The 863,379-nt window shown below is 37.1% G+C and overlaps 2 protein-coding genes and 1 long non-coding RNA gene across 4 annotated transcripts; 1 reads left to right on the top strand and 2 right to left on the bottom strand.

Moving 5' to 3' along the window:
* Positions 1-18,758: 18,758 nt before the first annotated feature.
* LMBRD1 (LMBR1 domain containing 1) lies at positions 18,759-87,492 on the top strand. Of its 2 annotated transcripts, none has more exons than XM_030236085.2 (16): positions 18,759-18,889; positions 19,373-19,549; positions 28,186-28,246; positions 32,732-32,829; positions 33,783-33,850; positions 38,285-38,373; positions 43,645-43,718; positions 60,156-60,281; positions 62,738-62,890; positions 67,238-67,302; positions 68,046-68,148; positions 69,283-69,387; positions 69,831-69,980; positions 75,078-75,153; positions 85,285-85,376; positions 85,537-87,492. In XM_030236085.2, the coding sequence occupies exons 1-16, from the start codon at positions 18,830-18,832 to the stop codon at positions 85,654-85,656; spliced, it is 1,617 nt and encodes a 538-aa protein (XP_030091945.1). In that variant the 5' UTR covers positions 18,759-18,829; the 3' UTR covers positions 85,657-87,492. The 2 variants fall into 2 exon arrangements, with proteins under 2 accessions (XP_030091945.1, XP_050828251.1); XM_050972294.1 differs by having other exon boundaries at positions 33,786-33,850.
* On the bottom strand, positions 40,596-809,114 carry LOC127059378 (uncharacterized). Its single transcript, XR_007777105.1, has 2 exons — positions 808,970-809,114; positions 40,596-40,828 (listed from the first exon to the last, which is right to left on the bottom strand). It is a non-coding gene; the product is annotated as an uncharacterized LOC127059378 (long non-coding RNA).
* ADGRB3 (adhesion G protein-coupled receptor B3) lies at positions 178,729-625,335 on the bottom strand. The gene is made up of 31 exons (XM_050972295.1): positions 624,676-625,335; positions 621,177-621,945; positions 446,278-446,388; positions 440,925-441,086; positions 433,751-433,915; positions 430,729-430,893; positions 429,691-429,855; positions 422,975-423,076; positions 422,304-422,410; positions 407,407-407,601; positions 400,876-400,944; positions 396,366-396,474; positions 368,898-369,044; positions 368,094-368,169; positions 359,212-359,314; positions 353,302-353,345; positions 274,869-274,995; positions 273,137-273,240; positions 270,349-270,451; positions 221,402-221,552; positions 220,785-220,854; positions 215,936-216,002; positions 213,678-213,763; positions 210,108-210,206; positions 209,624-209,795; positions 203,907-204,002; positions 202,536-202,575; positions 199,356-199,999; positions 189,651-189,686; positions 181,229-181,333; positions 178,729-179,312 (listed from the first exon to the last, which is right to left on the bottom strand). Exons 2-31 carry the CDS (start codon positions 621,928-621,930, stop codon positions 179,124-179,126), a joined length of 4,563 nt encoding a protein of 1,520 aa, XP_050828252.1. The 5' UTR covers positions 621,931-621,945; positions 624,676-625,335; the 3' UTR covers positions 178,729-179,123.
* Positions 809,115-863,379: the final 54,265 nt, after the last annotated feature.

An 863,379-nucleotide genomic window follows, 5' to 3' on the forward strand; every position in this document is an offset into this window, starting at 1 on the left:
AAAATTTGTTAATTTATATAATGCAAATATTAGGAAAAGGAAGGTGAAGAGCAAAAAAAAAGTATCAGCAATGTTAAAAATCCTACAAATAGACTAGTCTGTATAAAACCCGCCAGCTTAATGGGCAGAAATATTTCATCTCAGAGAATACTCTGTGCCTGTTTTCTTTTAACTTCAGCAAGATGAAGATTTTAAATTTTAAGAAATAAGTCTAAGAGTTCTCAAGTCTCAGTATTAGCCTATGCCTCCTACTGTTGTGTCCCTTCTAGCCAGCTAATTTGCCCAAATAGTATTTAAAAATGGAATAGTACTATGATAAATAGCCCACTTTTTAGGTCCTGTTATAAAGAGTGTCAAATTTTCAGAAAGTAACTTCTTTAAATTTGCATATGCCATACTAATTGATATATAGTGACCATCAGTTTTATCAACACAGAGTAACTACAATTATATTCACCCATCCAGGATTCTGAGTTCATGCAGAGCCTTTTACTATTATGCTATTTCAGTGCTGTCAAGCAACATAAAAATGAAATATTAAAATGACAAGTATTTTATTTACATTTATTGCTGAATAAATAGGCACAATAATCTAAAAAGTCATAATAAGTGCATATTTAATTTGTATCTCTGCATTCACCTACTTTATTTTCCTCTCTTCTAGGAGTAATAGTCTCAGGGTTTAACCATTACACTTCTAAGAAAGTAGTTTTGTAGATTTATGTAAGCTTGATGTGTAAGCCTAGAGCTATCTAGTTATGGTCTCTGATGTAAAAGAACCATTAATTCCATAGTGTCTAAAAGACTGCAGCTAGGAGATTGAACTACATGCAAAAAGAGAAAAAAGATCTGGCTGTCACATGCCCTCTAAACCAACCTACTGACCTATACATATTGCAAGTCAACATCCTGTATCTCCCTGTGTATTTATGTATTTCTGGGAGCTGAGGATTTCAGCACTAAGAGAAGATGACAGTCCAAAGGGAGAACCTATCAGACCATGTTTGCATGAATATTTGTGTGTCTATGCACTGTGATTCAAATAAATTTTCCTGTTTTCTAGAAATGCATTCATTGGAATGCAAATTCCAATGCTAGCTCCTAGAAAGGCCACTATTGAAATAAATGGAAGGTTCTTAAAACAAATGTAGCCATGTAATGTATCAAGAGTACCATATTCCTCAATCTCTAAATTGTTTATTTTTGGCATGTCAAAACTGGTTTGTAGACAATGGAGAAATTTAATTTTGGAGCAAGGCTGAGTGATTTAGCATGAAAATGCCATTTTGAAGAAGCCTGGATTTGCTACAAACGGCTTTGGTTTCTTCCCTTTCCTGGTAAGTGTAATCCAGATAAATCTTGTTAGTAAACTGTGTATTTAATCTTGCCAATTAGGCATTGAATAATTGCGTTGGAACCAATTATTAATGCTGGAACCAACTATGTTCAAACAGCTTAGACTGGCATCCTTCAACTGTTTAGTGGGATTATATTTTTACATGACAAACATTTTCACATCCTGACCTCCGAGGGTAAGCACATGATAGGGAGGAAGGAGAGGAAGGAGAGGAAGGAAGGAAGGAAGGAAGGAGAGGAAGGAGAGGAAGGAGAGGAAGGAAGGAAGGAAGGAAGGAAGGAAGGAAGGAAGGAAGGAAGGAAGGAAGGAAGGAAGGAAGGAAGGAAGGAAGGAAGGAAGGAAGGAAGGAAGGAAGGAAGGAAGGAAGGAAGGAAGGAAGGAAGGAAGGAAGGAAGGAAGGAAGGAAGGAAGGAAGGAAGGAAGGAAGGAAGGAAGGAAGGAAGGAAGGAAGGAAGGAAGGATCACCAGTCCTGGCTCCAGTGTTGATCCAGCTGATGTGTCAAGAGTTTGTGGAGATTCTTTTTTGTTGCCCTTGTAGCCTTAGAGTTAAGTTTCTTTCTCTCTAAGTCAGTTAGCATGTGCAATTCATTCTTCTAGACCTTTTTGGAGATGTGTTGGAGGGCTTCAGGGATCTTGGGTGGTTTTGATCCTCCTTTACAGTCCATGCCAGCTTCTTCACCTCATTTTGGTGCCAGTGCTGTACTGCATTGTATGTATCTCCAGGAGCCAAAACAAGAACATTTTTCCCAGAAAAGTGCTGCCTCCCCTCCATGTGTGCCCCCCTTCCCCTGTCCCCCCGCCTCTTCTCCAGTCACATCTTTCTCACAGTGTATTATTTCCAACAAATCTTGGTTGGTGGTTGGCTCCACCCCATCAGTGCATGAGACAAATACATCAGCTCTTTATCTTCTGGTCTTCTACAAAGGGAGGACACTTTTCACAAAGAAACAACTTTTTTGAAATAAAATTGTGTTTGTCCAATATTTTTTTAGCGTGAATAATTATAGCTTGACATGCTTTCAAACCTATGTGTGAAGAAGTAATTCTGGTTCATGTGTTAAAACTAAAAGGTCAGATTTGTTAAAAAAAAAGAAATTGCAAACTGTTCTAGGACTGAGTTGCTCAAAGATTCATCAGTGACAATGAGCTTGTCTCTTCTCTTAGAATATTGTTCCATTTCCCAGGATTTAGTATAGAGGTTACTTCTTAAAGCAACTGTTAATAAGTTGCAGATACTTCACTGGTCTTTAGGGAACTTTGAAGTTTACTTAAAGAGATGATTTGATGCCTGGAGAATAAAATTAGGAAAAAAAAAATAGGTTAAACCAGAATACACTAAGCCTGTTGGCAGGAGTGGGGAAAAATACCAAAACAAATCAAACAAACAAAAACAACAACAAAAAAAATTCTAACCGCAGAAGGCCTGTAAGAAAAATACATAACCAAAAATGAGGCACACATTTGTTGTTACACAGGGTTTATCATTCCCACAGAATTACTTGCAATCAGAACCTGTGTTTGACTGCCAAATTAGACTAGCCTGGTTCCAAATGAGAAATCTGGCAAGCTTCCTTCAGAGTTCTCCCTAGTACTGAGCTTACTGCATAAATCAGTGGGAGTCTGAGTGTATCCCATGTCTGCCTGGGGTACATCACAGCAAACCTCTGGAGAAGTGTTACCAGTGCACAGAGAAAGAAGCTGTCTATAACCAAGCACACTTCTGAATTACAGCAAGACAAAGGATTACACACCAATTCACTTGATTTTCTGTGTTCCTGTGAAGACCACAGAATTAATAAACCAAAAGTAGTTTAATCACAAGTTTAAATCCAGCTTTAAGCATTGTTAGTTCAGGCCAAGGGAATTGTAGAAGTGAACTCTGCTTCTGTCTACACGTGTAAGCAAACAGCAAGTGGGCTAAAACCTGAATGCAAGTCATGTGAGGCAACTGAGATGTCTAAACCAAAGGTGTAATTCCCTTGGAAAATACAGATTTGGGTTTAACTGTTCTTTATAAGTACCTCTCTTGATTTTAGACTGACAGTGTTCTTAAATTCAACATGACACCTTAGTTTCTGAACTGAATCTGGGTGTGATTAAAGGTTTTATAGAATCTGTGGACTTTTAAGCAGTTTAAATAAACTTTATGACCAGCATAGCTTTTAGATATTTTTAGATAAGGTAGTTTTATGTACTTAGAAATACTTATACTCTTCTTGTGGCTGAAAGTTCACTACAAAAATGAGCTACACTACTGCAACATATTTTTTTCAATTATGTAAATTGTTCACAAAGTAAATTGTACTGATATTAATAAATGGGTCAACCTCTATGCACAGAGGACTTAAAGTAATATTCCACAAGCATTGCCTGCAGAAGACATGGTTAAATAACAGTTTTCAGTTAGATCTACATAAAGGCCTTCCATTTACTTTCAGAGCAGGTCTCCTCAAGAGTTTCATTAACACAAGCTTACCTTGGCCTATAGCATAGTGTGCATATCCTTTGAAAATATCATCTAACTTTATTGTCCAGGAGATGATAAAAATTTAAGTAGTATTTTCAGTGGAGGACTTCCACTCCTGTGATTTTAGCAGAGTATTAAAGATAAACATTTAAACATTTGTAAAAGAGCATTCGCCTCTTGCATTTTAGATCCAGGCAATACTGAGAGCTAGTCATAACTGCTCAAATCCCTACCTTACTATAATTTCTCGTGTCAGAAGTTAATTCAGAAGTCTTAAATACTTCTAGGTCTTCTATGTCATTGCCATCACTTTGAGTTCAAAAACTGTCCTATCCAACTCCCCAGTTGTCTGCCCTGCCTGCAGGATGACAGCTGTCTCTAGACTGGAGAGATGAGGCAAGGAAAGCCATACAAGGAAAAGGGGCAGGAGGCAGGATGACATTTAGCACATGGGAAGCTATCGCTGCTCACCTATATAAAATAAGATATCTAAAATATAAAACATCAAATAATTTAGTGGTTTCCTACTCTGAATTATTTACTAATCAGGAGCTGAGGCCGTAAGAAAAAAAGAAAGAAACAGAAGTGAAAATTAAGATACGAGGGTATCCTTTGATATAGGGTAGCCAAATAGGTTGGGCTAGATTCCTTTTAATTTCTTTGTTAATGAAACACAAGCTAATCAGATTAATCCAACCTCTTTCAGTATAGAATACTATGCAAGGCAGTTCTCTTTGAAGATGTTTGTCAATTGTAGAGTCCTGTAAGTTTTTCTGTTTATCAGTAAATGGAGCCAAGAGTGAAACATCATTGTATGGTTCATTCCAAATGTGAAAGTGGGCCTGGACCAAAAAACCTCTATAAATGAGACTCAATTAAGGATTGGGTTTCACTTTTCTGCTGTAGCCAAGGGGTATGCTTTTGGTACCTTAAGAAATATTTAATCCATAATTAAGCCATAATTATGGGGAGCCATAGTTTCCTGATTTTCCCCCTAAGTTCAGCTTCTTTTCTCTGAAGTTAAAATATGTATTAAAATGTCTTCATAACTTTGACAGTTGAGAAGTGCATTTGAAAATGATTTACAGAAAACCTATCAGCATTAAGAACAAGAACACCACAAGTCAGGAAAGAAGAAATACCCTTCACTATTAAAATAGGACAATGAGAATCCCCCCTGAAAATAGCTTCATCGACTTAATTTCTGCTTAAATAAACTGAACAAAAATGTTAGCATGGTTCATTTAAAAACAGAAACATTTTTAAACATATTAAAAAATCCTTATGTAGAAATAAATTTTTGTCATTCCCTTTCTTACTGTTTTTCCTGAAATAAACTTTCTCCCACAGGAATGACCCCAGTTCCATTAATGACCTTGCCTTCTGCTGTGAGATTTTCTTATTTACCACGTGGTTGTTCTCTCCTGCGCTGCTTGCAGGATGCCACTGCTATATAGCTCCACTCCAGGATCTCACTGGAAAGAATGAGGAAAAGAGAGCTAGAAAGTCAGTGCAAGTAAAACACCTCTATTTTTCTGCTGAGCATGGGAAGTTTGGTAGTTTTTTTTACTTAGAGTGAAATTTTGAATATGCAAAGTCATTGTATGCTTTGGCATAAACTTAATTTGGGCCAGAATGTCACACCTGCTTTCTGTGACCTCCCCCTAGCAGCTATTGCTGTGAGTTAGGAGTGTTGGAGACCTCAGTGAAGCCAGGATTTCACTCTAAACAGAAAGTATAACCAATGCTTCCTGTCCTCCTCAGAGAGAGCACAATTAAGAAAAAACTATACCAGAAAGAGACTGCTTGCTTGGATTGTGATATCCCTTTATCTGTTAAATAGTCTTATGGTATCAGAAGTCTTTTTTCTATGTACAAATTTAGGCAATTCTCAACTCTTTCTGAATAACAAAGATTGATTGAAGAGGTTTTGTTTTATTTCATCTTTTTTTTGCTACAAAGCACTGTGGTTTTGTGGTAGGTGGGTTGTTTGGTTGGTTTGAGTCTTTTTCTGGAACCATTTCTGCTCATTGACATCAATTAGCAAGCAGAATGCTTGGGCAGTGGAAGCTAACACAATGGCAGAGTTACACAATCAATACCATATAAAGCAGTAATGCAGCTACATTACTGCTACTTAGCATTTCTTTCTGGTAAATCCCAACTCTTTTTAAGCCATCCCAGTGTGTGTGAAGCTATTGTTACCTCCCTTAAAAAGTTTCAACTTTCCAAAATGCCTCTCAGTAAGGTTACCCCTGCAGTATTTGCTCCCACAAATAAAACCTTATATTTGATTTCACTGTATCACCTTTTTCCTGGGCAATCTTCATCACCCTACAAAAATGGATGTACCCATTATTTCCTACTCAATCATTTTCACGTCAACAGCAAGCTGTTCACAATGTTTTCTAGCTGAGAAAAGCAAAGCCTTGCACTCAATTTAATGATGTTTATCCCACAGTAATGTGATAGTTTTGCAGCAAGCCAGCTGAGCAATCTCCAAATTTTAAGGGAATGTTCTAAGTACATGTGAGAACATTATTTTTCTGACAACTGGAAAACTGGAATAGGAAAAGTAGGATTGAAACAATTTTGAAGTTGCTTAGCAATGCCTCGTCTAACTTGTATCTGCTTATTTTTAAAAAATATTTGATTAGTCACTACTATCAAGTAGGATACTACTTGATACTGTCATTCAGGGCTGCTTTCTCTCATACAAAAATGTGCACTGAGACCTTGCTTGCAGATCTGCTTTCCTTACAAAACCAGTCCAATTTCAGTGGCAGGCATATGACTACTCTCAAAAAACAGTACAGATACAGCTGAGGAGAAAATAGCTACTAACAAAAAATGAATGCTTTAGATTTATTTAGAAAGCTATCCTTTGGATGCCAGGTGTGTTTAAAAAAGTGTCCATGTTTTCAATTGGTGTAGAGTATTATTTGTTTGAATGATGCCAAAAGTCAATACAACTAAAACCCAAATGGAATAAAACCTGATAACATCTGCAATGGCTAGAACTTCAAAGGTGATGAATATGAAACCACAAATGAGTAAAGATGATAGTGAATATATTAACAGTCATAATACAAACACTTACACATTGGAAAATCAACCTGTAGAATACTAAAAAATATCACACTCTGAGCTTAAAAGAGCACAAAGATTCATATGAACTAATTTATGAAAGACCAACAAGTATAATTGATGTTTTTGTCATTGTAGAAAACGGAGCAAAACATAGATACCTGCTAGATGACATTTACATTGTGACATTATAGAGTTTACACAATGGAGACTAACACAAACATGGCAAAGTTGAACTGGCACCTACTGTAACAAACAAACTGAAAATTAGCTGATTACACCAGGTAAGGCAGGGAGAAATTTAAGCAATATCTACAGCAGAATGACTCTACCAGTGTAAGAGTACTGGTGTGCAGTGCTACAGAAATAGCAATCAGCAGCAGGTAGTGAAGCAAGTCAGGGCTTGAAAGCCTCCAAGGAGGGAGGCAATAACTCTGCAGACATCCTGCTCCTCTGTCTGACTGTCCTCATGATGAAGAAATGTCTCTTCATATCCAGTTGGAACCTCTCTTGTTTCCACTTGTGCCCAGCTGGCATCCTCCTGTCGTGTACTTTCAAACCACTCAGCTTCATTTATATCGGTGACCTTGCCCTGTGTGTAGGCTGCTCTTAGGTGTCCTGAAGACTTTTCTGTGCTAAAAAGATCAGCCAAATGCCAAAAAATACCCTCCTGGAATAGCAAGTATGCTGACACAGAAAGCAAAGTCCTCTTTGCACACTGTACTTGCTCTACATTTTTTATGCAACCAACATGGAAAAACCGGGAAAATGTTAATGACAAAGTGATGGTCAAAAAATTTGACTATCAACACACCTGGGCATGTATTTTCAACTCTTCTTCATACCAGATTCCCAGGGTTTGCCTTCTTGAAGTGACTAAAAACACACTTTGTGAGATATTTTGATGTCCTTGGTTTCTGCAGAAAGTACAGCCTGTGCACGTGGTTCTTTTGGGCACTGCTCTTTCCTCTGCTAAAACTTTGGAGACATTGTAGCAAACAGTTACCTTAAATAGAGCAAAATTCCTGGTAGACTTGTTTAATTTGGTGACTATAGGAAAGCAAATAATAACCCAGTGAAAAATAAAAGTGGAAAGGTTTTTAACATCAAAGCAAATATACACACAAAATAAATGTAAGCACATAATCATTTAAGTGAATAGTTGTCATGCATCATTTTACAAAAAAATATGTACATTCCTAGTATTTTGCACTGAAAAATACTATCTGTATCACTTTTTTTTTGTGCCAAAAAACGGGGACAGAATCTGGCAAATGAACTGAGCACTCTGTGACAAAGAAAAATAGTTGCTGAAATAAGGGAAGGAGAACAGTCACTGGGATCTGTCCATAGGTAGAAGAGATAGAGGATTGTACAAACTCCTGTAGGTGTGTCTGTCATGTAACAAATAAGAGACCAACAGAGACTGGAAGATGAAGGTGAAGAGATTACCAGGATGATATTTATTTTGACTTTCAATCTGTTCTTGACTTACCAAGTTCATCAGAGTTCAGAATGGAAATGCTGTTGTTGCAAATATTGGAAAGAATGTTTTAGGTAAGTTACTTTAACAGAAAAGAATTCTTTCTTGAATATATAGTAAAGAAATAGCAGAGTTTAGGTAAGCTCTAGCTGTGCATATCTACAGAAGTGGAAATTTTTATGATGGCACTGAATCATAGAATTGAATGCTTAGAAGGCAATGGTGCCATCAATAGTGACAGAGCTTGACAAATAAAAGCAAGATTTGGAACAATCCATTTTAGTTTTGAAAAATTTGATTTAAAACTGATATATACTTAGCTTTGAAAGGTAAATAATTCATATATTACACACCAACTCCCGAAGTTCTTGTTATGCTTAAACTCCGGTGGAAATGCGACATTTCTGCAAGTAATGCTTGCGAGATTTGGCTCTGCTGGGGTTTCGGGCGCAGCCCCCGCACCGAGACCGCTCCGGAGAACTGCGCCGCGAGCGCCCTCTGGTGGGACAGAGCGGAAGATGCCCCGGCTCGCCAAGCAGCGCTTCTGGCACTTAAACGGGACCATCGCACCTGAAACCGCTGTTGTTCGTAACTATAAATTGATTTTATATTATTTATTTGAATCACCGATTTAAAATTGTGAGTTTGATATCACTCTTCCTCTATTAATATCATCTGTTTCCTTTACATCCTTCTATGATAATTCAACTGCAAGCCAAAGAGAAAAGCAGTTTTCCTGCAGGAAATAATGAAATAGGAAGAGCACCTTAAACTAAATCTGCGGTAAAACATAAATCCTTGCCAAAACCATAGAAGAAAAAAATATTACTGTAGTATGCATCCGTCTTAGCTGCTTCCTTTACCGGGTACAGGGAACATTAAGTCATAGTGGTAGCTTGAAGTCCTAGCATTCCTTTGGGTCTTGCAGAATAAACATTATACAAGCCAGAACTTTCAATATTGAATCAAGACTCTGAGATTGCTCCTCACTGTGTACACACACATGCCTGTCTCTGCAGAGCTGGTTTAGAATCACAGAATAGTTTGGGTGTGAAGGGACCTTAAAGGTCATCTAGCTCCCATCATCCTGCTGTGGACAGGGAAACCTTGCACTAGACCAGGTTACTCAAAGCTCCATCCAACCTGGTTTTGAACACTGCCAGCACTGTGACATCCATAACTTCTCTAGGAAACCTGTTCCAGTGCCAGAATCAGTTATTTTGACTCCATCTGCTTAAAGTTTTTGTCTCAGGTTACAGGCATGTACAGAGCATGTTTGTTTGCATCCATATTCACTGAAAACTAACAGATAAATGATCCACATCATTACAGAGCATGCATTTTAGATAGGACGGAAATGGCAAAAACTGGAATGATTTGCTCTTCTGTGAACTCAAAACTACAGAGGTAATTACTGCTATGCCACTACTGATCAAAAAGGTCTTAATGATAAATCTTCACAGTCAGCCGCTATAATCTCATGCCATTCTTCCTCTCCAGGATATTGCTTTGTACTACTGTCCTACTATCCAATTCCTGGTGCAAGTGCTGAGAATAATTATTTCCTTTGCATTCTCCAAAATATTATCTTCTATCTAAATACAGTTGATATGTCAGTGGCATTAATCACTGATGTGCTCAGGTTGGAATTGACTCAGCACGTTTCTTGTCCAACCTCACACTCAGAATTGGGTCACAATGAATCCAGACCAGCTGGCTCAAGGTTTTATCAGTCAAATTTTATAAACTTTCAAGAATAGGTGTTGCAAATCCTATCCAGGCTATCTGCTCCCCTGGTTAATTATCCTTACACTTTTTCTTTTCCACATATTCAGTCAGATCCTCCTATTTTAATGTATGTCTACTGTCACTTCTACTGTGCCCCATGGACTCCATTGTCTGGCCAGCCTCCCTGCCAGCCTGCTGTACAGGTCCCACAGCCATCTCTTCTGTGGGCTGGACAAGCCCAGCTTCCTCCCCTCTCCACACAAAACAAGTACTACACAGTCCAACACACTGGTGACCGTCCCCTGAACCCACTCCAGTTTGTCAGTCTGTTTCTTGAACTGAGAAAATTAGATTCATCCACTGTCTCTTTACACATGGAAGCATTAAGCTTACTTTTTCCCCTGCCTGTTTTGAGATAACAGACAACTTCTTGTGCTCCTGGGTATGGGCTTAAGGCCTATTTTGAGAGAGGAGGCTCACCTGTTTTTACTGTTCATTATAAAAATAACCATTTCTATGCTGCTAACAGCCCCTGATGCCCAGGATTCTTTATGCAGTCCATATGTTGGTTTTAAATAATGTAGAAGGCTTTGAATCAGTCTTCTGAGCCAGAAGAAATTCACCTTTATCATGAAGATTACCATCTAACTCCATCAAATTGACAACCCCCAGCCTTTGTTGATGTCCTGCATGCTGAGCTGAACTATCTCAGAGATAGTGAAATGACTGAAAGACTGTATGGCTTCTTATATTGACCTTTTAATGCCAACAGCAAACCCTTTGGAAAACAGGGACAGCTTAACAATCTCCCCTTGCAAATCCTGTCCGTTCTGGCACTCCCCTGCTTAGGGGCCTTCTGAGCTGGAGTCTGCTTCTCTGTACTAGTGCTTAATACTGCTTGACAGACCTCTCATCCATGAATTTCTCTATTAAATTTTAACATATGCATAGTTGGCATTCAAGTCATCCTATGTTAAGAGTGTCTTTTGGTTTAAATTTTAAGAAGCACTCTCTTTTTAAGTCTGCTGCTTGTTGATTTATTTTGTGCCCATTTTCTTTTGATATGAGTATGGCTAATTGTTCTCTATTCTCTGTTCCTTGTGCCAGTCAGAACCTTTAAAATTCTATCACTTCTCCCTGAGCAGCATCTTTTCCAAGATGTTGATTCCAAATTACTTCCTTTTTTCTTTACACAAGAAGGTACTCCTCACTTTGCTCATATTTGTCATCCCTGAAGTACCAAAAATTCTGTGTAGTTTTTTGACACTGACATCAAAGCAGCTCACTGTCAATGGGGCATAATGACAATTACACTGTGGCCTTCCCAGTAGTATCAATACTTAGCTAAACTTAGTGGCAGCTTTTCCATTAAATTCAGGGACTCAGAATTTAATTTATTGTTTTGCTTACTTTCCATCTTGTTTCTTTGGTGCATCCTGGGAATATCTCCAAATATTTTCCTTCCAAGTTTACGCCTTGGTTGCAGTATTCCCATGTGCAAAAGACTAGCAGTATCTTTAATAATTTCAGACAAACATGCAGGAAACAGTACTTAAGATGTTCTAATATGATGAAGGAGTCAGTTCTTTGTTTGATTAGTGCCATGATAAAAATACTGTGTTATTCTCTTTTGTTCCTCTGAAAACTGCATGCTGAAAGTTTCATGGGAAAACAACATTTACACTCATTTTTGTTGTGGGAATGCTCTGTAGTGGAAGTTCACATTACTTTTTTCTTAACACTTCATGCAGAACTATAATTTACATTCAGAAAAGCTTTTAATTATTGAGTTCAGAAAAAAAAAAAAGAGAGCTTTGAAGGCTTCAATTGTTTTTACAGCCCTTCTTAAAGAAAACAACCTACACTCTCTATGTCCTGGAGAAATTAATCACCTCTTCTGACTTCAGAATCCTATTTTAAAATTCTGGTTTTGTCCAAGTAAACAAACTAAGGAACCAATAATAAAAAACAAACCTCCGTAAACATTACTGTGCAGCTGTTAGTAATTCATTAAAAAAAACCACTCTAAATTCTTCCGTAGATTTATTCTAAATTTCTGACTCAACTTCTTATTTTTATTTGCATGTTGCAATCTTTAGAAGGATGACCTCTGTTCCAAAATAAATAAAGACTTTTAAAAAACCCCTTTTTACCCTTCTTCAATACTACCACAAGAAAATACACACACATCTTAGTGCAAAGATTAGCTATTCCTCTCCACCTTGTGACAGTTCTGTGCTTTCATGAAGAGTTTTACTAGTCCCAAACTATGCCAGTTTTCTCTTTGCATGTTAGAAAGTCACATGCTTTGGGAACTGGGCTTTGCCATTTTAAGTACTTCAATTATTATATATGGTGATTATACAAATTTATATAAATTATTTATATAAATTATTTCATTGAATTTATTATAGGATTCTTGTTGAGAAGGCCATGCTTAGTAGACACAGAAAGTGAACTGATGGCACAGAAAGCCTGTCTTTAGGCTCCAGAAATGGTGATTCAGCCCTTAACTTGAGCTGCCCAAAAAATAATGTGCCAGTGCTAATGTGTATGCTGGGGAGAACATCACTGTATACTTACCCGCCTCATGCATTTTTTCCCTCAATTCCACTAAATATTGAGAAAACCTTATTGCCAAACCAATGGAACCATCTCTTTTCCTCATCACTAAATCATTGTTTCTTTTGAAAACTGTTTTCTTCCCTATTCTTACCCAAAATAAGAATTAAGCCAAGTTAAAGTCAAACTGAAATGTTCATGAAATGTTGAGTCACTGATACATCAGTATAAATACTGATATTGAAAAAGCTTTAAAGAAAAAATGAGGTTTCTCTTAGTGAAAAAGAATGATAGACTGCACTAAATCCAAGCAGTCTGAAAACAGGAATGACTGAGGATCTTGAAACAAGGAACAATTTAGGATAAAGAAATACAAGCAGCAAAGATGTGAAGGTGGCATCGTGTTCTTTCTATATTAAACTAGCAATAAATGACATCCAAGTTTGTGGGTACGGCAGAAAATCATACTCATAGAGTGAAAATTAACTATTACTGGTGTTTATGAAGAAACCTAAAGCTGTGCTACTGGTTAAGTAAGACTAAGTAAGCACTGAATTACAGTGATGGAAGAGAGATGCATGACCCACCAATCTCAGAAATCTAGCTTGATCTGCAGTAGTGGTAAATGAAATACAGCATCACATCAAACAAAAGACATTTCAAGAAGTTACAGTCAATATTATTCACAGAAGTTGAAGCACTTGAAAGAAAATTGTTATTATTCTCAATGGTTAATTCTGTATACTTGGACAATATTGGGTCCAATGTGTTTTGAGCCAAAGGGTTTACAGGTTTTACTGGATTCAGCCACATAACATAAAGAATAATTACACCTTCAAGTATAAGACCATGACATTTTGTGAAATATTGCTAAACCCAGTTTCATTATCTTCTCTTTTAACATGAGAAAAAAACCCAAACAAGTAGAGTTAAGCAGGGAATTTAAAATTATGGCATTGCCATCAGCCCACACACTTCCAGCCCCCTTGAAACTTGGGGGATTATCAAGTGGTGACACGAGCAGCTCAGTCAAGTGAGAAGGACCACCTGCTCCCTGTTGGTATGTACACTATCCAGTTCAAGCATGATTCTAATCCCTTGTCCTGGTCAAAATGAAGATGGTGTCTTGTTTCATATACTTTATTTCTATAATACCAATCATCTTCTTTCTCTTATACCACATGAATACCTTATTAAAAGTAAATTCCACAAGTTATTAAGTAGTACCTTAGACTATTTTCTATAGTTTGGATGTATTTCCAATATACATAAGAATTACTGTAACAGTTCTTTTTAGACAAAGATTTTATTTTGTAAACAACATAATTAAAGTTTCTTTTAAAATATTGTATTTTCATTATAACAGAAAATTATTTTAATCCTTTTTTTTGGCATTGTGGAACCATCTTGTGTGGGTAAGGAGAATGTTATTTTGGGAAGTCCACTGATGTAATTCTTAAGTTTTTCACACTATGGCTACTACCATGACAATGCCTATAAGGTTTTGTTGAGGAATGGAGTATCAGCATTCTCTTCAGACTTACTCATTCTATTTTCATTTACACATTGTCTCAATGACTCGCTATATTGCTCCCTGTTTTTTATGTACTATAGAAATTTTTAAAAAGGCATTTAATTATTAGCTTGCAGTTATCAACCCCTGCTACAAACACACCCAGAAAACCTTTACAGAAATCATTTTTTATACTCTTCTCACTCTTGATTCCATACATGATGCCCTACACAAGTACTTCTATCCACTACCACTCTTTAGTACATTCACTGATCTTGCTGCACATGATAGCATCCTGATGAAAAGCTTTCATTAGCAAGAGCAAAGAAGCATGAAAGAGCACAAGACAAATTTCTGCGTGTAGGCAGAAAAAGAGACACATCCACTACTGAAGTATAGAGAACAGCACAACAGGGATTACTGCTGAGGTCTTTCTATATGCCATGCTAGCTTAACCTGGCTGTTGGAAACACAGCACTGGTGCACAGCACCACAGCCAACATTAGCACTGCTGACCATGAGGATCCCATGCTCTCAATGTGGCACCACACCGGCTTTCAGCTTGTAGGTGATCAATAACTTTGGTATTAATGATGCTACTTCACTGGCTGGCTTATACCACCTACCTTCTCTCAAGCACTAAGTTTCTGCAGAAAAAAGTACATTTTTTCTTCTCACCTCCTCTTCTATTTGTGTAGAGTGGAAATATGTCTTCTGTGCTGGTGAGCAGTTGCCTCATTTCTTATTTCCTGATCCATGGTCTCACACTGATTAGTCTTACTGACCCACTGCCTTATGTAATTTTGTTCTGTCCTTGCTCATTTTCACCCCATGTCATAACATTGCAATTGAGTAAAATGCAGGTAGACTTGGGACACTACATCCAGCCATCTTAGAAGCTGTTTACAGTGACTGAGAAACACAAACATGGCCATGATATGTCAAGAAACATCTAAACAATTTATCCTCAAGCATAGTGCTATCAATATTGTAAGGTTTACAATAGACGATGTGAGTATCCCAGTGTAATACCCATTAAACTGGGGTATTGTTTTTATACTTGACATCTACAGTGTCCCTCCCAATGGTAAAAAAAATAAATTGATCCTCTAAATTTTGTTTGTAGATCACTCCTCAGATAAAGATTTGCTAATATTATTTAAATAAGGAATAAAGTAATTTTAATTTATAAACCCTGAACTTTATGGAATAAGAAAAAAACATTCAGAATGCTAGTGGTGCCATGTTATTGAAAAAAACAAACACATTCAGATACCATAGTGGTAACATAAGAAAAACTTCCATTTTGCCTGCACTGTACTTAAAAGCATTACTTCCATTCCAACAAACACTGGAGTTCTTCCTTTAAACCATGAATTACCACTAACCATTTTGCACACAGGGACATGACATTTTTTACTGAAACCTTGAAAACCTTGCCCACTACCCAATTAAACCTCGGTCATCAACCATATTTACCAAAAAAGAATAGATCTGGCAGAATTATGGGAATTTCTTTAATATTACTATTTACTGCAAAAATATAGGAAGATTTTAGCAAAAAACTCAAAGACTGGATTTTCTGTTAGTGGAAACTATTATTTTGTGTGGTTGTTTTTTTATTTTTTTAGTCCTTGTTAAACTATATGAACTCAGCTGTTTAGAATGAAAAAGATTTTTTTATGATGTTGAAGTACACTTAAGGCTTATTTATTATAGCAAATTAAATATTCATGTTACCATTTGAGTCAAAACAAAAAAACGTGTGGTAGCGTAGAGCTATAGCTTTCCTTTTTTTTTTTTTTTTTTAATTTTAACAGCAGCCTTAATTCTTAAACAGTTACAGGTCCCTGATGTTTGGCATATCAATATTTTATTGGTAAAGGTGTGCTGTACAAAACATAAAAACTTTATATACTCCAAGGGCAAATTACTTCCCTTCCCTCTTGGGATTAGTTTATTTTTAATGTAGTTCTTTGAGGGTTTTAATTCTTCATGGGTTCTTAGGCAATTTTGAATTACAACATACATATTTAATAGTAATGACATCCAGGGAAATATTTTCTGTGGTGGAGATAATACACACACACACTAATAGTAAAATATACAAAGAAAAACCCCTAAATCTCCAGCAACTTAAAGGACATACCCAGTATGCTTACTGACCTGTAACTAATTATAGTTAAACAGTATCTGCTGCTTTTTTTATTTGACTACAAGGTCACCTGGATTGTCATGAACTATAGCTTATGATCTGCACAGCCACTGCACAGCCACCCGCTTACTGCCCCTGCCTCACACCAAACAAGACACTGCACAAACACCTGCCCCTCCAGAATGAGCCTCACAAAAAATACCACTTCTCCACCAGCAGACCCTTCATTGCAATGCTACAAGCTCACCTAAAAACTGCACCCATAACCAACCATCCAAGCACCTTGTGAATATTCACTTCATTTTGCTCCCACCTGCACAGTTCTCACAGTAACTTAATATATGGCACAGGTATTTGCCCCTGCAAGCAACATTTCCCTCTATGAGTCAGCACAGCCCCTGCAGGTACCTACCTGCAAGGTTTACAAGCTCTCCAGAACCCCTGTCAGCTCCATTATCACTCGTTTAATGAATGCTGCCACATGCCAGTGCCTTCCACACTACCCTGACAATAAATTGAGAAATACAGCTCACATCCACTGCTCTGAGGCAAAGATTCCAATTCTCCTGTCCTCCCAAGCACAGGACCCTTTCTTGCAAAGCTGCAAGCCTATCCGAACTCCTGCTGCCCCAACCATCCCACGCATAGCTTGTGAGTGCTGTCACAACACTGTCACTGCAAACTGAAGCCCAGCAAACTTATCAGCCGCTTTGTAACAAAGCTATTCCACCACGCGAGAACTTGTCCACCTGAGCATACACCTCAGATGCCCTGGCTATGGCTCACAAGCACCACCACACACTATTGTCTCATATAAATGGTCCCCCATACAAATTCAGACTTAGCAGGGGCAAAAATCAGCCTGTGTAAGGCTCTCACAGCCCTTTCATTGAGAGATCTCTCAAGGCTATGAGCCCACAAGAAGTCCTTCCCTTTACCTGACCTCTCACTTTGCTCATGAACATTCTTGATACCAGGAGCTCCCATCACCCCACTGGCCTCACAGCATCTGGAAGTTCATCCCTCCCAGGCTGAGCTCCCCCTGCTCAAATCAGTCTCTTCTCGCAAGGCTACAAACAAAAGAGTCTGAATTTCAACCCCCTCTTACTTAGTACGACTACACTTGCTCTCACAGCAAATGGAAACATAGAAGACGTATCTCTTGTTTCAGGACGTGAACGTGGCCACCCCTGCCTGCTTAGGTCTCTGAGCCCCTTGTACCAAGGCTGAGGAACGAGCAAGGCTCTTAAACATCACCCCTCCTGAGCTGCCTGTGCTCCCAGCAGACAGCCGGCACAGCAGCCCACGCTCCGGACGGGGCCCCGGGCTATCCCTGGGCACTCCTGCAGGCAGGCAGACCCCTTTGCACCCAGCCGTACGGCCTTAAGCTGAGACAGGGGAGGCTCAGATTAGATACGAGGAAAAATTTCACAGTTAGGGTGGTCAGCCATTGGAATAGGTTGCCCAGGGAGGTGGTGGAGTCCCCATCCCTGGAAGTACAACAAGAGGCGTCTGGATCTGCTGCTGGATGATGAGGTTTAGTGGCTTAGGGGTAACAGTGGCAAGTGCCGGGTGGACGGTCGGACTGGACGATTTTAAAAGGTCTCTTCCAACCTCGGACTCCATGATTGTATGCATGCAGCAAAGTAGTGACTAAGACACGCGGCAGCACCTTGCAGATGAGGGTCTCCCACTCCCCGTGCCACCAAATCCACACTCGGGAACACGAGCTCCGCAAGGCACCTCCTGACCCCACACCCCTCCCGGCCCACGGCTGCCCTCACAGCGGGCACGGCGTTCCGAAGCGAGGCTTCCCACCAGAACGGGATCCTGCCCGAAGTTTGGCACTATCGCGGCTAAGTCGAGCCCGGGCCAGGGGCACGGAGGTGCGGGGCTCCCGCACACCCTCCCGGCACAGCCCCTCGGGAGCGGTCCTGACGCGCCGGCACCGCCCGCACACCTGCCCGGCGCCACGCAGGGACATGGTTTAGATACTTTTACAGCAAGAAGCAAAACCAAAAGGATTGAAAGTGCTTGATACCTCTTATCGCACCTTTCACCCTTTCTCAAACCCCCTTCCTCCCCTCCTGCTGTCTCTCAGGCAAGAGTCCGCTCGGACCGGGCGCTGCCCTGCCTCAGCCTCCCGGCCCCAGGAGGGAAGGACGGGCAAACCCTTCTCGGGAGAAAGAGGTGAGGACAGCTCTTCATCACCCTCATTCTCCCTTCCTGCCCCCCGACGACTGCGCTCTGCCACGGGACGGGGCCGGGGGACTCCGGGTCCCGTCACTTCTGCCCCCGGGGAAGGGCCGCTCGCCCGCGGCCGGCAGCGCGGGCGGGCCGGGAGCTCGGGCTGCGGCGGGGCCGCGGCGGGAGCGTGACGTCACGCGGCGTGGGGCGGTTGCCGCGGTGACGCGAGCCCGCCCCGCTTTAAGCGCCGCCTCGGCGGGGCGGCCGCGCTGCCGCTGACGGAAGTGAAGATGGCGGCGGCGGCGTCTGACCTGCTGACGGGATGGTGCCTCTTCGGCCTGGCGCTGCTGGTGAGAGGCGGCTCTCCCGCCCTGCGGCGGCCCCCTCACACATCCCCTCCCCTTCCCTATTCCGGCTGCTACTCCTTCTACGGCCGCTCGCTGTTCCAGTGCCGGGCATCCCGCCCGGTCTCCTCGCCCGTGCCCCTGGGGCTGCCCCGGCCGCGAGTGCTCCCGTGCGACTCCCGCGGCTGCCTCGGCCGTGGTGCCGCAGGGCAGAGCCCGGAGCTGGGAGCGGGGGCTGCCTTGCCCTTCTGCCCGGCGAGCCGCGCTGTTTGTGTTTTCGCGTGTTCCGTGTGTGATTGCTGGTGGTGTTGCTCGAGCTGCTCTTAAGGAAGAGTGACTTTTGTGTGGTCAGTATAACCCTGGTGCTGAGTGCTCAGGTAAAAGGTGTGTTGATGCTATGCCAGGCATCCGTACAGGGTCTAACATCAGTACCTACTTGCTGATATTGTTATTTTACAACTCGTAAGTATTTTTCCCTGTGTATTTCAGGCCATTTTAATTTTCTCCTGGGTTTATGTGCGCAAGTATCAGAGTCGGCGGGAAAGTGAAGTGATTTCTACCATAACAGCAATTTTTGCCTTGGCCGTCGCTCTTATCACATCAGCACTCCTGCCAGTGGACATATTTTTGGTCTCGTACATGAAAAACCCAAATGGTACATTTAAGGTATGGACTTTAAAAAATGTTAATTGCCTCTTCCAAACAAGCACTTGTGTTTCAAAAGGATCCTCCTGCATTGTGAAAGTGTTTGAAACCAGTGCTAATACCTGTTTTAGTGACTTGACTTTTCTCAAAGCTGAGTACTAGTACTCTGCACAAAACATATCTGGTATTTGTACTGGGTTTCAATTTCGACTTCTATGCTTTCTCTGATATTCTACTCATTTCCAAATGCTTGTTCCTTCTGTTGTGCATAAGAGTGAATATACCGTCCTGAAGATATAAACAAATTGCTTAAGTGTTGCTTTTTAGTGCATTGTGATGGGGCATTGTAGAATAAAACTTGTTGCTCTTTTGTTGAAAAACTGACTGTATTGCCCCTTTGTAATTTAGGATTATTTTAATTGTCAGCAAACAAAAATTGCTACTGGAACATGTAAAGATTTACAAAGATTTACTGTGGTATTCTATGTGCAATGTAAGGTTTGAATTAGCAAGCATTTTGAAAGCTGCAGGAACCCTTGGCAGAGGGAAACGCTGTAGTGTCTCTTTTTGGCTGATAAAGCCTTAACTAAACTACTGCATTTATAAACTGTAGGGGGTTGCTGTGCAAAATGAGTTCCTAATGAGATGACTAGCTGTCATCTGCTCTGAACATTTCTGCAGGAGATCTTTCCAATGCTTCAAATATTACTTGAATTTTCAAGAAGAATTATTGAAGGCATTGACCTGGTGTCTTTGTGAGGATATTGTGAGTAACAAGAGGTCAAACTGGAGCATGTAGCTAACTTCAATAACAACTTACTTGGGTTTGGAGCCTTACTGGATCTCTTGTAAAAGTTATGATCCTGAAACAAATGAGAGAGTGGGAGACAGCTAAATGCCTCCACACCAGATTGTATTCCCTTCCTGCCCTACTTCCCAAGGAAGATAGAGGTCTTGCCAGATCAGTGTAGTGCTTCAAAACTAGCTTGCAGTTATTACAGTGCTTTTTTTGGTTGGTGCTTATATAAATGCAAGTTATCAGAAGCCTTTAGAATTGAGCTGTGATGTGTTTTTTGTCATCTTTATTGCTCATGGTGAATACAGAATAAATTAAGCTGTTAGTCCATGTTATTCTGAAAATTTGTGTTTTCAGACCTTGCTTGTTTGGAATTAAAGGTTTTATAGATGATGGAAGCAATCTTTCATGTGTCAGGATTCTTGCAGTTCAATGAAAATAGTAGTCTTAAATACATTGAGCTTGACTATCTAGAGAAATAACCATGGTGCAACTAGGTCCAGCTGAAAAATGCGTATCTAGTGGGGACTAAGCAGAATTCTGTGCTGCAAAGGATACATTTTTGCTAATGTGTACTTTGTCTGAATAGAAGCAAACCTGTGAGAATGGGTCATCAAAGGTGGTCATGCAGTCACTACAAATTTTTACTTAAGGAAATACAATTATTAGAAGGAAAACTACTTAAAATCCTGTTTTTCGTGGGCTAGAATTCCTTATTGATGGACACATGTTGTGATATGGTGAGGTGGGTAGGTTCTATTTAAAAATTGTACTGAGAGCAAACATTCGTGCTTGTGGTAAACACTTTTTTTGTAAAGTACCCTTTTCCCTAAGCTTTTGAGGCTTCTTTGTCCTGCTTAGTTCTTAATGTTTGTAGGTACTTCTTATGGCTTGTTAAAATACAATTGCTCCATACTGCCTTGAAGAAGCATTTTTCTGTGTCTTTTAAGTCTCAGCTGAATTGAGTTTCTAGCTTTGCAGAAATAACAGGGGATCTACTGGCATTAATGCATTTGATCCAAACACAGGTGTTGAAATTATGGTATAGAAATATTAATGTGGCCTTCTAGGTTGAGTGAATCTGAAATCAGTCAGAACCTACAAACCTATAGGTAAGCACAGCTTTATTGATTCGGTAATTCCAGTTTAAGGGGTAATGAGGTAGGAGGCTGACAACATCTTAAAATGAGGCACATGGTGACCTGCACAGGACTGGGGGTGGTGATCCTGATGGATCCTGAGGGTCCCTTCCAATTCAGTATTGTCTATGATTCTGTGCTCTTCATGAATTGTTAAAGCTTTTAAACTGTCCTTGGTAACATGTGCCTCTTTCCTGCCATTGTTTTGCAAGTAGGGTAGACTGAATTGTGTTTAGAATATTTCCTGTAGATTACTGTCCTTTCTCTGGACCATTCTTTCAAACCCAACACTTCCAAGACCCTATAAATGATGCTGGGGTCTGAAGGACTATGGCTCTGGCAAGAAACCTTTGTTGCTTTGGATGGGCAGAGTGAGTGAAGTCTTTAATCTTCTCAGTGACTTTTTGAGGGAGATCCAGGTAGCAGATGTGGATAATATTCTCTGTAGATAAATTAGTAGTTCATCAAAAAACTCTAACAGGATGATTTCAGAGCTGATGCCAAAAGAGTTATCCAGTTTCTAAGTAAAAAAATCTGCTTCTGTATGTACGCTTTTCCTCTATGTCCCAGCTGTAATTACTGGTATCAGCGTTAAGAGTCATGAGAAACAAGGGTGCTCAACTTGAAAGAGGTACTAAATGTGAACTTTCAGTTCACTTTTGATGTATCTGAGCATACTGTCAACTTGTAGATATAGCTGAAGGTTTGCAAGATGAATAAGCTTGTAGCAAACCTAGGGAGAATCACATTACTCTAACAGCAGAGGTTAAATTGAAGGCTTTGATGGTTTAAAGTTCTCATTGAGAATTGTGTGTGTGTTCTGTGACAAGGGAAGGTGGCATGTCCTGGCTACAAAGATTGGCTGACCTGTAATCCCCAAGCAGAGTGTCTTTTACTGAAGGTTGTGAATATTATGCTGCTTTCTGGAGGAATTCACTTTAAAGTGTTGTGTAGCCCTTTTCCATCATGTATTCTGAAGTGCCTTCCTTGACAAGGGCTGTGTGCTATGCCTTGGTCAGCCTTTGTTAACTTGAGATTTTGTTCATTTCAACAGGACTGTTAAGATACTGTTTATGCATGTTTCAGTTACTACAAGTTATTGTTTATGGTGAAAGTGGCTTGTAGTGTTTAGCACACAATGGTGTATCTCACCACATTTTGAGACTTAACAAATATTATCTTAAAGTTTTTATACTGAGTGAATTGAGAAGGTTTGGTTTTGGTAAGTTTTGCACAGTAGTTACACAGTAGATTCACAGTAGAATCCACCTTTTCTGGAGGATGGGATTACTTTGATTCCTAGCACTGTTAAGTAGGAAAGGAGGATTTTGGTTTAATACTAATCAAAACTTGAGTATTACCTTGTAAGTGAAGTCTTGATAATGTTCAACAGCAGCACTTCAGCTCAAAGGTTTTGACTGTAAGCACTGTTAGTGCTTTACTTGTTTCAAATGATTTCAAATGCATCCAGTTGCATCTGATCTGTTTGATCTGAAAACTTGTTGGACTTACAACAAGCACATAGGAAGAGAAAACCTCGCCATAGCTTAAAAACATAATATTGTTGCTGGAACCCAAGTTCTCTAGGTCTGACCTACAAGTCTCATAAATATTTAAAGCATAGCTGATGCTGTCTTGCAGCAGGAAGACTGCTTAAAACAGGGATGCCCACATCATGGTACTGTCTTTTTTTTTCCTACTGTTCTAGCAGAAGGCAGAGAAGGTAGTGAAACCTTTCCTTTCGTTTTTAAAAAGTATGATATGAATTCCTGCTGCTATATGAAGTTAAAAGCCAGTGGCTTCTTTAAGTTTGGTTTAGACTGAATGTGTCACAAACCTTGGGTGTCTGCATGAGCTGTTGAAAGCCAGTTGTCCTCTTAATGATTCAAAGAGTAGCATCTGCTTGATGGGAGGTACTTTTTGCAGATCATTTAAGGTTTTTTTGCATCTTAGGAGGGTGAGAGGGGAACAACTCATTATGTAGATTCCCGGAATACAAAACCACTAGAAATGTCTATGGTATTTGTTTTTAGAAGGATGTTAACTGAGAAGTTATCATTGACTGAGACCATGCCTCCTTCCTGAGTAAGAATTACTACTTATGAAGCAATAATACTTGGCCAGAACATTGTTGCTAGGCAGATGGGGCTGAGATGTGCATGTTTCTGGATGCTACTTTCCATCTGGCAGTCAAAATCCTGGCACTGTCCCATTTTGGAGGTAACAGGCTGGAAGATCTGAGATCTGGATACTAAATTTTCTCATATCATGCTATGACTCGGTCTTCAGGCTTTCATACTGCATCTTCCTTTTGCTGTCTAAGCTTTGGGAGAGGCTAATCAGAAGAATGAGTTATTGGAATAAAATCCCAATATTGCTGGGTAGAACGTGCCTGGGCTCGTCCGGCCCTGCTCTGGACCAAAGGTGGCAACTGTGGTGTTTCATCTCAGAGACACCTTTGGCTGTCTGGAAGTTGCAGTTAGGCACTCGGAACAAATCCGAGTGGAAACTCAGTTTACCTCTAGTGGAAAAGGTTCAGGCGACAGTGAAGAGGAAAGGGAGCGGATTCTGCTGGAGGGTTAAATCCAGAGTTTATTCCAGGGTCACAGAGCTCTGAATCTTGGTATCAGCTCCAACAGAATACCGACTGCATGGTGTCAGTGACTTTTAAGCCCGCAGGGAGGGTGGAGGGAAAGGATAGGTGAGCCACCAACCAGGTGGAATAGGGAGGGTCTCAAGGGACTGTGACACCTGGATAGGCCAATGACCCCAGGTCTGAAAAACATCTTTTGAACTTCTGCCAATCACAGGACGCCCTTGCTGGTATGTAGAGCTTGACGGACATCACTTCAGAAATGGGGCAAGGGGGAGGGGAAGGAAGAGGTTGGCACACCTGAGAAGGAACTGGGGCAGGATATTGCTTCACACCGCAACAATGAGTGCTTCATCTACATTTGATGAAACATCACAAATACTGAGACCTGTAATGTTGCATAACTTTAAGCTCTGTTAAGGGACATTTGCCGAGAATGGGAGCTAGCTTCCCTGAGTACTCATGAAAGTCTTACAGGGTGCAGCAGTGGCAGTAAAGATGTCAAATTTAATTGGGACAAAAGAATAAAATTTGTGGCTGTTCCTCACCAAAAATGGTGGAAAGTCAGATGAACTTGCATTGGTTTTATCTGTGGAAGTTATCTATACAGTTTGAATAGTACTGTTCTGTTAAAATATGTTAACATGAGTCACTAACTGGACAGAGTTGCTGGGAGAAGAAATACTCTGCTCAGTGATTAATGCAGGAGCAAGTGTTCTTTGTAACTAATTTTCCATGAATATAATTATGAAATTAATCTTCTAAGGGAGCTTTGCTTTGGCTTTAGCATTTAGGTAAAATAAGTGTCTTAAGCTGCTTTTTTTATATCTTTACTTATATAGCAATATTTTACGAGTATATGTACTTTTTACACTTTAACATATGGTACAAAATACTTAAGCATAATAGTTTAATATGGGTCATTGTGCTCATTGTATGTATCATTGCAGTTTGTGGTTTCCCTTGTCTCTCAGTACAATGCATTGGTACAGGTATTTTAAAGGTGATATGTGTTTGCTTAACTGCATGGAACAAAATGAAGTACAGCACAACAGTGCGGAATGCCTGAATTCTGCAGGTCCTAAGAGAATTTGTGGTCCCATTTTGACACCTTAAACTGTTTGTTGAAGGCAGTATGAATTTTCACCTCCCTAATCTATTGTGCTTCTAAGCCATTTGCTGTATATACTGTAAGCTTCAGCTGTAATGAATGGAAAAGAAAAAGACTAGATCTAGGAGACTGCTCAGATGAGTTCCCAGCTGAGTCCTGGATGTACTAGTTGAGTAAATTCTTATACCTAGCAGCTTAGTTTGTCACCAGAGGTTGTAAGACTGTCAGAGCTCTGATACTCATTAGGTAGCAGTGCTTGCTTTTGACAAGACAGTGCTGCTGTCAGTAGCCTTTGAAACAGCTCAGATAGACTGGTTACTGCCTTTGAGTTGCTGATGGTGTGTGCATATGGATAACTTGCCAGTTAAATTAAGCATTTTGCTTTGTAGTTTGTTTAAATGTGGGGCTTTGGCAGCTGACTGAAAGCTGACATGATAATTATTATATACCATTAAATTGGCTTGCTTTACATATTCTTGTGCAGAGTAACGTAAAGTTTATATTCTGAGGCAGATGTAAGTAATGGTGACATGTACACATTTGCAGTTTGAGTTTGTTTAATGTAATATAGCAGCTCCCTATTCTACTATGGTGTAGTGTATATTTCCTTGTCTGGTTCTGTATGCAACCTAATTTGAAAAATAAAATGAAAAGCAATTGCAATGTTTAAAATTCTTAATCTGTTTTGTGTTAAAAATGCTTTTCTGTAGCTGAAGGAGAAGCAGCTTGGGCAGCTAAGCCTTGTTGTATTTCCATTACTAGCTACCTCTTCTGTACAGTGGCTGTGCCTCTTAAACTTTGGGTCTCGCTGTTGCTTTTCTTGCTTGTTCTTGGTTTTTGTGCATTTTAGATGTCTCCATTGTGCATAGGAGAGACCTTTTTTTCTAATAGCTACTTGGAATCAAGCTATACAAACAGTCCAGTTCAGTCTTGGTTTTCCCTTAGGCTTGATTAATGTAAGCATTTTCTTAATATATAACATGAGGCAATTTAAATGTTCTATATCTGTTCTTTACTTATCGTAATCAAATTCTTTTGTGGTATATTTAAATACAAATGCCTAGAAATTTCTTTTTGAAAATGCTGTTGGGTGTGAGCCTGACAGTCTTCCAAGACTGAGCTTACTGTGCACCTGACATACTTCAGGTGTTGCTTCTGCCCCTTCTGCTAAAATATTTTTCATCCTTTTTTTTTTTCTGATTAAATGTCAAAATGGATGTGCATTTTTCTACTCAAATTCCAGCTGGGTGACAACCTAATTTAGTACATACAGTGAATTTTAAAAGCTTAATGTAAACTGACCTACTGGAAGTCTTAATATAGTAAGAAAAAGGAAGTTGCTGTTCATTTTCTGAGATAGTTGAAAAAGTGTTCATGGTATGTCATCAAGCCCATATTCCAGATGACTTTGTGCAATTTTGAGAGAGCTGATAAACCAAATGCCAAAATGTCTTTGTCTTAGGTGAGCAATGTTTAAGTAGTGTGCTCATTTGCATTTTCATATCTGTTAGTGTGTGTGCATCTTTACAACTAAAAGGGTTTGATCTTACCAGTTTGAAGAAAGCCTGCATACAGAAATGAAAAGGGCTTTGACAGTAGTTGATTTTTTTTTTTCGCCAATTTGGTTATGTTGGTGTGTTCTGTAGTTTTTAAAGAATTCTGCTTGTGGATAACTAATTTGTTGCTCTTGACCACATATAGATTGGATCTCACAAAACTAAAATAATTCTGAAATATGTATGGGCAGCATTGGACCATTGTATTCAATTCCTGTGTTTGTCTGTCAGTGATTGTCATAAAATATTTAGCTTCCTTAAACCAAGAGTTTCTCTCTTGGAGGAGAGGGAGTGGGCACAAGAACTTGATTTCAGCCACCTGGCTGACTGCAGTTTCCAACACAGTTAAGAGTTGTATTTTTGCTTTCATTGCTTCTATTCTCCAGACCATTCCCTGGGACTGAGAAGTGCAGTTACTTTTGCTCTTGTTGAAATAAGGGATATAAGTGCTCTTGGAATTTGACTTGTAAAGTTAGATATTGCTAAGTTGAATATTCATGTAATTCAATTCTTGGTCAAACAAAAAAATGAAGTCTTGTACTTCTGAAAAAGGAGACAATAGCTTAAACTGATGTAATAACTAACAAAGTAAAAGTTAATGAATTATATATAACTGAGCATAATAAAAAGTTCTTAGTCTTATGTTTAAGTATTGTTGCATCTGTCTATTCAGATTTTAAACAAAGCTATTCTGTAATGGAGATATTGTGTACATTGTGTACTTTGTCCAACTGTGTGGCCCATGGCGCAAGACAGCTGTTAAAACAAGGCCACAAAACCTGTCAGATCTGGAACACCTCTCCTGCAAAGACAGTCTGAAAGAGTTGGGGTTGTTCAGCATGGAGAAGAGAAGGTTCTGTGCGGATGTTGTTGCAGCATTTCAATTTAGAGAGAGCTTATAAGAAAGATGTAGAAACAGTTTTGACTAGGGCCTGTGGACACCGAAGAAAATGTAACAGCTTTAAACTGAGAGTGTGGATTCAGCTATAAAGAAGAAATGTATGGTGAGGTTGATGGTTCTCTGGAACAGCATTCCCAGAGGAGTTGTGGATGCTCATCACCAGAAGCATTCCAAGGCCAGGTTGAATGGGGCTTTGAGCAACCTGGTGTTCCTGCCCATGGCAGGATGGATGGACTAAGTCATCTTTAATCCCTTTCAACCTAGACCATTCTATGATTATCTTCACAGACTCTTATAAAGGTACTGTGAGAATTAGCAGAACATTGTGGGAGCTGCCAAAAGTGCCTAATACTCCTTGGGGTCTAAAACCTTCCTTTTGTGCAACTGTCCTATGTTTATTCTTCTTTGCCCAGTGGTTTTCACTGCTGATAGCACTCTAGCATGGAATTCTTTAGAAAGTAGTGTTTTTATTTCTCTCCCTTTGTGTTCTTTAGTGGTTGATTCTCATGTAGTTTTCTTTTATTACATTTGTTAATAAATGCTTCTATCCTTTTTTTCTAGGTCTGGGCTGATGCTAATGTATCAAGGCAAATTGAAGACACTGTACTTTATGGATATTACAGTAAGTATTTTAGCTTTTTTTTTTTTTTCCCAAGTAGTAGGACCTTCAAGTGAAGTAATGAAGTTTTTAGAGGTCATATTGGGTTACCCTTTTTTGGTTAAACATGAGTCTTATACTTAGTGCTCTTCAGAGAATATTTTTTATCTTCATGAGTCCCCTAAAAATGCAAATATATTCAAGCCAGTTCATGAAAAGGCTAATGGTTTCTGTTGTATCATCTGTGGTTCACATGTTTACTGTGTGGGTATTTAGTGGTCCCTTAAGGGAAACATGTGGTTTTGCTGTAGCTTTTATGGCACTTAACATATGCAGTGTGAAACTCATCTACCATGTATAAAGTTCATGCAACCATGAGTGCAACACTTTTAAGTGTTCAGATTCAGCAGCTACTGTGTTTCAAGTAGCAGTTACTGTGGAGGAGCAGAAAGGAGTTGATTCAAAAGTGGTAGTACTAAATAGAACTGATACTTTAAACAGTGACTGAAATAAAATAACTGTTCACCATACCTCTGTGTAGTCTTATACCTGTTTTTTAGTGGTCCTTATGAAACTTATGAGAAGTTTTACTACTGATGGATATATGTAGTGGGTATAGAACTGTACTTAGCACAGTTTGAGTGAAATGCTGGTTTCAGTTAATGGTGCAACAGAGGTGGTTGTCTGCTTCTGGTCATATTTCCGAAGACTTGAAGATTTTTCTTTTAGATTATTGTGGTTCTTTGAAAATATTTTTCAGATCTGGAAATGATTTAAAATAGTAGACTTACTTTGTTAAATTACAGATTAATTATTACCTGACAGTGATAGTAATAAACTAGAATAGGCTTCACTCAGCATAAAAGTGAATAAAGTCAAAAGCAGTAAGAAGACTTCTGTTTTCAAAAAACAACTTTTAACACAGAGGTTCTTTACTTTACAATAGTGGAATTGATATGTATTTGATTTCTGTTCTTTGTAGTTTTCCAAAGTCTTGTTTAACAGACCAAAGATTTCACAACTCATAAGGTGGAATAATCTTCAAGCTCTTCTGTGGACTGTTTGCTGTAGATTTGTGAGACTGACTGATTGATTGATTGATTGATGAATTTCTGTAAGGTGTTTTGGGCTAGCTGAGTGTTTTGGTAAATCTTGAACTAATTATTTGAAAAATATTTAACTTAAAATTGGGAAAACTGCTTTTGTTTTTGGCCTTTCTGGACAGGTCTACTTGAAATGCTGTAGGAAAATATCTTATTTCATAGCATATCCTCCAGATGGTGGTAGAGAGTTAAACGTGGTTTTAAAATTTTCTCTTGTCATCTTAATTTGAGTAGGTACACTTTTTCAAAACTGGTTTTATAACTACAGCTATGTTGAAGTGAACAATACTAGTAACTTGTTTTTCAGAAGTCTCCAAAAATCATATATAAAAACACAGTGCCTCTCCTACATCATCTAGTGCCCTGCTGCTGTTGCCCAGCATAGTGACATAACAGCTGAGAAGGAGAAGGTTAAGCAATTCTTCCATTGTAATACTATTCCACTTACTTTCCTGGGATGATAGCAAAAGAATATTTGATAGTAGTTTTTGGGGGTTTTTTAACAGACAGGATGCACAGGAGTGAAGTACCCTTTTGTATTTAAGAATGTGAATGCCAGTATTTTCTTGTGTCTCCTGAAAATGGAGAGATAACTTTATAGATCCTACTTGACTCGTGTAGTTGTATTGACAATTCATGGTATTAATAATTGGTGCACTTAGGTCATTGTCCTTCAAGTCACTTGTAAATTTAGCAAGAATGTGGAGACTGGGATTTAATGGATATTTTAGAATATTAATAATTTCTTTGCTACTTGCATTGCTTTTTACTGATAAAGCTGTAACTAAATATAGAAAAAAATTTTTGGTTTTTTTGCGTAGTTGTTAGCCCCCATGAAAAGCATTCTGTTTCTCATTCCCACCTCGTTTCTTGGCTAGACTGACACAAAAGTAGAATGAGTTTGTATTTGTAGAATGGTAAATGAGGTACCTCTCAGAGTGAAGCTTGAAATAACTGTATCTTGGAGTGGGATTTCAGCAGCCTAAAAGCTTTTCTTAGCAAACCAGTCTAATAATTGCTTTGAAGCAATAGTGGCTTAGTGTGTTACTATTTCTAACCCCAAATGTAATAGAACATGCCTCACAGTACTTTAGTGATTGAACAATGATCAATGGTTGGCAAATGCTCTAAAAAAGCCTGTCAGTTTGTTTGGAAGGAAAACTCTTTTGCAGAAAGTGTTATAATTGAAAGTTGTCCAACACAGATTGCTTTATATCACAAAGAATGAGGTTGAAACAGCTGACAGTAACCTGGAGGTGTGTTGTGTAGCTCTTCCTCGAGTAAGGAAATACTACCTGTTGGAGTCACCTTGATGTCCAGTGTCCTTTGATGAAATTTTGTGTATGGTGACGCAGTATTATTGGTAGATTCTAATCTGCTGGTGAGATAGACCAAGATCTTGACCTACATGTGTTAGATGAATTCCAGCTACAGTGTGATGAGGACTATCCACTAAATTTAATGGGGTCTCTTCATGTGTCCTTTGAGGTCTATGCTAAACTTGAGATTTTCCATTTCCTTTTTGAATCAGCAAAAGTCTGGTGATTCCTAGGTTCAAGTTTTTTGAGTAAGTGGTATTACTTGGATGATTTTTATGTGGAGTTTTGTCTGCTTACTGCAAGTGTTTGATAAGTCATTGACACTGAGTCATTGACCCAAGAATTTGAGCTTCTAGGAACTAAGTGCAAGTCAAATATGACTTCATATTTTCGTGGTCTAGTTCTAGGAGAAGTCATTCTCAATACTCTTAGGGACCTGTAGCTGTGCTTGACAAATACTGTGGAGTGGATCTACAGAAACACTTTCCTAATTGGGGTAACTTTTCTGGGAGCAATGTGCTAGAACATAAATTGAAAGTCACACATATTCACAATATTGAAGTAGCATTACTACTGCGGTAGAATGCCCAGGAAGGCTTCTTTTTAGAATTTGAAGTTTCCAGGTGTTATATAGCACTGAATTTGCTCTTGGCAAATGTGAGAGTTCATGAACTAACTGAGAACTTTTCTTGCATTGCCGTGCTAACTCAATACACTAGACAACAGATACCTTTACCCTTTAACACTTTGAAATATTTTTTCCAAAGAATGAGTTCTATTTAGATATAATTAGAGATTCATATTTAGATTCTAGGTGTTGGTACTTATTTGACTTCTATACCAATTTCAGGAAAAAGTGCTGAGGTAAACTTCTTTGGGGCACATGGGCACTGTGAGGAGTGCATTAGCCAAGATAAGAGGTCACAAACTTAAGTTGGGAATGAATGTATTCATGGAAAGGTGTTAATTACATATATATGTGTATATGGAAAGGTGTTAATTAGTCATGCAAAATGGAGCAAAGATGAAAAATAGACAAAGATTACAGGACTTGTGGTCCTGAGTAGTTCTATTTATTCCTTCAAAGGTGCAATTTTGTGCTTCCACAAGCAGTCTTGTCTGTGTAGCAGTTCTGACATTTTGAAGTCTTAGTAAACTGTTCTAGGATACTTTTCTTGTGGGGTTCAAATAGTGTAACGTACTGCTTCACAGTTTTTAGTTTCCTAATGGTGTTCTGCAATGTTCATAGTATAAGATAATGTGGAGTATTAAAAAATTTTCCGAAATAAACATGTTCTAAAGCATGTTCAGCTTATAATACAGACAGCTGAAGATTTAAACTTCAAGTGGTCTACCTGAAATTGGTCTTTTCTTTTCATGCCACTGGCTAATCCATCCAATTGATTTTGACCAGCTGTCTTAATACCTTCAAAATTTGACAGTATTTGTAAAGACGTGTTAAACCTTTTACTTTCTTGTGATGACCTGTGCGTCAAAGTGGCATGACAGAAGGATTGTTTTGGTTTAGTGGCTACACAGTTAAATATCTGTTGCAATCTCCAATTAGTCCTCTTAAAAAGCGAGCGTGAAGTGATGATACTACATTGATACAGCGTGTTTTCTTTTGTGAATTGAGGTCAGTAACAGCCATGTCTTTCATCCATGATGTACTTATGTTAATAGGACAATCTGCTACCGAGTCCAGTGATCAAAATACCTTAAATTAATTTCATTTGATATACATTTTTTTGAACAGCCTGTTATTGGGTGGCTTGGCTTGCTTTTATTCACTGTGCTTTAAGCTAATGTGCTAGTATTGTATACAGTTGATTACTTTTAGTCTTTTGTTATTGCTGAATTGAAGATGGATCTGAAATCCTTAATCTGAAAGGGTTCACTTGAAAGTTCTTTGGGGTTCACAAAACAATAATAGTTTGTATGCTGGCTAGTGACTTTTACTAACTTTTCAATGCTTGAAATTAAGAGCTAGAATGAGAGGAAATCAATGTTTTACTCTTTTATTTGAATTACTGTGTAGTAAACGAAGTGCCAATGTAACTGTCTCTTAATTTAATTCTTCCTCCTAGCTCTGTACTCGATCATTTTGTTCTGTGTCTTTCTGTGGATTCCCTTTGTCTATTTCTATTATGAGGAGAAGGAAGAAGATGATAGCAACACATGCTCAGTAAGTTTACTCTAGCAAATGCACCAAGCAATGAAAAGGCAAATGAATATACCCAAAACATGATAGCAAGAATGATTTTTTAATTTAGAAATGGTATTAACATTGTGATATTTAAGTCTATTAATATAGTTCCATAAAAATCCTGGAGCAGTTCTTAGTAAGATATTGTCTAGTCTAAGCACTGTGGTCTCACATGAAATGAAACTTTAGTAAGATAAGTAATTAATGTTTGTATTTTCATAAAGTCTTTAAACTTCATAAAAATTCTTTTGAGATAAGTGTCATACACAGGAAGTTAAAACTTCTTATGTGAGACTCCATAGAATAAAAACCATTTATAGTGACAGCTTTTAAAGTAGAGAATAAGGTGGTTCTGATTCTGAAATCGGTACTCAAATTTTGTTTTTCTATTGTAGTGTTTGCTTTTTTCTTGAAGTGGGCAGTAGTAATTTACCTGAAGCTAACATGTTTACTTTTGTAATGCACTGGTTTGAGACCTCCCAGGGAATACTGCATGCCAGTAAGGTGCTATGTTTCTAATGAAAATTGAATATTTTCTAAAGGATCTTCTGATCAATTAATCATGATTGTTATCCTTTCTGTTTAGTTGTAACCTTAACATAAGAAGACTTTTAATAATAGCCATAATATAGAGTATTAGTAGTATATATTTTCTTTTAGTGTATTTGCAGTGAATGTATCCAGGCTTCCATTGACACCTGCTCAGATGCATAGCTTATGGTGGAAGCAGAATTCTATGTCATTGTTCACAGTTCTCAAGCAATGAGATACTTCAGAAATGTATGCTTGTGACTTATATATAAAACTACTTGTGGTCTTTATGGAGGTTTTTTGTAGAATACCTGTTATGCTAAGTATAATACTTCATAGTTTGCACAAATCCCTTTATATTCATTTTATGGCAACATATTAACTTTCTCTTTAATATTCAGCAGGTTAAAACTGCACTCAAATACACTCTGGGGTTCATCACAGTTTGTGCAGTTCTTCTGTTAATTGGGTAAGTATTTGTATTAAGCATTGTTCTACGCAAGATTTGTTTATCTGAGTTCTTTGCTTCTAAGAGGTAAATTATGATACACTCAATCTGTATAATCAACATCAGCTTAATCACTAAAAGGGCTTAAGTATCCTGAGAATTGTGTACCTGAAAAGTAAGAGTTTAACTGGAAGATAAATGGAAATGGTTTTCTTAATTATGGGGGTGCTTGTGCTTCCAAGCTGACTGAATGCGCAGTGCGAATTGGTATCAAGGACATGGTGGCTTTGACACAACTACATTAATGCTTCTGTGTACAACAGGGAGTAAAAAATTTGTCCTAATCTATGTTCACCAAATAGTTTTTTGCTTTTCTCAAGTGATTTTTCTGAAGTGGGCATTGCAAAACAGCTTCTTAGGAAAATGATTAGATGCTATGTGCTTATACTTTCCTAAATGGAAATGTTGTCTGAGGGATGTTAGTGTGAGCTTATACTTGACTTAATTGTGCCTTGTATGATAAAGCTTTTGCTGGCCTTTGTTTAAAAGGCAAATGTTACTGAAGTGAGTAACCTGTTTGCAGCAAGTGCTGTTGTTCTGAAATTCCAAGTAGTAGCAGAAAATTTATTTCAGATCACCATTAAGCATGACATGCGCACACCAATACGGACTCTTTCTTATGTCTGCTGTGTCATAAGCTCTTCAGCATTTTGACCTCAGCAATAAAGTTGGTAAAAATTGCAAAATGTATGCTAAAATGTTCCATATCAAAGTACTGGAGCGTGAAGTAGAAACTAGTGTGTGAAATTCATGTTTCTAGTTGTGTACCATCTTACTGGAATACTGTTTTAGTTTTGATAAAAGTTAAAGGTACAATTCTATCAACTCTCTTGTCCTTTTAAGTGAAAGTAAGGTATTTGCTCTTATAAGAGATTGTAGGAGTTTATTACCTTAATTGTTGTCTGGAAATATTACTAAAATTTCTGGCAAAAGCTGTTTCTGACAGTTAGCTCACATCATAGGTATAGACAGATGTATTGTATTGCACATCCAGTTTAGAAATCTTGGTAGTGTCTCTAGTAGGCGTTGGCTGAATCCTCAGTAACTGTAAGCATGTTTCTTCTTCTCTCCCAGAAAAAGATAATTATTGTATTTCCCTTTTAAGAGAAACTGCATGACTGCTTTCAAGGGGAAGGGCTTAGTTTTAGGAGGCAGCTGAGGTGTCTGTGCTGAAGAAAAATGTGAACTCTATTTCCAGGATAGTTTTATATAGAATAATTAGCATCTGTCTCAGTGTTTACGTATCTGCTTTTTCTGAAGAAGTTACCTGTCTTAATCAGCTGTTTTCCTAGCAGGGGCAGGGAGTGGTCACAGAGTTCCAGTGAGACCAGAAAGAGAGAAACATGGAGCTGAAGCTTCTGAGTGGTTTGACTGAGTGTGGTAGTGAAGACTAGTCTTACAGTAGTGGGGGATTCTCCCACTGGTGGTTAGGATCAGAGTAATGTTAAAATAGACTCGAATTTTATTTGCTGGGTTTGACTCTAGGTGTCTCGGCTTAGTGAACTAGAGTGCTGCTGCACACAAGTTGAGAGTGAGAGGAGGGTAGGAATATTTCCTGCTAAGTGCCTAACAAATAGTCTTTCTTCCTGTGCTTACATGGCTGGTGTCTCATAGCCAGATAGCCTCCATTCTGATTGGTTTAGGAAGTAATCTGTATGATTAAAGAAGGTCAATAAATAGTGTTAAAGGTCTGCATAAGGAAGTTTTTGACTCTTCCCTGGTCAGCTGTCCTCAAATGAATTATAAAAGCTATATTAAGTTCTGAGTTTCAGTGTTTGTTTTTTTTTACCGGGATGTTGCCCTTGCTGCACTAGAGATCATTGTGACTTTTTTGGGAAACAAATGTGTTTGGTGCCACATAGTCTTGGAGGTTTTTCTGACTTGATAACACAGCTCAGTGAGCAGGATGTTATTGTCCTAATTGTTATCAGGAGTAGCGTTTGTACTACTTGCTTTACTTGTCTGTTACAAAACAGTTGTCTGGCAAAAATGTGCATGTCTGAAATTCTTAAATCCTTTGCACACAAATAACTTGATGCAGAATACCATGAAAAGCCAAGTATGGGGCAAATTTATACTGGGATGCTCAGAACTAGTTTTTACTTATCATAACTTTCCCTTCCCATAAGTTAGGCACTTTCTCTCTACTGTCTCTAAATGTCATGTGCTTGTCAAGAGGCTTGACATACTGCAATCTACATTAAGGAACCCTGAAGCAGTCTAGTATGAATAAAAAGGCTGGTTTTGAGGCTAATGAACATTGGGTTCCAAAATGCATGCTTCTCTGGTTGTCAGTGTTTAGAATTAAACTGGTTACCTTAAATTTTCTAGAACCATTAGCTCTTAAAAAGCTATGAATATATCTAATTATCCTATAAATAGCTATGCAAATTATATCACAGCAGAATTCACTTAAGGAAATGAGTCTAAAACTGGTGTGTTGAAAAAGAATTTCCTAAGGATGACAGTTAATGACACTGATTTAAGGATCAAACTTTTTCCATCTACACTTGTGTATTAGCTCTGCCAAGAGTGAATAGTTTTAAACTGCTTGTCTTGCATTTACTTTCCTTGTTCTGCAGCCTAGATATTGATCTAGATTTTAATCATAATTTAGCCAGGATGTGTTTTGAACAGCATCGCAATTTGCTTCTATTCTTAAAATTACTACAGTTAATAGTTTGATTTGTGTCCAGAACTCCAAGTATCAGACATTACAGCTGAGCTGTTTTGTTTGCTTGTATTACCTAAATTTATAACTCCTGTGTTCCTTTCTTGGGGCCTTTCGTGCACGGAACTTGCACAGGAGCAGAATCACATGTCCATCTCCTTCAGTCAAGGTTTATCTGAATACTAATTGAAGAGTATAATGTATTCAGTAGCCCCTGCTCTGATTAGTGTCCTTTGACATGCTGGTTCAGCAAAAAAAAAAAAAAAACAAAAAAAAACAACCTATTGTTCTCAGTGGAAAAAAAAGCAAGCAACTTATAAATATCCTAAAATGTTCTTCCATGTTGTTTGTTCCCTGCATGTGGTCCACAAATAGCAAATCCATAGTCATGCTAAAATAAAAAGGACTTGAGCTGAGTTATGTTCTCAGTCTCCTTTAACCATTTTTAGCAATTAAACCTGCAGTTATTTATTTTTATCATTTGTAAGTAGAAATGTTGCCTAATTGATTTTAATATCTGTGTCTTCGTGCTGTCTGGATGCTGTTGTACCGAAAGAATTACTACTAGAGGCAGATACAAGAGCTAAATCCTAAGTCAACAAGCTAGTGTCAAATTAAGCAAATGCTAGCCCTCAGTCTGCCTCTTGCACAATCAAGAAGCTTTCTTTAGAAATTAAAATCTTGATTTTTAAAATGTCAACCTTTTTTTTTGGCAGTGTAGCCATTTGGTTTTGATGAGATGATTGTGTGCACACAGTTGGTTTAGCCCTAACCTTGGAAGCAAAAAGCATATATTTTGTACTTTTAGACTGCTCCTGGAATATATGTATTTGTTTGGGACTTTAAGCAGGAGGTCCAGTTATGTTGTACAAATTACATAAATTTGTCATGGAAATCCAAATGATACTTGTGAACATTCTTTATGGGCTTAGGTTTGAGTTCTTTCATGAACTCAAACCATGTCTTGTAGACATTCAATTTCATGTCAAAGCTATGGTTTCAGTGGTTTTTTGGTATGGAGGCACTGTTTTTCCAGCTATTACAAACTCAGCTGTTTTGTATGTACAGGTGCTGAAGAGTTATTCTTATTAGTTGACTTTAGATGGTGAGCCTGATAACAGGAAGCTTTCAGCTAGGGGCCTGTTTTACCTGACATTGTTCTCTGAGCATTCTTTGCTATTGTGCTTATTGGAAGTACAAAAAAACTTAATGAACTTCTCAGCAGCTCAATTCTCTGGGCCAACTGCAGAACAGAGAATGGAATGGAGCAGATCTGTTTAGTTGTAATAATGGAAGATAAACATGTCCCTTTATATTTAAACACTTGTTTGAGAAATCATTAATTATTTTATTTTGGCTTTCAGAATTGTTTATTTATATGAGAATTTGTCTCAATTGATGCTTTAAGTTTATTTGCTCATTTGCATATGAATCAAATCAGGATTGTAAATCATATTAATATGTCTTTTAATTATACTTGAGTGTGGAGCCCTTAGCTCTTTTAGGACAGGTAAATAGAAAATCACTTGTTCATTGACCTCAGGCTGGATGGTACGCACACATACCTGTACTCTGATCTAAAGGCAGTGTTTGAGGAGAATGTCAATAAAATGAAACACTGCCTTTTCTTCAGGAATGAATGGATTTCTATCTTCTTAATTTGGAAGTAGGATTCTTGTTATTTTTCACTAATTAGGGTAAGAGATTTTTTTTTTGTATTACAGTGCTTTTGTTCCTTTGGATATTCCCAACAAGAAGAATTCCACAGAGTGGGAGAAAGTGAAGCTTCTGTTTGAAGAATTTGGAAGTAGTCGTAAGTTTGAGATTTGTTCTGAGCTGCTAGTCTACTAACCTCTGCCACTCGTTCATTGACTGAGCAAGATAATTAACTTCCTTGGTGGCAGTTTTCTAACTTTTCTCTGACTGCTTACCTACAGAAAGTCTTTGCAAAAAGACTTCTTCCTGTTCAGAGAAAAACAAAAATTAGGACTATTGAAAAAGCAGACACTGCCAGCATCTCCTCTCTGTACTTTAAATGCAAGTCCCCATTTGACAGCAAGGACTCCAGTGTTGTGTCCACTGATATTTATGGTGGGGAGAGAGGATGCTTTCTTCCATAGTCTTCACTTAACTCAGCTCTTAAATGCTGCTTGGATGCTGAAGTTTACTGACTTACAGGGTATGGTGAGTGTGTATCATGTTGTGACAATCTTCATTCATTTGCCTAATGAAATGCAGTACTGCTGTTCACTGTAAAAATGAGACAAGTGGGTTCTGTCTGTTTGGGTGGGAAAGTCCTGTGGGTATTATAACTTCTTCCCTTTGCTCTTACAGTACTGACCTCTTCTAAAATTGTGGTTTGCAGTTGTTATACTTTACACTAGGGCTGTAAAGAGCTGTTGAAAAGGCCAAATTCCATGGAATAGTATTTAACATTCAGGTGATGCAGTTCATGCTCTTAGCCAGGGTATGTTTTCAGGGTAAAGGTGTGAAGGAAGTGTTTTATAGGTGAGCTAAAACAGGCTTGATGTCACTTTTCAAATACATTCAAGAAAGGGTAACTAAAAGTTGTTTAACAGACATTCATCCCAATGCATAAGTACTACATTACTTTGTGTTTCATTCTTGATATGCATCAGAGCATTGGTGTCTGTGTGAATATTTTAGGGTATAATCATACAAGCCTTTATCAAGTCATATTCTGCATTAGTCTAGGAATTCTGTACTGAATAAAGGTTCCCTGCAATGACATGTACCAAACACTGACAGAGCTGGCTAATCCCTCTTCAGGGCCCATCAACTTTGCGTACAGTTTGCTTAAGTATTCTCCAGCCTGATCCTCTTCCACCAAGAGTAAATATTCCTTCCAGCTTTTCTCACTATGCTCCCTGGCCTGAATTTCCTGAAGTCTAGTCTTGCTAGTAAAAGACTGAGGCAAAGAAAGCATTCAGTAGCTCAGACTTGTCATGGAAAAGTCCTGTCTCACCAGGTCCCCTGCCCCACTCAGCAACAAGCCCCAGTTTTGCCTCTTCTTGCTCTTGCCAATTAAATACTCAAAGCCCTTCTTGTTTGCTTTGACATCCTTGCAGGGTCTTTAATCATAATATGTTCTGTGCTGTAATATGTGCTTGTAGGAGCGTAGGAGATGGGGAGGACAAATCCATAGCTTATTGAGTGTTTTGGCTGTCTGCTTGTTGGTGTTTCTCTTGCTTTGAAAAGATAATGGCTTAGGAAAAAATGCTACTTAAACTGTTTATACAGGTTGTGATAATGGTTGAGCTGAGATGTAAGCTTATTTTTCCAGGTGACCTTGATATGGCTGTAACAAAGTATTTGGCTCTGTCTTACCTATGAAATACAGTATAGCCTATGTTTATTTCTAGGAAAGTAAACTGAATAAGATGCTGCATTGGGATGTGAAAGTCTGATTTTGTGTTCTATCAGCATTCTCTTGTGACTTGTAATTTCATAGGATAATTCAGATTGAAGAGACCTCAGGTCATCTATTCAAATCTGCACCAAGAAGGAAGCTGTAAGATAAGACTGGGTTGCTCAGGGCTTCATCACCTAGCTCTTCAAAACCCCCCAAGTTTGTAGACTGAACTCATCGTGGAAAAAATCTCTCCTCTTACCTGTTGTCATCGTTTGAGCCTGGCGCAATGCCAGTGCCCCCACGAGATCACCTCCTTCCCTGGCACCCACTGTGAGATGTGATCAGAGACAGAGCAGAGCAGGCTCCAACTTGAGGTTTAAAGGAAAAAAACTTTATTAACCTAAAACTACAAAGGAAAACACTAAGGAAAAACACACAAAACACATAGAACCCAAGATGAAAACCTTCCAAATTTCTTCCTCCTCCCCCCACCTAGATTTCCAATTCCATTACCACCAAATCCACCCTTTAGATAATCAGTTCTCAATTCCTCGAGAAGAGAGAAGTCCCTCTTGCACCACAGACTTCCCCAGGAAACAGTCAAAACTTCTCGTGTTTCCATGTCACATGTGGCACCGCCAGGAGAACATTTTGCCATCGTGACTTCTTCCTTCCATGTCCAGTGCTCTCACCACTGCACATGGATCAGAGCTGCTTCTAGGGTTTTTCCCTTTAAGGATACTTTGTCCAGTTCCAGAAAGAGCACAGTCCCTCTCCTTTTGGGACACCTGTCCCCCCCAAATTTCACCCCCTGGGGCCGAGGGGTCTCTTGAACAGAGATCATCTTCCTCTTCCTCTTCTTCGAAGCGGAGGGCACCACCACCACCCTCCTCACCTGTCGTCTCTGTTCACTCCTCCACATCACTGCACTCTCCTGGCTCTGAGCCATCGCCTCCCCCTGGAATGCAGTCTGTGTCACAGAAACACCAGTGGTTCTGCTGTGGCTATACAAGAAAAGTCCAGCCCAAAGCCACTCCATCATCTCCTCCCACCTAGAATTCTTCTCAACATCTCCTCAATCTCATCATCTTCTCAATCTCATCAACCTCAGGAGGAATCAGCATTTGCAAGGTTTCCATCCTCCCCAGAAGGGTTAAAAGTCCCAGGCTCTGCCGGTTTGCTTCATGAACTCCCACGCCTGGCTGCCCTGCGGGGCACCTCCCCTCTCTCCTTCACGCCGGCCGCGCTATCACAGGTGCCGGCTCTGTCTCTCTCCCTCTCTCCGGGGGGGGGATGGAGGATGGCTGCCCGAAGCCCTTGCAATGTTCTCCTCCACCCTTGGGCCCAGGCCTGGCCTACCTCCGGCCACATGGCTCCCCTCCCCCCCCCCGCCCAGCTCGGCCGGGCAGGGGGAAGGTCTACTCACTCTCAAGCGGGACTCCAAGAGAAAGTTCCCCTGGGAGATCACAGCTTTTAACCCCTGTGTTCTCAGAGGCGTATCCTGCCCTCAGTGGACAAACCAGGTGCCAATATTAAATCTGAACACTGATTGGCTTGCCCACACCATCACAAAAACTTCATTTCCTTTCAAACCACGACACCTGTTGTGGATATACTTGCTGTCACCCAGTTGTCTCACGCTTGGCAACTATGCACCACTGAAGAACCTGGGCTCTGCCTGTTTGCTAAGCAGACAGGCTCTATGGGTGTCCCAAAACCTGTCTCTGTTTCAGGTCAAACAAGCCTGACTCCCTCAGCTGCTCTGCACAGATGTGCTCCAGCTTCCAACCACCATAGTTCTTCCCTTAGCTTGCTGAGATTTATCAGCCTTAACCTGCAGCAGGGGCCTCAGAACTGGTTGCTTTATATGTTCTCTTCCTTTAATAGATGGACATGCTGCTGTTGATACAGCCTGGGATGCCATGGGACTTCCATACTGGCACAGCCTGCTGCTGGCTTATCTTCAGATTGCTGTCTCCCAAGACCCCCATGCAGGGGTCCCTTGTGTTTTCATAGAGCTGCTCCACAGCCACCAACTCTCTGCAAAGGGTCCTTTTGTGTTCCAGATACTGGAGGAATAAGGACAAAATGCTTGCCCTCTGTCTTTACTTGTACCTATTGTGCTGTTTTTATATTAATTTACCCTTTTCTTTTGTCTGCCTGTAGCTGCCCAAGAAATACAAAGATCTTGAGACATAGAACAAACATCCAGTCATCATTTGGTAGTTGGTTGTGGGGTTATGAAAGGAATGCAAACTCATTCACTGAGGCAAAGCCTGATAATATGCTTCTGCTATACAATTATCAAGTTTTCAGCCAGTTAGTTTCTTAATGTTGCATTGAGCACAGTTCAGACTTCTAAAGTGGATATTAAATGTTGTTTTCAAATACTTATACAGGAGAATCTTCAAATATGGTGTGTAAGTACCATACCATGTGTGATATGTTACAAATGGGGCTACTCGTGGCCCCCTAAACTTCAAAAACAACTCAAATTTTTACATCTACTGAAGGAAAAATGGTGCTAGGTGTTTTTTGGTAAGTTTTTGGGTTTTTTCTTTTGTCTTTCTTATTAAATAAGTTTTAAACATAGCTGTAGTATTTGAAATGGAGGAACATATTGCTTTTAGCTCTGGGGAAGTTGTTTGATATTATCTAATGAAAATAGTAAAGGAGAGATTTGAGCAGTGAAGCTGGATTTTGTGCTATTCTATTAGTTTTTGGTGGTTTTGGAACAAGGTCTGTAGGGTTGGTCAGAAGAGGGGTGCAGCTTCTCATAGAGTAAGGTTATGATTTCTCAGTTTGTAACAGCTTAGTGCTGCGTTCAGTAAATAAGAATGGAAACTAGCTATGGAATGGAAACAGGCTAGCGTATCTGTGTGAGTAGAAATAAAAGTTACTGTCAATTCTTGAATTAACTAGAGGGGAGGACATGGGGGAAAACAGTAAACTCTGGTTATGACTGAGCACAAACATGAAATTGTTTGCTGAAGGTTAATTTCTGTAATTTACGCTAAGTTTCAAAGTTACTAAGTAACCAAAGCCACTTGTGATGTCTTGTGTGGTGAGGTTAGGGACAGACCTGTTCTGAAGAATTATGCAGAAGGTTTTAGGGAGTTAAACACCTTTTTATTTGGTCCCTCTTTTACTTGTTCTTTAAATGACTAGAGTTATGAAGTTACAGTAACTATATAGTCCCCTCAACTTTTTCCAGTTTGTTGGTCTGTTTGTACATTGAGTGAAGCTGAGGGTTTTTTTGGTTGGTTAAAGGATCCATGGTTGTCTGATTCTGGATGATGCTATTAGTAGGAGAAATCAGGTGATAGCAAACAAAACTAAGATGAACCATCCAGAATGCTCATGAAAGTTGTGCAAGTTACCACAGCACCCTGGGGAGGCCAGACGTAAGTCTTGAAGCGGTATTAGACAGTTATGGGAGCAAGTTCATTAATGTCTTTTTAACCTTTTGGGTCAATGTAACTTCTGTGAGCTTGTGAAAACAATGAGACTCTGTCCTGGATCCTATAATTTGGGATAAAGATCTGTTGTGGTCAAAAAGCTCTTTTAGGTAAGTTTTTCATCTGAGTTATAACTATGTTTCATCTTTTGTCTCTCATGAACTTAAATCTCTTCTGGAAACTACTTTAGGAAGAACAGTTCTTACATATCTACTGTAATTTCAATGGGTTCTTTTTTTTTTTTTTTTTGCAGATGGCTTGACTGCACTTTCATTTTCCATTAGTTCCTTGACTGTGATTGGAATGTTGGCAGCTATCACTTACACCGTAAGTTGCTATGCAGTGTTTTCAGATTTTTACCTTCAGGATACTTACAGTTATCACTGGCTCTACCTGTGTGGAAAACTTGTCATCCTAAAAAGATTCAGCAGTGTCTTTAGCTCTGGATTTTAATGGTTTGAAACATTCATTCTAAGTTCCAGCTTTTTGCTGCAAATGTAAGGACCACTGTTTTAGCAGTGAGCAGAGATCAGACTTAATTTTGATCTGTTTATGCAAGGGGATGTCACATTACTTATGACTTGTAACACAGTCACTGACTTGCTCTTAAGCCTTTATTTCTCCACCCTGATATAGGGAATTAAGTGTTGCACTTTTTTTATTCATTGACCTGTGGTATAACCTAGAGCTGATATGGAGCTAAGTACTGCATTTCTTTATGAGAGGGATTTGGAAAGGTTCCTTCTGTAACCAATTGTAAATGGTATGATTAAGGTTATGTTAGTTGAACTGCTTGACTCTTGCTTTTACGTACAAAGAAAAGGAACTGTTTGAACTTACTGACTTCGGCTGACATTTAATGTTTATGTGGTCATTTGCTTTCCCAATTTGTTCTATTTCTTCATTCAGTGAATAATCAGTGTGTTTGTGATGCTATGTGTTTTAATTTGTTGTCAAGGTGAAATTTTGCAACAAAGAAGCAGCTTAAAAGCTTAAGATAACTGGCTGATAACAGACAAAGCTTTAAATTTTCTCCAAAACTGCTGTTTTTCTGACAGGTTTCATCTTTAGGTGCATGTCCTTGCTACTATATTGTTTTCTTCCATTGGGACCTGGCTCTAACATAGTTGCTCCCGTGTAGCTTTGCTGGTGAAATTCTAAGTGCCTTTGTAGCAATAGTTATGCAGTAAATTATTTTGAAGCATTGGTACCCAAGGAAGTGCCTGTTTCAGGCAAACTATACATGTATAAAACTTGAAAAAGGATTTAAGAAAGAGGGAAGGGGGTAAGGTGCTTATGAAATACTACCTTTAGAATGTTAAATGAGTAACAAGTATAGCTAATGAATTTCTGTCTCTCCAGCTGGTATAAGTTACAGCAGAATTGTGGAAGGCAGTTCAGAACAGGTTTGCAGATGTGTCAGAACCCTGACAGCTTAGTGGCTATCAGGATCTGTGCAGTAGGTAGGAGAGCAACTGAGTAGGTCAACTGGTGGATATTTTAGGTGAGCTGAATTGCTCTCAGCCCCATTAACAAAGTGCTTTAACCTGATCAAGGTGATAAATTTTATTACTTTAAGCCTTTTCTTAAAGTGACATGGGTCATTAAATTATTCAATCTATCTTGCTGACATCTGGATCATGTGACGGTTAAAAATGATCTAGACCTACACTTAGCCTGTAATAATGTGCCAGATTTTAATTAGTTTCCCTTATTTATGGAAGAAAAGATGAATTTCTTGTTCAAATTGCTGAAGAGCACATATAGCGTTATTTTAGCCATGATACTAACAAAAGTGAAAACACCTTAGCTGGGAGAATAATATAAGTGTTTTGTTCAAACAACCAAGTATGGTTTTTATAACTGTTAGCAAACATCTAAAATGTGAGATTGTTTACATTTCAGTCAGGAATAAAGTTGCTTTATTTTCACAATTTACAACAAAAACCTTAGCAGATGTGACACTGTGATATCATTTAGTGGGCATGGTGGTATTCCATTAAAAGTTGGGCTTGATTATCTTTGAGGTCTTTTCCAACGTTAATGATGATGTGATTCTTGGAATTTTTTTCAATTTAATGCTAATATTTCCTACTTCCACTGTTGCCTGCTTATTTTTGAACCCATGCTGATTGTAAGCACCATTCAGCTGAGTATCACAGTATGCTTCTGTCCTCAACACTAGCTAAACCTGGAAATATGTGGAACCTGGAAATCCATGTTCAATAACTTCAGTGTTCTGTGTTGTCTGTGTTTTCTCAGATGAAGACAATACCTAAATCTTCAATACTGATGGTTTAGTGTCTATATATTTACAACTTATATAAATTCTGAGTGATAAATGAGGTGAAACATCAAACATGAGAACTAACTCTTACGGAATGCCTTAATTACTAAGACTTTTGGGCTAATTTGTTGCTTTGTAAACTTCAATTGAGCTGTCTATGCAAATATCTGGAGTGTGAAATTGATTTCCTTTATTTTTAGCTGTTGTATTTCATTCCTCTGGAACTATCTGTTCTGTTTTACAGTAGGCGTTAAGGGAGAGTTAGAGAAATGGAGTAGCTATTTTACAGAAGTTTTGGGCATGAGCTCACACAGGAGTGGGTTGTTACCTATGCCTGATGTGAGTTTTTTGTCATTGTTTGCAGGCAGTTGTAGAATCTTAGCAGTGAGCTGTTTTTGATATATGGATGGACTGAGGTACAAATGTGTCACAGAGTGAAAAAGCTTTTTAGAAGGTCTGTTCTCCAAGTTGGAACAGTGTTTTCTTTGTGCTCTAGAGCTTTCATAACACCTTTCCCACCAGCAGTGATGATCAGGCTTCCATACTTAAGGTATTTTCACCTGCAACAGCATGGGCAGGACTCATCCCAGTCGTATTTCATAATGCAAAAATTGCTTCAGTAATGAAAAGTTTCTGGCTTGTTGTACTTGCCTGACTTCAGGGAGAGGTGGGCCCAGAGTGTAGCCTGTCTTTGCCAGTTTGGATTACTCCACTTGCTCTTCTTCAGAGCAGAAGAACATGATTCTGGAAGGAGTGACTGTTTTCTCTTGGTAGTTTCCCATGTCTTTGTGGAGTGGTTTTCTTTTGCTGTATTAGAGTTGTATAAAAAAATCACCTCTAGATGAGACATACATGAGTCTCATCAGATAAGTCTGTTTTTCAGGCAGCCTTTTGCTGCCTATCAAATTGTTTATCCCAGTTTCCAAAGGTGGGAGATCTTTGTGCTTAGTCATTAAACCACTCTTTGATCATTGGTGTTAGTTGCTGTTTTTAAGCACAGAAAGAGAATATTGTTATGTAAGAGTGAACACAAGAGCTATGACACGTATTTCAAAAATTTCCACAAATGCTTAGTAGATGATGGAAAAAAGAATAGATGGGGAGACTGTGTGTGGTATCAGAGTTCATGTGTCTCTGAAAGGAGGTGATTTCAGATCTGAGGTTCACACAGTGAAGGGTTGAGGGTTTGTAGTATAGGTGTAACTGAAAATTTTTTATTTTCCCCTGACTTCTGCATATCCTCAGCCTGTTACAGTGCCAGAGTTTGCTATTCTGTTGTTAAAGGGAAGTTAAGAACAGGTATATCTGATCTTCTATGTACTCATTCACAGTAAAGAAAAAAATCTATGCTAAATGCTTATCTAATAAAGGTTATATTGTAATAAGTAATATCTTAGCAAATCCCTTCATACCTAATTAAAAATGGCTTTACATTGAATGCCTACTGTAACACAAAGCACAAAAAATAAATAGGAATGCTGTAGCTGCAGTTGACTGATTTAATCTTAAAATGTTATTTATGGAAGAAACCATGAAAGAGATGAATCAAGTGATTTTATTAAAGTCCCTGGCAGTGCAATTCATCCATTCTACAATTAGTTAAATGTATGTTAACAGTACTGCTTTGTGTGGCCTTCAGCATGAAGAATTAGATTATGGCTGCTCTAAAATTGAATTTGTCTTGTGGTAATATACAATAATGTGAGAAGTTGGGGCGAAAAGACTTTGGCACTGTCAGTAGGTAGCCTTGAATTTGGGTAGAAATAGAGAGCAAAAGCTCACTTCAGCATGTGTGTGTATCTAGGCTTCCTTTATGAAAGCATGTCCTCCTGCTTCCACAGGAGGAGGGATACAGCAGGGTGGTGTTACTGAGATTGTAAATGGCTGCAGTTTAAATTATGGAACTAACAAATTTACCCCAAGGACTAATATAGTTAAAACCTATTTTTTAAGCATCAATCCAGTATTTGGGGCCTCTCAAGGCCCTCATTTGTTTGATACATTACTCTGAAGTACATGGTGAGCTGTCAAGGCAATGAAGAACAGAATTCTTATCTGATCATACTGTGTTGTAGCATTTGATATGTTAGGATTTGGGGGTGAAGGTGACAGTTGAGGGACAGCACAAATTGAAGCACTGTGCTGGACTGGATTTGCAGATAACCGAGCACTTGTGTTACTGGCTATGATACATATGTAGGTAATGGTACACTTCAGTAGGATTGTCATTTTATTAGATTGCTGGGTTCCATTTTCTATGGCTTCAAACATCAGAATCACAGTAAATTTGATTTAGTGATATATACAGAGAAGAGCTTCTCTTGCAATTTGTGGGAAAATGCAGAGTTTTTGCTCTTGAGTTGTGAGCTTTCCCCCAGCTCAGGGGGAAAGTGTACAGTGTACTTCATCAGTGTAGGATGAAGTACACTGTCAAAACTGAAATTGCCAAAGAAATAAAACTTCTCTGGTATGGAAAGTTCCTGATCTCCTCAATTTCTGTGAAATACTAGTTAAAAGCTTTTGGAGGTATTAGTAATAAATAATGATCCTGAAAGCATCTCATCCCTTAAGGTAAATCACTGGGAAGGGTATTAGCATGGAAATTACCAGCTTAAGGAGTTAGTGCAAAAGTTGCTTTTTCAAAAAAAGGTCAGTGAGAAAATTCACAACTACATTCATTGATAACTTAATACAGAAGATTGTGTATGTACTTGGTGCCTACTAAGAAGCAATAATTATTATAAGAATTTGATTTTAATTCAAGTTTTCATGCTTGCTAAGAAATATCTTCAGGAGTTAGAAGCAAAGTAAATGCTTAATGGTATTTCTTAACACCATGTCATTCAAATGAGAAGATGAGCTGCAAGCAAGATGATTAAGGAATAAAAGGAGTATTTAGAGGATTTTAACTCCACACTTTAAATGGAACATAAATTGGTTTGTTTTGTTTAGTTTTCCATGTGGTGATATTTGGGACAGTCCTGCAGAATGTGGCAACAGTGTCCTCTCTGGGCTATAAAAATGTCTGGCTGTGAGCTGTGTGGTTTTTGAGTCAGAACCTTTTTCCAGTAGTGTTGGCATTCTACAGAGAAAGAGAACTTCTCTAGCACTTGATTGCAAAGCAAGATCAGAGGTGTCTAGCATGAGGCTAGACATTTTGTCAGTAGTGTGTAACGCTAATCTAAACCAGACATCTTTGTTGTTTTTGACAAGTGTCTCACCTTATTAAAAAGTCCATAGCAGTAAATTCTCAAATGGCTTCCTTACATTTGCCCTGTAAACTTTGACTTTTTTTAGTTTTGGGTTTTTTGGTTTTGTTTTTTTTTTTTTTTTTTTTTTTTTATTGTCATTCCAATGAGCAGTTATTCTTCTTAAGGTACTTACTTTTTTAAGATGTGTGACTTGGACTGTAGGAGGCATGTAGGTTAGGACCAAAGAAACCAAAAATTGATTAGATGTGTGGTCAGCCAGAATGTTTTTCAACAGCATGACATCTTTGTAACTGTGTATAACAGTTGAAATGAATGCTGTCTCTAGATCGTATTCATATTGCTACAGTACAATTTTTAAACATAATTCAAAATTCTGGAAGCAAGTTTATGGACAGATCTGCCCAGCTTAATTCTGAAGCTTCAAAAATTTTATTCTGAAGAAGAGTTTTGAGCTAAGCTGTTTTCAGAGTAATACTTCCCATGTCAGTGTTCAGCTCTTCACACACTACTGTACTGTTGTAACAGGCTAACAGCATCTCTTGTTGGTGATGTGACTTTGCCATGTTTGGAAAATGTTCATCTAGCTCATGTTGAGCCTCTCCCAAAAGATCCTCCTAGAGAAGCTTGTGAAATATGGGCTGGATGAGCAGATAGATATTCAGCCAATTTTATATTCACTAAGCCCACTGATGGTGATCAGTGGCATGAGGTCTAGTTGGAGGGCAGTCACTTGTGGTGTATGCCAGGGATTGATACTGGTTCCAGTTCTGTTCAACTTTTTCATTAATGATCAGGGTGGTGGGGGAGAGCCCTCAGCCAACTTGACACAGAACAGGGAGAATACCCTCTGGAGTTTGTATTGGAGCTATCCAGAAGGACCTTGCTAGGCTGGGTAAGTCTTGCTAGGCTGACAGGAACATAATCAGATTCAGCAAGGGAACATGCAAACCTGAGGAGGAATGAATGTGTGCATATCCAGGGGGGACAACTCAGGAGAAAAGCAGCTCTGAGAAGAACCTGGGAGTTCTGGTGGACACCAAATTAATCAGGAGCCAGGAATATCCTCTTGCTGAGAGAAGGCCAGTGGTATCCTGAAGTGCACTAGGAGGAGTATTGCCAGCAGGTTGTTGGTGACTCTGCCTTTATTCTCAGCCTTGGTGAGGCCCCATCTGGAGTTCTTGTCCTCTCAGTAGGAGAGAGATGGACCTGTAGAAGGGAGCCTGGTGAAGGCCTGCAAAGATAATCAAGGCACTTTCCGCTTATGAAGAAGGACTGGGAGCCAGGACTGTCAGCCAAGACAAAAAGATGACTTAGGGGAAGTCTTACCAACATGTACAAACATGAAGGTAGCGCATGAAGAGTATGGAGCTGGGCTGTGTTCACTGGTATCTATGAATGGAACCAGAGACAGAGGGCACAAGCTGAAACACTGTGAAGGTGTCTGACCACTGGCACAGGTTGCTTAGTGAGATTGTGGAGTCTCCTCCTTGGAGATACTCAGGAGCCATATGTGCATGGTCCTTGACAAACAGCTCTAGGTCACCCTCCTTGGGCAGAGGTGTTGAACTGGATGACCTCGAAAGTCCTGCCAAACCTCAGGCATTCTGCTGTGTGGGTCTGCAGGGTTTACAGTGGGATCAGTGGGTCACAGTGTTGTACCTCATGGTGTGAGGTGTCTTCTCTTAAAGCTTGGGTCTAGCCTATGCAGTGGTTGAGGTGACAATGATTGACAAAAAGATTGGTTCTTTATTGGATTAATTTTTTCTACAGTAGTGGTTTTACAGTTATAACCTTCTTTACCTTATGTTGGACAACTATTTTTTCCATCACAGCTGTTAATTTGTGGAAAAAATAAAAGAAAAGATTTATTAGGGATTCTTACTATGATTCATTCACCTCAGTACAACTAGTGTTTCAAAAAGTGCACTGGGCACATTGTTGAAAAACTACACAATTTCAGAAAATAAGTTAGTTATGTGTTAATAACTTCTAGTTGATGCAAGATTATTCTGTCAGAAGATAGTAATAACTTTGAAGTACTTTGATAGGTGGCAGTTTTCAGAAGCTCGTTGGGTAAGTGAAAGGGAGACTGCTCTTCATCCAACCAAGTTGCAAAGTTACAAAATAAAGGAAAAAGAATTTTGTATTGCTTAGATTAAGAATAGGTTTTATAAGTTTGGTTGCTCTCCTACTCTGAAATTGCAAAGTTGCTTCCTTCTGTAAAAGGATGTAAAAATATAAAAGCTGCAGTTATGTTTCTTTTGACTGACTTTGAGCTGATACTTTTTAGCATGTCTTTTTAGAATATAATACTAAAACTTCATGTTGGATTTATCTGCTGAATACACTGAAGAGTAATCTTTTCTTGATTTTAATTGACTGCTTGGAAGACCAGGAAGGGACAAGAAAGATGCAACTTGTGTATGCTAAATTTTTAACTTTTTAAGGGGAAAAGTAAAGTAGTGTAGGTGAATAATGTAGATGAAGTCTACAAATGTTCACTTCATACAGTAATATTACTGGCAAGAGCATAAACATATTTCATTTTCCAAAGTACATGCAATGTTTAAATGAATAACATTATTTAGACTTATGTCTTGGTACGTCTCAATTCTCAATAAAATCCTTAATTGGTAGATGCTTTTCTGTTTTCCAGCTTTATCACACAGTCTCCTTTTTGGCTTTATGTAATGTATAGTACTGATGTACAATGCTTGATACTTAAAATTGTTTTGTAAGACATGTGAAGAGGTGATCTTCAGGGGGGCTCTGCAAATCCATGACCTTGATGATTTATACTGACAGCTTTCTATGTCTATAATATGGAATAGTAACAAGAAAATGATAAATTAGGCCTGCAGTGCTATGCTGGTTTTGGCTGGGGGAAAATCTGAAACAGTTTCACAGATGATGTAGTTAGCATCTCTTCTTTCATTAATGTGTTTTTCATTGAAATGGTTCTATATGGCATTAGGTATTAAAACAATAGTTATTGTCAGCTCCAGATAGCTATTTGAATTTGAGACTGAATAATGAGTTGCTCATACAATGATAGGCAGATTAATTTTTGAGTGATCTTGTGAATCTCACTTAGCATGTCTTTGCAGAGTGATTGTAATTGGCTTTGTAATTTTTCCAGATGTTTAAGAAATCAAATAATGCTTATTATGGAACTATAAAATGCTCAATTTTTTTTCTCCATCCTGAAAGAAGAAATCTTAGAAAGCTTCTCTTGTCTACTCACAAATGTGATGACCTTTTCACACCTAATTTTTTGTCCAGATTATGGTTTACTTTTCTGCACTTGATGTTATTAACAGCCAAAGAGCTTAAAACATTTTAGAATCTGTCTAATCTTAAAAGCACTCATTCACTAGTGATAGTCTTTTAAACAGATGTCAAAGAGCTATTGAGAAATTGAGATTCATCAGTTCATCATCATTACTATTTAATCACTTCAATGACAATTCTGAAGTAGAAATGTAATTCTTTCACTATGTTCACTCTCTGTGAAGCAGTAAATAAAATAACAAACCAGCTTGCTGGTTGTTTTTAACAGCCTGATTCCTACTACACTGGTGAGAACTGTAGATATTAAACTGATCAATAAATTATAGTTTTGTACTTTAAAATTTTAGAATTGGAAAGTAGATTAATCTTTTGGTTGTTAATGCTTTTCTAAGCCTGATGGAGCAGTATAGAAGCTGACTGCTAGGCAAAATAATTCTGGTCAATATTGTAACTGAAGCAGAATTAACTCTTCCACAGATGTTTTGTCCAGCAAGCACAAGTTCACAGAGTGTTGTAGAACAGCTGTAATGTAGAGGCTGTTGTATTTGGCTTCTGTATCCTAGAAACTGACAGCATTTATTGTCCACTTAAACACTGACAAATAATGAGTCTGTATAGTGGAGAGAAAACAGTATGAGAAATGAAGGTAAATGTATAGCAGGATACTGTAGGGATGAAGACTAGAGAAATGGAGAAACAAGTGCTCAGTGCAGGATTCATGTTGAGTTCTGCAGATCATGCTAGAATTGCCATAGTGAACCTATCTGTTCTATTTGGTCAATCTGTTCCATGCTTTGAGATGTCTTTTATAACAATGTTATTTAAAAGTTATGCACTCTTATAGTAACTGAAGCCTGGATGCTAAAACTTCCCATGAAACACTGAATTTTTACCAGGTAACATGTTGAATGACTTTTGAAGCTGTATGGCATGAGATTTTTAGACGAAGCAAATAGCCAGCTTCCATGAGAGAGTTTGCCATCTTCAGATGCATTTAGTAGGCTTTCTCCTTTACCCCTCATAATTTAATGGAAGATATATAAGGGAAGAACTGCTGTCATTTTCTATACTTAATGATGTTCTGGAAACAAGATTGTTGAATTCCAGTTTTTGTTTTTGAGTGCTAGTATGAGTAGGTAGTCAAAGATGGGAGACGGGACTTTAGAAGAAAGCAGATGATGAATCCTTGGAAGGTCAGATTACTTTTCAGGAGAACTGTGCCATCAAGCTCCACAGAGAAGGTACAGTTTCAATCAAAGTAGAGTCCCAGTTCGTCTTAGACAAACTCAGGGTTGCCTGGGTTGGTGTGACAACTTAAAGTGCACCTCCCTTGAAGCTGTCTAATTGGACTGACCAGTGTGCTCAGTCAGAAGCAACGCTGGCAAGAATGACTCGTATCCATAGGAAACTGTTCAATATAAGCAACTGAAATATCAGTTATTAAGGGTAAAAGGTATCCTGTGACTTCCCTCATGGTTAACATAATTGAAATAAACAGCTAATTAGGCTACTAGTATATAAAAGCATCTTCTATACCAAAATAATTATTTAAATGGAGGGGGTTTTTAACTGGGGCATTTGTGTTGAAAAATATTAGCTCATACTTGACTGTATTTCTTAAATACTGCATGTATTAAAATAGTTTAGCTGTTTCTAACTTGAATAGATGCATTTTTATCAGTCTAGTTGATAGAACTGAACATTTTGTCTTTCATGGTCACACTTCAAGGTGAAGTATTGAAAAAAGCTATTGTAAGAAAATGGGAATATGAATATTTGTATCTTTTAAAGAAGAGAACATTTCTGTTGTCTTTTATGCAATGGTTATAAGAATTCTCTTTAATTTGGCTTTTTATGTGACTTCGCTAGAGGGCACTGCTGTGCAAGAAATGTTTGTCAATATTTATTTCCATACTTCTTGACCAAGACTAGATAGACATCTTTTAAAAACCTCAGTGATAACCACTTTAAAGCCATTTGCATGGTATATAGACCCCCTAATAATAAATGGTGTAGGAAGTCCTTCTGATGTGCTACGCAAATCCTTTTCTATGATTTATTGACATCACAAGTTTATTTCTTAAATATCTTTAACAAGAAAAAGCTGTTAAGCTATCTTTGGTTTTAGTTCTGGTTGTGCACCAAGCTGAGAAAAAATTTGCTTGTTCTGTTTGATCTCTAACAAGGAGAGATTGTCCTGTTTGGGCCACAGGTTAATCGTTTGACCATATCTTATTAGCTGAATATAGCAGATTAGAAAATGAAACATAATCAACTTCCAGTTAAATTATAATGCCTAATGGCTTCAGGCTTTTTGTGGTAGGTGTTTAGCTTTAAGTAATTTAACTCTATTTTAGTAATTTACTATATTAATTTTAATGTGGTTTGCTGTCTTCCTCTCAACTGATCTATGTGCTTCTGGCTGATGTGGTTGATGATTAGGTGTTCCCACCTTAATACTCCCTTTAGGTGATATTCTTTCATAGTTTGTGCAATTTAGAAATCTTACACTAGAGGTTATAGTTTCCAGTGGAAAACCTTTCTGGATCTTTTTAATTCTCAAGAGTTTATCCCTCAAGTAGTTGCTTGATGCAACAGCTTCAGTAGAACATGATTTTACAACTTGTTGCAACTTAACTTATGTTCTGCTTTCTGTTTGAGTGACAATTATCAGCATAGCAGGCAACTAATAAGAAAGACTTCCCTTATCTGGCCATGGGTTATGTGAGTTTGGCCAGTCTCAAGTGTTGCAACATGCTGAGTCTGCAAGAGACCGAGTCAGAACAGCAGCTCTTCGTTCTAAATCCTAACTGTGAATGACACGAGAGTGGCTGAATCTGCTGCAGGATGAGAAGGAAAGGGACCTGGGAGAAGTGGAGATTAGGCAAATTAAACACAATGCTTATGTCGTTTCTCTTAAGGTATTGAATGCTCTGTCTGGAGCATGGATTTTATTTGAGTTCAGTGGAATGCTCAGAGAACAGGTAGAGCATGCTTCTTGCTGCTCTTCAGCGCCAGCTGCTACTGCATAATGGTACTGATCTATTTGTTGCATTCATGGGAGTTACAGGCTCCTCCTGTAGATGGATTTATTGTCAAATTACTCTCTGACTGAACTACCACTTCCATGAGTAACAAATAAGACAGGAGTCTCAAAAGCTTTGTTTAGACTTTTCTAATAGGGTTGGGAAGCTGGGTTTTCTTTTGCAGTAAGTTGTTCTGTGTTTTTTCTTATCATTTAGAGTAGAAGGCCTTATGCTTCAAAAGGTCTATAAGTAAAAACTTCATCTATCCAGAGATGCCTGTGGGCAGAAACTCAAATCAGAACAAGACAGCTGCTCATGGATGATGCTTCTAACTTGCAGTTAATAGAGGTAGTGAGCTCTTAGGATTTGGCTTTCAAGCCCTTAAGCTAAATGATAGTGGTGATCTCTTATGTTGAGCATTTGTGGTGATTCAAGAGAGGAGAGCAGAGAAGAGAGGAGTCTCTAAAATAAATTGGTTTAACTTAAATTTTAGATTTTTTTTTTTTTCCTACTCAAAAATGTGGTTTTTATGAAGCTGGTCTGGCATCCAAGCAAGAGCAGAGATAGAACCTGAGGCCTTAGAGACCTATCCTTGCAACATGTGTTATCAGATACCAGCCTGAACACATGGTGTTTGGTACCAGACTCAGTTCATTTTTAAGAACCCGTGTTACAAAACTGCATGTATACTCTAATTCACTATCACATTTGGATGTCTGGTTTTACTCTTTGGTACAGTGTCTCTCATTTGACTTAACAATTCTAGACCAAAAAATTGTGATTTTCGAATCTGTTGTTTCAGTGGCATAGGTGTCAAGAATTAATTACTTGTTATATCAATTCATGTACATAAATTAACGTGTGTTAACTGCTTTAAAGGCTCTTTTTGATGTGTTTTGATTCCCATTCCAAACTTTGAACCCACAGTTTGGTTCAGGACTAAGCCCTCTCTTGGTTGTAGTGTACATCTTTGGTTTGTTTTCCTTTGTTATCCTCAATACATTGTTTGCTTGTTAAGTTGCAGATGCCTAACATAATAGCCCTTAAATAATTTAACACTTGTACTAACCCAGGGGATTAAAACTTTGTCCAGGGCAACTTTGAACTTCTTTGTCAGCCTGAAGGGAAATGCAGCCCTGAAAATGAGCTAATTCAGCTTCTGTTCAGACCTGTGACACATCAGATGAGATGACTCATTTTTCTGTCATTCATTCTGTATGTTATCTTGAAGGACCAATGTGTTCTTTTCCCACAGTGATGATGGGAGCCTTACTTGCATCATCATCTTACTATTAGCATCTTCTGTATTTAGGGAAGGACCTTAGACAGCCTTTATCACTGGAGAAAGCTTGATGTTCAAGTATGTAGTTTACATTTTCAAAAACAGCAAAACCATACATCACTTTGAGAGCTGTGTTTTTCTTTGTAGAAACTTAGACTAAGCTTTAAAGCCCTGGATTTTATTTCTTAACTGCTTAGTAGAGTGAATACTTGCTATGTTAATTGATATGTTAGCTGTTTGAAGAACAGGTGGAAACCTCAGATGTGGAAACCTAATTACTTCTAAGCTGAGGTTTGTTAAATTTTTCAGGCACATTGTCATAGTAATCTCTTATGTGTTTCTGCGTACTGGCACTGGCTAGAAATGTTTTGTGTTCCAGAGAGGGACCTCAGGTAAATTTTGACCTGCCTTCTAGTTGATGTTGTGTGGTGTTCACATGTCCCCTAAATTCTGTAGTTACACTACTAGCTGACCTGAATGAGCTCTTTGGGGTCAGTATGGGCCCATTACTGTTTAGTCCTCACAAATCATGTGAGTGATGGAATTGAGTAATCATATAGTTTGAGAAATATGTCAAACTGGGAGAAGTAGATAGAACCAAGAGCCACCACAGAGACATTGGCAGATGAGAGGATTGGGCCAACAACATCAGGTTTAGCAGATCTTAAGGTAGTTTCTTGCAGTGGGTTTATTGCAAGCAACAGGTAATGCTTGGGTCTGATCAGCTAGGAGGTGGTTCTTCTGGAAATGACCTGGAAATCCTAGTGGACTGCAAGGTGAGCATGATCCAGCAGTGTGCCTTGCAGCAGAGATACAGACAGTGTCCTGGGCTTGTCTCAGCAAGAACGTAGACATTGTCATTGTACTTGGCACTTCCAAAGCCACATCTGGAAATTGTCTGGTTTTGGTCCCCTAGTTTATGAAACAAGTCAACTGTATCAACTGTAGAGACTCCAATGAACGCTTATAGACGTGATTATAAAGTTTTAGAGAGCAACCCATAAATGAAAGCTGAAGGAATTTTTTGTTTGGCCTAGAGAAGAGAGCTATGGGAGAGTGCTTTTTACAGACTCACAGGATCAGCTAGGTTGGGAAAGACCTTTGTGATCAAGTCCAGCCTGTTACCTAACACCACCTTGTCAGCTGGACCATAGCACCAAGTGCTGCATCCAGTCCCCTCTTAAACACCTCCAGGGACAGTCACTCATCTGGCCACCTCCCTGGGCAGCCCATTCCAAGGCCAAAATCACCCTTTCTGTGAAGAACTTCTTCCTTATGTCCAACCTAAACCTCCCCTGTGGCAGTTTAAGACTGTATCCCCTTGTCCTGTCACTGGTGGCCTGGGAGAAGAGGCCAGCCCCCACCTGGTTACAGCCTCCTGTCAGGGAGCTGTAGAGAGGGCTAAGGTCTCCCCTGAATCTCCTTTTCTCCAGGCTAAACAACCCCAGCTCCCTCAGATGCTCCTCATAGGACTTATGTTCCAGACCTTTCACCAGCCTTGTTGCCCTTCCCCAGATTTGCTCCAGCACCTCAACATCCTTCCTAAATTGGGTGCCCAGAACTGGACACAGCACTCAAGGTGCAGCTTACCAGTGCTGAGTGAGGGGGTACAGGGTACAATCACAGCCCTGCTCCTGCTGGCCACACTCTTGCTGACACAGGCCAGGATGCCACTGGCCTTCTTGGCCACTTGGGCACACACTGGCTCATGTTCAGCTGGCTGTCCATCATTACCCCCAGGTCCCTTTCTGCCTGGCCACTGTCCTGTCACTCTGTCCCCAGCAGTAGCATTGCAGGGGTTTGTTGTGGCCAAAGGTGCAGGACCTGGAACCTGATGTTGTTAAACCTCCTATCATTGGATTGGGCCCATTGATCCAGCCTTTCCAGGTCCCTCTGCAGAGCTCTCCTACCCTGCAGCAGATGAACACTCTCCCCCAATTTGTCATCTGCAAATTTGCCAATGGTAGACTAACTCCCCTCACACAGATCATTAGTAAAGACATTAAACAGAGCTGGGGACAGCACAAATCCCTGGGGGACACCACTGGTGACTGGCTGCCAGCTGCATGCAGCACCCTTCACCACCACTCTCTGGGCCTGGCCATCCAGCCAGTTCTTAACCCAGGAGAGAGCTCCTGTCCAAGCTGTGGGCTGCTGGCTTTTCCAAGAGAATGCTATGGATATGGTATTGAAAGCTTTGCTGAAGTCTAAGTAGACAATATCTGCACCCTCATGTGGGTGGCAAAGCAGCTTAATACTCTTAAAGGAGATGGTCTAAATGGAGAGCTGACACACATTTACAGACAGTTGTTAAGCCCAGGCTAAGTTATGGAATATTTAAAAATACAGTCAAAAATGGGCAGTGCCTTGCTCTGGGTTCAGTGCATGAGACTTTATAATGTTGAAGTAGGTTTCTAAGCAGGTCAAATTGTGTCTTGTATACAGAAAACTCATGGTATGACAGCATGTATGGTGACATTTTTAACACACTGGCATTTGTGTTAGATCTATTCTCAGTAGGAAACGTAAAGCTGTGCTGAAAGAGGGAGTGGTATTTCTGTGAACATCTAGAAAACTGCTCTTCAGACTTCTGGAAGTATTGAAAAGACATGGCCCTTAGGGACATGGTTTAGTGGTGGACTTGGCAGTGTTAGCTTATTGGTTGTACTGGATAATCTTAGAGGTCTTTTTCATCCTAAGCAGTTCTCTGAAGTTAGCAAGTGTTCAGATATCAAAAACTCTGGTAAAATTGTGTGTTAATTGCTAAGGAATGAAAGAACCTTCCTGCTGAGTTCTGCACTAAGAGCAACATATAATCTACAATAAACAAATTACAAACTTATGGCTAATGTCTGTAAACTGCCTGGAGTAACTTCTGATCTTGCCCTTGATCCATAAGAATCATAGGGTAACAGAGAGAAAGTAGTGTCATTTTCTTGTTTACCTTGCCTCAAATGTTTCTTTTTGTTAGTGGGAAGCTTATTAACTTTGCATTGGAAAAATCTGGGTCTACTGTTGATGTAGAAGTTGGTAAAACACATTGAATGACATAGAATTTATTATGAGAAATAAATTCTGACAAAATTTATGAATCTGAATGGGTGTCTTAGCAGTCTTGGAATGTAACAGAGTTCAGTTGTTCATGTAACTTTTGCTGCCTTTTTACTGCAGAATTTTGGTTTTAGTGAATTAGGTACTTTCAACTCACTTTTATAAAAAGCAACTTGAAGACTACTGGCTGCAAAGAAATTGTGTACGCTTTGCTTCTAAAACTCATGTTCAATTTCTAGGAATTTCTGTATTGTACAAAATCTTGATTTTGATCTAAAGTGGGAAGGTTAAGGTTTCTGGAAGCTATGTGATTTACAAAAAATGAGGGTAGTTTAATAAATTATCAGTGTGTACTGTGCTTATATGAAATCTTAATACATGTCTGAGTGGTCATGAGACACTTAAGTACCACTGGGATGATGTGGGATGCTGGAATTTGCATGGCATGTTTGTTATGTTTTGCTCAAAAGGGGAAAAGAATTGGACGCCTTAGTAAGAGATGGGATGAAAAAACACCCATTTGTGCTACCTCATAGCTACACAACATAGACTAGCCTTATCAGATGAAAAGATACGGCAGAAAATTTGAGTGTGTGTGTTTCCTTTTTCTTTAAGGCTTATGGTATGTCAGCTTTGCCTCTAAACTTGATTAAGGGAACTACCAGTGCTTCTTATGAACGTTTGGAGAACACTGAAGATATTGAAGAAGTGGAACAACATTTATTGAGGATTAAATCAAAGGTAAGGTCTTCCTTGATCTCACTTTCCTAATTTTTTTTTTCCTTGCTTACTAGTACATGGTCATGCTGTAGAGTCTGTTCCAGAAAGAATAGCAAGTCAAGCTTGCAGTTATTTGAGTTTGAAACACATGGGGTCACTTGTGTAGCAGTGACTACATTCTTTGTCAGTCCTGCAGCAGTAGTTATTTGTCTAGCTAATAAGTGTTAACAAATTAAACTCAAGCTTCTCCAGGCTGGCTTGGATGGAAGAGATGCTTTGTAGATATTAACCTCACTTAGTCTGCTCTCAGAAGCAGCATCCAGTGTGTTGATTCACTCAATATACTATAGTTAACACTGGATACTTGCTACAAAGAGCTGTCATGATTTAGATTCATTAAACTATTAATCATCTTTATGAATAAATAACAGCTCCAGATATTCTTGCTTCGCAGTTAATGTACCTTGCTGTTATAAATAATTTCTTTAGGAAGAGCATACAAATGGAAAGCTGTTCTGTGTCCTAAATATCCCTAGGATATGAACACCATTTGTAAACCCATGATGGCTTTGCAGCTAATGGGAATCCTGTGCCTCATATAATCAAGATGCTTTTAACAATCTGAGTGCAAGCCAAAGGGGAGGGTAAGATTTTACATACAAGATGGTAGGGGAGAATCTCTCACCTCTTTTTTCAACTCATTTCAGATAATGGCTTGACCAGTGTTTTTACTTGATTGGAAAAAGTGACATTGAGGTGCCTTGCTTCCATCCTGGCAGTCCATCTGTGCTGTTATATGCTCTGTGATAGTAGACCTCAGATGTTGAAGCAGTTCCAACAATCTTCCCTTGATATTTGGCTTACCTCTACAGTGTGGGCATCTTCAGTGTTCCAGATATTTTGTTGAATAAGGAAATCTAAAAAATAGTCTGTTTAAATTATCATATTTTGGTTTTGCACAAAGTACTACAGCAACAAAAGCATCCCTTATTGGAATCAGTATGAGAAAAATGAGAAAGCTGTGACAAATGGATCATTACTTATTACAGAAGACCTTGTTGGATTATGATAATTTGCATGCAGCTGGTCTTGTTGTTCAGTCTGGCAAAACTTTAGGTTCAAAAACTAGGGAGTTCTTAGTGTATGTTTATATTGTAATATGACTTTTAGTGCAAACTAATTTTCCTTGGTTTATGGATTCTGGTCAGGATTCTGCCTCATTCTGTAATGGATATCTTAGTTCTTCAGTTATATGTGCATTGTGAAGAAAGTGAGACTGAGGCTGCTATATAGTAGTATAGTAGAGACTACAACTATACAGAGCCTGAGACTACTATACAGTAAAAACTAGAGGTATGAAGGTATGCTGCTGAGATTCAATATGTAGTATGTTCTTGTACTGTTAGTACATCTGGTAGGGTTATTTCATTAGTCTTAAATAATTGAAGCTTGAACTTGCAGATTGGGAGCTTGAACTGTTGTCAAAAAGTCCTTTCTAAGTCACAGAGGTGCTATACAGTGTATAGTACATGTGTTCCTATTAAAAATACATTGTAATCTCAAATTTAAGTGTTATGCACACCTATAATGTGGTTGTAGTCTTTTTGACAAATTTATTTAATTTTTATTTTCTTCAGTGGTATAAACTGTTATTTGTATGATGGATTCTTTAAAATAAGAGGAAAATTAATAAGCAATTTCAAGACTTTAAAATATAGTTTTGTTCATTTCCTACTGTAAAGTAATCTTTTTTTCTCCAAGTGTGAGTTTGTAATACACAAGCATCAATGTTAGAAACTATTTTGGTTCAGCTTCCTAATGCCCATTTTGTGGCTTTTGCTTATAGCAAATAACTGAGATGTGAGGATGTGCTGCTCACTTTCTAGCAGAGTGTAGTGGTTCCTGCTCAGTGTTAAGGCTCAAAATTAAAATACTTTCTTAAACATAATAATCAAACAAACTATTTGGTACATTCAACTAGTTCTTGGGGTGATGCTGCCTCTTATCTGACCTGTGTTTCTTGCTCAAGAAACATAGCTGAGTATCAAGTGGAATGTTGGAAAGAAAATAAGGAGTGCTGAGTTGGATATATGAGCTTAATCATGGAATTTAATGGGAAGTGACCTGAAAATCACTATGTTCAACCCTCCACACAAAATATGGACTCCTCTCAGGTTAGATCAGATTATTTAGATTGTGACTGTGCTTTTAAACCATTTCTAGCCATGGAGACTATCCACACTGTTAAAGCTTTTGAAAATTTTTATTGTGAAAAGGGGGTTCTGCCACCTAATAGGAATTCTTCTTGTTGCAGCTTGTGACTTTTACGCTTCATGCTCTTGATATTCATAGAAGTTATACATGCATAAATTATATACTAAAAATTCTTTAGAGTTGTTGTGAATAATTTAAGTAGCTGTCAAGTCTATTTTCTTGATTTGGTGACTCTTAATCTTTTGCACTCTTTTTGTAACCAGTGCAGAGATGGTCGTCCTCTGTCATCAAGGGATAGACGGACTTTACAACAACTGGAAGAGAGGTTAAGGACACTTCGAAGGAGAGAGAGGCATCTGGAGTCTATTGAAAAAAGCTGGTGGACAAAAGCTTGTGAAGCTATTCGACCTCTAAAGGTAAAACTTATCACTTTTTGGTACTTAAATTGAAATAACTTCCAACTTGCTTTTCCCCACATAAATCACAGGTAAAGTTTATCAATTACCACCCTGAATATCAACTGCCTTTTTTTTTTATTTGCTCCAGGACTACACAATGATAGCCCTATAGTGAACTCTGAGCTGTTGGAAAACCTTCTACTTTATCTCAGCTCTGATTAAGATGAAAAATGCACAAATTCTAGCTGATTTACTTTGGTGCTACTGCCATATAGAAAATCTCAATCTCTTACTTTTTTAATCAAACATATGAAAATGGGAAGAAGAGAAGGAAGAATTCTATAGCTGTCAGTTAGTTTAGGTTAATCTAAATTACATGGATTACGTGTATCCAGCAGAAATGAGAGACACTTTGATAATATATGCATTTGGAGCAAGCACCTTGCCAAGGAATTACTTGATAAATAGTAAGCTAGCTGAGGAGAATGTAATGTCGTGATACTTAACCAATGCAAAGGAGATGGTTACTGGGGCAAACCTTTTATCTTGGTCTCTTTCATCTTAGGACTTTGATTTTCAGTAGATACCTGGTTTTGAAGACTAGGACTTTATGAACAGTATTGCCATATAAAGTATTTCTTGCCAACTAGATATAGGAAAAAATTTCAGCATTACTCTCAACTGTAGGCTGCTTTTGGGAAAGCTAGGGAGAGTGGGAGGTGGGTTGTAAACAATTTCTTCTGTCATTGCTGCTGTTAATGCTGAGTGCTGAAGGCAATGGGCTGAAATTGCCACTGAACAAAAGCTTTCAGTGTGCAATTCTTTGTGGAGTTATCATGCTATGATACATTACAAATATAGACTGAGCTCTTTCATTTAAAGAACAGATATCCCTTACTATTCATGTTAACAGTTTGGAGCCTTCCTTTTGATTTAAAAATACTTTATACGGCTTGTTTATAAAGTATTAAGCTTCTACAACTTTTCACATAAAGCTCAAATTTGAGAAATATATTGGCCATATATTTTGTCTCTGGGACTTGAACATTTCATTGTGTTCTCACAGGAAAGTATACAATAACATTATTTACTCATAGCTTATCACCTACAGTCTGGATGGTATTCCAGTGTCTCCTTGTTTTCGTGCTTTGAAAGCTTTGTATTCGCTCAGTCACTGTGACAGTCACTGTGAGTTGTTGACTCATGAATCAGACTAAAGCAGAGTTGCAGGTGGATAATTTTTCCTGACAGATTTTTCTTAAACTATGGTTGTGCTGTGAAGCATGTCAGAGGACTTGTTTACTTTGACGAGAGCTGTCCTGTGAAGGTGGTAATGTCTATTACTTAATTACATCTTAACTCTTGCAGAGCTGTTTTAGTGTCACTTGAAGAGCCTTCAGGATGTCTTTGCAGATATGTAACTAACTTGAGAATTGTTCAGTTGGGCTTTAAAAAAAGGTGAAAATCTGTTTGACATCCATATGTAGTATTTCTGTTCGATGTAGAAGTGCACAAAGTATCTTGCAGATTTGCTTACTGTTTTATAACATTTTCACCTTCAGTGCTTTCAATTTTGGTATTACTGTTCAATTATGTAGCTGCTTCTCAAACTTCAAGAAAAATTCCATTTCCTCTGAAGCAAGTACTAGATAGAGAATCCTTTTTCTGCTTTCTATTTGGGATGGTCAATTTATGGGAGTTGCAGATTCTCATTGGGACTAACAGAACAGAATAACATATTTAGGAATTGCACTTAATCTTCAAGGTCTTTTACAGTGCTAGCATAGTGTCTACATTCAAACTTCTGTTATCATATTGTCTTTGTGTGGTGTCCTCTTGCTTTAATTGTTTTGTTACTGCTAAGTATCTATGAGCATGTGATTTGTTGTTAAAGGCAAAACTTTTTTCTTTAAGTAAAAAGCCTCATTTGATGATTATTTTACTCAAAGCTAACTCAAAAATGAACCTGTTAGTTTTTCAATTCAGTCCCAAGCTGCACATCTTAAGATGCTAGGGAATTGAGTCTTGGCCAACATAAAGTTGTTGAGTAATGTTGAATTAGTCTAATTTCTTTCTACAAATTGTGGCATTTCCTTCTTTGTGGATTCTTATGCTTTCTGATACTCTCAGCAACAAGAGTAATGTGATATACTATAGGAGTTTTAAGATTTTTTTTTAGGAAAAACAAACTCCAGAGCACATAGCTATGTTTTTTCAATATGTGAACAAGACTATAGGATATGAAACACAGAAGCCTGCTCAACAACAATAAATGGGCAGTATTGCATCTATATTTTCATGGTGTACTTCACAGCTGTTGAGAGCAAACTGGAAATGCCTAAGGTAATAAAGGAAGTCAAGCGCTCTGTTTTGAGATATCTGTGAGCAGAGATGCCCACTCTCTCCAAGGCTCAACTCCTTTTGTCCTGACTCTGAAGTGGCACAGAGGGGAATAGGGGGTTGCCATCAGTCCATAAAACCTCTACTCAGCTGTTGATTTGTCTTCACACTTTCTGTTGGGTGTGAGTGGACTCCATGAGCTGTAGTTCCTGTCAGAAGCACATGTGGGATCTCTGTAGGCTGGAGCTTCCTGTAGAAAATATTCTCTTGTTCTGATCGGGGGCTCTCCATGGGCTCAGTGTGGTAATTTGCTCCAGCATAGTCCTCTTAACAGGCTGGGGTAGGAATGTCTTGCTCCATTCACTGGAGCAGCACTTCTTTTGCTGAGCTTGGTGTCGCTCTATAGGATGAATCATAACAAGTTTTGGAAGTTATTTTTGAGGCTTTTTAAACAAGTACTAACTGTTTGTGGATTGTTTCTGCTTGGAGTAAATTAAGCCTAAAATTCCATAGCTTAGCTTGACTGATCTGGGAGCCAGAGATAGGAGGCAAACCCCTAACCCTAACATTTCTAAATGTTAGATGTCACTTCAGAAAAATGTTAGATGTCACTTCAGAAGACAGGCATATTCCAGAGGAGATAAAAATACCTGTCTAGTGGGCATAGCTGGCAGAAGGTAGTGAAGAATTATGAGATTCAGACTCTTGGTCTCTATTGGTTTTCAATATCTGTTTCCTGCACAGCTAATACCTAGTAGGAGTTTGCTGTGGAGAGGTAAAATCTTAGTACATTTAATTATGCAGAAATGCAAATCTTAATACTTACCTTGATATTGTTCTCTAAATCTATATCTAATAAGACCTACATAATTTGAGTTGTTCTGCAAGTGATGTTCTAATATTGTTTTAGAGTTTGCAGATGGAAGTTTATCTTCAGCATTTAATAAACAATAATAGTATTGTATCTCCGAGAGTCTTTAATGAGCAGCTGTAATAAAGTTCTTAACCTTTTCATGATGGTTGTGTGCCAGTTTTGAGGCTAATAAAACTGTGAAACTCCCTCATTCTCATGGAAGACCGTGCATTGTGTACCTGCATATAGAATTTTGAAATTACTATGTTTAGGTCTCAGGTCTAGCAATCTGGAAATGTTGTTTTGGGAAGTTCAGTGCACTTATCTGATTGTATTCCATGAATAGGGTTTCTAGGAAAATACAGTGAAACTGTTGGAACTGTAACCGAATGATTTTCCTCTCTGGGCTCTCTTCTGTGTATTATCCCCTAAACTCCTGGGGAAAAGAATGTGAGGGAGAAAACCCGTCAGAAGGAGGGGAGAATAGTTTCCTGAACAAGCTGATGATCCAAGAAACACAGTAGAAGGTTTTCTGGTTGAGACAGCTTGGAGAATCAATTCCTGACTTGAGTGCTGTATTTAGTAGGCATAATAAAAACGCTTTTCTGTGTTTTAATGGAGACCTGGCATTTGGGCTTGGTTGAGTTTTTCATCACTCCCAAGTGTCTTGGTCATTGTGGGTTTTAGAATAGTGCTACAGAAGGGAGCTTTTACTCAGGAAGGGTGAGATGTGGACAGGTTGCCTCCTGTTGGAAGGTGAGTGTGTGTGGGGTGGTCAAGGCACCAATCTCAAATTTCTTTAATTAAACCTACATGCATGTACATGGTTATGGTTTTCCACATAATGTAGAGAATACAGGCTGTGAATTCTGCTAAATGCAATTTTTGTTAAATATAATGTGTCATCTCTGTTCTTAATGTCACTTTTGACATTGGGGTATATTTTTGTATTACACTAGAGCATGTGATGTACTTGACAAATTACATTTAACACGATAAAAGTTTTGTGAGCCCTTCTCTCAAGTATTTATGAAAAAGTTACTGTTTCAAGTGTATTTAATCTCTGAAGTGCTCCAAGGTCATTAGTTTGTTATTGAAACTAAGGCAAGTGTTCACTTCTTGCATCAACTGCAAACACTTTCAGTTAAATTGTTTTAAATTTTTACTTGTAGATTGTGTGGGGAGTGTTCTTCATCATTGTGGCATTGCTCTTCACTGTCTCTCTGTTCTTGTCCAAGTAAGTGCATTTCAGCATTTTCCTTGACCATTTAAATTACCTAGTTTCTGCTCTAATGTAAAAATTTGGGTGGTTTGCCTCAGCCCCCTTCTTTTCAATGTTACATTTGTCAGTAGAGCTGCACTTGACATTACAATAGTAGATATTGAAATAGAGCAAAATGTACCAAAAAAGTCTGAAGAAAGAACATGATTCAGGTGGGAAACTGTTCTGATTCAGCAGAGAAGTTAAGCATATATGTCCAGGAAGTTTTAATGCAGATTACAGAAGTGTTCTGCTTGCTTGAATGAGTCTTATTGCAGGTACTTCTTTGACTGGTTAACAGGTGCTTAAAATCTTGCAGCAAATTGCATGTTTAATCCATTTTGATGTGCATTACATTGAAATGGTTTTATGGTGTCAAAAGCAACATAGCCAGCTACAATTCGGGTAGATTTCAGTGTGGATTGACACTAACCAAAGGTCTCAAATATTGGCATTTTTGATCTGTCAGACTGGGAAAATGACCCAAACTAGGGAAAACCAGAAATGCTAAGGAGATGCAGAAATCAATATAACTTTTACAGAACCAAGTGTTGTGCGTGTGGTAAAGCAAAGCATGTGTCTGTATAGATGTTAGACAGCTGTCACTCTCTGGGATTAGTTCAGTTTGGCTTTCTTTTTATTTTGAGTTGCCCTTTTAAAACTAAAGAAAAAACTCTGGGAGAACCACAGTACTTACCCAGTTTTTCTAATTACTGCAGTTTGGACAAAGCTCTGCATTCGGCTGGCTTCGACTCAGGATTTATAATTCTAGGAACTAATCTGACCAATCCATTGAATATGCTGTTACCAGTTCTTCAAAGAGTAAGTAAAGAAGTGGTGATACACATATGTAAGGATGCTCTTCCATTTCCTTTTCATCTTCTCCCCAAGTAATTCATTAAAACATTGTCTAGATGTGTGTTCAATAAAAGCAAGGCAACTTCCTAATTTTTAGTAGCTACTGATATGAAAATCTTGGGTGAATGGAATCTAGTTTGGGCAAGGAAGGTGGTGCTTGAAACTGATTTTGATGTGATGAGAATACAGTGGCAACAGAGAATGACAGCATAGTCTGTATTTCATGCATAGTCTTTTATTCTGTGCATAGTTGTAGTTACTATGCACAGAATAAAAACAACTTTGTCATGTGTTCTACATACATTCTAGTTGATGTACTGGGTAGCTTAGGCCTTTTTATTCAAGTAAAGGCAGCTTTTTGCTTTTTGTTATATTGCCCATTGAAAAATATGCAACATTGGCTATATTATAGTAAGGCATTAGTCTTGGAAGCAAACCCAACTTGAACACATACAGTTAACTTCAGTAGAGTTGGAAGGCAACAAGTACACATGCAAATTTGAGTTTGATGAGTAAACTGAGAAAAAGAAAAGCTTTAATATTAAAAAAAAATAAAGCTAGTGCTTTATTTCCCCCTCCAGCTGAGGTATTCCTGTATTGTTGGTCTAATGGGTCAGCACAATGCATTGCTTCCCTAAAGCTTTTAAGACTATTGGACACCTAAGCTTGTAGTTCACTGAGAAAAGTAGTGTTCAGCAGCAATAATATCTCAAGCTTTTATTAATGTAAATATAAGTTTTGTATGCAAATATGATCAGAAAAATAGTCACAAATATGCAGTCCTAAAATAATTGTTGCCACTGTGGACTTGTCATTCTGTGGGTGTATTTAAAATAATTAGGTATTTCTTGGTCTAAAAATGCATAACACTTCAAAATTAAGGTATGTTCTAAATTAATAAAAATGCTTAATGCTTTTTCCAGATTAATTGTCTAAGCTCTATTAGCAGGAAGCTATGTTAGCTATATTTGGAGTCAGCTATGTAAAATAGGACTCTGACTACCTCAGCTATAAGCTGTAGAAGTAGAAGCTACTTAGTGTTGAGTGGGAGAAGAGCTGTTTTCCTTGTCTTTTTAACTGCTTGTGTTCTTGTTTTAGGTCTTTCCACTTGATTATATTCTTATCACAACCATTGTTATGTACTTTATCTTCACTTCAATGGCAGGGATTCGAAATATGGGAATATGGTTCTTCTGGACAAGGGTAAATGAACTTGAGTTAGCTTCTAATACTCAGATATTTAAAAAATATGTGCTTTTGAATATATTTAAGATATTTCTATTGCTTCATAAATGTGGAATGTTGCCAGTAGCATTATCTGTATGCCTAATGAGCGTTAAAAGCCTATTGTACCATTTGCACTGCTTTTGGAAGGTGTTTCATTTTACCAAGTTATCAGACTTTTGGACCATTAACACTAATAGAACTTAATTTGGTTAAATAGCTTTGCTTTGAAATTTAGGTAAATACACCTGAAAACCCGCTTTGAACCACTGGAATTAAGTTGCCAGAAGATAATTTTAGAAACCTCCCACTTCTGGCAGTATAATTAAAACTTATTTGCACTAAAGAGGTTTCTGAATGTCTTCAGAAAAAAAAAAAAAAAAGAACTTTTTCATTGTATTAATTTGTTTTTCTGATTTTAGCTTTATAAAATCAGACGAGGAAAAACTCGACCTCAAGCGCTCTTATTTCTCTGTATGATACTTCTGTTGATAGTTCTTCATACCAGTTACATGATTTACAGTCTTGCCCCACAGTATGTAATGTATGGAAGCCAGAAATATCTGGTACAGGTAAGATGCTTTTTTTTAAATTTTATTTTCTGTATTAAAAATTTATTAAAAATTATTTCTCTTTGCAGAAATTTTGAAAGTCAGATGCATTTTCAGTTTTCAAAGAGATTTTGGTAGGCAGGTTTTTAAATACTAGTAGGGCTCTTGGTAATACGCAAGCCAGAAACTGATTGCACTATATATGACACAACTTCATTTCTCAAGAAATTAAGATTTAGTCATCTCAAGACTTGGTGTGAAACTGAGGTTTGTTTTACTCATTCTGATCAGGCAGTTGTTAGCTTCCACTAGATTTTGTACTGGTCTGCTTAGGTTGCTGAATGACTACAGGGAGGATTATTTTGAATGTGTAAGGCTGTGTACAGAATGAAATCAATACTGTTCCACAGTTGATGATTTTTTATCTTGACAGAGATAATTTGGTACAGTAGAAAATAATAAACTGAGGGGAACTAAGTGTGTGCACATTGATCACATTTCAGGCACTTTGGACTGTCCAGCTTCATGAAACTCCATGCAGTTCCTGCACTGTAAAATATTCTACAGCATTAAGCAATTAAAATGTTATCTCTGCTTTTGTTATTACCCTTTTGTGTATTTCAAGGTTTTGATTTTTTAAGTCTTCCATCTTCTGTACCTGAAGAATTCAATTACTATATTACATCTTAGTTTGAGTGGTAGCCTGCATATTTCTGGGGAAGTTCAAAGTTGCATATCAGAAGCATCTTGAGAGGTTTCATGGATGGCTGTTTATTAAGGTCTGGTATCTTACAGGGGTGGAGTTCATTAGATCTGATCTTACAGGTGTATACAACTAACTGGGTTATGAACTGGTTGCTTATTCAGGCACAGTGAAGTCAAAATCCCTTGGTGTGCTGTTTGATGTTTAAGTGTCACAAAGACAAAACAGTTGAGCTGGAGTGGTCAAAATAAAGGATTTAAATGAGATTGAAGTGATTGGATACTGTTTTGAGGTTTTGGAATATCTCTGTAATTCTCTGTGAGGATGTTCCTGTGGGAGGAGAACACACCTGCTTTACAAACCAAACACCTGCTGACTTCCTTCAGCTGCAACAAATTAGTAATTTTTGTAATTTATTACTATCAATTCTCTTAGTTTAAATTGTGGATACAGAATTCTTGGGATAAAACGATTACAAGGAGAAATTTAAATCGGAATAGTGTTAAATAGGCTAGAGAAGAGGAACTTGCTCAACTTAAATGTGTTGTTGTGGTAGGATTGTCACTGCAGGAAGTGGAGGTCCTCAGTAAATGCTACTTTACTGCTGTCTTTACATTTGAATTATCTAGTAATGGGCAATTGGTCATCCTGATACCAATCCAAGCACAGTAATAGAATCACTGTAGGGAATATGAATATTTGGTATTTAGGAAGTGTAATGCATTTTAATAGATTTTATGCTAAATATACCTAACACAAAATAAACATGCTTAGGTGTGCATTGGCTCAACTTGTCAGAATTAGGGTGGTAGTAGCATGAAACTAAGATGAAAGTCAGCTTGGGTATGTTTACATAGAACTTTGTGATAATTTGTAGATAGCATGGAAGATTTGAAGAGAAAAACAAATAATAAAGGCTGTAGCTAGCAATTTGTTTTGCTTTACAAATAAAATTAATAAAATTGTGTGTATATTAAGGGAGGCAGAAGAATTGAGACTTAACAAACACTTGCATGTTAGCTGTTAATGCTAAGAAGTATCTGAAGAAAAATATATCATTTCTGAGAAAAAAAGGGTCGAGAGAATAGAGCACAGCAGTAGAAAGGCTCTTGTCATTCTTGTGGCTATAACAATATAATCCTGGTCAGCACTGCAAGAAGGATTAGCTGGAATGGTTGAGTAGAGCTGTAACTTTCTGTTTAAAGGATTACAAAATGTTCTGGTCAAGATAGCCATCCTGAATCTTCAGGTTATGTCTCATTTCAAAGAGCTGTGTTTCAAGTGCATAATCTAATTAAAGTAGAAACTGGTTTTATTGTTAAAATAACATGAGACATAAAGAATGTGCTGGTAAATTACATCTGGGCTTTTCTGGCATACCAAATAGATACAAGGTTTTCTGGAAACATCCTCTCCAGGAGTATTTCAGAATGTACCAGAGACATTTTCTGTGTCTGCTTGCCTTGGAAACTGGATGTTAAATTGTGATATTTTGAAGTGAGGAGAGATGGAGTCTGGGAATGAAGAGAAGCAAGGTATTTTTCTCTGGAGGTAGCAATGGAGAGGTTCTTAAGAGTTATTGAGTTGGTGATTATGGATTTAGGGGTGTCCAGGAATATAATCAGGAGCAGGGCAAGTGAACTAGGCACAGCAAGCTTGCTGATTATGAGAACCTGAGAACCCAGTGCACCAGCTGGTTTTGACAGTCCAGGTTTTCATTGTGCTCTCACACTACAGTTGATTTCATCCTTTAGAATAACACCATTGTAACCAACAGTGAGTAAGAACCAAGCAATAAATGAGCATTATTCCAGGAATGCTTAGTGAATGGATGGGCTGATAAACATGTGTATGACAGTCTGGTGGCTCATAGACTCATAGGAGCACTTCCCCCCTCTGCTTTGCTCTACAGTAATTCCAAATCTAGTAATGTGTCAAGCTAAGTTGTTATCACAATCTATAGTAATGCATAGGATAGGTTATGTTCCTATTTAAATCTTGGGCTGTTTCCTTTGGAGACTGTTTACTCTTGGCAAGAGCTTTTAATTTGGAAGTGCTGGTAACTTTTCCTTTTAACTGAATGTATATATATATATATGAAAGTGGAGCTTTTTTGAGGCAAATAACATTAACTAGACCTGGGCTACTAGCTTTATTAACTCTCAGCACTGGTGTGTTCAAAGCCTGTGACCCCTATTCATCAAAAGTGTCTTCAGCTGTGGTGTCTGTAGGAAACTTCTGAAAATTTCTTCTGGATGTTGTGCCCGTACCAACTGTATACCTCTGTAGGACTTTGTTCAACTTTCATAGCTCTTCAGATACCAAGGATGGTTAGCTTCACCTCTTGAAGCAATTTGTCTTAGCTGTTAATCAGCAATGACTCTTTTCATAATTTTTCACAAAGAAAGAATTGTGTCCATGTCTAGGTTACCTTCTTAGCTTTCTAGCAAAGGCCCAGCTTTGCCCGTGCTTGAGGTATAATTCCTTTTTCTGTTCAGTAAGGCCAAGGGTTATTTTGCCTTTGTCTGAAAGAAAGACCACTGCTTGCTGATACTTGTCCCCAGTGGACCTTGAAGACTTGATTGATCCAGACAGGAATTAAAAAGCCAGTATTTGCCATAAGCAGCATGGATACTTTTCTCTGACTGGGGACCACAACAGCAATGATGACTTTCTTTCTTCAGTCATCACATTGATAATTTGGAGGAGTGGAGCTAAATTGCAGGACCCAGAGCGCCTCTGTTGTTAGCAGCAGGAATCCAGAAGTATCATCCCTTGGATGACTGTGTGGAAACAGATCTTTTCAAGTTCTTGATCCTTAACATAAGCAGAAACTAATCATGTAGGTCTAAGAGGCTGTATCCCAACCCTTTATATAATAGCTTGCTATTTTCTGAAGTGTCCAAAATGTGTCATTTCTTGAAGCACATATACGGAGTTACTGTCCATAGTTTTGTCTCATGCTTGCCCTTGATGCATCCTGTTTTCAGCCTTGGAGTAGATGGAATCACAGAACACTTAAGTTTTACTCTGGCAATACTTTACTAAAAATGTCTGAAATTATAGGAGTGTTCGTGGAGAACAGTGACATAAAACCTGGAAAAAAGCATAGATCTTGTCAAAGAAAGCCCATAGGTCTAGCTATTGTTATATTTAAAGTTCTGTTAGTATGGTAAAGTGGATGAAGATAAGGCAGACAAAACTTTGAAATGGCTATGTTGTGATTGTTTTGTGCTTTTGGTGTGCCCCATGGAATTTTACAAGGCATGATACTGTTGTGTTGAAAGAAATGCTTGCTGTGACTGAGCAGTGTAAACTGGAATAGTGACAGTCAGCTGGAATATATTCTGGAGATGGGAAACTGCTAAATGTACGCTGAAGGATTGAAATTTATGTGTTCTGTTCTTACCCTGTTTGCACATTCTCTTTTGTTAATGATCCCTGTGACTAAGTCATATTCATTTTAGATCCATTTTTTTAAGGCAGTTGCCCCACTTTCATGGCCTTGCATGAAACAAAATTTACTGTGTGTACAAATTGCTACTTTTTTGCATAGACACTGAGTTGTTTCTCTTGACTGTACAAAGTGAAAGCTGAATTTGCTTAACATTGATAAACTTCCTTAAAGAAGTTAGAGCTTAGTTTTACATGCTGGCTTGTACTGATTGCTGGTATGTTTTAAGAAACTTCTTTCAGTCTGAAGAAAAGGTGTTGACTCTTACCGATTTCTTTAGAGGCTTTTTTGTTTAGGAAATCATGAAGGTGCAAGTAAGTACAAGTAGGTATGTGACCCTTTCAAGTGAATCAGGGTATAAAAAAATCACTGTAGAGCAAAGGATTTACATTGGACTCTGCTAAAGTTATTCACTGATTGTTCAAAAATGTGAAGCACAGAGTTCATTTTCCCTGGAAGGGTCAGTTTTCCAAAGATTTGGGACATTTAAGCAGGTACATTTGGGTTTTCAATAGTTCACTTGAGCATAATTTTTCTTCTGCTCTGGCATGTTTCATGCTACTGTCTGGCTTTTAGACCAGAAGTAAACTGTACTCAGTATCATTATCAATTCAAACAATTCTGTGATGTCTTCATCACCAAAGTTGATTTTCAAATTAATTTTATGGACAGTTAAAAGGTTTCATTTAAGAGTTCAAAGATATTTTTCACACATCTTCAAAAAGAGCATGAGCTATTAATTGTTTTGGTAAGAAAATCCTACTTTAAAATGTTCTTGTTTTACTGCTCACAGTTACTGTGCTTATGCTGTTCAAAAATAATACTTTTAAATAGTCTATGAGATTTAAGGAGCTTTTTTAATTCATTCACTGGAAAATATATTTGGTTTCTGCATTATCATTATCTATGGAAGAGCGCTTCTGGTAGACTAATGTACTAATTTTCTGTATTTATAATGCAGAGTAATAAGACAATTGATGGTCAGCCAAGGAATGTGACACTTGTGTCTAAAGACTGTGATGCAGATGCACCTGAAGGTAAGACAAATTTGTTCCTTTTATTTCCAATGTGATAGGTGCATGCTCAGCTTCAATAAGCAGCTTAATCTGTCTTCATGGCTTTCATTTGCCTAAAATGAAGCTTTGATGTATAGTTAAAGCTTACTTTATTCATTTGAAGGAATGACTATTTTTAGGAGAAACCATGGGTAAACAAAGCATTCCAGTTAACTTTAAAATCTCACATTTGCTTTAATGTGTATGTAGAAGATCTTAAAAATAAACCCCAGCTGGTGAATAGCTTAGCGTTGAAAGTACACTTCATTGTGTCTGTTTATCATACAAACAGGCAGACAAGTATTCTATTTGGTCTCTCAAGGTACTCAGGAAAATGATGGTCTGAGCTTCTTAGTGGAACTTGAGATTCTCAGTGGAAACTTACAGATAAGAAAATTACATAATTTTAATGAGATGTAAATGTGGGCTCTTTCATGAGCAACAATACCAGTAGAACTAGAAATCTATTTTTCTCTAATTCTTTTAGTTATGCTGGAAATCATAGGGAATGATAAATTTTCTCAGCTGTATTACTAAATGCCCCCTTTTGGACTGTTATTTGGACAGATGATATATTGTCGTTATTCTGGAGTTAAGTAGTGACTAGCAAGCAGATGAATAATGCTGGAATCTTCCTTGACTTTCTGTCTATTTGGGCTTTAGTGTTGATTTTTTTCTTTTTGAGAGACTAGTAACATTTTATTCAGTGCTTATTCTTCTATGAAACTTGAGTAAGGCAGTGAATGACTTTAAGCCTGGTTTTATTAAAAATGAAGCTAATTGAAATAATTCTATTTTTGCAGTGTTCCTTTACACTTCCTTATGTGCCTTTCAATCCTTATGAAAATGCTTTACAGTGTTACTTCATAGAAAAGATAAATAGTTGTCCTGTGTTCTCCTCTTATTATCAGTATTCTGTAACACCTGATTTTTGACTGCTTCTTGAAGTTCTTAGTAGCGACTCAGTTTTTCTCTACTTTTGTTATTGGAAATTAAATATGAAACTTAATTTATTTTTGTATTAATAGAGGTAACTGGACCATTACTTCTTTGTTCCTAGTCTGTCAAGCCAGGTCTCTTCTACAGGGCAATTCCCTTGTATTTATCTTCAAATTTATTGTGCTTATCTTCAAATTTAGTGTATGTATTAGTCTTGTTCCTGGTGGTTCATTGCATTTCCCGGGTGATTTTTTTTTTTTCCTCCCCCATTTTTTTCCCCATATTTCAAATCATTAATCCATTTTTTTGATGGCTGTTTTTAGAATTAATGCAGTTTCAAGTATTCAGATATTTTGACAAATATTATGGCTCAATTAATGTTTAAGCTGTCCTGGTTTTGTGATTAAAAATAAAAAAAATTAAGAAATAAAATATAATATAACAAATATAAAAATAAAAACTAAAATTTAGAAGAGCAAAGGTGTTGCCTTTCAAAATGAGAGCACTTTTGTCCAAGTTGTACAGATCTTTGTTTCTTGTAAGCAGATTCTTGACTAGGCCAGTATCTGCTGAAAGCACAATATACTCACAGGCATTGATAAGCTTGTTAGTTTTGACCTTTGTGAGAGAAATTAAAATAGTCTGATTTCCTCAGAATTTGCTGAATTATAGAAACTGAGATTGGATTTAAATAAGCTTACTCAATTCCATCCATACTTGAATTTTTTTGAATATTTTAATACTTTACATGATTTTTTTTTATTAGTTTACTTTGATCAATGGAAACAATATGCTGATGCTTAAAACTAGTCTTCTGATGTACTGAACAGAAGTTTGTCTGTGTAAAGGATGGCTTTGGTTTGTCATCATGTTGTTGCAATGGCTATCTCTGAGTCATGGTCTCCTTTCCTAATAGAAAAGAGATGAAGATGTTGATATGCTGTCCTGTGCTGAGCTAGTATAAGTAGAAAATGGATGGATATTTCTTAAATGAGAATATCAATGTGATCAAAAGGCTTAAGTGGAGTTGTGTTAACTGTAGATAATACATTCAGGCCATTCATGTGTTTTCATAACTGAAAGAAAAGTTTATTTTGTAACAATAAACTTTAAAAAAGTTTCGTCCCTGAAAGCACTTCAATGATTGTTTAATCCAGTCAGTTTTATAAACTGGAGATGTAATCCTTACCTTGGAATAACTGCAATTTTTAATAGCTGGTAACAAAACTAATCAAAAATAAATGTTATTCTTTTCTGTGATCAGACAGAGCATCTTGACAAGTCAGATTTATTTCAAAGGTAGGAACTAAAATTCTAAATGCAATTTCTCTTGTTTTTAAGGATGTTAGACATTTGCAAAAGTAGATACAAATAACTAAGATAAAGAAGGTTGGTCAAGTACTTGCAGTTTGAATTGCCGTCTTTAGTACTAGGGTTTTTGTAAACCAGTGAACTGTAACTAAATGCAAATGTTGATTTGTCTCCTTAATTAATTTTGTTCCACCTAAACTGATTTAATTCTAACAGGTGTTTTTCCTTAAACATAAAGCAAGCAATGACCTTTTAGTGGCTGTGCTGATAAATAAGTTTATAGCAATCTGCTATCTTATTGAATGCTCAGATGTTGGAGATATGATCTCTACTTACTGTAACTAAGTAAATGATAATTTTCTTTCTGAGATGGTAGACGGGACTTGATCAAGTTGCAACAGTGAATACTTCAGGCTGTATTGGGCAGTGTTTCCTGTAGATTTCTTTCAAACTAATCTTTGGTTTGGTCCAAAGGACAATTTCGCTTCCTGGAGAAACATAAGGCAGTGAAAATGCAATCTTACAGAAAACACATTTTTGAGTATTTCTAGTTATATGTATGTTTTAGCATTGTTATCTGCTTTCATTCAGCAAAGCTTGTCTCTATTTACTCCTGATATACAGGAGGTAAATTTGTTTCATGCTCAGATAAGGGCCATAATAGTGTAACTACATGAAACAGAATAGAAGACAGAAAATAATAGAGCAGGGTACATCTTTTAAAGTCAAGTACCTTTTTTTAGTTAAACATCTTGCACTAAAGGTTTGTGTTCTGGTTAACTTAAAAGCTTTTTAAGTAATCTTTTGGGGCAGCAAGTTATTTTTCTTATAAATTATATTTGTTATAGGCAAAACAAGCTTCAGTTTTCAGTGTTCAATACAGTTGGGCAAAAATATCTATTGATGACTATTTTCAAGGCTAATGACAGCTGAAATGTTGAGTCCAGAACTTGGTTGAGTATAAGGTAAAGCAAAGAAGTTCAATTATTTGATTAAGCCTCTTGCAGCAGGATTAATGTGTTGAAAACTTGGTATAGGTTTAGCTTAACAGGTTAATGGGATTTAATGTAAATGAGCAATGACTCAGCTGCAAGCCTGAACTATGAGATCTGACAAACACTATCTGCCTCTTTCTAGATTAAAAGATCTATCTAGTTTTTAAGCATCACTCACTTTAAATGTATAACTTTCTCTGAATCCCCCTTGGTTTCTCTTCCTTCATTGAGGAAATGAGCCTTGCCCAAGGCCTGTATGATGCTGGCTGCAGTCTATCTACTAAGCCTTTTTCATAGACCTGTGTTGATTTGGAGCTATGTTTGAAGTGAGAAAAAAAACCACCTCATTTCTAAGGCCTTGGAATTACTTGATCTGTGCCACCTTTTAAGACGCACTCGGTAGAAGTCAGTGTGTTCAGGACCTCAGGCTTTCTTTTTGCCTGAATAAAGATGTAGACATTATTCAAGCTGGAAATGAAGTCCAAATACAAATGCCAAATCAGGAGCATATTCTGTTTCTCTTCTAGAGAAATGCAGGAGACATGCAAAGGGAAACCACAGGCAAGTTACTCAGAACCCTCAATATTAGTAATTTTGTATGAAGAGTTGTATGACTGTAGGTTATCACTTCCAAACTGTTGTTCTAAATAATTAATTTAAAAAGTTACAAAATGCCTAACATAAAATAAGGGTTTTAGTGAGTACTTTGCATTTTCCTGTTGTGTTGTGAATGACCTCACTAGTACTTTACCCTGAATCTATACTTATACCTAATCCTTTCAAAGTCCTCTATAACCATAAGAACTCTGTATATATAAGCACAGTGGTGCATGTCTGAGCATCAAAAGCCCTGTTTGGCACTTGTAAACAATATGAACAGCTAAGGCTGCTATAAATATCTTTTTGTAATACATTCTTCACTGACACCAAGGTCTAGATATGTCAATTGCAACAATTATTTTTCCTAAAGGAGGAGGTTTTGATAAGAATGAAAATAATAGGTTATGCTGTCTGCTGCTTCCTTTGTAGAGTTTTACATCTGTGTTCATCCCTAGAGTATTGCCTTTGATGTTTATCACTGGCTATATCTTTATAATAAGAATTCTTTGCCTCAAGTTACTTTAAAATAAGGTTTTCAAGGGAGACTCAGAAAATGCCTTGTGAAGAACTACAAGTTTTAGGTGGCCCTTCAAAGGTGTGAAGTAACAATTATGGCTTGTCTTTAAACCCATGTGACCAGTGCATGTAATTAACATGAATGGTACACAATGTTTCAAAGGATCTCTACATTCAACAAAAGCACTCAGAATACTTTTTCCATCAGCAGGCTGATCCAATGGTTTATTGCTTCCCTGTAGAAACTGGGCATTATCTCTTTGGAAGTAAAGTGGCTTCAGATGTAGCTTTTGGCTAATGCTGTACCTTTTCACTTTATACATGGACTTGTAGCATTAGTATTTTCCTCACTTGAGGGTACTTAATAAACATTAAAATCAAGTCATCCTTTAAACTTATGAAAAATGAGATTAGCAGGTTTAGCTCTTCAAATCTCATTAAATGTTTTTCACCTAGTCTGTTAATACATGCAAATCTTGGCACCCTCACAGATTTTCTGTAACCAAAGTGAAATAGAAGCCTTATAGCTGGATGAAATTTTGCATTATAATGCCATAACTGTGCTAGGATGAGCTCCAAATCTAAAACAGCCAAAAAAAGGACTGACAGGCTCTCTGAATGTATAGAGGGAAGTAGTGACAACTCTTGCTGTGTTTAGCTCAAGTTTGTTTGTGCTTGGTTGTAAGATCCAGACCCTTCTTTCTGCAACTAAGTCCTTAATTCATACATAAATGCAAATCCTGTTCATACATGTCACTTCATGTAAATTAGATTGTTGGGGAAAAATATGTGACACCCAGATCACTCCATAGGACATAATTTTTATTATTTAGCATTAAGAAACTGTGATGAGTGACTTCTTTTCTTCTTTCAGTGCAGAATCTTGGAGGATCCACTGGAAGCTCCTTATGCTATAAAGCCCTGCTAGCCCTGATGGGACTTGAAAGTTCTTGAGCCATTTAATGTAAACATTCATAATGTGTAATTATCATCAAGAAATTTTGTGAGCGCTGCAGTTGTTCATTTACTGTAAAATAACTGCAAATAGCTATTGGTTACCCAGACGTGTAACTTTTGTTACAAAATCAGATCTATTTGTTATAAAACCAGAATGATTCATATTGATTGCATAATTTTTCTGTCTGTCTAGTTTTATATCAGGTTTTGTTTGATTTGCAGATAGACCATGAGAAGTATCATACACAATTTACCTGTAGCTCAAAGCACTGAAAAAACACAGTTTGCTTTCTAAATAATTTGTCCCAAAAAGCTTTTTCAGACTCCTCATTAGTTCCTGGTTTCCAGGTTTCTGGCTCCTCCTTAGCCTGCTAAATATTTTCCTTTGTCAGGATTTGATTCCAGACCTACTGAGCAGCTTCTGTTGAATGAGATAGCTTTTTGGACTAATCTGGCTAGACTTTTGGTCTTTATGGGTCTAATTTAGGTGCCATCTCACTACCACTTCCAGCTAAGCAAGAGAAAGCTGCACCAGAGCCAGACAACTGGGATGAAACAGCAGGCAGCTTTTTTGGCTTGTATGTTAGACCTAGATTTTAGAAGATTTTAGATAGCTGCAAACTGTTGTTGAACATCTGAGTGATTTGATACTCATGCTTCTGTTGCGCTCTATAGTACTTCAAAGTGCTGTCGGCTTGAAGTGTTGGAAGCTTAGTGATTCACATCTCTAAGTGGGGAGTTATTGTGGCTACATACAACCAGTTGGGGAATATTTTCAGGTCCCTGCTATATGTCAGTAGTATGTGTTCCAATATGCTTTTCAGTCTGATAAGGTATCAAAGGTGTAATTTTATTGCAAAGTTAATCTTGAAGCAAGTGGTGCTGAAGCTGTTTAATACTTGGCATTATTCTGAAAGCTGCATGAGTGATGAATTGAAATTTAAACAGTTTCTGGGAGAAGTTAGCTGAGAGAGAACTGGTATGGGATGTCACAACCCAAAAGTAGTAAAAGCTTTGTTTAGGTGATTAATTTTAGCTTGTGAAACCAGAAAAGTAGCAGCAGTGGTGGGGCTGGATTGTCAAGTGCAAAGACAGGCTCAGCAGCTGAATGAGGCTACTGTTAATTCTTTGTGTATATGTATATGTGTTTGTGAACATATATCACAGCAGAGAAGAATATGGAGTAAGTGGGGATATTCTCAAACAGTATATTTAAAAAAAAAACCACTTGTAGAAGCTAATGACTATGGGGCAATTAAGAATGTAGTCATTTTTTGCTGTTTAGCCAACCAGAAAAGAAAAAATCCTGTATTTGTGGCTGGCACAGCTGTTGCTGCCATTTCATAAATCTGTTCCCAGAGCAATGTGGAAGTGATATGTGAAATACAGTCTTTACCATAAACTTCTGTGGACTTTGGAAGCACTGGAGTGACCTGAACACTATGAAATGTTGATCAATATGTTAAGTTGTGAGATGATAGGTACAAAATGGGGAAATTTTTAATATACCTGTTAATATCCTCCTGTAGAGACTCATGAAGCTTGCTTTGTCTCAACAATTTGATCTGTGATACAAAGCCATACCTAGAACCTTCAAACAGCAGCTCCTTTTTGCAATGATTTGCAAAAAGCGTGATTTATTGATAGCAGGCTTTGGATTTTTTTGGCAGCAAGGCTGTATGAACTAAGTATTCTTATTTCACCTGAAGCTATGCTTTCAATACCTCTAGGGTCTGAAATTTTGGAGTGCTTAGATGTTGAAGCACAGTAATGATGCAGCTGTTCCTTTGGAACTAGTTTTGAGTGTAAGTAAAACTAAGTTCTGCTTGAATCTGGGGACATAGACCTCATCTCTCTTTGGATAACATTCTCACTCTGGGGTTTTCCATCCAAAAATACCATTGTTATTTAGATTTGCGTTGTCTCAATATCTACCTTCATGTAGTGATTTTAAGTACACACAGGACCTAAGAGGGAATCTGGTCCAGCCCCCCAGCAAGGGGCAAGTAGAGCAGGTTGCTCACATCCATCCAGCTTGAATTTCTGAGGGATAGCCTGCTTCAATGTTTACCTATGCTGATTGCCTCTCCTAATATTTAATAGGTGTATTTCTTGCTGCAGCTCTGTCATCTGTTGTATTGTTATGCAGGTCTAGGAGGAATCTCATTTAATACTTTGTAAGTCCCCACTAGATAGCAGAGGCAGCAGTAAGACACCTGCAACCACCTTTACTTCAAGCTGAAAGAACACATCTTCATTGTCTGTTGTGTGCTCTAACCTGCTGCAATGGTTGTCCACTAGATTTGCTTCAATAAGTCAATGCTGTTTTTGTACTGGGCAGCCCAAAGTGGCACCACTGCAGATGCAGTTTGTCACAGTGGTAGAACTGATCAGTTTTGTGGAGTTCACTGCATTCCAGATAATGAAGCCTGATATTCAGTTACGTTTCTGAGTTATAGATGAATGCTGGTAGCTACATGTTCTGTTTGTCTACTGGGAGATGAGGTCACTTTCTGCATAGTTGCATTTTATCTGGCCAGCCCTCAGCCTGCTCTATTGCAGGGTGTCACTTTATTCCAGGTGCAGGGCTTCTGTCTCCATTCAACTTTGAGGACTGTTTCAAGGGGCTTGGAAACAACCCTTTCCTAAATCTGACCATCTAGTGTGTTGGGCCTCTGCTCTTTATTTCTCCTTAGTTTGACTGATGGATTTACAGAGGGTATAATCTATTTCATTGTCTAGTTGATTAATAAAGAGGTAAAACAAGTGTACAGTATTGACTTTCAAATAATGCCAATGTTTATAAATTACATTGTTCACAGCAATTTGTAACTCTCCCCTAAGAAACTATTTCCTTCTACATGCTTTTGTGAAAGCTTACTGTGTTTTGAGATGTATAAAAGACTGATCTCATTAGTAAGTTCTCACATTTTGAGTTTTCAGTGCACATGGTCATGTTTTAGGCTTTAATATTTGGCTTTGAATAGAATTATCATTGTAATTCATCATAAACTAGCTAATTCACTTCCTGGAAGAAGCCTTAATTTGAAAATAGTACCTTAAGTGTAACTTTTTCTGAGCATAATGAAAAATTTCATCAGCAGACTCAAAACAAAAATTAGTTGACTCTTCTGGTAGCAATGACTATTCATACTTGTCATTCTCTATTTTAAAAATGGTTTTGTCTTGAAATCCTGTCTGTTTAGCTTTGTTCTTTGGTCAGCATTACAGATGTACATAGAATATGTTGTATTTTTTAAATGGTGGCAGATGTCTGTTGGAGGCTTGGTAGCTTTCCATGTGTACTTTTGTTCCACATGATCAACATACATCTAATATTCACATTGATCATTCTGGATAGCAAGTAGCTATCTTAATTTAGGCTATTCATAATAACTTATTCTACATTGAGTCATATGGAGGAATCAGTTAATGAAAAATGTCATGTCAGCTTATTAAGTAACATTTGTTCAAGACACAATAGCTAAAATTTAGTTATCTGCTCTTGTAACATTGCATAGAAATATTCTCGCAAGGTCAAACTACTCCAAAATATTTACCATAATCTGTTTAATCCAGTTGTTATAAAGTGCCATCTGAAGGTCTTTTAGTTGTTTTTTAATTCATGTAATGAGCTGGAGAGCTGCAGATGGTATTGACAATATTATCTGCAATTCTGAAGTATCTTCAGTTCACCGGCATTTCTTTCTTAGATGGCTGTGAAAAGTGAGCTCTGTAACTGTATAAGTAGTGTATCACTCACAACCTTAGAAGGCAGGAACTCTTTGCTTCAACTGCACCTGGGGAATATTTTTAAGCCTGGGGTCTGAACTGAGGGACAAACACACAGTTTCTGGGTCGCTTACTTTCTCTGGTGTCCAACATGTTTACATACCAATTCCTGCTCTGCAATGAGCTTTAGGTGGGGTTTGAAGCATAGTATAAAAAACCAAAAAGACCAACCAGGAATTAATATTTTATCTTAGCATGAACTCAGTGCATGCCCTTCCTTGCATTTGAGAGCTTAATGAACTGGCTTGCATGTTCTGCTGACCATCCTCTAGCACGACCCCTTGAATAGGGGCCACAGGTTGTGTCCTGCACAACCCTTTTTGCTCTCTATCTGTGTGTTGAAAATGCCTTGGAAATATGATTCTTAATTTTAGAATCTATCAGTTAAGAATGAAGAAAAATACAGCCACAGCAGAAAATCCTACTTCAGTATTCTTGTTGTTAGAGGAGTAAGGTTTAATCAGTACAGTCAGGTCTTGTGTACAAATAAGGCTTCTGTTATCTGGGTTGTAAAGGGCCCAGTACATGTTGGAGTCTTTTTGTGTACATGTAATTAATTGACTTTTGATTTTTTACAAAAAATTGTGTAATCCTGGTAGGGACATGGTTTTTCAATGTCCTGAAATGTGTGTTTTAATCCAGAACCTGTTTTGTATGGCTGTGGTTTATATAAAATGGGAAGTGAGTTCCCTTTTGGACTGATTCTAGTTAGTAATTGACACATCTGCCTGAGACATTGTTCCCAGTAGTAATAGGGTTACCTATGTAACTTGTAGCTTCGTGTTACCTGTCATGGTCACTCCCCCTTAACAAGTGTCCCTTTTGTGTACATTCTTGGTTGTCTGGTAAATTCTTCTCCTCCTTCATGGTAGGAGAGTAAATTAAATGTAATAGTTCTGCAGAGTTAAATATTGCTAAATGTTGCTACAATATTATCCTACTATATGGTATTAAGCTGATTTTGTAGTTTTGTGTTAATCAGTACTATTTCCTTTCAATTTAGATCAGTGTATTGTCACTCGGACGTACCTCTTTCTACATAAATTTTGGTTCTTCAGTGCAGCCTATTACTTTGGGAACTGGGCATTCATTGCAGTAAGTACTTGGAATTTGGAAACCTCTGAATCAAGTTTGGTAATTTATAGTAGTTGTCATTGCACCATTGGCATCACCACACTACAGTTTGTTTTACTAATATTGTATTTATGTGCTCCTGAACTCAATAACAGTAACACTTTCTACTTTAAATTTGCAGGTCTTTTTAATTGGATTAATTGTTTCATGCTGCAAAGGCAAGAAATCAGTCATTGAAGGTGAAGTAGATGATGATGATTCTGATATGAGTGATGATGAACTGTCTGTTTATTACCATTGACAGCCTTTTGCCTTCAAGATGAAAAAATGTAAAATTACGTTGAGAGTCATGCCCATGTGGAACTTGTATCTAGATAAGCATCTTTGCACCTGTAAAAATAAATGAAAAGAGTGTACTCACTTAAAGGGATAAAAAAACTGAATATCACTTTGAGTATCACTGTTAAATGAGAACAAATGTTGAAGCTGACTTTGAGTAATATATAGAAAATATTGTTTTATGATTAAACATATGTGTAACCTTCTGATGTATAATTTGATGAACTGTTGTAACTATTTCATAATTCACAATGCTTTTCTGTTAGGTTTTCTTAAATACTTTCATGCTTAACTTGTAGGACTTTTTTATTCATAAATACAACTAAAATCCTGCAAAACAGTGCAAATAGTGCAGGAAAGATTTGGATGAAGTTTACATTTTCAGAAGGATTTGACTGAATGTTTGCATTAGTCTTGCTGGGATTTCTGTATAAAACTAGAGCTAACAAGAGACTTTCCATTAAAGTATGCCAAAAATATTATTTATATGGTGAGTTTCCAGTCTGTGAAAAATAAGTAATTTTTATACTGTGATTTCCACAAAGTTACCGTGGAAATCCTCAGGTAACTATGAGGTAGTTTTGCTCTCTCAAAGGAAATCACAGTGTAAACTACAATATTCAGCACTGTTGCATTGTTTTAGTATGGTTCAGTTCTGAAACTTCCAGGTGCCTGATAACCAATGGAATAATTAAGATGTGATTAATTTTTAACTTATTTTTCTCTTTAATGCAAATTGTCTAGTTTGAAGTTCTTTCAATATTTAAAGTAAATGTTGTCAATTTGTTTACAAACCAATATGTTTATATAAACACAGTTCAGAAATATTTTTGTCATTCGTGTTGTCTTTGTAAAATAATCCTATTTTAGCTATATAGTTACTGAGCTATATTTCTAAGGATGAAAAAAAAGTCTTCATATATCATTTGACAGACTCTGAAAGAGAAAATGTTTACGAGGACAGGTTTTTAAGCTTCTAATGCTACCTGAGGGACATTACAGTCTATGCAAGCACATGGAAAGGTTATTAGGTAGCCTTTTTTATAAGACTAATTGTTAAATAGCTATTAGAATGTAGGGTAGTTATTAATATTATGTCCTGCTTTCATGTTTGCAAACACTAAAGTTATTTTAAGAACAATCTGCCTATTTCTGCAGTATTTCAGAACAGCGGGCTCTCAGGAACTTCTAATTTAGGCTCACTGTTTTAGGAGGTCTTAGGTGAATTGTGTAGGTCGTGCAGGAGCACAGGGAACTGATGTTTGGACTATAGGAACAAAAAAAACCTGATATCTTTTAACAAGCCTTCTGTGCCAACTGCTCCAGTAATATAAATGCTCATGCGGCAATGTGGAAGAATCACACACAGAGTAAGCTGGGTTGGAATGGACCCACATGGATCATGGAGTCCATCTCCTGGTGTTGTAGGTGGCTCATAAGCTGAACATACACAGTCAGGTCTGCTCAACTAAAATCAATCAATCTGTTTGCTACCAATATGACATTTGAAAGGACAGAAATGTATTCAAACACTGAGAGTAGGTACTGAAATTTGACTAGGCACTCTGAGCTGTCTGACTAGAATTAGCTGTATATTATTTAAACATGACAACTGGGGAAGCTTGGAAGGAATTAGTTATAAGGAGTTCAAGTAATTCAAACAGAAGGTAGAATGTGATATTGATTGTCTGGAAGCTGCATCCAGAGCCTAGCAAGAACTTGGAGTATACTTATTTGTAGATGCCCTAGTGGAAAACTTACATGAGCTAATTTAAATAAAGTTAATTTCTCAGATGTCCTCCTTTCTTTCTGGGTTTTATTCATTTGTCATCTGCAGTTTTAACCAAAAGTTGTCACTTTCTTACATGTTTGTTTGTAACACAGCTTTGCAGAGTTATTTCCATTCTGCCCTTACTTTGCCCTGGGGAGATCACTGCTCATCTGGGGAAGATTGTTGGGAAGGTGCTGGTTTTGTGCCATGCAGCTGCTTCATGATGTGCAGGCCTAGGGGATCACTGGCCAAGAGCCTGGCCAATGCCTAGGTACATTTTGTTACAGCCCTCTCCTGTTTCTAACATTTCCCTAATTTCCAGGAATTTCTCCCCAGTCCAGTTCTGTTTCCTGTCTAAATAATCCATATGCAGTAATACAGCAATCTGCCTTTGAAATGGTGACTTTGTCTTTTTAATTGGAGGACTCAGTAATACCAGATCTTTTTATCCAGATATTAATCAGATTTATAAGCAGCCCATTGTTAATTGCAGTTATGAAGAAGCATGCTTCTCTAGGAGAGTTCAAAAGTTACTTCAGACATCTGCTGTCACCCTCTGTCACAGAAGCAGTAAATAACTGCCACCATTCATAATCAGAATTATTCGTCACCTGCCACATCCTCACTAAAATTTTTCAGGAGTTCAATGAACCATTTGACTGACAAGGTTTTAAAAGATTTTCCATGCACTAATGTAATTGTAATGAATATACACTCAAGAATTCATCTCTAAATACTTCATGTGATGGAAGCTTGACTTTTTTAGCTGTACTGTGCCTTTAAAATGAACTAGAGGTGTTTTTGAAGTTTGCTGTGTGAACTCTGACTGTTTTACTAAATCCATTATCACCCAGTCAAGAAACCTAGCAGTGAAGTTTAAGACAGCTGTGACCTAAAATATTTGGCTTTGATCAATACTTCCAAGAAAGAGAACTTCCAGTATATTTTCATTCTAGTTGTCATTTGTGCAATCTTAAATACTTGCAGTTAGAACAATTCATTACTTTGCATCCACAAAGTAAATACTGCTGCTATAGCAGCACATCTCACTCATTTAGCTGTTAAATATGAAATGATAGTCCAGTTTTCTGCAGTTTTGGGAGCAAATTTGAACTTTGCAGTCATGTTACAATAGTATTCTACCTTGCAACCAAACATTTAACATTTTCAACTGGGTCTTCAGAGATCTGTTTTCTGGACTGAAGTCACTAAAAGGCATCAGAATTTTTTCACTACTTTCTTTAAATGAGTGATATTTCAAATCCATCTCTGAAGTGTAAGCTTTCAAAATTCTGTAGTGCTATTGTCAGACTTGCTTTAAGTTACCTTTGTTGTTGCACTTCTCCAGTTTGATTCTACCATGTTGGAGGTTCATGCCCATTTAGAAACTAGAGAACCTTACATCTCAATGCATGTCAAATAAAACAAGATTACTTAGAATATGTTGGATAGAATTCTGCAACATGTGCCAAATAGTTCCTTATTTTGCTGCTTGGACTACAGTGATTGGTAGTTTATTCAGAGTTCCAGGTCATAAGTATTATAAAGCCTGTAATTGTTTGCTTGTTCCATATCTGAAGCTGAGAGTGTGCTGCAGATTTCCTGCTGATTGTCAGAAACAAGTGAAAAGCCTTTCCTGGTAAAGATGAAAAGAAATACCTGCTAACTTTTTGTGTTTTCTGCTTTAATTTCAGGAAAATGATTGCAGGATAGGCTTGAGATTTTTTGCACTGAAAATTTTAATGTACTGCTGGATAGAGTGTACCTGTACAAGAGCCATGCTGCAAAGGATGGTAATTGCATGCTCAGAAAATTTGACTATTTAAGCTGAAAGCTAATGAACCTTTTCAATGCTTGTGATTTGCTTCTGAATAATTACTGTAGATATAACTATGCAGTTTCTTTGAGATGTCTTCTACTGCTTAGAAACTGTATTTCTTGGTTTTTCAGCTGTTATTTTGCTTTGTCAACACAAGTTTGAGTTGGACAGTTTGAGTTGGCCTACAACAGAGTTTTGAAAAGTATTACCCCCTTGTAGAAACTATTATGTGGTTTATCCTAAAATAATGCTAGGTGCTGTTATGCATAGCAGAGGTGCAGTTGAAGTGTTTAAGGTAACTGGTGAAATGTACAAGGTAGCTTTTTTCCAATAAGTAAGCAGATATTCCTTCAGCCCTTATGACTGCACGATACAGTTCTGGGCATGGGCAGGAAAATAAAGCCTTGCTTTGGAGATGAAGCAAAGGAAAAAATATGCATCACTTTCTAAAATTATCAAAATAATTTGTAATACTCAGGCTGTAACATTTTTCAGGATCTTAGCTTAAAGATTATAGTTAATATTGAAAGTACTTCTTCCATTAATGCAGATCTGTTCTCTTGTAACCTTCTGCAAGGTCACTTTTCTTGCAGATAAAGAAATGAAATTGAGAATCACTATCTCTTCTCCTGCAAATGTGTATTTTGAATGTACTTCCCAAAAGAAATAAAAGCCTTGTTTTGCTTCTGGCAAGATACAATTTTCTATTAATACTCTAAACCAAATTCTGCTTCTAAATTAAGACACTTGCCAATTCTGGATAATTAAATGGATCAGAAATTCTTCAGCTTTAGTGAGATGTGGTTGTTACAAAAATTATCTGGAAGCCGGGCTATTTTTAACTTCCTTCTATTCAGAGAGGTTGCATGAGTGATAGCACTTCAGTCAAATTTATAGCTATAAAGAGGGTTATTTCTTTTAAGTAAGCAGACAGTTTAAGAACATTTAATGAGCTGTATTTACAGCTGTCTTCCAGATTTACCTCTAGAAATGTGGTGTATTTAGGAGGTCAGACAGAAGAATCGGGGTTTGTAGAGGACTGGTAGTAGTGGTAAGCCACAGATGCAAGTTTCGTGATCCTTCTGTATTGATGTTGAGTCCTTATTTTGTATGTTATAAACATCTGTGTTTTTTCACAAAGAAAATAATGCAGGTTGCCTATAAAATAGATTTTTTGAGCATTTTTGCAGGACAATTTCAAAATCCTTATTGTGAGAATCCAAAAGTCTTGCATAAAAATAGAGATTATGAGACATTCAAAGTAAATGTGAAGCTGAACAAGTGTGTAGTTCCTACTGAAATTCCAGTCTGGATATGGTGCTTTTCACTAGAATGTGTGGAACTTCCTGCAAGGAAGTAAAATATAGATTGAGTTAATGCCTCTGCTTCTGCTCCACTGCCTAAACATTAATCATGACATTACCACTTGTGGAATGTATTTCTTTAGCCAAGAGTACTTCAGAGTCAGGACACCAAGGTCTTGGTGTGAATGACTATGGTATTTCTCACACACATGAGTCCCTTCCTGAACTTATGGACTTATCCCTTCCCAAGACTATGTATGGACTTATCACCATATTAGGCTTTTGAAGGAGTGTCCTGGGACATAAATATATTTGGTTCTGACATTTAGTACATAAGTTAAAGGTACCATTAACATCCTAAGTTCAGAATTATAGAATCATTTAGAAAACTTGGAGAAGACTTTAAAGATTATCAAGTCCAACAATAAATCTAACACTGTCAAGTCCACCATTAAACCATGTCCCTAAGCACCACATCTATATGTTTTTGAGTTGTCTGAGTTTTACTTAGTCTTCTCTAAACTTTTAAGTTAGAAAAGTGCAAACCTACATCCTTATTGTATGCTACCTTTACACTCTTTCCAAATAAAAATACTAAGATGCTATGGACAAGTATATCTGATTTGCATGGAATGTTCATTTGGAATGGGCTAATGAAGAAAACTTCTCTTTATTGTAAAAAAAGTGTTTTGTTCTGAGGTGAAAAGTTCTGAATCCTGAATCTAGAACAGCTTTTCTTAACTTAGAAGCTAATTTCTAAACAATGGATGTATCTTTCTAGTGCATGGAGAAATAAGAAATAACTGGAAAATATTAACTCTAGAGGATTCCTCATTTTCCCAGCTATGAGGAAGCTACTTTATTTTTTCAGAAATTTGTATCAAAGTAATGATATTTTTATTCATTTCCTTGTCTAGAAAGATAGTGCCTTTTTAGTTGTGCAGAGACTGATATCAGAATATTTTAGGGTATGATTTTCAAAATTGTTGAGTGGAGCTCCTACTGAAAACATCAAGGGTTTCAGATCCTAGGGGATTTGGAACATGCTGCTTTGTGTTTGAAGTACTTAGGGAAAATATAAACCCAACTGTTTTCCTTTCTGTTCATGAAGTAATTAAATATATTAAAAACATAATTTTAATGAATGAAGTTTAAAATATCAGATATCAGTTTTAGGTGTTTGAAAATACATTCCTGAAAAGTTAATATTTGACTAATTCAATCATTGTAGAACAGATTTCAGACTTACCTGGTCTTGTCCCTGGTTCTGAGAGGCAGCAGAAGGGTACTGTCAGAATTGATGATAGCTCAGGAAAGATTACAATTGCTCTATCTTTGAGCATAGAGTTAAGGGACTTAATAATAGGGAATGGGTTTTTTTTTGTCGAGACTTTTTAATTTCTGGCTCTTAGTCTTGTGCTGTTCTGCTTCAAACCTTGTCCAAATGGTACCTGACAGTATTCTGGAAGGGGCTGGCAGCTCTAGGAAGCAATTGTTCCTAGAAAAGACAAAGGTTGAGAGAAAAGACTCTTACATGTACTAGATCCACAGCACTTAAAGCTTGCACCACAGAGATCCACACTTCAGGCACTTTGCTATCTAACAGTTCAGTGCTGCTTCACTCCAGGCTGATTTGCCTTGTGGGGAGTCTTTATGCTGCAGGATGGTGTAAAGCAAAGAAGAGTGCTGAGAAAGGAGCTTGTTGGTTACAGGTGTGCAGGACCTAAACCTGATCTTTAGGTTTCTAAATTTGGCCTACAAAAAGGCTTTCATTGCTGACAGAGAATCAGATTTCTCTAGTCCATCACTGGACAGGTGATCTAGTTGAAGTTGCCCCTGCTTATTGGAAAGGAGGTTAGACTAGATGACCTTTCACTTCCCTTCTAATCCAAACCATTCTGTGATTCTCTTCATGGAATCATATTCTTGATGAGTTAGATCTCAAGCGCTGTATCACCTATTTTGGAATGTGGCAAAAGAGGAACATTTGGTAGAAGCCGAGTGGGTGTTGATCCTGGATGATTAGACCTTTCACTTTAGTTCTTTCACATTCATAGCAAAGGTAGATTAAAATGTGGGCAGAATTTAGTCTGAGCAAGTCCTACCTGAAAACTGAGCCATTTAATTTGAACAAATTTATTCCAGGTATTTTTAATACTTAGTTTGTATATTCAGAGATGTCCTTCTCTGCAGATATCCTAATATCTGATGTGTGTGAAGTACAGATAATACACTGTACTTTGTGCAGGCTGGCTGCAATACCTACCCAGTACTGCTAGATCATTATTCTGTCCTCAATTTGGGTGAACTAAACTTTTGTTTTCACACCTGGAAAAGAATCCTCATCACCATGCTCTGAGGGAGAACTTTGTCCCTGCTGTTCAATTGGATGTATTGCAGACTTCTAAACATCTCTTGACATCAAAAAGGAAAGTAGAAGCAGCAGCTTCTATACCCAATTGCTCTGTGGTGTGTCCACAAGGCAAGGGTGGTGATGGTGGTCTGACCAGAGAGTGGTGCAACTGGCTGGCAGCAAATTAGAATTTTTCTGGTCATGGAGGCATTCTAAGAGTAGCTAGATTGGTCCTCCAGGCTTGAAGGAAAGCTGTTTGGTAGCATAGTTCGACCTAAAAGTACATTCATTGCTCATCCAGCTTTGTTGTTCTGCTGAACAAAAGGTTTTTCATGCTGTGGGACCAGTGCTACCATGTGAGGTGCGTGGAGCCAGCACTGATGTGCAAAGCTTGCTGAGCAGACAAATGGTGCCAGTTCCAAGTGGTAACAGTAGAAATCCACATCCTACCAACAGGAGTCCTGTCTTCTGGAGATGAAACATGTCTATTTTTTGTTTCAGGAAAAGCTCAAGATCAGCATCCTGACAAGTTGGCATCCTCCTACAGTGGAGCAAGGAGCTGTTTTAATGCCTTTCAACTGTTTCCACAGATTTCCGGTGCCACGGTAGAAATCATGTGAGGATGGTTCTGTCTCATCCTCTTAGCAATGTGTGAACAGGCCCTGTTTTGACAGGCTTGCTGGATGTGTGTTCACAGTTCCCAGTAAGGCTCCCAGGTCCCATGCCAAAGACACAGTGATAAGTACGTCATTCAGATTTGGCAAATCTATCATTGGGCTGGGTGAATAATGTAGAGAAGGGCTGCTCTTCATGCATGTGAGTTTCTGTCTTAAGGAATGCTCTGAAATAGAAATGCTTTCATATTAGTGTCCTGTTTTAGGCCAGTGCCTGAAAAAAAATCTTTCTAGCAGCAACTCTGAGCTGTCTGATACGACAGAGATGTTTTGAATTGCAGAGCTCATCTCATAAAAGAATGTAGTGTATTACTCCTGGTAGTATTGCATTTAATCTTACTCCATGTGTTTCTGATGGGCCTTATTTAGATTTACCTATTCCATTTAAATTAAATATAGGACTTAACTCACTGTTCTCCAATAACAAAATTTTTAGCTTTTCCATATAAGATTTTCCATTTGTTTTTCAGTCTGTATTTTAAAATGCTTTTTCAGGACTCTAATCCAATCCTGTGGGCAAATGATCTTTAAGTGCCTTGAGAAATCCACTCATTTTGCGTAATAACATCACAAAATTTATCCTCAAGTAGTGTTGGAGCTCCATTTAAATAATCTGGTTGTGTAGTTGAATTCTCCTAAGTCATGATCCTCTCATGGATAAAATAAACTATATGTTCTGGCTGTACCTTGTGCCCTATTGTTGCTCTCTGTGTATCATTTGGACTCTTTCCAAAACCATTCCTGATGAGTCTTTTGCAGATCCTGAGCTCTTTAACTGCAAAGATTATGCTGCTCGTTGACAGATGTACTTTTTTAATTTCCCTTACATTCCATCACAGCTCATACAGCATCATTATTTTTTGAAATATGCCAGTACTCCTAAATCTGTAGTGCTCCTATGTGAGTTTTACAACATTGCAGTTATAAAACTTTACGTGTTGGCCTTGAGTGTTAAATTGCATGGATGAGAGCTGTTCTCCATACTGTAATGCATTCAGCTAGCTGCTCTTGTTCCTGCTGTGCTGAAGAGGATCCTGCTCTGTAGGCATCTATAGTGGCAGTCATCAATATGAAGGAAAAAATAAAACTCTCTAATTTGCTCCACTCAGGAGTTTGTCAGATTCTCTCTGAAGTTGCCCAGTTCCAGCAAGCCATTGCCAGTTTTTAACTATCCTTAAAGCACTTCTAGTTCTTTGCTGTAGAGTTTTTCTCTTCCAAGAGCAAGTAATGAGTCATATTGTTTGCATATTATGTGTTCATTTGGTTAGTTCTTAGTTATGAAAAATGCTCTTCCACAGCAATGAAGTTTAATTTTTAAAAGTTCCTGGAGTGGAAATGGTTGTGCCAAAAGTATTAAAATAACTTCCATTATGTCTCATCTTGCCCCAGAGATAGGAATATGAAGCATTATTTTAATAATGTGGACACTTCTGTAACATTAATAAAATGTGTAGTCTGGTGTAGCATATGAAGTTTAGTGTTAATTATGTTGTATTTATACAGAATTCTCAGAAGTGACAGTTATAAAAAACAGGGAGTTCTCACTCTTGAACCAATTTTTTAACTAGTGAAATACAAAAATATACATGCAGAAGTGAAACAAGAATAATCATACATTGTCCCTTAGGTAAGGAAACAATAAGGTGAGTATGAAATTGAGTGATGCTGAACTGCTTTAGTAGCTTGCTGCCAAAAGGGACTGTCTCTGCATATTCCTGCAGCATCTAGTGCTCGCTTAATCTGTTTGAGATCTCACTCAGTTTGCTACTGTAATAGTAAAAATAAACAGCAGCTAAGGAGCAGAAAGGAGGGAGAACTAAGCATTAGTGGAGTGGAGTGATGATCTGGGGAAGGATAGTGACTGACCTCAGGACAGCCAGCAAGTGATCACATTGTAAGGCTCTTGAAGAAAGATTTTCCATCTGTGTAAGGCTCCCGAAAGACAACTGTAAGAATCAAGGCACTCTACCAGAAAAAGAGAAATGTCTGTGTCAGGACAGCAGACTTGGATATTAAGGTGGATGCGATGCTGTCTTACCATACTGGAGGTCACTTGTCTAGCTAAGGGATATCTATGTCCTAGGGAAGTCTGGTTGCCAAGGGCTTCTTTTCTTGCCCCTTCTCTTTCTCTACCTCTACCTGTCATCATTCCATCATCTTACATAATTTGTACTTCTGTACTGCTAATATATTGGGGTTTTTTAGCTTTTTTTTTTTCTTTCATATTTTTGAATGTTTTGCCATACCATGAGTTGAAATAAAAGTGGTCTAAATGACAAGTTGATAACATGACATTTTTCACCCAAAGATGCAGCAGATCTCTGAAATGCCTCGGCTATGCCCAGATCCTTTCCATGTTGTTCAGGTATCCAGAGAGCAACAGACTTGCATGGGCTAGGGAACAGCTGTCACCTGCAGAGAGAGAAGCCAGGTTTTTTTGACAGGTCACCACAAAGGGGTTTTTGAATTGTGCTGAAGCACTGCAGTGCACAGTTGATCCTTGAGGGTCCACAAGGAACTGATGAGATAGATGAGCTGACTGACTTGTCATTGCCTGCCAGTTCCTTGGAATGCGAGTGTGTTTGCACTGCTTGAGCAGGTGGGCTCAGTACTCCTCATGGAGTAAGTCAGGCTCAATTACATGCCTAAAGGGGGAGCTCAGAATCATCTTTGAGACAAAACTAAAAAGGAAGGGCTTTAATTACAGTAAAAGGTAATCCTGTGAACATCAGAAAACAGGGAAGGACTCCTCTGGAATCTCTGGTGACTCAGGTATCTCAACATGCATTGCCTAAGGCCATTAGAGGATTTACTAAATTTTTGTTGAGCCAGTCTTCACTGAAAGGGTCAGTTAGCAGACTCCTCTGTGCTGGTGCCTGAAAGATCTAATCCAGTGATTAAAAGGTAGAATTTAGCTTTGTGTTAAGATGGGACATACTAAGAAGGTACTTCAGTAAGATACTACCGGTTGGGTTAAGCCTTTTGAACTTTGTCCTAAAATTGACCAGATTCCTCTGCTGCTGCCTGCCTAAAACCTCTCCCACCTCCTCATCCTGCCTGAAAAAAGGCTGATGAAATGTCAGACTTTTTCAGCTCTTTTGGGTAAGTCAGTGATGATGTGTCACAGCACTGAAAAAAAGAGCAAGTTGAGTGTTTCTTTCACTTGTAGAGCTGAAAGTAGTATTTAGCAAAAACCAGCTCCATCAGCTTCCAAGAAAAAATAGTTAAATAGTTGGTAGGTACCTGTAAGCTTCCCAGCAGATAAGTAATGGTTGCCATAGATCTACTGAAATTAGTTTTCTATCCTGAGAAAGGTATGGGCACTGTGGACAGGGAAAGGTATTTTGACAGTCCTGATAGTGTTTTGAGAAGGAATCTCAGGAAAATTCCTGGAGCCTAAATGCAGAAGTGATTGGAGAACTGCACTCAAAAGGTGTTAACTGATCATTAATAAACCTAGAAAAATGTTTAAGTTTAAAAATGTGTTAAGTTGGGTATTTTTGTCTTCCCTGTATTCAGTGTTATGCTATAGTAACATTATGATTGGACCAGGATGATGAAGTGTAGAATAGATTTAATAAACCTGCAAATAGGTTAAGTTTGAGGAGGAATACAAGCGCTGTAGAATAAAAATAATGATTTTTTTTTTAGGAGTTCTGAGAAATTACAAGAATGGTTGATGTGACCAGACAGAGCCAAAATAAAGCACAAAGGGCTACTGGGTCTAGCTTAGACATTTCTCTGAAAATTACTGTGCATTACAAGATGAACAAGTACAGTTTGTGGCTACGTTTTTTTTCAGCCCTCAGCAAATTTATGGGAACACATAAATGGGTAGCTGACCTTCAAGAACTGCAAAATCATTTTTCCACTTAGAAATGTTAAGACTTGACCAGGAGGAATACATCCTGCTGCTCTGGGTACGGTCTTTAAGAAGCTTGAGAGCAAATCAGATAAAATTCTTGTGAGGGTAACAGGAATGATTAGGTGTCAAGACATGACTTGGAGGCACAGGTCAGATGAACTTCTAGAATAACTGTTCTAATAGCAAGAACTGTGAACTTTTGGAACATGTTGTTCAGGAAAGTCATGGGTGACCTGTCTAACCTGTTCTTATGCATTTTTTAGATGGAAGGTGGGGGTCTCAAGGCTCTGCAAAATCCTGTGTTATGCTTCCAAGTGCTTATGCTGTTAAAGACAGGCTTGCAAGCATGCTACCCAGCACACATTAGAGCCTCTGTCCCTAACATCTGTCTTGTGAAGGTCTCTTCTTCATGAACAATGCTTCTAAACTGCTGTTCAAGATTTCTGCTAGTCTCTCTGTTACTCCTTACAGGTGAGAGTTTAAAGGTGTATTGGTTTGGCACAGCCTGGTTTTTGGTAGCAGGGGGGCCCCAAAGATTGCTCCTGTGGGAAGCTGCTGGAAGCTTCTACCATGTCGGGCAGAGCAAATCCCTGATGGCTCTGAAGATGAACATGCTGCTGGCCAAAGCTAGGCCAATGAGAGAGGTTGGTAATGCCTCTGTGATGACAGTTTCAAGAAGAAAAAAAAAAGCAAAGTAGGCACACTGCTTTGTGAAAAAAACTACTAAGTCGTTTTTTTCTAGTCAGAGAAGAGGAGGAGGTGAGAACACGTGAGGCAAACAACATGGCGACACCAAGGTCAGTGGAGAAGGACGGGAGGAGGTGCTCCAGGCTCCAGAGCCGAGATTCCTCTGCAGGCCAGGGTGAGACCGTGGTGAGGCAGCTGTGCCCCTGCAGCCCTTGGGGATCCATGGGGGATGCAGAGATCCACCTGCAGCCTGTGGGGAAGGTGCCCACGCCAGAGCAGGTGGATGCCTGGAGGAGGCCCAGTGGAGAGAGAGGGCCCTGCTTCCAGACTGGAGCAGCCTGTCCCAGGAGGACTGCACCCCATGGAAGAGAGACCCAGGTCACAGCAGTTTGCCCGCGGCAGGGACTCACTTTTGCAGCAGGTAAGGTCTGGCCGCTGCTCATGAGGTTGGACCCACACTGGAGGAGTTCCTGGAGAAGTGCCTGCTGTGGGAGAGACCCCACGGCCTCACAGGGGAGGGACTGCTCTCACAGAGCAGCACAAGAAAATTTCAGTGATGAACTGACCAAACCCCCATACCCTGTCTCCCTGTGCTGTCAGTGGGAAGGAGAGAGGGGCTGGAGGGAAGATTGTGTTATAATGGCTTATTTTACTTCTCATTATCCTCCTCTGACTCTGTTAGCAATAAATCACATTTGGCAACTTAAGTTGAACCTGTTTTGCCCTTGAAATATTTCTCACGGTCCTTATCTCACTCACAAAGCCTTTGTTAACTCTTGTCCTTTCCCTCTGTTGCCCAGCTGTGGCAGGGTAGGGTGAGCAAGCGACTCTGAGGGTGCCTGGCACTGGGCCAGTGTCAAACCACACCAAAGGAGATTGGAGGCAGGAGTGTTGGGCTAGAATTTGTAGCACAGTGTATTTTCATGGGGATTTAAAGCATTTATAGATGTATAGGTTGTGCATGTTTCAGAGGTTGAATTCACACTTATAGAAAGAAGAAGCCCAATTTGACATTAACGCCTCATTTTACTGGTTTATTCAAAAATAATTTTTTTTTTTTAATATTGTCAGGGAGCAAATGAAGAAAAGATTGCAACTGTGACTTCCGCTGATTTCTCTTTAAGAAGGAAAAGCCAGACTGAATATCCACTGCTGGTGACTGCCAAGATAAATTGGGGCAAAAATAAATCTTTGAAAAGCTGTAAATCAATTTCAGTGACAAAAAAATCACTCATGGAAACAGGCTGTTTTGTGACAGAATTTCTGAAAGTTAAGCAAATAATGTAGACCAAGTTAAAATGTGAGAATGTGCTGCATTTAAGAAGTGTACTATCCCCCTCCCTCCCCATCCCCATGTTAATTAGCACTCCTGTTCCTGTTTTTACATTAGAATTCTGATAGTAAGGGCTATTCAGTTAAGTTACCAAGATGATGTTATCCATAGAACCAAGTATACAAGAAAAGTACAGAAAAATGCTATGGAAGAAAATGCAACTGATTCAATGACTTACTTTTGACAGGTTAAATATTCATCTTCACTGTCTGTGCATTGTTTGAAAATAGGCTTGTTTGTATGTTCTAGTCTTTTCTTTGGAATTGACTTCAAGGTATTTTATGATTTTTTTTTCTTTACTCTCGTGGTACCCCTGTGAAAGGCAGAAAATTATATTTTCCATCTTTTCTGGAATTTCTTATTTTTAGGCCCCTGCTTTTCATCAGTTCTAATGCAGAAGAAAGGTAAAGTGAGAGTTGAACACAGTGAGAGTTGTAGTGTGGATCACACCAAACATTTTTCTAGGCCAGAATTTTGAAAACTCAGAGATTATTATCATTATTATCATAATGCCTGATACTTTATAAAACATCTCAATATCCAGTGATTCAGTTGGGTTTTGCCTTTCTTCTCCTTTTCCTTGCAGAATTCTTGCCTTCTTTCTCTTTTCGCTTTCTTTGCACTTCCTCTTGGGACTCTCATGTATTGAAATTTTTTTGTGATTATTATCAAGAAACAACATGTCTCTCACTTTATCCTAGACTTTTCTCATTTGAGTCTTCTACACTTGGCAATTTGAACCTATTTTTATTTCATCTAGTGATTTTTTTCAAGTTTCAGACTGCTGAGTAGCTCATGAATTCTTGTCCTTTGTCTGCTAAAGGATTAATCTTTTTTTCTACCTGTGTTTTTACTATCATTCTGTAGTAACTGGAAAAATCTCCCCCCACCCCACCCTATCCTTGTCTCCTAACTAGTCTAGTCAGCAAATCTGTCTTGAAAGCTATGTTCTTAAAATCTGTGCTCTTCCTTTGTTGCCTAATTAAAGATGCATTAGTATCATTCCACTTGTGTACAAGTTTGTCTCTTACTGTTATCTTTTCAACTAACTTTTCTAATTTATATGAATGAACGATAGGAAAATATTTTCCTTTTCTCCAGCTTGGAAGAGGTAGTCCACTATTTTTGTACTCTAAGACATTGATGAAGAATCTGTATTGCATTGCAGTTGTTTCCACAATGGAGATCTAGATACTAAAGTATCACTATGTTGAGCACTTCAGCATTTTTCAATAGGTATTAAAAAACCCTCAAAACCTTGACTTGTCTGGTCTTCATGGTTTGGTACTCTAAAGTAGTCCCTATATCATGATGAAGGGCTCAGGTTTTTGATTTTTTTTTCCTTCCCTTCACGTCCTCTGGTTTTATTGGTTTGGACACAATGCCAATCCAATGTAGCTGCTTGATATTTAATTGGTTTACAGCCTAGACAGATTCATCTACTTCTTAGACATGAGTAATAGTAATTGGAGGAAGATGCATGGTGATATCGATTGAGTATGACTGTAGGTGAAGACCTTACCTGGAAGATTTGGGTTTGGCTTTCCTTTTGATCTTACTTTCACTGTAGCCTTGTCCTCAGCTATCCCAGCTGTGTGCTCTGTCTTTCAGGCTGCTGGCAGCCTCAGCCAGCGTTTCAGCCTCTGCTCTCTGAAGTTACTCAACTGTATCAAAGCCCATAGCTGTTGAAGGAGAGGTGTACACTCTCCTGTTTCAGTAGTGCCCATGGCCACTGGTAAAATACCAGTCTTTCTGGTCTCAGTGGGCTGAGCAGGGCCAGCAGCTGAGCACCCACCCAGTTGCCTGCCCACTTTCTTCCCCCTCTCCCCTCCCCCCCACAGCAGGATGGAGGAGAGAAGAGCAAAACCAGGAAAACTTGTGGCTTGAGATAAAGACAGTTTAATAAGTGAAACAATCTGTGCACCCAAGCAAAGTAAAATAAGGAATTTATTACCTGCTTCCTATCAGCAGGCAGATGTTCAGATGCTTCTCGGACAGCAGAGCTCCATGATGTGAAATGGTTACTTGGAAAGACAAAAGCCATAACCAGGAGTGTCCTGATTCCTGCTACCTCCTCCTCTTTGCCCAAGTTTTTAGTGTTAATCCCAATGTCATACCATATGGAATATCCCTTTGGTCAGCTGGGGTCAGCTGTCCTGTCTCATCCCAAATTCCTGCCTCACCCCCAGCCTGCCCAGTGGGGAGCAGCATGAGGAGCAGAGATAGCCATGGTACTCTGCAAGTATGGCACAGCACAGCCACAGCATGAGGGAGTAATCTGGGCTCCTTTAGTCACAAATGTTAATGATCATGTACTTCAGGTCCAAATTGGAAAAGTAGTCTGTTTGTGTCATGTATTTCTGAAATTAATGATAAAAGTGACATGTTCATTTCTGAGAGGTCTGATACCTGTGAAGGATTTAAAGGGCCTGGTGTTGGTGCAAGTATATTTACCTGGCTGTCAATAGAATGTACTGTGCAATGACTGTGTGATAAAACTTGTGTTGGCAGTAAAGCATTGCTTGGCCATTTCACGTGTGGGGCGAGACAGTTGGTGTTTGAACTGTTCTGAGCTTTGCTGGGGTCAGGCTCCAAGAATTTGTGAGGCTTACAGGAGCTTTTTAGCTGTTTTTTTTTAGCTTTCTGTATTGTAACTTGCTGCATGGTGTCTTACTGCTAACAGGATGGACAAAAAGTGCTTCTCCCTTTACCCTTCCACAGTTACACAGTTGTGCTGGGCTTAGAGAACTGCTGAGGAAGTGGGAGAAGTCTGAGGAAAGAACTGACACCATGTCTGCTGTGTCCTGCCTGAATTAATTTATTACCTTATGATGCTGACATAAATACTTTTTCTTTCGCCCTAGGTTGCTGTGGCTAAAATCTTTTTATATGTCTTAAAGTGTGTCAGGTTTTGAAACTGTTTCCCACAGGCACCATAAAATTTCAGGAAAAAATGATGTGTTGTATATGGCTGACTTTGTCACTACTTATGGACACCTGCCTTGATCCTAATTAGAAAGCAAGCCAGCTGTGTGTTCCTCTCTTAACTTCCTGCCCCTATTCACTTTGCAGGGATCTAAAGTATGTAATTCAAGCCTGTGTAAATCCACACTGAGTACTGGGTGATGGAGTGCTTGAATATAATGACTTAATTCTGTGGACTGCACCATTAGGGATTTTACTAGTTTGTGAAGAAACAGATGAGTGGCCATGTGCTTTTGTTGCAGCCCCCAGCACTAATTCCAGAGCATCATTTACTGAAGGGTCAGGCCCAACAATACAGAAATTAAGCACCAGACAAAATGAAGCCTGTTTTGCTAGCAGCCTGACCATTCCTCTGTCTCAAGTGCTGCTCAAGGCTGCAGAGCAATTTAACTCTGTTCTGAGCTGCTAAAATGATGAGGGGTGAAAAACAGTACTTGTCATAACTTCTACGGTATGTATGGAATTTTATCACTGCAAATGAAGATCCAATATTCCTTTCAAAGCCATGGCATATACACAGCACCTTCTTTATAATTTCTCTTCCTTGAGCCATTTGAAGTATTTGTGCAGGATGACAAATAAAATTCTCATTAAGTTTTCCTCATTGCCCTAGGAAGATTCACTCCGAAGGCTAGTATTAGTTGCTTTGTTTCAGGGGATGTTATAACTAAAATTCTTGCTCTCAAGTGAAATACATTATACTGAAAAGATGTCAAATGTGCTCAGTTCCTGTTACTGTAGGAATTCATGAGCAACAGAAGACTACTTTATAATTCTAAAAACCTTTTTGTAATCCCATTTTATTTAAAGAGGAAGTAAGGTAACGTTTTGACTCCAGAAAATATTGTCTGAAGGGTCAGGAAAACAGGCCAGCTTCATTTCTCTTAAGTGTAATGACAATACAGAATTATAACTATGAAAAGAGAAAATAAGCCAGGTTTTTGTGTCTCTTGAGTGTCAGCTCTTTCCTGAAGGCTCTGCTCTGCTTCAAAGATTCACATTGATCTTAAAATGTCATCCAACATTATTCTACACAGAGTTTGTGCAGGAATGTTCTGCAAATGAAATGCAACTCCCAGCAGCTGTTTCTGCTCTAGTTTCTACATGCAAAAGTAAATCCCAGCTCCTCCTCAAAGAATCAGGAAATCAAATGTGCTTGAGCTCCTATATACTGGGCTTTGGACAAGGCTTTGAAGTATGAAGAGTGTGGAATAATTGTATTCTCTAGCCAATTTCAAATCCATTTGGGAAGGGATGTTGTACATCACAAGACCAGGAATCATCAGAACATCTGTAACTGAAGATAATTTTCCTTGATCTTCTAACAGGAAAATAGTGTAGCAATTTCACTGGCTAAAAAGCTTTAGTTTTCAAAAAGATAGAGACAAAGATCCCGGTATTTGCAAAAGAGTACAAGAAGTTAAACACTAATGATTGAAGTGGCCACATGGCTGAAGGCCCACAGAAATGTGTAAGATAAGGGACCCTTTTCATACGAGAAAGGACTGACAGAGCTGGGAGAAGAGAAGGCTCATGAGGATCTCATCGATGTATAGAAATACCTGAAGGAACACTGCAAAGAGGACAGAGGGAGGCGCTTTCCAGTGGTGCCCAGTGGGAAGACCAGAGATAGTGGGCACAAGCTGATAATTACTTTTCTTAATGTATCCCACCCTTTTCTACATTGCAGTAAGGCTCTTGAAAACTCCTGTCTTTCGTCTGCTCACATTCTGTGTCAGTTCTCACTTTCAGCTTGATTCATCATCTGTTCAGTCTCAGGTTTTGTCATCTACTTGAGATACACAGTCTCCTTAGGTGCTAATGTCTTCACACTCAAAGTCAATCTTCCCTTGCTGACCTTGATGAAATGAGCGAGGAACCCATGGCTCACTGTTGAGTGATCATGACAAGTGCCATTATGCTTGTGTATGCCTATGGTAGCATTTACACCTACAGGCAGACATAGATACGCATTTGTGTTTCTGTTAGCCATTACAAATGCTTCATGTTGGCCTGACTGCCCTTACAACCTTCCTGTCCTCATCTCCTTCCAAATCTGTGCTCTTCACCTTAACTAGATTTACTCCATAGTTGACTGTAAGTGGTAGGAATGAGAGCACTCTCTTTTAATGGCTTTGTTAAATGTCAGCAATAATGGAGTTCAATCATGATCCACATCTCTTGGGATTCCTGTAGCACAGACAGATGGTTTCTGCTCCAATATTGCTTATGCTGTGGGGACTTGTATTTTCAAGTAGAAATTAAGCAGAAGCCCCCATATATTTGCTCATTACTAAATGACACATTTATTATTTAAATGCTTTATTCTTCCTGCTTTTATTTCATTCATTGTTAAAGATTCTCCTAGGCTTTAGACTGAGGTATTTAATGATACAGTTGGGGTTTTAAGGTACTCAGAAGAAGTGATACAAAAATGTGGTACCTTGCAAAAATCTATTTGTAACAGCTCCTTAGAAGTCATGTGTGAGAGCACTATAGTCGTGCTGAAGAACTTCGCATGAATACTGATTTAAATTCTATTGAGGATATCGTTTCAGTGTAAACTACTGCTTAGATTAAAAAAAGAATAGCCTAGCTTTGCTTTTCTATCACAGGTTTGGCTCTTTGTGCCTACAGCCATACTTTGTATCTCCATCATTGCAGCAGAACTTCTGAATGTTGAGAATAGTATTGACTTTGGAGAATTAATCCTTCTTTTTAATGAATACCACATGAGACTTAAGGAGGCCTGGATTTTTTTTTTTATTGCAATAAGTGGTATGTATATAATAAATTCATCAGTTCTCTTTTCAAAAGACTATTTGAGCACTCACAAGGATCAAGCCACAGTGAATGAACTAAGATTTCCCTTTATAGCCTTAGTAGTTTATGCAGGCATGTCTCCTTCCCTGCCCCAATGGCAATGAAACAGGCCAAAAAAAGTGAAGATTAGCTATATCTAGAGTTGCAGATGGTCTTGTTTGCAAGTAAAAATGGTAACTTTTGTCAAGAATCGCAGAATATGCTGAGATGGAAGGCACCCTCAAGGATTATTGACTCCAACTTCTGGCCCTGCACAGGACCATCCCCAAGAGCCACACCCTGTGCCTGAGTGCATTGTCCGAATGCTTCTTGATCTCTGTCAGGCCTGGGGCTGGGACCACTGCCCTGGGAGCCTGTTCAGTGCCCACCCCCTGGGTGAAGAACCTTATCTTGATATTCAACCTACACCTTCCCTGACACAACTTCAGTCCATTCCCTCAGGTCCTGTCACTGTTACCACAGAGAAGAGATCAGTGCCTGCCCCTCCTCTTCCCCTCAGATGGAAGCTGTAGCTGCAATGGGGTCTTTTTTCAGTCTCCTCTTCTCCAGGCTGAACAAACTCAGTGCCCTCAGCTGCTTCTTGTATGACCTCCTCTCAAGGCCCTTCACCATCTCTGTTGCCCTCCTTTGGACACTCTCGAACAGTTCAATGTCTTTCTTACATTGTGGTGCCCAGAACTGCCCCCAGCACTCGAGGTGAGGCTGTCTCAGAGCAGAGCAGGACAATGCCCTCCATTGCCAAGCTGGTGATGCTGTGCCTGATGCCCCCAGGACAGGGTTGGCTCTCCTGGCTGCCAGGGGGCCCATGAAAAGGGAGGTACCTTATATGTAGCAAACATTTCTTATAAGGGTTATTTTAAAAGTGTAAAGTTTTTTGTTGCTTTCCAAAAGGGTACCAAAGGCCGTTGCAAATTATGTGGAACATTTTAATTCTGGTCCTGATAATTTTAGAAATTCAGGACCTCAACTGAGTAACTTTTAACCACTAGTTTTAGCAGGACTTTTGTGAATTGGCAGTAATCCAACTCATTGACTCATGGTCTTAGAAAGTGCTATGGATGATTTGTCTAATGGCCCAGCATAGTGCTGCAAAGAAGAGTAAATCACAGACTTGGATGTGTGACCAATGTGTTTTGTTCACTGGGTCAGGAAGTAATTAGAGGAAAGATTCAAGCCCTGGCACACAACTACAGCTATCCTGAGGACTAAAGGTAATGCCATCACTATAAGCCATCAACCTTGGAATGCTTCCTCTTTGTCCCCTAAGTTTGTCAACTTAGAGTCTAGCATTAACTGCAGCACTTGTAGGAGTCATTCCTATTCACAAGTCCAAAAGCAGAAAGATTTGAAGCTTTGCACATCCTGTTATGTCATAAGTCCTCCTTCATCTCCCTTTTCTGTCTTAGGGTTTTGTTTATTGACATACAAAAGAAAAAAAACTCTTTGCTTGTCTGCATGTGTGTAAACTTTTAGGAATACCTGGGTAGTGCAGATAAAGAAGGTGCCAGAAAGAAAATTCCTTTCAACTAAGGATATTTTTTGAAAGGTAAAATATAAATTTTTCCTATCTGTACAGAAATAGAAAAAAAAGCGATAATAAATACTTTTTTCTTTGAGGGCTGTTTGCTTACTTTTTTGGATGCTCTATTGGACAATATATCTGAATGGGAAAGGGAATGAGAAAGGTCACCTAAAACTTATGTGAGAATATTAAAATGGCTTTTAGGCTGTGATTTAGGCAAAGGAATAATTTAGGACTGTAGGACTTAATAATTTAGGAACTACAGAACTTAACCAAAAGCAATAAATAAAAACATTACTCGGATGAACATTTTAGAAGATGGCTGTACCATTTTTTAAATAGTTTGTAGGACTAGATTAACTGCAGTATTAACTTTACAAATCCATTAATGTCTTCAGCCTAAAATGGCAGCTATAACCCACAAGTGGCATTTTTAAAATTAAAATTTATGGTGTTCTAAAAGAAGAGCCATATTCTTAGAGCTCCTCACAATGTGCAATAGAAGTCTGATCCAGGAGAACCTATCCAGTCCTTGACTGTCAGAAGTAAAGGAACTCATGGCATAGTAAGTAATTTACTTTTACCTGAGCATGGAGAGGTTGCCCTTTATATTTTGTCAAGTTTCTCACAGGGCAAGTCTGCCTCTGCATCCAAGAAAAGAAAGAATAGAGCATGCAGTGTCAAGTTTTTTTCTGGCAGACTTCTTCCTTATCACTTCTCCTTTTGAATGCTCCTTTGTTCCAGCCAGGCTAATCAGGTGTTCCAGGTATGGCTGCTCTGAGCTGAGGAGACACCATTTAATCCTTTTCATAAAGCAGCTGAGAACTGAACTTGCCTGATGGCCATCTCTCTTCACTTCCCTTACACTTAGATCTCCAACTTCTTTTCCAGACCCAGTTAGTTTTGATTTCTAGGGAGAAATGGTATGCCATGTTGTCTATTTTTTTCCCATGTCCTCTTAAAGACAGATAACATTAAATGCCATATATCTGCATTTGGGATGCTTATTCTTGCTTTCTCTGTTTCTTGCTTTTTCTTTCTATTTATTCTTGCTTTCTCAATCAGGAAAAGGTCAATTTTTTATTGAACTTGTTTACTCTGTGGGTGTGCTCTATCAGAGCTCTTTTGCCTCTTTCACTACTAGTGCCATCTTTTCTGTAGCTGCAAAGATGCTTCCCGAGTGACTGGTTTTGTGCAGAGGTAGAGAATAAGGTGTTCATTGTCTTCTACTTCTTAAGAGGCTTGCCTCTTGGCAATAAGTAATGTAAAGCTGAACTGACTTCTTGCAGATCTGTTGTTTCAAATATGTGAAGGCTTTTCCAGAATCATCTGTCCATGAAGTTTTAGCTCTCCATAGTTGTTATCCTTATGGTAGTTAGGCAACCAGGTAGGCTTTTAGAATAACTGTCAGTTACTCAGTCCTGTTTTAGTAGATTTTTGTGGTGAATCCATGGGTTTCCATCCATCTCTTTGTAATACTCAACCTACTGTCTTCTTTTCATACAGTCCCTTATAATATGCAGGGTAGGTTTGATTCAGGGTAGTCTCTCTCTCCCAGTCCTATGTTTCAGCTGTGCAGTAAGAACACTTGGAGTGTTTCCTATCCTGCCTGTTGTTTTACCCTTATCCACCAAGGTGAGGCTGCAGTGAGAGAACCAATCCAAATCATCCTTTTCTTAATGTCATTGATACCTCAATGAGCCTGTCTTCTCAGAGCTTTATTTCATTTTGACCTTTTTCAGAACAAAATCTTAATGTAATTTGCTTCAAGATGTTTATTGCTTCTTGGAGATTGTAATAGAACCTCTGAAATGCTGAGCTAAAATGACTTGCTATTGTAAAGTGAGATGATGCTGGCATTGTTTCATGAATTGTGTGGATTTGAATTATGACAGCACTTTCTCAGTAAATGGTTTTGAATTCTTAACATGCTTCACTTGACGTTATTTTTGTCATCAAAATTAGAAATAATTAAACCCAGAGAAAATTCTTTTTCATTCAAGAGCTCTGTATATTTCCTGAGTCCTCACTCACTCGCACTTCATCTAGAGTTGGAAACCACCCATAAAAGAATGAGTGAAATGTGGAAAATTAATTCCACAGAGCTTCTAAGGATGACTTTCATGCTGAGGTTGTTTAAGATACAGAAAACTATTTGCTGTCTCTGTAGCAATCAGATAAATCCTGTGGAGTCTGGATACTCTGTTGGAGATACATCAAAAAGATGATGTACTTGCATGCTCCTCCAAGTGCTTCAGGGTAGCACTCAGCTCCCACTAATGTTCACAGAATATCCATTAGGCTTGCAGCCACTGAACCTGACTCTGCAACTAAATTTTACTCATCATTGCCTAAACTCTGGTACCTTCAAATCACTTAGTTTCTATCATATAACAGTACTGGCAGAATTGACAAGACATCATTTGCTTTTGGAACACAGAAGTCCCAATACTTGTTTAGATGGCATTTAACGAGATTAAGTGTGTATCTTGCCCCCCTCCCCTTCTTCTTTTAGAGACCATTGATTTAAGAATCAGGGACTATGAAGATTTTCAACCAGTCCTTAAGTTTTATTGCCTTGTAATAAATCCACTTTGTACACACTACTTAAAAATTCATTAAGTGAAAGACAGAAAGCAGAAAAGGCTGGGGCTGTACAGGCCAGTAGTTAGGCTATCTGCTAGGGAAGCAAAACAGCATCATTTGCTTTCCTGCTCCAATGAATACTTAATATAAAATACTGAAATATTTGTTGGTAAGTGGAAATGGTACCTGACCACATAAAAAGTAACATGAAGTTAAAATGAAGGCAATCCTACAAAGAGCCTGAGGGGAAAAAAAGGTCCAGCATCTGACATAGTGTATAATTAGCTGGTTGTTAGGGAGTATTGAAAGAAAACTTGCTGACAATGCTATTGAGAAATGTTTTTATGGGCTTTTATTGGGATTTGAAAATAATGTATAATTGTTTTAATGTAAGATATGTAACTTATTTATCTTCTATTAGGCCTGATGGGACCATACAAAATATTTTCAAATACAAAAACAAAATGCCCACAGACAAACAAACAAAACAAAAACAAAAAACACAAACCAAAAACCCAAAACAAACAAAAAATCCCCCCCAAAACCCCGTTTTCATTCAGAATAGCTTTGCCCACACCAGAACTGTAAAAGGGCCTCTGCATATTAAGTAGCAGATTAAATCTTCAGAAAGGAATAGGGACATTTGCAGTGTGCTGTGAAGTGATGATCACTAAACTAAGTTATTTTGGTGGGGAATTTGTTATACTGCACATTAATATTTTGCTCCATAAAGTACAGGACAGCAGGCAATATATTATAGTGAGCTAGAGAAGTCCAGGCTTTCTGTGAGGGCTGCATAGGTTAAGTCATAAAAATGTGTTCCTCAGTGCAATCCAGGTTCCAATAATGAAGTGGGTATTCAGTTATTGGGAAGATGCAAGGGGTAGAAGGCTGTAGATGGATGGGCATGTCACAGAAAGTGCCACCAAAATTGCCATTAGATGGAAACCTTGGTTGGTAGCTTCAGCTGAAAGGTCAAATCCTAAATGGACAAAGAAATTAATCTGGTATTTCTTTCTTGCCTGCTGATAGTAATTAGTCTGATGGATCTATTTTGTCCCTTTACTGATCTGAGGTGTTTGAACTCTGTGGCATTTTAAAAGCTTCACATCCCTTGTAAATTCTCTTATGTTTGGAGTAGGGGTAGGTGGTGCGTAGGTAAGGTGAGCAGCTCATCACTCATTGTGCACTTCTGCCCATCAAACACATCTCCTACTTTTTCCTCAGTGCAGAACACTGGGTACAGTTTTGATCCTCTGTAAAAAACACTGGGGGGAATATTTTCAATAGCACAGGTAGTTAGCCTTTAGACATTACACTCTTCTTTGAAAGCAAAGTCATCATTAACTAAACGTGTTTTCTTCCTTGCCAATAGCCACTAAAAGTTTTAAAACAAAGGTACTTTTCTAGAACTTGATAAACATGCCTAAAACTGTTTTTTCAAGACTTTTTAAATAATTCTATATCCAGGTAATTATTGTTTATTGAGAAATAATTAATTAGGGGTTTTCTTAATCTCTGACAAAATGATATAGAGGTAATGATCTATTTTGTCCTTGCAGTTAAATTTGGTTACAAAATTAGCTTGTGTTTAGTTACCATGGTGATAAGATTTTTTTAATATAGCTTTGTTCTTTTTTCCTTTTATTCTTTTAACGAGCAAATGTAAGCTTTGAGACTTTTCTTAAGCCTTTACATGAACAAAAACTTGATGTATAAAATGTTCATAAATTCCAAATGAAATACTGTATCATTGAGATCAAGAATAAATATTTGCAGATGTATCTTTTTTCATATTTGCAAATAGCCTCTTTTTAAGCTATTGATCTAGTCAATTTATCTCTTAAAAAAAGTGCCAAAATAGGCAATTCAATAAAATATGGTGATTTTGGCTTCCTCTTTCAAATACCTTCTAAAGAACAAAAGAAATTCTTACCAATCCCTCTTCAACTGCTAAGGACACAAGTTATTGATTACTGAATCATAGAATCATAATTGGCTAATAATTAAACTTCCCATTGACATGTCTTGATAGAATCACAATAATGGCAATTTTTCCAGAACTGAGTATTCAGTGCAAAACTGAATACATGACCACAGAATATATGCTGGAAGAAAACTTGAGGGGTTGTCTCATCTATCTTCTGCTTCAAGAATCAGATTATTTCCTAGAGATGTTTCCTCTTGTTGTTCTTGATGGCCTGTAGCCAAAACTTCAGTTTCTTAAGGATAAAAATAAATGGATGAAGTACATGAAAATGCTTGAAACTCAAATGTGGTAACCTCAGATTTATATTGTTTATCTTTGCAGGCATGTTAGAGAAACCAAACTGGTCGGACATTTCTGCAACAAATCCTGTGCTATATAACCCAACTTCTGTAGCAACTGTGCATGAAAAGAGGTTCTCAGAGACACCAGGACTTTTGTGACAGTTTTAGGGAGAAGAGAAAGGAAGAAGGGGCATTACTGATGGACACAAGTGTAGGAGTCTTCTCTCAGAGAAAAGTAATATTCTCTGTAAGACTCCTGCAGTCTTTTCTAGTGAAGCTACAGAAAATTTGATTAAATCTTTACTCTGTAGCTTGATTATAAGATCCAAAGATGACAAGATTAAGGAAAATTCAAATTAAATTTTGAGTCTTCGTGGATTTAAAACTTGAAGACATATCTGGTACTACCAACAATGAATAAATTAATTGGAGATTTTCAGGAGGATTCAAAAGCAAGATGTGCAGCATGTAGGAGGTGAGTGGTGTGGATAGAAATAGGAAATGACAGGCAATGTAAAATTGTAGAAGTAAAAATATTTAATTGAATTTTTGTGATTTAAATAGCCTGTCACTGAATGCTGAGGCTTTGGTGCAGAAAAAAAAATATTTCCAGTAGAAATGGACGCTGGTCTGTTTTTTACTTTGGTCCACACTTTGGTCCAATAAAGAGATACCTTATTCTTAAATCCCTGGGTGTGGACAGCCTTTTTAATTTTGTTTTGATATTTTTTTTCCTCTTATCTTAGAAATTTTAAAAAAACAGGCAGGTTGAAAGTTCTTTCTAAGGTAGTATTTAAAAATACCTACTGTCCTTTTTTTTAAAAAACAGACAGTGTAGAAACACTACAGATGACACAATTTTTTCCAACTTTGGAACATTTCACTTAATTTCTAAATTTTTTTTTCTTTATGTTTTCTTATATTTAAAAAAATCATTGAAATTGTTTTTACAGTGTAATTGCTTCTTTAAACTTTGCAATGACTGATCTTCTCAGCTATATCTGCTTCACAACTTATACTTTTCCCAAAATAGTATTAATGCCAGTATTAATAATATTAGTTGAATTTAAATATTCAATTTATTTATTTCATTGTCTAAATAACATCTTAGATTTCCAGAACCCTGGATGCAGCTATTTTTTCACACCTGTGCATTGCAATCCTGTAGACCTGGCTGTAAACTCTCTCTTTCAGGAACATAATGTGTTGCACAGATGCAGAAACCCACCTGTGATCTCTGCAAGCATGATTTTTTAATAACCTTTAATACTACTACAGCAGGAAGACTAGATTCCAAAGGGAAAGTAGCTTTGACTATGCCATGGAGATGGCCAAGAAATTCCCATGCATGCCAGAACCTCTTAGTTGAGACACTCAAAGGCAGCAACTATATTAATGTTTCAGTTCAAACAAAGAACAGACTTTGGAAGTGAATCCAAATGTGTTAAGTTCCTACTTGCCAGGCTTGGAGTTGCACTGTGAAGTAGTTTTGGCCTGTGTTAACAGAAATTAAATCTAAGGTGTTCTCCAGCCACAAGGAAGTGTTCACCCTGCTGACCACATGAGAAGCAGACTGAATCAAAACCTTCAAAATTCTGGTACTGGGAATAAGTATGTTCTCAGTGCCAAATAATTAAAATTATACAAATTTGAATTGTAGGGATTCTACAAATCCATCCTGTAGCACAGAGCTACTTTTCAATGTAGATATATCCTGCCAAATCTCTGTTTCTTCTGATCTGTTTACTCACTGTTAAAGAAGGAATGGACATGGTAGGCATGATTCCTTTCTCCAAGCCATATTTGATTAGAACTAACCATTTTCCAGGTGTGCCTTTAAGAGTAAATTACAGCCTGTGCACCCCTGACTGCCTGAATACTGTGGTAAAGTTTAACAGCAAAACCTCACCTCATCCTTATAGGATTTAACCTTGTCACAATCACTTAGCACTTCAGGTAAGAAGAGAAAAAATTGTTTAAAATTAACCTCATTCAAAATACATGAAGTCATCTTTTTAGTGATGCAAAGGAAACAAAAAGGAGTCAGTGCTGCAGATTTTTCCTGTTATTCACTGAATTTTTTTTGTCTTCTGTTACCACTTGGCCAAGTGGAAAAATGGCACTGTGATAAATTAGTCCCTTAATGGATTTATTAGGACACTAATCAGATGTTTGAAATGGACTTTATTAGAACAGCATTAATGATTGAACCCCTTAGCAATAGGAAAATCATACAAGTATTATTTTGTTACCAAGCTTGTTTTCACCTTGCAAGCACAGGGAAAGCATTCTTCAGAAAAACTTGCCTGCTTTGTGATGGCTTTTTCAGTGATTTTTCATTAACTCAGTCACACAAAGGGTGAAGAAGTTTAATTTGTTTCTAGTTCCTAATTCAAGTACTGCATATAGCAATATTGTCACTAGCAATCCATAGCACCCTGCTGTAAAAAAAGGACCCCTGCTCCACTTAAAAGATGTCCTGAGGCTGGGAGCCAGCATGAGACTAATGGCAAAAACTAATTTTTATTTTTCTTAAGGGAAAAAAAAGAAATAAATAAAAACAACAGTCCCTCCCCCCCCCAACCTTGATGTACCTGGGGAAGAAAAAGATGTTTTGCTTCTGCAGCCTGTTTAAAATGGGAATCCATTTTAAACAGGGAGGGAAGAGGTAATATGTGTCTTTCTCCTGAACAGCTTGGGCCTTGCACTCAGGGAACATGCTGGGAGTGTAGGGCAGGATGGGCTGGGAAAACCTACATGAGGACCCTACAGTGTATGCTCTCCAGAAAAATACATTGCTGGCAGGAATACACTTTTAAGCAGACTTTATAAAATCTTTTTTCCCTTCTCTAGATGAATTTTTACTACTAATAATTATAAAATATGTTTTAATTGTGTCCTATTAAGGTTTTGTGTCTACAGGGACACACAGTGGAAGAAAGGGCATAATTTCATTTCAAGTTTTTGGCCTCTTGAAGACCCTGCCCCAATACTGCAAAGTCCCCTCTATGTCCCCAGCCCTGAAGGAGGAGAAAGTATCTCCTTTTTTCCATCCTGTCTGCACATTTTTTGTTGGTATAGAGAAACTTAAGTTTGGAGCTTTTGTCCTGGCTCTTGTACACATCCAGTAATAACTGATGATTTCTTAGAAAACAGCAGAGGATGTAAAAGTTCCTTTATTGCAATAGCAACAGCCCTTCTGTTTCAGTTTGTGTTTTCTGAATCCTCAAATCACCAAGTAAGACAAGACTTTTGTAGCCAGAGGACAGAATGAAGCACAGAAGTTATTTTTGTCTTAAGTGGTAAGTAGAAGTGAAAACATTTTGCTTATCCTGCTAACAGAAGACCTGAGTTTATGTCAGCAGAGCAGGACTGAAGTTCACTGTACAGTACCATGGGAACCCACATGAAAACTCTGAGAACTTCTTTCAAGCACTGACATCCAGACCTTGTGTGAACCTGATTCTGAGCTCCCTTGCACTGGGAGAGCTGTGTTTGAACCTGTGAGGATTTATGTGCGCTGCCTTTGGCTTTCTGCCTGAGCTGCTTTCAGCTGCTGTCCTTCCAGTCTTTGAGTGAGAATGTGCACAAGCAGCCAAAAGATGATGGCTGTACCCTCAGGGCTACAGGGGTCAGAGGAACACACTGCTGCCTGTAATGGGGGCCTGTGCTAGAAAGTTTGGTAACAATTTCTCACCCAGCTTAAACCAGAATTGTCAATTCCACTTCTCCTGTTTGAGGCTGTGTCTTCTCAAGGGACACAGAGATGACACTGCATGGTTGAACCAAGGTTCCAGCTCAGCCAGCACAAACAGTGCTTGGCACTGAAGGTGTCTGGAAACTTGCAGAAAGCAGAATAGGACCCACCTGTTTAATACTCTGTCAGGACTCAGAAAATTATGACATGAGGTTGGTGTTGAGTTATTTATGATGATACATTTAGATGTGTCAGAATACATGCTCTCTGACAATATCCTTTTGACCCTTCTGTCTTTATGGTCCATTTTCAAGCTTCTCCCTGTAAGCAGAAGGGTCAGGAATATAAAATCTGTTTGTTGTTGTTGGTTTTTTTTTTTTTTTTTTTTTTTTTGTGTTTTCCTTGGTTATTTTTGTTTGGTTTTTGTTTGTTTGTTGTTGTGGTGGTTTGGGTTTTTTGTTTTTGTTTTTTTGTTTGTTTGTTTGATTGGTCTGTTTTGTTATGTTTTTCCCCTGGCATTTATTTTTAAACTTAATTTAAATTGGTAGTAATCTTCTGGTGTCTTCAGACAGTAACAAATATAAAGTTTTAAGATAAAGCCCTATGATTAAAATCTATGAACTGGCAACACCAATAATTGGATACAGAAGTTGTAATTTAGTCTTATTTTAGATATAATTTATATGGATGTCCAATATAATTTTTATGTTTATAATCACGGTTCCTCTTAATTTACTGCTTAGCAAGTGATTATCCCAGTAATTCCTGGCCTTTAATATCTGTAATAAAATAATGTTTGCTTTCTCTTTTCTGAGATGTTCATTGGCTCCAGTAAGCGTGGCCAAAGTTTTCTCCACAGCACAGAAAAGCAGCTCTATCAGCGGAGATTTTGTACATAATTAGCAGGCTGTGGTTAGAATTTAAAATTATTGATTTTCAGGGTAAATTATTATTTGAAGATTTATGCTTAGAGCCATACATTCAGTGTTTATATCTGATGCCAGGTTGCAGAAAAATACTCCTGACAATGTTTTCCTCATGCCCCGTACCGACTGATTAAAATTTACAGCTGACCTCTCTGACAATAATTCTGTCAGAGGATCAGTCCTTCAGGCAAATTGCCAACTCAGACATGAAAGTCAGAAATGTAAGAATGCAGAAAGCCTTTTCCTTTAAAGGGAAAAGATGTAAATTTTCTGTAGAGATGTAAATTTTCCCTGACAAAGCTGGCATTGTGGGCTTCTTCTGCAGCTTTCTCCTTTGTCATTTTTCTTCCAACTGAGGAGGGGAAAATAATATTTTTCTTCTTCCAGAGCATATCCAATCATACTGAAATGCAGTTGTACTAAGTGCCAAGGACTCATTACTGTTCTTGAAAATTTGTCTCTGTAATGGAAATTTGTGGCCTCTGAGAAAGTTTCAGTTAGTTCCCAATTCCAGGTATCAAAATTACTTCAAAATGTCAAAATAGAAGAGTTTCATTATGAATTTATCTAAGGGAAAGATTATTTTCCTTGTGGGGTTTTACTGGTAGGTCACAGCCCTTAAGAGCTTTATGGCCATCAAGTACAATGTAGTGTAAGAAGTCCCAGTGATTCATTAGGACACAGTTTTTTATTAACAAATTGATATATGGGACAATTTCACAGGCATGATGTTGCTGAAGGTGCTGTTTTTTAAGCTGGAAAATACATTCAGCCATGTAACTATGTTCTGCCTTATGATTCACTTACAGTGTAATTAACAATTTACTTCTTCACCCTAGTTCTGTGCCCAGACTGTTGCTGGATCCTGTAGAATAAATACTGTGTATCAAAGTTCAAGAAAATGAATGCAGAGTTTAATGAATAATTAACACACAGATTTCATAGGTAAAGTGCCTTGTTTTGGAACTCAGGACATCCCTTTGGGAGTCTGGAGTTGCTGGGACCCTTGCCAGGCAGCTCAGAGACCCTGGCACACAGCCCACAACACCAGTGGGTTCAATTACAAACCATGGAGCAAATTGTCACCTTTACATGAAGAGATAAAACCACAGCAGTTTAAATAGTGTAAGAATAAAGCAATCCCAGGGTGCAAATATAGGTTTTAAGATTTTTGGTATGGGAGTTTTCGGGGACAAGGTGGAGGGTTTTGGGTGTGTCTAGCCTTTCCTCTTCTTCTTCTCTACCTCCATCTTCACTGGTGATGTTGGCACTTTTAGCTTGCTTTAGAGTAGAAGCTCACTGTCTAACATAGGCGATAGGTATTGGAAAATAACTGTAAACATGTTACACGTAGTTTGTAGTATATAAAGATAACACCCCCCTGGGGCAGGCAGAGTGCCTCTGGCTGTCCTGCTGAGTGGACCTTGGCTGGGCAGGAGAAAAATTTATAGATAAGATACAATAAACAACCTTGAGACTGAAAACTGAAGAGCTTCCACTGATCCTTTGAACACACAGGCTGAAACAGAGACTTAAACAAATCGGGGTCCGAAACCTCACGGGACCCCACACCTTGGAAACCCCAGGGATGAAAAGTGCTATGGAGAAGTACCACTCTGACAGGGTGAATTTATGTTGAATGCAGACATGATCTCAGTCCAATTCCTGCTTCTTTTGGACCCTTCCCAAGTAGTTTCAGGTAATTTATTTAGAGTCAGGTCTCTGTGTCTGGTCCCTGTAGTAGACCACTGCCCTCATGAAGGTGTTTTTCACAGAAGCAGTCAGGAAGATGAAATAAGATCCCTTAGAAAGGCCAAGAAGCTAACAGAAAACTCCCCCAAGCAAGAAGCAGTGGATAATACACTCAAATTTATTTTTCTTTTTTACCAAAAGTGAAGACATAATACCTGCATATATATGGAACTAAAAATTTATTGTGATGCTGGTGAATACTTTAACCAAAATTTACCAAGCATGTATTATTAGTCCAGCTGTAGGAATACCAACGCTCATTTTCCACATTGATTGAAAAAGTTTAAAAAATGCTTTTTTAGCACACTTACATAAGAAAAGCTTGAAAATGTAGATCTTTTTCCTTGGGTATCATGCTTATCCTTCCAATGCAGCTTGGCCAATGCAGGCTGACAGCTTCCTGCCTCCTGGAGCAGAGGGGCAGAGCATGTTGTGACAAAATGCCAGCGTCCTGCTGTCCTCAGCAGGAGGAGAGTGATAGTCATGGTGGGCCTTTCTTCTCTTCAGTGGTTTCCTTCTCCTGAGCTGCCAACTGCAGCCTGGCAGTGGCCCCCAGCCACACACAAACGGCTATGGTTTGTCAGGCAGTGGCTGGGGGGACAGAAGCTCTGTGTGTGTCACCTCCTCCCCAGCAGGGCCATTGCCAGGGCTAAAGCTGGAACTGGGGAGGCAGCAGTCCCTGCCCCCAGCCCAGGGCTTAAACCAGCAACACTGCTCAGGTTCTTCTCCTTTCTATTCTAGGTTATTCTTTTGTTAGCCTTTTACTAGTAGACTTGGAAGTGAGCCACAGATTTGTGATTAATTCAAGTTTTGCTGATCTAAGCTTATACTTCTGGCCAGTCTCTTGTTTGGCAGTAGGAATGTTTATTTCATTTGTCTGATTTAAATACCTGGCTTGAAAAGCACAAGCACTACTTAGGCAGTTCAAAATATATGACAAGTGATAGCCATAACATAAAAACTAAAGATCATGTTTCTAACATGAACAGTTCAGTTCCTGTCACCTCAAAATGAAAGTTTTAATCACAGGTAGTGATAATGTCCTTCCTCTAGGGAAAACTTCAGTGGAATCCAGAACTCATCAGGAAGCTTTCATTTGACAGTGGGGTGCAGGAGACCACTAAAATAGCTGTAGAACCTCAAAGCCTCACCTGTGCTTGCAGCAGGTCACACAAGGGAAAGGCCCTGGTTATCTTTGGGCTTTGCTGTCACAGTGCAGGAAAGCGAGATAGCAAGATGCTGCTGAGAGCACTGAGCCTGATGAGAAGCACTGGCCAGGGCTGCCCCTGAGGGTCTGTCCCAGGGTGGCTCCAGGGACACTATCAGATGGTCCTGCCAACAAGAGTAAAATCACCTGATTTTACTCTTCTATCTATTTTCTACAATAGGATTGACACAGTCCTTTATACTATATTAACATTCAAAATTATCTCCTTGTTTGCCCCTTCTAGCTTAAGGGAAAAAAACTTAGTTCCATATATAGGGTGTGTTTTCTTCTATCTTCAAGATTTTTGATGTAACTCTATGTATCTTAAATTGCTTTTCCTGGAAACTTCACTGACTTGGAAACTGTGTTCTGAAGAGAGGTGCTTAATTAGCTGCTTCCAAATAATGAAAATCAAATAATTTAAAGATTTCTCTGTTTCATGACAGAGAAAGACCCAGCTAGGTTTCCTCCTTCATATGTTGCATGTAAGGCACTCATCCAGGATGCAGAAGACTTGGTTCTCCTTTCTCAAGGAAAAGGATTTCAATTCTTAGTCCCACCTCCTTGGAGAATGTCTCACTTTAGGGGCTGAGAAAAGGAATTCAGTTCTCTGCTCAACAAGTTCTGTCACTGACATAAGTACTTGAATTCTTGTGCCTCCAAGTGTGGCATAGCTGTGTATCCTACCTGGTTTGCACAGCTCCCTCTGTGGGAGAAGTTCTAGAGTTCTAGCTTTGACTTCTGCAGCTGGGTGGATAAAATGTTTATAGAACATCCACCATGAAATTGATAGAGAGACCTACAGACACAAAAAGAGGTCTTTATTTTTCATATGCTTATTTGAAATATGGAATAAACATCAGAAATCACAAACCTGAATCAATGGAAATCAGTCATAGGGATATATATATATATATATATATATATATATATATATATATATATATGTTGTGTAAAAACACCTCCATCCATTTTTCTTGATCTACATGATATCAAGTTCATAAAGTACATGTATTTTAGAGCAGTCTTCAATCAACAGTTTTATGTGACCAAATAAAAAGGGATTAAGCTGAAAAGAGATAATTTGATTTACTGATTTCTCTTCATTGTTAATCTTGCTATTGCAGATTAATCACTGCGGTAACTGGTAGAATGTTCTGAGCCCTGGAATTCTGCATTTTTGTGGAAAAAAATACACTGATGGATATTAAAAAAAAGAGTGAAACCTGAACAATCAAATGAGATTTAATAACAAAACTTGTTCATTTTCCTGTGCAAATAGTTCTATTGACTTTTGCAAGATTACTATGAAGTGAAACTAGTAATTATAGCTGTCAATTTCCAAAGGATTAATCTCTTCCTGCAACAGAGAACCTTCCTTTCTCCTCCTATGTTAGACAGTTAAATAACATCCATTTCTAATGGGATGTTTTTTCTGCAAAGGAGCATTTCTGACTCACTTGTGCACTTAGAGGAGTATTCTAATAATAAGGATAGGTTTAGGTGAGATATTAGGAAGAATTATTTTCTGGTAGGAGGGTGGGGCACTAGAACAGGTTGCCCACAGAAGCTGTGGATGCCTCATCCCTGAAAGTGTTCAAGGCCAGGTTGGATGGGGCTTTGAGCAACCCGGTCTAGTGGAAGGTGTCCCTGCCCACAGTAGTGGGATTGGGACCAGTCTGTGAGGTTCCTTCCCACCCAAAGCATTCTGTTGTGTTCTGTTCACAGTGCTGATGCTCTGGGCTTACACACTGACGGTCTGTCCTAGCTTCTTAAGATAGTACCATGACAGATGTCTGAGCTCTGTAAGACTGTCCCCTTGTAAATGCTATTTCTGTCTCTTGTTGCTTACAGCTATTCCATAACTCTATCTTTTGTGCTTTTGAACTTCTATTCTTAAAGAAAGGAGAAACAAAATAACCAGGCAACTACAAACCCTGATGTCTGGATTCAACAGTGTGCCACACTGTAGGAGTAATTCTGATGAAAACAAAAATTGAAAAGTTGGAGATGAAAAGGGGTAAAATCTAAAATTAGGGGCTGTGTTGTGGCCCCTGTGAGGAAAGACTGGAGCTGCTGGGCATGACTAAGCCTGAAACTGAGGTGCTGATGCCTTGAGGAAAACATATTTAAAAAAGGGCAAAAAGTACCCCAGGGAAAGAAGGAGGGAACTTGAGGTCAGAGGAAGAGGAGGCATTCCATGGCAGAGCAGTTATCCAGGCTGCAGCCCTTTGCCAAAGCACGTGGATATGGCCTAAAGCAGGTGAAACCCATGCAAAGCCCACACTGGAGCAGAGAAAAGAGTGATGAGGAAGGAGTAGCTAAGAGGTGCTGTTAAAGTCTGACCCCCAGACATCATTCCCTGTCCTCCTGTGTGGTTCAGGGTGAAGGAAAGGTGGAAAGTTTGAGAGGGAAGGAGGTAGATGTGGAGCCAGCCTGGGAATGGGGGGCAAGGGGGTAGGCAGTGTTGTTTCAGTGTTCTTATTTTCTCCCCGGTTCTGCTGACTGGAAAGGAAGCAGGAGGGTGAGAAGCTGCGTGGAGGTTTGGCTTAGCCAAGGCTAATCCATCACACAGTTTAATCTTATACCTTCTCTAATAATACTTTCTTACCTTTAGTAGCTGGAGTCAGAATTTGATGTCCTGCAAAAGCTCTGTTCATCTTACCTCTCCATCAGTTTGTCATGACTGCATGTGGAAATCCAGTTTGAATTCTGAGCAGCAAGGGAAGAGGTTACTGAGACTTTTTCACAGAATCCTAGGATGGCTGAGGTAGGAAGGGACCTCTGGAGATCAGCTGGTCCAACATCTCTGCTCAAGCAGCTTCCCCTACAGCTGCTTGCCCAGAACTGTATGCATACAACCTTTGAACATCTCCAAGTATGAGGAGATGCCACAACCTCATTGGGCAACCTGCTTTGTCACTCTCACAGGGGAATATTTTCCTTATGTCCAGACAGTACCTCCTCTGTTTCAGTTTGTGCCTATTGCCTCTGGTCCTGTTTCTGAGCACCTCAGAAAAGAGCCTGGCTCATCTTCTGTACACTCTCCCTTCAGGCATTCATATTCACTGATGGGATTCCCTGATGAGGCTCCTCTTCTCCTGCATGCACAGCTCCCTGCTTTTCCTCACAGAGGAGATACTCCAGTCCCTTCATCATCTTTTCAACCCTTTGCTAGACTTTCCATTGTGTCTCTCACATGAAGGGCAGCCCACAACTGGACACAGTATCTCAGGTCTTGCATCACCTGTGCTGAGTGGAGGGGAAGGATCGCCTCCAAGGACCTGCTGGTAGCACTCCTCCTGATGTCTCTCAGATGCCACCAGCCCTCTTTGCCACAAGGGTGCATTGCTGGCCTGTGTTCAGTAAGGTGTCCACCATGCCCTCCTGAGCCTTTCCTGCAAGGTGTTTTTCCTGATGGTGGTTCCCCAGCTTACACTGGTACCAGGGATTGCTTCTTCCCAGCTGGAGGATTTTGTATCATCTCCATGTATTTGCTCTTCATGTGGTGAGCTCTGTCAGCCCATTTCTCTTGCCTGTTTGGGTCCTTCTGGATGGCAGCACAAATCATTGGTACTTCTTTTATGGAAAGAAAGCGGATCAAAGCCACTGGAGCATTAAAGCAGACAGTTTTCACTGGAGAGGGAACTCTCCACTAGCCACAGATGGCACAAATCCCATTTGAAGTTCAGTTAGGTAAGGTTTAGAAAGTTTTGTAAGGCATTTGTTTTGCCTTTGGAGTAATAAAGTAGTTTTTGTTCATGCTGGTTATCAAAAGAATAAAATGTTCATCTGGCAAAGGGTCTATATCACAATTTGCCCAATTGAGTCAGGGAGCTTAAATGAGAAACTCAAGTCTTAACTTTACAGAAATGCAGCCAGAAAAAATGCAGACCTGAGAACCACACCTCATGTGAGTTGCATACTAAGTATGCTGAATCATAAGTCACCTTGTCTTCTAGAATAAGCTGGCAACTTTAGTTAAAGACAAATAAAACCAATATATTTGTATTTGATTTTTCAAGAATTGTTTGCATAGGGGGAAATTGCAAAGGGAATATTGACATGGCAACAAATTAATGTGTTGACACCAGCTTGGTGAAGACAATTTCCATAATTAATCATATAATTCTTATATTAACACATTAGGTAGACAAATTAAAATTAAAAACTATGCAAAATGAAGTGGCTTTTAAGAGTTTTTCTATCATTAGTGCTCCTGATTCTTATGAACTCTTTCTGCTAGAACATGTTAAGGTAAAATAGGGAGCCAGATCTAGACACTGAGCAGTAAATTAGGTTCTTGATTCCTGCAGTGTTTGCAATAACTTTATTCTGCACTGTCAGTGACAATTCCATCTGGTGTAATTGATGTTGTGTGAGCCCTGTCTAACCCCATTCTAGTTGGAACACAGAACAGGGAGAGTCTCCTCCTAATCTAGGAACATCCTAGGTCTTGTAAGTAAATCTGTATTGCCAAAGCAGCTACAGGGTGGTGAGGGATTGAATGTGGAGGCAGCTCTGAGGGGCTGAACAGTGTACATATGGCTTGATCCAATCAAGCTCCTTGTTTAGGAAATTGAAGGCTGCCTAAAGGGGTGGAATTCTTGCAGGATGGACAAGGGCTGTGTTGTAGATAACTCCACTGACAAAGATAAATCAAAGTCCTACTTAGTCATAGTTTGTGCTGATTTTGTTTTCAGAGGGAATCTTGAGGTAGTTTAACTGAGCCTTTTGTTGATGTCAACAGGATGCTTGCAAAGAATAGTTGTTTCAGCTTTACAATATGTAGAGTGGAGTTTCATGTAGTGAGTTAGAAATATGTGGAAGAAACGTAATAATCTACAGTGGTGAAAGTAGTATCATAGATCTATACATCAGGAGTGATATTTCTGGACTTACGAGCCAAATTCAGAAATTATCTGCTAAAGTTTAAGTGGGGGAATTTATATCTTCATAATATTCTCTAGTATATGATCTGTATCTCTTAGGCTAGGTATATTACAACCTGGTTTTATACCATTTTTTATATTGGCTCATGGCTTGCACTAGAGTTTTAGAATTTATTTGTTCAGAGTCTAGCAGAATGGTGTGAAACAATTGAAGCAGAATAGCATTAATTTAAAGAATGGCCCTTGAGTCTCTTGTATTCTCCTTTAGCATGGGAACATATACACCAGCAGAGATAACTTTGTAGTAGGCCAAATTAAAAAGGTCAGGTTTAAAGGTTGCAGTGTAAATGAATCAGATTCTGCAGGAGTAGAGAAGAAATAAAAGCAATAACTCAGTCTCCCTTTCACCCATTTGCATTCACCTCTCTTTTAAGCTCGGTGAAGCTGGGTTTTAATGAACAATGCACTCTGGTTTTAAAACACTAATGTAAACTCTTCCAGGTTTGATTAGCAGAGCCAGCAAGGTATTAATTTTTTAATGGGATGTTCTGTGTGAGGACAAATTCTGCCAAAGTGTATCTTGAAGTCCTACTTAAGATGGAAATCTAAACAAGGTGCCAAAGGAAAAAATGAAATAGAATTGTCAGCTAAATTTTACTAGACAAGATTATATAATGAAGACTGTAATATTACATTACAGTGGAGTTCTACTCTAAGAATTACTCATTAAAAACTGAAGCATTTATTAGGCTTAATTATGCATATCTGAAACCATTTTGTGGAGCTCTTCATTTAGCCACAGTTTTTAAATGAGTAAGATTGAACAGATGCATTAACTCCATTGTCCACTTCCCAAGCCTTTATTCAACCATTAGGTTTTCTAAACTGAAGTCCTCTGTGCTTATTCTACAAGCCTCCACTCAGAGGCTTCAGAGTTGGATATGGGCACCTCTCAGTCTGCACAAGGGCGTAGACAGCAGCAGCAGTGCCAGCATGACACACATGGGCTGTCCCCATATTTTGTCTTGTGCACTGTTGGTTTGTCACAGGCTGTTTGCTCTGAGTCATTGTGGAGTTTAAGAAATGGATGACTGTTTGAAACTCATTTGAAATTTAATGGTCACCATGACAGGGATTAACCTAAAGCAACTGCTATATTCTTGAGCATACTTAGGATCATATTTAGGAAGAGATTCAGTGTTTTGATAGAAGATGAATTTTTCCCCTCACCTAGACAATTGCATCTTGCACCTTAAGTCACAAGTTTGCCCTTGTTTTATTTATGATAAAGAATTTTCTTGTTGGTTCTTTTATGAAGATCACTATGTCTGATTCAGTTTAAAAATTCTTTAACAGTTTATAATTTGTAGCCATCTGTCAGTGGCCTGGTAATGCATAATGACTGTTTTCTGTTCTCAGGCATTAATAGATTACTCTGAAGCATCTTTCTCCTAAGCCATATAAGTCATTATAATTTACCCTACATCCATTATGCTTTAATTACCTTATCATCTGTGCAGATTATGGTTCAGTATTAAAAATAAAAGGGAGATTCACAATGTTTGTCAGAAGCAAGTGCCCTTTTCGCATCTTCACCTGCTGTTTATGTTTGCTCCAAATTAGGCTGGGGTTCATAATTGGAAAAATGAAAGAGGTTGTGTGGACTGAAAATCAATTTGGTGTGCAGAAACACATGGCACAAAGAATGCTTTCTTAAGCCCAACATTTTTGGGTTTTGCCTTTTTGTGTACCCATAATTATTTATACTAATTATAGCTAAAATACCTCTCCCTTACATGCCCATGAGGCTTGCAATTAGACATGACCTCCAAACCCAGAAATTTGTAAGAAACAAGTTAGAATTAGAATGCTGCATCCAGGTGTGCATTTGTCCTGGAGCAAAGGCAGTGTTCTCTCTCCACTATGCAGAAGCGCAATTTCAATTTAGAGCAAAGGATTTGGCTCTTCTAGTTATGTGCTTTCCAGTTATATCATCAGAGGACATGTTTAAAACCCCCTTTCAGTTGAATTTAAGCCAGATCCTTAGCTGGCTAAATTGCCTTGCCTCTGAATCCAACGGAGCTATGTTCACGCACCAGCTGAAGGTCTTGATGGATTATGAGCAATTGAAAGAACCTGATTACCTAAAATGCAGGGTGGTGGCCCCTCTGTGGTATGGAACAGAGACTCCATTCCTGCTGGTTGGGAGCCCTTCTCTCTCACTTCTGGATGGCAGACTTCCCTGTTTCCTCATTCCCCTGTTCCCTCTCTTTGCATGGGAAGGCATCTCACCCTGAAGATTTGGGCTGTGTCCCTATTTGGTCAATGAGTCAAGACCAACAGCATTTTAGTGCAAGGTTCCAGTAAAATTCCTGCCATGTAAGTTTGAATCCTGCATATAAATATGCCTTAAAGACCATAATGACCTAGAAATAAAACAACACACTTCTGAGGCAATATTAGTATAGGAGGTAATATAAAATCTGTTCACTATTTGGAGGCTTCCAGGGCCAGATATGGAAAAGTGCCTGCCCCACATAGGGCAAGTGCAGTTTTATTAGTGTAGTAAATTAGCATAATTGACAATAATTCCCAATTAGAAGCACAAGTAATGAGGTAATTCCCCTCCTTGGTTCCACGTCTTCTGGAACCCCCCCTTTCTTGCTACTAGATGTATTAGCCGTTCTTTGTTTATGAGAAAATATATCAAGAAGCTGGTTTTCACCTTGGTTCCCAGAGGAGGCAATATAGGAGAGGAGCCTTTGGAATGAGTTTTGTGTTTTTCTTCCTGTCAGGGTAGGAAAAGCACTGGAGTTAGCTAGTAGCTATATAACTATACAACAGTAGTTTGCAGAGCTACAAATACGTATGAAGGAAATAGAAAAGCAAAAATCATTTTGGTGTCACTGCTAAGAAACAAAGGAGAACCTGCAGAATGGTATTCTTTACTACTTTACTTAGAAAACTTAGTCAATGAAAGTAACTAAGGTAACATAGATCAATTTTTTTTTTTTTTTTTTTTGCCTTGGGAAGTGGCAGACAGTACCAAAATTATGGTGTGTTATTCCAGGTAATGCTCTTTTTGTGCAGCCCCATCAGTAGTTTTCACTCAACTTTAGTTGATGGGGTAGAGATGCCAAAGAAGTATGGTAATATCAACATATGGAAGCAGCCTTTGACCTCCCAAGTCCTACACTTGAGGGGATGGATAGGTGTTAATTTTAAGATCTTGCCTGCTCCATATGCTGTTCACCTCATGCTGTGACAGTAACTGCTCACAGTACATGCCCACTGTGTCATTGCTCACCACATTGTTGCGTTTTTACCATTCTAGTCCTGTATGTTTTGAGCATTGGTTTGTTGTTTTTTATTTTTCTGTCACATGAGTTCTTGTAGATCATATGGGCTAGATGTATCTTGATGCAAATGGGAGACAGGAAGGCCACAATCATATAATTTTAGACAGATACCTTGTCAAACAAGACCTGTGGCACATTGTCTGGCAAAGGACTGAGGCAGGCCTGTGACATGAAGCTACTGGCGCCAATTTTGATTGCCAATAGAACATTTTGGAGAAGAGTAGGATTGCTTGTAGGGCTTGTGACCAATCCTACAGATGTGCATAATGGCATATTTCTGATAATTTTATTGGCTACAATGCTGTTAGTCTTATAAAATGATAGATTTGTAAGCATTTCAAGGTCTGAGGATCATATTACATGGATTAAACAGTTCCTTTGACTGTAATGATTGAGAAAGCTTTGCAGTCAAAAGAAATCATACTTGATAGTCTTTACCAGACTGCCTGGAATGCTTCACATTTTCATGTAAAATCGAATTTTTCTTATAAAGTTATATGTTGAGGAGAATGAGTTATATGGTGATAGGCCAATAGCTGGAGTTATGCAATAACTTCAGATCTTCTGTACTTGTAAGTTACAAAAAAGCACAAATGCATTTGCTTAATTAAAGATTGAAGTTTGTATGTACTATGGTAATGAGACATAAATATTCTCAAAATCGGGTATTCCAGCCCCACTATTCAAGATTATATGACTAGAATAACCTTTTGAAGTGCAGTAAAGGCAAATCCAAACTGGCACTGCAAGAGCCGGCTGGGATCTAGAAACTCTATATCTTTTTTTGCACAATGGACATCCAAGCTGAGACTGCCTGTTGGTTTGGATAAAGTGTCAGATGGCTTATTCTATCTTCAGATCTTGGTTGGCTGTCCATATTATATTTAAATTGTACCATATAGGATGACAGCCTTTTTCTTCCTTGGTGCAGGGATTTTTGCATCATCCTTCACAGATGAAAGCAAGTGAAATGTTTTTTATGTCTATGCATTGAGCAGTGTTAGCCTGACCTGGATTTCAAGGGAATACATTCCAATCTCCTTTAAAATGAAGGAAGATTTCCTGAAAGATGATTCTAGTTTTATCCCATCATATACATCTGACTTTGATGCATATTATTTTTGAGGTATTAATGAGGTGTAATGATATGGGTGATATTAAATATTAAAAAAAGAGTTTTATTTTTTTCCCTGGATTATATGCCTCCATATTGCATATTTGATCTTGCAGGTACACTTTAAGTGAGGGACCTGTTACTAAGTGCCAGTTTGAAAGAAAGTAGACTTTATGGAGTACTATAATAAACAGATCCAAAAAATGCTGTAAGAGGCTGAGTAATGTACTGAAGAATGAACAGTTGTTGGTATCATAAACATAGAAATTAATATAAATTATAATTCATAATGTTCCATGATAGTCCTAAAAGACCATTTCCTGAGGACAAATGAGTAAAAGGAGAAGGTAAGCTTATGACTAGTTGCTTGGGAAGATTAAATAAATTAATTGTAAAAATGGAAACAGACCTTTTACGAACCTGACTTACACATAGTCCTATTTCTTCCTACAAAGATAAATAACCACAAAACCCCATCCACAAACTTTCCTTTTAAAATCTTCACCAGTATCAAGAATGCCTCACCAATGACTTTGTGAGACTGAGTGTCCTAAACACTTTTGAAAACAGTATGCTGGAGATAATAAAAGAGTGACTCAGTGCTTTGGCACACTCCTGAAAATGTGAACAGTTGGGACCCTATCTATCAGCAACAGATGGGAAGTGCTCAGGCTTTGAATGTTCAGTAGGAGACCACAGTAATTCTGTAAGCATGCCAAGGAAAACATCGAGTTGTAAGAAACAATTGTTAGATTTCTCTTCTGGCTCTTTAATCCTTAAGCTTGATATTTAATGCTTTCCTTCATGTCCACCTGATTATTGGGCCTTCATGACCTTTTCTTATGAAAAGCAGTGGCAAAACTCATGCCAGAATGAGAAGTACCTCTCAATTTCCTACATCCTTGAAGAATTGCAACTTATGTTGTCTTGTTTGGAGACCGGCTGAGGATGTTTCTTGTGGAACTTGCAGAGCGTATGGACAGTTTAATATTGACAATATTAAAATCATTTTACACAGCTGGTGATGCTTTCCTCACAGCACAGTTTATTAATGTCCCCAGCAGTTTCATTTATAATTTGCCCATTTCTACCAAGCTGTGTGCTGAACATCCCATCTCCCTGTTGGGCCACAAGGACAGGTAACAATGTGGAAAAAACTGCAGTGATTTTGATCTACTGACACTCAGCTTTCTATCACCATGCCAACCTAAGAGACTAAATACTGAGGCCTTTGTCCAGGGATGATGTAGGCACATTTGGCAGCCAGCCAGGGAGGGACTGTACTGTGCTCATGCTAGCGACTCGACTCGGATAAAGCATCGGTTAGGGAGGAGAGGCTGAGATGACACATCTGACACCTTTTGGACAAGACTTGTGATTTGATGTTGCATGTTTGACTGTGGCTGCAATACTGCAATACTTTATTTTCTCTTGGATAATCATTTTGTAGCACCCTGGGTAGGATTTTATGGGCACTGTTCTGCTTTCTGTGTGTAGACCTTGCCCCTGAGCCATCATCCATTAAATCGACCATTTCAAGGCTTCATTAGCCCTGGAGGTGTAACTACAAGTTTAACTTTTTCAAAACTTAAACAGCTATGACAGGTGCAGCTCACCTATGAAGCAGAACCTTGCAGTGCTGCTCATTACAAGGCTACCAAAACTGTTTGGTGGTTTCCAGGTGATTGCGAGATATCAGTTTTCTCTAACAGAACACACTCTGTGTGTGAGTAGTCAACTGGAGATAAAAAAGGCAGGATTCTGCCCAGATTACTGGAAACCCAATCAGTACAGCTAACAAAGTTTAAAATGTAATTTATCTCACCAAATTCAGATGTCTAAGTAATTTGAATTAATCCTGAGTCACCATTGACTCTACTGGATAGATCTTCCTTGACCATAGTAGGAACTTGGACACCTTGTGTACCTGTAGACAGTTGTGTACACATGTAAAGGTAGGTGTTTTAGTCTGATGTCTAACCATTGCTTTTTTGGGTCATGTACTGCTAGAGTACAGAGAGTAGAACAGAGATTAACCTTTACCAAAAAAATAAAGGCTTTTAAGATAGAATTATTTTGCCTAAACTTAATTTCAGTTTTAGATTTAGAATAATCTGTGTCCTGTGAAATTCCATGTTTTGTGAAGGCATGTCCTTTAGTGGGCACCATAAGAAGACAAAGCAAAAGTAGTATTTCTGACTGCTTGTTTAACTGTGTGTGCTTGTATTCTTTAACTCAAATTGGAAAATTCTGAATTAAAGCTTAACTATTAGAGCAAGCAATCATTCATTTCAACTTGTGAAATTAACAGCAAAAGTAAGCCTGCATTTGAGAAGCAAATATGTATGCATACCTAACTCTAAATCTTTACATAATTTGGCATAGTTTCCTAATAACTAATCATTGTATTTTTTTTCTAATTGGTATTTTAGAAAAATATATTTTACTGACTTGTCACAATATAGAGAACAATAGCTTGTCTGGAAGTCTCTTCGGTTTGCTGGTTAAGTGCTCCAACTGTCAGGAATCTGTATGGACTCAGCTCCAAAATCTACCATAACACACTGTAGTGAGCATTCTGGATATTGTATTCCCCTTGTGATGGGCAGAGGGAGCACTACAAGCACTGTGTGCCTCCCTGGCAGCTTAGTCCCTCCCTGCAGAGACATGCGCAGAAGGATGGAATAGCTTTTCCCTTGAGGAGCATGTGATAAATAGTCATGACAGCAGTCAAAGGAAGGAAGATATTTTTAACTTTTTCTCAGCTTAAGCAATCTTGTGCAAGGTAATGGAGAAAATCTGTGGTAGAATGGGAAAATGACTTTTGATACCCTGAGTCACAGCTCAAGGCCTTGCCAAGAACATGCTTTCCCTTCAGGGGAACTTTCCTCTTTTTCCATAAGAATACTTGTCCTGTAAAAGTAGGATGATGTCGGTTCCCTGTTGCTTTTTAATATTCCTGCTATTATGCTACTGCTGGTCAGACAAAGAATATTAAATAAATAAAACCACCTCCACATGTCAGTAATGTACTCTTTTATTAATCATACTGAAGGTAATTATTTTAAATGAAATCTGAGGTGGTGCATTTTTCTAGCTTTTCTAATGAGTGGAAAAAATTATTAATTCCAGCATAGACAATAAGTTAAAGATAAAAATGATCTGAAATCTATGTATTCCACAAGGAATGAAAAAAATAAGCAAGAACCTTGCCAGTCTGTTAATGAGGCTGTGGGAGGTAAAAAATATCAATAGAGTCCAAAAGAGCTGATCTAAGCAATGATCTAATGAGCTCCTATTTCATAGCATGAGATTTTTTCTTTTAAAGGGACATAGTTAAATAAAAATAAAAAATCTTAGGCATGATCTTGTTTTAAGGTCATTCTGATTTTGTGGAAATGTCCCTAGTTATGCAAGCAGTTATTTTTTTCCTAAAATATTTCACTTTAGGAGAAAGATAATAACTGATAAGATAGTAACTGCTTATAGGCTGTAATGTCCTTATTTTCCCCCAGTTTTTGTGCAGGAGCCAAGAAGTCTTTCCATATGCTTTTTTTTTTTTTCTCCAATTAATCTTAGTAATGTCCTTATGATGAAACCAAATAAATTGCTTGTAATCAACTGGGAATTACATGCAATTCAAATTTAGTAATTTAAATGGGCCACAGATCTCTTTCTGATGTTTGACTAATAAAGAAAGAGAGGGGCATTTTGTCCAGATCCTCACAGGTCCCCAGACTTTCTTGTATCAGAAATATAATGACAGGATTAGTGATTATACTTTGATTTTCCTTTGTTTAGGGATTGCTACTGTGACATCTACCTAATGTTTTGAGGTGAAGTTCCACTTCTTTTCCCTAATCTTTCTCTCCATCTCTCCTTTTCCTTCTCCCTCTCTTCCTCTCTCCTTCCCTCTCTTTTTCTCCTCACCCTCTTTTGTTCAGCCAGTGCTTCCAAAGACCAGAAGCAACAAAGGGAGGAGACAAAAAAAATGACGCCCAGAGAAAATACAATTTTCATTCCAGTTCTGGCTCCTACTGCATGAACATGTATGATTATTCCTGAAATCAGCTGCCAGTAGTTCCATATGCAGCTCTGCTTCCATCAACATTGCTTTATGAAAATCAGTCAGGAGCTGCTTGCACACTGCCCAGTCTACAGGGTCAGTATAAGTCAACAGCAAAAAAGGCTCAGCCTCTCTGAGGGAAGGTCAGCCCCACTTTGAAAAGGAAGGAAGCAAGGAAAACTTCTTCTTGTGCTACCAGAAGTGAGAGGTTTCTGGAAAGGAAGTAAGAAGCGAGAGCCTGGTAGGAGCTCTGATGTGATTGAAGGAGGAACATTGCAAATGCAGTTACCAGATTTGAGGCAAGGCAGAATGGAAGTGGTCCGAGCTGTACCTTACTTGGTCTCGGTAGCACCAATACCCTGCAGGCCCAAAGGTGCTCCCAGAGGTGCTCAGAGCCCAGGGGGATGGCTGAGACATGTTGTAAATGAGAACAGGAGTCCCATTGCCATGAAAGGATGTAATGCACATGGTGGTGCCTGTTCTTTTTTTCTTACACTGACAAGTTCTACCCACACAGGCAAATAGGAGATGCAGATGGTTGCCTTGAGCTACCCTAACAGATCAGCAGAAACCTGCAGAGCTCTCCTGGCAGGAATAATACAGAACACACCAAATTGCAAGTGGTGGCAAATCAATAGGAATCCTATCACTGTCATTCATGTGTGAAATCTTAAATTTCATGGTACCTTAAGTCACAGTTATGTGTCACATTAACCTACCTTTGAGAAAGCAGTAAGTTTCAAAGAGTAAGGGGTGTCTTTAAATGGAAAAATCTATCTTGTAGTTGGCCAGCTATTAATCTGAACAGAGTTTAAGACTTTCAGACTTGTTGATTCATATATCAAAAGCAGGGCTGCAATGTAAAGGTTTATGGCTAAAGGCAAGGTAGGTTAATTACTAACCAATGGGCTGAATCCTAAGTACTCTGCAATGTGATTTAAGTTTTATATAATGGTGATTAATTAATGCACAGTGTGGATTAAGACCAGGTAAAGGAGGGAAAATGTTGGTGGAACAATAAAGATGATAATTTACTGTGGTTATATAGAAATGTTCTGTTCTGTTTTTCTGAAGTGCCCAGTAAGTCCCTGAGAACCAGGGACTTTTTGTAAGTAAACATACCATATTTCTACTGCCATTTGATGCATATGGCATATTTTCCAAGGTGTTTCAAGATAAGTCTCAGCCTATAAACATAACTGTCTTCCTCAACCAGCTCTTAATTATAACAGATTTCTAACTGCAGCCTGTTAACTTATCTGTGTGTCTTTAGATTTCAAGGTCTTTCTTACAGAGGTATGTTACCTTTGCCCCAGATTCTGCACAATGATCTCTAGATAAAATTAAGGGTATTCTTAATGGAAATAAATCCTCATTTTCAGACCAAGAAGGGATTTTACTGCTGGTAATGTCTTTCAAATAACTTTGTTTTTCTCCATGAGCTTTCAGCCAAAATGTCTTTCCCTTCCCTTCCCTTCCCTTCCCTTCCCTTCCCTTCCCTTCCCTTCCCTTCCCTTCCCTTCCCTTCCCTTCCCTTCCCTTCCCTTCCCTTCCCTTCCCTTCCCTTCCCTTCCCTTCCCTTCCCTTCCCTTCCCTTCCCTTCCCTTCCCTTCCCTTCCTTCCCTTCCCTTCCCTTCCCTTCCCTTCCCTTCCCTTCCCTTCCCTTCCCTTCCCTTCCCTTCCCTTCCCTTCCCTTCCCTTCCCTTCCCTTCCCTTCCCTTCCCTTCCCTTCCCTTCCCTTCCCTTCCCTTCCCTTCCCTTCCCTTCCCTTCCCTTCCCTTCCCTTCCTTCCCACAAAGCTACAGCTAAAGGAATTGACCCTTGAAGACCATATTGTCTATTTAAAATAACGTAAAAATTACCCTCTGTTCTTCAACAACACTTTTTAAGTGGTATGTTTGTTCTTATTATTCAACTTTTAAATATCCTTGGGGTTTTTTCCAAACAAATGCTGCATCTAATCTGGATTCCTTATCTTGACAGCATCTGCATCAGACCACTGCCTATTGTGAGGCCAGGCTAGTGAAACTAGGAACAGCACAACCAGAGGTCATTCACCCAGCAGGAAAATTATTTGCCTCATTGGCTATGGGTGAGAATAAATTGGTGAGATAGTGAGCACAGATTGTCCCTTGTGAGTGGCTGAAGCCACCCATTTCAAAAGAGTTGCCAGCAGGTTGGAGGCAGTAATTTTAAAAAAATGACTGACTGAGCTTTAATTTATAGAAACAAGAAACGATCATTTCAGTGATGCCATAGGGAAGGTATTCTCTAGCATAGCTTTGGATTCACTGCCTACATTGTGATTTTTTTTTTTTATTCTTATGAAGGCAATATCCATAAACATTGATGGAACATATCTGGTGATTTGAAAGCAATAACTGCAATCTTGGGTGAAAATTTGCATCTTTTAGTGCAGTTGAAATCTTGAGTAGCCATCAATAAATCAATGCAAAAAAGGCCCTAAATCACTGTAGATATCTATAACTATTTCTTTCTGACTGCAGTCTAATCTATATTGAGAATATAAATAATGACTTTTATGCTTTATGTGATAACATCTCTTTTATGAATTCAAGAAATATGATATACAAACACAAGTTAGATGAAGTAAAGCTGTAACTCACACTCTATGCAGGGTTGTTTTATATTGAACAGTCATTCAAGTTCTGGTCATTTAAATTCAAAGTGAATAAAGATGGAGTGCACACATTTTCCTTTGGATGTCATTTCCCAGTCAAATAGATGTCAGTGTCAGAGATATTTGCAGATTCCTTGATTTTTTTCCCACCTAATTGGATTCCATTTCTCCTAATTATATAGACTTTTACTATTCTAAAGGATTAATTTTCTTTTAAAGAATGTATATGGGCATTATTAGCAGATTTTTTTTCAAAAAATAAGCTATGCTGTGCCAGTTTCAAGTGGTTGTTCTGCTCAGTATATAAAGACTGACTAATTTAAAATGTCATGCCAAATATCTGCAATATTTGAAGAAAGAATTCAGAGTCTTGACTGTAGCAGTAGAATGTCTCACAAAACTTCAAAATAGAGAAAAAATATAAATTTCAGACTATTAAAGGAACTTTGCTCTGTTGCTCTTAACCACCCTTAACCTCATTTTCAGTCCTCAGTGCTTCAGAGCTGAAATCCTATGCAATTTTGTCTGGGAACCACTTGATTTCTATGTTTAGAGCAAGCTCAGGGGGCTCACACGGGGGACCCTTTTCCTGTCTTTGTCAATTCACAGCCCATGATGTCTCCTGAAGCCCATTTCTTTTTTCTTATGACATGCTGGTTTGTCCTGAACATTAATTTTCCTTGCATTCAGCATGCCTGGAGGAGTGTGTGCCCGGGGAGGCCATGGCTAGTTCCATATGGCTTGGCCACTGCTTGAAAGCTGACAGAGCACCCCAAAACTGCAGCCAGTTGGAGCAGTGTGATCCTTAGGTGTGTCCAAGAAAGGCTGGGAGCTGACAGAGGCAAGGGATACCTGTGAATTCACCTGAGGAGTTACATGAGGACACATCTGAGACACAGAAGGAGAGGTGCAGATGGGGACACTTGCTGGGGACACAGCTGGAGTTTCACTCATGGACAGGAGTGCTTGGTGGCTGAGCTAGGGTGCCTCTGAGGGACTGTGGCCATGGGTGGCCCATGCCAGGGCAGGGACACTCCTGAGGGGCTCCAGTCATGGGTAAACCCTGGATGAGTAGAGGGGCAGTCAGAAGAAAATGAGTAAGAAGAAAGGAGGGGCAGGGAGAAGCCATTACATCCAGACTCCAGGCTCCTGCTCTGTCCATCCCCTCAACCAAGGGCTTAGGAGAGCTGGAGTGCAAGCATACTGCAAATGTAGGAGCTGGGATGAGTAAGGGGTGAAGGAGAGCTGCTGATGGGAGGAGAAAATTGGGCTGAAGCTGGGGAATGGAGAGGAAAATTGTTTCCACTGGTACATTGACTTTTATTTATTAATCTACATCTCTGAATCAATAGATAAAAGTTTATGTATGTTGCCAGAAGTAAACTAGGTACAATTTATGAGTTGAGATTGTTTTGCCTGCTTTGATAAGGCCCAGCAGTGCAGGGGCTCAGCCTCACCGTAGCCAGGGCTGGGTGTTGCTGGTTTAGACCCTGAGCTGGTGCTGGGGGCTGCTGTCTGCAGCTTCAGCTCTGGGGTGGCCCCTCCGCAGCGCCTGCCTGGCAAACCACTGCCCTTCCTGGGGGTGGGACTGGGGGGTCTGGGGGCCACTGCCAAACAGCAGCTGGCAGGCTGGGAGCTGGCAAACAGGCAAGGCCAGGACTGAGGGGGAAAGAGCCCTACCAGGTGGGACTTGCTCCTCCCACTGAGGATGGCAGGGTGCTGGTGGTTTGTCGTGATGTCTCCTGCCTCTGCTGCTCAAGGGGCAAGAAGCTGTCAGTCTGCTGTCACTAGACGTTGCTGGAAGGACAAGCATGATACCCAGCCAGGAAAAGGGGTCTGTATTTCTAGGCTTTCCTGTATAACAATTTTAGAGGTATTAAATGGGCTTTTTTAATGTCAGTTTGGACAATAAGTGTTGGCATTTCTGAAACTGGGCTAATGCTAACAACTATATTTTTATTTGACTGTTGAACCATTCACCAACTTTGCAGTACATTTTTAACTCCTCAGATATAGTTTTTTTCCCTTTTGCTCTTTAAATTTTTGAGAAGAGCAATGGAGGGCAGATAATAGGTAGACTTTCTGCTAGCATATTTTTCAGGTGGGGCTCTGAGGAACAGAGATCCACTTTTTTAGCTTGCATGCCTCCTGCAAGTCTGGGATTTAGTGACAGGATTGTCCTTTGTTTCGCTGGACCTTGCTCAGTGAGTGCAGTGTCACATCTTTAAACTGCCAATGAAAGGATGTCCTCATGGAAATGCAGGGCTGGAGAAGACCTCACAGAATTATCCAGCATAATCCTCTCTTCTGAAGCAGCTTAAGGATTCATTCAGAGATGAATATCAGAGGCATCAGAAGCTTTGAAAGGAAGCATTTCTACAACTTTCCTATGTGCCATTTCATTCTCTGCATACATTAAAGAGTTTATCATAACAGTCAGGATAGTTTTTGCCTTTGAAATTTCTGGTTTTATAATTTTTCCAGGTTTTCTGGATTGTGGGCAACTCTGACAGAGCAATGGGGCACTAGCTCCAGTACAGATCAGTTGCCAAATTCCAAACATCTTGAAAATGTAGGCACAGGACAATTACAATGGATTCACAGTTCACTACTGCTGCCTAAACAAAAATGTATTTATGTACTCTCTAATTTACCAGTGCAGATTCCTAATTTATCTGTGCAGATTTCTAACCTAGACTCCACTGACCATATCTGCCTCTCCAGCTTGGTGTTCCCCACCTGGCCTCCTCCTTTAGGTGAGTATTTAAATCAAGATCTTACCCATATTTTTGACTGCCCCTGTTTCTTTTTATCATATTCACTTCCAATTCCCCTTTCTTTCACTTACTTAAACCCCTCTGACCACATCTTCTTTCTCACCCTGCTCTTGCAGCTAAGCCTGAAGTGCCACGTCTTACACCTCCTGCTTTGGGTGCCCCAGCAGCTGCTGCTGAGCGTGGCTTGGCCTGGGTAGCACTGCTGTTTGTGTTTATGGTGTGAGAACAATCCATCCAGGTCATATTTCTTCAGCCTTTTCAGAAGAATGTGTCTCCAGACAGTTTCTAAGTCCTTGCTAAAGCAAGATACATTACATCTACTGCTTCCCTTTAATCCATTATGCCAATTATATTGGCAGACAAGGACATCAGGGAGGTTTGACATCATCAGTTCTTAACACACTCAAGTGAGCTGTCTTTTATCATCTTACTGTCTTCTGCTGCTTTTGAATTGATTGGTTAAGAGTTTGTTTCAGAATCTTTCTGGGAATTGAAGTCAATTGCTCTGTGATTCTCTAGATCCTTCCCTTAACCCCTTTGCTCACACACCCCACACCTTCCCATTTTCAAAGATTCCTATTTCTTGTCCTTTGGGACTTTTAAAACTCGGCAGACTTCTGATAATGTTCTTAAATCCAAAGGGATGAAAATGGTTTGTCCTAATTCCTTTTCCCTAGTGCTTTTGGTGAGTATCATATGACCCTGCTGAATTGAATACATTTATTTACTAAATATTGAGCCTCTTTTTTTGGCTTAGTTTCCTGCTGGTTGTTAAATTTAATTTTATTAAGCCTCAGCACACGAATTTTGGGAGGAGTGAAGCCCAGAATATAAACATTTTCTGCATCACTTGCCATTGTTCTTTTTTTCTGGTCCTTTAACTTCTTGACAGCAAGGGAATTCCTTTAATATTTGTTGAAATGCATTTTTCTCATAGAAGAAATAAATCCTGTTTGACAGACTGTAATCTTCTTCATCCTTCCTCCTTACATGCCTAAATCTAAGCAGAGAAAGAGTCCCTTAGAGATGCCTAAGACCTTACATTTGAATGAAGCAAGTGTCTAAATGTCTGGATTAAGAGAGATAATTATACAAACATGGGGGAAAACTACTATGTGGAGATTAGGAGCAGCATTGTCTGTTGGGCATAATCACTGGCTTCATGCCTCTTTAACACTAACTTTGGATCTCCTCTGTGGTTAGATTGCTTCCATCTTTGTACCTTTCAAACAAGCATAAACATAAAATCCATATACATCCTTGGGTTATTTCAGTCGTACACCTGGGGGAGGGCTGAAACAGTACTAAAAATAATCTTCCAAGTGGAGAGTAAAAGCGCCGTGTATGAGTCAGAAAATATTTCTGTAGGAACTACTATTCCTCTAAAAAATGAATTTATATTTATGTAGCACTTTCCACTGAAAGAATTCTGTATTTTTGGAAATGCTAGTTGACTCTCCTGTGGTGAAACCTAAGAACTAGGGAGGAAACACCTAAAGTTTAGATGAGGAGAATCACGAAAAAAGCATTGTGAAAAACACCAACCACTTGTTTTTTAAAATTTTAAAGGTTTCATAGTAATAAAATAGTTATAAAATTAGTAATAAAATTAGAGTAAAAATAATTTAGACAATTTGAATTAAGACAATATGAGACAATAAAACCAAAGAGTTACGGACGTCCGGGTACCTTTTTCTGGGCAGCACAAGCCTGAAAAGGACCCCATTAACAAAGGATTAACCCTTAAAAACAATCAACAAATCCTGTTGCATATTCATACACTTCATGCATGATGCATAAATTCCATTCAAACACAGGATTCGGCCTGGTCATCGTCAACTTCTTCCTCTTAATCCTAACAGTGCCTTTGAGGCGGGAAGAAGTTTTTTCTTCTGATAAGAGGGCAATAAATTCTTTTTCTCTGAAAGATTTAGGTGTCCTGTGGCTGCTATCTCACTGCAAGTCCTTTCTTTAAAAAAAGTATCCCACATAGCTTACTTTCAATTTTAACAATTTTTATAACCTAAAACTATATTTAACACACTACTGAAGGCAATTAATACAGCGTTACTTTCTAACACAACACATATAATATTCATTTTAATATTTGTGTAAAGCCAATCATAAAATACGCATTTTTCACAGCAGGAATCACTTACCTAATGTTACACAGAAAGCCTCTGATGGACCAGATTAAAAATCAGGTTCACAAGTCTTTGTCTTGTTAGCCTTTCCCAATATGAATAACTGCTTATAGAGAAATTACCGTTTTTGAAATGGAGTTAACTGCTTTGATCTAATCATATTAGGAAACTAACTAATAATAATAATAATAATAAAGGAATCTCTTTAGTACCCATCTGTTGCAACTTCCTTTCAAGGACCTGGTCTACAGAGAAGCTTCACTGGGCATGCAAGATTCATTTCTTTTAATTAAAACATTAATATTCCCACTGTTTCCTTAGCTTCTAAAGCTAATGTCAATCCGTCCCCCTCCAGTCACTTGGCAAAGAATGTGATGAGAGTATCAGGGTGAAGTTCTTTATGCAGGGCTTTCCAAGTGACAAAACATAAGGCTGTGTTGTTGTACCTGTCTTTTTTTTTTTTTTGGTATAGCAGTACTCATGCAGACAAACCTCACGTTATCTCTGTACCACAGCAGGATTCATCTGCTGTGCTCCTTCACTCCCTTGAGCAACATTTTCCTGTATTTTGAACTGAAGTGAATTATGTAATGAACGTGTGTTTAAAATGGCTGCAATATAACAAAAAGTTCGCCTCTCCTAATAACAATAACAACAACAATACCAATAATAAAAAGCCCTACCAGTAAGCATGTTGCTTAGCAACATGACACCTGGAGATGAAGGGACTGCTGGAGTCCATTGGAATTGACAAGGGATCTGCAGGTGAGGGAGCCACCCTAGCTGGCAGCTCTGTAAAGCAGAGGGAAAAAAAAAAAGCATTACAAAACACAAAAATTACTGCTAGGAGAGGGTGGAATGAGCTTCCTTATGAGAGGGATAGTGTAATGCAACAAAAGAAAATAAACAGTAGAATGCAAGGAAAAAAGTGAAGGGGAAAAGTGAGATAGAGTAAAAAAATAACTAGGACTCCATTCAAGCAGTTGCTCTGGACAGAAAATATGATTAATGCTCATCCCTGAACAATTACAGGAAATAATTCCCTGTGGTAAGTGTGAAGTGACGTGAATAGGAAGATTTGGGTATGAACATTTTCATGACCCAAAGTGCAGTGATCCCTGCACTTGTTCACTCACACACTTCTCTGGACTTGAGAGGGAGCTGGGAGCCATTAGCTGGACGTGCTTTAGTGACCTGTATCCCACTGCACTGCTTAGAGTGGCAAGAGCATAGCGGGAGTGAGACAGGGTAGGGATTGTTCCTCTGTGCTCTGTAAATTTGATGTGCTTGAATATTCATACTATATGAATAAACATGAGAACAGAGGCCATATCAGGCATTGTCAGTGTGTGCACCTTTGAGATCACAAGTCAGTCATCACATGCTTTAAATTGATGCATGACTCCCAGATTTTCAGCTCCAGTTTAGATGCATACAGCCACCAAGGGTGGCTGAGCTGAGCCAGGTGTATGCTAGAGCAGGTGTGGGAGTACAAAGCATGTTTTCATTCCCCAGCATTTGAGCTGCCTTGTGCTATGTCTCTCACAGGATCCAGTATTCCCTTTCTGTAGTCCTTTGCAGTTTATACTCAGACTTTCTGTGTGAAAGCGTGCACATCGATAACTGTTAATATGCTTTACATTTCTTTTAGTACTTCTTACCTGAGGGCTTTCAAAATGCTTTAGAGTTTTAATAAAAATGAATATGCATTGTGCCCAAATTCTGCTTACTCTAATGCCACTTCATAACTGTGTTTACTTTAATGGTAGTGCCAGATTTACACCACAGGATGTAAGCTGCTGTCCCTGCACTGATAGCTTTGGATGTGCAAGAACACAGCACAACCCAACACAAGGCTTCTCTCTTTCCCCTGGAGCACAATGTGACAACTCTAACAAAAGCACGGTGGCTGTTCAAAATGCACTAATAATCTTTTGGGAAACAATCAAAAAAGCAGGATGATGGGTTGTATGACTTCAAGAAGTGTACAAATTACGTATTTGATTTCAGATGATTAATTATAGCAATCCATTTTGTACTACAAGGGAAAGACATTTTAAATCACACTTTTTGTAATTTCTAAAACTGATATTTAGTAGTTTGACATGATTCATTATTTAGGTACTGATATAAATTTACATTTTTTTTTCTAAATGACAGAGAATACCAAGTGTCTTTACATTCATGTGTTGTCAGCTACTGCATAAATATGTGAAAGTGAAAAAAAAGGGACTTTCCATTCAAAGCTACTAAATACCTCTAAGTCAATGCCATATTCCATTACTCAGCTCAGTAAACTTGGGGCTTAGCAATGCTTTCTAAAGAATTTTTTGAAATATTTTGGGATATTATTGAATACTTTCTGCATTGAATGTAGTGAAAACGCATGCAGTACCAGTCTTGAGAAACAGGAAGAGAAAATAATCTTACCAATTGGAGTGCTGGTTAATCAAACTTAGATCTGTTAAACAGGGGATCCCTGACTGAGTTTCCCTTCTCTTCTGTGGCATGTTGGGTATAATATTTGAATGTCACAGCCCATTTATTTCCTCCTAAGAGTATTCTCTCCTGGTAGGCTTTAGTCATGATGTTTCTGTCTGTGATAAAAGCTTTCAGCTTTAATTGCAGTGTATTTAACACCAGTATTCAGGAATTTCTCATAGATACAGAGCTCTGTGTATTCAGTAATGCATGTTATCAGTGTTGGGCCTAGAGACTTCTCCTAATGCTAAGTCAAGCTCAGTATCCTGATCCCCGCTTGCCCTTCTTGTTCTCAGCTCAGAGCTCCTACGGTTATGTCAGCATTGCACAGCAGAACTCTGTGCTGTGGTTCCACAGCTGGCACCAAAGCAGCTGGCAGAGGGGAGGAGAGTAGATGTGGAAATAGGGAAGTATGTCCAAGATTACAGACTGCAGGACACCAGCAGAGATGCTGACCCTGGCATGGATGTAGACGAGCTCCTGCAGAGAGAGGCTTCACTGCTTTGCTCAAGCAAACACAGCCTAAAACATCTCCTGCCAGTCTGTAAAGACCAACTTATTAGTACCCTTACTTGGGGACAAGTGAACCCAGTAACTCATCTGTTCAGTGGATAAAGTTTTGAGGTTGCTTTGAACAAAACCTGCCAGGAACAAGGAATCACCTTTATATCAACCACTTTAATGCTGTCAGTTTTCCAGAGAAAGTGCAGGGCATGTATATTTTTCTCAACAAAACCACTTCCAAAATCTGGCAATCTCGTAGTCTATGTTTCCTATCTCCCTCTTCAGACAAATCAAGTAGAAGCTTCAACCTTGACCAAAATTACTTTTGTTCCCCTGTGCACTGGTGGCTGGTATTAAATTCTGGGATAGCAAGAATGGGATAGGCATTTCTGTGGAACCAACAACCCCTGCTTGCAGGCAGCTCAGCTGTGTCAAGCCTGGCTGGCTCCTGCTTGCGTAGGCTGCTTCTGGGGCTGGTTTCACTACTGGTGTCACTGAGATGGATGATGTACTGTGGGATAACTTCTGTTCTCTTACTTAAAAACAGCTTGTGTGACATACTGTCTATGGTCATTTTACCTAGCAGTTACCAGTTTTTAAGGGGTGGCAGCTGTCATCTCATGCTAGCTAAAATGGTTAATTTCAGAGTTTACTGCATTTCTGGTCAGATTTGAAGAGATGAGGGAATAAAATGTCCTTCCTGTTTCTGGGCCTCTATTTTCTTTCCCCCTTGCTATGCTAGTTTAAGTGCCAAATACTGTGCCCTTCTCTTCAAATGCCAGTCTAAATCTGCTGCAGCCTAGGGTTGCTACATGTGTTGGTCTGACACTCTCTACCTCTTTGGGCCGTGTCAGTGCCAAGAACTGTCATCTCTGCCTGTTGCATACACTGTGTTTGTTTCTCACAAGTCTTTAAGATAAATAAATGTAAGAACTTGTGTAGGTGTTTTGTTTGTTTCTGTTTTTTATTAGGTTGTTGGGGGTTTTTTTAAACTCAGCTGTCACCTCCTTGTTAGAAATGTTCTGTTCTTGGTCTTGAGGGAGATCTTAAATCCAGATATGGTGGGTGGCCCAGATGGTGCCTCAGCTGAAGAAGGAGGTCTGGAATAGAGTGGAATGTAGTACTCAGCAGTGTACAGACCACTGCTGTGTCTCTCAGGCGTTAAGGGTACTTCGCATTAGCCACCTCAGAACAAATGAGTAAATGAACAGAATTGCTGAGGAGAGGGCAGAGAGTGCAAAATTGGCATCAACTGTGTTATCAGGACATGCTTCAGATAACAGTTTTCAAAAGACATAAGAGAAAATGACCTACTTAAAAAAGACATGAGAAAAAAGCCAAAACCAGGCTTGTGCCCATTTCGGGTGGTTATTCAAGTGGAAATTTAAAGATCCCTCAGTGCTTTCTGAAGAGAAAGAAAATACAGCTTTTCTGGCCTGTACTCCATCAGCCAATAAAAGTGACTTTTAAGTTAAAAACTTCATGTGGGTTACTGCCAGAGCCACAGTAGCTATTGCAATTGCCAAAAGAGGCATTTACAATGCTGGTATCTTACTTATTCCTATGAATCCCCCTGAGATGAAGACAGCACTCCACATAACCCTAGTCTTTATTGGAAAATACATTTATAGTTACACAGTTTTATGCAGTCATTCCATTTTGTCCCCACAGTGACACTCAACCTCTCCTTGTCATATAAGTCTCCTGCAGGAGAAGATAGAGATGTTTCTCTACTTCCTTCTGTACTCAGGAGAATGTTGTACCTATTACCAGACCTTCTGATAACCTGAAAACCCAACTGAAAGTAATTCTTCCGTACAAAAAATTTGCTCAAAATGGTTGAACTGAATTTCTCATGAAATATAACTCTTATTTTATTGTCCATCAATTTCCTAAGCTTTCTAAGCTTTCATAAATTAAATAACATTTATCAAAAAACCTCATAAGAATTCTTTAGTACAGTGTGAAACAGGTAGATAGGGACACTTCTCTTTTCCACTCTGGGTTAAAAATGGAGACACAATTAAATGCTCTTGTATTTTTACATTATTTTCAGAGCATACTGGATAACATTTTCATCAGCCTGTACAACTCTCATAACAGTTTCAGGGGAGCACATGTGAGCAGAGCAAGAACAGCTCTGTGCACCCTTCACCTCTCTAACTGTTAATTTGCTAATGAAAGTCTCTTCTGTGAAAATGAGGAGGACAGTTTCAATGTGACAGCGGACCTGAATGAAAACTTGGCTATGTAGATTGGAATTTTCCCCATTTTCATTTGAAAACTAGCAATGTCAAGAACTGAAAACAGTCAGGTTTGTAAATGTTCCTTTATTCCCGGTTTTATGTGGCAGATAACACTTGGTGCAGTTTCCAAAGGAGCTGCTTACAGAGCTGGTATCTGGCATATAAACATCCCGTGGGCTGGTTTTTGATGAAGGCTGCATTGTCAGCTGTGGGCAGCATTCCTGACTGGGCTTCAAGAGTTTTCACCCTGCACTTGCAGCACTCAACACAATCATCACCCCCTCCAGCCTTGCATTGTGTCAGCTGTCATCAGCTGGGATATTGGCACTAGGGAAAGCTGGGGAGTGAGTTTGGAGGTAACAGTGAAAATTGAGACTGAGCTGGGAGACTGGTTTGGGAAACCTAGTGGACCTGAAGTAAAAAGGAGAAATGTGAGGAAAAATGTTACTTCAGGTGGAACCTGCTTGTGAAGAGGAGCTAATTGGCTTCTTCTGTATTGTTGAACTAGCTGGTGGCAAGGCTACCTGACCCAAAGGAAACTATATCAGAGGCAGTTCTAACAATTTATGGGTATGAAGTATGGATGAAAAATTCCTAGGATCAATGTCTAGTCTATTTACTAGTACAGAAAAAATCTGAAATAATGCTAACTGGCTACTGCAGCCAGTTTTCTACTTAAGGCTGCATATGTTTTTTGCATTACATAATAGTTTTCCTCTTGATTTATATGACAGAAAAGACTTCATAATGAAAGATAAAAAAATATATTAGAATAGTATTTTCAAAGTGGCAAAATCAACCTTTCAAAAATCTGGAAATACTTTGATGGATATACATTAGCATAGCCTTCAACATAAATGCATGCTGTTTTTTTCCCAGGACATTTTCCTCACTCAGTGCATACAGTAGGTAGCCTTGTGCTTTTTAGTCACGATATCTCCCAGTAAACAGCTTCTATTACAGTCCAGGCACATCAGGTTTTTTGTTGACCATCATGAAAACCATCTGAGAATGTAATTTGTTAGTTTGTGTGGGAAACAGTATCAAAGCTCAAACAGAGGAAAAGTTTATATATTAAGGGAAAAAAGAACAATCAGAGTTATACTAAGTATATTCGTAAGGATGTGGTAGACACTGCTGTAGTCAGTGTGGTGTTCAGCTGGGTCAGACATTAGCTGGAAGCTGCAAGCCCATCTGGATGCAGGAGTGATCACTGGACAGTAAACCCACAGTAGCTGTGGCTTGGTATCAGCACAGACTTACGAGGGCAATGTGAGTGTGAGGGGCGTTGAAGCTGTCCCTGTAGAAACATTCACAGTGCTCTGGGGGAAGCTGTCAGTGTGGGCCTGTCAATTCAGCAGCACAGCCATGCTCTGCTTGTGCTCCCCTTTTGTTTTCCCTCCTTGTTGCTGGGGTGCTAAGAGGACAGAGTTGTGTGGCCTGCAAAGAGTCAGGCTGTCTTGCCTTAGAGTTTGCTATGAAGAAGAGTTATAGCTAACACAGTGGTTTTTGTTTGTCCATTCTTTTTTCTTTCTTAGTGTTACTATTATGCTGTATTCCTTATGCTATGAACATATTTTATTATTATTTACAGAATCACAGAATGAACTAGGTTGGAGAAGACATTTGAGATCATTGAGTCCTACCTATGGCCGAACATCAGCTTGTCAATTAGACCATGGCACTTACTGAGTGCTACATCCAATCTATCTTTAAACCTCTCCAGGGATGATGACTTCACCTTTTCCCTGGGCAGCCCATTCCAATGCCCAGTCACCCTTTCTGTGAAGAACTTCTTCCTTATGTCCAACGTAAACCTCCCCTGTGGCAGTTTAAGACTGTGTCCTCTTGTCCTGTCACTGGTGGCCTAGGAGAAGAGACTGACCCCCACCTGGCTACAGCCTCCTGTCAGGGAGTTGTAGAGAGGGATAAGGTCTCGCCTGAGCCTTCCTTTCTTCAGGCTAAACAACCTCAGCTCCCTCAGATGCTCCTCACAGGACTTACCCTCTAGACTCTTCACCAGCCTCGTTGCCTTTCTCTGGACACATTTCAGCACGGCAACATCCTTCCTAAATTGAGGGGCAGAGAACTGGACACTGCACTCAAGGAGCAGCCTCACCAGTACAGTCACAAGGTGCTGTGCCCAGTGCACTGCCCTGTTCCAGCTGGCCACACTGCTGCTGACACAGGCCAGGATGCCATTGACCTTCTTGGCCTCCTGGGCACACACTGGCTCACAGTGGTTCAGCTGCTGTCAGCCAACACTCCCAGGTCTCATTTTGCCTGCCTGTTGTCCAGCCACCCTATTCCCAGTCTGTAATACTTCAGGGCATGGTCGTGGCCAAAGCGCAGTACCCAAACCTTGGTCTTGTTAAACCTCCTATCATTGGATTGGGCCCATTGATCCAGCTTTTCCAGGTCCCTCTTCAGAGCTCTCCTACCCTCCAGATGAACACACTCCCCCAGCTTGTTGTCATCTACAAATTTGCTAATGGCAGACTATCTCCCCTCCCCCAGATAATCAATAAAGACTTTAAACAGAACTGGGGACATCATTAATCCCTAGGGGACACCACCAGTGTCTGGCTGCCAAGTTTAAGAAGAGCCTCTATTTCTAGTACTTTTCTTCAGGGGGTTCCAGATGACATTTACTTATGGATAGAAGTATTGTCACCTCCTCTTTCAGGGGCTGTACCAGCATTCAAAGATCATCTGGAAAATGGGGCTCATCCCCATGACAGCATGGATGTTTGTTCCAGCTGCCAGTGGCTAATTCACTGGTAGGTACTCTTTAGCCTATTGGATTCTGCTCACTCTTTTACCTGCACACTGGTCTCCAATTTAATTAATTACTGACCAGTCCTAGCAGTATCTTTTACCCTATTAAATTAATCACCTGCCCTTTCTTCAAAGCTCAGCTGGCTTTCTATAGAAATAAAGAGTTACTTAATTTAATCTGAGCCCTTTTACAGTGCTTATCACATTCAATCTCTCTACCAGACTGTCTGTGAAGTTGACCTGGCTTCTCAGAAAATATTTCCTCTTTCCTTGTAAGTGATTTCTTAAGCGATGCCCCATTTCTGAGGAGACAGCATAATTCTCTAATGGCTCTTTAAGAAATTAGCCCTCTTCTTATGGAAGGGTTGAAGAAGTCTGGGCAGCAGCTTCTTTATCTGGCACACTTCCATTCCCTGCAAATGGTAGCTCTCTCCTCAAGCACTGATTCCACTACTTTGATGACTGCAGTCTTGACCTTTTTATGAACTTTTCTTCCATCTCCAGGAAAGTGTGTTTGAAAATTGTTTCAATTAATGGTGCCTTGCTTGACTGTGCAAGGTTTTTTTTTTCTGAAGAAAACAGAGGCCAATTAAGTACAGTGAGGGTCCTCTATTTGTCCTTCAGATTTGCACAAGAAATTGCGGTTTTGAAATAGAAATGGTTTTGAAGGAATATAACAGCTTAGAATTTTCAGGTACTAATTTTTACTATACCTCTAACAGAATCTGAGGAATGGTCTCTCTTCCTGAAAAGCATTTAGTCCTTAGCAGCCTGTTACCATAACTAGCCTTCAGTAAGAACAGTCCTTTAAACATAGTTCTTCTGGAGCCCTTCACAACTCTCTAAAGCTTCTCCAATGGTGATCCTAAATTGAGGCAAACATTACTTTTCAGACAGCCAATACTTTGCATGCAAAACTTCCTGACTTTAATAATTCATACTGAGCAGCATTCAACTTAACAGTTTCTCATTTGGCTGAATAAACAGCATGGGGTTGTTTATTACAGCATGGGTAGCTCAGCTCGAGTAAATGAGTGTAATATTGTTTCAGTCACTAGAGTTACAGCAGTTTAGACCAGCATAGGCTTTTGTCACGTATTTTTATTTAGAACTTTTTTTCATTTACTCTGGCATTCTTAACCATAGGAGATGGCATCTTTACAGACATAGCTCATTCATCCAGATAGTTCCCTTGGGAGCTATCCCCTAACTGGTCCCTTTGGAAAGTAGGGAGGTATGGTATTCATTTTGCAGATGATCAACTAAGGAACAAAGTGATGCTTTTTAAAGACATTGACATTTCTAAAAATGTCCACTGTCTTGATGCTATAAAAATTTGCATCATGGGATTGCACAACCATAGAAATGTTGTTTGGAAATGACCTCTGAAAACCTTCAGTTTGTTCACTTTCCCAAAACAGAACAGGTTTGCCATTGCTTTGTCTAATCAAGTCCTGAAAAGCTGCAAGCACAGAGTCCATAACCTCTCCAGACAACAGGAGTCAACAGTGAATTGACCTTTTCATGATTTTTTCCCCCATCTACTATTTAATTTGAATTTCCTACACCACAATTTACAGTGGTTGCCAAACTTTATATCACTTTAGCTCCAGAACTATTGTAATTGTTTAATGCAGTCATAGGCAGGTAGTTAAATCCCCTCTTACCCACTTTTCTGTTGGATTAAATCAGCTCAACTCCTTCCAGGTGTCCTTGCAGGCCGTGTACTCTCAGCCTTTGGCTTTCTCAGTAGCTCTATACTGGACCCTCTCCAGATGATTAATATTGGATTTATCCATTATATCCTGCCCTTTCTGTACCCTAATGTCTTTTAAAATTCATTCCAAATACAAATACTGATTGATTTTCTCAAAGCCAACCAAGATAACTATTAGTAATATTTTCTAAGGAATTTCAGAGCCAAAAAAGGTAGATATGATATTAGAGATATTAGAGATATTTTCAAAATTACCCAGAGATCCATCAGCTTCTTCAGAATAATCTTGGCCTGCTTCCTACTGATTCTCAGGCAGACTTTCCTTACTGGCCCCAGTGTAACTGCATATGAAGCAAAAAAAGGGTGGATACAGATTAAAATCAAGACCAGGGCATTGTTTGTGGAGGAAGGATACCTATAAAGGTTTGTTTGGAACGGTTTACAATGACTGATGACCTCCCAAGTGTTGAATTCTTATTGAATCCACCAGAATTCATTTAACTACTCTTGCAAGTATTGTTTCAGTCTGGATATTTGTTGGTTTGCGCACAGGCTTTTAAAATTCTACACCTTTATCCCTGTACATATCCCCAGAAATGAAACAGAGGTAGTGTATGATCATTGGATTTTGTTCAATCTCTAGAATGAAGTGACTAAGGTTAATGACATTGTTTATTTATATTGCCATTGCCTCCAGGAGTTGTAATCATTAACCAGAGGATCTACTTCAACTCCATGCATTTTGTTTAAATGGAGAACAAAAAAATAATCCCTTGTCCAGCCTATATTCAGCATAAGCATGAGGAAATAAGAAGCAGATGGGTATAAATGCAAAAGCAGGAAAATTACATTGGTCAGGAGGAAAAGCAGGACTGTCAGTGTACCAGAGGATATATGAATTTTTGTGGGCATCACAGAATTGGAAAATGAGTGAGGTTCTCCTTTGTGAAAGAAAAAGGGGATTGAAGTAAGGTCTGAGAAGAAAGAATAACAGCTTTGCATCACAATTATTGGCACAAACTGATGACAGAACACTCATCACAGGACTCCTGTGTGACAGTGTAAGGTTTTAGTAAGGACACAGTAAAGAAGATAAAATAATTATCTTTTCTGTTTCCCTGTTGTCTGGTGTAAACAGCTGCTGGAGGTGCAAGCACTTTCTTTGGAAAGGTGGAAGCTGAGGCTACCTGTGGTTAACTGCTGTCTCTGAAAAAGAGAATGCATTAAAACTGTGGTAGCTAGCAAAGAGCCAGGCATGTGAGCAATTACTCTAGGGCACTTTGTTTTACCCTAGGAAAAGGTAGGAAGCAGTGAGGACTACTTTGTAGAATACTGGGTTTGCCCCTCTTCTTTGAGCTGTAGCACTACTATAATTTCTCCCCTTGGGTGTGTTTGGCTATATCAGCTTGGCAATATTTCTCCTTCAACATAACAGAACAACAGAATCACAGAAATCATCAAGGCTGAAAGAGACATTCAATACCATCCAGTTCAACCATGGCGTCCCGGTTTGAAAGGAAGTGGTTTTTTTTGGAGACAGTGGTTAGCCCAGTGGGGGCTCAGGTGTGAATATTGGCACCTGTTTGGGCCAATGAGGAGATGGTTCCGCCTCTGAGCACACAGGGTATAAAGGTAGAACTCCCAGGAAGTGACGCTCTCTGGCTTTACGGTCAGCAAAGGGATCAGGTCAGTTCTCTCTCCCCCTCTGGCTGTAGGCCGGGTGGGGGAGGGAAAAAGGCCACGAGGCAGCGTGAGCTAGGCCGGAGGCCTTGGATCTTGGAGAGAGAGAGAGAGAGAGAGAGAGACCGGGGGGGGGGAAGTGAAAGGATGGAGGGGTGGAAGTAGTGAGGAGCACCAAGCAAATTCCTCCCCCCCCCCCCCCGCTTCCTAGAGATGAGAGAGAGAAAGGAGAGAAAAGAGATAAGATGCGGCTTGCAGCTCCTGGGAAGTCGGCCAGAAGTGAGAAGAGAGTCCTGCACCCATAAAGATGATTTTAACCCTTTTTTTTTCCCTCATGATGGAAACCTTCCAAACGTTGATCCTCCCGGAGGAAAGAGATAAGGCTGGAACAAGAAGAAATGGACAAGTGTAATGAGAGGTTTGTGTGAGTAGGGAGTAGTGGAGATAATGAGAAGAATTTACTTGGGAAGAGATAAGCAGAACAGTTTTTTGGCTGAACTTTTTCTTGTATGCTGTGGACGGACTGGCTTTCTATTGTAACACAGAAACTGCGGTTTTGAGGGGAAAGCAATGGCTCGGACCCAAGAAAGGCAGTGAAGAGTAGTGGTGGGCAGAAATCAGAAATGAGAGGATTTCTGTCGTGAAGCCCTAGCCCCGGGGGAAATGGGGGGGATTTTATTATCCCGAAATGGAGAGACTGTCGTTTTCTGGAACTGACCAAAGTATCCTTACAAAGAGAAACCCCAAAAGCAATCTTCTGGTCCATTTCCATGGTGAGAGCATGGAATATGGAAAGGGGTTAGTCAAGAAATGGTACAAGGAGAGGACTCCTTTCTCTTTAATAGAATGAATTGATTGTTTGAAGAAGGATAATGGACTGAGAATTAAAACCTGGGAGATGGGGACTGAAGGAAGATCTGAGTTTGTAATGTATGCTGTAATGTGGGTTGAGAGGGGGAGGAGAAATGTGTTTGAAAGATTTCCATTCTGTTCTTTGTGTGTGTGTGTGTGTGTTAATAAAGTTTTTTTTTCCCTTATTCCTAAGTTGGGAGTTTGCTTGCTCTGTTTCTGATCACATCTCACAGTAGACACCAGGGTGGATGTGTTTTCATGGAGGCACTGGCATTGTGCCCAGTCCAAAACCATGACACATGGACCCAGCACAGCCATAATCACTCCTAAACCATATCTCCAAGTGCCACATGCAGACACCTCTTAAACACTTCCTGAGGCCATGATTCCACCACCTCCCTTAGCAACTTATTCCAATGACAAATCACTCTTTTAGTGAAAATCATTTTTTTTGTTTCAAATCTGAACCTCTCCTAGTACAACTTAAGCCCATTTTTTCTCATCCCTTCACTTGAGACATGGTGGAAGAGACAGATCCCCACCTCACCACAACCCCTCAGGTAGTTGTAGAAAGGAGTGAATTTCCCCCCAAGCTCTCTTTTCTCCAGGTTAAACACCCCTGGCTCTCTCAGGTGCTCCTCATGGACTTGTGCTGCAGACCCTTCACCAGCTTTGTTGGCTTTCTCTGGGTTTGCTCCAGCACCTCAGTGTCCTTTTTGAAGTGAGGCAGGGCATGATCCCCTGGTTGTCCTGCACACGCTGTGGTGGCACCCAGGGTGGCCTTCCGTGGTACTGAAGTCAGGCTGACAGTACTCTGGATAATATTTCCAACCTTTCTTGTAGATGGTGTTGCATTTGCTAATTTCCAGATTACTGGGATTTCCCTGGTGAACCAGAACTGCTGCTAAATGCTTGAAAGGGGCTTGGCTCTTTTGCCAGCTCGCTCATTACTCTCAGGTGAATCCCATCTGGACCTATAGATCTGTGGGTGTCCACTTGGCATACCAGGCATTTTCTCCTGGATTATGGCCTCTTCACTCATCTCCCAGTCACTAACTTCCAGCTCTGGGAGCTGAATATCCTGAGGGTAACTGGTTTTGGTCTTGAGGACTGAGACAAAGAAGGGATTAAGTACCTCAGCCTGCCTCAGCTGTGTACATTCTGCACGGACACAGAGGGAGTCCTGCAGCAGGCTGCCATGCTCTGTGGTGCTGGTGGCATGCAATGATGGCAGTCCCTCTCGTCCCTTGGGCTGGTGACTGCTGAGATGGCACCTAGTGCTCAGGAGCTGCAGTGAAGTTTTGACCACCTGGATAAGTTTCTGTCTCATTAACCCCTTCCATTATTTCTCAGCTCTTAAGAACAGGAGGTGAGGAACAGGAAAATCACAGACAAAGCAGCCATTTAATTAACACATTAATGCACCATCTGCCATACCTTCCTGACTCGTGAGAAGAGCTCTGCTCTTACAGCTCTCACCCTCCTTACTATAAACTTTGGTAAGAGTTGAGAGATGGGATATGTTAGGCATGAAATGTAGAAAAAACCAGAGAGGCTCTTAATATAAAATGAATGGCATGAGGAGTTATGCTGAAAGTGAGGTGTTATCCTTGTAAGGGGAAGGAAATGGAAAACCAGGGAACAGATCTAGCAGAAGAGTGGTGGTTGTATGAGAGGGTACGAGTTATCCACACTGATTAATGTCTCTCTCCGAGTTATTACAAAAATCATTGTTTCTTTTGATATCAAGTATCAGGAAGTTGGGTTCCAGCTGGCCCTGGGTTTGCCTGTGTGAAGTACCTTTGTTGATTGAACCACTGTGAGACAATGGAAGTATGTAGATTATTCTAACGTGATAAACCTAGACATGTACAGCTGAGGTAAAAAGGGTTTTGTTTCAAATTCTAAACATTCTTCTGAAACACTGAGATGTGCCTAGAAAATTAAATATGTCTTTCTTCTGTGGGCAGCCTATATTTGAAAACTATTCCTGTGGAAATTAAAGTATAACTAGAGAATTTAAACCACACCCTGTGCTAGCTATTGTATTGAGGGAGATTTACTTCTTAATGTTTTCTCTGGGAATACCAATAGCTTTTGAATCTCTGAAAGTGAGTTCTATCAGAACGTGTGCACTGGAGAAAATGTAGTGTGAGAAGGAGCAGAAGAAAGGGGCACAGTAGGAAGACCTCTGCCCACAGGAAAATGGGGTCAGATATTTGGGCATTCTCTGAGGACAAGTCTTTCAATGACATCCTCAGTGACCGTGCCCTTTGAGTTTTGTTTGTATATCTGCTCTTTGCCTTTCTTACTATCCTGCTGGCCTTCTCTACTTTGGCAAGCCCTTTTCCCCCTGAGATTTCCTGAGTTAAAGATGTTTTTGAGGCTCTTACTCGGGTACTGACAAGTAAGGCTGAATCTTCTGGTCTTCTCAGAGCATTTTGCCTGACCCACAGTCCAGAAACCACTACTGTTAAGCCCAGGCACACCTATTACTCTTTTCTGTGCAAAAGAATGACATGGAAACATAGTACAAAAATGAAGAAAAATATATGACATGCCATAACTGTGAAATAACATTTACCTGCACAATCCTTCTAAACATACCAGAATCCTCTTTGCATAACCTCTATATTTTGTAAACAACATCGATGGCAAAATTAAAGAAGAAACACCTACAGTTAGCTTATATTATTTTAAAATAATTTTCATTTAAAATTATGTGAAATGCTTACGGTGATAAAGTCTAAAACTCTTTGATCTTGAATAAGATGTAAATGATTTGAAAATAATATGCATAGTAATATGTTATTCTTACAGGTCATGTTGAACTCATGTAACTCCAGAATAAGACAAGCTTTAATAGACAGGTCAAGTCACCTAGAATGTTTTTCTAGCTGAATAGTTAGTGTCTTGAAACGTTATAGCAAATGAAGTTTTTCTTATTGCAAGCCAACTAGTTCTCCAAGGTGCGTGGCATTTCAAATAACTTTGTGGAACAAAAAAAAAGGAATTCTTATTGGATTTGTCTCAATTGTGTTGCTGAGTTTGAGGCAGAACTCTGTGACAAAGCTCTGAAACACACTTATATTTGTTCTTTAACCTCATCTGATGATCTTAAGATTTTTTTCCTGCAGCTTGTCTTTCAGAAATTTCTTTCTAGACAGCCTTTTGTTTTTCCCTTCGATGTTATGCCTCTCACCCAGGCATCTAGCACAAAGCCTTAAGAAGTGTCACATTAACACATGTAGTCTCTGCTCCAGCTCACCCTTTGCTTTCTAGCCAGGCTCAGGTTCTCCTACTGCTTGGATATAACATGATAGGGATAATCTTTGCTTGTCTGACCCTGACTATTTTATTCTCATCCTCCAGGCATTTTGTCTGACGTCTGATACTATCTGACATGACATTCTTTCAAGTCCCTAGAACCAATGTGCAGTTTTAGATACATTGCCCTGTCATTTCGTTTCACCTTACTTTGTCTAATTTCTTCTTTCTGTGCCTGAAAGCCTCTGTTCTTACACTTGGATTTACCTGCTAGAGGCTTATATTAGCATATCTTAATTTTCTACCTTAAAAAAAAAAAAAAAAACAACAAAACACTGTGTACTAGATCTACATCTTGCTTTTCTGACATGAGTTTCTTACATCAACAAACAAATTATTTAAGGAGTCCAGTATTTAGATTTAGGAGCATATATTTCTTAAGTGTATCCTAGTTCCTCCTTCATTTAAAATGGAAAGGCACACTGTCACTTACATTCATATTTTAAAGCAGAAAGGTCAAGAAAAAGTTTTTATTTTCCACCTTGTCTAAGAATGACAGGTCTGGAAGTCTTCAAGGAGTTGAAGGTGTTTTTTATTAATGCTATTGTTTTGTTTCTGGGTAAAGCATGAAAAATTGAACTGACTATGCAGTGTTGCTTTTTATTTGCATGAAATAAGACAAAAATATTAACAGACCAGTTAGGCTGTCTTCCTTCAAAGTACTAGATGTATTAGTATTAGTAGATTACTACTGATGCAGAGAGATGATTCCTCTTATGTTTTTTATCAAATACTTTTCTCCTCTGTGTCTTTTAAAACCTCAGTTGTTTGCTAGAGCTATACAGAAAGTCACTGTAAACTGTTGCTCTTGAATTACTAAACATTCAGAAGTAAACTAATAAAACACTTTGTTGTATTCCTGTAAAAGTCACCATGGCCTAAAAAGTCAAACCCTTAAGCCATGTAGCACTTTTGAAAGTCTACAGCCATACCTCAGGGAAGCAGCTCACACTGTTACCAAGATGTTTGTAATATATTACATTACATAATTCCTGGAGATGTTTATAATAATTTATAATACAACATGTCAAGAACAGACAGGCCTTGCGTTACAATTTTTGCATTTGGCTACATGCAGCAAGCAGTGCATAAGATTACTATAAAAGCACAGATATGTTGAAAGAATATTCATCCTTTTATTAATGGTCCTTTGAAGAGGCTTTCACATTCTTTCATGTATTTTCTTGCAGAAACTGTCCACTTGATCTATTATATGCAATAAAGAGACCTTGTTTGCATTGACAGCAGCAGTCTTGGAAACAGACAAATGGAAGCTCTCAAAATTAATGTATCGATAATGGTTATCTTTGTACTCTTTAGTTCTGGTGTGTCAGAATCCAAAACCACTAATGGTTTTAACTAATCTGAAGTAAAACAGACCTTATTTTTGTTTTATATGGTATTACTGACACGTTCTGCGTTTTAAAAAAAGTGAGCTGTTGCAAAGGGCTGAGATCCGTGCCCTCCAAACCCAGGCTGTCAGCCCTCCTGTGTCCTGGGGAGCAGCTGCTCACTGGAGTAGTCTCTGACTTCAGCCAGTGGTACTGAGCAAATAGTTGGTGCCCACAAGTGACCAAGGACAGGAGGACTTGAACCCAGGACATGAACTTGAGCCCAGGACATGAACTTTCTCCTGAGGAGCAATACTGTAAACAACTCAAAATACAATGGAAATCAGAGAGTCTCCTGACCATGAGCATGGTGTTTTATAAGAAGGTTTTGAGTGGTGTTATTCTGCTCTGAGTCCAACAGAATTGAAAGCTGTTGGGTAAGTCCCTGGAGGTTACATGGGTTTCAGGTCTCTCTTACCTTAGACCTTGCATTGACCTTATCTCTTTAGGTCAAATTTTTAAATGCTGCCTTTATTTTATTGCCATCTTTTGCTTGTACATTTATGAGAACTCAAATCTTTTCAGAGCAGGGACCTCACATGGGATACAGGTATAGTAGATGCATGACTTGCAGGTTTATTCACAGCTTCTACTGTCAGGTAAGCAACAGTAATTCAAATTATTCCCAATGTGCTTCATTTCAAGTAAGCACCAAGCCTTTTCACCCTAATGTAGCTCCTAGCAAATCTCTGTCTGGTTAAAAAGCTGTTTAGGTGGGCAAGTACAAAGGCTTATGCACACACAGTAATTCTTGAACAGTCCAAGTATGGGAGATTTATAGCTAATAATAAGTGACTGTGGAAAGGGATGCTTAGGGTCATTGCAAAATTACAGGCTGAGTCTGCCAGCTAGTTGGTGGTTCTGATCAGTTCAAACATTTGGTGTTTTATCTTCATTCAAATAAATGTGTTTATACATGCTGGTCCTGGCTGCCAGATGTCACCATAGATCTGAAACCTGAGGGAGGTTTTGATGCAGAAATGACTTTAGGGAGATGTGGTAGAGTCGCATGGAGTAATTAATGTAAGCAGTAATGACCTCCAGGTCAGGTAGATTCTTATACTTAATGACTGTCTGAGCAGTGAACACTGCCTCAGACCATTAGCTCCTCCAGACAGTCATTTAAGTGAGCCTTAACTGCCAGTCATTCTTGCTCAGCATTAACAATACTCATAACTAGTTTCCCAAACTTCCCCTATCATTCAATGGTGTGGGGTGCTACACCTTCTTCATCCACAGACAGTTTAAAAGCTTGCTATTATACATAAAATTTCCTGAGAAAATGATTATCTGGCTGATAGTTCTCAACTGACTTGTGCCGTAGTAGAGTGTATCAGATATTCACCATTCCCCAATACTTAATTTAATTTGATGAGAAAAAGCATGCTGAGACTAAATAATTTTGTGTGGAAATAATCTTCCTGGGACATTGTAGCATGGAAAATAGCTGCAAACAAAACTGCATTATGATGGTTCTCATCTATTCACATTTACCTGAGTACATAGCAGGTACATAAAGTTTTTTTTTCTTACTGTTTGGAAACTAGTACTGCCTGAGCTCATTTAATTGCTGTTTTATAAAAGTGGACTTGGGTACTAGTTCTTCTACTGTGAGGGTTTAAAGAACAGTTTAGCATGGCATTTGTTCTATTACAATATCTCTGCACGTCTTCCTAGAAATCCTGAAAAGGTCCAGGATATATAAGAGAGCTGCATTCCATTCTGCAGCAAACAAATTGAATTTATTTCAATGGATTCAAGATTAGATGGCAAGATAACATTTTCAAAGGTAATTCATGTTACCTTAAAAGGAAGAGTTTTCAAGTCGTGGTGATCTTTCTCTTCTTACTTTGCCAGTTCAGGGTCTACTTAAGGACTCAGTGGTTGTCTGTGTTCCCAACTAAACTTTCTCTTCTGTGACAGTGTTCTTGTTTTTGAAGAGATCAAGTTGGTCTTCTCATTTTGAGAGAATAACTAAATAAGCCTTTGGAGCTTATAATGTTATGAATAGCATAACATTCAGTTAGGTAGTTAGAAGGCAAATTTTCAATAGCTGTTTCTAAATTTATTTTGGTGAGGTCGTTATCTAATGGTTTCACATCTTGGTGGGGAAATGGGTGTCACTGACATGTTCTATGAAAAATCCTTTCCTTAGGATTTTTCCCCTCCTGAGAAGCTGAGAGGCCTCAGGAACAAACTGTAAACAATTCTTATCTGCTGCTGTGGAATGCAACAGGTGAATCTGTGATTGGACTCATCTGGTTGTTTCTAATTAATGGCCAATCACAGTTCAGCTGTCCAGACTGTCTGGGTCAGAGACAAGACTCTGTTATTCATTCCTTTGCTATTCTTAGCAAGCCTTCTGATGAAATCCTTTCTTCTATTCTTTTAGTATAGTTTTAATATATTATCTATCATAAAATAATAAATCAAACCTTCTGAACATGGAGTCAACTTTCTCTTCTCTTATCCTAAGACCCCTGTGAACATTGTCACAAAATGGGAATGGGAATCAGAACTGGTCATACTAACTGGGTGTTCCAATTCTGTTCTATGTTCCCTAAAAAAAAAAAAAAAGGTGTTGAGTGGCTCATTTGCAATCTTAGGCTAGGTCAGAATTGATTAAAAAGAATAAAAAAAGGACTGCAGAGGTTTTGGGAGTCTTCTGAGAAGATTCTGGGTGTTGACATATGTAAAGGTATTGAGGTAAAACCAAGTACTTGCATTACCAAAAACATAGATTTCTTTTATATAGTGATGATTTTATGACAGATGAAGCTGACAGTGAAACTATGTAATTTCTGGCTTGTAAAATATCATTATTAATATTACTGAAGACACTCTCTTTGCCCAAAGCAAAGTAACTAACTTTTTATTAACAAATAAATTAGTGGGAAACTTCATGTTCATTGAACTTTGTATACTTTGAATTATTTTTTCCATCAGTTTAAATAAATGAAAACAGTCCTGTTGAAGATATACTACTAAAAATTTTTAGTCACAATTCAGTAGAAAATAAAAAAGTAAAATATTTTTAATATTATGCTAGATCTATGAAAATTCACTGATTTGGGAAAATGGAAGGATTTTTTGCATGTTACTGGCTTCAGATATAAATTGGAAATTATAATCTATGGATTCTCTTATCTCCTTAAATTTTGTAAAATATATATTCTACCACTATAGTTAAGGTACCAGGTGTTGTCAAAGGCTCATGTCTCTTATAAATGTATTTAGAAGTTTTTTAGCATACTTACTGCAGCAAATCATTCTGTAGTATGACTTATCTCCCTTCATGAATTACAGTTGTCTTCTATCATTTCTAAAAAGATTTAAAAACTCAGGGGAATGTAGTGGAAATCATAGTGCCTTGTTCAGGTGTGGTATCTCATCAACCCTTGCTCCTTTGTTTCACACAGGTTTGAAGCTTCTGACATTTTAGTCAAAATGTTAAATCAAACCCTTCTGGGTGAAAGTAGAAGTGCCTCTGGCCATTTATGCAATATCTTCCTGAACATTCATTTTAAAGCCAAACTTGCAATTCTATTACAGTTTTCGGTGCCTATCTACTTCTGGGTTAAACAAAAAGCACTTGGATTACTATTTGAATTTTGGTTAAGGATTCCATTACAAAGAAATACAAAGATGAACATTGTGAAGAAGGCACTCTTTCTACTTCTGCTTCTTTCCATTTCCAACTTCAACCTGTCATTGACTTTCATATTTACAGAACACAGTGTTATTTCTTGTACCTCTTTGTAATGAACTTCTCTCTCTCTGTAAGTTTCTTGGAGTTCATTTGGATTTTTCCTGAGGTGGTTTCCAGCTTTTTGATGACACTTTTCTTGCTCATAGAATATGCTTGACTTTTGACTTTATAGAATTTCTTACCATTTTTTAAACACCTAGGGGTTAAAGCTTTAATCCCAAATGCTTTTTGAAGCAGCTTTTGGTTCTAGTCAACATTTATTATATCTCATCTTTATAAGCCCTTGTTTATCTATCAAAAAATGAAACTATCCTCCCTGTCCTAGAGTGCCCAATTTTCTCAAGAATCTCTTGTGATTCAGAAGCATCATGGATTGTACTTTTGTGAGATTGAAGGGAATATTGGTAGGAAAGGATCTGGAGGTCATCTTCTTCCATAGAGGTAGATCATGTGCCCTAGAACTCTGAATGTCTTGGAGACTTTCTCCACTTTCTCCAAGACTTCTGAACGTCTTAGAAACCCTCTCTGCTTTCTCCAGATCCCTCTAGAACTGTGGGGGACCAAAACTAGGCACTAGAAACTAGATGCATTTCACCACTGCTGAGGAGTGGAATATAGCTTCCCATACGAGCCATGCTCCTGCAAATGTAACCTGCAATATGAACTGCTCTCTGGTGGGAGAGCATCTTTTCACCTTAGTGCCTCCTCTCATCTCATCTTTGCAAAGGTTTTCAAAATACAGCCTTCAAAGTTTTTGCACTCAGAAGAGTAAAAGCAAACACATGGGAAACAGATTTGGGGTATGATCAAATGATGGGTCTGTACTCAAGGAGTCAGTATTCTTTCTCTTGTGGGATGTTGAAAATAACATGTTTGGCATGATGTCTTTTTCTCTGCTCTGTGTACATAAACATAAAGGCTGGGGTTTCTTTTCCTTAATTCCATGTAAATGACTTCCTTCATATGCATGCCCCAGCAGCAAGCCACATTTTAAAAACACTGTATTCAGTAATATCAGCCTGTTACCCTGTCTTGTGTTCCCAAAGCATTCAAGGACACTAATAGCCATAGCTGTCAGAAATCACATCACTCACAAATTGTGTGTAGATTTAGCACATCCATCTAAAATAATTGCTGTTAAACAAACCAGCCCCAGCAGATTTGTTAGGCAGTATTGTCTTGTTTTAAGCTTACCAAAAGTGCCTTTTTCTGCAGGCTGGAAATAAAGGGCATTGAAAAATATTATTCAGATAGGTGAACAGTGAACATCAGTCTAAGCCTTCTAAACCCTGGGTATTGGAAGATAGTTGGGGTCATCCAAAATAAGTCAATTTAACAAGAATTCATGTGTCATGAGTATTAGCTGTAAGGGAGCTCGGGTAGCTGTTTTGCTGAAAGGGACTAATTATTAAATTGTATTGAATTGTGCTGTACTGTGCTGAGTGCCTGGTTGTGGTGCCCTCTGCTTCAAGAGGGATGCTGCATAACAAATGTCAGGCAAGTCATTCCCCCTATATCTGCAATTAATGTGCACACTCCACACAGGTTATTTACAGCTCTGAGGTCCAGCTCTGAGGGTGATAGAAATGTTCCTCAAGGTTGTGAATGCCTTTTTTTATCTTCATAACTGTTCTTATCTTTCATTATCTTCATCCTCATGGCTACTACAGACTTCTGAAAAGTTTTGAACTAGACCAGTGTTTCTGTGGCCTCATGGCAATATATTCTTATTGCTGTGAGTTTGGGAGGCAGGTCAAGAGCAGCCCTCAGCAAACAGAACTGCTTTTGGTAGGAGAGGCTGAAGGAAGTGACTTTCCACTTATTTGCAAAATCTCACTTTGAGCTTTTTTTCCTTCCAATTTAGCTTCCAGTTGCCTTATTTGCATGGCAGCAAGTAATTTCTGGATCAACCCAGCAGAATGTGAGTTACTTTATTCAGCTCTGAGGGACAGGCTGCTGTTATTTCAGGTCACTTGTGCCTGAGCATCACCTGAGATGAGGGCTGGATATTGAAAAGGATATTGACTGCTTGTTGCCAAAGACTGCACTCACAGTTACCAGGAGTGAGCAGATAATCCTGCAGAGATTTCAGGAACCAAGGTCTTCTACTGCCCATTTGAAAGTTTTTAAGTCATTATGCAGGGAACAACCTCTGTACCTTGAGATTTGGAGGTATAGGCTGTGGATCCCTCAGTGCAAACATTAGGTTGTCTCTTTCCCAATTAGCAGTCATGTAATTTCATAGCAAGTGTTGGGATTTATTTATTACATTTATATAACATTTTATTTTATTTTATCTTTTCTTTTCATGAAGTATTTAAAAAAATTCATGGTTTTCTTGGAGTATCATCTGCTTTTAATAATATTAAGATGTGGAGAAATACGTGTCATGGGGATTTCAAAGATGAGTTGCAACAACAACCAGTGGAACAAAGCACTGTCATTTATGCTGCATGCTAGTCCTTTTCAGCTCTCTCTGTGACTGACAATATCTGTACTTCTACCTCACCTCTCTATTATTTTTGTGTTCACATCTTGCTCTGTTGTGTAGCTCCTCTACTCTAACTTTTATCATGTCATCTTGCAGAGTGCCTGGCCTGGGACCACTCTTTTTATATTCTGTTGAGTGTCCCTGGCAGAACCACTCATTTGTTTTCTTGTCTGTATGTGCTATTCTCAGCCTTCATCTTTTTATATTCATCTTCACTTAGTTGGATTTTTTTCCCTTTTTCTCTTTTTTAAGAACCTCTGTGCTTCTAATCCATAAGTCATTGCAGGAAGGACACACAGATTGAAAACCTCTCTCTCCAGGCAGAATGGTAAATTGCTTTTCATGATATGATTCATATTTCTTGAAGTCCTCAATTTTACCTAGATCCACTTTTATTGAAAAAACCACGACAACATCCACAGCCAAACAGACCAATCAAAAATACCTTTTGAGAATGATGTTGAAAGTAAATATTTTATTTTGCATATATTTAAGTGAAATTTATTGCAGGAGTGCAAAACTGTGATTTGTAAAGGCAGAGTAGATGTGTTTATTGCTAAAAACACCCTGATGATTTACTAGCATGGCAAAGAAAAATGCAGGGGAATTTCAGAGTAGTATCTTGCATGGCAGCAGTGAGGATTGTGTCTTGCCTGGTGTTCACAGTTTTGCTTGCAGCAGTCTAGGAGTAGCTGGTTGTGGGATGCCTCATGCTCTTTTTTATAACTTGATTTGGTGAAGAGCCAAAGGAAGAGCCCTGATGTCAGTGTACAGGATCTGACTTTCTGGAGTTATTTGTGGAGCAAAATTATTCCTGCACAGATGCATTTCTTTTTTTAATTCCATTGGTCATGGACTAATGAATTTCTTTCAAAAGACCAACTCAGTTAGTCAGGACAAAGTTGAATTTTGATTTTGTAGATGAAAATTGAGGCATTTCGTAGCCATTGAAAACCATAATCTCTTCTTTATTTTTGAGGGTATGGAACAAGGAAGCAAATAACGAAATTGTCCTCAAATATGGAAGGGGTAGGAAAGCACATTCTAGTATCTTCCCTAATGTCTTTCTGCAAAGAAATATGTTAACAAATTCACAAATACATGTAAAAGTCAGGGAAAGTCTCCAGCAGCTTTCCAGTTAATTTTGTTTCATTCTATTTTTAATTTTTTTTTCAGTTTACTGCAATTCCTGAGCACTTGCCCTATCTGTAAGAAGATTTAGGCAGAAAATAATTTCATAGCCTGGTACATTTCATACACCTATTGTACATTGTCTCCTGCCCTCATGCTTGTACCAATCTGTTAGGATGGCAGAGTTTCAAGTTGGTCAGACTTACCCTAGGAAATTAAGAATCTGCCAAAATTAGTATGAAGCAGAGAAGAGGATTCTAGTGTTCCTCAGAACATCTCAGATCTGCAGTATCAGTGCACTGGAGGCTTGTAGGGTTAACTTCTGTTCCGTGATTCTTCTGCAGAACAAGAGGAGCACATTACATGCTCCCTCCCAACTCTTCAGATTACACATGCACTGATCCAGGAGAACCTCAGCTTGAGCTAAAATCATCCAAACCTGGCATATAGCAAGTTTGACTCAAAGAAAGGTGTCTCAAGTGTAGAGTTCAGGTGAAAACCTGGGTTTTGTCTGCCTTTTCTCTGATCTTGAAAATCTAACCTGTGGAGGTCTGAGTTATTCAGGATCAGACTCCCCACATAAAATTGTTCTTACTTACTACAGGTTCTCAGAAAGCCTAATGCTTGACACGTAAAATAATAGCTTTTCTAGGCAGGAGGTGCTATTTTTCCACTTCTGGATTTTAAAGACAGACTGAATGCACACAATAAAAGATTACACAGATGTGTATCTGTGACATAATGTATCTAGGAAATGCTGCAATTATGAAAATCTAATGACTAGTTAAAATTGTCAGAAACCTAACTGCAGGTAATATAAATATTTTTTATGTTGCCTGAAAGGGAAGTTTTATAAAAGTTCCAAACAAAACTGAAATTTTCAATGTTTCTAGAAAGTTTCATATGGTATTTGGGACATCAGCAAGGATAGCTGGAGTTCAACTTCTGCCTCTTGCCAACGGATTGTCCTTGCCAGAGTCTTCCTTTAAAACAGGAAAAGGAAAACAAATGTATTGATGTATTTTCCTGATTTATGTGAGAGTACTATACATAAAGAGAGATTGATAGAACACATTTAGTCACTTTATATACACATCAAATGTGAAAATCTCTGTTTACCCTACATGGGAAAAGAGCTAACTAGACTTTTCTTGCTTTACTTACACTTTTATGAATAAAAGATGGCTGTGATAAGACCTATGGATTTATTCCAGATTTATCTGGTATTATGAAGAACAGAACCTGTCCTAATTTGCATATCTCTTCAGGTAAGGTGATCTACCTGCAGTTCAAGTAATTTCATTTGGAATCTTTCTCTTTTTTGGAGCGAAATTGTTATGGTTCTTCTGTAAAAGAGAAGGATTTTCTAATCCTCAGGAACTTGAAGCAGTCAGCCTATGCATCTACAAGAATACTCAGCTGAAGTGTAAACCCTGAAGCTGTGAATTTCAGAGAGTACCACAGCAAATGACACATCCCCTGCTGACCAGAGCAGACACTGCTGCTCCCCTGTGTAAATGGGTTCCAAATTTTGATGCTTATACCTGCATCTTGCATGTGGGAATTAATCCTCAATCTGACTGTATTAGAGCTGACAGCCCTCTAGGCCCCTCCAGCTGTCACCAAAACAAATTCTTCACCAGCCTTCCTGCCTGTCCAGAATGCCTCAGGCAATAGGGCATGCATTTTTCTTCTTTGTGCCCATCTATGGTGACACAGATGACAACGAGGCTGCAATAAAGCTGAAGCATTCCCTGGCAAGAAGAACTCTCTGGTTTCTTTTTCTCATGCAGGTTAATTCAGTTTTCATATTTGACTCTGATGCTGTGGATGTGCAGCATGAAGCTAAAAAGCCTGCTGGCTTCAAAAATAGGTGCTGCTGGTTGCAGTCAGGGCTGCTGACTGGTGTGTCATAAACATCCACATCCTGGGGAGAACTGTGGGGTGATTTTATGAGCTTTGAAGTAGAAGTGGAGCTAACTAGCACACCACAGTGTGTCAGTTCACAGAGAGGGCAGATAGACATCTGGGACACAAAAAACAGCTGCTGAGATGAGGCATCCCTTTGAAATGTAGTAAACTTAGCAATAGTCACTTCTTGAACCAGGAAATCAGTGAATTGTAATAATTTGGTTTCTGATCATTGTGAAATTCCTTTGATGACTTTGATGAGTTGCTAAAGGTTTTTTGGAGAGGCTCTTGAGATAAAAATGCCATTTAAACAGCCTTACTTAAGTCTTCCTGTCTTCAATCTATTTTAGACTCTCTTTCTCTTGTAGACCCCTTAATCTTTTCAACACTCTTCTTCAGGCAGCAGGCCAGCAAATAGGAGTCCACAACAAAGCTCTTAGTGATTCCATCATTCTTAATTCTTTAAAAAGAAGGATGGGATATTTGACTCCTTTTTTCCACTAAATGGCTGAGACAGTTCACTTTGTTTTCCCATCCTTCTTACATCTAGACAATCAGTACTGCTGTCAAGAAGGTATGGCAGGAAGGTCAGTGGCAGAGGTGGAACCATCAATTTGCTTCTGCACATCCCAGATGTGTGCTGCACGTCTCAAATTGTGCCAGGCACAGGGAATGGGAGCCCTCCAGCAGTTTTAGGCTGGAGAGAAGGATAGAGGATTAGAGCCTTCACTTCTCTCATGCTTTGTAATAAGGACTAGCACTAACAGGATCTTCATGCTGGAGTGCAGCAAGGGTATCCAGTCATCACCCCTCAGGGGCAGAAGGATGGGAGTGCACAATGGTAGGATATGCTGGTGTTGGGATTTTTTTCTCTTCTCTCATCTAAGTGTTGTTTATTGCCTCACTTCTACACAGGCCAGCAGAGGAAGGAGATGGATTTAGGCCTGTCCCCACACCAGGGGCAGGAATTTCAATCTGGTGGTGAAAGAGCTTCAGCACAGGTGAAGGACATGGTGACAAGCACCTCCTGGGCACACATCTGGCTGTATTCCCAGTGCAGTTTCAGTATGGGAGGGGGGCAGTGTACAGCTTCTCAGGAGCTGGGAGAAAGAATCAGATTCTGTAAAAATGAACAAGCAACCTCCTGGTGACTGACAGGTTTGCTGCTGCTGGGCCATCCCTTCTGTGTGACACCGCTTCTGCCTTGGCCTTCCTTCCCTGCCTGGGCCTGGCAACCTGCTGGGATACAAAACCACACTGTGTGCTGTCCTCTGCTGTCAGAAAAGGGGAAGGATGGCTGAGCAGCCAGCATCTTCCTGTGCCTTAGACCTGCAGAGGTTTGATGGAGTGATGGACAGAGCATCACCTGAAGTGCACACCTGCTCTGTCCTGGAACAAGCTCTGGGGACTTTGAGCAAAAAACCTTCCTGCCCAGCCTTGGCACTTCCCACAGCTATCTAACTGCTAATAGCAATATGGTATAACACAGTTCTTGTGTCAAAATAAGATTCAAAACTATTCATCACACATATTTGAAAATGGATATATTACCATCCTGAAATATTTTTCATACAGAGTTTTTTATCATTATTGGTTAGCATATTTTAAAAGAGATATTTTTGGAAGAATGGAGAATTTATTAGTATTCACTTTCAAAAATATAAAAAATATATCTTTCTTAGTCAACAGTATAATGAATGTTAAACCCCATCATCTGTCTGGATGGAAAATCTGTAAATTTGATAAAAGTTGTAACTGTATCAATATTTACCCTACAAAAGACTAGAATCAATATCTAAGTCACAGTACAGGTCACAAGTAGTCAAAATACAATGATTGAAGAGAGATAAATACATCCTGTTGTCTTTGGTCTGTGTGATAAAGTTGAATGTGGATTCAAAGCTGACAAGCATTTCCTGATAGAGCAGCTGGTATGGCAGCAACTATTTAATTATCTGAAATACATATTTGCAATTAGACAGGTTTCCTCAAATAATCTTGCTTGCTCAATGTTTTTACCTGTTCAGTGGGTCTTCAAGCAATGTGTAAGCTGCAGCCTGTTAAATTCCAAATATTATCTCAGGAGACCCATCCTTGCAGAAGTGAAATGGTTTGAAGATGTGACAGCTGTAGGAGCTGATTGTTTTTGTTTCATTTTTGGTAGTGATAACATTTGAGCAATCTGGTCCAGTGGAAGGTGACCCTGCTCAAGGCAGGGGAGTTGGAACTAGATGACCTTATGGTGCCTTCCAGACCAGGACATGCCATGACTCTATAATTGTACCCAAGCTGAGATGCCAAGAGGATGGCAGTACATGGATGGGAAGCCAGGTGGGTAAAAAAATTGTTGAACTCAGAGAGTTTGTGGGTTTAGAGGCAGATTGTAAATGCAGCTCTGCAGGGGTCTCTTTTGAGACCTGTCCAATTTGTCAAAGGTGCAAGGTAATGCATTCTTATCAGGTTGGCAGATGGCATCAAACTGGGGCAAGGAGCTGGGATGTCCAAGCAGGGCTGCCATGCAGAGAGACAGGAGGGATGGGCCAAAAGCACTGTTCAGAAGAGATGTACACCAGGATCCTGGGCTTTTTTTTTTTTTTTTTTCTTTAATAATATGCCTTTTATCACAAATTATTCAAAATCAGATAACATATCTTGAAAAAAATTATCTAAGCACTAGCTTTAGAAAATTACCCCTCTCCAAAATGTTATCTGCTTATGTCTTTGCTTGCTAATACAATGCCACAGAGCTGACCAAGACTGGAAGAAAATGTTCTGAACACAAAATTTCAAAATGGTAAAAACCATAAAAAATTACTTGAGAACCCAGGGTTTTGTAGTCAAGTACTTACCAGCTAATAACCCATACAAAATGTGCAAGTGATTTCCATTCCTATTGTAAACTCTGTGGTGTCTTCAGATCATTGAAGTTTCCAAAGTTCTCCAGTGCTTTCTGATTTTAGGTGTACTGAAAATGGAAGAAATGGTTGTCTAACAGAGGTCTTAACCTCCTATTTAGATGCAAAACCTGGATCCTGTCTTGGGAACTCATTCCAAACAGGATAAATAAAGGATGTTTTCTTTCTAACTTTTGGAGACTTTTTGCATTGAGTTCTTAGGATGTTCTGATGCATACTTTGAAAGCTGTCGTCCTCAAAGAGGGCTCTTTATCCAAATTGGGGACTTCTTGCTATGCAAATATTAATTGCTGAGAAAAGGATGAGCTTTCCTTCTGTTATCAAAACTAATCAATTTCTTTACTGCCATCACAGTTTTAGAGGAACTTAGGGTGTTAAGTGACCATTGTAAAGTAAACAACAAAAAATTTCTTAAAATCCCCTGTTAATTTAATACATCTCTTTGTAATGAGCTTTTTCAAAAAAATAAGAATTTCAGGTCAAAGTTAGTCTCTTCAATCTGAATATATGTACATGTTGTAATACCTTTTAACTGTCTGGATAATTGTCCCTGTTGTGGTTTAACACCAGCCAGCTGCCAAGCACTGCACAGCTGCTCACTCTCTCCTCCACCAGTAGGATCCATCAGAGAGCTGGAAGGATAAAGCTAGAAAAATCATGGGTTGAGATAAAGACAGTTTAAGAGGGAAAGCAAAAGCCATGCAGATGAGTGAACCAAAACCAGGAATTAATTCACTGCTTCCCGTGGGCAGGCAGGTGTTCAGCCATCTCCAGGAGAGCAGGGGCACATCACAAGTAACAGTGACTTGGGAAAATAAACACCATCACTCCAACCTTCCTCCTTCTCCCACCCACTGTACACACTGAGCATGATGTCCCATGGTCTGGAATATCCCTTAGGTCAGTTTGGGTCACATGTCCTGGCTGTGTCTCCTCCCAGCCTCCCATGCAGCCCCAACATCCTCACCAGGCTGGCAGAACAAAGAGCAGAAAAGGCCTTGGCTCTGTGTAAGCCCTGCTCAGCAATAACAAAAACATCTCTATAATTAATCAACCCTGAGTTCAGCACAAATCCAAAACACAGCTTCATGCCAGCCACTGTGAAAAAAGTTAACTCTACCTCAGCCCAAACCAATGCAGCCCCAAAAGACAGCCATCATGCTATAACATGGTGCTGGGACAGATGATTTGGAACCTTTTTTTCTTGAAATTATGTATGATGAAATTATGTACAGTTATTTCAGACCAAGAATTAAGCATGTTTTAAAAGTTTATAATATTCTCTTATTTTCTTAGTTGAGAGATAATGATTTTTTAAAATATATTTTCCATATAAAACCTGGAAGTCACCATTTGTGGCACAGATTAGGGTTGGACCGTAATACAAAACACTATTCCCTCCTTTCTCATGCAATGATAATTGGAGGAATTTTTATGGTGTAAGAGATTTTCCTTTTTACTTCTGTGTAATCTCCCTTGAGAACTGGTTGGTTTTAAACTAATTGGTGAAGGGAGCCCCTGAGAAACCATCCTTGTGTTTTTGTGTCAATTACAGTGTGTAATTTTTTTCTCAGATGGCATGGCCTGACTCTGCCCACTAACTGCTAGTGGCTTTATCTGCTCTGAGGGGGGGATTGCCTTTCCTTCTTTGCATAATTATTTGCTGGTCAGAAGGCAATATAAGGAAGCTGGAAAGCTTCCCCATCCTACTCTTCTGAGAAAGGTTTGAACCCCCACCTTCTGAATTTCAGGAGGGCATCACACAGGATCCCTGTTGAACATACTTGTCATCTCCTCCAGTCTGGCCTCTGTGTCAATAGAAATAAGAGCATTGGAGGGCTAGAGTCCAAAAAAAAGTAGCCTGACTGTTGCCCAATTGTTAGGAGATTCTCACGGAGTGAAAAATCAGGACTGCAGTGCCAGGCAAGCATTCATATTCTAGCACACCATTTGTGGCTAAACAAAATCTAACATCAGCTCAAAGCATAACACTGTAATTTTCCTGGCTCTGTAACTCTGTCATGCCTGCCTGACCCATATTTAATCTTCCAGAATGTGCTTTTTTACAGTCTACTCATACTTGGCAGCCTAAATTGTCCTGGGCTGTGGTCCTTTGCCTCTCAGGAGGATGAGAATCTGGATAATCCATGTACAGGATTTAGAGGTGGAGCAATAGAATTATAGAGAAAGTGATTGTTCAAAAGATGGGCAGGCAAGGTAGATTCTGATTAAATAGTGGCACTATGTGATAGTGAGGGTAGCTCTGATATTCACAGGAAGTTGGGAAATCTGACATGGCACCCACAATCCCATGTCTTCCTTAATTTATAGCTGGAAGCAGGATATCCTGGAGCATCTGAGAAAATCTTCCCCTGGAGTGGGACTCCCATGTTAAAACCAGTATAATTTTAGATGTGGGGTGAAGTTTTCATGTCAGTGTGCAGTCCCCATGTAAATATTTCACAAAATGTGGGCCATCCCATTTTAACTGCATCCTTCTTCTCGTAAAGCTGAACTGCCTTTTAGACTCCATTGACTGTATTGACCTGTTCTCCAGTGATTATAATGGGAGTTTAGACTTTAGCTCACAAGTTGATGTCTAAATCCTACTAAATCTGGTGCTTAATTTAGAAGAATTTTATTGCCCTCATGAGGCTTTTAAATTCTTTACAATCAATCTGTACTTAGAGAACTGGCTGAGTCTAGCTGGGCTTCAGAGGTGCTTCTCTTTTTCTGCAGGTTGCAAAAATAACCTGGACAGCTACAACAGGCAGAGTTAGATTGCCCTGCAGAGTTCTGTGTCTGAAATATTGATAGGGTGATGTTTTGGTTAGAATTCTAAATTAGATAGAAAGGAGTCTACTTATCTGTCTTTACAAACCATATATAATTCTTGCTTGATTTTGGAACCTAATTACTAAAAAGAGCTCTGAAAATCTTTTTCTAATACATAGCTCTTGAAAAGAACACAAAAGAAAGTAGTTGGGTCCAAGGAGACACCAAATAAGAAGCTGAACATCTACATATATACATAGTAATCAAATCCAGGGTTTTTTTTTTTTTGTTGTTGTTGTTTTGGTTTGGTTTTTTGTTTGGTTCTTGTTTGTTTGTTTTTGTTTTAATACTGTGAGATCCTTCAGGCATCACTTTTTGCAATTTCCTGAATCAATAATTTAGGGACATAATTCAATAAATCATTCAACTGATAATAGCAATAAACACTATTTTTTTTTTTTTTTTGCTGTTCTTAAAACTGGATTCTGAGGACCAGATTTTTAAAGCATTTCAATTCTTAAGGATTTGATCCACAAAAGGATCTGGATTTTTTGATGGTCAGCATTGCACTATTTAAGGTTTAGCTGCCTGTTTCCTATGCTTGCCTCCATGTGTTGAACAAGGCACATTATCTGCATATACAGGGCACACAAAGTAAACATCTCCAGCTGGGCTTCCCAATGGCTGCCCAAGATAATCAACAAGAACACAAACACTGGGACTAGAGCTGTTCCTTAAATCCCATCTCTGTTGAGGACCTGAAGTCACATGGATGAGCAGACACAAGCAGCAGATCCCAAGCCCTTCCCTGTCTTAGATGCCCATTCTATGTTTTCAAGAAGAGTCAGGAAGCGATGGGCATCACTCTGAACACACAGCTGGAGAAAGGAGGTTCACCAAAATTGAAATAAAAGCTGAGAATTCAGCTACTTCCAGGGTGTGGGAAACAGCTCCTACTCCATCAGAAAGGTTTCACACAGTCCTTGCTCACTTTTGGATTGTCACCTAGTCAGTGGGCTATAGGGATCTCTCTGTCAGTCTTGGTGTAACAGAGCAACTTAGGAAAGAGAGTCAGCCTTCATGTCACCAGGGAGGAGGAGCAGCAGAAAAAATATATTTCAGTGCACTCATCAAGAGAATTACTTAAGAGAAGCTGCTGATGCCCATTTCTTGCTCAAAGAGATTGTGATGCCTTTTCCATTAAATGCTTAGATAAAAAAGTAAAAGTTTAAGTATTTCTAGTTTTTGTTTTCTCCTACTGAATAAAAAGGAATTTTAGAAGCTTCCTCGTTGAGTTTTTCCTTTTTCTGCATGAAACAAACAGAATACTCTAATGAGTTTTACTGAGAGAATACTCTAATAGATTTACTGAACTCATTTAAGAACCTTAGCAGATTTGAAAAAGCTGTAAAGAACACAGGGACAGTTGAAATCAGAGAAGGGCTTCTACATGGGAACTAACTGAGCATGGGTTTGTAATCCTGAAAAAGAAGGCAACTTTGGGGCCAATAACAGTAACTTATATAGTTGAAGGAGGAAGTTGAATTGGTTAGCTATTAACTGTTCCTCCTAAGAAGTAATGAGGTATAAAATGACACCAGTGAAGAACAAATGAGAGGATCAGTACTGTAGCAGAGTTAATTGGAGTAACTCAGTGCCACAGGATGGTCCAATGCAGCTTAAGAGGCAATTTTGTCAAAACCAGATAAATGGCTCTTACTTTATCTTACAATTGTAATTAATAGACAAAACACTTCAGTGGGAGTGCTAGGGTTGGAAGTCATGCCTATCTTATCAGTAATTGAATTTCTCTTAGTGAGGCCACTTGTGCTTTCCTTGCAAAGAAAGATGTTTCTAAAAAAGTAAGTAGAAAATATTACAGCATTGCACAGTTTGATACCTGGCTAGAAATGAACCACAGCTCCCCAAGCTGGGTACCTCTTCGGATTCCTCCCTCAGCACATGAGAAGGGGTTGGATTGCACAAGTGAGCCCTATGACACTTTTTTGAGAGAGGGAAATAAGTTTGCTCCTACAAACTGCTTCTGGTGCCTTATCCAGAGATGCAGCACAGCCTGGAGCTAATGCCTGAGGAACTGAGTCTGCTATCAGTGCATGTCTCCATCTGGTGATTGCCAGCTGAGATTTCCATATCCCCTGGTACAGCCCCATGGAAGGCACACTCCTGATGCTGTGATGGATGCCTGCTTTTGTTAAACCACGTCTGGAAACTGTGGGAAACAGAGACAAGCCAAAGTATCAGAGAGCATTTTTCCTGATGTAGCTTGGGGCTTGGATTTTTTCTTGCTTCATTGTTTGTTTTTATTTGTTTTTAAAAGAGATCATCCCAGTTAAATCCTGTGTGAAACAATGTTAGATGATTTATGTCTTATCATCATGGAAATGAATGATGATCTCAAAGGAGGAGTGTAAGGACGCTTCCAGGAGCACTGATACATTGTTAGAGAAGAACTCAGACTCAGTAGCTGCTTAAATGGAAAAGACCTCTAGCTTTTTGTGTCTTTTGTCCCAAATCTTCATCATAAACAGTCACTAGCTATATCAGATACATGCCAGCATTAAACCACTGGTACTCCAAAGATGCATCAGAATGGCATCAGAATGCTATCCTACCTATCATCCCTTGTAGCATCACTTACACTCTCCTCCCTTCTTATCTCCAAGAGATATTCTAGAGCTGAAGAGAGTTCTAGAGTTTCTAGAGTTTAATAGTGACTAATTCATAGTTTACCTCCAAGTTTCTGGGTTAAATAACATCACCTTGGCAAAGGCCCCTGTAGCAAATAATTTTGGTAGCAACACAAAACTCCTTTACACAGCCTTGGATCTGAAATCCTGGACATCTTGAACTCTTGTCTGGGTGATCTTTGGCTGCTTGGCTAGATTTCCTTTATGCATTGCTTCCCTACACTGAAAAGTCCAGGCCATATTTTGTCTAGTTAACTTGACAGTTAAATAAAAACAACTTTCCCTGAGTATGCATGTAAGAGGGAGACAGAGGAACTACACAGGGTTTCATACAACTGTTAATGTGTATTTAAATGTTGAGAAGATTATGTCTTTATCAAAAAAGATTTTCGTCTCTTGTTTATACATCTAGGGAATATGTATTTTGAATTGCTTCTGGGTAAACTCAGGGCTGAGCTCAGCTGCCTCAGTCTCCTGCGGTGCTGGTGACAGAAATATTGGCTGAGCCCTCCAACACCTGAACCACCTTCAAACACCTGAACCCTTCTGCAGCTGCAGCTGGACTCCAGCTGAGGTAGCCAGGCCATGCAGAGTGGCACTAGCTGGCAGGCAGATTCAGGGCCCCCTGTCATGTCTGTGTCTAGTATGATTTAGGGAGTCCTGACTTAATTCTTATTTGCACATAATAAAATGCCAAACATCTGCTCAATGCTTTATCAACATCAAACCCAGTGCATAAAAGTTTGTACTCTCCTGCTGGGCTCAGTCTGACATGCATCATTTCAGAGACATTGAGCAGAAACTGCAAGCATGAGTGGCATCCTGCTCATGGGAAACAAACTCTGTTTAAATAGGAAGCAGTCAAATCAGTAGGTAAGTATACTGGGTTTCAGTATACTTTTAATTTCTAAATATGAAATATTTAGAAATAAATAGAAGAAAATAAGAAATGAAAATAAGAAAATAAGAAAATAAAAATGTCTAGAATTTTCTGCTCAGAGCAGCAGCAACTCTAAATAAAGAGGCACTGAATGTTGCTGCTCATACACTGAAAGCACATCTGTGACTGCCGTGTGATACACAAACACCCAGGCTAATGCTAGATCTGAATCCACTGGGCTATTAATAACAGCACAACTGGGTCAGCAGCATGTTGAGTGCAAACTGATTTATCATGTTTCCTGGATAAGTTTGCAGCCTACCCTGAGCTTTCTACAGTTGTAACTACACCATCATTGAACTGGAGTTAGGTGATATATAGCTTATACAAATAATTTCTGCATTACAGTTATTGAAATACCAAGGTGTTCAACAAGATTTGTATTATGTTTTGATCAGTCAAGGAGGATGCTAAGGCTCCTGGATTCAGGGGTCTAGGCTTCCTCATTTGGGCTCAAAAATCATAAATTTTGTAAAATATGCTCTGAGACTTCTTACCATATGGATAGAAATGTTTAAAAAATGTGCAGTTTCTGTTGTATGTAGTGAGAGGTTTTTGGTGCACTATCTGATCTGAAAAGTTAGGAGGCTGCATAGCCAGCCTTGCCATCTGCCTCCTCCTGCATCAGCCTCTTGAAAAACAGCCAGTGCTGTTTGACTGATGTATCACACTGTAGAATCATAGAATCATTAAGGTTGGAAAAGACCTTGAAGATCATCAAGTCCAACCTTGACTGAACACCACCTTGTCAACTAAACCACAGCACTAAGTGACACATCTAGTCCTTCCTTGAACACTCCAGAGATGGAGACTCCACTACACCCATGGGCAGCTCAGTCCAATGCTTAACCACCCTTTCTGTGAAGAAATTCTTCTTGATGTCCAACTTAAACCTCCCCTGATGCAAGGGAGGCCACTTCCTCATCCTGTCACTGGCTGCTTGGGAGAAGAGACCGATTCCCACCTGGCTACAGCCTCCTTTCAGGGAGTTGTAGAGAGGGATAAGATCTCCCTCAAGCCTCATTTTCTCCAGGCTAAACAACCCCAGCTCCCTCAGCTGCTCCTCGTGGGACTTACTCTCTAGATCCTTCTCTGGACATGATCCAGCATGTCAACATCCTTCCTAAATTGAGGGGCAGAGAACTGGACACAGCACTCCAGGCGTGGCCTCACCAGTGCAGAGGGACAACCACAGCCTGGTCCTGCTGGCTACTCTATTGCTGACACAGGCCAGGATGCCATTGGCTTTCTTGGCCACCTGGGCACACACTGGCTCATGTTCAGCTGCTGCACCAGCACCCTCAAGTCCCTTTCTTCTGGTTGGTTTTCCAACCACTCTGCCCCCAGCCTGGAGCATGCAGGGCATTGTTGTGACCCAAGTGCAGGACTTGGCCCTTGGCCTTGTTGAACCTCACAGCGTTGGCCTCTGCCCATGGATCCAGCCTGTCCAGATCCCTCTGCAGAGCCTGCCTGCCCTCCAGCAGATCGACACTCCTGCCCAATTTAGTGTTGTCTGCAAACTTAGTCAGGGTGATAGTACTACATCATCTAACCTCCAGGCATCTAAGCCAGTTACTAGACCAGTACTAGACTAAAGCCTGGTACCAGGCTGGTGGCTAGTTATTTCTTACTTGTTTAAAGATTTAGGCCCTGAGGCATTAGATTAGAGAAGTCTTCACTCAGCATGAGCTGCTTACTCAAAGCAGGCAAAGTCAGGCTCCCTTTTGTGACTTAAAAATACCTTATGGCTGGGAGAAAAAATTGTCAAACTGAAACAGTTTCTTGAAGATTGGTCCTAAGGTAGATCCTAAGTACTTTTCTCTTAACAGATGGATGCTGAACTTCCTCTTCCAACTCTCTGGGTTAAGTTCCCACTGACATGCCTCTATTCTTATCTTTTCTCTTCCTAAGCAGATTGGTGGTCATGTTTTCTTCCTCTCCAAGATCTCTCCAGCTAGTAGGCTGCAGCATATTCACTTTTGTACAGCAGGAACCAAAATAGTTTTTGAAACTTTTTTCTAGAACTATGACATCTGAAGATTTGAGATATCCTTCCATCTCTGTCCCCCACAGCTATTCTGTAGATGAGATTTTTGAAGATCTGGTTTTGATTCTATGCATGGAAAAGTAGATTTAATCTTTCTCTTCCTAATAGTTTACCTATATTTTCAATACAAAGAATAATCATATTCTGCTTGTGATTTATGATGAAACTTACTCAGTTTTTTGAGTTTGGTTCATTGTTTTGTTTTTTTTTTTTAATTTAAAATACTTAGGAACTTTTTTTATCTTGAGATAATTTTTTGTTATACAGCAAGAAGACCATGTACAAGATTCTAAATCAGTGTTTTCTTTGGGTGCTGTGCATTGAAACTTAACTTATTTTCCATTATTTGTCTTTCTACAACTAGATAAAAATTCTTATAAAACAGAAAAATTGTAATAGTATTCAGACAAGTCCAGTTTATATGGTACATTGTTGGAAAAATAACCCTAAGAAAATGCAGAATGGCTACAAGCCTACTAATACGACTTAAAAACTTTTTGCAGAAGCTACATACAACATGGTATTAAAGCTGCAAATACATATTCAATACTTGTGTTTTATAGAAAATTTCATAAATATTTAAATTTAAGACAAACAGTATGGAATAAAATGCACTAGGAAACTGATATGTAGACAAAGGTTTATTTACACCATACAACATTTTAAATATTTTATACACAGCTGCAGCAGAGAAAGCTATTCTGAGCTTTCCAGAGAAAACTGCAATAATAAAGATGTGAAATATATTATTCATATAAAAGTGAGATTATTACTTTATTGCATTTAAAGCAATGAAGAATGTAGCTCAACAGACATTCATTTAATGACAAAAACTTTGCTTTTATATTATAAAGTAAAAAGTGTAGTAATGGCCAAACAGACTGTTATAAACTTTAAAAACTGCATAAATATATACATTGTGCTTCATGGTGAAGTTTTTTGAAAACTAAACCAAATGAAGCTGTTACAACATGAATCGTTGCTTGAGGTTTATCTATAAAGATTACCTTACAAATCCATTCCACGGGTACTTACAACACACGATGGTAAGAATTGTACACCTGGTTCTCCACTAGCCGCACTAGTGGGAATATACTGTACGAAAAAACCACTGACATTTGGCACAGGAAGAGCCTGACATAAAGGAGTTGCAATGTTCAGACAGGAGTGTCAGGATCGTCAGGATTCCCAAAGTCTTTTTATTGTCAGTGCAATGAATCATTTTTACTTTGTTTCTGTTTTGTTCAGTTCGTTTTTGTTAAACTTCTGTTTGAAAGTCACCTTCTTGCACGTCTAAAGGCAAGTTCAGACACTTCTCCCATTCTGCTGGTCTGAGTTCTAAAGCATCTTTTGCCTCTGTGTCTAATACATTTATCGTTGTATAGTGTTGGTAGTCACCTGTGGTTTTGAAACTGTCCCATGGAGCCTTGCTCGGTCCTGAGTTCTCCTGAAGACCAAAGAAAGAAGAATTAAAATCAAGGGTGAAATAATGCAGTTTCCATCTATGAGGCTGATTGCTGACGTGCTCTCATGAGACACAGAAGCTGGAGAGGGGAAATGGCTTTGCAGGGAGCCAGGCTGGCGGGTGCTCGGCACCGCTGCGACTCTTTCTCTGCGAACAATCAACACTTTGGCAGGCTCCTCACCTGAGCTGCCAGCTAAGCCCTTTCTTTCACAAGAACCAGTGTGAGAGGAATGGGCTGAGAGATCCAGTACCAATAGACATCTTTCTAAGAGTGGGAGAAAAGCGGGAGAAGAGAAAGGATGGTAACAGAGAAGAGTTTGTGGCTTGAAATATGGAGTGGTTTGAAATAGAGACTGCCAGCTGGATTTTAAATTGTGGCAGGTGCATGGCAGAATGACAGAAACCTTGAAAATGCTGTGAGAGCCACCTTGCCTTGCAGGTGGATGAGCTCATGTATATTAGGATTAACAGACTGAAAAGTGGTTATTTTCTACTGAATGATTTTTTATTTTTTTAATGCTACCTCTTATAAGGTAAAAGACTTTATGGACCAATTTAATTAGAGATTTCTGCTGTAACATGATGGGTGGTATTTAGTTGCTAAAATCCAATATATTTGCACCATCTAAGATGCCTTTGAATTTTCTGCTTGATCTCCAACTATCTTTCACAAGAGGTGTAGATTTCCTTTGAGCCCTGTATCATTGCTGCCTGTACTGTGCTGTAAACCAAGACCTCTGTCTAAAATAGCCTCTAAGATGCCTGTATTTAGGTACCTGGATCACTCTCTGACTGTCTCACAAACAGACCATTCCTCCAGGCAGCTTTTATTAGCAGACTTTTCAAAAGCACAGCACCAATGTGAAACAGAGTAAACACAACTCTTCCACTGAGATTCCCTTTGAGATTTTGAATTAATTCAAGTTTTATGTGAATAGCAAATCTCAAGTAGGGAGACAAATGAAAATGTTACATGTCAGCTGATCTCAAAAGGGAGAGTGAGTGAGAACTTGATACAAAATAACACATATCACAGATAAAGGTTCATCAAAGAATCAGGGCTAAATTTCTGCTGGATTAAGATGATGTAAAAGATGTAAATCCATTGGCCTCACATCTGCTTAATACCTCTTCTTCATGTCTGAAAGCAGCTCTTCTGAAAAAGTTATAGAATACAATAATTCTAGCTCAGTTCCATTTAATATACAAGTTTTACATTATAAAATTATATAAAAATAATTACTAATCAAAATATTACTGATAAAAGTATGTCAGACTAAATTAGCTGTTTTAATTAGGTAAAAAAAACGATTTCCCTGCTCTCATTATCAGGTGTAGTCAGAGTGTTATGCATGTGTGTATGAGTGTGTGTGTATAAATTTGAATTATGATGATAGCAGCCTCAGCTCAGGGTGATTTAATTTTTGCTTTTCCCATGGTAAATATTTATAAATCTATTTTGGAAAAGACATGGCATTACAGAGATCTTGTGAGCTTTCTGGACAGTTGCACATACAGGTAAACCCATCTGGACTTGATTGTAGTATCTAATTTATTACCTCCTTGCCTAGATAGAGGAAAAGCCTTATTGGTCAAATTATATCAGTGAGCTGCTTTCTCTGTATAAAGGCCCTTAGATACAGCAGGCACATACAGATTTGAAATGCATTCCCTACAGCTCAATTACTTGTCATCTATAATGATGTTAGTTAGTTATGGTCTAATTGTAGAATGTAATGAGTCTTGTCATAGGCTGGATTACTGAAAATAGCTTTGGTTCTCATTTCTGAGGTACCTAAAGGTGAGGTCTTCTTGGGAAATGCACTGGAGTCAAAAGACTCTTGTTTCACTGTTGTTTAGGATCCACCAAATTTTAAATATAATAGAAGGACACTTACCATACTGCCTGATTTTGGTACATCCCGAAATCTGTCCAGAGTCTGAAATTTCTGATTTAACTCTTGAAACAATTCCATATGCCTCTTTCTTGTATGCATGACCTTCTGCAAAATGGAATATACTTGCTTATATATATAATTGAATCTGGTTGTTTTGTTTTGTGTTTGGTTTTTTTTTTTTTTTTTTTTTTTTTTTAAGAGCAGCATTACTTTTTCCAACATAATAAAGCAAATTGAATTTGGCGGGGTCATCTTTTCCCTATAGATTTGACCAATGGAAGTGAATTGCCCTGGCCATTCTCTCTGCTGTGTTTAATGCTCCTCCTGTGTACAAGAGATTGTTTTAACCCTACATTTATTGAGTTGCTGAAATTAGGGGCCTCTAATGTTAGCATGAAAGTATCTTGAAAGTAATGGCAATTTCTCAGAAGAATATTTCTCTTGCATATCAAGAATATTCTCTGGAACTTCTGTTTTCAGCATGGATGCTTAAATTTTAATTTCTGTAGGAAAGTAACAGCACTTTTTAACAGTCCCTGTAGGAATAATTTTTATGAGAATGCTGAACTCAGAAATCCTGGCTCAAAATGGAAACCCCCCAAATGTTATGTCTTTTTAATTAGACATCTTCTTGTCATTCAAATCATCATAAAATGCAGTTGAAATTGCATTCATATTAAGAAAAGTAGGCATATTTTTTTCAATTTTACTTGCTTTCTTATTTCATGGACAAAGAAATTGGAAACTGCTCTCCCTCTAACCCATGCCGAGGGCACTCTTCCACAGAAACGAATTTTTGGCATTCCTGTGGAAGGGGGTGACCCCAAAGAGGGGTGACCCCAAAGAGCCCCACAATGCACACCTCAGTGCCCAGGCCTCAGCCATGTATCTGCCTGGGCAGCTACTTGGAGAGTGAAGCAATCTTGGCTGTTTTCAAGCCTAGATTGTAAGCTATGCTCATCAGAGCTGTTTTCAAGGGAATTCATGCTCAGTTATGGATTTAGAGCAGCCTCTGGAGCCAAGCTGAAGGCTGCTTACTGTTTGACCAGTCTCATGGTTCTGTGGTCTGGATGGTCTGGGGATGGGAGGGTCTGAGGATGCTTCACCTCAGTCCAAGTGAATGGGCTTGGCTTTGCTTTTCTTAAGCTTTGTAACTGCTTGAACTTGAATTACAGCCAGGGCAGCAGCCAGGAATGCTGACACATGAGGTGCAGGACCACAGGACTTTGTGCAAGTCCTGATTTTGTGTCAAGCCTTATTTTCCCTGGAGTTGTGAGTGAAACCCTGAAAAATTATGTATGTGGTGCTTGAGTGTGACCCTTTCCATCAAGTAACACCCCTGCCAAGCCTAGGTTAGTACCTTTTAAAATGGAGTGGCAATAGATTACTCCCAGTATTCCTTTATCAATGCCAACTTTGTCTTTCATTTGCATTATGTCTTTAGAGATTTCTTGAAATGTGGGTGCTCTTTTGGGCAGGAATTTCTGTGGCTATTGTCTAATACCTTTATTAACCTCAATATAGCCACACAGTAGCTTAAAAAGTTGTTCACTTCTGAGGAAAGAAGTTTGGCAATATGTCTCACAAAGAGACATGAGACATCAGCAATTAAAGACCTGTTAACTTGAGTTGTGGGGTGAATAAGGGAAAACCTTTTGCAGTATTTGGTAATTTAGTCCTTGAAAAAGGTAATTTAACTAGACATAGCTATCAAATTTTATGAGGGGAGTTTTACTTAAGTGACTTCCTAGGGATTATTTTCAGATATTGCTGCTATGGTAGACAGGAGTATATAGCAATTTTCATATACATAAAATTTTTTAAAAAAGGTTCTACCTCAAATATTATTATTGGTTTAAAAAAGGAGACATGGTCATGGGAATAAAACAGTTTTGGTGGGTTAAAACACTAGCTCTAAAAAGTAGGAAATAACATAAGGCTGTGAAACAAGTATCTCCATTTGGAAACTTTTTAGTAGAAAGCTGGGAATATAGACAATGCTATTTTCTGATATCTTTTCCTTAATCATGGACCCAAGATGTCATTAAACAGCAAACATGAATAATGCAAATGTCTTACTCAGTTCATTACATTATTCCTGAGGAGAAGCAGGTGGGAGGAGAAATAAAATACTTGCACCGGGAAGTCTGCCAGGAAAAAAAATCTTTACATTTTATTCTTAATAGCAGCATGACTGGTATGAACATGTACCCATGGATCTTTTGGTTACTTTGTGTTTTCCTGGCTTCCATTCCATAATTCCTACCCACTGACACCCACTCCCTCCCTATCGCTTATAAAGAACAATCTGAACTGAAGGTGCAGCAACTCAAATTTCCAACTTTAACGGTCAATTTCTAGACTTTTAAAAAATTTTTGGTTAGAAAGCACCATCTTATCTCCTTTCTAGAAAATATACTTTCTTGGGTAACTCTTTCTCTTTTATGAGAAAACAACTTACAAAGTATTTGTGGAGTGTTATTCTGTTTTCTCTGTTAAATGGGCTATGTGGACAGCAGCCCTTTATTAACCTTAGAAATACCAATTTTCAACAATACAAAGCTGGAGATCTTGACCACTAATACTAGGATGACTGTAGTAGCATCAGGATCTGAAAAGGATTGGAAATGACCTTGTGCTGCCTTTTTTTCTTTAGGTGCAGCTGTGCAGTTGCCCATTGATGCTGCATCCCTGCCAGAAGCACCAGAGTCAGCCACCGGGCTGCAGACACACATCTTCTTGTGGTGCCTCCTGAAGGTTCCATAACTCTTGTGCCCCACACCCTAAAGGGGGTCAAGAGGAATCGAAACCCATTCCACATTTCTACCCCCACTCTTAAGTCAGATAGAGTATGTGTTTTGAAGAGTCTAGGCCTTACTCTGATGATCACCTACTCACAGAAAAGGATTCAGTGTGGATGGCTGTCAGCAAGATGGGGAGAACTTAGAACATAACTCTGCAACAAGCTCCCTTTTTTATTTATGACAGGGCTTTAGCTGAACTCTAACTGAAGACAAATATACTCATGAATATTTAATGACACCCCACCTGCAGTACTGTATTCAGCTTTGGGGTTCCCAACAAAAGGTTCATGTTGGAATGAGTGTAGTGGAGGGTGACAAAAATGATCAGCGGGCTGGAGGACCTCTCCTATGAATTCAGACTGTGAGAATTGGGGCTCTTCATCTCTAATAGAGATGAGAAGGCTTTGGGGAAGTCATACAGCAGCTTTGAAGTACCGAAGGGGGGCCTGCAAGAAAGCTGGAGAAGGACTTCTTATAAGAACATATAGTGACAGGACAAGTGGTTATGGCTTTCAGCTGAAAGAGGGCAGGTTTAGATTAGATATAGAAAAAAAGACTTTTCTGATGAAGGTGATGAGACACTGGAACAGGTAGCCAGAGAAGTTGTGGATGGCCCATTACTGGAAGTGTTAAGGGCTGGGTTGGATGAGGATCAGCCTAGTCTAGTGGAAGGTGTTCCTGCCAGTGTCTCGGGCTTGGCTCTAGATGACTTTTAAGGCCCCTTTCAACCTAAGCTATTCAGTGATTCTATGATTTGTGGTCAGTCTCATAAATAACAATATCATCATCATCATCATCATCACCACTACCAGGTAATTTAATTTGCCTTGGAAATTTTCTACATTGTTGCAGTTAAAAATGTTCTCTCTCAAATCTTGTACAAAGCAGCTAACTTGAAAGAACAGATGGGGGAATGCCTTCCCAGCCCTCTTATGGAAATGTGCTGTTGTTTCAAGATGTTATAGGTATGATCAGTTGCCAAACTTGGGAACAGGAAATAATTTTTACCTGCAGGCATATTTTTTTTTTACATTTGCCTTAAAGAGATGTCTTCAGGTTGATAAGAGAATGATTTTAAACTTTAACGAGTTATAGCAGTATTATAATAAATAGCTATGGCAGATGAAATTCTGAAAGAATGCAGCTCCACCAACCAGTGATTAATTTAGCATTACTGTTGGTGCAAGTCTACTGATTTGTGGAAAGAAAGCAGTCTATTATTTACTTTTGCTCTCTGTATCCTTGCTCTCCCTCAGACCTAGAGATGACTTGAATCCTGGTGATCAGGGTAATAAGGCATTTTCTGAATTATTTGGCATAAATGTTGTTAACAGAGTAGATCCAATGAGTGGCTGATAGAAATGAGAGAGTGGGGTGACTGGGGAAATCCAAAAGTCAGAGTTTCTCATAGAATGTAAATGTAATTGTTATCTTGAATCCTAAAATGCATGCCAATTGTACTGTTTAGCTCTCCTGTATGTTTTTGTAACTGCCAACATTCACCTATTATAAAGCTCTCCTGGGAATTTCTACAGCATCTGTATTTCTGTTCAACATAATTAGAATGAATTTTATTTGATCCGACAGCTAACTGTTAGTGCTGAGACTTAATGAAAAAGCTACCTGTCCATTTGTAAAGAAAAAATGACAGAAGGTGGAGGGCACTTAGCTGGGGTTAGCACAGCCTGTGGCAGAGAGGATCCAAAATGTCCAGACCAATAATTTTGCTCATGTTTTGGACACCAGACTGCATGAATGAGTCCAAACTTATCTTTATTAATAGCAAGAAAAGAGCTGTAAGGTTGTTTTATGTTGACTGTTCATTTAGCGAACTCTGAAGTTCAACTAGATTAGTCAGTGTTTTACAAAATCTAACTGTGGACAGTATATTATGTAGCAGAAATATTTCCTGCTGACAGACTAAGCCCTATTTGTTACACTCTGTCTTTTCTTTTTTTTTTTCTTTTTCCTACATGAAAGGATCATTTAAGAATATAATGGCAAGCTATTTAAAAAGGGAAAACAAGATACAGGTGCCCAGTTTTGATACCCCCCTCTCTAACCACATTGAGATCTATGGTAAGTACGTGCCAGCTTTGATGCCATCCTTTTCTCTCTCCTTTTCTTTTGACTGAGACACATTTTCTATAACAGAACCCATACAGACATGGGACTTTCATTATTTATAATCCATTGCAAAGGCCCTTAAAACTATATCTGTATTTCTGCATGTATTGAGGATAACAGAGACAGAGAGTATTTTGTGATGTTATACAGTCTTAGTCTAGTTGTGTTCATATTGCATAGCAGATGGCTTTGTGTTTCTTCTGTGGCTCTTGGAGGAAAATGGCCTTTCTCATGGTTTTTTTAATGTAATTTTATTGCTTTTCTTTCAAATTATTTATAATAAAGTGAATGTTCCATTGGAAGCTACTAAAATAATCTTCTTTTCTGTTTTTTTTTTTTTTTTTTTTAAGGATGAAACCATGAGTAAGTATATAGTAATAAGACAAACATGTCCAAGACTATTTTCTGGCAACATCTAACATGGAATGGTGTCCATGAAAACTAAACTCTATTAAATTCTCTTAGTCTGAAAGCAAATTGTCTATTGTGAATGGCACCCAGATTGAACTGAGTTCCTTAATGACACTCAAGAACTTCTTGGAGACACAAGGGCGGTCCAGATGAAAATAGTGAAGGTCTTTCTAAAAACCAATCCATTTAAAAGCTGCCATTTTTGGCACACAGGAATATTCCCTCAAATGCCTAATTTTTTAAGATAGACATAGCTGGAGTATTTGTCTTGAATGTATATAGAGACATGTGTGAAATGTTGAGGGTGTAGAGACTGCAGAGAGCATTAAAAGGAAAAGGACAGAAGTAGCCAAACTTGTCCCACCCTTGTCCACACTACATACTTAACATTTGTTATCTTCAGAACCACACCCATGTCATTTTATGATTTGGAATCCTCAGAAATATGGAAGGGCATTGTCTCAGAGAGTGCCAGCTGGCACTGGTCACAGACAAAGCAGAGAAAGTGTTAAACATTTCAGTAGTATGTTCAATCCCTTTTGCTTGATCTCACCTCCAGACTGTATTCCATTTTGCAGTCAAGCTGCTCTGGGGTATCCAAAGAACAGCATTTTGGCCACATTACATTATCTCAACATTTTTTGGCTTTTTTATTTTATTTTACCTTAGACAGCCATGCTATGTGTAAGGATACAGAAAAGTCCACAGATTTAATCAGAAAACTCATAAAGCTCGGGGGTGAGATGGGGTTGCTACTGTGTTTTACAATACTTGTAAAACACAGTAGCAACTGGCACAGTATTGCTGATGCTCTCAGTTCCTCAGCACTCACTCCCAGTGGCCCCATTCTTTCCTTTTTACAAAAATGTATTTCCTGCATTTTAATAGTAATTCTAAAAATACTAGGCCATGGAACAGCAATATTGCAAATGAGTTTATAAAAAGGTGTAAATAAACAGCAACACACAGCTGGGAGGAGTGGCTGATACCACAGAGGGCTGTGCAGCCCTTCAGAAGGACCAGGACACATTGGAGAGGTGGGCAGAGAACTGTCTGAAACTCAACAGAGGAAAGTGCAGGATCCTGCACCTGGAGAAGAATAATCCCTTGCACCAGGACAGGTTGGATGCTGACCTGCTGGAAAGCAGCTCTGCAGAGAAGAACCTGGGTGTCCATGGACAACATGGAAGAAGCACCATGGATAACAAGTTCTCCATGAGCCAATAGTGCCCTTGTGGCCAAGAAGGCCAAGGTGTCCTGGGGTGCATTAGGAGAATATTGACAGCAGGTTGAGGGATGTGATCCTGCTCCTCTACTCGGCCCTGGGAGGTCACATTTGGAGTTATGACTCCAGTTCTGGGCTTCTTGGTAAAAGAGGGACATGGAGCTCCTGGAGCAGGTCTAGGGGAGGGCAACAAAGATGATTAAGGGATTGGAGCATCTATCTTTTGAGGAAAGATTGAGGGAATTGGGCCTGATCAGCCTTGAAAACAGACAACTGAGAGTGGACCTTATCACTGTCCATCAGTATCTAAAAAGTGGTGTTGAGGAGGTTTCCAGGCTCTTTCCCGTGGTGCCAAGCAATAGGACAAGAGGCAATGGGCAAGCAATAGGACAAGAGAAACTGATACACAGGAAATTCCACCTGAATATGAGGAAGAATATCTTTGTGGTGCAGGTGACTTTGCGCTGGCACAGACTGCCCAGAGAGGGTGTGGAGTCTCCCTCACTGGGGCTATTCAAGAGCCATCTGGACACAGTCCTGTGCTCTAGGATGACACTGCCTGAGCAGTGAGGTTGGACCACATGACCTATTCTGTGATCCCTTCCAACATGACCCATTTTGTGAGTCTGTGAAACCATGTGAGTCGAGAGAAAATATGTAATGAGGAATCCTGTTTCCTGAGAGCAGAATGTGTACCACATTGTTGGTGTTTATTTGGTGTTGGATTATGCTCCTGAGTGACAGGAAGAATGTTTTAGTATCTGTTGCCACAGAGAATGCTCTCACCATAAAATTTCTACTTTTCAATGACAAAACCCACTAAAGTTTAGAATTCTTTATATCATTACAGTTATAAAACTTCTGATTGAATTTAATTTTAGAGTTGCTTGCTCATCAGAATTTTGTTATTGTTTCTTGTATTTCTTCTTCCTTTTTATGCATTTATCCTAAAGCATATTTAGGGTAATTGCAAACGGGAGTTTTTGAGTTATGGTTGATATGTGCTGATCACAGCCTTTCAAATTTTAGCCCACAATTTGTTCAGTTTCTTTGGAGACACACAAAATGTATTATATCAAACTACTTCTGTGCATGAATAGACAACCTATGTGAAAACCTGAAATTATGCACAGCCCCTTGAAAGCTAACTGCTGTATTCCTTCTGGTAGAAATCAGAGAAAACTTCAATCAAACCTCTAAGAGACTTAATCGTATTGACTGAGAACAAAATGGTCATTAATGAACACAACTAAACCTTCTCACTTGACAGGATCTAAGTTGGAAATTATGCATATCCAACCTAAAGAACCTTACATGAACTTAATTTTTTATATAACATGTGATCCATAAGCTTTGACACCTGCAGCACTACGTCATTCAAAATTTGACACATTCATAATCACTACTTGGATGTGAAAGTCGTATTTCAGTAAAGTAGTATTGAAGAAAGATGAAAGAAATTATTGAATATCTCTTCAGCAAAGCAAACTTCTGCTGTGATTTAGCCTGTCCTATAAAAGTGTCACGCTTTTTCAGTAAGTAGATAGCCAGCCAAAAAAAAGAGAAAAAAAAAATCAAAAAAACCAAACCCAGATGAAAATGAAAAGGCAAAGAATTTAAAAACTGAAATCATGATGGTTAATATTGCAATATGACAGTCTGATCTCAGAATATTTTGCAAACAAGTTGCACCAAAGTAGTTTTAATGAATTGTTCATCATGTTCTGTACAGTACCAATTGAACAACCCTATCGCATTTACTACGCCAGAAGGCTAAAATCTCCTAAAATGAACACTTCACATTTACTTTTAGGAAAATACTTTTAATATTCAGGAATAATTCAGTAAAACTTACTTCAAAGTCAAGGTCCGAATAACGTGATTTTCTTCTCTATTAAGCAGTAAAAAAAAAGAAAGAAGAGGTTTTATTAACAAGGGGACTATTCAAATCATATTAATGAGTCTAAATAACATTCTTTTTTTCCTATCAGGTATATATTAGGTATTTTGTAAGAAGATAGATATTTTTGTCTTGATAATTTAAGAGTAATGTGTGACTTTGCATAGTTTATTAGACCAGTATCATCATATTTTCTCTGAAATAAACTTGAATGCATTTCAGTGGGATGCATAATGTGCATGTTAATTGCATGCAATTGAACCTGTTGGTGTATAAAATATTTCTATACTTTCTGTGGTATTTGAAAATTATAATCATATTTATACATTTTTACACAGGTACCTATACATATCTATGATTTAGACTTTTTATAGGTTTACAGAAATTGATTCTTTCCTACATCAAGCTTACATTGGTACAACTCCATTGATTTTAATGGAATAAATGACAGCAAAATCAAGCCGAAGCCACAGCTTCAGCTTGTTTGGTTGCAATGGCAATCTGAATGGAGAAAGCAATGACTTTGTTTTAAACTTATGACAAATCTGATTCAAAGCATCTGATATAAAGCAAGAATGATTTACTAGTGAAGTAATCACTTGTATAAAATGCAACAGAATATGATTGCTTAGACATGTTACAAATAATTTAGCACAGAATTTTTTAGATCCAAAAAGAAATCAATTATAAAGTCAAATTATATCAAAAAGAAGCAGAAATATTATAATGAGGAGATAATTTTTTTTCTTTTAAAGTTGGAAATTAAATGGCTTGCAATAGATTAAAGAGATGTAGAAAGAAGAAGCTAGGTTGTGAGAGCTGAAAAGAATGCAAAAAAATTGAGAATAAAAAAAAAGATACATTCATCTTCAGGAAGGAGGGTTAAAGAAGAAAAAAGTACTACCAAACCCAAAAAGGCTTGCTGCTGAAGCCTAACCCTAATTTTTATGATAGGTTATGATGGCTTTAAGTCACGGTGAAGGAACCTTTTCACACTGCATTTAATTTCTTCAGTGAAGAAGAATCAAACTCATTAAGTCAAGAGGAAGAATGTTTCTGATTTTGATTTTATTTGGTTTAACAAACCTGCAGGTTTTAGCAAGCTGCTTTATTTTCCTGAAATTGAAAGGAATGATTTTACAAGTCTTCCAGCTGTAAAAAGTGGAAGATGTTTGGTCTCTGAGCCCTTGATTATACCACTTTGTGATATGTTGTCTGGTTTTGTAGTAAAATTTTAATGCTCCAATCCACAATAATATAAGGAATATTACTGCAACACTGTTGGCACTCTGATGCCTAAAGGGTTCTGAGGCTCTATAAAAGAACAGTCTAATTAAAACAACCAACAAAACAAGCTTTGGAGAAGCTATCTTTAATCACCAAGGCCTGATTTAAAGAGAATCTATGCATTTGTGATGAGGAATGATCTACTTTTAAGGTACAATTAGACTACATCTATCACTGAAAAGGCTCAGTGGCTACAAAATAAGAAGCATGTACCACAGATAATGCAGTGAAATTTCCCGAAGTAACTTTGAAAAATGTTTGAAAAAGCTATTTTTAAGTTTGAGTTCAGCAATAAACCTGATTCCACTGAATCCTAAGTAAAAATATAGAAAATTTAGGAAAAAATGTTCAGTTGGCTGGGTACTGTGATTTGTAAAATTGAAACATTTGTATATTGCTTTGAGTGCTTGACTGCAGTGAAAATATTCCCGGCATAGCTGGATTATTAGGTTTTGCACCCAGACAATTCTATCACTGTTTATATGGTGAAAATACATAACTAACAGATTGCAAAATATTCAGTTGTGGTACTGTCAGAGAGAGGCAAATATTGCAATTTTGCTGTTAGTTCACACCAGTTTTGAGCAAACAGATCATATACCGCAGGTTTTTCTCAGTGAGATTTTTCTAGGGCTCAAGAAGAACCTACCACCAAAACATTGATTTTAAACTTAAATAGTAAGGAAAAAAAGTTCTGTGCTTGTGTTTCACGTTTTTTGCATGGCTGCACACAATGAAATACAGCACAAGTGCTGCCTGAGCATAAAACAAAATGTGTGCAACTGCCACAGGAGCAGCAAAGTTCTACAAGTTTTGAAAACCAAAGGATGCTGGTTATAAATGGGATCCTGAACCATGGAAAGTTATTTACAATACTGTCACTGACACCACTAGGTACACAAGCAAGTCCTCCTGGCTGCTATGGCACTGTCCTGAAATGACAACAGTGTTATTTTTTGAGAGGGGCAATGTATTTAGAAGCATGAAGTCATTGGGAAACTTACAGGATGAAGGAGTTTCCCTTCAGTCTCAACTGGAAGTTGAAATTTTACTCAATTGTTCTAGTTTCTGTATGATGTATAACAGCAATTAAAATAATTGCATTAATTGTGACTGCACATATTCTTTTTCTCTTATATGAAGTTTGTTATGTCTTTTTTGGCTGATGAAAATATTTTCCACACGTACCTAAATGCTTTCAGAAATCAACCATCTAGCTCATTCTACACATTAAACTGACAAAAGGCAACTGAGTTGAGTAAGGGGGAAATTTCCTTGTGTCAAATAAGCTGCTGAAATGGTCACACCAATATGTTTCTTTCCAAAAGTTGTTCCCTTTATGCACCTGCAAAACTAAGAATTATTTTAGTAACACAAAAATTACACTGGAAGTTGGTGGGTTTTTCCCAAGAATCAGCTGGAGATTCACTTGAGTATTAATGTTAAAAGAACACAAATAAAAAACTGCAAAGGATATTATCTATGGTTTGCCTCATTTAGTATTTTGTATTTGACCAGGTCCTGCTATGATATTTCAGGTATGATATAGAGAAGGGCAAGGATAAAATCACATTTCTACCACAATACCTTCCGTAAGTCTACAGTAGTTTCAGATTTTCCTTGGGAGGAGCTTATTCTGAAATCTAAAATGTACTGGGGTGGTGAATTCCACAATTTAAAGATGTAAAACATGGAAATGATGTTGTTTATCCCTTTAACATTTCATTGATGTTTCTCTTTTTGATATTATAGGAGGTATGACTATCAGTTTCCTATTTGCTCCTCATTCATCTGTTCTCTAAGCTGAAGAGCCCCAAATGCTGGAGAACTGCAAAGGTCAGTAATAAAGGGAGTGTGTAGCATCCCTAGGAGTGTATAAAAACCTGAAGATCCATGCAATTAGTCAGTGGCTGGGAGTTAGCTGGTATAATTCTGAAAAAATGAGGGGGATGGGTAGGCTTCAACCCATGTACAATTACCAGTGCTACAAAAAAGGGATAAATTTAAGCAGGCAAGGGTGTGATAGACCTCTCTGTCAACTCCAGTGACAGTTCTGCGTTGCTGCTCTACACTATAAGCAGCCAAATCTTACCCATAAACGGGGAAATTTCAGAGGAGACTAGCAGCAAAAAGTACTTTTAGGAGGAAAGGATAAAAGAGTGATGCAGATTTATGTAGCTTTGTCTCTGGAAGAAGCTTGTACAGAAACTTTAGAAGGATATAAACACTGATAAACAAAACTGGTATGGGAAAAACCTGGAAAAAATCAGAATTGGTATTGGGAAAAAGAGTAAGTTTACATAACTATGCAATGATTACTAAGGGAAACAGTGGAAGCCCTTCACTGTAGTCTTGAAAGTGAAGTTTGACTATGTTTTAGAGAAATATATTGTAGAGTGTTCTTGCACTGATAGAAAAGATGACCTGACAAGATTTTTTCCATCTCTGATTTCTATGTCTCTTTAATCTTAATTGATAAAACCCATTTTACGTAGAAAACAACCCTTACCCTTCATGCCAGAGCCAAAATAAAACTCTGTGAAAAGAGATTTGTGGTAGTAATTTATTTTAAATCAATTTTACTTTGTGCTAATCATGTGTAGCTTCTCTGTGTATTTCCAGAACAACTCTAAACTCTGCTGAGGGACAAAAATAGAATTTTGAAGAATAATTTCCATACACCAGCACACACTAATCCACTGGCACCAGGAAAGAGCTGCTCCTGCCTAAAGACTAATAAAATGCCTCTCCATGTCTGTAAAATGACAAATGCCTGTTTTTCTCCTTATTCTACTCTGCATTACACCACCATCTGATTAATTACATCAGATACTCCTAAAGATATATTTCATTGTGCAAAGCATAATTGAAACCAGATACCATATTATAGAGAGGGCTATAACCATGCTTCCATTAATACAAAGTCTTATTATCAGCAGTTTATAATTCACTCTGAGATGAGATTTGACATACAAGATCTTAGCCTGAGGAGGATTTTTTCCCAGAACAAAAGTAAAGAGAAAACTTATTTGGCCCTCAGAAATATAAAGGTGGAACATGGAGAGATGTTTTTGATTTTAAATGCCTTTTGTGTATATACAACTGAAAAACACTCTAGTTTTTGAATAGGAGTTTGTTGGCTACTAGTTCATAATATGAGCTAGACATAAAGCCAGCAAATATTAATGAAAAAAAAATTTAATGTGGGAATTTTAAGTCCTTAAAACACACTAGCAAATTTAGTATGCCAATACACAGCATAAACATAACTTCAGAGATCTCACTTTAAAAGTATTCTGACAAATAATTATGGCCTGCTGCTCCCTGTTTTTATAGGGCAGCTTGCATATTTATTTACTCAATCAGCTATGACCACTTGCTTTGTGTTTCTGAATGCTTTGAGAGAAAATGTAGCACTTGTTAAATAGGCAATAATAATATATAGTCTGCAATATATGCTGCATTTTACAAGACTGACTAAAATTTCAGTTCTTCACATCTTCAGTTACTACAATAAACTCTGCCTGATTCTACCCCCACTTCTGTAAGACACCCTGAAAATAAGCTGCATCAATTTCTGAAGTCAGAGGACTCTGGAACCTACTTGCTCAAGTGAAAGAAAGAGAGGGTAGTTATAGGGCTAGACTTCATTTTACTGAGAGTCACAAAATTGGCAAGAGCTGTCTCCACAGCTTATTGAAGAATGAAATGAGGAATGGGAGGGATAGAAATCTGAGATACAGAATGTCTGAAAATAAATGCAATGGGGAAAAATGATAAAGAAGAAATTCCTGTGGTGCTCATCTCTATATTTTTGTTCTCTCTTTTTTTTTACTTCTCATGTCAAAATGACTTCACAACATTTTGCTTTTTCTTTTCTGCCTGATGCTCTGGTACTTTATTGATGAGATTGACTATTTTAATTTTACATTTTTTCCCTACTTTTCCTGGTTTGGGGATTTTATTATTATTATCTTAGATCTTGTTCTTTCCCTGCTGTTTTTATCTCATTCTTCCTAATACCTTCATTTTGTTTTTTCTCCATTTCTGCCATATTTCCCACCTTTTTTTTAAATGTATTTTTAATGTCTTTTTTCTGTTCTTTATCTTTACCTGTCTTTAATTTTTCTTTGCATTTCACTGTCTTAAACATATCCCTTTATTTTCTCAGCTGTAACAGTATTTTATTCCTTAAATCCCCTGTCAGTGATTTGGCCAAGGACCTACAGTGTTGACTGTTTTTGAATGTATTAAGAGCTCTCATAAATGAAGACAGAAGGATTAATTTGGTCACAAAATCAACTTACTACACATAAAGATCTCACAGCAGAATCTGAGACAGAAAAATAAAGAAGGTGAGAGTCTGGAAAGAGAATTCCAGTTTTTTATGTGACAAAAATATATTTGTGAAGTCCTTCCTTCCTGTTCTTGTAAAGCACATGACCTTTCCCCACCCCACCCCTCCCTTAATAAATGTTTCTATTGCCTGTGTTTGCATATCCTTAATTTTATAATTTTTTATAGTCTTTGTCTTCTTTCAGCTCTTTTCCATTTCTGCTCACACTACACTAACCATAGTTCCCTTCAAAGAACCATTCATTCCTCTTCCACAAAGCTAACAATACAAGTCTCTTCACTGGTATCTACTTCTTCATCCATTTTTTTTTTTTTTTGCTCAATAAAAAGACATTAATTACTTTTCCTGGAGATATGTTTCCTAGATCAGCTTCTTCCTCTACATTTAAACTTCCTAACTTTCCTCTGCATCTAAGTGTCTGGGAATGCAATACTTGACTTCAAAGTAATTTCATTTTAATGAGCACAACACTCAGTGTACATTTTCAAAACAAAAACCATTCCAAAAGACTGTGTTGAGTGTTCTCTTCATTAAAATCAAAACACTTTGAACTGAAGGAGCATACTACAAGCCACTTTGATGCCAAGGTAGCAAAGCCAGTTTTAATCCATGCATATAAGGAATGTTCAGGAGATTAACCAGATGTTTGATTAGTCCTCCTCAGAAACTCTGTGTTGTGCTAATATGCCTGCCTGTGCCTATAATCACATAAGTACTGTTGGGTGCATACCAAATAAAATAAAAATCACTGATTTGCACATTGCGAATCTGCACATCCTTAAATTTATACTTATCTGGGCAATTCTTGTATGTAAATATTATGGCATTCTCAAACTATCTTTTGCAAACTAAAATTCCTCCGGACATAAATTAAAGCATTTAATTTTTCATATCTAAGCAATTCCTTCAGAAAAAAAAATAGATATAAAAGTTTTAGAAGAAAGTTTGTGACAAACAGTAGGATGCAACTGACTAAATTTAGGACATCAACCTTTTTGCTGCTTGTGTTTAATCTACTTATTCTGGCTTCCTCTATGGAATCTGAAAAGACAAACATGCACTGAGGTATGTAATTTACTTCATCCTGGAGCAGATGTCTAAAAGTGGCCTAAAAATGGCTATTTGTCTCAATTGACTCTATAGGGAAGCCAAATGTGAAAAGCTCTTTTTCCATTTCAGAAGGGGAATGTCTACATTTAGATATTTAATGGTAGGGTTGGTGGATCCTCCCTTCAGGGTTAGAAGTCAGGATGTAAGTTTTTTGTGCTGATATTGTAGCTGTGTTCCAACTACAAGCTGATAGGAGGGGGAAGCTTTCTGCTGCTCAGATCTTCTCCTTTACAGCTGGTCTAGTCATGCTCTGTCAAGAAAGAGGTGGGCAGGGTGATCTTGAATGTCCTGCTGCAGGTTTTGCTGCTGCATAATGTCTGACAAAGCCCTGTCTTTTGAAAAGTCTTGCAATCTTCCAAAAACCAAATCCCTTGCCCTCCCATTTTTACTTTGTTTAAGGCAGCCACAAAAGTTAGTCCAGCTAGTCAGTTCCAGCCAGTAACATTTTGCGCTTTGCCTCAACCCTTGCTTTTTACACACCTGCACAGTAAAAACACAAACACATTCTTTATCTGGCTGGATCTGCTTATCAGGATCTGCTTGTGACTCTGATTTTCTTCTGCAGGCAATATTCTTTCATGTTCCTATCTTCAGTTCAGTGCAGCACATCCTTATCTTCAGTTCAGTGCAGCACATCCTCATCAAGTAATGTTGGGAATCACAAAGGCAGACACAAAAGCCAAACCACTTTCTTTCATTTCTGACCTGCCCTAATATCTGTGCTTTTTTTCCTAATGCATGGGATTATACTGGGTTTCATGAGGTTTACAAACATAACTGGCTTTCTGGACCAAAATACAGCCTGCTAAACCTTGTATGCTTCCCAAGGTAGAAGAAGCTACATATTTACTATCTTGTAATATTTTACTGCATTTTCTACTACAAACTCAGTAGTCCCTCCTGAGTGTAAAAATGATAAACAGAATGGTGACTGAGATTCCGTGTCTACATCCCATCTTAGAGGTAAAGTTAAAATATGATGCAAATACAGTTAGAAAGATAACTTTAAAGGAGCAGTACATTATACTGATCGATTTTCAGGCCTATATTCCAAAGTGGTGTCAGGAAATATAATTTTGTGTATGATGAAGTAACTATTGTCACAATTTTTACAACTTAACTAAGATCTGATTTTTTTTTAAAGTTGTCCTATATGAACTTTGTCACCAATAGAGGAAAAGAGGCACCACCAGAAATTTATTTAGAGTGGGTTTGGTGGCATATATGTCCATCTTCTCAAAGAATTATGAATCTTCCTCACATATCCATATGTCTAATATTAGCTGGGCTGGATTTAAGCCTCTATATCTGACAAAAATGATCTGAAAGATGGCATTGTAGATAGCTGGGAGAGAATACTGCTGGAAGGTGACCTTAGCTATTCTGCTTCTGGGGTTGCATTAAATTTGAGAACTCCTGTGCACCATCTAAGATATATTAACTAATATACCTGAACTGAAGGCAATAATTTCCTTAACAAAGTAGACTTGCTTTGAAAGAGCCTGTCTATCTGAGCACTGAAAGGGCAAGAACTTAAACTATCTTTTAGAAATAATTTTGAAAATTTGTTTAAGATTATGCATATTAACTTTAACAACAACCAAAACATGGATAATTTTTGATTCCTTGCAGATCCACACACGTAATTTTCTATTAATTTTTAAGTTAAATCAAGTCTTGTAAAAACTTATTGTAGTACACACACAATATAAACAACATGGAAAATATTTTGCTTTCAAAGCCTGTAAAAATATCTCTTAAAAAGAATCTAAATTCTGATCTTCTGCTCAAACTCTTCATAAAACTTCATCTTCATAAAACTTCAACTCCATTTTAAAAGAAACATCCATAAGTATCCACCATTTATGAAGTGTCAGCTACAGTTGCATCTAAAAAATTGGAAAATATACCCGAGTCTCTACTTCCCTACACAGACGGGTCTAAAAATTGTAGAGTAATAGTTAATGGCTTCAAGTTTGCACAATAAAGTAGAATTTTTTCCATGCATTACTTCTTTCAGAGAATGAGTGAGTACCATGTTTTTCTCATTTGTCTTTCTCGGTCCCACAAAATGCCATGTTTCGCATTTGATGTGCTGGTGAAATGTGTTCCCAGTTCTTAAGGAGGTCCAAGTATGAAATAAACTCCAGCTCACTCCTGGCTTTCACAGGTAAAAGCTTAACAAGAATGGCAGTATTTGATGCTTAGGTCTTAACCATTTATTTCAATAGTTTTCACTTTGAAAATGCTTAAATCTCTCAGACAGATTGTAGTAATAACTGAAAGCCTTTTAAAGGCTTTTCAGTTCACTTCTGCAATCTGACAGGAATCTATGATAGTCCACACGAAGCCCACCTGTACCTATTGCACACATCAGTTGTACCAATGCCTGCATGCACATGCAAACAAAGCTAAGTCAGTAAATGGTGAACTTTTGGATGGAAGAATCCAAGATTTACACCAATGAGAGCAGAATCAGACCTATCATATCTGAGACAGATATGATTGTCAACAAAAAAATGGCAAATATTTTCAACTGCATGTGCTTGCAGGTAGGGCCAATGATTAGCACTTGTATCTTGCAGGAATAGTTTTTCTTCTCATAGCAACACAGAATTTTCCAGTGGACTTTACCTGGTAGGTCACGAAATCCTCGGCAGTCGTGTGGAATGTTAAATCTCCAGAACTATATTGTTTCATACAGACTGGCTCTGAAACTTTAGTCTTGTTTTCTAGGTATAAACACTTCTGATAATAAGAGAAATATGAACAGCAGTGTATGATCCCAAACAATAATTTACACTGAATTAAAACATTAGCTTCACCCCTTAGACACAAGACACAATTTATTGTCTTATCATGAAATTAGAACAACAGAGCATGCAATTTGTTTATGCACCACTGACCTCTAAAGAGCTCATTGATATTGTGGATCCAGTTTCACTTCTTGATAATCCTGCATTGTCATCCAGCTCTGAGGCAATGAAATTCTTCACTGCTGTGCGGGGCTCAAACGGCAAACTCTGCATATGTTCTTGGGGGGGAAGATGCTGATCTAAATTGATGTTAAATTGGTCCATTACAGAGGGATTCATATTGAACTCGGGATTAACTTTGTAGTGCAACAGCCTTTCATGAGGCAAGGTATCCATGCCTATATTCATTTTGCTTTCATCTTTCAGGGATGGCTGGGTATTCACTGAGCCCCTGGGCATGACTATATAGTCGCTCTCTATCATCCGCTCTTGAGGATGGACTATGTCCATGTCTGCACCTCTCAAATTATCATCAGTGCATAAATACACAGTCCTCCGCAGCTCGCTGTTGTCTTTTTTCAAGCACTGATTGGCCAGTTCACTCATACTCATAGGCATGTGGAGACCTGTGGGCTGCTGGATGATGACTTTGGAGATGATGTTTCCAGGCAACGTTGAATAGCTCATTCCTTCTGGGTTTGGTCCCTTTTCCTCCTCTTCGTCATTTAGTGAAATTCTAGAAAGTGTTCCTGTTATAGTGGCTGCTCTGCAAGGTCCAATGTCTTTATGCAGAACTGTGGGCCAGAGAAGAGGATTCTTAGAGCACGAAACCATATCAACCTAACACTGCTTTTTCTTGTGGCTTTATCTAGCAGTACTTCCTTTACCAGTGCATCTTCTAAAATATTTTCTTTCTACTTATTAACTTTCATGTTATAAATATTGTTTTTGGAAAAGCTTTTCTGTGGAGCTGGGTTTTTTGTTCTCTTAGTTTACTGTGTATAACTGACACTGATCTCTGACTAGCTTCAGTCATTTATAGGAATTAAAACCACTTCATTTGTTCCTTCTGACTTCTATAGATTTTAGGTGACTTACAGCTTAAGCACAAGCCTGCCATGTGGAACTCATTAAGTTTTCCAAAAAAATACACTATGACATCCCTACTGCCATTATAAACTCCACATAACCTTCTGGAAAATGTCAAACAGATTGTAAGGCAGAATAATTTTGTCAATCCATTGTAATGACCTACCATAAGATTATAACTATGAGCATGTGTTCCTAAACTCCTAAATGTTCCTTTTTACTGACTTTTAAAAAATCTTCTCTGTTAAATTATGTTTTAAGTAAAAGTGACAAAAGAATTACCGTGTTGGGAAAAAATTCCATTGGTATCAGAAAAAATATTTTACTGTATCTGGAAAGGTTATAAAGAATATAAACATGTTTTATAGCAGTCATAATCCACTTCTGTTCTAGGCCTAGACCTTCCTGGTCAAACTTGTAGCAACATTCAATAATTTTTTTGGGGGCAAGGTTTACATGCAAAAGTTACTAATCCTGTTATAAAATTCAAAATTTCCAAAAGCATTGAAGAATGGCTTCAAAAACAAAGCATCTATTCAATCACAATTATTTATATTACAAAAAATAAAAACAAAAAAAAAGAAGAAAAAAAATAAAGTAAGTTTATAATCCAAAATCTGTAATGAAAGAAAAAGGGTAGAAAACAATTAAAGTAATCAATTACTGGGCTTATTCCAGCTGCCTACAGGGATTTTCTGGTCCTGGTTGAAAATATATTCATTCACACCAGTGCTATTTTATACAACAAAACCCAGCTCATGGGCTGAGACAGAAAGACAGACTCAAGTATCTAGGTTTTACATTTGCATCTATTCTGGTTGCCCAAGGGCTCTGATGACCCAGATCCCCCAGTACCCGCCTGCCAGTTCACTGCCTTTTTCCACAGCAAGCAGCTCATAAGACATCTGACTCTCCTTCCTCACACTAAACTAACTCTCATTTTTTTCCGTTATGAAAATAATAATTTGCTTCTAAACACCAGTACACAAATACCTGAATTTGGTGTCTGCTTCATTGTTTCCAGTGACACTTGTTCAGACATTTCAAACAGTGAGCTATCCTTAAATTTTTCATTAACAGAAAGTGAGTTCAAATGCTTATCAGGTAAAGCCTGTTCATACCAGCATTCAGAGTCAATCTCCTATAGGACACCTCTGACAAGGCCCTCTGTACTGCAGAGCTATCTTATCAAAGAAGTGGGAATTGAATGGGTCAGTGCTGGATTTTTGTCTGCATTGGATGGTGACACACAGGCATTTGTGTTAAAATGCCCTATCCTGATTCCTCAAAAATACATGTGCATATTAAAACTGATCTGTAGGGAAGAACTAAGTCTATATAGCAAGAAACCCAACTGGCAGTTTTTTAAAGGTGGGTGACTAGAAACTCAAACTTCACTTTAATGAGATCAGCTTTCTTGGCTCTGCATTTAGCCAGTGAAGAGAAAGTGTCCTTCAGGTGGCTGATGCAGAACAGCTAAATCAGGCTTCTGCTCTGACTCACCCCATAGAGAGGACACACTCTCTCTTTCTCTTTCCCTTTATTGAAAACTGAGGGTGTTTAGGCAAGATTGTTTCCCTAGGAAAAACTGTCCTTTGGAAATATCTCCTAGATTAAAATATTTCTGTAGAGTTTAAATAGTCATTTATTTTATACCTCACTATTTAAACAAGGTTGGCAAATAAATAGCTGAAAATGTATTGTCTTTAATATATGGAAACAAACATAGCCAACTGATTAAAGATCTCACTACTGAAACATATTTTAAAAACCTGCAACTCTCCTCATTAAAGTGGAATAAAACTTAATTTGCCTAAACTATTGTTGATTTCACTTAGAGTCCTAAAAAACATACCCTCTTTAAAATGAATGCAAATTGATGCATCCTTCATATACACAGCTGTCAAGATACATTATTTTTTTTTGTTGTTAAAGTAAAATGATGTTTTCACATTTGCTTGGGAAGGAAAGCTTAATGATTAAGAATTATCTTCTTTCCACAACTATTTGCTTTCTAATAGACAGTCACACCTCTGACTGCTTTCCAAGTGCTGAAGTTAATGGCCTTAGTAACACAATTAAATTATGTATTCACAAAGTGACATATTTTTTTCACTTTTTTTTTTGGTTTAAATTAATAAATATTTCCTACAAACAGCTAAACCCCAATATTTTTCTGGTTTTCACTTCACAAGGAACTTGTACAAGACTATTTTTTGGCTAAATACTCAATGTTCTTACCTGACCGACAAGCAATGTCTACATCCTTCTCAAAATCAGTCTGTAACAAGAAACAGTGAAACAGAACAGCCATTAATAATTCAAAAATAAATCACAATACCTTTCTGCCAACTAGCACTTCCAAAATGTCCTGCTTACAGGGTCATAGTCTGTTAAAAGTGGTTTCTTGTTGCTGAGAAGGTGAAGTGTATTGTTTTACAACAGCAGAGCTTTATAAAGTATCCTAAAGTATAACTGGGTGGTTTTCAAAGTATGCTGCCTGACCAGAAAAAATAAAATAAAATGGGTGGAAGTAGAGTATATAATTTTTATAAAATGATACAGTGTATAGTTTTTAAGATACATGGAAGAATAACTTCTACATCTCACCAAAGGATCTTCTCTAAGGAAAATTTTCATGGTAATGTTATGAAAAGAAGTATGAAAAATATCCTGCAATACAAATTACTGTCAATAAGTGTAATTCAAATAGTCCATCCTGTTTGAAACATCCTTAATTTGTGTAAATGAAGTGGTTACGGTATGAAAATTCTGTCATTTCTTTCTAATAATGTAGTCATATAAAATTTTTGTACCCCTTGAAAACAACTATTATTTATTTCATTATGCATGAAATAATTTTAACAGCTGGAAATCAAAACACACTTTTCCTAGTTAAACGAAACTATTTATTCTGTTAGAGAATGTATTAATTTTTTTTTTCACAAAAAGTTTATTCCATGCTAAATGTTCAGTAAAACTGATCTCTTTCTTGCTTATGAAGTCCAAATAATAAATTCTTATTTTGAGTCATCATTTTGAAGGGCATCTGCTTGGTGTACCTTGCATTCTTGCTGAGCCTTGCATGTCTTTAGGGTCTGATTCTGACCCCATTATAGTCTATAACAAACTGATGTTCAAAGTGAAGAGACCATTATGTTGTATTTATACATTACCTAATAATATTAGCAAAATTAATTATCTCTTAATTTAACATACTAAATAGAGTCCCCCTGTAGAATTTCTAGCACTTTCTCCTTATCCTGTCTGAGAACATTTTTCAAGACCTCATGAAGGGAAATGCATCAGTACTCCTTACAGAACACTAGAAAAAGTCACAATATATTATTAAATTATTTTTTATTCTTTTATATAAGATTATTTTGTCCTAAAGAACACTGGTGGAAGATACTAAGTCACTGTGATCCACTAAATAATTATACCAATAATTTAAAACTAGCTAAGATATTAAGCAAGCAGATGATAACGTAAACAGTCCTTTGTTTAGGTGTTAATATTTTAGCCATGCAAACTTGCCACATACAATACAGTAAGTTTTTCTTTCTGTTAGGAACACTAAATTCATAGTCAAAGAAGAAAATAAAAGCTAACCATGATTTGAGCATGTCCATTAGGAAAAGAACTTGAAGAATCTGCATTGATTGGATCCTGGCAATTTCTTAGCCGACATCTGAATGCATCTTGAACCTGTGAAAAAAATATCTTATACTGATTCTTGTGAAACATCATAGACTCCTAGTAGAGATTAAATTAAATCATATGGAATATGATGCATGACTTTTCTTCAGCCCACTTCATAAATCAGAGGCAATAAACATAAATGCCTATTTCTGTCATTTCATACATTTTTTATACCTTGTGACTGCTATAAATTTGTCAGTCTATCACATCATACTACAGAATTAGTTTTATGTATAGCCAGAATGACCTACTATTTAAGCCACATTTGTCTTGGTGATAGTGTTCGGCTTTGTTTTATTCACTTTGGTAGATGTCTGTTAACAGGATTAATAGATATACAGCTAACCATTGCAAGATAAAGTGTACCTTCTTCTTGATAAATGTATGATTCTTGAAAGACAGTTCTTTACAGTTACTGTAATCAGTCATTGAAATCAGTTCTTAACATTTATTGTATTTCCTAATTGTACTTTAAAGAATAAGTCTATTTGAAAGATATTACTGATTCCAATAATAATCTTTAGCTCCATATACAAGGAATCTAATGCATCTCTTCTAGGAGTAAAATTCTCCAGATGCAAGAAGTATCTTTAATGAGAGCACACGAAGAAAAGCGGACTTTTTGCACATAGGCAGATTTCTTGAAAATATAAAAGCAAGATGGGACTTGGGAAACAGGAACTTGGTTGGGTGATCCAGTTTCTTGTTCAAATATAAAAGTATTATGAATGAAATGCCTATAAAAAGCTATACTCCATTTAATATCTCTAAAAATTACTTGATGTCTTATTCAGAATAATCAAAAAGGATAAAACTGTCTTCTACTCATGGACATATTGTGAACAACAGAAGAGGATATTTCATCAATTGTTGCTGGTGAGAATCTGGCCCCTTTAAATGTATCATATTCTATTGTGAGTTGTTTAGAAGCTATCACAAAAGCAAAAATGAAATTTAAAAAAATTCTAAATAGAAAGCATTTTTTAAAGGGCTCAACCGTTAAATGAATAGGAGTGCTTTGCAATCTTGATAAGTGACTGTTGCAGGTGGAGGGAACCAAAAATAGGGCAGAAAGAAGAATGAAGCAAGGTGGGAAGGTTTGGATTGATTTCAAAACACCAAGACTTACCACACATTGTAATTGAAAGTGTGCTGTATTGAAACTCAGATTGTGATTTTAGGTCACTACACTTGCTTTGGTTTTCCATGTTTCTGATGTTAATTTAATTTGGCATCTCCCAGTTGCTGCAAATTTAATCCAAGCCTTCTCTCAATTTGTCAATGCTGAAGTTAGGTCACACTTACGAGTTTTATACTCTTGGATAAGCACTGGCACAGTGATTTGACAAAAAATATAATAAAAAATGCCTCCTTCAAAGCATCTCCAGCTGTGCTGAATCTCATCTCCAGGTACATGATGCTTGACCCCAAAGCATTGTTACTTCAGAACATACTGTTTATCTCACTCCACTCTGTACAGTGAGCCTCCTAATTTTTGGGACTCTTTGTTCATGGATGTTCCCCAGTTCTAATAGGTCTAGAGATCTCAAGAATCTCATGTCATACTTTCAGTGCCTTATGGATTAAAGCAGTGAATCTTGATTTTAGGATCCTCTTAAATGTGCATGTTTCTTACAATGCTGCTGAAGTGCAAGCAGCATATGATCTGAACATGTTAACAGAATGTAAAATGTAGCATTATCCAGGATACTGACATATGTTTCAATTTTTAGATGTCCTCACCCAAGTCAGAATCAAAATGGTTGAACTTTCTAAATACCAAAATCTTCTTTAGATCTTCTAAACTGCTTGCTCAAAATTGTTGTTTGAGTATGTAAAGACTGTGCTGTCTTTACATTTTACTTTGAAACATAATCTTGTTTTCCCCCTGCCTTTTAACATCAAGTTACAAGATTTTCTTAGAGCCGGGCAGAGAAGGAGAGACAGATGTGATGAACGTGCGGATACCAGGGAAGTGGTTTCCTTAGCAACAGTAACCAGCTCCAAGCTTTTATAACTTACCCTTGCCCTACTCATGTACTTTTTATTTTTCTCCTGCAATTCTGAAATGTGGGCTCTAGACGCCAACGATGAATTTAATCCAAATGCTCTCTACGCCGCAGAGAACAGCTAAAGAAAAGATTACATGTGGGTTCCTCCCATCACCAGCATTAACATAAGTTACTAAGTGTGATTCAAATCAGCTTTAAAGCATCTTGTGTTCAAGCAGATCAGGCAAACTGTTTTGCTGAGATAGATAAGCCTCAGTGCTGACCCCTTGTACCGTTCTGTGACACATCCATCACCATCTTCCAATGCCCAGTTAGGTGTTTAAACAGCAAGGTGATGAAAAAAAAATGAACAACTCAAGAGTCTCAGGCTAAGAAGGCAAAATGAAGCAATAATATTTAATTACTTTGCATTTTTCTTCCAAAATTTCCAAATAATCTATGAAAGGTCTTATGATTAAAAAGCATCATATTCTCTTTAGAAGTTAGGAAATAGAAGTTTAGAAAGATGTAATGCCTGCCCAAAAGACACTGAATTGATGGTGAACAGAAATAGATGACACATCACTTAGTCCTCTTTCAGTTGTACATCTCAGTTGGGGAAAATCCCTGGCTTCCTAATGCAGCTTCTGTCACAAAAGGTTTTCAGTGCAGTGCATTAGAGAAAGTAACAAATATTTCCATCATTTATCTTTATATCAATACAATAAAGAGAAAAAAAAGGGGTGTTTAAATATAATTGTAGAAGTCTGTCTCTTTTTGTGATGTAATGACAATAAAGGCATAGTAAAGCAGGGCTGTCCTCTTTGTTTGAATTTTATGGAGATATATTCCTCCCCAAATTTTTTTCCCCCTGACAGTCAGAATTATTGTTTTGCCTGTGCTGGCATGCTATAAATATTAGATCAATCTTATAGGCTATAACTGAGATAGCTTTCTAGCTGTCATCAAGAGTGACAAATATTCTGGCAGGATTTCCTTGACAGGCACTGGCAGAGCTAAATGCTTTTGCAGACAGCCAAAAGTACTAGACTATTCTTTCAGCTGGGAGGCACCATGTGCAATGCAAAGATGGCATTGCCCACTCTGCATGATGGCCACTCTCTTGGTTTGTACTCACCTGAGGGTCTCTGGAGCTGGAAAGCCAGACTCCAGAGTCAGACTGAAACATATCTTATTGGATTTACATCTCTTTCTGTGTAGTAGACAACTATGACTTTGCTGCTACAAACTGAACCAAGTAAGTTTGAAATTAAAAATTTATTCAAGAGCATCAACTTTTACTTCTTTCTGCTTCTTGAAGAAAATTTCTATGAATTTTCTTTTCCCATATGAAAAATATCACCTTAATTAATTCCTCAAGTTTTTTGACCAGTTTGCAATTTAAATCTGGAGGACTAAAGAAGATCAAATGTGTTCTGTCAAATAGAGTTCAATTAGCAATTTACCTAGGCTTCCTTGTCTTCCACCAACACCACTATCATCATTTTGGCTGGGGATAATCTGCTGATTAGTGAATAAGTTGTCTCTGTACATTTACTTCTGCCTAAGTTGCCATGGCTGAAGAATACACCTCCTCCATTTTGATAAGGCAGAACCTTATCAAACCTTGGTGCTTTCTGGGCCTCACTGGGAAGTCTTCTCATGAGGTATTTTTTAAAAACACCATGCAGATAGATTATTTAGCTACTTTATAAAATGCCTTTTTTCTAGAATTTCCATGTTATAACTGGGATGTGTAACTGCTAAGACTGACTTGCTGGAGTAACTTCTTTTAGTTGCTAAACAGAGTAATGATTCATTGCAGTTATTATATAGATATACATATATATGTATAGATATGTATATATATATATATGTGTGTGTGTGTGTATGTGATTTGCTAAGCAAGCAGTGAACAAAATAAACCATAACTAGCTGATTTCCTACACATAAACCTAAAGAAAAGATTTCTTTTCTAAAGACAAAACCTAAACCTAAAGACAAAAAATTTCACAGTGAGGCAAACCAGTATGAAACCACTATCCTTTCTACTAAAAATAGATGCAGTGTCTTACCATTATACTAAAAGAATATATGAAATGAGTGCTTTCAGATTTACAGATGAGACTATCCTCTTTCACAGATGTAAATCATATTGGGAAAGAAATTGCTTAAGAAAATAAAGGGATTGCAAGACAGGTCTACATAAAATAGATTTTTCTTGAGAATTATCTCTTATTCTGCACATATTTTTAACCTAAATAAAAGGAAAAGTCAAAGGAAGAAAAAAGAAAATGTATTAAATGAGGTAAGCCCCTTCCAAGATGAGAGCTGATTAAACCAAGAAATACAAAAGTTCATTGCTCCTAACAGAGTGATTAAAGTGAGAAAGAATCAGCACAATGTAAGGTGCTAATTTTTGCAAGACACTCATTTTTTCTTTAAAAATTGAAAACTTCATTATTTGATAAGATAATCACATATGCATACTGTGAAGGATAGTGATATAAATCTCCTGCAAAGTGGCACAATGCTGAAAGAATTGAATAAATTATGTCACTCATAATTATTTCCATTACTATACCAAATTTCAGTATTTCAAGGCTGTCAGTGCTGAAAAGGGAAACCCCTGTGTGAGATTCCTCACTCAGCATTGACAATAAACCTTTCTTGAAACACCTTCCTTGGTTATTTTTCAGTCCTGAAGTTTTCAAATAACGCTTGCCTGTCCCAGGGAAATATGCTGGACATTTTAATCTGGTTTAAAGGTGTGGTAAGTATCCTGAAGTTGATAAATGACTAGCACATAGGTATGCCCATGGACCAGGAATTACTCTCTAGTCCAGCTCCACCTGCTCATTTTTGACAGAGAGCCCCATTACCACAGACCTGCCAACAAAGCTTTATGCTACTGCTCTCAAACCCATCTCAATAAAATGTGGGGTTAGTTAGCAGGTTAGGCAGGTTAGAGAAGCTGTCACCAGAGCCAGATTAAAGAGCACTTGTGTAGGAGCTTTGCCATCAGATTTCAGTGGTGATGAATCCTCTGGCAGGTGGCACTGAGCTGTGAAGGGCAGGCTAGGGTGCTGCTAGTCCTTGCTGTTCTCACAGCACTCATCTGTCTTCATCCTTGCTGTCTCCATAACTTTAGTATGTACCTGAGTTTGTAGATCTGAAATGGTAGATCTTCACCAACATAACACATCATCTCCTTGTGCCCTCTTTCAGGGACAGAATAAGCTGAAAAAATGTTGTGTTTGATCCTGTTTTAGAGAGTGTAAAAATCTATAGCTTTTGATAGAGCTTCAGAAGGGCATTCATGTTCATCTTTTCCTGTACTCGTTGGGAAAGACTAACACTTTGAAATCAGCTGTACTTGGGATTGATTAAAAGACAACTTGAATTAAGTTGGTAAAGTTTTATACTGATATTTTGCACTTGGAATTAACTTATCTTCCCCCTCTCTTCCCCTTTTTCTCTTTTTCTCTTTCACTTGTTCCTACACATCTCACCATAAATTATTTTTCTCTTTCTATGAAATATATTTCTGCAGAGCAAGCTGTATATAACATTAAAGAGCAGTTGAGAGATTAACAGGAGCACAGCTCTTTGGAAAACTGGGAAGCCATTTCTCACCTCCCTTCGGAGAATACAATGGACCATGACAATAACAAAGCCTTGTAATGAATCAAATACTGCAAAAAGTATCTGAAATAATATTGATCTTTTGTCTGTCATGGCCAGAACTGCAGACATCCAAGTCAGTGCTAGAAGTGGCAACACCACACAGGAGCTCCAAAGGGATGCCCTATTGAAAAAAAGAGAAAAGCAGCATATTGAAAAAGAATATTAAAAGTTCACCATTAAATAAAATATATTTAAGGATCTCACTTTATCAATTTAACTTGAAAATCATAGACAAGAATGTAACACTTGTACTTTACATTCTAAAGAATATCCTGTATTCAGTTAATAAACACATTTGCAATTTTTAAAAAAGTATTTAAATGTGCTTAGCACTTTATACAGTGTTAGCAAACACAGTTGTCATCATCAAACTATTGTCTCACATGCACTGTATAAGATTTGTAACAAGAAGATGTAAATGATCAGGACTAACATGGCATTACTGGCGGTGGTGGCTGACAAAGCTGTTGTTGAAACTACTCCACACTTGGCACATTTGAGCGTCAAACCGCTATGAGGCTCACTCATCTGACTGCAAACAAACAGAACACCCACAAAAAGAACAAAATATTGAATTGTCACCAAAAAACGTTGCTACTGAAATTTAGATTTAAATATGACGTCATGCAGAAAAAGTAAGTAGACTTATTCAAGATGAATGCTCTATATTGCAAAACTGTATTTGGTACTTTACATTACTGTTAGCTTTACAGGTTAATGTTACGGGGCTTAATTTCATGCAAACTCTATTTCTTCCACTTAATCTAAAAAAGGCCCCAAATATGATCAAAAACTGCTCAGTACACTGAAGTAAACATAAGCACGTGCTAGGATAGACACACAAAGTGAAATCCCTCTATTCAGACCTGATGAAAGACAGTTGCATCCCAACATGCTTGAGAGAGAGCACAGGTCACTTAAAAGAAAAGTGTGAACTATGGACCATTACAGAAAATTAATAGGGAAAGAAACCTGCAAAATTTATTCAAGCCTCAAATCAGTATGTCCATACTGTACAGACAGATTTTTACCAGTGATCTGCATGGCCCACTAATATCTGGAATGGTTTTATTCATGTCATGTGAAGGTCTGAATACAGGGCTTGAAACATATGGAATCTGATGAAATAAGTATCAGTCAGTACTAAAAAAGGGTGACCTGTTTTGCCTTTTAATACAACACAGTACACAAGCATTAAGCTCAAAGCATTTTGTATAGACAACTGTACCTCTGCACCTGTCAGAAGAGTTAAAGGACAAAACCTGGAATTTAAGTTTTCCATACAGCATGCAATCAACTTCTCAAATCAACTAAATAAATATTTTTCCTATTCCTTCTCTTTCTGCTATCAGAAACAGGAGTGACCATAGCTGAATAAGATGTGACATAGCTGACAGGAAAGATGTTTTACTTATTGCCAGCAAAGAAACTGGTCAATATGGTGACAATAAGTAACATTTTGGGGTTTTTCCCAGATATTTCAACCAACTGAACTCTTTGCTATTGCCAAACCCAGCACTCACAAGACTTTTAGCATACTGTCCAAAACAACATTGAACTCCAGTGTTTTCTACTTTGAAAAACAAAATGGAGATTTTCCCATAAAAAGTGCAAAATGTATTTCCCATAAAAAGGCAGTTTCTTCTGTAAGAAAACAGTGAGAACCAAGATCTTTTATAAGATGGTTTTGGGCTGAGAAAATAACTCAGTGAATCCACATAAGTTGGTACCAATTAAAATATAGATTAAAGAATGAACTAGAAAAATGTCTTGGGTAAGTATAAACTAAGCTTTTGAAAGTACTTTCTGTCTTTGCCTAGCAGTGCTTCAGCATTATTAGACTGGATTATTCTCTTCACCTCTACAAAACTGCTCTGGATCTTGCAAATAATAATAGAACGTAATGTGTGTAGAAACCAAATTAAATTTTCAGCCTGGGCATTTGCATATGCTTCCTCTTTTACCAGGAAAAGGATTGAGGTTGTGATTGAGATCCATCAACATATTTTTTCCCACTTGTTGATTCTCCATATGCTTATTAAGGTGATAAAAAGCATTTGGAGTTGGTGTATATTGCCCCATTCCCTTGTTTTAAATCCTAGGACTGAACATTTGACTGAACTTTTGACAAATATAAATTCAATGTTTGCCAGGAAGAATGAAGTTGCCTTCCTGAGAATGGCTGGCAAAAGATACTTGAGGAATGAGTGACCACCAACTTTCTAGTGGAGATCAAATGATGAACCAATTTCTATGCCCCAAAGAATGACTCCAGAGATGTCATCTGCCAAGCAGTATCAAGGAATGCTGTTGCTAAGCCACCATCTCATAATATCACACAAGTTAAGATTATTTCTCATTAGGGTATCTATATCTTTTCCCAAAATAGCTGGGTTATTTCTAACAGAACAATCTGTGATTCTTTATCCATTTACTTTAAAGATAGATTATTTTAAAATAAAATATTTCTTTACTAATTTGCACAATTAGAAAGCAAGTTCTTTGTTTCATCAAGAAAATAAAGTATAAGCAAATAGGTTTTCATAGCCTACAACTGAGTAGCTGGGGAAAAAAAAACCTAAAGGCAGTTAAATCTAAGTTTGAATATCCCTACAAAATTTACAAAGCTAAACCTGTGGCTGTTCCAGCTCCTTATATCACTGAAATTAGAACATATGTGAATTTGAATTGGTGATTCCAAAGTCATTGCTACTTTTGAAATAATTTGGGTAGTTTTATAATAGTCTAGATTTCACTAGTGTTATTACAGAGCTCAGAATGTTGATGGAGCAATGTAGACAAAAGTAGGGTTATGAAATTAATACTTTCTAATAAAAACAGATGAAAACAGAAGAAATAAAAATACAGGGTTTGGTACATGTTTGTCAAAATGATGGTGGAAGAACTGAAAACCAGAAACACCTGATTGCATTGATATGAAATGCAAATCACACCAGCTAAAGTATTTATTATAAGTTTACTCATCAAACTTATTAGGAATGCTGCTGTTAGTTGCATGTAATAATGTAATTTGAAAATAATTAAAAGTGAATCTGCAATAACTTTGCCTATAACAGTAATACACAGAAAAATGAAAATACCATCATTTATCATTGTTAGAAACACAGCTATTGATGGAGTAAACTACAACCTGGCCCAAAATACAATACTTCATTATTCAAAGTTTAAATACACTTTCATAAGCACTGGGAAGGTGATGATGTAGTTGTGAAATATTTTTCTCCAATATGCAATGAATCTAGGTTAGCTGCTGCAGTACTTCATTGTCAACCACTGTAGAACAGTTTCTGATACCACCACTGTCATAATCTTTTCTTCTCTTGATAAGAAACAGAATTTTTGTGTAAATAAAAGTAAATAATCAATAAAACACATTTACCTTTTTTTTTTTTTCTCTTTTTTAACTCTTAAACTACAGGTATTTTTTTTTACTTTGATATTCTTTTACACTAAATTAGAAAATACACCTATGTAGATGTTATGTGATGCAAGAACAAAGGCAAATTCGTAATGTAGTCAAAATGGCAGAATAACATTGACCTATGTAAGGGGTATATTGCTGTAAGACACATTTTATAATTATTAACACAAATAAATAACATTTCTTGCCAAATTAATTAAATTTGACAGCTAGACAAAAATAATCAGTCCCTTTGTTACACACAGTTCACAAAACTGTTATGCTAACTGCAACAGCTTTACACATGTAACCATCTTGTGAAACCTCTGCTCAGATTTGTAAATCCTTATTCTTATTAAGTTAATACTGTTGTACCTGTGTTTTGTTATATTTAGGTTTTTTTAGTTGCATTCCCTCAGGATGATGCAACAGCAGCTTTTGAGATTAATGGAATCTGTTAGAAACACTGTAACACTGATATAAAAGTTCACAGCATAATCAAATTAATTTTGTTGACTATATGTAATTGAAAACTGGTGATAAAATTTTAATATGCTTTAAAATAACCCAGTTGTTGCTTACCCCGCTCTGTGTTTGAGTTTTTTATCTAGGATTCCATCTCTGGAAACAAGTTTATTAAATACCAAAATGCCAATCACCATGTTGACCTGTCAAACAGAAAACAAACAATTGATCTTTCAGTGCCTAAAATAAAATATTGTATCCTGGCTGTATTGTATTACAGGCCAGCAAAATGCCTCCTCTTACATTTCTGAACATTCCTTCAAAAATTGTGTAGCAACATCCCTGAACACATCAAAAGGCTGTGACAGAAAGGTGACATACACACACACACACACACACACACACACACACACACACACACACACACACAGCAACAGGCTCGTTTTGGGACCTTGAATTATGCCTGGTATCAAGCTATATATGTGAACATGTCTGATGGCCAGAAGCTTGAGTAATATAACTTTAATGTTTTGTCAGTTTTAATTGCACCAATATGTATCCTGTTCCAGGAAAACTACTGCAATTTGAGTTCTCTGCACAGGGAAGAGCTAGTCAGAGCATAGTTCCTTTTTAAACATTTATGGCCCATGTGGGTGTTCCCACTTATGCAGAACCTGCCTGTGGTTTTCCATATCTTTCTGCACCTCAATCACTATCTATGTCATTCACCATTTGTTGCCTTTGGGCTTTGTTTGGCTGCAATTTACGATTTTTGTGGACCAGATAAATTCCTGGGATGTCTGTTTAGCCCCACTAAAGTAAATGGTGTTATGACCACATATATGGGTTGAAGATCAAACCTAAAAAAAACCTCAAATGTTTTAGCTGTTGGACTTTGGCACTTAATGGACATATTAATGGCATTTAATGGACAAATTACTGACTGTTATTATCAATTTGTATTATTGAACTGAACTCTATTAACCCATCTCTGCATGGCCCTACAAATAGGTAATACCAATTTTTGACTGTATTAAATGAATGTTCCTTTTTTTTTATTTATTAAAGAAAGACCTTCCCTTCAAACTGGTTTTTCAAAACCTGTGCCAAAATACCTAATTGTTGCTAGTCTGCCCTGCCAATTCTTTTTCAACTTTATTTTCAGCATTAACATTTTTCAGCTGGTGTTATATAATTCTTTGGCTTCAAACACTTAGGCTTAAGTGGCTGAATGGAACAGCTCCTTTCCACAGCTACCAGCTAATGGTAGCACAAACTGCGACTCTGAACTTCCAACATCTCCGAACAAAGACTTGCCAATTAAACAGAGAACATACAGTTACTTCCATGTGAAAATTATAACTGGCTTTTTGTAAACATCCTTGGCTCCTCTACCATGACAGGGACTGTGAGTTGTACAAAAGGATCCTGGCTTGATTCCAGGCGATGATGAGGCAAACTCTTTGGGAGTAGTAAACATCCATTTCAGGAAAATTCACGTAGATGAATAGCTTTATCTTTGATGACTAATAAGACTGATTCTCTTTTACAAGAGAAAACCAGAAATAACCAGTGCTGATAGAGCTATCACAGTATAAAATTTCTGGAGTGGGAAGAGGAATTAGATTCAAAATCTGTAAGGGAAAAATGCTAAATAAATTGTTGTAAAAAATCCATACAGACTGCAGAGCAGATGCCTGATAGCCGATGGCACAGGTAGGATGTAATTCATCTTACCTTGAAGAAGACAGCTGAAATACTTCTGATGGTTTGATCTCTAAAAGTATGTATTTTTCTTCATTGACAATGAAATATGGCTGGGATTACTGACTTAGATGCAGAAATCTACATTGCAGATAGCTATGATTAGGCAGAAATGAATCCTACACCTAATTGCATGTCCAGAGATGTGGAAGAACAATACACAAACGAGTAACATTTCCCAGCTATGACAATTTTTTCCTTCAAAAACAGTAGCCATGGAGAACTTGCTGGCAGGCTCCACTCCTTCTGTTGCTTTTGCTGGCACAGCAATCCACTGCCAAGCAGCACTCTATCAAGACTGTCACTGAGTTTTACAAGGGAGTGACAATTGCGTAGATGCTGCTGATAATAACTCAGTGATGCCTGTAACAAGTTTTTGGTGCCACTAATCAGTACATTACTCTTTCACAGCTTACCGTGTAAACACGGAGAGATAATTGAGTGATTGATTCAAATGAATCATGCATTCAAAATACTGAAGGTGTGTTAAATAGCAATGATCTCAGTATTTACAGCAAAATACAATGTTGCTGTATATCTAAGCTTTTATAATAGACATAGCACTTTCTATCATTTCATACAAAAATAGTGGGAATTATATTAATGTTTACCAGGACAACGGCAGCTGCAGGTCCAACGAAAGCATAAAGCAGCCCTCCTTCCAGAGACAGCCAGCAGCTGGAAAGAACATTAGAGAAGAACTAACACAAATTAAAAATAAGTATAACACACTGTCAAGACAGCATTAATATTTAATAGAGCATATTTTTCTGATGTGTGAGATTCATGTGTACACACAAAAAAGAACTGCTTTGTTGATAAGAAGATGTAGAGATAGTGAAAGATAGAAATGAAAAATATTTCCATTACCAGTGGTTAACATTTCAAAATCTTTAGCATGAGTTATACATAAACTGAAATGGCCAAAATGTATAAAGACTATAACAGAAAGTAAGTTTGCAAATATTTATTGAATCTCCTCTAATAATGTATGACAAGTTAATTGAACAGGCCTTGCCAAACAGGCATCTGGAAACATTTCTAGCTTACCATATCTAATAGTTCTATACTGAAAAGTGATGAAATGGTCAAGTACCCATAATATGGAACTTCAGAAAAAATCAGGTTTCTACATATCCTGTCATTTAATAATTGCTATTAGAACTACACCTTAAAGACAATATTTCCATTAGAGAAAAATAATATATGATATATGATCGGTTCTGTATTCCCTCTAATATTTTGCAAACAATTTAAATGTATATTTTAAAGCATCTGAAAACTGTATTTTCTGGAGACCTCCTAATCTCAAAGAGTTTGTCATTCTGCATCAGGGCTTTCACTAAAAGCCATCAGATTTCCAAACACAGAGCACTTAAAGAATCAAATTCTAAATATTTGATATACTATGATGTAAAGCTTTTCATATCTGCAAAATAACAGGAGCTTCACACACTGAAGTAAATGCAGCTGTGCTATTTCCCCAGTGATTACGCATTCAAAGAACAGCACGTTTATTTGAATGCATGATCACACCTACATATATGGAAACTCCAGCATATACATTCAAATAATTGACTTGGATTTCATATCCAGAAACATTCGCATCAGAATCAAGCATATCTTCTTTTCCAGTAATGCTTTTGTACTTTCCAAAACCAAGTAAAATAAATGCAAGCACCTCATAATATTAATGGTCTGTTAGGGCTGGTATTCTCACTGCAAGGAACAAAAGCATTTTCCATAGCAATGAAGCCACGTGAGAACTGTCACATGAATGCAATGGCACCAGTGTGCTAAATTCTGGAATGATAAAAGGATGCAAATAGTTTCTATCTGCTTCACAGTTAAAAAGGTAGTACATGCCAAGCTATTTTACATCCTGCCTCAAAAACCACCTACAACACTAATGTTCAATTTATTTTTGCAATGTCAGAAAAAAATGCTTTCAAAATTTTCTGCAGTTTTTTCTACTATATTTTCCAAAAGCTAGGTAATTATTGTCAGTCTGGAAACACAGACTTCTGAGAGGGGGAAATGCATTGATAGTGCACTTCTTTAGCAGTATGAACTTTCAAATGTAGTGAAGATAACCACTACGAGGAAATAGGACTTGTAATCAAAATTTTCATGTTTATGGGAGACAGAAACAGCAGTTCATAAAAATAGTTGATGTATTATAGTTTGAAAATAACTTCAGTTACCTGTGCTGGAAAAAGTGTCAAGAACAGTGTTTCCTAAATAAAAAATAAAAGTTTCTATCACAAAACACTTTGAGAGAGAGGAAAAATGTTTCCCTCTCTTTTCCATGTTATCAAGTAAAATGGCTGTTCAAAAGTGATTTCCACTTAGAGGCAGAGCTGCAAAAAAAATTGTAGAAGTTGTCCTTTTTTTCACTTAACCTTGTTTTTACACAATCTGAATTTTCAACAGTCTGGATCTTCACCAGTGTGTGACATCATTATTGCAATGTATTCGACATTTCCTAGCTGATGACAGAAATTAAATTTTCCTCCATCTTCTTTTGTTGAAGACTGACTGCAGGCAGATTTTCAGGTGCCTTCCTACACCACTAGGCAATTCTTCTTGATTTTTTACTAGTTTTCCTTCTCCTCTTTCTTTCCTCTGATAGTTTTTCCCCCTTGTGTTTTATAGTTGTTTTTATTTTGTTCTCCTCTTCTCTTCTTTCTCCCTGATGTGCACATAGCAGAAAGCCATATAAATTGATTAGTGTTAAGAGCAGCCACTGGTGGCTTTATGGGGCCATGTTACATGATCATAAAATTCTGCTGAATGATGAAGCATCTGTACACTTGCTCCTGTGTCCTGTACATTTTGTGAGATGTTTGATACTCTCCAGAAGATTGGTTCCTTCTCTTAAGAGAGCATAGCATGAGTATGACTATGACAGAATTTTAATTTTTCCTGATACAATAAATTCCTGGAATTTATCTGCACTGTATGTTAACGCGAGCAGTTCACGCAGATTTATTAACTGTATTAGTAGTGATGCTTTCCTAGCTCTGATTCTCTGAAAAGATATAGCAACAATATTTAGTAGATAAAAGGCTGGAAAAAGCTATTAAGCTTTCAAACACACTACTCTTTTCCAGATAACCTGAAATATCTAAAAACTTGCCTCTGTGAGTTTTTAAATTATTTTTAGGAAATCCCTTCAACCTCTATCTCTATCCCTGTATCTCTACCACTACAAGTGTCTGGGTGAAATACTTTTCTCATATAGTTTAAAAAAGACAGAAATATACCCACTAATAATTAGGACTCAGAAAAAAAGACAGAAATCAGAGACTGATGATCATCACAGAAATGGCTCCAGTGTGAACAATTTGAGCACTCTCATCATACATATACCATAGAGAACTGAGAGGTGCTGCAAAGATTCTTGGATCTTCCCCTTTTCCATGAATCTCTTCATGTGTGGGACTATGGAACTGGAATAAATTCCTTAAGTTTCACTTTAAATGTTCTCAAAAGGAGCATCTTCAAGAGCATGAATGGCTTGCAGCAGGGTTTGTTTCTGATAGCAGCATGCGTGTAATTGACTGCAACCAATTAGGCAAAATATAGTGCAAGCAATTAGAAAATTTACACAAGTACTTTAGTTATGGTAGGAGGAGCAGGACAGGAGCTCTGCTTTTACACTGCCCAACAGCTGTCATGAGACACAATTGTTTGCTCCCTTCTGGAGTGGGACAGCACATCAGCTGGTGATGGAGGAGGAATCTCCATTCCTTGTCTTCACTGTTTTCCTTATGTAATTCTGATGTTAAATTCCAAGAAAATATATTTGCAAATAAGATGAGAAAGCTGAGTTATGGTTCTATTTGTCCCTTGTATGCCTTCATTTGTTCTTTTTTCCCATAGTACCATGTCAGCTGGATTTGGATCCAGGGAGAAGAGTTGTTACGTGTACAGGGACCTGCTCTTTTTTACTTTAACTTTTACGGTTACTCTTAATGAATGATTTGTTGCTTTGTCTGAATATTTCAGAATAGCTTCTTTTAAAAATGCATTCAGCCCAGGAAGGAAGCAGGAAGAAATGTTAACTAAAGCAAGTACTCACACATGAATGATTTCACTAGAGCAAATGTAATGGGATTAATCCTGTAAGGGAAAGAGCTATACCTCCAGTGGGGGTCTAGACATCCTTATTTAGTGATTTGTAATTCTCATAGCCCAAATGGTTTTCCAGTTGTGGTTCAAGGATTAAATAATAAAAAAAAAGCCAGCAAGATGAGTACATAGTTAAAAAAGAATTCAGACGAGTAGGTTCTCAATATAACTCTCAAAAGGGGACTAAGACCACTGTTAAACTTGCCAGCTCGAAGTGTAATTAAGCATTTCAGTTATATAAGACATTCCTCATTAAAAAACTCAAGATGCACATTGTCACAGTTTATAACTACAGAGCTTAGTGGTTGGAGCCAGAACACAGGAGGAGGTTTGGTTTTGTATTCTTACCCACCCAGAGCTGGAGTGCCAAGATGGTGAGACATACAGGGAAGGGAGGGGGAATCCTGATCTCACTCAGTGATGATGCTAAGGAGAATAATTAAATATTCATTGAAGTGAGGACTTGACCTAACTCATCCCGATCGCTGATGAATGCCCTCATTACCAGTCTACAGAGTCATATTTCCTCTTTCTGTCCAGATGCACACTCAATTTCTTAGGCAACGTGAGGAGAGCTCCAAACAGGCTGACCAAAGGAAGCACACTCTTGCATACATAATGGTGGTTGGAGTGCTCCACTGGCAGGAGGAAGGCTCAGCTCCTTCTTCATCAGAAGATCAAAGGGCAGTCTCTCTGAGGAGTTAATTTTCCGAGGTGCTAAATACACACTGGAACCAGCCAGGTGGCTAAACTGGTACTGTATTAGTTGAATGTAAATGAAGCACACAAATTTGCTCCTTTCTGTCTCTCAAATACAGCACAGTCCAGGACATGGGCTGGATCAGGGTGTCCAGGAGAGAGGGGATGGATGGGAGAACTTGGGAAGGACTTTGGCTCCAAGCTGCTCAGTTTCATTAAACTCGAGCTACATGCTTGGTGTGCAGAAACCTGACTGCCAAAGACACTCGTGACAGTACAGTTTTGGACATGTTTAAAGGTTGGCAGAGGCTAGTCAGAACTTTTAACATTCTCTTTTGTAAATCTATATAAATGTTAGATGGGTGTTTACATGGACCTCAGAGCTTCTCAAAAGCTTGCTATTTCAAAATCTCAAAGAAATATGGGATTCCTGGTGCTTTGCTGAGCTCAGTCCAAGACTGGCATGCTGGTTTCTCTTTGTTCTTATGTGGACCACTCAGTGACTCTCAGGGCAATTCCAGGTGTGAATGGATACCTGTAGAGCCTTTAGAATGTGCTATGAAGTTCCTGATGGGTATGACAATCTTGGTAACTAAAAACATAGTTTATCATTTCAGATTGACTTACTAGTGAGCTGTTCCATATCCTTTTGTCTTGGTAAAGCCTATTGATATTGCAACCACTAATGCTGGCAGTCCTGAAAAAAAACCAAAACAATAATAATCAGCAGATGCTGAGTAAAATATTGCTGTTTTCTCTGGATGAAAAATGACAGGGCAAGCTAATGCAAAATGGGCAATTTTACATGGAATGAATTATTTAATGAAGCACATTGCTGTTGTAGGGTTTGTTTTTCTGAAGCACTGGCAGGGAGGAGGACACTGTTTTCTGCCCACGGTGTACTGCTTTGATGTAGCTAAATTGCTGGTACATTTGACAGGTCTTAACTAGAAAGGGGTTTCATGAATATTCAGGGAATGCTTCTTTCTTGTTTTGATTTCTTACCTTGCTGAAAATCTTCTAAAATTTTGTTAAAACATATTTAGAAAAGAATGATACAATATACACCAGCATACCTTGGGCTTGAGATACAGTGGAAAGGCTTCTAACCTAGTTTTCCTTTTAGTAACATGCTGTCTACTATCTTCCAGTTTTACTGAAGAAAATTCTTATATTCTTGACATTGCCACTGCATTAAATGTTTAATTCCAATGATTCTTAGAAAATTAATTTTACTGACTTACCCCATCCAAGGCACAGGAAACGCTTCCTTATGAGTCGTGTCCTAATTTTTCCAGTAACAGCCATATATGACTGCCACGCTTCTGTCAAAACCCAACAGAATGAAGCTAAGAAGAAGAAGTGTAAAAATGCGGTGGTTGTGGTGCAGATGCCCTGCAGGGAGCAAAGAGAAGCTCATGCTGAATACTGAGGGACACTCATTTCTGTTTTCAATTCAAAGAGTTGTCATATTCTATCATCTTGACCTTTATCCTTAGCATCAACTCTCCCTTTTCTCCCTTTATGATGTGGTGGCCACAAACAGCAAGAGAAAGAGAGAGAAATGTTGATGGGAATTAGGCAGAAGAGGTTTTGACTTGTTTTCTTAAACACTGAGTGTTCTGAGCAGGGACAGAAACACAAAATAAACCACTCCAGCAGATTTTTCTCTACACATTTACTTTGACCAGGGACCATCATAAAGCCATTCTGGTAAGCCAGTTACAAAATTATTGATTATAAAATCCCATAGAGCTGTACAGAGAAAATATGGGGATATAAATGCTTCTAATTACCAGTTACATTTTATTTCCCTCCAAGAAGAAAGATCCTGATTATAAAATTTAAAGTTGACTTTTTTATTTTTTAAATTTAAATTTGTAGAACTTTAGCTTTAGATATTTTTAGGCAGGTCTAAGTATCATAACCTTAACAATTGCCCTGGATATTGTTTTTATGGGTATCAGTCATTCGTCATCTGAAAAGTATTTTGAGCACATGCAATTGGCTTTCTTTTGCCACAGTAGCCCTTAATTAAACTTGACATTGTAGCTTGCATAAATGAGCTTCTTGGCATAAATGATCTGTGCTCCACTGTGTTGCTTAAAATGCCAGCAGCAGGCTATAAAATGCAGTCTGCATAGTACCCCAGTACCAAGACCACACCAGTAATGCTGAGAATATCACTAGCACAATTTATCCTTAGCACAACTTAAAGTGTCAAAATTATGTTAAGATTAAAAGGAAGAACTGTTCACGCCCCCAACATCAATGAGGTCAATTCATGAAAAAATGAAAGATATTACTTTATGATTATTTCTTTATGCATCATACACATCTAATAGCTACCTCACACTTAGCCTTGTATTGAGGCTAGTCAAGAGCTTTTACTAAAATCCTAGTTGAGCAAATTATTTAGGGAGAGAATATGCACATTCCTACTTATATATATAGGTGCTTGCATATATTTCTGATTCCAGGCAGAAAGGAAGGATATGACATACATGACACCCATGTACTACACCATCCATGCTTTTTTTAGTTCTTTTTACATTTTTAATTACTTCCCAATATTGAAAGATTTGGGTTGAATTTTCTGTGATGTTAATTTTTCCAGATTCTTATCTGAAATCAGTGGTGCTGGTCAGCTTCAAGAGTGTCAAATAAACAGCTGATATCAGTTGACATTAGCATTAGCTGATGTCTGAACTTTCAAAATTTATGCACTTGAAGAGTCAAAATGTAATGCTTTCTTGTTTTGAATTTACAGATGTGACAAACACCTCGTCTTCAACCCCTGAGTCAAATTGTCTATTTAAATCTAGAGGAAAGGGGTTCTGTGTAATTATATACAAGAGAACTGTTGTTAATTAAAAAAACAAAAAACCAAGTAATGTAAACTGGAAAAAAACAACAGATCCTGAAAAGGCAGTAGGTATTCCATCCTAGGCTTTGCCATTAATTCTTATGTTTAGATGTCCCTAAGGTATATGGATTCATAAAATCTATCCAGTTAAGTCTGACTATTAGCAGTATTTCCTGTATATGAAAAAAATACCCCAAACCCCACATTTAAAATGAAAGTTCCACAATGAAACACCCAATAAATACAATAGAACATTCATAAATGCCTTTTCTTTAACTAGCTGGTTCGTATGATATGAATTCCTACTATGCAATTTTAATTTGTTTTCCTATCAATGTTCTTGCAAAAGCTAGAGAGTTCTGTTGGAGCAAAAATTTGAAAAAAAAAATACTTTTGAGGAACAGTACAGAATCTTTTATGGAGGAGCTGCATAGGTAAAGACACACCCTGAAAAAAAAGGTGAATATACTATTTCCCTTATAAATAATATAAATACAAACAATCCTGATCTTTTTGGTGGAAATGCTGCTAGTTCTTTGGTTGACTTGAGTGCCCACTGTAAGATTTAATTCATAACTTATCCTCTATATTGAAAAAAAAGAGAAGATGATGATAATCTGAGACAAATGTGGACATGGCTACTGTGGAAGAAAGAGCTGTGATGAAATGTTAATGATAATGTTGAGCAGAAAATGAGAAGACAGAAGCAAGTTTTATGAGAAGCAATCTGCGCTCTAGCTGGAATATATGACTGCTGATTATATCTAACTCTTCTGAGCAGCAGACAGGTCTTTAATGAACAACAATGGTAAGTCTGTACTACTGATATAACAGTGTATTTGCATCACATGCCATCAGAAATATGCAAATCAGCCTGCAAACATCACCAAACAACTGCTGTGGGGTTGTGATGACAGGTTTGTGTGCAGGCAGTGCTTGCAGTGAACTCAGCTTCCCCTCTGAAAGAGGAGCAGTCCTGGCAAACAAACCTGCCCCCTCCCAAGCATAGCCATGGGCTCAGCACAGCTATCCAATACCCCACTGGAAATCTGGCTTTTATGTACTTCCTTATTCTTCCCCTTTGATAAATAAATAAGGAAAAAACGCTGTTCTGTCCGGGAAAGCAATGCATCTGGGAAGTCAATTTTCAAATAGAAACAAAAATCCATTTTCACTGAAGGTTGTTATTAAATGAGCCATTGAATATGTCTGATTTTAGAAATATACATTAGCATTATTTCTTTCTCACCAAGTTATGGACTACTGCCAATTGCTCCTTCCTCTCCTCTTCTTCCTTGGCCAGGGACCACCACCTCCCCTCACCTTCCTGCACAAGCAGCAGCATCACTCAAACCTTGAGGCCCACCACTCTCAGAAAGCTGCTGTGTGTCAGCCTGCCTGCACCAAGAGATAGTGGTACACATCTTCCCCATTGCTTTAGGAGGAGATGTTTCTCATTTGCTTCTAATTCTAGCTTATTAAAACTCACTGAATTAATTACCTGTGCTAAGGACCTGTCAACCTGCACCAAAATTAATTTAAATTTAATTTATTCACTATTTCTTCACGCTTCTGAAATTAAGTAAACTTTTACTCTAACCTCCCCTTCCTCCCACTGCTTTTGTTCTTGGCTCCCCATATTTACTTATTAGAGAGGGGAAGGAGCTTTTCTGTCCTCAGAATGCATGGTTTCATGGACTTTAATTGAGTCTCAGGTGTTAAGCTACCTGAATATCTAAGTAAGACCATTCATCCCTTTTTTAATAAACAATATACTATTGAAAGCAAGAACACACATCAGGCATCAAATTATTTCCTTCTCTCATACTTGTAAGACACCTACTTCAAATGAGTGTACTGAAGCACAGCTAAGAAATTTAAAAAAACAATGGAAATTCAAAGCTACATTTTCTAATGATTAATATTTTTATAAAATAATTACAAATGAAATAGAGAATACATCAATTTTATGACCTGCAAAAGTAGGTCACAAATGTAACCTCAAAATAAGAATTTTTCAACATTCTTTGAGCATTTGGCTGTTGTGTTTTGGGTTTTTTTAAAAAAACAACAGTATTTTTAATAGAAAAATATGTGTTTGTTTTTTTAATTGCAGTGTCTTCTGCTATAATTTTTCACACAAAGAGGGTTAAGTAAGAACACCTGATTTGTTTTCTGGCTCTGAAACCAGTTCTTTTTCCTTCAACAAACTTGCTGACTCTCTCTGGATTCTGATAAGCAGTATAAAAATCAAAGCTATTTGAAGATGAACATGAAAAATGAAATCTGTATTGGTGGTAGCAAAATGAACAGGGCTAAAATTGACTGAGATTATTAAACGAAGAAGAAATAAGACGTAGTAGGAAAGCATTTAAATAATAAAATTTCTTAGAGATTGGAATCTTGCCTTTGACTTCTCTCTGCAGAGATAAGCCTAAGGAGATAAATTAAATGGGTGCTATTCTTATGATATTCTGATCATGAACTGAGTTCACAAAGAGCACCAAAAGACCAGAATTATGAATAAATGAAACACAGAGCAAAAAACACAAAGATAATGCAAAGGACATAGTAAAAAGCAGAAAAGTAATTCTATGACAATATTTGTATATTTTATTTTCTTTTAATCACTCTTAAGCCATCTGCTCTCAAACACTGTATCTTTCCCTTTTTTAAATAAAAAAAATGTAATTTCATTTTTACATAATAAGATACTGCTTATTATTATGATTTTCATTTTTTTATTATCTCCTATTTTTAAGCTGATTTGGGCAACACAGTATCTTTGCCTCAGGAGCAGGAGACTTCCAGAATACAGGGATACAGTATATTGGTCAGAAAATATTGAAATATTAAATACTGATTTATGGAGTAAAGTGACATGTTAAAATAGACTTTCAGAGACTGTGGGACAAAGAAGTAAGAATTTTATTTTCAGGAGTGGTTTTCTGGAAGAGAGACATGTTTGTAATAAGAAAAAATATGGCAAAAGAGGCTGTTTTTTCAGTTGCAAATTTATTTGAAACTCTTAGGATCTTAAATGTCTGAGAAATCATAGCTGAAGTCTTCAGGTTTCTTTTCCAGAATCCCATGTTCCTTTCTTTTGACAGACTGTGCTGCTAACACCACTTGTTTTATCAAAGAACTCAGGAAATCAGATACACAGATATTGTAAATATCAATATAATAGAAATAATTGTTCTGAAATAATGTTATTTGGGTTTTCAACCAACACCTATGAAAGTGTTTATTTTAATTAACACAAAGGAAAACTTAGGGATCTTCTAAAAGTCTTTTCTGGTGTCCTTAGCAGTTGAAGACTCAACTTGCATGAGTGTGATGAGATATGCACAGTTAATTATTATACAGAAGGATTCTATATGCAGTATAAGGCAACACGAATGGGAGACTTAACTTGGATTTTTAAAGCAAGCTGTTTTTGCAGTGCAACACCAGTAATCTTTGAACAATTAGGTGATCTGCCTTACAAAGATAATGAGAGATCACGAAGGACACTCATTTTTTTTTCTCCTTCTACTCAATCATTTTGTTTACCCACAACAAACAAGATGCCCTTCTAGGTTCTGAAAAATAAGCATATAAGCTGGCTGTCAATGACCCAGCTCTTTCTGCAGTTCCTTTGATTTAGTTTACAATTATGCTTCCATCTTTATCAACAGCATGGCACTCTCACAGCAAATGTTTTTCAATATCAAATTTCATTTTTCTTTTCTTTTTGGTATCATATGCAAATTATCACAATAGTTGCTAAACTTTGGGACCCTTTCATGTGCCCTGTCTTAGGGTGCAATATAATTTGTTCAGCTACTTTGATTTAAGGTTTTTCTTCTCTTCTGGAATCTGTCCTTTTATCTGACAATGTAATCACAGTGATCCTATTGCAACAGTATAAGTGTATCTGGAAGTAAACTTACACATCAAATTGTAATTTTTCTCTGCATTTGTGCTTTCAACATACACTTTTGATATCCTTCTTACTATTTTCTCCTAAAGTTTCCTCAGATTTTACTAATAAATTCAGTTCCTGTTCCTCTTTTACCAAGATTAACCTTGAAGTTATTTCTAAAAATCACCCCTCTATAAGTAAAGCATTAACAATCTCTTTTCACACTTATGAAGACTAGTCAGAATGGCTCCTATTTTTCCCAGGTGCAGAGTTCAATAGAAGTGCTGTTTATATGTGATCCACTAGAAGTCTATGGAGCCTTCTTTTCAAATTCTGCCCTTTGGAGTTACTTTTCTTCAAAGTTCTCCCTTGATAGCTGTCACCTCTACCACTCATATCAACAACCTCTGCATTTAAATTTTGTACAGCATAGTTGTATTGTAGCATCAGTTATGTCTATGGAGAACTGCTGTTTTTTTTTTCAAAATAATTCCTCTGCTCGCTACTATTCTTCTCCAGATCTTATAATACATATAGTGCAAAATAATTCTATCAACTGGACATGAAGAGACAGTCTCCTGTCTTTTGGGGTGAAAAAGAATTTATTAAAGTTTCTAGCTGCATGTGCAAACCTTTCTCACTCTGTCATGTGGCAGAATGTCTTCACTAGTAACTGCAAAGGTATCCGTCATGCACTGGCATGTGCATGAATTGTTAGTAAATTCCTTGGCATGGTTTTGACTTGGGCCAAAAACTGCTTTCCCAGCCCAGGCTGACACAGAGACTGAAGGAAAGCCTGGGCAGGAACCCTTCCTGATGGTCAGCTTGCACTCAATGTCCTCCTGCACTGGAGGGCTCAGCTGTAAGGGATGGAAGCTGTCTTGTGCTAATTTGCCTTGGGGCTATAGAAATACTTGTGTCTCATTTTGGTGACAAGGAGGGACAGAGACAAGATGTCCAGCTGGATAATTCATATTATGCTGAGCTATGATAATATACAAGACAGTAAAATTCTTTCCATGTTGCTTGCAGCATTCTCTGGAGATTGGCAGTACAAAGCTCAGGTTTGTATTGTTTAAATCAGAATTGCTTTCTTGGTGACATGCCTACAGTAAATTGAAAGCCAGGTGGAAGACAATTCTCATACTATTTCCTTACACTCATTTTAGTCCTCTGCTTTGGATTGTTATTGCCAGGTTCTGTTTAAGCAAATGAGTTCTGCACAAGCAGTATCACAGAGCAGGTTACTCAGAGGCAATTTAATTTCTTCGATTACAAAATCTGGCAACAGAATCTCTTCCCCTTCTGCCTGTGTGCTGTGAAGATGTGTATTTTCCAGGGCAGGCAGGAAATGAAGGAATAGGATCCTCTACTTGTTTCCCAGATTAATTCAAAAGTCAGCAGAAAGACTCCCATTTATTTAAGTGGGCTTTATACTGGGTGTTACACCTATAGAATAAGGGATGAAATGTGCATGAGCAGAGGCTTGTGATCTCACTTCTCATCATAAGTGCTTTAAATGTTTACAAAGTATTGGATAAGCATTTTTTCTGGTAAGTGAATATGGCCTACTTCACATCATGAGTATGTTGTGTTGACTTTGATGTTAAACACTTTAAACGCAAGGTAAACATCAGCTCTGTCAGGACAAAAAAACTTAATATTTTAACTGTGTCCTCAAATAAGTGTGTTTTGAAATCTGTAAAGCTCAGAACAAGAGATTTACAGGCAGATGTAGAAGAAAATAAGAAGCCCTTTAAAACTCCAAAGAATAAAATAAATTTATATAATTTTTTTCAATTCTTGCTATCACAGTACTGTAATAATGATGCTTCCCTGTACCAGAGAAGACCCTTTCCTAAGTGTCTTCTTTTTCTTGTTTTTTTTTTGTTTTTTTGGTTTTTTTTGTTTTTTTTTTTTTTTTGTTTTGTTTGTTTATTTGTTTGGGGTTTTTTTTAACATTTCTTTTGAACTCAAAATGATGATGCTGAGTTTAGTTAAAAAATGGAAATCACGGTATGCTTTTGTGAAACAACTTCTTCATTACTGAGCTATTGAGGAATGAGAATGAAAAGATTAAATTGAAATTGATGGTATCTTGAAAAATTGCTCTATAAAAATAGCTTTGTGAGGTTTTGTATTATTAAGTCTGAAAGAATTATTTTTTAAAGAAGGATAAAATGTAGATTTGTGGCTAAAATATAGATTTGGTTTTTGAATTTATGGGCAAGAAAAATCAACCTAGTCTCTGAAAACCAATGAAAAATTAAGTTGTATATCATTGTGGGTAACATCATTACAGAAGCAGAACTGAAAGTTCAGTGTGAACAGAAGAGACTGGATTCATATGGATGGATACACAGTTTGACCTGAAAAGCCTCTGCAACAAGGGAACTAGTGACTCAGAGGAGGTAAGAGAATGCATGCTGGCTGTCGGAATGCTTCTACTGGGTTGTCAGAAAGACTTTTACTTACTTGGGAACTATGCAAATTAATGTATAGATTATGGATCAGTAATAAAAAAGCTTCACTGATGTTATTACACTTTGGTTTTTAGGACAGTTGTTTCTCAGGAATTGTTTTCAGGCTCTGAAAATTCCATATTGCTTTGATTTTAAAATATGGAATGTGTACTGTGCTCTCTTAAATGAAGATAAATGCTCTTGGCAGATTTGAAGAGATAATGATGAGACAACTACGTTAACAGTGAAGAAAAAGCTGTTTTGCTGGAACATATAATGTGCTATATAATCATTTCAGCTTACTAGGTAAAGATATTCAGTGTTTTTAATCTCTCTTTGGGTTGTTGCAAGTAATATTAAGTTATAAGAAATATTTGTTTGCCTTAGCTATATGGCTATACCTGTTTGGAGAATGGAGAACAGAAGAGCCAGCAGTCAATTAGCGTGATGACCATCCCATGTTCCAAAGGTCCTGAGTCTTCCCAACTTTAATTTATTTAAAAGTTCATGATGGGGGCTGTATGAGTAGCTAGGGGCAATGAGCCAGGATTGGTAATGAAGAGGTGGCTGAGCTAAGCACAAGGGTTACACATGAGTCAGCAATGTCAGCAAAGAAAAGAGTGGTTCAGAGCACAGTTGAGAGGGATCTCCCTACGGAGTTCTGAGAAAAAAGAGGAGGAGGTGTCCAGGCACAGACAAAGGCAAGGAATTGAAGGAGCTTCCTTGAAAAGATGGCGTAACATAAGAGAGTAGTAGAATGGACATTGATATGTGGGACTTCATAATCCTACATGAGGATCCAAATGAAGCCAGTGCAAACTGATGTTCTGGTGAAACAAATTACCAGGAAAAGCCTCCATTAGGTAGGCAGAAAATACTGCCTTGTGTTGCCCCCCCAGTGCAATACATTCTTGTAAAAGAAATATTTCCTCTAAGAAAATGTTGTCATCATTTGAGTATCTCTACTCTTAAATCAGATCATCTGTTTGCTCTATTTTAGATTTTGATGTTATTTTCTAACAATAAAATTGCTGTAATTTTAGGGAGTTTCCTCAGCAATCAAAATGATGCCTAGAATGAGAAGTTCAACAACAAAGCCTGCAGTTGTCTTTCAGTTAGTCTGACTGTGATGATTATAATCCTGCCATATGAAAATAGTCCATCATCCTATCTGGGATACTGGTGTCAGCAAAGATTCCTTCTCTGCATATCTGTAAGAGTTTCATCCCTTTACATGATTGACTGAAACCATTGAAGCGATAGCTTTGCAATGCTATTACAACAGTGCCATATGTCACATACCTTTATTCTTTTTCTCTTTTGGGTTTTTTTGTTTTTGTTTTTTGTTTTTGTTTTCTTTTTTTAATCACAGTGTATACATATGTCAAAGTCTTTATGTAAGAATAATAACATGAAAGGATGATTTTGCCCCTAAGAGCATCTCAATTTCAAGCATGCTCAGTTTTCCTCCAAGGACAATGTCTTTTAGGATTAGCAGTATGGACACAGTAAGAAATGGTCTTTTTGAGAGAAGAAGTTTAAGTCCAAAATAGAAAGAATCCAGGAAAGGGAGATAGTTTCTACATTATTGCAATCCAAAATCTTCTCATACCACATAACTTCTGCTCATTTTTCAAAAATAACAGATAAAAATTTTTTTTAAAATATATGCTATGGTTTCATCTATTTGTACTTGCTAACAAAATGGATAAGAAAGCATTCACTCATCCTGCAGCTAGCTGGAATGGTAAAGAAAATGTCTATGTTGGTAAATTCTTTGTACTCCAAAATAAGGGGGCCACATCCAAACTGGTCTCTTGCCAGTTCCAACTATCCTGAGCTTGGGGATAATGCTAGCTAGTGTGGGACAAAATCATGCCAGGAGGCATGCTAATTATTCCAGAGTACGGATGACTTCATGCCAGTGCTTGGGGTCATGCCCACCTACAGAGGCATGTAGAACATTTTGACTTTGTTCTCTTACCCAGTAAAACATGAAGTGGGCTGGAGCAAATGTGGTGGGCTGACCTGGGCCAGCAGCTAAGCACCTACCCAGTCACTTGATCACTCCCCCAGCAACATGGGGAGGAGAATCAGAACAGCAAAAGTGAGAAAAACCTGTGGGTCGAGATAAAGATGGTTTAATAAGTGAAGGGGGAAAAAAGCCTGCACCAAGTGATGCAAAAGCAGTCACTCACCACCTCCCACCAGCAGACTGTTGCCCAGCCAGTCTCCAAGCAACAGCCACCTTTAAAAGACCAGTGCTGGTTTTATTGCTGAGCATGTTGTCATACAGTGTGGGATAACCCCTGGTCCTTTGGGGTCAGATGTCCTGGCTCTTTTCCCTCCCTTCAAATTCTTGTCCACCTCAGCCAACTCACTGCCAGGACAGCTGAGAAACAGTGAAGGTCTTGATGCTGTGTAATCACTGCTCAGCAATATCTAAAACATCAGTGTGTTAGCAACACTCTTTTTATTCGGAAATCCAAACCATAATACCATACAGGATTCTGTGAGGAAAATTAGCTCCATCTCAGCCAAACCCAGTACAGAAATCTAAAAAAGAACCCAAATGCAGTGTATGTGTGCGTGTGTGTCCCCACACATGCTTAAGAACAAAGGGGAACGACGCTTTTGAACGTGTTCATAGAACATGTAGACATACACATACAAACAGGCACTTAAAAAAAAAATAATACAATGTTTCTGAAAGTTGTTTATGGGATACATATATGTATATATGTAGTTCAACAATTCTATTGTTTCTTTTAATTGGAAACCCAATTAATTTTTTTTTTCAGAAATATCTATTCTTTCCCTGTAGCTTTAAAATCACAGCACATTATCACACTAGAAAAGCAAGTGGAGGTAGAGTGACCTTTGGATGGATAATGCATTGCAAAACAATGTTCTCAGCAGACAGAAGACAGAGGAGACTGCTTTACAGCTCTGTATCACATCTTGTCAGGCTGTGTATGTGAGAGTGAATGCAGAGTGAGGAGAAAAAACAGAATCTCCACTTTGGGGAACTGGCAGTGTCAATGCAAACTTATTATACAATAGCATCATGAATCACATTAATTCCTCTTATGGTAATGATATTAATTTCTAATGCCTTTAATGCATTAGCCATGGGCTGTTTCAGAGCCCATCCATTTTTTGTTCATGCAGAGATACACACAATGCCAATGAAGCTGCCTCATCCTCCGGATTAAATTGCATCTGGAAGAAAGAAATTTCTAATAGAGGGCTTTATTTAATACAAAACATAGCTATAAATAGGTTATAAATTTAGAGTCCTTCTAAATACAGAAGAGGGAAAGCATTGAGTAATTATGTGTTTGTAATGATATTAATGAAATCAGTGATTTTCACATCGATGGAAGATTGTAGAGCTATGGATACCTACGCACACTGAGAAAATCAAAGAAGGCAGTTTCTTGTCATTTTTTACCATGGCTACTGGAATTAAATTAGATAATTCATGGAAGTTGAAAGATAAAAGCAACAAAAGTATCCACAACCAGAGAGAAGAGACTGTGACCACACATGTATATGGAAGTTTGATTGAGAATGGGAAGGAGGACAATAGGTTAAAAAGTCAGCTAATATTTTGACATTAGTTTCTATTCATTGCTTGCACAAGAAAAAAAAAATGTCAAGAATTTTTTTTCTCATAAAAGGTGAAACCATTTATGCTGTTAATACCTTAGCATTGTCTTCCAGAAAGGAGGAAATTCTGTGTGGTATCACATTCATTCAATTCTCTTTATCTGCTATGTTAAACCAGTAGAATAAAAGGTTTAATATTTATGAAAAAGCAATGGGAAAACTCTCACAGTGATTGCTTTAGCATGATTTAAAAAATTTGTAATGTTGTGATTATTAAAGAAGAAAACTATGACAACCTGGTTGTTTTAAAGGAATAAAGGATGAAATGGTTTTGTAGAACACTCATATGCAGCAGAAGTTGTAACTATTAAAAGCTCCTCTATCATATTACTTCAAGCCAGGTTTCTTGAATAAGGGAAACAGCAGTCTTTTTATTGGCTCTGGCTTTTATGCCTATATCCCACTTCCCTCTGCTTCTTCTCACAGAGCTACAGAAAAGGTTTAGCTGAGGTAGTCCATACTTATGATGTAAGGTAATATGTCAGCACAATCTGGAGGAGGAATCTGGGACATCATTACTTTTAGGATAGCACTGGTTCCTCATAGATACCAGTAGGAAGAATATTCCTCCTCCTGTTCCAAATACATTCTCCCTATGGAAGTCACTGTAAGGAGCCTTGTGAGGACCCAAAGCTCTCTGCAAGGCCTCATATCTACTGGTTTCACTTTTGTTTAACTCCCAGGGAGTCTAAGAACATGAGCTTCCTGCAGGGAACAAAAGAAGAAGGAAAAAATTTGTGGAGAGAGTGCATAGAGATTTCAGCAAGATGATCTACAGAGAACTAGTGCCTAGCAACATGAAAGCTTTCTTCAGGAGGGCATTATCTTTGCTCTTAGATAATGCTTTCCAAGGAATTTGAAGAGCTTGCCATTAAAGATGCCTACTGCAATAAAAGCCTTACAGCGCCTCCATATTTTAGGAAGCAAGAGGAAACCAGAAAGTCTACAGGATCAATTTAATATAAATTAAATCCAATATAAATTTCTGAGCAGTGGACATCTAAACAGTGACAAGAGGAAGCAGGCAGTGTACAAATTCCCCATTATAAACATTTGTTTAAAAGGTATTTTATTCTTGTGTCACATGAAAGAAGATGGTCTGAGATTCCCATAGTCACTTGAGCTATTTAATCTGCTGCTCCATTCAGCAGAACAGTGGCCACTTAAACACACACAGAGAGAAGATATTAATGTTTTATAACAAGGTGATTTGTAGTTTCTAATAATGTGCATGAGATCACTGTGTGAATGAACATATATTTTATCAGAGAGGATGGTCTTACCCAAGCCTACACCTTTATTTCTTTTGCTTCAGTATTGTGTACTGCGTATGGTCTGTGCCTGAGTCAGGCTGCAGTCTCCTTGAGAGAGAAGGGCCTGGTGCTCTCCCTCTGTGTTGGTGCAAGACCCAGCACTCCAGGACACCTGATAAACATGATTGCTAATAACATAATCACCCAGGGCAGTGCCTTGACAGAAGTTTAACTCCAGTAGTGTCTTTACCCCAGGGTACTTAATTTCACTTTTGACATAAATACACCAGTGAAAGTCAGGTAGGAAAAGAGCAAGTGCATTTCTTGAAGTCCAGTTTTACATATTAGTCAAAGAGCAAACAGAATTGATCAGTTCACAAAACTGCCAATTTGTCTTCACCCCACATATCTGGAGAAGGACTGATTTTGCAGTGTTACTTACCCAAATCTATCACTGCTTAATAAATTACTCATGTGTGTCTGGCTGTCTCTTGTCATTGATTTTAGCTCTAGTCAGCTTTAAGTGTGCTGCTATTTCCTCATTCTTTTCTTCATTAATATTACCTTCTCAATCCATGCTAGCAATGTAGTTTCTAAAGATAAATTGTTTTCAGCCCTTGAAGGTGGCAATGCTGTGATGGCTTTTTGGTAAGTGCTTGCTACTAATTACTTTAGAACTACTGTTGAATAAACTTCATCCAGATGAAGTGGCTATTTAGTGACTTTCTTTTCCCCTTCTTCTGTAAATAACTTTGCTAATTTTAGCAATTAAAATATTTTTTAAACTATTTTTTTACTATTTTATTCTACATTTAGTTGGCCAATTGTAAGCCAGCTTGCTGTCTATCTGTGGTATGAAAGGACTAGTTGTTATTATTGACATTCTCTTTTAAAAAAAACTTTTCTGTTGAGAACACCCATTTTAATGACTCCATTGATCTCAGTAAACTACCACAAAGACATTTCATAACTTCCTCTTAGAGTTTCTCATTCTAAATCAAAAACTATCTAATATTAAATTTTCAATTAAATAAATTGCAGAGTTTATAGTATTTGTGAGAAAATTGCTGGTGCTTAAAAATATAAGCACATTCTGATGAAGCTGAAATGATGACACTTTGGCTTGTATCACAGCACTCTGGGTTTTGCATGAAACATAACAGCCAACAGGATGTAGCCGATCAACTGCAATTTTGTCTGAGTGTTGGATACACATGAATCAGTCTCATCTGTGGTGCTTTTTAAAATTTACTTCCAGTTATTGTGAGTGACTGTAAAGACAAACAACTCTGCTCAGGATACAAGTGATGTAATTTGCATTCAAATAAAATTTTAAGTGTTAGAACTAGGATGCTCCTATTATTTTATTTTTATGTCATTGATACACAAAAAAAATTGAAATGTGGAATCGCTGCTTTAGGATTTGAAGGTAGCCAAAGTGATAAATGAGTTTGAAGTGGATTAGAGAATAGCCTGACTGATGGATGCTTTGGACAGAGTCCTGGCTCAGAAAATCTTTAAATTGCTGACTGCAAAAAGTCGTGAAGTGATATCAGAGATAGGATCATTCATGCTCTGTTCCTGTATGTCTGGTTAATGTAGACAGCACAGTGCATAAGGCAGATCACTGAGCTGAGCTGATACTGCTGTTCTTATATTCTAAAGCTGGCAGGTAGCAAAATTATACCAGCCAGTTTTAAAAATCAGGTCACTTCATGAGGGATAAGAATTCTTCCAGTGTGAAGAAAATCCCTTTCATCTACACGGTGAAAATAAGCACTCCTCTGCTGTCTGTTTCACCAAGGTCCAGATCCTCAGTAAAACTCTTCTGCAGGTAGCCCAGACCTGCACCAGCCACTTTCACTCCAATACTGCACAGGACTATCATCCCCACATCATTACAGCCAGCACTCTTCAGTTTAAGCTTTTCTTCCTCCAATAAAAACCATACATTTCAGACCTACTATTCTTACATGAAGCTTTGATTTATTATAGCTAAATAGGATTTTCAAAAACAAATTTCCTCCACTTTCATAAAGATTTCTTTTTCTCTGTGAATTTACCAGCCTTTTGAGACAGTCATTTTGTCAGTTCTTGGGGTATAGTCCTATTTCCTGCTTGTTTGTGGGCATTTTTCATACAACAGCAGAAGGGGCAGGCAAGAATATAGTGAGCCACATATATAAACCTGCCAAATAAGGAGAGCTTAGGTACAAAGTGTAATATCAGAAACCACTTGTTAATGCACTGAGAATGTGTAAATCTGCTACTACAGTAAGTGAAACTGCTAGCTGGTTGGATGACCTGGGAAAACTACTTTATTTTCCTGCCTGTATTTGTCTGTCTCAACTGAAAAACAGTGATGATGACAGACACACCACCCTTTTCAAGCACAAACCCAAAAATTTTTATGTCTATGCATGTTTGGAATTATTGGATTGCAAGTTGAATATATCTTTCTTTTTTCCTAGTAATTTTTTCTCAAAGAACAGGAAAGATGTTTAGTGGGATCTTCGAAATATCTGTTTAAGCAAAAGGTCAAATACAAAGCAAACAAGTGTCTATTCTTCCAAACTCAACAGGTGTTTGTATGTGGTCATTGTGTCTATCAGTATTTGTCACTCAACAGAATAATGCAAGAAGGGAAAGAGAGAGACAGAGATTAAAAAAAATCTAAATAGGTTAAAACACGTTACCTTAGAGACCGATTCAGACACCATAAAAATAGCTTCATGTATTGTTTATATTGTCCTTTTGCCTTCTGCTATTTTATCTGACTGAAGTAGACAGCCTCAGGAAGATGCCCAGAGTCATAAAAAAGGCAAAGTAAGAAGTCAATGAAGGATCTCCCAGGTTATTTTGGATCTGCATGGCTATCTGAAAATCTGTGTTTAATTACTTGATTCAAAGCCTAGTAACGGAAGACAGACCAAGAAATTTGGCTTTTTATAGCTATTTTGTTTTATAGGAGCTTCCTGAAAATTCTATAAATTCTCTTCTTTTAAAATGAAAAACTGTATGTTCTTCTATTTTGGGGTTTGGTTTACTTTTCTGAGTTGAAAATATAAATAGCATTCTTGAAACTGAGGGCTGGTGGTATTTATCTCATAGTTTTATTGCATACTTGTAGCCAGTCAAAGCTATTTGGAGGTTTGAGGGGTTTTTTCCTTTGGTTTTTCTTTTTTTGGGTTTGATTTTTCTTATTGTTGTTGTTTTTGTTTATTTTTAGCAAAAGGACAAACTGATGATAAGAACATTAAATTTTCTGTTAACAGAAATACTGGGTTTCATACTCAATTTTCATACAAGAATCATTGCCTGGTCTTTCTTGACTGTGATAGACACACTTCTTGACACATTTTTCTACTTTAAAAATCTATATTTCTTTGTATTTCATTTGCAAAGTAAGTTTTTAGGAAAGGAATGCTTCTTTCCTTTCCTAAAAGGAAAGAAGCGTTCCTTTCCTAAAAGGAAAGGAAACAGATGTTTTCAGAAAGAAATTATTCCACAAATAAAAAAGAAATGGATAGTATATGTTTCTAATAAAAATGCACAACTGAGAGCAGTAGCTGCACCGCTTCCCACTCCTCTTGTGGCTTAACCCCATTAACCAGGACCCAGTGAGGCTTGCACTTGTTTAGTTTATCCCAGCCATTGGACTGTTTCACCTTGTTGTAACCCCATTCTCTAGTCCCTGTTTTGAAATTGATATGACAGGCATATTTATACATCACTTTTTCCAGAGGTGAAGGATCTGAGAAATGTGCTATGATGTGTTAACAAAGCCACTAAAATTAATGGAATTATATCTGCCAAAACGTGGTCATAAATTTTGAAGAAGTAATCTTCCTAGGGCAACTGAAATTGAATGGGCCAGATCTTTGCTCTCTCTGCATCTTTTTGTACTGGCAAGGGGATTGTTCACCACAGGAAAGTTCAAAGCCATAATACTGGCAGATATTCCATCCCCTTTGCCTGTGGGGTTGAAATCTGGTGACGGGAGTTTTGCAAGCCTCATCTGACCCTCACAGCTGGGCCTGGGTTAGAACTCCTGCCAGGTACAGATGAGTTTGAGTGCAAAGCTCACCCTGATCCACAGCTGTTGTCCATACTGTCTGCTCAATGTTTGTTTTGACTATTATTTCTGGTGTTGGAAAATTTCAGTTTGACCACTAGAAAGGAGCTGTGTCTTTGTATCTGCAGATGAAACAATGGGTTGGGCAGTGGTCTGTGCAATTTTTTAGAGGAGAGGACTCCAACCTGCAGAAGGATGAAGACAGTAAGCAGAAAAAATGTCCATTTGAGAATTTTTTCAGTTGAAGCTCAAATATTAGGCATCTTTGTTATATGTGGCCACCTACAGTGACACAAGAAGTGGAAAGAAGCTTGCTGTCCAAAGGAGGAATATAGAAAAATAAACCGTGCAACAGCAGTGCAAAGATGAATTTAGGAAAAAGAGGAAACTTCTGAAAGAAACTCAACTACATCTCCCTGCAGTAATGAAGTCAAGACTACAAATGTCTGTGTGATAAAGGCTACTGTGAGGGCCTTGCTCTGTCTAGAGACATCAGCAGCATCAGGGGCTTTTAACATAATTGGCAATATCAGGAAAACATTCTGATCCATGACACAGGTGACGTTGCTGAAGACCCTATATGTCCTTTCCTATAGAGTCAATGGAAGAAAAGGATACAACAAAATACAAGGGACTTTTCATATGAATAGGCTAGGGGAAAAAAAAAAAAAAAAGATAATGCCAAAATGCCAAATCTATTGGAGGCTTCCAGGAGTAAGAGAAGGGGGAAAAAAAAGAAAGAGATTTTAGCTGCTGCAGTTCAGTCTTGCTGAACCCTGCAAAAACAGAATGTTAAAGGCAGACACTAATAAAAGACAAGATAGCTGTTAGCATCAGAGATGCTAGTTTGCCAGCACAGCTTTATTTAGACCCAGATCTCACACCAGGAAAAGTGAGGTCTCACGAAGCCTTAAAAAATAGCAACATAGTTTACATGTTAGCAGCAAAAGAGGGATTTTATCAGGCAATATTGAGGAAAAGAGAAAGTCACAACTGTGAACAATTAACCAAAGCCCACCAGGGAAGTTGTGCATTTATAAGGACACGCAGACAAAACCATTTGCTCTCTGTAGTTCACTGGGCATTAAATTGAATGTCAGTGACCAAAGTGTTCTCACAGTCAGATGTTATTGTAGGTTCCTGGCAAATCCACCCAGCTAAAGAATTGCTGTACACCTGCAGGAAGGCCCTTACCAGGAAGCTGTGTATCTCATGGGTGTTGGTCATGGACCTTCACCACCTGAGCACCTCTAGAACCATCATTCAGACTAATTGCAGTGCTTGTCCACTCTCTGTAGGTAGAACCGGTTGTGGCTCAGACACAGCTCTATCTATAGTTCTCAATATCCAAACATATGACCAGAATTGACAGCAGAGTTAAAAAATATGGTACATCAATAAATACAGATCTGAGGTCCAAAAAATAGGTATCTCTCTGACTGGAAATATTCATTGGGAAATTCATAAGTGTGACATAAATAAATAGGAAATTCAGACAATTTTAGAAAAACTTTTACTATCAAGGGTGTTTCTAATATAAGACAGTACCTGGCTATGATGAATAAAGGGAGAAGCTCTCAAAAACTAGTTTTAATTCTTACATTTATACTCACACATGTGACTTAAAAAAGTTACAGAAAAAGATGAAAAGAACCATTTTAAGGCTATATTTTCTCACAGAGTTTTTCTATAAGAGGAGCAATGTTGGGTACAGCATCTTGAATCAGCATGCCATAGACAAACACATAGACAAAGTAGTTGGAAGAAGACCAATGAAGAGTTATTGGCCACGTGAAAAGTCTTTACAGAAAAGGACTGATGAAAGTGGAAATGGAGATACTAGCAGTCTTTTTTTTTTTTTTCTCCTATCACATTATGATGAAAAAAAATTTGAATGCTCAGTGGAATTCTCTGGTTCAAAATCTTTGCATCACATGTTACATCAGAGTTCAAGAGTTTGACTGAATTTTTTTAGCACTGAATGCAAAGACAAAAATATTTATGACAGCGGCCACTATCCACTGCTTAAATTAAGCAGCTACCAACAAGGAGAAAAAGCTTTAAAGAAAGATTTTCAGGTCTACATTGACCTTCTCTTGGAAACAATCCCAGTATTTGACAGTTAATTTCAGCCAGTTAAGAGATGAATAACTAATGGACTAGACGTGCGAGAAACCTGCCAAATTCTGCCAAAGAGGAAAATATTAGTGAAGTCAGCATTTAAAAAACTTAGTATTGTTTTGGAAAGATTGAATTGATTGCACAAAACTGATGGCCAAATATTGAAGAGACAGCACTATCTAATCCATATTGTACTTCAGGAAAAGATCTCTTCCAAAATTTCAGACATCTGGATCAAGCAGAGTCAGCACACTAACAACAAAAACCTATATGGTAGCTTGTTCTGATTGAGCTCAGAAACTAGGAGAGTAAGGTGATGGAAATAAGCAAAAAACCAAATACACCTTGTCAAAATCTAGAAAACTCTCTGGCAAGGGGCATGGAGACTTTTTAGTGCTGTTATTTTAGACTTTATTTTGGGCTTTTTTTTTTTTTGTTTGGGGTTTTGGTTTTTTTTTTGGCTTGTTTTTCCTACAAAGAACACAGGAAAATTCCAGGAGCAGTAACTTTGCTAGATATACCAACTTGATTACAGTTTCATGACTTCATCACATGCACACAGATCAAGTCAATCAATATTTCCAAAATGGAGACCATGACTAGACTAACAAGCTAAGGAGGGATAGGCTATGAGTTCCAGTAGTATGGATAGGCAGGTGACTATCCATACTGATGGAATGCTGGCATGATCTTTGCCATGGTCTCTGCCAAGCAGTACCATTCCTTTTGATACTCATCACACTCCACTGGACAGCATAGGCCAAAAGGCTCCATGGATACACCTTGGTTCTTCTGGAATGCAAGAGTTTTTATGGCAAGAGCCAGGGAAGAGCTCCTGGCTCATTTAATCGATTGCAGATGTATAGGCAAAGCCAAAGTCTCTGAAACCCTTGTAAAAAAACATGGATTTTTATATTTCTGAAAACATTTGATTAAGGCTTCTCCTACTGCCTCAAGGCTTATTTTGGAAGCCAAAATTTTCAGAAAGTTTTCTATCATTTCTTTTTGCTCAAACATGCCTGGGTACTTATTATATGAAATATAACTGATAGCCCCTCTCTCCCCCTGCATTTGCAAAGTGAGAAAAATAATATTTCCCTCCAAAAGTACTGTAAGGACAGATACAGGGATGAATGTGCAACTCCCAAACAATGAATTATGAGAACTACATACTTTTCTTTAAGTCAGAGGATTTTATGGAATTTTACAAAAACCAAATGAATACTTTTATTAATGATCACCAGTATCTTCATGGAAAATGTTATAAAAACAGACAGCTTGTTTTGTCCTCTTCCAGATACATGCTGTCAGGAAAAATTTATATTTCACTTATGTACTAGTTACAATAGATAGTTTTTGTAGTAAAATACTTATATTCTTTTCAGTTTTTCCAAATTCCTTAATAGTAACATTTGTACTTCTTCCCTTACCTTGACTTTGTATTACCCATGTATGGCTGAATTACAGCTGTAATCTTTTCAAAGTTTCTACTACCTGAACTTCTCTAGCCATTGCACATCTTTGTTCTTATCCTTTCTCTTGATGAATAAGCACTAGATGCCTCTGCATTTATATACCTATATATATATTTCTTAACTCTTGCTAATAGGATTAAGAAGCAGGAATACTGTTCTCATTTTGTGGCACTTAGACCCACTTTGAACAGCAATAAACAGTTATGTGGAGTCTTTGGAAGTAAACAGTCAAGCCTTCTATGTAGTTCTTCTGAATAACTCCTATTTTTCATATTATAGCACTTTTGGCTAAAACATTTTGGATGTCCACAATGCATGCGGTAGATCTGCATTTTTAAAACCAGATCTTTCTTTCATCCCTGTCCTGTTGTGTGAGGTTGCTACAAAATTAAATAGAGATTTGGAATGCAGCAAACCTCACAGTCCAGATTCTTTCAGTTTATTTCAGCCCTTACTGCTGATACTATTCAAGATGTATTACTCTACTAGTGCAGAATAATTAAACTGGAATATTGCACAAAAGCACTTTCACCTTTCCTATTAAAATATTAGGGATAAGTTACTCTTTTTAGTCACTGAAGATGAAACAAAAAAAATGAGGAAAGCAGGAAAAAATTAGTTCATCTAATAAGAAAAATCTTATACTCATGTATTTGCATTTACATTCCACAGACAATAACAGAAGCATCAATATTAAAAGATAAATATTGTTTGTACAGGTGACAATATAATAAATATTGTTTGTACATTCAACACTAGTAAGGTAATTTTAAATGCAAAATGATGGATAATATGGTGTCAAACAAAAATCTGAAGAACTGCTACTAAGGCTTTTGTAAAGTGTTTGTAAAATGGTCTTAAATTCTGCAGTGTTCTCCTTGTTTGAAAACTGTTCTCTATATTTGACATGGATGGCCAGCAGCAGTAGCAGTTCACAAAAAACAAGAGAATAAGCAGGTCAAAGTAGAGATGAGAAGACCAAGTCTGCATCTATAGGCTGAACTTCTCACTGATGCACCTCTAGATGCCTAAGCACTTGTAATAATTTGGTCTTCCCTTTGGAAAACCCCTCCTGTATTACACAGGTAAATCCCTCCTTTCTAGAGGGAGTGTGTGTGTAAGGGTGTGGGTGTTACTTTGCTTTTGCTACAAACTCATTTCTCATACTGGTGGATGGATGATGGTTGTGTCAGATGGCTTTTACAGAAGAAAAACAGGAACATTGTTTCTTCCTCTTCTACAGTAGTGAGTTTTGCTGGTAGAGCAACTTCACATTTCAAATTGTATTGTTCTCTGTTGATACAAAAGTTTACTGTACAGCAGTGGAATTTATATTACAAACAGGATAGTTTGTAATAAATAGGATGCAAGATAGTTTACTCAACCCTAAAAAGTACACTGGTCAAAGTCACTTGGCTATTATTGTTATTGTTACTGGCTATTTTATGCCAACACAGTTTCACTGCTGCTTCACTTCATATTTGTATATCTTATGTCTAGAATTTTATATTCTCTATTCTCCACTGAATAAAGAAAACTACAGGCTTGCCTTGAAGACAATAAAAATTGATGTCTGGCTTTGCACAATTTTGATACTTGTATATTCCAAGGGTTTTAACAACAATTTAAAGCACTAATAAAATTCTATGTACCTTTTACATCAACATTAACTTTTTAATTGAACTTATGTTTTTTTTGTTTTTTGCTCTTGAAAAAATGATTTTTCTTTTAATCTTTCTAGGTTTTATTTAACCATTGTTATTCTATTATTTCCTTAATTTCTGTTACAGCTATCAATCTCCTCTGAACAGTCTGTTCAGTACTGAAATTCTCCTTCTCTCCTCTATTGTTCTTTTAGCCTCATTTGCCCCTGGCATACTTCTCTGTCACAAAAATAAAACCCAAAACACCCTTAGTATTTTTTATGGAAATCTCAGATTCTTAATCAGAGAGGGACACAGCAAAAGAAAAAGGGCATATTTATCTAAAGCTTCATTCAGGAAAGATGGGTTTGCAATTTATGTTCTATACAAAAAACCCTTTTATTTTACCATATAGGTGTGACCATAATCAATTACGTCTTGCAATCATTAAAGAAGGACAATACCCTGTCATTCCAGAATTCTGACCTAAAAAGCCTGAGGTTTGCAAATTCTACTGCTAGCTCCTACTCGTTCTTTGTGTGTTATTGCATTTTCTCCAGAAACCAGATTTCACGAATGATGGCTAACACATCACTGCACTGGGAGCCATAGCAGGCAGTCAATGGTTTGGTACTCATTCTCCATTAATGGTCCACCCACTTTACATCATCTTCTCCACTTTCATTTGAAATGCTTGAGTGTCTCTCCTGCAGTGTCACTAAATAGAACTGTCCACTCCCTCAACAAATCAGGAGGCTGGGCACTCAGCAGCCATATGCTGTTCAACAAGGGAAAGTGTTGGATTCTGCACTTGGGCTGGGGCAACCCTGGATGTACAGACAGACTGGGGAGTGAGATGCTGGAAAGCTGTGCAACCAAAAAGAGACCTTGGGGTCCTGGTCAATGGCAAGTTGAACATGAGCCAGCAGTGCCCTGGCAGCCAGGAGAGCCAACCCTGTCCTGGGGGCATCAGGCACAGCATCACCAGCTGGGCAAGGGAGGCGATTGTTCTGCTCTGCTCTGCACTAGGGCAGCCTCACCTCGAGTGCTGGGGGCAGTTTTGGGTGCCACAGCACAAGAAACACATTAAGCTGTTGAAGAGTGTCCAAAAGAGTTCAATGAAGATGGCGAAGGGCCTTGAGGAGGCTTTATGAGGAGTGACTGAGGTCACTTGGTCTGTTCAGCCTGGAGAAGAAGAGACTGAGGGGAGACCTCATTACAGTAACAACTTCCTTGTGAGAGGAAGAGGAGGGGCAGACACTGATCTCCTCTCTGGTGACCAGTGACAAGATCCAATGGAATGGCCTGGAGTGTGTTTTATGTTGGATTTTAGAGAAAGGCTCTTCACTCAGAGGGTGGCTGGGCACTGAACAGGCTCCCCAGGGAAGTGGTCACAGCACCAGCCTGACAGAGCTCAAGATGCATTTGGACAATGGTCTCAGGCACGGCAAATTGAACATGAGTCAGCAGTGCTCTGGCAGCCAGGAAGGCCAACCCTGTTGGACATGGTGTGACTCCTGGGACTTGCCCTGTGCAAGGCCAGAAGCTAGAGTCAAAGATCTTTGTGGGTCCCTTCCAACTCAGTGTATTCTGTGATTCTGTCATTCTGGGATTGTTCCATAATAAACTTCTTTCAATTACTATGACAATCTTGCTGCTTAGGTAGGAATTTAGGACACCTCTGTTCATCTGGTTTTGGTTGTCTGGCTTGCCTTGTGGCATAAATGCTAATATATGTGATGTGCTTACATTGATCAAAAACAGGAAGAAAGCATTATGGAGCCCTGACCTTGTTCCACAGTTAGAGAACTTGCATAAGATAGTAGAAAACTTCACAGATATAAATGGACTTTTGTCTAATCAATTAATTAGAGAGTTCTGAGGTTAAGTTGCTTCTTACTCTATTTGTGCAGTTTAATTGACAAATCTATACAAATATGAGAATCAGATTTTAATGGTTTTTCCAAAAGCTGTCCTTGTTGAACTTTTTAGTGATATGGAATAATAATGAAATATTTAAAGAACTTCTCGGTTTTAAAAATGTAATACAAGTACGGCTTATTTCTTTAAAATGTTAAAAAAAAGTTTCCTTATTGATCAGTTGGGTTCTTTTATACAACAGTCTTACAACATTTTGTAATGAGGTGTTCAGAATATGATGAAAATCATATTCTATAAGACAAATGGGTAAATGAGAAGAGAAGAAATTCAATCCATCATATCATACTCTCTGCACAGCAACTAAGCCAAGCATATGTAAACAGGTAGAAACCTCATGTTTTACTTTCTATAAGGAAGGTGGGGGAATAGTGTTTGGACCTGTACAAGAAAGATAAATAATATTTCACATGTTAAATTTTGGGTTTTGTACTGTAAGGTCCTTCTGTTAGTCCTACCATTCAACTGATGACTCTAAGACATTAACAGACATTAACATTACAGAACTTCAGGGGCAGCTATGATCAAGTCATTAAAATATTGACTGATTATGTCTTTTGCAAGTGTAAAGAGCAAAAATTTTGCTGCCTCCCTCCTTCTGAGAAAATTCACATTCACTCTTCAGATTTTATAAATAGTGAGCTATGAAGCCTACTTTTCCCTCACCAGATAAAATCTGAGCTAGTAAGACCAGCCTAGAAGATCTTTTTACATTTTAATTTTCAAAAGAGTGTACAGTTTTTTATTTTTATGTGTGTGAGTGATGCGAATTTTTGTAGTGACAGAGCTACAAAGGATATTACTTGCACAGCATGTGTGGGCATGCAGAGAGAAAACTGCAGGTCTGATTCTTGGAATGGAAAAGCTTGTACAATATTGTCAAGATAAGGATAAAGACTGTTATAAGCAGGGATCTGCAGGTATGAGAGAACACAATATTCCCACTATTGGCAGATGTTTCTCTCTGAGTCAATGTCATTAGTCTTTAAGGATGTGAAAATAAACTGTCATTCCCTACTTTGGAAAGGATGAGTTTGGTATATGAAAAAAGCACAGCCAAGCTGATACTAGGATCTCATCATTAAGCTATATAATGTATAATAAATTAATTTTGAAAAAAAATAACCTTAAGGCTTCAAGAAATTGTCAGTGCCTGGTGTTTGTTCAGAGAGATTTGCTACGCAGTTTACTCTGCAAGTCTCAATACACTTCTGTTGCAATAAGTCTTCTTTGCCAGTCAATCAAAGAGAAAATTGAGAGAGAGTGGCTATAAAAAAATTTGCCAGGAGTGTAATCGAGTGTAGCTGATAGAGTACCAATAGCTTGCTATGCATTCTTCCCTGAAAACAAGACACTGCTAACGATTCAGGCGTAACAGGGAGGAGTTTCCAAACTTCATTTACCAGCAGACTTAGCCAGTAGCTTTATAAGCTAGTGTTCTTAGGTATTCTAGTGCTAGGATGGGGAATTTTATGCATTTGGGTCTGAGGAGGCTCCCTATTCCCTGGAGGCTCTGTGGGGCAGGCTCTCTCAGACAAACTGCTCTTCCTCTGCCAGCATTGTGGCCTTATCCTCAGCCTGTAGCTATGTGTCTTCAGGGAATATTTCACACCTGGGTCTTTTCTCAGTGGGGAAGACTGAAAATGGGTATTTTTGGAATGAAACATGAAAAGGTACTTCACTGAAGCAGAGTAGCAGGATATACACTAGCAATAAATCTGTAAATCACTAAATAGCTGTTTCCAAAAGGCTTTGTATGGTATCTCTTCTCATCAGGACAGGACACTGAATGAGTTTCCCATTTGACTTGACAAAGGATGAAGGTGGGGGAAAAAAGCTGAGTGAGTGAAACTAGCAATGTACTACAGCCACACTTGTTGCATCCTGTTCTAATTGTGTTTGATAGGATGGAAAAGAAAGGTATCTCCTGCCATTGTAATGCTGAATTAGACAAATTGAGAAACCTTGCTGCCTATACACAGGTGGGTAATGACAACTGTCATTGCACAAGTCCATGCTGAAATATTATGGTATCTGGCTGTGACTTTGCTATGTTCAGGTCTTCCATTTTTCTCAGTCAGGTAAAAATTAATAATTTCTCTCCACTATTGTGTTACCCTGTATGCTAGAAGGGATGAATGGAAATAAATGCAGAAGTAGAAGCTTAATCAGTTGCTGGAGACTCAGTAAGGCTTTAAAGATGTGTAGAAGATACTGGAGAGTGTCCTGAAAGGAACATGTTGGCATTGATCTGATTTAGTCATAAACAGCTGTGAAGATTTGCAGTAAAGCAATATTCGTCTTACAATTTCAGTAGTTCATGCTCAGACTTGTCTTCAAGATATTTTAGAATAAACTTGACATTTATGGAAAATATTCTAGCAGAAACTGAATAATTTTGATTTTGAGATACAGATCCTTTCAGAGTTTCCCCCTTTAAATGTCAGAATGTTTTAATCTTCATTATTTTTATACCTGGAAAGGATGTTGAAACCTCAAAGAACACCATGATTGATATTTTTACTGATCAAATGAGAGTGCAGGAAAACTTGAAATCAATGTAGAACTATAAAACAGGAGATATAATACTGTGCTACCTATGAGATGGTTTTCTAGTTTTACTTTTCTCTCACAAATTTTAATGACTTAAAACAAATTTTTAGTGAAACTTTTCTTGTTAATTGCCCTTGCGAGAGGGTGACTGTTTCATTCTGCTGTGACTCCTGGGAGACTATCAGAGATACTAACCAAGCCTTCCTAGCTCACCTTGGCAGGGAACTTGTTAGCTCTCTCCAAAGGAGGTAGGAAAAACAATTTTCTTCAGATATCTGAGAATGCAGCCAAAGAAAGGGAGATGGAACAAGCTGGAGTTCATTGTTCATTTCTGATTAATTCTGTGCTAATACAAGTTTCCAGTAATGGGATGAATTCTGATCCAGAAAAGCCTGTGCTGAAACCTTGAAGACCTTCTGGTCAGAAATTATCACAACCTTTAATATATATTTTTTAAAGACTTTAGATTATATTTTCCAAATAGGTTAGTTGCCTTCTCTAAGGTTTTAACTCAGTAGTTTCCATCAATACTGAGGCACCAAAAAGTCAATAATTACCATAAAATGTACCATCATTTGTTCAAAATTCACACTCTAAATAAGAGACAAGAATGGTCCTGCAAATTAATGAATTGTGTGCTGTTTGTACCTGCACAGTTCCACTTCTCTGCTTGTCACTATATTTTAAAAATATGCCCAGTAGTTTAATCTTGTGGCCAACACATGAAGACCCATCCTGGAACATCTGAGATTTACTAATTACATGCATAATAAAATAAAGGCTCCTAAATATTCACAGAAATCTAGTGACCAGTACCCTGATAATGCATGCCCTCTAAATCTTTATGTAATTACACACTTTGTAAACATTTCCTCCCATTCTTTCACAAAAGGTGGAAAACTAGTGTGTGTTTTCTCTTTTTTTCAGGATTCTGTCTTGCTTTAAGAACCACAGACCGGTCTGGCCTCAGCCTGTGTATCTGTTTTGAAGTCAGAGGAGTGAGCTTATTCCATGCAAGTGTAAACTCTAGCATTGTGTTTTAATTCCACTGGTCACTAGAGTTCTGTGAATATTTAGCAGCCTTTCCTTTATTATGCATGCAGTTAGTAAATCTCAGATGTTCCAGGATGGGTCTTCATGTGTGGTGACAGTGTAAAGAGCACAATTCAGGAAGAGATACAACAGGAGCACACACAAAGAAGCCTTTTCCCTGTAATGAGTTTGGTGCTAGTCTACACATGGCTGTTGTTGGAACATTCTTTGAATTGGTGTATCAGAAACAGTGCTGCTATGGTCCCACCTGGAGCCCTGGTCACTATGGGACAGGAGAAAGGGAGGAATGGAGAAAAATGTCCCCTTTTTCTTATTCCTATAATCTTGGCTTTGAGATTGGTCTTATGCTACTGAAATAATACCACACTGGGCTGAGAAGATCATACTGAAAGGATCCTACGAGGGATGCTAGACATAGCCTTCTGGCCATTTTAACTCTGATGACAGAGAACTTCACCATTTCAGAAAAAAAACCCAAAAAAACAAACAAAAAACCCAGCATGAGCAGCCACCTTTAGTTACTAACCTAAAATTGTTAAATCAAAAGCAAAGTATGAAGACTGATGGGATGTTCTTTGTCAGATGAAATGATATAACCCAAGTCTGACACTACAGAAATTAGCCCAATGCTGGCAAAGTCAATGGAATTTAGCCTGCTTATTCCAATAATCTACTTGGCCCAGTGCCTTGTGGTCTTGCCTCATGAGGCACTCACAGCACAAAAAATGCTCCATTTTAAAGATCAGTGATCAAACATACAAAAGTAGATGTGTATTGCTCAAAATATGTTGTCACCAAAAGGTGCAAAAAGCAGAAAAAAAAATATTTACAGTGGTTAGTAGTTGGTGAGATCAAACAGAAAGGGTCAAGGCAATTAAAAGATTTCAGTGGATTAAAATGTTGTCACAGGATAACAGTCTCCTAAGGATAGATTCTGAGGATATTTACCTTCAAAATAAGAAATATTAAACAGTAGCAAAATACTTAAACCATCAATTACTTTCTACTGTATTGAGGAATTAATCAATTAAAAAAGAAAGATAATAAATTATTGGTGGTGGATTGGTGGAGTTACCAATTAAATTAAAGATGAATAGTTAGGTTGAAAAATCATGTTTTGTCTAATTAGAACTCAAGACTTGCACATAGTCGTGACAAGGCAAGATGAGAGCTAGGGACAGAAATAAACATGTGTGTCTTGCTCCCCTCACAAAGTGGGAGGACTGACCTGAACTTGGAAAGGGCTCTTTATGATTTTAGAGCAAGTAGAAGTGCTAAGCTTGCAGTGGTGACCTGCAAACCTCTCCTCAATGCCTTCTCATTTTCCAGTTTAGACATTGCTGACTCAGCACACTGATATTTGTGCACACAGTTTTTCAGGACTCCCAACAATTTATACACTTTGAGCAGTGGAGTCTAGCCATCTTATGTAAGGGCACAGATGGCATTAGCTTCTATGGCTTTTCTGACTAAGAACTTCCATATTATACTGAATTAACACTGAAATACTTGCTACAGATCTGGGCCTGAAATAACATAGCTGGCTCAAACACTGCTTTATAGTTACAAAAGAGATGGGATTTTAGACAGTCATTAAACTTATTCAGTACAAATTAATATGCATAACATGAGAAAACATTATGCACATGACATTTTATTTGTGTATGTCTGTTGCTCTAAAGCAGTTATTTTTCAGGTTGGTCATAATTTTAAATTCTTATGCAAGACAAAACTATTAAGAAGCCATATTTTTTAAAGAGTATAATAGTTGGAGTTCACTTATGTACAACTATATTCCTACTATATAAAGGGGATATATATACATGGCAAACAACCTGGCAGAAATTTAAATAAAAATAATATTTTGGGTTTTTGATAACTCAGATACCTTGTTCTAATGTAATTTACATAAAAGCAGTTTAAAATACGCTTCTAAAAACTCTACAGAGATCTTTCCCCAATGTCTTCCCACACTGAAGAATAAAACTATGAGTAAGGTTCATAATAAAGTTCAGAGTCAGCAAAAACTTAGGCTCTCTAGAGTCTATTCTCTGTGATTCTACTGCATTAACAATGGTATGCTCATTTAGCATTTAACAGACAATTGTACTTGACATTATATAAAAAAGCTCTAATATTGAAAGCTTCAGTAATCTAAAACACATCCCTGACAAGATTTCACTGCTGGAAGCCTAATTTCAAAATGTCAGCCAAGGCTGAGGAACCATATATTGCATGGTCATTAAATGTAATAAATCCATTACAAAATTTTCAAAATCTGCTCTAATCTTGCCTGCAACCCTGGAATGGGTGTGAGACTGTGCAAAAATGAAAAAATGTTGCCTTTCATGCTATGTAGTATATGAAAATTAGGCACTATAAGGCTAACTGCTTTCATTTGCTTAATTGTATAGGCTGTAGCCAAGATTTATGTTTCTGTGAATTAAATAATACTTAAATATTTATGTGATTGGAAATCTTTAAAAGCTCTGGCTTAAAACAAAACTGTGAAAGTTCAAATTTTAAAAGTATATTTCTTTATCTCAGCGTATATCACCACAAGAGAAAGAAGACAGTAATGGTAAAAATCTAGAAAGAATCTGAATGTCAAAAGCTTTATCAGCTTGATTTCTTTTTCATTTAAATGAAACTTGACACTGAGATTAAGAATTTAACAAATCCAACATATATGTTAAATGTACCATTTCAACAGTCATATTTTGTCACAAAGTGACAAAATAGAGAAACCAGTGTTAGAAAATAACACTGATGAGCACACAGACCAGCTAGTGTGAAAAACAGGATACACAAACAGTTAGTTCTTCCATGTGCCAGGGAGCAGTACCATGCACCAATCCCAAGGCATCCCTGGATGCAGCACTCCATCACTGGGGCCAGTAGGGTTGTGTACAAATCTTTGACCAAGGACCAGCCTAACTGCTGCTGAAGGAGTGCAGCTGATATGTATTTATGTATGTTTTAAGATTGAAAACTCTCTAAATATGATTAAATCCTATTGCAATCAACCAACAGCACATTCCTGTTATGGAAAGATAATTAATATCAACACTTCCACGCATAAATGCTTGGTATGTTATAATCCTTGTTTAAGAAGGTGTTACTGACAGGCAGTTTGGTTTCACACAAGATCAGAAGAGAAAAACAGTTTTAAAAATTTAAATTATCTCAAGTTAGCATTTGAATTCCACAGATGCTGCTTTGTATAAATTAGTCCCGAGTTTTATCTTCCAACGGTTTTAGAAAAGCAGGAGACTCCTAACTATATTTTAACATGAATACCTGTAGTACAAAACTTGACAGTGGAAAAATTTGAATTTATCCCTTTAGCAAGAGCATAGCTTCAAGGGAGGAAAAAAAAAGCAGTGATGGGGTTTTTTGTTGGGAGGTTTGCCCTGTCACTGTAGAATTGGTGTGCTCTCAGAACACAGAAGAGGATGAGCCCGTCAGAGCTGGTGCTTTGGGAAAATCTGGTTTCTGTAACATACGTGGCTTTGGAGGCAAGCAAAATGCTGAGCAGTTCAACTCCATAGAGGGGGAACATTTTGAAGTAAGTCTGACATTGTAACCTGGAAGTCATGAGATATAAAAAAAATATATTCTTAAAAAAAATTAATTAAAGGTGTCTGGATTTAATTTCCAAATATAGTGCAGTAACCTCAAGTGTTTCAGTCCTTCCAGAAAGGACAAAATTATGAAGCTACTAGAGTTGGCACAGAATTTTTGCTAACATCATTTAGTCTAGACTACTGTAGTTCAAATGAAATTTCACACATATCACTGGGGACATGCCCTGTGGAATGTGCTTAATACTTAAAATACAAACAATTTTAAAGCCCCTTGTCTATGCATCTGTGCTATCTTTTGCTACTATATGTTAAGCTGCCACAAGGTAAGTGGATTTCATGACTAGTGTGCTTGAATATTAGTATTTACAAGAAAAGGGTAAGTTATGAACACTATCTTATTAAGAAAACCCAAGTTAAATGCTAAACACCCTACTAAACTCTCTACTTAGATTAATAAATAAATAAATAATTAAATTCTTTCTACCCTAAAGACAGATAAGGTACTGAAAATCAGGCTAAAGTCCTCCATGTTACAAGAACTACTAGTGCTTATACATGGCAAGAGCAGTAACAGAAAAGCTGCAAACTCAAATCAGTTCAATAGCAGATTGCAAATCTATACTTATGTTTCTCTTGCTGAGATGGAGGAATCTAGAAACATAAAAAAAGTGGCACAGTCACTTAAGAGAGCCCAGCTTGTAATTTCTTTTTGTGAAAGGATTGGAACACCCACTGTCCCCTGGAGCCTTTAGGCAAATCAGCCCCACTAGCTGCTTAAAAATGTGAATATGGCAGCCCTGTCAGTATTGTGATTGCTCACAGAAAAATAATAGAAAGATTAATAAATTCATCTGGATATAAATTTAATAGAAAGATTAATAAATTCATCTGGATATAATGTCAAAAATACTTAGCAAAAAACATGACTGGATTCTCAGATCACTGAAAAGTAACTGCATCACTGTGCAAAACAAGATCGATTCAAGCTGCTTGCCCACAGATCTGTAACATGTTCACAGTTTCTTACAGCCATAAAAATTGCTGATACTTCTAACAAAAACTAAAATTCCATGAATGTGAGACAAATGATACAGGAAAACACATGATGTATAGAACCAGGTGTCAAATGTGTAGAAAGATATCAAGTGTGCTGTTAGAGTAAAAATTTCACCTGTCACTGTCACCCTCTTTGAAAGTCGAAACATTATTTTTAACTACAAAATATTTCTGAACTAAGGAGGGCTTATTATTAATTAAATTTTATTTGGTTGATACAAACCTCATATGAGACTGAAGGGATATATAAATAATATTATGAAATCATAGGCATTAGAATATTGCAATATAAAACAATTTTTTTGCTTTGATTTCAAAAGAAAACCATTTTAATTATTTTCAAACATATCTTCAAACAAAGGAAAAAAGCAAAAGAAAGCATACTACCTTTTGATTTAACAGCATAGATAGTAGGTTCCCCATATCCATGTGCTCAGACATTTTTGTGAATTGGTTATATGTATCTGGCACATTGTCTTTCTTTACTTCATTTGCTCATATTGGAAGCGCATCAATGTTGCATTTTGACTTCAGGGTTCTGTGCCTGCTTGATCTAGTCACTAATTAATTGTATTTTCCTCTCATACACACTTCTACATCCCATAATAGCCAAACAAAGTTGTGTATTTAAAAAAATATTATATGCCCGATTGCTATTTGGAAAATCCTATACATATCAGAGTACACAGGCACACGACTACACAGATATACATGCACAAAGAAATCTCCACAGGGTTTAATGGAGGGGGTTTTTTATAATTTATTCCAAACTGCTCTGAAATTCTGTATTTTCAAGGGATGCACTGAATATTCCCTAAAAATCTAAAACAGCTATACAATATTTTAAAAATATTTTTTAAAAGAATAATGGAAATATGAAATATTTACCCTTTTGAAAGAAATGTGCAAAATTTTCAAAAGGGTGTTAATTACGTGGACTGTGAATTACTGAGGAACAATGACTCAAAAACTAATTGGTTCACACAGCTGGTGTGATAATGTTACTTTAGCTTTTTTTTACCCTGCCACAATCATTTCAACAAAAGACCTATCTTAAATGGATTTTTTGCACAGGTCCCAGAGCTTTGGTGGGGCAAGTATTTACTTCAGAATTATGATCTGATTCAGTTGTAGGTGCTATTGACTATCACATTGTGTTGAATCAATGTCCTACTTACTATAGCTTTGCACAAACGGTTAGATCTTTTAATTTCAAATCCACTGTAACTCAGGATACAGAAAACTGTCCCATTAGAAAAGATGGCTTAAAAGAATTAAAAACCAATGCTATATGCATTGCAAAGAAGAGGATCCCACTGGAAAACAAGTTAATACAATGCAAATATAAATTTTGCTTCTGTGTTGGATCTACCACAATTAGGTTTTTCTGACAGTCTGTAAAAGTATAGCAAATGTTTATAGCAAAGTATAGCAAATTCTGTTATTTTGGCAGGCATAGTCAATAAAAAATGGTGTTCCTTGAATGGGTCCTATCTCTAACACCTTAATCCCGTCCCAACAATATCTGTGAATCTCCTGGGCCTTTCGCCACTCTTGCTCCAACATATTGTCAAATAAATAGCCATCATTTCCAAAGCACTGCAGGGTTTTCAAGTTAAATTTCAAAGCTCAGCAGGATTTCATGCTACACAGCCCCCATCATAATCTGGGGGTATTGTGCAACTTAGAAGGCACTGTATGGAAAATCTGCCCCTAAATGAGAGCTGGGAGGGAATAAATGCCATATTTGGAATTAGAGAAACCAAGGGAACAGCACCTATTCTATTGCTCCTTGACAAGCAGCAAGAAGAAATGAAGAAGGATATATTTGCTAGTGTATTCAAGCTACTTTGTACTGAACTCTTGAAACAAAGAAATTCTAAACTAACTGCTTAACTCGGCAGCAGAGGTTTTATGGCCTGTTTGCATTTTGAAAGGAATGCAAAGGAGTTGAGTAAGACTTCAGGACTGATTTTCACCATTTTTCACTTTACTTAGTGATTCATACCGATGTGTGCTGAGTGTGATGGTTTTCAAGTAGTTCTGCTGTTACACTTTTCACATTTTGCAAGGCTTTACTGGCTGCAGGTATAAGTTAACATCCAGTCCTGTTCAATATTCTTCAACCAGCCCATAGTTTAACATTGATTTTAAAAGGTAGACAGAGAAACATGGAAGTGACATCATGTTCTGAGCATCAATCTAATGTTTTCAATCTCTGATAACACAAAGATTAAAAAAAGGTCCAAGATCAGCCCGGAAAGTGTGTGTTTAATAAACAAGCTCTTTCTTTATTTACTGAGTAAAGTTTTGTCCCTTTAAAAAGTTTCATTCTGTTAACAAGTTATAAAAAAACCCACAATTTTGTAAAAGTAGATTTGATTTTTAGAAGGTAGTATTGGCCATAAATTAAGTGCAGAATACCTGGCCTACTTTAGAACATAACAGAGTACAGCAAGGGAGACAGTGGTGGTCAGCTTCCGAAAGAAATAAATGCTACAGTGTGATTTCCCATAATAGCATAAAGCAGCACAGGAACAGAACAGTCACATGCTAGAATGGATGGTTTTCTGAAGGGACTTCAGAACAGACTCTTATATCATTAGGTTATTTTGTACCTGTGCATGAGGCAGTTTCTCAGTCCTGCTCTGTGCCACGGGGCTGCAAGAGTGTCAGTGATGCATTAGATTGCTGTCTGGCTTAGGACATAATCCCTAGCCAGGGCTACTTAATTTTGAGTGGAAGCCTCCTCAACAGATTCCACAGTATGCAAAATCATCTACATGTGCCATCATTGCACACTACAATTCTATATTAAGTATAAATAGTGATATAATGTCTGCTCCCCAAAGCCTTCTAAACTATAGCTCAATAACAGAAAGAAGAATGAAACATTCCTCGTGAGAAGAACTGCAGTGGAGAACTCCTTGCACACAATATATGTCCCACTGGCACATCAAAAGAGTCTTACTGAGCTATCACATCTCATAACCACACATTTTTTCTCATTTTTCTATCTGTGAGGCAGAACTACTGCATTCTGTTTTTATAACCAAGCTTGAAATGTTCCACTTATCCTCACTGAGAAAGGGAATTTGATAATTTGATAGCAAAGACAGAAGAGGATAGCCATTACTCCATAGAGATTATCTATTGAGAAGATTGACAGTTGAGTGAAAAATTGGACAAGAAATGTAGAGGGACAAAGTGAAAGAAGATCTCTGCCTCTTAACTTGGAAAATTTAAGAGAGGCAGAAAAAGGGGGTGGAAATAGAACAGAGAAGGAACTTTCCTTCTAACATATAAATCCTTAAGGATGTTGCTTCTGTCAGTGTCCAGGTTGGAGCATCCAACAGTCCAGGAATGTGATGAGCTCCTCTATAATAAATTATCTAGAAACAAAACATGCTCAGTTGGCCAGAGCCATTAAGACTTGAATAATGTAGTTCAATGCTGCTTCTCTTTCTTAGGAATTTCAGTTCCTTGCTACCATCAGAAAAATTTTCTCTAGTGAAATACAAATGCTGAAAAAAACCTATATGATCAGAAGGTAAAGCTGGTACCCTGCAAACTGTCGTTCTATTTGAAAATGGAGAAACCCTGTGTAGATCTCCATGAATTCCCAAATATTGGCTGTGATCATAATGTTGGATGACAAAGAACTGGCATGAAACAACAGAATGGATAAGAAAAGCCAGACCAAAAGCATAAGATCACAAATCAAAAAGCAAGACAAGCAATTAATGAAGAAAGAAGATAAAAGAACTGAAGGGAAAAAAAGAAAAAGAAATCACAACTGATGAAATCTGTCTTTGCAATAATATTTTTTCTTTCTTAGTCTTTAATTTGAAAACAGATTATTTTTTCCACATGCAGGTCTGAAAGAGAAATCTCCAGTCACTATGAACACTCCTTGCAAGAAGTTAGTAAGAATGGAAAATGCAACCTGTAAAACTAGGACCATGTTCCAGAGTAGGGGCAGTGTAAAGTGGTGCTTGGCTCCTACCAAGACAGTCTGGCTGAAAAATTCTCTCTTCTTTCTGACAGCCAGTGAAAGACATACACTTGCTCCTGCCCAATAATCATAAAATCATAGAATTGGTACAGTTGGACCTCTGAGATTATCAAGTCCAATTGTCCATTTAGCAGCACCACCATGCTCATCAGTTACCTACATTTTTCACACTAGGAAACGAACTAACTAGGAAATAAAATAATTTTACTGTGACTCCCTTCTCATCAGAATCAGAAGTACCACAGTTCTGTATTCACAAGAAGGATTTTTTTCTTGGAGAGGAGAGGAATGGGTGGCTGTCTTGTCTACAGAGCATGTTGGTCAGCTCTTCTCTACTCACTATGGCCTGGAAGGCACTGCATACATCTAAAGACACAGTAACCGTATTGCTAGTAACACTTTATCTTAGTTTCTAGTATTTTTCTTCCTAATTAGAAGTCATTAGCATATATAAACACTCTTTTTCTGAAATGCTTTGAGCTCTGTTCCAATTTAGATTCTGTTATTTTGAAAGGTAAATAACCATAAAAATATTAAGCAAAATGCAACATGTCCCGTAAAGCTCAAAGAAACATAGATATTTACTATAGAGCTTCAGATGGAAAGCAAATGCTTCTGTATTGTTTTGAGTGTGTGTGACTTCAAATTGTTCCTAAGTAGCAAAATTATCATTGACTCAGCCCAGGCATTTTATTATATACAAATTATGTCTTATTAAAGAATGCATTAGTAGCCTTTTAAAGGAAATATAATCTATTCATTTATTTTAAGTCATTAACCGCATGGCTAACCACATGATTAACCCCTGGCTCTATGTCTCACTGAGTCTTGTATTAAAAATTTCATGTATATGGGATGCAAACAGTTCCCATCTAAAACAATATGTACTAACAGACTATCTGCAGAAAAAAAATAGTGCCTCAGCAGGAGGAGATGTATTTTTATCTGGCACAGAGCTATCCATGTGGAATGCACTAAAATCAGAGAACATCTAAGAGCAGGGAGTATCTTAGGGAAAGTAAGAAACGCACTCAACTAGTGAACACACATGTGGCCTTCTAATTTGTCATTCCTAACTTTCTACTTGTAAATCCCTAAAAAGGTGTTTTCTGTGAGATTCCACGCTGGAGCAACAGACAAACCCTAAGAAGAGTCCATGAACACGGTGGGCTCCTTTGTAAGAAATGCCCAGCTGGCAAGAGCCATTAGAGATTTGAGTACCATAGTTGGATGCTGCCTCTCTTTCTTATGAGTTCCTGTGCCTTATTGTCATCACAAAATAGTTCAATAGTGAAATTGAAATGCTGAAAAATCCTAAAGATGGCATGCTGTAAGCTGTCTTCTTTATTTGAAAGTGGAAACGACCTCTGTAGAAGTCCCTGAATTACAAAATGTTGGCTTTTATCACCATACTGTCATTTGCAAGCATAAGTTTATAGAGTTGAAGGTGTGACCTTTCTTCTCTCCTATGTATTTCACTGGTATATCAGCTTTTGAGGCCTAAATATTTAACCACTCTAATCTGCTCTACATGTGGAGTGCTCAGTGGGTGACACTTCCAGACCAGTTGGAAGCCTCTGCTAAAGCAAAAAAAAAAAAAAAAAATTCTTTGGTTCCACCCATGTGTGACTGTAATCAATAAGAGCAGAGTTTTTCCCCTTCCCAGCACTACTGCTTCTAGTACAGCTTTTCCCTGTAGGTGACCCTACCCTCACCGCTGGGTGGAAAAGGAGCATCTTTTTTGCACCATTTTATCTGCCAGAGTTTCACATCCTGCCTTCTTCATAACATCCACTGTTTCAGTGTATCAATCAACATTTCTGCAGTCAAAATCCTCATTGATGGAGAGAAAACAGTCTTAGAATAACTGAACTCTGTTTCTAAAGGAGAGCTGGCAGATCTCAATGTGCTGACATTGAGAAAAGAGTACAAGGCTGATGATGCATTTACTCAAGCTTTTTCCTATGGGAGGGGCAAATATAAAATAATTTGAGGTTCTGACCAGAGGGAAAAATAAAATAAAAATGTTTATATCTATTAATAAATCAAATGGAAAATTTTTTGATGTTGGAAATACTCTCAGAGCCTTAATGATAGGTTTATTTTTATCAACAACAATAATAATTAATAATTAATGCTTTATGTCTCTCAGATCCATCTTGGCAACTAAAATTAGCAAGTATAAAATGGTAAATTTTAGATTATATTCTTAGCAGGGATGTCTCCTACAAAATCTTGCAGACTATATCCATGTCTATCACATTCTGGATGACATGATATAGCCAAATTACCTCTGGAAAGTTTATTTGTATTCTCTCTGGTCCTCTGCAGGGAATTCCTTTACTGATGCTCTGTGACCTGCACAGATCAGATAACTCTGCCTGCAGAGCCAACTAAAATCAGTGCCATCCTCTGAACATGAAGCAGCATCTCTGAACCAGCTGGTACATACAGGTTTAGAGCAGTCTGGCTAATGTTTTATTATAGATCTATTCTCATATTTTAAAAGCTACAGAAAACAAAAGCCTCTCACAGACCATGGTGAGAGAACCAGACTGCCACAGGAGACTATTGTACATCTGAGCCTAACAAGAAGTTTGGAGAAGAAGGAAGCTAGGGACTGCACTGGAGGGCTACTTGTTTTGTGCATTCATAATCATCCATTCCTTATTCCCTAGGTTTCAACACCATTTACACAAATTCCTTCCAGAAGTTTAAGCTTTTGTAGCACACTATCAGATTTCTGCCCATCAGTTTCTAAGGGAGACAACTGAATCCAAGTGCCCTAAACCAGTTTTCTAGATGACACATGATGACAGGTTTAAATATAGAGAACAGAAGGACCATGAGCTGAGATTAGAAAAGCCCATCTGAGTTATTATTATTTAACTCTAGGAGAGTGTCACTGACAGATACCAAGGTCTAGTTGCACTGAGTGTAGCATACACATACTTTGAATGGCAATTCTGCAAAGTGCTCCTTTGCCAAAAAAAAAAAAAAATCTGGATTTGTTTCTTTGGCTCTGCTTTGCTCGTCATACCTAACCACTGAAATACTGAAATTTCACTGAACTGAGATCTCCAGAGGCTCCAACTCAAAATGAAGTCATCATGGCATAACGAGTGTCATATGCGCTGTATCAATAACTTGTGTGCATGCTCCTAGCCATGGCAACTGCAAGGCAACACAATTTGGCTTAGTTCTGATTCATTCCAGGCTTTGCATTTGCTACTGGAAAAATGTGTGCACTTGGATTAATGCCACAACTCAAAGTTTTGAACAATTCCTATTTGCAATCAGCAGGAAATTTCCTACAGTTAAAAAGATATGTTTGATTGTTTAATGCCTAATGTTTAACAAGGACAGATACATTCTTAAGGTATTCATGGACTATGATTGAGTCTTCTCATTAAAGTGTAAAAACCTCTCTAGAATATGTTTCTACTGTAGTTAGGTATTACTGCTGAATCTTCTTTCCAAAAGGAAGAATCCTTTAGAAGTGAATGGAAGCAAACCATCAGGTATAAGTCTTGTGTATTTTTTTCTGCAGTTTTTTTTAGCAGCTGCAGTTTCTGAATGACTACAAGAGTCAAACTGAGTCTAACAACCATTTTTGTCCATCATTAATGCTGTCTTGATACCAAGGTCTAACCCTTATTCCTAGCAAAACCATTTTTCTTCCAATGTAGTACAATGCAATGCCTTGCTGGATCATTCAGTTCAGTAAAATGTTATTACTATTCTGTATTTACTGTAAAAGATAAGCAGTGTCAAAATTAAGGTTTTATAGCAATAATTAAATTGCTAACACTCAAGCATGAATTCTTATTGATTTGACATAAGAGGATATACAGTAAAAGACAGTGACTTAAAAGCCCTCTTAAATATAAGAAGTGTAATATCTAAATGCAAATAGCAATAGCTTTACAATTAATCCCATCTTTTTAAACGTTGAGTTTCAATACCTGCACATTCTGACACATGAGGTTTTGTTGTCCTGTATGGCTCAGCTAAGCTTGTTAAGGAAGCCATTCTCTTTCTAATCTTTCACCTAACTTTAAGTGGTATTAGAAGAATAATACATCCATTTAGATTTCTAGCTTAAAGAAATTATTTAGCAAATATGTGATAGGTTGCAAATGAAATTTTTCATGAAATGGAAAGCAAAGAGCACAAATTATATGCCATGCCACTAATTAGAGACAGATATGTAATCACTTACTAATGGAACAACATTTTGTGCCAAACTTATTCATACTTCCTTCCAACTGCTGGACTCTTTGTGCCAGATATATTTCCATTTTCTTCAGGAGAGATAGATACTAACATGTTTTCCATCCTGTTTTTAAACCCAGAAGTCCTAGTGCATACTGAACTTTCTTGACATTACAGGAATTCTATCAGTTTTAACAGCTTGAGGCCTTTTTATTACAAACATGTACACTTCCCTGCAGGGTTCTGGAAATCTCACAATTACATTCATTAAAAATGTCCATGATTATAGCCACATGCATGTTTTGTAGATTTACCTTTACAGTTTCCTTTCAACAATTACTCTGAGCATAACTTTCTATTAAATTCCACAAAATACATACTTATTCATCCAAAATGTCAGTTTGATATGAATTTTGACAAAATCATTAGAAGAGAAAAATACCAGAGCACATTTACTGTCAAATTTGTCAGTACCAGGCTTAATGTCTATGGTATGACTCACTGAGATTCAACAAAATAAGCATGTACGTCCATGAAAACAAGTATAAAAAGGTCATGTTTCAGCAGCAGTCTAAAATTAGAAGCATTACATGCCTTTTACATTAGCATCAAGAGGATCTCTAGGTCCATAATTTTGGCTTCCTGGTCATACCTAGTAGTCCATTTATTTAACAAGCTGAGCATCCCTCTCATGACAAAACCCTACTGTAATTCAGAGAGTCTACCAGCGCTGGTATTTCTCATGTCATAAATATGCTCAGATCACACTTGCTTAATGCTGACTTCATTGACTTGGGCACACAGTGACCACCATTTCTTTCTCAGAAAGAAAAAGCAGGAAAGATCAGAATTTGTGTGATCACCCTTGTCTTTCCATCTTATTGTTAGCCTCAGTCTAGAACAGAGATTTGCATACTGCTTGTCCCACTTCCCATGAAATTTCACATAACATCACCTTAAAGAAAAGATAGAAAGCGGAAGTGAGAATAAAACTTGGATCAGACCAGTCAGAGAATCAGATCAATCCAATAGATTTTTTCTGATAAAATGCTCTCATTGATGTGATTGCAAGATATGAAGCCTAAAAACTGTGACCTAGGAAAATAAAAAGAAAAAAAATGCAAAACTGTACAAATGAACTTCATAGTGCATTCAAGGTTAAAGCATACCATATGTTCCTATAAATATGCAGGCCCAACAGGGAGTTGTATGTATAAATAAAAATCAGTACAAGAGGTGGACAATCTTTTGCAAATTTACCCTATTATTTGTTAAATGATAATCCTTTAAAAGTGACTTTGTTTTCTATCGTTTCATTCTGCTATACAGAAAGAAGGATGATGTAATAATTACTGTTGTAGGGTGGAAGATTTATGTTGCATTTATCTTAGAGCTGCGATTTTTGGTGTATTATTTTACCAGGTATCAATTAAAAAAAATCTTACTGTTTTTCTGTATCTGTTTAGGTTTACGTGACAAAGGCTTTCTATGCCTAGATTTTTAGAAAGGGTAATTCACATATGAATATCCATTCGAAGTTCAACTTTTGTATTACAATGAAAATTACCAAGTAACTTGGTTTTGATGTTGCTGTTGTTATCATACTTTATTAAACCCTTTAGTCTTGTGATGCGAATTGCCATGGTAACTCCATTATTAAAAAATTTTTTACTATTGCTTAAAATTGTTTATTGTTTCCTCTTTCTTAAAAGTAAGATCATGTAAGTGAAAGACATGAACATTTAACTGCTTGTAGATTGTTCTATTTCTTATTGACTACCTTTCTATTTCTATTGAAATTCAAAAAATAGGCAAAAGAGAAGTGTGAAAAAGGTGTGAAGACCAAAAATAGCTGCTTGAGTCATCAACAGATTGTCTGAAATAATTCAGAAAGGTGTTTGTTAGAGAATGAGCTATTTCCCTTAGAGCTGTGGGGGTGAATTCTAGAATAGAAAAAACTACTCTAAACAGGTTGTAAAGATCAAGGAGGAAAAACCACACAATTCTGGAAAGAGTAGCAGCAGATAGTTACCTCCGGAAAGTCTTAGCTAGCAGCATGTCAGAGCAACCTGTCAGTGTCTACAGAATGGCCATTGACAAGATGAAGCCAGGTTCTTCACAGAGAGGTATAGTGGGATGACAATGGGCATAAAGAAACAAGAGGAGGTGCATGCCAGAGGTTTGGAAACACATTTTGACTGTGAGGACAGTCAAGCTGTGGATCAAACTTCCCAATGAAGATGTGATGTTACCATGCCTGGAGGTTTTCAAGACTTTACTGTTATATAAAGTCCTGAGCAACCTGTTTTACCCTAACAGCTGCCTTGAGAAAGAAGTTGGATACATTTTCCAACCTTAAAAATTCTGGGATTCTAAAATAGTTCTAAGAGCTTTTTAAAAGGTTCTGGGGATAGGAGACAGAGAACACATGCTCCTAAAATCTAACCAATTTCTTCCCTGTAACCTGCTTACAATCAAAATGTCTGTTTTGTTTAGATATAGCAAAGTGAATGATGAAGTTGATGTATTTTGAGAAACAGTCTGACAGGCACTTTTGAGAAGAATGTTACCTTCTCCTCCGAGGCAGGTAACAGTAACATGAATGACAATGTGCAGTGATCTTGGGTAAGAAAGATCTGCTCCCAAAGGTTCTCTTGAGAATCTAAAAGCAGGTAGTTAATTCAGCTGATGTTAACAGGTTTTGTCAGAATTTGGCATGGTAAAACAGCATTGCTTAAACAGACCTACTCCTGTAATAGTTATCCAGCTAAATTGGCTTTTCTCCCTTTGGCTGTTTCGGAGTTTCGAAACACAGCAAACAGATGTGTGTGGTGCAGTGCACTCTGACTCCTGACCTATTGATTGGTGTGTTTCTGGGATAGATGACCCCTACCAGAGACCCACTGGATCAGCTGTTCAAAAAGCTGGTACAAGCACAAAAATAGATGATAATCAGCAGACTAGCTGTTAATTTGGAAGTCAGATACTGATAAAAATGGAAGGATATATTTTCCCAGGCTTCAGCTTCTTAAATGGAGGGTATTCCCTTGAAGTTCTACAGAAAGGCTTGAAATATGGAGTGCTACTGCTTGACATACTGTATTCCCTACTTCCTCATTGATTTTCTAAAACAACCTTAATGCTGTGTTAGCATCATTTCTCTGTTCATTCCATCTGCTCTGAGGTCTCCCCCGCTGTTTCCTAGGAGATATATTGCCACGATGCCTGCATCTGTAAGTCAGTGGCAGATATGGGGCAAGAGCCACGTGGCTAAAGGCAGCATTAGTATCACCTGAACATTTGCAGGTTTCTCAGGGGATCCCACCACCCACTGTTTCTCAAAACCTGAGGGAGCTCTAGTTTTGTAGTCAGCTACTTCAGAGCACTATGGGAATCGGATGCTTGGTTTCTCAGCTTCTTTCCACTTCTACTTGTTTCTTTCAACATAACACCTCTATTAAAAAAATACTAAAAGTGGGTTATTTTTGTCCAGTCGGTCTATTTAGTGAACATTCTAATCTTATTATCTACACATTTTCATGGGGTTTTTCTTGTTTACAATGTCAGACTAGTGACAGCTTATGTTACATGATCAGGACAGGCCTTTTTCATATCCTTTAAGGTATGGTCTAAGAGAAGAACTTCAAAATACAATAGTAAGCATAATAAACTGGATATTGCAATTAAACATAAATGACACAGAATATCAGGGTTACTAAATCTCACATTAACATCTTCCCTGTTTATTCCATACTAGGCACACAGAAATCTGACCATGGATAAAAAAATGCACTGAGTCCTACAGCATTTGAAAAGTATGTTTTAAAAATATTTAAAAATATTACACCTTTTCATAAGTGACCCAAACATCAGCAATGAACCCTTAATTATGACCATTATCAAATTATATAGAAAATAATTGACTTTTTCTCATACGTATAAGGAATTCTATTGTTTTTTTTCAAAATGTATTTAGCTTGGTTTACTTCACAGGTAAAATAAATATAGAGGAATTGTTTATATCAAAAAGCAAATGTGTTTTTGTTTAGGCAAAGCTGTGAACAGTGAACAAACCAAGATATTTTCTGAAAGTATACAAAAGGTAAGAGAATTTATGAAAAAAATCCACATAATACTAATCCATAACTTATGGGGGTAGAGAATCTATTCATTAAATGAGATCAGAAGCCTAGTAAAAGTTTATAGCCTAAATGTTAAAGGCCCACATATAGAAGAAATACAGCCATTTTTCTAGATGGCAAGAAGAACATTAGGAAACATAAGATAGCAAGAGTTATGATACAGTGAAAGCTACAAATCACTGATAGATATTTCCTAAAAATACCTGTCAGTCTATTCAAAGCAAATATTTTTACTTTGAAGTAAGTGTAATCTATAAAGCAATGCTTTTGTAGATGTTAGGGACATCTCTCAGGTTTTGTGAAATAACAGATATTTAACAGAGCAATTGGGTTATAAATGAGAAGTTTTATCATTCCTTAATTCAGGAGACTTAATTTCAGAGTTAGAACTAAATTCAGTTGTTAAAGTGTAGCAATTCCATGTTGTCAAGTTTAAATATGATTATGTGACTAACATTTAACAGTGGAAAGAAAGTGAGACAGAGAGATATATTAAAGTAAATTAATATGCCTCTCATGCACAGTATAACACCAACTATATTTAAACAAGATACATAATTAATTTCATAATATTTTTGTAATTTCAGCCTTCAGTGACCTGTATTTCAAAACAGGATCTGACAGAACAAAAGTATTTTACACAGTCTGAAACATTAAGAAAGCTTTGAATAAAGTTCTGTTTTCAAAGGTTTAGGGAAACATAATGAAAAAATCAGAACGTTTCTCAGCTGTGCCCTTCAACAAAATGCAAAACATGTTTTGCAAAGAAGGAACAAAGGGGCAAAGCTTTTCTGTCCACAAAAGGCGTTTTGCTATCCCAAGCCGAACCTTACAAGGGAAACCCTACTCCCCTCCATGACTTCCCTAATGAACTGCTGTAAAACAAGCTGAAATCACCCATGACCTCGACCTCTGTTCTACTCTTGGTATCCTCAGGTTACTTAAAATGGACCAAAAAAAAAATCACTTTTAAACAGGTAATATGTGAAATGGAAAATCTTTTGGAGTTTGAAAGAATATAAATCCCTTGTACATGTCCTCAGTAAATATTTTGTCAATTTCTGACCATGGGAGGTGATCTATTACACTGAAAAAAAGAATAGAACATAGTTGAACCAAAGAGAAAGCAATTTTTAAACTCACTTAGCTTTCATTAAAAGAAAATTTTGCAAAAATATTGACGATATACTCAGCTTTCAAAAAGCAGAGATAAACCTAACATTCTAGAATATCTATGATTTTTTTAAAACCAGAAAAAAAACCCAAAAAACCTGTGCTTATCTAAACCAAGACACTCAGTGTTTTTTTCTATGTCATAGATGTCAATGGGTGTAATTAAAACAAGCCACAGAAATTCCTTGGAGATTGAATAGCACTGAAGTAAATAAAAGTAGTTTGTGAAGTGCTTAATACAGATAAAGAAAACCACAAACTGCTAACAAATCAACAATATGCTGTTTGCTATAATACATCTTTGGTATGCTTAATTTACATTCTGTTCAACTTTAAACTGGAATTCAGCTTTGATGACATTTACGAGGACCTACTCATAAAGGAAATATACACAAATAAAGAACTACAGACAATTTAAATTCAGAGCAAAAGTAAAGCACAGAAAAAAGGGATATGCTTCAGCACTGTGAATATTAACAGCAGTATGTGAATGTTAACTAGCTGCCCCAATAATATAAGAATAGTGTAAACAGAAGAATGCGAATGGAACACAGTAAACAAACTCAAACTTGGCATTTTATGTTTCTCAAATGTTCTCCAATACATTAAGAAAAAAGAGAAGAGCTCCTCTTGTTGCCATAAAATACTACTTCAGCATTTATTCATCAAACAGTTTTTGCTGACTTGGATATTATATTGTCTTAATAAAATATTCCCAAGTTCTCTCACAAAATTTTCAAACACTAAAAACTCATATGGTTTCACTTCCAGTAAATAATAAAATCTCAGAAACAAATCTAGGATATTTTTAATCTTAAATCACAGGTCAGGACCTGATTCCCTTTCTAAAGTTTTCATGTACGGACTTAATTTTCCAGCTCAGCAAAATAAAAAATAATTTTTCCTACAGTTGCCAGTACTGCAATTTAGATGTATGCACTAAAAATCAAACACTTCTTGGGATCATATACGATCTTGAAAATGAAAAAAAATCAGAACTTGAATTCAAATACCTCTCATGCCTATACACATCCTTACTTACAAACAAAGTAAAGTCATACCCAGATATGATTGTTTTTATTTGAAAAAATCTTCACTAAACAGTGGTGTTAGCTGGCCATTTTTGTTGATGGTGCATTCACAGGCCAGCCTCTTGGAGTAACAATATATTCATGTATCAGTCAACATTGTGATAAAAATAGTTTTGGTTTGTAATAAGGGATGTCTTGCTAGATATAACAGATGTATTTTGCCTTTGATCCATTAGAAGTGCTCCCTGGCTAGAAATTCCTGGTTGGTAGATATATCAAAAGCAAGATGTGGGCTCAAAAAGAAGACAAATGTAGCAAGAAGTGTTATTTTACAGTAATTTTTCAGACTGCATATTAAAAATATAAGCCTCGTGATGTGTTTTTTTCTGTCAATTACTTCTTTTGATATCTGATTTTTGGATGTTGGTCTCAGAAATATCTCAGTGTAATATCTCTGTTTGAGAAGTTCAGGAAGCAGAAGTGAGGGAGCTCAAAGAGATTAAGATTAATAGAAAGCAACTGGATTAAGGGTGTGTTTTAGTTCAGAGCTCCCTGAGTCAAGTATCAGAGGAAGGCTGCCAGCATACCTAGGAAATGTGCTCTCCAACACAGTTGCTCTGATGCCCTCAAACTCTGATTCCACAGTGGCAATGTACACAGGAACTCGCATCTACTGAACCATATCTATTCTTGAAATGCATAATAAAATAGAATATATGACTACGTATGAAATTCCAGGGAGGATTAATTCTGTACTCTGGTATACTGAAGCTGTTAGTGCATTGCTTTTCCCCCCCTGAAAAAAATCTGTGAAAGTTACATGTCTTTCTTCTTGAAATCCATATTTTGTTTATTTGTACCTCTACACACTTTCAAAACTTTAAAAGCATATTAATATCTTGACTTCAATAATTTTGTTATCATATGTGCTGAAAACGACTATGCTTGGTTTGGATTTGTTTTACAAAGTACAGCTATGTGACTTGCATTGAATTTATGAGAATTCTGGCAACTAAACTGTTAATCACTTATTTGCACAGAAGTAATGATTAATTAATGGTGTGTTGTAGAAACATCAGTTCCTATAGCAGATGATGAACATTATTTCATTTGATATTAGAAAAATTAAGATGAGCAGTGCATTAAGTAGTTTAACATGGTAGGAAAAAAAACTACTTTACAAGCATTTGCTTTCTCCAAAACTTCACAGCATTCTATCACATATTGCCCAGTTAACCAGCTACATCCTATTTTCTATTCCAAGCAATCCTGTAGTTATGGTTGATTTCAAGCAACCACTTATTGACACTTGTTAAAGCTGCCTAGCATCACCAGGCAGTGGGTGATTCCTCAAAACACTGGCAAGCCTGCTGTTCTACAGGAGAGGCACAAATGACAATGATGTTCAGAGAACAGATTATTAATAATCAGCAATACATCACTAAGTAAGCCATGTAGGGTTATTACTTTCTTATAGCTACATCAGTCAGAGATCTAACTGTTCTATGGCTTGTTATGATGTCTGTTTCTGCACATTTTCAAGAATCGTACTCCAACTTCTAAGCAATTTCTACTTGCCTTTTGAGTACCAGTGTGTTAATAAAAAGACAAAAACACTGTAGCGCAATCCTATTACAACTATTATAATGAACCAGAATTTGTGCTTTTGATGTTGAGCCTTTGAACTCTTTTGCTTTGAAATTTAGTTATAAAACACACAAGTCTACCACAGAGAACACAGCTTATCTAGAGGGAACAATACCAAAAGGGATTTTTGGAAGGGAAATAAAGACTATGCAAGATGGTAAATATTTTCCCTTGTCTCTTAATATTTTACCAAAACCACCAAGTCCTATGAGTACAGGACTAAATGGACGTAATTATTTTAAGATAAAAACAAATAAAACAACGATATTAATCTTTAAGGGAAAATTTAATACAATCCATCTCATACCTTGTTATGTGTCTGAGTTTGTCCAACAAGGATAAGGATATTTGATGAGATAATCGACAGGCAGAAATTTATTAGAATTATGGACCTCTCAGATCTGATGTACCTGTTAAAAAAAGGAAAAACAAAAAAGAGAGAGCACAAATTTTATAAAAGGAAAACAACTACTAAGTCACACAAGCTTTGATTTATTTCTTGCATTAAATATTGGAGATATTGGAGATACTGTGAGAGGTGTTCCCTTTAATGTGCTCAGAAAGAGTATTAGAGAGCTATAACAATACAAACATGAAAACTGATATTTTGATAGATATTGCAGAATTTCCTCTTAGCATCTTGATGCATTTTAAAAATAATCTGCCAATGATTCTTTTGAAAACTGCTGGCAACATGGTTCTAACACCATACTGACAATAATGGGCTTACATGCATTCATGTCAGGAACTTCTTATGATCTCTGCTTGTCCCTGGGAATATCCACAGCTGGCACAGACCACTCATAATTACTAACTTCAGCAAAAATATGGTGATTGATATAAACAGAAGATTTGATCCACAATGCATAAATAAGATGCAGGTTGGTGGATGATACTATGGCAGTGAATTTTGAAAGACATTATTTGAACAAGGATAACATTAATCTTGATGTACCAGTAGTACTGTAATATACTCATAAGACTGAATGCCAAAAAATATCCAAATGTGTACAGAAAGATTAAATTATAGCAGTGAATATCACAGTCACCCATGCAAACTTACTTATTTTACAAATTTGTTTAAAATGAAATAGTCAAAAAGCCTTATCACATATTTGATTTCAAGATGCATGTGTTCTCATTTTTCTGTATACAGCCTTTCTATATGCTACAGGACAAAAAGAGAATGATTATGGTTACAATGGAAGTATCTTTCTGACCTGATTTTTAGAGCTGTTAACAGTAAATGCTGACTACTAAAATAAATGAAAGTTAAGGGTGGTCAGTTCCTCTGAAGACCATGCCATATCTTTATATATGACTACTACTATATGCTTCTCACTGGAGTTCAGTTAATATTGCTGTTCCTCCTGGGATGTACACCCATAGCTGACTCTGAGGAAGTAATAAAAAAGGCTGTTGAACCCACAAAAAATGCTGAGCTTTGGACATGAAATTAATTATAGTCCTTCTTGCTTGCATATCAAGAGATAAAGCTTTACATTTTTCTAGTTAGACAGAACAACCCTAATACCACAATCCACATTCTTCCTTAAAATATAGCAACAGTATTAAGGTTAATTCTATGTATTTGCAAACAAATACAAGAAGTCCAGTGACTTTGTTCACACAGAGAGCACACTGCTACTTTCTAACTTGTTAACTATTGATTCACCTGGGCCAATTCCCAACACTGAGTGCCCATACAAAGGATCTTAGTGGTTGAGTAAATACAGAACAAAGCATTGACTTAAGCCATAACACATCACATTTTATCTCCACTTAGAAGTACACAGAATCATAGAATCATAGAATTTCTTGGGTTGGAAGACAACCTAAAATCACCCAGTTACAACCCCCTGCCATGGGCAGGGACACATTCCACTGGACCAGGTTGCTCAAAACCCCATCCAAACTGGCTTTCAACACTTCCAGGGATGGGGCATCCACAACTTCTATGAACAACCTGTTTCAGTACCTCACTACCCTCACAGTGAAGAATTTCTTCCTTGTATCTAATTTAAATAATGGAGTAGACCAGTTACACTGAGCATGACAGTATTTCTATCCAAGTGCTAAATATATTAAGGAGTTCAAAAATAACACTATAATTCTTTAGATGGGAATTATATCCTGAAATACTCTCATTCTTTGTTTTGACAGACAAGAACTGATAATTTTTATAGTCCTTTATCATAACTTATATAACTGGATATTCTTAATAATTATATATATATTTCTAATCCTGAGTCTCTGTGGTACATAAGAGTGATAGAGAAATGGGTGTTAAATTATCAAGCTGCTTCTAAAAGCAAAATTCTATTGGTTGATTTTATATTACTCTAGAATTTATTGTTTCATCCTCTTTTTTCCTATTACTTTCATAAGAATCTATTTTACTTTAAATATTGAAAAAAGTGAAACTAGAATCCATGTTCACTTTCTAAAAGCATTTATTACTTTGCATGACTTTTCATTTTATTTTTCTGCACTAAGACATTATGCTATTTCTCATTACTTCTCAGATTAATTTACTCCATAAGTATTTATTGCACTTTTAAGTCAATATAGTATTTTAATATTGCATACTCAGGACAGAAAAAAATCCATCACTGAGATGTACCATGACACTATTTAAGAGTATTTAATTTTACAGTCTTCATCCAAACTTATAACTGATGTGAACAAACTCAAAATCAGCTGACTGAATCTCCCTAACTGTGCCACTTCAACATTATTTTATTTGTAAGTTTTGTTAAAAAATGTAAATGGGAGAAAAGCAGCTAAAGGTATAGGCCAGAAACCTCACATGAAATCTATCATATATAGGAATCCTGCATTTAGCACTATGAATACCCCACCAAATGAGGAATACCATTCCCACTGAAGTGGAGAAAGAGAAGAGTGGGCTCTACCATCATTAGCAGGCCAAAGCAGTAAAACCAACCAATCTCATCAACAAATGCATCAAAGCATACACTACATTTTCCTCTCTTTTCTTCCTCACTTTCCAAACAATAAATGCTCTTTTTAAACTGCAATTCAAATAAATATAACAATGTATTTCCATTTAGCTTTCTCAACTTATTACATACCTCCATAATGCTGCATAGACAACTGCTAGAGTGATCAAGGCCAAGCAGGAAAGACCACTGCCTACTATTAAGGTCACTGAGGGTGTACCAGATGATTCCATGATCTGTAAGTTACAACAGGCAACCATGAAGAAAAAACATCCTCAGCACTTAAACCAACAAGTCAAATGAAAAAAAAACAAACAAAAAGAGCAAAATTAAAAGCAGACAAACTATCGTCGATTGTTTCAGTAATATTAGTTATGAAGAAGAAATAAATTTAATTCCAAAACTGATCCCTACGTAACTTTGAGATCTGCTCAATACATTCCTCAGAGGCCTCTGAGTTTTAAAATGCCTTGTAATACCTGCCAGATACTCTGAAAAATAAACTAGTAATATTACAGTGTAACAGGAGACTATGATGTTAGCACAAGTTTAAATGACTCTTCAGTTAACATCAATTAACAGATATACTTCTCTTCAGAAGTAGCAATATTTATAATTGTGCATTAAACATACAGCTTGGTTTCACTCTAATATATTGAAGACCGTCCAGTAATTTGTCCCATAATTTGATTCAGGCTTGTTGCAGAATGACCAAACTTTCTGACTTTTAATAACTTTGACTTCAATCCACTGTTCTCACATGCCTAATTTCCTTGGGCCTAGAAGGAATGGCAGAATATCTATGGCAACAGTATCACAACGCCTTCATTTAAAAAAGCTACAAATTTGGAATTATTTCATTTCTACTCTGTGTGTTAATAAAAAATGAAAATAAATTAATGACCTTGAAAACAAACTAGCTTTCCCTGCTCTAAGGGAAACTATTATCCTCAGATATCAGGTCAGTTTTTTCCTCTCTATACATATGTCCTTATATTCTGAAATAGACATGGGTTTTACTAATAAATATGGAAAAAAATTTAGATCTAAAAGTTCTAAAGGATATCATGCCTGGTTTATCTAAATGATTTGAAGCTTCAGGTATGTATTGTAAATTACATTTATCAAGATATCTTTTGCCACCCAAATAGGATACAAGACAGATGTACTTTTAGGCCAGATCTCAGGCAGAAAGTAGTATTTTATTTCAACCACTTTTTTTTCCCAAATAGCTTTACTTTGCTATTTAAAAGAGTCTGTTCATATGCTTCCAAAACCAGGAAAATGAAATCATGCTTTAGCAAGATCACTTTACAAATATTTGCTTTTCAGCTATTTTTACATCCAATAATATTGGGAGTGTCTGCTCATACACTTAATGTCCCCTCTTTCTCGTGAAAACTTGATTATTTTTCTTACATCATATCAACAGACTACATAGAAAATCTGTGCTGAAAATGTCCAATGCAGATCTGCAATCTGTTTAACTACAGTATCTAGGGTTTTCCTACCAAGAGCAATAATAGAGACCTGTTCGTTCCCGTAATCGTTCAATACAAAAGTTTTCTACACATTTGCACCACAATTACAAGGCTTTCTCTAAAAAATTTATAGAGTTCGAGAGCATGCAAATTTCCCAAGGATTTAGTTGTATCACAGAATCTGGAATTCATGTATCTGAGACACTGAAGACACCAGGAGACTAACATTTGACTACCTGCAATATTAAACAATTCCTCAATGCAACGTCTGCAATATACCTGGAGGAAAGCTGGACCAGCTCCCCCCTCCCCCCCGCAGTCCCCCCCGCATTCCCTTTTGCATTAAAACTGGAATTTCCCCCCCCCCCCCCTTTGTTACTTACTATTTCTCTAGGTTGCTGAGCCAAAATGGCGAAGGTAGAGAGACGATCACATAAGCATTTCGTATGGGATGCATCGGTAAGCACAGTTTTACATCCCTGGGTGGACCAGGTTCCCAAAGAGTCGTTCCTGCAAAGGAGAGAGAGAGGAGGGGGTGGGGGAAACGGGGGTAATTACGCCTGTCGGCCGGTTCCGTGAGGAGACAATGCCGCGGGACCGCGAGGAGCGCGCCGCGGAGTTCCCGGACAGCGGCGGGGACTTGTTGTGGGGCAGGGCGGGCGCGGGCGCGGAGCTGTCCGGGCGGCGGTGCTGAGCGGCCGGGCGCTGCTGCGCGGAGCCCCGCCAGCCGCGGCAGCAGCCGCCCCCTGCGCTGCCAGCCACCTCCGAGCCTCACCAGAGCACTGCGAAAAACTCATCGGGGGAAGAGGGGGAGGCTTTGTTTCTCTCTCTCTCTCTCTCTTTTTTTTTTTTTTTTTTTTTTTTTTTTTTTTTTTTTTTTTTTCTTTCTCCTTTTCCTACCGGCTCTGTTTCTGGCCTTTTGTGAGAAATCTGATGTTCTGTAGTTGCGGTGTCTTTTTTGGTCCCTTTCTTTCTCCACTCCCCGCCCCCCCCCCCTTTCGTGTGTGTGGCTAGGTTAAAAGCATGTGGTTCTCAAACGTCTGCCTGGGTTATGCCAGTTGGACCGGGAGATGCCGGATCTTCTGTTCTGACTGCTATTTTTGCTAAGGATTTGTGATTTTTTTTGGTTGTTGTTTTTAGCTAGCAGCCTTAGAAATTTCACCCTGGAAACGGCAGCATCAGATGCCTCCAACTCTTGCCTTAGCTCCAGCAGAGGGGTGGATTTCAGTACAGCAGCACACATCACCAAAGAGACACACGAGTTCGCCCTCCAGACATCACTCAGCCAACTCGCCTTTCCCCGGCTCCCTCCCGCTTCTCGAGTCTTTTTCATGGGGTGGCAGCACCAAGCTAACCCCAAGCCAAAGCAATCGTTTGGTGGCACCTTTCACCAACCACCCCTAAACAAAACATGATGATTAACACAGCCCCCGAATTCAATTAGACATTCAATATGCTAATGCGAGGTCTGAAACCCACCCCAGCAGAACAATAAAAATGGTATCAACCCACGTTTTCTTTGTGCAAGCAAGGAGAAGGAGAGGGAGAGACAAAAAATCATCTCTCCTGTTCCCTGAACTGCAGTGGGGAGGGGGAAATATTTTCTACAGGAAGAAGGGGTTGGTTTCAACTGAAGCAAACATATTATCTTTACATGTGTTATATTTAGAGAACAACTGGGTTTCTTTCATCTTTTTTCCTCTCCTTTCATGTCCAAGGAGCAACTGCAGTGACTCTGCTGCCAGCAGCAGCATGTGTGCTGTCAATTCCTGTCCATTTCACCTCAGGTCACTAAATGACTTTAAAAAAAAGAAAAATGAAGGTTGAAGAAAGCAGGAGGGGGAATAAAAATTTCCAGACCCTGTAACAACCCTTGTTACACCTCTTCTGCCTTGACAACACACCTCTGTAAGTCATTCTATATGCCAGGGCCCTCATGCAAAGGCAATTTGTTATCCCAAAGCCTGCTCTCAGAGTGCAGTTCACCCCAGGCCATCTCAGCATTTTGTGCCACTAGTTTTTGAACACACCAGATGTAACCCTTACACACTATTGTCTTCGAAACAGAATCCTGTAATAAACAAAACAAACAGTGACTGTGAGAAACAATTGAGAGAAAATCACCAATTCTTCAAGCCACTAAAGCAGTTTATTAGCTTTCCCTTGCAAATTGTGTTTTTCAGAGAGCCACAGCCTAAATCAACATCCACTTTGAAAAATAGAGTTACATATTTTAAACTCAAAAGTGTTATCTTCTGGATAACATAAACAATTTATTTGATTAGCTTTCTTGTCTCTACTCTTATTGTGGCACAGTTAAGACCAAATGAAATGCGTTTATCTTTTCTGATAAAATACTAAGGATTGATGGCTTAAGACAAATTGACATATTTAAAAACAAAAGGGTGTTATTATTCATCCTGAGAATAAGAATTAATAAATTGAATTCACCCTATGCTGAAATGCACTGGATGCACAATATATCCCGTTAGCACTAAATCCTTGCAGAGGGTGTCCAATGCACAAGAGTTAAAGATGTTCTAATTATAAAATCACAGACATCACTTTAGTTTAAAAGAATGAATCTGTTAAAATTTTAATTATATTTAAAGTACTAAAAATCATGGGCAGGCCATCAGGTTTACACAGGTTCATTCAGCTCTTCATGTCACTTGCACAAATAGAAATTTCCAGTCAAAGAGTAACTGAACCACAATTCAATACATATTTTGCAAAAATTTTTCAATACTACTGAAAATTTTGTAGAATTTCCAAAAGCAGTCTGAAACGAACAAAGCAGTCTAATTGGATTCCAAAATAAGACATCATGGCAGGAGCCAAGTCAGTCTAATATGGACACTTTTTACATTTTATTGTTCATGTTTTTCAGTGATACACTTCAATTTCTTGCTTAACAGCACTATGTTTTTATATGTTGCAGATCAAAATTCATTAAAGAAGTTCCTTTTCTCTATTCTAATCAGTGCAGTTAAAAAAGAAAAAAAAGCCTCATTAATAAATATATTTGTAGTCTGTTGAAATTATGGCTAACAGAAGCTGCACAGAATGTTCACTAAGTCCATGAAAGAGACTGAGTAATGAAGAGGAGCAGAAGAAAAGTATAACTGCAATTTGTTGCATGAGGTTTATGCCAGCAGAACAGCAAAAGCATGATTACTAATTCCCTCAGAGATGCTGGTAAGTTTGACTTGACATTAAGTAATGATTTTGTTTTAGGTGTAAGTAAATAAAGAATGGAATTACGGAATAAAAATGGATATATTGCATTTAGTACTTCTCAATGCAACACTTTTTATGAGGTACTCCATCTATGATCTGTCCCTCTTGTAATGCAACTCTTCTGATCTAACCAGAATCTATCTCACACTTAGAAGCCTCATTCCTTTTCAGTGTGATTTTCTTTGACTATGTGTCTAACATTTAGGGTTATCATATGAATATGCAAAAGGGCACCTATTATTCCTGTGGAAGATCCTGTGGATCTTTCTTGTTATGCAGAAAGCTATAAAGGAGTGACAGGTACTATTAACACAAGTTCTATTTATATCAAGGGAAATTATTGAATTGAAAATATCTAGCAAATATAGATGTAAGTTCATGCCCATTATTGGCAATTTTTGTATTCTTCTACTGAATTACAGATGATTTAATCAACCTGGCAGAAGTCCCATGATAGAAGCAAAGGAATTCCCAAGAAGCATAGATTCACCATTGCAGATCTTGTGTCATCCTGCAGTTGAGGCAGGGAAAAAAACCAGAGGAATCAGGGAAATAGGGGGGAAAAAGTCTAAACAGGATGCAACTTGAGCCTAAGGATTTATGGCTAATACCTCACATGGACCAAGAACACCCTCAGCTCCCACACTTATCTGTAAGCGTGCCCTTCTCCAAGGAGTCTTGCAGCTAGTGGAATATGGGAGTGTCTTTTCAGTACCTTTTCAGAGTTTAAGGTGAACTTCCTAGTTCTATGCAACAAAACCAATGGCACGATGATATACAGAAATTTATTTAATAGCTTATTACATGGAAGGGAAAAAAAGTGAGTTTTACTCACATAATGTATTACGCAATATGCTCAGTACTGAAAAGACCAATATTACTATCTCAGATATCAAAATGGAAATGTTAAGGCCACATTTTATATTCTAGAAACTGTTTCCTTTATTTTGCAGTATTTGTCTTGGTCTCATAACATGGTTGTTAACAACTTACTATTTTTTATATAATTAAAAATATACATATTTTACTAATTGCATTGGTTTGTTTACTTTAACTTCCTGATATATTAAAAATCAATTTTGACTTTGTTATCAGACACACTCAATTAGTAAAGGACTTCACATCATACCATAAACTGTCTACTTTATTAGTGTATTTTGAAGAAATATTTTTCAAATGAAAGATTTTAACATTTTTTTGGAGGTTCTGTGAGACAAAGGAGCTAACAATACCTAAGCAAACACTTTTCCCCAGATTAGCAACTAGTGATCCAAGTAGTTGCCTGGGTTTTGATAATCATAAACAAAGAGTTAACATCTTGCTATACCTCTAGGATAGTAGCCTACTCTAGTAATTTCTTTGCTAATTGGTAACTGGTTAAATTAGGATAAGAAAGCTTTTTGTTATATTACTTAACAGCAAGAAGCTGTTATTTAAGTATTTAATTACAGCTTTATAGAAAGTAAACGACACAGAATTTAAGAAACTATAATATTATTTCCACTGAGATGATTTTAATTCTTCTTAATTCTTGTATGTGTACATTTCTATAATTTTATTTTTCTGTTTGACTAGATGCTGTTTTTCTTTTGGGACAGAGTTTGGTATTCCAACTTCATTCTCAGTAAAGAATGACATATAATGATAAGAAGCACATGGAAAATGCAAACATCAGAATTTTTTAGCCAACAAAAGGCAAGAAAAAAGCTTGTGGCCCTTATGAATAGCAGGTTATAAATATCACTGGGCCTGTTCAGATGTTCTAGCTGGCACATTAGTGAAGATGAAGTCCCACCCACACCTGCTTTCTTCTTTACACCTGGACCTAAAATCCCAGGGAAGTCATAGAGAAGGCTTAGTGGCAGGAGTCACCTTTCACTTGTGCATGTTCATACACCTGAGACATGACCTAACTCCTAGCATGCACAATTTCTTCTGTGATCAGTCCTATTCCTACCAGCACTTTATGGCAACATCTGGTTTATCACTACAGTCTTTCCTAAAGTAAAAAAGTAATATAAAGGAAAAAGAGAAAAAAGAAGACAAAGTATATGTGGATATGAACACACTTTCCTTAATAATGTCACACATAAAACTACAGTTTAAAAAAGTACTCTTTACCCTGAAACTGTTAATATGATTAACATTGGGTCATTAGGACTTAGGGCTTTCTTTCCCATCACAGAACAAAAAAAAAAAAAAAAAAAAAAAAAAAAAAAAAAAAAAAAAAAAAAAGGCATGAAATTTTGGGAATATTAAAAAAAAAAAAAGTGAAAAAAAAACTGCCTTAAGACTACCGGTCTAAAATACTGCAAAAGTCCCAAAAAGGACGTCTATGTTTGGTGCTATCAGAAGAAAACTGGGAGATGAGTATCTTGCAATTGGATTTCCAACCAGAATACTATAGGGAGTTCATTTTCCCAAAGACTAAGGCCACTTTTCCAATTCAGACATTGAATTGTTTAATTTTGCTCAAAGACATACTTGTGAACATCTTTTTTGTCAAAGAAAACAGAAATCTTTGAAAATTTAATTTTCTCGCTGCTCTTTATATTAAGAGTAAATCCTATATAAATAATTGTTTTGTAAAACAAACATGCATCTGGGCTGAAAACCAAGCTTTATTTTAATATGATTTAAACCAGAGATATTAAACCATAAAAAGTAGGATTTGTAACAGAGACACTGTAGTTATAAGCATATATTGTTAGATTACCTTTTGTAATAATGTACAGCTTAAAGAAAATTCCATGGGAAGGATCAAAAATTGGCTTGGTTATCTGTTTGGCTACAATAAATAAATGATTCATCAAAAGGAGAATTATGGAAGTGAGTATTAATATTTGTGGTAATATCTTATTAATCCCTATATTTCCCTGTCCACACAGTTTTTGGTATGATCTAGCACACAGTATGTTTGAACTGGGCTGTAATCAATAGTTGCTCTGCTAATAGCATACTGCAAGTGTAGCAATGTGTAAAATGAAAAGAAATTCTAAAAAAATTAAATGACAAAACCAGGATGAAACAAATACTAGAAGTTTCTTGCCTCCTACTGCATAGTTCTTGATTAGAGGTCCTCTGTACTACGGCTACTACACAGATTTATCATGATTTGAGTTATGGGATTCACTCATGTTTTTGAACAACAAAGGATAAACGACAGTCCTTCAGCTCTGTTTCTGTGTCCTAACAAGCCTAGTGGATTGCATTTGAACAAGACCATTTTCCCCCTCTTTCTCAAAATTATAGAGAAAATCTCCTAAGAAGATGGGTATTGGTGCATCAAAACTTTGGAGGGAAACCAAACACTTTCTGTAGCTTTATCTCTGACTCTGTAGATGGTCTCAGAGAAAGAACAATTGAAGTACTGTATACACAGTGCCAAAGGATGTTGGTGTCTATTTAGAATTTTCGAGAACTGTATCTTCTTTCCTCATGGACCTCCAGAATGACTGGTGCAGACAAGAAGCCCTACTTCCCTCCCGGGTTATCTTGCCTCTTCCCATCTTGTCTAGGAAATCTTGCTGAGTTCTTAGAAACTATATGAAGCAAAGTTCTAATCAAACTAAAACAGACTTATTGTGTCAAATTGACAAATCACACTATTTGTGAATCTGTGCTCATGAAAGTTCCTATTAAACTTCATGGTCAGATTTCGTGTTTTACAATCTGTGTTCATGGAAGTTCATATTGACCAGGACCAGATTTATAGTGTTGAACTGGTAAATCACAAAATTGATGAATCTGCAATTGAGAATGATTCCCACAGTACTGGTACATCTGAGATCTCATTGAATTCAATCAGACTTAAGAGTACTGAATTGGTTATAATCAGAAATTAAGCCTAGCTTTATCGAGCCCTTTTGATCTCTGAGGACTAGCTGGAAAGTAAAAGGGTTTATTTTCCTCCCAATTTCTACACTCTTAATGCAACACACTCCTCACAAAATCAGTAAAATCTTTCATGTTCTTTTGTTTACCTACAAATATGTATGTAGCTTTATGGCAAACTAAGGAAAAATTGTCGTGTGGTGCTTTCCAGTTGATCAACCTAAAAAATCTTTTGTACTGTACTAGTATTGACATGTACTCCTAGCAAAAAGAAACCTTGTAAATTGTCTATGGCCAGAGGCTGGGAAAGGTTATGGGCTTCGAAGTTTATCCTGGAAATTAAGAATGTCAAACTTGGTATCTTTTTTTAATGTTTCTTCCAAAAGACTAGTGATAATGCACAGTATCAGTAGTTCAAGTTTCAAGGACAGCATGACCAGCAGGGAGAGGAACAGGTGTGAAACAACTGAGGGAAAGAGAAGAGATTGGGCTTCCATTAGTGTTGCTGTTACAACATCCTATGCTATCCTACATTATATGGGCAGACAAAACTAAAACCATTACATGTCCAACCTCCTCAAAGCATGCTTTGGATCAGGCTTCAGAGATACTGACCATAATGTAGGAAAAAAGTTAAGACACATAATAAGAATGGCAGAAGAAAATATGTTAAGTGGTCAGACACTGAAACGATGCTCATTGCTGAGGTGATGTATCTGAGAGCTGAGTTCTTCTTTGGGCTAGATACTTGCACACTACCTTTCAAAATCTCGAGTAAGGTCCAGCTCAAAGACAGACAGGGGAGAGTCTCCCTTTTATCTCCCAGCTCAATGGTTCTGAAATGTGAGTTCAATTTCATACTGTTTCTGAGGGGTGTTGAAAGGATAAGGATTCGCAGCAGATGACCTAACCCCAAACTACAGCATATTCTGGAGTAAGAGTACCCTCACGCCTTCTCGTTGAAGTAGAATTCTGCATTGGGCCAGAAGGTAAAGCAAAGCATGGACTTTGTAGTCATAGTGCAAGGAGACAGGGTTTGGCATCTTCATTCTAGTTCCTGTCATATTCAGTGTTACTTACTCTGCAGATTAAGCATTCAAATTTCAGTATTACATGTTCTCTGAAGATCCTCAGATTTCATATTTGTTCCTTCATATCTTAGCTGTATGACTAAGAACCCTCATAGTTGTCAGCATCTCCTCCCCTGTATCTTGTGATACCACCTGCTGCTCTTACAAAATTCTACTGCATTTCCTACAAATGTTATCCATGGGTTCTTTGAAGAACATGCTGTGGGCTATGGCAATCGGAGACAAATTATTGCCTTTGTGTACAATTTTAAAGAAAGAAGTAAAGACCTTTTCCTGTCTCCTTATACTTCAAAAACAAACTTAACTTAAGCCAGATTGAGATAAACAACCAATCAAAAAGTAGGACACAGTTACAAATGTTTGTAAGAAAAAAAAAAGAAATAAAATTAAACTGACAGTTGCTCTACTGACATGGAGATAATGTCTTCCCTTTTATCCAGCTGTTAGTCTGTAAGATTTCTTAAAAATCCAGTTTACAAAGAGTTCTATCTCCTCTATATGTAAGGCCTCAGGTTATGTCCTTTTTCTTGTGTAAGACACTTGCTTTTTATAACCAATCTTTTTTTTGTAAGTCCTTCCCGGAAGCCTAAACAGATCTAATCTGTTTGTCTTCAAATGCATTGATTTCTTTCTTATTTGGGAGATTATCTGACCACCCCTTTTAATTAAAATGAGTATTCTTTTTCTTCCTTAGAGATGTCTCTTTTTTAGATCAGATGTTATCTTTTGTACCTCACTGGCCAATTAACAACTGCTTCAATAAAAGTAATCCTTATCTCGTACCCTCTCTTTGGTGAGTCAGCATACATCCTGGCTGAATCTGCACCAAATCTTTTACTGGTTATCAGGCTGCACATTATAAACACATTTGATACAAATACCTCAGTAGGAAAAAGGCATATAGCTTGCTATTGGCTCCTGACTGAGATCAAACACATATTAATAAGTCACTGACAAGGGGTTGTAAGGATTGATGCTTTACATCTTTGGTTAGGTATTTTCTCTTCCGCGAAAACCTTAACTACAGAATGTAAAACAGAGCAGCCTTTCCCTTTCAGATAGTCAATATTTACTTATACTAGGAAAGAATAATATTACTGGTGAATAGAGGGAATTAGACTAGCCTCCTTACTCCAAAATGCCCTACAGCCTAACAATTTCATTCTTATAGCAGGGAGATTTCATTCTTGCAGCATAGAGATTCACTCCTTTTGAAAGGGTCCTAAATCTCACAATGATGAGACCCCCACCTTGGGTCTCTCCCATCTTGGGTGAGCTTTCTAACTATTGAACTTCCAGACAAAAAGCCTACAGTACAGGGCTTCATATATGTGCTGTCCATGTTTTATGCATCAGCCGATTCACTGTTAATAAAGGCCACAGTCAAGACTGACAGAGTGATAAATACTTAAATACTTAGAGGAGAGTTGATGCTAAGGTTCTTCTGAGCATGTTAGAAGAAAGACTTTATGGTGAAAAATGCTTAATATAAAACACAAAAGATCCTCTGGATTTAAGATTCTCCAGATTTGTACAATGGCCGGAGAGGAAGTCTGGCAAAGCCCATTAAGGACTGAGTAGTGGGTGTCCCGTATCTCATATAATAACTCAGACTTAATTTAAATGGGGCATTGAAACAACTCAGAGCGAGCAGCTGAGATGCACTGACTTTGTATATGCCCAGCTATGAGCAAATGCAATGCAATACAGCTAAACACAAAGCTTTTTCAGAGATTTTATGATCTGGTTAAAAACTGAAACTAAATAATCCAGATGTTGCTAAGCTGGTAGATGTAAGATGTATATTGAAAACACTCTAATTCACAGAGCTAACTTCTGTATCACTATAAAGTAGTGTGTCTTTTTTGTCTTAACAATTTTCAGTTTTATTTAAAGACATGGGAAAATCACTGTGGTTAGAGTTAAACAAAATCAAGTACAGACTTAGGAAATGGAGGTTCTCTTGTTAAAAGAAAAAGAAAATGCAAGAGACACCTCCTTAGTGAATTTCTTAGCCTCTTCTAAGTTAGTCTAAGCACTGATGTTCTGGTCTTTTGGTCAGGTTTATTACCTTGGGACTCATTAATGTGTCTGCTTAGCTTCCAAACTCAAAGTAGTTTGAATGTACCCCCTTTGGACTCCAGCCATGTGAGGTACTGCTCATCTGAATCTTCCTGAGTGTTTGTATGTACAAACCAACTACCCAGAAAGGTAGATTACAGCTAAACAACGTTTTTAATACCTCTTCACACCTGTGTAATGGTAGCGTTGCCTAAAAAAAATCCAGCTAATGATGATAATGTCTGGAGATAATACCCAAAGTGTTTCAATGTGGTTTTGGCTAGGAGTGCATGGAAGAAGGATAGGTGCATCACACTGCACATGAAAACAGATGCTCTGGAAAGAGTGATGATCTGCACTGTGCCACATCTGAACAGTAAGCTTTATGTACAAGGGATTGTGGCCACTCAATAGTGTTGCAGAGGAGGCCACTGTGGTCTCAAGGCCCACAAGTGGATTCTGTGGACATGCTTCAAATCTTCACATGTTCAATATGTTTGATGCATTCACTATGCAACAGATAATTTACATTTTTAATAACAATATATCTGGAAGTCTAAGAAAAAATTACTGCACTGAATAATACAGAATTTAAGTCATCTTACTCCTCTGGTAAATCCATTTCAGCTAGTCACATGCCAGCTAGAATGTTTAGACAAATGTGACTGCTGGCATTAAAAACTGAATAAATTGTTTAAGAGATTGGACAAGTGCTTTTTTTTTCACAGTCTAAAAAAAGGGAAGAGAGGAGGTGTTGGGGAGTATGTGCCTTAAGTAGGTGCCAAGAAAGTGCCTGAACAAATGAGTAAAGATTACTAGCCTATCCACTTTGATCTCCTCAGAAATTTTTTGTTTGTGTGAGCCTTCCTGATGGAAAGCAGCACCAATACTCTGCAGGTACAAGAGTTGTAACAATGGGGTTATCTTCTATCCATTGACAAATTTGGTATAGTCTTGAGCCTTCAGATATGATAGAAAAGTACTAAAAAAGAGTCCTACAATAATCAGTGTTAGTACATTAATGACTATGTAGCTTTCATCTGAAAGCCTTGAAACAGACAGTGTCATATTAAATCTCAACATAAGGCAGAAATCACCTCTATGACTGAAGGCCAAAACCAAAATATGAAGAAAATTTTTTTCTGTATTCAAAATAAATACAACCAAATGCAGTGCTATACTTACTTCCTTCTAGTTTCACACAGAGGCAGAGATGCTTGCAGCACTTTTGATATTTATAACACTGTATCACTTAGGATATTGAAATTATATGTATCTAAAACATATGCAATAAAATTATTCAGTTAATATTGCAGCTTTTTGTTCTCATTGGCATGAAAGGCATATCTCATCACGTCTGCTTGTCTGTGGTGTGTCACACAGATGTGGCATGCTTCAGCTGGAAACTCCCAAGTCTGAAATGCCTCTCCCTTCAGTCAGACATAATATTGCAAAGAGAAACTGCTAGAGAGCCTTCTTGCCTTTTGAAGTAATTTACATTCTGTTATGTTCTCACACTACTTGATGTTTTAAAAGTGCAATAAAAAAGAATACAATTAATTTGGATTACACTACTTGATCTGAATTACACACAGACTACATAGTACATTAAATGTATTAGCTAGAATATATCTCCTAGAAATTACATAATGAGAGCAGTTGCAATTATTGTCTGTGCATGCGGTATTCAGGAAATGTCATGAATCCACCTCATCTCTGTGCATGCTGTATATTGATTGGACCTGTCAACTTCAATGGAATATCCTCAGTATAACTCACATCAGAACCTGGCACTATATTTTGATCTCTCAGACAGCTAAATGATATCTAAAATTACATATAAGCAAACATCTTTCTATTGACTATGCATTGGAGAAAACTCATGCGTACATTTTAATTCAAAGATGCTGGAGCATGTCAAGTGCATGATGTGTTCTTCAGTTATATTAGTTTTCAGCAGGGGTTTGGAAATAGCAAAACAGAAAATATGACTACGCCACTCTAAAAAAGTCTGCGGTATGCCCACATTTTGAATGCAGTACGCAGTTCTGATCTCTTCCTAACTCTAACAGATCCAGTTGAACTAGAGGGATCTCTGGAGAACATGGGACAGCTTCTATAAGGTAAGTCCCTCCAGTCTGGGTAGGAGGTGGTTGAGGGAGCTCTGATAATATTTGTAAGAGTGCCATGGTAAAAGTGAAGCAGAAATTATTGTTATTTCTTGTAAAATATGATCTAAAGGCATTAGCGAAGCTATTAGGTTGTGTACTTAAAACAAACAATAGGAGGCACTTTTTTTTCTCACAGGGCATAGTTAAATGATGGAAGTTGTCACCACAGGAGGTTATAAATGACAGAAGATTATGTGGACTGAAAGAGCGATTAGATAAACTCACAGACAAAAAAAATCTCTTAAGACTACAGCACACAAAGATAAAAAAATCTGACTGTACATCCCAAATGTGTCAGAATTTAGGATGCATACCAGGGGAATAGCTACAATAGCTGCTAAATAAGTACCTTACTATTAAGTACTCTTCCAGGCATTTGTTAACAGGCTCTGTAGCAGGCAGGATGCTGGGGCCAGACTAATCTTTTCCCTGTTCAGCCCAGCTTATGCTTAAATTATTATTCCTGATTTAAAGGATTTGCTTTCAAATGAATTGCATTTAAGTTTGCTGCTTGTTTCACATTGCATGTAAATCATTGAGGGGAGCATATCCACTGCTGGCACAAATGGCAGTGGTGCTCTCTGGCACAGTGCACAATGGGGTTTCCCAAACCAGGAGAATATCAGGGGAGCTAAGAGAGCTGCCAGAAGCCTGCAGCTTGTGTGTTAGTGGCTGGGCAGGGCCAGAAGCAACAGTGAAAAATCCATCCCCCCAAAAAAGGAAACCCTCTGTGCTCCCAGGGAGCACTACCAGTCAGGGCATAGCATGGCAATTGGTGCAGGGTATTCAGGAAGAGCACAAAAACCCCACAAGCTCAACCAGGAAGCAGTGGAATCCACCTAGCAAAAAACTACAGCCTCTCTAAGCTCTGCACCCAGCATGACTGATGCAGCTGCCCACGGTGCTCCAGGGAACATGCTAACACTCAGGAGTCAGCTGCAGGCTGTGCTCTGCAGAATGCAGGAGTGAGCACACCCTGGGGTTCTGCCTGGGTGCACCCAGGTAGAGGAACTCCTTTGATTACTGACAGAGCATGAAAGAAAGAGAGACACCACTGGATTTTCACCCTACTTTCCTGGTGACAGGCCTGACAGGCAGACAGGATGCACAATATGGAGGATTCCCTGACCACTTTCACCCAGGCAGAACACAGTTACTTAATGTATAGAACAGCAGACACATTTTCTCTGACTTTTCAGGTGTCCTGGCCTAATAGTGTGAGGCTTTGCAAGTGGATCTGAACAACAGCAAGGACAATGGTTCATCTAGCTTGGAAAGGTCACCAAAGCCCTGAAAGGAAAAGGAGTCCAGGAAGACCAGACATTCCTCAAGAAGGAAATCTTAAAAGATGGAGAAGCAGGCCATTACCAAATGCCAAAAGACAAACTAGAGCAAAAGACTGCTCTGTTTGAACAGAGAGCTTTGGCTGGAACTCAGGGTAAAAAAAAGGAGTGTATCACCTTTCAAAGAAGGGGCAGGCTACTCAGGAAGACAAGAATGCCATAAGGTTATATAAGGAGAAAACTAGAAGGGCCAAAGCCCAAGTAGAACTTAATCTGACTAATGTTATAAAGGAAAACTAAAAACCACACAGCAACAGATGGAATCTACTAAAGGGTACTGAAGGAGCTGGTGAAAGTGTTTACCAATATATTTATCACCAATTTATACCAATCATTGATTATTTACCAGCACACCTAGCTAATCAGGGCAGTTTCAACTGACTGGAAGCTGGCAAATGTGATTTCCAGCTACAAGGTGAACCAGAAGGAGGACACAGAGAAACACAGGCCAGTTAGTGGGGCCTTGATGCTGGGAAAGGTCAAGGAGCAGATCATCCTGAGGGCCATCACACAGCAAGTGCAGGGCAACCAGGAGATGAGGCCCAGCCGTCATGGGTTTAGGAAGGTTAGGTCCTGCCTAACCAACTAGTGGCTAAGGGAAAGGCTACAGATACAGTTTTCCTGGATATTAGTAAAGCCTTTGACAATGTCTCCCACAGGATTGTCTTCAAGAAATTAACTAGTTATGGCTTGGATGGATGGACTGTTTGCTACATAAAAACTGGATGGCTGGGCCCAGAGAGAGGTGGTCAATGGAATCAAGTCCTGTTTGCAGATGGTCACTAGTGGAGTTTCTCAGTACTCAGTACTGGGGCTGGTCCTGTTTAAAGTCTTTATCAATGTTCTGGATGAGGGAATTGAACTCAGTTCACAGATGACACCAATTTGGGTGGGAGTGTTGATCTGCTGGAGGGTGGGAAGGCTGTACAGAGAGATCTTGACAGACTGAATCGATGGGCTGAGAATGACAGCATGAGGTTCAACAAGGCAAGGTTCCAAATCCTGCACTGCAGTTAAAACAAAGCAGCACTACAAGCTTGGGGTAGAGTGGCTGAAAAGCTGCTCAGCAGAAGAGGAGCTGGATACCTGCTTGACAGCAGTTGAACATGAGCCAGCAGAGTGCCTGGACGGCCAAGAAAGCCAATGGCATCCTGGCCTGTATGAGCAATAGTGTGGCCAGCAGGGCCAGAGAAGTGATTGTCCCTCTGTATTTGGCACTAGTGAGGCCAGACATCAAGTCCTGTGTCCAGTTTGGGGCCCCTCACTATCAGAAGGACATTGAGGCGATGGAGTGAGTCCAGAGAAGGGCAACAAGGCTGGTGAAGAGTCTGCAGCACAAGTGCTGTGAGGAGTGGCTGAGGAAGCTGCAGTTGTTTAGCCTGGAAAAAGGAGCTGGTCTCTACAACTCTCTGAAAGAGGGTGTAGTGAAGCGGGAGTCAGTTTCTTTTCCCCAGTAACAAGTGACAGGACAAGAGGAAATAGCTTGAAGTTGCACCAGGGGAGGTTCAGATTTGACATTAGGAAAGATTAGGCTAGTCAAGCAATGCAATAGGATGCCCAACGAAGTGATGGACTCACCCTTCCTGGACTTACTTAAAAGACTTGTAGACATGGCATTTAGGGACATGGTATAGTGGTGGACTTGGCAGTGATGGCTTGATAATTGAACCTGATTATTTTAGAGATCTTTTCCAACCTCACTAATTCTATGATTCTATAGGCATATTAAACCCAAAACATTGTGCTGAGACAGCAGTACCTTAGCTGTATCTCAATATAAAGTGAGGTGCTACGACATCCTAAACTTACAAATTTAATTTCTTGGCACCACATAAGTGGACATTGAATGGAATTTAATCTTTATTACTTTGAAATAATGTTTATCTCATATGAGAGAGAATATCTTATGTCCTTGAATTTATAGTGTAGACTTGGGATTTCACAAGTACATTCACATCCTGAAATGTATTATAATTTTCTATTAAGATATGTATTTGCATGTATATATATATATATATATATTTATAAGAATTACTTAATAGATGCTGCAGTAGGGATATTTGTTATTGTATCTTGTCTGATTTCAATATATTTCATAAAGTCTACTTTTAGATTTACACTATCAATGGCTTCACACTTTTTATTCTGTGCACGAGCTTAACTGTTAAGCACTTACAAAAATATTTGCTACTTTTCTTCACAGCGTTGCCTTTTTCTCTATAAAGTTATACCTCCTGACCCTTAGAATGGTCAAGTTTTAATCCCAAGCCAGTAGCATCTACTCTGTATTTAAAAATGTCATTGCTTTTAAGTTCAATACATACTAGTCCTGCAGGGCTAGAGGCAATAACTTGTAAAGGGAAAAATCCTCAGCTTTGCAATTGGACTCACAGACCTTGCTTCTAACCTTGCAGTTCTGTCAGCTATCAAACTTTGAAGTCATGACATTTTAAAGAAAATATACAGAGGAGTTATTTTATAGGAACCAAAAACCACTTTTAACTTACCTCAGAAAATTTTTATTGTTCTTTCTTGCCCTATGCTTTCAATGAGTAAAATATCTAGTTTTACAGGTGGGTGCTTATGAAAATAGCACTAGTAAATGCTTTAAAGAGTAACTCATTCTAAAGGTTAGATGTTAGAAAAAAATATGCAAACATGCTAGCACTTTTGGAAAAATGGAGGAATGAAACACTCACTCAAGGTTGGAAATACAGAAACAATGGCCTCAGCTATAACTTTTCTGTGTTTTAATGTCTAATATCTTTTATCTTTCAGGCTATCTAACATTAAAACTAATTAAAATGATTGCAACATTAGTTGAATTAAACCATCCTTCATTTTAAATGGTATCCTAATTAATATTTATATACAGAATGATGCAAACTGTAACTTCCTGCAGATTTCTGTGGAAGAATTATAAAAATACTGGTACTAGTACTTCTTGATGAGATTGGGAAGAAATTCTGCTTCAGAAAAATATTAATACAATCACTTTAAAATGTCAAATATTTGACATAGCTCTACTTTTCTATGTTTCACAAATTTCCAGTTTTTAACTCAGTTGACTATAAAAAAATCAAATGAGCAGATTTTAAACAGAATTAATTCCACTTTTACTGAACTTACTGTCTTCAAAGTCTGGGCTGTTTTTTATTTCATCAGTTTTAACTCTGGAATAACTTTCTGTGAGTAAAATTCAGATTTTTAGTTTAGGAAATTGAATTCAAAATACCTTAATCCATTACTTCTCTGAGACCATGGATCAGCATAATATTTAAATATGTCTATACCTTCATATACCAGTGATTTCAGCAGATTTCCTCATATAGTCAAAGGTATTAATAAGCTCAAGTTTCATGTGAAATCACAGCTATTTTCATCTTAGAATCACAAAATATCAATTAATTAAAATTCAAAAGTAAGGCTCAGTGGTCACATATTCTAGATGGCAAAATACTATGCTGCTGTACATGATAATCAGAGCAGATAATTCTTGAATTTTAATCCTGATGACCTTTACAATAATGTAAATTCAAATAAATTATCTTTATAGTAATATTATAATTTCTATTAATAATATAAATTATTATTCATGATTAAACCCAGACTGCAGCAAAGAATGTAAACAGATTTATGCTAATTTAATAGCTTCTTGCAACAATTTGCAGAATTAGCAATCAATTCCAACTTGATTGCAAATAATAATGAAAATCACTGAAACATGCCTCTATCAAAACATGCTTTAAAGGCCCCTCTGTTCATGTAATGCAATTCTTCTACCTTATCAGCCCCTCCTCACCAATTTCTAAAAGAAAAATGACTGATAATACATTCCAACCTTGTCATTTCCGTGATCTAGAATGATTTGTCTTGATGTTTCTCAAATGCTTCAGTTCCTAAGATAAGTCACTTGAAGTCCAGAATACCTATACAAGATTGTTGGTATGACTTGTGCTGAACATCCAGGAAAAGACACCCCACCTTATATATTTCTTGACAATATCAATAGGCAATTAAATATTTGCTAGTCATTGCAAAAAATCTTCCTTTGTTAAGCAAAGTTCATGTTAACATTGTCTCATTTAATTGTCAGTCATTACTGTTCAATGTCATCGGGAAATGTACATTTCCTAGGAGAAATGCTGGTACGAGTCCTGGCAGAAGGCAGTAGATGGCAAGAGAGATCATGCTGCTCTACTTTCTACCTGGATTTTTCCATGAGTGAAATCATCTGAAACTCATGCAAAGTTTCACTGCTGACATGAAATGGCTTGAGCAGAGTCAGTTTCATGGAAGTTCCTATCAGAACAATGAACGCTTACACCTGAGGAAACAGTATTATTGTAATATTGATGCAGCTGCCCTTTGCTATTCATAATGTTAAGTGAGAACTGTGACAAGAAAGGGAGGCCTTATTGACAGAGCACAGCTAGGCATACAAGGATGGCAATGCAACTCGAGAATGATCATGGCCTGGAGCAGCTCTGAGGAAAAGAAACTCTGCACTGCTTGTGAGGGGTGTCAGGAAGAAGCAAAGCTTATTGCATAATGCCTCTGTGCATATTCTGTCCAAGAAATTCTTTTATGTCTGTACATAGCAGATGGCACTTTAATTAAAAGTTCTGCAAACCCTCCTAAAACATCTTTGTGATTTCTGTGTTCAGCATGTTTATGTACCTCCCCCAGCAAATTAACAGGTTTTCAAATATCTTATCCTCATTTAACAGTGATGTATGTGAACTGCTTCACGATGAAGGACCAATACAGCACTATCTGCATGATGTTAAACTAAGTTTTGCTCAAGCCTGTAGTAAATGTGGTGTATATGAAAGGTGATTGCAAAAGTGAAGAATGGGATAAGAACATGAGGGAAAATGGTCTTGGATATGAGGGATAAATATTTAAGAGTTTTGGACAAATGGATACCAATTAAATTATTGGTTAATACTAATTTATGTTTGTAGTAGCATTAGAAGTTAATTAGAAAAAATCGGAAAATGATATGAATGGATATTCTGTCAAATAATGCAAAACAGGTGTGTTTGTAGGCACAGTATTTTTCTCAAAACACCTAATTTCTGATTTAAAAGTCATTTGATGTAGTCTTTTAATCAACTTTGTAAAAATTTATTTAGAGATAAATGTAAAGACTAAAAAACAAGCTGCAATATTAGATTTCATGAATGCTTCGAAAATAGTCTGCCATTAAATCTTGTTTTTCTCTTGAAATTAAAATGTTTACATAGTATTTTTATTCCTTTGAATTGAGAAGGGAAATCTTGATATACAGGAAATATCACTGTTCATATAACTAAGACTCTAAGCATTCACACAGTTGTCTATACAATGTTATACATGTAGATAGTCGCATCTTTACATATTTAAGTTAATGAAGAATCTGGTTCTAATGCTACCATGTATACAATGAAATGGTGTTTTTGAAATCTGAAATGCAAACAGCAGCAACAACCTGATTGTTTGTTAATCCTGTGGATTGTGTCACAGAATTTATTTAAGAATTTATGTGAGTATGTCTTAGTGTAGTCAGCACAAAGTCTGCTTCTTTATCTGTACTCATGTTTAGAGATTTCCTGTGAAATTGCTGCCAGAACCAGCAAAGGTCACACTAAGGTTTTGTGAAGGTCTTTCTGGATGTGTTGCTTCTGTGTCCGTGAGGCAATTTATCAAACATAGCCATAAATGTGTGTAATGTAAGCACTGCTTTCTGTGACAAGTCATCGTATTAATGAAAGGAAGAGGCCTCCAGCTATTGTGCGACTCCGACATTTTTTGTTTTACCTTTGGGTCCTTTTTTCACAAATGCACACCATGCATTATATGCAGAGAACTAGAATAATCGTTTTAACTGTTTATTTTTTCTTTTGGGTAAATGAAAGGAGGTTGCTCCATGAAAGAAAAGGCAGTATATAAAAATACCAAAGCTTTATTTTGGAAAAGCAAATTCTTCACTAACTCCCAAGGGAATTGTGTGGAAAGCACATGCACACACAAAGAGAATGTGTATATATTTATGACTCAAGCTATGAAGTTACAGCAACATACTGTATTTCATTTTGTATTCACTATCAACCACAATTGCTTCTCTTTCAAGCTAATCTTTCATCTCTGCAGTTCCTCTTTGGAATCTCATTACATTACCAGGTCACTAAAACATTGTTTGATCATATTATTCAACCACTTCAGCTTATGAGTCAACTCTGCAACATATGAAAGCCACATCATTTTTGCACTCATTTCCTGTAACATATTTTAAAAATTTAGAGCTAAGAAAAGATCTATTTCTTCCCACCTTCTCTTCTGTGTCACAAGGTAGTAGGTATTTTAGTTCAAGACTAACATGAAAAATAGCTAATTACACTGATTTCAAACTCATCTGACTGAAAGATGTGCAAAATCCAACAGATAGGAATATGCAGAATATCTGGAGGATATGCAGAAGAAATTACCTCTTGAAAGACAAGCAACAGCAGCATGAACTGGATACTGGAATCTTATGATGCCCAAGTAGACCTACATCAATAGCTAGCATTTGGCTATTTATTGTTGACAAACTTTGTGATCTGATATTTGGACTTACTATATTCTATTCTGCTTAGTGTCCCAAGAAATGTGAGACATGAAATATTCCCCTTCCTTTGCAAGTCCAATGATAATAGAAATAGATATGTGTATAGAGAATATTTTGATAGTTTAATCCTCTACTGAAACCAAGCATCAGGGCAATGTCCAATTTAAGACACAATGCTTGATGAAAAGGTAAAACAATGGGAGAGAGCACAGAAGAGAGCAACAAAGAAGATAAAAGATCCAGAAAACATGACTATGAGAAAAACTGTAACAACTGGCATATTTAATTGAGAAAAAAGAAAACCTGAGAGGAAACATGACAACAGTTTTCTCATGGAAGAGAGGTTGCCAGGAAGAGAAAGTACTGTCCTGCTCTTTCTGACAGAGACTGGAAAAAGGTGCTTGGACTGAAGAAGGAGTTCCTAAGGAAAACTTCCCAGCTGTAGACACAAGGAAGCCTTGATCATACTGTCTTGGGGAGCTGCAGAATTGCTATCATCTCAAGTTTTTAAGCCTACAAAACATTCCACTGGGAATGGGTCAGAGGCAAAGGTAAATGATTTCTTGAGGAACCTCCTTCAATATGTGCTACGAGCCAGTGATTTCTTCTAAAGGGAGCTGCACTACTGAAAGTGCTGAAGTGCCTTCCAGTACCAATGACTGTAATAGGACTGTGCTGTAGCTGGTACATTTGAGCACAAACTTGGGAACTGGACAAGGTAAAACTTGGCAGTCTATCCTCATGGCTTAGAAAGCTGTATGACTTTTTTTTTTTTAATTGTTGTATGCTTGTCTCAGAATTTGCACAGATGTGACCTATTAGATTTCAGAACTGAGCTGAGCTGTTTTACAAATGCAAATGTAAGATCCAAAACCAGCTGAAGTAAGCAGAAGAGTTTCAGCTGGCTTTGATGGCTTTGGAGCAGGTTTGCAGTGTGTGTGTGTTCAAGGTCGTACATGGGCTTCTGTATGTGTGTGTGCTGGGGAGAGGAAGAAGGAAACATTTGTACAGTTACTTGCCCTGACTTTGAAGTGTTGGCTTTGTGTAATTGACTCAGGGGTGTATTTAAACTGCCTCATCTAGGAATTGAAATTACTGTGGCACTCTGGCTCAGAACAGAAAAAATGAAACAGCCTAATCTCTGGGGTGGACAGACTCCCCATTTGCCAGTTAAGAGACTTAATCTGTATGCTTATATGAAACACTTATCATAATCTGAACACATACTTTACAATCAAATTCAACATGTTTTTAAGCATTGGGCTCATCTTAAGTGTCTGAACAGTGCTTCAACAGGAATATAATATGGAACATAAACCAGAGTATCAAGACTCACAAAAAAGGGAAGTAAAGTTTAAATATTTAAAAGGTCATATTTCATTTTTAGATGATGCAGAAACTATTTCATACGTTCATAACAATCAATTGGAAACAGTTGAATTTTTTAGTAATTTGTGAAACTAATTAGTTGAACCACCGAGAAATCCAAGCTATAAAACATCAAATCAATGATAATAAGTATTTTGTCAGTTTTTTATTGTTCTACACAGGATCAAAATAATATTGCAGAAAATTGATTTTCTGTGGAAAAATTTTCTTGTTAAGCATTGTATTAATGATATTGAAAAACAATGAGATTTGTAAAATGGACTAATATTAAACAGTATTAGCAAAGTTCTTTCCACCACAGAGATAAACTCAGTCTGTGAAACTGAATCATGAAGTAGGTCAGTGACCAAAAGCCTAATTTTCTTACACAATGACCTCCTGTGAGGTACAATGTTCTCTGTAAAGTTCTTTAGAACTGACAAGCCATATCACCTGTTGGAAGGTAGATAAGGCTCTATATTGTACATTTTGTAATTCTGAAGAAAACATTTAATTTTTTTTTTCAATCACTGACCTCTGCAAGCAACTTGTGAGTTAAATAGAAACTTTGTGGACCAAAGGAGATATATGCTAATACTGTAGTATATTACATATAAACAATTTTAAAAAATCAAAGCTAAAGTGACTGGCAATTAGAAAGGTCACTTTTATAAAAGCTGTATTTTCTTAACAAGTGTCAGAGCCCTAATTTCGCCCAATTTCACCCAATGATTATTCTGATTAATTTATAACTGTGTTTTTATACAAACCTCCTCTGTGACCTTTTTTCTCCCAACACTTCCCAGAGGTTTGGCTTCCTGTGCTCAGGGTCATTTCTGTTCCACCACAACTGTGTGTCTTTTTGACTGCTGCGAAAACACCTCTGCCTTAAGAGAGAAGGTGTGAAGAGCAAGACCTCCCAGGACACACTTCACCTGCTGTCCCAGGGGCTGTGCTGAAGCCCAGGCCCCTGCCCTTGGTTCATGTCTGTGCTATGCTGCTGTTATGATGTGCTTAGCCTTGCACCATGCCAGTCCTGACCTCGCCTTGCTGACTTGACTTCCCAGCTTGATCTCAGACCTGTCACATCACTGCAAGCTGTCTGGTGATCAGTGGGGTATGGCTGAACCTGCACCTCTCATCAGTGGTTTTGCTGTCAGCTCCACCTTCCCTCATGGACCTCCCCACTCCTGATGCTCTCTGAAACATGCTGTACCACAATTCAAGTACATGTAGACAAGGGACATGTATAATAAGAATAAGAATTTTTTCTCATTTTTTGTCTTAATCCATTGAGGGCAATAAAAAAGCTTCACCACATTTCTGAAGAGGCTGGGATCCTTATTAACCAGCTTTAGGAAAAACTGTATTATCCAGCACAATGAGCAATGTTATGCAAATTAATACAATACATTGAACAGGGAAGGACCTTGAGATGTCTTTTCCTATGGTATTTCAAGAATGGATTACAAAGGTCCATTAATTAATTATACTATTCACAGCTTTTTTTTTTTTTTTTCCTATATCACAGGAAACATTCAAGTTCTATCTGATTCCTCCATACTTTAAAATCTTGGCCAGGCAGCAGGATAGGGTGCTGTCACTCAAGGCTATTTAACAAAAGAAAATCCTTACAGATTTGCATACTAACAACACTATGATAATTTCCCAATGCATCCCATTCTGTAAGCTGACCCCAGCGCAATTGAAAGTTCTATTTTTACTAGTAAGATTTATTTTTTCTCATTTAGGAAGAATTTTCTCTATCACTCATATTCTATGCATCTATCCTCAACTCTGGTTTAAGGCAGGTCCATAAACACAGGGCTCTATCATAATCCTATATACAATGAATCCCACAGATAGCTTCAGCATTGATAGGAAAGAACTACTTTCTTAATGGAGGTGAGATGAATATTGGAAAATTTCTCTTTACTCACTTCTAAAACATGGTGGGAAGCAGTGTAGATGCTAGGCATCTCTGGCTTAACTTGTTGAGAATGACTGGAAAATGCTTAGCAACCTCAGTTTGCTGTGACAGACCGAAGGCTTTTTGGTTGGGATGGGCCCTGGGTGATGCAGGACTACTGGGTAGGCACTGTGTATTTATTTTGTGCTGATCTCCTTAGCACAGGAGGAAAATCAGGCACAGAAATTCATAATTTTGTTGTTTGTGAGGGATGTGCCCTGAAATATTTGCACTGGCTTTAGTACAAGGGAAAAAAAAGTATTAAAACATCTATGTGCATTATAAAGGGGAGAGAAATTTCTCATATTTTTGCTCTGTGTGGGGACTGAGTTACCTGTATCTCACCCTCCAGGATGGTGAGCCTTGCAGCACCAGGCTGCAAGAAGAGCCCAAGGCACATTTCAGGCTGAAGTGAACCACAGACTGAACAAAAGAATTATGGAACCAGTAAGTAAAGTAGATTATGATTGTCTGTAGAAAAGCAGGTATGTCCAATTCTTGTAATGTGAAACAGTCTTGGACTGTGGCCTGCTTTCAGGGCTATGTCAGAACTGCTGATGCAGAAGATACCCTGGATGTGAACATGATGCAAACGTGCCCAGAATCCAGAATTTTCCCCTCATTCTGTGTTCTTGGAAATCAATTTGGCTACAGAAACAGAATTTATGTAATTTGATCCCTCTGCTCTGATAAAAAGCTATTTTTTTTTTCAGAATGATTCAACTTCAACAACAGTAAATGTGGTTGTGGTTGAAACTTTTCTTTGAGAAGGAAGCTCCAGGCATTCAGAAGGAAAATGAGGACAGAATTACAGCTTCAAAAGCAAATACTCTTGAAGGCCATCACAGAGTTCATCGTATAAAAGGCCATCATAAAAATCCATAATATAATAGATGTGTGCCTCATTGATCCTCCTTGATGAAAGCAACTAGACAATTGTCCATAAACATGTAATGTCATCTACGACTGTAAAGTATTGAATTAAGCTTCATTGAGATGTCTGATTCTCCATGTCTATTTCTACTTATGTACCCAATACTGAAAAGAAAAATGGTCTAGGTACCCTTCTTCAGATTCCATACTGTCTGATGTAGTCATCTCTCTGACCCCTGCATTGCCTATTACGAATCATATTATAAGACCACAGTTTTCCCCCTTCTCTGCTGATTTGGGTTTGGTCCTGTTTTTTGTTTTGTTTCCTCCTGTTGTTTTTGGGTTTGGTGTAGGATTTTTTTTGGGGGTTTTTTTTTGGGTTTTTTTTTTGTTTGTTTGTTTGTTTGACAAATTAATTTCAATTTCTCTAACTTTTGCCTTAATTCTCATGCATGAGGCACTTGTTCTGGTTTTGCTCAATTGGAACAAAGCTGGTGAAGAATATTTCAAGTCTTCCTTGAAGTTCCTCCTAGCAGATAAAAAATGAAAAATGGTCTGCTTACAAACTGTGCCAAGGGTTTTCCTTTTCTTTCCTTTCTCTGTAAGTTTACTGCAACATTTGATATTACAAACCGTGAAATTTTGTTTTCTACTCCTGAAACATGTCTGGTAATTACTGCATTACACTTGAATGCTTCTAATGGATTTAACACCCTACACACAACTTTTAATCATCCATGTGGAGTCAGACTTGAGGCATTCCCAGTCTTCAATAATCAGCCCTTTGTTATCTATTATCAATGTGTAACCACTGGATATTTATCAGGCATTATACTAATTACAGCATGGGAAAACGCTTTCATTTTTGGGCTTACACTAACATGGATTGATTGATTCCTCTGCTACTGTTGTAAAAACTTGAGGGTAACCTGGGAGTGCTTTCTAGCACCTGTGACAAATTTCTTTGATTTTCTCAGTAACAAAGTAACATGCTCTCAGATGCTCTCTATTTTTCTGGCTAGGATTTGGTACTTTTTCTCTTCAAAATAGCAGGTGATCATGTCCTCCTTACTCTTCATGTTTTCTCTATACCTTGTACTCAAGCTGATGGTTAAACTAAACAGTGTTTCAAACCCAAGGAAGTATTCACTGTCAGGTCTTCTCAGAGAAACAGTTATCAATTTGATAGAACAGAAATCATATGGCCAGCAGGACTAGGGAGTGATTGTCCTTATTGTTCTCTACAACTGCCTGAAAGGAGGGTATAGTGTGCTGAGATCCCATCTCTTTTTCCAAGTAACAAGTGACAGGGCAGAGGAACTGGGCTCAAATTGCATTAGGAGGGGTTTAGATTGGATACTAGGAAAAATTTCTTCACAGAAAGGATTGCCAGGCATTGGTATGGGCTACCAAGGGAAGTGGCTAAGTCAGTATCCCTGAGGTATTTAAAAGATGCATAGATGTGGCACTTAGGGACATAATTTAGTGTTGGATTTGCCACTGTTGCAGTAAAGATTAGACCCAATGATCTCAGAGGTCTTTTGCAATCTAAATGATACTAAGATTCTATGTGATCTGTTAATATCCTAACTTTTCTTCAAGAAAACTTATTCATACTCATGTTAGTCACTGTAAAAATTTTTAAAGGACCCTAAAATTAATTTTAAATTTTATTTCTCTTATAATTAGATCATTTATTTGAGAATCTTGTGTTTTTCTATTAGTTCTCTTGAACTGGTAGTTGTTTTATTTGCCTTCTGATAGGCACTTGTTCTTTTAGGATTAGTTTGGTTTCAGATCACAATACATTACCAAGCTTTCATCATTACAGTCACCAGCAGTTCCTTGAGAATCTAAGCAGAATTTTTCCTAGTTAGCCTCCAAACTTTAATAACTGTCTTCAACACAACTAGATATTCAGTTCTTTTTAAGAAGTGCTTTGAAGTGTTATTTCTTGGTTCTACTTAATTCTATACAAATGAGATAGTCTTACCTCCTGTGGCTTGATCAGTTCCACAAAAATTTCTCTGCAGGTGTCACACTGGTTTCTCTCCTCAAGGCCCTGATTTTTAATCTGTACTTTGTTCTCTTTAATAATCTGATCTGTCAATGTTGGCCTAAATTTCATTTGTATGCTGATGACAGATTGATGTTATAAAATTAGCCCTAAATATTCCTTCTCATCTGGCCTGCATGCCAAGCTGATTACAAGGTTTGGACATTTAGAAATTTTGTACAATTTAATGCCTCAGAAATATATGATACCTAGGGGGAGTAGACACCGTTTAAAATCCTCATTCTTTTCTTAATCTGTCATTGTGGGCTGACTTTAAAGAATTCTGCAACAGTGAGGACCATGAATCAGATTTCATAGCACTAAAATCATATGTATCTTTTTATACATCACAAAGTGGTGGTAAATGTGTAGCACTAGAGTTCCAAACCAACATGGTACACACCCAATAACAGTAATCAGAACTGCCCACTGGCAATTTTTAACTGAAGAAACTGAAATTAAATTCAAGAACTATTTTGTCACAATTTTCAAAGTATCTTTTAATTTTATTGAATTATAGATAGAGACTTTTGGATCATGTGTTTTAGAACTTATTTTGAGAGTTTCAGTGTTCTTAAAATTATTTTTACACAACAATTAGATTGATATTAGTAGATGGCATCAAACTCAGATGCAATTCAAGTGGACATACATCAAAGAGTGTGTACAAAATATAGTTTCTGGCAGAGCTCTTCTTGAAGAGGTTGCAGTAAAATCTGAAGCCAGATGAATGTTTTCTGGTTTTGTGCTTCATCTGAATATAAAACAAGAACTGTTGAGTTTTGCTTACTCAACAAATTGTCACTTAGTTCTAACAAAAAGCAGAGCCTACTTTTTCAATTATTCATAGTTAAAAGAATAGAACCAGCCAAAATCTGAGGAATTTTAGTCTAAAATTTGAAAATCAATGTTTCTTTACATAGGGTCTGGAATTCAAGGCAGACTGAAAGTTTGCATAAAATTTACAGTCTTCATTTCCAGCTTTCTATCTCTTTACATGTGAAATAAATTTCTAAAAGGTCCCCAAACAAGTCCATTAAAGAAATCTATTATCTCTAGATGAAAGGAGGTCAGCTGATTATAGGTTCTCATCTCACATGTCAGAATAAGAGCAGTATGTTTGGACAGTCTGCTATGAATAAATGCAACATGTATTTTTCATGCAACAAGTTTTTGTCATTCTCACATAAGGCTTACTGAATATGTAAGGTTCCCTCTGCAGATTTCTAGACAAGAAATTTTTAGGTATATTAAGTGATTCCCTCTTTGTCAGAATGACAGAGGAGTTATTTTCCTTTCTTTTTCTGAAGCTTGGGTATTTAAGACCTAAAAATCCTGAATATTAACCAAAATTGGCCCAAAATTATCTAGTTATGGTGTTATTGATTTTTTTTAAACTCTATAAATTGGTATAGAAAAATAAATTCAACCAATACTCCAAAATGAAAGCTTCTATCAACATGTCTTTATGAGCAAATATTCTTATTGTGAGTAGTTGTTTCTCCTGCTGCGCATCTGATTAATTTTGTCCCTTTTCTTAGTGCTTCTCTTTGTAACTGGGAATAGGGATAAAAGTCTGGAAAACACTGGGAAAAAAAATCCTAAAATAACTATACTGCTTGCATGTAATTTCTCACATCCTTTTGCCCAATGCATTGATTTTCTCTGTGTTAAAAGCAGGCTTTCCTTTTCAAACAGAGCTGATGGTGGCAGAGAGCCAACTTGCAGCTGGGCTGGGGACTCCCACAGGCAGGTCAGTGGAGTAGGAGAGTTTAAAACAATACATCACTGCAATGCCCTTCTTTTCCTGGTGATAACAATGGCAATGGGTTCAGGATCTCATAAGGAAGATTCTCTGGGTCAAATCCACAGCTATTACATGATCCTTAACTGTAAGACTTTGAGTTAAAGCCAGGAGGCAAAGTGAGTAATGTGGTTACTGACTGAAGCTAGACTCTCCAGAAAAGAGGAACAAAGAAAGTTGGGAACTAATTAATTTTATCTGTTTACAGGCATCATGCAAAAAGAGAGCCATCTCCACTTCCAGGATACACTGTGAGCATTTTGGAGGCACCTTTAGTGGGAAGAAATGTCACTGGGTACTGAGTACATGCAAAAATATTGATCCTATGTAGTCAACCTAGACCATGAAAACTGTACATTCATATGCATGGATGTTCTTGGAATTTATTCATAACAGGAGCCTGTACCATCTCTGGTATTTCAAAAAATATTTTTACACCAAGTTTTGTCATCCACAGTCTTAAATCAGCCTCAGGCAGTTCAGAGCTACATGGAATTTAGGCTTGAAAGGGAGGGCAGACAGCTGAGAAACGGGCCTTATCCCATTCTCTAAGATGAAAATATTCCACTATATTTGTGTCCCTTATTCAGATAGAAAGTCTGAACTTTTGTTGTTTATGTTAACATATTCTTTTAAAGGTAATGGAAAGTATATAAGGATATAAAAAAAGCTTTAACAAGAATGAAGAATCACTCTTCCAACTACTTCTGGTTAAGAGAAGACATAGAAATCCATTTTTAAGCAGGGTAAAATAAAACTCAATACCACAATACCTGCATCTCCTCAATTTTGATTCCAGTTGCTTAGCTGTTAAACCTAATGCCTTTTCAATATTATTCATAATATATCGAGCCAGTTTCACTGGTGTGCTTTGCTTTGCTTATTTGTACCTCTTCAGATATGCACAACAGGCATGAACTGAGTTTATTTAGCTGATTAAGGTGATTGGCATCAATGGAGCACTGTGAGACAGAATGTACCAGTAAGTGTGGCCCTTCTTTAAAAAACCAATGTCAAGTGTTTAGATTCCCTTCACCTCTTTAGCAATCTAAGGAGGAATACATTGGTTTTTAATTTTAAATATAAAGAAGGTCACATACTTGTTACATTTTTCTGAAACAATGGTAATATGCTTTAGTTGAGTGAAATTTTGGACAATTTGACACATTTATGGGGAATGTCGTGTGTGTATATGGCAAATTCAAATGCTAACACACCAGTTCAACAAAGCGTGCATTCAGATTTCACTCTTGTTCCCTCACATTTCTGAGCATTCAGATGGTTTTAAATGAAATCATAGAAGTCCTATGCATAAATTTTTGTGTTTGCATGGAATGCTGCTCCACACTCTACTTTGCAAATGTCCAGAAAATTCTGGGTCAATGGTTTTACACAAAAATATGCATAAAAGGGCTGAGCATTCAGCAGATTGCATCTGAATAGTGGAGAAACTGTTTTCTCTGATTATATTTGTTTTATGTATAAACACTGCTGCACTATGTAGTAGTCCTTCATAACTCAGGATAGGTTGTGGATGGACAGCAAAAATCATGCATATACATCACTAAAACTTGCTTTGTAAAGCCTTCAAAGAAAAGCTTCAATATGCATTCTTGCTGTTGTGCAAGATAAAAGGAAAAACTGGGGAAAGACTTGGTTCTCCAAATGCTGATCAGCTCCTGCCTCTGGCTTTCCCAGCCTACCACAGGAGATCATCACATGGTTCTGTCAATGGTAACTACAGACGAGTTTTTGTGGGCCACATATAGCAAAAACTTAATAAGCTGCAAGTAGTTTGAGGTCTATACATATTGTGTGAGAGAAAATGAAGAAAGTGTCCCTTTCAAAATGATATTAAAGAACTCAGCTTTCCCCAAAAATACTTTGACATTCACAATAATTAAACAGAAAGGTTTTAACATGACTGTGAAAAATTCAAGAACATCAGAAATTGAACATATGAGTTTATATTTCTGTAGTTGGTTCAGATCAGGATTTTTTAAATTAAGGATTTCAAATAAAACTAAATTGTAAGTCTAGTCATGTATCTGTAATTTAATTCAGAATTATTTCAGCAGTTTTAAAAGGTCTTCACTTTGGAAAGTTTAGGATTTGGATCTAGAGTACACAGCAATTTAAAGTTATTGGAGTGCTTCACAAATTGGAATTCTAATTTGGAAGAATGAAGGTCTCCTAAAAATATGAAGCACACCAATAATTTTAAATTATTTTCTCATTTACAAGCCGAGAATCCCTACCATTTAAAAAAAAGTAATGTATTACAAAAAGTGAACTGCTGCAATAATTTCAAATCAGTGAGCATGGTGTAGAGCCATCCTGAGGCACTGAAGTGCTCCACTTTTTTATGGAAGACATTCAATCTTTAAAAAAATCGAGAGTCTAAGAGTTTCTTCTTGACAAAACCAAAGACACAGTGAGCCTGTTTGAGATAAGCAACATTCATAATACAAAGGAGTGAGTAAACATTTCAGATGGATTTCACATGGGTATCTATGAATTCACCTGATAGATTAGTTTTCATTATTTATAGGTGTGCTCATTTATCATCAATTGTATTACTTATAAAATCAGCAGATCAGCCTACTTTTCATCCTCCACAAGATGTTTTTCTCTCTGTGTTAAACTATCACTATTTCCCTAATTTTGGAATCCATACATATCTGACATCATAACCTCCAATCTCTTCTTATGCAAAGCCAATGATCTTCCTTCCTGTTCCCTGACTAGGTTTTACAACACAGATTCCTTGATGATTTTTAAACTTCAACTTCAGTTTTCCCTCTGCTCAGAACATTTCTTTTACAGGTTCTTTAAGATCTATCATGCAATTCTGATTATAGCTTTCTGAGTTTTTTTTCTTTCCACTGTGTGTGATCTCAATATTATTGATCTTTCTTGAGGATCTCAAAAAGAAGGTCAATATCTACAGCTTTTTCATCTCTTTTGAGCCTCAGCAGCTAACTGTTCTTTAGGCAGTTTCTTTGGAGTTCCTGCTTTCTTTGCCCCATCAATTAGGAAAATTTTGAAAGCTCTCCTCTTTTCTGCCATATCTGCATATGAGTATCTCTCTATATCACATTCATTCAGGTCACACTGACTTTGCAACTTTTTCAAGTTTCTTTTGCCTTTGCTGATTGTAAGAGAAATATTTGGAAAAAATAACAGGGACAAAGCAGATAAAGTAGGCCAGAGAACAAAACTGAGCTGAAGAAACTGATCACTGAGTGGAGTTAGCTTATAACTAATTAAATAAGTTTCTGTTAAAATGAATGAACACATCACCAAAGTCACTAAAAATGAGGGAAAACTTGAGAGTTGTACAACTTTGTATCTGAAAATAATTTTGTAAGTGAGGTCAACATTATTTCTATGTCAGCTGTGATAAAGCTTTGGTACAGAAAATAGAAGTCATTTTCCCAGCATCATTGAATAATACTGGGAATCTAAAGCGTGTTCCCAGCCAACTGACCTCTTTGCTTGGCAACTCTGCTACCAGAGCAATCTATCCATATCACCTGCAAAAGTACAAGCTTCAGAGGAAGAAGAGACAGGAATAAAACACCATGAACAAGTATTCACTGTGTTATGAGTAAAAAAGGGTTTACCCATTTTTTATAAAAAGGTTGCAGAGTTACAAGTTGAGCTGGGAGCTAGTTGCTGGCAGAGTTCTTTGTTAACTTCATGTTGCAATCACCTGTTATGAGTCAGTCGCTAACTCTCTATTGTTGAGAATTCCCCTTTTTGTCAGTATCACCCTGCCTGCTGCCAGAGGGATGGCCCTTCTGGACAATGAAAGGAGGGTACATTGGAAGACATGCAAAATAATCTCAGACCCAGAATGCAATGAGAGAGGACCCCAACCACACTTACCAAAACGACCCCAAAAACAACGAGCCAACCCAAAATTAAGAGATCAAAGTGATGTCTAGACTTAAGGAACAAAGTCCAGAGCCTGTAGAGACACTAAGACTCTTTTTTGCCCCTAGCCCTGGCCAGGAGGACATCAGCTGAAACCAGGACCCTGGACTTCAAACCAGAAAAGGTGAAGAATGGGTATCTCTGGTGTTCTTGTGTGTATAGGACTTCCAACTATGCCTCCTACTGGACAAAGCTGCACTCTCCTCCTCCGAGCCACTCATGGAAGTGACGACAGTGTGACTGTGGACCTGTCTGGCCTCCCAACCTGAGCTGATCCCTTTTAATAAAGGCATTAAAAAGGAAAAAGATCTCTTGCCCTGTTCATATCAACTGCATTCAAAAGTGAATCTCTGAGATACTCAAGAACAACAAAGAGAAAGACCAAAACTGGAATGATAATGCTGGCTTCAGTTTTCATGTTGCTGGAGACAACAGATTCAGAAAAGCACTGGAGTATATTAATGAAGAACCTGATAGGCACAATCAACTTTTCACTTTTGAGAAACACTTTAGCTCACTAACAAAGTTACTTTAAAAAAAAAAATCCATCAGATTTCCCTTATGTGTATGTTACATTTCAAAAGGGCAAAGGCTTAAGATTAGGCCAAAGTTTATAACTGTATTCTGTTTTGCTTCCTTTTCCTAATTCCACTTTCTAACTGAAACTTTCCAGTTTCTACCAGCACTGGCTAACTCTGAACTTGTTTTTCTCTCCCTCTGTCTTTCATTTGATCAACACTTCTTTTCCAGGCCTGTCCTTTCTACATAGCTCATCTCTAAGTAGGTGCTGAAGCCTTCACTTCTACCCGACCAATCTGTAAATGTTTCTTCATGTACTTTGAGTCACCTTAAAGCTGTGTCTCCTGTCTGTGACCCTTTGTACAACCTATACAAAGAAAAAAGTATATATTTGGAGCATCTCTTGAATATATTACCAAAGAAACTCTTGGTGCTTGAGCAAGACAAACAGTTCTGCTTCCAAAATCTTACAGGGTAAGAGAGAAAACAACCACTATCAATGGTTCAATGTCTTAAAGTAATTCAATTGATACAGTTTTAACTTTGCTTACAACATGTTAATTTGGGTGTCTAGCCAGCAGAGTCTGTTTTCCACAGAAGTTCACACTTTGTTTGAATATTTTCTTTTCCTGAATACTTTCCAGTTAATTACAGTATAAGACACTTCTCCCACAGAGATAGGTTCTCAGTCTTGCCTCTAGCGCACATCAGTGTGTCTTGTCAGCATTATGTTTGTTGTTTTCCATGCTGTGCTTGGAGCCAGTCCAGCCAATTGTCTTTCTCTGAGTCTGCTCTCAGCCTCACCCACCCTCTCTGTTCATTTTGTCCCGTCTGTCTGTCTGCCACTTCGAGCTGTGCTTTTATTTCTGCTGACCTAAATACTGATGACTCACCTTTTCCCCCTGAGTTGTTTCCCCTTAGCTCCCATACAAAAACACCCTTGCTTTCTTTATAATGCATGCTATTTCTGTGTGCTTAAGATCTTTCTAAGAAGCACAACATGGATTACAAATCCATGTACTAATACAATAGAATAATAATAGTACAATAGAAGTAGTTAAAGATGTAGGTACAGTTTTGTCAAAGTTAATTATTAACTTAAAAATTAATTGTCAATTAATTTTAAAAGTACAGGGAGTTTGACTACAAAGACAAAACACAGGCCTGACCTCTCTGAATTCAGTGATAGTAAGATCTGTACACCACAATCAGATCTTTGACCACCAGATTAGCCCTACAATGAATTAGGTACTCTGACCTTCTTCACAAACTCCATTTCTGTTGGCTTTTGAGTGACCTGAAACTTTTACTTCACTGTGTTGGAGATGCTGATTACTGCTTTTGTCTTTCCATCCATTTGTCTAGTATTTCATAACAAAATTCTGAAGGAATAAACTAAGAATAATTTAATTTTCCTCATTTTTAGTGCAGATATACAATATGGATTTTCAAGAATTCTTTTGACTTAACTTCTGGAATGCAAACACAAATTCTGCCTATCTCAAAGCTATTGTAAATTGAATTTACAAATGTATTGTAATTCAAGGCAAGAAGAGCTGAACAAGCTCGAACAGCAGCCAGCAGCAACTTTTCCATTTGTGTCTGTAAACACCCATTTATACATGTTGGTATAATGAAAACATGTGCTGAAGTATGAACAGTTCAGTACTCATAAAAATAAGAGTTAATTTTTAAAATATGTTCTTTTATATATATATATATATATACATTTCTTCTTTTTTTTTTTCAGTACAACTCCAGTTAGCTTTTGTTTAAATGTGACTCAACTTCATTTTAAGTATAAAACCTAGCTGGAGAAGTACACAGGAGATCCTATTGAGCAATGGCCTAATCAAAGAGAATTCATTTCCATAAGTCATTTTTTGTATGTATTTTGCCACCATTTTGCTACTTAAATGAATAAATTTCTTTTAATTAAAAATATTATTAAAAAATCTCCAAGAATTGCTGGCTGACTGAGGAAAAATGTTATTCTTCTAGACATTTTGTGTCAGAAAAGTGGGTAATGAATCTCTTTGATCTATCTTTGAAGCACCCCAGAAAATGGCAAGCAGGTTGAGTCAGATGTCAGACAGATCAATATCTTAGAGGTGATGGAGACATTGGACAAGCTCAGCACTAGCAGAAGGAAAGAAATGGTCACAGGGAATGTTTATGGGGAAATAGAAGTGATTTCAAAGTAACATAACAAAAGAAAATTAAAACTGCTGTTAAGGATAGATTCAGTAGAACTATAATGTACAGTCTCTCTCCAATGTAAACTAGGCTCCCACTAAAGATCCTCAGTGATTTATATAAAACAGAGCTGTAAGTGAGGATCAGAAGCAGGTGATCAAAATAAAAATATAGCAAACTGAGAGTGTTTGGAAAAAAAAGAAAAGTTCACATGCTATTCACCACCTTTTAGTACTAGTCCTTACATCTTTGTATTAACTATATTGAGGTTTCCTGGACCATCTCCAGCTAAAATATACTTTCTTAATAGTGAGCTGACCAAAATTATACATAATAAAGTAAAAGTCTTAGAACACCAAATGCTATACAAACACTCAATTAACTTGAAGTAGACTTTTCTCATGTGGCCACTACTGTACTATCTGCAGAGTTTTGTGAAACAATTAGAGAGATATGTTGTGATTAATGATGCTTGGAGATATGAACTTAGATTAATATGAACTTTTTTTTTTATTCTTTTTATGTTGAAGTGCCTATGAAAATATCCTGAAACTATTTGCAAATGCAGGTTGAATTTGCAGGGCAGATGTGTCTGGAAGAAGTATTGCAGAGAAAATTCACAAAAATTGTAGTTGAAGAGATGTAGTTCTCTTTTTTCCTATTCCCTGGGTTAAAGCACTGCCATAGGGTACAGAAAGCCTTGGGTCCCATTCCTCTGTATTTCTGGAGGAATCTGAATGCCCTACTTCTCAAAAGAGTGTCCTACTGTTCTGAAAGAGAATTTTGGTGTAAAACCTCTTAGTGCCTCAGGCTGAAGCAGAAGACATCAGCAGTCAATGTAACAGAACAGGCATGTTTCACCAGCACTTTTACCTAGAAGTTAGGAGGTAGGTAATTTCCCATGTTAAAAGGAGGAGGTTTATAATCTATTCTCCTGTGAATCTCTAATTATAGGTATGAAACAGAGCTGTACCAATACTGACACTGAGATCATCTTCTCACTTTCATTAATTCAGCTCAGTAAGAGTTGTTTATAGTTTCAAACACATCTTTTTGCCCTTACTATTTACATAACTAGCTCTCTTCCCTTTCTCCATCCTCAAGACATATTCATGGTCCCAATTCAATTCCCCATTGTGTAATTGTGATGTGGAGCTTTTGGGAAACAGATTGCTGGGTTAGATCACTCACAAAGAGAGGTTATCTTAAATCCAAAGGTGCTTGTTAATTCCCAGCAGCATGTTTCCCTTCATGGTACTCCATTTCCAGACTTCTTTTTGGTTGTTGTTGTTTTAAACCATGGTGAGACTTGTGAGCCTTCCTCCACTAGAAAGATAGTATGAAATGGAGTGAAACAATATAACTAAATAATCATGGCCTGATAGCTTGACGTTGCAGTTCAACACTTCTAAATAGAACAGCACTGATACACAACAATTCTGTGATGCATCTATGGAACATTAAGATACGTTTATCAGTAAGTTTTAATTGGGTATCATTTCACCATGACTGGCTGCAATTTCCTCCACTGAAAAAGTGGCTCTTTCACATCTGTGAGTCTCAAGAATTCAAACTCAGTGCAGCAGAATCCAACTTCCTGACAGTGATGTACACTCTACAGAGGACACAAAGGGCTCCTTCATATAAAAGCAAAAAGAGCAAGCTATTTCACTTTTTGTCCACAGGGAAATAACACAGTTTAAAGATGTCCATATCTAAAGATGCAAACTTGTACTGATAAATTCACACAAGCTGTATTTTGACCTTCTGTGATCTGTTTTGTAACAGGAAGACAGCTTTTTATGAGCATAACCTGTCTTTAATTATAGACACTGCTACTGCACTTTATGCAAATTTTCTTGCATTCAGACTTTTTTCTTCTGTGCTCAGAATATGTTTACTGTAGCTTTCTTACCTTTGAGACTACACTTAATTTACTAGTTATAACCACACTGTGACCTGAATGAAACATTCGATCTCTCTGAAGTCTCTATTCAGGGCCACATAAGAATCAGTTAACAGAAATTATGAATCTGAGACAATTTTTCTGCTGCTATGCAGCTGGAAGATCTTTGTCATCTCCTACAAGAGCTACTGATTACTAACTTAGTTTGAAACCTACATGGGGTTTGAGGGAGAACACAACAATAAAAGTGTTGTAAGCATTCTTCCTGCTCCTAGTAATTTGAACACCAAATAAATGCTTTTTGCTGAAACACACTATAAAGAGTTCTGCAGCAACAAGTGGATATATTTTTTTAACCCTCTTTTTTTGTAATAATCTAGTTATCAAAAAATGTTTATGTAAATGTTGTATCCATTCCTAAATTGATACTTTGACAAATTTTTACTAGAAGATGTATTTTTAAGATTGACAGAATTCAGCAGGATTTGTCTTGATTTTAGGTTATCCTTCAATAACTTTGGGACAATTAAAACCAGCATCAGCTAAGTTTAACATGATTTCAAGGGAATTCACCATATTGTCTGGCAAAAAAAAAAAAAACCAAACATTTACAGTTCAGGTAACTCCAGTGGTATGTGCATTTACTGTAACTGTGCTGGCAAATTCAACAGAAGAATGTCTTACTTGCCCATGTCATTTTGCCTGAGAGTTACTTTCCCTCTATAATAACTACACTCAGAAGCAGAGGAGCTAGTTAGGCATTTCCTAGGCTACTTCATACCATCCTCTCCATTGTGGAGGCAACTCCAAGATGTATCACATCCTGAAATGCATTGGACTGGATAGCAGGAGGCCAGTTGCTGTTACCTGTTTTCAGGAGATAAAATTCAGAGCAATTTCTTCTCGAGGACATTGGGTGCCTTTAAAAACAAGAGTGGTTTCCATGCATCCCTGAGCATAAAGCCAAAGACTTTGCCTGGATGTGACATGGAAATAAGTGTACTTCAGTACTGCAGTGGTTTGGAGCCAAACACAGTATCTACACTCAAAAAACTGAAGTTGCTCTTCAGCATTTCGAAAATGCAAATGGTTGCTACTCAGGGCAAACCACATGAGATTCACTCCACCTGCTTTGCACAAATCTGACTGTACAATGCAGCTGGGCTTACAGATGTTCTCCATTGTTAAGACAATGCAGCACAGCCAGAGCACACCAGTGAGCTGAACTCAGTAGGTACAATTAGCATAAATAGTTCATGTGGGTTAAGGAAGTATTTTTTATGCTTGATACTTATTCTCTTGTTGGAAGAATGGACAATAATGGGGCACAACCCTTGCCTCACTAATTTTTTTAAGTCTGGAAAAACTATGGAGGATCCCTAACAACAAAACTTGCTTCACTATCTCCAAGAATGTAACAGGCATTTGCTACATTGGTTCTACAGACAGGGCTAAGTGGTTAAAATATTGCAGACTAGCTTCCTTCCCTCCAAATTAAAACTATCATTGCTCTCAAAAATTAAATTATCAAAGAGTCAGCTTTTAAAAAAAATGCTTTCATGCCATTAGGATCAAGTAAAAGTCACTATTACCATAGTGGGAACCCCCCACTAGAATCTGTTTATTTGTTTGTTATCAAGACAAAGTAATTTTTAAGTGAAAGAAAAATTATCAAATACTATAGACAGGAATCACTCTGAAATGAGTCTTTTACAACACTTGTAAGAACATGACTCTACACAGTAGAGCAGAAAAAAGCCTAATCTAGCTCAGCATCCTTTCTGATGTGGAAGACAAAAACAAGGCAAGCCTATGGTGATATATCTCTGGACATCCTTTGAGATGTCAGGGACTTGGGGACTTCCTGACCTGGAGGTTCCTTTTGAATCCACTGAACTTAATAGCATTTATAGACCTGACATCAGTGAACATGCCTAGGAGGTTTTGGAATTAATTTCGATTTTTGGCTTCTGGAACATCCAGCACATTCAGCTCCACAATTTAATTACATACTAAGTGGAAAAGTGCTTTGTTTATTTTAAGCCTCTTATCTGATAATTTCATTAAGTGCCTACTCATCTTCCATTATTGTGTTTTCTGCCTTTGCAGTATTTCTAGTTATTCACAGTGCTCCAGAGCCACTGCCACCATCTCATTTGTTTAATCGACAATGTAACCTTAATGTCATATTCTTACTATTCAGGCTCATTTCATAGAGACCCTATGCTCTGACATTTTGAATCAAACTTAACCCACCCTATGTTATACTTTAGGGTAATAGGGAACCCCACTATTACATTACCATTATTATTCACTCATAAAATTATTTACATAAATATTATAAAGAAAGTTGCAATTCAGTTCTTGCATCTTACTGCTTAGGCTCCCAACATATTAAAAAAAAATTACTGATACCACTGGTGTTTTGCTACCTTTTTAATTTAATATTTTTCATTGGAATTTTTTTGGTAGTTCTTCACTGCTATTCTTTTTTTTCTAGGAGAACTTTACCTTCACTTTTCAGGTATGTATCATTATTAAATAAATGCTTTTCTATACTTAACAAGTTTTAAACTTTCCTGTAATGTTTGAATTTGCAATGCAAGTAGCCTAACCTATTCAGATTTAGGGAAAAGTCCATGTCTTTTAGTTGGTTTTAATCTAAATGTCTTCCCAGATCCTGTATCTTCAGACAGCAAATGTCTACGTGTGCTATGGTTTCCTATGTCCTGTAAAAGAAACTGGGAATATTTCAAGTCTTTTTACAGAGGGAATCTCACCTGTTTACATTTGGGTAACATTTTATTTTTGGGTCTTATCTTTTACTCTTTTTTATTTCCGATGCCCTACACATCAAAGTTACTACAGTGAAGATGATGTCTAAATAATTTGGATGCTCCAGCACATTTTCGTTTAGTACAGAAGTCAATCATCAGTAAAAAACTCAAACCTGTCTGTGTGCATTACACCAACTACTAAACCTAAAAAATGTTCCACTTTTCTTATCAGTGAAAGCAACAAATCTGTTCTGAAGGTGTTTGTGTGTTCTCCACCTCTTTCAAAATATTTTCAGAACAGCAGTCAGAAGCAAATGGGATATAATATCTTCAAAGAGTTTTGGGGAGAAAGGCATTAAAATGCCAATTTCAGCACCAAAAATGCTAAAAATTGACCAAATAATTTTTTTTTTGGAAGACTATCTTTTGAAACAGAGAGACAAATTATTTTGTGATTTTCTTACACTGATATGGATTTAAAATAAACTAATTATTTTTTTCCCTCTCAGTATGTAAGATTTTACTTTCTTATAAGCAATAAATCTACTTCTTTTAATCATACTGAGATGCTCAAAAAGTCCAGTGCTCTGTTTGGAGGCTTCATTATTACATTCTATTATTTGATAGCTGGAAGCATTAAGCATGTAGGACAAGCAAGAAAAATAATTTTCCAAAATTTTACAACATCCTCCAAAGAGAAGACTCCAAAGACTGTTGTAAGGAAGAGGCAATATATGCATTCAATTTGTGCTGAGTTTATTAATTAAAGGACTGATCAGATCCAATGGATTCTGACTGAGTATGGCCACAAAGGCTCTGAGTAAAGTTCCCATGCAACTCAACCACTTATAGCCAGAAAAGAGGGTTGCCAGACACAGTGTGACTGACTTTGAGGGAGAAAGTGTATATTAGGAAGAAATTAATATTCTTAGGGCTTCTTCACTACCAGAAGATATTCAGACATTTGTCTTTTCTCCTTGTATTTTTGGTTAAATTCCTCAATTCCAATAATTTTCACCAGTGGGCTTCCTTCAATCATATAAATGTGTCAAGGAAAATGTTTACTTTTGAAAAGATCATTAAGATTTTTTAGCTGGAAATTGAAACTAGAATATTTTTATTTAAAATTTACATGGAACCATATATGTTTATGATTCTAAAGCCACAGTCTTGTGAAAAGATGGCAATAGTTTCTTGTACTCATACATCAAATTCCTAGCTACTGCCACTTGCAACTATACTACAAAAATTACAAGAGAAACAAGAAAGATGAATATGAACTCCAGTATTAAATAAAAAGCCCTCAGAAATAATGTATGTTCTTGAATTATTCTTTTTGACCAATGTGTATATAGCAGTTAAAATAAGACTAATATAATCAAATTTTAGAGATGTATGATGGACAGGAATGAGATGGTATATATGGACATTTAGCTTCCTCTTTCATTTTTGAAATTCACAACTTGTATTTTGAGAATCCAAACTCCACTAGATAGTGCATGTGATTCAAAAAAGTAGTGAAGAGTCAAGTGCTATGAAGCACCAGATCATAAATGATACTTAAGAGTGTCAGGTGAGAAAACATGGTTGTTTTCAGAGCTCATGAAAGTTGTTTTCCTTTTAGACAGTACCATTAAACTGACTGAATAAGAAGGATAGAAACATCTCTACACTTACAGGCCACTAATGTCTCAATTTTTCTTTTGCCTTTAGTGTTTTTTTCCTTAATAAAGTGACAGCTTACTGGTCTTTATGATGAGGATTTTATAAAGCACTTTCATAAAGCATCAGTTTTTTATATATATGAAGCAGATACATTTATGGAACTTAGTGACAGCATCAGTTACCACATCTTATGCAAAGTTAAGAAAGCTCTCCAAGAAGTGCTGTCATTTAGTGTGTCAGGCAGAGCAAACAAGCAGCATCTACCTGGTGACCCTGGCTGTGGTGTGTTAGATTGAAGTACAGAAGGCAAAGTTTTGTGGTGATGCTATTTTTTGTGGTGATGCTATTTTTTCAGTAAATATGCCATTATTAATTAAGGCCACAAGGTCTGTGTTAACCTGACAATGTGAGGACTCAGGACAAGTCTCCCTATACTGACTTATTCCAGTTGTGAAAGCAGTTTTATAGCAGCCTAAATTTGCTTTTGCTTAGTTTACAGTAAATGCAAGTAATTATTTTGTGAAGTGAACTTCCTGTGGAGACACAGGATAGTACCAGTGTTCCCAAGAAATGCAAACTGCAGTTAATACAGCCATAAAACACAAATACAACAAATCACAGTCAATTAGTGGTCACTATAGGCTAGTGGCTTTGTAATCAAGTAAATCCAGCAGTGGAGGTTACAGAGGTAACTGATTGATTGGGAACCAAAGAAAAGAAAGGGCATGTGAGCAGACTGTGTTAAAACACATATAAAAATAACACCAAGCATACTCAACACCAAGGAAGCAGCAGCTTCCTCCCTGAACATTGCACTTCTCCTGTTGATGCCTCAGAATACTGATATCTCACTGTAACCCCTCCCCCTGTTCTGCTTGAGGAATAGAGATTGCATCATCTTAGGACACAGAAATATTGTACAGGGAGTCCAATACCAGAGGAAAGGTACAGCTAGTATGAAATTTTCTATAACAATTTTATCTGTATTTCTAATGAAGTTTTTCAGCATTAGTTTGGTTTGTGATTGTTGGTAGCATTGTAGCTGAACTAATGACAGATTTTTTTCTTTTGGTAAGCCTCTTAAAATTTCAATTAGATTAACCCCTTAGTTTTATATATGCTTGATCCATTTTGCCTGCAACAAGATTTTGAGTGTTAAAATAGATACCGAAACGGGAATAGAAGATATTTCAAAAGTTTCACCTGGTGTTATCCACAGAGTAAATTTCAGATTATTAGTAGTACTTGCAGGAGAGAGGGATGATTCTAAGTAGCTGGCTGAATGTAATCCATACTTCTGAGTCAGTCACACAGTATAATTCTGTAGAAAATGCAGATGACAGTAGGCTCATCATTTGGATGGATGAGCCTTAATTAAATTTTTTTTTTTTTTGCAGCTATGCTATGTTTCTTCTTCTGGGGGAGAAGCGCTGGCAGAAATGTAACTTCTTGCTTTGTCTTAGCCATCAAAGTGGCAACAGAGCCTCTGAAGAGGAGGAGGATCACTTATTGTCCAGCAGCTATATCTTCTAAAGGTGCAATAGAAAGTGTCAAGGCTCAGACAACAGACTAACTGGAACAAGATTTAAGGAATCTTGAAAAGACAAAAGCACACACACAGACTCTCAGGTGACATTTTAGAAAGAACTTTTCTAGGGACCCAGCAGGAACTACAGTTTGCTGTAATGCATCATTTGCCTTTTAAAAAAATTGTTTATTCATTATTTCTTGCATTACCTAATATCACATGTTATTCCTCTTTTACTTTTCTCCCCTTGCTGATGGGAGATATTTAAATTTATTTAAGCACAATATTCATACTTGATTCATAGTTGCATCTGCTTTTTTGAGATCTCATGTTTTCTAAGAACAACAAAACAGTCCCTTCAATAATAAAATCTCCCAGGCAATATTCATTCAAAGGATGCTTTCATCACTGGAAAATATACAAAATGTGGTTTCCCCTAAGTATGTTCTATCATCTTTTAGTTTGAAGACTCTTCAGTGAAGCAGCTGAACTCTGATCTGGTTTAGTCACTGCTTGTACATTATTTGTCTTAGCTTCCTTATTTACCCTTTCCTGTGCATGCACCTCTTTAACAATATCTTCTAGCCTAGTTGCCCCACCTGAATTGAAGCTTGTTTTCATGCACATTTGGAGAAAATATTGTTATGTTCCCATAAAATCACAGTGATGGGTACCAATGGTAATACATAATGGAATTTTCTGAATTTACCTTCTTTTTAATAAATACCAATATCTTCCAAGATATCAGTGTTTCAGAATCTTACCTCAAGGGGAAGAGGCTTTCGTATTTCTAAGATGAATAGCATTTTCCAGTTTTACTCAATCTGTAGATTCTCAATTCCTATTAATCTTTTTTCTTTATTATCTGCACACTCCTTCAAATTTAATATCATCAGATTTCATTAGAGTGCTCTTTTCTTTTTCTTTCGGACTGCTAATATAGAAATTAAACAAATATATCTCTTGCCAACTCTTGCTAACAAATGCCAACTTTTAGATTCCTTTTCCTAAGATATTGCTGTTGAATATTTCTGGTTTATGTACTCACTTAGGCAGTTTACAGCCCGCATGGTTATGATCTTATTGAAGGCAGTACTGAATCAAATTTTAAAACTGGAAATTCTGAAGGTGCCATATCAAATGCCTCACTAGAATCCAAATGCATATGATCTACTTCATTACCATTGCCCATTAATTTTTTAATTGCATCAAAATAAGAAATGATGTTTGACTGATGAATTCTAATTTCTCACTGCCTACTGTTCATGGCTCTCTTGTCCCAGCCACTAATGATGGAATATTTATTTCATGGCTTTACAAAGCACTCAGATAATATTTATGGCCTCATAACTGTCAGTATCAATAATTTCTTTTCAGGAAATACGTACATTTATTTTTTCAATCTATTCCACAAATTTTCCTTCATCTATAAGTTTTTAGAAATGAACATTTGTAGGCTTACTGAAGTTAGTTATTATTTTGGTCTAAAAGAAAGCATGTTCCTGCTTGTGCTTGGAGGATATCATCAACATCATGAACAGAGCTTTTAGAGGGCCTTCTTCCACAGATATGTGAGATGCAGGGTCAGCTGTGGTATACAGAACATTAATCTGTAGATACTGATCCTGTGTACAAATATATCAACACTCTCTTGAGAATAAATATGCCAGTTTTCACTCTTAATTGCCACATAATCTCTAAAACTTGACAGCTCTTCCAGAACATGAGTGTAACCAAGCATTGGACCAGGCTGCTGGGAAAGGCTGCAGTTTCCAGCCTTTTGACTATTCAGAACTTGACTGGACCTGAGCAACCTGCTTTAAGTGGACCCATTCTAGCAGGTTACTGAACTAGATGACCTACTGAGGTTTCTTTCAACTAACATGATTCTGTGATTTTATGAATTTAATTTCATGAAGGCCTAATTTTCAGTCTCAAAACTTCCTGAAGTCATTCATTCCCATGTCAGTGTTACTTGTGCACACAATGCTATTCCTTTTCTGGCATTTAGTCCCCATTATAATTAAAAATATTATATATATAATTCCATTGTTAGCATAATTATTACCCTAATAAATCACAGCATATACTTTCTGTGATAACAGGTTTTTAAAAAGGTGCTTTTTGTTTTTTTAAGGTATTATTAATTTTGTGTTTTCCTTTTCCCCCTCAATATTTTTCTATAAAAACCACTCTGCTAATCACTTTCAGTCACTGATATTTGACTCACTATCTAGGCTAAAAAGAATACAATATAAATGTAAGTATACATCATTCAAATGTAAATTGAAACTTGATGATATTTTATATTCCCATCTAATTTTGTGCATCATTATCCACTTAGCCATCTAATGTGTGCATAAATAAGATTTGAATATGCCAATTGTTTCTAAACCATATATTTAACTATCTTACACATTTCAGGAGCATGACTTTGAATCAATAGCTGGCTCAAATACTTACTTAGTGGGAATACTTACTTAGTGGGAATACTTAGTAGGAACACCCAATTTGTGGCATATTGGATCAGTTCTCAAATGAATATCTATCTAATGATTCGGTATGATTTGATCCACAAATCAAAATGATGAGCTAGAAGAAAATCCTTTTGATACTGAACCCTGCCCTGCTAAAGTGAAAGGAAGCTGGTTTTGTTTCCCAAGCTGACTGTAACTGTAGATGTGTAAGCAATGAAACTCTCTTATTCAACAGAAACAAAGTAAGACTTCTTTACACTGCACCTTTTGTAATTAAATTTCACAATCTTAGTAAGTTCTACTGTCTTATGCTGTTGTTCCTAGCTAGATTGTTCCACCAGACAGTACAATATTGTTCCAAATCTTTTAACTGGAACTGACATTGAACCAGCTCTCCACTTAGTATCTTGACCTCTTCCTTAATAACTATTATTTTGACCTATTATCAGCTCTCAAAATCTAGACTACATTACAATTAGAAAACTTCTCAAATAGGAGAAATTGGTTATCTCTGCCCTTTTTAATTTGTAATCAGCTCATATACGTATGCTATGCTGTCAACAGCTGAATCACTATAATCTGCAGGCTGACATCTCCTCACACTTCTTAACTGAAAATATATTGTGTAAATAGAGGTCTCCATTTTTTTTCTTCTTTGTGGAAGAATAGAGCTAAACAGTTGATAACTATTGGGCTTGAGATTTGTGTATTGCAAGCATGCCCAGTTGATTGGAGGCACTTGCACAAATTTAAATCAGAGAAGAATGTAGCACTGTTATCTCCATACCATGTACTCTGAAAGAAAGTCAGGCTTGCTGAAGCATAGATCAATTAATCTTTGAAGTTTGATACCCTATTACTTGTTTCAACAACAGCTACTTCCATCTTTCTATATTTAGAATACTTCCAAATTTGTCTGTAGTTGTTTCCTTTATTTTGTGATACATTTATGAGATGTTCAAAGTTTGAAAGTAACTTTGAAATGTATGTTAGAAAAATTATTGCTAATCCTTTAGTACTGACTTCCAATTTGTACCTGCAAGCATCTCTGAGACATTATTTTGTGCAACTTGTAAGTACAAATCATTGAATAAATATATATAATTGCTATGATTATTATAAAATTGCCCAAAATACTTTTCTAACCAGCCAGGTAGTTATATAGCTCAGGTAGGGATTTGCAGACTGCTTAAAACTCAGCCACATAGCTATGGATAAAAGAACATTTTAAAACAGCCCCAACTTTACTTAGGTAGAAACTCTTTGTTTAACATTCAGACATGCACTTACCATCAAACCTGTTTAAAATTGGATTTAAAAATTAAAAGCTAGTCCTAAGAACTACCAAAAATGTTTGCTAGAATATTTAAAGAATAAAATTTGCTTTGGTTACATTCATTAGTGGTCAAATATTATTTGAAACAAAATTACAAGTCCGTTACACTTACATCAGGATTCGCTTAATTCAGGGGAATATCACTGGAATTACAGTCATAAAAGGAAAAAGCATTAAAGTATTGTAGTGACACAGAATCCCTGTAGCATGCCTTAAGGACTATGACAGCAGAACTATAGCTGAATATTTTCCCCAGTGCAATAATTAATTAACTGAATTCTACTGAGTCCTGTCTATTTTTGGAATTTTCATATGCCTTTTATTTAACAAGAACATAAATACTCATGATACTATGATCTGCAAAGATTTTTAAGATCATTTGAAATTTATTTTAAAATTAAAAGAAAATAACCACTTTCTCCATAAGAATATTTATCAGACCCTCTGATAGGCACAAGAAGTCACTTAGCTTGCAGACTGAGCAAAGCCGACACCTTAGAAACAGACCTGAAACTCTACATTGTTCTACAAATTTCTTTTACTTCTTTTTCACTGCTGTGCACTTTATTACAGGTGTAACTAACAGAAGTGCTTCTCTATATATACATTTTCAATACCTGCATGTGGAAAAAAAAATACACTCCTTCAAAGGCATAAGGAGGTTAAAAAGACTGAAGAAGAATTATGCCCAAAGATGGGCATAATTGTTTGTTATTAAGAAACAAACCAAATTTTTTTTTCCAGGTAAACTTTCTATTACTCAACAATTCCCCTTCTTAATTTACACCTAAACATAATTTCATTAAATCTGGGCAAAAGTACCAGGGCTAAGAGTTTTTTTTTTGACTTCTGTGGTGAAAATTTCTGAAGAATGTATAGAGTGAGGTACATTTCAAAGGCAATATTTCACACTGAAGGGTAATATTTCAAAGAAATTCATGTATGTATGTACAAAATAAATTATGAAATCAAATTACTAAATGAATGTGCTGATAACAAAGTTCAGCTTAAAAACAACTGATCTTTTGTAAATGAGACAAAAACTGAGTTCAGAACTATGAACTGACATTGTAGCACAATGTAGAAAATGTTCCCAACATTTAATCTCTTCTCTTCAGCTTTCAAAATACCTAAACTGTCCAAAAAGTGCATTCTTACAGTGACTTAAGCTATATTTAGTCCATTCTGCAAGAAAAATTAGCTACCTTAAGATCCCAGAAGTTAAAAAAGAATGTTTGAGACAGATTCTGGACATTCAATTTCTGAGAAAAACCCAGTTTGAGTCTCAGTGGTGAAGGCTGCACACATCTCACCTGGTTAAAGTACACAAGTTCTTGAGTCAGCACTTGTGGAGGTGTGGAGGTGTTGGTTGTGGAGGTGTCTCTGCATAATGTGGTGCCCTGGCACCTTGATGATCCAGACTGGGAATCTACTGCTTGCACCACAGATCATTTCTGGGATTCATGTGCTTTTCACAGTGAGGAGCAGAGTTAGCCAGTGTACAAATGGTGTGTGGAGGGCCATATTTGGCCTTGGGTGTGGGACACAGGCTGGAAACATGCTTGAGAAACACTCCAGGAAACAGCTGGGAACTTATAAGGGGTACTGCTTGCTGAAAGATCCCGTGCCCCAAAAACAGTTTAGTAAATCCTGAGCAGAAGTCTGCTTAAATAAGCCTTCTACATGGCAGTTTCCTTGGCTACAGAATAAAATCTAAGCAAAGCCATACCATTGGAATAGCTTGTGATCCTCAGAACCTTTAGTTTCTACAGAGGTCATGCTGCTAAAAAACCTTGTAAATAGATGCCTGCTCCCTGCCTCTCTCACACTAATTTTTTTCTGTGCTCTGTGAATTTGAACTTGAATTTGAATTTTAACTGAAACTAACTGCAGCATACACGAAAGGTATAGCATTCCTGGTATATGCCTCTATTAGGAAATCAAACCCAATTAGATGACATGACAACAATTAAATAAATAGGATTTTTAAAATGTATGCATGTTGATTACTAGGACTGTAATTTGTTTTGTATTCTTTAGTTTAAGGTTATTTCAATTTCTCTTAAAGATGTGTACCAATAATATTAAGAAGTGATTAAATACAAAATAAGAAGTTCAAATAATATCTTAGTTTGGCACATAGTTACACACAATAAAAATTTTTTTAAACATCCAAGGGGAATTCAGAAATAAGTCCAGAAGAAGGATGAGAGACAGGGAAGGAAGAGGATCAGGGATAACACAGGGCCGAGGCAAAAACCTTAAGCTTTGACCTGGCCAGGTATTACCACTACATTTATGTTTAGGTGATCGGGTGGTGCGGAAAGAAAAAAGCACTGACTTTACTCAGGCAAGACTCATTCAAATTAATAAACTGGAGGTTTGAAAAAGGAGAATTTAGTTTCTTCTACCACCTTCTTCCTGCAAGGCTCCCACTCCATTTCTAATTTCTGAGATAAGAGTCCTTTTAGTCTTCATACTTTGTTGACTCATTTCTTCCTAAATGTTTTGGGAAGGGCTGGTAGTTCTGCTCTTTTTTTCTGCCCTTCTATTTACTGTTTTTCAACAGTCTGTCTTCTCTTTTCTATCTTCAATTTGTCTTTCTTGGCTCCCTTTGGAGAGCCCTTTTCCTCTTTTCTCTTTTTCTGAATTGCACTAAGCATATAATCTTTCAGTGTTTGCTAGCGTATTTAGTGATCTCATCTGCTCCTTGTTTGTTGTAATCTGCTTCACTTATGCCGGTGAACACAGTAGAAAACCACACCTCTTGGTGGGTAATATTTACCCAAATGCTTCAGGAAGGAGGAATGCCTGAGCGTTGCAACAAAAGATGTGTAAAAGAGAAGGGGAGTGGAAAAAGAGGAAAGAAACCTGTGCAGAGCTGCAATTACTGGAAGTCTTTCTACTGATGTTGTTTGATGATAAATGTCTGAATCAGAGAGCCTTCACAGTAACAGGTGTGTAAAGCCACCTACGCAAAGTAACTCAGATTTTTTATGTCCTTCACAAATGCTCTCAAGCTGCACTGTGGTTTGAACAACACTTACATTTACCTTTTGAAAAATGGTGTGAAGAAGAAGTATTGCCGCCACATTTACATTTTTATAGTATGGCTTGCTCTGAAACTGTTAGAGGAGATTGCCTGGCTTAAAGCCTGCCTCAATGATTCCTGGAGGATATTTTTTTCTGCAGTATCCAACTACCATATGGAGTGCCAAGAAGCATAAAAGAGATTTCAGAAGCAATTCCATGATTACAGTTACTATACATTAAAGGTGCAGAAGAACTGTTGTAAATTATCTATATGGTTCTTGCATAATAAATTATTTTACTCACATCACAGGTGACAGGCTTCCATTACAGATCATTTTGTTTAAATGCACGGCAATCTTTTTAAACAAATGACGTCTAGCTTCAGAACTCCTGTGATTCTGACAGTATCTCATTCCAGACCTGCCATTAAATGTCTTCTGAGTGACCTTGAGCAAATTATTCTTCACCACACTGTCCTGGTTGTCTCACCTCCTGTGGTCTGCCTGTCTTAGGTATTCAGATAGAGACAATCTCTAGAGTAGAGAGATAATTTTATCACTTTTTATATTCTTAATGCAATGGAGCCTATACTAGTCTGTAGGAACTTCTGCAATAAATTCTTAATAATGATAATTAATCATACTAATAGGATGAATTTTGGAACACGACTTGCAAGAAAGAGTAAGAGTCAATTATTTCAAAGATTTGGACCAGAGGGTGAGTTGCAATGAGCAGTGGTTGAGGACCATACAAGCAGCACCACCTGTGAAGGCTCTGATTGAAATGACTCAGCAGAGGGAGGACAGAGGGAGGATAAGAATCCTGTTTTCCATAGCAACCTTCAACTCTTAGATATGAAGCTATTCTTTTCTCTGCTGAAATTGTGTGATATTTTCTATGATCACTTTTTTGGCCATTGAAAGTATTTCTGGCTCCAACCATTACCCAGCTCCTGGGTAGCACTTACTGCTCTCCTTGGCAATCAGCAGACTATGTTCTATATCCTCCTCAGAGCCTCCTGGGTTTCTTTGTTTTCTATTTATAGTCTTTTGAACCCTTTCATTAATTGGACTTCTAGCTCTGTAAGTTCATGAAGTCTATAAGGATTTCAGACTTTTTTCTAGGATAGCCCCAGTAAAAATGGACTCCAATTTCTGGAAGAAGTGAAGTGATGTGTACATACTGAAACAAACAGTTGTCTTACAGCAAACAAGAAGTGCAAGATTATATAATTTAAAATTGCACCAAAGCACAAAATGACTGAATTAAGATTACACAGTTTCAATATTGTCTTTTTCCAACTGTCTAGAACTTAAGTGGTCACATGAATACTAGTTCTTTTACCTTAGGATCTTTTTGGTTTTATGGAGGTTCTTAGGTTAAAAGATAAACAAGCAAGACTTCTCAACCTCTCTGTTAAAAATCCCCTTATATTTTACTGACAAAAAATTCTCTGAAGTTTAGGAATTTTGGTTTGTTTTTTTTTTCTCCCCACGTTCTGAGTGGACTCAGTATGAAGAGTCAGAGCCTTGTCACTTTATGGTGTATTTTCAGTGCACTTGTTTTTCATTTCTTCTTGTCCCCACTTCTGTTGCAGTCTCCCTTCCTTAAACACCTTTTACTCCCTCCCCCTCTACTGTTTCAAATCTGCCCACTTTGTTTCTCTTGCCAGTATCTCTCTCTCTCTCCTACTCATCATGCCAGTATTCCTTCTTTACACACCCCCAAATCTTCCTCTTCACTCTCAGGCTTTGAAACTAGGCTGTTTTTCCCCTGTGCATCAAGACACAAGAGGTTTCCTCTGTTGATTTTCTACAGCCAAGTTCCACACCAATATTTTGGTGCTTTCAGAAATCATTTTAAGAACATCAGTAATGCTTAGGACAGACTTGATCTTCAATCAGTTTAGCAATCAAACACTGATAAAAACTCAACATGATGTGTTCGGTTAATTTTCCAAAATTCTTATCTTGGCTTCATATAGTATAATGTTTTCAACTGAGGTGCCTACATGCATGTGTTTGACACTGCATATCCTATGCCATAGCATGTGAGACCTAAATCTTTTCAATGAGCTAAGTTTAGATACCAGGAAAAAAACCCCAAACCTCCTGTAAATTCTACACAAAGAAATGACTGATAATTTAGCTTAAATTTTACCCCCTTTACATTTTAGGCAGAGTAATAACTGACATACACATAATCAGTCCTGTCATACTTGGACAAAGTTATAAAAAAATGAAAACTTGGTATTATATCAGAAACTAGAAGCTAATTTTAAAATCAATTAATTTTAAAATTATGGGACTACCTGTGCCTCATAATGCTTAGATGTACACTCTAAGTGTTCATTCCTTCCCACATTGTGTTACTTGTCCCTCCTGCCCCTGCCCAAGCACCTGAGAACTTCTAGGGAGTTGGAGGCTGAACTGGAGGTCAGCAGACCTTTCTCCTGAGTCCCTGCCAGCTATTGCAGCTTGTGGACATATGGATTCTCATCTCTGAAGGTCTAAGTTCTCTTCTTGCTGGAAAGAAACTGTATCTGAGGAAAAGATGTGCTAAGAATCAGGGCCCCAAGGGCACTGCCAGGACACCATGTCCCTGCCCTGCTACAGTTCTGGGGTTCCCCCCATCTGCCCACATGCTCTCACCTGGGCCATCGGTCCCTGCTTCAGTGACACCACAGCAGGGCTGGTGACCAGCCCCTCCTAGCCCTGCCCCGTCTGGCCTTGGGCCATGATGACCGGGGCTCTCCCCTGGGCTCACATCCTTGTCCCCAAGGAGGTACCAATGCCCGTGACTGGGGCTGCCCCTGTCACACCCAGCTCCTGGCTTGGGCAGGAGGATGGGCCCTGGCTGCCAGACCCGACCCTATGGGGACTCTGCTGCTCCTGGACTACAGCCCCAGGGAGCTGTGGGCTCCTGATGCACCCTCTCACCATGAGCAGAACCCTGCCTGCGCTTTCATCTTGCTGATGAGAGTCTGAAACGTGAGGCAGCAGCAAGAGCAAACTTTAACACTCTTGGAAACAAAATCAGTTTCTCAGAAAGGTAAACAAAGCAATAGAAAAAGACAAAGTCTGCCTTGTGATTTCATATTCTGAGAAATGGTTTAGGTGATGCAGAAATAATGAGTTTACTAGGCTTCAGTGAAGAAAGGGAAATATTAGAAACTTATAAGTGCAAGAAGTCGTTGGAAAATTTCTTACAGATAATTATTATGATGTCCTTGGACATGATGTTTATTTTTCTATTCCTGACATAAACAGGAACATAATAAATGAAAAGGAGAAGGTCAATGCAATGCATCATTTATGTTGGTTTTAATATCTGGATTCAAGAAAAAAAATAAAGTAGCTCTAAAGCAGCCTGAATATATGTGCATTTTATGGATCATAGTCAAAAGGGTGAAATACACCCACATATTCACACATAACACAATTTTTTTCTAATTCCAGAGTGACTTTTAAAGTACTTTCATTTTATTGGATGGAAAGGGTTTGGGTATTTTTTGTGACTTCTCCGGTATTCCTAAATTAGTTTACCTGGTTTTCCTTCTAGATACTCAACAGCATCTTCTAAATGGTAACACAGAGTATTTATTGCTTTCTGGACAGGGAGAGTAGTCATGATCCTAGGGATCCTCAGGAGGGAAGCTGGCAGTCAGCTGATGAAGACACAGTGAATTATTTCCTGAAAAGTCATGGGAACTTAAAAAAATGTTAGTTTTCAAGACTTCATGCTTTTTATAAAAAACCCAAGTCATCTAAGATGACTCTTGTCTGAATCACTGCAAAGAGTATGTATCTACTTTTTGTGGCAAGGAAGATATATTTTGTATTTTTCTGTCTGCAGAATCTCACACAGTTATTGTGGCAGAGAGAGAGAAATAGGAACTGAGAGAAAAGAATAGCTATTTTTCAGCATTCTGGTTCTGTTGTCTTAGTGCTAAGTGGTGTAAGTAACTGGGATGAAGCTGTGAATTGCATTTACAAACACAGAGGATCTAGAACATCAGAACAGCGAGCATTTATCAGAGAAGAAGGACCAAATTAGAACTGCAGCTTGAAATACAATTTCCAAACAAGATTACAATTGCAGTCTTCAACATCCCTATGAGAGGAAGTGAAGAGGCAGGTACTGATCTCGTTACTCTTGCAACCAGTGACACGACTTGAGGACATGGCATGAAGCTGAGTCAGGGGAGGTTTGGGCTGGATATCAGGGAAAGGTTCTTCACCCAGTGTGTGGCTGGCCACTGGAAGAGACTCCCCAGGAAGCTGGTCACAGCACCAAGCCAGGCAGAGTTCATGAAGTATTTGGACAATGTTGTCAGGCACACGGTGTGATTCTTCAGGTGCCCTGTGCAGGGCCAGGAGTTGGACTCAGTGATCCTGGTGGGTTCTTCTCAACTCAGCATGTGATATGGTTCCATTCTATGATTCAGTGAGAATTATCAGAATATGTCTGCCTTGCAACCATGAAGTAGCAGCCTATGCCAGCCATTATCTTACCCTCACTTACAAATATAACATGACTTCCAGTATGGTACCACTGCTTAAGAATAACCCCAGGCAGTTAAAGTGCCTCGAACTGCAACCTGCCATCACAGCCAGCTTATTGCTCATTTATGCAGGGCCACAGGCAAGTGAGGTATTTGCTCCTGTCTCTCAGTGCAGGCTGCTTTTGCTATGAGCAGCCAATGTCACACTTTCAAGCTCCTGATTGCAGTGGAAAGATGCCCATAATAAAGTAACAGCGACAAAAGCAATAAAATGCCACTTCCCCTTTGGAAAAACTGGGAGTGGAGAACTGAGTTTTGGATTGATTATTACTGACTTTTCTGAGCTAATGAATAAGGAGAAAGAATTAAATCTTTTTTTTTTTTTTTTTTTGTAACTCAGATAGGTTTCAACTGACAACTGAGAACCTCTAGGACATGCACACAAACAGGCCACATATCTTTGAACTGAAGCAGTAAGGGCCTCATCTCAGCACACTGTAGTTAATAACACTCCTTCTGGTCTCAGAAAAAAAAAAACAACAACCCAACAACTTAGGGACTTTTTCCTTCTACTCCCACTCCTATTCTCCACCTCCCACTCCTGACATATTATAAGAAAAATCTCAGACACATGATGGAACAGTTGATTTTTTTTTCTATGACCCACTCAATCAGAAATAAAAGAAGTGCCGCTGGTAAAGCACCACAGTGTATCAGCACCAGAATAAACCTGAGTGTCTTTACCACAGTTGAGGGAGACACTGTTAATGAGCCTGTATCATCCTTCTTGTCATGTTGTAGATGCTACACAAAATTCTGCACTAAGAATTCTTGGATTTTGTGGAAAGTGGATAATAAAAATTATAGAAAAAGTGGCCAGGAAGTGAATTTCACTTCCATGAAAAATGTAGAATATAAATGTCTCCTTACAAGTAGACAAAGTTAAGTCATCTTTCTTTCTGTTACTTTCTCACAACAAATTATGCAATTGAAAAAGAACATAAAAATCTCTCTTGTAGACAACTATGCAGATATATTAAATAATTCACTAGATTGCTCCAGAAGACCAGCAGATGATGGCAAAAGAGAAATACCTTTGCATTTTCTCAGTGTGAGTGGAAAGAAAAATATAATCCACTAAATCTGGATATAGCTCTTTTTATTTTTAAACAGGAAATAAGGAAAAATAATAAGAATTACTTTAGTAGCTCTCAAATATTTTGAGCATAGTTTATTACTTTGCTTATGTTAAAAGGTATCTATACCACTAGTGTTCCTCTAAATGAAAATTAAATCTTCACTGCACATGAAAAAAGCTGAGAAAGATAAAATGTCCTGGTCAGTCTCAGTCCACATACTTTAGAATTAATTGTCATTCTTCTGCAGTTTACTTAAGAGTGTAGCTCTAAATCATGGAAATTATGTAGGAAAAAACCTACCTATTTTATTTCATTATAAAAAGAAATTTGCATACATGCTGAGGATTAATAGGACTTCAGTTCAAGAGAAATAAGTTCTAGGAAGTGATTCAAAACTGCCATAATTTTCAGGACGAGTTGCCACTGATAACTACTGAAGAAATGAGTCAATGATTGCTTAAAGCTTTTACACTCAGGTCAAGCTGTTTGATTTACTGGTTTGTTTCTCTTCCAACAATATAACTTTGCTGTATAGGCAGAAACTCTTCAAGGAAAAGATCATCATACTTGTGAAACACTGGATATGTGTTTGTACAGGTCCTACTACAAATCTCAATCCCTTCAGTTCCACCTAGAGGCACGAGTGCACAACAGCAGCAGGAATCACTCAGCATGGACAGACGGACTTGTGGAGGGATGGGGGAAAAAAGAAACGACTAAACCATGAAAATATTATTTTTATGGATATGTGTCCTTTTGTCTCATTCTCAGACCCAGCTGAAGTTTTCTCTGTGTTAACAATATTGTAAGTCTGTTTCTGGGTAGAGCCTCTTGTGGTGGAAGCATTAGAGCTGACCTGAAGGTGATCCACTCTCATTACCCGGTCACTCAGTCGCGGGGAGTGTGTACGAAGTGACCCAGCTAGCTCGGGATGGGACACATCCAAGCACTTTCAGGTACATACTCGAGCAGAGAGGAAATCAGTATAACCACCATCTCCTGAGGCCAGTTTGGTCCATCTGAAAGGTCCATTTGTCACAGGAAGCAAAGACATGTTAAAAGGTCTGCTAAAATACACCTTCAGATTGATTTGGTTGAGGGTGTCTTTTTTTCTGTATGTACAGAGAACTCTGGAGTCCCTGATTAAGCTACTGGAAAGGAAAATGTTAAAATAATAAAGCATTTCTGTGAATTTTATGCCTGTGAAAAACACTAATTTTATGACTCCTAGTTTTCCTGTATTAATATCCAGACATACCATGACCACTGTAATACCCTTTTGAATGTTGCCTTAATGATATACAATAAATGAGCTGCCAGATGTACTCGGAAATGAATACTGAAACCACACAGTGCTGAAGTTCATACATATTTGATTACACTTCAGACACACTCAGCACAGAGTTTACAGGTCACACTCCCATCTGATTTGGGCTGGTGTTACTTGGCAGATTTCAAGTTACACTTTATTATAGCAGATGAGAATGCTCCTCCATATCTATCAAAACTCATTAAGCCAAGCATTTTTACTGAAGCCTAGTCAATAAATTTTAAAAAAGGAGCAATTTCTGCATAAACTCACATCACTTATATTTGTAGTATTTTCTATCTCTTTTATTAGCCTTCTGTAGAGTTACTTCCTGTGGAAAATGGAAGGACAAGAGGTATTTCAATACTTTTAATACTTGACTCCTTGCATTTCAGTGTTTGTACCCTCAGCAGAAGTAAAACAGCTGCTCCAGAAACTTTTCATGCAAGGTTTCTCCCATAGAAAATTCTTCACTTAAATCTGCACAGGTGAATCATCTTTTGGATCTGGTAAAAATTTTCCATATTTCCAGTTTCAACTGGAGAAACTTTAGGGATTAAATAGTGTCTCTATTTATTTTTTTAAAGTCAATGTATGATCACTTAATCCAAGGTTATTTCATGTAGGCAGCTGTTTTGCAATAATGTGTTTATTACTTGCCAAAATCAACTTTTGAAATGGCAACTCACAGCATTTAGTTCATGAATATAAAAATTTCTATAAGCTCTGAAGTGTTGAAATAATGAGGTCCCACCATTTGTGCAGTACACTTCTAAGTCATATTTATCTCCCTGCTAACTTTAAAATAGCCTTTTCGAAGGTCAAATCTGACATTTGTATTTAAGAAGCATATCTAATTCTATTTCATTAGAAGATCCTTTATCAGGTTTTTCCAAATCAATTTTGACTCAGATAGATTACCATTTAATTTTTTGTCTTCCTCCACATCATTAAAGTGCAATATTGAATCCATGTGTCCTACTTTTTTCACTCATGTTCAAGAAGATGAATTCAGATTGAAAGTGCTGTGAAGAAAGGGTTACTCGATTTTCTCTGCCCTATCCATTCTGAAAGAATTTCTTAAATCTTGCAAAAGAAAGACTGAGAGATATTTGAGAACAGCAGGTATATTCACCAGAAGAATAATGATGGAAAAGAGTGGTTTAACCTGGATACCACCAGCACATAGACAAGTCACAGTCTAACAGGTTTTGTGATAGAGCTTTTATAACCAAACCTTATGATGTGCTTGCCTGCCAAAGCTGCTTGCAGTGATCCAGGAAGCCCTGTCCAATCCTGCTAGACACACAGTGAGAAAACAACATGACAGTGTTGCAATTAGACTCTTAGCAGTACCTTGAATTTCCACTCTCTCTTGCATTATTTTGTAAAGACAACAGTAGTACACATTAATTCTTTTCTGGGTTTAATTTCTTCAAATATGGAAAAATATTAAATAATGAACCATGTACAAAGGAAACTTGCTAGAAACTCACTGCAGTAAAAAAAAATGTTAGGTGGTTCAAAGATGTATTTGTATTTCTAAAGAACAGTTAACTGAAAGTAAACTGGATTATGCTATTGCATATGACCTTAAAATCCAAATCAATCCATCTTGAAGTTTCACCTTAATATGGGTAAGGTGAAGAGTTGTTTTATCCCCTGCAAACATTTAACATAATAAATAAATTAAGTTTTAAGTGTGGTGAAATTTCTTACTTTTGAAATTAAATTTAGGAAGAAATATTGTACAGTTTAAAAATAATTTATCATAGGGAAAGTCAACTATTGAAGAGACTGAGAAAGTCTGGATTAAAAATTATTCAAAACTCATTTCAGTGACACCCTTTCAACAGAAATATATATGTTATAATTTAATGTTAGGACTGTTCTAACACCTGAAGGTGTGTGACATGCATATTTACATAAAAGTGTATGAAAAAAATAAAAAGTGAAAGCTGGATATTTGTCCCAATGAAAAAATTTCTTTGGCTTCATTTTGGAACAGGTGTATATTTAATTACAAGGTATTGTATGCACTTGTAAAATTCAAAGGGTAAGTGAGAAGAAAGTGGTACACAGAAGCATAATACTGGCTGAGAAATTCTGTAGCAGACAGTGCCAGAAGCAGTATTGTAAGTACCAGAATATCCACCAGAGGAGATACCCACAGTACTGGATGTTTTCATAAGAGCTAGAAGAGACAAATTTTGAATTGTTGCCTTTGGGTCATGAATTTTTAGTCATATACTCCATGTGGATTTGTACACATGAAGACGTTTTGGGGTAAGGAGGCAGCATAAAGGTCTGCTGTTCAATTAAAAATGTTAAAGCATATGATACAAGAAGACAAATTTGGATTCTGCCTTTACTTGCCTGCTAAGTGGAGAAAGAATGCCTGTGTGTTTGGAAATTGGTTTAAATGCACGTAGGTGGCAATGAAGAAGGGATGGTCTACATGGAGATATCATTTGACTTTCCCAGCATGCACGTGATGCACAGGTTTTCTACAATGTAGATGGAAGTCACAACTTCCTGATGTTCAAATAAATACTTCCTAAGTCAAGTGCTTTTAGTACTTTTGCAAAGAGACTTAGAACTAAAATTAATAGGAAAAAAAAAAGGAGGAGAAAAAAACTTTAGAGTAACCTAACTTCTTTGCATTTATCTGCTAACAATTTTCACTTTGGTAGTAACAGTCCAGATAATGGTCTATGAAGCATGGAGAGCCAAAGATTTTTCAGAGTACCTCACATTAAAGGCTTCCATCCATTTCTTTCACCCTTCTGTTATGTAACAGATTTACATCTCATCTCTATATCTGAGGGTTTGGCATTTGAGGAGTATGGCTGAGTGGAAATAGAATAAAATATTAGGAGAGAAATTATGCTATGCTACATAGACATGTGATTTAATTATTTCTGCATTTATAAATGGAGAATATTCCTTAACTCAAAATATGTACTCGGTACCTTAGATATTCCATCGTTTATAGAAATAGTTATATTTATTTAACTCTACCCTTCTGGGTTGGGAACTATGCACTTTCTGCCTTTATGTTATAGGTCTACTCAACATCTTGTAAGTTGCAGTGACATTTCTGCATTTGGCTCTCTTCCTGCAATGCTCTCTCTCAATAACAAACTCCAAACCCACCAGCATGATGAAGTATTTTGCCTGGTCATTTTTGATTTCTATACTAAGTTTCCATATGGCATAATAATAGGAAAAGAAAAGACATTCAGTATGATTGACAACCCCAAAAAGTCCTAGTTAGGAGAATATATTCAGCTACTTGAATCACTCAGAACTATATGAAACTTTTAGCCAAATGTTTTTATTGTGGTATCTTTTACCCACCATAACAAAAAGACATGATGTAGCCTTGCAAAAGGGAACAGTGTATTTTTTTTGGTATTTATATATTTCAGAGGAAGTGACATTTAGATTAAATATATTGTTTATCAACATGAGAACATGATAGATGAATAATATACTTCTCTCAGATAATAAATGGACAGAGTTTACTGTAGCTTCTGGAACATTTAAGAATTTAAATAACTCTAATAATAGGAACCCGAGAATATTTGTTCTGAGCATCAGGGCACTGATGTTTAGCACTGTCTGGTTTACATTAACACATGCTTAAACTAGAAACATAGTTCAACTATTTGAATTCTCACAGCATTATAAAAAAAAAGACAAAGAATAAAAATAAGTATCCATATTCTGTGAGTGAATATAGTTGTAAGCTAAAAAATTGCTACAGAAAAGTTAAGCAAATGAGAAATATGAACTTTCCATGGAAAAAGAAAATTACATGTAGCTACTTGAATTACAGTCTTTGCTTGGATTTTTCTCATCCTTCCTTGAATGTACAATCAAAGAGATAAGAATTATTATTTTCATAATCTATTAGACTATATGGTGGACAACTGTTGCATATTTCTAATGAATGCACCAGATTTTTAGGATGCCATGGGACAGAGAGAGAGAAACGGCAAGTGTTTCTCACAGCGGCTTGTGAGAGAGGAGTTGGAAAGATGTGATAACCTGTTGAAAGATGTGATAACCTATAAACAATTTGCAGGTGCTGTTTTTCTACTTTATTTTTCTGTTCCTCTCAAGGACAGTGTGTGGGAAAGATGTTTCTGTTTGTTAGCCAATAGAATAGAACTTCTCGTACCACTCTATAAAAACCGTGCGGTTCTTTTGAATAAAGCCTTCTTCGCCTTTGCTACGATCCTGCCTCTCACCTGTTCCTGCCTCAACCTTGGTGCAAGAGTGACAAGATTTAGTCTATTCATATACACAGTAGGGGAAAGAAGTGGCCTATGGCATTGCTCATTTTATATATGCCTAGCTGTATTTTTTTATAGGTCATGAATTTCAGTCAAACTGCAAAATTAAATTATAAAAATTGCTGGAGTATTGCAGGCTAAAATATACATCTAGAAAAATGAGCAGATCTGAGTGTATTTTATAGCAGAGAGATAACATAATTTTCTTGATATTATAGATTTAAGATTTAAAAAATGCAACATGAATTGAAATATCAGGAAAAAAACTGCTTACAGGAACTTTTGCTGATCAGAAAAAGCAAAAGTATATTTAGTACTAGCAATGGACTTTAACAGATTACTTCTTACAGAACTGCTGACTCAAGAAGTTTTCTATGTTTCCTGCCTAAAAGTCCCTCTCTATAAAAACTCATCTGTCCAATTCCACCTAAGGGTTACTTTAGAGATTTTTTAAAATGTCCACAGTGTGAGCATAGAAATAAACTCCAATATTAAAGCAACTTACTTTTTTTAAACTTCCAAATTTCCCTCTGAAGTCACTGCTGATACTCTGGAAAATATTTGCTCAAGATTTCCACTGATTTTATGTGGAAGACAGAGAAAAATCTTATGGTATAATAAATTTCTAACTTTTGGGTCCTAATTCACATCTTTCTATAAACTGCTTCCATTTCTGCTGCTCTGGCTCAAAGACTAAAGGAAGGTAGGCAATTTCATTGTCCACATGCAGCATCTGCAGTCAGACTCCTCCTTTGGCAAGTCTCACTCCTGCATTTTTGCACTGACAGAACTATTGACATTCTGACTGGGAAACCTCCCTCTGCAACAAAAGAAAAAGCCCACGTAGACAAATACCAAATGTCCAACACGAGTGCAAAGTGTGTGCACACAAAAGCAGATAGTAAGTTATTTTAGCAGTACTTAGCAAGGTAAGTCATTATTCTTTCAGTGTTAAATACTGAATGAAATTATTTTCTTGAAATATGTACTTAATATTATTCATATATCATAGTCTTAATCTGATGTCATAAGCATATATAATTAAGAAATCACAATGGCCCCAAAAAGGGTATTCATATTACTTTAGTCAGAGTGCTCCTTTGCCACATTATAGCAAATACATAATGGCTCCCAAAAAAACTTTAGTTTACAGAATCAGAGAAATCTATGCTTCCTGTGCTGAGCTGTTTCTATCACAACTAGGCAGCTATCAGTATCCAAAGCAGCAGCTGAAGGTAGTGTAGAATATATCAATTCCACACTGCAGTACACTGCAGTGACAAGATGTAGAAAAAGTTTATAATTATTATTTTTCCCTTTGCATCTAGATGTCTTGGGAGATAGCTGGCACCTGTGGTGATACTCCAAATATTGTGATCAATGTTACAGATCACTGGATGGGAAAATCAAGGAAACTAGAAATAGAAAAATGTGGGATGCTTCTTTGTAAGTGTTATTTTGCAGTTCATCACAAGTCCAACATTGAAATGTTGCCATTAGTCACATACTTGTTGCTGTTTTTATGCACACAAGAATGGCTAAAAATTGAAAAAAAACCCATCTTCCAAACTAAACACCACTATAATCATCTTGGTTTTAGTATTTTCCCTTCTCAAAGGGAGGGTTTTCCTCCTTACTTTCAAAACCACACAGAATAGGAAAACAATAGTACATATAAACCAAAATATTTCCTCTGGAAGTTTGCATCTCTCTGTGCACAAATTGGAGAATCCAGAAGGTTTGAGGAGATATGATGGAAGACTTAAATACTTCTAGTTTAATTTGAAACAAAGCATATAAAAATTTCTAATCCCATGTTGAAGACAACTTCAATTGTGCAAGCTTAGAGATGATCTTGAACATTGCTCCCCTGTAGATTTCAGATAAGGATAGGTGTATAATCAGTCTTAATCTAATACTCTGGTGAGATGTCTCAAGAGAAACTGAATTGGGAAAGTCACACATGAGAATAATTTCTAACTGAACTAAAACATTAGAATGTCTTCAAGTTTAATCAGATTTTTAGAAGGCACAAAATGCCTAGCAGGAAAATCCTTGATTTGCAGCAGATTTGGACTGATTCTAGCCCAGTGAAACTGTTGCTGTGAGGTAGGAGTTAAAGAGCCATGTGTTTAAATAACATGGTAATCAGGGCACTGAAAATAAAATTTACAAACCTGAGAGTTAGGTGTTTAAGTTTCTTTTAATATTGAATAGGAGAGTTAGGTGCTTGAGCACAGTATTTGCAGCAGCTTTGAATAAAACACAGATAAATGAATCAATAGAAAAACTGCAAAGTGAAATGTTAAGAATTCCACTTAGTTCATACCTACAGGGATTGATACCTGAAAAAACTTTCCATTCACAGGTAACAGTGTTGTACAGATAACTGGCTCATTCTCTTTTAAATAAAGCTGCCAGAAAGACACAAGCAGTGTTGTCCCAAACACCTTTTACTTCAAAGAGGGGAGACCTGGATATTAGGTCCTCATCAGACAGAAGGAGTTCACAAGCATCTTAACTCTGAGTCTGGAAATTCTGGATTGAAGATCATTCTTTTTACAACCTGCTGCAGTCTGCATATATATAATATATAAATATATTTTTCATAGGGCCAGAAAATGACAAATAGGCAGACTATACTAACCAAATGATGATGTCTCTTCTCTGGAAAGTTTGGGAATCCTGCTTCAGGGACTTCTTATGTACAATTGACACTACAGAACCCCTGAGAGTTTACTTGGACTCAGAAGTCATGGGTTCAATGTCTACCTCTGAATTCTTACTCTTTCACCACTGCTGAAGTTCAACAAGCACATCTGGGCTTCAGATTTCTCATTTTTAAAGTGGAAATTATTTTCCTTTTGAAAATGGCACTCACAAGGGCTAGCATATCAGTACCATCTTAGCTGCACATGTACTTCTTTTACCAAGAGACCTCTTACAGCTGGGGAGAGTGAACTAAAGAAAATGTGCAGCTTCACACTTTTATGGTGTGCAGCTCTGGTGCATCTTTACCAATTCTGTGAATTCACTCCAATGGGAAGAATTATTGATTGGCAGAAAGGACACCACTGGACTTTCAGCTCTCTGGCTGAGGTTTTATAGTGAGAACAGGCTGTTTTTCTCTTTTCTGAAAAGTGCTCTATTTCTTTTGCTCTTATTTGGACAAAGGTTTTCAGTATATCAAATTCTCTCCTGTATATATTGATGAATTTAAATTTTTTCAAGGGCTTCTAGATGTCTTGCCTGGAGTTTTATTGAGGAAGGAAATGTACAATCAAAACAGAAGATGAAGACTTCAATGGTCAGATGGTCAGTAAGACTACTACAAATTATTTTTTCCGGTCTAAGCATATCTCAGTTATAACAAAATCAAAAATTAATCTATCTCTTTATAAGCTGGGTCTACTCATGTCTACTTAAACTACTAAACTTTTGGATGGCATGACTGTTCACTGTTCTTACCTGACAAATCCTTTTTAAGACAGGAGAACACTTGGTATTAAACATATCTATTTTCTTTCTTTTAAAATTTAGCTACAGTTGTACTGTGGCCTTTAACAACCTACTGAAGTTTTCTTTCAGCAGATAAATGAAAAAAGAACTTTCAGTTCAACAAAGCAGGAGCTTAAATTTAGGTAGACAATCAGTGCCAATAATTTGACAGACAAGCTCCTTTAATGTGCAGATATCAAACTAAACTCACGTAGATTGACGATAATGAACCTACTTACATAACTAATTGGAATGTCTGCTATATAGAATTATCCTATATTATGGTTTTTACATTTTTTCACTAAAAATTAGCAGTAGAGGCTAATCTGCTCTTCTCATAGTTGATAGAAAAAAAATGCAAGCGTCATTGACATAGGACTTGTAAAAAATGCTAACATTTTCACCCAGGTGGAGAGCAAGTTGAAAACACAAGGAACATTATCTGCAGGACTAAAAAATTACTTTATATGTCACTATCCCAGAAGATTGAGGAAAAAAAGCACATAGGCTAAAATAAAAATAACTTTAGAGAGATATCTCTAAGTTACCTGATTGTATGCATAAGAGCAAAAAAATTAAATATTATTTGTTAGCCAGAACTTTTTTCCCTCTGGAAAGAATTATGTCCCTCATGGTATTCATTGCCTTTTACCACTCAAGTAACTGCCTGGGAGTTTCTACACGTTTCACTGATTACATTATTGTAAAGGGCAAAATATCCCTCAGACTAAAATTTCATTATTTTTACACATCCTTCTGGAAAGAATGCATAAAATGTAATAAAAATGTGATTTAATGATGATCAGAATTTATGTCCTGTACAACATACTGAAGAAGAGACTCAAATATGACGTGAGAACTGAGAGCAAGCAAACCCCAAACATGACAGCAATTACTCAGTGCATAGTAGAGAAAACCAGTTTTGGAATATTTATAAGACACAATTCATTAAAGGCTTTTTATAATGCATCTGGTCATGTTTCATTGTTAATTAGTTTTCTTGCTATGTAGTCCTGTTTGCTGACATTGGTAATCCCTGCAACCAGGATGTTTGCACCTAAATGGGTTCTACTTGTAGGTGTGAGTGCTGTCTTATAAAATTAATTTCAATTTACATGACAAAGTAACAGTGCCATATCAGTGGGTAGGGGAAAGGGGAGTGTGATGTCAGCCATTCAGCTACAGCTTTTATGCTTTAGAGTAAACTTCAATTAAGAAAGGTTAACAAGGTTATTTCGCAGGTTTGAGCCTCTAGGAACTGATCTGAGAGGCAATCAAAACCATTGAAATATAACTGGTATTAAAAAAAAATGGGAAGTTTGTATTCTTTATTTGTGTCACTATGCAGGATCAGACTAGATTTTCTGCTTCACAAAAGTCAGATCATCTCATTATTTAAAAAATACAGCAGAGGAACCATTTAGCCAGAAGTGTTCACCTGAGTCAATCTTTGCCTGTATAAAGTCATTGTGACAGGAATTAAAATCTGAAAAAAAATCTGAAAAACTACCTAAAACCACACAAAATGTTGTGTTGCAGTACAAAAAAAAAAAACCAAAAACCAACAAACCAAACAAAAAACAAAACAAACAAACAAACAAAAAAACCCAAAAAAACCCAAACGAAAAACAACCCAGAAAAAATCTCCATGAAAATGTTGTCACATATATGAAATCCTAGGCTTGTTCTCACTTCAATAATACAGAATATAGGACCTACATGGCTTGCTTTTAAACACATACTGGACAATTTGTTCAATATCAATTGTATCAAAAAGTTATGCAAGAATATGGTGAATATCAGACCATTTAAATTAACAGCTGTTATAATAATTATGGATTGACTGGGTACCACTTATCCAACTTCATTTTAATCTCTGCTTTTTAACTGTGAAAACATGATGGAAGAATGATAATACATAGAAGTTCATTCACTTCATAAATAGGTTTGTAAACAGGGCAGAAAATGCCTCAAAATGATATTGGGATCACAATCAAGATTGTAGGATCACAAATGTACATTTTTTAGTATCTTACCCAAGTGTGGAGAGAAGGGAAAGCATTATTTTGTTATATCCTCATTCTCACTACAAACTATGTATTAGAAATTAGACATTATGTTTCAGAGCATGCCTTATTCCTTATGAGGACTCATTTCTCCTTTTATTTAATTCAAAAATGCCTATCAAATTGATTTCATATTTCCAATATTAACTTTACTGAATGCATTGCCTGTCCTCTGACAAGATATGGCTATTTTGTATGCTGCCTTTGGAGGACAATTCCTTCATAAAGTTACTGGTTGTCACTATGTCCTTTACAATGAATTTACAAAGTTGGAAAATGTCTATCTCTAAAAACTAATGATGTAGCATGTTAATTTATTTCTGAACCTCTTTCTTCTACACCTGGTTTTGTAAGTTCAATGTCAACAGCATATATTCCATATTTTAAATTATGCTTATTATTTTTACACAGCTTTATGATATCATTATTTGTAGTCTGATGGTCAGGGCTATCTTCTGGAAAGAAAAAACTGTGAGAATCCCTAGTACTCCACAAAAACTTTGACTGTGGGTTATTTTACAAAAGGTCATTCTTATCTCTTTATTAAAAGTATGTGTTCCCAAGGACAAAATTTGAAAATCCACATGCTGAGGTAGAGATTTATATATAGTGAAGAATTCAGTCTGGTATTGAAACTTTAAAGTATAAGTACCTATAGGTATGTAAAATTTTTAAGTTTCCATTAGTCAAAGGACATCTTGCCAGTACAGTCTACAGGCCTAGAGGACACTACTTGTATATAGTGCCCCATGAGAGAGGCACTTGCAGCTATAAACATCTGAGTGTTTTGTCAATTATGCAATTAATTCTGCTGTTAGCAATTGATAAATTTCCTACCAAAGAAGGACTACTAAAGTACGACTAAAGAAGTCTTCCAGTGCCTTCCCCTGCTTTGAAGGTGTATTTTCACTTATCTACTGTACATATATCCTGAAATTGTTCTACATGCTTGTATTAGGGTATCTAAACTGAACCTTTAATATTAAGCCTTACATTTAAGGCCTATTGAAACACATTACATATCCAAAAAATACCTTCTCTTCCACAAAACTGAACAGAAAAGAAATCCAGAAGAGAAATTATTACAAGTATCAGCTTTAAAGTTGACCACTGATGACCTATACTTCAAAATCAAATACAAATAATACAAAAAAAAAAAAAAAAATTATTCACTTCCCCAGAGTATTGACCTGGATTTTCCTTGGTTTTGTGATATTTATTTTCTCAGAAACAATTGGATTAATCAAAGTAAACAAAAAAGGTAAAGGTCTAGCCAAACCAAAAGGAACATTAGTTGTATAGGTTATAAAATGACATTTGGATAATAGTTTGAGCTGCCAGTGGCACGAAGAGGTTGTAACAGAAGGGTATCTCTAAAATAGAATGCCCAGTATCTATAAAAACTCCATTCACAGCAGAATGTGTGAGCAAATGCCTTCTCACCTCACTCCCAATTCTCTCTGGCTCTTCCTCACAACTGTCTGAACAAGCAACTTCTGTGTTTTCCAGAGATTGAGATGGATTTTGTCTGGGATTTCATCTTGTCTCATCATTCTTAGATAGCTGTGCATCTACACACTAGTCTTTCATGACTCCTTAAAATGACACACAAGAGATGTTTCTATTTTTGCAGGAAGGTGAGAATCAATCCAGGATCACATGGGTCCTTTCACAAGTGCTAGACATATTCTAGACTAAAGAAAGACAGATAATTCTGGTGGCTAGGTCATAGGGTTGTTGACCTAAGGGCAACTTATTCTCTAATTTTGGCTGAAACACTGACTCACTATGATATTTAAAAATCCATGTATTTCCTTGACTGTGATGAAATTTTTTCTGTCTACTAGAAGGGCCTCAGAGGAAAAGAATGTCATGTCTAATCATGTTTTTCTTGTGTAAATCAGTTACAAAAATATGAGGGCAGAATAGTCTGCTTCAGATGAAAAAAACAAAAATAAAACATACCCTAACAGTCAACTGCACAGGCAAAGTAAGTAAGGAAAGATGGACTGATGATAGACACATGATAAACAAAGAGATATATAGATAGACAAAGAGAGAAAAGCAGGTGGTTTTGTAGATTTAGCATCACTTTTCTCTAGCATTTGCAACAAAGCAGAGGCAATATACAGAGGCATTTATTACCTAATTTAAGATCAGTATATGTTCTCCAATATAAATTACATTGAGAGCATGTAGAACCTGACATCAGATAAATATACATTGCAGAATTCAGAGTATGTTTGCTGCATAATAAAATAAAGAAATGGATGTTTAATATTTTTAATTGTACTTCTTGAAGGGGTGGTGGTAAATATTTTTTCATGCTTTATTCCTCAAAGATTTTAATCTCTGTGTGTACATGGAATGAAGAAGTATGTGCGTAAGCACACACACAACTTGTGTACCTAAAACATCAGATGTTTGTCCACTTACAAGAAAAAGTGGGAGGGAGGGGAAGAATCAGCTGAAGATGTGATAGGCATAAAAAGAGATACTATCCACTCTTTCCTGTACATGCTACAACTTTTAAAGTATAAACTGCTTAAAAAGGGATTAGACTGCTTCCTGAATTCTGCTGACTCTTCTTCTCTTTTAAGAATTTCTCTACTAGCTGCAGGGCACTATATTGGCTAAATGCAATCAGAAGTTCTGCAAATGAAATAATCCTTTTTTGTTTTAAGCATCTTTGTTTGTGTTATTATCTCATACTTTATATATTTACCTTTTAAGCTACTTTGATGTATTAAAACCACAGCTTATTTTTGTGAATAACCGTTTAAATTGAGCAGGTATCAAAGAAGTACACACCGATGTTTAAAAAAGACATTTAATAGCTCTATATTTCAGTCAATATAGCAATTGTGACTAAGTATAACCCTAAAGATTTTAAGTCTGGTTGAAATAATGTACTCTTTACAGGCTAAGCATACAAATATACCAGATTCATTATAAGCAGTGATCCTATTTTTCTAGTTCTCTGTTGCTCTACATACCAGTATATGCAATCCCTTAATTATTGCCATTCATGTTGATGGAATGACTCCTGGATTTGTGTCAATACCTGTGGTGTGGTTCTAGTTCTATTTTCCAAATCCATTTTTAAGCCTGGGCCATCTAAGGATCTATTAGTAAACTTGACACCAGTATCATATTCATGTTAAGTCAAAAACTGATAGTCACATGATGGCATTTTGATGCATGTTTTTTGTTACATGCAAAGATATTTTGCTTTGCTTCCATAGTTATGGATAGATAGAACAGAAAAGACAACCACTATAAATTGCATCATTAGGATAACATGTAGCATCAAGAATTATAACTGTAGCCTGTGAAATTTAGAATTATATTACATACTCGATTACTTTAAATAATAGCATTGCAGAATGTTATTCCTTATTACTTTAAATAATAGCATTGCAGAATGTTATTCCCAGCACATGCACTTGAATGTATATGTATATTACATTTTGTTAACTAGCTATACAGGAAATTCCTCTTACTCAACATTATCAGAGAAGATGATGATAACATTAAAAAACCATCACAACTGCACCATGCTTTCAGCTAAAAATCTATTTAGCCATAATCTAACAGCTATTCAACACAACAGTTTTGGCTTTTCTGTGAAATTGCTTTGCTCTGAGCTCTTCATCTAGCATATTACCTCCCATTTAAACTCGCTTAAATCCTGGTATACATTTGTATTATTCTCATTAAGGTCTGGCCACCCTGCACAGCTTAAGCTTAATAAAAGAGCTTCTGTTCAAATGGATAAGTTGTACAAATATTATCCCTGCAATCTTTAAATAATTTAGAATTTAAATTGATAAACCCACAAACATTATTTTTATCCTTGTTTCTGGTCACGTCAATTTTATGGCTAATTCAATTCATATCAGATATATTCCTTTAATCAAAGGTCACTTCATCAAATGCAACATTGCCCTCAAATGTTTCTGTTTTAAAGGAATTAAACCAGCCTAGCTCATGGGAGAGAATGGTAAGTTGAGTTGCATCCTCACTAAGTAGAACTGGGTTGAATTAACTACAGTAAAAATATAGTATATGGTAAACCTCCTCTATATATAATCTGTCATAAATTCTAAGATAAATATGAGTTGATACATACACATGTTATGCTTTCTCTGTGCTGAAACAGAGTGCATGATGAAGTAGTCTTGTTTAATGACTTGATGTTCTTTTGATCTATCTGGTATATACCGAAGAACTGCTTATACAGGATGAGATTTTAAGTATCACAGGAAAAAAAAAATTGCATGGAAGCATGGATTACTAAGGGAGAATCAACAAAAAGAGATAAAGAAAATTGTATATTTTATTGTAGATTTTGTAACATGATGCAAGTGCATAGCTACCACTTTACTAATATTTCAGTGTATTTTTCTGAATATTGGGATGCTTCAAAGCCTGAAAATCTTAAACCTGTCTTATCTATCCACTCTACACTGAATTTCTTGTCTAGATTCAAATTCTGAAAACATGACTCACAAAAACAACTCTATATTTTAACGAAAATGGCCTCTGTAAATAAACCATACAGAATTTTTTTGTTTTGTTTTGTTTTTTTGGAAGGGTTATTTTTTACCAAATAAGCCTTTAAAATTTTTTTAGATTGAATACTGACCAGATTTTGTCAGTGAGGACATACAAATTGATTGACGTCATGAACAGGCACGTGAAGGTCTTTGCTTCCCTCTAGTGACTGGTCCAGGAAGAGATTTAACTGAATCTGCTCATTTTACTCAACTTTGGCTCAGAGATTCTGCAAAAATTAATTATGTGTGAAGACACCTGAGAGGTCAGTGAGATGCTGATACAGCATTAGAACATATATATTTGTGATAGTGATTGCTAATACATGGCAGATTTACACTGGACACGTATTTGACTGGTTTTGATGTAGTTTTACACTTTTATCAGGCAGAGATACAATTTCATTGCTGCCAATTCAAGAACAACTGATAGGTTTGGAAGATGACCTCTAAGATGAATTTTGAAACATAATTTCAGATATTTATTTAAGGTCATTTTGCCAAAAAACACTTGTAGTACAACAGACCAGACTTCAATGAATTACATGATGTTTGATTTACCAGAGGTAATACTTAGCAATTCAGGAGAATTAGACGTACACATTTTCAAGTAAAGACAAGCAAACCTACACTCTGCAAATGTTAAAAAAATACATTATATGATATTGTATTTTTCTTATCATATTACTAAAACTAACTATATTTATTCCAGTTGCAGTTCTGTTTTGTTGGGCTTTTTTTGTTGGTTTTTTTTTCACTGACAGCAAATATATTTAAGAGCAATAAATGATATGATTTACTTAAAATCAATTTTATGCACATGATCTGTACCCCTATTTTCAAAGGAACAGGTGCACAGCTCTTCTCACATGGACAAGCAAATATTCCCCAGATTATTAATCTTCTATGGTGGCACAAGCAGGTTTTTTTTTTTATTTAATGATGGTATAATAAAAGGACCTTTAGTGCTTCTGCATTACTTCTGTTGGATAAACAGAGCTAAATTCTCTATAACAGACCACAGTCATGAGATCATCAGAATGAATGAGAAAAAAGAGAAATAGCATTATGAAACTGTTTAAGCTTCAGAGATCTGCTTCATGGCAGGAGAATGATATTGGCTTTGAGAACAGGTAGGGAACATTGTCACATAGGACTCAGGAATTTGGAACTCTACCATGAGAGAACTTGGATGAACAGCTTTGCTTTCATCATGCTCCAGTTTCTCCTATCTGTAAACCAGGGAGGATGGTATGAACCTCTGTGTTGAATTGGTTTTAAGTTTGCAAGTGTAAAAACCTTTAAGAGGTACATGACATAAATGAGAAGGGTTGCTAAACTTCTGCAGTTGCAATTGTGCTATTTTGCACTTTTGGAAGCTGTGCTATTTGGTACACATTGTGTTTTCCTAAAAGTCAGCCCAAGGCCAGCACCATGGTGGATCTCCAGATCCTGTTTTTTGCATTTCTCGGTGAAGTTTTATTAGGAAAAAACAATTGCACTTTATTTGACTTTGTTAGATTCATTAATTTTTCTGGAAACTTAGATACAAAACCAAATTATGACTGACTTTTTTTCTGCAGTGAAGTTTATTCAAACTGCTCAATTATCTTTTGCCCTAATTATACAATAAAAATCTGTCAAAAGTCCAATTGTAATTTCTAAATTTGATTATGAAAATAGAATCACTGGCTCTTTTTAGTTACAGTCCAGAATTTAAATTGCCTGATATTGCAAGAAACCACTATTTTTAGTTTGTGAAAAATCTACATTTACATAACAGCAACAAAGAGCAATTGAATTCTCAACAAATGGAGTTGATTAATCACCCAGTAAAAATTAAAAAGTGAACTTACTAGTGAGAATTAATTTGATTTCTTTTTTTTTTTGTTATAAGTCTCAGCACACCATGTAAGCTCTGTTCATGGCCGTGTAGGTGTTAGTGAAGAGCAGTGTTATAAAAAAAGTACTAAATTATAAATTCCTCCCATATATACTGATTCATTTTGTGTGACTTAAGCAGAGAAAATTTTGGTCTGACTCTTTTTCAACATAAAGAAACTCCATTTATATTGTACAATATTTCAGAATTAATTTTCTACATTACAGTATAATCTTCGCAGTTTGTGAATTAAAAAAAAATAAATTTAGGTCTTGCATGGCTTGCATGGTTCTCCTCTTGATCTGATCTGATTCAAATCAGTCAAAGCCTTTTGGTTGTCTGCAAAGGAGTTTGGATCAGGTTTTTCCTCTCATACTGTTTTAATGAAAAAGAACATGATTCTGTAAAGTCTTCCAAGTCTTTATGCAGGACTATCAGGAATACAGTGTGTAGTGTGCTGTTACACAGGTTCCAGTATGGAAAGTTCTTCATAAAAACAGGTGTTCCAGGAGGCATTCATCTTTCAACTTCATTAATGAACATAAGCATAGAAACTAACATAGAAAGAGAATTTTCTGCCTTGAAAAATGTGCCAGGAGTAAAGTCTGACTGTAAAGCTGGGCCAACAAGACTGACTGCAGTCATTGGAAGAAGCAAAGCTTTATCTGGCATGTACTGCCAAACTATACGTCCTGTCATTCAACTTCCTCAATAACTTTCTGGGGACAAAAGCAATATGACTGTGAAGTAACAAAGTAAGGAGAGGTTACTATTAAAATTTTCAGAAGAAAATTCTGACTTAGGATATTCTAATGATTCAATGATTAGTTTGACACATTTTGAAAAAAGTTATTAAGAGTTGTCAAACCTATTTTCAAAGGTCTGAAGGCTAGGACAAAAAAAAAAAAAAAAAAAAAAAAGCCTAAACCTTTAGTGGTCCATTGTGCTAGTTTTAAAAATCAAAGTAGACAGAAGAGTGACATAGCAGATCGGTGTTCCCTGTAAATTTTACCACTGGGCAACAAAACGCAGATGTTGTTTGATGGCATGCATAGAAGCTTATATTGAAAAGCTGAGTTGCAGAAAATTAGCTGGTAGACTCTCCTTTATTGGTATTGAAGAATTCCTTTGATGGACTGTATCTCCAGAGTTGTATCCAGGAACAATGGGAGAAAAATAATTAAAAGCCGTAGGGGATAATTTAAAAAAAGTAATTGTAAACTTTTTTTAACCCTCTTTAATAGAGGATGCTAAAATATGTCTCGAGTGTAATAAAAATTAGATAAATGTATGCATTTTGTCATTTTGCATTTTTGGGTATTCTTTCTTTCATATAGCTTAAGGGTAGAAAATCTAAGCCCCTGCCCATGGAAACTTGCATAGCAATATGGAAAAAAATAGAGCAGATGTACCACTTATCCTAATCTGAAACTGAACCAGGTCAAAATTCTTACAATATTAAAAATTTCAGCTAATTGCATTGTACTTCTTCCAACTGTATAGTCAGCAGGCACAAACTATTATGAGCACACATATGGTCAAATAAAATGCTGTCATACTGCTATAACACCCTTCTGCAGCAACTGGCAGAGAGAGCATCAGAATACTAAAGCCCTTTCCTTACCCAGTGCTGTGAGATGTCATGTTGCACTGCATACAGATGTGGAGCACATTAGTTAACAACTGACTCTGTCCTGTGGAGAGCACATGTGCCCGCATTATGTCCAACACATTTCTAAAAGAACAAACACCAGCTGCACTATTTTGCTAATCAGTTGGAGACTCTAGAAACTGCCATGGGAGATATCACTTCCTCTCTGTGGCCCCACACATCTACCCCACTTTCCATGCCCTCACTGCAGTGGTGTTAGCTGAGGGTTGCATGTGAGGGAGGTACTTCCCACATTCAGTACTGTGGCACCTTTCCAACCTCCTACTGTGTTCTGAATTCTGCTCCTGGTTCAAGATTCCAGGGGCTGGGTCCTCTAAGACAAATAGTTAGGCCTGATTTTGTCAGGCCAAATTTTCATAGATGCTAGAGATCCATTGTGCTCCTTTTGACTGGGATAGAATTAATTGTCTTCACAGGGGCTACTATGGAGTTATGTTTTGGATTTGGTCAGAACACAGGGTTGATAATATAGAGATGTTTTTGTTATTGCTGAGCAGGGCTTACACAGAGCCAAGGTGTTTTCTGCTTTTCATGCTGCCATGCTGGTGAGAAGGCTGGGAGTGTTTGGGAGGCTGGGAGGAGACACAGCCAGGACAGATGACCCAACTGTTGGTTGAGAGTGTGTTTGCTGTCTACCTATCCTTTCTTGTTTTCCTTTCCAGAAAGCGAGGAAGGACAAAGGAAAAGCTTTCAAGTTTTGTTTCATCTTAAAATCGTTAAAATCAGTTCTGTAGGGTAGGAAAGTCAGTGCTAGTACCTGACCAACTCCTTTTCCTTCTCTTTGTGGACTGAGACTCTTGAACTAATGTATCACAATCAGTTCCTGACAGCAGGGATTGTTTGCTCATGCTAGATAATGGAAAGAGAAAAGACACAACTCTTTTTGATTTTTTTGGTTAGTTGGTTTAAGGAACTGAATTGTTTCTCCTTAGAATGTTAAGTAAAAATATTTCAAGAATTTTTGTATGAACTAGATGGAGAAGCTTTCAGGATCCTGAGGTTTTACTGAAGGCAACATCTGAATACATTTTCTGAAATGAGTAGGTGAAGTTAACACTCATTTCTGAGGGGGAAAAATCACCACTTACACACAACTGATGCTACCAGCTTTGTGCAGGGAAGCTGGAAGTATCAAAGGAAGCTCTAGAAATCATAAAAAAGCCTGGTTTCAATCAGCACAGAGCGATGTGCTCTATATTTTGGGATAATAAACTGAAATAAAATGTTGCATTATTGGATTGAGTTTAATACATGACATATTATTTTGTTCTTTAGTTTCACTGTCTGGATATTGTACACATATTTGACTGGATGCCTACAAAAGGGGCACAAGGCTGCCAGCTTGATATATGGGAAGCCTTATAAAACATAATCAGAGGGAAGAATCACCAAATTGCATAGAAAGAATGGATGAAAACTACTTTTACCAAAGTTAGGATGACAGAATTTTCACAGATAGCAATGGCAGTAGAAAAGGTTTGATGATTTGGTATGATTAAACATCTCAGAGATCAAGAACTTTTTTCGAGGATGGAAGTCAGACAACTGTAGTCATTATTCAATTTTCTGAAAAGCATGTCCAAAATCCAGATAAAGCCTTCCTTGCTGATGGAGAAGTATTAAACTGACAAGATCAGTGGAGAGAGTATAATTTACCAAATGTGAATTTCCAATGCAGATAAAGGTGTGGGAGAAGTGGCTAAAAAGGTGGAAAAACCCATTAGAGGTTGTTGCTGGCTGGATACCAATGATAAAAGCAAACACAGTTTTCATCTGAAAACCACTTAATTTAAAACACCTGACTCATGACAGACTATTGATTAGTTAAGCACCCTCAACTAAAGCAGGCTACTTTTCTTGGGTTTACTCCAAAATGCTTGCCAAATCTTGGTTATGCAAAAATTATCCCGTTTGGAAGGACATGAGTACATCACAGCTCTGTAGGATTTGCAATGTGAATTAGGCCATTAATCCATCAAATCCAGTTGCCTGCTGGTGAAGATAACTAATTCCTGAGACTTAAAAAAAAAAGAAAAATAAAAGAAAACCAAGCCACCACGAACCCAACATAATCAAGAGCACCTAACTAATTCTATAGTCCTCTACATATTTATTTGTTTAGATTTATAAATGATAGAAACTGACTCAGCATTATAGAGCTTTCATAATTTAAAACTCACAAAGCACAAATTCTGAAATATTCCTGACCAAATACAAATAAAATGGTCCAAATGGAAAAAGAAACAAAATAACAAAAACTATGAAAATAAATTTTGAATAAACTAAGAGAAGAAATATTCTCCAAAGGGATGGATGAAAAAAGTAGAAGTTTGCTCTTGCTCTTGCACATTCTGATAAGAGATAATGTCATAGTCTCAAAAAATATCACACATACATTTTCAACACAATCTTCACTGGTGTCCATGTAGACCTTGCTGCATCACATCTTATTGGGAATATTTCAGGGCTCATATCACTTTAAAAAATGGACAAATCTCCAAGAACACCCCCAGTTTTCCTATTTTCTAACATATTCAATAGCTAATATTAAATAATATGCCTAGAAAAGATATCCTTCAGAACACAAAAGCACATGTTTCTCCCTCAAAACCTCAGACTATTTTATGTAAGCTTTATGTAAATTTTAGATGTTTCACAATTTTTTTTTCAATCTAGATTCATATTGAAAGCAGTACATATACGTAGCACTGAACTTCTCCATAAAAAATACTAAGAGAAATGCAAAACAAGTGGCAAGCACAAAATGCATTTGTTTGCAACTATTTCACACATTCCACCCAAATACCTGAATAAAATATTTTATTCACATTGTTAAATATGCGGCATGGAGTTGGGGTTTTTTTTTAGCAGTCTAATTACTCTCAAATATGCCTGTGATATTCTGGACTGGAACAGTGACATCAGAGCATGTGCTCTAGATACACAGTACTGAAAGTAACCCATACAAAAAATTATAAGCAAAACAATGTATCACTCCTGTATAAGCAAAATACTGTGAAGAGAAAACAAAGAATGCGGTCCAAATCTTTTGCATTTCGTGTGCTCCCAATAATGCATAATATGAAGTGTGTACTTTATTTCACAGATTAAATGGAATTTGAATACTATGATGTTACTGGCAAATAATGGTATTATGATTCTTTGCAGAGGCACAGACCATGGTAGCACTGGTATGTGGAAAGATTTCTAGTATCATGTCCAAATTTTCACATATCTGTACTATAATGTTGTTTCTCAGCCATCAGTGTGCTGATGTAAATCCAAGCTCAAGGATAAAAATGCTCACAAAATCACAAAAATCATGCAATGCTAACACTACAGATTAGTCTGTATTATAAGATATATAATATACCTCGATAAGAAGTACAACATCATCTTTAAAAAACAATAACATGGCAACCATCTAGGGATCCTTCTTGAAACACTTAATCTGCATTGATGCAAAGTTCACCTTGACCTTAATGGGAAATTTACTGTGAAAGATTAATGCAGCAAATTACAACTGCACAAACTTGGGATCAATTTTAAACCACAACTGGATTTTACCAATTTGCTTTCTTAGAGCAACATTTTATTTTTGCTATAGAAGGGAAACACTAAAAAATGTAGAATACAAAAAGTAAGATTTCACTGCTTAGTATACAGCTATTATTTTAATAAACTTAAATGAAAATTTGAACCAACCAAAATGAAGATTGCTGTGGGGATCATCACACTTGAAAATTGTATTTCTCTCTACAGTAATAGAAATGGGAGTCTTAGTTGTCTCGTTTACCCACTTGCCTGTTGCCCAGCAACTACCATGAAGGAACTACAGTCCTTAGCCACTCTAATTTTAACCTTGAAAAAGCAAATTAAAATTACTATGTGAATGGTCTCTTTCTGGTGAGATATTGCAAAATTTCAGTTTTTATATCTGCATAAAGGAAGCCAAGTGACTGAAGAATTCAGTACTTCCAGTCTGTCAAAGGTTCACTTTCTCTGCCCTTGTATCATCCCATTTACTGAGCAACTATTTAAATATTGTTAGGTACTTTAAAATATATGAGCTATAGCAATAGAAGCAAAAATCTGAAAATCTGTCACTTACATTCTTGAATCATCCCACAGCACACAGTAGGGATTCAGTGTTCCCTAAGAAGAAAACAAACAGATCTATTAGTTACCTGTATGCAAAAATATTTGTCATGCTTGACCTAAAAAATTTGTTTGGGTCTCCTCCAACAAGATCATCCTCATACTCTGATGAACTGATGACACTGAAATGGCAATAGCTTAAGGTTAATTCTTATAGGATATTTTGAAGGCACTAGAACCTCAGAGCAGAGTATGTGTGCATTCTCTGCTTAGATAAGGAAAGCATAAAGTTGTCTATTTGATGTATCCTGGTGGAAGTAAAATATGAGATAATAGTTAATCTGTTAAGAGACCTGACTGAACATTTCTGGTGTTTTAGAGGAAGAACTTTAGACCCCTTAGGAACTTGGATGTCAAAATCAGTAATGGTTTTAAAAACTTTAAGCATCTGTTGGGCAAAATGTCTTGAGGCTGGGATTTCAGATTCACAGGCCCTACATTCAGTGTCCAAAGGTTTTGTCAATTAGGTTCTCAATCAGCAGAGGTTTTGCTCAAAATATAAAGGTTTTTTTTGTTTGTGGTGGAGCATTACAATACTGGCTCCCATCTCTTCAAAGTCCGTGGAAGATTTCTGATTTGATTTAGAACAGAATAGGAATCAAGATTTTTATTACAAATCACTGAACAATTTAGAACTTTTTGAAAAATTTAAAAATCTATAAAATGATTCATGTTTATTTTTTTGCCTAGGAAGTGTAACAAAAATTCACTCAGATTGACTTAGAAGTACTCAAAACTGCTAAGCTATATTCCTATTCACCATAAGCATTAGATGTTCCCAGGAGTCATAACTACATAAAATTTATATAAAATTTGGAGTAAAATATATTTTTAAAAATGATAAGTGATTTGAAGAAACAGGTGGAATTCACTATTTTTGGATGTCAATGATAGTGAACAGTACATGCAGTAGATATAAAAGTACTTTCATATAAACAAAGCATACCTTAATATTTTATTCTTAAAAATGATTTATTTATAGAAAAACCTGGCAACCTGTAAAGTAAAAATCTATTAAATATTTAAATTATTCCATCTACCTCTTTGTCAAAGATAAAAAAGGTCCTTCTGGAGGTGCTTGTGAGAGAGGCATTTAGGGAATTTTTGAATCTCTACTTCAGTATTTTGCTGACTGCATTGAATTTTATGAGTAGAATATAAATATTTAAAACCAACATATACTTATGGCACTTTATATTTACATAGCACTGTACAAACATAAATAAAGGATGCTCCATCCCCTGAAGTATTTATAATATAAAGAAGAGGAAAGGGAAGAGGGCACAGGACAAAGCAGTGGATAACAGGGTAATTGAGATTCAGAGACCAGGTCCTGCATCACTTGCCAGGAGCTTTCAGATACATTGATGGACTAAGAGATAGAAGGATAAGAATTAGGAACAAAAGAATATCAGAGCAGAATTAAATTTTCTTTAAAATGTAATTTTAAAAAGAGTATTAATTTGTATAGTAAATCTAGGTGAAGAAGTTTTACTTAAAATCTGATACAGCTATACTCATATTAAACATACTTCTGTAGCTGCATACTTCCATAGCTGCATCATAGTTAGGCTCTGCATCTCTCAGATCTAAGACTTGTCTTTCTCAGCAATGGACATAATACAGTTCATCCTTGCTATTCTCACAATGCAAATAGAATGAATACAAAAACACTTTCAGCAAAAAAAAGTCCATTATAAAGAAATCTACAAAATAGAGGGGAATAAAAACCTTTGCAGAAAACGAAAACATGATAAAATTGCTGTTAGATCACACACTTTTCTCTCTTTGAAATGTATTCAAATGAAAAAGAAGAGTTTGTTTGGCCATTGCAGTCACTAATGAGAGATTAGGCAGAAACATGGGAAGCAGAATAAATATTACTCTTGTTCTACAAAGAAGTCTTGTGGGAGGGTTTGCTCCACCAGAAGCGGCAGCTTGCAAGGGCACAGAACCCTTTCAGAACTTCTTCCTCTTTCAATACTTGATCAAATACCCTTCAAGCACTGCAGGGACCACAGAGAGCTTGTTTCTGTGTTTTTAATCTGTTGCTACCTTTCTCACAGCCTTTCTGGGGTACCTCTTGGCAGTGTTGCACTGCTGTTGCAGAGCTGCCCCCAACAGCCATGGCTGTCTGTGATGGCAGTGCTCTTACCAGCTAATTTCTCAGCTGCAGCTAAGGAAGCAGCTACTGTTCATTAGTGTTTTCAACTGCTGTAGCATTGATTTATACACTACAGTACATTATTTGGATATCTGAAAAATGGGCATCTGTGTGTGAGTGTGTGTGTATGTATATCTGTCTGGCATATAAAACTGAACTTTTGAGATGTGATTGGCAACTTTGACAGCGTTCCAGCACTGTGCCAACTGTGTTTTGTAGCCAGGGTTTTCAGTCACATTGAAAGCTTCCTGTCCTCTGCTACTGCTGGCCCGTTATTCCAGTGGCCCCGGAGTAAACTTCTGTGCTGTCAGAAGGTGAGAGCTCATATTCTGTCTAGAGCAAACAGGATTCTGTTTGAGTTATGCATTTTTTTAAAGGGTGCTTTGGTGTCCCTTTAATCAAACCACTGGAAAAATGTGGCCACTATTCCTCTACATGTTCACAGTTTATAAGACCAAATATCACGTTCTCTAAATCACAGATCACAGAATATTCTGAATTGAAAGGGGTCCACAAGGATCATCAAGTCCAACTCTTGAGTGAATGGCCATATAGGGATTGAACCCACAGCCTTGGTAGTATTTTTTATTAGCACAATGCTCTAACCAACTGAGCAATGATGCATTGCAACCCACATTACACTCAGGTCAGCTCTCTGTTATATTTGTATTTATCTACAAATCCAAATACCATGCAATATATTTCAAACAGCACATGCAGTTGGGGTTTGCACTTCCTCCAAAAGATAATCCTCCAGTTTTGTTAATAAACTGGATAAAAAAAGGAAGATATTGTTATAAATTTTGAATAAATTCGTATTTTATCCCTGATTTTAATTAGCCATATTAACTCTTTTTAAATGATCCATTTGCCCATCTTTTTTCATAATATCTTAATTTAGTCAGTAGATAAAGAGGTGAAAGAACAAATGTGTGGATATACTCCTATGTACTAGTAGGCATGCTCTACAAAATGCTTAAAATATTATCATTAAATCAATTTGCAAACAAACTGTTCTGAATAAAATGAACAGCATTTGTAAGAAAAAAGGTTTGGAAAGAACAAATATAACACTAAGACATTAAAAAAAAAGATAAAAGAGAACATATTTTATTTTCTCTTTAAAAATTAATCTATTTAACTGACATAATGTTTAATCTGTGAGCCATTAATATATAATGTTCCAATATTAGAGATATTTTAACAATGGTTTTATCTTGCTGTATGTACATAAAACTCATTCTATGGAAATATATTATACCAGAATAAATCCTTACTTTCAGCTGAGAAAATTACAGCGAAGAATTAGATTCTGTCTAAAGGAATACTCAAATTTACAAATTAATATTTCTGTGCATCTACAGCCTTATTTGTTTATTTCCATTTATGGAAAAAAGTTCCATTATGAAGGCTAAGTCTTAAACACAAGTGACAAAATGTTTAAAGATAATAAAATTATATAAAAGATTTTGTATTCACAGATTTTCTGGAGCAATATATTGTCATTGTATCTGCCACTCCAACTTGTATATTCAGATGGATTGAGATCCTACATAAATATAGCATGTATGAAAATTTGATCCAAGCACTTGATGCTTCTCTGGATTATATTATAAGACAAAAACTGAACCAAAAAAAGAGAAACTATTTGATATGTATTGGAAAGGTTATTATCATTTTGCTTTGTCAAGACACGAGCTCATACAATATTAATTAATATTCTGTTACTGAAAGATTGCCAAAGCAAAGTGACAATCAGTGTCTCTAATCTGATCTTTTGTAAAAATAAAGTTTAATTTCTAAGTCTTTAAAACTTGGCAAAAATTTGCTCTGGAAATTAATCAAAGGGACTGATAAAAAAAAGCAGAATAAGAAAGGGCTCTCTAAGAATTTTGCAGAATTTCCCCTTCTGGGGTGAGCAGGTCAACCTTTTATTAGTCTATTCTTGCCTGTGCTGTGCTTGTTTTATTAGCTTGTGTTTGGTCTAGAAATATTTTCAATGCTGATACATTGCTTATGAGTATTCTTATATAATTTTAAAACTTCTTTTCTTGCAGGTGATCAAATTAATGAGATTTTTTTTCTTACCTGTTACCCCTCATGCCACATTACCTGTTACTTTTGCAAGAGGTGATTTCAGCTTCAAAATATGTGTCATATTCTGCAATGTGTGTAATACCCCCTCAATCATTGTTAAAATAATTGATTATAAAATCTAGCATTGAAGATTACCATAAATTCTTCTTAATAATGATTTTAGTAAAATCAAAATAAGTAGTCTGATTTTTCCCCTGATGTATATAATTAATTTGTGTTTACTTCAGCAAATATTTTGTAATATCTTTAGTAAATATCTGACAGAAACTAAAGTTATGTTAAAGTTATGTTTCTCTAAATACAGACAATGTAATTTAGGTTTGAAAGAAAATAAAACAAAACAGAAAGTGACATCTACATGTCCTAAACCATCTTATAAATAAATTGAAAGAGAGGACCATAAAACCCCAAATTAACACAATTCTTCATCAATACACTTTTAATGTTGTTGAAAGGTAATGAGTCAGCTCAGCTTATGTTCTTCTGTTCCTTTTTCTCTGCCAAACTGTCATTAAGATGTTCTTTGCATTGGTATTTTTCTGGGAATGGCAGGTCATAATGACCATTGATGGCAAAATTGTTTTTTCTAACCTTGAGTAAAATGTTAATGGAATATCTTGAGTTCAAAAAGTTTTCTTCATACTTTTGACCAGACTCACTACTTAAATTTTGCTACTGAATGAAATATTTGGAACTTCTCTAGGTGAATTATATCTCTATGACCACTTGATTAACTGGTGTGAACTTAAAAATTACAGCTTTAAAGATTTTTGCATACCAATGCTATTTTCAAAAGCTTGAATAACTGCCTTTTCTAACTGAATCTTTATGACTTTATTCAAAGCAAATGCTAGCTCTTAACAACATAAACAGAGAGAGTTTATATATTGTGCCTTCACATAAATTAGCCCCATGCTTGCTCTTTAACATTATTTTCCCAGTATAGTATATGACAAAAATTTTCCACAAAAGATGTATTTTATTCTCCCTGTGAGCACTGGGAGACTGCTAAAAACAGATAGAAAAAAATCCTTACTTCTTCATATATTTGGAAATAAAGTCTTTTTTTTTTCCCATTTATAACCTTCTAATGTGAAATTAAAGTCTGAAATGTATAGAATTTAAATGGTTGCCCAAAAAATCTCAGGCATTTATGAGGACTGTAAGCTAAATTGGAACCCAAGCATTTTTTCAGTACACTACAGTAAAAACTGGCTTGCGTAAAATAATGAAAGAAAGGAAGAAAGGGTCTGAAGAAGTATTATTGCTCTATGACCTATGCAGGGAACAAAAGGTTGAGTAGGCAGTACAATAATACATTTTCAATTGTAACCATGATTTCATTTAATGGAAACTATTCACTAGAAATTGCTGTTTAACAAAACCCCTCAACATTCACAAAACAGGAATTAATTTTGTTTTGTTTATATGGATGTATGAAATAAGCACACATTCCTTTCAAAGATGGTTACACTGTTCCTGGGCTTAAATTTTAGAAGTTAAACTGCTTTTTATTACCTGATATTTAAAACAACACCACTTTTCTCTCATGTGATCTGACAAATACTCTTGTAAAAGCATATCAACTATCTGTGTACTTACATTAGACAGGTGGGCCAGTTCTATCTCCAGGAAAGAATCTGTAGTTTTAGGCTCAGGTCGTATAGTAACAACAATGATTTTTGAATTAACAACTGTAAAATTCCTGTAAGAAAATGCAAAAAATGGAAAATTTAAGTGTTCATAAGGTTAAATGAGACTTCTAATACTACATCCTAGGATTTCATCAGGTGTTTCCTGTGACTTTAGTTGACAGATATTAAGGAAGAATATAATTTGTTGAAAGTGGTGAAAACACTTATTTCCATCTGTACTCAACACGCTGAAGACTGAAAAGCACCAATGATGCAGAACTGAACTTCCTGAAATTGCTATTATTAATTAGAAGAATGCATTGATGACACCAACATTCTATGCATGTATGTGTGTATCTCATCTATTTCTTTCAACACAGACCTACTAGATATGTTTTATAAAAGACAGTCATTTTTCTTCCCAAGTGCTGTGCTGGGGTTTTTTCTGACTGTTAACGGTAGGATTGTGAAGATGGATGAGTGCAATGGGAGACTGTACAGTTCTGTTGATTCTGTGCTCATGAAAAAAACATACCTTTTTCCAATTCTAAAAAAATTGTATTTGGTATATGAGTGGCCAATTTCATCAGGTAAATACTGCTCAGAATTTAAACCCCAATTGTGCCCTGACTGAAATCCTGCCAAAATAAATGAATTTTTTCTCATATGCAAGATTAGATTTTGTCTTACGTTATTGTACCAGGTTATGCAGAATAATAACTTTCTGTCAATTTTTCTAATCCATCATCAATTTATTTTTTCATGTAAAATGTGGATTGCTATGTAACATAGAAATCTTTCCAGGACAGACCAAGTAATGCCAAGGTTATGCTAATACAGCCATAAAGATATGCTGACACGTTAATGTCTGAGACCCTTGCTTCTTATGACCCCACCAGGTCTAGAATGACCATCAGTTATCAGCCTGACTGTTTCTGGTGATCATTATGGTATTTACTTTGTGTGTAATGCTGCTTTCCACACCTCACAGAAATGTTATCAAAGGATGTTATCACAGGATGTTATCAAAGAAGAAACAAAACAGTTTAGATGTAATTATAATAGACAGTATAAATATTCGTTTGCTTCAGTTGTTGTTTAATTGCTTATTTTCTCTAGGGAGTTTGTATTTAGGAGAGAATTCCATTTTGCTGGATCATTGAAACAGGAATTGCCATGGCTACCCTAATAGAAACTTAGCTCAGCAGGCATTTCATTCAGCACAAGGAATGAAATTGTACTTCTGGGGCAAGGTATGAGTTCTAGTCCAATTTTACTCAGCCAAATCACATATTGTAAATATAATGGAACTGACTTTCTATTTTACTTAATTACTATTTCTTTGCTTTGGTTAAACTTTAAAATCTTGCACATTTTTGACAAAAATGTATCTATCAGGTTAAAATTAAAAGTTAGCTAATTTTCAGAGCATTCTGTAGAATTACAGTAGCTGAATATCTGCAATAATTAAAATAGAACTACCCCCCCCAATAAAACTTCAAATAAATACAAAACATGATTTCACATGACAAGCGAAAATTCAGAGATTATGTCAATTTTGGAAATTCATGCAAGCTATTGTAAATACTGCTACTTCAGTACGTTTTTACAGTTAGTCTTTGTGATTGAAAACGTTTTCTTTGGTCTATCTCATTTTGGTATGGTTCTAACAGTTCTGGGGTGAGATCTGAAGGCACATCTAAGTACCTAGTTTGTAACATCAGTACAGTCATTTTACTTCAGTCTCATTAAAACTCTACCAATCCCCTTACATTCTCTAGAGCCCCTAGCAAACTGTTCCACAAGAAAATAAATATAACTGCCTATATCACTGTGAAATGAGAACTGCATCCCTCATCGCTGTCCTGTCTGGGCTGAATGCTTACTTGCATATTTCATATTTACCTGCTTGGATAGTCCCTGGAAGAATACAATCCGTCAAGTATATTCTAAAGTATAGTCTAAACTCACATAGCAGATTAAGATGCCTCTAAATTAAAGCTCGAAGATTTGTAGTAAAAAAAATTTCAAAAATTTGAAAAAAAATCTCAAAACCGCTGGGGCAGTGCCATTGCTATCTCTGTTAAAGATATTTTTTGTAAACAACAGCCTAGTTTTGAGAACACTTATCCAGGAATTTAAGTAATTGGCTTTTACAAAATGTCCTTGGACATTTTAGTTTCAGTCCCTCTTATGTTGCGAATGACATAGAATAGAATGATCCATCTCACCCTTCTTGGGAAAGTGCATTATAATACAGCTTTTTTCTTGTGGAGGGTGACTTCACCATTAGCTCCTTCTCCTTCATCAAAAATAATCAAAAATTCAACATTAATGAGAAATTAAGTTTTACAGGATGGTGCTCAGCTGACTGTCCAGAAAGATGCTCATCAGGGTTAAGTTTGGAAATAAATTATTCAAAAAAAATCTATTAAATTTCTTGGAAACTATGGCTAAATAAATCCTTGAAGATTCAAGACAGCAAAGTGATGGAGTAAAAGCTCAAGAAATGAGCTTCTTTGGCAGAGCTCATGTCCTAGAGCTTTTTTCTGACATGAGTTAATAATGATATTAATAAAAGAGTTATTTGATTAAGCTGTTTTCCTATCAGGGTATATATATTTTGAGCATATTCTTTTATATAAGGGAAATCATATTGATCGTATGTGGTATGAAATTCATGTCGTCTTCTCTTTTTAGAATGACTCTGTTACTTAAGAAAAATGAACTTATGAATAAGGCATGTTGTCATCCCAAGACAGCATGATCAAAGTTATAGATCAATTTGTAAAAGTTGTATGCATTACAGAAAAATTATGGATGCTAACTCTGTGATGTGATGCAATAAAAGCCTGTCTGAGGTACATCCTTAGTCTAACAAAGCTGACCCAAAGAAATTTAAGGCCCTTTTTGTTTGTACAGCCACTGAAGTTCAGGGTTAGAAACAGCATTTCAAATGGGGGCAAAGAACATTTTAGTGAAGAAAATCTTAGAAAATCTTATGGTGACTGTTTTAGTGATGGAAAAAAACCTGCTTGATACAGCAAAATCATTGATTCTTTTTTTGTTCTTATTTCTTACAGGAAAAGTTAAAAACTACCTTACATTATGGCAATATGCAATGTATTCCTTCAGAGTGCTCAAGAGAGAAATTATAGATAATATCTTTTAGATGAGTATTGTACTGAGAATCAATTTTCTGTGAACCAAACAATAACATAAATGTGCTCAAGGGTGCAAGAGCTATGGAAATAATACTCAGTCTAGAGTTCTGAAAATATTCGATATTTCAATATCTGCTATGAAAAAATCTGTAAGACATTACAAGAACAGTGCAATGCAGCAAAATATATCAGGAAATAGACTCAGATGTAGTTTATTTACTTGTGCATGGAAAAAAACCCCATTCTTCTATTTTTATAAGGAAGAACCTTTTCTTTTTGTTTCCCTAAACTCTTATTTAAATACTCATGGCAAAATTCTCTGAATGTACATATACCAGTAGGATTAAACAGAAGTCCAAAAACTTCTATATCGATGCAGTAGCAAGTTTCCATCTCACACTGTTTAGTAATTTTCAGCAGACTCTATGCTAGTAAAACCGAGAAAAATCAAACACATATGGTAAAATGCAGCTAATTTTGGATTTTGTGAAATATATTGTATAGGCTGCTCTAGATAATGAAATCTTCATTTTACTCACAGAACACCTGTGATGTAGCAGATTGGGATTCTGTGGTTAGGTATTTTGAAAGACTTTCCCTAAAGATATACTGAGATTTTAAAATTTGTTTGCTTGTTTATTTTTAAGAAGCAGTTCCTCGTGATGATGCAGAAGTTTACATACCTCCGAGTGATAAAATTAAGGAATGTATTGGAATGCATGTCATCTTTATTCTACTGGAAACTATAACCAAATATTTTCTTTATTCCCACCCTAACTCCTGTAAATCCAGGAACTGAAATGACATTGGGAACTGGTAAAGCTTTCTAGATATCTAACTGCAGCTGGTAGAAATCACCTTTATGATTAAGTTATTGGGTGTAAATGATGTGGCCTTCAAACTCAATCATGAGATCATTTTACTTATTTTACCTTGGTTTAGTTTTTTTCATCTTTATTCTCACCCTTGCTATATATTTAACTGTCATTTTACATAGAAAATCATCACATAAGATATTTATCCAGAATGCTTTTTTAAGTCCCTGTGTTGTGCACTTCCAGGCATCATATTAAAAAGAGATGTTATGTTCCTATATGATGCTAGCTCCACATACAACAGTAATGCAGTGAAGCATTTCATTGTGTTCAGCACTCATATGGTTATTATGATAATATTTATTTCAGTTAAGCAAGATTAGTATAAAGAGTAGCTGCTATAAACCTGTGTAAGATATTTTTTCATTGCAAAATGTGAGCTAACTAGAATAAACCTTTTCCAAATGCAGTGGGATATACAGAAGCCTTCATTCATTAACCCAAATAAGTGTAAAATAATAAAAACCAGACCATAATAAATATCACTTTAACACCTGAATGTCAGTTCAAATTTTCACAGAATGTAAGAACTCAACAAATTCAGTACTAACCACAGTTGCACCTTTTTTTCAAATTTCAATTTACAGAATCACCAGCATCACAGAATCACTTGGCTGGAAAAGACAGCATAGATCATCAAATCCAACCTTTGACTGGTCACCACCTTGTCAACAAGACCATGGCACTAAGTGCCACATCCATCATTTATTGAATACATCCAGGTCTAGGGACTCCAACACCTCTCTGGGAAGCCTATTCCAATGCTTAAGCAACCCTTCAGTGAAGAAATTGTTCCTGATGTCCAACCTGAATCTCCCATGGCAGAGATAGAGGCCTTTTCCTCTTGTCCTGTTGCTAATTGCCTATGAAAAGAGCTGAACCCCCACCTGGCTACAAACTCCATTCAGGAAGTTGTAGAGAATGGAAAGGGAACCCCTGAGCCTCCTTTTCTCTAGGCTAAACAAACCAAATTCCCTCATCCTCTCTTCACAGGAACTGTGCTTCAAACCCTTCACCAGCTCCATTTCCCTTCCCTGGATTCACACCTCAGTGTCCTTCTTGTAGTGAGGGGCCCAGAACTGAACACAGGATCTGTGATGGGGCCTCATCAGGGAGCAAGTCAGAGTACAAGCAGACCATCATTGCCCAGGTCCTGCTGGCCAGACTATCGCTGATAGAGTCCAGGAAGTCACTGGACTTCTTGACCACCTGGGCACACTGGTGACTCATGTTCAGTGTTATTAACAAACACTTCAAGGTCCTTTTCCACCACTTAGGTTTCCAGACACTCTGCCCCAGCCTGTAGAGCTGCATGGGATTGTTATGACCTAAGTGTAGGACCCAGCACTTGGCCTTGTTGAGCCATATACATTTGGCCTCAGCCCATTGATCCTGCCTGCTCTGATCCATCTGCAGAGCTTTCCTATCTTCCAGTAGATCAAGATTCAACTTAGTATCATCTGTGAACTTACTGAGGGTGCACTTGATCCCCTCATCCAGATCATTAATGCAGTCATTAAATAGGGCTGGCCACAGTACTGAGCCCTGGGGAGCCCCACTAGTGACTGTTCTCAACCTGATGTAGTACCATTCACCACTAGTCCAGGCCTGGTCATCCAAGCTAGTTTATTACCTAGTGAAAACAGTGTCTGTCCAAGCTATGGGCTGCCAGCTTCTCCAAGAGAATGCCATGGGAGACAGTATCAAAGGTTTTGCTGACATTCTATCTGAATGAACATTAAAATGTCTGAATGTGTTAAAATGCATTCAATAGTATTGAATATCTTCATTGACAAAAGGATTGAGGGCACCTTCAGCAAGTTTTCAGATGACACTACAGTGTGGTCGACATGCTAAAGGGAAGTGATGCCATCAAGAGGGTCCTTCACAGGCCTGAGAGCCGGGTCCATGCAAACTCAGGAAGTTCAATAAAGCTGACTGAAAGGTCCTGCATCTGGGCTGAAGCAATCCCTGGTATCAATACAGTGTAGAGAACAGAGGGACTGAGAGCAGCTTGTCAAGACATACTGGAGGATGCTGTAGATGAAATATTGAACATGAGCTGGCAATCGGGGCTAAATCAAAAGAAGCATGGCCAGCAGGGTGAGGGAGGTTATTCTGTGCCTCTACTCTGCTCTTGTGAGACACCACTTAGAGTGCTGTGTCCATCTGTGAAACTCCCAGCACAAGAAAAGCATGAAAGTGTTAGAGCAGGTCCAGGGGAGGGCCATAAAAATGATCACAGGGCTGGAATGTCTCTCCTATGAGGACAGGTTCAGAGGGCTGAGGTTTTTCATCCTGGAGAAGAGAAGGCTTAATTGAACACTTTATTGCAGGCTTTCAATTCTTAAAGGAGGCCTAAGATAAAGACCTAAGATAAAGATATTTTTGCCAATATCTGTATGGATAAGGCAAGGCACAAAGGTTATAAACTGAAATGGGATAGATGTAGATTACACATAAGGAAGAATTTTTTTTATGAGGCATCTGGAACAGGTTGCTCAGAGAAGCTGTGGAAGTCCTGTCATTACAAGTGTTCAGAGTCAAGCTGGATGGGGCTCTGAGCAGCCTGGTCTAGTGGAAAGTAGCCCTTCCTATGGCAGGAAGTTAGAATTAGATGAGCTTTGGAGGTCCCTTCCAATCCAAACCTTTCAATACTATAATTCTATGAAAGTAGTTTGAAATTGTGACTTTTTTGAGGTACTATTTTATGGCCATGAGATCGTATTTTGAATATGACTGCCATGGGCAAAGAAATCCAGCATGATACACTTCCCAATGAGGTAAGAGATGTAAGCTTAAGTTTCAGTCTAGCTTCATTATAAGAAATGTATTTCATTAAGGAAATGCAAAGTGCTATATTCCAAAACAAAGAAGAGATGAGAGGTACCTGGGTATGTGTTATATTTTTATGTCACAGATTAATAATTACTTTGATTCCTCGTTCACATACATAAGAGAAAGTAATAGTGCTAATTTCCTTTTCACAGGCATCTGAGAATTAGATTCAAATAATACTGAACAAATTCAGCGGCAAAGTAGAATACCTTTGTTTTTGAATTTCTAAAGAATTCATTTGTTAATAGATATCCATAGATTATTAGACCATTTTGGTAAAGTAAATCACAAAACCTATCTGTGAACTGAACTGTACAGAGAAGTGGTTAAATGTGCATTTTAAATAAGTAACCAGCTGAAAGCATAAGAGACAAAAGCAAAAAAACTGGGAACCAAAAAACACCCATAATCCATAGTGTTTACATTGCTACACTTTATGTCCCTGTTCTGCCCTTGTTCCCACTGCTTGGTATAGTATTGTTCCAAGGAAAAATCCAGTAAGGCATATCAACTTCACCTTCTTAACGGATGAAATAAGAGCCCTGAAAGACTTTTAAATAAGCAAATACTCAGAATTTAAAATTTACACCTTTTTTCTGTAAATTCAAACTATTGACATGTGAAAGCTGAAAAGGCATGATCATAGACTGCAGTTTACAATGTAAAGATCTGAAAAGTGCATGGCTGTACTGATGCTTTCCTAGGACTGGCAGATTTTTCCTAAGATCTACCAAAAAGAACTAACTCCAATAAGCCAGTTGTCATGATTCTTTGAGTATGGGGTAAAAAAAGTCTTTTACAAATATCTCTTCCTTCCTGGCTAATTTGAGAAACTGGTACAACAAATGGGAAGTGCTTAATGACACTTCTGAAGTGGATGAGCTGTCATTTATATCATGTCTTAAGCACAGACGGCCCTTGTCAGCACTTCCAGGCTTCCAGGTGTCCTGTCAGGACATCACTGTTCAAATTGTGCTCTACCTCAGAGACATTTTTGTCCCTAAATTACAGCTCCTCATTGCACAGCACATTGAAACTTTGCTAGGAAGTAGTTTTTTAATTTTCTTAGGAATTCACCTCTTTTTGTTTTCAGATAGGTTGTGGGAAAAACCTCTTGCTTTTCCATTCTTTGTTTCAAATCCTGACGTCTTGGCTAAGTAGGATCGGGAAAAGTGATTGGGTGGCTTCCTTATTTCTATCTCTTCTAATTATTGTGAACTCATTAGCACCTATTTTGACACAATCTGCATGTGCTTCTTGTGCTGTAAAAGGGCATTACAAGACCAGGATCGCATAAAATAATATAATTATGGAAATTATCATAACTGGTAATTAGAAAAGAGGAGGTGAAATATTTATTTCCAAATTGTCTTTTGGCAAGTACAGAAAGGAAACAGTGAAACAAGAGGCCTTCCTATATCTTTTTGTATGTGTACGGCCCACAAAACCGATACACTCCAGTTGCTCAACACATGCATGTCTTGTTTCTAAAACAGATCTTCTCTATAGCACTGCTGTCCATTCTGAATACAATTTGCACTGAAAAAATATTTGGAAAACTACTGCTAGAGACTTCTGTAGAAGCAGAGCAGACAACTTTAGTATATCATGTTATGTTGTCATTACAAGACCATTTGTACCAACTGGACAAACAGTAGATTGAAGCACAAGTGGCCTGAGCCTTAATGTACATCACTGCAAATACTTCTGATCAAACATTTCTGTAATTAAGTTTAATATAGATTACATAAAATACAAGTTAAGGTAATTTGATGAAAAGGCTACTTCTACCATACAAGTAACTAATCATGAATGAAAGATTAATACATGCATAAACCTTATAAATATAATGAAAAAAAAATCCAGCAGCCCTAATATGAAAATAGCCTTGACTGTCTGATTTTATTCTGACCTATAATATATTTATTATCCTGAAATAGTTCAATTCATATTGTATATATGAAATTTCTTACCTCAAAGTAGGCAAAATAAGTTCTAAATTTTTGTATAGCACTGCTCCAAGTACAAATACAGTTGATTCATCTAGTTCTGAAAAGAGTAAGGAAAAACATTTTAATATTCGCTTTCCCAAGCTTTCATCAGCATAAAAACCTCTGAATATCATTTATATTTGCAATAAAAATTTTATTTTAAATAAACCATCATAATTTTGAATTATCTCCTAGAAGTCTTTCATAAAAATGAAGCACTGTCAGGAGCATATCAAAAGATTTAAACCACCAAAAATCACATTTTCAAAAAAATCCATCATTGTATGCTGACATCCATTCTAGCTCATCTACATTTATAATTAAACATTCTCAAAGAATGTCTGTAATTCTCTAATGTCAGAGATCTGCACTGAAATGATATTTATAAATTGTACCTGAAGTTAGGCTAATTTTTCTGCTTAGCTTCCTTTGGTAAGAGTTATGTTGGAATGACTGTCTGCTGGAACACAGCAGCTTTAGGGGATTCAGCAGAGCTGTACTTCAGCTCACCTCATATCAAACAGATTAAATCTCATGCACAATAACTAAGTAACACATTGTTTCTGTGGTGTAGAAAATAATGTCTAGGATTTATGCAGCACTTTTTGTTCAAGGTGCTGAAATTAAGCCCATTCATTTCTCTCTAGGATATACTTATGAGTACTCTATTTCTTTTGAAGAGGAATAAAAGTACCACTCCCATATTATACAGTGATCCCATGAGACAGAGTCACAGCTGCCTTGCAAAGGCTGATAGAAAATTCACATGCTGATATGCTTTTTTACCTGTTGACATAGGAGTGAAGATATTTTTTGGAATGACAACCCTGTCTTCCGAGTTTCGTGCCCAATCAACCATTCCTTTTCTTCCTTTCATTGGGAAATTGATGTCAGTTAAAACAGATGCAGCAGGAAGCTTCTGAATGCTAGCCACTAGTAAGAGAAATCATAAAATGATATAAATTTGAAATTGGGTTTCGTATGTTAAAGCATCATAGAGTGACAACAGTACAGCAATAATGAAACTTTTAATGACACATTTCAAGTAAAGCAGGAATTCATGGGACATTAACTGGCTCAGAAAGCATATTCTTCTGTTTATTATGCAGTTCTACTATGGATTATTTGTGTGCTATTGATTGTAGCATTTTTCAGTCAGATTCTGATTAAATTTCTTAACAGGGATTATTGAATGTACCAGTTTATACCCTGAAATTCACATGTAAAGACATTGTTGTGTCTTCAGAGCAAATTCTAAAATTATCAAATGTGACAATAAAAGTAAGAGGTAGCTTAATATGCTTTGGGAAACATAACTTCTAGATACAAGCTAATGAAGCAATATAAGAACTTTTATCCTCCATACAGGCACAATTTCAAGATAGATCCATTAAGGAGATTAACATATTAAGACACCTTGTTTTCATAGATAGTAAAGTAAAGCAGTCTAGCACCTAATTTTTTTTTCTTGAAAGAATAATCTCCATTCTGAACTCTTATTATCTTTTTTTCACCTAAAAAACACCAATACCCAAACAACATCAGTGTTATGTCTATAACAGATATATCAAGATAGAAGAAATAGGTGTCAAATCTAATAATAGTCAGTTTGGAATTTGGTTTACTCATTCTGTTTTTTTCCCTGTTTTCTAACTCCTGGAAATCAGTTTCAGCTTTGCTGTGAAATCTAAGTACAACTCCATGGCAACGGTCAGTGTCTAGTAAGACTCAAACTACTTTAAAGGAATTGACAGGGCTGCAAGTGTTTACACACAGTCAGAGAGATGACAAACACCACACTTGGAGCCTGGCTCCATTCTTAATGTAAGCCACATTGATAGCCATTTCCTGTGCAATGCCCTTCCTAATCAATTTATGCAGAGGCTAATGTAGGTGGAAGAGTTTAGATATCAGGACTATCTTTGATCTGCCTAGTGATTTCACTGCAAGGACTCTGCAAGAGGGTTAAACATAAATACAGCCGTAAAAACAAGCAGAACAGCAAAATTAAAATAGAAAACCAATAGGTGTCTCATCAGAACTTTTTATTTGAAAGAAAACTGTAATTCAAATCCAAGAGAAGGGTAAAATTATAAAGTTAACAACATTAACTCTACAAATATATTCCTTAATAACTGACTCTTATTTTCAAATTAGACTGGTTACGTATACAGAATCACATCAATGAGGTTGTACTTCAGGTTGTTTCAAACTTTCTATTATAAAACTATCAGGGCTTTATAATGCGAGTTACAATCCCCTCCAGGCTGCAATTGCCAAATCCATTCCCAGAACTCAGGGGATGCTTAGTCTTGTGAATTTTAAGGTGGTGTGTGGAGGGAATAGAGTTCAGGTGTTTCAGAATTACTGGGGCATAAAATGGATTGCGTGCTTTCACATGCAATCAGTGGTTATACAGAATATATTAACATTGTAAAAATGGATTTTTTCCAATAGTTCTTAAAATTTAAAAATAATTTTATTTTTCCCATAAATAAAATTAAACTAACACTTATTTAGTTTTCAAAATTAAATACAGCCTGTATAAGACAAAATTGGGCTGGTTTTTTATTTGCACAGTATTTATTGGTGCTTCTACCCATCTAGCTATCTATCTAATTAGATAGTAGAGCCTTAATATTTCATCCCCCTTTTGGATGACAGTTCCCTTTATTGAAATAGGAAATCAATGTTATTCAATGGAATCCACTCTGCAAAACAGAAAACCACTTTAGGACTGGATAAATGGTGAGGGTCTAGGATAGTACTTTCTGTACTCTGTCTCTCTTTATTTTAAATAGGGCCATTTATCATGGCACCTAAACAATACCCAGAACAAAAAATTCCAAAATATTTGTTATTGTTTAAGTGATGAATAACAAAAGCAAAGCATAAAACCTAAAACTTTGACTTAATATGGAAAAAAAATATAAATATATGTGTTTATTGGGCAGTGTTGGGTTTACAGCTGGACTAATGATCTTGAAGCTCTTTTCCAACTTAAATGATTCTCTGATCCTATATAATCCCATTCATGGTTCAGAAATGTTTTTTACTTACAATCAAATTAAAGTCTTGCTTATCAAGTCTGACCTCCTTTTTATGACAAGGTAACCTACCTAGCTGATCAAGGGAAGCCAGTAGATGTGATCTCCTTGGATCCAGTCAAGCTTTTGATCCTGTCTTTTACAGAATCCTTCAGGACAGAATGTCCAGCATTCGGCTGGATAAACACATCATGTGATGGGTGAGCAACTGGCTCACAGGTCAGGCACAAAAGGTGATGGTGACCAGTCACTAGAGGATTCCACAGGGCTCCATTCTCAGCTCTGTTCTCATCAACAACTTCAGAAATTACTTGGTGGCAGGACTGGAAGAGGTACTAAGCAAGTTCACAGATGGTAAGAAACTGGTAGGAGCTGTTGAAGCTCTCTCAATGGCAGGGAGACCTCCCCGTGCAGAGAGACCCTTAAAGAAGGCTGGGAAATCACCAACAATCTAAAGTTCAACATGGGAACGTGCTGGATTCGACATGTGGGATGAGGAAAACCCTAGATTTCCATACAGACTGAGAATGAGATGCTGGAAAGCAGTGCCATGGAAAGGTACCTAGGCATTCTAGGTGATGGAAAGTGGAATACGTGTCAGCAGTGCATATTTCCCATCCTTGAAAGTCTGCCTCTTACAGATCCACACAGATTATAAAGTCCTTTTTTTAGATACTTTGCCAAATGGTTCTCTGAGAATGTGCCTAATGTAGCTCTGATGCAGCAAGGTGTTATGGAATTTGACTAGAGGCAACTAGTTCAGGTCTATCAACACGACCAGGTGAATACATGAACTAGTTCCCAGCTCTTCAGTAGGACTTTAACTGTGTTTTGTATTTTAGGAAAGCTAATATTCTTATTAAATACTTGTCTATGACTAATTTCAATGAAACGTTGGCTCATTTCCATTGTGAAATGAGGCTCTCTACCTCAGGTTTAATCTGCAGCATAAAATAATTACTTATTGTGAACTGAAAGTCAACAAGCCTTTTGGAGGAGAATATATATAATTCATGTGCTGGGTCATTCGTATGTCAGAAACTCAAGTGCAAGGTTCTTGTACACAGATTGTAAGACGTCATGCACTTTGCATTGTTATTGTATTCTTTTTATGACAGGTTTGTATTAGAAAACAATGCTTCAAATTCTGGAACTCAAATGATTTGGTTCTGCAATTGCTACATAAGGACTATGTCTTCTCATTTGAAAAAAGCAAAGGTTTATCACTGGTTTGGGTTTTTTTATTATTATTATTATTTTAAATTACCATACCAAATCATCGTGTCCTGAATTCATGAGATGGAACACTTGGCAAAACAAGGATACCTTTAGGCACTGTGGTAGGAGTATTTTTGCTTGTTTATACACACACACAATTTGTATACTACTGGAAAAATAGTCAAAGAGAATATTAATAAGAATAAAATTGTAAAGTGGGGGAAAAAAAGAAAAAAAAATAATAGAAAAAAAAAGTTATCTAAAATTAAAATTACCTAAGCAGAAGCTTTATGTGTCATGTTAAATTAAACTTCCAATATGGAAAATTCTCGTTTTTATTTATTTGTGTCATGACAATTCCTACAAGTCATGTCTGCTGTTTTGGGCACCATAGTATAGGAAAGACATTAAGCTATTAGAGAGTGCCCAGAGGAGGGTGAGGAGGATGGTGAAGAGTCAAAAGGGGATGCTGTATGAGGAACGGCTGAGGTAACTCAGTCTGTTTAGCCTGGAGGAGACTGAGGGGAGACCTCATTGCAGTTTTCAACATCTTCATGAAGGGAAGGCCTAAAGTTGCGTCAGGGGAGGTGTAGGTTGAATATCACAAAAGGTTTTTGCCCAGAGGGTGGCTGGGCACTAAACAGGCTTCCCAGGGAAGTGGTCACAGCCCCAAGCCTGACAGAGTTCAAAAAGCACTTGGAAAAAGCTCTCAGGCCTGGTGTGATTCATGGGGTTGTCCTGCACAGGGCCAGGAGTTGGACTCAGTGATGGGTCTGCTCCAACTCAGCATATTCTATAATCGTATCATTCTGTGATTTAGTACAGGTGCTCACTGTGCACATCTGCAGTGCAAGCTGTAGGCTGAGTTCTGGGTGGAGGAAACCTGAGACAGGAGGCTTCCTTCAGTATTTTTTTATGTACTTTGGTATGAAGTTTAATTACACATGAGTATACATACATAATTGATGATTCCATAGTAATTACTGATTCAGAAGAATTCATGTAAATAGTCTAGTCTAATCAATTTAGTGATGCTTTGAACTGTGATTGATTGATTCTTAATATCCTTTACAAATATTTCTTTTCCCTTTATTTCATTTTCATGTTGCAGGTGCAGACAATCTGTTTGATACTGCTCTACTGAAAATTTCAGAGTTGCTAACTACTAACTGATCATACTAAAACCAATACAAAATATTGTTGCAACTGATTAATGCCAAGCTGATAGGAATAGACAATTTTCCATCATTATTAAAATGACCTGGTTACACAAAATAATATGTGAATGATATTTAAGTAGATTATTTGGCACAGCACAAAAGTGGTTAATTAATGTGTAAAGAAAACTTGGAGACAAAAAAAAAAAATAGTGTAGTTCCTGTATGAGTAGCTTTTGTAGACCATGGCCTAGAAAAGAAAAGCTGAAATGTCTTGTCTTGATCCCTCTATAACCCTGAGTGAGTTATAAGCTGCCTAATGCAACTTCTAGTAGCTCTCTGATTGATCTGGGTTGCTAAACAACAACAACAAAATCCCAACCAAGTAAGCGTCATGAATAATTTTTCCCTTCTTTTCAGTATTCACCCATTAGCCTCCTGTATTCAACAAAAACTAGTAAAATTTCAGAATTAGACCCTTGAATAAAAATAATAAATTTGAACAGAAAATCAGATTCACTGAAAGGCATGACAGAGAAACAACTGGATGTTTTCTCATGCACTAAATGCAACTTCAGCTCTCACAACAGAGATTCAGGTTTTAAAATTACAACATGCACATCTACAGGACATCTAGCCCAAGAGTCACACCATGAGCCTGAGAGCATTGTCCAGATGTTTGTTGAACTCTGGTAAGCTTGGTGCTGTGATGCTTTTACCAGAGCCCAAGCACACTCTGAGTGAAGAACATTTTTCCTAATATCCAACCTAAACCCCACCAACACGGCTTTAGCCATTTCCTTGATTCCTGACATTGGTCACCAGACAAAAGAGCGTACCGCCTGCCCCTACTCTTCCCTTCACAGGGGAGGCTACAGACCTGATCTACAGGTCACTACAGATCTCTTCCCTTAGTTGCAATACCAGTTCTGATTCTACTGAGTGTATTGTGCTTTAACAGCACAGTAACCATGTTGGTCTCTAATTTTCAATAAGTCATTATACAGAATTTGATTGCATTTCAGTTGCAGACAACAGAGAATGAATATATTAGCAGTCTCATTTGCTATTTTCTTATCCTATTTTGGCTTTTTCGTTGATGGTATACTAGGTACATATTATTCAGCATTTAGTAAACTTGAGTTCATCACTTCACACATTTTGATTTTTGAAACAGACAATGTTTTACTGCCCTTGTGGAACAGCTCCTGCTAAATCTATTTCTGGGTAAAATAGTATTGCTATTTCCATAGGTGATTTTAAGAAGAATAAGAAGAACAAAGAATTTTAACAAAGAATATGAAAGGTTTTTATATTGAAGTTCTGAACACTGAGCATTTCTGCAAAACATCTCTGTTAAGAAGACTCAGTTCGTAAAATATATATTCTAGAATTATTCTTTTTACCCTAAATGTAAAACCTTTGTTTTTTTAATAGAATAAGGAAGCTTACTGAAGTCAGCCCATGTTGGATACATGGGAAACAAAGTCTTGCCTGGATCATCAACAAAGAGCGAGATGGACATATTGAAGAAGTGATACTTATTACAGACTTTCTCTATCAACTTAAATCCCATCATTTTAAAGAAAATTTACAACAATCACAAATGGTGAAACCACCATTTAAAGGGGAGTCATTTGTGGATCTCCAGACTTGCTACAGAACTCTGCATGTGAGCAGGCTTGATTAAAATCCCTCTCTCAGTCCAAAGATAAACTCACTTCTTACTGCCTACAGGCTTACGTATAACAGAAGGACTGTGGGGAAGTGGCATCCTCTTACACGAACATGAGAAACACACATGGTAATTTTCCTTCTGTAAATAATATTCATGAAATCTCCTCACAATGAACCAACATTAAACTATGCTCAGAAAAAGGCTCCTAAGAAAATATAACCTAACAGATCTTCTACTTCTCATGGCTGTCCATACAGCAGTGATAAATTCTTAAATTAGAACCTACTGCTCCATGGGCAGACAAGACAGGGATGTCCCTAGAAGCCTGCTGTACACTTGCATTCCTGAAGCTCATCAGACCGAAGCAGCTACTATCTCACTATTCAAGCTTTGGGTAGCAAGTGTCTATTTCTGCTTTTGCCTGTACAGTACCAGTACAGGCAAAAGCAGAAATAGACACTTCATAGATATTTTCAATGATCAAGGATGAACTTAGCATGAATCCTTTTTTTGTTGTCAAGCAAATTCTGCCTTAAATAGACTCACTGTGGGAAGGTTAAGAATAATGCTTTGGTTAATCAAGAAGCTACCTTAACAGTAATCTCTGAATATTTCTCTTCTGTTTTCTATAGATAGTGCAGTGGGAAAAGATTACCCACTAGCATAATATGATCAGTATGATATATAGGACAACTTAGAAAGCAGCATGGTTTCAGGAAATGATCATGATGAATTTAATAATAACTCAGATTTTTTCTGCTACTTACATAATTTTAAAAAATCATAGGCAGCGAGGCAAGTGTTTTCTTTTGGTTGTGTGTACTTTTGTTGCTCAGGACCAAACTCTGTATTTTAGGAAAAACTCAAGAATTTACAAATTTCATATGCATATGCAGTCTCACAAGTGATTTCTGATTTCACAGTCATTATGATAACTTTGTTTCAGGTATGGAAATCAAATTTTAAAATCAAAAGTTCAAGCAATATTTAGACATCTAAAAATTGTATTTATAGACAATAAACCTTTCTTTAAAATAATTATGGAAAATATTAAAGTTTATTTCCTGAGAAAGCTAATTAATGGAAATAGCTATCACATCATAGGATTTCTATATGTTCCAGGTACTATTTCTGCATGTTCCATGGGTCAGGGGTGGGAGAAGTAGAAGCTCAGCATTTTTGTAAATTTTAATAATTTTTTACTATTTACTAATTAGTAATGCACCCTGTAAGTTTAATATATCTATCTGAAGCTAGCACATCTGGAATGTAAAGAGCAAAATCAATCTGCTAATCTAAATAACAAGTATGAAGAAAATCATACTTGAACTAATGAAAATGTAAACAGTTTTTTATGAGCAGATGGAAGAAAATGTATTCTCGCAATAAATTGAATACTTCCTGAAATACGTGATAATCTATAAAAACACTTTAAACATATGGTAGGAAGCGGTACTTCTTTAATTAGAAGACAACTCCACCTTCTGGGCATTACTTTGAAGAAGATGAAGATATGAGCAGTCAAACAGATCCAGAGCCATATCACATCAAAGGTACTCTGTTTCTGAAAGAGCTTTATTTGTTTCCCTTTCTCTTAGTATGACTGTGCATTCATGCTATTAAAACTACGGTCTCAGGCAGCCTCTCCTGCCTCATCATAAAATACTTCTTAAGGAAAAGAAAGACTGCATAAAGCAAGACAGAAGATGGAGACTGATGCAGGAGATAGAAGGAATTGGCATTTAAGTGCATGAGTTTTAATTGACAGACATAAAGTGGAAAACCATGGGCAATACTAAGGGGGCAAGGTCACCTACAACACAATATTTGGTTGGCTGGGCAGGTAAGGTGCAAAAGCCAAACATTTTTCAGTCACTAAGGTGACTTGATAAAGTGTCTGTGCTGATGATTCTAGCTGATAACAAGAGCAAAGAGAGTGAGACTGAAGGCAATGTTAAAGTAATAAGCTCAGAAGATGGAAATGATGATGAAGCAGAGAAGGGGGAAAGAAGAAAAGCTGAGACTGAGAGATCACTTACATGTTTATTTATCAAGCTTACTCATGCTTAGATATCCAATAAAAACCATTAAAGAAAGATGGGGAGAACTTGACAGGACAAGAGATCAGTAAGGAGGCAAGCAGGTATGAAAACCATTAGCAGAGAATTGATAAAAAATATTTTATGAACATTACATTGCTTGGGGTGATGTAGAGCAGAGTAGAATGATTGCTTCCCAAAAGCAGTAAACTGAAGCAAAGATAAGATGGCTATACCTCTAGGGAAATGATAACTAAACCTATCATTCAGAAATCTATAAAGATGTGAACTAAGTTATTCAGGATATTGAAAGATGATGTAAGAAGAAAATTTACAGGCATGGAGGCAGAAAATTTGAAGTAGAAAAGCCACACAGAGGGAAAAAATAAATAATGGGAATCAATATATGTTTTTAATAACAGCTTTTTGTAGGAAACTAAAACCAGATGTCTACTATGTTTCATTGTTGAACAGCTTTTTCATAATCATACAGAATGGCATTGTGAAGAACTTTCGGATAACACTACAACAAAATTAAAACTGAGAGAACTGTAAATTACTCTGGCATAGAAATACAGAGATTACTTGTATGAAAGCAGCTAGTGAATCCTGAACAGGAAAGATCAATTAAAAGCCATATCCTGCAGAACAGTGGATATGGAGAAAATGCTTGCAGCTGGCTCCTGTTTTTACAGCAATCTACCTGGATTGGTAAGTTTCTCCACTTTTCTTTCCAGAAGCAGAAGACAATGCTTTCTTTACACTTCAGCTCCATGACGGTTGAGAAATTGGACAGATACGATCCTCAAAAAGCTCAAGCCTTTAGGTATGTTTAAATTAGTTCCCTCTTTATATGCATCTTCAGTTGCTTTCTATTTTAAAACCTTGGCCAAGTCAGAGGAAGACTTACTGTTCTAACATTGCTTGTTAGAATACTGAGTTTATGTTTTGAGCATTTGAAGTAGAAATATCTGCATGAAATTAGGTCCCCCTCTGAATGTGGGGACCCCATCTGAAGGCATTACAAACCATATCTTTCTTACCTTGGATGAGAACATACATTAGGATTCAAGGCTATAATCATCAAAACGTACTCAGGAGGAAAGGAAAACCAACTCCCTTTTTAAATATTCATTTGACCACTGGCATAATATATAAATCAAGGGTTCAGAAGGAAGGCAGGTTTGTTTTAACTAATCCCAGATAACTGTGTGATGTCTCAAATTAGTGCTTTAGTAAATTCTTGACACTGGTAATTTAGGACACAGAATTTAGTCACAAGCTTAGCATTTCCTGGTCAGCATCAGATTAATTCTCTAGTGGATATCTACCATTCTGCACACACACACACACACACACACACACACACAGAGACAGGCACACTACAGTGAAAAGGCTGTGAGAAGTGGGGCCCCACCCCACAGCCCCTTTACTCAGGAGCTGCACTTAAGCTGAATCTGCTGTGGCTGTGCACTGCTATGCATTTTGGTTTTCTGAACCTTGACCTGTGGATGCCCTGTCAAGATTTAATGGCCTTGGACCTACCTTATCACTATGGGCTTTTCTGAGGACCACTGGACCAGATCCTGACCCTGATGCTTTGATTTGACTGCTTGGCTTGATGTCAGATCTGCCTCATTGTTATGAACTTGTTTGCTGATGTGGAATATTAGCTGGGTCTGGCTACCATCACAGACCTTCTCTGCTCTTCTTGTTTGGATGCTGTGGGACCTCGCCTTTGCCAGTGAGGCCAGTGTGCACACCCTGCTGTCTCCTGTTTTCTCTCACAGGGCAGCCTACTCTTGCTTCTCCCTGAACACAGCAGCTGATAAGCAAATGCTGGAACACAAAATGCCTTCTAGACAGGCTTGAGCAGAGTCGCACAGAAAATATGGAACAGAACTGACAGAAACAGAGATCTCCTGTGTCTCAGTTTCATGTTAGGCCATGATTTTAACCTACCTCAGAGGAGTTCATAACTAGGTCTTTGTATTCTGGAGGCATGCTTAATTCATCTTGAATATTCTCAATGGAGGACATAAACTGGATTAAGATTTGCTCAAGGGATTGTAAAAGGTTGTCCTGGGGCACTGTGAAATATAATTTTCAGGATAATGCACACATGCTTTATTTAGATTGTTTACATCATGCATGGCAGAACAAAATCCAGTACCTCACTGGGACATATAGATGCTATCCAGTCTAAGTAGTAAGTAATACTAATTAGACTGAGTTTGATTTACTTCCCAATTGTTGAATTCTAAATTAACTTTAATAACTCAGGAGAAATATCTCAGTGTTATTACGGTCATTTCAATAAAATAACCACACAATGAGGAGATGCTTTAAAAAAAGATCTAACTAGAAAATTTGGCCTATAAAGAATGACAGAGCTTTGTTATTATGAGCTGTTATAACGTAATCACATGAATCACTATGGCATGTGGACCTTGTGCTCAGCTCTTCTTATCTAATTCTGGTCATCCCATCTCCAGCATCGCCTCTTTTTCCCTCCCACTCCCCCCAAATGAGAGGCTTTTCTTGTTTATCAAAGTTGTGGGAGGAGGAATCAAAAAAGATCCAAGCATCTAAGAAAGAAATGGAAACAAGCAGTCAACTAGTCAGTTAAGTCAGATGTTACACTATTACTGTTTCCTTTGTCAGAATTCAGGTGTCTTACATTTTCATTCATTTTGAGTGCAGTTGACATAGAAAGATAGAGAGGCCTAATCAGGGTTGCTTGTGTTGCCTCCTCAGGGTTTTAAAAAAATCATCTGAATTTTGATGCACAGTGAGCTTAAACTGCATATAGGGATACTGGATTAACCCTTACTTGTACTGATGAGTACATAAAACACACATTATTACTGAGCTTAATGTCAAAATTAAACACAGAATATGGTTAAAACAACCAACTCAAGAGATAACATAGCATTATACCTGCAGCAGAGAGACTTCTACATATTAATAAAAGTCTATTTGGATTCAGAACAAGTTTTCAGATGCCCTCAGTGTGCCTTCAGTTTTGCTTTTACATGCAGAAGAGAATGATCACTTGGGACAGTTAATGTGTAGAAATTACTGTGATTAAGAAAACATCTCGGGTTTTCCTGGGTTGTGACAGATACAGTTATAAGGAACCACCACTGTGCCTGGCTCCATGACACTTGTATTCCTAATGCAAGCACCTGCTCTCTCTTTGGCACTATATCCTACCTGCAACCTATTTTCTGTTACAGTTATTTCAATACAAATTTGGGGTTTATTGCTATTGTTCTTTCTTCAATTTCTTGGGCTGTTCATTGCAGTATGTTAATGAAATATTTATTCAGAATGGGAGTCCCCCAAACTGGAACTATACTGCTTCAGTGAACTATCCCTTATTTTCTGGAAATATTGCCTGTAGGTAGAATCTCTGTAAAGTTAAAATGTGATTCTACATTGTGCAATATTGCAGAAAACACAATTATACCTACAAGCTAAAGTGAAAAGGAAGAATTTGTGCATGGTATTATATAAAAATAGTGATGAATTGTTTACAAGCAATATCACAAACATGAAATATGGAAATAAGAAGCCAGGATGGAATTTTTTTGTTTTCTAGTAATCAACAGTTTTTGTGACCCATCAATACAACAAAATGGCTACCTCCTTTACCTGAAACTCCTAAATAAGAGTGACTGAATTTATACACCAGAGAAGTTATAAATTTAGTTAAAATGTTTGCAAATTATTTTAAAAAAATAATCTATACATTCAGTCTTGCAAAATTATTCAGTGTCAAGTATTCTACACCTGAGTCTAGTTCTGCTATTACTGCCATACCTTACTTGGGGTAGCTGTAATTATCTCCACAGCTAGCTCTAGGAGATTGCCAGAAAAAAACAAAAGATTTCTTGCCTTACAAAAGTATTTGTATTATAATCTGTAATAAAGATGGCTTTCCTACTACAAGTCATACCCTGGAGAACTGGACAATTAAAATGTGTAACTTATATATGATCCTTCTTGCCCACCATATCCTGATTATAGCATTGTTACCCAACAAACAGTATTTTACAGGATCCTGGAAAGAAAATTGCTTTTTTCCCCCCTTTAGTTATTTTCCTGTCTTTGCTCTGTGTTATTTTTTCAGTGCTTTTGCTTTTATGGAATAGTTTTTATGTACTAAATGGGTTTTCTGTCTCTAATCCCAAAACATCTAAATGGTCATTTATTGGAAACTAAAATGACTGCACTCTGGTGGCAAACATTCATAATAAAATTTCCAAGCTGAACAAAACACGAACAAAGTTAGGGGTCAGTGTAAGGATGCTCAGTTATTTGATAATATTTCAAAACAGTCCCTTTTTCCAGAAGCACAGATGTGGTCAGCATAATCTGGACCAATCTTGATGTAAATTTTGGCTATTAATGAAATCTTTATGATTTAAAAATCTGTGTTCTACAGTTACATTAAGTTTATTGCAAAGGGATACTTGCATTGCAATGAACCATTTTCAAAAGGTGCTCAAAGTCATCATCCAGTGCCATGTGCTGAGACAACGTACTGGTTCCAGTGCTTGGAGAAAGTAATGAATTGGACACAGAATAATTTTCCCCCCAAAAACTATACAAACAGTCACATCTGCAAGAGGGGTGGCAAAGAGGATCTAGAGAACTATAGGCCTGTCACCTTGACCTCCTCATCTTGATTGAGCAGATCCTTTTGAGTGCCAACATGCAGCGTGTGCTGGACAACAAGGGGATCCGGCTGAACCAGAATGGGTTGAGGAAAGACAGGTTCTGCTTGACTGATCTGGTTACCTTCTCTGACCAGGTCACTTGCTTAGTGGATGAGGGAAAGGCTGTGGATGTTGTCTATCTAGACTTTACTAAAGCCTTTGGCACAGTCACTCTCAGCACTCTCCTAGAGAAGCTGGCAGCCCATGGCTGGGCCAAGGACACTTTCCACTGAGTTAAGAAGTGTCTGGGTGGCCAGGCCCAGTGAGTGGTGGTGGAATGAAGTCCCATCCAGGCAGCAGCCAGTCAGTAGTGGAGTTTCCCAGGGCTGGAAACTCCACTAGTGGAGCAAGCACTGGAGCGAGTCCTGTTTGATATCTTTATCCATGATCTGGGTGAGAGAATTGAGTGCACCTTCAGCCAGTTGGCAGATGATACCAAGTTGGGTATGACTGCCAGAAGCTGGAGAGTAGGAAAGCTCTGCAGAGGGACCTGGACAATCTGGACTGATGGGCAGATTAAAATGGTATGAGGTTCAGTAAGATGAAGTGCAAAGTCCTGTGCTTGAGTCACAACAATCCCATGCAGTTCTACAGTCACTGTAAACCTGATTGGTGGAAAATGACCTAGGGGTGCTGGACAGCAGTAGCTGAACATGAGCCAGGGTGTGCCCAGGTGGCCAAGAAGGCCAATGGCATCCTGGCCTGTGTCAGCATCAGTGTGGCCAGCAGGGCCAGGGTAGCGATTGTGTCCCTGTACTGGGCACTGGTGGGGCTGCACCTTGAGAGTTGCATTCAGTTCTGGGCTCCTCACTACAAGAAGGACATTGAGGTGCTGGAGTGAGTCTGGAGAAGGGCAATGGAGCTGGTGGAGGGTCTGGATGACACTGCTTATGAGAAGTGGCTGAGGAAGTTGGGGTTGTTTAGCCTGGAGAACGGGAGGCTTGGGAGGGCCTTAGCACTCTTTACAACTGTGTGAAAGGAGACTGTAGCCTGGTGAGGGTCATTATCACCTCTTAAATAACAAGCAGAATGACATGAGAAGATGGCCTCAAGTTATGCCATGGGAGGTTTAGGTCAGATATTAGGAAAAAAAAAAAAAGAATGAAAGGTTTCTGAAGCACTGGAAATTTCTGCCCAGGTAAATGGTGGAGTCCCCATCCCTGGAGTTATTTAAAGATGTGTAGGTGTAGCATTTGGAGACATAGTTTAGTGGTAAACATGGTAATGTTATGTTAATGGTCGGACTCAATGATTTTACAGGTCTTTTCCAACATCAACCTTTCTATGGTTCTATACATGTTAAAAATAGAGCTGATGAGAACTTAGAAGTGGCAAAAGAAGTAAAATTAATAAAGTGAAGCAGCTCATTTAAGTACATTAATAGGAATAAACAAGTTTTATTATTCAACAGAGGTAGAAATTATTGGGAGTTCTACACAAGACAGGATAAGAGTAGAATGGAATCCTTCAAAAAAAAATTTGCAAGTATGTTTTAATAAGCAAATCCTTAGGCTTTTTAATAATGATACACCACATTTATTTTATCTTTACGGAATTTTTATATTATGCCTTTTTTCACTTTTAGGTCTTTCTGCAACAGATCAATTTTACATGGGTGCAAATGATTAAACTGAGAAAAAAGAAACCTCACTTGAATAGTAACTTGACTTTGTTTTCTTACATTCCTGGGAAAATCCTAGCCAACACCTACAGAATAATTTTCTCCTTTAGTCCAAATTTCAATATGTTATAGAATGGATCTAAATGAAAGAAAATTCTTCCTATTTATATACTTCTACTAAATGAAACTATTTCTACATGAAAGATTAAGACAACAATATAAATATTAAGTCCTAATGTTCTGTACCACTAAGATGTTCAAATACTGAGAAGAATCAAAATGGTATTTTGGCAATTTAAGAATTTCTAGCTTGTCAGACAGCCTGTGATTATGGTCTAACACAGCTGTGAGGTAATATAACTTTGTTTAAGATTTTTCAGTGGAAGGTCTAGCTATATTTCCATGAAGCACTAAAGAAAAGAAAAAAAATTAAAAAACAACCAACCAAAAAAAAAAAAAAAAAAGAAGAGAAAAGGTTCAGGTTAAACAAATTCATTTCATGACTAGACATAGCTAGGAAAGACTAGAAAAATTTCTAAAACCACTGACAGTGCAGATTAATGCTGAGTGACAGGTAAAAATTTGGATACAGCAGCTAGTGGTATCAATAAAAATTGTATCAATAGGGAAAAAGCCATTGAAAATGTGCATGTGGCTCTCTAGACAGAGACTCTGTCAAACCATATATTAAAAAGCTCATGAGTAAATATGCTGTTAGAGAATTTAAAGAATAACAAAATTATGAACAGAAGAAAATATTCTAACAAATGCCTACAAGAAACAAGAATTACCAAATTCCTACACATTTACTTGCCTACTCATTTTCCCATTTTTGAAAGAAAATTCTTAAATGCTTTCCTTAAGTAAATCCAAAGAACCAACACATACAGTAAGCACACTACATCTAATATCTTGTCAAATGAAATTACAAACAGTATATACATAAACACTTCAAATTCCTCTGAGCTTTGCTGTTACATACCATTTTTAAGTAGAAGAAGTTGTCCCATATTTGAATGTCTTGCCCTGTTGATGTGCAGGCTCTATGACTTAGCTTTACAAGAGTTTTGGGTATGTATAATTTTAACTTCTGAAAATTATTTCTAAGTACAACCACAAATGTTAAATAGATGATGCAGTATAAAATCACCAGCCATGTCTTCCAGCAGTGGAACTATTCATCCAAGAAACAGGTATAAGTTCAATTTGGCAATGCTAAATGACATTCATTTTGCAGAAATTAACTTTTCTTTGTGCATTGTTGACTGTGAATGGAGACCATTATTTTTCCTTGCCTAGATAGTGATGCAATTTTCAAAGCTAAATGAGCATTAAAAACATTCATTCCATGCTTCTGCAATGAACAATCTAAGATACCTAATGGCAAAACGAGACATTCCCTTTAATCTTTATAACATATTCTGTTCCCTTGAGGTTAAAATGAGAAAGGAGGGGATAAGCTTCCTACATTTTTGATAAATGTTTTTCTCACAAACAGGAGAAGTCTTGTATGTACAGATGCAGCAGCCTGCCTGCTTGCCAATCCCTGAAGATCCAATCATCCTGATGACTGTCCCACAGTTCCTTCCCCTTGGGCAGGCCAGTCTCTTTTCTCTTGCATTATTGGAGATGAGATTTTGGTGCCAAAATAGGGGAAATATGTTTCACCAAGGGGCACAATTCTTACACATATGGATGGGTTTCCAAGTCCTTTGATATCAGCTCACATTGTGGTTATGCTCCTCTGTCTACAAAAGGACCCCAGAGAGGATTTTCTGGAGAAGTGACTGTACCAATATACTGTTTTCCCATAGGTGTTCTTGAAATCTATCTCATTTCAAAATACTTGACTACTGAGTAACAGTAGACGGCACAAGGCCATAAGATTTTACTAGCAATGTGTTACAAAAAACCAGCATATAGCTAACCCTGTTAATAATTAAAGTAACTGGTGACCTAAGTGGAACATCTTATATGTTAGAAAAAAAATCCACAAAAAAATACTCATTAAATAACACCATAAGCATTGAACCACAGATTATATGAAAAATCTTTCAAGCAATGGATCAAATATCTTTTCTAGAAGACCATTTCCCAACCTATACTAATAGAAGATTTACAAAATAATGTTGCCTAAGGCTGATTACATGTCTCCATGATTGTAGAGAGTGTTAGACAAAAAAAGAAAAACAATCACAACAATATCAAGCTATTTGGTGCCACTGCAGGTGATTTAAGTACTTGTGCATGCATCTAGTGGCATTCAATCACTGCAGGCCACATTTTGAGTGAGGAAAAGTTCCTTCTCTGTCTCCTCCCCACTGTAATGGGGCTCAGAGCATGGAAAAAAATAAAAACATAAAATGTATATTCATCTGTAGTAAAACTAACCTCTGATTTTTATCACAAATCTTATCAAAGATTCTTTATCTCTACCTTTAGACAGAACAACAAACGAGGTCCTAAAACTTAAACCTGAAGACAAGGGAAAGAAAAACTTACACTGTGAAATGGATGAACTCACGGGGTCAGAAATCACAAAGCACAAAATACGCGTTAGAAATTTCAGGCCCTGTTGGTGATTTTAGCCCACGGACCCTTTGGGATGCTTTGAACTGATCTTATTGACACTTAGCTGTGTTGGCATTATACAATGTGACCTTAACAGAATGGCAGAGGTATATGCAGTCTCTTAGGTCTATAAACTGAAGTCCAACTCTCCACATTGAAAAAAGAAATTAAAAATTACACTTACAGAAACACAATTGTGCAGAATTGTATCTGCATATGTTTACACAGCTTTGAAGCTTGACCTCAATATCTGACATTCTCACTTCCAAAATAATTATTACCATAAATACTTTTCTCTGATGTTATTAGTCCACTAACATTCTCCTGAAACTGACTCGAAAAATGAAATATTTCTCTTCAGTTCATCACCTCAAGTGTTATGCTACCTTCAGGCTACACAGTTTGAAAAAGGCAGATCTTTACCACTATTTGGAATTAAAATCTACAGGCATCACCAAGGAAATAATACTTTTCCAATGCAGCAGGTTGATTTGTCAAATGTTATGGATGGAAGTTTTTCCCCTCCTTTTTCTGTTTTATTGCTTGGTTGGTTTGTTTTTTGGACTCTTTAGATTTTTATTGTTGCTGTTTCTGTTGGGGGGGGGGTAAATTTTTTTGGGGGGGGTATTGTAATTTTATTCTTTATTTGTTTGGGGTTTTGTGGTTTTTCTTGTTTTTACTTACCTCGCCCTGGAAAGGCCAGAAAATGAAAAAGAGCTTTGGCAGTATGCCATATCATTAGATTGGTATAAACCATGTTAACTCCATTTTCACAATGGAGCTTTTGGTAATGGACTTGTTTCTGACGCAGTAAAAGTTTTGGCAGAGCTAATAGCTGGCTTTATTCCTATTTTAACTGACTTATAATTTTGGGGGCTTACTTTAATTCTATTTAATTTTCCTTCTTTCATTTTTGGTGGTGAGTTAGTAACAAAATGCTGTAGAAATCATTGAAACTCGGCCTAAACTTTGCTATTTGAAGTACTTAGCCACACCATCTCTAGCTGATGTACTACCAGATGATGGCAGGACACTCTTGTGGTAACTCTTTCATGGCCAAAAAATCCCAGAATGAGTCAATCATTCTGTGTAGAATTGCATCTTGTTATTGGACTGTGGTACTCCTGTTAAAGGAAGGACTGTCTTGTTTGGAATATCTTGACACTACACTCACTAAGCATGATTGTGGCCACTTGGGACTACCTTACTATGCAACGAACTCCCTGGGGTATGCATTGAACCCATTACTGCATTAATGAAAAATTACCAGCACAGATGCTTAATTTCTATCCCCTTAAGCCTCTTTCTACCCGGAAATTGCTGGAAGTCACCTAAAGGTCCACGTGTCTGAGGCAAAGAAGTGAATAAGGTCAGATATTTAATTTCTCAGGTCAATAGCTAAATGCACCAGTTAAAAAATGGCCTGTCATACAAATTGATTTCTTTAGAAAACAACAGCTTTTAATTGCTTATTTGAAGAAACAGAATGACTCAGAAAGGAGTTTACAGAGGCAGAAATTTAGAAATGATACAACAATATGAGATACATAAATACTGTAAAAAGGAATTTCCAAAAATGGGCTGTAGATACTACTTTCTGTTTCAGTTGGAGACATTTTTTTAATAAGACAAGAGCCTGTATGTCGGCATTTTTCATAGCTTCCATTTGTTTAGAATGTTTTACTACACTTAATATAAGGTAGAGAAGGGAAACACTTTCAATTATTCTAGTTTCCATAGCACCCATTTAAAAATACTGAATTGTTAATTTATTTAGCTTTATCTCTGAGGTTACTTAATAAACTGTATACGCAAAACTAACTACAGAATTATGACTATTACGAAGAGTATAGCTAGGGAATCAAGTTAGGTTTTTATCCAAATTTGTGAAGACTGATAAGGATTCATATAGTTCTCCTCATATTTGGAATTTTCAATCTTAAGTAATAGAGCTGTATTTTCTCAGGATCATTGAGTATGCAGGTTTAGAAAAGAGGGAAAAAGTCTACTCTTTTATGCACTGTTCACACCAAGTTTTCAGGGAATGTGAATCATTTAATAAGCTTATTTTATACTGAGAAAGAAATATGAGCTCTTGAGCATTTACTTTAGGCATTAAGTCAGATGCTGCAATGAGCTAGATCTTCAAAGTGTGCATGAAGTCTTTCCCCTTTAATCAGCAGAGAAAGCTTCAGTCTTCTGAAAGCCAACATATTGATCTGATCAAGGAATTGCTGAGACTGCTGCAAAGGAAATTATATGAAGATATAGAGCAGAAGTATTAAGAGTATAAAAATTTGCAATTGACCTTTCTCTGTAGTTTCCCTATTCTTTTATCTATTTTTTCTCTTCTGGAAGCCTTTAGCTATGGATTGTTACATATGGTTTGAGCAAGTAAAGAATACAGAGAGTGATACTGGCAGTGTGTAAATCCTAGGACTTGAAGGATTTTTTGAGAACTAAAAAGAAAATGTGATAGGTGTTCCCTTTCACATAAGTGGAGCATCTGCTCAATCGACAGCATAGAGGTTTGGGGCAGGAAAGACTGATGGCCTACATCCAAGTGTGAAACAAGGAGAATGAGAACCAGGAGCCAAAGTCATGAATGAAAAAAAAATATGTGGCAGAAGACAGAACTTCTCTGACCACCATGTTTGCAATCCAAGAACAAGTGTGACCAACTGTGCTCCACAGAACAAGGAGAAAAGCATGAATTCTGCCTGTGAAGACTGTTTTCTCACCTGGCCTATGCCCTGGATGAACCCTTGACAATGTTTCCATATTTACATATGAAGTAGGACACCCTACAAAGAGTGATTCCTGTTTGCCTTCTTAAAGGAGCAAGTACAATTCACACAATTGCTTAAAGGTGAAATTTTCCTTTGTGAAAACCTGGGGTACTCTGGAATAACTTGATGGAAACAGGAGAGAAATCTGAAGGGCCACTCTACATGATCTGAAGGTTTTTTTGTGTGATAGGTGCGACTTTCTTTCTATTAAGATAAAATGTTGAAATATTAGCAGCTGAACTTTTATTAACTATAAATACCCACTTTAAAATCCACACTGTGCTTTAGCACTACACAGACTCAGAAGAAGAAGTAATTTAATTACAAATGAATTCTGAGTACCTGTGTATACATTTATTGAAATACTTGTTTCCTTGCTAAAAATTTTAGACATTTTCTTTATACATTTGCATAAACTAATATAATGGCTGTGCCTTTTTTTTCTGTTTTTTTTAACATATTTGAAAAAAGACCCTTTCCAAATGTTATATAAATTTGGTCTCTTGGTATATTTTAGGCCAGCGTGACATTTGTGATATATGAGTCAGAGGATCTCGAGTGCTGCGTTGAAGACACACATCACTAATTCTAATACAAAAAAGATAAGCAGACAAAGACAGACACCATTCAGATAAGTAAACAAATAATATAATGTGAACAAGTATCTAGAAAGTATAAACAGGATTTACAATTTACAAGATGTAAAAGTCTTAGCCTGGGATAAGGTGAATGAACCCACAATCCAGCTTGCTTATTTTCTAACATTCCCAAAGATCAGCATGTGTACCATTGCTCATGTCTTATAGCTAGAGTAAGTACATCTTCCGAAAGCTCCTTTGGTCACAAACATTACTAAGTGTCTCTAGCTAGGACTGGAAAATTTTAAAATACATTCCATATGCTTGCAAGATTCTTTTGTGTTTTCCTAAAATTTCATGGACATAACATGAAATGGGAGATTGAAGGTATAACAATAAGGTATGCAAAGAAAGGAGACAATGGGCACTTTCAAAACATCTTCTGCCATATGGCATCCTAGACTGTCTGTGAAGGCAGAAATCAGACTTTGTTTCCTGCCAACGTTTATAAAACTTATGTAAGCAGCTCAGTTTCAAGTTTTAAATGAAATGTTAATTACTATACTAAATCAGATTACTCATCGGAGTACCAGTGTCACAGCAGCCATTTTTAAGTTGAGAGATACCAGGTTGTTAAAAGTTGATTTATGCATGGAAATATGGTTTACACCTCTTCATTTTTTCATATAATATTATAGCTAGCTGCATCTACCATGTAGAATCAAATCTACTTGTTCCTATTTTGTACCTTGTAGGACTTTGACTTCATGCTTATTCGGAATTAAATGTGCTACAACAGAGTTAGGAATCTTCGTTTTTTCCTGTGAGCAAGATTAAGCAGAGATGTCAGCCTAGTTTCACTTTGTGTTCATTCTTCAGTTGTGTACATGCAGTCCCTTTTAACAATCTGTTCTCAAGTATCTGTTGAAATAAGTCCAACTCTCAATCTGGTTTTTAATTATTATACTTTATTTATTTTTCATTATTTTGTTTTGAGTTTTTGATCATTCAGCTCTGAACTTCTCTGTGTTCACAGGTTTTATTGACTTACAAAAAAACCACTCTTCTTTGCTTTAGATGACCTGAATCATTGAAACATGAGCTAGTCACTAGGCTGCCTTTACAGCCAGTAGAAGAATTTCCACAAGGCAATCTATGCCCTTATTTTAGATGTCTGAGATGATATGAGTTGCTCTGCTGAGCAGTTCTCTCCCTTGATTTTAAAGGAAGCTCAGGATGACTTAAAAATATTTTGTGATGCTTAAAGTAAGTAAAATGAATCCAAGACATATAATCTCAATTTAAAAGAGTGTTGCAAGTGATAGCTACTGAAAACTGAAAAAAAATTCTGTATTTTCTTTAGACTGCTAGTTTTGCCCACTAATGCTGTTATTTTCTCTGAATGGCTTGATCTACTCCCTCTTAAATTCTCTGTCAAAACTGAATTTAATATGGCAGTGTATATCCTCTCCTTTTCATCTTGCTGTACCTCCTGGAAATCTTCAATCCCACCTTTGACTAGTCTAAGTAACTTTATGATATCTGCACATTTTATAAAACTACTGATAATTGAAACATCAATATTCATAAAATGAACATTAACAGAAAGTGGCTTTTCATACGCTGAAAATTCTCATTTGTTTTTTTCCTTTCAGTTCTAAATAACACCCATTGACATCATATTGCTATTCAAGATTATTTGGGTTTTTATTAATATAATCTTAGAGCTGTAAGCTTGATTTTTGACAACAGAATGTCCCTTAACTATTTTTTTTTGGCTGCTGCTCTTAAGAAAATTTATTTGACAGCACCAGGACAATTTTCCCTTTCAAAAGAATCTGAATCTGCCATAGAAATATGTATCCCCTAATACTGCTCCCTATTTCCAGTTCCACCTGTATCTTTAAAGACAGCTATGCCTGTGGCACTCCAATCTTCCAGTTAGAAATTTCCTTTTTAAGTCGAAGTTTGAATATCTCTTAATAGCAGTTCACCCACCTTTTATTACATATCTTCAAAACTCTTAATGGTTCACTATGATGAGAACTCAAATCAGCCAAAGCACTGAGATGATCTGCTCAGGTCTTTAGTGTTCAGAGAAAAATTCAAAAGGCTATTAAAAGCCAAGGTTAATTTTTTAATCTAAAATCAGGAACTTATCTTTAAAACAGACAAAACTGAAAGCTATTGGTTAACAGAGAATGGCAACATGGTTTAAAAGCTTTTGTCCCATTGCATGTTGTATCCTTGCAGGTGGGTCTGTGCTTTCAGTGAATTCAGGGACACTGGGGGATAGCAAAAGCTTCTGTTTGTTCACACTATCAATTTCATGTGCCTGCTCAGCTGGTCTGGAGGAGGAGGAGGTGGAGGAGGAAGAAGAGAAAGAGCAGGATGAGGAAGGAGGCTTCTACCTCCTATCAGAGGCTTTTGTTTCTCCTAAACACTTCTTAAAGGAATATAATACAGAGTGCAATGATAAAACAAATACATTGTTTAATGACAATGATAAAACAAATACATTGTCCCCACCCTGCATGAACAAAGTAAATTGTTGCTTTTTCATTTGTTACATTTTTCGTAATGTATTCGCTATACTTGAGAGGAAAGCTAATAGGAGATGGGCCTTGCTTTAATGGAAATGATTTTGAATTGAGCTTCCCCAATAAAGCACAGATATTGGATTTTCTGGATTTGAAACCAGTCTTTGATGTTTTGTACAGAAGAAATGAAAAATCTGCGTTAAAAGCCATCACAATGCAAAGTCTAACAGGGGCATGGCAACTGTCCTTTTGGTGTTAGCTATTTTCAAATGCATTATAATGTGGCTTGCGATAGCCTACTGTATAGTTAATGTACCTTTCATCACTTCCCGTTTGTTATGAATTGAGAATGCGCAATGGAAATTTATTGCACCATGGCTGTTTAGTAACTTTTTAAGCCACAAGTATTGGTTTCTGTGTCTTGAAAGAAAGAGAAAATAAAATCCCCTCTGTGGAAGATCTCAGGGTATTAGCATATCTGTGAAACACAATTAGGTGCTCAAATTTTACATCAACTACTGTTCAATTAGAAATGTCATTCAAGTAGCAATGAACTTATAAACTGAAATTAGTAGAAGGAAACCAAGAACTCACTGTGTTACTGTGAAATTTGTAACAAAATTGGATATTTTTCTCTGACAAGAAGCAGAAGTTCATATGTAGCTCATATTTAGCTCATATTCAGTTCATATTTAGAGTAATTTTTCTAAACTTTAAAGTGATTTGGAAATGGAAACACAGCAAAAAGCATTTAAAGCATGTGAGGGAATATTTTATGGTAAATAACTATTGATTCAACAGGACCTCTGTCAGCCTCACATCTGTGCCTGGAAACCTCATAAATTATTCTAAGGCAAATGGAAGACAGGGAAGTGATTGAAGACAGCAACACAGCTTCACCTTGGGCAAGTCTTGCCTAACCAACTTAGTGCTCTTTGTGATGGAGTGACTGCATCAGTGGACAAGGCAAGAGCTATGGATGCCCTCTGGACTTCTGTAAAACCTTTGACATAGTCCCAACAACACCCTTCTCTCTAAATTGTTGAGGTAAGAATTTGATGGGAGGACTCTGATGGATTAGAATTTGGTTTGTCACATCCAGTAGCGGTTCATGGCTCAGTATCCTGATGGACAGTTGACAAGTGGTGTCCCTCAGGACTTTGTGTTGGAACAAGTACTGTTTAACATCTTCATCAATGAGAAAGGTATCCAATGTGTCTTCAGCAAATCCATAGAAGGCACCGAGCTGAGTGATGTGGTTGACACACCTGAATGATGGGATCTGGAAAAGCTCAAAAACTGGGACCATGGGAACCTCAAGAGCTTCATCTAGTCCAAGTGCAAGGTGCTGCACTTGGGTTGCTGCTACCCAACCCCTGGCATCAGCACAGGATGATTGAGAACAGCCCTGAAGAGAAGGACTTGGGGATACTGTGAGATCAAAAGCTAGACCTGAGGGCTTGCAGCCCAGAAAGACAGTTGTATCCTGAGCTGCATCAAAAGCAGCAGAACCAGCAGGGTGAGGGAGGTGATCCTGCCCCTCGACTCTGGTGAGACCCCACCTGCAGTGCTGCCGCCAGCTCTGGGGTTCCCAGCACAGGAAGGACATGAATCTGTTTGAGTGGGTCCAGATGAGGGTCAGAAAAATTATCAGGGGGCAGGAGCACTGTTGCTATGAAGACGGATTGAGAGTGTTGGGGTTCTTCAGCCTTTCAGAAGAAAGGGCTTCAGATAAACCTTATTGCAGCCTTTCACTATCTAAAGGGGGCCTATAAGAAAGACAAATAAACTTTAGAGGGCCGTTGTAATAGGACAAGGGGTGATTTATCCTGTTTAACCTAAACAGGATAAATTTAGACTAGATATAAGGAAAAGGCTTTTTACAATAAGGGTGGGTAAACACTGAAACAGGTTTCCCAGAGATGTAGTAGAAGATACTCCATCCCTGGAAACATTCACGGTCATACACCACAGGGCTCTGAGCAACCAGTGAGTTGAAAATGTATCTTCTAACGCAAACTTTTCTATGATTTTATTCTATGAACTATTGGATTTTTCTAATTAAAGATAAATACAGGTAAAATTTGGGTCAAATTTATGCACAGTATCTCCTTCCTGCATTAAATGTGTTTGTCAACTTAAAATAATATTTTTATAGATAAGACTTCACATATTTATAAACTCTTGTTAGTATAGAGTACTTATTGCTGACCAGTCAAGAACTGCATAGTTTATTCTTTTCAGTTGACATCAACATAAATATTTCCTAAAACCCAAGTACATAGGCAGTCAGACAATTATGCCAGTGCCCTGAGGACAACTATACTAAAACTGAATTATTCCAGAAACATTCCTTTCTTGTTAGTGAAAATAAGAAATTACTCCTTGCTGATAACAGCCCTCTGTCTCCATCTCAGCATGTCACCTGAGCTCAAGTATTCTGATCAATGATTTGCACCATAGTGACCCTGTCCTTTTTTGATGGCTGACTGAACATAGGGTGGATAAACTCATGCCAATACATCAAGGCACAGAGCTAGGAAGTCAGATTAAACCTATAAATTCATTTCCAGTTTTCACCACTCATTTCTCAGTATTTTTCTATTCCTTTGATGGTTTTATAGTTAAGAACAGACCTCCTGAGTGCCTAAAAATATCTTATATGTGGGAAGAGGAAGATAATCAAAAGAAAGACTGTAAAGATTCTGCAGTTATCTAAACCAGCCAGTGCACAGCAAAGTTTCTGATTCAATTGGAATGTTGTTGCTGTTTCCCATGTGAAGCCATGAATATGTAGAGACACAGATTATTTGAATGCACCTTCTTAATCTGAATGCATTTGTCCGTTTGATTTTTTTTTTCACATTTTTCAGAGGACAAACAATGTGGCAAGCAGCACACACTGTGCACTTTAAATAAGTTCATCTTTTTATTTTGTCATAAAAATTTCATAGCACAAACATTTCATAAAAGATACTTTCCTTTAGAAATTTGTGCAGGGTCTAGCACAATGAAGGACTGACATCTGGAAGAAGCTTTAAATGGTATTACAGTGCAAACAGTAGTACCACAAAAATAACAAATCACTGGTGGAAACCCTACTGCAATGTTTTAAACATTTTAAGACTGCCAGAGTTCTTTTTGAGGAATTCTTTGAAATGTCTCCAGTACAAGGTCTTGCCTTACAGGGACTTGTGTTTACAGTACTGTCATTCTTTAATATGAACTGGAGAACAATAATAAATATTTATCATTGTAGAACAGCAAGCTAAATATTCAATAGGGACAATCCAATATTTTCCCTACTTTATTCCACCAGCTAATTTCAAAATGACCATATTTTCTTGCTCATTCTAATGACTTGCTGAAAAACTGATATATATGTGCAGTAAGATGCTAACTTAAAATATGAAAAAATGCATTGATACCAGACAAACATATATTTTGGATTTATTCCATGCATGCAACTTTCTAATACTTTCCTGGCACTATAAAAATGCAGCTACAGCAAGTTAATTGAATAAAAAAGTTACTGAACAAAAATAAAATTATTAGAGAATAGCTTTTCAAACTAATTTTTTAGTTCAATTTTCTAAAAAAATGCTTTCATTCCTGCTCATTTATGACACTAATAAGTGTAATTGAGTTGCCAGGTATTTTTATATTTGATGTTTTTTATTATATGACTATTACCTGGCAACTCTCCAGTGGCAAAACAAAGTTTGAAAAATAAATCTGACTAAAATTTTGAAAATTTAGAAAACCTAACATAAGAAAATCTACACTTTAATTACTTTGGCAACTAATGTATATTTTTTAAAATATTGTTTATTTATACTGGTTATTATCACACCATAACATGTGCAAAGACTCTTCTTTGGGAAAACGGAATATTAAAGGACAACATCAACAAAATAAACACTTCTCAAGCTATCAAGTATATGAATTTTAACTCAATTAGAACAATTTCATAAATTAGCATTTGAAACACTACATAACCTGGAAACACTCTAAAATCTACCTACAGTTCATGCTATTCTGATGTGTATTTTCTTAATTTTGATTCTAAAACTTTCCACTTAGATCTTGAGGTATAATTATGAAGAAATCCAATATGTAAACCATTCTGCATGTGCTAAACCTGAGAGGGGATAAACAAGCAACAGATAATCTGAAGGAGGAGGAGCAGCCCAATCTGGAATGTGATAGGAGCAGCAACTCTATAGTACATACTTGGAACTTCTGATTTTCAATAGGTCATAAATTTGATAGAAGAAATTTCTATTTCTTACCTACATTTCCAGTCATTAGGTATGAATTCTGAAAGTCCATCATTCCCATTCCAACAATGTGTATAAAATCTTCAATCACCTGCATTAACTCCACTGAACCTGGATAGATCTAACAAAGTAAGGTCAGACATGACATTTACTGTAATATCAAAATGTCTAAAGCTGCAAATTCAAATAAAATTTAAATGCCATCAAAAGCAAATTGAGAAGCAACAGTCAAACAGCTCTTCCTGTGCTCCATCGCTAAACACTTTCTGTTTTTAAAATAACCATTTTGCTATTGAATTCTCATATAAACAGGCACTACTTCCCATAAAGTTATGTGAAATCAGCTGTGCACTGGAACTGTGGAAAATGCTTCCGCTAAGTCACTGCACTTCTCAAAAACTTAGTGGCCATAACTTTCATTAATGTTGAAAGCATTTCATATTACAGAACAACTCTAGTTAAAATATTCTTTCTTCCTCTGAAGATATCTTCAGTAACTTCAGAACTACTGATTAAAACAGTAATGAAAATCTTACTGTGGCCTTGCCAGTATGATAACCTTTGTTGAATTAGTCAACATGTTAGTAAGTTAAAGTTTTACTAGTACTACTATTTTTGTTGCTGATATGGAGCAGTAGAATCCTAGAATATTGGAGGTTAGAAAGGGCCAGTGGACATCACCTAGCTCAAGCCCCTGTGGAAAGCAAAATCAGCTCTAGCAAGTTGCCCAGGAACACACAGAGCTGGATTCTGAATGTCTCCCAGGAAGATGACCAGAGAGCTTGTCTGCACAACATGTTCTAGCATTCAATCACTCCCATTACCACTTTTTCTTATACATGAATGGTATTTTCTGTATTTTAATTTTTGTGCCTTATTTTTTATTCTGTCAATGGACACCATTGAGACTTGGCTCAGTCTTCTTTACTCTTTTCCCTTTCAGGAACTTTTAATATTGTCATGTTTCCAAGCAAAAGAGTGTCAGCTGTTTCAGCCTATCCTTGCATATCTAATGCTCAAATCCCCTAAATGACTTCATGGTATTTTTCTGGGGTTATTCCATTATTTTGTGTTCTGTAGAAGCCCAGAACTGGACAAAGTAAACTAAAAGAAATTGCAGTAGCCATGGCATTGCTAAGGTAGCCTCTCAATTTGGCTTTTAAAATTTTAAAAATACATTTTCAAAAACTAAAATTTATTTGCAAAGCTGTAAGCTTTTCAAAATATTTTTTAAAACTTTTAAAAATAATTTTTTAAAATAATTTAAAATATATTAAATATTTTCTTTAATATTTAACAATAATGATTCATCAACAAAACAGCACTAGAGATCACAACTGCTATTAATAAGACTAAAAGTTCTGTTCATATCACATACACAAAAAAAAATTTGTTTTTTTATTGCCTGTTATGAACAAGACAATTTTCAGTAACAGAGTGTCTTGCAATAGAAAAAATAGCACATGACCTGTTCATGGTGTTTTTTTCTTCATATCAGTGAAATGTCCAAATATCACTTAATAAGCAATATTCAACCCATTCTTTCCACTACTACAGAGACTATAAATTCCAGCATGCTGCACTCCATCTTCATCTTGCTCTATATATCTAGATCCATAGTTTTTTGGTTCTGAATAGCTAATTTCACTTTTTTTGCTTTGTTTTCTACATGGATCTTTTAATAAAAGGTAGAGCAGAAATACTGTTTTGAAGAAGAATTTGTTGTGACAATCATGATCCTAACAGGTTGCAAATGCTGCTTCAGGTCACAGATACTTAATGTCCATTTTCCTAAGGATGAATTACTGAGGTAGTAAGTGTGGTTTTTACATCCATCTCATTCAAAGCACACACACTCACAGATCATGTACTAAGGAAAAATTTCAGAGAGATTTTTTAAACCCTCATTCTTGCATATAAAATTGTATAGTAATAAACTGTTGAGCACTCAGTTGAACAGGTACTCTGGGTTTTTCTGAAGTATTGAAGTACTGGTTAATCAATAGGATGCTGGCAGACCTTGATGAAGAATATGCAGAACAGCTCCCATGTTTTGAAACTCCAGTATAAACTTATACATTGTGGATTGAAATGGCTTCCTGTGTGCAGTGCTTTACATCAGCTCTTAAAAAAAAGGCAAGTATTAAAGTGAGTGCTGCTTATCTAAATGGTATATAACCTGTAATTAATGGTTATCAACTGATGGCATTTCAGCTAGAAAAACAGATGTGTTGAGGCATTGCAGCTGTATACTTGATTGAAAGTCAGCAATTTGCTGACAGTGAGTAAGATTTTCTTTCCAGCAAAGAATCTAGAAAACAGGCTAAGAGATCTATGTGGAGTTTAAGAAAACTATGCAAGCTGGCAAAAAGGCTGGTCATGCTGCACCTAGGTTTGCAATGTTTTATTACAGAAAATTAAACTGAGTGGTTGAACAAGAATCACCTTTATTCAGTAGTTCCTGCTCACTCCTCCAAGCTGTTATGAAGAGCTACTTGCTTCCAAAGTTTCTTTGAGCCTGCTTATGTAACTGCACAAGAACAGTAATAAGACTAGGGGCATTGAAGGGGTCATATCTCAGTGGTCAAAGATTTAGTGAATCCTCTAGCTTTGCAACCGGGAACCTATGGTCCCAATACTCCTGGGTTCAGCTCATCTTGGTTCTTTTGGGTTTCTGCTATACCCAGATCTGTGAGACAATGATTCAGCAGGCAGAGAGAGGGAGCTATGGAAAAGTAGAAACAACTTGTTCCCTCTCTGTTTTTCAACTCTGCTCCTTCTATGAGCAGCAGTGAAAAGAGGGAACTGGAGATTTTCTGTTGCCTCTTTGTCTTCACATTGTCAGAATTTCCTCTTAAGTGATGTCATCCCCAAATCTCCAGTGTCAGATGGCTGACATGGCATGGGTAAACAGGCAAGATGGAGGTAGAAGACAAGATCGGTAACATTGGAGTGGTATCATGTCTGCTTATTAGTGGGATTAAAATAATTGCTTAATATTGGTTTCCTTATCTTGGTGATTATAGAAACTGCCCACTATTATGTGATTTTGCAGCTTCCATCTATCACTGCTAAAGAAAAATACACACTTTGTCTATTTTTGTATCTGGCTCTTCTAGAGAGGAACAGAAAAACAGGAAAAGAAAAAATATGATTCCCAGCTGAATTGTATTAGGTCAGCTGCAGTGTCATGTGCCTACTGCAAGGTTTGAATTAGTAGTGAAAAGACCTGATGTTCCCTTTCTCAGTGATAACATAAACATGAACTTACAGAATTCAGGGTAAATAGCTTCAAAGATCTTTAAGCACCTTGTGATTTATTAGGAATGACACAAAAAGTGAACAAAGTTCAAGTATCTATAGAACATAGTCACAATGACTGCACAAGAGTAGAGCAAAGATCTATGTAAGCTATTTTCTTGCCTTTGACAGTGGCAAAAAGCTGATTTCAAAGGAAGAGTATTAGGGGGCAGGAATATAGTGATTCTTGCTTGGAAAGTCTTGCCCAGCCTTTTTTCCAAAAGACTGCCTTATGCAAAACCACTTTTTTTCTTTCATAAATTTGCCTATTTAACTTGTGTCACTTCAGTTGCAAAAAGCTCTGCAAGGTAGCATTCTACAGAATAAGTATCTCCTGTATTCATTCTGGATCTGCCACTATTTTGATGTCCTTTAATTATTTTACAAGAAACACAAAGGAGTAGATAAGGTAGTCCTGCAGCATTCTCCAAACCACTCCTGCCTTTGAGCATTCCCACAAATTTTCCTCTTTACATAACTATGTTCATCCTCATTGTCAGTGTTATTTGTACCTGAATAAACCTGACAGTATTTTAGTATTTCAGTATTTCAATGGTCAGGTTCATGAAAAAAAATCTTAACATTCTCCAGTAATTTATTAGTATAAGAAGTTCCCATGTAGCAAATGTAGGAAATTCTTGTATCCAAGCAAAAAAAAAAAAAAAAAAGGTTATTTGTATTTTAACTCTTTTATCATACATTCATATTTTTTGCTAGACTTTCCTATTTCATGAAAACTTCTAGACCAAAAAATTTTCAGTCCTGAGGATGACAACTGTTCTTCTAAATACAGACTTATATGACAAGTCTACTGATTGCATTTCTGTAAGACGTTTAGTGGTGTTTTATGAGCTCTTTGGGTGTGGTCTGACGTGTCCTGTTTAACAAAAGCAGCATTGCAGCTAGCCCTCAGCAGCATTTTTCAGCTTTTGTATGCACTTCATTACATTGACCAAAGCAAAGACATAGTGAATAATCCTATGGAATGTTAATAAAAATCTGGTTTTATCAAGAGAAGCAACTTATATTCTAAATATAATTCCAATATAAGGAATTAGCTGGTGGGTCCAGGAATTGCTCCTTTTTGAAAAGGATAATTTTTTTCCCCAAATATTCTATCACTTAGGATTTTCTTTCACACTTAGGATTTTCTTTCAACTACAGCTGGATGCATCTTTAACCCGATTTCTGAAAACATATATTAAATTTTGTCAAATCTTACCTGTTGCGCATCTTCCCATTTCTCCTTGTTTTCTTCATCTAATAGATTACTTATGATTTGAAAGAAGTTCTGAAAAATCAATAAATGAGAGACTAAGTAAAATTATTTCAAAGATATGAACTACCACATCTCTAATCTGCCATTAAGAAAGCTTTCCTTTCTCTATTACGGATACAGTTCTGCAGCCTATTTTCTGTCAGTAAAGAGATGTAGTAAAATAATACATTAGACTATAAGAGGGAACATATTTTATGGTAAATTTTTAATTCTTGTGTATATAATCAGGTTCCATAGTACCACTTTGTATGAAACAAGAACCATTTTAAACTTGCTTAACTTTTAAATGTGATGGAGTTCTATTCAAAAATTGCTCTCATTCCAGAAACTAGACAACTATAGATTTTGCAAAAAAACCAAAGTACATTTAAGAAAGCACCTATCTCAAGTCTTTAGTTTCTACTAAAAATGAGAAAATGATCCTTAATAATCGTATATAGGGCATTCAATGACATTTCATTGGTCAATATGGTTTCAAATCAGATGCTTCTTACTTTTATATGTCACACTTGTCTCTATCCTTTAGGAATTTCAACTTAAAAGGAATAAGCAGTTTCTGTTTCTTTGACCTTAAGCTGTTAACTTCTTTTTCTGATTCTCCTATTCATTTAAGTATAAGGGGAAAAAATGCAGGACAGTTAGATACAAATCATACATTTAAAAAATCACTTTCCTCCAAATGTTTATGGAGAAATCTCCTTTCTATTTTTGTCTGCTTTCTCTAGCAATTTGTATTCCTAGCTTCTTCATCCTTAAAAGCTAAGAATTTGTGCAGTCTGTTCTCATCTCTCTATCACATTTTGTGCAGAATGTCAATTTTGTCCACAGCTTGCCAATTATAGTTTTTCTTTCCTTCATAAAAGATACATGTAGTTTCCAGTAACCTTAGCTGAAGAGTGCAATTAAGTTCCCCATAAGTTCAAAAAAGTTTAACTGGAATACCAACAATGTGACCTTGCTGGAAATCAGATTACTGGTCACTACCTCAACTGCACTTTTTAGGCATTTTGGGGAATAAACAGGACCTAAATAAGGTTTAAGTGAGAAGCAACTTTAATTCACTATTAATGGAAGTACAAAGGATTCAACTGCACAATGACTGAAAGTAGAAAGGAAAAACTTCCAATATTAGTCTGTGGTGGGTATGCTTGAAAAGACATTTATTTCAAACTAGAGATATCAGAGACATTTCTTTCAAACTAGAGATATCAGCGACATTTTAGGTGTCTCACAACTATAGAAGTAAAACATTTTAGGATGCAAAATTTAAGAAAACTTGTGAAAACTATTTTTTATAATAAAATTTTACCAGTCTAACCTGGCCCCAATACTAAGCACTTGACAAGCAAGAGGATCTATTTTTGCCTAACCATTAGGAAGTTAACTATGCTAACTCTAAAATTCACATGGATAAAAATTTCTTTAACTTGACCAAATTTACTCTAGAGGTGACTGAAATTTTGCTGAACTTGGACAAAATAATCCTGTTCTTTAATGAGGCTACAACTCTTCTCTCGCTGAAGTCGCTAGCAAAATATCCACAAGCTTCAGTAACACAACAAACTTCGTGAAAAGAAACAAAATGGCTCATCAAGCTCCTGTGAAAATTGTAAGCAAGCATTTGGACAAGATGGGAATTAATGATAGGACATAAAAGAAAAAGGGTTTCATTATTTGATCCAATTTGCAGCAATACTAAAGAATTTCCAGTCAAGTTAGAAATAAGAATAGATATAGTTACATGCTGCTCATATACCTGGAATACATTAATCCTTTTCAGACATTCCATAACAAAATAAAGCACAATGCAAGGAGTTACAGTTGGTATTTGTTACAAAGGATTTGCCTGTTTAACCAGGTTGGCAAATCACAATTCTATAAATGCAGCTTCAGCTATGAAAAATGCACATCTTCACTGGTCCCCCAAGTAAAATGAACTATTGGTCAAAGCATGCCAGATTCATTGCACTGTAATCACACTTACTGTAAGGCATTGTAATTTGGTGAAGACTTCTACTAGGCAGAATTGGCCTTATGAAAGATTTTGCCTGAAGGAAAACTTTTCCAAACGTGGTAGTTCTCAACTCTTCCAGTGCAATATTGTAGAAATGCAGGGGATGGAAATTTTAACTTATTATGGTATCGGTAGCAGTCTAGCAGCAGCTGCATGGCACTCAGTTTGGGATAATTTATCATACTAGAGAGTTTAGAAGGTACTTTTTCATTACACTGCAGACACTGATTACCTGGCAGCCTAAGCCTTAATTGCAAAAGTATCCATGTCTGTCTAATGAGATCTACCTGAGAGTCACTTAGATTGCATGAAGAGCACTCAGGAGTTTAAAATGTTTCTTGTAGATGATATATTACATGGCTTTTCTAATAATATTATTTATTAGTTAAATTTAATATTTATTTTAGTTAGAGAAAGGATTAAAATTACCAATAATTGACAGAAATATATGTAGAAAAGTTTATAAATAATGCTAGACTCAAACATAAACAAAGGAGGAGCAATAAATTACCTAACATATATTTCTGCATTTGCCAAAGAAGTATAAATTAGGTGTATGAACTTAGTAATATGAATATATTTCTTCCTGGGATCTTTTTTTCTCTATTTCTAACCTTGGTTGGTGCCATATTTATGGCAGCACTGGAGGGTGAGATGTGTGCAGGTTTTTCAGTCCAAGCGATTTTTCAAAGCAATGCCAGTGCTTTGTGAATTAAACGGAGATGAGCAAATGGATCTGCTGCTTCAATAATGAATAGATATGAGATGCATTTAAAAAATGTGAGAGGGGAAGAAGGGTTAAAGAGTCTTTGTCCTACTTTGACTACTCTCTTGTTTATTGCATTAATCATGAAAGAAAAAGCGTTGTCCTTTAGCAAAATGATTGACAGGTGTGAAGGCTAAATTTTAGAAGCACTATGGATGCAATCTGAGGGAATTACTGCAGTAAACACTGGACCTCCCTGTAGAATCAAGCTTCTTTCTTTCATAGCTAGGCTTGCATATTACTGAACTGGTCACTGTAGAAAATGTTGGGACTGCCAGAACCAAATTTTGAAGTCCTTTATTTTTGCCCAGGCTTTTTTGATGATCGTGCCAGTTACAGCTGGGAATGGACAACTACATTTTCCTAATTTAATTTCCTTCCTTTCAATTTTTTCTTCTGTAATACAATGGCTGCAGTTTTTTGTTCCAGTCCAAATTCTTTGACCCTCTCTGCAGGCATAAAGCTGTCAGAAATCCTTTTATACAGTTAGAGAAGAATTCCTCCCCAGGAGGAATTAATGGATAGCCTTAAGTCACCTCCACTTTTGGACTTCAGCATAGTGAATGTGTGTGTGGGAGGGGGGAAGGTGGAGGGAAAAAGGATCCGACAATCCAGTTAAACCCTGACTCACAGCAACAGTCCCTATGGCTAATATAAAAGGGATTAGACCGCTCTAACTTCTTTGGGGAGAAACCTTTTTTCTTGTTGGTTGCTGCATCAGGGGATTGCAGAACTTGCTTTGCCATTCTGCCCTGAAATGTAGTTTCTTTCCTGCCATTCTGTCCTTAGAGGGAAGTTCAAGCACTTTTAGACCAGTTCTGGATAATATTTCAAAATGTTGCTTTCATTTTGTTTATTTAAAATTTGTATTTTCTTCCTGGTAAAATCATTCTCACCTAAGTGCAGTGTCCATCTCATAGCCTCAATGTACCTGAAGAGGTTAGAGAATTCCCACATTAAATGAAAAACCTTGCTTACAGAAAATTTAATGACTTGTCTTGCAATAATTTCTGCTACTGTACTGATATTCTCAGTCACTGATGCAAGACACCCTCTTGTTCAGCTGCATCATAAACGGTTATTTTTGCTCCTGACACTGTATGTGCAAGTATACATACATATTGTTGCAAAAAACTGTTAAAAGATGCAAAATAAAAGGAGTCATGTAAAAAATAACTTGGCACTAAATATGCATAACTTAAAAACTTTATTTTGCTCTTGGAATTGTCTGCCTAAACAAGAGGCATTTTCAACACAGCACATCAGGCAGCAGCACCTTCATTTTTGACAATTAGCTGGAAAATTTCAAATGTTATCTCACGTTTCTGTTCATTCATTTTGTTATGGAGTCTCCGAATCACAACTCTTGCACTATTCATGAATATTAATACTGAATATAAACCAGATATTGTAGGCATTTGAAGGACTGTCTGGATGGATGGAGTGTATAAGAAACCAATATATTCAGACATATATACTTTTTCTTTCTCAGTCATAATTCAAGTGATGTTTTTATATGGATCTTAAAAAAAACCCTGTTATCCATAATTCATCATAACCTACTTTTCCGACATCACATATTGACAATGACAAATTATGGTTTTTAGGGATTTTAAACCTCATTCATGCATTTCTGATAATTTCTTTAACACCAAAATACATCAAATAAGAAATTCTACTCTTTATTTAGTTAAAAATATAGAATAGAATTAGAACACCACACAGAGCTTCTACATAGAGAAGAATTTTCATGCAATTTTAATTTTTACCTTTTTGTCACTCACTTTGATGATGAGCTAGGAAGTATGTAAGTATGTCTTAATGAAAATAAAAAAAAATTACAATACTCTATAGTATGGTAGAATATTACATATGTTGACATATGGAAAACTCCATGTTTCTCAGAAATTGGGAGCAAATTTTAAACTTTAGTTACTGAGCCAGGATTTCACTTCATATCATCAGAAGTAGTGAAAGGAACCATTCTTAATATATCCCCTGGGCCAAAGACATGCTTTAGTCTGATTTCACTTACTTTGCTGAATACTGTCCAGTTTTTTGTTTTTTTTTTTTTTTTTTTTTTAATTTTTACCTTAGCTTGATGTTTGTTCTTTTTTTTTTTTCCTTTTCTTTTGGCACTTTTATTTTTTCTGACTTGGACTTTGAGTGTCTTTTTAAACTGGGATTAAATAACTTTTTGTATTTAGACATGCAAATACTGAAATACAGTTGTCTTTCTTTAGTTTGAGAAATCCTTCAGAATACAGCTTACCAATTTTTATATTTTTAATTTCTTCATTTCTAAATTATTTATTAACATACTTAAAACAATATTTAATAACATTGTCAAGTTCTGCCAGAATACTATTAGAATTTTGGAAACAGCTCTACATTTCAGAATGAAGCAAAACTTTAGGCATTATCATCAGTGGGAAAAGAATCAAATTCTCCCTAACATATGTAAACTGCATATGAGCTGATCTGCTAGGCCCATGGACAAAATCACTCAAGATTTCACTCAATTTCTCAGGACTACTCCTAATAAAGACTTTGCAGTGCCTGTGAACCACTAAGAAGTCACACTGGGCTATCAGACTCCTCACTGTATGAAAATTTTCTGTGAAAATTTCCTGCTTAATAGTAAAACTATTACTGAATAGGTATCTTCTCATTCAGTTAAAAAAAAAAAGGTTCAGCAAACATACTTTTTAAAAAGCACTGTTTAAAAAAAATACTTTCAGCTGCCTACAGGCCAACAAAAGATATGTCAGTTTTACTGTGGAAGTTAATTGATCTTTGTGCATAGAAAAGCTAGAAAAGTGAAAATAGCATAGCAAGTCTTGAAAACTTAACTGTGAAAAATGTCTTTTCCAACATATCTCCCTTCACCTGCATGCATCTATTCTGAAGTGTATTTATAATTTATGCTTACCTTTACACAAACACTTATGCATGACCTGCATTAATATCTTCATTAGTAATTTATGAATGATCATTAAACTGTTTTGTTCATAAACATTATACACATCTGCCTCCTTAGTATTCTTTGTCAGTAATCTACAATCTCTGAAAAGTGTCTAAAATTTTCACATATTAGATGAAACCAGTGTCTTTATCCAGAAGTCCTGAGGAAGAGTTGTCCAGCCAATTTTGTAGAAATAATTACATTTGTTTTATCTCTGACAGCATTTTATTTGTCCTCTTGCACAAGAAGAGTTAATCTAACATGTAAAATAAAAAATTTATATAAAATGCACTATCCATTAATCCTGTGCAATTTTAATGAGCTTTATTTATCTGAAATGAAGAACCAATGCCAGAATTACATAACATTGTGGATGGATTTTGAACTGAAATGAACTGGAACAAAGAGCAAAATTCTTAGTGCCAAAAAACACCAACACCTCCTATCAATCAGACCAAACCTTGAAAGACAAAGATACTGAAATGCTACAAAGCAAGCATTTTAAATTTTTCACCTGCTGCATTGGTTTTGATATTTGTCTTATTAAATGTAGCTGAGTCTTCTTCTGATTTCACACTTGGATCTTAGTTTTATGTGAAGAATGCTGATGTCTATCACGTGGAAGACTTTGTTTTCCTCTGTGGGCAAACCAGTTGCCATGCACTATACTGCAATACACAGACATAAACTCCATCAACTGAAACATTACCTTTACAATGTTTCCCTTACCTGCACCCCATCAGATGCAGGGATGTAACTTGCTCTTTTAAATGTGTCTGTAACATTTCTGAGAATTTCCACAGAAATTAGAAGGTCCCCAGCATAAAAATTTTTCCTCTGTGTTAAATCCAATAGTGTCTTGGTTACTTGGGACATGCCATCACCAGCCAACATCCTCTGACCCTTGGCAAGATGCTCTTTAATCTGTAGCAAAAGAAACAAAGCTATTATCAGAACCTACTTTACTGAGAAAAATGTATGAAAAAAACCTAAACACAGCCAAAATATTACATGTTAAAACTAGAAAAAAAAATTGTCCCATTTAAATAAGACAAAATAGTAGTCTACAGTGATAGAAATATTATTTTTATCAGAGCATCATTGACTTTATAACAAAAGCTTCTGAATTTGTTGTGTTTCACACATTTGCTTCCTGGAATTCCATGGGCTGGACTGCAGCTTTAATTTGTTGTCATGATGCAGCAAGGAACTGCCCTTCCTCAGAGGAACACCTGTACAACCACAGCAGCCCCTCATTTAACAACTGAGACCTCTGAAAGGAATAAATGCTAAGGCAGTACTTGTTATCTTATTTACAATAAGAGAATAAACCTTTCACTGCTGCTAGCCCAGCTTGGCTAGTCAGTGCAAGAAAGGGGGTTTAGTTGGAAGCTGGTCATGGTGCTCTCTTCCGTAGCACTGGCACAAAGGTGTTAACTTGGAACAATCCTGTTTGCTTTTTCCAAGAAATGCAAATTAAATTATGAATAGCTCCAGTGTATCTGCCAAAAGAGCACACTTTAGCAGTAGCATCTCCCAGCTGTGTTCAGGGCTAGTGATCCAAAACAAATATGCTAGAAGTACCCTCCTGATAAGAACCTGAACTTGTGGATCTGGTTAATTCTCAAAGCTGACTCAGCATCTCAGGAAGATGCATAGATAATCACAAAGACAGGACAAGGCCAGACAAGGCTAATAGAAAGAGCACATGGGTTAAACAACCTATTTTTAAATATACATTATAATTTAAGTATAAAAGCACAAGTTCTTCTGAATTGAAAACTAGAATAACATAGAATCATAAAATATCCTAAGTTTAAAGATTTTTATATAAAGAGAATTAGCCAGACAGATCTCATTCTAAGCAGGAGGGCTGAAAATACTATGAAACTGGCAACAAAAATGTTGTCATGGTCTATAAAAAGGTATCTTCAATTGCTTTTTAACTTGCCTTATTACTGACATATAACTTGCCTTATTACTAACATATAGAGGGAAAATTACTAATGTAACATACAGTTGAACTAGATGATATTGAAAGTCTCTTCCAACATTGATGATTCTGTGATAATAGGGTGGTGATGTAGAAGGAATAGTGTAAAGATACTTTTTGCCACTTTCAGATCTCCCCAGACACTTGGTGTCAATATGTAGGCCTTCATTATATAAAATAATGCATAGGGATACACTATGTAGTAAAACTCTTCATAAGGGTTGAAAATAACTCCCATGAAAGCAGCTTAAAAATTGCAATCATCCTCTGACATACTAATTCTAAGCAGGGTGGGGGGTTTTTTTTGGTTCATATTTTGGTTACATTCTCAACCAGTCCTCAGATAAACTAGACATATGTAACAGAGCTGGGGCTGGGCAAAGTGGCTGCCTCAGTATTGCTCCATGGAGGAAGCTCTTAAATCATCTTTAAGAGCAGCTGGGGATTTTTATGGACCACCAGTGCCTTGAAAAAACTCAGACTTAAGACTTGGGATAATACCTGCCTGCTGCATCAAGGACAGGGAGTGAATCTATTCCATATCATGAGTACAGAGGTACAGGCAAAATAGTATTATTAATATTTAGAAAAAAACCCAGTAAGAACTAAGAGCATTAATTGGTTTTGTTGGTCGGTTGCATTGTTAAAACAAATATTTCAAAATAAATACTTCCTTTAGTCTTCAGAATACTGCAATACATAATCAGGCAAGAAGCTTGCTTGCAGAACTAATTTTATGCAGTTTCTATTCCTTTTAGAAGGAGATTTTGGAGATAATTGTGTAGGAAAACAACACTGAAGAAAAAGGTGTGAGAATTTAGGAATGAAATTAATTTCAGTAAATTCACGAATCTGATATTGTACACATAACATTATGAAATGCTTTCCTGGGAACAAATAAAAGCAAACATGAACTTGATTTGTGCATTTTTGCTGAGAAAATTTTCTTGTGAAATATTGCTATTTGTCTCATCTGCTCACGCCTTGTGTCTCAGTAGCAAGTAAAAAGAGCATCAGCCAGCACAGTAACACCAAAGAGTAGAACTTTTGCTGTAACTCATCCACCTGTTCCTTACACCAGAACACATTTCCAGATTTTGAGGATTAACAATACTGAGTGTACCTTTAGTCAAGCCCAAAAGACATAAAAGACTGTCCATATAGCTGAACTCCCAAATTTGAATGTACTGTAGGAAAGGCATCACACAACTTGAAGGGAGGGTTTAAGAGTGAATAAAGATGTTCTTTCAATATCAAAAATAACAGCAATTGATCAGTCCTCACAAAAACTCTGCTGTGCTGTTACACCTGTACAAACACTGGCAGGAAGGCTGTTGAACTATTCAGCAAGTTATTTTGTAGTGCTTTATTTTCTTTCCTTCTGCTTCATATGAATGTTCACCTCCCATTTGTTTTTCTATGCTCCTGCAGGACTCTAAATTCACATTTTAAAGATGGCAGGGGCTAAGCTGTTGATGGTTTTGGGACTTACAAAGCCCGTGGAAGTCTCGGCCTCAGCTGCTTTTGGAATGCAAATAATAAATGGAAATGATCCTACTTTTGACAGGTTTTAATACTTCCAAACAAGTAAGGCTCTGGTTTTTTTGCAGATCTCTGACAGAAATGGGAGCTGTAATATGGCCTGTAGTGTTTTCAGGAAGACATTTTGGTTGCTCTTTGGACACAATGATAAAAAAGGTGCCCACAATGTCACAGGACTAAGTTATTACACTTGCTTCAAAAGTAGCCAGGGTTGTATTGAAGATTCAAAGTATTTCAGAATTTACTGACTCTTGAAAACCACAGCTCAGTTTGAAATTCTTTTTTTGTTAAATGACCTACCCAGAAAGCTTGATTTCCCAGCCCAAGGATCCTTTCTCCCTCATCCACACCACTCATACACAGCTCCAAGAGCACCTTTCTTTTCATCCTCTCAAGCTCCAATACGGAAGTTCCTTTCCCCAATCCCTAGCTACCTCTCCAGACCCACACTGCCTCGAGTTAGACTAGCAGCATATCCTTACAAACAGCACAGCAAAACAGAAGGTTGCAAAGTGTTTAGCTGAGAAAAGTGGTGAAAATTAGAGTTATTTAAGACAGTTTTTTTCTAAGACCAGCAACCAATGTGCAGGGGAAAATTAACAGCCTCTTTTTTATCTGTTTATTATGTAATGTATTTTCTTGTTTTAAGACAGCTTACAACTCCTAAACACAACTTTAAAATCACAGGCCATTCAATCAGTTGATGTAAACTGGCACAATACCATTAAAGTTACTGAAGATGTTCAGATTAGTATAAATTGAAGGCAGTGAATTATTGCACAGTTATCACAATAATCTTTCTGCATGAAAATATAGAATATTCTCATCAGTAGATATTATAACGTCTTTCTCACCCTACTGCTTATTTTCTGTGCTACAGTTACTTTGATATTATGCACTGCCCAAGAAATCTCTTTTGGTCACCACTCTAGGCCCTGAGTGAAGGTCATTTTTTAGTGGTCCTACAGGCAGGCTCATTAAAAATAAAGTTTATGAGCCGAGAGATAGTGAAATGAAGCAGCTGTTAAGCTGACACTTCAGTTGTCAGCCCAGCCACTATCAGCCTGCACTGGGTGGCTGCATACTTGAAAAACTGCTGAAATGTTTAACTGGACTTTGACTCAGGGTCCAGATGCCTTTGTGCCCCGATTTATCAGAAAGTATGATATAATAAAAATGCCTCTTTAGAAAGTCAGATCTCCTAGGCTGTTGGCATTGGAGTACAATTTATTACTGCATAGTAATTACCACAGACTTAACAACTAGATGTAGTTTAAAAGGACAGAAAACAATGAACCCTCAAAAAACCTATAAGAGACTGAAAAGAATTATTAATTTGAATAGTAACTACACCACCAACCATTTTTCATTATTTTTTAGGATGATACTGGATTCATGGCCAGGTATTACTAATGATGTCATTAACACATTTTATGGTAGGGGGAACTATAAGAACCCAAATTAGTAAGCCCTACAAAAAAGTGAGGAAATAAAAATATATCCTGAAATTAATAATTGAAAAGCAAATCACTTTGCTTTTCAATTTCAGAACCCAAGACTAATATTTTGTAAAATATAGTACACTTTAGATATAGAAATTGTAAGAATATTCACATCACACCTGTAATGTAAGAAAGTTGTTCATATTTGACAAAGTTTAATTATAAGAAAGTTTTTCCTATTTGACAAAATCTTCATCTACCGGCTGTTTTTTTTATTGATAATCAATAGACAGTCCTTTACCTGTTTTGGCACAGAACTTTATTTTCCCTCAACATAATAAATTATTTACTATCTGTTTGTCTATTTTCAGGCTGTTTCAGTGTTTGAGAATATAATTTCATCCATCTTTTAAAAGAAACAGAGTAAAGTCTAAAGATAGGGCTGTGCATCTTCAGGTATGCATTCAAATATTTATAACCTAATGTCATGCAAGAGATGTTTTCTATATATTCAGTATTATATGAAGGAAGTGCCTCAAGCAATACAAAGTAATTTTCCACTTTTTCATCAGTGAAATTAGTTAGTAGTCTCAATTTCAATCACGACAACACACTATTAAATAAACATTTTGTGCAAAGAAGAAGGCAATCATATATTCCCTTTGTGTGCAGCACTAAGGGGAAAAAGTAATTTGTATACATTGTGTCAAGGAAGATTAAGGATATAAATTAAGGAAAACTTTACAACTGGAAAGGAAATGATGTACAGTTTACCTGAACACACTATGCAGACTTCCACACTCTAGGCCTTGATAACAGCTAAGAAAAATAAAAAGCTGGAATAACACAAGTATAGATGATTCTGATAGGACACAAGTTTGGGCTGGATGATCTCATGAATTTCCTTTCAATTCTGTAATTCTGTAACACATCCCTGCAAACGTTTTGAAACTAAAGCCTGCTATAATTTATCCCAACCAGAAAAGACAAAGTTTAAGGAGTGCTCTGAAATTAAACTTCAGCCTTCCTGCATTTATACAATCATGGTGTGCAATCTTCTGAACCAAGTTTTTGAAGAAACTGTGCATCAATCTGTGCCTCTGTGCACTCAGCTGAAACCACTACAACCTAATGCTTCAGGGAACTTATTTAAAATGCATACAGATGGAAAAAAAATTAGGATCACTGCATTATATCGAAACAGTCATGCCACTGTCATATACTTCCAAATATTATAAAGCTAAATGTTCCTTAAAATATGGATTTGGTTTTAGAGAAAAGAAGGTGGGTTATTTACACAGAATCCTTTGCTGTTTTAGACATTAATCTCAGGCAAATGAATATCAGCACAGATGAAATTGCATGTGCTCTTCCATATGTGATCATGTTTATAAAAGAATCTTTGAAAAAAAAATCTAATATGTATGGAGGTAAAAGATGTTTTTAGAAGAATGTTAACAGCTCAGAGGAATGCTTCACTCTTTCTGTACCTTTTTTTCCTCTGCCCTCTTTTTTTCCTCTGCCCTCTTTAGAAGACACCTACTATGCTGTTCAAGAGATTTTTTACCACTTTAGCCCATAACATAATTCCTTTTTTTTAATCAACATCATCATCCTCATATTCATCATCATCAACATTGTCAATTCTAATCCTTGAGCTAGAGCCACTAAATAGGTAACACAGGGAAAGTAATTGCACATTTTCAGTATTTTGATTTGTGCACAGATCCAACTAAACATTTTAATGGATATTTTGAATAAATAAGACTACTCTCAGTAGAATAACAAATGAGTCTCAGGATTAGGACTGAATAATCATTGAACAGATCACTTTTTTCTTATATTCATTTTTATGTTTGTTGACTAAGGCTTGTATTATTATTTTATTAAGCACTGCTCTTAAATATTCCAATTATTTGTGATTAAATTCTGCTCACATTGGCATGTTGTGTGAGAGATCTTGTTGTTGTTACTGTTGTTTCTGTTTTTAACCAGAGGGCATGTCTTCAAGATTTGTGTTATCTATGTATAATGCAACCTGACAAGAGTTGAGAGGAAAAAGAGAATGAGGACTCTGAGAGGGTTGTTTTCATTTTATGACAGACATAACATTGCTTGGGGTAAAGTCTCCTGGTTTTCCATAGTGACTGAATGGCTGAGGTTACAGGTCACAAAGGGATGTAGTACAAATGAGCTGTCTTTCATTTTTTATGCTACATGGTCATCCTTGTCAGTATATGTCCCTAAACCATAAAGCTCTGATAAATGCTTAAATTGAAATGCTTTTTTGATTATAACCAATTTCTGTACTTATACCATTTTGCTTTCCATACAGTCATTTCCACGACACTCACTTTTATTGTCAAGAATAACCAAGAAGTTTTATTTTTAAGGAAATTATTATTATTTGGGAGTCCTAATCTCTTCATGGGTGTGTTTCATAAAGTAATGGACAAGAGAAAAATCCTTTGACCCTCATGTACTTTATAAACCATGTTGGAGGAATGCAATAAATGAAGTAGTGAACAAAAGCAGGGGAATAATTGTAAGTGTAAGATGCTGTGACCATTTCTTTGTCTCCTGCTGCCAAACCAACTGTTGCAGTCATTTGGCAGCCAGTGCCACATTCAGTTGGAGTGAAGGTTCCAGCAGTTCTGATAGACTTTAAGGGAAAATTAGATGAAACCTTTATTTACCAAGTTCTTAAATGGCTTTCTACTGTTTTACCTCTGGCCATGCCTCAGTGAAGTTCACCTGTGGCTTCAGTGTTGGTTGGTTGGTTGGGAATATCAGTGTGATCAGGGAACACTCAGTTGCTCACTGCTGCAGAAGACACAGCAGCAGCAGCAAACACAGGAGCACATTTCATTTTAAACACTTATTGATCTTTGGTAAATGTGTATGTTTCAGATACGGAAAAAATTTTTATGGACCCTGAAATGATAGTGGGGACTTTTAATTTAACAACTAGGATTGGTTGGCTAATAAAAAACAGATATTCAAAAGCAGGAAGGAAGAAAAGAAACTCCCCAGTTTGAATTAAGTTATGATGTGCTCGTGCAGAAAAGCAGACAAATGTTTTCTCCTACTGTATGGTGTCTCTAAGACTAGAGGTGCATGTATCTGTTGACAAGATCATAGAATCATAGAGTTTTTTATTATTTAGAATTATTGAGGTTGGAAAGGACCTTTAATATTGAGTCCAACGGTTATCTCAGCACTGCCAAATCCACCACTAAATCGTGTTCCCAAGTGCCACACCTATATGTATTTTAAATACCTCCAGGGTTTGGGGCTTGGCAAACTTTCCCAGGAAGAACTTTTCCTAATATCTAGTCTAGAGCTTCCTTGGTGCAACTTGAGGTCATTTCCTCTTATCCTGTCGCTTGTTGCCTGGGAGAAGAGACCTCCTTTCAGGTAGTTCTAGAGTGCCCTCACCATCAAGTCAACAGTGACTAGATTTTTTCCCCTAAAGTTTTAATCTTCTCCTGTGTAGAATGGGAAAATGTTAATGAGGCAGGAGAAAACTGTTGCCTGTACAATCTCTTGATCAGTTGCTCTCTGATGAGAGAAAAATTTGTCATCCTCCAGACAAGATAACGGAAATGACAAAACAGAGCTGCAGATTCTGGTCTTACAAGGGAATCAAGGAAAGAAAAGCAGATCATATATTGACACCCCTGCCTATAAAAATCTGTGAAGGCAAAGAGGAATAGCTGGCATATACCAATATAAGTATAGGCTGAGGAAGAAGAAAAATGTTGTTTTTTGAGGCCTCTGCATTCAAATCTATAAAACTAAGCCTGGCTGTTTTGCTCCATGGCTATATAAAAAGAAATGAAGCACTAAACTAGCAAAAAAAAGGAGCAGTAAATTTTTTAGTAGGAAGCCTTTCATTCCTCAGAGTACAGCAGTCATTTCAGTGAGAAGTACATGGACAGACTGATATGCTGCCCTTGTAATGTAATTTGGAAAAACAAAATCATCTCTAATGAGCTGCAGCTGAGCAAATCATTATTCACCTCAAAGCTCTTTTTATCAAATTATATTTTAGCCAAGCACTTGCAAAATTGTGAATAACGCTGCTGTGGAAAAAGTTGAAACAAAATTATAGTATGAGCAGAAGCAGCAGAAATGCATTTTTATGGCCATATTATTAGTTTGGTATGTAAAGATTCACCTGCATAAGTTCCCATGCTCCTTTGTAAGTGCTAATATTTTGACATCAATTTGGTAATTCATATGTAGATTTTTACTTCCTAACTCCCAAGAGTTAAGATATATTTTACTTTTTCAACTTTCTGATAAAAAGCAGCCCATTTTGCATGAATGCATGTTATATTAGGTGTTATATCACTAAAAGTGGCACTGTTTCTGGGGCCCCCAACATAAGAAGGGCATAGACCTGCTGGAGTGAGTCCAGAGAAGGGCTATGGAGATCATCAGAGAGATGGAGCACCAGCCCTATGAAGAATGGCTGAGAGAGTTGGGATTATTCAGCTGGGAGAAGGCTCTAGGGAGATTTTATAGTAGCCTTTCAGTACCTTTTTACAAGAACATGTAGTGACAGGACAAGGGGGAACATCTTCAAACTGAAAGAGGGTAGATTTAGATTAGATATTAGGGAGAAATTCTTTACTGTGAATGTGGTGAGGCACTGGAACAAGTTGCCTGGAGAAGTTGTGGATTCCCTGTCCCTAGAGGTGTACAAGGCCAGGTAGGATGGGGCTTTGAGGGACCTGATCTTCAGAAATGTGCCTTGCCTATGGCAGGGGGAATGGAATTAGATGTTTTTTAAGATCCTTTTCAACCCAAACCATTCTATGACTCTGTTAAAATACTGCCTTATTTTTATCACAGCAGCTAAATACAGAATTTCATCATCTAGGCTAGAAAACTGCTATACAGGTTTATAAAAGGGTCTGTATTAGTAGAGGTTTTCTGATACTATTGGAGAAGTTTTTTACGAACAAAGTTTCTTGAAAACAGGCTTTAGTCTTCATTATTTATGAGTGTAGTTCAAATCTCTTCCAAAGTAGAGCGTGCAAATGACATGTAGAGAAAAACTCACTTTAGGCAAAAGGGCTATTTCAGTATGGTAAGACAATAATGCATTACTAATACTTTTTTAAGTTGATCCCTTACAAAATTAACTTTTTTTTTTCTCTCTTTTTTTTTTTTTTTTTTTTGGTAATTCAATAAATCCTAAATCAGTTTCTAAAGTTCCATGGTAAGGATTTATGTATTAATGGTTTTCATTAAAAATGGTCGGAAAAGCTTCAAAATTCAATTCCTACAAAGCTCATAAAATGTGAAATTTCATTGCTCTTCCACACCTAACTATTTGAATCTCATTTTAATGTTTTTCATTAGTCCCCATTCAAGTCTTTTCTTTCTAGCATTTTTAGATTTTGGACAGTTGGAGGTGAGGTGAGTGGCTTCTTGTTTCAGTTGGTTTAGTTTAGTTTTGTTTTGTTAATTTTGCTGTGTTTTTTTCTAATTTAGGTGGCTATTTTCCTCACACTGTATTAAGAATACATCAAGAATTCTTTATTTATGCTTCTTGGAAGCATGATAATGTAGGGTATTCCCAATTCTGAGGTCTTGCTTTTTAGTCCTATTGCTTGTACCATACCAAATTTGATAGGCTTCAAGAGCATACAAATGGAAAATGTACTCTTATTTGAGGCATTTCAGTCTTTTTTTTTTCTTGTATACTATCTGAAGTAGGCCTGTGGGGTCCTAATCACTGATTCTATTCTTGGTCTTGCAGTCACCCATAAACACAGTACAAATAAATTTCTAAGTCTCAGGAAGGATTTTACCCTATTTATCCAAATAAAGTAAAAAAAAAAAAAACCTTACAGACCTCACAGACTAGCCAAGTATTGGGTAAAGTACACAATTCTATGTGAAATAATTAGGCATATAATTTTCTGCTTCCAGATCAAAAGAAGATAATGAGCAATGAGGAACATACTTTGTAATATTATACAGATGAACTTTGGGTCATTAGATCATCATCTAATTTGCCTTTCTACATATAACAGTCCATTAAGCTAGCAACAGATACACTTTAAAGAGATTAAAATATGTTAGTTAGACTGAAGTAGTTCAGTTTTCAGAAAATAAAAGTTTATGCCAAGGGTAGAAAGAGAAAACAAGCTTCAGCAAGGTCCATAACTTCTGCTATAGAAGTAATTGATTTGGTAAAATGGCCTGAAAACCCAAATTATGTGTATCCTACAGAAAGGAAAAATCCTCCAAATTCTGAGAATTTAATATGGAATTAAAGATAGGAAAGAAATTCCTTACTATTAACAAAACTCTGGTAATCAGTATGTGATTAAGAACTTTCCAGAAGGAACTGAAGAAAGAATATCCTCTGCCTCTAGAGTTTATTAAACCTTATGACTTTACTTCATTTCCATCCATAATAAAAAAGACACTTGAAAGAATTTCTTGTTATAATCCCCTCTTTCTCTAGAATACATTTAAAAAATTGCACATAATTGGGCAAAACATTCTTCTCAGCTACAATGACTGGTAACAGACTCAAGACAATGTGCTTGACCAAGAATATTTTCTTAATGCAAAGCTGCAGACACAATGGGACAATGCAAGAAAACCAGACCAAAATTTGGTATATGATCTGTGGTGCTTCTTTTTCTGCTCATCAAGTTATTGCTTGATCCTCTAGGTCCAGGAGGCAAAGTCTACATGTTCATCACTCTGAATTTTCCACTTATAGTGCTTTAGGGAGAATAATCCTAACTAGGTTCTTTAAATATTATTATTACAGTTAAGCAAATAATTTCCTAAAGGTTTATTTCATGTATTTGGGCATTTTTGTCCCTTAATATATTCAGTGAATAAATTCTCTTATTAGTCAACCAGCTGTAAAAGCTGGTCAAACAGTATTTGTTGAATTCATTGAATGATTGATTTGTACCAAATGTAGGATAAATTGTTCATGACTAATTGGTTCTGTTATTCAAAGAGATCTAATTATCATCCCTAGCTTTAAAAGGAACCTGTAGCACAGTGCACAAGGTAAAATAAACTAACAGAAGTACAGGCTGTACATTTGTAACACAGCTGACATTCATAATTCTCTTGTACTGCTTTTTCTCAAACTCCTATCCTGTAGGACACGGTGCCCTTGAAAGTCATAAACTGAGTGTTGATCTCCACAAGTCAAACCATACCCCTGTAGTATTTCATCATGTTCAAGTGCATAATCTCTTTAGAGGCTTTGTGTTTGTAATATTTTTTATATGCCAGGAATTTTCTGAGTTGCCCCATGGACATGTAGGAACATTAAGAAAGAAGAGTGGATAGGCACTAATTCAGAAGACTTGAGATAAATTTCCTGCTAAAGTGGTCTCAGTTCTCCATCAACAAAAAATGCAGATGTAGTACAGACTCATCTCAAAAACATATTGTGGAGATATATTATTTTAAGACTGGGAATTATTCTGAAACTGTTGCAATAGAATATTAAGCATAATATTGATATATGTATCGAAAAGTGGTCCACGAGTCCAGACAATCCCATTTTCCTCAGAGGTGCCATAACCTCCATCTGAAGCACCAGGGCATGCAGTAGAGGCAGTAATTCTGCCTGGCACATTCTGTAAGTGACTGGAAAAAGCCATGTTATTCATGGTGCTGGGGATTACCAGCAAAGTATATTATCTTTAGCATTATGGGTGTATTTTTAGCTTTAATGACTCTCCATCTTTACAAATAGACTTTCAAATGGATTTTAAGATAAAATATGGTGCCATTCTAGCATGATTTACAGAGCTACCATGTTGGTCACAGTACAAGTCTTGAGTCAACCTGAAGAACACACAGCAATAACTGGGTTTCAGCTTCTCTAATACTGCTTATTAAGGGTTGAAATTTGTCCCATGTCAATTCTGGCTGAGTAATAGAGAAAACTGTAAAAATACAAGAAGTTTTGTGTGTGAGGCAGTGAATCTACAGTAGTTACATACAGTAAGGAAACAGTCTTCAGGGGTCAATCACCTGTGGTTATGTGGTAAAATTCTACACTATATGTAGCAAAGAATTGTGGTTTCCTCACATTAAACTCTCTATCCCTCCTGAGTCCCAGAAAATCATGTTTTTATTGCCTACTGACAATGGCTTCTCTGCTATGCTGTTCTCTAAAGGATGGTAGGCATTGTTTGGGAGAGTGCTCACTGTTATGGTCTGAACTGGCATACACAGTTAAACTGTGCAGATGACTACAAGGATGACTTTTAAGCTTAAATTCATTTACTAGTATAACTATAAGCTTCCAGTTCAGCATATGTGTAGCCAGGTTAGCAGGGTCTATGGCCACGGAAATCTTCTCTGGCTCCCATCATACTGAACACTTTTCTTCAGATAATATTTTCTTAGGTATAGCATCATGAATTCTACTACATGATTTCTGGTTCTAGATCATATGCAGCTTGATTGGAGGGCATAAAGACAGGCACTTGTCTGTATTCTATGCTTTAATGTATTAAATATTGAATTTATGGATCTCAACTTCTTTATATCAGCTTCAGGAACATAATTTTTTTTGAGGACTGTGCATCTGATTTTCTTTTATATATTTCAGATAATAAATGAAAGAGATTCAGCTCAGATTTTATGGAAATATTCAGAGAACTGAGTGATACCCAGCTCTATTCCTGGTCTGCATTGGTAAAATAACTTTATTGGTAAGTTAAGCACACTGAAACAACTCATACATGCTTTCATAAGCACACATATTTATTATAGCAACACCGTCTGTCAGCAGCTTCCTTATAAAGCCCTATTTTCAGGGATTTATGGAACTGACATATGTATCGTGGGGGGACAAGCCTACACTTGCAGGGCAATGACCCTATAGGTCTTTACCTTTATTTTCTCTGATTCTTTAAATATGCTGCGTTGTTCACTTTGAGAAGCAGAAAGATGTAAGTCAGACCAATTTTCCTTGTGAACAGTTCCCAAGTGTAAAAGAGGTCCACTTTAATTTGTATGCACATGAGCTAGGCTTAAATTTTGTGCAGCAAAAAGATATGTTTAGGTGCTTCTGTAATTTTAAAGAAGCATTACCAATTTTTAAATGTTCTTTGGCAGAAAGAATATTTCACAGTGTAATTTACTTTTAATATTATTTCAAAAAAGGAAATATAGAAAAAAGATAAATCTGCTCTAGGTTAGAAATATCTTTTGTCCAACAAGTCAGACTTGAGGTTCTTGAAAAATCACCAGTGTCTACCAAAGCCAGGTAAGTCAAACCACTGAAACAGCATGAAACAGCATTTAGTATAGTTTTTGAGCTGCAAACTATCATAGAGCTAACAAATTAAATTGTTGCAACAGAATAAAATACTGAAATTATTAAATGCAAAAATGTTATAGACAACGTGTTTTTTGAGCATGAACACTAAAGGAAGAAATAAACATGCAGGCAGCTGTGTAAAATAGAAGCTTCTGTGTAGTGGGGAAAATTCCTTTGAGAATCTATTCTGTCCTCTCTTAAAAACAATTCTTACTTTGGCCTACCCTGAAACTGAATCCTGAGCCTCAAATAAATTTGAGGTCTAACAAAATAAAATAAATCTGGTCTAACAAAAGCAGAAATGCAGCTCAAAGGAATTAATCAAAATCTACTTTAAGGAGCAATCCAGATTTGAGGAATGGCAGCCAGGCTACTGCTTTTCAAGCACTAAAGAATTTTAAACATGCTACAGAAGTGTTGCACTTGGTTGAGAAGTTGGGAAGTTATGAAGCACAGAGCTGTATTACTGTGCCGCTGCTGAATGATAAACGGAGCAGTGGCCTTTGGAAAAGGATGCAGAGTAATAAGAATGTCAGTAGAATATATCATGCAGGGAAAACCCATTGTCCATGAGATTCTTTAAAGGCTCATTTCCCACTACAGTATTAACCTGGCTGAATGCTTCAGCTAGGGACATAAAGGGTAACTCACATACCTAACATATCATGGTAACACATTTTTAAGCAATATACATTATGTATTACATCTATCCATATAAACATGTTTAGGCAGTGCATAATTGTATAATGCCTATGCTTTGCAAAGAAACTTTTTGTTAGGCTTTTTGAAAAAAACTCACATAGTATTTCTTCATTCGGATCTACTTTACTTTTCCAAGACACTGCGATAGATTTACCCTATAATCATTTCCTTTTGTTACATTCAAATGTGAAGTTCTAAATTTGAGAGCAAAAAGTAGCATTCCTGGCTTCCTACTCTGCAATTAAAGAATATACAGTATTACAGAATTCTCAGCAAGCTGCTCTTCCAGTAAATCTCATTTATTCACATCTCATTTTCTAATATTCTGAAATATGTCTTGCCTCTGACCCCCTATAAAAATTTCACACAGCGGACATGAAAGAAGTGAATCTGATCCATTTTTCCACTTCCACAGTAAGACAAGACTTATTTCACAAACAACAGCATTGTACAAGATCAAAATAATATCCATTTACATAAATTAATCTTTCTCAGATCTGTTTTCCTCTTGGTATTGCTTAACAGAAACCTGAGAGTAAATAAGTAAGTTTCTTTTTTATGCCAATGATTAGTAATGAATAAACAGAGCAAGTACTAAAGCTGACTTTGCACCTACTGAATGCTGCAAGTGTCTGTACTCGTTTGATATGCATCTAGCAAAGCTTGGATGTTCCCAAAAGGCCACTCCATGAACACTGAGAGAGCAGCGTCTGCTAGTGGTGCCTGCAAGACACAAAAGAGACAGAAAATTTTTATATAACTGAGAGCAACTGGAAAGAATAAACCTTATTTAATTTATATTCCATGCTATTTTTAAGACACGCACAGAAATAATTTCATGCAATGATCATCGGTATATAGAGAGTAGTATAAGATCCTGAAACACATTTTAATGTTTACTTGATTGGTTTTTAGCAGTGTTTCCTTAATGAAAAAGATTTTTATGTTCTCCTTCATTTTCATCACTTTGCCTGATAGATCCAGTCAAATTGATTTCTTGTCAGCTTTTTCTTTGTGGCTATAATGCTCACACGTATGTGTATACCTATGTATATATGCAGATAAATGTACATATACGACAGACCCATGCATATATGTAAGCTGTAAGAGACATCATATGTACATGTGTATATTTGCATGCTTATGCATAAGTCAATATGTGATGTTTATACAGATATATTCCTATATATGCATATTCATATGAGTCTAGTAATAGTTTATCTAAGACACAAAGCAAAATATTTCTCCCCTTTTTTATCATCATAAGATTTCCAAGTAGTACTGTACCTGTGGCATTGAGAGGACATCGATTGAATGCCATGTCCCCAGCTGGGGTCCTTTTCCACACCATTGACATCAAATAGTCTTCAGGACATATTTCATAAGGTGCTGTCATTCACAAACGAGAATGTAAATAGAAACATTACCATATTTTAGATCAGAAAAAGAAGTGTTCCATTTCATCCTAATTTTTCCTGAGATGTATATGTTAACATAACTTGAGTTAATTTTAAATTTGAAGGAAAAAAATGAGAAGCCTGAAATTTTGCATATCTGTCTTTGTGACAGTATTTATTTCATATAACCTGTGGATTTTTTCTCCCCAGCAAGCAAGCACTTTTAGGTTGTAGTTACAATGTTAACAGGTCTGACTCTTTCCTTGTTGCTCTCTTTTCATCAGTAACACTAAGAAACTCTCAGAAGATGATGAGACTTAAACTGTGATAAGTTATAATGCTAATCTTAAACTAAAATTTGTAAAGATTTTTCTAAAACTGAATCTTTATGTGAAAGAATCAGTCCTGAAAAGCCAGTTGAAACATTAAATGTGCTGAAGGTGCTAAATGAGAATTGTGTATTCTGAAGGATATTATAAAACCAGGCTATTTCTTTGAAAAGTGTTTCAGCACAAGCTGGTAATTAAGAAAGTATAGTCAATAATGTGTGACTGAATGTCTATAAAGCAAAACAACCTTTCACTGTTTTTTTCAATACCATTTAAAGGGAAAAATACTGTCACAGTTTTGTACTAACAGAACTGCATGGGGAAAAATAAACTTCAGCAAATGCTTCATGTATTATTTTCCCATGGTCACAACAGCAGATTCCTCCTGCTCTTTGTACGTTACTGTATATTCCAGCTTATGATTTTTAAGTAAATTAGATTAGCACAGAAAACATCTGGCTGTAGTCATCTCACAACTCACATCCCTGACATGTTAGTTAATGAAATATAATTCACTCCAAGTTCAGCAGAGAAAATCAGGAATTGTTTATTACTGAATGTATTTCCAGAAAAAAAAAGTAACCCTGCTGTATTACAGCAAAGTGGTTAGAAAACAAGAAAAAAGAAAAGAGAAGGGAAATTCATTCTAGCAGATGGTGTGATAAGGCAGAAAGCAATTCAATGATTCACTCATGGTTGCATGGGAAATCTCTAGCAGAGGCAGGAACAGACTACAGATTTTGCCCATCCCATTATCTAACCCATAAAATCGTCCATCTTCCCTGTTTTGTACTTCTGCTGACGGAAGTGTGAGCAAGGGAACTGAGTAGACTTTTGCACAAAGCTGTACCCTCTCTTTGCAGAGGACAAAGAATACCTAGCAGATGGCTCAGTAATACTAATATGAATCACAGTTGGGCAGAAAAATTGCTTGCTAAATTTGCCTCACCATCAGCATTCCTGAATCGTAAATCAAGACAGTTGGTGCTGCATAAAACGCAAGAGATCCATTAATGGCAAAACCCAAAGAAAGTCAGTTAAATTCATAATCTAGAATACTAGCCCTGCTTCAGATATGCCCACAGAGTGAATGCATCAGGACAGTGATACACTGGGAAAAAACAGATTTTGATAAACATAAGCCATCTGGTGACATAAGCAAAAGCAATTACCATTCTATTATGACCTTATAAACAAAAGAAATGTTCTGTTTTGAGGAGCGTAAATTAACATAATAAGGAGGTTATATTATAAATTACATAAATTTGCTAGAGCTTATAGCTCTGTGAGAACTATATTTGTTATGCAGCTGTGGCCATTTCAAATGTGTTGTGTTCACTTATCAGCTCTTCAGGTGCTGATTCTCAGAACTAAAACTCTTCTCTCCACATACTGAATGTTATATGTGAGTTTTTTTGCTTTAAAAAAATATATATACATGCATCTATATGCACACTTCAATACACCATATTTTCTTTCACATTAGCAAGCCTCAGGTAATATCAGAGATTTCCCATGTATTTGGAATGGTACTAGTGTGCTTTTGAATTAAAGTTTTCTCAAGAAACTCAAGATTATATTGAAACTTATAGAACTCAAGATTATATTGAAACTTAAACCTAGTGCCAGAGATAAGCAGTGCACTTGTGTGTTTTGTTCAAAAGTAAAAGGCACTCCCAAGACCTAGAGTCATCAGGAAAGAGGGGTGGGAGCAGCTGGAACTTGGAAGAAGTTTTGATTAGCCCAGGCAAAGGTCTTTTCCTGGTTCTGGCTGACTCTTGGCCTTTTAATGCCTCGTACAAGGATCAAGGAATTCTGCAGACAAAAACAAACTCCTTCTTCCCAAAGCTAAAACCTATCTGGCAGAGCTTACTCATCAGGCATTCGCCCACATTAAAGCATCTGTGAGGCAGCAACCCATGTCGCTCATGGAGGCATTATTGGCACACTGGAGTGGTACTATATCTGAGTTAAAAAGCCTTGTTGATCCTCAGAACCAGTTCAAGTATTTCTGTAACTATGGCACAATTAATTCATAACACACCCACAGATAAATATGAGTTTGCTGTACAAAATCACAGAGAACTACTAGAATTTAGAAGCAAATAGCAAATACTGAGGTAAAATTTGCTATCATTGGCAAATAAAAGGCAGGCCTCTTTCACTCTTGATGTGAATCACCAGCATCTTCCCACACAGAGCATGCACTCAAATGTACCACGTTACACCCCTGTAATGATAAGCCTGAATTCATCCCACCTAAGCACAAATATTCAACAAAGTCAATGGTCTAGAAGCAAAATCTTCTTCTGACATTATTGGAGAGAAGACATGCATCTCCCAGAGGCAATGAACCCAACTGGGATCTGTGGAAGCTCAGTAGAGCACACAAAGCAAGAGACACATGCAGCCTCACAGAGTCTACCATCTACAAAGGCAGATAACAAATATGGGAGAGGGCAACGAAAGGGTGAGACAAGTTAGCCTACAGCACACAGTAGCACAAATGATGGTAGAACTACAGCTCCTCTCCTGAATCCTAATTCAATGCCCCAGGCAAAGTTATCATAAACAAAGACAATAGGAAGAAAGCTTTCTGATGTCTTATAGAAAAGCGTTGTGATCACAGACAAAAAAAAAAAAAAAAAGAAAAACCTCCACAAAGCGTTTATTTTATAATTTAGCTGAGTATCATTTGAATTATTTGAATCTTCTCCCTTCTCCTATTCTCTTATCTATTTAATACTTCTGTGAAAAACCTTCTGTCATCGGTGGGAAATCATTAGCCAATCTTTGGTTGTTGTGCACTCTTGTCTTTCTGTTACCTAACAAGATAGTCTAGCATTGTTTTCAGTTATACTTTGGTCTAAAGTGCTCCCATATTAGGCTTTATACCACTGAAAATATGCTTATAAGAAAAATGCTGAGAATCTTTTTTGAGTAAAATCCAGGTAAAGCATTAATATGGGAAACATGTATAGAGTTAATATAAATTTAACTATTAAGAAATTAGGTATTTCTGAAAACTAATGCTGTATAAAAATAAATTTACAGAAGTCTTCTACCCTGTATAGTGCTGCACTTTGGTTTTGGTTCTCCCATCTCTTAATTTTTACTGACACATTTGGTGGAAATTGCCTTATTTCTCTTATAAATTCTTCTACAAGTTTCTGATCATCTTGCTATGCAACTTCTTATCAGATGCATTTTCTTTTGTTATCTAGCTGTCTCCATTATTCTTATGGGACAGACATACTGTTCATTCATCTTGTGTAAGTTTTCTGCTGTGACTCCTGAGTTGTTTACCAAATACAGAAGCATTTTTTTACTTTCTCTGATTTGTTTCCAATTTTCTGAAGTTATCCTTCACAGAAAAATCTTTTGAATGCAGAGTAGTGCTGACCTACTAGGAGTGAGGTTTAACTTAAAGACATTTGGGATGCAACAAAGCAGCAATAACTGAACCCAAAATATCTTCAGATCTTTGTTTTTCATTCCAAGATTATTGCAATGGAAGGAAAAACACAACAGTTTTAAAATTTATGGCTGTGAATACAAACAAATCACAAAGAAAGGTGAACAAAATTTGTTCAGAAAAAAAGCTTTTTTGAGAAACCAATTTTCAGATAGCTGTTGCATATAGGTAAAACCTTACAAAGTGAAGGCCTTGTAAAATCATGGCTCAGGCCTGCAACTTTGGCTAAGCAGAAAAGGACTATGGGAAAGTGACTCAGCTGAATTAGAGGTAGAAAAACAAGTTATGTAACCATCGTGTGTTCCCATCGTGGTGTACGGTGGTTGGTTGAATTATATTTGTTATGATTTTCATCTGTGTAGCTGATAACTGGTTAATTGCTTAAAAAGGCCAGGTTTTTGCAATAAAACAGCTCTCCCTTGCACCTGCCTTGGGACTCTGTGTCACTTTGAACCCTCACCTCACAGATAGCACTTCTAAGTCTGCTTCTCTTAATGCTGCTGAAAGTAACTCAGTTCATGCCCCAGCCACTTGAAGGGAAGCACTGAGAAACTATGAAGAAAATTTTGTATAATACTCAGATAATGCAGAGCTCAAACTACAGAATGTCCAGGCAACGTTTTCAGTTATCAAGCAAGCACTCTGCTTGCAAAGCATCTATTTAACATCAGTCACTAGAACAGAAAAAGGCTTTACTAGCCTTTTGCTTACACAATTTAAAGCAGCTATAATTTAACTTTTTTTAAGTCTGTAGACCTCTGGGTGATACAAACAGGCGCAGCTTCATACTCTTAACAAAAATATTACATGGTTCAACAAACCTGAGAATCTTGTTTTATGCAAAAGAATGCTAATACAACAAGAAGGACCAACATTTTAGTTTCTCACATTTTTCAGCGGCTTACATAGATCAAGAAACCAGTGAGACAAAAATAGCTTTTCTGAGCTATTTCAGGGCTAGGAAGAAATGCATACAAATATTGAAATTTCCTTATACTTCGAACAACTCTGTATAGTACTTTCAAGTTCTACTTATTGTTTATAGAATGTAATTTGTATATATAAAATTTTATTTGTATTTATAAAATTTTGGTAAATTATCTCTACATTTAAATCTGTGACTCTTCAGTAAATGTCAGTCTAGAGGCAAATAAATCTGTAATTCATGTCTAACAGTCTGCACAAGCATAGCTTGTTAAAAGGTGCTTTAGGTTAGAGTTTCTATAAGCACGCTAAATCTAATCTAAAATTAATCAAGTAAATAAATAAATTCACCAAATGGCAAATAAAGCTCTGTGTGCATTTGACTTGTAAATACATCTGTAAAATATTTTATTAACAGCAGGTGGCAACCTTTGAAAATTGGACTGCAGCAGTATGGTTTTACTTTCAAATATACAAATGCAAATTATTTAAAGAACGGTTTTATAAGCAGCATCTAGTTCATCTGACTGCTTATTGAGAAGATTCATATTAATCTTCCATTAGTGTTGTGCTTTGTAGAAAAAGCCTGCATTACCTATGGAAATTAGTTTGCTTAGGAATCCAATGCAAATACTATTTTGTACTGCTTTCCAAATGATGAAATTTTTATTAAAATAAAAGAGATCATTTAAAAATCAGGGTAAATTCAGTTAGCTTCTACAGTATAGTGTTATAACTTTCAAACTACAAATAGTCTTTTTGTTGTTCTTCGAATGCAATGAGACTAATTGCTCCACTGTACTGCAAGTACCTTGAAAACTGTCCCTTGATGTCTGTCAAGGGATCAATATGTTGCCCATGAAAAATATGGGCTTGATAACATAAAATTCTCATCTGATAAATTTCTCATTTCCTGACCTAAAGCATCCCTGCCATTTAAGTCCTCCTCTGACCACCAGAGACCACAGCCAGCAAAAATGTCCAGAAGTCAGATTGCTAGATTGATTTTTTGCTGCTTCCTGGCTTGCAGTTAAGATTACATAATTTCCCAAGTGGATGGCTAAAACATCCTACTCTACTAACTAAGTACTTATTTTTTTTTGTCTTTCACCTGTCCAACCATACATTCTTTTACTTTAGGACAATGTGTTTATGATAAATACTATCTGATTCACCAGATATTCTTCTTTATTAATCATTTTTGAAGAAGCTCAAAAGTAAACTTTTGTTAGATTTTAGTGGGAAAGACTTAAATCTGTTGGTAGGGCAAAGTAAAGAGTGATACAAAGCATTATATTAAAAAAGTGATATTTAAGCTTATATTAATGCTTAATCATAGAAAGATGCATCTTTCAATTACTTTCTTTTTATAAAATGTGGATCACATATTCATTCATTCACTCTCTACACTATGGTAAGCCTAACTTTATCTCTTATTTTTACTGCACTGGAATTTACCCCAAATGTATTAGAGATATCACTTGTGCACTGGATAAAAGGAATTCCAGATTACAAAACCAGCCCTGATATTTTCAGATACAGTGCATTAAAGAGATTTTCTGTAGCAAATTGTTCCTGCTGCAAATACTATAGGCATTCCTAGGAAATCAAGAATTTTTTTATAACTGTTTTTGCTATGGTATTTTGCTTTGCTCAAAACTTGATGCATTGCTCATATGTCTAATAGGGCTCATTTGCACTTAGCTGCATAAAGAGAAATCTACTGAGAAAACCAGCAGTGACTTGTCTAAAGCAAGGCCAGATACGGCTCCTTATGGCTATTGCTCTACAGACATTGATCTTGTCTTTCCTAAAGATGCCCATTAGGTAAGCCCTATTGTGGTGTAAATAATAGCAGCAATTGTATTTTCATCTCACCAGGACACCTCTGTTCACTGCACCGTCTGACTTCCTCTCCGGTTCCTTCACACTGCTGCCCAGTCACAGCAGCGCCTTGGCAGATCCTTATCCGCCTCTCCCAGCCACCGTCACAGGATTTGGAACAGCCACTCCAGTGGCCCCACTGGTTCCACTGGCCATTTGCTGTGTGGAAAAATAGAATTACAGTGGTGATATGATGACAGTCATAATGGAGAATTACTCTTTTCTAAAATTGATTTGTAGAGTGCTGTTGTACAGTAACAATACACATTTACAATACGCCCAAGTACCCTTCAAAGAAACTAAGTAAAAACATTTTTGTGTGCAATATTTTAAGATCTTGATTTTACATGTTCTCACATGTAAAGCCTCAAATGAGGCGTAAAGATAAGTCCATATAGAATCTACACATCCTGAAAGGCTGCTTTTGTACTGTCAGAGGACCATGAAGAAGTCTCAGCCCAAAAGGGAATCAGGTCATATATATTTACTTTTTAGGTTCATGAAAAACTTAAGTTCTTTAGGCTTCAAAACTATCTGCCTAAAACTGCTGAATGTCCTTCAAAGAGCAATAAAACCAAAAGGCTGATGTGCAGCCTTCATGCAGCCTTTCAGGGCATATTCTTCAGCTTTTTCATCGAGGTCCCAGGACTCACAGAATCACTGAATTGTTAGGGTTGGAAGGGACCTCTGGAGACCATGCAGTCCAAACCCCCTGGCAAGACAGGGTCACCTGGAGCAAGTGACACAGGAACACCTCCAGGTGGGTTTTGAATGTCTCCAGAGAGGGACACTGCACAGCCTCCCTGGGCAGCCTGTTCAGTGCTCTGCCACCCTCAATGTAGAGATGTTCTTACTCTTACATTGACACGAAACTTCTTGTTTTGTAGTCAGTGACTTTTGTTCCAGCAGCTGCTCTGTCCCTTGCTCTGTCCTGAGGCCAGACCAGCCCGCCCTGCAGGCCCCGCTCCAGCGTGGGGCCGCAGCCGGGGCAGGCCGCGGTGCCCGCCGGTGCCGGAGCCGCTCGCTACTCACCGGTGCACTCGGGGTTGTAGCACTCCCGGCTCTCGGCCCAGGGCCCTCTGCACTCGGAGCCGCCGTGGGCCGCCGCCGTGCACTGCCTGCTTCGCTGCTGGGTGCCATTGGAGCAGGTCACCGAGCACTGGCTCCACGAGCTCCACTCCTGCCACTGTCCGTCCACTGCCACCGCGGCCACAAAAGAGATGGACACAGCAGAGTTACCGCCGGAGCCGGGCCGGTGACTGCAGCCCCTCGGGCTGGGCCCAGCCTGGTTCCTCATGGCAATCAAATACAGAAACCAAGGTTATGAGCTGCTTAAAACTAATATAAAACTATTTTCCTTTTTCTTCAAGTAAAGAGTGTCCCATCTCCTCTAATTGTACACTGATGTAAAAAAAGGATAAATAATTATTTCATTCGCATATTGTTTGAGGGGTCCTATTAAAAACAAGACTTTATAAAAAAGACTGGTCTTTTTAGGCAAAAGTGAGAGCTGTTCTTGTATCATGTAAATAAACCCTAAGGCCTCTGAAGTGATTTGTAAGAGATGCAGTGACAGTTCAGATAGGTCATATTATAACGTTATTGGTCCTGATGGTGAACCTAGATGTCTTTAGTTGAACAGGAAAAGGAAAACGGGAGTTACCACTTGGCCTCACATAGTCTCTCTTCTCTCTATTCCCAATGCTGAATATATTTTTATCATTCATCCTCCCTGTGAGGGAAATGATCCCAGTTCTTCAACATTCTTTTGAGATAAAATGTAGCAGGACAGAAACTGCCTGCCTTCCTCGCTTCCTTATCAGATCTGCTGTTGTGTTTGCATATTGCATAATCCTCTTTCTGAATTCGACAAGTTAAATGTCTAAACAAAATGAAAATGGTGGAAATGGCTCTGTATTTAGTAATTTGTATTAGCCCATGCACTTGAGTTTGGATGAATATTCTCCTGAGTAAAGGTTAATGACTGTTATTAATAATTTTGTATATCAGAAAGCTTCTTGAGGTAAATGAAAATATTAAAACCCAAGGTAATGAAAAAACATAAAGCAATTATGCTTCCATACAAGTTAAAAATTATATGGTTGATAATAATAGGACTAGGCTGTATGTTTAAAAACAGGCAAGCATTATGAAACGTGTTATGACTAATTGTGCTAATTCAGGATCCTGCATTCATAGAGATTGTGGCAATCATTAGTTCCTCATTGCCCCTGCAGTTAAATATAATCTCAAAATGTAGGTTTTAATATAATTTTGATTAATACTCGTCCTTGAAAACCTCGTTCTATACCTACTAGTGCTATATAAGCACCACCACTCCAAACAAGGAATTTCACTTGGTGCACTTGCCAAACCCTGTTTTCAGGATTCTTCTAAAGGGGAGTTGGAATAGCAGCTCCCTAAGCTGATGGTGTTAATATCTAAAATAGAAAGAAGAATCTTAAAGTTAGTGATTAAACATACTGTTCTGTATGGGTGTGTGACTGTTCAGTGAATAATGGAGGCAAACTATTTTGCTAATATCAGACATTAACAACAGAACATTTTGAAGACACTATCCATATCCTGGGCCCAGGATCTCAGCACCAGTGAATTACAGGAAGAGATTTTCCGAGGCTTCTCCCTGAAGTTCTGTATTAAATATTCCCTGTAATGCCTGGTTGTGAAGCACTTCTCAATGCAGATGCCTCTGAAGCTATGAAGCTGAGCCCTGATAATTTATTCAGAAGAAAATGGAAATCTTTCCAAACATGGATGCTAGTTCCACTCATTAATCATAAAAGGTTTATGTGAAGAGGAAAACATTATGGAAATTGCATTTCAATGTACCCTCTTCAGTTTTATTCCTTCCTATATAGCATTATTTAGGATAGGAAAGATGAAATCAATTATTATACTGTCTTTGGAGAAAACTCATTCTGTGGCTTCTCATATATATTTCATACACCTCTCATATTTATCTTTAGGAGAAAAGAGCATGTGAGTTTTCTAATTCAGAAATAACCTTTAAAAATAGAGAATCCACATGAAGATTCCCTTAATAAATTGAAAATGAAAATTGCAGCAAATCTTAATATTGAGCAAAGACTTAAAGTGCTACTTTTAAATGTAACAGTATAGAAATGCCTCTAAAAGTCATGGAGTTATAAATGATAGTTCAAAATGCAGAGTTCTCAAATAATTTTTTTTACAGACTAAATAAATATCTTTTGTGTTTCAATATTGAAGCAAACTGGAAGCATTATATGTATACATGCATTTTGAAAAAGCTGGTCTAGATTAATCACAATCTAAAGACAAAAAGTTGAAGATCAATTTTGAAAGAACACTTTTTTTAGTAATCTTTAATTTTAGTAGATGGACAGTTTAATGTGAAGCCCATGCATTGTTTATTTGATTAGTGGCAATTTTTTGAAATTGTTTTCGCACATGACTACTAGAAATGAAGCACCTAAATCTGTACTACAAGAACTTCACAAGTATTCAAATAATGCCCTAGCTTGTGTGAGTACACAAGCTTTCTGTCTGTACACAAGTAAATAATATTCAATTTGGATAAATTAGCAATATAAAGATTATGGTTTCACAAATATGTGTGTCATATGCTGAATAAATAATTACAGTGAACCTCTAAGAAAACTGCAATTTGTAAACTGTATTTTTCATTCTGTAATTTGTACAGATATGGGGGACACAAACTATGTGACCTCTGAATGTCTCTCTTTCAGCCACTCAGGAAGTTGTTAGCCTTTTAGCTCTCTGAGACCCATCCTGAATCAAGACTTCCTACACAATATACTGTGCCCTACAGAAAGAGCACCTCAAAGAAACTAAATATTGTTTGCATCTGTCTTGAACAGTTACCTGACTATACACTTTAACCATTACAGTCAGAATTATAAACAACTTTACTCAAGCTAGTCACTTTGGATAATTTTTTTTTTTCCCTATGCTCAAAGGGCTATAAAAGAAACCACAAACAACCCACATTAAACGCACTGTAACAAAGCAGAGAGTTGCTGTATGAGCTCACCAGGGCAGAGTGCAATATTGCAAGGTTTGTGCTGTGTTTCAGGTCCATCACATGATCTTCCCCCATACTGGGGAGGTATACATGACCTTGTCCTAGTTCTTTGGCCTCGACCACATGTGAATGAACACAAACTCCAAGGTGACCATTCCTCCCAAACGCCATGTACTGCAACAAACCATACAGATTTTAACCAGAAACAGACACACAAGTAACAAAAGGATTTAAAAATAAACAAGATCAACATTTTAAATAGGAGTTATTTTGCCACCTTCCAGGAAATCAGGTTCGTAGGTAAGCTTTATCATAGGAAAACACATACTTTTAAAAGTTTAGTTGATTTTAATTTAATCATATTTTCTCTAAAGTATATCTAAAAATATACTTTGAAACATTTTCTTTAATCTTTAAACTAATCTCACTATCACAGTTTCACTTCTTTGACTGTTTTACACAAGATGATTTTCCTTCTCAGAAGTTAATCATGACACCTTTGGTCCCTGACTTGATATGTTTAAAAGCCCTGATTTTTAGAAGGCTAGCTTTTGTGAAAATCAGGCAGATACTTTCTGTATCAAGGCAACTCTAAAATCTAGAAACAATCAAAATTAAGATTTCTTTTGAAATTATAGGAATAAATGCAGTAATTTCTTTTTCAATATCACAAATTAGGACAGTAACCTTAAAGTTTTTTCAATTGTTTAAATTCTGGTGGAAAAATGGTGGCAGATGTGCTTGATTGTCTTCATCAAAAATTCCAAGACCACAGAAGTAAAAGAGACATATACCATTTCCTTACATGAACATATTCATTGATTTAACAGACCATAATACATGCTTTACTCTTGGAAAAAAACAATAATTCAACAAACCGCAAATACCTTCAGAGTCCACAATAAATTACAAACTTATACCACTATTTTTACATATGAATATTTGATAATATTAATATAAAAATCATAGAAAGTGAATCTTTCTCTACTTTAAGCATTTTCTGCTGTAGGAGAAACTGATATACAATATCCATGTGAGCTTACATACTATATACAACCCCTTTACAGAAAAATTCAGTGAAATTGTCAGGCAATTCTCTACACATACATTCATAAAACAGTTCTATATAAACTGAATAATACTGCAAAGCAAACTTTACCCATTTTTCTTCTGCTTTAATAAGAGCAGTTGCATAAATTTAAATTAGGCAATGTCAGAACAGGAATGTAGTGATGAGAACTGCAGTAATGTTAAGCATTTAAGAGAAATCCAAAGACTTAGTATCCAGTCTGAACATCTCACCCACTATCACATAATTCTGTTTCTGAAGCCTTGTCTGTTTGAAGGGTGTCTGGAGGGGCAAACTGTGTATAACATCTGAGTGTATCAGTAGTAATGATTCACAACATTACAGAAGAAATAGATTTTCTGTTTTGTCCTCCTTTTTTCATCACTGTGAAAGAACTTCTCATATATAGGTTTCCTTTGCCCTGAAGGCACATATCCCCTGCCCAGTTTCTGCAAATACAGCCCTTTTCTTGCAGGAATCAGAATAACATTTCCCGAGGTGAAATTCAATTGCAAGGCTGTGGAAGGACATTCAGCTCCCTGGCACATTATCACAAATTCATCAGAAAGATCAAGGGGAATTCAGCAAGTAGGTAAGTTCTATTGCCTTTCATTTAAAGTAAGAAAAATTGTCATTTCAGACACTATGTTGAGATAAAAAGTTTGTTAGTTAACTTCTGAGAAATTGTACCTGACAGAAAATGTCAGACTTTATTCAGGGAAGATTTTAACCCACTGGACAACAGCTCAGTCAATGAAAGGTTTTCATTTGGGGATGTAAAAGTGGTCAAAAAGACCACATCCTACATCCTTATTATCTTACTCCAAATATCATACCCATCTGCATTATATTCAAAAAAATAACCCTCAGGAACAGTCCAAATTAATGTTAAAGTGACAGATTTTAGTCTAGTTAGTTTAGAAACCTTGATTAATTTTGACATTTTTGTCAAAACCATAAAGTCTTGCACTTCTAAAAATAGTATATTTATGACTATACCTGCCCATAACTCTTTTAGTTTCACCTGTTCTCAACAAGTATTATACTTCTACAGCTGTTTTTATTCAGCTATATAATCAAAATATTTTTTTTCTCATCGGCAAAGTATTAGATTATGAATCCAGACACATCTCTAAGATTCCCAATTTTTTATCTCATGAGCAAAATTAATGAGAAAACTGTTTGCCAGATCAGATTCCAAACAATAACCATTAATAAAAATATGACATAATTTCATCTCCTGATGCAACGGTTGATTAAAATGTTCAGATGCAACAAGATTTTTAAAAAGTATAAAGCTTAGCTTAAAAAAATAATCCAAATTCTAAAAAGATTATTAAGAAAAGATTATAAAAGATTATAAAAGAAAAAAAATTAATCGAAAAGGTCTTGACTCTATGTAGATATAGAGTGGAGTTTTTCAGGGCACATACAATTTTAAGCCTATTGCTTAATTTGGAATTTTGATTCTATGCTGTCAAAATGTTCTAAGTTAGTTGTCTTTATTTGAGAACTAAAAAAACATGTGCTGAATGGCTCTTTAAAGGTATTGTCTTTCACCAAGAGGATGTGTATTTCTTCAGGCAAGAGTTGACTGCATGCTAGCAGCAACACAGAACAATTCCTATGCGATTTTGGAACTCAACATAAGCCAAAACAAAATGTTTCATTTTGGGTGGACTAAAAGCATCCTCTATCTGTTTGTGGTTTAAATTAAGCTCTGCCAAAAATCATCTTCCATGACAAATTTTATCTCATTAAGTAAAACTTTCACAGCACCTTCTTCCATTTGTAAACTTTTATATCTGAAACTAGTAGTCCAATAACAAAATCAAGGATGGAATTGGCATAACACTAAATCAACATATTACAAAAGTGCCCAGTATTATCCAGATTATCTTTAAAAGAACATCTGAATTTAAAATTTCTTACCCCTGATTTTACTTTCTGGTATTTTATTTACATCTTCTTTCTTGAATGCTATTTTCTAAATGCAAAAAAAAACCCTATAGCATCTGATGAATTATAGCCAGATGAGCTATGCCAAATTACACCAGATGGAGAGCTGGCCCGCAGAGGAGTTACTGTTTTCTATAACACAATTTCAGATGCAAGATTCATTATTTGGGACAAAAATATTCAGATTATTGCCAGATTCTCTGTCAAAAACATTGCTAGCACAACAAGTTTGGATTACTGCAAAGCATCTTTCCTATCTCTCTGCCACTCTGTGAACCTAATCATGTTGAAGTGAACACCCACAGTGTTCACAACACACAAGTGCTGTGAAGTGGAAGGAGGCGTTAGGCCATGTTGGCCTTCATCCTACAAACATATTTAGTGAGATTTTTATTGGGGTTTAAACACTTTTGATTTGTTCAGCTTTAAATTGAACAGATATTGAAAAAAATAGGGCCATCATCATGGTGCAGTTAGGTCCATACTGTTTGATATCTTCATCAGTGACACAGACAGTGGGACTGAGTGCAAGTCAAGCAAGTCTGCAGATATCACCAAGCTGAGTGGTGTGATTGACAAACCTGAGGGACAGGATGTCATCCAGAGGAAGCTGGACAAGCTGCAGAAGCAGGCCCATTAGGTTCACCAAGGTCCTGCACATGGCTTGGGGGCAACCTGTTTTCAACACAGGATGGGAGATAATAGGATTGAGAGCAGCCCTGCAAGGAAGAACTTCAGGCTGCTTGTGAATGAGACGTTGGACCTGAGCCAGCACTGTGTATTTGCAGCCCAGAAAGCCAAATGCATCTTGAGCTGCATCAAAAGCATCATTGTCAGCAGGGTGAGGGAGAAGATTCTGCCCCACTGCTCCACTCTGGTGGGACCCCACCTGGAGTGTTGCATCCAGCTCTGGGATCCTCAGCATGGAAAGGCATGAACCTGTTGGAGATGGTCCAGAGCACTGCAACAGAGATGATCAGAGGGATGGAATGTCTCTCCTATGAAAACAGGGTAGAAGAGTTTGGGTTGTTCAGCCTGGAAAAGAGGTCTCCATGGAGACCCAGTTGTGGCCTTTCACTGCTTAAAGGGGTGTCTAAGAAAGATGCAGACAAGCTTTTTGTCAGGCCCTGTTACAATGAGATCAGGGAGAGAAAAAAGGGAGGTAAGTAAAACTACCTTAGCAAATAACACCAGCCAAAGTATAGCATTTGAGAATACAAATGTTTGAAATGGCTTAGTGTATTCCTGAATGAATATTAGTGTATTCCTAAATGAATACAGTAGCACTGCAGTAATGGATCATGAGGTGTCTGCACTCACAAAAGGACCAGGGACAATAACAATTATCTGAGCTATGTTTTTTTGTCTACTATGCTGCACTTCTCTAGAATTGTATTGGTCTGAAATAAATATAAATAACCCAAACATCATGTAAAAAGTGATTCCTTCATTATTTTGCTTGAACTATCAGTAATACTACTTTAAAATTTAAATATCTATTCCAATACATACATATATATGAAGCTGGAAAATCCCATTTTCCAGATTTTCCAGGACACTGAGATCACAGAGAAATAGGTTCTCTAACATTCCAGTGAGTATCTTGGACAGCATATAAAATATGTTAAAGTGTATATAAAGAATATCTAAAGGCAATAGAAAAAATAGTCTGAAAGCTTTGCATTAGTATGTGCAAGTTTAACAGGTTCCTTTGAAGCCTATGGATAGATGCATGAAATACAGTAGATCATTCTGCATATTTTTAATGCTGAAGGGGCAACTTTTTGATTAGGAAACATTCCAGCTTTCACAATGCCCCAAACTCTTTTACTAATCATTTTGTCAAACATCTGTTTTAGATAAACTAGTATACAAACTATAATTTTTTTTTAATGGATGGACCAGGGACCAGGAACTATGCAACTTTCTGAGTCAGAATACATCATAGAATGAGGACAGAGGGTATTTGGGCTAATAATTAAAGGGATGTTTTAAAAATTAATTGAGCAGTGCCTAGGAAAAGCATATTTCTAAATTGCTAATCTTGCACACTGCTACACAGTAGTGACCCTATAGTCAGACAGAGAAAAACATAAATTAATAAGGTATTGTAACTGCATGGAACAATATGCAAGATTAAGACCGGAAGATTGATTATTTAGGAAAGGTAACTCAAGATACATAGATATTATCAAAATCAGCTGTGGTGAACTGAAAAAGAAAATATATTTGCAGTGTAGACACTGAGAATTGGTAGAGCCTTTGCTTATACTGCATGTCTGAAAACAAAAGCTGTATCCTGAAGTGTGAGGATATAAGGACACAGCTCCTTTGTGACCTGAGAAATATGGAGCAGTGTTTTGGGGTGAGCATTGTTAAAAGTTTTTTTGACTATAACACCTAAGAATTAACTTCTTTCCAGTTTAAATTTGACAGCAAATTAATTACCTTGATTTTTGCGTTACCTGGATTTTTTTGTTTTGCTTTGCTTTGTTTTTGTATGAAAAACAAAGCAAAAAATTCTTTCACTTACTGCAAAGAATGAAGACAAAATTCTGAAAATTAGGTGATTTAATCCTCTTTCTTCTTCTTAGTTAAAACTAATTAGCAAGAAATAAGGCAGAACTCATTGTGAGAGATGGACTGTGTTTTCATGTTCATTCTTCACATAGCTTCAAATGAAAATTTAAATGCATCTTTGATTGTTTGTTTACAGTTCTCTTTCACTTCCTTTTTTTTGTTCTTGAGAGTTCCTTTGCAGTATTTCCCACCTCTGGCACAATCTAAGCTACTCTAAATGTTTTAGAAATACCTGCCACTTTGTATGGAAACACTTCCATGTGTAATGTTGTACCACTTCTAAAGTATTAAAATTCATCTCTAGCTAGGCATTTCTACTCTGAAATATTAGAAAATTTCATGTGAATTGATTAACTTAAGTACAATAGAAAACATTAGGTGTTGAGAGCAATTCTTGTTACCATCATACATAATCTAGAGACAGTCTTGTAAGCTGATTTTCATTACAGAGACTCCCTAAATGCTTATGATATGCTTATAAATGCTGATACACAAACTGATGGGATCACGTGCACTTTCCATTGGCCATTTTTAAACACAGAGTAACAACATGAGAGGTGGATTTTACATGTTACTGCTCATTGAGATAAAGTCTAAGAGTTCTCTGTGTATGACAATTTAGTTTACTTCAAAAATGTACTGAGCTTCCCAGAAGCTGAAAATGGCTCACAACCCTCTTGGGATCAAATGCTACAGAGACCTGAGGAATTTGTACTGAATTTGTATGATATATTGTGCTTTTCTTTTTTTTTTTTTTTGCATTTCAGTCACAGCAGAGGAAAAATAATGTAGTCATGAGGCATATGCCTTCCCTCTTGCTTCCCATCATAGATTCCCATCATAGATCCACAGGTAGAGTATAAAGAAAGATGTGCCCTTTCAGCAACTAACTTGAATATGCCTGTCTCTTCTCCTTAGTGTATAACTACTGCTGAACTCCAACGATGTCCAGATCTCTCAGACAAAAGGAGTAGGGAAACTGTGATGCAAGACACTGATGACCTTTACCGTGTGTCAGATGTAAGAGAGTTACTTTTGTCTGATCTTTTTTCCTTTGATAGGTAGCTGTTGCCCTTTCTTGCCAGAACAATGTAAAGGGAAGTCCATGAAGACATAACTGTGCATAGAACATTGTCTGGCCCATTGCCTGAAAGAGAGTATTCTAAATAGGAAAATGATTGCAGTGCCAAATAATATATGTTAACCCACCCTCTTAATTAGTCTCTGCTCCTTAATGTATTCATTACCTGGATTTCTTCCCTAGTTTGTCTTTGTACTCATGCTACCTTTTCCTTTCTGAGTGAAAATTAGAGAATATAGAGTTTTGAAAAAAATATGAAACTGTCAGTAAAAAGGTGCTCTTGTTCCATATCTTGACCATTCTGAAAATAAAAACAATAACCTACATGAAAAAAAATTCATAGGTGAATAAAATTACAATTCTCTGCTTTAATTGAAATGCCCCTATGAAATCCATGATAACAATAATAATAATAATAAAAACATAGTTTCAAATTCTTATCATTATACAGTTTAAAAACATCCACAATTTTATTTATTGGCTGCTAACACTACCTGGACAGAGGGCAGTGTTATTGCAAACCCTTGATTCTCTTAAAGGGCCGCTGCAGTGTGTCCCGTAAGGTGATACACAAGTTCTGGTTCGCACCTGCGACCCTTGACCACAAGTAACTGAACACGTACTCCACTGGGCCCACTCTTCAACACCAGATTCACCTGTATTCAAGACAACAAACAAACATGAATATAGACATAAGTATTAATGACACAGGTTGGTGGTTGGTTTGTTTTTTTTTTTTTTGCTAAAGCTCATTATCGTTCACTCTTATAAATCAAAGGTACCACACCAAAATAAATATTTAAAGGTTTATGGAGTAAAGCAGCTGTGAAAATGTGCAATGAATAGAAAACAAGGACACCTATGATGCTGCAATCACACAACGCCTGTCAGAGGGGAACACTTTGATGTCTTAGCATCATTTACAACTTTATGAGAACTACTGCCCTTCAACACTTCAGAAACAACACTACCCTCAGGATTCTGTAAGAACACTGACAACTCTTTTTACATAATAGCAAAGGATTTGTCTTTGATATTTATACTTATCCTTCTAGAATTAAGGCTCAGTAACAGTTTAAGGAGCTCTATCAGTAAGGGAATTCCAATGAAAAAAAAAACCCAGACAAACCAGCCCCTAATGTCTTGTATTTTCTTCAGCAGAGTCATATAGCATTTGAATGAAGTTCCCTGACAAAGAAAAACATTTTGTTTACTAAACTTTAACCTGAAATGTAGGATGGAAACTTTGATAATTTGCTGCATAAATTTACTCTTTGCTTTTGACCTACAAGTATGCTGAATTCCTTGGTGTGCCAGACCTCATTACTGCAAGTAATACATACTACTATGTTCAAAATTGTCAGATGTTATTTATTAATACTGTATATTAGAAAAGAGATTTTTTTTTTAATTTTTGAGAGATAGAGTATTAATTTTTTATTTTTAGAAAGCAAGTTATGCATAAAGCTTTCTTCCATGGATGCTCTGGAAAGAATGCTTGAATTTAATTCTCATGAACAGCTATACACACAATTCTGGAATTCCTTTCCCAAAGGAATTCCTGTTCAGAAAAACAGGTCCTTTGAGTATTCTCAGAAAGCAAATGCAAAAATAATGTGAATATACCTCACTGAACAATTTGAGTAAATAATTGTGCACGGATGTTTAGCTTCTTCTGTTAAAATTCAGCATGTAATGTAAAATGGCAGCTGAAATCCTTACTGCATGATTAATTTTTAAGTGTAAATCCTTTTTTGAAACAAATGGGACTTTCTGTTTTAAAATCAATGGCATGATAAAATTTGCAGACTTGAAGAGCTTGCTTGAAATTTCAGTTATCTCAGTATACTTCTAGTCTTCCAAAAGTTCTGATACTGATCACAGTCAAGGGACTGTCTGCAAAGCAGGAATATTCTAGTGCTATCTTACAAGAATGCAGTAAGTGACATGATATTTCTTCAAACTGTGGTTTGTAGCAAGAATCTGTGAATCTCTCCAAGCTGTCTTTCTTTTTGTTGGCTTTTTTTTCCTCCAGAGGTCAAGCAGGAAGCCTTTGCAAAATGATTGTTTCTGCTAGACTTCTAAAATTCAATTCTGAGACTAGTCAATGCTTTAAAAAAAAAAAAAAAAGTGCTTCTTATTCAGTAAAAAGACAGAATGTGTTCTAATTAGCACACAAATCTCTCTGTTTTTAATAAAATGATATGCAATTCTAAAAATTTCTATGGAAAACCACAAAATTATGAGCTTTCTACACACAAAAATTCACCACTGATTTTTGTAGTCTTTTCTTTATTTGTTAGGTGAAAAAAATGAAAAAAAACCCACCAAAACACTGATTATTGTTTTAATAGTTCTTGTGACATGAGTTTAGCATTTTGATTAGGCAGTTAGATGGCTTAGGTTCAGGTTAGATGACACAACATGCTAAATATATTTAATATGTATGTAGACATTCCCAATTATAAAATATATACTGTAAGCTCTATATGCATGGTAAAAAGACTTGTATTACTGTGGGTTTCTAGGCTAATACTTTTGTCTTTTCCTACATGTTTGAAGTCTGACTTTGCCTTTGTTAAAATGGTTTAGATAAAAGGTCAAGCAGCAGAAAAAGTCTCAACTATGTTTCTTGAGATGTTCCTCATTATGTAAAAGAGTTATATATACTCAATGTAAACAGTCTGTGTTTTTCAACATGGACATATTGACAGTACACAACTAACAAAAGACAGAAATTTAATTTTTTTTTTATTATATATTAAAACAATAAAAATGTTACTCTAAACCCTTGGAATATGATGGAAAATAGCAGCAACATGATTATTATGCTGTTGTCAGACTGTTGTGTGAATGTATTGAGTGAATTTTGAAATTGGTATAAAGCATTAGAAGTTCTGAGAATTTATGTACTATTTATTCACAAAAAGCATAATCTCTTAATATATGTCATCAGATGTAAAGAAGGCTTAAACATTAGCTGGAGGAAGATCCTCCATTTTAACATGCAATGCAAAAAAGAGGAAAATGAAGACAAAATAAAGAACACACTTATCTCACCAGCTGCTTTGCTACCTTTTATACAATGCATTATAATTTTTTGGCAATTTTTAATTTTTCAGAGAATTTTATACTGCTTTCAGGATAAGCATTACTTATTTTAAAAGTTTTAAAAGAAGGAAAATATCTTTAAATATATATCATTGTTATTTTACCATTTTAACTTCAGCACATAAAGACTGCTATATTTTCTAGAACAAATCTATGTTAAGTACATAATCTGCAAATATATCTTCCATTGTTTGCTTTTTTCTTATCCATTCTTTTTCTTTTATGAAATGAAAATTTTGAACGGGCTACTTTTTATTTACGTTCTTGTTTTCTGTTATTTGCGAACTCTTAAATTTTTATATCAATCATATTAAATCTATAATCTCAAATTATTTCTTAGCAAGCTACCAAACTCTTATTGTCCCCTGATGCTTGACATGTAAGAGGAAACATAACTTACTGTATGGAAGGCCTCATTGATCTGTGTAAAACTTACCTGCATTATACTCTCTAAATCCCATAACACCTAAGGGAAGGATCAGTCCAAACACATAAAATGACAAATATAGAACAAGAAATTATTCATACAGTATTTTTAATAAATGTTTTTACTGCTTCATAATACTCTCCAAAACCAGAAAAATGCATGTTTTAATACCACATTTTAAAACTCTACAATTTTCAGCAAAATTTGGTGGATTTAGTCCATGTTTCAAACAGTTACAAATGCTTTTCATAGATCTTTTCCAGGACATTTCTTTATTCCTATCTATCTGCCTTTTAAAAACATACAAACATTTTGTTGCACTTTTGTATCTGTTTTATTATTACACAAAATAAAATATCAAGGCTAAAAATATAAAATCCCATAAACTCAGTAACCAATTACTAATAATATTTCTTAGTGAATAAATTAATGAGATAGATATGTTAGGGAAAAAACATTATGAATCAGTTTAGGAAGATATCACAATCATTTTATTGCAAGAAATATGAATGCTTTACAGGTGAAGAAAATATGCAATGATCACTACAAAGGAAAAACAAAATGAAGAGATGAAAATTAGTATGTCCAGAAAGAGTACAAGTATTACTTAAAATGTATTAACCTGCATTATGGAAAATATATATTTCCCCAGACTCTGTCATCTAAATTTATATGCTCATACATCTCACATGCTTTCAGAACAGGACCTTGAAATCAAATCCTGTATAATTTTGAGCGCTCATCTCCCACTCCACACACACAATGTATTGGAAAGTGATGGTATAAGGGCTGCACTTGTAATGCAGCTCTCTAACACCCAGAATAGATGCACTGCAATGCATGACTAAAAGTTATCAAATACAAGATTTGCATGATTATTAAAGATTTAGGGATTTATATGGGAAAAAAAATCCAGATAATTTTACTGATTTTTTGAGTGATTGTATGAATTCAAGAAGCAGCATAAAAGCAAAGGTGTTATTCTATGTAGTTAGCAACTAACATTATATGTCTGAGCTAGGTATGTAAGTGATAAGTTCTACTTTCCTAAACAAAAACTGCATGGAGACCTAGAGAATTCTAGGCTCCCTTTCTTCCACAGTATTTGCTTACAGTGGTATCTGGGAGTTAGCCATAAAAGCAATCCTATAGATTAATACAAGGGAAACAGACTTTTTCCCATTCTGAATTTGTTATCAAACAGATCTACACTGATTGGCTATACTTAGATTGTTTAATATATTGATTTCTGCAAATCTGTTAAGTAAAGCACCCTACCACTAAGAAAGTCAACATGCAACATAACTAGAAGCAATTATAGCTCTTTTACTGAAGTGCATAAAAACTGGAAGCATTATGTACGACTGATGCAGGGGTATATTCTAGGTTAGTTACTATGGGATACAGAGGAAGTTGTTTCAAATCCATACAACAATTATGGGGCACAAGACTGAAAACTCAGTAACTTATTGGAGTGAGGTGTGTAGGGTACCAACAAAGAGTTAGCTTTTACCAACAGTTACGTGGATCATTACTGAAGTCAAACTGGGCAATAGTTCTGGTGTATGACAGCTTAATTCAACTCACCACAAAAATTTTATCATTGACCTCAAAGACAGCTGTGGTAACTGTTGGTAAACAGGCTAATCAGGCTATATATATATATTTTTTTTAATTACTTCAGTTCCAGGTTTCCAATATAATCTTGGTATCTTTAGATAAAGAAGATGAAGTTGCTCAAACAAAATTAGAAAATATCTTTTAGATGAAAAACTGTTAGATAATTTGCACATTCAATTAAAAACTACTTACGGCCAATTTCATTTAGCAATTATGAATCTGGAAACTAGAGAACAGAGCATCGTGCTGGGCCAAAGACAGCAAATGCTGAACCCATGCACATTAAAGTCACCCCAGTAATTAATTAATTTGATAAAAGCCTAAAGCTGGGATTAGGCAGTCTATTTATAAAGAAATTCTGAAGCATTCTTTTTTACTTTTGTAAAAAAGTTACCATGTCACAGTGAGCTGTCCTGTGTTTTGTACATGTGAGATTGCTTTCACTACTAAAGAAATTCAAGCTTACACTAAATGATTCAGTATTCACATTCACAGTGCATGTTTTTGCATGATCTACCTAACTCTTAGCTACTTTATTTATGGACTTTAACTGGTGAAAAAAAATAAATGATTCAAAAAAAGTATCAGCTTAGAAAACTGACAAATATGCAGCAAAAGATTATGGAAACATGCAGTGGTCTTGCTAAAATTAACAACAGTAAATAGAAAAAATGTAACTGATGTATTACCAGTTTGTGCCATAAATTTAGCAGCATCAGCTTGTTCCTGAGGGACCCTTTTCTCATGAACAGATCGAGGTCGCTGACTTTTAATTGTATGATCTCCCATCATTCCAAATTCTAAAGACAGAATAAAGGTTTATGAAAGCTTGTGTGTAGACATTTCTCAAAAGTCACATACTGTCTCATGCAATATGTTCCTAAACATACCTGGAAGTTGCTGGCAAAAGTCAGGCAAGTGATCATGGCAGTTAACATCAACTTAACTTTGCTACACTCAGCTTTCAATAAATACTTAAATTCATGTCTGCAGATTTTCCAATATGATTTTATTTTATGAACCAACATTCAATGTAGTGACACGTTCTATAAATCAGCTGTATGACGCGGGACAAAAACAGTTATTCAAATGCAGACATTCTATTCCTTTATTTTAAATCCGTGCAAACCACACCAGAAAATGACTGTGACAGTGTTAGACATTGCTGTCCTGTGGCAGAGCCTGCTGCTCCTCCAGAGGACTTCTATTCCTGCACTCATCTTTCAGGCTGATGAAACCTTCAACAGAGATAAAAAGTCATCTTTGGGAATGGTGGCAATGGGAAATTATAATAATTTAGCCAATGAGCTGTTTAATTTTTAGGCTGAATATAGCAGAACAAGTGCTTGTGATCTGCTTCCTTCCTGAAACCTCTAAGTTAAAAAGACTATAGATTGGATCTTAGTCTCCTCGTTGATTTTAACAGGGAAATCCTACGAAAAATCAGTGACATCAAGCCCCAGAGTGTGGGAGATGAGTGCTTTAGTTGTTTATCCTGTTATCACTGCTGTCATTTACTCTCTCTTGTCCTGTGCAAACCTCCCAGACTTCTACCTTAGCTCTACTTTTCATTTCTCTAATGAAATGCAGAAAGTCTTTTGCACTTAGAGGGGGACTGCTGTGTCTTCAGCACAGTTCCCTATGATCCTCCCAGGCACACACTGCTGTCTGCAGCTCAGTGCTAAATATTCTGTAAAAAAACCACCCCAAAAACTGGGACTCTAATTCGGGAAGCGTGTGCTGGGAAATGTGGGTTAACATTGAAACTACTTCAACTACAATCACATAAAGTTTCTGATGAGGCAGAAGGTGTCTGAAACAGAAGGAACAAAAACACTAAAAAAATACCTCTGTGCTGGAAGGTTACCTTGCAAATGCAAAATTCAAAATTCTCCCCAATTTGTAAAGGAATGAAGATAATAAAACTTACCTTTCTGCCTCAAAAACCACAAAACATTATATGATATGTAAATTTCCCTAATGAATATTATTTGCAAACACATTGTCTTGATAAATCATTTAAAACATTAAAATTTCTATTTAAAGAAACAATAAAAGGTAAACTTATTTTTAAGGGATCAATCAGAAGAAAGAGGTTTTTTCCTTTTCTAGTAAACTATTCATGTATTTCTCCAAATTAGCGTTTCTTTTTGTAAATATTCATTACTGGCACCAATTAAAATATAAATTTAATTATTCATTTGAGAACAGCAATGCAGTTCACATTCTAAAGAGAATATCTGAAAATATAATTAATAAAATATATTTTGAGGATTAAACATTCAACATTTTAATACATCCCAGAAATAAATATAAGATAATAAATTATATGTGTATATATACACATGCAAATATATAATATATATATGTATGCGTATATATGCATATGTGTGTTAAAAATTTTAGTAATAAATTTTTGCAAAATACACCTCTTCTACCGCTCCTCTGCTTTAAGATAGCTTTTTACTCTGTGGAAAATCTCTTATTACAAATAATATTCTAATGCAAATTGTGATTAGAATATTTTTACAATTTTTACAAGGTGCAGTACAGATGACACATTTAAACTGTAATTAGTAGCATGGTAGTGGCAGGAGACTTTACACAGCTTTTCCCCTGAAGAGGCTGTCACAGCAAGGCATGCTTACTCTGGGTTTGCTGCCTGCATGATCTCCGCTTGTCAGGCAATTTAGAGGGTATGGCACCATTCTTGCAGAAGACTTAGTTCTACTTTTTGAGTTACAGAGTGCAATAATTGGAGACCTTTGCTAGAGGAAGGCTTTCCAGAGGCATACAGGGAGGTGGTGAATGTTCTGGTCCCAGTCCTGCAGCATCTTGTGCTGGCTGTGGGCACATGCAGTGTCCTGCAAGACAGGGACTGCTGGTGGAGAGGCAAAGGGATGTCTGGGAGATCACTTCTCTGCATTGTGGAAAATATCTGATCTAGCTCCAGTCATAATGATGGAGTTACAAATACCACTCAGCATAATTATAATGCCTCAGTTTTTTTCATTTTTCTACTTAAGCAACAAAATATTTTCAATTCACTTCAACTATTGCTGATGGTCTTTGAGATGCACTTTTCAGCTAATCTCCCTTTGATATACTAAGCATTTATATAGCAAGTATATATTCAAGATAAAGTTTTCATTACCCAGATAAAATATTTTTATAAGTTTTCTCAGAAAATGGAACTAGACTTATCTAATGCTCTTATTTTCATATTCAGCTGAAGTATTTAACCAAATGCCACATGAGAACAAAAGCGGTACCAGGAAATGCAACGTACTGGCATGGCTAAGACCTCATTAAAATTCAGGCCTCAGGAGAGAAGAAAAAAAAAAGGGTCAAGTGCATTTTTGTAATGGGATCAGAAATGTCCACTTTCTGTGTAAAAGTACAAACAACAGTCTCAAAATTGCTTAATCTAAGAAACTTAAGAGCAATGTATTTTTATGAAGCATTTTTAATATAATATCTTAAGTTTACAAAAAGTTTACAATAAATACTAAATAGAATGAAACTTTCCTTCATTTTCAGATCCTAGGTAATAAACACAGAAGCTAAACCCATTATGCTGGGGTTTTTTCCCTTAGTACTTCACAGAGAAGCAGTATCTAAATGCTTTCTGGGCTGGGAAAGCATTTTAACCCAAGTCAGCCTAGAGTATGACTAGATGGCACAGAAATTTCAAGGATCTCTTTGTGTGGAAAAGGTGGTAAGAACCATCCTAATGTAGGCAGTATCTGGCATAGAGGTGTCCTGCAAGGTCAAGTCAGCATGATTCAAGACCTGATATCTGGATATAATATTGGATATTTGAATTGACATTCTGAGTAAATTAATTTTTATCATTCTCACTCTTTTTACCTAGTTCTTGCTGCTGAAAATAAGTTTTCTAGCCCAGAAGAAGGTATTTTTGTAGACATTAGTTTCTGAAGAGAATTTTTTTGGTGATGTCTGGCCTAAATTTTATTCAGGTGAAACAGGACAGTTCTTCTCTGCTTTTATCTCTAACATTGATATTAATCATGTTGTTCCATTAAATACAGGGGGAAAGCAAATCCTTTCAGCAACAAATAGGTGCATGGTCTAATTCAGAAATTGACAGTGTGACTCTAAGTTAGACCTGGAAACATGCAAGGGTTTTAAGACTTTTTAATGCATTGTTAATGCTATAATCTACACAACATGAAGATAAAACCCATAAATATCTCAAAATGTAAAGAAAAATAGCATTATGGGGAGCCTTGAATCATTTTAATCAGACCAAGACTTATAAGAAATCATAACACATTCCAAACATTTGTGGTAGAAAACCTCACATTTAGTTATCTGATAAAAGAATTTATTCTGCTGTCAGTAGTCCTTTGGTGGCTATGGAAGTACAAGGGATCACTGCAATAGGATGCCTTTTTTTGCTCCTCAGCTGGTCATTATGGATCAATACTTCAAAGCATTTTAGTGATGCATACATTTTAATAAGGATGTGATGTATCATTTGGTTAAGCATTGGAACAGACTGCCCAGGGAAGTGGTGGAGTCACCATCTCTGGAAGTGCTCAAAAATGATTGCATGTAGCACTTAGTGCTATGGTTTAGTTGGCATGGTGGTGTTTGGTCAAAGGGTAATAATCTTGGATGGCTTTCCACCCTAAGTGATTATCTGATTCCATGATTTCATTTTACATATAAGCTGAGGCTTGTAATATATTTCCATGCTTCTTGGACAGAATAAAAAATTGCAATTCCAAAGTTTACGGTTTAGTATTATTTACAGCTCTTATCACTAGTCCCATTGGCTTTACCTTTATTGTTATGTTATTATGTTATGTTATGTTATGTTATGTTATGTTATGTTATGTTATGTTATGTTATGTTATGTTATGGGATTTTTATTCCTATTGAGTAACCTTTTTAGTTTTTAAAGGAGAAGCTAAAATCTCGCGGCCAGTGTAGGTGTGCGTTTTTAGAAGAGGAGAGAGGTGCCATGTGCTCTCTGTAGGAATAAAGAAGAAAAAAATCTGTTAACAGTGTACAAATGCAAACTGGGACAACTGAGAAATACAAAAGAAAAATACCAGCTTTGCAAGGTTCTACTCACCAAGTCTTTGCTTTTTGACAAGTGGATATTCTTTGAAATTGAGGTAAATATCAAACAGATTTTAAGACTGTTTTATGATATTTGGAACGTATATATTTGTTACATATATATCCTAGTCACCAGATGACATTATAAACCATGTTGGTCTGGCTTTTATGGCTACTTTTTATCACATTTCATGGGAACTTCTGAGGACAAATATATTATGGTGTACCATCTAATATGAATTGTGCTACTTATAGAGCAGGGCACACTGGCATTAATATAAAAAGCCTTTTGCATCACAGAAGTTGGTGATGACATCATAAATGAACTGGAAAAAAAAAAGTGGTTCTGAGACCTCTAGGGTTACCCCCTTAGGACACATACAATGTCAAGGAACTTCTGAGAGTTGCTGAGTGTCCTCAGCTTGTACAGAGCCAAGTAGAGCAGTTTCCTGAAAGCTTTTCAAAACCTTAAAAGCAAGAAAAGGCAGTCAACTCCCCAAAGTGACTGTCATTTTTTTTCACCCACAGTGTTCCAGCAGTGTGATTCATACTACCCTACCCACTCCTGAACTGTACCTAGCCAAACAAGTGTTTTCATTTACTCTTGACTACTGAATGAACAGAATAGGTCTTGCAGCCAGAATGTGCAATAATGCAAACTCTCTCACATGCAGTAACATGGCATCCTCTCTGTGCTAACACACAAACATTTTTCCAAGAAATTATGCAAAATGCTGATGTAAGTCCCAGGTGAAGGGGGAGGAGGAGAGGGGGAAAGGAAGAAAGAAGACTACAGAAATATATAAAGAATCAGTCTGTTTAAATCAAATTTTGGGCTGCAATATTAACTAATTTCAGTAGATCTGATCAATTTCTGACTTCCCAGAGGATGAAAAAGTCTTCTGCACATTTTTTTAGCCCATTTTAGAGTTCTCCCACAAAGATACACAGCAGCAGCAGTACTTGGGGTTTCTCATCACATTGGCAACTGGTCAGTACAATTTCTTCTGGTCACTAGATGGCAGAATGTGTGTTGACTTAGAAGCACAATTTTGCATTGACTTAAGAAGCTGACTTTCTGTTTCATTTTCACTATAAAATAACTCATATTTATACATAATAAATATCACTACATTCAAAGGAATGAGGGTTTTTTGTTTTATTCTTTATTTTTAGTTAATCTTTTGTAGGTCTGAAGATTACTAAAACCCCAACAAGACCCAAAAATGAAATAAAACACGAACTGCTGGGCTTTTTTTTTTCCTTCTGTTTGTTTTTTTCCCCTTACAGTAAGCCCTATGACAGAAGGAAATCTGAGGAGCATTCTCACTCCAGCAAAGTACCCAGACCCCACAAGGAAGCACTTGTTCTCTAATGCTGCATTGGCAGGACACAGAGCTTCAGGGCATTAGTGAATGCCATCACTCTGAAGTACAGATTTAAGCTATGGCTTTCTATGGGAACCCCTTAAAATGATATTTCCTCATGAGGCAGGCAAGTTGCCAAAAGGGTAACGTAACTATTAGCTGAATTAGATTTCCATGGGAACCTCTTCTAAGTGAATGTGGAAAAGGTTCTTAAAACAGCCTTTGCTTACTTCCTACGTAGATCCTGGTCCCATAAAAGAAGTCCCCTTTTGGCTCTCCAAAACAGTATAGAAGAGCTTTGATCAGTTTCAAACTGAATGGAATAATTTCTTTCAATAGAGTGAATTAAGATTTGAACTGAGCTGTATTCATGGAGACAGTAAGAAAAATATGCTAGTACTCATGAAAACACAGAAAGGATTTTATGATAATGGAAACATGAAAGGTAAAAGCATTTGTACTAACAGAGTATATTTTTTAAATTATACTAAATTGTTACGTTTTATCAAATAAAACTCAAGTAAACATTTGTAAGAAATTAGATACAAGACTTATTTTTCTTGTAGACAGAGATATCCTAATACATATACATGTGCATTCTTTCATCTCTCAAAAAATTAGGGAAAACAATTATGTATTCTAAACAGTCAACATATTGTACAAAGGTAATTAATTTATAATAATCTCTAGGGAGACCCATTTACTCCTAGGACATAACTTTGGATTAATACCACTGCTGGTATTTTTAATGACATAAGAAATGAAATATTGCTGAATTAAAATATAGATGATAGCACAAATCCCAAGGAGCAAGACTTTCTCATGGCAATGCAATCTCCTGTCTCTCTGTGCATCTCTGCTGTGACTCACTTGGTCAGCCATTATCTTTAATGGGATCTGAACCTGTTTATTTATGGTTACAGATTTGATCAGTGAAGAATATCATAAAGATGTAATATTTCTTCACTTTCAATGTGCAGAGAATGTTGAAACTGTGCAAACTCTATTATTTGCCTTCCTGACCCCAGCTGCTCATCACCATAGACCTAGGCAGGAGAAACTGAGCATAAAAATCTGGTGAAGTGACTCATACCTGTTCAAAATAAATGTAAAATGTCACCATAGCAGGTAGTGTGTTTTCACATGAGCTTTGCAGAATTATAACTAAGAAAAGAGGAAAAGGAGGGGTGGATGGAAGCCAAAACTACAAATCTGCCCCTTTTTATATCTACCAAATCTGACATTTATAATTATCATGGCAGGGTAGGCAGAAGATGTCTGTAGTTCACTTTTTTTCCATTCAAATATTTCCCAAGTAATCCATCTTAAAATGGTTGTATTCAAATAAAATTAACAATACTGATAAAAGCACTTTACATTTTCAAGTTTAACATTTAAATCCTGTAAATACAGCAGTATGTTATTCTCTCATATTCCATACTGTTTTCTCAAAAGATTCATGAATGTAATAACACATTAAAGAATGAAAGCACAGGGGCTTACCTTTATAAATTTTTGCTTTTTAAAATGAAATGCACTCTTAATGCATTCTCTTGTAGTATTCTCATCATTTGAATGTTTCTACTATAATAATTTATTCATGTGTAGCCTTTAAAAATTTAAATCATGGTATAATAATAATTCTTCAGAATCTTCATTTCTTCTTTATATTTCATACTATTTTACTTCTGCATTAAGTATTTTGCTTTTGCCATATATTTAATTAATTGAATTACTGATATGGTTAGCCAGTGGAGGAGTTATTTCAGAATGGCACCATTTTTATAGAAACACTCTGTTTTCTGCAGCAAACTACGTGGTTATTACACACAGGCCAGCATGTCCCTCTTTATTGTTCTGTAAAATTAAAAGTCAAGAGATGATGACTGAGAACAAACTGTAATTTCCCAAGCTATTCTTGAATTCAATAATTCTTATTTTCTGTTCTAGAAAGACTGAAAAAGAAGTAAACTGTAGAAAGCAGGACTCACAAGGACATCTAGACTATTTCCTTGCCCTGCAACTGTTTAGCACAGACATTTCTGCAGATGGTTGCCTAATCTTTTCTAAATGATAGAAGCACTCATTAAAATAGGAGATGAATTATCTATGAATTTTTGACAGGGAAGTTTACCCTCTGTGAAAGATTCTAAAGCTGTATGAAGGGAAGGAATAAGAATCAATATTTTAAATAACAGGTACTGCAAACTGTAATCACTAACAACAGTTAAACTGAGTGTGGATGCTTTTTTAGAATGGTAAAGCTTCTAGGTGAAGCTAAATGATATTGCAGGTCTTTTTAAAAGCATTTTCTTGTCCTTGTTTAAGTCTCCTAAATTGTTTTTATGAGAAAATAATAAAAAATGGAAGAAGTGTTGCTGGATGTGAATTTTGCACATTACATTTTTATTGTCCGTGATACCACAAAGCTGCCTGTTTTGTATACAGACATCATGAATGGCTGCTAAATTTTATTCAGAGAAGAGAAGAATAAAAGTAAAGGACAAGAGCCTTGGCTGTTGTAAAATGGCCTCATTCCAGCCAGGCAAAAGGTGCTAGGAGGTGTTTACCAAAACAAGAGACCTACTACTCTGAGTTAAGAGGTTTATATAAGCAGTTCACAAGGGTATATGCCCTTGCCAGCTGTCACTTGCAGGTTAATTAACACACATGTGCAGTTTCAAACATATTATTCCACCCAGCTCATCATGGGAGATCTGTGTATGGCACACTGCCCTGACAGGAAGGGTGTTGCAGTGGTTTCCAAAACAGACCTGGAACCTCTTAAAAGGTGTCTTATGGTGCCATAAGCCCTCTCTAAACTCCTGTGGGACACCTGTGGTCTTAACTGTGAGTCATAGAAAACTCTTCTCTAGTCAACAGAATAAACTTAATAGGAAAAGACAACACAAATGAGAGGAAACCCAGGGATTCAAATTGAAACCTCAGATAAAATTTTCACAGTCATAGAATCATAGAATTGTTAAGATCAGGAAAGACCTCTAAGATCACCTAATCCAACCATCATCCCTGTGCCACTATGATGTTCACCTCTAAACCATGTCCTCAAGTGCCCATATCCAAACATTTTTTGAACACTTCCAGGGATGGTGACTCCATCACTTCCCTAGAGCGACTGTTTCAATGCTTAATAACTAAAACCGAATCTTAAAATAAATCTAAATACTTCTTTCAGAAATACATCCACAGGATTTTAAGTAGGAAAGCACACAAGAGATCTAACCAAAAACTATCAATGAAAATCTCTTGGACCTAGATATTTTGGGATTTTTTGGAAATAAATTTGGTTTTTTCACTGGCTTAATAAAAGCACTTTCTATATCTCTGAAATTCTGATTTCAGAGTCAGACCCAGCAATTCGTTTAATGTTTTTAAGGAGTCAAATATCTCACTAAGGCTAAAACCCAATGTTCTCCTTCACTCTTACTGCATAATCCACACTTGAAAAAAGTATCTCAGTGCATCTGCTAACATGTGCTTCCAACCTCTATGGGCCAGTATCAGAGAGTTCCATGGCTTATTTTACAGGTATTGCCCATGCAATGCTTCTATAAAAGCAAACTAACAGTTCAGCTGCAGATCTGAGCTAAACAAAGCACAGTTTGTCAAGCACCTCTCACAGAATTTCACCCTGAAGCCTGCATTAAAGAACAACGGAGGTGCAGGATTCCTCACAACACCAGAAGAAATACCCTAAGTCAAAATAGAAAATAATAAAAAACCCAAAGAGCAGATTTGCCCTAGGAGCAGATGTATTCCATAGGCACAATCCATCTGATCACAGTGTACTACTCTTAACACAGGAACAGCACTTTACTGGATTGAGCAGATGAATCCATTAGAATTAGTGAGACTATGATAATGATGCTCTACAGGTTTACCAAGCACATAGATTACCCTGAGACCCATCAATATAATTCTAGCATTTGTAACATACATATTTTTAAAAAATCTTTTAAAAATGCTGTTTTTCAGCCATGACAGAGATTTCTACTCTGTCATAGCAAAGTGCCTTCTGGGCCACTTCACTGATTAAATTAGAGAGCAATAGAAAACCCAATCTAGTTGACACAACATTGATACTCATAGGGAAAATCATGGGGATGACACTACTGAAGTGGAACATCCTCAGAGGTGGAAGAGCATGCTTGTCTTTCATCAATAAGCATCAAAAATAATTTATTTTAGTATTCTTGTTATGCCTACATTCTGGCATGATATTACACACTTGAATCACTTAAAATTCTCATGCATGTCATACAAATATTACTGCACCAATCTATACCTTTTGACCTCCACAGTGATTAACTGAAGTGTACTCTATAGAGCTTCTCCTACATATCTCAATAATAAAGATCTTTCAGAAGTGTCTATTCCATGATGGTTACATAGGATACATCTTACATAGTTCATTTCAGCTTGTCAGTATAACATGCTTTGTGGCTACCTAAAAGCTGTCTTAGCCCAACATGGACCATCATTTGCAGAAATTATGCCAATAGTTAAGATATATGAATGTGTGGAGATTTGCAAGCAGGGAATTTTTTTCAGTGAAGGTGTTTTATTCTGGATTTAGAACTATAGAGTTTGCAATGCTCATTACTCTGGGATCTCTGACTGTAACTTACATAAATGCATTCTCAGAATGACCTATTGCTTATTGACATAAAAAAAAACCCCTAATATAATTTGGAGAAGCCTGCAGTTTGTTCTGTTTTACTTAGAGCAAACAGACTTTCCCTTAACAGGTAGAGGTATGTATATCATGGGATGTATATCCTGGTCTAGGAGACTTGAATCTCATCCTACTGCTCATAACTAGAAACCTTTTGTGAATAATCTACAGTGCTGCTTACACATCTGCCCACAGATAGCCTACAAATCTCTCCAAATGCCTCTACTCTGCTGCCTAGAAAGGGCTGGAAAAGAATGGGTTCACTACAGAGCTTAATAAAACATATTTTTATACAAAGCTATTTTCAAACAAAAACTTGAATTTGTCTCAAATTAGGCCTTTGCCTCTTTTGTGCTGGCTCTCTGAAAATATCTTAATTATTTAGTTATCTGAAAGAAATCTACTGTAGACATGTAGAGTGGAATATTTACATTAAAACATTCTGAATCAATAAATTAAATTATACTCACTAGACACTTATTTTGACTGTCCAACCAACAGCAGAAATATAGGTATGTACTTAGATGACCATGGCTCCAACACTACTACCATAATGAACAGATTAGATATATTCCATATTCACTTAAGTGATTAACAGGTAACTTCAAAAAAATAGTAAGGCACAGGAGATCACAAGCTCAGAAAAATCAGACAACAACCCACTATCCTGACCACAAAAGTTATACAGCATTCAGTCAAGAGCAGGTTAAGTAGGCTGAGAAGCTTATGCTGAAGCTCAAAACGTAGCAGTTCTCAAATGACCCAAAAAAAAATCCTAGCTTTAGACCTAATACAGACTGCTCATTTTGCATTGATCTTGTGGAATATTATTTTTATATTGTCCCAGATATATAAAGGTTTGATCTGTTTTTATTTAAAATGTTATTTCAACTTGATATTCATTTACATCTCAGAGTAAATAAACTAGTTCTAAAGACTAAAATCTTATGATTTTAGCAACAATTTTCAGCAAATGAAAATACATTTTTGCTTTCTAAAAATCATTATTCCCTTAATATATAAGCAGCACATTCAACTAAAATCTGTTTAAGGAATCCTAGTTTATAAAAGTAACGCGCCATTATTTTTAACGAAGGTTTGAAAGTAATGCAGCAATAAGTCTGCAAAGCCTGACTGAACTGGAGTGCTCTGTGCCAGACTGACTCTGGACTCAAGGTACTTACATAGGCAGTCAGAGAAGTTTATTTCCCAGGATGACAGCAGAACCCATTGATGCAAGATGTGGTTATACAAATGCCCACATGCTAACATATGTAAAACATCTCCAAAGGATAGCCTGGGTGCACAAGGTCTACCTCTGGGAAAAGGGCTTGATGCTATATAACTGCACATGTATGAAATTTGGACCATAGAACAGATGTTTCATTTTGTCCTTTCATGCAATTTATGGTTTTCAAAAATCGTTACAGGTTCCCAAAAGACATGAAGAAGCAATTTTTTATGTAACAGATTTTGTCCAGAAATAAGTCATTACTGCTAATCTACAGCCCCCTATACTTTTAATCCGAGTTAGCACATATATAATATTGATCACTCTATGGTGCATTTCAATGATTTCCCAATATCAAAAGAATAGAGTTGTCTATTTTATTCTACCTCATGTTGTGGTTTTAATACATTAGAGTAACGTTACCTACAAATTACAATACTTTGACCTCCACCAGTGTAAATCAAAAGTAATGAAATAACAGAATTAAATGTGCATATAAGTGCTGTGTGAGCAGAACTGGCTCCAGACAGATTAATTTATCTGGTTTTGAGCAGAACATGGGACTGCCAGACCCATAATAATGATTTTCTAGCTTCTAACTATATGTTCTGTTAGATCATGAGTATTCTTCTACATATCCATACTATTTAATGCTTTAGATTACAGGAACAATTGCAGCTAGTTAAAGAGTGATTTCACAAAATCCTTATTCATGATGAGGTCAGCTTGGATTTGCCTCTAAGTAGCAGTTTTTAAAAATGTAATCACAATAAATTATTTCCAGTATTAAAAATGAGACAGTGCAATAACCCAGGAGAAAAAGAGCCAGTTGGGACAATGTTTTTCTTGTTGCTATTGTTCTTACTATTCCAAGGCCCATCACTGTTCCTGACTTGAAATGTTATGGTTGTATTCACTGAGTATGTACTAAACTGCAGTTAGGAGTATCAGCCATTACATCTTTTAAACATTTCCATGGCAGGGTCTGGGCAGCTTGCTAAAAGAGCAAGAATTTATTAAAAATAGTAAAACATTTGTGCAGAGTAAAATTATTATACAGGATCACTGGAGAATTGGTGCTCTTCTAAACAAATGCCTATAGCAATAGAGCAGTACACAAATTTTAGACTGAAAAGAAGATACTATTCAAAGCACATAAATAAAACTTAAAAAATCTCCACCTGACCCTAGAGACAACTTTTTTTTTTGTTTGTGTAAGGAAGGATAAATCCCTTAGCTGGTATTTATAGCTGAAGCAAATTTTAAATTGCACATCAGTTTGAAAAACTAGCTATAGATCCAGGCTTGAGACTAACAGTTGGAGGGATGCATTATTTCCATGGTTATTTAATTACCTAACCCTGGTAGTCAGAACATAGCTTAGGAATTCTGAATTAAAAGACTTATAAATTATGGATCTGGGAAATATTTATGACTAATTTGTAAAGAGTCTGCTGAATACCACTCTTTTAAGATGGAGATTGTTGGCAGAGTTCTTTTTGGTTTTTCTCCTTACCTCTGCAAGGAGCAGACTCTCTTACAGGTCTTGGAATCTTGAAAATAGAATTTTACTTGTTGGACATAGAATTTGGTATAGCAGAAAGGAGATTTCTGCAGGCTTCAGAACATCAGGAGAAAGTAGCATTCCTATGATTAACTAAACAACATCTAAAGAAGAAAATCAGCTAAGCAGAAAAATAGATGGAGAGAAAATAAAGAAAAGGAAGAAAGAGAGGGGAAAAAAAAAACCCCAAGCCAAAAAAACCAAAAAAACCCCAACCAACCAACCAACCAACCCACCAACCAACCAACCAACCAATCAACCAACCAAAAATGCTAAAGGCAAGTCTCTCCAGAAGCAAAGAAATCACATATGCTTACATGTCTGATCAGGGTCATTCTGGCTCTCCTCAGCCCAGGAAGATTATAGGGTTGAGGAAGACAGAGTAACTCAATCATCAGGGCTTCTGTTTTCACTGGCTGTTCATGAACTTAATTCAGAGCATCCTCAAGATGTATAAGATGAATGGTACTGGCTTTTAACTGCTCTGCTTTTAACTAAAACTTTAGTGTGTTATATATATGCACTCATTTAATTTTATTTACATCATTGTTTACTACCATCTCTAAGCTAAATAACCTCTCTTAAAAATGTCACAAGAAAAATGCATGTGACTATATTGATTCATTTTAACATGATTCAGTATAGGAACAGGTAAACATTAAATCTGATTCAGGAGAGACTGTATCAATAGGGAATTCCACTGGGCAGTAGGTGATATTTTTCATATAAAGAACTTAATAAGAAAAAGCTGTTTCCAGGCCAGAATTACTGGTTAATCTAAACTAAGCTAAGAGTTTCAAACAAAAGGGAAGAAAGGAGAAAGCAAGAGGAAGAGCATTTTGAAAAAGTTGAAATAGCTTTATTGTGTTATTTGTGTTATAGCTATGATTTGAATTTTAATTCTAACCAAATCCAAAGTCCTTTCTCAGCTACACATTTAAGTCAGCCCTAAATATATTTGTGTCATGAAGCAAAAAATCAGTTATTCCAGAAATTATTTCAGTGAATAAATTTGGAAAAATAAAATTAGAAAAAAAAAGTTTCATCTATTCAAACACACTAGGATTTACAGTAAAAATAAAATATTACCTCCTAAATTTATTCATAATAAAAAAATAATATCAACTTTACTTCGTGAAAAAAGAAATAAAAGAATTATGTGGGATGTAATCCAAGAATCATAATTACACTGAGCATTCAGAGGAATAAAATCTTAGAGACATTAACCTAATGATAAGCAGCTTCAAACCTGCTCATCCTACCCCCTAAGGCTGTTAAGAAATTAACAATGCTAAATTTATAACAAGTAGGAAATAGCAGCTCAGAATCTTTGAAACCTATGTATCTCTTTCCAGTTCCTATTCTATATAATCATGTGCTGATGGAGAAGTTGTTGGTAATTTCTGCACGTGCTAAGGATGAATAAACAGAGCCACATGGAAAGTGAGCACCTAAACCAGTTATCTTATTCAGCTTCAGACCTGGCATTCTGTTTCATGGCTGTGAATTCTTATCATATTCAAGCTATTGAGGCTGCTGCTTGTCAGCTGCAGTTCTCGTTAGGAAAAAGGAGTTTCAGCTGACTGTAAGGTTTGTAGGAGTTCATAAATATTCTGCTACTGTTCAGAACTGATGCAATGAACTGCAAGCAGACATATAGACACATTTTTGATCCCACAATAAACCTCAGCTATTAGCCTATAAAGCATGATCATTCAATGTGTTAATTAAAGAATAAAGCCCTTCAAATCAAATATGGCATATTTCTTCTGACCTGGTTGATGGCAAAATAACAACTCAGCTCTTCAAGTTTTTTCTTCTAATCAGATGCTCTGCATCTTCAAAACCCAGATGCTCTGCATCTTCAAAACCTTTTCAATGGGATCTCTCTGCATACTGTTTTTGGAATGGCTTTACAAAGGAAGGTGTGAATAGTGCAGGTTCATCTCCTCAGCTCCTGCTTCCTTTGGTGACTCCAGCAGGGAGCTGACCTGTGATCAGCGGGGCCACGGGACTTAGTGCAGTGCTCTGCATGCTGAGACTGAAGGCTGAGTGCCAGGCTGCCCTCAAGAAGCTTGTTCTGGGGCCACTGACAGCCTGGTAGGGCATCTTCCTTGATCATCAATATCATGTTCCCTAAGCATCTTCTGCTTGTACATCATTCTAAGGTCACTTTGATATAAATAACCAGTGACAGATGAGGCCTGTGGGGTGCTTGTTAGAGAGCCAGCAGTAGATATTTTATTCTAAGTCTGATCAATCGTGGCACAGCAAGGTTCTAGAGATCTGTGCATGCCACTGTAGAACCATAATAGGATCTTTTCATCTTCAACCATCGAGTCCACAAAGTGTGAATAAGGGCTTGTACTCCTGCTTACAGAGAGTTTAGTGAATCCAGTTGTCTTCACCTAGAGAGAGCAAAATTACCCAGGCTTGGCAGGAGAGCACTGTCTCCCTTGTGAATAAGAGCAACCTCATTTGGACCAAGATGACCAAAGTTAGGGAGGCAGATCTGATCATGAAAATGGGAAGAATGGCCTCTCTTCTCTCAAGGCAGTCAGTGTGGCTGTCCAAGCAGCCTGGGTAGCTCCTGTACCAGGACAATAGAGAGGCCCTCCTCCAGTGGGCCTCTCATCTGCAGAAAGCTGACACTCATCTGCAGAATGCTCACATCTGCAGAAAGCTGCCACTGCAATGGCCCTTGGGTATTAGGAAGGACAAAACAAAAAGCTGTTCAGTGTTTTTTGCTATAAGTCAACAAACACAAGGGAATATTAATTTAGAAATATAGCACACGGCAGAGAAGCTGGACCTCAAAAACAGAAAGACAAATAGAGACTTTTTAAAAAATAGTGTTTTGTTTGGGCTTTTTTCTTAAAAACAAGTGGTGGCCTGTTTTCTTCTACTTACGTCTTTATTATTCACTTTTAGAGGACAATCATTCCAGCAGTACTGTTTGAAATTTGTTTGTGTCATTTAGAAATCTTTCCTTTAATAAATTTAACACATGTACTCATGTGATTGTTTCACTGGAAAATTGTTGCTCAGCCAACTCAGGTAGTGTAGGCTAAATTTTGGAAAATGGAAGACCCTATTTTAACATTTGAATTCCTCAGTTTTACTTTAACTCCCATTGATATTTGTTTCATTCTTTACTGTTATAGTTTTCTGTGATCACTTAATTTCAGAGACTTTTCTCTGCATCCACTCCAGTTGTCAGTTTTCTATTATAAGTAAGAGCCTCTGAGCCATACACAGTTTTACTTGTTACCAGTTATAGCCATGAAAATGCTTCACATCCTCCAGCTCAGACTCTATCAGCCCCCTAAATTGCTGTTTGTACACCTAAAATCTCTTCCTGCCCCTTCATGTACCAGCATCACACTGTGTTCACATTATTAACCTGCATCACTCTATTAACCTATTAATTTCTCTGAATTCTCTGGCACATCTACAAGCAAGGGACTAGATAACATTAGTAAAGCATTGTACTCCAAGATTCTCAAGTCATCCAAAAAGACTGCTCCATTTTTAGAATTACTTGTTTTGGTCAGCTGTGGCTGTAAATTTACTCCTTCTGAAATACTGAAAAGACTCAGACGTGGCACTGAACACTGTGGAAACCCAATGTTAATCACATTGCTTTAAGACCTGCTTGTGGCTCAAGTTGTGTTTCATTTAATTTTAATGCATCTATTTATCCACAACATGTAAAATAACTGAATATATAACTCAAAAAGTAAAAGTTATAAATATGGCAATAGCATATTCTTGCAATGAAAATAATATTAAAAACTCCACACTAAATCAGTTATTTCTACCATTTTTCTTAGGAAATACATATTGTGCTTCAGAAAAATGTCCAGATAGACACTTTGGTTTATTGAAACTTGCTTGGCAAACTATAGAAAATTTGATGACAAAAGAAACCACATAAAACTCCTTTTTATGTCAGATTTTTTAGACATTTTCTCTAACATCAGTGCCAGCATTGTAGTATTTCATTATTTGCATATTCTGTATTCTGCTTTGAAACTTTTTTTTAAACTGAAGCTCTTTTAAACAGGTGCACTTGCTAAGACAGAAGTCAGGATTAGAATAAAGTATTAGTTTACCATTATGCATTACCCTGTAATTAAAAACTCGCATGAAAAATACCAAAATTACTTCAGGTAGGAGTGGTTATGCAAAGTCTAAACATTTAAGATAGCACAGTGTGTTAAACAGCATGTAAACTTCTTTCTTTTTCTGTTAGAAGACTTCCAAAGTGCAAGAAATGAGCCAGTTGGAATGCACAGGCTATCTGAAAAGGATGGGAAATGGCACTCTACTACAGCAGCAGATGCAGAAAGACCAACTGCATATTGTAAGGAGAGGAGGAATAGCAATGTTCAGTATCAATATGAGGGAAAAGGAAGGAATGAAAGTATAATATTTTTAGTGCATTGGAAGATATGCTGAGTCTTCCTTGCTAGAATACATGAAATAGAGTTCTGACCCAAGTTACTACTTATAGCAGAAATATGACATAAATAATGGCAGCATTTTCAATGTAATTTTCAATGATAAGTGTTTCTCATCTAGCAATCTATAGAAATGAATTAGGACACACCCCCACTGGACACTAAGGTGAAATTGATTATTGGGCTGTCAGTTCATTTTACATAAAGGCTTTCTGCAACTTCCTTCTAGGGAAAGGAGCTGATGGTTACTTGCCAGCCTAAGTCCAATAGGCCTCAGAAAAGTAAAGGAAAGTTCCACATTTGTGTTTAGCACACCATACATGGATCTTAGCAATGGGAAATTTTCTTGTAAACTTTCAAACCCATATAGCCACACATTTTAAAGAGCCCTAAGTTTCCACTAATATCAACACATCCTGTATCTATAGCACATGTTCAGGGAATTCTTTCTTTCTTGAAACCAGATTTTATTCTATATTTTATTTTATATTTTATTTTATTTTATTTTATTTTATTTTATTTTATTTTATTTTATTTTATTTTATTTTATTTTATTTTTATGTCTATTAAACAGTCCTGCTTATTCAATTAAGATAAATCTTTCATATGCTAAAGAGCAATGGTGACACAGTAGTGTAGCCAGAAAAAAAAAAATTGCCAGAAATAGAAAACCAGTTAGCAGAGAAAATTACAGCTGTTACTTTCCTTTCAGTTGCCCAGGAAGTAAAATATGCACATACTGAAGGACATACACATGGTCATAAGAAACCTATGAGAAAGAAGCACACCTCAGATGGGAAGAATTGAATTTTTGGAATATTTCCTGCTCAATTGGTAATTGGTATAGAGCAAAAAAAAGTGAGATGACAAAAGTGGAGAACAGGGAATTCTTATGAAGCAGGCAAGGAGGTATAAAAGGTGGTCAATGAGGATGATTTTGAAATGCTAAAATAAATGCAACTCTTTTTATATTAAATTTGCAGTGATCTCGCCCCATATAGGCCAGTCAAAGTGAATAAATGAAGTTGGTTGAAATGAAACACTGACAGCTCTGCAACTCTTCATCTTCTCTTTTTTCTCTTGCCTTAGTCAAGATGATTGTATCGAGATGACTAAAAGAAAAAGGAACAATGTAATGGGAGGAATACTGTGATTTTACAAAGACAATATATATTTTTGAGTTGTCTTTAGGTTGTCTCTTTGTGAGCCTCTATGTGCATTTGCTCATTCCTGTCTCACACAAAACCGTAGTGTCTTTATATTTGGGAAGCAGTTAATATATAAGCAATTCATATTACTTCAAGGTATGTGTATTTTGTTCCTGTTTTGTAAAAATAGAGTAAATCTCTGAGAAATTGAATCTATTTTTTTTCTTCTTCACAATATATTTCCTCCATTATCAGAATCTATTTTATTGTAGTATTACAAAGAAATATGCCTAAAATGACATCCAGAATAAATTAAACTCCTTTTTCCAAAGGTATATCAGTTCAGGACCTTGACTTTAAGAACATGATGTTACAGATCATTAAGTATATTAATTATTTAAAAATACTCAAAATATACCTGCCACAATGTGAGCCAGAGCTGATAGTCAAATTAACAAATACTGCAGAATGGCAGCTGTGTAGGTGATGAGCACAGAACATTCCCTTGTCTTGAAAAAATGTGAGTGATTTTTCCTTCATGTACTGCAAATGTCTTTCACACTACTGTATCTTCCACTGAAATCACGGTAGAAACATATTTGAGACTTTACCAGCTGAGTCACGGCTTTATTTACATAACTATTGCTTCAGACCTGGCAGATGTTTGCCTATAAACATACATTTTCAGGACAAATTCCTTAAGCCTTTTGAATAGTTCCATGCTTTGCACAAGTAGATCCTAGAATACTTTCTATAAAAGTGATAAAAACTAAGATATAGTAATAAACATAATGACAATAACCCGTCTTGCATGGCCCAGTATTAGACTTGTCAGCATGGCTACATTAATTCCAGCCATGTCAGACCTGACTGTGCTATAAATGTGTAATTCATCAAGAGAAACACAAATACTGCAACTACATTCTTTAGCAACACTGACTTCTTCATAGGAGAGGTTCCAATCTTTACCTGATGTTACTGTCTTTAAAATTGCCAGAGAAGTTAAGACGCTGCATATTCTACATGACAATGAAGTCATCAATGTCAATCTCGTTCTCTGAACAAGTGTCATCTAAATTAAAGGGAAAAAAACTAAAAATCATATTAATATACTTTTGTGTCCATCTCATTGTGACCAAATGGGTAAAAAAGTTCCATGTTGTCATTCCAATACGTAGGCAGCTCTGATCTTGTCTCACTACTCCTTTACATAACTCCATCTGACTTACCATCCCAGCTTTCTAAATATATAATTATGTGTTCTATTGTAGTAAAGATATATGCTGATAATGAGTATGAAATTAGAGAGAAAGTGAAGTACCATATTTAATGGCATTAAATGTTGGATCTTAAACCTGTAAAAATTATTCATTTTTGGATAGCAGGTTTCTCAATGCATGTTAGACTTGGTTAATTAAGTACATATCTGTGATACCATATATTAACCACTGGTGGGAAAAAAATAATTCAGAAGAGATAACTTTTCAACTTCATTTAAATTGCTTTTTGTGGTTGCAAATGCAAATGAAAGGGACAAGTACACTCTGTCTCTTGCTGCCTAAAGCCACTGCCCATTAAGCAGGCTAGTTGCTAGGCTTGGGTTAGCTCATGAATAACTACCAAAGCATTTCACTTAAATTGGTGGACTAAATTATTCATTCAGAATTAAAATGGCCCTAATTCATTTTAGCTTACTTGGTAAATTAAGCTAAAAAGAATTAAAGCCATTCTAACTCTGAATAAGACTTGTCCACAAAGTAGAATAAGTACTTTATTTCAGGGTCACACCTTCAGCTGATGCTGAATTTTTTGTGGCATTCCCACAAAGACAAGTCTGGAATCTGCCTCCCTATCTCACTGCATGCAGTCCTTGTTTATTCTAACAAGGTATCTGTTTTGGGTTTTTTTAAATGTTTTATAATAGTACATTTAGATGTGGACATCTAAATGACAGACTTAAATTTCTATGATTTGCAAAGCAGTAACAGGCAGACATCCAATAACTAGTGGGAAACCTGCCTGTGTCTGATTTATTTTTCTTCCATGCAACCTCATGGTTTTATTGTGATCAAACTGCTGCAGCATTTTGATATGGTTCTCAAAAGAATACAAAGCTGAATGCTTATCTTTAACATTCCTTTTGTTTCAGTAGCAGGTTCCCATATAGAATGGGGAATAGGAGTTAGGAGAAAGAAAAAGGAATCAAACTTTGAGTGTATTAATCATTATTTTGTCATGGTCACAAAATTTCTTTTCTGATCCTTTCAAGACGACCTTGCATAACAAAGCCACAAAGATAGAAAATATTATTTAGGCAAAGGTTATAAAACCAAGTCTGTTTTTAGCCTTTCTCTTTTGAGTCAAAGTATATCAACAGAACAGATTGAAACAATACTATCTCAAAATTGCCAGGTGGACTTTTTCGTTTTTTTTTTTCCTAACTGACCTGGCTCTCCTTTCTCCTGTTCTTAAGTGGAATAGACACGTAGCTCTCCTCAGAAAAGTTCTATTATTTGACCAGTGAGGTTCTACACATTGTGAAGCAGATCCTCAAAATATTGTTAGGTTTTTTTTCTTTGTGTGTGTAGTTCAGTCAGCAAATTCTAGCACTGAAGCATGTAGCTGATTAATGCCTATGTAGACTGTATTACAATTATACAGTCAGGTTTCTGACTTTCAGCATTTGAAGAATTATTTGCAAATGTGATTTATTTGAATACTGCATGGTTATGTTGTGACCAAGAAGAAATTTAATGGACTTAAGCTTAGAACAAGTCAGATTTAGGGTCGATATTAGGAAGAAGTATAAATACTGAAATAGAAGTTATCTCAACTAGTGTTGGGACACAAAATTTCTCTCTCACATTTATTAGAGATTATATCTGTCGAAGGAGATGTAGCAGTACCAATTTCCACTCTGCCTATCCCACCATACCTGTCCACCACACATGAACATCTCAATCTCCATAAAGCCAAGGATGTATCTTTTTTGAGTACCTATTTCCATGACATACAATGCATATGAGAAATTATAAATAAACCTTGTAGATACAAGAAATTCACTACCCAACATGAGATACATGCTGTTCATTTAGTTTTCAGTGAATTAAAATAGAGAAAAAGTTTTATGAATATTTTTAAAATATCCTTTTGATCACACCATATTCAGGAAAGTGTGATTTCAGCATCCTAAAGAGACTGCAAGATAATCAAAATGCAGGCTAAATTCAAGACCCTTTACTTCTAATTTCTTTCTTAGATCATAATTGCTTTTTAGAAAAAAAGGAAGGAAGGAAGGAAGGAAGGAAGGAAGGAAGGAAGGAAGGAAGGAAGGAAGGAAGGAAGGAAGGAAGGAAGGAAGGAAGGAAGGAAGGAAGGAAGGAAGGAAGGAAGGAAGGAAGGAAGGAAGGAAGGAAGGAAGGAAGGAAGGAAGGAATAGAATAAAGGATTTCACATTTACTAAATCTGAAAAAAATCCATTTTGATTCAAAGCATTTTCAAAAGTTATGCATGTACATGCATTGCTAGAAATACACTTCTGTATAAAAAGTACATAAGTTAGAGCAGAAGTGTTAGGAATGAACTGGTTATGTACAAGCATATTTTTTAACATTTTGAATGGTTCTGTATAAGCTTTGCTGTGTCTTTGCTGCGAATTGCATATTGAGCAGAGCACCTACATGCTTGGTCCTATCTATTTATAATTCTTGCCCACGAACAGCATTCTAGATGGTGGTCAGCCCACAACGACAACTGTTCTCAAATGCTGCCACCTAAAGGCTAAACCGAAGTACCGTTAGAAAGAAAACAACCCAAACCGGCACAAACGAGCATTTGGGAAAAGGTTCCCGAATGTGCAACATGGAAGTGATCTGTAACACAGCAGTTGCTGCCTGTATAACACGTAGAAAATGCATTCGTGTTTATTCCTGTGTGCAGGATTACCTGGCAACAGTTTGGGTACACAGTTATAGAAATATTAAATATATAATCACTAGATATTGTGAGAAAGAAGAAAACTAGGCTCTGTGTTTGGAGGAAACGAATGGATGAAAAATCTGGAAGTGTGAAGTTCATGTGCCATTGTACCCCTCCTGATTTTAGAATAAAAGCAAAGCGAGTCCTGCTGAGAGAGGCAATAGCTCCTACCGCACCAACCAATGAAGTTAGAAAAAATAAACACAACTTTGAGGTTTCCCACTGAAGAAACCTTCCTGACCCCTTTTTAAAAATTGTTTTAATACCATCCCTACAGATCCCTGATGCATCTACTGCTGAGAATACATTTAGACCAGAGAGTTGACATTCACAGTAGTATGTTCCCAGTCCTGACCAATCCCTACAAGTCAGTGTCCTTCTATTTCACAGAAGGGGAAATAGGGACACTTGTCTATGTGCAAGGCAAATAAAATCTGATGGAAGAAAAATAAGCTGTTCAGGAATTTGTTGGTTTTTTTTTAATTGTGATGAGCAATTAACCAGTTGCATTGGTATTGAAGACTTTGTCAAATATGTCCAATTCTACCACTTTCATAGACAGTTTTTTGATATGTAAAAATTGAGTTTAGGAATACGAGTATCCAGATTTATTTAACCGTGGTCTAAAATTAAATTTGAATTTAATTTTTTATGAAGAAAAGCTGATATGAAATTTCACTGGTTATGCTTCATTATTTTCTTGTTGATTTTAGCAACTTATTTCCAATAAACACCTTGAAATCAAAACAATAGTTAATTTCCCAAAAAGATGTGTCATGAAGCCAACCAATGCACAACAAGAGTTTAATGAGAAGTTATGAAGAACCTTGTTCATTAGGAGGAAATGTTAATATTTTGGTATATCTATACCTTTATTAAATCAATACAGTGATGACAGCCTCTGCAGGACTGCCATTCTGTATGTGAATACCCTGGTGTCCTTCATGTACCAAGGAATTTGCAGTTTATTTTTATTTCAGTTCTAGCTTCCTCTATTAGGGCAGTAGCCAAGCTATTTCTCCTCACCAAAGAAAAAAAAAAGGAATCAGTAAGTTTAGATATTGTCCTTTCAGGTGGTTGATGGAACCAGACCACAATGCTGTTGACATGAGTGATGATAAGGTAGGCATGGCAGGATACCTAAGGAATACTCCAGCCTTTCACAGTTCCTGTCAGAGGACAAGTACAGTAACCCTCTGTACTTCCTTCTGGCCTGGATGTCTGCTTTCCTCCCCAGAGAGGATGGGTTGTAGACATCGACCAAATCTGGACAAAAGATGTGCAATCTGCTTCCAGATCCCCATAGTTTGGACAGATTTACTCAATGTAAGAAAAACAGATTTTAGATACCGGGGGGGGGGGGTAAAGCAAGTTTTTAACAATATTATTCAGAGAAATTAATGTTACTTGATGTTTCCTATAACAGTGGATTTTTTAGCAATAGCTCTAGATAAGAAAAAAGTTTTTATTATATATGATGGTCATTATTATTGTCAATGTCAATAGCTCCCATTGTTTACAGTTGGCCAGAATTTCTTTCAAGATTCTTAGTGACAATCAATTGATAATGCTGTGCAGGGCAGGAATTCCTGCACTCAGTAAGAGAGTGCAGCACACAAATCCTCAGTCTAACAGCAGCCCAGCTCACTGAGCTGGCACACGACAGCACAACTGCACACACATACAGCAGGGAGAGTCCAGATTTAATTAAAGAAATTCTGCCTCTGGAAGACTAAGAGTTAGGTTGCTTTATGAATGCTGCTCTACTGATTCTGATACAGGGGGTGTTCAGGAAGAATTATCTGGACACTTCTTCACACAGCACAGCCATTAGCATAGATCACAGAACACAGATTTCAGAGTGTGCGCTGCGTGTGGACAAATTTAATGGAAGGAATAAGAAGGCTTAATCTCTTCTTTGGGCAAAGTACAATTGAAAAAGTTCTGATTTGATCCTTCTCATGATAGCCACTGTGAGATTTGAGGTTTTTCAAGTTTCTACAGCTAATAGAGGATTGAAGAAAACAAAGCAAAACTAAAAAGTGTGTCCTCTGCTACACTGCACTTAGAGATATCATCCCAAAAACTTTTTTTTTCTGTAAAACCTGGATTGTTTTGATAGTATAGTGTGATAGACTGATAAGGAATCTCGTAGCCTTATTCTGTAACCCTCCTTCTGGCTTAGAAGGGATGTCCTCTAGCTGCTTAGAAATAACCATGAGCTTCTCTCTGATTTATGTGGATGTATTTCACACACTTCTTTCAAGTGTCATACGGTACCTTTCTAATTATGTTTTGTGGGGAACACATTTATACTGTCAATTAATTTTCTTCTTCTCATTAGCCATTTCCATCACAAAGAAGAAACAACAAAAAGCATAGTTAATTGCATAAGAGGCCAATTCAGGACAAATGCAATGTTTTCCCATCACATCCCATCACACAAGGTTGCCATTTCTCCACTTCTTAAATGTCTATCCCTTGCTGCTAACACACAAAATTGAACACTGCCTGTGGCATTTACTGTACCTTCATCTGCTGGATTTAATGTTGTCTCAGCTGCTCTACTCTGTCCCTCAGGGACCAAACCCGTTACCATTCAGAGAACTCTCAGCAGCAGAAACAGAAGAACACCAATCTCTCATCCAAACTAACAGCATAAAGGTGATAACTCACTACAATACCAGCCTATTCACCTTTTGTCTCATTCTTTTTTATGTTTTCCTCCTAGTTTATAGCCTTTTTGGTATCAAGCAGGGACCTGAAAGATTAACCACTCTTCAAAATTCCTGACCACATTTTATTAGAAATGAGCCAGAACCCAGATCTGCTGCTGGGCAGAGCCTGTGTCAAGGGTGGAAATTTTATTTCACATAGGATTAACAGACGTACAGCCTCAGAAGACAGGGCAATGGCTCAGTGATCCAGAAAATGTTTCTGGTAAGATGAAACCTTTTCATCTTACAGTACTACTCTGGAGATTTCAAAGTCTGACTTGATTCAAAGTCATAATGGACAGCAACAAATTTCCAAGTTGTCCGTGGAGGAAAAAAAATGCTTTCAAGTGTTTTAGTTGAAACTGCTTCTTGTGCAATTTGATGAAAGAATCATTTGGGGAATTGGCCTTGGACATCTTTCAGTTGCCTCACTGATTTCTACCCCACATAATTTTGAGAAAAGTGACTCGATTTCATTCCTGTTAAGGCAGAGGAGCTTAATCCAGTAGTATATAATGGTGCTCAAATTTCCAGAGAAGTTTTGCAAAGATGTAAGTGTGGAGACAAGCTGTAGCTCTTTAATAAACCAAATTAAACTCTACAACCAGATACTGCAACCAGATACTGGTGCTGGGAGCAACACTGAAACTCTATGACTTGAATTCCTCTTGAGTTGTAAGAAGTCAAACTGGAACAAGCTACTGACAACATATACAGCAACACTTTATTTCACTTGAAAGGTTTTAAAGAGTAAGGCTTTTATGAAAGCATGCAAACAAAGAAAGCTATTAGTAAAATCCTAAAATCTGTGGTTTTTCCTTTAAGATGTTTCCTTTTTATTTACCATTCTGAAGAAAATCCATATATTTACCTAAATATTTCACATCTCACCATTAAATGTATCACAAAGACTGCTAGAGTCAGTTACCTCATAGCAGGCCCTTGGACAATTTCCAAAATAACAACATCTTTAAAGGAGTCTTTATAAGAATACGAAGATTTACTCAGTTGGGTCTTCTAACCATGAAAGCAGATGTTTGCATTTTTGGAATAAAATTTTTAGTATTTGGTAGCAGATTGAAATTTAGTTAAGTACTGTGAAATGAGAGAGGGGAGAGAGGTTCTTTCTTCTTCATAATCCCAGAATCTCACAATATCATAGAGTGTGGACATAGACCATGGTCCCTGGCAACTAAGTAGAGAATGAGAGAGTAGGCAAGGAAGGCTAACATAACAATATTTTCCTAACGTCAAAATTTTCTCTGCTTACTGTATCTGCCATAGGCATTACCCAAATACCTTGTTCAGGTATCACCTATTCCTGAATGATAAGAAATTCAAAAGAAAATACAAAGCAAGCAGAAAATTCTGCATATAATTGCAGTTTAACTTGAAACTTCTGAACTTCATTAAACTTCAATTAACTTTTCAAAATTATCATCTGTCTTTTATCTAACTAATTCAACCATAACCTAAATCAAGCAAAAGAAACCATGAGAGAAGCTATGCTGATCATGGAGAACACTGGAAACATTACAAAGAAATCTAATCTCATTTAACTTCAATACTGTTTCAGAACCAAAAACCTTGGCATGAGCATCATAAAAACCTGCAATATGCAAATAACACAGGAACTGAAGTCACTGAAGCATGTGGACTAGCTTTTGCCTCTCCCCATTTGATTACCTACTGATTCACATAATAGACATGAATCAAAACATTCTCAGGGGAGTTCAGACCCTGACCTCCTTCATTGGGTAAGTTTCTGGCTGGTTTGGTTAGGGTATTTTTCTCCAAAGCTGATGCACTTGAAAGCAAAAGTACAAAAGGCACAACCTTGCAAACAGTCACTCACGTTTTTGGACTGGAATTCCATAATGAAGTCCTACAGCCAGTGCACATATGTGATGCCTGCTGTCTACCCTCATACTCATCTCAACTTCAAAGCACAGTGCTTGTTTACAAGTTCATCAAACCCTTCCCCAGGGATATAGGTGTCAAGCAATGAAAGGTGACTGCTTAGATGCCAGTGAACGATCTGTTTAGAGAGGAAACATTTCCAAAGTGGTGAACAAGAATTTTAGAGTTGCTCTTATCTGCTATGTTATTTTAAGTTAGTAATTATGACAGATCCTCAAAACATAACCAGTTTCTACATTCCTTACTGTTTTTATATGGATGATATTCAAACACTACCTAGGTATAATTTTCCAAAAGTTTTAGTTGCTCTTTTACGTTTTCTCCTCAACTTTGAATAGCTTTGTGTGAAGTGTACTCGCTGATTATCTTCTACTTCTAAACACCTAATTTTGCTTTATCTTCTGAGGTTCTGTTGAATTCATTATACTATCACTAGAAACAACCCTTCACATTTATCTGTTTCACCTCACCATTCCTCCCTTAACTTTTTCTCTCCTTTCTCAATATTCTATGGTTCTGAGCTTCCCTCTGAAATTTCACATATTCATTCACATTATTCATTTCTTATTCTCCTCTCCCCTCTTCATTTAATATTTCCTTATGAAGCCCAATCACCCTCCTTTCTCATCCACCTTTTTTCCTCCTGCCAGCTGGAGTGTGACTTTTATTTTTCACTTGTTCTGTTATGAAACTGTTCCCACCGTATTTCATGAAAATAACATCAGAGTCTTCCAGGAGTTTTCATCTTATTTTTCAGATTCTGGTTGAGTGGGAAGGGTAAGAGCAGAAGGAAGAAGTCTGATTCTAACAAGAAACTACTGCTAACCATAGAATCTCTCCCCCTCTTCAAAAACAGTCCTTGTAAGGACTTGTACAAGCTTTTACCCATCACCACTGCATGCTCCCTATAATGGATAATCACACCTGTTGATAGAGTACCTGCCAAAATCCAGTAATATAAGAAAGTGAAATCTGGATTTCATACACAATTGAGAATGCCAATACAGCATACTGACTTACAGCAGGTGCCTCAGTGACTCACGATGGCCCCCTGACTCTGCCAAAAATGTATTGAGCATGGTATCCTTTGTGGAACCATCCCTCCTGCTGACAACAATACCAGCTGCTGACATGCACTGCAAAGGAGTAAATCTAGCAGACTTCAGTTTACAACTTTTATTGTTGAAAAAAGTTCAGTAGCAGAGGAGAAGCTGGCTGCTTAGCACTACAGTAAAATACCCAATTCCAAATGAATCAGAATTTTGCACTTGAACAATTCTCAGGTAGGATGAAGCTGCATCTTGCAACACCACCTCTCCCCCTTCCTACAGAGCTTCAGGAAACAAGTAGATGAAGCCAAACAAAACAAATTTAGAAGTTTAAATGTGTTGAACTTGTAAGGATGCATACAAGGGTAAAAAGTGGAACCAGCCTGAATGTGGTAAAAGCACAGCTGGTTTTAAAAGGGAAAATCCATCTACAGCCTTCTTGAATAACAGCACAGTGCCTTACATAATGGGGCTTGAATCTCAGTTGTCCCCAGGCACGACCACAAACCACTTGATTAATAATTAATCATTAGCAATGTACATGTAAAATTCACTTTATAGCTGCCTGAGTAATTCTGATTTAGTGGAACAGCACTGGAAATAGAGTAAATACTAGAGTACACACTAGCCTAAGGATGCCAGTGAAACAGACCAGTGACCAAGCATAGCAGATTATTGTCTGAGATGGCATCAAACAGACCTGTTAGCTCAGACGGAGCAGAAAGACAATCCTGGTATTTTGTGTTTTATTTATTTTCAGCTATGGAGTTATTGTCAAATCTACCTTTGAGTGCCTGTTTTTGATGTGTTAATGTCACTACTGTTTCAAAGTGAACTCTTGAGTCAGGCTGATTTTAAGAGTATAGAAATAGTTATTGATTTGGAATTATGATCTTGTATGCTAGGATAGTTAGACCTGGGAATTCTAGACAGCTTTTGTATAATATCTTGAGTGTGTTTTGGATGAGCACCAAGTGTGACCTCTTGGGATGTTTATGTTATTTAGATTTATAGCTCTATATTAATTCTTAGTGTGCAAACTGCAAATCTCTGTAACTCTAAAGCTGGGAATTTAAATTACTTCTGAAAAAGTCGTAGAGGATCTTTCTTCTTACAGGTGTTGAATTAATAGTAACTTGAATGACCAAGAACTAACTCCTCTACTTCAGGGTTATCTTGCCTGCAATCAGCCAAAGCAATTGCTAGAACATAGCAATGTTGCCCTCTTTGGTCTTCACTTTAGATCTTTTAGGCAGATTTGGCACCAAAGCACTGGATTTTTAATTAAAATCTGTGGGAGGTCTGCTTGCACACAGGTGTAGAACATGTATTTGCCCTTAGCAGCTTGTGGTACTAACAATTACTAAATGTGGATCTGCATTACAGTTCAATACTTTTTAAATAAAGCTCATACGAAATAATATTTGTATGAAAGTACGGTATAAAATGGTCTTCATAGAACACCAGGAGAAAAAAATAAGAACTAAATTCTGAAGGAGATCTTGCTTTAAAAATGCTGTGAGCTTTCCCTCTCATTTGCAATATTTATAAATTAGTTGTCAAATGGTTTTTGCTATGTAAATATTGTTTACTCCTTGTCACTGTCACCCCTCAGTTCCTATCACCATGAGCTGAGCACTTAAAATCCAGCTTTGAAGCTTCTGAACAAATGTTAAAAATGTCTGGAAAATCCAAGGCTCCCCACTACTAATTAGTGCTGCTAATATGTTTGTGGCTTTTTTCTTTTTCAATCAGTGTTTGAAAAACATTTGGAAGTGCCTGATATATTTCACCAATCAAAATTATCATGTGTATTATTTTTTGTATCTTTGATCAAAATCACCATTATACAAATAAAATCAGCACCCATCAAGTATGTTTAATTTAGAAACTAGCTGTAGCAGACACTATAGCGACAAGTAAAGATACAGTTAGTCTTCACCAGAAAAATAAAAATAAAACCAAAACCTCTGAGACAATTTTCATGTTCCCCTTTTTCATTCTTATATAAATGTGCTAAAATGGGAACTAGATAACTTATTCCTCTGACAAAAAGGATTCTGGACTAATAGAATTGCAAACTTCCTAAACCTGCTCTCTTCCTAATATTCTTCTTCTCCAGCACACTCATTTATCCACAACATGCTCTACTGGCAGGTAGGAATATATCTTGTGGCTTCAATTGTTTCTATTTTATGGTCACAAAAAAGACTACGTGCCACCTTGAAAAATGTGCAGGAATTGAGTCATAAAGTGGGTATACAATGCATAAAGATGTTCTTCAATGGACTCAGGGATGTTGGTGGTTTGTGCTTGTAGTTCAGGAGCAGTCCCCTGAAGCTCACTGATCCTCACAGGACTGATCTGTCAACAGCTTAATACTTTCTAAACTATTTCCACCTGGACAAAGTGAGCATAGAAGGCATGCAAAGTAAGAATTCTCTGTTCATTGCCAACTCATACTCACTTGCCATGTTTATGAGAAAAGGATACGAAGAGCAGAACAGTGGAGAAACAGACCCAGTGTACTTTTCTGTTTTCTCCTGAAACATGTACCACCAAAAACCTGGTTAGAAAGAAAAGTTTGTTCTGCCTAATAGGAGCTAGCAAGGAACATATGGTATGACATGGATATACACATTGAGACATCAGTCAACGTGGCAAGAAGCTGAAGCAACATCACCAAATTACAACCTTAATTGCTAAAAATAATTAAACAGACAGGCAGACATTTTAAAAATCACACATAGGCATCTAGTAGCCATGGAAAGTGAGTAGGACTTGGTGATGTAAATAATGATCTAATTTGTAGTTTTAAATGTTTTACCTATTATTTGAAATATCTGTACTCAAGAATTGAAAAACATTCAAGTCCTGTTATGCCCAAGGCTGACTGGGATAATCTTCACTACTGCACACAGTAATTTTAATTCATTCCTTTCTATCACTGTGCCTCTACATACTATAATCTGTTTTTAAATAAGCCAGATATTTATTTGTTCCAAGTTTTCCAAAGTATCATGAGCCATATTTGTCTGTAAACATGCAAAGTATTGCAATTTTTAAAGGAAAGAAAAAAGATGAATTTTTTGGGAAAGTAAAGGTAAAAGCAAAAGTTATTTTCATTAACTGTCAGGAAATTAAAACCCCAAGTAAATCTTCTAAAGTGTTTTTTGGTTTTTTTTTTGTTGTTGTTGTTTTTTTTTTTTTTTTTTTGTTGTTGTTGTTGTTGTTGTTGTTTTGTTGAGTTGTCTTTTTTTGTTGGTGGTTTGGTTTTTTTTCCCCAACTATAGCCTGATGAAATCTGATTTTTAAGAAAAAGAGACAAAGTTCTGAGCACATTTTTTCCTTTGATCTTTCACAGGAAGAGTGAATATGTTTAAAGGAGAAGGAATTATATGCAATTTTTTTAAAAAAACCTATTTGTTTAAATAACTGTCTCAGAGATTGAAGGAACTATGGACAATTGTACATGCTTCTCTGAAAAGACATCATAGTGTTATACATATAACAGCTGAGTCCAGATAGAGAAACACAGATAATTTACGAAAAAAAGGTAAAACCTACAGCTTTCCAGTAAACTTTATCATTGCTGAATTAAATGTGAATGTCATGATAAATGAATAAAATAGAGCTGCATGACAACAGCACAACTAAATGCCTCCCTATTTCTTTTCGAAGAAACCCCGCCAAATTAGACTTGTCCATATTCATGACCTCTTTTTCCTCCAGCTCTTCATGAATATTCAGTAAACAACTTTTCTTCAACAGAATATTCATGGTTACGAAAAATCTCTGCAAAGCAGTATATGTAGGAGTATTTGCACTAGTATGCTGGCATATTGAAGAGCTCTTTTATTATTTGCACAATAAACTCATTAACTGATTAAGAACATTCAGTTCAATTAAACATAGAGGGGGCCGTCGCCTAATTGGAAAGCTTGGGTCATCCAACCAGAGAGTGCAACTGTGCCACATGGCTTAGGAATCAGTCTAGGAAATAATAAATAATGCAAACTAAATGATCGGGGTTAGCACACGATCTAAAACACTTCTGTGGGATCCATCTACCGAGCCACTCAAAGCAATTTGATTTAAAAAAAAAATCAGAAACAAAACAAACAAACAAACAAACCGCAACCTGCCCACGGAGGATTGGGGCACAGACAAGGCTTAGTCCTTAGGAAGCAGCCGTCACCAGCTCTGCCGCAAACCTAGAGCCGCGACCGCGGGCGGAACCGCAGCGTTCCCGCACCGCAGCTCCCCTATCCATCCCCGCAGCTCCCCATCCATCCCCGCAGCTCCCCTATCCATCCCCGCAGGGCTCCCATCCATCCCCGCAGCGCCCCCATCCATCCCCGCAGCTCCCCTATCCATCCCCGCAGGCCCCTATCCATCCCCGCAGCGCCCCCATCCATCCCCGCAGCGCCCCCATCCATCCCCGCAGGGCTCCCATCCACCCCCGCAGCGCCCCCATCCACCCCCGCATCGCTCCCTTTCCCGCATCGCTCCCTTTCCGCAGCGCTCCCCCCATCCCGGCCACCGCTAGTCGGAGCCGGGAGATCGCGCACAGCCGCCGCCTGCCCAAGGGCACCGGCTGAGACTGACCGCCTGCCCCCCTGCCCCGCCTGGGGGAAGGTGGCATCCCTCCCCTCGCTGCTTTGGGAGCACTCGTGGCTGTAACTGTTGGAGAGCACAATCCTGTCTGCTGTTTCATAATTAGAGGGTTATGGCCTAAATAAAAAAAAAAATCACAACTGGGTTTTTTAATATGAGCTAAGTCATCATGCTCTAGTGATTTCTAGATGTTTCTCCTCCTAGCATCGCTTCAGTTTGAGAGCATCCCAGTGCTCCAGTGTCACAACTTCTCAACTCCAGTGTCACAACTTCAGGCTGAGTGACAGCAGGCCTGGTTTGGTTTCTGTGTGGAGGCTCTGATGGTGTCCTCACTGCAGAATCTGGCCCGCTGTTAATTTAACACTTCGTTAACTTTCAAAGTGTTCATAGGATGACAGCTGATGTTTACAAAGGATACTGAAAGGAAATTCAGAACTAAGTGTAGTTCTTAGTATGTGCAAAAGGTTTTGTTAATTTATACTGTTCCTTGTTCCCAAAACTCTTACAAGATTTTATGGAGGTGTTGGAAAAAAAGCCTGTAGCTTAAAAGCCCATATGACCACCAGACAGAGCCGTCTGAGCACAATTGCTCAATAACAATTTTAATACCATTTCTGAGATAAAACCTGCAGTCATAAAAATGAAATCTAGATTTCAGGTGCCTTGTTCTAATCAAGTATTTTAGAAATTTAATTTACTAACTGCAGCACTTTATGTTAGAATGTTTGTCAGAAATATTACCTTACACTCATATTCAATTATTTACCTCATTATTATGGTTGCCGGCAATAAAAAATTGTTTAAAAGTAATAATGAAAGAGACTTATTTCCAATTTTCATGTGCATATGGCTTTATATTGTTATTATTATTGTTATTATTGTTATAACTATTATTATTATTATTATTTGAGATTATTACTATTATTTGAGATTTTCTTAAGTGTTAAAGAATGAACAGAACTGGGAATGAATTAAAGAATAACAGAGCCAGAAAGATGTCAGAAGACACAAATTCTGTACAAAGGATGTGTTGAAATGGAGCTGTTGAGATTAGAAAAAAAAGCTGTCACAGTCTCTGATAATTTCTCCCTGAGAGAAAATCAGACTCCTGTGGTGAGAATACTTTCACTGTTACCTTGTACTCCTGAAACCCAGTACTGCTATCACTAGCATGAGACCATAAGCTTTATACTGAGTTTACAAGGCCTTGGTTTTGCCCTGTCTGAACTCTTCTTGACTTGCCTGAAGCTGGGTTTTTCCCACAGAATTTTTTTTGGTAGGAGAAGGATAGATCAGGAGCCTACAGCAAATGACAAGTTACTCCCTTTACACAGACACCCTGCTGAAGGTACTGGCTCTAAGATGCAGAAGATGAGTGGAAGGATGAACATAATGCCAGGAAAAGGCAACAGTGAAAAGGAAACTGGCAACAGTGCATTTAACAATTTAAACTAGACTGCTTTTCAGACTTTGTATAGAAGATTTTTTTTTCTGTAATGGTGTTAGGGAGACACTAGCTGATTGTGTTAGAAGAAGGATAAGTACAAAAAATGAAGTCCAGTCAAGCAGGCAACATAGCAATTTCTTGAGAAGTTCCAAAAACTGTGAAGTGGTGGGAAGAAAGGAGGCATACAGAATAGAAAGCAACATCAGAAGCTTTCCATTTAAAATAAGGCAGCAATATCTTAGCAGTAAAGAAAGAAGAACAGTCCATAGGGATTACTTAATAAATTATCTTGAAAATTACTAAAATATCTCAGTGACTGAAATGTTTGTATTGTTATGGTTTTAGGGTGTCCTAAACATTTCTTGTTGAATAGAAATGCCTACAGTAGATCTCCATTGAGCTGTGACTACTGCTTGTCCTGAAAAATGACAAGGCCTTATGAAATTATTGGTGAAAATGGATCTCTTACTCATGTCCTCAAGGGTCAGGAATGAAATAGACTTTTTCTTCTAGAGCTCCCTGGGGCTGGGAAAAATTCAGTCCCCAGTTCTTCTTTTGCCTGTTGACAATTGGGAATTTGCACAGCAGACATAGGTGAATCTGCCATATTGCTCACTAGGTCTAATACAGGGCTGTGGTCTCACTTGTCACTTCTAGATGTCTTTTTGGATAAAACTGCATCTAAAGCAACTAGGGCAAGGGACGGGTGGGATGAAAAGAGTTACTCCAGGACAGCAAATTTGTTAGAGATATAAAGGTACTCCCAAGATACAAATGTGTCAGGTAATGCTACACCAGGATTTGCAGCTGCCAGGATTTATTGGAGGCTATCCTAATCTAGCAGAAAGGGCCAAAGCAAAGGATCAAGTACTGTCCTGTAGCCCAGGCAGTGCTAGTCTTTGACCAGAGTTTGATTGTGCAATCCCAGTCCCCTCCTTGGCACGGCTGTAAGAATAACATGGGTGTCAAGGGGAAACCAGGCACCAGCTGCAGAATTTTACTTCAGTTATCAATTGCTAACCAACACAAATTGCTGGTTACTCCTCTAAATACTGGGAAAGAGAAGAGCACAGACAACTAAGGACATATAAACATCTATCCTCCCCCCTCTACAAACTCTGCTTGCTGTATTTTCTCCACCAGGTACATCCAGTTCTCCAAAATTTCACTGGAGAGGGGACAGACAGCAGGGGAAGCTGAGCTGATATGCATGGAGTTTACTGCTCTAATTCATGTAGGTTACTGCTGCTCTAATTGGAATGTTTCACTACTGCCCTTTGGCCTGTGACTCCCTCTCACTTAGACATGAATTGGGCTACAAGCTTCTCAGTCTCAATGGTTGGTTGATGCTCAATGGTGCTTTTTCCATTGGTCCAGGTTTTGAAGGGAAGAGCACTTATCCAATGAATGAAAACTCTTCTGCCACATTCCCTCAGGGTCAGAGCAGACCCTGATCTTCAGAGTTTACTAATACAGACACAGTCACAGTGACTGGCTACTGTATTCTAAATACTTTGACTGCATACTCTAAAATCACTTGCTACTTAAATTTATGTTAGCTGCAAAGGCTTATGTAATGGGTTTAAAACATGAGTATTTTCCCTCTTCCAGGCATGCCCGAGGAGTTAGGTCATTGCTATAAAAATAAGTATTTCTATATACATATAAATACACATATTATATAAGAAGAATCAAGTGTCTTGGAAACATTCATTAAGTGTTGAGACAGCTGGGCACTGATCAAGAAAACAACCATCTCAGGCAGATGTCTGACAATCAGCCTTCTTTTGGGGCGTGACAACAGGATCCTTCCTCCTTGCTTGTGTTATTCAATACACACATTAAATAGGCTGCTAGGTGGGATGGGCTGCTCTCTCACATACAGCTTAACCTTCATTCATAAACACTGCCTCATAGCTCTGAGTAAATTAAAGCTGAAATAGATCTTTGTTTATATTTTAGTGTTTCCTTCATGACTCGTTCAGATTTTTATTTCTGTACAAAGTGATGTGAGACCAAATAAAATAGGATCTAATCAAACTGTCAAAGGTTATACCCCTGGGGTGATATTCAATTTCATAATGATGAGTTGTATTTATTTTTCCCAGGATTAAAATAAAAAAACCTAATTGCTTCAGCCCTAACAAACAAAATGCCCAGATATTTCAGTGAAGAGTTCAAGACAACAAATTATGAAATATTATTCTTCTCTTACCCTCATTGCAGATGATACTTAAGGATGCATTGCTGTGCATAATTGTACATTCACTCAGTCTCCTGCACTGTACAGTACTAGGTCTTGACCTTCATGTTGCAGACAATTTCAGTTCTTTTGCTTTCTGCTCCCCTAATATTTTTATTTTCATTTTTACTTCTCCAGGGACTACCATCCTGTTAAGATTTTTCCAAATATACTTTTTTAACTAGTGGTAAATAATTGCTCTTTCTCCTTATAAAGATCCTTTTGAAGTTTTCAGTTATGAATGCATCATGTTTTATGACTTTGATTCCTTTTACTTATCCTCTTAATTTTTTCGTTATTAGAAAATTGATTTTTTCAAACATTCAATAAAAAATAGTCTTTCAGATTTAATGAAATGCCAATAATTAAGTTTATGGTTTTGGTATTCTTAGAACCCACTCTGCCTTCCCAGACTTCTGGAGCATACAGAATGACTCATTTGTGTATGGTTTTTCTCACCTTATAAACTATTCAACAGACCTGACAGTTATTGTGAGATTTCCATTTGGTATTTAATACTGTAAGTCAGAAATGTATGTGTTTGTTCCTGGTGTAAGAACTGCAGTAGTTTATTTTTTTTCCTTGATGTGTATAGCCAAAGAATCTATCAAGTGAAAAATGGAAGTCACATACCTACTTAGAGAAAAATAGAACACAGTTATAAAAAGCAACTGAAAAAGTAATTTTTCTGTCTATCCTAGTGACCTAAATAATTCCTGACAGGTATTTGTCTAACCTTTTCTTAAAAGCATCGAGTAACAGAAATTCTACATCACTGCACTCCATTGAAAACCCGTCCAGTATTTCCTTTAGAATGGTTTTCCCAGTGTCCCATGCTGCCCTTGAAGCCTGTTATTTGAGAGCAATATATCTCTTTTCTCATCATAGCATCTATTTACTTATTCAAAGACTACTATGATATCTTCTCCCTTTTTTTTTCCCAAGACTTAACAACCTCAAATGCCTTCCTCAGCAGCCATAATTTACCAGACCTATGGCCAGTTTCATTGCTTTTCTCTGGACTCTGTAATTGCTTTATGTCTTTCCTGAAGCTTGATGGAGTACTTGAGCTGAAACCTTACTTCTGCATTAAGCAGGACAGAAGAATTACTCCTACAGGTTATATTCCTGTTGACAAATCCAGTAGGATATTTGCCTTGTTTGCAGCAGCTTAATAACATTGAGTCACAGAGAATTTGCCATCCCCTCTGAATCTGAGATATTTTCCTGCAGAACTTCTACCTACATAGTTGTTTACTTTCTTGCACTAAGTAGATGATGAGTCCTGCAAACGTGCAGAACTTTACATTCCTCTTAGCAGAACTGTATCCACTACATCTGTAAGATTTATTGACAAGACATATACACTTCTGAATCCAGTGTTTACAGATGCTCATTGGGGAGCAATAACAAAACATTATAATAAAATCCTATCATGGAAGCCCAGCTTTCAATTTCATTGCTTATGCTGACACCAATAAAGCTTTCAGCTACTGGGAAAAAAAAAAAAGAAAGAAAATCAGTTAATGTATCTGGAAGGGAACACCATTAAGGTTAGAAGGCTCGGTATTGAGTTGTTTTTTGTGGTTTTTTTTTTTTTTTTTTTTTTTTTTTTTTTTTTTTTTTTATTTATTTCACAAAAATTGCTGAAGTGACAGCCTTGGGCAGCTAAGTCTTCTTATTTATCTACAGAAAAATTCTGCCTGACCAGTGGGAACATACACTTCTCCACTAATGTGTTTCAAATCTTGACCCTGGAGAACCAACTCCTTGTAGTACAAAGTCAATTCATTTTCCATATGCACTCAGTTCCTGGTCAGTCTGTCAGGACTGCCTGCAGCAAGGATTTTGGAATTTGGACAATGGTTCTGTGAGGACCATGGGAAATGAACAAGACTACTGATTTTAGGGCTGATGTGCACAGAAACCTTGCACTATTTTGACTATACTGACACAGTTGAACTATTGTGACTTTTTAGTATGAACTCACTATATTTTTACCATCAATACAGCCAAAATGCAAGGCAGCAGGGACACTCTCTTGGTTTAATCCTACATTATTATGTTCCATATTTGCATGCTCAATACAGTTTAAGGGGTTTCAACTCCCCTGCCTCTGTGAATTCCCCCAGCCCTGCTCTGCACCCCTTTTCACCTCCCCCCTCTCCTTTACCTTGATGTAACTGTTTTGGACTACACTGCAAAGTACATCAGTGCTAAAATTAGAGGAGTTAATAGCACCAGGTTTTGGTGGGCTCCACTGCTCCTATTCCCAGCCCAGCCATACAAGAGTTGCCAAGAAAAAACTGAAAGGGGGTTACTTGGAATGCCTGGTGAAAAAACATGGGTAAAAAAGGCAAGTAGTGATAACCTTCTGAAACACATTCCCTGCTGCAAAACTTTTAATATCATGCTGCTGACTGACTCTCTAATCCACCTGTTAAACTGCACAGCTGGGGGGATGGAAATCAGGATCAAAGTTTTACTTCAATGAATAGTTAATTGTGCAAGAAGAGACAGCAATAAAAATGACAGGGACTGAAAAAAGAGGACCCCCACAGAACTGAATAGTTTAGCTGCCTGGTGGCTGCAAACCTGTTTGAAATCACACCAGTGAACCATTTGAAAACTGCCATCTTTTACCACTGGGTACAACAGGTAGGAACTATCTCTTTCCCAGGAAAGACGTGATCTGGCTTTCATGCATAATCCAAAAGCCCTGAGCCGAGTCACATGCCTTACTCTGACCTTCAAAGGGCAGAGTTTATCCCCACTTCCTTTCATGGTGTTTTCTATAGAGTGGTTCAATCAGCTCCTTACTCAGAAATACGCAGAGTTTCATCAGGCCCATTGTCAGTATCTGGCTTTACTGCAGAGGCTGACAGTGCTGTGTGAAGATATCAAAGTCCATTTTAAATGCTTCCTGCTGCAGGGAGCCTATATTCTCAAGGTACATTAGTCTGCACAACATGCTGTACAGAGGACTGTTTCAGAACCCAAGCTAGATTTTTCTACACTGGAAATCTGAAGGACAAAACCATAACATAAACATACCTTTCCCCAGCGCTCTCCCCTGTGAAGCATTGAACGGGGACTCTGAATATCTAATTCAGTTGAAATGATCTGATTCTTTTAACCAGTGGGATATCTAAAAATGTAAAATTACACCAACTTTCTTGCACAATTAAACTTTCTTTTTATGGAACATGGGAGTATTTAAGAATTTAAGTCCTATACTTTTCAATAAGATCTAGCATCCTGGAACTGTGATACTTAAAGATAGATGGCGAATTTCTACTAAGCAAGGGAGAGACTAATGCTCTCACAGAGCTATACCTCTGAGATCTGGGTTTTATAGATGACATTGAAATAAGGGCACAGGCATCTAAAGTGGGACATAACCAGGATTTAGGTACTGAAATACAAAACACAGATGCCTGAAATATCCAATTTGCTGCTGCCTACTCATGTCTGAAATCTGCAGAGCTCTATGTTTCCCAAATCAAAGCTCTCATGGCACCTGAAATTTTGCTTTGGAATTTACTAAAAAGTGAAGCACTGATCTTAGACTAAGTCCTATCAGGCTTCACAAAATAGATTATTCTCTACTATGTTTGCAGAAAGGCCTCAATCTCATAAACTCGACCAGAGCAGACCTATTGTACTCTGTTTTTCTAATGACACTGTGGGATTTTTGAAGAGTTAAAGCACTCAGTCCCACTAGAGGTTACAGAAGCTTTCCTTCCCACATCTTTCAGAGGGAATTTTAACTCTTAAAACTCTTCTATAAAAGCATTTTACACAATAGCCATACATTAATGGGTGGTCGGGGTGGGAGGTGGGAAGAGAAAAAAAAGGAATCATCTCATTACTGCTGAGTCTATTTCACTTTGCATATAGTAAGTTGTGAGTCCAGAACACAAGAAGTATGACCATAACTCTTCAACAGTGGCTTAAAAACCAGATCTTGCAAAACAATAAAATATCAAAATATTTAGATGAGGGAAATGCAGCTCTTCTGTATCCCAAGGTAGCCTGTAACCCCTAGAACACTCCACACACTAGTGAAACCATCTACATTCAGCTTTGTTTGAATTTATTTTACAGTTACAGATTATTTTTAATAAATAGTTCAATAATCATTAAGAAAATATTAATTCTGTGAGTATGGGCTCCATGGCTTCCTATAATAAAAGAGGCCATGTTGACCCCTGGCATTTGATAACCATGTCAGTAAAAACCAGTTTTAAACAACAAATCTCCTTGGAGGTCTGATGATTCAATTGGCAAAGTTAATTATTTTCTCTCACATGATAGTCTTTCAATGAGAAGGCTGAGTTGCCATATTAGAGAAGTTCATCATCATTTGCATTGCTGAGCAGCCTGTTGCAAGGACCTATACAAGTATTCCATTTCCAATGCTGTCTATATCACAGCTTGCCTTGATGCTAAACACACTTAAAATAAAACATGCCTTCCTATATATTACAGAATTATTTTTTCTCTTCATTGACATGCACTGTGGTATGAATGAAAACTAACAATTACCACCCCCCTCTGCCCAATTTCCAAAGAAATCTCTTAGTCTGTCATTTTGAAGAGTTAAGCATAGTTTGTTTGGCTCATTAGTTCCAATTATAACACACTGCTGCTGCAAATACAATGACAAACCCTTAAGCATTTGTGCATTCTAAGGTGAAATTCAACTTTAATGAAGCAGACAGGTTTCTAAGAAAGAGTGAGCTCTACCGGGGGCATGGCTGCATGCTTTGTATTTTTTTACTTTGCTACATTTTAATAAAAACATTAAAAATTAGAAGTTAGTTACTGCGCCTGAGGGTTCCCAGGAAACAAGAAGAAACAGTGACAAACAACAAATCAAGAAAGTGATAGCAGCAAGCCACCCAAATCCCAAACTGCTTAAACTCATGGATTTGAATTCTTTTTTTAGTTGAGACTTGATGTCTGAAGTAATTTACTAAGCAAACATCCCAGTGATGAAAAACTGTCTGATCAACCAATTGAGTATGTTGACACTTTCACCTATATACACTAACAAAATATATTACTTTTTTATTACTCTTGAAACAAGAGTAGGAATCATCTGATTAAATGTGGATTACCTATACAAAGTCGATATTTATAAATGAGCTACCCAGCTAGATTAATTTTATAATCAGTGAAGAGAAACATGCACTTTTAGGGTCTGATTCACCTCGTGATTCATTTTGTGTTGAGGAAAGCAACCACATACCATCCATAAAGCCTGCTGGAGGCCTAAAGTGTGCTATGCTAAATTCTAGCACATAGACAACTGACATATGTTATAGACTATTATGTTTACATAGATGTATATGTCACTGTTTTACTGAAAGCATATTGGACAATAATAATATTTACAGTGTCACATAGCTTTTCCTACTCTGTTACTGTAATTCTGTAAAAACCAAGATGTGTTAAAACTATTAGCAAGGAAGGAATAATTTTACTAACTTATAAGCAATTGACTACAAAGAGAAATACCAACTTCATTTGTTTGGGTACCTTTTTTCTCCTGTTGGATATTTTCTGTGAATCCTGTGAATCACCTGTAGCCTACAGATGACTATAAACAATATATTTTTTCAAATAAACTATTAGAAAAAAAATTAACCAAACAAGACACCCGTTTAGTCTTACATAAATCAAATTGAATCTGCTGCAGATTAATTACCATTTTATCCAAAATTAATTTTATATGCTTTGTGATTATACAGTGCTCTAAGGAACTTCAAAATAATCACTATAGGAAACTACAAACTATTTTAGCATTTAAAAAGTCCCTAGGAGTTTTCCTAAACTTTGTGATGATACATGGATTATGCTACAGCTTTAATGACTGTATTAAGGTAATAAGTTAATAGAATTGCAATAATTTTCCAGAGAAGCCTCCTGCCATTCTCTTATTTACATGCTAAGCTGGCTCCCCAAATTAAATCCAAAAGTCTTTCAGTGGTTCCTCTGACACCCACCCTCACTGACTTTGCTGCCCCAGTGTGCTGTGGATGAGCACAGCCATTAGCAGCCAGAGTTGGAAGAACAGCATTACATGCTGTAATGCTGAGAGCAACTCCCTGAAGGACCAGGCTATTTACCTAGAATATGAATTACCCTTTACCAACATAAAAACAGTCAGATGATGTTAAAAATAAAAATTTGCTGTCGTTCCTTTGTTTCTCTTTGCTACATGAAACTTTCTACTTTCAATTTTGCCATCTTCTGAAATACAACCATCTTTAACATTGCTAAGTGGTACCAGAAATATTGCCAGTTTTCATAAAAAAGGACGTGACAGTAGAATCTGGAGTAGCATTTGGTATTGAAAAATCCAGTCTTTCTAAAAAGAAGATTTTAAAGGCTAAACTGAGAAATACATACAACATTTTTGCAGATGAAAATGCCTAATAAATGATGCTTTGAATGCCCATTTCTATCATAAATATTATCTATCTAGCAGAGGAGACTACAGCAGAGAAAACCTGTCCCCTGCTCACTGTGTCTGCACTGTTCAGAGGACAACAGACAACGGAAAATAAACCAATTACAGATTAGTTTGGCTGCTACACGACAGAGCTTACCAGGAGCTACTCACTCATGAATAAGTGTCTTCATGCAAATTGGAGACCTACCACAAAATATTAGTGACAATCTAGTGAGTATGTCCAAGGTTCTATGAAGCAACATGCAAACATTTATAGAAATACGGATTTCTTCATTGTTACTTTTGTTAATGCTCTACAAATTTTAATCCTGATGACTTTGTTCCCTCTTTCCCACACAGGACTGAAGAGTGAGAGCAAAACACCCCACCAAGGTTGTCACTTTATATTCCAGTCACACGTGGGGACATGGCTTCCCAGTCCTGGCATTTCAGCCTGTTGAGTCTAAAGAAGTAACTGTTATTATTCTGCTATCAAAGCCAACATTTTCCACTTGAGACACAATTCCAAAAAAATTACTGTCAGATGAGAAAAGCATTAATTTGTTTTCCAAGTAAATTGGTTATCTAATTTTTGACAACTTTTATTGTTTCTGTGTGCAATGCTGCAGGCAAGAGAAGTTTTAAAAAGAAAACAAAAAAAAGGGGGAGGAGAGATATTCTACTACTGAAATATGCACAGAGAGCATTATGGGCAGAGCAGGCTAGTTAAAAAAAATGTCACAGTTCCTTTTTTGGCACTGGCCCTAACCCAAGTGGATTATATCTGCATTTCAGATTTTATTAAAAAAAAAAATCAGTACGTCTCTGTTATGAGGAAAGCTTAAGTATATTTATTTAACTTAATTGAAAAGTAATTCCTGATAGGTATTGTGTGATTCTTTGGTGAACCATATGAAAAATTAATTTTTTTCTCTCATAATGCATTACCCTAAACTACAGCAAAACTTGAGATACAAGGTGTACAGAGACCAGATATGAAATTAATTCTAGTTTCATCACTTCACCTTCATTTTATATGTATATATTTCCTTCCTGATAATTTAAATATCACTTGCAACTTTTTACTGAATGCCTAAAGTATTTTCATGTTTTCTTTTGTTAATTGTTTAGAGGGAGGACTACCACAATGAACCAAAGTATTTATTTTGTGTCTCACATGAATATGACTATTGTGCATGTCACACAAATAAAGCATTATTAAAAAAAAAAAAAAAACCAAACAAAAAACCCCAAACCAACAAAACTGGCAATTAAGAGGTCTTCACTGCTGGTTTACAATTCCAGCTATTTTTCAAATACTTTATACAGAAAGAGGAAAATTGCAGCTAGTAGATCCATTATAAAAGCATCAACTATAAAGTTAGCATTTAGCAATACCTTCCTGAGCTGGAAACATAAGGCTATCTGAAAAGTAAAATTATAGTGCTCCCACTGGAAGATATAGTTATGAAACCAGTGAATTTACAAAGTAATTGACTTAAAAAAAAAACATCTCCCCACCCCCACCCTCCAAATAAACTTCAAAAATGCAAACCTGAACACCTCCCTCAAAACCAAAAAACAAAGAAACAAAAAAAGCTAAACCAAACCCCTTACAGTTATTATATTTTATACTATTGAATTTCAGTAAATTCAGTGAAAAAAATCAAGAAGACATAAGATCCAGTTGAAGACCTCTACCTGAAACAGCCTATGTAATCTAAATAACTTTTTATACAAATTGTATTTATCTACATTTTCTCATTGTGTGTGATAAACAAAGCAGCTTTAGTGCTAGGATATGAAGAAAAAGAAATGTGTTCATATTTTTATCTATGGATTCATATTTAATAGGACACCTAGACACCAGAACTGTATGTCATATGTGAAATGCATATGTGGTATGTGAATCGAAGCCAAGTTATGGGAAAACAAATGTCCCTTATTACAATTCCATAATCTTTTTTCACAGGAATAGAAGTGTTATTCATGGAGTCTTGACTAAACTCTAATACAGGAACATCTGCAAATCTAAATTTGTCCTGCAACTTGAATAATGCAATTGTTATTTCTCTGAAGGAATTATGAAACTGCTGGAGATGGGCACAGGAGAATCCCTGCTTACATTTAATTTTGTTGGCTAATTAATCACATCCCTAAACATTCCCGTAAAGTGACTATTCCAGTCTTTAGATGAGGAAACTGACATAAAGGAGAAATTGACTTAGTTGAAGAGATCAAATATTTTAAAAGCAATAAAGTACTAATATAATTAAAAACTGAGCTTCCAGTTTCTTTAATGAAAAGCAGCTGCTAGTTATAGTGCTTTACTAGAAGGACATTGCTGGAATCATGTCAGAAGCAAAGTTCAATCTGAACTCCATGCCAGTGAGTTTAATATTTTTTCTCCATGCCAGAGAGCCAATATTTTACCAGTTTGCAGAAAGAAGAAAACAACCTTTGTTATTCCCTGAAATGCAGGACAGTACCTCCCATTATAGCAGCAATTACCAACCTGGCCAGCTCATGGGCATCTCATTGACACATGCTGCATCAAAATCATAGTTTACTCATCTGTTTAATATCCTGTGAATCTGATAGTGTAGGAGGGTTTCATGGACAATATCTTTCATGTGAGTTGTGTGTCAGGTTTATTAGATGAGTAACAGCATTTATTTTTTTCCTAGTTTATGGCTACTGTAGCATATACTATTCATAGGTTTCCAATTTTGGAGTACCTGGTCATGAAGACAGTTTGCAAGCGCCAAATTGTGGCAAGTTCCTGCTTCCAGCTGATCCAACATGAGAGACTACTGATTGCAGACAAGTTCTGTGCATATTTCCCACTTCTCCTATCTCTGTTGACTTCACTAGCCATGCTCCAGCTAAATGATGGGATGAGACATTAGTACACAGCAATGCTCCTGTTCTCCTAGGCTCTCTCAGGAAGGGAGAAACAAACAGAAGAAAATGACAAGCATTGCCTGACCTGAATAACCAAGAGCTCAGGACTACAGGGCCTGCAAAAAAAAAAAAGTCTTCCCTGATATGCGGATATATCCACAGATGCTATCAGGAAGAGAAATATATTATTTAAAATAATTTCAATAACTTTAGTCTAGAAAGAATTGAAACTGTTTTCTTTCCAAGTGCTATGAAGCATAATAACACTTAGTAATGTAGGCCTTGCATCAAATAAGAAAAGCCCTATTGTTTAAAAAGAATATTGAAAAAAATCAGGTTTTGACATGATACATACCTTTGGCAAGATTCCAAGGCAGACTTGTGTTCTCCAAAACTGAAATATGTGTATAAGCTCCGTTCTTGAGGTAAATGAACCTTTCAAGATCTGCTGCATTCCAGAGCCTCTTCCCAAGCACAACATTCAATTTCATATTTGATGACCAGCAGATGATGTGAATGCCTGGGGGCAACTGTGGCCTATCCATGCTGCTCCAGCTGGCTCATAATGGATTTTCAGTCTAGTAAACACCATTGTTCAGTCTCAGTTCTGCAGAACTTCACTGAAAAAATACCATCCCGTATTTGTCTTGGAGAACACAAGAAATGAGAAAATTAAGACTGAAAATTACACCATGCATCTGACTGCTCCCTTTCTAAGTAATGCAGTTCTAGTCCTGGGTTCCTCTGATCCTGGGGATGGACACATCTCATGCAGGTGCATGTTTTTCTTTTAAATGAGAAACTCTGAATTTTAGTTTATAGAGGACTAAAATAATGGATCAAAGCTCTTATAGTCTGATTTAAGAAGATCACAAGTAGCATTAACACTTAGTTTACCTGTAGGTATTGGTACATTTATCTAGGGCAGTGATGAGATATATGAATTAATTATAAAGAAAAGATGGCCACAGTTATTCACTGCAGTGAGACTATACATTATTAATGAGGCTGCTATGCAAATTAATCAGTCAGTAAAAAAAAAATATATAGGAACTCTTTGCCAAAAACTTGATGCAAATCAACATCTGGTTCAGTCATGGAGGAGAGGCAGTCCCATCTGGCTGAAAGTAAGCCATCAGATTTTAAAAAACTTAAAAATCAGAAAGGAGCCTTTAATTCCAATCTTTCCTATAAGGCAATCAGTCCTGAGGACCAAAAAATTATGATGTTAAGGCTTGAACTACTCAAATTCAAAGATAGTTATTAAAACAAAAAAAAAAAAAACAGAGAGAAAAAAATAAACTAGTATAACATTGGGCCTGCTGGACACGTTGTTTAAATGACTGAAGTTGAAAAACTCAGCTGTGCTTCCATGGATAGGTTCATTTTGATGAGCTTCTCGATCCCTGAGTTAAAAACCTTTACAGCTGATCCAAATATGTGGATGGAAAAAAACGCTATTACAGGGCACCCCTGCTAGAGAGGGTTAATTTTTAAAAGCAATCTGTGATTCCCAGTCCCTCTTTCCTTTTCTCAAGAACCAGATATTTGCCCAATCTGCACCCCTGAACAGTCCATGTTTTCACAACAGGACTCCTTTTCACCTCACCTCCCGTTAAACAGCTCACACAAATGTTCTGTCACCTCCTGAGCTTGATTATGGTCCTGAGCAGACATTTAACTTTCATCAATAATGTTAGACAGAAATCCATAGTATTTTCTTCTCAGATTCCCCACAGGTTTCAATGATTCCCTCTTCATTTACTGGGGAGACAAATCAGAGACCTGAGCTCTGGTGCTCTCAATATTCTCCTATTGATGGGCTGGTGGATGTCTAGACAGTTGTTGTGCATCTGTACTGCATTATAACACAGACAAGATATATCTTGTATATGTAGGTGGAAAGCGACTCATTTAGCTGAATCTTGTCTCTTCAGAAGAGAAAAGTGAATCATGATGAAATTTCTCTATGTTAATGTATTTAACTCTAATGTGCTTCCTATATATTAAATGTTTACTTTTAATTTCAAAAATGCTGCACTAAGGAGAAGTCATGTATTGTAACAATTTTTTCAAGAAGCATCTACTGATTATTTAAAATATTTTTTATTGTAAATTTCTATTCTCAGTTGCAATTTCATAAAGGTTTTTATTTATGTCTTCAAAGACGCATAACCATGATATGTTTCTACTTAAAAAATATCTTCTGGAAAAAAACCCCTGGTATTAAAAAATCAAATTAGGAAGATAGGAAATAATATAGAATTATTTATTAGTGCATAGTGATGCAATTAATTTTGAAAAATCCTTCTTTTAATATTTTCTGTCTCTAAACAATCACTGCTTTCAGATAAGAGACTGGCCTAATACGTCAAGATTGCAGATTGTGATGCAAAGGATGGTGTCAACAGGGAGTGGCTTTTCCAACAAAACTACAATATTACTTTTAAATGTGATGCAAATTATTTAAGATACATTACCTATTTCATGTAGCAAGGCTATAATTCTAGCCTATATACAGAGATAAATTTCATTTGCTAAGTCAGAATCAGTGTTCATGCTCCTGGTGCTAGTACATCAAATATGTTCCTGTGTTATATGGATTGTTAACCTTTAGTGTTGGAGGCCTACAGAAAGCAAAAATCCTCTCCCTAATAATACCCCTTAAGCAAAACTAAATGCCTAAGATCACTAAACACCAGATTTGCTGCAGACTTCATTATCACATTTTAAACATGGATAGTGAAAAGAAACATAACCAATTAAGTAACATTCAGACAAAAGAAATAATTTTTATAATTTTCTATAGTACTGTCTTTAAAGCCTAATCACAAAGTGGTTCTATGGTAAACAAAGAATATAACCCAAGCCTGTGACTGAATGGATTAGAAAGCATTGGTGGATAGCTCTGTCAAACCAACTACATTGATCCCACAGTTGCTGTAGGATTTAAGTAACAAATTAGCATCATTAATTTATTTTTCTTCCCTAGCCCTTCCAGAAGAATACTATCAGCAAAACAGAAATGAGAAGGCCTTGATGAAAAATAAATGACAAATTCCACTTCAAAATGGATAGAGGCAATTTCCTGTGTAGGTAAATCCAGACCCAAACACTTCAGCTCTGCCTGATATTTCAAAAGAACATCTCATGTTGATTATCTCTAGCAATTGTTTAAGAATTGAAAACAATCAGTTAAAATTCAAGTAAGTTATGCAGGAAATATATTGAATGTGTGAACTGAGAAAATCTATCTGCTTCTGTAAAAGTCTGTAGAGAATTTTTTTTTCTTCTGCTATGGGGAATGTGCCTTATGCTTTAGCTAAACATAAACATTTCTTATTCTATAGTAGTGTCACTATAGTATTTTCAACCCCACACATGAAATGTAGGTTATTACCATACTTTACAATAAGTTCTCATAACATGGAGTGATTTTTATAGGGGAATATTTAACTCATAGTCTTATCTCCAAGGCATTTACATTTGCTTTGCCCTGGACACATGAATGAATAATTTCTGATATGAAAAATTCATTTCAGAAAAGGAGAAAAGAGACAATCCAAAGCAGAAAGGCTCACCTTCTCAGCCCCTTAATTTGACATGTAATAACAAGTTTAAAGACTTCTCAGACTATAGTGTCTTTCCATTTTAAGGAAGGACAGCAAATCTTCATAAAATATTAGAGGATGATGGCAAAATGAATTACTGTATCATGTGGATACATTACAAAAACCTATTTTTTTCAGATGGACCTCTCTTTCTGTGCACATTCCTTTTCTAGGATCACACAAATACACATTCTATTGGTTACATAACTTATGACTTAAGAATTTACATTTTTCTTTTGCATTGTTTTCCCCTAATCCATCTAAAGTGCACAATCCTATATTTTTTCAGATTAACTACCCACCTAGCTGATGTCATCACCTCTTCTCTAGTTTTGCTAAAGGCTACTTATGTTTAATATATCCTCCCTCTATGAATTTAATCATTCTCAGTGGAAATAAGTCTAATCAAAGCATCACTTAAATTATTGGAATACTGGTATGTCCTCAGGATAACTGCATTTACATTCAGTAAATATTTTAACCACTAAGTTTCACTGTCTTTTGACTACTACTGTGGAAAAAGAAAATGGTTCAGCCACTTTCAGAACAGGATTTTAATTTTAATTGCTCGCCATTACCTATAGGCAAAGAGAACAAAAAGACAAAAAGGATGTTGTTGTAGTTCTGGATTGAATCTACTGGATACTTATTTTGTACACATGCAACATGCATTATATTTAACAAGCTATACAAATAGATATATCTTTAGTGTTACTGAAAGATCTTTGTTTTCAGTCAGCTTGAACTCCCAGTCAAGGCCAATTCATAGTCCTTAATCCTGTCACCATCTCTCTCCTTGCACTCAAAGATGTCAGCAACCTCACTCAAGTGCCAAGTGTGCAGGGCCACAGGTCCATGGTTTTGTGTTTTCCAAGTTGAGATGGAGTTGCAGTGGAAGATTGATTTCCCTCCTGGTATTTCAAGCATGTATATAATTCATTTTACGAATACAATGATATTACTTATGGGCATCTTAATACTTTAAAATAAGTTAATAATGTTAATATATACATTAATAAAACAAAGTTAATTGTAGGACATATTTAACTAATTGTCTTGGCTCTCAAAAATTTATATTTACTTTGCCCTGGATCTATGAATGAGTAATTTCTGATATGAAAAATTACTTTCAGAAAAGAAAAAAGACAATCCAAATAGAAAGGTTTACCTTCTTAACCCCTTAATTTGACATGTAATTATGATAAGATTAAAGACATCTTAGAGCATGACAGCTTTCTAATGTTTATATCCCAGCCTGAAGCAGAATCTGGCAATGGTGGCTGTTCTGACATTCTTCTCCTGCGTTTAGTCTTCCATGACACACCTGGAACAAGATATCTGCTTTTCCAATTTTCAGGTTGGAACACTTCAGATTAATTTGATTGAGAATTTTTTATGTGATGGTCTATATTACTATCTGTTCCACTTCAATGGAAAGACACCTAAGCTACTAGAACCAAAATTACAAACCTGAACACTTTGGAAACTGCAGGAGGTATCACCCCCTGCCTGTAACCAGGCTTGATCCACAAGCCTGATGGAAATAAAGGGGAAATTCATGGCCACGTTGTGCATTGGAGAACTTCCATAGGAAACACTGTACTAGGAACTTGCTGGGCTTGTGAAGCACCTTTAAGAACAAAAACCTTTTTGCAACTGCAAAATCCCACAAAAGATTCCCAGGAAAGCAGAAGCATGGGAATCTCATTCTAGCACTGGAAAGCAAGAATATGGCAATATTTTGTAAGCCTCCAGGAAGGAACAGGCAGAAGTCAGTCAAAAGCAGATAACTGTGTCACTTATGAAAATAGAGCAAGAATGCCTTGGTTTCCTCTGCGTCCTAAGAGCTACACAGTGAAGATTCTGCAATGACTAAAAATGCATAAAAAGAGGCTTTTAATATCCTCTTCAAAAAAAACCATATAAGGAAATTTCCATTTGCTGTCAGCTCTCAGATTTGTGGCAGTTCAGCATGAAGCACCCTTTACATATTATTGCTACAAAAGGGACCTGCTGTTCTACTGCTTACCTTTCTTCAGGAGTGCCTCCACATTGGCTCTGCACTTGAACACATTGCCTATTATAATACTTCTTGAAGAGGATTTTATTTAAAAATAAATAAATGTACTTCTTTATTATTCACCCAAACTGTGTTCAAAAATTGGAAACTGGAATAAAATTAATGTATATAATAAGACCAAGGTTTATCATATGAGAGTCACCAATATATTTGTCTATGCAACAGAAAACCTGCCTCAAATACTGTGTGTCTACTATCTTGCACATACACTGTGCACTCTGTTTACATGAACATCACTCCACAGCAAATCTAGGCCACATTTAAAATACATATTTTTGATATATATACATTTACATATCTATTTGTGAACATGTATACAAGGTTGCAAAGAAAGTGTGAGTCCAGATATAACACCTAAACCAATGTAAAATGCAATAAAATGCCTTCTTTGGCAACTGCATCTGTTTTATGTCTCAGCCTTGTAACCATTTTCTTACTGCTGATGTTAAGTACCTTGGTAAAACATTTGTTCTTTGTACTAATTTTCAAAAGGTTTTGTAGAGGTTTTGTAGATCTAACCTTGACTACAGTCATGGCTGTGCTAAGCTGAGTGCCAAAGACCAGAACAAGTGCCAAGGATAAAGCTTTCCTATTAGGAAACCTTCAGCAGTCAGGATGCTTATTCACAGTGTGCTGATGTCAGGTCATATCAGTACAGCCAAACTCAGCCTCTTATAGTACTGTTTGTCACACATTTTTTGTTTCACAGCATTTGTAGTCATTTTACTATGACTTGACTCAGTGTTCTGATGCTACTTGAAATGGAAGAAAAGAGGACATGCTCTATGAGATGTCTGTAAATTTCAGCTGTGTACCTGGTTCGTAGGTAGGGGTAAGCTGATGGAGCTTCATCTTATTCACTATAGGAATCATTGATACCAATCTCCACCACAGAAATCTGCTGGTTCAATCAGGTCATATTCTGGAAGAATGTGCCACATCAGTTTGCATTCCAAAACTGCATTTTATCTATACAAACACCTTTTCATAATGTATTCATTCCATACCATCCTCCTTAAGATGCAGGAAATGCAAAATTCATTTTACATAGAGAAGGCTATAGAGATCAAGAAGTGCAAAAATGAGTACTCTGTCTGGAAATTATTTATTACTCATTCTTTGTGACCACCAGATATTCAGATGATAATAAGATATGGCATCATCAGTTTCCCAGTGTAAGGGAGTCCTGCACCTAGCAGAAGCTAGCTGGTTTTCAGGGAAGATGTGCATTTGGCAGATACTAGAACTGATCTTGCCCAGAATGCACAACTTCCTATTCCTTAATGGTGAATCAGTACAATCATATTTAGGAATAAACAGATTGACCTGTCAATGAATGGAACCTATTATGTATGGAAGGTGGAGTTGTGGAGTTGTGAAGGTGGAAACTATTATGTATGGAAGAAAAAGTTGAAGAAGGAGGAATATGGGATTTTCTATGATAATGGTACAGTGGTCTGAAATCTGAACCCTTCTAAATCCTTTCAGATACAGTTTAGAAGGGGATGGTAAGAGTAATTCAATTTTAATTTTAAATTATTGTAATTTCTGTCAGTAATTATGTTCATCTGGCAAACTGAACAGCTAGAAACAGGGAGAACAATAAACAGAAATGACTAGCAGCATCTTTCTGAAAGAGAAATTCTGAGAAACTGAAAAAAGAACGTATGTGGTTTCCTGGCTGTATTTATTTTCTGTGAGCTTGTGCTCTCTGAAGTATTCTGCTATCAGCAAGCCATTCAGAAGGTAGTTCAGACACCTTACTTTGAAAATGAATGATGATTTTATGCTACCTCTACAGTGCAAAATCCACTTAATGTGTCCATTAGACCAGGTGTTCCATGTCGCTTCTTGTCACTTTGTCTGACAGGGGTGGTCCCTTTCACACTATTTCAGTTCAAATCATTCTTATCTAGCAAGAGAATTTAGAGGGATAAATTAATAAGAGGAAGGAATTTTTGTGTCTTTGTGCAAGAAAGGACAAGTAGTTCTGTCTTCAGACATTTAAAGTTTGAAAGAAAGATTGGTCCCCTATCCACCAGGTTTGTACCCAGCCCCCAGACGGTCTTGAACCCAGACCAGCTCATTTTTCAAGATTAGAAAAGCTTCCATGTTGAGGTGTCAGGGAATATGCCTGAAGCCCAAGAGCCATTTGGAGCAGTCTTAAATGTTGCAACACTCTGGGAGCATGGCTTAAAGAGGTATTGGACTTGGCAGTGAAGTTTGACAAACATTCATCTTTCATTCATATTCATGTTTCTGCATTACATCCTGCCCCAATCTTCTTTTTGCTCTCCAGTGATTAAAGTTTCCTCTTCCACATTTGTACAGTTCCTTCTGGAGCCGTGCCACAACCTGCATCACTGGAATGATACAGGCTACAATCAACTTATTTTGGGGAGATAAATCTATACAGTAGCTTCTGTCCAATTACACTTTCCTTTTTCCTTTTAGAAATAGGCAAGAGATTGGGAAAGACATGACTGTGTCTCTGGGGTTAATTTGTAATTTATGCTGTCTGGAGAAGTCTGTGTACATTTGAGTGATGCTATATTCTACACAGGCCTGACAATTTCTTTTGTGTAATGCCATCATGTGAAATATAAAGGAAATGAGAACTGAAGTTGCAATTTATCACTGTGAAGAGTCCTGCTCGTTGTGTTGCTGTGAAAAAGTATGTAGCATGAGAAAAGATAAAGACATATCCTTGCTTCCAGTCTGCTAAGACACATTGCAGGGATTTTTTAGCTAGAATTTAACAGATTCTGTATTCAATTTCCAATACAAATTTTCCCCCAAGTGAACATTTCTCCCTTTCCTTTCTCGTGGAAAGTTCAGGTTGTTCTTAAAAAGTTCTGCACAAGTTAACAGATAAATAGATGGATTTGTACATCAATGGTGAGTATGAAATCCTTCTCCACAACATCTCTTTGATGCCACACCAGGAGACTAGTGGGATTTGGTCAGGAAAATGTAGTGTGCATATTTTCTCAGGTCAGAGAAAATTTTGTTAATTAACCTATGAATGTTGTTACAAGTATTTTTGTTATTTTCTAGCTCCTTAAGACAAAAATTTTTTTCCTTTTAATATCCTCTTCTCTATCTAGAAAAATCCCCACTGACAACCTAACCTGGTAATTGTACCATATTTGCTAATGGAGTTAGAAGAACCAATATGGTACAAGATTCTGCTCACATTTATGGCTTTGGAAATAGAGAGGTAGCAGCAAGCAGCTGAAGAAGAAGAGAATTTATGACATCTTTGTCATAAGTAAATGGTTATAACTTTGCAATACTCAGACTGTATCCATCTTTTGTAGTACAAATTACCCATATTAAGAGGATAGCCAAAGAAAGGCAGAGAAGCATAGTTCTATTCAATTTATCAGCTGAGGTACTCAATTACTGCTTACATGAAAAAAGAAAGGAACAGATCTGTCAGCTTTCATTACTGCCTTTTTGTCTGAGTGGGCAGAGCAACCTGAACTCTGCCTTTGGTATTTCACTTTTTACATTTTAACACTGTCATCCAATTGGGGAAAAGTGTGACTGGACTATAAACTGGGAGCTGGCAGACTTAAAAAGAGAGAGACACCTGCCTTGACCTGTATAAAACCAAGGGAGGGTAGAAACTCTGAAGAACTAAGCATGTACTGTCTTAGAAATCAAAATGATCAGCTGCAGTTTGCATGTGGCACATAGTCACAGACCTGAACTGCAATGCAGAGAAAAACTGTATCCTAAAGCCCATTAGCTAAGTTGAGAGACCTCAGTTTACAGAACTGTGCAGACAGATCTGGAATTTACATGGAACATTGGTGTGGATCTCTGTGGCTACCACACCAAATGATAAAAACTGTCACGCCTTAACTCCAGGCAGTAATTGAGAACCACACAACAGTCCATTTACCTCCCCCATCCCTGTGGAATGGGGAGAAGAATCAAAAGTAAAACTTTTAGCTGGGATAAGAACAGTAAAATAATTGAAACAAAAGTAAAACTAATAATAGTAAATAATAGTAATGATAATGAAAAGAAGATCAAAATCAAGGGGAAAAAAAGTGATGTACAACACAATTGCTCAACACCTGCTGCCTGATGCCAGACCCTGTCCTTGCAGCCCCATCAGCCTCCCTTCTGTGTTACTCCCCCATTTTTTATCCTGGGCATGATGTTCTATGGTGCAGAATATCTCTCTAGCCAGTTTGGGTCACCTGTCCTGGCTTTGCTCCCTGATGGCTTTTTTTTTTCATCTCCTGACTGGCAGAGCATGAGACAGAAAAAAAGTCCTTGACTTAGGATAAACACTACTTAGCAGCAACCAAAACATCAGTGTGTTATCAGCATTATGCTCATACTGAATCCAAAGCACAGCACTTACAAGCTACTAAAAAGAAGTTAACTCTATCCCAGCCAAACACAGGACAGAACTGCAGCAGTTATAACACCAAATGATAAAAAAACCCCCTGCTTTGAGAGGAAGTACATGCAAAGTTAATCCATTTGTTTATGAAATAACTTATCACACATACTTTTCCTTTGGCATTTTGTTCTTCCAAAGGCAGTGAAGGGCAAGGTCTTTTCTTTATGTGCTGAAACTAGGCTAAGTCTAGAAATGTCAAAAGTAATATTTGTCTGTGAAGGCTGCTAACTGATGCTGATTATGATAATGCATCGGATTCATAAAAAGATGAAGCCTTTTGTTTTAAATAAAAGCATCATCTGCCACTATTCTTTCTGAAGGTCAGCATTTTAGTGCTTTCAAACACAGCTATTTCTTCAGTGTGCTTCTTGGCACTTACTGTAGTCCTTCTTTCTTGACCTTCTGCAAAGAAAATTTTTTGCCCATGTTTTTTTTATGCTGTGGACAAAGTATAATAGAACTTTTGTGTTCCATTCTAATTAAAGACATGGAGCTGTGCTACTTCCAACACATCTTTGCCTCAGCTTTCACTTATGGTCAATTCAAAAGGAGATTCTGTGTTCTTTTTTTTTAAATAAAATCAGTTTCATTGACACTAATTACAATTGATCATACAAAAGAGATATGAAGGACAGCATGAATCCTTTTGCAATAGATTCTTTCTGCAGTTCCAGCCTAAAATTATGCATGTTACTTCCCACAGAAAGCAAAGAGGATCACAATAGGACTTGCAACTTTCTTCTCTAAGGAGGGGAAAAAAAAACCCAACAGCCCCTTTTGACATTCTGATCTTGCCTTCAGTAACACTGACACATAAATATGAATATATTATTATATATTTTGCAGATGCATATACACATATGACACAAAACCATTAAAAATAGCAATGAATATTTTACAGGAATACCAAGTGTTAGAATGTATTCAACATGCAATAAACTATTGGAAGATGCTAACAATGCAATCTATCTGGCATAGGAATTTTCATATAAAGTTTAAACCAAGAAAAGAGATACTCAGTTTCACTTTATGCCTTAACTTTACTAAAATTTTATTACAAGGGTAAATTGTTCAATGTAATTTTGATTGTATCTGAAAATTGAACTAGGCTAAAACTCTTCTCATAATTTTTCTTCAGCCTGTTTATGTAGAAACTGCTAGCATGAGCCTTACTGCCTGAGTCTAGAAGGTAGTGTGGATGCTTTATAAAAATTTACCTGTTTTTTCTGCATTATCACTATTTGATATTAACACTATATTAAGAATGGAAAAAAAAGAAGATATGTTTTGTATACTTTCTCTTTAAAAAAACCCTAAAAAAGAGAAATTTAACATGATATACTCTTTGACAGCAGCGCTCTTCTTTTTAATTACTTGACTTATTCTAATAAAGATAAATATAAACAAATTATCTTAGCTCATAGGCATGAATATTATTCCCTACATCTTAGGTGTATCACAATGAAAATTTCTTTCCCTATGAATTTTTTTTTTCAGTTAAAACCAAGTGCATCACAACCAATTTTTTTTTGATATTTGATTACCTCATTCCCCTCTTTAGTCCATTAAAGGATATTTAGAGAATGAATTTGCCTCCCTTGGGGCACAAAGAAAGATCTATATTAGTATCTGAATAACTGTGAGTTATTCCTGGGTCTGAAATACATCTGGAGAGCCTTAAAACAGATGGATCAGAGATGCTGTGGAACATCAGTTCTTGAAGAGTGTGGAAATTTGACAGGATAAGACCCTGAACAACCTGATGTAGCTTTGAAGCTGGCCTTGCTTGGAGATAGGAATTGGATTTGACAGTCTCAAGGTCCCTTCCAACCCTTTGTTCACACAGTAATCATCCTCCCTTCAACAGATTAGCTGCTTTTTGGTTTTGTTCTCACTCCTCCTGTATTTATGATTTAGGATTTCTGGGTGAACACACGCTCTAAAAAGCAGAGGTTAAAGCAATTGGCTACAGCTGTATATGAGTTCTCACCCATCTAATGGCTTTGAAAAAGTGTACCAAGGTTCAGAAACAGCAAGGTAAGACATTTTCTGCCTAGATTATACATTCTGTTCAGAAAACAATTCTATTAAGCACTATTTTTGGTCCTCAGACATAAGGACAAAGACCTAAGAAATTTCTTTCTATCTCATAAAATCAATGTATTGAAAAAAAAATAAGCATATCACTGTACAAGTATTCTTCTGCAGACCAGTAGGAATTTTGATCGTGACAATACTGCATACCAGCCAGACAAACAGTGCTCTGATTTCACATTTTCAATCCAAACCTGAGAAACATGCACAAAAGGTACTGGGAAAAGTTATCACTTAGGCTGTAATACAGCTTTGTACTGTCAGACCAATGATGGATACATTTATTTCTAAGAGAACCCTGATAGCCTTTCAGAGGAAATGTATTAAGTCTTCTTAGGGCATCCATAACATTAATTTATAATTACAGTGTTCTGAAACAGGACTTAGACAACTAATACTGTCAGGAATTGCTTTCATATCACTGCTGTATTGGTTTGGAAGGATAAAAAAGTATGGAAAAAAAAGAGGAAGATAGTTATTTGCAGTTGTCCCTGCTAAAAGTTCTGTGTATCACAGAATCCATGCCTACACCAATAACTTAACAAGTGCTCCAACTCTGTAATACAGCTGTCCCTGCCTCTAGCAGGGACACCTCCAGCACAGATGTGGCTTGGGTCATCTAGCAGACCTCTTCAGTCCAGAGTCCAGAGCAAGGCTTGAGAGTCACCCTGGGATAAGGTTCATTTGCAGCAGGCAGAACAGATGTGACCACTCCATTTTGGGTGGTAAAACCAACTGCAGAGATTTAAGCTGAGCTTTACCAGCCAGCCAGAGAGTGGTGTCTTATCCATCTCATTTACTGGCACGCACATAGGCAAGGAAATGAAAGTACTTAAACAGCCCACTATTCTTAGAACAGTTATTGTCCTCAATTAAATAGAAAACTAAAAAAGAGGGCAAGGGCAAAATATTTTCTGTTGTCAACTTAAAATATATATTTGATTAGTTCTTTTCTCCAAGTAGATATTAAAATTTGCTCTGATTTCTTTCTGGATCAGAAAATGTGGGCTTTTTAGTTTGTTATGTTTTGTTTTGTTCTGTAGTTACTGAGAAAATCTCAACAGACATAAAAGTGTTGTTATTTTAAGGTAGAAATTAAGCAAACAATCAAAATTCCCCCCAAATAGTATTTTTTCCTGAGTTAGAAGTAAGGTGCTGCAGTTTCATTGAGGAGCCTGAGGGTACTGCTACCATGTCAGCTCCAGGAGGACCATGAGAGAAAGGTTAAGGAGGAAGAAGAAACTCACAACTTTCTGGCAAATCAGGCTGAGATAAATAAACAGCTATCAGTTTCAAAATTTAGAAAAACACTTAAAGAATCAAGCATTTGAAATAAAGAATGCATGAGAGGTTTGGAGAAATAGTTACGTCCTTGGAGAGCAGGAATTCTAGTACAGATTTATAGATTAAAAACATATTAAAATAAATTTCTCAGAATTTGTCATTGACTTTGCTGAGTGGGCCTTCAATAAATCTGACCAGGTTTATAGTATATAATAACAATTTACTCCATCTGGTTTCAGCCTTTACCCTTCTCTCCCTCCCCAGTCCCATCACTGTTTAAATTTCAAAATCAGATGATTCATTCTTCTGCACCTAAGGAATGGCAACACAAAGTGCTCAGAAACCTGAATGTTAAGAATTACCTTGGACCAGATAAGAGGTCCTTGTAAATAGATAGTTTGCAGCTGACAGCAGCCATTATCAGATAAGCTTTTAGAGTAGTGTCTCCAACTTTTGTGAAGAAAAATACTTGCACTTACAGACTGCAGGCAACATCATACTTCCCTTTTCCTGTCAACCTCTGTTTTAACTTTCACATCTCCAGCAGCCACAAGCAAATGTCTGCGATTATATACTCTTCTCCAAAGCACCAACCCTTCTCTTAACACTGCAGAAAATAACTTAAAACTCTATTAGCCCTTTTCTTGACCCCATGTCCCTTGGCTTCACTTTTACCAGTATGACTTGAATCTTGGTTTAAAAAAAGGCATTTTGGAAGAAGTCGTTTCATTAAAAAAAGATTGAGCACAAGTGCTGCAGAGAGCCTTAACAATGCAGACTGCAAAGCATGGGCTTCAGCAGTAACAGGGGAAGGCAAGAGACCATGGGAATAGAGGAAGAGGAGCCACAGAGGACATAGCTGAAAGTGTGGAAATATTTACTGAAAATAAAGAGTAATTCAAAAAATACGTGAAAGTGATAAAAACATACAAAATAAAGGGACTGAAAAAGAATGAAAAACAGCAAAGGACTTCTGCCAGAGGCTTAAAGATTTTTTTTTTCAAATTGGTGTAATTATTAGAGTGCAAAAATACATTTTTTATTAATTGAAAAATTGGCTTATACATATTCCAAATATTTTGCTTACACTTTTTTGTTCCATGTAACTGCAGGGTGGTATGACAGTGACATTTCACTCGGATCTGATCCTACTCTCCATGAATTATAGCTGTTTAATTTCAGCTACCACATTGTAATCTGGCTACTGTAAGATGATGAAAAGATTGTCAAACTTCACAGCTGCTGCAATATTAAAATGGTTTCTACATTTTTCTAAACAATATATTGACTGAAACTTGAAGAATTATACTTAGAATTTATTTACAGCTTTATTTCAAAGTTCTTGCCATATTTTTTTTTTTTGGTTCATTAAAATTACTAGGATATTAAAAAGTGTAGGTTTCTTTTCCTGTACCAGTGTATCAGCATAGGCCTCAGAGGAAACAACTGGACAAGAGAATTGAGTTCAGCACTTCAGTTATGCAACTGTGCAATAGCATTTTAAACTGGAAATAGGCCACAGAGCATCTATCCTGCAATTTGCTACTCATTGCAGGTCTCAAATCTCCTCCAAACATTTTTCAAACTATTTTTAGATTTGCAGGATAAAATAATTCCAAGTAACACAACGGCTATCTTAGAGAAGGTAAGCAAAAGAAGTAACAAACTTTGGCAAGGACAAGAGATGAAAGCAGTCCAGAAAAACAAAAGGGCATATCATACAGCATACCAGCCAGAAAAAAATTAATTCATGGCCAAACACACCCCATGCTAGCACCACTAAGAGCAGTGCAAAATACAGTTATTTTTGAAACAACATCCAGCTTGATAACCTAAGTACCAAAAGAGGTCTTCCCAATGCAACACAATGTCTATTCTAAATTATTATGCTCTGATCAGAAGTAAGACCACTTGCAGAGCTAGAACTGGTCAAAAACACCTCAGACAGTGCAACCCCCAGAGCTGGTACCACCACCACTGGGGTTCTGACACAGCAACTATACACAAACATTAATAAAATATACACAAACATAACAAGTAAAAACTATGTAAAGGACAGACCTGTGAATGGTTGCACTAAACTGAAAAGATGTTACCTGAAGAATCACTTCCATATAACAATTACTTTGCTAAAATTTAGCTTTAGTCCAGATGACAGAAATCACATGATTTAGGTTGGAAAGGACCCCTGGAGGTCAGCCCAGTCCAACCTCACAGATGTAACAGTTTCCCAGGACCATCTCCAGTTGGCCCACAAGGAGGGAGAATCCACAGCCTCTTTGGACAATCTATTCCAGGGCCACCCTCCCAGAGAAAAAAGTGATTCCCGATTTTCACAGGGAACATCCTGTGTTTCAGTTTGCACCCACTGCCTCTGGTCCTGCCACCAGACACCACTGAAAAATCCTGTCTCTGTCTTCTTTGCACCCTCCCTTCAGACACATTTATAAATTGGTAGGGTGCTCCCTGAGCCTTCTCATCTTCAGACTGAACAGTTCCAGATGTCTCAGCCTTCCCCCACAGGCGAGGTACTTCAGGACCCAAGTTATCTTTGTGGCCTCTCCCTGGATTAGGTGCTCATCTCTAATCTAAGCCAAATGTGCTCTCTGCAGGTGATGCAGTTGTCAGGTACTGCAGATGGGCAGCACAGTGGGGAGTTCCTGGGCAAGAGAAGGGCTTTTTCTGTCCCTCCTGTGCTCCCACCTTCTACCTTCATACTTGGAGAGAACCTTCATCTATGAGTATGTATTCTCACACAGAGATGTGTGTGTAATGTGCACAAATTTATATCTGTGCACACTCCTAACCTCATTAATAGACCGTGCTATGCAATGTCACACAAGCAGTGACTTTGCTAATGGAGGAATAAATCAGGATTCGATTATGGAAAGCAATTAATCTTTTTAGGTGTTATATCTAGCATCTAAAAACTGCAGCTCTGGGGAACATGCAAATGTACCACATTAGCTGGTTCATGCTGTTGCAGCTTATGTAGTCAGCAAACTGTATCAGTAAACTGGACAGAGCTGTACTCTGAGAACTCCCAGCTGCAGGCTGCTGTGGATAGCTCATACCCAACCTACTTCAGAATGTCTGATATCTGTGAATGGCAAATGCTACCACCTTTCAAGGTATACTTTGAAATCTGGTGGTGAAATTTATGTCAAAAGTTGCCAAAAGTAAACAATTTTGCTACCTGCTACTACCATTCTATTTGACAGTTTGTGTGATTTTCTAAATGGGGCGTGATCAGCCTGCAAATGAAAGTACCCTTGAGAAGAAGGGAAATATGGTTGTGCATTAGAAAAAGTTCCTTAAAAGTAGCAAGGATTAAGTTCTCCATAAGAAGAGCTGAAGCCAGTAGGCTAGAAACATGTTCAAAAGCTCATGAAAAGACATGACACAACAATCACACTTTATCTGGTCTACTCCACTTTTTCTGGGCTTCCTCCTTCTTGCTGAGCAATTTGCATTAAAACTAGATTTAATGGCTACCTTTTCTACTGAATCAAGGGAGCCAAGCAGCCTGGGACTATAGAGATAGTAGGTTTAAATCTCAGGAGCTTTTAGAAAAAAATGGACAAAGTGTTTCTAAGCAGCCAAAATTCGCTTGAGGCAGCTGTATCTCAGTGCAAAGCTGTGGAGCCTGGAAACAACTCCTCTCTTTCCTATCAAAGAAAGCAGAGACGAAGGAAACATCTGATCTGTGCACCTCTCAAACACAGAAGTGTGAACAAAAAGTCTGCTGCCAAACAGCAAAGAAACATAGAGAGGATTCATGCTTAGATAGCAGAAAAGGGTTTCACATTTAAATACAAATGTAGTTTATTTGAGAGGGAAATCTTTCATGTGAGGATTACACCTAACTCAGTACTTGAAGAACAACTTATTCCAGTGAGGGCCTGTGAAGATTAGGCTTTTGTGCACTATAGTAATGCAGATAAGTAATTTTTACAGGAAAGACAGTATTGAAATGACTTGAGTTAATGAACAGGTGTTAAAACACATTTTACAAAATGAAGTGTATGTAAATTCATCATGGGGCAAAGACCTTGGGACGTTCTACAGCTATTTTCTCTGCACAGCTGCAACTAAGCAACCCTAAAGGGAGAATTTATTGGTGGTCCTGGAAGACAACAAGGGCATCTGTGCACATCCCTTGAAATTCATGGGGCCTGAGGAAAATGATACAAGCTAATAAGGGACTTAAAAAACATAGCGGTGTCTTGAAGTGCCTCTTAAATGTCTGTCCTCTTCTGTATGCTGTGATCCCTCCAGCTGCAGCTAAGGAGGTGAGACAACACCAATTAAGCCCTTCCTAATCCACAGGAATGGAGATCCTTCCCACTCCTTTCTTAAGTGCTCTTGCTTCAACCCTTATGGAAAACTTGGCAAACAGGTAGGGCTTTGCAGCATATCCTGAAGGTCAGCAGTGAAGAGGGAAAAAAAAAGTAAAACTTGGCATTAAAACAGCTAAATAAAGGACTGACATCTTGCCACCATTATCTATTTCCATGAGAGGTAAATGAGGTCATGCCTAACTGCATTTATATCAAGCTAAGTAGCCCAAAAGAACAGCTCAAAAAACCCTTTAGGCTTGCCAAGGTCCTAAACGGTCATTATCTTACACAGGACAAATTAAGGGACATTTATTGAGGGACTAGGAGAATCTTTAATTAAGGTGAAGAATAAATCCTGACTTGCAATACTTATCCTCGTTCGGTTCCAAATTAGAGCATAAGTAAAACGGGTAGGTTAAAAGAAGAAAATACTTTCCTACAGAGGAACCTGCATGCCTGTGAAAAAGGCATGCAGGTTCCTATGTAAGAAAGTATTTTCTTTCATGTTTTGTTTCTTTTTTTTATGTCAAAAAGACATAAAACATTCCAAAATAACTACATTGATTTCTTAAACCAAACAAATAGAAAAGAAAAATGTCTTCTATTTAATGTTGTCCTAATTAACTCTGCAAGCATTATTCTTGTGCTCCCGTGGAGTTAATTACAAATCAGTTTAGTATAATTAGATATTAATATCCTCAGCAATATTTTCTAATAACTCTTAACAGTATCACTGCTCGATAGAGATGTTTTGTAAGTGTAGGCCAGGTCCTACAACCCTGCAATGACCATCTGATTGCTTGCTGAAGACATATTAGACAGAGTTGCAGAACCTGGCCTTAATGTTTAAACTTTTGATATTACAACAGGATTTAATACATTGTTGTTTGGAAGCTGTCTGAAGAATCCAAGTGCAGCAGGTGCACAGTATTCATGTAGAATAATGCCAATCTTTTTTTTCCAAATTCAGAGCAAAGTATGAATTTTCAACTCAGCACTTACAAATACATGGGAAAAGAATAAACTATGGACTGATGTTATCTAAAGCAAGATTATTGACCAGTTACTAGAGTTCATTAGGATGTGTGATTGACAGGTAGATTTGTCCCAACCCTTATGGCCCTCTCTGGAGGCATACTAGCACTTGAAGCAAAGTATGGCTGCTACCACTTCAGTTTCCTCTCAAATGAAGGATGTAAGAGAGAAATTCTAACCAGAACTCTGCAAGAATGGGAGGAACATAATGAGAAGTTAATTAGCACATGAACAATGTATCTTGCAGTGTAGCAGGTGAATACAATTTTTTTTTTCTGTCTTTTGGGCACCACCATCCCACAGCTCTTTGAAATTCCCAGCAGTACTTCCCATATGTTCAGTAACGATGAAGTTTCTTACTCCATAATTACTCCTTTCTTCCAATTCTTAAAGTGAATCACAATTAAAAGATCAATTTATCAAGTTCTGCATTAGCTCTGTTTACCACAGACAGACAAAACTCAAGGCTGAGAGAGCTCTGAGTATCTACTAGACAAACACCAGTCTTCAAAACATGTCTAGGAAAGTTGGAAATACAAAGAGATAACTAAATTATTTTCTTACTCTGTACAGTTCATTACAGACTTCAGTCCATACTTGGCCTATAACTGTTATATAGACATCAAGAATCTCTTTACTTTGAGAATGTAAACAACCTTCTTAGCTGAAGGAGTTTGGTGAAAAAAACCCAAATGTCTTGCTATTGGGACAACAAGTAACCAGTACTTTTTTACACTTCAGGAGAGAAATTATATCTACAAGCTCATGACAGGTGGATATATGGAACCTTGTAAAGGGAAGAAAATCAGCATTACTCTAGTGGAGAATACCAATAACTTAAGGTTGGTGGGAAAGCAGTGTGTGGGAAGCTAAGGCAAAGAACATGGCTTATTTAGCCCAGCAAATGTATGACTCTTGCTGAGGCTAATAGGCACCTTTCTGCAAGAGATTGATATTCTCCCTTAGTAAGATCCATCTATATATCTACATCTGTCCTGTGCTATAGAACAAGATTAATTTGGATAATGAAGTAGCCTGCATTAGAAGATGTGAGAAATTGAGCTGAGTCCCTTTACTCTTGATTGATTTTCAATGGCTCAGATAGAAAAATTCTTTCAGCTACAGAGGACTGTCTGTGCCATTTGCTGACATTCTGTGACCAGGGCCTTCTGACCCAGAGGTGTCAAAGGGAAATTAGAATTGTTTGTTTCATCAGAAAGCCAGGATCACATCTGACAGGGGCTCTCAGCACTATTCCGAGTTTGAATGGCCACTAGGGTCTGAGAAAATCTCAAGTTATTTTCAAGTGCTATTTTTTAGGACTCTACAGCTTTATTTTATGATTCTCTTATTTGAAGACAGGGTACACTGCAGAGGAGAAATCTGGACAAAAAAAAAAAAAAAAGACTTTAGCAGTGGAACAGAAGAACAAAAGAAAAACAGGAATAATAGAAAAGGACTATGTGACAAGATTTTTTATGTGAAAAAGAAATTCCACCATGAAATATTTTTGGGTCCCCACAAGGACTGATCATGCAGAACTCTGCTTCAACCCAGTGGTTGATAGGATCTGTCGTTGCACTTTGTGTGCTTGGCTTAAATTGTTCAGGTTTTAAGCTTGAGGAAGTAAGGGATCTTCAACATCTGTCAGAGTTAAAATATAAAATTTTGCATTTGCATGACAAGGCAAATGAGCAGCCACTCTGTGAATGTGTATGTGAACTTCCATGAAAGAAAAATAGCAGAATTTGTCACAGCTCTAAACTGAAAAAAAATATTGGGGATGATATATGGTAAAATATCAGTATCTCAAATTTTCATTCTAAATCATATAGAAAGTTGCCAGAATCCTTCATGGAGTGCAAACAGTGTTATCCATGACCCAACACAATCATACAACCAATAATCTAATTTACAAGGCATGAAAGAATTGAGTCATTCTCCAAAGCAAGCACAAATTTTAGTTATGTCAGGAAGACAGAGATACCATTGATCTGGAACACAAGAAAAGGACAAAGAATATATGGACACAGAAAGTGGAGGTACACCAGTTAGAAGACTTACTGTCAGGACAAACATTCATAAGAACGTAAGCAATGAATGTAATCATCATGGAAAACCACTGTACTACTGTACATGATTTACTACTGCAAATCATGGAACATATAGAACAATAAAACACTTGAGTGTTCATAAGTCAGTGTAATTCCAAGAAAAGGCTCAAATAAGTGATAACCACCAACCCCACCACCCTCCAGCTTTTTACCTTTATCCTAATATCAGACAAAACCACTCATCATAACGGAATTGAAATGGAAATTTCCTAGAGTGGTTTAGACTCCCCTTTTACACAACACATTTCTAGTTCATAAATTTTCCATCGGTGGGAAATACTCTACTACATAAGTAAATACTATCAAGCTCAGCATCTTGGTGGGTAGTTTTAGAAATAAATTGTGTTATTGGTAAAGACTCCAAGTGATGAATTTACTACTTTATTCAATAAACCATTACAATGATTAATTACTCTCACTCTAAGAAGGTGTGATTTATTACTGATTTCTCTTCAACTAAACTCTATCATCAGACATTAGAACTCATGGTTCATTCATTTAGCTCCATCTGCCCTGAAAAAAATTTCTGCTCCTTCTCTGAAATTTTTCACAATGGTTTTCCATTTGCTGTACATGATTTTTAATGTGTTCAAAGATCCTGTAGCAGCTTTCCAAAGTTAAAATAGCCATCATCAGCTTCTTTCTCACAACATAATTTAAATATTTTACACTTCATATTGCATAGCATATCCGTGTATTATTGAAAAATATTTTGCTTCACCATCAGCTTATCCTTAAAGTGAAGTGGTCCTTTCACATGTAGGCAGCATATAAAGTATTCTGAGAAATACAAAAGTAAGTGAAAATTTGAAATACTATTTATTTTACACACTATATTTGAAAAACAAAGAGTAAAATTTCTGCAAAATCTAACAAAAATATTTATCATCTAACTTTAAAAAGTTGCTCTGCGTTTTCTTCACTCTTTTTAAACTGAATTATGTCTATTGCTCTCCTGATTTACACCACACTGAGAGCTAAACTACAATTCAGCATTTTTATCTTTTTACAGGTTTGTACATAATTTACTCTTTTACATTTAATATCATTAAGCATGGAATCAAAGTACTGTCTAAGATCCTGCCTTGAAGGTATTTTACTACATCAATGTTTAAGCAGGAAATTTGCTCAGGGTATTTTTTTCTGCCGCTAAGTTCAATATAAATATTAATATCCTACTAGCTTTATTTTTAGATTTTATTTTTAGCTTGCAGAGATACACTCTTAAACTTTACTACTATAGCCAAGTAAAATCCACTGTGCTGTTTATCATAATGTATTTTATGATGTTTTCATCACAATTGTTGAAACTTGAATTTCAGAGATCTAAATACTGCATTATTTCTGCTTCAATCTTTTTATGGCTTAGCCACAGATATATTGGCAGTCTTATACATGTTTATGAAATTACATTTAATCTGCTCGTACTTTAAAAAACATACTCTGACATCCAAAAGGAAATTCAACTTAAAGTAAAGACATAATATTTGTAACTTTTTATGAAAAAGTCAGAAATTTAAGCATCATTTTTCAGTGAAGGATAGAGATTTTTCACAGTCAATTATTTTTCGCATTATTATTTTTTGGCCCAGCTTTTAATTATCTCTTTGCCCAGGAAGGAACAGAAATATTGTTCAGTTTGTCAAATATTTTGGATTTATACAATGGGAGGAACACCTAAATTATAAAATGTCTATTTAGGGGGTTTTAAAATACAATTCTGCTGTAGCATATAGAAATGTGATTGTTTTTATTTCAGTGTATCATTCCTGCTAGCAAAAATGCCAGTACTTCCAGAGATAGTTACCTATCACTTTCCAAAACATTTTAAGGAGGATGCCAAAGCCCAACTAATTTTTGAGTTGGGGCAAAATGCCAAAAACTTGATGCCTAGGAGTCTCAGGAGGACATCAGGAGGTAACCCACAGCCCCATAAACACACATTTACATAGAAACATGTGGAGCAGACAGCCCAGAAAGGCTGTGGAACCTTCATCCCTGGTGGTTTCCAAGCCTTAGGTAGATAAAGCCGTGACTCATCTGCCCCAGTGCAGGGACGCTCCTTCTCAGAGCTGGTACACCAGGAAACCTTTGGGAGTCCCTTCCAAACAGCTTTCCTATGGCAGTGATTCTACAGTTCCATACTGCCCTTACATATGTTTAAAGTAAAAGGTGGATGAGCTAGGAAATGGACCCAGAAAGAAGAAAGAGTGGGACATAATCAGAGACTTTATGATTCTTATCTTTAAGAAGACAGCAGTGATTAATCTGATGCTTTAGATGCTGGCATGCAAATGAAGAATAATTAAGGTAATGATTTAATGAAATAACAGATGCTCATAAGAAAAAAGAGAAAAGTGTATATAGAATGGGAATAAATGAAAGTTTAATGGGAAAGAGACAAAAAATAAGGTAGCAGTATGGGTAGATCTAAAGCTGACAAGATAACCACATTCACTAAGTATCAGTAGTCTCTGATGGATGTGGAAGGATATATCATAGGCTTGCTAACATGCTCTGGTGTCAGTTTAGGTCTACCTTTAAAAATATGATCATTAACAACATTTATGATGGGAAATTGAAAGTTCTTGTTAAGACAGCAGATGGAAACGAGGTGCACAGATATTTCAGATACATTGGAAGACAGGATTAGATCTGAAAAGTATATTGAAAGTGTGAGGAATTTTTTAAAAGAGAGAAATGCAATATATGATCTATATGGAAAAATCAACTACGTCACCACAAGACACAATAAAAGAAATTGCTAAGTAGGTCTTCTCCTGGATAAAAAATACCACACTTTTGTGAAAAATGCATACACCATACTGGTTTGGTTAGACAGGAATGCATCTTGCACACCACATGAATTCATCTTGTTGATAGTCTCAAGATGGGTAAAACCTGAAATGCAGGACAGTTTTAGGCACTGCAATTCAAGAAAAAGATAAGTACCAGCTAAAGGATGATAACAAGAATGATCAGACCAAATGTCTGCTAAACAAGTCTGAAAGAACTGAATTTGCACAGTTGCAGAAAGAGGAAGATAGGATAGTAATACTCAAGGATGTAAAAAATTCTTGCCAAAAATAAAGATTTTATTTTTTCTCTGTCCAGAGGTGATGGAAGAAGGAACAGCTACAATAATAAGAAATTGAGTGGCGGTAAGGATTCAAACAAAAACTTGTAAAACAAATTAGTATTGTGTAGCATTGAAATATATTGCCCAGGAACGCTTAAGAAGGTGTTGTCGTGGTGATGGTGTTGTCATAAAGCACAAGTTCAGGAAATGCCTGTCAAGAATAAGTGTCATATCACACTCTAGCCTGGAGTACAGAAGTAGACTAGATGACTTTGTATGGTCTGTTCAAGCCCTCATATTTTGCATATATGATGTTAATTTGTTAATTCTTTTTGGTTTGGGAGGATTTTTCTTCTTGCTTATGTACAAAACTTTAAAAAATGTAAGGAATTTTTTCACCCCAAAGCTTTTTTTATGCTGGTAGGCTAAAATTGTCAACTGAATTCTTCAGCTGTAACTAAAAAACAACTTCCCAGACACAAGTATGCATGCAGTTTAGAGTTTCAAAACTTTCTTTTGTAAGTTTTCTCTACTTATGTAGAGAAAATAAAAATTTAATTTTTACTTTCATGTTTTTTTAAAAAATAAAAGGTTGGAATATAGCTAAGACTGTTTCCTGTTAGAAACAATATAAAGGACAGACATTTTCTCTGAAAGCCTTCAGTGATCCTTTGCTTTGTCTCCTCCTCTTCTTCTATAAAGACTTACAGTGCTTTTACAAGAGACTTTAAAATTTCTAAACAATTTAAAAACACTTTAAAATATAATTGCCAATACACTTAGTTGATATAGGTTGCAAGAAAATACATTAATATTGGAAGAAAAGTGAGAGAGAGAATAATGGAAGAAAAGTTGTGTTACTAAAAACCCCATGCTGAATGGCAAAAGTGTTGAAAATAATGTCTGGAAGGAAGTGAAATCTCTTATGGCATGTGTTAATGATGACCAGACAAAATGCCCATATTCAAATGCTTCAGGCATACTACTATAAAAGAACTGAACTTTTCACTAAATAATTTATGCTAAAATATGTATTTTCTGACATTAGTTTTCACTGCTTGAAAAAATTGACCTGATTTACATAATATTCTTATGCTGAGGATCTGACTTTTTTTAAGTCCTAGCTTAATAAAATGTTTTTTAACAATATTTGACATGGCATATATCAAGTTAGAGTTTCAACCTAGAGTATTCTTCATCAACCAGTAACTATGGAATTAAGTATGAAATGATCTAAAGCCAGACAAATGTCAGAATCATGAGAGTCATTTGAGACAATTAATACTAGCATAGTGAAAAAATAATTTTTTTTTCCAAATGACTTTGTCAACATTTCAAACAAGGGAATCAGGAGAACACCTTAGATTTTATTGCCAGATTTTCAGTAACTCAGCAGCAATTATTGTTTGACTGAAATAGGAAAGACTAAGGAAAAAACTCCACTCAAGTGACCAAAAACACTTCTACATTTCAGGAGTCTACATTGCAGCACTTTACTCAAAACAACATTCTTAGAAAGTGCTTTCCCCAGTCTCATTTTCTTGAGGTGAAACCATGCTTAATATCTAGCACTTCTATGGCAGATCCAATCCACAGACACTAAATTATGTTTTCCAAGATTATTCTCATTTTTTAAAGATGGGAAGCTGAAATATTCAGTAGTTCAGTTCTATATCTAAAGTACCCATGTGAATAAGAGATGAAGGCAGAAATAGAAATAGAGCTTCCTAGATATTAACCCAGTACATATGATGACACCTACAAAACACTGTTTGGAAGCCAAACAATCCACATCCTATAAAAATGTATTCTTAAAGTATGTAGAAAGGATTATGTGCTGTCATAAAATCAAGGGCTTTATCTGACTCATTAATGTAGGGTATGTAGGAACTGACTGACAAGAGACTAGCTAGCAGCACATAAAATAGATTATGCATCTGCCTGGTATCCAATGGCAAGTTGATGGATGATAGTATCTTGCTGTTCTCTGGTTCACAATTTAATTATGCTTTAGATACACTTAGAATATCTGAAAGAAATCTAAGGAATAAGAAACACTAATGTTTAGTCATTTCCACACAGACCCTAAAAATAAAATCGGATTAACTTTAGGTTTCAAAGTTGTACACAAATCTTGACAAACCTATTATATTTATTCCCATTTTTGAAAAAAGAAAAAAAGTGTTGAGAAGAACAACTGGAATAAAATCACAGCAGTATAAAAGCCTTAGAAGCCTGTCTGAAGTGCCTTTCTTTGTTGATGTTCAAAGAGAGTTTCTAACATCTTCCCCAGTTGCCTGTGTATTTTGTCTGGGCTGAAAAGGTCTGATTGCCAAGGTGTCGAAGTATACAACTTTTTCAAGTACAAAAGTCAGAAATCACTTCTGTTGAATGAAATCTTTGTCAATACAGAAAAAAGGTCAGTGCAATTTTATCTACTATATAGGCTAAGGTTGACCCAGGAAGAAATGCTTTGTTGCTTTATTGGCTGCAAAACACAGTCTTTTGACACATTAATTCCTTTCTCAGCCTTTTATCTGAAAAGACATTGGTGGATGTTATAAAAATAAGACATTCAGTGTTATGTACTCTTTCTCTTAGGAAAGCTCAGTACCATCATGTATATTTTTATTGACTGGTTAACTTTCAGTTGGATGTTCTCCATTTCATAATCATCACTATTTCACACATCTACATTAAAATTGTAAGCTGTAAAAAGGTAGGTCAGTATTATGAAATAGGAGTTACAATTTCAAATGCTTGTAATAGTCCATGGGATTCACTTAACAAGCCAAGTTTTCAGGAATATTTGAACATATAAATGGCCCTATGGAACACAGAAGGCTAAGGTCCATGTGTGATGTTTTTGGACAAATCAATTATTACTTTCCCCTGCATCTAAAGCAATACATGCAATGAAGACTGCAGTCACTTATCTAAGCAAGGCTGCTGTCAAATTGCCTACATACAAAAAATATGACTAGCTCTAGGTAGGCATGTCTGAAAACACTTGCCTAAAGCTTCTCATAAATAATAGGTGACTAAGTGAGACTGTATTAGATCTGTAAGTACTCCTTCCTCTTCCAAATGAGATAAGTATTTTTCAAACACATAGCTGAAGGCAAGGGGATATAGATATCATACATGTATACCTCTCTGTACACACTGAGGTTTACAGTTGCACTTCAAAGATGTTAGTCTTTGTGTCATGTGAAACACAATTTTAAATTGTAAAAATTGTTTAGAAAAAAATTAGAAGAAAACAGATTAAAGCAAAATAATTTGTGACTAAGGTATAAGAAAGGTAACCAAACCTTTGGTACACAGCCACCTTCAAACTCAATCTTCACATTATCCATTTTCAGTACCTAAAGCTATAATTTAATGCCAGTCAAGGGAAAAAATTCTAAATTACATAATCTATGTGTGAATTATTTTTAAAAGTACAGCACTTAATAGGTGTAAAGGTTTTATAGGTTTGGAGAGCATTTTATAATTAAAGAAGAGGAGGCTACACTAAACTCATGCATTAGCATTAAAGAGTGTACACTAATCAGAACTGTTAATGAGAAATTAGACACACAGCTTCTATTATTTTTAGTGGAATTTTCATGCTTCATTCTCTATGTGCCAAGTAAAAGATGTAACCCTTAAAACATTGTTTAAAGAAGGTGCTGCCAAATAATTTACTGCAGAACAAGATGCAGCTTTGCAGAGGTTACGCGAGTTCTATAGATATCAGCAGTTATCTCATGTGTTACTACTTTAATGACTTTTAAAGAAGTTGCATACATTTCACACATCTTTAAACTCCTTGTGCAGTTCTTGGGTTATCTCAGCTTGTAACTGAGCATCTGGAAAGCACTGCTGCATTTAGAAGGCCTTTGTGGACATTTTTTTCCAGATGCTTTTTACTGTATGAATAGAGGAGAGATTCATTCTTACTGGCAAGCTGAGATACTACAGTGCTTACTTTAGGCACCTAAATCACTTATGGAGTTCTCCCCTCTTCCTGTTCCAAAAGCTCCTCAAAACCAAGATCCTAGATAACTGTCACCCTGTGAAATTCACTGAGGGACCATTTGATCTGTCCTACAGGTACAACTCCCAGTGCTCATCTGTCACTCCACTGTCACTCATTTGTCCACTGTAAAGACTGAGGTCTTACTAACAGCTACTGCAACTCCTGACCAGCTGGCATGTGCTCTTTGGCCTTCCACCTAACATCTCTATGAAACCTTTGCAAAGTTCAGGCCCTCAGCAATCACATTTGCTGCAGACCCTTAAATGGATTTAACATCTGTTTGTAGTCCTGTGCTACAGCACTTCCCTGCATCGGCACAAAGAAAAAAATTACCTTGGCAATTAATCCCAGTCTTCCTATAAGCTTTGGCTACAGAACTGGAAAAGCAGGGTTTCTTTCACCTGAGAGTCGTGTTTTGGGGCTTTTTTACTTATGCAACACCTTTTTTTTTTTCATTTTATCTCAACATGTCATACTGTAACACTGATTATTTTCACAGCTATACCCATATTCTGGCCATAATTTCAGCTCATTGTGGATTTTTGCAGTATGTATTAAGGATAGGCATAACAGTTCCATGGCTATAGTTTCCCTGCTACCACAAAGTAGCAAGCATTGGAAAAAAATTAGATTTTACATGAAAATTCATTTGTCTTTGGTATTTGCACTAACCATATATTTCATTTATCCTCAACACATAAGGCTCCTAATCTCTCTTTCTTGTGTTTTGAAGTGCATTGAGGCACGTGTGCAATCATACTTAAAAAAAAAAAAATGTGTCATTTGTTCAGCACTAAAATTTAAACTGTCCAAATACAATCAAATCTTTCAGTGAAACATTTTGACAGCAGGTAAACTAGGTGATTTAATTCCATAGCTTCTGTACAATACACTGCCAAACCATGCATTTAAAAAAGACAGTGCTGCTGAAAAAAAGCAGGCTTAGCACACTACAGCTATGATCTCAGCAAAGAAAGGGGGTTTCACTGACTTTATGCAGGATTTTTTCTCCTACAAGCTGCTTAAGTGGGTCACTATATCTTATTAGTTTACAGGCCCAGGAGCAATTTAAAAATTTGACTGAATTTTATCAGTCTATATAGTACTTTAATCTTACTCCCACATATTTATGTTAGTCACAGAGGCAAGCTGAATGATTTCTTTGTGATTAGAAACTATTGAAATTCACAAGGAAATCAATGCACCTCTGGGAGCTCTGGCATTGAGTGAGGGTAACTCTTACAAATGGCATATGCACTTTGTAGGAGAGCTCTCATTGCCTCACTGGATCATGTTTTTCCATGGTTTTTTCCTCCTTCATTCTTTCCAATTACTTCTGATAATTTAACCGCAGCCATTTAGCCAGCAGAGTCATTATAGCAGCAAGTTAACTCCTTCTCAATCAATATGAGCTTTCTTTTCTGTACTTTTTGGTGACAGCAGGATCAGACCACAAAAACAAACATGACTAGCAGACCCTCTGGCCAGCTGACACACCATTATAAATATGTAACTTCACAAAAACCTCTGTCTCCTGCAACTACAGCTGCCAGGAACAATTTGCTTTTGTCTTTCTTCTCCAGTGTGCAAAGGAATAAATACAGGATATAGTTCCATCTCCAAATTGATGATGTGACCAACAAATGCTCTCATGTTCAAAAACAGGAGTAGGGATCTGCATGAAGAGTGCAATTCTTGTCAGGAGAAGTAAAATCTTAATCCAGTGGAAGTTAGTTTTAAATGACACTAAAGAATTTTTGGATTAAATGAAAAGAGCAGTGGCATACATGTAATTAAAACTGTAGCTATTACCTGCCATAAGCAAGTAACACCTGCTGTGTTATAAAATTATTTTTTACTTAAAAATTAAGCAAGACATCAGTACTGTAAAGGCAGACCAAACTTCTGAAACTGTAAGGTACCTGCAAACAGACTGCACTTCCTTGCATTAGCATTGACAGGAGAGTTTTCTAATCCTAGGTAATATGCACACATAGATTTTTGGGTTTGAAGAATAAGACAGCAACAGAAAGCCATCAGACTCAGTTATTTACTGAATTAAAGAGCAATATGCATGAGGGAGAAAGAAGAGTGGGGCTGAATTTGAGCTACAGTGTTGTCTGAGAATCTATTTCTCCATGCATCTGAACTAAACTAGATCCTTCTCTAAACTAGTGCAGAGGAAGAGCACAACTTTGGGGTTTCAATCATAATATTTTTAATAATTGAAAGAAGATAGGGCACTTTTTTTTTTTTATTAGGAACAAATACTTACAAAATGTACTCTTTTACTCTGAGGTTCTACCATTAAAATTGCACTGCTTAAAGCTGTTAGCACTTACTTATCATCCTCAGAAATTATACTGATAAACTGCTAAAAATAAGAACTATTCACCAAAATAAAGCAATGCAAAGCTTCAAAACTCAAGTATTTCTACTCAGAAATAAATATTGAAAACTATCCTATTCAAAACAAGGGGATTAGCAGAGAGAGAAAAAAATTAAAAGCACAAATTTTTTGCATAGCAACATATATTGTTTGAACTGAATTTAAAAAAGGGAACAAGAGAAAGATACAGTGTTTAGTGAAGATGATAGTGAAATAATGAAATACATTAGAGATGATCACATCAAGACCTACATTCTTACTACATGAAGATAGGTATTTCACTTTGTGCTTGGATATTTTTAAATTGCAAGATCACCCAGAAGAGCAAGTTAAGCCCTTGTTATAGCCTCCATTCAATCTTCAAAAACTGATACTGGGATTTAGTTGTGAATTGCAACCTTTCTAAGAATTATTGAGCAAAATGTCCAAAGACATTACATGGTAGGAATGCACTTCAGACAGAATGTTAAATGCAAGTTCTATCTTCTTTCACCCTTCAGGAACTAAATGATAATGTGCAAACTTAAAGGTGTCAGCTACATCTTCAAGAAATTTGTATGTGTTACCTGTTACCCTTTTTCACTGTGCTTCAATGTGGAACTAGCAATAAATGACATATAATCCCAAGCAGGTTTCAAGGGCTTGCATTAAAAGTAACATGGATCAATTCCAAAATCTCTAGCACCAAACACTCAGCAAAAGAAATAATTTTTTATGAAAGTTGAAGAGAATTTCTGACTGAAAGCCTAAGGTTCCTACCTCTTCTATTCCCTCTGAAACAAACCTGTGGGTTTGTTTCACTGATTCTCTTGGGATGGAATTCATCAGGCTAAATTTAGATATTTCTAGTGGCCTACAATTGAGAATATCTCCATAAGATTCAAATAGAGCAGTATTATGTAGTTCCTCTGACTGATTGAAAAGTCCAATCATTGTGAATAGAATCCCTAATTGCTCAGATACAGAAATGCTGCACACTCCTAGGATGTATGTCAGAAATTGGCACTTATGGAGTACTCTTGATTCTAATCAATCTATCCAAGAAACTGTTTCAGAATAAATACTTCTACAAGTCCTGGAAGAGGCCAGCTAGGTTGCATAATTGAAGCTTGATGCAGATGCTATTCCATGCATGTGATATATATCTCTAATTTAGGATTTTCTCCAGTTGTAGACAAAATTCCTGCAATCAGAAACCAACTTGTTTCTCATACCACAGAATATTTCAATCAGATCAAAATTCAAGAACCTAATGAGTAACATCTTCCAATTTTACAAGGACCTAAGAGCTTGATTTCCAGCCTTCTGTCTAGATTTAAGCAATTTGTGTGTTCCTATTTTCACATTTTTAAAATCTTGTATGAAGCAAGAGCTATTGTGCTGCCCTTGAAGAATAAAACATTATTCATTTCTTATATGCTGGTGGTTTTGAAACAAACTGAAAATAATTTTATCTATGGGTTTTAGTGATAGAGAACATCTGCATTTCTGGAAGGAAGAAGGATGAATGAAAACTACAAAATCAATGATTCCCCATGTATTTGACATAAATAAGACAGTTCAGAAAGTCATATTGCCTGATTCTTAGTCAGTTGGCAGTTTGCAGCACCCTTTTGGTCTAGATCTAAAGGGATTTTTGACTTCTGGAGAATGAATATTCAGGATAACTCATAAATATGCTGTTAAAATATAGAAAATGTGTGTACATATATGCACTAAAATCTTCTGCTTTCAATCTTCTGCTAATAATTTTTCCTTTTGTATTCTTTTATAATCAAGCATCATGGTTTAAACTCCAGCTGGCAACTACATCGCATGCAGCTGCTTGCTCACCCCCTGCCCCTACCAGTGGGATGGGGATAAAAATTGGAAAAAACACCCCAGACACATGGTTTGACATAAGAACAGTTTAAATTGAAATAAGCTATAACAATAATAATAATGATGATGATAATGACAATAATAATAATGCAAAGTAATAATGAAAAGGGGAGGAACAAAAAGAAAGAAAGAAATAAAACCCAAGAAGGACAAGTGGTGCACAAAACAACTGCTCATTGCCCTTTGACTGATGCCCAGCCCGTTCCCAGGCAGTGGCCAGTGCCTCCTGGCCAGCTCCCCCCAGTTTGTACACTGGGCATGGCATTCCAAGCTATGCAATATCCCTATGGCTGGTTTTCTTGGCTCTCCAACCTCCCTCCCAGCCTCTCAAGCACTGCCTCTCTGGCAGAGCATGGGAGATGAAAAGTCCTTGACTTAGAGCAAGCACAACTTAGCAACAGCTGGAACATCAGCATGTTATCAACATTACTGTCACTGAACCCAAACCACAGCCCTGCACCAGCTCCTGGGCAGACTGGTAGCATTGTCCCAGCCAAAACTGGGACATCAGGGGAAAAGCTGCAATTTATAAAGCCATATATCACACATTTCTATTTTGTCAGATTTTAAAAGAAATAATGGGTAAGAATCAAGGGTTAAAGGCAGGCTAGATAGAGAGGTGTTGCGGTGTGAAGCAATATCCTGCCCCAGTTCCTTCTCAGGTGTGCCAACCTCTTCCTTCCCCTCCCCCTTGCCCCCTTTCTGAAGTTTTCCGTCAAGCTCTACATACCAGCAAGGGCGTCCTGTGATTGGCAGAAGTTCAAAAGATGTCTCTCAGACCTGGGGTCATTGGCCTGTCCAGGTGTCATTGTCCCAAGATTCAGAGCTCTGTGACCCTGGAATAAACCCTGGATTTAACCCTCCGGCGGAATCCGCTCCCTTTCCTCTTCACTGTCACCTGAACCTTTTCCACTAGAGCTAAACTGAGTTTCCACTCGGATTTGTTCCGAGTGCCTAACTGCAACTTCCAGCCAGCCAAAGGTGTCTCTGAGGTGAAACATCCACAGCTGCCACCTTTGGTCCAGAGCAGGGCCGGACGAGCCCAGGCACGTTCCACCCAGCAATCTTGGGATTTGATTCCAATAGAGAGGAGGACAGCACCCAAGGATGCCATCTTCAAACAGACACAATCTACATTTTAGAGGTCTGTGAATCTGCTTGTGAAGACACTTAAAATGTGTCATGTGGAACGTTTCCTATATTTGACAGCTGTCCTATCTGCAACATTTTCATGCTAAAAGGCAGCATATTTTTTTCTGTATGTCCACCTGTACACAATATATTTGCCTTATATCATTAGAAGAAAAACCTCACTTTTGCCTGCTATGACTTTGAATGAAAAGATCTACAGTGTCTCTCTGTTTTCCTTCTGTGATGTCTTACATGTGGTGGAGAAAGGAGGAAGAAATACAAAATATCCAAGGCAATAGACAAGTAGACAAAACACTTTTAAGTAACAGCTGTTTTCCCCCATCACTGCACTCCTGACATTTTAGCTTTCCCTTTTTTTGCCAGGAGTATGGTTTACTGCTTTACCTCTGGCTTCTTCCCAGTTGTAATCCAGAACTGAAGCTTGGGAAAAAAAACTCTCTGTTTTTGAGGTGACCTCTCTCATTATAAGATGATAATTGATAACTGTGGGTGCCAATTTGAATTATTTTTTTAATTTTCAATTTTATCTCGCTGAGGAATTGTCTCTAATCATTTACGCAGATTTGTGACTTACAAGACTGGATCTCTTTTTTTTATTTGTGTTGTGCAATACAGAAAGAGGTATTCTTAAAAAAAAATCAAATATTCTACCTAGGGATGGTCACTTTGTGTTTTTTACTTAATCAGAAGTTACAGCTTGTTATCTATCTCAGATGGCTGATGAGGGAGACAGCAACTGGATGTGCTCAAAAGTTCTGTCATCTACCATTCCACACAACAGAGCTGGAGGGAGTTATTTTGCTTTAATTTTGCTATTTAATACTTAATCTCTATATCTCTTCAAAGTATGTCTTCTTTTTGTAAGCCTGAGTACTCATTCAGTCAGCTTCTAGAGTTTTTCTGTAGCATTTCACTATAGCGTAGTGACCTGATTTTCAAGATAAGGAAAATGCATAGGAAGGTAAATAAAGGTACCAGTTCATTCTTAGAACCACCATGTTAATTTTAAAAGAAAAAAAAAAAAAAAAAAAAAAGGAGAGGTGAAGTAACAGAAAGAAATGACAAATACAATCTAATTGCCTAACAAGACAGGATTCTGATCATGTCTTCCAATCCCTTTCTTCCTCATCTAAATTTGTTTAATCATACAAAAACCTTGTGGGAGGCTTTACAGCTACCTGTGGTAATTTTTTCACACGTTAAATCAATTCTTTAGAAAAACTTGAATTATAGCTTTAGAAACATGTAAGCAATTGTGGAAACAAGTCAAAACAGTGCAATATTAATGTCAAAATTAATGGCAGTGAGTCACTAAACCCAAGAACAGTCTTTGTTTCACTTGTTTTTGTTATGCTTCATTGTGTTTGTAGCTATATCAATATGATGACAAATCAAATACAAATACAGTGTAAAATAAATAAGTCAGGATATCTTTTTTGACTATTTATACTCCAATACAGAGTGCTAAAGACTACAGTAATAGCAAACATTTAAAACTTTTTCCTAAAAAATAGACATGTACTAGAAATCAAAGTTCCATTTTGACCAAAATAATAAACACAAAAAGTTGCATACCAATATTATTTCTATCATGCAGCCCTTCAGTACTTAAAGGAGATCTATAAGACAGATGGGGATAAATGTTTTAGCAGGGCCTGTTACAGTAGGAAAAGTGGTAATGGCTTTAAACCAGAAGAAAACAGATTTAGATCAGATGTATGAAGAAATGTTTCACCATGAGGATGATGAAACATGGGAGCAGGTTGCCCAGAGAGGTGGTTTATGCTCCATCCCCAGAAATATTCAAGGTCAGGTTGGACAGGGCTCTGAGCAACTGACTGAATTGATGACAGCCCTGCTTGTGGCATGGGGATTGGACTAGCTGACTTTTAAAAGCCCCTTCCATCCCAAACTATTCTATGATTCTACAATATGTTGCTCTCCTTATTTACTTTTCAGTTTAATATTTTTTGTCTTGCTAAGAAAAAGCTGTCTTATCTCTGTGGAGTGATTTATTAATCACATTACTCATAAATCTGGAGATCCAGTGATACCTGTGGGAATACAGTGCACTTAGGCATTTTCACAAGAACTGTTTATATGTGCATAAAAATTAGTGAGAAGGGAGAAGAAAAAGCCTGAAACTCTCTCCCTTGTTAAAGACAAACAAGTGAGCCTGCTAAAAATGAAGCAGCATTTTTCAGCTTCCTTTTTGTCCTTGTTTTATATAATGAACACCATTTGGATGAGGATCCAAATTCACCATCTTTCCCTTTCTCCCTCTCATCCCACCTCTCATTTTTTGCACCATCCTACAAGTCTGAGGTTTAGCTGTTTAGCTGTCTGCAAACAAGAGTGCACAAGTTTGTCTTAACAAGAAAATCACTTGCTGAGAAAGTGGCTAACTGGCAGTGGGAACAATTCAGCTTACTCTTCTGCCCTTCCCTAAGAACAATGCAAAAGTTAAAGAAAGGACAGAGATCTACAGTTGGTGCTGTATACAGACATTTTCTTTATTATCTGCTCATAGACATCTAATGCTTTGGCTGCCTTCCAAATATGCATATATAATACTGGGAACCACTTTTCTTGTAAAAAAGAAGCATTTGCTGGCACAAGTTTCAGACTCAGTTGAAAAAATCAGCAACTGAAGCTCAGCCCCGTCCCCACAATCACGGATAAAGTGGTCTTTGTTAAACTGGCAGAGCTGAAAGGAAGAATTGAAACTTGCTCTCTCCTCCTCCTTGGCTTTGCTTACATCAGAACTCCCTTATTAGACTCTGTTTTCATTCTTCATGTGTGCTTTTCTGAATTATGAGCTTTTTCACTTTAATGACATTAGTTTGCCTGATTTTGTGTCTGAAAAAAAACCCAAACTAACACTTCACTCAGATTTCCCAGATTTGACTGGACTGATGGTTTTGTGAGTAATAATCAGAAGTCATTGCTTATTAGAAGGCAGTTCAGTTGTGAACTCTGACTATGGTCTCAGGCCCAGGAAGCAGGTTTTCACAAATCACATGCAAATCCTTTGCAAGTGGTACTTGTTAGCTTCTTTCAGTTGAGAGGGTGAATGGATATGGAGATGAACAGGCTGAGGCAACACAATCCTGTGCAAAATTCATACATTTATAAATGTCAGACAGCTAGTGACCCAAAAATGATCTTCCAGCCTGCCATATAGTTACTCTAATACCAAGCTAAACAAAACACAATGCCTGTAGACTCATGAGTCACATGAATTATTAGTGATTTTTTAATCAGGTTTCTGTTGCTTTTTTGCATCAATTATTGTTAATTCAATTTACTCCCTAATCTAATATAAATAACATTGTCTATCCCTGAAGTCCTCCAAATATGATAACTGTCTTTGAGAAAAGTACCTCAGGCAAAGAGAGGTTCCAGGTACCAAAGGTGACAAATGTGGAGGTCAGCTGCATAAACACATGCTCACCTCTTTAACTGCATGAGGGTTTAATTGAAGCTTGCTTTTAAAACAGAAGCAGTGGCACCAAAACTAGATTGCACAATTTCATTAGTTCCACTTACTGTTACCTGGGCCATGGTGAAGAGCAGCCTACAGACAGCACCCTGTACCAAAGAGCAGTTTCTGCCTGGACTGCCAAATCAGCCCTTCCTTGAGTCACCTGCTCTCCAGTTTGGACTAAAATGAACACACGGCCTCCTGGAGGGGCAGACAAAGGGAAGGCCCTGACTTGGGTGTCAGACCATTGCAATGGCACCAGCTGGGATAATGAGAAGCCCCAGCCAGGAGAGCTGGTGGATGAGCACAGGGGTTGCCTGGTAACCGCCTCTGTCAGGTGCCCGCTATCATTTGATGAAAGCTGATCGGGGAGTCCTGCTGCAGGAGATTGCATCATTAGAAGAGAACAGTAATTTGCCCTTATGCCTCAGGTTGAGGGATCTGATGCAGCAAGTGTCTACAGAGATAAGAAGTAACTCTTTTTTTTTTTTTTTCCCCTCTTCTTTCACTGTAGAGGGAGAAATTATCTTTTTATCTCACCTTGCAGGGAAAAGACGGAGCTAGGGCACTCTGGAGGGTTGTGCTGATCCTCCAAAGGGCTGTCTGGGCGCCTCCTGGGCTGCTCTAGGCACTACACTGAGGCACATTCAGTTTTCTGCTGCTCTGTGTCCTCTTCTGCTTTTTTCTCAAGCAAAAGCAATCATGATTTCAGAAGCTCTACACAATACTCAAATTAATAATAAAGTATTACTAAAAAGGCTCTGAACTTCACTGCAGTTCTAAGGAAAGGGTTTAAAAGTTTGGGAGATGTTAGGCTGAGCTTTATACATCTAAACCTGAGTGTTCCTGTATCCAGAGATCCAACTGAGTATTTCAGAATTAAAGGCAATCTTTCTCACACTGAGCAACTCCCAGGTGATCAGTGACTAGGTACCCCAGCAGCTCTCTAACAGATGGGGTGCAGGAACTGCTCAGCCAGTTGCTAACACAGAACTCCATGTTCTAGGCTAAGGGATGACTTCTAAACATTGGGAACTGTTCTGTCATCTTTCAATGGCCTCTGCAGGACTTACATTTTGTTACACTATAATTCAGGGGAGCTATAAATAGAGCAAAGGGCAAGACCCAAACAGTGGGTGCAGCCAAATTTAAATTTAGGCAGAATGCTTAGGAAAATTATTTAACAAAAAAACTCTAAAAAGTACTGCAACCTGGACATCTATGTGTTCCCTACAACTTTTCAAGGTTATGCAAATGGGTATTCCTGTGCCTGCTTAAAGAGCTGACTTGCCCAACTAAATCAAGATCACAGTTGTTCTAGCCTCTTCTTTGACTTTATTTCAAGGGAAAAATAAAAACCGAGTCAGAAACCAAGCCCTGGGCAGGTTTTGACAAAAAGGAGCGGATGCAGCCCTGACATGGAAACCCCAGCTGTGAAAGACAGCCCAGTGTCTCTCTGAGTCACTTTGGCTGTTCCCAACACACACCAGCTTGGCTCCCTATTCCTGCTCTGCTCCTGGTCATGCTGCCAGACCTCCTCCCTCACACTAGCCTTGGCTTTCACTAAAGACCATCATTTGCTGTTTCAGCTCACTGAATTCAAGGAAAACTGTCATTCTTTTCTTGCTTGTTTAGTTTTCTTCCAGAATAGTGAACAAAATTAGCTCCAGAGGAGCCTGAAGAACTACAGAGCAGATGGAAAGTGCATGTCAGGTGTGGAGAAAAGACCAGAAAAAAGAGAAGTTTCTCTTTTGCCAGAAATGCAAGGTCTTGACTGCCTTACTTCATGTCAGATAATTTTATTTTAAATATTTGGCCTAACAGGTCAAGTCCTCAAGCTGAGTTTATCCAACTTCTGCTTTAAGTCCTCCTTAATCAGTACTGATTCCCATTCAAAAGACAGATGCCAAACTTCTAAGCATATCACTCCTTGCGTGAGAGGACCTTTACTACAGCTTAGAATGAATACTAGAAAGCCCCCAATAAAAATTTCTAGAGATGTTCACTCAGGGAATTCTGCAGTGTAGTTCAAGTTTTGAGCAAATGAATTTTAGTTATAGAGATGTCAAAGAAATCACATTAGACTTGGAACTTGAGTTGTTGCACTGAATGGTGAAATATTTCATGTAAGACAGAAAGCAACTTGATGACAGGGTTACCAAAAGTCCTTGATGCAGAGGCACTTAAATGAGACAGTCAAGGCTCTGCCAACACCTTTGCAGGAAGAACCACTCCTCCCCACACTATAGTTTGTGTGAATGTCATGACAGAAAATTAATTTCAAAGTCTTCATCTAGCCAAGAACTCTCATGGCAGCTTAGTTTCTCCAGAGAATGTGACTTTGGAAAAGACTTCTACAATAAAAACAGAAGAATTTAAGTTGTGCTTTTTTCCCTGAAAGAATATTTATTCCATCTTATGATGCTCTTCAAAGGATTTCAATGACCCAGTGTGTCATTCTACCTAATTTGAGGCATATATCTTACTTAAATTTGAGAAAAGTATTGATTTGTCTGCTTTTTGTGAGCCAAGGGAGAGATTAAATTTTATTTGAAATATTCTTCTTGTATTATTCTCTCTCTAAAAATCTTTCATTTCAGTGACTGGAATGTGCCTAGTGGGTACTTACCAAAGTCTGGATCAGAAATCTTCCTAAATTTCTATTTTATTAACACAATGGCTTTACTTTTTCCGGAATTGGTTTTCAAAGTTATTGAGGGGTTTGAAAATGAAGATCAACCACAACAGGATTGAAAAATGTCCTTGAACATTCTGAATTTCTACGCTGCTGCTGAGAAATGTCTGACAAACGTGTTTAACTGAATCCTTAAGCATCTGATGCAGAGAAAGGAGTTGAACGCATTAATCCTGATGGGTCCCTTCCACCACAGCATATTTTGTGACTCTGTGGCTTCTTTATATTTCTGCAAATTAGCCCTCTATTTTGGACCTGAAGCACATTTTAAATGTATTTTGCTTCGTGTGTTTCTCAGGTAGCTGGGCAGTGGTGTGCCCAGTGGATGTACCACAGTACATTTTACAAGTCAGCTTGTAAATGGCACAAAAAACAGAAACAAAGGAGCTTATGTTGACTATATCTCCCATAGGCAGTTGTGTTCTTTTTTTTTTTTTTCCAGTTTCTGTACTTTTTTTAGTAGAAATTAATGAAAATAATTAAATCAAACTATAGTTGGTGTTTTTTTACTTAGATATTCCACCAAAAAAAAAAAAAAAAGGCATTTAAACAAACTGGATTACTGTGGATAAACTATTCCTTTTAGGATAGAATAAAAATTCAAACATGCTCTTTTTGCTCAAAGCTACAAGTTTAGGATCATCTCTTCCTATAAATCTACTGATATTAAATGGATACAGATGATGAACTGTTCAGTATGATCAGCTGTTTTAACTATCTATTGCTTCTTGAAGAAAAATATATTCGGAAGTCTTCTTTGGAAGGATATTTTCTGTAATGAGGTCTGACTTTCCATGCCCCACAGACAACCCTACCATATCCCAGGAGCACCAATCCAATAGGCTTCAAGAGGCCTCTTAAAGTGCTGTGTTCTTCAGCCATTCCTCAAGACAAGTCTACACATGTAGCTGAGGAAAAGGGGCATACACTCTCTTTATGTCATGTCAAACACTGAAAAACTGTCAGCCAAGTTCTGCAGAGGAACCTAAAGGTTTAGGCAGGTTGTTAATCAAACACCTCCCTCGTTTGTAAAGCTGAGATTTGCTCTTTGCCTTTGTTTGCAGTATTCAAAAGATGAGCAAAACAACTATTGCCAACAGAAGTTTGTAGCACATATGTTTTATTTGCTTACCTGTTTGTGTAAAACTGGAGCTGAAAGAGCTAAGGCAATGAACAGAGAGAAGAGACTACTGTATGCATAGTTAGGAAGCTCATATCTGGTACACTGTATGCTACTCTGAGGTCTGATATGCTGAAAAATATTGAGAGATCAGTAAGGGTTTAGAGAGATGTCACAAAATGATTTCAGGCGTAAACATTGAGGAATGCCACCTAAAATGTTACTCAATCATGCTCTATAAAAGAATAAAGTAGAGGTCTCTGTGGCCATTGAAGGTCATGAGAGACAAACTTTTTCTAGAAATTAGGAGAATACCTGGAATAGGGGTTGTAGCTTATCAGCTCACCATGTGATAAAGTGGGTTTTTATATCCTGAGAGATTATTAAATTAGTAAATGAAGAAGATAAGTTATTTTAGTTTATTTTGTATGCTTTGTTTTGATTTTTCCCCTCCAAAGCATGCTCTAGTTATGCAGCTAATTATTAGATTCTGTGGAGGAGCAACAAGTAAATAGCATAGCCCTTTACTCTGCAAAAGTTATGCAAAAGGAACACACAGATCCCTTCTGAATTTCTATTAAACACTGAGAGAACTTCAGTTCAACATCAGGCAAGTAGCAGGGTGTGGGGAATATATTATTACCAATATAAAGAGTATTGTATGTTGTTATCTTTTCAATAACAGAGAGAAAAATTCTGTAATGATTTTTCAACATACTTTTGAAAAAGAAATCCGCTTGTCCACTTTGAATTCACTGAATCCATTTTTTTCTATTCAGTAGACAAAATAATTTCTGTTTCTTTAGAATTTTCTAACTTTTTCATGTTAGGATGACTATAATTATGCTAATTTTAATCAATAATGGTGGGATTTTGATTTCCATACTTTTATATCTGAGACAACTAATTTTTTCTATTTTTCACACAGCCTGTCAATATACTGAAATATATACAGGTAAAGTTAAGCAATGTACATTAAAAAAAAATCCTAAAATGCTTTACAGTACAAAGAAAAGGAATTGGAACAGAAAAAATCTCCCCAAGAAACTTCATCTCATCTGTCTCATATGCTACCAAAATAGATACACAACTTCCTCAAGCATCTTTAGATGTGCAAGAATTTTCAGAGAGCTCAGAACTGTTTACACCTGAGGCTCTGGTCCAACAAGTTCAGAGAATTTCATGTATGTTCTCTGGTACAAAGAACATGCCTCCACAGGCAGTTGTGACTAAGGATCTTCCCGAAATGTAGTTTTGAATTACCCTCCTAAGGCATGCACTCATCCATTGGCCCAGCCACCACTTTTGGTGTCCAAACAAATGCCTTGAACTTTATTATTTAGGAGGTGGAATCAAAAGCAGACACATGAGAGATGTTCTCATCTGGGTAGACAGAGAAGAGCTGAAGTAATTCCAAGCCTCAGCATCCTGCTCTGCCTGTTTAGCAATACTGCTCCATAAAGCTCTGTGCTGTACAGCCAGTCCCATCTTCTACCAGGAGAGGTGGCTGCATTTCAGTGATGCATGAAGCAATTCATCTACATAGCTTATAAAGCACTTAGAGCTCCTTTGGGATAAAAAGCACTTAAAAATGTAAGGTATTAGTATTTCTTACATGTTTAAGTTGTCAAATCTTCTTACTTTCTTATCACTCAAATCAGCTTTAAAATTCACTTTTGCAGCGAAACGTACAAATGCTAATTCACTTCAATTAAAAATCTATTGCCTGCACTTCATTTTTAATGGAGGCAGGTGCCTGGGAGAAATACCCCCTCAAATGTTACTCATGATATAGGCTAGAGAAGGCCAGCTTTCCCTGGCATTTCTATCCACAGGCTGGAGCAAGCAGTTCTTTTGACTGTCTACAGTCGAAAAGTCCTTTTGCTGGGGTCAAAAAATCATTGGGATTTTTTTAACTCTCCTTTTTTGGGATTTGCTACTGGAATGGTAAGGAACATATGTCAGGGTTTGTTACACACATAGTTTCTTTCCCCAGTTCCTCTTCACTCTTCTCCCATCCTACAAGGTTTCACTAAGCATAGAATGCCACAAATGCCAGTTTCTAATCCTTCACCCAAATGTCATTTCAGTAATTCTAAAATTGCTGTAGAAAGCTGGTACAAGATTTTCTAGTTAAGTGCTGCAGTGGATGGGAGTGTGGCTGACATTTACATCAGCAGTTACTGTGATTTAAAAGGGGGCAGAAGTGCTTGGGGTGGGGGGACATTAGCATAGGTGCCTTCATTGCAGCTGCAGTGATGAAGTTGGAATTAGGCTGGATATGGGTAGAGGCTGGAGCACCACAATGAAGGTTATTTAATATACACGATATTGTATGATTTTGTGAAATATTGTTCACTTTAAATTATTCTGTGAAGTCAGAGAGAAAGAAGCTTATTAAACAAAAAAGCCAAAACAAATTAATTAATTTTTAAATTTAAAATTAAACAAAAAAGCCAAAACAAATTAATTAATTTTTTAGTTTAAAAAAAAAAATTAAAAAATTAGTGACATTCAAAACACTACACTTTAGAAAACAAGTATTACAGCCTAATAGCTCTTTTGACTGCTAAAACTGCAAGTCAATGTGTCTTGGAAATCAGCTGTAACAGCATGATCAGAAGAAACATCTCTCAGATCCAGCCAATAATTTGCATGTAAAGCATCCTAAGAATGTGAAACCATTTGGTCAATAATCTATATTCTTTAAGATTTATTTCTCTTTTAATTAATACTGAAGCTTCAGGGGTAGAAAAGGAATGCCTAATGATGTACTCTGAGTCTTCTAAATGGAGGACCATCATGGGCATTACCCCAGCATAAAAAAGTCAGCTGGCATCAGAGATTTAGCTTTCACTCTGAATTTCCTGGGTTTTTCAAGCTCAAACAAGACCCTTAATGTTGCTTTAATGTAGTTTTTGGTGGTATAATTCTTCTTAATTCTGTCCATTGCAGTCCTTTGATACTTTATGAATTACTTATCTCACATTAATAAGGCTTAACATGGAGTATTAACCTCCTATACATTCCTAATTAGTTTTTAATGAATTTTAGTTTTCTTGTTAGAAAAAGAGCTGGCTAGCTAACTACCACAAATTTAATCTCCATTACTGGAGCATAAGACAACCACCCCTGGGGATGCATGTCCTTGAGATTTTCACGTTAAACAAGAAGCTTTATAAAAGAAGCTGAATATGGGTGTCTTGGCTTACTCCTCAGCTTTGATGGTGTAACAAGTCTTGGACTATTTATAACTAGTGACACAATACACTGTGTAAACTTGCAGAGATTTCTATAATATGCTATGGTACTAGAAAAAATTTAACAGGCCAAACTACTGGTCCCCTGACAGCTGGAGTAGGACTAGAAGAGGTAAATTAGTGTATTTTCTTTTTATTTAGTTCAACAATAGCAACAGTCATGATATGATACATAATGGAAAACAGAATTTTCTTTTTTTTTTTTTTTTTTTTGACATCATAATCACATTTTTTCCCCTTGAATAGTTTTTTTAATGTGGATGAATTTTACAAAATGCATGTATGAGCTGTAATTATTTTCTGTATGTAGTACAAAGAAATATGTTTTAAGTAATTATTTTGCAAGAAAGCCACTGGAGTACAAACTACAAAAGCTTGTTTTTTATTTGTGCAGGACTTTAAATAACTATAATTGTGGGTAAAATTTATTAACTAGTACATTGGGATTAGTAAAACAAAAAGAACAGCATCTCATTATGAGCTGCAGCAGTATGTCAGGAGTGAATCACAGAAGTTCTCAGTGGCAGTGCACAGGACGGTGCTGAAGCAGCACTCAGTGCTGGCACCAAGTCAGAGAAGCACAAACCCTCAGTGCCCTTTGGCTCTGGTGGGACAGTGCTACAAGAAGGATGCTCTTCATCCCATTTCCTCCATCTGGGGGGCTGATTTCCTTGGTGATTTACCAGAGCCCTACAATTTTGCATTCAGAATACACTGCAGGAGCTTTGTGTCAGTCCCCCATGCATGACCTGGGGGGCTGGAAGAAGGTGTGGCTCTCTGGAGTTGGGGTAGGAGGTCTGCAGGGGAGAGTTCACTTTCTTACACACTTGTCTGATCTGACATTGTTCTGTCAAGTACACAGGCATCATTGTATGTATGTTATTTTAGAATAGGAAGGCAGCTGAAGAACTATAATTCATGAACATCTATGTTAAAGTAGGCTGCATTTGCATATGTTGGATAGGTAGACATTTCCTTTCACTAACACAAATTATATTTGATTAATTTCTGTGTGTCAGCAGTCAGAAGCAAAAAGCTATGACAGTGTCCCAGACAATAAAAACATATACATGTAAAAATATACATTATTAAAACATTTTAAATGCAGAAATCTAGGATGACATGTAGAAATCCAGTATGAAATGCAGCTCAAATAAATTAAAACAGTATTTTTCTGAGTCCTGGAGTTCTTTCCATAGCATTTTAACATATTTTCAATTGGAGAAAGTTTATAAATATGTTATGCTCATTGTTCACTATGGGGAATAATCACCATGCTAGGAAAAAACCAGAAAGCCAAGTGTTTTAGCAGCTGAATTTCCAGACTAAAATCATAGATGCTTGAAACTCTGCATATGCCAGAGATCTTACAGGGACTGAGGCCTGGCACTGTGGTTCTGCATCACTACTGAATTTCACTCATTAATCTTTTACTTTAAAATAATGGTAATAAATACACAGTTATCATGCATTCATTAATTAGACAGCACATTGCAAGTTTCATGTTGAGACCCATCACTGTGGAGCAGCTGATGGGAAACAGAACAGCTGAAAATGAAAGGCTCTACAAATCTATGAAATGCTAGAGGCAACCTAATCACTGAGCCTGACACACAAAGTACAGGCACCATATCCAGATGTGGTTTAGCTGAGTTCACAACCTTATTAACTTAATTCCAGGGGTTAGCAAGCAATAACTTGTGCAGAACAAATCATCAATCCTCTCCATTAAAGACTGTCATCAGCCCACGACCCATCCACCACTGGCCTCAAATAGCATAAGCCTTTCTTGCTCTCACTTTGTGTGATGGTTCAGGGAAAAGGGAGTATCCTCTTCACTACTCACAAAAACCACAGCAGCTATTGTAAAGTGCTCCTTTTGCCTAAATCCAGCATAGGTGATCAGAGTGTAAGAAGCAGGCTATTGCACTAGACAGCTGCTGTTGGAAAGAGCTATTCATTCACTCACCTGCCTTCATCAACCCTGCAGTCTTCCAGAGAGCTAAACCAGCCATATCTATCTACTTCCCAGGTTGAGAGAAACATCACTTTTCCCTCACACAATTCTGAAGATTAATGTAGAGCTTGGATTATCAGAAGGGCTTACATGTCCTTCCCTCTGTTATGCAGAAGATTGTTACTGCTCTTTCTCTCCTCTTTTCTTCCACTGACTATTCCTCTTCACTTGCAGAAACCATTGCTGACATAAAAAAATATTTTCACTCCAGTCAGTAATATTTCCAGTATTTTTTTTTAAATACTCAGTTTTCTGCCTCAGAATACTCAGGTCTTCTTTTAAAGACAGAAGATGGAGACCTGCCTAGGATAAAGGTGAAAGCCAATGAACTTTTTAGAACTCTCCTTTTGCTTATCTCAGGTCTGTGCTGGTAGGGACAGACAATATTTTCAATGACAGTAACAATATATGGGGCAAAATCTTCAAAACCACTTTATTTCCTGTAAAAGAAACATATATACACCAAGGCTAGCTTTAAATACCTACAAATACAATGGACTGAGTGGCATACAGCTTTTTTCCAAAGGAAGAATGGGAACTGCAAAAATTCTTTTCTGCAGCTACATAGGTAGATGTCTATTCCTCATTCCTGTTGCTGATCACTTTCAGGGAATTCCTCCTGGAGCTGACCACTAGCTTGATCAGTAGATGAACATCTTGGGTTTTCAGTCATTATGAATATTGTATATGTACATTCACTTTTGATCTGCAAGCACATCATTTTACTGAGAGAAACCAGGTTGATCCAGCACTCAGTTTAATGTAACACTGTTTTGTTTACTACTCATGACTCTCCTGTACATGCTTTATTACATTTCAAATAGTTCCTGTCAGGAATTTTGAGAATTCATAAATACACTCTTTTGTAGAAGCTTCTGTGTGCTTTACAGAAAGACTATGTTACCTTCTTGGAATGATTTCTACAGTAAATTCTGATACTTCCGTAATACTCTTTTCCTTGACTATCACAGTTGAATTGGATTGAAAAGGCACAATCCTTCAAGATATTCTAAAAACTAACACAACACTACAGCTCTTCATAAATTTGGGTACAACAGCACCAATAAAAATGTGAAAATAAAAAATACAATTTTTAAAAAATGGCAGCAATAGCCTTAAGTGTTATAATTGACACTGCAGCTTTTTGCAAGTCCTTCAGCAAATATTGATATTTTAAATTTTTACAAGCTTTGAAATATGGGGCAAAATCCTTCTCATTTAGACTAATCAAACTTTCTTCAATTGAACACATTTCTTTCTGAACAACTTGAGAAAATTTTCTAGTCACTGTTGTATGAAATTATGAGAAGCAAAAGAAACATAGGTGCAAGTTGCCACATGGATACTCACCTTTTAAACATAATAACACCATTTTCTACGAGGCAGGAAGGTTCAGGGTACTGCTACAGTCACTAGGTGTGCACTGTCCATCAAAGATCATTTCTGAAGACTGACTTAATTAAAAGTTGGAGTATTGGAGCAGGATGTGTGTGTGTGTATAATGGACAACCTTCACAGATGCTCTTTTGACCAAAATAATTCTATGCTTGTGAAAGACTTCAAAGAGGAAGATGAAAGGAATAAGGAAGAGAAGAAGAAAAAGTGGAATAACTAATGAGGTGTTGGTTTGGGATAACAAGCTCCTCCATCAGAACGAATAGGTATGTGGCAAGTGATCAGCATGTTCAAGGAGAAAGAATAAAAAGAAAATAGCTTGACATCAATGATTTCCAAGGTGTGTACAGCAGCTCCTTCAGTGCCTGCTTCTGTTAGTGGAGCTTCAACTTCAACTCTGCTTCCCACCCTAAATTTCTTTCTTCTTTAAGCTCTCAGTGTCTTCAGGGAATTTTTCTCTCATTGAGATGATTGCTGTTGTTTGCAGATCCTTTTCTCCACAGTTTTAGGATGACAGGAACTATATAATGTTTTGAAGGTTATTCAAATGAGTTCTTCACATGACACTGAGTCCTCAGGAGATTATTGAGGTGAAGGCTAGTGATTCAATGCTAAAATCAGCAACACTGATTCTATCCTCCACACTATCTGAACTTATGATTTTACCTTTTCAAAAGTTTTTAGTTTTCTTTTTCTGCCCATTTTTGTTTTTCTCTGTCACAATCACAAACATATAATTTCTGAACCACAAGTAAGAAATGTTGATTTATGAGAAAGGTCATGGCATCTCCAAGATACATAAATGCTGATGTTGATCCCAGGGGTGAAATAGATAGGTGCATACTTCCAGTGGTGCTTAATTTACTTCCCTGTTTGCAGTCTTCACAGTACTATCACAACATTATTATTTAACAGATTGGAGACAGACTTCACACTGCTGAATATTCCAGTGATCTGTTTCCAAAACTGATGAAGGGAATGGGATGGTTGGAAAGGCATCTGTGCACAATCCCAGTGTGCACACTGCTCAGTTTCTTGCCAAGTTTGCCAGTAGGCTCCTAAACTTTCACATCTAAAATGTTTAAGGAAAGTTTCAATTCATTTTTATTCATGTGTCATTTTCAAATGGTTTTGGATAGCATGGTCTGAAATCATAGACTCAAAACAAATCCGCATGCAGAAGTTTCGAACTTCTGGACTTTGGTTTGGATTGGTTTATTTCATACTGATAAAAAAATAAAACACTAGAAATGCAAAAGCATGTGCCTAAAGAAAACAGACCTGTTACTAAATCTGATTAGTTCAGTGACTGAAACCTTATAAAGACACTTCACTATTGAAAAATCTTCTTAAAATAAAAGAGTTCCCACTAATTTCAGAATTATTGTGGAGGCCAACAACATCATTAAAAAGGAGAAAGACCGGAAGAAAGAGGGACCAGTACAGAAAACATTGAAAAATAATACAAGTGCATTTAAAAAACCCCTACAAAACCAAAACACAAAATAACAGCAACAAATAAAGTAGAAAAAGAAAAACCAAAAACAACAACCAAGAAAAAGTATTTCCCTTTTTACTTAGCATATCCAGCTTCCTGGAAAATAATTTTTACAATAGTCTGCATTTTAAATACAAAAGATAGAGAGGCATCTTTCTATATTGCTATAAAGATTCCCTAAATAGAGAGACAGCTTTCCTCCTCCCCATCCTGACCAAATAAATTAAAGTAGCACATTTATTGTCCATGGAAACATCTTTATACTGGAAAACTACTGGACAAGATATAGTTGTTGCTGAAGTTTACAAATAATTATTTGGTTACTGACCTGTTTAATATTTTAATTTACTTGAAATCTTGTAATATGAGAAAAGGCTCTGACAATTTGTAAAGCAGAGGAACTTACAAATAAACTGATAGTGCCAGTAATATCTGGGAATCTGATTCATATGTAGTAAATCATAGGACAAGCCTGCATGTTCACACAGCTTTTTTATTCTGCAAACAAGAAGGGTAACAGATCTGCAAAATGCAAATGTGTTTGTTTTAGCCAGTAATAACACAAACAACACAGCACATTAAATTCTTAGTCAAGTCTACAGGTTGCTCTCTCTATATTTTAGACAATTGTGTTGAATATGTATCCCTTGCCTAGTTAAAGTTACTACCTGTAGTATTTATTCTCAGAGAGACCAGGACTCTGAGTCAGAGAAAAGGATTGCTCCACATGACTCACTGCTTTGATTAATTTTTTCCAGCTAGTGGTCTCAACTTACTGAGATACACTTAAATTAGCCTAAAAAGCTTTTTCCCCTTAAAAAAAAATAAAAAATATAAATCATTGCCATTATACCACAACTTGTACTGATTTTCCTCCTGTCAGCTGAATGACAAAGGTATAACAGGCAAAGTTTGAGGTCCAATCCATCCCCATATTTATGGGATTTTCAGATCTTTGGTGAAAAGCTACTTCCACATCAAGTTGACCTACTGGGTCAAACTGTCAGTATGATTTTTCAAAGGAAGGAAAAAGAAAGAATAGCTCAAAGCAGATGATTTCTATTCCATGAGATCTCATTAACTCAGCTTTTTCTACCAAGGGTGTCAGGCAGTACTGTAGCACACACCACTTCAGCTATTAAAACTTTCCTTAACTGCTGAATTGCAGGTTAATTGAAAGGTAAACCAATATGGGCTGAATGGAATTGTAACCTGGACACTCCCTTTAAAATTATTACTTCAACAAATGCTCAATCAGGCAAAAACTGGTTTTCTCACCATTTTAATGTCCAGAGAAACTGAATTACTTATTAATTTCACATGAAACTATAATAATTTAAGTTTTTAAATCCAAACATTTGCCTGTCTTAATATAGCAAGGTCAACCTTATGGACCAAATCTTACATTTTTCTTTTGAAACAGTCCCTGAAAAAATTAGGAGGTCTCTAATTTAGCTGGCATTTCAGCTACATCTTATCTGACTTGAAGTTCCAAAAAGAGGTATTCTGTTTGCCTCATGGTCTAAACCTAGGCAATCAGAGAGCAAATCCAAAAGCACTACAACTGTAGACTTTATTTAGGTGTATTTGTCAATCTCCACAGGTAAGCCCATCCTACTGAAGTGACGGGCAAGATTACTCAAGCATACAAATAATCAACAGGAGGTTTCCAGCCTTCTAAAGCCAAATCTGTCTGATCCAAGCCTGATTTATGGATCTAGATGCCCTGGGGTCTGTCTATAATTGCAGATTAAGCAGACATCTTCAATTTTTCTTAAATACCTAACACAAACCCATGGTAAAACACAAGCTGGCTGCATCTTAATCTAGTGGTAGGAGTCATCACCAAGGGAGCACACAGTGTTTGTATCTTCTGTTCTTGGGAAGGTTACACATTTTGGAACATGAAATACAGAACAAAAACAGGCCTGGGAGAAGGTTTTATTTTCCCATGGAATGGATGTATCAATCAAATCTCAGGATCCATACAACTCATAGCCCTGAAAATGGGCCACAAAGGCTGATATCCTGGGTACTGAAGTCGTCAGCAGTTTCTTGGTAGATTGCAAGTCAGCTAATACAAGCTGCAGGACAAGACTGTAATTCAAGATCATATATTCACATTAATATCACAGATTTATTTTTTTTTAAATACCAAAACAAATATTCTATCCTCTGTGTTACAGACGATGAAAAAGACCACATGCTCTGCAAAGGGAACTTGATGGAAGAACTGAGCTGGGGATAATAGAAAGGATTAGAGAGTAATATCATATTTTCAGCTGATTAGAAAATTGAAAGAACAGGGGAGAAGTGTTTAGATTTTAGGTGATGGAGAAGGAGATTAGTAAAGGAAGCAATTGCTGACCTTCCTTCATAAGTAATTTCCCTTTTTTGAGGAAGAAAACTCCATACAAGCATCAGTACTAGACATGATAAAAAAGGATAGTAATGCTGTTATTTTCTGCACCTGATGGTCAGCATGTACCAAAAAAGCATGAAAGACTGAGTAAGACTATTATCTAATTTAATACCTGTACGGTAGTGAACAGCTGTGTCTTAGATCTATGTCCTAAGCAGAATAAAATTTAGAAAAGCATAACAGAGAACTTAGCCTATCACTGCAAGTAGACTTAATTTTCATTATTTATAAACTTTTTCTTAAGAGAAAAATTTAGATTTTATGGTATAAAAAAATAATAGTACTAAGAGCAACTACGTAAACAAGTAATTTTGTATTTGAACTAATTAAAAACATAGCATACAGTCAACCCACAATTACAAATCTGGTTAACGGTGCATGGTAAGAGCACGACTTTTTCCATGTGATTTAAGAAGAAGCTCATCTAGTTGACATGATATAGCTTACACTGACATGAATCCATATTCATTACTTCCATTATTCAGGATAAGACCACAGCAACAAAAATAAGTCTTGAGCCTGACTGTCTAATTCAGTAGCAGGAAGAAAATCTGTGCTTTGAACTTGATACTTGTTGGGTTTAATGCTTTCAGTAGCAATGATTTCTCTTGATTTCAAAGAGGCTACTCACAATAAAAAAAGGCGCCACGAGTCAGCAGAGGAGCTGCCACTGCTATGTAAAGAACTGGGGCTACTTTGGACTCCTAGAAAGAATCTGAAATAATGAACTAAACAGAATCCTCAGAACAAGGCACCATCTGAAAAACTGCATCTCCATGATTATCCATATTGTCACCATCATCCATACTGTCCTACTGACAGCACCAAGCCTGGTACTGTTTTGGTTCCAGCCAAAGAACAGTCTGCCTTGAGTGAACAAGCACTCCCATTGCACAGTGGTGCTGCAGGTGATATGTTTTGCAGAGGAAGAGATTTACATGAACATGGGCAGTGCCCTACCAGTGAGCCTTGGTGTAAGAGAATGGCCCCTGGATCCTATAGAAACAACCCTAGGAAGAAACTGTCCCTCAAAGTTTGTAAAACAAGAGCTCCAACAAGTGTCACAAAGGTGAACAAGGAGGCAGTGGGATGCATGGTTAGTAGAGTGTCCTCTGCATCTACTGACCTTGGTAACTTCTGTCTTCAGATACAGCAAAGCCCAATGCATCATCTCACACTCCAGAAGTTATCTTTAAGTTGCTCGAAGTGCCAAATTCATATATACACAATATAAAGGAAAAGGCACTTGCCACCATCCATCCTGCTACAAAAATAGCACAGGAAGCTCAGATAGCCACAGAAACCTAATGAAAAATTTTAACTCCTCTAGCCTGCATTTTGCAGGATAATTTTGCACAGTCATGATCTGTTCACTGTCTGTGATCACATCACAGTCGAGTTGAACACACTGCGGTGGAACAGCAGCTCTACTTCTTCCATGAGACACTAAGTATCCATTTAAATTGAAATAAATACCAAGAAAAAAAAATTAAGTCAGAAGGTAACATGAAAAAAAAAAAAAGAAATAATAACAATCTTTCATTTTTTCCAGCTTTTTGTATCTTTAGTATTTCTAGTTTTCTTTAAACGCCGTAAATTGTTAAACCAAGTTTTTAAAAATAATTTTAATTTACATATCTCTTGTCTCAGCATATTGCACAATCAAGACAGCCATGATACACAGAATAGTACCACACAATTTCAGAAGGTTTGAAGCATTTGCCCATACAGAGCAACATCACACCACACCAGAAGGCTTCAGGCACCCACCCCTCTTGTTTGTTAGCCCAAGCTTTGATACCCCTTATGTCCATGCACTGCACCTGTGTGCCCTCTGCTCCCTCAGGTGGTTGGTCAGTGCCCCTGGGCACTCCAAGGCTCATTGCTGTCAGTGCTGCTCACCTGCTTCTCACAACTGTACCCACTGGGGATGGGGCTTGGCTGCAGACCCACTCCCAATTACCACAAGCTGTGTATCTACAACTTACCTTCTGTTTTTAGCTCTCAACTTTTAAATTTGGAGGGGATTCTCAAAAGTACTGTTATAAACAATACAATATATAAAACTATCGTTATTTATGTGAGCTTGTCAAAGTATAAACAGTCACACAGTGTTTTTAATTTGGGGTACTTGCAGTTAAGCTAAAACCCTGAATAATTATTGCTCTGAAGTTGTTTCTGTAAATTGATCTCATAACTTAATCTGAGGAAAAATACAATGAAGCAACGGATTTTTAACATCAGAGGCTCAGATGGATTGATTTCCTTATTGTTTAAGCATTTTCAAGAGTAAACATCTGAAGCTATGCTCTGGACTAATTATCTTTTCTAGACTCTTGATTCAATTTGGACTGACAGTAATTTGAAAAACATTCCTTATTCCCTTATCTTTTATATTGGACATTTATTTTTCTCTTTAATTCATTTCAAAAAAAGGATCTGTGACATAGTTCAGATATTATCAATGCCTTAAACTGTTCTTTATTGTAAGATACTTTTATTTCTACTAAATTTACTTCATTCTTTAAACATCCTAAGAGAAAATATTATATGTAACAACATCCTTTACACCTCTGCTGGTTCAGCTGATGGGAACCATCAGTAATGTAGTTATTTTTGTAGTGACACATCAAATGCACCAAGTCACACCTGAAGAACTCTGAATGAGATAGCAACCTGCTTTATACTTATTATGATGTCACTTGGCTTTTTAGTCATGCTTTAATCATTATATTTACGTGCTCTTGAATGAGAAAAGTCATATCTTCTTTTAATATGTATTTTTCAATACTAACAATGAATTGAGCATTTTAGTAGCCTAAAAATATTCTCCCTAAATAATACATTGAGAGAATTTGGTAGATTCTAGCTAAAACAAATTTAGGAATCCAAAAGGAAGTATATAAAAAAGGAACCTATTTTAGAAAACAGGAATGTGGGCACAGGTGGAAGAAGAAACTATTCTTTGTAGCTAACAAAAAGAATATTCATAGAACAATGACTCCATACAGGCACAATATAAATCTGAATATTGCATTCACCCAAACCACATGAATAAGTGGTTTTCATCTCAACTCTTCAACCTGGACCTTCTTTACAACCAAGGAAGAGAATCAGGCTGTTCTAAAGTGCAACTCATCTTTACTACAGAAATAATGGCACTTTAGAATTAAAGGTTGGACCAGATGATCTTTTGATGTCCTTTCGAACCTGGGTTGTTGTATGGTTCTATAAATTTACTTTCCTTCTGTAAGACATTGACAATAAACAGGGTTCAGAAGATCAAGTCAGATCTTTGAACTGAAGAGATGAATCTCATTCTCCATCACAAAATTCCATATAATACAAAAATACTTTCACTTGCTTTCTTTCATACATTCTTTCCAATACTTAAAAGTAGCCATGCTATAGAAAGCCCACATTAATATGTCCAAACATCCATCACAATTTCTGGAAATTGTGATGACAAGTAGTTGCTATGCTCTGATGAAAATTACTATTTATGAAAAATCTAGTCCCTTTATCATCCAGTGCTTTATGAGGAGGGAGGCTGTGGGGTTTTGTTTGGAGCATTTTGTTTATTTTGTGGTTTGGTTGTATTTTTTTTTTTAACAACTTAGAAATCTCTTCACATCTTTGGTACATTTCTGTATTTTCTATTTACATGAAGATAGATAAAACATGCAGCCTAAAATTAACTGCACATCTGCTTTTTAACTCCCCCTCAACCCCACTGCAGAGGGACAGGAGAGAAATCAGAAGACCAAAGGAAAGAAGGTTCAATGGTCAAGATGGAATAATAGATGAAAAAAATAAAAAGAAAGAAAAACTGAAAGATAACAAAGGATATGTTGCAAAGTTACTACTCACCATCACTCACAAACAGATTGATTACCAGAAACTCTCTGAGCAAGGCTATCTTCCTTAAAAAACCCTCCCTTCAGTTTTTTGGTTTTGTTTTTTTCTGTGATGAATGTAAGATGGAATATCCCACTGGCCAGTTCAGGTCCTTTCTCCTGGCTGTGTCCCCTCCAAACTTTCTGTGCACCCCCAGCCAACTTGCTGGGGATACAGAGAGGGAAAAGAAAAATCCTTGATGCTGGGTAAGCATTGCTCAGCAAAAGCCAAAACACTGGTGTGCTACCAATGCTGTTTCCATCATAAATCCAAATCACAGCAATATGGGCCTGCTATGAGGAAAATTAACTCTGACCTAGCCAGACCCAGTAAAATCTACAAAGTTATGATCATTACCAATTAGATAATTACTCACCTACCTACTCATGCCTGTAATTTATTCCCAGGAAACACATGTATTTGCATGCAATTAGGTTTAAAAGTGCCAGTAATTTAGAAGGAAAAAAAAATATTATGTTGTAATCCCAATACCAGCCATTATGAAGCAGAACAATGATTACCCTTACAAGAAGCGTAGAAGTCTAAACATATCAATATACAGAAATGCATCTGAAACACTAAAATAATTTAAATTCTGAGTCATAGCACTGTGCAGAAAATGTGCACAATGTCATAGCATTGTGCAGAAAAGACAGTGTCTGAGAAAATTTCATATTTGTATTCAGATTAAATGGCATGTATTTAAAAAAATGCCTTTCATAAATAATCCTTGTTCTTTTGTGATTGAAAGAAAAAAATCTTTCATTTATTTGAAAGACACCAGGAATACTGTGAATATAGCTCTAATAAATACAGACTAACACAATTATGAAATATTTTTCTTCTTTGCAAATATGGGAAAAAAAATGTTTTGGGGAAAGGGACAATTTACAGGTTTTTTTCTTTATAGTTCATACCTAGCTGACCTTTAACTGAAGGATTATACAGAGGAAAAAAGCAATGATGCTACGTAAATACTCAGAACTCTTAGTGGTGGGTTACATCTTAATGATTTTCTTGGGAATGAGTCCCAGAGCCAACCACTGAACATGACCTTGGAAAAGCAATAAAACTGTGTCTGTATGATGAAACTTCTTCCCTTTAGAATTCACTAAGTTGTTTTATTTCCACTGAAAAGATTCTTAACAACAAAAATAACATAGAATTATAGAAGCACAGAATAGTTTGGGATGGAAGAGATCTTCAAGGGTCAACTAGTCCAACCCTCCTCTAGACAAGAACATCTTCAACTAGATCAGGCTCCTGAGCCCATCTAGGATAACCTTGAATGTTTCCCAGGAATATGTTTGGTGAAATATAAATGATGCAGTTACAAATTTATATGCATCATAGCTCAGTGTTATGGACTATATATTTGCACTATCATTATTGTTGTTTATTCTCATAATCCAGATTCTTGAGAATTTAAATCAAACATCACTGCTTCTAAACACTACCAAGTTAGATCTTTTCTTTTGACAATAACAACTAGCCATGTCACACTTATTTTTGAGGCATCCCTGATGCCTTTATTGCAACTCTTGTATTCTTGAAGCCCCATGTGCTTGTCAGCATGGTCTGGCACTGCTGTCAAACTGCTACAAATGACACAAAAAAGCTAAATCAAATAAATCTAACTCTGTCTATTCAGGTGTGCCTCTCAACCAGACAAAAGCAATCTTATCCATTAAATTGTATTGATAAAACACAGTAAGACATTTTGTTTTTTCTTGTTACTTCAAATGACTGTATTGGGCAATTACTTGAGCAGTAGTAAAAGACCCAGACTGACTCACACAGAGGATTCAAGAGCCTTTCAAAATCAGATGTACCTTTTCTGTGCCCCCAAGCCACAAAGAGCTGGAAAACTATCTGGCATTGACCTGGTTCTGGACCAATGTACAGCCTTTCATACAGAATTCCATTCAATTTCTTGTCCCTACTCTGAGATGGTACAACAATTTTTTCATGCTTAACATTTCTTCTAGCCCAAGGTTAGGGTGTCATAATAGAGCAGCAATAGATCAGGGGTAGCTGAATTAGTCTACCTTGAAAATGCCTCAAATGATGAAGAACAGATTTTGTCATAACCAGCTGACTTTTCTAATCTTCATTTTAAGAAAATAAAAACGTCAATAACTAAATTTTTCTTTTCTAGTTTAAGCTATTAAGACTCTAATTCCTTCTTCAAAAATATTTCCTGTGTTCATCCATTCCATCTCTAATAAATTAAAACTGTATGTAGTGAAATTAATTACTAGGGATCTAGAAAAAGATGTTTGCTAGAAAGTTAGATAGAGAATGTTGTCAGCCTGGACAAGAGGAAGATGAAATGGAATGTGCCTCCTATCATCCATAACAGGAGCAGCCTGCAAGTAAAATGAAAGAAAATCCTTCCACGCATCATTTGTTTAACTGAGATTAATGCAGAAACATGAGGAAAATTAGACAATTAATGACAGATCTTTACTCTGAGGCATATGTCTTCACTGTGTATTTATACCCAAACAAACAAACAACAAAAGGTACAGTGCAGCTGTTGACAGTGAGGCAAAAGAAAAATAAGGCCAGTAAATGCAAGGCTTTATTTTTCCATACTGAAATGTTTGCTCAAAGCCAGAATTTTTCCTTTTTAATAGCAAAGTATGGCCACTTCACTCTGTGCATCTTGAACTTAATTTCATTTTAGTATTGAAAGGGGTCTTCTAGAATGTCACAGGAGGAGAAGCCCCACTTAATTCTTGCATTTTCCAACTTGGCCAGGAGTGTAATGGACTTGCACTTAGGAAAATGCTGTTTTCATGGATTATACTAACACAAGCATTAGCATTTTTCATTCGTGTTCCAGCATCAATATATAAGGCAAAAGGCTTAGATCGATATAGAAAGGCTTTCCAAATTTCAGGACTTTGGCCCACAGATGACTCTGATGGTGCACCACTGAGCACTAACCTCTGAAGGGCACACTGCAAACTGTGAGTAAAGGGTGCACAACACAAGGAAAGAAAAAGTACCCCAGTGGTAAATCTGTGGTGGTACCGATGCCCTGGTGGGTAGGCAGCCTTCAGTAGTTTTGTCATGTAAAGCCTTCTGAGATTGTTGAAAACAGGTTTTATACCACTACAGTTTTTCTATCAGGACACAAAAATACATTAAGGCATATAACTGAGCCTCTCTGATTCCTGCCTTCCTGTACTGTTATTTTACTGCTCTCTCATTTTAATTAGAAAACTACATTTCTGAGAATTGAGCAGTATTAATTATTAACTATTAGGGCATAGAAAGCAGGGATAGTGGCATCAGACATATCTAGACAGAGATCTTTTCTAGGACAATTAATAAACCTTTGTTTTCAAATGAAGCTTTTGACTGAAGCTAATAGGTCTAAACTCATCAATACATATTCCACAAAGCCACATTGCTTCAGTGGACCCTTCCAGAAAAAAAAAAAACCCTACTAATTTATATTATTCAAAAAGCTACTGTATTTCTGCATATAGAGGCCACAGAATCACAGGCCAGCCAGGGAGCTGGTATAATCTGATGCATTCAAATCATGCAGGCAGCTATGGACATCAAGATTTCAGCATTTCCATATTATGAGGTTCCAGAGCAATCTGTTGAGAGATGACAATGGCTTCAAATCACATTAATACAAAGGTAGCAATAAGAACTGGTACTGTCACAATTTGCTAATGAATAGTCAAGTACAAATAACTGGAAATAGGATGAAGAAAGGAAAGAATTCCAGGCTAGTGGAAAGTAGAAGATTACACTTTAAAGCACTGCAATGAATTTATCATTACTGACTTCAACCTCAGATAATTTTATTCTGAATGTTGTTTATTATGTCTCTGTTACTAGGGAGCTTACCCAATTTGAACCTCTGACATTCTCATCTCTGGAAACTTCTGGAAAATTTTTGCATTCATTAACCTTAATATGCTTTTATCGGTCTCAGAACTAAAAACAAACAAACAAACAAACAAGCAGCTACATCCTGAACAGTAAGAGGTTCAGCTGCAAAAACCTGTCTGCAACAAGAACAAAAGGTGACAGTAAAAACCAGTTGATGAACTAGCTAGTGAAAGAAGGCTTGAGTAGAAAGGACTGAGGCTGGAATAAAGTAATCAATTACCAATGGCCAACGAGCATTTGATATTTGAAATGAAGAAAGATTTTCTTTTTCAGCTGTTGTTTTTTTTTTCCCTATATATACAGAACATACTTCCTTATAAGAATTACTGTTTTCATTTTAGGGGAGAACAAACTATTACAAAATAAGCAAACAGATAAACAAAAAATCTCCATGAAAAACACTATGGACAGCTGTTTTGTACTGGATAGCTTTCAAAAGGTAAAGATGCTTAACAGGAAAAATTAAATATTTCAAACTTGTACGCAAAAATTTGGTTATTTCTTGCCTCCTGAGGTATCCTGAGACATTAAATTCTGAGTAACATTTTTGCCACATTTTTGCAGCCATGGAGCTTCATTTAGAACCCAAAGTAAAAGAATTCTATTCATCTAAAGTTCACAACAGGCAAATGGTTACTAATTTCCAAAAGTTTTAAAATATTTAAAATGAAAGTTGGCATTGTGAATACTCAACAGACTTATAAAATGCTTACTGGGCCTCAGAAGGTCTATGAAATGACTCAGTAAGTCTCTGTTAGGTGTCTCCATGGTGTGAAGTTAGTCTTTACACTTCTGCAGTAGGGATTTAATGTTGCTGTCACTCACACTACATAGATCCTTATATGTCTGCACATTCTGATCTGGGACAATTATTTTCTGTGGAAAAGTCTGGGTGTCAGCTTTCATGCTACTACGTGGATACAATCGAGGATGCCAAGCTCAGTCCAAGCGCCCTCCCTGCCATGGGTAACTAGTACAGTTCAGTCCTAATGTAACCTACTTTGAAATTTCATTTATTGTATCATCTCTCTGACTGCTGAGTAAGATAAGGATGCCAGAAATAAGAGGAGGAGGAAGGAGGAACAGGAAAGGCTGGTTTACAATTCAGAGGCCCTTCTGGTTACTTTCTGAGAGTATCAGGCATATGATAACAGCTGTATACCCTATTTTATAAAGTAATAATCATTTACATTTGATTTTTCACTGAGGGAGCTATCTGTGATTCTAATTTATGAGCTGTTTAAGACATAAATTTTGGAATGGTGCAGATGAGGCAACTGTGAGTTAAAGAAATAACATAAATAGATACATGAATTATCAAAACTTTTATGATGTGTGGCACATCAGAATAAATGCAAGATGTGTTATTGTCATAACCATTTCTCACTAAAAGGCCAATTACCCCACCCAGAACTCCTTTAGGAACTCAGTTCTTATCTTCATTTTTCTACTGCATGCTAGACTGAAATTATAAAAAGTATACTTTAAAAAGAATGTTTTGTGTGATTTGAGCTTTTAATATTTCATTATCAGTTTTGCAGTTTAGGAAAGTGTGCTTTTATTCCTTTATGTTTTCTATCTGGCTCTGTATGTCTGGGCCACAGAAACAGCTCTAAGAAATAACCTCAGAAGACATAATTTTTTAAATGTTCTCCTTTAGGCAGGATTAAAATTATAAAACAATTTAAACATTCATATTTTATTTTTTATTATAAATAATGTAGATAAAAATATTAAAAGCAACTGAAGTTTGATTTTTCAGTGCAAATACATTTACTTCAGTCAGTACTCAAAAAGATGTCAGGCCTCCAAGTTCGATGTCTTGAGATTTTTAAGGTCCAAGAAGAAGCAGTTTCAAAGATATCTGAATCAAAAGAAAACCTGCAGAGGTTTTCTACCATCCTTTTCCAATCAATGCAAGTTCTTCGTATACTGCAAATAAAGGAGTATAGGCTCCCTGGGAGAGTCCTGTAATTTTACCTGCACCCTAAAATCTGAAATTTCAGTACTCACACCATATCACAGGCTAAAATAATGGCACTTGACTTCAGAGAGCTTTTTCAGTCTGCTATGTATTTCATCATTTAAGGATTATCCAATTAAGTTCTGCGGTTAGTGAAAGAAATCTTCCTGCTGACCCTGTCTCTAAAAACACAGTTAAATCTAATGAAAGGTTCCTGCATGTTTGAAATTGCAAAATCACTCAGACACTGAAACTGTGAAGTGTGTTTGAGCTTCCAGAGCCACCTGCTGAGCATCTCCACAAGTGGTAAGGGAGGGCTAACAGCTTCACAAGGGTTTATTGAAAAAAAACCACTGTGGAGAAGACTCTCCTGAACCAGCCAGTAAAAGTGTTGACTGCAGGTGTTTGATCTCCTGCTTGTATTCCTCCTTGTTTGTGTGTCTGACCTAGTGCTGAGAAAAGGTGTCTCTGCCTACTCAGGAGTCAGTAAATTGCACTGACTTTCTGCTGAGGGATTCTAAGGTTTTAGGCATACAAGAGCCTTCTTTTGTTTTTTCATCTTTTTTTTTTTTTGTTGGTGGGGTTTGTTTGTTTGTTTAGGGGTTTTGTTTTGTTGGAGATTCTTTTTGCTAAACCTGCAGAAACATGGTGAAAGGAAAGAGATTCGTGGCAGTAAAAATAGAGACAAGGAAACTAAGTCTGTAGCCTTGTGCAGTATTGTGATAATCTGTCACATATATCCCGTTGGTCCTGAAGAAATCAGAAGATGTTCCATAAAATTACTACAAAGAATAAAACAAATGACATCTAAGCACATATTCCCATGTAACTGGCACGTGTCACTGCCACCACTTGGCTTTGATTAGAACAATTACAATTACCCACGTGTAAACAGAAATAAAAGTGGGATTTCCTAAACAAATACTCATAGATATCTAAGGCAGCAGAAGACAGAATGGTCTGTGGATATTTCCAAACACGTCCTAAATCACCAGGCACACAGTCTTGTACTTTCTCCTGTCCTCCTGCTTTCAGTAATGCTGAAGTCACTCTCAGCAGACTCTTTTCCAGCAAGACTGGAAGTCAGTCTTGCTCTTCAGGGTTGGAAGAAATGACAGCACAAGCAGATCCTTGCTGCCATGATCAGATTTCTTCTGGGATGTTTTTTCAGCCCTGGAGTCCTTCAATCACTGTACATTTTATCCTTTTCCTTTAAGAGGGGTCCTATTGTGCTGGGAGGCCAAGGAGAGCAGCAGCTGTCCTCTGCCCATCCCCTGGAGCTGGGGAACCTGGAGTGGAAGGAGAATGTGTGGCTGTGCCTGGCTCTGGAGTTAGTTTTATCAGGCGCAGAGCACTGCTGCAGACCAGCAGCAGGGCACTTTTATTGCCAAGCAGAAAGGCACAAAATGAGTTCTAAGCACTACCCAGGTTAGGCACTGCTGAGCAGGGGGTGTTTGGATTGCCTGGATACAGCCTTAAACCTAGAGTAACTGGCTTCTAACGTGAAAGCTAATTCTCTGTGATGTCTCAATGTGCCATTTGTGCTGTGCCACCAGGGAACTCAGACATGCTGAACTTGCCTACCTGATATGAATTCTCTTTTGATAGTTACCAGATTGCCTATTAGTTAAAGCAGTGCAAATGTAATACGTGTGGTTTCTATACCACCTGCGTATTCACAGTTCTGCCATGAATTGAGATTCATAAAATGGAATAAAACTTTTACAAACATTGATTTGATGGCAAACTGCCTCTGGGGAAAATCACATCTTTTGTTAAGGCCTTCTGCCTTCTGCCAAATGGAAACCATGTTGCTGAAAATCCCTTTTTGCATTGTCCATTTAATCTCTCTTTGTAATTTTTGCAGGTTTTTTTTCCCATGGTTTTTTTGTTTGTGTGTTTGGTTTTTTTTAACCTTTTATGTAAACAATAATGCTCTCAGCATCAAAAGATAATGCTGAAATACATCCAGCAATGGGGTAGATACAAAACAAGAAATATTAAATACTGTTGGGTTTTTTTCTGTTCTAAGTGTCTGCTTTCTATGTGGTACAAGTTAAAATACCAGTCTTAAAAATAAGGTTAGGATTATCTACTGCAAACCACTGCAGCACTTAGTATTACAGTTTGTAGGATTTTCATTTACAAATATTACTTTTATGAGGATATGTGTGAAATAAGATGGCAAACTTAGACAGTGCTTTTATTAGTGCCAATCAGTAGCATTAAAATTAAAATCAACAACTAATGTACAGAACACAACTTACTTGTCCATAAATTTTAATTTAACTGAATGCTGTATAAGAAAAAGGATAAAAAAAGAGTGGCTGCAGTATTTCCTAAAGATAAATTCCCTTCCTCAAGTTCAACTGCAAAACACCTACCGTTGCTTCCTCTCCTGAAACCATTTTGTCCACATTCTGTACACAGACAGAATGTGGACAAAATGAACTGATACAGTTATGGTTTATGTGATCATCTGTAAAATTTTTAGATTACTGTTCTTCCATGGTGACAGCCCTGACTCTGAGCCCCACATTTCTGTCTCTAAGAGCTGGGGAAAAAAAAAGGCAATAAAAACTTCTTCCTCAGCTAGACATGATTAGCATGTTCAGACTTGAGACAGTACAGTGGGAACATTCTATAGTAAGTGACTTTCTCCTTGACTTTTTCTACAATCTCAGCTACTCAAGGCAAAGGGGCATCACCATGATTATAGAAATTAAAGAAAGAGGTTGAACTTTACAGCATCCTTCTTCTATGCAGATAGAGAGTATACAACTGAAAATCTACACAGGAAAATAAGTAATGTATTGTAAATGGTGAACAAAGTATCCAGCCATCAATAAACTCTCAGGCTGCAAGAGCACTTTAAGACTTTCAGGTATTGCATTGCTATCAGTATTCAATATTGTAATTCAGTGTGACCAATGGAAACAGTATTCAGTACTAAAGAGCCAGCAAAGCAGCAGGTCCAAACTATCTGCATCTCATTTCAGATTTAATTATTGCAATAACATCTCATTTGCTTCAAGGTATTATAATTATCTTCTCATTTGAAATGGAATGGTATTTTAATATGAATGTAGTTAATGAGGCAATAGGTTGAAAATGTCCATAACATTGAGCTTTAAAGTAGAACAAACTATTTTAAAAATTGGTCACTGAAAGTTAAGTGCATTTTCATTCTGCCAAATGCAGAGTATACATTCAAGTGATTTATAATAATTTTCATAAATTGCAGTGGATTTTAGTTAAAAATTGCTAATAAATGCAGGCATTAATTAAGAGTGCTTCTGCTGCATTTGCCAATTTAGACTGTATTGGGCCATGATTTAAAATGTAAATGCTCATTTAATTTGAGGACAAAGAAAGAAGAAAAGTCTGTCACAGCAAGATTTCAGTTCTCTTGAACATTAATAAAATATTCTGGTACAGTTGTAATTTATCTAGATGGCAAAAAAAATTTCTTCAATAATGCTGCGTACACACATTAGCATTTTTTTTCTTAATTGATATCGATTGCATTATGTAGTTAAACATATATTATATATTATTTAAAAAAAAACTTTTAAAAATCTCTGTAATTGATTTTCAATTATAAAGTGTTCTCTGAAAACTTAAAAATAAATTATTAGGATGATGATGATGATTTGAGATTTAAAAATCCCCCAAAGCCCAAGGAGACATTTCTGCATAATTATGTTATAGTCCTGAAACACCCATATCCATAACCCAGGATAGGATGTTCCCTAAGATAGTAAATTCTTTCTTTTATGTGACTGACAACATTCTGTCATTATTTAGCAAGCTCTGACAAACACCTCAACACACACTGGTTATTTCCCAAAGGATTACCTTAAGATGATGAAACCGATTGCGACCATTTGCTAAACCCTTTCTGCTGCCTGTAAAGGCCTGAAATCCTTGGTAGTTTGCAAGTTGACAATTTCTATTTGGCCATCAGAGACTTTAAACATTTAAAATTTTAAAATTTTTTGTTGTTTTGGAGTTCCTTTTTAACCACATGTAAGATGATCACACACTCAACATAAGAGTTTAAGATGACTCAGGACTACAGCAAAAGTGCTTTGTTCCTTGAGCTTCAGGAAACATTCACAGGAAAATGATCCTGAGACTTCCTCCCCCCAACCCCCAACACCCTCCCCCCCCCCCCAAAATATGGCAAAGTTATCATTAAATTACTATATTCTTTTTGTTCCTGCTCTACTTACACTTTGACTTTTGACCTTCTTCCGAATTCCCTTCAGAAACCTGAGGGTTTTTTCATCTGAATTCCTTACTAGCATCCATTCCCCATGTTCTATTTTCAATCCAGTAAAGAAAACTACAAGCCAAATAATGTTTATGGTTTTTTTTTTTACTTCAGTTTATGTGAATTTCTGCTGTAATATTTCTGACTGAATGCAACATTGCTATTTGGTAACATTTCATTCTCTTCCAAACATGCAGAATTTACACCAAAACTAATCCATGAGGAGAGAAGCAATATGGTGAAGAACTCACAGTGATTATTTTGTCTACACCTCATATGCCAATACCACCTCTGACCCTAAAAAAAACAAATCTTTCTAGATTGCTCGCAATCACTTCTGTGTTTCTATTGGTTATTGCCTAGATCTGGTGTGCAGTTTCCTAAAACATTTAGCTGTAGCAGATCCCTTTGAATCTCTAATATATTTTCCCTTTCCTGGTTTTCCCTTCTTCAACTTGACTGCTATAAAGCTTTCTTCCTCTTCTTCTTCTTCTTTTTTTTTTTTTAATCTATGAAAAACTGTTGCACGCATTCATCCTAACCTTCTTGAATCTATTAGCAGAAACTGCAAATCCCAATGGAACATAAATGCTTTTGCAGTAGCTCCTGATTAAGATGTCCCAGAGGTACATCTCTGTGTTCCAGAAATATAATACATTTTTTGTATATTCTGCTCTACATGACTTATGCCTGCTGTGCTAATCAGTCATGTCACTCAATAGCTATTTTGAGTTCTTATTGCTTATTTTTTAAAACTGAAAAATTGATTACATCAGGATGATGCACAGTAACTGTTTCAGCAGTTTACCATTGTCCAGGAATGTTCAAGCTGTGGAACTATCATAAAGACACAGGCTATCATGAAATTCTGTGGTTTTTTGATTCTAAACTTCCTAGCACTGATATATAGCAACTTACTATGTCAACAGTTTGGAGGCTTTGCCCAGAGTTCTCACTAATGAACATTTGTAATTTGAGAGCTCAATTTTAACAGCAGGATAACCACTGCTAAGCTGGTAGAACCACTTCATCCTGAATGATTAAGCCAAAAGCTCTTTCTATATTTGGCTACAGCCACAGAAGAATTGAGTCTTTCTAAAAAGTACACTCCCACAAACATCCGGCTCTTCTTTTAACTTTCCTGCCATCTGTATTCTTTCCATCTTTTCACCTGTCCAGGAGCTCAGTGCAGGAATGTAATGGGATCACCCATGTATCTCACTGTTTCAAATGCTCCATGCTGTACTACTGGGGTCTGTTATTTTATATTCTTGCCTGGATACTGATTTACATTCTCTTGCCCACAAATAAGGCCAAAATTTAGACAGGTGTCAGAATATCTCTATACTGTTGCTCCCCATTTCCACTTCTGAGGCAGGCATTATTTTATCTGACCTAACCCACTAGAATCAGACTTCACTTTCTTCATTCTGATAAACATACCAAATCCTTAAGAAGAAAGGTTCTCTAATTTTAGTTCTTTGTTCTTCCCTTTTTATAAGTATTACCATCCTTGGCTGTTTTCTGCCTCACTGTCACAGCTTACGACATGTACAGGAAGGATTGTAGTTAAAATGTTTTCATCCCACTGAACCTCTCCTGGATGGATGTTGATATCCTCATAAAGATACCAGAATTTTTCTTTCCCTCTGTGCTTGTGCAGAGCCATCTGTAGTGACAAAATAGCATTGCAAAGACATCAGTGTACTGAACATTTCATCCAGCTCTATGTGCAAAAACTAAATGTCAGGTGCCAGATTTATGACTCCACAGGATATAAATATTCCCTCTCTGGAAAGGTCACACAAGATTATCATCAATATATAAAGCAGACACTGACAGCCATGTCTGTTTCAGTACCTTCAGTTGTTTCTAGATCTATAATTTGCTGTGCAGTTGTTTTACAACCACCATAATGATTAGTCAATATGGGGTAACATTATTTTCTGATTCTACAGTAATGGTCTTTCATGGAGGTCAAATCACAGCTTTGCCAGGACAGAGCAATTTACTCAGAAAATGGCTACTTATTTCTGGTTGTATAGAGCTGATTTCTTGTACTTTACATATGGAAGTTCATGAGTTTTCTTCAATCTCTGCTCTTTATGGTTCATTCCCCGTTAGAGTTCTCTAGAATTTGTTAATTGCTTCTTGGCTGTTCCTCACTCAAAGAAAGCTTTTATTCTTTCTTTGTTTGATTGGTTTTTTCCACATTTTTAAATTTAAATGATAGAGTTATTTAAAAAAATTGTGCTTGGTTCTAATTCATCCTTGAGGATTCACACTGATTGATCTGATGGAGTCTCATTGCTTCTGCCTTGACTTTGACGTCCTATCTAGATGTTTTCTTGTCTAGAGTATTTAATCTTTTTTATGTTCTACGACTGAGGACATTCTCTGATCCCACATAAAATTTTGGCAAAATCCTTCCTTGACTTGTTTCAATTGCACCTGATGCTACCATAGCTCTCTGCAACGAGGCACTTTCCATACTTCCACGCCATCTGTCTCAGTAAACATAACTTCTCCCAGCATGGATTCCTGTCATTTGTACATAGTGAGAGGCAAGCTAATGCCTCACTAGTCTTGGTTACTCATCCTTCCAGGATTTTCATTCTTGCCTTTCTATGTATTTGTGTTAAAATTGTTTTAGGATTAAATTCCTCTTTCAGATTGGATTTTCAAATGGTGTCCACTGCACCAGTTTCCTTAGAATGCCCACATTATGTGACAAGAACTATTCACAATAGTATCTACTCCCCCATACTTGCTATGGATAAGTCAAGGATCTTTAAAAATATTTTAGTATTTCCAATTAATATTTCCAATTGCCAATACTGAAGCAAAGACAAGCTTTAGGGAAATGCACACTTTCCCTTAAAGTCTTTTTTTTTTTTTGCACAGTGAGATCTATGACCTCAGAACCCCATGTCCACTGAATTTTCATTCTGTTTCTGTCTCTGCTGCAAAATTCAGACATCTCAGTACTTCAGATATGCCAGTACTTCAGGGCTGCAATGAAAAGTGCTGCAGTAAGCACAACTGTAAGAAACAGAGCTTTCATGTGCGTTCAGCAGTCTCAGACTCAGCTGTTTCCAACTACATCAAAAACAACTTCAATTATGCCCTTAGTCCACACTAATATATGTCCTTCATGAAAACTGTTCTTTTTTCGGTTCTGCTATAACCTTCGTTATCTTTCCCTGAGAAAAAAACCCAAAACTGTTACAGCTGCGAATGCATATCAAAAACTTAAGAAAAAGCACATGATAGAAAAACTATAATTGTTTCAATATCCCCAAAAGTCAATGTGAAGGTTAAACTGCAAAGAAATTCAAGTATATTAAGGAAGAAACACACAGCATAATACCCATGCAATCTAAATTCTTGTACTGTAGTAGCACCACAATGAAACCATTTGGTTTCTGTTAAGATTTTCAGAGCTTGTGATTCCAAATCTTGTGAAACTGATTTTTTTTGAACATATTGTCTTCTTTTTTCTTGCTAGTTTCACACTAGCAAAAGATAATTCACACATTTCTTTACCTTGGCACATCTCAGAACAGAGTGAAGAATGCCAATGTTTTAGTGAGAGTACATGTTTAACCCCTCCACCACTGCTTTCCAGTAGCATTTCTAAGAATGCCTTTTAAGCAATCAAAAATGCAAGACAAAGTTTATAGGCAGATGATGACAATTACTGTTATTATACAAATTATTTTCTCCATAAATTTGAGAGATTTGAATGCATGTAAGCTGTGTCTGGAAGCAGAAGCTGCAAGCCTAAAACTAAAATAGATGATGGGAACAAGCTACTTAAATGTAAATTTGTATCTGTCTTGCAAAGAAGTTTAGTAGAAACTGATCTATTGAACAAAATAATTGGTGCAATGGACTCAGGGTCTACACTTTATGCATTTTGAAGATTACTTTGGATTCATTTTAGTATGGTCCAGAAAATGGAAGGCCCTAAGTTCCTACAGTTCATCTTCTGATTTTCTATTAGTCTGCCAGACTACATGGTATGAGTTCTAAGCTCATTCCTAGCCCCAACTTAAGAACTGTAAAGTGGAGATGATTTAGGGATCCTATTCAAAAATTGTCCTCCCAATCTACACTAAAATGATCACATAAGTGCAGGCTAACTTGCCTCACTGATCAATCTAATTAGGTTGAGCTTATAAGACCAATCTTGACTTGCTCTGTATGCCTGAAAGCTTATCTCCATCTTGCCCCCACTCTTTGTTCCCTCAGCTTGTACAGTAGGACATAACCTTTTCCTACAAATCATCCCACATTTCTCTACTTAGACCCCCATGGCTCCAGCACTGCTATTTGTTAAATGTGTGCATTTTTCCAGCCATACAGCTAAGGAAGATGGGAACCAGCTACCTGCACTCACTGTTCTTTCTCCAGCTAATTTACTGGTTCCTACTAAGAAAAATATGGTCAGAAACTAAAAGGGTTCTTATCTGAAAGCATTAATTGGCACTCTTACAATACTCAGCCCATAGGTTTGGAAGTGTATGGCCATTAGCCCATAGGTTTGGAAGTGCATGGCCATTTTTTTGCAGAAACTGTTGATTGTTGCTAAAAATATGAGCAATTTTTAATTTTATATTTTTTTGTTCCCAAAAGCTTCAAATTAGAGGGCAGAAATGGATTACATAATTTACTTCCTACATATCAAGCTTCTTGGTTTTTTGCCTCATTTTTCTTTCTGAATGGATAGAAAGATTGTATTTTGCCTTGTGGAGTATGGGCAGTTTTCCCTCACAAAGGAAACTCAATGAAACAGCAAAGAAAACACCTGCAGGACTCCTCTGGTACCCCAGGCAACATGGGAACAGCTGAAAAGCACTACTAGGTAACTCTGTCACAAATGTACTAATGCATGAGTAGAGTATCCTCACAGCAGGAATGTATGGATATTCACAGACTGGGAAAAAGGTACTGTCCATTGTTTCCATTTGATTTTGTACACTGCCTAACATTTAACAGAAAGCATTTCAGTTATATTTGCTTCTTCTATTGTACTGCACTAAGATACTTTTCCTTTGCTTTACCATTCCTCCTCCTGGCCACAGCTGTCCCATCTCTCCCAATGCAAGGAGCAGAATGGGTGCAGCAGACTGAGTGTGGGAAGCACGTATTTGACAGAGTTCTCTTCCGGACTGCTCCAGCACTCCCCCTCACTGCACTGCTCTGGCTTTGTGTCTTGGTTGGGTTTTTTTGTTTTTTTTTTTGGTTTTTATGCCTTTCATGATAAGCCAAATACTCTGTGTAGAAAGGCTGTGGGTGTTTTGTGCTTGATCCGGCAGTACGACTGTAGAATAAAAACAATCTAAAATGTTTTTGTACCTTTATAGGAATGACCCATTAAATTTTGTGAATCAGTGATGATGTACACCTGCTTTTGGGGACATTGCTAAATTACAAGGTGTGCTGAAGTAGCAGAACAAATGATGCACTTGTCTACAAAGCAGACTTGTCTACATCTTACCCACTATATAAGAAAGTCTCAAAATTTAAAAGATAAAATTTATGTCCTAAAAGTAAAAAATTGTCATTTAAACAAAAATGAGTTGTCAAATTTATTCTAAACAGACTGTCTCTATTAGCTTGTTCTTAGAACTACATTAGTGAAAAACAAGTATTGTTGCTGGCCTTTTTTAGCCTAACCAAGCCAGAGCAATTAAGTGTCTCTCTATCTTGCTCTAGAGGAGTATGTAGTGTCATCCTTTTCTAAAAACTGGAAAACAACGAGAAGGCTGTGCACACCTCACTGTGTATGACTCTCTTAAGCTGAAGCCTTGAATTCAAACAGTCAAATAATTTAATTTTTTTTTTTTTTAAGAAGACAGTATCTTCTGCATTATTTATACAGAGCAGCAGTAATGCAGTAGACACCAGCTATTCAGACTTAGTTTGCTGCATTTGTAGGACTAGAGACCTGGATGAACACTGGCTCTTCTTGGTCGACTAAACATTCTCAACAAGACAGGGAGATCAATAAAACAAAAAGGAAAAACCTCTCCAAAACAAACAAACTTTTTTTTCAATTTGCAGTATTTTTGGCATCAATCAACAACAAATGTAAGCTTCAGCAGATTTAGGTATTGTCTGAAAGAATTTCAAATGTTGTGTATACCACCATTTGACCAAAAAAGCATACACCAATCACAATAATTAAGTTCTTAGTAGCTCAATATTATTCCCAAGATTGGATTAATTTAGTACCAGCAAGTTAAGCTGAAATTGGAATTTACAAAGAGTAAAAGCTGCCATCCTGTAAAAAATCCTGGCAATCTGATTTTTTGTTTAATCTAAAACTTCTTTCTATTTTTTTTAATGTCAGTATGAGTATTACAAAATATCCCACTTTGATATTTTGAATAATTATTTTTCCAAATTCAAAATATTGCATTTTACCTAATGTAGACTCAAACTCTCAAACCCCTTAAATCTCTTTCATGCCATTAATGGTGTTCAGATTTCCTCCAAAAAACAGTAAGAACCAGCAAGTTACTAACAATGGTGCAGAAGCAGTCTGAGAGCCATTTATGGCTCTGATCTTAGTGCATTTGGAAAAGAAGTGCAATCGTTGTGATGCATCACAGACATAGCCTGCCACAAATGCACAGATGTGATTCAACCAGCTCAAAAACTATGGTGGGTTTTGACAGATAAAATCCTGGGATGGAAGGCACCCCAGCTCTACTTTCATGAGATTGTTCAAACTTGTTCAAACACAATTAAATAATGGACCAACTGATCTAAACTAAACCACTTCAGGTATATCAAGTCAAGAGATTTAACTTGTGTTCCTTCATGACTTGAAGAAATATTTAAATTACTTTTTCAAATTTAAGTAAATTAAATCAATCTTATTGTCTGAGAAACCTAGTTTTGCCAAATCAATACTTTGTGCTTTCAATAACTAATTTTTCAACACATTTAGAGTTGGACAATGCCTGAGGTTAAAAAGGAGTCAGGAATACAGCCCCAAAAAAAAAGAATACTCCTCAAGTAACATTATTAGCTACAGTTTGCATTACAAACAGACAGAAATCAAGTTAATTTTTGGCAAAATGTGAGGTGAGGAGGCTACCTGAAACTTTGAGTTTCAAGAGGGGAAGCAGGCAGGGAACCAGTCACATGTTTCCAGGATTTAGGGGCTGCCTGCTTGCTTGGCAAAGGCAAAAGAGCTTGTTTCCAAAACACTGACAGAAAACCCCAGAATCTATGCTCAGATTGTGAAGTTATGCTGGCATTTCCTTGACTATGTTTGTAAGTAGTGATCACTTAACATAAAGATATGCCAAGAATCACTGGAAATTACTTGGGCAAAGTACCACAGGAACAGCTTATAAAATTTTCAGAAATGTCTTTGCATCAGCTACAAGAAGCTCACTGCAGGAAAAGAACTCTGAAGGAAACAGGGCTTCAAGTAATGCTTTTATCATGGTCTGAAATGAGAAAACAAAGGGGACTCCATCCTATGATGCCCTGAGATACTAAATCTGGATGGATGAGCTACAGAGCAAGCTCTAAGCAGATGTCCCAAAACAAATTAATCCTCTTCTCTCACAAAAGACTTAAGGTTGTCTAAACTTCAACTCCATCCAAGAGTTTGTTTTCTTAACTGTGGGTATCTGGTTTTGGCCTTTCTTTGGTACATTCATTCATACAGTTTAGTTTTCCAGCTTTTCAAGAAAGGGAAAAAGCAGTGATGACAAGGAGTGATTTTTGCTTTGGAAATCCTTTTAGCTGTATGATTCAGCCAAAAATGAAAGCACATTTACCTCTAAAAAAGCACAGAGTGCCCTTAAGTTTACCATGCCCTCTCTGAAAGGTAGGATTTGTGTAATGCATTGACAAGCAGCCCCCAAACTTCTGTGAAATGACACAAAAGGCTGAGCTTGGCTGCCTGACAGCTCTGTTGTGAAATGCAACTCATACGATGCTTTCTGCCACATGTGAAGCTATACAGGAAAATGATGAAATGAATACAAAAACAGATAAAAGAGTAAAGAGGATGTATCAAGTAGATAGCCCCAGTACTCAGAGCTATATTATTTTTTCTTTGTCCTCACTTTTGTTTAAGTTTTTTTTTGCTGTAACATCGAGCTATCTCCTCTGAATTCATCAGCACCCTGAGCAATTACAAAGAGATAAGCCCCTGAGCACTGCTCACCCCAAAGAGCCACATCTGTTTCAGTCACTACGCAGCCACAAATGAGCAGCAACACAATTATAACATAGCTCATAACAAGTGAAATTCAAAATGCTGCTTACATTGCTGCTTGCAGTGATAACAAAATTATGAGAGCAACAACAAACACTGAAACTGCTCAAGCAAAAAAAGTAGAATTCATGTTAGCTTTTTGAGGCAGCCACATCCTAGTACTTTCTCCAGGCTTTCTTCCTCCCTTGATGTAATTTTTCCCTTTGACTACATCTCACTTTACATCAAAAAAAGTCATTCTTTCTTGTAAAATGTGCAAATTGGACGTATGGTAAGAGATGAAGAAGGGTAGAGGTAACAAGAATCCTAAACTGACAAATAAAAGAAGGACTGGAAAAGAAAGTTAACCCAAATAATCTACTTGCACGTATTCAGAACTCTTTGAAGAGCTATGTGCATATTGCAAGTTGCAGCAGGCCTGCAGGCAGCTTTAATTTGCATGAATGGCTGTAGCACAGAAGCGAAGGGCTGGATGACTGGACGACCTTGGCAGGACTCTGAGGGTCACTGAAATGCAGTTTCTTCAGTCAGGCTCAGACGGATTTCTTTGATAGGCTATATACCAGTGTTTTCTTCCAACAGGTTTTTCTTTTCTTGGACAAACATAATTACAAACGTAGTAAAGCTAAAGTATTATCAGTTCAATTTTGTCTATCAAAAAATTTTCAATATTTCTCTCCCTGGATGCTATTTCACTGTATTCTATTAACAGAATGCATCTTGAGATTTTAACGGTGTTTTGGGATACTTAGCAGGCCATTGCTACTCATCATGATGTTAGTCAACATAAGCTGTGTTTCTCACTAGATTTTGATTAATTATCGTAAAACCTGCATGCCCTTTTTCCTCCCACTTCTGAGATACAGCAGCATGTAAATGTGCAGGTAGTGTGCTTCAGGCAGCAAATGTGACAGCATCAACAGTTAGACACCTATATTCTAATTAATTCAAACACTTGATGCTCACTACCCCCTGATTAAGTCTGTTGCAATTTGGCTGAATACCATTAAACTGAACAAAGTTCTCACCATGCTTTTACTATAAATAAGGAAACCAAGCCATACATGAAAATATCCTCATAACAAAAAATAAATAAAGATTTTAAAATACTAAGGGAACAATGCATGTCCCCAAAATTTATACACAAACTCAGTAAGCTTCTATGAAGAAAACACCTGAATTCCTATGTTAACAATGTGGAGTTATCTCTTGTCTTGGTGACAGTTCAAGTTTGCATTTAGATCAGTGTATCTCATGGCTAGGAGGATGGGCCAGATAAGTGCAGACTCAATAAAGATGATGAAATACCACAAGTTGAAATGCAAAACATACGTAGAGCTATCCCACTGTTACAACATACTTCATCTTCTTAAAATACCTGAGCATAGCAAAGATGAGATGACAAGATGACATGATGCAGAGCAAAAGGCCCTCGTTATACTGAATTTCACCTAGTTTTCCTGACCCAGCAATAATATTTCACAGGCTGATACACTGGTTCTTGCTTTGTAGATTACTGCACCTCTTAGAAATGGAGACAAGCTTCTTCAGAAGATTCCATTTAGTACAAAACAGTAGAGTTTAACTGCACTACATTGTGCTTGGCAAAATGGATTGTCACAGACATGACACTTTGGCAGACTATTTGTGCTAGATCCTCCTGAATTCAGGGTCTGTGTCCTGCTATTCATAGCCCTAGGAAATAATTCTTTTGTGTATGGGGCCATTCTGTTTGAGTCATTTCAGACAGCTGAAAACTGCAAAGTAGACTTGACAAAAAACTAATAAATTGTAACAGGAAAACTTTGATCCATATTCATTGCTAAAATATCTCTAAAAACTGGAACGAGAAAAAAATCTCTTCCTCACATCCACCAGAAGGCATTTTTTCCTTTAGAAGTGACCACAAAATATGCCTGATCTAAGTCTGCCACAAAGGAGAACAGCAAGGCTGCATCCCCCATTGGAACAGTAAATGTGTTGTAATATATAAAAAAAGAAAAAAAAAGGAGTTAGAATTTCTCAGCACTTTGTGTAGGATTCAGCTTCAAATATGAATATGCAAATGTAACTGTCTAGTTTTGAGTAATGCATCTAAACTCAGATTATAGCCCTTGTGAAGCTGGTACAGCCAGCAGAGCCTGGAGAGAGAGTCCAATGCTATCCTGTTGATCATCATTTTGAAAAATCCACATGAGTAATTTTGTAGCATATTCTCCTTAGCCCAGAAAATCCCCTAACAAATATAAAAGTGCTATTAATTTTGATAGATCCTTCCATCACAAATCAGAATTAGGCTATTCATTAATCCTGCTATTTCTTCAAGTCTTTCAGTTTTATAGCCTATCTCACATAATACATTTACCTTAAAACTCCAGGTTTTGTATTCTCTTAAAGCCATCAAGATCTTACAACTGTCTTTGAAAAAAAAAAAAACCCACCCTAATTTAGGTATGAAAAACAACATGAAAGCATGAACAATACACAAAATAGAAGTGATAGAAAACACAGTCATTATGCAAAGGCATGTCATCAGCTTTAGTAAAGTTTTCAATATTTGCAACCAGCAGTGCTGGTCCTCCTTGATCCCACAAGCTCCAGTTATTCAACATGTTATGACCATGAAATCCCCTGTATTTCTGATATATTTAGTTTACCTTCCAAGTCCACTTGACACAGATATCTCATCAGTATTGTCTGGTTTGAGAGCCCAGCTGATCAATATTATTCTTTAAATTTACATGCATAAATTCTGATGACAGACCATTCCCGGATGATGTGGGAGAAACTTATGTGATGTGGGAATATTTGTTCTGAACATAAGTTACAGATTGTATCTAGCTCAGATTTCATATTCAGCAAAAACTGGCAGCTTCTTTTCACCTACACCTTTAAGAGTGATGTTCCACATTTGATTAGGAAGCACTTCAACATACATGAGCTTTGCCATCCTTTAGAATGATTGCTTCCTAAACATTTTTACCACCTCCTCTATATTTTTTGCTTTATATTAATTATATTTTCCATTTTGGGTAGATAAAGAAGCATTTTTTTTCTTTTTCTCTGTCTTTTAAATATTTTTTTACCTGTGTTTGCTTCATAAGGCAGTCAGGATTACCCTAGTTAAGAGATAATTCTCTGCACCATAATAATGATTTGAAATGTCACTGCAATTTTTTCCAGAAAGAGAAAGACAAACTAAAAATTCTGAAATATTCTTTTTGAAGCATTTTTTTTAAACCAAACTTTTCAATTTTATTTTAATTACCTTCTGCCCAGATTTTTAACCAAGTACCTCTGAATGTTTAAAACTGTCAGAAGATATTTTCAGTATTTTTCTCATAGAAGATGTGTTTTTTCTCTCTGATTTCAAACAGACTTTAAAGCCAAGAAAAACTTAGAATCCCAGAATCGTAGAATATTAAGGGTTGGATTGGGACCTTAAAAATCATCTAGTCCCAGCTCCTCCTGCAATGAGCAGGTAAAGCTCCCACTACACCAGGTTGCTCCAGGCCTTATACGAAATGGCCTTGAACTTCATGGTATCTAAGTTCTACACTCCAAAAAGCCCTACTTTGAGGTCTGTCCAAAATATTGCTTGGCTCATACGTCTTTTGTAAGAGGATCTGTCATGGAAAAAATCTCTGGATAAGTAAAAATCTCCCTACTCTAATATGCTGCTCAAATGATCCCTTGCTAAAACAGCAAACTAAACAAAATAGTTTTGTTTGCTGTTGTATCTGGGGGCAGTTATACCATCATGAGTGAACCACCTCATTATATAAACAGCCATGATATTTCTGGGTCAGTGGACAATTGCATTTGGAGGCACAGGAGTCCCAAGGAGTATCTGAAAGCCATAACTGGCAAAAGCTACATCTGCAGTATTTCTCTATTTAACTTAAGGGGCAATGATTCAGTCATTCAACATTTGTCCACCAAAGGCCAAGTCATTACTTTAAGCCTCTGGAGTTAATATGCAGATGTGATTTTTTCCTTCAGAAACTAAGCAGCATTTTTTTCAGACTATTCTCAGCATTTATTACACAATATAAAGGCTTTTTAGAAGCAAGATTAAATCAGAAATTCACAAATATATTAAAAAGCCTTGCCCTTATAAAATATGAGAGCTGAACAAGCAAGAATAAGTACACAGTGCAATGAGGGTAAGCTTTTAATGTATATCTATTACTAAGTTGAACAGCTAAAATTCTTCCCTGTTCTCACAGAAATTTCAAGTTCATTATTCAGAAATATTTCTTATTTGCCATTGCTTAAATGAGAAGAGAATTAGTGCCTTTTTTTTGTTATTTGAGCACAATGTTCCTGATTCAGAAGATCTACTTCAGAGATAGGCTAACAATTTACCTTTTTTTATTTTTTTTAGAGGGGGATTGCTGTCTACAGAGTTAGAGTAAGGAAAGGGCCAGCTTTCACCCTAGTGTGAACAATGCAGGATATCTGTCAACAAGAACAGCTAAGCAGAGTCTGTGATCTGCTGAATCTCAAGCTGGCCTTTGTCATGCTGCTCTTTCTGCAGCTGCATTCTACTGCTACAGCCTAATCCTGTCCTCCATTTCTCCCTCTTAAGTAACACTGACAGGAATTTATGGCATTATAAGTTATCAAAACCCTAAGGATGGAGGATGAAATATTTTATGCAATTTTGCATTTGCAGCACAGTTTATTCCACTGTTCTTACTAGGTACTAATGGCACAAACATGAAAAAGGCATTAATTTAGATGCAAATAATGCAGTATTTACTGATCAATCTCACTTAAAATTTGTTTGCTTTATTAGGAATAAATTTAGTCCTTACTCTTCAAAACAAATAGGGAACCCCCTCCCTGCTTTCTGCCCATCACAAAAGCTTTCAGTTCTAGCACTTGAAGTAAAAGGCACATAAAGCCCATAAATGAGTCAGACCAAACTGCCACTTTAATCAAACTTGTAGCACTTGGCTGTAAAGCACTACGAAAAAAAGTAAGAAAAACTGAAATGCCCTTAAGGATAATTGCACAAGCCAGGACTGCCATCATACAGAGAGTAAATATTGGAAAAACAATAATCCAGAAAGGCTGATGCCGAAAGAATTAAATTAAATACCCACGGAAGTTAATTACTGGGGGAAAAAAAAAGCCTATTGCAAGGAGCAAAAGAGAAGACAGACAAATAAACCTGCTACCTGTTAAACTTGATTCCAACTATTTCTTCTTCTATTCCCCACATATTACGTGGGTACTCTGACAGGAGCATATTACTGCAAATACTGCAAGAAGAATAAAAATTTAGCCCACACTTTGTCTACTTTATTGAATTTCACCTGTGTCTGTTTATTGGAAATCTTAGTAAGCACCCCAGTGTTGCAGATTAGAAAATGACAGAACTTTTCCAATTATTTTTTTTCTCATTTCAACATTATTCTTTGGAGAAGCCATCCAGTGCACTGACACTCCTCTCTATAGGCAGTAAAGTGACAAAAGCACTTGGGGCAGTCTTGGTGCTCATTCCTTCTCCATACAGGCAAAAACCACCCTGTTCTGGATTATGGGTATTTATTTAGCATTTCACATAAAGACAAGACAAATCTAAGATGACATGAGAGCATTATCTAAGGAGAGGGATGAAGAGTATAAATTGTTTGTACTTCAGCTGCAATTAATGCTTCTCCTGCTTTTGGAAGAAGGACACCTATTTCACAGCAGAAGCTGGAAGCTGCCCAAAGAACACTAAATGAGTATGAGAGATAAAGTGAGGCTACCCACAAGACTCCCATTCACTGAGGAGTTAGAGATCCATGTTACAGGCTACACTCCATGGACAGCAGCCCTCAGGCCTGTGTTGTGTTACTTTTCCTTGGCTGCTGGATAAACTTAGAGGACTGATTGTAGCAGAGGAGGCTGCAGGCAGCTCACACCTGGTACTGGTGATTGCACCACTTGTGTGACCTTTGTTTCGTCTTAAAGTGAACCTGCAAGTTCTTATGCAGAAGTCCATTTCTTTCACAGCAGAAGCTGTGAACAGAAGAACTTTCCTCTAAGCAAAGGCCAGAAGAACAATAAAGATTAGAATGCTGGTGAACTTCTGAGTGTTGAGCCCTGAGGAGCAAAGCATCCTCTACACCTTGGAGTTCTCATATGGGAAGGACCATGAGGCTATCTACTGTCTTGTTCCTTCCTTTGTTAGCTCCAAGAAGTGGGAGTCCTTTTTTTACTGGGATCATGATCAACACTGACACGAAGGGGCTCTAACACAAAAGCCATATAAACATGGAGTTAAACTGCTCTGAACACTAAAACTCTTGCTACAGTTCTGGTAATATGATAGATCTCAGTGCAGTAGAAACATATTTTGTTCTCCTTTAAAAATTCAGGTATGAAATTGATATGCATCTCACAAATTTACAAACTTTCACTATAATTCCAATGTTCACTTATTCTCAAAAGTATCTGAATTAAATATCAAAAGGTTATTTCTTTGAGGTCCCATTTTAAAAGAATTGAGTTTAAAAAATATGTTTTGAAGAGCTGAAATGAGCTATAAAGATTTACATAGAAAAACTTTACCTTTCACCAAAGTATTTCAGTGCAGCCCTATGCCTTCAAAACTACTGCAAGAAATGCAACATTCCATCATACCATTGAACACAGACTGCATCATGGTATCCATGATTCATGGATGGGATTAGAGTGAGTGACTTAACAGAGTCCCATGACTTAATGTTAACAAGGAACCCTTTGACACTGTCCCCTATAATATCACTACAGCCAAATACTCAAATGGATAAAAAGAAACTGGCTGTAACATTGACTTCAGAAGGCTGCAAAATAAGAACCAAGTTCAGCTGGATGCATCTCTGGGATTGACAGGAGGGCAAACACCCATTTGGGTGGGTCAGAGTCCCCTCTTAAAATGTTTATGGGAAACACCAAAAACAGACTTAGAGGTGGACAGCAGTATGAGAGACAACAGACACCGTTTGCAACACAGAATCATAGATTTCTGTCGTTGTCAAGGCAGTCACAACACAAAGCAGAGACCACAAGCAGTCTCAGATGGCAACTTCTTATTATTGAACATGGCTGACCTTTTATACACTTTCTAATTGTTTACACGTCTTCTACCCTAACTATTGGCCACAATAAATCAACATAACGCCATTGGTAAAAGTTACAGTCATTTCAACTATCTTTCTAAAAATACTTTGTCTAGTTGCAAAGTTCTCTTCTTATCTTTCTTCAGCTCCTCACTTCTCTTGGTCTCCTTAGTTATAGCCTTGGAGAGAGGTCCTTATCATCTTCTTCTTGCTTTTCAGCTTCTTTTCACCCCTTTAGCTAACAGGCCCACTGTTAGCCCCCTCCACAGATTTCTATAATGTTTTGGGTTGGCAGGGAGCTTCAAACTTCATCGATTTCAAATCCCTTACCACAGTCAAGGACATCTTTCAGTAGATCAGGTTATTCAAAAGTCCCATCTAACCTGGCCTTGAACCCTTCCATGGATGGGGCATCCACAACTTCCCTAGGCAACCTATCCCAAAGAAATCTGTCATTTCTCTGGGAAATTTCTGCGGACAACCAGCATCTCACCACTCTCATCATCAAAATTTTTTTCATTTTATCCAATCTAAATCTATCTTCTTTCAGTTTAAAACCCTTTTTCTTTGCCCTGCCTCTACAGGCCCTGGAAACAAGACTTTCTCTATCTTTCTTACAGGAAACTTTTATGTGTTGAAAGGCTACAATAAGGTCTCCCCTGAGTCTGCTCTTCTCCAAGCTGAACAACCTTCAGCTCTCTCAGGTCTACTTCATAGGCAACACAGACAATTCTAGCTTTATGTACAAACTCACCAGGAGTGTGGGCAAACACTGTATCCAGATGTGTGGCAGAGATATACCTCTGGAGATACTAAAAACTCAGATGTAAAAGTCCCTGAGCAACTTGATATAATCTGTCTCCCTGGGTGAAAAAACAATAAATAATTAACATGTCTAAAACCTGAACCTTCCACATATTACAGTACAACCAGAAAATGAAGTCTCTTGTCATCCTGTGAATGGTTCAAATATCTCAAATATACTTCCTATCTTTTAACAGAACATAAAAGAAAAAACATTTTGAATTTTCAGAAAACATTTTTTTAAATTTGGTCTAGGTCATTTGGTTATGACCTTTAAACAATTGTTTCACTAGGATTAGCTTATTTTTCAAAATGTCACTTGTTGGTGAAAAAAAGTGAGGTCTTTCATTTTGAAAAGGTCAAAAAGCTTTGACCTTTTCAAAACTCTTATAAGAAAAAAAACTGTCAAAAAAGTTTGTTTTGTGAATAGCTGAAAGTAGTTGTTACAACAAAACAAGTACAGACCCACTGCTTATGTTAAAAACTTTGTAGCATGGTTTTCAGTAAAGACACATGGTCTGACTAAAAAATGTTGACTCACCTTTCTTCTGCCTGCTTCAAGCACAGCCTCACTTATCTCCATGAATAGTAGTAATCTACCAGGACACTGCAACTACATCTCAGCAATTGACATAGTTTTGCTTCCAACCATAAATGGAAATAAGAATTAGTAATAAAAATGCATATAATTGTAAATATTTAAATACTTTTAATATTAGGTATAAAGAAAAGAAACTGAAAAGTTTCTTGCTCCAAAACAGTGAGCATTCCTGTCTGACTTACAATGTTTTTCTCACCCTGTCAGAATTGCAGCACCTCTGGGCATGACATTTCTCTTGGATGAATGTCTCCTCCACAGTTTGTTAGACATTGCATACTGATGTGTTGTTTCCCCAAGGTGACATCATTACAAGAGGTGTTATCTTTTTCATGTTGTCAGAAACAGTGTCCAGCTTTTATTTTTAGCAATCTTCTTCTCTTATTTTTAATTTTATTTTCCCCCTTCCTTTCACAAGTATTTCTTTTAGGAATATTTTAGACATTTATTGGCCTCTTCCACTACTTATACAAAATTTTCTCATTCTGAAACCACAGGAACAAATTCTCCACATTTTAACTAATTAATATTTTTAAAAATTTTTTTAAGGTCTTTTTGCTGTTTCCACAAAAATATGCTACTGCAATTTACTAGTTCATGTGTCAGGCTAGTAAGTTACTTTCATTGTGGTAGACCCCAAACTACTGAAACATTCTAAACACCCATATTCTGTCCCAGGCTGCTAATTCCATTTCTGAGTTACAGGTTCATAAAGAAATTAAAGTAACCAGTATTTATGTAATTTCATTCCAGTTTGTAAACTGCATCTATGAAGATGAACTTTCATTTATCTGTACACTTTCCAGTTCAGTCTCAAGTCACTGAACTATGCATAGGCCCATAACACTGTTTTGCACTGCAGTATCAGCATTTAAAATTGTTAAGGACTGTCATGTAAGAAATGAACTCTCAAGAACTTCTTTGAAAAAACTGATAAGGTTTTAGCAACGTTACCTCAAAAACTATCAAACTGCAAGAATCACTCATAAGAGGACAGAAAGGGGCATTTGCCTGGCTCACTGCTGATTGTACTAAGAGAAATTAGGAATTTGAATTCCCTGCACTGTCATACAGCAAGAAGGAAGTGCTTGTAGGATAGCAGTTCAGAAAACCTAAAGTTAAAGAGCATATGATGTAAATGCCATTTATTTGTTTAGCAAGCAAAGGCAATACAATGGATCAGATGTATCCATAACCTACAAATACAAGCTTAAATTGTCCAGAGTAATAGAATCAGAATGGGGTAAATCTGGCAAAAATGTCAAATGTCAAAACTGCAAAGGGTTGTCACATTCATTTCTCTACTTTGCTGCCAATATCCCACGGTTTTGATTTACAGCTGTCCAGCAGTATCCCACACCTATAAAAAAGCTGTCAATTCTACCACACTACCATACATAATTATAGTGGGAGAGTCACTGCCTGACAAGCAGAAGACCTTGGTGTCTGCAGGCTCTGACAGGAAAACATAAGAAGAGCTACAAGTGGATGCAGGGCTGCAATGTAAGGGTCTTCAGAGCTCCTCCTGGGAAAGATCTAGCTCCCTAAGGCACCCTAACTTCTCCCTCCCACAGCACTGGTGTTCCTGACCTTGCTGCCCAGAAGGACCATCATAGCAGCTCAGAGAAAGGGTAGTTATTCACAAGTCTAAATGTATAATAATTTTGAGAGTATTATTCCTAGCAGAGTTGTACTGTGTTACTTGGGTACCGAACCCTACTGATTATAGTTGGAAAAATATCCCTGTTTGGGGTATTTCAATGTGAACGTTCTCTTTCCAGTTAGGCTAACAATAAATTCTTGTCTCCACATACATGTGATGCCCAAGAAAAGATCTTGGGCTTATAAATAATTAATTATTTTATGAACATTTTTCAATTTTTTTCTTCTTTTGTCTTATACACTAGTTCTGAAAGATGTAGCTATGCAGCACCCAAAGCACCAAATCACCTCTTTTTTTCTGAGGAAAACAAGCAAAAACAAACAAGCAAAACCACCAAACGTACTCAGTGGGAATTCTGCAGATGTATTACAGCCTTTTTCAAGACTCTCCCTTTGTATGAGATTTTTAACAATATTAGCTGCAATATTAAGTGCCATGGAAACTGTGACTGTTGCTGCAGTGACATCAGCAGTGGTCAAAACGGCACTTCAGACAGAGAAATGCAAATGCAAGCAGGATTCTGCTGCTGGGGATTTTGTTCTGTTTTGTTTTTCTTGCAGAAATGCACCACATGGCTCTGAGATGTTTCAGACTGGCAGAAACCAGCCACCAGCCACCAGCCACCAGCTGTCAGGGACTTGGCACACTGTCATTGTGGCTACTGCTAGAACTGCTTGTAGATCAATCAGTGGGGCACAGCAGAGGCATGCACAGACCAAAATTTAGCACAGCAAATAAAATAGCTCCTTTTTTATTATGATATCTCAGATTGCCACGACCCCCCCCAGCTGCATCCAGGTCCTCAGCACAAGAAAGATGTGGATCTCTTGGAGCAGGTCCAAAGGAGGGTCGTGAAGAATATTCAAAGAGTAGAGCAAAGACAGGCTGAGAAAGCTGAGGTTGTTCAACCTGGAGTAGAGAAACCTTTGGAGAGACCTTATTATGGCTTTCCTGTACATTAAGAGGGCCTATAAAAAGGAGAAAAGGAGAGAGAGCAACTTTTTATATGGGCAGATAGTGACAGGAAAAGGGGCAAGGGTTCTAAACTGAAGAGGGTAGGTTTAGATTAGATATTAGGAAGAAATTGCTTACTTGGAGGGTGGTGAGACTTTGGAACAGGTTTCTCAAAGAAGACTTCCCATCCTTGGAAGTGTTCAAGGCCAGGTTGGATGGGGCTTTGAGCAACTCAGTTTAGTGAGAGGCATCCCTGTCCATACATGGATCTTGGAACTAGATAATCTTTAAGGTCATTTCCAACCCTAACGATTCTATGATTATAGGATTTTATGAATTTTCATTGTCTTTGAACTCAGTGAGTGTTGCTTCTCTCCTCTTCCCTCCCTGCATCCCAAGGAATAACTTGGAATATTTTGTCACCCTGCTCCCACCAGGGCTGCAAAGCCAGCTCTCACTTACAAGCTGGGCATACCTGTTTATTGCTTCCTCCTATAAGTGACAGTGGCAAAAGGAAAAACATCACTACACAGATCACTTCAGCTACATAAGCAGAAATTAATATCAATAGTCTGACTGCAGCTCCTCTGTTTAAGGTAAGTAATTGAACCTTTGCTTTCATCTAGAGAAGATCTGGAAACAGGAACTAAGAGTTGTAAGAAGGTGAGAAGAATTTCTACCTTTTTTTTGGAATGTGTGTGTGTTTTATGTCATAATTTCAATAGGTAGTTAGAAGTAAAAACTCTGTTTAGGAAAAAAAAAACAAGAGAGACATCACAAATTTCAACCTGTTTATTGTGACTGAGATCAAGAATAACTCTTGCCCTCTTTTTTTTTTTCAAAGAAATAACTCATGTGCAACTTCCAGCTGGGGTTTTAATGCTATGCAGGAGGCCTGATTTGCAACAGCTGCTCTCTCCTCCCGGTACTCACTGCAGGAATGGTCATTCTGTGACCAGTGAGCCATAACTCCACAAATCATGCATGAAGGTTGCTCTTGCCATAGTGCTGGCAGGAGGCAGGATGCCACAGAAGCCTGGTTAACACTTTTCAGGAACATTCTTAACCTAGTGCTACCTCAGAGTCCCTGTCTGCACCAGAATAAGAAGGAAAGACATGAGAGGTTTTCAAATCCAGAGAATGGCCAAGCATCAAACAGAAAGCTTAATATGAGGTCTAGGATTTATTGCTGCTGGAGTTTCAGTAAAGGCATATGTAAGGAGAGATCTCATTGGATACTCATTTCCTCTAAGTTATGGCCCCAGTGCAGCCCAGGGAAGCTATACTGTGGTTTCTGAAAAAAAAACAACCTAACTGAATTATCAGTATTGCATTTCTCTCAAGAAAGGACAGCTTAAATAAAAGTAACATCTGACTTTTCTTGGTAAGCAATGGGGTAATGATCCAATTTACAAATATATAGAAATAAAATTTACTTCTGGAACCAGCAAAATTAAATTCAAATATGCTCCAAATGTTACTTTTGTCACTAATTCCATCTGTTCTACAAATTAAATCCTGAGCTGGGAATACCATGAAAAACTGAACAGGGTGCAAGCCATCAGAAGCTAATTAAAAGAAGTAAATTTTTAAGCACATCTTTTACAAACACTCTATATTTATGAATTTGCTATAAACCAAAACAAATGAAAATGAGATGTTCAAGACATGGAATCAATCTTCAGCTAGTTTTATGAATCAGCAAAACAAAAATAAATGGAAGCCATATACCAAACAAATTAATATCATCAAAGACATTAGATTAATGTCTTTCTTTTAATTTTGTTGAATAAAATTAATTTTACTATTTTCATTGATTTGCCACAGTCTGCTTTTATGCAAAGATTCGGTAGCTGGTTTAGTGTAGCTGTTTTTGGAAGCACAATATATCCTAATGACTGACAGGATGACAGAAGAGGTTTGACCTGACTACCACTTTCATAATGAAGTTTCTCTACACATAGAAAAATGTAATTGAAGAGTTGTATTACTTCTTTTGAAAGGAATCTTCCATACTTTGAAACACTGACCCCAGTAGACATTTTTTCCCAAGACTACACACGGACAAGGACACAAAGGAAAGAAGCTGTTTCAAAGAAATTATTTTCATGTTGTAGGATGGCTGTTTTGTCAGAGCACTGATCCAGGGATGTTTCATGAAGCTAAAGAAATAGGATTAACTTTTCAAAGTTATCCTTTTCTATACTAAAAAGACAACAGAAAACATTTCTTACTTTGAGAGGACTACAAACATTACCTTTGTTTGCTGGTTGAATTTTGATTGTTCCTGTAATATACGCTAAAACACATTTTATAAGCAACATTATATCTTCACAAAGATACAATGCTTTTGCAAAATTCATTGTAATTTGTAGCTTAATAATAGAATTATAATTAGTTGCAGTCAATGGCTGCTTCTTAAACTATAAAACTGATGAAAAACTGATACTTACTTTTAATACATACATCTTATGTCTTAAATTATAAAAATGCATTAAAAATTAGTGCATTTTTGGTATATGGAAGTAATTAATCATTGAGCAAAACTAAAATTATTGCAAAAAATTATTATACACAATCTGATTAAAATATGTTGAACCAAATTGTACTGGGAAAACACGTTCTAAGTTACCAATTGCCATATTTTTCCTCCAGCATTTCTTTAATTTCCCTTACTGAGATTAAGTCTACCTAGCTCAAGGATCATCTTTCTAATATCCTAAGATTAGAGCTATTGCATTGCTCAAGTATCATGGGAGGAGTAAACCACACACACAAAAAAAAGTATGGTATTGCATGAGTAACACATTGAGTAACAGTAAGACACAACTTAAAATTAAACAGTACAGGTAATTACTGAAAATCATATGTCCTCAAAAAGAAATGAAAAAGGTTTTGCAAAATGATCTTCTTGAAAGCCCTTGTTGTAATTTGTTCTATGAGTAGTCATCTAAGGTCTATCAAATGGTTTTAGCTTTAGGGTCATCTCCTAAAAGATTCACTCACTTCCTACATAGAAACACTTCCACTAACTCTAATGGAATTTTGCCTGGGTAAGGACCCTTAGGACTCCTGCATTAGTGTATTATGCCCCATTTGATAAGTGAGAAAGTAATGACACAGAAAATGGTAATAATTTTATTTGGTCTACTCACTCCTAAATGGCTGAAAATTTCTTCCATTTGAAATTATATTTGTCATAAAACCTGTGTCTTTAGAACTATATTTTTTACCAACATTAAAAAGGAAATTAAAGCTAAAGAAGGTGACAACTTCATTTTGGTTTTAGGCTTGCTTATATGATGTCTTCAACTACAATGAGAAAATCATGGGTCCTCCAGATAAAACTGCCATAGCAAAGTAACAGTTCTAAGTTCTCCTTTAAAGAAGCAGTAGAAAAATACCAGCTGAAGCAAAACACAAAACATCAACGACGTTGGCACAGCCATGACCACCAGCCAGGTGGCAGAATGATGCACCACAGCTCTCATGTCAAAAAAACAATGCTGTTTGCTATCAAGGTTTATTACTGAGGCAAATCAAGGCTGAATTCTTCTTCAAGAATAATCTTCATAATGTTAATGGTCCAAATTTTTGTACTTCTAAACTCTGAAAGAAGGACATCCATAATGGAATGTGTATTAGAAGGCGTATAAGAAAGACTCTTTCATATAAAGAAGGTATTTTTCTTTCTTTCTTTCCTACATCTGTTTGCACAAGTTGCCTAGACATTGTGCCCTCCTGAGAAGACAGCAGCTCCTTAATTGTCTAAGCATTTATTGTTGCAGATTTTCAGCAAGCATCCAATTTAGCGGTCAGGATGAAAAGGGGAAAAGAGTATTCAATATGTCTTTACACAGGATTTCTGTGACAGATCTATTAACTCTCATTCTATTGCCTTCAGCAGAAAACAGCTTTCCTGTGGTCATTTTGTAAACTTCTTTCTGTGAGTAAATCAAAGTGGTGCTATGAAAATGACTGAAGAAGTTTTAATTACCTACTGCTGATGCACAACACATTAAAAAATAGGGTGTTCAGAGCAATTTTGCACACTGGGGATGCAAGAGATGAGGGGGTTTTGTCCAAAGTCTATGGTAAAAAGATTTGTATTGCACTGATTAAAATAGAGAAAATGGAATACAAAATGGGTTTAGAAACATTATAGGATGGTTTTTCTTCTCTAGGTAATTTACAGATTTTATTATATAAAGAGTAAAAGCAGATATTGAAAAATACTGGCATTTACACTACTACTTACACAATACAGTAATTTCATCGTAGATATTTAAACCTAAAATAATTAAATTCTGATTCATTCAGGTGACTGAAAGGTCTTCTCAGATTGCAAATCTTCTGTAACACTACTGAAGTTTTTTCCTGAACCAACAGATCTTTAATTCCTTTATGAAAAATGCAACAGCTTCATCCGAAGGGGGACTGAACAAACAATTCAGCCCCACCCCAGACACATCCACACCTGATCATTAGGCCATTCTCCTCAAATATAGGAGCTTTTTTTTTAATTTGACACTGGAACAAGCTAAACACTGCACTATTGAAGAAAAATTGGAAGTCATGAGGTGAGCTCCCAGAAAGAAAGTATTAAGACCATTTATTTATGAATTTGTGTATTTAATATATTGAAGAAACACTTAGGTCAGGAAACGACTCAGGACTGAAATCCCCAGAGCATGGTAATGCTTCCCAGTAGTGCTGAGTAAGGTGCCTAAATCTCCAAGAGATATCTAATTTAAGATGTATTTCTGTGTTCAGCATTTCCTACCACCTAACTCAGTCTCCCTGCTCAGCGTGATGCTTTTTCTAAACCCTTTTCTGAGACTCCAAGCTCTGATCCATTCCAGAGGAATTCTTTGTATTACAGTAGCAAAGATTTAGATGTCAGCAGGTTACAAGTTAGGAGCTGCTGTGCCACACAGCTGTGTCTCATCCTTTTGTGACTCCACAATCTTACAAAAGTCCTTAAATTTTGATTTTTCCTCTTACATAAACTTTTTCTACTATATCAAGAGAACTATATCAATTTAGATGAGTGAAAGGCTATTCCTAATCATGCATTAAAAGTATGGGCTTGTTGCAGTCATAATAAGCACTCAATCCCAATCCATATATGAAAAAGCAGCCAAAGTGATTATTGCTTGAAAACTGACACAAGAACCCTAATTTCTGCACAGACAACCTTAAATAGTGGGGAAGATGAACACCAAATTGGTGATATGGCTGTTTTCTAGATCACAATTTGTATACCATGCCATAACCAAGACCTGACAAGTGATTTGTCCAGCTTACCTCTTAGCAGAGGAAAGAGGCACTCTGTGAGGACAGCTCAGCTGGTAGTTGTCCTGTTACAGAATGACAAGTGATCTGATTGTGATACACAGCCTAAGTGCTTTGTTCTCATTAAAAATGAACATGCTGTGGGAGACTTTTACCACTTACTCTACAGGTACCCACAGTGAAAAGCTAAGATGTAATGAATATATAATTTGGATATGTCTTTTTATGAAAAAATCCAAACAATCAAAAAAAAAAAAAAAAACCAACTTGGGAAGAGCCCCTAGAGTTAGATATAATTTTGTCTGTTCTACCTACAGCTTCAAATGAGGTGATTTGCTGTCCCTCAGCTGTAACACCCTTTCTTCCAAATACTTATGGGATTGCCATGTCATACCATGGTATGGGGTCCTATAATAAGACAAAAAAAGTATCTGTTACATGTTATAGCTGCAATCCTATTTCTGCCACAAGAGAATTACAAAACCTTTACACACATCACGTAACGTATATGATATTTCTGTGGAACTTATTTTTTTTTTTTTTTTTTATCCTTGTCTATTTTATCTGAAGTCTGTTTGTAGTGGTGATGTCTGATATTCTAATCATCTGGGCAGATCCTACAAATATGCTATTTTAGGAAAAACAGTAGCACAGATTTACTTCCTTTTCTTTTGTCTTTTTCCAGCCTGAACTACTACCACTCAAATGTACAACCAAAATAAATTAAAAAATTCCACCACACTTTAACTAAAATGCAAAAAATGGACATTTACTGCTTATAAAATGAAAGGTTTGGAATCTTGTGATCATGGAATATCCCAGCTTCAGCATTAGTTATATAATAGCTATTTACATTATTAAAAATGTTCATTAATTCAACTTTTAGTCTGTGAAATACAGTGTTATAAAGATTACACAATTTCACCATGGTTTTCAGATGTCCATCTGAGATATCTGCAGTTGTATGTTTGAAAACTAAGGCATCAGAAGCATTAGACTAACAATGGAAGCAAGAAATATTTTGTGGGGTATTTTTTTTAACAATCCTATTTTTGTAAGTATCATACATAGAGCACACAGAATGTGAGAAGTGCCAGAGCTGTCAGAAGTCTCTGAGTTACATTTGGCTTCCTTGGTCATTAGCTCTGTAGCTCTTCCATGCAATTATACACACCCATCAAACCTGCTTATCTGACAAAATGCACACAGTTGTCTACAACCTTGCATCAAATCTGAAGCACAGCAGTAGGCTTGAGCATATTTAGAGCAAGAGGCAACATGCCATAATGCTATCACATTTTTCCAGGATCAACAACATTAATTTTCACTTCTCAAAAGGTCAGAAAAATAATTCTTCTTTTATTTTCAATCACTGAACAATATATTTGGACAGTGCTGAAATAGAGCCAATTAAAATATTTTGATACTCTCTGCTACACTTGAAATTAAACAATTTTAAAAGAATGCAAAAGCTATTAAAGCAGCCAGATTGTCTCCTTCATGGAGCATAAAGCAAAAGTCAAAAGCAGAGCAAATCAGAGACAGAACTAATCAGACACACTAAGAAAAAATTAGTTTTGTTCTACGTTCAGTGGATATATCTTTATTTGGAAAGTTAATGGACTCTATAATGAACAGTTCACTGCATTTATTTGTTTTTAACACCCCAAATGTACCTACACTCAACAAAGCACAAAGGTACTGGAAAACCCATGGATTTGAGCACAGGAGCTACTAAAGAAGTTCCTTTTAGGACAAATTTCCTAGTCTGTCCAGGTTTCCTCTATTAATAAGTTCTATTTCCTTATAAACCAAAACATAGAGAATGCAGTTCTGAGAACTCTGCAGCAAGTTCTAGCTCATACAAACAGGCTTACCAGTAGTGTGGAGGTGGCAGGTGTCCTACCCTGCCTGTTTTCTATTGTGTAGTGGGGTTGTGCTCTTGGGCTGGAGTCAGATACTACTTCTTCCAGGTCTAATAGTCCCAATCAAACTTTGCCCTCATCTTAAATGATCACTCAACTACAGAAAATATGTACTTTGAATCTGAGTAAAATTACATGGCATTTATGTTGTACTGCAGTAAAGATGTCTTCAAGCATTAGACCAAACCACAAATACATAGGAAGTGCTACATGGTGTCTGGTCAACTTCATTAGTTAAACCATAACCATGACTAATTTTGTGTATCTGGAACCCAGCCAACACTCAAGCAACCTCAAGTAGGAAAGGAATAAAGGAGTTTCCTCTTTTTCTAAGGCCTCTGCAAAAGCAGTGCAGAATTGCAGCAGTCGTAGCCAGCACACAAGGGACTATATGGATTGCGGCCAAGCTCTCAACTCAAGAGCAAAATACAAACCAGGAAAGATAAAGAAATGTGGAACAATAGCCTGCCATGGCCTTGCACTGATAGCCACTGGCCTGCCGTGCTTGGGATCACTGGTACATGCCTCCCCTTTCAAGGGAAGTTACACTGCTACCGTGCAAAATGACTTCTTGTGTCACCATACAGCAGTGCTGTAAATTTAGCTCATGATGATTTATGGGAGTCCTTCCAAAAGAAAATAATGTTTCTACAGCTGGGAAGAACTTTCAATAGCTCAGAAGTGCAAACCTCAAAAGCATAGTTCTCACTGAGGTGCCTCAGTGCCACTGAGGGACGTGTGAACCTAGCTAATTGGAAGTGTGGTTAGTGTGAGTACCTTTAATCTTTCTCCATCTAGTCACATGTTAAAAAGAACAGTAGGATTTTTCCTTCAAATTAAAAACTGATGCTAAGAAGTTTTTAAAATTAGTTAAAAGTCCACAGATAGCTAAAATGCCATTTATAAATTACTAAGTGAAAAGAAACCCAGTATGCTGTCATACTTCTCTTTATGGTTAAAATGCATATGCATTACACAAACATTCAAATGCATGAAGTAAAGCAGAAGTATTACTAGTTTGAATAAGGATGAGGAAATGGCAAAGTTGACATTAGTGATCCTTGCATAGGATCAACAGTGTCACTAGGCACTGTGCGAGTATAAACTCTGTCAGTAAATTCACTTTTTAAAAATTACTTATCCAGTTATCAAGAGTTTAGCTCCAGTGTTTCTTGTTAAGGAACTGTTATTAATATATTATTTTGATACTTCCTTCTGTAAAACTGTATTTTTTTATATTCACAGGATCTATTTCATATCCTAAGACACCATTAATATGAACTGTATAAAAAATTCTATTTATTATTGTAGATTTAATATGCTCAGCTACTTTTCATGAGACATACACTATTAGAATTCAGAGGTCAAAAAACTTTTATTAAGATGAATAAAAGAAAAAAGGTTTTACAGGATATTATTTTATCTCAGTATATAATTGGCAAGTGTTTAAGATCTCATCATCCATATAAGTGCAGTTATTTTTAATCATGAAGATCAAGGATTAATCTCTGATATTCTTTCATCACATAAGCTTTTATCATATGTTAATATTATAACTTTATGTAATGTTAGATGTTGCAGCTCATCAAACAGAAGGAAGATTAAAGCAAGAAAAAGAAACATATGTAGGCCACACTGAAAAAATATAGATGGAAATTATTAGAAACTAGGAAAGTAAACAGACACAAAATGCTAAGAAATGAATGCCATCAAAAGAAATTTAAACATTAACTTGAAAATCTGTCACACACAAAATTAGAATACCCCTGGAGAGCACACATTCCTAATGACTTCATAAAAAAATAATCATTTTAATAATTAGTTGAGGAGGTCCTTTACATTGGTTCGCAAATGTAAAAATTTATCCTTTAAAAAAAAACCCAACCTGTGGTAAGCAGGGTTTATTAAAAAGTGCAACACAACAATATGCTCCTTAGGGGAAGAGGCTTTGTAAATTCCTAAACTGTTCAAGATAATGGAAGCTTTTGAATGAAGAAAAAAACCGAGAGTACAGTATAAATGTGATGATTAAATATCAGCTGCAAAGTGAAAACTGAAATGGGTTTGAAGTACCACCTAATCATACCCTTACCTAGAAGCTAATCAGTTTAAAAGAACTTACCTAATTTTATTACAGAAATAAACTCAGGTGTAACCATTTCACATGTATTTGTTACTGAAACACTAAATATAAGGACAAGAGTACATCTAATGGGAATACTGTGAATTTTAGAGCACCTGAGTGAATGCAAACTGTGTTTGAGTCTACAAAAGTGTTTTCTATTCCAGAAGGAGGTTTCTGTCCCTACCTGTCAGCAAGCAGCAACTGTCAACCAGAGAGAGCCCTTACCTTTTTTTTTCCTGAAGATGGCAATCAAAAGACAAAAGGTAACCTCCTATTGTGAATTACAAGCATGCTGCCCTGTATTCCCACATCTTCCCTGCTGTCTGGAGACTATCATGGCACTGTGACATCTCCTAATGTTTGATACTCTATTTAACTCTCAGCTACTTAAAGAATTTGAGAGGAAAAAATACAGAGGGAACAAACACCCTCTCTGCAGCCTCACACCATCACAGTCTGTCACATCAGGAGCGTGAAATCATCGTTTCATAGGCAGGGGTGAGACTCTGCAAAGGACCCCAAAGAGGAACATGGGGCTGTACAAGTTGGGAGCTTGCATGCATTTGACACCTTCAGATGCTAAAACACATCACAGTGTTCACCTCTGGAGCACTGACAAAGTGAGGATGATAATCATGTGGCAGGTAAGATCCTTCTGCCTGCTTACCTTTGTGAAGGGTCAGTGGCATGCTCTGCCTTAGTAAACCTGTTCTCAGAATCTGAGGGAATCAAGGGAAAAGCAGCAAAACCATGATCATGACTTTGAAAGTAATGCCAGATAATCTGATCATAAACAGGTCACTGCATGTCTAACAGCTTGGTGTTTCCTTGGAATAACATATCAGAGGGCAGGAGAAAGTTTCTGTGACATGTGTAAGTATCCCTTTAGTCCAACAGTTAGAATGAAAACTTCAGAAGCTCGCAATAGTCACATCTTCCTGCTGCAGTTAGCCAAAGTACTAAAGCATAGAGGCTTACATGTCACTTTTCTTTCCATAACTCTAAAACACTTTTTCTTTTTTTTTTTTCTTTTTTTTGTCATGGTAACTTTAACTATAAACTTCAGGTTTGGTGGGGATTTTTTCTGTTCCAAGCAGATACAAATCAGAATTAGAATGCAGCAAACTAAAGCATTGAATCATAGAATTCCATAGAATCATAGCAGCATACAATCACAGCATCATTTGAGTTAGAAAAGACCTCTAAGATCATTGAGTTTAACCATTAAGCCAGCACTGCAAAGTCCATCATTAAACCATGTCCCTAAATGCGACACCTACGTGTCTTCTAAATGCCCTCGCGGATGGTGACTCTCCTGCGTAGCCTGTTCCAGTGCTTTACAAGCTTTTCCATTAATAATTTTTTCTAGTATCTAATCTACACCTTCCCTGATTCAAATTGAAACCATTTCCTCTTGTCCTATTGCTTGTAATCTGAGAGAAGAGACTGCCCTCCATCCTGCTACCACCTCTTTCCAGGTAGTTGTAGACAGCAATAAGGCTGTCTTATTGCTGAGCCCACTTGTCAAGTCTTCAGATTACTCCTCCCTAAGTGCATATTCATGTGTCTACTAACTGCCCAACTAGTTTGGTTCTCTCTTCCTGACCAAGCCAAGTTACTGAATCACCTCTGCCCTCTGCCCAGAATGGAAATGCACGTTTGACATAATGGCTTCATTTGAATGGCTGAGAAAAAACATATTATATATGTAATACCTGGACTAGCAGAGTTCAAGCCTCCAATCAAAAACCATTCCTCAACCTGGTAGACAGAGATTTGAAACCAAATCTTTTATTACAGAGGATATGTCTACACTTTGAACTTGAAGACATACTCTTAAATTCCAAGTAATTATTGAATGTTTGCTTCCTAAAGCCACTAATTCCCCATTTTCTCCTTGGTAAATTAAAAAAAAAAAAAGTATAGCACAGATTCATCATCACTCTCACATCAGCATTATGTCTTTCCTCTCTCAACAGAAATTATTTCAAAACTTTCCCACTCACCTTTCACTAAACCTTTTTGTAACCCACCTGCCAGTGTTGCTTTATCTTCCCCTGAGCTCTGGCAGAAGGAAAAAGTTCCTACACTCACAGGGTTTGCAGTACATAAACAATTAGTTGCTGTAGCCATGTATGCAGTCAAAGGAAATCTACAGGAACAGCATTCCAGAAGTTAAAATATCTTAAGTGGTGTCTATTAGGATACTCTGATTTTCTCATGCTGGACACACAGGGAACCCTTGCCACTAAATGACAATAATTGGTATAGGTGGTCTTTCTCTCTCCTGCCTAGAGATAGCTCTTAATTCATCTTTCTTGTTCTATACTGACAAGTCCTACAATAAATGAGTCTTGTCTTTATTTTTCATTCAGTGGTTCAACAATTGATGAGTTGAGATTTACAAGAAGAAACTTTCATTTTTGATCATGCACCTTCAGTCTGTTTTACATTATCTTTAAGCTTCCCATGCTCATTGAGGAATACATTCGGGGAGTCTTCTGGAGACAGCCCATCACATAAAGTGACATAAAGTTCATCCCTTATCTTCCTTATCCCTGATCTCTAGCAAATAGGCTGATGATGATCTCAAAGCATTGAACAGCCCACTGCTCACTCATTCTTCTTTGCCCTTCCTTTTCTATGCACCTATTTTTTCATAGACTGGCCTTACATTGGTTTTTGCCACTTTGCCACAACAGGAAAGTTAAAATCCTACATACAAAATCTTTAGCACATAAAGACAAGAAAAGTAAGTTCAGTGACAGTTAAAGGGGAACATATTTTTAATGTTTCTTTGATTTTATTTTACAGGCCAGGTGGCAGTGACATCAACACAGCCAACCTCCACATTGCCAAGATGGTAATCACGTTTAAGTGGACCCATTGGCTACCTTAAAAGAACCATCTTTTGTTTGCTCCTGTATAGAGAGATGCTTCTCCTCTCTGCTCTTGGAAAAGCCCTAAAAATTCATCTATTTTGAAAGGTTACTTATGGTAAAGATAGCAGATAATTAGGATTAGAGACCTCAATAGCAATTACTAATATCATAATACCAAAAATCTTTTTGTTGTTTAATAATGGCATAGGTACAAAATGTACTTTCAGATTAAATTTACTGTATATCCTGATTTGCTCTAGGCACAGTAATTACCTTGTAGATCACTCTTAACACAAATTGATTTTCTCAGTTTTCTAAGAATGTGCTCAATTTCATTCCTAAATAAAACACTGTACTTAATCAGAAAGCAGAATTCAGAGGGAAAGCAAGTAAATGGTACATTAGGCAATGCTTTTGGAGAGACAGGAGAATGTGCAACTGCCATCAAAGGTAATGGAAGCATTTCACTCCCCTTAGGATCTTAGATGTTAGTTATGAAAGCATTTTAGTTGGGATTTCTCTCAGTGAAAAGATGCAAATCTGATTATAAACAATGTCTCTTATAAGGAAATGGTAACCTCAGTTAATGGAGGCATTGCCAGTAAGCCCTTGATGCTAAGTTACCATTTCTGGTTTGCTTTTTTTTTACTGCTCTCATGCTTCTTCTGTCTATTTACTTCTTTGATAGAAGCTTCTGTTGTTGTGATAAAATCTAAAAGTATATAAATCACCCAACTACTGCCTGTTCCTCTTTATCTCTTTCAAACCTAGCAGCCACACACTAGGAAGAATTGCCAGGAATATCACAAAAGCCACTCAATTTCTGGCATGGATTCAAGTCTCTTTCATACATCCATTTACACTTCTACAAAAATTCAGAAGACTAGATACAACTCAACCTTTACAGAAAGACTGATATTAAAATACCACCTTCTGCTACTCTGTTAATAGGAATAAAAGTTCCCCAATTAAACACAGATTTCTAATTAAGTCCACTATAAACTGCTACACTGCTTTTCCACAAGAGAAAATAGAGGATTAAAAATTATCCTGGAAAACCCTATGGGTAGTCTAAAGCTGATAAAGGGAAGAAAACAACAGTACAAAAAAAGGTTAAGCTTTTACACAACTGCATTTTATTCTGTAAAGAGGACACTATTAAAAACCCAATGTCTACCAACAATTACTGCTGTTCAGCATCTGATATATTATTGCTATGCCTTATTTCTTTAGTAATACAGAAAAAAAATTGCCAAATTTTTACAGGAATCATACTTAGTTTAAAGCTCAGACTGTGTGAGACTGGCCTGTCTTTTCAATGAATGGAAACTACTGACACCACCTAAAGTAATCTTAGAACAGACTGAACAGTGAGAACAATACATTTGATCACTGAACATTTTCTCTGTATGATTATACCTTACCAAAATTGGGTCACATAACTAACATTCTTACCCATCCCCAAATCTTTCATTAGTTTTGCTTAGTTTCTCTTCAATCTTATCTCCTGAAAGGATTTTCAAATAAAATTTACTGACTGTGCAGTTTTTCTATTGACTCTTGTGCTTTTAAAGAAAATTAAACTGTACCAAAACCTCCCAACTGCAGATGCTTTACTCTGAATACAGGGAAATTTACAAAAAATTATTAGATGTAGTAGATAAAATAATTCACAGCTCTCAAAAATCTGCATACATTTTGTTATTTTCTCATAATTTATAGATTTATCAATGAGGTTTCTAAATGCACATTGAAGTCTGGCATTATTTTAACTTCTGATTTCCATTTTGCACTTCTTAAAAGCTTCTTAAGAGGTAAAATGGCTCTTGTGAAAGTCACCCCATTAGTCTCTATTGCTCTGATGAACAAGCAAGGCAGAAACCCTTATTTGTCCTCCAAAATATCTTTCTCTAGTCCAGAATGACTGTTTTCTCTGATGACCAGCCCTGAGGACTGTGTGGCAATCAGGGACAGCTCAGCTCACAGTGACTGGTGAGGTTTCACCTCGCACTTTCATGGGGTCTCCACGCCGTTCACATCCTGAACCTCTGGTCTACAGGAGTGGCACAGCACAAAATGCCATGATGGAAGCTGTGACAGTTCATCAGCTGACTGACAGCAGTCCAGTATCTGTGCAGTGCAGGTGGCAAAAAGAGATGGAAGCAATAATGTCAACATCCATTAAGCTGTTCCCTGTTGTCATCCAGAGCCTAAGCAACCACTCAGCTGTCTGGATCATCCTGCACAGTACAGTCAGCAGAAAGTTGCCTATCTTAATATTTATCCCAGGAAAACATGAAAGAACTTTTAAGCAGCTCCTCATCTAAAGTGCTCCTAGTTTCCCTCCTAGTTATCCTAGCAGGGATAATCTGCTCAAGAATCAGGGGGGCATGATGGTGACAGAAGTGACAGTGACACAAGGTCAAAAGCTCCACTAAGACACAGCTCTGGTCACCAAGCTATTGAAAACTAGCTCTGCTGAATACATTAAGAATCCTCACTTTTACACACAAGGCTAAGTGTATTTCATGATTCGGTTTTTGATACTTCTAGCAATATAAAGAATTTACTGAAAATGTCTTTTAACATATAAACAAGAGAAAGAATGTGGATTTAGGTATTAAGAAGATGTTTAAGATTGTTATTAGCCAGTAAAGAGACAAAACAAAACCAGACTGGAAGAAGCAATGAAATAGAGTCATCTCCTTTCTTTTATTTTGCAGCCCAGGTTGGAAAAGGTGGCAGTTATGTTAATGCTTGTTTCCTAACTTCTGAACAGATGTCAACATAAGGTTAATTGCACCAAAACAATTTTTAAGGCTTAAAATGGTATTTTTTTAACTTGTAGAGCAGTGCTGCTAAACTTAAATGTCATTTTACCCATCATTTACTGTCTTGTCATGACCTTATCCCCAGCCGGTTGTGCCATGGATATTTTTGGTGAGCTGCTGACACGCTTGTCAGATCATCTGATGAGGAGACAGACTCTCCTGATGAAGCACAAGCCACCAAAGCTGGTTTTGACTTCTATTAATGTTATAATTTCTTACATATTTTTTTTTCCGTGTATGAGCTCTTGAAAGAGTGGCAGCGTTCTTTTATTGGTGGTGGTGGTTTAACTTTTATTTAATATAAAAAGCAGACTGAATTTATGAAACTTTTAAAATCTGAGGTTTATTTCTGAATTTTTCTTGTTTAATAAATTGATAATTCACTTTCCATAAAACCTTCAACATTGTGTACAAACTAAAAAGTAATAACTATTTAACTATTGCATTATTTTCATCAAATAGGCTGAAAAGATTTCAGTTACTGAAAAAGGGATGTTTTCAGTCCTTTATATAAATTCATGGAATGGTCCACAAACACCACAAACAATGCTGCAAATATTATTTTTTAGAATTAGAAATTAATAAAGAAAAGAGAAGATATCAGGAACTTGAATAACTAGGTGTGCTATGTAAAAATCATAGGTAAGGCCTAAGGAAAAAGTACTTCTTACCTCACTTATACATGGTAGCAGATAAAAGCCATCATATTCCCTTTATTTTGTTGACTAAATTTTGTAGGGCTGTTTTTTCCTGAGATTGTGTCATAATCTTTGTTTGGATTGTCTTGGTCAGGCATCTTTAACAATGGCCAGGAGGACAGATAAAGATTGCAAGTATAAAGTAGTTACTTATTGCCTAATAGATACCAAAGATAGATCAGATTTAATATGCCAGCAAACTAAGCATAAATATGCTCCCCACATCCAATAAAAACCCTCAGGATTCTTTGCTGGCATGGTGGGCACCAGGAACAAAAGGTGGTCTGAGCTGGTCTCAAGAAACAAATCTTCAATATTGCTACATTGCATCATCCATCCCACCCAGTCCCCACCCATGATGTTGACTGGCCATTAGAGTGACGACACAGTTTCCTGGCTTTTTACTCACTGCCATGGGCAGGGACATCTTGCCCTAGACCAGGTAGCTCAGGGCTCCATCCCAACCCAGCCTTGAACACTCCCAGGGATGAGGCACCCACAACTTTTCTAGGAAAACTGTGTCAGTGTCTCACCACCCTCATGGTATAGAATTTCTTCCTAAGATCTCATCCAAACCTACCTCCTTTCAGTTTAAAGTCCTTACCCCTTGTCCTATCATCACATGCCCTCCTAAGAAGTCCCTCTCCATCCTTCTTGTAGGTGCCCTTTAGGTACTGGGAGGCTGCTCTAAGATCTCCCTGAAGTCTTCTCTTCTCCAGGCTGAACAGTCCCAACTTTCCCAGCCTTTCCTCCTAGGAGAGGTGTTCCAACCCTCTGATCATTGTCATGTTTCTCATCTGGAATTGTTCCAACAGGTCCATGCCCTTATGTTGGGGGCCTCAGAGTTGAAGATTGTACTCTACTCTAGGAGATAAGGGCAAAACAAATACCAAAGTACCTTCAAATGACTGAGTTCTGTAAGTTGCTAAATACAGTAGTTCAAAACTACAGTTCAAAACTATTTGGTATTTGCAGTCATGGCTCAATGTCCAAACAGAGATCGATAGGTATTTCAGCTGCCAGCATTGTTAACCATCCTTACTAGGACAAGGTACAGTGATGATCAAAACTGTAAGTTAGAGAAATTGCTTTGTATTTGGCATCACAAGTAGGAGCACTTAAAAATACCAATATTTTCCCCTTCTTCCACTCCTCTAGCTCATATGTATAAAGAAATCAATCCCAAACAGTTTTCTTGAACAAAAAAGCACAGTCAAACCCTCATCATAACCATGCCTAGGAATATCAGTGGAGCAAAAAATCATGTTTGATTATATCCCGAATATCTGTGCAGCCTGCTAAAAAAAAGATTTTCTGACAAACATAAGAAAAATTTTTTGAGTGAAGATGGAAAAGCATCACACTGTTCTCAAGTTTCACTTTTGTTCATAGGAATCAATTAACTTCTTTGTGCTCATTACAGTCCAGGAAATTATTTGCTCTGCTCCCAATTAGGTATTTGATGTATGTGCTTCGTTACCGAAGGTCTTGTTTGTAGGATGGGTGCAGACAGAACTCCATTCATTCTCCACATAGTCAGACATGAGTCCATTTTGGGCCAGAAGTAATTCAGTTGCATCAGAAAAATGGCACATCACAGCAAAAGGGCTTTACAAAAGGGCACAGAAATTCACTCGTATGGGTACACTGATTTTGGATCAGAGCTGGCTCATATCCAGAGAGTTTAGAGTATAACTAGAGGAGCTCAGGCTCCCCCTCATCCATTCATGTGGATGGGCCTGAAATCATATTATGTTGCTTCTGCTCTCTGAACAGTACAACTGTATTTTAGTCCCACAGGACAGCAACTGGGGTACAATAAAACTCTAGTGCAGAAGGTCGGCAAACATCCTATACACTAACAGCTTCTAAATTATGGTATAATTTACTTAACTGAAAATGGGAATTAACTTCAAAAGCTTCAGCAAAACATAAATTGCAGTACATTCAGGACTGTAAAACTGTTAATAAATAAATCATCTCTTAATTATTACCTATCAACAGGATACTATGACAAATAGATACCCATTACATGAAAACAGACAACTAATAAGGATATTGCTCCTCTTTTAGAATTTGTTTACATTATTAAACTGCATACTGTTAATCTCAAAAAAAAAAAAATCTGCCCTGCAAATTGTTTTATTGATAACATTTACAATAAGAATGAGGAATTTAGACATCTTTCCAAGTGTTTAACTACAATTAGGAATGGCCAGAAAAACCCCAAGCAAACATGTAGGGAGTGACAAGACAAGGTCCAATGGCTGTAAACTGAGTAGGTTTAGATTAGCTATTAGGAAGAAATTCCTTACTGTGAGGGTGGTGAGGCACTGGAAAAGGTTACCCAGAGAATTTGTGGATGCTCCATCTCTGCAATTGTTTAAGGCCAGGTTGCATGGGGCCCTAAGCAAGCTGTTCTAGTGGGAGGTCTCCCTGGCCATGGAAGGGGTTTGGAATTGGAGTATCTTTAAGGTCCCTTCCAACCTAGACCAGTCTATGATTCCATATATAAACATAGTTGTCTTCAACATCTACAGTAACAAAGAAAAACAAACAAAAAAACCCACCAGTGACCTTCATTCCAGGTAAGAAAAAACAACTTGGTATTCAAAACTATTTGGTATTTGCAGTCATGGCTCAATGTCCAAAAGGAGATCAATAACAAGTGGTGTCTTCCCACAGTTTACAAAGGAACCAGGTGTGGTATCTTCATTAATGACATAGCCTGTGGCTCTTAATGCACTCTCAGCAAGTTTGTGGATATCTCAGGGGTGCAATTGATTCATTAATGGGAATCTTGTGGGATCTTGACAGACTTGAGGAGTAGGCCCACGTGAACCTCATGAAATTTAACAGGGCCAAGTGCAAGGTCCTGCACCTGGGTCGAGGCAGTACCCAAATGTCATTACAGGTTGGGAGATGACTGGACAGAGAGCAGCCCTGAATAGGATGACTCAGTGATACTATTGGATGAAAAATTAGATGTGAAACATCGGGGGCACCTGCAATCTTGGAAACCAATTACAGCCTAGGGTACATAAATTCATTTATGGCCAGCAGGCTATGGGAGGCTATTTCTCCCTCTGCTCTGCTCTCATAATACCCCACCCAGAGTACTGTGTCCAACTGTGGAGCCCCCAGCCCACAAAAGACATGGAACTGCTAAAGCACATTTAGAGGAAGGCTACAAAGATGATTGGAGGGCTGGGAAACCTCTTCTGTAAAGGAAGGCTGCGAGAGATGAGGTTGTTCAGCCTAAAGATAATTCTCTGGGGAGATCTTATTGTGGCCTTTCAATCCTTAGAGGCAGGGGCTTATGAGAAAGTCTGAGGGATTTTTCACCAGGGCCTGTAGTGACAGGACAAGAGGCAACCATTTTAAGTTGAAGGAGTGTAGATTCAGATTGTACATAACAAAGAAATTTTATATTATGAGGGTAGTGAGACAGCGGATCAGGTTTCCCAGAGAGGCTGTGGATGCCACATCCCTGCAACTGCTCAAGGCCAGGCTGGTTGGGACTTTGAGCAAACTGGTCTGTTTGAAGGTGTCTCTGCCCAAGGGCTGGAACAACATGATAGTAATGGCTCCTTCCAAACAAAACCATTCTACGATTCTCTAAGTTAGCAGAAGAAAGAAAAGGGTCCAGATAAAACTAACATGATAAAACAAATGGCAAACATATTGGAAAAGGTACTTAGAAGTAGTGGTATCACTTATGACTTCCAGAGCAGAAAGCTTTATTAAGCAAAATGCTGCAGTGTTGTGTGGGCTCTGGTTCTATTAATATTTTAATGCATGGGTAACACTAAATATGCAATAACTTTCAGATGGTAGGAAACAATGAGAATTCCCAAATTTCTTGGGAGAAATAAGAGCAATTACAGTGTTCTTTATTTAAGACCCACAAAGACATTGGAGGAACAAATTATGAGGCAGCAGTTCTTAGGAGGAAATCTGGAGGTCTTTGGAATTTTTACTAAACCAGGACCCAGCAATATGAAGTAGTTCTCAACTTAATGTAATACTTGTCATCTGTATCATCTGAAAGATATGAGGAGTAATCTGTTTGAACTAGCAGGTGGTTTAAGCTCTGCATCTTGCTTTGAGAATTGCTCTTGCAGAAAGTGGTTTATTTGGAGGAAATCCAGAAGAGAAAAACAGGAATTATAAAGCTGTAGTGAGTGATCTGCATGGAAATGCTGAAGAGATTGGAGATAATTAGCCTAGAAAATGGAAGAGTTATGGTTGGAAGGATTTATTTAAACACATTTTTTCAAGGTTCTATCTAGCGAGTTTACAGTCTTCAGTTACATAAAAGAAACCTACCAAGAAGAAGGAAGTAATTTTTTCTTTATACTCACAATGATCAACAGAAGAACTTGTTAATAAGAAAAACCTTTTAAAAAACAAAACCAAGCCATAACTTTTATTAAGAACAGCTATTAAAACAGGTATGTGGTAGCAGACAAGTTTTAGTTCCTGGTAGTGTCTGATAAATGAGGTAGATGGACATCTCTTGGGAACATTTTAGATCACGTTCAGGATTTTTTTTTGGGGAAAGAGAAAAGATACAGTGACTTCCCAAGGTCCTCCAAATTCTTATGTACAATTCAGTTTAAACCAACTCACCAAGGCAGTGAAACAGAACATCAGTTTATACAACACAGAGTACTAAATTTCAGACGTAGAAGTTACACTACCATTTGCAAAAACATAAACACTTCAGACACCCTTCAAAGTTAGCCTAAAGTATGAAGTGTATTGCTCTGTAGAGCAGTGACACCTCACCCATGTATAACAATATCTGGCACATCAGAACTGCAAACATGACCATTTAAAAGAAATAAGTACAGTTTGTTCTGATAGGCCATAAACATCTCTCTCCTCCAAACCCTATGAAATGTAAGTATTGAGTGGGATAGAAGGATAAAATATTTGACCTCATAACGTGCCTGGATATTCTGTTTGGAAAGCAACCAACCAATAAAAAACCACAGGAATTTAGAACATAAGCACTGTAATACACTTCTTACTTTCTATATTTACTCTGAAGTATACATACTGCATCAAAGAGATCTTGGACAATCTCTTATACTGAACATAGATTGACTCTGTCATTTTGAACTGATTAGTTCAACTTCCTGAGAAATGACACTTAACATATTGCAAACATAATCTGCATTCAGATCATTCTGTAGATAAGGAACCAACTCAAAAGTAAAACTTTTTTTTTTCCCAGGTTGTATATGAGGCCAGGACAGACTTAAACTCCATGGACTTTCCATATAAGACAGACGATACAGAATTTGCTATGTTTGACTGTACTGCTCCCAGGTAATATGGGAGATCATATTCACATCCCTAAATTGCTAATGTCTTTTACTGTAAGAAAATTTCACAATTATTGGACTAGAGAGTTACTGTATTTCCCCTTCACGTAAACTCTGTTTATAAAAGAAAATAGTTTTAAGAGCAAAAATCAAAACAGACTTGCCAGAAGTCTAAAGCCTTTGAAGGACAGACAAGCATTACTCTGTACAGAATGACTGGGGGAGTTTCATGGGAGCAAGAGCAGAGACAGCAGTGTTGCTTTTACTGGCACTCTAAGTTTAAAGATTCGAGATACCAAAGAAAGTAAGGCATAGTACAATTTACTTCTACCAGACTAAAGGGTAACCTGAAGACTTTCTTCTGCCACTGGTTATTTAAAAGACAGAGTCAGAGAGATGGAATGACAGCTGTGAAAATTCATGTCTCAGGATTTTCAAAGACAAGTTGTACAAACACAAAAATGAAGATTTGGATTGTGAAATGAAAATACGCTTCTACACATACACTGCGAGTCACACATTCTCACATATGGGTTTTAAATGATTTGATTAAATTATCTGATTTTATTTTTGAACAGTTTTATAATTCTTTCAAGTAAGGAACAGAAGAAATTATGTTAGTTATGTAAGCAATGACTGACTGGAAAATGGATCAAATCAAAGATTGAAAGATAATAGAAATAACAGTTCAGTATTTAGAAAATAATGCTTTTAATAAAATCCTGTTTGGGTCTAAAGCTTGCCTTTAGAAAGGAGGGTGAAACTTACCTGTATAAATTGTTCATTAAAAAAGCATTCCCTGAGTTGTGCTAATAAATATCATCTGTAAGAAGTTAAATTCTTTTACTGGTACATTAGTGCATCAAATCCCACTATCATTGACTTCACAGGGAAGAAAAAGAGTAAAAAGCAGTTTACATCAGGATTGGGATTTATTTAGAAAAGGGTTATATAATACTTTTGGAGGTTGCAAAACCTTTCAGAAAAAAAATAATTAATAAAATGCTGAGAATTTAACCATAATTTTTTATGAATCAATGCAATGATGGCATAGGACATTTATATAACAACAGATTTGATAAAAAAACTACAGCCAAAAATAAAATATGCTAGCAAACTTAGAGTCATGGAAGCTTAGAGTTTTTATGTAATCCAATGATTAATTTTATTTACTGTGTTTTTAATATATGTTCTGCAACAAAACCCATCTATGTTCTCTTGTATAAAACCTAATGTCAGATTTCAGCTGTTTCAAAGCCTGCTTCTCTTGAACTGAGTATCATGAAGAGTAGTATAGACAAAAATCAGACCTTTTACAGGAGGTTTATATTCTAGACACTGAAATAACTGTTAAAAATTAATATCTCTACTGATGGTTTCAGATTAACATATATATATCTATATATCTATATCTATATATATGTCAATATATATGTAACATTCGACCTTAAGCCTTGAGCCTGTTAAAGTATGAAAGTCTGTTACTCTGTTGGTTTTATGAATCTGACAGAATCTAAAGTGAAAGGCAGGATTTTGCTGCAGATAAATCATTGAAGAAATGTAACTGATACTTTTACCTCAAGAAACCAAGGCAGGATTTTATTTGAGAATAGATCAACCACGCAAAAGTGGAATTCCTCTTATGGACAACCTCCATGCTAAACAGGAAAAAAATAAAATCTTACTTAATGATATATATGTCTGGAAATTAACAACTTTATTCTTTTTTCTGAAATATAATGATGGATTTTTTCTTTCTATTCATATGCATCTATATTCTGTATTAAAGTCCATGGATTTTTTTTTTAATTTTCCTTGTTCTCAAAGAATAAACTAAGAGCAACCTATGCAATGTAACTTGTGAAAACCAAGAATATACACAAAATGCTGTTAAAGTATTTCTCTGCTAGTCTAATGAGTTACAGATGTAAATGAGGTACTCAATATAAGGTGTACTTTGGAAAGGGTTTTCAATCTGCTAAAAAGATGAGACCTGGTATTTTTCCATTGCAAATACTTCAGAAAGATTTATTTTCCCTTAAATTAAGAACTTTCTATATGGTTCTTCTGTAGAGAACACATCATGTTGGAAAAAAAAAGGAAAAAAAAGTAATTTTCTTGACATTTTTCAAAGTCTAAGACATTCCTTCAGGCATAAAGTTTATTTTTATGTCTCCCCAGCAACCTACCCTGCAAAAGACTCCCATTTTGTTTTGTTGTTTCTGTTTCATTTCAGTTTTCTTTTTTTAAAAAGAAAACTAGCAGTGTTTGTTTATTTCTTGTGTATAACAACTGAAAAATATGCAGGTCTTTTGAATGACTGCAAAAATAACAGAAAAGTTAAGATTTCCCACAGAAAGCAGCTCTCTGTGCTCTTAAAATATCAAAGTGTTTCCAGGACTTGTACTTCCATGCTTTATATCCCTTTCATTTCAGAGGCCATTGTGTCCTTATAAATGGCATTTCATATTCCCTGGGAGGAAAAAGTAAGCATACTTTTTAAGGCAGATTTTTGTGAACAAATACATGACCGTAATGTATTGTAGTGCTTTTTCTAATAAAGATTTCTTCTGTCTTCAAATACAGCCTCACTATAAATCTGCTCATAGGGGCCTAGGAAATACCATGTTGGATGTATGTGGATATGCCCTGAAAAGGGTATACCTAATTTAGTGTTCTCTTACAAGAAGTGTCTTGCCAAGGAATTAAATGTGTTAGAGATTTGAACTTTCTACATACTAAGAATGGAAGACTTCTAGATTTCAGTACAACTCAGCTGACATATGCCAGAATCCTAAGTTTTCTTTAGCATTGAGTTTTGGAATATATAAGAATATACCTGCTAAAGACACTTTAAATCTAAGACAAGTCTTATGATGGTTGAAGAAATCCAAAGCAGACAAGTCTTTTCCAAACATCTAAAAAGTAATTTATTCTGTGCCGTAAGAAACGAATTAAACTTCTGTCTTGTATAACTGGGGATGTTCTCTTTTATTCCTATATCTGTCTAATCCTTTTTACCAACATCTCAGTCTCAGTGAATTAATTCTTTGCTTTAGTGTGACATGCTTGGTGTATTTAGCCCTAAGACAATCTAGGGGTGACACAGGAAATCATTGCAGGCTTTCCCCAGAGTATATTCTTCTCTAGTGTTCAAGGAATCAATCCTGCAATGAGAAATTGAGAAGAAAAACAAGGAAAAGTGCTGGAGGCTGACTGAAAGACTGCCTTTACCTTAATGGCAGAGAAGAAAGTCCTGCAAAAATACTCTGGATTTCTGAGTGTCCTGTCACCCCTTAAGAATCCCTCCAGGTTGATGTAAGCTGCTTTTTAAATGAGAAAACAGTGATCCCTGGAAAGGCTAGGTTTGTTTTGCAGGCCCAGAATGTTTTCTGGAGGTATTTAGGATAGAGTTCACCTTGCAACTGAGACTCTGGAAAAACATTTATGCACATGATAGGCTCCATTTCAATCTTGCTGCAAGCATTGAAATATACAGTTCTGGAGCTGATTTTCTATTTTGAAATAAATGACAATTTAATACTCACATAACTCAATGAACAGAAAGGCTCACCCTGGGGCAATGGTGATGGTTGGTCCAATTTGCCATCCCATGAGTAATTAAATCTTCCCACACTGAGGTTTGTGTCATTCATGCCCACTGGTCCTTCCATCATTCACAGATCATCCTTATCTGTCATTAAGATGTCATTATCTGCATCCTGGGCTGTATCAAACAAGGAGGGACCAGCAGGCTGAGAGAGGTGAATCTGCCCCTCCTCTCCACTCTCATGAGACCTCACCAGCTGTTTGTGTCCAGCTCTGAGGTCCTCAGCACAGGATGGACATGGAGCAAGTCCAGAGGAGGGACACAAAGATAATCAGAAGAATGGAGCACCTCTCTGACTAAAGCAGGCTGAGAAAGCTGAAGTTGTTCAGCCTTGGTAAGAGAAGGCTCCACAAAGACTCCACAAACTGTGTACTTCAAGTACTTATAGTGAAGAGCAATTTTTTACACCATCAGACAGTAACAGGACAAGTGGGAATGGCTTTAAACTAAAAGGAGAGACATTTACAATTTATGTTAGGAAGAAATCATTTCCTTGGAGGGTACTCAAGCACTGGAACAGGCTCTCTAGAGAATTTGTGGATGCTTATCCTGGGAAGTGTTCAGGGGTCCTAAGCAAGCTGGTCTAGTGTAAGGTGTCCCTGTCCATGGTGGGAGGGATGGAACCAGATGATCTTTAAGGTCTCTTTCAACCCAAGCCATTCCATGATTTTATAATGAAAAATACCAGATAAATTTAGCAATTAAATTAGCCTAGTGTGCCTACAATATTTTAATTACTTCATGTTCAGAGGACAGAAATTTCCTTTCATTAAGATATTTATTTATGAAATCATGTAATTGTTTACTAGCTGATCATAGAGGTTTGAATGGAATGCACAATATAGATAATATATATTGTATCCTCTAAGATATATAATCAGATTTATTGATATATATCTATATTTATAGTGAGATAAACTGGTAAGCTTATTTATTGAGTAAAAATGAGTAGCAATAATGCCTAGGATTAGGAAAAATAGAGAAGTGTTGAATGAAACTTTACTATATTATATTATTCTGTGATTTTACAAAAATTAAAGATTTGCAAACATATATCCAGTTCACAAACAGCAATAAAATTTAGCTAGACCTTTTCACTCTTTGCTTACATAGGGACCTTTTGTTATGAGTTCCAAATCACTCTTGACACCTCTTCCTCTCTGTAATTAACTCCAAGCATCATTCACTACTAGTGCTTTCAGGATTTTCCCTTCACATTTTATTTCAATTTATTTCTAAGACAGATCACTACAGAATTACACACTATTGTGAATTATATTATCATATGTCCTCCCCATGTTTCTAATAGATATAAAGCCTTCTTTTCTCACAGTCCCCAACACTATTTGCATTTCCTCCAAATATATTGCCAAGCTCCAAGTTTCATCAATTACATTATTTTCTTTGTTAAATCACTACAGAAGATATAAGTTAAAATATTAATTTAGGCATATTTCAGTACACCGTTCATATTAATTTATAGTTTTCATATAGACCCCAGTCCACTTTTAAATGTCTTAAAACCTAAACCAACATGAATTAAGCTTTATGGAAATATGAGCAATATCTGTAACTTCTCATTTAATACTTCAGTTTACCCATTTTACAACTCCCCCCCTCAAAAGCTGACTAATGTTTATGGAATTAGAATTAAGTAAAAACAGAATGCCATTAAAATTAATAACATTTTGTTACTTTTACAAAGTGGTATCCTTTCAGGGTTTTTCAACAGCTTTACTAATCTAGAAATTGGATTCTTAGAACACTGAAGTCAACAAATTTCTTGTTAAATATTAAAAGATGATTGTACTGTGTTATTTATTTACTTCAATAGTCTATAATACACATTCCCTGGAACACTGCATTCCTGCATATTTAGATTTCTCACATATGACCCCATTTCTTGTTTGTCAATTTCTCCTTACTTTTAAATTGTTCTAGAATCTTAATCCTTAATTTCTCATTCCTAAAAAGAAGCTTTTTAACTAGATATTTTAAATAAGATTATTATCATCCCTTTCAGTCTTTTCGGCATTTGTTTTTTCCCTATGATGTTGTTAGAAAATCCTTATTATCTTAGCCCCTTTGGCTAGCATTAATCCATTTCTCTTTTTATACTGCCTTATCTTTGCCCTACAAGCTTTAACTTCGAATATTTTTGTCTGGCTGCCTCTTCTCTTTCCTCTTTCCAGAGCACTATTCAATAGTGATTGCTTATCTTGTCTTTCAGTGCCAGAAGCTAGCAACAGCACAGTACAGCTGTGACATATCACAAGCAAAAGGGAAGGCACACAAACATGCCTCACTTTGTGAGGATGATGTAAAATACTGTAGAGAAACTATTTTTTTTTTTTAATGCAACCTCTTGGCATCACTGAACCTGACTTGCTAAATACCAAATGGTTTCAAAAATCTATACATTAAGGATGGCCATAATTATTTTTGGAAAACTGTCTCTGGAATTTTTTATTAGCTGTTCTTCAGATTAACTATTTTGGCTATTCTGCCCACTGTCATTGTGGTTTAGAATTAGAATTAGTAATTAGAATACTACAACCTGAAGCATGATAAAGAATAATTGAAAAAACCCACGGTCTTTTACAGTGACTGACGGAAATAACAAAATTCAGTGACAACATACATTCTAGACTTGATTATGGGTCTGGTTATTTGCTGAATCCTGACATATGTACAAACTATTAGGGATCAAAACAACCTCACCATGAACTAAAGAGAAGACTGAAATAAAATATACAACTCAATTAGCTTCACCCTGAGCAAGGGATTCAACTACATGGCCATCAGAACCCTTCAAACCTAAATTTACCTATGAGCTATTTAAGATAATTTCAAAAGCATTTTTTTTTAATCTATCCACAAAATAGGTCAACAAGTAAAATTTTAGCCTTATGGTACCAACCTTAAGATTTCTTCAGTTTATTATCTCATCTTTTAATATGAATACAGTGAACTACTCTCAAATGTGAAAGAACCCCAAAATCTTAACATGCATTCATATATTAGATATCTCAGCCATAAACTGGAAAACCTGAACTCTTGTCTTCTGTGAGTGCTCAATACCTGAATCCTGTGCACCACATCACAACAGGGGAATGCTAAAATATAACAAAATTGTGAATATGAACTCTCAAATGATCTTCCAGGGACTGCCATCAGTTCTAGATGCTCACTTGCAATAAAAAATGCCCAGCTAACTCTTCTCACCCAGCTGATCTTGTAAATGATTCAAGCTTCCAATCTGACTTATCAATGTTTTCCAGAGGTTAGCCAATTTCAACTTTACTTTATATCCATTCAGAGCAGAATCTAAAAAAAACAACCAAACCAAACAAACAAACAAAAAACTCCAAAAAGATCCCCCAAAAACCCCAAACCACTTCCCCCCAGGAACCTCCCCAGAAAAATAACTCCCCAGCCAAATGAAACAAAACAGGAATGGAAAAAGAAAAAGAAAAAGAAAAAGACGAAAAAAAAGCAAAAACCTCCACGAAAGTAAAGCTCCTATGTTTACAAACATTTTGTTTTTCTAAACTGAGAAATAGAACTGTTTCAAAGAACAGCAGCACTTTATTAATTTATGTTATAAGCACTGAAATGGTTGAGGGTAGCCTCAGATACCATGATCTTCTTGTTGTCATAAACTTCTCAGACTTACAAGTGGAGGCATAAATTACCTTCTGGTCGATGTATATCAACAATTTAGGAAAAAAAATAGGAAACGGTCTAATGCATGTATAAAGGAGTAAGACTGGCAACAAATTCAGGGAAGAGTAAATTTAGTTTAATGGCACTGGAAAATATGTTTAAACATTTAAAATGCATATTTTTAGTGAGTTGGCATTGATTTTTTTACAGGTAACTGTGGATTTGTACATTAATGGAACACATGAGTTTTAGAACTATGCAACTGAGTTCTTTGTGGCTGTGCTTATCATAAGACTGATCAGTGGTGTACACAGAAATGAAATTTATTGGGAAACAGATATGTGAACTCAAAGGTTGTAGGAGATACCTGTGTGGACAAAGACATTTATGTATGATATCTGGACAGAGTTCAAGATTCATGCTACTAAATATTCACCTGGGAGAACTAAGATTACTTTATGTGTGGCAATGTGTTGGAGACAGAGTGACTAAAAAAAGGGAGGGGTAATTTAGAGCATTTTCTTGAATAAAAAATAAGCAGCAATTCAGTAATTAAAATGAAGATTAACTGAATAAAGGCAAGTCCAAGCACAAGAGGGCTCCTAGCACCACTGCCAGTCAAAAGCACATAGATGTAACATTGCCCTGAAAAGGTCATCAGTCCATCTGCTTCTTTGGCAGAGGTGACAACCAGCCCACATGGATTACTCTCTCCTAACAGTATTTAACATTCCGTAATCCTCAAACCAAACAGAGTCAATCCCATAAAAATCCAGGGGAAAATCTAAAGAATTTCTATTGTGATTATTGCCCACAATGGGCTTGAAGGATCACAGATACTATTCTATGGTAAAAAAAGCACTGCTTTTAAAGGTCTCTCATCACCTAGGTCCTCCAAATGAAATTCTGAATGATGTCTCTATGTAGACAATTATTTCCGTTTCTCTCAACTCATAGTGAGTTTTATTATAAATACTTTAAAACAGAAAATGTAAACATACATTGAACTATTTGTTTTATTCATATCATTTTTATCATGCTCATTTTTACTCACAAATGAAAGTATTTCCATTTTGTTTATAATTCATGTGATTTCAGAGACTTATGTCCTTTAGTTTAAGGTATTGTCAGATTTGAGTAGACTCCAGTGCATTTACCCATGACAGATTTATTAAAAATGTATTGATTTCTTGTGATAGTGAAACAGCTGCAGTAAGAAAAATAAAACCTTGATTAAATAACACCTGTACCTTTGACTTATGCTTACGACTAACTAGCTTGTAACTGTGCTTCTATATCAACACAGAAATTAATGATTGCTATAAAAAATCTAGAAATTTCACTGTGAATTTCAATTTTAAGAGAGTGTGTGGCTCGTCTTAGCAGTTCTTGTGCTTAATCTGATAAGCACCCAAAATCAAAGAACATGAGACTCTATGACTAACCTTCTTCCCTTCAATCCTACTAACATCAGAAGACATTAAATACTAACACAAGCAAGGCTTGACAAGCAACATCATTAAAATCTCCAAGATTACTGCAAATGGATTAACTAACAATATTTGCACATGGTCTAGATACCTGCTAAAAGAGAGCTGAGCAGAACTGAAAGCTGTATTTCAAGCAGGTAGTGCAGATGATCTGAAATTAGATCCTGAAGAGCTTGTGTGGGAACATTCCTGTTCCCAGTGGCCTAAATAAAGGCTTCCAGGACTGCAACCTGACCTTTTTTCCCCCTGTGAGCTTGGTCAGGGACCTAGGTGAACACACAAGTCTGCAGTGTGACAGAAAAAGGTACATGACCTGCTGTTGACCAAACCTCCACATGCTCTTGGGCAATGCTATATATCTGAGAGAATATTGGGCTGATCCCAAAGAATTTTCACTTTCTTAGAAAAATACACAGCCACAGAAAAAGATGGAATACACCCTTCACATATAGACATTCTACTTAAAGGAAGTAACTCTTAGGGAGGAAGAGTTGCATGTTTGTGGTTGTACTTAGCTTGAGGAAACTTAAGCCCTTGTTTTTTTCTGGAATACCACTCTCCTATCAAACTACAGCACTGCAAGACATAAGAAAGCAAGATTTAAGGGGTCAGCAGAAGCAACTTAGAGGAAACACACTATGTACTGGAGGTTAAAGTGATTTCTGACCAAGGGAACACTAGGCTGTGGGACACATTTAATTTGCATCCCTGTTTAGCCCACTGCAATTTGGTTGCCTGACTACACTCTACCATTAGAGCAGCAACAGGCCTTGCAGAAATGAATGAAGCACGGGCTGGAAGGCATATCCTGCCTTTGAAACCTTCTTTGTGCATAAAACCAATGGAAAGAAACAGTGGAAGCAGATGGCACAGGGCAATGGGAGAAAAGAAACAGATTTGCTGAGAACACAGAGGAATGATGGGCAAACTAGAGCTGGGAATACTGGGCTCTTCAGTGGCTTCAGCTGGTTGTGCCACTGGTGTGATGAGGAAAAAGCAGGCAATTAAATACAGGGATTCTATCACCTTTCCAAGCCTGTGCACTTCTCAGGCTAGCTGAAATAAGACAGGTTTTTGTTTTCAGGGTTTATTCATTTGTAATTCCTATGAAGCTTCTGTGTTTGTTTACTTCACCTGCTTTACACCCCAGATGTGATAAACTGTAAGCTTAGAGCACTAATAAGACTGGTGTTCTGTGAAAGTGCAAGCTTCTGGGAAATCTGAGGGTTCAGCTGAAAGAGCAATGTAAAGAGCTAACAACCTAGACACGAGAAAAAGCACAGGGTGACCAAAGGGGAAAAAAGAAAAAAAAAATGCTTAGAGCCAGTATCATTTCAAAAAAAGCTTAAGTATGTATCAACCTCATGTTAGGAGCTGCAAACCAAGAAACAAGCTCACTTTTTAGCTCCACTGGGGCAATGTGACAATTTCTAACAAAGAACTACAAGTTACAAATACCAAATATGCTGAAACGGACTCTGTGGCCTGAGGGTCTGTCTTATGAGAGGAACAGTGTGTGATCATCCTTCAAGTTAGCATGCACATAATGTATTCTCTGATCAACACAGTGCTTTGTGTCTTCGCCAGCACATCACTGCTACCATGAGCAATGTGTGTCTGCCAAAGGAACAAAGAAGAATACCGGGAGTCTTTTTAACCGCGTGCCAAAAGGATCCCTGTCCTGAAATGGCAGAACTCCCGACTGTACCACAATACCAGCCACAATCTTGGTGTCATATCCCAATTGTGTCTTTCAGCAGAAGAGATTTCTCATCTCCAGTATTTTCTCGTATAGAAATCTCCAGTCCACCCTCGGTCTATTCACCATTGTTTAATTTGTTTATGCATTTAAAATTAATCCACATTAAAAATTTTTTTGAAAACTTTCTAAATTTTTATCTTTTAAGTTAATTTGAAATCTGATTTTCTTCATGTCTGCATAGACTTCAGAATACAACACCGATTCTCCCTAATTTGCCAAAAAAAGATCACATTTCATTATTTGCCTTTAAATACATTATTTGCCTTACAGTACAAAGACTGTAAGCAGTCATGACACATAAGCTCAGGACTTGCAATGATAACTGAGGTGTGATGAAAGACTGGACAGAACTTCTAAATCCTTGGCTGGTTTCAGACATGTAACAAAAACCTATGTTAACAGAGCTGTGAAATTCACAACATTCTGTTCTGCTAGCAAAATACCTTCCATTTTTTGAGATCAGTCCTAGCCAGAATAATAGCAACCAGATCTTCAAAAATATCCACATTTATTATAATGTAAAGTTATTTTCTTTGATTTTCTATACCCATCTGTTTGAAGTGAAATACTGGGGTTGAAGTATACAAGCAATAGAAAACAAACCTTAGATATGCAAAAACTAATTTGAAATTATGCCACAGCATTACTGCAAGATACTCAGTTAGGATTTTTGAAAATGGCAGTAATCTCTGAAACCTAATAATTGCCATACAATGTTTCTGCAGATAGCCAAAACAGCTTGCATGCTTGTTTTGGAGTTCTCACCTCATGACATCTGAGTAAATTACAATATCTGTTGTTAAGATTATCTTTGTGTTGTATTTTTTGATAAATTCTACTATGTATCCTAACATCCTTTACCGGCATATATTCTTCCACAATTCATATTGTAATAAATATCATCTTCCAATACTTCATCATTCAATGCCCTCTTCTAAGGATGAACTGCCTGACAGTGGCTGTCATCTCAAATGATTGTCAACTTTGTGTTCAGACATGTATTCTAGAGATAAATACAACCCCAAATTTACACAAAAACAAGATTTAAAAAGCATCTATTTGTACAGCAGTTTTAAGTCATAGCCAAACATCAGCCAACTGCTCCTAAAGAAATTCTTGTTTTTATCCAGATGTGTCCAGTGGGATACTATTTGTCAAAAAGAAATCAACGATGTGACATTGTGACATTACTTCCTTCTTTTTACCTAGCAAAAAAAGATGCAAGTTTAAGAATGCTAAAATTTTGCAACAAATTCCATGGCAGTTTCTGGACACATTCAACAGAAAGGGGAAAAATTGCAATGATGATAACCACTGCCATTCTTCATTATTCTAAATCTATTTTAGTTTAGCCCTATACAGCAATACATACAGCACTGCAATTGCCATTTAAAGGCTCGGGACATGCAAGTATTGTCTGAACTTGTTTTGTTCTTCTTGGAGCTTTGTTCAGCTTGTTTAATGATCAGACAGCTATTGCCTGATTTGTTTAACTTTTGCTCATCTTAGTAGAACCATATCCTTTTCACAGAGGGTAGCAGCAAACAGTTGTTCTGTATTTTAGCCCAGCATAACAGTGCAGTGGGGAGGAGCACAGTGCTGGCAAAGAGCTTGGGAGCAGAGGTGTCCAAGCAGGAGACAGTGGATACAGTGTGGGTCTGGAAAGGCTGGTGAAAGGCAAAAGATGACTTTGGGATCCCAGAGCTAATAAATAATATACTGATGATCATCTAAAGCTGTGCAAATCTGGGAGTGAGACAAAACTGGGTGACAGAAGCAAAAAATATTTATTGAGTTTATGTAAGGCAGTAGATATATAGTAAGTTAATTGTTATTATTGATATTTATTGATACTGATCTTATTTGATTGCAATTTATTATTGTTGATGGAATGAACTTCTAATAATATTTAGAGAAAATATTTTTTAATAATAAAATAATGGCTTCCTGTTCTAATATTGATTAGACGTATTTCAGGAACCCACATCTTCAATTGAAAGCATTTACCAGCAAACCTGCTTTTAATTAAATACCATTTACATGAGTAATGATGTTGATTCAATGAGTTTATTTATATACAAGGGAACACAAAAGCAGGAATTTAGTAATGTCTGAAAAATATTTCGATGCTACATCCTGGCACGCTTGGATACCCTGTCATGTCTTATTTATTCCAGAAATTCAGTTATTGTAAAGTTACTGTACATATAATGTTACCAGACTAAAACCTACTTTTTGCAACAATTCAGATTTCACATGGACAAAAATCCATTATCCGAAAACTTAAAAACATGAAATAGCAGATAAATGTCAAAACCCTTCATTCTTTTCATCTGTTTCATCTGACAGGCAACCAATAAACTCACACATTCACTTCAAACACCAGAAAATACTCAGGGAAAACATGGATTTGATTTTCATCAAACTACGAGGGGAAAGAAAGACTTTCAGGTTTAGCAGTAATGGCATAATCTATACACACTAAGTAACAGTGTGGCACTGATGGCCAAGCAAAACTTTGACGTACCTCATCATATTACCAGAAGGCAAAGCAGTGCTATTGTAACAACACCATGGTAAAGGAACATAGGAAAGCATTTACAAAAGAAATCAAGTAAGTTTGCATGCCTCATCAAGACCCACATTGAAACTGAGGACCTCCAGTTTCATGTTCATCCCAGGGCAGCCCACACCCACTGGTGTTTAAGAGCCTTGAGGCGACCTGAGCAAGGTGCACACAATGGTTCAGGTGTTGCTTCAGAGTGACAAGCACCAAACTCCTGAGAGGAGTGATTCCAAAATGTGGTCTTGGATTACACCAGCTTGACCAACCTTTTCACAGGGCACAACCAGAGATGGCATCCTACTTTTACAGGGGCACCTTCCTTTTATTATCTTCTGTGTATGAACTGTCAACCCAGACCTGAATGTCCTGCGAACAACTGCAGCACTTGGAGCAATCTGGCTCTGCTTCTCAGACAGTTCTGTCTGGTCAAGGAACAGAAATATTGTTGCTTTTTCCCAATTATGAAGCTGCTCCAACTTTCATGAAAATATTAAAAATTCAGTGAATACATAATTGAAAATTCATTTACAAGACAGGAAAAATTCATTTACAAGACTGGGTCAAGAGCAGGCTACGATTATTTTTAGGCAAATTTAACTCTCCCAGGACAATAAGCATTGAACTTTTCTGAGGACAATTCTGCTTCAAGAGGTATAACAAGTACCTATTGCATTTATAAACCTAAATAACAGCATAATCCACAGAAGCCCTATGGCCCCATACATAACTCTCACAATCTTATCAGTTGCTGGGATTGGCTAATATCCCAGCCTTGGCTCATCTCTCCCTTCCAAGGAGAGTGAAACTTTATGATATGCTCAGTATTGTTAGTGAATTCCTAGACATTTGATGCAGACAGACCAGCTGGACAAGGCTGTTGTACTCACATTACACCTGCAGTGCTGAACGTTTTCCCTCTTCTCCTTTGTCGGTGTGAAGCACATCTATCAACCTTCAAACACACCAGTACGGAGCATCTGCATGTCTGCCAGTTACTGCAGATATTGGCCAATGCCACAGAACAAACCAAACACTTCCAAGGATAAAAACACAACTTGTTATAGCTCAAGCTGAAGTGCCCCGCTTTGTAGACAATTAAAATCTTCCATGTACACAGTACAGAAGGGAATGAAAAGAACAGGACAGAGAAGCAAACACTATTAAAAAAAAACAAAAACAAAAAAAGTGAACCATTTAGGATTCAAAGAAATATTTCACCTGGAATGCTCAGACTTCAGATTTTCCAAAAGCCTTTCTGGATAAAGTAGTCTTGCATGAAGCAATATTTTTTCTCATAATCAGTGAACAGCATGAATTAGATTCTCTGATTTTCTAATCTGTAATTTAAACCCTTTCTAACTGCACTACTGGAATGAGCTGCAGAGGCTTTGCTGACTTATCCCCAAGCACTCCGAGCACACTTTCATAGCGTCTGCACCATTCTTTAATCATCAGTGGGAAGCCCTGGATAAACATGTATCTTGGACTCTATTTTGAAGGATCTGCCAGTAATACTGTAATCAAACATGGTGCAACTGCCTAGAAACACAGCATAATGTAACTGGCTGCCAACTTGTGCAAAAGAGCAGGCAAGGGTAACACGTATCAAGCACTTTTTGATAGACTTTTTTACCTAAGCAAATTGAAACTGTTCTGAAGCAGCATCACTGCTTCTCCCCATCTCTTTTTTGTGCCACTTTTAGGTTCCAGTGGAAGCTTAGCTGGGCCACTATAGAACACTAGCCCAACATCAAGATCATCCATCTAAAAAACCTAAGGTGAATAGTTTTCTACTTGGCTGGTGTACTGACACAAGTCAGCAAAGGGAAAGCAGTACAGCCACAATGGGGCCTCAGACTGTGACAAGCAACACCTTATAGCATACCTCAGAGAGTGACAATGGTTAACAAATTCCTATTGAACATAGGGAATTTAGGTGTATCTCTACATAATAATTATATTAATAATTATAATTATTATTCACTGACAAATGAGTTAGCAGTACATGAAAAACAACAGGTACCAGTCAGCTCCCAAAATGTTTCGCATGTCCCAAAGAATTAAAGAGAGCAAATTAGCGAAAATGTCCCAAAAGTGGGTGACATGTTCACCCCACTGTCACCAATTTTCTATTAAGCTACCAGAAAATGGATGCTGTTCAAATTTTCTATTTTTGTTTTGGTTTCTGCCATTTCTAGGAGATATAAGTAAAATTTGGACATAATTCCTGAAAACAGCTTGCTTCCAAATTTCAGCTGCATGCACTTTCAGCACCATCAAAGAAATACTAATTTGAGTGCATCATATGCCTTTTTTCCCCTCCAGATAATGAAAAAGAAACTGAAATAAAGCACACAGAGACAGACTAACCAGACAACTGAAAGAAATGCAGGAAGTTACATAAGTGAGCTTTCTTGAAAGTATATCTGCTTTGCCCCACCAAATGTCAAGGATGGTGTCAAAAGTAAAACTACAAGGAAGAAAAAAAGAATAGTAAAACTACAAGGAAGAAAAAAAGAATTTATAAATAAAAATTATGAAATAATTTGCTTTTGGTAGTACAAACACGTTATTACTGTTTCACACCTTTTTTATCAGGTCTAATCTAATCTGTGTTTAGACCAAATTATATTGATAGAATGGAGAATTTGTCTTGAGTAAGGACAATAACTTGGCCTTTACAGAGCAAAGTAACAACATGGATTTCATGTCCTGTTATTACTGATTGTTCTTATTAATTCTGATGGCGGCTAGTCCATCAGAAAACGGTGTCAGTAATTTTACAAAAATTTTATTTATAACTTCTCTAAAAGATTAACAAAACTGAGAATGACTTTGAAAAATTTGACTGTCTTCCTCTTGAGATTAAACTAACATCAGAAAGGCTGAAACACTGAAATATTCATAAATCAGTGATGCATAATTTGTAAATTTGTATTTTATATAATGTACAACTTTCTCTGTCCTAAAGAGCATTTTATATTTCTTGTTAACAGTGAATGCAAATAATGCTCAATGGAATTCTGCAGTGACCTTTGTTTTATTACAATTACTGCATATTTATAAATGAACAACTAAACTCCAATTTGAGAGCTACAACAACTTTGAGTTGGAATCCTTTGATAAAACACAACTGAATAAACTTCATAAATTTAATTCCCTAAGAAGAGAAAAAGAAAGTCTCCTCTGAAAATTCCTCTGTGTATACCCACAGACAAAGCAGATTTTTCCATGCTTTTGCAAGCAGAAAACTAAACAAAACAGCAATATGGACAGATTTGAACAGAAGAGGATAAATTGCTTTAAAAAGAGCACAGGAGAACAGATTGAATGTAAAACATCATATAATCACTGTATTATAAAAATACATAAAATGGAAATACACAGGTGCAAACCACTGCATAATAATAAAAAATGCAGTACCTGTGTTATGTCATAATATAATTCCATGTAATATCATTAAGTCTTAACAACTGAAATCCCACTATGTAAGCAGAATCTACATCAACTTCTGCTAATGGCTGTTCTATACTGGAACACTTCCACATTTTTCAAAAGCACATGAAAATCAGAGGGCAAGGTCCAAAATACAGTACACATATTGTGGACCTTTCCCAACCAGACAAATGGTAATTGGAAGCATTTGAAGACAAAAGGCACAGCTTACTGGTACCAGAGAGGCCAACAAAGAAGGCATGACTGGTGTGAAATACCTCATGGTACAGAACTCAGTATTATCAAACGCTTGTTCAGTGGAGGCAGCAGCAAAACAGTTTGAATTCTGTTCCTAATTTGGATACTTGCTTTGACTTCATTCTGAACACCTAATTTCTTTCTACACCTTGACCATTCTTTATCACTGGTTTCTATTTAGGTCGTGCTTTTCTTAGAGTGGAAGTTGGTAGCAGCATTAATACCCAGTCTTCCAATGTTTGAGTGCAATAATGTACACAAACAGAGGTTTAATTCAAGCAAAAATGACATGTTGAGAAACTAAAATCCTGGTTTGGGTCATAACATACTATTCAGCTAAAGCTATGAATATTTTTAACAAGCAGTGAGCTGATGAAAAACTGGCAAACATTAAACTGAAGCCAGCTGATATTTCCCAAAAAATAATATGCCATCTCATTAGTGTGTGAGAAGTGCTGAACAAAATACTGATAGAATCTGTAATACCAAAGAAATTACCACCTAGAGAGAGAAGTACTTTTACTCATAAAGTATTTAATTAACTGGAAGCAAAGCCATTTATATAGGCTTCTTTGTGTTGTAAAGGAAAGGGTGTGGGTATTTTCCTTTTTTAAAGCATAAGAAAATTCACTTATGGATTGATCCAAATCTCACTGAATTCCAGACACATACATGAAGTCCCGATTACTCTTGCACACAAACTTCTAAACTTTATGCCAAAACACGAATCTTTGTAGTTTACTGAAGTAAATCAGGTGGAAGTAATCAATACAGCACAAACTAAATACAGTCACTAGTGATAATCACATATGATAATTTAAAACAAAGTTAAGGCTTATTAAAGGAGGTGCTGATCATACCTGCTTTTTCTACAGTGCACTACTTCAAAAGCATAATTTGAAATCAAACTCACATGACTGTGATAAAGCACCCTATTGCAAGTGGTTCAGAATGGCTCAAATATGTACTAAAAGCACAAAGTTTTAGGGTGATCATTTTCTTCTAGCAAAGTAAGTCAAAATAGGGCATATTATGTAGCACATGGGAATCCACAGGAGATTTTAAAATCTTCCCTTCTATGGGGAACCAGACTCACAAACATGATCTTTTTAACTGATTCTGTTAATGTTCCTATGATGTTTTTAGCCATGAGCATTTTAGCAGAAACAATATTTACGTTAAAAAAAAATCACTTGAAGTGAAATTACTTTTATTTATAGTCTAGATTGTCACTGAGATCCAACAGCTCATTACAGTGTAATAACAATTTTTTTTAAAACTGCTCATAACCTTCATGGTAACCACTTATTTCAGTTTATCGGTTTAAAGTTTTTAAACAATATTTTGTAAAACATAATGAGAAATACTCTTCACACAAAATTCAGAAGTGTGTTTTTTCCATTAGATCTCATCCTCCTTTGTCCCCTTGAACTCATGAATAAAAGTACCACTGTAGGCAGAAGGATTTAAAAGTTATTAAGCCTCTTTCAAGTATGTTACTGCACTCATTCAATATTTTGGGCAACTGTTCTATTTATTTTTGATTTTCTAAATTTTACTTCAGTCTCAAATAGCTGTTGCACACTAAAGATTAAATATTCCTGTCAGAGTACATGGTAGTTAGACTCCATTTTGCAATTTTTGATCTTACTAGACAAATCCTTCACTGATTTACCAGTTTTAATCCTGTGATGGAGCCATGATATGACATGTTATTACTGACTATGACTTCCTGACTAGGGATGTCCAGCCTACTCACCAAGCTAGTAACCTCTGGGTATGTGATGAGTATTATGAATTCATCTCAAATGAGTGCAACAGGAAGTGGGCATTCATGGAATGGCATACAAATAAATGCATACATGTCGTGAAGGTTCTGCAAAATTGTCTGCATCCTGCATCTTACTCTTATTCAACAGTGTGACATAAACTGTTATTTTAAAGACACATCTATTACACTAAATCCTCTGTTAAGATCTCTGTGTTGTCAGATTTGAAATTAGGAAAAAAAACATCAGTTGCTGAATACTGAGATGCTGGTACACAGTAAGCTCTTAGAATTTCTGAAAAAGCAGACCAATGCTGCATTTCTAGCATAATAAAATATCCCTACTGAAATTATTTTAGACCACGAAATACAAGATTAAGCCTGGAGCTCCAAATGCTGAGATTTAATACATGTGAACATCTTTTATCTTTTCCTCTTGGATGTAAGTAACAGGTCAAAGAATTATTTCCATTCTTTTAGGAGGAACCCTACCAGATTTGGCAGTAAACACAACAGGAAACTCTACATAGTTTCTGTCTAGGCAACTATTACAAAACTCCACAATAATATTATGGCCACAATAAGAAAAAAGATATTTGGATTCCCTCTTGGATTGACTACATACAAAGTCTTTACATGTTTACTAGACTTGGAACTGAGCCCTGTCTTCTTGACAGAAACTTCATGACATACATGATCTTCTCTCACAGCACTGAAGATCAAGACGACGAATTCCCCACAGCCCTTAAATTTAGGACCCTGCCAAAGTATTCATTGAGATCTGTTTGCCAGTTCTTTGATCCAGGGTAAGCATCTCAAATGTAAGGCCACAGAAAAGGATCTAGATACAAGGAAACTGGGTCTATGTAAAACAGTAGTGATTTTCAATATTGCTTTAATCAATGATAGCAAAGATGATCCTCCTACAGAATAAATGCTGAATAAACCACACATTTCCAAACCATTTTATTAAAAAGCAATAGTTACAGCTTCTACTTTTTTGACCTAGATCCTTTCATTGTTCAATACTTCAGAACATTCAGAAACACAGCGATCTATTGTATACTTGTCACGTCTTTTGTAAAAGGCAACACTTCTTTAAAAGGAAAAATACAGACTTTTATGTATTTTCCTAAGCCTGTTATCATATTCAAAATTGTAAAAATCTTCAGAGGTTCAAAATAGAAACAGTTGACTTTAATCTAAATGCTCTCTATTTTCATAAGAGGTCTAAAATGTGACTGAAAATAGTTTTGGGAAAAGATTTTATACTTCATACAGTCAAGATTGATGAAAGCAAATCTGATGGATGAAAAGGTTTGCATAATACTTAGAAAGCTGTCAGGGCCTCGTAATTCCTCTCCAAAAGTCATTTCTAGGCAATGTCAGTACCAAAACTCAAAATAATGCACAAATTCATGAAACACAGTCTTACCAAACCTCTCTATAAACTATTGAGCACTCTCTAAATAGTAAACTCCATTTCCCTTAAAACTCAACTTACCCTAGCAAAACTGTACCTCAGTTGCCACTATGAACCCTAACAACCATTTCTTAGTTATTGGTCTACCTTATTTATGCTATCTGTGCCAATCTAACTTGAACTAGATTGACTGTGAAAAAAAAAAATTTGTATTTCTTGCCTTAATGTTCACTGACAGAAGTGATGAACTGCATCACGTCTGTAGCAAGAACATTCTACATTTTGATCCCTCAATAAGGCCTTGAGCTGAACCACAAACCAGCTTTTTACAAACAGATACAGTTGACTGATGTGCTTAATGAATGCCACTGTATCTACAGAAGACAGAGACCAAACTGCCCTCCCTTGCAGATTTTTAGCCTTTTGAGGAAAGGGAAAAAATGCTTTAGACACTGAGTGGAAAACAAAAAGCCTACTGCTAACTGAGAAGTACTGTGAGGCTGAATTTGCAAACTGATTATAACTTTGAGTAAAAAGCTGATGAAAAACTTCCAAGTGCATTAACTGAAGTAATTCTAAGAGCATAAAAATTTTTGTCAATACAAAACTGGCCGCACTAAATAGAGTGAAAAAACAAGCAAATCAAATCTTCCACCTACCAAAACAAATTTCCACTCTCTCTAACAATGCAATTTCTCAAGCTCATATGCAGGAGAACCCAAGAGTAGGGAACAGAATCAAAATACGTCTGAAATTGGAAGCAAAATGTGCCGGAAACCTGTTTCAAAATTTAAGGGAAGAAAAAAAAAAAATCAAAGAAACGCTTGCCCTAAGCTTCCTCTGTCCTTTCAACTAAGTACGTTTCTGAAACAGATGCTTTAGCCGCGATCCACTTATCCCCTTGGAATCTAGAGTATTTTGGGGAAAGATGCTAGGGCCCCCGGCGGGCCGCGCACCCAGCGTGCTCTCTCTGCCTCGCCCGCAGCCCCACGAGGGAGCCGGTGCCCGAGGACGGGAATCAGAGGCAGGGAGGAAGGACGGACGCGCCTCTCCTCCCCGGCGGCCGCGGGCTGTGAGCGATGCGCGCCCCCCCCCTCCGCAGGGTCCCGCAGGGTCCCGCTGGCCCCGCGCACGGCGCTTCCTGCGCGCCTTCCGCCCGCGCTGTTTGTGTTCCCCGCCCGGGGCCGCGGCTCCCCCGCGGTTCCCGTGACTCACACGGCGGAGGCTGGAGGGGCGGAGGCGGCGCCTCCCGCCCAGCGCTGCGGCCGCGGGCGGGCGGTGCGAGCGCCCCGCACCCGCGCAGCGCCCGGGGCTCCCCCCGGCTCCGCCCGCTGCGGCCGGGGCTGCCTCCGCCTCCCTGGGCACTGCTCGGCACTTAGCCATGTTAACTACCATCCCTGCCCCTGAACGAGCTTCTCTAGGGGATTTTTGCGGCAGCCGGGCCTCCCCCGTCCGTTAGAACCGTTCTGGTCCCGGGCTGGCGGGATAGCGCGGAGCACAGGATGCTCCAAGCGTCCCGCTCGCCAGCCTTCCCCTCCCCCGGCCCTGCCCTTGGCCGCTGGCACCGCGGCAGCTGGAGCAAGTTCAGCTTTTCTTCTCCCACAGCACTGGGGCTTGGCTGCCCTTAAAGAAAATCCTCTCCTAACAACGTGTCAATGTTACATTCCTCCACAAAGCAACTTCTATTAGGGGGGCTGGGAGCTTGGCACTGCCTCGCCACAGACTGAGAGCTTTGTGGCTATGCAAAAAACAAGGAGAGAGGGAACATTTCCTGCATTAAAATGCAATACCCTAGGCTCGATGATTTATCCTCGCCCTCCCCCCATTCCTGCATGGCAGCTCTGAAAGACCCCCTCGCCAAGAGCCTGCATCCAGAGCCCCCATCTACGTTCACCCCACGCTTTCCCTGCCTCACAACCCTTCAAAGTCCTTCTAAAAATCACCCTGCCACCCCAACCTCTCCAGAATGTCAGGCTAAAACAGGAGGTATGTAGCAGAGCTAACTGCTAGACCCCTGACTTCCCATCCTTCCGCAACAGCCCCCTCCCCTTTTTCCAGCAGGGACATGAAGCAGCTGCTGGGATCGGAGCAGCTGCTGGGAATGACACATCAACCCCCTCCTTGCTAATACTGCAATGAGATTCTGAGCCTCCATCTCCGGGAGCTGGGACTGCCTGGGGAATGAGTGCAGGAACAGCCACTGGCCCCTTCCCAGAGCTCCCAGGAGGTTAACCCAGCATGTCCTGCCTGCCCAGTGCCTCGCCTCTCCAGGCATCTCAGGCAGAGGCTTCATCCTTAGAAATTGCACTTGCTCTTGGTTTATTTGTAGGTTGCTGAGGTCTGGCCCAGGGACCAGGTGTCCTGAACATGGTAAATCTCTTGGTCTTTTGGTCAGGTTGCCTGCATGCCTTTGGAAATGTTTTCCTTGCAAAGTCGAAGGGATCATATCAAGAAGGCCAAGGCTTTTTTGCAGTTGGGCGGTTGCAGTAAAGAGATGGTGAGGGGGAGAGTGATTTCTGGCTCACCACCTGTGGGCATTACTGCAAGTGAGGCCTTAGAACAGATGGATCCTACTTGGGAGGAGTTTCAACGGTGCTCAGCAGAACTATATGCCTTAGGTTAGACCAGTTTAGAAATGAAAATTCAGCCTTCCCTGCCTTTAAGGGAGTGTGCATCTTCTCCAGCCCTTTCACCTCCTCTAGAGGAGAGCCAGAGTGGAGAGCAACTGAAACAAATGTGAGGATTAAGGAGAGCTGGCAGCAGGACTTACACACTGGCACGGCATTCAGCCCCCCCTCCAAGAAGCACCTACCTTCTTTTGGCGGCCGCTTGGCTTCTCTGGTGAGATTGCAGACCTGGGTGGTTTGCAGCTCCTGGGTCAGGCAGCCTTCTGTCTGCTCGTTGAGGGGCAGCACCACGTTGTTGAGCAACACCAGGGACTGGTCGTCTATTCCCCACTCTCCCAAATGCTGAGGGCAGGTGCATTTTGTATACATGATCCCACAGGACTCGGTTCTCCCATTTTCAGATTTCAAGCAGCTCTCCAACCAAGTGCATAACACATGGCACCCAAACTGGCTCGGGCTCACCTTGTTCAACACCAAAAATTCAAAGAAGGATTTGTGGTCTTCTTCTTTTTTGTGTAATCCTGGGAAGTTGATAGGATAGACACGACGTATCTGAATAAAATTCTTATCATACTGCAGAAATACAAAAGCATTCTTGGAGTTGCAGAGCTGCATTATAGAATGGTTATTTTTTAAAAGATCCTTTATTTTTTCATGAGAAAAATGATCAAACTGATAAGCCAAGAGGGAAAAGTTGGAGCAGCTGAAGTCCTTTTTGGAAAATTTCAGGTAAATACTATATTTGGTTGGATCTGGATTTTCCAGCGTCCAAGTGCAGTTTGTGAAGTTTTTAGGAAACATTTCACTTACAGAATACGATCCATAAATGACCCCCTTCACCAACGTGGAACACCAGAAGTCTTGGGCAGCATTAAATCCAAACATAACCAGTAGATAGGTGGAAAATATATAAATCAGCAAATTACGAACAGCCTTCATCCTATGTCATTTGGCCTGCAGGAGATGAAATGAAATAAAAATGCAAGTAGAATTCTTCACGCATAGAAAACCAAACTCCTTCCAATATTCGAGCCAGCTGTTTTCAAGCTTGCAGTTAGAGCCCCTTTCAGAAAGAAGGGCAGGTAATTTTTATTTTATAACGCAAGGGCCGGGGTTGCTGCTGTGTGCACAGCGCCATCACGTGGCCATCGCCACGGACGCGTCTTCCACAGACAAATTAAAACTCAACATCTATTAGATTATTAACAGGAATGTCCTCTCCTCTCTAGGATTTAGTCATCATGGCGTGGACTAGAACTATTCAACTTAAGTAAAAATCTAGATGCCTTACCTGACAGACCAAGAGAAGATAAATTTATCTATTTATTTATTTATTAACTCATTCAAAAAGTAAATAGTTAATCTGCTATAGTTGTGTACGTGCATACACGATATCCACATGCAGAATTTCACCAGAAAAGAACAAGAAAGCCGGTAGAATTTGTTGTATATTATTTTTCTCTTATGTCTGAGAAGTAACTGAATTATTACAGCTGTAATTTAAAAATGCTCAAATTACTATTTTTTACAGATAGAACATTATCTCCCATATGCCTACATGTCTTCACCCTCACTGCCTGGTATACAGGTCTCTAAAAAGGCAGCAAATGCTGAGATTAATGTATTAATAAAATTTTGACAGTCATGAAGGAAGAAACAAAGACAGATGGATATAACTACTGCTGGTCTGACACGATCACTAAGTGCCAGCGTTTAAGGATAATAATTTCAATGTACTTCTGCCTCCAAGGATATATGAAATGGATCACAGTATTAGTATTACAATCAGTAGCTCTATGTAACTGGCCATGCTACACCAGGATCTCTGCACCTATTGGACTGCACTTGCCCTCTGATTACTAATTACTTGTACTGTCTCATTAGCTCCTGTGTTTCGCAGCCCTGCGCTTGAACAATGAAAGAAAATATTACATTTTCTCTGCTACCATCTCCAAATAAAGCTGTTTTACTGCACCTGCCAACCCTCAGAGTCTCCACATGCTCTGTTTCTTTTAACAGTGGCCTAGGTTCATACAGTGAACCTGAGTTACATTTATCTCTGTAATGATATCCAAAAATTTCAGGTTGAAGGTTTTCAGCATTAACCTTTGCAAAGTTGCTTATCTCTTACAAATGAGTAGTTTCTTACCCTCTGCTCTTAAATGCAAGCAGAAAGAAGTGATACCAACCTAATTTCAAAACTCTCTAGATTGCAGTCTCTTCCACTGTTGCTCTGTAAGCAGAGGCACACATAGACACAGGCACTGTTACTGAGTTTTGATGTGTGTCTTTGCCTAGCTTTTCATCTCCTCACCAAACAGCGAGGCATCTTCTGTTTCCCATTGCGTAACACACAGCAAGTCACCGGATTAAGCTCCCTTGAAGAGATTTTCCTATCTCCTAGATTATAATGCAAACTCTGAATCCTGAAATGGGCAAAAAGCAGTACCAACTCTAACCCTCTTTACAGCAGATGTTTAAAAAAAAAAAAAAAAAAAAGCAGGGCTGCTGCTGGGTCTATCCACATGGTCAGATTTTCTCCTTTCTGAGCATCCATCTCAATGAATAACATGGTTCTCCTTCTCCAAACAGGGCTGGCACAGCATTTAAGGTTTTAAAAAAGAAAAACTTATTGGAAATTCTGGAAACAATTTCCCCTTTGCTGAAGCACTTTGCAGGCAATGCAGTTCTGCGCAGTGTTATTCAGGATGGTGTAGGCGTTGAAAGCCAATGTGACAATAAGTGTCTAAATTAAGAATTCCACCCATGAAAAAGGATTAATTTTATAATCTGGAAAGTAGAAAGGGAGCTTATTTGCTTTTCTGTTTGAAAAGGAAAAAAGCCTCTGACTTTTTCCATCCTATGTAATATCTGCACTAGAAAAATAAAGACCTCTGCAGTGCTAGGCTGTTTTCTATGAAGAAATGTAAAGCCCTCGTTTTAGTTGAGCATTTGTTCATGCACGGCTACTGAAACAGAGCTCTGTCTTAATCCCTCTCTCCCTGTGTGCATTACACACGCACACATGCACACACACACGAACTGAGTGTGCCGGCAGCGTTCAGTTAGTTTGCAGCATTGCTAGATGCAGAGTGAACCTGCTCGCTGGAAGGATTAAGACACTCAGATTAAAAAGATCTTTCTTATCCATGGAAGAGGGAGTTAAAGAATGGCCACAGAGGCTTTAAGGTTGCCTTTTTGGGAAGGGGGAGAATTCTCTTCTGCTGAAAAGAAACGGGCATTTAGTTTGGATATTCCTCGAACTGATTTTCTAGGTGACACTGTAGTTTAGCCGAACATAGACGGCGCCATCACTCCATTTATTTTTTTTTTCCCCCAACAGAAGACCCACTGACTTCTCTTATTTTAACTTCCTATTAACCTAACAATTCCCCCCACCCCCCCATACAAATTACCCCAATCGTGCACAAACCTCAGGTTTTCTCGGTCTCGCTGGAAATTACTCTCAGGGAAGCAGACCTGTCGCAAAACGGACTTCTCTAACTTTTAAACTGCAGCGCTGAAGTAAATGCGGAGATCATTTCGTATGTGCTGTCTCTCTCTCTATCCTTCAGCAACAGCCTGTCCCCCTCCTCCGCCGCCTCCTCCCCGGAATCCCAAACTAAAAGCTCTCCAGTCGTAATCCCTGGAAATGGGAAATGGAAATGCCCCGGGCACCCTTACCTTCCACTCCGAAAGCTGTCAGGCTATTTCTCTAAAACACTAGCACCATAGGCACACGTCCCAACAACAGTGATGGAGAGATTCCCCTTCTGACGGAAGCACCGTTTCCCATTTTTCCCGGCTCAGGTTCAAAACCAAGATTTAAAAAAGCAGCAGAAGATAAAAAACGCAGCGAGAAAATCCCCGCACGCCACACGCACACCCCACTGAGGAAAAAAATCAGCTTTGGCTCCGGATCCACCAAATCCAACCACATGAAGGGAAAGAAAACAGAAAAAAAAACCAAAAAGAAAAACCAAAAAAACAACCACCTCAAACCAGCGAGACTGCAGGGGAAAAAATGGAAGTGGCTGAGCAAGCGAAGGTTTTTTTTTTTTGTTTGGTTTTTTGTTGGTTTTGGTTTTTTTTCTTTTTTTTTTTTTTTACTTGAAACAAAGTCTCAGCACAGCAGCCCGATGCACGGCGATGCCAGGCAGTCGACGGTCTGAGAGGACTAAGGCGCTAGTGCGGATTTGTTGGTGGGTTTTGTTGTTGTTGTTGTTGTTGTTGTTATTACTAATAGACTTATTCCTCCTTCCCTCCTCCTCCTCCTCCTCCTCCTCCCCCCCAGGCACTAATGGCCGGACAGCGGCGGGGGGTCCTCGGTTGCCGATGTCGGGGAGCGGTGTGAGCGCCGGGCGCGCAGGGAGCACGGCGGCAGCGGGAGCGCGTCTCTGCCGCTGCGTGTGGCTCTGCCCGTGCGTGCGTGCGCGCGCGCCCGGGTGCGCGCCCGCGCGTGCGGAGCCGGCCCGCCTCCGTGGGAGCCGGGCCGGGAGCGCGCGCACCCCGCGCGCGCTCCCGGCCGCCCTCCGGGGGAAACGGGGGGGGAAGGGGGGCGGATGCGCGCGCCTGCGCCCCTCTCCGCGCGTGCCCGCGCCCCCCCCCCCCCCGGCCCCGACAGCCGGGCCCGCGGAGAGGGGCGCGCGCCACGGCCGCTCGGCGCCCGGCGCGTCCCGGGAACGGCGCTCGCTGCGCCCCGCGGGTCTCCCTGGCCGCCGCTCCCAGAGCCGGGGCCGGCTGCGCCCCGGCGTCAGAAAAACCCGCGGGCGGGGAGCGAGGCAAACGGGGACGCCGGGGCGGGAAGCTCGCACTTGATCTCCTTCTTCTTGTTTTTTCTGCCAAAGCACAACCTCCCCCTCGCCGCAGCCCCGGGAGCTGTCGGCTCGGCCCCGCGATGCAGATTAACTGAGACAGGGCTCCCGGGATAAACCCTCTCAAACTGCCGCCCGCCTCTGACTAGAAACAATAGCAATTTTCTCAGCGCGGCTGCAATTAAGGCCGTGTTTGTTCCCCGCCAGAGATAAGGCTGTGCCCGATCGCAGCCGCATCCATTCCCTCGGCTGCCGCCGGCCGCCCTGTTCGCACGGGGAAGGATGGAGAGCAGCCGGGGCTCGCCCGGCGCGCTGCCCAGTGCGGGAGCGGCGCTGCCCCGGCTGAGCGCGGAGTTTGCGAGGCGACAGCGGCTGAAGTGGCATCGTCGGCGGCGGGTGGGGTCAGGCGGGGGAGGTTCATGAAAAAAGCTTTGCCACAAGTGAGGCGCTCCCCTTTTGTTTTTTGTTTTAAATTTTCGTACATCTGAGTATGGTTGGGTATGCTGTTTTTGCCCTCCCCTCCCGCTCTGTCCCTCCTGCTCCCCAGGTCGGGTTGGGTTGTCCTCTGGTTCTTCCTGCTGGCGTGAAATATCAGGGCAGTCTGCACGACAACAGATATCCAGCGTGAAAATTAGGAGATGACATTTTAATAAATGCTGCTGTCAGTCAGCAGCTCTCAGCCTGGCTGTCGTGTGCTCCCACTGCTGCCATTCTGCAGAGAGCACAAGGCCCTGCTGAGTTCGTGGGTCAATACAGCCCCTGCATGCCTTCAAAGTTCATGTGAATCATGGCTGTGTGGCTTTGGACACGACCTCCCACCCCGATGAAATGAAAGTTTAAATTTCTGGACAACATCCAAACCAATCAGTCCTTAAAGCAAGTGGTTTTCTCTTCTGTGGTCCTGTTCTAGCTCCTGCAAGTTTTGAATTCCAGTAACACAGAGCTTTTATGATTACAATTACATGCTGCACAAATTCTGATGAGAGGTATTGCTGGTCACAAACCGCTTTTGACCAAAATAAACCTAAACATGGTTATAGCTTTTTACTGTATTTTCCATAGGTATAAGCTGTAAAACCACATCCCTGATAGCTTTTACACTCATAAATATGTTATATCCCTGTTGTCAAAATAAAACAAAAAGTATCTACCCAAAGCAAGGAAAATGTGTGAGAAGTTCAGGGTCTGTGCCCAGCAAATGCAATGCAATGAAAACTGAACTGTTGCTGGCTTAGAGATAATCAAATTCTCTCACATTTGGTGACAGTCCATACTATCTGTGGGTGACTTAAAGTACTTAAAGGAAACATCTGTTCAATGATGGAGTGATATGAGCAGAACAAATCAAAGGTGTAAGTACAATGCAATATTTGATTAATTTTTTCATCTCCTTTACGTTAAATGAAGAACTGTAAGGTAAATCACTAAACAACTTGAATGAACTCTCTTACCTGTTTCCTGTGGCATTGGCAAGTTGTAGCTCCTTTAATTGTGAGTGGAAATTAAAAATAATGAATATACAATGTATGGTAAGCAATTGTCTTTAGACATTTCCTAGGTATTCCAACCCAGTGATTTACTCGAACTTTTCAATTTTGTGGAGACATGGAAAAGCTGCAGAGTAGTCTGGGATGGAAAACTACTTAATCTCTTGTCCACAAAAAGAAGGAAAGGGTGGAGGTTGCACAAGTCATGCTTAGATTAACTATGGTAGCTGAGGGGCAGGGGGTGGGATGTGGTGGGACAGGGTAGGATGGGATGTGCAGCACAGAGCACTCTGAAAATTTCTTTACGAGATTTGTACAATTTGACTTGAACAATTCAAGTTTTAATGACTGGAACTAAAATAAGCTATACCATTTTTCTGAGTACACTATAAATCTACAATCCACTTGCAGGTGTTTTTCTACTGCAGTTGAGGCCAATTTGAGAAAAAAAATTGTTTGCCAGGTGTCATGCAGCATTTGAGATAAAAGAAAAAAAAACATTTTGTATGTATATATGTTATTTTGATAGTCAAGAAGTGAGAGTCAGGATATGTTTAAGTCTGCAAATATAAATAGGTAGAAATGTGGCAATATGTCTGTTTAATTTAGGCATGAGGATCGCTTGTGTTCAGAATGGCCCTATTTTGTGTGTACATTTATTCCTAAGCTACAGCCTGAAGGGCAGATGCAAAGTGAACCTGTGCACATAATTTGGAAATATTGAGTAGATCAATCTTGTTTGAGTACCTCTGTTAAAACCTAGGAGTAATGCATTAATGCAATCCCACACTGTTTCATGGGAGGGCTGTCAGCCCTGCGTGGTGCACGTGGTGCCATCTGTACTACAAAGAAAGTATCAAGGCACTGAAAGAAGTGTTATGTTGCTCAGTAGTAGTGTTGTAGGGATAGGCACAACATAGTGAATGCTAAATTTATAGTGCTGCTTTCTAGACTTAATGCAATTGTTTCAGCAAGGTTGGGCTTGATCCAAACTAAGAAAGAGGGAGGAAAGTAATGTTTTTAAGTAATGTCTGTATTAATGAGAAAAATGAGGCTTACCCAATTTAATATGTTGGATGGAATAAATTAAAGGGCTTGTTTAGTTGGGTTTTTTCCCCCAGATCTGCAGAAGCACTTTGAGATCTTCAGTATCTTGGTGGCAGCAGCTAGATTATTTCAGTCCAGATTTTAGTGAACAGAATTCAACGCAGTTGGAATTGGAATTACCACTGACAGTTCCGGTGCAAATTGGAAAAGGAAGACCACAGTTTAAAGCAAGTGGCTTTGGAGAATGGACTGTTCTCTTACTCAATCACCAGTCACTCTTAGGGGGACTCTTTTCAGGTAAAGATCAGTGTTGCAGCCTGCAGTGTTGCAGACTGTCTTATTGCTTTGAGCAAATAAGACAGTCTGTCTGCAGTACTGAAGGCACACATTAAAAAAAAAAAAATCTTAAAATTATTTTCAACGAGGACTTTATTATTATTATCATCATCATCATCATCATCATCATCATCATTGTGTTTAACTGACTCCAGAGTTACACTTAGACATGTCTTCTGTGTACACAAGAAAGGAAACTGTTGTTATAGACTCAATTTACAAATAAGAGTTGAGGGATAGTTACACTGAGCCTCTTGGCTTATGTGGAAGTGCCACTGGTCAGTTTCCCACATCCCACTTTTTGCAGATATTTGAGGCCCTTCAAAATCCCCTTTGGCAAGAATAGACTTTCCACTACTCTGCATGACATATTCTTCTGCAGAACACCAAGCTGTATTTCCCAGCTATAAGTCAGGAAAATATTAAATCCTAAGCTGGTGTGACCACTTCAAGAGAAATATTATGCAATTTGGTGTGAAGAAAATAAATAAAATGGAAGATACTGATCATATTACAGGTATTGCAAAATTCAATAAACACCTAAATAAGAAGGGAAGAAAAATATTTTGTTCCAACAGATTAAGAACAAATGCAAAGTGGAAAAAAAAATTCATGGACTTGCACTTGTTTTCTGTTCCAGGATGTTACAAACCATTAAGATTTTAATGCATTTCTCTATTAATTTCAGATTCTAAGTGAATTTCATCAATATTAGTTTTCTCTCTGTTATTAAGAGGAAAGAATAATTAAATAAATAATAGGCTATGTTCTGCCTTCTCAATTTTAAATATACTTGGAAAGATTATACAATTCTAATTAATTTTATTAGAGAAGTGATTCATATATTCATAAATAGCTAATTAATAATGCAGCACCAGTAGATGGTGCTCAAGAATATACAGCATAACTGGAGGCATGGGTGAATAAAATTTTTTATTTTGAAACCAAAAAATTTTGGCAAAAATACTAATTTACTTTTGGGGAGTTGATTTTTCATCAGTAATGTCACCTTCCAAATTCAATCAAACCTTTGGTTGGTTGAAAATTTTCAAGTTCAAGTTTTCATTCTTTGTATGGCTTCCTCAGCAAAGGTTTCCACAAGTATTTCTTAATCGTGCTACTACCTTTTAGTATTCTGGTATTGTCATTCAATCCAATAAATTCAATAGCTGGGCTAGAAGAAGTAAAACTCATGCAATAGGTGACACTAAGAGCATGGGCAGATCTGAATCACGTGTAAGGCCTGTACAGCATCCTACCACATATGGTGGATCTTGAAGGCTCCTGAGGAAGGTGCACGAAATCCAGAATGTGACTGTTTTTGACAATCTGACTTCAAAAAAATCTCACCTAGTCTCCAGTATGCAGAGCTCTTTTTAAGTGTCCAAATAATTTTAAGTTCCCCTGCAATATTCATTTAGCTAGTTTAACTCCATGCATTCTCGTTTTCTACAAAAGCACCAAATTGCTTTCAATCTTAAATTTTTTTTCTATCTCAACATTATCAAATGTCCCACAGCATAAATACTAAGTGAAAACTGATGTTCTGTTAGATTTGCTAGCTTTTATTTCATTCAATATATCCATATGTCACCATATTCTTGTATTAATGCAGGGAGAAGTGAGATTCTGGCTTACTTCTATCATATGTTATATACTATGTAATATTTTTGCCATGCTTCTATTTAATATCCTTTTAATATTCCACTCTGTTTCTACAAAACCCTGCTTCTATAATTCTTGTCCTTTTTCTCTTAAACACTTCCTAGTTTTCAGATATCTTTCTAAGATGCAGAAATCAGCACTGCCCACAGCAGTTCAGATCACGCTGCAGCTCTGATTTTTATAGCATTGTTTTTCTTTATCATCTCTTCTTGATTCCTTTAATATCTTGCTTCTTCTGAGAGCTGCTAAACTGAACAGAGGTCTTCAGTTTGCTGTCCATGTCTATTCTTTTTATCAGTCTCCCGTGAGGAATTTTGTCAAGCAAGTTTAAATAAATGATGTCTGTTGGTTTTCTTTTGACCACTTGAGTAGTTTACTGATGTGTTGAAAATATTCTAGCAGATGAGTGAGGTTTCATCTTCCTTTGCACAGATCTATCATCTCTTGGTCTTGTGAGTCTTTTATTTTGTTATTTTTAATTTGTTAGGTACAGAATGTAAGATTTATGAATCTTTGATCCCATGAATTGTTCTAAACTCCTTTTATGATATATGTGAAGCATTTGCTAGTCTCTAACCTTCCAGTAAAGGAGTTGTTTTTCAATTAGAGATTGCATAGTTCAACTACTTGTTCAGGATTTTCAGTCTTGGTAGCTTCCTACTTGTCAAATGATTGATTTGTTCCAGCACCTCTTCATCTGATAGTACCTAATTCTTATTACCCAAGAGTAGATATCTCCCTAACATCCTCTATTGTGAAGACTGATGCAAATAAATCTTCAGTGCTCCCAGCAATGTCCTTCTCCTTAATTGCTGTCTTTATTCTCTGAAGTTCCCAGAAGACATAGTTAGTCTTAAAACTTTCTTGCTTTTGATATATTTAAGGAGGCTCTTTCAATTTATTTTTATATTTTAAACTTTTTGCTTTTTATAAAAGCATATATAAGTGACCTTTGCTACCCATTTTTCCCCTTTTTACATCTTTGCTATTACAGTCCATGATAATTTCCTGAAATCTGCCTTTTCAGATTATGACAATTCCCTGCATAGCTCAAGTAGCATCTCAAATCCTTTCACTTCACTCCACTGGTTTGCAACTTACCTTCCTTGTTTATCTCCTCCCCTCCCCCATATGTGCATTTATCAATGGAAAAATTCTTGGGTTTGGAAGGAACACAAATGCCACATTTTGACTAACATGCATTCTATGGAAGGCCTTTGTCCAAAGGTTAGTGCTGTGACACTTTTTTATATATCTTACATCTTGTTAGATGTGTTTAACCTCATTATTTTAAGACCACTTTACATATTAGTTTGGATGTCCTTAATCCTTGACTTCTTTCTGCTTATTGCAATTGAAGTCTAAAAATATGTCTAAACTCTGTTTAAATAATGGTGTCCAGTTTATCAAGCTGAGTTCATTGATTTAAAGCTGTCTTAGGTCTTGCAAGGTGACACTCATTTCTCAAAATAGTTTTCTTTCAGTGATGTGCTGTTTCAAGAACCAATTTCCTATTGTTCTGAGAAACTATATTTTCAATCTTTGCCATTTACATATCTGATTAGTTTCTAACTGGGTTGTATAAAATTTACTATTATTCATGCTTTTTTTCTTTTTCTGTGCTGCACCCTTAGTATCTTTGACCTGCATTTTTCGACACGTGTCTTTTTTTGTCTTGAGCTTCCATTCTCAAGTACAGCCCTCTTCATTTTAAAGACTTTTTCACACTGGAGCTTATAGAATCTTTTAGGTACAAAGCAAAATTCCTCACAGAACTGGTTCGTTCTGTTATTTTGGGGCAGTTTACAAGGCATTGTAGGTTTTTAAAAAAGTTATAGCATAAAGCCTTCTTCTATTGGAAAGCCTTCTATTTCACTTATTTTGCTTTTAATTTTTTATTTTGCATATATATTTGAAGTTCTTTATTTTTTACCAGATGTCATTCTATGGCACATTTCCTGGATTTGTGCTTCTTGGGTTGCATTTTAAGTGGATACTCAGAAGTATTTGTAGTATTAGTAACATTTGTAGATTACTTGTTGTTCTTTGCCTCTGCTGATTAGGTGTTTGGGAAAAAAAAACCTTCTAGCCCTTCAATCCATTAAATCAATATTTTCAATATTTTATGTCTTACATATATAATTGCTGTCATTTGATAAAGAATCTGCTGCTATTTCATGTATGCACATAGTCTGGTTGTGAAATTGTAACTGGCTGTACTGGTAAAGTTATGAGAAACTCATTGCAGTCCCTACATGTGGGCTAGATGATAAACTTTAAAAACTTAATTGGAGAATATTAATGCAAAGATCAAAATAAAAATAAGGCCACAGTTTCCATGTTAATTATCTAAATGCACTGAAATCCTCTTTATACTGGGAGGAGTACAAATATTTTAAAAATGCACTTTCATCTCTGATGTTATTAATGTACTCTAAAATATTGCCTTGTCATTAATCAAATTGAACTTTGATAAATACAGAAAACCACACAAACCCTGTGTCCTTTTGGCTTGCTCTCCTAAAAGGAACGAAATTCAGAGTTAATATTGAATCCGTCTTTAATGCTCTTCATTTTGCTTATATAGACTAGAGAAGACTAATTTTATGTACTTTGTGTGTCATTAACACCACTAATCACAAAGGGCACTGTTAAAAGGTGATGTCTTGTGTGGAGTTTTTCCTTGCATTAGTGAAAATGAAGAACTGATAAACCTGTCTAGAGTTTAACTTTCTGCTGTAAGAGTTTAGTGTTTAAAATGGTGATGGTTTAACATCTGGCAGCTAAGCTCCACAGAACCACTCACTCACTCCTGCCTCTGTCATGCTGGGGAAAGAAACAAAAGAGTATAAGTGAGAAAGCTCATGGGTTTAGATAACAATAGATGAAGCAAAGTCTGCACAGGCAAGGAAAGCAAACCCAGGGATTCATTCACTACTTGCCATGGGCAGTTGTTCAGCTGTCTCCAGCAAAGCAGGGCTCCATCAGGTGTAATGGTTGCTTGGAAAGACAAATGCCATCACTTCATGTGTTTCCCCCTTTCTTCTACTTCCCCCAGCTTTATTTACTGAGCATGACCCCCTATGGCATGGAATGTCCCTTTCCCATCAGCTCCTTGAGCGCCCCCAGCCTCCTCTCTGACGGAGTGGGGTGAGGAGCAGAAAAGGCCTTGGCTGTGTACAAGCACTGCCCATCAATAATGAAAGCATCCCTGGACTATCAACATTGTTTAAAGCACAAATCCAAAACACAGCTGAACACTTTACTACTGTTGTGAAATAAAATTACCTCTACCCCAGTCAGAACTAGCATAGAAATGCACAAATTATGCTGCTTGTCCCCTACCAAGTTCAGTTGTGATCTGTTTTAAGGTGTTGATCAAGATACTTTTACAGAATCTTGTTTAAATAAGTTCTTAGTGGAAGTCTTGGGTTCCAGTTCATTTTTTGAGGGTTTGAAACCTGAGATTTTTCCTTGGTATAACTTTCTAAGCCAGAGAAAAGGACAGCAACATTTGTTTAAGGCTAGAAACAGCTTTTGTTATTCCTCTTAGACCTCATTCAGGGACACCCACACCACAATGTCTATTCAGCACGAAACAGAGAAAGAATTTTCTGAACTAGGATCAGAATCCAAGTGGTTCTTTATTCTCTCATGTCTTTGGTTCTAGTGAGGGGAGGTGCAAATGGTAGGGTGGCCATTACTGCTTTACTGCTGCTGACAAAGTATGGCCTGCCTGTCTCTAAAATAAAGTTTCTGTGAGCTTGATTTGAGGGGAGGATTCAGAACTCTGTATCCTGAGGATCCAGAAGCGATAGTTTGATAATGAATTTTGGGAGGTTTCAAGTATATCCTTTGTAAAAGTATCCCCAGTTATCTGGGGCTTTAAGTTGCCCCTCACTAAGAATTATGTTTTTCTGAGGCACAGAGCTCTTCCCAAGAAACTTAGTGTAACAAAAAGCTGCCTCCTGGCTCAGGCTTCCAAATTCCATGCTAAAGAACAGGAATTGAAGTCTCAGCACAGTCCTCCCCTGCATACTTGTTTGACCCAAATGCATACATTTTTAGAAAAAAATAAATTAATATAATGATTTTGTACAGATGATATTTTCTCAAATACCCAGTATTTCCATGGAAAGAACATTCAAGGATTAGGTGAAGCTTCACCCTGGGAAAGAGAAAGGGATGTGTTATGAGACTTTGGTACTGCAGAGTCAATATTGGCAAGGAAATATAGGCTGGGGATTGATAATTTACTGTCAAGCAAAGGAACAGCAGGCATCATAAAAAGCTGAAAGGAGTCATGCTCAAAACAGAAGAGTGGCACATGAAACAAGTAACTGATCTTGAAATTCCTTGCCAAAGGATGTTGTAGATAATAAAAAATAAATAAAATACAAATTTTTGTGAACTCAGGGGCAAACTGGGCAAGCATATGAAAGAGGAGTCCAGTGAGGGTAGAAGTTGTCAATGAGTGTGCAAAATCAGATCCACTTCAGCAATTCCCCTGTGCTGAAAATAATTAGAAGTTGGGAATGTATTAGGGGAGAATCTTAAGCCTCCTTCAGCATTTATAATAACTTCTGAAAGGGAATGTGGGGCTGAATAAAGGGCAGTACAACCATTTTGATCTTCACTCTTTTTGGATATTTGAGCAGCGACTGGAGAGGTAGGTTTTCAGGGGTGAAAACCTGAGATTTTTTTTTTCCAGAGATCCTGGAATGGTTGAAATTTGGAAGCAAGCACTGAACATTATTGTTCAGAATGTCAGGACATCTATTTCAGTTTTAAACATTGGCTGAGTGCCCATAATTGCCTTAAGTGAATGCTCATATTTAAAAATTTGAGGATATAGTCCAGGTTCAGATCAAGCTGAGACCCAGAGATGAAATTCTCAAGGTCTTTTTTCTCTGTCTAAACACCATTAGTTTTGTAAACACATTATCTGCAATTCCCAATGTCTTAAAGGAGGAAGAAGTTATGTCTTATTCTAAAATTGTCTAGTATCTAAAATTTGATTGAATAGGCAAGGCTTATCTTAAGCTAAACAAATGTTTTAGAATTGAGAATAAAAGATATACTTTATAATTTTGGAAGAGAATACTTGGGAGAAGAAAAAATTGTTCTCTCCTAATTTCCAAGGAAAATCATTCCCTTGGCTGCATGTCCAGAGTAAATTGCTTCATTGAAGCAGTCTGTTTAAAAGTTTATGTATATGTCAGACTGACTTTTTTTTTTTGTACTGAAATGCTCAGTATTTCTTTTTTGACATCATATTGTAAAAATTTTTTAAATATCTGAAAAAAAGGAAGCAGCAGACTAACAGCCAAAGTCATGAATGACAAATGCTACTTATTGACATGGTGAGGATTTCTCATATGACTGTCAATGAGGGATTCATGGTCCACACTTCTGCAAGGAGGTGCTGTGAAGCTCAGCTGCTTGAGGAAAACAGGTGTGAATGTATCATTCAAATTTTAAGAAATGCAGCTTTTTTGGAATAAGTGCTTCAGGTCATTGTATTAGTCTTCCAGCATGGAATTTTAGAGAAATAGCTAAATTTACCGAGTTAGAGGGTTGTATTTTGGCAGTACCTCAACTCATATCAATGGCCTTGTATCAGTGTAAAACATATGTGAGAATGGAATCATGCTCTTGATATGTGCTCTGGGCTCAAACTGAGGAGTGTGAGGAGAGAAACACATTTATGTTACTGAAGGGCAAAATATTCTGTAAAAGTGTGGGGTATTACTGTTAGGAACTACAGGTGGCTGTCATCATTCTGAAGAGACACATTTTGACAACACTATACAAAATATGAGAGGTTGCAAGGAAAATAGTTTCCAAATTGTCAGGCACAAGGAGGGAGTATCTGGAGGGTGGGTTTTTATTGTTGTTTTTAAAGATGAATGGCTATGGGTGGGTGAGTGAAAGGAAATGACAGAGATGTACTAATTTATATATCTATCTACCTCTGAATCCAAAAAGGCCAATAAATAAAAGGAATTAACCCAAACACAGTATAGAGCATCTACTCCAAATGTATTAGACCTCCTGCTAAGAGCCATAGGTTTTTGTCTTTCATAAATTCTGGCAATGTTCTCTGTCCTCTCCTGCCAACAGTGTCTGATTGCACTGAAATATTTTCCCCCTCTATTTCTCCCTTTCTTTCTCTCTTTTGCCTTTCTCTCTTCTTTCCTGTCTGCACACTTGAATCTGTTATTTTGCTGTTGTTAATCAGTGAATCCTAGACCTTTTATTGAAGTGATATAACCAAAAATTTCTGGTGAATGATTTATTGTTCTGTTCTCACTGAACATTGCTGACTGTTATCACTGTAAATGTAAGTAGTGTCACTGAAGTCAGGAGATCTATGCTGAATTAATCAGTATGGATTCTGGTCCTGAGAGTCATAATTGATAAAGTCGTTTGTGTGCTTGAAACAAGTCATGAATGGATGTCTCAGTAAAGGTTCTTTAACACTGGCTTAACTGTACATTTAATTAATTTTAGAGGGTGTCACCTTCACAAAGAGCAACTCAGCTTCAAAATATGTTTGGTCTTGGTAAAGGTATTTATAATGTGATTATTCATAAACTTTATTTTTGTTTATTAGTATTAGATTTTTTTCTGTGCTTTACATTTTGTGTATTAAATACCAGGCTTTTAAAAATAAGTAGGTTATCTTGCAGAAGGGAAGCCAACAAATGGCTGTAGTTTCAAACACTTCACTGTGCTGTATATTCAAAAGTGACACAGGGATAAAAAAAACCAGTAGCTTGTTTTCAGTGAAATGCTTCGATATGAACATATTTCTATTTTATACCCATCTTAAATAAGTGAGAGAAAGATACTGAGAAATACTTAATGATGAAACTACTAAAACATGATATTCAAATATACTGACAAGAAGCTGTTCTAATCTCTTTTCTTCCAGTCTTTTATATGCCTCCTCTGACTTCTCTCTTCGTATATTTAATACAATACTTTCATCCCAATTACACAGCCTTGCCTAATATTTTTTCTTATATAGTTCTTGCATTCATATTTCTCTCTCAACCATGTATTTCTATGACTTTTTTCTCTTCTATGTATTCAGTATTTCTTCTCATGCTTCTCTTACGCATGTGCTATTGGCTTCCTATAAGCATCTATACTGTTAAACTGTTTTCCATATTCTAATTTTATCATCTATTTGAATGCTCTTTGAATTCAATTCCCAAAGTATTGTTTCAGCTACTGGAAATACAGATAAAAGTTCAAGGATATCGCTTATTTAAACAGTAACTTTCTTAAGTTACCAGTAACATCTGACAGTGAAGATCAAGATTCCTTCCTTGACTGTTCCTGCAAGATGGAAGTAGTTCTGAGTCCCTTTCTCCCCACCATTCCTCAGAAAACTGTCCCATTAATGGGATATGCATTGGAATCCATCTTCCCAATTTTGGACAGACTGCTAAAATGCAGATAGATGGATGACATCTTAAATGCAGATGTGTATATCTGGGCTGCTTATTCCCCTAGTATGGTCAACAAATAGAAACAGGTGATTCTAATAATGTTTTTTTTTTTTTTTAATCTTGCTCTGGAACTTAGAAGTAAGATGATTCACATGCTGATAGTTATTCTTTTCCCTGTTCTGATGTAAGTTTCTGAGGCTGTGTGAGATAAATAATTTCTTCTGTTTCTCATAGTGGGCTGATAAAGTTAATTCTCCATTTGACTTCCCAGTTTTTTTGGGTATCCCCTTCCCTAAATCTGTTTTTATGTCTAATTTGAATGGAAGTCAGACCTTTTATAAAATTTCTTTGCTAGAGACTTGCTGTTTGTAACAAGACATACTTAAGTTGTGCCTTTGAACCCATCAAGGATGGTCTCTGATGCAAGATCCATTCCTTTCAGTCTGGGGGTGAGGACATATCCTCCCAAGTCCTAGTAAGAATTCATAAGAATGTTCACATCTGTCTCCATGTCTTTTCCTTCTAGCAGCCTAGTTTTTCTGACCCTGTTTCCATCTTCACTTTCCACCCTGTATCTCTTGGTGTTTCCAGTGGGACCACACCAAGTTGGACCAGGGCATCACTGCAGCAGTGGGGTCACACTGTCATGTCTTCTTGCAAGATGCATGTCTGCATGTCAGAGGGCAGGCTGTGTTCTGACTCCTCCTGGCCCCAGGAAGCAGAGAGGTGCAGGCATGGGGCTCATGGCAGCTTTCTGCCTGGCAGAAACCCAGGGGAGTGCTGAGGTTCAGGGAGGATCTCTGTGTTGGTGCAATGCTTGCAGCCCCCCTCCTCCAGCATGGCAATGATACATGGCTGAAAACCATCTCCCCCTTCCTGTACCTAGCTGCTGTCAGGCACAGGCTTGGAACCCTGTAGGCAGTCCAGTCTGTGCTCAGGGATCCTCCATGCCTGGAAACAATCTGCCACTACAGCCCTGCTTGTAAATTAACAAAAATCAAAAGTACGGATAACTGGCCATGGATCACAGGCTTGGGAAGAGGAATTTTTATGATTTAAGGTCTTCACAAACATCGGTGAATGCAGGAGGTATGTGGTACACCTAAAGTCAGGAATTCACATACCAGTTCATATGAAGGGTTCTGATACCTACCCTACCAACTGCTGCTGTAGAAGCGCTTGCAGGAGTCAATGTTTGTTTTTTTTTTAATTTAACTGCTAGTCTGTTAAAAATAGAGATGATATTCTGGGTTCTCCTTTTCTCTCTGCTTGTCTTCATTAATGCAGAGTTCTTCTGCCTTTGTGTCCTTTCTTGAGTTATTGTCTTCCAGCATGTCTTAACAAGTTTCTTTAAAGCTATGAACCATTTGGGGCCAGGGACATGTCTTGTTAAAACTTAAGAAGTGGTGTAGAAATGATTTTTACCATGATAGAATGAAATTTAAATATAGATATGAGATATAATAAAACTTTGCACTCACATACGTGGCCACTTTTGGAAATTTACATTGAGAGCAGAACAAGGGGCACAGTCTGCAAAGGTCAGGCCCCCTAACTATGTATTCATTAATTAGTAATAATCTTCACACTTTAAATGTAACTGATAGAACTTCACCATACATTTTTTGTTGGTTTTTTTTTTTGTTTTGTTTTGTTTTCGAGGTTTTTTTTTTTGTTTAAAGGGTTTGGTTTGTGATACATTAATGAGTACTTGTCTAAATTGCTTATTGATTAATTAACTTTATGGATCTGAATATGCACATTTTCCTCAATCTGATCTTTATTATGGAAAACCCATTGAGCAGTTAACTTTAATGTAGTAATTGCTACTGAGCACGTAGAAATAAGGATGTAGGTGGCATGTCTTTTGAGTTACCAACTGGCATTAATTATGAAGTTGAACTTTTGCACTGAAGTCCTGCTACCTCTGTGGTTTTAATATAGAAACCATGTATCTTATGAAAACATATTTTCAAAATGTTCATGTGAATTTTTCTCCCTGTTGTATTTTTGGATGCAGGATATTAATTAGAAAACTTTAAAATTGTAATTGGGGCAAAGAAAGATGAATAGAGGCAAGTTTAATTTATAAGAAATCTGAACTGTTTCTATAGGCTCAAAATGAAAAAAAATTGTAAAGCTCAGTTATTAATCACATGCATTTTTAACAAGAAAATTGCTAATTCTTCTACTGTTAGGGGAACCTTCCACCAGACCAGGTTACTCAGAGCCCCATTTAGCCTGGCCTTGAACACTTCCAGGGATGGGGAGTCCACAACTTCTCCAGTAAACCAGTTCCAGTGCCTCACCACCCTCTGAGTAAAGAATTTCTTCCTAACATCTAAACTAAGCCTGCACTCTTACAGTTTAGAACCATTGCCCCTTGTCATATCTCTGCCATATAGAAAGTCACTCTCCCTCTTTTTCAGTTCCCCTCAAGGTACTGGAAAGCTGTAATAAGGTCTCCCCAAAGCCTTTTCTTCTCCATGCTGAACAGCCCCAACTCTCTCAGCCTTTCCTTACAGGAATGATGTTCCAATCCTGTCATAAACTTAGTGTCTCTCCTATGGAGTCATTCCAACAGGTCAACAACTTTCTTTTTCATGTTAAGGAAAGCATTTCCCCATTTTTATCTTAACTTACTGTGTTTTAATTTTAAACCCTTGCTCGCTTGCTTTTTATTCCAGCTGGTTGGTAATAGGGTGGACATAAATGTAAAATCTGAGAGTTTGGACTAAGAAGATGACCATGAAACATACACAGTTTTTATGTTTCCTGACAAATCAGATGGAGATATAAGTGAAAAGGGAAATGGGCATGATTGCCTGAAATGAGAAGAGAAATTAAGCACTTCGGAAATATTTCACCTAAGTAGGTGTGTCAGAATTACTTTTCTTACAGCAGCATTTTGCCATTGAGAACATTCCACATTCAGCCCATGACACAAAATTCTAATTATTGTCCTTCACTGTTTCACTTGACAGTTTATACTTGACTGAGCTATAGCAATGGATGAACAAATTGTTGACCATGAAGTTAGTGGAGTGAAGACATACAAGGCTAAACAGCACAGGTGTCTTTATCAGAAATAAAAGAAAAGGAAATTGTTGTAGTGTATTTTATTGTAGCAGTTTATAATGCACTGATGAACACACAAACATTTTCAAAGAATTTGGTATACTTATGTAAAATTCAATTATCTGGAAAGCACTGGATTAGCAGTCTTGGCAACTACTAAATATTTACCCTACTCTGATCACAGCAATGTTTGACTTCTTAAGTATTCCCTGCAGCTGCAGATGCCCTGTCTTATTACAGTGTTCCTCTCTTTAGCATTTTCGAATGCAGTGCCAAAGACACCTGTGTAGCGTCTATGTACAGGAAAAAGAGGATCTTTCAGAAAACCCTGCAGCACCAGGATTTTGTTTATTGGCCCCTCTTTCCCTTCCCACTCAGCAAATCAACCAGGCTATCCTCCAGGACAATGGCCCGGTTCTTGTTCCAGACTTTTCCACCTTGAATGTTTCCATTATTTGGGTTTCTAGAGCATGGAGGGAAAAAAATGAAATATTCTTGACTTTCAGCTTTGTGTGTCTTCCATGTAAGATGATTCTAAGGAATGGGAATTAACAAGAATTTTCTTTGGACTGAACAGTATCAGAGTTAGTCTTCAGCACCCTGTATTGATTGGTCAGTAGGTGGATGTGGATTGCATTCTGCCTCGGGTACACATCTCTGATATGCACTTTTACAGATTTGTCATGGACCAATGTCAAAGTGAGCTTTCGAGAGGCCCAGCCCTATAAAGGGTGAAGAGCCAAGCCACAGGACACACTGTGAGGTTAAGAACACAAATGCAGGAAAAGAACTTTAAAGACAGGGGAAGGAATTTTATTGTTTGCTTGTGATTTTGTCCTTAAAGAAAGTTTAGGGCAGCCCTGTGAAGATTTTCTTTTGTGTAAAAAACCTGAATGGACAAATCTTGTCTTGGTTTGCAGCATTACCTTGAGGAGCAGATTAATTATGACATGCTTTGGTTGATTTTCTATAAGCTTAGAGTGATACACTAGTTCAACAAATTAATTCAAAGGATTTCTAGCAAGAAACTGTCTCTTGATTATGTTGACTTTCTTCCTATCTTCATCTTCCCTGCTGACTTAGCAGTTAGTGCTCACTCCAGAGCTGAAGCTGGATGAGTTGGTGGAGCCCTCTCTATGATGCCTTGAGCATCTGCTTTGAAGAACACAAGTGCTTTTGAAGGGCACTGAGAAGCTGAGCCCTAGACCCCAGTAGCCCTTTGTCCATTCTTTGGCCATGAGCTCCATGAGTCACAGTGAGGGTATTTTACTGTACTATATTTCAATTCCCTTGGAAAAAAAAAAAATGTACACAATACTGTCTCCTAAACTGACACTATGAAGGAATGCCTTCATTTAAATCTTTTGCTTCCTGCATATCTAGGACCATATATGGACACACATTTCATTCACATGACCAGTCCAGAAAAGGACCTCATCACTATTTCCTCTGCCTGGCCTGTGATGTGTCTCTGTGTGTATCTGTAAATTGAGCATCTTTCTAGTCTTTATTCAAAAGAGACAGTGATGAGGGTAACCACAGGGCATTTTGGTGTGTCTTAGTCATGAAAGGTGGAAGAGTGGAGGGTGAGTTAGTGTTCAAGAGCTCAAGTGAGATGAATTTACAGTCTGTAGATAAAGCATATCTTCAGTCTCAGACATCACCCCCAACAGGCCTTTAGGAGACAGTGGGAAGGGATAGGCAAAACTCAACAGCCCAGGTTTCTTCCTCTGTTTCTAAATGTTTAATTTTGTGCAACAAATTTTGTTGTACAAAATTAAACAGCATCTCCCATGCAGTGATGCCTGGTAGATCTCTCAGATATATCCCAGAGCAGGTTTTTTACAGGTGTGCTGTAAGAGCTTATGGGAGAGATATAATGCCTAAAGGCTCCTTGTTTTCTGAGCTCTGGCTGTGTTTGGGATATGCTGGTGTGATCATGGAGGCCTGAATAGAACACACCTTATGGGGTTGATTTTGGAAGTGTTTAAAGCATACCATCACATAGTCACAGACAGCCCAGATAATGTACTGTTCTCTGTAAAACCCTCTAATCAGTGATTATACAGGGATAGGGATCAAACACAATGGGCAAGGTTGCTTGAGTAATGAATATATGCACCCTCTTTCTCTGAGAGGGCTGCCATTCAATTTGAACTAAATGTTCTTCCTTATTTTTCTAGTATTTGGCACATCTCTACCACTGCCAATGTATGTGTCACTTTGTTCTCTGTTTTATTTTGTGTTATGATTATCTCTTTCATAGGAATGAGGGATGGGGAGTGATCACTGAAGTTCAATTTCATGAGCGAGAAAATGTCCAGACACTGTGAATGAAGCAAAATGAAGCAAACTTGCATTATTTTATCCCAACCACCCCCTTTTCATTGGATCTGTTTATTTTTAAATAGTTTTTCCTTTTTTCCATTTTACTCTACTCTCATGTAATGTATTTATGATGCTACATTGAATAAGCATACCTTTTTCAACTGTAGGTTTGAAGTGTTTCAAAAGATTTTCCAGTAACTATATTCCATAGACACAAAGATGTTAAATTACTTTGCCAAGTTAACTAAGGAGAGAACAATAATAAAAATGAGAACAGAGAACCTTTTCATACTCTATTCTTCAATGACAACCTGTGGTGCTTTTAGTACAGAACTGTGACAATGGATGCAGAAAAGCTGGGATGTGTTCATAGATGGCATTCAAGAAAATTAAAATTATTTGTAATAGAAAGGGAATGAATACCCTGACCTCTTTATACCTTTATGAACATTAAATTTTATTCATGGGAGTAATTTTTCACAACTCAGTAAAGTTATTCATTTGGTACATAAAGTTAAGCATAGATTTAAGTGCCTTCAAGATGAAAGCATTGTGAATAATATTTGCATTATCAGAGTTGTTTTCTGTTTTCTTTCTGAGCTCAGACTCTTGACTTTTGCTTATAATTTTTTGCTTTGGTGTTTTCTGTTTGTTTTTGTTTTTTTGTTTGTTTGTTTGTTTTTTCTTTTGTTATTGCCTGCCCTTCATAAAGAACTGTTATAAGGGAACAGCTAGTCCTTGTCTTCTGTACTAGGTGATTGCAATTTGATCTGAAACAGATGAAAACAGTGAGTTGAAAAATAAAATGCAGTACATTTTATTTACATAAATAAAATCCCTTAATATGGGAAAGTTACAGCATACAGTTAAAACAAATAGGAATCAAAACCTTTACTGCCTTCTATGTAAAGGATAAGTTTTAGTTTAAGTACACAGACACTCAGCTTTTTTACAGAGCTCTCACTGATGTGTTTTTGCTAATTTGTCTGTTTGTACTGCTTTAATATATTTTGCAAGCCATTTTTCAAGGTAAAATTTGATATAACTGAATTTACCTTTGAAAAGATTAAATGTAAGTGGTTTAAAATGGGTAGTTTTAAGGGAACACCATCTGGTACATGGTTATTAAAAAAGCCCACGAAAATATTGCATGACAAAATTAATACACAGCTAAGTTACCACAGAACCTAAATTAACAAGCCAGTTCAAAATGCTGATTATGATTAATTTTGTATATAATTTTGCATAATTTTGAATCTCTGTTATGACCCCCGGTGAGATGTAGAAGAGATTTTTTGTAGGACACAAAATATAGCAATATTTGAGGGGATTAGTAGTACTTGAGGGGATAAGAACCAGTAGAAGTCACTCAGCATTTTTTCTATCAGGTTACCCTATTAATAAACATCTATAATAATGAAGAATTGCAAAATTGGATTTTTGAGGAGGTTAAGTGGGATTTTTATAAGCTCACTTTTTATGAGAGACTTAGAAGTACCCTGAAAGTTAGGACAGATATGAAGTTACTATGCATTAATGTTTAATCTAAAATACTGATCAAAATTTCTTGGACATTGCATTTTTGTTGACATTTCATATTATTCTTGCCTTGGTCACTGAAATCCCATTGCTCTATATCTGTGGTGAATTATGAACAGTCCCTGTAGTATTAGGCTGATTAACTTAATAGGAAGCTATGTGCAAAATAAGCAAAAATAAATAAATAAGTAAACAAAGTGCACAATCCATCCCTGTCAGCATTCCCAAGACATTAAGTGAAGGACAGTATTGCAATTTCTTAGTGTCAGCGGTTCTGGTTTTGACAAGGTGCAAACTTTGGTTTGACAGAGATAGTCTTCAAAGCGATACAACAGTTAGCAAATACCCTTATATGTTTTGATTTCTAGGAAATTGAAGGTCACTTGTTACAAACTGCTTAGGGAGACAAGCTGACAGGAAGATAAAGGGAGAACGCTCCGGGAGCCGAAAGATGGAGGCCTTCATCCATCTGAGAGCAGCACATCCTGGTGGGGAGGCTGAAGGTGTGTGCAGTGAGACAGGCAGATGCTAAGGCAGGGTTCATGAAACTAATACAATTTTTTCTTCTTGCATGCCTGCTTAACCCACTGTTGTAACACAGGCCTTGTTCAGTGGTTGGGCATTTGGGAATGTCCTGCAAAAGTGTCAGTGTGATGCTGCATAGATAAAAGTCGGATTAATGACAACCCCAGTGATACCATCCCTACACCCACCCCCCACTACCCCCCACCCCTAATAACGAAATAAAGGGCGGATGAAGGAGCGGTCACTTAATATGGTCAAATGTTTAACTATAACTGGTAACTATTAATGTGTTAGCCACCTGCCCCTGCCGGCCGAGGTAGGAAATGATGCTAGGCAATGAGAGATGGGGCGGGGTGGAGGAAGCGGGAGGAGCACAAGGACCCAAAGGCGGGGAGGGCGGGGGGGTGGGGGAGTGTGGCAACGACGAAGGGACAGGAAGGGGGGGCAACGGTGGGCAGTAGAGCGGCAATAAAAGGGGGGGCAGGATCGAAAAGGAGGGAGCAGTACTCGGGACGGTGAAGCTCGAGAGAAGAGTGTGTGTGGTGGGGAAGAGGAAGACCATTTAGGGGAAGAGAAGGATGGGGGAAAAGAAGCGGGTGAAAGGAGAAGGGGGGAGAGGGCTGAAAGAAGGGGAAGGGAAAAAAAGTGGGGGAAAGGGAAGAAAGGGGAGGGAAAAAGGAGGGAAGACAGACGAAAAGCGGGGGGGGAGGGAGGGAGTGGAGGGAGGGAGGGGAGGGAGGGAGGGAGGGAGGAGGGATGGGGGAGGGCGGGCGGGAGGGAGAGGGAGGTAGGGAGGGAGTGAGGGGCGGGAGGGGGAGGGTGGAGGAGGAGGGAGGAGGGCAGGGAGGGGGTGGCGGGAGGAGGGAGGGAGGGAGGGAGGGAATGAGGGGGAGGGAAGGAGGGGGTGCAGGAAGGAGGGGAGGGAAGGAGGGAGGGAGGACAGGGAAGAAAGGATCAGAAGACTCTGGGAAAGTTGAAATGGTGCGGTATTTAGGAAGACGAGTGAAGGTATCTGTCAGGGATGCTTGAAATGGGGGTGGAATAGATATAGTGGCTTGAAGGGACCGTGCTGTGTGACGGGGGATATGGTGGGATACGTTTAAGTGGGAAGGGGAAGGGGGGGGAAGGGTGGGGGGACCACAAGGGAAGAGAAGGGGAAGCGGAGAGGGGGAGGGAAGTGGAAGGAGAATGGGAGGGGAGGGGAAGGAAGGGCGGATTGTTCAGGAAGTGGAAGTGGACGGGAGATAAGTGGAAGCCGCGAAGCGGAAGGGAAGGGAGGAAGGGGGAAGGGGAAGGGGCGGTGGATCGGAAGGAGGGGGGGGATAGGGAAGGGCGGGGGAAGGAAGGGGGTAAGCTGACATGGGGAAGCGTGAAGATGGGGGGTCAGAAGGGAGTTTTGGCCGGTAGGTTGTGGTCGCCGGCCGTTGTGCGTAAGTGTTGTCACACTAGTGTGACCTCTGGGGACATACGGCCAGATTGTCCGAGTAGTTGCCTTCTGTTTCGTCGGCTTGTGAGAACGGTGTTGGATTATCGTGGGGAAGGGGTTATAACGTGCTTGCTCCCTGTTCGTTGCACGGCGCAGTGAAGGTTCGGCGTCTTATATGTCTGTGTTCTCTGACGGTGCCGATCTATTTGTTGGGTGGTTGCGGACCTTGGATTGTTGGCTGCTCGTTGGTGTGCCTGACCGGTTTCCATCAGGGTTTGGTACGGGGGTGGGTGGTGGATGGACTGATCCCGAATGGGGGGGGAGCTCGCGGTGGCCGGGGGCAGGGCACGGGACGGGGACGGGGAAGGGGGGGGACGGGGACAGCAGTGGAAAGGCCCCGCCAGGGCCGGGCGGGCAGGGAAGGGCCTGCGCGGGCCACGGGTCCGCAGGGGAAGCGGGACACGGGGCCCGGGACGGGAGGTGGGAAGGCAGGCCGGGGCCGGGCCGGGAAGAGGCCGGGCCGGGACAGGGGCCGGGGACGTGGATCGGACAGGGAGGGGCAGGCGAAGGGCAGGGAAAGGGCAGGGACCGGGGCAGGGCACGGGCCGGGAAGGGCCTGCTCGGGCCGGGGAAGGTACCCGAGGACGGGCCGGGCCGGGAGGCCTGGTGAAAGGGCCGGGCAGGGCAGGGCCGGGGCCGGGGACGGGGACGGGATAGGGACAGGGGACGGGCCGAGGCCGGGGAAGGGCGGGAGGGACGGGCCGGGCCGGGGCAGGAAGGGGCGCGGGCCGGGACTAGGGGCCGGAGGGGACGGGCACGGGACGGGGGCAGGTGAGAAGGGACGGGGCGGACGGGGGAAGTGGGAGGGCATGCGGAAGTGGGCCGTGGCCGGGACTGGCCGCGGCCGTGCCCGGAAGCGCCGGGAAGGGACGGGCAGGGACCGGGCATGGCAGGGCCGGGCCGGGCCGGGCCGCTGGGCCGGGCAGGGCCGCGGAGGCGGTAGGGCAGAGGCAGGGGAAGGGCACGGGGCAGGGCCGGGCCGTGCCTGCCGGGCAGGCCGGGGGCCGGGCCGGGAATGTCAGTGAAGTCCCTGACTGTCCGTGGGTACTTTCCATTTCGTTCCGTGCAAGTGGAATGTACCACTTGTCCTGACTTGGCCGAGTCATGGCGGGCCGTGACGTTCTCTTTACCTTTCCGGTCCTTTCCTTTGCATTGCCGTTCCTGTCCTTTCTGCCTGTCCTTTCCGGTCTCCTTTTCTCTGTTCTCTCTCGTGTTCTCATATTTTCTCTTTCTCTTCTTTCGCTCTCTCTCTTCTTTTCTTTCTTATATGAGTTCTGGAAACCAGATTTCAACTTCACAGGGTGTGGAGTGCATGTGTGTTGACCTGACTATGATACAAGCAGATTTGTAATATTTTTTAAGGATGTGATTCAGTTTTTAAAAAACAACTCTTGTTTATATGTTAAGATGAACAACAGGTAATCTAAGACTGCATAGCTCATCCTCTGTACTTCAGTCTCATAAATTAAGGAAGGAGTAGAGTCATGTTATTTTTACTTTGTAAAAAGGAAAAAAAAAGCTCTGATCCATAGTCTGTTTGGGGGTAATTTTATGGTAATTTTGGCCTGGTTTAGTCAAATTGTGAATTATCTTCTGGGCTTGAAGTTAAATTAAAAAAAAGGCAGGTGTGTCTCCAAGCTCAGCAGGAATTGGCTACTACTGCAGTCAGAAGGAGCTGAGAGCCAAGACATCTGCTTTCACATCAGTAAAATCCTGTCTAAGAGGGAGGCATGAGGCTTATAAGTGCTGAAGTAATTGGTAGCTGGAGGCAATGAATTTCTTACTCTTCCAGAAACGGCATGTTCGTGTAAGAGGCAGAGCTTCTGGATCCAGGCACCTGTTGAGTTCTGAACTCCACACAAATTTACAGAAGAAATGTGGTTTCCAGTTCTGTAGTTTTAATTATTCTTTCCTACTGGTGGCAGCACAATGTAAATTCCTGAACTCAATATTGTTCCAGGTGAAGAAACAAACCAGTATGATAAAATCCTGTGATATTAATATAATGATTCAAAAATAACACATTTTTATATTTCAGGTTTCATGGCTTGACCCCGAATTCACAAAACACCCTACCTTTTGAAATGTGTGATTTCTGGAAAAATCCAGTTCAGCTAATCCTTCCCACTTCATCACCTGCCCATCCCCATTTCTACAGTGGCTGGGATTCCTCTGTGTCTGTTTTGTAAGAGCTCTGATTTTAGCTGGGCTCTGACAATCCTTCCTCATAGCAGCTCATCTCTGAAGAGGTTACTCATGGTCTCCTCCAGTTTCTTGTCACAGAGCTTGGTCTGCTCACCTGATACTGCTCAGTCTTCACTGCCCAAGGCCAGTCAATAGTTGAACTTGTACATAGACGTGAAGAAGTTAAAACAAACAAGTATTTTCAGTAGGCTGGAGAATTCCTTAAAGAAACTCAGTCTTCTATTTTAGTTACCAGGGTCAGCAATTTTAAGTCTTTGAGGTCATTTCAGTCTCTTGTGTTTTTAAAATAGGATACATTGGATACAATTCCATGTATTACATGTTAGCTTTTAACATAGGTCCTTGAAAACATCTTTCTCTGTGCAAACCTGATACATGGACTGTTAACTTCAACAAAATAAGCAAGTGGATTTGGAATGCTTTACAAAATTATGTCTGGTTTCTCATTTATTGCATGATGTACTCTTGACCTGCTAAGACCTGATGGCTGCCCAAGGGAGGTGATGTTGGATTCACTGACAAGTTAAAAAGAGCTATAGTTTTTCAAAAAACTAGTGATTCAGATAATTATTTAGCAAGGTTTACTTATTTGCACCATCTGAGGGCTGATCTTGTGCACTTTTTTGTTGTTGTTTTGGTTCTAAATGTCTCCTTTTCTTTCATTTCCTTGCCTTGCCTCGCCTCTTCTGTTCGCTCAAATCAGTGCATACAAATCCTCACAATTAAAGTCTATTTTAAAAACATTCACAATATATTTTTCAAAAGATGTGTACTGCTGAATTAAATTGTTTTTTACCAACATATGATTATAATTATAATCAGTGATAAACAATGCCAAGTGTGGACTACAGGGATGAAAGAGGTCCATCAGTGTATTTTTTACCAAGCTTTCCAACACACAAAGCTTTTGCCTTTATATTTCATCTGAGATTTTGAATTACAATTAGGAAATGTATAATTCAGCAGAACAGTTTACCAGTTCTGCCTGTTACAGTCCTATTCATATACACACAACTCATGCTATCTTACTCTGTTCTGGAAAATAAAATGAATATTAACAAATTTTAGTGAATAACTTAAATTCCATTAGAATTATTTGTTGTTCTGGGATTTTGAAATATTTGTGTGGCAAATATCCATGCTTTTTCTGTTACAGATGAACAAACTGCATTCACGGTTCAGTGTGATCCATTCATTGGTTCATGGAGCCCAAAGTCCTTCAGGAAGTGTGACAAATCCACATAATTTCCCTGAATGCTAGGTTGTGCATGTTTTTTATCTGATTAAGCTGAAAGATGTGTTAAAGAAATGTAGAATATCCTCATGTATAAAAATTCTCAGACAGCTCCCAATAGCAACATATCTTAGAAATCTCTGGAGCATTTTGTTATTCAAAGCAAAATTGGCAGTAATTTACACTCAATAAATTGGTTCCAGATCTGCCTCTTTCAGATGATATCACAAGGACATGATTTTATGTGAGATTCCCTTACCTTTTGTCAAAGTGTGTTCTTTTTAAGAAATTTGCCATGGTAGATGCAGATTATAAAGAAACTCCATTGCCTTGCAGAGCATGAAATAATGTAATGGATCAATAGTTCATATACAAGCTATGTCCTGATCAAATAAAATCATCATTTTTCCCCCAAGTTTTTTGAAAATAAAGGTTCTGGACCCATGGAAAAATCATAATGCATTGATAAAGGCTCCAATTGCTACAAACCACACAGTCTTTGCAAAGAGGTACAATAAGTTTTGATTTGTAACCAAAGAAAAGTGAAAATTAAGCCTTTTAGCAGTCAGCCAGTGACTCTGAAGAAGTAGTCTTTTGAACATTTTAAGTTCACTGCTATTTAACAGCTTTACCAAATAATAGTTTGTCAGGATTTTTTTTAAGGCAGCTGTGAGGAAATACAGCTTATCTGTCTGCAAGTTGTAAATTCATAAAAAAAAGTAGTTTAAAAAAATAACAACAGAAATTGTAAATAAATATGAAAGTGGGAAATTAGGAAAATAAAAATATAGACTGAAAGACAAATAGTATTCTTATGGTAATATCACTTAGACTTGAAACTTTAAAGCAAAAATTTTTGAAACATTGAAACAAAACAAAGTAAAAAAATCACTGTCTAGCACTGGAAAAGGATAGCTTAAATAATGTAATATTTCTTTTATAGTTTGAACATACCAGCTCTGTGATTATGAATGGTTGTAATTTTAGGAGAAAGAAAGGAAAATGTGTTTTGTTCAGATGATAGTGGTACTTTGTTTGTTGCCTGCATGTGTCTGGGAGAAAAATGCTGTTGTGAAGTTGCTCACATCTCTATGCATTCTATTATTTGAAGGAAAAAATACTTTCAGTGGAAATGCATTGAAGAGACAACCATTGCTTGATCCTGGTTTAAGTTGCATTTGCAGGATGAGGTCAACAACATCTTGTACCTCTGGTACAAGCATACTTTGTGACTTGAAATCAATGAAGTATTGGAAGCAGCAAGCATCTCTCCTGTCCTTATCTCTTTCTATAAAGGAAAGCATCAGATGGCTGATAAAGGTAGTGGTTTTATTATTTCTGTCAGCTTTGTGCCACTTGAGGAAAATCTGGTTTTCCTACTGCAGTGTAAGTTTAACTGACTGTAATACCTTCACCTTTGACCTTTATTACTTGTCTTTTTTTTTTATTATTATTTCAGAAAAGCTTGAGAATATGCAGGATTCCACTATATTCCTGGATCTCAATACTTATGTACTCTAATTCTCTTAATCTAGGGAAAAATAAATGAACTTTGCACTTTTTCCTAGTTACTGGCAAAGACATGTTTGTAGAAGCTTTTGCTCTTTTTCTATCACAACATTTTGATAAGTCTTACTGCTCAAGTGTAATATTCTTGCCCCTTTTTTCGCTTGAAAAATATTTATTTGCATGTATTTGTCTTTCTGTTCATATTATAGCACTGCAGCTAGACTTTAATTGTTGACATGCTGCTTTATGGAGCTCCTCAGAAGTTCATCAATTCTATTAGAAAGGTCATTGTGCAAGACACCTTCATCTGAAACAAAACTGATCCTACTGCTTCTTTATATGTTTACATAGGCTGTCCATAGCTGTCTGAAGATATCAGGTATCATGAGTAACAGTCCAAATGTAAGACATTCTCCATTCCATGTTAATGCAAAATATGATAATAATACCTATTTACATGGTACTAATTTAATTTTCATTTGAGATGTTTTGTGAAAATTATAAATTAGCTCTTTCCTGGTCAAAAAGGCATTTATATGCAGGTGTTTATTGTTTTTCTTGCTTTAAATAAATAAATAACACAGAAACCCAAGTTCTAAATCAAAACATTAAAAGAGTTGTTAAGCCTTTTTTCCCTGAAAGAAGTCATAGTAGATTTGTGCCTTGTTGTTCTGAAGTGCCATTTTATATAGACTTACAAGGAAATAAAACCAAATACTAGAACTTTTAAATACTGAAAAAGAACCTGTTTAAAAATAGCCTGCAGATATCGTCAGTTTATTAAATTTTTGGTGCACCATGTCTGATTATTCTGTCATACAACTAATTTTACAAATTCTTCTGGACGCCATGAAAAGAACTACTGTTTCTTAATTTTACATGTCTATATTATTCTTTACCTATAGAAAAAAGTCCAGGCTTCCTTGAAACAGTACAGTGGGTTGGCAAGGCTCTGGTAGTGGAAGATGCAGGAATGGCTCCTGTGAGAAGTTGCTAGAGATTTCCTCCATGTCAGATAAAGCCAATGTCAGCCAGACCCAAGATGAACCCATCCCTTTTCAAGGCCAAGCCCATCAGCAAAGGTGGTAGCACTTCTGGGGTAATGGATTTAAGACTGGGAAAAAAGTTATTGCATGGGAGCAATTGCAACCAGAGAGAGGAGTGAGAATATGTGAGAGGAACTTCTCTGCAGGCACCAAGGTCAGTGCAGAAGGAGGGGCAGGAGGTGCTCCAGGTGCCAGAGCTGAGATTCCCCTGCAGCCCCTGGTGCAGCCCATGGTGAGGCAGCTGTGCCCCTGCAGCCCATGGATGGCCATGGGGATGGAGAGATCCAACTGTGGCCTAGGTAGGAACCCCGTGCCAGAGCAGATGGATGCCTGACAGAGGAAAACCCATGCTGGAGCTCCTGGAAGGACCTGTGGAAAGAGGAGCCCATGCTGGAGCAAGTTTGCTGGATTTGTGACCCTGCAGTGGACCCACACTGGAGCAGGCTGTGTCTGAAGGACTGCACACAGTGGAAGGGACACAGGCTGGAGTAGTTTGTGAATAACTGCAGCCCACAGAAAGGACTCATATTGAAGAAGTTCATCGATTGTCTCCCATAGGAGGAACATCACACTGCAGGAGGTGAAGAGTATGAGGAGTTCTTCCTCAGAGGAGAAAGGAGAGGTAGAGACAATGTGCAATGAACTGATCACAATTCCCATTCCCTGAGAAGTCAGGAGTAAAGCTGAGCTTGGGAAAAAAGGTGGGGAGAATGTGTTTTAGGATTTGGTTTTATTCCTCATTACCCTGTTCTGCTGTGACTGGTAATAAATTAATTTCCCCAAGTCAAGTCTGGTTTTGCCCATGACAGTAACAGCTGAGTGATCTCTTCCTGTGCTTATCTCCACCTGTGAGGCTCTTTCAATTCTTTTCTCCCTTGTTCAGCTGAGGAAGGGGAATAATAAGAGTGACTTGGGTGGGCACATGGCATCCAGCCATAGTCTACCCACCACAGACACTCATTTATGGGATCTTGTGCTTGTGGCCTTGCAGTCAGTAGCAAAGTAGCAGGTTAAATATTGCTGCATTCCCCTTTGTACCAGGTAGTTACACCTTCTTAGCTCTTGCATCTTGAGACCTTTTAGGTAATAATGCTGACTTCTTGCTACAAATTTCTCATGAGATGATGTAGGAGGGAATCATGGTTTTATTTTAAATTCATGCTCGTACACACATTCTCATAACTAGCAGAGAATTTGTTTGACCAAATAGTCAGTCCAACATTCAAGGATTTACAGGCATGTACCGAAGTGGCCTTGCCAGGATTCCTTGGAGGGTAGTGAGCATACTGAGTCATTGCCATGGCTCTCAGCCTTTTCCTATATTGGCAGCCATGATAGTTTTTGATATCTGTTTTATATCCCTTAGGAGCTGATCTCATTTATATTTTTTATTCTGTCAATTGTTTTATTGTCTCTGAGCCCTCTCAAACGTTATGCATCATTTTGATTAGCTTTCCTTTCTCTCTGTACCTTTGTGTAGCTTTTGTATCTCTTTCTACCTTTGCCCCTCCTGTTCAGGGTGTGGGCTCTCCTTAATTTTCTTCTCCTTAATTTTATTCTCCTTAGTACACTGCATGTAGCAGCACAGAGGTCTTCTTAATTTTCCTATCTAGGTGCCATAAACACTGGATTTTTTACACCCCTCTTTTGCTTTTTCAATATCTACACTTTCAATATCCTTCAATTCTCCAGTATCATTTCTGTTGCAATTCTGGCTGGGGGGACATGACAACATGAGGACCTGAGGTTCAACAAGGCCAAGTGACAGGTCCTTCACTCTGGCTACAACAATCCCATGCAGCACTACAGTTTGGGACAAGAGTGACTGGAAAGAGGCCTGGTGGAAAAGGACCTGAGGGTGCTGGCTGAGAGCAGCTGAACATGAGCCAGAGTGTGCCCAGTGTCCAGGAAGACCAGTGGCATCTTGGGCTGTATCAGCAACAGTGTGCTGGGATTGTCCCTCTGTATTTGACACCAGTGACATCCCAAATCACAAACCCTGTGTCCAGTTCCAGGCCCCTCCCGCATAAAAGACATTGAGGGGTTAGATCAAGTTCAGAGAAGGGCAACAGAGCTGGTGAATTGTCTAGAGGGTAAGTCCTGTGAGGAGTGACTGAGGGATCTGGGGTTGTTCATCCAGGATGAAAGGAGGCTTGGTGGGGCCCTATTGTTCTCTACAACTACCTAAAATGAGGCTGTAGCTGGAGAGGAAATTAATCTCTTTTCCCAAACAATAAGTAATCGACATAGCCTCAAGCTGAGTCAGGGAAGGTCCAGGCTAGACAAATCTCTTCACTGAAAGGGCTGTTAAACAATGGAATGGGCTGCCCAGGGAGGTGGTGGAGTCACCATCCCTGGAGGTATTCAGGAAACAACTAACATAGCATTTAGTGCTATAGGCTAATTGGCAAGTTGGTAATCAGTCATAGGTTGGATGTGATGATCTCAGAGGTCTCTTCCACCTAAATGATTTTGTGATTCTGTGCCATTTCAGGACCAACTTTCAAGCTTCACTGTATATTTCAGCCAAGGTTTTAAAACTACTGCAGTCAATAGAGTCCACCACTGTGAAGCCAAAGTCTTGTTCCTTTCAGTAGAGAAGGACCAGCAGAAGAAGGTCACAATTTAAGCAGTTTTAGTCCAATATTGCACAAAGCAGGAAAACTATACACAGAAAAATATCCAGGATGATTGCGGATTTTTTAAAAGAAACAGGATTTGCAGGTTCATTGGTTCCCTGAAAAGAATTTTGGTGATTGGCAGTCTAGGCTAAATGGACACGAAAAGAACCCTTTTCTCTGCACCATTGATTTTTTCATGTTTTTACATGTCATGGAAATCAGGAAATTTATGAAAAAGACCTCACATTTGTTAACCTTTTGTTACAGATATCCATTTATCATAGCATCCAGAAGATTTTACTAAGTTGTTGAAAAATATATGATGCATTCTAAAAAGAGCTGAAACTGAAAAATAATTTCTGAAGTGAGTTGAACCAGTGTAATGTGTGAATACATGAATATGATGTCTTGTGACATACACCTTTGACCAAATACTATTGATAATGCTATGCAGGAAAATATGGCATTAGTAGTAATAATTGGAAAATAGCCTCTTCATTGGAAGATGAGAACAAACAAAAACTCTAAATACCTGTCTACACAGTGGTGTCTAATTTTTCTTTAATCAAGTCTTTAATGATTTTAAGATGTGAGTATAGTCACAGCAGTTCCAACCCCTACATTGTAAATCCACAGTGAAAGACAGCATATGTAAAGAATACAATTTAACAATCCTTTAATGCTATTTTGAACAAGCTGCAAATGCAATTGTAGAACTATTCTATTTTTCAAATGACCTGGTAGGAACTGTGGTTTGTATAATTCATTTTGTGATGGTATTGCATTTGTGTTGCCCCCTTTTATCATTAATCTGCAGAGTTATAATCAGAAATTTGGCTTGATGAAGAAAAACCATAATGTTAAACATTTACTCAAATAAAAACCAAGCCTTGAGGTTTTCTTTAAAAAAAAATCCTAATAATGCTTCATTATTTTAAAGGGTAGACAAATGGCATAAAAATATATTTAAAAAGCACTTCATATAAACTCTAGAGTTGTACATAGGTGTTCATATCTATTCTTTCATAATTCTGCCAACTTATTTTAATGTGTATAGCAATGTATCATAGAGACATTAATTAGCAATTGCTACTTGACTGAGAAACACTTTGCATATTTTTGGTACCATAGAAACCACCTATTAAAACTATCTATAAACATTAATAAGGGTTGTAAATGAAAATAAACCCAAACTGTAGTAATTTTTAGCACATTTCCACCCAGATACAGTTGGAATTATAATAAAAGGGTTGAAAATGTTGTGGAGTTATTGTCATGGATAAGTTCATTGCCATGACTAATAACATCAGTGGGAAAGAAATGCAAGACCTACTTAGATTACATACATATACAAAACAGTAAAATGAGGAGAAAGTTGGAGAGAATAAGTGTTAAATTGTAAAGCTAAGCATGAGCAGCATCAGACTTGCCCTGGAGTTGTTGGAAAACATGTTGAAAAAGATGCCTTGCTGTTTCTCATTTACCAAATTGTTTTCTAAAATGTGCATAAATTAAAATATTTCATAGAACTCTCTTTTTTATTACTCTTCATTATCCTGTAAGAATGGAAAGGAATTATAGTTAACAATTTAAAAATATTGTGCCATTCAGAATGAAATCTTGCATCTACATGTAAAAAGAAAGATGCTTTTATATTATACTTCTTCTTTGGCATTTTTTTTCTGTATAGAATACACGTTGGAAAAATATTTACCACTTCTTAGCCTACTGCTAACTAACTCCTTTTCAAAATTAACCATATCCCATAAGATAAATGGCTAAGCCAGATAAATAGCCACAAACATGAAAGAACTTATGCACGTATTGCAACCCCTACTATTTACTGAGTAAATGGCATATTTAGAATTGTAAAATTATCTTTAAAATTGCCAATTAGTAATGGAAAACAAAAAAAAAAATCTATGCTGGACAACTACTAGAGGTATTCATTTAGAGTAAAGTGTTTTATTGTGTGGCATTGGAAACATAGGGACTGTGGTTAATGGGAGAGCAGAATTATGCAGCATCTTTCAAGCAAGGCACAATCTCACACCATCTCTGGTGAGGATTAGGTGTTTATTTCAGGTCTACTGGGGTCTTTCCCAAAGACAAGGAAAGGTCTTGTTCCCCTAAGTTTTTCCTGTATTGACTTAGAACTGAACCTTGAATTGAGCTGAACTGAACTTTATTGAATTGAACTGAACTTAGAACTACAGATGAAACAGAAAGAGTCTGGAGAGCAGTGGAATGGGTTAAAAACTTTTGAACTCCAAAACATTTCTGAATGGGCACATCTTACATTAAGTTTTAATAGAGGAACAAAATATTATATAATTCTGTACTACTTGATTGTGTATTTTAATAGCTATGTATATCCACATGTATAGAAGTATAGGATACCAATAGGTCAGAGGTATCTTAATACTTTAAATTTTAAGACCTTTTTACTTTCCATATATTTCTTTATATTTGTTGATTTGGGCGAGGAAATTCTATTGCTTTTACTTTAAATCTGAAATATATGTAGACACTGAGCTGATAATTCCTGTGGAATGAATGTGAAAAATCCTTCTTTCTGTTTACATATAATGTAAACAAATAAACAAACCAACCCACCTTCCCTCTTTTGTTTTCTTCTTTGCTTTCATTATCTAGCCTTTGACATACTGAAGCAACTTTCCATAGTATTTTATTACTTCAGAGGTAAATTTTACTTTTCATTTCCACCTGGAAATACTCGCCAAACTAGAATTGTATTTCAAGTGTTATTAAGGTTATATGGCTCATCTCCTTGCCTCTTCCAGATCAAATTCACGATTTCACAGAAAATTCCTTCTCAACAGGTCTTTGAAGGAGTATTAGAGGCAAAATCCACTTGTTAATGCTTCCCTCAAGCAGTTGCTAACACTATTGCAGTCTTTGAGTTTCAGTTGCATTTGTAGTGCAGGTTAAAATGAGGATTATTTTTATATAGGGGCCATGAATCATTTTTTGGGGCTAAATTTAGATATGCATGGACCTGACCTCATCTAATATTAGTTTTTATTTCTTTTTTTCAGAAATTTTTATGGTTTAGCAAGCTCTTATAACAAAGTAATTTTGGATGTTCTTTTGTATGAAGAATCTTGTTGTTCCTTAACTATTGCTATGTTTCCAAGAAACTAAACATAGAAGCCAGTGGTGACTATATGTTTTATATTGTGACAGAAAACAAAAAGAAGCCTGGAACACTGTGTGAGGAATCTCTGACAGGATACATTCGCATCAGGATTTTAGTTAAGATCAGAGAAGTATTTTTGAGATCAGTCTTGCAGTTAGCTCCCATTCTGTGATATCATTGGTGTCACAGAGGCAGGTGTTGGTGCCACAGAGCAGGTGTCCTGTGCAGAAGTGATGAAATTAAGCTGACTGTGTAGGGTCAGGCTCCTGGCATGCCTATCCCTGGCACCCTGGCTTCTTAGAATCATCTGATTCATGGGACCAAAGCAGTTTTTAGAGTAATCACCTCTGAAACATGTATTTCATCAATATCAGGTCCACAGCCCCAGCTTTTTTGCTCTACCAACCTACTCCTACTGTGCACCACTGCCTGCTGGTTGTAAAAGCAGAGGACTGTCATCCAACAGTGACAATTGTAACAACAGAGAAATGTGCAAGTCTGAAGAAGCTGCCAGCCCTGTTGCTGTGCAAAAGGAGAAAGCAAATTTTTGTTAGCCCCATTACTTGGATTGCCTGAACCATGGGTCTGTGTTTCTCAGTTTTACTATAAAAATTTAGGGACCATATCACTGGTTAAAGTGTAATAGTTCTATGAGGGTTTGAATGCTGCTGTTAGTAAAAAAGAAAAAAAAAATTCTCACTGGAATAATGTAGATTAGATGTAGATCCTTAATTTGTAAATGCAGCCCTTGAAATACTGTGAAAAACATTTCACAAGCACAAAAGAATAAGGAAATGAATATTTGCAGGTCTGAGAGACTGTTACATAATATAATAAATAAAGTACATGTATTTGTTACAGCCCTCTAGTTATGTACACTTATCAGATGACTGCCACACAAATTAGAAAATCAGAACATCCATGGGGTCATTTAGGTAATGCTTTTTTCAGGGTATGATTCTTTCTACAAAGTGCTGTCTAGGTATTTATATAGTCCAGTTTAAAATGACTTAAACTCTTCCAGATTTCACACCAGGACATTGCTTTGTAATTGAATGCATATCATTCTGAGATTGCTTTACAAGTGATTGGCACTCTTTAGAATATATTTATAACACAGCTCTGGTAGAACAAACAAGTATACTCAAATTAGATCCTGAGGAAGCTAATTTTCTTTCCCAGACACTGCAGTACATCTGTAATTCTCCTCACTATTGACACCGTGTTGTTATGCTCAGGCATATATCTCTTAAAACCTTATAATTCACCTGTAACCTCTGTTTTATTCTTTTCTTCCTCCTTGTAAAATCTTTCTGTCCAATGTGTGTGTGCTTCGACTCCAGACTCAACATGAGGTATCGACAGAGTATTACAACTGGTGAAGATATGGAAAGAGGCATGATTTTCTGCTAAGGAAGACTTTTTTTCTGTCCAAATTGTAGTGAAAATGCAGCATTGTTTGCTTTGCTGAGATGAACCAGAAACCTATTAGATGTTTTCTTGCCACACAGAAGAATGCAGCAAAATTTTATTTACATTTGCAAGTTCTACAAGGAACAAGGATCAGGAAGGGGCATTTGAAATGTTCAGGCATTAAAATATCTTGATGAATTTTATAGGAATGCGTATCAAATAAATGCCTCTCTAGGATAAGTGACCCCATGTGGTGGTTGTGACAGTGGGATCTTGCTCCTTGGTTCAGCTTTCATATTTCAAGTGCTCCAGTTTGCATATGGGAAGTAATGACATGTTCTTGCTGTAAGCATGAACGAATCCTTCTTAATTAACTAAAGCAGAAAATATTCTGTGTCTTTGTCAGAATTGTCCTACATCCTGCTAACACAGCTATTAAACCATGCATAGCAAGAGAGCATGTCAGTTCTGCTGCTCCTGCAGCTTGATGTGTGCTGGACCCAAAGAGAGCAGAACGCACAGGTGAACAGGCTAAGAGTAGTGCTGTAGGAAGCCTTAGGAAAAACAAATACATTTTCTCAAAGTATCTCACAAAGTGTCTGGATAATTAAAAATACAGAATTCCAAAGCAGCTTTACAGTCATTGCTGGTGCATTGGTTGTAAGTTGACCTTGATGGGTTGCACTGGGTTTGTGTGGGCAAGTTTTCAAAGTGTGGGGACTGCAGAGCTGCCTTGTGTGAGAAGCTGCCAGACGGTTCTCTTCATGCCTAGCAGAGCCAATTCCAGCCAGGTCCAGGAAAGATCCTCCTCTGGCCAAGGCTGAGAGAGTCAGGATGGTAGTAATGTCTGTGAGATAGTATATTTAAGAAGGAAATGAAAGTTATTGCACAGATTTAATTGTGGCCAGAAAAAAGCAGGATGAGAATATGTGGGAGGAACAGCTCTGCAGACAGCAAAGTCAGTGCAGAAGAAGGAGCAGGAAGTGCTCCAGGTTCCAGAGCTGAGGTTCCCATGCTGCAGCCCATGGTGAGGCAGCTGTGCCCTGCAGCCCATGGAGTTTCACAGGGAATGCAGAGATCCACCTGCCACCCACAGGGGAGACGCATGCTGGATCAGATGAATGACTGAGAGGAGGGTTTCTCATGTGACCCCATGGGAAACCCATGCTGGTGCTGGCTCCTGGCAGGGACTGCACACCTATGGACAGGGAAGGCTGTGCTGGAGCAGGTTTCTTGGTAGAACTTGTGACCTTGTCATGGACCCACTCTGGCCAGGCTGTGGACAGGACTTCACCCCATGGAAGAGTGACCCACATTGCAGCCGTTCTCAGAGAATGGTTGCCTGTGGGATAGACTCATGATTGAGGAGTTTGTTCAGGACTGTCTCCAGTGGGAGGGACCCTACAGTGGAGCAGGGAAAGTATTCCTCTCCCAGAACCATAGGAGAAACAATGTGTGATGAACTGGCTGTAACCACCTTTTCCTGTCTACCTGCACCATTGGGAAGGAAAAAGCAGAGCTGGGAAGGAGAGAAGGACAGGGGAAAATTGTTTTTAAGATTTGCTTTTACTTCTTATTGTCCTGCTCTGATTTTTTAGGTAATAAATTCAATTCATATTCTTAAATTGAATCTGTTTCGCCTGTGACAATATTTGGTGTGTGATCTCTCCTGGCCCTTATCTCAACTCATGAACTGTTCATTACATTTTCTCTCCCTTGTCCAGGTGTAAAGGGGAGTGATAGAGAGACTTTGGTGTGTGCCTGGCATTCAGCCAGCACCAACCCACCACACAGCTGCCCAGCAAACCACTCTCACCCTGCCTTCTCAGCTCACAGGGGAGAGAAAATAACAGGGAAAACAGCTCATAGGTCGAGACAAGGCCATTTACTAAAGTGAAAGTGAAAGGTTGAACATGCACATGCAGAGGAAAAGAATCCCAAACTTTTATTCTCTACTTCCCATCAGCAAGCCATGCTTAGCCACTTCTTGGGAAGCAGGGCTTCAGCATGTACAGCAGTTACTCCAGAAGGCAAACATCATAAATAATGAATGCCTCTCCTTCATCCTCCTCTTAGCTTTTATTTCTAAGCCAGTGTCCTATGGTATGGAATATCCCTTTAGTCAATTTGGGTCAGCTCTCTTAGTTATATCCCTTCCCAACCTCTTGCCTGTCCCCATCTCACTGATGAAGGGGTGGAATGTTGGACAGTGCTGATGCTGAGGGAGCACTTCTCAGCAGTGGCCAAAACACTGGTTTGTTATCAACACCCTTCTAGCTGCCAGTGCAAGGCACAGCTCAGTGAGAGCTGCTGTGGAGAAAATGAACTCCTCTTCAGCCAGACCCATCCAACATCTGTCTTGTGCTGCAGAAACATCTGGTGAGGAGTGTGTGATCACTACCTGAGTGTAAGTGCTGAGTGTAAAAAGCAAAGCCTATTGTTGTCAGACAGAGAAGGGCTAGGAAGCCCCTGCTTTCCATTGGGACCTCAGAAATCCTGGAGCAAAATCTAGGTACATTTCAGCAGCTCTTGATTCTGGAGCTGTAGAGGTACAGGTACCCCGGTGCTGACAGCTGGGTGTCTGTGAAAAGATGTCAGGTCTTCCCTGTGCTGGACATTCCTTGTTCCAGCCAACTCCCTCTGCTGAGCTGAGCACACTGCTGAGGTAGGGGCACCTTGGGGGAAAGGTGTTCAGGAGAGATGAAAACTTCACGGAGGGAAGACAAAGGAACAGAAAAAGGGAGAAACAGCTGAGCAAATGCCAAAGTGAGAGAATAAGAAGGAGGAGGTGGGGCTGAGGGAAAGAGTTTCATATTTGTCTTTATTTCTCACAATCCTACCCCTTTGTAGTGGGTAAGAAATTAAATTAGTTTTTGCTAAGCAGAGTCTGTTTTGCCTGTGATGGCAATTGGTGAGTGATCTCCCTGTCCTTATTTCAACCCATGAGGTTTCCATCTGACTTCTTCCCCACTCTGCTGCTGAGGAGGGGAGTGATTGACAGAGAAGATGGTGGAGGTCTGCAGCCATGCAAGGTCAGACCACAACCCACCACCCACTGTAGGTATCTGCATGTGATCTTGGCAACTCTTGGCTCGTGTATCTGGGACTTCAGATCCAATAATATACCTGGGTGTGAGTGAGCGGGAAGTGTTTCAGGAAGAATAAATTGGTTTCCCTGGAAACCATACAAGCTAAATGCTGTCTGCAGTCAAGGTCACGGAGGAAGTGGAGTTTAGATGGGGGAAAGGGCAAAGGTTTACTGTAACATCATGTGTGTACATGTTATGGCACTTCAGCATTCTTTTTTAATTCATTCAAACATAAAAACTAAATCCTTTGAAGGCAAAAATATATTAATTCTTCATTGAAATGAAATCTCATGCTACCTGCTGTTATAGACTAATTGCTCACAATCAATGAACTCTTATCTTTTTCATTTCAAAATTATTAACACTATTTTGGTTATTAGTGTAATTTGGTGTTATCCTTTTTTCTTTTCAAATTAAAATGCACCATGTTATGCTCTAAAATGGATAAGAAGTTTAATTATTTTTCCAAGGGAAAACATTCAATTTAAGTTTTTATTCAATACTCCTGTGGAATACATCAGTATTATCATAAAAAGGCAATTTTGGTGTGTGAGTAAAATAATTGAAAAGTGTGTGGGGTGTGTATGGTTAAAATGCTCAGCTGACAGTAAATTGGTACAAAAATTCATCTATATCTCATAGTCTATATTCTTTCTTTTAATGAACATTCACTATTTTCAGCTTTCCTTTTGCTAAACCATTCCTTGCTTCTGTCTGATCCTTCAGACACTTACTTAGACATGTGCTCTCTGAATCTTATTTAGTGAATCATTGGCTCCCTTTTGAATAACAGTAAAGGATCCCATACTTAAAAGTGTGGTCTCTACCTACTTTTACTTTTTTACTTTTTACTTTGGCTTGTCAAGAATCACAGATATCTAGTTATCTATTAGCTCCTTCAAATTTCTTCTGAAAAAAACAATTTTAACCTTCATAATTTTTTGGCTGAGATTAGCAAATTGCTAAACTAGCCTTTTCAAGCAAGTTTATTGAATCATTAGAGATAATGCCATTCCTTATATTCATATGAGCTTTGGAATGATCTTGTAGGCTATTTTGAAGGTGACTATTGAATTTTCATAAAACATAAGTAATATGGTTTTGTTGAATAAATATTCAGAATGCTTGATTAGGTTAGAATGCTCAAATTTAAAGCTAACCTTATATGTTTTTGCATTTTTAAAAGATGACAAGACTTAATTTCCAACTTTATTTTTTTCATCATCATTATTATTATTATTAGTAGTAGTAGTAGTAGTATCAGTAGTATTAGTATTATTCTATTTAATGGTGATTTTCAGATTTTCCAATCCACACCACCGCACAATGCTTCCTACAGTAAAACGTCTTTATTTGCTCATTTCAGTCTTGGCTGGTTTATGACAGAGAACAACCAGTCTGTATGGAAGTCAAACATCATTACACTCAATTCTAATTAGTCTGTTCTTCCATTTTCACAGGAATGTACCTCAGTCATTTTCATTGTTTGATTGCATCTCACTTTCCTATTTGGTCTTACAGGATAGAGTCTTTCTGGGTAAAAGATTAAAGGACTTTTCTTGACCTCTATATTACTTCCAGATCAGCTTTCTGATATTTAAATCTGAACTTTCTTCATTTTCTTTATATACACATCCATTTTGCCGCTTCTGGATCCTTGTCAAAACATTGAACTTCCTATAACAGTAATTGCAAGTCCCTCAATTTACCATTTCTTCAACATTTGCATTCTATAAAATCTAAGCCAGTGAAGCACTTAAGAGCCAAGGGGTAAAATATCTCACCACCATTGTGATGCTGTACGAAATCTTATGGTTATGCAGTTTCAATTATGCATTTGGACAGTTCACTGAATTTTTCCTTCAGTACTCCCTGCAGCTATAAATTGTCTCAAAGGAGCTGGAAGGGAATCAGAAAAACTTTATTCCATAGAATTAATGGTCATGTTTGTTCAAAAATCCTTAAGTTGGAAACATCATGAACCTGAAGGTGTCTCTGCCTCTTGTCTGGACCAGCATCACTATTTCAATATGCATCTCACAATTCTGTTCCTTACCCCTTGAATCATTGCTCTCTGACAACAGTTCGAGGTGAGACTAATGATGTGAAGAAAAGAGGTGATTTAAATTGTCTTGTGTATATAAGCTTCAACTTCCTTGTGTTGAAATGTGCCTATTTCTTTAAATTAAATAATTTTTGTCAGAATGGAACTAAACAGGACTCTTTTTCTGAAGTGCTATTTCTTTGACCAGATAAGATTTTTTTTGCAAGTGAAAGAGACAGAAGATGTTTAGAAAATTATGAGAAAATGAAGACATGGCTAGATATGTGTAAAGTATAGATGAACTTAAAAATTGTACTGACTAGGTCATTAACCATAATGAGTGTGTATAGAGAACTAGAGGAGTGTACGTTATCTGCATTCCAGCTGTTTCTCAGTGAGGATGAAGTAAAATGAAACTTCATCTGGGAAATTTTGTTTCTTTTTTCCTGTGATATGTTTAAAGCACATCTGTTACAAAGTTAAAAAGTGTATTATGTCAGAATTGCCAGGAGAAAGATCTGATTGTTCTTTTAATTTTACAGTGACTGCAGGTAAAGTTAGATTCTTTAGCCTAGCTGTAAATGTGTTTTGAGAGAATTATATGTTCTGTTCCATTTGTTCAGAAGTTCTTCAGAGACTTACTGTTACAAAAGCAACCTAGAATCACAAGTGCAGTGAGAGATGGGCAAGACGTCTTACTTCTCATGTCTACTATAAAGAAGATCCATAATTTGAGATCTTGCTGTCCTGAGGCTAGTCTGAAAGATTATCATCAACCACAGGATAGACTTGCCTATGTAACAGGAGCTGGAAGTAGATATGGAAAATGGGAGTATGGTTGGAATACCAGGAAGAGATATACAATGATGCTCTGAACATGTTGAAATGGAACTGAAAGATAAAAATTCAGATAGAATTACAAATGAAAATAGGAAGAAAAATAAGTTATGAAGGAGAATATGAAAGGCTCTGAAAACTACATCAGAAACAAAATGAGAACCAAAGAACAATTTTGGCATGTTGGATGAGGTGGTTTTTCACTAATGAAGGAAACATAAGACTTTCCAAAGTCCTTGCTACCTTCTTTTACCCTCAGTCCCTGGGACATCGTTAAGAAAATTCTCTTAGAAGACAGCTCAAGACACATAAAGATCAAGAAGGTGGCTTGGAACAATTATCATTGGTTAAGTAAGGGCACACTCCTGTACCAATGATTGTGCCCTCTCTGAGAAGGCACTGGGGAGATCAGTGAATGACATTTGCTTTAGCAGTGTCTAGATTTTGACAATGTTGCCCATGGCATCATTGCATCCAAGCTGGGGAGATATGTACTAGATGGGCAAATTATAAATATGAAAAATTTGCTGTACCATTAAGGTTAATGGTTTAAAAACTAACTGGCAGCTAATTGGGAGTGATGTTTCTTGGGTAATACTGAAGTTAACGCCACTTAAGACCTTAATCCAATCTGCTTAGGGGACAGAATATTTCATCATGAGGTTGATGTGAGACCTCAGAATGGGAGGATTGCTTGATACACTGGATGGCAGAGTTTTCTTTCACAGAAACCTTGACATGCTAGAGACAGAGTCCCACATAAACTCAGTAATTCAGGAAAGACAAGAAGTTCCGCTGTCTGAGATGGAATAAACTCACGCAACATTGCAGCCTGCCAGCCAGGAAGATGCACTGCAGAAAAGGATTGTGCAGCCCTGGTGGACAAAACACCTGCATCAATGAAAGCTAACTGCATACTGTGATAGTAGCAGTGGAGTCAGTGAGTCAATTATTCCTGTCTCTTTGACACTTTAGGGCATGTATATATGATACTCTGCCCAGTATTGTTCCTTCCTATACAAAAGGGAGATTGACAAGCTTCAGAAAGTCCAATATTTGGTTAAGAAGATGATTAGGTAATGAAGCACATGATGCAGGAGATGAAGAAAACTGAATAGAAGGTTTTCAGGTTGGAGAAGAAAAGATCAAGGAAATCTAATTGCAGTCTACTAAAAGTTAAAGGGGCTTATAGAAAAGACATAACTAGACTTCTGACAACCATTCACAGTGAAAGAACAAGAGGGAACAGACACAAATTGCAGCAAAAGACCACCCAGCATGGTATGTAAAGAAAAAAAGTCAAAAATCACAGTGAGAGTGATTAAGCATTAGAGCAGTTTTCACAGAGAGGCTGTGAGAACTCCATCCTTGGAGATATTCAAAGCTTGACTCGACAGGGCCCTGAACTGCCTGACCTAGCTTTGCTCATGATCCTGCTTTAAGAAGCATGTAGACAAAATGACTTAGGGAGATCCCTTGCAACCCAAAGCATTTTATGTTTCAAAAACATTTCAGGATCATTGTCTACCATTATTTGCAGTGTAGTCAAGCTGCTTGGGTTTTTTTCCTGGACTCAAATTCATTCAACTTCCCATCTGGCCCACACTCTGAGATACTACAAATCCTATTTCGTCCTACTTGATCCACTATTGTGCTTGACTAATGACTTCCACAGCAGCTCTTGTGATAGCTGGTTCTTGATACCTACCTGGTAAGCCTGAGTTTTGGATCATTAGATGTCATTTATACCCCTCCACCCCAGAAATCAGTGGTCTGAGTGTTAGCCTTTGAGTAACTTGTGTCTTCCCATTAATTTTCATCCTGTCAAATATCTATATACCTATGTATAGGCTTCTATACTCACAGATTGGATCCTATACTTACAGATTGAATCATGGATTGAATGGTACTTACATGAATCATACAGCTTTTACAATAAGCTGTATTTTATGTCAGGTTTTTTGGGTTTTTTTAAGCTTTCAAAGGATGTCAGCATCAGGGGAATTATATAACATGCATGATCTGAATGAACCATGCATGGCCCACAGGTTTCTTCTTTATTGTTAAATATGCATATCTGACAAAGTTTTTATTACTCTGGCTTTTTATTGCCATGTTCCTGGATAGGTGCATTTACCTGCTGTAACTGTGAGGGTGGTCACGTGGGTTGTAATGCCATGTCTTCCTTGCTGAACAAAGGCACATTGCAGAAACATTTCAGAGGAGATGTTTTGGACTGGACAGAATGATATAAATTTCAAACTGATTTCTTTGCTCCTGTCACATAACCCATCTTTCTTACATTACAACATTTATTTATCCTTCACATATCCCTCTTATTCCATCACTTGGGAATTCCTTACTAACCCATTCAAGACTCAAAACTGAAGTTACTCAGCTATTTCTTGTAGGAAAATATATTAATAAGACAAACTAATGTGCCATTATCTTTCTTCCCTGCATATAACCAATATGAAATGTTTTCTGTGTTTCATGAAATCTATATTTATGGATCAGAGACTTATTTTATTTTGCTTTTGTTTTTTTTTTTAACAGGATACAAAAAAGGAAACCCTGAGCCCAGTCTTGTCAGTATTTTACTGACAGCATGAAATTGTCTTGTTGTCCCAGAGGTTAATAAGAAAAAAAATCTCTTATCAGACATCAAAGAAAATGCAAAATTATCACAACAGAAAGCAATATTCTTTCATTCTTTAATAATAAACAGTGCACGTTGCTACAGGAAACAAATGTACCCAACTGAATAGATAAATCCATAAATAAGAGCTGACTTTTTGCTTTAGCCAAGAAACAAATTGAAAAATATTCTGCATATGGCTGCAGCCAAACTGTGTTAGCAGTTGGGAGATTTACTGGAAAACATGATGCTTTTAATGGTCCTTTTGCCCTACCCACCAATACACTGTAGAAACTTAAAATAGAAAGCATACCTCTGTTTGGAGAGCTCTCCATTTTAAGACAAGTACATCACTAAACACTGACAGTATTTTCAGATCAACTTCATAACTAGAAAGAAATCAGAAATTATTAGGATACAATAAAAGGGTTCATGCCCTTTCAGCAGGCCTTAGAGAGAATGTATTGCCTAAATCCAAAATGGTGTTGCTGAGAAACCACTCAGCTGCTACTTAGCTCTAGACTTTCATAAACTTTGCAGCCTCTACTTCCTGGTAGTGGGAAATGAGAGGTTTCTTCTGGATGTGTTTTGAAAGAAATGTGTGAGCCCTGATAGTGCTCAAGAACCAAGGTTATAGTTCGTATTTTCAGGGAAGGCTTCAATACTATGAATGCTGAGTACATCATGTCTCTTCATAAATTCATCTGGGTAGAGAGGAAATATGCTGCATGCACTCTGTTCTCAGCGTTTTCTTAGAGACAAGACTGTTCTATATTGCATTTGAAGGGCAGCAAAATGCCTTCCCAGGGCCTGTTCAAATTTGCCAAACTCCTGCTTGGGCCTTTCAGTGATTATCTTTGGGCAGATGTCTAAATGCCCATCATTGGGGAATCCCAAGCAGCTTGGACAAAAGGCAACTCCAAAAGAAACAACTGAATATCTATCACCTGAACCCTAACTCTTTGCTTTATCTTGAATCATCTGGATTCTCAAAGCATATAGGTCTTAATAAGATCTGACTTGTTTTTCTATCATGAAAAGTCTAATAAATCTTTTTGATTCAAAGATTTTATTTAATTTTAGATTTCTCACTTTGATAAGGAACTATTACTTGCATTTGATTTTAGTTTGCTGGCATTTTTCTTCTCAGTTCCACTTAGCATCAAAGAAAACACTAAACAAGCTACTGGGAATAATTTCAATAATAATTGCAAAAAAAAATTTCTTGTAATGCCAGAAATAAGCTAGGACTTCACTTTACTAGTGCTATTACATTTTTACCTTTAATACAAATAAAGCATCTGAGCTTTTCCATCTAGAATTGTGATATTTAACATTGTTATCACCCAAGAAATAAACAATTGTTTAAGGAAATGGGTGAGAGTGGTTCTCAGTGCTACAGTGCTGAGTCAGTCATGCAGAACTAATTTCCTGGCTGTCTCTGAATGCACATAAAGCTGCTCTGTAGATGCTGCTGACAATGAACTAGTGACTGGAAAAAGGAATCTTAAACACAGTCACATCTCTTGACTGTTAAAATCCTTTACACAAAGCATGCTGATCTAATGTACTGTAGTAAGCAGTATCCTTTTTTTTTTCCTGCTTGTTAGTAAAAGAAGTTTTAGTACCTGAAGCTGTTGCTAAGTAACCAACTGCTTCCAACTACATCCTTCTTGATAATAAAACTGGTTTGTTTTTCTGCTAATTAATATAGCTACATTGGAATTTCAACACTGGTATTACGTAATGGGAAAAATACCTTAACAATAGAAGGTTGTCATGCATAACTGAGGATGTCTCATTCATGTGGGGAGCATATTGCAAGTCACTTAATCAGAAAATCTGTATTTGAATACAACTGCCCAGCAGTTCAGAAGGAAAATGCAAATAGAAGTAAGATGCCTGTGTGAAAAGGGGCTTCCCTGTTTCTTTACCTACATAATATGGTGCACAAAAAAACCCCTGATGCCTGTCCATAATATTTGATATTTAGAGCAGGCTCGCAGATATTTTTGCTTTCATAAATAAAATGAGCTTTTCTGAATGGTGTTTCAATGCAAAGATGCTCAGAACCAAAAAATCCAGAAACAATCCACCAAAATTTAAAAAAAAAATAAATGCATTCCTGTACATAGATTAACTAAAACTGCAAAAAAACAGAAGATGCCCACAAGTAGCAATTGTGCTTCTAGCTTAATGTCGGTCTAGTGTTATTCTTCAAATGAACTTTAATGGCTGCAAGAAGAAGAAGGTGGGAGGAAAATGCACTCAGATCCAAGTTTGCAGTGTAACAGCCCACACAGGGATGTAAATGAAGATTTGGACACAGGATTTGCTCAGCGAAGCAGAAGGTTTTACTGCCCTCTAGTAAAATGCAGTTACGAAAGTGTCTTTTAAAATGTATGCATGCTGAGTAAACCATTTCAGTTATTGTTACTGAAAATGGGATTAGTCGTGGATTGTCATCTCATTGTTTCCATAGTCAAAGAATAAAACATTTATGTTCAATCTAGAATGAATTATTTTTGAATTAAGGAAAATAGCAGAAATGAAGCATAAAAGCAAGGTCTCTGTGGCTGCATCTGCATGAACAAATCTCATGCCAAATTTTCAGCACTGCTATTAGGAAAAGACTAAGTGGTAGCACAGGGCAAAAATTCCTGAGTCCTAACTACAGGGGAACTTACCCTGTCGTTAGGATTGTATCAGCACTGAATTAGCAGCTCAAGAGTGAGCATGATTTGTGTCCTTTAATTTCTGCCAGCAGCAACTCCGAGAATTAAATGGCAGCAGAACTCTTTACCTAGTGCTACAGAGAACTGGAAGGTAAGTTGTAGGGAAGCTGTAGATATTTAATGGCCTGACACACAGAAAAAAAAGAAAGGAAATGATGGTGCTGTTGCTATGCACATAGCTGTTCCATGCAGTGCTGTGCCACCGGATTATTCCTAACAAGGATGGCACGAAGGGATGCGCGAGGCTGTCACCGTAAAACGCCTGACACTGATGGCCATTGTAACTGTGTGCACTGTGACTGCTACTCAGTGCAGGCTCTGCCTCTCCAACAGCAGCAGGAGAGGTGCTTGGGAAAGGGCAGGTGCTAACTGCAGCGCTCAAAGGACCCAACAGGCCGAATGGGGAGCGGCAGGAGGGAGGGCGGGAGGGGGAGGGCGGGCGGGCAGGGAGGGAGGGAGGGAGGGAGGGAGGGAGGGAGGGCGGGAGGGAGGGAGGGAGGGAGGGGAGGGAGGGAGGTAGGGCGGGAGGGAGGGAGGGAGGGAGGGGGAGGGAGGGAGGGAGGGAGGGAGGGAGGGCGGGAGGGAGGGAGGGAGGGCGGGAGGAGGGAGTGGAGGGAGGGAGGGAGGGAGGGAGGGAGGGAGGAGGGAGGGAGGGGAGGGAGGAGGGCGAGGGAGGGAGCAAGGGAGAAAGGGAGAAAGGGAGAAAGGGCAGAAAGGAAAGAAAGGAAGCAAAGGAGAAAGGAGAAAGGAAGAAAGGAAGAAAGGAAGACAAGGAAGAAAGGAACGAAAGGACAGAAAGGAGAAAGGAAGAAAGGAAGAAAGGAAGAAGGAAGAAAGGAAGCAAGGAAGCAGGAAGGAAGGAAGGAAGGAAGGAAGGCGGAAGGAAGGAAGGAAGGAAGGAAGGAAGGAAGGAAGGAAGGAAGGAAGGAAGGAAGGAAGGCAGGAGGAAGGAAGGAAGGAAGGAAGGAAGGAAGGAAGAGGAAGGAAGGGAAGGAAGAAGGAAGGAAGGAAGGAAGGAAGGAAGGAAGGAAGGAAGGAAGGAAGGAAGGAAGGAAGGAAGGAAGGAAGGAGAAGGAAGGAAGGACGAGGAAGGAGGAAGGAAGGAAGGGAAGGAAGGAAGGAGGAAGGAAGGAAGGAAGGCAGAAGGCTTCAGTCCGTGACGGACTGCGTAAGTCCTTCGTCTTCAGTCTCTTCTCTCTTTCTCTCTTTCTCTCTTTCTCTCTTTCTCTCTCTCTTCTGCTCTCTTGCTTCTCTTTCTCTCTCTTTCTCTCTCTCTTTCTTTCTTGGTCTTTTTTCCCCCCTCAAATGTAAAATATAAAACTGGCAGGTTTTTCAGGAGCCACGCAGGCCTTCTGGGAAAATTATATTTTCAAGTTTCAACATCAGTCATGAAAAGTACAAATATTCTGTCAATCCTGCCACTGTGTTTTAATAAAAGAATATTCAATCTCTATATATTCTTGTTTATTGAGCTGCATAAATATTCAAATACCTGGGGAAAACGAGGCTAGAAATGGGAATGTCATTCTAAAGTAAATATAAATTAAAATAAACATTAAGAAATAGAAAGAGTTTATACTCATTCATACGAAAGATCCAAGTGGTGGCTAGTGTAGCTTATTTCTCCTACCTCTTGCCTCCTCTGAAAAGGACAGAGAATGCCAGGGGCAGTATCCTGTGCAAGGACCACCACAGAGGAGGGAGTTTCCACCCTGTGATGCTACCTTTGCATACTCTCTCAAGCCAACACATTCCTTGAATCCAGACACTCAGTCCTATCTTGTACATTGGTGGGGGTCTGGGATCAGAGAACTGTAACTGGTTTTGTGACCTTTTCTCTTGAGATCTGCTGAGATGTGGGTGAGAAATCAAGCTCTCAAGTGCTCCAATACTTTCTTCTATGCAGGAACAGATGCAGAAAAAATACAGTTTTCAGCATTTTTTATGAAGGCTCTCAGGTCATTTTCCAATCCAAATCCATGCATCTCTACTAAAAGAGGTCTGGAAGGGGCTGTGGGAGACAAACTAATGCAAGCTTCATAAAAAAGGAGAATAATTTGTACCTCAGTCGTTGTTGACAAATGCTGACACTAACTAGCCTGTCCTTGAAAACCTCAAATAGCAGCTACTCCAGGCACTCCAAGGTCTTTTCTGTCTTCATTAGGTAAGATCCCTGATGAATCTTTACTTTTAACTGCTCTCCTGTTCACAAGCTACTTGCCTCTTTATCTCATTGACTGAATCCTACTCCCTTAAAAGCTGTTTTACATTTAACTCTCCTAATGATTTATGCTCTAAAAGAATAAGGGGGAAAAACATATTTTTTGAGCTTCCTGGAAATACTAAGCTTACTTTTTAAACACCTTAGTTTATTTGAAGATATATTTTTGCCCTTTCACTAAACTTTCTTAAATAAGAGAACATATTCTGTTGGTTTTAATTTTAAAATTATTAATTTAATATGTATGTTTACACTTCATTGTGCATGTGACAGATTCTGCATTATGATCATTTGACCTTCCATTGTACATTAGTAGCATTATTTATTATCCTTTTGTTGGCTTATTGTTCTGGTACTGTGAGCATATTTGGGGGTTTGAGCTGTGTGAGGGCTGGGTCAGATTTATTTCTGTTGAGCTTTGTACAATTAGTAGGCCATTAGTTGGTGTTGCTTCATGTGTATGAAAGAAACTTAGTCTTGTATTAGGCACTAAGATAAAAATACCTTCCATGATTTTAGACAGCTCTATAATCTTATATTTCACCTGAGTTTTGAAAAGACCAAATGTGCAATGGTGAAAAGCAAAGACTTCAGAGAGCCCCCTAGATAGGTAATACAGCCACAGCTGTTACTATAGTCTCCTTTCAGATTTGTGTTAATAGCAGCAAAATATTTTTTTCATAGCTCCATTTAAAAATATGGCCCATATGTCTATGTATAATGTGCAGTAAAGAAAACAGTTGCATGCTTTCACCTGAAAGAATGATAGGTATAAGCATGTTAAGTGAAAAAGTCTCAAACTATTTTAATTTAAAGTCAGGATGAACTGATGAGGCTTGGATGTCTTTATTTAGTTGCATTATTTCCAGAAGTCACCATCACTTTTGTATGTGCTTCCTAACCTAATCTGTATTTCTGTCCCTTTTCCCCAAATTCTGTAAGTAGAATAAATAAATATTTTCTTTTTTAATGGAGGACAGTTTTAAAAAATTCCAGAAATATTTTAAATTACATTGTGAACACAATGTGGCCCAGGTATTTCTTATCCCTGGAGATCTCAGAGTTTTTAAGTTCTCAACAAATCATATTGTGTGACAAGGTCGTAACTAGATCTGAATGATCTACGTTCTATCAACGTGTTAAAATTTTCCTATCATGAATCATATGAAGTTACAGCCTTTGGATTTTTTTTAGGAAAATAAAAGTATAAGGAACTTGCCTCCTGTTTGATGCATAACCCACAGTTTCCTCCCTGCCCATTCAGCATTTGATTGAAATCTTGGCCTCATAAGCCATCTCCTGTGTGAACATTTGATGAGGAAAGCCCTGGAGTGTAAATGGTGAAGTGCATACTCACATCTCTGCAATGCCTGATTTAGACCAGGACAGGGATTTTCAGCCTTTGCTCTGTAGACCCCTGTGGATTTCAGCAAAAAAAACCCCCAGTAAATAAAAAGCCAACTTCCCATATGCTGCAGAAATCTACACACGTGTGATATTTCTAAAGGACCCACATCTCCTTTGGGAAATTTATGCAGGTAAACAAACTGAAAAGGACTGAAAAGCTCTGGACTAGAAATTTGGGTTAGTCACTCTGAATGGTTACTAAGTTCTCATGCTGTTTGGAAGCTCATGTGTTTTGTTGGATGAAATGTTTTTCTTCCTAAGAGGGATTTTGCATTCACTGAATGGGTGAGGCAAAGAGTGTCTTTGAGGTCTCTGCAAAATATAGGTATGGAACTACTTAGACAAAGTTGAACAGCTTGAGCAGATGCTTATCTAGAGGCTGCTGTATTCTTTTTACTTCCTTTGATTTTTTTTTTTAATCAGTGCTCTACAATAATTAAAAATAAAAGTCTTCTGCAAGACAAGAGAAAGATGAAAATTAAATCATTTCCAAGAAAATGGTGAGATCAGGCTTTCTGTATATTTATGAATCCTGAAAAAATGCTTGGATGAAATCAGCATCACCAATTCACTCCTGTTGTTCTCCCTCATACTGTGAGTCTTTCCGAATCAGTAGCAAAAATAGGAATGATTGAATCAGTGAAGCTGTGAACATTACAAGATGCACACTCCAACAAACATAAAATGCGTGAGTGCCTGGTGAGCATTAGGAAATCTGTCACTATGAACAATTGAAGATGACAAGTTTAAATAGACCGAGGAATTCCAGTGTTAACTTAGTTCCAAACAAAGTATTTTCAAAATTATCATGATCACTTTTTTTTTTTTTAACTGAAGATTAGCTGCATAAAAATAAGTTCATTTAAATTCCTTTTACATAAAAAAAAAAAAAAAAAGATTTTTGGAAAACCATTAAAAATGGACACAAAAGCATTTGTGCACTGATTGCTTTTCCTTTTTTCGCTAGAACTTTCAAGAACACCTTTCCATACTCTTAGCCTGGATGACTAACCCAATATTACAGCCTCTTATGGGGTACTGATGGTAGTTCGGCTAAAAAGTCCTCAGTTTTCTGTTGTTTTCTTGAAAAGAAGATGCTGCTATATGTTTGAAACGTCTACTGTTTTCATAAATAACTTGTGAGAGTCTTCTGTGAGACTGATTCTATGCTGAAAGAGTTCAAGCCCTGCAGAGACACCCCATCAGGCAGCTTCAGGAGCACCTACCACGCTGGCTTTCACAGCAAAGTGGCAAGCACGGGGAGCGACCTTTAAAAGCATTACAAGCAGTTTGCCTCCAGAGTGTTTTGTTCTGAGAGTTGTTTTAGCTGGTTAAATTCTACAGAGAAGAAGATGGGAAATGATAATGAGGGCTAAGGAGAATGGGACTGTCTTGGGATAGTTAATACCCCTCTCAGTAGGCAGATAGATTATCTGGAAGGAGGAACAAAAATTGCATTTTTTGAAAGCAACTAAGCTTCAGGGAACCAGGGAAATTGTTTTCTGCTGTATTTGTGGGCACACTCTCATCTGCAAGATATTTAAATATGAGTACCCTTTAGCACATAACTTCTCCTCTTTTACCTATCTAAATAATTTTGTTGATTTTAGTCTTTAACCTAAATGGTAAAAGCAGAATACCAAGGAAATCTTTGTAGTGTCTGTGGACATAATAAGGGTAAAGTGTCAGAAAATAGGTTTCTGTCTTTTGTACAGTTCTAGTATGAACACTTCTTAAACGACCTGTGCACTTTCATATTTCAACTTTCTTACTTATACTGCATGTTAGATGGAAGTGCTAACTTTAAAATTAGTCATCCTAATGTGCAAAGCACTGCAAAAAGATGGATGTTGTGAACATAACAGGCTTTACATTAAACTCCAGCACAGATTAGATGAATTGTGGAATTATGTCTAATACTCTTAAGGGGTTTTAGTGATCAAACACACAGTAGATCCATGCTGACATTAGGTCTAACACATCTAAAAAACACATAATAGACATCCAGCATCCTACAGGCCTGCAGTCCTCCTGGTCTATGTTTAAACGTTTGCAGTGTAAAAATGTTGACTGAAAAAGCCCATTTTTTATAGTCAACAGTAACTCCAGTGGTGTTTCTGGTGTTCCTGTCCCTGTGTATTTCACAGACTGTATGCTGTATGTATCTACTGCAATAATGTGTGGCCCTCTTACACTGTAAGTAGACTGATACTTGCAAATTAAGCCTATGTGCTAAAAATATTTTTGCCTTCACCATAGGACATTGACATAAAGTCTATTATGATAATGTATGAAAGTCTATACATATGTAATATTCTATTTTTTTGAAAGATTTCAATTAATGTGTTTTAAGGACCACTTATTTGCTAGTGTTCACTTACCACTGAGGAATTTTTTGCCCACCCACAGTATGGATTTAATCTCAGGAATTTTGTTCTCCTAAACTATTTCAAAAGATAAGGAAAAGTATCCAAAGCCCATGGCATCTAAGACAGATAAACCCCTGCCTGAAATCTCCTGTCTCTGTCCAGGACTAGACTTGTCAGCTGAAGTTAAGTGAGATGAATCTTGTCTACAGTATGGGAGCTAGAGAAGAGCTTTAGATCCCTCAAGATGGGAAGTATTTCTCATGCTTGCAGAGGAATCTAAGACTTCAGCTGCTGCCAGAAGTTACAGTGAATAGTTCAGTGTGGTTAAGTACAGTGACTAATGAAAAAGATAGACAGTTTGAGTTGCAAACAGATCAATTTTTAGTAATTAACTAGGTGTGAGTGTTCGCAGCAAAGGATGAAATTAAATAACCATTTTTACTAGTAGTCAGGCTGCATAAAAAAATAGCACTGTCTGTTTTTGCCATCAATGAATATGTGCATTTTAGACATTTCTAAAGTTTTTTGTTTGTGGGATTTTTTAAAATTTTTTTTTAATTATTATTCTACAGCCTTACTATGTAAGGTGAAACAAACTGAAAAAACAAATTTGATCTATGTGGCAAAGTTTTGGTATCTGGGGGCTGTGTGAGCATCTTTGTTGGGGAGACACCAGGAGCTGCCCTTACATCAGAGATCCAGCTGGCTCCAAGACAGAACCACCACTAAGTAAAGCTGAGCTGATCAGAAACAGCAGGAGCACTTCTGTGGTAGCATATTTAAGAAAAGAAAAATGCATCCACCAGAGCTGGGATAGAGGAGTGAGAATATGTAAGAGAAACAACTCTGTAAGCCCCAAGGTCAGTGAAGAAAGAGGAGGTAGTCCAGGCATACAACCAGAGCTTCTCCTACAACCTGCAGAGAGAGTGTAGTAACAGGTTTTTCCTTCCATCCCATGGATATCCTCTGAGGAGCTAATGGCCACCTGCTGCCTGTAGACAGCCCCACGTCAGCATGGGTGAATAGCTCTTAAAAGCAGCTGTGAGTCATGAAGGGCCTATGCTTGACCTCCTGCCAGGAATTGCAGCCCATGGAGAGGACACCGCACAGGAATGAGTTTACTGTCAGACCTGTGACCCTGTGACCAAGGACAGCACCCCACAGCAGGACCCACGCTGGACCAGTCAGCCTGTGAGAAGAACTAATATTGCAGAAGTTCATGAAGGACTGTCTCCAATGGGTAAGCCCTTGTGATGGAGCAAGGGAAAATTGTGAGGAGAAAGGAACAGCATAGATGGAGTGTTATGAACCAACTGCAACTGACCCTTCTCCCCATCCCACTGCACCACTTGAGGTACAGGAGTTAAAAGAGTTGGGAGTGAAGTTGAGCCCTGGGAAGAAAGGAAAGGTAGAGGGAATCTGTTTTTTTTTTTAAATTTTTTTTCTTAATTCTTATTATTTTATTCTATTTGGTAATAACTTAAATTTATTTTCCCAAGTCCAGTCTGTTTTCCCTTTGACAATTGGTAAGTGACCTCCCTTATCTCCATCTATGTGTTCTTCATTATCCCTCTTTCCTGTTAAGGAGCAGGAGAGATAGAGTGGCTTGGTGGATGCCTGGCAACTAGCCAAGGTCAACCCACCACAAAATAAAAAAGATTTTTTTTTCTGAACCTGAGACTGTATAAAATAGATGTCAGAAAGGAGACAGAAAAGTAACCTATGAGGGATGGGAACAAAGTCCAGAAAACACTAAGCTTCATCTATGCACTATGTTATGCAATGTAATTAGATACATGATTAATCATGGCTCAGTTACCAATCTGAATCTGTCCTGACGAAACAAGATTTTAACTTGCATAAAGATGTCTGTTCACGCGATAGGATAGTTTAACTAAGATGAAAAGATAAGAGAGTCCAGTAGAACTTGATGGCACAGATGAATTTCAGACTAATCTAAAAGAAGCCCCTAAACAGAAGAATATTTGGAAGGCTTCTTTTTTTAAAATAAATTTCATAATAAATTATTTAGTCAAAAATGACTGTGTTTGTTCCTATATTTTTTTGCATTTTTAAGCTTCTCATATTGTATTACTTCTGTATTCACCTGCGTGACTCCTGAATCACTCGGTCTGTGTGAGCCACGGTAGACATGACTGCAGCATTTGAATACTGAAATTGAAACATCTGAATTAAACTTCCCCTTGCAGAAACACTTGTCAGTTACTGAAGTGATCTGTTTCTCCTGTGAACTGATGCATAAGGGATTTTAACATGTGCCACTGAAGTGCATTTTAAAGGCTGTTTTTTAAAAAACCTTTTGTACAACCCTGAAATGTATTTAACTTTCTCTTAACACTGCTTTGTTGGGCACTTGCCAAAATAAATTTATAATGCAACATGTATTATCTGGTTTTCTAGTTTGTAATTTTGTCTATGTCTGCATCCTCAGTATTGATAAAACTGAGAATTTTCTAGGAAAAAGGTTAAATTCTAAAGGCAATTTTTTGGCTTTGATCTTTGCACACCAATCCCAGTAACAGAGAGACTAACCACAAAGAGAAATGAGGGTATGCTCCAACAACAACTTCATGCTTTGGAACAAAATGAGAAAAAGGATTTTGAGGAAATGAAGTAAAATAGGTTGATCCCCAGAATATACAATGAATGCAATATATTACATTACAGGTAAAATATCACCTGAGCTTATTTTTGCCTGTGCCAGGAATTGCTCACTTGCAGACCACACTGATTTGCATCACCCAGTAACAGGAAGCATATGATTTCCTTTGGAGACAGGCAGGGGAGCTCTTCACACTGACATAATGGAAGTAGACGCTTTAGGAATACTTCAGAAAAACCGATGAGATGGATTCTATAATTCCTCAGAAAATGTTCAGATCTTTTTTGAGTAGCTTTTCTAATATGCATGTCAGAAAAGAGTAGGGCTATTTCTGATCTCCATAAAAGAAATGTATGAGTTAAATCTGGCAGTTATTACTATTTCTAGACTGAATTTTGATCTTAGTACCATATTGCTCTGGCTGTTTTGTAATTAGGTGCCATTAAAAGAGGATGTCTATCAAAATGTTAACAAGGATGGTGGTCAATCTCTGTCAGATTTATTGAAAGCAAATACATTTACAACTTCCATCATAAATCTTGGTCAAGTAATGAGATTCTCAACTTATTTTCCATAAAGCAGTTATTGCATTATGCAGGCAAAATGTCATGGTACACAACAGTTCAATTTCATCAGCTCTTCACATGGCAATGAAATAATAAACCAGCACTGCTCAAATTTTGATTTATTTCATTGTCATATATTAGCCTAGAATACACGCCTGTGTGGAATATTTTGGCAGAGTATATGTTAAAAAAACCCAAGAATTCTCTTATTTCTGTTGGAATTCTAACACTAAAATGCTGAACTCTTACTTAATAACAAAATTCAGTATGGCTATTTTTAATGTTTTGTTTTGGAATGATGAAATCAGTATTTGAAATAATTACTAGATTTGGCATTAACACTGAAATTAATACATACAAATAATGTGGGGAACCGAATTATGCAGAACTACTACTTTAATTCCTTAACTTTTAGTGAGCAGTTCCAAACAAGAACTTGCTTTTTGTGCATATCTGAAATAATTAACTATTTAATGCAACTTGGAGCTCAAGGTTAATTTTCAAAGTTCTGGGCTATGGGCTAATATTTACCATATACTCAAAAATGTTTAGGTATTTTTCAAAGATCAATTTTTACTTCAATGCCTGAGGAAGCCATATAAGGGTTAATAGTTTTCTTGTGAGCACACTTAATGAAGAGGTAGGAACTTGTGTCTCATCTTTCTGCACTGATCAATGACTGAGCAATCAGTTCATATTTAGGGAATTCATATAACTAGTGTAAGCTGTGGTTTTGGATTCCCTCAGTTGGAAAAAAACCCCTGAAATTATTTGCTACTATTCAAGGTGTTCACTTCTCACAGAATAAACAAAGAACATAATGTTAGAGCATTGAGCATTCAGTCCTCCAGAGTATTATAACTTCTTAATTCTTCCACCTAAAATTATACAGGAAATTTGGGTTAAATTGACAAGTAGTTTGAGGAGAAAATAGTAGGTTGTTTAAATGAATATACTGCAGAAGAAGAAATTCTCCAATACAAGACTATACTTATCTGTGTGGGTCTGGTTATATCTATATTGAATGTTAGGTTTAACCATAAATTTATGTTTAAGCTTATAACTGCTGATCCTGGGTAAAAAAAATCTACCTTAGTCCACCTACAGCCACCAACAGGTGGCTGTACCCCAAATTCAGCAGTATGTGGAATGCCCAAATGCAACACAGTGGTGTCTTTTGGCCCCTCCTGCTGTGTATGAAATTCATCCATATACTGAAAGTCATAGCTGCAGAAAATCCAGCAATGGTGGTTCTGCAATTTCTTGGTCCATCATTTCTAGCCTTCTACAAACTTTTATTTCTTTCTTCTTTACTTGTGATTAGAGCAAGTGGGGAAAGAGAAAGAAGGCTCAGTCCTAAAAGGACTTTGAAAATCAGATTGTGGATCACTCTAGGGTGGGTCCAGAGTAATGTATGCAAAAATGTGGGTTTTGTGTCTTGAGTCAGGTGGAGATGACTTTCAGATTAGACCCGAGGGATAGCTGTGTGCTATATTATTCGATGGATGTTCCTGAAAGGTTTTACTGACTGCTTTGTTCTGCTTAGATGAGCAAAACAGTCAGATCAGGATTGATGTTTATGCACTATGCATTCATTTGTGGCATAAATTCAGTTTAATGTTCCCATTGTATATGTATTTTCAGCTCTTTTTACATTCTGTAAAAAGACTGCACAGAGACAATATTGTGAAATTGAGGAAGAATAGTAAATCAGTTGATTGATTTTGATACAGTTTCTGTCCAGAAAAATTTTAGACTCGAATTAAGCATCTGAATAGAAGTTGTATTTTTCCTATGTAGTTCTATGTTTGAAATGCTGGAAGTGAGCCACAATTTTCTGGATTCACAGTGAACCACTTCAGATCAATATTACCCTGTCTGAATATATGTTATATCTTGGCTGACTCCACAACACAGTTTGGAAGTTATCCTACAACTAGATTCAAGAACAGATCCCCATTTATCATGTAAGTAAATATATCATTTGTGTTTAAATGATTTTTTTTTTCTTTTCCCTGCCCAGGAAAGAGGACTTTGATGACTTGCTGAAGGTTTCAGAAAGCTCCAGAGAAATGACTGCTACACTTCATGATCAGTTTGGTCACACAGGATTTATGTACTGTGATAAACAGGATCTGGCTACCTAGAAACATTGCTGTTTGCAGTTTTACTGGCTGAAGGGCAGCAGCAACTACAGGGCTCACAAAGTATATGATGGCATATTCTCAAGCATATGGTGTCTTTTCTGGGGGTTCCTCTTAAATTTTGCTGTGAAGAGGATTAAAGGAGAAGAAAACATATTTCCTTGGCTTAAATTCTGCTCACTCATAGGAGAAAAGGTCCAGAATTATATCCTTTCCCCACTGAAAGGGTATTGTAACCCTACAGTGAGAAACTTGTGCTCAACATTGTTTCTATAATATAGTAGATTGCAAATTGGTACTGGACAGCCAGTTGGTGGCAACTCTGGGTGGCAAGTGTTACAAAACTAAAGAGTAATTGAAGTAAGCTAGTAGTTGTAGTTGTTCTTCCAGAATTCCAGACTGGGGGGGAAAAACAGGGACTGGAGTCAGAAGGATCAGGGAAGCAATCAGGAATGAGGTGTGAGGGGAATAAAACAGTGTCCAAGAAAGAATCACATATGATGCCATGGCACACTGTTGCCCTCTCTCTGTAGCCCCCCCACTGCTGGGGTTTTAGCTGCTTGAGTAGGGAGTCCAGCTTTGATACACTCCAGCTGTGTAACCTTGACTCAGACTGCTGAGCCAGAGCTGTGAGACCGTCTGGACCGGGATAAGAAAAGGAAAAAATTACAGAGAGCGGCAGGACTGCTGATCTGTGGAAGCCAGGAGAACAAGGACTCAGCAGAGAAAACATCTACATGAAATGCTAACACCTCAAGGAAAATAAATGAAGGTAGCTGAAGGCTGGTCTAGCCAGGGACAGTGAGGAACTGCCAGGTTGGGGTTGATCCATCAGTGTTGATGGAGGAAGAGGGAGGAGCAGCTCTGCCCCAGGGTGGCTCTTGGGAGCCATGGCCACCAACCCCTCACTCCTCAGCAGTACCTGCCTGCCTGGTGAAGGCTTTCCAGCTGCTGTACTGGACTGTGAGCACCCCCATGCTTAGCCCCACAGTTCACTAAATACCAGCTGTGTTTTACGTGTACTGGCCGATAAAGAATTGTTTTGTACCTGTGAGTTATCCATATTTTGCTTGCAGAGTATTTTTGTGCCCAAACAAACTGACTATAAAAATATTTTGTAGAGGCTAAGAGGTGATTTTATTATTATGCTGGGAAGCCAACATGAATATTTGAGAAAGTAGTAGCTTAATAGGAAGGGAACATCATCTTGGAAGAAGTGATTTACATTTCTAGAATTAAAAAAAAAAAAAAAAAAAAGGTCATCTAGCAGAAGGTACACTGTGGCTGGGATGGATGAAGAATCCTTTGCTGCAGCTATACATCTAGAAAAGCTCTGATGCTTAGAGCTATCTGACATTAAATCATGTCAAGCAGAAGCAAACAGCAATGGAAAAAAATCATTGATGTTTTTAATTAGGTTGTCTTGAACGCTCATCTGCATTCTAAAAGCAAAGGGCTTATTTCAGTAAAAATCATGGCCAGCTTCTGTAGCAAGGAAACTGGCTGTACTCAAGCTGAATTGGGCCCTAAATTTGTTGCTTGGCAAGAGCAGGGAAATGTTTTGCTCTGGTGCCTGACTCCATTGGCAGTGGTGCTTGTTAATCACACAACCCATTACAATGCACTGTACAAGGAGGAATCTCAAAAACATCTTATTGCTGAGCTAAAGGCTATAAAGTGCAGTCTTTTCTGCTAACCAGATTTGTGCTCTGTTGTGTTCAGTGGTAGATGTGCCAGTCTGTGATTACTCACAAGCGGTGACTAGAGACTGTGGCTGAGAACACTGCCTGTGAGTGCAAGGAGGGGAGGACCTCAGAGCTCATGCTTTGAAGCAATATTTAGGCTAGCTTAACACTGAGCAATAAAATGAAGACAATAACATGGAAAAGGAAGGCTAAAAATGTTTAATTACTTTACCCTGATCACTCTTCTCCTTTCCAAGTTGGCAAGCAGGAACTGGAAGTTGCCAAACATGTTTTATTTTTAAATCTTTTATCCATTGGCAAATCTGCATATTGCATCAGACCTCATAAAGGTGTTTTACAGTTTTGAACAGTTTCCCAGCCTGTACAAACCCATGTGTTCATGCACACACACTTAGAGAACTACTGCCTAGAGGGGCAACTCTGACTGTAGGGTGTGTGGGGGTCCCTACCTCACTGAATTTTGTAACCAGGCAAAATCTCTCTGAGCAGTGCTTCCCCCTTTTCTCAGTGCAGCAGCAGCAACCTTAGCAAGGCTAGCACCAAGGTGAGCTCTGCAGCCCACTGGAGGCAGCGCTGTGCACCCATGCATTCCTTTGGGGGAAGGAATCCTCTGACCCAGCACTTTCCAACCCTCCAGCTAGAAAGCTCAGGAATTATCTACATAGAGAGTGGTTTTTTGTATGCTGGATGCTCACTCTAAACACTGCTCTAGGATTATGTTTAATGTATAGCAGAGCGTGTGAGTATCAGCAATGTTGGAATACTGACAATAATGAGTAAATGGAGAAGGGGTTTAGTCTCATAAAAAATAGATATTGGTACTGGAATCCTAGTCCTGGCACAGCACTGCTGACTTTTTTTCATCTGGGAGATGGGAATCACTGCAGCTGTGAACACTTTCTTTTACATTGCTCAATTCATGTTCTCCTTTTTAGTGCATAAACAGCCCAACTAGCAAATAACTAATATTTTCTGTATATCAGCATTCTGGTGAGTGTGAAATATAAATTGGGGTATTGGTCAGTAAGCACTGTCTGGGATTACCTGATGGCTGGTAGCTCAATGGAGTGTGATCCTCTTCACATCGTTAAATTACTTTCAGTTAATTTTCTGTTGTTTTATTCAATGAAAAATAAACAGAGACAGTAGTTGTTTTCCTGGGAATAAGATATTTTAAACTCTTTTTTTGAGGTGTCACAGATGAATGTCACTTCATCACTGAAGTGTTAGAGCTAACTTCCTAGAAGGATTTGTGTGCAATGTGTCTGTTTCATGCATCTCTGAACGTGCTCCTCCATGCAATGTAGCATGGTCCAGAGGTGCTAGCAATGTTTTGCGTTACTGTTGTGACTGAAATGTGCTTTCATTATTACTATGCTCTGGCTGATCTGCAGAGAAAGTAAGAAGTGTCACAGGGTGAAAAAATACCATAACTTATAATTAAAAACAATGCACTTAGAGAGGTATGTTTATGTAGTTTGTGTATTTTTAATTTTCACAAAAGCCAATTATTTATTACCAAGGCCTGGCTCAAAATTAATCCTACAAAATTAATTTTTTCCAATCTTAAACATTTGAAAATTACAAATCAATATTAAAAAATGGAACCTAGTGATAAAAAAAGACTTGATTACCTTTAAAAGGTCCCTTCCAACTCAAACTATTCCTTGATTCATGCATATAGAATCTATCTCTAATTTTGACACTATTCTTATTTTTGTCTTAGTTTTTAATACAGTTCCTTTGCATATTCCAACAAATGACCCATGTATATTACAATCATGTCAGTTCTGCATCCAATTTATTTTTCAAATAGTCAGTGTGCTGAATCACAGTTATCTTAAAGACCACATTTCTCTTCATTACCTGTCAACAAACTGTGCTCCATAGCAGCAGCGTGGCCAACAGAGTCCAGGAAGGATGAACTCCTGTGCATTCCATAGCATATTAACAGCTTTAGGTCCATGTCTTCTCAGATAGTAATAACCTACATATTTCAGCCAGGTTCTAGGCCTCTTCCTTTTTTGGTAATTTTTTTTTCAGTGATGAGAAGTTTTGAATAGCAATATTTATCATTAAAAAATTAAATTAAATACTGGAATGAGTGACCCAGAATGCAGAATAAGACTCTGAGATATATATAAATCATTATCTTTTAACCCTGTACAAAATAAGATTTTCTAGATATAAAGGAAAGTGGATTTATATATATATAGACTAGCAACGTATTTTGCCTTTTATGGATTTTGAAAGAGATGAATTTTCATGTAAGGAAACATAAAAACCATAGGGAACACTTGTAATCTATCAAAGCTCAGATTTCAATAAATCCTTATTCTACAATATATAGGTCAAAAAGGGAAATTTGAAACTACAAACGGTATCTAAGAAGAAATAATTCTTTCCCAAATCTGCAGTTCTTCCAGGCTTACATCTAATTGAAACCAAGTAGAGTAAATTTAATATGTTAATAATTACAACATAATAAACACACCATTTTTATTTCTCCTTCTACCAATATTTATATTTTTTTAATGTGGTAGTTTAGAGACAGCATCATCGGAAGAGATTTACAGTGGTTCAGAATTATGTTTAAGACTTCTTTTCAAGAGATTTCTTTTAAGATTTTCAGCCACTGGCATAAAATTTGAATTGGTCTTTTGTAGGGCCTGTGCATACCTGACAGTCTGATGCAGCTATCTTGTACACCCTAGAATATTGCAATAGCAACTGGCTTCAGCAGATGTTTTTAGTCAACTGCATTTTCTTTTTTAGATAGATTTTTATAACATTTAACTTCAGCCATCAGAAGTACAGAGGAAGGATTCAATTCAATATTAATACCTAAATTAGGTCCTTACCCTGCCATGTGGCATATATATCACCTGTGTGCAGACAGACAATTTAGGAAACCTCAAGTGGCACTAAGTGTAGTTTTGGCAATTGAATTTGTCAGTTCAGTTGCCAGTATTCATACTGAAGCCTAGTTGAAAAGAGGCTTAAGTGCAATTCAGTGCTTATTTACCTACTGGGTTTGTCCTGCCCTGTTTGAGTATCTGCTTTAGGCTGTTGTTAAATCTTTCTGGAAGTCACTAATTTATGGAGAAAGACCTATCAAATTAAGACCTTTCCATACCTTAAAATTTAAGATAAATTAAAGGGTTTAAAGCAGAATACCTAGGGTTTGGATAATTTAAGACTGAAAAGATAAAAAGATAAAATATCACAGGTGCTAAAGCGTTCAGTGTCTTTTCACACATTAAAATAAGAATGATCAAAACTCAAGATAAAGCACTACTTTTATTCTGAGTAATTCATTCCTCATTATACGAAAGTCAACTGTCAACCTTAGCTACACACAGAAAATTATAATTTCTGAGAGCTCTGACATGTTTTGCCATTTCCCACTGCTGCAGTGTATGAGGTTATTGCCCTAGCTCTCTGTCCTAAGCAGGCAGTCTATCTGTTTCTTACTGCTTCAGCTAATAATCTGGTATATGAGCTCAAAGAGTTGCTAATTGCAATGACTATCCTGGTCTGAGAGCTGCAATGCTACACAATAGATATGTTGCCTACTCTGTGTCCCTGCAGCAGGGTAACAAACAGTTGACTGCTGTAACCTCTTCATAAATTGCAGCATAAAGGTAACAGGTCAACCCCCTGGCAGACATCTCACTTATGGAAAGAAAAAAAAAAAACAAATTAAAAAAATCCAAGCCTTGAAAGTCAAAGCAATGAAGGACATGCATTTGGTTTTAATCAGAAGGATCACATAAAATAAGTTCATACTGCTGAAGAACAAAGGAGATGGTAATAAATACCAGATTGTCTTTAGACATCTGGTGAGAAAAGCCATTCCCTACTTCAAAACATTTAAAACTGTAACTCATACACCTTCTTCATACATCTTAATAACGTTATGAAATAAGGAGCTTATATTTCATTAAGACAGAGGGGAGACCCCATTGCAGTTACAACTCCCTCGTGAAGGGAAGACCAGGGGCAGGCACTGATCTGTGGTGATCACTCTGTGGTGTCCAGTGACAGGATCCAGGGGAATGGCCTGAAGTTGTGTCAAGGGAGGTTTAGGTTGGATATTAGGAAAAGGGGCACTGGAACAGGCTCCCCAGGGATATAGTCATGGCATCAAATCTGCCTGAGTTCAAGAAGTGTTTGGACAATGCACTCAGGTACATGGTGGGACTCTTGGGGATGGAGCTGTCCAGAGCCAGGTGTTTGACTTGATCCTTGTGGATCTCTTCCATCTCAGCTTTTGTTGTGATTCTGTGATTAATAACTTGGTAAATTCACAGGGACTGGGTTTGCTTTTTTCAAAAGAGAATGCTTTTAAAATTTTGATTTGCAGAATATTTGAAAATTTGAACTCTTCAATCCCATTCAGACTAAATGAAATTTCAAGAAGGTTCGAATTTTCTGTGAAAATGTAATTTTAGATTGACTTGTTGAAACCTACACTTAGAACATGATTTATCATATTCTCACCATGACACTAAAAGTCAATATATTTTTTCAGTTAATAGAGCTGTGGAACTGACATAGCTTTTAAAAATAAAAGTCTGTGCCCACAGGTCTTCCAGTCTATCCATACCAAAACTAGCACTCTATCCACAATAGCGTCCTTTTCAGGATGTTTTACATCACTAAATTAAAGTTGGTCTGTCTTGACATGTTCTTTGAGTTTTATGCAATAACATTTGATTCATTAAAGTCCAATTGAATAAAAACATAACCTTATGAAAGACAGACATCAGAAGACATACATAGGAAGCACAGAAAGATGATGAGTACTTAATAAAAATGAAATCTCTATTCTCTATTTAATTAAAATATTTTCTATATTAATATAACTACAGTTGAGAAAAAGGACAGAACTACATTACTTACCCTTTCTGTTTTAGAAGGGTCTGTTATGCTGGTTATTAATACTGGTTAGTATAATAAACATGCCTGAAAGTAGCACCTCAAATAAATGATCAGACACATGGAAAAGAGAACTGACCTGTTTAAATGTCACGAAATTGCACATTTAATTAGTGAGCTTGTTATTTCTCACAAGGAAAATTATCATATGACAGCATTCATATTTTAATTAGGAGAGAATACCTTTGCACTCTTCCTGAGGCAGAGTACAAAATTTGTCATGCAAGCTGATTTTCTTTGTGAACTGTTCTGCTCTGACTGCAGGCCTGGACTCCCAGAGGCAAAACTGCACTGAAATAGATAGCATGCATACCTGAAAAGCCTGGAGAACCTTGGACAATTTCTTTGACATGAAAACACACTGAAGGCTATCTAATGGACTCTTCTAGTTGAGGAGATGTTGTGCTGTCTAAACAGAGTCATAATTTTGCCCACAAAACAAATTTGACTTCAGATCTGTATAGTTTGCATACACTCCTTTGATCCTCTGTTTTGATCATTTCAGCTAACTAGCCATTCCCAATCAGAAGACTATTTAAGCACCCATTTATGGTCATTTTTGCTCCTTATGGTTTTAGTTGTCTTTGATTCCAGCAGAATGAAATGTCTACACACTTCCCTCACCTCAGCTACAACATCTGTTAGTCATTTCCTTTAGTCTCTCTAGCTTCTGTTCTCAGCTCGCTTCTGAACCATGTGTCTGAGTTCTTGTATTCAAGCAGCTAACAAGCATTGTGGCTGTTTCTTGTGACATTCTTTGATGGGCTTCACTTTGAAGACTAACTCCACTTTGTCTTTTCAGCATGAAATTGAATGTTCTATTCAATCTTTAATATAGCAGGTAGATTTGAAAACATTGCTTATAGTCTATGGTGCTCATTGGCCAAGATCTCTCGTTAACAAGGAAAGAAAAAAAAGTATATATAAACACACCACATTTTATATATGCCACCACATTACACTGATGACAGCAGCCATGGTATCCTAGCAACAGCCTCCTTTTAGGATGAGTTTTTCAAAGGACTACTGTCCAAAATGCTTCAAATAGGCTTAATTCTCCATGCAGGTTCTCTAGCTCCATAATTTATTTTTTATGCAAAGTCTTCTTCATAAGGCTGTTGTCACCAATAAAATGTCATAAACCCTCCATTTTTTAGTTTTTGGTTTTCTTTTCTTTTCAAAGTCTGCATTTTTATAATAGTGTCATAACAAGGAAAAATGGAAGTTTTTCTCTTAGGAAATCCCCTATAGTAAACTGATGAAGAGTTTTCTACAGAAATTATTTTCATGGGATATGTGTTTTCTCTGCATTTGTCTTCATAAAATGCATTGATTTTGCTTTTGAAAACTGAAAAACTTTTGCTGCTCCTCAGGGAGAGTAGAATGTCTCCCCTGTGCACTCTGTCTCTGCTCCAGAGACCTTCCATTCTGCCCAGGGACACAGCTTCTAACAGAACATCCAACAGATAAGTCTGGGTGCCTAATACTTGTGTTCAGACACCATACCAACATGGGTGGTATGCTGGCACCTAACTGGCAGATGACTGAATCAGAAATTAGGTCTAACCCTCTGACCCTGAAAGAATCAGGACATCAGGGTGCAGGAATACCACTGCCAATAAAAATGTGGGTAAGTGGAACAGATAGGTGGAAAGCTATCAGGAAAAATATGTGGTTTCATTTTTTATTATTCCCCTGACAAAAATTGTATTAATGCTATATTAGGATACTTATTTTAATTTTACATTCTTTGTATCACATATATTCTCTTCTACCATCTGGTTCTGCAAAATACCCAAAATATGTACCTCTGTCAAGTCTTGAAATTAGTTCTGGTTATCATGAGATGGGACTTTCATATTTAGTTACCTAGGAGTTTCAAATTTTTAGTCAGTCCAATTTAGTCTCAGAATGTCAGAAATATAATCAGTTTAGACTTTGAGCCTTATTTGGATGTCTCATAGATAAAAGGAGTAATGATATAAGATTTAATAGCAATTCTACAATAAATCTTAGCTATTTTTTTTTCTGTGGTGTTAATTTTTTGAGATCTCTTCCGTAAGAAAATAAATTGGGTTGGAACTTTAAAATTTTCTTAGTATGTGTTAATTATATGTTGATTAGCACCATTCTTCCTGTAATACTGGTTTTGCCAGCATTATTTGGAAATAGATTATTTGCCTTGTGGGATATGACAGCAAACATGTAGAGATAACTTTAGAGAAGAACAATGAGAGAAAGCAGTTACATTTATCATTGAGGAAGTAAGAAGGCAGAGATCTTCTGGTGATGTCCTAATGACTCCCTGTGGCAGATTATAGAAAAATAGCTTTTCAACAAAGTAAAAAATAGAAATGACAGGAGTGCTAGTGCAGTGGAATAGTTTAAATGCTTTATACTTCTTAACTCATTTTCATACTCTTCATATGGTTTCTAACATTTTCCTCTGATTTTTTCCTTCTTTGATCACTAGAGTATGATATTCCTCTGGGAGATCATAACATTATAGCATTCCCTATGCAGTAGAGATATGCTAGGAAAACAAAGAAGACAGCTGCTCTGGGAAATGTTAAGGAAGAGTTCAAAGCCTTATAATTTTTATGGTCAAAAAAGCCTAGTGTGATTGATTACTCTGACCACACCAAAAATAATCCTGGAAGCTTTAAGCCTGTTTGTCATCTGACTTTAAAACATTTACGGGAGGACGCTGCAAACACCAGTAATTGGTGGCAACTAACCTTGGGTCAAAAGAATCTGACATCTCTTAGTGAGGTTTAGCAAGAAGATGTAGGCATGGCTAAGGATGATCTCTTCTAGCTGTTTTACAGAAAATACAGGGTTTATATTCCAGCTATCTCCATTCATATTAACTCATTAAAGTGCATAAATATCTAAAGGAAAAGTGTCATAAGAACATTTCCAGGCTCTTGTTGGTGGTGCCAAACAATAGAACCAAAAGCAATGGGCAGAAGTTGATGCACAGGGAGTTCAACCTACATATGAGGAAGAGCTTCTTTACTGTGGGAGTGATGGAGCACTGAAACAGACTGCCCAGAGAGACTGTGGGCTTTCCTTCCTCATCTGGACACAATCCTGTGCCACGTGCTCTAGGATGACCCTGCTTGAGCAAGGAGGCTGGTCCATCCACTGAGGTCCCTTCCAACCTGACCAATTCTGTGATTTCCTTCAGGTTTTATTCCCTTTGTTTCAGAGGTTTAAGTTTCAACTTTCTCCACACCCCATAAAGAAAGGAGAAAATGCAAGACAATTTAATCTATGCAGACATACATGCTTATGCTGCACTGGGAAATAATAGAAGTTTACACTAGAATATCTCACTCAAAATATTGCATATTTTATTTCTGACTGGATGCAATAGGATTTTACAGAAATAAAGGACAAAATAACAACCTTAAACAAAACTACAGATCCTCCTTAACTGTGTTAAGATGAGAGTTTAAAGAGAATTGAAGGCTTACCAATCTTGCAAAATTTCTGTGAATCTCTTTCTATAGTGCTTAGGAGATGATAGTCCTGGTTTCTGTGGCCCCCATCTCGCAATCCCTTACCCAAAGATTTCATATGCTGACCTTACACACATAAGGAATAGTCAGTGGCAAACTTAAATTATTAATTCCTCAGGTTCCCTTTGGTGAAATTCTTCTGCAGGTGGCAACATTAATGAAACAGAGAAGGCATCTGCTGTCATACATGATTGTTAACACCTACTTTCTCAGGATTTGTCCCTAAATTGTTAACATTTGCTTTCTCAGGATTTGCCCCTAAATGACTCAATGACCATGCTACTTGTCTGAAAGGCAGAAAGATAACATCTTACACACATAGCTGTAGGACTAATGAAAATGTAACGTTTCTCCTGCCAAAGAGTTAATCTTAGGTCATATTAAAAAAAAAAAAAATAGAAAAATTTCCTTTTTGAGTTCTACTGATGAGGAATGCAAAATCTTTGCAGCAAGTTAGTCTAGCTGTGAAATCGGTGGCAAATAAAAAGTTTAAAGACCACAGTTTCCTAAATACAGGAACCATGCTCACTGTGATCTTGTTCACAGGGGTTCCAGGATGAGGGAAGAGACGAGAAAGTTGGCTCCATGTTTCAGAAGGCTTGATTTATTATTATATGATAGATATAATATATTAAAACTATACTAAAAGAATAGAGGAAAGGATTTCACTACAAGGCTAAGCTAAGAATAGAAAAGGAATGAATAACAAAGGTCTTCTCTCAGACCGAGACCGGCCGGACAGGTAATCTGTGATTGGCCCTTAATTGGAAACAACCAGATGAGGCCAATCACAGATTCCCCCTGTTGCATTCCACAGCAGCAGATAAGAATTGTTTACAGTTTGTTCCTGAGGCCTCTCAGTTTCTCAGGAGGGGAAAAATCCTAAGGAAAGGATTTTTCATAAAACATGTCGGTGACATGCTCACCAGCATGTTTTCTGTGATAAAAGTATCCTTGGAATTAGGAAAGAACAATAGTCTCCTGAGGTCATGAGTGATAAGTCACAAATGCCTGGAAACAAAGAATTAGATTATAAAAGGAGGGAAACAATTAAAATTACTGTGGAGTTAGTTTGATAATGTGTGCTTCTGGTTTATGGTTTAAAATAAAACAAGTTAGCATTTACAAGAAATTCTCAGCAAAAGAAAGTTAAAGAAAGTATTATTTCTGCCTAAAAAACCCTTTCATTTTACAGATAGTTACCCTCTTATTCCCTGTCTTTCACCCATGTGGGAATAGAGTAAATGGAAACTAAATAAAAGCAATAAAATGAAAAAAAAAAACCAAACTTGTCACACTTATTAGTCTAGTTCACAGTGTATTGTTTTATAGCCATCAAAATTTTAAGATTTTTAATGTGAAAAAAGTGACACATTTAATTTAGTACTATGCCACGGCTGTTGTGAGAAGTTAGAAACTACACAGGACTGAGCCACTCATGCTCTGATTTGAAAATCAGCGAAAAAGGTGTGATTTAGTTACTTTTATAATCTCTACTGCTTTTCTGAGCAGCCAATTCCTCCTTCTGTAGCTGATGTAAGACCAAGCTCTTTCTAGTGGTGAGACTCTCTGTAGATAACAGATCACTGCTAACTCAGACATGCACTTTGTGAACCAGTCAGTTTGTTTATTAGCTGCTTAGCAAGGGAAAAAAGATAGTCTCAGAAAATCTTGTTAAAACTATTCTTAAGCTTCAACTCAGTAGAAAAAGGGTGATACTGTTTTTCTATCTATTTAGATATGTCAATAAACTTGGATTTTCCTAACATTCTCCAATAGGTTGTCGCTGGTGACTTTGATCCTAAAAAACTCTTGGCCCAAGCATCAATAATGACTGGTAAGAATAAGCCTGCTATTTTATTGTTGGAAGACAAAGAACATAATTTTCAATGTCTAGTAAGCAAATAAATGCTTCCAAAACAATAATTATCTGAATATACACAGTGATATGCTATTACTACTGAGACATGTGTGGCATGGTTCTTCCCACAGCAAACAATAGAAGCATTAAATATGGGGGTATCTTTGTGGTGAGCAAATGGCCCTCAGAAACTAAACTATATCTGTTGCTAATTTATTTGCTTTAAAAGATTGAACACAATATTGTTCTCATGCTTAATAAAACGTGTTTCACAACAGGACTCTACTGGCAACAACTTCTAAGTAACATTAGTGTTCTGCAAAATTATCATATAAGGACATAAATGCATTGCTAATAAACAGAAAGATAGGAAATGTTTTGTATGCACACAGAAAGAACAAAGTTATGCATAAAGAAGAAGATAAATCTACCATAAGTGTTTTCAAATTTAATCAGGTCAACAGTCTTAGTGTGTTTGAGTTTGGGTGCATCAAAATGAAAGAGTGAGTTTAGTGGCTAGAATACAGAATTGAGAATCAATATTCCTAGGTTCTATTCTCTGATACTAACTTGTTGTGTGACTTTGGGCAAATCATTTGAGAGCTTTGTGCCTAAGGTTGTTCATTTTTCAAATGAGATATTTGCATGATTTATGAGGATGTTGTAAGGCTCAAATCCCAGAATATTTGCAAGGAAAGGCACAGTCTGAGAGGTACTAGAAATGTTAGAGGTAATGACAGCAATACATTGCCATGGCCAGCTGTAAATGTTTCTTTCTCTTAATGATGGAGCCAAATTGTGACTGTTGAGTATGTCTTCATGCTTCCAAAAGTGGAAACCCATTTCAGGGTCTTTTACCAGTATAAAACTGGCTGCCTATGTTGAAGTATAAAGCAGGAATTCTTTGTAACCTCTAGTGCCCTGTGGGACTGCACATACTACCTTTTTGCTGTACTGTTTTCAGAACTCCTGCAGGATGAAGGACCGCCCAGCAGGAATACCAAGGAATGGAACTGAAATTAAAAACAAAACCCATAAATCTGTGTTTCAAGTCATTATAGAAAAAATCCCTCTGCTTTAAATAACAAAAAAGAAGAAAACAAGTGCCTGCATTGTGCTGATTTATGATGAAGCTGTACGTTGAGTAAATGAGAGAAGATGGATTATTTTGCTAAGAGGAAATGGCTATTCCCCCATTAGGAACAATCTGATTTTTTTGATTGATAGGTTAAAGAGGTACTGGCTGGAGAAGTTCAGGTGAGCCACTAGATCACTGTGTACTTGGCATGGAGACACAGACATGTCCTGCCAAGAGCATCTTTGTAGACAAAAGGGTTGTCCACTGTTAGAACCTGGTGAGGTATTTGATAAAGAAGAGTATGTGCTGCTTTAACTTGCCAAAGAACAAATGTCCAGTGAATTCAATTTTTTTTTTTTCTGTGAAAAAGCATCTACAAAGAGGTTTTTGAAAAGCCACCAGGCATTCTACCAGCTGTCATGATCCAAGTTTGTGTCCAGGCTTGGATGTCCAAGGTGTGAGACAGTAGTCTTATCTAAATAGGTAGAATGAGTGAGAAAGGAATTATCATAGAATTACAAATTGGTTGGGGTTGGAAGTATCTTTGGAAGTCTGTCTGGTCCAACTGCCCAGATTGATCTGGTGAGGCCAGAGCTCGTTGCCTGGAGCCATGTCCAGATGTCTTTTGAATATCTCCAAGGATGGATAATCCACAGCCTCCCTGTGTAATCTGTGCTATTTCTCTGCTACCTCATGGAGATAAAGTATTCTCTGATGTCCAGACATCAGCTCCTGTATTCCAGTTTGCACCTATTGCCTTTTGTCCCATCACTGGGCACCACTGAGAAGAGCCTGGCTCCATCCCCTTTGCACTTTCACTTTAGCCATTCATATACATTGATAAGATCCCTCTGACCCTTCTCTCCCCAGGCTGAACAGTGACAGATCTCTCAGTCTTTTGTCATAGGTGAGAGGTTCCAGTACCTTTGTCAACTTTGTGGGCCTTTGTTTGGTCACACACTGAAGAGCCTGGAACTGGTCAGAGCACTCCAAGAGAGGCCTCACCAATTAACAGAGAGCAAGAATCACCTCCCTGTACCTGCTGGCAATGCTTTGCCTGAAGCAGACTAGGATAACCTTCTTTGCTGTAAAGGCACAATGCTGGCTCACATTCAAATTGGTGTCTGCCAAGATTCCTGGGTCTTTTTCTGGAAATTCCAACTGGGTGTCAGGAAATTGCTCAACCCTGGGTGCAGGATTTTGAGCTTTTTCTTGTCAAAATTTATGAGGTTCCTATCAGCTCATTTCTCCAACCTGTTGAGATACCTCTGGATGGCAGCAGAACTCTCTGGCATATCATCCAGTCCTCCCATTTTTGTGTCATTCTCAGAACTGCTGAGGGTACACTCTGGTCCCTCATCCAGACAATTAAGATTTTGAGAAAAAATTTGAGCCAGTATTGACCCCAGAGGTACACTGCTATTAACTGGACTCCAATGACACTTTCTGTCACTGATCACCATGCTCTGAGCTAGGCCATTCAAGCAGTTATTAACTCACCTCTCTGTGTGCTTATCCAGTCCATACAGCAGCATCTTGTATGTAAGGATTTTATGGGAGATTGTGTCAAAAGTCTTCCTGAAGTCCAGGCAGATACTCACTACTCTCCCATCGTCTACCAGGCCAGTCATTTCATTGTGGAAATTCAACAGGTTGATACAGGATGATTTTCCCTTAGTGTACTCCTGACACTGCTGATGATTTTCTTCTCTTTAATGGACTTGGAAATGGTTTTCAGGATTAGCTGTTCCATCATCTTCACAAGGATTGAGGTGAAACTGACTTGTGGCTGCCTGTGCCTCCTTGCCCTTCTTAAAGTTAGGAGTGGCATTTGTTTTCTTCCAAGTAAAACTCCCAGTTGCCACAATTGATAAAAAACTATAAAGAGTGGCCTTGCAATGACATCTGCCAGTTCCCTCAGTATTTGTGGGTGCATCCCATCAAAACCTGTGTGCTTAGGTATATTTAGTTTGATTGTGCATTCACTGACATCTTTCTCACTCCAGCCTTTCCCTGTGGTCTCTTTTTTCATCCAGACTGGCATTCTGACATTTTTGCCTGACCATATTTTTTAGAATAGAGTACTTGAGCTTGGATAAGGTGATCCTTGAATAGTAACCTAAATGGCTCTACTGAGTCTCCCTTCCCTCCAGGGGCTTATCCCACAGAACTCTGCCAAGCACATCTCTGAAGGAGCCAAAATCTGCCTTCTTGAACTTCAAGGTTATGATCTTACTTTTCATCTCCTCTTTGCCCTGAGGAACCTTATCCTGGTCATTTTGATGCCAGGTTGCCTTTGATCCTCACACTCAAGTTCTTCATTGGCGATATGAGAACCAGCAGACTGCCTCTCTTCATTGGCTCAGCTTGGAGAAGGAAGTTTTCATTGATGCATTTCAGAAACCTACTGGAAACCAGCTGTGTTGTCCCTCCAGCAGGTAAAAGTTCCCCTCTGAGAAGCAGATATTGTCATTCATAAAGAGACTGTATCCCTCCATTGTAACACCATTCACAGGTGCTATCTCACCATGTTTCCCCAATCCCAAAAAGGTCAAAGCCCTGCATCTGTGCAAAGGTATTTAACTCATCACATGTGTTCCCCATAATTGCACACATTAGTGTATAGGCAAACCAGTATGTGGAGTTCTTGGACAGGGAACTACTTCTGGGATAGTCAGAAGGATATTTTTGGTAGTCCTCCCAAAACATCCAGAATCCTGGGCCCTGGTGGGCAGAAAACCTCTCCAGATTGTTGGTTTGGTTGACAGTTTCATGTCTCTTTCTCCTGCAGCAGGAGGTCACCTGTAAAAATGACTCAGCATTACTTTCTGGTAGTCTTGCATGATGTAGAGTTAGGTGAACCAGGTTTTTTACTTGCAGGCACATCTGACATCTCTTCAGCTTTGAGGAGTGTTAACCTAATTTGCATCTGTAAACCCACAGATGGGACAGGAGCCTTTCTTTCGGTACCAGAAGCCACCAGATTCCATCCTTCTTCTCCAGAGGTTGCATTTACCATGACAGTGAGTGTTCTTCAAGCTGTTGAGTCGCAGACAAGATGCTCTATATCTCCCTTTCACCTTTTTTGATGATGGACATTGCCACAGAAATTTCATAAGCTTAATAAGGAAATGAAATTCCTGCCAAAGCCCCAGTGGTCTAGATGCTACCAGTTATAGTACTAAATACTGATTTTATTTTGCCACTTTCAGCTCCCTGCTATAGCACAAAGTGACAGAAATGAGGTTATGTGGGCTGACTTTACAAATTCTCCTGAAGTTCTGAAAAGCAGTCAGCACCTGGCTGCAGAGGGACCACCACAGAACGCAGTGGAGATCCTGCACTTAGCATAGAAATTGCTCTCAAAGCATGTTTTGAAGACTTGCTTTTGACTCAGATGAACTTTCAAATTTCAGACAGGCAAAACTGTTAAGTGCCTCAAGAGAATGAATAAGCAAGGTACAAATGATACCCCTGTATAGAAAAATGGCCTTAAAAAAGACAAGACAGAGGTACAGAACGAAGATAATTCTGAGCTGTGTAGAAAATTATATTAAAAAGTCCAAGTTAAACGAATAATTGTAAAAGCTGTGGCAAAGGAATAAAAAAAGGGTGACATTGTGATGTAACTGATGCAAAAATAAAGCCTATATGTTACACCATTCAAAGAGAAAGGAATGTGATTTTAAAATGTGTGTCAGAAGCTAAAAGGGCTAGTGCAAGTCCAGTGGGGCCTTAGCCTCTTGGTTTGATAAGAACTTCCTTTTACACAGATAACTTTTCCTTCAGAATACATATGCCCTATTGCCTCTCCTCATTCTTGTCCCTGACTTTTTGTTGAATGTGCCACAGTATGTTGAAAATACTGTTGATCAATGGAAATTTTAAAGTAAAAATAAAATATAAGATTTTCATGCAAGTCACAGACATAATAAGCCAATAAGTGTTATAAAATCTTTATGGCTAAGGCACTTTTCATTAAAATAGTTGAGAATATTTTCTGCAAAGTGAAGGTCTTTGAAATTATGTTTAAAGTTTTAGTGTTCCTGATAGAAAAATTTCCAGGAGAAATGATTACTTCCTTTCCATGTTCTACAATCGTTGTAATAACAGATTCCTAAATGTCAGATAAAATATTTTCATAAATAATATACACAACTACATATTTGCCTTCCATACTGCCTTTTAAAATTTTGGTAGTCTGGAGAAAATAATATCTCTTTGAGTCGATGTTTGAAGCTAGTAAGGAGGGGTTTTCTCTGGTTTCAGTTAAACATGTAGTCAAGGCATGATTTCATATCCATGCTTTTTCATAGTTTCTGTGTATGTTACCACAGAATACTTTTGAAGCTTAAGCATGAGAGACATTTTGTTTTCCCCCTCATTATCACACATTACATTATATTGTTGTGTTGACTTGGAGAAAATAATAAAACAATCACATACTATTTTTGCCATTCTCTAATTCTTCTATATCCCTGAAGGTATATAACCCCATTAAAAATAATATGTACTACTCAGGGAAGTAAAATAAATCATTTTCAAAGTTTAGACTCACTTTCACATATGAGTCTTACATAATAATAGAACACACTAATTTGTCAAGCTTTCAAAAGACATGCTGATTAAATATTTTTAAAAGGTTTAATAAGCAAAGCTATTGTTAGATTTAAAATGTGGATTTTAAAGCTGGGTATTCATCTTAGCTCAGTAAATGGCTGAACCTCTTTCATAAGATAAGTCTTTTCTTTTTCTTCATTTTATTGCATAAGCATTTAAAATCTCAAGACTTCTTTTACACTATATAATGAAATACAATGGAGGCCAATAAATGTGACTTATAATTGCCACTGATTAAGATGAAGAATGTAGTCAACTGTCTCAGGCACTAGTTTGTTAAGCTATGGAAAAATACACATTCAATCATGTGATCATATCCATATTTGCAAAAAATATATAGCAAAACTTCTATAGTAAGTAGAGAAAACCTTCCCAGAGGAAATTCTACATTTGTAGGATTTTTAAATTTTATACTTTAAAATCACCATTGAATAATTATTAACAGACTATTTAAAATACATTTTGTCCTTCTGGCATGTGGAAAATTCATATAACCTTGCTTATTACACCTTCACCATCACAGAGAGGCATTTGAATTTTGCTTTAATAAAATTGAGGTGTTTCCTTACCGTTTAAAGCTTGCTGCAGATGAATGTGTATTCATTAAAAGTCTGCATGATCAAATCTGCTTAAGTCTGTTTCTCCGATTCTCCATCCTTTTGCGTGAAAGTTGAGGACAGATGAGTAGCTAACAGTGAAACGCAGTCATAGAGCACATTTTAAACAAGCTTGCCATTCCGAGTGAAAAATTCTTGTTACAATGTTAGTGAAGATCCTCATGTTCACTTACGCATGTGACATAGATTTGCTACACTGGCTGTGTAGCCCAGGGGTGCTATAGCATAAATAAACATAGCCTACGGCTTGCAAGAGCGCATTATTTGTTAAGGCAAGAACAAAAAAATGTCGAGCTCTTGAATGAAAAAGCTTTCTTGGGGAAGATTCTTCTATGTAAAGCTGTCACTGATAGCCACCTGAAAAAAAGATAAAACTCCCAAAATATTTCCTAGCCCTCTTGTCCCCTGGGGTTAATGGGCAGGACTTCAAAGCAAGTTGCTAAGTGATAGCTGCATGGAAAGGTTTCTGTATTTCGGAAATAACATGGCAACAAAGTGCACCTTGGCACCAGCAGTTCCAGATGATTAAGTTGGACATATCTTACATTAATAGGTACAAATCTATTGAAGAATGACAGGTACAGTGTGTATAGACTAAGTTGCAACATTTCTTGTAGACTTTATGAAAAGGGTATTTAAATACAAAATGTACTATTGAAATTTTGTCTACACCCCCCCCACACCCCCCCCCGCAGGTATGTTCCATTGAGGTGGCAGGTGCCACATGGCTGATTTTGGTAGAGGTAGACCTGGATAGAGATCACCTAGAGATAAATGGTAGATGTCTATAGTGACAATTACATTCACCAGGCAGCAAACTCAGGCACTGAACACTTGTCTGTCCATCCTGATTAATTGTCAGCTTGTTCCCAGCTGTTCTACAGATCATTACAATTAGCTTCTGACAGACAAGAACTAGTGATGTTTCTGTATTTGGTCTTAAAAAAAAAAGAAAAGAAAATAAAGACATAAAAGGGGAAAAAACTTAAAAGGAAAAGCTAGCCTAGCCTGAGCTGATTTCATTGTTCCTTCCTTCGATAGTGCTGCTATACTACCCCTGAAACATTTGCTGGAGCACCCAGCATGCACATTTTATTATGCCATAAAAGCATAGCTCTGGTGGCCTGTTACAAAATTTTCATGCTGTTTCAAGCAATTTGAACTGAAAAAGCACAGAAACAAAAATTACTAAAAGCAGAGTGCCCAAGTGACCAAGAAGGCAAATGACATCCAGCAATAGCGTGGCCAGCGGGACCAGGGCAGTGACTGTCCCTCTGTGCTTGGCACTGGTGAGGTTACACCTCCTGTGTCCAGTTCTGGGCCCCTCATTGCCAGAAAGATGTTGAGGTGCTGGAAGAAGTCCAGAGAAGAGTAACAAAGCTGAGAGCACAAGCCTTGTGGGGTGTGGCTGAAGGAACTGGGGTTTAGCTTGCAGAAAAGGAGGGTCAGAGGGGCTCTTATTGCTCTCTACAACTACCTGAAGGGATGTTGCAGGCAGCTGGTGATCTCCCAATTAAAAAGTGATAGGAGAAGAAGAAATGGCCTCAAGTTGCACCAGGGGAGGCTTAGATTTGATTTTAGAAAAGATGTCTCCACAGATTTCTGTTGTGAAGCAGCGGAAGAGGCTGCCCAGAAAAGTACTTTAGTCGTTGTCTAGTGTCGAGTATAAGCCTATGGTCCAGGAACTGGTCCTTGAAGCCTTGCAGTCAACAGTCTGAAAATTACTGTGATTGCTTTATGAGACCATTCAAACTGCTTCTATAAACCTTTTTAAAGGAAAGTTATGGTGTATTTCTGTGAAAGGGGCAATGAAGATTAACTGTAATTTAATTTTTTCTTTAGAAATTTTCAGGACTTTTCTCAGACATTAAGTAAAGGAGGCTTATTTTTCCCTTCCAGGAAAGAGCAGGCTTCTTCTGCATTTCTCCCTTCCTTTAAGGTGTTTTTTCCCCCATCCTCTGGCACTCAGACATAAAAAAGTAAATCTATCACAGAGTTGTTCTGAAAATGTTTATTTCCTGCTATTCTCACTCTCTGTAAAACTCTGGTAAAAAGCCCTTGATAGATAAATCAAAAATTCTGGCATTGCTTGAACCCCACAAATCAAAAAATCTGGCATTGCTTGAACCCCAGTCCATCTTCTTAAAATCATGTTGTGGGTTAACTTTGGAAGGCAATTAAGCCCCATATGGCTACTCACTCACTCCCACACAGGGTGATGGGGGAGGGAATCAGAGGGGTAAAAGGGAGAAAACTCATGAATCAAGATGAAGAAAATTACAGAAGAAAAGCAAAAACTGTACACTAAAGCATAACAAAAAAAGAAATTACATTGAGACTTCTCATTGAGAGGCAGGAGTTTAGCCATTTTTCAGGAAAGCAGGATTTTATTATACATGCACAGTTAATTGCCATCACTCTGAATGTGCCCCTCTTCCTTTTCTTACTCCAGCTTTATAAGCTGAGCATAACCCCCAACCTCCTCACTGGTGGGGTGTAGTGAGAAGCAGAAAAGACCTTAAAGCTTTGAGAGGACTGAGCAGCAACAGATAAAACATCTCAGTGTTATCAACTTGGTTTCCAGCACACACCCAGAACACAGCACCTTACAGTCCAATATAGAGAAAATTAGCTCCATCCAAGGGAAAACCAGCACAGTTCATGCTTTGTTTGTTGGTTTTTTTTTTTTTTTTTCCTTTAGAGCTGTATCTTTTATTTTTCATGTACAATTTGTGGTTCAGAAAAAAAAAGCACAAACTCCATATAATTCTTATAGCTGTAGAAAGACAGCATATTGGATAAGTTAAAGGTAGCCAGTAAAGACATTTCATTAGACAATATATGTAGAGTTACTGGGGTAGCATTAGGGGGAAAAAAAAATAGCTAGAATACATGAAAAATGAAGCATTGTTCTGTATAATTTAGATAAATGTCACGTGGTGCTTAGGTTATCTCTGTGAGAACTTTTTTTAATGCCTAAAGAGGCTTCCTGGAGTAGAGGCTGGACAGAGTTAAAGTAGGTATTTGTTGAAAGGCCTTCAAAGGATAAATCTCAGGGAGCACAAAAGACTGACTGAGGCTCTACCCAAGAGACACCCCAGATGGATCCAGGTTGGATGCAAGATGGACGACTGGTCATGAGTTTTCATCCTTTTATAAGTTTTGGTCCATTTACATATTTGGGTCAATTGTCCAATTACAGCTTCAGGTTATGAAGACTTGATTTTCACTGTCTAGCCCCTTTGGGAGATAACCACCTTGTCCTAGGGTGATGTTAGGATGCTTGTATCCCCATTCGTGTGTGTTATGTATGCTGGATATTATGTTCTGTGCCTTCAAGACTGTCTCTGCAGAGTGAAAGTTGTGTTTTGGGCCTTTTATCAGCCACTCCCCCACAGCCAGCGGGACATACAGACGGGATAGTACATTGTGCTGTTTTTGCTTTTTGCCCTGCTTTTCACTTTGCTCTTGCTTCTGCTTTGCTTCTGCTTGCTCTTGCTTTCTGCTTCTTCTCATTAGTTAGTTTAGCTAAACAGTCCGAATTTCTTCCTGGTCTGTTTCTCCTTTCCTTTTTGGATCTACCTGAACCTGCTCCAGACTGGGACTTGGGAACACCGAGAGAGAGTTTGCACCTTGAGGCTGCAGCAGCTGCCCCAGCCCCAGAGGGACTGATAACAGAGCAAACCCCCAGGAGAGACTTTCTGAATTTTTCATCTTTTTCAGAGTGGTGGTGTCATCTGGTATTGTTCATTTTGTGTGCTGGGGGGTGCTGTTCCTGTTTAATAAACAGGTTCTTTCCACCTCTCTCCGAGGAATTCTTCCCGAACCGGTTGGGGGGAGGGGCTGTGTGGGTTTGCTTTCTGGAGGGGCCCCCTTTTTTGGGGATTCTCTCTCAATTTTGCCCTAAACCAGGACACATCTGAAATGTTTCAGGTGCCTCAGTGCCTGCTAAGCACTTGTTGCTAGGTATTTACACAGCTGGGTCTCTGCCTGGGAGATGTAATTTAGAGAGTAAGACTGTATTGCCAGTAAAATAAGCAGATAAAGTGACTTTCTCACTTTTGATTCATGGACCTGATGTTTCATTTAACCTTTTATTTTTTTAAAAAAGTGATCACCAGCTAGTCTATACTCATATAAGTTAAAACTTCATCCCTTACCACATAGCAAATCTTACTGCCTAAATTATTTTTGTATTTTTAGTATCATATTTTCTATTGTCTTCCCCCAATTTAGGCTTTACTGACTTCAAGTAATTATGAGAGAGAGAGAGAGAAAATAACGGTTGTTTATTGATCATTCCCATTCTTAGTAATTTTTGAGGATTTAGAATCTGAAAAGTCTCATTAAGTTGTCTAACTCAAGTTTTTTGTGCCACTAAACACAGTGTAGAATATCTTACTTAGACTTTACTTGCAAAAGGTGGCATTCATTTTGTCATTCTGGATTAATATTCCTAGTATCTTGGGTCATATTTTCATGACTGCTGCTAGCTCTGAGGTTTTTGGGAGGAGACATCCAAGAAATTTTCAAGTTTAATACATCTGAAGAAAAGATCTCTTATCTCCATGTTAATTTGAAAAGCCTTCCCAATTATATGTCTGTTTATAGTTATGGTGGGCCTAGTGGATGCATGTTCATTTCAAAATCTTGATAGCCAAATGAACACTGCTTATATTATAGAAGAAATAATGCAGATACCATGTCTGAATGACAGGCTTGTGTTTTACTTGTCCAGCAGTTTTATAGCCAAAAAAGCTTTCAAAATTCGGCTTAATGATAAGTTCTCACAGGAACATTATGGCGTTTTGTTTCCAGGTTACTGATAAACTTTCCTCACCTGTGCCTGACAGCTGGTAGGTAACCAGTGAGGATTGTTGTTTGCAAGCCAACTAGTTGTATATTTTGCAAGCAGTATTTTAAATAAAAAGAATAAAATATTGATTGTTTTCACTAAAAATGGAACTGCAGAGTGTCCTTGAATGCAAATTGCTCTTAAGAATTAAATTAGCAATTCATAAAACCCAAGAAATATTATTTCTGACCTCATTACAATAACAAAGCTATCTAATTCCTCTACAAGTCTATGTGCCAGAATCTAATTTGGCTGTCTTTAATCTTGAAAGATAAAAAGGTTTAATATTTTAGTAAACAGCTTACAAATTAAATCAGACAAAGAATCTGTGAGGAATTTTACAATACTCTCTGTTGATTTGTCTTCCATGCTTTCACTCTCAAGATAAATCACTTAGAGTGCTTATCACAATGTTTTTTCACTTCAGAAAATTATATTTACCTGCATTTTGCTCTGCCAGGTTTGTAAAATTTTGGAACAAAAACATGTGATTTTTTTTGGATAAGAGTGACACGTGCGGGCGGGCAGGGAGGGAGGGGCGGGAGGGCGGGAGGGCGGGAGGGAGGGCAGGGAGGGAGGAGGGAGGGAGGGCGGGCGGGAGGGAGGGAGGGCGGGAGGGAGGGAGGGAGGGAGGGAGGGAGGGAGGGAGGGAGGGAGGGAGGGAGGGAGGAGGGCGGGATGGAGGAAGGGACGGGAGGGAGGAGGGGAGGAAGGAAGGAAGGACGGAAGGAAGGAAGGAAGGAAGGAAGGAAGGAAGGAAGGAAGGAAGGACGAAGGAAGGAAGGAAGGAAGGACGGAAGGAAGGACGGAAGGAAGGAAGGACGGAAGGAAGGCAGGAAGGAAGGACGGGAGGAAGGAAGGACGGACGGAGGAAGGAAGGACAGGAAGGACGGAAGGGAAGGAAGGAAGGACGGAAGGGAAGGAAGGAAGGACAGGAAGGAAGGAAGGGACGGAAGGAAGGCACGGAAGTCAACGGAAGGAGGACGGCCTGAAGGACAGGACCGGGCGGAAGGCCGGAAGGTCCTTCCTTCCTCAGGACTGTCACTTCCTTCCCTTCCTTCCTGCCTTCCTTCCTTCCTTCTTCCTTCCTTCTCTCTTTCTTTCCTAGTTACTACTAAAATAATGTGTTAGATCAGAAATAACAGATTGTCTGACTACGTTATTGTATACACAATCGGTTTTTTTGGTGATCACACTAGTTAAACAATCAGGAGATATCTAGCTCAGAGATACCTTTCTACCCTTGAAAACTATAATTTCTTGAAATACACCAGAATCTTTTTGTAATATATTTGGAAAAATTCTTTTATATAGTGCTTCATAGTTTTTTAATGTTTGTCTTTAATATATGTGTTAGAAATAAAATAATGATATCCAGATATCTGCCAGAGTGACTTATGTGACCAGCATCACAAAAGGCATTTAAAAGTTCAGGGACATAGATACCTACAAGTCACATTGCAAGAACCTCTCCTTTGAAATTGGGTTCTATTTTTTGTTTGCTCTTTTTTATTATTTATATTGTGTTAAAATTTGTGTTCTTCAGTTAAGCTTTAAGTTAGACACTCACAGAATAAAATTTATTTCCAGTAAAAAAAATTGTTTACAATAAAATATAAAAATACAGCAACAGTGATATAATTAAAGCAGAATGGGGATCACAAGAAAACAATTATGTATTATTGGTTTGCTTGCTCATAATATCTAAGACATAACGATGCACTTTCAAGAAAACTATTAACTTGGGAAAAAGCATTGCAGTTATACATTGACAAGTCCTGGTAATTTACACAAATGTCTGCCTGTCAAGATCAGGTTTTAATACATCTTTAAAAAAATGCATCTACAGTACTGGAAAGCTTCTAATCTTTGAGTAAGTACCAAGAAAGGACAAACCAGATGATCAGCTGAAATACAGCCCAATATTTTGGATAATAGTTTAAAACAAATAAACAACAACAAACTCAAATATACTGGGATTTGGGTTGTGCTAAAATGAGTCAATAGGACTTTAAAGGAAATAAGTTTGGTTAAGCAGAGTCGATGAAATGAAAAAAAATTACCAGATACTAGCAATAAGTTTAGGAATTCTGTTGATGATAAACAAGACAATCACATGTGTGGTTTTGTTTCTGTGTTTTCTCATGAAGAGGATTATTTTGGAATATTTAATATATTTCTGGTATGCATTCTTGTTGCCTACCCAAGACAAAGGTAATTGCAATGATTTGTATCTTTACAAGGATACAAGTAGATGCAGGTGCAAAAAGACCATTTTTTTTCCTTGAGAACGACATAAAACAATCTAGGAATGCTCACTAAAACAAACCAAAACAAACCAAAACAAAACAGTGTAGGTATTTTTTTAACAAAGACTAAAATTATGGAGAAATTTTCAAACTGGTGAGGGCTGTCTCTCTATGAAAATGGAATTTTCCAAGACATATACTTTCGCCAAACATGAGATTTTCAAGAGAAAAGCTGGAACAATTGGATAACCTATCATATACATGAGCTAATAATAGTTTCTGGGGTATTAAACATCAGAACATTATGATGGTATCATCTCTATAATTCAGTATCTTGAAGAAGTTGAGAGATTTTTAGTTAAGCGTTTCAGTACAATTAAAGTAACAGTAGAATTCCTACTAAATCCATCCTTTAAAGTGCTGACAAACAAATAAATAAATTAAAATATATAAAATCTCATTGAAATTTACAAAGCAAACATGCAAAATAATAGACTATTTTCTTCGACTAATATATTAGCAACTGAATAAGGAGTATATGGTCATTTATGCATCTAATACAAGTATTTTAATTTTAGGTTTTAAAATATTTTTTTCTGAAGTAACTGATTCACCGATGACCTTGTAATATGTATTTTTGTTCAGACACAAAGGTCCCAAGTGCAATCCAACACTTACTGAAGCCTATTAGAAACCTTCCACTAGAACAGTAGACACTGTATCAAACATTAAATAAAGTGACAAATAATAGGGTAAGAGGAAGCAGTGGAGGAGAAAATTCAGAACAGATATACAATAGATTATGCCAGCACAATAGTACAGTACAATTACTAAGGGTGTGGAAGTTTCAATGCTACACAAAAAGGGCGTTTGTGGAACACCTATTGGGAATATGACATGCATTTTAAACTTTTAATACATCTCTAGAATTAGTTACTAAGGTTTCATAGTGTTTTACAAAGGAATTACATGTAACGTGGCATTACAGGTGTCAGAAATGTCCGAACATGCCTTTCCAACAATTTTGCAATGCATAAGAAATAATTATTAAAAGTAGCAATGAAATAAATCACAACAAGTATTGAGTGAATATTTGGTCAATGCAAATACTTAGGATTAGCATGTGAGATGTGCCAAAATTAACAGCAAGTGCATGAATATCTGGCAAGCATTTATTCTGTCCAACAGGAAAAACTTGATCCCAATTGGTAAAGGTATCATTAAACAGCAGATGTGGACCTATGAATTTCTCATTACAAATATAGATAGATATACCATAATCCCTTTAACTTAATTTGAATTAAAACTCTCACTTCCACTTTTCATACTCATTCCTCCTCTTTTTTGCAGTGACTAAGAAATAAAGTAGAAAATAGCTGTGTAAATGGATTCTGTTCATTTCCTGCTTGGAAAGAGAAAAAGAACATTTCACTGTTCATTTTTTTTTCTTTTTTTTTTTTTGCTTTCATATTATTCGCTAAACCAAGAAGGAGGAAAAGTAGGGCAGTCTTTTATAAAATGCTTATGTCAAATTAAACAGGCTCTAGGCCACTTTGATGACATTTTCCATTACTGGACTGAATGAATGGATGAGAACAGAACGCCAACATCTACTGTCTAATTTTCTGGAAGTCCACTGACTTTCAGTATCTTTGTTCTGTTGCTATTTCCACTTCTTGTTTTTAAGATAAGATCTATCAGCCTCAGCCACACACTCCCTGCCCCACCTTCTCTATAGTGCCTCTATCCAGCAGCTGGGTTCACAGCAGGAAGTGGAAATGTTCAACAAATAAAAATGAAATCACCTTTCTTCAACCTATCCCTGCAAGGATAGAGGACACTGTGAGCTCAAGTTGTAGGAAACTAAGAGGATGAGGCAACAATAACAACCCCCCTCTATTCCTTCAGAAGAAGGTCTCCTATTGTGTAGGCATTCTTGGACTGTGCTTTTGCTTCTGCCATTGTGGCACTTACAAGGCTGGATTACTAGAGATAATAAACATGCACACCAGTGGACATATATACACCTAGGAATGTGATGCTTGCAATACCAGACCTACACTGGATGGCAGCTATAAAGTCAACACTTAGTAAGAAAATAATGGGGAAATAATATAGATGGAGGATTACCAGGTCAACAGAAGAATAAACCTGATTAGATTATAAAGAGCAAAATTTAAATGCTTGGTGCACGGGGAAATAATAACCACCCCCAGTGTCCAACTAGGTACATCCAGCAGAGGTAGCAATTCCTCTAATTCATCCAGACTAACAAGCATCATTCTCTGCAACATATTCCTTTACACACTGAAGTGCTATTCAAGTGTTGCTCAGTTATAACTTATTTTCCTAGCTGATTAAAATGTTGAGTATTAGAACTGGCACTGGTTCAACCATCAGTGTTCATTAAATTACTCAGGAGATGTGGAGTGTGATAGTAAGGCCCATGAGGTAAAATGAAATGTTCTATTTATCAAGTCATACCCTGCTGTGCTATTCATTTGGTAATAAAAACTTTATTTTCTCCACTTGTGTCCTCTCTCATTAGTGAGATAAAAAGCACAGTCATTTTATTGGTTTGTACAAATACCTGAACTATCAGTCAAAAGCCGACAATCCTATATAAGGCTTCGCTGGAACAAAAAAATAAGTTTATTTTTTGGGAAATAATTATGTTCCTTTTATAGTTGCATGGGCTTTTTGGACTAATCAGTCATCACATATATCAAAGTGATAAATATCCGTTATCTGGCAAAGATCATTCTAATGACATAAGGACAAAAATAGTTTCAGTTGTACAGCTCTGATATGTTTTCTGTGATCCTTTTCACATGAATTTGGTGCTGAGGAGGCAACAGGAGTGGCTCTGAGAGAAGCTGCTAGAAGCTTCCCCCATATCCAAGGAGCCAATGCCACCCAGCTCCAAGATGGACCTGCTGCTGGCCAAGGCCAAGCCTATAAGTGATGGTGACCGCATTTCCAGGATAAGGTAGTCAAGAAGGGGAAAATCCCCTGCTGCAACAATAGCAGAAGTCAAAGGAGAGGAGCAACAATATGCAAAAGCAACCACTCTGCAAACCCCAAGGTCAGTGAAGAAGGAGGGGGAAAAGGTGCTCCAGGTGCCAGAGCTGAGATTTGCCTGCAGCCAGTAGTGCAGACCATGAGGAGGCAGCTGTGTCCCTGCAGCCCATGGAGGACCATGGTGGAGCAGAGACCAAGCTGGAGGGCTGCAGGACAGAGCAGGTGGATGTCTGAAGGAGGCAGAGGAGAAGCCCATGCTAGAGATGGTTTACTGGCAGGATTTATGACCCCACTGGGGACTCATGCTGGAGCCGTCTGCTCCTGAAGGACTGCATCCCATGCTGGAGCAATCTGTGAAGAGGTGTAGCCTGTGGGAAAGAGTTGTGTTGTAGGAGTTGTGGAACACTGTCTCCTGTAGGAGGGACCTCATGCTGGAGCAGAAAAGTGTGACCAGTTGTCCCCCAGCAAAGGAAGAAGCAGCAGAGATTTGTGATGAACCCACCACAAGCCCTGTTCCCCTGCATTGCTGGGGGACAGAAGGTAGAGAGACTGTGAGTAAAGTTAAGCTGCCTGATTAGTCCTGACTTTGAGGACCTCAGGACAGAGGCTTGTGAGGCTCACTCTGAACTTGTCTTGACCTGTCTGGAGTTTTTATTTTACCTGTTTTTGCTGTAGCAGCATCTTCTCTTGTGGTCAGGAGTCTATGTCTCAGCAGTGTTATTTTTGCTTTATCTCTGTGTGATACACTATAGTTTTATATGGATAACAGTAGCAAGCAGTTATCCTTTATAAATTTAAAAATTTATGACTGTCACTTGATAATGTTGTATATATTCCTCTTATAAGAGCAGAGGCCCAGAGAAGTGGAAAAACAGGGTGCAGCATAAGGGAGTACAGGCATGGGACATTAATACATGGTTCATAGACTTGGTACTGGTCATAACCCCATCCTTATAAACAAATGCCCAGTCAGTTAGAGAAGTTCAGACCTGGGACTAGACAAAAACAGTTTGAGGAGTAGCAAGGAGAACAAACAGGAATAGCTGGCACCCTATCTAGCATATTTGAGTATAATGTGAGCTTGCTGACCAGTCAAGGAAGACCAAGGTGTAAAAGCAGATTAGCAAATGTTAAAATGGACTAGAGCCTGGAAAGGGAAAAAAACCCCACAAGCATCATAGTCATCCTTGGTGAGAGGCAAGGGATGTTGATGACTCATTGTTCCCCCCTCAACAGATGGAAGGCATGAATATTACCACCCCAGAGAGAAGTGGAGAGTGATTAAAAAACCCCAAGCAACAGGAGTGATAAACTCAAGGAAATGTGTGTAAAAAAGTTAAATGCATTGCTGTTAATACTTAGAACTTTTCTGTAAAAGATAATCTTTTATAATTTTTTTTTCTGGTGGTGAGTTGACTTTGGCTGGTTGTCAGATCCCCACCTAGCAACTCTTACTTTCCGTTCTCAACAGGGCAGAAGAGGTAAGTAAGAAAAAATAGGATGCAGTTTATTGTGACTTCAGATAAAGACAGCCCATCACTTATCAAGTACAAACATGGTCCAAAACAGACTCAGTTTGAGAAAACTGATCTAATTTATTGTCAATTAAAATAGAGTTGGATGGTAAGAAAAGAAGTATAAACCACGCTCCGCTCAGCACACCTTTTCCCTGGCTCAACTGCACTATTTCCTTGATGACTCTTCTACTTCCTTACACTCAAAGCAGTGGAGAGGGAGGGGGAACAGAGGATTGTGGACAGTCCACAATAGGTCATCTCCAATACTGCTTCATTTCATGCTTTTCCTCCTCTCCAACATGGTCTCTACATGGGCCACATTCTTTTCAGCAGATACCCACACAGACAATTTCCAGTTCCAGGCCACCCACTGCAGGGCACTGCTGAGTCTGGCCACCAAGGTGGTGGTGCCTTGGGGAAAATGTATTGAAGAAAGATGAGGGAACATCAATGAAGAAGGAGGAGAGAACAAAAGGATACAGCAGAGGCTACACTGAGTGGAGGGAAGAAGGAGGGGAGGAGGTTCTCCAGGTGAGGGAGAAGAGACTCCCCTGCAGCCCATGGAAAAACCATGGTTAGCAGAGATCCACTCTGCAGCCTGCAGATGACCATACACTGCAGCATGAGTGTATCTGCTGAAGGAACTGTGGCCTGTGGAACCTCACACTGCAGAATGGCAAAAGCATGAACAAAAAAAGCATTGGAGAGCAGCGTTAATGGATTGACCACCATTCCCCTCTGACTGCACTCCTCATTCTTCCCTGAGTGGTACTTAGGTAATGCTGAAGCAGTGTTTGCTCTAGAGATTGCATACATTTGTAGGAAATACAGAAAGAACTGCCATAGAGTGTAAGGAAGAAAAGCATTTTCTATAATTAGAGATAATTATAGCTATGAATAACTACTCCATCATTTTCTATATAAAGAACAGTGACAGAAAAATCAGTGAATAACGTATTGGAAATCACACAACTATTACAGTAAAAAATTAAATCAAGCATTTCAGACATCTAGGCCAGTAGCATAAACAGAACACATTCTGCCACTTCTAGTGTACCGGTACAGTATCTCTTATTGATGCATTGCCTCTCTGGGATTACACACTACACACTGGGTAAGACAAAAAAAAAAAAAAAAGATTATCCATCTTTCAGTAGGAACTAGGTTAACTTAGCCTAGAGATTTAGCTTAAGTGCTGTTGGTCTGACACTGAATCATGTTATGCAGAATTACTCAATGTTTTGGTGTGCTGAGCTGCTCTAGGTCCAGGTAGACTCTGAATGATTGTGAGAATAGAAACTGTATTTTCAAGCAATCTCAGGCATTTGTAACAATTTGGGCAATATAGCTATATATATTTTAAAGGTAGCAAGTTGGAATGTCAAGAGATCATTATTATCTGATACTGGTTCTATAAATGGCAAATTTAAGCTTCCATTTCTTGGCTTAACATTGCTAATTGTTTCGCCACCTACTTATCTTTTCTACACAACTTGTTTCATCTACTTATAATGTTCTGTCTGGCAACAAAATGAATAATAATAAGTTAAAACCTCTTCTAAGCTCTACTTACTACTGAAAATGTGAGCAATTGCCAAGTGGGATTGGAAGAGGAGTGTGGAGTCACAGAGGATATCCAGAGGGGAGTAGAAAAGAATTTAGGTATGCTTGGCCAAGATTAGTTCATGCCTAGGTAGAAACCTGTTGGAAAGCAGATTTCATTGCTTTAATATAGACTTTTAGGAACACTTTTTTCAATGTGAAATTCCCTCTAGCCTTCCATTTTTCAGAAGATGTCTCCTGCAGGTCACACTTCCTATGCAGAAATCCCTTGCAGACACCCTAGACTTCATAAGGGCTTTATGAACGGGTCTTAGAGACTGAAGCTTGTGTTTGAATTCTACCTCAGCTGCTTTCTGTTTCCTTCCAGTTTCTTTCACCTTGCCTGTGTGCTGCAGTAAGGTATCAGGACTATTCAGAGAGCAGGGATTAGTGCTAGCCCTGAAGTGTTTCTGGAGAGAATCTGATAGGTAAACTCTACAAAGTAGATAGAGTGATGTTTCTCACTGGTGGAAGTGTAGGCAGGAGATAAAAGGGAGAACCATAATTGTCAGTATTTTGGCATGTGAGAGAGCAGGTGATGATGGAGAAAGGCTCTCAGGTGAGGGAGAGATGAGGGGAAGTTGCTGAAGTCTTGTCTTGACAGAGAACAATGGGAAGATATGATCTTGTGGGTTTAGGATTACAAATATATTTTTCTCTTTGTCACGAAAACAATAGTTTTCCACAAATGATAATTTTTGAATCTTGGCTCCATCAACCAGTCAAACAGATCTATTCATAAGGATTAAATTATTTCTAAATATGTATTGTTTTAAAATATCCATCTTCACTATCAAATGTCCTTGATTATTGCAGGCCTGGCACTGAAACTCAAAATAAGTATTCATAAGATATATTTGGGAGGCATTTTTGCTATGAAGATACATTTTAAATCTTCCAAATTATTTTAAGAATGGGGGAGTTGCAAATCTAGCCAGAGACTAAATTAGACTACATTCATATGGATTCCTATTAATAATAGGAATAGTTAGCAAATTAAAGTGGGTCATTTCAGTAAGGCTCACTAGTTTACAGATTTCCAGGCCTATTCATCAAAATTTTAGTATTTTCTAGTTGTCACATAGTTTGAGATTAGAGATTTCTCTTATAGAAATGGATTGATGGAACATTCCTGCAATAGATGATGAAACAACAAATATTATAAAAGAAAAAGTCAGTGAGTGTGCTTGATGTCTAAGGGTAGAAATGGCAGAAGATACTCAGGAAAAAAGCAACACAAGTGGTGAAGGGTTAACATGGTACTGATGCATAAAATTGGAAGAACAAATATGGGGATGGATATGTAGCACATGGCTTGATGAAGCATACTCAAAATGTGTATCATCTCATATTATGCAAAACATTCTGAGCATGAAACCTCAAAAGGCAAAAATGACATACTGGTTGAAAAGCCAACAGAGATTTTTCAGTGTCAGGAATGAGAAATAAAAGTGTTTGGATTTTATGAGCAACCAGACAGCAAACCTTGCAAAAGAACTAAGGGCTTCTTACATTTCCTGGCTAATTACTACACATAAACACGTACACACAGTCAGAAAAATAAATGCTCATTCTTCCCAATGCATTGAGAAGATATTTTGTTATACATGAGGGCATATTTGCAACTCTGCTAAAATGTATTCTATTGTCCAGTACTGAAATTATTTGTGTTCAAATAAATTTACTTGATGCATTTCTATGAACTGCCAAATAACAGAACCTCTTAAAATGTAATCCCAAAAGACTTGGAATTCACTGAGTGTAGAGATACATTTAATTTTGCTTGGCCACTTTTCTCTGAAAGTTACTTTCTTGATGGGAAACTAAAGGGTGCTGTGTTATATAGTAGTTCATTTTAAGAGAAGATAATAGGAAAATATGGTATATGAATGAAAAAGGGCTATATTGGAGAAATCAATGTTTCAAGAGAGCTGAGAGGTGTTGGAAAGCAGTAGAGTTTAAAAAAAAAAAGAGAAAATTTGTGGCTTTCAAGTCAAACTTATATCAAGTCAAAGCTATTCTAAAAGTGATGTAGAAAGAACAAACATAGCAGTTTTCTCTTCAAGTTGAAACTGGTTTGTTTTGTAGAAAAATGGGAATATGCCATCTTGTGGAAAAATTGTAATGCTCTTTTTTGACATCAAAATTGCATTTATTTCATATCCTTGTGTGAGCTATTCTATATCCAAGTTACAGCCAGTAGGGCCTCAGTTCAGTTGGCTAAATATTACCACATGAGATGACCAAAAGGATCCCAGTACCTGCGTGTTTGGCAGTTTAGAAAACACGCCTGTGAAAGGTTATTGACAAAAGATCTTACTGTCATGATGCATGAATTCCAGGCAGCATAGCCCACCCTATCTCTAACTACAGGAGAGACCTGCCTTTAGAGAATAATTTAAGCCCTGTATCTCAGTTGGCTAGAGTAAGAGCTGGGAGACAGTGTGCACGTAGATGTTAACATACCTTGGGTGTTTAGGTATATTAGCCTCATATTGAACCCCAGATTAACTTCCTAAAAGAGGAAGATATGATTAGACAGAAACATATAGATATAGTTATTTTGTTGTGGAATTTAGGCAAATAAAGTAGTCTTGGACTGCAAACAATGAAGACAGTTGTAGTTTGTTATCTGCCTGGTCCCCTTAGGCACTTTTAAAATGTTTTGATGACATAACTGTTCATCAGTGTGACTTGACTTAATAACCCTCATATCTGTCTTTTCACTGAGACAGATGAAGCCCTCTTGGAGTTGTCATGGACCAATCATACAATACAATATTTATTTCCTGTTTACTGAAGTAGTTCTGGCTTTCAGTCATGGGAGAATATTAATGGTTAGAAGAGTTTGTATTTAATGTCTTAACCCATGTCTACATAATGACCATTGCTTCCCTTTGCCCAGGAAAGTGGCAGAGTCACCATCCCTGGAATGTTCATAAAAGCATATGGATATGGTACTTGAGGACAAGGTTTGGTGGTGAACATGGTGGTGGTGCCAGGTTGATGGTTGGACTTGATGGTCTTAGAGGTATTTCCAACCTTAACAATTCTGTTATTCTATAATTCTATGCATGTGCAAAAGCCTTTTCTTCCTCAGACTTCATGAATAGAATATGGGAGTATTGCCTTCCAGAGAGACAATTCTGGGAGAGTATTTCAATTTTCAATGTAGTACAGGCAAGATCTGAACCACTGAATGAATGAAGTAAATGAGAAGTATTTGAAGTAATATATTAAACTGTTAACACTGCTTCAAATTAGTTGTAACTAATTAGTTTGACCTAATTTAAAGAAAAAAATTTGAAAAAGGCACGTTTTACAAATCTGTAAAAGAAACCATTAAATAAAATCGTCTTATAAGTCAGTTCTTAAGGATAAAAAAAAGAGTTAAGGAGCAATAATATGTGTGCACAAATACTAACTATCCCAAAATGGAAGAAGGCAAAGAAGCACAAATAGGAGAGCAATGTGACTATCTTGAGTTCTTCATTAAACTCAAACCTAAGGAGAAATCTTACAGAAAATATAAACAAGATGCAAGTATCCATTGGATTTATAAAAAAGTAGCACAAGCATGAAAAGATTTGGGTTGAAAAGGCTAAGACAGAAAACAAGATGCAAATAGTATGAGTCATCAAAAATGGTAGTGAACTTTCTAGGGGGGTTAGGATGTAATTGTTGGTCTACTGTTCACTGGGTAGGGTGGATTGTAAAAAGGTGACACCAAGGAGGATGAAATGTTCAATGCATCTTTTTTTCTTCTGTCTTCCCCAAAATGTAGGGAAGAAAAAACTGACTAGAGTAGTCAATGCCAGTGAAGGCAGAATAAGAAACCTGTTCCATTACTGAAATATAGAATGCAATGTTTTTGATGAACTTCAGGATGTCTGTGATATCTTCATGGAGCTAGCAGTTATGACACGAATTCTCCTGGGGTAACAATTGGAGGAGAGTCAGCACACCTAGAGGTACCTTAGAGGCAGTAAATAATTAGTCTGAGCAAAGACTACATGTTTGAACTACATGTTTGAATCTAGGCATCAGTAGGAAATTTATACTAGTGATGATTTACATAACTCCACGATTTTGAAAACATCTCAGGGAAATTAATTTTCATCTCAAGAAGGATCTATGAATGCATATCAATTTGAAATTAGAACCCTTAAATTCAGATTTGTTATGCAGGTACTTAAAAGTATGCCAGGTACTGGATTAAAATACCCTCATGTACCCACACCAAACATCCTTTTGAAACAGGGAACTTGAATCAGGGTGAGAATACCCTACACCATCTCAAATAGCAACCAATATTGTTAATCCTAAGTTCCCCACTGTAGTCAGTGGAATACAAAATGCATTTTGGTTGCTCAGATTTAAGCCTCTAGTACCACTTGTGATCTTCAGGCTAGCTAATGGAGACATGGGGCTCACACTGGTCTGGAATTATATCCCCAGTGGCTGCCTTGGAGACACTGCATGACCTCAAATGATACTAGATACTTGCATGTGAAATTTAATCTAACTGGGGGCTGGGGGGAGGGGAAGGGGGAGTCTATTTTCTCTGTATTAAGAGTTTAGACACTTTCAAAACTGTTGGAAGCTTCGATATAGATAAAAAGGTATGCTATTATACCCTTATAAACTTAGTAATATATATCTCTTTGACATATATTCTGCCCTGAAGTACAAGGAAAGGCAATGCAATAGTGGTCATAGAACTCTTGGGGAAGAAGGATGTATAAGAGAGAGATAGACATTTATACTGACAAAGAAAAAAATCAGAATTAATAAACTACATCAAGCTTCTGAAAGATAATGGACAGATGAATTAATCTCAGCTTGAAAAATAATAATTTTTTTGCATCACAAGATCAAAAGCCCAAAGAAATTAGGAATTTAGTATGCTTTTATCTGTTATAACTTCTTATTTTCTTTCTTTCTTTTTTTTTTTTAAATAATCCTTGTAAAGAAGTAGATTTTTTTTTCTCTTCTACAGAAGCCTTAAACAATGTTTGGGAAACTGTACCCAGAGAATTATTTGTGGTTCACTGCCAGAATGAAAAGATGTACAGAGTGGAGTTTCTTTCGTTTTTTTTCATTAACAACAGGGATGATGGAATCAAGAGCATATGATTAAATTTTCAGACAACACATAGCTGGGAGTGACTGTAGGCATACTGGAGGATAGGATGAGAATCAAAAATGATCTTGACAAATTGAAGAAATGGTCTGGAAAAAAAAACCAGAATCAGAGGAGGAGTGGAGTGCAAGGAACTACATTTAGACAGATATAATTAACAGCATAAGTGGCAAGAAAAACAAATGGTTGCGAAGAAATTAATTTCCTGCCTTTCCAGGGATTATAGTGGATCATAAACTGAGCTTGAATCTGTAAAATCATCCTGTCGTGAAAGAAAACAAACATAATTTTAAAAATATGATCAAGAAAGTAAGTGTGCAAGATGTGTTAAACCTATTTACTCATGAGTAGGGCAACAGGTTGGAGTAGGTCACCTTCAAAATGTATGTCAACTGAAGAGAGGAATTTTAAATTATAGCAGTCCAAGATGCAGATTGGAGATTTAGAAAACAAAGTCTAACCGGAAGCACTGAGTAAAGCACAGTGGATAGGATATCACGGAGAATACGCCAAAAAATTCTCTTTTTAGAAAAGGTTATTGTTACAGAAAAATACATCATGCTGGCTCCAGCAGACCAATAAGCTGCTGAGGCTGTTAAAGCTCCATGCCATAGGTGCAACCAGCAGCAAACTGAGCTTGTGGCCCAGCAGGCACATACACACACACACAGACATAATTTTCCACACAGACCACAGACACACAGAGCACTCCCACAAACACAGACAGCAGAAGCAGCCTTATACTGCCCCCATCTCTAGCTGAGGAGGGTGGAGGTTTGCTAGTGAAGATATATTATGCATATGAATAGAAATATGCATCTATATATGTGTAACATGGACCTTTCTCAGAAGCTGGGCTCTGACACTCAGGTTTTCCATTAGCTGTGCCTGGTTCCCAGTCTCCCTGGTTTCTAGCACCTGGGCATACAAGTCCCTGACACTACAGCCCCTCTCTGGTTGCTGGTGCAGACCGTCTCTCTCAATACACACATGATCATGCCCAAACACCCACAGCCAGCTGGGACTCCCCTGGTACCCTGTAGCCAAGTTCCCCAGATTCTCAGCCTTGCAGACACACACACCAGCAGGTCTTGCCCCTAGAGACTCCAGACCCTAAAGTCTCTAGAAACTGCTGGCACTTCTCTGCTTTTCCAAAGTCTAAGAAAGTCCCATTTTCTCCTGGGGTCTCACTAGTGGAGGTACCTCATCCCTCCATATCCCTGAAGTCCCCTGCTCGCTGGCTGGTCTGACTGAAATTTTGCTGGTGATCACGCACATTCCTACACCAAGGGTAACTCCAGGTGCTGCACTGTGGACACATGGGCCTCTGGCTCAAGTCCCACACCAGGACTGGCACTTGGGTTTCACTCAGTTTGGTCTCTCCTGTCCACTTGCTGGCACCCAGGCCAATGCACCCTCTGGCCTGTGGTCCTGCACCTATTGCTGGCATTCAGACTCCATCCCACAGACAGGTACACAGAAAAGGAAGTCTTTCCCACAGAAAAAATATCTAAAAATTGTGCATGGTATGGCCAGAAAAATTATTTTGAGCAGCAAGCTTTTTGCATGTGACTAGCCTTTTTATCTCCATATCCTTATGTTTTCCCAATCTTGTTCCTACACAGATCGTCTGGATTCCCTTTAACACTCTTGGTTCTCCCTTAAACATCCCCTTATGAGTCTTGAGCAGTCTGCAAATGCTCTTCCCCTGCATCCCATAAAGTATTCTATATATCTAGGCAGTCTCCCCACTCAGTCCAAAAGGTGCTCCAGCATTGATTCGTTGTGATGAGTCCACACGTGACATCCATCACAGTGAATCAATGCTGGAGCATAGGACATATTATGGGATGCAGAAAAGTGTTAAAAAGAGTGCCTGTGGGAAGGGGTCTGAGTACCAGCAACAGGAGTGGGACCATAGACTGGTGGGTGCACGTACCCAGCTGGCAGCAACTGGACTGGAGAGACCATAGTGGCTTCTTGGATCAAACAGATTCTGAATGACTAGCCTGGATTGTTCATTTCTTTTGAATTTGGACATGGTTGTAGGATTCATAACAGTCTTAGGACATGTCTCCCATTGGTGAACACTTTGTCTGAAGGGTAAAGAACTCACAGGAGACGCTCACAGGAAATCTCAGGTTGCAAGCAAAGCCTGGAATATTTAATGGAGATACTAACTGAATTACAAAGTGAAATGCTTGGGATTCTTCCTGAATATGAACAACTGACCAGCAATGAGATGAAAGAAGAAAAAAAATTACGGTGGCACTCTTTTATGTGCTCAATATTTTTGCACAGCTAGAGCTGTGAAAGATTTCAGCAGAATTAATCCCTAGATCTTCAAGATTCTTTCAGGTTGTGCATTATAAGGGAAACTTTCAAAAGCAAGTTCCTGCAGTTACTAATGTCAGCACATAACTTTTCTTCAATAGCTTACTGCTTCTTTTCAGCTCATTGAACAGACAGTTGCAAAATTTCTGTTTATGTAAACAATACTTACCCTGTTAACAGTCTGCTCATAGTAATAACAATTTGCCCAAACTCTACATTTTCAAACTCCATGGAAAAAAATCTAGCAAAATAATTCAGTCTTTTGCCAGTACATGCAAAGTATGCATTAAGTAGTCAACATTAAGAGAAGACATCAGGACAACCTATGAAAATGCTTAGGAAAAAAAACGATTATCTGTGGAGGCGAGTCATGGAATTACAGGGTTTTTTTCCTAATTAAAGTGGAAAAAATAATACAGTCTAGTTAATTTTTGGTGGGTTTTTTTTTTTGTTTGTTTGTTTGGGTTTTTTTTGCATTGTACTTTTACATAATTAGCATTATACATAGCTATAAGAACAGAATAATCTTTCCTGTAACATGTCTTTACTTTGGTTAGATGTATTACTTGTTTGGAATGTTAATTGTTGCATAATTTTTCTGCATATGAAACAGAAATATTTCTAGTGTGAGGATGACCTAACAGTTAGAGATGGAATCCTCTGAGATCACTGATTTCATTTCTGAATTCTGCAGATGAATCACTTTAAAGCATTTGCTTCAGATTCCCTTCATGTGATGAAAATTTATTAATATTTACTAATGTTGGTGAGCAGCAAAATTATTTAATTTTATGTAATACTTTGAGATATTGTCATGGTGTGTGCTGTTTACAAGTTCTTTAGTTTTTACAAGCGAAAAAAATTACTTTTTATTGTCTTTGTAAAATCTGTTCCAACAGTTTGAGATTTGTACTTCTCCACTTAAAAGAACACAAGTACTGACATAGCTGTAGATTTTTATGTGCATGTATTTGAAAATGGTTAGGAATTTCATAAAGGTTACTTTAATCAGCAACAGATGTTTCACCTGTGGTAGTGTTCTTAACAGACACTTTCATGTTCTCTAGAAGCAGCAGACTGCAGAGAACTGATTAATAAAGTTTCAGTTTGAGTTCCTAGACATTGTAATTTAATATTTTGTTATATCACTTTTTTTTTCAGTCTGGGAAAATCCCATTTTCTCCTGGGGTCTCACTCGTGGAGATACCTCTTCCCTCCAGATCCCTGAAGTCCCCTGCTCACTGTATAGTAATACACCAATACTTGCTGTATTACTATAAGTAACTTAAAAATTCAGAGTATGTAATAAAGTGACTGTTCACACTTATTTTCACCCCTTTCTCCAGGAAAAATCTTCAGCATCAGGATGATGAAGAGAATGTGGAATAAATGGTAAATCAGATTACAAAAGTTAAAGACAAATTAATCTTTTTAAGATATAATGCTTGATTAGCACTGAGTTTAGAAACATGTAAGTAATCTTAAATAAATACCATTGCTATCTCATCTATGAAAATACTGGGTTTTTTTTGTACAGAGAAGAGTCTAAAATCTTGGTACTGAAAAGGCACACCAGACTATAATGCACCTAAGTACTTGAAAAATATGCTGAGATATAATGCTTTGTTTCCCATAATAACACAATATATATAAAATTGAAAAATATAGGAAAAAAAAAGAAGAGACAAGGAGATAAAGAAATGAATTAAGAATAATTAAACAAATTAATTTACATTTACTGTATGAGTTCATGGTAATATTTCCTATTATTAACAGAAAAAAATATTAAGTTTGAAAATAATTCTAAGGAACAGGAAAGAACATTTTACCTATATCAGGACTACTTCATTATTTATGTAAATTAAGCATCTTGCTAAGGAAGTTCACAGGACATGAAAGAGTTGATGCAAGACACCAAGGAAAAATGACCTGTCTTTTTTTTCAGCAAGAGAACAATTTTAATAATTACAAAATGTCATTAACAAAAAGTTGATTGGTTCTGGCTCCTTTTTTGATCATTCTGCCAAAATATTGAAAGGTAATAAATTTTCTGTGTCTACCAGGAGAAAAAAGGCAGAAAGCTGTAAGCTGAAATGTCAGCTGATCCTGACTTGGGGCAGAACAGTTTGACTGAATAACCCTATGAGTTTCCTCTCAGTCATATTTCATACGAGTACATAATTAGAAATTGGCAAATGTTTTGAAAAATGCTTAGCTGAAGTAAACAGAGCAGTCACGTATCTTCCATTGTGTGTCCCTGGAGCTGTTTGCATTTCTGACAGTTCTGTGACACAGAACAGTCTTGCACCTGCCCAGCTTTTTTTCTCTTACTGATGTCAAAGTGCATTATCAAGAGAGCCAAATACATTGTCCTGATTTCTCAGACTGTGTGACAGAGTCAATTAAAGGTTAATAGAGTTCTCCTAGGTCTGGCAGGAAGCAAGTGGCATAGGAATATAACCAAAATTTGATGATTTCCAGTTTAAGCACAAGCATATCACACCTAGAGGTGTTCACAGTACTTTGAAAAATTACATGTACCTCATGTATACAGTTAGTCACTGGGAAAAAAGTTGGTAGGGCATACTGAATATTTAAGTTTGCCCAATCACAGAATGGTATAGGTTGGACCTTAAATATTACCTATTTCCAGATTTATCCATTTTTCCAATGTTTTTGGAACTATACTGAATCAAAAAGAAATTCTCAAAAAGAAATAAATATCACACCTGTTTCCTCCAGTATTGTTTTTCCATTCCATTATTCCACAGGAAGAAAGAGATGGAGAGTACCCCGTATTTAATATGCATCACTGTGTATGTGTTGTGATTTTTTATTGTTGTGTTAATTCCATGCAGCATAACTATCTCCATCTTTTTCTTTTACTGTGATTTCTTTACTTAAGTGGTACAATCTGTAGAGTAAATTTTCACTGCAGCTGTTCCCCTCCATAAAGCAAGATTCACATCTTAAAGCTTTTCTTCTGCAGACTAAATAGAAAGAGCATGTGAGGCATTCCTCATATCATTGTTATATATTTATAGATGCATTTTGATGGTATGTTTATGCCACAATATATACCTACATCTTTAAAGAGTATCCTTAAAAAAAGAAGGAAAGCAAGCACAATTCAAGGTTTTTAGAAGTATTACATACTGTCACGACTAGAAATTCCAGTGATTTTAGTGTCATAAAAATTATGGTGTGCTTTACATCTTTGGACATTCATAATTTCAAAGCCTGTACAAAACCTGAATACATTCAAAGTCACTTTTGCCAGGCTGCACACCCTGCTGGTGTAGGTGTAGCCTCTGTGAACCAAAGCCCCTGATTCTATTTTCTGCCTCACAATGAATGTCTCTAAAAGTATGTCTGAGACATATTGGAGATTACTTTAATTCTAACTCCTAGTTCTTCTGGTGAAATGAAAAAAATCAATTTAACTCCTAAATAATATTAAATTTACTTTATTTTGGAGGCATGGATGGCTCTTCATCCCTGAGCATCTGGTTGTATGTTTATCCAGGCAAATAAGCATTTGAGAAACCAAGAAAATTACAAGACCAACAGGAGTTTCCTAAGAATTACAGCTTTTGAGATTTGAACCTCAGGATGACAGCCTAGAGTCCTTACCAACATCCTTGCTTGGTATGTGGTAGCAGAGTTCAATTTTATTTGAATTCCTAATAAAAAAGGTTTCCCAGACCATTTTGCTTTGTAGAGGAAAGAGGAAATGTAAACAAGAAAATACGTGCAGGAGATGGACCACAAACCTTTCATTTCAGACAAGGAAAAAATGCCAATAAAGTAGGTAGACTTCAGACAACAACAACCACAAGACTGTAGTAAACAAGCTGTGGGATCTGACAGATGGTGCAAAACATTTTGTATGCCCTAGCATAAAATATGGTTTTCCTTCTTGAATTAATTGTAATGCTTTTATTTCTGTGGAGTGAACATAATCAAAACAAAAAATATCCAATTCCTGGAATAGTAGTTTTGGATACAAGAATTTCAATTTCATCTTCCTTGTCCACATTAAGCCAAAAATGGATTTAGTTGTGTTGTTCCCCTGTATTTCATCAGACTACTGCTGAATCCTCAGCAGTAGGGTACTGGCTATTTTAACACATCTAATCTGGTTTTGCTCAGAAATTATTTTTGCAACCCTACAACGTAACTTTCCCTAATTCTCTTTCTGTTGAAATCAATACATTGTGTTTCAATACTATAACCACTCTTCTCTGAAGAAATGTTTGTGATTGACTCGGGTTATACATTTATCTCAAAATACTTATTTCAATATATTTATCTCTTGACCATCTTTTTTCAGTCATATGTTCTTATATTTAGTCATGCAAAAAAAAATTAACAAATATTACAAGCAGTATGCAGATGAATGAATAGCATGAAAGCAGAGTTGAGACTCTTTTGTGCTGAAATCAAAAATAGTTAATGGCTTGGAACATTCATGAAACAGTGTCAAAAATCTTCAATAATTTAACAGGATAATCAAGCAATTATAATACCCTGCGTTAAGAAGAGTTTTGACAGTGGCTGTTATGATACAAAGAACATCACAAAATTACATGCCATCTCTATGTGTGTTTGCTTTTATATGTGTGCTTGTGTGCATATTATGAGAAAATAATATTACTTTGAAGACAAGAGCTGCTAAATTAAGGACATATTGAATTAAACAATGGCCATTCCCTCACTTTATTTGTAAAGAGAAAATGTGCCAAGTGGCAAACAACACAGTTTGAAGGTCATAACTGTAGTGACATGTCTGTGAAAAAAACATGTTGCATTTACTTCTCCCTTCTAATAGTGCTCCTAACAGCCAATGTTGCAGCAAAATAATATTTATGGTGTCAAACTCTGTCTCTTCTACTCCTTCATTCATTATTGCTACTCACTGTCATTACTTTCTTTTTTCCTCCAGCAGCACTAACCTTGTCTCTGTCTGTGAAAGCACAGACTACTTCAGCTTGTAGACAATAATGAGTGGCGTCTGTGCACCCTTGGAGTTTAGATCATTATCTAGAACATATTTCCCATTCCTCTGCTTTAATTTTTAAGGTATTTGAGTACATTTTTCTCTGACATTTTACTTCCAGTGCAATAGCATCCCCCACTATAGATCTCCTTCCTGAATCTATCAATGTAACTTTTTCTGAAAGACACCTATTAAGAAATTTCAGCAAATCCAGGCTGCCAAGTCCAGGCGATTGATCACTTAAAGCCTGAAAATACATCAGTGCTGTTTTCTGACTATTTTTTCAGGTTTCTTATCTTTTCTAATATCTCAAGAAAGAGAATATTATTTCTTTCCAGAATCACAATCAATTTTTCTGATCTCACAGAATAAACTTTGTCCCATAACCACTTACCTTGTTTATGCACTCCTGGTATCTTACTCATTGATATCACCTTTTAGTTCCATTGTTTTATTTCTCTGAATTTCTTCCTTTTCTGCCACAAGACAATGAATAATTTTCTACTTTTTAAACATTATCTTCAGCCTTACCTCCTGTGAGATTTTGTTGTGCTTTATCTGTAGAACTGTTTCATTACATTTGTCGTAATTTTTGCTTTTCCCTTATTTTCTTTTTCACTGTGACTGAAAGCATCTAACACACCTGGCTATAACTGTGCTGTCTACCACAGCAGCAAATATTGGGAAAATTTTTCATATAGCTATATCTGCATATAGCTGAAATGGAGACTAAATCTTCCTCCATTTGTTCAGTGTTCAAATTTGAAAAACATTCTTTTTTGTCACAACAAATTTGTGCATTTCTTCATCATGATCCTTCAAGATACCTGGATGTATTTTCCTCAGTGTCAACTATTCTTGACTTGTCGGTATGAATATTTTTCATCAGGTGTGTACATTTCACTTTGAAAAGCATGTCAAAGCTTGTGAAATTTATTTTTGGATCATGAGCTTTGTCTTTTGTTGTGGCTTAAGTTTATTTAGTGATGCCAGCAGAAAATCAAACAAATAAAATGAGAAAAATATCCAGTCATGTTCAAATCACTGTAAGTGATAATTAGTTCTCACCATGTTCATTTTTCCTCTGAATTTAATTTCTGTGGATGGTAACAGCTAAGAATTATAACTTTAATTTGATCTGTTGGCTATTCAACAGCAAGAAACAGATTATACATAAAAATTTATCAAATTTAAAATAATGAATAAACACTGACTGGAAACACCTGTCAGTCCTGGGTTGTGGAAAGGCCAATAGTTGCCTGGAGCCAGTGCTACAGCTAGAGGTTAAAACAGAGCAATTGTAGTATAATGTCACCCTCTGTTCTGGTTAGCCACCACTACATGGACAAACATGTAAAATGTTATCTTAATTGAAGATGTGTTTCTTTTCTTATTAGGGTATACTAACCACAGGTAAACCAGTTTACCTCATACTGTATGCAGAGATCAGCCCTTACTTGCTACCGCTCTTTACCTCAATTTTTTTTTTTTTTTACTAAAACTCTATGCCTTTTCTTTTAAAAATTGACTCGATACAACTACTATTCATAAAGTTTGCTTTTGTGATTTTTATCTTTTCTCTCCCACAGGTTACCCTTTTACTTAAAAGAAAAAAATCAACCTTTAAAAAAATCTTTGTTCTTTGGTATCCTCACGCTCCCTGAAATTTATTTCCTCAGTGCTATCCAATTTAAAAGTAGATACTTTTCTTCTGAGCTTATGATGTGCCTACTGAGATAAAAATAATCCCACTCTAGTTCTATGAATAAACATTTAGCCGATTTCTTCTACTTATCTTTTGCAATCTGTGAGAAAGATTGTGAAAAAAGCCTAAATGACAGGTCTATAAAGAAAATCATGATAAAAAAATTAGTCTCCTCCAAGATTTATCCAAATGTTTTGTTTGCAGGGTGCTGTATTCAATTGAAACCTCACACAGATGAGGTGAAGAAGCACCAGTGTCTTCAGCTGTGAAACAAAGCCCCAAAGCATTGCTTAGTTAGGATTCATTAAAGTGGTGCTAGCAGAGATTGATTCAGTGTGGCTGAAAACCTATCTGGAGGCTGAAAATTCGCAGAATTTTTTCTGTACACGAGTTTTAGAAATCTTAATTCTGAGTTTTGAGAAGCACAATGTCCCCCTGTTCAGAACACTCAATTTCTTGGCGAGACAGATGTATTTTCCTTTCTGTGTCTTTGAATGATTTCTCCAGGATCCAGATGGGACAAGCAAGGGACACAATCATGGTTTGGCATGTTCTGTAGCTTGCAGTATGAAAGACTCCTCAAAAATCGGAGCAGTCAACATATAATATTTAATAATGTGTTTGTTGCATTTAAATTCTTCCATTTGTGTGTTAAAAGGAATCCTATATAACCTTCATTCTTTTGACTCTGTGTAAGAAATGTGCTCTGAGTTACATGCTGTTTCAGTTGCACACTTTGCTTTATTTCTTATAGCAAAGCATATAAGAAGAGTTTTTATTCACAGTTATGAACAGTTTTATTCTCCCAGGTCCCATCTTTCAGATGCATAACAGAGAAAAGCATATTCCACTTCCAAAAGGGGTGGGGAGAAATATTCTTTCTCTACCTATTCCAGGCTTAATAGTTCAAATGTCTTTCCTGCAGGATTCAGGTGTCTAGCATGTTTTTTATCCTAGTGGTCTGTAGTGCTACCTCCTATTTGTTTCAAGTTTCTCCAGTACTGTGTATAAGAATTTAGTATCTGAGGTTTTAAGCTGTAGTGAGTTGACTCTGGTTGGCTGTCAGGCACCCACCAAAGCTGCTCTATCACTCCTCCCCACAAGTCAGCAGATGAGAGGAGCCACAACAAAAGTTTCCTGTGTTGACAGAGAAATTGCTCACTGAATACTGTCGGGGCAAAACAGGTGTCCCAAAAAGAGAGAGACTCTTTTTGGTACTGGACAAAGTATCCTTAAAGGGAAAAACCCTAGAAGCAGCTCTGATCCATGTGCAGTGGTGAGAGCACTGGACATGGAAGGAAGAAGTCACGATGGCAAAATGTTCTCCGGGCGGTGCCACATGTGACACGGAAACACGAGAAGTTTTGACTGTTTCCTGGGGAAGTCTGTGGTGCAAGAGGGACTCCTCTCTTCTCGAGGAATTGAGAACTGATTATCTAAAGGGTGGTAATGGAATTGGAAATTTGGTGGGGGAGGAGGAAGAAATTTGGAAGGTTTTCATCCTGTGTTCTGTGTGTTTTTCTGTTTAGCTTTAGGTTAATAAAGTTCTTTTTTTTCTTTCAATCTTAAGTTGGAGCCTGCTCTGCTCTGTCTCTGATCACATCTCACAGTAGATACCAGGTAAAGAGGTATTCTCGTGGGGGCACTGGCATTGTGCCAGGCTCAAACAATGACACCCCTGCTACCAAACCCATGCAAACCCAATATATAAGCCTGTTTTCCCATATATCAATTCCCACACATAATTTTTTCAGAAAATAATTTCCATGTGAATTTTTTGTTTGGTGCTTTTTGTTCATTGAGGTTTTTGTATTGTTTTTCATTCTCTTCTCTCTCTTGCAGCCTTTGTAGATTCGTGTTAATTTTTCTTAATATTAAGTGGAATCTTATTTCAGGAAAGCTTCTGTATAATTATCTCTGTTTTCTGCATAAGGAAGGTATTAATTAAAAAGTGGAAAAATAAAGCTGCTTAGTGAATAATTATGTGTATACTGTGAAGTGGGTGTGCTTTGTACACCACAAGTGTAATGCTTTTATTGTCCACCCTTAGGGACCTACCAGGATGAACAGAAGCTCTTTCTTCTTAGGATTATTTAAAGGAAAAAGCAAAGGTGCATCACTAGGACTGACATAGCCCAATATGAAGTGTGGCTAGCTTATATATGTGATTTTGAGACAAAAATAGAAGGTTCAGATGTGGAGCCATGTGCTGTTGAAGTTTTCCATGGGCCATGCACAAAGGAATTTCGGAAACAGGAGGAGAAGAGAATTTTCTGGTGTTCACTCGAATCACAGCATCTCATTTCCAGTACCTCTTGCCAGCTTTCCCCAGTGGAAGCTGTTCCTCTGTTAGACAATGTTTTATGAGTTTTATACTGGTAAGTTGTTATGTTGTTTGTTAACTGTTTCAACAGCCTCCTTAAAGAGGCTGTGTAATGCTTTCCAGGCATAGTTCAGCTTCTCATATTATCACTGTAATGACTCATCCAGTTTTCTAATATAAAACCAATTCTGGCTTGCAACAGATCTCTACTGGATGAGGGGAAATTTAGGAGCTTGCAACTAAATGGAAGTACTATTTCAAGGTTAGTATTCATGCTGCCTAACCTTGTGCCACTTAATGATCAGTAAGACAAATACTTTATTGTTCTATGTGTCCTGCTCCCAAACTCTATTGCATCAAGAAGACATCATAGGTGACTTTTTAATTGTCTGTTTTCTGGTATTTACTCTGTAGAATAGATCTGTTCAGTCTGTGGCCGTTTTTTGTTTTTCCTAATGTTGCTGTGGTTAGACAGCAAAGCACCACAAAGCTGCTTCATCATTCCCCTTCAGTATAGGAAGGAAGGAGAACTAATACAAACATTCAATTAAAAATAGTTTCACACTTGAAGGCAAAAATTTCCCTCTATTCTTTCTCTCTTTCATCCTGACATCTCAGTGATTCCCATTCTTGATTAAATACAAATTTAAATTAAATGAACTCTCACCTTCTTTCATAACTCCCTAAGTCAGCTCAAGACAAGAGTGTTTTGTAAATGTTACTAGAGGAATCAATATTAAATATTTTCTTCCTTTTTTTAAAATTTCAATTTCCAGAAAAATTCATTTGAATTTTTCAAAAGATAGTTGAACCTGTCAGTTCAAAACTTTAGTAGGTGATGAATCAAAGAGAGGAACACCTGCTACTGTAACTGAAGCCAACTGGAGAAAGGCTAAGATACCTAAAATTAGTGAATAATTCTGTAATCATGGGTAAAAAAACAATTTTCTGTTCTCACAGAATTTCTTTTACAAGTTCTTTTCTTCCTTTCCTCAGGTCCTCCTCAGATGTCATAAAGCTTCAGGATCCTAAGCCCTTAATGGGCTGTTTGTGTTTTATTCAGAAAACATGGGTCTGTGAGGGAATAAGGATTTCCACTAAGCCTTCCAAATCTGGGGCTCCTGCCCTATAGGCTTTTTTTCACTTAAAAATTGACAGAAAAGGCAAGAGGCCAGATTTACTGCAACTTTATTCAGAGCAGATGGAAGCAGATGAAACTATAAATGGCAAAGTAGCTGAGCATGGAAGTTAACTAAAACACTAAGTGAAGCTGTTAAATCTGAGACAGGGACTAAAGATACACTTCAGAAAACATTGTTGCTGAATTAAGCACTGACAGAAAGCAGGAGCTGATTTCATACAACAATGAAAACCAAAAAAGTTTGTTTAAAAAGTTAGAAAAAGATATTAAGAAAAAATTGGTGTTAATTTAGAAAGGGATCAGATTAGTTGGTCTAATGAGCCTTAGAAACTGCCAGTATAATGTGTTCTTGATTTCCATCATAAAAGAAAATGTGTAAATTTTGCCCTTGGTGAGTAAACTACTTTTGAACACTAAGAAATTGTTTCCTTTTAGGGCCCATAAACCTGCCTCTAATTTTATCTGCATAAAACTATAAATCATAAAAAGACCAGCTATGAGGGGAGATATTTTTGGAAGGATTTTCAATAATCACAGAATTATAAAATCATAGAATAGCTTGAGTAGGAAGTGACCTGAAAGTTCCAAACCCTCTGCCATGGACAGGGACACCTTCCACTAGACCAGGTTACTCAAAGCCCCATCCAAAGTGGCCTTAAATACCTCTGGGGTAGGACAGACACAGCTTCTCTGGGCAACCTGTGCCAGTGTCTCACCATGCTCTGAGTAAATAATTTTTCCCTAATATCTAATCGAAACCAGCTCTCTTTCAGTTTAAAACCATTCCCCCTTGTCCTGTCACCATATGAAAAATCCCCTCTTCATCTTTCCTGTAGTCATCCTTTAGGTGTTGTAAGTCTGCAATAAGGTCTTCCTGGAGCCCGCTCTGCTCCAGACTGAGCAACCTTGTCTCTCTCTAAAGGTGCTCCAGCCCTCTAATCATTTTTGTGGCCCATCTCCAGACTCACTCCAGGTCCATACTCACAAGACCAGGGCAGAGGAGCAGAATCACCTCCCTAACCCTGTTGGCCATGCTGCTTTTGACACAGTGTTTTGCTTTCTCAGCTACCATTGTACATTGCCAGCTCTTACTGAGCTTCTCATCAGCCAATACACCTAAATCCTTCTCCTCAGAACTGCTCTGAATCCATTCTCTGTTCAGTCTGTACTTGTGTTTGCAGTTGCCCCAAATTATCTACAGGACCTTGAACTTGAGTTTGTTGAACTTGAGGCGATTTACACAGAAGCACATCTCAAGGCTGCTCCTCTGGATGGCATCCCATTCCTCCAGCATGACTGCACCACACAGCTTGGTTTCATCAGCAAACTTGATGAAGGTGCACTTGATCCCACAGTACATCAGGAAAGATACTAAACAGCACCAATCCCAATACTGATCCCCGTGGAACATCACTCATCGCTGCTTTCCACTTGGAGGTTGAATCATTCACCACAACTCCCTGAGTACAACCATCCAACTAATCCCTTATCCACTGACTATTCCATCCAGATCTCTCCAGTTTAGAGATAACAAGCTCATGTTATTCAGTGTCAAATGCTTTGCACAAGTCCAGGTAGATGGTGTCTCTCTTCCCTTATTTACCAAACACGTAACTCCATCATAGATGGCCACCAGATTTGTCAGACATGGTTTGTCCTTATTGAAACCATCTTGGCTGTCACCCACCACCTCCTACTTTTAGACATACTTTAGCATCATTTCCTGGAGGATCTGCTCCATGATCTTGCTAGACAACAAGGTCAGACAGACTTTTTGCTTGTTCTTTTTTCCTCTTTTTAAAAATGGGGGCTCTGTTTCCCCTTTTTTAATCACTGTGAACTTTACCAGACATTCATGACCTCTCAAATACAGTGGGCTGTGGCTGAGTCTCTTATCCATCAGTTCCTCTGCACCTGTAGACGCATCTCATCAAGTCCCATGGACTCATCAAGTGACATGTACTTTCAGGTTATTAGAGGTGTTTGAAACTGATCTCCTACAGCAAACAGTTTTTCATTCTCCCAGTCCCTGCCTTTGCCTTCTGTGACTTGGGTGGTGGTGTGGTTAGAGCACATGTGAAGACTGAGGCTGGTGGTGTGGCTAGAGACAGCGACGACTGAGGCTAAAAATTTATTGAATATCTCAGACTTCCTCATATCCCTTCTAAACAGGTCTTCTCTTTCCCCCTAGAGAGGGACTGTATTTCCCTAGTCTTCATTCTATCACCAGTTTAGCTATAGAAGTTTTTCTTGCTGCCCTTGAATTCTTAGTCCAGATTTAATGATATGAATACTTTCCTTTCCTAACATATTCCCCAGTGCTTGGACAATCACTCTGTGTTCTTCCCAGGTTAGCTGTGCTTGTTTCTACCCTTTTTGGGCTTCACTTTATGTTTCAGTTTGTCCAGGAGCTTCTCTGTTCATCCATGCAGGCCTCCTGGCATTTTTTTCCTGTTTTTGTCTTTGTTGGCATGCATTGCTCCTGTGCTAGGAGGAGGTGATTCTTGAATATTAACCAACTTTCTTGGGTTTATCTTCCCTCCAGGGCTTTATCCAATGATGGTCTACCAAGCAGATTCCTGCACAAAGCTCAGGGTAGCAAGTGTGCTGTGAACTCTATTGACCAATCTCTTTCAAACTCCTTCCCTTTGACCTGTAGAATTGATGAAAACAAACCCTGTGCTCCAGAGATCCTTACTACCTTTCCAAGGACTCTCTAATCCTTTCTGGTCCTCTTCAGGCTGCTCCTATCTATCACCGGTGCCCACAAGTAGCAGGGAATGGTGAACTGTACAAAACTTGGTGTTGTCTCGGTGACATCTCTGATATGAGCACACAGCAAGCAGCACACCCCTCTAGAGAGTGTGTCAGGCTCACAGACATGTGTCCTCATACCTCTCAGAAGAGAGCTGCCTCTGCCAACACCCCTCGTCTGTCGAGTGAGCTACCAGCTCCTGGGAGGTGTCTGCACTCTCCTGGGGCTTTCTGATTTCAGGACCCATTCTGGTGTGCTGTTACCCCACTTCACTGTGGAATGCTCCTGAAGATAAGCTTATCACCTTGACAAGCAAATTCATCTCTTGCCTTTTCTTTCAAGAAGTGTAGGTACTTACTAGTTGCTGTGGTAGTCACAACTGGCAGCAGTCTCTGCCTTAAGAGAGGCATTATTACTTTAGTGCATTACAGCACAAAACGTGGCACTGTGTGATTTTGCTCCTGACATGCTAACTAAAATGGTGCAAAGCTGGCTGCTTATTTACACATCTCTCCCCCTGCCTCTCTCTATTCCTGATAGCCAGGTTGATTTCCTGCCTGAATCAAGACTGGAGTAGGTGAAAGCTTTTATAATCTGTCATTAACCTATGGATGCCTTGAATTAGTAATGATGCCTTTAACAGCAGTAAGACAGTGGTGTTCAATTTCTTTCACTTATTTCCCATTTCAGGCACAGTATGAAGAAAAATTGCCATCTCTATTGCTGTTTTACATATTTATTGTTAGTGTTTTCTATGATTTTTAAAGTGAAGGCACACATATTTCTGATATAATTAATACTTGATTTTAATCTGTTTACAGTTGAGTAACTTAATAATTTCTTAAAGTGATCATATGTATTGGATTTACGTGGCAAGGTTCAGGAAGTGAGGGGGCTGTAGGTGTGGCTGCTGGAAGAAGCTGCTGGAAGCTTCCCCTATTGTGTCACAGTGCCAATGCCAGCTAGCTCCAAGACAGACCCACTGCTGGCCCATATTAAGTCCACAGTGATGGTGGTAGCACTTCTGGAATAAGATAGTCAAGAAGGAGGAGCAAAACCCAGTTGGGCAGATGCAGGCAAAGAGAAAAGTGAGAATACAAGAGAAAACAGCTCTGCAGACCCCAAGGTCAGTGAAGGAAGAGCAGGAAGTGTTTCAGGTGCAGGAGAACAGATTCCCTTGCAGGCTGTGGTAAAGACCAGGGCAGGTGTGGCCCTGCAGTCCATGGAGGTCAATGGTGGAGCAATCTCTCTACAGCCCCTGGAGGATTCCACACCAGAGCATGGATCCGTGATGGACACTTTGACCCCATGTGAAGCCCATACTGGAGCAGGTTTCTGGCAGAACCTGCAGTCCTGTAGAGAGAGCAGCTCCTGCTGGTGAGAAGTTTTGACCCAGTGAGGGTCACATGCTGGAGCACTCTGTTCCTGAAGGAATGCAGCCCATGGGAGGGACCAATGCTGGAGCACCTAATGAAGAGCTGCAGCTTGTGGAAGGATTCATGTTGGCGAATTTTATGCAGGACTGTCTCCTGTGGCAGGGGAAGAGTGTGAGGAGTCCTTCCCCTGCAGAGGAAAGATCAACAGAGACAATGTGTGATGAATTGACCAGAGCCCCCATTCCGTGTTCCACTGAGCTGCTGACAGAAGAAGATTCAGGAGTGAGTTGAGCCTGGAAAGAAGGGAGTAGGGGAAGGTTTTTTAAGGTTTGGTTTTTATTCTTCGTTACCCTACTCTGAGTAGATTAGCAATAAATTAAACTAATTTCCCCTAGCTGAGTCTGTGTTGTCCATGATGGTAGCTGGTGGATAGATGGGTGGTCTCTTCCTGTCCTTGTCTGGATTCACCAGCCATCTCTTTTAATATTCCCTCCCCCATCCAGCTGAGGAGGGAAGTGTCCACTTTGGTGTCCACCAAAGTGGCACCTGGCACCTGGCATCTACCCAGGGTCAATGCAAGACGTCATATAATTTTGATAAAAATAAAACCCAGGAAGGAGATAAATAGATGTAAATTTTATGAGGACAAGAAGGACATTTTAAATTTCAGTCATTCTCTTTGAAATTCTCTGAATATATTTATACAAAGATGAGGTAATTTAGAAATAAAGCTTTTTGGCTTTGGAATAGGCATACAGATGAGGAAGAAGTTAATTTGATGTGTCCCTACAGTTTCTGTTATGAAAAAATGAGTGTGATGGGGTGACAGTAATTAACATCATCATGTGAAGAAATGACACCATCCATGTTCTCTTTTAGGGAATATAAAATGGATTGTTGATTGTAAAGCTAAGAGGCAGATCAGAGTATGGAGGGAATGGCACTTCTGGTAGAGAAATTTTAAATCCCAGAGATCTCAAAAATAAAAGCCAGCAGAATAGAAACTGCAGATTGTTTAGTCACAGGAACATATGGCATCATGCAAAATACTGAAACTGAATGATTAAACAGACAGACTGAACATTTATATGCACGGTACAGAGCTTGTAGTCTATTTAAAGTCAAAGATAAGTACTAATTCTAAAAGCTAATGAAATCAGAAAATCATTTCTGGAAGCAATAGGCACAATTTTGTGATGTTGAGTACCTTGATTACCTCAATTAGTCGCATAACATGGATTTACCAGAATTTGCTTGCAAAAGTCATTTTTGGCTAGCAGAATGTGTCAAGGTAGTTGAGCATGTGTGTTTATATGCATGTGTCCTTTACATTATGCCTTCCAGTACACTTTTAAATACATATATAGATATACATATATATACATATGTGTGTGTGTGTGTGTGTGTATAGAGAGATATTTGAAAAAAAAAATTCTTTTGTTTATCCTTGTAGACTGGTGTCTGCAATGCTGGTGTTACAACATGAAAAGTGCCTGATTCCAGCAGAGCTACTATGAACACTACATAAAAATTGGAATTGGTTTATCTCTATGTTATCTGAATAAATCATACAAGAACCAATATTTTCTGCAATAAATAAATAAAAAACTGAAATACACTTCATGGAACAGAAGATGCTCTACTATTTAGCACAGACTTGTCAGAAAACTATGAATGCTTTCTAACCTTTAACATAGTCATAATCTGAGCTGGAATTATTTTTTTCCTTTGTTTCCTCTAAGTTTTTCCGGTCACTAGGCATGTGAAGTCAAGAAAAACAATGAGTATGTCTGCTTCAGTATGTGTGAAATGTGTGGAAATTATTATTAATAAAAATAGATTGAATTTATTTGCTCTTAAATGAAGATCTGACTCTCCTGAAGCCAAAGAAAATGGATTTTATCCTGTTGGTTTTTTGTTCAGGTGATGTGTTTACTTAAGAATTTTTGAAGAATAATATTACTTGTACTGCCTTTTGGATAGTTATAAACTAAAGGTGTATAGACTTAGATATAGGCTGTTTGTTGCAGTCACTGCTCGCATGTATACCATGTGTTTTTTATGACACACAATCCTATAATTGTACAGGGTTTTGTTCATGTTTTCTTTTTGATTTGCTATTCTTTATTCAGTTTGATTACACTTACAGTTTGTATAGTCATGACTGTTACTCAATAGTTTTACATTAGCACAAGCAAGATAACTTCTTTGGAGGCTGCTAGATAAGTACCAAGAATAAAACAAAATGGAATTTAATATCTATTTGCTCTAGTCAACATTTTGATGCCTCATGTTCACTTTTTAGCATTAACTGTGGGATGAGCTCCTACTGAGCTATTTATCCAACTGCACTTTTTATCTAACTGTGCTTTTCAATTTTCATAGCCTAAATTCTCATAAATTTTTCAATTAAAGCACACACTGAAGAATATTTATGGTGCATGAAGTGGCAGGTACACATTAACCTCTGGTTAATTTGATACTTTTGCCACTGCCTGTTAATATTCCTAATTGTTGTTTTCAAACAGTAGTTATTTTAGATCCAGATGTTCCAGTAAATATTTTGTGCAAACCTTTGAGGAAACCTATCAATTTAATTTTCAGGAAAGAGTTGAAAATATTAAGGAGAAAACAAAGACCATTAGTTAATGAGGCAAATCCTATCTATACATGTAAAAGTGCTGAAGAATAACAGCAGTGGAGACAAATTCCCTGTTTGCATTTCTTTATTCCAGTGTCACTTGTTTCTCCTTCAGGGTGGGTGGGATGAATGTATTGCTGCTATAACAGTCCTATAGCATGGATCTAACAGACATAGCACTTAAAGGGAAGCTTCTTTCTCCACCAGCTGGAAATCTGTTTGAAATTCACACTTTAGAGCTGGGCAGATGAGAAGGAATATAGCAATGGGTTGGTTTAGTCCTGCTGACCTGTTTTGTGTTGTCCTCTACTGATCTTTTTGTCTCCAACCCCTCTACTGTAATTGTGCTGAAATAGTTGTGCTGAAAACTGGGGCTTATACAAGTGTTAATTTAGCAGCTGAAGAGATGTTATGGTAAGCTGCTTAAATTCTGATCACTGTTTTCCTTGAGCCCTGCTCCAAGTGGAATGTATACAAATAGTCATTAATGAACCCCTGATATATCTGTCCAGTAGATCACAATGATCAGATAATTACAAATTTTTGGCCTGCAGTGGTGGTTGTTTTTTGAGAAAGTTAGTCTTCTTTCACAGAATCACAATGTGCTGACCAGAACAATATATCTCATTTCCCTCCTTCTGCAATGTTGGGTCAAAATGTTGGATGGAAAGATGTAACAATTTCCATACTTTTGATTATTTTCCTCAAGTCTGAACTGTTCTGATTTGGATTTAAATACCAAATCAAACCTTAGCACAAGCAATCTCAACCTCTGGTCAAATACTTCTATAACTGTGAATTTTGTTCACTATATTCTGTGAAAAGTAAAATTTTCCTAGTGCCACTTTCAATGCCAACTTTTAGTGATGGCTACACTAGAAATGCAATTCATATGGCTAATAGTTGTAAATCCCTTTACTGTTCCTATACTACTCCCCAAACACTTTTTCTGTCAGCAACTAAACTATTCTATAAAATATGAATGACAAAAGAGAAATTAATATTCTTTGTTCAAAATGTATGATTCAATCTTCTAAGTACCTATGTAGAGCCATGTGAAATTCTGCAGGGAATTGTTACTTCAAGTGATGAATAATATCCCACTCTGAATAGATTTTTTCTGCTATTTTGATCCTCGAATGTGTAGCAATCTACTTGAAACACTGGGAAATTGATGTCTACTTTCCATCCCAATTTGCTGCCTACTGAAGTTCACTAAAAAAATTTGTCACAGAACCCAGTGGTGAGTGGATAGGGTCTCTGATACCTGGGACTACAACTATAGTAAGAAGAACTGGGAATTTATAAGTAAACAGTTATTCTCCATGTTTTCACTTGTTTATTCAACTGTCAACCCTTATGGATAAATTTATGTCAACTAACAGTTAAATTAAGCAGCTGTTAGTTTTTCCCAGTAATTTACAGACAAAGGTGGGTTCCTCCAAGATGCATATCACTGGTTATCTTAGCAGGGGTGAGTTACCCTTTAGAGATGTTGGTCTTCACTTAGAGTTGAAGTTCTTTAAGACACGGATGTAAAAAGGTAAGACACAAGCTTGAGACCAAAAGAATTTTGGAAGGAGTTTAAAATTATTCAAGTTGCAAATAATCAAAGTTATTAAAACTTTGTATCACTATCACTAAGACCAAAGTGTATCTAGGGGCAGAGACAGGATGGCTAATGGCAATGTCAGAATAGAAATGGAAATTACCACATCTGAGGAGGAAACAGACCTCAGAGTTTTATGTGCTCTGATCAAGATATTTATTGATTGTCACTGCAGAATAATGAAAAACTGTCAGACTTTTAAATTTTAATGAGTAACTGATTTATCAAATTTGGAGTACAAGTATACCTGTAAAATAATAAACATTGTGTTTAATTAATAGAAAGAAAAACATAACCCTGAGAAAGAAGAACCTATGTTTTAAATTCAAGAGTGTAGAAACCTTTGGAATAAATTAGGAAGTATTAATTCTAGAAATAGAAATTAATGAAAAATCAAAACCATCTTTCAAAAGATAGATAATACCAAGATAACTTGGCGTCTTTCTCCTGGATATGAGAGAAGTAAAAAATATAACTTATCTTTTTATGAAGTGCTGGAAGTGTTTAGCTTTAGAACAATATAAATTCTGGAAGATATAGGGTTCATAAAAAATATAACTTATATTTTTATGAAATTCTGGAAGTACTTAACTATAGAACAATAGAAGGTATTGAAGATATAGAATTAATAAAAAAATTGATGCTGATTAAAAACTAAATAAGGGAATTTCTTCAGCTTGCTATCATTTCTACACTAGATATTATTTTTATATTTTGTGACTTTGCTAAATTCTTTTATTTGCAAAAATAAGCCCACTTGTGATCTGAAGGTCTTCATTGAAAATTGTTTCAGGATAGTATTAGGAGAATCAGGAAGAACTGTTTAGGTATGGTCAGTTAGAAATGATAATCATAAAACAGACAAAATACATTAGAAAGTGCAGTGCAAAAGTTAAGGCATTTTGATTCTGCTGAACCGTTTATGTTACAGGCATATTTTTGCTCCTTACCAAATTTTTGGCCCAGGTGTAGTCCTATAATCACTAGGCCCTATTCATAACCATGGTGGACAGGCACAGCTGCTATGAAATCAGTGACCATCCACAGGTTTGCAGTAGCTGAAGTCTGTCAATAACAATTCATGGACAGATATGGTTCGTATGCACAATGCCCTTCAAATATTGACAAACACCTGGCTTAGAAGAAACTCACTTAGAAATACTTTGAAATTATGACAGTCTTGTTCCGGAGAAGAGTTGCACAACTGATTTCATGACTGATGAAAGTGTTACTGAAATCAAAGAGCATCATGAGAATGACAATAATTTTTCTTTCGTATACAACAAACTAGAGATTTTCTTAGAGCTGCTCACTTTTTATCATTTAGGAACTTTCCTTCATTACGATGGACCAGCTTTCTTTCATTTCCCTATCAATGTGGCTTAGTTTTAGGGATGAAACCATTTGTTGTATGTGGTTGTGTGTACATAAATGTGTACACATACATACATGTACACTAAAAAGAAATTAAGGAATCAGATTTCACTGTAATGGGTATGTTTAAAAAACATTACAAATAATGACTGTAATGGTAAAATAAATCTTTTCTAGACTGGTACTAATTAACAACACATTTCATGCAAATCTTTTGTTCTCATTATTAACCACTATCATTACATACTCAAAGCCATCAGTACCCAGGAAGCACACTCAACATTAGCTGTGAATACTCAACTGCACAAAGTTGACCTGTGTAATTAGCAGTGATGGCAGCAATACTTCATGTCCTCGGTCACCACAGTGCAGATGACCAGGACAAGAGCTCTCTAATAGAATGAGGTGAAGTAAACATCTCCGCACCCTTAGCCACTTCGAAGTTCAAGTTCTTGTTCTTTTACAAGGTGGTTGATTTTCAAGTCAGTTCCCAGTCCTTGGCTCCCACACTGAGCTGCACACTGCCTGTACCTAGGAAAAAAATATTTTCCAGTCTGCAGCACATGCCTCATCCTGTTGCTTGGCTGCTGCTCCCTTGCCTAAAGGAGAAGCAGCCTTCACAGGTGCTTTTTTCCTATGATGAGTAATGGCCCATCAGTGCATTGCTAGTAAAGCTGTTGGGTGCACAAAAGCTTTTACAGGTATGTTGACATGCTCTTTCATACAGGTTTGTGCTCAGTCTTCCTTCCTTCCTTCCTTCCTTCCTTCCTTCCTTCCTTGCCTTCCTTCCTTCCTTCCTTCCTTCCTTCCTTCCTTCCTTCCTTCCTTCCTTCCTTCCTTCCTTCCTTCCTTCCTTCCTTCCTTCCTTCCTTCCTCCTTCCTTCCTTCCTTCCTTCCTTCCTTCCTTCCTTCCTTCCTTCCTTCCTTCCTTCCTTCCTTCCTTCCTTCCATTGACTTGTCTGTCAGAATAAAAAGCAAAACTATAAAGTGCCTTAAAAAAGCAGTTTTAAAACATCATGAGACTGAAAACTTTTTATTACATAAAATGAATATGAAATCTGGATTTTTTTTTTTTTACCAGAACCTTCTTAAAATAGTGATTTAGTAACTTTCAAAACAGCCATGCTATAGCACTCCCTGGTGCAGTGGGGATGGAATTTGTTTATCCAGTTCTAATTCAAATGTGGTAAAATTGTTTCCTGGAACAGGAAATTGACTCTGAATCTGCCTTTACACAAAATATTTTTCTTTTCCATTTTCATTATCATGGCCCATGTTTTATGAATGCTGCTTTGTGACATAAATATATGAAGGATTAGGTTCCCTGATCTATTGAAAGAATGCTTCTGTAAAATGTATATTTCTTAATTCTGGCCTTTGGATAAATAAAAGCTGTCAAATAACTAGTCTTTTTTCCCTTTACTCACAAAGGAACTGACTAGTGATTAAGTCTTTGTCTTCTTTCATTTTATTCATAGCTTCTAGTTATGTAGCTATTTCACTCAACCCTGATAGACTTCAAACATTTTACTGCTGATTTAGCCATAGACATATCTAATTGTATCAAAAGGTTGTGAAGTCCCAGTTGTTTTAAGTCTCTCACTGAAATGTGTGACTGTAATATTGTGGAGAAATGTCTATTTTTCATTAGTTAATACATTTTATGGATGAATAACAGATTGTCATTCTAATTGATTGTTTCACTTAAAATGTTTAACTGCTAAGGTGGATTGCTTCTGTACACCATTACTCAAAGCAGAGAATATACTTTTTAGAAAGGTTTTAAAATGGAGTAATTAAATGATATTGGAGTATGGTCACTGCCTTACTAAAAGGAAGGTCAAAGCCTGCAGATCATATTTTAAAGTTATTCCATTTCTTTTTATGAATATTCATAGAAATCATTGTAACATTAATGTCTTCCTTGCCACAAGGGATGTCAGGTATATCAGACTATGGGGTTCTGAAGGATTTTATTTCAATTTTTTGTATTATTATGGGTACATATTAATATTACGAATTAAATATATATTTGGGAATTTTATGTAAAGGAAAAGATTGTGTAACCAAAAGCTCATATAAAAATGGAATATTTTTAATAGATACCAGATGCATTAATAGATACTATCCATTACAGAAAGCTGTTGCAAATTAAAAATTATCTTTGATTAACTTTTCTCTGCCTAGAACCTGTCCCTCAGAGGCAAAGCAGTAAGGCATGTTTTTGCTCAATCTCCTTGGAACTGAAGAAAAAGAGACTAGAGAGAGAAGCAATGATGTCAAAATTAGCAATAGTGGCAGTGATTTTTGTTGAGAATTGAGTCTTAAAATACAAGCACAGAGAAATCCATGACCAAGACCAGCAATAAGACAGAAGCTGATGAGCTGGTGATGATGGAGTTAGATTATTGAAACTTTTTCCTCTCCATATATTTCCCTATTTTTTTTTCCTGAAAATTGTTTATTTAGCAATGTTTCAGTTTGTTTAGATTAAAATAGTTTTATGCATGTTTGAACCCTGGGACTTAGTAGTTGAATGGAAACCCTAGACAATAAAATATTGAAATAAGCAACTTAGAACTGTATAGGTAAAAGCTTTTATATTCAGTATAAGTTGTATGCATTTGGAAATGCAGAATTTTCACCTGAAGCAAATATTACAATGTTTAATGAATGGATTGCTGTCTTGGCATCCTGACTCATAGCACCTTAGCTAAACAGACGCCCTGTCCAGTCAGTAGAGAAAATGGGTGCCTCTGAAAAACAATTTTAGAGAGTCTCAGTAAAAGGTACATCCATAGAATGATATAATATTTGCACAGACTGCACTGGGACTTTTCTAGATGCAGCAAATAACAAATCACTACATATTGAGTATATTAGCATTAGCATACATGAGTATGGAGTAAAATATTCCTCCATCAGAATTTACTGATGACCTTGCTTTGCAGAACAGATGCCTAGGAGTTTGCAATGATTTTCTATGGGCCATTACATCAGCATAGAAAATCCAGAGCCTTGACAATATATCTTTTACTCCCATGTCAAGGAAAGATGGAGGAGAGTTAGCGCTACTACTTAATTAATGAATACAGATAACACAAGGACAGAACAAATCAACTTTTACTCTAGTGGCAGACCTACAAGACTTTTTAAGGAAGGAATTTGGGAAACAGGGAAACATACTTGAAGAAACCGGAGGAAAACATATTTTTTTGACAGAATAAAGTATTAAGAACTAGCATTTGGCCTGATAATATCTTTATTTGGATTCTGTGCAGTCATCTGTAGTGACTGCAGCAAGACCAATATATTTCCATGCCTTCTAAAAATTGGCCTAAGTAAAATTCACCAAATTGTGCTAAAACCTTTTTGCAGTAGTGTTTCAGAAGACAGATACCATGTACTCAGTTACCAAATCCTTCATGGAATGATCAATGGTTTCCTTGGCTTCTTTGATACAGAAGGAAAGAGAGGAAGAGGAAAAAAAAGAAAAAAAAAGCCCACTAGTGTATTTTGACTGTCTCTTTGACTCTCATAGCAGAGGAGCAGAGAGCTAGAGCAGAACCGTTGTGCTGATTTGTCTTGGCTAGAAAATCGTCTAGGGAGGGTGCAGATCAGACAGGTGTAAAAGCTGCAAAATCAGGATGTGAACCACATTTAACACTGGCAGCGCACAGTGACAAGATGCTAAAAATGTATTTTATCTATGGTGTATCCAGATCCTTAACAATGAAATAATATTCAGAGGTCATTCAGTGTCGCTATTTTGTGCAGGGATAATGCTCAGCTTTCTGAATGTGCACTTTTAAATTTATTTTGAAGCCACTGATTCTACCTATTTATTTACTTATTTTTAGGCATTTCTCAGCAATTTGCTCTGTAGCATCTGCCACATAGAAGGGCATCGTGATTTATCTACAGCTCTGAATATATTACTTGTTAACCTTTACAAACACCTAGTGTGACTCATTCTATCTTATCACAGCAGACGTCAGTGGGAGTAGGCATCACTCAACAGGACAACCAGTTTGTACAGGATATAGGAGCGTGCACCAAATGTACCCAGATAAAAGAGTCAGTTAATTTTTAAACTGTTGAAAAGGAGTATGAATACAACTGTGCAGTCTGCCCTGGGATATGAGCCATGTGCATTGGTAGTCATAATAAGGGGATCAAGAACCTGACAATAACCTAAATAAGGAACAAGAGAAATTCATTGTAATTGGCACCTCTATGTACCTCTAATAAGAGGAAAAAAAAAAAAAAAAAGAAAAAAAAAGACTGCTTTAGCCCCTTATGAGTCTTTCCCTTTTCCCAGGAATTCCAGTGTTAAACCAGAAACTGCTATTCTCCTGAGCAGTACCTTGTTTGCTGTATTTCTCTGGCTAATGCTAAGTTCTATAAACTTAAACAATTTAAGTTTCAATGGTTTGTCCATGCTGCAATTTCTAAACTTTTTGTGTTCAGAGAGTCGAAGTTTTCTAAGATGTGTACTTAAGTGCGTGCACTGTCCTTTGGATTGATTTATATTGTTAGATTCACACAGGTCTCCCCACAACCAGTAGTGCTCTCACAAAACCAATTTTCTAGCAATTTATACTAAGATGGGCAAAATAACAAATAAAAGTATATAATCCCCTTGATCTGTCGAACCAATTTAAACACATGCAAGCAAACAATCAAAGTTAGGAAGACTGGTCTCTCTCAAGTCAAGATTTTTCTATGAGGAAAATTGTCTTCAAATTTCACCTCCAAAAAAAAACTTTGTGAAGATGTCCCAGTAGTTTTCTTTCTGAAATGCATTGAATTGTAAGAATGGTCCAAAGCAAGCTGATAAACATTATGACCAGATATGATTGTGGGATCAGCATAGAATCTGAATGATTTGGGTTGGAAGGGACCTTAAAGATCATCTAGTTCCAACCCTCTGCCATGGGCAGGGACACCTTCCACTAGACCAGGTTGCTCAAAGTCCCATCCAAACTGGCCTTAAACACTGCCAGGGATGGGGCTTCCACAACTTCTCTGTACCATCTCTTCCAGTGCCTCACCATCCTCACAGGAAAAAAATTATTTCTAACATCTAAGCTAAGCCTCCTCTTTTTCAGTTTGAAGCTTGGTGTCATCTGCACATTTGTTGAGGGTGTGCTTGATCTTACTATCTAATAATATTACTAGGTGTTCCAATATTAGTGAAAATATTAAACAACACTGGGGGCTTTGGGGCTCTGAACCATGAACAGCTATCTTCTGGATGTGTCCAACCAATTCCTCATCCACCTAACAGCTTCTCCATCAAATCCTTCTGTCTCCAAATGAGAGAGGAGGATGTGGTAGGGACCCACATCATAGGCTTACAGATATCCAGATAAAATCCATCTGCAGCTCTTCCCTTGTCCACCAATGCAGTCACTTCATCACAGAAGGCCACTGGGCTGGTCAGGCAGGACTTGTCCTTGGTGAAGCCATGGTGGCTGTTCCACATCCCCTCCCTGTCCTTCCTGTGCCTTAGTACAGCTTCTAGGAGAAGCTTTTCCATGATTTTCCCCATGCACAGGTTTTTGAGTTTTTTTTAAAGTATATAGATTTTGACCTGGATGCATTAACGGCAAATATTAAATTTGCAATGCACTCATCGCCCACTGTCTCAAAATAAGGTCTTCAAAGCCATACAGAAAGGCGTTTTTGTTGGAATTATGACAAATGCCATGTATTTGTATAAGATTGTTCCTATATCCTTCAGTATTTCACCTTAGTAAAGTCCAGTAAATTTGCTATTAGAAAGACTTTCTCCACAATCATCGACTACAAGAGATTAGGAAGGGCTTAAACATCTACCTAGGTGGCTGAATTAGACACCTAAGAAGACAGTACATTACTAAGATTTTAGATTTCTAGACAAATTTTGGATGCCTTAGAGACTCTTTAAACAGGTTTTAGGTACCTAAAACAGCAGCCAAATTAAACGTCCCAAAAAAGCCTGAGTGAATCTTGGCTTATTAATGGTAGACTGTGCACATTTTACTATGCACAATTGTTCAGCTTTAGAAAAAAAATCTATGTTTCCCATCAAGATCCCATTGTTGATCTTGAGAATTTTCCATGTATGACAAATTTATGATATCTCAATGTTATATCTTACTATCTTGTTGTAGCTAGTTTGTGAAAAAAAATTCTACTCCATCCATAGAAGGGTAGCCCTGGGCAAGGCATGTAAATCACTTACAATAATGCCCTTATGAAGCAGAGGTTTTCAGATTAGCAGAGACCTTTGCAAACCATAGCTACATGGCTTTTCAGCATTGAAAATTTTAGATAATGAAGTTGTCATAGATTGGATTACCTTAGTAATGAAGTATCAGCTCCTGACATAGAATGTCAGGTTGCAGCATTTACTTAAACTCACTTTGTGCTTTGTACTCTGACATGAGTATGACTCACATAGCTTCCCTTGATATGTCTTAAACTGACAACTTGCCATGGATATGCAAATTCTCCGTTTTACTGAAAAGAGCAATTAATATACCCTTGATAAACCAGGAGTTCTAAAGAAAAATACTGATATTTTTCCACATTTTCAGGATATAAATGGTATGATACAGGATTTGCTACCACGCTTTAGCATTTCTTTAAATGTACTGAAGTACTTCTACAACAACAATTATGTGATACTGTTCTGAAAAACTATATTTTGTATAAGACTGGAAACATGGTGGTAAACACTAATGCTAATTGATCATATTTACATGTATTTTTTGTAGATATAACACATCCAAATATAAAAATAAATCTATAATAAATTAAGCATATTGTATTTACTTTCCAATATCCATTCTACTCTTTTGTTGTTGGTTTCTGTTGTACATACAGGAATGCACAGACTCAGTTATTGTTTATCCTTACCAAGATCAAACCCATATTATTAAATGCCTTCTATAACTTGTTAGCATCATTTATTGACTTATTTTATTTCTATGGTTGTCCAAAGTCCTAATTTTTAAAACTCTTTGAACTTAGTGTCCTTCTTTGCAATTTTCTAAAGATTTAAGTTTCCCTTAGAGAATGTTCCAGATCAAAAATATGAAAGCCGGAGGTAAACTTTGTCAGTCAAAGGGATTTGGAGGAAGAAAGTATTTCCACTGGGAATGTTTTTGCATAATTTAAGCTGTAGTTTAAAATGTGTTTGTGGTTTATACCTAGCAGGGTGAAGTTGATAATCCTATTTAAGTTTATAAATTACTATGTTGTGTTTATAACTACAGATAAACCAACTGCTTTATGTTGTTAGGCTTAACTTTTACCTGGCCGGTCCTCCTTGGAGTCATCAGAATGGGATCAAAAATATATCTCCTCACCAAAGAAAGTCCCATTTGCTCACATTTTCATTTTTGAGTGAAAATGAGTTAATGCTGTCTGAGGTACCTCAGGGCACCTTGAGCATTCAGGTGTCACTGGCAGACAGGACACCTGTGTGAAATCTGTGATCTTCTGGAGCAGCAGCTGGGGACCAGGTGGTCCCTGCAAGGGAAGGTGGGCTGCCTGAGGCTGGCAGGGTCACAGCCTGGTGAGCCAGTACATGTCTATGTGTGAGTTCAGTCCTTAAATCAGGGTACACATGCAACTGTCAGTGACTATCCAGGAAGAAAATAAGAGATGTAAATTTAAGAGAAGTATTTTAAAATCTGCTTTGCCCATAAGCTCTGTCAAGTGCAGCACAGAGGCAGTATCCAGACACATGTATGCTTGTGTTTACTAGGTCTTGACTATTTTATTTTTGATTTTGTATTGCATTGCCCTCTTCTCTTTCTGCATTTCTTTTACTATTCAAAGAGAGCATGAGTCTGCATAGGAATGACTGTGAGTTTAATTTCAATGACTGAGGGAAGATGGGATAGGTGGGGCAGGTGGCTGAGATGGCCCAATAGGTATTTGAGATTCATCCTCAGTGCTTTAAGGACCCACAGCTCTGTATTTTATGCCACAGCTCTTTTTATATCATTGAAATCCCAGTACTCCCAGGTCATCTCTGCATGGCCAAAGAGTCATGGTATTAAATTAATATTCTACTTTTTCAACTACATTGCTGTAGATTTATTTTCTCCAGTACAAGTACCGAAGAAGAGATCCAGTGTTACTTGAAAAGCGTTTCAAGTGCCTGTGTGCTCTGACACTGTTTCATTCCACCAAGATTATCACTGCTGCTTAGTTTACACCTGGATACATTTTTCTTCCTCATTCAAGATCCTATTATGTGTAAATTGAAGAATATGTAATTCACCCTCATAATAGATGTGTCACATATTCATCTGACAGCCCTGTTATCAATGGGCAAAGTATGCTTAACTGGGCAAATCTTTTAAAACATCTGTCTCATACACATTGATAAAATTTGGTTTACTAGTACAGTGGTATTCTGTCTTTTTATTAATAGAAAAATTTCTGCATTAATATGTATTTTTATGTTAAGATCTGATTGCTAAAACTTTTACTCAGAAGTTGGTAGACAAACACTTCTCTTACTGAAGAACAACAAATATATAATATATTCATGACCAAAGTACCCTTTCTTAACTACTGTCTTTCTTAAGCATACAATGTGGAATAAACTCCATTTATTACAACTGAATTTGAAGTTATATCAATATGCCACAAGAAATGCAAATACACCTTGTCAGAGAACAAACAGAAAGAACAGAAGAGAAAAATCTGTGCACTACTGGTTAGGTCATGCCAGTTTTTGACAGAAAGGACAATATTACTGGATATTTGAAGTTCATTTTCTAATACTGGATAGTTCTGTTCTCCAAGAAATACTTTAGGACTGGGAAAGAAACAGCGGTGTTGAACCTGACCTTAGTTGAGTGAGAGTTCCTATGTCTTGTGCTCTCACTTACTTAAAGGCAAATTTTGCTGTGTGGTTAAAATGCCTCTCAGACTAGATGTACATTGTCAATTAAGTAATCTAACTTCTAAGTGAAAGAGGACAGATGTCCCAGTGGAGAAACAGAAAGCATGGAGTCATTCTGTCACTGAAAAATGCACTTGCAAAGGTAAAAGTACCTAAGTCTACTGAAGTATGTAAGTCTATTGAAAGAATGTAAGTCAATTGTGCATGACAGGTGGTCTGCTCTCTTTGCCCATGATGTTTAGGTAAAACACAGGCATTACTGTCTGAGTTGTTCAGTGGAAGAAAACCCGGTTAGGGTGTTTTATGGATGATTTGTATTACATTTTCAGTGTGAGTTTTGTGGGTTTTGTTTTGATGCATTTTTTTTTTTTTGGTGAAATATGGCAATATGATTTTGTGGCAATTGAATAGGAGACTGGAATTTGTTTTCTGTAACTAAGTAAGGTAAAAGAGAGGAGTACTTTAAAAATCCATTATCTGGAAAAAGAATTAGGTCTCTGGGTTTAGGCAATTTGAGATCTCTAAACTAAGACAGAAAACTGTGACTGAATATTTGTAGTGGACTTTATCAATATCTCAGGGGTTTTTTTCTCTTTTAAAGAATAAGCCTCAATAGATAAATCTCTGTTCCATGGATCAGTTTAAGTTTAGTGGGTCAGAGTTACTATTTTAACTCTTATTGTGTTACTTCTCAGTGTGACTATGTTTGTAAATCTCTGTTTCTTGGCAGGACTAGATATATTTATATGTTAATTCTCATATATCCCAAATTGTATGGAATCCAACATATTCCGAAAAAGTAAAACTTTTGAATTTTCTTCAATTCAAAATTTATTAATGACAGAAATGGTGACTCAAAATTAAGATATTTTGTTTATAAAAAGTCTATTTTGCTTTATGTCAAACTTTCCAGATAAAATTTTTCTTTATGCAAATTTAAAGCTGCAACGTTGAGCATAATCCCACTTTTACTAAAGGTAATACAATTTTGTATTAAATACAGATAGCTCATGCTAGTATTTAGAATTCATGGAAAATTAAATCATTCTTCTCATTGCACTGGCATCATTCTGAATTTACAGGTGTGTTACAGTGTTACACAGCATTGGAGAAGGATTGTAGGTGGTACCAAAAGGATTGTGTAAAAAGCACTCCTTGAATGGAGGATGCATGCAGGAGATGCTGAAGTGTCTTGGTGCTCCCAGCACAGCCCCTGCTGTTGACTCTGCTTTGAGTTACAGCTCCTCTGATGGTGGGGATCCTCCCCCTTTGCAGAGGAAGAAATGAGGGCAGTTAGCCTTTATTTTCATCTCTGTTCTAAGTGCCCCAGGCAGCTCAGACATCGAAGTAGGTAAGAAGGGAAACAATCTCTGCCAGGTAAATGCCCAGCTCCCATTATTCTCTAACCTGGAACAAGGCAAAATTGAGGTTTACCTTGTTATTCCTTGAATTGAAGTTCAGTTCCTTGTCAGGTAAAATTCAGACAACAGATATTCCCTAACCCTTTATCAAGGGGATTTATTAATTTGAAGTCTTTCAGAGAGCTCAATAGTTCAGAATTTTCAGCAGAGAATGTTTGTATTATTAAAGGCTCCTAACCTGCTGTTTCCCAGATTTTGAAGAAAATAGCCAGGAGCAGCAAAGTAATGGACAGAGATAAATATTCCAGAGGTTCAAAACCTGCCTTCAGAAACGGGAACTGAATAAACAGACAAATAAAAAATTGAGAGAAGTACAAAACTCTCTTTAATAAGAGAAGAAGGGCAAGATAGCCAATAAAGGAAAAATGGGTTGATGCTCTACCTGCATATGGAATTATTTTATAGAATTCATTTTTCAAAGATGAAATAAGTGTTTGATCTTAATCTAGTGAATAGTGATGCTTCTGCTGGCCTCAGAAAAATAATATCAGCTAATAGAAAAACAATCATAAAAGATGGACTTCACTCTTAATTAAAGTGTCAGGACACTGAGGTATGTTGAGTTAGCATAATGATAATTTTGTAGTTTGAGAAGTTTCGTAAAAAATTGTATTTGAAAAGACCCTAGCTAGGGGATGGCTTGATCAGTCAAGCTTTTTTGTATACTGAAATTTTAAAAAAGAAAAAAGAAAGAAAAAGGGAAATAGAGTTTTCTGTGGTAAATATGTAATAAAATGCATATAATATATAAATATATATAATGAAAACCCCCTGATATGTTACATGTCCTCGTCTTCGTATAATAAAAGGAGGACTGAAAATTCCAATATTTTTTGGTTTAGTTTATCAATTAAAAATGAAAACTGGATGCTCACCACAATACAGATATTAGAAGAGAAATTTAAAAAAATTAAAAAATTGAAAATTAAGTCACCAGAAACCAGGGAGTTTTAACACCAAATTAGATATTTACCTTTAAAACAATGAAAACAACACATTTCAAAACATTTCATCTGCTGAAAGTGAGAATAAAAAAAAATTTAAAAAAACTTCAAAAAGAGTGTATTTCTCCAAAATATGCTCCAAGATATACTTGTTTAGATGAAATAAGGTCATAAAAATATCTTTAAACTTAGCATATTCATATCTATGTAGCTGCTATTTTGAATGGAGCAGCAGCTCAACAAGATGGTAAGATGCACTTCCATTCTCTGGAAAATTATGTGCAAAATTTATATTAAATAATTTATAAATACATTATTTAGCAGTATTTTAATTTTAAATCATCATATTACTTGAAATATGTGTTATCTAATATAAAGTTAATTTTAATTCAGCAAATGTAGAAATTGGTACTTCCTCGAAAGCATCTCTGAAAAAAAAAAAATCATTAAAGAAAAATCTCAATTTAAAAACAAGAACCTCTAACTGAATTTTTAAGTAAGAGAAACTGGTCTTAGACTAGGAAAAATCCATAACAGATTGAACATTCTAAAAAAAAAAATGCAAATGCATAACACTAATTATCTTTCAGATGTAAGAAACACTTAAGATGTATTAAAATAGAGTAAATATCAAAATAGATTGGTTGCCACAAAATTAAAAAAAAATTTTTCAAACAGGAAAAAAAAATAGACATCTCAATTTTGAGCCATTCAAAAGAATTTGGAAATATATTTTCTCCAAGTGCTTATACAGTTGAGCCCAAAAAGTGTGCTGTCAGAGCAGAACCACTAAGGCTTCAAGTTGCAGACCTGGATGCTTTAAGTATCTGCAATGCAAAACAATATTTGCACCCAAGAACTGCACCCAGCTCTGAATAGACCTAAGGTTTGGTAAAACATCCACAATAAGTGTCAGAATGACTAGTGTCCTTTAACCTGAAGACACCATGCTTCACACTGAAGGAGCAATATAACTGTGTGGAGTTGTGGTGGAGGTTTTTTTCCCACTAGGGTTTAAATAAAAGTACATTTATTGTTGGGATCACTCATGCTTTATTGAGGAAGGCAACTTCCAAATAACAATCAATAAATTGATCATGACTATCTCTAGTAGGATGCAAAGGAGTCTATTTCTAAGCTCGTAAATAACAAACAGATATTGTAATTTTGATGAAGTTTGCAACATCTTGTCTGTTCCTGGAAAGCTTGCCAGATCCACTGAGTTTTTAACTTAGTGCTGATACAAAAATATCAAAAGATATTCCAACAGGGACTGGATGAGTGAAAGTGGGTGCAAGACATCACAGAAGGACTCTTTTGTACATACTAGATTTAATGAGAAAGGCAGATGTTTTCCTTTAGCCTTTTAATAACTAACGTCAAATAAAGCCTTCGACTGAGTACAAAAGGAATCTCTGAAAATAGTTCCATAAAATTTCACTGATCATTTTTAAACTACCAAAATTATTTACTGGGATCTTGGGGCCACGGTAAAATCACAGCAGAATCCACCTCCATGCAGACTTCTGAGAAAATATATCCTTTCCCATCATTTATGTCAGAATGACTGGAAATAGAATTGTAGAATAAAAGGGATATAAGGGGCTATTAATAGCTTAATTAGGATGCAATACAAGCAGTAAAGACTCAGTATTGTTTCTTTCATGGAAGAGGGCATGATGGTTGCATAGTCAAGGTTCCATCTGAATCTTCATTTAAAGCTTGCTTTTTCTGGTTTCTTTTGAATTCCCTCCTAAAACCTCAAAATGCTTCTGGGTAAAAAACTTTGCTGGAGTTGATATTCTAAAATGTTTACAATTGTTCCTTTTTTTTTTTTTTTTTTCCTTTAGGATCTAAAGTATGGAATCTGCTTTTTATGGATCTTTGTAAGGAAAGTAATACAGGCCAAAAGGAATGGCATTCAGCACATATTAGTCCACTATGGTTATGCACCATACAGATGAATCAGAAGGCATATTGGTAACTAAACTCCCTTTATTGGCTGTAGAAGACAATCCAAGGACATATGCTGGCTTCCTAAAATTTGACAATATGAATAATAAAAGATTATCCAATGAGTTCTTCCACTATACATCGTTTTGCTTCAGAAAGTACAATAATTAGCTGAAATGAAAAGCAGACCAGATTAGACTATAATTTGAAGACATTTTACCTGGAAGTGATCCAGAAGAAATACATCAGAAAATACTACAGATTGATAAAATAAAAATGTTTCAGAAACTTGAAAACTTACAAAAGTGTGTTGACATGGAAGAAGGGTAATGAGAAACTAAATGGTACATTAGGACCTCTTAATGATCCGTAAATAAGGAGAAAACAAGGATTAGTATGAAAGAGTAATACAGCTAGGGGCCAAAGGGGAGGACTAAAAGGACTTACAAAAGCCAAAGACATAAAAAGCTATGAAAAGGAAAAATGCACAATACAATGGTAAAATAAAAAGGGAGGACTTACTAGGCAGATGGTCTTAAGGCAAAAAAGAACTGTATATTTCAATGGACTGCAAACTTACTGTAAATTAGTAGCATTATTTATGATTTGCACAAATAAGTGAGGAATAATTCCTTTATAGAGGAAAATGCTGCAGTGTATTACAAAAGTGCATAATGACATTATTGCAGCTGTGATAATCTAAATTACATTCACGGGGCTAATAAAACATCTTACCTTTCCCTACAACTTCTGCTTTATTAAGCGGAATAATGCTTGTAAGACACAGAAGGTAATTATGATGCTTTGTTTGGCATGGAAGACATCTGGCATATTGCCTCTAGGATTGGGCAGTGGACTTAAAAAACAAAAGGACTAATAGGAGACACTTTAGAGGACAGGAATATAAATTATTAGGGATATGGAATAAAGACATCAAGAGAAAGAAGAAACTGAGGCAGCAGTAACGTTTGGTTTGAAATACTAAATGAAATGTAAAGGAAATGTCTGGGTAATTAAGTGTACTTTATGATTACTAATAGTAAAACAAGAAATAATGGACTCCTTTTGAAAAAAATTATTATTATCTTGTTTAGTATTAGCATGAATTTATCAAGTATCTAGATGACTCTCTAGGGAGGTTGTAGGGTCTCATTGCTAAGAGACATGGACGAGAAATGAGATAGTGTATCTTCAAATGAAGTGGAGCAGTCACACACCACAGAAAATGACAGCATTTTCCTTGGAGCACCACTATTCATTTGGCATTTTGTGGGTGTGTCATGTCTCTCTGTCATCACAGCATAGTTCCAGGAAGTTACTGTGATTCCCAAAGTACCACCCAGCTGACTTGGCATCTGCATCAGCCATTCATAGCTTCTGGTATCTGTGCAGTTTTGGTGTGTTAAGTGTGACTGTCAGATGCCCACCAAGCTGCTTGCTCACTCCCCCTCCTCAAACAGGCCAGGAAGAGAAAATGAGATGAAAGAAAGTTTTTTGGTCAGCCTAAGGGCAGAGGGATTACTTAGCAGTTACTCTCATGTGAAAAGCATGCTTGACTTGGGCAAATTATATTCATTTATTGCATGTTCAAATATATATCAATGATGATATAAAATATGAACAGGTTAAAATCTCAAAACCTGCTCCTTGTTCCCCTCTTCCCAGGCTCATTTCTGGCTTGTCCCTCCATCACACAGCACTTAAGGGTTTGCATTGTGGGTTGTGGTGAGCTCATAATAGCTCCTATCCATCACTTCTTCTTGCTTTCCACTGCTCCAGCATGGGCTCTCCACCCCTGCCACTGCCAGTGCTTTCACAACTAAGCCCAAAATAGTAGACAAGACAGTCCTGGGCTGTTAGAACTGCCCGTTTTGTAGTATCTTAAGAGCAGGGTAGCAACAGGTCATCAGTAATGTGTGTCAACCTGCAAAAATAAAGGCAAGATTACATTGTCAGTCCCTCCTGGAGAGAAACAGGAGTTGATCGATTTTGGGTGTGAGATAGGAACTCCAAATTACAACTGTACAGGTACATCTCTGTAAGTTTCTGTGTCTCTAAGAAGTTAATACACCACTACAGTGTTCCTTTTTGTGAGTCTATTAATTACATCTGTTCTCATTGCTCATCTGTTCAGTTCTTCAGGTGCTCTTCAGCAAATTTATGTCCTCCAGCAGAAAAACTTATCTCAATCAGATAAAATCAGGTAATCAGAAAAAAAAGAATTTTAAATCATTATTCTATTTTAGACAATCATAGATAATGAAAACAAAGGTAATTTTTCTGTGGAAAAGGTATAGAAATTTAAAAAGATGTCTCAGATATCTAGAAAAACAAATTTTGGATATTTCTTCAGGACAGTTCAGTTCCTGATTGTGATATTCTTTGACAGGTCTTCATGATAAGCAGATGATTTTCTGAATTGCAGATGATTTAGTAGTTTCAATGGAATTGTTGTTGTTTATATTTTTCCTACTGTCCACATATATTCAAGTAAATAATAGGAAGCATATAATCCTTAGCTATTGCCCATAAATTATGAATACCTCTATTGTTGCTGACTTCCCATAAAATTAGGTGAAGTTTAGTTTTTCCCTGTAATATGCATGTGTGTATACCAAGTAACACATTCATATGTGTATTCATATGAATTATATGTAAAGAACAGAGAAATTAAAAATTAGACTTATAACCAAGTTTTCAGTTAGGCCCATTTATTGCTTTTTTGTAAATAGACCCATTCTTTAAAAGAGAAAATTCCTTGATTGGTTATTTAGAACATATAAATTAGGATTATATGGTGGTTTTACCTTTCCTTCCTCTAAATTCTTTCCTCTTCTTTTGGCAAGAGCTGTTATTCAAACAATAATTGAATATCCTTTATCTATTGTGCTTAGGGTACTCTGTACACTTCTACAGAGACTTTATGATGTGAAAATTTCAGCTTTTTTAAACCCTATTCTCGCAAAACACTTTTTGTACACAGGCACTATAGAGAAAAGTAACACTTTGGATCACAGCACCCAGCTATTAATTCTTACACTCTATTACACTGCAGATGATTTAAGGAGAAGGGCTCAACTCTGCTGCAATGAGTCACTTAGCAGGTTAAGCAAACAATACTCTAGAGTAAACATCTTCACACTTCAGAAAGAACAAAAGCTTTTCTTTCTTTTTCTCTGTATCAGTGTATCAATTTCTCATTCCCAATGCTTACCTGAAAAAAAAACCACTTTACTTCATTAGTCAGCTGTGTTCCTATGGAGCCCTCTCTGCATTGTTAAAGCTTGATTTCGTAAGTCCTTTACTGAAGAGGCATGAGCAGGAGAAGTTGCTAGGGAAGGAGTGAGAACAGCCTCTATATTTAGTATCACAATCTCTCAGCACCACTCTAAACAACACCAGATTTCAGTGGCCATCATAATGGACATTTTTAAATCCGTATTTGTTCTATGCTCTTTGTGTTCTCCCTTCTCAGATAGGTCTTTTGAGTCTGGTAGAATCAGGAGCATTGCACTGGTGGTGAGCACATCTTACACAACTGATCCAGCTTCTCAACACAGGTTTGGAAAACACAATATTTCTCATTGATATGGCAGAGATAATGGGCCTGAAGCAGTCTCTGTTATGAAGTAGATGTTTACTTTTATATACTTTGCAATTTGTACTCTTCAGTCTTTATTGCACCTATATGAACAATTTAAACTCTAAAAATTATTTTTAAAGATGAATCAGGAGGTTAAAACCAGTTATTGATAGTTCTCCTGTAGTGTAATACTCTTCCTACATATAGTTGTAGAGAGCAAAGAGTCAGTTGCATGTCAGATGGAAGCGTGAAAATGGAAAACAGTTGCAAAACTCAACATTTTTAACTAAATCTCAGAACTTTCTGAGATTTTTTTACTATCTCTTTGTCTATAATACAACTATATATTGGTAATCTAAATTTTCTAATGTTGCACATGAATGCAGAATTATGACCCTATTAGACAGGAATTCAAACATTTCTCTCAAGGTCAAGGGAAATGGAATGAGATTAATACTGCTGAAATAATACTTAGTATTTTGATAAACTCTTGGACTGTTTTTTGGTAAAGGAAAAAATATTTCAAAGTACTTTGTGATGTTTTCTTGGATAACAGTGTATTTGATATATAGAGTATATTTACAAGGTGTATTTTTTCTTTTTCTTTCAAAGTCTGCTTAATAGTTCAGACTGCCAGTTGAATATGTAGTGTGAGCTAAGCTACAGCTACACTTTGATTAGGCAAGTAATTCCATTCATTTCACTAGTACAGTTCCTGAAGTGTAGAACAATGTAATGAAACCATAAAATTTGCACTGATTTATGCTATATGCACTTCCTCTTTTGAGAATAATTTTCTATTACTTCCAGGTGGTATTGCAAGCAGTAACTTCAGAGTGAAATACATGTCACTCAGGCTATCAAACCTGTCAGTATCCCATCTTCATACCCTTTTTGTTTTCTGGGCCCTTTTCACTTTGATTTGGTAGCATAGCTCTTATTCCATTTCATTATGGTTTTAATTTAATGGCAATGCATTAGGAGTGAAAAATATTGTCTTTTGCAATTTGTATTCAGTAAATATTGTATTGCCATTGACCATAAGGAATCAAATTAATGCAAATTTCAACCACTACTAATGAAGGCTTAGAATTAGTCAATCAAGTGGTGGGTTATTCCTGGCTGGATGCCAGGTGCCCACCAAGATCGTTTTATCACTCCCCATCTCAGTTGGATAGGGGAGAGAAAATATAAAAAAAAAGCTCATGGCCTGACATAAGGACAGGGGAAGATCACTCACCAGTTACCATCACAGGCAGAACAGGCTCGATTTGGGAAAGAAATTAATTAATAAAATTTATTGCAATTTTTCCCCCATTTTCCTCGCAAGTCCCCTTTAAGTACTGAAAGGTCACCCTAAGGTCCCCCCTCCTCACTCCTCCCCATTTTTGATAGAATTTTCCTCACCTCTTGACACAAAACTGATCCACTTTAACACTTCTAACTCCTGTTGATATATTCAGGAAATTTAGAACCTGTGACCTGATGAACCAACTTTGTGAGCACATATATGCATGTGTCTGCCTAACAGACAGAATGGACACAGGGGGAAAACAGTAAAACTAGCATCTCATAAAGAAATAATGTTTCTTTACTGGAAAATAACTTGGAAAATAATGTTTCTTTACTGGAAAATAAGTTGTGTGCCAGGCTGGGCTGGTCTTTCTTCCTCTTTAAACTTAACATCTACTCTAATACTTCTTAAGTAGCAATGGGAAAAAATTTAAGCTATTATGAATTAATAAATATTAAAAAATTAAAGTATATTTATAATATATATTAATTATTTTGGTAGCACATCAGCAAATATATATGCATGGTTTCAGTTTATACTCCTTTCTTTTATAATTTGTCATGAGGAAAAACAAACAAAACACAAGACATTCCGGCTCCTTCAAATGTAAAGATGAAACCACTGATGCAAGAATAATGTGATAAGTACATGATTTGTTTTTTATAAAATAAAAAATCTGGAAATACTGAATATTTGAAAGCTCTTTACAGAAGAAAAAGCAAGAACTTCAACTTATTTTAAGAAATGGTGATTTAAATGCACTGTATAACATATGTTCACTGGTATTTTGGCTTATTCAGAAGCCAGAATGCCTGTAATATAATATTTTTTGTTAAAAGGAAAAAAGAAAAAGAGGGATGAAAATTACTATCTAAAAAATCTGAGCAGAAGGATTTTTGTTTGAGAGTTCATATTCTAGCTGAACTGAAAAGAAAGAAAAAGGGAATGACCATAAAGAGAACCATATGGAAGACAGTTTCTAAGCTGCTGAACAAAAAAACCATTCTCTCTCTTTTAAGTTTCATCCATGCATGAATTTGTCACTGTTGTTTAAGAACTGTATATTTTACTTCCTGGAAATTCAGTCCCCTTCAGAAACCAGTAAAAAATGTGCCACGCTAAAAGGCAACATTTAAGGTCCCTGAAAATCCCTTTTCTCTGTTTTCCATAAAACTGTTTCTTGGACAGCCAATCTCCTAAGCAGCAGATTTAGGACCTGATTGGATTCCCATTACATGTCAATAAAATTTTGACACTTGAGAGAAGGACTAGGTCTACAATCCTGGGGTAATTATGATTGAGAGGTCTTAAAAAACAGCTTTCCATTGAGTATTACAGTAATCAGTTTTTGAAAGTCTCCATTCCATCACTAGCTCTTTCATTTTTCAAATTCCAGCCTTTAAGACATACTTAAGTGTATAGAGAGTTGCAATGAACTTTTGTGTATAAAGCTGTTTCCATCATGTCTTGCTGAATTATGGTCTGAAGCAGCAATTGGATTCCAAAGCACCAAAAGTATAATAGACTGAGAAGCCAAAACCCCCCAGTGTTTTGAACCTTGTGTACTTAAATACTTCCTTCTCATGCCTGTGACTAGGGCATGAATTTTTGTCATGTAATCATGAATGGTCTACATATATTTTTTATTAACATCTTAATAGAAAAATCCTTGAGCGCTCTTTGGAAAATGGCTTTGCCTTTATCTAGATATAGCTTGAAAATAATAGTGGTGTTGGAATCAGAGTTTTTTAGGAGCCCAAAATTGTGTAAAAAATATTACTAACAAAAGACCTCATGGCAAAATTGCAAAGAATATGCTCTACTGTCATACCACAGTAGATAACTTGTCCTTAAAATAAGATGTTGGTGAAACCAGTTAGTTTCAGCAGAGTTTTTTTGGTAGTACTCAGGCTAAACCTACAATTGGGCAGCTCTCTAAGCATGGCTTATGCATCTAAAGTCATATTTATTATTCTATTTTCTGACATTACATTCTCTTGCTATTAAAGCACATCTTCACAAACCAAATGACTGTGGCTCCTTGGGATTTAGAAGTGCAATTACAGTGAGAGCAAAGTAAACACTGTTTCAATTACCATCATTAGTGAAATATGTGGGGGGTTTTGCAATGTTGTTATAATTAAAATTTTATCTAAGTTGGCTTTGTTTCCCTTGTTATCAAATGATTCTTAATCTACAGTGTAGACTGTGAAATTTCTGAACAAGTTTTCTTTTGATTCATAAACAATTTTCTACTGAAGTAAACAAATATATTGTAAACACTCAGTTGTTTGATGTACAAATGACTTGGAAAGAAATAATACTTTTTTCCTTGGACACATACCTTTTTGAAGAAAGTAATTGAGAAAAGCAATGTACCCTTCTTATTAAAACTTTGGAAAATAGCTGGAAAGATCATTGCTGTATTATGATGCCTCAAGTTTTAGCTTTTTTATTTTTCAGATTCTATTCTTCCTTAGTGTGTAAGTCTAGGCTTCATATTAGGGGATAGTGAGCTCTCTTCACAGAATGGGTAGACAAAACAATTCCTTCTCTAGATAGGGACGCAAGGACAGCTGATCCAGATCTCAGGCACAAGAGCAAAAACAACGATGGACCAAAGACTGAAAACAAGAAGGATGGGACTTCATGGGCTAAAGCTGTAATTGGACAATAGGCTCCAATATGCTAATGGACCAAAACTTATAAAAGTGTGAGACCCCGTGACCTGTCATCCATTTTTTGGCCATTTTGGGTTGTGTTGCCCAAGGTGGATCTATGTGAGACCTCTTAATAAATACCTACTTTATTCTTTAGCTCTGTCCAGTCTCTGCTCTAGATCAGCCTTCACAAGGCATCAGTATATACGGGTTTTTTTTGAGAGGGGCAAAAAATAGCATGCCCCACCTACAGGACTGAGAGCTATACTTTAATGGCATCCATCACATCTCCACTTTGACTAAGAGAGCTTCACTTCTTTGAAGGTGGACTGTGTGTGAGATAGGATGCAATGAAAGTTTGTGTAGCTCATGCAATATTTGGATCACAGATGAGCAAACTCAGATCTTTTGAGGTAGTTCTGTCTTCCAGGATGAAAAGAGCTATTTCTGGAAATGACCTCTGAAGGAATGCCAGTGTTTCAGTGCTTCAAGTGGCATACATTAAAGGATTGCTTGAATTTCTGGAATAAGGAAATGAAGAGTGTATTATTATTTCAGTAGAGTTGTAACACCTGTAAAGTTGACATAATTACTCTGGCTTTATTCTGATATCACTGAATGCAGACCATGGCCATTTGCTCCTTTATTGTTTCCTTAAGTAATAAACTTTAAATTACTCCTTTATTAAGATAGCTTTGTTTGTTTACTTGACATTTTTAGTCAGTTTCAGAGATATCTTTCTAACAAGTGTCTTGTCACCATGGATTCATTTTATGTGCACAGCAAAGGAATCGATTGGATTGAACTAATTTTGTGTTAATGCTGCTTCCACCTGTACCTCTTTATATCTTCTGCTTTAATCAAGGATTAGTTAGGAATTGGTAGACCCTAAATTTTTTTACAAAATTGTTTTAGGATTTCAAGCTGCAGACATCCTTGGGGTCACTTTAGGCCAAAATTTATGTCTTTGTGCTTAGAGTTCAATCAGAGATAAGTGAAAGTCTTACTGTTATTAGCTACAGTAGTAATAGCTATCAATCTGATGAAGATTGGCTAAATGAGAAATTTTACTTTTTAAATTGCTCAGACAGGCAGAGGGGGGAAAGGGGTAAGAGAAGTAGATGGACCTATGTTGTACAGATTAAACTTATAAATCCAAAATGTAAAACTTTAAAATTATCACTGAGATACTCTCTAGATCTAAACCACACAAAGCTGGATAGGCAGGTGGTAAACTCTGAGCACCAGCTTGTTTGCCTCTATCCTGTCCAAAAACCAGCCTTCCTACTGCTTAGCCTGTCCATGTGACAAGGACTGGGACCCATGCTTCTGTCTGCCAGTTGGCTGTTCTAAAGAAACAAGAATAAATTCACCCTTGCTCTCCTTGTGTGGCTGGAAATTATTTAATTACTTCACACAAAATGGAACACATTCAGTGGGAAAAATTAAAAGTATATTGATTGAGGAGGTTACCTCTAGAGATTTCTTTCCAACCCAAAATATTCTATGATTCTATGATCCAGTCAGATTTGTGACTGAATCTTGAATTAATTTTTTTTTATTTGTCCATGTACAAGTTATTGTCTTCCCCAGGAGCAAAGTTATCCTGAAAATAGTTACCTAAAAAAAACCAAAAAGAGTCCCTCTAAAAGTCTGTCAAATTTAATTTACCATGCTATATTTATGGCAATTTATTCCTGGGTTATGTGATTGAAAGTTAGCAATCATGTCTACAAGGGCTTTATCTTGCATCTTTTTTTGTAGAGAATATTGAAACAGAATTATTTCATTCATGGAAATCAGAACAGGTAGAGGCAAAACTTGACAAGAAACACACTTTCTCATCCATATTCTGCAAATTCAAAACTTTACAATCATTCTCATGTTTCACAGTTTTAGACGCCATCATAGAATATGCTTAGCTCTAAGTTTTTAAGTAACTTTGTCAATTTTATATATATATATATATACACACACATGTAGATGTGCTTCAAGATTGCTTTCAAAGTTATGATACTGTACAGAAACCCCTTAAAATCCTTGTGAATCTGTTAATCTTTTTCAGCACTTTAGGAAAAGGCAGATATAAAGACCCTAGAGTGGAAAGTTTCTGCCTGGCACCCAATGTAATTGGACACTGCTTATGTAGCCCAACAAATGTCTCTGTGCCAGTCCTCTATGAATTTTGTACATGAAACTCTGAAATATACTAGCAGTGCAAGTTTTATTTGATTTTCCATTATTGAGCCCCTCTAGAAATGATAATTAGCTTCATCTCTAGAGGCAAAAAAACTAAAATATGTTTGACTTGGTTGATGAGATGTAAACCCATTTCAAATATGGAAATGATATGCTGTGAAACACATGAGGAAAAAAACCTCCCTAATATTCTGGGTTTTGTGTGTGTGGCTGCCTGACACAGTTTTAATTTACAGTTACTCATTTTCTTCAGTCTCTTGTACACAGACAGTAGAAGCTTAGCCATCATTTAGTGTGTGTATATACATATATTTATATAAGATATGCACCTCAACCCTTCCCATAGCCCCATAGCCTGGGCTAGACCCACTGAGACTTAGATTTCTCATCACATTATTTGATTTTAGAAGTCCCTGTCGAACAATATAGGGATATCAATAATAAAGAGAGGTGTTTCATATAGTTAAGATTTTGCCTAAACCCAAAGGTCTAGTGTCCTTTGAGGTCCCACTGAGTATCTTCCTGTCTTCCAGCTGCTGCTCTTAAAGGACACAGTTCTCCACAAGTCCTGTGTTTCATCTTGTAACCGTGCAACAGCAGCAATGTGTATGTTTGAGGGTGCTTTGATGGTGTGAAACATCCATCTTCAGGTAACTGAACATTATGCCAAGGTGCAAGATAAAATCTGAGATAAAATCCTGAGTATGTAACTACCTGTGCAGCAGTGGGTACTCATATCTTAGTTAACTAAGCTTTCATATCAGACAGTAAAGGCTTAGTCAATAGACGGTGAAGAGCAGTTTGACTCACTATGAAAAAGATCCTAAAAGCAAACATCATATTACTAATTAGTTCTTGTTTCCATCAATTGCATATACTAGATCTCCACTGTCTAAGTCTTGATAGCTCATATGTCGTTAGACACTTTAACCTAGAAACCTAAACCTAAGTATTTTAATCTTGAACTGAATCCTAGATGCTAACAGCTCAGCTCATCTCTTGTTGTGACTGGAAATTTTAGATCCATTTTTGCTTTTGATTAGTTGAAGTGCATGTCAGCTGTACCTATTTCCTTTCTTTTACTGTACTAGGTGACTAAGTACTACTTACTAGGTGACTAGCTCAGCCATTAATATCTGGTAGCTTCTGAAATACACTGTGCTAGTGGTTCACTCAGTTTCTTTCTGACTAGGATTGCTCACAAGCTTAAATTTAATGTCATTCTCAAATGCACTAGTATACTCTAAAGTAAATATGTTCATGACTCAACTCCATCAGTCAACTATGTACCAAGCAGTCACTTGCTTACTTCTCTACCCTAGTGGGATGGGGAGGAGAATGGGAAAAAAGTTTAAACCTTTGTGCATAGCTAATAATTGTCAAAAAACAAAACAAAACAGAAAAAAAACAATCAAGCAACCAAAAAACCCCAAAACAACAACAATAGCAACAACAACAACAACAACAACAACAACAACAAAAACAAAAAAAAAAACAAAAAAAAAAACAAAAAAAACAAAACAAAACAAAAAAACTGAAGCAAGACAAGTGAGGCACAGTAGAATTTCTTACCACCCTCTGACCAATACCCAGCCTGTCCTGAACAGTGATTGGCCTTTCCTGGCCAGCTACCCCAAGTTTATATACTGAACATGATGTCCTGAGGTAAGGAATAACCCTTTGGCTTGTTCAGGTCCTGGCTGTGCTCCACACTGGTTTCATCTGCACTTCTTCACTGGCAGAGCATGAGACACTGAAAAGTTCTTCCTTTGTAGCAAGCAGTACTCTGCAACAGGTAAAACATCAGTGTTTTGTCAACATTATTTTCATACTGAATTCAAAACACAGCACTGTACTAGCTATTAGAAGAAAAATTAATTTTTCCAACTGAAAAAAGGACATGTAGAAGAAGTTAAAATACTTCTTTCTTGCTGAATTCATAAGAGCAAAAGGAGCTCCTGACTTCATTCATATTTCTGTTGTCTGCTGGTTTTCTTACTTGAAAAATATCTCCTGAAGTTTTTGCCACACTTTTACATTTTATATTACCCAATTAAAAGTGCTTGTCAAAATAGTAGCAACAACTAATCATTCCCAAAAAAGCAGTAAAATAAAGAATTCAGTATTGATAACATTTCCAGCTAATGATTACTTTTATTAAAAAAAAAATCAAACTCTGGAAGTAATTTGTTAAAATTGTCAACATATGTTTTTTCAATTCTATGGAAAAATTACAACCATTTTTGCTGGTTTTGACTGGGATAGAGTTCATTTTCTTCATAGTAGCTAGACTGGGGCTAAGCTTTGCATTTGTGCTGGAAAGAATGTTGATAACACAAGGATGTTTTCGTAATTGCAAGCACAATGTCAATGCCTTTTCAGCTCCTCATGTCATCAATGAGGAGTCTGAGGGTGCACCAGAACTTGGGAGAGGACACTGCCAGGACAGCTGAACACAAATACCAAAGGCATATCCCATACAACCTGGGGTCATGCTCAGCACATAAATCTGGAGGGAGAAGGAAAGGGAGGACATGCAGAGTGATGGCATTTGTCTTCACAAGTCACCATTATGAGTGATTGTGCTTGTTTCAACAACCAGCTAGGAAATAAACTCCAGATATGCTACTCTGTCCCCCCCGCCCCTACCAACCCCTTCTGATGGAGAGACATTAAGGAGAGATTGTAAATTGAAAATAAAAATTTTGCTAAAAGCACAATAACCACAGCAGTAAGTACACAAACCATAGGAAAAAGTACAGAAAAAGAATGAATGTCCTTCATTCACCCTACAGTGGTGAATGCCCTTTTGTCCTATGCACGAAAGGGCATTCACCACTGGGAACAGAGAAAGACACTTTGAGACAGAGCCCAGGTGGTCTCCAAACAGGGGCAATATGATGGGGAGAGCTTCCCTGGATTAGTGTTTTCCCCCATCCACCCCCTCCAACCCAAAACCAATGAAAATCTGTGACAAAACAAAACCTATAAGCTAGTTCATCAAAATAAAGGGGCACTGCAGCTGATGGCTGAGCTCAGTCCTCTGTGATTGCTTGAAATACCACCTCCAACCCTCTGCCACTTGGAGCCATCTGCTTTAACTCTGTAACTCCATAGCACTGCTCTGGAGGAAAGACAGGAAGAGGGAATAAAGTCAGCAGGCAGCAGAAGGGCCCAAGTACACTGGGGTTTGAGAGGGCAGTCCACTGCACTGCAGTGGCCTTGGCAAGATTGGCAAGTTTCCCATTTCTGGTCCCAGCATTTCCTGCTGAAACCAGGCCACCCAGCAATGACATGAGTGGAATAAAGAGCATTAAAGTCTTTTCTCTGTAACCAGGAGAGTGGGGGAGCTCTGTTTTCCTGGAGACATCTGAATGCCTCCCTGTTCATGGGAAGTGGTGATTGAATTCCCTGGGTTTTTTTTTGCCTGCATGCATGGCTTTAGCTTTACCTGTTAAACTTAAACGTACCTGTCTTTAAATGTACCCATGAGTGTTCTCACTTTTACCTTTCTGATCTCTCCCTCATCCCACCAGAGGGACATGAGAAGCAGCTGTGTGGAGCTCAGTTTCCCAGTAGGGCTAAACCAGGACAAAATTTAAGGCAACAATAATTCAATTTACTAAGCAGCTTTTAGATCTTTGTATTAATGCTAGTCTGAAGATATATGGTACAATTTCACTTCTTTCCTTCCTAATATTAAATTGAAACATGAACTTCCATTATATTTGACTGTGGTAATTCAGCATAGTAAAAAGTCTGAAAATAATAATGATAACCAGGAAGCAACTTAACTATTAGGGATTTTTACTTACCTTTACATAGCAAGATTTTGGTAGTGGAGGAATTATAGGGCTGCCCTCTGTGAGAATCTGCTAGAGGCTTTCTCTGTGTCTGATAAAGCCAATGTCAGCTGGCTTTTAGAGGGACCCACTGCCAGCAAAGGCTGAGGTCACCAGTGACAGTGGTAGTGCCTCTGGGATAACATATTTAGGAAGCAGGGAAAAAACCTGTACAACTGTATTGGAAGTGAGGAGTGAGAATATATGAGAAAAACTGCTCTTCAGACACTGAGGTCAGTGAAGAAGGAGGGGGAGGAGATGCTCCAGGCACCAGAGCAGAGATTCCTCCATAGTGAGGCAGTCCATGGAGGAGTACACACTGGAGCAGGTGGATGCCCTAAGGAAGTTGTGATCCTGTAGGAAGTCTGTCCTAGAGCAGACTGGTCAGGACTTGTGACCCCATGGAGGAACCATGCTAAATAGTCTGCTCCTGACGGAGAGCACCCTGTGGAAGACAACTATGCTGGAGCAGTGGGAAGGAATGGAAAAGTAAAAGTCAAAAGGTCTGCAAAATCTTACAAATTTTTTTTAGTAAATTATACACTTGGCATGGAATGTTAACTTGGTAAGTTAGTTCCTTTTCTTATAGCATAAACACATGGTGCTGGGTTTTGAATAAAGAGTAGGTGCAAGAAAAGAGAGAGACCAAAGAGGGACAGTGAAAGGAAAAGAGGAAGACCAGTTGTGGCTTCAGCATTGATCCAACTGATGGGGTCTCCATGGTCCTGGGGGGCTGCCCAGGCTTTGTGTGGGTACTTTTTTATAGATAAATTCGTCCACCCTGAAACTTTCTCATTTTCTATGTGTGTCATTTATCATCTCAGTTCATTCTAGACCCTTCTGGAAATGGGTTGGAGGTCTTTGGGGATCTTTCATGATCTTGATTTTCCCCCCTACTGCGTCAGTTGTCTTTGTTCAAAAATTCATGCCTGCTTCTCAACTTCATTCCTGTGTGAAGCTTATCTCTAGGAACCAGAACAAGGATATTTGTCCCAGGAAAATGCTTCCCTACCTCCATATGACTCCCCTTCAGCCATATCAATTTTTCCTTGCCATGTGTTCTTACCAACAGTCCTGGGTTGGCTCCATGGCTATCTGGCTCTTTTACTGAGACATACACATTAACCCCTTATTTTCTGAGCTTCTACACTGTGCCCTTGTGCCAATGAAGTGAGGACAAGGTAGAGTAAATCAGGACAGGTGGTATCACAAGGTGAGGTAAAAGTGGTTTAGGATTTGATTTTTTTAATCATGCCCTACTCTGATTTGGTAATAAATATTTTCCCTGAAGTTTCCTCAATAACTTTCTCTTTTACTTTTGACAGGAGTTGATGAGTCCCCTCTTCTTTCCTTCTCTTTATTCATGAGGTTTTCACTATATTTTCTCTTTTTTGTTGAGCTGAGGAAAAGAGTGATAGAGCAACTTTGGTGAGTACATGGTATCCAGCCAGAGCAAAACCTCCGCATATTCTGTACCCAAAGTAAATTACATATTAAAATATTATAATTTTAAATTGTAGCTAGGCAGTCAGAGGGTAAAAATTAGGGATGCTACTGAAGGTAAAGGCTTCATACTGAAATGGAAGGTATGAGGAGCATTGCTGGAGAAGTTATGTGGACTATCAAGATGCGAAACTATATTTCATATCATTAGATAGTCTTAGGATTTCTGTTCTTCCATGTCTACTAGTAACAACTTTCTGTCAATATTAATAAAAAATGTAAAAGCAGATTAGGTGGGAAAATGTAAAATAGTGCCTACTTTGTTTTACATACACAGAAGGTCTTACTGTATCTTTTTCTTGCACTTTGAGTTTCTTTTTACATGCACCATTTATGTGACTTTTCTGAATCTTAATGATTCAGGTGTCCCCGTGATTTCTTGGTTGTGTTTCTGACAATGGAGGCACCTAAAATCATTGATTCACTTAAAAATTCAGGCTTTCATATGTATATATTATTTTATATTCTTCTTAGAGTGTTTGAGAAAGATAACTATAATGTTATATAATTAAGGAAGTTCTTGGTGACAATGATTTGACAAAAGCATTTCTATAAAACTTGCAAAATATATAGCTTCAATTTTATTGCATTTCCCTGCAGAGTTAGCAGTAAAAAACCTTTCAAAATTATAGTATTATCTCAGAGGCAGAACTGAAAGGCTTTTAGAAATAAACCAGTCTGATTTACCTGTCTAAGCAAGATGAAATGGAAAAAATAAACTTTACACAGTGACGAGCAATGTAGATTAAAAGAAATTATTTGGCATCTAGAATGTCATTTAAAACGTAGATGAGAAGAGATTTTTACAAGCTATGGTAGGACAGAACTAGTGTGAATTGGCAGACCTCCATTGATTGCATTGGAACTTTGCCTATTACATTAGCTGAGGATGTGAGTTTATATTAGCTTTAACTTCATAGCATCCCTTAAATCATCCAGAATAAGATGCCTTAGTGACTCAGTAAATCAAGGCAAGATCAAATAATTATTAAAAAATAAATGAGATCTGTTCTTTAGTGCAATACAATTTTATTTTGAATAGCACTTCATAAAAGTGCATCCCAAGACACTTTACAAAAAAAGCTATAAATAATAAAATTATGTGGTTTAATAATAAATAATAAATTAAAAGCTGTTAAGGGTGTTGGAGAAATAGTTTCATCTTATGTGTAGAATAAAGCAAAGATTTTGTGGGTTGAAACAGGGTGAGGATGCTAGTTTAATCAGAGAGGAAGAGATATTCAAACTATAATCTGAATGAAAGGGCAAGGGGAAAAAAATAAAAATTTTTCTTGGCTGAAATCTTATATGCAAATAAATCTATATTTCCTTACTCTCTGGAGAGTGGTTCAATCTCCAGATAACAGCCTACTCAGGAATTGGGAATATTTTCAGGCCTGCTGAAAATTTTGAGCCGTTTCCCTTGCAGAAAGAGAGCACAGCCTGAGCAGTGTGTATCATACTGAACCTTGTGCGTAGCTTTATGTGGAGAAGAGAGTTGGTGTCCCAACCCTCCAGCCCCCTCCCCAGCTGAGAGGCTCTTTAAAAGAATGAGTCAGACAATGTATTTGTTTGACTCTGTGTTAAAAATGTAAGGTGTGGGAGGGAGAAGTACCACAGGGGGAAGAGTGGAGCCTACTTTTTCCTTACACTTCTCCTCACTCTTGACTCCCAGCACAGCATTGTTTTTTTTCTAGTTGTTATGGGCTTCATGCCTCTGCATGTGACTCAAGGCTGGTGATTCAGATGCTGAGGAAGACACCAGTGCTTAGGAATTGCAGCAGCATTGCAGTGACCAAGTCACTAATATATACATCTTTAAGCTAAATTTTATGCCTTTTAATTCTTTGTATTTATCCTTTCTAATGTGTGTGTCTATATTTCAACAAATTACTTTATCATATACATTTCAGTAGGAAAGTTTTCAGACATACACCTCAAAGACTGGAGGAGCTAAGAAATTAATGGTGCAATGGTGACTTGCTGCCAGGCAGCTTCTAGAAATCCATTGGAGATGCAATGATGCAAATATGCCTAGGACATGACAAAGAGAGGGAATTTCAGGGTATTCAGGAGGAAGAAGGAATCAGAGAGTCAAAGGGAAATTGGGGAACAGTTTCAGGAGTGGGAGACACACAACCATTACTGAATGATATGCAAAGCCTCCTGCTGTTCCTTCTCTACCCAAGAGTCTCTTAGTTTATACTCTCAGCCCACAGCAACTGACAGCAAATCTAGCATATCTGCTAATCCATTTTGAAGAATATTTTGGTACTAAATTCTTTCCTTTCTCCTTATTTGCAAACCCAGTATATTCTCCTGGAAGATGGAAATTATGGATATGAGTCTATAACTTGTTAGCAATCTTTATAAACTATTGCCAAACTTCACAATGACTTAAGAAGCCCCCATGTTTTGAAATATTCTATAAATCAGGCCAGCTGCTGTGCAGGGTCACCATTTCCTTTCTCCAAGGCAAGTAAAATAAAGTAAATTTTAAATCCTTACAAATGGGACTCCAGACAACTTTTTGAAGTCTTCTGGAATAGTGTAAGTTATTAGGAAACAATACCAAAGAAAATAAGCCCTCTATGACTAGAATGAAGTAAACATTAGTCTATTATACTCAGATTTTGGTAATGCACATATTCACTTCACAAACAATATGTACTTTACATATAGATATATGCTATGTATAGATACATGTCAGGTCTCATGCTGGGCCCTTCATTTCTATCCATGTTCCTTTGTTTTTCACACCAAGGTTAGCATGGAACTATTCAAAAGATGGCATGAATCAGATATTGTAGTTTTGTACTTAGGTTTTACAAGCTTAAGGATGTCTTAGCCTCATGTTGAACAAATTGCACAGCTACATTAGAAATTATGGTCTTCTACTGCCCTTGAGAGCTGAGTTGTCCTTCAAAACACTTCATGGCACTTCTGTCTTCTCTATATGTATTTATATTTACAATCAAATTTAATTTTAAAATTTTTATAATCCATCATTGAACAGAGTACTTTGGCAGGCCATGAGAAAAGATTTTATTATTGTTTATGCCCTCTAATGCAAAATTTGTGATAATAATAATGTCTTGCTATTTGGAATTATTTTAATCTTTAAAAGTGCAAAAGCCAACAATAGAAAAGTACACTTTTAAAGCTAAAATACTGTACAAAAGGATTTTACCTGTAACTACAGTAGGGTGGAAAAGACCTGTTTCCCTCACCCGACAAACATCACTTCTATGTACTCATTATTCCTGCACTCGTTATTCCAGTGATTAGTTGGGTGACTGTGAGAGTTATTTGCATCTTTCTTCTCTGCTACAGCATTGGTGCCTGGGGAGAGTAGGAAACCTTGGTTAATATTAATGAAATATTTTGAGATGTGGAGCAGAGCACTAACTTCTGCTGCTTGGGCAGTAATATTACTCTTCATTAAAGAGGAAGTTCATCTCACATTCAATTACAGACGCCTGAAAACTGTTTTCCAGGCAATCTATGCTCCTTAGACAAGAGAAAAGGGGGAGGAAGGATCTGTTCCCCCCTGGGATTTACTGCTCTCTTTACATATACTACTGCCGACCAGCTGGAAGATTTTATTAAGTGACTTGTTGGTCAGAGAGATGTCATATTCAGAGATGATGAATGACTCTGGGCTTCTGCTCTAAGACCTAGCAGAAATAATGTAATAGTCTCAAAGGAATATTGGAAGTTTTATCTGTAACAACTTCAGAAACACAGCCACATCTATGATGTTCTAAATTCTAGACAAGTAAAAGCCCTGCAGTTTTAGTTTTTGGGGTTTGTTTTTTGGAGCGTAACATTTTGTACACTGTTAACCCTTTTGAATATGAGTCCAATGGGGTTGCCTTTGTTCAGTAAAAGACTGCAGGGCTTGGAAGTTCAAGAGAGGAAGCAGAGGGGTCATCCAATACTTATGCCACTTGCTGGTTTTTGCCTCAGCTTTTATTCTGTTATGAGATTTTATTCTAGTCAGTATAAAATATATGATTGTCTTGTAAATATGCAGTTCAGAAACACATTGCAAAGCAAATTCTTATGAGTTATAAAAAGAAGAGGCAGGTGATGGAAATGATGAACTATTTCAAAGTTGAACTTGAATTGTGTTTTGGGTGAGACACTTTGTTTAGCAAAACTTGTGAAATTTGAAATAATGTATTTTTCCCTAAATTTCTATTTCAGCCTCATTGAAGGCAATACAGTTAGTCTTAAGAAGCTGGCTGGAAAGTCACACTCAAAGGCTTGAGGTCAATGGTTTGATGTCCAAGTAGAGATAAGTGAAAAACATCCTTTGGGTGCTGGCTTTGGGACTGGCACTTTCCATAGTCTTTGTTAGTGGCATGGACAGTGGGAGAGCAACTGCCAACAGTGCCCAGCTGAGTGGTGTGGTTGACACTCCAGAGAAAAGGGATACCATCCAGAGGGACCTTGGTAGCCTTGAGAGACAGGCTTGTGTGGACTTCATGCCAAAATCAAGTGCATGTGGATTAGGGAAATTCCAAAAACAGCTGCAGGCTGGGTGGAGAATGGATTTACAGCAGCTCTGAGGAGAAGGACTTGGGTGTGTTGGTTCATGAGAAGCTCAGCATGAGCCAGCAATGTGCCCTTGCTGTTCAGAAATCCAAATGCATCCTGGGCTGCATCAAAAGCATTATGGCCAACAGGCTGAAGGAGGGGATCCTGTCCCTCTGCTCCACCCTGGTGAGACCTCACCTGCAGTACTGCATCCACTTCTGGAGCCCATGATATAAAAACATGGACATTTTAGAGCAACTCCATAACAGGGCAACAAACATAAGAGGACAGGAGTGAGGAAAGGCTGAGAGAGATAGGGTTTTTCATCCTGGAGAAGAGAAGGTTTTGGGGTGATCTAATTGAAGCCTTTCAGTACCTAAACAGGGTTGGCAAGAAAGCTGGAGAGGGACTTTTTATAAAAGCATGTAGTAATAGGAAAAGGGGAAATGGCTTTAGAGGGAAAGAAAGTAGGTTTAGACTGAATATTAGAAAATTCCTCACTGTGAAGGTGGTGAGATGCTGGAACAGGATGTCCAGAGATGTTGTGGCAGCCTCATACCTGTGTGAAAGTTTTTAAGGCCAGGTTGGATGGAGCTTTGAGTAACCTGGTCTAGTGGAAGGTGTCCCTGTCCATGGCAGGTTTGGAAGTATATGACCTTTAAGGACCCTTCCAACCCAAGCCATTGATTTTATGATTCTATGATTTGCTGTCCTGTGTTGTGAGAAAACATTCATTTGCAATATAAAACATAATTTCAAAAGCTCTTTTTGTACTGGATATATTTGTTAGTTAGAATCTGCCTGAAGCTGAAGAATCAACGCATGCAGGACAGGATAATTACTATATGTATTTTCTGGTTTTTAATGTTCTTTCCTTCATCCTGTTTTATTAGGAGGGAAGAAAGAATTTGAACCCAATAATAATGAAAGGACCCTAAAATAACATATGCTGACACTTGAAAATATTAATTAAAATTCTGGACTGTAATGGATTTTTGGAATCCATGAAAAAATCCAAAATCCATTGATTTTGAAAACCATGACATTCACAAAACAGGAAGTTTGCTAGACTGTGATATAACTTAGACCAGTTTCCCTTAGAAAGTTTTGCTGAAATAGATGTTTTAAAAGAGAAACCTCAAATCTGAAATTGGAAATGATCATAATGTGCAATATGTATTATATATATTTTTTCCCTATTTTTAGACTGATATATCTTTTTTGGAGGACAACCTTCACTGCTTTCAAGTGGGACGTTATTTCTACCTGAAATACTGTTTGTTCCTTTTTAAAGATTTCCCAAATGCTTATCAACTCTAAGACCTCTCTCGTACTTCAGGCTTCCCCTGTTGAATCTAATCATGACTTTATTTGCAGGTTCAGGAAACAGTACAGAGCTATAGTGTGCTCAGCAAGCTAACAACCAGCTCCATACCCACAAATCCTGGCAAAATCTTTAGTCTGCGGATGTGTTTCTACCTTGGTAACATTTTGTTTTCAATTATTGTTTTTTTTATTTAATAAGATTTTAAAAATGTTTCTACATGATTTTTGTTGTACTTGTAGAGTGATTTTTTTTTAAATATACCATTATTTTAGTTTTTAAACATACATTTTTAACAGTTCATTTACAGCATGTTCTAACTGCTTATGATACTTAAAAATATAAGTAACTATTAGATGAAAGTTTAAGAACAATATGCTCAGTGCACAGGCAATGATTTCAATGACATTTTTGGTGGAGTTGGAGCAGAGAGGCTGCACACACACTCTCAGTGGTTGTACTGAAATGATGTACCACAATGGTTCCGAAGGAGCTGTTACAATCTACCCAGTCAATGATCCATGAACAAAGAAAGATTTAGTCAATTTGAAACCAATACCCTCTAACATGTTAAAAATAAACAACCAAATGGTCCTATGCTCTGCTGCTCCACACAGAAATTTCCTCCTTTACTCAAAGGTAATGCACCTATCTTCTGCCTCATCCTCATAGCTCTCCCTACTCTGTCTTCTGAAGTACTTGAAGGACTAAAAATAAGAAAATGTTTTAGTCTGCTTTGATATTACTGTCAATGGTATTTTCAAGTCTTGGGAAGAAGAGTGGAAGATTTGCAAATCAATATATTGTTGTTGTTAAACCCCTTAGCCTAAAGCTTAGCCCCACAAAACTGCCCACTCATCCCCCCCCACTGGGGCGAGGGAGAAAATCAGAAGATGAGAAGTGAGAAAAGTGAGAAAACTTGATGGGTTGACAAACAATTTGCATGGAAATGAAAGAAAACAGGGAATTCATTCGCCACTTCCTATCAGCAGACAGGTGTTCAGCTATCCCCAGGAAAGCAGGGCTCCTACACATGTAACAGAGGCTTGGGAAGACAAACACCTTCCAATTCTGCCGCCTTCTTCCCTCAGCTTCATTTGCTGAGCATGACCCCAAACAATATGGATTGTCCCTTTGGTATTTGGAGTCACCTGTCCTGGCTGTGTTCCCTCCCAAGTTCTTGGGCACTCCCCACCTCCTTGCTTGGGGGGACTGGCAAGAGGAGCAGAAAAGGCCTTGACTCTATCCAAGAACTGCTCAGCAATGACTAAAACATCCCTGTTATTAACACTGTTTCCAGCACAAGTCCAAAACACAGCCCCATTCCAGCTCCATTCTGAAGAAAATAACTCAATCCCAGCCAAAACTAACACAAATAGGTATTACTAGTGACTTAAGGAAACTGAGTTTTCATACCCAGCTTAACCACAGACATGAATGCAGCTTTTGACTAATTATCTATTTTGCCAAGTATTTTAGCTCGTTGTTTGAAAATGTTGATTTATTAACTACAACTTGTTTAAACAGCAGTTAAAGTCTAAAACTGTCTTTGAAACAGATGATAAAGTGATCCTTATAAAGATGAGACAGAGACAGTGATAAGTATCAGGACATTTGTATTTAGAACTTCTGGAAAACAATCCTGTGGAAAATCCCTAGGAATCCAACGTACTCCAGGTGAATGGGTAACAGTAGACTTACTTTCATTTCATTATAAGTTTGTCTTCCTCTTTTTTTTAATGGCACCATGAATTTTCCAAAATAGCTAAGCAAGTGTGATATCACTATTTATTATTAAGGGTTCATTGTCTGAATAGTAACAGCCTCAAAGGATGCCAAGTTTTGTGAAACATATTTAACTTGCAGATAGAATTCTCATTACCTAGAGGCGAGAGGGTGACTAATCTAGACTAAATGCCTAAATCTGATGTGATAAAATGTAGATGTTGCACCTAAAATCTTGGAGTGCCTCAGGTTTCTAACTGTCTAATATTCCAAATCATTTGTAGGGTTACAATAAAAAGACAATACATTTTAGCTCTGAGTTCTACTGCCTGTCAAAGGGGATCTGGAACACATATTTATCCTGTAGAGTGTAAACAATTGTATATATGTATTTAGGAGGGAGAAAAAATGCTGAAATACCGAAATTGCTTATCTTTGTACAAACTCCATGAACATATGGATGTTGACAAAACATTGCATCATCACCATCAGAAAACATAAGTTCTTCCTATAAATATTTTATAAATATAAAAGAATTGTAGGATCATGGAATCATCAAAGCTGGAAGAGACCTTTAAAATTATCCAGTGTGACTGTCCACCCAGCAGTGCCACTGTAACTCCTAAACCACTAAACCCCATCACCCAGCACCAGGTCTGAGCACCTCCTAAGAACCTCCAGGGATGGGAACTCCACCATCTCTTTGGGCAACCTATTCCAGTGCTTGGCTACCCTAACAGTGAATTATTGGGGATTTTTGGGTTGCTTGGAGGACTTTGAACTGGTAAGAAATGGAGATAAGAAATTGATAAATGCTTAGGAACCCTAATTAATACGCATTAAAAAACTACCAGCTGAGCAATGTAGTTATGGAAGAGTGAATGTCACTATCCTGAATGTCACTATGCTAGCAGTTCTGCTAATTCTTGTGTTTTAAATTTAAAAAAAAAGAACATATAAGTAGTTATTAGCTGAACTGAACATATGGAGCTGCAGTACATATGGTAAAAGTACACAACTCTTTAGAAATGCACTTATTTTCTTTCACTATGTCTTAAAGCTTTAGACCTTGTATGTGAACATGTTACAGAGAGAGAGCTGAGAGAGTTATGAAAATTATTCTAACTTATAAGTTGTCTTATGTTTGTTTACTAAAATCTGGAGTTAGAGTAAACTATTACTCAGTCCTGAACAAGTTGACAGTTTTAATGAAGTACTTGACTTAAGATGAACTTCTAAAACCTATGATGCTGAACTTTACATCCATCATACATAAAAAGGGGAAAGGTAAGATCAATTTACTGTAATTTCTTCAGACATAAGTAGTTTTTTAATTCAAATATGACTTGATAAAAAAAAAATTGAGCACATTTATAAAAAAATACATTATACCAAATACTGGCATTCTCCCTGAAAATAGAATTCCAGTACATTTTCATTAAAGGTATTTTCACTATTATAATTCATTTATTCTTAAAAAATATTGCTTCTTTTTATTAAGTATGAAAAAGATCCACAAAAATTCCATATGCTACCTAAAATATGAGCTAAATGTGTGTTTTCAAATATGATCACACTTTTTAAATTTTCACTAAAAATAACACAATGAGACTGGTAAATTTTAGAAGGACCTTTAGAAGGATTTTTTGTCAGAGCCCTATTTATTGAATTGAATATAATTCTTAGATAAGATCCTTTTTTGTATGTAACTTTCAAATGTAACATATGTTAAGTGAACCTTTCTATTGCAAGACTTGTGTTATGTTTTACTTTATGAAAACACACACATCTGCAGACAAAAGTATACATCTACCCATCCATCCACACATGCATCTGCTTATGTATTAAAGAAATTAATTTATCAAACATTAATCAATCAAAAGTGATGAAAATTCTGCACCAAACTAAGGAAAAATAATAGGAATGTGTTCTCTGCTTTAATTAATAATTATTCTGCATTGGAAAAAAATATTGTTCTCAACCTAAACAATACCAATCAAATATAGGAAAGTTAACATCTGATGCAAGTTGTCATAGATCCAGTGAGTTCGAAATAATGCCCCTACTTTGCACATGTTTAGTTGCTAGACATGTGAATCTTTACAAGTATTTTAATGTATATGAATATTCACTCACTCTGTGTACTTTTTATCTGGTCTTGAGATATGTGTCCTCACAAATTTGTTAATTATTTTGAAGGTTCTGAAATCAAATATCTCAGTTTCTTCTGTGATAGTCTACCTAACCTAAAATACAATAATATCCATTTCTACACTTCTCTAAGAAATTCTTGTAATTTCTGTAGAAGACAGAGATTTTCAGATCCATTTCTTTTCCAGGTGTTTTATAATAGAATTTTGCATAAACTTAGCTTTTTCTGCTTTAACTAAGTTTCTTCTTAGCCCATCTCTTTCTTATTCTTTTGCCACTCTTACATACTTAGCTGGATTTTATGACTTTGGATTCAGGTAAAAAAAGTCAGTGCATTTCCATATGTTGGCATAGAATAACTCCTGATCTGAACTTCTGTTTCAATTAAATTTTATAATTCTAACAATCAAGAGATTTTTTCTTCTTGTCAGAATACTCTCCTTCAGAAGATTTCTTCATCTGCTGTAGATAAAGGTAATGTTATCTTTTTACCTTCCATGAGTAAAATCAGACACAAAAGGTGTTTTGAGGGTAAGCACAATTTCTTCACTGTAGATGTACACAGTTACAGCATTGTATAACTCTTCATGTAGTAATTCAATAATAGGAATAAATACATGCAGTATCAACAGCATCAGAGTAAGTTTTACATAGAAATTTAGTTGCCATAGCATTAGACTTTTCTGGGTGTTCTGCAGAAAGTGTGAAAGCTCATTAAATTTCTCATATTTTTGAAAGAAGTAGGGCAATAACTGTAGAATCTTGAAGGCTTCACATTTATTTAATTCCCTCTCTTTCTTAACATGAGGTGAGTTTGCTCACCGGATCATAGAACTATGGAATCATTAAGGCTGTAAAAGACCCTTAAGATCATCAAGTTCAATCATTCTACTAACACTGCCAACTGTACCTCCAAACCATGTCCCTGAGAGCCATGTCTGTACCTCCAGGCATGGTGACTCAATGCACCTTATCTCACTTGTGTGCATATGGCATGGGCAGTGAGATATTAGGTTAAATGAGTGTAATATTAAGAAACAGTTACGAGAATCAAGTACTAAAGCTAGGTGTTATAAAAGCAGAAGGCCATAAAGTTGCTTTGTACATATGTAACTCACTAAATTTTAGGCAAAAATCAACTCATATTCAAAACTGTCCAAGAGAACTCTGAATTGCCAAACACTACTTTTAAATGTAGTTAACCTTTATTACTTTCATAGAATAGGGAGGAAAATATTCATAGTTTTTCAAACATTTTTTTCCTCTCAAATTATATAATCCCTCATAAATATTATAAAATCCCTCAAATTAAATATCTCATTGCTTTTTAATTGCATTTGCACCTGATCTGATGGACTTTCTCAAAATGTCTTGCAAAAAAGAACATAATTTTCTTGAGCAATTGACATCAATATGTATATGAAATTGTATGTATACATGATAGAGGTATATGTAGATTCTGTGTGTAAAAGGTGTTATTAAAGATAAAAATGTTGTTGAGTGTAGATTTCAAAATCCTTACAAGAACTCAGCAGATGCCACTGAGTTTTACAGAAGAGTCTGTAAACATATCAGCATGAACTGCAGTATGTTCTCCAGTTCTAAAAACAAGTTAGTGTGTGGCATTTCAAGCCTTTTTTCTTTTTATATTTTGTTCTTTCTTGGCTTTTTTTAACAAACATTCACATAAATGTACAGCTTTAAACTTAAACATATTTTGACTTTCTTACATTTATTAAAATTGAAATAATGCAGAAATTCAACTATAATGAAGTTCAAAATCATGTTTGGGGCTTATGAAAAATGTGCTATGACAAAATGATACAAGAAATGCTGTTCCACAGGAATCATGACAGAGCAACAGATAGAGAAAAAAGTTTAGCTTACAAACTGGTTTCCTAAACTCTTGGGTTTGATAATGCTACTTGTGCGACAGTGTGAAAATACTTTTCATGCTTTTATAAATTACTCTTCCCATAACAGAAAAGTAGTAGAACTGAGACTTTCTTTGATGCCTTTACTGCTGTGAAGGAGATTTCCTGCACCAACTCAAAGAGGCAGAAGACCAAGCACATAAGAGTTTCATGACTATAAAAGGAGACGGCATAAGGTGTCCCACTTTTTGACTTTGAAAATCTGTTCCCTATGCAGCTGATGGCACGGTGACTATTCTGTTACATGGTGACTTCTGAGATTCTGACATTTGCTTTTGTTCTCTGCTGGAAGGAAAACAGAAGTCTTTGTGGAGCACTATATTATATTGGTATTCAGGGCAAATACAGGACTTTCAGTGAGAGGTGAGTGCTCTTGTCCCCTTGTATGTGAGGGGTTTTGAATTGTTTTGAATTGAGCAGGATAAGAACTTGATCCTCAGCCTCCCATGGGTTTGTATCTTAGGCATCCAACATAAGAGTCATGCTACTCCTCTTTTTCCACTGGCACCGTACCTTAGCTTGGTGAAACCTTTACCATGAGAAAGTGCGTCGCTGGGAAATACACTAGAGAGGTTAAAGTTGATATTAAATTCATTGCTCTGATGAATTCTGGTGTTTGCTTCATTAAAGGAAAAGAAACACTTCTGAATACTTCGGGAGCCTCTTATTGGTTTTCAACCCAAATTCAAGCAGAGAAGGATATACAGTAGAAAAAAATGGATTAATAATTTCACACATGTGGATTTATTTCTCTTTGTCTTTTTTAAAGTACCTAATGTGTTTCTTCCCATTATAAGCAGTAGGTTGGCATATGGTTTAGTTCTGAAGTGATTAATTTTTTATTATATACTGTTTTGTTATATACTTTTCTTATGTGCTGGATTTCCTTTGTTGCATTTCTTTTGTGGAAAAGCAAAACCTTCAAGTGAAGTAACTGTCTTGCCATTCCATAGAAAATCAATAAAATTTCTGGTTTCTTCTTCTGTGTAGTCAGACTTTGTCAAATGTATAATATGCACCTGCAAGCCCTTCTGGTGTTCAATTACATTTTTACTACAAAAACAATAAGAAAAATATAATATGCTTTTATTTAGCAAATGAAAAATGAAAACTTGGACACAATTATGGTGCACTGAAAATGTGAATGCTGATAGGGTTTATCATATTTCTGAGATTTTAATGTGTTTTTTTTAAAGAGAAACATGCAATAGAACCAATATGTCCATTTAAAGGCAAAGGGGTCTGCTTTCCCTGCTAAGTAAAATCATGCCTAGTGAAAATGCTTGTTCACCCTGATTTTGAAATACTAGAAAATAAAATAGGAACTCTAAAGAATAATAACAAATTCTAAAGAAGAAAATACTTCCACCAACCAACATCAAGAATACTGCTTCAATTAACTTCCACCAATTAGGTTCATTGTGTTGAATACTCAGTTTCAGAGCTGGTTTGTTTTTTTTTTTTTGTCTCTTTACTGAATTTACTGCCTTTTGAGTTGTAGCACCATATGGTTATGGAAAGCTACTTTGAGGAAAGGAAATGAAAAAAATTCTGACCTTGTGCTGAAGGAAATTTAAGCTGTCCTAAGCCAGTATATGAAAGTACTTATATGGCATTTTGAAATAAAAACAAATAATGTTTTAATGGTATTACTCTACAACTCACAAAAAAACCCAAGACTGTTTATTTTATGTTTACAATGGGAGATAATATTACTGCTACACAAAATAATAAAAATACAGAGAGGCAAATTGGATATTTATTCTTTCAGAATAGGAACAAAAGAGTACTCTCAAAGGAAATAAAAGCAATTAATGTAAAATTTATAAAATAAAACAGGATTTTTGTTTGTTTATTGATTTTCACAAAATGTCTAATCAGACTTTGGAAGTCATTTGATCAAATAAACCACTATCAATATCAGTATTTTTTTTAATGACTGTTTATAACAGTGCTGAAAATTCTTACATAACATGAATTTCTAACCTACTTTTCTTGCCTTAAAACATTGAAAAAGTAGTAATTTTGCATTAAAATGAGAAATTTCTGTGTTTTTTTCTTTGAGTGTTTTTTTGAATCATATATAAACAGACAACTAGATTAGTTGGTTATTTTTCTTCTCTAATATATTTTTTCTTATGGTGTTATAAAAAGATCTTATTTTCCTTCCCTTTTTATTCAGGTTTCAGAAAACAACTCAAAAGTTTATTGAAATTATTTTAGCATAATCTGAATTCAGTGGGAACATAATTAAACAAAATCAAAATTTCTTTTTTCCTTCCACTAAATAAAACTGACCTTTACAAATCCCTGTGATTTTAGTAGTGAAAGATACATTGGGAAAAAAAATTCCCTAGTCATTAGAGAAACATAACCAACAAAAAAACCATGCCCATTTTAGCATTTTGCTGTAAAAATTTAATCCAGAGTTGATCATCAAGATTTATAATGGCATGCTTTGTTTCAATTTGTAGACATTGTAATTGTTCTGAAAGAAAAATACTGTAATTATTCAGAAAAATCAAAAGAATGTTCAACAATATATTTCCTAGTCCAAGTTTATTGGACATAATTAGTGCAATTTGGCTTTTTCATTTTTCACAAGTCACACTGATACACAATAAAATGAACTACAGTCATGGCATGAATTCTTCAAACTTCAGCAAGAAATATTTTCCACAGTACTTCTCATGTTACAAAAGTTTCTTAGACAATCGAAGGAGTGAGTAATATCTTATGTATTTCTGGTGATAAAATCTGTAAACATGGGGCACGAGTTCCCTTTTCATTGCCTGGGTCTCACAAATGTCTACTCATGGATGCCAGCAAATCACAGGTAAGTCTAGTTCATAGAAAAATAGGTTTAGAAGGGATTGAAAATTGCTATACAGCCCCTCCCCACATCACAATGTGAGTAAAAGATCACTTTTCTTATAATATAAAATAAAAATCTTCATTCATGGAGAGTCATGGCCTTTTCTGGCAATCTATTTTTGCAGGTTTTGGAGTAATGAACTTAGGAAGGCTCCCAGACATTTTTAGATGTTGAGTCTGCAGTGCTACTCCTTTGGCTTACCTGTGAAATCTCAATATAACCTGCTCTGAGGGCAGCAGTGTGACAGAGAAATACTCTTCAGCTGGTGTCTTGGCTTCCATAGCTGAGAAAAGCCTCAGAGATCTTTGCATGTCAGTTTGAAAAATAACCATGATCTCAGATACATTTTCAGTATCTGCTTTCTTAATTTCTATTTTTTGAGTGCAATTTCTGTTTATATTGGTATAATTAACCTAAAATCTCTGTGCTTTAGTAAAGTAAAAAGTGTTGGTTGCATTTAAAATTTTCTGGCATTACCAATGCATTGCCTGTGCTTTAGAAATCGTTATTTATTCCACTGTAATATTGAAACAAAATATAGTAGAGTGGAAGAAAAATCCTTTGGTAACAACAGCTTTGAGTATTTTATTGATCAAGTATTCCACAAAGCTGTGATTTTGATCAGAGTTTGGTAGTAACACATGCCAGAAAAAAAGAAGAAATGTTTTCTTACAGTCATTCTGCAAGGCCTGGTTGGCAAAGAGCAAGCAAAGGGGACACAAATCACATATGTTCATCTCATTATCTTTGTTCCAGCCACAACATTTGTCCCCTCTTTTTAATGGATGACATTTCAAGAAACTACCAGACACATTCTGTCATATATTCCTGTGTCTGACAGTGGCTTGCATACTTGAAATTTGTGAAATGATTTCAGGAACATTGATAATTCTCACACTGCCCATCAACTTATAGGTTGGGGAGTTTCTGAGCTGATGTTTTAATGCAACATTAAATTATAATATTTATTTTTGTTGTTGTTGTTGCATGGAATTCCAATAAAATAATTATATATATGTATTTTTACACTTCATACTGTATGGTGATTTTTTTTTGTCAATTAGGTGTGAATAAAGGATCTCTTTTTTTTCTTTTAAAATGTCCCCCTTCCTTAGGATATCCTTAGAGAATAAATGGTTACTCCCTATTCAGTTTTTTCAGTTGTGTCCATGATGTTATGGTTACCTTTCATAAATACCTTTGAATCAGTTTTTTACAGAACAATGCATCTTAATTTATTTAATCAAAACTTAATCAAGATATTGATCAACTGTGTAGTATTTCTTTGTACTTTCTTGAGTTTACTTTTGGGATAGAAAGAAGAGGACTGCATACAAGATATTGCTATAAAAAGAGCTCAACCAGTGTAGTATAGCTTAATGTTTTGGGTTTTTTCTTTCTCCTAAAACTCTTTGTATTTTTTATTTGCTGCCTTAACTACTATAGATCAAAAAGCTGCTGATTTCAGACGATTCAAGTCTTAAGTTTAAGAACAGTAGGTTTAGATAAGATATTAGGAAGAAGTTATTTACTATGAGGTTGGTGAGCACTGGAACAGACTGACCCATCCTTGGAAATTTTCAAGACTGGGTTGGGTGTAACTCTCAGAAAACCGGTCTAGTGAAAAGTGGCATGGGAGGTTGGAAGTAGATGATTTTTAAGGTCCCTTCCAACCCTAACATTTCTATGATTCTATTATTCTAAGAAGAAAAATATATTTTATTTGAAGGCAGATTAAGTAAAACTTTCATCATCTTAAACAAAACTGCTTGATTTGGCAACAGAGTGAAAAGGTCTTTACTATTTAATGCTGAGCTATGCAAATCTCTGCCTAGAGTTGTAAGCAGTTCTAGTACAGGCAAGTTTAAAATGGGATAGCTGAGTGTCAGTTTAAAAGACAACTCACATCTCGCCTCTGCTTCCCCATTGCCTTGCACCTGGGATGTGTGTTTGGTGATGTAACAGTTGGATTTAGCCACAGCAAGTCAGGGGATTATGGAGATCATATGCACACTTGGGACTGGGACCAGGATAATATCAGGAGTGAGAAGTGGCCATTGTATTATGGCTGTAGTAGGACTCACAGGTACTTGGTTCTTTATTTTCTAGTGATGTGAAAAGTCTGAGGTTATTATCCAGTAGAACAGGGAAACTGCTGAGCAGATTTGAGATGCCTCAAGGACTGTGGAAGAAACAGCTTCAGCCGATGGGAAGAAAATGATGAAATTTTATCTTAATGAGTCAATTTAAATTTTCTAGTCTTAAACAAGCTCAAAGGGTTTTTTTTTTTTTAAGCTTAAATAAAGTAGGCAGAGTACAGAGATTGGGAAGATCTGCATAGAGACCTCAGTTTTCTAGGTTTCTGCCCAGACTTGAACAACTTCATTTTTATTTGGTTTAGTTGCAATGTATTTGGTCCTATTTTTCATCTGCATTGATTTTTTTTTTTTTACAGTAATGATTATAATTTATATAAGTTGATGCTGAAAACTTCTGCTATAGGGATAGCTTTACAATGAAGGAAGCAGCAGAGGCTTCCAAACAAGGCACACATGCTACTGTGAAACCCGTTTATAAGACTGTCGCCTGCAGATTGAAGGAGGTGATCCTTTACCTCAGCATTTGTGAGACACATCTGGAGTGCTGAACCCACCAGTACAGGGAGGTATGAAATGAGAGTCCAAGAGAGTAGAATGAATCCAGCAAACTGGAACTCAAATATTGAAGTGCTGGGGTACCTGACACATGAGTGTAGAGACGGGACTATTCATCGTGGAGAAACGAAGGTTCAGGGGAATTTTATAAATGTTTAAAAATAAATGATGGAAGGAATAAAGAAGTCAGAGATAAACTCTCCTCACTGGTGTCCAGTGGCTACAAACTGAAATATAGAAATTCTGATTAAACATAAGCAAAAAATGTTTTCCATAACTGAAACAGTGGGTGAACACAAGAACAGGGTCTCCTGAAAGGCTGAGGGGTCACCATCTGTGCAAATTCTCAAAACCCAACCAGACATGATCCTGGGCAACCTACTGTACCTGACCCCACTTAAGTAAAAGGCTTGGATTAGGTGCTCTCCAGAGATGCTCTCCAACCTCAGCCATTCAGTAAGTCTCCTTCCCATTGTAGGACATGACCTCAGAAATGTTTCTGTTGTGTTCATCCATGCTGTGTTCAAAATTATTGACTTCTTCAGCTCTTGTGAACATGTCAAGCTCTCTGAGACAATCTCAGTGTTTTACAGAAGTGCTATGGTAGTTATGGTTATTTGGGGCTATAACATGTGGGGGTTTTGAGATTTTTCATGTTAATATATGACATTGACGTTACAAACATGACTGGCTCTTCAGAAGGATAGAAAAACTAAGATAGGTTAAAATTATGATGAAACATATTGAATTTATCCTGTACATGAGAATTGTTGAGCATTTCTACTCTTCCATAGCTCTTCAATCATGACATTACTGATAAATGTGAAAATTCTGAAAAATTTTGGGGTGACAATTTTCCATATCTGCTGTGGATTTCTCTATGGCCTTAACAAAATTGCTAAAGAATGAATCTATGGTAAATAAAATATTTTATTTTACTTAAAAATATCTGATCAATTTACAGAAAAGCTGAATTTGCAGGTGCAGATTACTCTTTCATAGAAGGGATTAGGAACATTATTTCAAAGACAAGAATTTTTTTCTTTTTTTTTTTTTTTTTTCCTTTTTTGTAGTTGACAATTTTTTTTTTAATCAGGAAGAGAATATTAAAATTTATGAATACTGAGTGGACCACCTAGGTAGTTCATGTGCGGATAAGTTTATTTGGGCAGTGTTTCCTAAAAGTGACATTTATAGCCATCAGCACTTAGATTCCACTTTCAAGCCAAACTGAGTGTCAGTAATTGGTGTACCATACTGCAATGTAGTAGTTCATATAGCAGATCTGGCTAAAAAACAGCATTACACTTTCCAGATTTTTTTTAAGGGTTTTTGTTCTGAATCAGCCCAAAATGAAAAAATAAGAAAAAATCTAGAATTTCCTGTGAGCTGGAAGCTTCCCAAATTTTGCAGCTGCTCAGAGAAATGAGCACTGAGCTGTGATACTGGCAAAAATGCAAGATCTGTCAAACTGCATGTACTGATTGTAAGATGCATGGTGTTGAGCCCCTTCTCGTAATTGCCTCGTGTATTTATAGTGTTGTACCTTGGCCTTTCTCCTTTTTCAGGGCTTCACATGGCAGGCCGTTAGTTGGTGGTGTGTTAATGTGGTAACCAGCTGCTCCTTGCACACGGGTCAAGGGATGGACAAGAAACCAGGGCTTTGCACAACAGCTGGGGCAGTGCTTTTCAGGGAAAGGTCTATGCTGAAAAGATTCCTGTAGAAGGCATATTACTTGGTTGGCATGTGTCTTTTAAAAACCTCTCTTATCATGTATCCCCATGTGGCTATCCAGTTGCACTACATCACCTGCTCTTCTGTTTGATTTCTCAGCACACAACTTGATACAGCATATCCTCACAAGCTAAGGAAAATTAATTTTAACTAGATGAAAATACATGTTTAGCTGAGGAGGTGAGGAAGGTCTCAATTTTGAGTTATTCTCATGTGTTGTACTAAACTTTGAAATGAAGGTGGGGATAGTTTCTAAGGCTGAGGTATTCCCACTGTAATACAGCAATAATTAATTATTTTCTGGTCAATTTTCTACTTCAATTTTCTATTTTCTTAGAAAATGTGTGAATATATACACTGCTGAAATTTAAATGGATTCAAAGGAAGAAGATGCTAATAGTGTCAGTGATACACATCAGATATTGTCAGAGGGCAATCTGTCCTTTGGAAGATTCAGTATTGTTCAGAGATTTTGGAGCCACAGGGTAAAGACAAACAGCATCCATAAGACAGAGCAATCTCACCTATATAATATGTACATATCTTGATCATACAATTAAAATTAATCATATTACTTATGGTTTTTACCTGAAGAAGTATTTGAAAAGCCATCTTTTGGAGCACTTTTATCAAGAAAATATACTGGCTAGGGAAACCGAAATTTAGGAACTATGAGCTACAAAACCAGAACCATGACCTAAAAACCACAGTGAACTTATTAATGTAAAAGAAGTAGAGTAGAAGTGAAGCCTGGCTTCATGGGAAAAGAAGGAGGAGAAAAACACAATGAAACACATCATACAGACAGCCTGAGGTAGCCTGGTGGGGTGATCTGAATAAAAGGGAAGAAAAAATTTAGCTTGATACAAAGGGCAGAGGAAGCACAGAAGGAACTAAGGGATAGAATGAACAACAAAAGGCATGAAAGCACTGTCCTTTATTCTGTTAAACTGTGGTTTATAGATTTTCCTAAAAGCTAGTATCAGTTGCAGAGCAGAAAAATACATAGTGGTTAACTGGCAAATTAAAACATGTAAGAGTTACAAATTTAATTTCTGCATTGCTCAATTTTTCTTTTCTATCATACACATTTTAACACACGGTGTGTTAAAATCCAGTGGGAAAATTAAACCCACTCAAGATGTCCCCCCACCCCTTCTGATAGTGGAGGAAACACTAGGAGAGACTGCAAGATGGAATTTATGGAAAAAATTACAATAACCACAGCAATATTAATGAAAGAGAGTGTTTTACCCAAAAATGAGTATTCACTACTCAAAGGAAAACATTTCCAAAAGACAGTTCCAGGTGTGGTTTTCCCAGGCAAAGGCAAAATAGCCACTGGCTTCTGGCTAAGCCATGTTGCATATAGGAAAGCAGAGGCAGTAAGCCCGGGAGGCTCATGGTTTAACTTTCCTCCCTCAACCCCCAGCCCAAACACAATGGAAATACAGGGACAAGACAAAACTTGGTGGGACCTGACAGGGCTCTGAAGCAGGTCAGGGGAACCTTTCCTGGCCCTGACTTTCCAGGAGTGGAACTGGAGTGCTTGACGGTTCCACTGCAGCTTGTTCTCTATCTCCAGCCCTGCAGTGGTCACCACAGCTGTGGCTTGGGGTCCACATGGTTTGTCTGGGCTCTGCTCCTTGCCCACTCTCTTTTCTTTTTCCTCAGAGCAGCATCTTGGGCTTGCCAGTGCTGTTTTTCAGCACCAAAGCTGGAAAGCTGCAGCTCAGAGGAGTGGGAAAGGGACTATCAGTGGCAGAGAAGGGCTAGCTTTGACCCTGAAACCTAAACACCCCATCCCTTGAGTCCTGAAAAACAGTGCCTCTTCTGCTTCCAGCTGAAGGTTTAAGCAGCTTATTCCTGCTTAAACCATGACTCTGCCTTGATGTGGGTAGTATGAAATTAAGCAGTGCTAGAAACTTCACTCCTTTTCTCTATAGCCATGATATTATCCACCTCTTTTTCTATGCCATCAAGGTCATGCCCAGTTCTTATACCTTTCAACTGTATGTATAATTATACACAAGCACAGGTATTGTTTCAATAGTCACTGGCAATCCACCCAAGATGTTTGTTGAATTAATTTACTCCATGACTGGTATAACTGGAGCAGTCCATACTCATTGCCCATGGTATTGATGACATACAATGGCAGTGTTTTTAAGGAACCAATATCACATTTGCAACAAAATATTTAAGGCTCTTCTCAACAAAAATCAAACTCCCATGAATTATGCATCATGCTTCCCTGTCCCTCTGTATTACCCACCAATACAGTGGGTCCTTGAGTGCTGTACCCCAGTCCTTGAGTAAAAACAGTGCCATGGATGGGTTTGCCCTTGCTTGAGCCAAGACTAATCTTAACTGTCATCCCAACACTCTTCTAACATATGCCATGGGGACATTATCTCCTTCTGTGGTACGGAGGGGTTTTGATTGCCCAGGTCCAGCTCAATTGGTAGAGCCTCTAGTGTTAACTAACCAGTGGCCTTCACTAAATATAGATCCCAATGTCTGATCCCACCACCCATTGCTTTCAATGTGCTTTCCAACAGCCCATTGCACCATTCGACTTTCCCAGTGCCTGGTGAATAAGATTTGGAATATGATGCATTCACTCAATACTCTGCTCTCTGGACCAGATATCTATGAGTCTGTTTTTGAAATTAGTCCCATTGTCTGACTGTGGGGTTTCTTTGAGTGCTGGTTTTTCTTTTCAAGGCCCAGGCTGGTGTTAGAGGCAGTGGTGAGACACACAGGGTACATCTTCAGCCATCCCATAATTGTGTCCACCATTGTCATCACGTAACACTTGCCTTAGCAGGTTTTCAGGAGTGGGATGTAATCAGGCTGGCAGGCATTCCCATATTTATGTTTTGACCATTGTCCCCCATATCACAGGGCCTTCACCCACATGCTTGATCACATCACAAGTTTCACAGTTATGAATAACCTGGGAGATAGAGTTTATGGTCAAATCCATCCCTCAGTCATGAGCTCATCTGTATATTGCATTTCTTTCCTGATGACCTGAGGCGTCATGGGCCCATGAGCATTGTTGCTGTGCTCTACAGGAGCCCAACTCTTGGGCACTGTACATGTGCAGCTACATGATGTACTTTTACAGCCACCTTCTCTATCCAGGCAGGGATGTCTTGCCACAATTCAAGAGCCCAGATGGCTTTTTTCTCTGTGCTGCCAACTGGCCTTTTTCCATAGGCTTAGCCAAACCCAGAGAGCATTTGCTACCATCCATGAGTCTGTGTAGCGGTAGAGTATTGGCCATTTATCTTATGCAATGATATCTAAAGCCAGCTGGATGGCTTTTGTGACCTGATTAGATTCACCTTGTGCCTCAACAGCTTCTGAGACTCACCATGCAGGACTCCATACAGCAGCTTTTAATTCTCCATTTGTCCCTATGATATGGCAGGAACCATCAGTGAAGAGAACGTGTTGCTTTTCTTTTCAAGCATCTGAATATATGGGTCTCCTCAGCATGTGCCACTTGCTCCTCATCCTTTTCTGATGGTAATACAAAAATCTCAGGTCAATTTATGATGATCTCCAAGAGCCCTGGATGTCTGGAAATCCCTATTTGAGCTCACTGCGGGATCAGAGGGATCCACTTCCTCCATGGCATGATGGCTTGATGTGTATAAGGGACTTTTCCCTGACAGTCTAGGTGCCAGGAGAACCTTTGCTTTCATGCCAATCACTTCTGAAGCAGCTCAAATTCCTTCATAAGGTGATAAGAATTCTTTTTCAGTTGGGGTTTTACAGGGCTTATATCATTTGTATCCCAAACTCCACTACCCCAGCAGCTGTCTTCAAAGCTCCCTGGGCACTTTTTGCTAGAGGTCCTTCCTTGGAAAGGACCCCTTCTGCCCTTCTCTGGTGTAGAGTGCCTTCCATCACATCATGTTCTGACTCTCCCAAGGGCTACTTCATGGGCAACCTCCCATTTAATTTGTTCAAAATCTTGTTGTTTTTGGGAACCCCACTTGAAATAATTTCTCTTCTGTTTCATAAGGTAGAGAAGGTTTACAATTTGTCTGTTCTCTGGGATATGCATTCTCCAAAACCCCATGGTACCCAGGAAAGCTTGTGTTTCCTTCTTGCGGTTGGTAGGAAAATAGCTGTTATTTTGTTAACCACATCCACTGAAATCTGATGACATCCACCTTGTCATTTTGCTGCTAAAAACTAAATTTTCTGAACAGATCCCTTAACCTTACTTTTTTTTTTTTTTTTTTGATGGAACAGCTTTCAGGAGGATCTGGATTATCTTCTCTATTTTCTTGAAAAAAATATTTCCTTCCTCTGCTGTGTTCCCCCATACAATGATGTCATCTACATAATGAAAGTGTTCCTGAGCCTCACCTTTTCCCAGGGCAGTCTGGATCAGTCCAAGGCAAATAGTGGGGCTATATTTTCATCCCTGGAGCAGTCGGTTCCTTCCAGGTGTACTGCACTCCCCCCTCCAGGTAAAGTCAAACTGTAACCTTCACTCTGCTGATAGAGGAATGGAGAAGAATTAATTGTCAATGTCCATGGTGTCAAAGTCCAAGACTTTACTGTCTTGAACTTTGGTTCATACTGAGGCTCTGGTATGTCCAGTACAGTAGCACTCAGAGAGGGTGTTACTTCATTCAGACCACAGTAGTCCACTGTCAATTTCCACTCTCCAATGGAATTAAGCACTGGCCATATCTGACTATCAAGGGTGAACGAGTCTTGCTGACCACTCCCATGTCCCTATAACTATGACAAACTTCAACCATTAAATATTTCTTAATACATCTATCTTGAACTGATATTGTATTTTAAAAAATATATGCAATAACTAGTCCCATTTCTGATATGCCAGACTGAAACTGCCACCTTTCAAAATGCAATCTTGCACCTTTAATGTCCTTAATGCCTCCCTTATTGTCCATTCATCATAGTCTAGACAGAAAGTTTTGCATGAAAGTAGTTTAAAAGTAGGCTGACACAATAACTCCACTTGAATGGTTTTTTTCAGATCAAATGTGGCCTATGTTTTACAATCTATTGTTTAAATTCAAAAATGTTATTCCAGAAAGATTTATTAGAGTAACTTCAGAAGGTTTTTTTTATTGTAAGTCTGGAATATACCATGGTGCTCTTAAATAGCACAGAGACAAAACGCATACCCAAAGAAATCAGTAATCTTGTCCTGTTGTTCAGCTATCTGACTTGAAATTGTTTCTAAGAGGAAATATTTTTTTCCTGCTCTAAAATATTCCATTAACTTCTGAGTGCTTGCTACAAAATCCCTATAATTCCCTGGTTTTGTCTTTTTTTTTTTTTTTTGAGGTAGCTAAAAAATATCCATGAAGTTAAACCACCTAAAGAATAACAACAAGGCATCTAAGAGGCATCTGTAATTTCCAAGTCAGTTGTACGCAATTTAAAATTGTCAGATTTGCAGCTCAAATCAGCCCAACAGATACTGAATGCCCAGAATAGTCAAACATACAAAAGATACACTTTCTAAAATTATTTCTGTATCATTCAAAGCTGTCAATCTATTTGCATAATCAGAAATAAGATTTTGGCATTGCCTTATGGAGCTTTATTCTGAAATAAAGAGTCTAAGTCCACTTGTTACAGATTCAGAGCATTATAAATATAAGACCCTAATTAAAATTGCAATTAGTTTTATCCTCATGCCTATTGTGCCTTGTAGCTTTGATCCTTGCTTACTGTTTTAATCTTGGACAAAACATCAGCCTTTGGTGTTGAAGATACACCAAAAACTGATAGCCTCCTTTCACTTGCAGTTCCTTTAGACATCTGTAGTGATCATGAGGACATTGGCAATCTGTTATCACTATATTTTCTATCTCTCTGCTTTTTATCAGTGCTTAAATGTGTCTTTGGTAAATGGAATTAGCTACTAAAACCAGGAAAAATAATCTATATGAAAAAACCGAAACAAACAAACAAACAAGAAAACCCTAACCCAAGATAAAAAACTAAACCCCAACAACAAGAACAAGAACAATGGGATTTATCCTCAAGAATTCTTATGTCTACATTCAAGGTGTAATCTTCATCTCGGTTTGGTTCTCCCCATGGCTCCTGTTTTGGGAAGAAAATACTTAAAGTAGGTAGGTTTTTAATGCTTATTATAATATTAAAAAATATCAACAAAATCCTGTTTCTTTTTTACATAAGAAGAATCAAACATCTAGAGACTATTCCTTTACTCAGATTCCAAGACATGTTCTTGCCAGCACTCATCCCAAAGGTCTTTTCGCAGCATATTATTCAAATCCATGTGTTCATATCCAGCCTGTCTATCTTGTTGTTCTTATGTCATTATTTTTACCAACAGGAACAGTTTCATCAGATAGCATTCAGCATTTCAAAGTTAACCATGGTTCCATAAGCTTTCCCCCTGGTTTTAGCCTCAGTGACAGGCAGTCAGTACTCTCACCAGTTTCAATATATATAAAACCCAGCTTCAAGCATCAAAGAAAGAAAATACACTTACATATGCAGGTTGCTTTCTATGAGGAAAATATTAACAAGAACATGATAAAAGGTCATATATTTAGAAGAAGAAGAGGGATAATGTCAAAATAAATAATTGCAGTCTTTAAGAGATACAGTCAAACTTCAGGTAATTGCCGTCAGTTGAGAGACAAATTACAACCATTTCCTGAAAACACAAATTTTCTTGCACAGATAAGAAACTATAGGAAGAGGAAATGCAGAGTTTTCTTTCTGAAAACAGGCTTCAGAAACAGTTGTAATATAAACTCCTTATCCATTTTACTTAGAAACAAATTATTAGGGTGGAGCATGGCTAGAAACCCATAAAAAGAACAGATATGTTTTATGAAGTCCAGTTAGTAAACAGATGTTAATCAGCTGTCCCTACAGGAGCAATCTAAGCTTACTTCTCAATTCAGTCTGTCTTCTAGTGAGATATTTTTCTAAACAATGTTGAACAACCTTTCCTAAATCATGTTCCACACTGATGTAGCAACATATAAAGTAGCAAGAAGTGACAAGAATGGAATGATCCTCTCAATAGCATACAAATTCAGAATACCTGCTCCTTTAATCTGGTGTTTTAAACGATGCAACTTTCAGGTGGAATGTTTCATTCTAATGCCTAGATGTATCATTAAATACATTCTGAACATGGTATGGCCCCCAGCATCCAACAGATGTTTTCATTGTGGTTTTTCTTTCTTTAGACTTCTTAATAACTGACATAAAGTCGTAATAATAAAATTTTAAAGGTAAAAAATTTTAAAGGCAATACTACTACTACTACTACTACTAATCAACCCTACAACAACAGCAACAACAAACTAACCCCTCTACCACCAAAAATTATTGGTACTTTATGTGTCTATCTGATACCTTATCCTCTTCTATTTTGTTCAACAATGCATACATGCTGGAAGGCCCTAACAGTAGTAATGCACTCAAGAAGACCATCATGATGCTAATGTGGTCTGTATAAATTGAACTTGATCCAAAGTTGCACTATCATAAATTGCTTTTCCTCTGGCCTTAACTCAACCTAGTGAAGATTATCAGTCAAGGAGCAAAGAACAGCCAGAATCAAGCTCTTAACTGAGATCCAAAAAACTGGAGAACAGAAGTAACTGAAGCTTCAATTTCAAACAATTCTAATTAGGAAAGAAAAAATGTTCTTTTCTTGGTAAATTGGAAACCAATTGCTCTTGTTGTGATGTCCTTGAATCTTTTTTCTGAACAGGTACAAATATGTAGGGTAAAAAACAACATATACACCAAAACTGTTCATTAATTGTAGCTTACAATCAAAGGAGAAGTTGAAGAAAGCACTGCCTTTGAGAGGGAGCTAAACAGAACAAATGCATTTTCCTGCCTAATTTTCTTTTGAGACTCGCCAGTACTACAGTAAGACTCATAAGATTTCTTGGTATTTCTGTTTACTTCAGAAGAGTGTCTGAAAGTAGCTTCAGTCCTTTTTCTTACAACAGGTGAACTGTTTCTTTTGCTAGTGATGGGAGTCGTCAAAAAATGTCATTGTTATACCATGAATTTTAACTGTAAAGGTCCTTCCTGCAGAAAACAATGTATGCTTTTGACTAGGAGGGAGAAAAAAGAAAGATTCAAATGGTCCCAGAGGCAAACTCAGTGATTCAGAAGTCAAAGAGAAGGCTGTGACTGGAGATTGGTACATTTTGGAATGCACCTGTGAGGATTCACAGATGTTTAAACATACTCATTTCCTTTGCATGTCCAGTAATAACAATGATCTTGTGTCAGTGAAAGAGAATTCAATAATTTCTACCCTCAATGACCAAATCTTTGTCCTGCACATGTGCCACATATACGAATCTATTGTTTCATAGTATTCAGCACTGGAGGAAAATACATTCATTATTCTTAGTTATTATGTTCAATCTTTTCTGTTCAAATCACAGATATTAATATAACATTATTAATTTAATCATTGCAGGTTTTACCTTATTTTGACCCACACTCTTAATCTGTATTCAAAATGCACCCACCTTCCTCAGTTAGACTTCTATAGGGTGAACTTAGGATCTTAATCTGATGGTGGTACCTGCTTTTACAATAAAAATGTGGACACCATGAGATACAGAGCATAGAAGACATGCAGGCAAAGGAAAATAATAGAGGAAAATTAAGAAACCATGCCAAGGTTTTTCAAATTATAGCACACAGAGTTAAGAAATGCCTTGAGACATTCCCAAGAAATAGCAATCATATTTCATTTTATTTCACATCAGTGAGGGAGACCAAGCCTAGAAGTGGAACACACAAATTTTGTCAGACAAGCACATCTGATATCTTGACTAAGAACATAAACAAATTTTTCACCATTTTGCAGTTGCTGCTAGACATATAGTAGACACAATCTCTGTGGTTTACAGACTTTTTTTTCACATTATTGTCTTTAAACAGAATTTTTTCCTCCTCTCAACTTCTTTAATTTACAAATAATTATATTTGGATTCCTAGGAACCTAGAAGAAGTTATACCATTTTGTATTTTTGCAGTAGGTTTTAAAGACTTTGCAACAATCTCTTTTGTTATCACATTGCATAAAACCTTGAAAATATATAATGAGCATCTGCCTGTTAATTCTGTAAAGTCATTGGCAATCTGAACATCTGAAAAATATCACCTGAACTGAAAGAAAATCAGTATGTGAGCTGTGATGGGCCGTGATCAAGAGGAATTAAGGCAGCCTGTTACTGACCCCCATCACAGGAAAAGTTTATATGTAAAGTCTTCCTTATGATTCATATGATAATACAAAAAAAGTGTTCAATTTTACACACACATTTTTTATTTGCTAAAATAAAAAAAACCCACAGAAATCCTCCAAAGCCAAGAAAATAAAATGCAGTGCAATGAGCTATGAAATGGCTTTTGAAGATGAAAGAAAATTATGTTAAAAATGGTGTTTAGAAATTCAGACTTTAATTTATAGTTTCCCATCCAAATACAGGGTTTGGACAGATGTGTTGAGGGAGAATTAGGTTTGGCATTAGAAGAAGACAAGCATCTTGTTTATAGTAGTAATAAAAAAGAAGTTAACAGATAAGAAAATTCTGTTACTGTGGAAGGAATGAGATGTCCTGAATGGTCCTTATAACAACCAAATTATTATTTACCAGGTAAACCTTTGAAGTCATAAATGATCATATGTCTTAGCCATGGTCATTTCCTATACTAAAACCAGAAATCCTGAATTTTTATGTTGCAGATAACACCTTATATGAGAAAAAATTTAATGATATGCATGGGGAGGTGGAATTAGCTGTTATCAGCAGTTGTTCATGGATAAAACCTGTATGACATGAAATGTTTATCTTAAGCCAGAGGAAGACATGTCTATAATATTAAAATATGAGGATTTTTATTTCCTTTTAAATAATCTGTTTAGACATTTGAGTAAAGTCCACAAGAGTATGTGTTTTAAGATATCTAGTAGTCAGTAATATGTCAGGTTAATATATAAAGCTGTTTGTAGATTTTTTTACTTAAATGATCTTTTGCTTGAAGGTGCAGGTTTTCCTCTTATTTTTTAAGACAAATAACAAAACTTGGAACAGTGATATAAAATATGAGAATTTTGGATAGTTTTCACAAACAAGAACTGAACACCTCTTCCCTAATTCTGTGAAATATTTCCTTCAGCCTATTTGATTTTCAGAATTTTTTTTTCTTTTAGCACTGGAAAAATGGCAAGGTCCTGTGGAATTTTCGATAGAGCTGATTTCTTTAGTCTTCTCTTTGAGTGGATCTTTCTGAACATAATTTAGTAGATTATGATTTAAATCTCAAAGGCAAGCATAGGGAGATTTTGCATAAATAAAATTGAACTAATAATTTTCTGGTTTTCATATGAAGACGTCTGAAAGTCTCTGAAGCCTTTACAAGAGCTATATTTAATTCAGGCACTGAGTGCTTATTTGAATGTTGAAAAAGAGGTTATAAATAAGCTTAAGTAGTTTAGTGGTATACATTTTTCTTAGAAAATATTTTTTAAAAAGTGTTTTATTGACTTCAGTAAGTGTGAAATGATTGAAGCTATAATATACAGTTTATGCTTGAGCATACAAGGACCCTAGGTATTTATAAATGACAGGTCTACAGAATACCTATGAATGAAAATTACCCCAGATAACTGAACACTGCTTTTGCAGCAGGTATATACACAGCCAAATAATGAAATTAAACCCACAGAGGACTCTCAATATATTTGACATGAAGTAATTTATGATTGCTGGTGAAGTAAAGAAAGTGACATTCAGATTTCCTACAGCTCTGTTTCTGGCTACAACAAAACTTGTGTCTAAAGCAAGGCAATAGAATGCTATTGTTAATGTATAACATATAATATGTTATACCAGGACAACATGGTCTGTTAAATTAGGGATGTACAGCAATGAGAGTATTAGGCTGTCTACTAGGTTCATAAGTTTATTTGACACAGAGCATGGTACCATATAGCACAAACCTTTTTATCTACTATAAATATTCAGACACACTGATAAGTAGTCATGACTCATTCATGCGACCTGACATCAGATGGATTGTGTTTCAGAGACTGTATTTTATATGTGTGCTCAACCTGTCAGCCTGCTAGGCAGAATCACTACCATGAGAATGATTACATTTTCTTTTTAATAACTCAGCACTGTAACATTGTCCAAAGGCAGAAAAAATTCTCCTCTCTCCCAAAAAATAGCTCTGAACACAATATAGAAACTAAAAAGCCTTCCCTTTAGGCTTCACCTCTCTAGATTTCTCTACTCTTTTCCCATTATGAGAATTCTTTCATACTTTCTCTTTTCTTGACTGAACATAGTGCTGATTGTCACTCTCACTGAACTCCTCGCTGTGACTGTGCAGCAGCAGAGATCACAGGCAGTGATCTCAGCTAAATGAAGACCAATGCCCAGATTCAGGCTACACAACTCAGGTCAGTATGCTGGAAGAAGACCTACAAGTTGAAAGTCTTTGAGCCCACAGAGAACTGCAGGGAATTCCCTGAGAATCAAATAATCGTATACAGCTGGATCAAGGACACAGCCATAATCAGACAATTCAGCCACTGAGTGTTCTACACTTATACACTTCTTTTTATTTTTCTTTGCTTTTGCCTTTTTTTTTTCCAAAAGAAGGATTTTTTTTTTCAAATTAAGTTAAATTCTTTAATCATAAGCAATTAAATACCCCAATGTTGGGGCTGCCAAAATATCAGATTTTTTTCTAAACGTTATATAAGTGTATGATGAAGAATGTGCCATGAACAGAAACATACGGCCTTTCTAATATAAAAGCTGTTGCTGCTTCTTTCAGCAACTTGCAGGGACCTACTTACTGCTCCAGAGCCCAGCTGTTCACAGACTAGTCAATGGCAAATGATTCTGGGGTCCTTCTAATCTCTTTCAGGGACCCCAAAGTATTCACTCAACAGATCATAGCCATGCTGGCCTCATCACTCAGACTTCTTTGTTTGGGCAGTAAGACAAGTAGAAAATGAAGCAAAATCAGGTGAAACTAATCCAACCCCCTTCCTGCTGACCAGACAGCCACCCATTATAGAATAGACACAGAGGAGTTCAAGTTGTCTAGTGCTCTCCATATATTAGAGAGTGTTATTTTTATTGTGCTTATTTATTATTAACCTTCCACCTGGCATTTATGGGACATTTATGCTCTCTAAGTGGTTGTACTTGCTAATCAGCTATTACAGCTGCAGCAATAGCAGGCAGCTTCTGCCAGGGTAAGTGATGGGGTGGCAGGCAGTGGCAGCAGTGCAGGGATACATAGGATGGACACGAGGAAGGAGGTCTGCAGTGATCATTTAGTTCAGCCAAGAGTCCAGAACATCAGGTAGATCCATAGTAATTGGGCAAGTCCAATATCAAGCTAAAAAGTCACAAAGTCAAGCTGGGCTCTGGGTCAGAGTCAAGGAGGCACAGGACTGGCATACCAGAGAAATATTGAGAGTGTGAGCCTAAGGTTAAAAGCCTCTCCCAGGTGCAGTGGGTTAAGTCACTGCTGGGATTTCTCACAGCCAGCAAGAAGCAGCATCAAAGTTTTCACTGAATTCAAGCAGCTAAACCCTGGGGGCTGTAGGGAAGGCACTCAGGGCCCTAAAAACATTTAATACTTTCAAGAACTGGATATAAGAGAGCATTAAAGCAGATCAGATATAAGTAGGTCAACCATGCTTGGCTCCTTTTTGCTAGTTTTACATGTACCTTGTATTTGGCAGGCCACTGAGCTGCAGCCATCCTCTTTCCTTTTTACTCCACTAACAGCTAAACCTAAACTTGTTTGCAGGCTCACAGTAGTGTTCTTTACACATACTGCTGGCACTGCTGATGAGTCACTTAAGACTCACATCCACCACCCGTAAAGGTGTTGTTTTCTTACTTCCATGACAAAATGTAAGCCAGTGTTTCTTCAGAAAACAGGAATAGACAGGTAAATGGAAGGAATGGGTATACGCATGTGCATGCATGTTTGTGGCTATCTGGGCATGTGCATATCTGTTTCCAATTACCTTAAACTCCACTGTAAATTCTTATATCTGAGAAAACGAAATTTCATAAGAGTGTAAGCAGTGTTGGTACCCCTAAGTTATTGTTCTGACATCACAATCTTTGTCATATAACCAATTTTACAAATTATAATTAATGGTAGTACTTATTCTTAATTTTGAAGTTATTTGGTAGATGTTTTTAAGTCTCTCAGAAGAATTCTCTCACTTTCCTTTTATTTTTTATTTTTGGAAGGAAACAAAGAACTATCTTGTACTGGATTTCTGTAGAGTTCTCCAGGGTCCATGGGGTCTTCACCTCTGTGGGGTCACCTGTAGCCTGTTGCAATGCAGGGAGGCAGCGAGGGCAGTGTCTGATGATATGAGCTCATGGTAAAGAGGCATGCAGAGCTGGGGACTGAAATTTGCCTGTCCCCTCTTCAACTTCTGATCACATTCACATATTTAATTTCTTATCAAGGCTTGACAAAAACCCTATGATGGAAGAAGGAAGAAGACTGAGTGTAGACAGGATATATTTCTACGTCCACAGAACTGAGCAAAGCATCATGGAGTAACAGTCCACAGTTATCTGAATAAACTGATGTCTATTTTGTTTTTACTTTCCCTTAGATACCAGAATTAGGAGTTGTACTACACTTCTTTCTTTATACCTTGCTTGCTTCTTCATTCAGATTTTATTGTGAAATTATAACTGAACATAGTGCTGATTGAATGAAAAAAATACTATCAAAGACACTTAATGAAAATGAAAAAATACTATCAAAGACACTTAATGCTTATTTACAACTCAAGTGAAGGTCATAAACTCTGGACTTTTCTTTGGTTTGGGCTTTTTTTTTTTTTTTTACCCTGTTATGTTTGGATATATAAAAGAATGAGTGGAATCTCTTATAAATATTGACATAAAGTAGATGGGGGGAAGCACAGATAAATATTGTTTCATGATTAGTTTCAATGTTTACAACATAGCCAAATAAATGAGGGAGAATATCTCAGAGGAAAACCTGAGCAAAAAAAAAAATTATTCTATAAGAAGATAGAATCAAATTATCAGTGGAAATTGGGAACATCTCTTTTGATAGGGACAAGATTTGAGAAAGGAGGAGAAATTTCAAGTGCATGGATTAGAAAAGATACTAAGGCCTAGAACTATACTAAAGTTTGTGGAAAGATGGAAGTTGACATAAGACAGAAAAAACAAGAACAATTTTTGAGGGTAGCTCATTCAAGATGATCTAAAACAAGTGTTGGGGAGAAGCTGAGAAAAGAAAGGGTGAATCTGAAGACTAAATCTCTCTTTACATCTGTGCACAGGAAAGACAGAAACTGGAGCTCAGGCAAAAATCACATGTTAATCAGTGGTTTTGACCTTCCTGAGGACTTAGCAATGGTTTACAGTGTTTGCTTTGTCAAGGGTTTTCCCAGTATGTAACTATCGTAAAAGAGCCCATTTGAGCAACATGTCCTATTTTATAGGACCCAAGGCAGTGAGATAAAGTGAAAGAAATCATTATGAATCAGAAATTCTACTATGTTTTAGCACTTAACATCTTATCTACTCTCAGGAATCACAGAACATTCCATTTTAAAAATACAGTGTTTCTCTACCATTATGCTAATTATCCCTTTTTCTTGAAGTACCTTGAATAACACACTTGGGCTTAATTTTTGTCCCTTGTGTAACCTTGTAAGCTAAAATTCTTAAGAACAAATAAATTCATAACCATACATAAATAAATCTATAACCACACGTTAACCTTACATTTTTAAAGAGCAAGATCTACTACACTGAGGAGCCTCTGGGCTAAAGTAAAGGCAGCTTCTGACCATGGAGATCCTGAAATATTACAAACCCTACTGCAATCTGATTGGCATGTTCTATAATTGAAGTACAGTTATGTATCAGTGGATAAATGAAACTTAAAAAATAATCAAGCAAACTATAAGTGAGAAAAAACAAAATCCATTTCTGTTGTTTGGAAGTGTAAATCCCTGATGATAATGGCTTGTGTTACAGAAGGTCTAAGGTGTCAGGATGAGGAGAACCTGTTGCCTGCAAACATGCCCTGGGATAACTTATTTTCCCAAGATATCAGTCAGAGTTTGAATGTATAGAGACTGAAATTTTAAGTTAAATATTTACTCTGTGTGGTTCTTTCTTTACTACTGCTGACACTGGATATCATGGTATATTAACAATTCCCATGGCAGCAGCAAGAGTTTTTGGACATAAGGATGAAATTTTCTGTACTATACTGTCAGGTTCCAAACCTAAAAATTCCTCTCAATAGTGTTGTTTTTTAAGAAGGAATGGTTAGGTGTAAAAAAACTGGTTGAAGGGGAGTCACTGTTATCTTTCATGTTCCTGTGTACACTAAAAATTACATATGTAATATAGTACTACAAACACCCTCCCAAGTGAAGAAAAGAAAAAAAAAAAAAAAAAAGGAATGCTGTGGAGGACTTCATTTGGTCTCACAAACACAAACTCCAGCCATCATCTAGAGCACAGGAAAAAAGTTTGAATGTAATTTAGCAGATACAAGAATAGTTTGGCAGGACACAGGCAACTGGATGTTGAGAGAATTTTCCCAAGAGCTAAGGTAGGTTTAGACAAAAAAAAAAAAAAACAAAAAAAAAAAACAACAAACCACCAAAATATTCTGTGTCTTTTATGAAGAAATTTCATTCACTAATACCATATTTACTTACAAGGGAAATAAACCAAGCTTGTAGCTAGCAGCTATAAGGATACTCAAGTAAAAGCAATCTTTCTTTCCTGTAGCAGGCCTAAAAATTCCCTTTGACATTGATTGGACATGGCACCTTGCACAGTAAACAATGCTACAATTACTTATCTTTTCTTGAAAAAACAAACCTAATCCCCTATGGTATTTTTAAGGTAACCTTAGGCCCAGTCTGGTTACACAGTAATAACTATTTTGTAGGACAGACTTCACTTATCAATATTTGAAGGCTGTAGCAGAGGAAACAACCTGATCATGAAAATTTAGACAACTCAGGAAGAATGGGTTTAAGAAAGGGAGATATTGATTCCTTTCCTGGCTTCCAGAAGCTTTCAAAAGACTGAAACAAAAGAATTTCACAACCAGTAGAAGATATATCTTCTGTAAGATTTTGACATTTTTTGGAAAACACATTAAAGAATAACCTGTCCCTGCTGCATGGAACTTGGAAACAAAAGCACTTAATTTCTGCTGCTTTACTTACATTGCCTATTAAGCTTGGTCATTTCAGTGTTTACTAAAAGCATCATCTGGTGGCGTGGGGGAAAATTGTTTTACACATGTCTAAGTTTTAGTCTGTTAAGAGCTTAAGTGATGCATCAGCTTCATCTGAGCATAATTTTCTTTGAAGCCAAATCTTAAATCCCTGCTGATAGAATCTGAGAGAGAAGTTTAGTCCTTGAGACTATGCGTGGTGAGAAAGGCACAAAGGTGAAAAAAGACATGGCAGAAAATCACAGCATCAAAGACCCAGGGTCTGTCACAAAGGATGAGGGTGAGTAGTTGAGAGAAGCAGTCAAGCATTGAGAACAATCAGTGAACAGCTGGAAAGGCCAAGAGGGACCCTGAAAGTCAGGGAGTATTAGAGAGAGTTTAAGTGTGTCAAAACCCAGGATACTGCTTCTTTGGATTCACAGAAAAAAAAGCTGTGAGTCATAATTTTCTCAAATGATTTATATCTGTAGGGAACTTTTACTCTCCAAAAATCTCACAAATCAGGTTTCTCACTGGTGCATCTTCTGGATTTTTTTGAATTTGGACCGAAAGGTTTTGCCCATCTGTCCTACAGGAACTATTTCAAAAATGCTTCTGGGTCTGCAGACAAATGATCAGTTTTCTGGATGAGTATAGAAACACTGTCACTGCAATGTCAGGGAATAACACCTGGAGGGTGTTCATCCTGAACAGCTCTTCATGCTTGGGGAATACCCTACAGAGAGAAGCACTCCCCAGCTCCCACAAAACACACCCACAGCAGTAAATTGCTCAGTACTTCAGTGGCAATTATATGTCCTCATGCTGTATCCCAGCCCTGGTGGCATTATCTACACTGCCAGACTTTATCTCTGTGATAAGCAGACACAGCTTTTTAGTTTTCCATGCTTCAGAACCAGTAGAAACAGGCCCATGGACTTCCCAGGCAGTTTCCTACTCTTGCCACAGCAGAATGTACTTTCACCAGGACAGCACTAAGAGAGTACAACTACAGCACCCACCCTTTCTGTGGTTCTTAATTTAGAAAAATGTTTTACTCCTCCTCAGCGAAAATTCAATTCTTATTGGAGATCAGCACTGCAGTCCTGCAGAAGTCCTCCTAGGAAGCAGAAGATTCAGTAAAAGATGGCACTAGCTACTCATACCTTCTACCTCCAAGCCTTAGGTTTTGAGGTTCATCATTCATAATGAAGGAGTTGAGTGAGATGCATTTGCTTTTCTCTCTGGAAAGTGAAACCAGGAGATACTGATAGAATCAACTCAGCTTTAGTGACCAGTGGGGAAATTATTCATAAATGCTTATCATAAGGTTTTCCTTCATAAAATTTCTAGGAAAAAAACATATTTGCTATAAATGAATCTTATGTTCTTACTGCTTATTCTGCTACAAACCATTTCCAGCATCAGTTCTGAAATTCTGAATATTGGTAATAAATATTTATTCCAACAGAAATACTTTTTTCTTCAATCAGACAGTCACTTAATGTTTTTAATCTATTAAATGCAATGTGGAAATTTTATATCCCCTCATATGTTTGTACTTTTTTTTCCTTCTATTTCATTCTCCAGTTTATAGGACTGTTCACTCTTTGAACTGAATCTCCTTATGCCTTTCTGCAACATTTCTGACTGAAATGTCTGAGCTTGGCCTTTAAAAAACTTAAACAATAAGGAAAGTATATTTGCAAAAAGCAAAGAGGGAAATAAACCCAGTCTTGCAACATGCTTTATAATATGTTAATTGGTGGCAACTGAAGATTAGTCTGCCCCACTTATTTTCTGAACAAGTTCCTGTTTGTGTCATAAAATTGTTCTCCCCTTGTCTATTAGAGAAAATAGAATTGCCCTCTCTGGCCCCAGTCTTGCAGACAGCTATATCTTCCACTAACAGTTCCATTAACTTCATTTAAACTACCTGAGAGAACTGACTTAGTTGGGTATGCAAGTGACTGGGAAATTGAAACCTTTGTCCTTAGGCAGTTTCTGGATGATTTTTCTGTCTAGGTTTTTCTTCTTTCCAAACCATCAGTTATTACTGGATCATGCAGCTATTTAACAAAATGGTTTGCATAGCTCATTCACCAGTCTGTCTAATTTGATGTTGTCACTGCTAATAATTTCTCATATTGTTAAACTTACTTTTGCTGATAGCTGCAGCCATTCAAAAAATGCAAGTTATTTAAAAGCTGAGCTTTATATAAAAAGTAGGAGTAAATAATTTATTGCCCCCCTGGATAGAGAAAAATAGGAAAAACATGAAGATAATATCAGAGGACAATTAAAAATATTTGAAAATTGTATTATCATTAAGTTTCATGTTCTTAGACAATATTGGTAAAATAAAAAAATTATCTCATGGTTTCTTGGAATTTGAAGACTGATAAAGGAACTCTACAGGATTGAGGAGCGGACCTATATAAACCTCATGAACTTTGACATGGCCAAAGGTAAGGTTCTGCCTACTGGGGATGGTATTGATACCATCCCCAGTATCAATACAAGCTGAGTGCTGAATGGATTGAGAGCATCCCCACAGAGGACTTGGGGATACTGGTGGGTGCAAATATGGCCAATATCTGATGCAGCCCAGACAGCCAGCTGTATCCTGGGCTGCACCACAGGAGGTGAGACCAGCAGATTCAGGGTGTTGACTCTTCCTCTGAACTCAACTGAGGAATCCTCAGAAAAAGAATGACTGACTTGTGAGAGCCACAAAAATTGCCAGAAAATTGGAACACATCTCCTATGAGGAAAGTCTCACAGCTGGGGATGTTCAGCTTCCATAGGAGAAGGTTATAGGGAAACCTTAACTTTAAATATATATTGGACAATCATAGGAAAGAATGAGAGAGTGTTTTTACCAAGGACTAGTGACAGGACAAGTGGCAACAGTTTTAAATTGAAAGAGGGTATATTTATATATATTTAGATAGGCAGAAATTTTTTTATGACAAGGTGAGGCACTGGAACAGGTTGCCCAGGGAAGCTGGGAATGACCCATCCCTGCAAGTGTTCATAGCCAGGTTGGATGGGGCATTGAACAGCCTGGTCTAGTGCAATATGCTCCTGTCTACAACACAGGGGTTGGATTACATGATCTTTGAAAGGCCCTTCCAACCCAAACTGTTCTGTGATTCTGTCTGTCATTGTTTGAGCTTGGCGCAATGCCAGTGCTTTTACGAGATCACTTCTTTCTTTGGCACTCACTGTGAGATGTGATCAGAGACAGAGCAGAGCAGGCTCCAACTTGAGGCTGAAAGGAAAAAAAAAACTTTATTAACCTAAAACTACAAAGGAAAACACTAAGGAAAACACACAAAACACATAGAACTCAAGATGAAAACTTTCTAAATTTCTTCCTCTTCTCCCTACCTAGATTTCTAATTCCATTACCACCATTATCTACTCTTTAGATAATCAATTCTCAATTCCTCGAGAAGAGAGAAGTCCCTCTTGCACTACAGACTTCCCCAGGAAACAGTCGAAACTTCTCGTGTTTCCATGTCACATGTGGCACCGCCCGGAGAACATTTTGCCATCGTGACTTCTTCTTTCTATGTCTAGTGCTCTCACCACTGCACATGGACCAGAGCTGCTTCTAGGGTTTTTCTCTTTAAGGATGCTTTGTCCAGTTCCAAAAAGAGCACAGTCCCTCTCTTTTTGGGACACCTGTCTCTCCCAAATTTCACCCCCTGGGGCTGAGGGGTCTCTTGAACAGAGATCATCTTCTTCTTCTTCTTCTTCGAAGCGGAGGGCACCACCACCACCCTCCTCACCCGTCGTCTCTGTTCACTCCTCCACATCACTGCACTCTCCTGGCTCTGAGCCATCGCCTCCCCCTAGAATGCAGTCTCTGTGTCACTGGAACACCAGTGGTTCTGCTGTGGCTATACAAGAAAAGTCCAGCCAAAGGCCACTCTATCATCTCTTCCCACCTAGGATTCTTCTCAACACCCTCTCAATCTCATCAACTTCAGGAGGAATCAGAATTTGCAAGGTTTCCATCCTCCCCAGAAGGGTTAAAAGTCCCAGGCTCTGCCGGTTTGCTTCATGAACTCCCACGCCTGCCTGCCCTGCTGGGCACCCCCCCCCTTCTCCTTCACGCCGGGCCACTATCACAGGCGCCGGCTCTGTCTCTCTCTCCCTCTCTCTGGGGGGAAGGGGGGTGGAATGGAGGATGGCTGCCCGAAGCCCTTGCAATGTTCTCCTCCACCCTTCGGCCCAGGCCTGGCCTACCTCCGGCCACATGGCTCCCCTCCCTCCCCGCCCAGCTCGGAGCCAGGCAGGGGGGTCTGCTCAGTCTCAAGTCGAACTCAAAGAGGAAGTTCCCCTGGGAGATCACAGCTTTTAACCCCTGTGTTCTCAGAGGCGTATCCATGCCCTCAGTGGACAAACCAAGTGCCAATATTAAATATGAACACCGATTGGCTTGCCCACACTATCACAAAAAACTTCATTTCTTCTTAAACCATGACACTGTCATATTGCAATTATTGAAATTATTGTACATAATTTGTTATTCTCATTAAGAATTCCTTAGAACTTGTAGAAAATTAGCTAAGAAGAAACCCCATAAACAGTTATAACAAAATAGATCTAATCCAATCATTGAAACGATTTTCTGAAACAAAGATAATCTACTTATTTACTATTCTCAAACACATTTAAGGTTATGAATAAGGTAATGATTTTCCTTACTCTGGCATCTACTTGTGTTCCATCTTCTGTATTCACAGAGCATGTGACCTGCTTTTGGTCTGTATCCTCCACACAGAGATCAGGAGCACATTGCTAGGGAAAGTTGCAACCAGGAGCACCTATTAGAATCAGGGAAAATGACCTGTTGTATCTGGAGAGGAAGGATGGTCACATATTTTTAACTGATTCCTGAAAGCACTATTGGATCTAGATAAGAAGAAACTACAGTTTTCTGGATCAAGGGAGAACATACTATTCTGACCAAAAGCAGACATTTCCATGTATAAACTAGTCACACAGAACTCCTATTATGTCAGTGAAGAGAGAGCCAGCAGGAAAATAAGCAAGAGAAAACTCATGTTATTCAAAAGCAGAGATTAAACTATTTTGTCATAATGTTTTTGTTGTTGTTTGTTTGTTTACTAGCTGGGAAAGGATTCTAACATGGCTAATTTTGAAATATGACTTTACAGTATGAACATATACGGTTAGATGAGAGAAATCTCATTCATAATGCCTTTGGAGAGATAGAGGGAGGTAAACAGTATTAGGAAGGTAAAAAATTCACAGGAACTTGAGATCTTGGAATGGTAAATTGCCATTAAACTCTTCTAATACGTGGTTTACATCTCAGGTTATAAAATGGCTGTGTTCAAGAACTACTTCTGCTGCCTTGCCCAGATCTTTTGGTTTTGTTCCATTAATGACTAAGCTAGGGAGAATAGAAGCATTCTAATTTTGAAAGAGTGTTTCTACATATTGTAGTGTTGAGAAAGTTGCTCATCAGAAATGCTGTAAATCAGGAAAATATAGTAATTCTTTCTGGTTGTATAAAATATACTGAAAAAGGTAATTTCAAAAGTAAAACAATCAATTGAACACCATTAGTTAATCTACCCATGATTTAATTATTGAATGCTTAGTTTATTTATTTGTTGTATAATGTGGACTAGAAATAATTTTTATTTCAAAAAAGGTGGAAAAATTTTGGCATATCGGCACTTGGAATCGAGCAATGCTACAATTAAAGTCTCAGCAAGCCAGTACTGTCAATTGCTGCTGGTTGTTCTGAGAATACCATTTGGATAGCACAATCATAATTTTGTAAAATCCATAATGAGTCTACTCCATTGCCAGATTTTCAGTTGTCCAGCTTTCAAAAAGCTTTCTTGTGCAATTCTTTCCTGCCAATATGAAACCTATAGACTAATGGACTGTAAATATGAATTATAATCAGAAAACTGTAAATATGAAATGAATACATATATAGTGAATTGAATATTAAAAGAAATGGTTGATTCTATAGTAGTTGTATCAATCCCTTTTACAGGAGGTTTATTAAAACACAAGACCATGCCTAACCTTCTCCTCTCTTCTTTTAAAAAAAAAAAACCTTGTTGGAAGCCTGCGTCTCCCAAGATTCAGTACTGGGTCCAGTATTGTTTCAGTTATTTCTTAATGATTTGGATGAAGGAGCAGAGACCACTTCAGCAAGTTCACTGATGATACAAAGCTGGGAGGAGTGGCTGATACCCCAGAGGTCTGTGCAGCCCTTCAGAAGGACTGGTTGGAGAGATGGGCAGAGAACTGTCTGAAACTCAGCAGAGGAAAGTGCAGGTCCTGCAGCTGGGGAGGAATAACCACACGCACCAGCACAGGCTGGTACTCTGTGGAGAAGGACCTGAGGGTTCCAGTGGACAACAAGCTCTCCATGAGTCAGCAGTGTTCTCGTGGCCAAGAAAGCCAATGATGTCCTGGGGTGCATTAGGAGAACAGTCAGCAGGTCTAGAGATGTGATCCTGCTCCTCTACTCAGCGTTGGTGAGGCCACATCTGGAGTGCTGTGTCCAGTTCTGGGCTCCTCAGGAAAAGGGAGACAGAGAGATCCTGGAACAGGTCCAGGGGAGGGCAACAAAGATATTTAAGGGACTGGAGCATCTCATGAAGAAAGATTGAGAGAACTGGGCCTAGCCAGCCTTGAAAAGAGTTGGCCAAAAGGGGACCTCATCACTGTCTATCAGTATCTGAAGGGAGAGTATCAAGAGGAGGTTTCCAGGTTTTTCTTGGTGGGGCCAACCAATAGGTGGAGGCAAAGTGCAGGAACTGATACACAGGAAGCTCCACCTGAGTATGAGGAAGAACTTTACTGTGAGAGTGACTGAGGAGTGGAACAGATTGCCCAGAGGGGCTGTGGAGTCTCACTTGTTGGAGATACTCAAGAACTGTCTGGACATAATCTGGTGCTGTGTGGTCTGGGACGACCATGCTTGAGAATGGAACTTGGATCACATGACCCACTGTGGTCCCTTTCAGCCTTACCAATTCTGTGATTTTGTGAATCTGAGATATTGTGAATGTGACAAAATCTTTCATAAGTGCTCATTTCCACAGTAATTTTTAATATTTTAAATCAGTAATTTTTAATACTCCATCTTCAGTGACATTTAGTATCAGATAAACATCACCAGGCTCTCAAGAGACCTATGTTCCGTGTCCACGGTGCACTGGATCATGTCAAGAGGTCTCTGATATCTCATTACCACACACATTGCAGTTCGTGGTGTTTTTCAGCAACCTATTGGTAAACAAGGTTGTCAAGAACACTATAATTTTATGAATTGGCATACCATTTCCCAAAAAGATGTACTTCAGTCAGAGTGTAGTGTAGCTCCACATAAGTGTCTAGGTACAAATGCGTAGAAAGTTTCAGCTGATTTTCTCCTAAGTAAAGGGTAGACAGCTTCTGAGGGAAAGTTACCGAAATTCAATCAACTGGGTTTCTCAGTGGTATCAGAATACCCTGCACATGGATATGCTTTCCCATGTTCTTCCTTTCATTTTGAAATATTCCTAATCACCACATTACTGTTTTGTAGCCAACTGCCTCTGAAATACATGGAAACATATTTTACCAGGCAGTAGTGTATATTAAGAAAGGAAGACAACTCTAAATTTTTTGTACTATCTCTATTCTATTTAAACCCCATTTTATTTTGGATTGTTTGAATTAAAATGGACAAACAATGAGAAAATGTTCACTAAGTAGTTACCTACTGAGGTTGAGGGCTGGAGTTAATTTAAAACATCTTTTCCATATTTGGATTCTTTCATTAATACTTGAGAATGCTATAAGCTTGAAATAATATTTCTTCCTTATTCAGCTTAAAGTATGTAATGCAGAAAATTCATTGAAAGTTAAAACCACATCTTTAATTGGTTTGCAGTGTGGACACCAACTCAGGCAGGGTGAAATAGTCAAAAGAAGATTAAGTACTCCCTGTCTCTGAATATGTTATGAACTATTAAAGTAAGAGGCATTATTCTGAGAGGGCATATGAAAAACAAACAAGTAGAAAAGCCCTTGCAGAGACTACAGCTGGGTTTTGTTCGGTTTTTTTTTTTTTTTTTAATAAGAAAACTGCATTGATTTGTATTCCTTCTGGATTTGTTCTGTTTGAAGAATAAATTGGATCTTGAAACAAAGGCCCTGAAGATTCTAGAATAATACTGTTTCCATCCTGGGGTGCTGAAAGAGCCTAAAAGCATGCATACAGTCTTTTATACTATTTGAGTTATTAATATAAAAAGTGATATTATTTCTTTCCTGTTTACAAACTTCGACTTAATGGAATATGCCACAATGAAGAGGCCTATTCTCAGAGAAAACCTTGCTTTTGAATGTGTGCCATTTGACCAAGCTTGCTTTTGATACACATGACTTTTGCTAATGTTGTCTTTTAAAACTTTATGCTATTGCTGCAGACATATTTTCACAAAATCACTTTCTAAGTGGAAATGAAAAATGAAAAAATAATCAGTGTTATTATTATTCTCATTATATTTTTTTAATATGTGAAAAAAATCCCTGGTATCGAGATATGAAGTGGTATGTTTTATGCATTTATTTTCCAATTTTGAATTCAACATTTGGTGAACAAAGCTCAGATTTGAAGGAGTTGAAATCCCTATATGACTACATCAGGTATTATGCCAGAGAGTCAAGTTCTCTATGTTCTTTTCTTCTTTACCTTTTCTTATTGACACTTAGAGTCTAAGTATTATTGCAGTGTGTTTACATTTGACTCAATTTTCATAAAACTGGAAGACTGAGTTTGTTGCTTTGTCTGTGATGAAGTATTTGAAAAAATATCAGCTTCCACTGCTTTCATGACTGTGTGCTTCCTGAAACAACTTCAGCTACATCATACGTGGGATCTTTAAGGTCCTTTTATACTTCCTTTAAGATTTATAGGATTATGAGGTTATAAAGGTTGGAGTTAAAATTATAATATCAAGTTTGATATCCTCTGTACTAAAGGCAATAGCCCATTCCTTGCAGTACTGTTCTTTATCACAGCATCTGTAACTAGTTTTTACTTATTTGTCATTATTTAATTTGATTATGAAGCTTTAAAAGGGTAACCATCTTTTAACATAAGTAAAGAACCCTGACAGAAAAATGAAAGAAAAGGTTCCAAATATAATTTAATATAATTTGCTTAAAAATATTTATTCTGTATTATTTTTACACTGTAAAGTTTCCATCTGGGTACAAGTTCGTATTAGAATGTAGTTTGTCTTTCTTGCCTACTGCTGACATTTTAAAAAGATGATATTTACTGCAACTGCTTGCTTATCACATTAATTTCTAATGTCATCACAATATTTCTTTTGAAAAGCTTTAACACTTTGGAAAGCCACTGACATTTCATCTGTCTGAGTGGAGTAAGATATTTCTGAATTCAAAATAAACTGTAAACTGACAGTGGTTTCCTATGTGAAATTTTTTCTAGGGTTCAGTTATTATAACATGTATTTGGTTACTGATAGGATTATTCCTGCCAAAATAAAAGTAACATTACTGAGTTCAATGAACTCTTAATGAACACTTGTTATCACCTACTTATCAAAGAATCCTTTTTTTCTGATACATGCATTCCATCTAATTTTCTAAGAAATATCCCTGACAATGTTAAGAGGAGAGCTTCTGTATTCTAATTCTGACAAAGTTCACTTGTGAATTTTTATTTGCTTTTTGCCAGTGACTTTGACATGTCAGGGACATATTCTACTTATGAATAAATCAGTGAAAAAAACTCTAGCCTCTCTATTTGAAGAACAACTTTTGTTTGCCTAGTGCAAGTGTTTTAAAGAGCCAGTTGATATCTAGCCCAAAGGGTACAACTCTTAAATTTTTTGCTATAACTATCCTGCTTTCTTTTTTCTTGGACTTAAAACACCACCTGGGATCTGTGTGTTTCTTAAGGAATTAATCTTTTTCACATCACTATGTTAAAATATTTTATGCTTCTCAAATTCAGCTCAGCCTTCCTGAGTTGACTTTGAAAGGTGCAGTGTGTTGATCCCAGTTAGCAGCTAAGGCCCCACAGAGCAATCCATACACATCTGCTCCAGCAGGATGGAGAACAGAATCCAAAAAACAAAAGTGAGAAAAAACTTGTGTCTTGACATAACAACAGTTTAAAAGGAAAAGCAAAAGTTGCATGTACAAGCAAAGCAAAATAAAGAATTCATTGAATAGTTTCCCCGAGTAGGCTGGTGTTCAGCCATCTCCAGAAAACCAGAGCTTCCGCACATAAAAGAGTTTTTTGGGAAGACAAAAGCTGTCACTCCAAATACCACTCCCTTCCTCATTTTACCCCATCTTTTTTTGTAGAGCTTGATTTTTGGGATAAACATTTGGTCAGCTGGGGTCAGCTGTTCCATCTGTGTCTCCTCCCAAGTCTGCTAGTTGCCCTTCCTCAGTCCCCTAGCTCAGGAAGCAGAGTGAGACAAAGGAAGACAAAACATACCCTCTGTGGATGCTATTGGAGGTGTGGGGGGCACTGTGAGAAGCAAAAACAGCCTTGATGCTGTGCAGCTGCTCAGCAGTAGCCAAAGCACTGATGTTTTAACAACTTTTGATCATAGATTCAAACCACAGCGTCATAAGGGCTTCCATGAAGGAAATTTGCTCCATCCCAGCCAGATTCAGCATGAAAATTAATTTCCTTCATGTTTTTACTGGGCCTAATTATTAGAAACGTTGATCCATATCATTCCATCTCCAGTAGAAAAAGTAGACTGTAGCTACAACTAACAGCTGAGGTTTTAAGCAATTACTGGCATTTACCTCTATTGGCCCAAGAAGATTATGGATTTCAGGTTTCACACTTCTCAGGCAAGTGCTGTAGCCCTTAAATGGTGTCCTCCTCTTTCCCTTGCCGAGCTTTTCAGAGACCAATCAGCCCTTTCATGTTTTTTGGACTTGGTTTGTGTTCCTCTTTTTTCTTTGCATCAATACTCTGCATCTGGCAAGCTGAAACTTTAGGAAACTAACATGATTTTTGTAGGGTTTAGGCTGTGGATTCACAAATAGTGTGTTGCCAGACTGACAAGAAAAAGGTTTTAGCACAATTTCTCAGTAATCAGAGTATTTGTCCAAGACCTGATTTTTGTGTTTTCTTCAGCCTCTGCCTTTCCAGGATCAGAAGCCTTGCCTTTTCAAGCTATGAATCAGGCTGGGGCTGATGACAAGCTTGTGTTCCTCTTTTTTGAACCAATGAAACAGTGCAGCAGCAATAGATTGCACAGAGCAGAATATTGCATGTCAGAAAAGGCAGAGAAAAGAAAGAGCAATTATGCAGTGAAAATAAACCTGTGTTGTAACAAACAAATGATTATCAGGTGATATTTCAAACTACAGTAACTATATTATTTAGAAATTATATTCATGAGCTCTTGTTAAAGAATTCCCAAATTTCCTTACCCTTGTGTATAAATAACAACAAAAAAAGTCTGATTTGCATCAGAAGTAAATGAATTTTGGTAGGATGAACTATCTAAGAAGCTGGAATTGGGAAAGGATATTTTTTCTTTAACTACATATTTTTCTTTAAATAATTAGTTCTGAAATACAAATTTATTTAGAGTTTCTAGAGTTCCACTGAGTTCAGTGTCTTTTTCACAGACTTAAAGGTATCATCAGATTGATTGGTTACCTTGCAGGTCTAAAAGAACTTTCTTATACTGACATTTTTAATGTATTTTATTATTAAGTAGAAAAGAAGTAAAAGGCTGGGACAGAGAAGCCATACCATTCTGGAGCTTCATTAGCCCCAATAAATCCTGTTGCATGTAAATGATCTGAGCAACTCAGAGCAATTAGCTTTTCATTTTAACCTGAGTGTTTTAGTGCAGATTGGTAGCTAATCAAGCTGGGAAATTTTAATAGAGTATGTAAAAAATTGTTTATGAGTAGTACTGTAAACAAGCATTGCAGATAAGTCTGTACCTGCTTTAGTGCTATAATAAAATAAGCAGTGAAATCAGCATTGCATCCATTTAGGTGTAATTGTACAAATTGCTAGCTAATCAGAGTGAGAAAATTGAGCCACAGCTCAGGAGAACAATGCTGTTTGCTATTAACTTGGTGTTTAGCTATGTATTTAAAGCATTTGGAGATGAAGCCTTTTTTAAAAAATAAACATATATTTATTTTGTTGTAAAAAGCATGCCTGATTCTAAGTTGGTTTCATTAGTGTAATCAAGAAAAAAATTCCACTGACATTTGTGAAGTCAATTCAAACACGAACTGATGTAAGCAGTATGAGAATCAGCACCATTTACTTTATTGTTTTCTCCTGTGTTAAGCCATGGACATTTCATTAAAATTTGAAACTGGACAAATGCATAAAATTCCTAGAAATAAACAGCTCAGTATATCAAGCCAGCTGCAGTCAACAGTTCAATGGATTTTGACATGTACAACACAGAAGGGACTTAACTGGAGCTATGTAAGCCTGGCTCAAAGGCTTTTGGAGTTTTCAAAAAGTTCAAAAAAGCTTGAGAATTCATAATAAAGGGAAGGATTGACTTGATGCTTCTTTCCCGTAAATTCTATTCTGTTTAAAGTTTTACATGCTCTAGTGTTGTGCATCAAGATGTGGACTATCCAGCCTTCTAAATGCAATCTGATGGTTTTGATATTTAAAAGCTATGACACAAAGTAAACCACACACAAATTGATCTGTCAAAAGACATCTAAATAATACTGTCATTTACCCATCCCATAGCAGTACTTTTGGGGGGTTCTGCTGCTCCACTTAAAAATACCTCTGTATTTTTAATATAAATATATCTACTGCATAAAAAGAAATAACCTAAAAAACATGTAAAAAAAATCTTATAATAATGTATTCATAATGCTGGAATGAACTGCAGTAGGTCACCTAATATTCTAAATATCCCAGACAGGAGCAATGATCCCTCAGTTCTTTCTAACAGATATTAGTTCAGGTCTCAAGAAAAAAAAAGTGATGTGATGCCACAGTCCCACAGGAAACTTCACTAGTATGACCATGAGGCACTTTTTTCTAAATGTAAATTTATATATTTCTGAGTCTGAAGCCAATTGTTATTTATTCTATCCCCTGTGGTCATAAATAGAATATTCCTTTCTTTTATATTTTTCAAGACTATCTCCATCCACCTAAGTCTTCTTCTGGCTAAACAATTCTAATTTTTTCAATTTTTTCTCATAGGTCATGCTTTCTAGACCTCATATAGACCAATATTCTAGACCAAGAATTCACACTGTTCTCTGCTATACTCTCTGCACCTGATGTTTCTGCCTTGGGGCCTTAGAGGTAATAGAGGTGAAAAAATAAGAAATGCATCTTACAGAAAATGCCACTTTTTCTATATCTATGATAATCTCTGCGTGGTGTTTTCTTGGTTTTGGGGGGTTTTGGAGGTTTTTTTTGGGTTTGTTTGGTTAGGGTTTCTTTGGCAGCATTTTGACTCATGTTGAGGTCATGATCTACTACAACCTCTTCATGCTTTTATACAGAACTATCAACTAGCCAGATGCCATTGAAACAAGTTTTTGCAAATGATTAATCACTTGGAACTTGCTTGTGTTGAATTTCATGCAATTGTTTGTTCAAATTTTCAAAATTATTTTTAATTTTCTTTCAATCTGGCAATATACTAGCTACCCATGTTTGTGGAATTATTAATAAGAACAGTCTGCAGTTATTCTACCAGATAACTGATGAAAATATTGAATGATACCTCACCCAAGACAAGAGGAATTTAACTTGACAATTAAACAGACACATATATTGAAGTACATAGATTTTCTTAATACAAACACACACAAAGAAAGATGTAGAAGTGTGTATGTATATTTGATAAAGGTTTTTTTGTGTCTTATATATGAAAATAATAATATTCAATACAAAGATAATTAGGAAAGGACAGAAATACAAGTTGAGTTGTGCCTAAGTTTCCTCTCTATTTGGATAATTAGTTAAGATTTAGTAAGTCTGACCTTAAGTTACTCACTTACCTCTTCACAATCGCCCCTTCCATTTCATTACTGCCATAGTCTAAATTAATTCAACGCCCATTTCCATGTAAGAAATCTGCAGGGAGAAATGCAGTAACAAGGATTGTGTAACACTGTGACATTTACATTATTGTATCAGGCAAAAAGTTGTTAATAAGAACTAGCTAATGATTGGCAATAGAATAATAGATCAGTAATTGTACAGCCTTGGGGTAAGTCAGAGAGAACAAAAAAATGGAAGGAAGAGAAGGCTGCTGTCAGTCATCAGACACCATCACAATTCTTTAATTATGTTGTGGGCACCACTATAAAGCCAGACTATAGATGTACCTCATCAGCTTTGCTTTGTAGCAGGCCATCTATATAATCCTAGTCTGTCACTTTTTTATAAGCAGTCACTCTTTAAATCAGAATTTAATCCCTAATTTGTGTATATATACATATAAAATTGTTTGTGTATTAAAAACATCAAAGGGTATATTGCATAAACGCAGAAGAAAATGGACTGCACAAATACAATAATAACATTTCACTCCTATATTAGAAATATAATTCAGTCAGTGGATTCCTGTGAATGGCTTAGAAGAGAAATAAGAAATTGGGTTGCATGCTTAAAGATTGGAGTACAGTATTCATTACTGATATACTTAGCAAAATAAGTCTGTGATATTTTAAGAAGATGATTGTCATTTCATAGATCTCCCTTAAGACTTGATTTTTAGGACATTATTTTCCTGCCTTTAGAAATTGTCTTTGTACAGTGACTGAGTTAAAGCTCAAATCAAATTAAAACAGGATCTTTTGAGGGAATATGGGAATGGCTGGGAAAGAGTAAGATACAGGGGTAAGGACATAAATAAAAACCTTTTAAGGTAAAAAAATATAGAAGCAGGATTTCTGTGGAATCAGAAACAAGTGGAAGGGGTTCAATATGAAGACAAGCAGAAGGGGTTTAAGACGAAGATTGCTCTTTGGGGCTATAAAACAGGGATCTCTTCTGCAAGTAGAATGGTTTAATGTAGAAATATCACAATGATAACATATAAAAATATATGAGCAATCTCTGCAGGAGGACTTACACTTCTTTGCAGTACACAAGGAAAAAAGGAAATGGATTCAAATATAAGATTTCATTGTTCATCACATACCTGCACTGATAGATTTTTTTGAAATTATTTTAACACTAGAAATCAACCCCAGAAACTGAAATTTATTCTACTGCTTTTCTCAGCTGTTCTTGAAAGAGTTGCTACTGCAGCATGAAAATAGAGTGTAATGTGTAGCAAATATGAATAAAAATGACTTTGAATGGCCCTCCTATCTACTTCCTTATTAATCCTGTATCATTTAATAGTCAGAAGGGTATCCTATGAGAGCCATTAGTGATCAATAGGCTGAGGTAGCCTTAACCAGCACCAGACAATACTGTGAGTATTCAAATGGAAAACTACCATGATGTGGTCATGTTGGGAACCTACACCCATTTATCAGTCAAACTAAAGTGCTCTGGAGAAAATAGTAAACCAGACCCACCAGTCAGTAGAGATAACTATCTGTGAATGCAGGGCTCCAGAGCCCAGGCTTGTTGGCTGTGTGCAAAGCCCAGCTCAAATACAAGCAGTAATGGCTGGATCATCCCATGCCACTTGACATGACTGGCAGCTTATGACCTGAAATTCTAGATACTCTCTTTTCTGCCTAAACTCTTAAATACTTTCTATCAATCAACCCTAGTTCCCTTTAATCATGACAAAGTGCAAAGGGCAACAGAAAATGACAACAAAGCTAGTGAAAAAAGTCACCTTCTCATTTAGAACCCATTAGCACTTGGTCTTGCCCCAGCTATTGTAGATGATAATTGAATTGTTTAAATTGCATCTGGATTGTTTTAGCAGAATTTTACCCCTACTGTCATTGAGTGATACTTAACTCCCATAAGGGTAATTTAAAATGAAAGCCTGCCTTTACTTTGCATAAAACCGAGCCCAACTGCTTTGAGTGAGTAAATAAACGATGGAGTGCTTTAATCATTGATGTTTTACACCTGAAATCTGATACAAAAACTGCAGAAATACTTCTATGCTCTGCTATATATGTCACTTACACTTTCTACATCAAGTGTTTAATTAGATTGGCATCTGAGAAGCTAACTCAAATCCATTTGTTTTCATCTGCTGTGAACTAAACATTGACGCTAGATCTCTGTGAATACTAAAAAGACTGTGATTATATCCAAGATTAAAACGATTATCTTTGCTGAGCGTTATCATTCTTCCTCTTAAACTTCTGACCTCTCTCCTGAGCTCCAACACTAAATCAAGATAATTATTATACACATGAGATTAACTAAATAATACTAATTGTTTTCCAAGGTATGTTATTTAGTGGAGAGTACAGATAAGATAGTGAGTAAGATACCCCTATTAGCACTTAATAGGAGGCAATAATGATGGACTATCCATCGATCAGAAATGAAAAACATGTGACACACCATTCTTTGATTACTCTGTAAACTGCTTGCAGCATATCCCTTCTTAGAGATGTTCTTGCATTTACTTTGATCATGTATCTTGCTTAATGATTTAATTCATAAAATTAGTACCCCCTACTTTATTTAGTATTGTAATGTCAACCCACCAGCTTAGCCAGGTAAAATGATGAAATAAGGTGGTTTCGGTCCTTGTATGTTGGATGAAGACAATTAGATACTTTTAAAAGCCTAATCGTACCTCTTGATATCTAAACTTCCCAGAGAAACCAAGGCCACTAAGAGCAGGGTGTGATTGAATTCAGAGAAACTAGACTACTAGTTTCTACTACTATTGAACCCCTGGCTTAAAAGTTATCAGATGATAACTTTTGTCTATTGAGAAGTCAGCATGGGAGACATCTTCTCCTGAAGACAAATCCTTAACTCATTAAACCCCTATGTCCTTTGTAAAACTAAGAAAAATTAAGTATTATATAGAGTAATTCAGTGATGAGGCAATTGAGTCTGTGTCTAAAAATGTTCTCAAACTTGTGTATGAAACACAGGCTGTCATTTTGTTGGAATGTAGAAGTAAGATGAGAGAGAGTCTATAAGCCAGAAGAAAGAGTTCAAGAGCCCAATCCCCAATATATACTTTGTGTCTCATTGATCAGATGAGGGAATTTAAATTAACCTGCAGAGGGGAATTTCTGTTGACTTCAGGGTTACATAGCTGCAGTACTGTGGGGTTTCTAGTACTTTGTAATTAGGTACATTTAAATGCTTATTTTTAGAACCCTAAATAGATGTTTTGGATTTTTTTCCGAAGCAGCTGCACACTGTTAAGCCATTCCACAGAGTTTTAAATATATGAGGCTGAGAAAAGCTTGGATACAACCAGTGAATACTTGAAAATTAGGTGACATAACTGTCATGCAGTATATGTAGCTCAAAATCCAAGAATAGCAGCTTATTACTCTCTTCTTCAATAGCTACTGACAGTCTCAGTCACAAAAGGGTATGTAAAGTATGAACCCTGGATATGGCACTGAATTGTGGCAGAGAAGTCAGGAATGTTCCTTGAAGTCAAGTAATGGGTACAAAGATGACTGTGATGGCTCCTCTGCCTAATAGGATGTAACAAAAGAGGGAGTAGGCAGTTGAAGCTACTTAATAAAGGTTTAGCAGAACCTAGGGGACAGTGTTGGGTTTTGGATCAAAACTTCATGTTTTGGAGGATTTTCTACAGTCGTATGACATTAGATCAGCTTTTTTCCAAAGCTGACCTGGTTGACACTGAGAAAATGCCATCAATATATGTAAGGAATCCCCTGCTGATAAACAGAGGGAAGCTGCTCCTTTTCCTAAGGGAGCACTCCAGCTATAAATTTAATAAAACTGCCTGGCCTTATGTAGTTTTCAGTCCCTGATGCTACAATTATATTAGTGAATAAAACATCTGTAGCTAAAGCAGATGCATACTGCACCTCTAAATGCAGAAGCACAAAAAGCAGACTTTAATTGTAGCTTCCTTTGAACCCAAACAGGAACACATTAATATAGCATAACTGTGTGAACATTTTTTACCTAATAATCCAATATAAGTTGCTATCACTGCTGGCCATGGGCCTTATACTTATTGTGCCTGATGCAAAAATTGTGAAGTCCCAGTTCTGGCTTGTGAGGCTGAATACCAAATTCTAAAGAGAAATGGTTGACATGACCTGATGCCAGGTGTCTCTTGTTATGATGCATAGTTTAACTGCCCATTAATAGCAAAGACCTTGAAAATATAAACATGGGTTGAGGGCAGCATCTCTAGAGCCATTAACAACACACCAATGGATAGTAAGTGCTCATTGAAAAAACGCTACCTACTGAACTGCAGGAACATTTCTTTTGCTCTAGGAAAAGCAGCAGTAGCAGGATATACAGGATAAGGAACCTGCCACAGCCTGGAAAAGTAATATTCCCCAAGGATCAGGCAAGGAGTAGAACAGAGTTGAGGCTGAGGGCTGAGAATTCACTAGCCTTATGAAAGATCCAGAATTTGGTGGGTATGGAGGGGAGATCCACTGAAGATCCATCTTACCTTTACTGTGGAGACTAAGAACATCCAGGACTGCTGCCCATTAGGTGCAAAGCTAATTAGGTAGCATCAAGTCCTTGGCATTGCATTTTTGCAGCTGGTGCCAGCTGTGATTGCTAAGGACTGACTACTTTGAATACATACTGATAAAATTATAGTGACTGATACTATGAACTAGCCACTAGCAGGAAGGGTGTTATTAATGACTTCTAGTCTAGGAAAGTTTAAAACTGGACTAATGTATCAGTCTTCTAAAAACTCACTTTATTGAAATTTTACTTCTGTATATATTTGGCCATTAAATAGTCTCTGTTACTATTCTGTTGTATTGATTCTAACAGGTGATACTTATGTGAAAGATTGTTCTCAACAGTCAGCTTGGATCCACCTTCTTTGTGGAGGCAGCCAACAGAGATCACTGTGGGGACAGACAAAGCATTTGAATTTAGAATTCAAAACTACTTCCAGCCTGGGGAAAAAAATACCGAAGAGAATTTCTTAGACACAATCTAAGAGTTTTTCATGCTAACAAAGAGAATTCAATTGTTTCTTCCATACTTTACGTAATTATTTATGTACCTCACTAGCACTGGGACTAAAATGTCTCAAAATTTTTTCAGTTCTGTTTGGTCAAATAACTAACCTAAAGTAAAAGACATGAAGTAAAACACCTGCAGTGATGTGACTGTGTTCCTGTAGATATATGTGCATGTATCAAGTATGCTGGGAGTATGAGGTAAAGCTGCTTTCATGTCCACTGTTCTTTGCAAAGTCTCCTACATGTCTGTTTTTAAGCAAAGAGTCTGCACATAGCCTCTGTTGAGGTACTGCTTTGGGAGACTTTAGGAATCTTCTACAACTGAAAGCTAAATTCTTCTGGGAGATGGAGTCGAGAAATAATTCTGAACATCCTTACTTCTGTTTCTGCCTGGGAAGTAGTTATAATCTAGTTTATAAACCAATTTAAAATATGTATGCCATTTCAAGTCTATATTATGAGGTATTTCAAACATGGCAAACACAAAAGAATTTAAGTTAAAAGTATAAAATACAGTTTATGTGTTATAGTTATTGCATTGCTGGGTATCTGAGTGGTACCTCTTACACATTCAGTTAACTTGGATCATTAATTCCTTGGGGAGTGAGAAATTTCCCCAGGCACCCTTTTGCAGAGGCAGCTCACTGAACGCGAGGCGAGTTGAATGACTGAGATCCCCCATCCTTCACTACAAAGTACTTGAACAAATATGAAAGGTTTCAAAGTAGCCTCAAGAAGGCTTTTGGAGCATTTCCCTCAGGCAGATTCTGCTCTGGCTGTACTAATTTCATCTACTCAAACATGTTGATTAAAACCCCAAGTGGAGAATCTGGCCCTTCAGGAAGTTCCCTTGGGTGTTTCCTGCTGTAGATTTATCAAAATTGTACCTAGATGAGGCACTTTAAAATGGCCAATAGAGACTGTTGCAGCAGATGTAGAAGTAGTCATGCAGGCCAGCCTTTTGTACATGAGGAAGAGAGTTAAGAGAGATTTTATGTGTAGTTAAGATGGCAAATAACTGGAGCAGCCATGTAGAACCAGGGACCAGCTGGAATTTACAAACTGAGCAGAATAAAAATTTTGGAAGACTTATGTGATCCAGCTGAAGACACTATTGGTAAGATGCATGCTACAGAGATTTCTGTTTCCATCTATAGAGCAACTCACTGTCCTGTTGTTGATTCTCATTCTCCACGCAAAAGTTGCCCATTGTCCAGAGCACAAAAATTATTTTTTTTTAACACTCTGCCTCTTTATGTCTGTGCTACATAGTCCAGATCATCCAACAGCTAATTTCCACATAAAATCTGCCACACAAATAACTAAATGTTTCCTAGCAAAACTGAGCCAAGCCTTCCAGCTGCAAAAGAGCAATTTATAAGGGGCTGAGCCTATCCAGCATCAAGGTCGCTTGGACTATGGCAGCTTGCTGTGTTATTCTGCAGGTACAGCCTGGGGAGAGCTGCAAAAGGCTGAAGTGTTCATTTCAGAGAGTCCTTTGGCCCTGTGGATGTTTTCACCTCAGCTGCCAGACAATTAACAATGTGAGAAACTGCTGTAGACCAATTACTTTTTAAAGGGAAAGACGACTGTATCTGAAGGCTTAACTAGCTCACCCAGATAATTATACACTTTCTTGTTTTGACTAAAACTACCTGTATCTGCCCCATCTCCACAAGTTGGAGGTATTTCTCTAAGAAAACATAGGTTAAAAATATTTATAATCAATTTTTTTTTAAAAAGTGTTTTGTGATTTCTACTGTTATAAAAGAATAGCATTCATCCAAAACAATTCAGACTTTTTTGTAATCTACCATATAAAATGTTGTTGGTTATTGCTCCCCAATACAAGACATACATCCAGTAAAGCACTGACAATCTGTACTATACTGTTTAAATAGATAGAAGCCCAGACAGTCCAAGGAGTGCTATCATATACTCCAGTGGCACTTTTAATATAGAGGTTAGCTCATATTGTTTGGAAAAGTATATTACTTTTGTCTAGTATCAGAGACAGTTGAAATATTTTCTTATATTTTGTCTCTAATTAAAGCCATAAAGCATAATCAAGACTTTTCAGAAGAAGAAAATACTTCCAGGGAGTGTGTGATTGTCCAGTTGTACTTAAAATATTTCTTCATCTCCGATGACAGGTCAAGATTATATTTTATGTTTGTAATAAAAAATGGCAAGTAATCATCCATTTTTAGAATTAATCAGCAAAACCAAGAACTTTCCAATTAGTTTGTGTATCTAAGGGATTCACACCATTCCCTGACTTCATCTTCTCAGTCACAGTTATGACTTGGCTGATGGGATGAAGGACCTTGATAAATCAGGTGTCCATTGGGATGCTTTCAGGAATCATGCACGGTTTCATGTGAGAAATGTTCATGTCTCATTTCATTCATTCTTTCCTGACTGTAATGAACATAACACTTTTTTGTGGTGGTTGAACCCTAAGTAGCTTTTTTGAAGCAGCTTTATGTGTAGATTTAAGAGCTTAAGTCCTCCTTAATTTCAGTGAAATTCCTGGCAGATCCTCTGATGGTGGGGACAGATTTAAAGCTATTTTTTATTAAGTAGGAGTTCAAAAAAAAAAACCCAAAAAACCCTCATATTAGAAGAAATTGATCAAGTTTTTGAGGGCAGTACTGGGTCCAGGTGCTGGACTAGGGCAGCTCCAACCCACCTGGTGCAGGGCATACCTGAACCCACAGCCCAGGTGGGGACATCCTGGCAGGAAGACGTGACGAAATGGAAAAATTATGCCATACTGAAGGTTGTGAGAGAGAGGAGTGAGAATATACAAGAGCAACAACTCTGTAGACACTGAGGTCTTGGAAGAAAAGGTGGATGTGCTCCAGGCACAGGAGCAGAGATTCCCCTGCAGACTGGGAAGAAGACCATGAGCAGCAGACATCCACAGCAGCCTGTGGAGGAGCCCATGCTGGAGCACAGAGAGATCTCCTGAAGGAGCTGTGGCCCATGAAGTGCCCATGTCAGAGCTGGGAGAAAGTGTGAGGGAAGGAGCAGTGAGGGAAGCAGTTATGAACTGAGCACAACCCTGTCCCCTATCCCTGCACTGCTCAGGGGTGGAGAGAGGTGAAAAGTGAGTGAAGCTGAAGATGGAGAGAAGGAAGGAGGGGCTAGGGTGTTTTAGTTTTTATTTTATTTCTCACCATCCTATGACCATAAGGAGCATAACCATTTTTCAAATAAGCAACAATATCAGAATAATCCTAAAGCTAATGTAGATGTTTGCACTAACTGACTTATTTATTATTATTTTGAATTCAATAATATATATTCTACTGCAACTTTAATAATTCAAATTCATAGTCTTGTCCTTTGTTTGGCACGAGCTGCATTTCTCACTAACATTTTAAAACCTCAAGAGAGCAACTCTCTGTGGAGCAGGTAGCTGTTTTTCAATTATTTAAGGGCCTTTCTCTGTCTTCTGATAACTTGCTACTTTTCAGCTTTGGAGGAAGCTTTGATATTCCTATTAGATTTGACTTTCCTTTTGTATCACATAAAATGGCCAACAAAAAAAGTTACACTTCTTTTGGAATAAAACTTGGTGTCTGTTTCTTTTCTAAAGAAACCCTCAGAGGTTAGTCTTTGTACATGTAATATTTTGGATATTTTTATTGTGTTGTCTCTTCACTTCTAAGCTCTGAGTTGCCCTAAAAATGAGTCAGGAGTGTAGGTTCAACTGTAGCACTAAAACTTTCTCTCCTAAAATCTTTCCACCCTCAACTGCAGGCTGAATGCTCTGCCTTTGTCCTGGTTTCACACAGGAAGAGATTTGAAAGCATCTGCGCAGTGTCACTGAGCAAAATGCTGTTCTTTGTGCCACCACAGTACGTGCAGCAATAATCTATTAAAGCAAGAGGAGTTAAACTCAATTCATGCTGGGGAAACAGAAAATGTTGTCTAATAATTGTATGTGAATTAAGATATTTATAAATATATAAATGAGGATTAATTTAAAGGGGCACATACATGGAAAAAAAAAGTAATTTCTTTCTCTACTGTAAACACTAAGATAATAGAGATAGAAAATGCAGTCCTTATGTATCTGGTAAGAGAGACTTATAAAGGTCTTCATAATGAGTTCAATGATTAAATATATCCAAGACAAGTGCAATAACTGGACTTGGAACAGGGCAGGTAGATAAATCATTAATTCTTGGTTCTTATGCTGTAATTTTTATCAGACTTCCTCCGTCACACACAGAGAAAAAAAAAAAAAATCAGGTTTAAAGAGAGCCTGTGTAACATTAGAAGAGTTAGAGAAATTTTTTTAGTCTGAAACAAGATTATATTCTTTTTCTTTAGTTAGTATCTTTTAAAAGGTATCACATTCTTAATAAATTTATAATTGGAGTATAGAGAGCAAACTGGAGTATGAATACTAAGTTTTTGACAGAGTATTTTATAATTAAGTGGCTTAGAGTTGGCAAGATAAATGGAGTGTATTAAGAACTGCTTTGTTCCATAGCAGGGATGAAATACATCCAGATTCTGTGTACGCTGTGGAAAAAAATTAGTTACATATTGTGCAAAATCTAGAAGCATCAAGGAAACAAAAATCCCATAAAGCCTCTGCTCTGTTTTTTGCTTTCAGTGAGAAATTTGGAATTGTCTAGCGTATCAAGTCTAGCATTCACTTTCATTAGTCAAACTGCTTCAAAATCAAAAAGGGTGGCAAATATTTACCTAAAGCAATGGTGGAATTGGTTTATTTGTGTTATGAGGCCTATAACCTATAAAGACACATTTCAGGCAACTGTACTGAATTATTTCAAATTTTAAGATTGGTATATGTGCAACAAAATTTATGAGTACATGTTGCACACATCTTGTGGATCATTCAGGTGTTTACATGTGGATGTCTAATGTCCAGGACAGCTCAGGTCACTTTCAGCAGCCACTTTTAAAAAAGTATGGGTGATACACAGCTCCAGTATTGGATCTGTTATTGTGTCAATGTGGACACTTTGAATACCTAGGGGATTCCTTAAAGCTTAGTTCACCTATCTTTAACAAGGAAATCCTGTCCTTTCAGCATGCATGGTCCTGCAGCTTGTATTTTTGCCACAATGGAGGTTTTGACATTCTTAGTAGAGCTGTGTGACTGTAATAGTCACACAATATAGCTTCCTCAGATAAAGTTATATTTCCTCATAGTAATCTTTAAATGACAATTTTCGTGCTATCCATTAAGTTCATCAACATTATTTGATGTACAGCAGTAAACCAGTGAGGATGTGTTTGCCCTGTTTGGTTTATATTCTCACTCAATGGCAATAGTAGAAATTACTTAGCTATGTATATTGCTGAACAATTACTCTGAGATTATATATCAAATCTAAACCTTATATGTTGCTAGTCCTATTCAGATGAAGAAAATAATGAGAATGCAAGAAATTCAGAAGGAATTATTAGGTCAAGCTAACAGTTCTGAAGTTTTCTTCCTTTTACCTGACCTAATTACTGCAACCTTTCTACATACAGCATTATGCACAGCATAAACCCATCCAGAATTATTGCATAGTTACTCTGATAGTATTTAGTGTCACTATGGTTGGTAGAAATCCATAAATCTGTTTATCTATGCCCTTTAATGATGAAAAATATATTAGAAGGGATTTAAAATGTTTTAATTTAGTGGAGAAAAAGATATAGGTGGGACAATTTGCCACTTATTGGTAAAAGACCAACGATGCTGCCCTGAAACACGTGCTAATGTGTGTGTTCTTGTTTCTGATGGAAATGCACAATGCACCAAACTGAAGAATTGATATTCTGTTGTCTGCAGTTAACCTGTTTTCATAAAGAATGACAATGAAAAAGAATTTCTGCAGGGTTTTTGGCATTTTGCACCAATATATAAGAATTCACTTTGACTGTATAATCCTATGTGGATTTTTATAATCAAGAATCTATCTTTTTTTTTTTACAGAGAACTATAAATTATATTTTGAAACTGTTACCTACATATGTCTGTAAAAATCACTTTGTGTGACTCTTCATATGATTCACACATAAATTCAGACTTATCAACTGCATTGCAAATATAAAAATTTTACCAATGTTGCTAGTAAAGACTTAAAAAAATTGAAAAACAGGACATGTTATAATTCTCAGACTGGTGAGATATACCAGATGGGATTCTACCATATGTTTATGAGAAAAATAAGTCCCTATTTTTGTTTTAGTTGCTGATACAGTGTCTGAAATCTTATGTTGTATCCCTACATGATCTCCTTGTCATATGTTGGAAACAGTGCAGTATATTTTCAAGTCTTTCACAAATATATTGGAATGCAATCATCATTTATATCTTCTTTTTAGAGACCATTCTTGCCTTATTAACAGACCAAAATAATCTGTTAAAAAAAATGAAATTTAATCTGAACGCACCCCTTTCTGAAGAGTAATTAGAAATTAATTCAAGCCATTAAGTGAGATTCAGAGGCAATTTTTCAGCTAATGAATTAATGCATAGGCTCCTTGCAATTTCAGGTCTCAAATTACAGAGATGGGGGATAATTTGGCGTTACAGAATGGGAGTCTAAAAAACCTCCATGGTTTAGGTTTAGAACTCTTTTCTGGTGTGGAGGAATAAGATCTGTTTATTTATTGCCTTCTCAACACATCTGAAGAAGCCCACAGAAAAAGATAATTTTAAAATCCAATGGTAAATCACAAGAAAATTACATGTAAACATACAAATTTTATGACAGCTAAGTATAGGAAGCATTTGCTGTGTATTATGTAGTATTTTCAGTATTACAATACACTGTTGCGTGATCTATTCAGTATTTTGATGACAAGACTCTCTAATCATTCACTTCTATAAGGAAACACTCTCTTGATAGTAGTGAGCACAGTCCATTTACTAATTCTGCACACAGCCCATAAAAGAACAGTGCTGGGCCTAAAGTGATATAGACAGAGTTAGGACTTTGTTGGAAGGTGTTTGACAGCAAAAATATCAAGCTAAAATTTCATTGGTAGTGTTACATTTAAAGTAAATGCAGAACGTGGTCTGAATCTTCTGAATTTATGATAGATCTAAATTGAAGGTATGGTGAATTTGCTCTTGCAGAAACAGAATTTCTTGATGCTACTGCTTACACTTAGAGTAAGAAAATCAGTCAAGGAGGAATCAGAAAGTGGTTGTTCTTCAAGAACTCTGTACTCCTCTAATATAATTATGGTTTTACTGCTGCTGCAGGATGACCAAAACTGTGATATGTATTTGCATGTGTATGCTGTCTCTGTTCAGAATGACAATGCATGATTATTGTTGCTTCCCACAGAATTGCTCCAGCATCTTTTAGACAAGTCTCCTATCAGCTTGGGACAATAAAATTGTTACTTTGACCTTCATAGATAGGTTACTGGTAATGTACAGGTAGATAATTATTAATTAAACTGATAACAGATCAATACTGTGTTATTTTGTACAGCTTACTGAATAACTGTGAAAACCTCTGCAGCATGAAATATAATGGTAGAATTTTGATTTGGTTCGGTTTTAAAAAGCCTAATTGCACCCAGAATATCTGTTAACAAAGTTTATTAAACAGAGATAAAAGTTATTGAATAAATCACAGAGCAGGAAGCCAAGTGCTGACTTGAGAAACAATCTGAAAGGAATTAGCAAGGAATTATGCAGTTCCTGAAAAGATGATAGCAATTGTCTCTCACCAGTGAGGTAAGTAAAGGTAAGAGAGAACCAGCTAAACTTCAGATGTCCCAGGTTCTGTCAAGTTCCAACACTAATTACCAACTTCTTGAGAAGTCCCTTGTACTGCCCATTTCAATATTTGCCTGCATTTTCACGCTGCATTTTCAAAGGTGATGTTAATAATGCAATTCAGATATAAAAGTGCACCAAGCATCGGTGCATTAATAAAAGTTGATCCCATCTTAATGATAAAACCTTTTTAAAACTAAGTGTTCCACAGAGTGTTTCCACAAGATATATTGAATAGTTTTGGGCTTTTTCCCACATTTTAATAGGTTTTGCTTAGAGCAATGTCATAATTCTGGCCAGAAAAAATTACCCAGTGCATAATGTCTAAATGTTTTCACTACTGCTACTATCCTCTTTGCCCTATTAGAGGGGAAAAAAGAGCTTCCAGACTCATTAGCAGATGCACTGACAATACTGATTCTGTATTTCTTCATAAACAGGTTGTTCACGAGGTTGGTCTGTTTATATTCATTTATGATTTGTGGTAGCATTAGGAAATTTTTTTTGAGTCCTATATTACCTATGATATTTATGAATCTAGAAAGGAGCAAAATACCTTTAAAAGGACCATATGTGGGTTGCAAAGCTTTTCTAGGAGCCCATAGGGGTCTCTGTGGGACAATCCATATGGCTGTGAGTTCTGTGTTGCAGCAGGCATAAAACAGCATCCCTGCCTTTGAAACAGACAGAGCAATTGAGATGAAATGATAGAGATGAAAATACTGCTGAAAAAAGAAACAGTGGAGAATACTGTGGCTAGAGGAAGAGTAAACTATTGCTGTTCATTTTATTATTTATGCAAAGGATTGATTTGGGGTTTTTATTTTTCACCTCTAGTTTAAGTTTGATTTGGTTCTTTTCAGAATACTGGAATGTGTTAACATTATCTTTAAAATAATTCTTTAATTTCAAAAAGACAAATAATGATGATTATTCATGTGTTTTAGAATACAATATAAATTCTCCTGAACAAAGCTTCTACTCAAGGCTTTTTTTACAATACATAGAATATGAGTGAAAATATGATTAAGCTTTCACACACAAAATTTACTTCAAATTGAATTTAAATTATCTCTTTTTTGCAAAAACAAAGCATCTTGTATTTTTCATGACCTTCTTGTCCAAAGGTCTGTTCTACAATATTGCTCTGTTCTATATGGGTGAGACTTCAATCTCAGTCTGGGTACCTATTCTACAAGATTTCACTGACAGCTCTTTAGTCATGACTGCAGTCTATTTTAAATCTAATTTTTCACAGATTTCACACGGGAATCTGTATGCACATAATGTAAAAGGAACCAAAGCAATATTATGGACAATGAAAGCATAATCTTGATTTTACTCAAATCCCATACACAGAAGCTGCAGTAACTGCCTCTGGGTGTTCTTGGTTCTGTTTCACCACTTTGCCACCTGGGGAAACACGAGAGAATCAATACTCAGATTCTGGAGGTTATGCTTTAGAGGTTATTTCTTTGTAACAGAGGAATTATTTTACACTTCTTCTGCATAAATATAATCAGAGGAAAATATCTAGTGGCAACTGAGATAGCTAAATATTGCAGCTTTTCTTAGCTACAGATGAAAAGGTTGTAAGCCTTGCTTGACAGTGTCCAGTCATAGCATGAAGGACAAATTTTTCATGGACTCTGCATTAGTGTGATGTATGTTTCTCTTTGCCCCCTCCCCCACAATAAATTAACTTCATCCAGGATAAATGTAAATACAAGAGCAGGCAGTAACATTACTTGATAATTTAATTCTTCTTCACTGTGCCCTTGAAACTTTTAGAAAAGCACTGTAATCTTTTAGAGTGACTTAATGCATAAGGTAACAAAGTACTGAGAGAACCCAGTTTCACAAAATTAGACAGGCATTGATTTTGAACTGGGAGGTTTTCTTTTCTTCTTTATTAACATCTTTCGTTGTACACTAAAAGAAATTTGATGGAATGCCTCTGTCTCTGGTCTTGAAAATTATAATGCCAATTGAGATGTTTATTATTAAATAGTTGGCATTATTACATGTTATAAATTTTAAGATTAGAGCGTTATTAAATTCTGCCAATAAAATTAAGAATGCATGTTCTGATTTATTTTCAGTTAAGCATGAGCAGAAATGGTTTTAACTTCTTGATCCTGTGAGAATGTGCCACCTAAAGGCCTTCTTCTGTAGAAATGTCTCAAATAAATATGTGTGAATACGACTGGGATTTTTATTTTTCTGAATAAATGTGTAATGCTGAACAATTTTTACTTGCATAATTTATGTCTTATCGTATAGTTGCAGAGATAAATCTCCTTCAATTTTCAGAGGTCTGAATACAAAGTAGATCTGCCCCAATGACATAATTTCTTACTAAGTCATATCTTGCATTGTGTCTAGAGACTTAAGAGGCAGGAATCCTGGGCTTTTGGCTGTGACCATCATCCTTCTCATGATGCTAGAAAATACTGAAGCCTTCATTGTTCAGCTGAAGGAATTAACTCACCAGGATAAGCCCTGCTCCTTTGTGCCTTTTCTCCATCTTGCCCTATGCTCTCAGCATGTATCATCACCTGGGGGCCAAAATTAATCAGAGTTGTAACAACTTCATTTTAACAACCCCTTGGTGATGCTGGCTTTGTCCTCCTTCTGTCAAAGGTATGGGATCTCTCATCTCAACTCTGTTGATAGGGATATGTCATACATTTTTTCTTCAGCTAATCAAGTACAAAACCCAGGAGTTTCACCACTATCCCTTTTGGAGAGTAGAGTTTAAATTCAGAAATTAAACCAGGGAAACAGTTAGACCGAAAACAGAAAGTCTTTAAGCTTTGTTAGTATTAGAAAGGTGCAGGGAATGATGATCATGCAGTCCAGCTCACAGCTTGGATGTTATTGGATTGAAGTCTGTGTACTCCTTAGGTGGCATCGCTGATTTTTATGATTTATAACACAGAACATGGAGTTAAAATATATATGAGAAAAGAAGCGGAGAGCTGAAAAACTTGGTTAGTACAGACACAATACTTTGCAGAGACCATTAATATTGAATTGTTAGTTATCAACTAGTAGAGGAAAAGTCTCTCTAGTCCTTTTACTTCCCTGTTGGGTATGATAACATTTTCATTTGTTTTTATTTTTGTCAATACCATTATTACTGTAATTGTTGTGAACAATTAAGACGGTATTTAAAGCATAGTTATCCCAAATTCTCCTTGCAGGACACAGTGCTGCATAAATGGAATAAACATTCTTAATTCACAGCTGGTAATCATCCTTGGAAATATCACTGCACATTAGACAAGGTCTTATCTGATAAAAACAGATGTGGTTCCACAGATATGTTTTATATTTCATAATGTTCTTGTCCATAATTTCCATAGGTTCCTATTACTCAGAAATAAATGTTTCCTTTTTCTAGGTAAAGTGCCTGAGCTGTAACTATAAACATGTGATATGCAGGTCTGAAAAACCTGGTGAAAACTAATACCCATTAGCCAATATTTGGGAGAACAGACAGTTCTGTTTAATGTTGGCTGAAAACTTAGGACTCCTGATGATAAATGCAGGAGCTCTGTTTTCTCCTGTGATAAGTGACTGTTCAGCCCTAGGCATAACACTAAGAGGCTTCCAAATCTTCATCAGATTTTTATTTTGTTACATTGATTTTAGTGGTCCTAAACCAAAAATTAATTTTACCTAACAGACCCAACAAGTTTAATGTCTTCACTAAAAATGTGTGTAGATTGAAAGAAAAAGAGCATGGATATTCACTGTATGTATTTTTCTACTCTTATTTACACTTGCTCTGTGCAGAAAACTAATGTATACTGGATCTGAGGACTACCTGCCATGTGGATCATTTATAATACTCATTATGATAGTTTTGACTCGGTTTTAAGTAACTGATTTTTCCAAGATAGAATTTTAACCAGATTTTTAAAATTTAAGATTGTGGGCAGATTTTGAATTACATATATCTAGCTGTTAGCAGAACTAGCGAAAGAAAATCACAATTTTGTCTGTCACATGTCTGGGACTGTGGAAGTAACCTTTGTACTACACTTAGGAAAAGCATCTTGGACTCTTTTGTTCTCTTATCACACATTCATATGTAATTACTTTCATTTTTTCAAAGTTGGGGTCTTGGTACATTTAATATCTTTGTGAATTAAAGCTGCTTCAGTAAAAAAAAAAAAAATAAAAATCATTACCTGTTAGATATTGTGATATAGATTCTGTTTCATACAGGCAGTTTTAAATCAGTGTACCCTGCCTTGAATTTTAAGAAATGCAAAAAAATTGCATTTGACCTGATAGAGTATCTTTGGATGTGAGAAAGCAAATTATAGAAGTAGTAGGTATTGCTAAAGTTCTGATGAGACATAAAAAATCTCTGTTAGCCAGCCATATCAGGATATGATTTATTGTAATCATAGTTTATCATCCAGTGGCCAGGAGTATATTAGACCTATCAAAACCAGAAATCTGAATTCATCTTTTTTCCTCTATGGTTCTTGGATAATGCTCTGTAGCAATGTGTATTGAAGAGAGAGATAACACTACAATACTTGTGCTGCATAGCTTAAATTATTACAAAGTGCAAGAACAAATTTTTAGTGTCTTTTTTCATTGTTTCTAGATATTACTTTATTTGAAATGTTCAAGTCAGTGATTGCAATTATATGTCAATGTCCAAGACAAGAATACAAGTATGATTTTGACAATGAAGATTTTTCCAGTAAAATTATGTCTGACCATTTTCTTAAAATATTAAGGGTTAGAGACAATATGCTGATTTTGAAGATAAATCAGCTTATACTATGTAAGAACTTCTGTTCCATTTGGCTATTAAAGCTATATTTCCTATTACATAATCTATAAGATAAACAGTGACTATGTGACAAGCTTAAGTATACCATAAAGACTGAAAAAGAAAAAAATATCTAGTGCCTCCAAAATATATGTGCTAGAAAACAAGATAGATCTAAACAGCTCAGCAACAGGTTTCCATATCAATAACTTAGTCTTCAGATTTTAATAGCTTCAGTGATCTAGGGAAATAGACTATATCCAACAAAATGCAAGTTTATAGCTCAGTGGATGGAGATTCAGTCTTCCATTATAAATGAATGGCATTGCATTAAATTGCCCTAGCCTCTCACTGCACAGCACCATCCAACACCAGTAAAATATTACTACATTACCTTGCCCTTTGTACCAACAGTAGCAGCACATATTGCCAACAACAACTAGTTTGCCCCAGGGAACACTGGGTTCTTTCTGAACTGCAGTACTCATGAAAAGAGGTGGGTTGATCATCTGCTTCTTCTATTAATTTCCAAGGCAAGAAATACTGGCTTTTGTGGCAGAAGGATGGTCATTCAAATGACTGAAAGGTCACCTTATTGAACTATTTTTTCTTCTTTGATCTAATCATTCCTATGTGAGTATGTTACACAATAAGTGTTGATTTACAATATACAGCTTTTACTGAGTATATAATATTTTATTTTGTTTTCTAAATAAAATATGAAAAAGTAGCACTAAAATTTTAATTTTTTTAAGTAAAAATCTTAGCTATTGGCAAAAAGACATATAGTGTCTAATTTAGTAAATATTTTGCAGAACATTATGAGATATTTTTTCTTCACTGGTGCATTGCAGAATGGTAGACATGCATTATTTTGCAGATATGTTCAGCATCTTGGACTTTCAGCATTATAATTTATTGGTAAAAATTATAAAGAATGAGCTTACAGTACTGACAGCCACATGCTGATCAATGTTTTAACATCAGTGTGTGTTTGAAGTATAATTAACATAGAAAAAAACACTATTCCCATTCTTGTCATGCAATAAATGTGCTATTTGACTTGATTGGTTAACCTAGTTCCCAAGTTAAAAACCTGTGTATGTGATGAGGAAAAATACTGTAGCCCTTCAATCTCTTAAAACTTCAAAATATACTACACAATTATTGCAAAATTTGTCCCATGTCCAAAAGTCTTGGTGACTTCACAGACAATGTGCTTTTAAAACCAATGCCTAGAAAAATTTCTTCTGTCAGATGCTTCTATCCAACTGGAGTGGGTTTGATATAAGCTAAGAATATGTTACAAATTGTCTGCCATTGGGATTGGGACACCTTGTATGTTTCACAGTGTTATATCTGAACTATAAGAGAAGTTAGGCAAGCACTAGATGATGAGACATGACCACTCTTACAAAGAAAGGTTATTACACACATAGACTAGAAGTTCAGAGAGTTCAAATTTTAATTAGTTAATAGCATTTTGAACTGCAGGATGTATGATTTTCATGATTCATTTATGACTGACGTTTTAAAATTGAGGAAATTTTTGTACTTGTGCTCCACCATTTTTCCCCATGGCATCTGTTACTGGTCACTGCCAGAAAGAAGACTTGGGTAAACACACTATTTACTCTTTAGCACTGAGGAAGTATTTAAATTACTTTTATTCCACTTAATAAAACTATTGGATTACTTCTATAACATTCTAAATATGCTGATTGCTACTGCTCAAAAATTCTACAGTTTGTCTAAACAGTGAAATAGTAGACTGCATGACTGAAAACATTACTTATTTTGTCTGTTCTGACACTCCCCTTGCAGTGACTTCACCCTACAGAAACTGCTGTTGTTGGACTGCCCTACACTAGAAATACACTGTAAGACATTAGTGTGTGATACAATCAAAATAGGCTCTTAATATAGACAAAATTCTATCAGTAAATCTGCAATTTGCCTTGTAATTGTTAGTTCTACTACTTCAAAAAAATCCAAGCTCTCTTTTTGAAGTGCAATTTGGCAGTAAGACTTTATCTTTGCTAAAAGTTTCCATCATGCATAGATCACCCCTTGTCCTTCTTTAGATCAGCCTTGTTGTTATGGTTGGGAAAAAGAAAAAAATATATACTGCAATTCTAATTTTTCAGCATAATTGATGCAACATTCAAAAGGATCTAAAAATGTGGATGATTTGGCTGATATTTTCTCAGTAAGTTTTTGCTCAGTCATTCAATGATGCTGTATGTGCTGCATAGTTTGAACCCAGTAACCCAACTATAAAGAAAAAACCAGGCATTTATATGACAAAAATTGTCATGCATACCCTATTGCAGTCAGGGCAATAAAATCAGTGTAACACCAACTCAAGACTGCTGAACTGAAGCCACATATCTTGGTGACCTCTAAAAATATGCCTACAACATTAGAGGACTGGGCATGATTTACTCATTGTTGAGTCAGGTTTTGCAACTTTTACCGACCTCAGTTTAGTTACAGCTGTAGTTATCCTGATATCTATGCTTGGTAGTCTGCAGTCCTTTCTGCTCTGAACTGTAGGTCAGGCAAATCTCTTGGTGTCTGGAAATCCCACTTCCAGTTCCTGGTGTTTGTTGTTCAAGGAAGACTTTTATTCTCTTTGTTGCAATTAACTTGGTTTCCTGCTTTATGAAATTCTCTCTGTTGGTGCTCTAAGTCTTAGCGAAAACTCCTCATAAACATGATCAAAAATATTTTATTCATAACTAGAGTTCATGCGCTGAGCTTTCTTGATCATAACTTCTCTTGTTTAGAAACAAACAGAACTATACTCCCAGGATCACTTCTCTCCTTCTCCTCAGAAGTAATCATACCTATCAGCCTCTTTACTTAGTCCCTGAGAAAACTCACCCCTTGCTATTAGGAACTGTAAATTGAATTGCAATATAGAATATAAATTATAAAGACTCAGATAAAAAAACCTGATGCACTTATAATCACACATGCAAAAGAAAAAAATACCCACAAAGGGAGAATTTTAAAGCTGAGTGTCAGACAGGCAAAATAAAACATAAACCAAACCAAAGATAATCCACTTACAAATAAAACACTCCATATGTGTTCTAATTCATAAGTTTCATTAGACACATTGTGAAATATGTTAATGTGGAAGTCTGTTTTGCTTAAATATTGGTTGAAGCTGTGATGATATTGTAATTTTTTTAGTAACTTTTTACCATTTTGTCTTTCAATTGCAGGAAATCTGGGTCACATGGGAGAATATAGGCTTGGTGAAGCATATATTGGTCCTGAGTACTAATTCTCTACCCGTTACCTACCTGTGCAAGTAATTTTTTTTTGTGCTCTGTATCAAGTTAGAATTATACATGTATTTTGTGGATTAATGATGTGAAGATTCTGAGGTATACTTTCTGAAAATGTAGAGTACTATGCAAAAATTAAGACACAGATCCACACAAGTTCTGAAGCACTTAACACCTGTCAACACAAGATTAAGTGCCTAGCTCACATTTTGCAATTCTGACCTTTTGTGCTTGTTTGAAACATTTGTATTTCCTTTAATCAAGCAGTTGTTGATGGAAGAATGTGCTAGGGAACAAATTCACATGGTGACAAGAATATTTCAAATGCTGCAGTTTATTATATCTATACCTTCAATTTTGTACAATTCATTTTGTACAATTCCATCCTAAGGCCTTATGTAGCTTCCTGCTAACATAAGTAAAAATTATTTAGAAAATGGAAGCCTTTATTCCCAAAGTTTTTTTGCTCTTTCAGTGTACATGTTTAATTGCAGTTATTACTCTAGGGAGCACTAAGTTTTCAATGGTTTTCATCTGGGGGGTTTTGTTGTTGCTTTTTTTTTTTTTTTTTTTGGTTGGTTTTTTTTGGAAGCGATGTTTTTCCTCAAAAAAAGAATGCAATTCATCCATTTTTTATTCTACAGAAGTAATCACTAGTGCCAAAGGACTGGGGCCCATCATGAATCCTACAAATAGAAGCGCTTGCTTTGTAACTACACAGAAGGAAAAATTATGAGGAAGTAAGGCTTGGTGAGAGAATGGTTTGATAAACTTACAACCAGAAGGTTCCTTTCTTCAGCCTTTTGCAGATTGCACAGTTTGCAACAAGGCCTTGAGTGTTGTTATTCCATTTCTAGGCAGAATTTTCATTCAGCTGCCAACTGCACCGGCCTTTATGCCCCTTGTCCAGTGAATTGTTCTGTATGAACCAAATATGTGTGTAATATACTGCTATGATCAAGGGAGCAAGCTATGAAGTAAAAATGACATCCCAGATCCTTTCACAGATAAACAAACAACGTGCTGAAACAATCAATGATGTATTTTATACCTCCAACACAGAAAATAATCTTCAATAATAGCAAAATCTCAATTTAGAAGGTCAAATAAATAAGTTATTTGTCATTCAACTATTAGTTTGCATCTTGAAAGTATTAGTCTGAGTCTCACAAGTCAAAGGAAAAAAATACACAATAAAAAGGCAAGAAATGAAAGAATATATATGGAAAAGAATCATACAGATAAAAACATTGTGGGACTACTGGTTACTCATTAGTCCAATAAATTAAATTATAGCAAATGAGTGTCTATTGAATTACATGTTGGCAACTTACTTGAAAGAATCATTATAAGAATGGTTATAATTCTTTAAAAAAATAAGCTTCTTTGAAATAAACTAAATAAATTATGCATTGATTCCAAATGTGCAGTCCCGTAAGTTTGTTTCTTAAACATGCATATTTGGGATGAACAGTCTTTTGACAATCTTGAAAGTAAGGCTGAGGCTTATACCCAACTGGAATGTAAAGGGTGTAATGTTTAAGGCTTTTGGTGGCTATGTTGATGCTTTTGACAGAAACCTATTTGTCTGTATAATTTGACTTTGGGTCTAGTCCAACACACAGGGAACGGAAGACAGGGATGTTTTTCTCACCAACTTTCCAAAGATTGAGGGGTCTTTATTTTTGTCAAACTTTTGTAATTGTTAAGTGGAAAGGAATCAGTTTAAAGAGTTTAGTTTAAGACAGCACAAAACCACTAGGGAAATTCATTGGTACCAGAGAAACCTCTTGATCCACATAATACAGTCTATGAGTCTGAGACTCCCAAGGGGGGTCTTAAGGTCCTTGTTTTTAGCTTTGTGCCTGTGATGCCTTTTGGACTAGTACCATGTGTTTCAGAAGCTCCTGAAATCATGAGGGACTCGGCATCACAGAAGAGGATCCTTCATAAAATATTAGTAGAGGCTCATTTGATTCCAGGCTATAAAGCTGATAGTGTCTGAGGGTTTCTGATCTCGCATATATTTTTAATAGGGACTGAAGAAGAACTGCTTGCAAAGCTCTCTTACTATAACTGTTCTGTGAGATTTTGAAAAATCAAAAAAAAAGGATGAGAAGAAAAATTATTTTAGAAGTCTGAAACTTGAGACTAATAACCAAACTTTTTTTTTAAATAAAGCTAAGGCACCATGGAACAGTATTCCTTCTTAAAGGATGTCACAGTTACAAATTTTTACATAAAAATATTTTAATTCAGAACCCTTTTCTTTTTTTTACTTGCTCAAACTTACTGCATTGCAGTGTTGTGCACGTTTGTAATTTAATGTTAGTAAATCTTTCCAAATGCTAACTTTGTCATTTAAACACAGATATGCATTTCAGTTTGAAAATGTAATGATCACTAAACCCAGGAGCATCTCATTTAGATGAAACAGCAGTGTCAGGCACAATTAATTGCATAATCAAAAAGAATTCATTATTTTTGCGTGTGTTTGTTTACCCACTGAACAATTCTGACAACAGAGCAACCACGTACAGATACCTGATTTCAGTGCAGCAGCCTGCTCATGGACCTACCATTTTCAGCTCTGCTCTTCTGTAGATTGTAACAGAAATGTTGTTACACATTCAAAGTCAGGCAATCAGGGGACAAAACCAAGACAGTTAAGACTCATGGCTATAGTCTGTGAAGCAGCTTTCTCCTTCAGAGATGTTTTCAAACTTACACTTCTGACACAATGTAATTCATGATGTATCACAAAATATATCTAGTATGACTCAAACATGTCCATGAGCAGACAAGGGGTTACTATTTCCCTCTGAAATAATTCCAGGAGTGCTTGCCACAGGATGTTCTCAGAGTGCTTCCAACTCAAAGATTTGCTGTGTAATCTGTGTTTTCTTTTCAATTTCTGTCTGTCTTAGTGCTAGAAAAGGGTCTTTGTTTCCAGACCTGTATTTTTTACTCCAAGACAGCCTGTCACGGGTGTAGTTAAATGAAACTTGAAAGCTATTTAAAATGTAGACCTTGCAGTCTCATTAGATGCCTCATCCCCAACATTCTCCATTTTTAAAGTAATTTCTCTGAATCAAGGGTCCTGCTTAGATCACAGGATGGCTAAAGAGTTTGTCCTGAGGCATACTCACCTGGGCAGTATTTTGCAAGTGTTACAGCTAATTTCTTGTGCTTAATCTGTATCATAATTTCAGCGTTTCTTTACATAAAAACTATTCATTTGGTAGGAATTTTTTAGGCTCCTTTTGATTTGTCTCAGCGCACCAACAAGAACATCAAAATATCCTTTTGTTATGGTTCATGCTTACTACCCTAAAATGTCTATAAAGAGAAATGTTGGTTTTGTTCCTTTTAAAAAAAAATTTTTTTTCAGTAAATGGAGGCAATTTTTTAGAAAGAAAATTAATTTCTTTTTCCAAAGAGGAAGTGTTTCTGTATTATCTCTAAGTGCCTTAATTAGTGCAATGCAGTCTGTTCATAAACAGCTTTCTCTCTTACCAATGAAATAGATAAACACTTAAAATTTTAATGTAGGCAAAAAGTGTCTTTATATTTGTACTAATGTCTGGTAAAGATAATGTTCTTGTATGAAATTAGCATTATGAAATAAAAAATTATATGCAATTGTTCAACATTCTCTTATGTCTTAACTATTAGAACACTAAATCTGTATTTTGCAAATAGGTTGGACCCACTAATTGAACTTTTCTGTATTAAAAGAAACAGGAGATTAATAAAGATTAAACTAATACCTTTAAGTACAAACATTTATCAAAGCAATGTAAGTAGGAGAGGTCTTTTGTTTCTAATCCAGACCAGGTTTGGTCTCGGATCTCCCTTTCTTAATAGCGTAATTTACGTTTTTCCATGTATTGAGAGAACATACTACTTAAATGTAGATTACTCATAAGAAAAGTCACCATAGATCAGCTTTCTTCAGGCAAAGGGATTGAATAACAGAATCTTTACAGTTGAAGAATCTTTACAGGTGGAGAATCTGATTTCTGAGAAAAGATCTTGATCCATCATGAAACCTAACCTTGCTACGGCAGTTTTACTGATGAGTAAATACTGTAGTTACACAAGGAGAAGCAAGGTGCTGAAGGGAGGCTGCAGCACATTCCTTCATTAATTACCATCAGTCATTTTACATGGAAATAAAAGAACTACATAGCAAATGCTTAATGCAACAATCTCAAACTTCCCTGCTGAGACCACCTTGAAATGTTTGCACTGCTTATTTTTTCACAGAGCATCCCAATGAAATACCTTGTCAGATAATCCTGCTTCAAACTATGTATCATTTTTGTCCCTTCATCAATGTGATAACCTGTTATGGATTGATAATTCAGAGCAGTTTCCAGGTTAAATCTACCTGTGGATTAAAGGTGGATTTATTTATAATTTCAAATGACTTCACTTTGAATTCTGGTTTCCTCAGAAGTAAGAAACGTCTGAACACAGGAGACTACAATGTCTAATGCAAAACTGAAAATACAAGCCTGGCTGTCACAGCATTAAGCTTCTGAATGCTTGACTTATCAGTAGATAATTTTACAGGAAGCAGAAGGAAAGTGTCCTAGATGGCAAACATGAGTGCCCAATTATAAGTAAAATGGAGACAGAGAGCTTTGTAAATGCAAGTAAATTACACAGATAGGAGTTCTAACTTTGTTACCTTCCCAGCTGCCATGTCTCTAATATTAATCTAAATTATATTATTTTCAATAGGATAATTTAAATACAAAGCATTAAATCTGTTTCACTGGATTATTTCTATGTTCCCAGATATTAATAGGTTTCTAATCCATTGGTTGTTTTGTGGATATTTTCCTCTCTTAGCCTAGCCTTTGACATCAGTAGGCTGACAGACTTTGTCCACAATGAATTACATTGTTCAGAGGTGTTGATCATTCTAGAAAAGTGTAAAAGGGATTTTGCTGGCTTATTGATACTGGTTTCCCTATTAACCTCTTTTTGAATTAATGAGTTGGGACAGCTCTCTTGACAAAAGATATCAGATGCATAGAGGAGATATGAACCAGATATGCCTGGCTTATGATTCTTTATTTGTATTTCATATAATACCCAATTTTATAAGGCATTCATAAGGGGAATATATTGGAATAATTAATAAATCCAAAGAAGCTGTGATGTGAAAATATATTGGACAGATAGAAAAATGACTACATGTATCAAGCTAAATATTTGATTTATTTGATTTATTCTTTCAGCTGAAGTCTGCATATTAATAGTTTTCTGTTTTTGAAAGCATTGCTGCTGACTTACAATTCCTAATGAGCACATCCAACTGTCAGCAATTTTTATCATTCTTCGTTGCATACATAGAATTGTGTGCCTGCTTTGAGCTTCAGAAAGTTTAAGTTCAAATATTTTTGAGTAATTAAAACAAAACAAACCAATTATTCTTTGTGGCCATTGAATCAATGGCATATTTGTCTGTGCTGCAGTTCTCTTGGCTTGCTGGTTGCTTTATCCTTTTAATAATCTTAGATATAATCAGAAAGAAGTGTATGGTTTCTAGTCAGAACCCTGTCTTGTGCCACTTTGCCTTAATTGCATGTTGAGTAGGGTGTCAGCCCTGATAGTCCACAAAAAGGGGACACAGCAGGGGCAGCTGAACCCAACTGACCAAAGGGATATTCCACACCATATGGAGTCATGCTCAGGAGAGTAAGGAACCCTTGGAGTGATGTCATTTGTCTATCAAATTCACATTGCATGTGATGGAGACCTGTTTTCCTGGAGATGGCTGAACATCTCTGCCCGTTCATGGGATGTGGTGAAAGAATTCCTTGTTTTTCTTTGCTAGGGCATACAGTTTCTACTTTCCTTGATAAAATGTCTTTATCTCAACACTTGAATTTCCTCATTTTACTCTTCTAATTCTCTTCCCCATCATTCTGTGGGAGAGTACAAGCAGCTGGGTGGTGTTTAGCTGTCAAATGGATTAAGCCATGACATCAAGATATATATTTTTACCTCATGAGTAGTGTAAGTTTATTGCTCTTTAGAATCCCAATGAATTCCTTTCACTCCAAATTTCTCCTTTCATCAAAACCCATAACTGGTGAAGACTTCATGACTTCACCTGTAAACTCCTGCTATTGATATGATTGTTAGTAACTAAACTTCGGGCCGTTTTGTGAAACAATAAATTTGGTTACAATCAATTTTAATTGCTCACTTATGAGGCAAATTTGAAATACATAGACATCAGTGCAGTCTGCTAGTCAGGCAAGACACTTCTGCACTCTTCTATGGATAGTTTCTCCTATATATATGTATTGCTAATATTTAATTGTCAAGAAAAAATCTTGGTCATTTTATAATCTTCAAATAGTTTAATGTATTGAGAAATAGCATCACCTGAGAATCCCCTTGCATTAAACATTGTTACTTATCAAAGTTTGGATTTAATATTTTCTACATGGTAATTAGTTTTTTTTCTATTGCAACCAAAATGCTATTATGGTGATTCTGTGAGGTGCAACAGCACATAGATCTTACAATTGCAATTTTTTCCAAATAAAAGATGTCATCTTTTGGAAGCTTCTATTCTCTTTAGGCCACTGAAGCAAATCTATGTTTACTGATTCCCTAGATGAGGCAGAATGAATTACAAATAAGAGCAAAGAAAACACTATAAATACACTGAAGTCCTTTGGGTACCTCAGTCCATTCTCTTCAGTTTAGCACATTGTCTGCAAACATCAAAGAGGTGCTGTAAGTTTCCAAGTCTGCTGGATGATTAGGGAATTGTAACTTTACAGTTTTGCTTGCATGTTGGCCTTCAGCACTCCTGAATGAAAAAGACACAGTAGATTTTCAGAAGTTTTCCTCCATAAAGGTTGGATGCAGACAGGTGATAGAAGTATGATAAAGATTTTAATCATAATTGTGGATATCATGGTGCTAGGCCACAAACAATTTAAAAAAAGGAAAACAGGACCAGAGAAGACTTCTTTGTTATAGAGCTGTTTTATTCATTTAGACAACTTCATCTACCATTGTTCCTGTTGGTTTTCCCCTTAGGGCTGAGCAAACAATGAGTACAGGAGGACAGAAATAAGCTGTCATCCCTCTACCAAAAAACAGGTATTATATGGGGGATTACCCCAAACACCCTGGACAGTCTGACTACTAATGGCCAGAGTTCTTACTCATGCCAATCAGCATCACACAATAATTACACTGAAAAATATTTAAATATCTTCTGTTCCCAAAAGAAGAACGTAAAAATAGAATTGAGGGAAACAAAATAATCTCAAGGGAGAGTAACAGAAAAAAAAAGGGAAGAGAGTGAGTGTCATATTACTGGAGATGGCATATATAGGAGAGCTAATGTGTGACACCAAAGAGACCCTCCCAAGAGTGACAATTTGTATCAGCCAGTGCATAAGACAGTGACAAGAAGGGTCTTTGTTCTGACACAGTATGGCTGCTCCAGTTAGAGTTTCCCTTTGGATAATGAAACTTGACTCTGGAACATAAACACTTTCCAGTAACCAGCCTCTGAAAATCCATTGATAGAACTAGGTGTGTGCCAAGACTAAAACAAAGTTTGAATATTGGTCAATTGAGAGAGGAACTTTCACAATCTGAAACAGATAAATTGCATCATGGTGCCAGAACTGCTTTTCTTTTCTCATCCAAACCAAAAATCCAAATTACTTTAAATGAAAGAAACAGAAAACCATGTAAAATCCTTATAATTTTGTACATTGTAAAGTATGGAATATGGGAATAGTCTTCATCTTGACATCTTTGTCTTATCAGCAGAAATTATACCATCACCAATTTATCTTTGATAAATTTCGTCATTAAACTCTAACCTTTTCATTATATTCTGACTTCAAATGTAAGCCTACTTAAAATACAATGTTTTGTTCTTAAATATTTTACTCTATTCCCCCTACCATGGTTCTTCTGAATGCCCTTACGCTAAAGCCAGAGTATTGAATAAGCTCTTATTTATATATTTAAGCCTGTGCATGAGAATGACCCAGAAACTGAGAATCCACCTGATTTTTTCACCCTTTCTCCCTCTAAAAGAGCTAATACTAATGCCATCTTGTCCGATTTATTCTTAACACAAATCCTCAGCATCAGATAAAAAAATTCCATTCCCTCTTTGATCCATTTTACCTTTACTAATTAACATTATTTTAGTTTGTTGTGTTTCAGAGATCTCAAGAGCTGCATACCTTTTCCATCTTGGAAAACTACTGCAATGCTCAGATGCAATTAAGATACCAGCCTTGAGGCAGGATAACTTGCTCATGGAAAGCCAATGTCCCACAAACCATCCATTTGACCTAGTTCCTGTTTTAAAAAATAATTCTGGTGGATTGCTTTGCAAGATTTTTCTAGATCATATTATGAAATAATTAGAAAAAAAATTAAATCCAGACCAAATATGAATTCATCCACTACCTTGGATATGTAGAAGTTTTGGTTTAAATTCAAAGGCTGAATTTTGAAATAAAAATCTCTCTTTCCCTCCCTGCTTCCACCCTCCATGGCAACCAGTTTCTCCTTGTTTCATCCCAAATAAGCTGTTCATATTTACTAATATTTTTAGCCTGCCAAGGCAAACAAATGTCAGCTCAAATTAATGCCCAGTACTCATGGATATTATCATGTACTTTGTTTCTGTAGATGTGCTTTCAAGCAAAATTTTAGTATATTGTTTGTAGGTTCTTTGGTAAAATATCTATCTAAATGTACAATGTTAAGTTACTTTTTTGCCACCACACTCTGCTTTAACAAGAGTGTGTATCACCTGTGAAATTCAAGGTGAATAGGGCAGATATATCCTTGGAATATAAATAATTACTATTTATATACGTTTACTCATCTATTGTTCTGGGGTTTTTTTGTTTTGTTGGGTTGTTTGGGTTTTTCGGTCAAACTATTCTGGTTCTGTGCTTTTTTTGCGACTACACCCAATATAGGCCAAGGTTAGGAGAGAAATTAATATGATTTCAATGGAGAGAGATCAATTCTATACAGTGACAAAACTAAAACATCCATTTTAATTCAGAAGTACTACTCATTTTTATAAGCTTTTTAAAGTTTGAGCAGAACTCGTTATTAAGAATGAGCAGATATTTTTTATTGGTTTATTTTTCAATACCTTTCTATAGGGAGTTAATGTTTGACCTTTCTTTTCTATTTGTGTTTTTTAAATTTTTCTCCTTTCTGCTATCTTGGCAAGGCTTATTTTTTTCCATTTGTTTAATTTCTTTAATTCTCCTATTTTTTTTTTCCTTTTCCATTCCGGTTTGGTTTTCTGAGATGTTTAAAAGCACAGTACTTGAGTTTCTGACAACTATAGTTAGTGTCAGCTCTCTTTTTCTTCTTGTGCTGAACCAGCTTTTAAAAGCCACACCGGCTCTCTCAGCAGGTGACTGCTGACTTGTACTGCTGGAAAATCATGTCTTTCCAGACAGTCAATGCCAGAGGAGGAAAGCTGCCTTGTGGCAGTTTTAATGACCTAAATTGAAATGGTAAAATTGGGTGAGGAAAGCTTGTGAATTACACAGCTGATTAAGAATTGCATAATCTATAATTCTATTCCACCAGAGACTGCCAAGTGACTCTTCATGTCAGTAAATGAGGACAATATATTTAGCAGCATGGAAATTCACACTTGAGGCTGTTTCTCAGTGTTTTACTGTCACCATATTTTCCACCAAAACTTATATCTGAGAAAATAAAAGGATATCCAAAAATGTATATTTTAGAGTCAGGAAAGCCATTTTTCTTAATTTTCTGACAATGAATCATTGACATTTTATTCAATGGTACTAATTAAGAGTGTTCTAAAGAAGTGACTTAAGTCATGACTCAGTGGGTCTCAAATCAGTCAGGTGGGGAATATTCTCCAATTTCAAAATATATTGTAGACATTTTTTATTTTTCTGCTGAGAAGAAAGATTTTAAAAGATTTCTTTTAAAGATTTTTAAATTAAGGGGTATGTTATCAGAGTACATAGGTTGCATTGAGTCATGTTTTTATTGCTTTTATAGTCTTTATTCTCTTTTGGCCATGATAGGAAAGTTTCTTAGATGGGAAAGCTCACTTGTACAAAAGTGGGCATGATACTGGAAGAGATGTATAGGGATAGGGACTAGGGATTTTTGCTGAGTTGTTTATATGTTTACAGAGGAGCAGGAGAAAAAAGAATGTCTCTCAAAAAAATTTACAGCTTTATTTCAGTTCCACAGAAAAGAAATATAAAGAGTGTTTTTGAACTGAGAGAATCTGTTTGTTCTAACTTTGCTAGTCCTTTCCTGCCATGTAGGGCAGATTGTTAACTTACACACTCATACTACTGAAATCCCTATCCAGCCCCTCTTATTCAAGCAGAGCTGTCACTGATTTCAATTGCAACTCTGCCTGATTAAAGAGAATTGAATAGAGCCCTGAAGCAACGGTGTTTTGTCCTTGTCTTTGCACTTCTGGCCCTTAACCATTACTTTTAAAGAGCTTGAAGCAATACTGGCACCAGCAGTGTTTCAGGTGAAAAAGCAAAAGGATAAAAAACAGTATCATGAGCTGTTTCAAGTAAGTGCTACTACAAGAAAAGCAAGCGTGTAGCATATTGAAATAATGGAAAGATTGAACAATGCATAGAAAAGCATTTTACAACTTTCTGTAGAGTTTTAAATACATAAACCATCAATGTATTATAAAAATATGTAAGCTTCTTTACTGCTCCTATTTATATTAATACAAATATGTTAAGTAGAACAGGAGGCATATGCTTATTCCAAGGCTATAACCATTCCATTGCTAAATCCATTCCAATATTGGCAGACATTAAAAATATGACTCGTTGTTTTTCTTTTTTAATTGCCGCACCAGAATTACTAAATAAAATATCAATTTTATTGTTTTATATAAAGAGCTGAGACAAGGATTTAAGAGCAAAACTCTTCACAGTATTAACTGAGAAGTATTATTGAATAAAGGTTTGAATTGAACTTTACAATATTTGAACACACAGGTCCATGGCAGTGGGACTCATGACTAAATATAAAATACATTGGAGTCCAGCAGTCTATAGTCTTTTTCAAGTCAAGTAAAAAATAACTGATTTTACTATAGGATTAATACAATTTAGGTCTCTGCTTTCATGTGGAAATAGCACTATATTTAGAGAGACTGTCCTGACTATTGCAGAGATGAACCATGTACTTTCAATCAGATGACCATATTTAAAATACCTGAGTTATTAGATGTAAATGCAGAATCTGAACTACTGGATATGATTTCATCTTGGGCAGTTAGACTGTTTAAAAAAATAAATAATCTAACACGCTTATTCCTCCTGTTCTGTTCTTCCACTTCTCAAAAAACTCAAGCTCATTGTTAGGAGTGGGTGACAGGAGTTTCCCTGTCCCAGATTTTACCTTTTACTGATTTCCCTCAGGCCACCTCTTATTTATTGGTCAAAGTGCTGTTCTCCTCATCTGCTTCATACATTAAAATTATACAGCAGAAATGTGTACTGGTGTTTTTTTAAAAAAAAAATCTGTCTATTATTTAACTCAAAAGATAGAGAAGACATAAAACAAAGGTTCGAATCAACAGAATCCTCTGCACATTCTTGTATTCTTCTTCTTCTTGTTTGGTGGTTTTGGTTTTTTGGTTTGTATTTTTTGTTTGTTTTGTATTGGTGTTTTTTTTGTTTGGGTTTCCTTGGTTTTTTTTTGGGGGGGGTTTTGTTTGCTTTTGTGTTTGTTTTTGTTAAGTATATTTAAAAAATCTCCTTGGTAACATATCTTCTTGGGGACATCAACACAAGCGTATCATTCTTTTTTTTCCTAATTCCTTTGGAAAAGGAAGCCTACTTCCTTTAATATATTTTCAGCTTTAGCTTGAATCCTTTGTTCAATGCTCTGTTTCTGTTTAGACCAGAAGGATAGATCAAAGGTCCTGATTCTGGAAGCTGATATAGAGCTATTTTGACAGAATGAAACTAAATAGAAAATAAATTCCCCACTGGGATACCTTATTCCCTCAACAGTTCTTCCTTGTTTTAAGGATTTAAGGAGATAAAACCGCACCTAAATGAGCTAGATGTGCTCCACACTTTCAATCAGGAGACTATCACTTCAATCTATCTGGTTTTCCCATAAAACCTACACTGAGACTACCTGACTTTTTCTAACAGTTGGAAGATTTAGCAAAATACTGAATTCTGGCTTTGTGTTCTCCTCCTATAAATTACTTTTTAATGTCTTGATGATCCCATCAGATTAAGCCATCCCAAAAATTTATTTCCATCTTTATTTTTAATGCAATACTTTTTTAGCAAAACCAGAAAAGAAAAATAATAACTCACTCATTGCAACATGGATTCATGTATCCCAAATCATATAACCATTCACAAGGCGGGTTGCAATTTACGGGCTGGTGTGTTGTGGGTAACAATATTTCTACTAGGAGAATGTGTTTTATGTAGCACCCAGCAGAATACAGTTAATAATGCATTGCTTAGCATTTTGAATAGTTTTAGCAAAGGAATAATTTTAGCACTATAAACTTACTTGAGATGAGTTTTTCCCAAGAGATCTTCTTTATGGCTCTGCTCATAAACTTATTACCTATCTTATTGACATACCTCTCTAGCTTTCTTTTCATAGCAAATATAAAGCAAATGAAGTAAATTGAAAAGGTGCTTTCCTAAGAGAAAAGTTGGAGGTGTTTACAAAATGAATCCTAAAAAGATCTTTCAATTGAAGCTTATTTAATACACCTGGTTTGACTGGAATTCATTTTAGAGATTTGCTAAAATCTTGTGCATTTCTGATCTACTACTTATGTTCTCCTCATGATTAAATTATCTCTTTCCTTTTGACTTCTTTTTTATCAAACCTGGTTTCCCAAGACTGTATTCTGATGAATATACTTGATTGAAGTAATATTTCCTTAATTACACTGAAAAATTTATCAGCTGATGCACCTTACACTTGTATTTCTCCTTCACAGATCAAAAATGCTGGCACTTCTACACATGCTATATTAAAACCCTTGTCCTCTTCCTTTTCAATTTTCAATTCTACTGACAAAAAGTTTTGTATGTTAATCACAAAGTCTGTGACTACATCTGTACTACCCATATCTAATTTAATTTCTACTACCAGGAGTCTCAAGGCCATCAGGTTCTTTCAATATTATTTCTAAACACTACTTGATGTTTCCAACATAGTGTCTTTTGCAAACTTCATTATTATGTTTCTAAAATCCATGCCAATATTGCTAATGAAATTATTAAATAACAGTGATCTCTGAGCTGATCTTTGATTTGTGGATAGCCAGTCTGATGCTTCTTTGCTTTAGTTTTTCCTATTTGCATCCTCTCTATTGTAAGCTATCTATTAACTTTGTAATTCCTCTATTAATCTCTGGATTTTCCCCCTGGTAATATTTCCAGTGTTGTGCCACATTAAACTCTTGACTGAATCACCAAATAATAGAACTGTTAAAGCTGGAAGGGATCTCTGGAGATCATCTGGTCCATCACCCCTGGCAAGGCAGTGTCACCTGTAGCAGGTGACACAGGAACTCCTCCAGGTGGGTTTTGAATGTCTCCAGAGAGGGAGGCTCCACAACCTCGCTGGGTAGCCTGTTCAGTGCTCTGCCAGCCTCAATGTCACATTCTTCCTCATGTTGAGCTGGATCTTGTGTTTTAGTTTACGGCCTAGACTTCCTATCACTTTGCTGGGCACCATTAAAAAGATTCTGTCATCTTCCTCTCAGCACCCACTTTTGAGATATTTACATGTATTGATGAAATCTGCTTTGAGAAAAAAAGAACTGAATGGAGAACTTTTCCAGGTTAAAGAGGACCCAAAACCTTTCCTAACAAGAAAGATGCTCCAGACTCCTTATCACATTTGTGGCCCTCTAGGGGACCCTCTCCAGTAGCTCCTTGTTTTTGTTAGACTGGGAAGACTGGAATTGATACGGCCTCCAGATATGGCTTCGCTAGGTCCAACTTGAGGGAGAGGATCACCTCATGTCCCTCAATCTGATGGCCACACTCTTCCTGATGCATCCCACAACACCATTGACCCTCCTAGTCACAGGGGCACACTGCCAGCTCAGTTTTATACTGAAATTCAGGTGGATTTGGTTTATCACCTTCCTTTTCTATTTTCCCATATAAAAATTACTTTATGAAAGAATGTTCTTATGTTAATCTGTCCTAATTCACATTTTCAAACTTGCACTGCAAATTTTCTCAATTTCTTTATTCCTTTGTGTATTATTTTCTTCTTCAAAGTCTTTTTAACAGTCCAGGAGTTTAATTCTTACTAAGATAAAACATACAGACATGTAATGCCTTAGAACATAATTTTCTTGACTGAAATAGAGGATACAAAGTTTTCAGGGTGTCCATCTAATAAATACCTTCCTGAGATAATGAAATAACAAAGATCATCTGCTATTAAGACTTAATTTCCAGTTTTCTATCACCTTCATGACTTAAGTACCTTTTCTCTGCTCCTCTTAGCAATCTCCATGCTTGCAAGTGACTTGCTGGTGCTATTAGTGTGATCCTTTCACTTGCCTATATCTTGCTACTTTTGGTAATTTTTTCCCCTGGGAGACTAATTTTTCCCAGCAGAATCAATCTCCCCTTGCCTCTGAAGAACTTCAATTTGTCTAGTAGCTTCCACTTTTAAAATCATGGAACATAGAAACGTGCAAAGAAGAAATAAAAGTCCATCCTTCTGCAATACAGACCCTTGATAATATTATAAATTTGTCTTTACAAAAACTCCAGGCATCCTTGAACACTCAAGATATGTTACTGCACACTCTCAAATATTTTAGTTATCATTTTATCTTTTAAGTTTTAACACTTTGGATTTGGCTTTGGCTTTATTTTAATTTGTTTGTGTTCTTAATAGAAGTTTATTTTCAATTATTAGCCTTTCAGCTGTGCACTGACCCTAAAATAAAGACAGTTGTTTTTTGTTCCTTTGGTTTGTTGAAAAAATGGGTAAACTTTTTCCCTGTGAATATTGGGGCAATTTTTGTAAACATTTCTCAATTTGAAATTTAAATGAAAGAATTAATCAATTTATAAGCAACTTCTTAGGCTTTACGGGGATATTTCTCCAGCTTTTCCCAGAGTTTTCCAGATGCATTTCTCTCTCATCCAAGCTATTTTTTTTTTGTCTGTCCATTTCTTCTATTTTGTGACCATATTATAGTGGCATTTCTTTCTCTTTTTTTATTTGCTAGTAAGATCAGTCATCTGTATTGCTGATCTTAAGTGAGCATGAATGTTTTTCCTTTATAAAGCTTATTTGGCTTAAGAATGTTATTGGATAGATGTGCTCACAAAATAAAAGAGCACTTACCAAGATATGAATTAAATGTTCATTTTGATGTAGTTACATAAAATGTTCCTAATGTAGGACAGGTGTATTATGAAGGGATATATTAACATGATATTTGTGTTGCAGAAACTTGTGCTTGGAAGTCAAGAAACCTGCTTTAAATTTTTGTCAAGATTAAAAAAATGTTAAGAATTAAGTGTTGTTCTGTAGCAGTCTGTGAAACATGAGATCTATATGCTGCTAGGACATGATTAACAAGTATGATGAATCTCTTTAACACCTCATTCATTCAACCAAGAAGGTGTTTGCAACTAGAATTTTAAACACAACAAATAATGATAAGGGTAAGAAGTTTTCCATATATTAACAGCAGCAAGATTGTGGAAGACAGATGAAAAACATGAAAATTTTTGGTAAAAAACTCATCTAAGAAGATATGTATGACATAAATTATGGATAAGGAAAACCACTGAAAATAATCTTTAGATTCAAGCTGCTGGATGACTGAACTCTTTATCTTTCCATTTGATTACTTGCATGCCAATACTTTTATTTGCTGTTTGTTTACATAAAGAATGAGTCTTCTTTCAAGGTATGTGAACACTTTGAAGAGGCAGAAGTAGTTTGGAGAAGCCAAGTGTGACTAGGAGATGAGGAGCCAAACTTTTGAACTGCTCAACTAGAGTGAGAGAGGAAAGGCTTGAAAGAGAACAGCTCAATCTCCAGCTTCCTCTGTCATTCACATCTGGAAGCAGGTAGACATGTAAAATATTCTCTGTGGGATATGCAGCTACACATTGAGATGATGAGCTGGCCATGCAAATGGTGTTCAGGATTGCTTAAGCAGATTTCCAAGGTATGCTGAAGATAAGATTTATGAAAGGTCATGGAAGAGGTGATGATGACAGCAACAGAAGCAATAAGAAGAAAACAAAATAAATTTTGGAAAAAATCGTACCTTAGTGAAATGACTGCATGAACCTTTTTAGTTCTCTAAAACTCAGTTATTAGAGACTAAGCAAGGTCTGGAACAAAATTAGGTCCACCTATATGAGGGCTAGAAATGCTTATGACTGTTTGAGTTTTGGGTAGTTAAATGTTTTTGTTCTATGTTTTGGGAGTTATATGTTTGTACTTTATAGCTATGTAGGAAGTGCTTTTTTATAGGATATTAGGAATATCAATGCACTTTTAACATAGGACATCACTAGCCTTACTAGACATTTTGAACAAATGACACAATGGATTCTATATTCTGCATAAATTACTTTTTATGTGTTGTTACATGGTCTTCCTTTAGTGCAGTCTTTTGCTGAAAACTTTTAGAGCTTTGAAATTTTTTTTTTAAATTCTAAGTATTGAATGTATAAATAAAGGAGGATTTTGTTCACTTCTTCACTGGAGACAAGATTAGTAAAAATATTCAATGGTTCATTGAACATCTTATAGGCTTTCTTGAGTTTTGTTTTCAATGTGAGTGCCATAGGTCTTCAGTTGCTTCCTGAAACAAGGATCAGATCAATTCCTTTTCTTATAAGTCCTGAATGAAAAACATACCCAAAAACATAATGCTCAGCTTGCTGCTGACTTACCTTGATATCCTAATTGCCTCATGGAGTGTTCTAAGAGTTCATGGAGGTTAATAGGATCCAGAAGTTTTTTATGGCACACATGGACCTTTTACTTTGTTGTAGAATGACCCTTATACCAGGATGAAAAATTATACCTTATACCTGCTGTTGAAAAAACAAAGAAGTTAAAACTCTAACTGAAAACATTCAGGGACACAGTGAGGCTACAAAAAGTCTGTACTTTAAGACTGAAAATGGGCTGTAAAAGGCACTTTTAAAAGCTTATCGTCATTCAGAAGTCTTTTTAATTGTTCTGGTTGGAGAATTTTCTGGTAATTCTGTGCTAGTATTCATCAATATTCTTCAAAGAAAATAAATGGGAACATTAAAATTCTTCCTATTTTCATATTAGGAAAAAGCTAAGTGAGAAATGACCTTGAGGCGTAGCTTTCAAATTCTACTTGAAAAAGAAAAGGGAAAAAAAACCCCACAAACCTGGAATCTAGCTATCTTCTGCATCCTTTAAAATCAAAGATTATTATGTAATAAGAATAAGCACACTGAAAAACAAAACAAACAAACAAAAAAGAATTGTAGCACATTGAACTGCTTGAAAGCAATGCTTAGAAGTGCTTTTATTTATAATATGTATTAATGTAACTTATAAGTTATTAAATATTTGCAATGTTTCTTTTATCTTATAATGAGTCCCTTTACTGGTTCTTCTTAAGCATTTCTACAACACAGTCATTTATCTATTTTTTCTTTCACAGCTGAAAGCAAAACAAAAGCAATACATGACATAAGTTCCTGTGGTATTTGCTTTCTTCTAATTCATTTTTTTCAGTCTGCTACTTTCATTTCAAAAAAGATTACATCATTAGGACATTACTTTAATTTTAATATTCAATTTTAATATCAAAATTAAAATTCAGTAAAGTTTTCCCAAGGGCAATAATTCTGTAGAGTACATGTGCATGAAATTCAGGCACATTTTCAAGCATCAAGAAATGAAAGACTACCATTTGGTAATTAATGATTTATGATATATATATGGCTGAAAAAAAGGTTTCCTTTGCTGCATCTGTTTTGGGGTTTTGGTTGGGTTTTTTTCTGTATTGTGTATGCAAAGTTCATGTTTATGAATGAGTTTTAAACAAAAATTATTAGTACATTGAAGAAAAACTGAAAAGAAAGAAGTTGCTAGCTCTTTGGAGCTAAATACCTCAAATAGATCCTTTTAATAGGAATGGGTTTTTAATAATCAGACCTTAGAAGATGTGGGTATCAGTGATGAAGTACTCTGTGGAAACATGGGCTTTTTTGCAAAGTCATCTTCAATTCTTCCACTGTATTTATTTTTGTATTGTAATACTAGAGTTGGGATTTTCCATTAGTAAAGTTCATGGCTGGGGAATTGATCTTCAGGGGAATGCTGGGTGCAAAAGACAGGGCCAAGTCTGTTAATTACAAGGAAGAAGGTAGATATCATAGCTGTAGGTCAGAAAGTATTACAAATGATCTCCTGAGAAAACCTTTTGAATGAATGAGGGTGTAAAAGTAAAATAACATAACTTTCCTTATGGTCTTTCTCTTTTAGATTTGGCTGTTGGAACACTGGTGGACAATACATAAATCACTACATGGGTAGTGCTACGAGACTCCTAAAATACCAATGTTTAGTGAGAGAAGTTAATGGAAAAGACCAAAATGCACTTGCATTTTCTATTTTAAACTGAATCTTCTCTTTTATGCATGAATTCCAGTATTTGACATCTCTCCATTGGAAACAGCAGAAGCTGCTCATATTTCAAAGCAGTTCCTTGCTGCCTGTTACCTTTTCAGGTGTGGATCAAAGTTCACAAAAGTCTTGTATGTGGCATATGTTCTCTGGCTGAAGATGTCTTATCAGATGGTTTATTACTTTTAACACTTCTCAGTGCAATACATATCACGCTTTTCTTAATTAACTTAATCTGATGACGTTTGTCAAATATAGGAAAATAACACCATATCTAATCAGGTAAATATGAAAAATTATTTTTAGTAATTTCTGTTTCCTTTCTAACTTTCGTTTTGCCAACCACAACAGAGCTCAACTCACATAACCTTAGACTTGATAAATTGATTGTTTAATCTTAGCTCCATCTAGAGACAATGAAAAGAGATAAAAATGTTTCAGTCATTTCTTCTGCCTATTCATGTGGTAAGAGTTGCTTCTCTCAGTAAAGGAAGATCCCATTAAGCTGCATAGGTGTGTTGTGGGCCAACCTTGGCTGGCTGCCAAACCTACATCCAGCAGCTGTCTTAAAGAGTTCTGGGGAGAAAATAATATGCAAAAACGTGGGATAAGAATATGGAGATCACTTACCAATTAATGTCATGGGCAAAGTAATCTCAGATTTGGGAGATTTAATTTAGTTTGTTGTCACTTGAAATAGATTTGGATAGCATCAAGCAAAGAGGAAGGTTTGCACTTCGCAACTCTGCTTCCAGTCCCACACCAGCTGACATATAATTAGCCATCAGTAAAAACTCCTCTCTGCCACTTCATCCTCAAGTCTTCCCCACTGTAACTTGGGCTCTCCATTGTCCACAGCCTTTTAGGAGTATCTAACTTCTCTGCTGTAGGATGCTCCATGTGAATGGATATCTACTCCACTTCCTTACAGGCTTCAGGTGTTTCCTAATTCTCTTCCTTCTCTGACCTTGCTGTCAGAGGGGTTGTTTTTTACACTTTTTGTTCCATCCTCCATCTGTTAAGTGTTTTAAACCCTTTCTTGAATACATTTTCTCTGAGGTGTCCCAAGGTCTGCCGTGCCCTACAGTGGGTGGGCTGGATCCAGCTTGATCCATCTGTGTCTGGCACAGGGCAGCCCTGGCCTCTCCTCAGAGAACTCCTCTGCAGCCCCTTCTGCTAGCAGCTTGCCAACTATACCCCATACCACACCATGTCTTGATGGTTAAAGATAGGTAATAGGATGAAAAATTCTGAGAGACAGAATACTTAAAAATGTGGGAGGTAGGCCAATTTTGTGGAGGAGACTTTTAAGCACCATAGAACTATACTTGCATGTGTATAACACATGCAAAGCCCCACAAAGAACTGATTCAACCAAATTTAGAACTTTTGGTCAATATATTTATTTTGCATGTAGGTGATTGTTTATATTCAGTTTAGAATAAGGTTTCCTGTTTAAGAAGACCTGCACTAACACACGATTCTCTAAATAGTTTCCTCACATCTTCAAGAAGGATGTTTCCAGAAAAAAAAACTCTTAATATACAAATTCAGCTAAAATATTTAAAATAACTTAAAAAAATAGAGTATCTGTGGGAAAGAAGATGCTGCTGAGGATATCCTCCACTTGATCATTAAAACAAAACTTAAATTTCTTAATTATTTAGAAATACATCTTACTGTTTTTGGACTGTTTTAGCCTTATAAAATGTCCCCGAGTAATTCCCATATTAATATCAAAACCAATAAGGAATATTTTATACAATCCTCTGTTACTGTTATGGAAAATGTTGAATAAATAATAAATTCCTTGCTTTGTTGGTAGTATATTTGCCAGGGAAGACTGGTGATGCCAAGCCAAGATATAAAAGCTATTGATATATCCTTCTGCAGTTTTTTTCTTCATCTCTTCCATCTTTAAAAGCAGTATAGAAACATACCTAACAACTGTAGGACTGGATGGCTCAGGGAATTACTAATCAGGATCAGAGCCAGTTCTTGCTTTCCTACAAATGGAAATGTATTTTGACTTGTTACCAAAGGTTGTGACTTATTACACTTCAATGGAATATGCCTATTTGTTACACTTGTGATCTCAGCCTGTGGCACAGCCCTCACATATAAAACTGCTCCATTGCTAGTAATATCAATAAAGTTGTCATGGACTAAATGGTATAGACACAGAATTGATGGCTTTTTACCCTCTGTCTCACAGGACAGTGTGGGAACCCTATGCTGCAGTTTCCCATGATCCATATAAAGAGTAATTATTCTCTGAGGAAAATGTTTTCAGGAACATGAAAATTCACCTGTGTTAAAGTGAAGAAGGGCAATATGTTGGAGGAAGTTCTGACAGCAGAGAGTAGCACAATAGCATTACAAACATGTCAGACTTCAAAGGATCTACATTAATGAGTCTGTCTCAAGTAAGTCACCTCCTTTGGAAAGACTCCTTGGAGGGAGGAGTGCAGTTAGCAGTCTAGCTGTGTCACATCTCATTTATACATTTGTTTTTTAAGCAGCTGACTTGATCAAAAATGTCCTCATTAACTTTATTTTCTACTTTCAGCATGTACTTATTATAGCTGATTTAGTCAATACGACTTAATATGTCTGCTCTTAATTAGTTTCTTGACTTTGCAACTGAGACTATCTACAACACAGAATTTTGCTCAACGCTTTCTGAAAGTTCATGTGATGTGCATATCTCTTTTGTCTAGGTTGACGGCCGTATCCTCTGAGAATCCCAATGAGTTAGTGGGTATTTACCTCCCTTGTCCCTCCTTAGGCCATTTTAAAATAATGGCATAATGCTGGCTGCTCTCCAGTCATCTCAGATTTCACATGATCTATTTTGAAGAGCAGTAGTACATAAAAATGTCTGCCAAAACTTCTTCAATTTCTCTGCTTATTTCCTTAACCCTTTTGGACATATGCTATTTGGTCATGGCCCAATCCATTTTAGAAACCATTTCACCTTATAATAACCATATTTGACACACTCTGTACATATCCTAATTCCTAATCATCCATCTCCATAAATCTGATTTCAGATATAATGAAATACTTACTCTTATCCTTTATAAGGTTTTACAGAACCATTATATAGTATATCCTCAATCCGCTTATACCCTTCCTGGGAGACAGTTTGCAACATGAAAATTTCTTTCAACAATAAGTATGGGTCCAGGGCTCAGGACTGGGCTAGTGAATTGGTTTTCCTTCAGAATTTAAATTAATTTTGTGTTTCTTTCCCGCTGTAAGGAGGAAGCAGCCTGCAATTAAATTCCAGCTCATAGTTATTTGCTTCTTTATGACAATTTGACGACTAAGAGATATTGTTCTCCTCAACAACCTGCAGACTGAAGGTTTGCAGCACGGTCAGGAAAGGGAGAAGTGCTTTGCTTCCCTGTATAGACAATCATCTGGATTTTCTCTTGAAAGGACCTCAAGGTTCTTTCAAGAGAAAATCCAAGGAAATATGTCCTCTTACCCCAGAGTAAAATTATATTTTCTACAATTAGGAAGATCCCATACCCACCTTGAGCAACCTGTTCAATGTTTATTTAAACTTTAAGTTTTCAACCTTTCCTTATTTTTTTATACAATTCTTAGAAACAAGGTTAAAAAATATTATATGCTACTGCACACATTACAGCAGTTAGAAAACCTCTTAATGTTTCTGCGTGTGAGACACTGATTATGCCTAACAAAAGTTTAGAGACAGAGCCTGGGGCTGATCCTAAACACTTACAAGATCTATTTGATGTGAGTTGTCTCACTGAAATCAAGATGACAGTTGATTATAAATATTTTATATTGTCATCTACCAATGGTTTTTAGCTGTAAAAGCTTTCTGTATTTAGCGGTATGCTAATTCTGACTTTTATGAATACAATACTGATCCTAGCTGGATTTTGTGTAGGAAGTGAAACCAGAGCCTTTGACATTAACAGAGAAGGATGTTACTCTCTGAGTTACATTCTGAGTTATATCCACTAGAAAGCATAATTAGATTATGAGATCTCTGTACATGTCTTCTCTTCCTGATCACTGGACAAAGCCTAAATTTACGTTGGCATGACTACTTCAGCCTAATGATAGATATTGAAAAAACAAAGCCATAAAATTCTATTCTTGCTGATCTTTCACCCTCTGATGTGGAGGATTCATTCTGTTCCTCATTCCTGTTTTCCAGCTTAGGGGGCTGACCTAGAGAACTGGTCTTGTTATTATAGATTAAGGCACAAAAACATTAAGTACTTCTTCATTTTTCTCATCCATTGTCACTCTGTCTTCCTTTGCATCCAGTAAAGGATGGAGTTTATCTTTAGCCCTCTTTTTCTTGCTGATGTATTTCTAGAAACATTTTATGGTCTTTTATGCCAGAGCCAGATTAAGTTCTACTTGGGTATTTGCCCTTCTAATTATTTTCTCCCTGTATAATCTCCC

Source organism: Serinus canaria, chromosome 3, assembly GCF_022539315.1.
Source record: "Serinus canaria isolate serCan28SL12 chromosome 3, serCan2020, whole genome shotgun sequence".
Taxonomy (NCBI): Eukaryota; Metazoa; Chordata; class Aves; order Passeriformes; family Fringillidae; genus Serinus; species Serinus canaria.

What these genes read in the sequence shown, in the direction of transcription:
- LMBRD1 (XM_030236085.2), top strand. Translation starts at nt 18,830, where the DNA reads ATGGCGGCGGCGGCGTCTGACCTGCTGACGGGATGGTGCCTCTTCGGC. An exon ending in ATGATAGCAACACATGCTCA is followed by an intron (nt 32,830 to 33,782) that starts GTAAGTTTACTC and finishes TTTAATATTCAG; the next exon opens with CAGGTTAAAACTGCACTCAA. An exon ending in TGGCAGCTATCACTTACACC is followed by an intron (nt 43,719 to 60,155) that starts GTAAGTTGCTAT and finishes TTTTTCTTTAAG; the next exon opens with GCTTATGGTATGTCAGCTTT.
- ADGRB3 (XM_050972295.1), bottom strand. Translation starts at nt 621,930, where the DNA reads ATGAAGGCTGTTCGTAATTTGCTGATTTATATATTTTCCACCTATCTA. An exon ending in ACCACCGCCAGTAATGCCAT is followed by an intron (nt 209,796 to 210,107) that starts GTTAGTCCTGAT and finishes TTTTTTCAATAG; the next exon opens with GGCATCCCTTTGGAGCTCCT. An exon ending in TATCAATGAGCTCTTTAGAG is followed by an intron (nt 189,687 to 199,355) that starts GTCAGTGGTGCA and finishes ACTGCTTAATAG; the next exon opens with AGAAGAAAATCACGTTATTC.